Source organism: Strigops habroptila, chromosome 21 (assembly GCF_004027225.2).
Source record: "Strigops habroptila isolate Jane chromosome 21, bStrHab1.2.pri, whole genome shotgun sequence".
Classification (NCBI taxonomy): Eukaryota; Metazoa; Chordata; class Aves; order Psittaciformes; family Psittacidae; genus Strigops; species Strigops habroptila.
In genome coordinates this window covers 523,039-1,663,850 of record NC_044297.2, presented here as the reverse complement: position 1 = coordinate 1,663,850, position 1,140,812 = coordinate 523,039, and the positions used below count along the sequence as shown (strand labels likewise).

The 1,140,812-nt window shown below is 45.0% G+C and overlaps 16 protein-coding genes and 2 long non-coding RNA genes across 40 annotated transcripts in view; 8 read left to right on the top strand and 10 right to left on the bottom strand.

Annotated features, from left to right (window-relative positions):
* Nucleotides 1-13,163: 13,163 nt before the first annotated feature.
* Nucleotides 13,164-17,202, bottom strand: LOC115618482. Its single transcript, XR_003994807.1, has 3 exons — nucleotides 17,124-17,202; nucleotides 15,969-16,084; nucleotides 13,164-13,230 (listed from the first exon to the last, which is right to left on the bottom strand). It is a non-coding gene; the product is annotated as an uncharacterized LOC115618482 (long non-coding RNA).
* A 231,350-nt stretch (nucleotides 17,203-248,552) lies between these two features.
* On the bottom strand, nucleotides 248,553-779,169 carry LRRTM4 (leucine rich repeat transmembrane neuronal 4). 6 transcript variants are annotated; one of them, XM_030510093.1, is made up of 9 exons: nucleotides 779,003-779,169; nucleotides 760,554-760,674; nucleotides 681,492-681,585; nucleotides 537,684-537,755; nucleotides 468,866-469,003; nucleotides 461,521-461,726; nucleotides 457,850-459,396; nucleotides 321,610-321,684; nucleotides 248,553-249,927 (listed from the first exon to the last, which is right to left on the bottom strand). In XM_030510093.1, exons 6-9 carry the CDS (start codon nucleotides 461,522-461,524, stop codon nucleotides 249,706-249,708), a joined length of 1,848 nt encoding a protein of 615 aa, XP_030365953.1. In that variant the 5' UTR covers nucleotides 461,525-461,726; nucleotides 468,866-469,003; nucleotides 537,684-537,755; nucleotides 681,492-681,585; nucleotides 760,554-760,674; nucleotides 779,003-779,169; the 3' UTR covers nucleotides 248,553-249,705. The 6 variants fall into 6 exon arrangements, with proteins under 6 accessions (XP_030365953.1, XP_030365952.1, XP_030365951.1 ...); XM_030510092.1 differs by lacking the exons at nucleotides 760,554-760,674; nucleotides 779,003-779,169 and adding an exon at nucleotides 758,485-758,569; XM_030510091.1 differs by lacking the exons at nucleotides 468,866-469,003; nucleotides 537,684-537,755; nucleotides 681,492-681,585; nucleotides 760,554-760,674; nucleotides 779,003-779,169 and adding an exon at nucleotides 461,981-462,222.
* LOC115618484 lies at nucleotides 443,731-448,562 on the top strand. 3 transcript variants are annotated; one of them, XR_003994810.1, is made up of 2 exons: nucleotides 443,731-443,903; nucleotides 448,318-448,562. It is a non-coding gene; the product is annotated as an uncharacterized LOC115618484 (long non-coding RNA). The 3 variants fall into 3 exon arrangements; XR_003994808.1 differs by having other exon boundaries at nucleotides 443,753-443,903; nucleotides 448,398-448,562; XR_003994809.1 differs by having other exon boundaries at nucleotides 443,753-443,903; nucleotides 448,294-448,562.
* A 119,050-nt stretch (nucleotides 779,170-898,219) lies between the features above and the next one.
* Nucleotides 898,220-900,386, top strand: BOLA3 (bolA family member 3). Its single transcript, XM_030510106.1, has 4 exons — nucleotides 898,220-898,366; nucleotides 898,706-898,829; nucleotides 898,966-899,054; nucleotides 900,292-900,386. Exons 1-4 carry the CDS (start codon nucleotides 898,331-898,333, stop codon nucleotides 900,355-900,357), a joined length of 315 nt encoding a protein of 104 aa, XP_030365966.1. The 5' UTR covers nucleotides 898,220-898,330; the 3' UTR covers nucleotides 900,358-900,386.
* A 125-nt stretch (nucleotides 900,387-900,511) lies between these two features.
* MOB1A (MOB kinase activator 1A) lies at nucleotides 900,512-907,942 on the bottom strand. Its single transcript, XM_030510105.1, has 6 exons — nucleotides 907,823-907,942; nucleotides 905,254-905,420; nucleotides 903,807-903,900; nucleotides 902,390-902,523; nucleotides 901,685-901,848; nucleotides 900,512-901,077 (listed from the first exon to the last, which is right to left on the bottom strand). Exons 1-6 carry the CDS (start codon nucleotides 907,834-907,836, stop codon nucleotides 901,000-901,002), a joined length of 651 nt encoding a protein of 216 aa, XP_030365965.1. The 5' UTR covers nucleotides 907,837-907,942; the 3' UTR covers nucleotides 900,512-900,999.
* Nucleotides 907,943-908,898: 956 nt separating this feature from the next.
* Nucleotides 908,899-918,596, top strand: MTHFD2 (methylenetetrahydrofolate dehydrogenase (NADP+ dependent) 2, methenyltetrahydrofolate cyclohydrolase). The gene is made up of 8 exons (XM_030510173.1): nucleotides 908,899-909,051; nucleotides 912,379-912,563; nucleotides 913,428-913,550; nucleotides 914,000-914,152; nucleotides 914,235-914,342; nucleotides 915,137-915,229; nucleotides 916,612-916,737; nucleotides 917,719-918,596. The coding sequence occupies exons 1-8, from the start codon at nucleotides 908,966-908,968 to the stop codon at nucleotides 917,856-917,858; spliced, it is 1,014 nt and encodes a 337-aa protein (XP_030366033.1). The 5' UTR covers nucleotides 908,899-908,965; the 3' UTR covers nucleotides 917,859-918,596.
* A 602-nt stretch (nucleotides 918,597-919,198) lies between these two features.
* On the bottom strand, nucleotides 919,199-944,795 carry SLC4A5 (solute carrier family 4 member 5). Of its 4 annotated transcripts, none has more exons than XM_030510168.2 (25): nucleotides 944,605-944,795; nucleotides 941,125-941,254; nucleotides 938,911-939,071; nucleotides 938,545-938,700; nucleotides 936,501-936,596; nucleotides 935,727-935,782; nucleotides 933,622-933,779; nucleotides 933,445-933,532; nucleotides 933,116-933,270; nucleotides 932,625-932,768; nucleotides 932,286-932,460; nucleotides 931,844-931,977; nucleotides 931,458-931,729; nucleotides 928,863-928,924; nucleotides 928,308-928,508; nucleotides 927,826-927,939; nucleotides 926,733-926,894; nucleotides 925,066-925,352; nucleotides 924,898-924,970; nucleotides 924,659-924,727; nucleotides 924,212-924,385; nucleotides 923,171-923,332; nucleotides 922,585-922,666; nucleotides 921,800-921,867; nucleotides 919,199-921,308 (listed from the first exon to the last, which is right to left on the bottom strand). In XM_030510168.2, exons 1-24 carry the CDS (start codon nucleotides 944,630-944,632, stop codon nucleotides 921,833-921,835), a joined length of 3,174 nt encoding a protein of 1,057 aa, XP_030366028.1. In that variant the 5' UTR covers nucleotides 944,633-944,795; the 3' UTR covers nucleotides 919,199-921,308; nucleotides 921,800-921,832. The 4 variants fall into 4 exon arrangements, with proteins under 4 accessions (XP_030366028.1, XP_030366029.1, XP_030366026.1 ...); XM_030510169.2 differs by having other exon boundaries at nucleotides 925,066-925,244; XM_030510166.1 differs by lacking the exon at nucleotides 922,585-922,666 and having other exon boundaries at nucleotides 920,803-921,308.
* A 7,295-nt stretch (nucleotides 944,796-952,090) lies between these two features.
* On the bottom strand, nucleotides 952,091-993,597 carry LOC115618518 (tetraspanin-15-like). Its single transcript, XM_030510170.1, has 8 exons — nucleotides 993,430-993,597; nucleotides 986,554-986,739; nucleotides 973,322-973,396; nucleotides 970,594-970,689; nucleotides 966,167-966,280; nucleotides 961,050-961,103; nucleotides 960,413-960,529; nucleotides 952,091-952,579 (listed from the first exon to the last, which is right to left on the bottom strand). Exons 1-8 carry the CDS (start codon nucleotides 993,514-993,516, stop codon nucleotides 952,343-952,345), a joined length of 966 nt encoding a protein of 321 aa, XP_030366030.1. The 5' UTR covers nucleotides 993,517-993,597; the 3' UTR covers nucleotides 952,091-952,342.
* Nucleotides 993,598-1,014,327: 20,730 nt separating this feature from the next.
* On the top strand, nucleotides 1,014,328-1,035,138 carry TACR1 (tachykinin receptor 1). The gene is made up of 5 exons (XM_030510054.1): nucleotides 1,014,328-1,016,056; nucleotides 1,025,464-1,025,658; nucleotides 1,029,644-1,029,794; nucleotides 1,030,091-1,030,287; nucleotides 1,030,672-1,035,138. Exons 1-5 carry the CDS (start codon nucleotides 1,015,656-1,015,658, stop codon nucleotides 1,030,961-1,030,963), a joined length of 1,236 nt encoding a protein of 411 aa, XP_030365914.1. The 5' UTR covers nucleotides 1,014,328-1,015,655; the 3' UTR covers nucleotides 1,030,964-1,035,138.
* A 6,808-nt stretch (nucleotides 1,035,139-1,041,946) lies between these two features.
* Nucleotides 1,041,947-1,052,169, top strand: NCAPH (non-SMC condensin I complex subunit H). Its single transcript, XM_030510050.1, has 17 exons — nucleotides 1,041,947-1,042,191; nucleotides 1,042,269-1,042,350; nucleotides 1,042,640-1,042,732; nucleotides 1,043,329-1,043,467; nucleotides 1,044,190-1,044,308; nucleotides 1,045,481-1,045,670; nucleotides 1,046,788-1,046,879; nucleotides 1,047,030-1,047,235; nucleotides 1,047,645-1,047,793; nucleotides 1,048,318-1,048,421; nucleotides 1,048,932-1,049,054; nucleotides 1,049,367-1,049,471; nucleotides 1,050,059-1,050,217; nucleotides 1,050,537-1,050,656; nucleotides 1,050,906-1,050,991; nucleotides 1,051,272-1,051,347; nucleotides 1,051,725-1,052,169. The coding sequence occupies exons 1-17, from the start codon at nucleotides 1,042,022-1,042,024 to the stop codon at nucleotides 1,051,782-1,051,784; spliced, it is 2,073 nt and encodes a 690-aa protein (XP_030365910.1). The 5' UTR covers nucleotides 1,041,947-1,042,021; the 3' UTR covers nucleotides 1,051,785-1,052,169.
* A 686-nt stretch (nucleotides 1,052,170-1,052,855) lies between these two features.
* LOC115618462 (serine/threonine-protein kinase 10-like) lies at nucleotides 1,052,856-1,060,464 on the bottom strand. Its single transcript, XM_030510041.1, has 18 exons — nucleotides 1,060,318-1,060,464; nucleotides 1,059,382-1,059,546; nucleotides 1,059,215-1,059,263; nucleotides 1,058,865-1,059,014; nucleotides 1,058,718-1,058,790; nucleotides 1,058,080-1,058,274; nucleotides 1,057,662-1,057,743; nucleotides 1,057,466-1,057,576; nucleotides 1,055,815-1,057,371; nucleotides 1,055,565-1,055,701; nucleotides 1,054,802-1,054,925; nucleotides 1,054,469-1,054,648; nucleotides 1,054,236-1,054,365; nucleotides 1,054,011-1,054,135; nucleotides 1,053,749-1,053,934; nucleotides 1,053,549-1,053,626; nucleotides 1,053,351-1,053,464; nucleotides 1,052,856-1,053,248 (listed from the first exon to the last, which is right to left on the bottom strand). Exons 1-18 carry the CDS (start codon nucleotides 1,060,462-1,060,464, stop codon nucleotides 1,053,156-1,053,158), a joined length of 3,696 nt encoding a protein of 1,231 aa, XP_030365901.1. The 3' UTR covers nucleotides 1,052,856-1,053,155.
* Nucleotides 1,060,465-1,062,906: 2,442 nt separating this feature from the next.
* ARID5A (AT-rich interaction domain 5A) lies at nucleotides 1,062,907-1,067,698 on the top strand. Of its 2 annotated transcripts, XM_030510052.1 has the most exons (7): nucleotides 1,062,907-1,062,980; nucleotides 1,064,622-1,064,705; nucleotides 1,065,372-1,065,543; nucleotides 1,065,624-1,065,676; nucleotides 1,065,747-1,065,844; nucleotides 1,065,930-1,066,077; nucleotides 1,066,242-1,067,698. In XM_030510052.1, the coding sequence occupies exons 2-7, from the start codon at nucleotides 1,064,649-1,064,651 to the stop codon at nucleotides 1,067,442-1,067,444; spliced, it is 1,731 nt and encodes a 576-aa protein (XP_030365912.1). In that variant the 5' UTR covers nucleotides 1,062,907-1,062,980; nucleotides 1,064,622-1,064,648; the 3' UTR covers nucleotides 1,067,445-1,067,698. The 2 variants fall into 2 exon arrangements, with proteins under 2 accessions (XP_030365912.1, XP_030365911.1); XM_030510051.1 differs by lacking the exons at nucleotides 1,062,907-1,062,980; nucleotides 1,064,622-1,064,705 and having other exon boundaries at nucleotides 1,064,917-1,065,543.
* KANSL3 (KAT8 regulatory NSL complex subunit 3) lies at nucleotides 1,067,699-1,096,506 on the bottom strand. Of its 8 annotated transcripts, XM_030510042.1 has the most exons (22): nucleotides 1,096,174-1,096,506; nucleotides 1,094,517-1,094,687; nucleotides 1,093,311-1,093,401; nucleotides 1,092,826-1,093,011; nucleotides 1,092,578-1,092,709; nucleotides 1,092,156-1,092,272; nucleotides 1,091,100-1,091,201; nucleotides 1,090,895-1,090,966; nucleotides 1,089,359-1,089,433; nucleotides 1,088,751-1,088,908; nucleotides 1,088,066-1,088,129; nucleotides 1,087,388-1,087,588; nucleotides 1,086,359-1,086,506; nucleotides 1,085,009-1,085,086; nucleotides 1,081,423-1,081,614; nucleotides 1,079,712-1,079,796; nucleotides 1,078,549-1,078,703; nucleotides 1,077,982-1,078,094; nucleotides 1,077,207-1,077,426; nucleotides 1,076,894-1,077,027; nucleotides 1,072,807-1,072,963; nucleotides 1,067,699-1,070,290 (listed from the first exon to the last, which is right to left on the bottom strand). In XM_030510042.1, exons 1-22 carry the CDS (start codon nucleotides 1,096,398-1,096,400, stop codon nucleotides 1,069,731-1,069,733), a joined length of 3,438 nt encoding a protein of 1,145 aa, XP_030365902.1. In that variant the 5' UTR covers nucleotides 1,096,401-1,096,506; the 3' UTR covers nucleotides 1,067,699-1,069,730. The 8 variants fall into 8 exon arrangements, with proteins under 8 accessions (XP_030365902.1, XP_030365905.1, XP_030365903.1 ...); XM_030510045.1 differs by lacking the exon at nucleotides 1,081,423-1,081,614; XM_030510043.1 differs by lacking the exon at nucleotides 1,085,009-1,085,086.
* A 2,872-nt stretch (nucleotides 1,096,507-1,099,378) lies between these two features.
* On the top strand, nucleotides 1,099,379-1,118,596 carry FER1L5 (fer-1 like family member 5). Its single transcript, XM_030510279.1, has 50 exons — nucleotides 1,099,379-1,099,463; nucleotides 1,099,640-1,099,695; nucleotides 1,099,785-1,099,876; nucleotides 1,099,959-1,100,067; nucleotides 1,100,150-1,100,302; nucleotides 1,100,381-1,100,509; nucleotides 1,100,587-1,100,649; nucleotides 1,100,730-1,100,780; nucleotides 1,100,854-1,100,884; nucleotides 1,100,964-1,101,079; nucleotides 1,101,157-1,101,268; nucleotides 1,101,917-1,102,149; nucleotides 1,102,263-1,102,306; nucleotides 1,102,516-1,102,592; nucleotides 1,102,669-1,102,757; nucleotides 1,102,840-1,102,953; nucleotides 1,103,050-1,103,227; nucleotides 1,103,295-1,103,419; nucleotides 1,103,512-1,103,603; nucleotides 1,104,795-1,104,981; nucleotides 1,105,403-1,105,558; nucleotides 1,106,476-1,106,589; nucleotides 1,106,680-1,106,843; nucleotides 1,106,937-1,107,051; nucleotides 1,107,128-1,107,230; nucleotides 1,107,367-1,107,512; nucleotides 1,107,892-1,108,068; nucleotides 1,108,809-1,108,923; nucleotides 1,109,006-1,109,083; nucleotides 1,109,158-1,109,339; nucleotides 1,109,428-1,109,586; nucleotides 1,109,668-1,109,766; nucleotides 1,110,500-1,110,649; nucleotides 1,110,727-1,110,886; nucleotides 1,111,481-1,111,506; nucleotides 1,111,592-1,111,633; nucleotides 1,112,305-1,112,586; nucleotides 1,112,662-1,112,817; nucleotides 1,112,895-1,112,986; nucleotides 1,113,467-1,113,637; nucleotides 1,114,060-1,114,208; nucleotides 1,114,282-1,114,421; nucleotides 1,115,230-1,115,318; nucleotides 1,115,409-1,115,504; nucleotides 1,115,577-1,115,718; nucleotides 1,115,796-1,115,895; nucleotides 1,116,972-1,117,174; nucleotides 1,117,249-1,117,358; nucleotides 1,118,179-1,118,326; nucleotides 1,118,410-1,118,596. The coding sequence occupies exons 1-50, from the start codon at nucleotides 1,099,379-1,099,381 to the stop codon at nucleotides 1,118,527-1,118,529; spliced, it is 6,120 nt and encodes a 2,039-aa protein (XP_030366139.1). The 3' UTR covers nucleotides 1,118,530-1,118,596.
* Nucleotides 1,118,597-1,119,343: 747 nt separating this feature from the next.
* Nucleotides 1,119,344-1,127,929, bottom strand: LMAN2L (lectin, mannose binding 2 like). Of its 4 annotated transcripts, none has more exons than XM_030510037.1 (9): nucleotides 1,127,779-1,127,918; nucleotides 1,127,577-1,127,695; nucleotides 1,125,513-1,125,630; nucleotides 1,124,472-1,124,554; nucleotides 1,122,905-1,122,937; nucleotides 1,122,436-1,122,597; nucleotides 1,122,247-1,122,361; nucleotides 1,120,973-1,121,092; nucleotides 1,119,344-1,120,625 (listed from the first exon to the last, which is right to left on the bottom strand). In XM_030510037.1, exons 1-9 carry the CDS (start codon nucleotides 1,127,906-1,127,908, stop codon nucleotides 1,120,483-1,120,485), a joined length of 1,023 nt encoding a protein of 340 aa, XP_030365897.1. In that variant the 5' UTR covers nucleotides 1,127,909-1,127,918; the 3' UTR covers nucleotides 1,119,344-1,120,482. The 4 variants fall into 4 exon arrangements, 3 of the variants coding, with proteins under 3 accessions (XP_030365897.1, XP_030365898.1, XP_030365900.1); XR_003994805.1 differs by lacking the exon at nucleotides 1,119,344-1,120,625 and adding an exon at nucleotides 1,121,236-1,121,467 and having other exon boundaries at nucleotides 1,121,013-1,121,092; nucleotides 1,127,779-1,127,911; XM_030510038.1 differs by lacking the exon at nucleotides 1,122,905-1,122,937 and having other exon boundaries at nucleotides 1,127,779-1,127,929.
* Nucleotides 1,127,930-1,128,747: 818 nt separating this feature from the next.
* On the top strand, nucleotides 1,128,748-1,136,781 carry CNNM4 (cyclin and CBS domain divalent metal cation transport mediator 4). The gene is made up of 7 exons (XM_030510035.1): nucleotides 1,128,748-1,130,169; nucleotides 1,132,688-1,132,831; nucleotides 1,132,909-1,133,046; nucleotides 1,133,495-1,133,664; nucleotides 1,133,809-1,133,905; nucleotides 1,134,493-1,134,674; nucleotides 1,135,407-1,136,781. The coding sequence occupies exons 1-7, from the start codon at nucleotides 1,128,753-1,128,755 to the stop codon at nucleotides 1,135,614-1,135,616; spliced, it is 2,358 nt and encodes a 785-aa protein (XP_030365895.1). The 5' UTR covers nucleotides 1,128,748-1,128,752; the 3' UTR covers nucleotides 1,135,617-1,136,781.
* A 566-nt stretch (nucleotides 1,136,782-1,137,347) lies between these two features.
* Nucleotides 1,137,348-1,138,299, bottom strand: ANKRD39 (ankyrin repeat domain 39). Its single transcript, XM_030510036.2, has 4 exons — nucleotides 1,138,116-1,138,299; nucleotides 1,137,935-1,138,038; nucleotides 1,137,641-1,137,844; nucleotides 1,137,348-1,137,555 (listed from the first exon to the last, which is right to left on the bottom strand). Exons 1-4 carry the CDS (start codon nucleotides 1,138,213-1,138,215, stop codon nucleotides 1,137,418-1,137,420), a joined length of 546 nt encoding a protein of 181 aa, XP_030365896.1. The 5' UTR covers nucleotides 1,138,216-1,138,299; the 3' UTR covers nucleotides 1,137,348-1,137,417.
* Nucleotides 1,138,300-1,138,968: 669 nt separating this feature from the next.
* Nucleotides 1,138,969-1,140,812, bottom strand: part of SEMA4C (semaphorin 4C) — a 6,127-nt gene continuing 4,283 nt past the window's right edge. Inside the window, exons 12-14 of one of the 2 annotated variants that reach the window (XM_030510034.1) lie at nucleotides 1,140,689-1,140,812; nucleotides 1,140,542-1,140,612; nucleotides 1,138,969-1,140,457 (exon numbers count right to left, since the gene is read on the bottom strand). The exon at nucleotides 1,140,689-1,140,812 is cut by the window's right edge and continues 34 nt beyond it. In XM_030510034.1, the coding sequence (XP_030365894.1) occupies nucleotides 1,139,631-1,140,457; nucleotides 1,140,542-1,140,612; nucleotides 1,140,689-1,140,812 (1,022 nt within the window). In that variant the 3' untranslated portion in view covers nucleotides 1,138,969-1,139,630. Of the gene's footprint in view, nucleotides 1,140,613-1,140,688 lie in introns of both variants that reach the window. The other variant, XM_030510033.1, reaches the window with a different exon arrangement.

Here is a 1,140,812-nt window from a genome sequence, read left to right as displayed (position 1 = left end):
CAGCCGCTCGGCTGCACCGGAGCGTGCAAAGGAAACACGGCGTTCCTTTGGGAATGTGGGAAAGAAAACTGGTGCTGTTCCCCCCCTCACTGTGATCCCCACTGCAATAAGTGACCCCACCTCCCATGGGAATGACTCAGCCGTTGGAAGCGGAGATGAAGGTGAAGGATCGAGGCTGGAGGAGACACTGGTGACTCAGCCCAGCAGGAATTGCAGGAATGTGTACCTGCCCAGGGATATCGCACACAGGTATAACAGGTCGAGGCGTTCTCTGCTGCTCTGGGAAGCAGGGAGAGACCCTGGAGGGATCGGATGTTCCCAAGCGCCTTGGAGATCCTCTGAGATCTTGCAGCATCTCACACCTGTGTTTCCCAAGCGGGATGAAATGGGAGGAGAAGCTTTAGATTGCACCTGAGCCCCATAAACAGGCACTGCTGAGCTGCTACCTCTGCACCCTGAGACACTGCCCTGACCCTAAAACACTCAAATAGCCTGAAAAACACTTAAATACTCTGGGGCTGTTGAGCCTGGAGAAGAGAAGCTGCGTGGAGACCTCAGAGCAGCTTCCAGTGTCTGAAGGGGGCTACAAGGGTGCTGGAGAGGGACCTTCATCAGGGCCTGTAGGGACAGGCCAAGGGGAATGGCTTTAACCTGCCAGAGGGGAGATTGAGATGAGCTCTGAGGCAGAAGCTCTTCCCTGTGAGGGTGCTGAGGCGCTGGCACAGGGTGCCCAGAGAAGCTGTGGCTGCCCCATCCCTGGCAGTGTTCAAGGCCAGGTTGGACACAGGGGCTTGGAGCAACCTGCTCTAGTGGAAGGTGTCCCTGCCCATGGCAGGGGGTTGGAACTGGATGAGCTTTAAGGTCCCTTCCAACCCAAACCAGTCTGTGACTCTATGAACTTGGCTTATAGTGGAGCTGGGGAGAGACTGCATTAAACCTCCACCAGACAGGGGGGATGAGAGCCATCCTCAGTGATGCTTTTGCCTTTGCTTTCCCAGTCCACCACCCAATGGAAGCTTTGCTGTCCCCACCATATCCCTATCGCAGTGGTGGGGACCACACCACCTCCCAGGGGAGACCTGAGCAGAAAGGACGGGCTGATGACACCATGAGGGTCCCCTCCACAGATGATAGATGCCATCCTGCTCAGTCCCCTTATGGAGGGACCCCCGAGACCCACTTTATGGCACAAATGGGGCCAGGAGCCTTGAGACCAAGGGGACACAGCCCCTGCAGCGCAGCGCTCTTGTCCTGGCCAGACCTGCCAGGGCAGGAGCGTGAAGCCAGATGAAAGGCAAACATTCCATGGGGAAGAGCCTGGGAGCTCCGTACTTTGCTCACGCAGCCGCCGCGCTCCACAACACTGAGCTGATTCTGCTCGGCTGCAAAACAAACTCCAGGGCTGGGCTGCAGCCAAGCCTGGAAAATTTCGAGTGCAAGGAGCAAAGGAGCAGAGCGGGAAGAGCCGGGAAGTCACCGGCTGCGTATGAGACCGGCTGGAGCAACACCCGGACACCGCCGCAGCCCTTGGGGTGTTACAACAGCCCCTGGAGCTGAGGACACACCAGTGCAGCTGATGCAAGAAGGGGAATTCGGGCAGGGAGAAGGGGATGAGTTTCCTGGGGATTGTTTCTATTCTGGGGTCGTGTCGCAAGGGTTTCCTACGCCGCGATGTTGTGATGCCATCCGCGCTGCTGTCTTTCACAAGAGCGGCCCCAGGAAAACGCCCTTGGCAATGGGTGCCCCAGCTTCCCCTCCGGGCAGCCCCTGCCGGGGTTGGGGTGGCTCCTTGTCATCATTTTCCTGTCATAGGAAAGGTGACGGGAGCCCTTCATCCCTTCGGGGGGGATGCACCGGAGCTGAGTGTCTGGAGGTGTCCAGGGACACAGAGATGTGGTCCATGGGCTGCATGCTGCAAACTCCTGCACAGCCAGGCTCAGAGGCCCAGGCAGCGTTACCAACCAGCAAAGGAGAAAGATCATAGAATCATGGAATCAACCAGGTTGGCAAAGACCTTTAAGCTCATCAAGTCCAACCGTTCCCCAGCACTGCCAAGGCCACCACTAACCCATGGCACTGAGGCCTCGGCTACACGGGGTGTGAGCACTTGGTGACTCCAGCCCTGCCCTGGGCAGCCTGTTCCAATGCCTGAGCACCCTCTGGGGAAGGAATTGTTCCTCAGCTCCATCTAAACCTGCCCTGGTGCAGCTTGAGGCCGTTTCCTCTTGTCCCATCCCTTGTTCCTTGGGAGAAGAGACTGACTCACCTCATGTAAGTATATAAATAAATAAATTTATACAGAAATAAATTTATAAACATATAAATAAAAATCCTTTTCTTCTCCCATCACATCAAGAAGCTCAATAACCAAGTTCACCCCATCCATCAGGGCTATTTCCTGGTCCCCAAGGCTGACATCCCTGCTCGGATGAAGGTACAAACTCCACCTTCAGGCTCATTTGGCAGCCGCCCCGGTTGCCCCTCACTCTCTGCCATCATTTAAAAGCCCTGACCAGACCCAGGAGCACAGAACTGCTGCTGGAGCATCACAAAAGCAGCCTGACGTCAGGGTGCGGGGAGGCGAAAGGCTCGAGGCCAGGGGAAGGGAAGCTTTCTGTCTAGGAAAGGCCGGGCTGTGAAAGGAGCCCTTCTTCAGCGCTCGCCGGGAGCCCGGGCGCGGAACAAGACCAGCCTTTGAATGGCTCGGCGGGATGCCAGCCCGCCCGGCCAGGAGCCCGCCGGAAAAGCCTATCCGCAGCCTGGCTCGGGAGGCAGGGACACATCCCAGCGCCTTGCTCCGGCTTTCCCAGTGTCCCACCCCGCTTGCCTTGCTGCCTGCGTCGAGGTCAAGGCCAGTGCAGCAGTTGGATGCAGGGCTGAAGGCGGCAGTGCTGGGCTGTGGTGGGAAGGGAGAAGGGAGCTCTATGGAGAGGAGTGGAGAAGGAAAAGTCTTTACTTGGCCATAGAATCATAGAATAGCAACGGGCTGCTTTGGCCAGTGGTTGGTCTGCACCCGACAGGCTCCTGTCACACCACTAATGCACCCAGAAACAAGAGTCTCCTGTTAGAAATACAGTTCACTCTGAGCAAGACATCAAACATGTGCTTAGAGAATCATGGAATGGTTTGGGTTGGAAGGGAGCTTAAAGCTCATCCTGTTCCAACCCCCTGCCACTGGCAGGGACACCTTCCACTAGAGCAGGTTGCTCCAAGCCCCTGTGTCCAACCTGGCCTTGAACACTGCCAGGGATGGGGCAGCCACAGCTTCTCTGGGCACCCTGTGCCAGCGCCTCAGTACCCTCACAGGGAACAGCTTCTGCCTTTTATCCAACCTGAACTTTCCCTGTTTCAGTTTGAACCCATCACCCCTTGTCCTATCGCTACAAGATGAAGAGTCCCTCTCCAGCATCCTTGTAGCCCCCTTCAGACCCTGGAAGCTGCTGTGAGGTCTCCACGCAGCTTCTCTTCTCCAGGCTCAACAGCCCCAATGTTCTCAGCCTGGCTCCATATGGGAGCTGCTCCAGCCCCTGAGCATCCTCGTGGTCTCCTCTGGACTTGCTCCAACAGCTCCATGTCCTTCTTATGTTGGGGACACCAGCACTGCACACAGTGCTGCAAGTGGGATCTCACAAGAGCAGAGTAGAGGGACAGGATCCCCTCCCTCGACCTGCTGGTCAGGATATGTTTAGATGATGCACATCACATTCCAGCTCAGCAAAGCCCAAAGGATCTTGAAATGGGGCTTCTCCTGCGCTCCCCTGGTATGTGGGTCTTTTGCATGATGTCAGGACACCAAAACACTTGATGGGGTGAGACAGGGATGGGGAACAGCAAAGACCATCCATCACCTTCCTTTACTGGGTGGCCCAGGCTGAATTGCACAAAGATCTCCTTACGTCATCCAGCTTTCACAATTCTCCTGTTTCTCTCACATTTGTTCCCCAAAACACCATTAAACACTGAACTCCAGAGACAAACAGATAGAAGATGACCTAGCAGGCTGTCTGGCTACCTCTGGTCAGCGCTGCTCACTAGAAAGCAGAAACAAAGCCTCTCCCTTGGCTGTGGTGGGTGGCAGAAGCCAAAACGCCACTTCCCACCACCCTATAATTCCTCTTTAGGCTGAAACGGGAACCAAACATCATCAAAGCAGGGCTGAGGGTGAGTTCAGGCTGCTCTGAACTCACTGGCCTCACCCTGCAAAGCCCAGGCAGGTCCCCAGCAGCACAGCATTGGGTGTAGTTTAGTGGGACGAAGAGGTTTTATGGGGTGTATGAGGTTTTATAGGGTGTATGTGGGCTTTACGTGGGCAGACATCCTGTGGGGCACTGGTAGGGCTTGCTATGGGGTTAATAGTCCAACACCTCCTTCAGAACTGCCATGCCGAGAGCCTGCCAGCCCTTTGCCCATGGGTGCTGTGGGGAGCAGGACACCCCTTGGACACCCCATGGGGAGCAGGACACTTGGGGCTCCCCCAGAGCTGTGCCAGCCCCGGCTGGGAGGATGGTGCCATCTCCTGGCATCGCCAGGCTTGTCCCCTTGTCCCCACAGTCACACCTCAGAGCAGGAGGGACCAAGGATGCTCCTCTCTGCCAAGGGCCAGAGCTGATGTTCTTCTGTCCAGGCAGGGAAACTGAGGCACGGAGCAGGGGCAGCCCATAAGCACCTATAGCAAGGGAACTGCAGCGTGTCCCTGGCTGCGACCCTCCTGCATTTCATCCCCAGGGCCCTGTTGAACATTAACTCCCAGTGAGCAGCAATGGGGCAGGGAAGCAGAGAGGAGAGGGGCAGCACAAGGGCTGGGCTCCAATGGGCTGGTTCTGCCTCACTTAGACCCAGAAATAACCATTTCTAACTCACTAGAGCAGACAGGAATGAGACCATCTCCCCATTCACATCTGGGAAGAAATCCTTGTTTTCCTTCAGCCCATGTACGTAATGAAGGGATTCACGGTTCAATTGATGAACTGCAAGAAATAAGCTACAGAAAAACAAGCTTTTTAGTCCGGGCTGAAACCAAACAGGCAGCTTTTGGGTTTTCTGGCAAGGGAAGAACCCACACAGAGCTCCAGGTCAACCTGGGAAGGCTGCTCACGCTGGGAATGTCACGCTCAGGTTCTGTCCTCTGTTCAACTTCCCCAGCTTTGCTTCAGGGCTGTTTCCAAATGGAAACCTGCTCCCAAACAAGCCGAGTGCTCCTGACTCCCTGCCCCAAACACTGGAGCCCGTCCAAAAAGCATGTTTTTAATTGTCACATTGGAATGTTTTGACATTTGCAAGTATTCCCCCTCTCTGTGGAATTACATCCAGCTTCACTAAGAGATTGGGTCCCTTTTTTGAGGAATGGGCACTGTGCGGATAGGGAGTAATTACAGTGCAGAGCCAAAAGATTCATCTCTGCCCTGATTTAAACCAACATGAGAATCTGTCCCCTTCGCGCTCTCCTTAACACCTATAAATTGCCAGGGATGGAAGAGGGCTCGGAGACGGGATAGATCCCCAGGGAGCACTTGTAAGGAATTGTTTTCACGCATGAATAATGCAATACCATATATTCTTTATTTGCTTTGCTTCTCAAACTTGCCTTAAAGTTGAGAGGAGCTGGCAAGAAGCCACAGGACTGTATTTCCTATGCAGATGAGGTTGAGACGACTGCCTGTGTAACACAGCTACTGTTAAGCAACTGCTTCCTCTGAATGAGTTACTGGAGAAGCCGAGGGCTTGCCCCATTGGGAAACCCACCTCTGCTTTGTTGGCCACTCAGTGGGATGGCCAAGAATTCCCCCTCCCGTCACAACAAGCTCTGCTGGCATTCCTGAAATGCCACTTCTGTGTCTGCTGCAAACAACCGATATATTATCCCGTGCCATGGATCTGCTGATATTATACATTGGATTTGGGGGGAGAATGGGTCAGATTGTCATAGTTCGCCAGCAGACACACAGGGCATAACTACTGAATTCACTTGCAGGTACATCATGGGTAGGAAGAGAAGATTCCTTCCCTTTATCCAGCACAAATGCTCCCTGGAATATTTCCATCCTGCTTTTACAAGGATTTGCTTCCACCTCTACACAAGCTTCCCGATAACCACCTCAGCTTTTCCTGTTTCATTGCTTCCTGCTATTCATCCCCCAGGGTACAATTCTTATCATTAAATATCATTAATAAGCCCCAAAGATCCAGATGTGATAAGGTTTTGATTTGGTTTTAATCAGTTCTAGTACACAGTGATACATTGCACCGGGTCGGAAGGAGTTACCCATGCTTGCTGCACACATGCAGCTTTCCTGCTCCTCAGTTCGCTCTCCTCTGCCATCAGTTCTGGTTCCTTGTGGTCCACAGCCTGCTTGGCCACAGCAGAACGAGGTTCGCCTTCCCTTCTGACACTCACACACTGGTGGCTTTGGTGTTTCTATAGGAAAAGATAAAGAACAAGGAGATTCAGTGAGGTTTGTGGGGGAATGGGGCCAGCAGCAGCTTGGACTAACACACACCGAGCTCTTTGCAGAAGCACGGACCCTCCAGAGACTCTTATGGAATACTGCATGAGGTCCCCAAGAAAACACATTCACTCCAAAGTGCAGTTTAGTATCAGGGGTCTCCAGCAAAGTCCATTGACAACAACCACTTCGACTGCCTCAAGCAGCACACAAACCCTTCTCTGCAGGGCCCAGCAGAGCCTTAAGCAGCAATGCAGGACAATAAATCATCTTATTCATCCCGAAGGACATATCCTGATCTGGCACAGCAAATGCAAATCAAACCATGGGCAAGGAACTCCGTTACTGTGACACAAAGAGGGGAAGAGCTGTTGGAAGAGCCAGTCCTGTTCCATAGAGCCACAGGGAAGTCAGGAGTAGTGCAGTGAATGAGGATTTGCTCAAGGACAGCAGCACCTTGTCACCTCAGAGTAACTACAACAGGGATGTTGATCCATAGCCCATGAGGACCAGCTGATGGCCAGCACTTTGCTTCCAACAGCTAGCTAGGAAATACTTGTGTCAGAGCTAGTTACTAGTAATCATGGGGATCAATTAGCCTGGAGAAGGATCCAGGTGATTACACAAAGCCCATACCTCAGCTGGATACGTGCAGGTTAGGATGCTGAAGAAAATATTGGAGGAATTACCATTGCTATTACAGTTTGTAAAGTGCTCCCTTCATTTCCCAGTAGCTAAATGGGGAAATCTAACCACGCTTTACATAGACTCATAGACTGGTTTGGGTTGGAAGGGACCTTCAAAGCTCATCTGGTCCAACCCCCTGCAACGAGCTGGGACATCTTCAACTAGATCAGGTTGGCACTTGCAGGAGATGAAATAGAATCATAGAATCCCAGACTGGTTTGGGTTGGAGACCTTAAGATCATCTAGTTCCAACCTCCTGCCATAGGCAGCAACACTTCCCATTGCTCATGCAACCCTTGCATGTATTAGGAAGGGCTGTTTTATAGTGCCCAGAGAGGCTTAATCCCAAGGTTTCATCCCTCAGAGATGTTCAGAGCTTCTGTTCTGTTTCTAAGCAATGAAATAGTTCTCCCCTTATTAGCTCTGTGCATGTAACCCAGAGTGTAAACAAGGCAGCAAACACCAGCACCATCACTGCTGGCAAACAACAACCTTCAGGCAAAGGAAAAGCAAAACCAACACAGTAGTAGAAACATTTGATTATCCTCCCTTCTTGCCACGTCCAAATTAAATCCTTCCTGTAACAGCTACAGAAAAACTACAGCTTTACTCAGAAGCTTGTTAAAAACAGCTTCGAGAGGAAACCCAACCCAAACGGTGCCACTTCTGGATGTTTTTAAGGAGGGTGTCAGGACAGAAGCTTCTCTAGAGAGGAAAGTCCTCCCAGTTCTCTGCTCTAGCAGCATGAGATGCAGGGGGGGCACTTCCCTTTTCCTTGGAAACGCTTGGCAGTAACAGGGAATGCCATGAGATGTCAGTGTGCTCCCAACTGTAGGACAGAGCTTGCTTTGCTCTGAGAGGCAGACAGCAAAACCCAGCACCTTCCTTCAGTGCAGCTTCTGGCAGTCTCAGAGCATGATTAGTTGCACAGAAGGATGGCAAATGCAGACTTGGGTCACTCGGAGCCTGCTCTGAGTGCTGCAGAGAGCTCCTGCACTTGGTCACAACAACCCCCTGCAATGCTCCAGGCTTGGGGAATTGTGGCTGGAAACTGCTCATGGAAAAGGACCTGGGGGTGCTGATTGATGGAGCTGAACATGAGCAGCTTGTGCCCAGGCAGCCAAGAAGCCACCAGCATCCTGGCCTGGCTCAGCACCAGTGTGGCAGCAGGGCCAGGGGGGTGACTGTCCCCCTGCACTGGGCACTGGTGAGGCTGCACCTCGAATCCTGTGTCAGTTCTGGGCCCCTCACTGCAAGAGAGACATTGAGGTGCTGGAGCGGGGCCAGAGAAGGGCACCGGAGCTGGTGCAGGGCCTGGAGCACAAGTGTGATGAGGAACGGCTGAGGGACCTGGGGGGGTTTAGTCTGGAGAAGAGAAGGCTCAGGGGGGACCTTCTCGCTCTCTGCAACTGCCTGACAGGAGGATGGAGCCAGGAGGGGGCTGGTCTCTGCTCCCAAGGAACAAGGGATGGGACAAGAGGAAACGGCCTCAAGCTGCACCAGGGCAGGTTTAGATGGAGCTGAGGAACAATTCCTTCCCCAGAGGGTGCTCAGGCATTGGAACAGGCTGCCCAGGGCAGTGCTGGAGTCACCGTCCCTGCAAGTGTTCACACCCCGTGTAGCCGAGGCCTCAGTGCCATGGGTTAGTGGTGGCCTTGGCAGTGCTGGGAATGGTTGGACTTGATGAGCTTAAAGCTCTTTTCCAACCTGGTTGATTCCATGATTCAATGAGCAGAGCTCTCAGGGCACCTGGAAGGCAAGAAAGAAAGAGAAGGTATTTGCAGAGAGAAAAGGCAGCTCTGAGTGGGCTCCAACACAAGGGCAGTGTTTAGAGCAGTGAAACAAGGCAGAGTCAGACAGGGCCAGTGTTAGCATCAAAGATCCACAACTGCAGCGAGGGTCCTAACATCTGGACACTGAATTTCTAACACTGCTGCCTTGCAAAAATAACTGCCTGGTTTTGCCATGAGCCATAATCCTGCGGGATGCTGAGTGTCTTCTCAAGGGCACTGTAAGCTTTAAGGCCAAGGCTATTATAGGACCTTGCTTTGGTCGTCCTCAAGCACTTGGAAAGGGCATAGACTTGTGTTAAACCAAAGCAGTGATCTTATAGCACAGCACTATGAGCTCCTTCTCACCAAAAACCAGTGTTAGGATGAAAGTGCCAGCCAGAATCTCCACTTATTGACTCCAGGAGCTGGTGCTTGGGAAGTAGAGCTGGACACAGTAACACAGGCCTGAAAGCAAGTGTGAACGGACTTTTCTATAGATCTAATGAATGCTGCACTGTTCCATTGGTGCAGTTTTTACCACCTTGGCTTTTTGTAGCCTAGAGAGTGCAAATATTCCTGCATCACCATAACAGAGAAGTCCTCGCTGCAAAGGCAAGGCTTCATTTTTGCCTTTTTTATTAGGAATCCAGAGGAACAAACCATCACAGGAGTCACTTTGGCTGCTGCAGTGTTGGAACAAAACACAGCGGTGCATCTTGCTGCTTCCCCAGTGCAAAGCTCCATGTGAATGCCAGGGCTTTAGTGACAGTGGTGTGGAAGCTGGTAACGGAGGGAGTTGTCTTCACATGCAGAGTAGTTTTGAAACCTACTGTCTCCTGAAGGGATCCACTCGTGCTGTTCCTTCCACCCACTGCTTGGTATTATCACATTTCACAGGAGTGAGAAGTATCTGAACAAACACAGCTTTGAGAAATGCTACAAGCACCACCTACACCTTGCTGCAAACGTCAACAGGAATCAAGAAGTTCATTTCCTATGCAAGCAAAGGCTTCAAAGCGAGCCCCCCTCCTGTTTTAAATCAAAGGGAAATGCTGCTGCTGACTGCATTAGGCTCTGGAAAGACACAGCTGGGATAAACAAAGGGATGCAAATTTTCCCTAGGCATCCAGCCCTCTTTCATTAGGTGGCTCGAATCTGACAACCCTCCCTTCTGAATGCCTGCATCTTGATTTGCTTGAAGTTGAGATGGCTTCATGCGATTGCCAGTCTTCTTCTGGGACTCAGCCTGGTGCTGGGGACTCCTTCCTGTGGTATGTTTGGGCAGGGTTGCCAAACTCCAGGTCGGCAAACTCTAGGTTTTGGCTTCTGCTGGGTAAGTGAAAGCTTCTCCTCAATGCCAGGGTTTGCATTTAGTATTTGAGCTACTTTAGGGATTCAATACCAGAAAAAATCAGGAAAATGGAACCTTTTAACATTCTTGATTTCACAGAATCATTAAATCAACCAGGTTGGAAAAGACCTTTAAGATCATCAAGTCCAACCTTTACCCCAGGACTGGATTTCTTCACTTGCATCCATTTTCTGTGATGAGATGATGATGCAGTGATGGCAGAGGCTGTCATCGCACAGTTATCCTCCTGCTGCTTTTGGAAGAGGAGTGACTTCTGAAAAGCATCATCTCAGGCCACCTTGACAAGGGTCTCGCTGTGATTCCCCAACGCTACTCACGTACAACCCAGGAGACACAACAGCATTGCACTTGTTTCAGCTTGGGCTGGTAACTTTGCTAATCCAACCCTGCTTCCAGAGCCTGAGGGAGGCTTCAGAGCCTGCAGCATCCCCTCACCCCCCTGGGATGGGACTGCAGCCCTTCTGCTCCTCTCTGATGTGTCCTGTTCCCTTTGATGTGGCTGAGCGAGCGCTGATAGGGACTCGCAGCCTCTGGCGCTCGTGCTGGGAAAATTAAACTTCCCAGATCCTGAGAACACACAGCACGGAAAAACGTGTGGAAAATGGAACTGACAAGGTTATTCAGGTTGTTTCTTTAAAGGCAGCTTCAGCTTGGATTGCTGGCGAAGGAGTGTGCCTGAGATTCCTCTTTTGCTGAGGGGGATTTCTACAGCATTTATTTCAATCCCAAAGCACTTCTCACTTTATGGACCAAATCTGATGTTTCATGGGCATAACCCAGTTTTTACCTTAGTTTTCTTTTTACCTTGTTTTCTACTGCTGTCTCCAAGTCCTTGTGAAGACTTAATGGGGAGGTTGGTTGCTTATGGACCTTTTCTGCTCATTCCACCAGCACACAGATCCCAACACCAGCAGAGCCGGAGCATCCTGGAGTCCTGGTTCCTTCAGCTCCGTCCCGGCTGAGCCTCTGAGCTCTGCAGGGATAAAAGCACTGCAGCTTTTCAGAGCCTTGATGGGTAGAAAGTCAAAGAACATTGAACTCACTTTAAAGAAATCCTATTCCATTTGATTGTGGGGAAAAGTGGGAATTGCAATAGGCCCACGCTGCCTGCCCTGTGTGGAACTCAGCATGGGGATGGGGAAAGGCTTAATCCTACAGCTACCAGGCCCAGCTGACCTGTTCCAATGGAGCTGCTATCAGTTCATCTGTCTCTGGAACTCCAGAGAATTAATCATTTCAAGTATTCCTGTATGCAGACAACTTCTTTTGTTGGAGTGGAGATTTGTGGGAGAAATCCAGTTCTAAAGCAGCTTTTCAGGATGTTATCAGAAAGAGCCTTTAAAGCCACTGTCATTTAATTAACTTCTAGGTTTTTTCTACCAGTTATTTGGCAAAAGGGGTTGATTTTTTATTTTAATAAGAATTGGAAGAGTGTTTTTTGTAGAAATGTGAAACAGATGCAGAAAGTTCCCAACTTGGCTCCATGGGTGTTTTTGTCACCGAAATGATACAGCAGGAGCCTAACATGAATAGGCAAAAGCTGTCAGGAAAGCGACTAGTAAATTGTACCTTTTTCCAATCCATTCCCTTTACTGGGCCTCCCAATCATGGTGTTCATCCCTCATTCTGTAGGATGTGGGGAACTACAGCATGTGCCTAAGAAAGGAAGGATGAAGGCATGGAAAAGGGTCTATGGAGCCAAACAGGGCACTTAGGAGAAGGAGAGAGAGGATGCGCTTTGGGATGGGAGATATAATGAACCCCCCCAGTGGTGCTCCATGGGGTGAAGTTATTAAATCATTTCCATACCAGATGTTGGTGCTACAAAACCAATCTACCCTTTGTGTGGGCAACGTGCTCTTTCTGTACCCCAGCACACCTCTGATGGGAATGTGCTCCATGGATCAGGAGCCTGTCTAAAGAGTAAAGCTGTTTAGGTAAATACCAGCTGGTGCTCTGTCCTGTTGGCAAATAGAAGCCTCTCTTTCACATTAGTGTGGCGAGGAAGAACAATGTTTAAACAGTTACATTGTCTTCCCCTGGAAAATAAATAACGAATACAAATGGTACAGTGAACTCCTGGGGAAAACGCGCCAGCTGAACCACTGTATCACCAGATCAGCATCACCTCTGAGCTGAGCCATGGGGACACCAGTGCCTAAAGGGGCCACAAGAAACCTGGAGAGGGGCTTTGGACATGGGATGTAGGGACAGGACAAGGGGAATGGCTTTAACCTGCCAGAGGGGAGATTGAGATGAGCTCTGAGGCAGAAGCTCTTCCCTGTGAGGGTGCTGAGGTGCTGGCACAGGGTGCCCAGAGAAGCTGTGGCTGCCCCACCCCTGGCAGTGTTCAAGGCCAGGTTGGACACAGGGGCTTGGAGCAACCTGCTCTAGTGGAAGGTGTCCCTGCCCGTGGCAGGGGTTGGAGCTGGATGAGCTTTAAGGTCCCTTCCAACCCAAACCAGTCTGTGATTACAGCAGCAGCGAAAGGAGGCACAGCAAAGTGTTACCTGGTGGCAGAGGCAGGGACAGAGATGCGGTAGAGATGTGGTACAGGGCCCCTTGGTACAGAGGCTTTGAGAGCCCCTAAACTTCCTCCTGCCAGCTCAAGGTTTCCTGCTGCAGGGTGAGGCTCTGCCCGGGGCTCAGAGCTGCTGCTGGGCTGTGAAGCCACGTCCATAGGAGGTGAAGGACACTGGGCCTGAGCATTCCTCGCCCCTTTTGCCCGTGGCTGCTGCCAACTCTGCTCTTTCTATGTGTTTAATAAGCACTAGAGGGCTGCAGAGAACTGCTTTTGCAGCTGCAGGCACTGACATTCATGCAGGCTCTGCTCGCTAAAGGAAAACAGACAAGAAGGATGTGGAGATGTGATGGTTTGGTTTTCCTTACCTGGAAAGAGGAGATTGGGGTGTTGAGATATAGGCAGTCATAAAGCAATGCTGATGGTGGCTCACACCTGGGAGGGAAACAAGAGATGGGGTTTCTGCTGTTAAATCACAGCACAGTTCAAGTTTGTCCCAGTCCAACCCCTCTGCTTAAAGCAGGATCATTCAGTGCCATGTCCTGTTGGGTTTTGAGCATCACCAAGGACAGACACATCACAACCTCTACGGACAATCCCTTCCAGTGTTGGACAGCTCTCATGTTTAGGAAAGGAAAAACACAAGGAAAAGCTTTTTCTGTGTGTAAAATGGAATCCCTGTATTTCAGTTTGTGCCCATTGCCTCTCGTCTGTTCAGTGATCACCCCTGAGTCTGGCTCTGTCCTCTGGCTGTGGCAACAGCGGTGCTTTGATTACAAGGCAACTATGCTAAAGGGTAACACTCTACCGAATTAAAAGAGAAAACCTACAAAAGCTTGATGTATCAAGTTAAAATAGGGAGACTGGTATAGAAAGGGCCTGACTAAAATAGGGAGACTTGTCCTCTCTGATGCCTTCTTCTAGTTTCCAGCCTTCATTTATTCTGCACCCACCCAGCTCCCTCCTCTCACTGCAGCCTCTCTGATCACTGGCAGAGCTCTTGTGTTATCCTCTGATCCATGCACTGGCTTTTTCCTTTGCGTTTCCTTCTAGCTGCAGAGCACATACACAGCAAAACCAGCTTGTGGACAGTGCAATTACATCCTTATCCCTTTTTAATATCTTTCTAAGGGCACTCCTCTGGGCTTCTGCTTTCTCCTGAGTTTTGTTTTTATTATTAGGACACTTTGTCTGGATGCCCATCACCGGTTTACTGCCTGAAGTCATCAATAAAAGTATAAAGCCAAACCAAGCTTGTCTTTGATGGTCTTCAGCATCACTTACTGTGAGCTGTTCCCCTCAAACCCACACAACCAAAATGCCACTTGGGAGACTCGACCTCTTTCCTTCCCAATGGTTTGGGACTAGGATCAAGTGCACCAGGTAGAGCACAAAGGCTGACCGGTAGGGAAGGAGCCTGTTTCATCCCAGCTGAGCATCCTAAAACCCAAGGCAGGAGAAGCACCTGGCTTCCTTCTGCTATCAAATAAGACAAATGTGAACCATAACTTCCTTTTTCTGTTGTTTTGCAGCCACCCTTACTCCTGAATACTTGAAAAATCTGGCCTTGAAAGCTTTGGAAAGAAACCCCTGCATGTATATAAACGTTTTTCCTTAGTTAAAAATGTAATTAGACAGACACAGCAGGACAGAATGTACAGTGTAATTATGCAAACGTAAGTCACCGAGGCCAGCATCTGATCTTCAGTCAAGACAGGCAACATCTCCCCCTGCAATAACCTCAAGTAACAGAGGCTGATGAATAATACAAGTTTCCTATATTTGCTTTAGGGTGCAATTCACCCATCTGCAGAGGGGCAGCTCAAGAGCTATGTTCTAGAGAAGTCTTATTTAATATCTATAAATAAGGCATAAGTGATGCTTGGCCTCACACTGTTCCTTTACACAGAGGTGAAGTACAGCCTTATGAAATCTTGGTCTCAGCATGTCCCTTCTCCTTGAGATCCTGTTCAATACCAAGTGGGTAATAATCTATTGCTATTGCATTTCTCTCTCTGCTGTCACTGTATTTTCAGTAAGACAGTTCATACTGGGCTGTTGGCAACCAACTTCATCTATGCAATAAAATCCCCCATAAATCTCCGTACTTCATTCTGAGCTTAAATATTACAGCATTATAATCAATAATTGATAAATTTACGTTACAGAGAAACATGAAAGTCCCCTAATACCCATTTCCCTGTTTAATTCCTCTAGGAGAAAGCAAAAATAATAATTCAGAGTCAAAAAATACATGGACGCTTTCTGGCTGTTGACTTTGATTGCCAGTTTTGATTGTTTGTCCTCTTTCTTGTTAGTTCATTTCTCCGCTGAGGGGATGGCAAAGGGAAAAAGTATGAAAAGAAGAGGAAAAAGCCAAGGTAACAGGGGGAAAAAGTGCAATTGAAAGCAAAGAAAAAGGGGCAGTTTTAATAGCCAGACCTTGCAGGTTGCCTTATTTTTCCACTTTTACAGTAAGAAACCAGAATACCTCTATAAAGACAAATTGCTACTTCTATCAGCAAACAATATCCTGGCAAAATATTTACCAGCAATCAGGCTTGTAACACATTAATGCTTGTAATGGAGGATGGAACAAGGGCTGTGTGGGTTTTTGGACTGCTCGCCAGAGCCCAGTCTCCTGGAAGTGGCCACATTTAAGCTTTGGGTCCTCCAGCCCCTTCCCTTTAATAGTCTTTTTTTGGCAAAAGTAATGTAAAACCTACTTTCCTTCCTCCCTTTGCCACCAGATGGCACGTATACACCATGGAATGGGTGGTGGGTCAGTGGGGGACAGCCTTGCCCTAGATGGGGGTGAGACCCCTCTGGGCAATGCCTTGGAGAGGTCGATGCTGGAATGAAGCTTCCGCCTCTGGAGCAGAAAGAGGCTTGAAGGTAAGTTTCTGTTCATACCCAGTGACCACGAGTCTCTCCAGGATAGATTCCCTGTGATTAAAATGATAACAGAAGAGGGGGTTTTATTCAGGTTGATGATTTGGCCATCAGGCACCAAAGATGTTTTCTTTCTACCCCATTGTGAAGCATTATTACTCCCTGCAGAGATGGGGGGCTCAGGGTGGCTGCAACCAGCCAAAATTCCCAGCAAATCTGAGCCAGATCCATGAGAAATAGCCCTGAGCTTGTGCTGTTCTCTAGTTTAAACTCACATTTACCTGATGCTGTGCAGAGTTTCTCAGGGAAGGAAGTCACCGTGTACAAGACCTGGGCACAAGGCAGGGTGTGAGGATGGTGTCAAAGCTCTGCTGCTGCCTTTTGCTCCCCGTTGTAGCTGTGAAGGGATGCAGAGAGGTGATGTGCAGGGAGAAGCAGGGCTGGCATTCCTGTCTCTATTCACTGCTGAACAGCAAGAAAAGGTCAAGATATCCAGCAATCAGCATCTTATCATGGTCTCGGTTTTGCTTACTGGAAACACTCCCTTTCAGCATCTTTCTTTTGTGCCTGTCATACACTAAATGCAACCTCCAGCATTTTGGGAGATGTTTAACTACTTTTCTTCGCCTCATTTATGTTGATTATGGGTTTTTCATTGCGTAAGAAAGCAGGAGAGTGTCTCACGCTGAGAGCAACTCACTGTTAGATAGGCACCGCTTCCCAGAACGGCTTCTATCCCCCCTCCCAGTGCTGAAGATGCTAATGGTGTCCTGAAACAACACGACGCTCCTCCTCTGTTGCAGGCCACATACTGATAGAGGGAGCTCTTCTGATGCTCATTTCCCTCAGTGCTTATGGCTCGGCCCCAAGGTTGTTCTGCTCTTCCTACTCTGACGAAGACTCAGCCCTGGCCTTCCTCAAGAGATGCTTGTTGAAGGGTCCCATAAAGGAGCTTCAGCATCTTTTCCCAGGAGGATTTTCCTAAAGCAACAATGCAACTCCCCTAATTGCAAATTGAGCCAAGGCTGTCATTGCCTCACTGGCCACAGAGCTCATCTATGGATCTTTGCAGTACACAGAGGTCTTCCCACTGCCTTCTCCTGCCTGTTACCTCCTGCAGGATTCCCAATCTGAGGAGGTATTTCCAAACACGTGGTGGCCCTGGGTCTGCATACGGGATAGCAACCCTCATGTCTTACATACAACATGATGCTTAATACCTTTCTGCATTTGTTTTTCTGTTACTTGCTTTTGGTAGTGTACAAGCATCATGGTGCTGGCTTATTCCACAGGCTGTGCTGTTACCCCCTAATCCCTTTCTGCATTGACACTGCATAGCCAGGTATTGCCCCCGTTTCTGCACTCACCTGTCTATATCCTCACATCTCCAGGCCATTTTTCCCAAGAAGAGGATCTGTTTGAATCATCATTCTCACCTCCAAAGGGCTGTGATGCTTCCTCTTCTCCCAGCAGCAACATTTCCCATGGGACACAACACACTCTCCAGTCCTCCTGCTTAGGAGACACAAACACAAACCTCATTGCTTGGGGCATCCACCCTCTCCCAGCCTTCCCAACCTTTTTCCGCGTCACTGCAGTTACTTCCATGATACAACATGTGTCACCCAGTGGGAAAGGAGCTGCTGGGTGATGGGAGATGCCCTGCCCTGGGTTGGGTGAGAAAGGACAGGACCACAGGAGGGATGTATCTGAGCCATGGGAAACTCAATTTGCTTAAGCCATTTCTTCCCTCCCTGACCCATGAGCCTGATTTTTATGTTCTGTGGTAAATGTTGTGCCTTGAAAAGACCCACACATGAATAAAAAATCAAGCTGTCACTCTGCCCTGCTCCTTTTAAAGAGAACTTGCTTGAAGCAGCAAGAAAGATGACTAATCTTGGGACTCTGGGAATGTCTGTGCAAGAGGGGGTGGCAAGGGTCACTGCAGTTTCTGCTCATGAATAATGAATCTGATGTTGTAGCTATGCAAATGTAACCTAACAAGCTCCACACTAAATAAAACCCTTGTTTGTTATGTCAGTGATTCACTGGTCTCCTTCCCCAGCACTCACTTGGATTTTGGGGATGGAACTGATTTATTTTAGGAGGTGGAAGTGGGCGATCAGGTGCCCTTATGGATCCTGGAGATTTGAGCCATTTGTGCAGCCTATACATATGAGACAGGATTCAGGGGTTGAATACACACAAGGATCTGGCCCTAGCCAAGCTTTCCTGGCCTTCTATGGGAATGACTGAGAAATAATCAGCACTAGGAAATTTTCCCTGCCATCAGGTTATTGTAGAGCTGGCTGTCATAGAATTGTATAGGTTAGGAGAGAACTCTTAGATCATGAAGTCCAACATTAACCCAGTGCTGCCAAGTCCACCACTAAACCATGTCACTAAGCACCTGTATCAATCAGATGCAACTCAAAAATGATGATTTGGGAACAGGCTGCCCAAAGAAGTGGTGAATGCTCCATCCCTGGCAGAGTTCAAGGCCAGGCTGGAGAGAGCCTTGTGTGACATGGTCTAGCATGAGGCGTCCCTGCCCATGGCTGGGGGTTGGAACTGGATGATCTTAAGGTCCTTTCCAACCCAAAACTTTCTATGCTTCTATGATTTAAAAACAACTATGCTCAATTCAAGACCAGGAGAGCCTGGGGTGCTGCGTCACCCTTCACCATCATCTCCAGCACTTTCTTCTTGCCTTCACCAAACCTGCAAACACGTTACCCAAAGGAATATCAACCCAAAAGCTGCAGATGTTATTTCTCTCCCTGTGTAACCTTTATAGCTCTGTTGAACAGTATTTTACAGAGCTATTGCTTGAAGAGAAGTCACTGTATTGTTTTTTGTACCTCTGTCTCTTGTCAGGAAGACACGCTAGAGTAAATTCCCCTTGGACACCTCAGTGAAATCCTGCTGATCAGTGCTGCGTGTTCTCAACTCAGAGCATGGGCAAGGATTGTGTCATGTTATTGATGAGGCCAGATCAGCTTTCACCTTTTCTTCTTCTTTTAGCACCTCTATGTGCCTGGTTTTGGCTGTGTTTTGTGCCCTTCCATTTCAACCGGTAATACAACCTGCCAACAAGGCATTCACATCGGAACAACTGGGTCTAGGTCAATCTGTTGGCTGTTTTCCTGCAGAGATAAACCATGCTGGCTGGTGTTTGCCATGATTAGCAGCTTTGACTTATGGGCAATAGAGCAGAGAGCAGGAGCAGGTCTGTATGCTGGATACTGGTCATCTGAGTGGGACGAAGCCTCAGTGCTATAGTCCCACTTCTCTCCCAAGTCTGCTCCAACGTGCCCTGTTGGAGATCATGCTCCAGTTCCCAGCACCTCACCCGTGGTGGGTGCAACCTTAAATAAATCATTGTGAAAAGGAGTGTAGAGCTGGGAAACCACCAAGTAACTGAGCTCTGTTTCTTTTTCCTGCTGTCCCTCTGGAGCGTGTTGGCAGGTGCCCTATGGGAGACAGGAACAGATCGGATTGTGTCCCGGTGTCAGAGCTCTCGTGATGAATAGCCAGTGATCTTCCTTCCCTTCACCTGACAGAAATGATGCCAAGAAATTACTGAAATTGAGTGTGAAATTGTGCTGGTGATGGACTGCCTGACGTGGGCACCAAAGAGAGGAGCTGCACCAGCGCTGTCCATGCTGGAAAGCAGCTCCCTACCCTCTCCTCCCAGGGCCATTATACCGGATGGTGAGGTGGGACCTCATCTCACAGCTTCTTCCCTGAACTGGTGGTTAGAAACCAGCTGCAGCTCTTTGTGGGTCAGTACGAGACAAAGGAAGAAGATTTACTCATTCCCTAAGTTGTCAATCCCAATTCCACTGAGCTCCAGGAAAGCCTTCAGAGAGCATCCACGTTGTGCTCTCTGCCGGAGGGGATCTGTTATGCACAGGGTGGAATACAATAATTCACGTCCTGTAAGGATGCTCTCATGAAAGCTGAGTTATTAGTTCAGCGGAAAAACTGAGAATGGGAGCAAGAATTCCTCACAGCTGGGCACAAAGGGCAGTTGCTTTGTCCTCACCCTCTGGGAAATGGAGAACAAAAAAGGGGAAAGGCTGACATTAGGAAAATTGAGGCTGCTGAAATCAGAGGTGCAGGAGGCTAGGTCCACACAGGAGGTGTTCAAAGGTGGTTTGCAGAGTCCTCACCTCCCAGCTACAAGAGATTTGCTATTGGGCTGTGTCATCTAGACCCACAGGGACATGATGGCCTCAACTGATCTGCCCATGTTTAAACTGGGCAGGGGGTTGGAACTGGATGAGCTTTAAGGTCCCTTCCAACCAAAACCAATCTGCGATTCTATAATCTTAGCCTCACTGAGGGACCAAGAATTACTAAAGAGAAGCAATGCAGATAATACAGACATTAAGAACACTGTGGAAGGGATACCTCTGGGTAAATCTCTCTTGTAATTAAGAGTACAGTTCTGTAAATGAGTGGAAACTACACACTGAAATGCTTGGATGACAGCCACGCTGGAGGGAAAGGACCAACTTTGTGTCTGATCTGAGATGAGCTGCTTGTGGTGTGCCAAAAGCTTGGATAGAAAACTACCTGGAAACCCAACACATTTCTGGCACAACCTAAACAGTGAGCAGTGGACCACTGCGACAAAGTCAGAGGAAGGAGTCCACCTGAGACCATTGCCACTGCTGAATTCATCACAGCATCCTAGACTGGTTTGGGTTTAAGGGACCTTAAAGCTCATCCAGCTCCACCCCCCTGCCATGGGCAGGGACACCTTCCACTAGAGCAGGTTGCTCCAAGCCCCTGTGTCCAACCTGGCCTTGAACACTGCCAGGGATGGGGCAGCCACAGCTTCTCTGGGCACCCTCTGCCAGTGTCCCATCACCCTCACAGGGAAGAATTTTACCCTAACATTCATAGATAACAATAACAGGAACAAATGAATACCAAAGCCCAGAAACCAGAGGCTTGTTATGAAATAGTTAGACAGGTTAAAACCTTTCTATCCTTTCCCCTTTGCCTGAAGCCCGGTTCCTTAATCATGGGAAACACCGTTTGTGAGAAAACACACACAGAGTGAGTCATACCCCAAATATTTAGACATTTATGCCTTTATCTTGCACAGAAACAAAAATAAGAAGGGAAAAAGCAGGCGCCTGGTTAGCGTGCCTCCTGCTTGCTTTTACACCGAGGGCTGGTGTATTCTTATGTCCTTTGTAATAACCATGAGATTGGCTGATTTGGGATGTGGCCCTCTAAAAGAAGATACTGAGGGCTTCTGCTGTGCACTAGGCATGACAGCACAGAGATGAGAGCAGGGCTCCAAAAAGCCCCAGAACAAGGGCACACATCCTCAGCCCACCGGGTTTACCCACGTAATAGAAAGAGGGATCCACACCATTGCTACAATAGCATCCTCTAAACCAAGCACAAAGGCTCCCTCACCAGCACACACTATATACATTTCTGCCATTCCTGCCCTCCTCGTTTCCACTGCGGATCCCAGAGGAGCTCTGGAAACAAGGAGAGATAGGATGAGAAAAGCTCATAATTGCACATCGCATCCCTCAGCGCCAGCGCAACGGTGTTTGCTGTGACGAGCAGCTCGGTGCAAGCAGTGAGCAGCAACAGCCTTGCACTGAGACGCTTAAATAATGAGGGAAGATGCTGCTTTTAAACAAAACTATGCCCTGCTTTAAATGACAGCAGCAGCTACGATGCCCACGGCCTTACAAAGAACACTGTCTACATGTGGGACTCTAACAGCAACTCTCTTGTCCTCCCTCCACCTTTTAGTTCCCTTTTCTCCACTCGGAGTGTTTGGAAGTCAAGTGAACACACTGTCCTACCTGCTCTTTTGCAGAGAAATAATACAAAAGGGATCTTTTCATGAAGGCAACTCTGAAAACAGCTACAAGCACCCAAACCCAGACACAGGTCAAAACAAGGTGTTAGCCACCAGCACACCAAGCTAAAGGAAACGTGGGTGCTGAGGAGGGAGATAACCTCTAACATCTCAGTGATGGACAGAGGGTTCTGGCTGTCTCTCCGTAAAGTAAGATCCCTAAAAGCTGGGAATCTGGATGGACTTATCTCTGGCTGATCTCAAATGAGAAAGGGGGAGTTTTATTTCTTATTACCTTATTATTGCAGGAAAGAAATCTGATCACCCTGCAAAAAGCCTTTCCCAGGCTCCGAGGATGCCCATGTGGGATGCAGTTAGTTCCTCTTGCCATGGCTGCAGCTTCTCAGAGCACTGGCAGTGATTTCTTGGTGCTTTCCCCCTGCACACACTGACAGGATGAACATCCTTGTGAGCTCTGGGTGGTTCTCTGTCAAGCAAACTGCAGCCACTTCCATATTTTTATTCATTAAGGGACTGAGCAGAAGAAATAGCCAAATGTCTCCCATGGCATCAGTGCACAGTTTTTAAGGCGATAGGGGCCTGATCTCGTCAAAATTAATGGCTTATGGTTATTCATCCTATTATTCTTAATGGGGCTAAGCATACACTGTACCCAGCAAGAAGCAGTGCTTGACTTACCAAAGATTTGTAACACATCATGACCTGGATGGGTTAACTGTAAAGTATAAAAACTTCATTGCTAATAAGGAGGCTGTGCTCTAAATACAAAGGAATGAGGAAGGAAAAGTACAGCAGGATCCCATCCACACATCTCAGCACCTTCTCAAGCTGAGGATCGCCTGGTCAGAGGTTGCTTAGAGGCACCTCTGTTCATCAGAGGCTAAAAGATCACAGGATGGTTTGGGCTGAAGGGAGCTTAAAGCTCCTCCAGCTCCAACCCCCTGCCACGGGCAGGGACACCTTCCACTAGAGCAGGTTGCTCCAAGCCCCTGTGTCCAACCTGGCCTTGAACACTGCCAGGGATGGGGCAGCCACAGCTTCTCTGGGCACCCTGTGCCAGCGCCTCAGCACCCTCACAGGGAAGAACTTCTGCCTCAGAGCTCATCTCAATCTCTCCTCTGGCAGGTTAAAGCCATTCCCCCTTGGAGATGGGCTGCTCAGTCTGCATGGCAAGAGCCGTCCCCGTGTTCCACGTTTGTAAAGCAAGTATTATCCTAGCGCCTTATGATGCTCATCAACTCTCAAACTGGTGCAAACCTCTTTATAAAGCCACTGATGTAGGAATAGACCCATAAAATAAAACACCTCTGGAAAACCACCTACAACGTGGATGAGAACCAGATCTCAAGGATGGGATCTCTTTTCAGAGGGTCTCTTCTCACAATGGGGCAAAGTCATCACGTGAAGACAACACTTTGAAGGATCACAGCACATTCCCTCCATCCAAGATGACATCTAAAGAAACTGACTATTAAACCCCTGCCATGACAGGGAAAGAGTGAAATTGAGCAGAGCAGGGGAACCCCGTCATGATTAAAGCTCAGATGCTGAAAACACTGGCACAGACTAAATGATCATGGAAAGACGTGGTGAAACTACAAGGACTTCAGAGGGGACAGACTGAAAATTGCCTTCATTAAATAACAGGAAAGCAAAGGCACAGGGATTTATAAGCACTGGAAAGCTCCTGAATACTAATTCCTGACTGCAGAAAAGATATCTTTCCATATGTCTACTAAAAACACGCCTCTGCCCATTAGGCTGCAGAGAAAATGATGTTTTATTCTTCCACAAGAAAGAAATGTTTTCCTGATTGCAAGTAAATATTTCGGGAGTGGAAGGAAACCTCCTAAGGAAGAGTCTACTGTAGGAAAGGGTTTGGGTTTCTTCTCTGCTCCAATTGCTTCATTCCTTACTTTTAATCAATGCATTAATTATTGTTAGCCTTACAAACACAACATCCCTAATTGCTTTACTCATTCCTAACAAGAACTGTGAAGAAGCATGAAAAGGGCAGGTTTGAACAGGAGACTGGAGAGCTTCAAATAAAAGAAAAAGGAAATTTGCTTAGTTTTGATGTTTTAGAAACATGGGTCCCCATGTTCATTACGAGAGAATCGGCATTGCCCATGCTTGAGGAAGAGCCGAAAAAGCCTTGATCAAAGTGTTAATATCTCTGCATCAGAGCAAGAGAGAGATTTAAATTGCCATTAAACTCTAGCGTGAGTCTAACCTGCCCAATTATAGGGCTAATACCTCCTGGCTCATGGAGCTGTATGTGTTTTAATGGGAATTTCATGCTGGACTGGCAGTTCTGGAGCCTGAACTTCCCTATGGGCCACGAAGGAGATGTAATGAGGGCAGCCAGAGTCAAAGCCTTTCTCATGTTGGTCTGTTCATGGATTACAGCAGTGCTGCCAGTACCCATAACTGTTACACACACCAGAGAGGCACGGTCCTTTACAGGGTGCAGACATGGAATGAATGAACACAGGCAGGGTCAAACCCTGCAGAACAATACATCCTTTTGTTCCCAATTCCCACCCACCCCCCCGTATTGAGTAAAATGGATTTAAATCAAAGCAACCCTCTGGCAATTTGGCTGAAGATAGGAACGGATAACTGAGATTGTCTATTACAACTACAAAGCCTCCTCTCCTGCTCAATGCACAAATATGACTTAACTTTTACAGATCCAGACTGAGTATGTGTTGATTAAGGTGCCTGTATATTTGCTCGCATCCCTAAATGGTGCATGGAAACATTTGACTGCTGCTAATGATGCTAAAGTGGGAAGAGCCCTGTTCTTACACCAGTTAGAGAGATCTGCTCCCATGTAAGAGCTCAGGGACACACAAGGCTCCTTCGACAGGAACGCAAAAGAGAAGACACAAAGAATGTCCAACAGGACCAACACTTCTGGTCCCAAGAAGGGAAACTCCAAGTATTTAGTTGCAGACACTAGTAACAGCATTCATAAGTAAGTCATTTTACTCATTCATGCCTCAACCTCCCCACATGAAAAGTCCTTCTGAAAGCTCTTGAGAATCACAGATACAAGGAGTATTATGGTCCATTAGCACATGCTAATGCACCATTGGTGTAGTTTTAAAAGAAAGCTCAGTACTTGGCAGGAGTAGCAAGACTCCAGAGAGAAGGTTTCTAAGGAAAACATTGAATAGTATCACACTCTTTTGTAAATCAAAAACTGAGGCAAGAGTTAGAGTGTGTGTTATCGACATTCTGGGTGTATCACATGAAACATTAGCCAGCAAACCAGAGGAGATATTCCAAACAAGACGTAACTTCCAGCAATAGCAACGCTTTGCGCTAAAAAAGCTCTTTCATCTGTGGATCAGAAAGCATCTTACTTCTGGATAACAATGGTTTACAACACTGACACACTTTGTTATGTCTATATTTAGACTGCATCAATGCTAAAGCAGACTTCACGGTGAAGGTCTTCTGATGATCAACACTGTGTGGACACGGGGTAAGAGGCACTTTCAGACCTTGGAAAGATGATAAATTACATGGATGGGGCAAAGAATCAGAGATTGAAATTAATTTTTTAATGCTCAGGGATGTAAATGACCTAAATTTACACCTTGAATCCCTTGTTCAGTTCTGGGCCCCTCATTACAAGAGAAACATTGAGGTGCTGGAGCGGGGCCAGAGAAGGGCACCGGAGCTGGTGCAGGGCCTGGAGCACAAGTGTGATGAGGAACGGCTGAGGGACCTGGGGGGGTTTAGTCTGGAGAAGAGAAGGCTCAGGGGGGACCTTCTCGCTCTCTGCAACTGCCTGACAGGAGGATGGAGCCAGGAGGGGGCTGGTCTCTGCTCCCAAGGAACAAGGGATGGGACAAGAGGAAACGGCCGCAAGCTGCACCAGGGCAGGTTTAGATGGAGCTGAGGAACAATTCCTTCCCCAAAGGGTGCTCAGGCATTGGAACAGGCTGCCCAGGGCAGTGCTGGGGTCACCATCCCTGCAAGTGTTCACACGCCGTGTAGCCGAGGCCTCAGTGCTGTGGGTTAGTGGTGGCCTTGGCAGTGCTGGGGAATGGTTGGACTTGATGAGCTTAAAGCTCTTTTCCAACCTGGTTGATTCCATGATTCTAAAATCAGGCAGCATCCTACTCAAGCCTTCCTTTCTGTAGGGTCTTCTTATAGTCCATGAGCTACATGCCTTCAGGTGGCCAAAGGGACTAGTATCAATTAGCTGAGACTTTTAATATGCTACTAAATTTCCCAAGATTGTCATCAAACTGAAAATTGGATTCCATCCTATTAGTTGTGTTTATCCATCTGTTACCACTGCTCTTATTTCAGTGGTGCCAGAGAATTCTTGATGCATGTCTATGCATGTTGCACACTTGGAGGAGCCCGGGTACATCTTAGCAGTTCTCACTGCTAGTCCTGCCAAGCTCCTTCCCTCACTGTCCTATTTATAAATGACTCATTTATGAACGTACTTACTTGATGTGTGTTTCAATTAACTAAGACCTGGGGAACTCTTCTGCTTCAGGCTAATCAAAAGATCGCTGTGAGCAACCTGAACATCTCAAAGCATCCCAGATAAAGGACACAGATGCAGGTAGTGTTTAACCAGCGCTCTCCATGCCTTAAAACACAAGTACAGATGAATGAATTAAAGCAAAGCACAGCAAAACAGGACAGTGAGCACACAGTATCTTTGTGCTCTGCCTCAGGTTCAGAGCTCACTGATTGTAGCAGGGAGCTGGAACGCAAACCCAGGGAAGATGTGCTGACAAGAATAAAACAGCACGTTGCCTTGGAACCGACTCATGCAGCGCACTGCTTGGCTTGAGGTTTCTTCCTCCTTGTAGCTGTTTCTGTGAAGAAAGGAGCCCTAAATCTTATGCAAACTGTTCCTGCAGCGTGGACAAGTAGGGAAGGCTTCAACAACCCCTCTGAAATGGCAGGGATTCACACGCCATCTGTGCCTCTGAAAATGCAGCGACTGGCTTCGACAAATAGGTTCTAAAAAGACGGGGCATTAATGCTAACAGCTTCTGCCACCCAAAGACTGCCTTGGCCAGCCAACACGGCATGCAGGCCACCACCAAGTGGTGTTTGGAGCCAAGCCTTGCAATGTGCAGGTTATAGGTGGACAAGAGATGCCAACAGAGACTCTGCACGTTTACAGATGGGTTAACCAGCACCCAAAGCTGTTCTGAGCTCCCAAAACACAACCCTGGCTGATACGGATATAAGCCCACAGAACCGTGCAAACTGTACCCACACCAACCGGGAGATTGATAATGAAGAGGTGGTTACTGCTGAAAGGGAACTATAATGCATATTATTAGCTTTTGGGAGATAGAGAGGGAATATTTCACAAAGGCTTGTGCAGTATATGGAGCTCATAGTGTTGATACGAAGATATTTAATACAACGAAAATGATCTGCAGTCCCTTACCTGGACTTCAGTACAGATGCTCAGTCACTGGTACTTAAAGAGATGATGTTAGGCATATGTAAAATCATTAAAAACACAATGACAACTACCAAGGAACCACTCAGCCAAGGTTACTGGATCGATGCAGAGTTGCACAGACTCATCTTCTAAAGGCATTGCTAGAATTTGCTACCCAAACCCAATAGCTGAGACCATCTCACCAAATACCTGGCTCTGGATGGTTCATAAGCACCAGTGAACAGAACACGCAAGGAGAACAGGAGGATTTAGGCCTTTCACATTTAAGTGACTTAACAACACACAAGAAAATGTACTGAACCCAGCTTGGGTGAGTTCTACCCAACGTCATGGCTCCCATCCGGATATTTTAAGTCAGGGTTTTCCTTTTAGCTTCAGCAGAGACTCACCGAGCCTGTAACAGTGACCACAGGAAGGGAAGAAGCCCACACTATGGACAAAGAAGTCTGTAGTTTCTTCCCTGTGAGGGTGCTGAGGTGCTGGCACAGGGTGCCCAGAGAAGCTGTGGCTGCCCCATCCCTGGCAGTGTTCAAGGCCAGGTTGGACACAGGGGCTTGGAGCAACCTGCTCTAGTGGAAGGTGTCCCTGCCCGTGGCAGGGGGTTAGAATTGGATGAACTTTAAGGTCCCTTCAACCCAAACCAGGCTGCGATTCCATGATTCTATATCAGCAGTTGGGACACGGACAGCCAGCCCTGAACAAAGGTCTTAAATATATTGTAATTAGTAAATAGAGACTACCTGTCACAAGCTAATTGTGCTGTCTGGAACTTTCCTCTTAGCAACTGCCAACAGAGGAAAATAATTAGTCTTTTGTTATCTCTGATGTTCCTTCACACAAATAGACTGTAAAAAAGATCAATTGAGCTCCTTTTTCTCCCCAGAAAAACCTGTCCTAGAGAAACATGATGTACGAAAAGGCAGGAGCTATTCTTAGGCTCAGCAAAGGAGAATTACCCTCTTGCAAATCCCCCCAAACTACTTAAAACCAACTGTCACCAGAGCCGAAACAAACTGGGGAAGCATTTGGTGTTACCTGTGGGGACTGCCACAGAACCCATGGTGGGTAAGTTGCCCTGGGCAGAATTGAGCTCAGATTCATTTATCACACAATCCCAGAACCATTCCTGTTGGAAGGACTCTCTGGAGATCATCCAGTCCAACCCCATGCTGAGGCAGGGCCACCCAAAGCAGGTCACACAGGAATGTGCCCATGGTGGGTTTGGGATGTCTCCGGAGAGGGAGACTCCACAACCCCCCTGGGCAGCCTGTTCCAGTGCTCTGGCACCCTCAGTGTAAAGAAGTTCTTCCTCATGTTGAGGTGAAACTTGTTGTGTTTCAGTTTATGGCCATTGCTCCTCGTCCTGTTGCTGGGCACCACTGGAAAGAGTCTGTTCCCATCCTCCTGGCACCAACCTTTGAGATACTGATCTGCATTGATGAGATCCCCTCTCAGTCTGCTCTTCTCCAGACTAACCAAGCCCAGCTCCCGCAATCTCTCCTCCTAAGAGAGATGCTCCAGACCCCTGAGCATCCCTGTGGCCTCCACTGGACCATCTCCAGCAGCTCCTTATCTCTTGTGCTGAGGAGCCTAGAACTGCACACAGGACTCCATCAAAGTCTTAAGACTTTGGAGGACTTGTCCATAGGAGTGGATGAGTAACACAGGCTCTTGCTAAGACCCCTGGAGAAGAACCGGCTCTCTCAAGAGATGCACACAGGTCAATGCTAAGTTGCTGATTAATTAAAAGAGAAATTAAAGGTATAGATAGTCCCAGGATCCTGTTCTGCAGCACACCAGCACTCACCTCTGACTTTTTACCTCTTCACCACGTTTCCCATTCTCTACATCTAAAATGTTGCTGCAACCCAGTTCTTTCTCTATACAATAGGAACCACATCAATATCTTTCATGTATTCATTTTATCTTTGTTTACGCTGTAGCCTCTCAGAGATATACTCTTAAACGTGCATGTGGATGCACAGAGCACTGCAATAATGGGGATTTTCAGACAATACAGCAGTCTGAATGCTCCATGAGATAAACACTGGTGTCTCTTTCTCTCTTAGGTGTGGTTATAAAATGAAAGGTTCATTGCAGAAGTCTGTCTTACTCTTTGGATGGAAGGTTATAAACTTTTCCCCTCATCTCCTGTTGGTTTAGTCTGTAATTTGCATTTTGGGAAGGAAAAAGAAGCTTTTCCATAAGGCTCCAGCGTATAAATCTCAGTTGATTGTTTTCTATCAGGACAAAATGTTCGTTCTATGCCAGGTGCCTTAAACTAATAGGCTTCAGGCTTAAAGGAAGAAGAAAACTGCCAAAAATGTGCCTGCATTTGTTCTGGTCCTGAAAAGCACTGATTTAATTAATCTTCCTTCATCAGAAGCAGAAAGCACAGGCCTAATTGCAAGCTCAGAAGCATCAGTTGTCCAAGTGATTGGGTAGTAGTTAGAGATGAGAGTAAAACAAGGCATTGATGAATGCAGGTTTATAAGGAGCTCTGTCTCATTGACTTGTCTTGTGAAGCAGTTGGAAATGGGCTCCAAAGTAATAAAAGAAAATTAAAACACATAAAACTTTGTTAAAGTAACGTGGGAAGGCCTTCATTAAACCAAAAAAAGCCAGGAGCTAGGAAGTGGGAAGTAAAACACATCATAAAGATGTACTGTCCAATCCAAAGCCCACTGAAATCAATGGCACAGTGATATATGGAGCTGAAGCCCATTACTCAGCTATTAGTGGTCTATTTGGGCTATTTGGTGCTGTGGAGCACGTGTACCTACTGCTGCAGAGCTGGCCACCTTGGGAAGAAACGCCTCGGGCTGGGTAAGCACATGGGTAGGTATATGAACAACGTACAGCGCAGAAAGAAGATGCCAGATGATCAGTGCTGTGGTGACTAGGAGGGTTCCCAGGGACATTGTCCACCTGGAGCAAGCTTTACAGGGGATGAGTGATGGTGAATTGTCCCCTGAGCCACATCTGAAGCACGAGGTGATGGAAAAAGGCACTGCTCTTTCAATGGCAGCTCCAAGGTCCAGCTCCTCCGCAGTGGCTGCGCCCTGTCTCAAGGGAGCTGTGTTAGATTGCTTGGATCATCACCAGAGCATACCTCTGACTTAAAATAAGGCTCTTAACATCAGTTTGCTTCTTCCTAGCAAGTTTTATCCACCACTGTTTCTTTCAAGTATTCACTCCAACACAATAAAATCAAGAGCCTTACAAAACTTCTGTATCTTGTGGGGAGTGACATTTGGGAAGAAGAACTGGAAAGTCACTTTTCAATGGTTTGACCTTTGTATACCAAGAGTGAGAAACCTGGAGGCGACTCAAACTTAAACAGAGATTTAGGTTAGATATAAGGCAGAAGCTCTTCCCTGTGAGGGTGCTGAGGCGCTGGCACAGGGTGCCCAGAGAAGCTGTGGCTGCCCCATCCCTGGCAGTGTTCAAGGCCAGGTTGGACACAGGGGCTTGGAGCAACCTGCTCTAGTGGAAGGTGTCCCTGCCCGTGGCAGGGGTTGGAACTGGATGAGCTTTAAGGTCTCTTCCAATCTAAACCATTCCAGGGTTCTATGACTCAGGTCTGTGACTGAAATTCCATGTGAAGTGTTCTTTTCTTTGTGATGAGCTGACTACACGCTGCCCATGGAGGAGTCCCTGCTCTGAGCCGCTCACAACCCTACACTGTGTACACCCAGGCACACCAGAGCTGTGAGACCAAGATGCTAGGCTTGTTGTCATTCCTGCCTGGGTAGATACAGACTTTGTCCTTAGAGCAGTTCATCAGAGCCCAGGGCTCCTGGGTGCTCCTGGAGTATTAAATAAAAAGTCTACAGTTTGGGTAATATGCAGCTGACATCTAAATGGAGCAAATGCAGTGGGAGGAGAGCAGCGAGGAGGTAGCAGTGGGAATTAGTGTGCCTGCATAAGTCAATAATCGCAGGGGTCTCCCAGGTGGCAGCCATCCTGCCTTCTAAATTTAACAGATGAGATGGAAAATAATGCCTCCCCCAGCACTTCCCCTGAGGGGACTGGTATCGCTCAGCAAACCGGTTCCCAGTAATTAGCACCTGTGTCTTACACAAATCAGCTCCTGCCATGGCTGCTCCAGCAGGGCAGTGCAGAGCTTTGCTGCATTTGCATCTTCCCTGGTAACAAATCTGTGCTCCCGAGGATGCAGCCGCCGTTCCCATGGGCTGTGGGCTCAGCCCCGTGCAGGGCAGAGACAGTCCCAAACAACACAGAATCATTTGGGTTTGAAGGGACCTCTGGAGATCATCCAGTCCAACCCCATGCCAAGGCAGGGCCACCCAGAGCAGGTCACACAGGAATGTGTCCATGGTGGGTTTGGGATGTTTCCAGAGGGGGAGACTCCACAACCCCCCTGGGCAGCCTGTTCCAGGGCTCTGACAACCTCAGTGTAAAGAAGTTCTTCCTCATGTTGAGGTGAAACTTGTTGTGTTTCAGTTTATGGCCATTGCTCCTCATCCTGTTGCTGGGCACCACTGGAAAGAGTCTGTTCCCATCCTCCTGGCACCAACCTTTGAGATACTGATCTGCATTGATGAGATCCCCTCTCAGGCTGCTCGTCTCCAGACTAATCAGGCCCAGCTCCCGCAATCTCTCCTCATAGAGAGATGCTCCAGAGCCCTGAGCATCCTAGTGGCCTCCACTGGACCATCTCCAGCAGCTCCTTGTCTCTTGTGCTGAGGAGCCCAGAACTGGACACAGTGCTCCAGATGTGGCCTCTAGCAGCCTGCTTTTCAGTGAGGCAACTGCATCCCAGTAATGTACCTCCTGGCACGTAAAGAAAGCTTGAGATTATTCTAGGTTAGATCCGTGAATGTAAATCCATAGCGGATTACACCACCAGCTCTGTCGGATCTTCCAGTCTCTCGCAGTTGACAGGGGATAGGGAAATAAGAAGAGAGTTTTCAATAGAACTGAGTGTTACATGGAGCTGTAATTATTGATGACTGAACAGGTAAATGGAAGTAAAGAATGTGTCTGCTACACTGAACAGCAGAGCAACTGCGTACACCAACTTGCCTGGAAGAGAGATCACCATTCTGTGATTTGGATGGCTAGGTGAGATTCATATTTAGGCTCACTCCAATTCTGAAACACAATTTAAAGTCTAACCAGGTGTATACCACAATCTCAAATCACACTAAGGCTTTCTCAGTAAAGAAAGGAGGACCACAGAGTTGCTAACAAACTGAAGCCTCTGCTCATACCTGCTGGGTGAGCTCTGCTTAGTGAATGAAGACAAGTAATTGATGAGTGTGGAGCCACAAGGGAGCTACCTGCTTGTAAACTGAGAGAGCTGGCATGCTGGTAATCAGGAAATGGAATAACAAACCTTTCCTCCTCCGCTGCTTTTTTCCCTGTTTTCACTTGCAAATCCTAAGCAAGACCAGAAGGATCTGTGTTTTCCTTGGAGAACAGCCCTGATGCTGAGGAGTGAGGGATCCAAGCAGTGCCAGGTAGCCACCAACTCAGGGTGACAACTAGGAACTGAGCAATGGAGGTAAATTCCTTGTATTTACCTCCCCCATGCAACTACTGGGGTAGGTAAAAGTACTTCATACACTTGGGAGTATTCGATTGCATCTGTAGATGGCTAAATGTAAATATGACACAACGTGGTCTTTTCTCCCCCCTCTCAAGCAAACGTAACTATAAAGAGATCTGCTAAAGTATTATCATCAATATACCATTTGAATGAGAAGAAAAGGAATTGATTTTTAATGAGGTACTTAGTTTTCTAAACGAATCCCATTTTCTCCCAGCATTTTGATTACAGCCACTGTCTAGTCCTAAACCATCTCCTGCCTCAAAAATTACTTAAAAGTAGTCTTTGTGTATGGGGAGTGATTGATTCCTTTATTTTATTTTGCAAACCCAATTTTGCTGCTTCTGTGAAGAAGATCACATGAGTTTTTATTTTGCTGGTTTGTCATTTCATTGCTTCACAGGAGGGGAAAAAAAAAGGAATGTAATTATTTTGTGCTAGCGATTAAAACAACTGGAAAAAAAGCCCTTTGTGGTAGGGGCTATAAACTATCGGCTCATCAGGACTGCAACAGCTTTAAATCTACCACAACTGCTGCTTGGAATGTGTTCATACAACTGCATCAGCATTAAAGCAAGAGAGAGGATGGGATAATTATCTGAGAGCATCAGCACTCATCGCCAGCTCGGGTGGTTTTGGTTTTATGTGGCCCACCTGCCCCTTGCAAACTCAAACCCACCCATTTGCTGTGCTGTAAAGTTCATAGACTCAAAGAATCCCAGACTGGTTTGGGCTGAAGGGACCTTAAGCTCATCCAGCTCCAACCCCTGCCACGGGCAGGGACACCTTCCACTAGAGCAGGTTGCTCCAAGCGCCTGTGTCCAACCTGGCCTTGAACACTGCCAGGGATGGGGCAGCCACAGCTTCTCTGGGCACCCTGGGCCAGCGCCTCAGCACCCTCACAGGGAAGAGCTTCTGCTTTTTATCCAACCTGAACTTCCCCTGTTTCAGTTCTAACCCATCACCCCTTGTCCTATCACTACAGCCCCTGGTGAAGGTCCCTCTCCAGCATCCTTGTAGCCCCCTTCAGACCCTGGAAGCTGCTCTGAGGTCTCCACGCAGCTTCTCTTCTCCAGGCTGAACAGCCCCAATGTTCTCAGCCTGTCTCCACACGGGAGGTGCTCCAGCCCCTGACCACCTTTGTGGCCTCCTCTGGACTTGCTCCAACAGCTCCATGTCCTTAGGTTGCGGACCATGTTTCACTATTTGTAAAACTAATGCCTATTTTTCTCTTTCAGCTTGAGAAGGGTCGTTCCCAAGAGCAGAGAAGGGAGAAGCATCCCCCCTCTATGGGTCAGCATCCTGTCATCTCTGTGCTGCGCATCCTAAGGCACACATGGCTTCAGAGCTCCATCCATGTGCTGGGCACCGCAGGGAATTGGGCCCACGGCTTCTTATTATCCAAGGGAAAGGGAAGAAAGACATCCAGCAAGCAGAGATGCACACTAACGAGACAGGAATTATTGCCAAATGCTGCTCCCTTTGGCTTCAGTTGAAGCAGGACTGCGACCTAAGGCATGATTTATTTATTTTTAAACCCACAGATTTCTAAAGATGAATGCTTCAAAAATAAAACCTTGGTGGAAAATCTGCATTCAAGATCTAATCCAGCAGCATCGTGGCTCCTTATCCCATAAAGTTGCAATTGAAAAATGGGGCAGATACTGCGAGCTTTTGTCATTCATATCTGAGGAGACTTCAGGAAGCAAAGACTTTCATGTGAATCGTGTCAAAAAGATTTCTCTGCAAAACTCTGTGTCTGAGTGAGAATAAAAAGTATCTCAACTCCAGAAAGGGCATCGTGTTGAACAGAGGTAGGATATCGCCTGGCAGGTCTGAAACCCTTCTGAGCAATCATTTTAAGTTTGCTAAACCTTAAAAAGTTTTCCCTTTATTTGTATCAGAGCTTTTTTTTCCCCTCCCTTTTGACGACAATCTCTGTCAGAAAATCCCAGTTATCGAGATTGTAAAGTCGATGATTGAAAGAAAACTGACACAGAAGGAGCACAGCAGCTTTTCTGCATTAAAATCCTCCTCCTGCAAGCCAGAGCGTGTATTCAACCCGTGCCCAAGGAAAAAAGATGGGATTTGGAGAGATTGGCTTGCAAAGTGAGATCCCTATGGTTGGAAACACAAGAGACATTGGATCTAAATCAGCATCGCGCTGTTTGCATCACTTCCTCATGACAACACCAGCTCTTATGGCATATCCAGCATCCACTGCTCCTGCTGTGAAGCTTTAAAACACCAGATGTAAATAGTAAATCTTTGTTTTCTCTTCCTGTAATGGGGGCAAATGCAAAAGACTCATTTCCAAAACTCTGTTCTGGAGTTGGGAGCAAACTTTCCCCTCCTGCAGTAAGTGTTAAAGCGTGCTCTGAACTTCCTGATTAGTATTATCCCTGATTAGGTTGCAGATAGTCCTCTGATTAAAGTGCTCTTGGCTATTTTGGAGCTTCACATAAATATTCATGAATGTCAGAGACGAGAAGAGAGTAAATAGACAACAAAACAGGCTGGCAGCTACTGCCCGGAGATCCACTGTGAGGATCCAGGTCCTAGGTGACAGAGATGTAGGACTTGAGTTGGGATGTGCCCCCTTGGGAAGGCTCATGCTCTGCATGAGCAGGGACCTGTCTGAGGCCACCAAGGGCTCCTGTTAGCCCTGATCAGAGTCACACTGAGCTTCACACACTCAAGAGGTTGAGAGGTGCAGTGGAGGAGCTATGGGTGTTTTGGGCTCAGCCCATTGTTGACAAAGAACACAGTAATACATCCACCATGCACATTTGTACCGAGCACTGAGGGTTTACCTTCAGGTTTCCATCTCAGAATTAATATACTGGCATTTCAAGTTCTCAATTTGGTACCTTTGACCTTATCTACCACAAAGCAGAACTTCTCTATTTTCCTACAAAAGTCCGTACTGCCACCCCTAAACCCATGTTTCCAGTTCTTGGATATGTGGGGAAAGGGTAAAGGTGGCCTGAGGTACCACAATCACACTTAACTCAGCTCAGTGGGACACAAAACCTTGTGATTTAGGCCCTGAAGTCCTCCCTTGCCATGAAGGAATAGGGATGAAGCTTCATGAGGGGGTTGCTTTATCCCTACAAGCTGAGCTTCTCCCACCCCACCTTCAGTGGCTGCAACCCAAGAGACAAGACCCCCGTTACAATCTGGGCTGGTAATTCTTCCCCCTCTCATCCTTCAAAGCCTTCCCATTAGTATCTAAATCAGATAAAAAGGAAATGAAAAGCAAACCAGCTGTCACTTCCCAATACAATGGAAAATCAATATCAGCGTAATCAAATTAAATCCATAACATCACACTTCTCTACTCCTTTTCCTGCATCTTACTTTTCCAGCAGGTTCTGTGCAAGCAGATGCTTCCCCATCACTATCCTGTAAACAGCAGCCCTTTCTGCTGCTGCCGTTGCCTTTTGATCCCAACACAAAAGAGCAAACACTCCTCCCAGCACGGCTGCTTTTCGCTTCAGGTCAGCGCAGCAGCAGAGGCTGCGGGCACAAAACCTCCCTCCTCTCCTCTCCAACACCCAGAGAGCTGTTACCAATTGTGTTCTCCCGAGGCTTTTCATCCTGAACCCTTGTCTCTCATGGTGACCTTTATTCTCACCAGGTTCTTATTTTTATCTCTGCTTTCCCTCTGAGGCTTTGCTAAAGATGAAGGAGAACTTGTTCTGCTGTAATAGCGAGCAGCCAGGCTTTCAACCCCGAATCGTCAGCCTTAGCTGGATCCAAATGGACAAAAACCAGGCAGTTGCCCCCATGTATCTGCAGTGTGTGTACAGAGAAGAACACGTGTCTTCAGAGGGAGATGTGAGCCCTCTTTGGCTCTTCAATAATAGAGTTTCTTCTTTAATTTACAGAGTAGATGTTCACGCTGCAATAGTGGAAGACTACCCCAGCATCATTGATTGTCACTGTTAGGGCTTCACTGTGCTGTAAAAAGAGGTGCTCAATATCTCCAAATGTCAGCGTGTCAAACTGACAATGCTGAGCAACATGCAATTAAGGTTTCTGTGAAAGCTCCTCTCCACCACTGGAGCTGCCTCATCTTTTAGTGCTCAGCTCTACTTGGCAAATCATGAAATTTGGAATTGAGGAAAAAGAATGCCAACATCTACTTTTTTCAGCCCAGATCCAACACTTTCAAGCACAGCCAGAAAGTAGGAAAGTAGGTGCTATGTCTCAGGGAAGACATTCCTACGTGTTTCTCTGGCAGGATGTGGCAGTGTATGCTAAAGTGACACCGTGGCCAGAGACATGGGTCCATGCCCATTTAGTGATCAAAAGCACTATCATGGCAAAGAGAAATAAGGAGCTACCTATATGCACAGCTTCCTTTGGGATCAGCACACACCACAACCTTTAGGTGATCATTGAATCATAAAGTCATAGAATTACAGAATAGTTTGGGCTGGAAGGGACCTTCAAAGCTCATCTAGTCCAACTCCCTGCAATGAGCAGGGACATCTTCAACTAGATCAGGTTGCCCAGAGCCACATCCAGCCTGGCCTTAAAATCATCTCCACTGCTCTTCCACAAGGGCAAGCAATCTGGATTTTATGGATGGGGAGACCAGCCAGTGACCCAGTCAAAGTCACAAAGATGTGCCCATTGCAAAGTGCCTCCCGAGTGGGGAGGTTGTACCTTGTGCACTGAGGCATCCAGTATCCCAGCTCACTATTAATGGCCTGCTGAGTCTTTGTTCTGACTCCATCAATTCAATGGCCATTTAATAATGTTCTATTTTTGTAATGTGGATACATGTCTACTGGGAACTGGACTGAGACCAAATCATCTTATGCTGGCTCTGATCATCCATCAACTGTTTTACAGCCGATAGTCATTTCTGGCCTAAGAGTGACTCATGGTTATGATCTATAAACCAAAGAAGAATTCTACCATTAAGAATAATTGCAATTAAGATGAGCAACGACAATATTAAAACCCACCCACTTCAAGTTTGGTTGAAACATACACAGCACAGGCCCCTTGACTATCTTTTTTCCTTAAAGTAAATCTTTTCCTACTCACAATTAAAACCAACTGGAACTGTACGTGCAGCTTGTTGTAAGGAATTATCTGAGATGTATCTGATCCAAACAACCAGGTCACTCGTTCTATCAGCTGCAGGACTGTGAGGAAAATGTACATGGAAAGCTGGTGCGTGCAGGGAAATGCTGAGGGAATAGCTGGAGAGCCAGGCGCGACTCTAATTACAGCTCTTTAGCTGCATGTGTCTGATGCACTTTGTCACACTACACAGGGCATCTCTTCTCAGCACTTCAAGATTAATGAGTAACAGGAAGAGGTTCCCAGTTCCAACATGTTATGCTATAGATCAGTCTGAGAATGTCCCTAGGTCGGTTTGACAGGCTACATATTCAATTGCTCCTCTTGAAAGTATTTGCATCTTTGAAAGCAAATATATTGTGCAGAGCAGGAGGAAAATCAAGTTTTCTGGCAAGACACGCACACTTCATTCCATCAATGGAGGCAATTTAATCAAGAATGTTGGCCATTTATTGCAATACACACCTTCTCTGGGGCACTTTCTGGAGTACAATTCCATTACATATCTCTTTGAGTCCCTGCCTCTCTAACTTTGTTAGTGACTATTCTCTTTTTGTGACCACAGTTCAGTGCGGACAGAAACCAGGGAGCTCTGCAATGAGATAAAAGCTGGATCTAAGAGAAAAAAACCCTACATCTGGATTAGATAAAGGCAAATGCACAGCAAAAAAGGATGAATAAAGCAATTTGTTTGCATAAAAACATTCCAGGGTCAACTCCGGCAACCTGATGACTATGTCAACTAGTGCCAGATGAGAAACAGGTTCCACACACCTCGGTTTAACATGGCTTTTACTGCTGCAGCACTTCCTCAACATCAGTCCTTTTCTTTCTACATTAATCTGAATATTTGCTCCTCAGCCATGAATAAACCTTCCCTTAAGAGTGGCTCCATTCTTCGCAGCTTGCTCATCTCCTTGACTCTTCAGTAAATGCCAGATTTATGGAGTGAGAACACACTGAGGAGCACTCTGCAATGAAGATACTCTCTCCCTTGTCATCAGGGTGAAGACAGAGTCCTTTGCAGGAGACCTCTGTGCCTCTTCAGCTCCACTTAAGCCCTTAAAACGGTGCTTTTCTTGCAAACACCAAGTGGTGTTTAAGCATGTGCAGGACTGATCCTCCACACAAGACTGAGTCTTACCCCCTAATAAACACAGGTCCACAGACTCAGCTCAGTAATTCCTAGGAAAATCCAGGACAACTGGATTAATAACAGATTTATGTCTGTTTTTAGGAGCTGTGGGATCACACTTAAATCATCACCCAACTGCAGAGGGGGTGAGTGTATGCCCCCACATCTTCCTTAGGTCTGTCTTTAAGCTAGATCTAGAAATGGTTCTGATGCAACTAATAATTCAATACAGTCATCCGAATTAAAAGCAAACCTCTATCACCCTAACGACTCCCTCCCAGTGATAATTCTGTATTTAAATAGTTTCTGTCAACCAAGAAGTATTTTCTCTTCTCAAGGCATTATTTTGCTTTCTTCTAGGGAAGAAACAAATTCATGGGCTGCCACGTCTTTGCTGAGCTACGGAACACCAGAAATTGTCTGTAGTGGTGAAGGGGATCCTAATTTCTCCATTAAACCTAGAAAATAAACCACATCAGCATCAACAGATGGACAAGCCAGCGGGAGGATTTGCAAGAGCCACCTGAAATAAACTAAGCTGATCAAATTTGGCACTTCTACCATAACACATCTTGAGCAAAAGCTTCTAAATTCAGCCTGACACACATTTACATGTCTTTTACCAGGTTTTCTTTTCACTCCATTGCTGCACCTGAATAATAACATATAAACAACCCAAAACGTATTGTTAGAACTACAGTGGTACCCTGCAAAGCCATTGCCACTGCTCAGCCCACCTCAAACCAAGTCAATAGCTTATGCTAAATGACATTGATTTTGGATGCCATCCTGCATAGTATCTGAAGACCCTGGGTCGTGCCATGCTTTCCCATAAACGCAATATTCTGCACTAGGTATTGTGGACAGCCTGGATTACCAATTGATCAACTTCAAAGACTTGCTCATCTACAGAGAACAACCAAGCTCAAGACTCCAATTTCTTTTTGATTAGGCCTTTCAAAGCATCCCTCAAGAATCAAAAGGGAAGAATGCAACATTATTCTATAGCAATTCTGACATAAAAGCTACAATATTAGACTCTGTAAAACAAAAAGGGGTTGATTTCCATCCCCCTCCCCCCCTTTCTGGAATAAAAGCACCTTATTAGAAATACCAGAAAACCCAACCATCTCCTGATGATAATGACTCAGCCAACTCATAACAAACTGTCAATGTCACCCATAGAATAATCATGCAAGAATACTTCAAAACCAGAAAAAAAATGCTGCTGTGACTGTAGGGGTTGCTTATGAAAATGATGAAAGTCAGAGGCTTAAGTGATTAAGTCAACTATCGAGCTCATTCATTTGCAATTTGATTTTAACTACGGACAAGATGAGGGAAAACAAGAACGGCTGCGTCTGCATCATAATATTAATAAAACATAATTAGCAGAAAGATTAGCATAGGAGAAAGAAAAGCATCTTAATTCACCTTCCCTTAGCCTGCCAATGTGTCTCTTGCTGTTGATTATTATTTTCAGGGAGCTGGTGTTTACAAAGGTTTGATTAGATTGGAAGAATGCAAATTAAGAGGGAACTCACTGACAACATATTTCCCTCCGTATGGAAGAAGGTGCCTTGTAAATCACAGCAGATACCACTGCAATATCCCTGGGCTAGCCAGAGAACATGGATAGGGCTGGCTGTTGTGTATTTCCATGCCCAAGTCCCAGTTCAGAGAGGTTCATGGGCTTTTAAGGTCACAAGCTCAGCCATTAAACATTGATTTTCTCCTGGAGTACTCAGCAGAGATGAATTATTGTTGCTCTTGATTTCCAGAGAGGGAAACCTGAGGCTGTGGCAGAGAAATTTGTCTGTCTCCTGGCACATTCTGGGTCAAATGAAGCACAACACGCATGCCTATGGACTCCCAGGTCCACACATTAGCCAACAGACTACCAACCACAAGCAGTTTCCATCATGTAGCTCTGTGCAAAGGTCAGTCCCTAAGAGGTTTCAGGCCCTTTTAGAAATGCTAAAGGAGTTGGGAAATACGGTGAGCAGAGAAAGCTGTGTGGAAGAAGGCACAGATACAGCAATGGGAAGAGGCCACAAAGCCAGGTCAGATGTGGCAAAGCTGAGTGAAGCAACCGTAGCAGGGAAAAGACAATATATTTATTACAGAGAGAGCATTAGAATAAAAATGAGGGGAAGCATCCTGCGTTTTCACTGTTTCCTCAAGGGGAAAATGTGCTTTTCCTGCCTACATTTCCTTAAACACTACTACACAACTTGCCTTTGGTAATATGGTTTAGTTTCCATATAAAAGACCGTTCCTAGAACAAAAAGTGTTTCCTGGGCTTCCTGTAGCCACACGAGAGGGGCTGGGGAGATGAAAGATCTCAAGTCCAACAACAGACTCAGAGAAGAATGAAAAGGGCTTTTTTCTATAGCTTTAGTAGAAGGGCTGAAAATGATCTTGACTTGTGCACGATGGCACAAACTGAAATAACCCTCCACACCTTATCCAGGTGGTGGAGAAGGGATTCTGAGAACAGCCATTCAGGTTCCTTTATTCCTCCCGGTTACCCCTCTGCTCTAACACCTGATTCTTTATTCCTGGGAGGATTTAGCAAAACCTTCAAGGGCAGAAAAAGAAGACCAAAAACTATCTTCTTCAGGCTCTACCCTGCACCTTTTGTTCCACTATAAAGACCCCTAATCTGTAAAAATCATTTCCTCACTTCCCAGCTGAGACTGGCAAACCGACAGCTTAGAGAGAAAGCCACTTCCACGTTATATTCATATAGTAGTTTGAAATTATCTAAGCTCTGCTTGAGTCTCAACATTGAATATAGCCCGAGCCAGTCAAGGAAGAAATCCAGCTTTTTGTAACTGCTGCCAATAACTTCGGTATTTGCTGCAGAGAGACGTGATAATAAAGAACAAAAAATGGTTTGTTTTTCTACCTGGAGTACACATTTCCTTACAAAACAAGAAGATGAAACTCATTTCTACACCAAATCTTTTTACAGGCACTACAGGCACTGAGGTCTTTGACCTCAGTCTAGAGAGCAAATCCAAGCCATTAAAACTACAAATACGACCTTTAAGGTACCTGGTCTGTCGTGTCCTCCTTGTGACCTGCTGTAATAATGATAAGCAACAATACAGTAATTACTCTGTTATCCATTCCATGTTTTCTATTCTATCAAATACATGGACAAGTGCTGTCCCTGCAATAAAACTATGGCTTAATGAAGAGTCCACCCATTATTCATACATGATGTCCTGGTGCTTTAAAATTCACCTCCCACAGCTACTATCACCTGCCTCACATAACTCTTTTGGGCAGGCATTTCCCATCAGCAGAACTGATTTGTGCTTAATCACACTGAATGCAAAGATAGATTTTTCTGCCTGGTTTATGCAGCATTCTGATACCTAGGAGGTTTTCTATGGCATGCAAAGAGTGATTCCCTTCCACATGACACTTACCAGCAGCAATGTTTTAACCAGAAAGCCCACTGGAGTCTGACATTTTTCCTCATCAGGTTTATCATCATCACCTATAATTTTCCACTTCTGAGGGGGCTGCAGCTGGTGCATGAAGATCTGTTCTGCCTTTGTAATTCACCCTCACCAGGAAGCTGGAAGAACATGCGAACTGAGCCATGAAGAAGCATCACCACTGTTTCTCCAACCACTCGGACCCCCATCCCACCAAGGCCAGCACCATGAAGTACCAACCCCTCCAGCACAGCAACAGGATGGTCACAAAATGGAAAGGAGAGTACCAGGTATGAGCTGCTCTTTAGATCATTGTCATCTTGAATGTTAAAACAGGTTGGGCTTTAGACTGGAAACAGCCAGTGAAGCTCTAGTGGGTTCATCATCACCTTACCTTGCACCACTTTGATTTGGCCATCATTTAGATGGCCATTTCTTTGGTATATATTTAGGAAGCAATAAGCAGGACAAAGCTTGGGCTGGCCCAAAGCTTAATGCAAAGGAGGAACAGCTCCCTGCCTGTGTGAATCCCAGGCACGGACAAAAGGGAGCAATCAATCCTACTGTACCCTAGGAAGAAAGGAATCAGGTGCCTCGTATGTGAAGATGTAAGATGTCTGAAGTGACAGCATAAATACAAGATGTGCATTTGATATACAAATCAGGGAAGATTGATGAACACGCAAGGTTAGAAAACATCTCAAGGAAATTAACACACCTCGAGGCATTAACATGCAAAGAGACAGCTTTTTGTCAGCCTTTGATATTGACAAGCTTTGCTGTTGGCCACTCTGCATCACCTAGACTGAAACATGCATTCATATATGAGCTTTAAAAAGATATGTGTTTATGTAGTTTATTTGGGTGTCCCCTCTGGAAGGCACTGATGCAGGCGGGATTCCTGATACAAAAATCGCTATCACTACTTCATCTTTCTCCCTTTATCAAGCCAAATAAAATGACACGATGGAACAGCCTCCAGAGCTGAACCCCAAAGGGCTCCCACATTTTTGGGTTGCAGAGGTGTTTCTCAGTGAGCTGGAGCTTCTGCAGCAGAGATGGCAAACCCTCCTGGGTTTAGCTGTGCTAGCAGAAGGATGCACGGTGATGTGAACTGCCCAGCTGTGAACAGCAGCACAAATTAGAACTGAAGATCAGATGGTTTAGCAGTAGTCTGTTCTATTTAGCCTGTTTCCACACATTTTCACCTGCTGCACAACCGTGTGGGCATACTAATGCCTGCAAACCCCATCAACTGATATAAATGAGATGTTAGTGGAACATTTAGTCATGAACTGATAACTTTTCGATATAAAATTCGCCCACAAATTTAACAGGACAGAGACTGTCAGGAACTTCACTGAAAGGGCCTAAATTTGTAGCTGCTGCTATCTGTGAAAGAAATAGATGCTACAGCAGCTATTGTCAGTCTTGCACATGTCAGCTAAGGCCTAGTATTAGCACTGACAAATTACTTTCTGGACTGATGGGCTTAAGGCAAGAGAGCAGGCAAGGTGGAGAGAGGAGCCATTCCAAAGTTTCACGGTCCATATGTCATGTCCATGTAGGCAAAGGAGGTCTCTGCACATGGAAAAGGAGGCACCATGGGGCACAGAGAGGGCTTTGTCCCAACGGGCTCAGATGATGCTGCACAAAATCACAGCACACAATTAACAAGAGCCGTGATGGAGCAGACAGGGACTATAAAACCAGGAACTGAAACCCTAGCAACTACAACACTCCAATTCCTTGTGTTACTCAGCAAGACAGAAGTTTACCTACAGCCCTGGAGGTAATAAAACACAGTGTCATCCATAAGATATGATAAATGAGCTCCCTTTTCCAGGAGCTGTGTTTCCAGTTGCTCTATTTAATGAGAAATATGCCTTGCTACGCTTGTCTTATTTGCTCCTTCACCCTGCTTTCATGTCTGTGTGTAAGGCAGAGAATGTGCTTGGTAACCCTCCTCTCCTCGAGCAATGTCACAGCCCCGCTGTCACTCCAAAGACAGTGTGAGCCCTACTCAAAACAAGAGGTTCCCATAGGACTCGGGGTGTAGGGACATCTCTCTGTAGTGACAAATGTTGTCTTCATATATCCCGGGGCAGGCTGTGATAATGGGATTTCCAGATGGGAGGACAAGACATTTGACAGCATCTAGTCATACTCTCCTGAACCCTATATAAGGATTTACATGCACCTAAACCCCACAGTAGCACTTCAGCATCCCCCCACCAGCAGCACGACACCAACAAGTGACAGAAATAACAGCATTCACTTTGGGCATTGTTTCCCATTTAATTAGGTCTACTATGTGCTTAATTAATTAGACACACACCATTTGAGATCTGATGGATGACACTGCCTGTTTGGAGAGGGCTTCTTGTATGTGCTGTTCCCTATTGTAGAGGCAGAGGTGCTGCCAAAGCCTATTTGATATCAACGCTATGGTGCGGCACCCCACATGGGGTTCCCTGCCCAGCAAGAGCAGGAATCAGCCATAGTTCCAGGAGAAAGAAGCTCATCCCAAGTGGTTTGAGTCCCCTGAAGAGAGGAAGAAAGGAAGAAGTATTGAGGTCTGGCACAGCAACCTCCCTGCCCACCACCGCAGCACAACCTTGCTCCAAGTACTGAGGCAGGATGGATGACTGCAGCTCCACAAAGAGCCAGGGATGATTGATAGGCCCGAAAAGAAAGACAGGATTCCTTGACTGAAACAGAAACTAATTGATGGGCCTGGAGATGCAGATGATGGCTCTTAAGCTTCCGACCAGCCACAATGAAAGGTGGGTGGATGGAGAGCCAGGAAGCGCTGGCTCAGCAGGGAAAGGTGAAAGGAAATGAGGAACTTGGGGGGCATTGGTGTCAAACGCTGGTAGGAGAAGACTGGAGTCAGCAGCTCTTTCTCCAAACATCCTGAGAGGCCTGTTCTGCTCACATGAAAAAGACTGAACAAGGACTCTTCAAGGATGCTCAACACTTCTCCAGTCTTCAGGTAACCTGAATTTACACTGTTTAGCAAGTTTACAGCCAAAGCTAAGCCTGGAAAGGCTTCTCTGCCCATCTTCCCTCACACATGTGTGTAGAAGATGGATTTCAGAAAAAATTCTGCCTATTTAGGTAATCGTCGTAACGCTCTAATGAGCCCACGTCTCAGCCTCAGCACTCAGGAATTACATCCTTCCATCTTTCACCATTTCCTCTATAACTTGGAATGATGTTTTCTATTCCTTTCCCTGTCAGATCAAAATGACCCAGTACAATGAAACTCTTTTTGCCCATTTGCTTCGAAGGCAGTGGTGCCTCAGAACCAAAGTCTAATCGTGGGACCTGCTCTTTACAACCACAGGAATAATCCTGCTCAGAGGCGTCCAGGAGGCTCAGCTTTTGAGCCTGCCACAACATCCCCTTAGCAAAGCATTTTGGCTCCTCATGCCCAGTTAGAAAAGGAGAATAATATTCTCTTTTCCTCTCTATTTAGATGAGAATCTCCCTGATTGAATGAGCCTCCTTGCAGCCTGCGCAATAGCATTCTCATCTTTGACACACACAATAACATCAATATCAAACTAAATTAGCCCTTCATTCATTAGTGTGCTGCATCCAGAAAACTTCCTGCAATTTCTGCTAAGGAAGGCCCAGTCTGTTTTTATAGCTGCCATCATTTATCCCCAATGACTATAAGTTTGAAGCTTCTTTACAAGCTTAATGCAAAAAATAAGGATTTACACAAGTTTCACTCGAGTCACAAGTTTGGCTCCAAGAAACTTAAATTTAAGTCTAAGATCGTCTGCAAAAGCTTTTGGAAACCTCAATGGGGGGGAAATCCATTATGAACTCGGAATGAATCTCAACAATCTTACATATTGATTTTTGGCCTTTTATCAATGGAACTTCTTGTTCTTGAATAACTCATTTACAGGTAATAGACTGAAATAACAGAGTCCTACGCAGTTCTAATTGACACCATTTCCTAGCACATGCTCATCAGAAATTATTGGTCTAATAATGATTTGTCAGATAGCAAGACAGGCCAAACAAACTCCGGGCTGCCATAAAGAAGCAGAAAGCTTAATTAAATTGCATTTCAGACATCAGACTCCAGCATCTTTTTTCTCCACCCTTTTACAGATAGGGCAGCCCCCTTCTAATTCCTGTGCGTGGGAATAAATGACCCATTGCAATCATATTATAACAGTGAAATTGTGCTTTTTAACCCAGAGTTTGTACAAACACAATCTGTCTTCTGTTAAACCTCGTTTTAGAGAGCTGTAAACAGCAAAGACTGGACAAGGGATTGCAAATCTATGGGTAAGAAAGCACTGAAGCGTTCAGGAGTGATGAACCTTATTGAATTTGTCATGAAAACCAACTGCATTATCCTGCATTGAGGAAGGAAAGAGAATTGTCTCCTTTGCTGCTTTCTTGGTGAGATCTCGGTGAGGTCTTTCCTTAAGGGGAGTGAAGGAACTTGTTGAGCCTCTTTATTTCCTTACTTCTTGTTCTTTGATTTATTCCCTGTGGTGATACAGGGAACATGCATTACAGAGGTCATCACTGAATCCCAACTGCTTTCCAGACTCTTCTTCACTATATTAATTCCATTGCAGTAGGGTTTAGAAGCCTGGGATAAGATTACAGCACATTTGTAAAGCACTCTATACTGGCACAGTGAGAACTTTCATTACCCCCAAGGAGCTTCCGACTTCAATTATACAAAAGGCAAAGGACAGAAGAAGGAGTAAGAACTATTATACTCATTTCAGAATGGGAAACTAAGGCATAGAGAAACTCAGTGTCCTGATAAAAAAGCTTTGAGAAAACATGGAACAGGCAATCAAAGCTTCATCCAAAAGTACCATTTCAGTCCTTTAACCTACAAGAAGCCAGAGTGAGAGGACGCAGCAGACAATAAGAAAAAGTACCTCAATAAGAGAAACTGGCAGTGATTGCTTTATTTGGAAATGCCCTGAAAACATGCAAATTCCCCTGCAGCCACCTACCACACTGTTCTCTGACCCCAACCACCCTGCTCGCCCTCCATAAGTCATCACAGCCCAAGGGAAAGGGAGCTAGAAGAGGCTGTGTGGGATCTAATCACTTCTTCCCTATTCCATTCCAGAAATGTACATGGGTTTAATGAACAAAATCTACTTTTGAGTTTCCATTTTGCAGGCTATTGAGCAGAGCATTCAGAATTTATTATGCTGGTGGAAGCGGTGTCAGTACAAGCCCACTTCCGTCTCCATCGTCAGAAGGATGGAGCCCGCCAACATGAAAGGTGTGCTAGGTGAAGCAGGAGGCCAGGCCTATTATTAATCCCTACACTTCCTTACTGCATGCCAGCAACCTCAACTGAAACTAATACGTGAGCAGCCCAAGTTGCACTGGGAATTGTCAAGCATCAGACCCAGGGAAATCATTAAATCCTTTGGGTGTCCGTTTCAAAGCTGGGCTCTGAATGAGTTTGCCGCTTGCTGCTGCTGCTGCTGTGCTTCAGGGTATGGGAGCAGTGTCAGGGAAGATCCAGGTTAATGATAGCATTTAAATAGAGCCAACATCTGTGTCAAGCCTTTAAAAGAACCTTCCCAGGCTGACTCAAATGCAACCACACGACACATCACACCGGTTCTGACCGGAGGGAGCGTCACAGGCTGGGCTGTGGGTGAATCTCCATTGCCATTCCCAAGGTTTGTGTCTTGAATCAGTGGGTGCAGGCTCCAGGGACTGAAGTCACACAAAGGCAAAGGGAATTCAGTAAGAAAGAGGTGAGGAGGAGGAGAGACTGTCAGTGAAGGCAGACATGGGAACAAGAGGACACGATACCCCTCACTTCTCAGACTTGCCTGGGTGAAGAACGCTGCTTATTCTTAGGTGGTATCAGGTTTGCTGGGTGATACAGAGCCAGGATGCAGCCCCATCCATCCACTGGATGAGAGGGAACACAGGCAGGGAGAAAAGCCTTGGTTTGGGGGATACCTTAGACACTAGCACTGAAAGCAGAGTGTGATACTGAGCGAGTGTCCCCTGTGGTGCAGCAGCAATGTGCTGTGACTTCAGGGGCTAATGATGGAGATCACTCAGGCTGTAGCAGCTCCACATCTCCCACTGTGCAGCGACACTAAAGCGGTGCTGGTTCTTTTTAGGGTCAGAGCATCAAACAGGGGAATGTAACCTGCAAGTACTTGACTCTTGTCTAATCTCTTCCACACGATGGATTCTGCCAAGGCCTTTCCAAGGAGCACCACTGTCACCATTGCTTCCTTCTCAACAAATGAAATGTACATCTCCTCCTGAATTGTGCATCCTCAAGGATAAGAGGAAAGATTGATGGGCAACATGCCACTTAAATTGCTCAATTATTTGGCTCGCTTTAAGTCATCTTCCTGGGTTTTCTATGTTGGATGTTTAAACCCCACATTCTTCTGGGCCAAAGTTTCCTGATTTTTAATTTTAAATAAGGACTTTTGAGATTAGAAAACCTCATCATGAATAAGAATTCTCTACTTAGGTAAAAAGGGTTCCTAATTGATGATAATCAATTCAGTGTGTTCAGCTATTGTCATTAGATGTAAGACTGGCATATATGGAGCAAAGAGTAATTGCTGCTGATGAACGCATCAAAAGGCAGTCCATGTTTCATTTGTACTATGTCCTCTTTTATTTGCATGAAACATTACGGAACTAGACAATCATTAAAGAAACCTAAAAACCACTGAATGGACTCTCTGCATTAAAGGCTCATTTTCTTTCATTTCTCCCCATGTTTTCCCAGAGCTTGTCCTTTGGGCCATCTTATCTTTGCATTTCTATTTAGTCAAATGGATTTCACGTCTGCCTCTGCCACAGAAGAGATTGACAGAGTGACAGCAGCAGCAAAGAACAAAAAAAAAGGGGTGAATTAAAAACAAGAAGAGATGTTTATTCATTAAACGGAGACAAGGTGAGAGGTGACTCTACAAGTATGAGCTATTGTCAATGGAAGTCAGTGCAGAGGTTGAAAGGTCCCCTGCGGAGTGTACTGGCTGCCACTTGGGGCTGGGAGAACAGCAACAGCCCCATATTAACGTCTGACAGATGATTAGAGGCCAGCAAACAATTGCCACTACTGTTATCTGTGGCTCTTGCTGGGGAGTTTTCCACCCATTAGACCTTTGATCCAGATGAACACGGCAAGCAGGAGTAAAGAAATCAAGCTTGGATACGGCCCATGGGCAGAAGGAGGGAGAGAGAAGGAGCATCTATTCAGCCCATGTGAGGAAGATGAAGATCCCTCTGAGGGAGGTGGAGATCAAGAGTGACAGTGATTTGCAGGCCAGCAGTGGGACAAGCATTTTTGGTCCTCACTGTCCTGCCTCCTCCCCAGCCAAGTCTCTGATCCAGCCTATATCTGGCTTCACATCTGTCCATAAGCAACCAATATACCACCAGCAAAGCAGATACTTTGGCTTCCAGATGTGAGAATCAGCTGGTGAACTGATTAAAATGAAGTTTACTGTAGTCCCCCCCTTGAGAGCTACAGCATTTATAAAGGATAAACCCCAAGAAGGAGAAATAAACCTCAGCATTGGGCCATTCCCACACCGCTGGCTTAAGACACCGCACCAGAGATGTGAAGTCTCTCCTTCCTCCTTCGTTATTTCATCTTTCCCACTGAGAAGGAAAGAGCATGTTGCAGGTTCTGCCCTTATGCAGTCCCAATTTTCCCCTAACACAGCACCTCCAGCTTCACTCAATTCCTGAGATCCTACAGCACTGGTTCTGACCAACCTTTTAACACACCTCAACACAAAGCAAATGCCTTCTCATAGTCAATGGCAGCTGGGGGAGCCCGTCGCCTTTTGGTGCCAAGCTGTTTAAGTTAGAGATGTCACTTCCACATCAATTTTATCCTCACTGTGATTTGCAGCATAGTAACACTTACAGACCCTTAAAAGGATCGAAGCTGGTTTCTGCTGTGTCTATACATGCACTTACAGAAGCCTGAAGAGGCCAGAGGTGGGAAAAAGAAGAGAAATCCTCTTTCCAGAGGGTGCCTCAATGCCAGGCTGGGGTATCGTGTGGATGGACCCACACGATGGGTCCAAGCCCAGGAATAAAGCAGCCTGCCCCAGCCCATATTCTGCCCATCAGGAAACTCCACTTCCCATGTTTCTAGCACATCTGCTTGTTTAAATGATCTCTAACTCCCTAGAAATCAACATAAATACAAATGTGCATCCTCTTAGCAGCCCTATTTCTTATTCCGTTGCTGACAATACCTAATGAAGTGGATAAATGATTAATTAAGAAACAATATTCCTTTACAGAAAGTAGCTCTTGGAGTGGGAAAAGAAAAGAATCCCTTGGCACTATTGCTCTGGTGTGTTTGCCACTATTTATAGTAAGTGAAGGAGAAGCTGAAACAGCACGAAAGGAAGCACAGCAGTGTTTGATCAGAGGAGGAACAATAAACAGCCCTCCAAACAAATGGCCAGGCCTTGTTTAATGCACAGCTCCCTGGCTATGCAATTAACTCCTCTGCCACTCCTGATAAATACAGAGCTCTGGGAATGGGAATTCATTGTTAACATCAGACTCTGCGAAAATTATCAACCTAAAGGGGAGGAAAAAGGGGGTCACTTTTTGTCAGGCATGTAGCACTGTGGGAGATAAAGTGCCTGAAGCAACAAATAATAATAATAATACAACATTGAACCCTTCTCTCAAAGAAAACAATTTCACAGCCTTGCTATCCCAATATGCTGGAGTATCGTGTCAGGAACATCCAGCAGGATACTATAGCTCTTAAGGCTTTTGTTTCTGGAAACGTCCAGACTCTTATTAAAAGACAGCCAATTAATAGCTTCAAAAGACAACTATGGAAGTTGTAGTGACAAACTTTGATTCCAGTTCCACCCTGTCAGACATCTGCAATATTCCATAATCTCTTTTAATTAAGATACTCATAGTAGTCTGAGGCAAGAATTTGGGAGAGAGACATTTTAGGCTTCCCATTCCCATTTCGAAAGGAGATGGCAGCCGTCAAAGCCTGTAGCAGAGCTATTAACAGCTTGATTAACAAGTTCCCTTTGTAACTGTTGCTTTATGATCTAAAGCTTTGCTTCTTTCTATGTTCTGGTATATAACAAAGTAAAAAATGATTAAAAATATAATTCACACGTTAAACTGCAGTAATAAGAATAGTAAAACAGAAAGGGCAAACCAACTATGCTATCCCAGGTAACAAACCCCAAACCATTTGATTTGAGCTCTGGATTTCTGACCCTTAAGTCCTGAATACATTCCTTAAGAATACTGTGTTTTGCAGGCTACCACCAAAACAGCAAAGCCAAGGAAATACCTCAATGAAGCACTGACACGAGTGGGTTTAATTTCTTATCTAAAAAGGTTGACAAACCTCTGATAACTTTCAGTTTCCTTCCCATTCCTGACACCCTTTTTGGAGAGAAGCTCTTCTTCAGAAACACGTGCTCAAGTTTATCCCACCGCAGCTTAACCTCTGCAACATCTGGGTCACCTTCATGAAGAATCCATCATTTACCCTCCCTTTATGTATTGGGAGAGCTTCTCATCTGACATGACACCCTATGCTCAATGCTTAATGTCTTTCCTAGCAGCATCAACAGTCATCTCAGCTTTGCCTTTGGCATCGTTCCACCTCCATTTGAGAAAATGGAAATGGTAGGAAGCAAAGAATGCGAGCCGTTGGAATCAATGTGTCTTTGCTGTATTCCCCTCCCTCCTTTCTCATTTCTCTTTCCTTTCTCCCTAGAGATCGGAGGTGTAAAAAGCCATTTCTTGAGAGCTGAAATAACTGGCATGGTTTTACACTTGGTATTCCTTCCTTGCCTCTAGCTCCATACTATACACAGTGCTACTACACACAGATGCCTTCCCCCTCACCGCCCCACAAGGCTGCTCAGATTTGTTAGATACGTATTCCAAAATGAACATAAACTCTTTGCTCTTACATCCCTACATAACCTCAGTGACCTTTATTGCCTTTTGGGACCCAACCGAGCGGAATTCCTGTTGCATCCTCTTCCTCCAGCACTTGTTTATCCTTTGCTATTCCAAAGGCTATTTCCCAACACATGGTTTGGCTCCTAAGCAGATGTCCTTGGGGTACTTACTCCTTCTCCCAAGCCAGCAAGCTGGGCTGTTTCCCTGTGTGTGTTTTCCTCCTAAGGGTTCCAAAGCCAATAGCTCTGGATAGAGATCATTAAGCCTTAAATGACCTATAAATTCCTATTAAAAGGAAGTTATATTTAATTCATTTCCCAGATTTCCACCCAAAATTGCCTCTGACTGTGTCAAACTCCATGAGGATCAATAACTCCAACCCTGGCTGCTATTACATTCCTGCACAGGAACAATTAATATCTATCTTGGGGTTTTACAATGCCTCATTGCTATAGGTTTTGACTGTTTTCTGCACCAAATCAACCACAACAGCAAAGTCCTCAGAGGATATCCAAGAGCCTCCCAGAGCACTGCTCTTGTGGGGAAAAGCAGTTTCTGCCTGAAATGGGCTTTGTTTTATTCTGTTTTTCATTTCCTCAGGTAGGGAAGTAACAGGGAGGCCAAAATTTCTCCTGAGCAAAGCATTCAGCTTTGACAAAACACGTTTTCCTTGGGCCTGAAGCATCAGAACCCTCTTGCCAAGTCTTGGAAAGCAGACATTTTCTTTCTCAACCGCCCTCTGCAAAGCTATTTTGCTCTGTTCCAGAACTCGTTTTATTTCAGCAGAGTGCAAAGAAAACTCTACAGCTTTCACCTAAAACACACATTAACCCCCTTTGATCAACCCATTTTGTGCCTTCAGAGACCAGACCTACACTCTCGATCCCAGCATGGCCTTGATTTAATTTGGGGGACTCCTTTGTTGTGCTACAATCCTACCTGGAGGTTGCAAGTGTTGGCTTCTGCTCACGGCTGGCAGTGCCCTGTGGTTGCTCCCCATCAGACGTGACCCAGGCTTGGTTGGCACATGGTTGTGGCAGATGGCTGCACGCACACTTCCAAGCCAACATTACTCATTCCACCCTTTTGCTCTCAAACCATGCTGGTTCTAACCCTTCCCAAGTGCTGAACCTGAAAAGAAATTCTCACTCTTGTTTACAGCACTTCTTTGAAGTTGCTTTAACTTGAAATACTTATTCGAGTGATAGTCCCTTTGCTCATTCCTTATGGACGTGGTCACTGAGGAACAGCAAGGAGGGGACTTTTAGTGGTGACAGGCCCATTCTAAAACTCCTCTGTAACCTCTGCAAGTTCCCCCACGTGGATTTATTGAGGGAAGTTTAATCAGCTCAAAGAAAATCTCTGCAGTAAAATGCAATGTGGGCTGCCCTTAGTTAATGCTACTGTACCTCTTCTTCCTGCTTCAACATCGGACTCATTTCTCTGAAGGAAACTCATGGAAAAACAAGAGAGCTACTCATCTCATGAATAGAAAATCAAGGTAGTTTACTGGAGTGCAAATCACCTTCACTGCAAGGAGCACCACCAGTGTGGGAATCAGTAACAGAACAAACTGTGGGGCTCTATCAGTGCCCACCACACATTAGAGGAGCCCACCCTGAGCAACGCCACTTCAATAGTTCCTTCTGGAAACAAGTGCCAAGGACCAGATTTCAGGGCATCTCTCACAGCTCTGCCTCCCCCTACCACTGGAGGCCATTGCTTTTGCACCACCTAATCCTAGACATGGACTGGGTGAGCTCTGGAGTAAGATTTTGGATGCGTGTACTAGATCATCCGCTCCAGAGGAGGGCTGGCTTCCCCTTGGCCACAGCTGAGCAGCTCAAAGGACAGTTGCTCAATTGCTTTGCTCTGAGCTGGCCTCTGCAGATACAAATCTATTCACCTGTCAGGCAGATTTGATTCCCAGCATGTCCTTGCCCCGCGTTGCTCTGAATCACTGATGTCCACAGTTCACAGCACCTGAGCCATGCGGCCAAATATCCATCTGCAAATAGCTCTGGTGAGCTGACAGCAGCCTGTGCTGTTGGGATAGAAGCCCTGAGCAAGTGGAGGAGAGCCTGTTCCTAAGTCAACCTGGCTGTTCGTAGGCACAGACACCAAACCAGCTGCTTCCACACCGCTGAGACAGTTTAAAGCAGTTTTCCCATTAAAGCACATCTCCTTCAGCACAAACCCCATATGCATGGACAGCACTGACAGGAGCCTGCACGGGAAGTGCAGCAGAAGCCCAGGAGCTCTGCAGATGTGAACAGCTTTGGATGTGAAGACAGGCTGACACAAGGGTGTTCATCATCCCAGTCAAAACAAAGCTTTTCTATGTTTCATTACTGTTATACGTCTGAGACAAAGCAACGCTGACATCACATAGACATCACATAGACACCACATAGATACTCCCCATTCCTGCTAGCACATTAGATTCAACCTTTCTTACTCAGGATCTTCCCCACCACCTCCAAAAAGCCTGGGGAGAGCATTAAGAGATTAAAAGAAAAGCTATTGCTTAATATTAGGATGAAATAGGTCCAAACTCACTTGCTTGTTAGGTAACAATAATTACAACTAGGAGAGTCTACCCAAGTCCTCAAGCAGGTTTATGCTTCTAAATGAATTTGACCCATAAACAGTTTTAGTAATCTCATTGCCAGTCCTGCAGTGTTAATAAAAACCATGAAATACAACATGATTGAGAACAGTTTGGGGAAAAGGCTGATTGCAGGTTTAAGGTAGGGTTTGAAGTTCAAATTCAAAGCTAGAAAGCATAGCAAATGCCTCGGAGCACCGTATGCTGCTGAGGTGAGATGTGTGGCACGTCTTATCTATATAGTGTCAAAACATACACGACTCGCAGAGATGCTCTTTGCTCTCTCCTGCCTGGTGCATCTCAGGGTCAGTCAGAACATGGACGCAGGAATTGGGACATGCATCCCAATGGTAAACTGTGGCTGGATGCTTTCACTCTGAAATTCCTCCCACGCTTGCTCTTGTGCACCAGCAAACAGGCAAGAGGACCCCGCGTTCCTCAGCTCTCACTCCTAAAAGATGGCCAAAGAAAATGCTTTTCCACGTCAGTTTGCGCAAAACTGAAAAGTCAAACAGGAGAATTGGAAGAAATATAAGGGGGAAGCAAAACCCAAGATGGATATCCTCAATCCTGCCTTTGACAACCCTATTTTCACGGGAAAGAGGGAGGTTTTATCATGTAATTAAAGGTTGAGTGTTTTCAACCATCGCTGACCTACGGGTGGCTGCATTTCATCACCACTTCACTTCCATCTGCCTCTCCTCCCTTCCAGTCTGGTCCCTGGGACTTTACTGGCACAGAGAGAACAGAATAAATATATTGTCTGGCTTTGTTTGGCCTAAAGACACTTGAAGCCTTCACAGTTCTTTAAGGGGTCTGGAAGCATTTGCAGTCAGGCATCCATCTGATCTAGTTTGCTCTGGGCTGACTCTGAGACATCAGAGTAGCTGGAACGGCAGGAGGTGTTGCTCTGTGATGAAATGTCACCATTGCACTGGAGACAGTGGCACTGTAAATACCATCTGAAAAGATGCCTTTGTTTTTCCTTCCATGCAAAGGGTGGGGAGGCAGGAAAAGAGAAAGGAAACAGATGATTTGTTGCAGATGATCACTTGAATGTCCCATTAGAAGAAGTCAATTAATGTGATTCTTCCATTGGTGGGTTCTCGGTGTGCACAGATTTATTGGGGTAGAAAGACCTCTGACAGCTGATGTGCCGGCAAAGTGCTCAAGGTTTTGGAGCTTGATTTAACATAGGACTAAATGTAGCTGCTGTGGATGAAAGTGAAGCCTGTTTAAAGGACACACTGCGGTACCCACGTTACATAAATGTCTCTACAGACAAAACGTGTGGAAGAATCATCTTGCAGCTGAGGTGTGGGTGAAGTGAGGGCTGAAGAGATTTGGGATCAGTCTGTGGCTCTGTCACTAACACTGGGAAATATCTGGCAAATATCTGAATCAAAGGAGGTGATCCTGCTCCTCTACTCTGCTCTTGTGAGACTCCACTTGGAACACTGTGTGCAGTTCTGGTGTCCTCAAGAAAAGGACATGGAGCTGTTGGAGCAAGTCCAGAGGAGGCCACGAGGATGCTCAGGGGCTGGAGCAGCTCCTGTATGGAGCCAGGCTGAGAACATTGGGGCCGTTCAGCTTGGAGAAGAGAAGCTGCATGGAGACCTCAGAGCAGCTTCCAGTGCCTGAAGGGGCCTACAAGGATGCTGGAGAGGAACTCTTCATCAGGGACTGGAGCGATAAGACAAGGGGTGATGGGTTTAAACTGAAACAGGGGAAGTTTAGGTTACATACAAGGAAGAAGCTCTTCCCTATGAGGGTGGTGAGGCACTGGCACAGGGTGCCCAAGGAAGTTGTAAATGCTCCATCCCTGGCAGTGTTCAAGACCAGGTTGGACAGGGGCTTGGGTGACATGGTTTAGTGTGTGGTGTCCCTGTCTATGGGAAGGGGTTGGAACTGGATGATCTTAAGGTCCTTTCCAACCCAAACCATTCTATGATTCTATGATTATTCTGTGCCTCAGTTTGCAAGGCAGAAGATGATTTCTCAGTGATTTGGATCAAAGCAGGGACTGAAAACTAAACTACATCCAGAGACATCCTAAGCTCTGACACAGTCTCGCTGCTGATGATCTACAAATCCAGAAGAGTTGTGTAGGGCAAGACACAAATCTTGAAATAGTGCACATCCACCTAAGTGAAACCATCACTCCCATCGCTCAGATTTGTCCTTAGTTCTGGATTTCGTGATCAAAACACTTGGCTTTACAATGGATTTGGGCATCATCTCACTGGTGGGGAAATGGAGACACAAAGAGGTGCAGACTCGTTCCCACTGAACATGAATTAGGGAAGTCTTCCCGTGCTGCCCACTGCTAGTGCTGGGCACTTCAAAGCACTAAGGAAAACTCCATGACAGATTGTTTTAGCCAAATATTATGCCAAGGCTGTTGCCTCCCTTTCCTCTCAGAGACAATCTCAAGTAAGGGGCTCAGACTGAGAATCACAACTTGCCACAGCAGGAGGAGGAAAGACGCATTTACGCCTGACATCAGCACACTGCACTCAGTGAATCACTTCGAGCTTCACCCAGCCCGGAGGGGGCCCTGAGATGGCTGAGAGAAGCACAGAAACATTAGGGGAGGGAATTTGTGCTTGCTTTAAAACTGTACAAATTCCTCCAAGTAGAGGACTGGTATTACTGAAGCGTCTGAGAATGTCACAAGCATTTATTATGATGTCAGCCCTTCCAACCCACGATTTCTTCTTTCTTGTGCTGCTTAAAAACATGGTAAGACATAATCCTGGCTTTAAAGAATTCATACGTGAGACATTCAAAAGAGCAAGAGAATATTCATCTTTTTTACTTATACAGACTATCCACATGGAAAGAAAATGTCTGTTGGCAAGTAACAGCAGGGCAGGAGCTCAGGGCTGCACTGAAGACTTTGGGAATTGATTTTCCCTCTGAATGCCTCATTCCCCCCATTGCATACTCTTCCACAGGGATCTGATGGGAATTAAAAGCTTTGACTGAAATGTGAAACGTATTTTATTGTATTAATGCTTTTGCCTTTGACCATTAGTGCAATCTTGTCAAAGCCAGCCCTGAAGATATATGTTGTGCCGTATATTTATATGAGGGTAACAGCACACACCACAGACAGACTGGAGGTCTATGATACAGTTGTACTTTTTATGGAACACAAAAAGATAGATCTAGACACAAGACAGATGTCTTTGGGGTTTCACCATTTCAGATCTTTCTGGTTAACTAACAGCGCTCATAATGAGCCTGATATTTCTGCATATCAAAACGATGCCACCACTTTAGCAGATGATGGAGCATATTAAGTTTTACTGCCAAAACCAAGGCTTCTGGTTTGTGAGCAGGAGCGTGCACAACCGCAGGCCCAACCTACAGCAAGCTTTCAATCACAGCGGATGGCATTTGGAATGTAAAGTAGATGGAGTTCACTGATAGGTTTCTGACCCCCTCCTCAATGCAAAAAGGAGGCTGATTCACCTGGGTCTACCTGACTAGCATTATTTCAAGCATCCATCAGATTCCTATCAAATAGCCTAAATTTATCCTAAGGAACATTTGTTGTTAAAAGAGAACCAAAAAAGCCCAAGCCCTTCCTCACTGGAGTGACTCACTGCTGCTTGCCGAAGCAGGGGCTCGAAGAAGATGCTAACCATATGTTCCCAACTGAAATGCACTCAGAGTGTAAGTGACATTGAAACCTTGTCATAGTTTCCTCTGAGTCACTCCTGATGGTAGAAGTTGGCAATTTTAACATAATTCCAATGAAAAGGAGCCTGGCTCTTCTTTCTAAGTGAGCAGTAGGAAGTTCAGTCAAAGTAAGTGAGGCCAGCACCTCCCAGCTTTAAGTTCAGGTGAAATTGTAGCTAAATGATGTAGTTTTATAATCCCTGGGATGAAGGTTGTGTCACTGATAAGTAGTTTCTGTCACCCTCAATGCCCCTGTTCTAGCAGATCTGAATGGAACAATTAGAACACCCAGTTGGTTTTCCGCTTTGTGTCCACCCAGAGCCACTTGCTGCTGTTCAGACCTGCTCTGTACCTTTTCAATTCTACAGGCACACTTTGCTTCCCACCTGACAAGTGCAGTATTCAGTGGCTGAACTCCCAAGTCCTATATCCTCCTAAAATACCGGTGTGCTTCCATGTTGACCACAGCCAAATCCACTAAGAAGTGAGGTGTGGTGAAACTCCTCTGAAGTTATGAAAGAAACCAAACCAGACTAATATATTAGAGAGTTCATGTGATGCAAGTGGTATATACTGTTTTAATCCCTAATTCCCATCAGAGAGAACAATCAAGGTCATGGGGCAGGAGAAAAATGAATTTAAATGACAGATGACATCAAAACCCCTACTGTACCAGCCCAAAAGGGATGCATAAATCTGAAGAGATATCTATCCTATTTCTCCATGTCACAGCTGAATTAATACACTTCTGCCAGCTTCATAAATACCTAAAATCACACTTTTAACTCTGAATAACTTTCATCTTCAGCCTCTGTGGCCAAAGCCAACTGTGGAATCATCAGATTTATTTGGGCTAGTCCTGATGCCCCACTGGGTAGAGCGCAGGAACAGGGATTCACTGGTAAGACAGCGTGTTTTCATAAGACTTAGTATTTCCCTTCAAAGCCTTTTGCAAATATTAATGAATTAAGTGTGAGAACAGCTGTGTGAAGCAAGGAGGAATTATTTCTAATCCCACTTTAAAAGGCAGAAAACACCCAGGCAGCAAAGCTCTGCTCCTACCTTCTATCGCCCTATTAGATATGAAGGCACATCTGAGGAGCCAGGACACAGCCGTTTTGTTCACATCCGTGCTGTTGTTACTGGAAAGCTGTGATTAGAGATCAGTGTTCCCACTCCAGGCCCAGCTGGAGCCCTGAGTTATCCCATCCCTCCCTCGAAACACATCCCTGCTGCACTGCAGGACTGGAGGTCAGACAATCTCCAACACCAGTTTCTTCTATCCTCCCATCCCGTGACCCTTCTCCTTTACCTTCCCTGTCATCCAAACTCTTTATACATTATTGGAGCCTCACAGCTACACATTGTGATCCTTGTGCTCATTTTGATTTTCCTTATAAAATCCAGCAGGAGCTCTGGTCACGTAGGAGCAATCCCTGAAAGTTTCTCTTGCTCTGGGTTCTTTCTACACATGCCACAATCTGTTGTCTTCCTTCCCCTCCAGCCGTTCTGTCTCAGTGTCTGCAGTGGGCACCTTCCCAAACCAGAGGATCAATGGCTCCTCCTCGTCCTGGCAGCAAGGAGCTCTTTAGTTCAGGACAAGAGGCTGCTCTGCCTTGCAGAGCTTCCCACAGGCTGCATTAGGAACTTTACTCCTGGCCCGTCTCCTGCCTTCAACTTCCAGCACCTAATGTGGGTGCCTCATTCAGATCACTCAAAGGATCGAGCAAGGCACTAGTCAAGTGCTCTAAGAAAAGTGCCCAAACTCTCACCCAGGTTTTTGTCTCTTTTTCACTCAGAAACACTGTCAAAAACACGAGTAGGTAATGACAAGTGACTAAATGCAGTGTGAAAAGGTAACACGACAGCTGAGCCACTGACATTGACAGTGGTCGTGCTTCTAGCCCTTTCCAAGCATTGGATATGTCAGCCTAAACATTAAACCTGGTTTAGACATTTAAGCCACAGCCTAAACCTAGAAATGTTGTCAGTAAGAGAAGTCAATTGAGCAGGCTTTGGGGGTCATGAGCTCTTAAGCGATTCTCCTAGCTTTAAAACATCACATACAGTGGTCATTGGTAACGTCACTAAATAGCTACTTACTTCTGGGATGTATTGTCCAAGATGTAGGCAATGTCTACAAAGTGCTTAAGGTCTGCACTAGAACTGGAGCTACATTTAGGGGTCTCAAGTCTCTGGGTGTGTTGCCCACATGTACTGTAATGAAATATGGCAGAGTGCAAGTAAAGAGTCAATACTCTCTACCGATAAAAGGCATCAAGTTCTATGTAAGCAATGGGGAACAGAGACAGGAGAGTCAGGATTAGCTTAATGTCATGCAGCACTGTAGAGCAATCAAGCCACAGATCTTCAAACCTCATTTTAATGCCTTAATAACAAAACCATTTTCCTTCCTTCTCACAACTATTAGGCTTTATCTTTCAGGCTATGTCCTTACTGCTGTTGGTCTTTATTTATTCAATGCTGGTGTTTTCCAAATACTATTCCATCTACTCCGGTTCATTCATGCTGGCACAGCAGCAACCTCCTGAACATCTCTGAATCAGACAGCTTTGCTCTGGCACATCCTGATTTACAAAACCAACCAGTCCCAGGTTAAGAATTCAGAGGGCTAATTACAGAGGGAGCAAAAGCCAAAGGGCCACATGTACTGTCACGAGCATTTCTTTGTCAAACAGTGAACAGCTACTGGAAGACATCAGCAGTCATATACAGCCAAACCTAGAGGATTAAAAACTCCAGCCCTTCTAAAGTTGAAGCCCACATTTTGCATGACTCAGATTGCCAATCTAATCTGCAAGTCAGAGGTGAAGTTCAAAGGCAGACCTGAGGCCTGAGTTTTACCAGATCCCACCACAGGTTTATGCTGTAGAGAACCAGAGCTTTGGATTAAAATCCCCACCTAAAGCAGAGTGAAATTTGGATCTAAAGCTGGTTGTGCTGCCCATCCCCATTGCCATATCCATCTGTGCGACTTGCTCCATGCTGGTTTTGTCCCACCACTTTTGCCAGGGGCTGATACGTGACTAGTTCCTTCGTCACATTTATTTACTGAAAGGTAAATATTATTTATTTTCTGAAATAATATTATTTAATTCACTAAATAACATTTATTTACCAAAAAGTAAAGAAATAACATTGAATAATCATGGTCAAGTTTCATGTCAGCCACGCTGGAGTTTCAGAAACCAGAGAGAGGTTGGTAGGGGCATGCAGTGAGTTAAGAATCCCATGTGCTTTCTACAAACAGCGACAATGACTTCAAGCCACAGTTTTGAAGTTCATCTGCTCCATTTTCACCTGGCATATGCAGCCAGGTTTGCAATGCCTCACAAGTCTCCTTTCATCTGTTATATTTCTTCCCTTGCTTTTCACCAAGAAGTAATAAACTCCCTTAAAGCGACAAAGGGGCCAGAGTTTTGTCGGGGAAGAGGCTCATCCAAGACTGACAAATCGTCTCAGCCTTTGTGTACTTCATCCAGTGCATCAATGAATTCACATCATCAATCGCCCCGTACTCCAGACTGATAACAAGTGTCTAATCCAAAAGAAATGCTCCTCTGACGTGCTTTTGACAACATCTAACCATACCGGCTCATAGAAATGATGGAGAAGATCTCTCAGAGCTGCCTTTCTATAGTCTACCTTTCCGAAAATGAGCGAATGCTCTCAAGAGCATTCTTTATATCATTGTCTGGTCCAAATCTCATGGGAGGCTATTTCAGACCTCACTTCTTTGAGCTCTTCCTGGTAATACAAACTAATTCTTTTGTTTACTGTCATCTCATCAGTGCACTGTAGACTTTCTCGTCTCAAAGTTGCTTTTTGTGATGTTTGGAGCCTTCAAATTTATGAGCTGCCATCAGGTGATATGGAAACAGAATCTCAAGGAAAAACAGTAACATAACATTAATTCCAAGGTATCTATTCCCCCGCATTAACTTCACAGAGTATCCACGGTAGCTTTAAGGGTTCAGGTTCATGATTAATTTATCACAGCTTAACAGCATCAGCTGAGCTGTACTGATGCCTGAGACCCAAGCCTTGCCCTCTACACCAGACCTAAGTGATGCTGTGGGTTTTGCATCTGATTAAATTTCATCCTTTGATTTCAACACTCAGGGACCACAACAGTTTCTTCCTTCTATATTACACCCCTTGCATCATGTCCTCAGCACTGAGACCTGTGCCCAGTGACCGCACTAGACAGTGCGCTTTCCTTCCTTACCATATCAAGCAGCCCTTTGGAAGGACTATTTCCCAAGCCACATCCTCTTTCAGAAAACTAAAAGTCTGTTGTCATGCCATTTGTTTTTCAGACTTTACTCCAGAAAGACAAAAGTTCTGTTTAGAGTTAGAGACACGTCAGACAGAAGGAGACTGCCTGAAATAACCACCACCTAACTAACACAGGATGTTCTCACTCATAGCAAAGCTTCCTGTGATACAGTTTGGGCTGTAGAGATCAGTCCTTCTCCAGCTGACACCCCACGACTGTCTTCTGAAGGCTTTTACCTTTGATGGAAGAAGGACACCTACACTCATGCACGTTATTGTTTCTGTGAGAAAGGTCTGGAGCCATTTCTTTACAGTTTCTTTCAGGCAGGGTGCTGTCCCAAGGTGTTCGTCACATGGATAGGTGTGAGCCATCTCCCTCAGCATGGTGACAGCTTTGGTGCATGGGTGCCAGCCTGGAGGCCAGGCCTGTTCTCAGCTCCACCTCTGAGTAGTGGTGCCAACTGCGAGTGAGCTCCTGCAGCTCGGATCCTCCTCCTGCCTCTTGCCTGCCTGACGGATTTAGCCCAAGCTCATCAGGACAGGAGCTCTTCCCTCTCAGTGGGTGCCAGACATGACAAGGTGAAGATGCAGAGCTGGGTGCTAGGTGGCAGCATCCTTTCCCAATGCCAGCTTTCCCTGTCGCTCCGTGGGACAAAAGATTGACAGCATCCCTTATCTCTGTGGGTCCCTTCCAGCTCAGGATGCGGCGTGATCCACTTTGCTACCCAGTAACAGCATCTACCTCTTACAAGGAGCAAGCACAGCCTGGGGATTCAGGAATTTAGGCATCGTTCTCACTTGTCACTTGTTCTCACAAGTCACCTCACCTGTGTCCACCACTGCTCTCACACCAGATAACAAGAAATAGCTGTTTTCTCACAAGAACCAAACTTCTGGTCCATGGATCCCAAAGCACTCCACCAAGGACAACACTGATATTATGGTTTGGGGTTTTTTTAACCAGAGCAAAACCAAGAGGGGAGTAACTTGCTAAGACCTTCCTCATGGCAGAACTGGAACGATAGTGCAACCTGTTCACTGGGACATGTTGAATATTCCACAATCACATCTACAGTCCATAACACATCGAGAGTTCTACTAAATTATACCTAGTGGAAAACCAACTTTCTTTTGCACTCAGCCTAACAACTGACAGAGTGTGCGTGGAGAATAAATAAATACACATAGAGGAAAAAAATGGTGAGCCATGTCAGAAAGCCCACAGTATTCTATCTTAAATCTCTCCCTTTGACAGACAGTGGATTAAACAGAAAATGAGTTACATCTCCCCAAACCATATAAATGCGAGTCCCACATTGCCAGGTAGCGTGACAAATAGCTGCTGATATATAAGAATAAAAATAAACCATGTCTGAGATCAGTGCAGGCATCGCTGCTTGTATCTGCCATGAAAATCAACTCGAAACCTTGGGATAAGAATTTGAAGTGCCTGGTTTCACCAGCATAAAAACTATGAAACCTTAAAGAATAAAGAAGAAAAAGATAGTTCATGGAAAACGTTTTTTTACTCTGGCAAAACAGTTAAGAAACGGGGGGGGGGGGGTTTCAAGTGCTTCCAAAGGAAAACATCCCCAGGAAGTTAAAGAATACAAATCAAAAGATGTTTCCAGAAGCACAAATGATCTGTACTTAGATGACAGCCGTTCTAAAAGGAGATCTGGACTTCTTATAGAGCATTTGAAAACACATCCTGTACCTCTCAGCTTCTTCAAAGGCATCTTCTCTTCCTGACCAAAGTTACAGAATGACAAATCGTGCCACCCAACAACAGAAATACCAAACTAAAACCTCAGGCTCCTAAATTGTAGCCCTTCCACATTCACATGGACAATGTTGGCATACCCCATTAGCAAAGGTCTCTGCCTTCTTGTCTGGTCACCAGAGCAAACTAATTTGTGACAATGCCACTAAGCCAGGACTCTTAAATCATGTTGGAAGGTCCTCCAGCTTCATCTGTAGTGATAAAAATGGGAACTCCTACTTCCCAAATTGCTCCAAGATGATGATCTGAAAGACTTCAAACCTGATTTCAGGCAGCACGAGAGAATTGCTTAGAAAGGGGCTGCCAGAGGTGTGATCACTCCATTATCCTGTATTGCTCCAACATCTTCTATGTTCCAGTGCAGCACTAAGCCTTGCTAGCTCTGTTTCTGCTGATCTGCAATGTAATACACTGATGCCAAGGATTTGGCTGGGTTTTTAGAGTCCTCCTGGATGTTGGAAGTGTTCAAGGCCAGGTTGGACGGGGCTCGGAGCAACCTGGTCTAATGGAAGGTGTCCCTGCCTGTGGCAGGGGGTTGGAACTGGATGAGCTTTAAGGTCCCTTCCAACACAAACCAGTCTGGGATTCTATGCCAAATTTGAGATGCTGCAGAAGGGGTTGGCTGTGAGGAAGCAATAAGCACTCACCCTCTACATACCAGGTTGTCTTAAAGTACATAAATTAGACAGCTAAAAAATGGCATGTCACTATTGATATCGATGTACTTGAAATATACTCATTTTCTTTGCGGAAGGAAAGACCTGCAGCACCCAGCAGCAGAACCTATACAATTGTATGCTTGGTTTTGCTTTTGTTTAACTTTTTTCTTTACTAATAAGGCAGGTCTGTGCTGCAGAAAGCAGTCTGACACACCAGGCAGCAGCACAGTGGGCTTTAACACTGTCTCAGGCCACTAGAAACCTTCTTCTTAACTCCATGTCATCTTCCCTCTTCTAATCTCCTCTGACAGGTGCTAGCTGAATGCAGGAGCAGGAAAAAAGATGGTTTTCACTAGTTGGAAAGATTTGTCATAAGCACTTCAGCCTTCTCGTGGTGTGACTTCTCACACGCTGCTCTCTGTGCCTGGAGCTATGGCAGATCCATCCTGCCTGGTGCTGGGCCAGCATCTCTTCCAGTGACCAAAAGACTGAGAGTAGCATTTGACACCAGGCAGGATCAGGCCCTTACAGTCACACCCAAGCATCGCATCCCTTTAGTTGGGTATTTCTAACACGTTAGAGCATGAGTAACTTCAGTCCGTGTGAGCTTCAACACAGACGTCTCAGTGTTAACACTTTGCGTGTTGCAGGCTGGAGGCTGTTGTTTTTTGGGACGTGTTGAGATTTGCTAGACAACATTGTGCCCATGAAAAGGCCAACCCTCCCCTCTTTCCAAACAGTGCATCCTTTTACATTTAACTGCTCCCAAAGGCAGGCACAGGGTTATGAGCTCTGAGAATGAAGCTGCAGGGCTGGGATTCCTCCATCTCATCTGAGCCGAGTTAGTTGGCAATCAGCTTTTTACCAGCTGAAGTTTGCAATATGAACCCTGCCTTGTGTGGTCTGGTTAGATTCAGAGGTCCAAGGAGGCGTTTTGGCTGTGTCCTGGTATTTGAGTGAGTCCAGAGGAGGCCACGGAGATGCTGTGAGGGCTGGAGCAGCTCTGCTCTGGAGCCAGGCTGAGAGAGCTGGGCTGGGGCTGCCTGAAGAAGAGAAGGCTCCTTAAGGGGACACCTTAGAGCAGCTCCAGTGCCTAAAGGGGCTCCAGGAAACCTGGAGAGGGGATTTGGGCAAGGGCCTGGAGGGCCAGGACAAGGGGAATGGCTTTAACCTGCCAGAGGGGAGACTGAGATGGGCAGAAGTTCTTGGGCAGAAGTTGTTCCCTGTGAGGGTGCTGAGGCGCTGGCACAGGGTGCCCAGAGAAGCTGTGGCTGCCCCATCCCTGGCAGTGTTCAAGGCCAGGTTGGACACAGGGGCTTGGAGCAACCTGCTCTAGTGGAAGGTGTCCCTGCCCATGGCAGGAGGTTGGAGCTGGATGAGCTTTAAGGTCCCTTCCAACACAAACCACTCTGGGATTCTACGACATTCCTTCCCTGTAGCAGCAGGTCTCTGTTCACTCCCTATAAATGATTCTCAGATCTAAAAGCACTTGAGCATTTCAGCTGACTCAAAGGCATAGCAACTAGTGAAATACTTAAGTGCACTGTAGACACGAGCATAATTATCCTGCACGTTACAGGAGGGCATCCTTCTTCCTCTGAATAATCAAGACACTTTTCATTTCTGAGAGGAGGACATGGGATTTGGGGAGAAATGTTTGGAGGCAGAATAGCAAATCCTCCATTTCTCGTTTCTCTCTGTTATTGCAATCTCCTCTTGCTATCTATCTGGGGATGCTGCTAAATGAAAAGGTTTTTGACAGCTCCTCAGCACTCAATCTCTCAAAGACATTCAGGCAGCTAAAGGAACTGCCAGCACTTTTTTTTTATTGTTCCCTTTTTTAAATCAGAGATTGGGATTTTCACAGAAGAAAGTTTCCGTGCCCAAATCCTATTGGGTGGCTATGGGATTTGGGTTCCTAACTTCCTCAGGTCCCTGCCAAAATCCCTCTCTTAGTCTGGATTTGCATTTCAGCAGAGGAAAGAATAGCTTGCGGTTAATGTGCAAGAATAAGGTTGAGAATATTTCCAAATGAGCAAGGATTTGAAAGTCAATGAGTTACTCCCAGTTTACACCAAACCAGCTAAAAGCAGAATTTACATTCCTCCATTTTTCTCCCCTCCCAAATAACATGAAGTTTCTGTTACAGAGGAAAACTAACATTTATATTGAGCTTATTCTCTAGCAGAGACCGTTTTTCTCTAAGCAAAAATAACTCCTCTGGACCACATTCTACTCCCACGTCAGCTACTGTAACCTCCAGAGCCTTCGGTGCAGTTGCTCTGGATTTATCTGGATTTAGTCACCCTGATCCTTGATGATGAATGGACGAAGTGAACGTTCCCGGGACAAAGCCTCACCTCAAGGTCTCTCTGCATACGAGGGATCAGCCAAGCCACTCAGTTGGTACTCACCAACTCACCAACACAAATTGCTCCTCACGTTTGATAGGAAAACAGGCATCTCCCTAGAAATTCCTGCTTAGAAGACAAGTGGGAAGCATCTCACTACAGAGCCCGTTTCCATGAAACAAGCTGCATGAGATGCTACTGATCTCAGCAATAGCAGCATCAGGAATTGAGCAAGAAAAAACACAGCAGGGTTTTTGCTGCATTTTAAGCAAAAGATAGAGAAATCCTGGGCTTTCTCCTCTCTGTTACAAGGCAGGTCTTTGGAGGCCGAATTCTTCTCTCACATTTACACTTGTATAAACGTTGAGTAATATTTTTCAAGTGGTTATTTAATCTGCAGATTTTCCAGGAAAAGGATCTGATCTACAGAAAGTCCAAATCAATATCAGCTGGCTCTAGGTCAAAGACCTCCAGCATTAAGTCTACCTGTCAGCTAGACATATACAGACATATATCATAGTCCGCTTGATAATTACCTCTTATTCCCCCAAGGCGACTAGTGGATAAGTAACATATAATTAATTATTGTAGTCTTCTGGCCTTTGATACCAAAGATAGTCAACTGACTTACTTTTGCTCAGCATTGCCATAGATACTTCCTTAAGGAAGTGAAATTCCTTTCTTTTCTTTTCTTCTCTGCACAGTCGAGTTTATTCACACAGAAAGGGATGTGTCATGAACAGCTCCACTGAATGCAATCAACCGCAAGAGACAAGCGGGACTGTCACAAATCTATAAAGCATCCTTCCCTTCTGATCTGTCATTCACCTCCCAGTTGCTCCTGCTCTCACATCTCACGTACTCTCCTTACTGGTGAAAGAAATGCTAAATTAACTTCATCCTCTTTGAAACGCACCGAGCTTTGAAGACCTGTCAGATGGGGAAGATGTTAAAAGTAATGCCTTGGTCCCTAAGATCTCCCCTTTATCCAGACAAAAGCTTACCTTTAAAGAAGAAACAAACCCCAAAGCAGCTGCCCTATCAAAACACTGGCAAAATAAAAACTCTGGAGTTGATATCCACATAGCACTGCGTGGCTGTCACTCCCCCAGTGCCACAATAAAGTTCAATGTCCTTTCCATAGGCTGGATCAAATGGTTTTACATATTGATACTATTAATACCCACAAGATGTCTCAGAACTATGTCCTGATAATTAATATAAAAGCCTGGGGCTTGAAAGAGTTCAGGTTTGGTTACTGCCATGCCAAGAACTTACCCTGTCAACCGGGAAAAGTCTTCAAACAATACACCTATAACAGCCATTTGCCTTCAGCAGAGCCCTTCTCATCCCTAGTACGAGGATTAAAACTTTTGCTTATATCAGATGGTTTTTGGAGGAAAAGCCCACTGAAGCAATGTGTCTGGAGTCAGCTAATGGCTACATAAATACCTGTATCAGTTGCTGTTTCTATTTATTTCTGCTCAGTGATCTGAACACTGGTACACTAGATGCTACCAGTGTACAACCAATCACCATAAATCTCTGCTATCCCTCTCTGTGCCGTAGTTATACAGCGTATTCAATACAGCCTTTTATCTCCAAACATGCCTTAGTTATATTTTATGACTCTTGTTTCCCTTCCCAGTCTGGAGTGGGAGTCTGGGTGGCAAAGGGAGTTAGCACCTGGCGTTGGGAAGTCCAGAGCATCAGGAGCCAAGAGGGAAAATTTATCCTGTTGACAATTGTTTCTGACTTTCACTTCCCCCAACTGGCAAGAGATGCAATTTCCAGCTCTGCCTGAGGCTAAACTCTCTGTTTAGAGAAACAGCAATAAACATCCCCAATGCAAACTTAACTGGTACATACGAGCATGTTCTGGGAGCTCACATTATTTGGCAGCTAATAGGGTTTTAGGGAGCTCATTGACTAATTATTGTCAGGAGCTAGCAAGGTTCATTAGGTAAAATGGACAGCTGGAATCAAGATCTGGAGGCTGCTCATGCAACATTTGGAGATGGGAAAGAACATCTCGGACAACCATGAGACTATTCCTGGATAGCTCATGCCAAGCTTGTATTTATTCTGATTTAAGAGATTTTCCCATTTTACTGTGCGCTGTGTGAGGGTTATTGAGGTGGATTTCGCTGAATCACACAGAAGAGCTGAGGCTGGACAGGACCCTCTGGAGATCACCTCAGTCCAACCCCCTGGTTCAAAGCAGGTCAACTGGATCCTTTAATCACCTCTTTGGCCCTACTCTGCATTTGCTTCAGTATATCCATGTCTCTCTCATACTGCGGAGCTCAGGGCTGAACACACTGCTTGGGATGAGTCCCACCAGTGCTGAGGAAAGGGGAATCACCATCTATCACCCACCTATGCCTCTCTAATCAGGCTGCAGGCTGCAGTGTCTGCAGCTGGCTTCCCCAGCAAACAGTCCTGAGGCAGTTTTGTGTCATTAAGAGGAAAGTCTTTGCAGAAGGTTCCATTTCTGTACCTTGGGAGCTCAGTTTCACATCCTCTCATCTGGCACGTGCATGAGACACTGAACCATCACGAGTGGATTGGGTCTCCAAGAAGGTTCCAGAAAGATGACTGCCTGGTTGGGCTGTTTTCCCTGTAGAGTTCCACTAACCCATTAGTCACCACTACAATTCCCATGCCTTTGTAGATATCCATATTTTAGCACATTATCTAATTCACAGAGGTCTATTGATTCCCAGCTTTGCTCTGAAGGGCAATGACTCATCTTTCAGTGCACACAATAGAGGAGCTGCTAATAAAAAAAAAACAACATCTAACATTTAGAGCCAGAGTATCTGGATGAGAAATGCTCCTCCACCGCAGACACCCGGGCATCATGAGCTGGAATCAGAATTGGATGGCTTTTTCCCCGTGCCCTGATGCTGAATTCATGCATGATCCTGAGCTGGATTTCATAGACTCACAGACTGGTTTGGGTAGGAAAAGACCTTAAGATAATCTAGTTCCAACTCCCTGCCACAGGCAGGGACACCTTCCACTAGACCATGTTCCCCAAGGCCCATCCCATTGGAGTACTTTTGCCCTGGGAATGCAGCCCTCTGGATTCACAGACAGTCATTCCATGTGATGCATGACCTCAACCAGTCTATAAGGAACTTTCTTTTAGAGCGTGAATGTTGGAGAGGACAGGGAGGGTTTCTGGAGGGGGATATTCACCCTTTCCCACAAAAGCACATAGCCACACTGTTTTTATCCTCTCTAAGCATTCAAACCAGGATCTGAACAAGACTGATGAGATGCACAGACCTTGTAGCAGACTGATTCTTACAAAATGAGTCCATATTTTTAAACTTCCCAGAACCAGCTTTCTTTTAATGCTAAAAGGATAAGAAAGTGGCTGGAGACAGAAAACTGCATATACAAAAAGGGAGGTACTGCTGCTGCTGAAAAACCCAAGGATCATCTATCAGTCACATAATCAATACTGCCTGAGCAGCACCACTCGCAAAACTCTCATTGATTTCAATAGCAATCTTATTCAAAGAGACTCAGTGCCACCTACTGTGATGATTTCTCAGACTCACAGCATTTTTTCTTAATAATTATTGAAGCCTCTTTAATTTATTTTTGAAGCCAGCCTGCAGAAACCATGAGATGAGGTGAGCATCTCACCTTTTGATGCATGTTTGTCCTCCAGCGCGTGCGGTTGCGGAGAGAAACCTCAGAGGACGCTGAATAAAACTGCAGAGGGCTCAACCCAGGAGGCAAACTATGCAAGAGCTGTAATAGCTGGCTATTTCTTTGGCTACACACATCTTTTTCTTCCTCCTATGACCTTATGAGGGCTTCTGCCCAACTTTGAATCCTGCCACGATGCATGCAGTATGAATGCAGAGAGATTAAGCAAGTAGGTGTGGTGACTCCAAGCTGGGAATACAGCATTCCTTCTCTTTTACCAACAATTTGACTCATGTGGCACCTCCCATCATAAAAGGAGCAGAAGTAAACTGGTTTCATACATCGTAGGAAGTGGGGATCACAGTTTGATGTGTACTTAAACATCTCCTTTGGCCTCTTATCTGGGGTTTGTTTGGACTTGGTTAGTTTTCAGCTAGCACAGTTCAATGGGTGTCAGCACAAACATCTTTGCTGGGTAGAAATAAGTGGTTGGAAGGGAAGGCAAAGGCTGGTGCTTTTGCAGTTCAAACTGCAAACATTTCTGTACAGGTACAGCAATTTAGTTTCTGGTTTGACCTGATAGTGCAGGGGAGGTTTCATACCTACTATTAACTCACTATCTGAGTGCACAATGCCCTTGATTGGTTTAAGTGTTGCACAGAAGTTCTGGAAGAGGCTCCAATCAATTCAACCCGCAGCTTTCCTAATCTAGGAGAGAAGAAACCTGCCAACAACAAAAGCTTTAAGAGAAGGAAGCCAGGGAAACAACTCTGCTTGCTTCTCTGCAGGACTGACTCTCATGACTGATACAGGGTGTGTTACAATGCTGATGCTAATGCCTCTTGCGCTGAATCCATCAATTCACCAAATGTAAGGTCACAAGGTGATATTATAGGTCTTCTCATGCAACTTGCATGGCATAGGCCAGAGCATTTCATCCTTTTCTTTCTTTATCAACCCTTTGATAAAGAAAAATACAGCCCTTGAGACCAAAAACACACCTTTGAGCAACTCATCTATCACTCTACATGCGTTATCAGCATCCTACTCTTCCTCCAGACATCTCAACCTACAACACACACCATCTTTTCCAAAGTACCACAGAACAGCATTTGGGCAGACCCTATGGGATGGGTCCAAAAGCCATTCCATGAAGCTCATTTTCCAGTCAGTGGAGCAACCTAACTATCTAAGCATTTTTAGTTTGCCACTTTGTTGTACTTCACATGCTGTCAGACGGAAGCCTTTGTCATGAATAAACCAAGACTTGTTAAAGGAAATGAACCTTGATAGGGTGAATGTGCTGTCTCAATCCTTCAAACACTTCTCCTGTTCTCATTTTCCTCCACAGAAAACTTGCTGCTCTAGTAGACTTTTGATTCTTCCTGCTCATAAAGAAGTGATGCTTAAAAAAATACCAACTCCACTAAAACTACCATAAGGAAAGAAACACTGTGATGCTGACTGATGCTATTCATTCTAACAGAGGACGTGAAGCGAAGGGCTTTAAGAGTCAGATCAGCTCAGCAAATTGGGGACCATTATGCAAAATTTTCCCAATAGCTCCACCTTATTTAATCAAACACTGAACTCCATGCTTATCCAGGCCAGCAATTAAGCGTGGGCTTCAATACATCTTTTAATGAGGATGCTTTCCAGGATTGGGGCCAAATGAGCTAAATTCATCACTGCTCAGAGGTAAGTGGACTGCTATAAAAGGGAAAGGAGAATCATTAAGTTTCCTATTTGGACTAAACCTGAAGCATTAATTAGGACATTAATTTAATTTCCCTTCCTATGTCAGCTTTTAATTAAGCATTAATTTACCCTCCTGTGTTGGCTTTGGGGATTGCATGGAATTGCCATGGATTCCACGGCATCGTCCCCAGCATCGAGCCCTGGTGGTTGCTGGGCAAAGGGAAAAGGGCTCTTCCATTACCAGGGCTGGTTGTTCAGGCAGAGGGAGAACGGGGCCTCCATGGCTGCTAATCCAGCTCCATATCCAAATGGAAATGCTCAGATCCTCCGCTAGCACAAGTTTACTCTCATTTCAGGTCTGGCTCTAAAATTAATGCAGAAAAACTACTAATGGTGGCTTAGTTAAATTATCCCTCACTTAAAAGCAGCTCTTCAAAATGTAATATTAAACTAACAATGACTGGTGGCTCTTAATTCATTACTGCTCTATTTCAACTTTTTAAGGCTTTCTTTTCATTTCAGGATATTAGACTTGATAAAACAACAATGGCCTTAGTAGAGGAAGAAACTTCTTTCCTAAATAATCTTGTACTGCTACAGAAAGAGAGCTCTTCACAATCTTCATTTTCATTGTATGATTCTATTACTCACTCCTCTTACGCACTACAGTTCAAAGAATAGCCACAGCTACTTGGGAATACAGAAAGACCTTGGTTATCTGCTCATTTAGAAGCTTTTAGGGAATTAGGACCTTGCTGCGGAAAAGGCACAAATTGCATTGGGTCATAAGGCACAAGACTGGGTTGGGTAATCTGGACTGTAATCCTGTTTCTGCCCTGGATGATGCTGGATGAGCCATTTCATGGGTTTCTTGTGAGGGTGGAATAACCGTTTCTAGCCCTAAGTGACTGCTAAGGGGATCCATTCATAATCCATATGGAATGTGGGAAATACTTCTACCTCCTACACAAGAGTATTTATTCAACCAGGAAACAGAAAAGACGCTGTATGATCTAACTGGAAAGGTTTGCGACGGGGGAGCTGCACATACTTCCCTGTTCCTGCAGCCAGACTCAGCATGATGAGCTGGATGATTGCTGGTCCTGTGCACTACGTTCTCATGTAGCTGGTCTGACTCATGCCAAAATGAATCATGTGTATTGAAGTTCAACCAACCTCATTTATGCAGTAAGCACAGGACTGGGAGTTTCAGAAGGACCCAATGGATAACAAAGAGCTCCTGCTGCAGGCAGGGAACACAGAATGTGCTGGTGGGGGGCTGTTGAGCCAGCAGAATAAGCTCATTGGCAGAAAAACATTCCTAAAAGACCTCCTCTCTTCATCCCAGAAGAGATCAGTTGATCACCACTGGGGTATTTTGCCAGCCAATTCAAATATCAGTAGGAATCCACCACTGAATTTAATGGGGCTGGAATATTTCTCATTGCATATCCAGTTATAGTAAAGAGATTACTGATGTGCATAACCATGAAACAGCGAAGTCCCTCCCCATCACCACCCTATTTCCAGCAAATCTGGCCAAGCACAAACTGTGGCAGGGGGTTATTCAAGTGAATTACAGTTGGTCGTATTAAATTAAGAGAGGAATCAGTTAAAAATCATTTTAATCAAGGAAACAAATGGAAAAAGAAATGGAATGATCCCTTGTGGACTGCTTTTGACATTTGTGGATTTGTGTTGTATTCCCTCTCACTCAATAAACGGAAGGATGACTGAGTTCATTTCACAGAAGATGGATTGTATTTTCTTCTTTCAGCTCCGTGATGTCCATCGAATTCAACCAGGAAAAAAAAATACTCTGCTTTAAAAACTCATGATTCCTGCATTATTAAAGTCAAACTGCACACCTGGGGCAAGGGGCAGGGGATGGATACAGTCTCCATGTACAATAGCTGCAATTAATAATGGTGGTTAATATTTAGGGGAACTTTTAAAGCGTATATGCACTGACACATATAAATGAAGCCAAAACTGAATAGCTGAGTTTATATATAAAGCTGTTACCCAACCCAAATTATTGTTTTTGTGGGGCTTTTTTGGTGAGTCAGTTTGGGACTGGGACTCGTACGTGCTGACTCACTGAAAGAAAGCAAAGCAAATGGCATCAGATGAAAACAAGACAAGAAAAGACATTAAAGGTCACTTCTGGCCATCCATCTAATCCAGAAAGGTCCCCACCACAGGGCTCCATGCCTTTGGAGTGAAAAGGTTGTTAAATATTGTGGGGAAAGTAGTCTTTATTATCTTTCTACAGCCACAGCATAAAGCAAGTCTCTGTCAGTGTAGCTCCTATCAAAGCCGATGCCTCTGCAGTGACTTGTATCTGCCTTGATATTTTCACAACAAAGGGCTGCAGAGGAGGGTGAAATTAAGAAAGAAAGAAAAAAAAAAAGAGAACAAAGCAGGAAAAATAAATAAAACTAAACCTGAAATCTGCCTGTTCCTAGCAGAGACTGAAAACAGGGAGAGATTGCACCCAGGAGGTCTTTATGTGTAACAGACATGGGCACTGGTTTAAGGCCCTCAGTAAATCTGCAGCCCGGGTAAGAGATCTGCAATACAGATTGCAGAAGTCACATTTCTGCTTCAGGATTTGGGCACTTTTGAGGGGGAAGATACAGAAGATAAACATTAACCATTTATCAGCAGAATAATCAGTTCTATCTCCTGTTTCTAAGCTTTTGTGCTCGTTTGATTATTTTAAGTCCTCTGGTGTTTAAGGGCATTAGTGAAACACAATGAAGGCATTATTACGAGCGTAAGAGAGAGCATACAGCCAAAAGTAAATCCTGATTCAAGGTCTCGGTGCTACAGTTTCAACATTGCACAAGCCTGACTCCAATCCCTGTACAGAATAGCAAACTGCAAAACGTGTTCAAGAGCATCTCTCCTGCCTTCTCCATCAAATCAACTGCCCACCTCCACATCCGCTAATCTTTTCCTTCCGCAGAGCTGAAATGTCAATAAATATATTTCCATCAGGGTTTTTTTCCACTAAGATTTCTTTATTATCTTGTAGGTGACAAGTGCAGATTGTGCAACAACTAAAGTGCCTTCAAGCTGAGTCGTACTGCTGTGGCCTACAAGCCTGCACATGTAATCCTTCACTTAGGAACTAGCAAATTGGCTTCGCTATTTAGAGAAGGTTCTTAAAGATTTAGCAGACCTATTGCCAAAAAACTACTTTAGGAGATTGTTTGGGGTGGGTTTTTTTGAGTGTCTTCCATAAAGGCTCATTTGAATGCTGTTAACACACATCACAGACACTGATGACGGAATTATTTAATGCCACACACCTATCTCAGATGAAATCTTGCAGAACAGAAGGAAATGTTTACTTCAGTTGGGTGCAGTTGCTTTATACACGATATATGGTGATGAGACAGGCACTAGGAAATATTATGGGAAGCACGTATTAGGGAATTAGCATAAATCCCTTCTGGCCACCCTTCTCTGCCTCTTACACACCCAATTCCCAGATTTTTGTGTCCTGATAACACTGTCAATATTACTCCTGCTCACGTCCGCCTGTGTTTGGCTGTTTACTTCCTTCGCAATAACAACAGCTGATGTGGTTCTCTACAAAGCAAACAAAAGGGCTCAATTTCTCCCCTTGTTCAGATGAGTGGATGAGTCAGGGAATCTGAGACAGAACTTTGCCCATGGGTAAGTGGCCTTCATTCCTTTCAGCCTGACAACACCTTAAGATGGTCACTGTCCCATGTCTGCTCCACCTGAAAGGAGCTTGCAGTCTTTGTTCGCTGCTCTTCAAGTACTACATTAAAGTTGAACTAAAGGTTCTACAAACACTTGGATCCTCCCAATTCATTCTTAAGGCAGATAAAACACATGACAACAATGTCCGTGCAAAAAGCAGGAATTGTTCTATTGCCCCCATTCCTTCATGGAAAAAAAGCACAAGACTAAGCAAAATGGGCAAAGAAATAGCAGTAATGGAGAAGCTGTGAGGATGGGGTGACACTTTTGGCAAGATGTTGAAATTTGTCCTCAACTACATGCGTGTGTATATGTGTATTCTTGCCACTATATTTGAATGGCAAAAAGCCTAAAACCTTCTGTAAATAGAATGAATTTCAAACAGTCACTCATTCTTTCTTTCTATCGTCCTGGTCAGCCTCAGCTATGAGGATCTTGTGATTTACACACCATAAATACATGAAAGCTTGAGTAAGGGCAAGGACACAATCAGATCAAAACACTGGACTTGCGTGCTCTCAGCTCCACTGGTCTCCTATTTCCTTTCTGAGGAAACATAAGGGCACAGTTCAATGTAAAAAGCCCCAGTCCGTGATCAAGCTGCCTTCTCCATCTACTAAAACAGAGGTGGCTATTAAATACTTTGGGAGTCTCTCTTTGTTAGACATCCTCAGATCCTCACGCAGAGTAGTTGTAGATAGGATGCTATGGCATGGGAACCTGTTATCTTGAGAAACACGCTTCTGAGATCACAATAAATGCATTTCCTTATGGAAATGCAGAGAGATGAGTTACCAAGACTTGTTTGAGCAATTAATCATTTCATGAGCACTCCAGGCCATGCTTTTAACATACTGGCAACAACAATGAGGGCTACGTCTTCAGAACAATACACATTTCACTGGACTAATAGACATTTTCAGGAGTATTCAACAAGCGATGCACTGAGCTAGTCAGAAATCTGAAGTTCTTTTGTCAGTGCAAAATTAGGCTGAAGATCTTGGCTTGAATGTCTTTACGAAGACAGATGGAAAGCCAACATGGGACTTAATTTGAAATAGCCATCCTCATTGTATAAAGTTGAGAGGAATCCATGGAACACGTTAGCACAAAGGCACTAGTTTTACGTGTTTAGAGAAAGCCTCTACTCTAATATCTCCTGTCTTCAAACGCCTTGTATCATCAAGGAGAATCCATGTAAAGCCAATTAAAACCTATTTGTCAAAGGGTAGAACTAACATCATAATATGGTCTGCTCACAGCTCACTAGCTGTTAGTCTAAGTCACAAATCACAGTAAGTATTCTGTTGAAATTGTAAGAGAAGCTGGAAATCCTGCTAAACCCAATGAGCCATTAAATAGTTGACAATATTCTTTATAGGAACCTAGAATAGTTAATTAGTCCCAAAATAGAAATGGAGAGCGTGAATAATTACCACCATAGATTCCAATCAAGATATCCCAGGCTAGATCTGCAGCTAGCATAAATTGACATTGCTTCATGTACAATGCCAGCTCCTGCCAGCTGTGAGCATGGCCCTAAAAGGTTGGGTTTGTGCTTAAAATACAGGAGTCCTAGATGAGGATGCCTTGGCTCTGTTCCTATTGCTGCCACTGGCTTGTCGTGACATCTTCACAGTTTTTGCTATCAGTTTACTTGCTTGTGTTGCTTTTGCCAGCACAGTTCTCAACACGTATCAAAGGATCTGTCTGTTCCTTCGTCTTCCTCACTGGAACAGCTTCCCCTGGCTGCTCTCTATCCTTGTTATTCCTTCACCTCTGTTACTCCAGGTGCCCAGTTCCCTTCTCTCTTCCTTCCTCTCCATTTTGGCATTTCTAGACTGGTGTTGCTCTCTTCAAACCAGGAAAGCTCTGCTTATTGATGAACGTTCTCTCCCCTCCAGTTTGGTACTGATGAGATGTGACATTCAGAAGTTATTGCATTATACAAAAGCAAACACAGAAATGCCATCAAGTTGAGTGCAGGGAATTTCTCAATCAGTTAATATTTGCATATCCTTGGATGAAAGATATCAGTGGTACAAAGTATTATTATTAATAAAAGCCCACCGAGAACCTTCTGTCAAGCAAACACAACTAGTGACGTGTCTTGCTTCCTGCCTTGGCATCCCACCCAGTTTCACATGAGTTTCATGAGCTTCTTGCTCATGAAACCCATGAGGTCTGGCAGAGTTGGAAGGGGTTTAGATGATCAAGCTGGGAGACAGAGTTGGGAAAGGAGGAAGGACACATCTTTATCACCACAAAGGTGTCACATCTTGACACCTCACACTAAGCGTGACAGCAGAATTGTCCCTTTCCGGAGATCCCTGCCTTCATTTCCCCTATGCAGTCTTGATCTTGAATGTGACTTTTCCAAACCAAGCTGCTCAGCCACACGAGGATAAGCTAAACTTGAACATTTCATGGCTCAGGATCATGGGGCTCCTCACTCCTTAGGCAATTCATCCTGCATCCTTTTCAATGCTACCCAACAAACAGCAAAGTGTTGGCCCTGATCCTACCAACTTTCACAGAGCATTAGGGCTACCACTATCCAGCTTCTGACCAGACTGTCCTGCCTAGCTGGTGCCTGTGAGCAAACGTGATGGTGGAGTTTTGAAAGATAGCCTTGATCAAGTGAAAAATTGCCTTCTATTCACTTGCAGCAGTTCAATGACCTATCACGCACCCTTGCCTTTCAAAACAGACTCAGGCGCTTGAGCAGGGCGTATTTGAGGACTTGTAAATAGTTTTCTCTTCTTTTGCTGCTGCAGTGTCCATAGAGAACCAACTGCCAGAATGTGCTTCTACAAATGTATTTGCTACAGTAAACAGCCCGAGGCAACCTGCTGCACCCAAGGACCTTGTGTGCACTCCTTGGAGGATGTGTTCCTCCTTGCAAATATAAAGATATGAAACTGGGCAGGACCGGAGCCATGTTCCTGTACATTTGCTGGCCTGAGGCCAGCCATGCAAAATGTATTCATAGACACTGACAATTTTATGTGGTTACACCAAAAAAACAGGGGGAGAGAAACATCTAAAGCAAATAATACTCGAAGAAAACTGGAAAAAGGACCAAACGCTGTTTCTTTTCATGGCTGTCCCATAGCACTGCACTGTAAGAAATAGAAGTTGTTGAATTTGGTGACTATTTGAGAAGAAACACTCATCTGCAGTAGCACTGACTTACTGCCCTTACCTTGGAGCACATGATTCACAGTCATTTCAATAGGAGTATTCATGTGGTTAAAACCAAATGTGTCCTCAAGTACTTCATTCAGGGCCTCAAGGAGAATGATAATGGCCTGAGGGATGTCAGTGGTCAGGAGCCAACTGCTGGCATGAACTGTGATCTTAGAGATGAAGAGACTGTCCATGATCTCTTGCCAGCATCACAGTGATAAATGAAGGCAGAGGAAGTAGCTAGATCTGGTCTGCATATGACCACTTGGCGTTTTCAACAGTCAACTCTCCCAGTTCACGTTCCTGAATGTGCAGCCAGAGAGCTTTCTTGACTCCACAGAACAGGTCAGGAGCGCACTTTCATAGTTATAATGCCCCTCTTCCCCTCTTTTTTCCCATTATCACCCCTTCCACCTATTCCCACCTCTCTAGCACCTCTCAGCTGCTCCTCTTGTAGCATTTGTATCAAAGTGGCACCACTGGAACCATCAGTGATGCCAGCATTCCTGAAAAGGAGAAGGAAACCTTAAGTAACTGAGTAAAGCATCTTGACTGTTGCAGAAAGGGAGGATGACTTTGGTGCTTCCAGCAAGCAGAAGGGCTCAACCCTGCCACATTTCAAGGGAAATGACAGGAATACAAAAAGAGGATGGAGTAATGAGCAGGGGTATGGGAGACAGAAGGTAGAGAGGAGAGAAACCCTACTGTGGCTCTCTTCACCTTGCACAGAAGTGAATAAGCAGCATTAGCAGAATGAGTTCTCCCTGGCATACAATATGGATAATGGTAGTAGTCCTCTCCAAGGTTCTTGGAGGAGCCCAACTACAAACCTCTGGCACACTCCAGTGTAGCTTCAGGGATGCTGGAGAGGGACTCTTCATCAGGGACTGTAGCGATAGGACAAGAGGTGATGGTTTCAAACTAAAAGAGGGGAGATTCAGGTTAGACACAAGGAAGATGTTCTTCCCCGTGAGTGTGGTGAGGTGCTGGAACAGGTTGCCCAAAGAAGTGGTAAATGCTCCATCCCTGGCAGAATTCAAGGCCAGGTTGGACAGAGCCTTGGGCGACATGGTTTAGTGTGAGGCGTCCCTGCCCATGGTAGGGGGCTGGAACTGGATGATCTTAAGGTCCTTTCCAACCCAAACCATTCTATGATTCATTAACCTGAGTGGCAGCTTTCCCCACCTGGGTGAAGTCCATGTGGAAGACTACTCTGCTGCTAGAAGCAAGGCCAGAATCAAGCCCTACATGTGTTTTATTTGAACTCTGCTTACCAGGTCCCCAGCTTTGTGCTGAGGCCTGCAATGAGTAGGTGACTGTAGCAAGAGTTTCCTGGCAGGTACCTGACTTTGGTTTCTCTTTCAAAAGACCCTATCATCTTCCCCATTGAAGTAACATCAGATAAGTAGTATTTAAAGCTTTGGTAGCTGTGAAAATTAAAATGAATAAACAAAACCTTGGTGGCAATGCTGGGACAGGCTGAGCCAGCCACTATTATCACTTTGACACCAATTCAATTAAAACCTTGAGTCACACAGCGATAAGTTCCTATTGAAGAACAAGATGTCAGTGAAATTCCAGCCAAGAGTCTTAAGAAGTCAAGGGGCCAGCTTCAGCCTTCCCATTGTCCTTGAGAAAATGCCATGCTACTGATGTGGCCATAATGGGTGAAGCGTTGAGTAACATACATAGCAACAACAGATGTCCCAGGAGAAAGGCCACAGGCAACGAGAAGAAGTTAGGATGGCATTACACTCTAAAGAGAGTATCGACCAGTGCTGGACTTGAACTGCTACTTGGAGACTTCAGCACAAGAGGGATTTCAACAAAGTTGAGCTGCTTTTTAAGGCATCAAAAAAGAACACAGATTTGCAAAAGGCACTTCAATATGTGAAAGAATCATCTGGTCATAATACCCCTTTTTTATAGTGTTTATAGCGAGCACAGAACCACAGCAAGAAACTCAAGTCATGCCTGCGACTTAGTTTTGATGTGCAGCTCGACCTCAACTTTAACCAGCTGCACAGAGCAATAAAGTGCTGCCTTGGACACAGCCTAATCAGCTCTGAAAAACCTGCTAAGTCCAAAAGAACATACTCGTGTGGAAGATCCAGCTTCTGTCCCAGAAGCCCAGTAGCTACAACACTCCAGCATCAGTCTGGAATGATTAGTGCAATGGTGTTTGCAGCGCTGGATCTGGTCTCCCTGTGCAGCTTGCATCAGACACTATCAATATAGCTTAGAGATGGAGAATCTGTCAAGTTCTTTCCAGGGTTAACAACTCAGGCCGTTTAAAATACACATTTCATGCCTAGCCTGAATTTGGCTGCTTTCAGGTTCCCACTCTTGGGTCTTGCTATGCTTTTGTCAGACAGTTTAAATACTCTGCTATGATCAGAAACATCCTCCCCACATGGGCACTGATAAACCATGATCAAGTTACCTTTAGAAGGATTTTCTTCTTCAAATGAAGGTAACAGGGACTAAACCACACCAGGGCTTCTTCCACTGTGAAGCTAACTTTAACAGAGAAGGTTTTCAAAGGCACAAAGGACCACTTAAATGCTCATTTCCCACTGAAAATCATTGGGCTCCTGGGTGTCTTCCTCCATTTGCAAAACTTTGGAAGTCTCTTCCTCTGTCCTGGACACCATTAATGGAAAATAATGAAACTGTAATTTAGACCTGGAGTCTCAGAGAGGTGATTCAACCACCAGCCCTAACTGCCACAGTTGTCAGTAAATTAGAAAGAAAAGAATACACAAACCCACCCTTTTCCATTCCCTTTAATTGTGTCAGGATGGTTCTTTCCCTCCAATGAGCGATTCTGAGAGCAGCTCCCATCAAGGAAGTGAGAGAAAGGAGGAGGAAGGGCAAAACAGGACATCCTAGCTCTTCAGCAACGTTTGGCAGGACACAGAGGAGTCTTTTAGCGGATGTCTGGTCATGTTGGTCATCCAGGAATGAACACACGATACAGAGAAAGGAAGACAAAGAAGAGAATACAACTGATCTCTCCTCTGACCACGGAAATTCACCCTCTACAAGCTTGGATAAGTTGCCTAACTTCTACATGCCTGTGATTCCCATTTATACTGTTGATTAAAGAGCATTTTCCTAATTTTAAGGCCAGACAATAGGAACCTCAGAATTAGCTGAGAAGGAGTTTGAATTTGAAACACAGGGCTTTTCTGGCAAGTTCTGTAGATACACATAGAAAAGCATAACCACACATTTCACTAAGGTCCCATCAAGCCTCTTAGCTAGGTAGAGTTTCACTCACTGGAACCCTCTCGTGACAAAGTACAATTATCTCAAACATCAGAACCCCAAACCCAGTCACTCATAGAATCCCAGACTGGTTTGGGTTGAAGGGACCTCAAAGCTCATCCAGCTCCAACCCTCTGCCACGGGCAGGGACACCTTCCACTAGAGCAGGTTGCTCCAAGCCCCTGTGTCCAACCTGGCCTTGAACACTGCCAGGGATGGGGCAGCCACAGCTTCTCTGGGCACCCTGTGCCAGCGCCTCAGCACCCTCACAGGGAAGAATTCTTTCCTAAACAAGGAAACAAGGGTTGTTTGCTCTTTGCCTTCTCTTTCGAAGAACACCAAGATGACAGGAATTACAGAAAGTCTGAAGAGGAAATTATGTCAGGGTTTGATGCCATTTCTCAGGAGCTTTCTGACCTCATCTCTCTCTTGCTAATTTATACCTGTAATTGTATCCCCTTTCCAGCTGTACCTCTTTGGTTCTTGTTAGCTGACCTCCAACAGGCATGTGTTAGGAGGAAAGCCTATGCAAACTTTTCAGACCCAGCTTTGCTTTCTTTCTCCAAGGAAAAGGCCAGATCCTTAATGGCTGCAACTGCCTACAACTTTATTGAGAGGACCAAGCCTTTCTTTCTAGTTCCTTGGGGTTTTTTCCTCCATAGGTTGTCTAAGGTCTGCGCCCTATTCTAGTTAACAGAGGGGAAAAAAAAGCCCTCCTACTCCACAAGAAAAATGCACTTAATTACACAGCACAGTCCTAATGCCTCCGGCGCTCTTTGGTTTAATCTTCACAGTTGTCCATTTTTGATGGAGAATTTGTGCTGATTTCATGGTGGCTGCTTGGAGAAAAGTCACCACACTTCATGGTTATTTCATAGCTGGGGATGGGGGCAAGTGGTGAACAATGATTTAATTAGGTTTCTGTAATAACATCTCAATTTCCAAACGGCTGCTCACATGTATTAGCATGGAAGGATCTCAATTACTCTACTTCCTTTAATACTGTGACTTTAATGCCAAGGGAAACTGAGAAAAGACATCATAAATTAAACTAGAAACTCTTTGCCCACAGAATGAATATAACATCCGTAGAGCAGTTCATGCTTTCTCCCACTGCAGCCACATCCACGTGCAAAATCTGTGCTCATATCTAATCAGTGCAAACATTTGTATTGGCAACAATGCTGCCGGATGGAGCCCGCCATTAAAAACACAACCCTGAAGAAAGGAGTATCCTGATGCATGGATCAGTTAAGACAACTTAGACTGCAGACTAAGGAAAAGGTCAACCAAAAGCTTGTGGCATCCCCTCAGTCTTGACTTCAAACACCATCTTTCCAATACATCTTCCAAAATCCTATCAAATAACTGTATCCTACCATCACAGCTCCATAAAATAGACAGTGTGTTTCGCCTGTGAATTTCAGGAGATGGCACATGCCCAACTGAACAAGTCTTGATGATCTATCTCATCCATAGGACTGGGTCAGACTGTTCATGGATGTGTTACTGTTGACATAAATAAACCATAAATAGACCCCAAAGAAAAACCCAATCAGTAGTGTCTGCCTTCTAGTTCCTCACTAGAGTGTCAAAGCCTCGGCTAAGCTCATCTTACTGTACAATCACTCCATCTGTTCCAGTCTCTAATTTCAATATGAATTGAAATAAACATAATTCCTGAAAATGTAAAAACCATCCCAGATTTCCAAGTTCCTTTGTCTCATAGCAGATTTTATACCCTCCTGTTTGGCACAGAGAGCTTTTCAAGTGCTACCAAGCTGATTATATTAGAGAATACTACAAATTGGATAACTCAAAACCCTCCTAGAGAGCTCTCGTAAAACTCCATGGTTGGATGGAAACTGGAACAGATGGGCAAGCTCCATCAAGAGCTATATTAACCCCGCTGTTCTCTGATTGGTGGCCAATAACACGTTCAGAAAGTACAGATCTAAAAATAAGTCTCCAAACCAGAAGATGACCCAAAGTATTTAACACATGGCAGCAAGACAGATGACCACTTGGTGACATACTCCTGCTACGATTACAAACAACTTCTTCTAGGGAAATAGAAGTATTTCAGCATCTCAGTGTCCAAAAGAGAGGAAGTATTTAAAAGGGAAAGGCATGTTTCAAGGCAAATTAGTGGCCATTCGTCCATTACAGCTGAAATACTTCAACCATCACCTCATTACATATAGAGTAATAGCAAAAAGAGTGCAACGAGGGCCATAATTGGACTGGAGAAATGGAGCAGAAGTCCTGGGGGGAGATTTGCAATGCTCCAGTCTATAAAAAATACTTCTATTTTTGCAGCTGAGTACACAAATTCCCATTAGATTCAAAAGGAGCTTTGGGTGCCCAGAATCTTTTCATCTCAGCCCATTTGAAGTTTTAAATACCCATCTTTCATCCATGCCACCGGTGAGTTGAATGACACGTTTTCACAGTTGGCCCCTGAGTTCTTAGCTAGCACAGGGTGAAGATTTCAGAGATGTCAAAGGAATTCAGACAACCCCAAGATGCTCTGAAGGAGTCTGATGTAGAAAATGTTCTGTCTCTATAGTGAGGACTATTGTGGAAACAGATTTCTTCCACAAGCCACCCGTGCCAGGCAGCACTCTCATCCCAGATGCAGATCCATCTCTCCCATTCCCATTCCTATAATATTATTCAAAAACTTTCCAGGTAATATACTTAGCTCAGGCATTTACTGCTTGGCAGACCCCTGAGCACTCTACACCAGTAGCACAATATAAGCAATGCAGCACTGTGTCCCTAAAATCCAGCCTTAAGGGAACAGCCTAGTTCTAGGGGAACCAAACAAATGAAAATCCATTTAAAACTCTATTGCCTTTCCCTGATTACACATCCAAAACCCTCATCCTGTAGTCACCTCCGAAATGAGCAGATCCCTGCACTTGTAGATGCAGTTGGGAGGATGATCATTCCCCCAAACAAACCAGCCAAGCTCTATTCTTCATTCTTTATGCTGACAAGCATGAAGGCTAATTGTTTAGAATTGCATTTCAAATGGCCCAGATGAGATAAGCGCCAGGAGATGGAGGTAAATCACACAACTACCCACTTGCTGCCTCTGAGTTCAAATAAATAGAAATTCAGGGCTAATTAATACTTAGGAAATGCAAAACTTGTCACCTTAAATCAGGCTGAAACACAATAATCACATTAAGTGCTTACTTCAGCAAAATACCACTGCAATGCTAAGTGTTAGTGAACTATGTGCATATTTATCCACTTAATTGACTCCTGGCTCTGACAGAACTCTATTACCCAGGAGTTAGAAGGAAATTTAACTCTGATCTGTGTGTTTGCACTCAAGGACTTCTGTTTGACTTCAGCTTATTTGCAGTGGCAGAGCCGAAGGGCTACATTTTGTTCCCGATGTAATACCACTAAGTTGAGCAACAAATGTGACATTTAAGCTTTTCATGTGATGACCTTCCATTCATAGTTTGGAAGTTTTTCATCCTGTTCTACTTCAGTTTCATTTCCAGACATCCTTTAAATAGAGCAGCTACTCGGTGCTTTAGCAGACGCGGAGTCTGGTAGGAACTACTAATGCAAACAGCCAACTACAGTCCCTCTTTCTGTAGGCCAAGGAGGCAGCCTTGCTTTTATTTAGTCCCTCAATTTTCATTGAGTCACAGAATGGTTTGGGTTGGAAAGGACCTTAAGATCACCTAGTTCCAACCCTCTGCCATGGGCAGAGTATATTTTGCAATATACTGTGCCACTGACATGCAAACTTCAGCTCGTTCTGCACAACTTCCTTGTGTTAGAGAAGCTGTATGGAGTAAAATCAAGAGCATTTCAGATTTACGTAGTAGTTATTTGACCATCGCTTCCTGCACAGGCCATAGCCCTGGTATGCCTCTCCATATTTGCAGGGTGGATGGCAGCTCTTGTGTAGATGCCTTCAAAAGCCACAGGTCATGCAACAGCTTGACACAGCAGACAGCTGAACAATGCCTCTTGGAGAAGCCAGACTAAAAAACCCCTATTTAATAATCTCTCTGCTGTAGCACGATGAAGTGTGATCACTTCACTCATTTGACAGTCACACAAAGGGTTTGCTGTGGGTTTCATAGCAGATTGGGACCTTGGTTTGCAGGCAGCAAAGGTCTGCACTTGGGCAGTTCCAAGGGATTTCTCCATTCTCTTCCCGCACGTGATCTGAAAACCTGATTCTCTCTTCCCCCAGCACAAGGCTTGAGCTTTCCCTCAGCAGCTTTTCCCTGCTGCAACTCTCAATGCTGTGGCACATTTAAATATTTAACAAGTTCATGAGGTGTTTGTCTTCCCTGCGCTAATACACTGGTATGAAAACCTTCCCATTGCCTGCTCGGCACCTTTCAACACGAGCCGAGACCAACTAAGCTAATTACACATGTTGGATTGAAAGCCCAATCCAGCAGACATCATTCCGAGTTTTGCCATAGTCAAGACTGAGCAGAGGAATGTAAATAAATGTATGAGAATCAGCACACAGAAGTTCACAGATTAAAGAGTGCCTCGAATTGCATCAGGAAGCAAAACAGAAACTCATGGAGGAATAACGTTGTTTAGAACCATGCAAAGAAACAGTATTGAAATCGATTGGACTCCTTTTGCAGATGTAGGGTTTGCTGAACCAGGTCTTGAAGTCAGTTTCTGAGAGTTTTCAATGAAATAACCCGGCCTTAGAGGTCAGAAAGTTGAGAGTAGTTTAAAATGCAGAATTCCCAGGTACTGATGTTAAAGAATCAACAGATGACAGCTCTTGGTTGAAGAGAATCCCCTCTGCAAGGGAAACGTGTGCTGGCAGGTAGTGGGGAGCATCAAGAGCTGGTGTGGTGAGGAGGAGCACACAACAGGGGACAGCACAATGAGGCTGATAGCCTCAGTGGTAACAATATTGGGCAAACCAGCATAAGGGATTCCTTGTCTAGCTCCAATGCTCTGAGACAAGCCAACTGCAACATAACTGCTCCCCTTCCCTGCTCAAGGAAATCAAACAAAAGATAGGGAGCTGGTTTTTTTCTGCTCAGTGAGGAAACAGAGATAAGGTTCATGCACAAAGCCAGAGTGACACTCCTGCTTCACTTGACAACAGAAATTGATGCTTCAAGATCCCTTTTAGAGACCACTCCATGAGGACAAAGCTTTTGATGGTTATTCCAGCCCACATCAGTGCTGCTCCTTTGTCAAGCAACAGCAGGGCTGTGCTGGCAGTATTGCAAGGACAAAGACCTCCCCTTAGAATCCTAGAATGGTTTGGGTTGGAAGGGACCTTAAAGCTCATCCAGTTCCAACCCCTTGCCATGGGCAGGGACACTTTCCACTAGAGCAGATTGCTCCAAGCCCCTGTGTCCAACCTGGCCTTGAACACTGCCAGGGATGGGGCAGCCACAGCTTCTCTGGGCACCCTGTGCCAGCGCCTCAGCACCCTCACAGGGAACAACTTCTGCCTCAGATCTTTCTAACATCCTAATACCTTTATGTTTGATTTTCATATAAATAAGCTGCAGAAAAGACCCTCACAGAGTTGCAAACAGGGCCTGGGGAAGCTCATTAAAGGCAGAGCCTGGCAAAGTCATTATTATGTTTATGTCAAGTTTAATTCTGCAAAGAAACAAATGCCATTCGTGCTCTCCAGGTAATCAATACACACCTCATATCTACCCACAACAGGGAACAAAAACCAATGTGGGGGATGACACTAAACAAACCACGCACACGTTCATGAAGTCTAAGTACTCAGACTCCCTGATTTCCATCCTATCCCTGCTTGAGTCATTAGGAGACATTTTGTACTGTTCTCAGCCGTAAAGACTCGCTGCAGGCCAGGATTAATGAGTCTGACTTCTATTGACTCAACTGCACCCCGATCAGAAACACTGGAGCTCCAGCCAATACACGAATCAAAGTTCTTGGCAATGGAAGACGGGACCAGACCCTCGATGAGATAGGAGCTACCAAGGGCCACATCATTTATTTCTGGCTTTCACCAGCTCGCTGTGTGACTCTATGTAAACAGCTCTCTGTGCTTTCATTTTGTAACTCAGAGCAATCCACAGAAGGCTGAACCACAAAACTCCTTGCTTGCACTCACATACCTACGTGTGTGTTCATACAAAAGCCCCCAACTATGTATATCTCTATATAAGTCTGTGCTGAATTAAATGCACATAAAAAAGGGGGACATGATGTTGATACTGGAGAATTACACTAAGTGCTTGTTCATTTTACAACATCCATTCCAAAACAAACCCACCAAGCCAAGCTGTCAGCCTTGTTTGCTGCAGATTCACATTCAACCATTGTGGTAGTGGCTATGAACAGGTACACATACAATATGCTTAACAGATCCTACTAATAACCCTTGTTATTTTAACTACACATGCCTGCATTGGAACACATGGATTCATTTATTTATTTGATGTGTTCTGATATTTTCAAATCAAAACCTCTTACTCAATTTAGCAGTGAAGCAAATGGGGCTGGCTCCATCCCAATAAAAGTTCCTGCCAAACAAGTGAAGCTGCCTATTCACTCCATCCTTCTCCTTTTGAAGAGACGAACCCCACCTATAAAGGTAATTAAATGGAATTAGTTTGATTATAAACACGACATCATTCCATGCTGGATCTCAGATGAGCTCAAGACAAAACCCCCTTGCACAGTAACCTCCTTGTTCCACACACCTATGCACTTGGTAAATGGCTCCATATGCTTAATGGAAAAGAAATCTAATTACCTTAATTTACTCCATTCAAAAGTAGAAGAGTAAACTATATGTTTAATTATAAACTTTCCACTTTGAGCAGCTATAATTAATGAGTCAAGGAATCATGCAATATGCCTTGAGCAACCTTTATTACTCCTGAGGTACCCGAGCACCACTTGCAGTTTAGAGCAAGTCACTTCCTATTAGTATTAGGAGCCAAAGTGCCTACCTAAGGCATTAATCATGGAGTGCTACGGCTCTAAGACTTTTAATTACATACAGTGGGTATGCTACACATGGATTGCACACATAGTGTGATGTTAATAAATAGCCTTCCCGGGGCTATCAAGGGCCTTGGTTTGCTTTATTTCACATTGTGAAGTTTTATGCAGACCTAGGCAAGGTTGTTAGACAAATGAGGCTGTGATTCCCATCGCTGGTCTAGTGCAGTCCAGGGAGTGGGATGCTGATGGGGCAGTGAGGGAATTTCACCATTTCCAGCTCTGCCACTGACTTCAAACCACCTTCTCCTCTCTCTGAAAAAGCCTTGCCTCCCAGTCCCTTCAACAACAGATTCCTCTGGAAATACCTCCTCTCTTCTGCCTCTCCCCAGGTTCTGAACTAGAATATATACATCATTTCATCCCTAATTTAAGATAAAACAACATGTCAGCCAGCACAAAGATAATGGTGTCAAGCAAATTACAATTCCCTCTGTGCTCTAAGGAAAACACTACAGGAGAGACTAGATGGTTTCCCAGATTCACCACTTTTTGTTCCTGGATGAATGGCTTTACTGAGGTTATGTTTTCCCAGCGCAAGCAGAGCCAGGGCTCTCCTTGAGCGTGGCTCAAAGGCTGACCTGCAAAGCTATCAGCATGAAGAAGAAAGTCCTTCACAAAGTATAGATACAAACAGAGCAGCCAGGAAAAGGGAGAGGTGTTTAGATAGTTACATGGTTTGTATTGGTGCCAAATGGGGAAAGTCAGGGTGATAACAGCTAGGCTTATTGCTCATCCGGATGAGAAATAGAGCATCTTCGGTAGCCAGTTGGGTTTATCTTTGTACATGTAAAACAAACATGACTGAAAAAACAATCTGCAGGAAAAATCAGTTCAATGTTTTTCCTTAGTAAACTAAAACAAAATAATAATAAAACCTCCTCTAAAGTGTACTTTTCCCATGATCCTCAGCTGTTTTCCACACATTTCCCCTTTAAGTACTTATCCCATTTCCTCTTCCAAAACAACAGAAAACAGTGCGTTTTCCAGGCACAGCCTGTGTGCTGGCTCTCCATGAAGTAAACAGGTTTGCTTTGATTGGCCAAGTTTTGATTGCACTGGTTGGTCTGAGCTGCACTGATTTCAACAAGGCTCCCAAGGATGAGGACTGTGGTCCTTGGTGTCTCTGCCAAGCTCTCCTACCTGAGGCTCCAGACCTGTGTTTGGGGTGCAAGTGTTCTGTGCCGCTCTTGCTTTCCCTATTGGGTTGTGGTTGCTCTACACAAACTCTGGACTAAATGAATGGCAGAGTGCACCAGGCATCCAACTGGGAACCATTCAACGTGTGGTACAGCTTCACCTGCAGATGGTGAAATGGGTAGAAAATGGGTTTCCAGGGTTGTAAGAATCACCAGTACCTATCTGCACCTGAGCACAAGCTGCCTATAAACGTGAGACACGAGCTCTTAAAAATTTAAGCACAAGTCTCTCAATTTCCTTTTTAAACTGGTACAAAGGTGTTATTAGTCGTAATATTTATACCCTGCTGCTCCTCCTTGCCCAAGGCTGCTGAAACTTTCATTCCAGACAGTAAAAGCAAGCAGTTTTGTAAACTGAGAGAGCATGCTCCATAAAGGAAAGGGGGGACCTAATAACAGGTCTTGTTAGATGCTCAGCATAGGTGTACATGCAATTCTCCTATTCTCAACAGGCCCTTGAACAAGAAACCTGGGAAAGAACAGTCAATCAGCATTCACTCAACTGTAATCTGCCTATAGGCTGCTCTAGGAGCAGCTGTAATTGTAAAAACCTCTCCTTTGAAACTCAAGGGATAAGTTCCTTTGTTCCTCAAGTGCATCATGCATTATTCTGAGGTTCATGACAAATGCCTCTGAAGAAAAGATCTCCAGAAAGCCCTGTCACACTGACTATGCTCTGAAGAGCTCTTAAAGTATTCATACAGTGCTGCAAAGCGTTTCTCAGGCTGCCTTTACATATATGTTACTTGAGGCCACCCATTTTGTTTGAAGTACGTTAGCAGTTCCTCAGGTTTTAGGTGCATGAATGCCTCTCCTTTTCTTGTGCATTCATTACATATAGTCGCCTCAAACTGAGGAGGGGTTGAGGGACATGGTATCATTACAGCTGCCAGGAGCAAATCTGCATCAGTTATATCTGCTCCCAGTAAATAAAGAATTTAAGATACTTCTCTGGTCATCACAACCACAGGACCCAAATCCTCCTGTGAAAAGGGGAATAGTTTTTTAACCCTCTTTTAGGGCTTGCAAGAAAAGAACTCAGTGACTTACCCAACATCACAGAAGAAATCTGCAGGAAAGCTTGAAACAGCATCTCAGATTTAGGATAGTCCCTCAAATGCTTTGTAACATGAATGCAGAAAATGAATAGAAAGGAAACAAAATAAGAAACTTTTTATAACTTCTCCCTTTGGGACTGCCTCAGGGTACCTTTGCAATAGCTGAGAACCTCTTTTGTCCTCACTATTTTGATGAGCTTGGACGCCACTGAGTTTCCAACAGGAGCTCTCTGATCCATACATCTCCTCTCAGTGAGATGCTCCCCCATTAGCAGCCACAAAACCATCCTGACTCCTCTTTTCCTTCTGTATGTGCTCAGCTGTCTTTGCTCTCAGCTCATTACTACCGAGGGCCCAGCAGTGTGCAGCTGTGAGACCTCTCCTGTGAGGAAGCATCAGGACAGAGGTCCTGTTTGCAGGATTGGGTCCCTTTTACAGCAAGAACATCCAGACAGGCAACTGGTTTATAGCTGTAATATACAGTAATTCAGATAATACTCTCAGGAAAGACTTAGTGCCAGGAAAAATGAGTACCACTGGCACGAAGTAAAGTAATCAGCTAAGGGAGATGTTTCGCAGGTGATTTTTATGAGAGGGGTAGTCCAGAGAAGCCCATTAAAGACAACAGGAGTGTCTGCCTTTACTAACACGCCTGAAATCAAGCTTTCCATCTCAGAGCCTTTTACTGGCTGGCAACGTGTTCCAAGTGCAGTGTAACCCTGCTGACTTCAGCTTGCCCTGTACAAGGAAAGCTGTGCTGGCTATAATGCTGGAATATCAGCCCCACTGGCCTGCTCCTCTGCTGACCCCACTTGCCTTCTGCTCTTGGACAGACAAACTGCCACTGTTCCTGTACTACAATGTGCTGCTCACCCCTATTGTGCAAGTGCTGAGAGACTGTACTACAACAGTGGTCTCAGTCACCCACTGTGCTGTCATTTACCACGGGATCTTATGGCTTTTATAGCTTCATTTTGAGTACTTGGAAACTCCAGGCTGCTTTTCCTGTCAGTCAGTGCATTACTGGAGTTAGAAATCTCAAGCACACCAACTCAGAGATGGCCCCTATTCCGCAAAGCTAAATAAATAAGACATCTAAATAAGACAGTGAAAAAGGATTGTTCAGCCTGGAGAAGAGAAGGCTCCTTAAGGGGAGACCTTAGAGCAGCTCCAGTGCCTAAAGGGGCTACAAGAAACCTGGAGAGGGGCTTTGGACAAGGGCCTGTAGGGACAGGACAAGGGGAATGGCTTTAACCTGCCAGAGGGGAGATTGAGGTGAGCTCTGAGGCAGAAGCTCTTCCCTGTGAGGGTGCTGAGGCGCTGGCACAGGGTGCCCAGAGAAGCTGTGGCTGCCCCATCCCTGGCAGTGTTCAAGGCCAGGTTGGACACAGGGGCTTGGAGCAACCTGCTCTAGTGGAAGGTGTCCCTGCGCGTGGCAGGGGGTTGGAACTGGATGAGCTTTAAGGTCCCTTCCAACCCAAACCAGGCTGGGATTCTATGATACAATTCGATGATTCTCCTCACTTGACTGGACTCCAAGGCTCAGGTGAAGTCACAATGAGTTGTGTGGCAGAGCCAAGGGTAGAGCTCAAATCCCCATTGGCCTAGGTCATACATCACCTGAAAACCCCTATACTGGGAAGGGGTCCTTGCAAAACTGGTAAAGCAAAACCAACAGAGTTACTTGAGAAAGAGAAGCCCCAGAGGAATGAGTTCAGTGTTTCACTTGCATGGAAACATGCACTTACTTCAATGGGGCCCACTTCAGTGTAAACGTGTGGAACTCCTGTGAAATGACTCAGGTTTTCATCAGCTGAACTCCCTCAAACACTTCTTTCCCCACCTTCAGGAACAGACCTACATAATGACTGTCTATAAATGTAAAATAGCACTTACCTACTAATTATTACTACATTTGATTGCCTATAAGCAGCTACAGTTATATTTGTGCTTCTTGATGTAAGGGTGGGGGGGGAGAACATCATTTTAGGCACAGTTCTTCCTGGCTAAATTTATCAGAAACTTTAAATAAGGCAGGTTTCGGAGAGAATATTGGGAACAGGGAAATCATGATCATTCCTTAGATAGCTGAGATTTTTTTTTGGCCTTGATTAACTATTTCTATTTATGATATTTACCAGGGGGGGAAAGAAAGTTATGATGGTGATTCTCTAATGTATTAAACATATCCTCTGCCTTCAAAACAAGCTGTGCTTCAGAATGATTCTTAAACCACTTCTCCTCCACAAAGTTTACCCATTCCAAGCAGGATCAGGACTCCCCCTACCACTGGCTTACTAAGCCTAGTAATTGGTGAAGGAAGAGGTAGATCTTGTTCCACACAACATGCTGTTTAATTATACACCCATAACACCCCCAAACCAGTCATGATTTGCATTGAGTTGACGAAGCCACGAGGCCAAAAGAGACAAAGATTTACTCCCAGTCCTGAATTTACTCAGTGGCAAAGCGTGAAATGAGACAACTTCTGAGCTCCAATGAAGGACCAGGAAAATAAATCCAAACAACAGTTAATGAGATGGCCAAGTTCTCATTTTGCTATTTCACAGCTGGTATTTGGTGCTATACAAAAAGACGATGAAAAGAATTACTGATTGTTTCTTTCCCTTTCTCTCCTTCAGCCTCTCCTGATAAATCTAACCTGAATTCTTCATAGTCCATAAGATCTGTCTCAGTTGAACAAGTACATTTCCACCTGAGGAGCCATCTCAGGCACACTTTGCTGATAAAACCTGCATAGCTGATAAGCAATTAAATGCCAATCATAGTAACATGGTTTGTTGGTTTGCAGAAGACAGGCGTGTTTGTGAACCTTATTATACACAATCCCCAGAACTATTTCTTTCTAAAGCGGTGGAAAGCCTGCCTGGGAACTACAGAGAAGCTAATTTCTGTTTCAGAATAAAGGAAACAGATGAAATGATGCCCTGGTTGATTTTTCTGCTCATTCAGAAACATTCTAAACACAGAAGAATGAAGCAAATAAATGGACAGAGAATACAGAGGAGATGAGCGTTCACTGCATCCTATCTGTGGGCATGAATAGAGAGAAAAGGAATTTGGCCTGGTGGTGGAACATAGAATGAGATCGACTTAATCTCAACGGGCTGTGCTGCAAAACCTGGATGGGGCCAGGATGTTGCAGCATCTAGAACTAGAGAGGCAAACTCGTCCCACCAGTGCTGGAGAAGCCTTGGTTGTATCTGTTTAGGCGAGTGAATTTCCTTGATTCTGTCTGAAGGTAACACATCAGAAGAGGAGGGTCTGAAGTTATTGGACTGATATTCACAAGAATTGGGCTCAGACATATCACACTCAGACAGACCACTCAAGCTTAAAAGCCTAACATAGCCCACCAAATAGCCACCCAGACCTCTATATATCCTTTGCACTCAGGTAAAACAAAGATGCCCTTCAGAACAGAAGACTCACTAAGTGACTGAGAGTAATTCCCCATCTCCTAATGAGTGTAGTAACCTCTCCTTCCACCATGCTGACTTCATTGTCTAAGTTGAAAATTTCTTGGTGCAAGGATTTATTACAGATTTCCACAGCTTTACTTCATACAGAGCCAAGACTTGATGTGATTTTAGAGTTTTCTCCATCCTGTCACCATTTTTTGGGGATTAGACTATTGGAGTCTTAGGCAGGAATTAAGTTCTGCACCTTCGGCTCATATCTGAGCTAAAGATGATGCACACAGCATTTATTGACTATAGAATCTCTTTTAATATACATTTATTAATGGCAGAGCCTCATGTGAGTGCTGGGCACCTTTGTGCTAGGCTTTTCATGCTTGCATTCATTTAACCAGGGCCAGAGATTAATTTCCTCTGCATTATCATTGCAGTGGTGACCTGCTGTAAATGTTGAGTTATGGCCCAACTTATCACAAGCTACTGTTGCTGTTCATCATACCTAGCAATAATTCTCAGTTTTACTCAATAGCTCAAAATGGAGAAGCACTGAGGTTCCTACAGTAAATCTTGCAAGATATTGTCTGTTAACATTTAATGCATGCCACCATGGTGTAGTAAATAATTCCTTCTGTGAGAAAACTACAACTTATCCCATTTTATTATTCTTTGAACAGTGGCAAAGACAAAAACAATCCAACTTGCACATTAAATACCTATGAGATCTTAAAAAAGTCATGATTGTGACCAATTAGCATTCTCCATCTCACATGCATTAGCACTGAGTGATGTTCAGCTAGAAAGTATGTGTTACTCAGCGTTGGAGACGTAAGAATCACCATACTGGTTCTCACTAATAGTTTATGGTGATGTGTTTGGTGGCTTTTATATCTTGTCAGGGGAAAAATAAGCTGCAAGAGGAAGCATGACTCAGCCTTTTGTGTAAGCTGTCAAGAGACAGAAAGCAGGAATAATGTGAAGACTGTGCTGGAACAGGGACTGTGGCTCCCTAACAGCATGCTCCTGGCCACAGCACAAGCTACTCCCTGTTCCTCCTGCTCCCCTGTCATAGAATCATAGAATCACAGACTGGTTTGGGTTGGAAATTACCTTGAGATCATCCAGTTCCAACCCCCTGCCATGGGCAGGGACACCTCACGCTAAGACCATGTCACCCAATAGACATGATACAGAACTTTTTTGGGTCTTTCCAGGCTGATGACTGAACCGAACCCAGCATTTTCCGTAATTCCCAGGCTAGAATAGGGCAGGATCACTATCCCACTCTCTTCTTCCTGGACTGCCATTTCAAACGTGTCTTTTCCAAGGGTCCAAGTGCTGCCCTTGGAAGCGGAACCCATCGTGTTTGTGTGCTGTGCATTCTGCCTTACACAGTCATCTTCACTGTCTCATGCTATATACTACAATGAACACTTTTACGGTCTGAAAGTCATCATCTTAATGACTTTACAGAGCTTAATAGCTATCATAACATATACCTTAAATGCCTGTTTTGGGGAGATATGGCTTCATTATTTTCACTTTAGAACCAAATTACCCCCTCCCAAATAAAACAACACAATTTTATTCAACTGTTTATCTGCTTCTATGATGAGTTTTCCATGACATTTTCATATGTGCATTTTCTTCTTCAAACACCTTTGTAGAGAGGTACTGAATTATTTACACTGTGCTATATCCCAGACATAAAAGCTTACAAAACACTTACAGGCTCTGATTCCTGATCACTGTGGAAGTGACCAGTTCTGCCTCTGAGTGGCAATATGAGATGCTATTTAGGCAGAACATCCAATTCAAGCCATTTCTTTGCTCTGTTCCCCTCACATTTCCACAGCATCCAGAACTGTTGTATCAAACAGCTCTTCTGGCGCCCATTTATGCACCTACTGCCTATGGATTTGTGTGATCCCTGTTTGACCCTCAATACTCTTTGCCTCTACAACCTCCTGTGACAGCGAGTGCCAGAAAATCACAGCCCTCAGAGTAAGGAGCTATTAGCTGGTTTAAATCAATCTCCTAATTTTATACAGTGATGAAGCTGCACCCAAAGTATACAGATTTCAAGCTAACTTGCCGTGAACTCCATATGTAACTTGAGTTTATAAAGAGCTAGGGTCTTAGCAGATGCAAGCATTCAGTTATGCTGCTTTCTTTTTCTCACACCTGATAAGAAAAGTACCCTGCAAGCATTTTAAAACTGAACTATCACTTCTCATATTATTTCAGACAGAAAAATGAAAACCAATGGGAAAGCACATGACTGGAACTCACATATGATGCAAACACGGACTGCAATCAAAGTGTGATTGGGAAGGTTTGAGGGAAGAATACTGGTATGAAATAGGAGCATCAACGTGGAATTCAGTAACTGAAGTCACAGAAAATGGGTATTTTACAAGTAAAGTGAGGTTATAAAGGGCAGGAGGGAACAGCACATGGTGGAACAAAACCAAGCATCAAAATCCCGCTCCAGCACATACCCATGATGTGCATCTTCTGCTTTGGGCTTTTGTTCCTTTAAAAGCAGAGGATAAATATTTACTGCACTAAACACACACAAAATGACTATGCTGTGTGCTGCTTTTAGCCAAATTTCATCTCCTCAGTATAGTACTCCAACAAGATCCCACCCCATATTTGAACATATGCTTGCTTCATTAGCACTTACACTCACTTGGGAGAGAGATTGAATGCAATTTCTGTGAATACTGCAGAAGATGTATGCCAATGTAGATGGAAATACTAATACCCTGCAGTGACAAATCACTGTTTTATTTGAATCGCAGAGTCCTTTACGATAGATTGGAATAATCCAATTTTTTTGTGAAAGATATCCAGGCACATCCAGGTCTAATTATCATAATTGGTAATAAGAATTATGCTGGAAGAATGTGTTAAGACTGATCATAGAATCATAGAATGGTTTGGGTTGGAAAGGACCTTAAAGCTCATCCAGTTCCAACCCCCTGCCAAGGGCAGGGACACCTTCCACTAGAGCAGGTTGCTCCAAGCCCCTGTGTCCAACCTGGCCTTGAACGCTGCCAGGGATGGGGCAGCCACAGCTTCTCTGGGCACCCTGTGCCAGCGCCTCAGCACCCTCACAGGGAACAACTTCTTCCTTATATCTAACACGAACTTCCCCTGTTTCAGTTCTAACCCATCACCCCTTGTCCTGTCCCTACAGTCCTTGATGAAGGTCCCTCCCCAGCATCCTTGTAGCCCCCTTCAGACACTGGAAGCTGCTCTGAGGTCTCCACGCAGCTTCTCTTCTCCAGGCTGAACAGCCCCAATGTTCTCAGCCTGTCTCCATACGGGAGCTGCTCCAGCCCCTGAGCATCCTCGTGGCCTCCTCTGGACTCGCTCCAACAGCTCCATGTCCTCCTTATGTTGGGGACACCAGCCCTGCACACAGTGATGCAGGGGGGGTCTACCCAGAGCACATCAGAGGGGCAGGATCCCCTCCCTGAGCTGCTGCTCACGCTCTGGGGGTGCAGCCCAGCACACGGGGGGGTTCTGGGCTCAAGCACACACTGAAGCTGGGTCATGGGGAGCTTCTCACCCACCACCCCCAAGCCCTTTTCAGGCTGCTCTGAATCACTTCTCCAGCCAACTTGTAGCTGGGTTTCGATAAGAAATCCTCATGGTAGGCAGCATACAAACCAAGCAGTAGCGGTAGCCAACTCCCATCTTAAAAAGCTTATGACCTCAGTATGAAAATGTCAGCGACAGGGGCAAAATTAGAACCTAAAAATCAGAAAAAACCCAAAAGTCCCAAACTGGAGATATATGGGCCCTGCCCAGTATCCCGAAGTCTCACTGCAGGCTTGGAATAAAGGCTTGGACTAAAGGAATAAAACCCCACACCACCGTCAACTTACAAAATGCTCCTTCTTTCAAGGCTAAACATTTGGGAAGAGACATGACTTCTTATGCTTAATATCATCAAGTCCACCAAGAAAACACTGAGGCATCTAAAATGATAGCAAATATATCAATAGTAAACCTCAGCACAGGAATGCTCAGAATGCACATGAACAAGCTGGACTTGCCTATGATGAGAAAAGAAAACAGAAGAAAGAATGACTCCAGGCAAAGGACATCAGCGGGAAGCCTTCCCAAGGAATTTGATAGTTTTCCAGATAAAACTTCCACCTCAAAACAACCAAACCAGAGAAATTGAGTCAAGCTGAGCTCAATTCAAGAGGTATCTCAGTGCCTGAAAACCCGTCTTCCTTGCCAGAAAACATCACAGGTGGAGAACCCTCCATAGCTCTAATTGAAAGTCAAAGGCCCCTGAGGTTACTTAGTCAGTTTCGAAAGCATTGCCTGAAGTGCTTTCTGTTGCCTTCTGATCCCATAATGCAACTTCCAGTCTCCACATAAGCTTCCTAATCCTCTCGCAGTTACAGCTACAAGTTGCCAACATAATTTGATGTTTGATCCCCCTGCTCTCAAAACGTGCTGCTGTGCAGCAGCTCCAAACGCACTCTGTTAGCACTGACCATGAAATCACTTGCTGTGATTTGTTTGCATATATATTGAAAACCCAAGTGATGTTAGCTCAGATTTGGGAAGGAGGAGTGGGGGCAGAGGAAGGGAAAAATCTCAGTTGCCTACAATGCATAAACTAAGCAACCTGCTGCTTCACGCTGCAGGGGCTCTTGTACTTTCTCCACACCTTGCCTCTATTTACAGTTCACAAAGCAATACCTACTAAAACCACCTTAAATTTGAGTTAATGCAGCAGCAAGTTTACTACAGGTATAAACAAAAAGGCCAGAGAATAGGTCAAAGAAATGGCATCACTGAATTTCAGTCTAAACCTGTAAGAATCACACAAGAAACTGATGCTCTTGTGCCTGACCCTTTGTTAAGCAGCATCCCTTCGACTCACTGGGTGTTTTTACATATGATTGCTAGTGTAAATCAGTGTAGCTGCACTGACTTGTGTGGGATGATACCAACTGAGGGTCTGGCACAAGCACCATCATGCGAGGCCAGGAATGACAAATACTAAGGAGAACAAAAGAATCCAATCCAGGAGAAAATGAGAAATCAGTATTCTTCATTAGAAGCGCTGCTTGCCTCCACCACCTGATCGTTCCAAAGTGATGGAGAATAAATTCAGGTCTCAGCAGCCCTGCCGTATTGTAAATCCAGGCCGATAACTCCGCTGCACCCAGCAGGGTTGAGTTTATAGGTAGGAGTGGTCCTAGCCAAGAATTGAACTGGTGGGACTTCGTCACGCTACTATGGCCTAAGTTCATCACTAAGCTCTGACTCTCAAAAGCACCTACAGAATTTGTTCCCTCTAAGCCTCTAGACTGCTCATGCTGGGGAATATTTAGGAGGAGGCAGAGGAGGCAAGGAGCAAGGTGCAAATACCGAGCCAATGCAGCAGAGTCCTCATGAAATCTTGTACGTGCTACAGTGCTCTAGACGGCATGTTTTCCAGCTGCCTCCATCTGATGCATACCCTACACCCAGAATTAAGCAGCACTGTAGCTGTGAAGGTTAATAATTGACAATGGACAGTAAAGAGTATCTTCGCCGTCGAGTTGGAAGTCAATGATGCTAAACACATAATTGTCCAGTACGGCTATATTTGTTTCAGGTATACTGCAGAACATTTTCTCATGCTCAAGATATTACTGTCCTGTGATGGCAGGAATATCTGAGCCAGATCAGCCTGCAAATGCTTCTTGAGGAAATTGGGTTTCTCCGCTCTATTAGGAGCATTTCATTTTTATGATTAAAATCAGAAAACAATATTCTTCCCAGTTAAAGTGAAACATGCAAAAGGCGACTTTCCTCTAACTACGTTTCCAAATACTTATCTAAAGTGCTCTGAAAAGGCATTAATAAATAAGGATGAAGAATGAAAACTGCATAGCTAACATGTTTCATGAACTGCATTTGCCGTGAGTTATGAACAACATGCTTTAGAGAAATCATAATAATAGTTCACACTTCTATGCAGCACCTTTCAGTGGAGAGACTTCCACAAATAAAATACAAAGCTTTAATCAGAAAGGAAGGCATCAACTTCTCCATTACACAAAACCAGGTAAATCAAGGCAAAGACTAATTACCAGCCAACAGTTAAAACCACAGTAGGCAAATTTCTGTGTAGACCCTTATTGACTGGAAGTACTTTCATGTGTGCTCATGACCTACCCAAATCAAAGGGACATCAGGCTATAGCTACAATTAAGCGTATACCTATGTGGTTGGAGTTTGTGTGTTCTGGAGATGATGGTTTGTTCCTTCACCAAAAGACAGAGGGAAGTACAAATCGATAGATGGAAGAATCAAGACTGTATTTCATTCCAGAAAGCAAACTATGTTGGAAGATATGGACAGCAAAACAAGGAAGGACTTCTGACAGATCCTAAAGGTGTTCAGCCAACTGGTTACTGCCATCATGATAGAAATTAGGTACCAAAATACTTGTGATTGTCTGGAACACAGTGATCTAACCAAACGGCATACAGGGAGGCTTGGACCGTATGAGGTCCCTTGGGCATCACGTTGCCAGCTGGACCTATCTCCCTTTGCATCTATGCAGCTAAATCAGCTAACAGCCAAAATTGTGTGTGGTTGGTGACTCATTGAACAAGCTGTGGGGAAGAAAACCGACGTTTTCACTCTAATATGTGAGCTCAGCCCATACAATGGCAGACAAAACATCCAAAAGGAAAAGTACACACAGGAAACGAAATGCAATGGACAAATGGAAGTAACTGAGAGGCCTTTTCTTCAACCCTAGGTTCCCGGGCTTTGCATCTTCCAGATCAGAAAGAGGGGGAGAGCAGCAGGTTTGTGCAGGTTATAAAGGTCTAAAAATGTGCCACTTTGCTTGTGATGAAGGACAGGTGAGAAGAAAGGAGAACAGTTAAATTCTGAGTTCAAAAATAATAATAATGAAAGCCCTTGAGGCAAAAAGGGGGGAAAAAAGGGAGGGGGAATTACTTGGCACACGGGGATATGCAGGAAGCTCTGAAAGACCAGGATAATGCATCGTCAAAATACAACCCTTTTAAAAGAGTACCTTTTCTTCCCAGCTCAGGTTGTCGTCTTTTGTTCCATCTCATTTCAGTGCCCATCAATACATCTGTCTTTTCCCTTCTCAGCTGGATGGGGTTGACAGTAATCCAATTGGATCTGAGCCCAGATGCATTTCTTTCTTTCTTCCTTCTTTGTAATCTGTACGAAAAACAAAATGCACAAAAAGCTGGCATTACTTACCATTCCAAGTCAAACTCTATTTCAAACCAAGCTCCCACCCTAGCAGCAAGGGATAAATCCCAGGAAATTTATTATAGGAATTAAACAGATAAAAAGGAATTTCTCTCCCTCAATGCCTGTGCTCTCTTAGCGTAGCAGGGCAATCTGACTCTGATAATCTAGTCATATAGAATGCACAAAAGAGGGCTGAGCCATCTTTATCTAATTCATAATGGCCAACCCTGCAGTGAAAAGGTGGACAGCTTCACAATTTCACACACAGAATCACACGGAGGTTGGAAGGGCCCCACTGGAGATGGTCTAGTCCAACACCCCACTCAAAGCAAGCACTCATGGTCTTGTCTGATTGAACTTTGAATATCTCCAAGGATGGAGACTCCACAAAACCTCTCTGGGCAAACCTGTTCCTGAATTTGACCACCTGCATAATTAAGAACAAAGCTTCTGCTGCCAGAAGTCACCAGCATCCAGTTGTCATCATGAGGGGAGTCTCCACTTCCCAATTGGCCAAGCACAGATTCTGCTGGCACTGCTTTGGGCAAGTCTCGAGGTGCAAGGTCTCAAAGACCTGATCACTGTCTTTGCCATCATCTCAGAGGCAGCACAGCCTGCTGATTTCCTCCTGCAGCTCCTTTCCACGGCAAAAGAGACACTCCACTCCATGGTGATCATCTCTGCCCTGTCCCAGGCTCCATGTGCGACACCGGGCACTGCCTGCAGCCCAAGCCCTGCCTGGCATCTCCCCCCAGAGCAGCTCAGTCTTCACTGAGGTCTCTGACAATGAGAAATAGCTGCTCCAGACCATGCCAGTGTCACCACCACTACTGAGCACAGGGATGTTGTCCTCAGCAGAGTTCCTGGTCCCATTCTCCACAAAGCACTGTGGCTTTTGGCTGCTTCGGATGCACCAAGTGTGGTGTTTGTCCATCAGTTGGACTCCAGGCCAGCACTTAGAGTCAGGCTCTCCTCCTACAAGCAGAAAGGGTGCCTGACCCTCACGGCTGACCCTCAGTTTGATTAACTGCTTTTGCAAATCTTTCTTCCTAAACATATTTCTTGGTTGGTGAGAGGAAACTTCAATGGTGTGGTTATAGAAAAGGACAAAGGACAAGCAAACAGATCAGAACTGGACCCCTGAGAGAAGCTGTACAATTTCAGCCCTGGTTGCAGACATTGTGAAGATGCACTGAACTATCTAGGGGCAAAGGCCACCATGCTATTCTTGGTTGCCTCCTGTAAAATTCAGTAGCTGCCAATTCAATACGGCCACGCTTTGGTGCCTGAGAAAGCATCCTTGAGGATCCCACCCCTTCTTTCTCTTTGTAAATAAATGATAACCTCCAAGTCTTCAGAGAAAAGGCTGAACACATAATTGAAGTTTACCTTAAGTCTCAATACCCAGGACAAACCTGACATTTCGCTCCCCCTGCTCCCTCCTGGTTTAGCACACCTGACTCCGGGTTTGTGAGCAGTCAGAACTGATAATGCTGCTGGATTCTTTTCAGCTCAGGGCAACGGGGTTGACACATTCCTACTTGATTTTTCATAACAACTGGCCACATCTGCGCCTGCGGGAGCTCAGCAGGAGCCAAAGGCCATCCACACAACAGCCCATAGGAAACAACCAGCCAAGGCAGCACCTCCCAGATTTATCTCAGCATCTGCAGGCGCCGATGCTCTGCTCGTGCTGCTGCAGGGGAGCAGCTCCAGAGCCAGCCTGCTGCGCAGCACCTGCAGAGCCACGGGGACCTGCTAACCACAGGATCCCAGCTTCTGGAACTGCTTGTGTTTTGTTTTCCTCCAGTCTCTGTCAGTTGGCACTATTGTGAACGCAGTCAGAGAGAATTTATACATCTCCGGCTCTGCCTTCTGTTAATTTAATGTGCCCTGACTGTGTATCTGTCTGCAGGACGCTCCTCTGGCCTCACAAACTCTTTATTTACAACTCCTTCTCTAGCATATGTGTTACAAAACGCACTGTTTTGTGCTCTTCAGAGCCAGCTAGCAGCTCTCCTTACAAAAGGGTACAAGAGACAGACATTTGTTGAATATATCCCTCTCCAGGAGCCTGAGCTGACTGAGGTTTCCAGTTCTTCCCTCTCTAATTCAGCCTGATTTGAACTAACCCTGAAACAAGGGAGGCTAGAAAGCTCTCAGCAGGAATCGTGAAGATGACAAAATGGTCTTGGCTAAAAGGAAGAGCTTAAGAGCTTAGGAAACAGAAATCGAACCTCCATTCCATCCACAGATACCCTCTCAGGACTTCAAAGACATCACACAATCTTTCTAGGCACTATATTCTCACTTGTGCAAGAAATAAAAGTAGTTCTCCATCCTCAGCTCATCAGCGTTGCCTCCAACAAAGGGTTTGGTCAGTGCTTGTTCTTGCTCAGGGTATCACAGCTTTAATATAGTAACAGAGCTCACTGCTAATGGCAAACAAACCAGGGAACACAACCATTAGGATTTCATACCCTCAGGTTTTTTGCTCTTCACAGCAATGCCAGGCCCTATAACCAGCAAATTTCAATGCCTAATTCTCTTTAGTAGCCACTAATGGCTATGGACTACCAACTACCAAAACACAATGCACAAGACCCCTCATTTTCCACCTTGACCTTTATCTGCTTCTCGACAACATAAAAAAAAGCATTTTAATCAGAGATGGTTAAACCTCAACATCATTATTTATAGAGCAGATATTTTCCCCTCTCCTGTTGCTTCCTTTGCACCACTCAGTCACGATGGCCATTAATTTTAAATAGCACTAATTGCCATCTTCGGGCCTTTCAAAGCACATCTCACCCATCTGCACTGGCAAGACCTTACACACATTAAAAAACAGGGTTTTGAGTCTTGCCAAAGCCAGGGAGGACGGCAAGGGAGAATGTGCTAAGATATACCCAAGCTGGTGAAGAGGAGGTGTAAAAGACACCATCTGGATAGCCTGCACCACAGGGTGAATTCACTCAAAATTAGGACAGGCAATGTTGAAGTGGTGATGTTACTGCCCTCCTTCAGGGCAGCCACAGTTACTTTAACTTTAGCACTTAGTGAGTTATTAAAATGGCTTAATTGGGTCCAAAGGTCCATCCAGCCCTGTATGATGAGCCTGGCACATCAGGACAGCAGTACAAGAAGCCAAACATGAAGCAAAGAGTACACCCTCACAGCAACCAACAACTGGGCTTTCAAGGACTGCACCGCCTTACCTTATTTATATCCCATCTCATCAGCAATCACTTTGAAGCTCTTTTAAAGACCCATACATGTAACAGAGCGTTTGCTTTCCCAATTCTGCTCACGTTCAGGAAATCTGCTTATTTCCAGGAGGCAACCAGAAATCAAGAAAACCCACGAGCTACTTCGCTACGGAGACAGACATGTGAAAATAAAGACATCACACGAAGTTAGAGGCCAATGTGGGGTAAAAGGCTGGTAAGATCCCATCTCCGCTCTTGTTATTCAAGGATAAATTGAGTCCAATATATTTCAGACAAAAGCCCCTGCTCACAAGTCAGCTGGACTCTGGCTCATGTAAATCAATAGAATTTAAGACAAAAAGGAGTTATTAGCTCCCCTCGTGTGACACGCTGTGGAGTTGCTCAGTATCGAGGCCAAGCTAAACAAATCCATTCCCAGGCTCAGAAGTCCAACCACAACTGAAATGGACTTTGCATGTTCTCTTTGTGTTTGCGCTTCTTCTTTTCATCTTAGGTCATCTCTTTGTGCCAATGAGTTCCAAACAAGGGAAGAGATGGAAACTGCAGCATCTTCTGACAAAATCTGTCTTCCATTACATTTACAGCTCAGTTTTATACACCTCAAGAATTCTCACACTTCAAATAAGCCAAGGACAAACTGGAATATCTGAAATGAACCTCCAAACCTTTTGATTTTTTCCCCAGCATATGCAAGCAAGGCAGCTGCCAATCTCAGTATACATCTAGTCAGACTGCTCTTCAGAAATATATAGCAACTATTTTATAACAGAGCCTTGCAATGATTCAACTTAATCTCAAGTTTCCATATTCTATGACTAAATATTGGTTACACAAGAAGAATGTTGGCTCAAGTTTTTCCAACACTGATCATGGCACCTATTTGCTCGATTAACTAATAGTGACACTGATTTATCTTTCCTTTGTGCAGCTCATCTGTTTAAACTGCTAAACATTAATTTCTAATACTATTTGCAGAAGCCGGAGTGTGTTTGAAAAGTACCTAATCCTGCTTCCATCTACACTGGTGGGACCAGGGAAGTTTTGCCAGGGAAAAACCAGTGCAGGATGCCAGCCTGGCCATTTATCTTTGGGATGAGAACTAAACTTAATGGTCCTGACCAGTTTTTGAGTCTTCAGCCCTCCGGTGACACACAGGCATGCGAGCTGTACATCTAAAATGCTGTGGTAATCCCACCTCTCCAAATACACATTTAGGAAACACAATGTTTCTCTCTTGCTTCCTACCACTGTGATTTACAAGGTGAAATTAAAAACACACACATCCCAGTGCTTGGGGTTTTACATCTTGGGTCACTGAGTTATAAAAGCTGCCAGTGAATTTTAAATGCTTTGTTTTGATTTAGAAATCACTGCATTTATCTTGAATATTCAGCTGTATTGCACATCACAGAAAATCTGATTTAGGGATTGCAAAGTGCATGCAGATAGACTACAAAACATAGTTCTAGATCACTCCCCCTAATAATAATGTATGCAGCTCACCCACCCAAAAGATATGCACATATTCATACAAATGTATAAATGCATAAATGTGTATGTATTGCACATATTTCTATTAAATCTTTCTCTCCCTAACTACATTTTTGATGGTAAGATCAGGTACCATGTCAATATATAATGAGAGGCTCTGTGATGCCTCCCTGCCACCCCCTCACCTCATCACCCCTTCTAGCACGTATCAAATTCAGTTTTAAGCTCCATTTCCAGCTCCCTGGGTGCCTTTTCCTCCTGCTGCTGCTGTCAAAGGCGGAGAGGATGGAGCCCAACATGAGAGATGGAGTTTCATGGCTGCAAAACCAGGCCAAGTAACTGGATCCTTCATCCATCCCTTTGGTGAGGGTGTGGGATTGCTCCTGTGGTCCTCTGTCCCCACCCAGCTTCCCTCTCCCTGTTGGGCTAGAAAGAGATTAAACAGAACCATGGGGGCATTGCTTCCCTTAAAATGGAATGGAGAAGATCTGCTTTTCCTTCTGGACTCATCCCATGAATGCTGGAAGAACAGGAGGAAGGCCAAATCATTCACAGGAAAATGGAAGGATGCATGTTCCGCGACAGCTTCATTTTCTTTTCCCCATTTTATTTCTTTAAAAGCTAACAATTCCTGCTATTTCATCTCCAAAGCACATCATCTGCTAATGGCACCACACAGTGCCTCATCACCCACAAGGTTTTATTAAATAAGCCCAATAGTAGTAAAAGTTGGGTCCTATTATGTGAGATGCTCTCAAAAGCTCTGGCCATGTGTAGCCTTTTCCACCAAACATTCTCAATCTATACCCCCCCTTTTGCAAGTAGTGAAGTGTGGGAAGCAATGGGATGATGAAAACCATGCAGAAAGTACATATACACACTATTCTAGTCAGTCACATGCACTAATCCCAGGTTTCCCCACCCACTCAGCTATTTTCAGCTTGAACTCTACTGCACTTCATGCTACTGGACAGGGGACATAGGGTGGCATCGCCCAAGGGCTCATCATGACCTGCACAAATTCAACCATGTAAACCCACATACTCACACCTCCATTCACACTTGTCATTGCATCCTCCTGCTTGATTGCCACAACTGACACCAACTGCACAGAGTAGTTTGTTAGCAAAAACATTCCTGAAGCAGCATCCCTGGTTCCTGGACAAGGCTAGAATCCCTCTAAGTGCTCCTACACACTTGTTCTGGGTAGCTGTGGTTTTCCCACTCATCGGTAGCTCAACTGATCCTGGGGATGTTCTGAGCCTTACTTGAGCTGACAGAGGGGAGACTGAGATGAGGGACTGTAGGGACAGGACAAGGGGTGATGGGTTCAAACTGAAACAGGGGAAGTTCAGGTTAGATATAAGGAAGAAGTTGTTCCCTGTGAAGGTGCTGAGGCGCTGGCACAGGGTGCCCAGAGCAGCTGTGGCTGCCCCATCCCTGGCAGTGTTCAAGGCCAGGTTGGACACAGGGGCTTGGAGCAACTTGCTCTAGTGGAAGGTGTCCCTGCCTGTGGCAGGGGGTTGGAACTGGATGAGCTTTAAGGTCCCCTTCAAACCAGTCTGGGATTATTAATTGATTTCTACTGCAGAGTGCTTTGGGATCATGAGACAAAAGGCAGAGAGAGATTCAAAAAGGGTGTTTAGAGCATCCTGACACTGTGCAAAGGACCAGAGCAAAAAAACAAGCCAGGAAACCCTATTTTGCAATGGCTCCTCCATGCAGCGGTTAACTTCACCCTCTGCTCATGATTAAAAAATAGCTAGCCTAGTCATTTGCAATTATTTATAGGCTGAAGAGGTGGTGTACATGGCGCTAGCAGCGCTTTTCAAGCTGATTAGGTTTGCATTACAACTTCATGTACAGTGAGGTCTGCTGACAGCTCGTTGTTCTTACAGGTTCAACATTACACTTTCTGTCAAATCACAGGCAGAACTGCACTAGAATTCCTCTTCTCCAAAGGCCATTGAGAACACCAGGTAGCTGGGGTGGGATAGAAAAGAGGAAGATCAACTATCAATTCAATCTATGTCATATATGGGAATAGATTAGAAGGAGATCCACCATGAATCTACCTCACCAATCTGGCCTCGTATTTTTCCAGCTCATCCTAAGGGGGAGGTTTCACTGTCCTTATAATGGCACAGGGAAGCACAGCTTTGTGTCCACAGTTAGGTTCCTAAATAGTACAGGGGCTGTGATTTTAAGGATGAATCAGCATGGCACAATGTGGTCTGTCCCCTATAAAGGGAGGAATTTGTAGGACTGAGATTCAATTCATCCTTTCTATAGATTAAAGAGATGTGGCTTATCCATGGATAAGTTGTGGCAGTTCTCAACACTGTCTTCAACACAGGTCTTAGAGTTTACTCCACATTTGAGAGCTGAAAATGCTGAAGTTGTTGGGCACCTTGGGAAAGCCTTTGCAAACCTGATGCCAAACTGCTTTGAATCAAAATCCAGAAGTTTGCATGGACCACACAACAACCCTGTCCTACTGCTCTGTATCTCTTGTAGTCTTTTCCATAAGACATGGGGAACACTGCAAGTTCCCGTCTTCATGTTGGTGTCAATGATTGCAGAGCTTGCAGGGCTAACAGAGAACTGCAAGTAGGACCTCTCCCTCCTTATCGAGTCCTTTTAGTGCTGAAAACTGACTCAGAGGAGAAAATGCACACATGGAGGGAAAGAAGGTGAAAATAGACGTTTGGGATAGTCATGTGCTCAACTTACTGCACAACAAATGCCCTACATAGAGTATGTTTAGAGAGCATTAACAGGTATTTATTCAGCCAGAAGGCAAGTTTATGAAGATACTCTATAAACTTAAATGTTGAGCCGAGATAAATAACAATAACAAAAATATACTCTACGTGACTCCATTATCTGCCTTAAATCAAGGTAATTAAAAGCTACATATTTCAGCTGCCAAAAGTGGTAATTCAAGTCATGCTGCAACTTTATGGACACATTTCCATTAAGATCATCAGTTATGAGTAATATAATTTCCTCTTCACTGAGCACTGCTTACCCAATTTCACCTTTTCCTTAATAATACACATTACTTAATTCTCCAAACAGCTGTGTAATTTAACTAGGCGTGGTAAAAATCCACTGGTGAGCCTGCCTGCAACTCTGAACATGCAGAGCAACGTAGAGAAGAGGCTTCTTCAACAAAAAGACTTTAAATTTAGGACAGCATCAGGAACTGGGGCAATGGTCTAAAAGGTGCAATTATGATAATATGCTTGGAAGGCAAAAGATTAAACTTTTTATTATTCTGTAACATTTTTGGTTATATTTTATTGCCCATAATTACAGAGGTTTCTTTTTGATTTTCATTGCCTCAACATCTCCCAGGTTAATTATGTTGTCAAGAGGATGTCAAAAAGCCACGGCTAAAATGATGATTCTCATTACATGATGATCTAATCAATTTTGTGGGGTAATTTTGGCCCAACCTATTCTACCAACACACACATCCTCTACATGGAAAAATCTGTCATGCTATATTATACTGTTGTTCTTGTGCTACTACAGTTAAGAGCCTGTCAGCAGTTCTGCTACAACCTCTTATATCCAAGGTTTATAAAATAGATATGAAAAGAAATATAAAATCATTTCTGGCTGACATTTGACAGGCATTTTCATTATGGAAACCAATTATATTTATTTGGAATTTTGGTTCCATTTGAATAGAGAGTGTCCATTTGAATAGATAACAGTCCTACCTGTTAGCCAAAAGCGCTGTTAAAACTAGGGACTGAGCCAGGAACCAGAACCACAGGTCTAAACCACTCCTGAAAAAGGGAAAAATGCCTTGCTTGATGCTCTGCAGACTGGGGCAAAATTGCCTCTACTCTGTCCATCACTTAACTAAGGGCTTAGCTTTACCAACATCATGAGCTGAACTACGTGGCATTAACCAAACACACAATTATTGGAGGATCTGCACCCTAACAAATGGCAGAAGATGAGATACAAACAAAAAGCCCTGAAAACATCCCAAAACAAGTAGTTAAAATGTCCATGTTCTATGTGAAGCACTTGGTCTTACTGTTGATAAAAGATGAAGACCTGTTTAAATCTATGTATACAGGATGTTATATAAATAATAGAATCATGGAATGGTTTGGGTTGGAAGGGACTTTAGAGCTCATACAGTTTCAAACCCCTGCCATGGGCAGGAACACCTTCCACTAGAGGGAAATTACCACTTTATAAGCCTTGTTCTGGGACATTTAAACACTTCTGATGTTCAGCCATAGGTGAAACCATGAAATAAAAGGTCAGAAGCAAGCGAGAGAGCTTAGAGATGGCCAGCTCGAAGGAGAAAATGCACAAGCAACTTGTCATACTTTCTCATTGCCATGGTTAACTAGATATATTTCAGTCCTGCCTGCATGCCCACATCTTGTGTTTGCTTCCTACAAACATTGCAGTTGGCTTTTCACTGCCAAAAATGTCTCAGGGAGGGGACTTTGCAAATGGCATATGTGCATATGCATAGCGGCAATGTTTTAAAACATACCCGCGCTGAAGTTTCTGCTCCAGAACAGGTTGCACCATCAGTAGTCAAAAATAATGCTGAGTGGTTTACCAGGCTTGTCACCGAGCGAATGACAGAGCTTGTGTCACAGCTCCTCGAGCGAACAAGAAAGATGGAAGGAACTAATCCACCGGAGACAAGTGAAATGTGCTCATGAAATAGAGCTGCTCCGAGCAGTGCTGAGGCTGAATCACATTCCTATGCAAAGGGCAAAAAACCAAGGCCCAAAGCGTTCCTCCTCCAGCCCCACCAGGATCCAGGCAGTGCAGGGAGCTCAGAGAATATGTCCTGCTTCGACTGAATTACTCAGCACAAAAAGATTTTCCAAGCTGTAATTACCTTGGCATACTTTGTTCCAAGAGGGATGCAGGTGGAGGAGGTATTAAAATCCTAATCTCTCTGATCACAATGTGCTTAGTGTCTCTCGAGCCCTAAACAGCATACATAACAATTTAAAACACACGCGATTTCAAAGTGGAATTCAATATATATACAAATAAGAAATCAGGCATATCATTAAAAAAGATGGGTCAGATCTGCTCATAGCAGCCTAGCTCAAATGGATTCAGAAGTAGCAAAGCATGTATTAGGCAAGGATCAGGCATAAGTGGTAGTGAGTTCTACTGCTGGAAGACATACATTTTAAATGGGCTTTGCATCTAACAATACATTGCAACTCCCATCTAAAAACAAGAACATTCCCTCCTTGTACCACTCAGAATCATAAGAAAACATGTTTGCGCAATACCTGCTCAGAATTATTCCAAACTGCACATACATTTGTGTAAAAAAAAGGAGAAATAAATGGGAAACAATGTTCATAAAAAATAATTTCCAGTTCATTTTTAAGTCATGCATATGCTGTGGGCTAAGAGCAGCAGCAGGATCCACTGGGACCCTCCAGACACCTACCCACAGAGCATAATGTGCTGCAGAGGCTCATGTACAGAAAGCTAGTTCACTCACCCCAACAGCAAGGACAAGCTCACACACTCGCTTAATACCTTGTCTAAATGCCAGCTAAACCCCCGTTCTGCAAAAGGGTGAAATGCAGATGGGTCAGTAGCAGGCAGAGATTTAAACATGCGGAGAAGAAAGGCAGAAGAAAGACAGCTAAAAGACCAGTGGTTCCTCCCTTGGCATCACCAATACATCCAGAGACACGCAGCAAGGCAGCCCTATTCCTCTTCCTATTCCTCTTCCTCTCATCCCATCCCAACCAGGGTTCATCTACCTTTGGGCTTCACTCTAAAATGCAGCCCTGTTTCTCTTGCCCAGGACAACTATTGCCTCTTTCTCTAACATTTTGCCCCTTCTGGAGGTAATTAGGTTGTCTTAAGACTTTCTTTGAAGAGCCTGGGCTGACAAACGGACCACATCCTGACCTCTTAAAAGCAAGAAACCAACCCTCTGCTGAGGTTTGCCACACGTGATAAATCTCCTTCATACAGACAAGAGAATGATACATCTTTTTCTGCTTAGGCAATGCCTCTGTAATTCTTCAACTGATAGTCAATCGGCAGTGAAGTGTAAATAGGTTGCTCTGTGGATTGGCCAAGCTACCTATTAGTCAATCAGATTAAAGAGATGATGGCAAATCTCCAACAATTATGCAGCCTAATTAAAAAGCTAGGAAACCTGATTTAGGGCTTATTAGCCCTCTAAGTCCTTCATTAGCCACATTTGTTTCCTGCACTGGATCCCAAGGGGAAACATTTCTGTTGCACCACGACTCACAAATATCTGACCAGTACATTCAAATATTACATTCGCTCCTCAATTTTCTGACCTTTGGAATGTCAATGTATAAACCCAAATGTTTTTGCCATACACTCTAAGTGGAGAGGATACCCACACATTTTATGGCAAATACCCTTCTTCGTAGGGAAAACCTAAAAAGAAATTCATAATGAAAAACCTAGTTTATCCTAAGGGATGCACCTCTGTCCTCCTGATCTTTACGGCGGGTGAAAGATACTGATCTTGCTTAGGGAAACATTTTGACCTGTATCTGTTCTTTTTCATCTTCTGCGTATATTTGTCAGCCATATTTACTCTTGGGCTGTGGGAAAGAAAAGAGCAGGCAAATCAGTGGCTCCCCTCCACAAAGTCAACCAAAATCCAAGTCCCATCATGTAGCCTTGCAACATTTGTCCCTCTTTAGTGTTAGACACTCTCTTCATATTTGCCACTAAAATGTAACATGATGGAGGCAAACGTAGATGACAAGGGTGAGTCCGCACAAGCTGTCCTGTAAATCAATCCACTTTCCCATGTGTAAGATCTACAGAACAAAGGGTAACTCTCCCCAAACCTATATGCTAAATAAATTGGTCCAATGCACTGAGGTCAAGACATTAAAGCAGTACCAGGAATCTCCAGACATCTCAAGTTGCTCTGTAGATGGGGAGGGAGTTTACCTGGGATCAGACAAGGCACTTTCACACAGAGATCACCTTGCTGAGCTGGATTTCTGCTCAGCTGCATGGGCTTGTCCCCTCCCAACACTGATGAGGCAGAGCTGTAAATTGTAGGACACAAATGCCAGAGCAGAGAAGCTCTTATTGCACAGACAGCATCTGGCGCCTTTCGATGGGCTGTGTAAGCAGATGCCATTGCACAAATGCCAGCACTTCTCAAGTGGTTCACCCAGTGTGATATCAACTGGCTCCCTTCCCATTCCGCTGTCAGCTGCCAAGGATGCTTCCCTGCAACCTTCGCACCTTTGAGCAAGAGTTGACATGCAGCTCTGTAAAGCTAAGGGAGATATGTCATTTTATTCTTCATTCAAAATATGTCATCTGGGTTAATAGACACTGTTGACCAATGTCTCCCAGTGTCACCTCATTTTCTCTGCTGTCTCCCACATTGCACTGGAATCCCATCGTTCACCTATGATGACATAGTCTAGTGTGAGGCATCCCTGCCCTGGCAGGCCGTTGGAACTCGATGATCTTAAGGTCCTTTCCAACTCAAACCATTCTATGATTCTATGATGGGAGCACAAGCAGACACTCAACAAGTCCCCCACAGGAACTTCTCATGCTGTAATTTTGGGTAACCATTCCCAGACTACTGCCACATTGATTAAACAAGCACTGTAGATCAGTACATAAGAGTTCCTACCTAAACACAGACACAAACAGGTTCTATATTTGCCTTTTTCTCTTTCAAGTAAAAAACCCACATCCCTCCACAGCTCTGTTGCTTCTTTCATCTCTAGACTGCAGCTCATCTTTAGGCTGCAGGTTGACTTGGGCAGTTATTGGCATAGTCCCTGCTAGCACAGTTCTGCTCTTCAGTTCTTACTGAACTTTATTTTATGACAATAATTGCATTTGGTGAGAAAAACCTCATGTCCATGATTAGATAGAGGCTCCAGCCAAAACAGGAGTTACCATTCAGCTGAGGATTATCACACGAGTCCTGCCATCTAAATCAGGACAGGATCTACCCCATCCATCACCACGGTATCTAGGCTGCCCCACTCTGCTATGAAATTCCTGCTTGTCCTGCAACACACCTGTAAAACAAGCAGCTCCTCCTGTCTTCCTCCCAAATGGAGCTTTCCAAGCCTGATGAATTATTATTTTGGCTGGGCCAGCAATAAGCTAATCAGAGCTGCTTGTTTCTAAAAGCCTCTAAAGCAAGATCCAGATTGCTGCTTGTCTCTGCGGTGCTCTTCCTAGCACTGAGGACTATGCTCTTCCACAAAACAACATCCCTGCTGGAAGACGTGAAGGGATCTGTTAATTAAGTCACATTGCCAGTGGCTCCTGGTGGGGAGGCAGCTGCACTGCATGTTCCAGTGGTTTAAAAGCATCCTGCTGTTCAAGAACATTGTCATTATTTTCTGGGTAACGTCCTCCTGAACACCATTAAACACACTGAAGCGACGCGTTTGCTCATACACCACGTTGCAGGTGATGAGGTTTCACTGGAAGACTATGACTGCATGTCGTGTCTACTTTGAGTGCATCCTTTCCTTCTACTCTTTGAAGTGAGAAGAGATGGTCCTGGTTTTAAAGACCTTTACAGCCTAAATGCATGGAAAGAAGAGAGAACAGCTAAATCCAATCAACAGATAGTTGGGGTAAGAAGAACAAGGTCACAACAGGCAATTGTTTTCAGTGTTTCAAGCAGCTAGCAGCTCTGTCATCCTTTGTTCTTAGATTCTCCCTACAGCTCCATTCCCTTTACTGATGCAGGGAAAGGTCAACCCCAAAAAAGGCCCTGAAGCCGCCAGTTCCACCTGTAAACAAATCCTTGTCACTGTCATAGTGGAAAATAGCCACAGACTATGTGAAGAAAAGGATTTCACAATTCCAGCCAGGCTTTAGGGGTTTGCGGGAGTCAGGGATTGCAGTACCACACTGATTCCAAGCAGTAAAGCCCAACTGGGTCTAATTGTGCTACTCATGCTCCGGCTGAGCAAGTACAGCTATGCTGCATCTAGAGCACACCAGCACCTCACCCTGACTTGTTCAAAGTGATTGTGGTGGCCAACAAGGAACTGAGAGCTCAGATAATGACCTTGCCTCTCGTATGGGTTCTGCTGCTGCGGATGTGCTGTTATCAGCATCCCGGTCAGTAGATCAAAGCTAGCTTGGGCAGGCCTAGACAAGCTATGCTCAACATCTGCAAGTGCAGACTGGAGCTAAGGATTCCCACTTGAAATCAGTGGTGCAACGCTGAGCCAAAGTCTTCTTCACCCACCTTGGGATTTCAGACGTGAACAATCAACCAGAGAGCACAGAAGGAAGAGTGGGGTTTTACATCACTGCAAGGGGGCTTTGCAGAGAGGACAAAGCATTTACGGAGAAACCGGGCTGTTGAGAAAGGCTGGAATGTGCATTGGGAAGGGCACGGATGGATGACTAGGCAGCGCACAAGAGATGACACAGCAGGACCAAGCTGTGAAGACCTTTTAAAACACAAACAGTTCTCTTCACAGGGTACCCACAGACCAAAGTGGAAGTTTGATCATTCTGTTCTATGTCAATAATGGCAAGACACATCTGCCTGGCTGCTGAAAAGACAAAACCCAGGTTCACTTCATGTCACCATAATCACAGAGATAACATGAGATCTCTTGGAGCACCTCATTAGGATCCATTGCTTGCAGTTTGGCTGATGAAAGTGGCCCAAGGGCACAGGCAATTCCACTTTTATCTTAGTCAGACTGCCGTGAATTCAAACTTACGTGTGTATGTGATGGGATGAATACATCTCCTTCAACTTCTAGTCCACAGAGGAAAAAACACACAGGTGAATTAAATAAAAACCCATGTACTAACAGTTGCATCTTAATGAATCCTCATTTAACTAAGCCCTTTAAAGCTTTAAACTATCAATCATCTCTATAAACTAAAAAACCCAAGTAGGATTTGGTCCTTACATGGAGAAGCTTTCCTGGTAACAGCAACCGAACTGCAATGTAATGAAAGCTTGAGGGCTTAGAGCACCTTTCCTATGCATGAACACCTTCCTTTCTCTGGAACCAAGATCCTACCACATAGGGCCTCATTTTTATTCTACAAAAATATTAAGGTATGAAAGAGAATTACATAGCTCCTATGGAACACCACTGCCAAGGGGGTAGAGACAACAGCAGTCTCCATTATTCTGAATCCTGAGACATATCAAGCAGGCCAAATAGCTGAAGGCAGTTCAATGCGATGCAATTAGATCAGTGCTCCTCTTCTTATGCTGTTCACTGGAAAGGAAGAGCTCGATCAGTAGCGTGAGAGTGAATGAGATGTGGAGTCTGAAAGTTGCCTTCTCCTAGCACCAAATAACAGGGATGACTCTAGCTAAAGAGAGGATAATGCGGGAAAAGCTTATTTTGCTGGTCTGTGCTAGACCTATTTAGGCAGAGCACCCGGGTTTTCGGTTAAAGCAGGGCCAAGAGAGAACTGCTCCTATTACAAATAATTGCCAGGAAAAGAAAATACATTAGGGTAAGAAAACCCAGAGCACATAAAAGGTCTCGTTACCCTTCTTCATACGTGCTTCTGAATTTTATACAGGGTTAAATATGTTTTCTGGTGACGAACACTGCAAGGCTGAGGCTTGAAAAGGATAATATATGATGTGATTTATGAAGTTTTAATGGAAAATCCCCATGGGTTGTATATAAATCTTATTTATAGCTTTAAAAGTATGTAATATACTTATTGTATATTTCAAAAACTGTGGGAGTGCAGTCCCTGTCATAGTTAATCCATTAAAAAAAGCAGCTCCTAGGGGGCTCCCAGGGATAAAGCATTTGATATTTTAGAGACTATCGGTGTGTTCAGTGTGAAATGTCCAATGTGATTTAGTTAGTGGGGGAGAAGGGAATAAAAGGACCCAAACTGTCTTGAAGGAAGGAACAAAACTGCTGGTTTAGAAGTAAGCTTGAACCATTTGGATAAAGGTGATGAGTGTGTGTGGGAATAACACAACTTGCTGTGGGCTCTGTCCTGATGCCTTTGCTAGCTAATCTCTGCCAGAGGCCTGAACTTCGAGCTTCAGCTTTGTTTTTAGATTAGAAGAGTCACTACAAAGCCTTGCATCTTAGATGTCAAATGATGCACATTCTCCTAGACAAAGTTAATCATCATATTAAATTAAACCACAGAATCCAGAAGCATTATTTGGGGAAGAAATGCATAGAATCATAGAATGGTTTGGGTTGGAAAGGACCTTAAGATCATCTAGTTCCAACCCCCAAACGCATGGTACTTCTACCTGGTTTTGTTAAGTTGCTTGCTCTTATCCATGTGAAAGTAGTTGGTCTTTTTCCCCCCTAAAGGTTATGGAATCAATTTTACATCAATTGAGGATATTAACTCTTAGACTCTGTGCTTTAGATATGAAAAAAGGGAGCCCTTTGTTGACACCAATGTAGATAAGCCAACAAGACAACTAACACATTTGCTGTTTCAGTCCATGCAGGTTTATTATTTTCAGTGGTGAATGTTCACCCTTTGGGCATCGGTCCAGAATAGCCACATAGCTCCTAATGAAGTAGTAAGATTATCTTTCAAGATAAAATCAGGCTTTCTAAAAGATCCTGACATATATTGTGTTAAGCTGTTGTTTGGTTATCTTTAATCATAGGAAAAAATCCTGGGGTCCGGCCAGGGAAGCTAAATCCCTAATCTCATTTAAGTTAGGTACAGAGGATTGAGTAAGGATGCCTGAAAGTTAATTTTGCTTTCTTGTATTTCTTGCCATTTCTTAGAAGGATGTTGATAGATGGGAATTCCTAGACTAGACAATCAGAGGCAATGATTCATTTCCAGTGTGCCAAAATGAGCTAGCATGGTACTTTGGCTGAAAGTATTGCATGAAATCAGATTTCTTCTAATGATATTTCTGAGAAATGATGATTCTTCTCTCCTAAGACACTCTGCTCAGATTTATTCTAATTACATCATGTTGCTCAACATCATTGCTAGTGCTTTAATAACAACGTGAGGTGTTCAGACATATTTCAGCCTAACCAGGGAATAAAAGGTAAGCATGTGTAGTGCATGCTTCGCTTTAGAAAGGTGCTGGACATGATCGTCCACGGAATATTCTACATCCAAATCGACTGCTTATTTTCTACTTCAACAAGGCAACATGAGGATACAAAGTAGGATTCACTGCTGTGGAAATGACAAAAAGAATAAAGAGCAACCTCAGGAAACTGGATGTTGGATGAAATCCATTATTTCATGCAACTGTAATAAATCTGGTTTTCAATGAGGTACAGACATTACAGCAAAGACTGGGCCCCCCCTAGGCCAAACACACCCACATGGAAAGAGTCAGTCCCCACTTGGATTAACCTACAAGCTAAATCAGCTAAGTAAATAAAGGGAACATTAACATCATCATTATAGAAGGAACACAAGTCTTCCCAGTCTTACAGTGCCACATCTTATCAGCGCATCACACTTTTTTTCCCCAAGGTAAGACTATGATCCAAATCTGCCTTCTCCCTTTCAAGTTCACACATACAGATATATCTCATCTCTTTTATGCACAGGTCCCTGAAAAAAAAACCCAACTGGGGAGGATGCCAAGGTTTGGAGCATCAGATGGAGTTCCCATCTCCAGTAAATGCACTGGAATCCTTTTCTAGTGCACTCCTCACCTTCCCCCTTGGAGGAATGAATCAGGGCCCTGCAGAACAATGGAAGGAATTGCTATAGAATTATTCCCTCTCAGAAAAATATGGTCCAGATCTTTCTCCAGCATCCCTTTCCATGGTGTCTTCCTTGCCACTGTTTTTAACCTTGATAAATTGGCATGCACAGTCTGTTTCTTCTTCCTGCAGTAAATGACCTGCTTCAGTGACTGTGCCACATACCAGCTGCACTCAACATATGGCACACAGAGGACTGCCAGCGAGGCCCATTATGTCCTGATGTTCAGTTCATTTGGAGAGATGCTGTGCAGCACAAGCCTAGGCAGAACTGCCACTGTGATCACTGGAGAAGGCTTTCACGCCATGGATACTTCAAGGATCTAATTTAGGTGAAACTCAGTGGATTTGAGGAAAGCTCCCTTTGGAGAGGAAGAAGGTAATGCTGCTGAAGGAATGAGTCAGAGCATTTAAGATGGATCTAAAGTAGTCTAAATGAATCTTGGACCATTTCCACAGCTTGGGGCAATTTGGAGCTTGAGAAGAAGGGTACACCAAGCCCTTTGCTACCAAAAGAGAAGGGACTAACTAGTATACGTATCATAGTAGAGAACCAGCAGGGAGAAAAAGCAAATGTCAACACATAGCATTTCCTTCACCACCTACTAAAACTCTTCATAAAAGGGATCAAAGAATCATGGAATGGCTTGGGTGGGAAAGGACCTTAAGCTCACTGAGTTCCAACCACCTGCCATGGGCAGGGACACCTTCCACTAGAGCAGGTTGCTCCAAGCCCCTGTGTCCAACCTGGCCTTGAACACTGCCAGGGATGGGGCAGCCACAGCTTCTCTGGGCACCCTGTGCCAGCGCCTCAGCACCCTCACAGGGAACAACTTCTGCCTCAGAGCTCATCTCAATCTCCCCTCTGGCAGGTTAAAGCCATTCCTCTTGTCCTGTCCCTACAGGCCCTTGTCCAAAGCCCCTCTCCAGGTTTCCTGTATCCCCTTTAGGCACTGGAGCTGCTCTAAGGTGTCCCCTTAAGGAGCCTTCTCTTCTCCAGGCTGACCCAGCCCAGCTCTCTCAGCCTGGCTCCAGAGCAGAGCTGCTCCAGCCCTCAGAGCATCTCTGTGGCCACCACTCAAAGACACAAACCAAAGCACATGGCCATTAGATTCCATGCATGTTTCTGCAGCAGGAAGGCAGAAGCAATGTGCTGGTGCAATGACTGACAACATTTTATCAACCTGGCCCAAAAGGTTCCAGGGGACTTCAAGAAGTGCTAATTTATTGGGAAAGCCAAATCATCACCTATGAAATATTTACACTTCTGACAGCCTTATCATCCGAAATTCAGGAAGAGAGATCTCATCAGCATTTTTCAGCATGGCAAAGACAGCTGAGAAATTAAAGGAGGGTGATAAAGTTGTACCAGATAATTGCAAAAAAGCAAGCTTGAAAACAGATACATTACCCAGCAAAATGGCCTCTTGCTGTTATCACAATAATCCTTAGGGGCATCTTCAGTCCTATGGAGTTTAATAGGAATGAAGCCCAATAGGATTTCGGAGAAAGTGCATTAAAAGTCGTTATTTGTTAGAGAAAACGATAACCTTTCTGTAGGGTTTTAGAAGCTCCCCAGGAGAATTATATAGCACAGCCAACACTTTCTATTACGTTTTATAGGATGATTTAAAGCCTTTCTTCTTTTAACACCAATGCTACAAATATTGAAAAAATCACTACTGTTTATCTTAGAAAGGAGAAAAATACCTAATAACAGAGGGCAAGTATGATGAAATAAACCCTAGGGAAAATAGAATGCACATCCCTTGATAAAGTATCAGGATAAATATAGTTTCTTTCAACATCATATTCAGGTACCAAGAAAAACAAGAGGTCAACTCATCAAAAGAATGAGTCAGAATGAAGAACATCTGGAGTTACAGGAGGAGGGTTACAAAAATTAACACTGGGGGTCTTTCAAAGAGGTAGAAATGGCCACATATCACAGAATATCCTATATCTAATCTATTAGGTAAGGAATTCTATCATAGAATCATGGAATGGTTTGGGTTGGAAGGGACCTTAAAGCTCATCCAGTTCCAACCCTCTGTCACGGGCAGGAATACCTTCCACTAGAGCAGGTTGCTCCAAGCTCTGCCCCAACCTGGCATATCTGTATATCTATAACCTATTGTGGCTTCATGCATCATAAAAGCCCACTATTTTTTTGTGCTTTCTTTTAAATCAGATGCCACTGACCGATGTCAGCAGCAGACTAAGTCTTCTCTCTTGCCTCTCCTTAGGATAAGACCTGAGAAGACAGTTGTTTGAGGAGCAAAAGCTATAAAGAGGAACCGAGACTTCTGAGCCTCAGCCTTGTGGCTGTTTCCAGGTTTGAACCTTGGGAGCACAAGATAAGCACAAATATTCTTGTCATGAAGGAATTTAACACAATGGGTCAGAAAATGGCATCAGCAGCCGCTCCCCAAAAACAAACACCAGATTAATCAGTAGCAATGGGTACTTCAGGTTAGGAGAAAACAAGTGGCTGGCTCCTTCTGAATCTCATTTCTACAAAGCTACTTTACAGCAGGCTTAGACTGGAGACAAATGACAGGCAAAGAGCTTTCTATCTGGCCAAAGGAATAGAAAGGCGTTTTTTCAGAAGATGAGAAAGAGAGGCCACAATTTCTCACTGCCAGCTCTGACGTGAGACTGGTGTAAATCAGCACCCATGCAAACCAAAGGATCAGCACCCTTTAAAACCAGTTCAAGGCTTTGCCCTTGGTATTTCAAAGAGAGGTCTGTGATCCCAGAAAGTTCTCCTGTGTACAGGTTTCACACACAAATGTGCCACGAAACACCTCAAATACAGTTGAACTGAAAGGGTTAAAACCTGCCAGAGCCTACAACATTTGCATGAATTAAAGAACAGCAAAAAACAAGTGCCAAAATCCCCCTTTCATACTGGTATATTGCTAGTACATCATTAGCTCCGGGGAAGTCTGCTCTGATTTGTAGCAGAGAATGGGAGAAGTGAGACCTATTTATCATTCTGTTGGAAAGTCTCTCCTACATTAAAGAAATCTTCTTCACCCTTTGCTTTTCTATTGAGTTTTCAATGCTAGAAAAGCATTACACCCAGAACTGAGGTTTTTTTCCCTTTATTATTCAGTCTTTCTCCCATGGCTGCCAACGCAGAGGTTACATTAAAAGCAGCAGCAAATTGGGTTAGAGGATTAAGGAGCAGCGAGCTTTCAGGTGTGCCACACATCTGATTTCCCTGCTTTTCACCTCAGGTAGAGATGTTATGTACCTGTGCAAAATGAGCGCACAACCTTATCAAAGTGGTGGGGAATCAAGTTGGTGGTTTGTAGTTAATATTACTCCATCACCAATGGCAGAGCTGTTATGAAGGGGGAGCCTCCTGCCCCAGTTGCCTCCTAGTCACAAGATTCAGGCAAGCAAAAGAAGGAAGAAGCTCGTTTAAATGCTCTATAAAGTCTGGGAATACAAATAAGTCCTTGCCTCCGATGGAGCTGGGCTTTGAGGCTGAAGGGTAGGGGTGTGTTTGTGCAAGCACAGAAAGTACTGCAACTACAACCAGTATGAAAACATTTGAAAGTCAAAACGATTGAGCGGGTCTAGTGGAAGGTGTCTCTGCTCATAGCGTGGGGTTGGATCTAGGGGATCTTCAAGGTCCCTTCCAACCCAAACCATTCTGGGATTCTATGAATTACAGAAGCAAATTAAGACTACTTAATTATGAATTAAGGGGTCTACACAGGATTCCAATATAATTTAACTCAAACTAGGTCAACTTAAATTCACAGTGGATTGAGAGTCCCAATTCGTTTAACAATCTTATTCTTCCCCTTCGGTGATACTCTGTGAAGTCTAACAGAGCTCTTCCTACTACTATAAGGCAGGGAAGAACATCGGGATGCAAATGATAGAAGGATCTAGCTGGGATGCTGACTGCATTTCAATGGACAGACAGTAAATGAGGGCTGGATGCTCACCAGAACCAAGCACTGAGAGGTCCTTTAGATGAGCAGAACTGAATTCACTTCCACCAGTCGAGAATCAAACCTGAGTGTGGGATGCAGAAGTGAAATCTAAACGAATCACTGAGAAAATGCTCCCTAACCAGCTGATTGTGCCAGCTGCCTACTTCCTGTAGCTGTGATTAATTCCTTGTCATTGTTCAACATGTGCAGCCAAAAGCTGGTAACTCCAAGTCCTTACCAATGGCAGATGGAGAACCAGGTCATGTCTGCAGAACACGAGTATTTCTAACCATGAGCAAGTCGTAAACCAGTACGAAAATGGGGCTTGTGGCTGTGGAAGGGAACAGGTTAATAGATACAGAAGTAACAGCTACTCATCTGCCTCTCAGACAGCTAAATAGTTAACTGGACATGGGCTGCAAACTGCAAGCTTGAAGGAACTGCTTTAGTAAGAGCGAGAGACATCCACATGTGCAGAGGGCTTGGGACTGGAACGTGTATGTTTGAGCATTTAGGTAGCAGTAAGATTTTCATTGATTCTTGAGAAAATACATCCCAATGCTTTGTAGCAGATGTCCTCCAATCTGCACACACAACCCTCCTGCCATTTCCTTTTGGATGGGGTGCAAAACTACCCGACTGAGCACTTGGGATCATTAAGAGATCCGATGGCATTTAGCAGCCCTAGAATCCTTGCCAAACTCCAATTTGCTTTATCACCTCCTGCCTAACTAGAATCTTTGCATGTAAAATCAGTGTACGGTTCTTGACACAAAGCCAAGTAAAACCCTAACTGCAAAGTTTTGCAGACTCTGGACCATTCTCAGACAAATAAAACGAACTGATAACAGGGAAATCCCAGTCTTCAACAGGGTATTAAAAAGAAATACAAACAAGGCAGACAGCTAGGGAAGAGAAGAGCTGTTTATCTCCAAAATCAATGAAACTGAGATTGAGATTTAGTTGCCCTACCCCTGGCAGTGTTCAAGGCCAGGTTGGACACAGGGGCTTGGAGCAACCTGCTCTAGTGGAAGGTGTCCCTGCCTGTGGCAGGGGGTTAGAACTGGATGAGCTTTGAGGTCCCTTCCAACAAAAACCAGTCTGTGTTTCTATGATAAATTTACCAAGGCTACAAAATCCGTGGTAGGTAAACCACGACACAGAAATGGACTCTAATGTCCAGATTCAGTTGATTTAGCCACAAGATTAACCACCTACAATTAACATTATAAATACACAAAATAATTCAGTACCCATAAGTCAGTCCAGATTATCCCGATCTTAGGGCCAGCCTAAACAGGACAATAGACTTGTACAAGCTGTTTCCATGCAGGAGTCCTGCAGATGGAATCTCCTTGTGGTGTCCTAGCTCAGCATCCTGCTCCAACAGAAGCCCTCAAACACCCCATAGGGGCTGGGCTTTCCCCTGCGATGTGTCTGTGCAGCACAGACACGTTAGCTCTGCACTGAGCATCAGCATCACTGAGGCAGCACTGTGTGGCAACCAGTCTCATTCCCCATGATAAGAAGATCATTATCCCACGCAAAGGACCATAATGATGCTGCTCCTGGGACTCGAGCTCACATCTCAGTGTAGACCCAGTGGTTTGCTGAGATCGGCAACACCTTTCTGCATCAGGCTCTCTGTGCCCTGCTGAGCAGGGAAAAGGTGGAGGCCAGCAGTTCCATTCCTCCTTCCTCTCACCAGGGCATCTGAAAGGTTATTGTGCGAAGAGGAGAGACAGGCGCTAAAGTTCAAGCAAGTTCTTCAGCTGTGCAGAGCTCCCGGGTTTCAGGAATGCCATGTGCTCTGGTAACCAGCAGTCTGGGTTTCTGTTCATGGCTGGTTCCCAAGTGAAACCAAGTAGAACAGCAGCTCTAACAAAGCAAACAGCAACAGTACACCCCTATCTCTACATTAGTTAATGTTTCAGAACCTGCAGAGACCTGTGGTTGTGTGTCTCCATCCATTAACTTTTGGTTTATAGCTTCTTCTTTCTCATTACATTCATTCTTCTGAAATCTCCATCGAAGGCCTTTTAAACATGGGTTTTTTTAAGCAGATCAGTAACTTAGGGCAACAATCACAAGAATTCATCGAAAGGAATAAAGTGTTTTGAAAGGAGAATATGTGGGAGTGGAGAGAATGAAAATGATGATGCTTTGTGGGCAGCTTTTATCTAAGAAAGCAAAGTGGGTCATGGTGGAAATGTACAGAGTGAAACTCAGCAGCGGTGAGAGTTCAGATCCATGTTAATGAGGCATCCTTGATAAGTCCAGGAGGAAAAGTGGTAGCAGAACTTCACTATGAAAACTCATAAACAGAGCTTGAAAGGATGCACACAAGCCAATGATCGTAGATGGACAACAGCAGCCTTGCGTGTATGGCTTTACATCAACAGAACATAATAAACAGACGCAAGTACCTCTCCTGCCAGTTTAAAATGGGGAAATTGAGGCAGAGGAGTGATGTGAAGGCAGAAGGTCACTTAGGAGGTTAGTGGCAGAGGCAGAAATAGCACCCAGATCTCTTGATTCCTTCTGCTCTGGTTATCACATGGAGCTGTTTGCCAAACAAGCTGGCTACAGCCTTGGCACTGGTTGTTGTTGCATCTTTCAAGTGATGGATAAACCACAACTGTAGTAATTTCTCCAAATACTTACTCACTTGTAAGAGTTTGCACCTGATTTCTGGCATGAGATGGGATTTCTTCCTACACAACTTCCAGCTACCAGAAATTGCTATTTCATTATCTCTCAGAATAAGCAGCCCTTTATAATCACATAATGTCTCCCAGTGGGGATAGGCTGTGATCAACTTTCCTTTAGCAGTATTTTGATTAACTTAATAAATTGAACTCCTTAATACTTTTGTTGCGAGGGGTATTTCCACCCCCTTTTCTCTCAACCTGATCTTCAGAAATAGTGGTATCCCTGAAGAATAAAAGCCTGGTTTGCTTTCAATCATGGAAGTCTAATGACAAAGGAAAACCTGTTGCTATTAGTGTTGCACAGTTTGTCTGGAGGAAGAGAGAAACACAAAACCTGCAGCTACCAGTAGAAAAAGACCATTTCAAAACAGAGCTGCTCTATCAAAAAACAACCAAGTAAGAATGTTGTTAGCAGGGGAATTTTGTTCTACAGAATACTGGCTTCAAGATGCCATAAATTCAGCTCCCCAAGTTATCATAGAATCCTCAAATGTCTCCACTACCAGTAATGACAGCAAGTCTTGGGCTGGGACGAAACATCGAAGGTATAAAAGCCCATGGTGTGAAGGAGGGTGCCAAGTGCTGACACAAAATGTTTTCCCTCACAGACCTCAAAAGCAAAGTTTGCTGGGGATATGTTGCCTTTGTGCCTTCTTTTTGTGTCAACAAACCTGCATCTCCTGGGCTTCCAGCGTCATCCTGGCTCCTAAATAATTTTAATAACTGGATGCAGCCAAGAGACCTCCAAGGTTTGTTTGGGTTTGATTTTCATCCATAGCTGCAGTTAATCCCAGAACTGCTAATTCAGTGTATCCAATACTGCATAGTCTCAGCAGGATTCTCTCCTACTATCATTGCAACTGGAAGGAGGATTGGAATTATTACAAACCCTAACATTCAAATTGAAGTCTGCTCCATGCTAATGATAAGCACATAACTCGAATCAGAGAGACTTCTAATTCTGCCTAGACTAGTCCTCAGTTTTGCCTCACCGTTACCTCCCTCTTTTTGGATGAGTAAGTTCCTCTTGACATTTGAGATATTATTTGTTTCCTTCTTGGGTTTAACATTTTATTTCCTTTAGCTGCCTCGTGAACCACTCAGACTGCACTGGGTTGTGTTCTTATGGGATTCACAACTCACTTCAGCAATGCTGGCTCATCAGTATAGCCAAGAAATGGGGGAAATATGTATTCCAAAAAGAAAAGGCATATAAAAGGAAAAGGAAAGAAAACCATGGGAGTAATTTTATGTCACTAGAAAGATATCAAACTAAAGGAGGAGTCAGTAACGTGATTATTGCATTAATAGTCTCCTATGAGGCCTGCTGGGCTAAGAGATCTAAGACCAAAACAGACTCCTTGTTTCAGTCAAAGGGGATATGATTTTCAGCAATTTCCAAGCTAGTAACTGGTGCCAGAACCCAGCCTCTCCTCCCTCAAGGTTAATGCCAACTGTGGGAAGATTCCAGAGCTTCTTTCACCAGGCAATTTAAACTATTTATCTAGTTGTAGGCTGCTAATGTCAGTGGTTCAGATAAACCATCTGGCTTATACCTCCTCAATAACATTTTATCCTGTAATACAGAGCAGGAATTATCAGTTCAGACTCCAGACTGAGCATCCTCCTGCACAGGAGAGTCTTCTTCTCCAAGGACACCAGTTCAAATGTTGCTGTCAGCCCATGTTATTCTCCTCTAGACACACGTGCTGGCTTGCTCCTTACTGCAAAGGGATGTGCACCAATTTTCCTGTCTTAATTCTTTGCCTTGTAAAGTAATAATTGCCTAATAGAAGATCAAACCCAATCAAATCAAATCCAATCAAAAAGCCCCCCAAATAAACAATTGTGCATTCATGTTAGTTTCTATCTTAAGTATGGCAATGCCACTCTAAGTGCTGGACCTATTTAACTACTTTGGTGATGGCAGAGGATCTACTCGCTACCCCTCTGTCAGAGTCACAGCACATTTGACAGGAACTTTGTCAGTCAAATAGCATCAATACTACGACTGGCAGAAGCCTGGATGCGAGAAAGACAACATTTAAGCACAGCTGACGTTCACTGAGTGTGAGGAATGAGTTTTCCTGCCTGTTTCTCAGTAACTTCCATATGATCAATGCAGACAATTGCTACTGCTCTGTCAGCAGAGTAGCCATAACACTTTGCATAAATCAGAATTGGCCTCTTTCTCAACAGCCATGTCCTGTGTGTTTGCTAGTTCCAAGTGAGGGTGCTCAGGCTGTTGATATTTATCCCCTAGGGCCTCATTACACTGAATATTCAAGCCTGAAGCAACCTATCTTTTGGCATCCTCTACAGATAGGAAATCAAACCCATTTCCCACCCTTATAAATTGCCATTAAAAACCACTTTTCTGAAAATAGGCTCAATAATTAATCTCTTTGATTGCACAGGGAAAACCGTTGAATCTGTTAGAATACATTTTAAATGCCAGCTTTCATTTTCAATGCAAAGGGAGGAAACGGAAATTCCCAGTACAGCAGCCACACAATCCCAGGTACCACTACAAAATTAATGACTTCTCCAAGCCACCTGATGCTAAATTGAACAGAGACAGGTTTTCAACACCCGTGTTATTGTCTTTCAGATGGAATAGGCTTGCTGCAAATGAGTAAGGCTATAAAACCACAACTTTGGGGTTAGTATTAGCTGTAAGCATTCAGACTGTGGTCTTACTGAGACATTCCATTTAGGATTGAGCACTGGTAGACACTACAGAAGCAGGGAGATTCAACAAGAATAATTAGCCTGGTATGCAAAGTCTATCAAAAGGAGTAAATAAAGAGTTTGTAATGCAAGAGACAGATAGAATATAGTAAATAAGTTGTTAATATTGAGCACTCCTTTACTTCTCCGCTGTGCAAATAACCTTACCCAAGACCCATGGAGATTTTAAGAATCTCAGGTCTCCTTGACCTCAATGAAAGTTGGATATTCCAGCCTCCTTAGCAGAAACAGCCTTCTATGCTCTGCAAAAATGCTTAGCACCATACCAGAACCATCACAAGGCTTCAAGTGTATAGGATGATGAAAACTCCAGTAGGCACCCTTCAGTCATGCTTTGTAAACTCTGTACATGCAAAACGGTTTCATTGCACCCAGAGAGCAACAGATTAGGCATATTCCCAGTTTCTACTGATGATCTCAATCTTACATACCCCCTTCCAAATCCTCCATTTTAGCAGCTATAGAATGCATGTAAAGACTTGGAGAATTTGCATGTTTTGTATCCCTTATGTGATGTACTCCAGAGCTTAAGTTCTGCAAGTGCTGAAATACCGAGCACAACAAATTCTTCTCAATTCTTCTTCTTCACTAGGAAGAACATAAAGTTCTCTAACACCATATAATATACTAGAATACTCGAAGTGATAAACACACTCTCACTGCTAGAGGGGAAAAAAAAGAGGAAATGGAAGAAAACACTTCATTAAGATCCTTAAAATGTTGAAGTTTATCAGAACAATGCCAGAGGTGGATGGTTGCTCTAAGAGCGTGCTGGAAAACAAAGAAGAGGTTCTCTCAACAAAGACAGACACAAACCCAGTTCATGGTTGGAAACTAATTCAAAGCCAAAGTGACATATTTATCTCCACACTTACCACTAGCCGTGTCTCAAAATACTATCTACAGTCACCAAGAGGTGGATAACTAGAAAGAGCATAAAGATGTTCAGCTTTCCTATAGGTGAAAAGACCTAAAGCAACTGGAGACTATTAGTGATCCTAGAGAAGACAGGCAAGCAGTAGGTGAGGGGATCTTCCAGGGGATGTATAAACCACAAAGAAATTCATTGGCCTTGCAGTGGAGTCAGGGACCGAAGTCGCATCTCTTGATCTTATACACAAGTTTTTGTCTTGTAAACTTCTACAATGACCAAGACAACCTCACAACAGATGGGTAGGAATATCAGCAGCCTCTGCTCGACATGCTCTAACTACCCCTCTGATTTCCTCCTCTCTGGCCCTTCAAGTGACCACACAAACAGTGGTGCTTGTAGTACACAGTCAAGACAGAAGACAACTGCTAACAATAACTGGATATAGCAGGTTTTTAGAGCAGAAGGCTGGTACCTACAACAGCCATAACTGCACTGGCAACATAGATCTAACATCCATTACATTTTAATGCCTTACAGGATAACTGCAATATTTGGCAAGTGCTTTTGCTGACAGTATTATTTTGCTTCTTAGTTCATAATGAAACATAAGCCACCTAAAATGGGAGATGGAGAGGGATGTTTCTAATCCCACACTTTTGACACCAACATTCATTGTTCAGAGTTTGGACATCAATGCAGCCACCACCAGCTGTGCCTATGGAGAGCTGAGATTGATCATGAAGCCATTTTCCTATGAACAGAAGTTCAATCTCTTTGTTCAAGAGTCCAATTGGTGACTTGATCATAATTTGTAAGGTCTTATTTTCTCAGCTTTCCTAAGATTTGGGAGCTGTGTATTTATCTCTTGGCACCAGCTGGCAGGAGTTGGTTGTGGACTGATTAGCTTCAGACTAAAGCAACAAGAATCATCAAAAGTACTGAAACTGTGATTCCTATGGAGAAGTTGAACACAGCTGTGTTCAGAGGGATGTAGCAAAACAGCCTTCAAATGCACACACAAAATTATACAGATAAATATTTTATGTATTTATAGAAACATCAAAAAATGCTGCTCCTAACAAGATATTTTCCAGACCCACAGATAGAGCTCGTTCTACACCAAAATACACGGAAGTTAGAGAACAAGTTCTTACAGCTGAAGAGGCACTGAAATAGCTGCAGTTTCTGAGGTTGTAGAATCTCTAATGAAAGATCTACTGTAATAGCTGAGCCCCCCAAATTAAGCAAAACAAAGGCTGATGCCTGGAAGACATAAATTTAGCTAAAAGACACATGGTTTCTGAAAGCACTCACTACTTACGCAGTGGATTTAAGAAAATGGGAAATTCTCTGTCACTTGGAGTTCTAAATCAAGGCTTTATTCCTTTCTAAAATACATTTGAGAGCCCTCAGAGACATCAAGTGTGTGCAAGGCAGATGTTTGGGAGGGAAGGTTCTCTAGCTCCTGTTTCATGTGATGCAGAAGCTGATTATCAGAATGATTCTTTTAGGTCTGAATAAAGCAGCACCTCTGAAAAAGAAGCTGCAGAAGAAAAACAAACCACGTGAGAGGCTTCTTTCATGAATTTGAGAATGATGGCATCAAAATTCAGGTCTTGAGGTAAATTACAGCATTATTCAAAGTCCATGAACAAACCATTAACTTGCAAGCTAGGAGAAATAAAATGACAATGTCAATCCTTCAGGCAGCAGTGTGCAGCTAGCACTGAATTCCTTTTAATTATCATTTTATTATAATTTAATTAACTGTATGTTGGAAAACATACAAGCTAAGGGCTACATACTAAAATAACTGGCTGTAGGTTGTTAGGAAGAAGAACCCTGAGGTTCCACAAGTGACAGAGGGGGAACAAGTCCTGTAAAGCTCTCACCAATTACTACACCATGGAGGAACTACACTAACAGGGGTCTTTAATAAATAATAAGCATCCTGTATACTTAATATTTTGCTGGGTTTCTAAGGTGCTGCTCATTTCCCAACAAGGGCTGTCAACACGCATACACAGAACTACTCATTAGCAGTATTGAAGGATGGCTCATAGAAGGTCAAATAATGGGCCATGACAATGCAATTATGTTCCCTGCTATAAAGGTCACTTTTACTCATCATACTAATTATCTTGACAGGACTACATTTACTTCCACTGATTTCAATGCAGAGACTTCTTCAGTACCTTGGCCTTTCTGGTTTCAGCAATGCATTTGCCCTCGTTGCTCTTTCTAATGCATGCTTCTTGATGCAAACAACAGAACCAGTCTCCCAGGGAAAAAACCCCATCATCATCCAGCAAGCACTGTAATTAAAAGTTAAGTAACAAGTTAGCTTGCAGTTTTAAGGACAGATTTTCACATATTGAGCTTCACTGCTGAGTGAGGAATCATTATGGTGCAAAAGGCAAGATTCTCACAATAGCACAGAATCACACATGCCTTTGAAAACCCACTTGAGTTTTGTGGGTCCTAGATTGCCCAGCCTGTCTTGCCAACAGGATCTCAATCAATATCTTTAATAATTTGTTTAGACTGATCAATTAATACAAAAAGGCTAGTGCAATCTGGCTGGCTGTCAATCCTGGCCAATAATATTGACTTATCTCTCAGAAGTGAACTATTATTAGAGGTACAGAAAGTCTGTGCTGGTTCCTACAAGCTTCCTGCATCCCATTCGGTTCTGAGAAGCAGCCAAATGCCACAGAAGTACTCCCCAGTCAGCCTTGGAGCTCGCAGCCTTTTGCTCAGTTCTAAGAAGTAGAATTTGAGCGTTCACAAGTCTCTCTGCCCTCTGCCCTCCCTACTCCTCACCCTCTCCTAAACAGAGATTACTTACAACAAAGAAGGTAGGAGAAAATTTATCCCATAAAGTTGAGAGGTCAGTGACTATTAGGAAGAGAATATATGTTTTATAATTCATTTTCTGATATAGTGGGTTGGGACAAACTCCTAATTGCAGTTAACCTTTAAGACTGAAGGAGAAACTAGGCTAGGAGGAAGACTCCTGTGAATGGCTATGAATAAAAGAGAGAAATAATTGCTGAAAGTAGATAACTCATTTTACATGCTTTCATTATGGAAAAAAATGTATAGGTATTAAATTATGTGCAAGTAATTACGTGCAAAGCTACAATGAAGCTTTTGCAATGAGCTGGTAATGTCTACAACTCCCACAGCATTTGAAAGGCTTGTGACTTGGAGAACAAAGGTAACTACATACAGATTTCACCAGCTAGATGGATGAGATTATCACATGGGGTAGATAGTACTATTCAATTTAAGATGGTGAACTATATAAATAGCTTTATTGTTCAACAGAGTTTTGCTAATCAATCCAAGCTAAATATAAGCCCGCTGTGATTTAGACCTTGTGTATCAGCAGTAGGATTGGACAACACACACGCTGATGTCACGGCACTAAGGGAAATGCAGAGAGCTGGAGGAAAGAACAATACATGGAAGTTCAAGCCAAGAGAAAAAGAACTTGTTTCATAGAGGGGATTCATTTATCACAGACAACAGACGGTTGCCTGTGACAACTTTCTGGGTGCAGCAAACACTGAAGCATCTGTTCTTCCTTTCTAGAACTGCTTGGTCTCCCTCTCCAACCTCTCATAACAACCAGCAATTGCTTGCAACCATAGAATCACAGAATGGTTTGGGTTGGAACGGACCTTAAGAGCGTTCAGTCCCAATCCCCTGCCATGGGCAGGGATACCTCACACTAGACCATGCCGAAGGCTCTTGGATGGCCTTGAGCATGCCATCATGGATGAAGTTTTCTTTCTTCAGAATAGCCACAGTGCTGTTACAGAGAGATAGAGAGTGACAGGGCATCTTTGCTGTGGACACTATATGGATAGGCTGCATGGAGTCCACAATAAGTTGTTAGAAGATTCTTAATTCTCTGTGGCTCTCTCAATGCCCTTTCTTAACAACAGGATAAACATAAAACAATTAAAAGATGAAAAGTGATTGATTTTTCACTACATTCAGGACTATGTTCACGACTCTGCAGTGGTACATGGCCCAATTTCAAGGCATGAGCAGTGTAAAAGGTGATACTGTAAGAGTGAGGCAAATGCAGACATGTCTTCCCAGCTACAGTCTGTTTAACTCCCCGTGGCTGAGTGAATCTCGTCAGCTTATGGGTGATTTAATTAAGGACATAGCAAGTGTGAAGGAAGAGGGAGAAAAGCACTGCTTCCCAATAACACCTTCCAATATTGTGCTCAAATGTGTGTGTGGCATCTCTGAGACACAGCAGGCTTACGTTTATGACTCCTGAGCACTTGAAATCCCCACTAAGTTTTGGCTGTGCTTTAAGTCCCTCTGAAAACAGAGGCTCAGTATTCATTACAACTCCACCTTTTCATTTTAAGGTCACTCTCAGAAGAGATTTTCATTCACCAACCGGCTCCAGTCCAGGGAACAACCTGCACTGCTGGATGAGGCTGACCTGCCACGGACAGAATGACCAAGTCCCTGATTTTGTAGGCAGAACACTGGGTTTGTTCCGTGATTTGCTATGCTGGGTCACCACAGACGAGTCACTTGACGTAATCTGGCAATTATGACATTCACATTACTTTGTAAAGTGCTTCAAGGCCACATAAGAAATGAAAAGTACAATTAATGAGACAGCAACCACCTCTTTTAGGCAATAAACCTTTTCTCTCTGAACTGGACGGTGACTTGCCCTTATTAAACCTCAAGCAATTCACTTGAAAAGGACACGCAGGTCTCGTACATGGTCGAAGGGGGCTGCAATAGGATGAACACAATGTCATCAGCCCCCACAAACACAGAGAGAGCTCAGGCACAAAAGCACATGCCCTCCTCTCAAAGCATCCTCTGCACTGCCAGGAAATACAGGATCGATCGAGAGGAGCCCTCCGGTCAATGGTTACACACTCACAGAAAGGTCAATGATTTGTTTACAGCCTTCCTGGCACCACACCACAAGAGCAAGAGGAAAAATAGTTATAGGTATGGCTCATATAAATCATCCTAACTAAATTACTGGCCAGCTTTATTCCATACATCATGAAGCATACTTCACTGAAGGGAGAACCCACTCTCATTTAGCAAGGAAAAAAAATGAAGGGAACTAACTCCTTCTCATATCACAGTAATATGGTCGTGATCCCATAAATGTGTCATATTTCAGATTGTTTTTAAAGTAATCTTTATAGGGCATTCACATCCTGATTTATGGCCAATGAGAAAATGCTGTGCAGACACAGCCCTGAGTGCCGAAGGGAAAAGGTAGCAACGTTTCTTCTCCTGATCCTTCAACCCTGGCTTCACATAGCAACAAGGAAATTGGGTCAGAACAAGGTAAGCACGTTATTGAGGAGAAATGAGACAATTACAGCACTTCAATTCCCTGCTTAGCATTGAAATGGTGAAATCAAAACACAAATAAAAATGAAACAACCAACTCCAAAACGGAGCAATCTGAAAGTGTGGGCATAGATATCCCAGTGGGACTGGTTTTAGAAAATCCATTACTAGTATAAGTTTGTAATCAAACCCTTTTAAAACCTTAGTGGTCACTATGATGAGCACGGCTCCTTGTGGAACACCACCCGCTATCCATCTACCCTTGGAGGTAAGGACATGGGCGAGGGTGTGATTTCCAAAGAGCTAAAAACCTTTCATAGAAGCAAATGAGGCCCTGTGAAATCCATCTAGCAGGATCAGAGGAGTTGTGAACAAAAGCAGCATGACAGGGGAAAACAGCCAGTTTTGATTTGGAAATGAGTTCTAAAAATCAAACCAACTTAAAAGGAAGAAATGGGTAATAAATACTGCTTCCACACGGAGGCCACACAAATACCCAGACACCCCTTTCCTTCCCAGATTGTTTTCCCTGCCTTTCCTTAACTATTATTACCTTGAACAACTTTTAATCATTCCACAGAAAACCCTCCTCACCCACATGTATTTTTAGGTGAGAGGGAAGAAAATACATCCAGTTTCTCATTACCTATTTCTATTTATGAGGCTCCACCAATTTGCATCTAATGCTACAACTATAAAAGAGACCCAAGGAATATGGAAGGCTGTTGAGTCATAAGTTTCACTTTGGATTCCTTCTGTTCTTGCTTTTTTTCTTACTATCAGTGTTTTAATCGTTAGCAAATGTAGGACACATACGTACAGAAATTAACAGACCTTACTATTCACTTCACTGAACCAGCGTGGCCCTCAAGTATTAATTACATCTTAAATTGCTTTCTGAGGCAGAATGGCTGGTCTAGTTTTAATGGTCACAGGAGCATTACCGAAACCAGCCTCTGTGACATGCCCAAAGCCATTTAGTGAATCAATGCGAGATCCAGAAGAAATGATAAAGAACCAGAGAGTCAAGCCTCAATTTTCCCCTGCAAACACTCCAAACTTAAAAAATGAAATGACTGAAGCAGCCAGAGAGAGCAAAGTGAGGACAAGACAAAAGCTCAAAGCTCACACCGAGAGGGCAAATTCTTGTTTGTCCAATTATTTGAACCCAGGGAAAATGAGACGGGGACACAGTATGAAAAAGATGAGGATGATAACAGATAATGGGGTTGTCTTTCATTTAGAGTAAGATCTCCCTATAGCACTCACCCTTCAAATGACAGAAAAATAGGCCCCAATAACTTCTTTTTGCAGAGTCTGTTACCTCAGCAGCTCGTGTAAGGGCTTGCCTCTTGGTAACATTTCCACTTCCAAAGTGAAGTGAGGAGCAAACCAAGGACATGTTGAGAGACTGATGCTACAAAGGATGCTATGGGCATCTGCTGGCTTCTGAGCCAACATCACCCCAGGATCATAAAGAAATTCTAGGGCCCTGAATGATGAGAAGCACAAAGATGTCTCAAAATTCTGTTTGCTTCCTAATCCCTCTTTCCAAACGAGTGTTAGAACACTAGCTGAAGTTCAGGCCAAATACGATGGCAGGTAAGACACCAGTCTCCCAGCAGGAAATCCATTCTGGAGCAGACGCCTGGCATGTATTTTTCAGCTTTGCCTGAATAAACATCATTTCCTAACACTGAAGGACAGGCCTTGTTTCTATAGCACAATCCTATTTTCCCCATAGACAATAGATTTATATGTACATGCTAATTAGGAAACAAAACCCCCAAACAAAGCCATTTTTGTTTGCAATCACACATGCCACCAGCAACACTCATGGTGATGTTCCTTTATCAGCCTGTGTCCTCCTACAGAGACAGAATGCAGCTTGATATATCCCTGGAAGTGTTCAGGGCCAGGTTGGACACAGGGGCTTGGAACAACCTGCTCTAGTGGAAGGTGTCCCTGCCCGTGGCAGGGGGTTGGAACTGGATGAGCTTTAAGGTCCCTTCCAACACAAACCAGTCTGGGATTCTATGATCAGAGAGTTCAGCATTATCCAACCTTGAGCCTGTCTCATAATGCATTAACAGCAAAAAGGACAGGTGAAAAAAGCAAGAATCACCTCAGCTTCACTCATCTTCAGGCTCGCAGCAACCTCATCATCAGGATATTTCTTAATCTGAGTTTATTTTCCAGGTCATCAATTCAATTTCTAAACTTCTTACAGTTCTTGGTACTCTTTGTTAAATAATGTCAGGTCACTCAATCATCATCTCTAATGCTTCAATTTTCCTTTCAAGACTCTGCCATTTTAAACCCTGAGTTTTCAGCCCCTTTCCTTACTCCTTGCCTTAAATTCACCTCCTTCAACTACTTGATATATTCAATTGTCACTTTCCTGATTTTATTTTACTTCTGTGTGCTTGGTTGGCAGAGATAACACACACAAGACTGGATTCAATAAATCTCACCTGTACTTCTGACCATCCTGTTTCAGCGAAATAACTTATTAAAGGTCCAGGAAAAAACAGAAAGATACTAAAATAAAAACTGGTTTTAAAATAAACAGAAATACTTGATTCAAAAACCTGATGTGTGGGGAAAGGGAGAAGAGAACATGGCACAGCTTTAATTAAATTCCACCATGCTTCAAACGTAGGACTCGGTCAAACTCAGCTCTCACGTACAAGCTTCAAAGCACTTCAAAACAAGACTCCTTGAAACTACATGAGCAAGTTTTCAAAGCCCCTGGAAAACATACTCAAAGACTTCAGCAATGAAGCAGTCCCTAAGTGCTCACTCTGAGCTCTTAGGGTATGAGGGCCTGTATTTTCAAGCTGCCAGAAGGATGCATATCTCAGCATTCACTAAAACAAGCCAAAACCCACCTAAACCAGAGCAAGTGAGATTCTGAATCCAGAAAGAAAGGTGTCGAGTAAAACACTGCAAAGAGATTGCAACTCATCATTACAGAAATGTTCACCTTATTCAGAAAGATAACCTTTGAACATCCTGTGTGTTCATTCCATTCTGAAGAGCTGCACGGGCAAGGTTTTGATTTTAGCCGTTCATCAGAGCTAGGTTGAAATTTCAGTCAATAGAGAGCAACATGGGTTTGCCCCATGAAAACTCCATTTTGCCATTCAGATTTGGAAAAGCAGTAAGATAATCAATGAAAAATGTGTTAAAAGCAACACATTGTTGGAATAAAGAATGACTGGCTGATAAGACCAATGGCCAGACACTGCTATTTAGTGATATCTGAGATGATCAACCCATACACCATTAATACATACAGGCTTTTGGTGCATCTGTATTTCCAACACACATCTGGCTTTCTCTCACAATCAACAATTATTTCACATGATGTATACCAGAAAATGCTCTATTTTTTGCCTGGTAACACAGAATTCTCAGCCTAGCTGCTCACTATCGCATATTTGTCATTGGTGAACTACTATGTCACACCTCTGTCAGTCTACAAGTTCCTTGAGCAGGGAACTCTTCTTGCAATGTGCAGCTCTACTGAGAAATAAGTACTAATCTGATAGGGGGTTGTTTTGCACTATTTTGGTGTAAAAACAATGTAGAAGTGAAGCCTGCCTCTTCTTGCACATACAATAAGGGACTGTGGAGTTCCTAAACCAGTTTGAGCTCTGCACAGTATCTACAGAGTATATGAATACAACATCTTTAGGAAACCTTGAACTGCACAGCTTGTGAAAGATGAAGAATCAGTGTGTTGATGCTCTAGTTTGATACACAAACATGCAGAAACCCCTCAATTACATATTCTTACAAAATGCTTAGTCAAGAAAACATGCCTAAGCTGCTTCAGCAATCTGAAGAAATGCAACATCATCAAGTTGGGGAGGAAAGAAACCAAAAGAACCCAACAATTCTTTTCCTTCCCAACCTTTCCTCCCCAAATAACATTGACTCTTTGTCAGTGGTTTCAATGGATCCTGAAAACAAGTATTAAATCGAAGGCAACAGGCCTGAATTAGACTGAAACGCATGAACAGAGTCATTCTACTTTTAAGCAAACACTTTTTGTTCACTACATCATAAGGGTTTTTTATTCAGTATTGAAGTACTGAAGAGGTGCTGCAGCTTGCTGAAATACACACACTTCACATCAGTGTTTTCAAAGCTCTCAGAAGATTTTGGGGCCCACAAGAGCTCTAAGTATTAAGTAGTGTTCAGAAAGACGGCGTGGCTTGTGAGAGGCAGGATTTAGGTAGGTGAGTTATTACATTTGACAGAGCATTCCATCATCTTTATTTATCAGGAGAAAATTCTAGAGTACAGAGTAACCTTTGCAGGGCTGGTTAGAAGAAAACCTGCCATCATAAAATGCATTTCTAAGGCTAAAATACAACTTGGGTAAGTATTTAATTGGTTACATACTGCTCGGAATGTGATGGATTTATACGTGTTCTGCTGAGCTGCTATTTTCCTGTAGTCTGCAAGAGAGATGAATTGTCCTAGGAAGAACCTGGAAATCTTCCAGAACAGCAAAGGGTGAACACAAAGGATTTGTTAGTGAGCTGCTGCTATTAGGTTTCAAGTTGATTAGTAGCAAAAATTAACATTTCATTAAACCCTCTGACAAGAGACAGGACCCTTTTATTAAATGCAAAGTATATAATTAGCAATAATAAGTATACCTGCAATAATAAGTATATATAAGGGGTTTTGTGCATAGCCCATTATATTTGGGATGCAACAGGAAAACACTATTTGCACCATCATTGTGACCTGGAAGACACTAGGGCATTAAATATTAAACCTTTTCTACAATTAGTACAGATCTTCAGTTTTTCTTAGTTTTAACCATTCACAACAATGAAAAAAAGAATCCCTGATGCAAATAGCTAACAGTTTAGCTCTAAGCTATGTATATTTTATGCCATTAAACAACTTGTCTGGGTCACAAGGGTTTTAACTGATGCAATTATAACTCTAAGACTCAGTAGTATGCATTTGAAGCAACAGAAAGGCTCTGCATTTCCATGTGTTTTAATGAACTTAGTTTATCGCATTGCTTAGGATTGCTGAGACTCTTCATTTATTTAAACCAGGAGTTTAAATAGGAAAATCTAGCCTTGTTTCCTAAGGGGAAATCCAAGCTATCTTCACACATAACCAGTGATGTCCTTGCCTGCACTCAGAAGCCCCTAAGTTCCAGAAAGTCTCCTGGCAGAGGCCAAATCTCATGAGGGTGGTGGCACAACCACTAGTTATGAGTCCATAACTAGACACCCAAAGGTTCCGTTTCTTGATGTAAACAGCCTCTGAATGATGCCTCAGGACTGAGGATGTCAAGGAGACACATTTTATATCTGCCCAGTTCCAAACAAGTGTGTATTAGCAGGTGTCTCCCTTTTCTCCAATTCTTCCCTGCGAGGGCTTATCAATTTTGTACCAGATTCAGTCAGAGTCCATTTCCGCCACAGACTTATCAACATGGTAATTCAAATGTTGCAGGTGCCACTACACCTACATGAATACTGATGAGCAAAAAGTCTGACAAGACTTGGAAAACTGTGGACTGATTGCAAACTGCTCTAACTACTCCGTGTGTCTTGGCAATGTTAACATGCAACAGGCAGAGCAGTGGAGATGGAGGGCAGAAAAAGAAAGGTGCATAAAGTATGAACTGTCATTTAGGACATGGACTTAATTTTTACTAGATCGAAAATAACAAAACAGTTGAGGTTTCTATTCATTTGGGATGACAGAACGCGCAACATTGCTGTCAATACTGTCATCAGATTGCACTGAAAGCATTGTCACTTTTGGAGATGAGGTAAATAACAAGACGACATTGGTCCCATGTTTTAATGAGTCCCAGAGAACATACACTATTCAATATTTGCAATTCATTAATCACCTCTCTGGTTCATTGTAAATAAGGATGGACACTAGGCTGGAATTCAAATCGCTCAGAAATTCTGGAGCTCTGGAATTGGAAAGTTGACAATTTTCCATGGCAAACATTGTATTGGAAGAAAACTGTTATTATAATAAGATCAGGAACAGTTTAAGAGTGGGACTGGTTTGGTTCCTGTTACAACAGATAATTTTCAGGGAAGGAATCAACGGTAGAAATTTTCACATGACAATCACTGGAACATTTCAAGCTGATTGTGCCACAACATTTGCCGGATACCAAACACAACCATGGAAGTGAGGTCAACAAGATGGACAGAACAAGCAATTCCGATACCTAACAAGATATGTCACATCAGCCTAACTTTGGCATCAATATGTTGTTGAAGACACTGCACTCATTTGGAGGCATCTCAGATGGGCACTCAGTAGAAGCAGTTACTGCTGAAATCAAAGAATTTCACTGGTGCCACTGAATCTACTTAAAAGATTCAAAGAAAAGCCCTTTCCTTCCTCTCATTATCTCCTATTCTTGTTTTTCAATTAATTCTACTGCTTTATCCTCCGAAATAACCAAGTCAAAGAGGTCAGTTGCTCAACTGCACTTACGGGAGCTGCACCATTTAACATCAGTTGGGGTTTTGGCCCATACTATACATTAGCAAAAGGAAAAAAAATGATAATAATCCATTGTGGAAACTGGAGATAAAGATCCTGTAAAATGTATTTTAAGACATATTTGATGTATTGCCTCGGTGGACACACTGTGTCCCTTCCAATGGTCCTCCTTGACATTAGCCAAGTTACACACATTACCTAATCTAACATATATTACCTAATCTCTTTTCCCCTTGTCTTTAGGATGCAAGTCAAACTTTTTAACATCAAAAATGGATGGCAATAGCTCAAACAATAATGCCACTGTCCACATACTACTCCCTAAATGCTTGCTATGCAATAGGACTGACAGAAAGAGAAAACTTATGAAGACAAGAGATGCAGGGAAGATCTGCTCCCCGAGCTTCCACTACCAACACTGCAAGGTGTCAGGCCAAATATATAGCCTGGTTAGGAATGAGGTAGACAGGACTCCATGTGACTCAGCAGGGCATCCTAGAATCCCAGGCTGATTTGGGTTGGAAGGGACCTCAAAGCTCATCCAGTTCCAGCCCCCTGCCATGGGCAGGGACACCTTCCACTAGAGCAGGTTGCTCCAAGCCCCTGTGTCCAACCTGGCCTTGAACACTGCCAGGGATGGGGCAGCCACAGCTTCTCTGGGCACCCTGTGCCAGCGCCTCAGCACCCTCACAGGGAACAACTTCTGCCTTAGATCCAACCTGAACTTCCCCTGTTTCAGTTTAAACCCATCACTCCTTATCCTACCGCTACAGTCCCTGATGAAGAGTCCCTTTCCAGCATCCTTGTAGCCCTCTTCAGACACTGGAAGCTGCTCTGAGGAAGAACCTGGATGAACCTGCAACCAACACAGATCTCCACAACCTGAAAAACTTTAACACTGACACAGTGGGGATGGAGAATCCCAACTCTGACTCAGCTCCTCATTTCTACACTCTCAATATTTGCAAGACCTTCCAGGAAAGATTGGCCTCTTATGCTATTACCAGCCCTAACTCGCAAAAAAAGCTTACAAAGGATAAAGTTAAAAGTCAAGCCAACAAGCCAACATCAAAAGGTATATATATATATATATATTATATATATGTATAGTAAATCTGCCTTCTACCATTCATGCTTTTCAGGATTTTTTCCCTCTCAGGTCTAGACACTGCAGGTAAGAGTACAGTATATGCAAGATCAGGGAGGGGTCCTTGTGTAAAGCTTCTTAGTAGATGAGACTTTGAAATGGACAATATAATGATAGGAGCTGCCAACGCCTTATTTAACACAGGGCTTTGACTTTAGCAAAGGCTTGAAATGCTGCTATAATAGAATAAAGTGACAATACGGAAATTGCTGGAATGTGCTGGCCCAGATTTTGGCTTGCATGAAACATCTCAAAACCAGCAGAAACGAATACAAAAGAAGCCTTTGAGGACTCCAAACCAGCTTCTACACTCCCCAACACTGAAGAAGTAAAAGATGAACTCAAAAACACCCACTGCTGCACTTGCTGTTCTGTGTGCAATGACTCTGAGCTTTCCAGCTCGCTTTCCTTAGTATCCAGCAAGAGAGATTTCTGTCTTCACATTAATGTGACTTCTGAACACCACCACTTATTGTCAGTGCCAGATTCGTTCATTCAGCTGCAGGCTGAATACCTTATTTTCTTGGTAAAAAAACTCTTATTTTTCTGGTAGGTATCAATTTCATAGAATCACAGACTGGTTTGGGTTGGAAGAGACCTCAAAGCTCATTCAGTCCCAACCCCCTGCCTCCCCTTGGCTGCAACATTTCCCTCCACTTTTGCCTTTCCTGACTTGTTTAAGGATTCACTGCATGAGTTCAGCTGTGCTTCCAGAAACTCCTTCAGCTCCAAGGGAACAGCCAGCCTTGCCAATCGTTTTTCTGTGCTGACTGACAACTTTCCAAGCTCACAAAAAGACAGATGATGGGACTGGCTTACAAAAATCCCAGGACTTCTCTTGTTTCATCCTAAATCCCATTGATATGCAGCACGAGCGATCTCCGAATGCACACAGCAAAGCAGCAAAGCTGTGGGAGGGGAGTACTTATTGCAAAACATGGCTGAGGTGATAATAAGACCAAAAACCACATGACAATGGAATAATAACAGCAAATGGATGTTCCATTCAAGTGACAGGTCTCTAGCTGTGGATACACAAAGCTCCCAGCAAGTCCACACGCCAACCAGGTCTTGGAAACACTTGAGTAGATTTATAGCTATAGCAGACACTGTCGCTAACCTGACATACAAAGAAACTCCCTCTTGATTTCTGTATGACGGGAGCCTGCCTGATGTCTAATTGTGGCCTCTTTTGTCTAAGCAGCATAAAGAAACTTGAAGTGTCACGTCCTTTAGAACTGCACACCCTCCCTGGTCTCTCTCAGCCCACCTTTCCTACAAAATAGGCACAATTGCTCTTGCTTGGCATTATGTCAGATTAACAAGGTACCAGCAGACACTTCTTTAGCAGCTTCTCTCAGGGATAGGGGTTAGGCATCTTTCAAGGCAGTCCAGTGGAACTGTTAGTTCCTGGAAATGTCCTGTGTTTGCTTTTACCTTGTCCTCCCACCACTTTGAGTGAACCAGGCAAGGAGCAAAGGCAGCTGCAATCTGCGCTGCCAGCTCCCACAAGTTCAGTGGGATTTCCTGACTTTTATTCTCCAGCTGCTGGATTCACGTGAATCCAGAACAAGAGGCACAGACGTATTGTTTAGTTTCTGCTTTTCATGGTGGATGAGGTGAGAAAGATGACCGTAGAGAAAAAAAATGGTAAGAATAGAATGCCCCATCCCTGGCAGTGTTCAAGGCCAGGTCGGACACAGGGGCTTGGAGCAACCTGCTCTAGTGGAAGGTGTCTCTGCCTGGTGGCAGGGGGTTGGAACTGCATGAGCTTTAAGGTCCTTTCCAACCCAAACCATTCCATGATTCTATTCATAGACAAATTATAACAATGGATAAATCTGAGTAAAGCATTAGGACTCGAGCACAAGGAGCATGGTAGAAATGTAGAGTTGCCATATTCTTTTTTCAATAGAGAGGGATATACCTTTATTGGGCTGGAATGTAATAAAAGCTCCACTGACTGGAAAGGTTTCAGGGCTCTCTTCCATTCAGGTGAGGTGACACCAAGCCCCATCTTCTGTTTTAGGCAGTTAAAACACTAGCGGACACAATCCCAACCAGTCTATCAGGGGTATCTCTGCAAAGGAATTCATTTTAGGCTACCAGGAAGAAAACACATTGTGCTAGAAAAGCCCTGGCAGTGTCTCTCAGAGATGCTGCCTTCTGGGAGAACATTAGGAGAGGCTGTTTTGGGGTAAATTGCTGGCTAAAGAAAGCCCTGGAGAAGTGAGCAGAGAAACCCTTCTCTGCTGCTTGATTCCTGATGTATGGAGGGCAACAGGAGTTCACATATAGACTAATACATAAGAATGGAATCAAAAGGATATCTGACCTCAAAACCCATTTCTTCTCTGAATTAAAATAACTTCCTAGACCTCAAATGCCAGGTTGTAGCTTGTGTCAAGCAGGGTAATGGTAAATTTTAATTTATCTTCTCGACTAACTTAGACTTACATGACCTTTTCTGGATGTGCATCATTTTGCTTTCATTTCACACAGGCACAAAAATCTATCCTTAAAGAACGTTTTCTGTGGTAAATAGATTTTGTCTACAGGGACACTCATCAGGTTTTCCCACCTGCCCACAGCCTGCCCAAAGTTCTAATTTTTGGTGCTAACGTATTGTAAGGAATAAATTGCTGAAGTATCTCATTACATGGGATGGTTCCATCAAACAATTTTCTTGCCATTAAGTGCTCTGTAGATGCACTTTATGGGCAGCACTCAGACGCTAGTGGAGAAAGAGAACCAAACCCTGCTGAAAACTAACACAAACTAGTTATTCATTAGCTTAAAACACCTCTGTCATAGGCAATTATTGAAAGAGCACTACCTAATGCTGGGTATATTTTTCACCCAAAAGGAATAATAACTGATTGAGAATGGTGGTGTTGCTAATATGTGTCTCTGGAAGCTTCACTGATTATATTCATCTTCTACATAGTCTCTTTTCCTATTCAAGACTACAGACAAGACAAGCAGCAGAGAAAAAGAGCTGCTGAGCTCCCTGGGGTTTCCTACAGGGATTGCAAATAGAGGGGGAACAAATGCTCCTGCTTGTTCAGTATCCATTTTAGAATCCAAATAGAAATCCTACTGCAAACACAGTTCTTCCTTTGCCAATGGTTTTACAGCAAGGCCCAGCTAAACACGAGCAAGATCCTTACTCAGCTGTAAGGCAACTTTTCATTGGGTTGGTCAGAAAATGAGAAAAGAAACCAAACAAACAGAAAAAGGGTCTGTAAGAATAGCAAAGAGTCCTGGGGGGGAGCACTGTGTTAACCAAATCTACTTGTTTTTCCCTCAGTAATCAAATCCATAAAGATCTAAAAGATTCCACTCTATTCACATGTTTAGGCACTCTTTCTCGATCCTAAGGAAAACTTTAAGCACAGGAGTCACTATAAAACCCTGGTAGGGTTGGTGGAACTGGAGCAGCAATGCCCTCCCAATCATAAGTAGCTCAATGGATTATTCTGTACTGTCACCTTCATAATACCAAGGCTCTGAGATTTTATTAAATCACAAAGTGAGCTCTTGTTGCTTTTATTAAACTGTCATATAGAAATTCCAATCGCAGGCCAGTTGCCCATAATGAAAGGCCTTATACAAGCATAAAAATAAAGCCTCCCAAAGAAACAAAACCAGAGGCAATCTCATTTCCATTTTAAATCCTAGCCTTTCACAAAGGCCAGGGACCTTTAGGAAGGACCCTCTGTCATCAGGGTTAATATAGTGGGGCTGTTTTGTCCCAAAAGGAGATGACTTCAAAATCCACCGCACAATCGCATCTCACCCTGTTACCTGCCAGGTCCACACCAATAAATAAGAGATTATCTTTCAGGAGGAAAACTCATGAGGAGTTTTTCAGAGCTGCTTTGCAATGTGTGCAAGCCCCTGGCTGGTTTGATGGCTCACAGCAGTTCTCCAGCTTCTCATACTGGCAAGAACCAAGTTCCCTCGTGTAACTCAGTGATGCTCCATTAAAATCCATGGAACAACCATCAGGAGCAGAGCTGTGCTTCACCGACGGCCTTATCACAGCCTCAGGGCAAGCCCCCATGTGTTGCCCTTCATTGCTCTTTCCTCCCTGCACTACCAGGTAACACCTCTTCCTGTATTCTCAGGAGATATGGGAATCACACTGGCTAAGCCATCACTTCAAAGTACTGCTGTCACATACCCAGTCTCTTTTCTCACCTTAGAGTACAATGAGATGAGTACAAAAGTGCCTTGGTATCCTAAACCGCTGTGCTAACTTAAATTACCTTAATCTCAAACCATGCCTGCTTTAAAATCTCTTTTCTTTCTTAGTAATACTAATAAGGAGCTAAACTGCATGGACACAGTGGAGACAGCGCTTTAGATTTAATACGGCACATTTAAATTAAATGGGCCTAACATATCACTTGCTTTTCCTTTTTGAAGTTCCATCTTTCATGTGCAGATCCTATAGCTGTTCCAGCCTTGATAGAGTTAGAAAAATTAGCAGCTCAAATATATACATATTTTAACCATGTAAGGCAGGTCTAGATCCCAAGGGAAATAGCTCAGCTTTTCCAATACTCACATTTGATTATTTATGCAGTTAAATAAGAAAGGAAATTGCTAACAAATCTATGCATAGGTTTGGTGCGCTGTTCCCATTTGCCTTTTCCTGCTCTCCTCTTGTAATTGCTATCTGATTAGGAGTGAGGAAGAACGTTCTCGTTTCACACACTGGAGTGGGACTTGAAAGCACATTTCCTAATTCACAGCTCTGCCAAAGACATCAGACACTCATAGATTTGATCCCTGTGAATCCATATTGTCCATCCATAAACACGGGAAGCAGCGATGCTTCCTTGTGCCTCTGTTGGGGCACTTCAGGTGCACACAAATCAGAGACTTAGATGCAGCAGCTGCTCCCCATAGCAAAACCCTTCTTAAGCAAATACACTGACAGGCACTTGCTCTGCCTCAGACATTAAGCACATAAATCATCACATTAAAAAGGCTTTAACAGGAAATATGTCCCTCTGTGGGGTCTGGTTCTTCAAAGTACTACTGCATATCTCACCCTTTCATGTCATCTTCAGAACAGGAAGTAGAAAGAAAGGATCCTTCTGATACAAGTTTAATAGGCTGAGATCAACCTAATACAACCACACTGCCCAATTTACAGTGATTCTGCTCTAAAGCAGCATCAGGCCTCACACCTGGATGAATCCCATCAGTTATAATCTCAATGCCCACATCCGCTACCATCCTGCCATCAGCATCCTTTCTACTTTCTCATGGCTTCTTTTGCCTTACTCTTGACACACTGGGGTGGAAGAGGGGGATCAACCCTTTAACCTGCTTTCTGGGACTGTATTCTGGTCCCATACACAAACATAAATCTACCTGAGAGGTGAAGGAAGGCCTGTGAGCCACTGAGACCTTTATGAACCCTGGAAAATGATGTACAGATCAGCCTAAATGCCTTTTGCTTAATGCATGTTCGGGATCTATTTCCATTAGATTTGTGTCAACTCCTTCTCTCTTGAACAACACTTTACCTTTCTCACTAGATTTGCCTAGCGCTGTATAAGATATTTTGCATGAAGAAATTTTGCCTCAATCACTTAAAAATTAGTCCTTTCTTCCCTGTGAATACTTATCTACTCATGTTTATGAATAAGTCACAGCAATGAAGAATTTACTGGCATCAGCAAGCGCCTTCTGCTTCTGTTGTTATTCCGTTCAGATCTCAGTATTCCATTTGAAACATTTGTTCTGTAGTTTTGCAACTTGCAAAGAAATAAATTGGAGGGAATGAAAGCAAAGACATGCCCATGTTAATCCAGGCCTCTTCAGAAGCAACACAACAGCACTTTGGTGCCTAAGTCAAGATTGTTTCTAGAGATCATCTTGAAAGCACTCCTGGAGTAGCTCACAGTCTTATTGTCTCCTGCTGCTTATTGCCATTGAGCACCATGACAGCAGCAGCGTCCCGAAAGTGCTACTTACACAGCGTGGTAAGAAACCAGTTAACTTTGCTTAACTCATGGGTAAAAAACTCTATTTAAGTTGCCTAACCACCAGGCAGACAACACCGCCTTGCACAACTCCTGCTGTTGGTTCTATTACAGGGTCTTCGCAAGCCTCAGGAGGGTGGGACACCTCCAACTGCCACAATCACTGTCACCACAAACACTTCCCACAGCCTTTGACACTTTGGGATTTCCACACAAAAGTAGGTGGATAAGCATGGAACTTCCCTTGATTTTGCTGGGGCCACTGTATGATGCTTTGCAGTTCTGAGAACCAAGCCCATCAACTGGTGCTGTTACTAGTAGATACCGACCACTGCCAAAGGCTAAGTGTATCCTCTTGAAAGCAGCATCCTTGAGATTTTCCCAGTCAGAGATCAAGAAGAGACCTAAGATGGGCAACCAACAGGTAATTTTTGTGTGGTTGAGATCACCCATTACAAGGGGAATTGCAGGAGTTACCTTTCAGGAAGAACGGGCAGGATAAGGACTTGATAGTGGAGACCAGGAAAATCAAAAGGTTCTATCACTGTATCATCACACTGATGTTTTGAACCCACTTTCTAGAGTTTAACTTATTTGCATTTCATTTTTAATATTAAATACATGCAAGAATGGCAAAATTAATGCTACCTCAATTTCTTAGCTAATACACTTGTCACCTTTTTGGAACTTCTGCACACACTCTTCTGGCATCTAGCATGTCAGCTTCCAAATTGCTGACTTGCTTGGACCAATGCATGCAAAAAGATGCCCACACATACGAATACTCAGAATGGAAGAATCTCCTCCAGTGACTATAGACCAACTCCACTTACTTCTGTAGACACCTACTAAGTCATAGCAACCAACCACTTAGCCTGTATTTAGTAAGATTGTCTTTCTGTAACCAGATTCATGATGGTCTACCACAGACATGAAGACAATTTCCAACTATTGACTTCAATCATGCAGGGTTTAAACCTAAATAAAAGGAACTGAGACTGCCAACCTCCAGCCTAGTTTCTTATTTATCTTGCATTCTGATAGAAGCACAAAAATGAAGCCAAACAAAGAACAGAATCAGCTCAGTAGTTTTAGGAGTTATGATCATTTGCCAGTTTTACTGGTATATATTAGGTATGTTCCATAACATTTAATAATGTATATTTTTGGGCCACATTTATCAGGATGTCAAAAGGTAACAGGTTGAATTCACCATGATGCAAGCCTGACACCTGAATGGGAATGTTGAAGGGTTCAGCCCTTTAAGATTTGAGGAAAATAGCAGCAAATTAGAACTGACAGGATGTTACTTTGATCTGACAATCATGACTGTAACTTACTTTGAATATTGAATATCAGTTCCCTTTTAGTTCCAAGAAGAGTGGATACACACTCTGCAGTTTGTGCATCTCATCATGTAACAACTGACAACACCAATAAGCTTTCTAAAACTAGAGCTGCTTGGAAGAACTATGTATTATTTTGCTTTATTTTGACACCCACATACTCAATAGAATATATCTGAAGATATATTAAGAGTCACGTGCATGGGCAAAGCTGGTAATCTGTCACTCACCGGGAGAACTGTATCTTCTATATAAATACTTCGCTTGCTGATGCAACAAAAGGAAGTGGGTTGAAGCAAGAAGAATTTTCCATTGGCAATGTCTCCATTCTGTGTGGTTTACAGCAGGTTGTTTGCAGTTAACAGCTAAATGATAACTCGATGCAGTGTTACATTATCAAAGACCGAAATCAGCCCCCCTCCCGCTCAGTTGAGTGGGAGAAAAATATTACCAGCAGACCTACCACAGTTTCAGGGACTAAAGCAAGGGAGGAAGCTTTAAGATATTCAATTCTTCATAAGTAGGAGCTAGATGAAATTTTGGACATGACTCTTTTGTGTTCTTCATTCAACAAAGTAGCTATAAAGGTACAGAACATTGTAATTTACACTCCGTTAAAACACAACCAACCAACAACACGTGTGCACACAACGCGGGGTTATACACCCCACCTTTGCTATTTGTTTTTGCATTAGCACACCTTCCATTCCCCATACATGATGTCATTCTCTTCAGGTTTGTCTGCTCTTGCCATTAGCAGGACACTATCGCCGTGCACTTCTCTAAAGGCTTGACTGATGAGCACAAGTAATTGAGAATCCATCAACAAACCTTCCACCAGCCAACACTGAGCCTTCAAACAGCAGAAAGAATGTGTCACACACATCGAGACTAGCAGCAATGAGTGGGAAGTCTCAATGGACCAGTTTCCTTGATCCCATCATCTCCAAAACTAGGAGTATATTTGGATTTAGTAAAATATGGAAAACCAAAAAAACAAAGCAAAACTACCCAGTTGTAACACTTCAGAGTCACAGAAAATGCCTGTTATTCAAGGAAATTTTACTCTGCCAGACTAGTGGTTTATCACAGCTATAAACCAGTTTAACTTTCTTTTGTCCTCCCTCCCACACTCATTCTTACCAGGACAGCATTATTCTACATGGCTGCAGTGATGATCCATTACCATTGTATGTCTTCAGCCGCTACACAAATGTCTGAAAACCAGCTCAAGTATCTACACAGAATTAAATGTCTGTATCAGGACCTCACTACATGAGAGACGTGGCTAAAGAGGGATGATGAAATCTACCCCAAATTACCTGGCAAAATGTTCCCAAACACAGCCTAAGCTACTGCAGAAATTCAAAGTTAAGCTATTTGTGGTCTCTACTCTATGCAGAGTCTCTTCTGCACTCTCAAATCATGATGACTGAATGCATCTGAACATAAGAAAACACCACATGGGGGTGGCTGAATATTGGAGTAGGTTGCCTAGAGCTGTTGTGGAATCTCTATCCATGGATATATTGACTGGACACATTCCTATGCACACTGCTTTAGCTGACCCCGCTTAAGCTAGGTGATCTTGACAGGTCCCTTCCAATCTCAATAATTCTATGATTCTATATGTAATATTCAGTTAGGGTGAAAACTGGACAAGATCAGACAAGCAGCTGTTTCCTTTAATTTTCCACCAAATATTACTGTTTCATCTTAGTAAGCATTGGACATGAAAATGATGTTTCCATACACTGAACAGTCCACATTAAACACCTCTTTAAATGTGCTAAGTCAAAGCAAACTTTGGGATTTAAATAGACAGCACTGAGATCATTATGGGACTTTCTTGACCTGAAGACATATGGGGCTCTAAACACCGAGCACTTCCATCACACTTTAAATCTTCAAAGTGTGTGCAGACGTTCATTCATTAAACATTAACTAAGCACTGTCTTACTCTCTTTAAAGAGACACATCCATGCTGGCATAATTTCACACAGGAAAAACCAACTAAAAAGTCACAAATAAACGTAAAGCCATACACTTACTGCCATGACTTGCACTTCTTGTAAGTTCAGCTCGCTTGGAATCATACAGGACATGAACAGGAGACTACAGACAACTGCTGGAAGTTTGATGGAGAGGCAACGCCAGTTATAGCCACCAAAGTTCTTGCTCGTTGTAGCCACATGGTGTCTCTGCAAGAGTTCTGCAGCTTCTCTTCCAGCTGAGGCAATGATGCTCCTGTCGCCTTCAGCACCCTCTAAGCATGAAGAGATTTTCAAAGGCAACTGGATTGACCTGGTGACAGAAGACTTATTCTCTTGAAGGAAAATAATGCCTGTGGGCTCCAGTTTGTCCTTTGGTGAAATAGTGGCTGTTTCCCCTCACAAATAGGGAAAAGACATTTTCCAACTAACCATCAGCTTTATCTGCTGGAAAGAGAAATCTTCAAGCTGGCCTTTATGCATCTCTGGCTGCTTCTTCAAGAGCTCGTTGTCAAGGTACTGGCTAGGAACAGAGCAGGTACCACAACAGTCAACACTGAAACACATCTCCACGGCTACTGAGGGCTTCTACATTCCATAGCTTAAGAGAACTGTCCAGGAGCATGAAGATGTGAGACGTCAGTCAGGAAGACAGATCCTTTTCATAGGCTTGCTTGAAAGAGAGTGGCAACACTGAACTGGGCAGAAATTCCTACTGTGATCTCCTCTTATCAAGATAGAGGTAATTATGCTTGAGTAAGAAAAGTCCATATCATAGCGTGAAGCAGCCTCTAGTAATTTCTCCAACTTAGCAGCACTGTGTCTTCCTGGTACTTGAGAAGCCACACACATCAGAATTGCTTTGCTGATCTTGCTGCACAGCTCCTGAAAAACAGAGACCAAAGAAGAAACTCAGTATGTTGCTGCAACTGGCAGTCCATTAAAACATTCCCATTTATTTAGAAGGGCATGATAACATCATTCAGGAAAGGCAGTAAAGTGTCTTCACTGGTCAAAATCTATTTGTCATCTTTGAGCATAACTTTGACACATTTGGCTGTAGAGCACAAAGCCTTTCGTGAGAAAGTGCCTTAATACAGTTGTTTTAAGACAGATGCAACATTTGGACCTTCCAGCACTTTTTCTCCTCTTTGCAACACTTCTCAAAGAAATGCCATCATCTTCCATCTGCAACACATGACACCCAGCTATCCACACAGTGTGGTTTATGTCATTATCTCTTATTTCTTGATAGATTCCATTCTTACTGTACATACCAGATTACATCAAGCAGCTTTGTCAGGTAGTGGCAAGCAGTAGCATGATCATAGAACCCTAGACTGGTTTGGGTTGGAAGGGACCTTAAAGCTCATCCAGTTCCAACCCCTGCCATGAGCAGGGACACCTTCCACTAGAGCAGGTTGCTCCAAGCCCCTGTGTCCAACCTGGCCTTGAACACTGCCAGGGATGGGGCAGCCACAGCTTCTCTGGGCACCTTGTTCCAATGATAGGTTATCATAGTCCATATCAACCCATACTTCAGGAGTACTGTATCTCCCTCTAGTGCCTGCTTGACTTACTGGATAATGACCTGCTACTGCTGCCAACCACTTTACATCCAATGCTTTGGAAGGAGGAGGATTCAGAACTTTTATAGCAAAAAACTCAAGGCGAGATCTTTGCCTAAGGAACAGATGCAGTCAAGTCAGCTACAGTTGTTGTGACAGAGTACGCCCTTAAAAAGTCAATTTTGAAGACAAAGAACTGAAAGCTGGGAAATATTAGCTTTACTGTTGCCCAATACATCCCAAAGTTACCTGCATCGCTCTAATGTGGACCGGTTCCATCTCCCATGATCATACCCTTCTTTCATCTTTCTTACTCTCACCAGACATAGCATTCATGATGTACAAAGCAGGTAATCCTCACTTAACCAACAGCTCTTCTATACACTTTGTCATGTCTTTTATCGTTCAGTGAGAGGTCCTATACCTTATTTACAGCATATTACTCTAAACCTTCCCTGAAGATACAATTAAGCTCCTCACTGGGTTTTTTATTGCTCTCAGCACTCTACTTTTGAGTTTTTCAGAAATGATTTCTTTTTCACAGCATCTCTAAGAGATAAAAGACATAATGTCCAGATGACAAACAGCAAACTGAGAGAAAGAAGGCCTTTATGGTCGAGGGAGACCACTGACTTCAGGTGTTTAATTTCCAATGCCCTAGAAGCTGATGTAGACGGTAACACATGCTCAGATCAGGGTTTTCCATCACTTTCAGGCACAGTTCTGGCTGCTCAGAACTTCTGTGCTTGAACATGCAAACTACTAATGTTTTTACTGTAATAGTTGTGAGCGTATGAATGAAACGACATACACCAGGAGAGAAATCTGCAATATTAGTTATCCCCCAACCATTACGTTTGCTTCCAGGCACACCAACTCCCCAAAGCAATTTATTTCAATCAGTAAGGGCATTACTGTGAGATGAAATTTTTCCCTATAAAGAGATGCACGACTAGCTCCTATAAGCAATTTAGATCTCATTTTGAGGCTTTAAATGGTACCTAGACTATGGGATGACGCTTAAGACAGTGAATTTCATCTTGTGCGCTCTATTATGCTATTTGCCATTCAACATTACCATGTCTCCTGTTGTCTCTCAATGCAAAATGCTCTTAAACAGTTGCTAATTTGAGTGTATCTTTAAACAGTAACCTACTGAATGGTTTGCCCTCCAAGTGGTTATAAACTGCTAAGACCAATTTGCATCTGTAAAGGCAGGTATACAGATTCCACTGCACCTAAAAGTGAAGGAAAGCACTAGAAGTGATCATCAGCAGGTACCAACCAGAAATATAAAGAGGTTGGAGAAAGCGAGCAGCTATCACTGCAGCTATCATCAGGGTAACTGGCCCAGAACAATTCTTTGCTTTTCTATCTTCCTCAACACAATGAGGATTCAGCATTTGAGACCAAAGACACACAGACTACTAAGTTATCAGAAAAGCTATTTCCAGTGTCCAGTCACTACTGCAGTCACTGTGACACCCCTCAAAAGCCAGACCCATTGTGCAAGACCCCACACATGCACAAAGCAGGTATAAGCTCCATTCAGAATTGCATACACTTAACCAAGACAGGCAGAGAGATTGGCCCTTAAGTGATTGAAAGTCTGAATAACTTGCCCAGAATTAGATGGGAACGTATGGCAGAGGTCACATTTCAGACCCTCATAGCAAGCCCTTTAACTACATAACCTCCTAGCCTTCAAAAAACATGTAGACGAGGTCCCTAGTGACATGGGTTAGTGGTGGACTTGAATATTCCTGTTTACACACATCCCAATTCCAAAGAACTGGCATAAGAGAGAAGAGCAGCCCCGAGTTCCAGTACTAAACAGCTTTTCTTTCTGTAAAATCATCTCCCTTCACAAAATTTTCTATAATTTTCTGTATCTGTTCATAAATATGGAGTTTATTCAGATGTGTATAAGAGACTCCCTTTTGCAATCTAATGCTTCACTGAGCTATAACCAGGAAGTGCTTTTCCATCCGTTTCTTATGCCCTCTCTATCCTAACCAGGAATCCAGGTTAGAGCCTTTTTAACTTCCACGAAGCACGATATGATAACAAACAGCATCCTACTTGTCCAGTGTCCTCAGAAATCGGTATCCTCATCACCTTGAAGATGACTTTGTCTCAGAGGTTCTAGCAGCATTCTCATGCTCTTTACCCCACTTCAGGCAATAAGATGAGTACCTTGAACAATAAAGTGAGATCTTACAGATATGAGAACAAAGTAAAAAGATTATAGCCAGCATATGCCACCACATTGACCCTTGCAGACCAACCACCCAACTTTCATGCTCAGCTGTGTTGTAAAAATGGGAGGGAGAAATAAGAAGCTTAAGTTATCTTCTCATTTAAACAGCCACATCCTCAACAACAGACTTCGTCACACGTTTTTCCTCCACTGGAAGCAGGAAAAGCCCTTTTCCTCTTCCTACTTTCTGGCAACAGGACCACTAAGAAGTCATTCCCAGATCTCCAGACTGATCCTTACCCAGATTAAGAAATATCAGCACCGTTGCATTCCCCCATTCTGTATTTCAGCACAAAACTGCTGCAGGAAACCACCCAAGGCAGAAATCAGCATTCACAAACAAAAGATTTAAGATGGTTCCATGCTTCAGGCTTCTGCCTTGGTCTCTGCATCACCCAACCAGGAGGAAGAAGCTGGTCTGTGGCTCAGATGAAGAGGTTAACCTCTGCTCCCCAAGCTTCCTCAGATCTAAGAGCACAGCACAGCTGGAACCCACAGCTCAGAAATATTTAACTCTGCACGTGTTTGTAAAAGCACATTAACATCTCATTCACAGCACTGCAGGAATGGCTCAGAAATGGTATTTAGACCAGCAGTCACTTCATAGTGCCTGTAGAGAGATGGTGTTTGGGAATGCTGGACGAACCCACTGCTCCACAGCTGCACTTCTTGCATTATACGGCATCTACTTCAAGTTCAAGCTGGTTTCACTTCAATGAGGTCTGGCTGGCAGGGCACTGATTTGGTTGCCAGTTTCTGTTTGGTACAGGAATGAACACACTCTGCTGCAATGGGAGAAAAAAAAGTGGGTTCACTGCAGAGTAACTTATGCAATATTGAAATAGTCCCTCAAATCTTCAACCTTTTGGACCCCCAAGACTATTAGCACAATGGAGAGTCTTCTGGTCCAGCCAGTGATGCTCCCAACCTCCTGCCTGACAGCATTACACTGAAATCAATCAGAAAAGCAGCAAAGAAGGGCTAGGAGGAAGGAGAAAAGCCACATTCCTCATTGTAGCATCAATCTTAGGGATGTGACACTTCTCTGTCAGCTGTAATTCCTCTCTTGAAGCAAAACCCCACTTTCAATCTTGTGTGTTAAATAGGTACTAGTACTTCTTCTTTATTAACAGTTTGGTTCTCATCACAAGGTGGTTCTCAAACACCAAGGGGTGTTTGACCCACAAAGAGGTGGCTTATTCGCCTACTTTTTCATCCCACATGGATCTACACACAGACACATGTGTGCTCCACAGAACCAGCATGCCAGCTGGCTTCACAGAGAAGCTAGAGCATGTTTTTGCCACTAGAGACAGCCTCAAGGTACGTGATTATTGTCAGAGGAAAACATACAGCTCTGAGGGCTTTACAGAACTCCTTCACCCCCCACTACCTGCCACACAGCCCTTCCCATCTCAGCTTCTTCCAGCTTTTGCCATTCCTTTCATTCAGACTAAAATGCTGCTGTAGCCAAGCTGGTCTCAAGTATGGCCAAAAGGTGAATTCTGGTCTTCTTTAGTTCTCCTTCCCTGCATCCTTCTAGTCCTCGTTGCCCTTCTCCTCTCCCACAGCCACCTCCACCCCGCTCCCACCACTTTCCTCTTTCAGCAGCATTGCTGACAAACCCAAGTGTTTATTCCAAGTTCACCAGCTGAGAGCTCTTCAGCATTTATTGGGGAGGCCAATAAACATCACTGAGCTTCAGTTTCAAGAGATCAGCTCGAAATATGCCATGGTGAGAAACCCGAACCCTTTGTGAGGGCTCGTGAACACAAGCAGTGGCTTTGATCTCCACATGCCAGGGCATGGAGACTGCTCCTGAATATGCAACAATACAAAGTGCTTAGAAAAAGAGAAATTGAAAAATAATCTCAAAATAAGCTTTGAGAGAAGCAAATATCAAAGCACAGATTCAAGAGTCCGAGTGCTCTCAAGGGAGACAGCTCAATCTGAAGTGTCCTTCAGGTAGAGCCTGATGTCTTTGATAGTTCACCATATTTGATCAAATAAAGCTATTGATCCCTAGCATGAAAGTTCAATACAGGCTATCAGTGCTGTAAGAGTAGTACAATAAAACCCTCGGTCTTTTTGATCTCTGCCGAAGCATTTCATCTTGACATTTGTTAAATGTATCAGTAGATTGCTTAAAATGAGAATAGGGTTTTAAAAGCTTCCTGGAAAAGCAAAGCTCACATAAAAAAAAATTCAACTTTTACATTTGTTCACTTTTACATTCCGTGCTTTTCATTAACTGGATTGCCCAGCCAGGTGTTATCATCCAATTCCATTTTAAGCAAGATGGGGAGACCTAAATGCATTTCTAAATATATATTCTTGGCTTCATTCTTACAAGTGGTTTTTATGAGGGTTTAATCTGCCTCTGCACCGTTGCAGTTCATCATTCCTTCAGACCACCTTCTAACCCCAATCCAGCAACAGAAACAAGGGGTTATACCAGAATATCCCCAAGCAAGACAGAAGCCAAATGGCAACATTAGCAAGCAAATAAAGAAGAGAGGAATGAAAAGAACATTTCCCATCATCTGATGCCCTGTAAGAGTGGGACAGATTGCTGCCTCAGTGACACCAGTGCCAGACAAAAGCAAATAGCAAAGCCATGGATTTTATTACTGTTACTCAGGGCATGATCTTGTGAAACTGGGTATAACATTCACCCACATACAGGGTGTGCAGGTAACGCATTCTGAATTGTAAAGATATCTTTCTCATTTGAGTTGATTCTGCATTGAAATTACTGCATCTGCCTCCTTCAAGGAGATATTCAGAACAAGCCAGCCGAGCGCTAAGGCGAGGAGGAAGCTGGGTGAACTGATGTGTGAAGGTCTAATCTGACACTTTCTACGAGCTCCTGACTTAAGATTCTAAAGACGTAAGGACGGTGATGCTGCGGCATTAGGTCATTGCTCATTTCTCACTCCTTACCTCAGCAACTGTCAGGAAGCCAGGGAAAAACTCAACTTTCTCAGATATCTGGTCTGGAATGTGCCAGATCTGAACTCTGAGGTAGGAAAAGTGGAGCTGAGGATAACCAGCTTTACAGGGCCAGGCTGCTGGGAAATATTAGAGACAAGGCTTGCATTTACTTACTGTCTGGCTTATAAACTTGTATAGAAGAACAAACTGTAGACACACATAAAAGCAGACGGTGCATCTTCAATTACACAGTCATAGGAGCAGCAGTATATGTTCGGTATATTATCTCATATAGTCCATAAGTTATTCTCTGCTGAGGTGATCTCAACTGTTCCAAAGCTATTTTGTTATTCATAGATACACACACTTCTTCCCTCCATTAAAGCATGGATCACATAAAAAACCCCAACAGGTTAGAGGGTCACACTGACCTGATGTTCAGTTCTGCCTGTATCTACCCTAGGACATCAAACCTTGAATGTGCCAGTATGTCGTGAATCCTAAAGGTTGGGAATGTACAATCTCAGGGTTAGATTCTCAGCTGGAATAAACTGATGTAGGCCACAGAGGTTTATTAGTTTATACTCTTTAAGTCACTGACACCTAATGTGTGTCTTTTGAGAGGGCTGAGATGTCAGAAATAGCTTTTTGTTTGATTTTAAACCCAGTCAAAGCACTGTGCCTGACATTTTGATCCCGGCTGTGCTATTCCTGCTGCTTTGTAGAATGGAAAGAGAAGAGACTGAGGAAGGCAATGTGAAAGTGTTCTGGAAGTGAGGAGAATTGGAAAAAGAAATGGAGATGGAAAGAAAAAAAAAAAGATTACAATAATGTATATTCTCTTGAGAAACTAATATGATTAACTTGATTCTTCGCTGCTATTCCCCAGGCAATACTAGGCCCATATCAAAGGGATATCCTTGGGGAAGGAATAGGTTTTATCTATGATAACCACATCCACAGCCTCAGCAGCCCCATACACAACCATGGTGTAGCAACAGACAGGCCTCTCTGTGTAAAACAATACAGCCCAGTATTTCCCACATCCTACATCCTCAAGTTAGCAAGGAAAGACTTAAAGGCCTGTTGCAGCTACCCTGCAGCCCATGCTTCGTGCTGCTGTCTTCCTTGAGGGGAGCCACCTTTGGAAGCAAATGGTTTAGAATTGCTAGTAGGGCTGTGTGGACAAGTCTGTGTGATTTCAAACACAATCTCGAGCCTAGAGGAACAGTAAGAGCTGCACGTACGCATCTTGAACTCCTGATGCTCCCCCACCATTAGGAAATTTTCTGAGGCAATGGAAAGAAAGTCAGCAAGTAACTTAAAGTGTTTCTTTCCCTTCTCTGCAGCCAGCATTCATGAAGCCCTGCTGAACAGAGCAGGCTGAATGACTGAAAACAGAAGCACTCAGGGGAGCAGACAAAAAAAGGCAAAAAGAAAGCTCTTCTCCCCTTCCCTTTCAGCTAAGTTTATAACTGTGTTCGAAAGAACAAGCACGAAGTTCCTTTTGAGATGAGCGGGCAGGGATCTAGGGGAGAAAGAGGCCAGAGTATTTCTCTCAGGGCTTCTTCTTTTTCTTCCTGTAATAATAGTATCAAAGAAACCATTGTTGGACTTGCTTTAATGCTGGGAACTGGACTGAGATTTGCTACTAGGCAAACTAATCAAAACAATACCTGCAAGCAAGTTGCACTTCCCAAAGCAGAAGTGGAAGAATTCTGCACTTAATGAGATGTACCTTATAGAAGAGTCTAGTAAAACCTGATGACAGGTCAGATTTCCATAGAGACCGAAACCATTTGTGTATGGGTCCAACTTCATCCCTGAGATCGTTTTGCAAGTCCTGTACTTGTACAGGTGACATGAAGCTGGAACTCCACTGCTATTTGGCAATGAGACAGGTTAATATTGTCTAGAGCATCTTCTGTCCCTGGAATGGAAGGGAAGGAGTCTCAACAAAGACTGTACCTAGGTACCAGATAGTCTTTCCTAGTGACACAAAGCAAGGACACACCTTAGTCCAACACAAAGAAACTCAGGGGTGGCCAGGAAGACACACGTAGCACCAGCCAAAGCATCCAAGTCATCTTCAAAGACAGCCTGGGGTGGGAGCTAATTGCAGTAATCCTGCCTGGAGGTAATACAGCCTGTACTGTTGGGAAAAACCCTCCCAGGAAGAGCAGCTGAAGCAGAACAACACAAACCCATGAGAAAGAAGCTGCTTTGTTTTGTTTTACAGTGGTTTTGTGCAAGAGAGGAACCAAACCTCACCACAGCCATAGTTCTACTGAAAGTAACACTGAGCACTCAACCTCTGCTTTGGGATGAAGTGGACCTAACGTGGATGCTGAAGGGCCTCAAGCACAACTGGAATAAAGTCAGCAAGAACAAGTGAGAATCTTAAGCTCACTTTGCAGGACCCAGCAAGGTCTAGTAGATATATCAGTATCACAGTATTGCCTAGAGAGGACATCTAAGTGTCTTACAGGAGATGCTGTAAGAACAACCAAGATCATCATCTGTATTTGCCAAACTTTCAGATAGGTGACAGAAGAATTGGGAGTTTACATAGCCCAGTAGCAAAGCAAGGAATAACCCCCACAGGGCCTAACCCCCAGTCCTTGGCCTCTTCTACAACACTGCCTTTAACAGTCGTAGAATCATGGAAAGGTTTGGGTTGGAAGGGACCTTAAAGTTCATCCAGTTCCAGCCCCCTGCCATGGGCAGGGACACCTTCCACTAGAGCAGGTTGCTCCAAGCCCCTGTGTCCAACCTGGCCTTGAACACTGCCAGGGATGGGGCAGCCACAGCTTCTCTGGGCACCCTGTGCCAGCGCCTCAGCACCCTCACAGGGAAGAGCTTCTGCCTTATATCTAACCTGAACTGATGGGTTCAGTCTGAACCCATCACCCCTTGTCCTATCACTCCAGTCCCTGATGAAGGTCCCTCTCCAGCATCCCTGTAGCCCCCTTCAGACACTGGAAGCTGCTCTGAGGTCTCCAAGCAGACCTCTCTCTCTGCGACAGAATAAGCTGAACCAAACTAACCGTGTCATTTTTTCCCCACTGCGCTTTTCTACAACTCTACCCTCTCTCCATTCTTGCCTGGCTGGTTTTGAAAAGCTTCCTCAGAGATGATACTTTAAGTCTCTTCTTGGCAATATTACTAATCTGTTTATTATTTCCCTGTGAAAGTACAGCCCTGTTATGAAGTCAAACACAATCAAAATGCTTAATTACACCCTTTCCCTTGGGATGAGGAAACCATTTCAGCCTCTGTGAAAGGGAGGGCAGTCTTAGTGGAGAATACCTGTATCAGAGAAAACAGAGCAGCACACTGCAGGAGCAAAAAGGGAATGTAACTTTTAATTGAATGATACCACTACATTATCCCTCAAAACAGGATGCTATATAAAAGATGAAGTCCTCCTGTAACACTCATAATGTACTTGTTAAATGTCAGTTTTGGCTGCAAATTTTTAGCATTCCAACTAATTTAATGAGTTCTCTGTTTCCTTGTTTTCCTTTAAACAAGTGAAGCAATTCAGAAAGTGCACTGCCAAATGAATAATCGTCACAGCTCTTATGCTGATTTTCAAGACAGCGAACTCAAGAACAGACACCAATGGGAAACTCAGCCAGCCTGAGGCATCCTAGTTGGCCCACATTCTGTCTGGATAACCTGTGGAAAGGAACCAGACAGGCATTCCCAGAGGATTGTTCTATTCCAGTGTAATGAATCAGTCTCGGGAACTGGCCCAGATGCACCATGGGGCAATTTTTGTGCCTAAAATGAGATGTGGTGAATCTGTGGAAGTTCTGTACAGGTAGCCATAGAGGAAACACATGGCAGTGCAGAGGATTAAACCCAAGCTTCCCAACCACACATTTTTACTACCCAGTGTAGTCCTATATAGATTCATTGGCCATGATCTCCTGTCTCAGAGGTGTAAATGGAGTCTCAGCAGTGGAATGAGTAGGAGGCAGCTGTGTTCGACACAGCTGAAAGTGAATGTAAAGAGCACAAAACCTGGTATTTGGTTATGCTGGCTTAAATCTAACAGCATAAAACTTGTCTGTTGTTTGGAGTAGCTTGAAAGGCATTAAATCACGCTTTGGGAATCTCCACTGATCTGGTGGCTGGATGGAATTGCTAAGCTCAGAATGGCTGCATGATGTATAGCTGAGAACCTGCCCTGCCTGTGTCCTTCCTCTTCTGTAGAGCGTTCCCATGCAATGCTTAGTGCTAAACTGCCTGCAAACCACAGGTAGACAACTGCTGGAGTATCTCAGTAGTAAATTAAAGTGACTAACTCTCAATAGCAATTTGTTTCCAAGAGGTACATTGTCAATAGATTTAATACCTCTGAGCATTGATGCAAAACCAAATATATGATCCTTCTCATCTCAAAGTACTGCTAATTTTTCAGTAGGCATCTGGATGAAGATACATAAAACCAGATCCCTTCTGTTTGCTTAAATGGAACATCCTCAGTGGATAGTTATTACTTAGCAATAAAATAAGTGCTTGCACTAAATTTCTTTAGTCAAGGTCCAGTCCTTTATGTTGCTGAATAATAGAAGCTCCAGATCCTGTCAAGAGCTGGAATTTAACATTGATTTTCCTTGGAAAGAGCCCTTAAGATGTTTTAACTCGAGATTCTGAGGGTGAAATGAACAACTGAAATAAAATATTACTGACAAGCTCATCAGATTTTCTTTGGGTGATCTTACACATATTCTGACAATCTAAAAGCCAAGAAGCATCTGAAAATGATTCCTAACATTGGGAAAATGCTCGAGCCACTTTAACCGGAAATCTATGAAAACTGCATGAAGCCATCAGTACCCCAATGCTTCCCTTCACGCCCTGAGTTAGGAAGAGAACCCAAAATGCAGGTGCTGAAGACTCTTAAGAATATTACTGGCCAAGTGACCAGCCTAAGGTCAGTAATAGAATTGGAAACGTATCCAAAAATGACAGCAACAGAATCCAATATCGGAACATTTCCCTCTATCAGGTCCTGCAGCAGCAGCAGCCTCAACAAAATTATGAGTCTGTTTATTAGCTGATACATCCAGGAGGAAAAATGTGCCATCCAGCTAGAGAGAGAAATAGCATCAGTTATCTTCATTGTCATCTGTGAACACCAACATGCAGCTGCACATTACAGACTCAGAGGAAGGTCAGCCCATGGAAGGCGCTGGCATTTATCAGTGCTTTACCACTTATAACCCAGGGCTGCTCAGCTATCACTTGCACCTGCAACCAGGAGGCTGCTTGGCTTGGGTTTGGAGCCCGAGCTGAGCTCGTTACAATAGACATGGAATTGCCATCCAAAACCAACTCCAAACCCAAACCAATCACAGCAATGGTGCCTCCTCCTCTGCTTTCCAGAGATCCTGCACTTCTGATTCAACCCTGGAAGTGAGATCACTCCAGAGCGTCTCATGGCTGCTCCTGCAAAAAGAGTGGATGAAAATCCCTGTGCTTTGGGTATTCCTCCCTTCCTTTGTAACAACAAATGCCCTGGGCCCACTTCTGCATTAAGAGCACAGCATACTCCAAACCACTTCATTATTTACTTGAAGTATTAAGTGGATTAACAAACCAAGAGGATATTAACTGTATCTACATACCTGTTATAACTATTAATCTGTGTGCCATTGTGCAGTGTAGAACAAGCTGATATTAAATCAAATGAGGAGCTAATCTCCCAAAGGGTACAGCCCTTTAATAGTCCTGTCCCCTTTCCTGGAAACATGCCACGTGCATAACTAACTTTTCCTTCAAGGTATCTCAGTTCTGCTACATCCAGCTAAGAAAAATGCTTTGCCTCAATCTATTTCTACATGGCTCAAGCGATAAAAGCAGGAAGGCTCAGATCAAAAGCCTCACATGAATTGCTGGAACAGCCAGCATCGTGTTCCTGTGATGGACTGATTTCTTTTCCACAAGTAGGAGGATGAGGAGGAGATGCAAAAGGGCTGGGGCATGAGCCAGACCCCTGCACTGGGGCAGGAAGCATGTGAGATAGTTTTGCATCTACTCCAGCCACTGCATCTTTGGAGAAGCAGTAAGTTGGCAACAGGCAGGGAACATCTGAGGGCATAGATCTGAGGGCACCTTTGGGACTATGCTGCAACAACAGAAGGTCCATTAAAGCCCCTCAGCTGACAGTACAGGGCGAAAAGATGTAGGACATCTAGCATACTATTAAGGAGTTACAACTATACTCTACACCAGCACTCAGGTACCATCAACATCACTCATTACCAAAGCGACAGAGAAGAACAAGGACCTCATTCACACTAGCATAAACCAGGAATAAGAGCACCATTATCCCAAAGTCAATGAAGTTAAGATGAGAACAGACTCGACCTCATTGAAGAAGGCATTTGGATATATTATGCAGGAACCTTTACGATGTAATATTTGGCCTTGGAGATGACACTGCAATTCCATCAGGTAATTAGAAGACTGAACCAAATACTGCTTTAAAAGACACTAAAAAGATGCCCCTGTACCTAAATAGTACTAATGTTAGAATTGAAACAACATTAAAGGGAGACTCTAATCCTGACCTTACTTCAACTAATTGAGAAAATGTTCACCAGATGGTTTTATTAGGCAACCAAAGGTAGAAATTGCCACATCAGCCATCTCTATATGACTTAATTAAACAACACACACAACTCCAATGCACTGTACAGAGTCTCTGAGGAGAGCAACCAAGGAGGAAAAGGCCACGGCTAGCAAAGGTTAATCACATTGCCTAATGCACTTGGAATACTCCGGTGGCCAGGAGGGTAGAAAATGGAGTAATAGCCCTGACAGCATATAGACATCTCAGATCAATGTAGGACAGATGCAGCTGAGTAAGTAAGATGGGAACAACCACTTTGTGGTTTCCATACAGAACCACTGGAAGGCCTCCTAAAAGACATTAATGTCTTTAACCAGATACTGGGGCTCCAGGAAGAGAATTTCGACAAGCAATTGAGTTTATGGAGCAGAAAGACTATTTATGATGGACTGCAACCAGTCAGCTCAGAAACAAACCAGGACAAGAAAGCTGGGATTAAGACAAAAAGTCCATGAATGTCAGGAACATCAGGAGAAGCCTTAAAATTATTAATTATTTAAGATTATTATTATCTTAAAATCAGTGGCCACTTAATGACACCAGAAATCAAGAGGAACTCTTGGTGAGGGGGTAAGGGGAATCAGACTGGGAATCACATCATGTAAGTGTAGGGACTGCACACCCCCTCCCTCCCTGGAGTGGGGGCTGGTTTTGACAAAATCTAACTATAAACACTAATTTGTGTCCAAGAAGAAAGTTTCTTCAGTCCTCTAAACATTAACATTTTCATTCTTTTGAAGATCCACATTGGGCTGTCCTATCCCTTCATAATTACCTTCAAACTTTGCTGCTAAACCTGAGAAATTATGGTCCCATCTATCATCTCCTAAAAGAGTCAGAGAGGAATAAACCAGACTGAAATGAAGGGACTGGATGATATCACCTGAAGATGAAAAACAAGCCATGTCTTTTCAGCTGGTACCTAAAAATTCAGGAACACACTTCCAGTCTACCGTGTCCACATAGTTGTAGGTACCTTGGTCCATTGACCCAAGCGCTGGCGCGGAGTTACAAATGATACTTGCACTGTGTAACTGATGCCATTAACAAAATAAACAGCTCCTCTGTTTGGCTGCAGGATAACAATTATCTATAGATCTTTTGCTAGAATTCTGCTACAAGATCGATCCAAGGTGACAACAAAACCCTCAGCGCAGGGGCTCGCTTTAAGGCTGTACCATTCAGCCTCCTCAGAAACAGCAATTTCTCTTCCAAATCTTTGCTAAAGAGGTTAGATAAGATGTTACTTACTGTATTGCAGCCAGCCTTTGGTTCATACCACGCTCCTTTCTAAATCAATCTGAATGCATTTCCTAGTTCCGTATAAAACAGCACCTGAGGCTTTGCAGACATGTAAATGTTACTACAATAACTCAAGGGGTACTCTGCTCCCACCATCCTACCTAATAACACCCATCCTTTATTCATCCAACTCTGTGTATTGTTCATGGATCTCTGGCTGACCTGAACTCTCCTCATTTCAAGAGCTGTACCCTTCCAATCTAGTTACAGGCCTGGTCGGTTGTATTCACAAGGTGGTAACAAGAAGATTCATTTTCCTCTCCGCTTTCAAAATCCATTCTCAACACAGGAAAAAGCAGAGTACCACAAAATGACTTTTAGGAATAAGAGTTACAGAGTCTGGGATAGTTCCACAAAGGGTAAAATGAATGCTCAATATTAAATTGCATTTTTAAAGATGGCAGATAAGTTACAGGCTTATTTCTGATCAACATGCCCACAAAAAGCATGCTTCAAACTCAGCCCAAGTTACATGCTGAATGATTTCAGTGTATATCACATCTGAAAGCAAAGCTCAGCTTGCCTTTCCTGCAGCCAAAATATTGCTCTATACAACTGGATATGGACTACACCCTCAACCTACACCCACAGAAGTCCTTAAGACTGACATTTTTTAAACTTCCCAGAGTTTGAAATATATCCCACTAACCCTAATGGGCTCAATTTTCCCCTACTTACAGCTACACATAGTAAAGCATGTGTAAAGTAACAGCTAAGTGGATGGAGAGCTATTACTGTGATTTGGCAGCATTTTGCATTCACTTTGCACTAACTTTGCACAGGGCTTAAATGACTATGCTAGAGATGCTGGAAGAAAAGAAAGCAACCACACTGAAGGCAACACAGTTATGTCTGACTCAGAGAGGATTAAGTTGGGTCTGAACAAGACTGCTATGTACTTAGATGGCAGAACTATTCCCGGATTCCCATCCACCCCCTTTGAACACTTGGAGGCAGGGAGCTATGGGCAAAACACTACCCAAGAGTGAATCATGATCAGTATTAGAACATGTTTCCTTGGCAATAGGTGCAGATCTTCATCCAGCGACAAATAATAGTTGGGTTCCTCCCCCCATATCATTGTATTTGAGAGAAGCACACAGTTTGTATCAGTTAAGAAGAAGAGCTTATGTGGAAGAGTGAGACTCCCCATCCTTCCAAAGGACGCTACAGCAGTAAAATAAGAACAACCCCCCCAGCATCTCATGGGACACTGCAACCTTCCACTTTCTGTGGCCTGGCAAACCAAGCCCATAAAACATGAATGAGATCCTAGTCAACCCAGTCATTTAGCTTTTGCTGCCCTGAAGCAAATCAAGTCCAGAGTTCTCTGTCTCCTAATGTTCCTCAAAAATGCATACATGAAATGAAAGGAATTTATCCTCACCGGGATATTCTGGGTGAGGGTGTGTTAAAGACAGGGTTTTTAGGGAGACATTCTGGAGAGTGGCTGCAAAACCCAACATGAAGCATGCACATGGATACAGCTCCTACATCCAGCACAGGGGCTAATCTTAACTAAAGTTTTATACAGGACTGCTGGAAAAGAGTTACAGCTCTCAATAAAGTGTAAAGTTATGACCCTCATTCTTTGCTGCACTTTACAGAGTAATTTATGTTAAGGCAAAAAGAGTGCTAAATGCTACCAAGTCAGCACAGTGGCTTTTTGTTCTAATGGATGAATATTACTCCAGGGAAGCAAAAGATACCATTCTGCCATGGGGCTGAGACACCCCGCAGTATCATTGTCCTTTTTAAAGAAAAAAATGCAATAAAGAGGAGTGAATTTGACTCTTAATTTCTTTGGGTTGAATCAAGAGCACAGAAAACTGCAAGGCAAGAAAACAAAGGATGTAGAAGTAAGGAGACAACATCTTTTCAAGAGAGCTATGGGTATCTGCTTTTTAGGGACATTAAATATCCCCTTGTCCTGTCAAAATAACTCTCCTTCCACACTTATACACATTAACTGGTTCAGTGACTATTTCTGTAGGTCTTCAGAGACAGGCAGGGAATCCTACCTGCAATCACACTGAGCTGAGGGCTACAGAAACAACTAGCCAGATAGCTGTTATTTCAGCTAATCCGGGCTAAGTACACTGAAATAAGCAGTTCCATCAACTGTGGAGCTGTGCAAGGCCAGAATCTGGTGCTGGGTGGAACAGAGCATCTTTACTTTAAACCCAAGCAGAGGGGCAAAAGATGTTTGCCTTAAGCAGATGATGGTTATTAAATACAGGAAGATATTTGGTGCCCTTGAAGCAGTCCGAATGATTCCATTTTAAGAACAGAATTAGCCATAACAGCTCAGAAGATGTGACACGGTTATAGCAGGGTGCAGCTCCAACAGAAATCCCTTATGCATTGATGGAGTGATAAATTAATGATTGATGATCCAGGGAAATATCTCGAAATTGAACCATCATCATTCTTTCTAACAGGAAAACCACGGTGGACACAAAAGTTGCTGCATAGAATAGAAAGATGCTGTTGCTAAGTTCTGAATAGGGTTGTCTGGAATAACATCGCTTGCTGGTTTAAAATCAGGCTTTCCACTGGCTCGGGAAGATTTTGGAATCGTTTATTCTCGCAACATGGTTTCAGGGAGAAAAAGCCTCCCTGAAGCCAAAGCAGCAGACAAGGCAACTGTCAGCAGCCTGTCCCCAAGTCTGCTGCGCAGGCAGACGCTTCCACGCCTGGCAATGCCTTTAGACACTCACACATTCCCTCCTGATACTCTCCCTGTTGGCAAAACTGGATTGAATGCTATAAAAAGCTGCTGCAAAAACAGCCGGCAGCTAATGCAAGTGGGAGTAAGACTATAGAATCATAGAATCAACTAGAAGTTGGAAAAGACCTTTAAGATCGTCAAGTCCAACCTTTGAAGAAGAGCATTCTTCTTGTGAGGTGCACAATCCATGTCCCAGAAGAGTCAGGGCTCCACAGTGGTGTCCCCAAGCTCTGCCACGTGATCCCAAGTCAGCTACTTGAGTGCATCACATCCTGGCTTCTTCCTCCATAACAAGGCATAAAAATAGTTGAGATAATCCATGTTCCCTGACATATACTGAAAATGCAAGAAACAGTGGCATTACCTCTACAAAACCACAGAGAGCTGAACTTCATTGAGAAGTCAACCCCCTTGTCACAGAAGTGCTGGCACATGAATGCCGCTTACCCAGAACATTAACCAAAACAAGAGTTTCCACCCTAAACCAGAAAGGCACCAGAAGCTCTGCACAGGTCATTTAGCTATCCTGACTGCTTATGCAAGGACATGCTTGGAGACAACAGTACAAAGCAATACAGAGCCTTAAGACTAAGGAAAACCTATGTATGGATAAAACTGACAATACCACCACTTTCCATTCCCTTCATAGTGATGTAATACGATTTATCTTCTGGTTTTGTACCACCACAGTAAATAGCACTTGGATATAGATACACAAAAGGGTACATTCCCTCTGTACAAAGATAATCCATTTTAAAAGATGCTGCTGCACAGTCGACTTTTATACCTACACAAACTGGTCGTTTTGTTGTCACTTTCCTTTCATTTAAGTGCCTTGTGCATCTGTGTGTTCATCAGGGTCCTGCAGCACTTTAAACCCTTGCCCATCCATGTCCCACTGTGAGGGCAAGAGATGGTTGGCTCATTATATTGAGTGTAACGTATCAGAGACATCTGAAGAGGTAAAGCTTGAACTTAATAATGAAAAAAAAATCAAAACCCCACTCAAAGAGGCCTTCAAACCATGAGAAGTAGGAAGAAGAAAGGTAGGAGGAGATTATTTAGGGAGAACAGAGAGAATACTACAAATACCTTGGAGAAAAAGCTCAAAAATATCCTTTTTTATTCCAGCACAGTCTAAAATAGAACATTGTCTTACACTGTAAATTCTTAATGACTGAAGTAACTGGATACTCCAACTTCTGTCCTGGTTTTCAGCACAACAGCTGAAAATGAGGTTCAATGTGTAATATTCTTGGTTCAACTGTTACCTAACCTGTCTCTGTGCCTGCTTCAATTTGCAAGCATGCAAAAGATGGTCCTGTGACGTCCTCGAGAAGTAACTGAGTCCTCTCACATATAAGTTCAAGTTTTCACAAGCACCTCAGGACCAGTGATAAATGCCCACTGAAGCCTTGATCCAGCATATTGATTTGAATAGAAGCCTTGAAAATTGCATCCATATATGTAAGACCAAATAAAAACAATGAGCATAATTCTGCCTCCTCCCCAGTCCCACGAATATTCAGTGCTCCAGTATAGATCCAGCACAGCTCCGAACTGCATTTACCCTCAGGTTCACATCCTTCTCCTAAGAGCAGTCAGTACTGTAATGAAAGAAAGGGATGCTTTATGGGCTCGCATGCACTAATAGAAGAGCTGTATACTACAGGTATTCTACTCATAGCAGCCTTCCAGTATCTGAAGGGGGCCTACAAGGATGCTGGAGAGGGACTCTTCATCAGGGACTGTAGTGATAGGACAAGGGGTGATGGGTTCAAACTTAAACAAGTGAAACTTAGGTTGGATATAAGGCAGAAGTTCTTTACAGTGACGGTGGTGAGGCACTAGAATGGGTTGCCCAAGGAAGTTGTGAATGCTCCATCCCTGGCAGTGTTCAAGGCCAGGTGGGATGGAGCCTTGGATGACATGGTGTAGTGCGAGGTGACCCTGCCCATGGCAGGGAGGTTGGAACTAGATGATCTTAAAGTCCTTTCCAACCCTAGCTATTCTATGATATTATGATTCTAACAGCAGCAAGACCAAACAAACTATTGGGAAGCACCCTACGTGTAAGAACTGGAGCTGGCCAAATCAGAGTAATAGTCACAATCCTCCCTGGCTTCAAGACCTCTCCTTTCCTCATATTAGTCCGATCTCAGAGTAATGAATTTTTAATCTCTCAAACTTCTATTCTAGCAATTGCTGGAGTTTTGAAATATGGAGAAAATTAACACAAAGTTACAAGGAAGGAAAAAACCATCAAGGTTCAAATAAACGTCCGGTAACTTTTAATGTTTGCAGTAATAGGATTTGGTGCAGTAATTTATAATTCTTGTGCAAGCAACAGCTAAGATTAATGTTGGTAGTTATTATATGCAATAATTATAGGCTCTTTAGAAGCTGCCTGGCTGGAGGGATGCTGCCTGTTTGTACAAAAGATAATTATGGGACAAATCTAATTTTCCCATTCCCTTAGTTAGGCAGCTGCTAGAGATAAACACATAGCTCATTTTCAAGTGCTTGTTCCTTAGCACTGCCTTTGAAGTGGCACAACCCTCACCACAACCTGTGTTTTCATACAGCTGAGTTCATCAGGGTACTTACACAAGTTCTGTCATTAGTGTTATTTTAGTACTTTAGAGGCTTTATAGGGACATTGTTAGCCTGAAAATCCCCTCTCTCAAACCGAGGGCTGCTGCTACTCATTTCCTAAGACCAGGCAGGAAACCACTGCACAGTGTCCAGTTCTACCTTGTGCACTACTATGTGTCTGACACACTGTCAAATCCTGCTGTGGCACTCCCGAGAGGGGAAATACAACCACACGCATAATCCTGACATGATCCCACCTCCAAGTCTGGACCTGCTACACCTTTCTCCCCGCAACAGACAAACAAATCAAGCTTTGCTTTCCTGAAGTTGTGGAACGCTTTTGACTGTATCAACATCAGCAGTTTGGTTTGGAGCAGCAGAATGACTTTTGAAGCAATTCCCAACTGTTTTCATTTACAACACGTTGGTTCAGTTCACTGAGCAGTTTTGGCACGAGTAGAAGAGCCTTCTTCCATTTTAGCTCTGGAAACTCTGTTCCAAAGACTCTGCAGTGATTAAGTGAAGCTGTGACCTTCCAAGTCAGCTCACAGGCAGTTCTTCCACCTTCCAGCAATATCCAGCTCTCCTCACTTGTAGCAAACCTCAAATCCTGTTGGATGTGAAAAGCTTGGCTCCAGAGACCAGCCTAGATGTTACCTGAGGTGACCTTCCTCTGGATCACATATAATGCACTCATGGAGCTTCAGCAGCAGCTAATCCAACCTACTGATCTGCTCCTGCTGCAACAACCTATCTGCCAATACAGCCTTTAAGTCAGATCAAGAGCAATACAACGGAAAACATGCAGATATGAAGGTCCACAGACCTCCATCTGCCAGTAAAGTAGGAACATCCCATTCTAGTTAACTCAAGAAGAGAATAAAACACTTGCTCTATCTGGGTCTTTTATTTACCTAACACATCGCAGGGACTCACACCTGGAAGGTCTTTAAAACACAGTTTAATCAGAAGAATAACCCAGAAGAATCTTGAAGGAAAGTAGCTGCTGCATCGCTTATTCAGTCTGTTTGATCATGCAATCCATCTCTAGCATTTTCCCTTACAGAACTCCATTCTCTCATCTCAAGCCAAAGAGTTTTGCCATTAATTTCCTGGATTCAAAGCCAGACGAGGCTTTCAGCCCAGAACTCTGCTGGCTGCTACCTGCACGAAGAAAAGCCTTCAACCATCCCTCTTGCTGCTACACAATTAATTTCTTTTCCTGCAGGCTTTCCGAATCTATTGAATTTTACCTTTTTTCCCCTTTGCTGACTCTTCCACCCTCTCCAGAAAGTGTTGCTTAAATGCTAACAGGCAGAAAGACTATTAATGAGATGAACACAAAAAGACTCCAAATGGTTTCCTCATTCACAGCAAACTTCATCCTCTACAGGGCTGCCCATTTCCTGTAGTCCAAATCAATTGTTAGTAAAAACAGAGACTTTGAAACCAGTAATTTCCTGCTATCTTCCTTTTTTTGTCAAAATATTTACTGTCCTTTTATTCTTCAGCTCTGTCGCCCCTAATTCCGCTCTTCAAAACTGTTGTGCAGGGAGCTGCAAACCACACTACCAGGCACTCCCATCTGCAATCCATGCTCTTGGAATGAAATTCACCTCTCAGGGCTCAACTTTCCTGCTGCTTTATAACCACGAGCTGCTGGTAACTTCTGATTTCATCTCCAAGACATTTAATTCCACATTCTGCATCTCCCCCCCTGTAAAACAGATATTTCCATGATTCTTTCTTCTCTTTGATGTATTGTGATTATATAGTTCCTGTGCCAAGGGGCCATTTCTCACCCAATTTCTATCATGCCAATGTAAAGATATTTGTTTGAAATGAAATCTTAATGTAATACTAATATTCAATGAAATACATTGAAATAAATGTTCAGAATTACAATCCAATTAATTTCAGACTACAAATATAAATCACTGGGATGACGGGGGATTGGGTTCAATATCCAGGTTAACCTCCCAAATGGTTACAAAAGAGTTAATCATTCCTTTATCTCCAGAGCTTTTTCTCCCAGAACAACATCTGTTCCTATCAAGTGTCTGCAGCATTAAAACCAATTTCCCTGTGTGTTGTTGTTTGTTTGTTTGCTTCCAGGGATGTAGCACAGCAGAGCAGAGCTGCACCACGCTCACCCTCCTGAACATTGTTCTCTCTACATTTACCCTTGAACTTCTTTTAAATAACACACACTCAAAACTATGTTCTAAATTTGTCCTTCAAGTTGAGAAATGTGTAATTTGGAGCTTGTTTCTCAGAAAGATAACGAAGAGCAGCTGCAAGTCCAGGAACTCAGGAACAAAACTAGTCTCGACATCAAACCCACATTCCAGTATAATGGACCATATAATTAATCCATGAACGAGATGACAAAGTCCCTAATCACAGAGTCAGCTGCTTCTTTGTCGATTTGGTTACTAACTCAACTGTTTCATTTAATACTCTGAGTTAATGAGGGGTCTCATATCCTAATCAGCTGAACATTAGTGCATTTCTACACTGACTGGAAGAACCTCACAAGGTTTAGTGGCAAACACAAGCAGTAATTACTAAAATCAAAAGGTGACAATGATGTTCGGAGTTTCTGGATGGGATGTTGAGTTCACCGTGGGTTCAAACCAGAAGTCATTACCTTGGAAGTTAGTTTTGCTTGGAGATTTATTTACTGAGAAGACAAAACTCATTAGAAAGTGATTTCCGTGCGAAGAAAGAAAACTCATGCAACCGTGGGGAAAATCCCTTCCTTGGTAGGAAACAGGTTACGATCCGCAAACACTTCCAGCAAAGTTCTTGACATGCTTCTTCTTCTTAGTCCATGTAAGTGCTGTGACTCCCACCAAGATTAATGACCTGGCATTGCTATAATGTTGTTTAGCATCCCCAACGAAAAGCCTTGTTGGTGATACCAATTTGCATAATTACATTGGATATTACAGGCCCCAATTCTCCTTTACCCTGAGGTCTCTTTACACCATTTTGATAGTATTAAGCTTTACACCAAAATCTTACACCTGAATATCTTTTCCTCCTCCTTGAATTGCCAGTCTTGAGTTGGGGGCAGAAAAGTCCATCATTTACACTAATATTGGTAAGAAAAATAAACCAGCAAACTGGGTAGCAGCGTGGAATGCAAACCTAAATGAAGGCTATCGACAGCTGTCCTTGGGATGTGTTGTTATTTAGGATGCTCTAAAACATCATTAGTTTAATTGCATATATGTTTAAATGGAGTGTTTCAGTGGTTATTCTGAATGTACAGCTAGTTGGAGAAAATTAACACCATCTATTTACTTCAAAAGGCTTTGGAATGAGTAAATCAACATCATTTACAAATTATATTATAGCACTTCTAACAATTTATGGCATTGAATCCACAAGTGCTGCAGGGAGCAGTTTGGTTGCAAATGTTTTGGAGAAGAGCTGGCTTAGGACTTTGGGAGCTTAGTGAGTTCTGTATAAATTCTCAAAGAGCTAAAGCCTGTGGCCTTCCCTTGTTCCAAACACATTGATCTGGGGCTTACACTTTAAATAATGCTCCCTCCCATAAATGCGTATTTGCTATAGTTTCCATTTTTTAGTGTATTTTGAATAACCTTTCATGTAAGAACTCAGGTTTGGAGCTCCGAACTATCTCAATACATCAGAGGGACCGTCTGATTTCATAGCAGCAAGGAATCAAGCCCCAGAGCCTGAAGCAGAGCTTTGGTCAAGCTCAGAGGAATAGCACAGGACTTACATTCCGTAGGCAAAACTGCTGTGGCAGAAGAGTGTGCTCATGTAGGGCTTTGAGAGAGCAAAGCAAAGAGGTACCCTTACACATAATGAGGCCAGGAATGACGTGGGAAAGAGATCACTGAGCCAGTGTCTGAAGGCTTCTCGACCATCAAAAAATACCTGGCACAGAAAATTCCTCCTTAGTCCTCTTTGCCTATGCCAAGGATGAGCACTTCAGCTCCTCTTTGACTTCCACAGATTCAAAAGGATGCAGCTCCTTCAGCCCCTAATCCTTCAGTTGTTTCAAGGCAACTGAGGAGTGAACTCAAATACACCAAATATGAAGATTAACAAACTTATTCCTGCATGTTTCTTAACCTAGCTCAATGCTTGGTAAACAAGAGTAAATAACAGCATGTGTGTAATGGGATGGGACACATCACTGCTTTATTGTCTGCCCATTTGTGGGATAAAGCAAAGCTTCTGGTCAAAAAGCTGCTTAAAGAGACACACATTCAGCAGCTATTGCTATTACAAAGTCCAGTATTTCCATCCAGCTTATGTTGTAGCCACAAGCCATTGTTGGCATTCTTTGTGGCTGACGTATCTCTCCAAAAGCAACCCAGAGAACCCCAGTTTATATATTTATTCACAACATTTGAATAATTAGATTATGCTTTGTGGCCACTGCCTTGTAACAAAAGCTGTTGCTTTTAGGCACCAAAGGCAGATTGGGTTCTCAGTCAAAGATGATCCAATTGGAAGTCATAAGGAACGCAAAACAGTTCATAGCAAAAGGCTGCCTTTCAGAAGGACAAAGGACACATTCCCACTCCTGGTAGCTACACAGGGTCTATATCCAGCTCTCGCGTAGTTGATCTCCATGGGCTTCAGAAATCAAACATCTCTGTATTTGCAAGTGAGAAGCTGAAGTGTGGAGTTTTGACAAGACACCAGAGAGAACAGCACTCCCAGTAATGGAAGTAGCCACTAATCCTACCCATACCCAGCAGTGGAGCTCTATCAGCAGAAGACAAGACTTTATTAGGGCACTGAAATCCTGCCACTGTCATCAGGACAGGACTACCTCTGCAGGAAATGGCTCCTAAGGTTTAGCCTGATGGATATCTTCTTTTACATCCTGAAGCATCCCTAATGGTTTGTGAAACAAGAGTAAACAACATAATGGATCAAAGCTGGGATAAGCTACTCTCCACAGACTTGCTTTAGATAATAAGATGAAATAAGCTATAACAATTTAAAAACACCCCTGTACAAAAGCAAGATAGTCACCAAAAAGGGGCTGACAAAGCCAGTGCTAATACTTTCCCCTCTGGTACCCCACTGTCAATAGTGATCCCCCTCAAACCTTAATTTTCCCTGCACAGCTGGTGGGCCAGTGGAAATCAGTGGTAGTATTAGCTCTTATAAAATACAGCCAAATGTTCAAGGCACTTTGTTGGACTGGGTCTTTTCAGAGAGGTCAACTGCATGGTTTTGCATGGAGTTCCACAAAATAAGGCAACAGCATCATGTCACCAAATTTATACCTTAAGTATTGTATAGCTTTGGTATTTTACATATGACTGGATAGGACTGAAACGGTTTTCAATTCATTTAAATGATAGAAAGACCCTTTTTTAATATCATTGAAAATTATTAGCTTTAGCAAATTGCACGAGTAGCTCATAACTTGGGTTCAAAATGGCTATATGATCCCAATATTTAATTAAAAAGATTAATCTTTTGGAGGTCTGAAGAAAAACATGGGAAACAAAGCCTATTAATCTGGTTTTAATGCTGTCCTACACCAGTCACCCACTTGTAGGGTAGGAAAAATATGTGTTAACTCAGCTATTTTTTGTTATCATCATTTTAGAGAGTGGTTATTTATTCCAATGAATGGCCTTATTTTTATAGCAAGTATACAGAACATTAATATCAACATTACTTAATTGTTCTGGGGGAAAGGCAAAAAAAAAAGATGGAAAAAGGAGAAGAAAAATGAGCAAAGTCGTGATCTAAAGCCCAGGAGAGCCAATAGGAAAAGATTTCACTGGATTATGGACCAAGCCCCAGAATCACAGTTATTCTCTCATTTCTAAGGTTCGTGCATGGAATTGGTAGCTGCATTCTACTTGAGCCAGCTGGACTGTAGAAAAGGCAGGAAACTTCTTTAAATCCCACCTGAATGAGGTAATTTGAAAAGGAAAATGATGCCTGTGGATGGATCCTCCCCTAAAATAGCCACTGATTCTATTCCTTTCTTACCCTCCCTTCTCTACGTTATGAAACACAATAAATCAATGAAACCACATCCGGGTTTTTTATACACAAAGTGGACAGCAGGGTCCAGTTTTGTTTGAGGAATTGATCAGAGACTTCCCTGGCAAGGGATGTGAGCTCGTGAAAATCCCAAATTAGGGAAAGATGCTCCATCCTCAGTGGAGCTTTGCCAGTGGGAATCTGCTGAGGATCCCACCTCTCTCTATTGGAGGGGAAGGACCTTACTTAATAGAAGGGCCATTAAAAAGTCAGCACAGGCCAACTCTTGCCATGCTGTGGGAGCAGAGATAACCATAATCTGTCTCTGCATTAGCCTCGGAAATGACAGTTGTGTGATCTGTTGCTTTAGTTTAAATAGCCACTATTGGCCCAGCATGCAAAGCAAACCACTCACACAGGTTTTCAAGGAAAAGCAAGGGGGGAGAAGGAAAAAAATGATTTATTTTTTAATAGCAGTTAAATGTCACCATATTAATTCTTGCAGGGTAGAGAACACCCCGCAGGCTTAACCTTTAGGATTACTTAATTCCTGAAAGAAATAACAACCCTCTGCATCTGCCAGATAACCAGTAGAATGAAATCCCCATTTACACACTTGGTATCGAGATATATCCCTTAGTGTGCTGGGTTTGGTTGCAATACCATCCTGTCCAAAGCTTCTTTACCAACAAATCCAGAAAGCAAGAGAGACGATTGTCACAAAAGAGGGCTGGGTGAAGCCTGAGGTCAGTGACAGTCATCACTATTTAGCTCATATGGGAATGGAGACCTCAGAACCCAGGTCTGCACTGGAGTAATTCTGCTGCACACTGGTCCAAGAACATCGTGGCACATGCTCAGTTTCCAACACACATCAGTGTCATCTCTGATCACTCTGATCCCAGCTGATGGAGCCAAGATCCCTGCTTTATGTCTCACTGCCCTGCATGTCTTGTTTGCCAACAGAATGGCCAGAAAAGCCTATGGCAAACAGCAGAAGGGATTAGCATAAATTGCTCCCTAAAGTTTGCTTCTCAACAGGTTGCAGGGAGGAAATGTGCCAGATGCTCAACTAATGCTAAGTTAGACCCTGTTTATACAGCCAAGCATCTGCTTTACTATGTTTTAATATTTCTTTAGGTGCAGCATACTGGAAAAGGTCATTACTAACCTAAGCATCAAATTCCTGTCACGTGTAAATCCACATAGCTTCAAGGTGTCTTTCTGCTTGCACGACATTAATTAAACACCAAACCCAATAGCAGTTAATCAATATATGGAGAGACAGTTGAGTTGTAAGACAGTCCTACATTGTAGGCTGTCTGATGCAAACCTCACCACGTTTTGCCTCTGAGCCTTGGGCCATTCGAAACACAAGTTACTACGGATAGTGTCAAACAGGCAACACTGGGGTCTATATAAAATATAAGCTATTTCCTTTTAAATACCATAATTTTATTCTTCTTCTGCGTGTCCATCCACAGCACATATTCATTTAAAGCAAAAAGAGCAGTTAAATCAAACCCAGCCAAAGCTACCAAGCTCCCCTCATTCTTACTGCAATGAAGACTTGCTTGTTTCTTTAACCACCAACTTTCTATTTCATGGAAACTAATATGGTTTGAATTTTTAGAAAGGCAGAAAAGAGTGCAGGTAAAAATAGCCCGAGAGGAAACTGCACTAGGTAACCGTTTCCCAATCTTCTGTCAACACGTCACTGCAAGTTACTGTTACTGGTATAGCTCTGCTGAAGGATAGATGTGGATGTGGTAGCAGTGGAAACCACGTCAATCAAGCTTTGCAAGTAAGGAATATATCCTGCCTACGACACATCTACTTAAGTCAGAAGTTAGAAGTTTTACATGCAAAAATGCTGCCACTCTGAATGGTTTTTGCTATCGGGCCAACAGCAGTGCCATTTGGAAGCTGAGGAAATTTGGCCTCAAGGATTGGATTGTTGATAGACTGAAGATTAGCTGACACACCAGGCTGAGAGAGTTGTGCCAGTTTAAAACTGCACATCTCCTGTAAATCATTCCAACCCTTTCAGCAGGCTAAGAGCTTAAAAGGTCCCAGTTAACCCTTCCCTGTGCTCTCTCATTTCCGTCAATCAGGACATTTAAAACCATGCTATGCTGATCCAAACCCATTGTGTGAATCATAAAACCTCGATGATTAAACCACCTTAGGTGCCAAAACTTAAACCACCACACTGGAATTCTGAAGTATTAGAGTGGAATCAAGCAGTCTACACCCCAAAATGTTATCAGAGCAATCCATAATAATTCACGCAAGCAGTACAAAAACATCCAAAGAATTTCCATATGGTCTTGAAGCCTAAAATTTGCCAATGGTCTTGCATGAAGCAATGTGTCCAACCCGATTTAATGGGAACCAATGGGAATTCTATCATTTGAGCTGGGATCTTGGAAAGAGATCCCTGCTTTGCTGCAGAGTTAAGCAGTAAAGAAGCATAGCCCAAAAGGAAATAATTAAAAAGATCAAAACATGAGCTTTATAATGGAATGATACTAATGAATAAAAAAGGTAACTCTCATATTAGATTTTCATTGACAGGACACTACCAGTTTTTACATATCCTGAATAAAACAAGAGAAAGGAAAGTGCCAACTCTGAGATAAACAGAGAATATAGGGGAATGGAGAAAGCTTCATATCAGTTCCTGCACCCTGTTGAGAGTTGTACCCTATGAACCATCTAATCAGCTGCCCAGTTGGTCCAAAAGGGTCAGGAGAAGAGATTACAGACACATCTTTGCCTTTTTCTTAGTGACACAGAATTCCTTGAGGGCAGAACAGATGAACAGGTTGCTGTTACTCCACGTGTCTAAGTCATTACAGTGCTGCCCTAGGGCAAAGGCATAACTTATTCCTTTCACTCACTGGTACAGGAGATAGCCTAGATTTAATCCTAAACTGAAATTAGGAAATGGTTGATCTCAGCCAGATGTCAGACTGACAGTGGAACAGATATCATCTAAAATACAATGCTATTTTGGAAGAGTTTTATATAGCAGTTATGCACACAACATTCCTCCCTCAGCCTAATAGCTATGGAGCTGTACGTGTGCAGCAGCACATTTACTAACACATTGTATCTGCAGGAGAATCTAGCTGCACAAGCCACATATTTAATCCACAGACACTAATTTCTCAAGAGTTCTGCACCCATCAGTTATTTTCAAGCCTTCCAAAAAATCAATGAGCAAGTGCACCTAAAGCAATGCTCATCCGCTAGAAATAGCTGGTAAACACCAAAAAAGCTTTTAGTTTTCAATCAAATCTCAAAATGAAGGGAGTAATAACTGAGGTGGGATATTAGAAGAGTCCTTCTTTCCAAGTAAACACAAAGGCCAGCAATCAATCTTCCCTCATCACAAAGATGCAGTGAAGAAACTCAGATTATTCTCTTCTTTGTTCTAGCAAACCTCAACAGCAGTTGAGCAATGGTCTTCCCCACCTTCCACTGGAAGTTAAGACCCTTCTAATGACATGATGATGTTTCTCCCATCCATGCACACACCCTTCACACAAATAGAGGCTGTCCCTTGTTGGGAAGAAGCCAGGAGCTCTGTAGCATGTCTAGGAGGATCAACTTCATCCTTACTCTGCACCAGGAAGCATTCTGAGAATGGCAGTGTGATCGAGGTCACCGACCAGAGCATCTATCACATTTGAAGCCTCTTCCTTTTGACTTTCTTGCGACCTTTACCAAATCACTGCTGTTCTTCACAGCCCTGTTCCCTCTTTTGAACTTCTCCTGATGTTATCAACTCTTTGTGTCTCTTTGGCTGTTTCGTTGGACATCAGTCTTTGTGGGACCCACAGGAAGAACACAAACACAAATGGGCAACTGATGACTGCACTGCTCCCACTGGTGGCTTATTTTCCAGTAGCTGCCACCATAAAAGGGTTACTTGGTTTAAGGGGCTGTAGCCCCTTAGGCAAGCACGCCAGTCAACTGGATGTGAAACGCTGCGTGCCTGAACTTCAAGGGAAATGGGGGGAGGTTGAACTTCAAAAGGAAAACTGATAGTTTTGAAGAGTTGTTTTGGGTTTTAAAATTCATTCTGGTAATGTAGGCAATTGACTCACTGCAAACAGACTGCAGTGTTAAGAGACCATTTGATTTTCTAATTCCAGAGCTTTTTGCAAAGGAGCTGCTTCCACAATTTGGTTGATTACTGTTGGAAAATAGAAACATTTGATCTATTATAAACACTACACACAGGACAGGTTTTTCTCTTGCCCTTTTTTTAAGTGCTAAATGACTGATTCGGGGACTCTTGAAGTGGCTCTGTCCCATCTTTTTGATTTATTGCTCTTCTATGACAAGACTGAATTCTCTACATGTTTTCATGACTCAAAGATCCTGATTAGGAGTTATCAACAGCCAGCTTGAAAAGGTGGGTTATTTTGGTACTCACTGTTTGAAAGACGGATCAGTGTTCAGCAATGACTGTTTTTTCCAACGCTCTTTGAGGAAATGTGTTTCCTTTATCACACACTTTATCAATATTCATTCAGAACTGTTCAGAGAATCAGCATAATATTCCCTTCCCTCCATTATCTTTTCTTAATAACTTTTTTCTGCTTAGTGATTTTTTTTTTTCCTTGGCAGTAGTTTAATATTCTCTTTGGACAGTAAGAAATATTATCCCTGAATAATGATTGTGATTTACTAACTTTGTCCCTTTATCCTTGACTCAATTATCATTCCTCCTGGATTTCACTCCTCCTGCCTTCACTGAACGTTTGTATAGTTTGGGGGGAAGTTTCACCACTCTCTTAGTGCAGAGGCTACTGACAGGATGCCCTCAGCTCTACACCCTTTATCAAATGGACTTTTCTCTGGAGGTGAAATAGGGTTCAATGGAAGAGCAAAACCCTGACTCAAACACTTGGATTTCATTCTCCATCTTGCACGTGATACCAGGTCTGCTATCCCCCCTGCTATCCTGCAGTTCAAAGTGGGAATACCACTTGCTTTGCACTGTAAAGCACTGTGAACTCTCTACACTTTTATATAAAGAAATAAAGAGAAATCTTATTATTAACACTGTATTTTTAGTAACTCAAGTCACAGTGAGGGGAAAACCTGCAGGAAGTTTCAGAATTTAAAGACCAGGGAGGAACGTCTTCGCTGAACTCCTCTATAGCATAAGCCATCCAATTTCATCCCTGAGAGCCTTTGCAATGACATTCCCAAGGTCTAGGCTGGAACATTTCAGGGCTGGCATAACTGTCTGAGGAAAAACTCTGACTAGGGTTTTGCTATGTTGTTTGTACATTACCTGACACAGAATCTTTCCAGAATAAAGGTCTTTATGTGCTTCTGTGATGGAAATAATAAATAGGGCAGACTGTCTACAGTACCAGTCAGCAGAGATTCTAATACAGTGATTAATGAGAAATCAGAGTAGAGATTTGCATAAAAGAGCGTCTTTAACAAGTGGATTAGTGAAGGAAAGGGTTTGTGTGACTCAAAGGCTTACCACTGTGCATTTCCCATCAGTAGTCAGGCTGCTAATGTCCAATACTTGCACGAAGCAGGGCTCAACCAGACTATTCCAAAGTTGTTTCATTTCAGGTCTCAACAGAGCTGTACACAGGCATGCATCTTCATCCACTGAAGCTGTCCCCACGCTTACTATCCTTGTGCCACCTCTTGTTACTACTATGTCTTCCACTCAGAAACCATCAGGAGACTGCTACATCTCGCAAGCAGCTAACAGTGGATCAGAGGGAAGGGAAAAGTTGCTGTTAAAAGTCAGTAACAAATACCCTAGTAGGATTGAATCACAGAAGCCCAGACTGGTTTGTGTTGGAAGGGACCTTAGAGCTCATCGAGCTCCAACCCCCTGCCACAGGAAGGGACACCTTCCACTAGAGCAGGTTGCTCCAAGCCCCTATGTCCAACCTGGCCTTGAATACTGCCAGGGATGGGGCAGCCACAGCTTCTCTGGGAAAAGTCTGTGCCAGCGCCTCAGCACCCTCACAGGGAAGAGCTTCTGCCTCAGAGCTCATCTCAATCTCCCATCTTTCCTTTTAAAGCCATTTCCTTGATACCCCTCCAATGCTGCCCATTAGAAAACAAAGAGAAGGCATGTAAAGTCTGCTGCCATGTCTGTCTCTTCTTTCTAGGACTGATTTCTGAAATCAGTGGAGCCAGGCTTGATGCAAAGCCAGCACAGCAAAGGCACGGAGAAGCAGACGGATGCCACCTAAGGTCAAACAATCTGACAGCATCTCTATACACGTGCATGAATTTATCATCAGCCTTTCTACAGTATGCAAAAGGGATTATTTCTCACCCAAGTATGGAAAAACCAGGGAAAAGGTGGAAGACAGTGGTCCAGAAGCTCAAATATGCAATCACCAGGAGAAATCCGTTCCATTTCTATCCAAGCCACAGACTTCCTGACTGATAAGGGGTAAAGCTGTTTGAGGACAGTTTGAAAATTGGATGGCAACCTCCCAGCTTTAAGCCTTGAAAAGATCCCTGCAGCTTGCCTGTGATTTAACCCATCTACAAAATCGAATCACGATCCCATTTTCAGGTATTGCTTTGTCTAGGTTTTCTATTTAGACTCTGAAGCTCTTTCAAGCAGGAACAGACTCACCTTTCCTATGTATTGCAATGCAAATTCAAATTATCAGGTTTCAGTTGCCTGCTGCCATGAGCTTGGGAGCAGCGAAGCAACGCCATGGGAAGTAGTTAAGGGCATATTTTGGTATGCATGAGCAGCACATCAGCAAGTGTTATCAGCTGCAGCTTTGCATCTTTTTCCAATTCCCTTCAAGTAACCCTGGCCTCCCACATCATGAATCTCTGGTTTTCACCTATTCAAAGGAAAAAAGAAGTATCTGCAGTTTTGAAATTACCTTTCACCCCAAAGTGACACCTTCGTGGATGGGGCAAGTGGGAAGAAATGATGTGCTCAGGCACTAGAAGCAATAGAGCTTTTTGGTCAGGAGTGAAAGACTGATCATCTGAGCACACCAACTGCAGTGTTGGCATAGACTCTGCCTACCGTAAGATAATGCAGGAAGATTAAACAACCCTATAGTGCTTTATTGGTTAAACGCAGGCAGACTACACCAAAACCAAACAAAATATCAGCCAAAATACATCTATTAAGGGGGGACATGAGATGCACTCACAGACAGTGTGGTGGTTAAACAGCACTGGATGAGCTGTGACTACAACACACATGGAAAGGGTGATCTGTTAGTATCCTGACAAAGTCCATGCAAACCCAGACTATAACCACCACCTAGATACTGACAGATGGGCCAACAGCTTTCTCATCAGCAGAACAAGCTTTGGGGGTCACACCAAGCAGCAGTGCAAAGGAGACTCAAGGAGTTAATGAGGAAGTGAGATGGGAGAAGTTTCAAGATATTCCTAAGAAAAAAGCCTTTAGAGAGAATCATAGAATCATCATAGCATCACAGACTGGTTCGGGTTGGAAGGGACCTTAAAGCTCATCCAGTCCCAAGCCCCTGCCATGGGCAGGGACACCTTCCACTAGAGCAGGTTGCTCCAAGCCCCTGTGTCCAACCTGGCCTTGGTATGGAGGTGTGGTAAGAATGGGAACATTTCCTGTCCCCCCACTGTACTGGCTATGGGACCAGCAGGTAGGAGATCAGATCTGTATTGTCTAAAGGAAAAAGCATAAGAGAAAAATGTGTTTTTTCAGCACATGCTCCCTCATGTGAGACAAGATAGGAGCTGAAGCGTATCCAGTCTGCCTGTCCAGTGATGTCAGGGGCTGAAGTATGGGTATATGAGAAAATAGCTAGCAGCCAGAACATAGCAGCTCAAAAAGTGGATGTCGGAATAGCTAAAGACAAGCTGTAAGACTAAACAGAAGCAATGGCTCAGAAGATCTTTAAACCTCTTTGTTGGACTGAGCACAATGTAATTCCCTCAGGGGGGGAAAAATACTTCTCTTTTCACCAACATATTCTTGAGGGCACCAGTTCTCAAAGAGAGAGTGTAATGAAAAGGATAAAAGTTTAATGCATTAAGTAAGTCAGCAAAGAACAGTCTATGGCTAATTACAATATTCATGATAAAGTCATCTGAGAGACAATGATTCAGAAGAGAACTGATGGGGCACTGCTCACCTCTCCAGAATCGAAGGGAATAAACAAGAGCAGAATACGCTCATTAATCTCAGTGTATTTCCTATGGTCCTTAAATTCCCCGTTTTCACAAAGACTAAGGAGAATATGCTAACTAACCTCGTTACTCTAATTACCTTCTGCTAATGGGCCCAATGAACCTTAAAGAAAAAAGGTTAAAAATCTCTTCAAACTGCAGTACACAAGCTATTTTTCTTGCATTCTATAGCGATACTGAAATGAGAAGACAGTTAACTTGCATGGTTTGGTGAAGGAGGCTATATGAAGTGAGAAGCTTGAGTGCAAAGAGTTCAATAAAAAGGTCAAATGAAAAGAGTTAACATTTGTTGCTCACCACCTTATAGTGAAACTTTGGAGTCTACAACAGCAGCTATTCCCAGTGAATTCCAGATTGAGCAAATTAACATCATTCCACCTCTAATTCAGACCATGCCTTCATCTGGCTTAGTTCATTTGTGCATAAGCTAAGTCAACCAGGTTGCTCTTTTGCAAACATCAGTTGGGCCCGGGAAAGGGTGAAATACTGCAGCAGGTCAGACGAGGTGTTCACTGAGCCAGATATCCTCAGTTTGATGTACCAGAAACACTAAGAAAGACTTTGCTTGGTACATGACACAAGTGGGTTTTGCCAAAGGAAAATAAATAGCAAAGCAAAAGTAAATGGCAAAGAAGCAGCAACCATTGGTCAGTAATGAAAGCTGAGCTTTGAGGAGATGCTGACATAGGAGTCTTCACATTTGCAAGCAGTGAAATCAAGATGAAGTCAAGACTCTCCTTTATAGTTGTAGCATGGTTCATGGGATGAAAGAAAATGGGCAGAAAGATAGACATGATTTACTGCTGTAAGAGAAAATGGGTAGATAGGAGCTTTCAGGTAATGTGACTCCAATGGCAATTAACCCAGAACCCAAAGAACAGAATAAGGGAAACAAAATAAAGGTATTTTTGCCTGCCCAAGTATGAAATAAAATATATTTCTTATATATTCTTATAAAAGCCTGATTGTTTATCAGCTGAAGCCGATGTATTATTATCACTTCTATCAGAAACTGAGGAGATACTTATGATCATTTGTGCCTATCTATGGAGCAACAGGATCATGACCCTATTTTATTTCTAAAGCTTTTTCAGTGTTATCTCTTGCCCTTTTAATTGCACTTATCATTTATTAAAATCGCCAATTCTGAAGTCATGTGATGATGTCCAAAGCCCCACATTTTTAAGCCTCCCAGCTCTAAAGACTGAAAAGCGTAAAACTATCTCCTAAAGGGCTCCACATTTATTTTTCATGCTTTCTGGGGGACCAGGGAAAGGGAGGATGATTTATGGTTCTTCAATGCTTAAGTTGTCACAGCTTCTTCCCTTTCCTCCATTATTTGGTAACATAAATGGAGTGATCCATTCTTAATGCATGAAGAGAACAAGAATTTTCATGTTCTGCTGCATAATGCAAGGCGACAGGCTCAGAAAAGGAACCACAAAACTTCTCCCAAACATTTGAGGAGTTGTGACCTGATTGCTGGTATTCCTGTGTTGTGTGAAGGGGGAGGACCAAGAGCCAGCCTGTGTAACCCAGGCACCAGGCTGTCAGCACGCACAACAATTACAATTAAGAAGTGAAGCCGTTCCAGTTTCCTCCAGCTGAGCTCCTGGCCTCTGGTGGCAAAGCTGGAGGAACAACTCAGCTTCTCATGTCACTTTGGTGAATTGTATTTCTCTGTACGTGCCTGTGCAACTAGTTAGTGATTGCAGCTCTCCTGCGCATTCCTTCCTCACTTCCAGCCATACCCTTCTCAGCGGGGCACAATGTATTAGTTAGACTATTTGTCTGGACTAAAGTCACAATGCACACCCCCAGCTACACCACCCCTACAGCTTTTCATTAAATCCACTTCCTTAAACCTGCTTCTTCGCTTTAATACTCTCTATTGTTTTAGGGACCTTTGACAAGGGCCTGTAGGAACAGGACAAGCGGAATGGCTTTAACTTGCCAGAGGGGAGACTGAGATGAGCTCTGAGGCAGAAGCTCTTCCCTTGTGAGGGTGCTGAGGCGCTGGCACAGGGTGCCCAGAGAAGCTGTGGCTGCCCCATCCCTGGCAGTGTTCAAGGCCAGGTTGGACACAGGGGCTTGGAGCAACCTGCTCTAGTGGAAGGTGTCCCTGCCCGTGGCAGGGCTTGGAACTGGAAGAGCTTTGAGCTCCCTTCCAACCCAAACCGTTCTAGGACTCTATGATTATCTCTGGCAGCAATAAAGTCAAGTTGGAGTAATTAAAAAAATGAAAAATCCCCACAAAGAGGACAAACCCATCGCAAGGATATCTTTCTCTTTATAACATAACCCAAACACAGCTAAAGAACCACACTGGCCATGAAAGTGGCAGGCACTCTCCAGTTGCTGTTGTAAGGTCAATGGGGTAGTGCCCTCAGGATTTCCTGTTGAAAACTCTACGCCAATGTAAAACTTAAATAGCAGCAGGAAAAGGAATTACACGGACACGGTCCCTGCAGAGCTGGTGTGCGAGGTCTGGGCAGGAGAGCAGCACAAGGAACAGACATCTCTAGTTCCATTTAACCCAGATAACACAAAGCTTTCAGCTGTCCCCATTCACAACCCCTGTTTCACCAAAGCACTTCAGCAGCTCTCAGGGGGATTTACAGGACTTGCAAGTGAGTGATGCTGTGTTGCTCAACTGGTTTCTGTTCTCAGGAACACAAAACCTGTGGGAGGGGACCATGGGAAAATTTCATTTAATCTCTTTCTTGTACAATTAACAGCATGGACAGCTGTTTGCAAACTCCAGTGAAGATGGAAAACTAGGATAGTTACAGACCCAAAACACACTTCCAGCCGTACACGAGCACTTACATCAAAAGGTATGAGACAGTTGCTTTTTGAGAGGCTTCCTGTACCCCTCTCCAAAAGTACCTGATGCTTGTTGGTATTAAAAATAGGATGCAGGACCATGATCCATCAGTGTTCAGGTCTGACTGCCATGGTAACCTGGCTGGTCCTGCCTGCAGAAATCTGGGCATAGCACAGACCCAAAGAAAAGCTGGAAGAACAGTTTCCAATGCAATTCCACATATTCTGCAGCCCTGGCAATGTGCACAGACATCTTTTGGATCTGTAAGCAGAGAAAATTTGATCTGGGAGTCGTGGAGAGAGCAAGCAGAATTTATGGCACTCCCCAGGTCATTTATTTTTCATAGCACCATTTTTCTGACCATAACTATGTTTTAAATGGCAACAGCAGACAGCCACTGAGGTTTCTAAATTAAAATGAAAAAGCCCCATAGTTTCTTTCTCCTTCACTGAATAAACATTTAAAAGTAGAAGAACTGAGCTAGAAATCACTAGTAACAAAGAATTTTCATCACAGCTTATCTGTGGTAGCCTCCAAACAGTATGATACCATCTGTACTTTTCTGATTTCAGAAAGCAGCAGTGAGTAATAGCATTTGATTGTCTGTAGGAGTTGGGAGGAGGAGGACTGAACACTACTCCACCACTAAACTCATTGTTTTATAAAGATCAAGGAGCCTTATTCTGATCTTACTTGCATGTTGGTGTAAAGTGACTCCCAATATAAGCTCTACTGGGAATCAGGTTGCTGTGGATGCTCAAGTAGCTCCGCAGAAGGAGGACCCTGATATTGTTAGGAGTTGTACATTTTCATTGAGAACAGACCCTTTTCACCTACTCTGTCAGGCATTCCTGATTCAGTTCTTGTAGAGCCTCTAAAATTCATTGCTACAGGCACCACAAAAAATACTCCTAGTTCTGCTAGTAACATATTATCAAAACCCTCGACTAAAACTTGGAAGCAAAACATCTCTTGTATCCATTTCATTTCCTTCCAGTCCTCCTCTTATGCATGCAGCTAACACCACTTCCATTAATACCAGCTTTTTGTTCAAGAACTTTATCTTCAGCGATAACTATCTAGCCCTAGAATTCTTTCTCAGTCAGCTAATAAACCATTCCTACTCCCCGTTGCTTCTCTCCTTTTGCCACTAAGCAGCATCAATCCCCACAAGAGAACCTGGAGCGGAGCCTGCAGAGAAAAGCAATAGGCAAAGCCATGTGGCGATGCCTCCCATTCCTTGGGGAGCTCGCCACGTGCACCCGCACACTGCTCACAGCTGTGCAAAAGGATCAAAAGGAAAAGCTGGAAGCAGATTGTCTTTCCAGCCAGCATTCGGGTAAGACACACTCCCTGCAGCAGGAAAGGAGTGCTCCCATTTCACGGACACAGAGGCGGCTCCTTCCTATCCCATGCTAAAACCACAATCAGTGCCTCAATCAGCAGGAGCCTCCCAGTAAGTCTGGCTGAGTTTAAGTCACCTATCAGTGGATCTACAGTGTGTTTAGGGGATGCAGAAATAGCTGCCTGGGAAGGATGCAAGGAATTCACCTAGGAGAGTTAAATTCACTGCATGGAACAAGAGAGGCAGCTGCCACCTTCGCTTTGCCTTTTAAGCAAGGAAGCAATCAAAGAGACCTAACTGGACTTTAAATGGTTAGGGCTAAAATCAAGCACTGCAGCTGATTTAGAAGCATGTTCACCTCCCTACCTAAACGCAGAGTCATTTAACCTTCCTATATAAATCAAGAAGTTAAACAGAAATAGGTACAGCAAAGCAGCTACCGTAAATCAAATGATTGAGTGAAGGAACCCAGGGAGAGCACGGAGCTCCTCAGCCACACAAAACCACTGCATATGTAGTCTCTCTCTAGAGAGTTATGATCCCAGATCGGCATGTGGTGTAATAGCTTGAGTTTATACAGTGCCTGTCATTTGGTAAAAACAGAAAGTGCTTTCCTGATTATATATAGATAGAGGTCACTCATCTCCAAATAAAAGCAGCCACGGATGCAGCAGAACGTGGCAGCAGCTCTCTGCAAAGCAAGCCAAGGGGTTCTGAAAAGGGAGAACAAAGAAAATATCTCTCTTCATGTTTTGGTGATGCAGAGTAACATCAGCTTGGCAAACATTCAGCTAAGGGAGCATGCTCACTACGTCCAAGAAGCAGACAAGGTAGCCCAATGGACACAGGAAGGATCAGAGCGGAAACCGGTTTTACATCCCTCATTTGCAAGGTACCCACTTCAGCTCCATCCAGTATCAGGCAGCTTGTGGGTCAAGAAAACAAAGCTGAATCCCAAACAAAAAGAACTGTAGGAAAACAGATCCATGTGATCCAAGTCACTTAGAGATCTTTGGAAAATTCAACAGTCAAACCCAGCAGAAGTTCTCTTTTAGCTTCGGATGTCAGCCCTGGTGTATGGGAGGGAGACACAAGGCACCAGGGTTAGATCTTGAGGAACAGTCCATATTTCAAAGGTACAGAAGGGGCTAAAAGAGAAGAGACCCGATGATATACTACTTGATCTAGCAATATAGCTCGTTTCACTTCTGTCACTGCCACTTGTCATACTTCTATGATGCATGTTTTTCTTCCCTAAATCCAATTTCTACAGTAAAAAAACCCCCCAAACCCTAAAGGAGTATCAAAGAAAAGAAAAAAGTGATTGTTACAAGGTTGACTGGTTCCTGGTATGGGCTGTGGCAGGAATCGTATGTTTTGCTTAATTAAGATAAGGCTGCTGCTTCTTTGCAGATTTCACTAATACAGGATTTATTGATGCAGCATTACACAGCATTTTAAAGTGATAAAATACAGCTGATGCAGACGCCAAAGGCACCCTGAGCTGAAAAACAGAGAACACGCTAATAGAGACAGATCTCCACGCTTCAGCCAAGCGGGAGTGCTTCCCACCAAATCCAATAGCTGGTCCCGACTTAAGGAAGCAAATACTTAAAAGTACTGATTTAAAGTTCGTTCCTGCCAGTTTTAACTTAGGCAGGAGTGTCTGCAGTTAGCCCAGGTGCCCAGCCACATTCCTACAGACCATATGAAGCAGTGCCACCAATTCAACATGGAACCATACAGGCGCTGAGTAGTGACTCTTCTGAAGCCCATACCCCAAATACCTGTTTGATGATCTAGAACTCCTCAGTTATTGAAGATTACACTATCAAAACACGTGAGTGCCAAATGTTCTAGCTGTGTCTTAGACCTGCACGTAAACCCAAGTGTGTTCCTTGCAGAACAGTGCTTGCTTTGGGGTTCAGGTTCCTTCTGGTTCAGGTTCCAAGCTCCACGTTACCAGGGCAATGAGCCTTTATGACTTAAAGCGACAGCTGGCAACAGTGGTGAGATGCAAATCTTTGGGTGGCTTCAGAATTGTGCATGGTATTAACAAGTCATGAAGAGGTTTTGCTCCAAAGAACTTCAAATGCAAAACGCAGTTCCACAAATCATTCTGAATTAGTGAAAAGGGTAACAATTTTCAGGCAAAAAGAATCTTCCATAAGTTTCCTAAGCAATGTTTAATAACATGAATCAGTTGCCATTTCTATTAAAGCAAAGCAGTGATTGTTCCTTAATGACCACCTTTTCCTTTTCCCATGCCTGGCAGTGTTCAGTGCCAGGTTGGACGGGGCTTGACGCAACCTGGTCTAGTGGAAGGTGTCCCTGCCCGTGGCTTTTAGAAGGAGAAAACCATGGCATGACTGATCAGAAGAAGTAAACTCATTTGCTGTACAACATCATATTCCATTTAGATTAAGATATTTGGGCTTCCTGAGAGTGCGACAATGTCCTTAAGAGATGTGCTTTGGCCAAAGGGTGTAGAAGAGCCTGACTGACACCAGAAGCTACAATTCTCCTGTTTGAACAACTATGAGCAGGATGAGCTCACCGAGGCTGGACAGAGCCACTGTGGGTCTTTAAGATGAATATCGATTAGCAATGATGTCTGACACTGGCCCTTTGTCACCTGTACCTGAATCCCACAGGAAAGGCAAAGGCTCAGCTAAGGAAAACACACCACTCGTGTGTCTCTCAAAGTCAATCAGTTTTAGACAGCTTTTAATCATCAGTTGCGTTTTGTAACAGTATGTCTTGATCTCCTCCTCTAACTTGCATCTCTCTATTAGATACCTGATGGCATGATACATTTCCCTTTGTTTAGATTGCAATAGACTAGTCCCAAAGTGTCAGGTGAAAAAGAACACCTTGATTATGCCGCTTAACTTTTGTTCCTAATGACTCATGTTCACTCTTGGCAGCGATGACTGATTTGATTTCCATTTAAATTCGTACGTACAGGTGAGGACCCAATCATAAAGATTCTTCGTTTTATGGGTTTCTGGGTTTGATCAAAATCAAGATTAAAATTGAGGTCTATGGATGGTAATGTTCATTCTGAAAACTGTTTTCAGAAGAAGTCTGCTTAAAGGGATAAAGCTGCTTTTAAGACCTGCTGATCTTAAAAGGGCTTCAATGTAGTCTAAATGGGATGGAGAGGTTTTAGACTGGCTTCTTGTAGCAGAACAGGACACCCTGGGAACACCTTTCTGGTTTATTTGCGCATGTCCAGTTTCTTTCCATAGCTTGGGAGTCAGGAATGGTTTTTGGATCTGACAAATTCTATCCATGTGTTGTGTTAACTATAAATATGTATATATATTATATTTGAATCTGGCATTGTATGCTGGAACTTGGTATCTTAAGCAGTATTTTTATCTTTGTTTATTCTTAGATACATTTTGCATGAAAATCATATATATTTTTGTATATTTTGTTATAAATTTATCCAGGACACTATTAGAGTTTGCATCCTCAGCTGATCTCTCACTTATTCCCCAAATTCCCTGAGCTATTAGTTTATTTACAAGGCTAATGAATGCCCTACTTCTTCCTTTATCCTATGTCAACAGCATAATGTTGCTCTCTTCTTTTTAAATTAACACTTTGCCTAAAAATCTTTTTATAGTATCTTCTTCTAATCAGTAAATAATTGGTAAATAACTCGGGGCTGTTACTATAATAATGATAATCATCCTCATCAGCTCACTGTGGTGATTTTTGGCTATTCCCCATGTAGAGCAGCACTAGCTTTAAGGGAGTACCAGGAGCAGCAGCGTTTCTGCAGTGTTTTCAGCATGATGGAAAGCAGAGAGGCTGCTGGCAGCTTTGGAGGAACCTGTGCTCATAAAGCTTTCCTGTCCAGTTGGCAGAACCATGAGGTCTGTTTAGATAAAGCTCTGCTGGAAGCGCTGGCATTTCAGGGCATTTATCTAAACTGGGCCAGCAAGTCTGACACTTTGTGTTGCGTGTTGCCTTTTGCATTTTGATTCAAGCACCTATTTTGAAATAATAGCACACAGCGTGTATCAGAACAGGGATTTGTGTCGAGCCATCAGACAACTGCTAAAATAGGGCTCTGAATGCTCAGTTTAAAACAATTAGACAGCAGGAACATACTTGATTTTTAGTTATCTTTTTCCTTGCAGTTGAGAGGAGCTGTTTGTAGTTTCTTGAAGCTTTTATTTGCTCGTGGTTGCAGACCTACTGCTTGCTTCTAATGCAGTAAACATGCAGAGCAGATACTGGGCTTGAGGGAAGTCTGTCACCTTTGAAAGGCACCTCTTCCCCTTGAGAATCATTTGAGGGATTGTACAGTGCATATATGGAATAACACTCTTATTTGAAAACAACTGGAACAAGACAGACTTAACATTCGAGGCGTAAGAGAATAAAAACGGATTTCGATTAATGTGACATAGCACTTTTAACGCCTGGGAGCGAGTGGAAACAATAATGAACTTCATGGAGTTTAATCTTGTTTGTCAAGCAATTTATCACAGTTGTTTTTGTAAATCTCAGAGTTCATCAGCATCCATAGCAAATGGAGACTGGATTAAACAGGAGCTAGCGTGTTGTTCTGTTAAAGTGTGTCGTGTAACACAACATGTTGGGTTTTAACCGGGCACAATGCAAAGTGACACGATGCCAGTGGGGTGATGTGATGCAACGTGTCAAACATTGAAGAGCGCAGTTGGAAGCGTGATGTCTTTTAAAAACTCTAATAACAAGCATGTTTGCATCTACTTCTACTCACTTCCTGGGCTACTGGGTAACTACATCTAGAAATAAACCTTGCCTTGACGTCTGAATACCTTTGTGAGCTTCTGCAAAGCTTGAGAGTTCTGGATGTAGGTGATGCTAATGAGCATCATAGAATCACAGACAGCTTCTCTGGGCACCCTGTGCCAGCGCCTCAGCACCCTCACAGGGAAGAGCTTCTGCCTAAGAGCTCAGCTCAGTCTCCCCTCTGGCAGGTTAAAGCCATTCCCCTTGTCCTGTCCCTACAGGCCCTTGTCTAAAGCCCCTCTCCAGGTTTCCTGGAGCCCCTTTAGGCACTGGAGCTGCTCCAAGGTCTCCCTTTAAGGAGCCTTCTCTTCTCCAGGCTGCCCCAGCCCAGCTCTCTCAGCCTGGCTCCAGTGCATCTTCACGGGTTTTCCCACCACTGGCCTCCAGCTGCCAGGCTCTGAGGCAAACTTTACATCCAGCAGTGAAACATGCCTGTGTGTACAGGCAGCATCAATGACAACAGGTACCTTAGGAGCTCATGAGTCTCCTTTAATGTCACCTTCTCCTGGATTTATGCAAGGCAACCATAAGCCCAGGCCGCCCTTTGCCCTGGGGCGGACAGGACAGTAGCTGAGGTTAGGAGCTCTCCCTGAAAGCAGCTGCCTTGCCATGAATAATGTTTCCAAACTGCATTCTTTGTAGTGCTTTAAATGCTGCTTTACATCAGCTGCTTGGGCCTCCAAATGGGAAGGGCAAAAAGAATAGAGCTGACGATTATGTGTAATCCCATGTCCTCCCCCATCCCCTTTACCCCAGGTTTTCCAAGGATTACTCTAAAGCGCCCAGGGTGTCTATAATTACTGGATCAAAGCTGTGTAACAAATGATGGAAGAGCCTACAGCATCCAGGAAAATGAAAGCTAAATGCTGTCTAAGAGGAGAGAGGAGGAAAAGGAGGGCACTCCCCGGGCCCACAGCCTGCTGCACATGGTCTTGAGGGATGTAAGGCAACACAAGCTTGTTTGAAGGTGTTACTATCCTGGTTTTGTGCGAGAATTCCCCAGGCTTTATCCACACACATTTGCAGAGGATTCTGGCTTCTCGGTAAGGATTTATTTTTACCCAGAGAATTGGGCTTGCTGCACTTCTCATGGGCTGGATCCTTGGCAGATGGGAACCGGTATTGCTCCACTGACGTCAGCACTCACAGCTTGCAAGGAATCACTGAGACAACAGTTTATCCTGAACTAATCTCCTCCTCCTCCCCTTTCTATTTACTCACACTGGGGAACACAGCTCATGTCTGGCATGGGCCTTAAAAACACTCAAGGCAGCACCCCTCGCCCCTGCCCTTGAACAAAAAGCCTCTCGTGTACCTGATAAAGCAAGGCGCTGCCTTCCAGGTGAGAAATGGGGCTCTGCAGCCCTGGCACATCCTGTGCTGATGTGATACTGGGGTGGGTACCTGAGCAGATGTGTCTGCAAGGGGCTGCCCTACACCACACAGCTGTAAAAACACCCCTGCAGCCAGCTCAGCACCCCTGTAACATGTGCTCTTATGTAGGATCCAGAGACATTATGACTCCAAAGCAGCGCTCTAAACACAGAATCATATCATAGAATCCCAGACTGGTTTGGGTTGGAAGGGACCTCAAAGCTCATCCAGTTCCAACCCCTGCCATAGGCAGGGACACCTTCCACTAGAGCAGGTTGCTGCAAGCCCCATCCCTGATGAGAGATGATGGCCTCTGACATGCCAGAGCGTATCTGTTAACTGTGTACATTTTAAAGAACAACCTTGTACATTACAACTTCATTAAGGAAAACAGTAAGTTTTGAATGCTTTTGATTTGTTTTCTACTTATTAACACAACATACTTAGTGGTTACCCTTTGCAAGCTTACTCCCTAGAGCTGTAGACTTAGCTCCACAGTAGCAGGCTGAGGTTCCTACATGTGCACAGGGTACATGAAGATCAAGCTTTAAGAAGACAGCAAGTACTGGTGCAGGGTCTACCAGTGAGTTATATCATGAGTGGAAAACTGGGGCAGTAGGACAACACAGTATAACCAGGTTTACTTATTCTTTCTGCAACAATCTCAGTCTTGGAATCACTTTTTGATGGGACTCAGAAAACTAAAAGCTCACAAAAAGATCATAAAATCCCAGACTGGTTTGGTTTGGAAGTGACCTTAAAGCTCATCTAGTTCCAACCCCTTTCCCACAGGCAGGGACACTGGGTGCAGAACTGCTCCTGTAGGAGAGCATTAAGAGGTTCTGGCACGAGCCAGACCATGGAGTCGCACAGTGCTCACCGGTGAGGTCAGGGAGCAGGAGACAAGGGGTGATTTCAGGCCCATCATTTCCAAGTGCCTGCAGGATGATGCACCAACAATACATCTCCCAGATTCCTGCGAATTACCCTGATTCTATTCTGTGAATCCATTTCTATGTAATTAAGAATACTTAATGGCCTGGACAACTGCTGCTAATCAGCACACAAATAAATCAGTTGCATTTTGGAGCAAAAAAGCACTATCTACGAAAGCCTGTAGTATTAACAGTGCACATTTAACTGCCCTAGTGCAGCTATCGAGGTGTCATTTAAAGAGTGAAGTAATGGGGAGGGAAGGATTTTAAACGATTCCCAACAAGACCCTGACCCTCTTCTTTCTTGCCATTAGCAAGTTTCTGAAGGCTTCAGAGCAGTTTCATTTGTTCTCAATCACCAGGAGTTTTAACTGTGGAATTTAAATGATTCTCTCTCAGACAGACCTAATTTTAAGAGCCATTCAAGTGACATCCCTCTGAGCTACAGCACTGTGAGAAGACACTCCACTAGCATCCACAGAGCTGTTTGCTCCACTGGAGCAAAGCAGACAAATACGACTTATCAGAAGAGGTGCAGGGGCTCAGGGATAGAGCCAAGGAGCTCCTAGCAAAGGACAGCACATGCAAAAAAGCCCTGGCATATTTGGCACCTGAGTTTGCAGCTAGAAATCCCAGTGGAACCAGGCTGATGTTCAGAGATACCAAGTACCTGCAGCCCCTAATGACTCCATAGAAACACAAAGATCTTCAGCCCTTTGGAAAGATCCACTAGGTGAGGGTCTGCATAAAGGAGATTTGAGCATTCACACCAAGATGAAAATGCTTATAAACAAATTATAAACTCTTTGGCCCAAGTGGTCCAATCCAAGCCAGGATTTCATTTACAGAAGCCAAGATGACCTTTCATAAAGCCTGGGTATGCAAGCCAGGGAAAAATCCAATAAAAACCAGAAAATGAATGAAGTTTGCAGGATCTGAAGCATGCAAAGTTCACGTGAAGCACAGGAGCCAGTCGCCTTGATCAGGTTGCAGAATCTACCACAGAAACTTAAACAGCAAAAAGAATAGCAAGGATCTTTAAAGTGCTGACACTGCTCTAAGAGACCTGTCTTTCTCTAAAATGTTTGATCTGAGCCATACAAGCAAATTAGCGCAGATGTTGAAGCTGTCAAAGAACACAACAAAACCCAATAAACACGCTGACAAATAATTGCATGCATGTTGAGGTGGAGCCTGGAGGCTTGTACCATCCCTGTCTTCCTGCGAGCGCTGTTTAGAATCACCATACCCTAACAGGAACATTCTGCTTCAGGAGGCTCAAACCACTGTGCAGTGCTTTGACATCATGGTTTCAAGCAGATGTCAGAGTAGGACACAGTCATCTCGCTCTCAACTTGGCAACTGTCATCTTGTGCTGTGTTTTACACAGAGAACATACTTTAAACATCTGCAATGAATACATCAAGGAAGCTCACCGTCTTCATCGTGTCACTCTAATTTACTCCCTAACCTATTTCTGCTCCTGTTCCTCTCCTTAACACACAGGAAAATCAGTGTGAGCAGGCTGGGCCTAGAGTAAAACTGGCCAAGTCCTCATGCAGAAATTCAGCCTTTGCTCCTGACATGGTCCAAGTTTAGTCCAAGACTTTAACCTGCAGGAAACCTGCCACCAGCTTCCTTATAAATTTTACTCATTGTACATGCTGAGAGAAAGGTTTATGTGAGAACTTTCTCCCCCGATAACACCATCACATTCTAATCTGTAAGACAGAACTTACTTTTCCTGCAATAGAGTACAATACACGTATAATTCTCCAACAAGAAGTAAATCAGCTGCTTTGAACAGAGTACGGCATGCCAGATGTTAAGAGAGAATATGCAGTAAGAGTTACACAGGAGGCCAATAAATCTCTCCATGCTGATAAAGACCTGGAGGTGTTTACTAAACCCAAGATCTCTGTGATACATGTGACTGAGCAAGCAGGAAAAGGCTCGACAAGAGGGAAGGTGGAAGCAGTGCTGCTTTTCCTTCTGCAAGCTTTTCTGTTCTAACTGCTGCGCCACCTTAACTCTGAGTTGCAAACCTCCTTGGAGAATTCAAACCTGACTGAAGGGTATTCCAGATGAACATTCAATATCAGAGCATCAAACTGTTTTGCATGAAAAAAGCATCTTTTATAGATGCTGTGGTACTTGGCTATGGACGTGAACTCCATATACAACAGCTCTTTCTCACTGCAGTCTTTAATCTTGTTAGACTTGACTGCGGATACTTATTTGGCCCTTGTCATTATGCATAAGATTATATATTGCTTTCTCATTAGAAAGAGGAAGAATGTCCTCTGCTCCCAAAGTAGACTGGCTGACAAAATCTGGCATGCCTTGCTTGCAATGCCCACTGGAATGACTCATGTATCTCTCTCCTCTGCTGGGAGATGTACTCAACATCACCCCCGTCCTCCTGTCCAGGAGACTCAGGGGTAAACACTATAAAGAAACCACGTAGGAGATCTTCGGAAGTGCCCCAAATAAAACAAGCTATTTTATTAAATAGCAGCTGATTATCACATCCCCAATACATTCTTTCCTTTTTTATATCAGTTTATAAAGTGGACTTTGAGCAGGTGCATACTGGGGGTGTTTAAATCGAGACACAGAGCTTAGGATTTATAAGAAAGGCAAAGGAGCTAAAAGAACCCAGCCCTACTGAAAATACTTCATCTTCATAAATGTTCATAATGTAGATACTTAACTTAAGGTTTTTTGGGCCTAGTTAAATACAGCTTTCAACACGTGAACAAGGAAAGGCTCCGAGTTCTTCTGTGATTAGCTGATTGCACAGTGAGGGCTCTGTAAGGAGCAAAGCTCTCAAACATAGCAAAGCAATGGGAACGAGGCAGCATTTCCTCATCTGACTCCATGGTGTGCCCCCATGGGACCACAGCAGTAACCTCCCTAGCACTTGCATTTATTACCAGCAGGAGAAACCACGACACACAGCAACTAAAGGCATTACTAGGCAAATACTTGCTCACTAAGCTAAAGGGATCATCAGTGCAATTAGTCATGAATCCAACACTTATTTCAGGGCACGAAGGATCAGTCCACAGCCTCACCTATTTGCAGCTTCAATCACAGAATCAGCTAGGTTGGAAAAGACCTTTAAGATCATCAATGATGACAGCTAAGCTGTAATAGTTAAAACAAAGGCTGTTTTACAAGGCAATAGTCCGGATTTTAATTTGTTGGTCATATTAATCCATATACTTGCTGCTTTTCGCAATGTGGTAGATTGCAATGGATCTTCATCAGCTATTAATTAGAAAATGCATTTAATCCCATTAGCAGTGAAAAGAGGTTTGCAAGGTAACCCTTCCCTGTACAATTTTCCCCTCCTTTATCATCATTCTCTGAGCAGCATTTCACAGCAAGAAGGTATGCAGCAGAAAACCTCCCTGAATAGGAAATTTTCTGAGTAATTCTGCCACAAGTCTCCCAGGACAACCTAGTCAAGGATGAACAAATCAGTCAAAGCCCTACAGAACAGCAGAGAAATTCATCATGCATTTTTAAGTATTTGGAACCTCCTTGTCAGAAGAATTCTGTTGTGTTTTTGAAGCTAGAGGGGAAAAAGTCTCACCTGAGTCTATAAATCAAGTTTTTGGTGTAAATTAAGTTGATCAACATGAGAGAAAAATCTCGTCCTAACTTAAGGCAATGCTGAGGGAGCCCTTGATTTCTTTCTGGATGTTGTGATTTTTTTATGGCATCTACTTCCACAGAAGTCAACAGCAAAGGTGGCATTAACTCCTGAGCAAATAACTTCCAAATACTCGTTCAATCTTTAATGTTCCAAGAGTGGAAATTATCCACCGGCTACTCCATAAGCTGAAAATTTTTAGCATCATTAAAAAATAAATGGTTTCCCTACATAAAGCAGTGAGGAGCTTGCTTCTGAAATCAACTCTTTCATTTGCAGTTAACAGACAAAATTGAAAGCAGGTATCAAGTGTGTCATTCCTTCCCCGGGAAGCGCAGCGGGTCCAGACTGTTAAAACTTTATGAAGTGGCTGAGAAATAGCCTTTCCCCTCAGATGAATGGGATTTGCTTTAAAATACCCTGGCCATGAGCATATGACAGTAAACGACAGCAAATAACCACTGCTTTCGGATGTCGTTTCAGGATAAGAGTTTAGCCAAAGTCACAGAAGGAGTTGTAGGGCTAAAAAAACACCCAGAATTGTTGCATATAAACCCCCAAGACTTTGAAAATCATAAATCCCCTTCTTAATTCAAGGAACAAGCCAGCCTCTAATCAGTTGAGGCCAGGGTGGAATCTCCCCTTGAGGGGATGTTATTCTGTGACTGCAGAACAGAGGGTATTTTTGGTAGCACTGATTGCTCTCTAAGAGGATACTGGAACAGCATCTGATGGGGAGCAGCAACACATGTATTCAGGAAGACTGCAGAACAAAGAGCTGCCACCAACAGTACAGGTGAAACTCAGGATGTTGAATCATTATCCTAATGTTTTTTAATGGCATGCAAAGACTATGTCACTAGCACTTTTCATTATCCACTTCACCAGTCCAGAACTACTTGGTAATTATGCCCATCCACTCTCCTTTGACAGGGCTAACTACCACAACACGAGCTTCTGATAATACACAAGCTTCTTGTGAAGAATTCAAGTGAGAAGGCAATAATCTAAATAGCAAAGCTGATGAGTTTGCACAGTGCCTTGCTCTAGGGAATAGGTATTTTCTCTAGTATGGAGCCAATACCTCGTACTTGGGGAGCAAACAGAGAGGGACTAAGATGTAACTACTTTAAAAGCTATTAAAAGACAACCCTGACAGCCCCTACCTTTGCCAAACAAATCCGTGAAGAGAACTACAGAAACATCCCAAAATAAGTGATTTGCTTCTTGTCAACCCCAAACAAGGCAGTTTCCCTGTATTTTTAGATCCTCCAAAGAACAGAAAAACCCCACACTATATTGACAGTATTAAAAACCAGACACAGAAACAGTAATGAAAAGCCAAGGAAGTTTCTTTCACACTGAAGTTCTCTGAGCATACAACTAGATATAAATAATAAGCTCTGATACTCAGGCCTGATGTAACCTCAGCTGACTGCACCTAAATCCTCCTGCTTCAATAGCTGTTGGACTTGCTTTTTCATACTAGTTCCCATGACCATTTCTTTTCATTTTCAAGCTGAGTATGTCTGTAGAGCAGAGGAGGAAAGACCTTCTCGTGTCTCAGCCACAGCACAGTCCCAGCCTTGGAAATACCACTCTGCAGCACAGAGGAGGGAAGAGCAAATGTCACCAGGATCTACCTGACTGCGCCAATTAAAGGAAATACTGTAGCTGGTGCTTGCTGCACGGGTATGAATAGGGCTCCTTTGCCTATGTGGGCATAACTCACCCTCTGCAAACTCAGTGATACCTTAAGGATGCTTAAATGAATTGGAACGTGTTTAGGAAGAGCTGTTCCTGTTTGTGTCCCTCTTATCTTCCCCTTTATTCTTATACAAACAAAAGACTGCAAATCACAATCACCCCCTCTGCATAAATTTCAGGGATAGCTGCCAAATCCCTCATTTGCTCACCTTTTCTCCACCCATGACTGCAGAAAACACAATACAAAATGCAATTAAAACCATGTCAAGATAATCGTAAGAGAAAGTCTGTAAAGTCGTAGTCATGGTATTCCCCACTGGCAATAAAATGAATTTTAAATATGACAAAGATCCTTAGAGCCTTCATTAGTTTCAGTATAATCTAAGGCACTCCTTTAAGATTAGCACAAAATCCATAGGAGCTTAAAACCATTTTCTGCTGGATTTCAGGAACACAACTTCAATAAGTTAATTGAACTTACCAGCTCCAAGATCATCACCATAGTAGTATAACAGCCAAAGTTAGGGCTAGACAAACTGATGTATCAATTGGTCTCAGCCCTTGTAAGATATCTGAAGATTAAGCTTCTTGGCTAGATCAAATTAGATTAGCAATAATGACATATTTCAGGCGTTTTCAACCTATATTCACAGACCAATCTTCCCAATGCTGCCGATAAAGCTGCCTCATTAGACAGCTCTCCATACAAAGGCTTAGAATATTTCAATTTTTCCATCCTCCTCCTACCTTTCAGCCAAAAAAAAAAAAAGAGAGATACTTTATTAAAAAAGAAGAAAAAGGAAATATTTCATCTCTTCACCGTGACACCAGACAGGATTTTGCAGAGACGACTTCGAGAGACCATAAAGAATTTTTAAGAACCAGCAGTTGGGTAAAAAAAAAAAAAATCAGCCTCTTGAAAAGATTTTTTATGGGCAAAATATCAAGTTCTAATTTTGACACTGAAAATGCTTCAGAAGACTGATTTCCTCATCCACCCATCCACAAAGGAATAAAACCCTATTTTACCCAAAGAACAATTTTGGGAGATATCTATGTTTTGTCATCACCTCTAAAAGTGATACTTAAGTGATCCATTATTTTTACACACTTCGGTTAATCCCAAAGCTTCGTCAGACCCTTCATCATGGCAAAAGACAGCGCTTGTGCCCAACCTGTCAAGTCATCTTGCTTGGTGTCAAGGCAAATTCTTCTGCTTCAACTTGCTCGCTTCCTTGTGGAATAGTATTTTCCAGAGAGCTGGTGGCAGTTCACATTGTTTGCTTTTTGCTTCATTCTCTGAATATCTGTCTGTCTGTCCTAAAGAAGCAGCCCCAAGGTTTCTGCCTGTGAAGCATCTCCCAAGACATGAAGTGGGGAGGGAACTCTTGGTGTCCACACGAACAGAGCTCACTGCACTTGGGAGCAGGAGGAGGAAATAATTAACATTCCCAAAAGCACACAGCAGAATTGGAGGCAGAAATGGGGGAAGAATCAAAACCTGAGACTAGCTCAGAGCCTGAGCACTGCTCTTGATTCCCTTCAGTGCATCCCCTGGAGACCACCTTCCATCAGGTGAGAACATCCATCTAATCAACTTCCTTAATTTCAATTGTCATTCACCTCTGGGGATGCAGACTTCACTTTAAGCTACATCCCATCACCTTCTTGCTAGTCATCCAAGTATTTATATGCTCTTGTACATTTTATTCTATTAGGAGAGTTATAAAGAAATAAATTAGAATCACAACACATCTACAGCTTGTTCTGAAAGAGACTGTTAGCACTTGACTCACCTACTTAGATGTCAATTTAGCACTCTTAGCTGGATTTAAATTGAGTCAGGACCGATCTGCTTAAGACAGAATCTGCATCTGCCCCCCCAACAAGATTAGTATGAAAGGATTAGTATGGAAAAATACCCCTCAATTATTACTGTAACATGGGAACACTCAATAATTCAGAGCAGACAGGTTCACTCCCCTGCCTCATTCACCAAATTTGAGTGTTGCCCAAGCACAGAATGAGTTTTTAGTGCTGAAAGTCCCAGCTGCTGGTACACTCTTCTGAACATCTTGCCCGAGCATCTTTAGGGAAGGGTAGGCTCAAAGGTAGAAATTCCCCTGAATTTCCTGCTCCTTGAACACAAGTTCCTCACAAAATGACAGACACTTTTATCATTCCAGGCTGTTATTTTCAAAACCATCTTTCTAAATACAAACGGCTGGAGCTTTTCAATCAAATAGCAGCCAAGGGATAAGAGGTAGGTGTCATCTCTTCCCTCACTGCATGGCTCAGCATGGCAGCACAGCAGCCACCACCAGGTATCACTTAAATCTTCCCTGGGAAGAACAGCAGCAGGAATTTCTAAGGAGTGACTGAAAAGCATGTGAAGGAGCACTTAGTACTACTCTCAAGTTCCTCCTCTCCACACTTTCCTTCCTTTAGTTCCTCAGGATGTCTAACACTGGCCACCATCACCATTTTTCATGTTGTCTTGCACATGTGTGAACTCTTTGAGGCAGAGGAATCTGTTATTTGGTGTACGTAACACAAAGATGCTCAGTCATTAGTGGGATTACTGCATTACTCCTAGCAGCAGTGATGGAGTGTGACCGCTAGTACAAATATAGACTCTCTATTTAACCCTCATTACCAGTCAGTAATATCAGCTTCTCTAAATTATGGGTGTCTGAGGTTCAAATATGCATGAGAAGGTAGGAGTAAGATCTTCAAACGCAGCCAATAATTATGTCTATGTTCTTGCTTTAAATAAAATGCCCCAACACAGAATCCTTAAAAGACTCATTTTTCAAGCGTACCCAACAAGTTCCCAAACCAGGTTCTTGCCCTAATTCTGATGCAGTCACTTTAGAAAGTTGGTCTGGATGTTTAATTAACTGAGGAAAAAAAAGTCTGAGCAATTCCAATTCCACCTATTTGCTACAAACCACAATGTCTCTGCTCATATCATTACCTGCAACCACTCGTCCACACTTTACTGCAATGTAAGACTACCTCTAGAGCATTTCTGAGCTCTAGAGATAGGCTCTTCCCTATGCAGGTCTCTTAAAGCACTCGTGAGCTGATTTTCAGCTAAGCAAGGGGATGTTTAGTGCCTCAATCACAACCCTGGCTGGGCTCAGGATTACAGTAACATTGCACAAGGTTGGTTAAATACTTTTTGTCACAGACTCCATTGCTTTCTTAGGATTATTCTCTTTAAAATGAGAGGCTTTAATATTAAAGCAGAATCTTAACTATTAACTCTAATAGTGAAGCAGACAGAAGACACATGCAGCTACAAGCAATCACCGCAAGCTCAGAGATGAAACATCTAAGGAGAAAAGCCCCATCTTCTTGCATCAATTCAGTAATTCAGTGTATTAAGGGCTGCGCTGTTCTTAATCAAAACAGACACTGCTGTTCTATAAGGCAAATTGCTATTTTTTATGTGGACAATACCAAACACCTACAATTGACGTTAATGATACGCATACAGAAAATGCAGCTAAAAAGGATGCACGTTGTCTTTTACTTCTTGAACAGAATGGGGGATTTGCCAATCCAAACATATGCTTACTAATAATGTCATGCCTAATACAGTAGTTACTTCCAGGGTAATTTATCACCATTTACTCAACACCCACCCTCTTTCCCTTATGTAAAAATAAAGCCTGTTTCTAAGGTAGTTACACATTTATGTCTCAAGGGTTCAGTACTTCCACAGCTCCCTAGCTGTTCTCCTTCAGTGCGGTTCTCATCTAGAAAGGCATTAGCAAAGCCAGTTCCTCATGAATCACACCACAGACCTGCTGCCCCCCACACCATAGCCAAGCTCATTCACATCCTCTGCTACACCAGGTCCTTCTGGGACTGTCCACAAGCAAGTTATCTGCTTAATACCCAGCAACTTTTCCTACGGCAGAGTTCAAACCCCAACCAACCCCTCAGCATCCCTGTAGATTAACTCTGAGTGCTGCACCTAAAAGCCAAGGGCAGGCTCAGCATTACCCAACCACCTTCCTTCCTACATGAATGTGGCATATCCATTATGTGACTCCAGCACATTTAGAACCAAAGAGGGTCTCTAAATCACAACCATGAGCTCTGCTCCTCCACAGAACAGCTAATGCTGTTGGGATGGGTTTCCACCTTCGCAGACCCTCTGAGCTGCAGTGTGAGGGATGCTCAAGTTTCATAAGGAACCATTTCTCTGCCTGGGCATTCCCACAGAAACCCACCAGACATCCACAGGGACATGCTCGCCCCTTACAATGCCACAGTGGATGTAATTTTCTTTTGAAGATAGTGCAGAAGTGGTAGTGATTGCTCCTCTTTATACAAGCCTTCGTAGTAAGGGCACATGCCTAAGGGGTGTAAGATCAAAGCTCCTTCTCCTTGTCTGCCAGAGGGAAATCCATAAACCAAAGCTCCTCTGGATGGAAGCACTCCCCCTCCTATGGCTGACCTGTGCTGTTCAGCAGAAAATCATCTATAAGATTCTTTGGGCTGAGAAGTGACACAGCAGATTGCTGTGATATGCAGAAAAACCCACTTTAAAAAGGAGGAAGAAAATGGAGTTTCCAATTTTTGTCTGTTAACAGCAGCTTTGGTTTCATTATCTGCCCTCCCTGTGCTCAGCTCTGTATGCAATTAACATCATCGAAATAAAATACGTGATGGAAGTAGCAACATGTTTACTGGCAATGAAATGTTTATGGATCAATTTGGTACCCAAGTAAAGAGCAAATGAATTTACTTCAGGATGAGAGAAAACAAAGTGTAGATAAGCGCCGAGAAGCGCTTTGACTCCAGACATTCACACAATGTTGTTGTTGTTGTTATTATTCCCCCTCAGAAAAGAGAATATTGATTGTTGAGAATCATTTGGACGACGACAACAATGTGTTTTCCTGAGAGAATACGACCCATTTAGTAGATGTCTGCCCACAAAACAGCACTGACCGAAATCAAGCTCCACATTTAAAACCTCCTTTAGTAAATACCCGGAGGAGAAAACCTTGACATGACCTCTCTCCTCCGCAGTTCTTCTCTCTCCTGTCATTATGCTTAAAGGACCAGGTCCCATGGCTATTGCTTAACACGTGACAAATTTTGTCTGTCCCTGCTTCAGTTTTAACATGGCCAAAATACTGTTTGCATATTTAAGACAAAAATAAAAGATTAAATCAAGTTCCTAAGGGCAGGAGCAGACTGAGACAGTGCCCAGAATAACAAAAGCCTCAGCTGGGATGAAAGGGAAACAGCTTCTCCGCTGTAGCAACCATTTAAAAGAGGTTTTGATCAGGCAGTTTAACGCATATCACAGAGGGGGTAAAGAACCTCAGAGAATTTTGCTGCTTCTATCAAAGCCGAAATGCTCTCTCTTCTTCTGGGTTCAGGCACTTTTAGGAACAGCATCATATCCCAACCCCACAAACGGGTAACAGAGGTTTGGGTGGAATCAGCAGGATTCCCTCACTACTATTTTTACAGAGAGAGCTTGAGAAGAAACGGGTTTCTCTCATGTGCTGGGAAATAAAAGAGCTCCATGCAAATCACCAGGACAGACTCCAGCTTTTCCTCTAAGTTTCCAGATGATTCACAGCTGCTCCTTCATGCACTCTCCCCCCTCGGCCTCAGTGTTCTCGGCACTGCTCACACCCAGCTTGCAATGAAGTTGCAGAATGTAGCTCATGAGAAGCATCATACACTGAGGAAAACAGGGTGAGGAAAGAAAGGAAACACGGCTGGAAACGCAGGAGGGCTGGAACAGCTTCATGCATCTCCACAGAACAAAGGGTGATGCATAACAAGCATCAGATCCTGAAGAGATTTCGGCACTGCAGGTCCCAGGAATTCCTGGAAATTCTCTGGACTGTGCCAGCCCAAGAGCTTTTGCAGAGAGCTCGAGGACAGGCTCAGGAAATACATATATCACATGTTACTGCTGTTGGCCCAGAGACGTGGCAGATTAACCCAAAACCAAACTTGCTCATCCACCGCATTTAACCCAAATCAGTGGTTCTCAGCAGTTTTTGAGCCTGGATTCAGTTACAACTGATAAATGCTGAAGGCTTCACACCAAGGCTCCCACACCTCATCCCTCCACTTTGAAACAGGGAAGGACAAAGTCACGACAACCCCTCACATGTCTGTGTGACCTGCAAGACAAAATCCCCTTGCCAAAATCGGCTGCCTCAATAGCAGAGTCATTTTAGGGTTTAGTTTCCATTGCACGTGACAGTAGGGTCAGGCCTCAGCAATGAAAATAACTCGTTCCAAGTTTGATCACGAGGCGTACTCAGGAACAAATGTACTTCAGAAAAGACACCTAGCTGACCATTACAGACAGATGCTGACCATCACAGACAGCAGCAGCTCTTGAAGAACCAAATCAATCTAACCTGTCTGCATCCATTCTGCTTTTTTCCCCTGAAGCATAATACAGTTGAAAAGTCATGATTCAAACTAACCAGTGATGCTTCAGTGGAGGAGCCAACTTCCCCAAGAATCCTGACAAGCAACGAAAGAACATGGTATAAAATATGCAAAGGAAGACTCATCTTTGCCTAAGGACTGGAAAAGTTACTGAATCCCAGCCCACACACCTAAAAGAAGACTTTTTCAGAAGACTTCATAAGTAATGTGGATCCAGACCCTGCACAGGTTAATGCTCAACACGCCAAAATGGAACACCAATCAGAAATAGCCTATTAATTGAGTGTTCACCTGAAAGTTCATTTAACTTTCCAGTTTCAGGTGAACTTTTATGCACAACTTTTCATTATTTTAAAGGATATTTGATCCTGAACAGGCTGCCCACGGCAGTAGTGGAATCACTGTCCATGGAAGTGTTCCCAAACCACGTAGCCGAGGCCCTCAGTGACATGGGTTAATGGTGGCCTTGGCAGTGCTGGGGAATGGTTGGACTTGATGATCTTAAAGGTCTTTTCCAACCCGGTTGATTCAATGATTCTGAACAATGGACATATTATTTGGTTTAGTCCAGAAAGAATGATGAAGTAACACAAGTAAGAGCATTCAGCCATTCCTCCATCCAACTTATACCAGCCTAGAATACATTTCATAAACCTTCAATATCATACAGACTTTCACTGATTGATGACTAAATGACCTTCCTACAGAACTTCTCCAAGGGATTAAAAGACTTACTTTATTTTGCCACCGTCAATTTCTCTATTTTCAATTTATTTCCAAGTTTTTCAATTGCCTTCAGGGTAACAAGTTTGATCTTAGGATGAGCCATGCACTTTCTTAAAGAATATAGGAGCCTGTATATTCCTTACTCAATTGATTTGTCCTTTACTGGGTCACCTGCCACTCGAAGTCATCTTCAGGGAACCTAATTAGTCACCACACTGAAGAAGAGATGTTAAATCAGGTTTCAGCACAATCCCCTACCTTTCACAAGCACTAAACATCTTCACGTCCCAACGATTATAGAAGAATCTGGAAGGACCCAACAGCTTCAAAACAATCTCTATAGCTTGAGTCATGCTCCAATTTCCTGCAAAATTCACTAGTGAAGCCATAAGAGGGAAAAATGCAACACAGAAATAGATGTAAAAGACATATGCTCAGAAAAAACACTGCTCAAAATTTCAACAAATTCAAAGATTTTTGGTTTACTATTCATAGAGTTTCTCCCATCAACATGTCAGAAGAGAGCTCTGACTCTGTTGCACAAAAGGTTTGCATTATGTATCAGTGGAATTTCAAAGAGGTGCAAGCTGCATCAATTTGATACAAATCACACCGTTTCCCTCTTCTTTATATTTTTTATTTCCAGCTATTTAACTGAGAAGGGAACAGATGCAAAATGTGCTTTGACTTGATGACCCCTCCATGGCAACTGAGACGTGTGTCAAATTGTGCAGCGGTAGGAATGCAAATGTGTGCGTGTGGGTAGGGGAGGTCATGTATAAAAAGGTATGTGTGTTTTTTGGAGGTTAATATATACTCATTCTACCTACAGCTAATGAGAGAAAACCCATCCTTTCAGGAATGATATGGCCACTGCTATCAGGTCACCCAGTTATTCCCATTGCTGCCACATAGCACTGTCAGTGCAAACAGTTCTGTACTTCAAAGCCAATCCTAATCTTTCTGGTCTGTTGTGTTTTAAACCAAACTAAAACATACTGCTGTGCAAGTCCACCCCTTTACCACGAAGCAAAGGCCAAGCTGACAACCCCAAAAGCATCTGATCAATTTGTGTGTTTTCCACAGTGTGAAATCTCTGACAGGTCAATCCCAAACTTCCACATAACACAAATGTGAGATTTCAAATGAAGATGAACAAAATGGCTCGCTTCCATCCTGGGAGAACTAAAATTAGCTTGTTTTGAACAGATTGCTGTGCTGAACTAGGAAACAGAATGCTCAGAAGGATGTTCAAACCTCACAAGCTGGTTCTACCCCATGCAATAAATGTTTCATCCACACGACTCAGTTGAGCCTATTGGCAGGGATCTGCTTCCCATCTGACTCCACCTGCTGAAGCATTCTCCTGTTCCTCAAACAGACAGGAACTCTTAAATTTAGACAGGATTGCTTGTTCAACGATGACAATGAATAATCAGTTACTAGTTTCAGACACAGGAGCAAGTTGACCACATCTCAGGTAGAAGGAAATGGAGTCGCTACTGAAATCAAAGCCATAACATATTTATATCAGTTGATTTCTTAAGAGGGGTACAAAATACAAAAAGAAATTCCCAACTAATTCCTCCTTCCATGACCCCAGCTCACAAAAGACTATAAGAGCATCTTTTATCCCTGACATCTTGCTGTTTAAGCTCTCTATTTAGCTGCAGAGGGTTTATGAACTGAACACAAGTACAAGCTTTACCTAACCTGCAGAGACTCACCGTGCCACATATGATGGCATCTGAGGGTACAAATGCAATGCAGAACTAATGGGTTAATATATGAAGAGCACTTAGAGATTACTCCTTCTTAGAGTGCATCAGGATACTTTCCAAAGAGTATCTTTGCTCTAGAAAAATGATGTTTCATGGAATTGTTCCGGGAAACCTGTCAATCCTGGTAGGAACAGTTGTCCTTTTCAGAACATGTGCAAACACAGTATTTAACTCGCTTTCTTTTCTCATTTTTTAAGATCACAAGATTGTCAGAATGATAATGAAGTGGGTTTTTATGCATTTCTCTACTTTTGATTGCCCAGTCGCAAGGAATTCTGACTGCCTCCATCCCAATGGATTTCAGGAGCAGAAAACTGATTGGGAAAAAAAATACTGGTGAAAGCAAGACTGGAATAAACCACAGAAATTCAGAAGTGTTGCTTTCTTTTGTTATGCACAACATCAATAGAGGAGGGACCAGAGTAAATAGAGATAAAGATTAGGAGGATAGCAACACTAGCAACGCTTCCTTAGCTACATGTGATATTTTGGGGATTACTCAGACTACAGACATCAGTATCACATCAGTGCCTGAAATAAGACTTGGTCCCATCCTACATCGTGCTGAGAAGCTTCACTGGGAGCTGAGGGTACTCTGCAATTCAGTCTTTTCCATTTTCATTGTTTACAGGTGAACCAAACAGCTGTGTGGGGATGCAGTAATGGAAAGAGGGAGGCAGTAATGGAAAGCAAAAGGGTGCCAAGAGGAGCCCATCCTGTACTACGTGGTATAACAGCAGTTTTGCAATAGCAATAGCAGCAAGCAACCTAAAAAATGGGAATTCATTTCCAGGGCAACACTGGTAGGAGGTGAAACATAAAAATGAGTGATGGGTTAATGAAAATAAATGGTGTGAAATAACAGTAGTTCAGGAAAGCAGATATTTATCATGTTATCCAAGTTGGTTACATGGGAGTTATTAAGTTAAATCAGTTCTCATAGAAGCTGCATAAATGGAGACAATTCTGATGATCCCAATGCTTTAATCTCACTGTTCAGAGTATACTGCGGACAGAAAGAGCAAGAATTATCACAATGAAACACCTTAATTTTTAATGCAAACCTTTCCACAAAAAGCCACTTTAACGCAGGTGTATCACTTCCATTTCTAATTCGGACACATTAAAGCTACTATGAAAGGAACTGTTTCATACCTCCAGAACCTACTTGTCAGCTTAAAAGACTATTCAATTGCAGGGGCAAAGAGGGGAGCACAACAATACCACCAGGAAAAGCAACAAAGCAACACTTGCTGTTCACTGCCTACCTTCCAAGGACATGGGTTCTGTTATCATCAATATTGTCAAGTATATAAGTAAGTTTGTTCAGCAACAGTGAAAAGCTGATGGCTGTACAAGGGAATAACACCAGGAACTTTGGATCTTAAAGAGATCGGTCTTGTGATTCTCACGAGGATAAATAAGTCAAATCTCCATTGCAGCTCCTGTTTTTATGAAGCTGCGTTATTTATGCTCATCCTCTGGTCCTGCTACCGTATCAAGACTGAGGGAGGCCTGTCATTTGGAAAGGTATCAGTCAATGTGCCATCTCCAAAGAGAAGAGAAAAAAGAGAAGGCAAAGAACAACCCCCCCATCCCCCTTCCTATCCCCCTCCCAGCTCACTGAAAGCTCAAGGACATACAACAAAAAAGGTTTGTCTCAAAGTTTTGGAGTAAAAGGGTAAAGATCAGTCACCTTCATTCCCTAAATGAGAACATTTCAGCTCCAAGATCCTACAGCATTTCACCCAGTCAAAACTAACCCCTGACTTCAACCAACACAAGAAGTTGCCTTGACATAACGTAAAAAAATTAAACTCTAAACTTATTTCCTTGCACATTTCCTCTTCTCTCAGAAACATTTACGGTTATCTCAACATGGATTCTGCTCACTCTGAGTCTTCTATTTTTCATTAAAGGTTTGATTTAGCCTTGCTCAAGGCAGTAAAATGAGGAATGGCTGTCCTGGGCTGGATGGAAGGTCTAGAGATCCCAAGATCCCTTCTCTGATCTTGGTGGATGCGTAGTAAAGGCAGGTAGGAAACGCAGACAACTAATGATCCCTTCTTCCCATTTACTCTTCCGTTTTCCAAGGAAACAGCAATTTACAATTTCCAAGCCCAAATAACTTACATTATCATCTTTGTTTATTGCTCCCTAGAGGCTGCTCTTTTCCAAGTGTGTTATTTTCTCTCTGAACTCATCTGAAATCTGCTCCTGTGGCAATGAGTTTCCCCACTGGATAACACGCTGTGGGGGGGGAAAACAACCCCAAAACTTCCTTTTTTCTTATTATTTTTAATCCTGCTGATGAGTTTTAAAAGACCACTGCAGGATACTCTGCAGATGCTTTGAAAGAGAAGTAAGTGGCAAATCATCATTCCTACCTGGAGGCTGAATTTGAGTTGCTTTTTTGAGTTCAGACTTTGTTTCCACCAGCGCTATCATGAAACTGCACCTATGTAATTCTTCCCTAAGTACATTGTCCATAAGGAAGAGCCGATAATGGACCACGCTGCACTGTTACATCAATGTAAATCCAGAGCAATTTCATTTACTTTGCTCAAACATAAATTCAACCAAGCCCTGGTTTTACTAAAAGCAGACTTTTCCCTAGCAACTCCCTGGTTTTCTCCTTCCAAATCCCCTCAGTGTTTTAGATAACAGTGCACAAAGAGCTTCTACTGCTTTATAGATCAGATTATACGTCCACAGCTACACTTGATGTAATCAACCACTGAAATACAGACACCTCTCAAAAGTTTACAGTGAAAAGAACTTTAGAGTAATGGCCTAGGTAAACCCAAAGTAGCCTGTTAAATATCCCCTTACAGGTTTACTGCTGATGGCCGCTTCCAGACCACTGAAAATACAGAGGAATTTTAAAGGAATTTTAAAGTTCTTTTTCGTTGCCTTTTACCTTACTGGCTCCTAACTCATTATTTCCAGAAGACATCCAAGGAGAAAACTACCTTACAGACCTGTTCCCATGAATCAAGTTTTCAGGCTAGAGTTCATGAGATTTTGATCATCATTAATTCCCACAAGAGATGCTGCCCTGCACTTCAGTTCACTGCTGCTCTATGGTCATTCCTTTGCAGTCTTGCAAAGGGCACAGTATCAACTGTTAAGATAAAAGCAGACCTAGAACTGAGACCTCCTTGCTCCTGTAAATCAAGAGAAACCAAGTGTGAATCTATGCCCCTGAGCACCTTACATCCAGGAGAAGTGCAAAGCACCTATAGGGATCATCAGCCTCATTCATTTAAGAGTTCACTGAGTCTATTTATATCCCAAAGACATCACTGGGGAGGTATGTTGGCTCTCAGACTTCAGAATTCATTTTAGTGGCCATTCTGCCACAAAATCTAATGACCATTACAGAGGTCATAAGAAGCATTCTCATAAAATATTACCTTCTGCTGACACTGTCTTTTCTCAGTGCCTTGGCCAAGTGCTTGGGACCGATCTCAGCATTTCCTCCAAAGGCCCACTCCCCCTCCAGTTGTTGCTGTAGTGACATGACAACCTCATAAAAACTCTAAAGGTCAGACCTGAACTTCAAGGAACACATCAGCAAGAAGCAGAACCTCAGCTAAGTCACAACTGGCTGCACAGACAAATGGAGTGCACAAACACTAAATAGGAAATTAATGCCCAGCAGCTGTGTTTCCACCTAAATCCACAAATCAAAACCAAGCCAAGGTGAACCTGTCCTATGAGACAAACACAGCTTGCTGCTTTTCCCTCTCATTAGTACATTACTATGGTCTCTTTCTGGAGAGGATGCTGCTGCAGTGAACAGTAGCAGGCAGTAAGTACAAGGTAAGTAAGCTGTGTATTAACACCACTGACCTGTCACTTACTAATCCTATATTAATTCGGCTAGAGGATACTGCTGGTCTCACTTTTAATCTGAAACTCCATCCTGATGCTGGTTTAACTAAAATCTGCATTTTGTTGCAAAAAAGACAAGTTGTCCAAGTGTTACAACTAGCTCGACAGCAAGTTGCTTCCACTGCATCGGATTCAACAGCCTCTACGGTATCAAAAAGCTTTAAGCTCACTGGGCAACTTTGGATGAAGAAGAAGAAAGAAGTCCTACAAAGTTATAACAGTCTCCCCAACCTTTGCTCTGTTACTACATGATCCTTAGTCGATGGCCCCGAGAGCACATGTCACCTGCTGTGGTCGAGAAGGATCTGACAACAGGGCAGGACTCATTACTGTACCCACCACGTGCATCTTCTGCCCTCCAAGGCTCCCAAGGTCAGCCAGGTTCTCCTTGTTGTGGCTCTCCACAGTTGATCTGAGGATGAGTACAAAGCCACAGAAGCTCTACTGATGGGTGTGTCACACACTTGCTCTCTGAAGCACTGACTTCTGAGCTGTGACTGCCTTTCATAATGGTGGCTTTTAGGTTCTCTCTGTAGTGGCCTCTTCAAGGCCTCTTGCCAAGCCTTTTCATCCAAGTCAGACAGTCACGTCTTCTTGCTTGGGCAGCTTTGAACACACTGTTGTAAGAGAAGGAAAAGCTCAACTGTTCTGGACCTCGGCTCCATTTCGTTTATTGTGGCTTTAAGAGTTGCACAGCACCCAGTTCTGAGAGGCAGGTCAGGAGGTTAAGAAAGAGGTTCAAGAAAAAACACCAAATCTCCCCGAGACAGAAATTAGAGCTCACAAAGATGCATGGAGGTAAGAAATAGTATAGGAAAATGTGGCTACACTTACTCCAGGGGCTGCAGTGACTTCTTTTAGTCCAACACCCATTGAAACTCTCTGCAACTGAATTAGCACTCCACAACCACAAGAAAAGGCAAAACCTCGCCAAAGTAAGGGCTAAAAGTTGACACAACCCATAAATATGACCAACAATAACAGAGCTTTGCACACAAAAACATGAATAAGAAAATCTTGTAAACAAAACCAAAGATGCTGCACGTTGGGACATAGCAAAAATCATGCTAATTGACTGCAGTGTCTAATTAGATTTGAAGTCCATAGAAGTAACTGAATGAATATTGCCCCGATCTCCTTATTCCTTCACCTTCCCTCTCTTTCTGCTTCCATGCTACTAACTCAGGCACCTAAAAACCCACTAAAAGCCAAGTACAGAAACTTCTTTCCTATTAGTCCATGCAAGGCAGCTCTGCTTGGTGCTTTCTTTAAGGCTTTGCCAAAGCCCGAGGCCTTGTCGCTTGGAAAAGGTCAGGCAGGATTTACACTGCCGGAACACGGCCTCTGAGGCACAGGCTCTCCCATACTTCTCTTAAACCCTGGCTGCATTGCAAATGGGCAGCAGTTATGGAAATCAGGTCATGGGAGTGTGAAACTTGTAAAGGCTGAAAATTCAGAGCAGGTTACCCAGCGAGAGGACCACTGTTCAAGGGCTCAAGCATCAAGATGAATTCATTTTCTCCAGCAAGCCAGAGCTTTTTTCAAGCCCCCCCCCCCATGCTGGGACTGGTTTTATTACCCCTGAAAGAATCTCCTCTTTTCAGGGTTTTGCAGAAGGCAAGAGGTCATTTTACTCTTCATGTCAGTGCAGCATCCCTGTTGAATGTTAATACTCACAGACATGTGCTTCTTGCAAGCTTCAGTGAGACTCTGAATGAGAAGGATCAAGAGCTGCTGTTCTGGAAGTGACCAGGAAGCCAGGCTGACACAGCAGGGATTACACCCTGAGGCACTGATGTCTAGCCCGGAAAACTGCTTGTATTTGCAAGACAATACTGAGATCAAATGCCTGATAGAGATGGATTTTAAAATGTTAGATACAAGTCCAGGAGGAGAATAAGTAGGCAACAGGGGAGGAAAAATAATTCTTTACCAGGATACAAATATGGATTTTACCAAGAAGATCCTACTCACAGTTTTAACTTTCATCTTGGCCATTGTGAGGCATTTGCTCCTCTCCCCATGGTCAGTGATAGTGAACGCAGGGAGGCAGGAGAAGGGTTCATTCACAAATAGGAGTTACAGTCAATCCATCTGCTGCTACCTTTGCTGTCCATGCTCTAACAGAAGTTCTCCCCATGACTAGCACAGGAGGGAATAAAAACCCATTCGCTTCTAGCGCTGTCCAAGAGTGAAACCATCTGCAGCAGTAGCCATACCAGAGCTTTATTTTTAACTTCTCTTTGCATTACAAGTCCTTGGTCCAGGCGTTGTCAGGGAGGCTGACCATACCAGAACAGGATATGTATGTTGTAATACCAGTGACACGCCTGAAGAGCACCAAGGGTTTAGTAAAGGATGCAAAGGCATGAAAACGAATAGACATGTACATATTAGTAGATCCTTCACTACCTAAACCAGACAAGCGTTATTAGGTTGAATTAAGTTATAAGGATTCTCAGATGAGTAGAGACTGAGGATTAACCAGCTTCTACTAGCTGTCAATAGGAATCAGCTAAGTGTAACATTTCCAGCTGCAGTATGAAAGGATTATACCCAAACCCAAAATCACTGTATAATGTGAGTGAACAATAGCATCCACAGGGGCAGCAGAGTAGGTGACATAGTCAGAATTCAATCTACGTAAGGTCAAAGAATCATAGAACTCGATGTACTCATGTCTAACTACAGTCACATGTGTGATGTTTGGTCATATTTACACAACTGCTTGGTCCAAGGATGTTTAAGCACAAGCTGGGATTCAACACCGGGCAGAGCAGGATTTCATATCACAATTCCTGAAGAGAGCTACTTCACCTGGACCTGTAAGTGTCCTGGGCACTCTGCAGCTATGATTTAGGTAGCTCCCACCTCAGAAAAAGACTTTTCACTATACAGATGCAAATACATGCCATATAAATGAGGAATACATGGTTCAAGTATTCAAAACTGTCTGAATTCCCCTTCAATACAACATTAACATTTAAGAAGCTGGGAGATGGTACTGAAAGTGTTACCCTTCATCTACAATATATTACACTCTGTATTTATGAAATGAAGGGATAGGTAAAGATTCCACTTTATCAAAGGATCTTTCACAAAAGCTGCAGTCTTTATATAGACCCAACCTAAAGGTAAACCCCCAATCTACAAACCCCACCTACAACACAATCAATAAAGCTGAGTTTTGGGGTGGTTTTAAAGGCTTCACTAAGCTCCTAGGAAATGAAAATGTGTTCACCCAGGAGTTTTAAGGCTGCTGGAATATGGGGACCATATTTTCTCTAATAACTGTTGCCAAAGATGTGTAACCACAACCAATGTAAGAACAGAGAAAAGTCCAGATTTCAGCAGAGCTCAGCACGTTGACACCAAATGCTTTTGACAACATCGTTTGTGGACAAAATGCAAAGTGCAAGCAACACGCTGAGCAATCTGGCAAACCAAGCCCTTAAGGCTGAAACGAGAACGTGGCTTTAGACCTCTATTGACCCCCAGTTAGGAACACACAGAGACCAGTGACTGCAGCATTTACAACTACTGGCAATGTAGATACGTCCAGGAGATGAACATAATGTGTACTGAGGATGTGTGTTTTAATCCTATGGAAAAAGTAAAGATAACTGACCATATGGAAGTTGAAATTTGAGCAACGTCTCGTGTCTGCTTGCCTGATGGCTTGACAAACCTCTGAGGTCTTTACGCTTCATGGACAAAGACAGAAGACACCCAAAGGCAAGTCAACAATGTTCAGGGAACTATATTTGTTGCTGGAAAATGTGATTCTGCTGAAATCAGAGTGGTTTGCAAGAGCATTTCAATTCAAAACAGAAGAAGGAAATGCAGTAGGTATTCATCCTCAAACTGAAGACATTTGCAGACACTCAGCTTTAGTCAGTAACTATAGAGCACACGGTCTCCAAACACAAAAGGCCTCAGCAGTTCATCCCAACACAAACCGTGACAACCCTCCCTCTCTGTTCTCAGCTCAGCTCTCACCACTATTTATAGGAGCAGACAACTCACAGGCCAACAAAAAGAGCATGTTACCTGTTACTTAATTTAAACCATTACACATGCAGATACTCAAAAGTACTCTGTATAAACCTAAAATGGGCCTGAAACCATAAGAACTGATTCCTAATTTATAGGAGACCGCTGACATCAACCAACTTAGACACCAAGATGAACATGGTTTTCGGAGTTAATTTTGGATGATATGTTAACAGGCACCAATTTTCCACAGTGTGTATTAATAGACAGCTTCTGCCTGCTCACTGAAGCATTCCCGGAGGTGGAGGCAGCTAGATGACAGAAGTGAACTTGACAACGTTACCCGTGTTGGTTGAGCGCATACGCTGCTCTCCGTGGGCACATGTTACCTCTGAGGAGCACAGCGGGAAGCAGCCAAGAGGGTGCTGCTGGAGGAGAAACTTTCTGCAAGAATGACAAGTTTGAAAGAAAACAGTGTCCCAAGGGCTTAAGCAAAGAAGGAAATCATGGAATCACAGAATGGTTTGGGTTGGAAGGGACCTTAAAGTTCATCCAGCTCCAACTCCCTCCCATGGACAGGGACACCTTCCACTAGAGCAGGTTGCTCCAAGCCCCGTCCAACCTAGCCTTGAAATAAGCACCGTATTGCTTTCACCACATCACCACTTCAGCAGAAGCCCTTCTCTCTGTCAGTGTAAAACTAATCCATCACAAAAGCATTATTTATCAGCACTGGGTCTAGAGATATGTGCTTATTTGGGAAGCTACATGTGACAGATCTCCTACTGGATCAAGACAACAGCCTGGTCATAGCAGGTGTGGGATGTAAGGTGGGAGTGTCAGCTGAGGAAGACATTTCAAACCCCAGGTCTAATTGCCAGATGATGTGGAAACATCATCCTCCCCTGCACTGTCAGTACACTCAGTGACAAATCTTAACACAGAAAGAAGGGGCTTACAAGCCCTTGCTGGTAGTGGCTTCATGGGAGCTTGTGGAACTCCTCCTAGAACCCTGGGAAGAGGCCCTGTTGTCAGCAGGGAGAACTTCAGCCAGTACCTCCCAGTGGGCAGCCTCTCCGGTGGTTCAGACCCCACATCAGTGCTTCAGACCCCACACCCTGCAAATTCTCAGGCTACTACTGAAATACATCAATACAAACCCTTAGGTGACACATGCTGCTGATCCTCCTTGGGCATAACTGTACAATTATGCACAATCCTCCTCTCCACATAATTTCTACAGAACAAAACGAGAAGAGAACAAAAGGAAGAGAACAAAAGTGAAATACTTGCTAACATTTTCAAGCTTTTCTTTGAAGTCGGGGCAGGGAAGCAGAGAAAAAGCAGGAAAAGTTTCCAGCTAATGCTCAGTGCATTTTTGGGAAGTCAAGGACCCTGTTTGTTAGTTCCAGTGGAAAACTAAAATTGACTTTTAGCTGGTGCCATTCCAGAGCACTGACTTTCAGCATGTGCTGTCTTTTCGCATTAGTGCGGCCAGCACGAAGACAGAAATCCTCTGTATTCACCAAGGAGGCACAGGGGGGATGCAGCAACTCCTCCCAAGGAGCCTATTCTGCAGGTTCCTATCCCAAGGGCAAGTCCCTGTGACACATCCACTTCTTTGCTGTCCAGGATACTAACAAGAGGGAGAATTAGCAGGAGGTGACTTCAAGGGGTGACTCAGAGCCTGGTGCAGGTCAGCCTCAGACGTTAGCAGCGCGCACAAAGGTGAGCTCTCCCCTGAGCACCAGCACAAGGCTGCAGTGACAACTTCAGGGAGATGGGAACCGTGTATAGGTCTCCTACTGCACTTACCAGGGAAGGATTTAGAAGTATATATATATATATATAAAATGATATTATCTATGTTGAAGTACTCCAGCAAAATTTACCTTCAATCCTTTTGGGTACAGAAGGCACAGGGAAAGGAGAGCCAAATGGGGACTGAAAAACAGGTACCAGTGAAGGTGCCACTGATTTCAGTAACTTGAGTGCTGGAACTAGATGAGCTTTAAGGTCCCTTTCACCCCAAACTCTGATTCTAATTTGATGTCTGTAATGAGTTGAGAAACATAACTAAAATATTTGACTTTCACATTTCAAAATCATACATTTCAATTTTAATCACTCTTTTTTTTTTCTTGAATGTAAAAAAAAAAACCAACATTAAGATATTTAAAAATATTTTGATCTATGTGAAAATAAACTCAACTTCTTGAATCCAAGCAGCTGTGTGCCTCTTCTGAAACTACTGGCAAAGCAAAGCGTGGGTTTATCTTTCCCCTCATACAGTTCTACTGCTGATGAATATCTTACTGCCTTCAGACAGGATGTCAGAGACCAATCTAATCAACTTGGGCACAGCCTCTATTGCAGAAGTTTTCATCTACATTGCTTGGATTATATAATGGATTTTCTAATATTTAGACAGGCAAATATTGTCAAAAAATATACTGAATATACATTTCTCAAGTTTCCTCCCAAAATGCATTGAGTAAGTATGTGCCACTCCTGAAGCAGAGGTTCCAGAGGAAGCTCAAAGGAGAATTGGTCACCAATCACCCCATTTATGAACTTCTTGGTCTCAAATGAGTCCTAGAAATCAAAATATTTTATAAATCTGGCATCTTTACTTTGAAACTTCCGATGTAGTTTCAAACCAGACTCCAACCTTCCCCCAGGAAACACAAAACCAAGCAGCCAAGCCTTTAAGTTACATCTTTTTCTTCCTACCATTGAAAGCCAAGTTCAAATCTGCTCCCTGTTCATCAAGACCTGGTAGCCTGGTGCAAAACAGCCCAACAACAAAACCAAAGCAAAGGATTTCTGTTTCAGCACGGAGAAACATCACATTTACTTGGACAAAGCTGAACGCCACTTACTAAGCGCTAAGGAGAAGCTATTCAAGTTCTCCATATGCTCAGCAGGGTGTGCTAATCTGGGGAGCACCCACATCACACATGCTCTACCCAACTCCTCCTCCCTGCCCTGCCTGCAGCAGATGCTATGAACATCTCTGCATCTGCTGCTGCCTCACAAGTTGCTTTGATGTGCTTTGGGATTTGCAGGATATCTGCTGTCAAATAAACCTGTCAGGGCAGCTGGAAAGCACAGAGGGAGCTGGAGATGGTGATGTGAACCCCAGAATGAAAGGGAAATTGTTTGCTCCCAGTTCCTCCCTGATTTCTAAGAGCCTAATCCTGAAGCCCATCCTAATCTTAGCCTGAATCATGGCCACCAGTGCTTAATGTGAACCACAGTTAAGCACAAAACCATCTGCTTCTGCTGGCATCAGCCACTCCAGGAGCTTGGTGAGGGGAGTCAAGAGATTTACCTCTTCTTGTAGAAGACCCCAGAATGGGGGCCCTCACCTCTTGTGTACTTCAGGTCAACATGACAAATCCCCCCCTTCTTTTTTTTTGCTACTGCCAACAAAACACTGCTGTTCTGTTGATTAAAACTCTTTCCTGGTACCTTTCTCTGCAAGATTTGCAGTGAATAAAGATGTGTGCTTTGCCCACAGTGTGTTGAACACATTCAGATGTTCACATGCATCCGGCTGGCTCCTCTTTCACAGGCTCCGGTGTCTCCATGCCCTGTTACTCCAGCTGAGGATGCAAACTAACAGCACAGCACCAACACAGATCCTCTCTTATATCTTAACGTTTTGCTTGCAAACCCAGTGACTTTTAGGAACAAAACCCAAACATTCGAACCACGGAATGTTATTAATGCTTGCATTTATGTGCTGATGTGCTTTAAAACCTCTGGTTCCACAGCTCCCTCTGTCCTACCTACAAACTGTAGGTTCCTAAATGTACTCGGATCCTCACCCCACTTCTACTAAACTCAGTGAGAAAATCTCCTGGTAGTGGCAACTGGGATATATTCCTGGTATGAAAGTTGATTTTTTGGGGTTTTTTTGTGGAATTAGAGCTTTAAGGAGCTGTTGCAGCAAGGGTTATTGCTGCATCAGCTCATCACTGCTGCTGGTTCCATGGGAACATGCCATGACCAGACAGTGATCCTACCGTATTCCCAGTTCTCCATTCCTTACAGCTGCTGTCACCCACCAGACAGCAGAGAAAGCAACAATGAGTTGAGCCTCACTTTAGTCCTTTGGATTCACCAAACTGCCAAGATACAACATCAACAGGCAGAACATACGCTCCAGCTGACACTATAACCAACTCCTAGTTTACTGGCTTAAAACCATATTGCTGCTCTCCCCATGTGGCACTGGATTAAAGTCTTCAGCTCTGAAGAGCAGAAGCAGCTCATCTCCTGAATCAGTTCCTAAACAACCATTTTGCAGCCCAGCATATTAAAATAAGCCAGCATCTGAACACAGGGTGGTGATAGGGGCTGCAACACCTTCACAATACACTGAAATATGTCAGTTCGAAATCAGCTGAGGGACACATGTGCAATGGTAAACCCAACAGCAAACATTTAAGCTAGTTTTTGTATTCTTATTATTCAACATGGAAGTTTTTCAGGGCTATTAGCGATGGGATATGAGTGGATGGAGTAGATGAGACTGCTCTAAAGCTGCAATGGGGTGCACCAACCCAGTAACAACAGCATTAGAAAAGGTGCATGAAAAGGCTGCCTCTTCTGGCCTGTCCATGACTTCATACTGTTACTATTTGGGAAGTTGGACTGGAATACCCTCCTTCCAAGATCTTCCAGTTCAACTGCAAAATGAAATAAATAGCAAGACCCTTCAAAACCAAAGTGCTTTACCATTTAGATAGTTGAATTAACCTGACTCACCAGCAAAGGAAAACAGCATGTCTATCACAGACTGGAACAAGTATTTTCCTGCTAAGGGTATTTCTACATCACTAGCTCCGCTATCATCTTTCACCTATCTGTGTCCACACACAGGGAGGCTTCAAATCAGGTGACACTTGCTCCCTAGGATAATCAGTCATCCTTGGAGGGATGCTAAAATGCAAACCAAAGCTGTCACTTCAACCGAGAGCCTGCCTTTCTGGTAGTGAGGATGTCAGCTCGACTCTCGGGGTGCTCAATGTCTTCCCTGTGGGCTGGCTGGGAAAAAAACAAGTTATATTTCATCATTTCATGAAAAAGTCATGGTTTGCAACTTGTCTTCATGGCACAGCACAACAAAACCAGACCTTATGAAAGGGGTTTGAAGAAACCAACCACCTAACCCAGAGGATGCGGCTTCTCAGTGCTTAGTGAAGCCACCTGAAACGATTACAGGAGATGTAAGTTCAAATTCACTTCTAGTTGGTATGATGGAAGAAGGCGAAGTTGAACCTCTGCTATGCCAAGGGAATGTCCTGTTTCTAAAGCTGTGGGATGTGCCTTTGTAAACCTATCCAGAACAAGCTTAGTCAGAATAATTCAGTGTCTGATCGACAGTTTGGTGCTTAAAATGCTTCTCTGGGATATGGGAAGTGAGCAGAGCAGGACCTGAGTGCTCAGCTCTTCCGTAGTCCAGGGGAATACACCAACACCACCAGCTGTCCTGTAGCTTTGATTCTGAAAGACAAATATTCTGCAACCAGCTGATTCTCCTAAGAAAAGCACCTCCTTTGGTCTCCAAGTGTGAGATGTGCAGCGTACATGTGCACAGAAGACAAATACCCTCTCCAAACCCTGGAAAAGACTCAAAGAACAGCACAAGGAATCACAGGCGAAACACCTACAGTTCCTAGCAAATATATCACAAGTGAGAACACAGTAAAATCTGAAATTGCTTTGCAAGGTGGTAATTTATAGCCAGGCTGGGGCCACGGTTCCACATTGGTGCCCAAGTTTAACACATTCGCTCTATCCCAGGCTCTTGTTCCCCCTACCCCAGCCGAGGATCACCGTCTACCATGTTACACCCACATGGAGCAGCAGGGAAACATCTAATGCTACAATTCAAGTGTTATTTCAGCCTGTTGCATAAGGAAGATGTGCCCCAGCTGAAGCCCAGAGACTCAGAGCAGACACTGCTGAACTTTCTGCAACACGTTGAAGGCAGTCTGGACGCTCCAATCCAAAGTCCAAAGCTCTATCTGCAAGCAAACACCCACTTCTGCACAGAGGCATCCAAGTTACTCTAATCTCATTAGGCCCACTCTCTAATTGCCATCAGTTCTGCAAACCTACAGCATCTCCTCCCTGCACCCACACACATCTGGTCACAATCCTTTTTCCTTCCGAAATAAACTTCAGGGAGCAAAGCAAAGTTTTTAGGGCTTGGGCTTATTTCTTTATTTCCTCTCTCATCTCTGCATTTCAGCTGCCCATATCCCATTAAGTGTGGCTGTTCCATATCTGGATATGCCCTGTCAGGTGTAGCAAATGCTTCAGAAGAGAGAAGCAGCGTTCAGACCCTCTGTTTTGCATGGAGAAATACACACAAGCCTATGGCAGTAAACGTCAACTGAAATCAATCATCGCTTTGACTCCAATGGTAGGTTGCCTGTGCGCAGCCCTTACAGGATCACAGCTTCTCCTACCTCCAAACACAAAGGAAATTTTAGTAGTTACATGCTCAATCTGGCTCTTTACTAGTCCCATAACCCACATCTCACCTTGATGCATCACAGCCTCCCTCCTCCCTAGAGATTGACCCCACTTAAACCCCGCAGCACCTGAGAAGCGCAATGCTGCTACATGAGCTGGGTAACACTCTGCAGTGCTTAAACCCACCCTATTGCTCGGATGAACCCGAGCTCGGTTTCAAGCAGAGCCACCCATGCCAGGAAGCATCACTTCAAATCAGCATCATGTCTCAGGTAATTCCTTTCCAAGGGAAGACGTTCAGTTGCGCTCCTGCAGGCCAGTCTGTCCAAGCTTGCTCCACAGAATGAGTTTCATTGACAACTTTAAGCAAGCTTATTGCACAACTGGAAAACAATCACGCAGCACACGGCATATCTCATCCCCTGCAGACAAAACACGGGGCCCTGCTAACTCAATTAACCTGACAGTTGTTTCTGGGCTAGGTGAGGCTTTGCTTACTGCAGAGGACGCAGGAGGGCTCAGGCAAGGAGTCGGGAAATGCTGTTTAAACCAGGCTGACTTTGTGGGGGGAATTTATAGAGATTAAACAGCCTCAAGGGCATACAACTCAATGGAAGAGAGACTGCATGAGAACACAGGCTGGGTAAGACATCACTGGCAGGGCTTTGGCAAACTCCTGTTATACACACAGGTGAGGGGGAGAGAAAAGCTGGAGTGTTTGAGGAGGCGGAAAAGGCAACTTTTGCAGAAGCGAGCAGTGATTGCTCCTGGTGCTCGTCTGAATAATAGTCATTATAGAAACTTCATTAAGAGATTTGCTCTGTTACACAAAAGCCTCCTTTTTTGCCAGGCCCCAGAGCTGGGTCCCACCCCCGCTGCAGCTCACCCAAGTAAATCAAAAACCTAACTGCAGCATGTCATGCGTCGCAGAATCCGGCAGGACGAGGAAACAGCAGCAGGCAGATCGGTAGCCTCCATCTCCAAAACGCACCACATCACAGCAACAAGTATCTGGTCCCATGAGTCAGAGCATGGACTGAACCAAGGACCTCACACCTCCTGGCACCACTAATCTTGGCGAAGGACAAAGGGGCACCAAACTCCCTCCACTCAGCAAGCACAAGGGTCAAGTGCCTTTTAGAAGGACCGAGCCCTGAAGGGAAACAAAGACTCTTCATATAAATCCATGGCCCTAACCATACAAACGTGAGCGTATAAATGCACCCAGCTCTGGGGGCAACACCACAAGAGGGACGTGGAGCTGTTGGAATGAGCCCAGAGGAGGCCACAAAGATGCTTCAAGGGCTGGAGCAGCTCTGCTCTGGAGCCAGGCTGAGAGAGCTGGGCTGGGGCAGCCTGGAGAAGAGAAGGCTCCTGAAGGGGAGACCTTAGAGCAGCTCCAGGGCCTAAAGGGGCTCCAGGAAACCTGGAGAGGGGCTTTGGACAAGGGCCTGTAGGGACAGGCCAAGGGGAATGGCTTTAACCTGCCAGAGGGGAGGTTGAGATGAGCTCTTAGGCAGAAGTTGTTCCCTGTGAGGGTGCTGAGGTGCTGGCACAGGGTGCCCAGAGAAGCTGTGGCTGCCCCATCCCTGGCAGTGTTCAAGGCCAGGCTGGACACAGGGGCTTGGAGCAACCTGCTCTAGTGGAAGGTGTCCCTGTCCATGGCAGGGGGTTGGAGCTGGATGAACTTTAAAGTCTATGATTCTATGTAAGGTATCTGTACACAGACTACTTCTACCCTTTCCTCAAAGGGACTGAGGGAAATCAGTGTTTGAATCATGGGAGTGTCAAACACTTCATTACTCCAACATGAGATCAAAAGATTTTCAGATGACAATCTATCAAACACAGTAATGGGTATATTTTATTAACCTGTATTTTATATACATCTCTGCTGGCACTTTTCATCAGCTCTTTGGGGTTTTTTGTCTCTATTTTTGCAGCCAGTGGTACAATTACTTCACAGATGTTGAATTACAGCAAACCCACAACTTCTGTAGGGAGCTCGTCTGAAAACCACAGCAGCCCACTCAGTAACAGTTGTGAGACACTGAAAACTAACCGGCATGTACATTCATCTTGACCACCACCTACAAGTGCAGACCTCACCTTGCAGAAAGTGGCAAGGCAAAAAACATAATGGGACATGGGAAAAACAAATGGATTTGGAGTAGATTGGAAGCTACCATAAAATAACATTATCAAGCCCCAGCCTTCAGGGGTTAAGCTATTCTCAGGGTGTTCACAGAGGGCTCTGTTGTGTGGGATGGATAACTTCATTTCTCCTGCCTGTTGCAGGTTTGTATGTTGGCCCTGGTAATCATTGAAGATCAGAGGGTGTTGGATCTCAGCAAACACACGCTGCTGTTCACACACAGCTCTCCATTGTGCTTGGCCAACAAAAAGCTTGAGCTCTTCAGGTAACACAAACCAACAATAATCCTTTCAAGTTGCAGCATCAAACCCAAGCACATCGTTACACAAACTTTCATAAGTGACATGTCTTCAGCAAAACAGACCTTAGGGATTGAAGGCACAGTTGGATTCACTGAAGGTACCACGATTCTTACACAAAGATGAGGCTTTGGGGACATCTCTGTAACTTCTGTCTATCTCTCAATAAGCACCAAGTAATAGCCAGTACAGCGTAAGGAATAAGTAAAGACCTAGGTCCAGTCTGATCTCTCCTTTTTAAAGTAACCCATTGATTTTAAGAGTCAAATCTGTATGGTTAAGTCACTGATACTACTCAGAAGTCATTTTGAAGACCCTGGACGCACAAATAGATTCCCTACACACACACACAATACTCTTTAATACAGCATCCAGTGAAGTAAAAATAAGTCAATGACAGACGTGGCAGGAAGAAAAAACCCCAAACCCACAAAACCCACTCCCCAGCTTCACAGGTATCTGGATGCTGGGCTATGGTCTGTTAAATACTGAGATACCCATTAACATAACTGGATAAAAGGGAGCAGCTGCCATCCCTTTCCTCCAAAATTTCTCAGTGGATACAGCATGTTATTGCTTTTTCAAGTAACAGACACACTATTCCCTCTTGACATGTCTGTGTGGACGCAGAGCAAGGGGATGGCTTCCAGCCCCTTCATTCAGACCCAAATCGAGTCCTTAGGCCAGCAGGAGAAACTCCTCTCCCTCACCTCCCAGCCTTATTGATTTCAAGTAAGTAAATCAGGATTGCAAAGCAAGACCAGTACAGCAAAACCCCTGGAGCTATGGTATGATTTATGCAACAGCACAGATCACACGTGGCACAGCAATTCAATCCCAGTTTCTAGCTGTTTGCCTACGATCAAAGCCCAGGTTCCAGTCCTGAGATGCTGCACTTGCATTCCTGGTGCTGGACAGGGAGCAAGCACTCACCTAGGCACTCAGGACACATGGAACAGCCTCATGTCAACTCCACTGATCCCAACCCTTTGCCTGCCCCTTCTGCTCATCACCCATATTCACAAACCTGTTGGGATTTAGCATCCTGCAGGACACTCGCTGTATCTGACTGAAACTGGTGATGGGGTTCAGAAGCACTCAGTTCCACAGACACACATAACGTAATCCCGTGTGCCTTGTTCCCTCAGGAAAGCAAAAGACATGACTAGCTATTTTCTTTTCTTCCTCTCAGTGCGTGGCTTCAGGCAACTCATTCTCCTTCTGTTTATCCATCTGTGAATGTGAGAGAGCATCTACCTTCCCCACAGTGACAGATGTTTGATTCATTCCGAGGCTGAAACCCCCCTTGCAGCCAGCCAGCACAGGACTCACAAAGCACTTGCCCCCTGTTCCCAGGATTTCAGTGAAGCTCAAGGAGTGCACATACAGCAGCACCCAGAGAGGTTACAAATGTGAATTCCCAGTCTACTTCTCAAGTCAACTGAAGCAGATGCATCTGTTACCAAGGCAAGAGGAGCGTTCCCATCGCTCGGGGGCAGTGGCTGAAGCGCTACCACCCTTCCTCGTGTTTAACAGAGCTGGTGCCTCATGTCCACATGACTGCACGTTTGTACTCATCAGCGATGAGTACAACCCCCCCGTCATCTCCTTCTCAGAACCAAGATCTTCAATATCACCAAGTTTGTATGATACCAAATGAAATCCACCCAAAATGAGAGCCCTAAAACTCTTCCGTAACACAGCAAGTACACCAAAGGCTCTAACTCAAGCTCTGGCTTGAACTCAGGTATATGCTTTGTGGATGTGAATCCAAGTTTGTTTTACAAGAATACAATAGTCACAGGCAAACGCTTCCCTACACATCCACCACTATTTGCTGTACTCTACAGGACTATTGAAACACTTTTCTCCAGAGAGCAGATGCCATATGGGTGTGTAGGCTCAATTAGCACATGCTGACAGATAGCAAGACACTTAAAAACGAAACCTAAAGTCTTGGCAAGCTTGAAAAGTTACTGTATTGATTATGTCATATTGCATCTTTGCCTTAACTTCTGAGCTTCCTGTGCTGGGAAAGGCAGGAAATAATCAGAGGAGCAATAGGAAAGCTTAAAAGGAAAAGGTGGAAGGGGCTGTTCGAGGAGGCACCAGGTTGGGAGCAATCAGCAAGCGATGCGGCACAGACCATTTGCCAGCCTCCCCTTGCCAAGGGTGGGCAAAGGCCCTGCATGGAGCAGACGTTTTGTTACTCACACATCTCTGACTACCCATACTGATCTTAAAGCACTTTGGCATGTCCCAAGGGCCATTAGAGATGACTTCCTCCCTGCATTAATAATGAAACGGCTCTTAACCAAAATTAAACTGGAGCAGCTTAATAGCATTTTAAAACTGACAAATCTGAAAGAGCTGATTTCTTCTTCCCCTCTTGCCCATACAATTAGCAACGGGAGAAAAATGTCAAAGTTTACACTCTTAAGAAGTGCTGAACAATCTTCAGAACGTCTACAGGAGACAGAAAAGGGCAGCCCCCCCCTCTGATTACAGGATTTGACACCACCTTTACAGGAGCACCCCAAAGCCTCAGGCAAACAGCGGCCAAAGCAAACCCAGAAATGGTGGCTGGTTTTCCCAATTGGAAAACTGATGGTACGTGATGCGGGAGCTTATCCTCTGCTCTTATCACAGACGGATGATTCACTGGATTCCTTCCAGCCGGGAAGCGCACACGTTGCGTACCTGCCACCACATCCCACAACTTCAGTGCACATCTTGCAGCGAGCACCAGCTGGACAAAGCACATGACCCTTTGCCTCCTGGTAAACGACCATCTGCCCCTGCAGACACCATCACAGGCTTCCATAGGAGAAATAAGAACAGGAACAAAGAACAATACTTCCCAATCCCACCAATGTGCCTTAGAAGCCACTTTCAGTTGGGAAGTGAGTTTTGGTATCTGTAGCTCTCAGGTAATGATTTTGCCCTGGGATAATACTGCCACAAGAGCCTGGCTGACATTTCCATGAGAGTCCTGTGGCTGCATCTCAGCACAGGAACTTATGGAATGTGAATCAAGATTCACTTGTGCTCTGGGAGGGGAAGGGAAGGCACCAACTAAACACGGAGCAGCTGATGCAGCAAGCCAGGGGATGCTCTACAACAGGCACTCCCATGTCTGTTTGACTCATCCAGCAAGAGCAAATGAAGGGAATCACTGTGACATCCCAGGAGGAATTAAAGTGCCATTCCAGTGACCTGTGATGAGCAGTTTCCCTCCTCCAGAAACAGCACCCAGCTCTACTCCACAATGTTTTTGCTACAGCATCTTTTCCAACAAACCAACCACCTCATCTGGAGAAGGGTGAGAACAGGGGAGGGACAAAAAAGGTTTTCCCTCCTGTCTGTCAAACACAGCAAACAACGACAAAGCATGAAACCAGCCCTTCCGTGTGAAAACCAAACCTGACTAAGGAAAGAAAACAAAATATCCTGCCTGGTCATCCCATGCTGAACCTGCAAGAGCAGCATCACAGAACAGTTTGGGTTGGAAGGGACCTTAAAGTTCATCCAGTTCCAACCCCCTGCCATGGGCAGGGACACCTTCCACTAGAGCAGGTTGCTCCAAGCCCCATATGCCAGAATAAATAAGCACTTGGACGTGTTAATCACCTTATGACAAGATCACTGCGTGCCAGCAGGAAGCAAAGTAAGAATTGGGCTGGGGAGAGGCACATGCAGCCTTTCCAACAGACCTGCCTGACAGGCAATGCCACTCGAGCAACCGACACATTCATCCCTGCTCCAAACAAATGTGGTTTATTTAATACATCCTGGATATATCAAATAACCTCAGCAGTGAAGCCTCACAGCACTGAGCTTACGCAGAGAACTATGCACTAAAGGACACCACACCTGAAGGTCTCAGTACTGGCAGCCTTAGAGGGTGTTGAGCCCTTCTTGGTTTCATCTCAGTGGTTAAATATGGAGCTGGACTATGGTTCTGTGAAGAGGCACTTCAAAGCTCTGAGTAAGCTCAGTGTCCCTAGACATGTGGTGCTGTTAAAACTACAAAGACTCAACTGCTTGTTGCCCCAGTACTGTAGGGAAATAGATGGAGACTTGCTGATCAAACAGAAAGAGGGAGCAATCCACTGCTCTGCTCCTAAAATCACGCTGAGAACCTCTCTCACACACCTTTATAAGCATCAACTTGAGGGAAAGGATCTGAAGATCAAGGAACGGTCTCACATCTGAAGATGGGGACAAACGACCTCTTCCAGCTTTGATGAAATAGCAAAAGGGAAACATCCTTGGCTGTTTTGAAGGGGGGAAAAAATACGGTCACGAAAAGAAAGAGATTTCTTAGATTAGACAAGCAGAAAAGCACGGTGCGGAGCGCGCTGCCAGAATGTTTTCAGAAACCTGCTGCAAAGCCTGTAGCAAGAGCTCCAGCCTTTGCTACCACACTGGCTGGCAGCCTGCAAGCAACCTCCTGCTGCAGCCCTGCTGCTCTCACAAACAGCTCTTTCGCCAGCAAGCTCTCCCACCTGATGCTCAGCAGCTCCCACCCCTTCCTCACCGCTGTCCCCACTGCTTCACGTGCTTGTACTAAGAAGCGGACATAAAAGGGGGCACAAAAAGGAAAAGATGTTTATCCCAGAGCGGTGCCTCAATCTTGATCCACTGCCAGTTCCTTTCCCCCTCCCCACCTTGGTTTATGGGCTGCACAGATGTTTAACTCCGATGCCTGCTTATGTTCTCAAGTGCCTTATTGCAGCAGCTGGTCCCCTGAGACAAGCTGTTTCCCCCTGGCTCTCCCTTCTGTTACCAGCAGAAGGATGCCTGCTGCTCTCCTGCCTTCTCACGTGGGAATGTTGAAGCCCTCCACCTCTCAGATGAACTGCAAAACCCTTCAACAAGGTTATTTTCCTCCCTTCTCCATCTCTATTCTTCCTTTAGCCCAAGTCTGTGCCTGGCCCAACAAAGCCTTCATCTCGTACCCAGCTGCTGTGCAAACACCATGAAGCCCACCCATGGTGGGGAGAATGCTTTTGGCAGATTTGGATGCACTCACATGGAGGAAAATTGAATCAGGGCTGAGATTCAGCATAACACCAGTGTGCCACTTACTGCCATAAAACAAAAGCTATGGGGAACTTAGCAAGGAATAAGAAGAGAAATGGTGTGGTGGCGCCTATGCTGCATAGCAAGACATGAGATAACTCACCTCTCCCTGTTAGCCCCAATCACAAAGGTTTCAAACTGTGGTATCCAACAATAACATATTTTGATGGGAGCAATTTTTTCTCTTCCTTGGGAGAATATTAACTGAGACACAAAGAAAGAAATGTTGATTTAAGCAGCAATCCAAAACCCCCCTTCTGTTCTGCATTAATAACTTCTGGATAAACCAAACTTCTCCGCCAGGTTAAGCTAAATTTAAGTCATATTTCTTTGATTTTATTAAAATGGAAAAGCAGTCCATCAGAAGTGTATTTTCATGACATCCAGTTCTCGGGCACTATATTTTATGTGGATGTAATTATTCCAGCTATTCATCTCAGAACCACAAATCCAACCTTCAAAAAGCATCGTAATGCAAGATTCATTGAATCCAACTGATATTAAATATCAACAGGGCTCCATTATCAGTTTTTGTATCTGAACATTGTAATATCAGCTATTACTCTTTTATATTAAAGTTGTATCTTTGCAAGAGAATTACTTCCCTTGGCAACAATGGTAAATGTTAACTACCTTGAATATTTCAGTCACATATGCATTATGTATAAGATTGTGATCTGCTAAACAATAATGGAGAAAAACAGAAAGCGACAAAAAGATTTGCTTTGTGAAGGATTTCTTTCTGTTCTCACAGAAAAAGCATTGTACAAGGGAAAAAAAATACATGGAATAATGTGTTGAAGTCTTTTTCCACTGGGATGCAAGAATCCGATTTAGCATTTCTGAAAGAAGGGAGTTCTGCATAGCAAAACAAAGCATTAGAATAAAATGGTTAATGGTATTTGGATGACAGTAATGCCTAAAGACTCCAAGAACTGCTGTGGTGAGTTCTGTAAAGCACTACACATGCAAAGCAGAAGATGCATTTATCCCATATCCAGGATCCCGTGAGAGATCGCCAGTCTCAAGCCTCAGACTCCCATCTGGGTACCTGTGATCAGACCTCCCCCAGAAGATGCATGCAAACGCTCAATCTCCCTGCTCGCCCAGAAAGTAAAGTTCTGTGTTAGCATCAGGTTTAAATGCATGTTTATCCTGATAAGTAAATTGGAAATCACATCACTCGCATGCATTACACCAGCTAATTCCTCAGCCCTGTTTGCAAATATTTACAAATCTCTAACTCAGTCATTAGACCAGACACTAATGACAAATCATTTGGAAACCACCAGTTTATGTCAACTTCATTTTTCGTACGGTGATATTTAGTCATTTCTTGTTCAAATTCACAAGGCAGGAGGGTGATCTCAATAGTAAGGCTGAAGCTGAAGATTCAACTGTGATGCTAATGATGCTGGTTATGCTGCTCCTCTTTTCTATCCCATTCCTGACCATGCTGCCATCTGATCCAATTTCTAGCTGGATTTATCAACCCTCCACACACGCAGGTATCTCGAGGCAATAAACTGAGAAGCAAGGGGCTACTAAAATGAATATTGCCATCAAGAAGTTGCCATGCCATGCCCAAACACACAAGGCCCTACGTGTTTTGCCTTTATTAACCCATATACTCCAACTGCTCGTCTAATTCAAGCAAGATATGGCTTGTGAAACTTGTGGGTCTGTATCATTCATATATGGATGCCAGAAGGAAGTAATTTAAAGTACCAATGCGTTGCAGAAGAGCCTGTTGAGATGTTACTTTTAGGGATACCACATCTATTCCTTCCTGGAGGAAGATCAGGTTGTCCTTGCTCACCACAAGTAGTGCTTGACTTTTTACATGCTCCAACTCATTGCACCAAGAGCACTCGTGCTATTCAGCACCAGTACCTGCACTGCAATCTAGAATGTGATAGCTTCACGTAAAGCTTCTAAGCATATAGATACACTTCAATGCAGATTAAGGCACAGCAGGTAACCCTTGCTCATTTATAAACTGATTTCATCTTTAGAAAAGCATCTGTTATGGATCAGTGTGAAATGTTACAGGTGCTCTTAAAACCCAAAAGGTCAGAGGAGCTTTAACAGTGTTACTCTACTGATCAGATTATTGAATATGTATTTTTATATATAATATTCATACATACTTATATGAATATATATATTCAATATATTGAATTTATACTCAATATATTGAATTACATACACAATGATAGCCATTCTTTCTGAAATAATATCTATTTTTTAGATACAAAAGCATCTATGAGCATTATAACTTGGTATCAGAGGAAGAAACAGTCATTGCACCACACACTACACCACACTGCCCCCTAAAATCTTACTAGTTGTCTAATCAAATTGATGTAGGTTTGTACAAAGGTGAGTTTTTAAACACTAATAGATTTAAATCTATTACTTCAGCTTCTGGCCACCTTTGGATAGTCTGGCATGAAGTTAGAGAATCACAAGCTACACACGCCACGTGCCTATGCTGTCCATGCACCCTATATAGTCCTACATTAGTGTCTGCTAAGTTCTCTGTTCCCACTTGTATTCCACTTCAGAAATCAAACAAGAGAGAAGCACTTGTTCTGCAATAGCAATAAGAACCCGAGCAGAGGAAATACTGTACGAGCACACCCACCTCTAAGTTCTTCCTAAGCATCAGGGGACCACATGGGAGCAGCTCTGGGCATGTTTATAGGCAACCAGCATCCCTAGATCAAATAAGGACAACAGAAGGGAACAGATGGGATTTTTGCTCCCTGTTGCATGAAGAGGGTGATATCTTTCAGTGCCCATCACTTCGTCGCCGCTTTTCAGAGGAACATTTAATTTCTCTGTAACTCACTACTGAGGATAAAACACATGAATTTTGGCTCCTCCAGTGTTCAGCATAAAGCTTAGCATGAAGTAGAAGCCAATATTGAAAAATTCTTTCAAAAGAGAGCCCAAACCATTTGATAGGGACAATAGAAACAGCACAGAAAAGAACTGCTGCCATTTCCTTAGGATTCTTTCCCAGCTAAACTTGCAACAGCTATTGATTTTGTGTTTTTCACAACTATATATACATTATTTAATACAACTTAACACTACGTAAACCAACTTTCTTGTGCTTCTGCAATACTGATGCCTTTCAGAAGGTTGAAACCTCTACTGAAAACCTCAGTTCCATGTGTAAAGCCTGAAATACTGCAGCTGAAGCTGTACAAAAGCAAAAACTAAGTATTTTTCTTAGCTACCGGGAGCTCTTTGTGTGCTGTTGCCCCAGAGCTGGATCAGGACTGCACTGGGGGCTCCCCAGGGCGCAGCAGAGGGGCAGGATCCCCTCCCTGAGCTGCTGCTCATGCTCTGGGGGTGCAGCCCAGCACACGGGGGGGTTCTGGGCTCAAGCACACACTGAAGCTGGGTCATGGGGAGCTTCTCACTGACCAACACCCCCAAGTCCTTCTCTTCAGGCTGCTCCATGCTTGGGATTGCCCCCACCCACGTGCACTTGACCCTGCTCAAACCGCTTACAAGCTCCATCAGACTTTGGAGCCCCTGAACAGCAGGTTCATGATGTTAAAATAGAAAGTGTTTGAATTTCAAGACAATCTCCACCCACTGGTAATACCAATCAGCATTTCTTAAAGGCTTTTCTTGCACAGTTTGAGACTGAGACTGCTGCTGAAATCCTGCTAAAATTCAGTGTGCTCTGTTAACACAAACAGCTTTCGGTGTTTTCCATGGATGCTTTCCTTCAGGTAGGAAGCTACCTAAGGGAAACTGAAGCAGAGAGTGCTGGAGAAGCAGCCCCAAAGGCAGAACTCGTAGGAAAAAGCACTTTTACAAACTTGATAGATTCAGTCTATAGAAGAAAGATGGAGAGGATAAGATTAAAGAGTTTACCTAACAGCACCTAAAAGCATTTCTACTTCTTCACATTACATAATCCATCACAGATATCATCAAGAACATGTCTTTTAGCCACTTGTAAAGATTGATATAATTATGTTTCAAGACCCACTTGCTCACTGCCTTGTTACTGTGGAATCACACACATCTGTGGAAGGCCAATACAAAGCACCTGCTGATTTCTGTAGCACAATTTTACTTACCTGGCAATAAACTGTTGAAAATAGGACTCTGCATTTAAACAGACACCCCAGGCTGTTTCTGCCCAGCACAGCAAGCTCTGCCTTGCCTGCTGCCCAAACCAGCCTTGTACATAAGAAAGGAGCAGAAGCACCATCTAAGGTTCCTGCTGGGGGAGAATCTCACATCCTTTCTTTGATTTTATTCCCAAAACACCACCTGTGTGAAGGTCCTCTCAACATGGAGCCAGTAAGAGATAGCTGCTAGGGCACCAGCAGAGCATTGCTGTCAGCCCTCACTCAGCTTTCCTTTCCATGACAGATGTAATAAGCTGCTGCACACCACATCTTGTTGCTAAGTTCAGGCTGGTGCATGTGCTTTCATGTACTTCTTAAGCTGCCTAACGTGGATAGAGGCAGAAGTTTCCTGTGTGTAGCAGATCTCAGTGCAGGTCTCTAGGATGGCACAACTGAAGCCTTCACAAGAAGTTCACACAAACTATATCCTGTGCAGCTTTAACAAGCATTCCCTTCTATCATGTACATCAGTTAACTCTGAACTTCCAGATGCCACAGCACAGACTTTAGCTCATCTACATCTCTACTGACCTGTCATCTCCATTATTTATCAAAGCCTGACAGCATGCACAGTGCTGCACCAAAACCACATGCTAAACCAGCCAGGCCTTGCCCAGACAAGACCATCTAAGCTTCCCCCTTAGTGACATGGGTTAGTGGTGGACTTGGCAGTCCTGGGGTAACGGTTGGACTTGATGATCTTAAAGGTCTTTTCCAACTGAGTTGGTTCTATGATCATCTAAAAGACACAGGACACAACATGAGAGGAAAGCCAGGGGTGCCACAAAACGTCTGCCAAAAGGTACTGGACAAGACAAAATCAATATATAAGCCTAAATGTATTACAGTAATAATCTAAGACCTGAGGAGAGGTCAGGGATGCTCATAAGGAAGGGATGGTCTCTGTGGTGCTCCCTGAAGCTTTACCTGGTACTGCATCCAGGTTTTAAGCTCATTTTCCTTGTACATACATTTCCCGGGTGGACCATCCAGGGATATCACTCAATGTTTTCTTGCGATGGTTATTGTCAGCAGGAGCCTGCTAACACCCAGCAATCACCTGAGTCTGCCTGTTGCTGTCCCCACTTCATTCAGTCACCTAAAGGTTGCTCTTGGTAGTAATGAAGCTAAGGAAGTGCGGGCACAGGAAGCTCTAATGCATTTAGATAGCCCCATTTAGCTCTAACACAGTTTTACCTCTACGGAGCTGTCTTTGAGAAGTCTATCTTCAAAGGCAAAGTCAGAGCAAAACAGAGCTACACAAAACCTACCTGAAATTTCCCAAGAGAATGCAATTAGGATGCCTTTACTCAGAGCCAGTTGGTTGTGCCACAATTATTCACCCAAATCTTTACTGAATGTGAATAAACCATATCAAATTAAGTGCCAGCAACAAAAAGATACTAGACAGGGTGTCTGGGTATGTAACTATGCAATTTAGTGTCCTCTTGTTGGTAACAGTTTACATGTTTTACTCTGTTTAACTATCTTCACTAGGGCATTAACACACATCTAAATGTTTCTACCATGCCAGAAAGGTCATCCACCAAAAAAAGCTAACACCACACTTAAAGAATAACTTCTTATACCCGAAAAAGGCTGTTTTATCTATGTACGCAAGCACATAAGTAGACAGAGATGCACACTTTACAAACACTCTGTTAGTACAAGCTATTTTCATTTCTACATTTCTAAAACCAACTACATTTTCAACCTCACTGAGTTTAGGCAAGAAGACGACCACACGCTGATCTGCTGGACCAGAATGAATTTCAAGCACTACTTCAAAACTTAATTGCATAGATAAATACAAACCAGCAGCATTTGCATCTCAACAGGTACAATTCCAGTTCTTTAAAGACTAACACCTCCTTATTTTGGTGTATTTTAAAAGTTACTCACACCTCAAAGGGTTTGAGGGAAGTCCATCCCTGAAGATCTGCTGCTACAAAGCCCCACAGAGCAACTGAATGAGAATGTGGTAACCACAGACCCCCATTCATGTGATGACCTTCAGGTGAAGGGATTCAACCACTCAAACCAACCCAGTCCTCCCTTCAGCTGTGTCTTACCTCCCAGCTGCTGCAAATGGGGGCTCTTTGTTTTTAAGCCATGTGAAAACTCTTTGCTAAGGCAACAAGTAACTGTAGACTTTGAAACATGTATTAATAATCCAATTTCTACAGAACATTTCCTAAGACCTATTTAGTGTTCTAAAAAGCAAAGATCAAGGTTAGAAAACGCCCTGTGTCTTGCAGAAGGTTTATCAGCACCTCTATTTTAACCTTGAGGGGGTTTTCCCTACATGTTTCCAACTCAGAAGAGTCATTTAATGTTTTGCAGGGAGAACAGAGGAGAAGATAGAGGAGTCATCTTGGCTTTAGGATCTTGTAGTAAAGTGAGAATCCCAGCTCCTGTTACAATTTCTGTTGGGTTTTTTCCCTGAGTGAAAACTGCCAGAAAACTTCTAAATCTTTAAGGTCCCAACCGCTTGCCAAAGAATCACTTCAACAAAGTTTCTAAGAAGTCTGTATGGAAACAGAACAGACTAACAACAAAGGGATGAGAAAAAGAGAAAGACATTATCTTCAATTTGAAGGTGGAGAACGTGGCAGATTCAGCTGGAAGCACAGAGAAGCTCAGAGAAGAGACTGGAACGGTGACTGAACTTAACACTGAACTGTTGATGAAGGCATTCAGGGTTATCCTGTCTTCCACAGCATCTATAGCTAATTCAATTTGCTATTGGTTCCCAAGTGCTGATACGATGAGTTTCCAATGAAGAAAACCAGGGAGAGATTCAGTTCCAGCCTGAACTACAAACATGGACAATGAGCAGGTCTGGCCCATCACCTGAGCCGGGCTGCAAGCCTTTTGCTGCTTGGGCTAGTGAGAAAGTGAACTGTAAATCATCCCCAAAGCACTTGCGGATCATCCGCAAACTAATTAATATCAGAATTATTGATGCCCAGCAAATATTTCACAACAAATTCATCTGGAACTCTGTCACCACTTTACAGCATTGATTTATAAATCATTGAACAAACACTGACATGCCCAATAAATACTTTATGAACGTTTGCCAACCATTTATCTCACATAATATGATATAAATACATGCAAATACTGCACCGTTTGAGTACGCTGCTTATAAATTACAACCTGAGTAGTATCAACTACAGTTTATTCACTCCTTTGCCCAATACAAGGAATTCAAAAGGGAATTTGGCCCCACATTTGTGGTGTAGCCATATGAAAGGCAAGCCTTGCCTATGATTATTCACTGATGCTAGTCTCTGCTACACTTCTGCTGTTATCATCAGCCAAGCGTGTTTGCTTGTGCCTTTCCTGAAGCTCTGGAGGAGCTCCCATAAACATGCACTACCTATAGGCTCCTCCACCTGAGTTTAAGATCAAAAAAGCTCCTTGACATCGCTTAGAATTCTCCTGACTACAAAACATTCCTATTTCCCAACATTTCTTACAGCCATCACTCTGTTCGCAAGCTCTTTGTATGTCTGCATCCATCTGCTTGCCCTTGAATGATCTTCATACAAGATGTTCTTCAGGCAAAGGCTACCTTTTCCTTACATTCTCTATAGCAATTGGGACCATGGACCCCGGACTGTGGTCACGTGTGGGGTAAACTTCAAACATGTCCTATAAATACATATATATATAAAGAGAGAGAGGAAAGCACAGATCCCAGGGTTTGAAGAGCAGAAAGTGCTACCGTGCTCAGCCTGAGCAGGAGGCAGGCCAGCCAAGCTCACCCAGCCTGGGGTCCTCTGGTCACTGAAACCACAGGAACTTCTGGGTAGCCAAAGCAGGCTGTGAGCAACCTGATTTCACTGTGAAGTTAACCCTGCGTTCACCAGGAAGACCTCCAGAGGACTTTCCAACCCGCATTTTCCTACTATCCTGTAATTCAATTTGCCCTCTTGCTTTTAACAAATGAAACATCCAAATGCAGTGAAGTTCAATCTTCCCCTGAAAATTCAGCCTGACTAAACAAGCAAGTCACAAGACGGTGATTTAAGACAGATGTTGGGACACGCATTTTTTGCTCGGCAGAGCACTAACCTCACAGCCTGCTCTCTTTTTCAACTCCAAGTCCCAGGATGACTTTGGAGGAAAATGCTTTCTTATTCCTTCTTTATCATCCTATCAAGATCCCCTCACTCCTGCTGTTCTGAGAACACTCGGAGCAAACAAGAGTGCTTCAGATCACTGGGGAGCCCAAAGCACTGATTGAAAGTCACGAGCTACCGTAGCTGCTGCATTATCAAGTTGATTTTGCTTGCCTTTTTAATACACAAAATATCACTGGGGGGTGAGAAGGAAGGGGGGAAGACACGGAGCGCCCGTTTGACTTTATTTCTCTTTTGCTTGCACCAAAAGTTATCACTGAGACCAAGGCTGGGCATAAGATGCAGGCTCTGTCCCAAAAAGCTCACAACTGAAGTGAGACAGGCGAACAGCTAGGAAGGAATTAAAGAAGAGGTATTCCCCAGGTCATAGAGTAAAGCAGTAGCAGAGTCAGAAACACCTGAACCCGACCCCACTGAATCAGCAGGGACTAATGCAATGAGCTGTCTTAAAGGCCAGTGCTTCACCAAGGCCAAGGCCAGTCATGTTCTCCATAGTGTCCACAGGAATGCAACAGGAATAAGATCTACTACCTGGCAAGGCGGCAGCTGATCACCTGCATCTTGCCCCCAGGAGAGGCAGTAACTCCTGAGTTACTTAAGGCTGCCTTGCAGATGCACAATGTTTCAGCTGCCTCCGAGTTTTCAATGATTCTCTTCCTTTTCTGCCCAATTGTGGATACTTCCTAGAGACAAAAAAAGAAAAACAAAAGTTACTAAAAGCAGCAAGAATGCATTTAGCAGCTTATTTGTAGCTATTTAGGAAACTTGTCTTACCTGTAGTTCAATCATGCAACAGAAATAAACACAAAACCGTATATATATTGCTCACCTAATTTTTAAGTCACCCAAGTAATCGCAGAATCCCAGAGTGGTTTGGGTTGGAAGGGACCTTAAGGCTCCTCCAGCTCCAACCCCCTGCCACGGGCAGGGACACCTTCCACTAGAGCAGGTTGCTCCAAGCCCCTGTGTCCAACCTGGCCTTGAACACTGCCAGGGATGGGGCAGCCACAGCTTCTCTGGGCACCCTGTGCCAGCGCCTCAGCACCCTCACAGGGAACAACTTCTGCCTAAGAGCTCATTTAATCTTTCATCTTAAAGCCATTCCCCGTTGTCCTATCACTACATGCCCTTGTCAAAAGTCCCTAATTGCTTAGGGTGATGTATCTCAAAGCCACTGAAGCTCATCACGTCTTGGAAGCTGGCAGATAATGTCCACATCCATCTCTACGGTCCCTTGAATACCTCAGAAGTGCTGAGCCAGCACTGGAGGGCTGCTTGGCAGCGGATCTGTGGGAGAGAACCCTGTGATCTGCCTGCCTCAAATGTGGTTTTATTTTCGCCATGCTAGAATATGTCTCAGCATAGCAATGACAAAGGTGTAATGTGTCCCTTGACTCCAGTAATGACTGATATAATTCTCTTCTGTAGACTAATTTACTTTAACCTGCCTACATATTAGTAAAGTGCCAGCCACCAGGGTATCAGAGCAAATAATGGGCATTAAGTACTAGTGAAACAAGTGCCTGAGAAGCAAAAGAAGGATTATTTAGTACTGCTACTCCATTTAGGACCCAAAACTGCTGTGGTTTTTGGTCTCCTCCTTGCATTTGACCTGTCTACTTAAGCCTTTCTGTTTAACTCTTATCGGGACGGAGTTAGGCTGGCTGTGTTTTTAAGGAAAGGGCTGGTTTATTCTTCTTTGCCACTGACACTTGCTAAAATAAGGATAATCAAAGCTCATCTTTCCAGTGATGAGCAGGACTCTATGATGATCAGAAAGAACATCTTCAGGGCACAGGGGAATACTTTATGTGTCCCTAAAATCTGTTTTTCCCCCTGTTTTCCGGGGAGCAAGGAGAGGTTTTAATTCTTGCCTTTAACCAGCCCAAACTCTGTCAGACCCATCTTTATTGCTCTTCACGTTCTGAAGAAGGCCATTCCAATGCTTGTGCATGGGTAAGAACATCAGACAGGTCATTCCTTTCTCTTAATTTAAGGCAAGGTTCCAGCTTGATGGACTTACAGCCTTCTCACCCCCTCCTTCCTTTATATAGGTTTAAAAAAGTGACTAGTGACATTTAAAGGAGCCCAAACTGCAAAAAAACCCCTAAAAATTAATAACACAGTACATTAGGCCCTTAAATCTTCATGCAGCTTAAAAATACCTATAAAAGCACTAGATTTCCCCTGTACAATGTGCCAAATTCCTTCAGGGACTGTTTTTCCAGTGGGGAGTCAAGATAAAACTGTGTTTATCAATCTTCAGAACACTTTCAATTCATTATGGGAAAGGGCAGCTTATTCCAAAAGATATCTAAATCTCAGAGCAAAATATTGCCAGCCCTGGAAAGAATTCCAAGTGGCAGATTGCTTTTACAGGCTCCTTTCCCATGGTTGCAGATCCTACCCCCAGCATTACCAGGACAGTGTAATTTCAGTGCTCCACTGACATTTGCAACACAATTATTAGCTAGAGAGACAGGCAGCTGGCAATTTCCCCCCAAAGGCTTCCAGAACCTGTTATTTGGTCTCATCCGTTGTTGTCTTTTGCATAACACAAAGTTCATCAACTTTGGTTTGAAGGTCAGCCTCTGTTGGTGCTTGTTTGGATACAGCACAAGCGTGAGCCCTCACAGCAGACACCAGTATCGGGAGCACTTGGTGCTCACTGTGCCATGACCACGAAGATGCCACCACAAGCAAACACTCAGCAATGAGCCCTGTTTGCTGTCTGCAAGGAGAGGAACTGATAAGGACATTGCAGAAAGGCATTTCCTGGGTCTTACCTGGACATCTGGTGGGTTGCTCCATCCTCCCTTTCAGAGCAGTCACTTCCCTCACAAGAGCTCTATGAAGAGGAGTAGAAAGACCTTCCCTAAGAAGAGTTGGGACATATTTTCAAGCTGAAGTTGTAATATAATCACATGATTCCAGGAACTGACACTTTAAAAACAAAAACCAAGTATGAAACTCATAAGACCGGACTGGAGAGGAACACTTGACAGTCTTGGGCTTTTGCATCACAGCTGAAGAGCAAGTTCTTAATCAAACTGCTTTGGCTTTAATTGCAGCTACTGTAGCTTAGGTTTCAATTTCTGTTACATCCAGAGTCCCAGATGGGCTTCTCTAGAGCCCTTTGATCACAACCAACATTAGGTCAGGAAGCTCAGCTCATGCTGCAATGACTTCTGCTTTGATCTAAAGCAATCCACACATAAGTATTTCGCTCTTCATGACCTTTAGCACTTAAGCAAGGTATAACTTCATGCCTTCAAACCATTCTTGGAACATTACCTCCTTAATTGTCAAGAACAAAAAGAAAAGTAATGGGGTTCTTGCCCAAACTGGCATCAATGTATAAAGAGCAGAAACCCAGCACTGTTTCAGGCAGGAACATGAATTCATTCAGGAGACTTTGCACACAGTCATGTATTTGTTCTCCTTGGGCAGCACAATTCCCAGTAATGGCAAAGGAAGTCTGTGATCTGAGTCTAATGCCAGTTCCAAACATCCCCCAAACCAATGCTAAAGTTATTGTGAATCCAGGAAATGAAAAAAGGGAGTTTGTTTCGTTTTACCTTCTCTTTCAGGAGCTGCAAAGTTCATTTTTCCCAAGCCTGGGGGAAAGCTGCATTCATGAAGATTATAAATGGAATTAGAAATCATACAGGTATTCTCCACTATTCACGTGACCTCAGCAGCTGAGGGTTTAAGGAAAATACATATTAAAAGACAATAAATATTCCTGCTTGCAATCCCTTCTCTGGTTTTGCTAGTATCAGGTTGGCAGATACATAACTGCCCTCTTAAAACCAGCATTAGACAACTGTCTTTAATGACCCTTATAACAAAACCTCACCATCCTCATCTTTTAGGAGCATGGGAATGCCATTACACTTCTGATGCTCATGGACATGTGGTTTGCTGCTGATACGGAGCTAACAGGAATCGATGGGAGTTCTTCCAGTTTCAGCTCAATAGGCTGTGGGTCAATGTTTTAAACTCAATTTGAAGGAAACCAGTGCTTCAAGCAGCTTTCTCCCTCCATCTGTAGCACGGCTAAAGCTGACAGATATCCCCATGTCTAACAGAGCTGGCTGTAAACTCATCACTGAGCCCTTCATTCCATTTTCTTTTCATTTCCTGTCTAACACTGAGCTCTAAATAAGTTACCTTTGATGCATCAAGTTGACTTTGTACGTCCCGGTTTCCCTGCAAGCTGCCTAGTACACAGAAGGGGTACATCCAGACATATCCTTCCTTTCCTTTCAGAGAAAAATAGGTAAGTTTTTCAGGCAAGGAAACACAGAAAACAGTATCATATCACACATGTGAAACAAGACTTGGCACTTCTAGAAATTCATTAAGCCCTTACCTTGTGGCCAAGTGCATTTCTCATAAAAACACCCAATATGAATACCTGAAACTATCACAAAATTCATTATATCTTAAACCCTGTAGTTGTATTATTCAGCCTCCAGTTAAAAACTTGCAGTTTATGTTCTAATCTGAATTGCTTTAGCTTCAGCGTGGGGTTTGCATCTGAAATGCCTGACTTCTGAGAGAAGAAACAACAAACTTCAATAAAAAAGGTTTCTTCTCCCTCTTCCGTTTCCACAGGCCCATATCATACAACCACAGATTGGTTTGTGTTGGAAGGGACCTTAAAGCTCATCCAGTTCCAACCCCCTGCCATGGGCAGGGACACCTTCCACTAGAGCAGGTTGCTCCAAGCCCCTGTGTCCAACCTGGCCTTGAACACTGCCAGGGATGGGGCAGCCACAGCTTCTCTGGGCACCCTGTGCCAGCGCCTCAGCACCCTCACAGGGAAGAGCTTCTGCCTCAGAGCTCATCTCAATCTCCCCTCTGGCAGGTTAAAGCCATTCCCCTTGGCCTGTCCCTCCATCCCTTGTCCAAAGCCCCTCTCCAGGTTTCCTGGAGCCCCTTTAGGCACTGGAGCTGCTCTAAGGTCTCCCCTTCAGGAGCCTTCTCTTCTCCAGGCTGCCCCAGCCCAGCTCTCTCAGCCTGGCTCCAGAGCAGAGCTGCTCCAGCCCTCTGTTCTGAGGAAATCACCTTATATTCACTAGACAAACCAAATAAATTGAGCTTCTTAAGCCTCAAAACAATTCCCTGAGCTCCTCCTAAGAGCCAGGCTGAAGGTGAAGCAGGACAAAGCTTTGTTCCCCTTGGCCACGGAGCCACCGGGTCACACAACCAGAGAAACCATTCAAACAGTAGCTTGGCTGTGGTGTCCCAACCACAAAATAATATGTTTATTTTTGTTTTTCCACCACTTTTGTTGTTGTTGCTGTTGTCATTTTATTGATAAAAACTACACAAAAACTAACTGATCATAATAATTAATTAAAAAAACCAAAAACCAATGTTACACATTCTCCTGTGGTTTAGAAATGGTGTCAGCCAGTGAGTTGCACCAGATACTCTTTTTGCTTTAAAAGATTTTTCCTTCTGATCCATTCCAAGCACAGCACTTCCATTTTGGTTCCCAAATGTCCATTAATTTTGCTCAACAAGCACCGCTGGACTGTAAATAGGAGTCGTTATTCCGTTGCATGTTTTCCCCTTTTTGTTTTAGAGCCCGAAAAGGAATTATAGTGTCAACAATGAAGCACAATGAAGATAGTCAAAATCAAAAGCACCCTCCATAGTGTACAGCCTGTGTCTTAAATGTACATGCACCCAAGTTTCTTTGTTTCTGCTGCATCAATTGCCAATGTCCTTTTGGTTCAACATAAGCTTTAATGCCCATGTCTGAAGGTTGAAATATTAGCGCTCGACCACTAAAAAAAACACCCCAAAAACCAACCAAAAAAAAACGAAGCCCCAAAAGAAAAAACAGAAAATAGAGATTTATCTGTTGTTTCTTTAAAAAGAACAAAAAATATGAAACAGATCTTTGCCGAGTAATAAACACTGAAGAAGGGACCATGGTTGACCCACCCCACCCAAGCCCTCGCCCTCCCCCTTTGTTTTTACCTGTGGTTCTCCTTCCCTGGAACCGTGCAATGTAGAAAAATCAAATATACAAACAAAACTCTTAAATCCATCCCTTTATGTAGCTAGAGTGAAATCTATTTTTTTTTTTCTCTGTTTTGTTTTAATAAGAACTTGACAATCTCTCTTTAATATTTACATTGAGGAATTTGTTTGAAAGTTTAAAGCAAAGAAAATCCTGAAGTTCTCAGTGGGTCCTGCAAGGTCGCACTCGCACAGTCTGCGGAGTTTGCTTCAGCCCCTTCCCTTTGTCTCTGTTGGAACATTTGTAACTGGAATGGTAGATTTGAGTTTCTTGCCCTGGTCTCTTCTGAGATGAAAAGTCCCCCTCAAAAGAACTCCCACTCTGCCCCTGAAGAGGTTGTCTCCACTGTTAGTTTGGTATTCTCTCAATGTAAATGGCTGGAGCAGCCGAACGCGCGATTGTAGCTATGAAGCTGTGGTCTCGACTGAGTTCCAGGTTGGTTGTCTCAGCCTGCTCCCGGGACATGGCATCGTACCCCTTATTTACATGGAGAGGCTTATGAGCTTGGCAGTATCCGATCACCGGCTGGTCGTAACTGTAGTAGGGTAAAGTCTTCATGTGGTGAGGAACCTGCACCAGAGAAACAGAGATCAAGAAAGAGAAACGTGTAAATAAGGTGCTCAGTCATGTATTTGTACAGCATCTAGCACAGCGTGGCCTCACACATCCACACTCATCACACCAAGATAAACCTTTGAGGCTTCTAGGCTGTCTGAGGCACACGCAGATCCCTCTTGAACAGGACTGCCTACATTTGTGCCAGTCAGTGGGTCCCCACTTGCGGATGGACCTTATAACTGTTTCAACAGTGACCTGCAGTGACCACAGCCTCCTTTTGGCCCTTTTGCCCAGAGAAGCTGTGGCTGCCCCATCCCTGGCAGTGTTCAAGGCCAGGTTGGACACAGGGGCTTGGAGCAACCTGCTCTAGTGGAAGGTGTCCCTGCCCGTGGCAGGGGGTTGGAACTGGACGAGCTTTAAGGCCCCTTCCGATCTAAACCCGTCTGGGATTCTATGATCTGCAGCATGAAGCCAGTTTAGAGGGGACTACTCTCTCCATTTCAGCAACTATGTTTGTGGACAGACTCTCATGAGTGCTGAATTCTGGCCTTTTTTGGACAATCCGGCTATGAAAGGTAAACTGGAAGCTGCTGGCAGAGTCATAGAATGGTTTGGGTTGGAAAGGACCTTAAGATCATTCAGTTCCAATCCCTCCTACCACAGGCAAGGACACTTCACCCTAGACCATGTCGCCCAAGGCTTCATCCAACCTGGCCTTGAACACTGCCAGGGATGGGGCAGCCACAGCTTCTCTGGGCACCCTGTGCCAGCGCCTCAGCACCCTCACAGGGAAGTTCTTCCTTATATCTAACCTGAACTTCCCCTGTTCAAGTTTAAACCCATCACCCCTTTACCCCTTGTCCTTGTAATACAAACCTGGTAAAAACTGGCCCTTCCTCCAGTGCCTGGAAAGGGGATGAGCATTTCCACAGAGCTCAGCCCAGCCTGAGCATGTCACAGCACTGGAGAACCCAGTTGCCAGCACATGGAGCTTCCAGCCCAGCTGAACACGTTTGTCTCTCTATGACAAAGCCCCAGGTCACCATTTCCTGGGCTCTTTATCTCACCTCCCCCAGATAAACACTATCAAAGCAGCTCAACAGAGCTGAGCAGATGCACACCTTGTGAAATGGTCATGTATCTGAGCTCTATCCTGAATCCCATCTCTCTGCTTCATGTAAATACTCAGAAACTGCCAGCCCCCCCCCCTTCTTCTTTTCCCATAAATGATCTATGCTTGCAAATGTTAATCCTGCAACTAAATATGATTTATGGCCCAGCATCAGCTACAAATCTTTGCAGATAATTTTATCATCTGCAAGAGAGGAGCTGATCAAATAGAAAGAAATACGCTCTTAGGGAAAAAAACACACACTGCAGGAGACACAGGCAAGAGTTTATTGTAACACAGAAAAACTAAGCTTATTAGAGTTGCAGATATCCTACACATAATTCAATCTTCTAACAAATGCCTTTTTATTTTCCATGCCCAAATTTAAGAGAAGACTACAGAGCTCATTTATCACAAGTTTCCACTGCAGGGTACAGAATCACAAACTGGTTTGGGTTGGAAAGGACCTTCAGATCATTCACTTCCAACCCCCTGCCTCAGGCAGGGATGCCTCACACTAGACCATGTCACCCAAGACTCCGTCCAACCTGGCCTTGAACACTGCCAGGGATGGGGCAGCCACAGCTTCTCTGGGCACCCTGTGCCAGCGCCTCAGCACCCTCACAGGGAACAACTTCTGCCTTATCTACAACCTGAACTCCCCCTGTTTCACTTTGAACCCATCACCCCTTGTCCTATCGCTCCAGTCCCTGATGAAGGTCCCTCTCCAGCATCCTTGTAGCCCCCTTCAGACACTGGAAGCTGCTCTGAGGTCTCCACGCAGCTTCTCTTCTCCAGGCTGAACAGCCCCAATGTTCTCAGCCTGGCTCCATACGGGAGCTGCTCCAGCCCCCGAGCATCCTCGTGGCCTCCTCTGGACTTGCTCCAACAGCTCCATGTCCTTCTCATGTTGAGGACACCGGAACTGCACACAGTGCTTCAAGTGGGGTCTCACAAGAGCAGGATAGAAAACAGGCATGCTTTGTTCAAACAGGTATGAAAAAGCAAAGGCACTTAAGGCTAATTGTAAGTTTTGCAGGTTAGAGTTCCTCCTGCATTTGGATCCCCTCAGCAGCTCAATTCCTCCCTCTGCTTTTCTGCAGAATGCTGGAGAGACTCCAAAACTCTTCCACTAGATGGAATTCAGCTGCAAACGTCGTTTTACGTGACAGTTGAATGGCAAGAATGCAGAAGACAAGCTGCTGGGGAGAATTTGATGGGACAACTGTGTTCGCTTGTGGATCAAATTCAGCCACAGTAAGAAACTGTAACTCCCTTTGGATAGTGATATCTACGCCAATTCCTATCAGGGCCTGGATGTGCCATCAGCCTTTAAGGCAGCTCTTTATGCTTCTATAAAAGCCAAGGACCATTTGTGTTCTGGAGAGCTGAGAGATTGAGGTCCCAGCTTTACAGCAATAATCCACAGGACATTAACCTGGGTGCTGAACTGTTTGCTTGTTTTCTCCCCTTCTCCAAACAGGAGTCAGAAAGATCAGGATCTCAACAGCATCCCTATAACAGTGGATGAACACATTTCTTTCCAGCTGTTTCTCTGTAGTTCTATAGAATCTCTCACTTGTTTTCTCTTCAAAATCAGGTTTGTGGATGCCTGCAATCATATTAGGAAGGTTCGCTGTGCCCTGTGTGTGGAGGGAAAGTGTAAAACAAAAGAGGTGTATTGGGTAACCAGGGGATTGAAAAGCTGCAGGTTAATGTGTAGAAAGCATTTCTAGGATAATGAAGCCCAGCAATGGATTTGATGCTCCCTATTTTCAGGCCTGGCCCTTGTACGACTCTTCTTCTTCCTCCTTTCAGTGCTAGATCCCACTAAGGGAATTAGAACAATAATCACAGAATCATAGAATGGGTTGGGTTGGAAAGGACCTTAAGATCATCCAGTTCCAACCCCCTGCCATGGGCAGGGGCACCTCACACTAGACCATGTCACCTTAATCATGTCAAATGACTGTAAGAAGCATCATCCTTAAGCATCATCCTCCAGTAAAACTGAGTTAAGAAAGGCCACCAACCACCCCCCAGGTTAGTTCTTGCATTGGCTCTAGAGTTGAGGTAACAACATACAACAGAACAGAACCTTCCTGATGGCAGTGAAAGCCTCCAGAGGACTGTCCCCACAAAATGGAGTGTCCTTTCCTTCCCTGAAATTCCTCCTCTGAAACAGGATTGGGACTGGATGAGCTTTAAGGTCCCTTCCAACCCAAACCAGGCTGGCATTCTGTGGTTTCAGAAAGACATGAGGGATCACTTTCATGTACAGTGAAGGCACCCTACATCAAACCTAAGCCCACAAAACCTCTTTCAGGACACAGTTTTGACTGTAGGACCTATTGCAGATATGGGCACGTTTGTGCCACCACTCAGACTGGTGCAAGTACTGATGCCATTGCTCACTAAACAAAGCTGATACTATCAGATTTCTTCTGATTCAGGGATCAACAAAACATATTTAAGAACATCTAAGACGTATTTTTACTGCAGGTTCTGAAGCAACTTCCTGTTTCATTATGGCTCTGGAACTAACACCTGAGATAGTGCGATGTGACCTTGGAGAAACCATTTTATGAGCTGCAAAATGAGAAGACTTAAGTCCTGCCCCTGCTTGCCCTTGGAGACTAGAGCTGTTTGAGGCAAGGGCTGTTTGTGCAGGGACTAAAACAACACAACTGTACCCTAAGCCAGGATCTTTCAGCTCCTATGGCCTCCAAGAGACAACAAAGCAGATAACTAGAATGAAAAAATATCCAGGCAGGTCATTAAATACCTCAGCAAATAAATACAGCCTCTGGGATTGCGTCATCTCTATCTCAAGGCCTTTGCCACAGAAGACATGTTTTTCACTAGCTGGAAAACAGGAGTGAGGCTGAAAATTTACCTTGATCAAATCAAAGGCAGAACAGGGATCCTCCAGCCTCCTCCATGCTGCCACTCACCACAGCCACTTGTGCTACAACTTTCTTTTAAGTTTAGTTTTGGACGAAGTTCAATTGTAAATGAAGATGAAGAGTTGTTTACATGGAAACAGAACAGATATAAAACTCTTTCTTTCATATCATGGACTGGTTTGGGTTGGAAGGGACCTTAAAGCTCATCCAGCACCAACCCCTGCCACGGGCAGGGACACCTTCCACTAGAGCAGGTTGCTCCAAGCCCTGTCAGAAATCCTGGGAGGTGAATTTGCTGACTTATTCTGTCAAATTCTGTCAGAACAGAAAGTTCTCTGTAAAATGTCAGTGCTCAGGATTCATCCTGGACTCCTGCTTCTCCCAGCTGCAGCATTAAAACCTAGAGTTTTATCAAAACAGCTGTAAAAATCCTAATTCTGGAACTTGGAAAATACATCAGTAAAGATGTAACCATATAACCACTGAATGTAGTGAGCTTTAAAGACTATTGGATTGGGGCCTATGTGAGCATCAGGCGACCTTATTTAACATACTATTCTCTACCACCTCTCATAGGATGTTAAACACTCTCATACACTCATAATTCCTTCACTGATTCCCAACACGATGCTTCAGACAACCTGAAATTCCGCCCTGATATGAACTCTAAGGTAAAACACTTCTCTATCAAGTAATGCCAAGAGACTTTACCAGAATGCCAAGTTCTTCCCACTGCAACTCCTGCTTCAGAACTTTCTTCTGTGCTCACATCAACAGACTTATTGCAGTGAAGACTAGCTGAGGATCAGAGAGAGATGACCTTACTGCCTCACTCAATCTTTTGCAAGATCTGATCACCAGCAGTCCCAGGTTGAAATAATTTCCTGGTAAATTGCTAAATCACCTTTTGGAAACACAGGTTTTCCAAACAGATCTGTTTCATGTTGGAAGTATTACTGGTTTTTTATTTATGCTCAGTTTTGAAGAAGGATCTCCCACCATTCACCGCCCTGCAGAGAAGGACGTTCTGTCTTGAGAAACACGAATGGTCTCAGTGACTCACTACAAGAACCATCAAGAGCAGGACAGAAATGTAACGCAAGGCAGGACTGACAACCCCAGCACAGTAGCTGGGGGTATGGATGTGGTGGGATGGAGTGTGCTTTATTTTCTCCCTGAAAGGAGAATGGTTTTAGGGCATAAACTGTCACAGGATCCTGAAACAAGTAACTGCTTTGGCAAGAACCTAAAGCCTAGAGGCTGGCAATAGAAGTGACGGATGTTCCGAGAACCAGACTGTTTCTGTTCTCTCAGTCTGGGCACTTTGGCTTTATACAGTCACTGTTTCGACACTGTACTTTATATGTCTTCAATGCTGTCGCTTCTGTTTTCAAAGAGAAGGAGCACTCTGTTTTTAAAACTGAAGACATGCTCCATTCATCCTGGTGGAAAATGCAATATGACAACCACCCCTGTCCTGCAGGAGACACGTTTTCCTTCTAAAAACCAAAACTGAAGCATGAATAACCTCAGGCAGTTGAACATGATCTTCTTCCACATTTGCTGGTACTTTATAATCCAGGTAAACTGATTTCTGTGTAAGTATTTGCCTAGTTAATGATGAGATGATGAAATTGCAACTTTAGAAGTTGTCCATATGTAGTGGAAACTCAAAGAGTTACAAAACACAGAAGCTATCTTTTCTCATTAGCGCTAACACTTAGCCTCAGAACACCATGGCTTCACTGCTGAATTAGCATCATAGCTGTTGATAAATCAAATTCAGAGTTCATTTTAAACCCTATCATAATTTAGAGTAAAAATAAGCAAGATAAACTATCCCAGCTTTATGATTAGTGAAGCACAGCTTCACCTTCGAGGTGGATAGATCAGGCACATTAGCAGATATAGCTGGCTTAAACTATGTCAGTGGATTTCATACTGCTGAAAAATTACAGCTCACAACCCTGGAACATCCCTTTGGAGTCATCCCAGAAAAACACTCCTATTCAGGAAAAGGCCCAACCATACACTTTCTATTAGACCCACTAGAAAGGATGCTGAAGGTAGTTCTGGAATATGAACTGGTACCTGTTTTCTTCTGTTTCCAATTGGAGCAAACACAAAAGGGGCTGGCTGGTTTTTAAAACAGGCCTTTTGTTCCTAAACTCATTTCCTAAGGTAATTCTCATATTGACAAAGAATCCAAATCTCATTTATTAAAGTATTTCAGAACTCGGCTGTCTGAGGGCTCAGTTCCGAGGTTGTTTGAGGGGGTTTGGTACTGCTTTCACTGAGGTTGTCTGTGAGACATCTGTCAGCTTGATGCTCATGTGAAGGTCTTCACAATCTTTAATTAGCTCAGGTTCTCTAAGAGCTACAGATCCCGCTGGGATTTGCCTGAGGTTGGTGTCTACATTAGGCATGAGGCATTGAGCAAGAGTCTTTTGGTAGCTTGAATTGTAGGTGCAATTCCCACAATCAATCTCCTGCAATTTCACGTTCAATTTCCTTCCCGCTCCAGACAGAAACCACTTCTTTGCCTCCTCCAGCTATTTCCTACCAACTCAGATTAATGTTCTAAGCAGCTCCCCCATGGCGAGGAGAGAGATGAGAAAGAAGCTTCAGTCTGTAGATGAAGGTCCCACACAGCACCATACCAAGCCCACAGCCCCAAAATCCTTAGCAACACAACAGGAACCCCCAACTCCTTATCACAGACTGATTTGGGTTGGAAGGGACCTTAAAGCTCATCCAGTTCCAACCGTAGTGGACACCTTCCACTAGAGCAGGTTGCTCCAAGCCCCTGTGTCCAACCTGGCCTTGAACATTGCCAGGCATGGGGCAGCCACAGCTTCTCTGGGCACCCTGTGCCAGCGCCTCAGCACCCTCACAGGGAACAGCTTCTGCCTAAGAGCTCATCTCAATCTCCCCTCTGGCAGGTTAAAGCCATTCCCCTTGTCCTGTCCCTACAGGCCCTTGTCCAAAGCCCCTCTCCAGCTTTCTTGTTGTCCCCTTTACATACAGGAAGACTGTTGTAAGGTCTCCCTGGAGCCTTCTCTTCTCCAAGAAACTGGGGACACACTTCTAAGCATCCACACAGGGTTGGTGTTCCACAGGGATAGTTCCTAATCTCTTACACACTTGTACACACACATGCAAATGTGCATGTATGTTCTAAAGTGACAGTGCTGTACAAAGTAAGCTTGTCTTCTAGATAAAGCACATTATCTCTGCTCATTCACTTCTCTGCAGTCTTCTTCCTTGTCTTAAGCTTACGTCCACCGTAATAGTCCTACAAACTGGACTTATGAGCATCCTACATCCACTTAAGACTTGGATCTTGCCAGTCCAGCTGGAATTGTGGCTAATGCAGAGTCCTGCCAGACGCTGCTGAATATGATTTTGACCAAACCACAGAGCGCATTTAGCACACTGCAGCTTCCTACTGAAAACAAGCAGTGAGAGGCCAGGACAAAGACTGCTCTCCTGACCACATCTGAGGATTAAATTAAGCACTTTAGAACCAAGCCTGAAGTCTTCTGAAGGATGTAGGGGTTGGGCACAGGACAGCTTCTTCAACACATGGAATGGAAGCCTTTTCTTTTGGTTATTGAGAGCAAAGACACTATTCCTAGAAAGATGATGACTCTATGATTCCGTATCAAACATTAAGCTGGAGATAAAAGGTTGTGGTTGGCAGATCTCACACCTTGTCCTAGGGAAAAAAGTGGGTATCAGTGGAAATCTGGAGCCTAACTACTACAAATGATTGACAGATGGGTCATTAACCTTCCTCAATTCTTGTACTTCTGGCTGGGAAAATGGGATCCCACAATTGACACAGACTGTCAGGGGAGAGGTGTTAGGCTGACAGATGACGAGCAGCAGCAGAGAGGAGACACAGGGCAGACGGTAGCGCAGCCATCAGTTCCTCCTGCATGTCCTATCAAAGGTCTATTTATAGTTCATAAAAAGTTAACTGATAATTAATAACTAGAGGAATTAAACAAACATCATTGTGTTAGATGTGATTATAAGCATATTAACCCAATAAATTATGTCATGTTAATAAGCAACTTATAGATAGATGGGGCTATATAACACTCTACAAAATTGATTGATTTCATATAAAACAAAGTTAACTACAGTATATCTATTAATTTCTGATGTGGCAGTAAAATATTTCCCAACTTTTTAAACCATCCATAAGCTGCACAGGCTATCTTATACAGACAGGACTTGATGATTTATTCATCCTTGCAGAGAGTATTTCATGGTTTAAACCCTGATATAACATCACCCTGTCAGTTTCACTGACACTAAGAACTGGATTTTAAGCTTTCCTGTCCATCCCTACAGATAACTTCCTAATCCTTCTACCCCACCACACCCTTCCCATTAAAGAGGAACCTCTCCATGGGCTGTTTAACCAAGAGTGTTTTTCCAGAGATCAGGAGAAAAATCATGCACACTCCTCTGCTCCCTCTATGGGCCGATTTGATCTTTCAATCAGGAAATGAAAAGGTTTCCCTAAAGGAAACTCTGAGAGAGAAGAAAAGTCTTGTAAGCCTTGTTATTGTTCCTTGGGCAAAATATTTCCTGTAAATTGCTTTATGTGGTTGTTATGGAGTATCTGGCTCCTAACAAAAAGGCCCCACTGATGGAAAACTTCAAGTGAGATCCACGGTAACCTTCGATTTTCCGCCTTGGAAGGCCGATAAAATAAACAAACTATCCAGATATCTAATTGGAAAGCCATTAATATTGCTTCCAGTGCTATTAGGATAATTTCCTATAGAATTCAATAGGGAGAGAAGCCTGGTGGTTCAAAAACGTTTGTACATTGCATAGCGACAGAAGATCAGTTCTTCAAAAGCGATGCGCTACGTTGTAGTAGTTACCTACCTAGATGTAAAAGAATCCCTTTGGGTGCCTAAACAGATGTACCTTCAAAACATATAGTCTATTTTAAGGCAACTCAGCTTGCATTTAGCCACTTTAAAAAGCTCTGCTCTCCCCGGGAATTTCTGCTCCCTGTGAATTGCATTAAGAGCTGCAAAGTGTGGATCAGTTGCACTTAACCTCTCAGGACAAGGCAAAGGTCCATCTAGCCGAGTCTCTGAGGGATCAAGAAGAAAGAGCAGAGCATAGATCAACAATCCAGTAATAACTCCCACAGGGCATCCTCCCGACCTCCAACACTGCCAGCTTCAGTGAGCTTTCTGAATTGCTGGCATTTCAGGCCCCAGGTGCTACAGAGCTAGATGTTCCAATGTATTTAAGAGCCCAAAGCATCCTCCCGGCCCGCAGGTCCAGTGCAGCACTTGGGAAAAGGAACACATTGAAAAGGAATGGTGACAATAAAGGAAAAGGCAGAGCTGTAATCATAAAGATGGCAACCTGCTCCAGCCATTACTCACAATAAATAAGCACATATTTAATACGAACATCTGATAATGTTGCTGCCACAGGGACAAATGAAGGCACCGGAGAATGAGTGAAATAAGTCTTTGTCTCATATTAAAACACTGCCTTTTCATTAGGTCTGCCTAAAGTTTATAGCGTGCAAAAGAACTAGAGGGCTTCTTTAAAGGTTTTTAAATGCTATTTGAAGTTGTGCATGGATTCTGTACATCAAGAGACCAAAAATGTACTTCCTAAAGCTGGAGAAATGTGACTCAAATTGCACAATACGTTGTCCTTAAGACCTGAGTAGGTATAAACAAGGCAACGTGATGGCTTATGTTTAAAACCCACACCAGTGCTAGGAGAAAGGGATCCGGGGTGTCTTATCAGGCTGATAAAAGAAAGGGAGGTTTTTCCTCCTCTGTTATCTAGTTATACTACACCCATAAGGTCTTGGCTGGAGCCAGAGGACAGTCTCAACCCCTGTTTTGAGTAACAAAATGCTTAGAGCCACATTTATAATTGGCACTAATTCCTTTTAATATGGCAATATTAAATATGCAGGTAGCGTCCAGCCCCTGCATCCCCAACAAGCTGTAATATGACAGAGTCCTCCTCCTCTGTCATCATTAAAAATTCAATGCTCAACATTACGGCATTGACTTAAGAGAGCAGATAATTTGATTTCTTTTTCAGTCAGCTCAAGGCAATTTGAAGGGGTCCTTCTTTACAGAAACTGGGTGCCAAGGAGAAGAAAAAATGAAGAAATAAGATGCTTATGCTACTGTTTCACCTGATCTGGGGATCAGATGGTGGCATCAGACCATCAACATCCAGAGCTGTTGATCTGGAACGACATAAAACTAAAAGGAGAGAAGCCAGCAAAGCATCACAAGTGTAAACCGAGCACAAGTTCTTGGAATTACTCATTTCTCCTGAGAAAACACTGAGATAAATTCACTCCCGTGGGAGAGATAAAAGTGACTGCTGGCACCACAGACCTTCTTGGACACAGGAGGGAGCTGCTATTGTACTGAATGTCTCGGCAGGGTTCTATTCATGAGACATCACAAGATTTTAATTGCCTCCCCTGTCTCCTAGCAGAGGAATCAGTGTGCACTGACATACAGGTGGCACGAACATACTGGCAAGAGCATTAATCCAGGAGCAGAAGGGACGGCTCCTCCTGATGTGTGGATGTCACTTCCATTAGCGCTGATGGGAGCCGCGTGCCTACGCCAAGAGGAAGCTGCAACCCCCCCGTTTCCAAAAGGTGCTGAGAGATGACTCATGTTGGGGTGAGGATTTACATAACCACCATCTTCCCTGAAAGGTTGAGCAACAGTCTCTGCCTCTTGCAGCACCATAAGTTAAGGTAGAGTAGGGCTGAGCTCTAGGGAAATGACTGGTTTAGGTTGTGGGAGAGAAAATAATCTAGGGATAAGGATGAAGAATAGGCAGGAGGGTGCCTAGCTGTGGGTGACACGCTGCCTGTCAGCACCCAAGGCTGGTGTCAGGGCTCCCTGAAGGCAGCAGCTTTAAGTCAGAAGACAGGGTGAAGTAGCTGGAATGGGAGACAGCTTGGCTTAGGCGTGATGGGGAACAAACAGTTCTTTTCCCAGTCAAAGCCACTGAACACACAGACTGTGATGGGAGAGTAAGTTCAGCCCATCAGCTGCGAGGAAAATCTCTCTACCTGAACCTCAGAGGCTCCCAGCCTGCCTAGCTATAAATATATTACTAGTAGGTATGGCTACATAGCTCCCACACACACACACCTGTGTCAAAACCAGACACTGCAGAGCAATATAAGCACTTTAATTAAACTCAGGAAAAGCCTCGAGACCCTTGGCTATGAATTACAACTCCTCACCATATTCCTAAAGCCTCTCCTTGCTGTGACAGGGCAAGCTCATGCTGCCACTGCTCATGTATGACATGCAAAGGAGGGATGCAACAGCAGCATCTTCTGAACAGGCTGCTGGGATGGCAAAGGGGAGAGCAGGGCAGAGACTCACAGAGAACAGTGCTAGAGAATGAATATCAAATGTGGGTTCATGCTTCAGTCACCTAAGGAATCTTTGTATATCAGAGAGGAGCAAGCAGAGAATTAATGCAAGACTGTCCAGCATTGAAGGCAAGGGCACTGCACAATGATAGCATTATTTTTTAATGCCGTACAGAAAACAAATGACTTTTTCATTTCGCTGGGCAAGTTTTATAATATGCAAGGAAATAAATAATCAAAAAAGACATACTCAAAATCCCTACGAAAACTGGAAGAAAGATGGGTTAGAAAATCTTCTTGGCTTAGAAATCTTGGCTGCTACAAAGCCAAGCAGATCAATTCAATTACTCCATGAAAGCAAAAACTATGGGAATAATTATAGAGCAAAAGTAGTTGCTTTTAAAGCAGAAAGGAATGTCTGCGTGACAGCAGAAAAACAGCCCAAAACCCCCAAACCAAATGCTGAATCCTCAAAGCAGCACTGTAAAACGTGTGAGGAGAGGGCAGCAACTACCCAGGAAAAACACTGAAACACCAGAAAATAGGGTTTAGTGGTCAACCTGCTGAGAATTGGCACAGAAACTACATGGTCAAATGGTTCAGAAGTAGAAAGGCCAGATGCTCCAAGCTGCATTTGCTCTGGGGAGATGGGAATCAGCACGTCTTCCTCATTCTGTCCCATTTCTAAGCACCAAAAGAGCTGCTCCAGCCCCGGCTCCAGGATGGAAGAGCTCTGGGACTGCTCTGTGTCAAGATCACCCCTGTCCCCTTGGAAACAGCTGTCAGCTGGAGGAGCCAGAGCTGTAATTACCGGCAAACAGATTGGGATGTGTAAATCTGACCGGCAGCCTGAGACCGGCTCTGGAAAACAAGCAGCAAAGAGAAATCAAGCTCCTTCCCTGTGCAGCCGAGCACTATTGAATGTAGCCAGGAGAGGGCTGTAGAGGACATGGACTTCGGAGCCTGCTCCCTACTACAGACTGGCGTTTCAGGCAAGCCAAAGCAGACTCGTCCTTATTCTGATGCAATGAACGTTAATAAGCAAAAGTAGTTGTTGCCCACTCGGACCGTTTCTGTGTGCAGCAGTCGCGATGGAGTGTAAATGAAAAGAACCAGGTTCAAAGAATCCTGCTGGAAAATAAGATCTGCTCCGTGAGCTGGATTTTGGAACCAAAGGAGTGGCTGTTAGAAATAACCTGCAGCTCACATCAAGAGACAGCGTGCTTCAGCGCTCACCCAGCCAAGCATAAATCAAACGCTTTACAGTTACTTGGATATTTAAACTTGTTCCGTTGGGAAAGGTAATGCCAGTGGGTCCAAAGGGACAAAGAATTCCACTTTTCTGGAGGGTAGTATCACTTTGGTGCATTACTGGCGTGGTGGAACACGGGGCTGCAACCATTAACAACCTTCTGCATGCGGTCTTCCCCTTTGATGGGTCTATACCAGTTGCAAACACCTAGAACAAGTACCCAAGGCAAGATGCAGGTGGTATCATGACCTGATCCCTAACTCCACAAGGGTGAAACAGTCCAAGAGAAGAAATATGAAGAGATAACCAAGTTTCTCATCACCCTAAATCTGCTCTTGATTTGCAGTGCCTGGAGGCCTCGACAAGACCTGCAACCACAGTGTGGCAACCAACGCACATGTACTGGGTAAGAGCCCCGGCCCTCAAGAGCTTGTACTCCAGACAGGCATGACAGATGAAGGGTGGGAGAAAAGCAAACAGCAAACAAGAAAGAGATCTCGAAAGTGATGCACAGATTGAGGGACAGATTTTCCCACAAGCTAAACACATGAATACAGATCTTTTATCCCTAAATGACTTCCCTCATGATGTAGCCACTGTGACTGTGTATATATCTGTAAGCAATACAGCCCAGTATGAGCAAACCTGCTGAGAGCAAGAGTTGGTGTTGAGTACACAGTATTCACAACAAACACATTTGAGAGGATTTAGAGGATTTAAGGTCCTCTCCAACTCAAACCATTCTACGATGTACATCAAACCAGCTCCGGTCTGATCCTATAAACTCTCAGAGCAGATCCAGTTTAGCTTCATCTCGAAAGGAGTCAGCCTCTGTTCTCTTAAGACTGCTCTCAGATGTTAACTGAAACACATTAAGGTCCCTTTAAACCCAACCCACTCAATGATTCTATGATTCTATGAATTAGAGATGATCTTCCAATTCAGGAAAGTGAAACTATGATACTGTTTCTATAGCCCAATATACAGCCTTTTATTTCACCTCCAGCAAATTCGACTGGTTTCTCCTTTATCAAACCAACAGGACTTCCCTGTGAGGTGCTCTAAGTGTTCTGGTGATCAGCTCTTCCCTAAGTACAACCACACGCAGTGCCCAGCAGAGCAGGGCAGTGATAACAGCAACACTTAGAGCATCTGCTGTAAGCTACTAATAATCCCAACACTTAACAGAAGGGACACAAACAATGGGGGCCTTGGGAAAAACAGTCTCCTCTGTGTGCCACCTCACTTTAAATATTAAATACAGCCTTTTTCTTTGCCCTGGGTGTTTTCCCACTCACATAAACAAAACCAGGGGAAAGTTATTTAAGTATCCATTAGTTTCCCAGTAATTGTTCCTCTCCTTATTCTTTACCCTGGAATAAAGTACATGGGCTTGCATCAAAACACAAAAGCAGAAAGACCAATGCATACAGTGATTATAACCAGCTATTCACTGCCTTGACACAGTGCTCACTGCTCTGAGGAAGAGCCTCAGAGCCTTCATCTCTGTGTTATAAACAAGCTACACGGAAAGATGAGGTATGGTGAATGATAGTAATGCAAAGTATTGGTTCCCAGCTGGACAATGGTTGACATGGTTACCCTTTTCCTTTTTGTGCTCCAGGTATGTAGTAAGTTCAGCTTCAAAACCTTCCTACAATAGAACACAATGCCGTGCAGTCTCTTCCTATTACCACGGAAGAAAAGAACGTGCCATTGACAGACTTCTGTGCCCTTCTGAAGCAGAACAGCTCTGACATCAAAGCTCACAGCACTCCGCTGCAATGGTTATTCACTGAGTCTTTGTGCTCAGGAACTAAAACATTTTTATGAAGTTCTAAGGGGAAAAAAAATTATCTCCTCAAAATGAGCCTCTTGTAGTAAGTGCTGCAAATAATGAACAGCGGCACTGTTTCCTTTGGAAGGTGAACTGAAGGAAATGCACCTTAATGTGCATTTAAAGCTGGACCAGGTCAGTCTCTGAGATGTTTATTGGGCATAATGGAAACATTCAGTTGTCAAAGGAAACATTAAAAGCAAATTGACAGCGTTGGGTAGGATGCATTATTTAAACACGTTTATCTAGCCGAAAGCAAGCAGCTGCACATTAGAGGGGAGTGTGATCAACCATGGCTCAATTGGAGCCTCGACCATATGCGTTTTGGCTGACAGATCAGGGACTAACTGGTTTGGTGGGGATTTTTCCCCTCTTTTGCAAGTGGGGCCCGGGCAGCATAAGAGAAAAGCAAAGTAATGAACTAAATATATCCTCATAAAATGCCCTTCCTTGGCGGGCTCTGCTGCCACTTGTTAACACTAGTGACAGTTCTCTCAGCACACCTGATGCAGTGTGGATTTTACATTAACGGCACAAGGGCAGTGCTTGGGCTCAGCCTGTGCTGAAGGACTGACGTTCAGAGAACCCCAGCCTGGTCTGGGTTGGAAGGGAGCTTAAAGCTTGTTCAGTTCCAACCCCCTGCCACGGGCAGGGACACCTTCCACTAGAGCAGGTTGCTCCAAGCCCCTGTGTCCAACCTGGCCTTGAACACTGCCAGGGATGGGGCAGCCACAGCTTCTCTGGGCACCCTGTGCCAGCGCCTCAGCACCCTCACAGGGAAGAGCTTCTGCCTCAGAGCTCATCTCAATCTCCCCTCTGGCAGCTTAAAGCCATTCCCCTTGTCCTGTCCCTACAGGCCCTTGTCCAAAGGGTTCTTGTAGCCCCTTTAGGCACTGGATCCCCACTCGAACCATACTGCAACCTAAGCCTACTTTTTAAATACAGAATAAAATACTAAGCATTCATGTTCCCATTGTGATATATGCAGTTGCTGTCACTCTCTGAATTTTGGGGAGAGAAGTTTCCAACACAACAAAATCCTGCACATTAGAAGTTGACACAAATACAGGACAGAAGAGAACTGAAGGACCTGCATATACAAAACACTTGAATGGTCTTCCAAGCATTCCCAGATTCTATTACAGAAACCTTCTAATATACAAGTGCCTTAGGTAGAAACTACAGGAACACAATATATGGCAAAGCACGTTTGGTTCTGGTTTTGGCAAGGGAGGGAAGGGACAGTTAACCACTAACCACTGCTGACTCATGGATAGCCATGGAATTCTCTAGGCTTGTTGGAGTCATGGTTGCTTTGGTATGGAATGACCAAACTCAGTTGATGAGGCCCTCAGTGATATGGTTTAGTGGTGACCTTGGCAGTCCTGGGGTAATGGTTGGACTTGATGATCTTAAAGGTCTTTTCCAACCTGGTTGATTCTATGAGGCTGCCACATGGGAGTTCTGGTCCTAGTGTGAGACTTTGGAGGAGCTTGGGTAATACAACACAATTCATTCTGATCCTCTGGAAGACTATTAGGACCTTTGCGATCGATGCTGCTGGCTGCAGGATGCCCTCTCAGGCATAAAAAGAACAACAAATTACTTTCTCCTTTCCTTTTTATGGAAATCAGACCTTTCAGGTGGTGGCAAACACGATGATCAAGCCACAGTTATCTTTTCTGTTCTAACAGTTGTGCTTTACCCAACCCAGATGCGAGGCAAGGTCCTCATTCTGCAGCCTTCATGCTTTCCTGAACATGAATATTCATTTGATAACCAACCTTAATGATGGGCCACAAGAAGAAACCACTGCCTATTCATGCACACGCTCTCAGAAGCCTGTATTAACTATAAATACATTTTGTATAAAAATAACAGCCACAAAACACATTCAAGGCAAACCTCATCCCATTCAACATCCACTGTGAAAACAAATTACTGCAGACCCCCCCCGTCCCTGCCTCTCCCTTTGGATCTGTGTGTACCCAAGTCTGTGAGCACAGATCTGTTAATACAATTAGTACAGTTCGTTCTGTTTATTCTATTTATACAGTTTATTCATTATTCTATTGTCTGGCAAATGAACTCCATGGCAATTGGAGCCTGTGCTGGGTTATTCTGACTAAGTAAATCTCTAGCTCAATGTAAGCAGTAGGAAGAGGATGATGACTCCATCTTCTCAAACCCTACAGAAAACACACTTCTGTCCCTGAGGAGCTGATGTGCTAAAAAGGGACAGTAAGATTTTGAGCGACCACTGAACTGAGCCATTGTGACAGCAAGAACCTTCTTTTAGAGAACTGTAACCAGCTGAAATTTGTTTGCAGACATTTCTGCTCAGTTTGGTTTAGATTTTACAAGACTTTTTAATTGATCCGGTTAAAATGATGTTCCCCCTTCCAGTGCTGTGTGAAACTGTGTAATCCATCCCCAGCCACCCCTGTAATAGCATTTTATTAGGTTATAGATTTCCTCCCATCTCCCCTCAGTCATCTCTCCCTCAAGCTAAGGGATGCTGTTCATTTATCATCTTCTATGTAAGCCTGTTCACACCTCTCATCTTCCTGTTGCGTTTCTCTGTTTTCCAGTTCTACTAAATCTCCTTTGAGGTGGGAGCCCAGGACTTTAGGAAAGCCTCACCTGCAGTGAGTAAGAATAATGATGTTTTCTGGTTTATTCTCAACTTCTGTTCTAACTATTTCTAACAGATTATTCGATCACCACTGAGCTGCTTTCAGAGAACTGGGCACAGGAATCCCAACAGCTCCTTGAGTGGCAAGTTCTGTTTAGATTTAAGAGCCCTACTAAACAAAAAATTTTATACTTGCTCCTTTTATTAGTCTGTGACTGATACAAGCAGTAGACACCCCACAGTTGTTAGCTTAGTAATTCCATACTACAACAGCCCTTAGAAGCCTGGAGTGAATACATCTAGCCCTAACATATTGCTTTGTAAAACCCCTGCTACTGATCCACCAGCCCCAGAGCAGAACAACTGAGGTTTGATCCTGCAGCAACACAAAGTTTTCCAGCTGCTCCAGGAAGTTCTGCGTTTTCACTGCTCATTTCCATCAAGTATCATGCGGCTGCCCCATCCCTGGCAGTGTTCAAGGCCAGGCTGGACACAGGGGCTTGGAGCAACCTGCTCTAGTGGAAGGTGTCCCTGCCCATGGCAGGGGGTTGGAATTGGATGAGCTTTAAGGTCCCTTCCAACAGAAACCAGTCTGGGATTCTGTGATGCTATCTTTACTGAATCTATGAAACTAGAAACTGAGCCTGTTTCCATATCATTATGTAAAATGTATGCTTATATTCTCCATATACACAAGCAGAAGTAAGGATATGGGGCTTATACTCCTTATGCTAATTGTGTTGATGCTGTAGATTTACTCCTGATTTATACTGGTATAACAACCAAGGGGATCATGATGCATATTTTGATGTGCACAGGGAAAACTGCAAACAGCATTCTATTTCCATCATGGAAATCTGATGTCTCTAAAACTCCAGGATTGGTAAGATCTGGTGTAAGCAGTAAAAAAGGCCCAGCACGTCCCCAGCTGCTCTACAACCTCTCTGTACTAACCACAACCAGCCTCATTGCATTTCTTTGTTTTTTGCCATGGTAACATGGGACTGGTTTCACGGAGCTGATTTTTAGCATTGTTTAATAAATGCAAAAACCTGTTGAAAGGTTGCTCATCCTAAAAAATAGCACTTCGTGTCAGAACACACTATGCATTTCCTTATAAACTGTGTGTTAAAATAGTAGGCTGCTTGAGGAATAAAAGGATTGGTGTGTAGTAGCACTATTACCACCACAGCCAAGTTTTTGCCAACAGGATCACGCATTTGAATACAGAATTGGTGATTTTGTACCTTAAACTATTTTTAACTGGGCTGTGCATCACTGCCTCCAACAGCGAACTCATGTTTCAAGGAGGATGTGGAGCACAGTTGCACGTTGCTGAGCTATTATCTTCAAAAGCAAGTTTGACCCTCCCGAGTTCAGCTCATTTCCACCAACTGTTTGCCTCCTACAAAAAGCTGCTTCCCATTAATTTGTGTTCTTTTGATGTTATCAAATCACATCCCGAACCCACAATACTCAGCTGTCCTTAATCATCTTTAACCTCTGTGCCCCCGTGGCCTTCTCGCACCCCCTTCCCATCACTGTATCCCCACATCTGCACTCTTGTTGGTCCCACAGCTGCCTTTGGGAAAGCCTTGTACCCAGAACTTGGCAGCAAGGCTTCTACTTCTCTCTAAGTTCCTTCCAGTCCTTAGCCAGGGCTTGATCCAAACTCAAGAACAAACCAAAATGAGCAAAGTTAATTCCAGCCCTGTAAACGACCCTGGAAAGAGCTTTTAGGTTTGAGAAACTAATGTAGATGGGCAGCATTTAATGCAAGTGGAAGAGAATTAACTTGAAGGCTTTCCAAATTCTGATATTCATGGATACAGCACTTTTCAACATGTCACATGCAGCAATAGCCCCAGCAGAGCACAGGCAAAAGCAAACTGGTTTCTGAGTGACTGGAAGCAAGTAGATGCTTACGCTGCAAAACCATCCTTGCTGACACCACCAAATGATGTGTCTGCTGCTTGGGATGGCTGCGTCTCCCAGGGATCCATTTCAACTCGCCACAATCCCCCTGGCACCATATTTCCTTGTCTTTCTGTCACCGAGGTTTCTGCTCTCTCATCTATATGGCAACACCGGCTCCCAGCTTGGACAACACTCAGAGAAAAGGCAGCCCTCTATTTCCTATGAAGCAATGGGAAAGGGGAAAGGAATTCCATAGGTTGTACCTACCTGTCACTCAGTTTGATGGAGGTTTAACCTAGAGTGCTGGCTTTCTTGGCTAGGCAATGAAAACCCTCTCCACAAAAACAACTTTGGCTGGAAAATACACCGTGTAAATGAGGCAAAACACGACCAATTTAGTGCTGTTGAAGTTTTACTGTACATTTCCAAGTAATTTCTCCTCTTCTGCAGCTAAAGCTGGAAAGGAAACAGTTCCTTATGTCTATCTTTAGTTCATTTGAACATATAGATGGGAAATATTTATATAGAGATGGGAAATATATTTATGTTTTTCAGGACATAAAAACAAACTATCCCCCAATTACAACCAATGGAAAAGTTACTAGTACCATTAGTAACTCACAGGCTCTTCAATGTAAATATGACCAATATAGAAAACCTTGCAATAAAGTTATTTCTGGAATTTCAGAATTCATAGATCATAGAGTTAATCCTGGAATGGTTTGGGTTGGAAGGGACCTTAAAGCTCATCCAGCTCCAACCCCTGCCCCGGGCAGGGACACCTTCCACTAGAGCAGGTTGCTCCAAGCCCCTGTGTCCAACCTGGCTTTGGACGCTTCAGAACTGTTTTGTCAGAGCTCCTGTTCAGTTCAAGTCAACGTGCTGAAATTTCTCATGGAATTCCATGAAAATTCAAAGGCATTCTGAACCGGAGCTTGTGCTCAAAACCATTAGAGTGCTCAGGAATTCCTGCCTAACTCTGGAGCTGTCTGAGAGTCGATGCCTGTTCTGGGAGCAGCACAATGAGCTGCTCCATGTTCCAGGCACAAAGAGATTACTACAACTGTCTTACAGATGTCAGGACCACATCACAGAATCCAAAATCAAAGATAAGAAATCACAACATTCTCCTATCAATGAGGAATTGTTCTCTGGGGTGTATTAACAAGGATGCTAAGCTCCTGTCTCCAGTTAAGGATTGTTTCCTTCACAGGGTTTCCTACACGGGGGTGCTTAAACCCCTCCCTAAGCAGTTTCTTGCTGGGATTCACTGGTTTGTGACTGTATTCTTGAAAGCAGAGTGACGTGAAGAGTTTCCTTTATACTCTGCTAGGGATATTCTGTAGGGCATAAACAGTTTGATGAAGATGAAAACTGCATCTCTGATTTTTTCAGTTGACTCAAAGTACTACATTCCTACTACAGAGTCATCAGGCTTGTGATGCCCGTTTAACAACTGTCAACATCAGTGATGTTACGAGGGCAACAAATGTCAAAACGCTCCTCTCCAGAGGAAACTCTTCCTAAAGTCAGGTTTATCCCAATAGGAGCAGAGAGCACACATAAAGAGAGGCAGCAAAGAGATGTACCCGAAGAACAAACCCCAAGTACAATTACTGAAGCCAGCAGGAGCCCTCAACTTCTGGAGAGCGCCGCTAAGTGAAGCAGCAGCAGCCCCACAGACACACTGAGTACAGCGAGAGGACAATCTGTTAGAGAGCTAATTCCATTCTGTTCACAGGAAGGCAAACGACATGGAGCGCACAAACCTCCTGGGAATGTGGGATGCTCCAAGGAGGGATCAATCCATTTGGCTCCCTGCACTGCAGGATCTAATGAAGGCAAACGGGGACCATCGGGACAAGTTAGCTCTTGCTGTCGCAGGCTGCTACACCAGCGTGGTGCGCTCGGCTCTGAGCTCTTCTCTTGGTACTGCTGCACCATGTGGAAGCAATGGGGCTTTTCCCAGTGGATTTGAGCTCCATCTGTGTCAGCCCATCACTGCTTGCTACTGCTGCTTCCAAATAAATGGCACTTAGAAGAGTGAATGCACAGCTCTTACATTATTAAGCGCACCCTCTTAGGTTCATCTGCTCCCTAGTTGTTATCTCCAAGTGCTTTCACAAACTTAGACAATGGGTAGAGAAAATTAAAGACCAGTAAAGCCCAATATCCTCTATTGGAACTGCTGACTTACTACACAGCTGGTTACTAAAGACCCCAGTTCTCCAGTCACTAGGGAAAATTTAACCCATGAACATCTTATCTACTGGTGAGAAGCAGCTCTCCAGAGACTTACAGACCACAGACTGGGAAAGAAAATGACTTCTCGAATTAAACCAGCAGTTTCAAAAGGAACACTGATCTCAGAAGTTCTTATTTCAAAGACACCCTTTTCAAATACGGAATTCCTTAAATAATAAGTAGTACATTTTAAGGTTTTGATTGAAATTTCTCTGCTTTGAAAAAAGAGTTTCTAATGGCACCACCAGCCAGAAATCATGACTGGGCCTCAGGAGACCTGCCTGTGCCTCAGCTTTGGCAGGTGTCTCTGCACAGATCAGTTCTTTCATTGCTTCTTCTGTTCTGAGGGTTTCAAACCAGCACAGTTTTTAGTGAGTGCTTGGGATATCCCAGTGAAAAGAGCTAAATATCGTGTGGAGGGTTCTGTGATTTCTGGTTTTAGAAGAGCAGCAGCTATCTGCCCAAAGGGGTGGTGAATGCTCCATCTCTGGCAGTGTTCAAGGCCAGGCTGGAAAGAGCCTTGCGCGACATGGTCTAGTGTGAGGTGTCCCTGCCCATGGCAGGGGGTCTGGATGACCTTAAGGTCCTTTCCAACCCAATCTATGATTCCAAGACCTCAGTTTCAGTGCCTAGCTGCATGCTAGTAACTCTCTGAATACCCTGCTTACTGGCATCACATTCTAGCTAACCACGAGGGCAAATAACCAATAAAGGCTTGTAAAGGCTTTGGCAGATGTGCAGTGGAAGTGTGCAGTGGTACGTGTAGTAGGAACAACTGCTCTGCTCTCCCAGAGGCCCAGCTTAGCAGCAAGGGCTTCCTGGAGACTGATATTCATGCAACGGGCACATCCTCCTCCACAACAATGGCTTTTCAATGAACAATCTACCAACAACAACCACTTTGAGGATAATTAAGTAATTAATTATATTTTCTAATCTATTAAGCCTTGATTGCTTATCAAAGCATTCAGCTGGATCATTTTCCTCTTGTCGTTTCCAATTAATTTTGCCTTTATTTTTGGTAAGCAAAGGAAAAAGTCTCTCAAACTTCCTGGGGAATCGGGGCTTCAACAGAGCAGAAAGAGGAGTTGCTATTCTGTTCAAGCTATAGCTTACCGGGGGATGATGATGTACACATGATTCCACATAGGTAGGGTACCTGATGGCTAGAAAGTATGAAGTCATTATCTTCTTCATCAGTGAAAAACTCATAATGCTTTTACGGCTTTAATAATCCCTGAAGCTATGCAGTTGCCTTCACCACGGTGCAGGATTAAACACAGCAGCATGGGGTAATTAGTGCAATTAGGAATTAAGCTCATCTGGCATCACATCTGCAATCGATACAGACTGATAGGGGATGTTGGAAGTGTTAATGAACTAAAATTAAAAATACCAACATGTTCTCTGATGGCAGAGACTTGCAGAGCTCCATCCAAGGCCATGGGACTGCTCTGCTTCAGGAGAACTGGAGATCCAGCCTCCAGTTCAGTCTTGGTTGTTAAAAATCATGGAATGGTTTGGGTTGGAAGGGAGCTTAAAGCTCCTCCAGCTCCAACCCCTGCCATGGGCAGGGACACCTTCCACTAGAGCAGGTTGCTCCAAGCCCCTGTGTCCAACCTGGCCTTGAACACTGCCAGGGATGGGGCAGCCACAGCTTCTCTGGGCACCCTGTGCCAGCGCCTCAGCACCCTCACAGGGAAGAACCTCTGCAGTTTTATCACAAAATAACCCTTTTTTGGCCACTAATTTGCCGTGGGACTTTAATTAAACACAGAAAACACATGACTATCCAATAAGAGGGAAGAAAAACTTGATTGTTGTGGATTCTGTTTGTATTTGGGAATTGTTGAGAAGAAAACCCATACAGGTGTGTGTGAAAGCCTTGCTCCAACTAACTTTTTTACCCTGTATTAGTATCCTAAGGCATTTAACAAGATGAAATTTGGTCTAACAATAGACCCTGCTCTGTAATGTTTGATCTCATAGAGAGAGAAAAACCCCAATACCAACAGAGACACAAGACATTGGTGTTATTTATGTTACAGGTAACTGAACACCGCTCAAACTGTGGCCCTTGAGATTTCACAACTGCAAAAAGAAAGAACACACAAGTTTTCCTGCCATGACACCAGCTCAATACCTGCCCATGGCAGGGGGTTGGAACTGGATGAGGTTTAGGTCCCTTCCAACCCAAAGCAGTCTGGGATTCCTCAGAATCTAGGCTACACCAACTAGATGTTTCTGTGGATACAGCACCTCTGCTGACACCCTGCTTCTTCCTGGATAAAACATTAAGAACCTGGTGAGGACTTCAACCTCTGGGATCAACTCAGAAGCAAACAGTTAGTAGATTCTCTTACATCCCCCTCATTTCTATTAGCAGCAAATTACAAGCCTCTTTGCATGTAGTCATCTATGAACTAATAAAAGGTAAATGAACCAGCTTTCCTCTTCCTTGCTTCTTCTCCAGCTGGACCAGGAATGCTTTCGCATTGCACACAATCCAGGCAAGTAGATGATTATTTAGTCCCTCGTGGGCATATAATCCAGCCATAATGAACAGCACGGCCACAGATGAAGTGCTCTGGTTTGCATAAGGAAGTATCCACACAATGTACTATACATAAAATACATAGTGTGTATGATACAGAAATTGTCATCTCAAATACAGACGATGTGCAAATACAGTGTATAAACAGATGTTTGTGATTACTGTGTAAAAAGAGTGATCCCTATATGAGATGAGATGTAAAACACAGCAATGAGGTAGGAATTTGATGAAAGAGGATAATCTCACTTCTGTTGGTATGGATCCAAAGACTCCCTGCTGTGATGTGAAAGCAGAAGATGTGGTTTGTCTGTTATTTTTGGCTTATGAGTGACACCAGGATTTCTCGGGTGCATGTAGGAGTAGGGATGATGCCACGTTTCCTTCCAGCTATGGAGCTCTGACAGTTCTTTACACTCTTTATGGAATTATATGTTCTCAGTTCAGCTCTGGGATGTTCTTCCTCAGGACACTGCAATGCTGCAGTTGTAAAAGCCTCTGCCAATCTAACCCGATGTGTGGGAGCACACTGCTTCAGTGGGCAAGGTGGTTACAGTCACAGTGAAGCTGGGAGAACAGGGCTGGAAAATCACCCAGCTGGGTCCTGATACATCCCATCTAAAGTACAGTCAAATGGAATAAAGCAGACAAAATTAACTGCATTCACTTCTGAGGATAATGAGTTGAAAAGATGCTTCATAAAATAAAATGTAATGCTAATTATGCTTTTATGGAACAGGATTATGTTGCCTTGCTAGATATGGGGAGTGGACCACCACAGCTAACACTCACTGGAGACAAATGCTGGATTCCTAAACACTGCTTTCCTAACTCTTTGGACCCTGATGAACCATCGTGCAGTACTTACAACATGTTTGGATACCTTACTACCTATACGAGTCCATGAATCATTCACAAAGGCTGTCTTGGTAGCTGCAAGTTTCCATTCAGACCGAGCTTTTCTCTTGCTTGGCTGATACCCTTGAGCACCCCGGGAGAAAGAAAATGGGTAAAATATAGAAGAGCGAGAACTTAAACGCTTTGCTTTCTATTGAACAACACTACTGCAAAAATCAAAGGCTCTCACAGGTCCTGGTTAAATTCTTAGCCAGTCAAACTCAGAATTTTATTCCAATTACTTTGTTTTATGGTAGATATAAAGAAAAACATACTTGTATTGGCTTTCTTGATACACAGCTATAAAAATCCAGAAAACATCTTGCAAAAATATTATCCACATGAACAGATTTCGGCAATCCCAGAGAAAGTTCCTCACAGCTCAAAACTGTGATTTTTCAGTGCACCTCACTATTACCCTCACCAAGCTAAACTTTTCCCCTGCTTATGCAAATTCACACCCTCCTCACCTCACTGTGGGCTTCAAACAGGGCCTGGAATGGGCTGGACAGATGAGGCACATGGATAAACTAATTCCAGTGCCACTCCTTTTCTTTCATAGAATCATAGAATCAAAGAGTGGCTTGGGTTGGAAGGGACATTAAAGCTCATCCAGTTCCAACCCCTGCCACAGGCAGGGACACCTTCCACCAGAGCAGCTTGCTCCAACCTGGTCCTGAGCACTGCCAGGGATGGGGCATTTCCCATGCAGGCAGGGAGAAACAGCATTCCTTTTAGGAACCTCGGATCTTGCACATGGGAACAATCTTCCCCCTTAAGTGACAGTTACATTCGGGCTATTAATGCCACAGAGATTGCCCCCGTGCTGTTCTCACGCTAAAGAAAGGGATATAGAACATATAACTCATTTTAATTGCCTCTTCTAGGATGAACAGTGGAAACTCCACAATCACAACAGAAAACTTCCCTAAGAAAAATAATCAAATCTAGGTGTGAGATTCAGCTTGGTGGAGAAATTCATTCCTGTGCCAATACCTGAACAAACAGGGTTTCTCATCCTTCTCCTTGGTATTGAAAGTCATTCGCTTAAAAACAGATATATAGATGTATTGCTATTTCCACTGCAGAAACAACGCACCAGAAAGACAGTTAAGTGTCTCTGGATAGGAAATGAATTTCCTGCCTTTCTGAGTGAGGTGAATACAAAGAGATGAAGCACTAAATCCCGCCCATGGCATGCCACCTCTGCCTGACGTTGTCGTGCCAGCCTAAATTGCACCTAACTCAGTCCAAGCAAATTCTACCTCAGAAATATTCTTATTAAATACGCTGGGGAGGGTTTGTCTCTCTGTTAAACCTGCAAACTCCTACGCACGGGGCTGGATGCAGAGTTTAAGATACTTACAGCACCATTCTAGAGAGGAGAATTCCATCTGATGTCCTGAGTAGCTCTCAGTGAGCACTTCAGCATCAGAGAATCTGTATGAGCAACTTATGCTACATATCTTGAACTCTCCAGGTCACTGTATGAGAGAAAGCAGCTTGAAATACGTGGTTTCAGAGAGTTATAATCCCAAGTGTATTAAATAAATCATAATCACTTTAATACCTGGTATGTTCCTCTACAGATTCATTCCACTACTCCTTTCCACCCTCAACATCTCCAATCTTCACGTAGTGCTGGTTTGCTGCACACACAAGACTCAGCTACCTTCGACTATATGTATAAAATAAACCTTGAAAACAGTGATAAATGAACAGATCAACTGCAGGGTTTTAGGCAGCTGCAAAAAGGAACAGGTCCATGTCCGAATGCATCCAACTGTTGTAACCAAACGCTTTTCTCTCCTCCTCACCACAGCCCAGTTCCCATCCTGGTGTTCCAGCACAGCGTTAGAAAGTGCAACCTGGTTTTTCTCTTCTTAAGAATAAACAGATAATAAATAATATATATATATATAGAGAGAGAGCATCATTTTAAAGTGACTTGATCTTCTCCTGGAAGAACAGTGACAGCCTTTAGGACTATCTGGATTTATGTCACGGAATGGCAGAGTTTTTCAATCACATCAGCTAAGAGCTAGAGATAAGACAGGGCCACAAAGGGAATTACAGGGGATATACCCTGGTATAATTTGGCTTTAGGGCTGGGGAGAGGAAAAAAAACCTAAAACATCAGACCTAAAAACTCAGAGGCAGCCCCTGAAAGGCCTCGAGATTTTAAGATTTCATCTTTAAAACAACTTATTTACCACGAGTCAGAATTCAGGTAACTTCAAGAAGTGTCTCTGCGGCTTAAAAACTTGAACCTGGTTGTTGGACCTGACTTAAGCACTCAAAAGTTCAGCCTGAGTTGCATGAAAGCAGCTGAGTTTTAGGGTTTGGGGGTTTAGAGGTGTTTTTTTCCCAGAGAAGTTACTAACTGCCTATATCCCATCTGAAAAGGAACCTTTATATTCCTGAACACTTGGAAAACTTACACTGGAATAGAATTTCTAGAAGCTTAAGAGGTTTTTTTTGTGACAGCAGCTCTGACTCTGCTAAAATAGGAAGGTTGGAATACTCCAAGGGAAGAACATAGGACATTCAAACACTGCCTGCATTACTCCTCAGGTTAACTACTTCTCTTTAGGTGTTTCTCCAGCACCTGGCACAAGGAGCCCTGGTGTTAACTGAGGTCTCTGGGTCTGATGGAGAGGACTAAATGGTTGTGTGACCCCCTCAGAACTGCAGCAGATGAGGGGCAGCCTCCTCAGACCCGCTTTCTCCATGTCCCATCCTCTCTAACCATCATGGTGACAGTCGCCTCTGGCTGAATGCATTTTGGATCTAGGAAGTGAACATTAACAACAGGCATCTAACATTGAGTTATGGCAAGAGCTACAGAAATAATACTTCTACTAGTAGAGGCTCATGTTGCTTCCAGAGAAGGCTTCTTCCCTCTCACCCTTCCTGGATTCCATGTCATGGAACAGACTGCTGGACTACGATCAGTTGCAAACCTGTAGCAGCACCTCCTATGAGTCAATCAGTTCTTCCTGGCTCCAGAACAGTAGCTGATTTGGGGTGGGTTTTATCTTTATTTCCTTTTAGAACTGTTTGTTCAATGGAGCAGGAGCCAGGGGCCGTTGGTGCTACATCAAGGATTGCCAGGTCCGCATTAAACTGTATTCCCAGCTACAGGAAACGTTCCCAGGCAGGACCGTGTGTGAGCAACGAACAGTGAAAGGGAAGCAGTGAGCCCAGGCTGGTTACTATGGAGAAGATATAATCTGATTTAATATACACCGAGTGTGCCTGCAGCCCTCTGGTTTGTTTTGTTTGGGTGTTTCTGAGAAGCACTTCTTCAGCTCCCCCCAACCTCACCTTCATAAAGCTTAAGTTCATCCAGACAAAGATTTAAGTCCCTGCAAAGCTGCCAACAGGGAAAAGGACCGAGCTTATGCACACATTGTGTGGATGCCTTCCCACCTGGAGCTATGCTGAGATCTACACATTAGAACACTAATAGAAATAGTGTATGTGTCCAGAGGACTGGATACATTAGATCTTAGGCAGAAGCTCTTCCCAGTGAGGGTCCTGAGGCGCTGGCACAGACTTTTCCCAGAGAAGCTGTGGCTGCCCCATCCCTGGCAGTGTTCAAGGCCAGGTTGGACACAGGGGCTTGGAGCAACCTGCTCTAGTGGAAGGTGTCCCTGCCCGTGGCAGGGATTGGAACTGGAGGAGCTTTAAGCTCCCTTCCAACCCAAACCATTCTAGGATTCTATGACTGGATTCACATCTCCACCCTCAGAGATACCAAATGCAGCCAGATCCTTTCTGCACTAAAAGCCTGGTACCAAGTAGTGAATTGGAAGAATTCTGCCCCAGATGATTTCAGGCTCTGTCCAGCCAGGGGAGCTCTTGGGCAGCACAGCTCACACCTCCGGTAAGCTACATCCTCCCATTAGGAAGTACGGGTTGTCTCCTGTACCTGTAATATTATCCAAGATAGTTGACAGTGTACGAACAGTGCCTCTCAAAATGAGCTGTGACCCACTCTTATGAACAAGTCCAGCACAATCAGCATTAAAACTGACCAGGAGTGAATTCCCAACTAACACACTGCCTCTAGTCCTCTACAATCAGTCCCTTTTAACCCATACAGGCATCTTCAGCTCAGTGCATGCTCAGGGAAGTAGCTGAATTAAGATACTCTGATGATTTTAGCTGTCTTGGCAACCTAATTACACACACAGACTAATACAGTGATGTGTTGTCTCCAAGATGAGTTAAATGATGAAGCGGGTAATGAGTATATGACCATCTACAAGGAAGAAAATAGAAGCTTTATAGAAACAGCAAACCAATCAGCAGATGGCAAACAGATGGATACAAGATTCAGAGATGTGTACATACAAAACTTAATTGAAATTAAAATTATTATTCATTGCAACAAATGCAGCTTGGGTGGATGAAAGGCAACATCCTGAAGTAAGGAAGGGGGAAAATGGGTTTAAATAATTAAGGCTCTATTTATGAATGTCTCCTGAAGTATTCATGAGAATCAATTCCTAGGGATAATAAAGAATATCTTGCTTCCATGTGACAAGCAAAGGTATTCTCTGAGCTATAACCCCTCCAGATGAAGAGAGTCTCTGCCGCTCTGGAGAGGCTACAGGACAGGTAGGAAATCCCAGCTCGTGGGTTGGAAAACCTGTGCTGGGCTCAGGCAAACTGCCGCTCAACCATTAAGCATTAGAATCAAGATCTTTGACAGCCCTGTTTATCCATGTTTTTAAAAAGGTCACATAATACATATTTGTAGCTCCGATGCTCATCACTCTGCAAATGTTAACTAACAGTAAGCAAAGGATTATTTTGTGCCTTGTAACACAGTGCAGATGCAGTTAATCGTAGCATTGCTCTACATTATCCAAGCACAAGGAGCTCGACCTTGCTCCCAGGAACCCAAAGTGCCCCAGCACACCTTGTAATGACCCACAGCCTCCCACACAGCTAAGCAAAACTTCCCAAACTCTCCCTGATTCCAACAAAAGCTGTGGGATCCTGGCAACTCGCACAACATTCTGTGTGGGACTCTTCATCAGGGACTGTAGGGACAGGACAAGGGGTGATGGGTTCAAACTGAACCAGGGGGAGTTCAGGTTGGATATAAGGCAGAAGCTCTTCCCTGTGAGGGTGCTGAGGCGCTGGCACAGGGTGCCCAGAGAAGCTGTGGCTGCCCCATCCCTGGCAGTGTTCAAGGCCAGGTTGGACACAGGGGCTTGGAGCAACCTGCTCTAGCGGAAGGTGTCCCTGCCCATGGCAGGGGATTGGAATTGGTTGAGCTTTAAGGTCCTTTCCAACCCAAACCATTCTCTGATTCCTCACCATTTGGATTATAGGGTTCATGGGGTCTTCCTTTGAGGATCTGAATACCTGGAACCCTCTGGGATTGCAGCACAACCCCAAGGGACAAGCTGTCCTTGGGATAATCCCAGAGCAGCAGTACAGCTGCAGAAGGAAGCAGTGAAGCCTGGCAATGAACAGCAGAAAGCACGAAAAAGCATTTCAAATCCTGTCACTGGGATGTATTATAATACAGCACCAAGACAGACAGATTTATTGTGTGTTTCCCTCCTTCCAGGGCAGCAGCTCCAATAAGCAGCATTTTCTGCAGGGACAGAGACATGAGCTGTTCTAGTAAGTGCCTTGACACAGCCCCAGTGCAATTCCTGAAGCCAGTGCATCACATCTGGCCAAGGGATGATGATGGGCTGCAGTGGTAGGAGTTCATGCCACCAAGGTACAGCAGACAGCAAAGACCTACCATGTTTGCAAGCTCTGCCACTTGTGTCTGAGGTGGTGCTTCTGCTCTGCTGCCCTTCCTCTCACATGCATGGACAGGGTTAGATCTGCTGTTAGTTTGGTTCTCACCCAGCCTGGTTTTACTCTGCAGAGAAGGCGAGACAGCCCCTACACACAGATCTGCCCCACCACAAAGCACCCACCTCTGACAGAAAACACTTCAACTCTGCCTCTAGCAACTCAAGGCACACAACAAGATTTTCTTTTCCAGTTGAAGCTGCAAGCAGAGGAGAGGGAGTTGGGAGTGTTATTACCCACGCTGGAATGTGCCCCAAAGCAGTTCCCTCCCTTCTCTTTAAAGGAAGGAAAGGATAAACCAGGTGCTCATTTCTGGGATGTATATAATGGAGCAGAACTCAATTAGAAAGGATTTGAATCCCATGTTCACCTCCTGGATCTTTAGAAGGATACAACAGGTCTTGGATTGTACAGATATCTCCCCTACTGCAGGTGGCTGTTGCTGTTCAGACAAGGGAGCTGCGTGCCAGCCTGACACCCAGCCACTGGCTAATTTTAACGAATTGATATCAAAATCCATTTGCCTGCGAGCACAATTCAGCCTTCAGACAAATAAGTTCAGGCTGGGAAAGAAAGCTGCTGTTCAGGGTAAGTCAAATCTGGTACTTATGGAGCAGCCCATGGAAGATGCTCTAGGATGGGGCCTGGAGAGCCTGGTGTGCACCTCTGCAGCAGCCCCCTGAGCCAAGGGCTGCTTGTGCCACTGCAGTATCTGCGCCAAGGCTCTGAGGTCCTGCAGACACCATCTGCCCTTCCCTCGGGGTACATTTCCTTGTGCAGCACCTGCTTTGGCTGGCAAACGGGCTCCAAGTGATGCTGAGAGAAGCCAAACCTTCCCTATAGATGGGGGCTGCAGAGAGCACGGCACTGGCCTGACTTGCCACGCAAGGAATTGTAGGCTTTAACGGACCAGTGACTTCCAGAAACGAGGGAATTCATTACAGAAGCATCCAGAGATGACATTTATTTGTTCAACTCCAGCATGCTTCGCCTACCCACTCTCTGCAGCGTGTACTGCAGGCAGCAGGGCAGCACAGCACATCCTTCTCTGCCATCCACGGCATTCCCATCCTCTCACCGCTGCTGAACCAAGCACAGCCACTGGGATAACTCCCTGCCAGCTTTCTCCCTTCCTCTCCCTCTCCTATAATGATAAAACTGGCCATTCTGAGCGTGCCTGCCATCCCCAAAGCCGATTTCACACAGTGACAGCCTAATTAATCTTCTTCTTTTGTTTCAATAGCATACGGGCTCCACTCAGCTGTGGAATATGGTGGAATCTTGCTGAGAACACATCTGTCAGGACTGCAGTGTGAAGAAAGGCATCGAGCAGGCTTTTGCGTGATTATATCTGTATTTATATAACTATGTGCCTATCGAGTGCTCCACACACACACAAGTAGGATAGAACAATCTATAGAGTAATGTCCTGAATTTCGAGGAACACCTGTGATCCCAGACAATCCAGCATCGAAATGCAGCAGGAAAACTGTCTTTTTGCCCAGGGAGACATCATTACTCCCTCACACAGCACTCAGGTAAAGAAAGATTACGTGACTTGTGCAAGGTCACAGAGACAAACTGTGACAGAGCCGGGAACTAAGCCAACGTCTCAGATCATGAACTGAACTCCAAAGACATCCTTTGCCCTTGTTTTCCAGGGTCTGCCTTCCCTCTTCCCTTCCAAGGTGGTAATTATAACAAGTGCTGGCCTGGCATTAGCACTTCTATGCAGCTGTGAAACTGGAAAACTCCTGCTGAGAGCAAAGCAGCAAACTGAGATACTTGGTCACAAGGAAGTTCCATGCACCTGAATGTAACCAAACCTACTATTTTTGTTCAATCTTTACTCCTGCATTAAGAAATTTTACACCCCTGGGTGCCCAGGCCCTGTGTAGCTGTCCACCCCCAACCAGCAGCACCCTGGGCGGGCTGAGATGTGAAAAGGTTGACTTAAATCTCACTAAAAACATTTGTAGTCATAGAATCCCAGACTGGTTTGGGTTGGAAGGGACCTTAAAGCTCATCCAGCTCCAATCCCCTGCCACGGGCAGGGACACCTTCCACTAGAGCAGGTTGCTCCAAGCCCCTGTGTCCAACCTGGCCTTGAACACTGCCAGGGATGGGGCAGCCACAGCTTCTCTGGGAAAAGTCTGTGCCAGCGCCTCAGCACCCTCACAGGGAAGAGCTTCTGCCTCAGAGCTCATCTCAATCTCCCCTCTGGCAGGTTAAAGCCATTCACCTTGGCCTGTCCCTACAAGCTCTTGTATAAAGCCCCTCTCCAGGTTTCCTGGAGCCCCTTTAGGCACTGGAGCTGCTCTAAGGTCTCCCCTTCTCTTCTCCAGCCTGAACAATTGCTAGTTGGTTATTTCTGTGAGCAACAACATCCAACGTGTGTCAAGTCCCAGCCTGGGACAGTGTTGAAGACTCTTGGGGTTTTATCATGTCTCCTATTTATGTTCTCAATACTGCAGTTTCTGGTACCATGAAATTACAAGATCGCCACAAGTTTCACTGAAAACAAAGATTTTAAGACCTTTCACTTAAAACATGACCCTGAAGCAGACCCTCAAAAGCTCCAAAGAAAGCAGCATGCCGTGGTCTTTTGATTGGGGTTGCAGGCTGGGGTTTGAACATCCAGGGCTGTCAGTGCTGCCCTTCAATCACAGCACCACAACATAAGGAAAGGTCACAGGATTTCAATCAAGATACTCAGCCAGTGTAAATCTTGTCTCTCCATGAAAGCACTTGGTGCTGTGTGGACTTCTACCTGCTGAAGTCAGGCTCAATTTATAGTTTCAAGATCAATCAATAAAATTTGGCCTCTTGGTTTTAAATAGGAAAGCTAAATTTGTCTCTCCTTCAAGGGAACACAGCTACGTTACTTTCAATGTAGCTTCTTGTACTTAACACCAACAGAGAACCTGATCTACACCTGGGAATTCTCAAGGCACAAGCTCTGCTTTGCACCACAGGATCCTTCCCGACTTGGCTGCCTCAATTTCTGCTAATTGCTGAAGAAATGCTTTGGCTAATGAGCAGTGATACCACCACTTCTCATGGGAAGCTGCAGTGATCATTAGGAAGACAAAGAAGGGGGAAGGGAGGAGGAAGAACCTACAGGTTCTTTAGGATAATTATCATTTGTGTCAAAGAAGACAAATATTTCAATTTTGGGCAACATGTACCTTCAGAGTAAATGTGGGCTGGTTTAGTCACAACATGTCACGGGAAGCAGTCTGATCCAATGCTTGCAGTCATACAATTAAAACTGGCATGTAGTAATTAGGGAGGCAGGTGTACTCAATACATACTACAACGCTCCTTACTAGCTGTTGTCTTACATTAGCCCATCCTTGGTTAAGTGATCATGGAGACAGAATGTAACTGCTTACAAATACCCAAAGGATATGAAATAGAGGCTGGAGAAAAATTATTTATGGTGGGTATGATTAAGAACAATGTGAAGTGACTGGGAGGAACTGGGAATGAGTAAGTGGGGCAAATCTCCCTGCCAAAGACTATGAGACCCTAATGTGCTCCCAGTGGAGATGAGCAGGATAACTAACGCAAGTGAGACAACTTCATGGGAGCTGATGGAGTAGCTTCCTGAAAGGTAATATGGAATTGTCCAATGCAAGGTATTCTTCTAATGCAATGAGGCCCCCTGGAAGTGGAGAATGATCTACAGAAGAGCTATTATGATACATGCAGACCATATTATATTTATATATATAGGATATTCTAGGGGTGACCTTAGAGCAGCTCCAGTGCCTAAAGGGGCTACAGGAAACCTGGAGAGGGGCTTTGGACAAGGGCCTGTAGGGACAGGACAAGGGGAATGGCTTTAACCTGCCAGAGGGGAGACTGAGATGAGCTCTGAGGCAGAAGCTCTTCCCTGTGAGGGTGCTGAGGCGCTGGCACAGGGTGCCCAGAGAAGCTGTGGCTGCCCCATCCCTGGCAGTGTTCAAGGCCAGGTTGGACACAGGGGCTTGGAGCAACCTGCTCTAGTGGAAGGTGTCCCTGCCCGTGGCAGGGGGTGGAACTGGATGAGCTTTAAGGTCCTTTTAACCCAAACCAAACTGGGATTCCAGGATTTGTAAAATGTCACCGTGTCTTACAAGTTATTTTTGCATAAAGTCGAGTTTTTGTAAATCTTTCTGATGCTGAACACAACATCTTGCATACATCCACCACCAGCGAGGCCTCCTGAAACTCAGACGCCTGATAATCCTTACAAGAACAGCAGCCAAAGAACAGTCACTACTAACAGCAGTAAACACTCGGGATAACCTACCACCTCCGAGCAAACTCATTCCTCTGTTAAGCACGTTCCCCTACCCGTGAAAGCTGCTGCTAATGAGAGCTGTAGTTCACATGTCAGTGCACAGGGAAACAATTAGGAGCTTTGTCCTACTTCATAAATACCAATATTGATAAAGTAGTAGAACTTAAACCACCATTAGACGTTTTTATGGTTACTAAGAACTTCCTGAGTTATATTAAGTGGGCTGAGGAGCTACAAAGGACTATAAACACCCCAGCTTCAAGCCGGCAATGAAGTGCTTCGGGTCAGGAAGAAACTGTCACCTCCAGAGCAGGTCATTATAATTATCTGTAACAGGATGTTTTTATCATCTGATGCTAAAGTATCTAACACTAACAAACTCCACAAACAATTCAACTAATTCTAATGGGCACTTTTATGTCTCCCACTAAAAGAGAAGATTTTTCAGACCTACCCGGGGCATTTAGATGCTAAATTCCCATAACAATTAATGGGAACTGAGCCTCCCAATTCCCTGAGCGTCTCTGAAAAGCTCAGACCCAATATATACAAGTCCTACTCATTCTGAAGGCTCCTAATGCACTTTACAAGCATTGCTACACAGAACACATTTCACTGAGATGTAGCTACCTCTGTGATGAAACACGGCACAAGAACACTACATGAAAGTTTAAAGACTGGAAGTGAAGAATACCCAGAGGCAACTGGGGGAAACTTAATGGTTCGTGATACACAAGTTCAGAGGAGGTGATCTAATGGTTCCATCTGGTTTTGGATGCTATGACATTAATGTGTCAACGCAGCCAACCATAAGTTCAGGAAGGCCAGGGGAGGTGAGGTGGGTGCTTTATGGAGACAGACAGCTCCAACTTCAACCTTCTGCAGCAATAAGCCTGCTGCACAGGGCAGTGCTTGTGCAGTGAAGGAGGGTGCTGCCTGCCTTCACCTCCTCTTAGTAACTCCAACTTTGTACCCAGCTGGAGTTGCCAGAACATGAGAAGTTACTATATCGGTGCACAAAAGTCTTTGAGTGATGTACACAAAGGCTCCAGAAGGGTCAGGAGCTCAGCTTGGGCAGCCCCTGACTGGGAGATCAACTGGCAACACTGCAGGACGGGGGTGGCCTTAAGAATAAGCGTTTATACTTAGTCTGCACTAAAACAGTGGTCCCACTCATCACCTGCAACTCATCGCTGCTCTCCTGAACTCAAAGGATCACAGAATCCCAGACTGGTTTGTGTTGGAAGGGAGCTTAAAGCTCCTCCAGTTCCAACTCTCTGCCCCGGGCAGGGACACCTTCCACTAGAGCAGGTTGCTCCAAGCCCCTGTGTCCAACCTGGCCTTGAACACTGCCAGGGATGGGGCAGCCACAGCTTCTCTGGGAAAAGTCTGTGCCAGCGCCTCAGCACCCTCACAGGGAAGAGCTTCTGCCTCAGAGCTCATCTCAATCTCCCCTCTGGCAGGTTAAAGCCATTCCCCTTGGCCTGTCCCTACAGGCCCTTGTCCAAAGCCCCTCTCCAGGTTTCCTGGAGCCCCTTTAGGCACTGGAGCTGCTCTAAGGTCTCCCCTTCAGGAGCCTTCTCTTCTCCCGGCTGCCCCAGCCCAGCTCTCTCAGCCTGGCTCCAGAGCAGAGCTGCTCCAGCCCTCTGGCATAACTGAACAAGCATGTGCAACACCACCGTGTGTTTCAAGACAGCAACTGATGTTTCCTCTGAATGGCAAGAAAACAACTGCCCTCTTTATACGTGTGTCACCTATTATTTTCCTGCAAAGACCTCAGTGTATTTCACCAACAGTATCGCAATCTTCCTGCTGATACTGACATAAAGGCAAACAAAATCCTGCACTGGAAGTCTGAATATGTGCAGTTATGGATTAATCTATTGTTTGGAGCACACTTAAAAGGATTATCATTTCATGACACCCAAACCTATAATAATTCTACCCACAATTTCTTGTACTTCCTTATTTTCTATCACAGGTCCTCTTTGGCAAAGTGAAATTGGTGCTTGCAGCCTTGACAGCAAAGGACAAATGCCATGACAGGACATAATGCTTCTCTAAGAATAATTAAATCCAAGCATGGTGTAAATCCCACAGGTGCCTCTTCCATTGGTAGTATTTCTATCAAGAATCTTCAAAACCTTCAATCCAATATTTAAAATTGATGGCTTTCACCTGTGGCTTCAAGGTGAAAGGCAGCTGTAGCAATGCTTTGGCACTTCTGTCTCTCCTTTTCTTTTAGGCTGATAAAGAGTAGAACAAAACTCACCTGCATGCCATGGCACTCATAATTCCTATCTGAACAAACACAGGGAAAAGGGTAATGAATAGAAACATCCCCATATGCCTGCTTGGTAAACAGAAATGTGGTATGAACATAATTGTTTATACTGCAATCTAAATGTAATACGAATAGGGGCCCCAAGCAAGGCCAGGAATGTGTGTTAGGAGACATCACAAGCAGACAGGTAGAACAGAACTCTCATTATCTTGGCTTAAAAATAGGGAACTGATGCACAGAAAGGTTTAGTAAATTGCCACAAATTATCCAGGTTTCTGTCAGAGAACTGGCAAGTAACTAAACACTCTCCATTCAAACTCCCATCAGAGGTAATTGAGACAAAGGAGAGACGTGAGAAAAGAGACAAACTTATTTATCCTCCCAGAAAGGGCACCCCTACCTGCAGCAAAAAGGGAAAGAAAGGGTGTTTGCATGGAGAAGCTTCTACGGTTCCTTCAACCATCCTGACAGCCACCATAGGAACCGTTATTAATCAGCAGCAGCAGGACTGTGGATGTCAGTATTCGATCAGAAGAGTTTCTGGTTTAGTCCAAAGTCATAACGTCCATCGCATCGATACCAATCTTTGGAACAACCTAAGTTCAAACATTTTGTTTGGACATGAAGCATCTGCACACTGCTGAATTCTGGATCTCTCGGGGTTCAGGTGGTAACAGCACTGACAAGAAATCCTGTACCAGGAGCTTTGGGATAAATGCTGCATCTAAGAAACATGATTGTTTTCCTGTTCTCACAGTCATTGCTAACAAAGGCATTACTCCATTAACCTCTCCCACTCGGCTTTCCCTTCATCAGTACATCCAGCTTGACGGCCTTGAAAACCTTTTCTCTGCCCCTCCTGTGGTTTTAAGAGCTCAAGTTGTGCTCTGATCTTTGCTTAAGAGAACTTACTGGAGCGATGGATTCTAAATGTTACAATCCACATGGTCATGGTTGGATGCAAATCCAGTTTATTCAGTAATGCTCCCACCCTGGCATGCAACCGTATTCACTTATGAAACCGTTGCCGCCTGATGGGTTGAATAATGAAACTGCAGGAACACCAGGTTTAAAGATGAACAACACTGGGGCACAAGTTTTGCTAGTTTTAATAAAATCTCTGTAACATCATTTAGGAGAAAACCAGCTCCTTTAAGGCAGTCCAGATTGACACACTGAGCTTGATTTTCACCTCCAAATCAGCTCTGGGAGTGTGTGCCAAGATAATAATTGCTTTTAGACCTTATCCATGTTAGGATTTTGGCTCCCAACTGATGGCCATCTCCCAAAACAAAGCCCCAGGTCCAGCTGTTCAGCTTTCATGGGTGAGCTGCCTCCACTTCCAGCAAGGCAGGAGCTGTGGCAGTTCCCATCACCTGAGCGCTCAGCCCCATTGCCGGCCAGGGAAGCAGTGATGTGCCTGGAGACCATCTGGAGCCCAGGTTCTCAATGTTCAAATCCTTCATGTTTGTCCATGTGCACAAACACGGTCTGTAAACTGGCGCAGTCCAGACCATTTGCATGCTGGAGCAGTCCAGAGAGACCTGGAGAACTTCATTCTTCAGAGTGAGATGGATGCTTCAGTGCAGTGAGCTTTTACTGGTAAGCCAGGGCACCAAAAGAACAAGGGCTAAGCTAAACCAGTGATCTATTCCATCAGTTCGTTGGTACACAGAAGGAAAAGATGTGATTAGAAAAGCAAGTTAACATCCTGATTTAATCTATACTGACACAAGACACAAGCTCTCTCCCATTCTCCAACCACCTGGGGATTGCAGCTGAGCTCAAACTGCTGCTTTAAGCCTCATAGAAGTGAACAGAGAAAATGCAGGAGCAGAAATAAAGAAAATATCATGGAGGGATAGGGGGAATTTTTACTCTTGTCCACAGGAGCTCCTAGGCCAGCTTTGCTGGGGCACTGTTCTTCCAGCCTGCGGATGGTGCAGTACCTTGCGGTGTAATTCTGGGAGAGCTCCTGCCCTCAGTGTGCTGAGCAGGATGGAGAATCAGAGAATCACAGAACCAATGGGGTTGGGAAAGACCTTTAAGAGCATCAGGTCCAACCATTCCCAGCACTGCCAAGGCCACCACTAACCCACAGCACTGAGGCCTCGGCTACACGGGGTGTGAACGCTTGCAGGGACGGTGACTCCAGCCCTGCCCTGGGCAGCCTGTTCCAATGCCTGAGCACCCTCTGGGGAAGGAATTGTTCCTCAGCTCCATCTAAACCTCCCCTGGTGCAGCTTGAGGCCGTTTCCTCTTGTCCTATCACCTGCTGCTTGGGAGAAGGGACCAGCCCCACCTCACTAAGAACAAGAGGTGCTGCAGTTGGAATCTTGGTGGAAACACTCAGGGAAAGATCCTGTGGCAGCAATACAGTAAATTAAATCCTAGAGCCTTCACACTGCTATGAAATGCTGAACAAGCTGAAAGTAATGAATGAGAGATCATATTTGTAACCACTTAGCAGACACACTAAGACAATTACAGTGATGAAAGCCACACAGGCAGGACTGTACATCAGACTTATTTTGCACAAGCCCATAAATAGGTAATTTGACTTGGTAAAGCACTCTGGATGGCCTGGGGCTTGGGAAGTGATACTGAAGAATGATCTACATGTATACATGCCGCTTATTATACTGCAGCACAAGCAGTTTCAGACCTCTCCTCATTGTATTTACATTGCAATGCAGTAAGAATCATAGAATCCCAGCTTGGTTTGGGTTGGAAAGGACCTTAAAGCTCATCCAGCTCCAACCCCCTGCCACGCGCAGGGACACCTTCCACTAGAGCAGGTTGCTCCAAGACCCTGTGTCCAACCTGGCCTTGAACACTGCCAGGGATGGGGCAGCCACAGCTTCTCTGGGCACCCTGTGCCAGCGCCTCAGCACCCTCACAGGGAACAACTTCTGCCTTATCTCCAACCTGAACTTCCCCTGTTTCACTTTGAACCCATCACCCCTTGTCCTATCGCTCCAGTCCCTGATGAAGGTCCCTCCCCAGCATCCTTGTAGCCCCCTTCAGACACTGGAAGCTGCTCTGAGGTCTCCACGCAGCTTCTCTTCTCCAGGCTGAACAGCCCCAATGTTATCAGCCTGGCTCCGTACGAGAGGTGCTCCAGCCCCCTTAAGAGGGAGGCTGGAAATGAATGGTGGATGCTCCCTATCACTTATCTCTTGAATGGAGAACACTGGTTTTGTCTAAGCAGAGATCTGTGTTCAGATGGATATTCTGAGAACCACAGGCTCAGTTCTGAAACCATTTGCAAAGGTCACGTGGAGGGAGAGAAGCAGACAATGTAATACAGGAAATTTAGAATGTCAAATCAAAAGTAAACTTCCCAAAGTCTTTTCATAGGGGATGCTGAATGAGGATGATGAAAGGATGAACTGAAGCATAGTGGAATAGAAAATCAGGTGCAAGTGATGTTAAAAGTATCTGTTTAAAAGATTACTAAACTACGTTAAAATACTCATCACAGGAGAACAGAAGGTATCTGTAAAACATCTAAACATCACTAGAAGGCGCTGAGCAAGAACTTTTAAGGGACGTGTAGTTGTTGAGTGTGTTAAGAAGGGATCTCTACCATGAATTGATAAAAAGCTGTATGTACAGATAATAAATCATCAACACAGAACCAGCACCTGACCTGTTGAACACATCTCCCTCAAACAAATGACTTGATTTATTGAAAACATCTAATGAGCACCAACTAATCTTTCATATCCAATTAATAGATGACCTGTTACTAGAGCATGTGGCCCAAAAACCTATTTAAGAAAGACCTTGGGGACTCTGGTGCAAGTCTCACAGTTCGCTGTGACTCCTCAGTTCATTTTGCTCTCCTCACATCCAAAACACTGCAAGAAGCACAGGCTTGATCCAAAGCTCACTGAGGAAATCAAGGGGCATGTTTTGACTCTCTTTGGTACCAGGAGGGTTGAAGGGGAGGCTGATGGAGAACATTATCATGCTCAGGGATGAAAAAGACATTTTACTCCTCAGATCTGCTTTTTTCAAGGACAGAGATAACCCTGTGATAGGGAACGTGTATGTTCAGCTGCTGCTGCACTTGAACTAAGTCAAAAGGCCAATGCAGGAAGAAGGAAATGTCTCAAGTGAGGCTATCCCAGGGTGACCTCATCAACAACAGGCACAACGACACCATTTAGATGGGTCTGACTGCACACAACAGAGAAAAGAAACCCCGACTATTCACAGCAGAGCTAGAAGAGTAGATTTTAAGGACAACATAGTTATTTCCTACGCCCTAGCAGCACCTAAATGCTTGATCTCCATGGCAGGCTGTATAACATCATTTTATCTCCCCCATCCACATTTTCTAACATGCACATTGCCTCTCTTCCACTGCTACATCACCCCAGGGAGAGGAGACTGCAGCCAGAACTAGAGAGACAAGCAGTCAGATCTGCACCCGCTGACAGGCAGATGACACCCATGCCCTTCTGTCCCCTGGGACACCCAAACACAGCTCACCCTGTCAACACCATCAGCTCTGACAGCCAAACTATTCCCCTCGTCTCAGCAGGGCTGAGTTAATGCTCTGACCTCTGCTCATGGTGCTGCATTGCCACTCTCATGCTCTGGGGAAGTGGAACATCAAGAGCACCATTCCCAGGCTCCACAGAAAATCATGGAACGGTTTGGGCTGGAAGGGAGCTTAAAGCTCATCCAGTTCCAACCCCTGCCACGGGCAGGGACACCTTCCACTAGAGCAGGTTGCTCCAAGCCCCTGTGTCCAACCTGGCCTTGAACACTGCCAGGGATGGGGCAGCCACAGCTTCTCTGGGCACCCTGTGCCAGTGCCTCAGCACCCTCACAGGGAAGAGCTTCTGCCTTATCTCCAACCTGAACTTCCCCTGTTTCACTTTGAACCCATCACCCCTTGTCCTATCACTCCAGTCCCTGATGAAGGTCCCTCTCCAGCATCCTTGTAGCCCCCTTCAGACCCTGGAAGCTGCTCTGAGGTCTCCACGCAGCTTCTCTTCTCCAGGCTGAACAGCCCCGATGTTCTCAGCCTGTCTTGCAACAAGGTCCTCAAATAGACTGGTGCTGTCCTGTTGACATCAGCATCCAGCAATCATTTCCCCTGACTCCAGTCCGCGTCTTTGCTTCTATTACAATCAGGATTTCATTTCTGGCTTTAGCCTGATTAATTTGCTCTACATCATTAATTTTCCCTGTAAACTTTTTCAACACCTCCTTTCCCAATACATTTTAAAGTCCAGCAATTAACTTCCCTCATCACGCTCCCACCTCTCCTATGTGCTCACAGTTGGGTTATTTGGGTTTATTCCTTAGTTACTGACAGCCAGTGCTACTGTGTGAATGACAGGCTCTCATTAATTAATATTCTTACATTAGGAAATAAAGAGGATGAGCATCTAGAGGGAAAACTAGAGTGTAAGAACTAAAAATACAGCTTTGCCTGTCTAGCTGGTGATGTATGGTATAATGATATATTGCTCTTAATAGAGTGCTAATTGAAAATGTGAGTTTGGAATGAAATAAATTATCAGCTGCTCTGTATTTTCACAGAAATCAAACCCAAGTTGCCCTGTGCCATCCAGCACAATTCACAGGGACTGCACCTCACTGCTGTATGAATGGGAGAGAAGGAGCGTTTGGAGCAGAGGCTGGGGAAGAAAGAAGCTGAGAAAACCCCCAGCTGCTCAGGAAACAGCTCAGAGCAGCTGTAACATCAACAACAAACTGAATTAAAACTTCAGAAAGAGAATTTCAGGGCTGCTGAAAAACTCTGTCAGGGAATTGTCTGGTTCCTGAGCTCAGCCCTGGCACATTTAGACTAACAGAACGTTGCACCCTGTGGAGGAGGCTAAATGAGAAGCCTACATGGTACGTCTGGCCTCAGCATCTCTGAGCCCATGATACTGAGAACAAGCCCTTTCCCTGGGATTCTGCCACCCGAAAAACATTATCATAAAGCTGCTTCATGGGTGCTGAGGCGCTGGCACAGACTTTTCCCAGAGAAGCTGTGGCTGCCCCATCCCTGGCAGTGTTCAAGGCCAGGTTGGACACAGGGGCTTGGAGCAACCTGCTCTAGTGGAAGGTGTCCCTGCCCGTGGCAGGGGCTGGAACTGGAGGAGCTTTAAGGTCCCTTCCAACCCAAACCAGTCTGGGATTCTATGAAAACACCTTTATCAGTTCATTTCAGTTTAATTTCAAAATATCCATTCTTTGAAGGAAGAGTGAGCATGGAGAAGTGACCCAAACTATTACCAGGTACCATACTGCACGTGAGGCTTCAGTAAAACTCAGGTATCAGCAGATGAAGTCACGTTCCTGAATCCATGTGCACACAGACACAGGGAGCCCATGGCTTGAGGGATGCAGTGATGCCCTGTGTCACACAAGGACCGGGCTGTGCAACTGCACTGAAGCTCAGGAGGAGCCCAGCTTCTGGAAGTCCCATAAGGAGCTCACATTAACTGGCTTCCTATCTCCAGCAGGACATGCAGCTCTGCATTCAAAACCGGATCTGGTCCCAAGAATGAGGCTTCTTAAGCACCTGCAGCACACTCTGCCTGCATCACACAAATTCAAGGTGTTAATGCTTAACGCACAGATCACAGAATTATAGAAGGGTTTGTGTTGGAAGGGACCTTAAAGCTCCTCCAGTTCCAACCCCCTGCCACGGGCAGGGACACCTTCCACTAGAGCAGGTTGCTCCAAGCCCCTGTGTCCAACCTGGCCTTGAACACTGCCAGGGATGGGGCAGCCACAGCTTCTCTGGGCACCCTGTGCCAGCGCCTCAGCACCCTCACAGGGAAGAACTTCCTTATATCTAAAGTTACTCAAACCTGCACTGACTTAACTGCTCCCAGTTCCTTTGGAGGAACTGGTCAGTAATCCATGGCCTAACAGCCCCCAAGGTTACAGTTTGGTACCACACGCTCTATCTAAAGCATGACTATAGGTATGTCAGTTAGAAAACAGTTCCAAAGTTATGCTAGAGAAAAACCAATTGACAAAAGCTACATGGAGATAAAAATGAGATGCTGCATTCAAGCACGGTTTGCAGGGACATAAAGTGATAAATGAACCCAAGTTTGAAATGGAAACTACACATGGTAATTACATGATTTATATTACATAAATAAGGAATTAATAGTAATTAATGCCAGAGATCTGGATTTTAGTCTCAGTTAAGACAGCACAGTTCCTATGCAAAAAAGACCTTCTGCATTCCATCTTGCTCTGTTAAAACCATTTTTAGCACTTCTCTTACTGTGACTATTCAGATTGCAAACTCTCAAGAACATTTACCTTGGGTTTTAATTTAAAGTACTGAGAAAGCACCTTGAGACAATCTCAGCACAACAGATGCTGCAGTTACCAAACCTGAGAGGTTCTGCAAACACTACTACTTCATTTTGTATTCCATAGAGAAACAAAGGCATGAAAGAGGGAAGCAATCCACATGAGAACACAAGTGCAGTGCTTCCCACTGGATCTTATTATCTCATTGTCTCTATCTTCCTGGGCATCCCTGTTAATGTGTTGCCAATATAGATGTTAAGCTGGGTGTGCAAGCAAACAGTGTGTATGTGACAGCCCTCTGACAGTAAATCAAGGCTGTAGTGGATGACATTTCATTGGGATCCTGCGGATAGGCAGCTCTTGGAATGCCACGTACCAGCAGAAGCAGCCAGGCGGAGCAAAGCAGCAGTGTGCTACGGACACTGTGCTCCTGCCTGCGGGAGAAGAGGAAGCGCCTTAGCTCCAAACAGGGATATTCTGCTGTGTAACTGTGCAGTCACTGGCCCTGCAAGATGCAGGGTGAAATGGAGAGCACCCCATCATAAGGCAAGTGGGAATGAGATGGCATTTCCCAAATTGCCATTCACTCGTTGCTAGAAAATTAAGTCCAGCCTAATATATTTGTGTTAGTGGACAACACGTGCTTGGTGCACAGGGGAAATCATAGAATCAGACAGTTTGGGTTGGAAGGGACCTTCGAAGCTCATCTAGTTCAACCCCCCTGCAATGAGCAGGGACATCTTCAACTAGATCAGGGTGCCCAGAACCACATCCAGCCTGGCCTGGAATGTCTCCAGGGATGGGGCATCCACCACCTCTCTGGGCAACCTGTGCCAGTGTTTTACCACCCTCATTGTAAAGAATTTCTTCCTCACATCCAGCCTGAATCTCCCTCTTTTAGTTTAAAATCATCACCCCTCGTCCTGCTGCAACAAGCCCTGCTAAAAAGTCTCTCCTCATCTTTCTTATTGTTGGGGAAACATTACACCACCAGATCGTGCTTTGTTTCAGCTCACTGGATATAATCCTGTATGAGAAAGATAAAGCTGGGAAGGAAAGGAAGAGAAGAGAACAGGGCAAAGAGAAACCTGTTACATCAAGAGCGTGCTGCAACTGGGAGCAGTGACAGTGATTTATAATGCAGTATTAAGTATCAGAGTGTAACTGTCACCCTGGGTGTTTTGTGAGCTGCAGACAGAGCCCTGACCACAGAACAGTGCTGCAGAAACGCGATGGGATTTGATACTTTTTATTCCTCTCTGAATTGGAGCAATTCGGAAATGAAATTTCCATCACACTGCTGCTGTAATTTGCAAGCAAATTTTGTCAGGAGTGTTAGTAGGACACTTGGGATTCAAGTTTGAAATGAGAAGTCAGCCTGGAGGGGAGGATGTAGGTGAGGAACGTGTGAGACCATCAGCCACACACAAGTTGTGTGCATTTCCAGCAGAAACCCCCCCGGACAGCCCAGTTTGCTTGCAGAGTCACTAAAGCACTAATGGAATTACAGAGCTTCCATCATTTTCTTTGCAGGGAAGCCCTAATCCTGCCACCTCCTGCAGCCTGGGCTGGTGACGGGCACTGAGGAGGCTCTGCTGACAGCCCAGGACAGAGAGAACAGAAGAGGTTCAGCACTTCAGTCCCTTCACAAACACAATGTGCTGGAAGAACTAAACTTTTAGAGTCCCTTCCTATGAAAAAAGGTGGAAAAGATCAATAAGGAATTGAACCAGAGCCTGCATCCCATTATATTACATGGCAGGGCACCACTGTGCTCCTTTGCTAAGGAAGAATGAAAAATTGGCAGACAAAAGCACGATCAGGATGATGTTGATGGCTGTTTATAAAAAAACTACTGGTGGAAACTGAATTTTACCACTAGCAATGAAATGAGTAACTGGAAAACTATTTCCCATTAAAATCAGCTCCATGGGTTTTCAACCAGCTTACAGATACCTACACAAACATATCCATGCGTTTATAAATCCAGTATGTTCAGACAACTAACCAGCAGGAGATGAAATCCAAACCCACATCCATCCCCCAGGTTGGACAAGGGGCTTGGAGCAACCTGCTCTAGTGGAAGGTGTCCCTGCCTGTGGCAGGGGGCTGGAGCTGGATGAGCTTTAAGGTCCCTTCCAACCCAAACCATTCTATGATTCTGTAAATGCAAAAGAGAGAAAGGAATCTGTATTTTCTGAGCACTTTATTAACACTTTGACTATTAGTTTTTCCTCCTCCCTCTAGAAAGCAACTCATGTTTAACCTGCTCCTCAACCAAACTCCCTCTGCCCAACACACACCCAAAATGCACCTTTCTCCTTCCCTGATTCTAACACATCTTCGGGAAAGGGAAGAAAAACTAAAGATATCTGTACTTGATGTTACTTTGTTAATTATCAGATCTTTCTCATATCAAGGTCTTATGGGTTTTTGAGCAAAGAGACAAAATCCAGATTTGATGGTTTTTTTCCTCCATTGCTTTCAAATGTGAATGCCTTTGACAGAAAAGAGAAGAAAGCAAAGAAAGTAAATCCATCACTGAAAAGGATGGCGTGAAGTAAGATATAATACATATGCCATAGGTGATTTAGAGGATTCTGGCATCAGAACCAAATAGTGAGGCTCTGCACGCAGGTTCATCGATAACGCAGTAATTTATGTGACAACATTTGGGGGGGGGGGGGAACTGATGAAGGAGGAATACACAAACATGAATTTCCTTCCACACAGCCTAAATTTAATAAAGCAATCCCGCAAGTGCCAGCGAACACCACAGCTCCTGAGTGATTAAATAAGTACGAGCATAAATTATGCAGCACAGTTCATCGACGTGTGTGCAACGGGGAAGAGCACCCACTGCACGGCGAAGCCTCCGCAGCACCGGCTCAGCGCATCCACGCGCACACAAACCGGCGCATCCTCAGGTCAGCACTTCAATCCCACACTGCAGGAGGGGTCTTCCCTTTGCAGGAGGGTTTTTCCCCTTCACGGGAGGGTTTTTCTCCTTTGAAGAAGAGTTTTTCCCCCTTCACGGGAGGGTTTTTCCCCTTTGCAGAAGAGTTTTTCCCCTTCGCAGGAGGGTTTTTCCCCCTTCGCAGCACTATCCATTACCAGGGCCGGGCTTTTTGCAGCCGTGCTGGAGGTAGCAGGACTTCTCCCATGCATTTATTTTAACATAAAAAATGGATTTCTTACCCACCCCCCTTTCTGGTTTGGAAAGATTAAGGCTAATCCGAACAGTGCCCCAGTGGAAATCTAGGATTTATTTTCCATACTTGCTTTTCTCCACTTAAAAGCCCAAGCTTGAATTCACGACACGTTTATCACCGTGTTCAACATCACCGACTAGATCTATTAATAGCTTTCCCAATTTCTAATGTTAACATAAGTTTCTTCCCATACATACACGCACACATTTCTCCCTTTGCTGTTTTAAAGGCATAAATTTATGCTGGCACTTTCAAATGCATTTCAATGGCGTTAAAATGGCATTTCAATGAGACAAGCAGCTCAGTCATTCCTTCACCCACCAAAGACACCAAGGTTGGTTTCAGTGTCTGTCCAGAACTGGGATGTAGACGGCTCATGGAGGCCCTTATGTTCACAGGGATTTCCATGTTATTCCCTTGTAGAAGTGTCAAGACTCACATAACCATAATCCTTCAAACATCTGAGCCTGGAACTTTCCTTCTCTCCATACGTTACTTTCATCGTCTTTAAAATTCATGTTATAGTCCCAAATTCATCAGGATAATGAAGGATGTGCATGCTGGAAATCATGAGGTGTTGGGATAATTTTAATCTAGCTGAGACTGACAACTATCAGGCTCCTTGGAAAATCACAGGTTTAAAGTAAAGCCTTTAGTATTAACGATTCTGGGTGGGAAGGAATCAGGGTATTAAAAACAAAGACCTAACCTTCTACTCATTGATGCTGTGCCACTGCCATGAACGTGAACAGGATCCAAATATATACTAGTTTTGTATAATAAGCAAGTCCCTAATTCATGGATTCTTGCTTTTTTTTCCTCTTTTAATTCAGTCCCAAATATCTCAGCTGAATCAGTGAACTGATCTCATACCAGAATGGGATTTCAGCATCCTGGTCCACGTCAGCTCTGGGTCTGGCCAAGCGCTGCAGGGACAGGTCCCTGTTAAATAAGTTGCCCCACTCCACCAAAGAGTCTTTCTTATCTGCTCTTCAGATGATGCCAAGACTTTACACAGCCAAAAACCTCTTTCTTTATTTGAATGGGATTAGCAAATGGATTTTCTTTAGTGGCTGATTAGAAGAAAATACAATATATTTATGCCATGAGAGGGCTGATACAGGTTTCATTGCACAGAGCCAGTGAAGTGACAAGATGCAACAGACAGCAAATAAATACACAGGTCAGAAAGGCAACGACACCACACCTTGAGACAGAAGTGCAGGCAGAAGGAGCACTTTAAATTCCTTAGCACTTGTAGACAGCTATCAAAACCTCATGAGAAAAAAAATGACCATTTAATGTACTTTACAGGCTAGGGAACAGGTTGTAGATAGCTTATCTTACATCCTTTGATAAGCCAGAGCAACAAGAGCCCCATGAAAATCCTACAGCTTCTCATAGCACACATCTTTATTCTAAGCAGCAGGTCTTAACCTTGGCATAAACCTTGACCAAAAGGCCTGTAGAACACTGCATGAACTACTGCCAGTGGTGGTGGCCACAGAGACCCCTTCAGCTTTACCTACAACGAGCACCAGGCAGGTTCTTCTCACCTTCACCTTCTTTATGCCCACACAATTAGGTCTCCACACAAACATATTGTGCCAAACTCAACACTTCCCAATCTATGCCACTGATTTCCTTCCAGCCGTGTGGCAGGGGGTTGGAACTGGATGATCTTAAGGTCCCTTTCCAAGCCAAACCATTCTACGACTCTAACAACTCAACAGCAACACTTTGCTGTTAGCTCGATAAAGCAGTATCTTCCACAACTTTACTATAAGTTTAACTCTGGTCATCTCATTTCCCCTCTCCCAGCAGTGGAGAAATACCAGTGTTTAAAACTAGGACTCCTCTAGACTTCTGGTAGTGAAAGACAAAACTTGCTTTACCACTGTTATGTCAGAATTTATCACACCTTTTGCTGGGTTTTGGAAGAAAGTCCCCTGCAGTTCCTGAATTTCCAGTCTTCCTACAGTGATTTATTAATTATGCAACATGCCCAAACAACCTAAACCCAGCTTACACACAGGATTGCTTTCTAAACAGTCACACATTACCTTCAGAAACAATCAGACACGAGCTGGAGTTCATTTGTGTGACCTTGAGCCATAATGAATCAAATCTGTGGTGAATCACAACTTATTTATTTCAGGTGACCGTCCAAGACTGTGCTAAGAAGTTTTACAGGGAAGTGATGAACGACAGGCCCAAAGCTTGAGAGGTCTGACATGCACCTTATGGCTGGGGCTGACCCGTGCCCCTATCCCAGCACATCACTGGAGTGGGGAGATGATTTGTGTCCTCTCTTGGAGAACCTAACATCCAGGTAATGCAACCAGCAATGTGGCCTTGCAGTGCAGAAGGCCACCAGCATTCAGGGCTGCATTTGGCAGTGTTATCCCTCTACTTAGCACCAGCCAAACCACATGGATCTGTATGAAACAGTCCCATGTCCAGTTTTGGGTTCCTCAGGACAGGACAGACATACCCACACCAGAGTACAGTCACAAAGGTGATGAGGGGCTGGAGAACCCAACATGTGAGAGGCTGACAGGGCTGGGACTGCTCAGCCTGGAGAAGGGAGCTTACCAGTAGGTATACTTATCTGAGAGGTGGTGAAAAAGGAGGGGGTGAAGGCAGAATCTGGATCCAGACACTTTGGTATGCAATGGAATGACGAGAGGCAATGAGCATGAACTGAAATAGACAAAACTGCACTGGAACATTCAGTTTTCATGCTGCAGTTTTGGAAAGGGAGAAAAAAAGAGTTTTGTACAGTGAGGGTGCTCAAGCACTGGGGCAGGATGCCCACAGAGGCTTCAGAGTCTCCATCCTTGAAGATGTTCAGAACCCAACCCCAGGTGATGCTGCCCTGAGCTGGAGTAGACGATCTCCAGAGGACCCTTCCAGCCCCAGTGACTCTGTGCTTCTGCAAGGTACTTTCAAGACAAGCACACTAGATGAGGAAGTTTCCAAAAGACAGCAGAGGCTGGTACTACCCCACGTATCCCCCTTACTGGATGTGAAACAGGATGTCACTGTCACTTGAAACAGAGTTTTAATGAAGATTATATTGTATTTGCACTTTGTCTCCAGTAAACACTGCTGTTCTGTGCAGAGTGGTGACCACAAAGCACAGACCAGGGCATAAACCAAGCTGTAATTTACTGCTTCCATAGACTTCTTACTGTAAGGCCTCCATCTGTTTCTCTGTGCTTGTACTTTGGAAGAGCTGAAGCCTCTCCATTGCCTTTACCCTTCGCTACTCAAATTCAGATCCATATGACAATGGTAGCTCCAGTTTGTTCTATCCCTCTTGCTCTGTATCACAGGAAGATGTGTGTGACTCTCGCAGGCAGTTTCTGTACGCTTCACAAAGCAATCTTCCTAATCATGATCTGAAGCAAAATCCAATTATAGGCCCACTCTTCTGTCCATTAGATTACTATAAGCAAAGATAAAAGCTATTGCTTGTAGCGCTGCCCTCCCTCTCTGCTATCCTAAAACCTCCCACTTAGACAGCTCTAGAAATAATAGCAGCACACACTGCTATGGAAGGATCCATCAAGAGGAATATCTTCCTTTCCAGTTAGCAGAAATGAAGGGACCAGCTGCTTTTGTAACCAATGGGGAATGTGAATCATGCTCATTACAGTCCAGACCTGAGAGGAGCTCAATGCCTGATCACCATCTCGTTCAGGCACCCACAGGGGCAGTCAGCTTTCCAAATCCACTCTGAACTCCACAGTTCTTCTGGGGTTTGATGCTTGGTGCTGAGTGCTTTTGATTAAAGAACATTCCTGCCTGCAACCACAGCTGTTGGAAACTCTGCCCAGGCAGTGAAGAGGGTACGGGAACATACTCGCTTCGGTTTCTGCATCTTGCTGACCTTCGCTGCTGGAAAGAGCAGCTGCAATGGATTCACTGTGCAGCAACCAAAGGGACCACCTCAAGAGCAGTGAGGGAGAGCAGCACGGCTCTGCATGAGGGCCACAAAGATATCAGAGGGCTGGAGCAGCTCTGCTCTGGAGCCAGGCTGAGAGAGCTGGGCTGGGGCAGCCTGGAGAAGAGAAGGCTCCTTAAGGAGAGACCTTAGAGCAGCTCCAGTGTCTGAAGGGGCTACAAGAAACCTGGAGAGGGGCTTTGGACAAAGGCCTGTAGGGACAAGACAAGGGGAATGGCTTTAACCTGCCAGAGGGGAGACTGAGATGAGCTCTGAGGCAGAAGCTCTTCCCTGTGAGGGTGCTGAGGCGCTGGCACAGGGTGCCCAGAGAAGCTGTGGCTGCCCCATCCCTGGCAGTGTTCAAGGCCAGGTTGGACACAGGGGCTTGGAGCAACCTGCTCTAGCGGAAGGTGTCCCTGCCCGTGGCAGGGGTTGGAGCTGGATGAGCTTTAAGGTCCCTTCCAACACAAACCAGTCTGGGATTCTGCGAAGCAGCCAGCACAACGGTTGGAGAGGGGAGGCGAGGTGAGAGCAGTGGGACAGCAGATGCCTACAAGAGACAAACACACACAAACCAGGCCTTGGAAAGCAATGAGTGTGTTACAGGTGTCCTGCAGGAACTGCTCATGTCTCGCCTCTCTGTGATAACCATCGGCCAACTTTGCTTCTTTTCACCATGCTGAAGCACACCCAACAGACACAAGCTTGCTGAAGCAATGGAGACAAGGGGACTGGGCTTCTAACAGCGATGGTAAACCTGGCTCTGTCACTTCTTTCTTGTGGGATCTGTCACTTCACAGGCCCATGCCATTCCCCTCTTTTCCTAGCAGAGACTGCATTCTCCTTCAGCACCTGGATGTAGCTAAGCACGAAAGGGCCCTAACCTCAGGACGCCTCAGTCTTCCTCTAATACAATGAATAATAGGCTGAATTCTGCCTGTGGATAGAGTGAAAAGATCAGATAAACACATTTTACATAACCCTGGCAGTCAATCTGCTGCTCTGAGAGTGCAGAGATTCCTTTGAGCCACTCTGGAGGGGAACCTGATCCCTTTGAAGCTTTCTGATCCTTTCCCACTGACTCAGGTTCACAACACTTGTTTCTGAATCACAGCCCAGCACTAAGCGGAGCAGTGCAAGTTGCTTCAGATGATTTTCCATCTATTTAATTGTCACTGTGTGCCTCAGATATATCCACAGGACACCCACTGAGGTCTTATCCCTTTTTCACCCTTGTAAATATATATTACACAGGTAACATTCATCAGGTCCAAAGTATTCAGGAGACAGAACGTCATGAGACCCCATTACACTTGTTGGGATGATCCTGGCTTAAGGATCTTAATTTTCCTTGAGGGTGGTATTTACCCTCATCAGACATACCAGAAGACTCATTGCTTATGAGCACCCGCAGGTTACAGTCACTGCAATAGAGCTTCCTGTTGAGATGAAAAAAAGGAATGAAAAAAGAGGCAAGGGGAACAAAATAACGGTTCAGAAGGAAAGCTCGAGGCCTCATTTAACGGCAGTTTCTAATGCTTTAGCTTTTTACATTTATCTTTGATGTATCTGCAGAAACTTCAATCTGCCAGAGGTACAAGTCCAATGAAAATCACAGTTATTGGATTTTAAAGTTGCTCACAGATATGCCATGTGAATACAGGCTCATTTGGCGTTAGACATTTCCTACCTCCCGCACAATGAGATGTGATATTGCTTCTAATTGCTAACTCATGCCTCTTTTTAAAGCTTGTGAAACAAAGCAGGGGCCATGGCTTGGGGAAACTTCAGGTTTGCTCTGTAGTTGTGCTAAACTGAATTAGTCTAGGAACTGCCTGGCCCGCTTCTTTCCATTTGCCCACAGCACTTGCAGAGTACCTGTCACTGCAGGGCTCAATATCCAAGGAAATTTGTCCAGCAGTTATCAGACAGAATCATAGAATCACGGAATCAACAAGGCTGGAAAAGACCTTTAAGCTCATCAAGTCCAACCGTTCCCCAGCACTGCCAAGGCCACCACTAACCCATGGCACTGAGGCCTCGGCTACACGGGGTGTGAACACTTGCAGGGACGGTGACTCCAGCCCTGCCCTGGGCAGCCTGTTCCAATGCCTGAGCACCCTCTGGGGAAGGAATTGTTCCTCAGCTCCATCTAAACCTGCCCTGGTGCAGCTTGAGGCCGTTTCCTCTTGTCCCATCCCTTGCTCCTTGGGAGCAGAGACCAGCCCCCTCCTGGCTCCATCCTCCTGTCAGGCAGTTGCAGAGAGCGAGAAGGTCCCCCCTGAGCCTTCTCTTCTCCAGACTAAACCCCCCCAGGTCCCTCAGCCGTTCCTCATCACGCTTGTGCTCCAGGCCCTTCATCAGCACCACTGCCCTTCTCTGGCCCTGTTCCAGCACCTCAATGTCCTTCTTTGCAGGATTCATATTCCTGTGCAGGCTCAGGGAGGAAACAAGAGTTTCCAAATCACTTCACAGCACATCGGTGTGCTGCACTGCTACACTTGGCTATCCTCCTTGTTGGATACTGATATATGCTTTTTGTGTTCCTTTTATACGTTCACTTTTATGTTCATATGCTCTGAGAGAATATGGATTGATAATTTTTTTCAGCAAAAATCATCCTTAAGGAATGTGTTTGTATCTATAGAAAGTACTATTTAATACACACGGAAACTGCGTAACACGGCAGAAATTGCAGAGGGTTCTCAACATGCTGTGGGAATTCTCCACGGTTTTAGCATCCTGCCTTACAACAGCTCAGCTGAGCAGCTCACTCCACTTGAGGGGGACGGTAGAGATGGGTTTTTGGTTAAAAAGAAGGGTAATTTGTTCAAACTTTTTTTACATGAAAGAACACTGTAAGAATTTCCCATCCCAAAACACGGTGCGTGCAAAGCTCCGACTAGTTGTACTTAATTCCAAGGGTAGGATTAACCTCATCCAGCTTTACAGCACATGTACAGACGTGGATGCACAGGTCTGTATGTTTGTCTCAGTGCCTAAAATCAGCTGTTGTAAATATTCACTAATATCATTTTGAAAGACCAAATCAGGCTTTTCTTAGTGACACTGTGGGCTTTGGCTGCCTAAATCTTCCCACTGTTTGCTAAATCCTCTGCCCAGTAAGTAACAACTGTTGGATAAAACTTTCTTCTGAAGTCAGGGAACAAGAAACTAAAGTTTAAGGGTTTGGGAGGGTTTTGTGTTTGCTTGGTTTGGGGTTTTTTTCCAGTCTAAATGCATTCTAAACAGTAGGTTGCTCTTTTATGCTAACTATGGCTGGGAGAGAATGGAAATACTTGCTGAGAGAGAGGCATAAATAGCTTTGATATCAAAGGCACTGAAAAGCTTTATTTACATTCACTGTGTGTGAATAGCAGGTTCCATATGGTCAGAGCCATGGATTAGAGCTCTGTGGGGGAAGGTGAATAGGTTATTGAGAGCTTCTTATACAAATTGTAGTCTTCCAGCAAATAACAGAGTTCTCAGCTTCTTAGGCTTTAATAGGTCTATCTGAACTACTTTATCATTCAAATCTGGTGTGAGCTGAAGTAATGTGGAATTGCTCAAGACTAAGTGTATAAAACTGAAAAGAAAGCAGAAGAGGTTGTATTGCTCTTCAAAGTCATTATAACAAGTGTGGGTTTTCTCCAGTGGGGATTAATGGAGGGGACTATTAAAAACAGAAACAAGTGGAAAACCACTTCAGAATCCTCTCTTACAACCTCCTCTTATGCTGCTGTAATACTAGAGAGTGAGACACAGCATAATACTAAAGATTGGCTGAGTGAGAGTAATGAAGCTGCAGCTTTTGCTGCTGAGTTGGAGAATAGCTGCTTTAGCCAGAGATACAGCATCTTGTGCATGGCAAGAAAGCTTTTCTGCTGGACCTGTAACAGTATCTCTCATCTGTGTATGATACAAGACTCCAAATAGCCATCCTGGAGCAACTCTGCTAAGGAGATCTGTTAGCAAGCTGCCCACTGGTCACTGTCTACAGCAAAGGTCTAGTGAAGATGCAGCAATGCTTGTTTCAGAGATAGACTATGAAAAGACAAAGAGGCAATGGCCACAAGCTGCAAGGAGGGAAATACTGATTAAATATATAACTTCTATTTTTGTTATTCTTATCATTATCATTATTATAACTATCATTCTGATCATTATCATTATTATATAAATATATATATATATAAAATTACCAAGAGAGTTGTTAAAGACTGAAATATGCCCCACAAAGGCTGCCAGATCTTCACAGAAACACAGACTCGTTTGGGTTGGAAGGGACCTTAAAGCTTATCCAGCTCCAACCCCTGCCACGGGCAGGGACACCTTCCACTAGAGCAGGTTGCTCCAAGCCCCATCCAACCTGGTCCAACAAGGTCCTGTGCAACCTGTTCTGGCTTTGAAATGAGCCCCGATGAGCAGGGGCTGCATTAGATGACCTCTAGAGCCCGCTTCCAAAAGAAACCTTTCTTCAACTCCGTGACCCAACTTCTCCCATCCTGTTAAATCCCAACGTTGCCATGACAAAATGCCTGAAAAATGCCATGTCCTACGGCAATATAAACAAGTCACCACGTTACCAAGCTGGAAGAATTATCAGGATTTCAAACAAGGGCTACCTGCAGATGGATAGTGCCTTCAGAAAAACAAGCAGCTGTAGATGCACACTGGGAACATCTCCATAGCCTTCAGACATCCACCGCCTCTCATATGGAGCATGACTATGGACAGGCGCAGGACTTGGATTTGTTGGACCTAACTGCCAGTTCCTAGTTTAGGAAGTTAACTAAGGCACACTCAGAACACAAATCTGATCTACTCTCTGAAAATCTCTGAGGAGGAAAGCGATGACACTCCTCATTTTAAGCCTTCCATTGAGTCAGAAGCCAGAGTTTCATTAGATATTTAACACTTAGCCCTCACCCAGCTTGGAGGGGGCTTGGAGCAACCTGCTCTAGTGGAAGGTGTCCCTGCCTGTGGCAGGGGGCTGGAAATGGATGAGCTTTAAGGTCCCTTCAACCTAAACCAGTGTGGGATTCTATGATTCAGCCCATCCTTGAGTTACAAAGTGCTTTGCAACTCTAAGAGAAACAGAAAGCAAATGAATGCACAGAATGGCGGGGTTTCCAGTCAACGCAATAACAACAACTCATCATTATTACAAGCTTGAGATAGGCACCGGTGGTAAAGGATGTTTTTCTGTGCTCTCCAAAACACTTTAGTAGTGATTCTCTGTTAACCCAGGGACTTCTCCCACGAGGCAGCGCAGTGCTCGTGCCAAACAGCTGATTCCCAGGCAGCTGCATCATTTCCCACACAGAATTATTCACAGCTTGGTGATGGAGGAAACAATCAACATATGGAATAAGATGGTGAAGGGCTGGAGAAAAAGAGGGCAGAAATAGAAATTCCAAACCTGCCAGCTGGGGTAATAGGAGGGAGAGGAGGGATGAGGAAGAGGAAAAATAGGATCAAAAAGACAAGAGACTTGGCAATTTTCTGCCTGGAAATCCCTCTATGATGAAGAAAATGAATGAAACATCTACCAACCCTAGGCAGGAGTAATATCTCCAAAGAGTACTCATCTAACTAGCGAGCTGAAGTTTCCATTTTAGAGACTTCCCAGTTGCCAGTCCAAGATAAATCTCAATGAAAGCATATGTTATGTGCCAAAGTGCTTCCAAAAATCAGTTTTCATCTATCCTGTTACTTTGTTCTGGAAAAGTATATCTGGAAGCTGAGCTAAGAATCAACAGAAATCATCTTGCCGTATAAAATACCCCATGGTAGGAGTAGGTATCTCACAGATCAGCAGAAAATACACACAAAGAGAGCTATACACATATTACACCTACTCATCCATACATATTAGCTGCTTTAATACCTGCAATTCACAGCAAAGAGAACAAAACACAGGCAGGGAAGGGAGTTCTGTGGTCTAGGCAGGGAAAATAGTTCCTTCTTACATGCTTTTCCTTCTCATTTCCTATAAAGCCTGCTGAAATCACACTGAGCTTTTGACTGCTAAAAGGCAGGAGAGGACAATATTGTAGGGATGGACAAATGAGCAGGAAAAGGCATAATGGAGGAAATAACAAAGTCAGCCCAATTGTGTGGTTCTCAAGCAAGCCAGATGTGCAATTCGGATTGTACCAGTTATAGCAAAGTCAGGCTGTGAAAGAAAAGCATACCAACAGCATTCCCAAACTTCTGGCTCAGAGAAAGAGCTGACAATTCCCCTGTTTTTCAAGTGTCAGGATGGAGTAAGCAAAATACAGCATCTCTCCTGACACCATGGGAGATATCCAGCTCCATTCCGAACCACGCCATCTGGGCTGCCTGCCTTCTGCTGTGCTAACTTCCCACCTCTGCACACAGCTCCTCTTGCTGGAGGCAGTTCTGCTTCCCAGGAATGCCACTGTTACATGGGCCTTGGCACAAGGAGGCACCGATTGAAATGATGAATGTACACCCTGGAGTTTGTATCCCAGGGTACTGCATGCATGAAGAGCACAGTTTGTGTTCTACAAGTTTACTCAGCTCTGCATAGGCCATACCGGGAAATGAGAAACTGCTCTAATTCCCATTGGCATCAGCATGAGTCAGCTTAAGTAAGACAACATAAAGCACAATGGAACAGGCACAGACACCAGACTTCCACCTGAAAATCTTGAAGATAAGGTGCTCTATTTAAATCACTGCTGCTACAGGCCATGGAATACTTGTTAAAGTCTGACTCTCATGTTAAAGATTTCATTCTTACGAATTTTAGCTGTCCCAAGCTGGCTAGGATGATGCAGGAATTCAGGCTATTTTCTCTGGTATCCTACAGCATGTTTATGAGACAGTAGCTTATCACAGACTTCCATTTAAGATACAGGATTTTCTCCTGTTCCTCTTAAACCTCAGCACTGGTATCCCACTTATGCTGAGCCTGGTGATGGAGAAACAGGAACTTGGGACCCTGGCATGAGGCTGCACCAGTGAGTGAGTTAGTATGGGGGCTTTTGGGGATAAATACCTGATAATACTACAGAAGAGCTCTGGATTCCTGCTCATTTGCTCCCAGACTAAATACACGCTGTGTGCACCACCAGCCTGGTGACCAGGTATCCCTCAATCCTGGTTTAAAACTACCTAAAGAGAGATTACAGAATGATGTGGGATTTTGTATTGCATTCTCATCATCCCCAGATAGAACAGAGACAGGGAATGCTACAAGAAATAGCACTCTCCAAATACCTCAAAGTTTTACAGACATAAAGGTAAAAATAAACCAAGAAAGTTACTGGTTAATGTCTTGCAAAAACCTTCATTGCTTACTTCTGTGCTGTCAAGAAAAGGCTTGGAGGAAGGAGGATGAAAATGCCTTTCAAACAGTGAATAAAATGAACTGGACATTTGTAAAAGAGTTCAACTCCAGGGTTGTGCTGCTCAGCTAACACTCCAAAGCATGACTGCAAGCTCAGACCCACCCTTACAAGAGTAATTTCAATGCATTTGACAGAAATGTGTTTGACTCCAATCGATAAGAAACCCTGTAATAAGCAACATCTACAGATAACGGCTTCACTCATGGTTTCCAAGATTTGGAAACTGATCCAAAACACAGGGATGTGGGAAAACAAACATTTCATCCTCTGCTCTGCCACAAGCAAATCACTTGACTCAATGTCTGCTGGAGGTAGCATCACCCTGTAATGTGGGCACTCTGTGAAGAAGAATGTTGTAAATGATGTTCTGCATCTTTAAGGTAGGAGAGTGTGACACACCATAGAAATTCTCATGACATTCATCAGCATTCAGCATTCATCAGGGACTGGAGTGACAGGACAAGGGGTGATGGGTTCAAACTGAAACAGGGGAAGTTCAGGTTGGACATCAGGCAGAAGCTCTTCCCTGTGAGGGTGCTGAGGCGCTGGCACAGGGTGCCCAGAGAAGCTGTGGCTGCCCCATCCCTGGCAGTGTTCAAGGCCAGGTTGGACACAGGGGCTTGGAGCAACCTGCTCTAGTGGAAGGTGTCCCTGCCTGTGGCAGGGGGTTGGAGCTGGATGAGATTTAAGGTCCCTTTAACCCAAACCAGGCTGGGATTCTGTAATTCTGTAAATAACCATTCCAGATGCCATCTTGCTTCCCCTACAGGACACAGTGACAAAAAAAACCCCCTCACAACAGTGCACACACTCTTTTAGGTTGAGGAAATCATCTTTCCCTGCCTCTCCCTCTACAGTCTCACCCTTGTCAGACTCCAGAGGTCTACCAGAGCCCAGCAGCCTTCCCCTCCTCTGCTACTTTCAGAGTGAACCCTTCCACGAATTAACTGAGTGACCTGTTTGAGTATGAGGCTTTCAGTAACTCACAGTTTCTACTGACACTGAAGAGTCAAGTACCTCTGGGTGGCTTTTACATTACCAGGTAGCTGGAGTTTTCACAGTAATACTGATGGAGTTAGAAAAAACGCTGACTTCAGTACTCCTTGTTTTGTACTTGCTTATTTTAAAGCACTAAATGGCAAAAGCAGCTTTATAAACTGCAGCTAAGTGTGTCACCCATTGTTGAGCTCTGAGCACGCAGATCAGCTCCTCATCCCAGCTCTGATGGAAGCTGCCTCCACACAGGGAGAATCGGAGCAAAAGCCAACAGAAAGGAAACCCAGCTCACCCTGGTCCCTCACAGCCCTGCAGCTCCCTCCCTGTACCAGCACTTGGCACAAGTGTTTCCCTCTGAATTACTTACTGAAATGTGAAGGAATTCTGTGTATGGAATATCCTTCTCCATCACTGCATTCTGACCAGCGGGTAACACCACAGGCAACCACATTACAGATACACATTTCAACATGAACACACTGCAGGCCAGAGCCCTCTCCTGCTGCCCACAGGAGACCTCAACCCAGCTCTATGCACCTATGCCCAAAGCACACTGCTATGCAATGGGCATCTGTTTTCTGCAGGTGGATGAACTGCTGTCACGCAATATGGGTTTTAATAGAGAATGCAAACCCACACAATCAGACTCTTTCTACTCTTTATCTGATAAATGTATTTTTCTTCCCTTTACCTAATTCATTAAACTCCAAAGCAAACAGAGAATTTTCCTACCAATCTCAAAGGATTGACGAAGCAGATTCTCAATGGAGCTAGATACACCTTAATTCACCTGTTAAATCATATTATTGATTTAATACACATGATCCAACAGCCTAGGTGGATCAGGATGGATTAGATGAATCAAGGGGGTAACGTGGATGTGTCACATGAAGGCAGAGAGAGATAAAGGATTAGCTGAATGTTCTGACTGGGAAGTGGGTTGTATTTTAACTTGTCTCATTTCAAATACCTGACAATTCATACTGGCACCCTGGGTTTTATCCCGCTATCAAACTGAAGCAGATGGAGAAAGAAGTTCATGCTTGAGAATCCTCTTCTACTTGAGACGTCAAAGATAAGGAACCTTAAGGCTCCTCCACTTCCAAGCCCCCTGCCACGGGCAGGGACACCTTCCACTAGAGCAGGTTGCTCCAAGCCCCTGTGTCCAACCTGGCCTTGAACACTGCCAGGGATGGGGCAGCCACAGCTTCTCTGGGCACCCTGTGCCAGCGCCTCAGCACCCTCACAGGGAAGAGCTTCTGCCTCAGAGCTCATCTCAATCTCCCCTCTGGCGGGTTAAAGCCAAAGTACTCATAAAATGTTCCATTAACCCAAGCACCCCACTCCCAGTTTACTTGCTGGTCTTTTCCCAGATGATCAATGCAGGCAGAGGGGAGGTGAAGTGGTTTGAAAACACTCTTCAACTTGTCAGCTGTAAACCCAGAGACACCGCATGAACCTGCCTGCTTTGAGCTTCTCTCCTCTGACTACAGGACTCTCAGTCTGCTATTGATTTGGTACATACAGCACAGCAGTAGAAATCCCAGGCTGAGTTTCACAGTATAGTAATTCATTACTGCCATGGGCCAGTTGCTATCAGCAATACCAAACCAAGAAGAAAGAGCACGAGAAGTTCCAGCAATGGCTTATTATTATGCATGGTGGCAATGCTTTGGTGTGGGAATGGTGCACATCTGCAGAGTGAACTCAGGCAATGCACCTTTGCTTGTAACTCACATGGAACAGTCTGCACTAAGAGTGTTATTTTCCTTCCTTTTATCGGGACAGAACATGCTGTGGTGCTGGAAAGCCGTGATCTGGTTTGCACACTGCAGCCTTGCAAATGGCTTACAGGCCAAGCACTTATTTTCTCTCCAAATAGAAAGGTAAAGTATTATTTTCTCTTATAGAACATGCAGCATTAGAAAGGATCTAACACACATAACACTACTCTGCTTTAGCTGCAAGAGGAGCAAGGAATCTAGCTACCTGTAAGGATTTGGGCCTCTCTGGCTTCACTGACATCAGTAGCCCATCACATTTTCACCTTAATAACACTGAGATTCCACCCCTACATGTCCATGTGCATGAATAACCCTCAGCTGAATGCCAAGCCTAAATCCTTGTCTGCAACCATCACTATTACGCTCATTCCTGTTCTTCAAGCCTCACTCTCCTTCACCAAAGGCCCACAGCTATGCCCAACCACTTGCTACCACAGAGAGCAAAGTCACAGGATCATTTTCAAGCGGATCCTTCTCGTTTGCTACCCGCAAAATGAGTGATTTTTGTTTGTCTCCCATGTTCTCGACACAACACTGGTCTGCAAACAGGCTCAGCCCTTCTCTCCCACAGAGAAATAGGGTCAACTACAATTATTAATCCTCCACTGTTGTTGTGACTTTAAACTGTGCTTTAAAGCCCCTGTGATCCCTTTCAAGCAGTGGAGGAAAAGAGCACTTTAATCACTAAAAGTGCATTAAAAATTCAGCAATGGAATCTTGCCTAATAGACTGATATTTTCCAGGAGCTGTCAGGGTAGGATTGGCTATTCAAAATTCACTGTCCACAGGCATGTTAAATCTACCTGGGATTGGGCTCTGCTTGTTTTCATGTTGAAAGAGAGGCTTAAATTCTATTCTGTTCGCAATTTAAATAAATCAGAGAAATTGAGTTGTGTCTTTTTACGGTGTTTTAAGACCAACTTCTATGACAAGAGCCAGCAGACACCGGATCCTGCTTGTCCTCTCCAAACTGTCAGGGCTGTCTCAATGTCTGTAGCACACCCCAGATAAGGAGCACAGTGTAACTGTTACTGCATTCAGTTAGGATTTGAAGACATGTGTCTTAAATTCTGCTTTGTCACCACCAACTTTTCCATTAGCTGGGATGAGGCCTAGTCTGGAAAAGACACAGAAACAGATACAGAGACTCAGGAAGCCCGGTTAAAGCTTAAATTAGCCTGTGAATGTACACAGAATCCCAGAATGGTTTGTGTTGGAAGCGACCTTAAAGCTCCTCCAGTTCCAACCCCTGCCACGGGCAGGGACACCTTCCACTAGAGCAGCTTGCTCCAAGCCCCTGTGTCCAACCTGGCCTTGAACACTGCCAGGGATGGGGCAGCCACAGCTTCTCTGGGCAACCTGTGCCAGCGCCTCAGCACCCTCACAGAGAAGAACATCTGCCTGATATTTAACCTGAACTTCCCCTGTTTCAGTTTGAAGCCATACTCCTCTGCACTGACTAAATGGATTTAGGCAGGAGTCCATCTAAATCTAGAAGCAGGTAGAAGGATTTTACCCCTTCCTCAGTTCTTAATCCTATGACTACAGATAGTTTTCCGTTTCATTTTATGGTATTTCTTCCCACCCTGATGTTACAATCAGAAACCACACTGGGAACAATTTGGAACTGAACAGAAAATGATAGTGTCTAGACAGCAGCTATGCCTGAAGTATTTTCAAGGAATATAAAAAACAAGCATTACCATCAGCTCTAATAGCAACAGCTTAATAGCGATGTTAATCTTAACTGATTCAAGGTGGCTACTTAAAAAAAACAAACCAAAACCACAAAAGAAAATCAATGACCTGTAACAGGAATTCCAATTTTCAAAGCAGAACAATTATTATATTCAATTAATACTGAATTTTCTAATGAATAGTATAGAATATACTGTTCGATATAGAACAGCCTACAAGAAACCTGGAGAGGGGCTTTGGACAAGGGCCTGTAGGGACAGGACAAGGGGAATGGCTTTAACCTGCCAGAGGGGAGATTGAGATGAGCTCTGAGGCAGAAGCTCTTCCCTGTGAGGGTGCTGAGGCGCTGGCACAGGGTGCCCAGAGAAGCTGTGGCTGCCCCATCCCTGGCAGTGTTCAAGGTCAGGTTGGACACAGGGGCTTGGAGCAACCTGCTCTAGTGGAAGGTGTCCCTGCCCGTGGCAGGGGGTTGGAACTGGAGGAGCTTTAAGCTCCCTTCCAACACAAACCAGGCTGGGATTTTTATGCTTTATGCCCCTATCTGGTATTCAAACACTTAATTCATTTTTACTCTTAAGAAGTAAACAGAGCTGCAAAGGGTTCTGATGCTCAACTAAAAAGAGAGTCAAATCAGGCATTGGATTCCCTTCTGCATTCGAGAAAAATCATTCCCTTGAAAAACAATGTATTTTGTTCTAACACTCCAAGGATTTGTTTTTCTGGATCCCATCTGCACACCTTCTTTTTAAAGGAGCTTGCCAAATTTTTTCTCCACAGACCATTTTCCCCGCCTGTCTGTGGAGCACGATGCTTGGTTAGGCTCAGACATTCAGAAAGAGGACTGCAGGCAAATATTTACACACTGAATGAGCCAGGCTAAACCTCAGCACTTCGGCTAGTGCAAAATGTTCCTACAAAACCTGCTTTTGTGCATGAGAAGAAGCTGCTCTGACTGACAGTACCTATAGGAACAGATAACATCAAATAATGGCAAGAGAATTTCAAAGAGGTTGGTTCTACTGAGGTCAGACCGAGTTAAACTGGCAGCATTTAGTGATTACTTCTGGTTTGTGGAAAAAACCTGCATGCTTTGATTTAAAAAATAAGAAAATATGGATTTAAAATTGAAGAACTTAATGTTTTTAATGCAAATCTTGTCTTGCCAGATCAAGAGACACAGTGAGGGCTATTTGGATTCTCTGGGTCAAGATCCATTAGAATCTGGTCCTTTATGTCCAAAACAAAAGGCACATTTTTAAAGGAGTTGTCTCAGCTTTGCAGCTCAGCTCCCACAATCAAAGCTGGAAAGAGCTTCTTGGCTTTGCCCTGAGTAAGCAAGAAAAATTACAAAAAGAAGAAAAGCATCAAAACACTGGATCCTGAAAGTGGCTGAAACCTTTACAACAGCGAACAGCTTCCAGGCCAATGCTGGCATTTCAAGGGAACAACAGAAGTGGTCTTCAGGGTCTCTAAACCAAGTGGCTTTATCAAACACTACCCTTTCCATAATAATGCCATTATAGTCTGTTGGTGGAGTCTCTGCACGACTGCACTGATAATGAAGTCCATAAAGGATGCAGTCTGCCTTCTGCAGAGAGACTGGAGCAGGCAGTGCCTGGCAGGGAAGGAAATCAATGACTCCAATGCAAGCACCCTGTTGGCTACAGTGTGGAGTTATCAATTTTCCTCCCAGCTAGACAGCAGCTGCTTCAGTCACCAAAAAAAAAGGGAAAAAGAAGGAAAAAAAGAAAAGAAAAAATAAGAAACAAACCCGCATCCTCCATAAAGCAGCCACCACATCATACATCGGGCTAGAAACACGGATGTGGAGGAAGCTCATATTCATGGCAAGCTGAAGATCCAGCTTCTTTTGATAAGATTTTAATTCCAGATCTTCAACTTTAAGCACCAGGGCACGTGTTCAAGCTTTTTACATGGATCTAACCCCCAAAGCAGATCCCCTCAGCTGCTGTGGATAGAGGGGTAAGCTCAGCCATGGAAGGCTCTCCTGCTCGGTCAGTGCCTGCCCGCTGTCTGCAATGACATACATTCAATTTAACTCTGGTAAAATGAGTCAGTTGTTCACAGCCTGATTTTCCCATTAGGAGAAAAATCTTAAGAGGAATGCTATCTGTAACCAGGCAATGAGCAAACAGAAAACCATAACTACAGCCTCAGCTCCCCAGAACATGCTGCCTGTGCTGCTACCACTGAGCCAGCCCCTGAGCTGGTTACAGCACTCACTGAATCGAATGGTGTCATGGTTTAGCCGTGGTTGCCCCACGGCCTTGCTCTGTACCCATCTGACTTCATCTTACAGAAGGGCAGACACACACACAGCAAACCTACCTGGATTTCCCATAGTTACTTGGAATTGCAAAGTAACAAATGTAATTCGTGCATCCTGATCACAAATGAAGTTTGAAACTCACTGTGCTTAATGGGAACCACCCATGGGTGTGCATTTATCCTATGGTGAGTTCTGCTGGCATCTTTCTTGGATAGGAAGGTAAGACAGTGCTTATTATAGACCAGGATGATAGCATGGACAATACGGATGAGCTGTAGTAAATATACACCTTGGTTACCTCTTGGACGGGGGCTTGCTTACCTGCCCACATACTCAACTCACTGTCCTGGCAAGTTCACAGCATTAACACTCTCTGGGCTTTTCTATGAAACTGTTTGTGCTTTTCAATTTGGTAGACTTCTGAATTAATAAAACTGCTTTTCTCCTCAATGGAACACAATGGATAATGAGAACCATCATCCTGAATCTCTAAAATATCCTAGGACACTCAATAAACTGGGTACAGTGCTGCGAGCCCACACGTTGCAAGAGAAAAGTAGCAGACATTTAATATTTAACCACTGCAAGTGTCAACTCTGGGTACATGCATCACTAAGAGACTTACTGAAGAAGAAAAAATAAGACACTACCACATGTATTTACTCCAAACAGAGCAGCAGACAGCACTAACCTAATGTAATATTTAATTTAAAGCTTGAGCTGCTATGCTAGCATCACCAAAGTTATTTTGTACCACTGAGTATGACTGGATGGCCTTTGATTTAATACTCTGCCATTAACCAGTTCTCTGTGTCAGTTCACAACAGAGCCAAATAGCAGCTTGAACACAAACGCTAAGACGACCCATGCAAATTCTCATCCTCTTATAGGATCATGGAATGGTTTCACTGACATGGTTGGAAAGGACCTTAAGATCATCCAGCTCCAACCCCCTGCCACAGGCAGGGACACCTCACCCCAGACCATGTCATGCGATGCTCTGTGCAACCTGCCCTTGAACACTGCCAGGGATGGGGCAGCCACAGCTTCTCTGGGCACCCTGTGCCAGCGCCTCAGCACCCTCACAGGGAAGAGCTTCTGCCTTATCTCCAACCTGAACTTCCCCTGTTTCACTTTGAACCCATCACCCCTTGTCCTATCTCTCCAGTCCCTGATGAAGGTCCCTCTCCAGCATCCTTGTAGCCCCCTTCAGACACTGGAAGCTGCTCTGAGGTCTCCACGCAGCTTCTCTTCTCCAGGCTCAACAGCCCCAATGTTCTCAGCCTGGCTCCATACGGGAGCTGCTCCAGCCCCTGAGCATCCTCGTGGCCTCCTCTGGACTTGCTCCAACAGCTCCATGTCCTTATGCTGGGGACATCAGGTCCACACAGTCCTGATACAGCGTTCCAAGTGGGGTCTCATGACAGCAGAATAGAGGGGCAGGATCCCCTCCTTCAACCTGTCTTTAGGGGGGCAGCAGCTCACTGCAGGAGCTAACAAGCCTAAGCATTCATCCACGAGAAGTTTTGACTTTCAAATGGAAGCCTTCAGGACCAAGACAAATCCATCATTCTAATGCTCAGATCTAAGCTGTTGAAACCAAAGGAAATGAATCCATCCAGGGATCATTAGCCATGTGTAAAGCGTTGCTCCCAGAATTAATAGATGCTATGTCATGCCCTGGGACTACTTTCAACCCGTTCCCAGTCAGCTGGAAAAGGACAGAGGAAAATTTCTATTCTATTTTTTCCCTACTCTCTCTTTCTTCCTTCCTGCCTCCTTTTGAGATCCACACTGCTGAGAACTTCTCCACAGAGTAATTCATAATCTATTAAAATAAGCACTGCTGCTGCTAAGCATAAACCCAAAGATGAATTAGCAAAACAGGAGAATAATACTAACACTGAGGAGCTGAAAGCTCTTTGCAGGCATGGGAATAGCTTGCACCAAATGTCTGCCTACCCCCTGAGATCAGTGTTCCAAAGCACAACATCTGCATCAGAAAACAACCACCAAAAAGGCTGATTTTACTGCTCAAACCTCAAACTTCAGCACCTGTTCTGGCCACAGGCTGACCATGAGCATAAGCAGTGCTGCTTACTCTGGGTCATACAGCAGTAATAAAGTCTGGGTAGACTATACATCCACTAATGAACCATTAGCATATGCTTCCTTTTACTGAAAGGTTTCAAAGTACTTTCTAAGCCTTGGGATCCATCCCAGGGAGCATTAAACAAGCAGCTCCTTTCAGACTGCTGAATGCTGCCATAACCTGGCTGCAGGAGGGGAAAAATCAAACCCATGAACGTCACTGTGTAAAGCAACAGCCCTCACAGCTCGCTCAGCTCCAGCCCTGCTGCACTCCAGGTTATCCCAGCACTTGTTCAGTGTCTCACTTCTTCCCCTCTAACACAGCCAAGGGCTGTGTAGCTTTACCCATAAGCCAGCACACAGCAGTGAGTAACACTGCATTCCCAAAAAGACTTGCAAACATGTTTGTGCCTTTCAATTTGGTAGACTTCTGAATTAATCAAACTGCTTTCCCCTTCAATGGTACACAGTGGATAATGAGAACCATCACCAATGCTCTCTTTCCAGTGCTCTTAAGTAAGCAGAACTGGTTTGGCCTCTACTTCAGTAGAGAAGATGGAAAATATTCCAACATCTTCATTGCAATGGTCTTCGTTGTATATCAGAGAGCAAATGTTTCATGATAGAGTGCCCATGAATGAAACTGGGCAAAACAGGAGGATGGGAGAAGGATGTTGCCAACATAGGCTTTTAATTGTACTTACAGGAAAACCAACCCCAAAGGTCTGCTTCCTAAAGCATTGCTTTTTGTCTATGAATCTGAGTATCTCAAAAAACCACTGGTTTTAGCCCAAGAGGTGCTGCGTTGCTCCAATGGCAGGGGGTTGAAACTAGATGATCTTAAGGTCCTTTCCAACCCTATTCTATGATTCTATAATGCAGCTGTAGTTTAAATGCCTCAGCCCCACATGGACCAGGACTAACAGCTGCTCTGAGGAACCCCTTCCCAGCATGTTATATACGAACAGAGGGATTGCTTTCAATTGGAAGTATGCACCCAATCTAACCCCGGATGGTTACAGATACCCCACCTCTGTGTACAGAAATAAACTGCTATAACCAATTAAAAAAGCCACCATTAGAGACTGGACCAAGAATTGATGGATTAAAGTTTGGAATAATGACCTTAATTCTCCAGAGGTTTCCTGCTTTTTGAAAACAGACAAGAATCCCAAGATCTCCCTTCAAAACTGTTCCAGCTGAGAGCTATTCACCACCCTTATCATTTCAATACTTACTGCTATCGAATCACTCTATTGATCTGCAACTTCTAATGATGGCAAGTTTCCTTTTGCTGTCTTACAGCCAATGGAAATACAGTTTTTAGCTATATGCATATATACAGTGTGTGTGTATATATATGTATGAACAGACTCAGGAGCAAGTATGGAGAATGGGTAATTTTGGTTCTGAAGTCATATAAGAGAAGCCAAGTGCGCTGGGAGAGAACTCCAGCACACAAAGCACTTCACTTGATACAGGATTTACAGTCTGAGTGAAATTAAAGCTATTAACATCAGCCTTTTAGGTCCTTGATACACAGTAACACCTTAACTCCAGTACAGCTTGGTACATCTCAAGGCACTTCTTAAACTGGTTCCAAATGCAGGGATGAAGTGCTCTTTCACAGTCATCAAGAGCACTATTAGCACCAGAACGAACCCAGCTCCACTACCTTCCACTCTGGTCATCTCCACCAGCCTACTCTGGTGCTGTCCTCCTTTTAAGTGTCATTTTATCCCACATAACACACAACTTCAACACACTGAGCTGCTTGTGTGACTTACGGAGGCCAAGCTCACAGTGGGCTTGCAGGCACTGTACTCTGCACATACACACCAGAGTATCAAGATGCTACAGTCACTTAAATACAGACTGTCTCTTCTTTATAGTTATGAAGTACAGATATAAATACTACTCTAAATAAGCTGTATGTTTCCTTACTTATTATGCTGTTACTTAATTCTCCTACTCCTCCACTGCTGAAGACATTTCAATGCTAGATCACGCTGGCTATCTTTTAGCCAGAGCAATTTTACAGGTAGCCAAGGAGACACTTTCCCTCCCAGATCATGCTATTCTGCTTGTTTCTCCAAATATATGCAGTAAAACTTACAAGCACAGTTGTATATTCCAGGAAAATAATTCTTGGCATGTGAAAATACATGAGCTGCCAATAATTTGTTCACAACTATAACAGAAGCATTTCCCTGAACTGGAAGTGAAATGGTGCAAGACCTCTAATGTGCTCTCTAATGTGACATGAAGGAAGAAGTCATCACACGTCTGCTCCAGGAAAAGCACATCTTTGATCCCCACTGGTGACTCGTGCAGATTTCACTCCTGAAGTGTGCAAACATTTCTTACAAGTGTATCATCTTAGGTACCAGCAACAGCCTTCATGTCAGTACCACCAAACTGAACGGGAACTGATTTTCAGAGATGCTGGAAACAGATACCTTTAAACATGAAGAAATAGCTAAAAAGAACAAGCTGTTGGAAGGGCAATGGATGCAAATTCCAGATCTTCTGATTTTATTCCATGGTCTTCCAGTGACTTAATGACAATCACAGTCAAGTCGCTCCACGTTGTTTCTCAATACATTACTTAGGAGTGAGGACACTCCTCTCACATCCAGTTCACAGCTGAAGGGTGCTGTGTGGCAAAGATTTCACTTCTATGTAGTTTCAAATACAACAACACCTGGAGATACAAACAATTGGCCAGAATTGTCCCCATCAAAACAACCAGCAATTCCCAAAGAATGCCCTAAACAGTAACAAGCAGCTTTCTGTACACTGAGGGCACTGTGCAGATCCAAATTCATTTGCCACCAAGAGCTACATATTCAGGGCTATATTCTAGTAAATCGGAAGGAAGAAGTCTCAGCAAGTTTAGCAGTCAAAGTTTTTCCATGCCTAACTATCCGGTTTTAAAGAATATATATACATACACACATAAAAATATAGACTTTCAAATTGCCAACACTCAAAATTCTTGCTGAAGGCAATTTGCTTCCCATGCCACGAGATGCAAAAGGAGCCTCAGAAGCTGAAGCCATCAGAACACTCTGGTACTGCAGCAGAGAACACAACAGTGGATCCTTGTCCAGAAACACTCACGTTTTCATCTTACTAAACAGTTGTCATGCCCAGAGCATCCATTCTCATGTAGAGGAGATAACTATGGTGGCCCTGCTCAACAGCAGGTTTACACAGGCCTTCATTTAGTATCCCAGCCCAAAAGTTGGAAGAAGAAAGGGTTCTGCTATGGTTCTATACAACAGATACAGAACAGTGTATAGATACAGTGAACATACAACGCATCTGAAACTGGTTCTGCATTTGATTGCATGGTTTAAAGACAAAACAAAAGTGATTTAATCACTGTCACGGTTTTGTTTCATTTCAGGTATTCCATTGTTGTATACTGTATCTGTTGTAAATTAAGGAATCCATCAGCTCAGCATAAAGAAAACTGCAGGGCCTGCATTTAAATATCACATCTTCCCTTACGGAGTTTTTAGCAACCAAAACTTTCAGCAAGTACACGTTGTGTCAAAACTCTGTTCTGAAAGCTTAAGCTTTGTACTAACTAAAGACATTATTTGCATCAGCTCCAAAAGAACCAGTCAAGATGATGTAACAGCTCAGCTAAGGAAGGAAAATCTCCTTAGAGGTACCAAACTCCGCTGCGAGCTTCAAAACTTTCCCGAGACAACAAAGCTGCAGAGGAACAACTCTGCCCTGTACTCATAGAAATAAGCTTAAACATTTGGCACATTCATTAGTAATTGGCTGAATTTTGAGATGACCACTCACCTTGGACGGATGAAGAAAAGCTGGAGCAGAGAGTTCAAAGCCTTCATAAAAAATCTCCCCACAGCCTGGCAGCCCCTGCAACAGAAACAGGTTCCTCTACTCTAAACGCTAAACCAGATTCTGCCCTGCATGAAATGATGCTGAACCCCACCAGGAATAATTCAACCCTACTCATGACACAGATGGCTGTTGCTTTGAGTAACTGATGCTTTTAACAGCTGTAGTAGCTACCAAGTGCCTTTAACGTCAGAAAGGTTTGACTATCACTAGAACACACCCAATACTGCAGGTGAGTAACATTATATGGGAACAGAAAAGACAATACAATTATGTTATTAAAATGTCTCATAGATGTAACGTAAAAAGTCAATTTAATCTTAAAAGTCATCATCTTTGATCATTTTAAGAACTCTTTAACATACACCTCTCGAAACAATGTAATTATATGTAATTATAACCCGCAATCTGGAATTTTTGGTACTATCAAACTCTGGAATTCACTGCTGCAGCGAATGTCATGGTTCCATGCTTCCTAGACACCTGAATAAATGAGGAAGAGTTACTAGACAGAAAAAGAAATCAAGTCACCTCTTTGATACTAGATTTGATCACTAAAATGATCTGAGGTTACAGGTGATTCGTAACTAGCAGATCTTTCCTTGCTGAAAGTATAGTCTGTACTGAAATCAACAGCTCATCTCGTGCCATCCCACTGTGCCATCCCAGCCCCATGTGTCATGGTAAAAGGTGTTTCAGAGGACTCATTTGCTACTCCAAGCCTGATGTGTTCAGTCTTCCACACCACAGTCACTTACAGGTGGTGTCTTTACCTTATACCACTAGAACAATCCTGCAGAAATTACCTTATCCAGTGGGAATTCATCACATCACAGCAAGGCCCAACCTCCCCTCACCCTTTCTGATGCAAACACTGCCACCGAATTAAATCATAAAAGGTGCCAAAGAAGCAAAGCTGCCCAGGCAAGGAGCTTTTTCATTGCTTATGTATAACTGGATCTGGTAAAATAATCAAGCAGGATCTGACCCTCTGCTACAAGGACAGGGAAAACCTGAAAATTAAGAAAAAACCCCAAACCAACCAAACCCCCCTCCCCCAGTATCCACTCCTTTGACTCTGGAGCTCATTTACAGATGTAAGATGTGAGCCCTGCAGCAATCGAAGTAATTGGACACAACTATGTGTACAATGCACCCAGTCAATGATGCTGTAATGGCTTGACATAAAAAGTGGCACCCGCTACACAGTGCCTGGGTGATGACAGGAGCCTGGTTAGGACCTGCTGCCCCAGGGACACATCTTTGCAGAGCTCGTAGTTCTCACTGGGATTTGCTTTGTTGCTGTTGTCATTTTGTTTAAGTAAGAGAAAGCAGAAATATCCCTTCACCCATCTTTCTTAGCCTTAAATCTCTGAGTGTGTTAGAATGAGCTCCTCTCTTGACTAAACACAGGGATCTCTTCTACTCCATCATTTTCAGTATTATCACCCAGAAGACAGACATAAAAGTCTCACTATAAATGAATGAAGTTCACAGGGTTCAATGAGCTCAATTCTCACCACAGCCTGGCCTCACACAAAGCTGACTGGCACCAGCACACAAAGTCTGATTTCAGAGTTTGGCTCAGCCTCCTACACCAAAACAGTGTGCATTAGAGATCTAGGCTGCCTCATAACTGAGTACTCATTAAAACAAAACTGCAGACACAAAGAGAAGAATATAATGAAACAGTAGATGACTCAACAATAAATCATCAACAATTCCACTAAGCCCTCTTCAACCGGTTTACACAATGGAGCAAGGCTACGAGGAAGCCACACAGATTGCAACAAAGCACGCAAACCACCACAAAAAGCTTGGCAAAACATGGAATTGTTTAGGCTGGAAAAGATCTTTAAGGTCATCAAGTCCAACCGTTACCCAGCACCGCCAAGTCCAGCACTAAACCATGTCCCCAAGCGCCGCATCTATGTGTCTTTTAAAGCCCTCCAGGGATGGGGACTCCACCACTGCCCTGGGCAGCCTGTTCCAGCTCTGTTGCCCTTCTTGGACCCCGCTCCAGCACCTCAATGTCTCTCTTGTAGTGAGGGGCCCAGAACTGACACAGGATTCGAGGTGCAGCCTCACCAGGGCTGAGCACAGGGGGATGATCCCTTCCCTCCATAGAGCCTCCTATCACCTAGCAGATCAACACTCCCACCCAACGTGGCTTCACCTGCAAACTCACTGAGGGTGCTCTCAATTCCCTCATCCAGACCATTGATGAAGATACTAAAGAGAACTGCCCCCAGCCATCAACAGGATTTAACTCCATCCACCACCACTTGGGCCTCCATCCAGACAGTTTTCTACCCAGAGAACAGCACACCTATCCAAGCCATGAGCAGCCAGTTTCTCCAGGAGAACACCGTGGGAAATGGTATCAAAGGCTTTACTAAAGTCTCAGTAGACAACATCCAGAGCCCTTCCCTCCTCCACCAGTTACCTCACTAAGCTAATTATTCTCCTCTTTCACATTAATCAAAGTAGCTGTATTAACTGTACGGAAAAAAGACTACTATGCCCTTCCAGATTTCTTTTTACTAACTTTTAATTCATTCTCTCTTCATTATTAGGACCTGCTCTGCACTCTCCTGGATGAATATGAATATTTCAAGTCCAGGTATTTGTTCTCAGCTCTTGGGGATGTTGTTGTGGTGTTTTCTCTTTTCTCTTCTGAATAAGGAAAATTGAAGAGACACATCTGTTTATGACACCAATAGAACAGCTGGTTTGTAACAAGACAAATATTATCCCAAGTTAATGTGAAGGTAGTATACATAATGCAGCATATCAATTTTGTATGACATACGGGTTTGTCCTGCAATAACAACAACTTAAACCCAGCATTGTGTTGCAGTGACAACTACACTGTAAACCATTGCAGTGGGACACACATTAATTCATTGCAGAGAAAAATCACTGCAAAATGATGAATGCTTTACATTTTACAACACAAATACTTCTTTCAGGACTACAACCCCCTGCCACGACAGAAGGACCTTCTGGTATTACTCCAATTTATTAAGTAAGCCCCACTGCAACAAAAAACAAGCACAGGACAATCACAGAATCCCAGACTGGTTTGGGTTGGAAGGGACCTTAAAGCTCATCCAGCTCCAACCCCTGCCACAGGCAGGGACACCTTCCACTAGAGCAGGTTGCTCCAAGCCCCTGTGTCCAACCTGGCCTTGAACACTGCCAGGGATGGGGCAGCCACAGCTTCTCTGGGCACCCTGTGCCAGCGCCTCAGCACCCTCACAGGGAACAACTTCTGCCTAAGATCTAACTTCATTTCCCTGTTTAAGTTTAAACCCATTCCCCCTTGTACTGTGTCCCTCATATGGATGCAACAGCAGGGAAAGCATCCAGGAGCTTTCACCTAAAAATCCTGCAGAGTACTACGAAATACCAACCTAGGAGCACATCTTTTCTCTTACAGCCAAGAAGTTACCTGTAAAACAAGCCCTGACTCAAGAAACACTTCACATGATACAGTGGGCAGCATGCTTAGCTGGGGATCTCGGAAGAGCTGCAGTCATTTCAGTTTGACAGATAGATGCCTTTAATCCCATCAAATGGTTGTGTCAATTCTCCCAGTGATGCTAACACAATAATGGAGAATTCCATTCATTTTAGTGAAGCTAAAGCCTGTAGTGGAGAATGTGGATGTGTAACACTGGTCCTGCAGGACTGCCCAACCATTGCACTGCTTGATCTCGAAAACACATGCTTCCATAGGGAGCTTCAGGGGGGCATATGGCCAGAATAGAGATACAGCATGTAATTTCCTGCACTGATTTAACAAGCATGCAGGAGAAGTTGGTATGTGCAGTTCTGAAAGCCAACATGCTGGTATCTCCAAGGGGCCGAACAAACAATTCACATGCCTGGTCTTAGCAGTGGACCACTGAAGTTACTATCTTGTTGGGGGTACCAGTGTCTTCAAGCTGCCTCAGAAGGGTGGTAAGAAGCCATCACAATGGATCTGTTCATTTAACAGTTCTGCTTTTAAACTTCCTTTCTTGTTCTTATCTCCATGTGAAATTCTCTCACACAGGAAGGGACTATATCACATCCAAGTGGAAGGGCCCTTGCTCAGTGTTTGAAAGCAATAGGAAATGCAGAAAAAGAATCCCAAATCACAGGGTCTTCAGCCAAAACACCGTGGGGGGAATGATCCAGTGTTAAAAATCAGTTGTAAAAGCAGAGAAACTTTCTACATGTTCTGTACAAGCTAGTGTCTTTCTCGTCCTTTCTATCAACTATTTTAAGCCATTCTGTCTCTGCTGGCGTCAGTTGTTGCTAACCATAGTAATCTCCTTTTACAGGAAAATAAAAAGGCTTCATGTGATTATGTAAAGTCAACCAAGAATAGAGATGAATATAAATACCAAGGAATATATCAGCTGTTAACATTCAAGACAAGCTGTAAGCTTTGGGAAGCAACAATGTTGAGATGTCTTTAGTAGGCATTCACCATTTGTGTAAGAACTACAACATCTTGAACTGATCTATTTAGATTTGGGGACAGGATTTCAAGAGAGGCTGGTGCAGCAACAACAGCTTCCTACAGGACAGGGGCAGTAGTGTCATGCTCAGGACTTAGCTCGACCATGTGGACTGAAATCTCTCATTTCTGGCTCTGTAGCCAAACTGAGACCAGGTCTTGCTGTTTGTTCAGGGAGGAAATGGGAAGTTATTTGAGTGAGTTTCAGGTTTTTACCAGTTTTCATGCTTTTTAAAGATAATACTTCCTCTTTTTCTTTCTTTCTGGGGTGTGTGTGCACAGGCTTTTCAATTCTCTTCCCTCCATCATCACAAGTTCTCTATTTCATGGAAGCACAAACTGCAGATGACAGTAATTCTGACCCGAATCACACAGGACCCTGATTGCATGGGAAAGCTTTGCAGAGATCAGCTAGAGTTTCCAGTTCTAATGAACCAGCTTAAACAGAGACAGTGTTTACACGCAGGAGAACCAAACCCACTCAATTACTGTCTTCATGCGAGGCGCCCAGGGCTGCCAAGGCTCTTTTGATTGCAATTCCCAGAGGTTTAATTTACAGCTTTGTGACACCTTTCCCCATAGCTGCTGCTGGACCTGATTAGTAGCTTGCAAAGGAAATGTAAGTGAAAGCAGTCAGAAATTGTAGGTGGTTTGGCTCTGCAGTGCTTGGGAGTTCCCAGGTTTCACCTCAGCTTTCTGAGTCATTCTAGAAGACTGGGAAGTTAAATTCTCATGTTGCCCGTATTTCTGTTGATCTATTACAGCGCTTTGCAACTTTCCTGTAAGAAAAGCTTCCATAAAAAGGCTGCCACAACTGACATCCCCTTCCATCACCCTCAAAACTTCAAAAACCAAGCAGTGACTGACTGTATCTGACAAATCACAGAATCCCAGACTGGTTTGTGTTGGAAGGGACCTTAAAGCTCATCCAGCTCCAACCCCCTGCCACGGGCAGGGACACCTTCCACTAGAGCAGGTTGCTCCAAGCCCCTGTGTCCAACCTGGCCTTGAACACTGCCAGGGATGGGGCAATGTTTGCTTTAAGGGAAAGGAATGAGTAGCACTATGACCAGATCATATGAACAGGGCACACAAGTGCCTTCCTATGATGCATTACAACAAACCTTGCAGTGAAATTGACCCCAATACTTCTTTTTTCCTCTCTAAATCTTGTGTTGTAGAGTCCATGAACTTCGCAGCTTCCATAATAATATTTCTTAGCTTGCAGAGGTCACGCCACTATTCTCAATGCACAGACTTTTTTCTGTGACAAAGGATCTCAAACTTGGCCATTCCAGAGCAAGGTATAAAACAGAACAGGGGAAAAGCAGTGAAGTAGATGAAGCAAAATACAGTGAAGTGCTTCTCTGAGCAGCATGTGCATAAGCGCTTTCTTGACTGATGGCTTTAGCTCAGAATCTTGTTAAATCAGATGAAGCTGCTGAAAGCCTTCCCTGGCTTTAGCTCCTCAAAGCCACTGTACAAACATTTTAGGCATTTTGGAGCCCCTGTCTCCTCAAGTTATGGCTCCTGTGATCACTGAGTCATACCTGCAAGTCAACTGAGCCTTGGCACCATGCTGTGGCAACAGGTTCCTGCCCTCAGCAGAAAGCTACCAGTGCATGGTGTATCTCCAAAGCACCAACCCTCCTGAGCTAAACCAGGTACCCCACAGTGATTTCCAGCCACGTTAACATGCCACACAGCAAGCTGAGAGCTGACAAGCTGCCATTCAGGCACCCCTTCCACAGGGAAGGTAAGAGGGCAGCCTGACTGCAGGGGATGACTGCTGCTACTGCAGATTGGAGCCCAGAGCATCTCAAGTGGGTTAAAGTCAGGGGTTAAAGGCACTTACAGCTACAGCCAGGTCAGCACCTCGGGAAGCCCAAGGCTCTCGGGTGTATCCCTGTATCCCTGTGGTCATCCTGATTCCAGACCTGCAGCAGGTCCCTTCACTAATGGTACAGTGTTATGCAGGGCAACTATTCAGACACGGCTGAGGCTGCATTATCATACTGAGCTGCACTGAACAATAACAGAGTGCTAGGAAAACAGACCAGGTCTGTAAGCACCTAAGCTACACTAGAAATGAATTCTGTACCCATCTTGTTCAGCACTAGATACTTAAGTGCTTACAGATTTGGCCATAGAGTCACAACTGAAAGTATTATCTTTCCTCCCCCTCCAAAATCCCTTTCGGCCCAATAAAAAACAACAATGTAAATGTCAATGCTAACCCAGCATCAAACACTTGCGCAGTATCAGCCTGACACTCAAGCAGAGAGGGGAATCAAGTTTAAAACAGATTTCAAGTCACCACGATGAAGAACTTTGTGACAGAACCCTCTTCGAACATGAAAAGCCAAATAAGACATGCTCCATTTCTAATTCATGCCACTAGTTACAAACAATACAGGTGCTTCAGAACAGTGACTTATGTTCTCTCTCCTACTCTGAGCACAGCAATAAGAATGAACAATGAGATGTGACTATGATAGAAAACCAGCCTCTACATCTGAATTTCAACCGAGGTGTCTTTCTGCACATACCATTGCACTCTGCAAGTACTACAATGCTATCTGTGAAGTAATTAATCTTCTTCCTTCTCTCAGTCTCTCACCTACCCAACTATGCTGAAAAACTCTTGTGCATCCTGTTTCTGTAGCAAAGATATTACTCCAGAGTTATCTGCACGTTGAGCATTAGTGATGAGATGCCTTGTACCTCTGTAGGATAAGATGCCTCCAAGTTCAAAGCTTCTAATGATTTCCTTTGTGAAATAAATCTCTCTGCCTGATAAAAGCACTCCTCCATCCCTGACAGCCTGCATCTGTATCGTCATGCACAATGCATATGAGAGATCTGTGTCTGCAGAAAAGCGGGGCTATACCCTTGGGCTTTGTGGTCCTGTAGCCACACAAGAGAGGGTTAGAAATAGCCCAAAGCAGCGAGGTTTCCTCTTCCCATGTGCCTGCTGAAGAACATGCAGTTACTTGGTATAAATACTGTAAGTATCATAGAATCCCAGACTGGTTTGTGTTGGAAGGGACATTGAAGCTCATCCAGTTCCAACCCCCTGCCACGGGCAGGGACACCTTCCACTAGAGCAGGTTGCTCCAAGCCTCTGTGTCCAACCTGGCCTTGAACACTGCCAGGGATGGGGCAGCCACAGCTTCTCTGGGCACCCTGTGCCAGCGCCTCAGCACCCTCACAGGGAACAACTTCTGATCTTCTTCAACTGATCCAGCAGCATATAAACTGGGGAAGCTGACATCCCACAGAGTTACAGTTTCATGCTGCAGGCTGAGGCAAGGATCACACAGAAAATGTGACTTGGGAAGAAGTGTCTGAGAGAGCTCTTGCATCTTCCCAGAAGTAGCACTAGAAGTGAAAATCACAGGACTCCAGCAGCAGACCTGCCCCACAGCATCGGCAGTAAACAGGCAGCACTCATCTCACCCATCGACAAGAGGATGCTCCTGGAGGCAGGCTGGATCCTTGGGAGCCATGATCTACCTCACGGAGCAGCACTGCTCTGTGGCTGACCTGGTACCTCCTCTTCTTGGTTTTGATCCCCAGCCAGGGATCAAGCCTTGCAAAAGAGAAACTCAGCTCCTGTAGTTTCCAATTCTTCTCCTCTCCCCTTCCTTTTTTTCATATCATCCTGGCTAATAACTGTGAGTGGACAAAGCGAACGCTGTTTGCCAGATGGAACAATGGGGCATCAGCAACAGAGCACCTAAGAGATGCATCTCATTTAAAAACTAAAGCGAAACAAACCCTGACCAAACCCCACCACCATCGAGGTGAATGTCTGTTTTGCTGCATCTGGAGTTGATTCATGGTCCTTCAGTGATTTTAGCAGGAAATTGAGATAAATACACCTGAAATTTGCATATGTCTACATTATAGATTTCAATCAATGGGGCTTCCAAGTCTTTTATTAAGAAAGCACAGATAATGACTGAAAGGAAATCCACCAATTTGATTTGGTGGCTCTCTCTCCATTCGACTTCACTGATCAGACAGACAAATTAAGAAGGATAGCGAGCTTACCCAGAAGCCATTTGTTAAACATCTTCAAAAATCAATGCTTGACACAACTGAGGATCTTTTTGCAACAGAATTTTATTTGTCATGTCGGGCTCGCAGCGTCAGCTAATAATTCACTCCACAGTTCCATAAACCTCCATCACTATCTTTCACACAACCTTGCAGTTTCACAGGCTGTTGTTAAGAGTAGCTTAAAATAGACTGTTATCAGTCCTGACCGTCACTGTTATAACCAAACAGATGCACTATCTGTGATTGTTCTGACAAGGAAACAAAATAAACAAGCCAGTAACTTTGAAAAGGACATAGACACACTGAATACATACACAGCTGATGGCTACCCACTCACCAGCTCGTACCGTGAGCAATGAAAAGTCAGATCAGCTACACAGAACTGCTGTTCCAAGCTTATGATGAGCTGGGAATGGAACAGTCATAGAATCAGAGACTGGTTTGGGTTGGAAGGGACCTTAAAGCTCCTCCAGTTCCGACCACCTGCCACGGGCAGGGACACCTTCCACTAGAGCAGGTTGCTCCAAGCCCCTGTGTCCAACCTGGCCTTGAACACTGCCAGGGATGGGGCAGCCACAGCTTCTCTGGGCACCCTGTGCCAGCGCCTCAGCACCCTCACAGGGAGGAACTTCTGCCTTATATCACTCACTCAGTTCTAATTCAGATTTGAATTTCCTGTCTTCCCAAGTCTTGGCTGCCTGCACATATGCATCTGGCTTGAACGACAGAGTACAGAACACTCAAGCTGCAGGTCAAGGTAGCTGGAATTCCTATGGTTTGAGTATACAGGCACATTTCCAAAGCAGCCAGGCTTAGTGAGCTATGATGTTCCCCACAGAAATAAAAAACCCCACAGAATAAAAATCTTAAGTAGACAAACTAGTTTGGAAATGGCACCTTCTTTGAGTCAAACATGCTGTTCTTAATTCTGCAGCATCAAGAGACTTCTCATCTTCAGTCACAAACACATTACATCTGATTTAATTCAGCTTCCTGATTCCCAAGCTCCTGAAGGAGTGCATCAGCTAAGTGCCAGCCTGAACTTCACTGCACTAGAAAGGCTACAACTTCTACATGCCTTAAGTCTTCGGCCCAACAAATCGCACTTTCTGTCCAGTAACAGAAAAACACAGACAGAATTCCTTCCCTCAGCCATGACTGAGCCACTGCAGGGCTCTGCACATGCCCCAGGCCCTTCGCACATAGCCTAAATCCAGTTACCTCTCTCCTGCTGTAGGCACTCCCTGTGTGAGGTTAGGCTGTGGCATGTAAGCATTCGCCTGCGAGCACCTCAGACAAATACTCTTTGCCCCCTCAGTGGACAGCTTAGGCTGTGATCCAACAAAAAACTGCCAGAAGATCTGTTCCTTCTAGATAGTTATTGCCTTAAGTCTTCACAAGAAGGTCAGCCTGAGAGCCAACAGACTCCAGCTAGAGAAGGGTCACCCTGTTGACCCCAGAGGTGAACGAAACTTCAGAGCACGGGGACTTGCTGTGAAGGTTTTGGGGTGAAATTTCACTTCTCCAGGTCTGTTGTTGTTGTTGTGTGTGTTCAGTGCGGTTTGTTTCTGCAGCAGGGATAGAACCTGCTATTGCTACTTGTTTTGACAGCACAGCAAACTCTCCATTACCGCTCTTCCACTTAGCGGGTCCTGATAATGTAATGTTGTCTCCACAGGCTTGTGCATCCAATGGGCAAACAACTGCAGAAGCAATTCCACATGCTACCCTAGGAAATGGGGAATTACTGGTATGGGAAATCAGAACAGAAATAACCAGGGGGCAGTGCACAGCAGTCATTTCTGACTGCAGAGGGTAGGACACTGCTAATGCAATTTAACTTTAACACAACAGGAGTTCCTCAGATACCTGACTTTGACGGATTCTCTACAAGCATGTGGATACACCTGTGGATGTGACTGGGTGGTTTGGTGCTATGATGTTTACAGTGTAAGGAAACAAAACCTGGCAGAGTGAAGAAACACTGAGGAAACAGAGAAGCTAACCTAAATTCATTATCTCACTATTGTACCCTGCCTTTCAAACGCAGGATACGCAGACAGATGGGAGTGAGGAGCAAAATCCATATGTTTCCTTTACAAAGTCTCACAGAACACTCTCTGAACCGTGTTTGTGGAATTAATCAGATGAGTGGCAAACATTACACATTTGTAATGTGCATAAGCAGTGTTGCTACAGCTAACACGGAATTGTTCCATTACAAACTCTGATGTTATGAGTTTAATATTCCTAGCTGGGAAAAAAAAACCCACTTTGGGCTGAATGCATGTAGAATCATACTGCAAATGTACCTATCTGGATTCAAACTCCATGGCTCTAACCAAGAATCTATTTACTGCCGAGCTAAAAATCCACAGGGGAAGACACACTCCTGATCTAGGCAAGGATTAAACTAAACATGTATTCATTCGTAGGAGTTTATAAGAATAGAACTACAAATTCTAACCACTGACCAATCTGCAGGCAGCACAAACAAGCCTGGACAGGGAATTCATTATCATTGTCAGCAACACTTCAGAAAAAAAGCTGTATCTCTGGTTTTAAAGCTTTGCAAATTTGGAACTAAGCAGATATTCTCAAGGAAGGGAATGGCAACAGCAAACAGATGCTGCTGTGATTCACAGAGAAATTAAAAGATAAGTTGGGCACATATTTCCCATTGTAATTGAGATGCTATTACTCAAGGGCATCTAAAAAGTATTTTTCTGGTTAGAGAATAAGCTCTTAGGGATAAGTTAATGTGACTGAACCACAGAAGGTGCCTGGTCCCACATTTAGCAATAGAAACACCTGCGTGTTCTGTGCTGTTTAAGCCCCAGGACAGGTACGGCTCCCCATTTTTTGTTTTTAAATGGGAAAGGAAATCCACTGCTTTTTATGTACATCATTATCTGTTGTAAACTATCTACGTGGGTCTGGAATAACAGTATCACAGCAGTTGCTTGTTACTGTTGACTCATTTTCTCTCCCCTTGCCTACAGCAGGTTGCAGCCAAAGGTGTTTCTGAAGTGGAAAGAACACACTATTTCTGTGGTTAGGAAATGATGAGAAAATTAGCCCTAGGGAAGGATGGAGGAAAATACCACCAATCTGCCAACAGATTATATTTAATCTTCATATATTATAATAAAAATCTTTAACACAGAAACCACCTCTTCTCTTAGCAATTTTATTGATCACTGCAGTGATTCACAAGTGAGCTCTATCATGGGAGATCAGTAGCTGTAATTTTATGGTGCTGCCTACTGGAAGAGACCACAGCAAAACTCTCATCTTCCACTGCAAACAGCACTGTTTCCAGAACTTGCATGACAAATAACACACTTTGTAAAGAATAGAGGGAAAAGCTTTGTGCTAACCTCCTTCTCATTATATAAAAGCTTTTAATGTATTACCAGTTTTAAACAAATCTGCTGAGGGGATATTGTCTCTGCAGAACAGTAATGGATTTAGATTACACAATCATCTGGAATCTCTGGTTTTGTGATTGAGCACAGGCTAAAGGCTTAATGCTTCAAACCAGGGTTGGCCTCCCTGATTTATGAGGCCTCAACAGAATCAGCATCTCCCACTTACTATGAAACTCACAACTTAAAATGCATATAATACACTCGTCAGTACTTCTTTGTCTCATACATATATATTAAACCCATTACATGTGTGTATGTACATTACAATGAAAAACTAAACTGAGAGGATAGCAAGAAAATATGTAGTTGCTTATAGGGCGCCTGCAAGGACGCAGGAGAGGGACTCTTCGTCAGGGACTGGAGCGACAGGACAAGGGGTGATGGGTTCAAACTGAAACAGCGGAAGTTCAGGTTGGAGATAAGGCAGAAGTTCCTCCCTGTGAGGGTGCTGAGGCGCTGGCCCAGGGTGCCCAGAGAAGCTGTGGCTGCCCCATCCCTGGCAGTGTTCAAGGCCAGGTTGGACACAGGGGCTTGGAGCAACCTGCTCTAGTGGAAGGTGTCCCTGCCCGTGGCAGGGGGTTGGAACTGGATGAGCTTTGTGGTCCCTTCCAACCCTGGGATTCTAGGATTCTGTATCATACATTTGAGTACTTGGATACAAAAGGATTCTCTATTTTCCTAGTTGTTAACTAACTGCTAATAACAGCACTGAAGTAACATTACAGCAGTGCCCCTAGGACATGCTAGGCTCAAAAGATTCCCCACAGGACATGCTATGTGGTTATATGAAAGTGGGAAAAATAAACCCCCCAGTCCTTCCTCCTCATTCAAGCAGTTAGAGCCCTCTTTGCATGGCACCATACGGGCCTAAGCTGGAGGGTATGCCAGCAAAGAGGGATTTAAAAACTGAGAGCATGAGTAAGAGCAGACACTTGCCTGTCCAGTGTACAGTTAAATGAACAGTGAGGAGCAGTTAATTTCCTGTCTTGGTTACATTTAATTAATGTCATTATTCCTGGCTGCCTAATAGATCAGATCTGTAATTAAGCAACTACTCTCCCCTGATTGAAAAAAGAAGTTATTGTAACTAAAGCTTTGAAATAAAGATAACTATAGTCGACAACAAGTCTGTCAGGTAGTTCTATGTCTGTACTTCAACTCTGAACACAGCGTGAGGCATCCCTGCTCATGGTAGGGGGTTGGAACTGGATGATCTTAATCCAATCCAATCCAATCCAAACCATTCTGGGATTCCAGCCTCTAACTGGGCCATGCTTTCCCCAAAAGAATAGTCATCTATCAAGTGTTGCAATTCAGATTCCTGGTTTAAAACTGGATGCTTTGACACATGCAAAGGTTAACATTTCCCTCCCTTCACCAGGGAAAGGGTTTGTATCCATCTTTTCCTTCAAGCATCATCAGCTCTAGCCTGAAAACTGGAGTTTAACAGACTTCACTGCAGCACTTCATTCTAATATTATTTATATTCGAATATAGATATAAATATTAGAACATAAACATTAAAAAGCAACAAGGTCAGAACGAGCAGAAGCCATTTTAATCTCCATCTCTTTTATGCTGGAGTAGTTTGATCACCTTAAGGGGATTCAGAATAAAGGTCTGGAAGCCATATGGGCCCAAACCAGCATTAATCTAGTTTGCCTTCCATGCCCTGCTCACTCTCTCCCCGCCTGCCCACTGGATGCACTTGATCTGTTATGTTCAGCAAGGACTCAGAGCTGAGGTCAGACAAGGTGCAGGATGTAACCCCGCTTTCCACGTTCCCATGGATTACCCCAAATGGTGAGATTAGAGCAGTGCAGGCAGCTGGAAACCTCATCCCCCTCTCCCCCTGCTTCCATCCACTGTGGGAGGAGGGAGGATGTGCACAGAAATATTCCTACACATAAGCAGGCTTCTGTTTATGAGGGGAGGGGAGTATAATTCAGCTGTATTTAACCTTTAGCCTTAGTTCTTGTCTCTTCAAAAGGAGATAAGTGACTCGTGCAAGAAGACAGAATTGGCTTGAAAAAGATCTCTGGGCTCCATCTAGGGTTAACAAGTGAAATCTTTCCGTTAGAGAGGAGATGAAACTGGATTATCTAAAGGTTGCTTCTGGCTTTAAAAGAATACATCTAGAACGCTGTGAGAGACGGCTGATTACCCGCTCAGTGTCCTAAGCCTAAACATGGGGCTACTGAAGGAACAACTGCAAATCACCAGCTTAAGAAAGCAAGAAATGGAAATACAACAGGATGCAGAAGGTTTCTAATTGTTTTTAGCACTGCCAGATAAATGCTGCCCTGAGGTATGCTATGTATGCACTCCTGCTTGCTCTCTCTGTCCCATGGGCAACTGCATGGCGGCAACATTATGTCCCACAGGTTCAGGTAAGAGCAGAATCCACTGTGTGTCCAGCCTGGTGCAGTCTCTTCAATTTCTATCACTGACATGATCAGATTCTACTGAATTTTAGCTAATTTCCTTTGTAATAAAAACCTTTATGCACATCATGGAATCACAGAATCACAGAATGGTTCTTGTCGGAAGGGAGCTTAAGGCTCATCCAGCTCCAACCCCCTGCCATGGGCAGGGACACCTTCCACTAGAGCAGGTTGCTCCAAGCCCCTGTGTCCAACCTGGCCTTGAACACTGCCAGGGATGGGGCAGCCACAGCTTCTCTGGGAAAAGTCTGTGCCAGCGCCTCAGCACCCTCACAGGGAAGAGCTGCTGCCTCAGAGCTCATCTCAATCTCCCCTCTGGCAGGTTAAAGCCATTCCCCTTGGCCTGTCCCTACAGGCCCTTGTCCAAAGCCCCTCTCCAGGCTTCTTGTAGCCCCTTTAGGCTCTGGAAGCTACTCTGAAGTCTCCATCTATTTCTTCAAGTTTTTAGGAAGCTAGGGATTTATTACTGCCATCTCTTGTTCCTGTGCTACGTGGAACGAGTACAAAATGCTGGTGAACCAATAGAGGAGCATGCATGTGACATCCTGCTGCAGAGGAGCAGCCACACCGAGCACAAGGAAACCCCAGGACAACACACAGGAAAACCCACTCAAGTCCCCAGGTCTCCACAGAAACAGATGACAGGATGCAGTGTCATCTGCCTGCTAAGATAAGACACTGTGGCAACATTGATCTGACACAGATGCAAATACTTACAAGCAAAACTTCTAGCGCTGAGGGAGAAAGGAAAGAGAGAGCAACTCCACTAGGCAAAGACAGAGACTTCCTTGAATGAAAATATAAGGCACGAGCAGCTTATAGAACTTTCTTATTAGCCTGGAAAAACTCCTGTGTATTAAAAAGACCACAGAACCTATTTCATTTCTCAGTCCAGCACAGGAACCAACCCCCACTCTGCCATTTGTTCACTTACAGCAAATATTAACATGGGACACAATTTTCTGCCTGACACAGTCATTTTAATTTTCACCAAGACAAATGTTTCGAAGAGCAAAGAATAATTAAATCATTTTCTAGTGCAAAGGAAGCCTCACGGCCTCATCGGGTGTTTGCACCGTTCTGTAAATCCTCTAATGATTTTCTGCTAGTTTAAATATTACCTCTCCCTACCAAACTGATTACCAACATGAAATACACGTGGCAAAGGGACTTGCAGGAGGCACCAAGTTCCTAAATCATCCCAACGTTTCGTGCTGCTGTGAATGTTACTTGCCCTATGAGTCAAGATAAGGCATAACAAGTCCAAATTCCAGGCTGTGAGGCTTCTTGTTCACTTGAAATCAAATAATCTGCTCCACAAAGAGAAAGGAAATTGCACCTTGAAGCTCAAATTCACTCTTCAGTCACCATAAGGAAAAATACCTCCCAGTTTGAGCAAGATACTCTGTCTTCAAAGTTATAATATACAGAAATATACAAAAGCTGTAATATACATTTGATAAGAGACAGACAGAAAACTCAAGCTGTAGACATAAACTGATAATTTAAAGTAATTCACATCTGATCTACAAGTGTCCTAAACCAGCGAGGAGTTGTCATTCTCACTTTAAAATGGTGGGGGTGAGCAATGAGGAGCTATTTCCTTCATCAAGAATATGGTCTGTGTTTCACTTCAAGTGCAGCATGTGAGAATAGTGATTTCCAGCTCAGGCCTCTCATTCTTTGTTTTGCTCAAGAATGAGGGAGTAACGGGTTCACCTTGAACCCCCAAACCTGACAGAAAAGCATTTGATGCTTTTTGCAGTGCAGGAACCTGTAGAAAGTTGGCTCCTTTAAGTGGATTAAGGATAGCTCCTGCCACTGAAACCAGAGCAGCCTCGTGACACTGCCGCCTCAAGGCTCTCCAGCATTCACCTGAAGTTCTAGCAAAGAGATGTTAAGAAATGCTGAGCCCGTTTTCATCTAAAATGAAGCAGAACTGTTCATCCCCAGCAATACTAGAAAAATCCACTCATTTTTCCCCCAACTTTAAAAACACTGCCCCCACTAAATCATTCTGATCTCTCAGCCGCTTTGCAGCCATGAAACACTAGACAGATGACCATTTCTTCCCAGTTCTCCATGCGGTTACAGAACCTGGAAGGCAGGAAGGGAGGAATCCCTATCAGAAGGAATCCCTTTTTTTTTTCCCTGCTGGATCTCAGAAGCAGGTTAAGCTGGGCTGTTTCCAGGCATCTGTGCAGCAAACACATCCCACATCAGGAAGCGTGCTGGCTGCTAACTCTGGAATGGGCTCAGGCTGTTCACAGGCAGGGGATGGTTGTCAGGCTTGAGGATGCAACTCCGATTACAGCTGATGCATCAAGGCCAGGTTAGACACAGGGGCTTGGAGCAACCTGCTCCAGTGGAAGGTGTCCCTGCCCATAGCAGGGGGTTGGAACTGGATGAGCTTTAAGGTCCCTTCCAACCCAAACCAGTCTGGGATTCTATGATTAATGCTCAGAGCTGCGACTGAACAGCCCAGGTCAGTGTATCACGCCTGCCACAGTGACACGAACACCATCCCACCAATAATGCATATTAATTTCTGGCACTCTTTTGTTGCTATAGTTAGCCTGACTCTTCACCTTATTCGTACAGTCTGACCTTCGTGCCCTCACAAAGGGATGTTCAGTTCAGAGCTCTGAAGCTTTAGTGTAGTTTTGTATGATAGCACATAGAGACCACTGCTGTGATTCAGTCAGGACAAAGCTCTCAGGCTCACAGGGAGTAGCTAACTTGGCATCCTAACCAAGTACTGCTCTGGTTTGCAAATGTGAGAATTTGAGAGACTAAATGAATTTCTCAAGGTCAGAGAAGGAGTCGATAGCAATTTCAAACAGAGCCCAACTGACTGACACCCTAATGACAGATTGACCATTCATTTGCACTTTCTCGCTCACAGCACTGCGAACATGCACTGAGGCTTCCAAGTCAAACCATTACATTTGAATTTCACTTTGCACTGGTAGAACAGGGACACAGGTATGGGACAACAGCTAATCCAGTCTCTAAAGAGTAACTCCATGGAAGCACAGCTGCTTCATAAACAGAGTATTTATGCCTTCTCCTTGAATCCTGCCTACATCGCGCTCTTAGTTCTTCTGGGCTGCACCAGTTAAGGAAGTGAGAGCTAATTCTCTTCTGCAGCACACGAGGCATCCAGATAACCACAGTGATGGGAGCAGCAGGAAAACCAGACCAGAACAATGAACACAGCTGTCCCACTGTGAGAATGGAAGTGGAGAAAGTAGATTTAATCCTTTGAATTTCAAAATAAGTTCATTTCTATCAGAAACTAAAGAGAAGGACCAGAGGTTCCTTTAATAGCAATGTAAAGATTTTTCTTGCCATAATGAACCTGGAATTCAGGTTGGCTCACTGATAACAATTCGAATTTTAAAAGCACAAGCCAAATATACACACACTGAATTTTTAAACCACTGGGAGATTATTTTTGGGGGAGGGGGAAGTACCACAAGTAAAAAGCAGTTACAAATGACATTAAAGCCTTACTGACAAGAAAGAAGGACTGGCTCACATTTACATGCAGCAAGACTGTGCCCTTCCAAAAGCATCATTGCTCTATTCTACTGTTAAAATGACAAAAAAATAACCCTCCACCCCAAGAGATGATGCAACTTATTAGTATTTCAGTGCTGAATGCACTTGTCAAATACTTAATCGTCTGCTCCTTTACGTTAAAAACTGCGCAGAGGGAGTTGCCCCTGGGGAATAGTAACAATCCACAGAAGAGGGAATATTTCTGAAGGATACTTATCAAGAAGAAATGAAGATATCAGTAGGAAAGATGGTACTGTTGCTATTGTATGCTGAGGAAAACATTAGAGGTGGCTGGGGAATAGAATATGTGAGAACAGCAGGGCTCATCCATGCCGTGATTTGCTAAATGCACACTTGAGAGAACTGGTTAGAAAAGATTTGCATGCCATGGTCGAGGTCTGCTTCTGCATATGGAAGTAACAGGTTTCCTTTCAAGGGGCATGGAAGCAACAATCCCTTTGGCAATGCTGCCCCCTTAAAGCCTGCTGGCTGTAGAGACTCCAGGGAAGTCACGATCTCTGCTCAATGAGGGAGACAAAGTTGGGAACTGGAGCTGCTCAGAGGCCCCTTGTCGAAGCTCCAGACCTGGCACTGAAGAGAAGGGTAAGGCCACGAAGGCTGAACTGAAAGGACAGAACAGGACAGAAGGCAAAAGCCTCACCCACATCAGTCACGCTCCTAGATTTTCCTTTGGCTTCCAGAACGGAACAGAATTGAGTACAATGGAACAGAATTAAACCTGACACAACAACTTTTTTGCATCATCATCAATCTCTTCTTTCATGGCTTTAGGTTGGAAGGGACCTTAAAGACCATCTATAGTTCAAGCCCCCAAATTTCCTCCGTAACCAATTCTTGTCCTACCAAATTCTTTCATTACTTCTTTCTCACTGCTTCTCTCCAGCCCCCCCAGCTGCCTCTCTTCACAGCTGGACCACTTCTCCTTTCCCAACCACATTAACAACGTCAATCATGAGCACACAGAAAACCTAAGTGATAAAACAACTGCTCACTTAGAACAATTCAAAATCCTGACCACTGACCTCTCATCAAACTCAATCCATTTGTGCTGTAAAGTTTCAAGTCTACCTTGTAGGAGGAACTGAGGTGGGTTCCATCGGCAGAGATTTATGTCTACAGGCTTAATATTTATTGTTTGCTGTTTTGCTCACTGTGTAACAGACCCCTTTGAATATTTAAAGTGAAATATTCAAAGGGGAAATATTCAAAGACCAGAAATTTAAAGTGAAGTCTTCCTTCAGTGAGAAGCCAGTCGAATTTATTTACTACATCAGTCATTTCATGCGAGTCTAACTCAGCACTTACATCCTAACACCTGCAGTGCTTATCTAGCAGTTACATTTCATCGGTGCCTCAGCCTCCATCTACACATCAGGATCTATAGATATTAGATGGACAGATCAGAAAGCTGACTCCCTGACCCAGAAAATCTATATTCAAGATACCAGACATGAGTTAGGAGGTAAAAACCCGACCAGAGAATATAGGAAAACACTTATAAGCCTGTATGAGAGCTACCCCCAGAAGATGGTATTTCCCTCCCAGGGAAATTGTGCTGTTTCAAATTTAATTTTCCTCTAACAGAGGAACAAGAAAACACCTGCTACATTCAGCAAAAAAGAGCTGCACTTGTTTCAGCCCTTGCAGACAAAAGGTTTTCAGTGTTTCTAAGAACAAGTAACACAAAACCTACCACCACCACCACACATTGCAGTGTTCTGTACATAACACCCCGATATTCACAACTCACGTGTAAATCTATGCAATTTATACTGATTCATCTGCAGCTTATGAACAAAAATGTGTTTCTCCTCAAGGCCTTTATATTCCAGCAGGGATCCACGCTGTGTGGCTAATTATAAATCATGTCTCTTCCCCCCTGCAAAATGGGAAGTGTCAGAACTATGACACAGGTAAGGATATATCTGAAATTCATCAAAAAATACCTCATGCTTCATTTGCTTCGTGGTACATGGTAAGAATTCATCAGCAGGACAAGAAAATAAGACTCTGCTGCTCATCATTCACTGGTATTCAAAGAAGCAACCTTAGCTCTCCATGTTCTTTCCACAAAGATCTGAGAGAGGAACCACAAGGGTATTTTGACAATATATTACACCTAAAGGAACGTGCTACCTGTGCCAAAAAAAACCAAACCAACTCCTTACATGAAGGTCAAAGGCCATTCAGTGAGATGAATGGAAATGGGAAGCATAGAGAACTCCAAGAAAGAGAAGCCTCAAAATTGAGATTCCAGGCAGAAATGCCTCTTGGGAACACAGCACTGCTTTCACTAGCGCTTTGACAGCAGAACTGAGAACTGACACTGCTCGCTTCTAACCCCTCTTCTGCCTTCTAGGTTAGCTCCCAGACAGGCTTGGGTTTGAGCACTGTCTGTTCAGTCCCATGTGACTGAAAGAAAACTTCCAGCCAACAATGTAAGAAGGTACCACAGCCTCATTGCTGTGGGGAATTTATCACTATCACTGAGACTAAATCTCCTTCTGTTGGAATTCCGGCAACCCTTCAAACAACTGGACTATGGTATTATCACAGGACCACAGAATCACAGACTCGTTTGGGTTGGAAGGGACCTTAGAGCTCATCCAGTTCCAACCTCCCACTAGAGCAGGTTGCTCCAAGCCCCTGTGTCCAACCTGGCCTTGAACACTGCCAGGGATGGGGCAGCCACAGCTTCTCTGGGCACCCTGTGCCAGCGCCTCAGCACCCTCACAGGGAAGAGCTTCTGCCTAAGAGCTCATCTCAATCTCCTCTCTGGCAGGTTAAAGCCATTCCCCCTTATTACTGGTATCATTCACAGCAGCAAGAGCAGACAAATTCCAGAGTAAAAAAGACAGTCACAGCGCTCACAGTCTTTTCAAATCATCAGGTTCTGGGTGTTAAGTTTCCTTTAATTAGACATGTATGATCCAAATCAGCTTGACTGTGACAACTCACTGATTACTAAGAAGGCACATGACCCCTAAAAATACCATACCTTTAGGATTGAGTCATTCTGCCCACTCCGAAGACATTCTTGGCAACGAGCATCGAGGCACAACTACTCTTTCAAAATAATCTTATTTTATTCATTTAGTTTCACAATAAGTTCTAGAGTCCCTCACTGAAAATGTAGCTCTTTGCTATCAGACGCAGTACACATGGTCTGTCACATACAATTTATTTCCTTAAAAATCTGAGATTCAACAGCCACAGGCTTAGAATGAAAATGGCCAGAAGAGGAAGAAATAAAAGGTGTGTAGTCTACATATGTAAAGTGTCCCAGGCAGTACAATGGTAATATTAACATGGAATTAACCTGACACATTTTGTTATGACGACTACAGGATTAGTTATCAGTGTATGAGGGAGGGAGGAAAGGTAATGAAAATGACAATAAAGGCATAGATAATTCTGACGGATTAGCTAGTGGAGCTGCAGGGGAGAAGTCATACATTCCCCTTCCATAGTTGCTCTACTATAATCATGGTTTTGATCTATGTTACTGCCATTTACTGCCCTGAACAAGCCATTAAACCTCACCTGCTGGATTAAAGGAAGCCATTCCAAGCATGACCCCCAAGTGGCCCTTGTGCAGGTATGCACAGATGTAAAACGAACACCACTACCACTTGGTGATAATTAATTTCAACCTCATTTGCCTCATGCCAGCCCAGCAAATCCTCCCTTGGAACAGAGCTTTCAAAGAGTTATGAAGAAAATGTTGCTGAGGTTATAGATATGTGGTTCAGCTATAACATAATATCAGCTTCACTTCCAGCCATGTGGATGCAAACAGTGCCCCATCCCAAATCAAGAAGTAACTTAACTCACATATCTATTCATTAACTGACACAAGAATCACTTCACCAGGTGATTTCATCCCCAGCAATTGTGTTAAGTTCCTGCTGCTGTTGGGAAAGACAAGATAACACCACTAAACCTTGGTGGCCTCCAGAATCCACCTGGCTCTGTGAAGTCAGTGCCAGGCTGCATTAAATCCTCGGCTCCCCACTTGCCAAACTCACATACCGGAAAAGTAACTTTGGTCACTTCCCAGGATGCTGCAACACGAGAAGGAAAATAAACGAAGTTACCCAGTTCGTGGCTGTGTGTTTTTTGTGTGCTGCTCAGTGCCATGTGGACAGTGGGTGCTAAGCCAGTGGCTGGAGGTTTGCTGCACAAGACAACGTAGTTTTAGCATTCAAACCACTGCTATGCTAAGTGCTCTTGGGATAAGGTCTTCATTTGAGACTCCAGATAAATCATCCTAGTTGCTCCTTGTAGCACTCGATTGCATTTGTAATGTGCAGTTATGTTCTAGTGACTTTTAGCTTTGTTTAGGTTTACAGCTCTGCCTGACACTGTGGATATCAGTTCCTGGGTTTCCGAGCAGGCACCTGGAGCACAAGGGAGGTAAGTGACACAATTACACCGCAAGTCAGTGATCAAAGTCCTGGTTCTGCTTTACAATTCTAGTCACTGGACTGCTTCAGCTCCTCAGCAGCGCTCTCAGATCAAAGGAGCCCTGACAAAGGGCCACGTGTAGAGTGATGCAATTTGGACAAATAGCAGGATGTGAACCTTAGTGGTTGGCACAGGTGACAGAATATTGGCTCTTGTGGTTTTACAGCAGTTGTAACTACAGCAAGAGCTGTTCCAGGTACCCCTACAGGCTAACAGGATGGCACCTGCCTGAAGCCACTTAGCATGAAGCTCAGTCAATCCTCTAATACAACAGACAATCAGAAGGTACCAGCCTAGTCCAACACGAAGTCCTGTCTCTATTCTGATCTTTCAAGATGCAGAGATGCTGTAAAATACCTGCCACTGAAAAGACTGTCCACTTCAATGACCCACTGCATGCCCCTACCCCCTCTCATGGATCTCTGTGCTGGGGGAGGCACAACACCACATTATGCAGCACAGCATGAGCCATGTCTAAAGCTGATGTCCTCATGTCACATCTCATGTCTATAATTAAGACACTTGCCCAGTTGTATCCAGAACTCAAATGCTACTTTCCTGAACTCAAAGCAGGAGTTACTGTGAGTGTTGGGGAAGGCAGTACTGGAGCTCTAGAAACCAGTTCTCTTCCTCCTGCCATTTTCTATAGGACTCAAAGTTTCTCCTTCACACAAGCCTCTGTAACATTCTGATCACTTCTTCCTTGTACTCCTGCACAGCATATTTTGACATGCTTATTTTGTCTTCATGAAAAACTGTTGTCATATGTTTAATGAATAATGAAACATAAAAATATCAATTCATTTTGTAGTGAGATTTCCCTCCCTAAATTAAACAACCTAATTACTCCCTGCTCTCATTAAATAAGTCATTTTTATTAGGCTATTTTACACTACAACTAACGGAACTTGGCTCCCAACTATTCTGAACCCAATTATAAACCCAAGGTACCATCTTCACTGCATTCAGCCATATTATGCCACTATAGCCCTGGCTCCTGAAGACAGCTTTATATAATAGATTGCAAGAATGAAAATCAACATTGATACTCAACCAGTAAGACCAGGAAGACAATCCCAGACCTTTAACAGAGCAATGGGTAAACTAAGCCAGAGTGTGATCCGCTGACCACCTACTTCTGACCTTTCCTAAATGGGTAATTCTGCACACAGAAGGTCAGTCATTTCCCAGAAGTGAACACAGAACTAGAAACAAAACTTTCAGATTTCTCAGTCTCAATTTTCACACAGATGTATTAGTCAGCAAACTGTACGTAACAAAACAGAAGCGTTCAGCCAAAACATCCTCAGGTTTGCTGCAGATACACAACAGCTCAGTTTTACTGGCTTCCGAGTTAATCCTCAGATGCATGGCCACACTTGAGAGGTGTAGGCTTGCACAGAGAGGCAGCTGCCCAAGGGTAGTAATGCGAAGCATCCATCACTGAAGCTGTGTTCTAGGAGTTGCTCTTCTTCGCCCAGAGAAGCTGTGGCTGCCCCATCCCTGGCAGTGTTCAAGGCCAGGTTGGACACAGGGGCTTGGAGCAACCTGCTCTAGTGGAAGGTGTCCCTGCCCATAGGAGGGGGTTGGAACTGGATGAGCTTTAAGGTCCCTTCCAACCCAAACTGCTCTGGGATTCTGTGATTCCATGGTTACAGGAACAGCAGAGACATCAAGCTACAAAGTCATCCAGTGAGCAGACAGGAAAGCCAACACTGCAGTTACTGTTCAGGGCCCCCATTTCTCCTGCTGCTTCCAACTGCAAACATGGTCACCACCCTATCAAAAGCATTATGCTATTTCCCTGGCGTCAGAGCTTAATGACAAGTTTTAGAATAAAGGACCATTTCCAGTAAGATTTTGAAACTTCATGTCTAAAGCAGACATACAGACACATTTCCAAGCGCTAGAAGCATTTGAAGGAGCAGTTTCCAAAGTTTTTCTTAGACATGAAACCATAGTCTTGGTTCTTGGTGCCATGGGGATTTGTACATGCTAACAGTATGACTCAGCACTGCACACGGTTTTCACGAGGGGGTGGGAAAAGGCAAATGCAAACTGTCAAGTCATATAGATGAGGGCTAAAATCTCAATCGAGCATTTTGAAAGCTTGTCAGGAAAATTAATTACCCTCTCGATTTAAGGAGTTCATTTTTGTCCCCACAGACAAAAGCGGCATTTAACTATTAAAAGCTTATAGTGGTTGACAACTGACATCCAATTCGTAACATAGCCAAAGGCAAAGCATAGCATATTCAAAACAGAGATCCCTCAGGCACCTCATTCTTTACCCCTTTGGTGCATTGTTTTGACTTCTATCAGAATTTCCCTAACAGTAAACCCTACACTGACACCAAAACATTTGTCACGAAGTTCCATGATTCATCGTTTTATGTCCTCAGAGGAGTGATTTTTAACCTCAAGTTTTCTGCGATAATAGGACACTTCAAAAATGAACAATAATCCCCATAATAGATGGAAAATGCTTAATGGACCCCAGAACACACACACTTCATGCCCTGCCTCAGAAGGAAGCTGTCTTGACTGGTAGCTAAACTCTAACAAAGAAGAAAATCAGGGCTTGCTTCCTTCCATTCACTTGTGTCTATTAAGTTCATCATGAAAAGGGAGCCCAGTGAGTAATAAGGTCTAATGTGAGCCACTGAACAGGCAGAAAGAGAGTGTGCAAACATGAGATGAAACAGAGCCCCTGAAATTAAACAGGGTTTTTTTAATGAGGAAAAAATGGGTCATAGTCTATTTTGGAATGTGATTTTTTTCCCTCCCTTCTGAAGGGAGAGTTAACCTAAGAAAACCTGGAGCCATGTGTACTCAGAGAGAGAAAACAAATACAAACCACACATAAAATCTTCCAAGTACATGCAAGGTAGAATAAAAAGAATTCTGTTGTTCAACCATCAACCCCCACAACAAGTGGCAGCAATCACAAAAGTGGAGAAAATGTGAAGTATATATAGAAGAGACTGTAAGAAATGTAATCTGGCAAACAGAGATGAAAAGCACATAATAATAATAACAACAGGTATTTTCAAACACTGCATAAGCCTTGCCCATTTGAGATCAGAAATAATGACAAACCCATGAGGACATCTTTTCCTGCTTTCTACATAAGAAATAACTCCTCAGCAGCACTGCCAGAATTCAATGAAGCCTCAGCAGTACTTGATGCAGTAGGTAAGAATTAGTAGCTATGTTTTAAGTGCACAAAAGGATTTCTCAATGTCAGCAGATGAGTCAGTAGTGAAGTGAGGCCATCACACAGCTTACTGTATCCCGTAAATCATAGCAGGATGAATAAACCCGTCCAACTTTATGCCCAGTCAAGAAAAGGGAGGGCTGCCAATATCGTCAAGGAAAAGTAGCCCTCTAATATCCTTTTTCTTTCCAGATCTTTTAAACTCCTCATCTAACAAGCCAACCATCCCCATTCCTTCTGCCTTATCTGCATGAGGCTGACTTCCTGTACAGAACAGGATTCTTACACTGCAGCCAACTCAGCATCAGATTCCCTGCTCTAATTCCTCTCAAGCCCTTCATACTGTAAAAGTCATTGAGTGATGACTTTATTTTGATAGGCAAGCAAGGCATGTTATAATAAAACCAACAAAAACACCCAGCACTGTCTTACAGGAGGTATGATTAGAAGATGTGCCCCAAAATGCCACATAATGATATGAATGTTCCTACAGGAGGGCTGAGCCAGGAGACCTTCATACATTTAACTCTTGTCCTTCATGATATTTTTACTGACTCATGCAAGGAGAGTCTCAGCACTTGTTCTTTGAGCTGACTGACAAGTGCAGTGTTTCACAGGCTCTATGTGGTTAGATATACACAAAAGCATTGGAAGTTTAGGGGATTTAGGCTTGATAACTTCTCCCCTCCCCACATGATTAATGCTACTTTAACTCCATTAAAGAATCAGGCTGTAAAAGCGCCTTCATGCAGATGATACAGTCTGCAGTTGTGCAAAAGAGTAAGCGGAAGACTCAGCTAATTTTACTACCAAGATTGATTCCTTGTCACCATATTAGCTTTACACATGTAAAATAGCACATATTTGGGTTTACCCTGTCAGCCAAGCAGAAGTGGGAATATAAGCATCTGGAGTCAGCCTTGAGGGGAGAAAATAAAACAAACTGGGGGTTTTGACAGGAGAGGGGAGGGACAGAAGAAGGCTGGCAGAGGAAGTAATATTTCTAGGTCGCCAAACATGACCTGTCTTAGAAACAACAAAAACCCCCACAAGACACACAGAAAGTAAAAAAAACCCAGGAGAAACCCCTACACATTAAAATGAAATTCCTCCAGCAAAGTAGACGCTAGAGTTTTAGATGCATTTTTTAGCTCCGGCACCCAGCACTAGAGCTGGCAGTGCTGGGGACTGCTGGTTTCTGGAGCTTCTTTCTGGTCTCATAATTATTGGCCCCATTTTGAAACTCTGGTCCCATTATTATTTTTTTAGCATCCTACATTTTCATTTCAGTCATGCTCATGATTTCCTCCCTCCCTTCCCTTTCCCCCCAAACCGACACGGACCAATCCTACAATAACCATACTGAGGGCAGGCAACTACCAACCTGCCAAAATGAAACTCCCAGATACCTCATGTGCTGCAGGGACTCTGCAGCACAAAATAGAATGAATCATGTGTGTCCACTGAAATTAAACCAAATACAATATAGTCTAAGTAGAGCCATTCATCACTCCGAGGGCCAAAGGGACTGCCATATTGTACAATACACCAGCAGCATTCTGAAGAGAGTATTTTCTCTTTGTAACTCAGGATGGACAGGAAGACTGGAATGCAATGGGCACAGCAACAAGAGAGCATGTAGCCACCATCTGAATTAACCTACTGAAAGAGATCAGACAGATATTTATAAGCCTACAAAAATCCTGAAACTGGCTTTGGACAAGGGCCTGTAGGGACAGGACAAGGGGAATGGCTTTAACCTGCCAGAGGGGAGACTGAGATGAGCTCTGAGGCAGAAGCTCTTCCCTGTGAGGGTGCTGAGGCGCTGGCACAGGGTGCCCAGAGAAGCTGTGGCTGCCCCATCCCTGGCAGTGTTCAAGGCCAGGTTGGACACGGGCTTGGAGCAACCTGCTCTAGTGGAAGGTGTCCCTGCCTGAGGCAGGGGGTTGGAGCTTTAAGGTCCCTTCCAACCCAAACCAGATGCTATTCTATGATCCTGTGATATTTTTCGAATTATTTACAAATAATTATGAATAATTTCACAGCATTTAGCAAATGACCATGTCTATTGCAGCAGCAGTTATGAGATCAAGATACTTTTTGATAAAGCACCAGCACAAATGAATGTTCCCAATAAAGAGATGTTTTCGAGTTACAAATTGGACTTGAAGACGACAGAAACACAGGAAGAGTGGTGAAGCAGCAGCAGTCTGCGTGATGAACTGTCAGCTTAGAGCATTGCCCAAATGCCATTTTAGACTTCTGCAGACAGCGTGTTGAAGGGAGTTTTGAAAGAGCAATCACAGGGTTATTTTGCAAATTACCATGGAAATATCTGCAAGCACATGGGGAGAAGGCAGAAAAGTGCTCATAAATTTAACATAAAGAAACAAACACAATTATCCAAGACAGAGCCATCCGAATTGCTACAATACTTCTATAATGCATAACGTGATCTTAATCACTTCAAGTCCAGTGCAGTAGGATAATGAATACCTCCTGCAATGTGCTGAGCACCCTCATCACTCCATGATCACAACATGAATTGTTCCTAAAAGCTGCCAATTTACAATGTGGGTAGTAGGTAAGAGTTACCTGCTTCCAAATCTGTCCACAGTAATTGATTTAGTGGAAGCATGCTTACTCAGCCTGGCCCCAGCCAGACTCCAGCTATTCTGCTCACTGGTCTGGTCAAAACCTACCATGATAGCCATCTTTCCTGGGTGCAGTACAGCCCAAAGAGATGTGAACACCAAATCCACTGTCCTCATTGCAAATTCTTCCTCAACGATCTTCAGGACATTGTAATCACTCTTCCAGCCTCTCGCCTTAGGGGGGATGCTTTTACAGACCTGAAAATAGGATCTATCACACGATGCTTCTCACCTGAATGGATGAAATATAGATTTACTCCGCTGACACTAGCAAGGGCTGATGCTCTGCACAATGCAGTTGTCTGGACACACCACTGAAAAGTGAAGCCCATCAGAGGAGGGAACTGGTTGCCCTCAGCAATACTGTACCCAAGCACCTGATAACAGCATTCATTACTCTGTTAACACCTTTACAACAGGAAAATCTTACTACCAGTTTACAAAGAGAGAAATAGGAGAAGATGGAATCATTCGATCAAGCAAAATCCAACCTGAGCTGGGAATACAACTGGTCTCTGCTGTGCCTCAGTTTTGTGCTCTGCCCACTGGCTCAAACATCAGATGCAGCGAGACTATCTAAACCCCGTGGGTTTCAGTACTCTTATAGCTTTGCTTGTTAGGAACAAATCACTCCCTTATTGACATCTGTTACCTGCTCAGCAGGATGTTCTACTCAGCCTCATTCTCCTCAATTTCTCTTAAAGGAAAGGCACATAATGTCTCTGACTTCAAAATGTGCACAAATAGCCTGAATAATTGATGAGTTTTGCACCTTATAACATTGTGCACCAAGCATGGATTCTTCTTCCCTTTTTTTTTTCCTCCTATTTTGAATAAAATTGGGAAGAGTAATTGATACATTAGTAACATTTTGGAGGATAAGAAACTTTCCTCTTCCATGCACCCCAATGAGATGAAGGCTGATGGTTATGGGATGCATATGGCAGTTTCTTCTGTCTCCTGGGAAGAAGGTAACTATGGAGATAGTCAGCAAAATCATCAGCATAACTGGTTTCATTAGTGCCCGACACGGAGCACACAGACCTTGGGCAGACTCAGAAACCTTCTTCTTTCTCTTTATTGTTGAAACACCATTGCTTTTATCTGGAACTGCTAAACTGAAGGTGGCAGTTTGGGTTTTACACTTGAAAGTTTACTCCAGAAAAATGGAACATATTTTGTTTATGCTCAGTTAAAGGGATGAGAAAACACCTAATTCTAATCCGTTCTTGCAACCAACACTCACAGCCTGCAGTGATTGCAAGCTGTTGGGCTGCACGTGCATAGTTTTGGGGGATGGAGACGTGGACTGAGCTCAGTCTGTAGCGTGTTATGTACAGAACAAAACAGAGAATTAACAGTGACTTGCACAAACAGGACAAAGCAGAGTCAACATCTTAATCTCACTCCATCTTGGCAGCAGGGAAAGCTTTGACTCCATCCTCTAAACTAATACTGCAATTAAAGCGGTATGGGTAGTTATTTTAGCCTGCTGCTGGTATGTGGGAGCAGCTAAGTTGCAATGGCATTTGGAATTTTCAGGAGATGTCTATACTGCTGCCTGGCGACTGATGGATGTCAAATCAGAACACGGGCTAATGGATTTTCAATAAGATGCCTTGTCCTGTACCATATTTGGGGATCTCAAAATGAACCCACACTTCATAGTGAGGGCCCAACAGACACTGCTTGCACAGCAGTATTCTGTGCTTTCAACTATGGCTGCCACAACTTGGAACCCACACAATCCAGGTTTTATTTAGGCTCTGCAATAACAAAAAGGGAGTCCAACAAGGAACATCCTTAACATTCATGCCCCTTAATGATTTCTGGTATCACTTCTGATGATACAACTTCTTCAACTACAAGCCTTAAAACCTGAGACACATTCTTTTGCAGAAAGAGAGCAGTGAATCTCTCTGGAAAATTAAGAGCTGTGAATATTTCGGCCACAGAAGAGGAATGAATTATAAACAGTACCATCCTTCTCAAGAAGGATGACACTGGGCATGGCAGTGAACCAATGAGAGGGAGTAGTGGATTTGTTAGAAAGGGCATCAGTACAGGAATATTGCAAGACAAAGTACAAATACTTGTCACATTTCTCTTCATTCCTCAGCATGAAAGTGGTCAGAAAAAGTGGTTTTTCTTCCCAATGTGTTCTTAAAGTGTAAGCAGTGATAGTAGAAAACTTCTGCTGGCTCAGGAAGGGAAGCAAGGCTAAAGATAGACTAAAAGAAACAAGATGACACAATAAAGGATAAACTTTAAAGATGCTGACAAGAATCCTAAAGCAATTTGTGTTTCTTACCTCCACTCACACCATATGCCTCAATTCAGGCCATGTTTTGTACTTCACACTGGAAAGCACATGAACAGCAGAGAGTAGAAACCTTATGGGCTTTGGTCCTCCTCCCCACCCCACCCTCATGACAGACAGAACTCTGTTATCTTCAGTAAAGCAATATAATAAACCATAGCAGGAGAGAGTATTTGTGACACTAACCTCACCAAAAGAGGGATAGAAACCAGAAGCACCACCCCTAGGATGGGCAGACATTGCAGTCACACGCCCTCTGCCAGTGCAGAGGCTTCACCTGCTAAGCAGCTGCTTACAGTGTCAGACAATCCATGAATGCCACACAAAGCTACTACAACGTGTGTGCCACCATTAATCCTTAATGTCAAAATACTAGCTACTAATGAATATGAAAGGACACAACTTCTTCAACTACAAAAAGCCTTAAAACCTGAGGAACCTTTTTTGCAGAAAGAGAGCAGTACATCTCTGGATGATTAAGAGCTGTCAATATTAAGGCTGCAGAAGAAAAATGAGTTATAAACAGATAGCCACAAACCCTGAGCATCCGTCAGTTTGTGAAGTGCTCACCCAATTTGTAACAACATTTTTCTTCATTAAACCATTTTCCTCTCTTCCCCCCACCCCTCACAGAGATATTATTGTTGGAGGATGTCATCAGTGCTGTTTCAGATCTGTCAGATATAATCTTCTAATCTGCCAACTTTTCACAAGGAAGAGATGAGCTCATGTACCGACTGACAAGATGTGCTGAAAAGTCTGGGCTTTCTCGAAGCCTGTTAAAAGTTTAAGTTCCCCCATTGTGTGAATACTGTCAAACTTGGCCCTGCAATTTTCATAATGACAGCTGCTGTCAGTTTAAAAGGGTAAATTATTCAGTTCAACTGGGAATGCTGACAGTAACTGTAAAAAGGGCCTTAGTAGTGGAGAAAAGAAAAAGGTTCCAAGTATCTAAGGAAAGACGTAGTAAAATCACTAAGACACCTTAGAAACACTCAACTCGAGCTCCTCTCTAGTCTCCTTCCAAAAACTTGGGAAGGTGTTTACTTCGGCAAGAAAAGAATAACATGAAATTAAACCACATCAGCAATAAAGTTTGAGACACCTACAGCCAAGTTTACACAGACATTTTGCTGTCTGTAATCACACATCTTTACACCATTTACAAGGCCACCACGCAACTGAAAGCACCCCTGGCGCTTTCAGTGGGAGATCTGAAGTTACCTGGCATATCCTTTGAAGTAACTTTAAAAGCTCTATTAGGTGCCTATCTGCATTTTTTGAAACCTGTTTCCACTATTTCCTATGCTAAAGGGGATTTGCCATATAGACTTTGCAGTTTCTTTTCTGCACTACTACAGCAGAGCTAGAGATCCATCTTTGCAAAACACACTTTGAGATCAATCCATTCTGGAGGGAGACAGAGAGAAATAAACTGCAATTTCATCATTCTACTTGCTTGAAGGAAAATGAGGAAAAGGAACAGCAACTCATGACCTCTCAGCACTGCAACGGGCATCATTTACGCTCTGTGAATGCCTGCTATGCCCATGCAAGATTGTCCACTTACTCTTTCAACAAACTGTGCAGGTATAAAGGATGACAAGCAGTAGCAAAAAGTGAAGAACTTACTCTCTACCATCTACAATCTCCAGCCTCCTTCTGGAATAGGTGAAACAACCACTTTCTGTTCTTACTGGGAGACACAGCAGTACTCTAAGCCTGAGGTTTGCTGGGACATTTCAAATGTGACATGTGTTGTAATAGATAGAGAGTGTTTGCCATGTGCTGTTAATGTATTTCTGGTTCCTAGCAGTCAAAAAAGATGTACATAAACTAAGGGGATGTGGCTTTTTTGAAAACTGGGGTTCATTTAAACTGAAATACATTAAGTCAGTCTGGAATAAGAAAAAGTAATAGCATTACTACACACCAGCCTGAATAAAGCACTATCTAAACCCATTACAACTTGCACCATCTATTCTCAATTACAACAGACACAGTGATACTTGTAGATGAGCTATCAGAAACATTAAATTAACTATGAAGTGATACAATCTCCCTCAGTAAACGTAGTCATCATCTTTCTACTCTCTGAAGAAACAAATCTTTCTGGCATGTAATTGCATGTTCAGAGCATCTCTGCTCACCTGTGCTCCTGCTATTTCCATGCTCCATTATCCATGTCTCAACAGACTCATTTACCTATTTGGAAATAGGATTTCAGCCTCTATAAAAGCATAAATTCCATACTGAGAGGCTAATCAATGCTTCAGTTCTTGGGGCTAAGGAGAGGTGGAACATTTACAGACTCATGTGGATTCATTTTCAACTCTCCTTCATGTAGCCATATTTTAAACTCTACTGCTGCAACTGCAGATAGGCTCAGAGTTACATGGATTCAACCCCAGAAGAAATGTATCACCCAGTCTATGAAAGAAAAACGGTTAATGAATACCCTAAAGTGGTCTGTAGCCTTCTTCTGCTGCCTAGGTCAAAGGAGCACTCACTCTGTAGAGAGATTTGTTACAAGCTTTTAGCCATTCCCTTAAGAATGCAGCACTTTCTCCTTCTGACACTAGAACTCTCATAAATCTTCTAAAAATGATGCTGAGTTCAGAAAACTTTCAGAGCAGGCTTGAATTTCAGTTTTGTTTCTCCCTATAGCTAATACTGAATAGGACCATAACTTAGTGAGAGTATCAGCCAGCCCGCAGCACACCTTCCAGCACAGTCAGCTCAGAATGCTCCACCGCTTCCTTCACCTTCTTACCAAACACTAAAACCAGTTCCTCTCAGTACCTAATAGTGCCATTAACATTAAACGGATGACGATGCTGCTGGTGAGATCTTATGTGGCTCCCAGAGCCACTTCTGACTGATGCTTATAAAGTTGTGCTTAATCTACAACATAATTTTTAGCAAGTAAATCATGCCTCCTCTTTACCTCTTGATAATATGTCTTCTTGATAGTTACTTGATGGTTATATTTAAACTTGGCACAAGCTCATGTATACAAACATGCCTTTGCTACATGAGGCAGCAAGGCCAACCAAACAGTCCCTAAACACCAAAGTAGAAAATAAAGCTTCTGCCATTAACCAGCTGCCTTAATGAAACTCAAAGGCTGCGTTCTCTGCTGCAAATAGGAGCTGTGTTCAGCATGCCTGAGCCAAGGTAACAGTGTTGTATAGACTGTCTTACTTCTTTCTTCATAAAGTCATCAGGTCCCAAGAGCATTTAAGAAGCTCTCTCAATGACTACATCAGTGACACCATGCCCTGTGATGCAACCAGGCTTCAGTGGAACACGGCAACAGGTTTTCTACCTGAAGCATCACCATGCGATAGCCCAGATCAAAAGAAGCTCTGCTAAGGAAAGGGAAGAAGAAACATCACAACAATTCAAAATTCATCATCTCTTACGGAACAGATTAAAAACGCTGCAGTCAGGAAGCTCTTTTCCCAAATGTGGAAGGAGCCTCTACCAGATCACAGTCTAGTAGCCTAAGGTTTCAGGCTCCTATTTGACACAGAATCACAGAATGGTTTGAGTTGGAAGGGACCTTAAAGCTCGCCCAGTTCCAACCCCCTGCCATGGGCAGGGACACTTTCCACTAGAGCAGGTTGCTCCAAGCCCCATCCACTGCGAAAAACTACCCTAAAATAAGACCTCAAAGATCCAGATGACCAAAAAGTCTTGCACGATTTTTACCTCCCCAAGAGTTTTCCAGCTGTTTCGCTTGTAATTAACAACAGAACAACCTTTTGCCAGGGCTCTTTTCACTTCTAGTTCTACAGGAAGAAATGATGAATTAAGAAAAAAGAGAAGGGGATGCTTTTCTTTATCAAGAACAGCCAAAAGAAACAAAACCCCTCGAAATTACCCCAGTTCTTACTCTCACCATTGATACAGTGGTTAATTTTTTTCAGATGATTAGTTGGTTTCCTCTGTCCAAAAAGATTAAGAGGTTGATATTTGACTAGGATTAGAATAAGGGGTTTAGTTATTGCTTCTAAGCACAGTACTCTTCCCCCTTTCAGACCCAGCTGTTGTCTTATTAGAACAATTCTGTTCCTTTTCTTCTTCCACAATCCTCCAGGCACTCCTCTTGCAGATGATCAGACAGTGCTACACATACAGCAGTCGCTTATCTAGTGATGTTAAGAGTATCTAAGATAAATATAGTTCTATGTACGCTAGTACTGTTGCTGAATATAAGGAGGAGGAGCTGATCTTACAGGAACAAGCTCTCCATGAACCATTAGTGACCTACAAATGACAATTCAGGAAGCTCTGTGAGTACAAAAAAGGGGGATGCTTGTATTTTGTCCATAACAATATTGATAACTTGGGGCCATGGCACACCAGATTCTTCTGTATTGCAGACAGAGCGGGAGAATGCGAATATCACCCATGATGGATGCATTCTCAATAAAGCCAGGCTTACAGGATCTTTCAAGGAAGCATTATGGCTACTAATCATTTTACAGCAACATTATACTTCACAACAAGCAATTTAGGGCTGGAAAACCAAATAAAAACCCCTCTCTACACATGCCAGTACTTGAGATGATTGAAAAACTGACAGAAGCTGAAAGCCTCCCTGCTGAGAAAACTAAAAGGAAATAATACAAGTGCCAGTTTTGCAAAACAACCCCTCTTCCTTCCCCCTCTACACTGTTAGCTGTCTTCTAGAGCAGATTTTAAGAGGTCACTGTCCTTGGCCTCAGCTCTCTTCTCTGGTACTCCTATCTACTAACAAGAGTAGACCTGATCTCCACGGAGCATCTAAGACCCTTCTGGGGCTCCATTAACAACGCAGGTAGAAGGATACACACCTTAAATGAAAAAACATGGAAGACTAGTGATAAGCATCACACCTTTTCATTCACAAAGCCTTTTCATTTCCCCTAAACCCAGATTTGGCTCCTCTACTACATCTTTGTAAGTATATCTGACTAACTAAGATCAGCTTGCCCCCACTACTGCTTTTCCTGTTTTGCATCATCCGCCCTACAACGGGTTCATTGAGACCATCAGGTTCCAAATACAGACTCCTGGAGCAGTCTACACCCCACGCTGGAGAACATTATCTACTCTAGTGTGGATTTGATGCTTCATCTCTTCATTTTATTTTGGGATCATTTCCTTTAGTGCTTTTAAGCACCATAACAAAAATATTTAGCATTTCGTTCTCCATAATTTCAGTATTTCATAGCAAACAACTTCATTGAAATGCAAGTTTAGAAGAGTCTTCAGCATCGTTTTAGTTAGATTTCTATCCAATCAGAAGTAAAAACCAGTCTTTTCATATGACACCCAGTGCCTGATACAGAGAAGTGACAAGCGTTAAACGCTCCAGCACAAGCGTAGCTGGCTCAGAATCTTAACAGAAGTTTCACATCCTACCAGTCAGATCGCAGGACCGAAATGTAGTGATCCACACTTAAAATCTGACAGACTGTAAGAGTGGACTGAGGACAGTAATTTATCTGGTTTTCCCCCTCAGTTTCCTACCAGTCCAAGTTTATTTTATCAGCTTTTAAGTCAATTTTGGCACTTCCTTGAAAACCATGGATGCTGAGTAGTGCAAAACCATTTATCACTGAATGCTTACAGGACTGTTTGCTGTCAGCTGAAAAAGAAGATTAAAAACACCACAGATGATGCTATAGCTACAGCATTTCAGAATTCAGACTTTCTGTATTGCAAGCAATGGACAAATTCACCTTATGATCAGCCAACCAGTTACTGTGGACTCCATCTCCCCTCACATAACCACAGCCCCACATCCAACAACCTCACCTCCTGGAAACAGATAGATGAGCCTGTGAGTCTGTACCAGAAACCACCTGATAGGAGCTGAAAAGCTTCTGAAGATGAATTTCTTAATTTTCTTTGTTCAAAACCATAACGGTTGTTGCCACAGATTATTTATAGTACAGTAAACACAGCACTAACGACTACAGTGTGGAAACATAAGTTTAGAGTCCTTAAAATGAGCGGAATACATCAAGGAAACACATTACCTTCTTTAAAATCAATAAAGTTGCAATAAGTGAATTAGTAGCAAATGCACAGCCATGTGCCACGTTCCAACTTCTCTCTCAAAAAGCTTTTGACTCACATTGTATCTGGATAAGAGACAGGAAACTCTGTCCAATGACTCCAGCACCTGAGCATACAGTTTCTTGCTGGACGTTTTGCTGTGTGCAGGAGGATACCATTGAATGGACACACAGAAAACTCCAGAGTAGAGAAATATACCTGTCAAGCTGCCTCCCAGCAGAATTCCACAGCGAATCTTTCCTGCTGAGTTGATCTTACAGAGTAAGATTCATTGCCATGTACAGGTCAATGCAAGACGACAACTTTGTGGCCTTCAACATGCCTCATATGATCCTGAAATGCTCCACTTTCCAAAATGGATGAAATCCAACTCTCCTAAGTACTCACTGTAATTAAAACTCCTCCTTAGGCAAAAAACCAGCTGATTTACTGCACAGGGATCTTTAGACAGAGACAGGAAAGGACAGGGCCTGAGGGCAGCCCTCTCCTCACCCCTCACACTACAAAACACACTACAAAAACCAGTTCTATGTTGTTCTATCCAAAAAACCCATTTACCTTTGTTGTAGCATCTGTGTGAACCCTTTGGCTTCTGGCTCAGAATTTCTCAGCACTGTATTTTGGATTTTTCTTAATTCTGGACTTCCAGAAGGGGGAAGGAATCCCCTATTTGCTCTCACTGGGTCTGTGTGTTCTTTTTTTCAATTCCACTGAGAAATGGTGGCATAAAGAGAAGAAAGCAGGTAAGAACAGAAGGATCAGAATGAGGACTCTTGAGTTCACAGAATCATAGACTGGTTCGGCTTGGAAGGGACTTTAGGACCATCCAGTTCCAACCCTCTGTTATGGGCAGGGACACCTCACCCTAGACCATGTCGCCCAAGGCTCTGTCCAACCTGGCCTTGAACACTGCCAGGGATGGGGCAGCCACAGCTTCTCTGGGCACCCTGTGCCAGCGCCTCAGCACCCTTACAGGGAAGAGCTTCTGCCTCATATCTAATCTGAACTTCCCCTGTCTTAAACTGAATGGTTTACAGTTAGACAGTTAAAATCAAGGAGTTCCATCCCTGATCAATGCCTGCATATTACATGAACTGAAGATTTCATCTAGAGCAAGATCTGCAAAAAACATTCCATTTCAACTTCCATCTGCTCTAATTCAAGTCACTGAGAATGGTAATTGTCAACCTGAGTCCAAGGAGAGCTAGACCAACAAAGTGGGAATTTGGAAATCCCATATTCAATATATTCACTATCATGCCTTGCCATCTTATGGAGGTGCTGAGAACATTTAATTAAAGCTGATACAACTCGGAGGTCCCAGTTGTGAAAGGCAGCAGATCGATGCAAAACCTGTTAATTAAAGGCCATCTATACAAAAAGCTTTCAAAACGTGTCCTCAAAAGAGGGCAACAAACACAAAGTTGTAGAAGCAATTTCTTTGTAACAAACTTTACCCGTCAACTCCTTTCCCACTGTTTTCCTGAAATACAATTTGTTATTAGATTCTCACATCAGTACAGACAAACACTTTGTAAAGAATCTGTGGACAACCCAAAAACATTGAATAAATTAACAAGGGTGAAGTTTTGAATGCAGTGGTGAAAGAACAGATGCATTTGCAATAGAACTATCTTTCATAGCAAGTAGTCTGGTCTGAGTTTGATGATAGTGGTCAAGAACAGTGCAGTGTGCTGTAAGAGTGAGTTCTACACTGGCAGAGCTGTGGGAAATACCGACGTTTAATAACCTCTTTTTTGCTCCCTTCGTTTGGTGTAATGTGTGTAGGGGACAGAGGGGAGGAAGCAGCCAGTCTCCTGAGTAGGGGATAAATACAGTGAGAGATTTGAACTTCCTCTAACAAAGACTGTGTGCTTTCCCTTAAGCTCAAGAAGCACATTAACTGCAACTAACCTTGAAAGACCTATGACTGCATTCTTGATGAGGTCTCTAGTACAGCGACGGATCTATGATCATCTCATACAGTGAGTGGTAAGCAAAGGCTATCGAAAAGTCATGTGTGAAAGTCACACATGATGCTTCCAGTTTTACAACAGTTCTGGTTTTACAACAGGACACAGAAATATCTGATAAAAAGACAGGTTCACAGGCCATTTACAGACACAGGGAAATAGAAAGAGGTTTCCATTCAGCTGCAGCACTCCAATTCCACTCTGGACTAGCATGTGGTTGTGTGTCTCAAAACAGGAAGAAATACAGAAACAAGCCCTGAACACCTGAATGAAAGACAGATTTTAAGCGATACAACTTCATCCACTAGAATTACACACGATATTTAACGTATCATCTTTCCTCCCCTATTGTTCTCTCGACAATAGAGATATTCACTGAAACTTACCCTGCAGCCTCTGAGTACCAAAATCCCACTGAAGTCATTGGGTAGCAATGAGCTACCAAAGGTCTGGCAACTGTTTGTTCGCATTTGTGTTTCCCTTGAAGCATGAAGGCTGTTATATGCATGTCAAAAAAGGTTATATGGAGGCACTGATACCAAAAGCAAAGTTTCAAAGTCATACATTGATTTGAAATGGCTCTATTTAAGGTATCAAACTTCAAACACTTCAATATTTCCAGAGATCGAATGCTTCTCAAACAGAGGCTTATGGTATTTGTTTAAGTTGCAAGGCAGGATGACAAAGCTGCAGTGAAACACACACTATAGCCAGTTTCAAGGTCAGTCACTAGCTCTGGGAAACACTCTCTGGCATAGAGGAGGGGAAAAAACCCAAAAGAACAGAAGGAAAAAACAACCTCACCAGCAATAATCTCCATCCTGCTGAAAGGAAAACAATGGCATGGATTATCATACCAGCATTACTGAATCACTACATTTAATTCTTCATGATATAATTCTGTGTGAGAGATTCAGGTGCTGCCCACACTAAGAGTGGATCCAGAAGTAGTTCTGCTTCTGGGCACTACAAGGACATTTGTAAAACAGTACTTTGAATTCTTGGTAAACATCCATCCTTTTGTATTTCACTCAAAGAAACGGACTAGAAAATGCTTGTCTAACAGTGTTTACCAGCAAGAAAAATACCACAGTTCATACTCTGTGTCATGGCGTGACAAAAGCAGTTAATTTGCAGTCTTGAATAAATTTGTGCAGGTGTGCAAGGTTTTGCAAACTATCTGCTGAAGCACTTTTACAGTCTGAGTGTCACCGTGACAAGTACCATAGAAAGTAAATAAATATTCAGAAAGAAGCTAGATAAGATAGACAGAGCTTAGATCAGCTGCTGAAGCTGCAGAAAGCCTGTGGCTCCTGGGCAACTCCTAAATCAGGAGGATAGAATACAGGGCTTAGCTATTATTTAGTCATACACATAGGCACACACACTCCTCCTTCACACTCCATTCCTGCCAACGAACTCCTTTCTGATGGCCCTAGGCAGCACAGAGAAGCAGCCTGCTCTTGTTGTGCACTACAGCTTTGGTCTTATTGCCTCCCTGTATCTAAATCCTTCATACACTGAGCTTGGTGAGGCAGACACTTCTGTGCAAAGGCAATTCTTGCCCTGCTGAGGGCTTAAAATTCCTGACACAAGTGCCATGCTCTACACTTACCTTTTAATACATAAATGAATCAAAGCCTGAGATACATATAAAGGACAACCCGGAGTGTAGGGGGTTTACTGTGTTTTGTTTTGGTGGTTTTGGGTTTTGTTGGTTTTAAACAAGTGGTGTTCCCCCAAATTGTTTCCGCTTACCTTTTAACACAGCTTAAAAGCACATATGTAAAATTCATTTAGGATACAAATGCACACACTAGAAGCCTTGTTAGCATCCTCCTTTATTTGGTGAGAACAAAGCAAGTATGATTTTAAGCTGCAACTTCAATAAAAAGGAAAAAAGAGAAATGTTATTACAGTTATTGGGATAAAACACTCTGCAAGGGCTTGACAGCTGAGAGAAATAATGTACATTGGCTGAGAGTAATGGAAATAATTAAAGGGAAAACATTAGAAAGCAACACTGCTGTAAGTAAACTGAGCGGATGTGTCAGAAAGCTACTGTACACGTCAAAAAGCTCACCCAGGCCTAGCTCAGAGCTCAGGGAGGTGACAGAATGAGCAAAGTGAAATATATGTGAAGTAATTTCAGAGTCATTAGCACACTCTAAAGGTCTGCACTACATTAAGCATCATTATCAAGGCCGGCAGCCTGAAATAAACAGACATACATAATGTGATTGATGATGAAAGCAACTGGTGTATCAGCCACTAAGGTCAGGCATACCTGTGAGGTCATAGGAAGGGATGAAGGAGCGACACTCTCAGCCTGTGCGACCACATTCTGTCTCAGGAGATGCCAAGACACATTGAGTGGCACCAAAAGGGCAGTAAGAGGATTAGAAGACTAAAATAAAAGGGAAAAGGTTAACAGAATGCTCTCCTCTAGCTTTCTACTCATCCTGCCTCCTCTCCCAAGGAGAATATTACAGACAAAGAGACAGCATTCCCAAACCAAGCTACTGATAAACATGTAGAGGAAGGCGGTGTGAAATCACACTCTCCTTCTGAAGACAGCAAACAGCTGAATGTCTCCCCTTGTATGCACACAAAGTGAGGTAGACAGGCATGCAGCCCCTAGCCACTCATGCTCAGTACACAGTAAGAGCCTGCTGCTGTTACCAGCATGCTGTAGAGTTGTCTCTAAACTGGCAGTACCTCAGCCAAGGAAGTGCAGAAACCACCATCTGAACAACCGCTTCTTCGTAACTATGAAGAAGCCATGGATGAGGGATGTGATTTTCAACTCATTCTTGTGGATCTCCTACTAATCAGCCCCGAGCTTCTAGGCTATTATTCTAGCTATTCCAGCTATAATAAAGCACATCTGGTCTGGTTCCAGTGATGCAAACGGGGACAAGATTGCACTCCCCTATATTTCCCTCCACATTTCATCATGAACACAGGTTGCCTATTACCAAGGCACCAAAGGCTGGAATCAGATGAATGAAGTACAGAACTGTTCAGAACTGAAGGATGTCTCAAATCTGTTCCTGTTGCTCAGCCCAACTAAAACAACTCTACTGTGGGAAGTGAATCAGAGTGAAATCTGGGTCTACCCACACCTCAAAATGGAACTAGCTTTTCAACTTTTCCCAACATCCAAGCAGCACATCATATATGCGTCAGACACTGCCAGACCTCTTCTGCAGTGTGACACCTCTTCCAGAGTAGCTTATTATTTAAAACATTGAACCTTCATGCTTGAAAAGCATAGAGCCTTTGGGACATTATCAAAGCAACAGTAGTAATTAAAACTTGGAAAAGAAAAAGGAAAAATTAAGATTAAATGTACCAGCTAATGTTGGATGTTTGACAAAAGTTTCTGACCAAAGAAGCACTATCAAGTGATTATTTTTTTCATTGGAAGATTGACTAGAGTGAGTTGAAGTGATACTCTGGAGTGGGAATGAATTGTTGTTCAATAAGATGTGACAGAGAGCACCCAAGGGTGCTGTTTTCCTCAGTTACTATGATTAACAAATGTTGTCCACAAAGATTGAAACTTAATTAACATTTTTAAATTCTGCTTTGACATTTTTAGCTCTTCCTATGAAAGCACTTGTGCAGCTGTGTCATTAGAACAGAGAAGCTTCACAGCTTCAACTGTTTGAACCACTCACCCACTGGAGGCTGACTGTGTTTAGACTTCTGGCAACAGAAAACCGCTTTGAATCCAGATGTAGCTTTCTGAACGTTAGCAACGTACATCAGCATTTAAAGAACTTGCTACAAGCTACTGAGGTAATTCAGTGACCAGTATTGGGATTCTTCCTTCTGAAATAGGATTAAATCACACAGAAAACATAGAATTAACTTTGGTAAAAGAGTTGTGTTCAAATACTGTCTTTCGGCACCTGAGAACAGTTAGCCTGACCTTGGTGAATTGGTAATACACCTATCTTTTGGTGAAAAGAAAAAGGAATCCAAGCTTCTCCAAGAACTTTCTGTTCCCATTAAACTTCAGAAGTAAGCTTCCCAATTAAAGCAGAAGCACCAAAGAAGATGGAGGAATGGGAGGGACCTAAATGTTTCCCCTTCTTGTGAAAGGCCAGGGCCTGCAATCAACTCTTGTTCTCCTTCCTGCTGCCAGTAATACCAGTGCAATGCACAGAGTGTTGCAGACAGGAGCCATAGGAACAGTCCCATGGGACAAGCAGAATTTTCTTGCTGACTCACGAGCTCCCAAGTACCACCCAAGACTTTCACTCTTTGACCTAAGTTTATGAATCTGCAATGGAGCTTTTTGTGGATGTCGGCAGAAATCGTGCATGGCTGCTGCAGCATGAAACTCAGAACTATATTTAACTTTGACTGTTGGGTACTGAGGATAGAATTCCTCATGCATTCATGGCCTCCCAACAGTCTACCCTCTTGTACAAGTCAGTCCTTGATGGTTTCAGAGGTTTTGATCCAAAGAGAGTCAGTACTTCCCCAGTAATTGTCTTTGAGTATTAAAAAGCAGAACAGAAAGACATACACACTGGAGAAGAAGAAAACTGAATCTTCTGAAGACAGAATTATGATTCTGTTAAAACGCTAAAGGAAAAGACGTAACTGCCATGTATTATACATGGAAAAGCAGAGGAAAGAAAAGGTCGTGAGGAAAACCTTTTTTTTTGTCTTTCCTGAACTGTGGTGGAAATTTACAGTCCCTTCAAGTCTCTCACATGCAATAGAAAACATGTCTCATCTCTTTTCGAGTGGGAACTCAATGGGATTCAATAGAATTCACTCTATTGAGCAAAGGACTTTTAAATAGCTGGTTATATATACACTGCAACAGGTACACACTGTGATGTGCACATGCACCAACTAAGACATGCTACAGTAAACAACTGTCATTTGTTTTACTGAATATTTAACAGCTTCATTTAGAAAGCAGAGCCATTTTACCTTTTCTATGTGCGCTAGGTGTCAAGACACAATCACGTATCAATCTATTCAAATCAAACCTAAACCAGAGCCCCTTACATAAATACAGAATGTCATTAGAAGGAAATGGTCATCTCAATATTGGCACACTAATGAGAACTGCCTCTACGAAATTACTATATTCATTTAATTAAAAAGCCCATTATGGATCCCATTCAAAATGCTGTTCATTGAACTCTTTCATATAAATCTAATTTGCTTTTGTAGAATGTCAGGAGTATTATGTTTATTTGTATAAACAGGCTCTGAAGAACAAAGTCTTAGGAAAATACAGGCAGTCCCTCATGAAAGGGTTTTAAAAGAGGTAGCTATGAATTTGAACACTAGTACTTGCGACTCAGATTCATGAGTAGTGTGGATATAGGAGTTTCCAACCCATCCCTTTCCCTGAATACCTGTTCCACTCCTGCAGCAGGGACAGCTCCAACTGCACGTGCAGCAGTTGCTGAATCCCCCCAAATTCCAGCCAGGCTGTTTTAGAAGCAGCTGTGTCACCCTGTAGTGGATGAACCTCAGCAGGATTACCTGCAAACCACTACAGCACCCGCCTCAGTGCAAGCCAGATTTCACTCTTAGTAAATTCATATGGGCAAAGAAGCATTTATCATACCAAGTTACTCACATACGGAACACAAATAATGAAAAATGCATCAGGAAAGAATTAAGGATGGAAACAACAGGAAATGACATTTTTCAACAGTTGCATTGGTTTTTGTCTTCACTGAAAAAATAGCAGTTGAAGCTGAAAGATGCTAAAGAATATGAACCGTTGCTCTGTGAAAACTTGGGGAGAAAGCCAAGTTGTAATTTTTTGGTACAGAAAGTTAAAAAGCTACTAAGCAGCCACATCTACAACTTCTGCTTTGAAAAGGCACTGCAGGGGTAAGCAGCTGTTTGGACTTTATCTCCCTTACCTCAGAGGCTTAAGTAGAGAATAAGACCATGTTCAATATGCAGAATCACTACTTTGACAGAAAAGCCAGTCCCAGAAAGGTAACCCCAGCATGGGGGTATCTGCAAGGTATTTGCCCTGCTAAAAGGATGGACATCTTCAGCTCAGCACCACTGCTTAGCTGACCTAGCTTTAAGAAATGCACAGCAACACAGAGACAAACATACAGTCTCAAAGATTGCAACACTGCACTGCTTTGCTCACTATAGACTCACCTCTGTGTACTGAATGATCAATATCCCCATCTCTTTCACCCACCAGGCCCCCATTACCACCAGCTGAGCAGGAATGGCAAAGCAGGAAGAGGGAAGAACATCTGACATGCACATCTGATCTATTTAGCTTTTCAGGGCTTTGGAATCAAGTGTTGCCTACACAGTATGTGCCTAAATATGCCAGGACTCTAGTTCTGGATATCATCTGTTTGACAGGAACATAGAAAAGTTACGGCCTACATGTTAGAGAGACACTCAATTCCAGGACTGAGCTGTAATTTCAAACATTAAACTTAGATCCAGACATCACAACACTTGAATTATTTATGTGATTGCTAATGTTAAGACCCAGCATTTAAAACGAATGCCTTATGCCCTGGTCTTTGGCACACACATTTACTGCTAATGAAGGCATGTAATGCCAATGACCTCCATTCCAGATTTCAGCTACACTTAAAATTTAGTACACTGGAGACTGAAAATCATGGGCTGCCTGTATTTACATCGCATGCAATCCTCTTGAAATTAATAGAGCTTTGTAGCATACATAGCAGGCAATTTGGCTCAGAGTAAGCAGAAGGCACACTTTCAGCTTTCAGTGCAGATTATGGCACATTTTGTTAAGCTGTCAAGCATCTCTGGTAAAAGCAGGCTCAAAGAGTGACAAGCCAGCAGTGCTGCCCTTTAGTACTTCACATTCTGCAGTGTTATTCGTTTCCACAGCCCCTTAGAAAACAGGATTTCAGGAGAGCCTCATTAGTCATAATGTCTATTTCTTGTCAATGCAATTATGTTCTACCAGATGTTGCTAAGTGTTTTGGATAGTTTTCTCCAACCTACAAATTGGTACTGGTGGCCATCACCTCAGCAACTCAGGATCTTCTCCTGTATCACATAAGTATCAGTGAGGTTAAGGTGCCACTAAACAAATCTGGCACTTTTCTGAAAGTAAATAAAAGCATAGAGAATACAACATAGTGATATAAATCACTATCCAATCATTCTGATTGGAAGTCTCTGTCGGAGAGAAAACCATTTGACCATCACTAGCAAACGTTGCCAGAATCTAGATACGTTCTGTTTCTTCTGGAAGCTCATTTTCTGATCTCTTGAATAAGAACATTATGTTCTCTTTCACATGTTAAAAATGAAAACCTTGGAACAATAACATAATTGTTTGCTTTAGAATTCAAGTGCTTCATTTTCATCTCATGCAGCTTTCACATTACCAACATTAAATGCTGAATATCTTTGCTACATGTCTGTGGTGGTAGTTTAATCCAGACAAGCATGAGTGGGAAAATCTCAGGCTATAATTCAGGAAGTAGCACCAGGTCTTAGTTTTTCTCAAGTTTCCAGCACAGAAGTGATCAAAAGATACAAATCATCTCCCCATTTATGCAAGGATAGATGGAAGAGGGTAGTATGCTATATCTGGCCTGCCTAACTGTTATTACTCTGTAAGGAAGGGAACACAAGAGTCATAAATGCAGCTTCTCTCCCTGCTTTGCTATATTGCCAGAATGAAAACTTCCTGCCTGAGGAACAGAACAAGAATAAGAACAGACCTACTGAATCAAGCCAAAAGCCAACTAAGTCAATATCCTGTCTCTGTTAGAACTACATGCTATCAAGAAGCATAAGAACTCGGTAAGCATAAGCTGTCTTCTTGCAGCAATGTGACTTTCCAATCCAGAGCTTTAACTGTTGTGCTCAGCCAGGATCCAGCCACACGTCCCAGACTTACTACACAGGAACCCTTGCAACTCAACAATAACAAGCGTGTAGCACCTATAGGCATCTTTGTGTAAGTTAACACAACAGGCACAGGAGACAGAGAGAAAAAGACCTATTTTTAAGGCACTGGTAAAAGATGATATTCTTACCAATAGCAAGCCCTAGCAGACCGGTCTCAACAAGCCTCTTCCCATTCACTCTGGGTAATTGGGAGAAAGTTAAAACTGGGCAACAAGTTAAAAACATGAAGACTTTTTGGTTTGGACTTCATGTTATCATTAAGACTGCACAATTCCTGTAGCCCCTAGAGCTCAACTGAGGTAGTCTCTACCTGTTATTCTGCAGTAAACGCTTTAGAGAAGGCAAAGCATTAAATTTTGCCTCATCTCCTAATGACTATCAGAGGAACCTCAGTGCTAAGACTGCCCTTCTACACTTGGCAATCTTTCTTCGTGGACCTGTTTGCACTAGGATAAAAACTAAGCAGTTTAAAATTGTATCAGGTGTTTTAAGGGAAATACTCAGAGGCAACGACCTGTTGAACTCACAGCTGCACTTATGAGCTATTATAATTTGATTTCAAAATCAACTTTCACCCAGGTATCAACACAAAATGGCCTCCACACTCCACTCAAAATGGCTCCGACTTAGAATGTTCCTGAAAGAAGTAAATGCTAGGAATTACTTAACAAAGCTGCTTTGTACAACACCTAGAAACTGCAATCCCTCTGCAAGCAGTACCCAAATACAAACAGAAACAAAAGATAATATTGAACACGATTGCTTTTTCTTTCAACAAGGCAACAGTCGACTGGGACACAGCCACCATTTTATCTGCCTGTACACTAATAACATCCCTGGTGATTGCAAGCAAACATTTCCAAATGAGCTCAAAGCCTCCAGTTTGATGCTGAATGACTTGTTCTGGTTTATGGGTTGTTTTCCAGAGGTTCAAAGCCTGGAATTTAAAAAGTTAATCAGGTGTTTCGACGTGACACTAATAAGTCAAAATTAAGGTGTGTCAATAGGTTTTGACAGAAAAGTGATTATCCACGTTATACAAACCACATCATTTCATATGACTATTGCTTAGTGTATCATTAAAATACATTGACATTTCAATTTAAACCATCTTGGATATTGCTGTGACTATCCTTCAAACTACTACTCATCTTAATAGGGAGCATGCAGTAAAAGAGAAGGCAATGAGCTACTAAAGAACCATTTTCCATCACACACACCTTCTACCCAAGGATCACACAGTTACCAGATAATCAGTGGGAATTTGCTTTTTTAACCATGAAACGGAGGGAGAGAGGAGGTGGCAGAAGCGAGGTGAGGGATGCCTGCGATCCACCAGCACTGCCACAGCTCATCCACCGCAAACCCCTCACACTCACCCCACAACATCCCGACATGTTCCCAGGACACGTGTCCCGATGGGCTCACACGCTCACCCTCCTGCCAGCACGGGACTCGCCGCTCTTCTCACTCCCTGCTCCACACCAGCAGGTCGACCCGTCCCCGTCGTTCCGGAGGCCACTCGCGAGCTGTCGCGACCGCCAAGGCCCCTTTCTAGATCTGTCGCGACAGGCGGGGCTACCACAGGGTTCACAGAAGCCACGCGCGGCTCCCGCCCGCTGCACGCGCACTGCCAGGCAGGAGTAGGAAGGGGCGGGAGGGTCGTGACAGGAAGGACCTGCCCCGCCATGAGGGGAAGGGCTGAGGCGGGAGCGACCCCGGGTCCCTGCACTCTCGGTTAACGGGTAAAACCCCCGTGAGAGGCTTCCCGAGAGAAAGAATCCTGCCTGGGTCATGGATAACCCAACGGTGATGCGTCAGGGAGAGAGGGGGTAATGTGTGAGGTAAATGGGAGAGAAAGCCCTTCCCTCTGAGGAGGCAGACCCTCTACCATCCGTTATTCCGCGCACCAAAAGAATAGCTCAAACGTGACACTGGCTCCTGGATTATGTTCTCTCCATCTCTGTAGAGGAAACTATAGTGCCTGACCTCTAGTAGTCAAGGCCTATGTGGCACTGCCAGAATCACAGACTGGTTTGGGTTGGAAAGGACCTCAAAGCTCATTCAGCTCCAACCCCTGCCACGGGCAGGGACACCTTCCACTAGAGCAGGTTGCTCCAAGCCCCTGTGTCCAACCTGGCCTTGAACACTGCCAGGGATGGGGCAGCCACAGCTTCTCTGGGCACCCTGTGCCAGCGCCTCAGCACCCTCACAGGGAAGAGCTTCTGCCTCAGAGCTCATCTCAGTCTCCCCTCTGGCAGGTTAAAGCCATTCCCCTTGGCCTGTCCCTACAGGCCCTTGTCCAAAGCCCCTCTTCAGGTTTCCTGTAGACCCCTTTAGAACCTAGAAGTTCCCATCTAATTTGCAAACTTCCATGTCTGCAGCTGGCAAATGTTGGTTATTCCTGCTCAAATCAGCTGAAGATCAGTGGCAATTACACTACAGGATCTGTCACCTTAATCAACCCAAGAACAGGACAATTTATTTTCAATGGAACATTAATTTCAGACAAGCTGAAGTGAAACCTTTTAGCAGCTTAATGCAAAAAAGGGAGGGAAATGAGGATATCCCACTAAACTCAAGCAGTTAAGGATAAAAGGTAAAATAGTAGCTATCATGGGAAGTAGTGGAGAAGTTCATCCCACCTCTAAGAGAATAATTAGTAAGATGCAGAATGCGGAGTCAGGAAAAATAAGAAAATGTATCAGGGCTCATATATGGAATTAAATCCAGGTCTTATAGATAATAAGATGTATTTTTGCTACGGTTCAGTTTCTGTTTATATAAATACACACTTAAACATACAGATCTCATCTTAAAGTGAAGGCTGGAGATTTACAGTGGCAGAGAGATGTATATGCACACATGCGTGATAGGAACAGCATCATAGCTAGCATGGAGAAAGGGCTGCATGGATTTTAAGCCATCTTCTCTCTTGTAAATATGCCCTCAATTATACAAACAATTATACAGAATATTCTTCTAGACACATTTTTCAGCTAATTTAAAGGATTTTCTTGGCCAAGTCCCACTAAAGTTAAATATGAGATAGGGATTATTCTTTAGGACTGTCTTGAAAATCTTAATCATAGATATCTATTAAATGTCTTAAATCATGAATTCCTTAATCAGAATGCACCTGCCAAAGCAATCTATAAGATGATATTATGTTTACAGACTTCTACAAGGTTTTCTATTAATGTTACCTTTGTCATGATGCACAATTTTAAATTATTATCATTGACTACTAGATCGTGACAGTTCAGTTTTAGTTATGATATATCAATGCTACCTTTTTGTCTGTCATATTCCAAACATACTGAGTAAATACTTATTTTCTGTAGCCACCTAAAGCAGTCTGAAGTCCTCAGAAGGAATGAATAGTACATGCACTGCTGCCTGTGTCACCAAATAGGATTCTGTTTCTGTGGTTATACAAATGTTACTAAGTATGAAACGCTGACAGATGAATGCAAGGAATGAGTCCTCCTCCTAAGTGCTGATATAGCTTCAAATATTGTAAAGATAATAAAGATTTCCAAAGAAACTGGGAAGGGATGAAGTTTTAAAGCTCTGAAGCTGTTTTGAAGCCACGATGAACTCAAAAGTTTCACCAGCAAGAATAGACACGATTTTTTTTCAAAGATAAAAGCATTCCATTCTGACATTTTCAACACAGAATGTCTTCATCTTAGAAATACCAAAACAGTTTGTGGGTTGGGTTTTTTTGGGTTTGCCTTTTAGGTTTCTTTGGAGACTGGGCTGCACAATCAAGCAGAAAATCTGTGGAGCAGTATATTGGAAACTAGGATTTATTCACTGTGATACTTGTAGAGCTCTTTTATACCTGCTCAGCAGCAAGAATGGGTCAAACAGTGAGTTTTTTATTAGCTGCTTTCTAACTATTCTTTTAAACATTCTTTAGAATCCCAAGTAGCTTTTCATCCAGCTACTGGATTCAAGAAGCTTCCACCATTTGGGGTTCCATTCCACAACCTCTTTTCTAACTTTAGGTTTCTGCTTCCTAAAAGACACCTTATTTTTGTCATATATGAAGAGGCTAAGTGAGACTTTCTTCCCTAAGTGAGACTACTGGCAAGCTGAGTTCTGTAGCTACAGTCTGTACCCAGGGCAGAGATTTTGGCTTTCCCTCCCAAATGCAAATAGTCTGCTGCATGTATTTAGTAGCAGCCATAATGGTCATTTGCACTGCAAAATTTGTACCACTTTGCTGCAATTCTCTGATTGTCACCAGAATACAAATACCTGATGGAAAACACTTGGTCACTTCCCAAAGACCCTGCGTCTTTATGATTTATTTTTTATTGTCTCCCATAATGCCACCAAAGTGAGTTAAACATATTGCAATCCTATCTGGCTAACAAGAGGTCCATTTAGTTGTGATTATCACCTCTGACACTGCACACACACGCACAGAAATCAAAAGCTTTACATCAGATTCAGTGTGAAATGCAGAGGAGGAACTGACATACCCAAGGACACATGGCAGTTAGAGGTGGCAAAGCCAGGAGCTGATGCTCAGCTCCTCAGCCTCACTGCCCCTCTCACATACATACACAGAGATGATCAAATACATGATCAGTTATTGCCTCCATCATCTACAGGGAACCTAACAAAGAGCATTTACCACCTCTCTTAACAGCTCTCATCTCAGATCAAGCCGTGTGTGCTGTTTCAGCAGACCAGTCCAACCTCCATTTCACATGGAATTTGAAGAAGGAAAGCTGCCCATTCTAAGGTGAATGCAGAAGGCTCTGTGTCAGGGAGTCAAGAGTATGTGGTCTTCGCGTGCTACTTCCCCTCCTCTATCAGGTAAGTCCTTTAAAAAAAGAAACACTTTTCCTTTTCTCTTTTCCTTCTTTTCTACTTAGGACCACTTAGCAGTGTCTGAGTCATCTGTATCCCTGCACTGATATAACCACTGAGGAGAGCAGGCAACAACTTGCAAAACTCTTTCTAATCAGTTACAAGAATGTAAATACAGCTCTAGATAATTTGCAGACTGAGAGTGAAGATGGCATAATGAAAAGTGTATGCAAGATGCATACTTGCTGGCCCTTGGTTCGTTGGTGCTGAGTGACCTTGTCTACACTGACTTGGAAAAGACAACAGTCAGCTACCGATACAAACCAGACCATGCTTCACTCCTTCTGAAATAAAAGAGAACTGAGATTCATGCTGTAGGGAAGAAATATTTATCCTGTGGGTCAGATGGTGTGCAGCCAGCACATGCTGTGCTCCGTGAGTATCCAGAGGTGCTAGTTTGTCTTCAGGGGACAGGCAGCCAAATTTAGAGCAAGTCCTGGGCAGCCCTTGAAGCACAAAGCCAGCATGGAGGTTATTTCAGGCATTACCTAAGAGCAGATCTGCTCTCTGTTCTCTCCCTTAAATACAAAAGACAAAAAGAACAATATGGTTATGCTTATGAATCAGCAACACTTAGTTCTTGAAAATATGATCGACTAATGGAAGTAGCTCCTTTCTGTACAATTCCTATACTTAGTGCAGGTTTATAGTTAACACTGAGACACTAGAACAGGTATTAAAGATTGCTGCTTTAGCCTTCCTCTCCATAGCCATTATAGTATCCATCAGATAATACAAACAGCCTTCACTTAACAGGCAAAGGAGGAGAAATGACAAGGTCTGGCATTACATTAATATATTGGAAGGCACCCTATGATTTTCTTCAAATAAGCTTTTGGAAAATTGCTATCAAACTGAGGCTATGTTCAAACCCTCTTCATTCTCTGGACAAAAGTAATAGCTGCCCAAAAGCCTCACATGAGCATGTCACAGAGTCCTCCCAACTTGAAATGTTCTATTATTTATATCTTGCAATATTTACATAAGAAAAATCCTTTATTTTAGAACTTTTCATGGCTTTTGTCAATTCCTTTTTCTGTCAACTCAGGGACTGACAGATAATGGTGGTAAAAATCTGATGTCAAGGATATGAAATGCAGACATGTAAGACTTGGACAGCTGCAAAGTGCAGGAGCTTACATGAGTGGTCCCCCTGCAAGTGGGAACATCAGCATGAGCTGGGCACAGAGAAAGGTAAAGAATTCTAACCTTCCTGTGCAGCTGTAGCCAGATGAAAGCAAGCTGTTTCTTTACATAATTAACATGATATTGGATTCTGACCTGAGATTCACATCAGAATTTTAATAAGAGCTGCCATGCATACATTAAGAATTATGTTTGCTAATACTGGTTCTTAATTTGTCCTTCTATGCTTCATCGAGGTTATTCTCCCCCATACCTCCGATTCCTGGAGCTTAATGCCAGAAGTAACTGTTTCATCCACTTAAACTGATGACATATTTATTATAGACAGAAACAAATCCTCAACAAGTGAAATCAGAAGCCAGTGAAGAGTTAAATGAAAAATCCCCAGCTCCTGGAAAAATACATACCATTTTTTTCTGAGCTTTCCCCAGAATAAAGCAAAAGACAAGACTGAAAATGTACCACATTTAAGCCCACGTAAATCAAACTGCTAAGAAGATACATACAAAGGTCTAACTGTACAGCCTGTTAAAAAATCCAGCCCTGACCATACAAAAGCTGTTGTTCAAACCCAGCATTTTATGATACTTCAGGACAGAAATGTTTCTCTGTAACAACACAGCAGCAGACTATAGGCACAACCCATGATCCTGACAATAAACATCTCATTATCAGCCTTTTCCGTGTGGCTCATTAACTTTTTAAAAGGGGGAAAAGAAATGGAGAAAACACTTAAGATGTATTAGTGGGGCCTGATGTCTACTACAGCAAACAACGGTTCCTATCTCATGGTAGGGTTTCAGACTGAGAAAACAAGACACAAGCAAAAAGCTGATTTGCTTAAGCTGAATTCCTTCTAAAAAGAAACATCTCTTTAAGAGAATTTTGTGTTGAAACAAAGGGCTAACAGTAATAAAAAACAGGTATGAGAAAGGAAAGAAACCTGCATTTGCAAAAGTGAGAACGATGCACTCCCAACTTGTTTGCACTCCTACCGAGGTCAGTGCCTTCAGGGTGCTGTTACGATACCCGTCTCTCCTGAGGTAACTCCAGCACTAAGCACTTTAGAAAGATCTTCAAAAGATTTTAATCATTTAAGTCCACTTCCATTAACTAAACAGCATTCTACCCATCTACTTCATAGGAACGAAGCCAATATGACAGCAGAGTTCTGGAAATTGCAGCCTGAATGGCCAGAATTTCAAAAGTTGGCATGACCGGGTGCACTTCCAAGTGGAAATGTCAGAGTAGCTGTGGTTCTTCATGCGTCCTACAGCTACAGCCCTTGTACCAGACACCAGAGCTACTCTTAACTCCTGACAGACAGAGATGATTGAAGATTCAGCCTCTTGGGAGAACACGCGGCTGACCTCGGTGAGTCACTAGTGCTTCTTACATTATCATACAAGCAAAAATGTTTATTCACTTACACTTCAATGAATTACCAGAAACCGCTCTATTTATACCAACAATTGAAATAATGTGCTTTGTCTTCGGAAATTGCATCACTCTGGACCTCAAAGCATGTTAGCAGCATTACTGAATCAAGCCTCCCTACCAATATCTTCACTAGTGTGTCTGCTGCTCCTAAAATTGAGGGTAACACAACTAGTGCAGAGCTGTCGAGCAGGGGAAAAAAAGAAAGTCAGGTCTGTGTGTTCTGGCTCCTCCCCAGCAAAACAGTACAACCCCTCAGGTTTCAAATGATGAAACTGCTTCCTCTGTTCCCAGACTCTACCTTGGTGAAATGCATCTTCTGAGTGGACAGTACAAGATACGTTAATGGATAACCAGTGAGATGCTACTCTTGTGCTACATGTATACCGAGGCTCAAATGTGATCTGAATTACTCCCTAGGGTTTAAATTTATATGCAACATGGGGACACTGGATATTGTGTGTTGCTACACAGAGCTAAAACATTGCAATCTCTGTTTATAAATCTTGGAGAAAAATGCATTTTCCTGAGCTGCAGCTATGGCAACAAGCAACCCAATATTGAGCAGGGTTGCATAGTGTAATAGACAAAGGATTTGTTTGTTAACTTCTGAAATACTTTATTGGAAAATCTGGGGCAATTAGACTGCTGTCCATGGATGTATGCAAAATGGATGGGTTTCGTGCTCTGCAATGCTGGCCAGTAAAAAGTGAAGCTTTATTTTCTCTTTTGTTTTACTTAAAAGTCAAAGCAAATTTTAAAAAGCCCCAACTGACACACCCCTAACTTCAAATTCTGAACTTTGGTGAAAATCTGTGATTTCACTATTGGCCTTAAAGGTCTCAGCTCTTCCAGAAAGGCGACACCTGATTTCATAATCCTTCCAAACTCTGGGGATATCTGTTAACCATTACATTGTTTTGACTGTGGGACAGCTCAGAGAAATGGATGCAGCATGTTCCTGAATTACAGCAAAGGTGGAGATAAAGATCTAGGCCTTAGGCCTGTGTCTTTAATAAGCACAGCTCTAAAATATGTCTACTTTTGTATTTGAAATATTCAACTTCTGGCACCAATGTTTCAGTTAACAACATCCTTCATATCACCTGCTTACATATTCTTAGGATGCTGTCATCTGACTTTATCACTTTACAGGGGAAAACAGTCATTCTCATCCTACTTTTAAGAGACAAATTAAAGCAACCTCCACGAATCATTAGTGGTATAGTTATTTGACCAAGGGAGTGATATTCTATGTTCATAGGCAACACAAGGCTAAAATCAGCCAACAAATCGATACATGCCTCTGTACCTCAATTTCCCCTTTGCTCAATGAGGATAACAGTGCTGGTTTCCTTTGTAAAATACCTTGAGATCTATCAAAACCAGTTACAGAGTATTATTGGCAATATCCAGTTGGAACATGAAATCCCTAAGTGTGTTTCCTGCAGTCCCAGGCAGTCATAAAGTAATTGAGAAACCGTCCGCATACAAATTACCAAATAACAGCCTCCAAATGTTGTGTTTTCTTTTATTTACTCCTAACACCGATGCAGAAAGTGCAACCTGTTTCTGATGTCAAGTACCTACATTTGCCTTTACCCTGTGTTTACCTAGAATGTTATTTTCACAGCTGCAGAGAACATCATTATCAAAGAAACAGCCTGTCTAAATTATTAAGAAAATAGAACAATTGATGTTTCTATAACACACAGTATTCCCCATCTGAGCCTTGAAATCAATTATGGAAAACATTAGGCTCCTCTGTCTTCCCTTGGACCAATTTCAAGATCCAGTATTTTATCACCATTTGTTCCAACATTGTAATTGTCCATTGACTTTGATTAAGCTCTTTTTAGCCTAAGCTCTTGAAGACTCTTTCTTACATCTGAATGCATAAAGCAGCTTGCTTTGTAGGGGGGTTCCACCCCCTTCCCCGTATGCTTTATTTTCTCCTGCAGCCAAATTGGTTATTTTCAAAGTAACTTCTGCAAACTTCTCTCCCATAACCCCCTTTTCCCCTTTATTCTCAGTCTTTATAAACAGAGGTAGGTGCTATTCTTCATGAGGTTTCTTTTCCTGGCTACAAAGTCCTCAGAGCTGGAAGCACATCAAAACAAGGAGATGCTCAACTGCTGGACACCTGCTTTTTGAGTTTCAGGCTGGATTTGGCATTCCTTGAACCAAATTACCATAATGATTGAAATTCTCTGCAAAATTATCACTTCTCTGAGTTTCTGGGGTGTCCGACTTTGGTGCAGATTCACTCTCTTAAATGCAAAGCACCCAAAGTGCCAACTCATCCCCCCCAGCTCCAAGCACTCATTCCACCTGCACGTCAAGACAAAAGTAGTTTGAGCTGAAAACCAGGTTCCAAAACCCCGAGATGACCTGTGAAAAATCTGATCTATCTTGGTTTCTAGAAAGAAACTATCTTCTTTGATGCCTGTCCCTAACGAAAGCAGATCACCCCTGTCCATCTCCACTGATTCTATCTAACCTTCATTTGCATTTCTCAGGCCAAAACCCTGTAGATTAGAGCAATCAAAGGTAAAAGTCACATCCTTTTTTAATTCAGGAAACAACACGAATAAACCTTCTGAACCTTAACAGGACCCTCAGGGTTTTGCTGTTCCAGTGTAGTAGCCACTTACCCTGCCAAATGTTTCTGTTGGCCTGAATGAATACAAAGAATCAAAAAAGGTGCCTCTTTCCATCATGTGCTTGGTCTCTGCCTCATTTGGCAAAGTATTTAAGCATATACCTTACACTAAGCCAAACCTTTGGGGACTATTTCTGCATGCTAAGTAACTTATTTAGTAACCATCACTCTTACCACAGTGTAATTCTCCATTCCAAACAAATTAAATCTATGAAGCTACAGTTGGACGACTGAATTTCACCACAGAGTGGGCAAGGAACAAAACAGAGGAGGAAAAGGAAGGTTAAGAGGATTTGTCAGGTCTGCAGACCTCATGGGAGAGGTTTAGATTAGAGCCCAAAGCCAGACTTGCATGGTGCTGACAGAAAACTGCTAGGGTTTGGAATGGTTATTATTTAGCTTCTTTAAAAACCGGTCCTCTTGCTGGCTGCTGCTGAGAATAAATCCTATCCACTTGGGTCAGGGCTGGTTTAAAATCATTACCACTCAAGCAGAAAGTCCATTATCCATTCAGACATTTAGCCTATTCCTTTTTCTTTTCTTTTCCCTTCTTAATATTACTGCACATCAGATGATTGTATTGGCTCATCCTCTTACAAAAATTAACACTCTTGGATGTTAAGAGCATATTTGAAATCAATGTCCTTCTTGACTCACTGCTGCAAATATCCAGATCTTTGGGCTCATTTGGGGTCTTCACTAAGCTGAAAGGCAAAACTCTTATTAGAGACTAATTGGCTCCGTAAGTAACACGGGTGCCTGAGACCCTCTAAGGTCCTGCAGAGGGACCTTCCCTTGCAAATGCCAGTCGAAGTGCTGATCAAGAAAGGGCAGCATTAGGTGGTTTCAGCAGCAATGCACACACACCAGCTTTCTGAAAAAGCAGAGACGATGTGAAATAGCATGAGCAGAAAGCCTGGAGAAGGTTAGCCTGGAGAAGTGTCAGGGGAGCACTCTTCCAATACCTAAAGGAGGCCTACAGGAAACCTGGAGAGGGTCTTTGGACAAGGGTCTGTAGGGACAGGACAAGGGGAATGGGTTTAACCTGCCAGAGGGGAGATTGAGATGAGCTCTTAGGCAGTTCCTCCCTGTGAGGGTGCTGAGGCGCTGGCACAGGGTGCCCAGAGAAGCTGTGGCTGCCCCATCCCTGGCAGTGTTCAAGGCCAGGTTGGACACAGGGGCTTGGAGCAACCTGCTCTAGTGGAGGGTGTCCCTGCCCGTGGCAGGGGGTTGGAACTGGAGGAGCTTTAAGGTCCCTTCCAACCCAAACCAGGCTGGGATTCTATGATGATTCTATGAAACAATGAGTGGGTTTATCTGACGAGAAAGTTATATGTAAAATGTGCACTTCAAGTTCCTCTTCTCTCTTTACACCTGTTTGGAGACCCATGCAATACAGGCCAAAACCAGCCATGTACAATTCCAATCTCAGATCCTCACAACTTCCCTCATGCGTTCCAGCAAACTAACTCGCCTCTCACTGCCTGGAGAGCAGACTGCACTGTAAAACATAAAGTTACACAGCCTTTCATTGCTTTTACCCTCTGCTTGAATGCTTGGCCCTCACGCAAGGAATCAGGAGGATCCTGGAATATGGACGAAAAGCATGTAAGAAATGGAGGGGAATTACGTGGCAATGATGTGCAGTTTTGTACTGCAATTTGCAAAAGATTTTGGAAAATTGGAAAAGTATGACAAGACAGGCAAAAATGCCTGGCAGGCTTGAGAAAATGTCCTTCAGCAAGAGACCTAAAGACCTCAATCTATTTATCCTGTTAAAAAAGAAGAGTGACTAGCTTACCATGTATACATTCCTTTTGAGAAAGCAAACAGAAAGTACCAAAGAGATTTTTTTAAATCGAGTGTAGAAAGATATCAAAAGAAACTGCAGCCAGCAGTGAAATGCCAGACTCATACAAACTAGAAGTCAGGATTTATGCAGTTATTTATACAGTGAAGGTTGTTAGCCACAGGAACAACCTGCCAAGAGAAGTGGAGGCATCTCTGTCTTCTGGAGCATTCCAATCAAGACTGAATGACTGCCTGGGCATGCTGCGTTAATCACAGAATCATAGAATGGCTTGGGTTGGAAAGGACCTTTAAGATCACCCAGTTCCAACCTCCTGCCATAGGCAGGGACATCTTCCACTAGACCATGTCGCCCAAGCCCCTGTGTCCAACCTGGCCTTGAACACTGCCAGGGATGGAGCATTTATCACTTCTCTGGGCAACCTGTTCCAGCGCCTCAGCACCCTCACAGGGAAGAACTTCTTCCTTATATCCAACCTGAGCTTCTCCTGTTTCAGTTTAGACCCATCACCCCTTGTCCTGTTGCTACAGTCCCTGATGAAGAGCCCTTCTCCAGAATTATATACTTCTATATTGTGGTAAGAACTACTGCTAGCTATTACAAGAATAGTTTCCCTCTCTAATTCTCAGAGTATCTTGACTCTGCAATACCTTTGGGAGCTTTAAAACTGCATTCCAAAGAAATTTTGTATGTCTGGGATACAAATGCTTTTCATACAGATATACACTTATATACAGTATGTGTATGTTTAGGTTGTGCTTGGCTTTCCCACACAGCCAAGAACTGCATTCTCTGCAACAACTCTGTCTGAACAGTACCTTGGATTATGTTACTGGATCCCAACCAGGAAGATTACTTTTACTGGGAATCAAGATAATAAGGTTTCCTACCCTCCTTTCCCTGTACATGCACGTGCACACACTGAGAAAACAGTAATTTTCTTACAAACTAGAAACATCCCTTCCAGTAACTGCTGAACAAACTACTTCTTAAAAGATGTTTTGCTGTCCTGATTGGAATCAGCACATTCCCTTCAAAGACTGCTAATGTGGAAAGCAACATCTGAAATACATGAGGCATCTTTACTTTGTTTTAAATGAGAATCTCTCTCCTTTCTTTAAAAAAGTCTCACTGGGAGATCCCTAAGGATAGTATTATCACATGTCTTCTGTGCAGCTTTTAGTGCAGACTCTTAAAGCTGAGTTCATGAGAAGAGAAAATAATCATAGAGTCATGGAACGGTTTGGGTTGGAAGGGACCTTAAAGCTCATCCAGTTCCAATCCCCTGCCACGGGCAGGGACATCTTCCACCAGAGCAGGTTGCTCCAAGCCCCTGTGTCCAACCTGGCCTTGAACACTGCCAGGGATGGGGCATATCTTAGAGAAAATAAAATGCAGAGACAGTAAGATGCAGAGTATCTTGCACTCCTTAAAGGTATCAAAGGGCATTTACCTGCTACTACATGGTAAAATATTGGCTGTTTAAACGTATCAGTCAGCTTTCAAAGTCAGTCAAATGAGAGCAAAAATGAGAATGGCAAAACAGGTCTACACTGAGGGTCATGCTAGTAAATGAAAATCTAAGCCTTTCTATATAAAACCCCATAAATTCTAGATCGTGTGGCTAAGCAAAAAGGTATACCCAAAAACCTTAATATCTTCAAAATACTGTACTTTTCATGCCTATCTTATGATCCTTTCATCAGTCATCATCTGACTTCTCTCCACTCAGACTAGTTCTGTATCATACAGCATCTTGCACAAGGGTGAGCAACAGACACAGTAAATCCCAGTAACCTAGATCCTACAAGATATCATTTCCATTTACTTCAGTGAGAGTTGGAAGGCATTCAGTACCCTGCAAAGGAATTCAGATCCCTTTGGGGGGGTGTGGGGGGTGTGTGTGTGTGTCTAGTGAGCTGTGTATAATTCACTACACAGAAGATACTACCACATCAGCTTTTCAGCAGGCAGCACTGCAGCCACACTGGTGAATGAGAACTAGCTTGGTATCTCTGTAGATCTATACATACATCTGCTGAAGATACGTGTTGGAAAAGAAAATATCCTTTCTTGACCTTTTTCCTCTGTACTGTACATGTTACAAATCTGAACTGAACACATGCTCCGGAGGTGGCAGGTAGAAACCAAGACTGGAAGAGTCAGATTGTTAATAGCTGCAAAAAACCCCTTCCGCTTCTAAGCACTGCAAACCTGCAGTGCTGACAGAGTGATGGAAAGCTGACAACACCTTGCCAAGCAGGGTGAGGCTATCATAACCCAGCAGATGATTAGTTTTAAAACTTTTAATGGATCTCTGTCCACTGCAGTGTGATGGAGTGAACAGCACTGACAACCCCAGGGAAATGTGAAACTATTTTATATCTCATTTGCAGGAATGAACACCCAGGAGGCACTTTTCTTTTGACAGAATACATAAGACCTACCTGAATGCTTTGCATTAGCTTTCTGTGCTGCTCCATACAGCAGATGCTAATATTTTTTATCCTGGACTGGCCTCATTAAGCTGCCTGGCATAGGAAAGAAAAGTAAACCTAATAGAAATTTTTAGTTCTGTTTGTGTGTTTTGTGTACAAAAGACACTGGCTGTGTAGTAAATAGTAGCAGCAGGGCTTAAGATAAGGAGTAAAGCAGGAGAGCTAAAAATGAGCTTACCTAGAAATGCACTGGGAATTGAGAAAAGTATAATGTGACTTAGTAATGACAGCATAAAAAAGCCCATTTTGCCCCATTCTAGGAAAGGGTTAATGCCTGTCTTAGCCACACAGGGTGTATGTTTGTAGGTCAGTCAGCTGAGAAAACAGTAACTTCTTATTAGCTGTTCACTGCTTCTTTCGCTCAAGTGCCAGATGCCTGGCCAACAACATTATAGCTAAAGCAGGCCCTCCAGCTGAAGGAATAAACCACACAGAACTTAAGACACCACAACAGAGGAACTAGAGAGGCCACAGAGCGTGGGCTGAGCACAGCCAGACTACGAGTAATCCATCAAGTTGGACATAGCTGGAACATTATCTTTGTTATTCACCTCCTTGTTCTCAGATCAGACTTACAGATGGTTCTTACTTCTTTAGGACTCTTGTAGGAGCTCACACTGTTACTACGTGATCTACCTCTAAGGCAGCTGAGAAAGTGGCTCAGGTCCCTAAATCACAGCATCTGAAGCTCACAGCATCTTTTCTCTGCTCCTGCCATAGCACACCCTGAATATTAACACTGCACAGAGCATGCAGATTGTGTCCACCAGTAAGCTAAGAGTTATCTCCAGTTCAGTGTCTACAAACCATTCAACAACTGGCCATGTAGGCAGTGAACTGTTAATACTGCTTTTTAGCCAAGCTCCACTGGTTCTCTTGTTACCTCCTCATATGTTTCAACTGCTTGCAGCCATCCATCTCCATCTAGACAGCTAGTTCTCTAGGGAAGTGACTGTGCGTTTGTTACCAAGCAAGCGCAATGCCAGGCACACTGGGGCCCAGACTCTTGACTGGGCTTATAATGAAATTTCACATTTGCATTAACCCAAAATGCACCTACTTTACATAGCTAATGAGCTTCCCAAAGCAATCCCAGAGATTTCAGAACAACCTGTTCCCACAAAGATCCTTCACCATACGGGATCACTAGAGGATTGCACATAAATAACATAGCAAACAAGATTAGAATTCCAGAATGCACTTTCTCAGCCCAAAGGCACAATCTTCACCTAAATAACAAAAATGATAAAAACATTCAGAAATGTTTCCTGCATTCCCTGTGTCTCCCAAGTGCTCACAAAAACAAAGCATTACAGCAGATTGAGACCACATCTACAGCATTCCTTTAGCCAGTTCTGACACAGAGGTGTACAGTCAAGTCAGTTTGCATTAGCTTGCAAAGTGAGTGTCGATGCACAATTATTCCAAGGGAAATGTAATGTTGTGAAAATTACCAGAGCTATCCTTTTTATTACCATTGCTTGATAAAATGTGAGCGGGATCACGTTAAAACTATTACATTAATATTCCTCAGAGAGTTGTACTATAATTTTAGCTTCTCTTTCTCACTCTCGCTCGTTTTGCCCTGTGAGTCAACACAGGAGGATGGTTGGCAATCAGCTCCTGCAATTATCTTGCTCCCTAGATTTGAATTTCTAACCGTAGCTTCCACTAATAGAACTGCAAATGAATAGTATCCTTTTCACTTGGATTTACTGGATGAACATTATGCTCAATGACTCTTGTGCTCGAGGCATGATGCTAAACAGAGGGCAAAAAGGACAAGTTGGATTTCTATTAGCTTGCAGTGGCAGTAGGACAGGAGCAGAGACCAAAGGGCCAGACTAGTACGTCCAAGGTGACCTGGGTGGCTCAGAAAGACTATAAATGGATGGCAGAGATTCCCCCATTTGGGGAATTCTTGCACATGCACAGATGACATTCTTTTCTTCTAATAGCTATGTATCCAGGGAACTCCTGGCAAGTCTCCGGCTCCTCTGGGCCAGATTCAGCAGAGACTCCTTTTTTCCCATTGAATTCATTTGCAGATTACAAGCATAAAAACTGGTGAATCTGGGTCCTTTGCATGTAAGTCCTTTTGGAAAATGGAACTTATACTCCAAATTCAATTTTGAGCCTTTTCACTTGGTGAAATTTCTCCATGAACATACACAGGGGGAACTTCAATAAAACAATCTCATGATCTTCCTAATCTGCCTAAATGCTCACTTCAGAAGCATAAAAGGATGGAAAGGACTATGAAAAAATTACCTCCATCCTCTTTCTTGGATGCTCCAGGAACAGCATATACAGCAAAAGACATATTGACATTAAGTATATTATATACCTCTTTGCCAGTTTGCTAATAGATGCTTTTAATAACCGCACTTGCTTTTTTAGCTTGCAGACTATATGCCTTTATGGCTTCGAATTCAGACTGTGCCAAGTCTTGTTCTGCTTTACCACATGTGGTCATTTTTCTACATAGCAAAACGGGGTATGTCAGAGTCCTGAGCATGTCCTTGGGTACAGAAGCATTTACAAAGACTAACCTGAGAAACCTCAAGACTCAACAACACTCAGCAATGTGAACATGCTGCAAAGAATGAAAGAAGTCCATCAAACCAATGGGCAACAACTGGCTTTTTCTGCCTGCCAAGCACACAAGACTAGACTGTAAGCCCAAGCCCATTGATTCAGCTGCCCTTGGAGCTGCTTACATAGGTCAAGAAATTCCAGTCAGGAATGAACACTTGATGTCCATGCCTGTGTTTTGTTACATATGACAGCAGTAATTATACAATCATACTGCTACAGGAGGGTTCTGCTTATTGTACCACACAGGTAAATTCTTGTTAGCAATGCTCTTTGCTGGCATTTGGAATCCTTTCACAACCCAAGACAAACACTGCAGGGAAGCTATTCCAGGCTCAGAAAAAAAGAAGCTGGCTTTCAAACTAGAGATTGTTACAGTAAAAAGGATAAGGGGAAGGAGAACATCACAATGTATTTGATGATGGCACGCTGCTTTCAGAACTCAGGTAATTACCTAGCTCTGGAAAATGTTCCTCGGAGCGAGGATTTGAGCCAATGGTACTATAAATCTCTGCAGATTCATAGACTGGGCAGCCTGTGGAAGTTCTATACCACAGCCCAGAGTCACCCATCCCTTGTCATCAGCTGCTGGCAAACGGGCTCTGAGATGACGCAGAAATTAAAGACTATGTTAATGCTGGTTTAAAGCTTGGCTCTCAACGTTATTCATCCTGACTCCTGAAGAAAGAGTACAACACAGACTGGAAACACAGGATGTGAAACATTGATCCTAGGCCTAGAAATTCCAGGTGTTAAGATATTGCAGCATTTTTCTAAATGAAGAGCACTGTTGGAAAACATCCTTGTGCCACAAGTGTTGCTTCGTGGCTACAGTGCTCCAAGTAAAACGGTTGCACCATGTTGTTAGCTGATCACCCGGGGCAGAGGGAAGTCTCCTCCATCTGACTGACTTTCTCTGCTTTTCCTAATGTCTGCTGCTTTTTATATTGCTTGTACGTCACAATTCCTGTTCCTTCCTGCGTTTCCTAAATTTAAGCAAATCAAATCTGAAAGATAATGTTTTTCATTTTCATCACAACTTTCAGCAGAGGAAAATAATTTCCTTTTTCCCACCTCCTTTCATTTCTGATAGGCTCTAATCAACATCCCACGTACGAAACTCTTTTGAAAATCCAAAGTGGAATTACATGATTCAAAATACTCAAGGCCCATTTGCCTTCAGTAGCCTTTATCCAGAAGATACTTTTCTCTTTGGAAAATCTGGTGCATAGTGACTAAAAATTATCTTCCCTTTCTGCTGTTTGGCTCTTTAACACTCAGGTCTTTCTATCCTGCTGCCTGCTCCCTTTCAAGACTCCACAAAATTGCATCTATTTTACCCTATTCTCCTCTGACACTTTCAGTTCCCCAAACAGGAACATACATGGACTTGTGTATTCATAAAAAGAAACCAGTAAATCCCAGATCTGCTCATTACTCTTTAAAATGAACTACTAGTTCTTTGAGTTGGTTGGGAAGGCAACACCTCTTTGATCTCTATAGCACAGATCCAAGCCATGGGAGCCAAATACCAACCTGAATCAGTGCCAAAACTGGCACTGGCTTTGGCTGAAATGGAAACAAGACACACGAGTTCTCATTGGGAACTTCTGCCCTGCCCTGAACTGAATGATCCGTACTATAGCCTAAAAAAGGGTAGCATAAAATCAAGAGGTACATCATTATCATTTACGTGTAATCAATTAGCCCTCTCCAAAAGGATGCACAGAAGAAATGGTGGTTCCTTCTGTATTTAGCTAGTCACAGGAGCCACATTTGTCAAACTGCTTACGAGAAAACAAGCTGATACATTTTAACCCAGAAAAATTATATGCACTGGATCACGTAATTCCTATCTATAAAGCATTCCAAACAGCAGAATTCACTGTTCATTCAACCAAGAAGTGATTCTATAAGCAGAGCAATGGGGAAACATCTTCACAGCGTCAACAGGATGGAGAATAGATCAAACCAGGAGAAAAGGAGGTCAGAACTTACATTTCAAGGTCACAGAGCTTAAAGCTGGTTTTGTTATATGGGTATTTTTGGTTTGTTTTAAACAGGAAGCCCGCAGAATCTACAACACTCACCACTGCCCAGGAGCCAGAAAACACATGGATGTGTTAGGCTAGAGAAAACAATCAGTGGAATTAGTAAAAACAGGACATCTGCATGGCCTTCATGGTCTTAAAACCCTTTCCACTGAAGCATGTATTGTCTTTGTCACTTCCTTACATAGAAGACAACGGGGTCATCACGAGAACGTTTTGCTATCAGGAAGCAATGTATTAAGTCTTACAGTCATAAAAGCATGGCAAAGCAGAGTATGGTCACTGCTACACACGTCTGGAGATCAGATGCTGTGCTGAAACTGAACGACTGGAATAATTCCATCTTCCACACCAGATCATACAATGGGTCTGAAAACTTGCTTCATCTACACAGAAGCAATGGTTTCTCATGGTTTGTTGGGATCAGGTTCACCAACCTAATGATACTGACAAAATTACACTGGTAAAAAATTCAGCTTAGTGGAAACTTTCTTTTCATGTACTACTTCAGAGCAAAGACTTCCAAATACAAAACTACAGGTGCAGTTTTAAAAGTAATCAGTTCCTGTTATCTAAAAGGAATGATAAAAGGCACTCGCTGTGTTTGGTTTTTCTACAAGTGGTTGAATGTTGAGTAGTTTTACGTTCTTATTTACAAGGGAAGCTGTCAAAGTATCTACATGCTCTCTGAAAATCTGATCACTGTGACCATCTCTGGCTTAGCAGCTCATGGAAAAGCTCAGCTCTGACAAACTCCCTGTGTGTATTTGCTACCTATTAGTCATAAATGCATCTGAATATTTCTACCAGCACATCTGCATGGAAGGTCCTGAGTTTCTTCTCAAAATAACATGAACTCAGCATAAACAAATAAAGATGCCATCATATAAATAATATCCTCTTCTCTGGAGACAGAGATCCTTAATATCCTTTTGTCTATTTAAAACGTGCTTCAAGAAGTCTTCATAATTGAGGAACACCTAGAAACTCTATTACTAAAAGCTCCATCTACTGGTTATGAGTGAGTAGTAAACTCAGACACATCCATGTCCACCTTGCCAGCAGTTCATAAATGATGGCAGAACGTGATTTAATTCTTGTTCCCTCACTTCAGATTTTCTTCAATGTGTCCCCAGGCTCCTGTAAGCTACTCTCGGTGGTAAAATGACTTGTATGGAGTTTGTAAATCATCAAGGGGAAACTTAAGTTGTAAATTCCATATCTGCACCATGCCTTCTGACAACATTAGAAAAGAAGAGCAAATTTTAAGACTAAGATTATTCTCATAGCTGTTTGTCTACCAGAAAACATGCACACAATATAAACTGTCCAAACCCCAAACTAGAGACAACCATCCAAGGACAGAGATGCCTTTATACCACCAGTGGATACCAGAACACGTCAGATGTAGAACCAATGTCTTACCTAACTTTCAAAGAACTTCACATTTTGAAGCAGAACACCTAAACTCAGTGTTGAACACTGCTTGTTATTCAGCACTCAGGTTTCCTACTGCCTTTTCAGCATGGTAATTATTGTCTTGCTTTGCTTATTTTCCAGATATTACTTAGCCACTAAATGCATTCATGTTCTAGAGCATTCAGAGGGTGAAAATTAGGAAAAAAAGAGAAATATAGGGTACAGCTCAAGAAGGCAAAACGTTTTGTGGCGGTGAGACTACTTCAATACAGGGGGTTTTCCAGGAATAATTTGATTTAATAGATTACTACTTCTCGGAATAGCACTTCTCTGGTGACTGTAAAAACACACTTTAAGTCCCCTGTTACATACTTTGCTCCTAATGATTGTTTTTTGGCAGGGACCTTATGGGGATTTGGGCTAAAAATTGGAGTGTGCTGTGGAATCAGAGCGAAGGAAGATGCTCAAAACTCTGAGCCTTCTTGTACTGCTTTGTGAACTATTTGGATAGTCCCTGAAAGCTTCCACAGCTTACTGGGTTCAGCCTAGGGTAGAGACCACACGAACCACACACTTGTGCCACTGCAGAAGGCACCTACTGGGGAATCACACCAGTCATGACAGGCCTCAGCCACTGTCTCGCCTCGGCCACCCTGGAGGACACTTCAGAACTACTTCCAACCTCTCACTTTGACTGATGGAACATACCGAGTACTTTGTGTTTCTTCAGCACCTTTCTCTGCCGTAGTACCCTGCATTTTACTGGCAGTAATTAAACTGTCACTCCCTTTCTGACTTCTATTTACACTTCTTCTCAAGATGCAGCTCCTGAGACATGAACACACCAGGTTATTTATTCAAGGGCACACAAGGAGCCGGGGCCCAAGTCAAAACCTAAAAATCCACTTGTATCAGTCAAGACCCTTTCTTCCACAACACTTTTGTGCTGCCCTTCAAAGCTCCATTAGCACACCTCTTCACTGCTTCCCTGCTTCACAAGGCTGCCAGAGACCCCCAGAATGATCACCACTGTTAAAACTGCAATGGAAAAAACAGCAAAGGAATATAATACCAGAAGCCAATGAGGCATCTTGAAAATCATCTGCATTTTAAGGAGTAATTAATAAAGAATGGCATTATTCATTTGCAGTGGATGGAAACCAAGGCTCTGCCTGCAACTGCTGGAGAGAGCTGTCAGATGTATCATCACAGGAAGTCATCTAAATCAGATATTACTATTTACTTGTTCTTGTAATACAAGGAGGAAAAGGAACATTCATCTAAACAAATGCAAACTGTAGAAAATAGCATTTTTATTTATTATTTATAATACTAATATCTGAGAAGAAAAAGCCCATGGATCATGACAGCTACTGTGCAAATTTCTAGTAAAGGAGAATGTTTTTTCTCCAGAGAGTTTGTAATCTAAAATGAATCAGATGAACACATTTGGGAAGGCTTTTTGCAGGCACATAAGACAGATCAGCAGCAGAGCTGGGTACAAAGCTCCCACTTTTCTTATACAATCCACTACATTTCCTTAGTGTTTGGGTTTATCTTGTATTTTCAAGTCCTCAAAACACACATATTTTGTTTGACCAACATAAACCACAACAAGTTTCCAAAATCTGTTTAGAATCACTGCATATTCCTGCCATACAAATAACAAGTGAATTAAAACTGCATTTATAAGGCTGGACTAATGAATTTGATTTTAAATCTATACTTATGTTATGACAAGTGCTGATCTGACTGTGAATGATCTTTTAGGAGGCTGCAGTCACTGTCAATCTGAATGAACAAAAGAGAGGCAGTCTGTAAGAAGTTCATAATGGCTGCAAAGCTGAAGTTCTAATCTCAGTAATTCTATTTTTGGATTGTTTTTACCATTCTGAAACTTCTACGTCTCAAACATCTTCTTCCTCCCTTCCTCCCAGCTAAAATCATGTTTGTTTTCTCTCAGGCAGCAGAAAGAGTCTGCAAGAGATTAGCTGTGGTTTGATAAAGAAAAAGGGCTGACATTGAGGCCACAGTTCAATGATACAGCAAATCTAGCTTTAGGCCTTCTACAAGCAGATGGAAACCATGGTGGCCACATGATGCAAAGCAATTATTAGGGAGGAATTCAGTCTTGTGAGTATAATTCGATTACAAAAACCTGATGCTTTAACCATACCAGTATTACAGGCTTTATGCTAGGTCAGATACTGTTTGGCTTTCAAGAGTAAATTACCTCTTTCACAGAATCACAGAATCCCAAACTGGTTTAGGGTGAAAGGGACCTCAAAGCTCCCCCAGCTCCAACCCCTGCCACGGGCAGGGACACCTTCCACTAGAGCAGGTTGCTCCAAGCCCCTGTGTCCAACCTGGCCTTGAACACTGCCAGGGATGGGGCAGCCACAGCTTCTCTGGGCACCCTGTGCCAGCGCCTCAGCACCCTCACAGGGAACAACTTCTGCCTTATCTCCAAACTGAACTTCCCCTGTTTCAGTCTGAACCCATCACCCCTTGTCCTATCACTCCAGTCCCTGATGAAGGTCCCCCTCCAGCATCCTTGTAGCCCCCTTCAGACACTGGAAGCTGCTCTGAGGTCTCCACACAGCTTCTCTTCTCCAGGCTGAACAGCCCCAAAATAATACCAGCATAATGAGGATGCTGCACGTACCAAGAAAGTAAAGAAAAGGTTTCCTTTTCAATGCCAAAACTTACTAATCTAATTTGTATTTATCTTGCTCTTAGTAAGTAGAACCAAATCCTACAGACCTTATGATATTTATATCGGGAGTTTTGTTAGAATTACAACTTCCTTCCGTAGTCTTTCCAAGAAGAAGGCAGCAGGCAGGGATGGAAGCACTAGCTTGTAACTCAGGAAATGAGCAGCAATAATGACATTTTTGCATTTCAGTCAGTCTGTCCATCTCCAAGTGCTGCACAAAGGAACTCCCTAACATTATCACCATTTACAAATGGGGAGATGGAGCCGTTGCAATAAGCGGATCAGGTTCACTCACCGTGTTGATGAGCTGAAGACAGAAACCAAGCTTCTCCAGTCTTAGTGTAGGTCTCTGTTGTGTTCAGTTCTTAGTCCAGCCAGACACATATCCTCACAGCAAATCAGGTTACTTTCTCTGTAAGATGTGTTATTATTTTCCTATCACCTATAAAGTTCTCAAACACTAGGATTTTAGAGGTTATGGAGATATTTCCATTTCATACCAATTCTGTCTGGCTGCAATTTCCCACAACTGTATCAACTGTGCTAGAAAGGGATCTATCTCGCACAGAAACATCAGTCAGAAGATGATGAAAATGACTTTCCAGTCTCCCTGAGCTACAATATTGCAGTCAGGAGCTAATATGAGTTGCCTGAGGAGGCCACATGCTACAAGTAATGAAAGTCCTACAAGATGCAAAAACCTTGCTATGTTTTTAGCACTATGTACTGACCCCTCACGTGTAACAGCCCTGTCTGTAACCACAACCAGAAGCATGGCTTCAGAGAACTGCTGCTTTCTGTTAGTGCCTAGATCTGGTTCAGCCTGCACCACTAAAACACTGTCCATGAAAGGACTGTTTATCTGAGTGTCATCACTCAGTCACATCAGCAAAAAGCCCACTGACTTCTACTGGCCTTCAGTACATGCCTACAATTTAGCATCACCTGGACCAGTTTTGAAGAGGAGACTTCCCTCAGCTGACACAAGCCCAAGATTCCCAAAAGAAGTCCCTGTATTTCATAAGACATCACAAAACTTTGTGTGAAAAGCACTCTGAATTCCCTGAAAGAAGGATCCTGTGAGTATTATTACATTCATATCTCCTTGGAGAAGCTGATTATATGACACTAATACCTCACAAAGAACCTTCACTCCCCAAAAAGCTTTCTCGCCAGCAGAAAATGCAAACTTAAGGCATTTCATTTTCACACTGATGCATTTCTCTACTCTGGCTTAAGAAAGAAAAAAGAAATCCCAATCTGTTTAGCACTTGCTGATTTCAGTCCTCCCATCCATAGTTCCAACTTGGGAACGAGAAGAAAATCGTTCCATAGAGTCACCTTGAGAACATATTTGAAATATATGAGAGTGCAAATTAAAATGACTGAGAGAGGGTAAGGTGCTGTGAATGTGTCATCATTTTAATGATGACCATCAAATCAATCAGCACTCAAGGAAGATTAAATGATTGCTGGGTAAAAGATCTTTGTTCTGGTTCTCTTTCCAAGGATTGGACCTGGCGTCAATACTGTACTTAACCTTCCCTTGAGATTTGTACTGCTTGAAGCTATTTGTTTAGGCCTCATCAGAGAGGTTTGAATAATAATTAGAGTTTCATGATGGAGAACCACGTTGCTGGCTGGATTTATAGCACACCAGATGGCTCGGGGACGCCAGAGAGATTCCAATATTTGACTGCAATGAAAAGTAAATTTAAGATTTCCCTCAATGACCTAACATAGAGGAGAGAGATCACCGTGGCAATTACTCTGTGATTCCTGTCACCCCTACACCACTTTGTAAAACCCCTGGAAATGCAATTAGTTTCCTGCATGACCCACCTTATTTACAATGTGCACTGTTCTGTTAAATTATTTGGCAGAGGACAGTGATTCCAAAGCACTGGCAGCTCCAGGTGTTTACATCTAACAGAGAGATAACAAGATATGGTAGGCACAGAGCACAGGTTGCAAGTTAGAACGTCCACTCAAGTGACTTGGATGAGTGAGGTCAGCATAACTTCTGCTCTCCTTGCCCCAAACAGCTGCTCCTTCCGAGGCTGACACCGCAACCTGAGCTCATAATCGTATTATATCACAGTGACATTATCGTTGTTACTGCATTTATTAAACTTGGAACCTTATTAAAACAATAAACTGGTTTAATAAGACCTATACGTGTGGTTCAGGCTCTAGGGAAGGAGCAGATGGTCCTGTGAATCATTCTGCTCTGTGCTCATTTAGGATTAGGGGGATGGGGTTGTGACACACCACTGCTCCTTTCCGCCCTATGTTCCTGTGGTCACCAACAGGAACAACATGCTAAACCAGACTTTTGGGGAAGCTTCTGTCAATACCAGTATCATGATTGCAACAATATTAGAAAGAGAGAGAAAGAACAGGAAAGCAATTTACACACAAGGCCACATACATGTGTCAGATTTTTCTGTCACATACCACCACATGGGTTTAAACCATGGTAGATATAGATGAGCTCTTAGGCAGAAGTTGTTCCCTGTGAGGGTGCTGAGGCGCTGGCACAGGGTGCCCAGAGAAGCTGTGGCTGCCCCATCCCTGGCAGTGTTCAAGGCCAGGTTGGACACAGGGGCTTGGAGCAACCTGCTCTAGTGGAAGGTGTCTCTGCCCGTGGCAGGGGGTTGGAACTGGATGAGCTTTGAGGTCCCTTCCAACCCAAACCAGTCTGGGATTCCATGACTCTATGACATATAAAACATCTCGAACCAATAGAAACAACATATAACCTATTCATTAAACATTCAAAGGTCGTTCCTTTGTTAAGAAAACACTTCCAGTGAATCCTTCATCTACTTTACTTTCAGGTTGCCAATTCGGTGGATTTCAGCCAGAATCATCAGTGTCCTCCTACAATATAAGATATTCTCAACTCTCAACTGGTGCCATTTTTTTCTCTTGCAGGACAATTTCTACTTCTGTGAGGCATGCAAAAAGGAAGCCAAGAGGAACATGGGTCTCCATAGAAACACCTTTATACTCGAGGTAGAGAAAACACTGTTCCTTACATGTGCCTGAACAGGGCACAACCCCATTCGCATGGTTATCTTTCAGCTGTCCCATGTGGGACGACATCAGCTGGAGTGCTACAATCACAAACTGTAAGCCAGAAAATAGCTTCTAATTTTCCATCTCCAATCAGCTCTTTGCTAGCTGAGCCTTCTCATTTCACCCATCTACACAATGCAGATATCTTAATGGAAACCCATTTCATGGCTGTGGAGGTTGCTATTCTGTTGCAACCTCAGTGAGCACAGGATTGCTTTTAGCAAAACACTAAATCATAGGTTCTTTCATTAAAACACTTTCAAGATGAAAAAGTATTTTCATTATGAAGTATCAAGGTATCTTTCAAAGGAACACCAAAACTGGAATCTGCACTTTAAAAGAGGCAAATTAACAAAGGGCTATGAAAATTATGAAGATGTTATGAAAGTGATGAACACTGCAGGATGCATATAAAATGCTCAGGCTTTCTGAAAACACTCAGTGGTACTTCCCTTTCAGTGGGAGTTGGTGATTTATAACACCACATTACATCCACAGACAAGAATCTAGAGGGCACTGGGTTTTGTTTGTAACAAAATCTAGTGAAGCAGAGGGCAAGTTTTTCTGGAATGCTTCCCCTGCCCTGACAGCTTCCAAATGAATGAAGACATGGCTTTCAAAACTTAGAAAGCCCCAGTGATGCTACAGGCCATTGCAGCAAGCTGCTATCTATAAAGATACATATAGATTATATACATTAGTCCTAGAATTTATGTCCTTTAGTGGGAACTATGGTAAGATCTGTTGCATCTCCCCCACCAAGGCAATGTGGGGTGGCACTCAGCTCATTACTCAGTGGGGCACCTTAAATTGTCTAAACAGTATGTTAATGAATTGGATGAGAGGAGTTGAATGATTCTTCTCTTTCCAAGTCTATCACTCTCTATTTGGGTAAAAATCTGTCTGTTAAGGCTGTCATCCTTCACTGCAGAAGGATGGGGACACTGAGAACACTGGACTCCCCCGACTGTGACACCTCCTCCCTCTCCCTTGTGGGACCTGCTTAGAAAAGCAGTTACAAAATCCTCCATGATCTATTTCCAAGTTTGTATGAGGTAGCCACTGCTTTATCCTTAGCTTGCTCCTGTCTAAAGGTACCTGTTGATTCTTGCATTGGATGGGTTCAGTAACGAGATGGAAACATTTGGCTCAGGTAAGTATTTGTGCAGGGATACGCAACATAGGTCCATGATGAGCTTTTTGGGGCAAGGCCACCCCATCCATCTCTGCACAACTTCTACCCCAGCAGGCTTATGATCAGATGCTCCCTTTGAGTGCCACCATAACAGCAATAACAAACGGCCAATACAACTGTGCCTCTCCAAACAACAAGCCAGGAATTTGCTGTACAAAGACAGTGTTTTCCATCAGCAACAGCCAATTTCTTCCATGTTTTCAATCTCCAGTGGACCTTTCTAATTTACTTACATAGCCTGCATTACCATGGCAACTGAGCACGTCACAGCCTTCACTGTACTTATCCTCACAACGCAACTGCAAAATATGGCAACACAACCATTCTGGGGGCAGATATTCAGATTACTGGTTCACACTCCAAACCTGTCACTTTGCATTCACTCCTGTTGCCCTCCATGCTGACTACGTTGAAACCAGTGTGCAGATGGCTACTACACAAAGATTCTCCCCATTCACTCTGAGGTCAGTAAATAGCCAGAGACCCCAGCAAGCTCATCCAAGTCCAGAACAGGACAATTCCCTCTTAAAAGTGCAATCCAGAACTACCTAGGTGAAAGATGTAGGACTACCAGCATCCCAGTCCTATGTTAATTTGCTGTGCAGAAATACCCACAGCACAGTGAAATTAGTTTTCATTTTCTCTTCCCAGCCCATACACCTATCTGCCCTGTGCCACAAAGTATCCCAAGACATGCTAACGCTGAGGCACAACAGTGTGCATTTATGCCAAGCCAGCCATTCCAGCTCAACTCTGAGCTGTGACCAGAATAGCAAATGACAAACAAACCCTCCTCCAAACCACTCTCTCATTAAGAGTGTGTCCTCATTAAAAGGGGCAAATTTACCATAAACAATTGCATCCCTTGTGCACAGACCTCAGCAGCAGCTCAACATAACATACAACATTTACCCCCTGCTTCCCAGTAGACAGTAACACTGAGTGCTCTGGAGTTTTAACTGAAGATCTATGTGGACAGCTCTTCCCCAGCGCGGCCAAAGCTTCAGGGAAAGAGATCCAAATGCAGTGGGCTCTGTTTATCCTTCATTTGGTGGATGGACCACATCCTCCCGTACAGTTTAAACTGAAACAGAGGAAATTCAGGTTAGACATAAGGAAGAAGTTGTTCCCTGTGAGGGTGCTGAGGCGCTGGCACAGGGTGCCCAGAGAAGCTGTGGCTGCCCCATCCCTGGCAGTGTTCAAGGCCAGGTTGGACACAGGGGCTTGGAGCAACCTGCTCTAGTGGAAGGTGTCCCTGCCCGTGGCAGGGGGTTGGAACTGGATGAGCTTTAAGGTCCCTTCAACCCAAACCATTCTATGACTCTATGATCTGTTCTGACATATATGAACCATTCTGCAGTATACAATTGGGATACTCAGGTACTTTTAGAAATGCCACCAGGCAAGGGATGACTATTTTAGCACATTCACCACACTGAGCAATTGGGTTTCAAATACATTTTTAAGGGAAGTCTTAGGCACTGAAGTCCCCTGCACTGAGTTCCTGCATTGACCCAACAAAAAGTCTTTTTCTCTGCTGTATGCACTCGACAAAAGGAGTCTGCACATCAGTGCAACCACACTGAATGAAGATTATCAGAGTACTAACACGACTTGGAGAGGCAGCAGCCTTTCGGTAGGAATTGATTTATCGTATATGAATAAAACAGGGCTTTCAATTATATTCGATCTTTAAAGAAAAATTAGACTTAAGGGTCAGGTTTATACAAATTATTAAAAGATGGACAAGTATATTAATGCTCTATCCACATGATGGCCCTTTTACAAACCACACTAATAGAAAAGGGCTTTCCTATAAGCTAGAATTGAGCTCTAAGATTTTTCATTCCAGTTACACACATATTTGCAAATAACTCATTTGCTGGACAATGAGCATATAATGAGAACATTACAAACCAGATGACTGCAGGGAACCTTGATCTGCTGAAAAGCCACAGTTTCAAAGGCTAATCTACAGTATAATGTTTTAAATCAAACTAGTAACAGTCAGTTCAGCACAGGAAATATGTGTAGAAGACAGTCTTACAATTACCAGCTGTAGAACTAACATGCAGCATTTGTCTGGGTAGCTAAGAATGAAGCTGTTGGCCCTCTGGAGAGAGGGCCTGATGACCTCCCTCTCTCCCATCTCTGGGCTCTTGTCTTTCAAAAACCAGCTCTGTAGGTACCATCTCCTCAAGATTTCTGGCCTTTTTTTGGCCCTAAACTTAGTGACACTTGGTTATGCTCTATTCCCATAGCTCCTAACTATCACAAACATTGTGTTCAGTTAATCTCCTAAAACTCCATGCAAGGAACTTTTTGGGGGCACACAGGGGCTGTCATTTGAACATGCAGTTAGGTTTCCTTTACAATCATGGCATATGGGACATGGCCATAAACCAGAAAACACTCCAGGTATGTTGCCTCTACACAGACCATGTGCTCCACATGCACCTCACCACTGCATCCCCATCAGATCTTCTAGTGAGGGACCGATGTAGAGTCCTACAGCAGGACTGAATGGGCCATCTCTGCCCCCTGGGAGCTCTGAACCTCTCAGGGTGGCACAGACAGACTCTGGGAAAACAGGCCACATGAGGCTGGACTCGAGAAACACATTTCTCCTACTAAATTACCATCTCCCATCACAACTGAAACTTGGCTCTTTGTTTGCTCAGCTTTAGCTTAAAAAAACCAACAACTCCAACCAACCATCTAAATCCCCCACAAAAATAATCCCACAGAATTTTCATCAAGATCTCTCAGGATTTGGTGGTAGCGAAAGGAGTTCATAAAAAATAAAGAACAATTACCTTTGCTTTGCATCAGAAACATGTTTGAGGATTAGGAATGTAAATGCAGGGTGGGAAAAAAAGGGTTTAGACATCCGAAAAATCTCCTGGTTTTATCATAATTATTCTTAGAGAAAGAAAACAAAAAGCATTTCCTGATGGCTGCAATTCCCAATCTTCCCAAACAGGGACTCCACTTGTGTACAGGATCTACTCCAGGAGTTCTCATTCTCTGGTTGGAGGCTTCAAGTGCCCAAACTAATAACAGCAATAGATGAATGAGGAAACGTAACACTCAAAGCAGCCTGAAATAATACTGCATCTCTTGAGGTGGATTAGCACCATTGTAACGGCTGCCAAGAGGGAAGTAAAACTAAGAGACCTACTCAGTATAATCCCAGTTCCCTCACAGTAATCCAGCCAGAATGAAAACTATACTTGAAGAAATAGAAATGTAATGTGAGTTTGCAGAAATCAGTTGTGCCACCTGATCTGATCTGATGTGGAGACCCTTGGAGCAGAAAGTTCTGTTGGCTTTTGATTTGTTCTCAGACATAATGTTATACAACAGTAACTCCATTTATTATTCTTCCTCCTTACTTCTTCTTTTACTTTAAATGTGCATCTTCAGATGCGACAGCTCAAAGCTGGTTCGTTTCACTTCCAATACCTAAAGGGGGGGGGGGGAGCTACAAGAAACCTGGAGAGGGGCTTTGGACAAGGGCCTGTAGGGACACGACAAGGGGAATGGCTTTAACCTGCCAGAGGGGAGATTGAGATGAGCTCTTAGGCAGAAGCTCTTCCCTGTGAGGGTGCTGAGGCGCTGGCACAGGGTGCCCAGAGAAGCTGTGGCTGCCCCATCCCTGGCAGTGTTCAAGGCCAGGTTGGACACAGGGGCTTGGAGCAACCTGCTCTAGTGGAAGGTGTCCCTGCCCGTGGCAGGGGTTGGAACTGGATGAGCTTTAAGGTCCCTTCCAACTCAAACCATTCTATGATTCTATGATTTCCAGCTTTTCCTTTATATACGTTATCTGGATTCTTTTTCTGCAGTTGCCATAAAAAATACTTGAGTCAGAAAAAATATAAATGGATATATATTATATCACCCTACAGTACAAAGTAATTATAGCATTCCCTACTGAGTGATGGGCTCAGATAAAAACCTCACAGCCTGTATATTTAATCACATACATTTCTATTATCTTTCAAACAACAGGTACTGCTATGTCCAACTTCAGCACTCCCAGTAGCTCAGCACCCACATTGCTGTGCCTCCTCAGGGCCTGGAAGAAAGGGTACTGCTGCTCTGTGTCATCAGAGAGGGACAAGAGCATCAACAGCGTAATGATGCAGCTCATTTAAGTGCTGAAGTCAATGAGGCCACTCACATGAGTAAATGCTCACCAGTACCACAAAAACATCTATAATTTGGTCCTTAAATAGTTATTGCTTTTGTTTTTCACATACAAACAGAAAGAAACAGATGCAGGCCAACAATTTATAAAGGGGCCGCCACTCTCCAGCTTTCATCACAAAACGTGACATGCAGTAAGTCAAGACTTGGAGGCTAGAAGCATCCCAGATTCCAGTACGGAATGATGGAAATCACAGGGTTCTGTGTTCTGAGTCACCCGTTCTAGGTGGAGAACACGAGCACACTTGTACAGGCCAAGCAGCCTTCAGATGAATTCATCACAAGTTCATAGCACTCTTTAAGAAGAGGAGAGATTCCAGGAGTTCCATCCTCTTTTGCTCCCTCATTTCATTCTTTATCACTCAATGTAACAGCATCACGTTCCCCAGCAGGAGAGCAAACTCAGCCTTGTGAGCTCACAAGAGACATAGGTATGAGACACATCAGCTGTAGCACGGCCATAAGCTCCTGCAGAGGCTCTGGCACCAGCTACACTTTGGTTTTAGGGCTGAAGAGCTGGAACTTTAACCTCTTTAAAGCAGTCCAGCTTTTTTGGACCTTCTCCCACTTGTCATAATCACATTCACTCTGCATATGCCTGAGTGATGAATTTTCAGAGAGACGAATTAAAACAGGTTTTTATGCAAGTTTTATGCATATCTGAATTTTCTCCCCCCCCCAAGCCTTCATTCTTCTTCTCCTGAAAGCTCTGCCAAACTTAGGTGCTATTTCTGGTTAGCAATTAGCAAAAGAATCAGTCCCAAAAATACTGCCGTTACCAAGCAGCAGGGTTTAGGAAGGAGGGGAAAAAAGAGGAAGAAAGGAGCACATGCTATAGCCCACTGGCATATGATATTCTCCTAGAGTATGAACAGGATTTCAAATCACATGCTGTGCTTTAATTTGAGAACCCACTTCTAATTGTGTGCTCTTTTTCCTCTGCACCACAATTGTATCTCGTTGAGTCCTCCGATGTGTCTGATGTCCCAATCCATGGCACATCCAGCTAATTGCCCACCTGCATCTGCCACCATCTGACACGTGGGGCAATGGAATGTCCCTTCTTAAAGTTCAGCTGCCACTAAGCTTGTGCTCTACCTGCTGCAAAGTAACCCACACGCTGCCCTTGATGAGCTGGGGAGGGCGGATTTTTGCAGGCTCCATAAGGACAACACATCACTCTCAGGCACTGGCTGCATTAGCAAGTCTCAAGCACTTCAGGGTGAAAATCATTATTATTATTCCCACTTTACAATTGAGGAAAGGGATAGCAGAAGGAATGTAATTACTTGTTCAAGGTCAGGGGACTAGCAGCAGAGACAGAGATGAAAGACAGGATTCTGGAATTCCAGGCATATGTGCATCAGGACTTCCTGATGATGCAACACCAAAAAAAAGCTGATACACAGCACACATCCTCAAGTCACTACTGATTGCATTTACCCTTCATTCCAGGACACACTGCATCTGTCACAACTGTCAATAAAGCTATACCCTGCTTCCTTGGAGAGCCTCTGGGAGTCAGAGTGGAGAGGAAAATAAAAGGTAATATGTGCAAGATGCCTTATGTCAGAAACAACAGAGAAATTCAGAAGCACTTTCTCTCACTGACAACTTTGTGTAATTCTTCTTTGTTAGCTTATACCAGAAGGAACTTGCTTTCCAATCTAATGCTGGCAAACAGGACAGAAATGGAGCCCAGAAAGTGTCTGGTTCAGGCCTCAGTTGTGCCAGAGAAAACGCACAGGTTGATGGCTCTTCCTACTCTTCACATTATTCATTAGCACAGAGGACAGGTATTCACAGGTGCCCTTTGCCTCTAGACAGGGTTAAACAGGTCAACAAGCTGCAGTGCATTCTCACAGAAACCCAGAATCCCAGACTGGTTTGGGTTGGAAAGGACCTCAAAGTTCATCCAGCTCCAACCCCTGCCACGGGCAGGGACACCTTCCACTAGAGCAGGTTGCTCCAAGCCCCTGTGTCCAACCTGGCCTTGAACACTGCCAGGGATGGGGCAGCCACAGCTTCTCTGGGCACCCTGTGCCAGCGCCTCAGCACCCTCACAGGGAAGAGCTTCTGCCTCAGAGCTCATCTCAATCCCTCCTCTGGCAGGTTAAAGCCATTCCCCTTGTCCTGTCCCTACAGGCCCTTGTCCAAAGCCCCTCTCCAGATTTCTTGCAGGCCCTCTGCAGGTATTGGAAGACTGCTCTAAGGTCTTTCCTGAGCCAGCTGCAAGCCCACAGATTTATAAGTAAAAAACCCCATAGCCTTTGTGAAGATGCTGCAGATCCTGTGCTGTGCTAACACTGACTCACACTTACTTTCCAACTGGAATAATGAGCACGCAGGAAACATTCAGGACATGGAAGGAAAGAAAAATCCACCCATGACTGAACTCCAGAGACAAGAGTGTGAGACACCACTAACAAGGTTTAGCAAAGCTGCCTCTCCCCGCAGGCCAGAAGACAGAGGCCTGATTTGCAGCCGGCGTCTCCCACTGACAAGTAAACGCACGCAGCGGAACAGAGGACTCCTGCTCCAGTTAGCAGCGGGCACACACAGCCCAGTGTTACAACACTTGGTGATTAATGGGGCTTTCCTGGCCACTTCTGATAGCAGGTAGCAGGACTTGTCACTGGAGAACTGATCAGTGTGAAAAGTATGGTCATGCTCCACTAACCAGCGCTCATGTAATTCACTAAGTAAGTTCTGTATGTGAGATTCAGCTACCGGCTGCAGCAAATTGGCCCTGACTGATTTTGATACCGAACATTAGCAAACTGGCTTTACTCGAAGTCTCAGGTTTTTAACACTTGCCTGGGTTTGGCTTCAGCTGTAACTCACAGAGCCTCAAGTCAGGGCCTGCAGCAGCACAGGGAGATCACAGCGGCAGTTAGGCAAATACTTCACCACTTCTGCACATACTGTGGTGAGCGAGTTGCTTCTTTCAACACCCAAAACCTTTTAAAATTAGTCTTTGGCTTCTATGAGAATGACCAACTTTAATATCACAAGCTGGGATCACTCTTGCAGAGCATTCTATGTTCATACAGGATCTTACAGCATCAAGCACCTCAGCAGGAAACTGAAAAAGCAACAACTCCCAGCCCCTTCATAGCATCTTCCTGTTTGGGTGTCTCGCAATGATAATGCTGACATTATTATGTAGCTGGAAAATGAAGATAAGTAGATAAACAGAGGATGTAAATTGACTTCTCTTGAGTGAACACATACAGTGACAGACATGCCATAATCCCAGAACAACTCCGTAAGAAAACCACCACAGACATCCGAACAGAGACACACAGAGAATCCACTCCTCGCACCGTAAGGGGGAAACACAAGGGTGGAAGGAAGTGGGGGCCACGAGTCCTGCCCCAGACATTGGTGGAAGCAGTAAACCATGCTGCCAAAGGAAAGGCCTTCGCTATTGGAAGATCCATCCTCATCATCTCAGTGTGCTCAGCGTTCAAACTATACCCTAAACTCTTGGTGAGCAGCCACTCGGAATAATCCACAGGTAGAAACTGGGACAGGAGTACACTGCACGCTGTCAAGGATGTGCTCTTGAGAAGAGCCACAATTAGCACTTAGATGGATACCTAAGTAATTCTTTCTGCAGGAATTAATTACCTGAGAGTGGATGCACACAGGGACATAAAACACTCAATTTAAATACATGGGGATGGTACATATGACATGAGCAGGGAATGGCAGAAGCAAGTTTGTCAACTGCCAACTGAACACCCCAGAGAAACAGGAGAGGTAAAGGAGACGGTGGCTTTTCAGACCTGCCTTGGGGGCAGCTGGAGACCTGGATACTTCTTAACATGAAAACCAAGAGATGACTGCTTACAGACCTGAGATTGTGATCAGCAGATCCCTTCGTAAGATCAAATCTTGGATTCCCCAACATGTAAACGTTCTCACTGCCACCTGCCCTGCTGTCATCATCTACCTCAAATGCATGCAGCGTATCAAGGTCAATCAAATCAATCACAGGTGAAGGATAGAAAACCAGGATAATGACAGGTAACCAAGCAAGGTATTAAACGCTCGATGATTAAACTGGGAGACAAAGAAATGATGGATAGTGGGGTGTAACTGAACCTGCAAAACCAATCACAGGGGAACAACTCTAATATGGCATGATGGAGTACGACAGAGAAGAAGTAATCCTGAATAGAACTGGGGAGAGGAAGGAGGAAGGTGCGTGTGAGGAGGCAACAAAGAGAATTTCCTCAGATCAGGCCATAAATTTACTTGGACAACTTCTAAAAGAGAGCTGCTACCTGAGCAGGAAACGAGTTTTATTACATTATTACATACAAACAGAGACATACTACAGAGTGCAGGAATCAAGTGATGTCAAAGGTGATGGATAGCCAATAATCCCCACTTGGGGACTCTCTGGATGCTTTCCAACAACAGACAATCCTGCTGTTGCTACAAGGTGCACTTGACTGCCTCAAAGTACATGGTTTATGTTGCCAGAAAAACACCGGACGAAAGATTTGTTACAGTTATCTATGTAAGTGCAAAAGTGAGAGGATACAGAAGAATGATCCCAAAACAAATAGCATCTCTTCTCAAGATACTCTCTCAGAAATGTTTGAGGTTAAGTACTTTGTTTTGCTCTTACCAGGTTGGGAGCATAAAGTGTTTTCAGCATACAAATAAGCTCATAGAAAAATGACACTGTCCTTTCATCTTTGCACAGTATTCAAGAGACTGAAGTCACATCAGTTGGATACTCAACACTACTGTACTCTAATACTAATAAAATTAATATTAAGAGCTATATCAATTATTTCAGCTGCTTATGCTGCAAATCTTGTCCTACCGCTTGTGTTCTTTAAGTTTCATAGATGAGAATTTAACCATCATTTGTATGACTAATAACTGCTTTCATATCACATCTAATAACATATTTCAACTTCAAGGAACTCAAGACAGTTTCCAAAGAACTACATAAGCAAAGAACACTCATATGTCTCCGAAATCCCACGGATGCTGGTATGCAAAGCTCTGCCAAGTCCACCTGCCTGCCTGCTGGAGCCACCACCAGAAGAGATCCCACCAGTCTTTGAAGGTTCTTCCCAGAGAACTCAACCACTTCCGATCCTCCTCACGTCTTCAGCAGTTCATCAGAGGAATTATTCTAAAGCTTGAAAGCCTGGTATAAATGAGAGCTACAAAGTCTTTTTCAACACCATTAACTAGAATTAGCTCAGTCAAGCCACTGCACATTGACTGCATACATTTTTCATACATAAAAAGCAGAGGGTGGGTAGGAGCAATGCTGGGGATATGCCATGCAGTATAATTTTAGTTGTTTTGATGTAGAGTTAATTCAAAGGCTAATATTTTCGGCTGCGTTGCTGTGCATGAATCCAAGTGCAGCAAGTTCCTCTAAAAATAAGTCTATGCAGAAGAAATTAAAAGAACAAAAAAGAAAGGTTGGAGGTGTGATGAAATGACTAATGGTTCTATAATAAGTGAGTAGCTCACTGCTCAGCTTCATCGTACATTTGCCTGTTATTTCTGTCAGGGGATTTTATGCAACCAGCATTGCAGTTGGTTATTCACTTGTGTCTTGAGAACTTTGTTTTGGTTTAGGTATTTTAATTACTCTATTTTCATTACCGGAATCATGAGGAGTAGAAATTATTGTTGTATTACCTCATACATCAAACAGTCTTGACCTTGAGCCCCTGCAAACTGATCAATATGGTCGAGAGAACTTGAGTCTGGATATGACTCCAGCCCCATGCTAAGTGAGTCTGGAGGACTCAAGGCACGAGCATCAGACATGTGTTACTCCAGACTCTTTATCTGCAAAGAACAGCTCAGGCACTGCTAAAAATCTGTTTTTCCACTGGATGATGTGTGGGTATCTCTTCTGATGATAGAGCATATTAACAGAAGTGATATTAAGATGCCTCACTGAAGTGCCAAGCATTACCTGGAGTGAATAAAAACAAGAGAGGACTGACTTAAAGCTCTTAGACAATTATTTCAGGGTTGTGGATCAGATCTGTAAGAGTGAACACTGAATACAACGTAAGAACACAGGAACACTGAAGCATTACACGTACAAATCACAGAAGATGGGTATTAACAAGAGCACTACCTAAGATTTCCCATCACTAATCTGTTCACTTTTGTCTTCTCACTGACTTTCCAAGAAATTCCCAACAGGTTTTCCATTCAGGTTTCAAAATACAGTCATTTTCCAGCAGCCTTTGGAATCACGTTAGCAATCATCCGTCATGCCATAGACATACAAAGATGTAAAGAGACAAACTTTAGCCATGGTATAAGCACAGAAATCCCCATGGGTTGATTTTTGTTGTGTTCATCCTTCATCTTCACACACTTATTCAAGGGGGGGATTGGTCTTAACAGCCAAACCCCACACATATAAACCTCAGCACTTCACGGGATACTGAAGTGGCTACTCAGCACACTGGTAACACTGGTGGTTGTGCCGGATCTCTTTGGCCTAACTTGGAACAGCGATAATCTGATTTTCAGAAGTTCTGGTTTTATCAGCTTTGGAACTACCTGGGACAGCTTCTTGGCAACCTGTCGAAAATGTATTTCCGTATATTCAGTGTACAAAACTGGCCACTGGTCCCTATTGAAATACCTGCATAATATGGTTAGATTTTGAAAACAGCTTCAAAAAGTACATCTCCCCCTCCCCCCCCCCCTTTTTTTAATATATCCAGTCATTTCCTTAAGTGCAATAAGCAGAGGCCAGCTCTGTAAATATCCTGGTTGTGTTTGTAGTTGTTGTAATCTTTCTGTGACTTGGACTCTTCTTCACAAAACAAGAAAAATATCTAATTCTTCTCTACCAAGTGTTCTGAGACTAACCAACACTAATAATTATTCTGATCGAGTGCTTTGAAATCTGCAGCTAAACCAGGGGCAAGCAGCACCACTTGTTTCCATTACATAAGGAAGGATGGGTTTGGTTTTATGCAGACCTAGGAAGATCTTTTACCTCACCCTCAATTCAAGCCCTCCCCAAAAGAGACAGCATAGCAACTGTGATGGAAGATGTTTTCATTTTATTCTATGATATGTATTTAGGTACTTAATCATTCTGGCGGCATCCTGCTTTGCCGCGTGTGAAACTAATGATGAATATGCAACCTGATTATGTTGAGCTTTATAAATTCATTTCTCTTCTCATCACCTTCATGACTTCTCAGGTGAGGTCAGGCATCTGTTCCCTTCTGACTCTTCACTGTCACAGCGAAATGCAGGCTGTTCCTACAGCCAAGTATCTCAAGGAAAACTGTACATTTTGCAGTAGTTGCTTTCAGAGTCACAGTTTATTAGAAAGAAAGAAAACTTGCTTTTCTTTTTATGGTCTGTTTCAAAGCCATGTGCTCACTGTTATTGTATTTCCTATGCAAACCTTCCTGAATCAGGCACAGCGTCAGTAAGTAGACTCACAGTTTAAGTGCTTATGGTTCATACAGGTTCTTGTATTTCTCATCATAGTAATATCTGAATTTCTTATAGCAGATATTAAACTGTTTTAACATTAGCCAAAATGGGGAGCTCTGCCTTCCTCTAACACCAGTAACAGAAACGCTCTTACATTCTCATTAGAATCTATTGCCTTGGTACTGTATTTTGAAAGCAAATTCTGTGAGGCAGCTCCTCTGGACGTGTGAAACACCTACCACAGAGCATGTAAGGAGGGGAAAAAAGAAAGAAAAGAAAATCTATCAAAGAATGCTGCCTTGACAGGAAAATGGCCAGATTTGTGATACTCATCCCCCCAGAGGAATTAATGTAGAACAGGGAGGAACGGGCCCTCAGAACACATTTGCCTTAGTACTGATGAACTTTATACAGCAGCATTTTTAGAATCGAGAGAAGAGTCCTCGGTGCTTTGTGAGGATCATCGTCATAGCCAATTAGTCTCAGTGCAAATTAATATGAATATAGAGTACAAAGAGAGGCATTGTGCGACACAGTTTTGGCAGCCCTTAGGATTCAGTGGAATTGTAATGCCAGTGTCTCCACCAGTTCACAGCAGAACTTTAATAAAGATACCTTGCTGCAAGAATACTGTGCACCACTTACCCTGCAGACATTAAATAACACATAAACTGGCACAGGTCTTACTGGAGAGGGGCTGGCTACCTGCAGCAACCCAAACGGGACCTCATCTACTGCTGCAGCAGTGAGCAAAGTGAAGGAAAGAACAGAGGGAAGCCAAGGCAGGCCGAGTGTGTTGTAGGACTGTGCTGCAGGAGGAGCAGGAACACAGCGGGAGGGACAACACAACGGGCAAGCACCAGCTCTGGGAGTTAAAAGTCACAGAATCCCAGACTTGTTTGGGTTGGAAAAGACCTTAAAGTTCACCCAGTTCCAACCCCTGCCACAGGCAGGGACACCTTCCACTAGAGCAGGTTGCTCCAAGCCCCTGTGTCCAACCTGGCCTTGAACACTGCCAGGGATGGGGCAGCCACAGCTTCTCTGGGCACCCTGTCATTCCTCTGTAATCACCTTTCATGAACTGGAAAGAGACTGAACAGAACAGAAGACTGTTGCCTTCCAAGCATCTGATTTGAAGTAGCTTGAGAAAGAAATGGGTAAAGGGCTATCTTGCCTATTCTAAGTGAGTAGCCACCTCTGGATGAGTACTAACTGGCATTCTCAGCACTGACAGCAGGTTTCAGCTCTGCTCTCACGGCTGAAAGCTACTTGGTCTGCAGGGCAGGACTGGCTGCTGGTCCCAGGATCATCAGTTGAGCCTCCTGGCCAAGAACTAGATGCATACAAACAGTATTAGCCCTGAAACAGCCACACGACACAAAGCCAGTGCTTAGGCATTTATCTTGGCTGTAAATTTTCTGTCACTCTAAGCCTCCTGTCCGTTAGTATTAAAAGGTAAACGCCAAAAACCAGTTTAAATACTGGCCTCTGTTCCAAACAGCTTGGTCCATCTTGAATAGAGACCAAAATCCAACCCTGGGATTTCTCTGAGATACATTTGGATTAAACTTTTAATGAGAACCTCATGTCATGTTCGAAAAATCACAATAAATAGTATAACAGGAATACCAGGACCCGTAAGTCTATCCTGTGCAGTACCTGCTTTCTGCCTGCATCCAGCACTGGGTGCTTGGGTGGAGAAAGCCCAGACAATTTCAGTAAAGAGCAGCTCCTCATTATTTCCACCATTCATCAGCTCCAGCCTGAGGCTTTGTGCCTGGTTTAACAGGGCCCAGGATACCAGGAGGCAGTGATGGAGCTGCAGCAGCACAGCCACCAGGAATGTCTGACACGTTACCTGTGTGCCAGTGACCATGAAACACCTATTAGAGCGTGCCAGCACCTTCAAGGACAGAGCTAGCTTCGCTCCTACTTTAAACCACCTCATTATTTTTAAGGCAAGCCCTTTATATGGAGAAGCGTTACACAGATGAGAGTAATTTGCAAGGGACTCAATTACAAACCAAGCCTAGAAAGTAAGGATTAGAGGTTAAAACCAGCCAGACTGGATGGGAACCGTGGCAGGGGGTTGGAACTGGATGAGCTTTAAGATCCCTTCCAACCCAAACCAGTCTGGGATTCTATGAAACTAGAATTGTACGCAATTCCAAATCATAGCAAGTGTGTAGTAAAGAGTCCATGTACCTACAAAACCAGGAGTCCTGGGTTCTCTTAACAATGCTTGGAAATTGGGTATGATTTAATGGCACAGATAAGAATAAGGGTCACGGCATCTTCTCTCCCTTAGCCCTAGGTAAAAAGGTTTTGTGGACTCACAGAAGTAAATGAGTGTGGGCAAGGCTGGAGCTTGGTGGATCCATCACTGGGACACAGGAGACAACACTCACTAGTGCTTAGGCCAAACTTCTTGGCTGGATGAAGCACCACTTGATGCTCAGGACACAACCCTGGCAGACAGCATCCAAGATGGACTAACTTAACGTTAAAGCAGGCTGATCAGAAGCCAGAATTTCTGGGGGAAGCAAATTATTCCAGTTGTCATAATATGTTGAGTACTTTAGTCAGATGAATAATTTGTGACGGAAACCAGAACTTCCAGCAAAGGGGTCTTTTGGGGACTGATGTCGACAGAAAGTCTGTGAGTAGGTTCCATAGGACATCCTGTGCTTTAGTGTAGGAGGAGAGGAAAAGGACGGTTTGGAGCTTGGTGAAATGCAGTGGGCCTGCCACGGATCAATCTGTATGACTCTTCATTTATGTTCCTCACTTAACCTATAAAATGGGCATAAAAATGGACTTTTCTGCCTTGCCCCTGCTGGTTTTAAGTTCTGTGGCAAAGGATCTGTTCTCTACTCCCTGATTCCTATTCACACGTTCTTGGCTGGATACTATTCTGACATGAGTAGAGTCATGTTACTACTCAGCCTTGTTCTACAACCTAAAGACGTGCTCACTTCTAGCAGTTTTTATCTACTGTGGTATCCAAATTAAGCCTCTTCTTTACAACAGCATTGTCATAAACAACTAAAGCTGCAAAAATGTACTTATTTTATTCCATACACAATACTGCACAATTATTGTCAAAAGCTCTTTGATTTACTGGCAGAGAAGAGGAAGATTGTGCTCAGTTCCAGCCAAATGTGGGGTTTTTTTAGTATCTGGCTTGCCCACCTACCCTTTGGCACAATTTGTTCTAGAAAGTTTAATGCTACTGCAGCTTCCAAGGGGGTGGGAAGCCTTTCGGGCTCTTCTCTTCCAGGAGCAAAGTCAGCACTGATGGAAGCTTGGTTCACTTGAATTACCAGATCACGAGAAAGCAGCCACAAGTGTTGATGGGAGGATAAGAGTGAAGGAAAACGTCTGTCATGGTTGAGAAGATTGTCTGAATGGCTCATTCTGGTGACCTTGCTGTCTGGAGCTCATGCATTTACATGAGTGTTCTTTTACACCTACTTCTTGTCTTCATCGGGGAGCAGGTTAGAATTCAATTTGCAGTCATTGCTCCTCAGTGTTTACTTCTGCTTATACTGTATAAAAGAGCTGCTTCTACAGCTCACGGAGGAGCCAGGAGATCAAGAGTTAATCAAGCAAAGCAACTTCTATTTGCTCCAAACATACTCAGAAAAGCTCTGCTCTGAGAGGCTGACACAAGGTCAGGAAGAAGTGAAGGCCTTGCAAGGAGAACAGAGGCAGATCATCCGCCTCATGCCAAGAGGAGAAACAAGACAAACTCAGAATCATAAATACTACAAAACATGACTGGAGGAGAAGCTGTGTAGTGGAACACGACGCTTTTGAGAGCTCCCCTTTGGACAGTCTCTCCCAGCTCACTGAAAGTACTTGCTTCTTTATAATACTTTAAAAACAATTATTACTACTATCTAGCAGAAGGTGTCCCTGCCCATGGCAGGGGGTTGGAACTGGATGAGCTTTAAGGTCCCTTCCAACACAAACCAGTCTGGGATTTTGTGATTATTTTCAAATCCTTGGATGAAAGGTGTCAAGATGATGTTAAAACACCTCACAACAGGCAGTTGATGGGAGGGATCATGACTGATGCCATGTTCAAAGGTATTTGCTGTGCCATACCTATCAGTTGAGTTTGTTGTCTGACCAGGTTAAACTTTGTCAACCCTCAGATTACCTCCTTATAACTAAGCTATTAAATGCTGTGTCCTTGCCAACGTGAGGAGAACCTTCCAGATGGGCAGACAGGGAGCACCAGCAAAGACACCATGGGAATATGAACACATTAAAGCTATTGTCTATCCAGTCCCATCCGCAGCTGACAAACTGGATCTGGCATAAAACACGGGAAGTAGGGAAGGGAACTGGTACGGGTTAAGATTTACCGGCTATTATTCTTTTAGCAGCTACCATGGCCTTCCAGACTGGAGCCCTTGTAACTTAGTTTATGTCCTTGAACATTAGACTTGGCACCCCTACCAAAAATCATGACTTAGAATAATACTATTAAACCTGAATATCCTCATCAATCACACACATGCCTTTTGAAACTACATTATTTTTACACCTTGTTGCTCTCCGTTTCAAAGCCATCTCACAGTCATGAGTTCCAAAGAATGACTTCATGTTACATAACATGAAAAAAATACACTGAAAAGCTTTTGTTTAAAATGCTTCTTGTCAACTTCTCACAAGGTTCCATTATTCTTGGGGCTTTTAAGTGAAATTCAAGTCCTGTCCAATGCTTTAGCTGCCCTCCTTGATGAGCAGAGACTTGCCCTTAATTCAGAGCACCACAAGTTACGTGTCAGATCGAGAGGCAATGTACGTTTTGATATAAGATTGAGCATGTTACAGTTTTTAAAGCAAATTACGTCATGGAAAACCTTTCTATAGCCTGTTTAGATTCTAGAACCTAAGTTATTTTTCATCCCAATTACCATATGGTATTGGTTAAATATTACCCAGGATGCAAAAAGCAGGATCCTTCCATGCACGGTGAGCCTCAGTGACAGACGAAGGCACAGCAAAGCCTCATATTTTATTTATTGGTGAACAGGAATGAATTTGTGTGCTGAACTGTGACTGATCAAATTAGGTGATTCCAAACACCCCTCTGAACTCCAGGCACACAGAATAACTCCCATCATTTTCCAAAAGCAATGGCTGAGCTTCACCTACAGACATTTTCTATTCCTCGCCTTCTGAGTTTTGCGTACGATATCCACCCCAGCGGCTCCATGCAGATGATAACAGATCATTTACAGCCTCCCCTGAACTGACTAATGGATCCAACCCACTCAGCACAGATAGAGCTGAAAATCAACTGGAGCAATGGAGTAGAAAGAATGGAGCTCTATAATCAGGTTATTTGACCCCAGGCGTAATGGAGAGTCTACCTCTCTCTTAAACCAGACTAAACTTTGAGCATGATGCATCCAAGAAGCGAACTGAGCAAAAAGATAAAGATAGTTAATTTAAAGCATTTAATGGGGAAAAAACCCAACTCTTTGAGGAGTTTTTCCCTGATCATTCACAGGGAATTACCTCCTCCACTTCTTTAGCTGCCTCTGACAAACTAGCACTACTACAAGCAATCCCTCGACAGCTCAGCCTCACTGTGCCACACCAAAGCAGCAGAAAGACCCCTCAGATTTCAGATCTTGTTACATGCAGCTCACTCAACCACCTGCCAAACACACGGAAATCTGTCTTAGGTGCAAGTCCCTGCATATGCACTCTAACAACTTCTGTTTCTCCAACAGAAAGTGGTGTATGTGTAATCTATGGATATGTGCATTTTAAAAAGCCAGCTCATCTAACACCACCATTACTATAATGTTGCATGTAACTGCTAAATGCAAGTAACTGGTCCAGTGCAGTCCATCCTCTGCAACAAAGCTTCCGTCACAAGAAACACTCTCAACCTCCTTCCACTTAAAGAGGCAAACTGTAATGTTGGTTTAGGTTCCCTCTCTCTCCCTTCAAACTCTGAAATGTTTATATGGGGTTTCTTTAAAATTGTTGTTTTGCCAAAGGCTTCATCACTCCAGCTGGAATTTGAAGCTAAAAAGATGGAAATATCAAATGAAGGGCTCTGAAGATATTTCTGTTTGGGGTCAAGAGCAGGTGAGAGCAGAATTCCTACAAGGAAACCTACTCTAAGATTTTCCAGTCTGGTGTGGTTGACTTGAAGAGCTGCTAAATTCCGAACTTCTGAGTTTCAACTCTCAACACCTAACACGAACCTGATGCAACGAGACTACCAAGAGCTGTCTTCAGAGTCAGACATGCAACCCTCCATCTGGAACCTGCTATTTCAGAGGCAGTCATACGTCAAGGAAAACTAAGGCAAGTGAGGCCAGGGATAACACAGAAATGCTGCAGTGCATTCTCATGGAATCATAGAACCCTAGACTGGATTGGGTTGGAAGGGACCTTAAAGCTCATCCAGCTCCAACCCCCTGCCACAGGCAGGGACACCTTCCACTAGAGCAGGTTGCTCCAAGCCCCTGTGTCCAACCTGGCCTTGAACACTGCCAGGGATGGGGCAGCCACAGCTTCTCTGGGCACCCTGTGCCAGCGCCTCAGCACCCTCACAGGGAAGAGCTTCTGCCTCAGAGCCCATCTCAGTCTCCCCTTGGGCAGGTTAAAGCCATTCCCCTTGTCCTGTCCCTACAGGCCCTTGTCCAAAGTCCACTGTAAAAGAGCCATTGGGATCAAATGGGAATTCTGGGCTCACCAGGAGGATCTGAGAATGACTGAAAACATTATTTCTGAAAAAGCAAAATAAAAATATGTATTTTCCTTTCAAATAAAAGCAACTCAAACTCACTCTTAAAAGACTGGAACAGCTGACATTGCAAAATACCTACCCAAACACAGCCAGGGAAATCATCTTCCTCACCGCATCATTTTATACAGCAGTACTCACATTATACCAGATTCAAATAAGGACCAAACAGCAATATTCCAATTTGGACAGGAATGTCTTGCTGCACTTCCATAAATGCAAGTGAGACAAAGTGATTTCAAATCTATGTCTCTATAAATTGTATTTTCAGACATACATTATATTTCACATAGGAAGACAAGAGATTTTCCTTTTTCTATTTTCCTCTGCAGTTGAGCGCAGAACTGACTGAATTCCAGTGAAATCTGCACAGTTTTGCTGTTACTTTGGGGGGGTTCATGGTTCTTTCCGAGCAGGGTTCACCCTGCTGGGATATGGACAGTGCACACAGCTCGTGGCCAGAGCTGGAACTGATCCACCTGATCCAATTCACCAGTGAAGGCCATGAAGAGCCCTTATATACATGATCTGTGGCTGCTGAAGCCACCAGCTGAGCCCCAGTGCAACGCCAGGGCAGGACCTGCCAGCACACACCAGCCCGTATCCATTCTGCTTCTGGAAACAGCCTGGTGCTGTTTTACTGTCCTCTGCAACTCACATCAGCCCCACCTTTTCCTTCAATTCTCTTTCCTTTTTCCACATAAAAAATAAATGGTATTAATTTGGGTTTAATTAGTTTGAGGTCAATAAATCTCAGCTTTCAACTCTTAACATCTGTGGAACCAGAGTGTTTATAACAAAGCTTTTAAATTCATTATGAGACTACTATAAATCAAGTTTACACCTGCTATGTACTGAAACTCATCTCGTTGCTGCTTAACCAATTTAATTCACAAGTCATGGTGGCAATATCACTTTCAGAGAGAATTGCAGCCTGGTTTTTTTTTGCTCAGTCTGGAATCTGCATGTTCTGAACACACGATGAATCTGTGCCCACATTTCATCTGCTCATGTTAAGGGAGGCCTGTGCAGACGGTTAATGCTGCTTCAAAAGAACCCAACCAAACAGCAAACTCTTATGATCTTATACTCTACTCTGGGTCTGACTTCTAAGGATATGGAGAAAATTCTGGGAATGTGAAGGGAGAGTCCTCCAAACACTCAAAACATGAAAACAAAGGGCGGCAACTTCAGATCCAGGACTGCCTGCTTCTGAGCCCTGCTGATTTAGACCAGCTTTGGGATTTTATGGAATACATTTAAACACAAGCTCTAAATTCAGGGATTAACCACTCTTGTCCTCAGTCCTTCCCTGGGTGACATGGACTATACACACTATGCGCACACCCACAGTACAGACTGGCTGCAGCACTCCCGCATTCAGTCTCTGGATCAGGGATGGTGTCAGATCTGCTTCTGCATTTCCCATTCACTTCATTCAGCAGTGCTGTATTCATTGTAACTTAAAACATTCATCTACAACACCATGTTCTTTAGAGGTTACATCAGTGTTTGTAAAAGATGCGAGCCAAAACACTCCCTATAGTAAATTAATGGATAACTTGTGTAACTGATTCAGTTACGTGCAGTGCTTTTATTAAGCAACATCTCAAAGATGGAATGAATGTGCTGAATTAAACACATGTGCAATGAAGTTATCTAGAACATGGTGCTCTTACAGGATCCAAGGGTGGCTGTTACTGGTAAAATGATGACAGAATCACAGACTAGTTTGGGTTGGAAGGGACCTTCAAGCTCACCCAGTTCCAAGCCCCTGCCACGGGCAGGGACACCTTCCACTAGAGCAGGTTGCTCCAAGCCCCGTCCAAGATAATTAATACTAGATTTGCACAGTGAATAAACTAACTTTGAGACAGGAACATGCCACAGACAAATTACTTTTACTTTGTGTAAAAAAAGTTCAGGTATTTACTTGGGTTAATTCAACTTCCACTGATATTTAGTGGTGCTTAACCTCTGAAAACAACCGGGCTTTGTTAAGTATAACTCACAAGCACTGAAAGCATTTCCTGGACACATGGTCTAAGCTTGTCTTAGCTGAGCCCAGCACCATTAGTTCCAGTCACACTCTACCCAGAACACGTTCTATCCATGACATCGAATGTGGCTGATGTAGTTTTATGTCATCATCAGCTGAAAAACTAAATGCCTGATGTATCCCCACATCACATCCGAGTCCTCCTTCCTAAAGTGGGATTTGCCGGGATAGAGCCAGAACCAAGTGGGGGGGCAGGTGGGCTGGGAGGAGCAGCCTCATCCCAGCAGCTCAGGTCTGCTGGACCACAGCGCTCCCGAGTCGTGCCAATGGGACACTGCCCTGGAAAGAGCACCAGGGAACCGGAGACTGGATATATCGAAGTCTCTGCTATTCAAAACTGCAGCACACAATGTTTTTCACAAGAAAGCCTCCTCTCACCCCTGATTAATTTGTAAAACAGCTGTGTTCTGCCTGTGCATTGCATCTGACCTCATTATGGTAACGGGCACGGAGGAGACTTGATTCAGGCCTCACAGACCCTGGCGCTGCTACTCACGTACAGTAGCGAGAATGAACAAGAGGGACATGTCCTGGCTAGCGGCCACCTGGTAGTAATGAGGTATCTGTGCTCCCATCTCATGTCACCACTCACTCACAGACCTTTAACCCAAATGTCTGACCCCACCTCAGATTACTTATGAACACTCAGAGGTTCTTAATACTGTTTTTGTTCACATCGGGGTGATCAGAATGCAACATTCCCCCTGGGGTGAAGGACGAGAGAGGAACAAGATGCACTGAATGTGTTTGACACCTCACATGTTCAGAATTTACCTGTTTATTCCATGTTAATTGATGCTGTTATTCCTCGAGGGATGTTTAAACGAATTGGGATGTTTTATTCCTTAACATACTCAGTAACAGTCATCAGAAGGTACCGAGCTAACAGCCCGATTCTTAAATACTGTCATTAATAGTCCCAAACTCTATTAACATGCAAACGAATCTGACCCCATCCCACAAAGCAGTGGATATCGTGATGAATGTGTGGATCCCAGAAAAAAACAGGTCTAGACACAAAATTGAGCCTAAATTTCTTGGTTCTAAGAAGAATTCTCTGGGGAATTATTTTTTCTCTTTATGGGATCTGATTTATGGGAATAGCAACTGCAAAATTTCCTGAAGTAAAAAAATCTTTCAGCTGCAAATGCTGAGCTCATTTTGTTTTAATCAAAATAATAAACATCCTTTTGAGTGGAAAAATATTATTAAATCCAAATTAAAGATGGGATTTTTGTTTCTGGTTTTTGATTGCCTGGTTAGTGGTGGCCAAGTCAAACACAGCAACTTGTCACAGAAAGCTTTGCTTATGAAAAATCTTTTTCCTGACAAAACCCAAATTGGTCCTTTACTTTTTCCTCAACCCTCTTTCGGAGTTTCACTATAACTTTTAAATCATAGAATCACAAGATAGTTTGTGTTGGAAGGGACCTTAAAGCTCATCCAGTTCCAAACCCCTGCCATGGCAGGGACACCTTCCACTAGAGCAGGTTGCTCCAAGCCCCTGTGTCCAACCTGACCTTGAACACTGCCAGGGATGGAGCTTCCCAAAAGTCAGGCACAGCAACACTGGGTAGTTTCAAGCTCTTACACAGGACCAGGCAGAAACAGAGGCCCAGAAGATGGAGACACACTTTTGATAGCTGTACCAGTGAAGCAGGGAAGTTGTGAGGGATGCACAAGGGCAATGCTGGCTGCCACTGTGCTTTCTGTGGGAAAAGGTGGTCAGATTGCAGCAGCTTATTGAGTCAGCAGCACACCCTCATACTAGGCTATGGTTCTGCAAGAAACCAATCTGGTTAAAGTCTATTGATAAATGAAGCTGCTGATTAAATCATGGATTGATTAAATACTCTTTGGCCATGTGAGAGCTGAAATACAGAAGCCAGAGCACTGGCTGCGTGGCAAAGGCTAATCAGAAGCCAGGCTACACAAACAGGATTCTCTTAGGGACTAACAGCAAGCATAAGGTATTGACTCCAAGAAGGCAAATGAGCGTTAGGCCTGCTGGGGTCGAGTGCAGGGATGTGTGCAGGAGGGAAGCCAAGACAGTGTTTCCAGATGAGCAAGGCTGGAAAACACAGCCCTGGAAGGGCTGAGCACTGAAACTGTCTCTGGTTTGTCTGTTTTCTAAGAGTATCACAGAGTTGCACTAATAAACTGTCATTGCAACAATTCCTCTTCCACCTCAAAGTCCTGAACTTTGCAGACTGTGAGATTACAGGGTTCTGTATCTACGAGATCACAGCTCATTGATACCAGGCATGTGGTACCAGCTGCGCCTGCACCTCCAGCCTCAGTACCTGCCATGTGCAACACACCACAGGGCCAGCACTGCTTATGGCAAGTCATTAACCACATCAACAAACTGATCCCACTGAAAAAGTGCCTCCCTCTTAGACCAAAACAAACAAAAATAAAGCCAGGCCCATGTTGCTGATTTGGACACCAAGAGGGTTGGATATAAAGCAGAAGTTGTTCCCTGTGAGGGTGCTGAGGCGCTGGCACAGGGTGCCCAGAGAAGCTGTGGCTGCCCCATCCCTGGCAGTGTTCAAGGCCAGGTTGGACACAGGGGCTTGGAGCAACCTGCTCTGGTGGAAGGTGTCCCTGCCCATGGTTGGAACTGGATGGTATGGTCCTTTCCAACCCAAACCAGTCTGGGATTCTATAATATGACACTTATTAACTTCCCACTAACAAGTGAGGCAAAAGCCCTAATCCCTTCAGTTACTGTGAAGGCTACTATCTTTCGAAACAGCTTTTTCTTTCCTTCTCACATACACACACAAACTGCCAAAACCAAGACCACCTTTTTTTCCCGGTATTGAGACACTTCCTGTCAAGTTTCATCTCATTGCCAGCGTTTCCTGCCACCAACACTCCTGAAAACAGAGTTGAGAACAGAATGCCAAAGGCTCAGTTGAAACGAGAAACTCCCCCATGTTAGCGGGTCCTCTCCTCCCCTTCCCCACCACAGAGCCTCAGTAACACCCCCATGAGATGGCATTATGCAAAAGAGCTGTCACTGCAAAGCAGTTTATTGTGCTTTGCCTGATTATGCTAATTCCAACTCTATGGAGCCACTTTGCTTTCTCCCTCTCTCCCCTTCCCTCCTCCCCTCTCCTTCCTGTGCTGCTAGCAAATGGTTTTTCTTGAAATGGGGAACATGAACACAGTTATGAAACAGAACAAATTAAACCAAACAGTTGGGATCACTTTTCTTTCACAAGACATTGCATATGTTGCAGTAACAGGGCTACAGAAAATGGCGGCTTTACCTCACGCACTCTCTGCTTTTGTTTTCCAGCTATTCCCATCACATGCAAAGCAACAGCATGACCGTGTTGAGGGGCCACGTTCTCCATACCCACCATACCCTGGTGTGCAGGCAGCCCTTGACCTGGCATTGCTGACCTGCTCCAGCAAATCCTGCAGGACCACAACATCATCGGGGGGGCTCTCCTTCTGAAAACACAGAAGCCATGTCCGTGCACACTGGTAAAGGAGAGGTTTCTAGTTCTGGAAGCCCCAGGGTATAGGTCTGTTCGTGGGGTTTGACTCACTATAGTACTGATACTCCTGAATACAAAAGCTCTCCAACAATAGGGATGCTCACACTGGCATATGAGACTGGGGGTGACAAATTCCTGTCCTTGATACCCTGAGGCCAATAACAGAACAGAAATCAGACAAAACACACAGTCATTCTACTCATACAAGTACCACAGCTGACACATGACTTCAGAACAAAACTGATGTTTTAAAGTAAGAGAAAACATTGCAGAAGGGGCAGAAGGTATCAAGGATGCTTGTGAGAGCAGGAGATTTGCTGCTGAGGAATGAAATGCTCCAGCCTTGCCCCCCACTACAAAGGAGGGTGGAATATCATTGGCATCTGACCCTCAAGGAAATATTCCTCTTCAACTCTGAATACAAAACTGGCTGAGTCCTGAGCCCAGGTACAACATGTACCCAACAGGCACCTCATAAATTTTATCCTAAACTCAATTTGTGGCCCTTGCCAATCGCGAGTACTTCAGAAGAAGGAATGGAGCTCCCTGCAGAAGCTGCCACACAGCAAGGAAGGGGGAGGCCAGAAACATATTTTCTTCCCGGTCTCTGCAGGCAACCAGCAAAAACCTCAAAGGATGGGATTAGTATAAAGCAAACATGGTGCAAAGAGACAGGAACTTAGTTCCCTGACAAAATATCTTGTAATACCAATGCATTAGGCATCTAAGGGCTTATATGAGAAGCTTAATTATTTCTCTCCAGGAATTCTCCTGTTCTGGAAAACAATCTTTATAAAATTACAAATCTTAAAAAAAGCCCCTCAGGATCCAGTTGTAGCATGTCCATCTCCAGGCTGTTCTACGACCTCCCTCCCACATGCCACCCTGACTGCTAGGCCAAGCTGAAGGGAAAAAGCAACATTAAAATCAGGTTCCAAAGTGCCAAGACAAGATTGGTGCTGGAGAGATGAGGGAGAAATAAGGATCCTCCCTAACCTCAGCGAGAGCTGCTCAAGGTCTGTTCTCAGTTGACTGTGTTCCCCTCAAAGGTCCCTGTTCCGTTAACTGGGGTGTATCACTGACATGTTCCCCCCTCAAACACCAAGGTGGCTGTGCAGAACATTTACAGGAAACGTGCTTGCTCTCATCTCTGTGGGGAACATGAAACTCCTCTGGGAGCTTCTCAGCAGGTAAATTTAGTACAGACCAACAGGTCACATCACCCTCTTTAACACCTGCAATTTTTACTCTCAGCACAGAGCATCTTCATCCTCCAGAGAGGGATTTCTCCCTTTCTCATACCATCAGTCCCTATTCTCCACACAGTGAAACCAAACATTCTGAGCATTCTCATTTGGGAAGAGCATTTTCTCAGACTGCCCTCTAATTCTTACAGGCTTTCAGGTCATGACTGCAAAATTCATGACAAACACCTCAGTAAATACTCACCTCCAGCAAGATGATGGACAGAGACGTCCAGCAAGTCTGATCTCACCCCATACCAGGCCTTTACCAACAGCTGTGGGTTTGGTCACTGCCTGTCAGTCTGTCGAGCTGGACACCAGCACTCCAGGAACTCTGAAGGTAACAAATTTATCAGCTTCCTTTTTAAAGGCACCACTGTTTAATGTAGGCATAAAAATCATAAACACTCTGCCTTTTATCTAAATAAAACAAGCTTTAGTGTTGAAAAGTGGTGACAAGAGAAGATGGATCAGTGAATCCATTGTTCAGCAGATTTATCTTCATGCTCATACTGCAACACCCCAACTGCTTCCGAAAGACATTCTGATCTCTGATCTTAGGAATTCTGCTACAAGGATTCTTCACAGACAAAGATTCTTCACAGACAAAGACAAGGATTCTTCACAGATACAGAAGCTCAAAGGAGACAACAATGACAGGAGCTCATAAGACAGGAGCAGATGTGGTCAGGGGTAACGACTGAAAAAAAGCCCAGGTTACGTTTTTCCTGAGGCCTGACTATCAGGAGTCTGTAGATGCTCCATCACACACTTCCTTTCCAGGCTTAGAAATAAAACCCAACCGTGGCATTGATCAGAAAAGGACTGATGCCCAACAGCACCACTTACTGCTTCAGAGACCAGAAACTTCTTCACTCTTTGTACCTGTAACCTCAAACTCTCTGTATGTGAGGCTTGCTTGTGGCCAACAGTGACACTTCAGCCATTCTCCTGTCAGCCCCTAATTCCTCTAACTCAGTCTTGACCATCCGAACTTCTGACTTGTAGGGGTGGGGATGGGAGAAGCTGACCCACCACGTGTCCCTGAGTCGAAGCCATTCTCTGAATCACCACATCTCACTTTGAATGGTCACTGAAATTCCCAATTCTCTTTGCTAACTTGTTTTTCAACCTCTCCAGAAAGAGACCGATCCTCTGCCCACCAGAGCTCAAGGTGCAGCAACGCCTTTTTGTCTGTGGCTCTGGCTTCATTACTTCCTCTTGCTTAACTGGATCTCCCATCCCGTGTTTTATCTCCATCATTAATTAAGGATTGCTTAAAAATCTGAATCTATACTGTATGGTCAAGACTTCCATCTACTTTGTCACATGTTGATAATTCCTTTGATCCTCCAGTTGTGCAGATCTTTCTAGGGAACACATCTGAACGTCAGATCTTTCCCTTCCCATGGGACAGGAGTCAGCTATGTGCTGGAACAGAGCCTGCTTTTCTGCTATTCAGATTAATATCTCTGGGGACGAAAAGGAAAAGGTATTTCTGAAAGCTCATTTAATACACTTAATGTTTCAGAAGTACCTAAAGACCTTCTGAAAAAAAGAATCTCTTTGCAATCCTAGCAGTGTTAAATATCAGATGAATGACTTTCCTAGCAGCAATGCCTCCTTCTGAACATATTATCACAGACTGGTTTGGGTTGGAAGGGACCTTCAAAGCTCATCTAGTCCAACCCCCCCTGCAATGAGCAGGGACATCTTCAACTAGATCACGTTGCCCAGAGCCACATCCAGCCTGGCCCTGGATGTCTCCAGGGATGGAGCATGTACATCCAGTGACACAGAACAGGCCAGTCTATTGCAAAATCCCCAAGTTATATTGAACCTAAAGAAGGTTCAGGAGCAATACCTCACATTTCCAGCATTTTGTGATGAGGTTTCATATTCCTGATTAACTGTGATAAATTCCCTCTAACAGCCTCTTCCCATTTCCAAAGCCTGCCCTAGTTGGAACAGATGGAAAACTCAGCCCCTGTCACTGGAGATGGTGCTTAACAGATTACTTCAAAAAGCTGACTGAGGGTTGTCTCTTTTCCCATCACTGCTATAACAGAAGAGTAAGTAGAAGCCCTGGTAATGATTCCAGCATTCCCAGTGCCACCCCCAGGCATGAAGCAGTACATCTGCATGTTCTGGAATGCATCTTGCCCATTAGATCAGATTTATAGAGGGTACCTTTCTGTTCCTATTTCTTCAAGGGAAAAAGGCTTGTAAGTGTCCTTGAAAGGAATTTACAATTCATATTCTGTTCACAGCTATCTTCCCCCAGCCTGGGAAAAGTAACCAAATCCCAATGGAGTTGGAATTTACACACACAGGCTTCCAAACACCTTTTGCCTTTCCCTTCATTTAATTCCATTCTACTCGCCTGCTTGTGAAGACACTACTTTCTACAGTCTCCACCAATTAAGAGCCTTGTGAGATTCCCAGCACCCCTTTTTGGAGCATTCCATGTTGTTTTATTTTAAACACAGAGCACCGAGGCACAAATTGTCTGTACGAGCATCTCAGAGCCATGAAGGATTCCGAGATCTGAATTAAAGTCGACCACAACTGCCTGGGTCTGTTTCTTTCTCTGCCTTACCCAGGAGTGATTGGCTTGGTCTGGGCTTTGAGCTTGGTTTTAGGTTTGGCTTTCTGCTTGTTTTGTATTTTAAAGGTGGCTGGTACAAAGCAAGTCTAGCTTAGACTAAGACTACCTGCAACACTAAGCCAGTTACTAAAACAGTGAACACAGAACCCCAAGATGGAAGAAAGATGTGACCACAAAGGACTTAAAGGGATCCTCATCAATCACATCTGCAGATATCCACCAAATATGTCCTCACAACAACGTTTTAATTAGCAATTGAAAGAATTAAAGTATCTGAGTCCTAAATCCAAGTCTCTCACCAAGAGGATTCTGGCCTCTGCACTTCACTGGAAGATGAAGCATGGGCTGCAGTCACTTCTGCCACAGAACAGCAGCAGTTGAGATAATATCTTTCTTTCTTTATTTTATTCATGTTATTCATTGCCCTCCGAGTTTGAGCTGTGGTTTAGAGCTGTGACAAGAGGATGTTAATCATTATCTTTCTGACAGAACACAGATTTCACACTTTATGTTTTTGTCCTGCATAAAGGACTTCACATCAAGAGCAAGGGAAAACAAAGAGTATGTCCTCTACCAGCTGAGTTTAAGTAGCTTTGACTACAAGGTGGCCTTTATGGATAGAGCAATGACAGGCCCTGGGAATCACTGGAAGAGGGATGACAAATTCTGGCTGATGAGCAGGAACAAAAGGCAGGAGAAGGAAAAAAGCAGGAACGAGGCCCTTCCTGCTAACAAATCTGTGTGGCGTAGCCCCACATCCTTGTTAAATCTAAATAAATCACTTCAGACTGAGTTGCGAACTGTGCTCAGTTTTCAGTGCAGGTTAAAGAGAAATCAGAGACAAGAGCTTGTCTTAATTGTAATTCAAAGCTGACTGATACATCCATAAATAATGAGTCTGCTGCAAAGGAGGAACTCTCCGATCCCTCCCATTGCCTGGCCTCGGCAGCAGCTCAGGAGCAGAGCTCTGCAGCCCTTTAAGGACCAATACACACCCACCCAATAACTGACACAGCCCAGATTTCAGTAAGATACATCTCTTCTTTTTTAACCTGTCATACAGATTATTCTACCTTCTACTTGAAACAGATGCTTTTGTGTTGTTTTGTGCTCTGATCTGGTAACACTTTATCCTTTCAGTATTATTTTCCTGATAATGGAATGACAGAACAAAAAGGAAAATGCAATGAAGTTAATATGAGCTACAAGAGATACAGGTCGGTGCAAAAATGATGCTGTGACCAATCCCTGCAGTCAGCAATGGAGAATTATAACTGTAATGTATTTTAGTTGGTTCCCTGGCTTCAGAAATTGTAACTTGTTTATCATTTTACCAGCATAAGAGTTTTCTCATTCATATCCCTGGGATTCTACATGCAAATGATGATTTCTGCTCAGCAAAGATGAGCTGCTGTAGCACTGAAGTGCCAGTTTCAGGGCAGCTACCAGGGAAGTGAAGGAAAAGTTTTGCATCTCTTCATCAAAGGAGGTGAATATAACTAAAACCACCCAACAGGTAGCAGCTCCAGCCTCAAAATGAGCAAGTGCTCTCTCTGAAGCAAGGACAGGCAGGTAATCGATTCCCTTCCACATAAATTCCTTTCACGGAATTCCCTACTGGACTATTATTGTTCCTCTACTCACTTCAAATGGAATATTGGTTCCGTTCAAACCAACACGAAAAATTCTCGGATAGATGATTTCATTTCATCTTTGGCTGCTACATACCCAGGAAGCACACACAGATAATAGTGTCAAAGGAAAAGCAGCTTCTCTTCAGATTCCTGACATGAAAGGAGGAAGAAAGTGCAATGAGGAGGCAAACAATCACGACTGAAAAGCAATGGCTGCACTGAAAGCAAAACCTCAGCTCCAGCCTAATGAGAGACAGCAGGGGAGGCCACCTACCCAGGAACTCATTACCACAACCTCATCAGCAGCTTAACCTCTACGAGGGTCTAAGTTCTCCCTAACAAGGCCGGGATTATCCCAGTCATCCATCTGGTGAAATCAGTTGTCTCCTGTCAGCAAACATGAAGGTAAAAACACAGGAATGAATCAGTAGCCCAACACAAACGTGTGTGTGTGCACATATCCTAGAGTGCTAAGATAACAGAATGAGCAATGTTTAATTCAGCAGACTCCCAAAATAACATATCATCTAGAAGAGAGGTGACACCAGAGTCACAAAACCGCTTGTAAGAGTCATCTTGAGATCACCAAGAGCCAGCCCCTGCTCAAGCTGGGTCAGTCACATGCCTACAGGGAAAAGATCCGTTCCAGGAAATAATTATCCAGAATTAAGCCCATCAAAACCAGTTTGAGCAACACAAACATTTTGTTTCTCCACGAGCAAAATAAATCGACCTTGCAACATATTTCAATTCTTAATAAACTGCTGCCTCAGATGAAACCAGAATGGATTCTAACAATGATTGCCTAGCAAGAAAACATGCTCCAGCAGCAGCACCCTCCTATTTACACATGGAGGGTTCAGGCCAGAGCTCTCTGCTGACTGTAATTTTGGGAGAGGGGTGATCTCCCAGCCAAATTTCAAGCCATTCAAGACTTCGGAGGTCGAATCAACATCTTAACTGGAAACGAGGTGATCATTTCTGATCCCAGCGTATCAGTGCTGTACAACACCATCGTGATGTGCCATGTACAGACAGTTCCACACACTGCCTTCACCTGGTGAAATGCTGGTGGCCAGAGCCAACAGAGAAGAGCAGAGCTGCCAGAGAATAAAAGCAGCACCAGCCAGGGCTTCACAAAGCTCCCAGGTGAGGCTCACTGTCAGTGGAACAGCCATGGCTCTACCAAGGTAAATCCAGCTATATGAAACTGTCCTGTGTGAGTTACTGTGGGGTTGTAGCAATGTAAAGGGGGACTTACTTTGAACGTATCGCAGTGTCCTTTAACAATACTGACAGAAGGGCAAGACTCAAGATAAAATACAGTTTTCAGGTTCTGAAATCAATACAAAATACAGTTTTCATGTTCTGAAATCAATACAAAATACAGTTTCCATGTTCTGACATTCAAGAGGAATCAATCTCACCAGACACAAGTGTTAATCCCCTACAGTTTTAAATAGAGCGCAACTCCTGCTCTGCTTCTGTCTCTCCCCATCACAGTATTCAACTTGTATATGTAAAACTTCAAACTCAACCCCCTGCAGCACTGGTTAAAATTAAAATCTATTGTAATTATGCCTGATTGGAAAATGGAATTTCTGCTGTGTAGAGAATTCAAGGGGTTTGCATGTTATTGAACCAAACCAATGAAACAAAACATCCGGTAGAATGAGAAACTCCACAAAAATCTACTGGAAAATAGTTTTTCATGTGTTTCATCTGAACTTTTTTCCACCAGCCCTTGTTCTTTGTGAAATGAATTCTCTTTTCTACAGTACTCAGCTGGGTCAGGAATACTGAATCCACGCACCTTTTCCTTCTGCCTTTAGCCACGCCATATTCTCCCGCATTCCATTTTACATTGCTAGTCAGTGTCAGGATGAGACCACAGCACAGAAATGTGAGGGCCATTGAACACTGTGTTTATTCTAACTGCACCCCAGTTACACAGAGACCTGGGGAACCAACTTTGTGCCCATCCACCGTGAGGCTGCAGTGCTTAATAGCCCTCAGAATCTCTCATGTCAGTGTGGCAGGGGGATTCGGGCTCCCGCCCGGGGCTGCAGCACTTGCTGCTCTTCTAAGGCAGGTTCTTCTCACCCCATCTTCTTGCACTTGCTTTTCCTTTCCTGCTTGTCACTGTATGTATTTATGCACTCGCATTTCATTATCAAAGCCTCTTTGAGAGGGGAAGTAAACAAAACAGCTTTAAAAATGCTGTTTATGGGATGGAAGGAGGATCTGCACCAACCAACCTTGACCTGGAACCAAGATGCAGATTCAGCCACGGCTCTAACCCAGGGCAGCAAGGCCACCACGTGTTACAGTTAACAGGTACATGGGGATCTGGTTAATCCTTAGCTCCTGAATGCCTTATCAGCCAGTGAACTGCAGATAAACAAAATTAAAAAGTGCTAAAAATTCTTGATGATTATAATAAAAGAACTTGTACTCCAAAGTCCCATAAACTCTTCTGAAGATCTGGTGATAGTATCCCGAAAATGAGCACACTCCTCCAATTAAGGCTTCCTTATAAATACTCTTTATGCCCAAAGGTGTCATTTAATTTACATATTTATGAGCCTAACAAGAAAACTGAAAAGAGACAACTCTTGAGGCTTGTGTTTCCCTTTTTGTTGTTGAAGGGAATAAGCTTCCTCTGAGAACACAGCCCGGTGAGCTTTGCTATATCAGGCCATGACAGAAGAAGGCTGTGCAGGCCAATGCTCCCGCCTATCGTGGCCACTTTTGGTGCTCACTGGTCAGCTCCCAACTTCCAACACCCCCTTTTGGTGATCCAGTGATAAAAGCTGCTTCACAAGCTGATTCTGGGGAACTGAAGTATCCCTCTACCTCTTGCATCAATCCCATGGTGTAAAAGAGCCCGAGGGAAGAAAAAACAACCCCGCATGGCTGGGGCAGCAAGTTACAGACTAATTGATAGAAGCGAGACAAGCCCCAGTATAGATTTCTCCCTAACTAGCCTTACTTTTCAATGTAAAAAGAAAATATTAAATTAAAACAGCGACTCAATTTTCAACTATTACAAAATTAGGTTATGAAAGACAATTAAATCTGCAGTCTTGAAGCTCCAATTCCACAGGCTTGGCTCCTTGCATATAGAACACCATTTCCTTTCCTTGTGAGCGCTCAACACGAGCTGTAAACCTGTCCTTAAGAAATCCCCCAGTGATCATCTGCAGTGAGATAACAAAGCAAATAAAGGAATCTTATTTTCACAACTCCCTGTGAACATTGAACCCCCCACAAATGCCTGCTTGGTACTCAAACCCAGAGCTGTGCTTTAATTTGTTATGGGAATGACTCTATTAGCATGAAGTGATTTCAGATATCTTTGCTGAGCTCCATCCCTTAATGAATATGACCTTTCAGTGCTGCCGTTCAGCTACATTTCCACTTGGCCAACACAGAGAGCTCCTGATCAGCTAAGGACATTAGGATAGTTAAAGAAACTAAAACACATGAAATGAAAGTAGAAACACCAAAAGAAGACAGACTTGTTTAAATATGCCCTTCAAAGCCCAGAAGACCATTTAAATTATGTCTTCCTTCGCCTCATGCAGTAGGAATTTCTTGTACCTTCCTTCATCCTGCTTAATGAAATCTATTTGTTGACTCATGCAAGAAAAGAAGGTGATTACATTCTCTCAACTAGGCTCAATTTTAAGCCAGGTGTAAAAGCAGCTTGACCCAATATATAAAATGCAACAATAACGCCAAGAGCACTGTGTTCTTAGGAAGAAGAATATAATCCTTCCTTGTGCCAAAGCATTCTGCTAGAAAAAACAATGTTCCTGTTAAAAAGCACATAAAATTATAGACTTCCTGCTTGCAGCTGCCTCTCCCCTCACCTTCCACTGTGCTGAGGGGTTTTACAGTCTTTATTGCCTTAAAAAGAATGACGGCCCATGCATTTGGAGCCAGGCTTGAGCTCAAAGCTTGCTGCCCAATTCTGTGCCTCAGCACTGCTGCAGCTTTGGGCAATTAACCCCCTTCATTTGGCTTTCATCATCGTGAAACCAGTCAGAACACAGACACTGCTCCGCATTTATCCCTTAATTTCCCTGTACTTTAGTAGATCGGAGCCACACAAATAAGCCAACAAGTGAAAACCAGAAGAAAAGCAGCACAACAGAGAACACGCAGAATCACAAGGCGGCAGGGAAAGGAAACCAGGAGAGGGAAATCAGGCTGGGTTTTGTTACTGCTAGCTTTAGTTTTTTAATGTAAGAGTTAAACAAGTAGAAGAGGACTGGACTCAAAGGCCTCCCTAAACCCAGGAATTGCAGCATCCCTAATTTTTGTCTATTTTAGAGATATTAACTTAATATTTGTGTAGGGCAGGTTAGAAAATAATGCACAAATATGATTATCCTTGCCCCTTTTTCCATGAATTTCAGAGTGTAGCACAACTTTCCATCAAAAGCACAAGATTCTAAGCAGCCCTCATTAGTACCCATGTCAGATGCATGGAACAGCAAATTTCCACATGTACAAAAGGACATCAACATGATTACTCCCATCTCATAGCCAGGGAAATTAAAAGGCATCCATTTCTTTATTCAGCTTTGTCAGATAAGCCCTTTGTAATACTCCTATGAGCATTCTGGGACTACTTCTGTGAGGAGAAGGAACAAAGCATGGCTATGCATATTTGTGTGCCTAGGAATCGTGGAATGGTTTGGGCTGGAAAGGACCTTAAGATCACTTAGTTCCAACCCCCTGCCATGGTTTCTTCTTGTTACTAATGGCAAGACACCTGGATTGGACAGCTACAAGAACCTTTAAGGAGAACAAAACTGAGCTAAAGCCAAGTCAGGTTTAGACAAGTCTAGATAGCCTGTGCAAAAGCCTGGAACAGGCCTCAGGTCCTCTTGAACATCCTCTTCCCTGGGAAATTTGGCTATAAATTGTGCTTAATCCTAAAAATATTTATCAGCTGACCAATCATCTGTTAGCCCGTGGTTGTCAGGGAAACAGACATTTATGAACATCCCCTTCAGACACGCCACGCCAAAGCAACGCATCTGAAATGCAGGGCAGCAGCCAGGCAGCCCTGCCCTTCCCTTCCACTCCCTGCCCTCCCTTTTCTCCTTCCTCACTCCCACTGCTCAGAGCAGCACCTACCCCAGCACCACACAGGGTGTTTGGGGACCTCCCTCTGTACAGCTCAATCCCTCACAACCAGATTCACTCTCTTCAGCCAGGGCTTCCAGTGCAGCGGCTCCCCAATGCACACAGGTTCACTCCTCTATCCCAGCGCTCACTCTTCAGAGTGAAACCTCACTCTTTGGCCGCTGAACAGCAAGTTTTCCACCCACAACGCTCAGAGAAATTGGTGACAGCCAGAAGATGTCCTGACTTCCACTTCTGTGATCTCTGCTGTCATTCCTTTAACTTGAGAAAGAAACCACCTCAGCACAGAGGCTGCTGACCCATCGTCAGAGCAGTTTACTTCTTGACAAGATCCATGCACAAGAGCTACTTTGAGGTTTAATTAATGCCTTTTTCTCTGAAATTCTTTGAAGATCAGACAGTGAATTACACCTGCACAGAGTGAACGTGGATCCTGCCATCAGATCAGACACATTTATTTCTGAGGCATGGCTGCCCTTCCTTTTATTTTCTCTATAAAATCTTTTTATACTTTTTTTTAATAGAACACCATTAAAATCAGTCAGTGTCAAACGATGAGGAACAATTCTGGAAAGTATGTTCCAGGCAGATAGTTATAAATTCACCGCATTTGACAAGAAAGTGGCATTTTCTGATACTCACTGCAGAGAGCACAAAAACCCACCCAGTTGCTGTGGTTACTCTCAGGATGCTGTGCCCACCATGATAATCCCCAGAGCTTTCACACAGTAACATTTGGGCCATATTTGTATTTTCACCTCCTCTGCTTTAAAATAGAGGAGAAAAAAAAATGACAAGAGGAAGGAATGAGAGACTCCCTTGCAGCTCTATTACCCTCAACCTTCTGTTCCATCTGCATTCAGCGCAGAAGATGAAGTGGTAATTTTTAGTGTGTGGCTCTGAACAGCAGACCAAAATCAGAGCAACTGCGAACAAAACGTGTGAATATGGCAGACAGGAGAGGAGGCCCAGAAGAACTACAGAGAGAGCAGCACTTTCCACACAGCAGAACTACCAGGAGCCTTTCAGCTCCATCATACAGACATAGGCAGATCACACAAGGTCACAGAAAACTCTACAGCAAGAAGAGGAAAAGTAATTTCCCAAACAAGAGAATCCTCATGATCTGAGAGTGGCTGAAATGTGAAGAATGACATTTTATATCTGTGCATGTTTTAAAAACATTACCTATAACATCTTTAGTTACTCTTGTTCTCTTGAAAGCAGGGAAATCTCAACCTCTGGACCTCTCATCACGACGACTTCCACAGATTTCTGCCTTTCAGTGGAAAAAAGTATTTTTTTCTTATGTATTCTTTTTTTAGTTTCCTATCTTTCAGCTTCACTATCTTCTAATTTGTGAGTAATGAGACAGAAGAGAAGCTCCAAATAACTATCCTCCAAATCAGTCATTATTGAGAATACTTTAATCATCCGTCATCTTAGTCATCTCTTTTCTAAGATTAAACGCTTCCAATCTCACTCATGCTCCGAAAAATGCTGGGAAAGCAACAACAATCAAACAGCAAATATGAATACAGAGACATTTGAAAGAGTCCTGACAGATTGTACTTCACTCCTGGTGTGTGTGTGTGTGTATATATATGTGTGTGTGTGCGACTGGGTGCTGCTCAGTGGAAGGCTTCTCAAGGCAGCACTTCAGCACTGGAGAGCAGAGCTGCTTTGGGCCGCCCAGGCACGCTGCCACGTCGGCTCTTTGCAAACAGCTTGTAAAACCAGAGGCAAAGCATCTCACACAGAGTAGCAACTCAGGGGCTGGAAAACACAGGGGCCTCGTCTGAATAGTTGCCTCTGTTCAAAAGGCCATGTGCCTCCAGCACCACCTTTATGCCTCAGAACACCCCGTGTCAAGCCAGTAAACACTGACCTACTTTAGAGATAAGAAAACCGAGATTTGGGGGACTGAAGCAGCTACTGTGACAGTGCAATGAATTGTTACGACCTAATTAGGAGCAAAGGCATCGTCTAAGGGAATGGATTTCAAGAAACCTGCATTTAATTCCCATACAATCACACAGAATGGATTTACTCGATACGCTCTGTGCTCGTGGGGCAATCGCTTATTCCCTCCCTCTGTATCCATTTCCCTTCTCACCACCTTGGTCCTTCTCTTCACAGCAATTCAGTGGGGGTACATGTGCAGCACCTTGCACTGGAGCTCCTGCACTCAACAGAGCCCAGAGTGCTGCTACTAAATAAGTAACAGTCACAAACCAGCATCCAGTAACTAAAGGAACTGATTACACTGAATTTAAAGAACACCCTTTACTACCATTATGGCAAAGGTGAGACCAACTACAACCACAACACCCAGGAATATTTTGCAAACAAATTCACAACAGTAAGGGAAAAAATAGCAAAATTTGCTGGATAATTTATTCACAAGGAATAATTCTTCCAGCTCTAATAGTAATACATAATTACATATCATGATGGCGTATTATGTATTAGTTGGGGGTACTAATTAGTTAATGTTTGTACAGCTTCTTGAAGGTGTAATGTGCTTAAGCATTATTATTAAGGGAAGCACTGAGTTTGAAATTATTTTTACCATAACTGAGAGCAATATCACCCACACCCTTTCAAAGAGCTGTGATCAGCTGAACATGGTACCTACTGAGCCTTTGTCATGGAGGAAAATTCACAGCACAAATTAGGTATGAGGGGGAAATCTTAACAGCTCCCTTGTTGCTGAGCAGATTAAAAGTGAGCTCATTTATTGCCATTTTAAAGGATCTTTCTTTGAAACAGAGGTGTGACTGTACCTGACACGCATTAGATCGCACCAGCTCCAGCTCATCAAGTATGACAGAATGCCAGAACCTTCCATGGGCTTCGACAGCATTACAGGAGATGCTCAGTGTCACTGATAACCAGGCTCCTAAAGCAATGACACTACACAGGTGCCTCATATGAATATTACTTAGATTAGAAAAGTCAAAAGCCATGAGATATACTTGCCCTGATCAACCACTGCTCAACTACTGCAGAAAGGAGGAAAAAATGTTCCCAAACCTGTTCGATATTAAAAGATTTAATATCTGCTTCTGGGGCTCAGAAAGAACTCTAAGGAAGTGCAGCGTTACCATAAAGAAGGGCTTTTAATTTCATAAAATCTCCATTATACACAAGACAAATGTAACAGCCATAAATATCAGAGGTTAATACACTCTGAATAGCCATGCCAGATAGTGCATTGCTTTTATTTCCCCCCCAGTGACAGAGACAAGAAGTAAAGCCAGTGGAAATTTTCAGTGTAGAAGTAGCCCGCTATCATTTGGAAGACAGCACATTGGTATTTCCAGCTGTCAAACTGAGTCCAAAGGACACTAACGCAAGCAAACACACTGGCATTTTGCTGCTAAAAGAAAGGAGGATTCTTTTTCATGAGGAGTGTCATCAAAAAATCATTATTTGAAGCTTTCTTTCAAAACTTCCAACATTTGCATTTTGTAATAGTTCTGGGCCCTGGCTAAATGATCCATGAAAAAGAACAGAGTGCACATCCATTTTATGCAAGCTCCACAGCAAATGCATGTCACTCTTTAGCTCAAAGGCCAAGCACTTCGGCTTTTGCCTTTGGAACTTCTCCAGGAGCATCCCACGCTGAACATCTCTGGCACTGGGGAGTCTGATCTCACTGGTGCCTTTGGTGCATGTGAGTAACTATTCATGGATCAAGGAAATGGCTAACAAAGCTGTTACACTTAGCTTGTCTGTTACAACTACCCTGCACCGCTTCATAAAGGGTTTTGGCCTCCACTTCCGAAGCTGGAGAGCAGATTCATGACAAGACTTGCAGTCACGGTCAGCTCCTGACAGTCTATTTGTGTACGTACATTACTCTTGACAGATGCTAAAATTAGTGTCTCCTAAATCAAGTGCAGTGTGAAAATGAAAATCAAGTATTTTATGTTTAGATGAGTCACTGCTATTCATCTCTTGTATCTGGACTCCACAATCTTATCCCAGTGTACTTTTATTAAATGTATGTGACACTAACATAACCGGTGGTGGATCGAGATGCTTCCCAGCTCCCTTTGGGAATCCAAGTTTAGACACCAACATGCAAACACGTGCAGTTTGGTCCAACTGACAGCTAAGGGATGTGTTAGCACCGTCAGCGCGGAGCTGCTCGGTTTAAACTATGCAAACAGTGAGTAATGGCCACGGAGGGAAGAGATGAGCTGGCACATTTTCAGGCCAAATTAAGAACCTGGAAAATTACACTTGCGGATGTTTGCATTCATTTGCCTCCTCAATGTTCCATCACTCTGTGATAGCCACTGATGCAGCTTCTATTAATTCAACAGCATCACAGCCACTATATGCTTAATTTGGTGGTGTAGCACCTTAGCTGAGCTACAATTCATTGAAGCATAAACCATCATTTTAATGATTGAAGCAACATCACATTCTCACTAGGAATGTGACTACCTACTCATAATCATCAGCCAACTCTTGCATCTCCAACTCAACAGCCTCTTCCACATCTAACACTGTTTCTTCCCCAGCCCCTCAGTGAGGAGACCAGACACTGTGGACACAGGAACAAGACCACGTATGTCCTTGGGAGAGCTGTGCTGGGAATTCTAACTCCAACCAGAGTATGTTCTGAGCCGGGAAGAAGCCACAAAGCAAAGAGCCAGTGCAATGACCACCCAGACAACGTGCTGGTCTCCAGGATGGAAGCTTTCACCAGCACCATTAACCATGGTGCTGCCAAGTACGTGTGGAAAATCTGAGTCAAGCCCAGGAGCTGCGCAGGTACTCAATTCCAATACTCTGTCTGTCCCACAATAGCAGCTCATGTGAGAACAGGCGTTTTCACCCCTGCAGGAATACACCCACTTTGAGGTTGTCCTGTATCACTTCCTTGCAGTGATTTCATCTGTCAGATTGGTTGAAAACAACACCCAGGTCCCACAAATAACCGGTTACACATATGTCTACAGATGCTGTAACAACACATCAGACACCACCCTGATGATTCAGCTCACCTAAGTAACTTAAAGCCTGTGCAGGAGCCAGGCCTAAATCTAGCACATAAAGCACAGTAAGGTCAATAAAACATACACACGATTGTCTTTAACCATATTGCCTTTCATTCTCCAAGCAATTTTTCATTAAAGCTTTAATAGTGCAGTCATCTATATACAAACAACTGATATTTTTTAAGTCCTTGCTTAAAAGTTGATGCCCTCTAGTCAGGAACCAAGTGCAGCATGTCACTTCTGATAGTATCTATTAGTATTATGAATACTTTTGCGGTTTCCTGGTAGCACTTGTTCACACTTGGCTAAATCAATAAGCAATTTCCCCCTACGTATGTAATATACAGTCGCTGTGACAGGAACCAGATGGCTTCTTCTACCTGAAATTGAGTTTAGTATTTTACAAAAATAATAACAAGAAGAATAAACAGAATAAATAGTGAGAGGCAAAAAATACCCTTTGCTTAATTCCTCTTGTGCTGCCTACCATGGCAATAACAAACCCAACAGTAACATCAGCATAACAAGGTAGCGGGGAGTTGGAGACTGGGCACCCTGTGCCAGCACCTCAGCACCCTCACAGGGAACTTCTGCCTCAGAGCTCATCTCAATCTCCCCTCGGGCAGCTTAAAGCCATTCCCCTTGTCCTGTCCCTACAGGCCCTTGCCCAAAGCCCCTCTCCAGGTTTCCTGGAGCCCCTTTAGGCTCTGGAGCTGCTCTAAGGTGTCCCCTTCAGGAGCCTTCTCTTCTCCAGGCTGCCCCAGCCCAGCTCTCTCAGCCTGGCTCCAGAGCAGAGCTGCTCCAGCCCTCGCAGCAGCTCCGGGGCCTCCTCTGGCCTCGCTCCAGCAGCTCCACGTCCCTCTTGTGCTGCTGCCCCAGAGCTGGATAAAGGACTGCAGGGGGGAGTCATCCCAAAGCACAGCAGAGAGGGAGAAGGATAAAAGGATAAGGATAAAAGTAAAGATAAAGCAGGGATAAAAGCCCTGTGAAGGCCAACACAGACCACACACAGCTGAGATGACAAATCTCAGTACTCTGGCTTCCCTTGCACAAAAGGCAGATCACAGTCCGGCCTCTGCCACAGCTGACTCTGTGTGTAATAGGGAGAAATACATTTATATAGAATTACAGAACACCAGGTTGGAAGGGATCTCTAGGACCACCTGGTCCAACCTTTCAACCTTTAGTCTCTACACAAACCCCACAGGGAACTCAGAAAACAACTGGCAGAATGTAAACCGAATTGTTGCTCTCTCTTGCTCTTACAGCACGTTCAAGCACCAGGAACAACCTGTTCCAGAATGAGGTCCCAAGCCTTGGAAGCTCCAATGCTTCAAGCAGGACCCAAGGCACTCTGTAAAGCAGATTCAACTTCCTACTAGGTATGCACTGAAACTTCTAAACACTCACAGTAATTGTTTCAAATCCGTATAAACACCAGGTTTAGTTTTAGATTGTCTTTAAATCTTTTCTTCAAGCATTAAGGAAAAAGAGCTTTGTTCAATTAGAATATTTTGGCCATTATTTTGAAGAAGAAAGGCCAAAGCTCATCACAAATAAAAAAAGAACCACCAAAAAAAAGGGAAGACAAACTCGGGCCCATAAAAGTCATGGGAGGACAGGAAAAAAGGGGAATATTGAGAAGGAGCTCTTTTTAAGCATCTCTTCTCCTTAATTTTCTTTTAAACAACTTTGACAGCCCCCTTGTCTCCAGAGCTTGTTGATCTGGTTTCCCTCGTGCCTTCCCTAAGCCTGTTCAGGCTCTCCCCATGTACCAGAGCACCCAACGACTCCCATTTCTCAGCTGCGTGATGGCTAAACGCATCCCATGAAACCGCAGAGCACTGGAGAGGTAAATGTTTGCAAGTGACATTTTCATATGGTTATGTGCTGCCTCCTTTTCTAAATGACACCAAAAGCTAAAGACTAATGTGAAAAGGGCACATTTATTAGGATTTTTATTGCTGTAGCCCTCAGAGGCCCCAGTGGAACAGCAAGTTCTGCCCAGCCCCAACCCACCGCAGTTCACTGGCCAAACCAACCAAAGGCAAAGGGAAGACTGAACTGCAAGGAAGAAACCTGTTCAGACAGGAGCAGGGAGAAAGCTCCATCATCTGTTTGTATACAGTGAAATAAATATCAACAGCTTGGGACAGGCTTTATTATTTTGTTTATTCATCTGCATGTAATTTAGCAGAGCCTGAACTAAGCTGCAAACATGGTTGGGATGTGCATTACTGCAGCAGATGGATTCTTTGTGTGGGGGAATCCAGCGCTCCAGATTGCCAGCTCCAGAGGCACGAGTCCTCTCTGTAACCACCAGACAGGTACAACAGCTGTGTCCTCCCCTCCATGGAGTGTTTCAGACCTGGGCTGGAAGGAATAATTGAGTCTTTAATTCTGGTAGGTCTGTCAAAGCTGCTTCTGCACTAGACCGCTTCTACGGGTATCATTTCTTTCTGAAGACCCATGGATCAGGAACCTTCTGGGTGCAATGCTGGAAAACATTTCCCTTCATCCTTGAAGAAACTACCTGAGAACAAGTGCGTGCTTTCACATAGGCCAGAACCCTGGATCTTTCCACCTGTAGTTCATGTGGCTGGATTTAAACTGCAAATTGGAGCTAAGACCTGATGCAGACTCACTGCCCACTGGTAGTCTCCTGTGTTTCAGACTACATTCCCAGAGCACCTCCCCTTCCCGGCTCCACTTCCCGACAGTGCCATAACACCCAAACCAGCCAGGGTGCTGGTGGGGTAGGGATGCTCCAGCATCCAAACAGTCCTGGTGCTAAACTGTTTTATCACGGAACCATAGTACCCCAGACTGGTTTGGGTTGGAAAGGACTTTAAAGCTCATCCAGTTCCAACCCCCTGCCACAGGCAGGGACACCTTCCACTAGAGCAGGTTGCTCCAAGCCCCTGGGTCCAACCTGGCCTTGAACACTGCCAGGGATGGGGCAGCCACAGCTTCTCTGGGCACCCTGTGCCAGCGCCTCAGCACCCTCACAGGGAACAACTTCTGCCTTATCTCCAACCTGAACTTCCCCTATTTAAGTTTAAACCCAACTTTGTTCCCTTTACGCTATTGCTCTGTGCTGACTGTTTCAGGAACTGATCATGCAGTGCTCAGCACCACACTACCAGAGTGGCCAAAGTGGGTCAGCACACCCTGAAGCCAGCACCACAAGGGGTTTTCAAGTTCTTTCTCTAATTCTGGACTGGAGGAACTGCTCACCCCAATTTTCATTTCTAGGCTTTGTTTCCATAAATACTTCTTGTGCCCCATTTCTGCTACTGCACATACACATAAAGCTACAATTTTGTGGTAAGCCTGTTCTAAAGCAGTTCAAACGAAGGGCCTCTCCTGAACAGCTCATTCCTCAGATCCTGGGAATACGCAGATAATCCCCCCACTGGCACGTTTCACTCGCTGCTGTGGTGTCTCAGTAAGAAGATTCTCCTGCAGACCCATTGCACCCACACCCAAAGGGATGGTTGGGATGGAGAGACCTGGCTTCGCACCAAAGACAGCAGTTCAGCTGTCTTCAGAGTAACTCTCCTCTTCAACAGTTCAGCTTATGAACACGAATGGTGTGCTACCGAGCTGGCCTAAATCTAGATTTCTCACATGCTTCTCAAGGAGGACAGCAATAGTTCCCAGTGAGGCTCTATGAAGGTCCTGGAACACATTATATTCCAGAGAGCAAAGTTATTTTCTGGTAAATTTTGTATAATATGAGTTCTAAAGCGGGAATCAGACCAGAGATACTGGGCATCTGCATGGCTTAAAGAGAAAACTTAGTTTAAACCTAGTAAGTCCTGATCCTGTTGTCCAGCTGCATGGTTAAAGCCATTACACAGTATTTTGGCTCCAATAGGATTCTGCGCATGAGAAAGGAGATTATGAAAATCAAATTTATAGGCCAAAGGTCTGTTTAATAGCACAAGAGGAAGAAGTCAGAGGAAGATTCAGAAACCTTATAGCCTGGTCACTAGGCTAAGAAATGAAAGCAGAGAGAGACTCTGCGACCTGTCTGGCCATGAGACAAATACATCTCACTGCATCTCTAATTGGGAACAGGGGGATAAACCCTCCTACTGCCAAACTGGTGCTTTGGATGCGGTGAGTAAGCCAAGAGGAACTTTAATAATAACAGGAGGGAAGGAGAAACCAGCAGTGGGAATGAGCAGTCGTGTTTGCTGTGCCCTGGAAGGCCGGAGCACGCTGCTCTGAGCTGGTACAAGAACACAGTGACCCAGCAATGGCTGTAACCAGGCCAGCACAGCCCAGTGCCATGCCTGGAACACACTGAGCTCAGCTTTGCCTCCCCTTGCCTGTACAGACCTGCACTAAACAGAAGTGAGGGACAATTTGATTACAGTTTGTAAGTCGTTTTGCATTTAGACATCAGTTCAGTGCAGCACAGCCAGTCTGAAAGCGCACAAAGCATCTGGAACAGGGGGTCAAGCTCAGCAGAGCCTCTATGATGATACATAACCATAACTATAAATCATTGCTATGAAAAGCAAAAATGGGAGGAAAAAATGATCAAATTTTTTAAAATACAATGAGGAAAATATCACTTCAAACTGCCTTTAAAGGAAGAGAAAAAACTAACAAACTAAACTGGACAGCAGCAGCTTTTTCTTAGGATCCCTATGGTAAAGAAGTTCAAGGACCTGCCTTGAAGAAATCAGAGGTGGGTAAAAACCAAGCCAAACAAAAACAGGGAGAAAAGGGAGAAAAACCCCTTCAGATGATCAAACATCAAATGGAGGAGAAGTTGAAATAAAGTATAAAACCCCAGAAGTTCGTCCCTGGGAGGGAGGCAGATGAAAGCAAAGCTCAGAACAGCTCTGCCTGATGTTCATGCTTTTGTCTGACTTGAAGAGGAAATAGTCCCAAGCAAACACTTGCAGAGGGAAACAAAGCAAACCTTTGCATCCACGTGTAATTAGCAATCAGCACAAGGAGAGAGGAAAAATACTTAAGTGCCTACCTGAATGAAAAAACCCATTGCAGAGCTCTGAAGCAAAGCCCCAGCCTGATGCCCAGGGAAAAGCAGGCATAAACACGGGCTTTCAATGAGATCACATTATCCAAATATTGATTCACTAAACATAAGCACAGAGAAAAGCTGATTTTTTAACTTCTCCTGTTTGTGAAAGGTCTGTAAAGACTCTGGATCTCAAAGAACAAATTGTGCATGTTATCTGCGAGTGCCGTATCCATACATAACTGACACCTACACCACCACACACTCTGCTCCTCCCTAAACTCAGCTACTCACAAGTGGAGTGTTTTTGGCAATAACGTATTCACATGAATCTTTTCTGTCATGGAAAAAGTACCACATGGTGTTTCTTCTATCTCATAGAACCCTAGAATGGTTTGGGTTGGAAGAGACCTCAAAGCTCATCCAGTTCCAACCCCCTGCCACGGGCAGGGACACCTTCCACTAGAGCAGGTTGCTCCAAGCCCCTGTGTCCAACCTGGCCTTGAACACTGCCAGGGATGGGGCAGCCACAGCTTCTCTGGGCACCCTGTGCCAGCGCCTCAGCACCCTCACAGGGAACAACTTCTGCCTCAGAGCTCATCTCAATCTCCCCTTTGGCAGCCAGGCACTAGAAGTCTGTATGGGCAAAGAATGGTGATCTTGTAGGTGCACTGGTTCTGTGGTTTCCAGTTCTAACACTCCCAGAGCTTTCCTAACTGTAGAGAAATCAAGTCTCATTGCAAGACTTGCATTTCCCACACAAATCTGTCTTGCTCTCACTTCTGCAGTAGACTGGATCTCCATCGCAGTTGGAGGCAAATCCAATATGAAATGTGCAGGCAAACATTTCCGCAGGGCACATCTTCCATGTCCTGCAGTATGTTTTGAATTAGGGTGAGTCTTTGGTCACCCCAAGTGCTCACTCCCATCTTTCTCCCCATGGATAAGGGGACCTTCGCTGCAAGCAAAGTCTCTCCGCTACGAAGGCGCCCCGAAGCAGTGTAACTTCACAAGCTATAGTAAGGCATCTATTCCACGCTGTTTCTACATAAGAGCTGAGGTAGTGAGCCTCTTGACTACCACAAGGCAATTCAAACCACACAACTCCCCTGTTTAAAAAGTCCCGAATGATATAGAATATCCAAAATGAGACCTCGAGAATGGAGCTGACTTCCTAAATCACTATATTCCAGACCGGGAACTGCCTGATGGGTGCCATAGTCTTCTACTTTTAATCTCAGCATCAAATATGAATAGTTATGAACTATGTTTTGTTCATTTAATGTTTCAACCTAATTTCCCTGAACCAGTGACCTGCTGGTTCTGTGAAGCAGACGTTAGTTTTCTGAGGTTTCTATGTGCTTTATCACTACAGTTCCTTTGAGTATGTTTCAGATCTGGTGTGTGATTGTAAATAGCTTATCAGGAATTAATAAATAATACACACTGTAAGAAATTATCAGAAATCACATGTGACCTCTTATTTATGTGCTTACCCGGTTTTAAAACTCATCAATGATTAACTAGTGCTTCTTAAACCATTTCCAAAATGTACACAGAGCAAAGCAGCAATAGCTATATTAAGTTTGAAATGTGGCTGACCCATTTCCTGCCCACTCAGGGGAAATTCCAACTAACAACCAACAGAGGTGAATTGTAGAAACAGTAACTAAAAACTAAAGGAACAGGTTAGGGTTTGGGTTTGTTGGGTTTTTTCCCAATTGTAACATGTTTTCCTTTGGTTTTATCACTCTGGTCTTAGAGCCTTTGTTGGCAAAGAGGCCTTGATGTAACTCAACGTGAGTTTAGCAGCATAATTTAGTTTCAAGAGTGTCAGTGAAAGAACATACTCACGTGCTAATTTCACTTCACGTCCTTGATAACAAGCACAAAACAAAACTTGAACGTTACCACTATTATACTGCTCTGACACATGGTTTAGAGGCTGGAGAACCAGGCAAGAAACCCACCAGTACTGGCCAAGAGAGACAACAGCAGCTTAATACTAAGCAAACAGATGAAAACATCTCTACTTGAACAGAGCCAAGACTCTTGTTTTACTATATGGTTACTAACTGGCCCACAACTCTACTCAGATCTCTGTGTGTTGCTGGAGGTCTCTCCAGTCCTCTCCACTTACTGCCTGCTTACACCCTTCCCGCGTTGTCAGTTCATTTCTGTGTGGCTGTTCTCAGTGTTAATACCCTCGCATGGAGACCCTGTGGCCACTGTGACCCTGTGGTCAGCGTGGTCATCTTCTCCAAGTGCAGATTTTACCTCCTTACTTCCTTTGCTTATGCTTCTTTCTCACAAGTAACACCTTTGCTGTGTCCCAACACTGCCAGATTACAAGGTAATGTGGCTGTACCTGCAAGCCAGGGGCCTTCTGCTCCCTGCTTCCCATGGAGTTGGAGGAATCCCACTGAACATCCCGCCGTTTTATTCCTCTTGTTCATCCATCTCTCAAGGAAGTTCTCTTGTGCCCATCACCTGAATAATTGATTGCTGGAACAGTGTCTGAAGGCCAGAGCAATATGTGTGAAGTCACCAGAACAGCTTCATTCTTAAGAAGATACTTTATGTTCAAAACACCTCAGTGCCAGATTTGTCACCTTGACAAGCTGTTGCTTAAAGAATTGCCTTTATTGCATTCCTGATCTTGAATTGGACATTCAGAATAGCCATGCATTTTAGGAACACATCACCTCTCTCCTTTGCTGCTTTTTGTTACAACATGCACATACACCCCAGTATACACAGCATAAAGTATCTCCTGCTGTTCTCACCCTGCTTTAACCACAGGGTTAGGATTTATCAGTGCTGCTTCCAAACCCTGGGTCTGTGCCTTTACTGATGAAGACACAAGACCTCTGCCTGCTTGAGAATGGTGCTGTAACAGAGAAAGGAGCACAGGAATCTAATGTACCTCGAACAATAACCTTGCTGCTAACACTAAAATAAAGCCATTAAATAAATAGGAAGTAGCGCAGCTCCAGATTAGGAATGAAGTTATTGCTATTTTATACATGCATACAGAGAAAAGCCTCTATTTCCTTTGAGCTCAATTCAATCACATGCTGCTCGTTTTGATTAATATTTAATCACTGCTTAAAACTGAACATGAAATAGTTAAATCATTCAAAGGCTTTTTTCTTTTTAAATAGCAGGCAAGACGAAAACAGTTCTGCCAATGCCCTGCTGAAGGGAGGGAGGGAGGGAGGGAGGGAAGGAAGGAGAGATGGAGCACTTGCTTGGGAGGAAGAGAAACCATTGCCATTTTTTCACCTGACACATTTTCAAAGGGAATAATATGTTTTCCTTCCTGGTATTTCTGCTCAGTGATGATCTAACATGCTGTTCTGGCGAACACTTAAAGACAGGCTGGAAGCCCTTTCAGGTAAGGATTTATTTTATAGCAATGTTCCGTGTCTATAAGATACCTCGTCACAAAGTAGGACCTTGACCATGAACAGGAATTCTAACTACCGCTGCAATGAAAAGAGGTAGAAGGAAGTCAGCATATTCAACTCCTGCCTTTAGCAGCCCTGACTAAAATGTCACAGTTGTTTTTTAAGTGAAAACAGCATTTTCTATTCAGAAAGATCCATAGGAAACATCTATTCCTGATAAAAGAAAAGAAAGAAAAAGACAATTCCTGGGTTAGGAATATGGCTGGTTGGGTTTTTTTCCATTTGGCAGGTTCAAGTTTCCACGAGGACACCGAAACCCCAAGATTTGATGTTTCTGGGAACCCAAAGATACTTCTAGGAAAAAAAAAATGTTTACAAAAACCTGTCTATTTGTAATCCTGAAATAAACTTCACAGGATCATAGAATCTCAGAACCATCTGGGCTGGAAGGGACCTTAAAGCTCATCCAGCTCCAAGCCCCCGCCACAGGCAGGGACACCTTCCACTAGAGCAGGTTGCTTCAAGCCCCTGTGTCCAACCTGGCCTTGAACACTGCCAGGGATGGGGCATCTATGACAAAAAAAGTGCCTAAAAATGAAGTCATTAAGTATAATATATCCACTCAAATGCATACAGTCCCGAGAATAAGTATATATGAATATCTGATACATCGCACAAAGTCTTTACCTGTAGCTCTTCAAAAGCAGAGGAATGGTTAATGAAGAAAGGAACAGGAAAGCCTCTGAGGATGACAGCAACTGTAGACAATAAACCAGGGTAAGAGACGCCCAAGGAAGCTGGGTGCTAAATCTGACTTTCCAGGTCAATACAGAAAGATACTATTGAGAAGTATCTCACAGTACTTAATAGGTAATTTCGGCAATGCTGAGAGCTAAGTGGTAGGTGGAAAGACACGTGCTTTAAGGAGAGAACAGTGTGATGAATTGAGACAGGGAGAAAGAAGCACCTCAGAAGTACTACAAGATGGTTCTAAATGCAGCTTCATCCTGCATGGCGTGTTGGTCATCCCTGACTGCTGAAGTAACCGAGCGCTGAGCTGCAGTAAGTGTTTGGTAAATTACGACACTCTCCTGACATCAGCTCTGAATCCACCCTCAGCAGTTTATCACGTCAAATTAATGCGAGGAATAAAACTGGTGCAATTCCTGGACTATCAATGATTTTTAATTAATCACCTATAACGGGAACATTTGTTCATTCTGTAGAACAAGACAGACTTGGGCTCTTTGACAAATACCTTCATTCCTCAGCTCAATGACCAAGATCCTCTATTTACAGAAGATCTTGAAGATACCTATTCTAGAAAAATACCTGTCCTTTGAGAGCCTATTTGCTATGGGTACGTAGCTAACTGAACAAACCATGAGCCATCATATCCCCATCACAGCAGTTTATCTAAAGCAAAACAATAAAGCTCCATGTAGTTGAGACCAACAACCACATTTGGGGAGTGGGGGGTGAAAGAGCCTTTGCTTCTGGCTGTTCTAAAGCAAGGAAGCTAAAAAGGCCCTTTAGAGTGCGACAGCAGATACAGAACAACTTGTTAAATGACACTGAATAATAAAGGAAACACAACTATCAGTATTCACAACTTCTGGTGACTTGTGAACTTGTATCATCCCCCTCCAGCCATGTGCCTTACATGGCAGGTCACTGGATGATAAACCACTGGCATCTGTAGTGCTGTTACCTCGAGATCATTATCATTGTCATCAGTATCATATATCCTTTTGAAGGTCCCTTTCCAGACTAATCTATGAGGTTATGATCATTGTTTCACTGAAATAAATGTGGAGCTTGTCACAGACTTCAGCCTCTCTCATAGGAGGTGTCTGGTTTTCTCCTCTGGGTAGGAAGAGGGAGTCCTTGCGGGAAAGACCTGTGGATAACTCCAGCATAGAGCAATGCAGGACCATGAGTGGACACGAGCAGCTGGAGACCTGGTTGATAACAGGGTGAAAGGAGCAGGAGAAGGAGGGATGTGCTGCAAACTGCTTACTTCAGCAGTTTGCATCAAGAGATATTTTCCTGGGTTGATTCAATTCAAATATCATTTTTCTGAAAGCTTCAGTGTGAAACCCACAAACAAACCCTCAGGGATGTTTCCTGTGGGTTTGGAACTGCTCTTCACTGAGCTGGGAACCACACACAGATACCCTCAGTCCACACTAAACACCAGACACAGCATTCTCTCGGATTAAGCTTAATATCATTGCAGAGAAAGGAATGATTTTAACAGCTGGACAAGTTATTTTCACTGTGAAGGTTATTCACCTGTGGAACAAAGCATCAGAGAAGCGGAGGCTTCTCTCCAAGTCCTCCAGTGACTCTCTGGAGGCCCTTTGTAGTCAACATCAACTATTGGGTTTAAAACCAGTGCCATTTTTGAAGTTGTGTGGCCCTTGATATACAAGAAGGGAAAGCAGATGGTTAAGTGCCTCTTCTCCACTCAATTTTTATGTGTTCCAGGGTAAGATATCCCCCCTCCAGCCTCCATTAGACATAAGAGGTAGTGAAATACAAAATGTTATGCCTACCTTCTACTCATAACCTATGTGGAAAACTCACTGAGCCATGTTAATTCTAGTCCCTCGTCTATTATGACAAAACAAAGCAGTCTAGACCTTGCTCTCAAAAGCTAATACAATAAACATTTGGGAGCTAATCAGAAATAGAAAAAGGTTAATCAATTCCTCACGTTGTGGAAGCTTCGTGCCCACTGGGACTCTTAATATATTCAACAAAGAAAAGGCAGCAAAGGAAACAGCCATAGATTTTGTTTTCAATTAAAACTTTCTAATAATTCAAAACTGCCAGTGGGTTGTTTCCTTTCTGAGTTGAACAGTTTGTGTTCCAACTGCAGAGCACACCAGTGGCCTCCATTTCCCCATTTCACTTTGCACGTGACATTGATGGTGGGGCTTTTCAAGCCAGAAGCCTAACATATGATTTAGAGGCTCTGGGAAAGAAAATGATAATGCTGGGGAAAGAAAAGGATCCAAAATGTACATTAAAATCCTGCCATTTCGCTGCTGCCAGGACAAGGGAGCACCTGAGTAGCTGTAAGTCAGTCTCCGTTGCATGTGAATATAGTATAGACATTTTAAAAGGACTAAATAGGCATGTGTTAATACCACACCAAGACAAAGCAGACCACTTCAGACTGGCTTTTGTGCCAGGAACAAAACATTCCCAGTAGGAGTCCCTTAAGGCTCCAGACAATACTTTTTCTTCCTGCTGAAGTCGTAGCTGAAGCCCCAGCCCTGTTCTGTTCACCACCATGCGGGAAAGGAGTGAAAGGAAATCCTCCAGCTGACCCTCCGGCAAGTAGATGGGAGGGCAAAGACTACGAGGCAAGAGACATTTTCAAAGATTTAAGGATTGGTTTCAGTGCTCGAATCCTAAGGAAAGTCACCATGACCTTGCTTTCCTTTTTCCTTTGGCAGTGTGACACTTTGCACTGAAACCATCTCTCCCAGATCACAGAATAAATTAACAGCAGAGTTTAAACGGTTCCTAAATCATAAAATGGTTTCAGTTGAAGGGACCTTAAAGCTCATCCAGCTCCAACCCCTGCCACGGGCAGGGACACCTTCCACTAGAGCAGGTTGCTCCAAGCCCCTGTGTCCAACCTGGCCTCGAACACTGCCAGGGATGGGGCAGCCACAGCTTCTATGGGAAAAGTCTGTGCCAGCGCCTCAGCACCCTCACAGGGAAGAGCTTCTGCCTCAGAGCTCATCTCAATCTCTCCTCTGGCAGGTTAAAGCCATTCCCCTTGGCCTGTCCCTACAGGCCCTTGTCCAAAGCCCCTCTAAAGCTTTCTCATCAGCCACCTTTAGATACGGTGCCTCCAGCCATAGCTGACTGGTGCTATGGCTGGAGGCACCATGGCTATGGCCACGACCTTGCTTTCCAAATTCACAGGGAGGAAGGACATCCCGCAGTCTTGGAAACAAAGGTTGAGCTTCCTGAGTAGAAGCTCTCTCCTATGTATCTTTGAATCTTATTTAACTCTGAAGCATGCCAGCAGCATGACACATCTCTATACTCACAAGTTCAAGTGTTACAGTTTCTTTTTTGCAATTGGAAAAGCAAGAAGGATCCAGAGCAGCAGACTGAGATCTAGCCTTAGGTTCTTCCACAAATCAGAGCTGTAAACAGTGTGCAGACCTAGATTAAAGAGAGCAATGCAGAACTGCCTGATGGGATTATGCATAATGTAAGCCTGAGGATGCTCCCACTGACATCACTGCTACCTCACTCTCACACATGGGACAGAGCTGCTCGGAAGCGAGGGCAGATCAAAAGTTGGTGGAGAGCTTTGTACAAATTCTTGGTCAACTTCACTATTTGCAGCATTTTTTCCTTCTGGGCACTAAGAATGAAGAGAACTGCAATCAGAGCTGGTTTCCAAACAATGTATAATCTGATGAAGTGTTTGTGCCTTCTGCCGGTTGCAGCACAGTGTTCTACACCTTCCCGGGTGAAGGTCTACCCCATGGGAGCAACAGAGGGACACGATGTGAGGAACACTGAGGCTTCTGTTTCCACAAGATCTTGAATGGGAGTTGACAATAAAATTACTACTAAAAATTATAGTTGGCAATAAAATTACTACTGAAATATCTTAGTCTCAGGATTGGTTCTGAGTTCTCTGCCATAGGTTTGTGTGTGTATACACACAGACACCGAACATCTGCCCTGACCTTCAGGCCTCCTTAATACACATTCTGTTAAATTACATGGATAATAATGGCCCAGAAAAATCATTGTGCTCATCTTTAATGTGAGCAGTGCATGGTGATGAACCAGCCTTTAAGAATGACACTGGCAATTACTTCAGGACAATCAAATAACAGCAGAGAAAAGGAGTCGGATGGGGAAGGACGGTGTCAGATGCACAGTTTAAACAATAGCTGGTTTGCCTGTCATTCATCCCAAATCACTACAGGAGGGGGGAGAAACACTATTTATAACCTGTCAGTCTCAAGGAAGCACAATTACAATGATTTAATTAACACATGAAGAGGCTTCAGGCAATCACAGTGTTCTGGATTTCAGAAGGAGCACGCTTCAGGCCCAAGATGATTTAGAACATTAACAAATGCTAGTTGAACCAGGGCAAGCATTTGATGGCCTTGTTGGTTCCTTTTAAAGCATCCATCATGGCACAAAGATAATCCAAATGGATGTGTTAGTGAAAGATGAGAGCAGTGAAGAATCATTTGGGGCTTCAGAGGCCATCACACAGGAGGAGAAGCTGATTTTTAATGAGAACTGAGTCTGAAAATGAGCAAACCCACACAAGTCAAGACTATTCATCAAAGAGACTCTATGCATTGGAAAAGTCTGGGAAAAAAAATGAGTGAGGGTGCAGCAGAGTGTAAGACACAGAGAGTGAGACTGACCTTCCCATGGAGAACCTGAAGCCAAAGAGGTTGTTCCTTGGCCTCATGCCCAGGAGTGAGCTCTAACCTGCGCACAGTGCAACCAAAGGACATGGGGTGGCCTTTTCACTGCACAACGCAGAGCTGGAGCCACCCAAGAAACAGAATATTGCCAAAGGGTTCTTAAAACCCGGATTGCAGCGCTCACTGATCAACTCATCTCCTGCAAGGAAATCACTCCTCATGCCTCCATCTCCTCTTTCCATTCCCTTCTTGGCCACATTACCTGTTCTCCCAGGCACAAATGATTCCTTCAATGTTATCGTATGGTGATTAAACCTGGGGGTTGTCAGCTGCTACCCAAAGAGTCATAATAACAAAACTCCCCTCACATTGAGCTCACCATAGAATCACAGAATAGTTACGGTTGGAAAGGACCTTAAGATTGTCTAGTTCCAACCCCCCTGAGCATACAGTGGGACAGTGTCAAACACTGTCAAACCATCTTTCACTTTGTATTGCCTGCTTCTTAATTGGATTAAAATATAGAAATCATACACAGGAAACACCTACTTTTTCATCTCTGGAAATACAATTTGACAAGACTTTAGGTATAAAAAATCAGGTTGGTTTTTTTTCTGCTTTAAAAATGGTTCTTTCATACTCTGCCCAAAGTTGGAGGTCGCAACACAAAATGACTTAACACCCATCTGATTTTCCTCCTGACGTAACTCTTCTGCAGTGCAGTTGAAACGTTTGGGCAGAAAATATTGAGTATTTTTATACGACAAAAGAACTTTCAAAATCCAGTATCAAAATGAAGATTAAGGTCAGTTTTCCCACTGAGGTCTTCACATACACAAAGCACACACTGATACACACACAGCACCAGTGGTCCATCGTTTATGATCATAAACTGACCGTGCTGTTTTCCCCCCATAGGCTAAACCCAGAAAGGTTGTTTTTCTTTCTGTTGCTGTGTGTGCCAGAGGAAACTGAATACCACAGTGATGGTGAAAGAACAGGAGGAAAAATGGAGCCTTCACAGCAAAAAGCTGTTGCTTATGATGGTGATGCACATTACATAGGAATTAACTATTAAGATAAATGTTACTTATCTGATGAGTTTGGAGAACTTCAGGTAATAAGAGCTGTGGAAAAAAGAGACTAGAAAACAGCAAAGAGAAGTTCCAGCACCCTCACAAAGTCCTGCCATGTTCTGTAGAAGCTGCGCACTGACAGAGACTCAGCCTTCAGGAAAGGCTCTGCCTTGGCAGCATCCACAAGCTTCTCATATTCCAGCCAACTACATTTGAATGTATCCAAAGAACCACATAAATATATCTATACATATAGCTAAGAAACAAAGCTGGAGATCCTGCTCTAGCAGAATACACCCCAGATGGTGAGACATTATAGATGATCAGCATGTTCTGGCCTTTCTTGCCTTCCCCGTTCGTGCAGGTGGAACAATTCCCATTCCAGTGCCCGTGACAACGGTACGACGGATATATCTGCCAGAAAGAGCTTTCTATTTCCTTGTGACTTAAAAAGGCAAAGACAAAACACATTCGCTAGGCCAAGAAGCCAATATTCCCATCATCTAACGCCCTCTCAGGCCATCCCTTCACTGCACACTCTGGCTTCTACCAAAGCTGGAATGTTGCAGCTGGGAATGAAGATAACTCCCTGGACATCCCTCAGAACTGATCCAGTCATCTTTGTGTGCAGATGGAGAGATCTACAGGCAATCTAAGCTTCTTTGGCTGCACAACAGGCAGATGTGATAAAAGCTGATTAGTGTCAAAAATGTTTACTGCTGCAGCCCATCTGTGCTCAGCCCTAAAATACCTGCCTTGAAATGACCAAATACCAGGACTTTAGGAGCGCTATAAACACAAATCACCCTGGAATTTTTCACATCCCACTGTTTACAACATGGATAGCAGAGAGCTGCACACTCCTGTACAGCCAGCAGCTCCTGCTGGAAAAATATGGGAGCTGCTGGACACGACAGGTACCATCGCAATTCAAGTGACACACCGGCACAGCCGAGACCTCAACTGCCACCCCAAAAGGCTTTGGAATGCGAAGGTCTCTTCTACCAGGAGTAGACAGTCTGCCAAGAGGAGTATGTGTGTAGGAGCAAAGTAAACTTGTACACAGCTCCAGTTATTTCCAGCGCCCAGCCCAGCTCACATTGCTCCGTGCTGTAACAGCCCATGTAGTTTAGGTAACAGTTTAACATCAAGAATCAGGTCAACTCTCTCATTCTGGTGGAGAGTTAGGAACGTTCAAACAGTGGGATACTTACTAGTAAGACTGTTTGCCCCTTAACTGTAGGGTTTGGGGGGTTTGTTTGGTTTAGGGGTTTTTTTGGTGTGTGTGTGTTTTAAAGGAAAACCCACAAACAAGTAGGTTCAGCAGATTTCTTTGCCATTTCTTTTTGCCTTCTCCCTCCTGGCATGAGCTACATAATGGACTAGGCCTGATTTTTTTCTCTTCCTTATAGTACTGGCAGCACATCAGAGAGTTTGAGCAAAAGCAGAAGAAAGGGTGAGAGAAAGGAAAAGAGGGATGGAGAAGGCAAACTGCGCCCGTCACAACACTGGCAATGCAGGAAGCCTTCACAGGGCCTCAGCAACGAATACAATAGGAATACAACAGGAATACAAGTATCTTGCACAAAGGTTTTACAATGCAGCATCCTCTGCATTTGAGCAGTCCTCACCGTGCATAACTCAAACCATGAAGACTCTAGGAAGTGGCAAAACTAGGGAATAGCTGCATTATCCCAGAGCAAATCATTCCCAAGGTCACAGCAGCACCTGTAGTGCAAGAGCAGATTTCAGATGAGCTGATTCCCACCCAGGCACCTGAGGAAGGACTTTCAGAAGCGCTCAGCATCCTTCTGCAGTTTCCTTTTCCAATTGACAGCCCGTGTCTCAATTGCTGCTGATGCACAGCTGGCAGAGCTCTGCCGGAAACACGGCCACTCATTTGGGGAAGATCTTTGTGAAGTCTCACACTTTACAAGTGCTGAGCACAGGGAAATTCACCCCTGTGTTTATTGCTGCATCACTGGTACTTCTATAGCACAACTTCCTGCATATTGACACTATACTTGCAGTAACCAGTATGCAAGGCAGTAAGTTGTTCCCTGTGAGGGTGCTGAGGCGCTGGCACAGGGTGCCCAGAGAAGCTGTGGCTGCCCCATCCCTGGCAGTGTTCAAGGCCAGGTTGGACACAGGGGCTTGGAGCAACCTGCTCTAGTGGAAGGTGTCCCTGCCCGTGGCAGGGGTTGGAGCTGGAGGAGCTTTAAGGTCCCTTCCAACCCAAACCATTCTGTGCTAATTGCAGGTATGCAATGCTAGGGAAGGCTCTGAATGGGAACAAACACAAATTTCTGCCTTTGGTCCTAATCCTGAAGACATTTCTAAAATTTACCTTCTCCTCAACCCTCCCACTGGCCTTCTGCCTGAGAGATTTCACCTCTGAGCCACTTCTGACATATTTCTTCCAGCCATACTGCACAAGGAAAAGCAGAATCAGCTCAGGCTCTGCTTACTCTCCCAATACAACCAGAGAGCTTACGACAGAGTTTCATCAGACTGATTCACCCTTCAGTGGACAACTCAAACAAGAATTTAAGGTCTATCCATAGTCCCAGGGAGGTGGAGAAAGCGAGGCAGGGAAGGAGCCATGGCACAGAGGGATATAGGAAAGCCAAATTAACAATGCCCATCCTAGCATGTTCCAAAGCAGTCACTGGAAAGACAACCACAGCACTATGGCCTGTAGTGATGACAGTAACTGACGATTCCTGCTGCCCCCTCATGCATCACCTCCCATGTTCTCTTTGTAATGCACTACCCATAGGATCACTTTCCTTTTGCATTCCCCAAGCTGTCAGGAACTCACACCTCTGCCATGGAGTGCTTCCTGATATTCCTTGTAATAACATCAGGCTGATGACGAAAGGAAACAAGATCACTGCTTGAGTGAGGGTCACAAGGCACCCTGAGCTCAGGCTTAGCCCCTGGGCAGCCCTTCAAAGGTGAGTTACAGAACCATAAGGCCCTCCCAGAACTGGAGCCTCGGACAAACACCATCTGGAGATGGAGACTATGTTGGGTTTTCCTTTCTGCATCGGTTCAGAACAACACAGTCATGATGTTTAATAACTAAATAATAAACATCAGTAGCATGTCAGTATTTCCTTTGACATTAGGCTCAAAAGGAGGAGGTCAAGAGCAGCCCACCACATCTGCATGTGTTGCATTTCCTTCCCAATCTATGTCTTCCCACTGGCAAGAGGAGAGAAAGCAGAATTCAAAGTCAGCACAACTTTGCGTGATGGATTTAGCATGTATGAATACAAGTGACAACTGCTCTGCTGTTCACTGCAGGAAAACACAAGAGCATCACCACAGAGATGGGTTGTTTGCGAGGAGGTGGGCTGATGCGGAGAGATACGGAGAAGGAAAAGTGTAAGAAGTAACCTCACAGGGTCTGTGTCAACCATCCCTCAAAGGGCTTCACAGCAACTGTGCTCAGTTAACAGGGAAAAGATGTTCATTTGTTTGGTGGTTGTTGTTGGGTTTGTATCTGCCAGCCTGAGGAACAGGAGATGAATGACCTTCCAGTAGAGAGAAGGAAACACTTCTGTAGCAATGTTCCCTCTCCCCATACACCTTCCCAGTGTGCTATATACAGCTATCTTGTGTGTGATACGTATGAAATACATAATATTACAGCTTGCTTTATGAAACTGCTTTTTATGGCTCCCAGATCTTCAGCAAATGTACAAATAAATACGAAAGAGAGAGGGAATATGATGCACATGCACAAAGCAAAGCAAATACCAAAATGAGATAGCAGCAGTCTGCTAACTGGATGGCGAGAGCCAAACTCATCAGCATCCAGTTATTTCACAAACCCTTGCCAATAGACTAAATAGAATTCCATAGGCCAGGTGTCAGTGATTATAATCCCACTGATGCCAAGAGAGTTGCTCCCATTTACAGCAAGCCTGGCTTTGGCTCTCTGTAATACAAGGAATAATTCATGAAGCACAGGCTTGCAAAAACAGCCACACCAAGTGCACCCGCAGCTCCCCTACCTGCAGTGGAAGGACCCGCTACAGGGCAGCTCTCCACTGCCTGCATTGCTTTGTTATCCCTAGAAATCTCACAGAGCTTAGACCAACCACAAACACCAGCTCTGCTCACACATGGATTGCTGTGAAAAGAAGAACCTGCATAAATACCTGGGCATGTTATTTCAAGGGCAGTTCTGCCACAGAAAACAAGTGATTTATCGCAGAATCCCAGACTGGTTTGGGTTGGAAGGGACCTTAAGGCTCATCCAGCTCCAATCCCCTTCCACTAGAGCAGGTTGCTCCAAGCCCCTGTGTCCAACCTGGCCTTGAACACTGCCAGGGATGGGGCAGCCACAGCTTCTCTGGGCACCCTGTGCCAGTGCCTCAGCACCCTCACAGGGAAGAGCTTCTGCCTCAGAGCTCATCTCAATCTCCCCTCTGGCAGGTTAAAGCCATTCCCCTTGGCCTGTCCCTGCAGGCCCTTGTCCAAAGCCCCTCTCCAGCTTTCCTGGAGCCCCTTTAGGCACTGGAGCTGCTCTAAGGTCTCCCCTTAAGGAGCCTTCTCTTCTCCAGGCTGCCCCAGCCCAGCTCTCTCAGCCTGGCTCCAGAGCAGAGCTGCTCCAGCCCTCGCAGCATCTTTGTTCATGGATGAGATGAGCTGGCTACATCTAAACCCAAAATCACCCCTGTGAATGCACTAGACACGCTCACACGTTCTCAGGCCCCACTCAGGAACCGTTCATCATCACCCAACTGCGAGCAACAAGAGTATGCTCAGGCATCCTTCCCAGGTCAAAATGGAACTAAGGCAGTAATTCTGCTCTGAAAGACACACCATTTTGGACACCTTGGCTGTTAACAGAATGTGTGGGGTAGACATGTGAAAGCAGACAACAATTCGAAATATATTACTGAGAAAAGGAAAATCAATAAAGTTGTAAGCAATGAGTCCTGAAAGGCCTCCTGCCTGCCTTCATGTTAGTAACCAGACCCTCTTCTCCCCTATTCATGGTTTTTTGGGGGGAGAAATGCACTGAGCCCAGTGACTGACAAGTCAGACCACGGGAGGAAGGGCCTGAGCTAGGTCTTGCTTTAGAAAATAACACTTTTCCTACAAGTATGTACTTCTGGGTAAATGAGTAAATAATGACATGTTCCATCTTCTTTTTTTCCCTAAACATAAAAGCTTTCCGGTGCTGAAGCCACTACAAGGATTATTTCTTCTCACCATTTTTAAGTACTGTACAGTGCATATCTATCCTTTTACAAGTGGAACCTTGTAGCTATGGAGACGAAGAATGTTACATCCAAGCTGAAGATAGTATTTCAGTGGGGGCCTTATGGTGGCTACATGTGTCTTCAATGATCTGCTCCGCTCCGTCGCATGAACTCTGCTGCCCTAATCATACTAAGCCACCGTGCACATACAGTGTACAGTCGCAGCACTATCATGTGCAGTACAGTCTTCCTGATCTACAACCTAACCAAGAATCCCACAGACAACGCAATAAACAGCTTGAGTCCAGCTTAATGTTACCTGAACAGAGCAGTGGAATAAAGCTGTTCTGGAAAGCAGGCAGACTGGGGTCCCCTTGTGTTTAATGCTGGGTCTAACAGTCGACACGAAGAAATGATGCCATGCTGACCTTCTGTTATAGACCTTCTTCAGCTTTTCATCTATCTGCCATAGCCCAAATTACCCAAATTTCAGTCACCCAAACGACATGAAACATTCCCTGTCTCTGTGCACTACAATCACGACCTGAATTTCATTACAGATGATGGTTTTATGAAATGGACTTGCAGTTCTGTGTGCGGATTCGGCTGTCTGCACATCACCTTGCTGTAAATTAAACAGCAGTTTAGTCAAGCTAATGAAACTTCAGCAGTGTTAAAGCTGAGCATGAAGAGGAGACAGCCCTTCAGGTCAAATTAATGCTCCTTGTGACAGTCAGTGAAAATTCAAACTAACCCAGTTAGCATCACTTACTTTCTACTGCTGCTAACAGGGAAGAAACCCCACACCTTCGTTCACATGGTACTGGCAGAAATGACAAGGGTCTGACAGGTCATTTTCTTTTTAGAAGACAACACTGCTCCGGAGAAAGCAATGCCAAAACACAGCATTTCTGTCTACCCTTTAGCTCCATGGTCCACAGGCAGCTAGGGATTTCAGTGCCAAATAGGAAACATCTGAAAGATGCTTGTCCTGCTTCTGGCATCTTATTGTCAGAAAGGAAAACCATCCACTTTTAAAAACTCAGGATTCAGACTGCAGCCTGCCCAGCTCTCCTCATCTTTAACACACCTTTCACACTACCTGCCTGTCAGAGACAGGGGTCAGAATCTACCAGAGACAAACCCAATGTGCGTAAATGGATATGAATGTATTTCATTAAGCACTCTCAGGTAGGATGTCCACAACAAGGAAGCAAAATCAACCACAATCCCCTAATACCTCACGACATGCAGGATTAAGCAACAAGTACTGAGATGTAGTTGTGCAAATCCTCCTTACCGGCTATATAAGCAAGCAATGGCATTCACAAGTAAAAACATCTCTTGCATACACATTAATAGAGTCATTGACAATACAGCAATGAAAACCCACGGTATTTTCTTGTCAAAGCTCAAGAGCAGACAAAAGAAGCACTGAGAGCTTCCCCTATTTGTATTTCCCATGCTGCTGACTCAAAATCATAACATGGCCTTAAGCGTGTGAAGCTATTAACTCCAGCAGAGCTCTTCTCAAGCTCAGCCTTCACTCATCACTAAAATGAAATTAAAAATAACAAGAATCCCCCTCTCCCGACCCAGATATTTGCAAATGTACTGTTTGCCTTGAGGCCTTGACAAGCTCCAGTTCAGCAGAGCGAGTAAGGCAGCAGGTATGCTCCTGCTCCTCCAGGAAAGCAGTGCCTGGCTCTAAGGTTGTGCTGCAGTCCTGTGGGCCCCACGTTTCCTCCAGAACCAGACAGAACATGCAGAAAATCTTTGGTGTGTCCTTAACTAGGCCATAAAGCCCTCAAGATTCGATGTGGGGTCTTCAGGAAAGAGGTTTTCAGATTGATTTTTAAAACAGAAGAGGTTCTTAAACTCCTCTGTTTCTACCAACACATTAAAATGGGACTCTTCTAGCCACTGCTAATAAAATGGGTGCAAACAGCAGGAGAATAACACTCCAAATTCCTTCATCATAGTTGTTTACTTCAACTTACTCTATTGATAAGTCTGAATTATTCAATATCATCTCCATCCCTCCCCCGGCCATTGCTATTTAACAAGATAACCTTTCGCACTGAGCAAACCCAAAAGCACAAAATCTCATTAATCTTTCTAGTGTTTAGAGACACCTCAAGAGCTTCAAACATTTACCTCTCCTTCCCAGCAGCTGAAATGGTTTTAGGAGGATCATGGTTCATACCTCACATTCCCTGGAGCCAGAGATGGTATACGTGCAGGGCCCAGATCCATTAACCGATACATCCATGGTCTCAGAGTTTGTTGGCTTGTAGTCCACGTAATATTCCTGTAAAGGGGAGTTCATTTGCCTTTCAGACTCTCGGGCCTTTTTCCTACGCCTCTTCATGAGCGTGTGCTGCTGGAGCTGTTTCATGCTGGCTGGATAACGCTTCCAGGACACGTAGATAACCAACAAAATCATGGCCACGGAAAGGAAGAGGGCCACGCTCCCAGCAATGATCTTGTGAAAGGAAACGTGCTCGTATTCCGGTTCCACTCCAGGTGTCGGGAGCTCTGCAGAAGGGCTTGGCACAATAGATGTTGGCTGGTTGCTTTCCAGTTTGGAAATGGTAGGTTTGGGAATGAAGAAAGGTCTCTGGGGGGTTTTGGGTGGCTGGTATGATCTTTCAGTAACCACCACTTGGATTTCAGCACAGATATTATATGTTTCCACAGCATCGCTCACTTTTTCACCCTGGATGTGTTTAGGGCCTGCACATATCATAGTGCTTTCCTTATTTCCCTTGAAATTCTTAAGCCAAGTAAACAGAGGGCAAATGCTTCGAGTACATTCCCACATATTTCCGGACAGAGTGATGGAGATGAGCGAGATCCACGTGTTGATGGTCTCCTGAGAGATGTTGGTGAGTTTGTTGGAATCCAGGTTCAGCTTTTGCAGGTTGGGGAGGCACTGGAAGGTCCCAGGCTCTACCCCTGTAATGTCATTTCCTGATAAATCCAAGTTGTGCAAGGAACTCCAAGTCCACGTTAACCCTTGGCTAATGGAGCGGATCCTATTCCACTGCAAATAAATGGAGCGGAGGTTGAAGAGGCGTGGGAAGTGGGCAAAATTGATCTTAGAAAACTGGTTGTGCTCCAAGTGGAGCTCCGTCAACTTCAAAAGGCCGGCGAAAGCATTACGGGATAAGCTCCGCAGGCGGTTGTAGCCCAAATCCAGGAAGTCCAGGTTCCGGCAGTCCTGGAACACTCGGATGGGAACGGTTTTCAGCGAGTTGGACCGCAAATGCAGGATCAGGAGTTTCCGGAGGCCCTTGAACTGCTCAGACTGCAACACTTGCAACTTGTTGTAGGACAGGTCCAGGTTGCGGAGGTTGGGGACGGGGTGGAACGTTTTGTTGTGCAGATGGGTGATTTTGTTGGAGCTCAGAATTAATTCCTTCAGCCTGCGGATGCCCTGAAACGCATCCTCATCCACGGAGCTGATGTAATTATGGTCAAGATAAAGCCATATGAGCTGATTGAGGCCCGCAAACTGATTCGATTTCAGCTTCTGGATGCTGTTGTACCGTAACGATAAGCCTTGAGACCCTCCGGAAATGTTCTGAGGGATGTCTCTGAACGCATGGGACTCGCAGTACACGATCTTGCCATCACATCTGCAGTTCTTGGGGCAAGCTCGCTGAGCCCCCGCGAGCATCACAAGCAGCACAGTAGGAAGCAGCACTAACACCACACTCATGCCTCTCAGCTGCTTAATTAAATGGAAACCTACAATATTAAAAAGAAAACAAATGTGCATTGTAAAGCTATTAAAAGAAATTGCCAACAGATTACAGACGTCAGTGGGGTTCCTAATAAAGCATTAGTGAAGCAGTGGATCTGGAAGACAACCTGTTTGCCTCCTGTCTTGAGCTTTTTGTTGTGGAAATGCCTGTCCTCTTTGAGTTTCTGGCTTGCCATCTCACCATCACCAGTACTACTCTTGTTATTCAATTACTTTTGTGTGATTTATGATGCCTTAGAAGGACCCTTAGAGCCTGTTCTCTATTCATTTTCCCCCTGTACATCATCTCTCAGTGTAGCTGGTGTATCTTTACCGCTAGATGCTGAGGTTTTAACAATAAACATATTTGTCAAGTCACTGTGCTGAATGCTCCATAGTGCTGGAAAGGAAATGAACCAAAGCTTCTGGTCTTTATGTGCTGCTGAACGTGTTCCTTCATAAAAGCAACTTACCGTCCAATGCCTTCAAAAATTACAGAAAAAAGTGAGAAATCTACTCATCAGGAAGTTGGATCCATCTTTAAAACATGTATTTATTGTAAAATTAGACACTAAGTAAAGGCTTTACTTTTTGCACTGGGTGATTTGTTTCTAAGAGTAGCTTTAAGGAGGTTACTCATCATTTTTATGTACCTAAAACACATAAATAGATGCACAGAAATGGAAGTTCTACCATACAGAGAAGTAAACCATGGAATGCTAGTATGGGACCCCAATACCAGAAGCATGGCAGAAGACATATTTCTTTCAAACGAATCATAGTTTTAACACATACTCATTTCAACTTGTCTACATGTAGCTGTGAACACCTAAGCATTTATTATCTTGTATATTCATTATATACTCTATGAAACACAAATACTTACATATAACACTGCCTCAGAGCAGCAAAGCACAGAAAGTTTAAAGGGGTATATTCCTATTTCAACTCCCTTCTCTCTTCCCCAGCTCTAGTGATGTAAAGACTTTGCATTTGAGATGTCGCATTTATCACACAGGAGCAATGCTGGTACGTGAGGACAGGCACATTTCCCCCATTCTTGGAATAATGAGGAAAGGAGGTGGAGGGGTTGTCAGAACACCCAACATCCATTCGCACTCTCTCCTTCGCCTGTGATGATTTTAGGACTGGTGCCTCTGTCCAGAGTTGCAACCTTACTAAGACTGAAATGCATTCCTCTAACAGGAAATATTTTAAGGGTGGTATCTCCTCAATAAATAATCACTTTATTATTTGTCTCACACACACAAAAGCACCCCTGTGCTGCAGTTATTTAATCCCATTTTAAGCCAAGGGGCAATCTGCAAGAGAATTCTTAATCTAAAATGCCCCTGACTATGTTATAGTCATATATGATATGTCTATTTATATGACTTTCATTTTAATGGCTAGCTTTTTAATTGAAATCCTCATCTGCTTGCTACTGCCTATGTGCCAGCAGCAGTCAGCTCGAAATCTGTTCTGGCTGTTCCAGACTTGGGGGCTGGGGGGGGGGGGGGAAGGAAGGAAGGAAATAAACCTGTCACACTTGAAAAAATAAGACTGGCAAATGCCTGCTGGAGACCTACAGCAATCTTAGGGGTATCTTTTCAAAGCCCAAACAAGCCTTTTCAAAACCATCTATACAAGAAAACCTAACACCACCCCCCCCCTTCCCTTTGCTTCCCACATACTGCAAAGTGTTAACGGTCCTTTTTGACAGCCTGAATAATAATACCAGTACAGGCTCATTGAACAGGGATCCAAAGGCAGCAGAAATGCTGTGTGAGCCTCATGCATACATGTACTTATCTAGACGTGTGCAGGTGTGTAGGTGGCTTGTGCAGGCAGCAAACGTCCTCTCTCCAGCCCTCAACTCGGTGCATGCATGTACAGATGAATGACATACAGAACCACTGCAGGAGGAAAGGTGTGTGTGTGCATGTGTGTGTGTGTGGGGGGAATATATGATCTAAAAATACAATAGCAAGTACAGTGAGTCACCTGGCAAAGGAATGCACTGCTGCTGCTTAGGCTGTTTCCCCCTCCTGACCAGCTAATAATCCAGCTGAAAAATAAACCATCCAGCTGCAGCCCTGCGACCAAACAAACAAGAAAAGTTCACTTACCCATCCTTCTGTCATCCACAAACGTCCTCCTTTGCCTTTCTCCAGCTGTTTTCTTCTCTCTCTTTCCTTTTCTGCTCCCCCCTTTGCCTCTCTCTTTTGAAAACTGGTCTCTTTTCTTTAAACCATCAGAATCTTCATGTCACGGCACGGCTGCCACTCACATCACCGCCATCCAGCGTGCGTGCCAGAAACCCACACAAAGTTCCCTAGAGAGGACAAGCAAGAATTTTGGGGATGAGGAAGGGAAAGGATAGGGAAGGGGTTGGGGGTGGGGAAGACAGGACGAAGGATGGAGGGGGGGAGTGTGGGGGGGGTAGGGAGGGACTCTAAGCTCTGAGAGCCATTGTGTAAGTCATCAGAGAACCATCAGCATTAAGTGGCAATCTGCAAGGCAAAGCTATAGCAGCCGATGAAGGTAAACCAACTTCTCTGGGAGAAATGAAAAGCTCTTCCCCGGTACCTAGCATTTGTCATTCTGCTGCCTTTAGCCATTCCCAGGCACAGCATTCCATCCTCCGGCTCCCCAGCTCCCGAGCAAGGCAGGCCTCCGTGCTGGGTAAGACCCCAGTTTAAAAGCTACGCAGGAGAGGTTTATCCATTTAGCTGCTCAGGTTTAAAGTGTTTTGTAGCTGTGCTGAGAGGCAGCTCTTGTCTAATTCAGAAGGCTTTCCAGAGAGTGATGATGCTTTGGAGCTTGTTGGTGCTAATGTTCTAGTTTGTGATACTCTGAGTGCCCTCCACTGGAGAAAACAGATCGCACATTAAAGGCATGAACAAGTGATCCTGTCATTGCTATGCAGACTTTCTTCCTTTGGAAGAGAAAATTAAAGACACAGCATTGCCTTGCCCACCATCATCCCCTCCTGTATCCCTCTGCTTTCCCCAGATTATTATATGGTTATATTGAGGATTTTCTGGCAGAGAGTGGAAAACATGGAACAGAACTCCTGTTCCCTGGGTATTTGACAACCTGCTCTTTTTCTAACCCACCTGACTTGTATGTTTTTCTTGGGCTAATTCTGAACTGTTTTGCTTCTCCTGTATGCACGGAAGAAGGATTAAAAGTCGTGTTAAAGGGTCGAAGCGCACAAACTGATCACACCAAAGGCACTGGACTGCACCCATCCAGTGCAAACATACTGAAACAGCAGAGTTTTTCCCTTGTAATTTAAGTGTCTGAGTCTGATAAACAACTCAGAACTGAAGCTGCAGAATTAGTGACACCTTTTTTCTCTAAGCCCCTCCTCTGCCCAGCTCTGCCCCATTCAGAAGGGGTGACTTCTCGCAGCCATGATGCTGGTCTGGACCTCAGCAGACTTCACCCACAGACTGAGGGGTGTGAGCTAGGGTATGACACTTTGACACCCTTTCACCCTCTGCTATTTGGCTGGATCACTAGGGCTTGAATTAATGCTCACCCAGTTCAATGGGAAGATGTCAAGGGGAGCTGGAGCAAGAGCTCCTCTGAGCTAGTTCTGGTTAGTGCTGGTAACCAGCATCAGCCTCAGCAGAGCCCCACACAGACACACAGGGACCATTTTGAGTTTCTGAGCAAATCTGGGCTTCTCCAAGGGCAGCACCACCTTGTTCCTGACCATTCCTAACCTGCCTTCCTAGAACCCATCTCTCTGTGCTGTCTGTCCAGCTGCTCCCTCCTTTCCCTGTGCCATACAGACAGCAGACATTCCAAAAGCAATTCCTCACCCAAATCTTGAGTTTAGATGCTAAAATGGGGGAAGTGCTTTTTAGCATGTCTGTCAAGAGCTAACCAGTATGAGTTAGTTTTTGTAGTATTTCCCATTCTGACTCAAGAGCACCCTGCTCAGCATGTTACAGCCCATAGCCCTTGAAGTTTCTGTGTACCACCACTTGTCATTCCATTATAGAACAAAAATGAAACTTGTGTGAATCTCAAAGTTAGATTTTGGGCTCTTTTGGTTTATATATTCCTTGTTCCTGGCTCAGATCAACAGGCCATTGCCTGCCCCTGCAATCCATCCCAACTGCTCAGCCTTAGCATCTGGTCTTGATCAGGGATCTCCACTGGAGCAAAAAAGTTGGGACAGAGAATGGGCCAAGTAGTTCAACTGCATTAATAAAACAGTAAAATCAACAAAACAAGCCATAGAAGCCAACTTTTCATCTCCTGAATCTGCATTCAACTGCAACATCTCAAAGCTTCTGATTGAAATAAAATGGGTTTGTTTGTCCCCTAATGAGACTTGTTGCTATCTATAGATCAGAGATTGATTTCTGTAAGAAAAAATACTATAATTAATCACTATTTTTACCCTGAACTGGCCTACAATGCACACACCTCTCTCAACAAGATCCAGCATTTCATTATCATAAATGATGTTGAAAGTGCTTTTTTCCATCTCTTTACTAACTACCTCTGCATTAGAGTCAGTCCCATTTTAGCCAGTGTTCATATTTATTCATGATATAATTTCCTAATAAAGGTAAAAGCTAAAGTATGCAGTTATTACACCTTGTACTGATAATTCTCCAGGAAGAGTCCATTTGAAATTCTGCCAGATCCGAGAGTGATGTGGAAAGAACCTGTTCCCATTTCCAGGGGAAGTCTTTTCCCGGCTCCTTTGATCCTTCGAGAGCTGAAGCAGCATTGTCATGAGCTGTCCCACTGCCACATACTCACTGAGACTCAAAATCCCCACGTTCCTACTCAAAGCTTTCAATAATTTTGTTTTGCTAAAAGCCCTGTGATACTGTACAGGGAAATGTCACAGATTCCCAACTGGAAAACTTCAGCCCTAAACCCAAGTGAGCTTTCACTCAACGGCAAGAACATGCATTTGTTGTCCCCCTTTTGTACATTTTCTACTAAAATAGAAAATAAAACTATCTCAATATTTGCCAAGAGGAAGAAATGGGAAAGTTTTAATCAGTGACTTTAAAAGGGAAAAACCTCATGGACAAAAGGAGAATGAAAAAGCCCGTTTGTGGTTTTGTTCCATTTCCTTCATGCAGCGAGAGGCAGAAGATCCCTGCCTGAGACACCCAAAATGTTCTAAGTGCTGACTTGGTCCTCATCCAACTGGCAAAGTTTCCCACCAGCTGACCAAGAGCTCCCTGGATACATTCATTATCCATACTAATAAGCTGTGTGTCATGGGATCTATAGTTTCTCTTCCAGGACAATAGATCTGCACATGTCTCATTAAGGTGTTGATCAATACTAACGGTGTTACATGGTATGCTGACACTGCAGGATGCACCAAGAGCCCTCACAACCTGCCTGTAAGGAAGAGAAGGACGTATCTACACATTCCTCTAGTACCAACTGGTGGGTTACTGGAGACTTACAGCCCTGAATAACTTCTCCTAGTAGCATCAGTAGTAGAACTGCTGCTGGAAGGAAATGAGCTGATGCTCTTTGACCAGTTTCCTGCCCATGGAGACCTCGCAGGTTTGCACTGCCCTGCACAGTCTACTCAAAACACTCCTTAGTGAGAAAGACACGAGGAAAATAAGCAAACTTAGGAGGTGCTTGGGCCTGCCCAAGGTATTGCCAGATCCAGGTTTACAAAGCTCAGGACTCAGGCAGCAAATAGCACTTTGTATTTCCCTTTGAGCTGCTCAGCCATTAGACTGTATTCCAGTTGCATTTTCAAGGCTTCACAAAATCATTTGGACTCCCTGGCTAGATTTAGAGGTTTCAGGCACAAAAAGAACAACTGCAGTCATCCAGGCAGGATGTAAAACAAGAATCCTCCCTGAAATATTTCCACAGCAGATCCGTAATTTTTGCAATGACATCCATTCCATAAAGATGAGTGGCCTTTATCTGAAACCCACAAAGGATGGAGGAGCCACCCCATTCCTGGGCGAGCTGCTGCTGTGAGTAACAATCCAAGTGATAAGAGTCAGAGCTCTTGGGAAGAGTCTGTATCCAGCATGAGCCCAGCACCAGTGTCTCCCCCTGACCAGTGTCAATCTTACATCAGTCACAATAGTAATACACAAGCCTTTGCTCCCACCGTGCAACCAAGGACACAGCCCTCATACAGCTTCTAGGAGACTTCCTGCTCTTCAGTGTATCTACGAAGGTTGAACTAACTCAAAGCATAGATTCAGGCTCTCTTGGCTGTGGTGAATCCCAGCTTCAGTCAGCGCATCTCATCCAACACAGCAGATAACACCCCAGGACAAGCTGGACACCACACCAGCTCTAGTGTAGAGCCTGGTTTAGATGCTCTCCAGCTTTTTTCGATCCATTATTCCCACCAGGATGCATTTCCTCTTCATGGAGTTAAGGTTTTACTTAATTTCTTTCTCAGACATGTAGTAACTTTTATTTATACATTTATCTGCTTAGTGAGAAATATCTAATCTCAGCTCCATTGCTTTTAAAGCCTCTAACACAGCCTTAGACAACTCAACCTAAAAATAAACAGGCAGCCCAACAATACAGACATTGCATATCCTAAGATTAACAAAAGCAAAGCTCCTCCTCAAATGCAAGCCCTGCTCTTCTATCCAATGCCAATCCCTCAGTTTACAAGCCTAACAGATAGTTTGCAGGATCATGTATCAGAATTTGCTGGCAGCAGGATAGAGCCAAAAGAGACTTCAGCTGTTTACTGCTGTCAACATTTGGGAGTCTGAAACTAAGGGATGGTTGCAACCACAACAGTTCAACCACCCTCCGTGTACACTGTGTGCGCGGTGCACTGGGCAAAGTGAGAAACAAAATGCTGACAATGATTTTCTGGAGAAGGTAGAAGCCCATCTGTGATCCCCAAGTGAGACACAGAGCTATTTAATTAAAAGAACAAGAACATTCCAGCTGGAGAAGTATAAAACATAGGATTGACTAGAGACTGTCAGAGGTACAAAGTCATGGCCGCGTTATTGGGAACTGCACCTTTAAGCAAAGATCTTCCCAGCTCCGGGATTCAGGGTGAGGAGGTGCCCATTATGGATCCCTGGCAGTGTTCAAGGCCAGGCTGGACACAGGGGCTTGGAGCAACCTGCTCTAGTGGAAAGTGTCCCTGCCCGTGGCAGGGGTTGGAACTGGATGAGCTTTAAGGTTTTAAGGTCCCTTCCAGCCCAAACCTTGTTCTTTTCCTGCAATGCTTTGCCCTCTTTGGCCTCAGCTACACCAACCCCCCCATCACTCACTCTTTCCAGCCACTTAGCATTATTTCCAGTGGAAGGTATTGACATCTCCAATCAGCTTGTTCAGCTTTCAGGTAAAGATCTTTGAGCACCTGCATTCAGAATGAGCTTGCACATTCCACATGCTAAAAATGAGCCTAAATTCTGCAAGCTAATCTGGCACATTTTGAATGAAACAGATGTGTCCACATTTGATGGGTGCTGGTAATGTCCATCCTCAGATAAGCAGAAGCCTTTCTGCCTGTAAATACAGGTCTGTATTTCATCAAGTAGCTTGGACATCACATTCTGCTTAACACCTACTTTGCACAGAGCTGCAGACATCTGTGTAATTGGCAAGCCTTCCAGAACAGGACTGCCTTCAGTGCAATTCACAGGCAAAACAGTAATTAGGGGGGCACAGTTTTGTGAGTTGAAGGTGTATACACTGTGGTTTAAAATGTAGCTGCAAATGAGTGTCAAGTTCAGAACAAAAGGGAAGCCAGACCCTGGCTTTCATACTTGAGTGACAGCATGAGCCAAATCAATGCAAAAGCTGCTTCTGAAGTTTCTGAGCCACAAAGGCTCCTAAAGCTTCTGGGTTTTTCTGCTATGAAGGGTTGCCACAATCCTGTAAAGATGACACCCGGCCTCTTTGATCCCTGGAAGAGAACGGGGATTAAAAAGTCATGTCCTTTGCCTGTGTTTCCCAACTGGTAAAGCTTTTTTCAGGAATACACTGGTTAACAAAGGCACACAAGAAATGACCACATCTTGGTGCTCTGCTGACACAGCAGCTAGAGCAACGGGTCAGTATTTTGGCATATCTTGATCTCATTAATACATTTTAACTCACGGTGAGTATTTTTGTAGGGATAACAGCCTTCACAACAGAGATCGGGAACCAGCCAACAGTAACTGTTCAATTCACAGGATTAAACACTACAGACTCAGGGTGGGTTTTTAGGGAAATGAGCACGTTTCCCCATATCATCCTGAACACATGACTGCCTGCCTTTTGTTAACATTCCGCTCCAGTGGAATGATTTGGAGATAAGGCCTACTTAGAGTCAATTTATCTGGGCTGTATTCACTTGCTTCCTTTTAATCTGGACTCATTCACCAAGGCAGACACAGATACACAACTCAGAAATCAAACGCTGCAAATAAAGCTGGTGTGCTGCTTTGTTTCACAGGCTACTGAACTCAGACCTTGGGTTTTCCTTTCCTCCTCTTCCCACCACTGCTAGTAAACCATGAATAAATTAGCAATTGGAGTGTAATGTATGGAGCAACTTCATTAATACATGTCACCCTGTGCAGATGTACAGCTTCTGACATTGAGGCTCTAATGTCCTCTGAATTATTGATGGAATTGTATACATCCAAGTTCTTATCTTCAACTCTTCATGAGTGCTAAGTGTTTAATTGTCAGCAATTCATTACCACTGCTATTTGGCTGGTACATTAAAATCAGCACACGACAAAACCCTTTCTGGATTCCTGAATGTGTTTCCACACTACTAAAGAATTGTCAGTTTTAACGTAGCATATATTATCAGTAATACTGTTCCCCTACCTGTACACATGGTGTCATATACAAAGTTAACAGAGAACTTAGCACGTAAACAAAGATGCAGAAGGAACATGACTGTCTCCCCATGTGATGGATGAAGAACTGAAACTTCAAAGGATTGGCATGCCCAAAGTCTCACAAAATATCTGTACCAGACTTTGAACTGAACAAGCACCTTTTCACATTCCATCCATGGCTTATCCATGACCACCCTTCCTGTAGTCCAACCGAGCTCTCAAGTTGTGACCAACCAAAAAAATCCCTGCAGGACATGGTCAACTTCCCTAATCCTGCACTACATTAAATGTGTGGGTTAAAAGCCATACGAACCATGAGCCACAGAAAAGGGAGGTGCAAAGCGACAGGACAAGAGGTAACGCACACAAGACACAGCACAGGAAACAGCAACTAGATGGAAGGAGGGATGTTTCCATCATGGGATGGTCGCACACTAGAATAGGCTGCTCATAGAGGTTGTGGAATCTCTACCCTTGGAGATATCCAAACCCAGACTGGAAATGGGTCCAGGTTGAACTGCTCTGAAGAGGAGGGGCTGGACTACAGATGTCCACAAGTCCCTACCGGCATCAGTTACTCTATAAAATGAAACTAAGCACTTGGAGCTTTTAGGGCAAATTACACACATACCTTAGTGTGTGATTCTATCACGCACCAGTCAGCATGATCAGCAAGTAAACTACTCCATAAATCAGGACTGAAGTTCCTCATGTGATACTGTCAGATGAAAGGACAGGATTTCAGATGGGGAATATCCACAGCTGGAACCTGAAATGGAAAAGGAAAATGCTCAGCACTCTCCCAGAACTCTGAATGACCAGATGGGTAAATGAACTCTTCAGATACTGGCAACAGTTAATTCTCATTTAAGTGAAAGATTCCAACTCATTTTGACATTTAATTGGATTTCTATGGATCTCTATTCGAAACGGGAAGAAAGTTTTAATCAGCGTTTATTCCATCTGACATATACAACCTGGAATCCCAGAAGCATTAACCCTTGCTATGGTTTTCATTTGCTCAGGAATTGAGAAAGGCTTTCTGAATCCTTTCCCCTTGTCACCCTACTACTGATGCTCTCCAAACCCTGTTCATAGGAAGTGTCCAATCACCTCTACAGATACATGACCCAGATGATCAAGAAGGCAGACACCTACTCTAAGTACTTGGATTGACTATGAACTCCACAGACATTACCACCAGGTTGTTTTCTCACTAAGATGAACAGGAGTAGGAAACTACTGGCCTCTATCTAACTATATATCTAACTATATATATAGATTCACACTGGGCAGCTTGTGGAATTGTGCTTAGAAGACAAGACAGAAAGGCAGGCTACTAAGGATGATTTGCAAAAGAAAGACCTATTCCTACCAGCTTGACCCTGCTCAAGTCTTAACGTGGGTGCAGGGACCCCAAGCAAAGAATCATTTAGGTTGGGGAAGATCTTGAAGATCATGGAGTCCAACCGTAAGCCGACAAAGGATTCTATTCACATGTCCCACAACTGCACTTCCAGGCACCAGCTGTAGAATGAAATCTATTTCTTTTAACCATTCAGAATCTATGCAAAGGTAATTTCCTTTTTATCCCTTGATTTCCACAGGAAAGGCTGAGAATGGCAGCCTGTAGCTGTTCCCCTTCTGCAAATATTAGAGGAAGCCACTGGCTCCAGCTGCTGCTGCTGGTCATTTCTCCTGCCTCATTAACTTCTCTTCTTCTTGCAGAGCACAGTGGAATGACAGCTGAAAGGTTTGTGGTATGAAAACTTTCTGCTCTCCCTGTACCCACTGATGGCAGGTTCCCTCACTGATCCAAGCTAACAAGCATCCAGCACCAGAAACAACCGGACCATTTGCGTTAGTCATTGGGAAAATGCTATTTGGAACCATTCTGGAGCATTATGCTACAGAGGTGGTAGTTTCTACCTTCGATATTAATCCAATAGGACTGCGCTACCCTAAACCAGTTAAATACAAACAAGCTTCACCTAAGGACCTCATATGACAAGCAAATCCTAAGAGACAAAGCTTCTCTCAAATTTCCTGATGAAAAAGCTGATTTTGGTTGAACAGGTAAGTCTTTATGAACAGGGACATGGAAAAAAGCTGAGAAATTTTCCACAGGAAGCATGAGATGTGAATGAAATACCAAGTGCACCAAGAGGAGGACTTTGCCTTGGCACTTATCATTATTAGAGCTGTTATCAGTGAGGTTAAAGCTGAGTCCAGAGCCCAAGCATCCTTAAAACCGATGGACATCAAGGGCACTCAGCACCTCACCAAATCAAGCCTTACTTCCTCAGAGTAGTTACCACAGAAGCCTCTTGTACAATTGTGGATTACACTTGAAATAAACAACTGAACAGCACAGTAAAACATGGGCCTTGCTGTGAATCCCCCCGTTTTCACAACAGAAATTACAATAAAACCTAAAGCTGATTTACAGAACCACCGATGTGCATTTCTGAATGCTGTTATCATGTATGAAATGCACTTGAAGACAACCCAGGCCAAACGAGTTATCTATAAGTAAATCCTGAGCAGCTCACAACAAGCCCTGTGTCTTCAAAAGAGCAGTAGAAAAACTCTGTTTAGAACTAACTCTACCTGTTCCAGCACAGGCTCTGAAACATTTCTCACTCCCATTGCTAAGGGCAGTGGCATGAAGAAGCTCATCTGCTCCTGCTGCTTATCCCCCACCTGGAGTTGCAACACTGTGGTTGTGCCCCCATAAGTATTGTCCTCACAGGAGCACAACCAAATCTTCACCAAAATCCTCTGGGACAGAACACTGAAGCACTCTTAGAATCATAAAATCATAGAACAGTTTGGGTTGGAAGGGACATTCAAAGGTCCTCTTCCTGGAGGGCACATCCTGGATCCCTCTCCTGTTGGCCTACTGGGGGCTCTATCATTACCTATGGTAAGACAGAAGGTTCATCCCCCTTCAGCATCAAGCCTTGTATTTCCTGCACGATAACTAGCTACAGATGAGACAAATTAGTTTCAGGCTAATGTGTTTCATATGACTTTTGCAAGAAATGTACACTGAACGGGCATGCAGAGCTACACACTGTAGAATGCAAGAGTAAAGAAGTGTAAGTTGTCAAAAGGAACTGTTTAATTGCTCAATAGTAGAAATCTAAACCATAGAATTCTAAAGAGTATAGAAAAATGGGGGTAAAGCCATTTAAAAAATAAAATATATTAACTAGAAAAGGGAGTTAAAGCCTCAGCAATGGTCAACCCTGTTACCTACATGTGGTCAGAGGAAATGCTGTTACTCAAATCCAGCAGGTAACTCTCTGCACGATTTGATCCTCCAGGACTTAGACTGCACTAACCCACAAAGCCTGGCTTGTAAAGAAATGGATTGAACTGAAAAGTACTGTTCCCTTTAGCATTCTGCTGCACATACCCGTTTGGAGTAAAAGTGAGCAATCACAGCTGAAAGGACTGTCACTGATGAACCCTGAAATAGCCATTTAGCAGCAACCACCAGCAAAAGCAAAACTAGAGGTCATTTATTTCATTCTGCAATGTACCTCACTTCCCCCAGTGTATTAAATAAGCTGTGAGGGTGACAATTAATTGAAGTAGATGCACATCCTGCCAACCAGGAAAAAACCCACCTGCTATTTGCCTCTAACCTTTGTTATTTTCATGGCGATGTCGGCGTTTTCTCACTTTAACACACAAACAAGACAATGTGAGCATGGCTGGAAGGCTGTGATGATTACGGGATAATTTGTGTTTGCAAGAGCAAACAAAATCAATTGCAATTGTTTAGGAACCAGACACATTAAATAGTGGTGAAAAGATATGTGCTGGACTTTTACAATATCCCAACAGTGATAAGGGATAAACTGACAAAACCCCTTAGGAACTGTTTCAGAAATATCCCCACCACCCTCTCCACAGAGCAGCTGAATGTGTATCTGCTGCAGATGAAGCACAAGCAGATGTGGACAATACACAAAACCCAGCAACAAAGACCAAATCCCTCCTAAAAAAAAAATGAGAGAGAGAGAAATTGATTGGTTCAGGAAGTCAATTGAATTCTCTGTTATAACAGTTTAAATACAGAATTACTCAATTAACTTCAGATTAATTCTGCCTTTCAGGTAAACATGACAACTCTCATCTTGGCTAACACGAGGCACTGAATCATGACATACTGAATCAATTGCTTCTCATCAGTGATCTAAAAAGCCCAAATCATTCCCCTCTCCATATTTACCAAATGTCCTCCATAATTGGATACACATGGTCCACAATTCCTGTTCTGCCTTGTAGATCTCACTGATTTTCTTCCTAAGAGCTGTTCCTTCTTAGGGATGACCAATGGTCAAGTTCCAGTTATGTACCATGTTCTCTGCTTGAAACTAGGAATGTGACAAGAAATATGGATCAAATCCAAAGCACATCAGCCAAGGAGAAGTGGAGAGCTGGGAATGTGTAGCCTCAGGAAGAGAAGGCTCAGGAGAACCTCATCTACATGTCTAAGTACCTGATGGAAAGGAGTAAAGCTGACAGAGCCAGACCCTCGTGCTGCCCAGAGACAGAACAGGCGGCAATGGGCACAAACTGAAACAAGGGGAATGGCATTTAAACGTAAGAAGAAGGTTGTTACTGTGAGGGTGATGAAACACTGGAAGAGTTTCCTCAAGAGGACACAGTCCTGAGCAACCTGCTCTATTGGTGACCCTGCTCAGAGCAGGGGACTTGGCCTGGCCGATCTCTTAGGGACCCCTTCCAGCCACAGCTCTTCTCTGGTTCTCTGAGAAGGATTAAAACTGCAGCTCTCTGTATTGGTAATCCACCTATAATATAAATTACACTGATAATGAAGGAACTTCAAGGTGCCTGAGGAAGGGGAAAAGAAGAAAGTTCTCCAGTAATGTGTCTTGGTTTAATTATTTATGGTGATGCTTGATGGTCCCATTACTGGGTCATACATGACCTCTGGGCAGTGTCTTCATCCTTTCAGATTAATAAGTTATTTTGACACAAATAACTTTGGCAATTACTTATTCTTTAGTGCCACAGAAATGCCTAATTTTTGCTGAGGAAAAAGGTTGATTTTAACACAAGCAAATGTCCTTTGAAACAGACAGAACCATTATACTCAAGAGGCCAATTATTCATTCTCTATTCATCTCTTAATCCTAGTCTCTGCTTTATAAGTCACGGGCAAGTTGTAAGGGGTTATCTTCACTGAGGTCCTTTAGAGAGTCTGCACAAATGCCTAAAAGCATTTGAACATGTAAGAAATTTGTCAAACTTGTAAAATATGTGCATTGTCAGGAAGCACAGTTTTCAGGCACCGATTCATATTCTAACTTAATAAATTCACATAGTTTCTTATTCATCTTCAGAATTCCTCCGTAACATAGAATCCCAGACTGGTTTGTGTTGGAAGTCACCTTAAAGCTCATCCAGTTCCAACCCCTGCCACGGGCAGGGACACCTTCCACTAGAGCAGGTTGCTCCAAGCCCCTGTGTCCAGCCTGGCCTTGAACGCTGCCAGGGATGGAGCAGCCACAGCTTCTCTGGGCACCCTGTGCTGGGCTGTCTCTTCCTGCAGTGCTGAAATTCCTGGTGCTCATCAGGCAGGGCAAAGACTTGGTGCATGAAGCAGCAACGCTCAAGATCATTCCAAGAAAGCCATTCTGTGACAGGGAGCTTCCTGCATGCTGTGGCAGTTGGCAAAATTCCTTCTATCTACTCCAAGGACACAGCTATGGATGGGGAGTTATCTTTGTAGCTGGCTTCTTCCCATCTCTTTCCAAGGAGGGACTTTGGTTTAGTTGGAATGCTCTTGGATCTTCAGCTACCAGACACCCCTGACAATATCACTCACCACTTCTAATGCTAGTTCCCATCCTTGTGGCTGTTTGTCAGGCTCTAGAAGCCCATCACTGGGGGTTGAGCTCTCTCCCAGCATGAGAGTGATTCAAGTTTATGCCCAGAAACAAGTGCCTTGAGGGAACAAAAAAGCAAAAATCCACTATAGGGAACAATGTGATCTGTAACTGTTTGGGTCAACATTCAGTCGTGATTATGTGTACCTTAAAAATGCTGACCTACACCAATCTGGGGGGGTGAAATAATCAGGAACTAAAATACAGGAAAACACACATTAAAACCCCATCATCCAGCAGACAGTGTGGGAGGAACCTGGGAATTTGGTTTCTATTTCTGGCTACATTTTGACAAGTTCCCTCCCTTGTCTGTTCTCACCTATTCTCCTACCGGGACTAGGTTTCTCTCTTGCTATTTGGTTAGTTATGATTTATGCTGTGCTGGCACCTGTGAGTGTAAACCACAGATTGTGTCCAGAGGACCACAGGAGATGTTCCCTACTCAAAAGAAAGTGGCACAAAGACACCTATGATCTTGCCTGGCCTCTGTTAACACCAGCTTATCAATAAAGTCCTTGAACTTAAGCAAAGCAAACACAGTGTCATGCTGAGAAACGTTCAAGACAACTCTTCTCAGCAGCTCTTCCTTACCAAGTCTATGTTCCTCAGGGAGCTAAACACAGAATGACACCAGAGTTGAGGAAAGCTCTTGCCCAGTGAACAAAATCTAGTAAGTAAATAACATCTTCTCACATTTATAAGCATTTCTCTTTACCAAGAGCGAAATACTTCTGAAAAGGCTGCTTTAGTCTATTGTTTAAACATAGATTACAGATGCCCCCAAACCTGTTACGCATAAGGAAATATCTTCTATTAACACATTTATTGACCTGAGAGGTTGGAAGCGCCCATCACAACTGTGTTGGGTTTTACAGCTTTTTAATGAAATCAAATATAGAACCTTGACTTTCTACTCATCACGTGGGCAACAGAATTAGACAGCTCAGCAGGAGCTTTGGTCTGTCCTATACAGTGAGTAGAAATTGTTCCATGGACACTTTTTCCTCCCCTTGAGGGCTGGGGTTGAGCACTCAGTGCTTACACAGCAGTCAAAGCAGTAACTAAAATAAACCAGTCCTCAAAACAAGCTGTTGTCTTGAAAAAGACTAAAATGGGAAGCAATATTTTCAACGGAAAAGGACCAAGAAACAGCAAAACTCTTTCCCAGTTAAAAAACCCAGTCCCAAAATCACAACACTAGTGGTCGGGTCCCTCCTCTGCCTGACTTTCACAGGCAAAAGTGGGCTTCAAAGCACCAGCCATCTCCAGGGATTCCTGCCTCCAAGCATCCCACTGAACACTCAACATGATAGGATACATCTGAGGATCCGGGAACCAAGGGAAGTTCAACTGAGGAAGAACTGAACGGATGAGACCAAAATCCTCGCCGTCTGGAGCTTTGGAGACTTGGAACATCCTCCATGATGTGCTCCATATTATCTCCAAACTGTACCACAACTGTTTTGGCAAAATTTGCTTCATCTCTTTTATTTAACAGCAGCAGTGATGAAGAATCTCTTTCAAACTTTCCAATTCAGTCTCAGATCAATCCCCCAAAAATCCAAGGCTGTGCCTTGCATCCCTTCATGTAACTATTCCATTAAAATGCACTGTTTCCTAACGGATTGATAACAAGTAGAGCTCATCAAACAGCTATATCATCCTAACAGCTACAAGAGAGAGAGCTGAAGAAAATGGGTGTCCGGATTCCAACTCTGTCAAAGATTAGGAGCATTTGCCAAATTGAGCCCTTGCTTGTTTCTGGCTGAGCTATATTAAACAGGGATATCTGCATTCCAACTGGGCCTTTTCTTTGGGAAGATACTGATAAAAACACACCTAAGTTCATCTCCTTGCTGCTGCCACCAGCACAAAACTGGGCTGCAAGTGACATCCTGCACAGGCACCTCTGAGCCACCTCACAGCCAAGTGAATCCGTTACAATCATCAGACCATGCTGTAATTTACTCCACACACATCATCCGCCTCCTGCAGGTTTCAAACCTGCAATAATAGACCACTTGAGTTCAGAGGAATCAGATGTTTGTCAAAAGGTTCTGCTTTTGGCTTTCATTTAGGCCTTAACTCAGCAAAGCATTTAAAATATGCTTACCTTTAACATATGGTTAAACCCCATTGAAGCCATTCATACAAGCTAAGTGCTGCACTGAAGAGGACTGGAAGTAAGCATGGAGTAGAAACACTAGACATGTACTGAATGGGTTTAGCTTTCTACAACAATGCAGAAGTATTCAGTCTTTTGTTGTTGTAAGCACAGACAGTTCCTTACTGCACTATTACATAGAGGAAATGTGGTTTAAAAATAAAAATATTTACTTTCTAGAGCTGTGGGAAGCCTTTGTTCATTGGTAAGATATAAGAAACACTACAAGAGACAACACATGGCTGAGGGTCAGCATTTTCCTCCCATCCTATGCAGCTCCTACTGCATTCGTTTTCCTGGGGCATGGCTGACCCAGAGCAGGGACATTTGAGCCACATCAGCCACAACCTAATTCCTGCCAATTCAAAGCCACAGAGTCACACCAGCACAAGACTGTCTAGATTAGCCTTGCTGAGAGGCAGAGCCCACGTGCTTCCCTACTACCACTATTCTACTTTCAGACAAACCAGCCTGCTCGAACCTGCTTGGCACAACGTGGACACAACCGAGGAGACGTGGCCCCTGACAGAGACTGAAGAGAACACGTTAAGAACACAGTATGAGGGGGTTCACGTTGCGTCCTTTCTAGTGCTAACAGGACGATGATCACTACGTCCCATTCGGTGGGGATAAACAGGGAAAAATGGCCTTGCAATAATTAATGCTGTGGATAACAACAGCATTGATTTGTGTCGGAAATATTAATTCAGGGCATTTTCAGCATAGCCTCTTCTGCCACCCTCACCTCTGGCATGTCCCTGACTGCTCCTGCTGCTGTCCCCGGGTGTTCTAAGCACGTCTCCGAGCTGCTTTGCTGGACAGATGAAAGGTTCATTTACATGCCTGGAGCAGCTGTAGTGGAATTAAGTTGGTCTCATTATCTTAACGTAGGATGTACAAGCCGCTGGGTTTGCAATGCATACTGATGCAATAAGGGGAGAGGAAGAAGGCAAAGCAAGCTGGCTGTTTGAATGATGAGTGATATGGCAAAGAGTTGAGGAAATCCTAGAAAGGAGAGAGTTAACCTGGAGTAATACTCTGAGAGCTAATAGCACCTAATGCAATTTATTACAAGGAATCTGTTGAAGCACAGGGTCTATGCCACAGTGATTTTAATTAAAAGGTGGAAGAAAAGTGAAATCATTTATCCAAACCACCCTTCTTAAAGTTTGGGTCCAGTTTTGAAATATCCATTCCCACATATCTGCAGTATGGGCATTACCAACTCCCGGATTTAAAAATTCAAGAGGCTATTACAGAAGAGATTTCTGGGTTGCTGCTGCTCAATAAGCCCATAGGATCCACTGAGCTCAGCTTTTCCAAACCCTTGTCCTTCAGGTACAGAGAAAAAAAAATCACTGTCTTGGGCTGGGGGGATGTAAAGTGGTTTGGACATTAAGAACTACTGAATGTCACGGAACTTCCCCACATCGGAAATTGTTGGCACTCAACTACCAAAAGGGAGGGAAGGGAACAGGAGGTTTAGGTGGACTTCAAGACTAAGTCCATAATGCTGTACTCCTCCACACATCATCTACTACGTGCGGGAACATCCCTCAAACACAGGGTTCTACAATCAGTGGTATAATACTACTCTGTTTCCTTGGTGTCAATGCTTTATGAAGAGGGACACCTTGAGAAACACCTCAAAGTAAGATACTGCTAACTCCAATGAATCTACATCTCCCAACTCACTAGTTATGATTCTACCTTTTGAGATCATTGCACATAAAAATACAAGGCCTGAATCACAGCCTACTCCAGGCAGTCATCTCCTCATTGATTTCAATGGGTCTAGACCAATCCCACCAGTATGCTATGAAACATCAAACCAAACAGGGTTTAGAGCTGACTACACAACGGAGAAATGTCCCAATTGTTTAATGATGGATGAGGGAAATGGCAGATGAATTATTTGCCAAATGATACTGGTCCATCTGTTACAGAATTTTGCATGTAATGACAGAAAGAAATTAATTATATCTACTTCATATATAGAAACATTCTAAATTGTGAATCTTGGCTCTTTTCATAAACAAGTCCAGCATCATTATCACCATTATCCAAGTACGAAAACTGAAGCAGTAGTGGAAGGGTGGTCACAAGCCTCAACTTCAGAGACACAAGGTGCCTAAATTAGGAGGCAAGTCTAAGAGAGCAGAGGCAGGGAAAGGAGCGATGGGCTACTCCAGCAGCAACTCAAAACTCCCTCCATTGGCACAGGCTGGGAGCTACAGAGAACATGTCCTGCCTGCAGCTGAGTGTCCGAAACTCAGAGATGCAAGTGCCCCTCAAATGTCTTTCTCCAGTAACGTAGCAGGACACCAGCAGAACCAGCCAGTTCAGGTCTGTTGAGTCCCACACCTCGGTCCCTCCACACAGCTGAGCTGCGTGTTCACCAGGCAGACTTTTCCTGCAACTTCAGTTGCCTCAATTCCTAATTCCACTGGTGTGGTAGATCAAAGCACATTTGATTTTAATACCATTCAGATTTCAGTAACATTGCAACTGCACCGCTTGGTACTTTTTTCCTCAGTATCATTTTTGCCTCCAAATTAACTGTTCCCTCTCTGCTTTTGAGGAATACAAAGCACACATCTTCTTTACTACATTCTCACACCACTTTCTCCAGAAGTTTGATTCTCCATATGCATCTTCAATCCCTTCATGTATATGGATTTCAGAGAGTGAGGAGTTTACTTCTAACGAAGGAATGCAGATCACAAGACATTAAATTTAATGAGATTTAGAATGACACAGCCCTCCCAATAAAACTCAATTACTAAGACTGTTCTAACATCAGGGCAAAAATCATCTTGCAACAGGACAAGCATCACTGCATCACAGTGTTTAAATGCAGTCAGTAGTGCAATGGACCAAAAGGCAAAATACCAACATATAATCACAGAATCAACCAGGTTGGAAAAGACCTTCAAGATCATCAAGTCCAACCTTCACCCCAGCACTGCTGAGGCCACCACTAAAGCATATCGCTAAGGGCCTCGTCTACATGGTTTTTAACATCTTACCTTCTTTTTAGTCTGATGAATGACAATTTTATCCTGAGCAACACTCTGCCCTGATTTGTTCTGGACTTCAGCTAAATCAACATTCTACCTCAGAGGTTCCATAGAGGCAGAGATCGCATCATCTCTGTGCACCACTGAGATTTGGAGACCTTTACATTCAGAGGGGTTTCTCCAGTCTGTCCCCTACCAAATAGTCTTTGCTGTATATCAGAGCCATCCACATTTCTATACAAACAAAAAATCCAAAGCAGTAACTTGGCCTTTTCTAACCTAACTACACTTGCTCCTCATTTTTAATTCATCTTCCTCTGTTGACTCCAGAAGACAATCCTTTACAGCCCATGAAAAATTCACGAGGTGGAGAGAGGAGAGATTGAAAGTAACCCAGTAAAGAACGATCAGGCCAAGCCAGGATTTAGTGTGGGATTGAGCATGTCACTGGGTCTGCTTCTGCTAAGCCAGGGAAGTATAAATCACTCCGAAGAAAAGATTTCAGATAGCAGATTTTCAGCTTGTGGGAGAGGGTTAGGGCAGCTTCAGTTCCACTTGTAGGGCAAACTTTGCTCACAGGAATTGCTGAGATGGATGAATTGGAAGACAACAAATCAACCCGACCATCTCTCTCTCAGTGCTGATATCACCTCTTTCATAGACGCTCTCTCTGAGGTTTCTGGCCAAGAAATGCACCAGATATTCAACTGTGTCTGTGCAGAGTGAAGACAGGTTCCTAACAGAAGCAAGCAGATTGAAGACCTGGTTTCTCTAAGCACCAGTTCTCAGGAAATGAATCCTAAAGTACACATATAAGGCAAGATTTCAAAGGACAGCAAGAGATCATAATATCAAGTGAATCCAAATGGATTTAGGACAGCCTTTCTGTACCAGAGGGCAGCTTCCATAGCAGTTTGGAATACACACGTTTTCCCACAGCGAATCCTGTGTCTGTACACTGAGTTTCTGCTAATGGTTGTGTCCAGCAGTGCACTTAATACACTGCTTAGCTGCAAGCAAACTGGACTCTCTAAGCCTGCTCACAAGCTTAATGTTAAGAATGCTTTGGGGTTTAGTTAAGTCTATCCTAAGCATCTTTTAAACAAATGATATAATTAATGAACATTAAAGATTATAAAATTGTTTCCAATGGTGCAGGTATGGCTAGAAGGCTCGGGGCTTATTTTGAATGCAGAAGTGGCAGTTATTGTCAGAAGCAGTACATTGCATACACTGAGGATGGATCACAAAGAAGGTGATTCAGGAATTTACAGATCTGATCAAGCGGCATAAAGGAGACTGAAAAGATTCCTGATGTTGGTGCCACTGGATTCAACCACAAGATGAACTCTGAAGTACTCAAGCTATGTATTAGAGGTCCCTGAATTTCTTCTGCTGCTAATGCAGTCCCTTATCTGCCAGCGTATCTTTATAATGCACACACACAAATTCTAATGTATTATCAGTGCTGCTAGAAGGGGCCACCCACACCCATTAAGAGCGAGGACATGCCAGTAAATGTCTGTGGGCACCATCTGTCACTGAGCTCTTCTCATAAATCCATCTGCTGGTAAGTTCTTTCTTCCCCAGACCTGTCTGGCCAAGTCACAAACACTGAGAATCCAAGGGCTGGAAAGGTCAAGAGGCATTTGCTCTCTTTTGGTAAGGTAGATCTCTCTCTTGGAAAGCAAAGATCAGCAGTCATAAGAAATCTGTATCATATGTGGAAGCAGCATGGGTCAGACAAGTTGCATAAAATGATAAAATATTTCTGTGCCCTCTATACACAGTTGAAATTAAGGATGTGTGGTGAGTTGGATCATACTGCCAGTGCTGCTGCATTAGGAAGGATTTGAGTTTGGTTTGTCTTTTGTTTCTTGAGTGGAGAAAACGATGAAGACAGACATGAGGTAAAGAGAGGAAGAGCAGCAGGGAAGGAAGGGAGGGAAAAAGAAGAAACATAAGCTATCTGGTCCTGAAATATTGAACCCGAGAGCTGTAGCACCACTGACAAAATACTGCTTTTGTCAACTTAGTTCACATCATCTGAGGAACTCGTGTAGCAATGCCAACAGAAAAAGTTTTGTTGGCATATGCTGTAGTTCTACAGGGAGAATCTGCCAACATAGTTTTGCAGAAATAATTATAAAAGCAAAGCTGTGTCTTTGCTACCCTTCAGCTCCTGAATCGGAGAGCTCACATATATTATCCCTATCCCTTTCTCTACTACCTCCAAACACGATCCTGGAACAAGGCAAGAGAACCAAGACAAATTCAAGGAAGTTTAGTGTTCTTATCTGATTACTGACTGCAAATGAGATTTAGCAACAATGGCCAGGAATTACACAGCAATAAAATAATCTCCAGCACTTCCCAGTCTCAAGCAACAATTCAGCATCATTACAGCCATTTACAGATGAGTAACTCAAAGTGCAAGGAAATAGGGTTCCTTCCAACACACTTGTCCACACAGTGAGGCAGCAGCATGCCCAAGGACAGCACCTGCATTTCAGAGTGACAGCCAAGGCACAGTTAGTAACATTCCCTGATATTCATAGAATCATAGAATGGTTTGAGGTGGAAGGGATCTTAAGTTCATCCAGTTCCAACCCCCTGCCACAGGCAGGGACACCTTCCACTAGAGCAGGTTGCTCCAAGCCCCTGTGTCCAACCTGGCCTTGAACACTGCCAGGGATGGGGCAGCCACAGCTTCTCTGGGCACCCTGTGCCAGCGCCTCAGCACCCTCACAGGGAAGAGCTTCTGCCTTAGATCTAACCTGAACTTCGCCTGTTTCAGTTTAAACCCATCACCCCTTGTCCTATCACTACAGTCCCTGATGAAGAGTCCCTCTCCAGCATCCTTCAGATACTGGAAGGCTGCTTGCTTCCCACCCACCCCAAGCCTATTAAAACAGATTCAAGACCAAGACTGGAAGAGAGAAATGGTGGTTGTGAAATGCTCCTGCAAGTTACTGAGGTGGGACATACCCTCTTGATTGAAAACTTCTGCAATCCAGAGTTCAAGTCACACCATCATAGCAAAGAACCCCCACGGAAGCACAAGTTCTGCACTGAGTCAGCCCATGTGATGTGCAAAACTGCCCATGGAAGTTGGTTGTTTGCACAGAGGGCTCTACATAACCCAGGTTACATACAAGAGGATAATTTCACATTAGGGTGACATGGCCTGATGGTAATTCTGCAGTTAAATCAGTCACAAACAACTTCTGTTTTTTAATATATTCTAGCACTATATTTAGCAATGTGTAGCCCTCAAAACCTAACAAGACAGAACAATTCCTACATGTTTATATAGGGGTTTTTTCAGCAATCATACACATTTCTGCATTAATACAGGGAATTTCAGCAGTTGCAAGCTCTGGACGTGGTGCTAAGTGTAAGAGCAGAGAAGTGCTGTACTGCATGTAAGCCCTGCTCCATTTTCATCTTAGGGCATATAGAACAGACTAATACAGCTCTCCTGTTTATGAACTAACCCTGTTGCTGCTAATAGGATTAGCATCAAGAGCAGATGCAGAGGAATTCACGGCGCATTCCTTCCAGACACAAAACTATGCACAGTGGTTATTCTGACAGTAACAGAGAAGGGAGATCAGTGCCTGTAGTTAACTCAAGCACAATCAAACCTGCAACATGCCTGTGTCATTCTAAGTCTCAGTGCATTTACAGCAGACAGAATGCGAGTGCAGGGACAAAGCAGATGCACTCATTGTCACACACAATAGCAGAACCAGGAGGCTAAAGTGTTCCATAAGAAATGCTGCTTTTTTAGAAAAGAAAGTACTTTCTTAAGGTATTTTTGGACTGTCATGCTGGAGATGATAATACCTTTGCTGGTGACTATCTCCGGGCTGCTTAAAAAACAGCCTGTCTTGAAATGACATTTCCATTACAGTATGTATAACTAGAATCCCTGTGTCATTCTTGGGTGCAGTCCACCCTCTGAAATTCTCCTGTCCTGTTCTATGAGAAGTATCAACCAGAAGACTTGACTAATATATTTCTAAGAAACTAAACCCACAGAAATCACCATTTTAAGAGATTTCCATTTTTTCCAACTGTAGCCACACAAATCAAGAGAACTGCCCAGATTTCTCCTTCCGAAACCGGGTTTCTCAGGTGAGCACGGCATTGATTTCACTGTAATTCAGTGATTCTCTCAAGCTAAACATGACTGTGCTGTTTGACTGCAGGAAACTGACACACAGCTTTTAATTACGAAACATGGCAGGACTTAGAGACATCCACTAGTAAAGAAAATCTCCCTCTCAAACATATTCTGAAATGCAGAGGTGATGCTACCATTACCTTTACATGTAGTAAATAAGGAGGTAAAGCCCAGCAGTGCCAGGCTTATGTTTGCTGTATCAGGTCCTAATGAAACCCCTCTGGTTTAGTTTCTGGGGTTCTACCATTATACTACAAATACAAACTACAATAATAAATGTAAGAGAAATCAAAGTTGATCTTAATGTGCCATGTGTGTACTAACAGAAACAATGAAAGGAAGGAGCACAGAGCTGGAAGAGGTATTTCTTATGGATAATCCACATTCTAATAGAAAACACCCTTTCAGTTTTGTTATAAATCAGGTAAAGGGTACAGAAAGAAGCAATAACTTTGATTCTTTCTTTACTGTAATCTCCCATTTCACACCACAATGCCTTAGGAGGGTGAGCCAGCCAGACGTGCTGTCAACAAATGCAAATTGAGATCAAGTTATCTCTTAGGGAATTTGAGTTCATGTATGTACCCTGTAAATTGGAACCACAATCTCAAGTTATTAGGGCATTTGTACTAAAGAAGTAATAAATAATACTGGGTATTTCCAGCATGCTCCTCACTGAACAAGCTTTGTGATACATTACATGAATTTAAATTTATTAAGCCTTCCATGGGCACAGTATTACATGTGTTTTATTACTTAAATCACATTGACCATTGCTAATTACATTAAAGAACAGCATAGAGGACCTGTTTGGACAAGTCCAGGACTGTACAAGTGGCAATAAATGACAGCCCTCTGAAGAACCTGAGATTTAAATGCAGACAGAGACTGGAGATGAAATAATCCATTGCCCTTATTTAACTGGAGGATTGACAGGCAGAGACATAGGGTGAGATCCTGAAGGGGAGGGTGAAGAGAGAAGATATAATATTGTAATACAAGGAGTATGCATTTGAGTTTCTAACATAGCGTGTAGGGTTGCAGTAAGTCAGACTTTCAAACGCACTGAACAAACACCAAGTTCAATAAATACCCAGCACTCCCAGTCTGAAAAATCAGGCCATGTATTTCAGGCTTCCTATGAAGGCTCCTGTTTTCCCTTCTTCACCCAAGTGCCACGTCAGAAGCAAGGCTGCCTGCCTGTCACAAAGTGTTGTGAGTGACAGCTTCTCAACCTCAACTCCACTGCTTCAGAACCCAACGCCTCTGCCTCAGCCCTTTAATAGTGAGAAAGTCTTCGCAGGTAGAACCTGTGAGTAAGGGTTTGAATGACACACTTCAAATTTACCTACCACACAAACCGAGGAATAGCACAATATACAACAGAGTTCTAATGTGGAGAAATACTGGCAAAGTGAACTGTAGTGATAGAACAAGAGGTGATGGATTTAAACCGAAACAGGGGAAGTTCAGGTTGGAGATAAGGCAGAAGCTCTTCCCTGTGAGGGTGCTGAGGCGCTGGCACAGGGTGCCCAGAGAAGCTGTGGCTGCCCCATCCCTGGCAGTGTTCAAGGCCAGGTTGGACACAGGGGCTTGGAGCAACCTGCTCTAGTGGAAGGTGTCCCCGCCCATGGCAGGGGGTTGGAACTGGATGAGCTTCAGGTCCTTTCAAACCCAAACCAGTCTGGGATTCTGTGATTCATCTCCTATACACTCCTTGTTAAAATTCCAATCATTTTGTTTCAAAGCACAAGTTTTTTGAGAAGTTGGCTTCTTATGCATTGAGATTTTGATTCAAAGCTGTATTTTACTCTCTGGAGGGATGCCACACGTGCTCATTTTTCAGTTATTAATATTTGCTAACAGTTCAATCTCTTCAAGATCAAAGATAAGGGCTCTATTTAGGTCAACCATATTTTTCCCAAAATGAACCAAATGAGAGTTTATGCACAGACCTATTTTAAAATAATAATTAAAAATAAAAAATCTTTCAGGTCATTTTCATGCTCTGTCAGAAAAAAAATAAGTAGTAAAAGAAAATATTATAAAGCTTTTTGCAATAAGAACCATCCCAATACTGAAAAGCAAACCAGGCACAGGTTAACAGGTTTTATCTTCAATCAGCTCTACTTATACAAGTTGCCCCATCCCTGGCAGTGTTCAAGGCCAGGTTGGACACAGGGGCTTGGAGCAACCTGCTCTAGTGGAAGGTGTCCCTGCCCGTGGCAGGGGGTTGGAGCTGGATGAACTTTAAGGTCCCTTCCAACACAAACCAGTCTGGGATTCCATGAATCTGTGAAGTGTCAGCCTATCCTTGCTGTTGTACTTTTCAATAAACCTGGTCTGAGTTCCCCCTCACAGCTCCACTCATCCTGTGATGTGGATCTTCTCCCTGAAAGTCACTAGAAGAACCGCAGGGAATGAAGAACCCTTTCCCTCCCCACCTCAGCAGGTACCACAACTCAACTCCATCAACATCACCCATGAGGGTGAGAGGTTCCAAGTGAGTTTTTCTTGGATGATAGCGCATTGTTCATGGAGCCACCCTGATTCCACATTAAATCCAGGAGAGTCAGTTCTTTAGAAGTGGTTTATCCACAGGGACTCAGCTTTGCTCTTAGTTTCAACTCTTTCAATCACATAAGGCCAAGCGAACCGACCTGAGCTACTAGTCAAGCCCAGATATGGTGCTGGGCACCTAATGTGTGTGCAGGAACTAAGTCCCAACAAAACCAGTATTATTTTGGCATCTAAACACCTTGTGGGCTCTATGAACGGGAACGTCGTCTAACAAAGCCCTTGGATGATGAAGCTTCATAAATCCACCAACATCTTCCTACCTCCCTTCTGCACTGCCCACCCAGAGCAGCCATTCAACTTCTGCCCTTTGCATACTATTGCACAGAGTCCTAAAAATAGAGGGTATAACAGACCTCTTTTATAATATCCTTTTATGAGGATGTGTTTTCTAATCTTGGACACAGTCCTTGTCAATATAGAGTTAACTCAACTCTTAACCACAGATTTTCCTTAATATTTTATTAGATTTACTAATTTTTCACATAAAAGTTATGCTAGGTAGTCTTTCTGATGTTGTAATGCTGTCCATTCATTATGCTATAAAATTAAAGGGAGCTAAATGATCCAAGCTGCTGAAGGCAAAAACCAGGCATGCATTTTCCCAATAGTTTTATATTCTGCATATACACCATGAATAAAACCCCCAGAAACATTGTTTGATGTTGTATTTCATAACCAGAGAAGACACAGGCTCCGTTTTGGGGGTGCAGCATCACCTCGAGTTTGCTAGGCACACGTTTCCTCTGGCAGTGTAAACCTTAAGAGCAGCAGCACAAGGGAGAGTTGGCATAGCACAGAAAGCAATTTACTAGATTATCATAGCGCTAAATTGCACCTCCCGAAAAGCATATGCAGACGTTCCAAAAATAATCTGACAGTTTATCAAAAGTGGCAGGCGCTGCCCTGGGTCATCAGCATAATGGTGAGGAAGATAGAAACCATCTATCACTGGTAGAATGGCCCAAGTGGAAAGCAAAGGGGAAGGGAAGGGATGGGGGGAAGGAAGAGCAGAAGAGGGCCGGGACTCATTAGCATGCTGTGCTGAGGCTGCCCAGCCGAGGAGGCTATGGAATACTAATGGATGGATACTAATGCAGCCAGGATCCAAGAAGGATCAATTTGAAGTGTTGTTCCCCTTAAAGCCTTACCAAGCAGCAAGGCTGCTGTCAACAAGCCTATTACCAAATACTTCATTACAGCATATCAAAGCATATGCAAAAAGATCAGGCTTTTTCTTCCCCTGCTATTTATTCTCCCAACCATCTACTCCCTTCTGAGGTTTTTTCTTTACTGAGCAAAAGCAGAAAAATTCTCTCTGCTTTGCATTATTTTAATTAAATGCAATTCTCCCCAATTGTCATTGCAGGAGGAAAATGGTAATGGGAGTTAACAACATAGAAAAGGAAGAGGCTTGGTTTGCTTTTTGATAAACATCAACAGCCAAGTGATTGTGCTTAGTAAACAGTAATACAGAAATGCTTTTAGGAGTGGAAAAGAATGCAGACATAATGAAAATATTTAATCTCCAACTCCAGATGATAACATCACAATCATTACTTACACAAAGCTTAAGGCAAAGTGCTCTGAGTAGCACAGGTTCATGTTCCAACACAGAGTTCAAAAGGTTTTTCCCCTCATTTTTGGTGAGGTTCTGCTTCACGTGCTGGGTGAGGAGGGTTGTGTGCCTGACCTGCTGTTCACCAAGCAGATATGGAAATCCAGAGCCAGTAACAGGCATGATGAAGGCTCTTTGTATTTATTATATATATTTTTAAAAGCCCAAGTACCAACCGACTCGCCAAAGGTGACAAATTCTGTAGGACAGCCAAAAGTTGCTGCCAGCCCTCCTGGATCTTTTTCCATCGCCACATGGCCCCTCTCCCTGCAAAGCCAAGCTCAGTTATTAAAGGAAAGAGAAAGAAAAGCGTTTCTCCTTTAAGGAGAATTACAAGAGGGATTACCATGTTATGCAGAAAAATCTTTCCACAGATGCTGGCAATTGAGTTGCTTTCCTATAAGGAGACAAACGTTTGGTTTTGACATCCTGAAAAATCTTAGTATGAGCCTATTTTCTATTTATTTACATTTTTGAACAGCAAAGGGTAACTCCTTCCAGCAGCAACAGATACCAACACTGATTTAGGCACTTCTTCATGCGCTGCTGAGCGAGGGCATGTTGCAAAAAGTGAGACACGGAATAAGAGTAGTTTGCTGAAGTGACACCAGCAGGAACAGAATCCACCAGACACAGAATCATGGAATGGTTTGGGTTGGAAGGGACCTTAAAGCTCATCCAGTTCCAACCCCCTGCCACGGGCAGGGACACCTTCCACTAGAGCAGGTTGCTCCAAGCCCCTGCGTCCAACCTGGCCTTGAGCACTTCATTCTGTCACAGCATCACCAGGTTTCAGCGCTGTGGGAGAAGCAAAGCAGTGGTGCAGCTGAGAACTCACCGGAGCAGTTGCAGCCCAGAGCTCACCAGTTGGTGCTGCAGCTTTAAGACGCTGGGCTCAGAGACAGGGCACAGTCTGCTGAGCCAAATCTCACACAAGCTCCTTTTATTTCGTTTGCTACTCACTGAGGGGGGGAAGGAGAGCAACTGTGGCAGAAACAACGTGTGACATGAACACAAAACAAATGCCTGAATTTCAACTAAATTCCCTAAATTCACTGAACTTTATTGCAGAATATAGAAAGAGCGAAAGCGAAGGACAAGAAGGGTTTGTGTCCTCTGCTGATAGAATAAAAGAAACTAATACATCAGCTCCGGGATTTCCAGCAGCAATTTGTGTAGCGAATCCAGTCCAGAGTTCACTTCCATAAATGTGTAGCCCAATTAAATCTATTGACAGGGCAATTGTGAGTGTCAAACCAGGAGCAGACCCAAAGAAACTAACAGGGAAGCCTGCATCAGCAAACAGCACATACACGGAAAACAGGAACAAATAATGCAAACCATTACTGTAGCCCCTGAAAAGGTCTAAAGATTATCTAATGATCTAAGAGTTACTAACATTTACATGCCTAATATGTTTGAAAATTCCAGGCAGCTTCCTGCAGGTCCCTGTGGCACACCCTCTGCTGTAAAACACCACTTACACATAATTATTGTTACTACCAAAAACTTCATACATAATTCACAGTATCAAAGTGTTTCAGGCTGCGAACAGTTCAGAAAACAAAATTGGGTAGTGGGTATCAAAGGGACGTTTCACAATGTTTTGCAACAATTGATGAATAACTTCAAGTTTGGCTGTAGTAACGTATCCCCTCCCTGCTCTTTTATCAAGGAAGCGAAGCTTTGATTTGCACAGAGCCACTAACAAAAATGAACATGAAAAAGAGACCTCAGGAGCTTGGGATTTTCCGAGCCAGATGACCCGAGTTTGGGAGCTGCCTGAATCGAGACACTTCAATAGATCCTTTCCTCAGTGTACTATGATGAAGCTGAAGGTTGCTTAACTTCAGCAAAAGATGAATTCTAACCAGTGTCCTGGAAGTTGGTATCACTGCACCGAAGAACATCTACCAGAATCACACTTGTTATCAAATCATAGAATCCCAGACTGGTTTGGGTTGGAAACGACCTTAAAGCTCATCCAGTTCCAACCCCTGCCATGGGCAGGGACACCTTCCACTAGAGCAGGTTGCTCCAGGCCCCTGTGTCCAACCTGGCCTTGAACACTGCCAGGGATGGGGCAGCCACAGCTTCTCTGGGCACCCTGTGCCAGCGCCTCAGCACCCTCACAGGGAAGAGCTTCTGCCTCAGAGCTCATCTCAATCTCCCCTCTGGCAGGTTAAGGCCATTCCCCTTGTCCTGTCCCTACAGGCCTTTGTAAAAAGGGCATCTAATGCCTTTACCACAAACTACTATTCTTTGCCTTGAGAGGTGATTATTCTGTGTGGGGTTTGCATTCCCAGGTAGCCTGAATTCATCCAGCACTCTCCTGGTGCTTTACAAATGCAGGGGATGGGGCATATCCTTAGTGTGAGTGAATAGAGTGGACCACAGTGATATCATCACAGGGTCTTTTTTAAAATTGATTTTGTTATTGGTACATACTTCATGGATATTTTCTATTATAATGGCAGGATGAATTCATTTAGGTTGGCTCATGTATTTAACATGCTGCTGATGACTGCCCCTAGCTTCTAGCTAGAGCGTTGAAACTCTGTGTGTATTTGTATGTATTTGACAGAGGGAGCCAGGAAACATGAAAAAATTCCCTCTAGTGACACCTGAGCATTGTCCTCCCAGGAGGAAACCACTCTAGTGTAATAAGAGAAAGCCCTGCAGCAGTGAAGAAGGTAATAGCAGCATTTACTGAATCTGTTTGCTACATTTTCTGGGCAGAAAATATATAGCCTGTGACCTGAAGATCATCTTTTAAGCTGGTTAGCCTATATACAGAGATGGAAACAGTAGTGTTGGAAAGGGTGTTGTTTAGCCCTTGCATGTGGCAACTTCCAGTTTGTTGGTCAGTCCAGAGAAAGAACTAAAGGCCAGAGGGTTTCTGTCTCCTGGACAAGATTAGGGCACAGAATTGCTGAGCAGAATCCTTTTCCCCTATGGACAGTGGGAGGGATGGGTAAGACTAAGAAGGTGGTCACAGATGAAAGCCCTTGCTGGCTTAGAAAGCCAGAGGCTTTGTTAAAAGCTGTGACCTCTTTAGCTCTGAAGAGTAGTAGACAGAAAAGGTCCTTTGGATCTTTCAGTGCATTCTCCCACCCTTTGTTTCTCCCTCTTTCTTTCAAAGCAGCAGCTTTTCTTTGTGTCCCCTTTTATTTTTCTCCTTCTCAGTTCTGCTCAGCAAAGACTCTCCCGAGAGCCAGGGCAGAGTTGACTTGGCACACGCAGAGCCAGGATGATGGCTTGAGCTCCGTGTCTGTACGACTGTCCAGGATAAACTGCTGTATTCATATTTCAAATGACTTCCTAATGCAGTGTGCACTGTGGCAGGGATCCAGGGAACAAGGTTTTCCTGGTGCAATGTGCCTTCTCTTTTTAATATGCAGCTATAAACAGTTTATTTTTAAATCTGTTATGTGGAAAGAGCAATGTTTTTGTTAATGGAAAATCCTGACACCCTTCTTTTGGCCTAACACCAGTTTTGTTTCTACTTCTCTGGAATTATACCAACTTTTAATGAGTGTAGTGCTGGAGAATCTAGCCCTGTTGTTCTACAGCTATGTCACTGTAAATCTCTTCAGAGTGGGAGTATCTTTATTAGTGAGAACTTCACTGAGTAAAATCTCTTACCAGACAGGTTTAATTTAGATTTACAAAGCAGGTTTTGGTTATGTTGCCCTAAGAACCTTTCCAGTGTGAGACCTCTAGGCTCTGGTTTGCCTCAAAGCAGATGTTGAGTTTTAGTTGTTTGGGGTGGTTTTTTACCCCGAGTCAGTGTTGAATGGGGATAAAAGTGAGATCTTATCCTCTGCTGAGAAAGTGGTTGATCTCCAGGACAGAAATGCAAAATATAAAGTCAGGTGAGCTATGTTTATATATATACACACACACATATATATATACACACACACACATATATGCTGCTAGGAAGAAAAGAAACTTCACAGCACAGAGTGGTTGATGATTTAGTCTGACCCCCTGCTCAAAGCAGGGTCACCCAGAGCAGCTCACTCAGGTCTGTGTCCAATTGCATTTGGAATATCTCCAGGGATGGAGATTCCACCTTCTCTCTGGGCAACATCTTTATGTGTGACACCCTCACAGCAAAACCCAGTTTCTCCTCTGTTTAAATAGGACTTCCTGTATTTCAGTTTGCATCCGTTGTCTCTTGACGTGTCACTGCACGGAGAAGAGCCTGCCTTGGTCTTCCATAGTCCCCATCCTCAGACATTGATTCGCATTAATAATATTTCTTCTTCCCCATCTCAAGGCTAAATAATTCCAGCTCTCAGACTCTGCTTGCATGTATATTCATGCAAGTGCTTGGGTATCATGCACATTCCTCTTTCATCTTGCATTCACGAGTAGGGATAAGAAACTAGAGCCCTCAGAAGACCAGGACACAGGTACTGGTAGGACAGAAGCATGAAACAAAGACGTGTGAACAGCCTTTTTCTGCAGACTGTTTCTAGAGTGGGAGAATTCTCTAGTGAGAATATATTTGCCAAAACTCCTAGAGCTGCCTTTTCTAATGCTCATTTCTATTTCTTATTTCCAATGCAAAGAGCAGGCAATGCTGACACTAAGTGTGTTTGAAAACCAGTGACAGCTACCTTGAAGCCTGACTCAGTAGCTGTTTAACTTGGCAAAGTCTTTACTTTGACTCTGTTTGGCTTCTGGAAGCATTGCAAAAGTGTTTACTGGTTTGTACATGTAACTAGATGAGTCATTTCATAAAACCACATGGTGAGCTGGGCCTCAAAGGCAGTTATTTCCCCGTTCAATCAGTTTACCAAAAGGACAGTACTGTGGGAGTTGTCTGTTTCAAGTGATTGTGAACTTCAATATTAAATTTATTCTTGGGCTTGGGCTTTATCTCGCTTCTTCTGACTTCAGTGACTCCAAAGTAGTTGATTCTCTCACTCACTGTAAGATCCTTCAGGTCCAAATCCTGGCTGTGAAATGTCCCATTTATATTATTCCTGCCAGAATTCATGAAGGCAAGTGAATAAGATTGTTGTGACAGCTCTGAATATGTTTTCATTGTGGAATATTCCTCCTTGCATACATTCCTTGGCAGATGTTTACCTAATGTACACCTTTACATAATACACATGTTTTGAATCTTGATGTCAATCCCTCAGAGGGATGAATTTTCTTAACCCTTTTAAGTATCTAAGGCTAAAAGGCAGGGAATGACTTTCATATATTCCAGTTGGAGTCTGGACAATTGTACTGAGGCCAGTGAAATGAACTGTTAAGCGCATCTGCATGGAGGAATTACATCTGAAATCTGAATTCTGCCAGGGAAGACTCACAGTTTCTCAATGCACTGTTTCCAAAAGCCCTAAAATCTGTTGGCTGAACCATGTCCAGGATTTATCAGTAGTCTGATGTTCAAAGGCAGGTTTTGACCGAGCCCTGAGCAATGCCTAAATATCAGTGCTCATATGCTCCTGAATTCCTATCTCCTCGATTATTCCACATTGCAGCCTAGACAGTTTCTAGCTACCAGAATCTTGGCACGTTCCTGTGCTACTTTAAACTATATTCACGAGCTGAATAGGCATGGGATGTTTGTTGTGCTGTTTGCCCTGCTAGAGCCTGAACCCTGGAGGGCTCATGCAGCAGCACAAAAACAGGTACTTCTTGCTTCCTAATCCGATGAAAGGAGAGCACAGTCTGAACTGCAGCATTGCTCCAATGAGCAAAATCAAGGAAGGCTGCAGACAGGAACAAAGCATTCCCCAACTCCTAAACATCAGTGTTTCTCTCAGCCATTTGATTTAATGAAGGCAATCACCCTGCCACTCGAATGATCTCTGTGGGACCCACAGGGCACATAAAGTGGACCTCTGATTTTTAAGAGGAAGAGAGTACCCTGGTGCTGGCATGCCTGTTAGTCCATCATGATGCACATCTTATTGGAGGAAAGCATGTGGAGGTTGCCCTGATAGCACAAGCAGGCTCCTGGCGTATGGAAAAGGGCTATTTTTTTATTATTTACACAATTAATGGAGAAGAAACATTGAGTGTCTTTGATTAGAATTAATGGTTCATTAGCCTGGGCTGTCATCACTGGTAGCACTGTGGATCTGGATGGTGAAGTTGATGAATTATTCTGGTTAGAAGAATAATAGTGGGGATAGGGAATCATGGAGAAATACTGAGCCTGAGTAGGGAATGGTTTCTGAGGACAGAGAGTCCACTGCTCTCACTCCAGGTGTAGAGCAATGTGTGTTTCACGAACAGCCGTGCTTGTGGCAGATGTTACTGCCTGCCACTGTCTTCCTGCAACACTAAATCCTGTTACTGTGCCACTGACAGAGTTCACCAATCCCCAAGGCTGATGGCAGAAGCAAGATACTGACAGTGCTTCAGCAGATGACTTTGTTTCTCCCCCCAAGTGATGTAGGTGGTCCTCAGCCAGTGTTTGTGGAAGAGTGTTCCAGGAGAGTAAACCTCCTTCCAGCAAAGCTGGATCCAGAAGACTTCCCTCTTAAAAAACAAGTTGCAGGGGACAGAGATGCATTTGGGCAATGCTTTCCCATCTTCTAAATTGAGATTCTGATGCAAAACCTCAATGTTTGAAGACTGAATGTTTTGTGTTTACTGTAGTGGGCTTTGACTGTTGAGCAGCCACTAGCATTGTTCCCAGGTTAGGTTTATGTGAGGAGGAGGAGGGGATGGTACCACAACTCAAGTCCAGAGGGCTTTTTACCTAACATGTAGTTATCCCCTTGCTGTTGGGTGGTTTTGTAACTACTCCCTGTCACAATTTAACACGTGTAAGAGAGGATCTGGAGCGTGTATTTTTATTCAGCTACCTCTGTGGACTTGGAGAGTCTTTAATGTCTCGAAACAGGAACTGTCTTTTCACACCACACTATGATAGAAGCTGTGCAGAGAAAGGGGTGATCCAGGAGCTTCACAAACTGTGTTGACATGGACCAGGGTGAGGTGATAAACCTGCAATCAGACCTGTATTGAGGAGTCTGTTTCACAACAACCAAAGGCTGTTCTAATGAGAGGTTTAGGTTTGGGTGTTATTTCTACCTGGGAAAGTAGCAGGGTTGAGAAAAAACCACCTGAAGGGTTTTCAGGGACATTGGAGACAAAACTCTCCAGGCAAACAGAGCAGCCTGTACTCCAGCACTCTGCATTAGCAGAGGTGGCTTTGCCTTCTGTGCTGGAACTGCTGAGAGTGGGTAGAGAGCTCATGCAACATTCAGAGCTGGTCTCCACGACAATGCAAACGTAATAATTTTCTTTCTAATACATATTCTCAGTATTAATAGCAAAGAAGCCAACAAACAAAAACTAATCCATCACTTTGTGTAAAATTGCCTACACAGACAAAACACCCCCTCTGCTCCCTGTGCTTGGTTCTGTTTTATTGTTTCTATTTAATGAACTGGCAAATAAATTACAAAAATCCGTTTTATAAGGCAGTTACTTATTAATTCCATATTTTCAGCAACAGGTTCTCAGATTAATGAATCAGGGAGATGGAAAAGCCTCCTAATTTAATTACACAATTACACTGTTGTAGCATTTATTTTAAGGACATGACATAGCTAATGGATGCTTTGTTCTATTTATTTGAAGTCAGTGATCTTAATATTTGCAATTTTATTTCTTGCTTTTGGTATTTCCTCTCCTTCCCCTTTTGTTTGCTTGTTCTGAGTAGAGAAAAGTATTAAAAAAGGATTGTTGACAGGGCTCAACCAGCTGCCTTCTTGTGCAGATCTCACGGTGGTTACAAACTGCAAACTAGTTCTTGCTCTTAAAAGGACTTCATTTAATGATGAGTGGAAAAAGTGGTGTAATGTTTCTGAATAAAGGCTGAGAGAGCTGGGCTTGTTCAGCTGGAGAAGAGAAGGCTCCTGAAGGGGAGACATTAGAGCAGCTCCAGTGCCTAAAGGGGCTACAAGAAACCTGGAGAGGGGCGTTGGGCAAGGGCCTGGAGGGACAGGACAAGGGGAATGGCTTTAACCTGCCAGAGGGGAGATTGAGATGAGCTCTGAGGCAGAAGCTCTTCCCTGTGAGGGTGCTGAGGCGCTGGCACAGGGTGCCCAGAGAAGCTGTGGCTGCCCCATCCCTGGCAGTGTTCAAGGCCAGGTTGGACACAGGGGCTTGGAGCAACCTGCTCTAGTGGAAGGTGTCCCTGCCCGTGGCAGGGGCTTGGAACTGGAGGAGCTTTAAGGTCCCTTCCAACCCAAACCATTCCATGGCTCTATGATTCTATGAAAATTCCTTTCCAAAGACAAAACTCTTCACACAAAAGCATTCAATTCTAAAGCTGCAGAAAATTTGCTGTTTCCTCAGCAAAACAAAGGAATCAGAACTTAGTACTATGTTATTAATACACTGAAAGTCCCACATTGACACATCCATATGCTCCGTGCTCTCCTGGATATCCAGCAACCAGATTAAGCACAGGTCTCAGCCGGAGTGTAAAAATGCACTTGACTGAAACAAAGGGAAGACGTTGCATGTCCATGTGTGTGAACATGATAAATGAGACTTGACAGGTTCTAGCAAAACCCTTCTTAAACTATTGTTAAATAACCAAGACCCAGTTACATAATAAAAGTATATTTTATATATACTTTATATATAACTTTATATATATATAAATATATATATATAAAAATATATATATACTTTATATATAACAAGAGTATATAATATCTCTTGTTATAAAGAACTGAGAATTGTTCAGGTTTTCAGGCTGTCTTGAGGATGTCTCAGAAGCTTCTATTAAACGTGAGCTATTTCTTCTCCTATTCAATGTGTAAATATGTTTTTCTACTTTTGCCTAATTTTTCCTTTTCAAAGATCATCTCAATGTCATTTCACTGAATGAAGCCCTCCTGTGCTGAAACTGTAAGACAAGCAGGACCACACAGCAGTACCTCAGGTAACATTGGCTCACGCTATTCAAACTCATATTGCATGTGACCTTTTCCGTCTTTCCAGGCTCATTTATTTTTGGACACTTTCAGATCATGTCGGGATTTGCAGGCATTAGAGGGTGAAGGATCAGTATAAATGCTGATTATGGAGAACAAAAGATCCATGCTTATAAAGAGAGCAAATATCAATTTCATAATGGAAACAAATCTGAAGCAGCTAAAGCAAACCAAAAGCACCTACTCTTCATTCCACACATCATTTCTCTTACAGTCACCACAACATGTTCTCATGGGTTTGGCTGTTTGCTTTCTTGAGTTTGAATATTTTACAAAGCACTTTTAGTCTCTTTGATATTAAAATGGAACTAAACCCAGGATCTGGTCTAACTGAGTCTTGCTGGTTCGATACACCAGATTTCTCACTGGAGATTAAGAAACAGAGATGAGTAGTAGAAGCCAATAAGAGAAACAAGCGTAATTTAGTGTCTGGTAGAAGAAAAGGATTTGCCTTGTGAGTCCATCAATCTGAAATTCACCATCTTCAGCATTCAATTTCGGATTAATCTGACTCAGCTGCCTGGAGGCAGGACCACTCGACATTTTATGCCAGTATTATGCCAAATATGACTATAAGAGACTATTGTCCAACAGTTGCAGACAGATACATTAAGCATCAACATCATTTTTCCCATTTCTTGCTAACACTCCTAGTCACACTCCTGTAATACCCCTATTACTACGGTGTTGAATGGTAAAGTGCAGCAAAGACCTGGATCTGGCTGTTGAGCTTTAGGCAACTCTTTTCATTTCACTCTGCTCGTGTGTGCTTATTTCAGGAAAAGCTCATTTTTTTGCCTATTTAACTTGCATATTAATCTCCATTGAACTATACAAAATGAATTTCAATCCTGATGTAGGAAAAAGGGACGATGGTTTTTGATTCACACCCTTCTTGATTTTCATCAATCAACTTTTCTGCTCAAGTACACTTTAATCAAAAAAAATCCCAGATGGCTCCTAAGATCTATCACAGCATCATTGAAATAGCAAATACTCCACCTCAGCTCCCACATAGAGTTGCTCATGTAACTAACTTAACTAATACAGATAGATTGATTGATTGATAGATATAAAAGCAAAGAAAAATAACCCATCAAAACAAGAAACCCCAGACCTGTAATTCCTTCTACCTCTGAGGGAAGCCACAGCCTTGTCCCCCATGTCTCTGAGTACAGACATCTCACTCGGTTCAGCTGTGTCCTCAGCAGAAGGACACCCCAACTCCCTTCCAAGGCGAGGAGGCCTCCACGTTCCTCATCCACCTCTGTGATGCACCCAGAACATCCATCCCTCAAGCAGACATTGCCTCAGTAGCACTTCCAAAGAAAAGAGAGGTTTCAAGCGGCATATAATGCAGAATTACCGCATCTCATATAGAATCATAGCATCCCAGCCTGGTTTGGGTTGGAAGGGACCTTAAAGCTCATCCAGCTCCAATCCCCTGCCACGGGCAGGGACACCTTCCACTAGAGCAGGTTGCTCCAAGCCCCTGTGTCCAACCTGGCCTTGAACACTGCCAGGGATGGGGCAGCCACAGCTTCTCTGGGCACCCTGTGCCAGCGCCTCAGCACCCTCACAGGGAAGAGCTGCTGCCTCAGAGCTCATCTCAATCTCCCCTCTGGCAGCTTAAAGCCATTCCCCTTGTCCTGTCCCTACAGGCCCTTGTCCAAAGACCCTCTCCAGAGGGTCGAAGCCATACAGCTGTGGCTATTCTGCAGTGAAATAATTATATAGAGACAGTTAATCCCACACATAAAGTGAAATAAAACTTCTTTGCACAAAGTACAAGCGTAAAACACTTCTGCGTTACAGACTATGCTTGATTACATTAAACATTAGTATGCTGAAGTTGCTGTCATAGTGACATATGTGTATTCAATACCATCAAATTCTGGTCCCAGTTATAATATAGATACACATATTGCTGTACAAATTTAAGATACTGCTAATTCAAGACCTTTTCCAAAGCTCAGTGGAGTCCTTGAGTGCCTTCGTTCTCCAAGTCCCTGGGATTGAGTCATTACAGATCATTAGGAATCCAAACTGGCAGTTTCAGTGGTGCCCAGGGGACTCAGGCACTCAGCTGCCATTAAGTTTCAATTTAACTTAGTTATCTAAGATCCCACTGAGAGCTGGAAAACACCAGCATAAACAAGATCCAGGGTAAGCTGCAGTACAACACAAGACCTGAATATAGAATAAACAACCTCACACAGTGCTGCTGCTTCATGTTTCAGAGGTGTCTTGTCAAACTATATGGGAGAGTTATGGGCTATTAAAATCTACCAATAAGTCCCCAGTGTAGTAGTTTTAGCTGGGATAGAGTTAACTTCCTACTGCCTACCGGGGTTAAACCATGACACCCAGATTATCCAGGGGTTGTTTTCTCCTAGGAAACTATCAACTGTACATTCTTCAGCCTAATTCATGGTATTACAACAACTCAGACCATTTGCTTTCCTCTCGCTGCCTGGAGAAAGCACTAGTAAGCCAGGAGACTGTGTCTCTATTCAGTAACAATGAGCTACAGGAAAGGTTTTGTCAATGGTCCCTTTGTTAATATTTAAGTTTACTACTGAGAATTTCAATTTTAGAAAGAAAACCACATAAAATTGACTGAAAATGTAAGGTTAAAAGAACCAGAATGAAACAAACAATATACTGCTGCTACAAATGCTGTTCCATATGCCACAAGACTGCTCACATGTCAAGATGTTTTGTGCAGAGGTTATAGATGGAACAGATCTATAGCTAAAGACAAACATGCCTTGGGACCCATTGATTTTCATATTAGGACTGGCTGAAGATTCAAAAGGACCATCAAGTACACACAGATGCACAGGCACATACAAATGCTCCTCCTGAGGGCAACACCGATTGCCAGGATAATAACAGCAGCAGAAATCCTGCCTCTCTGAGTGTTATGCACAGAGAAAAAGAGCTGGCAAAGTGTCTGGAATATGTTGTGGAAGTAAGAATTCAGACACGATGTTCCACAAAATAATGTTAACACTCAACACACACAAATAAACCAGGAAAGAAAAAGAGTTTACGATCCGTCTTTATCATTTGCTAGACCTAATCTGCAAACCCAACCTTCCAGTTTGACATTTGTCCCCTGACTACCTTTGGTGACAGCTCCCCCTCCTGCTTGTGCCCATATGTCCTTCCAACAATGGTCAGAATGTTCTCAACTTCCATATTCCTTAACAAAAGGTGAAATAAAAGGCGAAACAAAAAGCACAAGTAACCCAGTGCCTTTAACCCCTTCTTAGCTATGGCAGAGAAAGCTGCAGTACTTCCCCCACCCTCCTGAAGAGCTCCAGACAGACTGTTTCATGTTCTTTAGTGGCACCAGGCATGAGATACACCTTTTATCACAACGGTTCATCATGGTTTACCCCTCCTTTTCCAAGAAAAGGATAACAAAATCAGCAAATACATCACAAATGCCAATTCTGACAGAGGACCAGCACTTAACACTGCAAATGCTGCAGACTTGCACTGCCCTGCAAGCACTCTTCTTGTTCTAGCAGGACCTAAATGAATCTGTAGTTGAGAGCAGGGTCTCTACATCAGGTTCTGTGGGTACATGGCTACAGATCCATGTCATGAAACCTGAACATGAAAATCTAAACTAAAAGGTCTGTCTGGGGAGGGAAGCAAGGCACCAACTGATGTGCCTGTGGCTGCACTGCTGCTCACAAGCTTCTGCTTTTCCCCAACAAAGCTACAAACGGTGCTTTATTGCTGGACTTCTTACAGAAGTATTACAATAAATATGGGAAGCAATATCTGAGTCAGTAGTCTGAATTAATTTTATTCACTTAATCTGAATAAAATATTGACGATTCAGGTACAGAAAGGTAATAATTCACAAAGGTTATAGGAATTCTGAGCTCTAAAGGCGTATTTTTACTGTGAATAACAATCCCAAAGGACTGACCTCTCAGTAATTTTTTGCCCAGCTACTGGATGTGAGAATTATTAAAGCTGGTACAGGAAGAGCTCATTCTAGCTCACTGCCCCAACAGTTCCGCCCTCTTGCCTCTAACAGCAAGTAAAAACCCACATAATTAGGAGAATATGAGAACAGGGCACACACAAAATGTGCTTTTTCTGCTACAGTCCAGTGATTTCGGCTCATTACTGGTGTAGGGACCTCCTGAGCCACAGCTGGCCACAAGACCATTGCCTTAAACAACCAGGAAGAGCATCTGCAACATGGGTCTGATTTGAACCAGCTCACACTGACCACAGAACCTGCACAGCCTCTGGTTTCCAAGCACTGAATAGAAGACAAATGAGAAACTCCTGGGTTCTCAAGATGATCTCAATTCCAACTACTTTGATGATCATCTTTATAGCAGAGTCCATTACTCCTGCCACTAGCAAACAAAATCACTTCACTATTAAGGCTGCATATCCTTTATTATCACACAAAGCGAGTGTTATCTCCCATTCATTTTAAACACAAAACATTTCTCATATTTGGCTTCTGTGATCCCCTCCCCCCCCAATATTTCGATCTCAATTCCTCCCACACTACTATACAGAACTTGATCTATCTTTACACAGCACCATCAAAATAGAGAAATGCTGCTTCTCACTATCATTAAAGAGCTCCTGTTTCTCAGATTTATCTGCAGTATTAAAACTCTTCGTTTTAATTAGTGTTACTGGATGATTCAGAAAATCTCATGACAATAAATAGCTGTTCTGGATTTTTTCCCCCCTGTTTAATAGTTCTTCAGATAATTTGTGTTAGTGCATTGCTTTTAGAGACCGGTATCAACTGAAAGAATTAACCTCCAAAGAAAATTCACTTCACTTAAAGACTGCTCCCCACTAGTAATGCAGTCAAGTTGACGGTTCATCACAAGCATTAATGTGAGGCTCTACACACCTCTTAAAGCCCTGCCTGAACAGATCTTTTACATGTGTCCTCAATATATGAAGGACATGGAGCTGTTGGAGCAAGTCCAGAGGAGGCCACGAGGATGCTCAGGGGCTGGAGCAGCTCCCGTATGGAGACAGGCTGAGAACATTGAGGCTGTTCAGCCTGGAGAAGAGAAGCTGCGTGGAGACCTCAGAGCAGCTTCCAGAGTCTGAAGGGGGCTACAAGGATGCTGGAGAGGGACCTTCATCAGGGACTGGAGCGATAGGACAAGGGGTGATGGGTTCAAACTGAAACAGGGGAAGTTCAGGTTAGATGTAAGAAAAAAGTTCTTTACTGGTGAGGTGGAAGGTGCTGAGGCGCTGGCACAGGGTGCCCAGAGAAGCTGTGCCCCATCCCTGAGAGTGTTCAAGGCCCGGTTGCACAGAGCCTTGGTCGACATGGTCTGGGGTGAAGTGTCCCTGCCCATGGCAGGGGGTTGCAACTTGACACAGTTCAATGTGGCCCAGAAGTATTCTCTGACACTATTAAATAATCACTGGGGGGAAGGGTTTATGTGTCAGGATTCAGAAGTCTGGAAAATAAATATACAGCTCTCCTGAGACAGCACCATCCCTTGAGTTCAGCCTCACAAACTGTTTAGGACTTTCTTTTGAACCTTAGTGAGGTTTTAAGCCTTATCTGATGAGCATAATGATATTAAACTGTTTTTCATTACCCGTAAAAATGAACAAAAAGGATAAAGCAGCTCACATCTCAGGCTATTTGAAAAGAATCAATAGTCTGAATCCTTTAGTCTATCCTGCTCATAAAAAAACAGTTTTGTTAAACTAAAAGGAATTACTTGGACATGAGAAACCAGTTTCACACAAAGTACCTTTGGAAATACAAAATCCTAGGATTTAAGAAACAAATGTAAAACATGCTCTAGTATACACAGATAGAGGTATATACATCTATATGTATGTCTGTACGTATGCACATAATGCATTCATACACATGTAGAACACACAGAAGAAGCACATTCACCAGCATGGAGGAGGTTTTGGGTCAAACAGTCAGGTCACAAGTCAGGGAAATTCAATAGAGCTAAACCAGGATACAAGAAGCTGGAGGCATCAGGCAAACAAAAACTCTGTATCTGAATACCTTGACAAATACCTCCTTAGCATTTAGCAAGTCCCCATTCACTGTGCTGCACCGTGCCTGCAGACACGTAACCCAGCAGCAAGATAGCTGAGTGAGGAGCCACGCTCCAGAGCAGAGCTAACTGTGAATTTCCCAGTGCATTTCTTGTGTCAAAACACATTGATTTGTTGACCTTTCCATAGGAATGCATCGCTTCAGGAAACAGTCATCATGAAATTTATTCACACCTGACAATTTCTGGTCAAAAATGTGAGAAAGAATGTTTCTAACAACAACCACCTACTTTTCAGACCACTTGCATCACTCTAAAACTACTATCTACTCTTTAAAACACACCCTATTACACACTGAATGATTAATACAATTCTTCTAATAAAGAATTTCTACACATTGATTTAAGATATTCAAATTGAAATCATCCTAAAATAGAGGCTTAATCCTCCTATGGTGTAAATAAGGGTGATTCCTTTAAAGTCAATGAAACTCAGCCAATGTATAGCAATCCTGGTGCCTCCAAGGCTTGCTTAACTCTGCGTACCTTTTCTATCACATAGTACTCCTAGATGAATTAATGTTTCAGGTGTTCTCACCTGTAAAATGTGGAGTATCAGAGCCGCAGGAATGGGATATTATTCTATCCTTATTCTTGTGATGGTTTCCCAGACTCTGAGTGAGCTCCCACTCTGAGGAGCAGCAACATTTACTGTATTTACACATTCAGTTTAATGAACAAACACACAAAAGCATTACTGAGGAGCAAACCTGTCCATAGGAGGCCTTACAACTGAATTCTGTATGTCCAAACACAACAGAATCTATAGAGCCATCTGCCTCCAGCAAGCTGAGGCGCATGGGGTATTTATTCGTCAGCACTGGAATATAAAGCAAACCTAAGCCTGCAAATGCAGCTCAAAAATGGAAAGGAAAAAAGGAGTCTTCACCACAAAAGTCTTTACTATTGGAAACATCAAAGATGATGAATTTTGCAGCCATGAGAAAAACAACAGTACATGTAATTATACTGCTATTTTTATCCTGCATCCAGTATTAGGGGATGGGGTTGAGGAGAGGAATAACTGTCAATACTGAAAAGTTCTTCATGGCAGGTATCCAAAACCTGGTTGTCATCATTAGTATCATCCCTTTCTTGTTACAGCTGTGAAAGTAACTCTGGGACATTTGTACTGTTTTTAAAGGGTTTTAATCTTTATTGCTTCTATCTTTGCTTTATTCTGGCATATTGTCTCATAGCAAAGCAAAAAGCACCATGTCGTTCTGAGGCTGGCATATTAAATTCTCATATGCAGCTACTGGAGACAGATTTATAAAGTAATTAAGTATAACAATCTCCTAAGCACTGGTTACGTCTGAAGAGTCTCGTATCAACCAGCTAAGTTATTCCAATGGCTAAAACCCTCACACTTATTCAATTGGAACGTTTGCAGAACCAGGCCAAAATGCTTTTCTCTCCAATGTAAATCAACCCGTGTGCAAACAGCTTGTGCAAACACCTCCCCAAGTTATTAAATAACCTGACTTTTAAAAAGGAAAGCTCAGAATCATCGATACATTCTTATTTGTTTCCCTCCCCTATTCCTCTAGGCACTTATCGGTTTGCTTCTGCTTCTAATTCAAGTAAAACTAAGTTGCTGAAGACAGCAAGAATTGCCACCTTTCCCCTTACTGCACTGTAATATTCTGCTACAGTGGGGATAGGTTTTGTGCAAAGAGCAGCTAAAACTGGTTTTATTCTTGTCTTTATTTCTTTTTCCAACGCAGGAACACACTACCTTCAGTTCGTTGCATGTCTAGTCCTATGTCTAGTATGTATTTTCTGCACTCTCAGCCACTTCAATCCGCTTGTTCCTCCCCAAAATTCCATAACAATCCGTATTGAAGAACCTATTTCTCCTACTGCAATTTTATTATTAAAAAGGCAGAAGTTATAAATGTCCTTTAACTGCTGAGCAAACACCTCAAACTAAGTTTTTTCTGTTGTTTTTCCACCAATACAGACCATCAAAGAACAGTCTGTTATGATTCCCTGTTATAAACTTTGATTGTCTACAATCAATTGCCAAAAGGAAAAAATTGCCTTCCCTACAGAATTCACCTCCTGAATGGTATTGGTGTAGGTGCTCTTATGTTCAAGAGACTTCTGAAAGTCCCACATTTAAAATGGGCTCATCTTCTAAAGCTGCACTGACAGCAATCACACCGCTGAACAACCCCATCTGCTGCGGCAGCTGCAGCCTGACCCTGGGATCCCACTGGCTGCACTAAGGAGAGAACATTCCGAATTGCTTCCAAAATGTCATTGTACTCAATGACTCCAGGCACACCATTAGCATTGATTAACTGTGTGTTGGCTTTGAGTGGCAAGGTTCTGTAGAAGCTACAGGGGTGACAGCCCATGGTAAGGCAGACTGTGCCCCCACAGCCCATGGAGGTCCACGTTGTAACAGGTATCCACCTGCAGCACGTGGAAGTCCATGGTGGAGCAGATATCCACCTGCAGCCCATGGAGGTCCCCATGCTGGAGCACAGGGATATCCGAAGGAGGCTGCGACCCTGTGGGAAGCCCATATTGGAACAGGCTCCTGGCAGGAGCTGTGGCCCATGGAGAGAGGAGCCCACGCTGGAGCAGGTTTGCTGCAGGACGGGAGAAGGAACCAGGTCTCATGTATGAACTTTTGATATACATGAATCAGTAAAATTTTGATAAGTAGAATCACACCAGAATGAGTCCATTTATGACCTGCTCCTGCTGACAAAGGTAAAGATTTAGCAAAGCAACTACTTGACTTCGAGCTGCTTTCCTGGGTACGCTTCACTTAGCATACATCAAAATACAGAGAAAGTCTGAGAGCCTGCCCAGTGATTGATGGGCTTCTATTACTGTTATAGAGTCAGTAATATATAACCTATTGTTTGGGTAATAACTTACATGTTTTCATACTTTACAAGACTGTTCAGTGTGGAGTTTGATATATGAAGAGTTTTATGCACTTTGTCTACAAAAAAATCCAGGTAATTCATTTTCATTAAGGGAAGATCTATGTAAATAATTCTGACATCTTTATTCTTTTACATAAATCTCTAACTCCATAACCCCTGCACTGTCCTGAGTGGGATGGTTCCCAGTGTCAAAGGTTTTCCCTTTCCTCTCTTTTTTCCTCTCTTCTTTCCCCTTTTGGTATTTTTAAGGTCTCTCGGGAGGCTCAAAGCACCTACCTCATCCAGCCCATTAAACTTATTTATGAAGCACCTTGAAACTGGTTAGATTTTGCCTTTGACAGCTTCAGAACCTATTTACATGTGCAGGGAGGTGTTTCTCTAGTGTTTTAGACTTCTCATCCAAATAAGCTCCTTGAATTGTTCACCTAACACCAGAAAAGATACTTGCTACATTTAGCACGGACTAGGGAAGGGTGATACTGAGAATTACACTTTTCCAGCACAATTAACTGATTTTTATCAAGCCTACAAACCCCACTAAGTATAAGAAGAATGTTTTCTGTATTACGTTATATGTACAGTATTTTCTGTATACTACATGTGCATATAAAGTATATATATGCTTATTCTATATGCACATTTCAATAATTCATATTAGTCTCCACAGAGATGCAGAATTTCTTTGAAAATTCTCAACAGATTCTGAGATTCCTGAAAGACAAGAAGTCCCTGGAGCTGCTGCCAGGGAACGTCTCTGTAGCCCACTGAATCCAAAGGGTTTGGGCAATGCTGCTGCAAGAACAGGGAGGAGCAGAGCTTCACCCAGGTATTCATCAGCTCAGATCCTAAATGAAAGTGGCTGCACTGGATAGAACAGATTTACAGCTGTTTGGCACAAGAGCTCCACTTAGTTCTAAGAATTACCTATGGAAGAGTGTAATATATTGAGAAATGTATTTTTTATATATATATTAGATTTCTGTGTGTCTAGAAGACAATAGTACTGTAATGTACTCATCTACCTAGCAGTGATTTGCAATTCAGGGACTTTCTGGACAGGTATTATCTGTGTGCTGAAGAGCATCTAATGGATTTTTCTTCCCAAAATATTCTTCCCTTCCCTTTATTTTGGCATCCATAGCATGATATGGCAACACTGTTCGTTTTGAATTGCCAACTTAGCAGCTTCCTTTCACAACCTGTAGGTCACAAGCAACTGTGAAGAGTAATTCCTTAGGATGATTTTATATACATCTACCAAAATGTTCTCTTTTCAAGGCTGTAGAATCTTCTGCTGGTTTATTTCTGGAGCTTTTGTACATCAGGACAGGAACAGATCTCTACATATTATGAATGTGAACTAATTCAATTGAAATTAAGATTTAAGGCTGGCTTAAGCTCCAACTTAAGTGACTCCAGCAGTCTCTGTAAAGCTCAGATCCATGTCGAATTCCTTCACCCCAGGGAATCAAGCCCATTGCTTCTGTGATCATCAATCACTGCTCAATTGAGGCTTACGTGTGGGATGACTGAGTCACTCCAGTTCATCTCAGTTACTACAGCCTGTCTTTTCCTTGGCTAATGTGAGAAGCTGACACTAAAATGTAAGTATTTTAGGGTAATGAGTCTGTGCACATGGCCTTGCTTATGGAGCCCACATCACCGGAGGCATAATTGAAAGACAGACCAATTTTCATCAAGGAAAAGGCTTTTTCGGGGAAACCATTTACAACAGCGACAGAACAAGAACAAAAGTGGTTCAGATTCTACTCTCCCATCAGAAGGGAGCAGACTGATTGACTCTGCTATATTTAGAGAAGTTTTCTAGATTTATATTGATAGAACAGAATTTGCCCCAAAGTATCTCAGAAACAACCAATTGAGATGACGATAGAACATCTGTCCTCTTTCCCAAAATCCTTCCTTTGCTATTTAAAGCCAGAATAGTGGAATAATGCACAATCACATTTAATTGCTGGGCACTTGCTTACTGTAAATCTGTTCTGATTATCATCTCCTATTCCTCTAGGTGACATTGCTTTCAGTGGAGCTTCTAAGTTCAAATTCATTCCTAGCGTGCATAGTTCTGCTCTGTTGACCTTCTACAGCTCTTCCGTTCCATACAGGATGATGGAAATGTGGCCACAGATCAGACATTCTGCAAAAAACCTTCTAATTTTTGAGAGGAGGTTGGCTATAAACAGGTATTTGTACGTTCTGTTCTCAGTACTCTCAAGAAACATGGGGATTTGACAGCAGATGGGCAACCAAATTCACTTTGAACTTCGAAAAGCCATTTGGAGCAAAGTTTAAGTATTTAAAGCAAAGCAATTTATGTGTTTCTAAATCATAGTTTCATCTCCCCTGTTGCTAAAATAAGCCACGTGCATTTTTAAGTAATCTTATTAAGAAAAGGGTCTTAAAGGCTTCGGGAGGTGTGTGGGGGGGTTATTTTATTTTATATTCTTTGGGGGGATATGGGAGGAATTTTGAGTTTAATTAACATCAAAAATATATTCTATTAGAAGACGTGGGAAATTGCTCACAGAATACTCACTTCTTCCAGGAGGGAGAAAAACCCTTTTTCTTCCTTCCCTGCTAATCCTCACTTTAAAAAGTCTTTTAATATTTCTGGGTTTTTTCAGCAGCAGAGTGAATCCATTAACAAAGACTGAGAACAGAGCTGGAAAATCCAGAACTTGCTCCTCTGTGCATTTCCCTCCTGTTTGCCTACTGTCATTTCTACTGCTAATTTAATCAACTTCCAACACATCTGCGGTATTTATCATAAGCTTGTCTACTTTAAGCTAAAGACTCTAAAAAAGACATAAAGTCCTGGCATTACATTGATCAGAAAGAAAGCTTATTTAAGCCAAAATACTTCTCAACTGATTTAAATACTAATGAGGCTGACAGTTACAGAGCAGTAGAATGAGAACAGGAGCACAGAAAGCACCTCTGGCCTTGCTGTGAGCCCTTTAAGGAGTCCGTAGTTAGCTACTAAAGAGGATCTTTACTACTGTTTAACTACCAGTGGACTAAAATCACAGTTCTGCATACATATACTTTCAGTTTGTTTCTGGTACAAACACGGAACTATGCTTGGGAAGTGGATGTGAATTTTGGGGCAGCTAAAATCAAGACCTGTAATGTTTAACTTGTTTGCTCTCTCATTTCATTGCTCCAGTGGGTTCTCAGACTATCATCCCTCCAATGCTCATAGGAAATACTGTGAACATGCAACAAATGGCTGAAGGATCTGTTATGGTGTCCCCTTGTAACACTTGACTATTGGAAGGAACAGAAGAGTATCACAGTCTCATATTAAATGGAAGGGATCACGTTTTGCTTCATAATAGGCTCAAGGACTCATAAGAAATTGCAAGTTCAGGACTGAGCTTGATGCCTCCTGCTTTTTGTTCTTTTTGTAGATGTGGGAGTGTGCAACCGTAAGGTCTCGACCACCCCAGAAAGCCACATACTCCTCCTTTGTACCAGGCTGGCAGAACAAGCAAGCGGAACGCTAGGAATGACACTAGCTTTTACTTACAGGCACACCCTGAACACAATGCTGCTTTCCAGAGGTCTTACACAAAGCAAGAACCCTCACTGCTACACTACTGCACAGGTGCACACTACTGCACATCTACTCTATCATTAAGCACTATCAACAGCTCACTGAGCCTGAATTTCACAGAGGAGCTTTGATACTCACTAACAGGGAGGGGATGGATTTGAAAAGCTAAAAGCTGTGGACATGTTTAAATCTACCTGTCACACCAACACGGAACCTTCCCCAGGTCTTCACTGACTGAAGAACTGGTATTCCTATTTTACCCTTAATTCCAGTTTGACTTCTAAAGCTCTCCCCCTCTCCATTGCACTCCCTTCTGCTTTAAAAAGTGATGCTTGTATATTCCGACTATCAAAAGCCAGTACAGTTCCACTCAGTTTTGTTTGAGACTCTTTAGTGAGCATGCATGAGGCTGATGAACATTTACATTCCTCTAAAACTGGATTTTAGGGAATAATTTAACAGAAAAATTAACTCCAACTACAGCTGAACAAAAACAAGCCTCAAAAGACAATGAAAGTAGCATAGGATTTACAGACTGAAAGTTTTACAGGCTTAAAAAGCTTTCCAAATTCCAGCATTTTTACAGCAGTGACTTACTGACAGCACACAGACAGTGCTTTGCTTGTCTGAAGCGCCCCTGTCTGCAGGAGCAGCACACTACAGGTTATCCCAACTGATGATCATTTCATGTGGTACCCAAGAAGTACATCTGCAAGCTGTTGGCAACCTCCAGAAGAAAAATAACTGCTATTGCCACTGTAAACATAGAAAGAAGCACATCTGTATCAGCACAGATTAAGTTTGGTTTATATATAACTGAGAAAAAACAGCTGAGGTTGAATCTGGGCTGCCACTTGCAGTTTAATTAGAGGCAACAGCACCTACATTTAAAATACATAGAAAATATATTTAACTAAGAGCTCAAATCCTTTCATCATCTCCCTGACCACCTACTTCTACTTTCCAAAGCACCTACCCTTTTGCTCACCTCTGCACTGTCCTTTTAGCACTGCTATTAAATGTTTGTATTACAGGAGACACGAGGCTTAAATCAAAAGCAAAGCTCTGCAGTAGGAAGCGCTGTGAATTCACATAAAAGCACAGCTCTTGCCCAGAAGAGCCTTTAATCGAAGTAATGATCATGTTGTAATACATTAAGACAAAAAGGATGTATAATAAGCAAAATATGTTTAACCCACAAGGAACTCTGGCAAAGCTACAGAAGGATTCCAGACCTGCCCAGCCCAGGCACACCTTAAGCAGCACCACATGGAACTTTGCACCTTTCTACTTGTCCAGCTGCAAGTCTTAAAACACACAACCAGGCAGGTGAAGTTTCAGCTTAGCTGGCAATACAGCAAAACTCCATTTCCACAGTAATCCTTTTAGGCTATCAAAATACAGGATTGACAGAACACAGCCTATGTCCATTGGCACATGATATACCTCCAAGTAAATACACACATTTAAACACAGGTGTTTTAGTGATGCTGAAAATGCACACAACTCAGTTGGCATCTGGTCCAGGTTAATGTGACTGTGGTGTGCCACTTGCAGTAATGGGTTTAGGTTCATTTATATCAGATGATCTTGTGCTTGTGAGGATAAAGTGATACTTGAGGAAGAAATCTTTTACAATGAGGGTGGTAAAGCACTGGCACAAGTTGCCCTGAGAGGTGGTGGATGCCCCATCCCTGGAGACATTCAAGGCAAGGCTGGATGTGGCTCTGGGCAACCTGATCTACTTGAAGATGTCCCTGCTCATTGCAGGGGGTTGGACTATATGACCTTTGAATGTCCCTTCCAACACAAACCATTCTATGATTCGACTGTTACTGACTGTTAGTAAGCCAAAAGTGTAATCTTCTCTGAAAAGACACAGCTTCAGCAATGAAATATGAAAGCACCAAGAAAATAAGATTAAGTATAGTCAGCAAAATACATGTGGACACAACAACTACAGTTCACATTCCTGCACTCAGAAGAGTTGGTTCAAAGTTTCCCGTGTGTCCTGCAGTCACTGATTTGTGTAATTCATTGCTAAGGCCAGAATAGAATAATCACTGCTTTATAAATCTGCAAACTTACTTAATTTAATCTTCTTTGTGCATTTTATTTCATTTAAGTTCCTCACTGTCCTGGGGAATTGATAATCTTCCTCCTCAGTGCCAGTAAAGCTTAACAGGAGTAGAAATGGGTTACAAGGATAGTAATTTCAGTAAGATTTGCTCTTTGGTTAGCACAGACTTCAGCTCTCAAACAAAAAGCAACGTTAGACATTAAGATTCAATTGCTTTTTAAGAAATTATTGCTCTGCATTTGAATATTCTCATCTTCTACATCCCTTTTTGCTGCCCTTCCCATTCACATCATCTATTTCATTATACATATGAAATTCAAATCATCCTAAAATCAATACAGCAAGCTCTCTACAGCTTCCCATCTATTCTCATTCGCACTGTCCCAATCCAACTCTTCTTAACTCGTCTTTCCCAGGTTCCTTACCTTCATTTCCCTATCTCAGATTCAGTTGAGTGATAAAAACATAACAGCCTGCAGTTCAGAAGCCCGCCTAAACGCATTTCTGCTCCAACAGTACTTGCAAATTAAACTCTGACACCATCTGCTTTAATCCCCATTCTTCCCTTTGAGTTAATTTCCCATGTTTGGAGGAAACAACTTTGAACACATTTCTTCAACGTACAGGACTGCCCATGCATATAAGAATCTATATTGTTAGTAAACAACTTGATGCTAAACGAAAGGAGACCTGCTGGTTGTCAGCAGGAACATCGTGGGGTTAGAGGACAAGCTGGATTGGAAGATTTAGGGATTTCTAGCAATTAGGACCCACCATTTAGTTGTCTGGAACACAGCCCAAGTGACTATTTTCTTCTTCCATAATTCTTCTTTTCTCCTCTTACTCCAAGGCCTGAGATTTGACTGTATTTATTTCACTTCAAGGTTATTTTCTATGTTTTCCTTTAGTTCTGCAGCACAGCATCATAACTGGACACTTTTATGATCACACTGACTCTCTTGGTTATGTTATGACAATGACTGGTGGGTACCTGTTTCTCCTCCCCTTTTTATTTACATCTTCTTAATTTAAAGCTATATTTTAAAAAGTCGAATAAGAATGGAACAGAAGAGTGCTGCTTTCAAAGCAGATGCTCTCAGGGAGCTCTGGACACCACAATCTTCTTTTCTCTTTACAAAACGTTTTGCAATGGTTATTTCAGTGTTAACCATCCTGTGAAACAGTTCCTCTGCAGGAAGAAGTCAACGTTTCTAAACTAGCTTCACCCAGCCACCCAGAATGACAGCAGCACTGTGGCCCTCTAGGAAGTTACCAGGTATCAGCCAGCACAGAATACACCAGGCAACCTCCTTTACAGCACTGCTTGAAAGGAAGTGTTACATTCTTCTACATATAACATACTGAATTCCAGAGAAACATCTAAGGTTTGGAGCCAGCCTCAGGCTCTTGGAAGATCTGGTCTGGTGGAAGGTGTCCCTGCCGTGGCAGGGTTTGGTACTGGATGATCCTGAAGGTCCCTTCCAAGCCAAACCAGTCTGTGATTGTAAGGTCTGTATTTTAGGCTTAGGGCAGCACTGTGCTTCTGTGGAACCTGAAGAAGAGCTCACAGGATAGCAGAGGCACCACATGCATCATCTTCTGTATGTGAGTTCCAGAAGTGGCAGACAAGGAAGTAGCAACCTCCTCGCAAGCCAGCAAATCACTCAGCTGTACCCAAACCACAGGGCTTTAATGTCCTTTTGTCGCACCCATACACAAAGCATGAAGGAGCAAAGCAAAAGCACTCTCTAAATCACATCCATCTCCCCATTCACAGTATTCACCTTCCCAACGTGTCCCCTTTCACCTACTTGGGTCAGGGTGATGCTAAAAAAATTACTTATCTGTTAATAGGGGCACTGGAAGTTCACTTCCAAATTTACGGCTCCCGTTTTAAAGTATTAGAAAAGATATTCCCTCCTTCATCAACAAATGGGTTTGATGGAAAGCCTCCAGGAAGATTTTCCTTATACTGCTGATAAACTGAAGAGCTCAAAATGCTAAGCCACAAGTGAAAATAGTGATACAGCCGGGAGAGGTTTTCACACAAAAGTACACAAATTTTATAAATGAGGCACCCTGAGAGATTATGAAACTTTGAAGAACTAAATAATGAATGAGAATTAACTATATTTTCCCTGGGGGCATTAATATGGCTGCAGCATCCTTTGAATGCAAACAACAAACAGCAATTTTTACTAATATAGTATGTAGCGCATACACTGAGACAGGACAGGCAAGAAAACTGGTATTATTTTGTTTAGACACTCCCTCACCCACAGAGAACATTGAACAGTTCTGCTTGAAATTCTCTATCCATAGAAGAAACCAGATTCATAAAGTGATGCCGTTTTTAAGAAGTATTTCCAGCAAAGCTGCAGCCTCAAGGATCTTTTTGTCCCAAAATTAACAGTTTTACTTGTCTTAAAGTCTCGGGTTTATTTTTATATGTGATCATGTCTTGAAAATGTTCAGGACAAAAGCCAAATGTAGGCTTCAGTTTGAGAAGGTTCCTTCTCTTTTCCCTCAAAGAGCTCCAACAGTCTCTAATGTCAATTTGCTCACTCTGTTTTACTAACTAGCCCAGAGGGAGATGTTTAGTTCTTTCCAAAGGAAAGGAACGTATCCCTTAGGTGGGAGCCAGCAGAGCTATGGGTTGGAAATCAGCACACCTCAGCCGAATTCCTGACCTCAGGAAAGTCACTCCACTTTTATGCAGCTGACTATACAACAGCAGTTTGTTTAGAAACACTTCTATGATCTACTGACGGTGAACACTAGGGAAGGAACAAGTTGCACGCCTTAGATAACCTCTGTACACACTGCAAGTCCTGGATCACGGATGAAAACAGAAGGAAGAGGAGTAGCAGGGCTTTTCAGGCAGAGGGGTGACTGTTATAAACCTGGGCTCAGCGGGGGGTTAAGGAGAAAGGTTTGTTTTGTATCACCCACACTCGCATGGGATATTCAAGGCCAGGTTGGATGGGGCTTGGAATAACCTGGTCAAGTGGAAGGTGTCCCTGCCTGCTGCAGGGGGTTGGAACTGGATGAGCTTTAAGGTCCCTTCCAACCCAAACCAGTCTGGGAAGAATGACATTGCTGCTATTAACAAATAAACCATAATTTTAGTCATGAAAATAAGGAAACAAATGTATTTGTAAAAGGATGGTCCATATTTAATTGAATACACTTTTCTGTTAAGAGCTCTCGTAACAACATTGCTTTGAGAGTTGGGAGAAGAAAGAACGAATACTTTCTAATAGCATATAAAGATTATGCCACTGAGATTGACAGAATCATTGGCTTTATGTCATAGAATACAAACGCCTTTTTTCTTCTGTATGATGGTGCCTGCCATGGAAATCCCTTGAAATCTGGGAAAAAAACCATGCAAGAAAATTACGCTTCTACTAAAATAAAGCTGAAGCAATGAACATTATTAGTAAAACAAGCTTGAATCTAACAACACTATTCTACTCACCCTCAACAAAGTGATTTAGAGTACTTAACCCCACAGCACGGCTTGTAGTATCTGTACAGGTTTCCCCTAGAAGAAACCTCTCTGACCAACAAAGCCTGTGTGCATTGACACAACCTGCATGCAGGTTTGAAATGACAGAAGTGGATGGCAATATTAGTCATGAGAAACTTGATTACTGGAGGGAAAAAGGAACAAAAGCCCCAACTACTCCCCCTTGGGAGCATGACTCCTACTCATCATGGAGAATATTGAAACACAAACATCATCCCAACTGCAAACAACAGGCAAGTGTTTGAAGACATCCATAGCCAGTCTGTCAGTAGAACCAGGGAGGTTGGTCTAACACAATTAGCACCTGAAAACTTGGGTCTTAACTCTGGGAAAAAAAGATTATTCTGCATGAAGGATCATCTCCTTTGCGCTTCCAATCACTTTCTTATCCACACATTTCAGGTACCTCAGAACATTACTGGAGAACATTCCAATGGTACAAGCTTGCAAGAGTCACAGCAGGTTCCTTCACTGAACAAACTGGTCCTTCTTATTTGAACAGAAGGAATAAGACCCTCATGTCAGAGGTTAAGAACTTCCAGTCTCAGGTATTCTTTGTAGAAAGCATGAAGTAGGATAGAGGAAAAAAGGTTCTATTAGTACTGTTGATCCACGTTTTGATGAAAGCTTTAAAAGTAAATGAAAAGAGAGAGAATAGGGATGAAGCATCTTTAAACTTGCAACAAATCATTTTATATTGATAGAGTCCTGGGCTTAAATCCAAGCACAGCTATTGCCTTAATGCAGACTGATTTCAGGAGACTTAAAAATAGCCAAGATACTGTGGTGATTGGCAGCATTGTAGAGCCCGCTGCCAAAGGCAAATTGATTTTTTATTTCCTCCTTTTGAAGGACTCTGGATTATTTAAGCACACACAAATTAAAGCGCACACATATGACTCCTTGATGATTAAAAAAACACAATTCCTACAGGAAGGGAGCTTCACCTTTGAGAAGCACAGGGAAGTGATGTGCAGACTGACCCCGCAGCGCTGGAACAGGCCCAACCCAGTGATGTGCTGCCATCGTGTACTGGATGTGGTCAGGCCCAACTCAGCTGCTATGCCCAAGAGTTCTGACGAGTATGAACTCCAGGGCTTCAACAAAGAGCAATTCCTGGTATTACCTGCTATTAGCTGATGGAACTATCTCAGGATTTCACTAGACAAACAACTCGATTACACTCCCAAGGTAGAGCTGCAACAAGAGGTCACACAGGCTACACAGGTATGTACAGGTCACTGGCAGTACTCACAGGGAAAAACTCCACATGTTGCTAAGTGAGGGAAGGGCCAGAGGGTAGTGGAAGGCATGAGGGCTGGTATGGTGAGGTTTTTCTGTCCTCATGTTAAAACTTTCAGTTTATACCAGAAGGTCAGGCAGGCAAAGGCAGAGAGGAACCAGAAGAGGAGGGGGGTGGTGTTTTGAAGCATTTTCTGCTCCACTGAGAACACTGCCTGCTTACAGCATCCACACATCTCTCTAAGGCTCTTGAGATATTGCTTCCAACAGCAATAGAAATGAATTCAAACATGCATTACAGGTCTGATTCATTTCCAGCTAGTGCCATTTTAAAAACAAAATACATGTCAAGTGGTCTCTCCATCATGGGGCACACAATCCATCTCCAACTGCTTGTACCTCCCATAGGTGGAAGGTTTCCTGGTACTCGTAAAGTTCAAGCCTTCAAGTCTTGCTGGCTGTTAATGTTCCAGAGAGGTTTTAAATGAATAATATTGGACATTGCTTCAGCAGTGTAGGTAACAAAATCAGACACCAACCCATTCAGCTTATGGGTGTTTACATGGTCGGAGTATACAGAGTGCTACTAGGTGTAGAGCTTTTACTCACAATGTTTGTGATACTCTTGACCTCCAGTTTCATGCTATAGAGATGTGGCAACCCTCACTAGATCCATATGAAGCAGAACAGTGCTATATCACTGCACACTGAAAGCATACAAGTGGGCTGCACAAAGACTAACACTGACCCTGTTAAAATCATAGAATAGTTAGGGTTGGAAAGGACCTTAAGATCATCTAGTTCCAACCCCCCTGCCATGGGGGGTTGGACTCGCACTAAACCATGTCGCCCAAGGCTCTGTCCAACCTGGCCTTGAACACTGCCAGGGATGGAGCACCCACAACCTCCCTGGGCAACTCATTCCAGTGCTTCACCACCCTCACTGTAAAGAACTTCTTCCTTATATCTAATCTAAACTTCCCCTGTTTAAGTTTGAAGCCATTACCCCTTGTCCTACCACTACAGTCCCTAAGGAAGAGTCCCTCCCCAGCATCCTTGTAGGCCCCCTTCAGATACTGGAAGCTGCTCTGAGGTTTCCATGCAGCTTCTCTTCTCCAGGCTGAACAGCCCCAACTTTCTCAGCCTGTCTTCATACGGGAGGTGCTCCAGCCCTCTTATCATCCTCGTGGCCCTCCTCTGGACTCGCTCCAACAGCTCCATGTCCTTTTTATGTTGAGGACACCAGAACTGTACGCAGTACTCCAAGTGAGGTCTCACAAGAGCAGAGTAGAGGGGCAGGATCACCTCCTTTGACCTGCTGGTCATGCTTCTTTTGATGCAGCCCAGGATATGGTTGGCCTTCTGGGCTGCAAGCACACACTGCCGGCTCATGTTAAGCTTCTCATCAACCAACACCCCCAAGTCTTTCTCCTCAGGCTGCTCTGAATCTCTTCTCCACTCAACCTGTAGCAGTGCCTGGGATTGCCCTGACCCAGGTGTAAAATCATCTCCTTAGCTTCCCTTCACACTCTTAACAGCTCAGTGCAGTTATCAGCATTCCCCACTGCATACGAAAGGAGCCCAGGAAGACAAGTCTCACAGTGACAAACATTAGCCATTAGAAATATCACTTACAGACATTAAATAACTTACTGGAAATGCCAGAAGAAAGGACGGACTGTTACACATCAGAAAGGACTAAGGGATTGCCATCGTGCTGCTGCACCATGCTCTTTCCACGGTCAAATTCCTGCCTTTAGGGATAGCTGAGATATCCCTCACCGAGATCTTGACTTGCTGAGTCCAGTATCAAGGGTGAATTCATTCATTCACCTAATGAATCTGTTGAGGCTTTGATAATTGCAATATTAGTATCTGCACATGCATGTACATTCATATGTTCTCTAAGGAATGAAATGTCTAACCTTAAAAATTCTAACAGCAAACCTCACTAGACTGAATAAAACAGTGAATCCAGAATATGCGACATAAAAGCTATAAAATATTAAGGTTTTCTTCCTAAAATGCATTATAATGTGTGATGTATTTCTCTTGCAATGAACAGATAACCATAACTATGTGCTTAACACTGACAACTTAAATGCAGATACCAGCTCTGAAGATACTATTGAAATAATGAACAGAAATACTGGCTTTGGTCAAACTCTGACTTTCTACAGGCAAGGATGAAGATTTGCCATGGTGAGGCTTGATCCGGCCCCCAATCTTTATTTTCAGTAATCAAATGCCCTTTGATTTCTTTGGGAGGTTGGTTCAAACCTCAGGTGCTCCTTCTCACGGCCCTGCATTCCCCTATAAAGCCACTCTAGCAGCATCCAGCATGTGTCACACTCTGTACTTCAGTTACTCCTTTTTTTGATGACACATCTTTATATGGGGGGAGGCACTGGCTCCCCACTGTAAATTTGCCTATGCTAAATGCATCCTTGGTACAATCACTAAGAAGGATGCATATTTCAAGATCACCTTTACTCAGTCCTCCAAGATCATTAAAGCATAAGCACCCCTTACATGTTCTGCCCAGCCTATTAGGAAGGTCAAATGTTGCAAGACAGCTCCCCTTCAGCTCCAAATGTAATCACACTTCCTGAAAATCATACTGCTGGCATTCTTTTTGAAATACATAATGAGATTTTCATACAGAAGCAGCACTGTAGAAATGATAAACCCTTTATATCATACCACAACCAGAAAATAAGATCTCTGTTCAATTCAATAATGCAGCAAGAATGACAAAGTCACAGGGAAGATCATGGTGAACATTTAGAGGCAGAGCTAGAAGGGCTCATCAGGAATGGTTCCATGTTGCTTTAGAGGAGTAACTACAATTAAGATCAAGTTGTGTTCAGGGACCAGAAGGGTTGCAACAAATTGATAAAAAAGACAAATGAGGGTGGGAGATGATGAGGTGAAAGTGAGAAAAGGCAAGAGCTCACTACAAACCCTGCCTCTCCTGATGCAACTCATTTATCTTTCAGGGTAAATGCAAGAAATTTATTACCTGAAATTAAATTACATCAAAATGTTTTCTCCATGCCAGGGAGTACTACACAGCACTGCCTGAGTGAAAAAAGAAGTTAAGATACTTGGGAGATGACGTTTTCTTTCCCTTTCTTTACTATCACAGAAAGTAGCTTCCGGAGCTGGAATTCTGTCCTCCAAAAAGTTGCACATCTCTCAGAGACCACCCTACCTACAAAGGGGGTTCACCTCTCCAACAGAGACATTAACACCCTTGACAGCTTAGACTAGAAATTAAAGTAGCTGGGTTTGGTACTGTGCAATACTGAAGATTTCTCTTGGTTTATTCCCATTACTTGTATGTTCATAGATTAAAATTTGCTCTGTAAATGAAAGATGTTGACCTACAGCTCTTGCCTGCAGAGACAGGAGAGTCACTACTAGTGTCAGGTGAGGTTCTTGTCCTCAAGAATAGCTAAAAGCCCAAAATTGTTCATCATATGCAATGAACAATCTTACAAGGAAGTGAAATCTGAAGGCTCCAGAAAGAACATCCATTAGAGAGGGAGACTGTCATAGTTCATGTGTACAATATGAAATACCTCTTTTAAACACAGTTAAGGAAATACAAATGCTCTGGATGTTCCTGTATGAGGAATTCACTTTGACAGAAGTATGCTATACAAACACCACACTCAGGACAACTGTCCTTGCCCCAGCAGGTCAGCCAGCCAGCCCCTTGCAGCTGTATTGTTACAGAGCCAACAGACTTGTGTGTTCAAACTATCCCATCCATCTCTGTGCTGACAACTCACAGTTTACAGTAACTTGTAAGGTGCCTGGAGATGTCTAGCTGTTGGAAAGCTGTTGGAAAGCCAGTTTAATGAATTAACCACAGGCCTAACAGAAGGGCTGCTGAAGTCAACAGGAAAATATCTATTCTACTGGGCTTTGTATCAGCCCTGATACGTTTCTTCTTCTCAGCTGAGAGACAAGCTTCACTGATTGCAAATGTCTTCACGCTTCCTAATTCACTATTTAAAGGTCAGAGTTTCCAGTTGCCAGACAAAAGGGTTACTTGTATGTATGTTCCATATTGTGCTAGCAGATAGAAGCCCATGCCAAAATCAAGCCCTTAATGTGGCAGAAGCTGCATGTCCCAGTCAACAAGACTCAGCATAAAAGAACCAGCTCATAAAAGAACCAGGTCTAAAGTGGTTTTTTATTTCTATTAACTTTCTCTCTTCAGCCCAATTTATGTGTTTGCAGTTTTCTTTCCCTACCAAAACCAAGAATCCTTGTGCTAGATCAGCTCAACAGCCCTAATTTAAATAAGTGGGAATTCTAACTCCAGTGAAATATCCCTCAGTACTCCTGATAGCTTTAGCTATACCTGACAATACTTCAGTATTGTAAAATATACAGATATATTGTAAATATACAGATATATTGTAAAACATACAGATATACCTGACAATATACAATACCTGAGAATTGTAAAAGCTCCAAACAGGGACATTGCTGACAATGACACCCAGAATGGAATGGCCTGGAGAAACTTAGCTATAAAGATTAGCTTTTGAAACTGGTATTAAACCAGCAGTAACCCCAAAGCAGTAAAGCATGTCCCTCTGCAACAGAAACTTCACCGTGTGAGAACAGCAAAGCAGTTCATGAACACACAGTGACATCATTTTGGCAACAGCACATTAGGGAAACACAAGGGATAAGGTAAGTGATATGATGTTAAGGGTTAATTATGCTAATTTAGAAAGATAGAAAAACATGTGCATGCAGCTACAGCTCTCCAAGAAAGCTTTCACCACCTAAGCTTGGATTTACTGAAATTAGCACTTCAGCTTCTGCAGGAGCTAAGGAAGGGAGAGTTTTTGTAGAAATTTATTTATAGTGGTTTCAGCATTAACATTATGGAGTCAACAGAGTAACATATTACTTTCAAAATACAGATTAAAGATGACTAAGTGACAACAAACTTCTCAGCAAGCGACTGCACAGTGCCAGGCCTGGGAGCCTTTTCTTTCTGGACAGGAGTGTCTTCTTCATGTAAAAACCAGCTAGCCCATTCATGGAGGCACAGTTAAAATTCATTAATATGTTCATTTTGGGAGTCTCCTACCATCAGAAGCAGTGAAAATGCAGTGACTGCTCATGCTAGTATGTGTTCTTCAGCCTTAGTACTGAAAAGGAATGTTTTAGTGTGTGATAAAACAAGAGGAGAATTTAAATCAAACGTACTAGCTTTCTCCCCTTTCCCTACCACTGGTGCATTAATATTGTGATAACTCAGAATCAAATGCCCTGGAACAACAAGAGTTCACAGCAACAGACTTGCCTGTTTGGTGATAAGGAGGGACTCAATTTAAGATCTCTCTCCAGATTAAATTACACACAACTGCAGCTTGACCTGAGGTTCTAAATATAAAGAGTAGGAACCAAAGTAGAGTCACATACCTCATGGATCCAACTACAAGAAGCTGCATTAACAAACTGGTCAGAATTAGCTTTCGTCTGGATCTTGAATCCTTGTGCTCTAACTGCAATCTCCCAGGTTCTTTAGGTGGCAAACAAATATTTAGGCATTATTTGCTCTGTTCTGCTTTGCTCAGCCAGAGAACATCAAGCATTTTGTAGCTCATCTATTAATTCCCTTATATTAAATTGTTGTATATGCAATATTACCAATCACAAATCTGTAGAGAAAGAGGATTAACCTGAATTATTTGACAGTGCTAAACATTATTCCCTGGCTCCTCAGCCCTGTGCTGACACACCGACAACTGGAACACGTTTCTTCTGTCAGACTTGCACATCTCCCCCTGCACAGGACTGGGTGAGGAACCCAAAAATGATCCTGAAGTATCGCATAGGAGCAGGGGAAGAAAGGAATTTAACAGTTTTATACTTGTGTGGTAACTATACAAATTGCAGTGCTCTGAAATGGTGGTAATATTCCCTGTCTGTGCTTTACCAAATGCAAGGAAATACAACGGAAGGATTATAAAAGGATGAATTTTTTCTGCTCTAGAGTAAGTTAGAGCGCAGGGTTTGCTTGTGGCTTATTTAATGGCTTGAGAAAGTGACACTTTTCATGTGAGAAAGGTCAGTCTTGTCAACTTATAAATAATTAGAAGGTGGTGTACTATATGAATTGCATGTTACTTCATAGAATCCTTCCACTTAAAGGTCTCCAGAGAAGCATGTACACACATACACACATGCACGGGCAAGGCAGGGGTTTTTCCCTTCCTTCAGGAATGCATAATTCTTGAAGGAGTAAGAATCTCAGCAGCTTTTCTTTCCGTGTATGCCAGAAAAAGACCTTCCCAGATAAAATGGCCTTGGCTGTCTAATTAATGCCTTATGATTATTTGATAGACAACGTGCCCAAGACTGACAGACAGAAGACACAGTTCAAGGTATAGTAGTGGGAAGAGAGTCCAGTATTGTTTATTTTAGCATCTTAATTGCTCCTAAAATGCAGGATTCAGTATCACCACCTCAAGACTATTCCAGAGCTCACTAACCCCAGCAGGCAGTTGTAGCAATGCTGCAGTGGAAACCAACAGAGCAATTTAAAACCAACATTATGATCATCTCATCTACAGGACTGATGTTCTGAGTGCTGCCACACAGCAGGATAACAAATTGGGAATAGAATTGAGGTCCTTGTCATATAAACATTAATACCATTGGAATACTGAGGAACAGAACAGCCAGCACACCCGAACATTATCACCAAGCCCCCATAAAAACTCTAAAAGATATCATCATAATTAGGAAAAAAGAGACATTATTACTTTTTAAAGTCTTTCAGAATGTTTCTGTATTTTTAGGTTGTTGCAATATACAGTATTTTCTTCTCTATCCAGAAATGCTGCAAACATGGAGGAACAGTAAGAGACTTGCCAAGGTCACACAGAGCCTGGCACTGCAAATGTGGGGAGGAGGAAAAGCACACGACACGAAGGAAGAAATGCTGAAAATATTACGGTTGGCAAATACCACTGGGTTTCATTTCTAGATTATTGGAACAGTAATGCATCTAAATTTTCAACTAATGACATCTCCTCCCATATAACTCCTCACAGGGATGAGAACCCCACGTATGTGTGTCGAAATCCACGGCTGACACCGAGCCACTGGGGCATCATCTTGCTAATTCAAAGACACATACGATGAGTGTTTGGCTGGTTACAGGACAGAGCAAACAAGAACTAGTAGGGAAGAGAGCTGATCCAATTCTGTCATTATACTGTTGGAAATACATTCCTCTGTATCAACAGTTACATCCCTGTGAAACCCAGAAGAGGTGAGTGGCAAATCAGTCCTACCAGATTGGGGCCAACCCAAGGCCCCCCCAGTTAGTGCCTGACCATTCTGTTGTTTGCCTGTGCAAACACAGGCATCCTGTGAGGGAGACTCTCCTTGCATCATATTCCACACAGGTACAGTGCCAAGCACAACACGTTTTTCTTTCCTACCTGGAACTTCAAGGCATCTAAAGCAGTATAAAAACCAGTCATGTAAGGAGATGACAACAGTGATACTGCACCACAATGCTCCTTGTACAAATTTTTCTAGACTACTACTTAATATTATCTTCTACTAACAGAATCCCATTACTTTTTAATATAAAATAATTTTTAAAGATCTGTTATTATGGTAAATACTCTTGAAAAATGCAGGTTTTAGACTGGGGTGGGGGTTGGGGGGAAGCCTTTTACTACATGGAAGAAAACTTAAGATCTGAAAATACACCATGGAATTTCATAAAGATATTCCCCAAATATGACACGTGCAAGCAGGGCCTGTCTGAACAGAAAATGTAGTGGAATTGTGAGAGTACTTTGTAGCAAGACGAACACAGACCAAAAGTTGAGATTTCCAAGTGTCCTCCCTGATTTGCAAATGTGTCTTATTTGGTTTTAACTCAAGTTGTGAAAAATTCTTATTAATCCTCAGCTAACATTTCCTCTCCTCTCCCCCTTTTTTTGTTGGCTAAAAACATACTTATTGAAGAATGTGCTTTAGAGGTTACTTTGCTGTCCTTTATACCTAAGAAAACAAACAAGAAACACTCACACCCCCCAAACTCCAGCATATTAATGCTGTATTTTACATTCTCTATTAATGTCATTGGCTCCCCTGAGGAGTTCTCCTTCACGTATTGTTTCATCATCCAAGACGGTTCCAATGTGACCTTTTCACTCAGCTGTCCTGCAGTAAGAAGGTTCTATGAGAAGATAGTTGCAAGTAATGGTCAAATATGATTTTCATTTATGGTCACGTCAAAGTGTATTTTCATCCTCATCCGGATGAAATGTTGAACCTTGAAAAAATGCTGGAAAAAAACCTGAGGTATTTTCAACTCACATTAAAAAACTCCTGTGGAAACATTCCAGTTTCTTTATCCCAATAAATCCTATTATATTAAGGTATGGTACACTATATCATATTTGAAATAGAAGGGTTTGAATTTCCATAACTTCTGCATTGAAAAGTAACACTAACATATTCTGAGGTACTTCAGTATCAAAAGCTTTTGCCCTATAAGCCTATTCCATCAAAAAAGAAAGCCAAAATACTGACGGAGAATAAGAGGAGCCAGCACATTTTTTACTGGTTTCTTGTGTTTAACAAGTGGGTTTCCATTTTAGCTGCTTCCCTCTGACCTGCACTGCTCTTGTCAAGGCTAAATCCTCAGAGATGCTCAGCTCACAGGAGCTGCCTTTATCCCCCTTCACAAACCTGGGTACAATGTTCTTCCACAAGTTTGCCCTGCTCAAGGTGGTACTTCATGGTATGCTGTGACCTCAATCACATCCATGACGATACCTTTTTTTCCTTCTTTTCACATCAAAGTTTTTCTATGACAACTACTTTAAAGACCCCTCCTGCTAAAGCTCTCCCTCGTTCCAATTCTTTTTAGGTGAATGGATGAGCTTCTGTCAACGTTTTTCAGTGCTGAATAGAAAGTCCAGAAGAGATTCATGTAAACGCTTTCCGTACAAGAGCTTAATGCATAATGCTCATCAACTCCAGTATATTTCAACTCTGGCAACTTCCATCCCTTCTCCAGACTGATGGATAGGAGGGAAGGGAAAAGAAGGCCTTTAACTGAATCCAAGGTCAGCATTTAATACTCTCTTTAATGCTGGACTGTCAATGTTGGAGGCCTATTTAATTCCTTTTAAACTGTCAGTTAACAAGTATAATCCTTGTAAATAAACAAACCCTTGTGTGAACAGGCTCTTTTGATGCTTAAGAATAAGGCTAAACAAGCAATGAGACACATCTGAAGTCTGATGTATTAATCAAAGCATGTCTTCTGTGCTGCTTCTGAGCTGGGAGCTAACAGCAGCTTCAATGCACCTCCCAAATGGCCTTCATTCTTCAATGCTTCATCAAAATACAGTACTTAAACTTGGGGGGATCAAGCTTTATTGTGCATCTCTGAAGTCTCTATCTACCCCTCTTCACAAAGGAATGCATTCACAACTTTTCTCTGAGTTTTGGAGAGCTCCCCTTACTGTACCTCATTCTTACTCAGATTCATATTCAGAGCAGCCCTGTGGAGAAGGACTTGGGGGTGGTGGCTAATGAGAAACTTAACATCAGCCAGCTTCAGTGTGCGCTTGCAGCCCAGAAACCAACCGTGTCCTGGGCTGCATCAAAAGAAGCGTGACCAGCAGGTCAAAGGAGGTGATCCTGCCCGTCTACTCTGCTCTTGTGAGACCTCAGAGTATTGTGTACAGTTCTGGTGCCCTCAACATAAGAAGGACATGGAGCTGTTGGAGCAAGTCCAGAGGAGGGTCATGAGGATGATCAGGGGCTGGAGCAGCTCCCGTACGAAGACAGGCTGAGAACATTAGGGCTGTTGAGCCTGGAGAAGAGAAGCTGCGTGGAAACCTTACAGCAGCCTTCCAGTGTCTGACGGGGCCCAACAAGGATGCTAGAGAAGGACTCTTCATTAGGGACAGTAGTGATAGGACAAGGGGTAATGGGCTCAAACTTAAACAGGGGAAGTTTAGGTTAGATACAAGGAAGAAGTTCTTTACTGTGAGGGTGGTGAGGCACTGGAACAGCTTGCCCAAGGAAGTTGTGAATGCTCCATCCCTGGCAGTGTTCAAGGTCAGGTTGGACGGAGTCTTGGGTGACATGGTCTAGTGTGTGGTGTCCCTGCCCATGGCAGGGGGTTGGAACTAGATGATCTTAAGGTCCTTTCCAACCCTAACTATTCTATGATTCTAAAAAGAACTAGAATCAAGCCTCAGAGGTTTAACTTATTACTTCACAGCATATCACCACAAGCTGAGCTTTCGCTACCTAATTTTGGTACTCATGGCCTTAGCTCTGTGCTCACTGTGCTTTACAAGTCTTAACGCCTGCTGCACATTAGATTTCATTACGTGAACTTGCAGCAGCAGCTGTTTGTTCTTGCCACGCACCACAGCACATTTTCTGTCAAACACAACATAAACTATTTAACCCCATCTGCATACAAACCTTCACAGCTATCCCTACTCAAACTGCCCCCTCCACTCACTCTGATTCAGATTCACAACTTACTAACAAAAACCAGTTCTAGAATTAACATCTATAAACCTAAATCATTTCTGATGTATCTTTTCCTGGTTTAGGTCAGTGTCATCATTATACAGTGAAATTACATTAACTAACTGTTAAGAGATCAAGGCAGTAGCATTTAACTTGTCCAATGGCCAAGATAAGTTATATATCAAAAGTAATATGTAAAATCACAAATGTTAAAGGTCTAACTTTTCTGTAGGAACACATGCACAGTTCCTACCGAGACTACACAAGCCCACATACTACACATGCCCTAATACTCATAACACATGCAGTGCTTTGCTGTTTTTCAAGTGCTAAATTTGGAGGAAAAAGATAACTGTTTAGGCTCTAAGACAACAGGCATGAGATTATATCTCTATTAAGACTTTTCAGATAGAAGTAATACGTTTTCATAAAACAGAAGCGAGCTGTGAAATGTGCTGTCATGAGACTCTGCTGAGGACAAGAATTTAAGGTCAGAGAAGAAACAGATACAATTAGCAATGACAATAATTTGGGGGGAATATTGGACAATCGTGTAAAAACGACACTTACGGACAATTTTTCATCAGGTTAATAACTCAGCTGAGACCAGACCTTCAGAGCAAATCTGCCTCAAAGGGGTCTAAAATCAAAGTCAACTGTATATTACTACTTGGCTTGAGGAGTCCTGATGGGAACACACAGTCCAAACTTTTTACAACAGTCCAAACGCTAGGCTGGTGAAGGAACACCAAGGAACACCTTCTGTTCTGAAGGAACAGAAGCAAAAAGCCAGTCCTACCTGCCAATTATTTCAGGAAAAACTAAGTGGAAAGGTCACCATATGTCCATGCTCACCTTAGCAAAGTGAAGACAATGCTGAACTCATCTGGGCTGGGAGGAATGGCAGAACTGACACACTCTGGTTTAAAACAAAGCCTGAACTCCATGAGATTGCGAGTCCTTTTGGATCATCCCTTCATTTAGAATCTAGTCCAACACTCATTAGGTTCAAAGCCCAATTTAGACTTGACCAGAGATAATGGGTCCTCCTCTCTTGCTGTAAAGTCAGATCATGACCTGAACCAGCAGTAGTAATACCTCATCTGGACTTTCACACAAACTGGCTGATACAGATTTCGTGATACACATGGATTCTACGACACTCAACATAGGTAACACCTAGCTTTATAGGCATAGAGAGAGCTAACAAATGTTGTTCCAGTAAAACTGTACTCAAAAATTATACTGCACAGTTCTTAGATGTTGTACAATCACTAAAACCTGTGGACTTACACTGTAAACAGCTTCCCTTCAAAGGCTGTTTTAACACATCCGACCCTATTCTCGTTAAAATTAAACACCATCTCCATTGGAGTTCAGAGGTTGTGGCCCAACTATAATGTAGTGGTGTGAATATATTTAAAGTAAAACACCAAAATCACAACTGTTCCACACGATCTTGTTTTACTCTCCATTTTGCTGTAGTAGGCTGTTGGAGTACTAAGTCGATACACACACTTTACTATGACGGGAGCCTTCTGCAATACGCAGAGGAGGAAATGCAAACTGAGCCCTCCAATCCAGCCATTAGTCTTTTTAATGAGTCTGAACCACAAAATATGCTAAGATTCTAATAAGCATCTCATTCTGCTCATCCTGCCTCTGCTTGAGTCATAGGTACTCAGTAGGCTCCTGATTTCTTTGGCCTTTCATTAAGCTGAAGTCTGGATGGGCGTGAGAGCTAAAGGAAAAGGATTACAGGGCTTTATTCAGTGCTGTCAGAGACAGAAAATCCCTGTCTCACTGCCAGATGCATTAAACTACTGATCTCACAATTGCATAAAATTATCACTGGCATTAAATCTATGCTAATTCAACCCATAGCAAGGAAAGATGATTTAACCCAGAACCCTTTCCCAATGTCGTTCAAAGCCCTAATTAGAAAAGTGCTCCTGTTCTCCCCTCACGTTCTATTATTATAGGTATTATTCAAAATGTATTATTCATATTCATTAAGCAGAATGGGAATAACAAGGGGACACTTACTATACAGTTGAGGAATGCTGTTTAGACATTTCTGGTCACAGTTTTCTCACAGAAACATTAAACCCATGTTACATAGGTTCTTGCTTGTCATTACTAATGGAAACAGCACAAAAGCAATGTTCATTTAACTGCTACATATATAATTTCAACTGACTGAAGAGCAAAATCCTTTTCTTCTTTCCTTTGTAATTCTCCCTTCTGAACTTTCAGGAAGTATGAACTCCCACCACTGAAAAAAATTTCCTGAAGCACACCCCAGTTGGCTGTGGAACATGTCATGACACCATCAGATGAAGACAAAGGACTTCACAGAAACACAAATACACAGATGCAGACAGCGTCTGAATTGGGCTAAGAATGTATCTTAAATCTAACAGCACTACTAGAACTTCTGTAGCACTTTTCATGTGTAAGTCTCAAAATCTTCCTACAGAAAGATAATCTCTATCGTAGAATCCCAGCCTGGTTTGGGTTGGAAGGGACCTTAAAGCTCATCCAGTCCCAACCCCCTGCCACGGGCAGGGACACCTTCCACTAGAGCAGGTTGCTCCAAGCCCCTGTGTCCAACCTGGCCTTGAACACTGCCAGGGATGGGGCAGCCACAGCTTCTCTGGGAAAAGTCTGTGCCAGCGCCTCAGCACCCTCACAGGGAACAACTTCCTAAGATCTCATCTCAATTCCCCCCCTCTGTCAAGTTAAAGCCATTCCCCCTTGTCCTGTCCTTACAGGCCCTTGTCAAAAGTCCCTCTCCAGATTTCTTGACAGCCCCTTTAGTTATTGTACTATTTACCTCATTTTATAAAAGACACAATCAAGGCTCAGAGAATGAAATAATTTGCCCACAGGATGCCTGGAGCAAAGACAGAACAAAAGATGTCTCATGTCCTACTCCTTGCAGCTACTATGACCAGACACAGTGCAGAAGGGACCAACAAAAAAACCCCTATTTTTTAGACAAAAAGAGATGAACTTAAATACTTTAGAGCTCAAATTCATGCTGAATTAGTGGTATTAGAACAGACTTTTCCATCAGGGAGATTTTTCTACAACAACTGTTTCTACAGAGGCCTATTGTTGGCCTTCACATTTCTCTTTCATGTGCTTGGCACACATTCCTCTTCAGACAGCTTATCTGGCTAGACAGATCACTCGCCTGATCTAATATGGCAATTCCTATGTTCTTAGGGGAACAAATAAAAAGCAGTGCACTAACACACTCCAGGGAAAAATCCAGAAAAATCTAAAAATTAAAATAAAAACATAAAAATTGCAATAAATTCATTTTGCCCTCCTGTGTTGCAATATGATTTTATGTGCAGTATTAAACCTACAACATGAGTTATCCTTTACTTGGAAGTGACTATGACTAGAGGCAGGCAATTGAAATACACAATCCTGGTGGATGAACTGAGTTTATATCCATTCTAATTACATTCATAATACACCCATTTGAACTACCGTAGGTATTATTTAGATCTATGCTATACATTCTGTCTAAAATAAATTGAAATAAAAATATAATGCATAGCTGAAAAATATACTCTGTACAAAGTACTGTATCTCACTGACAAGTACTTAAAAAAAAGGCTAAAAGTAATAAAAATTACTGCTAGAAAAATCGAAGTGTTCCATTCCTAGATTTTATGGGGGCAGTAAAAAATGAAAAAGCAGCTCTAGTTAAGCTAGACTGATGAAGTGATATAGTGCCAGAAAGGCATTCAAGGTTGTGTTGAAACAGATTTAAAATTGATATATATCAAATACAATAATTCTGGTGCATATTAAATAGAGTCTAGCTGGAATGCTAGTGCACACTTTCACTGGATGATTGTAAATGAAATAAAACACCAAAGTCTGAGCTGGACAAAATTTGAGCCTGGCTGAAGCTGTTAATAGCAGGTTTAACCCATTAAAGATGGTGCATTTGAGCAATACTGACAACTTTATTTTATTTGCAGGAGTTTCAGGAATGACAACTTCTGCCATTTAAACCCTTTAATTTCTTTACTTGTACCAAGAAGAAAAGTTTCTAAATGATGTGCAGAACACACAGAAACAGTTTTGCCTTTAGCCAGACCAAGTGAGGTGGGGCAGTCGTGTGTTACAAATGATTTAAGAGGCTGTCTTCTACAGGCACAGCTGCAAGGAACACGTACCTGTGCTGGGCACAGTGAGCTCCACCACCTCTCACTGACACACACCAAAGGGATGACTTTATCTCCTTCATCTGCATCTCTGGCTCAGTGGCAGGAAGAGCACTAGGCCAGGTAAGAGGGTTCCAGCAGCGTTTGATTTCATTGTTATGGTACAGCCAGTGGAAGCTGAGGATAATAAGTACTTTATGTTCATACCACACAAGTGAAAAACAAGTGGATCATTAACATTCTGGCCACATTCTGTGTGGGTTCAGGTTATGACGCCTCATTTATTCTCTTAAGCAAGATGCTTTAACCTAAGTTTACCGGGAAGAACTAACGGATCTTTCCAATACTACCCACTATTCATCTTCTTCCTACTGGAATTAGACAAACTAAAGAACAGGCTTCAAAAAAATTCCCAATGTGGCTAATGATCATGAAAAAGGTTTGAATTGCAGAGTGTTCTGACACACACATTTGCTTTGCAGTTAATCATTCTGAAATTCATCTTCAGCAAAGGACCAGCACAACAGCTACAGACTAGTCTGGTGATAAAGGAACTAGATTTTGACAAAACAAAGCATATTTGGAACCAAACAGGCTTTGTACTCCTCCTCCACAAAGGGAAGGATTTCACTTTCCTCTCATTTTCACAAGGATTTAGCTCATTACTCTGGTCAGGACTATGAGGAGCTGTCATCACTTACAGGAAAGACTCCTGAGTAGCTACTGCAACACAAACAGCATCCCACTGCTTTAGTAGTGTAGATGCTGGAGGAGTCTCTCTGCGGGTGCACTATGCATCACCACCTTCGTTCCTATGTGTAGTACCTTATCAACGTATTGATTCTAAAACACAAGTAACTCACATAGAGAAGTCAAGAACACGGCACCACCACCTCAGTGACTAACACTTCCCCCAGCTATTTACCTTTGGTGATGCCCACACCAGCGTGACTATCTAAAGACACATTGGCACTGTGAAATGGATCAACTGCTACCAATTGCTTTCCACCTGTATCCCAACCCCATGACATGAGGTAGCCAGAAAAAACCACAGTATCAACAGGCACTAGAGACCCCAGCATTCTATGCCTACAAAATTGCTCAATCCATCCATATCAAGGAATGCAACTGATTTGTTGGCAGCAGAAACTTAAAAACACTGTCAAAGATAAAGCGGGCTGGTATCTGACAAGCTGAGTGTGCTATAGCAATTATCCCAGAGAAATTCTAACTACAATGTCAGCTTCTTACAGGGCACTTGTGTGTGCTGACAAAGACAAAGCAGAAGTCTGCTTCTGAAACCTTCACACGTATAAATTCTCACCAGCCTAAGACATCCTGCAAAAACAAGCTGCTTTGACAGTTCCAAATGGAAAGCATCCAGGCCTTACCTACACTAGGAATTGCTGAATTATTAGTAACAAAATGTTTTAAACTTGCCTGCTTGACTAGTGATGTTCCACAGACAACACCTTCCCCCACTATGGCCTACAGAGCGTTTTCTACTGAAAATCAGATGGAAAAAAGCACATGTGCATGGTGTGTGTGTGCAGCCCCACCATGCTCAACCTGGCATCTGGGTAGATACACGCATACACAGCCAAGCCCTCCTGAGGCAGTTCAGACCCAATACCACTGCTCTGATTTCTCACAGGCATGGAAGTCAGTGTTCCCTCCTTCACTGCAGAAGCCTTTTACTTTTTTGAAGACTTCAATAAGCTTACCCTCAATTCCCCATGCCAAGCCAGCCAGGCTGCTGCTCCTCCAACAAAATTCTGCTTTACAGTACAAATATTTACCATGGATACATGAGAGAGAGCATGAGATTGAGCCATCGCACGTAGTAGCATTCTACTAGCCATTTTAAGGATATGGAAGGCATTTTTGGCACTGTGATTTACAACAGAATAATACAGGAGAGCTATAAAGGTAGCATTTTTTTCCTTCTTTTTCTTCTCTAGTGTTACTGAATCTCTTGTGATTCCATTGCCATGTGACTTAATATATTATTAAAACCCAAGCTCCAGAGTTCTTTGAACATGAGGTAGATTTGAGGACACTTTCAGTCCTCCTCACTGCAAAGAAAGGATTTGAATCACAAACCCCCAAAGACCATAAAGCAGATAGTTTCCATGATTTTTAATGCAGCCTTGCAAATATTTGAGCCATGCAGAGAAATTACTAAACAGCAATTTTAAAATAAATAGAAGATATTATGGGATTTAAAAAGAGATTGGAACAATTCCTGAAGGACACATTCACTCACTGCATCAACTGCGAGATAATAAGAACACAAATGCCTAGATGCCACCTTTACCTCCTGAAGTTTCTAATTGCTGTTTCAAAGAGGCTGGGAAGAAGCTTCAGGAAAGGGATCACTTGTAGTTCTGTATTTGCCCTGGTCTCATGTTAGCTTTCCTTAGCATCAAGTATTAGGCGTTGTCACAAAGTGGGACTGCTGACAAAGATGGACCTTTACTTATGAACATCATCAGTACACAAATGTCCCTGTACAGCTTTCTGGCCAAGACCGTGCTTGTTAAATTCATTACTTTCTTTAAGATCACAGATGAAGGTGGTTTATCTCTAGGTGTAAAATAAATATCACAATAAGGAAGAACCAGATAGGAAATAGAAAGGCTTGAAAATCACAATGGAATAAAGGTACTGTGCAGATAAGAGATCAGTCTTTTAAAGAAAACCAAAGGGATTAAATCAAACTCTGAAAGAAGACAAGGGAATGATAAATGACGTAAGACTGTAACTAAACTAAATCTTTGGTGTCTAAATGAAATACAGAGGGCTGAGGAGATTATGCAAATCAAAATGAATCAGGCTGAATCAAGACTTAGAGCTGACCTGAAGCGTGAGGAACATGCTGCACTGTGAAACCAGAGCAATTATACAACCTGAGATTGAATAGTTGAGCAGAAGGATGGAAATCGTAAAGGGAAAGGAAAGGGGGGATCCATCACCATAGCTGCCATGCAGGCAGCTGCATGAGGGGCAGAAAAAAGAAGAGGAAAGCTGTCCAAAACATGTATTAGTATTTGCTTACTTGAATACAATCATACTCTTAATTCTTAGCAAGCCAGTTGAGATCTCAAAGCCATAGAGAGTCAACATCTACCAAGATTCTTCAGTTTCAGTATGTTTGAAATGGCACTGCAGGTGCTTTGCCCAAAATTCACTTTGTCCTCAGCAGTCAGTTGTACACCTTCTGAACAAAAGGTCCTAAGGCAGATCATTCTGCACCGCTGCCTCTGATCACTGCAGCTGGAATTCACATTCCAAATGCCTCAGAGGAATTTCAGAAGAGTTCAGATCTCAACTTCTGGTTTATTTCTTCTCTTCCAACCACTTGCAGGAGTATGTACTAATAGTCACACAAAAGAAGTAGTAACGCAGAAGTTAGGCGACAAGATAAATGATCCAAAAGGATGCCGATTTATTTTATTCACTACTACTAGCAATTACAAATCATAATACAAGTGTCTTTTGACCTTTAGAACAACTGATGCAGTCTTTTGCAGGCTGAGCAAACCAGCCTCCCCAAGAACACAGGGAAGGGAAGAACGAAAGTGAAGTGCTGTAATTAGCTGCATAATTATTTTCCAAAATAAAATGTGCAGTCTTCACCTCTTTGGCACTGAATGGCGTCATTGGGGCTGCTATCATTAAGCTGCCATCACTGCACTATCATTATAGGGCTGAGAAGGGAGACAAACACTCTGAGATCCACTAGAGGATGCGTTCATTTCCCAACTTCCCTCAACTAATGTATTTATCTACTTATTTTTGTGGATGATGGGGTTTTGAGGATGGGAAGGAAGGTCACTGACACTGGAACCAGCTGGGGCTAGAAACATTTTTCTCACCAGGAATCAAGTCTGATGCTCTAATAGAGGTTACACTATCTCTTCTTCAGCACATGACAGAACTCTCATTTTGAATAGGGCAAAGATTTTACTCCAAGCTTGCAGCCACAAGAATGAAGTCAAGACAAGAGCTAGAGCAGGAGAGAAGGAAGGGGAAGAAGGGAATCCAAGTCGTAAAGGAACATCGCTTAAGTGAAATCCTTACAGGAAACAACTTTATGTCAAGAGAGTCTGAGCTACCCAATATAGCTGAAAAAATAAGATGCATAGTATCGTTTGCATAATGAAATAACTGAAGTAATTTAATTACTGTTGTCCCAGAAGTATGTCATTATGCAGTGTCAATCCACCTCTGGGTATTTCTAATCCTGGGTGGCATCGGAACTAGGACTTGGTAACACAGTTGACATGCATTAAATTGTATTTGCGTGTGCGGAAGGTCTAATAGCTTTCCTTCATTCCCTGTTATTTCCCAGGATCCTGTCTAATGCTAATAAATAAAGTTTTCTTCTTGTCATTATGTTTGGTTTTTTGAAGTCCGGAGCAACCAGCAGCAGGCAGAAAGGGCAGGATCTCACCAAGGCAGACCCTTCCACGCAGAAAACACCTTGAAGAATTTCTGTCTCCCCAAAGGACGACTAAAAAGAAACAAGGAAATTCCCCACTATTGAACATGGGATGTAATTTCATACAGAGAATGCTAAATACTACAGCCACAGATTATGTGTGTTTACAAAACACATGACAAAATGTTTAGCAGCTCACTGTGGTATAAACAGGCAGGGACAAATGGAGTCAAACAGTTGCAAGTCATCACATATATAAAAATGAGAAGATCCTTAATTACATTTGAAAGGCTGGTTTAGTGCCATGACCTGTTGAGAGTACAGAGGAAGTGGGTTTTTGCAGCCAGAGTCTCTCATAGCTACCAGGCATCAAATTGAGATTTATCTGCCGAAGAATTGAGTCACTGAACTAAATACTGTGCTGCTATTATCCATTTATACCAACACCAAGGTTACTCTCTGTATTACAGAAACAGAACCTTTTTTCCCCCCTGTATTATACAAACCAAGCATGCACTGGAGAATGAGCACTTAAACCTAATTCAGGAACTGTGGGCTTGTTTGGAATCAGAGGAACTCCACTATGCAGAGACTAAAGCCTAATGCTGAAGTAATAGCATCCCTGTCTCCCTGGTTTGAAGTGTGAAATACCTACAGGAGCACTGAGGGATACCAGTTCTTGCAAGACCTAAAAACTTCAGGGAAGCAGTATGGGACATTTTTTTTCTTGAGGTCAAAAGGCAAAGAGAAACTCTAAGAACAGGAAACTGCAAGGGACAGAACACAATAAGAACATTCACAGGTTTTGAGGGGGTTGGGGATTTTGAATGAAGATAGAAAGATTTCATTATTCAGAACAAAAAAGAACTAAAGGAGCCTGTCAATTTAAGCGACTGATAAAAGTTTGTGGTTGTTCTGAAATAGTTAGCAGAGAATGCTGATTTTTTCATGTCAGAAATTATCTATGCTTGTAACAGAGCCTAATGTTAACAAACAGAAATTAATACAAACATCAAATGTAAGCTTTCAGGCTCCCATAGAGGCAGATAAGCAAAGGGTTTGCCCTCCTTTACCAGTGTGTCAAAACTAACAATAACAGGACCAAAACTCAGACCCATGTAACTCAACTTTCACACCAGCCCATCCACCCACAGTTGTCCCAACAACACTGAGTACGAGCTGCTCAGTAAAAATTGTTTCCAAATGTGGATTCCTTGGCATTTCATACCCAGTCCTGACCAAAACTACTTTACTCCTAAAGGCCAGAAAGATTAACTCCAGGCTTCTGGTTAGGAGTTTTTCATTGACCTTAGGTTAATAGGCACTTCCATAAAAAAACAGGCTTTGAAATAATTATTGCAACATTGCATTTCTTTCTAAGAGAAAACATAGCAAACAAAGAGTTGACATGCACATAAGTTTAAAACTGTATCTAAATAGCCAGCAACATTCCTTTATAGTGCTTTTTTTCCCCCAGTATTTTCCCCATCTTTCTGTGCCATACTTCCAGTTTCTAGTTCATGAGTCCCATCAAGTGTATTCAGCAACAATACTAATGCTAATAATATGTGAAATCCTTGGGTAAATTTATACATCTATGGGAAAAGAAGGTTCCATGGCAGCTGATTAGGGAATAAATTACTTAAGTAGCAAGGCAAATACACTAATTATTTTCATTTGGATGTTGCACCGCTCCCATTTTTGCATCATTATTAATCTGTTTTCTCAGCCAGTAATTCAGATTTCCCTTCCAAAGTGACTCGTGCAAGCCAGGCTACTAGACTGTAAATTCCAAAAAAACCCGATTTCCAACACACCTGCAGATTCAATTTCCAGCCCATAAGGACTCTCTACCACATCTTACACATTAGGTAAGGCTGCTCTTTTGCGACACTGAAGACTTGCTATACTGATCAATCCAAAGTGTGAAAGGCCAAATCTTGTCAACATCCATGAAAACACAAAGCCTTCCCAGCAGACCATTCTCACGTTTGAATTACTTCAGGTACACTTCACTATAATTAACAGCAGATCTGTTCTTCAGACATCAGGTAGCACTTCTCTGGCTGAGGACATGTTCACAAACATCTCAAAACAGCAGTAACATGCAAAAACTATTTTAGGTGCGCACAAATAAATCTCAACCACAAAACCTGTATCTCACTCCTTCATAAAATAGAAAGAGCTCTCTTAATTAAAGCCAAATCAAGCATTTCTCCTTGGGTACTGCAGGCCACAGCTGTTTAAAAAAAGCAATATGAAATGCAATCTAATTCCTTGACTCTGGAAGGCATAAACTCATGTGTTTTCTTCCGTAGAAAGAGAATCCTACCGTATCAAGTAGCATCATCCTACGTCCTCTCAGGCTCAAAACCATCTTGATTCTCCACACTGCAAAGATGAGCTGGAAAAACATAAAGTAAAAAAATCAGTGAATTGCTTCTTTTTGTAGGATTTTTACTATTACCCATCACATCCCCAGTATAAACTGGAATATTACAATAACTTAAGAAACACAAATTACCCAGTTTGTGAACCGTCTCTAATTTGGCCATTCCCTTTTCTTCCTAATTAGCCCTGGTATCTCCTTATGAAAGATCAGAGCAGGTTTTTTGTTCTTCTTCCAAGTATTTTATTAGGTTTTGATAAGGGGGATGATTCTCCCCATCCAGTGTTACACTGCCACTGTATATACAGTGACAGCAAGACATGGAATGACTTCCTCCAAAATTGTGCAGATAGTACAGCATCCTCTCCACCAGCATTACACCTTGTACTTTCCCAGAAGCTTCAGGCTGGTTTCTACTTTATGAAGTATTAATTTCTATGCATGAAGTGTTAGGTATTGCTTTGCCTTCTGCTCTAGGAAACAATTTCTACTAAGTGTTTGAGCCAGCTTTGGCAGCCATCAGGACTAAAAGCGTATTTTAAAATGAAAATAAACTTCCTCACAATCACACAACTATAAAAACCTTTAACATAAAAAGCATGCAATTTTATGGCAAAAGCCCTAGGAAACTAGTAACACTGACCAGGATTTTCAGAGTTACACGGACATTTAATAGAAAGACAAGGAAGTCCAAGGGAGGCAATAAATAGCAATAGGACAGAGAAGAGCTGCTCTTGTTTTGCTGCAGAGGCCCTCAGAGGAAAAAAGGCCCTTTCCCTACCCTCCACAGTGCTGTATTTACTGTTTTCAGACAAGCACATGATGAAGCAGGCTGAACCCTCATTACATGAGAACACAAAACTCCTCATACTTTGCCCAAACTGAGCTCCAAAATGAGGGAATCAAATGAGACAGCGAGGAAGCCTTCAGCCCCTTCTCAAGCAGCCATTTTGTCCAGCGCTCCCCAAACACACATTTCCTCTATTGTGTGGAGAAAGTTAGCACTCAATGCATTTCCCAGCCCAAATCTCCACACTCGCACTGCTATTTTCCACCCAGAAAGGGTTTTCCTCCTTTTTTGTGGCAGTTTTTTAGTAACATACCGAAGTTTTCCTTCCTCTCATGGATAACTCTGCCAGGAGGTGACTCTTCCCGCCTGCTGCCTCCTCCTCAGGACAGGCTCTGCTCACTCCCCACAAAGAGCAGCAGCTCCGGCTCCCCTTCCACAACTACCCTGTATAAACCCAAGCCCTGACCCCAATTCCCCACATACCCTGTCATCCCCCCCCAGCTCTGGTACTGGCCTGGCCTCATTTTGTATGTACAGGTTCAACCATGCAAATGCAGAAGTGGAATAAAGTACATTATTCAGCCTGAAGGTGCAGACTGAGAGCAATGGAGGGACAGGCTGCCTGTGTGCCCATGCGGGCCCTGTCAGGGCAGGCACCAGCAGTTATCATAGAACCATTGACTGGTCTATGTTGGAAGAGACCTTAAAGCTCATCCAGTTCCAGCCCCTGCCACAGGCAGGGACACCTTCCACTAGAGCAGGTTGCTCCAAGCCCCTGTGTCCAACCTGGCCTTGAACACTGCCAGGGATGGGGCAGCCACAGCTTCTCTGGGCACCCTGTGCCAGCGCCTCAGCACCCTCACAGGGAGCAACTTCTGCCTCAGAGCTCATCTCAATCTCCCCTCGGGCAGCTTAAAGCCATTCTCCTTGTCCTGTCCCTACAGGCCCTTGTCCAAAGCCCCTCTCCAGGTTTCCTGGAGCCCCTTTAGGCACTGGAGCTGCTCTAAGGTCTCCCCTTCAGGAGCCTTCTCTTCTCCAGGCTGCCCCAGCCCAGCTCTCTCAGCCTGGCTCCAGAGCAGAGCTGCTCCAGCCCTCGCAGCAGCTCCATGGCCTCCTGTGGACTTGCTCCAACAGCTCCACGTCCCTCTGGTGGTGCTGTCCCCAGAGCTGGATACAGGACTGCAGGGGGGTCTCCCCAGAGCACACAGAGGGGTTTTGCAAAACCTTTTCAAATGCAGGCAAGACCTCGAGCTTCTGCTGAAATGCTCTTACCACAAAGCAAACATTTTACTAAACGTTAACCTAGAGGAAGACTGAAAATCATTCAAATACAAACTGATCCATTTGCAGGATCATGTGTGAGACATCTCACTGATCAAATCCGAGCAGCTCGCAATCTGTATAAACTCCTGGAATAAACTTAAATATAGTGACTTATTAGCAGGAAATGATTACCATTAAGCAGATCAAGGTGATTCTATTGCTGTCATTAGAGAAAAACAAATTATTGTATGTGCCTCTCTCTCTCCCTAGAGAACTAGTCATGTCTACAGGGCACAAGTATAACAGCAGCATTTACGTTAATATACTTAACTGGGGCTGTAAAATAAGTATCTTTTATTTATAAACAGAACCCTCACCCCCAGGCAGGGAACTTGCTGTATTTGACAATATGATTCGGCAAGTACAGTTCTCCTGGCTTCCAACATCCTTTTACACTAAACACATCTGAAGGACCAAAAACCAAAGTGTAAGTTCTGGAATAAAACCACAATACTCCTAATGAAGAGCTATCTATATAAGACTATTTCATTTTCTAAGTGGACTGCTTCATGAGGAGCATTGTGGGCAATCTATGTGAAAGATTTGGGAAACATGACTGAATAGATGAAGCTCTGGAAGACGAATGCCTAAACATGGGTTTGATTTCTTTGTGTTCCTGGGCAAGTTCTGCAGAACTCCTCATTGGTCTCTGTGTGAAATACAGCTCCCCATCCTTGTGAGGTGTTTTAAACAGACAGGTTCCAGGTAGCTTTCTCAGGCACTAAAGTAAGTGGAAAACACTGGCCTCAATCAGGGCAGAAATATTAATTAAATTTCAACAGTGGCTGAACAATGTTCTGTATTTAGCATTACAGCTTCAGAATCACCATTGTGTATAAAGGAATTGAGAGACTTGCATGAGGAAAAGCACTCATGAAGAGCAAACCATGTAAGATCTGTCAGCGCAAGAGCTGCAGTCACTTAGACTGCATCCGCAGTGACAGTTTGCTCCTGCTTTGGAGCAGGTTCCTTGCCGTTGTCCCATGTCAAAACTTGTCTTTTCTGTATTGCTACTTCGGTTGGATGCACTGCCTGGGTTTGGTTTGTAAAGTATTATTAGGAAACCTGGTGAAGGGGAAAAAATAGGAAGCAGTCTGACAGAACATGGATGATACTAGAGAAGGAGCAGCTATCTGACAGATATTTTGGAGAGGATAAGGATTACATCCTGTTATTATGAAAGGATACACAGGGGTTTTCTCCAGATGTCAGGTGGGCTGTTGAAATGATGAGTGCTGTTGGGGCAGTGTGTTGAAAATTACATTGTGGCATCAAGAGATTGTCTGCATCACACAATGCCTTCATGAGCTACAAGAATGAACCAGGGCTAATTAACTCAAATGAACTATTAAGAGCTACACTCTTTCTGGCACTCAAGCTAGCACCCTCGCACACACAGAACTCTGCTGTGAAGGTATACAAGCTCATTCATCACTATCTCAGGTACCTCTGGAGCCTTGAATAAAGGTCTCATTATTAAAATTCCAGTACTTGATCCTGACTGAAAGACCAGGCAGACAATTATAGTATTTACTGTTGCAGACTTCTGTCAAGGTGAAACAAAAGGGATAATCACAAGGTATTTGTGTGAAGTCAGATTCCAGTCCTCTTCTTGTATTAAATTTTACCTTAAAACCAAACATATAATTCCTTCTCTTGATCTGGTCACTCACTATGGAAATGCTACTGCTCTGCACTCATTTTGCCCTGTCCTTCATTAACTTCTTCCCTCTACTCCTTTCCCCTCCCTTACCCATTTAAAGTAAAAATCTCATTAATAGATCTTTTGCATTGGCAATACATTAACACAACTTCATCCTGGTCTCAAAATCTGCTACGGCTCTTCCTCCACAACGAGCAATATTTCTCCTTTTCAGTGAATTTGTCTCTAGAAGTACGTCACTTAAAAAGAAGATAGAGTTGTTTTCCTGAGCATTTTTAAAACATATATGCAACAATCCTGCTCACGTCAGTAACATAAAAATGCATAATTGCCAGCCTTAAAGCCGTAATTTGCATTAATATTGTGAAGTCAACCTCTTATGCATGCAGTGCTGTAATGGTAGCCTCAGCACTTGTGCCTCCTTCTAGATGGGCAGGGAAAAATACTGCTGAACACATACATCATTGCTGACCGTCCTCGAACAGAACTTCTCTGATTAGATTTGGGAACTGGCGAGGCATTGACTTTATCCATGAACTCCATTTCCCGGATAATGTTATTAATTTATTCATTAAAATGTTATCAAATTATTGCAAAGAAATCTCCATCCTGAGTGTTAGATAACAGCAGCTCTGCTTCCCATCTCAGCGGTACATTCTCTTTAACAGGACTTTTAACTAGCAATATTGTTTAGTGATTTTATTATTACCATTATTCAATTCAGCCAAGCTTTTTTTTTTTCCCTTCTTCTTTGCACTCTGTTTACACTTTTTAATGAGGTTTTAATCTTCCTTGACATGTTTATTCAGGTTATTTGTTTTACAAAAGGAACAGGCTTTAAGTACAACTGAGGAAATCGATGCTTTTTTCAACCTGGGTCCAAATCTCTTTCTAATTCTCATTTTTAAATATTCCTCAGCCTGGGGAGGGGGCAAAAAAAGCAGAGGTTCTGGAGAGTGTATGCAAGAAGGTTAGAGGAGTTTAGATTAATTCAAATAAAACTCAAATTCTTATGGGAAGAGCTGTGAATTCTACAAATCCCCATAAGAATAACTGATTCCAAAATATTAAATGGAGCCCTCAGAGATTCATGGATAAACTTAAAGAGCATTTTTAAATGAAAATGAATTAAGGAGCATGGCAAACCTTTAGCTAGCCCTGGTCACAGCAAATCAGCATGCCCTTAAAATCAAGCAATGTGTGTCCTTTTCCATTCTGTTCCTGCAGTGTTTGCGTATCTCTTTTGGGTTTAAAGGGTGGACAGCCTGAAAACTCCAACTGCAAGAGCAACAAGTGTGAGAGGCTGGATTTGAGGTGAAATACCCGAATTCCAGCTGTGGATCACTAACTCTCCAAAATTTCCCTCACTGACTGAAGTTTCTCACATAGGAAAAAAATCTACATCCATGTAAAGCTATCAGAACACCAACACTGAGGCAGACACACCTAAACCTTGAATCACTGACATTTCAAGTGAACTCTATCTTTATAGATTAGAGCAGAGAAAAAGGTTGAAAAGGTAAATTGTCGGGAGGCCTGTTCACAGATTTGCTGATTCAACTCCCCTAAGATGAGATTTTGCTTCTGTCCTTACTCTGTGAGCACTTTCCACACTGCTGAAACAGAGACAGACCCAGCAAATTCCTTCCATTGGGGCTGAGAAAATATTGTGATGCGGTGAACTACATTAAACTTGAACATCTAAAGATAATGTGTATTACCCTGCTGCCTGGATTAAAAAGCTTTAGAGCCTTATGGAAACATTCTGAAGGCTGGAAGGACCATCATTACTGCCTTTCACTAGCACTCTAAGGTTAAATGCACATTCCTTACTCCAGACTTCTTGTAGTACCTTTGCAAGAAAAATGTGCTCAAAGTTAATTTAAGGTCCGTCCTTACAGTGACATCTATGAAGGATTTCTGTCCTGTAATACTTGTCATGCTGAATGTACACGTTACTGCCTCATATGCAAAATAACTAATAAGATGTTTCCCATTTAATTTTCTGAGCAGCAGAAGTATTTAAAGAACATTCATGCAGTCAGACTTAATTTACACTCCCCACCCCCCATAACTTGCACTCATTTTTCACCATCCTCATGCTAGTTAGCTATTATTTTGTAAATGAATGACTTCATTTAATTTAGTTTCAGATTTAATTGTTCCTTATTGGAAATGTCAGCTTTCACAGTTCATTAATAAGGGCACTGGTGGAAAGAAGTGGGGGTAGGGAGAAATAAATAACACTCCTGCACATAACAAAGAGCTTTAGTTAATGTTATGCTCACATTATTTGCTTTAAGTCCTTCTTGAACCTTGGTCTCTGGATTAACATTGCTGGGGATATCTGCTGGAATTCAGCAGCCTGGCTTCTCCATCAGATGCTGCTTGCTGACAAAGACACACAATATAACCCTTGAACCGTTCAGACTCTCCTCCCAGGTAGCCGGCAGGGCAATCCAGAGGTGGCAACCAGCCATCCTCCTGCGACAGTGGTTTCAATATGTAGATGTAAAATGGTTCTTCCAAATTCTGCCTGAGCAGAACTGGGATTTCTCAACGGAAATGCATTTTGGGATACCTTTGGACAACCTGTGGACTAGCTGTACTCCTGGTCGAGGAACAGGATCCCACTGCATCAGACAATCCAAAAGTGACGCCTGTTCCCTGGATCTATAGACTGCTGAATGGTGACCACCTTCCTTAATAAATAAATAAACACTGCCTTCAATCACTGTTGTACCTCAGTCACTCATGAAAACATGAGCAAAACCTATTCCTATTTATCCTGATGTAGCAATTAAAGCCAAGCCGTTAAATATTATTGCACTGAATTCCTGGAGGTAGTCCAAAATTATCATTTTGGGGTTTTTTTTAACTATATTTACTCAACGTGCCTGTAAAAATAAATAATGAAAACATATTAGTTATTTCTTTGCCAAGTACAATGTCACTGAAATAATGAATTGCTTTAAGAGCTTTGTCTTTAGTGATGACATTAAAATGTTTTCTAAGTTTTGCAGAACCAAAGTGCTGAGTTTTTTTAATGCAGTGGAACACTTGTGATAATGATGAACAAAGACTGAATAAATGTCACATCCATCCATGGACTGCAATACACTACAAGTTTAATTTTGATCCAAATTTGTCACTCCCACAGCCAGTTAATAAAGTAGATTACTGGCAGAGCAAAAAATCCCCAATAATAATCTATGAAATCTTTATGACATAATCAAGACTTGTAGTAAAAAGTGATATATAAATCCAGCAGCAAAACACTGCAGTAATATATTACCAAGGGAATGTATCTTGCAACCCGTCCTGTACTTTCTCTGTAAAATGCTTTCTAAGCTCATTCAGATCAATTAGCATTTCTGAAACACTTTCTATGAAATGGCTTTGACTTTGTGTTATTGGTCTGCCTTCGGCTGCTTGCACGTGTTTAAATGAAAGGCTCCCCACAGCTTTTGGGGAAAAGAGAAGAAAAAAAAAAAGGCAATTTCATTTTTAAACAAGTAAATAGTGCATGGAGAACTGCACAAGGAAAAAACAGAAATAAGCTTTTGTATATTTATGCAGAGGCTCCACCAAGACAATAGCTGAAAGAAAACAGAGCTTCTGTATGGGGAATTTATTATACATCAAAAGAGGCAAAATTGGCTTTATTTACCATGTGTGGGAAAGAAGAGAAAGATGGGCTGTGCCGCGGGTAGTCAAAGATACTAACAGCTTGACTGAAATGATAGGAAAAATCTCCACTATGAAGTGTGTTGGATCAGGCCTCAAGAGCTGCACAGCTCCATGAATCCCGCCCACAGCTCCATCCATCCCCAGTTCCTTGCTCTCCAGTCCAACAGAACATCAGGCACACCCTCTGCAGCCAAGAGATCACAGAAGGAAATGCTTCATTTGAAGCAGACCTGAAGTCCCTTTTAAGAGAAAAGATTTTACATTTGAGGACACAGCTGAGCTGGACAAGTAGATTTGATCTCGGGACCCAATTTCCAGGGATGCAAACCTCTTACTGCTTTGATTTACTTCAAAGAGAGAAAAAAAACCACCCAAGAAACAGAATAGAGTCAGGAAACTCTTACCTCACTTTCCCCAAGTGTACAGCATTGGGCTAATTTTACATAAAGGGGGTATTGATAGGTTCAAACTAGTGTTTCAAAACCACACTCAGATTTTAAAAGAACTACAATATAAATGCAAAAGATTTCTCTAATACACACTCAACTGTACAAACTATAACAATCTTCAGTTTTTCCTTCCCAAACAGCAAAGGCAACTATAATACACATACTTACCAAGGTGAAATTACCCTATCTTAGAGAGACTATGAATGGAAAATTCTACCATGGTATTTTCCCGGATGAAAGCTCCCATGCAAGTGTAAATTATTATCATTAAAATAATGAATTCTTTGCCTGGTTTAAACTTTGCAGCTCGCTCCTGAATTGAAAAGTGTTCTCTGCTCAATGAAACTCAGGGGTGTCATGTAAATTTTCCACAGCATTTGGTTTTCAACTAAATTCTACAGACACATGATCAGGAGACAAAACCCCACCACAAAAGGCTTGTGAGTAAGCAGCCAGAATAGTTGTCTTCCAGTTATAATTCCTGGATAATGTGGAGGTTGATCCTTATTACCACATTTTGAATACAAGCTCATCAGTTCAAATGTGGGTCAGGCAGAAAGTTAAAAAAAAGAAAGCTCTTAGATATACTCTATCCAATATATTACTTTTTGGCAATTTCCCTATATATACATATATATATAAAAAAATATATAATATATAAATACATACACTGATATATAAAGAAAGCACCAGAACATTCAATTTAGGGAACTCTTGTCATTCTCACCCAGAATTAAAACAAGCACCAAGCTGGAACTGACCTCAACCCCAAAACTTCTCCCTCAGATGTCCAAGGTTGAGACATATTGTCCAGCACTGCATTCACATTCACACTTGACCCTCACCAGTCTCACAAATGCTGAAGAAATATATAAGAGAACATTGTAAATTCATTTTCGCACAGTGCCTCAAGCCAGAGCAGAAGGAAGTTTTTAACCTGACTTATCAATAGAAAGAATTGTCCAAGAACTAAATTGCTTCTGGCTAATTCAGAACTCTCACCCTAACTATTATGTTTCAAGATTACACTCTTAAACACAGGAAAGAACAAATCAAGACACTAACTATTCTCTCACTGAAAATTCTCACTTTCCTTCCCTGGCCATTCTGGTTTGGGGAAAAATAAAACTTCGAAATCTCAGGCTGAAAATTCCTTCTATTTCCCATCTCTATTTCTAGATCTCACTTCACTCTTTACTTTGTGTACAGCACAGAGCACCCTGTGCCTAGTCTATGAAGCCTGTGCAGGTAATGAGCACTTACGGATTTGAGTTAGATTTGGGACTGCTAACATTTGAAATAAGGCCCAGACTATGTTAAGCTGCACATACAGGATTCAAAATTAAAGGCCACTTTTTACCATATCTAAATTAATGTAAAGAATTATTATTCATGCAAAAGAGGCTCGAGGACCAGTTTATCAACGATAAACAGATGTTACTAGCATAATGGCAGCATCAGTAGTAGCCCATTTAGACAAGTCATTAGATGTGAGTATAATACACAGTTCTAAGCAACATTTTCACTGATTCAATCTCTTAATTACAGCAATCAATTGACATTAATATGGCAATTCTGTGACCCACTTTGTAAAGGGGTCAGATAAAATGATTGAATGTTCTCTTCTAGTCTTCAAACCTATAAATAACAATTTATTAAGGTAGTTGATAAGCAAGTATAGCTAGATGGAGTGTAGAAACCCAGCCCTGAAGTTCAGCCTTCCACTGCCACTACTTAGGGGATGGAAATGGGTCAAGCCTCTGCCCTCCCACACCCTCCAGCTTTACAAGTATGAAAATCTGCTTTGTCTTCATGTGCAAAGTTTTACCAATCTCAAAAACGCTCCTAGGATGGAAAACCAACAGCTTGTTCACTTTTGCCTTAATCCTTTAAAGCCTGCTTATAAATGACATCTAAACTCAAATTTTATTATGAGGATTTGGGAAAGTTCTTTTGGCATTTACAACAATTCTTTTGTTCCTCTTGCACACCACATTTACCAAGTTAATTCATTTACAAAATGCTGTTTAAGGAGGGACTCTTCCACTCTTCCCTCAATCACTTCTTTCTTTTGGTGGGTTATATGCCAACAACCATGCCTATGTGCAATGTAATGCTTTCATGTATGGTAGTGAGTTGTGCAAACCTTGGCTAAGAAGCATTCCCTTGTTTACTGTTTCTGGAGGATTGTGTATCTCTTCACTAATGTTCTCTAACTGCTATAATTTGATTGCTTTGCGTGCTGAAAACAATAAAAAGTTAATTAAAAATAAACACAGAAAAGGAAGAGGAGTTAGACCCTTGTACCATCGACACAGTTGTAAACTGAAAGCTTCAATGTAACCGAAGCAGCTAGAGAGATTTTAGATGCTGTTTTGATGCTATACAAACATCTCCCACAAACAAAAGGTGCTGCATACTTGAGTTAAGTACCTAAATATTTTTGTTGAGTGAGGGAGCTGCATAAAGGAGATGCAAAACTATTCAAAAGATAATGATCGCAATTTCCAGTGTTTGTCTTCAGCAGTATTTGTAGCTGTAGTAATTGCAAGAGATAATGCGCTAGACTGGCAGTAGTTCTCTCCTTGACCCCAGTCAACTGCTGTACTTTCAACCAAGCTATTGTTAGCTGAGGACGTTCCATTTCTACCATGATGCAACTGGAAAATGCCTCTGTGCACATTCATCTGCATATGTGCAAGTTTTCTGCCCTATTGTTTCACCAGGCAGGTTTATCACAGAATCATAGGATCCCAGATTGGTTTAGTTGGAAGGGACTTCAAAGCTCCTCCAGTTCCAATCCCCTGCCACGGGCAGGGACACCTTCCACTAGAGCAGGTTGCTCCAAGCCCCTGTGTCCAACCTGGCCTTGAACACTGCCAGGGATGGAGCAGCCACAGCTTCTCTGGGCACCCTGTGCCAGCGCCTCAGCACCCTCACAGGGAAGAGCTTCTGCCTCAGAGCTCATCTCAATCTCCCCTCTGGCAGGTTAAAGCCATTCCCCTTGGCCTGTCCCTACAGGCCCTTGCCAAAAGCCCCTCTCCAGGTTTCTTGTAAGCCCCCTTTGTCTGGGATTTCTCAGGCAGAGTGGGAGCCAGCCCACTCTGTCCAGCTTTAGTTCATGCACAGCTCGTTTCTCTGCTTGGGATGAGAATGTACAACTCTCACCTCGCCTCTAGGAAAAAAATGCACTGCCTACATATCCTGTTTCCCCCCATGTTCAGAACTGCATGTTTCCTAAGCCTGGAGAAACATTATGCTCTGGAAAATCCTCCTGAGCTGAAAGGTTTGGCCTCTGCAGCATGTGCGGAAAGCCTGGGGACAGAGCAAGGACAACATCAACTACATGCTCTTGGGAGCAGGAGGACTTGCACACTTAAGCGGAGTCCAAACCTCCCCCCTGCCCCAATGCAACTCTAACAGGAAACCTGACTGCAGGCAGGTAGCCAAAGCCCACTTGGGCCCCATGTGCTTGTAGGCTCTGCTCCCCCAGTCTCCCCCATACTTCCACTTCTTTGTGCAGCAGCAGCTTTTCTGCCATTTGAAGGAAAAAACCTGTGATTCAATATTCCTGTAATCTGGAAACTCAGTAAGAGAACATCCCTTGGCATCCACAAAGGGGCAGGCACAACCAATATGAAACCCAAGTTAAGAAATAGGACAGGTGAAAGTCATTCCAGAAACTCTAAAATGTGTTTTCCAATGATTAGGGGAAAAGGAAATTGATTGCTAGCCTGCAGATGTTCCTGAGCAATGCAGAAACAGAGAGAGCAAGTCTTTTGTGGCTACTATTTGAACTGCAGTGCCTGGCATTCAGCAAGTCAGGTGTTTCCATTCACAGTCACCGTTATTTTGCTCTCTAAATGTTGACCAGATGGTCAGTTTTGTGCGGCAGCAAGAGGGGCAGGGAGGTGTGTGTGAGGGGAGAGGATTGGAATGACAAGATTGTGTTAAACTCCACTGCTACCACTGCAATACAATGCCTGAAGTAACATCAAATTCAGATTCCGTGTGCATATATTTCATATGCAGGCAGCAGCATAACTGCCTGGAAGGAAAAGTCAGTTATTTTCTTTTTCTAAAATCCTTTTTCCTTATCAGCTATAAAATGTTACAATAAAAAATTAATCATCATCATATTGGGGTGAACTGAAGTCCCAGAAGGTGCTTCTCGAGGAGAAAAATAATTGTTAGCCAGAGCTGATTAAACAGCAATATTTTAACAGACACTGAAATGAATCATCCAGGAGATGGTAGCTGGGTATCCTCAACTTGTTAGGAATGGCTGATTTGCTCAAAAATACATCCTAGAGATGCTGATGCCACATGTGTCCGCCCCCCCCCCCCAGCCACACTAATTGTGTATTAGCATACAAAAGATCCAGTGACCTTTCCAGTGGGTGCTCAGTGTCCCTCCCAGCAGCAGGAATGAGCCTTGGCACAGCAACGGGGCTCATTCCTTTTTATTTTTAGGAAAGTAACCTTTTCAGCAATGAACTCTTCATCAATAGTATTTCAGAGTCTGTATTTAATAATCACGGAACTGAGCAGAAATGTGTTATTTTCCTGCTTCATTGAGGATTCAAAATATAACAGCAAGAATTAAGGTTATTTCAAGTGTTAAGTAATAGTTGTATAAATGGAAAGTATTTTGATTTAAAAGATTGAAAACTATTTTGATTTAAAACATTTAAAAGCATACTAGAAACGTATGGAGGTGTTTCACATCAAGTACCAGCACTATACATTTATGAGGAAGCTTTGTGAAGGGTGCACAGAACTTGGACACTATTCAGAGTATCACCCCTTACTCCTCCAACTCAGTGTTGTAACTGAGGAGCTTGACTCTCATCTTCAAAAGCCATTTGAAAGTCTGGGACACTTTTCTTCATTGCCTTTCAATATCACAGAATCCCAGACTGGTTTGGGTTGGAAGGAACCACAAAGCTCCTCCAGCTCCAACCCCTGCCACAGGCAGGGACACCTTCCACTAGAGCAGGTTGCTCCAAGCCCCTGTGTCCAACCTGGCCTTGAACACTGCCAGGGATGGGGCAGCCACAGCTTCTCTGGGCACCCTGTGCCAGCGCCTCAGCACCCTCACAGAGAACAACCTCTTCCATATAAAATAAAATATAAAACAAAATCAAGATTGGGCTCCAATCTACATGTTTGACTTATCAAACATCTGCAATGTTGTCCAAAATTACAGACCTTTGAAAGACCCTGTATCTCTTGCCCTGGTCATAAGCATTAAAGGACCAAACTTTACAGAAAAACTATTTAATCCATCTATTAGCTACGTGAATATAATGAAAATGATGATGTGGCTTTATTTCATTTATTCTGTAACAAGAGTATATTGAGGCTTGGTTAAAGGTATCCACAAGAGAGACAGTTTTCAAGACCTGGAGACCAGGCAATCTGTTAGATGTGAGAGTCTTAGTCCATTAAGTTGCTGAGCCAATTCATGATAATGTTATTTAGTGTAAATTTCCATTTGGATGAATAGTAAAGAGCTTGATCTATAACATTTGTAATTAAATTAGCAACCTCTTTGTTTCCCTATTCTCTTTATGGCCAGGACATGTGTGCATTTTGTGAGCATTCTGAATTACAGCAGTCAAGCCATTAGTTGGGGAAAGTGCCACATAATGCCCTTTTGGAAGTGGAGTTTTATTCCATTTAACTTTTTTCCTTCCTGGAAAAGTGATGTTTTGCCATTCCCTGCTGTTATCCAGCAGCTTCTATTTAAACCTTCTTTGTTTCACTAAAAATTGGATTAGTTTCCATACATCTCCTCTGCATGGCTGATATAGCTTGAGCCTTACAAGCCCAAAGCGAGGGTTTCAGGAGTCATTTGTTTTCCCATTATTTTTCCAGACAGGAATAGTAATGGTAGATTAAGAAAGAAAAATAAAAGACACTAATTAAACAAGGGATTTAAACACCTGCTTAATTACATCAGTGCTGAGGGCAGCACTGATTCAAGTGCTTAACTGGGTGTTGTTACCGGAAACTATGGAAGAACTGCATGAAAAGAGGGTTGTGAAAGTACCTGAATGGATAATAACATTCACCATTTCTTGTAATGCTCAGCATTAAACAATCCTACAGTTGGAATCTCTCTAGCGGATCCTCACGCTGGGCTAAGACTCACTGAAGAAAATAGATTATCTCTATAGGATGAAGGATTTTCTGCTTTTGACTGCAGGTGTTTGTCTAGAGTCACATTTCGGTTTTCAAACACAACTTGAGCAGTAAGAAAACGGAATTTTCCCAAGGCTCCAAGAAACTGTGATCGATCTGTATCAAGCATCTGCAGGCTATCCCACCAGGATCAACACCTGAGGTGCACGATTACTATGATCAATCGTTACTAAAATGATTACTATCCGTTTACAAATGAGGAAACTGAGCTCGAGAGTTAGCAGAGTTTAAGTACAAAGAACAGAATACAAATGTTACCACACCAAAATCATTTAGCCCAAAGCAAAGTCAAGTATTGTACATTGCCCCTGAAAGCCTCGAGTTGCCTCGTCAGTTGATCACCAATTCTTTGACCTCCTATGGACCATGGAAACCCTCTGGTCTCCTGAGCATCAATGTCACATCCATAAATGTGAGCTATAGTCCTAATTTACTAAGTACTTGTGAAAGATTTCCCTGTGCTCCAGCCAAACTGTGATCAGCAACACCTTAGTAAACCTGCAAAAACCTCTAACAAACTATATGCATACTGTTTACATGAACACATTATTATACACACACTGGTAGACCAAAATAGCTTGTCTTAGAGGTTTAAAGGCTAATAAGAGTCACATGAAGCCAAGGCTGAATGGGGTGAACGATAAAAACCTGACAGTGAATTTACTTTCCTAAGAGTAAACTAAATTCACTCCAATTTGGGGAGTTTTTTCCCTTGTGGGTATCTCCACTGAACGGGGCTCTGGATCATATTGAGTCCTCGATTTAGAGCACTCTTTCCCTGCTCCTTTGAGGTGTCAGTCCTTAGGGCTCCTGCCAAATGTATTGCTGGGAGGCAGCAATGCGAAACAGAGCCAACACACACATACTGCAGCCAGAGAGAGAACAACCAACAGCCAATTCCTTCAGGGCCCAATTATTTGCCACAGAATTGAAGGACAGGGATAAGTTTCTGACTTCAGACACCTCCTAACCCACTTCTCTTTTCTACTGCACTTCAAATAGTAAGAAATGAAGAAAAAAAACAGTTTACCAATAATGTGATGGAAGATGCTTTGCTGAAGTTGAGGCCATTTAATATTCAACTAGAAACCACTGGCTATTCGTGTCATCATCCTGATTATCCTGAAGATGATGTTGCTAAAAGCTGATCTGTGTTGGCCAGAATTGTAATGTCTTTCCAAACCATGATTATTATTTATTAAACTAGTAAATATTTGAATGCTTTAAGTCAGGACTGCTGAGGGAGGAGGTTTAAAAGGAACCTGAGTTCTGGGCTTATTTAGGGGGGATTGTGACTTCAGAACTGTTTCAATACCAAAAAAGGCTGGGTTTCATCTTCAGAAAATGCTGAACTCAAGAACCAGCTTTTTATTCAACTCCACAGCTGGAAACTCAATGAATACACATTAAAATACTTCTTATAAATCAGTAGAAAAGATACCTGTATCTTCAGCATCTTTGCACACCTCAGTTGCCATGGTTTGTTTATATGCTGGCTAATACCGGGAATGACTTCCAACATTTGTTCTATCATATGCTCAATTTATTTACTGCTTTATATTAAGGAAAGAAATCCAGAAAGGACAGATTGGCACAACCTCAAAGGAGGAAACTGATTTGCACACTGTGACAGAATAAAAATCACACTATAGGGACTCACAGTGGCTCTAACCCAGCATTTCCTACAGCAGCAGCAGCAAAGAGGAACACTAACCATTGATATGCATTAACTTAGGTACATTTGGAAAATGTCCCTTGAATCACAAGCTTTATAAATAAAATGAAAAAACAACAGCTGACATGTTAGCTAATGTAAAAGAAAAAAAGACTGAGCAAATCAGTAGCAAACTGAGCAGTGTTTTGACTGCACCTATGGAAGGGGAACTGTAGGCATAAGGAACTGGTGGAACATCGACTGTTGAGATAATGGGAAGAGCAGAAAGCTGTTCAAAGACAGGCAAGGTAAGTCAGAGAAGGAGGAGTGGGAAGAGGCGACATTCTCTAATGGATCAAATACAGATGAAGGGAGACCTTATACCAGTCTTCCAGTGCCTAAAGGGGCTACAAGAAACCTGGAGAGGGGCTTTGGGCAAGGGCCTGTAGGGACAGGACAAGGGGGAATGGCTTTAACCTGCCAGAGGGGAGATTGAGATGAGCTCTGAGGCAGAAGCTCTTCCCTGTGAGGGTGCTGAGGCGCTGGCACAGGGTGCCCAGAGAAGCTGTGGCTGCCCCATCCCTGGCAGTGTTCAAGGCCAGGTTGGACACAGGGGCTTGGAGCAACCTGCTCTAGTGGAAGGTGTCCCTGCCCGTGGCAGGGGGTTGGAACTGGAGGAGCTTTAAGCTCCCTTCCAACCCAAATCAGTCTGTCATTCTATGATTCTATGAAGCATGGTGTTTGTGCCTACAGGATTCTCTTGAGGTCTTCCCTCTCTTCATCTTCCCCTCTAGACACGATATTTGACTTTTAGCAGTCCATTTAGTCTCTCCATGCTGCACTCTTTACATTTGAATCAAAACTGACATAAAAGGGTATTGCAAAAGGAAGCAAAAAGTGGCATTGCTATCTTCAAATAAGACATGCTGCATATCTGCAATTTAATCAACAGGCATATGTTCAACTGAATTAAAATTCAAAGACACATGCCGAAGTCAACCAAATAGGAAAGGAATCTGTAATGTGAGTTAAAACTATCAGAACTTTTGATATCTTTAATAAATTTATTATTTTTAGGTATTAAAAGGCAGGAAGAATGGGGCTGGTTTCTAACAGAACAGCTGAAGGAAAAGAAGAATTCTCTAGATAGCATCATTTTCACTTGGGGGGTATCCAAGATCTCAAGATTTAATGTTATCAGTGGGAATTAGAACCAATGAAAACAAGAACATAACCAAGTAACTGGGCTGCTTGCTGCCAAATAAATAGAAAACAAACACCATGCATATTGTGGTGAATTGAAAGATAAGATGAAATCAATCTGTGGGATCAGAGAATCCACAATAGTGCATTATATCAAAGCCGGACTTCAGAAAAAAGTTGGGAAATAATACTGAGTGAAGAAAGGCAGTGGTGCCTTGTGTGAAAAGCTGGCCACTGCCATCATTAGAGGTTTAATACCATGTCACACCACTTCAGTGACTTTCTTTCCAATGAGTTTGTAGTGCAATGCATCAGCAGAGGCCTTGCCCTGCCTCGTGACCCAGCGTGTCAACAAGCAGATTGTTTCACAATGGAAAACGCTGTAAGGAAGGATTTATGCCTTGTGGTGTGAAGTCCTGCCCTTAAGAGCTGTGCAGAAGAGCTGAAACAAGGAATTTGCACAGCATAGGAATAGGTGTTCAGTTGTAGGACACTATCCCAACTTCCAGAGTACCCGACAACTTGAGTGATGGCCAGGGAAGGAGAGGAGGCTACATTCCACACACCTAATGAGAGGCTGGCTGCAGTCAAGATGGGCAAGACCAATGCCTTGGCAATAAGAGCAGTACAGATATAAACATGCCCACTTATAACTAAAGCAACAGACAAATCCTTCCCAACCACACATGAGCAGTGCTTTTGCAGTTGTTAATGCCACACTGCAGCATTAGCTCTCATTCACCACAATTGGTGCTAATTGAACCGAAGGAGAAAGTTCTTTTCCCTCTTGCCTCTTCCAAATATTATCCATCACCTCATGAAAAACGGCCCAACAGGAGAAACAATCAGCCCTTAAAAAGCAAATAAGGGGTGTTCGTAACTATCTATTCAGGGCTGATACAGATACTGTTGGGAAGAGAAGAGGCATGAAGGTTAAAAATGATTGTTAACCCATTGCTGAGCTCCCTCTATATACGTTATCATAATGAAACAACGCAGCTCCAGGGCAGCTCCCGCACAACGCGGAGCATGTTAAACCAAACAGGATCTGCACATAGTGAGGCAGAAGTTGCCAGAACGAAAGATGAAACAGTTCTCCAGTGAGGCTGCCACATTCCTGGCCGTACTCAGAAATCCAGTGCACAAGCCTCACATTCAGGGAGAATACTGGGATTTACTTGGGAAAATTGAATATCTACATTGCCCTCCCTTCCCTGCCCCGGTTTTCTTTCACACACACGTACAAATCCAATGTAAGAACATTTTGGTGTTCACCTTCAATTATAAATCTCAAATTTGTTGCAACAACAAAGTTTTCTCCTGAAATTTCAGCATTTTCCATGGAATGCACCACTCTGTAATGGCCAACAGCAGTTACAGTAGGACCTTTGATACAGGAACCACACAAAACACACATCTTTAGCAGCAGACCCTCTACCGAACACCTTACCTAAATCATTAATACACTTCCCTTACTAGTCCAACTCTTTGCTCAATAGTCCAAGAAGATACATATTCCTTACCATACTTTTTCTGAGGGAACTTGCCCTGAGGCTTCCTCATTTATTTTTCTAACAGGTTTTTATTATGATCTACTGCAGTTACAGCAGCTTTTCTGTTTGTAATTTATATACAAGAAATTAAATTGTCTCACTGCATTCTGATTAGAGGAGGAGGAGAGGAGTGAAAGAAAAATATGGTTGTGCAAGTATGAAGCAGCTGTTTTCTGCTTGTGTGATATCTACTTATATCAGAAGAGCACTGTGGATTGCACTCTCAGTTATGGTTGGGCTCTTTTACATCCCTGTGCAAGGAAAGGAGGTCACAACACCTGAAATACTGTAGTTTAGTGCCTAAACTCCACACGGACCAGGGATCCTATATCCTACCTTTCCTCTCATATACTGAAAAGCATTGGCAGAGTTATCCAGTCTCTGTGCCTTTGTTTCTCTTGCTATTTTTTCGTCCACTTTACTTGTAGGAGGAGCAACTCCCCGTCATGAGCATTTGCACCAGGTAACTGGTGAAGGCATTGCAGTAAGACTCTCTTGGGGTACATGGGCCAATGTGACTATGGGAATGCTGCCAAATTTACCCCTGAAAAAATCATACAATCCCAGACTGGTTTGGGTTGAAGGGACACTAAAGCTCATCCAGTTCCAACCCCCTGCCACGGGCAGGGACACCTTCCACTAGAGCAGGTTGCTCCAAGCCCCTGTGTCCAACCTGGCCTTGAACACTGCCACGGATGGGGCAGCCACAGCTTCTCTGGGCACCCTGTGCCAGCGCCTCAGCACCCTCACAGGGAAGAGCTTCTGCCTCAGAGCTCATCTCAACCTCCCCTCTGGCAAGTCAAAGCCATTCCCCTTGTCCTCTTCCTACAGGCCCTTGTGCAAAGCCCCTCTCCTGATTTCTTTTTAGCTCCTTGAGGTACCCCAAGAAGTCATGTATCAGCTGATGTCATTCATGTCTGAATAGGACCTGGAGAAGATGATATAGGGGAAAAAAAAAACCCTCAGCTTGAAAAAGCAAGTTAATGCTGCAGGTGACTTCTTGCTAAACCGCTGCTGTTATGAGGACATGGGAGACAGTTTAATTTACAATGGAAATGACTGAAGGGACTATCAGCGGATTCATCTGTCACATCTATCAGACCACCAGCTGTATGCATTGCCCATGGCTACGGCGGCATTCCTGGTTTGATTTGTTGTTGTTGATTGCTTGCTTCCTGCTAATTCGTTCTACTGTACCAGAATGTTGCAGGGGCTCATCTGTTATTATTAATATTAATAATCCAAAGCGCTTTCATCCAAAGAACTCGAGGCACTTGACAAACATTAATTAAGCTGCACAACACCCCCAGGGGTAAGTAAACTTCTGAGATCTCTTGGAAAGGTCAGATAGGGCTTGGTTTAAAGCAGCAGCTTTGGTTAGAATCAAAGGACTGAGGAACAGGAGACACGAGTGCAAGTGCCACTGTTATCACAGATGCTCTCCTCAGACAAGGAACTCGGTATCTCTGTGCCTCAGTATTCCACTGAAAAGGATGGATTTTAGGGCAGGTTCAGCTGAAAGGACAAGCTCACAACTTATCAGGAGAAATACAGAGATACTGGAAACATTGGACAAGCAAAAAGATTTACAGGGGTTTTCAAGGCAGGATCTGGCACCTCTCCTTTAAACTGTGAGCTTGTACTGCTCCATAACCTCCATACAGGCCTCAAGTTCCTCAGGTGTTAGAGAATGTGATGCAAAGGCAATGGAAACAGAGGTCTTTAAAACCTCAAAGAGATCACCATAACCAATGTGCTTGGAAGAAATCCTACCAGCTGGGTTACATCACCACATGGAAAAACAGCCTGTCCCCTTTATAAACCTATGACACTAGAAAAGGATGGAATGAAGAACTCCTTATCTCTTTCAGATCTAAAATACAAACCTCATCTTCCTGACTTGAGCACTAATTGTCTTACATACAACTGCTTCTCTTCGTTAATCTTTGACATTTTGGATTTCTTTCTATTGCTTTTCTAAGGCAAACAACCTGCCCATTCTCATCACCAGTATTTCACGGAAAGAGATTTTACTTTTGATGGGAAGACCTCGGATGCTAAAGCGATGGGCAGCGAGATAAAACCTGAGGTAAGAGCACGCTAAGTGCCACAGAATCCATTAGGGGAGGAAACACTGAATGACTGCAAAGAACTTTTTAATATTGCCTTATTCCAGGAAAAATCTCTGATGTCTGGAATGTGAGAGATATGTGGGCCACATCTGGGAACTAGGGATTTCTGAAATCAACATTAGCTGAAAAATAAGAACCCTCATTGAAACTGGTTTTCAACGATTAAACAGGAACCTGCCTTGGAAAACAGGGCAAGGCCTTCAGTGGAATTCCTATTTAATCTATTTGAAAATCCTGTTTCTGACCCCATGTAATTTTTATATTCATGGGCTTGTTTTCTAAACAGCCCGAAATCTGGTGTTTGCTGCTATACTAGTGAGGATTTGTGAAGAACAAAGGCAAATTTCTCATAATATTCATAGAATCAGAGAATCCCAGACTGGTTTATGGTGGAAGGGACCTTAAAGCTCTTCCAGATCCAACTCCCTGCCACAGGCAGGGACACCTTTCACTAGACCAGGTTGCTCCAAGCTCCGTCCAACCTGGTCCAGATGAAGAACACAGCCCTAGTTACCATTCTTACAGACATGAGTCAACCAGAATACCCACTTCATGAAGCTAAAGCAGTCTGTAAGCACCCAAGATGGGAATCTACATCTTCTTGCATTGCAAACTCTTCTGAAAAACCTGTTTCTTTAAATATATAGCAACATTAGTTGGAGTAATTAGTTGCTCTTAAGATAGTGTTTTGTTTTGTATTTGAACTCCACTACTTACCTTTAATACAAGCACAGTAACACTCCAACTATTCACTAAAAAACCAGATTAAACCCAAATCACACACCACTGAATTAACATGCCAGCTTTCTACCACAGCTTGAGCCTTGTCTTGTAAGCTCTACAGGCACAGAACACTCACTGAAACCAGCAGCAGCCCCATAAATCAAAGGCTATCAGAGAATCAAATATTTATAGCAAGACTTCAGTATTTCCACTGATTTCAAATGGGAGAGCTGGGTTCAGCCCTTAAATGACTCCTTACCAGTGAGACAGGTAGACACCGCAAAGACAAAAGCTTCCCAGTAGAAGTGCAGACACTGGTCAACTGCTTAATAGCTGCAATTACCTCTTCCCAAGTGTTTCTTTTCATTTCTTACTCCACGACTCCTTTGTCTCCAGCTCCAAGATAAACTTCAACATAATGAAGACCCAAAGAAAACAAAATCAAAACCACTTTCATTAAAATGACCATTCTGGGGTCTTTTTTGCATCTAAAACACTAAACAGCTTGATAGGCAATACCCAATGTGTACTTCCATGGTTCTATGAGTTTTCACTGCTCTATCACTTAAAAAGTTAAGAATTCCCAAACAATCAGACTCCAGGACAGCAATTCACAGGACAATTGAAGTCTTCATAAGGTACATAAACACATCCTCTCAGAAGACTAAATGTCCCCATGTTCTTATTATCACTGTTACCAGCATCAGTTAAGACACCTGGACCCTCCCATCCATTAGCTCCAGATGTGTGTAGAACAAAAACCAACGATACCTTCTCACTTAGCAAAATGCTTTGTCAATGCTGACAACTGCAAGGCAAGCAACATCTGCAGATCTCACTGGAATTCCTCCTCTAAGGGCTCTTGGGCCCCTGGTTGCAATTCTCAGCTCTGCACCTAGAATTGTGTCTTGCTGTTTGTTACTCCTGTGACACAGAAAAACACAAGTAAATTAAGGTGTTCCCTTCTGGTGAAGAAACGTGTACAGTTCCAAAAGGGAAAAGGGAAGGACTCTCAATAAATGACCTGTGCTATGGTCTCTGTGGAGTAGGTCATCTTCTTTCTAACTGTGTGCTGAGGAAGAGCACATCTTGTTGCCCAGAGAGGTGGTGGATGTGCATCCCTGCGAATATTCCAGGCCAGGCTGCATGTGGCTCTGAGCAACCTGATCTAGTTGAAGATGTCCCTGCCCACTGCAGGGTGGTTGGATTAGGGACCTTTGAAGGTCCCTTCCAACCCAACCTGTTCTATGATTCTACGATCTTCATCAAACATCTCCTAAAGAGTGAAGCCTTCTCCCTCCACTGCCAAGCTATTGCATTCCTTCTTTCTGGACCTTTAAGTCTCTTAAGTGCTCTTGGTAGTTCATTTAGCTCTAAACACAGAGGCAAAAGAAAGGTTCTTTTATTCCCCCCTGCCCTCCTCAATGATCATTTGTTATGTGTCAGAGCCATGTCCTTTCTCCCATTCACTGGGAGCTCAAAGTGAATTGTCACCGCCAACTAGTGACAGGTATTAATAGTACATGGAGAATTATCCTGACTGATTTTCTAAGTTATTCTTGAGCAAGATTAAGAAATGAAAAACAGAGCCAACACAAGTAAGAAATGTCAGGTTGCAACTATTCCACAGATGCTGTAATGTTATTACATGACCTTCAAAAACCCAAGAACCAAGCTGAGATTCACATACAAGAAAAAAATACAACATTTAGCAGATATTTAGGATGGGGAATCCATATTGCACTTTTACCAACAGAGGTGGCGACTTTTGCCATGACTGTTACATGATTTGCCAGGACTGATGCTCTCCTGCATGACCCACATGGGGCCCCAACTGGAATCATCTTCAGAAGTTGTGAATGATTAAACATTCACCAGAAAGCAGTCTGACTCCTTGTAACTAACTCAGAGCTGGGCTGCTACAGGTGGATGGGTTCTCAACCTCTACATACTTCAAAATGTAAAATAATGGGAGTGATGATCAAAAACATCCAAGAGGTTCGGGAACATGCGATGATCTGGTGGGCAAGGAGCAGAACTGGGTATAAAATACAGGTTAACCAAGTCCTGCAGCACAGGTTGAATTTGAGGAGCTAAAAGTGTCCTTCTCCCACCCCATGAGCTTTTCTTCCTTCCCCTCTAGCTCAGCTGTCAATTCTCTAGTTGTTAGATGTGGAGGGATGAGATGGGGCAGGCTCTGACCAGTGTCTCTAGGTCTGATGTGTGTATTTCTCACTTCAAAAGACACTCTGGAAACGAAGAAAAAAGCAGCAGTCATTTGCTGAACCTCGTGGCTCCCAGAAGGCAGGAATAAAAGTCCCATATTTTTGTCATCAAGCTGAGAGCAGCAATCGTGAGACCTGTAAGTTCCCAAACATTTACCTGGCAGAGTCCCTAAAAGTCACAATAAAAAGATAAGCCCAGAGCAAATTCCATTTCCCTGGTAGTGTTTCTGTTCAGAGCTATTTCTGAGAAAACATAAACAGAAGCTGTGGCCAGAACTGGCCACTTACTGCTTAAACCACTCTCAGGAAGTGGCAAATTCTGGCTCTTTGCTATGTCCTTGGAAGCTACAGCAGACGGGTAAGTACAGCCAAGGTTTAGAAGCTTTCTTCTACTGACACTTGTCTGAAGGCCAAATTTCTTCTCCCAAGACATGAGGTGAACTTTGGATCTTCAAGCAATAACATGCAGATTATGAGGTAAAGGAATAGGCCCTTCAGGTGACTGTTTCACGCTTCTACACTACATACCAACCAATCATTTAACCTGCATGTTGCACAGATGTCTTTACTTGATACTCAGGTCCTCTGCTGTTCATTCCCTCTGCATTTCCAAGCAAGCCCCATCATTGATTTGTGCCTCACTTTTCCATCTCTGCAAAATGGGCAATGATACAATTTTCCCTGAGTGGTTTGTCAATGACCAAAGCCCACAAGGAGGCATCACTCCCTGTCAGTGAAAGCATCTAGATAAGCACCTGAAAAAAAGCTGTGAAAAATCTTTACATTCTACTCCTCATGTGAAGCCCACTGCTCAGGCAGCACAGGGCAGCTCAATGTAGTTTCTGGGATGCATTTTCATAGAATCCTGGAGTGTTTTGGGTTTGAAAGCACCTTAAAGCTCATCCAGTTCCAACCCTCTGCCATGGACAGGGACACCTTCCACTAGAGCAGGTTGCTCCAAGCCCCTGTGTCCAACCTGGCCTTGAACACTGCCAGGGATGGGGCAGCCACAGCTTCTCTGGGCACCCTGTGCCAGCGCCTCAGCACCCTCACAGGGAACAACTTCTGCCTAAGAGCTCATCTCAGTCTCTCCTCTGGCAGGTTAAAGCCATTCCCCTTGGCCTGTCCCTCCATCCCTTGTCCAAAGCCCCTCTCCAGCTTTCCTGGAGCCCCTTTAGGCACTGGAGCTGCTCTAAGGTGTCCCCTTCAGGAGCCTTCTCTTCTCCAGGCTGCCCCAGCCCAGCTCTCTCAGCCTGGCTCCAGAGCAGAGCTGCTCCAGCCCTCAGAGCATCTTCGTTGCTCTTCTCTGGACTCATCCTTTTTGTATTCTGCCTCTTCTCACCACTGTGAAAGAACAGCTTATTTTGAAAACTCTAATAAAAGGCTCTTTACATTGTACAGATATGTTAAGGAAACACATAAGACAGTGAAATCCAAGACAGTCAGAGATCTTAATATACTGAAACAAAGCAAGTGTCAGCAACGCATGCTAAGTCCTAAATACAAATGACAGAATGTATTGCCTCCTATGCCTAAAACTGCTTTCAGTGTATCTGCAACTTGTAAAGCAACGTAATTCCATTTTCATTTACTTCTCTCAATAGCTTTCTATTTCCTCCTTTTGAGCTCTATGTTATTTACTGATTGCAGAAAACACTGGTTGTTCCATTATCCCTTGATCATGACTAAGCAGCAAAAAGTTTCTCAACAAAAAAGAAAGTGGGAAAAACAAGGAGAAAAACCCCCACCTGAAAAAAACTCTAGGAAAGCTTGAAAACCCATTAGTAGCCTGTAGATGGTGCCTACCTGCTGCATCAGGAGAGGCTTCTATACATGCACAACACTGAACTTTGGCTTCACCAGAGCAACAGTTGTGTGGGACAAGCAGCAGCAAGGCAGGTGAGGAGGTGGCTGCTCCTCCTCTGTGCTGCAGTGTTTAACAGAGAGGACAGAACACCCTGAGCAATCTCATATCTCTAACAAGAGCTCTTAAAAATGGGAAGGTAGCACCACGCTAAGATGTGAGACACCTACATAATGAATGAAACGTGATACATTCCAGAAAGGACAGCTCGTTTCTGCTTACAGGAGACAAAAAGCAGAAGTTCATCTCCCATTTTCTGCTGTCTAGAAAAAGCCCGTCTCTCCATGTCCCACTTTGCTTCCTGTAGAAAACAGAGTGGCATGCTGAGCTTTTCCTCCCTTTATCCATCCTTGCAAGGAGAATTTGGAGAATGGGAATAACCTGAGGATAAACGATTCACCAAAGGACCCTCACAAAGTCTGTGGCAGAGAGAGGTGGTGTATGTAGCACTCCTAAACCTCAGCCTCCCCACTGAACCACGTACAAAGTTCTTCCGCAGAGAGCACCAAGAAGCAATTCCATGAATCTAATTCAGGAAATTGAAGCAAAATCTTAAGCAAAGCAGTCGATTAGGACCTAACCTACTATCTGATGGTCTTAGTTTGGCATTCTAACATGCACAACAACAGTAACCTTTGAGAATGATGCAGTGGTACCATACAAGCAATAAGAAATGTACAGAAAAAGCTGTTGTTGCTAACAGTAACTTCAAATATAATAAATGATTTGAGAATATTCTCTGTAGCACTGTGTTATATTGGCAGTTTGGGCAGTGTAATTTTTCATCAGAATTTGTCGACACAATGCAGGATAATCACTCACAAAACCCTGTCTCTGCTCTGACCCCGTTTTAGTTTCTCATCTAAGGAAATTCCACATGCACTTTTAAGTTATCTGTGTTGAAGTCAAAAGTCTTCCAATCCCCTTATAAAGATGGAGGAGTAACTTCAGACAGAGAAAAGACACAACTTATTTTCTGGAAGCTATAAGCCTCCTCTTGTGGGGCTTTTATGGGACAATTACACATCTAATTGCCTCCACACAGCCTGGCTCACCCACACCACTGCACAGACCTTCATCCTGCCTCTTCACTGGAGCAGGAGTCCAACAACGGACCATTGCTCTGATTTTAATAATCAAGGCAGAAGACAGATAGGAAGTAAAACGAAAATGAAGTTAAATTAGAACTGATACTACCATGAAAAGAATGCTTAATGGAAACCTTCTTCAAAGGCAAAAGACACAGAGATCAAGATGGATAAGGAGCTCAACAGAGACAGCCGTGGGACTCATCAACACCAAACTGGTCAGGAAACCAAATACCTTCAGAAATAACACAGGTGATGATAGAAGCTGGTCAGACAACAGAAAACGGCTTTGCTTTCCAAAGGGAAGACAAAGACATTACTCTCTCTGGAACTCCTGACACAAAGCCTGCTGCAGGTGTACTCAAGGGATTTCTGTCTTACTGTCTTCTGTACAGTCCCACGTTGGGCAATAAACCTCCAACGAATTCATCTCATCTGTCCCACAGGGGGAAGGCTGCACCATAGAGGGACTGCAACCACCCAGAGGAAACCTGCGTCAGCCATCAGCCAGCATCTCCCAATGGAAACCTGACAGGGTTAGAGAAGTTTATTACAAATTCCCTTCTCCTTTTCCTCCGGGGGGCGGGGGGGGGGAATCTTCTCTTGAAAAGAAAATGTATTTTTGCAGAACTAAAATAAACATGGCAAAGAAAGATATTGAGTGTGCCAAGACATCATTTATCAACAGAAAGTCATTGCAAACACCATTTGTTACCAGTACTGCTACTCGAGACAAGCCACAGCACCCAACTTCTCCTTTAGCCAAAGAAAAATACAGCCTAAGACAGTCCTGTGAAACTACCAGCATGAGCTGACTCAAAATTGCTTTTTCCCTATTTTTCCCTATTTCCCTATTTTCCCCCCTTACTTTTAAGATTTGTTATATATTTTATTGGTTACATATTACATATAAAATATTATAATATATATTGTGTTATATATTATTTCAATTATATATTGAAATAGGGACAAAATTTTCGTGGGATCCTTCTTCAAGAAATGAGCGAATGTAACAGCATTCCCAGAAAGCCACCTCATTTCCACAAAACCAAATGATTGTGAGAGAAAAGACTACAGCGTTTAACTCTTCCCAATCCACTTCCAGACATACACCTGAAGAACATACTGATTTAAGTGCTGCAGTTGCCAAATCCAGTCCTTTAGTTACTAGAGAATTCCTGCTCGGAGCTGCACACTGCACCTCCCCGATGTGAAGCTGCACAACCACAGCCTCAGCCCTCCTCAGCACTTAAACCCATCTGCATGCAGAGGTTCCCAGACTTCCCCAACAGCAGTACTGGCTGCCTGTATGCAGAGCAGACACTCCATAGGAAACTCTGAGTATGTGTAATATTCCATACTACACAGACACAGGAATGCCTATCCTGACGGCTGCTTGGAAAGACTAACCTCACTTTGCTCTTGTTAACCTGCTATAAGAATATACAGGTGGAAAAGTAGCTTGTTAAAACTTAGCAGATTATCTCTGCCCAGGATAACTAATGGATATGGAATGAAAAGGTTATTTTTTTAAGCTACTTTTAATTATCCACAGAAGCTTCCCTCCTGCAATCCTTTAGAGATACTGTTTGGTATGCATGACCCATAAACTGTCCCTATGTGTGCCTTGTTTTCCTCTCTTACAGTTCCAGGTTACAAAAAACAGGAGGAGGAAGAAAATATATGCAAAAAAGCACAACCAATATAAAGTGTTTGTATATAGAAGTACTTATGGATAGAACCAACCAAGTTTAAGTTATATTCATATTTAGCTCGCTCTGGGGCTGAAAGGGAGTGGAAAGGACAAAGTCAAAGGGCAGTACAGCTGGGGTTTATTCACAGAACTACTGTATGGTTTGCATTTTGACATTTTCTTCCTGCAGCCCTGATGCTATTATAGAACAGCCTGCAAGAGGATTTACTCCCTGTGATAAACCTGAGCTGATTTTCTTTTTCTTCTTCTCTTCTTTGAAAGAAATCAGAAATGAGTCAGATGATCAATTTTGTCATTTGCAGTTGCCAAGCAGCTCTGAAGCAATTTAGTGATCTGGATACTTATTTCCTCCCTGTACCCATGGCAGGAGATGATATAAGGATATTGAGTCTTAATAATCTATTCATTCCCCTGATCAAACTGAGGGAACGAGAGTCAGAAGTATCTTTTTGATGTTAATTTTGCTTTTACAAGAGCCTGGGTTTTGTTGTGCATTGTCTTTATGTTCATTGAAGAAAGCTCTGGAAAACAAAGGCTCAATTCAGAGAAGCACCCAGAGCTCCTCCACTGAGATCTCTCACTCATCCACAGATGGACGCTCGTTAATTAAAATGGTCAAGTTAACGAACATGAACCAAATGTGAGCATTGCTATTCAGAAGCAAAGTATCTTCTGTTCACTGCAGCTTAATCCTGCTCCAAGGATTAATGTCAACAATAGAATTTAAACTCACTAAAGACCTTATCAGATGGGCATTTACCCAACCATTAAACATTTATCACAACACCAAAAGCATCTAATTCTTTGCATCCTCACACCTCAAGTTATTTTGTAAGAGGTCTGCACATCATTCCCTTTGGGACAGGATGCCAGGGAAGGGCTCCAGGAGCATAGTACAGGAGTGACTTGCTTACAATCACTTGTATAAGTGGATGATGGCACTGGAGCCCTCTTCTTGACAGAGAATCCCAAGCTACAGTTATGTCTTATGTCCTTGTCCTCAAACACGTTCTATTCTATTCTATCCTATCCTTTTACATGGCTATCTTTAGATGTTGCATCCTGGAAGACAGAGGTGACAAGCTTTACCTCGGTCACCCAATTCCATTTTTATCACTAATTCATTGTCACCTCTCCATAGCAAACACTTGTTTTGCACTCCCAATAAACGCTTGTTAACTTCTTACTCTGTGCCATCTTTTGTTGTCTTGCTCCTGCTACTATAGAAATACAATCTAAAGCAATCCCTCTGCCAATGTGGGGGTTCTTCTGTGAGGCAGGTAACACAGGACTTGTTCTGAGCCACATTTAAAGATATCCACTAAAAAAGTTCCCCTTGAGAGTCTATTACACACCTTAGCAGATCTTGAAAGCATTTCCATTTCTGAGGAGTCTGGATTTTCAGCTGGAAGGGGGTTGGTTTGTTTGCTTTTTCCTTTTTTAAAGCTAGTTTCTAAGTTTTAGAAAGTGGGAAATTCGGAGGGAAGCATCAACAGCACAAACAGTTGGCTACAACCTTGACAAGAAAGGTAAAATCTGATCTTATGAAGGATTTACTGAAGTACCCAGGTGTGGAGAGCGAAATGGCAAGTAAGAAAGGGCACAGAGTAACTATTCGTGTAGAAAAACAACCTGTCTCAAAGGAACTTGTAAAGATTCTTACTATTTTAAACCATAATGTTGTTACGATTGATTCATTTCTGCAGAGATGAAAGAAAACCTCTGCAAGCCAGAGGTCTGTAATACTGTGCTACAACTGAGCCGTAACAAGTTAGTTAACGCTGACACCCTAAAAATGTGGTTTTTGCTGTTTTGTTTGTTCAAGTTGTTCTTCAGGGAAGATACTTGCTCTAGGCTCTTGATTTTCTGTTGTTATTAATTCTTTATTAATGGCATTATGACAGAGGCCTAGAGAGGCCTTGAGCAGCTCAGCACCCACCTCTTTCAGCACAGAATCATAGAGCGACAGAGAGGGAACCCTGTGTCAGCACCAGGGACATCATCTCCTCTTCCAGGGTGGCCTTTGGATACTCTAATCAGAAGGTAGCACTTTGCCTGTGCACAATCCCCTGCTTCACCCCTGTCTCTGCCTTCTAACTTATGCAGCAAGTAAAGAAGAGACTCTACAGGCCATAGCTTTAGCATTTGTATTTCAGATGTAATGATAGAAGGTGAAACATCTGCAGGGTGCTTACAGTTAATCTCAACAGCCTGGCCTGGCAGCTCCTGTAGCGAGCATGATTTCATGTTTTAAGAGACACCTGACAGGTTTTTTCATGATTTAAAAATAAAACTCTCCTCTTTGCTTTGCCGTGTGGCAGAAGCCTCTCAAACAGTAAATGGATTTCTTTCCTAAAGTTTCTTTGTACTCTTCTCTTTGTGCTCCTACCACTTTGTTACTGCTCAGATGACCAGGAGCACCGAACAATCCTATCTGAAATCCAGGATAGCCACAAAGAACATATTTCAGCAGTAAAAAGCAACACCGCTACTCTTCAAAAAGCAAAAGAAACCTTGTGCCTCGCACAGCCCCAAAGAGGTGATGTTCTACAGAGACACTGTACCAAAAACCACCCCATTTGTTGAAACTCCCTTTTTCCACCCAAAATTTGCAAGTATCTTTTAATGCTGGCATGTATAATCTATAGCAAACCCTTTGTAGCTGTATTTCTATGCTCCATTCTGCAGAAGCAACAGGAGATGAGATGTACCTTCATAGCGACATGAGCACACGGAGGATCTTGGGGCAGAGCTCTCAGCAAACAGACCTTCAGAAAGACTCGGTAGCTGTTGGGTGTCCTTGTTCTCAACAGCATTCAGCTTTTTGTGCCTTCCTAACAAAGACACGACAACCCAAGTGGCAGCTTCTGAGCACCAGACGCTGTTCAAAGTCCTTCCAGGATTCGGTAGGCTCATACCCCTTGGTCTCCTGTGGGCTGATCCAAACCTCACTCAAGGTCAGGGACAGATTACATCCCTTTACAAAACTAGAACCAGGCTTTTCTGCTAGAGCTACAACTGAAGTGATAGATTGGCTTACATAATTCAGGAAACCATGAGGAGCACCAAATCCAACATTTCTTTAATTCAATGAAGAATAAGCTCTCAACAGCATCCCTGTTCCTCATCAGCAAGTCCTCTTTTCGAGACTCTTTTCAAGGTCTTTCAGCCTGCTGACACAGTGTGCAGCAAGCAGCAAGCGCCACCGCCTCCTGTCTCCTCTCCAGCTTCCTAAAGCACTGATGGTGCAAGCCCTTGGAAGATGCAATGTTGACAGAAGTAATGGCTGGCTGAACAGATGGCAGAGAAAGTTAATTGATCTACAGGGGCAGAACAAGTTGGCCTCATTGAGGAGAATATGCAAAGATCCATAATGAACTTTCATTAGCGATGGAGAAAGTTCTGTCACACGGACAGATTTTATTATGGGTATTTCATGATGAAAATCCAAATTCCAGCTTAATGACTTCTTGTATCCAATTCAGAAAACTTGGCTCCTGAAAATTACTATGGAAAAAAATAATGTAAAGGCTTTCCTTTAGTTTTTGCCAATGTGAAATTACTTCTTCTGCTTCTGTCAAAGCCACCCTCCTCAGTAATAAACCCATCATTTTTACACTGAAGAACAAGACTGTTTCCCTCATGCCCTTTGGGGGGTCGTGGGGTGGTTTGAGGTTTTCTTAAGTCTGTGTTAAAAGGAAAAGCATTTCTGCATTTTGTTGCAATAGGTCTCTGACAGGAGAGAAAGAACCTCAAAGAGGGATGCTGGAAACATCAGAAAATGAAGCACTGACAGCAACATCAGTGAAAAAATTCACTCTGAAAAACACACCGCAGGCACATCCACATGGAAATCATAGCACAGGGCAGGGAAGAGAGCAGTGATGCAGAGACTCCTGTTTCTTTCTGACTCTGGCACTTGCTGGAGGTGACCCTAATGGAAGGCAGTTCATTTTAACATGTCCCCACAAATCTGCAGCATGGGAGCAATGATGCCAAGTCCATGAAAATCCACTGATGAAAAGTACACCAAGAGGCATTTTGAGATTGGTGAGGAAAAGGAAGCTTGACTCTAGGCCTGGGATCAGCTGCTCAGCTGTGGTCAGCCCTGGCACCACCAGGTTCTCTGAATGGACTCACGCCTATGTCTATAAGACCAGTAAGTAACATTACAACTATCTTTTTCTTTCAGAAAGCCAACTGTGTCCTGGGCTGCACGACAGCAGTGAGACACCACACACACAGGGTCCTGTGTCCAGCTGTGGGAACACCACCACCACAAGAGGGACGTGGAGCTGCTGAAGCGAGGCCAGAGAGGCCGGAGCTGCTGCGAGGGCTGGAGCAGCTCTGCTCTGGAGCCAGGCTGAGAGAGCTGGGCTGGGGCAGCCTGGAGAAGAGAAGGCTCCTGAAGGGGAGACCTTAGAGCAGCTCCAGTGCCTAAAGGGGCTCCAGGAAACCTGGAGAGGGGCTATGGACAAGGGCCTGTAGGGACAGGCCAAGGGGAATGGCTTTAACCTGCCAGAGGGGAGATTGGGATGAGCTCTGAGGCAGAAGCTCTTCCCTGGGAGGGTGCTGAGGCGCTGGCACAGGGTGCCCAGAGAAGCTGTGGCTGCCCCATCCCTGGCAGTGTTCAAGGCCAGGTTGGACACAGGGGCTTGGAGCAACCTGCTCTAGTGGAAGGTGTCCCTGCGCGTGGCAGGGGGTTGGAATTGGGTGAGCTTTAAGGTCTCTTCTAACCCAAACCAGTCTGGGATCCTACGATTCTGACCTCCTACATAATGCAAGCAACACAATTTCATCTAATAACTTCAGCAGTGAAGTCAATAATTTATGTTTTCATAACACTACATATATATTTTATCCAAACTGTCATTCAGTCCCTCAGAACTGGGAAAACCAAGACAAACATTACAGAAAAGTTTACGATTCCCTTACTCGGAGGATTTCCACTCTGCACTCATCATTGTTGGCAGACTTAGTGTTGGGAGTTTTTCTTCTTCTCCCTGGTTATAAATATTCCATGCAGACTTTTAATTAGAGCAGCATGTTTGTTGGCTGAGACAAAAGTAATTGGATACCACCTTACCATTTGGGCTCCATTCAGCTGGATGGACTCACACTAATACGTAAGAATCAAATCTCGGCATAAATAAAACGGAGTGTATTTGATTGAATTAGAAGTTTAATTGCTCTTACCAAGAGGTGTTTCATAGTTTGAAAGCAAGCAAAAGAAATATTTGATCTGGTCCTGCCTTTAATTAGCAACAGATGAATTAGCAACTGAAGCAAAATATGCACTTTATAGCCTGCTATTGTCTGGATAGAAACTGATCTTGTAAATCGCTTCATTCAACATCAGCTTGCTCATAAAGTTGCCCAAATTAGTTCCAGAAAGCACCGAGGTCTCACTAAGCCCAAATTCCACATGAGCAAAGCAGAAGGAACTCTATGGAGAAAGATGAAGCAAAAAAAGAGAGAAGCAGAAAGGAAAGAAACGAGAAGCAAACACAGAATCAGCATTTTAACTATAAAAGAGATTATTAAAGCAGAAGACTTCATATTTTTAAGGGCTGCTGAAAGGAAAAATAAATGGAGGCTCAGATTTCACTTTTCTGACTCATAAACTTATATTGGGAAGAAATCTCCCGAAACTCCACTATCTACATCACAAACACTACGTATAAGCACTTAAATATACACACCACTTGGTGTGTATTTACACACTGAATGCTCTTGCAAGAGTTCTTGCCACTTAACTATAGTTCTGCCTCGTTGGTACCACAGTTGCCCAACAAGACTACTTTTTTTTGCTTGTTCCTTAAACTTATCCCAGTGCTCCCTGTATTTTTAATGGATTGATACATTATGTACATCTCTGATATTTAAAGCCCTAACTTTTTAGAATACGAACAACCTTGCACAACTCTGTGTATTACAACTGCATTGCCAGAGAAGTTACTTAATCTCTACATTGCACAGCAGATGGGATTCACGCTTGGTCCCACAAGCCATACAAGCCCTTTCCCTGCTTCCCAGATCCAGGAAAGAAATCCAGAGCCTTTATGCTGACAGGCTCAGGTATTCCCAATACAGAGAAGGGGAGCAATGGCCACAAGAGTCAACACAGGGCTGTGGCACACACAGGACAGCTTTGGAGACGCTGTGGTGTAGGGCACAACCACCAGACACACAGCAGAGTTCAGAAGGATAAGGATGTGCATATACCCTGGCAGGCTGAAGATGATGATGATGACATTATTATTATTAATATCAATATAATAATAATAGTAATAATAATACTATCATAATTGAGTTTCTGTTTTAAGGGGTTTTTTACATTTCTCAGACTCCCATATTTTATGTAATTATTTCCTACCATTACAAAGAAATAACTTTGCTGTTGTTATTTCTTCCTCTTCCTTTCATCAAAGATCTTTATGCCCTGAAGAAACAACAAGAGGAGGAATTTGGAAAAGCCCCATTTGGAAAGCATTCTTTCTGTAACATATACAATTACAATATACACATTCACTGCTCAGCCCTCTTTACTCTGTACAATGCCACCGATTCACAAGACGTGCTCAGTTTTAAGTGTGATGATCTTCCAGAGCTAAACTGTTCCCATGATGACAGGCAAGCTGGAAATCACTGCTCAGATGGATGGTTCCAAAGAGCAGGAGCATGTTAACTCTGAATAAGAGAACAACAATTTCCATAGGCCACCACCTGAGCCACACTGAGATAAGTTACCTGGCCCAGGGACATCCAAGAGCACTGCTTGGGGGTTCATTACTCTCCTGTGCATTGGTCCGGGGCACACAAATGGGATTTGGAATTGGTATTTCATATGCAAATCTGTGGTGACTTTCTGCATCGCTGGCAGAAGGAAGAGAAGAAAAGCAGCTGCTGAGGTGAGAGCATGTCATGTTATTTATTCATGAGCAACTGGATGGAAAAATAGATAGGCCTTCCACTGTGAACAGTAAGATATATATATATAAGGGTAAGGGACTACTTATTATATCAAAAAATCTTAGCTTAACATTGATATGCTGGGGCTTCTAAGTCAGTCTTACAAGAACCATATAGGAACTTGAATTTGTGCTGGCAAATGGTGACAGGCAAAACTGGCATTCAAGGGAAAGCTGAGTTGTCAGAGTCATCCACAAAATGCCATCAATAATTCCCCTTCCCATGACATGAAATTACTGGGTTTCATTTAAAATTAGTTAATGTCACTCTCAGAAAGAAAACAGGAAAGTCAGTGGCCCAAAGCATCTTGACAGGTTTATAAAGTGACCGTTTAGCTTGACCCGAATGAAAACTCACTACTGGAGGAGGCACTTTGGAATGCCCAAAATTCATCATATCCTGGAGATCATTTCCAGTTACACTGCGCCCTTTTACACCATAGTGACCTGCGCCAAGAGACGCAACCAGCAGCGTGAGCCACCCTTCTGAGAGGCACCCGATTTCACCTGGTTTGAACTACTTGTGGTTGCTGATGTCTCCTTACTCATTGTAAAAAGCTTTAAAGTGATCTCTTTGCATTCCAGTGAGTCCTAAACTTCAGAATACTTTTAATTTTGCAACTGTTCTAGTTTTAATCTAAAACCGGATTTGATGGCCACAAATAGCATCTTTTTGTCTCCCTATTTTCCAACCTGTGCCAGGTAAAAGAGTCTCAGATGTTGGTCAATCTCTTGTGTATGGGGCTCCTCAGTTACAGTTGCTTATTTAGAAGTATCCATGAGCAATGCAAATCTGCAGCGATGAAATCAGGACTTGAACTAATGTCTGTTGTTTCCACTGTCATATTGCTTACAGATCATCGACAGCATAAGGATAGACACTTGGTCAATGAAAGGATTTCTATCCCCGTGGATTTCCATAGTCTGCAGACAAACAAAATGGGATGAAACAGAAAAAGAGATACCAGGAGAGAACTGCCTTTGAACACGTAATGCACAGATCAGCACCAGAGGTATGACCAGGATAACATGTCCCATTCCGCAGCTCAGCGCTCCACGCACCAGATGCTCCCACATTTAGGTCTGAGTTCTGACTCCAAACATGTATGCAAACTTTGTGTCTGTTCAGCAAATCTAGTCTCATCTTTAATTCTTACCACAGACCTAAAAGCATTTCACAGAAAAAAGGTGCTTTGGAAACCACAGAAATTCGTGTCCTTGTTCTTGTAATTTTCTCCCCGTGTTCCACCCCAGGCACAGAAACCATTTGGCTTTATAACGAATTCTGCTGCAAGTGTTATTAAGGGCTTCCTTCATATTGTTTATCACACAAATCTAACTTGATGCCTTCCTGAGTGCTCCTGTGAATGTTTGGTTGTTAAAAGGTACAAGTGTTACTACAACCCTATAAGCATCGCAGTGACAAGCTCTTTCCTTACAGTTACAGAATAAATAATATGGAACCAGAGGAGAACCACAGACATCCTCTTGTTCGACAGGAGACCGTGGCTCTACACCATGAAATTAGGGCTGCAGTCTTAATGTTGTATAGCAAAATAAAGCTAAAACCACAGTGCCTGCAGGGCAAAAGAGCAGGAAGTTATTTTAAGGCACTGTTAGTAGGGGCTGTTCTCCAGTGACTTGCCCTTAACACAGTCGTTTTTACCATACAAAAGCAGTATACACTGCAGCTAATGCTATGGAACAGTCTTCTACAACTGGTGCCTTGCTAAGGTTTGAAAGCTTGCTATGAAAACCTCCTTCTGCAAAGAGAAGTCCCACACTGGGGGAAAAAAGCACACACGAGCCTCTGAGGAACGCTGTAATCCTGGCAAACCACAGCACTACCACACCAACAGACTTGTGTTATTTCTTTTTGTAACAACTGATTTCAAAGCACTTAAACATAGACCAGTATCATCATCCTCATTTCATAGCTGGGGATAAAAGCAGTGAAGTGGACAAAGACTATTCAAAAAGCAACAGCAAACATAGGACCCACAAGTTTCAGGCCAGTGCTGCAGCCTACAGCCTATCAATAAAAACATCTGTAATGTCACCAGGAACAACTTTGGGATCTTTAAATAATAAGCATTCTTGAACAGCCATCAAGTATTTCCTTCTGCTGAATCCAGGGATTAATCATAGGATCCCAGACTGGTTTGGGCTGGAAAGGAGCTTAAAGCTCCTCCAGTTCCAAGCCCCTGCCACAGGCAGGGACACCTTCCACTGGAGCAGGTTGCTCCAAGCCCCTGTGTCCAACCTGGCCTTGAACACTGCCAGGGATGGGGCAATATTAGGCTTGCCTCAACTCCTTCTACTACAGCACATTCCCCCACCGGCTCTGCCTGCAAAGCACAAGAGGCTGCAGTGCCAGCGTTGGTTCAGCATCGATGACTTTTGCTTCCAGGATTCATTCAGTGGGATACTTTGCTGAGGAGCTTGTAATGTATTAAAGAAACAATTCCAATGCCATAAAAAAGAGAGCAAGCTGCTCACAAAGCAAGAGCAAAAAAAGAAATAAAATTTAATCTCCAAAAATTAGCATCACTTTCCTATTATTTTAGAGACAGGTTGATTAAATTAGCCTGTATCGCTTTAAGAAGAATGAGATGAATTCTAAAGAAAAAGAGCTTAAAATGGAAATTCAAAGAATAAAAACCTAAAAGAGAGACGCATAAAGGTGAAAAACCACAATAGTGCCCATAACAACAAACATTTCTGTAATCCCATCATACAAGAGTATGTATCAGTCCTTCCAGGATGGGGCATGAGCCCTCAGGCCCATGCTCTGACCCACTGAGGTTGCATTCAGCCCATCCTGACAACTTAGAGTCACTACAATATTCCAGCTTGTTTTCCTGGGTTGTCTTGCTACTTGCAGTAGCTGATTTAGATCAGTCCCTCCCATTCCACACTTTAATGGATGAAATATGGGGAGACTTACTGGACATTCCAAATCATACTAATTGTGAGGAGGAGGCAGGTTGGTTGGTGGGTTGAACTAATACAAGGCCTTTCTCTAGCTAACACTTGAAAAATCCTTGTTAGGTACTACAAGGCGATAAAGGTAGAACCTAAGGCTGGTCAAGCAGGAGTTTTTGTTAAGTACTGCCATGTAAAAGATGCCTTATTTTGAGTGCCATACTGCTCTGATTTCCTTACATGGGTTAAAGAAGTAAGAATAATAATCTAATTGTCATATCTTTGCACAAACATGAATCTATATGTAAATGCACTGAAGCATGAAGATACTAACAGAAGGTTTCCCTCCATAATATAGCATTGGTAACTACAAGTGAGCACAGTTTATGCTGCAAAGAGAGAATCTCTTCCTGACCAGAAACCATCCACCACACCAGGGGAACATCAGGCTCATGATTCCCTTTGAAAGAAGGAGCACAGTGGCTTTGGCTTGGCTCTGTCTCATTAAATCCACACTATACAGTACAAATACAAGAGGAGAACAGCTGAGGGGAACAAGAGAGGAGCAGCAATATGTTCTCCTCTTTAAACTACACTGACATTTTCACTGCTCTGCACTAACCCTGATTGCTACTCTCACCCCTAGCAGAGCTCTCCACCCACCGATCTCTCCGATCCCTAATGGAACTTTTGATAACGGGGAGAAAAGATTTCATTGAAACCATATTCCAATTAGGAACTGTGGTTATCTGAACATAAAAGATCCAGTCATTTTGGCTGATGTGATCATTATTGCAGAGACTTAATTGCCCAGAACTGTCAATGGCAATTAAATGCTTCCAGTTGCGGCTCTCAGAGGCTCAGTGACTTACTGCATGTTTTTAAAGCAGCCCATTTGTTCGGTCACACGGGATGACTGTGATAGTGCCTGAAAACCTGAATTTCATCCTATGATAACAGAATAGCCAACAAGCAAATCTTGTATAATCAGTAGCTTATAGGCTGCAATCACTTGCCTTATCTTTGCAGAGAGAAATTGTGCTTTTAGTGGGTTTTCTCACTTCTTGCTATGGGAGGTTGTTCCGATGGGAGACTGTAATTACAACTGCAGTGAACCACTGGAGATTTGAAAGGTTGGAAACATCATCCTCCTGGGATGCTTTGCTTCGAGAGCTCTCTGGCTGGTGGCCAGGCCTAAGCTGCTTTGAGTTCAACTGAGGAATTTAACATCAAAAGTTTTACAAAAAGGAACTACCAACCTAAACCCTGGAGAGTTGAAAGGGTGGGAGAGATGACTCAATAAATAGCTTGGAGAGCTGGTGTGAAAAGTTGTCCAAGAATCTTTCTTAAGCCTCATAAGGTCAACATTTGGGAAACAATATGTGACAGCAGTCTTCCAATACCTAAAGTGGCTACAAGAAACATGGAGAGGGGCTTTGGACAAGGGCCTGTAGGGACAGGACAACGGGGAATGGTTTTAACCCGACAGAGGGGAGATTGAGATGAGATCTTAGGCAGAAGCTCTTCCCTGTGAGGGTGCTGAGGTGCTGGCACAGGGTGCCCAGAGAAGCTGTGGCTGTGACAGGCGTCCCTGCCTGTGGCAGGGGGTTAGAACTGGATGAGCTTTAAGGTCCCTTCCAATATAAACCTTCCTGTGATTCTCTGATTCTATGGCATCTATCACTGCCATATTATTTAGTATCCGGAACAGAACACATGCCCAAATGCAGGTCAGGCTCCAGCATTAGACATTCTCCAACGACAGGGAAGCACAGTCACTTTCTAAGAACATCACCCGTGGAGGTTTAACACAGGACTGGATGCTGCAGGTGTGATGACAACGCTCATTTGGAAGCGTATGGCAGAAGCCTCACTGTGACACATCAAGGATACATCTAAGTTAAAAAATCCCTTTTGCATGTGAATCGGTGCCAGTCCAAATCCAGGACAGCAAATCTATGGTTTAGGAGGGGGGCAGAAAAGGGAGAATGCTATTGCTGGATTGCTTGTTTCACGGATTTACCCTTCCTTCTGCCTTCAGCCACCCAGCAGAACACCAAGCAATGACCCATACAGCTTAACCGATTAGTTTGCACAATGTTGTAAAATGGGTACACACTGGGTAGATGTAGGGGTGTGAATTCAGAAAGGCATTTTTCCCCCACATAGGGTACATATTTTTCAACAAATTATGCCTTCTGAATATTGGTGGCCATGAACCAATGTGTAAACTTCTACCTTTACCTTCAGCAGGGACAGAATTCTCCTTGAAGACCTGAATAAGTGATTCTGTAGAAGCAGGATTCTTTGTTGAGTTTGTTTTCTGATTCAAGGGTTTGTCTGTCACAGGAGGTCACTCTGATAAACCATTTGCATCCTGGTGTTTGGTACCTTGCCGCTGGCTAAGAACCAAATCATACCAGTATCTCTGTGCACATTACTTACTCTTAGTTATATCCCTACTTTTTTAACAACATCATACTATAAACCACTGTACAAGAAAATATACCATTAGGGTAAGAACTGGAGAAAAAAATAAAAGGGGGAGACATATCTAGAGCTCTGTGAAAGAAAATAAAACCACTAAATAAATCCCTACAAACCCAGGAACCTTTATGCTAGTCTGGAAGAGTGCTGCACTTCATAAAACCTGACGCTGTCACCTGGAGTCTACAAAAGGGAGATCGAAAAAGAGAATTTGGATGCTAAATTTGCCCTTTATTTAGAGTCTGGAAATAACATCATAAATTTAGAATAAATCAGTCAACTTCAGTCCCTTCCACTACAGGCATTCTCTACTACAGATTGTACAGCAGATACTAAAGAATTTGGAAGCTAAATTAGTCCTTCCGTTAGAGCCTAAAGATTATAACTTCATAGATGAGGAATAAATCAGCGAGCTCTGGTCCCTTACACTACAGGCATTCTGTATTATAGATTGCATGTCAGATACCAAGTGTTAATAGTCAGATATTCCTTCAGGATAAGGCTTTTTGTGCAGTCTTCATTATTCTGCACAATTAGGCAAGGAGCTGGGAAGAGGCAGCAGGACTGGCTTTGTCACTGATATTTCTACTTTCAGCCAGAGCAACAACAAGTAAGATTAAAAATAAAGTGCCCTGACCCTGAAGGACTTGAACTGAACAATATTTTTAGTAAATCCTCTGAAAGGTGCAGTGCAGAAAGCATTAAGGAGGAAGAAAAAACATATACCAAAACTTGGTTCAAATGTGACTGAAAGCAAAGGCAAATATCTACGGGGGAAAATTCAACCATCTGCAAGTAACTAAGTTATTTCAGCTTCTGTTTGAGGTGTTGGCTCCTTTTTCTGCCTCTCTGTGGGGTGTTTTAGGGTGTTTGTTGGTTTGTGGGAGTTTTGTGTGTTTGTGTTTCTTTGAAAAAACCCCAAACGGACAAAAAGTTAAATACTGGAAACAGAAGAGGATCCAGTCCTTGGACAAGTGAAGTTATTTCTCTTTTCATTTCAGGCATTAACTCTCAGAAGCCGCTATTTACTCACACTTGCTCCTACAGCTTCATTAAGTTCCAGTTAATTAAAGATGCATGACCTTGTTGAGAATCTGGTCATAAAAATACGTGTCTGTGCAGCCTTGTAATTGAAACCCAGCTACCTTTAGCAGGGAAATGTCTGGGCTGGTGAATCCCACACCTTACTAAGACTGCTTCTTGTAAGTACATAACCTCTGTTTGCAAAGCTGGAGGTCAGCAACAGCATAACAAGAAGCATCTTGGCATTATGTCCTCTGATACAACTGGGCACATTTGAGCCATGCTGTTAAAACATGTATTTTAAAAGCAGTGATGGAAGATCTTCAGGCAGAGGTACGTGTGAAACGGGAGCCTGCTTCAAGAGCTCCTGTGTTCAGAACTCCTGGTAGTGAGGATGGATTCAAACCTAAGCCTCACGCTTTGGAGGTAACAGGCCCTTCACCTACTGAGTAAACAGAATAACATTCTCCTCTTTGCTGTGTTGAGAAATACACATTCTGGAGCCAACACTAATAAATGTGACCTGAATGTGCAAGTAGTTTCTTCACGATCCATTGTGAATCTTTCACCAAATATTTTGTGTAAGCACAAAACCCTCTGCCCAGCTGTACCTGCCACATAACTGCCAGACCATGCTGCTTCCCCAGCACCACTAACACCTCTGAGCACACAGCTTGGTCCATCTCCCAAAGGAGTGTGAACAACAGAGGCTGTGCTTAAAATCTTCAAGCTGTGGAGTACTAACTGTAAGTCATAGCCAGCTGCCTTAATTAAAAACAAATTCATTGCATTCATTGCAAGCTAAATCCTGGCTCACAGAGGGAAACAAGATTATAAACAACCCATTTCATGGTACTTCAAGAACAAAGCTGAAGCAAGAGCAGAGTAGGGCTGGGCCCAGGGCACATCAGTGGGTTCTCCTGCACTGCTGCCATGCAGGATGGTTCTCACAACCTGTGCCATCAGCAAAGACTTAGTAGCAGCTTCACACAAGTAGTTGTGCCTGTGATGGTAGGATTTTGCAGAAGACAAAAGGAAGGCTGCCCAAACAGCCAGGTCTGCTGCATAGACAGACATGGACTTCTTACAAGGACTTTTTATAGGGGCCTGTAGGAACAGGACAATGCGGAATGGTTTTAAACTGATGGAGGAGATTTAGAACAGACAGTAGGAAGAAGTTGTTCCCTGTGAGGGTGCTGAGGCGCTGGCACAGGGTGCCCAGAGAAGCTGTGGCTGCCCCATCCCTGGCAGTGTTCAAGGCCAGGTTGGACACAGGGGCTTGGAGCAACCTGCTCTAGTGGAAGGTGTCCCTGCCCGTGGCAGGGGTTGGAGCTGGATGAGCTTTAAGGTCCCTTCCAACACAAACCAGCCTGTGATTTAATGGTCTCAGAAGTGGTCCTAACATGTCACTAAACCACTGCAATTCCCGCTCCGTGGAATACGACACTGCATAATAGAATACTAGTTCTCTAACTAAATTCCACAGCGCTTCTAAATGTTAAAAATGAGAAGACACACACGGCTTGTGGGAGCAGGTGGAATAACCCCACTGCACACGGCAGATCCCGACCCATGCTTGCAGTTTCACACTTGATAAGGCTACAACTTGTTCTTCTGAAGTGACAAACAGCATTGGAAGGCAATGGTTCCAAGAAAACCAGACCTCTTTAAAAGATGTGTGAATTTAGGCAAAGCACTGGATGCATCTTAAGTAAACCTTATACTCCTCTCTTCATGAAAGCATTCCTGGGCAAGGATCTGACTTTCTTGCTCCAATCCCAAGTAAAGCAAATGCACTGTTCGCAAATTCAAACATCAAAACACTTTTGCCTTGCCAGTTAAACCTCTGTTTCTACAGAAATCCCAGTTTGAAGGTTGAGGGAGGGAAAAACATGACCTGAAGAAATAAATACAACGTATGAAAAACTGCAGAACAAACCACAGAGTGAATAGGACACATCTTTGTAGAACCTATGGATTGTTTGAGCAAAATGGATGGAAAGGCAACACTAAACCTTCCACTCTGTCAGTGAACAAAGTATGGGAAGATGCTGAGAGATGTAGCTCACGTTTTGTGAACTGATTTTCTAGAGATCAGAAAGAAATTAATTAGGCCTACAAGGGAAAAACATCCACGGAGTAATTAATGAAAACACCAGATTGGACAGGTTGCCCAAACAGCCAACAGTATTGGCAGGATTTTGAGATATGCAAGTGTATAAACTCTTCTTTGTGCTCTTGAAAATCTGCCTAAAATGAGGCCAAAGGGACTGTGCTGAAATCAACACACTATTGCACTAGACAATGCTGTTGTATTAACTGTGTGGAAAAGCTTCTAACAGAAAACAGAAAATGAAATGGAAATATGAGAAGATGGAAAAGGCAGCCTGTTGCTCAGTTTAAGTAACCTGGAAGAGAATTCAGACAAGCAATCCCCCGCCCTACTCATTAAAAGCTGGATGTGCTAATCCAACATTTTCAACCACCCATCTGGCAATAGGAGTTTACTCCTCAAGTAAGAAAGACTCCTTGAAACTCAGCTGTTAAAAGCAGACAGTAAAATGCAGTCACGTTGCTTTACAAACTATTTTCACCCGAATGTTTCATTTTTCTCCTATGACAGCAGACAATAGTCATGAAATGCTCCCTGAATTTGTAAACCAGGTGACTCTAATGTAGCATAAACATGTTCATTATGCAAATCTGATTGCTTAGATCTTCAGATGTAGCTCATTTATTTGTATGAGACAGAAGATACTCAGTTCTTTGCCTCTCCTTGGCTAATTCACTAACAGATCTCTCTAGATAATTGTTCATATTCCACCAAAAGCTATTCAGATTCCTGTAAAAGAAAGCACCTTACCCTGAAAAACACTTCTGATAAGGGAAGAAAAAGTTATTCGGGGTTTCAGCTTGAATTTCGCTGCCTAATTCAGTCGGATGCGTTGCAATGATAAGAAAAATATAAATGCCTCATCTTTGAGATATACAGATTTAATTAAACTCTTTGAATATTATTGATGTTGTGTAGAAATAAACTCAAATTGGAGGGTAGATACTAAATAATTGCAGGTTGTAAGAATAAGAAAACAAGAGGACTAAGAAGGGTTCACTTAGAAAACACCTCCTTAGAAGCAAAAAAGATGGATGTTTTGTCCATCACAACAGTATTTTACGACAAGACTATTCACCCTCCTGTATTTGGGGAGGAACTGGCTTCCCTTCTCTAAAATTAACATCATCTTCTTTTCCTCCAAAATCATGCAGCCACTAGTGCTGCTTCCATTTGAGCCTGCAAAAGGCAAAGCATGTCCTGACCTTCATGCTGCTTGTAAAAGTTTTCAACATATGGGCACAGACACAAAGCTGCTCCTCTCTACTGTTTTTCTCTTCTAAGGCAACGTGATCCTGTTCCTCATGTTCTGCTGTGTAGAGGAAATGGAGTATTTGTGACGCATCTCCTACAGGCCATAAATATATTGTTGTGAGTGCAGGTGCTGACTCTGTGAAATCATTGTAGCTGGCTGTGAATGAAGCATGAAATGAGAAACCCTTGTCCATTCCACAGAGAGAATACAGACAGTGCAATATCATTTATTACTCTGTGATAAAGATCGTGTGCTATATAAACAAAGCAGCCTCTGGTACTTTGAAATTCTCTTCCACTTCCCTCTACTCACTACATTATTCCCTCCTTCCTTAACTAGTTCAAAGAATCAGCTAAGACAGACAGATCCACTACCAGCAACCAACTCTCTCCTCATAAATACAGTGGGGCCTGATTCACATAAAATCATTTAAACTCATTTAATGTTAGAATGAAATAGAATCCCAGCCTGGTTTGGGTTGGAAGGGACCTTAAAGCTCATCCAGCTCCAACCCCTGCCACGGGCAGGGACACCTTCCACTAGAGCAGGTTGCTCCAAGTCCCTGTGTCCAACCTGGCCTTGAGCACTGCCAGGGATGGGGCAGCCACAGCTTCTCTGGGCACCCTGTGCCAGCGCCTCAGCACCCTCACAGGGAACAACTTCTGCCTCACAGCTCATCTCAGTCTCCTCTCTGACAGGTTAAAACCATTCCCCCTTGTTTGGTAATGCTGGTGTGTAACACTTAGAGCATGCGCATAAACAGCACCTTTGTCTAAAACAAACTGTTATTTGAAGCTTTTCTTCAGTTATTCTTTCCCTACATGATCTGCTAAGATGATGTTTCATCTCGCCTATGTGGGAGAAGTCTATGTTTTGACATGTATTTCAGCTGTACTGGCAACAGACAGGCTGCTGCACATGAGGGTGTGCAGAAGGCAGGTTCAGGACCTGCTTTGCACCAAATGCAGAAGACACACCTCAAAACCAAATGGTGAAATACAAGTTATACACTAATAAAGTTTTGCAGGGTTTGCAAATGTTTCTCAGAGCTCAGAGTGTGTCCTATCATTAAATAAAGACAAGCCAGGGAGCAAGCCCTGCCTTTTGAGCGAAACAGTGAGGGCAGGCTCACACCTCCCTCCTCACACCAGCCTGCCCTGCAGCAGGTCTGTCTTGGAGAGCACCGGCTGTACCAGTGCAGCACTTGGCTTTGCTCCTGGGCCCACAGGGTAAACACACCCTGAGAGACTAAAGCTTCAGCACAGGCTGGAAACCTGACCTCTGCCCAAGGCTCCAGGTCCTCTTTAGAAATGCTGATAGGAAGAAAATACACTGCATCCACTGCTGAAGAGAAAAGCTTTCTGCATGAGCCCTAAAAGATTACACGCTATATAGGATGCTATTCAGAGTGAAGATAACATGACAGCAGAAGGAATGAAGAGCTGCATCAATAATCACAAACTTAAATGAAAAATATACTCGTGCTGCAGTTTGTGAAGATGCACTTGTTCGCTCTGCAGTTCAGATCAGCAGCTTTGCTGTTTCAGAGCAATCTCTGGCCAGTTTTGATCAGATTAAAAAGCAAAACTAAGCAGTACTGGGCATCATGTGTATGCAACTGCACGACCATGCAGAACTCTAAATCCTATCTCAGCATTTATGGCTTCTTAAACATAACATGGCATTGCAGCAGCCTTTCTCTTTGTTACACATGTCCTTGCCAGGAATAAGAGCACATCAGCACTAACATGGAAAGGTCACCACACAAGCACAGAAAAGGCTGCAGGAGGATAAATACAAAAGGGAATCCAGCGATGGCAGCAGTGAAAGATGAGATTATCCTGCTGTTGGAGAAGGACTGCTCCTGGGCCACGCACTTGCATGCAGAAGGTCCTCTGTATGAGGTTGTGGAGAACCATTATCAATCAGCAAACACTGAATTATACTGGAGGTCCACTAAACAGAGATGGAAGTGAAGCTTTAAAAAGTTAAAACCACACTTTTTCTTTATTAAACCTCCATTTTCTTACCAGAAATCTGAAGCTTTCTGAAGGTTGGGATCTGAGAGATTCTTTTGAGCATTATTTTATTGTGAGATCTGATCTGCATCCTGCCTTCCTGTCCTTTTTGAGGTGGCAAAAGAAGCTAAAAACTCCAGAACCCAGAACTCCTCTTCAAATTTCAATGTGGGGTAAAAGGCCTGATAAGCCATCACAATGTATCTAAATAGACCCACTCCAAAAGCCACATCTCAGCTCCTACCCCAGTTCCCTGTGAACGTGCTCGCTCTTGTCAGCTGGTTGCACTGGGAAAAGAGCAGCAGTAACTAGATGTGCACTGAGCAGAGATACAAGAGCAGGATGTCAGGCGCTGTTGCACTCCAGGCTGTAAAACAGGGCAGCATTAATATTTTCTTGTGATGAGATAATCATACGTGGAGTTTTGTTCTGTCTGAGGAGGCATGTGTTAGACAGTGTCTCCTCAGTGTTAATCACCCAGGAGTGAAAAGGCTGCCAGTGCAGTGGTTCTGGGATGTGATGCTGCTCATGGACTATGTATGCCCCAAATGATTACAATTAGAAGGGAAGTGGGGCTTGCTTTTTCCCTCAGTTCTATCCACCAGAACACTCAGACAACCAAATCCTCACTAAAAACTTGCCTTTTTGCATTCTTTAGCTGTTTTATTTATAGATTACAACCACTCTCGGAACACTTTGCCTGGGTGTGTGTACAATTAAGTCCAAGGTATGACTGCAGTGAGTGCAGTTAGAGCAATGACAGCAACACGTGTTGTTACATTGCCAACACTTCATCACCTGGTCTACCCAGGGTCTGAGAACACACCACATCCTGCCCCAAGCTCTGTGCTGCAGCAGTGTATCCTTCATCACACACAGGCTACCCCCATTCAGTGTTCTAGGATTTCAGCAGGTTGGAACAGCATTTTATTCAGCAGAAGCATCTTAATTTATCAGACAAGGGGCCTCAGGACATCTTCTGAAAGCAAAGAAAGAGGCTATGTTGTGCTGTGCCCTGCACACTGCTGGTTGGAGAACAGTCCCTGCCCTGAAAGCTCACAATCCACATACCAAATAGAGGCAATGAGATTAAAACAGGATGGTGCACAGAAGGAAAAGCAGCAGCAGCAGGAATACCAGTGCTAGAGTGTTACTGCTTCTCAGTCCTTCCCTTCTGCCACTCTTCACCTACTGAATGTATGGAAGTTTAAAGGGAAGAACAGTTTTCTCTTCCATCTCAGTCTGTGCAGACGGTCTCAGGAATTCATAAGGTCCTTTAGGAGCTGCCACACTGCACACGTGTTTATGTATTTACATGAACACATATGTGCTTCTGTATTTATTTGAATCCCAATCTTCACTCCAGCCCCTTTTGGCTGGTGTTTTCCCAGTGGCAGGGGGATCTATGGAATCCACACATGGAATCAAGCAGCAGGCACACGTATACTCAGTCCTGCCTTGTCTCCTCAACCTGCTGATACTTTGAATACTTTATATTCAAAGGTCCTGCTCCTGCCATCCTCAGACAAGCAAAGACCTCCAGGGAGCAACTGCAGGATCAAACCCATGATGTGACACATGCCCCTTGGTCTTGATTTATTATTAACTGCTGAGCAGAATGGCTGGAATTGGGGCTGACAATAAAAAGCCAAACTCTCTTTTTCATCCAGGAATTTACTACCTAATGTTTCTAAATGCTTACTATTATTAGAACACCCAGCACTGCACCCATGCGGAAATGATACCGACGTGGGCTCTGTCTGGTTGGAATTCTGCACAGCCTGCATTTGGTGATAAAAATTAAGCTCACTTACAAACAAAAATGAGTTTTAATAAAAAAACTCTGCTGTATCCTTAGTATTTTAATTCCCCGGGAGGTGATGGTTTTTCATCCAAGTAACTACTGTATCTCCTTACTAAAACAAAGGCTGTTTGACATTTTACAATAGAATTAAAATACATACAGTAGGCAGAGGGTCAAGAGTGAGTGTACACTTGGTTGTTAGAAGAAATACATTATCGAAGCACAAGTGAACGGAACAAAACCAAGGACTTAATGGTCAGATTTAGAACTCTTATTATTGCTGTCACTGAATGCACCATTAACTTCAGCATATTGCATAACGAAGTTGAAAAAAACCCCTAAATCTAGCAAAAAAAATTAGTATCTACGTTTTATTTTCATCCCTGCTCTGCAATTGCTATTTGTGTGCTTATCTTGCCACAAAGCCCCTAGAGATTTCCTCAGCATAGGCATTATTTGATAACCCAGCTTCCTGGTGTTCAATTCCCAGAAGATAAAATGATTCTCCAGCAATGATAATACAACAAGTAACTTTTAATGTGTTTTTCATCTGCACAAATCATCACCTTGCTCTTTGTTCATTATGTGACAAACACAATGAACGCGCTTCAGGCTGGATGGCAAAAAGCGGTGTCATGTAAGAACCTGCCTCCCTTTGCATCTCTATCTTTTTAAGGTGAGTTTATATAGTGATGGAAAACAGGTTTGTGGGCCCTGAAATGGAAAGTTTAACAGGCAAAGAATAAATCCGTGTTGAGCTGAGAGATAATTAAGACTCATTCCATGCTCTTCACTGGGTTTCAGGCCAGCACTAAGTGCCTCAAGCACTTGGCGTGATAGCTCAAGACTCAGAGAACCACAGTCTGCTCCAGCACAAACCTTCTGCACCATGCTCGGCAAGCAGAAAAGATCCTCAATTTCTTACTAATAGTACTTTCAACTCTTACTGGGGGGATAGGGAGGAAAAGGTGTTTCCACCTCTAAATAGTTCTCTTCTACGGCAACAGTGAGAGCAAAAAACAGGCAGGTGAATCGGACTACTCGGGGTGGCCACATCTTCAAGTGAGTGTAGACTGAATATAGTTGTGCTGACCTTAATAGAAATACATGAGTCTGAGCCAAGGGAGGATAACACAGACCATGAACATTTAGAAAGTTTCTAATCCCTTCGAGAACAGACCTCTCTTTATCCCAGCAGGTTTGTTGGTCCTGCATCACACATAGTAAGAGCCTCTGGCAATGATTTTATGCTTGTTGGGTTCTATATTCTATATCAAGATGTCAAGCACTGTTCCAACTCAACTAGGAAGCAACTTCAAATGCTCGTTGTCAGCAAAACTTGAGATAAAAACCCAACCAACCAACCTTTAGAACAAATCAAAATAAGACAAGAAATATGGAGCTCTATTCAAGATGATCCCTGGCTGTGTTCAAGGCCAAGATGGATGGGGCTTGCAGCAATCTGGTCTAGTGGAAGGTGTCCCTGCCCATGGAAATGCCTTATGAGAGGAAGGAAACCAAACATGTCTTTATCTACACGTGTACACTGAAAAAGCATTAATAGTCTAAGATGGGGAAAGGAGTCAGGGGAGGGATCTTTATGTGCTGCCTCATTTTCTATAATAATATTAAGCCGAAGACACCTCACTTAGGACAATAAACTGCACACTTCAGATCTGTAATGAACCAGAATAGCTTTGTCTCCTTGTGCCACAGCACCCAGACCAAGACATGAAGCAGTAACTCAGAAAGCTTTAGTTCAAACACAGAACACATTTACCACTTCTGAGACAGATCTGCGCTGTGTGAAGAAGTTACATGTCTCAAGTAGAAGCGGTATGATCACAGTAAAAAAAGGTGGTAACACTGCTAGATTGTGGGTGAGAAAGGAACGGGAGAAGTTGAGTGTCCTCCTGCAATCCAGCAGACGTAAGACACGCAGCTCCACACGCTGATTTTGGCACTCTAATCTGGGACATGTTCATCTTCCACGTCAGTGCAGGGATCTGAACCTGCTTCCTTCAGACCCATCCAATTCACACACCGCAACTGCTCATCGCTAAAAACGTCAGCACGTCCCAGCTGCCTGACCCAGTTTGGGAGGGTGGATACGAACACAGCTCAGTTCTGGAAGACCTTAGAACACTTCCAATACCTAAGAGGGCCAACAAGAAATCTGGAGAGGGACTTTTGTAGGGACAGGACAAGGGGAATGGCTTTAACCTGCCAGAGGGGAGATTGAGATGAGCTCTGAGGCAGAAGCCCTTCCCTGTGAGGGTGCTGAGGCGCTGGCACAGGGTGCCCAGAGAAGCTGTGGCTGCCCCATCCCTGGCAGTGTTCAAGGCCAGGTTGGACACAGGGGCTTGGAGTAACCTGCTCTAGTGGAAGGTGTCCCTGCCCGTGGCAGGGGGTTGGAACTGGAGGAGCTTTAAGGTCCCTTCCAACACAAACCAGGCTGGGATTCTATGAACTTGCTATTTAAATATCCAAGCTAAAGCCTCTGCCATAAAGTGAATACCATTCACAGAGATGCACCCACATACCTTTGTATTTTCTGTTCTTTCTGGCTATTAAGAACATAATTCCATAGCTAGCACTGGCTGCACTAAGTTCCTTCTCACAGCACTCAAGCAGTTTATATGTACTTCTGCATTCTTGGACCCAAAATAACTCTGGATAAGATAAACAGCTCTATCCTGTAAAAATTCCTGCAATCCTACAAGCGAAATACAGCAAATAACACCAAATTATTGGGAGAAACATAACCTTGTTGCCAGACAAAGAGTTAACAGTCTGTGTTTGGGCTGCTCCATATGCATTGCATGCCCTCTCTGAATAGGATTACGCTCAAATTCCCCACACTGGTAATTATTATATGTAAATACCCAAAGTCGATTTGCCAACTGCCTGGTTGTGTTTGACATCTGCATATTTCTTCCGTCCACCGTACCTCCGCACGCAGACAGCTGCCTGCTTGCAGAAATCTGCCATTTGACTCTATGATTCTCAGGAGTTGTGGTCCCAGCAGGTCACATTTTGTGGAAAACTTTGGGAATTAATGAGACCCAACAGTGCAGGTATTTTGGGATGAGCAGGTAGAGGCTGGGGCTGCCGAAGGAGGTGGTATGCTGCTTTTTCTCAGAGGTGAGAGCACTACATCCCTAATGGTTAAGATAGAGGATTCCAGTGCTACTGCAATTAAAGCTAAATGCTTTAAAACACAAGTTAGTTCTTATTTTAAAGAAGAGATGCATTAAAAAATCATCTCCAGCACTTCATTCTTGTCAAAGCTGCAGCGTGCCCCAGAGGCCACAGCTGGTTTGCAGTTACTAAGAAGTGGAGCTGTAGGACACAGGGCTGGGAACGCAACTGGCATTGCTTTTCCAAAAGCAAAGCCATGAATGTTACAGGTCCATTAAACAGGGAAACTTTGATCTGTTTCCGAAATGAAAGTCAGGAACTCCTTCATTTGATCTTATCTAAACTGTTATTGCAATCCATGGTTTATTTTTATTTTAAAGAAATGATTGGAAATATTAAAATAGAAAAAATATTTTAACAAAATGCATTCAATAGTTCTGATTTATTTTTCCTTATCTTGCTAAGGGATGTTTGGGCAGGAAGCTCTCCCCCGGCTCTACAATGAGCTGCCGCTTTATTACAGATCTTTCAATAAATGCAATACAATTTCAGATGCCTGAAAAGATCTACTCTACATTTTGGAGACACTGGGCGAAGAAAGCAAAAGGGGCCCTGACACAGAACATTCCTCAGCTTGTGATGAAGTAGTTATTGCAGGGATTGCACAGAGCAAAACTGTGTTACTCAGAGATGCTGAACAAAAGAATTAGGTTAGAAAATAAAATGAATCAAGGACTCTTGCTAATCAAACTGAAATCATAGAATCATGGAATGGTTTGGGTTGGAAAGGACATTAAGATCATCCAGTTTCAACCCACTGACGTGGCTAGAGATGCCTCGCCCTAGATGGAAAGCATTACAAGATTACTTTCAGTTTCTGAAAACTATGGACTACTAATATCTTCAACAATGATCTCAGCAGCATCCCAAAGGTCTCCACACTTCTTTATGCATCAAAGTGAAAGAGAAATAAATTATTTAAAAACAGGGTAAAAAAAGGGATAAAATATTACTCCTCAGTCCTTGAAGCAATTTCAACCCATAGGATACTCTTGCTGCATGAATAAAGCAGGTGACAAAGTCCAAGACAAGGTTTCAAAACCAGGAGGAAGAGAAAGCGGAAAAGGAAAGATTTATAAGTTTCATCCCAACAGCGAGCAGGATTCTCTTTGCCAAGGTTAGCTGACACCAGCACAAAATGTAATAGCAATAAATTTGTCTCCAACAAGATCTACTGTCACTTGGAGATGATGGAACCTGGTTTATCAGCTGGCTTATAAAATACATACACAGAGCAAGTCATGCTATTAACCTCTAAAATAATACTGGGTTTGAAGTTTTCAGAGGATGCACATACTCTGTGTGTATTACTTAAAGTACAAATGAGTATGTGCTAACTGTTTCCCCGAGGAAACAGCAGGAAGTGTGCATGAAAGACTTCAGGCCATCTTATCCATGCAAATATTCCAACATAAATCAGCATTTCAAAAAAGACAAATGCCTTCACAGAACACTAGTTCTCCTGAAAGCACAAAACTAAACCCACTGCGTGAACAGAGACCTTCCTACTGAAATCTCTTTTCAGAAGGTAGAAGAGGATGGTAGACAAACTAACACCCACCTAAAAAATCATCTGAATTTCTTTAGCTAAATAAATTCGAGCAAAGAGTGGCTTTAAAAAGCTGAACGCTTTCTGCAGAGGTTTATACAAGATGCATTAGATGATCATTTTTAGGGTTGTGTCATTAATCCCCGACATAAGAAGAACATTGAGCTGTTGGAGCGAGTCCAGAGGAGGGCACAGAGCTGCTGCGAGGGCTGGAGCAGCTCTGCTCTGGAGCCAGGCTGAGAGAGCTGGGCTGGGGCAGCCTGGAGAAGAGAAGGCTCCTGAAGGGGAGACCTTAGAGCAGCTCCAGTGCCTAAAGGGGCTCCAGGAAACCTGGAGAGGGGCTTTGGGCAAGGGCCTGTAGGGACAGGCCAACATAAACCATTCTAGGATGATTTTATCTTTTTTATAGGGAAATGAGTAGGAAGTAGATGCAGTGACAAAATAGTTTGCTTACACAGCCCCCAAGCATGCTCCTTGTGCCCTGTATAACACTGAACTGGTTGTATGCCAAATTAGCAATCGAAAGGGACTAAGGGGAGACACTTCTGCCCTATGCTTCAGGGAGCTTCTCTCTTGGAGCTGACATTGTGGCTTTGCTGCTGCTTCCCTCTCCCTAAATCAGGGTGTTCCCACAGGTGATGCGTTTTTCCTCTTTTTCCCTGTATTCGGCTAACACATCCCATAGGAAGCGCTCTGACCTGTCTTTATGCCACACTGAGCCGCAGTATAAGACAAGGGAAGTTTCTGGAGTTCCACTTTTCAGGCTGTAAGAGGGCATTTGAAGTTGCAATGAGCTTTTATTTCAAGACTCAGGAGAATGGAGCCCAGCATGCTGAATATACCTAAATATTAGTGGAACTGCCTGTTTCCAGTCCCACCATAAAAGAAAAAATATAGTCTATAAAAAGACCTCCTGAAGCAACATTTAGCATAGTGGAGGAAGAAAAGTATTGTTTAAACAGATGCCATAAATTTAATATGGTAACATTATTGCCACCCAGGATTTTGATTGTATCTTTGCAAGTTACTTATCTAAAAATTTATTGTGTGTGATTCCACCCTTATTTAAACATGATTCCTGCAATGAAATTATTAATGAGCTGTTATCTGAGAAGGGAAAGGGAAAGTGACTTAAATAAAACGAAGCATCAAAGGCAAACACAGATCATAATAATGTCATTTTTTCTGTCTTTTTTGAGTATTCTAATACAAATTTAGAGAGGAACCAGCTTTTGGGACAAGACTGCTATTTTCTTCCAGTTGCAGCACAGCGGCTTCAGTTTTCTCACTCCAGCTTCCCTTCCTTTCCAGTCTTCTTGAGGAATCTTTACCTTAGGGAAAGCACACGAGGTGAAGTGCTGCCGGGATTACTGCCCACACCTCAGATGACAGAGGGTGTTCATTTACCCTGATTCGCTCATGCAGTGCATTGATGGATGCATGTGCCCCTCAAGTAATATCTGGGAAGCAACACTGCAGGAATTGCTGCAGAACCAGTCAGTGCTTGTGGTCTGGGCATTCCCTGAGAGCACTCTGCATCTTGGCAGAGATGCAGAAGGGAGAATCCAGGAATGCTGCTGTATCAGTACAGCTCAGCTGCCTGCGCCTCTATTCTGCAATAGTGCTCTTGAGGAAGGCCCCAAGAAATGTTTGGCCTTAAGCTGAGACTGTTGCTGCTGACATAGGTCAGCCGGCTGGGTTTTGTGGTGTGGAATAGTAAGGAACCAGAGAGGGGAGCAGTCCTTAGAATGGTTTAAACTGCCAGAGGGGAGATTGAGATGAGCTCTGAGGCAGAAGCTCTTCCCTGTGAGGGTGCTGAGGCGCTGGCACAGGGTGCCCAGAGAAGCTGTGGCTGCCCCATCCCTGGCAGTGTTCAAGGCCAGGTTGGACACAGGGGCTTGGAGCAACCTGCTCTAGTGGAAGGTGTCCCTGCCCGTGGCAGGGGTTGGAACTGGATCAGCCTTAAGGTCCCTTCCAACACAAACCAGTCTGGGGTTCAATAAATGCATCTTCAATGTAAGCATCCGCATCCCGTAAAGAATCTTTAGGGAAGATCCAACCTTAGCCTGGCATGTGGATTGACTGTGCAGTCTAGGACAAGTTGCTTCAGTGCCCACCAGTGAAGGGATGATGATGACAATACTTTGCATTGCTTAAAGCTTAGTGCCGAGCAATATTGTCAGTATCTATCTACAGCACTTGGGCATTTAAATGTGGGGAGCACTGGATAGAAACAAACCACAACCTGTTTTATCATCCTGCAGAACACTTAACAAACAAAATATTTTCTTTGCTAAGTCAGGATGAAAACACAAAATCTCAATTTCCCTCTAACTTTAGATATATGAAAGAGAGGAATTTCATCCAGGGTACTTATTGGGCTATAGAATTACTTTAAATGGAAAGAGGGGGGAAGAAAGCAAGAGACACCTCACAGGTTGATTCATCCCACTCTAAAACAGGTGGGAATTTGCTTTTATGCCTTAGTTTGGAAGGAGCCATAAGAACACTCGAAGAATAAGTCTTAAAACTTGCCTACCCAGCGCATATTGACAGAGATTGATTTCATTCTAACTGAAAATTCAGACAAGCTTTAATTTTAGATGAGCCTTTGATTGTCAATTCCATTCTGCCAAGCCCTTTATTTCATTTGGAGATACCCGTATTCCCACAGAACAATTCCTGACCAGCTGTAATGCACAAATTGCAGATTTGTTCTCTTTTCAGGCATGTTTTTTTCTATCACTTAATTCATAAAACAAACATCACTGTCATTTGAATTATAACTGGATCAAAAGCTCCTGCCATGTTTTCATTGTTCACAGTGCTTGGAAAAAGTTGCTTTTCCTTCCATTAATAACATTCTATTTGGTGCTCCTTGATTTGAGTTCAACTGTGCTTTTATTTCCATTATTTCTGTTCTTGGGGGCAAAGGGAAGTGTTAGTCTCTAAAATAAAATCCTCTTGAGATTTGCCCTCCAACTTCTAGTGACTTTTTATCCTCTTCATGTTTCAAACTTGTTTCTCACACGAGGCAATAAATGGCAAAGGTCCCCAGTGTGGCCACTGCTGGAGTGCCTAATAGGAAGGAAAGCCCATTACACTCCTTATTTTCCCATTAGATGCCACTGAACAAAAGTGCTCTCCTAAGTGGAGTCTTGGCTTGATTCTCCTTTGTAACTAGAGAAGTTCTTCAGTTCACAGCCCTATAAAACCTATCCACTTGCTCAAACACATTTTACCCGGCCTGGGAAGACTGAAAGAGTTGGAATAACAGGCTTGACCATCCAGACCAGCGTTCTTACGGGTGGGAGGGATGTGACCCCTGCAGGGTATCACGGGAACCCGTGTCAGGGATAGTGGAGGTGGCAAATGGCAAAGAATTGTCCAGCAGTTCTCACAGCACTAAAGCTAAGAGGGAGGTGATGAACTTCAGAGGTAGGAAAGTGAGAGCATACGAACGCTGTGTAACTCATTGCCATGGGACATAATGGAGGCAAAGTTCAGAAGTGGCTGTCATTGAAGACTGTAGCAATTAATACCTATTTATTTGCTAACTGAGTAAATACCCTGTGTCAACTTCGCCTCTCTTTTCTTAGTACCATACAAATACTGATTAGATTGAGGAAATTAAGCTGATACATTTTGATTTCTCCCAAACATTTTGAATTTAAAAGTTATTTCAACACAATTAATAAATTGTTTTGCTGATCTGTTAAACAGCCCTTTCTGTGAATAAACAATTTAAATGTGTTATTCACCTCTATATACCACAGAAGGAGCATTGTTAAGTAACTATCACAGCAACATGGTAATGTTTTTGAAGCTCCATTCCTTGATTTCCCTCCAGGTACTGTCCCTTCTTCAGCATCCAGAATACATCTGTACTACAAGCAAAGATATACAAAACCAGCAACATAATCATGCCGTAATGCTATCAAGTGTTGTAAATCCCAGCCGGGCAATGCAAATGAGGCTTTTTGCCCAGAATAGGTAAATCCTAAAGAACCAACACACAAATAAGGCAGAGAAGGAATCAGAGACTGCATAGAACTGACCCTTGCAGAAGACGACGTGTTAACTGAAAGCAGCACAGTGGCATGAAAATACTACAAGAACTCACTGACAAAAATAAAAGCTCTACAAGATTAGGATGCCCTTTAACAGTTGCTGCTTTAGGACTTTTCTGCCTGGAGAAGTAATTCCTCAGCCAACTAAAGCATGTATTTGTAGCATGCATTACTTCACAGTGATTTCCTCCATCAACTCCATGCTAGACAGCTTGCTTTAAAAAGACAGTACAATCAGTAGGTAAAATGAGCATGTACGTTACACAAAGAGGTCACTGTACAGTGTAGCACAGTTCCTACTAAATATTAAGTCTACATAAAAACTACAGACAAAACCTCTATAGTAAACTGTGTCATACAAAGATGCGCATGAAAAGCAACCACGAGAGCTCTGAATTCATACAGCATGTTACTTCACGCTTTCAATGCCACATGAGAGCTCATGTTGTTGTTCAAATACAGTAAGAGTTATTGGCATCTTTGAAAGACACCAAAAGCCCCCAAGACATGGGAACACAAACCGTAGTCGCCTCAAGCTGCCGGTCCATGAGCTGGAGAAGAAACCAGAGGAATAAACGGAGCGAGGTCGAGCACACAGCGAGGGGTGAGCAGATGAAATACAAAGGTCGGGACCGCCAGTAGCTGAGTGTCAGCCCCGTCATGGGGACAGTCAATCTGTGGGTCTGAGATCAGGTGCTGGCATGAAGTGATTTATTCTAACTGAACAAAGTGTCTTGCCCCTTGAGATCCAAACATAAATAGAGCTGAGCTGCTTTCAGCCAGCATCCCAAAAGCAGTCATATAAATTGTGCCTTGGTTTAGAAAGGTGTTTTCAAGGGGAGAAACAAAGCTCAGCTGCAGGTGCATTTCCATGTTTTACTTCCATGACAAAATGCTGCCAGGCTCATGCCCCAACTCTACATAAAGCAAGCCTCTTACTTTCATGTAGTTCATTCACCACAGAGCATTCAGATATTGTAAATGCACAGAAGAGAATTCCCTTCCTCCCTGCCAGTTTCTGGGGACAATCTTCCCAAACAGGAAAAAAATCATTTTTTTAAGGATGTTTAAAGAAACATATCAACATTCAAGACCTGAATTCCATCAGCAGCTTTCCTATGCTTCCAGTTGTTGCAGGCATCCTTGGCATACAATAGTCTTACTAAAGATGACAGATAGACAGGAAGGCAATTCCATGGTACTTCGGAGCTGTGCTGTACTCCATCAGAAATGAACAAACAAAATATGATCACAAACCTGGAATCACATCACCAGGTATCTTCTATTTATTTCTGACTCCTGACAATGTTAAAGAGTGGCACATGAATGATGTGGATTAATGAATACTGGAAAATATTCTTATAGTGACAAGCACAAACCGAGAGCTTCAGCAGAACTGTAAATAGAAGGGATATTGAACAGGGAGGAAAACTGGTTTTGCAAAGCATGCCTGTGATAAGCTTTTGCAAAAAGGAAAATGCACTTTGGTATACAGGTCAGCTTTTCTTTCCTGGAAAAGCAGGCATCCTCAAAGCACTATGCTCCACAGCACTGGGACAAGACACTGTGTCCACAGCCATGGTGGGAAGACATGCCCCTGAAGAAGCAGCAGACACCTGCAGGAGCAGCATGCTGGTGTTTCCCCAGTGTCCCATTCAGCCCAATTTACTCATTTTGCACATAGAACCTAAGGAAATTGTTTTCTCAGGTGCAAACCACAAAAGCTGAATTGACAGCACATTAAATAAGCAACATGCAGTTTTTCAGCCTCCATCATTCCTGCCTTTTTCCCTGCTTCCAGAGTTCCACAGGGGCTTACAGGTGCTGTTGTGAAAAAGCAACAACCTTCAGGTAACTAACTACCAGATGGAGGATCTCCTGCAAGCTCAGAGCTCTGCGTGCAGGTACTGTGGATTTCTCCCCTGGGTAAGCCTCCTACCACCCACTCAGCTCCACACCAAGTTCTCACTGTCATTTCTTACCAAATCAAAAGAATAAGTTCACAGAAATGTACTGAGCTGAATTATAGACTTTTGATTCTCAGCCAAGGGAAGGAAAAACAACTCCAAACCCAAACTGTACAACCCAAACCACAAATCTTAAGCCAAAACCATTTCACTTTATGCAAAGAGCAAGACGTGTACAACTCCAGGAGGTATTTATGTTTTCAGAGCTGCAAATCCTGTGCTGCAGGTAACAGTATTCTTCCTATTATGAAAGACAGCCAGGAATTAACTTGAAGCAAAAGGAAAGATAAAGATGATCTTTTTAAGGATGAATATATGGAAAGTGCCTTTGAGCTCTTCTGTTCTGTCAGCTTAGTCTTAGCATTAGAGACTAAAGCAAATAGAACTGCCTTAAATAAAGGAATAAAAAATAAACAAAAAAGATACTGAGAACCAGTCCATCTGCAGAGTAAAGTGATGCTGCCTCAGTGTCTTCAGACCTCTAACGTTTTACATCCCCAAGGATGCACTTCATGCTCTGGATGATCTGTACCCAGAGTTTCTGTATCTCTAAATCACTGACTTCAACATACTGCATTACACAGGAAGCTATTTTATATTACTGCTTTCCAATTTGCTTTTTTCCTAAGGACAGTAGCTAATAAGCAGGCATCCCAACGGATAACAACCTGAAAGTCTCTCTCGTATTATTTGGGGGCTTGTTTACTTGGAGTGAAAGCAAAAGACCTAATGCTCAGCAAACTGATGTATTTTAGAGCTTGATTCTCCCAACCACTTGCATCAGGATCAACCACTGGTAAATCCAGCAAATCCAACACAATTTTCCATACCTAAATTACAGGCTTGTAGAGTACAACAAATAGCTTACTTATCCCCCCATACATACTGACATTATTCTGAGTATGTCTTAACATAATTACCCACCTTTTCGCACTGAATGGAGCTAAGAAAGGCTGGATACAGAATGTGGAGCTGCAAAGCAGAAACCTGCTGCTTCTATCAGCATTCAGCTTCTCTCTATTCAAAGTGCGAGCAAGTGGGCTTAGTCCTCTGCCTGCATCATCCCTAGACTCAGGTGTAATGGGTATAAAGGGGGTAGAAACCTGCCCCTGTGCTAACTGCCCAGGTCACACCTTCTGTTATCCTCTATTCACAGCTGTTTGGGAGGAAGGAACAACTGTAATTCCTATTACTGCACAATGCAGTGGACTCACATGCCACCACGTGCCTGGCTGAAACCCCCAACACATACCCATGTCCTGGTCTGCAGTTGTGTCTCATAACTGACTCCAAGCTCGTCGGTACCAAAGCAGTCAAGGTGCTGTGCTAAAAGGCAGCAAGCTATGTAATAATACCTTGTAACTTCAAAGTAGATCTACAAAGCCCAGCACAGGGAATATTTCATGCTAAGCCTGCTTTCTTGGCCTGTTATTTTACACGCCACATTTTCTACGCTATTTTCCCCAAAAGGAAAAAAAAAACCTCCTTGTTCTGGAGAGAAGCAATAGTTTATGGCTTCCATTTACAGCACTAAACTGTAAGAGAGGGAGACAAACCAGCTCGAGTTCCCCATTCCCCACCTGCTTGTTTCCTGCCGGCAGGCAGCTCATACCGGCAGCTTGTAAGCCAGGACTTATGGCGCAGTATCTCATCAAGAGCCATCCAGGAAGATCTTTACAACTCTCTCACTCCAAGAAAGGGACAGGGAGTCAATAGCACAGTCTAACCTCTCACATTTTGTCTGAATTATCCCTCTTCAATTTTTCTTTGTGCTATTTTATCCCCTACTGAAAGTTATATTCCCTTAGAGGACCCTAAAGCACCCCCTTCCCGGGGGTGCACGTACCTTTCAACAGCTCCCAGATAACTTTTATAGTCCCATTTTAAAAATTGTTTAGTCAAGCATTCCTACTTTGTCACTTTCATCTCTCCTTATAAATCAAACCCTCCATCACCATCATTTTTCCTGTCCTTCCAGAGCGCTCTATTCCTTCTTAGTTACTATTCTTGGTGGCAAGCTCATAAAGGAAGATAGCAAATAGTTGGATGTATGTTACATTTTGCCAATTGTAGTAGTAGTTTTGCTGTACTATTCTGATCTATTACGTTGTTTACTCTCCCTGTTCACTGCATTCTTCTGCTTAAAATCTCACTAACCTCCCAGCAGGGAAAGGATAATCAGGTACCAACATACTCATGGGGCAGCCACAGCTTCTCTGGGCAACCGGTGCCTCACATTAAACACATCCCTTGTTGATTTTTGAGCAAGCTGAGGCATTTATTGAGAGCTCAACAGTGTGTGGGCTGGCTAATGTGAGGAAGAAGCAACTTCTAAATGCCAAGGAGTCAGGATTAAACCTTCCTTTCTGGGAACGAAGCAGAATTTGGAGAGGGCTGGGGTTTCCTCCGTGGTCCTTGGTGAGCAGGAGTGTTGTGGACCCTGATAGGGTCCATGGTTGGCAGCTTCCCCAGCAAACTCTGTGTTAGCTGGAATCAATGCTCCCTATTAATCAGGATTTAATTCAAAGTTGTGATCTGCCCCTTCATTTGGGTGTGCATGCCACTTCCTCCACTAACGAGATACCTAATTCTGTGTAAAACTGCCTACATTAAAGCTGCTCAGAACATGCAGCTGCTTTTTGCATACCTGCCTCTCTCTGTAAAACAAGCTGTGGACTTGTCTCTGGAATAGTGTACAGACATTTTGGTGAGCCCATGCACGTCTGAACTGCTCTTGAGGCCAGGGAAATGAGCTAGTATGGTCCCACAAAATAGAAAATCTCCTTTATAGTTTCTTATTCCCACATGATTCTTTCTTACTTCTGTGTTAGTGTCCTTAGTAAGCACATTAGTAACAAAGCAATGCCATTTTCAGGGAGGCTGCCCCTTGGGAAAGCCTTTCCATTCTTGTCTGAGTACCCCTGACCTCTGCTCACACCTCCTGTAGGTTCTGTGTTGCTGTATTCCATTTTATGTGCATGACTGCTCAACCATGTCTCCAGCACATGTCTCTGATAATCCATTATAGTCTAGATAGAAAACGGGATGTAGAGGGAAGGAGGTGGAGGGGAAGGAGATCTTACGGGATCAAAGGCATCCAGTGCTCCTGGCAATTGGCTGGATTTTAGAGCTTGTGGCTTCCTGAAAGTCCTGTTAGTTTGCCATGGCTAATGGGAAGTGCATCTGAGTTTGAGCACAGATCCTGTGGAGAGCATCTATAGCAAACCGCAGTTGAAGCAGAGCGAGCACAGATTCAGTGGCATGTAAAGATCCGTCCTGAGATATGTTTAAACCCATCACCCCTTGTCCTATCGCTCCAGTCCCTGATGCAGGTCCCTCTCCAGCATCCCTGTAGCCCCCTTCAGACACTGGAAGCTGCTCTGAGGTCTCCACGCAGCTCCTCTTCTCCAGGCTGAACAGCCCCAACTTTCTCAGCCTGTCTCCATATGGGAAGTGTTTATAAACTCTTAAAATATGCAGATGTAGCCACAGGCATGAATAATTCTCTATGTCAAGTGCATTTAACTTTACAACTTTTTTGTGTAGGACTTTTTGGGGTGGTACTTTGTGCAGGGGTCCAATCTGTCCTCTGCATGCGCACTGAGCATAAGGAAGCCTTTCTGCATAACTGCAAGTACAGGAAGAATACAAGAGGGATACAAGGAGGAAATGACTCTGAGCAAGTACGTTTCACTTTTTGGATAAAAAGAGCACTGAAAAAGGATGATTTCTCCTGGAAGAGAGTGGATGCAGGGAAGTACATCACTGTGTTAGAAGCTGGCAGTATGCTAAGCTTTGTTTCCTCACTGCTCCGCATCAAAGTCTCCAAGCTGCTTTGGAGAGGGAACTTCCTGCCACTGTCACAGCTTTTGGGCACGTGCAATGATTTGCTAGCCAGGCTTAAAGTGTCTCCTAAAACCAAAGGGCAGGTATTTATGCTCCAAGTATCCAAGCTCGTTGCAATTGGAAAAAAAATAAAAGGCAATGGAGGATATTAACTCTCTGTTTCTTAGTTTTATTGTCCTTATTGATCAGGGGAATTAGTGTCAGGAAGGGAACTGTTGTGTGAGAGCTCTCTGCAGTTCTCTGCGTGCATCACAGTGTGTTCTGCCCCAGGTGGATGGTTTCTACAGGATTTAAAGGAAATCAAAAACTTAAAAAACAAAACCAAAGGGTTCTTTCTAAAATTAAGAAGGCTCTGAAGAAGCAATTCCAAAATTTTACAGGGAAAGGGATTTCTCCTGTAGAAGAAAAGCACTTTTTTCATTGCCTTTAATCAACTTGGGATTAAAGTTAACCAGCAATATTGTATAAAATGTGAATAAATTAGACTGCTTGAGTTCTCCTTTGGAAAAAGATTCCTCCTCATGACACACAGACCAAAGAGCTCTGTGGGCTCTTGGGACATCTCTTCACCACCCACCTCCAGGAGTTCTCCTGTCTGTGTAATGACACTTTATACAATATTCACTGCCAAGGTTTCCTATCAGTGTGATCTGCCACCCACAACTGCCTCATCACAAACCCAGAGTTAACACTGCATCTCAGGCTGGACAGAAATAGATGGGAGGGAAAAGCTGAACTATATTGACTAGTTCCACTACCGAGAACGCCTTGTTTCTAGCAGCTTCGAGGGTGGGAAATAACACATCAACCTTTTTTTCCTTTCAAAATAACTGTCTCTTTCAATATTTTTAACAGAAGTTGACTAAAAAAATGGGCAGTTTTGAACAAAAAGAGCCTCTTTTTTTGTTTGCAGTTTTACACCACAAACGCCAACATGTGAATGTTTAAATCAGAACATTTTCCCTTCCTTGATACCCGCCAGTTTCAGTGCTCCTTTGACATACTTCACACAATCAGTGCGAGAGACAGAGGCAAGAGAAGATGTCATGAGAAATAAAGGCGAAAATAAAAACAACTAAGGGGCTCCTCATGATTTTGTGATTTGTTGTGCTTGTTGCAAATGTGAAACAAAAATCAATTTTCTTATTGACAGTTTTCTCTCTCCAAAATGTGTGCATTCGGCTTTATTGACAGTGGTTTGTCTGTTTTGGGCTCTTGCATTGATTTTCCTTTTGGTTTTGGTAAGGATAAACCCCCTTAATTTGGGGAATACAGCATGAAATTGTGCATAAAGCAGATGAACTCCTGCCACATTCTGGGGACAAGGGGGGATTTCTGCACTATTTCTAAGTAGAAAAATTTATGCAGCTATCTAAGAGTATCTGAAGATCAAAGAGGATCATTTACACAGTGGCTGGACAGCTCTAATGAGTTTGATAATCAGGGTCCTGGGAATTTGCGTCGTCACATTTACATTGTAATGGTTACACTGACATTGCACTGGGTGTGAAGGACCTGGTGAAATGATGGATGACAGACAGAACAAGCTAGAGAGCTATCCCTGTCTGTCAAGCTCGCTTTGTGCTAGCAATAGTAACTTTTGATTAATGCCCAAGTACAGAATTTGTGTGCATTCATCCCAGTGATTAAAAGAACTCGCTTGATTTTTCATACTGTAGTAGACTAAAAATACAGTTTTGTGCTTAAAGCCTACTTGGGGCTTTGAAATGAAGATAGAAGTTCAGTTCCCCCAGTGTATTTTAGCCTGGCTAGTTAACCTTGAGCAAATTACCACAGGATTACCCAGTGGGTTGCCTTCATCAGCCAAGATACCTTAAGAAGTTCCCATTCTCTCTACTTTTTTCCCTACTCTTTCCTGTCAGGGTCTACATCCCATACACACACAGATCTCTCTTTGAGCCTCAACTCATGCTCCAAAGTGCTTGAAAAGCACAGAAATCTTGGTTTCATTCTTTCCTATTGCTGTAGACAGCTTTTCCTTTCTGAAATGCTTGTTTTTCCTTAAAAGGAATTACAGGATAACTAAATCCCATATTGGATTTGGCTGTAGAGTATTACAAGGCATAAAACCAGCTACATTCCATTTACTATCTTGTTTGTTCTTAAGTGCACTGAGGAGGTTACATCCCCTATTAACCATAATGAGAGGTAAACATGCTAAAACCTGAGTCCTAATCACTTAAATACCATAGTAAAAGAAAGCAGGAAGAATAAACAAAGGATCATGAAGCACCTATTAAAGAATTCACATCCTAAAGCATCTGTTCCTACACCTAAGCAATTCTTACTATGATTTGCTTGAGCTAGTAAGTAGTACTGAAAATTACACAGTATCATACCCACGCACACCTCCTCTCCCTCACTCAGGGTAAAGTATTAATGAACTGTAGCTGGTTTTCCTTACAAGTCTAATACTATTTGACCAGGCTACTACTGGTAGTAATGGACTGAATAAATCTCGTTCCTGTCATGTCAGCAAAGCCTGAAAGGGCACAAGGAGTTTGGAATATTCTCCGTTTGAGCAGCAGATACAGCAACACACACATCACGATGGGAAGTCATCACTTTGTAAGCAAGGCAGTAGTTCTCCTTATGTCAAAAGGAAGGGAAATGAAATCAGGTTAAGAGGACCTGAAGTATCAATAAGGGATCCCAGGTATAAAACCACAGTAGTAAAACCTAGAGGTATGCATTTATTCTTAAACTGAACTGAATATTGAAACACAGATATTGGTCCATCACATTAATGGCTGTTGTGACTACAGATTATACAGAACACTAATATATAACACTGCCTGCCTGCCAAGCACTAGCAAAACATGAAACACTATATGAATAATGGAAAAAATATGACAGGAAACTAGACAGCCCTGACACCCAAAACCCAATTCTGTATTAATTTCCCAGGCAATTCTGTCCCTCACTTGAATTTGGCAGCCTGGTTTTTACTACAGCAGCGAATACTAATAAACACAGGCTGCTTGGTCTGTCTTTACAATTATCCTGCCTTCCCCCAAAAAATAGAACCAAAAAAACCCCCACTTGATCTTGTCAGTGAGAAACAGCAGCAACCTTCCCTCATCTGTCAGGCTCTCAGGTCTGCAAGTTATACATGTCAGCAGCGCAGGCCGATGTGCTCTGCTGAGAAAGATGATGGAGCCACGCGTGGTTAGCAAAGATCAATATTACTTTATAACAAAGCCACCTCCAGGTCCCCTCCAGCCAAGTGGGTTTAAGGAATGTGCATTTTCACAGAGGGAAGAACAGAAAGCCCTGCTCAGATAAACACTGGATCCAGCACCAGACCCAACTGCCTGCCCCAGCGTACCCAGGCACAGTGAGGCTGAGCTGTGCAGCAATGCTGCTTCCACAGTCACATCCATAGCAGCTAAAGCCTCATGAGTACACAGATGTCCTTTTGTCTCCAAATTCACAGCATATTAATAAACAGATGCTCCAAATGTTTTTCTAGGAATAAATGTTCTGGTAGAGGGTGAGACTCGTACCTTGGGCAGAGGGGTCAGGACATAAGCGCCTCTGCAGCAATTCATCTCTTGGATTAAAGCAAAGCAGTTCTGCACAAAGGTGATTTCCACAGTGAGGATCTAGCTGGGCACCAACAAAAAGCAATGGAAGTTTGTTGTCAGCATAAATGACAACAGGCTCCCTGTCTCGCAATACAAAAAGCAATCTGAGCCAGAGAAACACCCGGACGTAGATTTAAGGATTATTCCCTATGAGGGTGCTGAGGCGCTGGCACAGGGTGCCCAGAGAAGCTGTGGCTGCCCCATCCCTGGCAGTGTTCAAGGCCAGGTTGGACACAGGGGCTTGGAGCAACCTGCTCTAGTGGAAGGTGTCCCTGCCCATGGCAGCAGGCTGGAACTGGGTGAGCTTTAAGGTCCCTTCCAACACAAACCATTCTATATGATTCTATAAATGCACCTTCAAGTTAAGCATTTGCATCTGCCTTGCTGAGTTGAATCACCGTGTTCTTTGCAGTCTTGAGCCTGAACTGTCACAATGGCACCTCTGCAGAGCCAAGCTCTGGCTGACCCCATGTGAAGCTGGACAGAAAGGGAACAGCAGAAACATGCCCAGGGGCACCACCACAGCTTCCAGCTGAAATGCTGCAGAAGTTATAGCCACGGCCCCATGGCACACACACGTCCTTCTCAGAAAAAGGCTGGGAAGAGGCTCTTGCAAGAGACACAAAGAGTCACTCCATGCCTTCCCAACCAGACACTGATAAAACATAGAAACAATTGTTTTCAACACAGACTGTTCCCAATGAGGTGGGAACCCTCAGAGAAAACCTTTATGCAGTTCCCAAATAGAAATCAAAGCATTGCGCTAACAGCCTGTAGCCAGACAGGTCTCCTGAATACATTCCCACTGAACTCCCTTTGATATGAAGTGAGATGAGCCACATGAGCCTGGAAACAGGAGGTACAAACAAGAATGAAAGAAAAAGAAGGTTAATAATTGTACTTTAAAGTTTGTAATGCCTACCTCTGTATTCAGAAGGACCTAGACAGCCCAAGAGGTCTTTTATCTCCAGATTATAAATTCAAAGCCAATTTCTGTTAATAGCCACTTAAAGTTCATTTCCATTCAAAAGCCATTAGGCAACATATGCATGTACAGGCTTTGACACAAAATTAGTTGCAGAGGTGAAAATCATCTTGGAAATATCTACAAGAAAAAGACTGACACTACATTGTTCATAAGTAGGTAATTCAAGCTATGGCCCAACTGTATCATCTTCTGGATAAACAGTGCTGTCTAACAAGAATCTTACCATGCTATGGAGATGAAAATAAACAAAAAGTACCACAGATTGTCTTACTAAACATTATGTATATGAAAAACTTAAACATTATTAATTTAAATGCCACTAAGTTGGGTGGGAGAGTTGATCTGCTGGAGGGCAGGAGGCTCTACAGAGGGATCTGGACAGGCTGGATGCATGGGCTGTGGCCAATGGGATAAGGTTCAACAAGGCAACGTGCTGGGTCCTGTGCTTGGGCCACAACAAGCCCCTGCAATGCTCCAGGCTCGGGGAATTGTGGCTGGAAACTGCTCATGGAAAAGGACCTGGGGGTGCTGATTGATGGAGCTGAACATGAGCAGCTTGTGCCCAGGCAGCCAAGAAGCCACCAGCATCCTGGCCTGGCTCAGCACCAGTGTGGCAGCAGGGCCAGGGCAGTGGCTGTCCCCCTGTGCTGGGCACTGGTGAGGCTGCACCTCGAATCCTGTGTCAGTTCTGGGCCTCCCACTGCAAGAGAGACATTGAGGTGCTGGAGCGGGGCCAGAGAAGGGCAGCGGAGCTGGTGCAGGGCCTGGAGCACAAGTGTGATGAGGAACGGCTGAGGGACCTGGGGGGGTTTAGTCTGGAGAAGAGAAAGCTCAGGGGGGACCTTATCGCTCCCTACAACTACCTGACAGGAGGCTGTAGCTAGTTGGGGTCAGCCTCTTCCTCTAAGTAAGAAGCCATAGGACAAGAAGAAACAGCCTCAGGTTGCACGAGGGGAGGTTTCTACTGCATATTGGGAAAAATGTCTTCACCACAAGGGTTGCCAAGCACTGGAACAGGCTGCCCAGAGCAGTGGTGGAGTCACCATCCCCGGAGGGGACGCGGCACTTGAAGAGATGGTTTAGTGGTGGACTTGCCAGTGCTGGGTTCACGTTGGGACTCGATCATAAAGGTCTTTTCCAACCTAAACAATTCTGTATTATTATATATTTAAACATTACTTGCACACAAAGCAACACTAGATCATATTGCATTATTAGAAGTGATCATTATTGTGCTTCCCTCTTCTGGACAACCCATGGGTTGTAAAATTCAGCAGGAAGTGGGGTGAAACATTCTGGAATGCTAACCATGTAACCTTCCTTAGGGAAGAAAACACGCCTGATGAAGTCCAAGAAGCGTGCTGACTTCATTCAGACTTCAGAAATGCCAAACCAGAAGCTCTGCCTAATCTGCTGTTTGGGCTCTAATCTGTTCACAGAGAAACCTAATTGCCATATGTTGATTTATTTTTAGCCATGCAAAAATCATTATGACCATGAGCACTGGCAGAAACCCACTGCTGCAAAGAAGGGCAGTCACACTGAAGGCAGGGCCAGAACACATACAACAGTGTTTATATCCATTAGACTTGTGTGTGATGGCAGAGTGATTACACAGTATCAGTAGGGATCCAGAAGTCATTTGCTGAGCTGTGATTTATACTCCTCCCAAAAGCTGGCAATGCAAATGATTGTGAGCGTGGTCTAATGTCAAGAGGGGCAGATTTTGGAGTTGGGGATTCTAGTCCTGGCAGTTTTACTTGCCTGTGGGTAATTATATTGTTTGGTGATGTATGTGGAGAATCAGGTGAAAGAAAGAAAAAAAGAAGAGTGTAAAAGCTACATAACATCTATGAGTTCCCTCAAACTGCCATGGCTCCTGTCCAGATGTGTTTAACCTTACACAGATTCTACCTCTATCGTATTCACGAAAGCCCTTTACTGTCTGAGATACAGCTACATGTATAAGACAATTTATGACCTAAGGAACCAGCTCCTATGCACAAGCTGAGTTATCAAAATGCTGCAGCAAATTCCTTTCTTCCATTCCAGGGACAGGGTTGTTTGGAAGTTGTTAATCATTTTAAAGCCAAGAGACCTAGATAATGGGCATGGAAGAGTTGAGAGGTGGCCTAGAACCTTACTAGATGCATAACAGTAGCTTTTAGCATAGCCTGTGAAGTCAAAGTAGTAGAGAGAAAATAAAGAAACAGTGTTCTTGGATTATCTTACAATGGTTCAGTGGGATGATCTTGTCAGTCTGGGCAACAGCTATTAAAATAGCTAAAAAGGGATTTCATTACAGAAGGGTAATATTCTAAACATCAATCATATCCACTTATGGACTATATGTCCATATACGCCTCATCAATCAATTTGCTGGCTTTACAGGATTATATGAATGGAAGACAGTTGGAAAATGTTGATATAATCTACGCAGACACTGGTAACAAATTTGGCACTGCATGACCACTTCAGAAATTAGAATAATGTTAAATCAGATAGATAAACATTAAATAGACTTGTTTGTATATAAACAGGCCTCACACTGTAACAGAGCTGTGCAAACAGCTTACAGTCCAATTCCAGCAGAATACTGGCGTGATTTGCTCACTGTCCTGTGTGAGTTAACTTCTTTATTAATGACATACAACAGACGTACGTGACCGTCATACTGATGAGATGAAACAAGAGCTAGAGAATGGTTCCTGACAGAGGACTGGAGAAGAGTATGAAATTAAGGAAAGCAATAGAACAAAGCAAAGGAAATGCAATTTTAGTTTCCTGCTTGTGCCTTGGAGGGATGTTTCACATTTATGTGAAAATACTTTCAACAACAGGAGCAAGATGTGGATTCCCCAAAGCTCAAGCAGTTCTTCCACTACTGCACTTAGTCACACACAGGTGAGTGAACCTGATGTAAGGAGTTGATACCATGGGAGTGCTCAGCACATGGCTCTCTCCAGCCTTCTCTATCTCTAAAAGGTTAGAGCAGTTTGCGCTGCCTATTTTCTATAGCTGGGGCCCAAGCTAAGGAAAGATGGTTCATTCCAATGCACTAGAAAAGCCTAAAATGCTGGTTATTATTTTAAGTTTCTCTCTGAATAAACCTTATTAATGGTTTCTCCCTCTGCATGCAAATTTCAGCAACTCACACACCGTAATTAAATTAGCATTGTTTATGCTTTGGAGTATTTAAAGTCTGAAATTACAGGCAATAACTATAAAATAGAGTGATAATTAACGATAATAACTCATTCTTGCAGAAACTGGGCTGATGCTTTGCACTTACGACACTTTATTCCCAACAGCTACTTTATGGTACTTGAAATTACTTAGTAATTCTCCTAAGCTAATTTTTATTACCATGCAAAACTTTCAGTAGTACAGAGGCAGGTTATTTGTGTTCCCATTTAGATTGCTGGAGGTTTAGATGATTTCTGACTGCTTTTTCCATGGCACTAAAACATATCGCATTAGTGGATGTGACTCTAAGTAGATGCCTTGTCCAGACACTGAAGACCTTGGAGCGAGGCTTTATGTTTATGTGCTGTTCCCAGCTCAGCAGCTATGTACACATGATGCTGGAGAAGACCTTCTGTGGGTTGGGTAGACCCTTTGTCCTGCCATAGCTCTGGCCAGCTTCACCCAAGCAAGTTTTTCCCTGAAGAAAACTTCTCACACAACTTCTGAACAACAAAAAGTCTCCTGGAAGTACGAGTCTAAATCCTCCTCGTTGTAAAAGCTGGTGCAGCATCTAAATCTTCACAAGTTTTTTTGTGTTTTAGCATGGAACAAAGCTTTAAATCATGGAGACTACAGTAAAATTGCTTTTGCTTTTTAAAAAATGGGGCCTCATACACCACAAAGTCGAGGGCAAGAGATCAGCGCGGCAGCAGCAGCAGCTGAGGGATGGCTAGAGACACTCAGATCAACACTGTTAACTCTCCAAGCTCCAGATTCCCCAAAACACAGGACTGAAGAGATTTTGAATGATCTGTTTGTCTGTTTTGGTAGAGATCTGTTATATTTTAAGCTTTTGTATATACAAATAGTAGTTACACAGTGAAAAGACAAGAAATATTAACCATCAGTGTATCTGTGCTTTCGGGATGTAGGTTTATAAACTCAGTACAGAATTACAGACTCTCTCAGGTGCAGCTATGTAATTCAGAAATAAACAAATCTTTCACCCATTCTCAGTGCCAACTACCTGGAAAGGTGGAATTACTTTACTCAAGGCTGAGACCAAAACTTCTACCAGAAAAGTAGTTGTGAGAAAATTCTCTATAGAATCACAGAATGGTTTGGGTTGGAAAGGACCTTAAGATCATCTAGTTCCAACCCCCTGCCATGGGCAGGGACACCTCGCACTAAACCATGTCACTCAAGACTCTGTCCAACCTGGCCTTGAACACTGCCAAGAATGGAGCATTTACCACTTCTGTGGGCACCCTGTGCCAGCGCCTCAGCACCTCCAGAGGGAACAACTTCTTCCTTATATCCAACCTGAACTTCCCCCGTTTCAGTTTAAACCCATCACCCCTTGTCCTATCACTACAGTCCCTAATGAAGAGCCCCTCACCAGCATCCTTGTAGGCCTGCTTGGAAGGCTGCTCTGAGGTCTCCACACAGCTTCTCTTCTCCAGGCTGAACAGCCCCAGCTTTCTCAGCCTGTCTCCATACAGGAGGTGCTTGAGCCCCCTGATCATCCTCATGGCCTCCTCTGGACTTGCTCCAATAGCTCCATGTCCCTCTTACGTTGAGGACACCAGAACTGTACACAACACTCCAAGTGGGGTCTCACGAGAGCAAAGTAAAGGGGCAGCTGACAGAGGGGAGATTGAGATGAGATCTTAGGCAGTTTTTCCCTGTGAGGGTGCTGAGGCGCTGGCACAGGGTGCCCAGAGAAGCTGTGGCTGCCCCATCCCTGGCAGTGTTCAAGGCCAGGTTGGACACAGGGGCTTGGAGCAACCTGCTCTAGTGGAAGGTGTCCCTGCCTGTGGCAGGGGGTTGGAACCGGATGAGCTTTAAAGTCCCTTCCAACACAAACCACTCTGGGATTCTACAAAGTGATGTAACTCCATGGAGTTTCAAACAAGTGAGTTTGAAAGACCTGAGCTGGTCTGCCATACTACACAAATTCATACAGAAACACCCCAAATAAAACTGCTACTAGTGCTACTTTCTTTTACCATCTGTTCAATTGAGAACTGCTCTATATAGTATCTCCACATAGGGTATTTTGCAAAACATGAACTAAACCTTTGATTATGTGCACGCACGGTCCTCGTACACACAGTGAGAACCAAGTGCCACCCATCGACCCAACTACTGCAGACAGCTGAGCACACAGAAGGAGAGCGGGTGAACCACCTGCTTTTATGAAAGGAAGCAAAGTGTGAACAACATTTCCTGAAACAGCAAGGATCGGTTCTGATACCTGTCAGTGTGATTTGTATGACATGAGGTGAGATAGGTCCCTTCTGCCTTGTAAATGCCTGATAAAAGACAGGCACTGAAGAATTCATAGCCCAAGCAGACAGGATCGATACAGGGCGAGATTCCCCTCTTGAAAAGTGAGGAGAACTAATGCTGATATTACAGCCCAGGGCCAGGGCAGAAAAGCCCAAGTGCTGGACCCGCACTCCTCAATAGCTATTCGATTAGCCAGGAATCTCTGTTAGTTTTCCTATACAAGAAGGATTTAAATCCAATTAGACTCCCCATTTAGTTGGCAATGTCTGTGTATTTACAGCACGCTCCTTAGCGTGGTATCTCAGCATCTGTTCCAGGAAACCTTCCTGAGCACAGCTAGGTCACACTGTGTCCAGCCAGGCAATTATTTTAGGAGTGGTTAGAGATCTCCACTTTTGCAAAAGTAGTTTCTTGGCAACTAATAGAGCTCTGAGGAGACATCCTTCTTGATTAGAGCATAGATCTTTACCCTGACACCCCTCAACTTTTATGGTCGGTTGGAAGTTCTGCAAGCACAGGGGAGAAAAACATTCCAACCTTTATCTGCAGGCGAATGAACATTTAGCTGCTGCTGCCACCTTGCTTCTCAGGTGGACACAGAAGTGTGTTGGTCATCTAGACAACATCTGAGCCTTTGCCTTGCTTGGGGTAAAATGGTGACTCTGTGGTTATTGATCCTGGCTTCCTCCAGCCAGCCATTCCCTCCTTCCCACTTACCACATCCAACTCTGATCTGTGTAACACATGAGGTCTTTTTCAGTCAAGTATCTGGACTAACAAACCTGGTATTTACATCTCTTCCAGCTCATATAGACTGGAATGGGTTTAAAGAAAAAGCAGTTAAACAACAGGCTCTTGACCAAACATCTCAGGTAGGAGATCCTGGATAAGGGGACCTAATCTCTTCAGCCAACATATCTGCAGCTAGAGAAAGCAGTGTGAATAAACCTCCCAGGTACTCGCACTCATTCCTGCTTCCTTCCTCTGCTAATAGAAATTCCCATGAGTCCGTTAGCACAGAATCCTCTCACAAGCATCCGTTTAACTGTGCCACTTTGTATGCCAAAGGGGAACTTGTGACTAAGTCAGCTCTCCCCTACGTATACGTAAAGACCTTGCAGACAGGCAGCATCCTCTCTCCAAACTATGAGCTGGTTTGCTCAAAACACAGGGCTCTATCCAAAACTTCTTGCTCTTATTATAAGCCCAATGCCTATAAAATGCAGACAATTTCCAGATTTCCTGTGTGCGGCTGATGAAGGTGTTGAGCTGGCAGAGCAGGAAATATATGTGTTGTTTATTTGCAAAGCAGGTACAGCAGAAGCATCACTGGTCTCAGCTTCCTCATGCTGCGCCTGCCAATGTATTGTACCTCATCCATGCCTGGGCTAAATTCCAGCCAGTGATGGGAGAATGAATGGGGCTGCATCCTATTATCAGTCCTTGGAGCCACACAATCCCCTCAGTTTATGGGCTGTAAAATATGTACTTCTGCCTATTGGCTTCCTAGGGCGAGAACCTTCTGCACTGAAATCGGTAGAGCTTTGCCAAGGTACATGCTGAGTGCAGGGGATGCCACGGAGGGGCTGCTGAAGGGACACAACACATACAACTCCTCTGTAAATAGGCCTGAAAGGGAAATGGATTTCCTGGCATTATTGCTGTGCATTAGATGGGAATGAGAAGTGGACATTTAAATTTTTTGTCTTATTTTATAATTTGTCCTATTTTATTTTGTCCTGTCCCTACAGGCCCTTGTCCAAAGCCCCTCTCCAGGTTTCCTATAGCTCCTTTAGGCACTGGAGCTGCCCTAAGGTCTCCCCTTAAGGAGCCTTCTCTTCTCCAGGCTGCCCCAGCCCAGCTCTCTCAGCCTGGCTCCAGAGCAGAGCTGCTCCAGCCCTCGCAGCATCACTGTTTCTTAACAGTGGTGGCCAGAGGTCCCATGCAAAATCCAAGCTCGGGTTCAGTAAACATCCTACACACTGACACAAGCAGCTGCTATTGGTCTAATATATACACTGATATATTAACAGACAGGCCAGAGAAACAGAGATGAATTAACAGGCCACAGTGACACATCAAGCAGCTGATGGAAGCAGGGATATAGCCAAGCCTCCTGACTGCCAACCCCACAGCCCAGCCACTCACACACCTGCCTCCCTGATCTGGGACTCCAGCCCCAGAGCCAAACATCTTCTGCCCACAGCAAACACTGTGGATACAAGGTGATAGCCAATTCATTTCCATGCTTCCCAATCAGGGTTCAAGCACCAAAAGTCAAAACAGTCCAACTCCTCCTTTCTATATTAAATGGTATCGGGAAGGCTTCATAAATAAGATTCTCCAACTTCCCAGTTTCTATACATAAAGCATGTTATACGTATTCATTTCCAGGGAAGCTGCCACCCACAGGTAAGTATTAATTCCCCTTTTTAAAATGAAGAACTTCCTTCTTTCCATTAAACACAAAAAACTCAAGCAAACAAAAATGACAGCAGAGGAAAGGATCACCTGCAGCACAGCTGCACACACTGAGCTGGCTATTAACATCAAGAACTCACAAGGAAAGCTGGAAGCATATTTCTGTGAATGGGAAACCTGTCTTCAGGCACAGCAAGCAGAGAACTGGCTGACACAGCAGCCACAGTCAATGTAATGGGTTACCCATACGGGCTCCTTAATCTCAAATCCAAAGCTGAAATTGCTTCATCCAGTTCCTGCTGCATTTCCTTTTCATTCCAGGAAACATCAAGCCCACTCCATTGCTTTCCCTGACCTCACTCCCTCCACTTTTTTAGGAGTGCTTTGGTTTGTTGAGATTTTTAAACCTTTCTTTAACATGCAATACTGAAATACACCTGATATTTAAAAAGTACAGTGAGTTCTGAAATTAAACCTAACAGCAGTCTACCTCTGTATGAAACAGAAAATAATAGCTACTGATTTATTAGATTGCTATAGTTAGAGGTTACACTGTTAAGAACAACAGATTCTTCTACTTTCCCTCCTCCTTCCTAGCTATGATGGGTTTCATTAGCGCAAGAAAATCTCAATGTGCAGAGAAAAACATCCCCAGGTACATTTACCGTCCGCACATCTCTCCCTGTAAGCTGCAGGTAGCTGTTCCTGCTCTAGTGTCCCAGTGCAGTCTGCAGCTCCTCTGCACAGCATGAAGTGCTTCACCAGGGCTGGTTTGGGAGCGAATTCCAAACACTTTGTTTACAAAATCCCATGGGAAGAGGACTGCAATGATCTTGGCATCTGTTACTCCAAGTAAAAGGCATGCTTTTTTGACCTTGCTTGAAAGAGTAAAAATAAAAAGAAAGGAAGACAAATACCCCAAAGCAAAGAAATGACAAGAACATAAACAGAAAACACTTTGCGACGTACGCAGAACCCTAGAATGGTTTGTGTTGGAAGGGACCTTAAAGCTCCTCCAGCTCCAGCCCCCTGCCACGGGCAGGGACACCTTCCACTAGAGCAGGTTGCTCCAAGATCCTGTGTCCAACCTGGCCTTGAGCACTGGGGCAAGTAACCGCACGACAGAGCTGTCAGTGATCCTAATTAATACACCATCGAAATGCACCCAAACACTGCAATAAGAACTATGATTAAAGCTATATAGAAATACTAAATGCTCTCACAGCTCTTTCTCTGGGTACAGATTAAAGAAAAATACCAGTCTGCCAGGAAGATTGATTACAATTTCATTTGGTAATGAAAATTCTTCTAATACCTCTGTTTTGCCAAGGCGTGCACAGTTTCCCTTCTGAAAGGTGAGTTCCTCTTCAGAATACAGAGAAAGCAGGAGAGAGGGGCTAACGTGTTTAATTTATCACACTGCTACCTGCAATAGCCTTATAACCATTCATATTTTAAGTTTCCTTCAGAAAATGCCAAGAATTCTGGTTTAACATGCAGTTTATCTGCTACCAGGACATAGCACCCAAGTTATTTACCCAGCACTGTACCTCCCCTCATCAGTAGACGCTAAGATGACACTGTAGCACTGAAAGAAACGCCAAAGTTACAGAGAAGCTGCTTCTCCCTGTATTTTACAGGAGATGGATTCAACCGACTCCAGTCACATCGCTTAAGCCACTATTCCCATTCCTTGAATGAAGTATAAGATTATGTAAAGCTTTAATGTTGTCATTATTTCTTCCCTGTGAGGGTGCTGAGGTGCTGGCACAGGGTGCCCAGAGAAGCTGTGGCTGCCCCATCCCTGGCAGTGTTCAAGGCCAGGTTGGACACAGGGGCTTGGAGCAACCTGAATTTTGGCTTGGAAGGGACCTTCAAGCTCATCCAGTTCCAACCCCCTGTCACAGGCAGGGACACCTTCCACTAGAGCAGGTTGCTCCAAGCCCCATCCAACCTGCTAAATGTGCAGAGCCAGTGTTGAGTCCAGTGATGCTCGAGTGCAGGTTTTGTGCTGTTGTCAGGAGGACCCAGTGCTGTGTGTGAGCAATTCAGGGTCCTAAGGGTCTTTTCCAACTTAAATGATTCTGTGGTTCCAAGAAATCAAGTTAAAGAGACTCCGCTTCTTCACTTGTGCTCTCTACAGCTTCCCTACTGAAAAGCTGTGCTAATTCATCCCAAGAAGGATGGCAAGACTGATCCACTCAACTTTTCACCTTTGCCACCTGGAATATTAGCAGCCACAGAAAGACTTTCAAGGCATTTGATTCCTCATCAAAGACGACATCTTATTCTGGAGCATTTCTGAGCAGTGGTGATGATGCACCAGCTCCAGGACAGCGCATGGAGATTTAATGCTGTGCAGCCACTGAAAACATGGGAGGCAATTACAGCTCCTGCAGATTAGACTGAGAACATCAATAGATCAAGGCAGTGATCCAGCAAAGCACTTAAGCACGTGCTTAACTTTAAGAGATCGCTCCTCCCAGGCCTGAGTCTGCACCATTTTAGACGAACAGCTAAAATCCCACCAAAGGAAAGTTCTTTGCACTGGTCATACAAGAGACAATTCCCCGATTTACAGTAAAGAAAGATTGTCAGAAGAGTCGCAAAGTTGTTTTACAGTTCAGCCTCTAAATCCCTCATCCGCAAGAAGAATCAATAGAGAACTCCTGACCACAGCAGCAGATCAAATGACTACAGTAACTGTAGGAAAAAGTGTTTCTAATTGACAAAGGGCACTTCTAGAGCAGTAAAGTGACTCTGAAACAAGAGAGAGATGTGTGATATTAAAAACAGTGGCTCTGGTTTTGCATGCGTGCACTTTTGCTGAAGATGAAGTGTTCCAGGTTAAGCTTCATAATTCATTTACTAAATTCTGAGCATACTACTGTCTCCCTGTGTCTGTTTTAATGCATGACGGATGGTTTCTGAGAATTTAAGCATTTTGGAGTGTAATTTCTTGGAGCCAGTAGTTTATACATGGGACCAGCACTAAAAGCAGGCAGACAAAGCATAAATAGCACAAACCAAAGCAATTGAATCTTAAAGGGAAAGGGTGGGGAGGGAAAAGGTGTTGATCTTGAATTTCAGTGAGGTCTAAATTCCAATTTAGGCATCCTCTAATTCCAGCCTCATTTTTCCAATTCTGTCCTTCTCTATTAATACATTTTCCATGTGAAGATTCCATTTTTAAGCATTTTCTGTGATTCAGAATTGCTCAGCATGATTTATTACAGGTATCTCTGATGACCAATTGCTCATCATTATGCATTGCCACTTTGAGCAGTGGCAACGTGCAATTTGTTGCCTTAGTTGTGGTCTTACAACCAAATCAGGGAACAGAAGAAAACTGAGCAAGTCTGGAATTAATTCCTTAAGATGAAGAAACCTTTTGTAACATGAACACCTCGATGGAGGTTCCCTTCACACAACCACTTCCAGGATGAATACATCCAGCAGAGTTTTGGTCTGTAGTGTCCCTGTGCTCAACGGAGCTGGCCAGTATTCTGTCAGAACAGCTTTCTTCTACAGAGCAGCAATAAAAGCCAATGTAGATACACTTCTTTCACTGAAATCATGCAAGAAATTAATTCAGAGGAAAATTAGTACTTTAAATCATTCAAAGCATCAGAACACTCAAGTCAAAGGGCACCCATTTCATCTTATAACAAAACTGATAAGGTCAAAAGTTCCAAGTGAGGAATTACCATTCTGAAAACTCTCTTTAAAAGCAGATCCAATTTTGGAGATGCTCCAATTAATGTACAAGGAGTTATTTTTCTAGTGTGACATGCTGCCATCACCCGTCTCCCAAAACCATGAGAGAAGATTTAAGTGTAGGCACTACAGATTTAAGGCCTAATTAAGTTTATTTCAAACAGGAGAGGTGAAAACTCTTCAGCACGTACCCTGGGTTAAAACAGGATCAACAGCTTTGCAAAGTCAGTAAGAAATTCTTGCCAAGACAGTGCCAACAGCCAAGAGTCTTTCTCCTGCCATCCCTCCCCGGTTCTCTCAAACAACTGCTTCATTAAACTGAGATGACAGTACTGAATGGCTTTTTAAAGAAAGAAAATGTTTTCAGTCTATATATCCATAACATAAAAGCAGAACACACACTCCCCCCCCCCCCGTCCCTGAATCAGCCTCTCTTTTGGCAAGCAGTCAACAGCAGGATGTGCTGGTAGGTCGAGGAGCAGAACATCCTCTCTGGAAGGCACCCAGTTCGTTACAGATGTAGGTGCCACATCCACGTGAGCCCAGTGGGCTGGAACGTTTTGCTGGCACCAGCCAATTCATAATTGCTACTGGGCTCTTCATCAATGTTCTACTGCCACCAGCAAAAGATAACTTCATCCATGTCCTTGTCAAACTGCAGAATGTTCAGGATATATAAAATGCAGACATACAGATAGACTTGATTTTCTCCTTGGAGAATTTATGTACCATTACATTTCATTATATTTTTTTTGGGAGCTGAACATTTAAATGATGTTGAATCAGTGATCACTAAACCAAGCCCCTTTTATTCAGCAATGTTGGGATCTTTGACCTACAAATGCCTCTAACTAGAAGGCAAATTCTTTTATAATAATGACAAATTATTACTTTTCCTCCTTGACTTTTAACTAAATATTTGGAGTCAGCAGCTGTCGAATCACAACTCCCACACCAGCTCCAAGCTCCGAGTTCTGAACATGACATTCTATCTTCCCAATGTGAGAAGCCAAACATCCTGAAAATGAAACATGTTCATTATCATGCCCACTTGTGATTGAAGAAATGGCTTTTTTATTTCATTTTCTGTCCAGAAGGGATGATCAATGGAATGCATCAATTCATGACAACACTATAATGCATTTTTGAGACGTGGCTGATATTCCCAAACAAACACTTTTCAATTTGTAAATTTTCTGCAAAATACTTTCCTTCAGCTATCCATTAATCAAAGGAAACAGCAGCAGAAGTTTGCTGTGGTGCCATTTTTAACAGTTTCACACATCCAGAGGTTTTTATAGGCAAAGAAACTCCACTTGCAATGACAGCACACACTGGTGCGCCAGTGAGACATCAGAGAGAATCCAACATAGCTTATGAGGTTTGATGGCAAAGCTCCTGCTTTCCAAGGATGCACCGGGATTGTGGATCACATCAGCTGTGGGACACTCTGCTTCACACTGCTTCACACTGCAGTAAAATGCTGCTCAGTGATGGCAACTTCTCACCATCAATCTCACTTTGTGCTGCAGCTCAGGCCAGAAGCCCCGCTCTTGCTGGGGGCAGGTGACCAGGTCCTTCTTGTCCTCATGCAAGGCCAGAGATCTTGGCCTATGCTGAATTTCAAGCTCTGATTCTCGCCGTGAGCAGCCATGCCCTTTAGCACTTGAAGCATTGCATGATTAGCTTACAGAACACAGGGTCTACAACAACATCTGATGCCAGGGAGAGCTGCCTCCACTAAAGGGCTAACAACTTGAAAGGTGTTAAAAGCTCATCGTGTCAATGTGAAACAGACACACTGGTTCAGCGCCAACCTCCCTGGGAGCAGAATACACTACACTAGCGAGGTATTATTCTCGTCTAGACCTACACTGCAACATTTCAATGACTCAAATTTCTGGTTAGACATGTTCAAGATGGTAAGAGATGATGTCTGCACAAGCATCTCTTAGGCACAAACAGCAAGTACACAACTATCTCCCGTTAACTTCCCAGGGAAAGAAAGTACAGAGCTTCCATCGGTGCTGCCCAAACCAGTGTAACTCTCTGGGATAAGGTAACACAAGCATAAATGAAACGGTGTAAGGGACACAGAAATTTTAGCATACAGATAAAGAAAACGGAGTTTCTTCTTCCAGCTCTGTGTTTAGGAAATCCTATGGGATTACCAAGCCACTATTAAAAAGGCTGCAGGAAAAGGAGCAAAGTAAAGACAGGAAAAGTCACTTTTAAAAATTAATCTTTAGTGGGGAGAGAAACCACATGAAAGGATTAGTTTCTTTACACCAACTTGGGTTTGTTGCACAAATTGGAGGATAACTCTACCTTTAGTAGTTTGATAGTAGACTAACTATAATCTGTTAATTAAAATCCTAAAAGTGCCCTACACATCAAATTAGACAAAACAGGGCATCCTGAATAAGCAGTGACAAATATCTCAACACGTCACTGTCCTCTTTCTGCTTTGCTGCACATGTGGAAGATGAGTTCATCTGCAACGGACAATTTTCTCTTCCACCATTCTTTTCTCGGGCTTTTTACTGTGGGGCATTTGGAGTCTCCTACTGCAAAACCACCAATAGCTTAGCACATGCTGCCTGATCAGAGATTTGTTTTGGATTGTGACCACCACATCAGGGTTTTAACTACAGATATAGGTATTTCTAAACCTCTGGCCTCATACAAACCACAGCAGCAACAGCTTAGTTGCAAAATAAGAGCTAACCTGTCTAGTGAGAAAGGTCAACTGAGAAGATAGAGAAGCAAATTGGGATGTCCTTGTAGCTGGTGAAAATACTTTAGTGCAGTTGTTCTTTGCACATTAAAGATGATCCAGGTGTTAATTCCAGTTACCTGTGACTAAGAAACCTGGGAAATGAAATCCCTCGGAAATAATTACAACTCTTCAAAAAAACCCCAAACTGCAGACAATAAAACACTCCTAAATGAGTCAGGGTGTCATTTAAGTGCAGAACAACCTATTAATCTTAACTCTTAGTGTAAGAAAAACACCAAACTTGTTTGCTCAGTTAACCAAAATCTAGTGCTGCACAGAAAATACCTGTCACCTGCTCCCGCAGTTTCTTTGAGAACTCGCAGGTAAATTGTAATTGTAGAACATGCATCTGATCGTCTTAACCTGCATATATCAGTGGCTTTCAGACCTGGAAACTCTCTTAAACGTTACTGAAGTCAGCCCAATGCTTTTGGTACAGAATATCCCCAAGACTCCCAGAATGATCCAGTAGTAAAAGCAGAAGCAAGAAGGAGCAACTAACCGATGGGATGGCCTTTAACCGGCTTGCCATGGATTTTCAAACACTGTTCTGCTCGGTAAGGCATGGATTCACAGACAAAAATGCTTGTTTTCCAAAACAACCAAGTACAGTAAGTACGTACCTAAGTCATATTCATTCTCCAGAAGTGTTACCAACTTGCACAGAGGGTGCTAAGTACTTAAAGCAAGTATAAAAATAGGAATTATACTTCTCTGAAAACTATACTCCTAGGTCTATCTGTAAAGAAACCTATATATCTGCAAGGTAGGACAGAAGCTAAATCAGTCATAAAGGACTGAACACGTCTGGGCAAAAGCAATCCCTTCCAGCATCCTTTAACTAGAACAATTTCAAAACACGGACACTGTTGGACTCTGTTAGTTTAACATCTTCAAGTGAATACTCTGCTTTTTCTTCAAAGCAGCTCCTGCCTTTCCTAGGGAGTTTTAAAGCGTCCATCATAAATCAGGTGTTTGTCAGAGCTCATGACATTTAGTGATATACCAGACAGAAGGATGGAGCAGGCAGGGAGCACCGGCCTCACTCAAGAGCCCAAGGGAAGAGATATTTATATGGATAAACAGACAGCTTCAGACAGACAGCCATGTGCCTCCAACTCTGTCATACAGTGCTTAGTGCTGCAGATGGGGCTCCTCCAATCCTCACTTGGGATTAGGTATTCATGGCAGCAAGTAAGAAATGCAGTGTGAAGAGCCAAGTGACTGAAAAGGAGAATATTATAATCAGTTACGAGAAACGGATCTTCTTTTCTGGGAAAGACCTGAGAAAGGGCAAAACCAGATTAAAAAAAGAAAAAAAGGGGAAAGAAGGAAACAGTCTCCAGTTCCCTTTTCACCTAAGGAAAGGTTTCAGATCAAACATAGCTATTTGCTCAAATCAAATTAAATACAAGCTTTAATAAAGTTGGACAGAGAGCTTATATCCCACCGCCAGCCTCCTGCACCACACACTGTTTACACTTAACAACACCCCAAGTTGTAAGGAAATATTTATAATCCCTTTCGGTGTGGAAAACTGTGTTACTAAGACATAAATTGCCTTGTCTGAAGTTAGGAAAAGCAAACAGGGAGAGAGAGGGGAACATGATCTGTGTTCCTCTCAGCTGAGCTGGTGTGAAAACAGCTCTGGGTTTATTTTTGACTCTGACACTTTCCATACACCCAAGTTTCAACAATCAAACTTTTGGGTTTCTAAGGGTTTCTTCCCAGGACAAAATGCAGGTTCCATGATGAACACCTCAGCCTTCCTTCCAAAAGGATTCAAGGCAATGTATCAATGAGCACTGGAACTGAGCCCCTCGCAACTATCAAAGCTCCAAGGCTGGTTTTCCATAGCTTTCCCTGCGTGTTGCCTGCTGAATGCCTTCACTTGGCTTTGATCCCCGCTAATGGAAAGGAACATGATAACAACCAGCAGGTAAATCAAGACATGACAACGGCCTTCTGAAAAGACACTGCATCCAATTAAAACTTGGATTTTGCTGTACTAATTGTTCCCATTATGTTAATATCATAATTGCTGCCATTTTCTTACATAATCTTCTTACTCCTAACAAAAAAGGAGAGCAATGGTAGGAAGCTTGAGCATGCTGTAAGAAGCTTTCAAGGCAGAGAATAAGAGGTACAGTTAATTTGTGAGCAGATTTTGCCACACTACTATGGAATAACTCATTATTTCTTCATTAAGTTTAGGAAGCCAAGCTTTAAAATCATAATTAAACAATACTTCCCCCCCCCAAAAAAAAGAGTCTGTCAAGAATGTACCTTCTGAATAGACATTGTAATGAAGTTTTCTGCCATAGAATTGCTAATGGATTAATAATTGGGTAGTTTGCTTAACAGAAGAGTGCTTATTATGAATAGAATTGCTAACAGTACATGGTTTGGGGGACAAAAAGTCTAGTTAATGATGTCTTCCTTTCAGAAGTGATATACAGAAGAAGGTACATTGCACAATCCTGCTGAGAGCATCTACCTCCTGTCCTTTTTCTGCTTTCCTCCCTTAGCACTCGCATGCTCTGTAATTGGACAGTAAGATCATTTGCACCTGGGTGAGCTATTCAGGAGCTTGAAATGTTATTAACTAATAGCAAAGAAGAGAACCCTCTTCGTTTCACAGGATGCTAGAGAAGCTGGGACAGAGAGGACATGTTGTATGTAACGCCAAGGAAGGCAGTATCAGAAGCCCCCGTCAGTGATGCTTTTTAGCTGTTCCTTCTAAACTATGTTCTCACGCTGCTTAGTGCTACAGGGTTGTGCCAGTGTGTAGCTGTAGTGAATTTTTACATTCCTGGCAAGTACAGTAAACACACTATACTCCAGTAAATACACTGGGGAGCCATTTCCCAGTGGTATTTCTGCTACCTCAGCCAGCAATGTCTGGTCTAGTTGAAGAGATCCTTTCCCAGTAGCCAGGCATGTGTCTTACATATCCCTCCTGTAGCAGGCAGCTTTTGATAGAGTTTCACTTTCATATACTCCACAGGAGGGAGAAAGGGAAAAAACCAATGGGGGACCACTGGCACCAAATGGGGGACACCATGGGGGACCAATGGCACTGCTTGAGAAGGATGCTGAATTCATGATGGTACCCAGGCAGGTTCTCTGCAAAGGAAGAGATGAGAGAGATGTCTCAATGCTGTTTCCAAGGTCAACTGGAACTCCCCAATAACTTCATAAGGTCTCTCCTACCCCCAGAATTTAGCTCAACCATGGCAGGTATGGATAGTGAAAATGAAGACTGTAACTGCTGCCTTGAGTAAGCTGGGGAACATCGAAATAGATGGAGATGTTCCTCCTGGTATCACCTTTCTGGCTGTGATGCTTATGAAACATAACTGCAAAGATTTGTAAACTGTGTAAATAATGACTGAGCCACTGTTAAGGCAGGCTAAATGAATTAGCTGTCCTGTGGTTCCACTGCAAGACCATTGATAGAGAGTATCTGATTGTGGTCTACTCTAAGGTTGATTTAGATCATTCTGGCAGTGTAAAGGGGAATTAAGTGAACATAAATGTGATCTATGTCCACTTTAAGAATCCCTTCCTGCCTCTGTGGTGAATAAAGTGAGCTTACTGTAAATAAGGCTGAGAAAAATGACATTCAGTTTGCTACTTAGGCAAGAGAATAAAGTTAATTAATCCTCAGGGTAAGAGGTCTGAAGCAGAGTAATTTTAGCACCTGACCTGTGAAAGGAGAATGAATCCTCGCAAGGTATTTGGACAAATAAACCCACCTCACCCCCTTCAGTCAGGGAGACTGGGAAGGCACATTTGGATGCACATGTGGATGCCTTTCCTGCTTAGTGAATGCAAGCTGAAAAGCATAAGGAACATCACCATCAGAGAGGACTCTGCCAGCATCAAACTTAACTTCATGACCAGAAAGTAACATCAGTGTATTCACAAGAAACAAAGTTCAGCATGTTGAAAGTTAAATGAAACCAAATTTTAAAGCCAGGGTTTAATGATCCTCTCCCTCAGCCCCTTACATAGAATGGCATTTAATTATTAAGGAGTCCAGCTCAAGATCCAGCACCTCAGGTTCACTTGTTCCTTCAGGATCTGGAGGGGTTTTATATGCTTAAAAGTCCCAGGGAATTCGCCCTGGAGCATAAAATGATTTAAATCCCTCCTTCCACCTCCTGTAATTCCCAGAAGCAATCTGAGGAAATATCAAATGTAAGTAGATTTAAAGGGGCAAGTCTGGAGGAGAAAACAGCAATGTCCTATTGGTGTCCTCTACCCTTTGCACTGGGTTCGACAGAGACTGCAGCAGATTCAATGCCCCAGTCACTTCTGTGTATGCAGAGGGCAAATGGCATGCTTCCTTTCTGACGAAGACCAGCTCATCTGTTTATCCAGGGATACGGGAGAGAATTAGGAAAGTATCAAGTAATTGAGACAAAAACCTTAATGAAAAGCCTTAATAAGACATGGTACCTCAGCCCTTTTTAGGAGTTATCCTACTATTTCCTTCAAACTCTATTTTAACACTTTATTTTTTGTTTCACAATTTTCTTCAACTCCATCTGTCTATACCCACCTGCTTCCTTCTGGTTTATAATCAGACTGTCATACCAGGGGGTACACAATACTTTGATATTCAGTATTTCAATAAACCTCTGGTCACTTGCACAGGTTGTGCTGGTTCAGCTCTCTGCCTGCAGTAATAAAGGGTCTGCACCAACCTCAGCAACACCTTTATGAATGTTTTGCCAGCAATAAACACCATAAAAAGAGAGAGGATCCAAATCTCCTGCATTCTGCAGGAACTCAGAGCAAAGAGCTGCAGGGGCATTGTGTTTTCCATGCTTTAAGACAACACAAGAAATATTTCCTGACTCCATGGAAATAAATACATGGAAAAGACAGAAACCATAGCTGCCAGATTCCCAACTGATTAGCAGAACACAGCATATCCAAGACGCTTTTAAACTAATGAAGACCCAGCACATCAAGTGCACAAATGTCACACATTCCCAATAAGCACCAAGGCACGAGTTGTGGCTGTTCAGAAGGAGGAATAGCTGGGCAATCACTGAGCTCGCAGCTCCTGTACCAACTTGTTTTCACCAAGGCAACTTAGTTTTGATTCCCGGCTGCACTACATATTCGTCTCCAAGATGCAAAGAGAGCAAAACAGAGCAGGTCACATATTTAGCAAATGACAGTCACTCCCTGAAGATGACGAAAAGCAGCTTGTCTATCACCAGCCTCCTTTTGTGTGTGACTTTGAGGCACATTCTTCTGCAGAAAATAAAATGCAAGCAATGAAAGAGAGAAAAACAGAGCCCGTAAACAACAAAAAGCAAATCTCACAGGCTGACAAACTTAACTAAAGTGTAAGGAGAAGCTGAGAGCCTGCCAGCTCTGTGTACTGCCACGGGGTTCAGCACTCCTCCCCACATAGGCACTCACGCCTCCACCATAAAGCACAGGAGAGGCAGATAGTGCACACACCAACAGAGCAAGAAACTTGCTATGCTTGTCCTAAAGCGCTCTTAAATTCCTCCTCTCCCCCCAAGCTTCCTTCCCTCCCACATAGATATCCAGGCTGCAACAATCACAATCACATAAGCTTGACAACAGTCTATTTTACTGAGTAGCCTTGTGTTTAATGCCTTAAATTTTCCCTACATGACATGACTTGTTACAACATGCGCTACTCCTACACGTAACATTAAGCTTGAGCTTAACATGCTTTGTGTTAAGGCAGAAAATTCTGGTTTTGCCTCTGATTTGAATCCAAGCACAGAACAGATGACAATGCCTGCTTTCTTAAAGGGTATGTTGTTCTCCTGCTGCTGGGGTGGGCAGTTACACCACTACTTCGACTGTGTTCAAGAGCCACCTTCGTCTTGTCTGTACAACACCTAATGGAAGGGGTTTTTGACCTGATACAGTGGATTCTGGGTGTCCTTGCTGAAAATAACACTAATAAATGTAGTGACTGTATCACTGAACCATACCTCCCGCTCTCATCAGCTTCAGAATGTCAACACCACATACCATGACCAGGTCTATCAAATATTCAGTTCAGTCAACAGCATCTCATACAACAACGCTGTTCAACACTGAGTCCCAGCACGAGGTTTTATAAAGGAATTCTTCCAGAGGATGCTATTACAGTGAATTCACCCACCACACTAGAGTCATTCAGCTACATTACACGTATGATAAAGTCCGCATCGGGTGCACAGAGATTTTGTCCACTAGAACAAGAAGAATAATGAAGAGTAATTTTTAAAGCAGGTTTCCACAATATTAAGGAATCGGAGCAAGGATTATGAAATACAGAGTGGTAGTTCAGAATAAAAAAGGGGAGAGCTCAATCAAGATATAGAGGCGTCTCTCATTTCCATCTTTTAAGAAGAAAAGCCACCCGAATGAGGATGAACACATGGATATAAGGCAGCACTGGAAGACACTAATGAATAGCCTCAAAATTAAAAGCACAAGAAAGCAGAAAAATCTTGTCTGTTGCCTTGATTCCAAGTGACCACATCATAGTGGAAATAGTCTTGTGGTGTATGAGAAGCAGTCAAATACAAGCCTATGACAAACTGGAAGTGTATGGCTGCAGACAGCTGCTTTCCTTCCATCAGAGCACTCTCTGAGGCTATGCAGTAGTGTTAGGGGGGTGAGCATTTCATTTGGTACAGTTTCCCCCTTATTTTCAGCTGCTTGTGTTACATCTCACAATTAGGCAACGTGTAACGCAACCAGACATTTACTCTGCAAAACTGGAAACACAAACAGAAGTAACATAGCTGAGAAGGCAAGCATGAAATGCAAAAGCTTGGCTGTAGCCTCAGCCTCACCATTGAAACACCTGTATTATCACCATGAGGTCAAATTTCAGAAGCTGTAGCTGAAGTGACATTATTCCCTTCCAAATGAGGGGGTCCAACACTGCAAAATGCACCTTACACCTGCATTCCAGCTCCGTGCAGCCCTATCTCCCTGTTGTTCCTGTTCTATTTGTGTAGAAGAAATGGATCACTAAGAGAGAGAACTTCTGTTTCCGCAAATCAAATTTAGATTAAATCCCCAATCGTAACATGAACAAGAGGTTAATTCCAAGTGCAAAGTGAAGAAATAGATTTTCATTTCACCATTCTGTTAAGATATATAGAATCACAGAATCACAGAGTGGTTTGGGTTGAAGGGACCTCAAAGCTCATCCAGTTCCAACCCCCTGCCACGGGCAGGGACACCTTCCACTAGAGCAGGTTGCTCCAAGCCCCTGTGTCCAACCTGGCCTTGAACACTGCCAGGGATGGGGCAGCCACAGCTTCTCTGGGAAAAGTCTGTGCCAGCGCCTCAGCACCCTCACAGGGAAGAGCTTCTGCCTCAGAGCTCATCTCAATCTCCCCTCTGGCAGGTTAAAGCCATTCCCCGTAGCCTGTCCCTACAGGCCCTTGTCCAAAGCCCCTCTCCAGGTTTCCTGGAGCCCCTTTAGGCACTGGAGCTGCTCTAAGGTCTCCCCTTATTATATTCTTACTTCAGGCGCCAAACACAGTACTATTAGAAGTGAGCACCAGGCACAGTAGACAATTTAACTTGAAGCCAAATGGGACCCCTTCACTGAAACAAGTTTATGGCTATGGAGGACCTGGCCTATGCTATGATCCCACTACCCTGTTGTTTTATTTCCATGGCACCACTGCCATCATTATTGATAAATAAACACAGTAATTCAGATTAAGTTTGCATTTCCTTTAGCAACCCCTGGTCCTCACCTTTGCACTCTTTGGCAGCTTGAAATATAGCTTGTGTAATAGAAGATTATTCACTGGGCAGAATCTTGCCTATCATGTGAATTCCCATGTGACAACACATTAGTCTACTGGAATGGTTGAGAGTAATTCTGTATTTAATGGTATAATATTTTACATTTAATATTTGAAAGCAAACACCACCAATAAAGACTAAGTCAAAAGCAGACAGTCATCCCCTCAATAGCTTTCCCTCCTAACTGCAAACAATAAATCAGTTCATATAAGTAGTTTTAAGCCATAAAACTGCAAATAAGGCATTTTATACTGAAAATTGATTTCTATTGAGAACTATACCTCCATGCAACTTAATTTGTAACTGATGTGGATTGCCAACAGGCCTTGATAAAAGAGATAACAGTAACTAATCTGCCTGCATACTGGTAGTCTTGCATCTGCAATATGAATGGGACTTTGGGGTGTTCTCTCCCTAAATGCAAAGCATCTAAAATACAAAGCTATTTGGGCAGGACTGGAGTGCACATTAAAGTGCTATTGCAATACATCTCCGGAGTTCAGCTGTGGGGTACTTTAATTTTTCTTTGTCATTTGTTTTTAACAGTTATTACAGCAGGGTATGAGCACACATTAGGAAGGTGAGATTTAGTATTTCCCTGGAATGGGAGCAGACCTGCACACAGAGCATTTGTATTGTGATAATGCCAAATAATATCTTTGCCCGATGCTAAGATACACTAAAAATAAAAGCTCTGCATTCATGCACTACAGAAGTGATGAAAAGGAGCCCCAGAGAGCATCTTATTTCTGCCGTATGGATTATCAAGCTGCCAAGAAAGAACTACTGCAAACTAGTTTTATGCTGCTTGTTTCTGACTGATAAAATTTATGTTGTCACATAGGAAACACGGATTATTAATACTTCTATAGAGCAGCAGTTGTCATAATGCAACCAGCCTGCTTGTAAGCTGAAATAAAAATGGAAGTGAGATTGTGCTCTAGACAGTTTTTGAAATCCAGCACAGGTACAAGGTGTTATAGACCTAAATTTACTCATCACCAGACTTGATTAGTGGTTAATTGTTTGCTTGCTTGTGTTTCTTGTCTTTAGCGAAGCAGTTGGGTCAGTATCACCAGGAATGAGAACTGAGGACATCCATTCCTATTCTACATCCTCAGGGAAAGAATGCAGTGAATAAAGCAATACTTGGATTCTCTGAATCAATTACAGTACTCAGCTGAAGTTCTGATACTCCTCTGGATCAGAATTAAACTGCTCAGTCTTTTGCAAGAAAAAATACTACGGGATTATTCCCAATGACTGGTGAAGGTACTGAATTTTATCTGGAATTTTCATAGAATCAACCAGGTTGGAAAAGAGTTTTAAGCTCATCGAGTCCAACCGTTCCCCAGCACTGCCAAGGCCACCACTGCCCCATGGCACTGAGGCCTCGGCTACACGGGGTGTGAACACTTGCAGGGACGGTGACCCCAGCCCTGCCCTGGGCAGCCTGTTCCAATGCCTGAGCACCCTCTGGGGAAGGAATTGTTCCTCAGCTCCATCTAAACCTCCCCTGGTGCAGCTTGAGGCCATTTCCTCTTGTTCTATGGCTTCGTGCTTGGAAGAAGAGACCAACCCCAAATAGCTCCGTCCTCCTGTCATGTAGTTGTAGAGAGCGATAAGGTCCCCCCTGAGTCTTCTCTTCTTCAGACTAAACCCCCCCAGGTCCCTCAGCCGTTCCTCATCACACTTGTGCTCCAGGCCCTTCAACAGCTCTGTTGCCCTTCTCTAGACCTGCTCCAGCACCTCAATGTCTCTCTTGTAGTCAGAGACCCAAAGAGTTAGAACAATGTCTGAAGTTTTTGCCCCACCAAAAATAAGAGAATTGTATCACTAGCTTCAACATCATTTCCCCAAAGTGTATTGTGTGCCCAAGTACACTTCACGTAGGGACTTCTTTTGTTTTCCCTAAGCTGTAACTTTAATGCAAAGGTACTTTAAACCAGCTACACAAAAGGGATACAGAGACAACACCTCTCACTGCTCTGCTGGCCTTTTTGCTGATGTGGGAGCCTTGCATGCACATTAATACATTTATGCACTCTGTAAGGTTTATAAAGCCATCACTGAATATAATTAAAGGTATAATTTCTTCAAACTGATATTTTTTTTTTTTTTTTGAGTAGGTCATCCTGTTGATTTAAGTAACTGAAATTGTGCCTGTGAATGTTTAATGCAAATAATGGCGTTGGTAACATGGAAGCAGTGACAATTTATTGTCTCATTCCCATTTCATGGGAGTTTCTTATTCTCAGGGACAAAGACAGTTTCTAAAGTTGTAATAAGATCATTTTCTCTCCTCTTCCCTCCCCTCTACCCTTTTAGTCTGTGACAATTAAAAAGAATAAAAGGATCTGCTCATAAAACCTGAAAGATACAAGATTCACAGTTAAATGCCTCTAATCCCCGCTCAGCCTGCAGAGCAAGTATCAAATGGTCTCTTTCTCTTGCACTGACAACATCCTCAAGTCACCAGTTTGTAAAACATGAGCCCAGCAGCAGCCCCAGAAGACACGTTAGATCCCTCTACATGGCAGAGTCCAAAACACCAAAGCAAGTGTGTAAGTACAATGGTGGTAATGCAGTGGTGGCACCAAGCTTTGTTACCACCCTGAAACTCAACATTCCCATCAGCCACGCAGGTAAGAATGACAAGAATACAGTGTGATCACTTGGAATTTACACTGTAGTGAAAAAGAAATATTAAAAACCACAACCACTTCTGTGCGCTCCTTCAGTTTGAGTTATTTTATATACACAGAGAGCCTGAATTTCCCCATACATTTCAAGCTGTGAAAAATCAGCATCTCTTAAAAGATTTTCAGTAAAGCAAACATACAGTGATATTTTTTCCAAGAGATCCATTAAAACTTTTTGCTAAGCACAAGAACACTAAGCAGCATCTGTTGAATGACAGTTCAAGTGGCTTCCAGAGTTGCAGTGATTCACCTTGCAGAACTAAAGCAGGCAACGGCTCCCGGTTCCAGGACTCTGTCCTCTAGGCTGGGAATAAGCTGATGATGCTGATTTGTCAGTGGCAACAAACCCTTGAAAGCACCTTCATTAACAACAGTTTGCTTTATGAGCCTTGATCCATGTTTTGATTGTTACAGTGATTTTATGGACCTTTGGCAAGAGAAACAAACTTGGAATTTGGATTGAAATTACACTCATAAAATGCACAGAATTCTCCCACTGTATCCACCACCTCATAAACTATCATGACCTGAAGGGTATTTAATATTTAAAGAGTACAATGGATAGAGAGGTTTATGTAACAGAAGATACAGACCAATTCCCAGACTGGAAACCCCATCCATGCAAGTTCAGACTTGCTGCCCTTTAAAGAGACTCTGCCTTCATTAACAAAGGAACCCAGAGTAAGAAAAGGTCATCTCAATATTCTCCCTTGGGTGGTTATACTCACATCTCCTTTTTCCAGCCTTGCCTGACACCTACTAGGTCTTCAGATTCACTTCCTGGTCAATTGGGAATTTATCTACCCTTATTCCTAAAGGAAATGTCTGTCAGGCAGTGCAGGATGCTTCAAACACACACTGACAGTCCATCACCCGAACTCAGCTTTCAATAACTCTTTTTCACACTCATTAATTCAGAGTTTAGGAAAACTGAGAGTTCATATTTAGATTAGCTCTCAGAGCATGTTTTTAATTCCACTCTTGGAAATGAGACCCGTGTTGGTTGCTGGATACAGCACAAACTGAGCCTTTTATTCCAAATTCTGCCATTTCCAATCTTCTATCTCTGGCAAGATGCTCCAGAGACAGGAGTTCTTCTCCCAGGCTGCAAAGTTATTTATTGGGTGGCCTCAGGGAAGGTCACTTTTCCTTCCCTCTCACTGTTTTATTTATTTATTATTTGCATGTTTTATATAAAACGCTACCAACTACTTCTGAAAAGGTTTTTTGAGGTCTATGAATGAAAATAAGGTGGTATTAATATTCTTAATAGGGGTTCATCTGATCCTGTCAGACAATTCTCTGCCTTTCTTGAGGGGCATTCAGGAAAAAGAAACACGAGTGTTTGCGTGATTGGACCTTGAAAACATGCATCACTGTGGATGGTTATAGAAATAAATAAAACACTTTTCTACTGTGTCTCATAGTGTTGGAGAAAAATCATCTTCAGTGACGGATGTTGCTTGAACTAGAGCAAAGCTACAGAAGTCATTTCTGAAATGACTTAAACCAACAAACCAAATACTAATTCTTCTAACAGAGATTAAAAACTAAAGCTGACAGCGTGCTGCCAGTCAAAAAGAAACACAACACACAAACACACTGTTTCAGAGAGAGGCCCCTGAAGTATTAAAATAAGAATGAGCTCGCTTGCAGGCCGTGCTGCTGGGCGCATTGCTCTGACACGTCTGCTGCATTCCAGCAGTGCTCACAACTGAGCTGCACAGCCCTGTGACCAGAGGGGATAGACAACAGGCCAACACTGCAGCTTCCTCGCTGCCCACAGTCAGACCCAGTGTGTGCTGTGGAGTGATGAGCAGAGGCAGCCACCAGACCATCTGTGCTCAGCAAACTTGCCCTAGTTTCCCCTTCTCGCTGCAGATGTGCCAGATGGAGACATCTGACCTGGATTAACAATGCTTGGTGAAACTATTTGAGGTTAACAGGAATACAGAAGAGACACGGACACCTAACAGAGCCCAGCGGTACAGGAGAACACGCACAAGCTCCAATACTTGATGTAGCTACTAACTCCCAGCAGCCAAAGGCAGTGCAAAGACTCCTCCAATAACTGGACCCAAGATAACCATGAGTCAGTGCAGAACCACATAGATCTCATCACCTTACATGGCTCAACACTAGAGCAAAGAACTCCTTTAAAAGTTCCTTCATATACAAAGAGCAATTTAGATATCTGTGCACTTAGTACTATATAAATAACACAGAGTACTGAGTTCAGCTGCCCCACCTGTCACACATGCAGCTCTTGCACCTTTTACCTTTTGTCCATGCTTGCACAGATAGCAAATGTCTCCAGTTTAGCTTCACAGTCACAGCAAAAAATCTCTCTTCGTGAAGGAAGATGAAAGCATCAAACACAGAAGGATGAACTGTCTTTGCCAAACCCTGTCTCAAAAGCAGTTGTCTGAGAGAGGCGAAGCAGGACTTGGACACTCTCCTAACAGGTTCCTCCCTCTGAAGCTGGCCAACTGAACTGTTCTGTTCTTTCAGCTTAGTTGAGAGTTAACAGGCAGCTTTTACTTACGGTCATCTAACACCACACAAAATCTGTTTTCTGGAAGAAAAGCTTATGCTTCCTGCCTGAGCCACATCAGCTGAGGTGCAGAAAGCACTCAAGGATGGGCCTAAAGTAACTCTGCAAACAAATTATGCAGATGACCTCTGAAATCTGTCTGTGGCTTTTAGGACTATATCTTCCATTCCACTAAGGGCATAAAATGAAGCAAAAAGCCATTTGCAACAAGACAGACTTCAGCCAATGAGAAGTACCGGACATATTGATGCTAATTAATTGGTGACTGATTACAGAGCTTTTAGGTGTCAGGACAACTTAGTATCAAGTTTAAGGAACAAAGCTGGAGTGGAGTTGAAGTGCTAGAGCTCATGTCATGCTAAATTAGCTGCATGTTAATTGGATTAAGTTTCAAAATGTTTGACCAATGCTGTCATGCAACATCACATTAAGAGGGGACACTCTCCAATGTGACAGAGCGTTAACGGATGAGCTGTATTGAATGAGTAAGAGAACCCCTGACCAGTGATCAGTCAATACACTTGCATGGAGAATGAACCAGGTCCCAAATGTCTGCCTCCTGCCCTAAGCGTCCCTTCTGTTTGTTATTCAGATTGGGCAAGATCTCTCCCTCAAATTACATCCCTAAAAATATTCCCACGTCGACATCTTGCAGTCTTGAAGAAACACACCCAATCTGCCATACTCAGCATTTCCCACTGAGGGTAAGAGGGGCTCCTGGAAGCATTCATTTCTTAAATATTATGTTATTGTCTGTATTAGGGAAGCATCCAAAACCTCAAAGATGCTTCTTACATTGTAATCCAAACATTTGACTGGAACCAGCATCTAACTTTAAAGACTAAAAGCTGAGGGAACAACTGACTTGTGCTACAATTATAGCACAAGAGCAGCAAACTAGGAACAAAAGGGTAAATTTTTTCCCCACCCAGTAGACCCTAAGAAGGTTCGACAGCAGCAAATGTCTGGAAAAGGGGATTTTTTCCTCTTTTCTAAAAGAAAAAGAATACCTTTAGTGCACAGCAAATTAAGGCCACTCCAGCAGATGTGAACTGCACAGCAAGCAATGCACTGCAGAATCACACAGGCAGCTATGCTCGAGCCACACGGCACAAGAGAAACGGCTTTGAAGGATTATGCCTGTGGAACAGGATGTAACGCAGCCTGGCCTCAGGTAGCATCATTTTCCCCCTCCAGGGGTGAGAATCTATTCATGCCTTTACTCAACTGTAACTGAATCTTTAAAACTGTAGTGGTGAGGGTTTACATTTAGATTCAGGACTCACGGATTCAATTCCAGCAGAGCATTTTTCCAGGCCTGTTGACAGCGAGATGAACACATTTGGAGCACATCCTTGTCACAATAGGGGAATGAGAAGCTATCAATTTATGTCTTTAGCAGAAAAAGACAGGAAATTGAACTATTATTATAAACTATTTCCATTCTATCAGATAAATGCATTCAAAGCATGGAACTAAGCTTGACTTTAAGGGTATTAACAATACTTCTCCAGTAACATACTGTGCTGTCCAGTATTTTGAAAACAGTTGTTTTAAACGGCTGAAAGATAACATGAACTACTGTTTGTGGCTCCTGATGCCTCTAGAACATGGCCAGGGTGTGTGACCAGTGCCCAGGATGGGCAGAAAGCTGCTGCTTTTCAGCAGGTGAAGTCGAAGGTCAAACCAAGCAGAGACAGTGACACCTTCAAGGCTAGTTGATGTCAGTGGGAACTAGCTGTCTCGAACACACCTGAAAAAGCAGCTACGCTTCTCCTTCTGTTCAGTTGTACCACCAAGTTTTCAAGTTGCTTTTAGACTAAAGAAGTTGAAGTAATCATGATTTGTGGGTGCACACTTGTATCTTATCCCCCTTCAAGACAGGGAGCAACTGATAATCAGTCTCCATCAAATTTCTCAGAGGGAAAGAGAGCCCAGAAGAGCAAAGAGTCTCTGCTTATGCCTTTCCCCATCCCAGCCCACCCCAAAATTCAGCATACCTCTAAGCTTGTAACAAGAGAGAAGAATCCATACTCAGTCATCATTAGTTAAAAACTATTACATGCTGAGTTACATCTTAGATTCCCAAAAGTAATAAATTTCTCAGGGCAACTGGATTTCACACCTTCACGTGCCCCATTGTTCAGCTGGGATTCCATCTCACCACCACTGCCTCCTTTCAAAACATTTTGTTTGCTCCGGCTCAAAATAAAGCGTTTTTCAATCCGATTTCTGGGTATGAATATATATGTCCATGAATGCACTACAGGTTTTAAAATGGCAAAAGTTACCAGCTGACACACAACAAAGCTCTGGGGAATTATTTTTCTTCTTTGGCTAACTGTAAGGATCTTTGTAAACAGCAATGTAAGTCTTACTTTTCAACCTTATATGGGATATTTTTAGTGTATCTGATGCAAAGCTTTCTCTTCTGCTGCAGAGCTGCCTCCTGAGCACTTCGACAGAGGCAGAGGAGCTTGTTTAAAGCAAAGCTGAGTGCTCTCCCAGGACACATCTGGCCTGATCCTCCACTCACTCAGAATGATACAATTCCAGAACAACTTCCATTTCTTTGTTCAGACTTTCTTGTTATTCCCAAGTACTTTCCTGTTACTGAAGTAAAATACGGGTGTTTTCCTAAAGGCATCAATATACACAGAATATGCTTTCCACATATCTCCATGCAAGCCTAGAATTCCACTGGGTGTTAGGAAATGAACATGTACATTTAGGCATTTGCAAGATGCCTTCTGAGAACCAGTACACAAGGAACAGAAATCACATCTATCTGAGGTAACTTAGATGTTAAAATGAACAAAGAATGGCCAATTTGCTAGGAATTATAGCAAGTGTTTCTTACAGAGCCTGGAGTTTCATGCTTCAGGGTAGCAGTATGTAGAATCTCAGCCTCCACAGCCAGCTCCCAGCATATTTACCTACCAAGAATACAAACCTCTGCACAGAAGTATGTACATGCATACACACAAATATACACCTAAGCCTGAGAATTAAACCAAGTATTTTATCTGTATCACTGCATAAAGTCAGAGAATTATATTAAAATGCCATCCATTTGATTTCAGAGCTCATAGAAAGCTGATGGTTCTGGCTGCAGCCAAAAACAGACGTGAAGTCACTGCATTCTACAACCAATTCAATACGTTATACATTCTGAGAAATGGCTTTGTTACCCTCTACATCATAAATGACAAACTTCCCATCAGGCAATAATCAATAACAAGAGAAGCCCCTTCAGAACCATTCATATTTACACAACAGGAGAGATTATCCATCTCAAGTTATGGGGAAAGCACCACCTAGGTGATCTTAGGTCCCCCATGTAAACCCCCACCTCCCAACAAAGAAGAAACATCAACTAAACATTGAGAGGAAAACAAACACATCCACTAATAAGGTCTGAAGACTGGGAATTGCTGCTCAAACAAGCCTCAATACTTAAGGTTGTCCTTGATGATGTCCTTTACTGTGAGGGTGCTGAGGCGCTGGCACAGGGTGCCCAGAGGAGTTGTAAATGCTCCATCCCTGCCAGTGTTCAAGGCCAGGTTGGACAGAGCCTTGGGTGACATGGTCTCGTGTGAGGTGTCCCTGCCCATGGCAGGGGGTTGGAACTGGGTGATCTTAAGGTCCTTTCCAACCCAAACCAATCTGTGATTATGTGATTCTATGAGCGCCGCCCTTAAGCAGACATCTTATGTTTTCCATCCTGACACTTCATAGAAGGAAACGCTAAAATCCTCTCCATAATTTCATCACAAGTGCTCAGAGGCAGAAAGCAGGTAGTGAATATTGGCAGAAAACCCCCTCACCGGGAAGCTCTGCTGTCTGTCTGAAGGGTGTGCTCCAACTGCTATGCAGCTCGTTCAGGAAAGATGAAATATTCAGAGCACTGGAGGGGCTATGACATAAGTTTGGGCACTTCAAGCATTCACTAAATAATGGGAAATGACAATGAGGAATCTGGATGGCAGATGGATTCTCTTACCCGTTTACAAGCATTGCCAGAGAGGATAATAATATTAATGGAAAATATTATTTGAAACATTAGATCTAATATTTACACGCATATGACACACGTAGAGTTTTAGCAGTTTTGAGCAAATGTTTATGTTGAAGTATGGAAAGAAAAGGAGGATTCACTCAAGTAGTTGAGGAGAACTGGGCACACCCAGCCCTCAGGAGCTGGAAAATCCCAGACTAAAAGAAATCAGCTCCTGGAGAATTTTTCAGGAGCTATCAGAGAAAAGGTATTTTATTCATTTTGTCCTTTGTTATGGTCTTTGATGAAACATGGTGGCTGTCAGGAAAGAAAGGCTAAGTTAATATTGCTGCATTAGCATGGGCAGGGCTGAAAAGAATAAAAGGGTTTTTATAGAACTATAAGATAAATGAATTATGGCACTGGCCACAGCATACAATAGTAATGGAATGACAGCTGCTCCTTTCAGTCCTCCCTCTCTTTGCTTTCCAACAATATACTGATTTTTTAACTGTCTTTTAAAACAAAAACAAGTTTTGTGGGGTTTTTTGTTTGTCGTAATGCACGGAGTGGTTCTGAACATCACCCATGGAACAGGGATGGAACCTTCTGTTACACATTGAACTGTGCTAGAAGAATCTCCTACAGAGTTATGTATTTCAATTAAAAATGTTTTCCTACAAGTTTTCTGTTGACTTTTGGACAGTACAATCCTGCTTGCTCTAGAAATCTCTGATTTTTCACTAGAGGGTTTAAAGGCATAATACTTAAGCTAAAAACACAGAGATTTTGACTGTGTATTCCCATACTGCTTCAACCTTTTCCTTTCTCTAAGGTGCAAGCGCTCTTCAGTCTTCTTCATTGCAGCACGTTAACAGAATTGTTATGACACACCACAATAACACACAGAAGTCTCACCAAACAAGCTCTACTCACAGGATTAGAGGAGGAAGAGGAGGAGGGAGCAAACATGATTAGAGCACCCATATGAATTATAGACTGGTTTGGGTTGGAAAGGACCTTAAGATCATCCAGTTCCAACCCCCTGCCATGGGCAGGGACACCTCACACTAGACCATGTCACCCAAGGCTCTGTCCAACCTGGCCTTGAACACTGCCAGGGATGGAGTCACCACTTCTCTGGGCACCCTGTGCCAGCGCCTCAGCACCCTCACAGTGAAGAATGCATTGAAACCAACAGTCTCCCCTTCACTCAGTGTTAGGTTTCCCTCAATGGCTTGCAATAGATGACCACTGAACATGAAAAGCATAACCTGAGGTACTGCAATGGAATTATGAAATGTATGTTTAACTTCCCCCAACTCCACAGAAAGAAACTTGTTTTCCATTACGCTTTGTCAACAACCAGTTGCAAACACAGTCTACATTTAAACACCTATGTGACAGCACAGAATGGACCAGTGCAATTCCTTTATCAGTAAGTTACCCATTAGGGAGGTAAAATAATTAAAAATAAACAAGCAAACAAAGCAGGAGAGTTGTTCCTGAGGCACTGCAAATGTGAATGGCAAGTTGGTGATATCAACTATTTTATTAAATGAAAACTGAGATACAGATTTAGCCTGTATGACTGGCACCACTTTGTCCTCTTGGCAGGAAGAGGCACCTCTCTAGTACGTAAAACCACACTGTTCCCAATGGGAAAAGGCAGCCAATTATCCAGAACAAATTGTGACTGTAACGGTGAAGATCATTTTATTATTGCCTGGAGGGTTTTTGAAGCTCTCCCTATGATATTGTCTCGTAAATAATTCAATGAAAGTGATTTATTTTGGTGGGGAGTTTACAAGGGAAAGCCTTTCAAAAGAGGATTCTGTCAAAACTTACTTCATTTCATCTTAAATTCCAAACAAATTTACTTAGATCAAATTTCAACATCAATTAACACAGGCTGGTAATTTCTCTGTGTGTTCAGTTAAACGGCTAAAAAGGAGCTAACAACACGGTTATGTTCACTCTATTCCTGTCCATAAATACGGTGACTTGTTACTAAGAAGTAGAAGCCTCTGATCATGAGCCATGAAGAACTTGCAAGGATTTGAAACTGGTTTCTCTAAAGCTCTGCAGTGTACCTCACACACCAACTGTGATGCATCCTAAACCGAACAACCCGCAGCACAATGTGCTGTGATTAAAGGTATTGGCTGGATGTGGAGCTACTGTGAAGTTCACAGCAGTGCCATTCAGAGATAAACACAACAAATCCTTGTTTATGTAACATAAATTCAACCCCATGACAAACAGAATAGGCTTTTCACTTGAAACTCAAGCACCCACCCACTTCCTGCGCATATCACATTCCTCCTAAAAAGCCACAAATTCAAACAACAAAATCCAACTCTCCACCCCCCAAGTAATGGTGATATAACTGTGCACAAAGGAGAAAAGCCAAAGGGAACGTTGCTCCATCTAATTAAAAACTATCAGAACAAAAGAAGGGCAACCAGTCCTAAATGTGATCATTTCTTGCCACTTCTGCTGAATGTAGCAACACAATTTATTCCTAATTCTACTGTATTTTGCCTTGGGGGAATTTTGCCTGGAAAGAAAGGTATTAAAGTGACTTATTTAGTAGGGAGGCTAAAAGGACCGTGCCCCACATTAATCCCAAACAGCATTAGACTTCCAGCTCATTCTCCTATAGTGCTAACACTGTTGTGTAGGGCCACAGATACCAGAGCAGCCTCCATCCACAGACAAGAAACTGCAAGAGGTAGAATGAGAGCCTATGTCCCCCCATAACTGATGAAGGAACATGACCAAGAAAGCATTTAATGTTAGACATCTTGAAAGCTCTGGATGCTAGTACAGATTATGGTAGTCTTAAACATGTCTTTTAAGTGATTTGCTTAAACGGGAATGTATATTCCAATGCCCAAATGGCAACTGTTTGTCTGAATGTATTCTGAATTACAGCCAGAAGAATGGAAAAGGAGAATACCTTCATAAAGACAATTTATAGCTGTTACCTGACTGGATTCTTTTCTATCCTCTGCTATTATTTTCTCTCAGCTTTTGCTGCCAGCTACATTTTAGAGACACACCAATATTTGCAAACCAGCTCCAGACCATCTTATGAAGCCATCTCAGACTTGTGCAAAATTATCACATGGTATCAAACATGCTGGGTATTGCAGGCTGCAGTATGAAGTCCTCTAAATATAGAGAAGCACATCTGCAGTTACCACAAGCTATCCTTCATGACCTGTCAATCCACCTTTAACAGTCAAGGGCTTGAGAGCCTCTGAGCATGGTTATCACAGGACCCTGATCAGAGAATGGGATTTTCAGAAGCTCAGATTTTCAGAGGAGATATTAATTTATAGGGAATTAGACTTTTCTACTAATTCCCATGTAGTAAAAAATGCTTTTTCTTTAACTCTCTCATAGGGTTTAACAGGAAAAACAGAATAGTAAAGGAATGGCAATGCTGTGTCAACTCCCTTTTGGAGTTTCTCAATAGTTAATGCAGCCGGTGGGAGGTTGCATCAGTTCACTTTGCAAAATGAGCTTTCCTTTTCCTCCCCCTCCCTTTTGTTTTATTTCTGGTTTTACTGGAAAACCAAGTAGGCTTAAATCACAATAGCTATGATTGAACACATGGTAACAAGGTTTAATAGGTATTGAGGCTGAACAGAAAGGGAGAACACAAACTGTATCAGTTTAACATTGCGTTGATATATCATGCTCAAGGTTGATGGTTAGGCCACTTCAAAAGTGAGAAGAGCAAACAATTACATCCAAATTAATTTACTGGAATAATAGTTCTTCACGTTCTCCTCCCATCACTGGAGAGACGACTTCTGTCAGGATTGCACAAAGAGCTGGTGAGTGACCTGCCCTATTTCTGCATGAGGGAATGGCGCAGGAGAGGCTTTCCTCAGTTACTTACAACAGTGGCACTCTTCACCTCCACCTTACACATAAAAGAGGCAGCAGATGCTTTTCACGAAGAGAGCCTCAGAGAAGTGCTAGGATGCAATTAAAAAGAGGAACTGTAGCTAGTGAAACAAATGTTCAAGCCTGATCTGACTCGGGCACAACAGGAATATCAATCTAGTTTTCCCCCATTCCCCCAGCGCTAACCTTAACACCTGAGCTTCCATAGCACTCTTCCATTAGTTTTATCATAACTTGGACTCAAAACATTTATTCTTTGAAAACTTTATGCTGCATTCCTGTAAAATAGTTCTGTTTCAGTGTACTGACAGGGATAAGTAGCAATTAACTTGAATATTGCTGACCATGTTTAATTTCAACCAAGCTAAGGTATAGCAGTTACATCTCTGGCCCCATTTACATCTCTGGTTGTACCTTTTTCTCCACAGACTGTTCGTTTTCTATTGTAGTGATGGAATTAGGGCAATCCTTTCTAAAGCTGTGCACAACAGGCAAACAAATACAAGGTACCTGCATTTCACAGGGATTTGAACGCTACATCTAAAGGACAAATCTCTAATATAGTTTTTAATAATGGTGAAACTTTGACATGGCAGTTTAGAAAATAACCCCAGTCTCCTAATCCTCCTCATCAAATGGGATTATATGACAAACATTACATGTGATTACGTGCAGTAATCACAAAAGTGGAACCTTTTATAGAAATATTTTAAAGCTCTTATCAACTATATGCTGTTATTTATACCCAAAGCCCCAAATTCATGTTTTATGCAACTTCCAATTACTCTTCTAACACAGTACTTATTAGAAGCAGCAATGCTCATCAGCTTTGGTTCAGGCAGATGGCCAGTAGCTTTGTCATCTGTGGCCACAGATTAACTCTTTCCAAGTTTCTCACCACTCTAAACACCTCAGATGTTCTCTAACCACACTGCAGAACTAGTCCTCTCACATGCTAGTGAGAGAAAACAAGTAGGAGATGCTCAGATAATACATATGGAATACAGTAATGAGGCAGCTGCAGAGATTCCTCTTAGTTTAGAAGAGTTTTGGTGGAACTCAGGGAAGAAAAGGAAGAGATTCAGCAAGTGGAACAATACACAATGTTAAATTCTGCCTAATAACACAGGGGAAAACATAGAGGCACGAGGATGATAAGAGGGCTGGAGCACCTCCCGTATGAAGACAGGCTGAGAGAGTTGGGGCTGTTCAGCCTGGAGAAGAGAAGGCTGCGTGGTGACCTCATAGCAGCCTTCCAGTATCTGAAGGGGGTCTACAAGGACGCTGGGGAGGGACTCTTCCTTAGGGACTGTAGTGGTAGGACAAGGGGTAATGGCTTCAAACTTAAACAGGGGAAGTTTAGATTAGATATAAGGAAGAAGTTCTTTACAGTGAGGGTGGTGAAGCACTGGAATGGGTTGCCCAGGGAGGTTGTGGATGCTCCATCCCTGGTGGTGTTCAAGGCCAGGTTGGACAGAGCCTTGGACCACGTGGTTTAGGGCAAGGTGTCCCTGCCCATGGCAGGGGGGTTGGAACTAGATGATCTTAAGGTCCTTTCCAACCCTTACGATTCTATGATTCTATGATTCTATTGAGAGACAAGATCCGTATCTGTAAGAAACAGGCTGATCAATTCACAGTGCTGGAGTTCAAGGTGAAGTTTAGTTTTGATAACTCTTGAACAACCTGGTCAGTAGAACTGGGATGAAAATGTTCCCTTTTCTTCTACAATGCACAGCAAACATTCATGGCCACATCTTGACCTAACACTGACAACCACAGAAAGAAGCTTCCAAAAGGAATAGAGTTCAATCCATGGAAAATCTAAGTGATCAGCAGCAACCATGTTTAATACTAGGTTATGAAGACAAACATGGCCAGTGCAGGAAACCTTTGCAGCTATGCGTTCATACTAAAAACCCCTGACAAATACTGTTACTAAGTTTGAGGAAAGGGGTTAAAGAAGTAATTTGTGATTAAAGCATGAATGGAAACCAGGAGATCTAGGTCCTTTTCCCTGCTGTGAGGTGCACTTGTATTAATTTCCAGAAAAGATTTCCAGACAACTTATTCCAAACAGGGTCTAAATCCAAAGAAGGAAACATTTGGTTGTTATGCTTATACTCAGAAGCTTTAAAAACTAAATGGAAACTGCTAAAAGAGCTCCGAAATAATGGAGGAGATCATACCCCCTTTCCAAAAGTTGTATTTTAAACCTGAGGGGCACAAAACAAATCTACAGTGCTTCTGAAAATTCCACTCTCTGAAAAATGTGCTGCAAAACACATTTTCCTCTTCTGAAGGTCTTCTACAACTCTAAGTTTTCCCTCTCGCCCTCTCAAAACCAAAATTAAATACCAGCACAGTTTTGAAAAACAAAGATTTACACATGAAAATCCTCTTAGGGAGGCAGATTACACAGTTAGCAATAGCTGCAGGTCCCAGAAAGAATCAAGCAGTTATGTATTTCAGTTGTGTTCAAACGATGTCTGAACTGACTGCTTCAGAACTTGCTGTTTCTGAAGTATCTTTCATCATCCAAAATGCTTCTGGAACAATAAATAAGAGGAGATCCCTCAAAGACTTGAGCAGCAGCTTCACAAAGAGCAGCAGTTCTTCACAAAGAACTTCAAACAGAGCACTGAGTTGAGATGACCAGGTTACTAAACAGGACTAGTAAAAAGTGACCTTCTCTTGAAAAGAGAAACTAAAAACACTCCATCACCCAGTTCCTTTTGGACAGACATCCAGGTCCCCAAAATACCAGGTTTCCAGTAAAGTTACTTCTTCACCTTAATATCTATTCCAATAGAGGAGAAGCAGAGAACAGGAAAGCTGAAGAAAGATTTACTTTGTGCTTTGCACTGATGATGAGAAAGTAGGCTGAGAAGTAACAGAATTAAAAGTTAAATTTACTGGCAGTTGTACCAGCTGCTCACTTTAGGCAGTATTTTGTTGAATGTGAATAAATTGGTAGAAGATTACAGGCTTACTACTCATCTTCTGCCTCACCAGAAATGAGATACGAGATTCTTCATATTTAAAACTGTTTTTCTGGAGAGCCTACGACATAAACAGAATGCTTTAAAAAGTGCTATTATTCAAATCATGAGGCTGACTAATGTGGTAAAGAAACCCAGTTCAAAGCATTACCCAAACCTTATTTGCAGTAGATTTGTTCCTTGCAAGACTAAAATAAAACCATTGTGCATCTGTCTATGTTACACAAATACATTAGTCTAAAGGTTAACTTAAAAAGTATAAAAACTGGAAAATGGCTTCAAAGTTTGACCAGGAGAAAATGAGGGTTCATCTATTTGAATGAAATGAGATTGGAAGAAGAAAAGCTCATTTTAGGTGATTGATAGTTCTGTAAACTTGCAGAGAATTAGTTTATTGTTGAAATTTTCAATGCTTCCGAGGCTTAAGGAACAATTCCACCGCTCTGTCCCTTAATTCAAGGATTATGATGTTTCAGAAGTAAAACCACAGTTGTGTCCCAAGTTCTGGTTACCTGTTTTGGCTGTATATTGTGTAAATAAACTACAAACATCTCTGCAGACACTGTCATATTAACTACCGGCTTCAACAGGGAGGAGAGAGGGTAACAACTATGGGGAAAAGTCCTGCTGCAGTATTTCATCTTCTACTGTGGTTTGTACAACTGCATATGAAAACACATAGCCTGGAAACTGAGAAAAGCTTATAAACACTGAAACACTAAAGTTCTGTCCAATCTTCCTACCAAACAGGACTTGAAAAATTCAGCCCTTGCTTTTCTACCACCCAAGCAAACAAATGAAATCATGCAAGCCAAAATACTGAAACCAGTGAGAAAATATGAAGCATTTTGCTTAGGTTGAAGGCAAGAGGAAAACTGCCCACATTTTTCTGGGCTACTGGGAATATGATCCCCAGAGAAAGATCCTTGTCTTTTACCATGGATATTCCCATATTAAGAGAAATAGGGAAGAAATGTATGGAGAAAGCGGAAGTCCTTCCACTTACTGAAAACATGAAATACCTTCCCCTGTATCTGCTCTGTCTGTTAAAAAAACACTTTGATTTTAGGCTGTGCATTGTATCTGCCAGCCAACAAATAAAGGTCATTTCAGAGTGTGCAGAGAATCTCACTTCATTTGGTGAAAAAACAAATAGGTATAAATGAGCCTGCAGATTAAAAGAAAATCCTGTCTGAAAGGCTTATTAAAAGTCATTTGTTATGTTTTCCTCCTAATTACTGGAATTAATAGTAATAATATATCCTATGCTCCCAAGATTAATGGGAGATGATTCCTTTCTCGGGGTACACTTTTTCAGTAGCAAACCATCACTCCAAGTCACATTAGTTTCACTAGGGAAGCTTCAAACAGGTATGAAATGAATCAAGTGTTAAATGTTTCTATTTGACATGATGGATATACATACATAGAAATAATCTACTTCTTGGTTAAACACACGAAGAGTAGAACAAAGACAAGTTTCTTGCAGGTTTGACATCCTCAGAGGTGATGACACCTTCAACTGGAGGAAGTGCAGCCCTCTGTCCCCATCCTGAAGCAGGTCTCAATCACTAAACAGACACCTGCAGGCTCCGGAGAGGACCACTGGATCTGGAACTAAGCACCTAATCCTGTGTCTGCCAAATCTCCTATCAGCATCTCCTGGCACAGCATTTAACTATAGTAATGCAAAATTACAGCGCTTAACTTCACATCTTTTTTTAGACAACTACAGCAGCAAAAATCCCCATCTCCTTCACAATTACCTGTTTCTCAAAGCAACATCTGTGTTTTACCATAACAACATTTTCTTTAGGCAAGTGCTTCAGCCTAACCTGCACAGCACCTCTGTCCTCTCCTGGCAGAGTCCTCAGTACTGAGAGGATGAGACTGCTACTGCCTTGTCTAAACTGGGTTTTGGTTTTATTTACTGTACAAACAGTATCATTTGGAGGTGGCACACAAGCATCTTTAAGAAACAAGTGTGGTATTTAGTCACGTGGAGTTCATAGAATCCCAGACTGGTTTGGGGTTGGAAGGGACCTTAAAGCTCCTCCAGTTCCAACCCCCAGGGACACCTTCCACCAGATCAGGTTGCTCCACGCCCCATCCAACCTGGCCTTGAATACTGCCAGGGATTCTTACTGTAACGTTTATATGCTAAAGCCCCAATCTGACAGCAGTATATAAAAGCAGTGTATAATTATAATTAAGTGTATGGAAATCATAATGAAAAGGGTTTTATTAACATGAAATGGTGTTGCTGCTACGTTTTACCTGCGTTGCCCAGATCAATATGCAGAAAATAGCCCAACTGGGGTGAAGTGAGTTACAGGAATTGGAACTTGCTGTATAGAAAGTCGAGATGCCCCCAGATGTCCCAGTAACAGGTGATGCTGCTGTCAGTACTTGAAGTGGTTTGGGTGTCTCTGCCTGCTTCCCATTCATTAGGGTGTATGGAGGAGTGAAATTAGTATTCAGACTGTTCTGTGCTCACAACTGTTCCAATATGTTTAGTGATGCAGTGTTACATTATGTGTGTACTGCTTCTTGTGTGCTTACAGCTCTGTTGGGTACCTGTGCGCCTCTAGTCAAAGTCCACTCCCTTTATTTTTGATTCTCAGTTGTCCAGAAGTCATCTTTTAAGCTTGACTGGGGGGAAATGGGATTAGCAAATGGGTGTTAGTCTTTTCCCCAGCTTCATAATGATAAATGCAATTGAATTTCATCGTTGCTCATCTGATCTTTCTTGGACTTGCTTAATTTAGAGACATCTCCCCAAAATACAAGCTTCCCAAAGAGGGCCATTAGATAATCTTGCATAACCTTCCTACTGGTGCAGTAGCTGCAGATCACATAAAACCAAGGCTCTGACTTGGGTAATATATAGTGCAAATGACCGTGGGCTCATCTCTTTTGTGACAAATACAGGTTCGTTCAGATTCATTCTGCAGTTATTCAAGTCAGAAGTTCTTAGCTGCTCACTCGAGAAGGTAATGAACTTTCTAATGTAATAAGATAATTTTACGATTAAGCAGTTGCCTAAATAACTAGATTTTTCTTTGTCAGAAAGAAAATAAATAACTGTTCAAACTACAACTTCTAAATTTGCTTAAACTAGAGAACATGGGATGAGTTGGGGACCCAGGAGAGAAATAATCAGGGCTGGTGGCACAGCAGCTCTCAGCAAGCTTCTTTTCTAATCCTTTTCCTCATGGACAATGACAACTGCCACCTTCTTTTTGTTTGAAAATCACTGTCTTAGCTGACATGCCAGTGCTAAGCAAAGCTTGTTACTTCTAACTTGTCATTACAGGTTTTCTTCTCCTGGGTAAAACTTGTTAACAAGAACTTTTTCTGTATTATACGACAGAATTTTATTGAAACAGGATTTCTCATATCTATCAACTTGATTATAAGCAGAAGCTGTTGTCCATCCTGCTCAGAGCTCCCTAGAAGAGTACTCTGAAATACATTCTCCCTGCCGATTGCACCTTAAGTAGAGCTGCTGCTGGAGCCGTTTCACCCCTCCTTATGAAATACAATTTACAATTCTGACTCCGATACTGAGGCACATTCTTTTAAGATGATCTAAATCAGACAAATCTCCAGTTTTTAAAACTGCAGGTTTGATGATGCTTAGTTCTATCAAAATTATACTAGGAGAAGGGTCCAGCAGGTAGGAATCTTAGTGTGGCTCACAGGAACCACGCGGAATTGGGTCTCAGTAAGTAAGGGATAGAAGTATTTTAACAACAAAAAATAATCCTGTTACATCACAATTCGCCATCGCAAAATTAAACCTTTTCATTCAATGGATCACCTTTTCCACAAGTTCAATGAATGGCTGTGCAAGTTCTTTAGTGCTACTGAAATTGTATCAGTGCAATAATTCCTTTCTATTATAATTATTGTATTTACAGATAATTCTGATTATTCACTATCATTTGGGGCAAGAGATACTTCAAACTACCAGTCTCCAACGGAACAGATACCCTGAGCTTCACTTCATGCTCAGGTTAGAGGGGAGACAGAGATAAATTAAGAAGTAGGTTCACAAAAAAGAAAGTAAAAAAAGCTGAGGGACTTGTATCTTACCCATATTGCAATGCAAGTATTTACTGACACAGCTTAGATCCTTAAAAGGCTTCCTGCAGAATACCTCAGAAACTCTTCCAGTCCCTAAGTATCGGTGGTTTCTTCCTCCTTTAACACCAACTTCTGCTCCATTTTCATCTTTCAGGTTACAAAAGGCTCCTCTCAGCCCCCAGCTTTCAGCTGAATTGTCCTTCCAGTTGCCCAGAGTAAATAGACTTGGAACACAAACCTCCCAGCAGCGAGCTCTGCAGTCCCTAAACCTGTGCCCCTCTTGGGTGACTTCTGTGAACACTACACAAGACCATGCCTCCTGTAGGAAACTCATAAAACCAGGCTCCCTCCATCCCCATCCTGCCCTTGAGCTTGCTGCTGCAGAGTACCCCAGTTCAGCTTTCTGTATACAAAAACTGCTCTCAAAGTAACGCACAATCCTCACAGGATTTGATGAACCAGAGATGTAAACTGCATTTTGTAGCCTCTCCCCAAATCAGGTATATTTAAAGTAAAAAGGAGATGTCATGTTTGCCTTTCCAAGGATCAGACCATTGTAGCTTATAAATGAAGACATCCCAAAGCTGACATTTACACAATCTCTTTATCAGTAGTAATACAAGTACAGGCTGTGCATGATGATCAAACTGAAGCTGAATTTCAAGGTTAATGAAAACAAAATTCACAGAATCACAGAATGGGCTGGAAGGGAACTTAAAGCTCATCCAGTTCCAGCCCCCTGCCATGGGCAGGGACACCTTCCACTAGAGCAGGTTGCTCCAAGCCCCTGTGTCCAACCTGGCCTTGAACACTGCCAGGGATGGGGCAGCCACAGCTTCTCTGGGCACCCTGTGCCAGCGCCTCAGCACCCTCACAGGGAAGAAACTTCTGCCTCAGAGCTCATCTCAATCTCCCCTCTGGCAGATTGAAGCCATAACACATAAGTTTTTCGGATTTTCCCTGCTCATGGCTCTCGGGAGTGGACATCAATACTCACAAGGGATCCCTGTGTACCAAGAACTGGATGCACTGAATAATACCTGAGCTGGGGCCAGTTTGGCATTTCACAGCACAGACCAGGGTTTGCCATTCTCCAGTTAGGATGGCTGGGTCATATCAATGACCACTCCTATGCCACGCTGATCTGACAGACTGGCTTTGCTCTCAATCTAGTTCAGCAGCCTGTATGATTATCTTCACAGCAGCACAAGAGACTTACAACACTGAAACCTTTTCCATAGCACCTGACTTCAGTAAATGAAGTAATTTCCATAGGGTCAAGAACGATTGCAGAGCACTCATCCCATAGACTAACTGCAAGACATGTACTCTTACAGCAGCAATCTACAACAAATACATCTTGGCTGAAAGCTTTTGAGGGGAACAATCCCAGCTCACCACTATCAGAATTCAGCCTGCTTCTGCAGGGAGAAAAGAGTGATGAGGTCAAATATAAAGAACCCAGATACAAGGAAAAAGGGCAAAGCAATTCTCAGAGATCAGAACTATTTTAAAAGGACTGTGATTTCTATGCAGGTGCACAGACCTTCTCAATGCTCAGCTCCACCAGGTGCCATTACCTGAGCATCCAGCAATGGAAGGGTAGATTCTTCAATAACATGCCTGACAAGTCATAAATAACCAGCTTTTTTATACTATTGCATTCCCCAAAAACACTCTGTGCTAGTTGTTGCCAGAGGGAATAATCAAATGGAAATGCTTTGTTTTGACAAGTGGTGAGGAAAACTTTGAGTCCTGTTTCACATAACAGAGAGGTTAACCAAAACACACAGAATCAAGAGAAGAGAAACCACAAAAGAGAAACAAAAAGGCAAATGCTCCCTCTGTTTCCCACACTGATCAAACACAACGTATCAATACAATTCGGCACTAAAATATTCCATACAAAGGCTGAAGGTCGACAATGTTCATTATGTTTCTGCATTTCAGGCTGATTCTCCCCATTTGGCTGCCTCACCACTCATGTGTCCATCAGGTGCACCAGGAAATGAAAGATAAAAGCACAAAGGTTCTGCTGAATGCTCCCCCAGCAGCAAGCAAATAGAACCTGCAGTAAAGTCACCCAAGAGCCCACTGTGCCTGGCTGCGTGGTCTCTGCTAACCCTTCTTCTCAAACAAACTGCATTCAACTTGTGCAGAAGATGATGGAAATTGAATAAATCCTACCACATGAAGTGCTAAATATGATAAATCTAATAGTGAAGAAATAGCATGGGGTTTTTCTTAATGTGGAACACAAATTACCGACACTAAGTGATTTATATGAGTGAAATTCTGGGGTCTACACAGCTCTTAAGCAAGTGCACATCCTATTCATTGAGAAATGCAATCAGAATGACTGGCAGCTGCAGGAGGTTGCCTTGAATAATACTGGTTTGATGAGTTAATGCTTTTTTTAGGTGCCTCTATGCTGGAAAAATTCCTTGCAGGAATGCAATCATACCAGCAAAATATGTTTTCGCTGGTCTACTTTATGCTGCTTCCCTGAACTCCCCTTCTACTGTGTGCTCTGTCTGCAGCAGAAGGCTTTCCAACACTGGATTTTTTCTGCTGTATGTTACTCATTATTAAAAGGAGGCATTACTAAAGAAATCAGGTAGGAAACAGCCCCCAGGAACTATTCTTTGCAGGTTCTCATTAGAGCTGCCTTCAACTTTGATTTCCATTTTGGTCGAAAGGAATTTTTAAGATTAAAACCACCTGTGCAATATATGAAATAGATTTCTGAAAACCTTCAGAGCATCCCATTTTTCAAGGCACACACCCAGAGAAAGCAAACCCACATAGCACCACAGGAGGTAAGGGAGATGTGACAAAGAATGGAGAAACTACACAAGCAGGAAGGAGAATTAACAAAGATGGAATCAAGAGAAAAGCCACAGAAGATCAAGATTTATTCACAGAAAAAGAGGATCTTCATCCCTTCAGCCAGAGGAAAACAGGACAAGCGGGAAACTAATGCAAGTGATTGTTTAGAGCCACCATAAGAAAAAGCACTTTTCTGCTGTACATTTTGAAGACATCCCACCTGCACGATTCAGGTTTCTAAGTATGTAGATGCATGCAGAAACTGTATTAACTGTAGGTATGTCCAGAACACCATCATAGCTGCTGACAGCTCTTGGAGATAACAACCACAGAACACTATTACCACATTTGGACACCGAGCTCTCATGGGGAAGGACACCAGGAGCTGGAGAGTCTTCAGGCTAAGCCCATCCTGGGTGAGTAGGTGAGATATTCAGCTCCAAGTTCCTCACCAGCAGAACGATGCAGCAGCCTGCAGCCCGTGTCTGTGCTCCCATTACAAGTCTACTGGATGTGACATTATTTGTAGCATCACTTGCTTATCTCTGTGCACAGTTGTACCTGTACTATTTTTCATGTGGAGAGCAATACTGTAGCATACATGACACACAGTTTGACCACAGACACTTATCTGCTTCCCGTATGGAAGATCAGTGAGACAACACTCAGTCTGAATAACCCTAAATGGGAACATCTCCCCTTGACCCCTCTAATGTCAGTGGAGTAGGAGGAACTTACCCAGTGTAGTTAAGTTACACCTCTGTCAAGTGCTGCCTGCACAGACACATTCTTGACTACAGAGATAACGTAAAGAATTCAGTCTCCAGTGGAAGTCCCTGATAACAGCACACATTCACAAGGAGAGAGTTGAGGACTGAATCCCTGGACATCCAAAACACTTGACCTGAGATCCCACACGAACATTGTAGGGTATCTATAGAGTAACCCATGCCCCAGACCTGCTCCCTTGCTACTGAGCCATTCTTTTCCATCACAAAAATCTTCTAATTGCTTCTGAAATACCAGCTACCTAAATCTGTTTTTTCTTTTTTGGAACCCATGCATTAATTGCCAATGCTATTTCCACTATTTCATATGACAGAGAGAAAGCCTAATGATAGGTGAGTTTGTTGAGCCAGTAGCTAATTTAGATCTGCCTTTCCTTAACAAACCAAAACTCTTCATCTGTCCTTTTAAGTTACCCTCAAATGACTTTATTTCAACACTGCAGATGAAGACATGGTCTTTTTAAGTAACTGTTTTATCCTCTTTGGGAGGCAATTAAAGAGTACAAGAAATTACCACCTTCTGTTTCTACTCTTGTCATGGCTGGATAATTGTTGTTTTAGGAGAGGGAAAACAAGTCAGACATTGCCAGTCTCAACATTTCTAACTGCTTAAAGATTATCAGTGCAAAAGCAGCTCTATCAGATTGAAGGACAACCTTTCTAATCAATGCCCTGAATTTAGATGCAAGCAGATGCACCATTCAGGTCCTCAGCAGATGCCTTCATCAACGTGGTTCCTGCCATCACCTTTCTTCTGTCTGGGACATGGACAAAGTTATAAAACAAACACAGGGATGTGTTTGCAAGATCAGGACTCAAGCTTGCTTTTCCTTTCCTTATTACACCCCTGCAATGTCACCTGAAAAGCAGCTGTACCTTACATCTGCAGGCTGAAGATGAACACAAAATGAAGCACTGCAGATTGCATCAAATTATAACTCTGAAGTTGACAAACCTTTCATGTTTCAAATTTAGTCCTGTGGATTGGGTTTCAGTTTCCTGGGTTTCAGTAACTCTACCCAGATTAGGAAGAGGTTAAAGAGAAAATGATAAATTACAAATCCAAGAGCATGCCTGTTCCCCTACCCAGCCTGAGCAGGAAGAAATGATGTTCTATTTGCCTTCCAAAGCAGTTCTGCTCTGCAGGAACTGTCAGCATCAGTTAGAAGCATGACCTATGTTAGGTCTTTGTCAATACCGTAACTAGTTTAGAGATTGCTCTTTAAGTACAGTCTGAGAACCAACTTTTGGAAAGACAAATCTATCCAATCACTACAATTGATCAAGAGTGGACAAGGGAATTGCAGAAAGTTTCTGAATTGGATGTATCCGCAGTGCACACACCTGAATTTGAAGGCTTTGAAATTCAATTACAGAAACTAAAATAAATGACCATAATGTTTTCTATTATCAGATTCAGAGAAATCATTTTCCCTTCCTTCCCCTGCCCCAATAAAACAAATTTCAATTACTTTTTTTGTACTCAACAAACTTGACCTTCCATCAGAGTCCTTCAACAGTGGACAGCTTTTAATGTTAAATAATATATCATAACTGTGGAGCAACACAGCAGAGGGTTTTCAGTTTCAAGACACAGCATCCCAGTTTAAAAGGCAAGGATTAGGTACTCATAATGCATCTGGGCTAACCAGATCAAAAGCTGAACACGGCACACTTGGCCATGCTGTGGAACACCTAAACCCTGGAAGATGTACATGCACATAAGGAATTCCTCATGTTCATTCAGTCTTTCAGCACAGGAATTTATTTCAATAGCATTTTAGATGGAATTAAAACTTCCCATGCAGCAACATTGACAAAACAACCCTGTTTCAAACATTACAGTCATATCCAAGCTGTCTCAGCTACTCCAAAGCTTTGCTTTATAGGTATATAAAACCTGCATTAGAAAAGCCTTTTCCTCTTCCTCCTTTAACACAATGCGGTTTGGACTCCAGCTTGACACCTGCACCAAGAAAAATAAGGAAAAAAAGGGCATTTCCAGTTGTCACAGGAGCAGAGGAGAAAAGAGAAAACAAATACAGAGTTGCCAAGGTTACTGACAATCCTTGCTGAAGAGGTGAATGAAATTGATAAGGAGGAGACAGCTACAAAAAGAGCCTCAACTCTATTTTTACAGTCCACCTATTGCAGATGTGACTAGTTCTACACATTTTGGGGTTTTTCCTTCTGGGGAATTTAAATCAATTTGCATTCAACAGAATTCTTCACATCTGCCCTGCAAATGTGAGGCTCAAACTGTATGTAAAATAGCCCTAGCCTGTAACAGCGCTGATCTGTGCAGCCTCCTTTAAACCACCTTATACTCAAATGATAGAGGTACATCGGCACTGTCTCGAAAACCTGAAGCCAGAAACAGTAAAGCTAAAAATAAGGTTTTTATTTGTGCCACACGGCACAAGAATGCACAAGATGGGATTCACCCCAACCATACAGAAATCAGTCGCCTGCCATGTCTGAACATTAAGACAGTAATTTCTTAATCATGACTCATAAACCCTCTATTGCAAACAAGTTACTTCCCCTTGTTTTAGAGACACAGAACAGCTATTTTAAAGCATGAAGATGAAAGTTGCCCACTCATGGAATTCCATGTAGTTTGGATCTAAATCTATCAAGGAATACCAAGTCCCCACAGAAAACTGCTTTCCATGAGTGGTATATTGCATTAAATTATCTTTCTTCCAACCGATGTGCTGCAGCACTGAGATTCCTCATCCCTCTGTAGCTACTTTCTAGTACAGCGGATTCTCAGGAGAGGGTTCATAACTGGTAACTCAACAGCAACCTTGAGAAGAAGGAACCCAGCTGGGTTTGGTTTACAGATATGTAAAGACATACAGTCTATGTCTTTGCAGCCTCACATTATCACAGCTCTATTAAGTAAATATTTTGAAGGTACTACTAGATCATTAGGATGTTCATGTCTCTCTCCTCTTTCAAGGACAGAGATAATAGGAGTTAAAGCTCAAGATCACATTAGCAGCCTGTGGCAGAGTGAGGAAGGAATCAGACTGGATATAACTAGTGCTGTGGAAGGAGCAAAGCAGCCCTTTCCCTCTGGTGTGACACAAGAGAGCACAGTGCACACACTACTGGAGGTGAGATGAGTCAAAATCCACCTGAACAGGACAAGCAGCTGACCCAGAGCTCCTCAGTCCCAGTCTGGTGTTAATTATCCTTCATCATAGAAGACTAATCAAGAGAGGAAATGGAGACAGCAATGGATAGATATTTGGGTGTACACCGACACTGAACTCAGCAAGCAAAGGCTACCCAGCACACAGGGAAGGGAATTCTGAGCCATCCTTCTCATTCAGGGACCCTCTTTATTTGTCCACGTCCTCAATTCAGTGGCCCCTGCAACAACAGGAAGCAGTTGTTACACTGGCACCCCAGAGAAGGAAGGGCATGTACCTTTATTTATTAGTACTGAACTTCCTAATTTCAGGAGCAGTTTAACAGTCACCTCTCAAAGGACAAAGATTTGAAGATCAATTGCTTCACTACCATACCAACCTACCTTCAAAGGAGTGGACACGCTTCTTCCCCTCAGGCATACACAAGTATTTTACATTTCTGGTTTTATACAGTATCCTCCCCTACCAAGCTGGCTCACCTAAGTGGAAAAGTATCACCTAAGTGGAAAGCCGCACAGGAGGATGGGCAAGGAATCACTTCAGATTCACAGCCACTGACTGCATGGTGTATGTGTGATTTTACATCACTGATGGGATGGACTGCTGGCTGCAAAATTATGTTTGCTACCAAGAAGTTTGTTTTTCCTAGTTACCTTTCACAGGGCTCTCCAGCAGAGTCTTAAGGTCCCATTCTGACAACCACAATGCGATGTGACCAAAATAGCATTACAACAGTTGAGCACTCCAGCACCAATGATCTCAAGTGCTAGAAATTAGGTACTTCCAATCGCTGAGCTAATTTTCCAGGCTATTATATTCCAGACTCTTTTGTATCAAAGGTTTATTGCCCTCATAACCAAACAAACCTTAAGTCATTCCTATGGAGGTTTTAGATCCTCCTAAAGATCTACAAAGATCTACAACTTTAGACCAGAAACAGACTGGGAGTTACCTGAACTGCATGCAAGGACTGTGCATTTGAACATGTAACAAGACAGGCCCCAGCACCGCAGGTGACTTGGAACTTTTGCCAGTTATTCGTATGGATGTCACCTATTGCAAGGCATTTATACTGGAATCACTCATATATGGAACAGAGCAGGGCTGGGAGAGGGACTGGCTGATGGAAACAAGTCACCTCCGGAAACAGCCAAACTCAACTTGCGAAACACATCAAGGAGTCACCAGCTTCAGAACTGTCGCAGTCCAAAGGCTCTCCATCAGCCCCTGCCAAGCTCTCAAATCTCAAAGATCATTTATTTCTGTAACATATTGCATGAGACAAGGACTGAGGTTGTGTTATGAATAGCAACTAAGAGCCTACGGTTGACTTTACTCCATCACAGTCCCAAGAAAGTCAGTTCTAATTTCAATGCACATTAAAAATCTGTGGCCAGCGTGGTAAAGATCTTACAAGCAGTTTTATTGTAGGCTGCTGACAAAGTGAAGAGAAAGCATTTTATGTTTTTGGTGCCTTGCTTCCAAAGAAAAAAGGAGTCTCTCAGGGAAAAAGTATACTTCGTGACGGAAAAGAAGGCATTTTTAAGGATTTCTAATCTTCATTATTAACCTCATAAATCATGACCCCTGGCAATACCACAGCAACAGGAAGCTCATTTGAGGGAATAATCTAACAAACTAAGGTAACAGGAACACTGCTATTCCTCAAGCTTTTGAAGCAAAGACTGGTCCATGAAAGTAAAGCATAGAACTGCCCTTCAGAGAAAGGACTTCAGAGGAAAGAATAAGATAAACCCCTCATAACTGCCTGGCTCCAGACACCAGCACATTCAGAAAAGTAGATTTGCAATGGAATTACAAGAACACATCACCCTGTAAACAACATTTATCATTACAAGAGTCTGTTCAGTGGTGGAAAAATGTTATCCCTTTGCAGAAGGGGAAGCGAGACCTGATTCATCCTAATCAAAGTGTCAGAACTCGGTGTCATAACAAAGAGGCCATCAGATTCCCTGCATGGCAGACCAGCACCTTACTGGACACAGATAATATAGTGGTATCTACCAGTGGAGAAGAGTTAACTTCCTTATTTCAGTAGATGCTGCTCTTAACTGAAACTCCCCCAGCATATCTGCAGGTCCACAACATGCCATATAGTCATCTTAGTCTTCTCTTCCATGGCAGCACCCATATTTAACTGGGATGGTTTCTGTTCCTGCACTGACTCTGCAAACATCCCCAGCACAGCCCAGAGAAAAGAACTCTTTTATTTAGCAGTAGATCAGTGTGTGTCTGAGATGATGGGTTCTTTCATAGTGAAAGCATGTAGATAAAAAGTACATAATCTTTGTGCCTCTGCAAATATCCAGGGTTTTGTTTCTCCAGCTCCAATTTGAGCAGGGAATTGTAAGCAATAGGACAGTGCAGCTGACAGCCAGCACTGATTAGGTGTCTGTGCAGAGTGTCTTCTGTTTAAAAGCGTTCTGGTGTCCCTGCCTGGAGATAGATGTACAAACAGTTGGAGGAGCTCCCAGTGCAGCCTTGAGGGGAAGCACAACTCCACTGTGGTCTTAGATTAGGAGGGAGAATCTGTTTCCAGTGTGCCCCTGTTACGGCTCACAGCCATTCCTGACCCGGATTTGAACTGGTCTGGAGGGTGAAAGGCACTCGCTCTCATTGCTGATCCCCAGCACAAGAGCTGTAACAAATCCTGACCTGAACTCATCACCCTTACACTTCAGTTACTCTGATTTAAACATTCTGCTTTCCTGTACTCATTGCACCCTATTCTTCCTGCAGCCACATAAATCCCACTAAATCTTCTGAAAGGAGATTAGGAACTGGTAGATTTTAAAGCGTGTAGAGCCCTAAGAGAAGAAAACAAGGTAGATGTTCACATTCCAAGTCTTTTCCCCCCATTGCACGATAGACACATCCTGAGCTTAATATGCCTCTTCAAAGGAAGATTCAGAATCCAGTCTCTCTTGAGAAGGGTATTTTCTTCTTCTTGATACTACCGCTATCATCTATAGCTGCTGCTGCTGTATCAGCTGCTCACTGCTATATTCTTTTTGGCATTTACTCCTGGACATTCAGTTTTGTTACAAAATCCTTACTGACTTCAGTGGGCTTTGTATCAGAGAAGACAAGACATCAATTGCTATTTGCTGCCCTTTGGCTTGAACTCTGTTGCACTTAAATTCCCACCCACTCTGTATTCCCAGGCTGAAGCTGAGCAATGGGATCGCGCTGAGGAATTCCTGAGGAAGTTTTTGGGTTTTGTAGCAGGTATCTGTGTTTGCTCAGTGTTCTCATGGACTTCAGCAGGAGCTATGTGGGAATAATGAGCACACAGTATGGCTGTGGTGCCTGCTGAGGTATGGGTCTGGTCCTGGTTAGCTGGCAACTGCTGACGACTATTTAAAAGTAATAAAAAATAACAGAAAAACACCACCAAAGCACTGACTAAATGCAACTGCACATGTCTCTGCTGTGTTTGTCTTCCAAGACACCTACAGTTTTAACTTTCTTACTACATGTTCTTTAAATGCTACTTTATGTCATCCTAAAAGCAAGTATTTTTTTTAAATAGTACTTAAACCAATATAATCCCTTTGTCTTTTATATTCTTAAATGTTGTTACTGATTCCATCCCTGGCAGTGTTCAAGGCCAGGTTGGACACAGGGGCTTGGAGCAACCTGCTCTAGTGGAAGGTGTCCCTGCCCGCGGCAGGGGGTTGGAACTGGATGAGCTTTAAGGTCCCTTCCAACCCAAACCAATCCAGGATTCTGTGATAAAAAAATCATAGCAAAAGCTACAGTCGTATTAGGAAACTTAGAGATTTCTTCTGCAGTGTTCAGGCAGAGGAGATAACCATGTGTGCCAAGACTCTGTCATTGTCCTATTGATATTACATTCTTCACAATAGCGAGTGAAGCTGAGGTGTGGTGGGTGAGGCTTCAGAAGGGGCTGCTGGCCTAAGGTCCTTGTTTTGGTTTGGAACAGCCCAGTCTGGAACCATTTACAAGAGTTTGGTTCTTCTCCTCTGAGCTGTCCTCACTTTCTGTAGATGGCATTTACTTGTGGGTGTCTGTTACCAGTAAGTGAACTCTCAACTCACCCCCAAATGGTCACTCCAGTTAACTTGGAGGCTGTTCCATATGTGCTGTCTTCTTTCCTTCATGGGCTTTGCTGAATTGGGGCCAGCATGAGAAAGCAGCCAAGTTCTAGTAAGAATGTCTTCCACAGCCTCTTCAGTCTGTGACTTGTGCCAAGCTGATCTATCATTTCCCTTATCTGCCCCCTCCCTCTGCTGGAAATTCAGCGTGGGGAACATGCTTGGAGACAACAGGAACTTTCTCTTCTCTAGTGTAAAATAAAGGAAAAACCCCTTCTTGAGACCAATACAGTTCCCTCCCACATTGCTCATAGGCTTTTTCCTATTTTTACCTCCAAGTCTGTTTATGCAGTGGCAGGAATGCCTCCTCTCCCTCTCACCTGTTTGAAATCAATACAGTGACCTTCACTGAAGCTGTAATTACATTGGGCAGGGATGCATCAAACCCCAGAATATTTGATTTGTCCTCAACCTGAGGTGAGGACTCTGAATGTATTTCTTTTAATTCCTGACCCTTTGCCACTGTAATTCACTTGAAACCTGTGGGGGTCAGTTTAAGATCAGACTAATAAAGGAGGCAGGTTAATACCTCTGCTGTCCTTGGCTTCAGTGCAGGCACAAGCAACAAGGGGCCTCATTAGTGTTTGGGTTTGGTTCTGGAGGCTGCTCCAAGAGGAACTGGACTGACACCATGAAACTCATTAGATGAGGCCTTCCAACACTGTGCTTTTGTATTAAAGAGAAAAGACATGTAGCAAGAGGGAAGTCGAGGGAGACCAAAGCAGAATCCTCATTAGAGTAATTAGCCTAAGCCATTAGTTCCTAGAAGCCTCAAATGGCCACATTTATTCCAAACAGATGCCAAGGGGATGCTGGCTATAGCTCCAACATCTGCCTTGGGGAGGGAGGAGGAGGCTGGTGGTGGCTGCCTGGGTTTGCTTACAGTGTCTGGCTTAGGTGATATGTGATCCTATTAAGCTCAGCACAGCAAATCCTTTTTCATGGCACTCATTTCTTGCCATTATCTTTATCTGGCTGCTTCTTTCCCTTATGGTATTCTTCTACTATCCCAATGTTTAGTGAGTAGCTTGAAATATCTCTCGAGTAGCCTGTAGGAAGAATCCTGCCTGGGCTGTGTCAGCATCTCTGCAGGGAAAAGGGACTTAAAATAAAGACATGCTTAAACGTTGTAGCTGAAACACTTAGAACTTTGCTTCTGCAGCTGTTGAGAAAGAGTTCTTATTTGAAAGATTTAAAAATACATCAAATATTTGTTCCAGCCTTTGGCTGCTTATTACAGATCACAGAGTCAAAGAATACTTAGTACTGGAAAGGACCTTAAGATGATCTAGTTCCAACCCTCTTCCATGATCTGCTCCTGGTATTCCCTTCTCTTGTGGGAGTTGCTGTTTCCTAGCCAGAAACTTTCGGCTGGACAAAATCAGGAATACTGCAGCAAAGAGAGAGGCACACGTCTCTAAGAGGATAGTTTTTTAGGGTAAAAAGACTATTTGAAATTTACCTTCTAAATTTCAGATAGGGATGAAAGGGTGGCAGAAAGTTTTTCTTTGGGATAAGAACCTTTTTATTTGTCTAGCTGCCAGCAATGAAAAGAGAAAAATGTCACTTCACTTAGTGGAATTGGCTGCTGGCTTTACCATAGACACAGAGTGAGAGAGTGATTTTCTCCATCTTCTTCTGGATTTCAGACAGACTCTTTCCCGACAGTGGGAAGGGTCCCAGTCTATGCCTGCAGCTCCTCAGTGTATGCAGTGCAAGACAGAGCTGAAAACTTTTCATATAAAATCCTGTAGTCTCTTATTGAAGCCAAATATTCTCTAGTTTTTGCTTCAATTCTTTTACAGTAGTTTGTTCTTCTTCAGTGTTCTTTGATAATTTATGTCATCTTGTTTCAATCACTCTATACTGTCCTCCTTCATCACTAAAATAAAGAGGGTAATAGTTTCACAGTGGAAATATTTTTCTTCCTCATTTCTTTATTCTCACTGTGGAAGAGCACAGTTCCCAGCACAGTGGTTGCAACTTGCATTACAAGTAACTGATGCCAAAGCAGGAGGAGAAACAAATAACCCAAGTGCTGTTAGAGATAATGACTGTTTTTAAAGCTAATTTGTCAGGCACTGTTTTCCCCTCTGTTGTCCTTGCTATCCTCTTACAAATCTTTCTTTGTTATGGTGAGAACAGGTACTGTAAATGCAATAGGACTGCATCTGGAAAAGATCGAAGGGCTGTGTTTTGACCTGGAGATAAAATTTGTCAAATGAGACCTTTCAGCATGGAGATGCTGAGCGGTTTTAATGAAGTCTGTCACATCCATCTGAATGGTTAACCTGCCTTTTGTTTTCATAGCTTATTAAAATCATCAAAGTACAGCAGTAATTATGATGCTCTCTGACTGGTGTATTTCCATCACCCCCAGGGAGCTCCATGCACCTACAGGATTAGCTGTGCTGTGAACTATTGCAGGAGGTCAGCAGTGCTTCCTCCTAACATCAGAATGTGAAACCAGAGCTTTTTCATCTTTGCTGTACGTCTGGTGGGGGTTTTGAGTGGAGGATTTGACCTACAGAACCCAAAACCATGAGATTTCTGTTAAACATGTTTCACTTCTCAATGAGAAATTGAAAATTAAGCTTATATTGAAATCTGCTCCTCAGGAGAATTCATCCTGTCACTGGAGACAAACTGAAGAGCATGTTTGTCCCTACGGATCTTCACAGGTTTAAAGCAAAGATGACGGGCTAGAATATACCTGAGGGAAGACTTCATCTTTTAACAAGTTTTTAACAAGCAGGGATGGAACTCTAACTTTTGATTTAGGTCCCATGTATTCATACAGGATTTTTTTGAAAGCTTTGGTTGTGGTCATGAATTTTGTGGGCTTTGTTGCTTAAACTGGCAGAATCATTACAAACTGCTGCAGTTTGGAGATCTAGTTCAAAAGCCTGAAGTTTCAGGAAGGTCTTTTGTTAGTACTAACTGAAACAGGTCTATAACAAAGGCCATTTCTATAGCAGCAGAATGATTTTTTCAGGCTTAGTATTTAAGACATTTTTGTCCTCACACCGACCATAGAAATGAGCATAAGTAATTCCTGAAAGATGTAAATACACAGATTTCCATGGAAATCGGTAGAAATATTCCTGTTTGCTTTATATGCAGACCCAAAAGAATGTGTTCGTACCAGAGTTGCTATTTGATCTTGTCCTTGCCAGCCAGGGAGTTTGGAGTTAGAGAATAAAGACTTTGGAGGGGTGGGAGGGCAGTTTCCCCACATGAAGAGCCCTGTCTGGCTCTGTATTGGGATTCTGAAGCATTGGCGAAGTAATCAGTGTAATTTTTCAGCACAGATTATGCTGTAAAAGCAAAAAAAACCCAAAACCCCAGTATCATTGATTTGGTTTTGTGATGAGATGACAAGTTTGTAGTGATCGCCATTTGGGGAGATTAAAGATTTTCTGACATTGTCAGTATCTTTCTCTGTTATGAACACCTGAATGGTTTTTATCCTAAAATCTGGTTTAGAGAAAGGTAAGTATGGTAAAAGCTACATCTGCCATTGAAACAGTGTCAGTTTTATCTGTTCCAAATTCTTCTGTGGTTGATAAAACACCTGTATAAAATAGTTTATAAAATCCAAGTAGGTCGGGGAAGGACACTGTGCTGCACATCAAATGGCTTGTCTGACCGTGCATTGCTTGTGTGTCTGATTCTCAGCACTCACGCAATCATCGAATCCCAGAGTGGTTTGTGTTAGAAGGGATCTTAAAGCTCATCTAGTTCCAACCCCCTGGAACTGAAGTTCCAACTTCATTCATGCTGATTCTTTCAGTATTTTCCTGCAGAGCATGAAAATTAAATGGTAACTCCCCCATTCTAACTGCTTAACAGAACCAAAAGTAAGCAACAACACATAAGTGGACCTCTAATTTTGATTATTAATATAGCTGATGCAGACACTGCAGCTGTAACTCCAAGAAGAAGAAAAAGCAGGGGATGTCAGGGACAGTCACTGAATGACATTAAAAAGACAAGAAAAAGAATAAAAACTTTTTGGGCACTGCTGATTTAAAAAAGAGGTTATGAAGCTTTAATAATAAATGTTCTAATGTTTGACTGCAGTTTTCTTTAGGGAAACTTGAACAGATTACATAAAACACACCTGACTCTTCTCTACTTGGTCTCAAAATGGGAACTTCCAGGACCAAAATACTTATTATTCAGGCCCAAAAAAATGACAAAGAAAGAAGTTACAACTCAAACATGGGCATCCCTGTTTGTCTGGGCATTAGTGCATGCAAGTATTGAATATTACAAATCAATTTTGTTCAATCGGTCATTATAAGCCAAAATCTGCCTCAGTACATTGCCAGCAAAAATCAATGGAATTATGTAGAGAGTTATTAAACTAAAATAAACACAGAACCTACAACAGTAAATTGCATTCACACAACTGCTACAATAAACCTGCCTTTTGCTTAAACAGGTACAACTCATTTTTCATCTTGTAAACACTGTTCTTTCACAGCCATTTTAGCTTACACTTGTATCATTTGTTGCCTCAAGCAACGGAGCCTGGAAATTCCTGGGTTTGTTACAACAGCTCACTAGAGCAGCATGGTAGTCAATACCAAAGCCCACTTTGTCTTTACCTGTCAGGTCTAGGGCCTGAGTGGATTAGCTGACCCTAATTCCATTTTACCCAATATGATGTGTTAGTATCCAGAGGCACGGTAGTGGAGAGGAAAAAACCAACACAACAACAAGGAGAACGGGTGACATGCAGTGTCAGCAGAAAGCACGCAGGAACAGCACAGCAGTTCATAATAGCAACGAAAACATCAAAGAAATACAATACTCTGCTGAACAGGAGGCCTTCAGTGTAATTATTAATGCAAAGAATGAACATTATTACCATAATGTAACTGAAAATGCATCTGAACAGGGCCCCCTGAGGGAAACAACTCGATGTATGCTTACAATCAAGCGTACTGGGGAAACAAAAGGACACTCTAGCTAAAGAGATATATTTATCTGTGCAGTGCTCAGAAATGGCAAAGACAGAGAGCATCCAGATAAAGCATCATCTTTCTATGAATAGTGTTTTTGCTTTCAATAACAGGTAAGGCAGGCTCAATTTATGTTCAAGTTACACCTATAAAGGGTACACAGACTAATAAATGATTAAGAGATGTCACAGATGAGAGTGGCGCTTTTAAAGCACATCAATAAGAATTCTCTTGGGGGATTACAATCAACTTGCAGCTCCACAGCATGTTCAATCATTTGCTCAAGTGTTTATCAGTTATTGAAGTTTTTAAATATCGTTAGAAGGGTCAAGTTCACAGATTGAGGGAAGTCCCAGATCTTGTCACAGAACAGAGAACCATGAAGAAGAAATCATGGGCCTCCAGTTAGGAAACAAAGCTTAACTCTTGCTACAGGCTTCCTGCCACTGCTACAGACCTGCTTCAGCCACTTCCTCTTGGGAGCTCCTTCAAAACTGCTTATAGACCAAAAGTTTAAAAAATAAAACAAACTACTGAGCTTTCTTGTGCATTCTGTTCAGGCCACAATGACTGTATTCTGCCAGTGCCAAAACATGCCAGCACATTATCATACACCTGAAACACTAAAAGTTATAAAAACCTCAGCGAAATGAACTTCGTGAAAGCCAAGCTAGGTAGCTGAAGCGATGTTTTGACAACTTTTCCACCTAAAACTTCAGCTAAGCCCACATCTTCCTGTTTTGAAATGTTCTGATTCTGACAAAAACATGTTTTCCAAAGGAAAACCGTCCAAGCCCAAAACATTTGCACTGCCAGAGCAGTGCATAAACCTGGACTGAGTCCTCTGCAAGCTCTTTAAGGTGTAACTGCTGCAGCATGTCTGGCACGAACCTAGGGGCAAACAGTGACCTGAAGGTCTTTGTTCAGCACAGTGCTGCTGTCTGCCTACACATTACTCTCCTTTAATGCTCCAGCACCTCAATCTCTCTGGTCTCCAGCAGATGTTAGTACTTTCGTCTCCTGCAAAACAGTAACTCACAGCTATCATAGCATAAGCACATACATCTTTATATCACTCCCTCTTTGGAGAGGTTTTGGCAGAAAAGTGCCCACTGGTCCACTTAGTCAGAAAGCAGTGAATACAATGCATGGATCCAAATTAGCACAGTTACATGACAGCTTGTATCAGTCTGCCTAAATAAAATGGTTTTATTCATAACAAGGTGAGGGCTTTGTTAGGTTTTTAATGCTAATAATAAAGTTTATTATTTATAAAGATTCACTGAAGAGGTTAAGGGGAAAGGCCATAAGTGCTCTCTAGGCTGAAGGAAGCCTGCAGGCACCATGAGCGTTAAAACATATTAAACAGTGCGAGCCCAAGAGCCCTCTGGAGTTTCCTTTGAGTGTATTACTTTTAAATTAGAGATGGGGAATTTTCCCTGTGGAAGCTGGACAGAAAACAGCTGTGCTCATTAAAAGAGGAGGAACTGCTAAGTAGTTATATAATCAACACTGTGTAATTAACAGAGAATTATAATAGTAGAGCTAACACTAAGCTGGAGCTGTGCACCGTGCTGAATGCTAACAGCTTTGCAGTCGGCTGCCCTTTATGTTGCTCCGCTTGTTCAATCACGTTGCCCAGGCTGCAGATCCAAATGGTGCCTTGTTCCTCAGGCTCACGTAGCAACTGAGACATGGCTTCTCCACATCAGCTTGGTAAAGAAAGGCTGCCCAGAGGGGTCAGCCAGCCCAGCATTTTCTTAATGCCAACAGGAAAATGACTACACTATTTGGTTACATGAACACCAGGTAGTCAAGAGAAGCTTCCACAGAGCAGGAGGTGAAGGAACACATCGTGGAATTATTAGAGCCTTCCCCCTGAAAATTTCCATGTGCTTTTGGCCATTGTAAAAGCAACACGAGGCGTACTAAAGCAGTCCCAGATTTAGAGCTGTGTCATGAAAAATCCCATATGCAGCATGTGAAGACTAGGTATAAAGATATCCCCAGATCACACCATTTATTCCCTGTGGGGATCATAGCGGCTGTTTACTGATGGGATCACTGAGCCAGTGAAATCTTGCTAGCATGACAAGTCGACAAACCTAAGACAGAGTATCTGCCACAGCTAGAGCCAACCTGAATGTCAGAAGAGAGCTGAATGTAAGGACTGGGCTCTGAGTGAATGTTACAGAAGCAAACAGCACTAGTATGCAACATGAGAGGTGAGGATTCAGCTGCTTCTGCCATCAGGGAGCTTAAACAAACCTCTTTTAAAGATACTCCTGTTGCATAACTTCCACTGATTTTAGTGAGGATTATATAAAGAAATAGTTAAGAAAATCTCTGCTTTAGTCCCTCTATACCTATTTCTATTTTACAGATAGGAAATCAGTCGCTCTTTCCTAAACCATACACGTGTCATCTCTGATAAAGGAGTGTGACACACTCCAGTGCCACAAAAGCGACAAGAGCCAACCTCAAATGCAAAAACACAGGGACCAATAACCCCATGTCATTTTGGTTTAAGGCTGCTGCACTGTTTTAGCTGGAGGGCACCTCATCCAAATTCACTCCTTGGTGCCAACAGTTTACAGCAGGCAGGCTTGGCTGTGCCATTACTGGTCACTGGAACCCTTTAAAATGCAAGGAGAAAGGTTGTTAACTCTAAATTATGTACAATGCTCTGCTGCTCTTGTCCTGCCATCATCCATTCCCAACTGGCCTACAGGACAGGACAAGTCGGACAAGTGTGCACTGCAAAGCCAGGTATCCAAAATGCCACAAGGATCCACAGTGACTACAAAGCTGCAGGTTTGCCCTACTAAGAATGAGAGTTTTCTCATAAAAGGCTACTGCAGAAAGGAGAACTCCATTCCAGCATTCCTCTTCCCCAACTGCACCATGTTCATGCTTTCTGGGATTCAGCTCTACTACTGCATCCTTCATCCCAGCTTGTTTGCTGCCAAGAGCAGCGGGAGATAATACTGGATTGTAGTTGATAGAAACAAAAGGTACAGCTGGGAGTCCTCCTCAAACTGCTGACACTGGAAGCGCTCATTAGCAATGAACAAAAGTACTACTGAACCACCATAAAATGCTTTTAAGCCACCTACTAGTGAATATATACACAAACCCACTTGTTCTCCATTATCCACAAGCAGACCGACAAGCACATTCCTTACCCTGTGCCTGGATTTGGCACTCTGTGAGATAGAAAACTGCCAAATTCTAAACAGTTCTGGTCACATTCAAATACAAATACACCAGAGGCATTCTCCTTGCGTTGCCTGAAACAGGACTGAGTTTGCTTCACATCTCCTTGGTAAAAGAGAGTTCTGATGGTGGCACACACATCTACATTTAGCCTTTTGCTCTTTCAAAACTGAGAAGTCAGTTTGGTCAAAAGCTCATCTGTCATCGTCCTCCTCCCTTCCCCCAGACAAATGGCATAGTGAGATTCCAAGTAAAGTCATCAACCAGCAAGTAGGCGGTACATTTTAGAACAGAACCCGGGAGTCCTGATTTCCTGGTCTTTTTCCTTAACCACTAGATGACACTACTTCCCTATATAGCAGCCCACTTTTCGAAGGTTTCTGAGCACTTCCACCTCTCATTGGCTCCAATGGAGTTCCAGATGTTCAGGAGTTCTGGGTATCAATTCCTAACTTCAACACAGAAATAGAATGATTGACAGAATACAAGGTAAGCAGCTCGGCTACACCGCAAAGGTTCTCTCTTGTACTTTTTCCTTTACTTTGACTTCTCTCCCCAGCCTAACCAGGCTGTTCCAATTAGATGTTCTGTGCATGTTTCAGTTTTCTTGTCATGAAAATTCCATAATTGCCAAGGCATAACCAAAGCAGATCAGTAAGTAAGGGCAAATATTAACTGAACCTTCCAAACAGCTCTTTAAAAACTCCTGGATGAAAGGATATTCTTATGACTCAAGACACATCTGTTCTGGAGGAATTCACCTATGACAGAAAGTTATTCTACAACAGGATCTGCCAGAGATCATGTATTGAAGCATAGCAAGGCTCAAGGATCTTACTCTGGATCCAGTGAATGGGATGCCGAAACTATGACTTGGAATTAATTACTGCTACTTCCTGCTTGCCCATTTGTAGTGATTACTCGATAGCTCACGTCAATGTTGCAGTATTGCAAGTGCCACATGATGCATTAAAAAGTACTTCATCAACTGCTTTGTATGGGTTTAATGATGAGCACTGGACAGACTATTTCAGCTTCCCACATTAAAACAGAATTGTGGATTTTATTTTACACTTCAAAACCTCCTTTTCTTCTTTTCCTGAAGAGGGCTTTTCTTTCTTTTTTAATTGCTTATGGAACAGCACACTGTCATTTCCACCTTCTCTATTTTCACACACAATTTAACTAACTTACAGCAAAATAGAATTTATTAAGCTGAAGACAATGTGGGTAATCAACATAATGCACTGGCTGCTAATCCCTGGTTACCCCAGTCGTTTTTCATTGTTTATCTGACTTTTGGTCTACATTGTCTAGAGCAGAGTATGGATTTTCTTCACTGAGTCATTCCATTGGAAAATGTGTGTGATACTTTGCATGTTGCATGCACAACTACCAGCACAGCACTTGCTAAAAGGACCATCAATCAAATCAGTGCAAGGAGCTTTAATTCTCAAGGCTCTGAAAATTCCTCTGTACAAAAGCAGCATAAGGTGCTGCAGAAATATACCTAAGCAAAAGCCTGGTCAGAAGGCTGTGATATTCATTTCAAGAAGCACACACAAGTCCAGCCAAGATGTGGCTGCTTTTGCACATGGATTTGTATATGCACGTTAGTAGAGTTCACCTGGGCTACAAAGGGTTTGCGATTCAAGTTCTCAATCCCACAAGGACCCAAAAGTGCGATTTACCATGCAGACTTTGATTCACACCATCCACCTTTCCCACAAGATCATTACCCCAAACACACCAGTAGTATAACAATCTGGGATGCATAAGACCATCACTGCAAGGAATGCTGTGTGAAAGATGGATGGGTACTTCCAACTACTCAACACAGTTCTATTATTTTACTACTTTAAATTTACTCTGCATTAGCAATCAGTTTTCTGGACTCTTTGAAGAAGATAAAACCACACAGTAATAACAGAAAGGGTAAGTGTTGGGTATCCCAGATGGTTTGCTTCACATACAAGCAAAAAAAATCACTGTCAGCATTGCAAAAACTACCCTACACCACAGTATTAGCTTTGAGAAGCACAAGTATGGCAAACATGAAACACCAAACAAAATCCAACCCATGTCCAATTTCCCCATGTGAAGGCATCTCACTTGAACAGGCAAACATCTAACTGGAATTATTGCTGATCTGTAGACACCCAGATACCAAATTACAAACAACAGATCCAGTCAACTGAATAATTGACAGAAAATTAAACCCAGCTCTTTTACACATCTGATTGCAGTATTTGCCAGTGCTTTCTGTAATGCAGGGGGGTCAGGGGTTCTGTAATGCAGGGAACATGCCAGTGTTTATAGGAGATGAACAAGCTGAATTGAAACATTTTATCAAATGTATCCTCATGGAGATCTTCAGCCCTTTTTATTTTTCATTTTAAATAAGTGCTATTTCCATTTGTATTTCATTTCACTTTGTTTCATTTCTAACTGACATGCGATTATGCTTCAATTTGCTCTCTGTTGCAGAGCATTCATTATTCAAGAGAACCCACAACATTCTAAGTAGTGTGAGAAGACTCCACAGACTATATGCTAAAGCAGAACAGGTATCCACTCTGCTCACACTAATGAGCTACAGGAGAGTGTTTCTATTCTAGAGCCCTCATTTCAGACAGGGAAATTCAAATGGCATTATCGGAGTGAACAGTGAAATTTCAATGTGAATGCATTACCTAATGTTACCTGCTGGATCCAGACAAGCCCCTCATTTCCTCCTATCTCAGCTTGTGAGTGCAATGCACTGTGCTAGTGCAGTGAGCAGGGAAACAGAAATGCTTGTAGCTGCTGAATTCACACAGTTAAACTATCATGTCCTCTTCTTGTCCATGGGACTCCCAAGGGCACTCAACAGCAGCGTACTTGGGACTCCCATGGCAAGTTCTATGAGTTTGGAGGTTTCCGTTGAAATCTACAAGCAAGCTACTAACAGATACTTGATGCAGCATCTCCAGCAAAGCCAGGAGGGTTTGCACATTCAGAACCTGTTTGAAGTTTCTGGAATTAGACACGCATGGCTACTGCTGACCTTCAAAAAGCCCAGGTTGCTTCCAGAAACTGAGTAAAATGCAACAAGTTATCTCTACATTTTTCCATAATCTTCCTGACAGATAAAAGGTTTGAAAACGGACATAACACAGCACACGTTTTGCAAATTACATACTAACTGTGTGTTTGTGAAGGAAATAAACAACTTAAGAGAATTCTCTTCAGGTTCAGCTCTCTATCAGCTAAATTGGATCGTGTCTGTGAGAGAGATAAAATCAACAATTCCCTATCTTTCATCTGTGATTTAATAAACTCATTTTCCTCAAAGGGATAAGGAGACCTGAATGCATTTCTGTAGTTTGCCAGGCGTGGGGTTTTTTGTGGGGAGTGTAGGGGTGCATTTTCTTGAAGTTCAGAGCATCTTCCACTCTACCTTGAGCCAAAAACCAGTATTTAATGACCTTGTTCCCTGATTCTGAAAGTGCATCATCTGAAAACAGGACAAAGACCCACAAAAATAAACATCACAGGAGCTTCTATAAGATCTAAATGATTTACTAGAAACACTGGGAGACACTGTGGCAGAAACAAAACACTCCCCTGAAGCCAGACCTCACTGATATAAAACCAACCTCCTGCCACCTTTCTAGGTAGTCATTTGTCCTCCCCAATTTACAGAATAATCCACCTAGCTAATGGAGGATTTCTTTAGGTATTTATTGGTTTGCTTGCTTGGCTTTCCCTTCTCTCTGCCAACCAGAGTTCTTTGTATTCTACATTACCCAGACCTGTCCAATTTGGTAGGTTTTACGTTCACACCACAGGACACTGGGAACATCTGACTGGGACACTCAGCACACAACATCCTGGGGAGCCCACCCAAAGCCCAGGACACACTTCACAACATCTTTGAGACTCAGCCCATGCTGCAGATTACCCCCACAGGGTGCTAATATTCCCTCATACAGCATCTGCATGCCTACTTAGAAAGGTTTTGTCACCCTTTCCAAAGAAAGATGCATTTTCAGCCACCTTTCAGTATGGCCTATTGGTCTGTCCTTCCCAACCTTATCTTGTAATGTAAGTACTTCTTTAAATGCTTCATAAATCCAGTTTTCCAATAATGGAAAACTAAGCTGAATCTTCTATAGCTCCTGTGGTATGGATTTCTTGGAAAAACTCTGTCATTTTTGACAAATACCATCTCTCTGCTTTGCTGTGTAATCCTACTATAGGCCCAGCAATCAAAAAACTAATAGGCCCTTCACAGATTATATCTGAACTGGAATTACTTCTTTATAGCCTATGAACATGTTTCATATTTACAGCAGTGATGTCCACCTCCAAAAAAAAACACCCCTGCTTGTCATGTTGTGTGACTTGTAAGTGTCTGTAACTTAAAAGAACAATTCTCTTTAACCCCCACATCTCAACATGCAGAGTGAGCAACAACATTATTAATGAAGTTCTGTTTCACTGAAGAAATAAACCTCAGGTTCAGGCCCGAAGCTGAGGACCTGGCAGGCTGATGGATATTTTTCTAGTATAATTTATGAGTTGATGGCTACCCATATGGATCACAACAAAAGCTTAAGTGCCCTTGAGATAAGAGCAGGATGAATAGATAGACAGGTACGAGGAACTGGATGGATTAGTAGCATAATAAAAGGATACAGATAACTCCTCTAAACCTTGGTTTTTCTTCTTATAATCACAGATGTGTAGCTGCAACAAAATATGTTTTACCATATAAAAGGCACTGTGCCACACACAATTGGCCCTTTTACAATTTTAACCTGTTAGTCAAAAGCTGAAGTATTTTGTTTCTATGCTTAAATTTAATGAAATTGTGTCTACTTTGTTACTAAAGTCATATCATGCTATTTCGTTACATTGCTTATAATATTTGTGAAGGGCAATCTACCTCTCCAGTGTTACCTCAAGATAAGTTCTAAATAGAGATCACTAAGATGAAATTCTCCCAGAAGAACTCCTCTTGCAATGAGAGAATCTGACTATAATTTAAGAAATGCCTGTATGGCAACAGTGACTGGCTCAAAGTATTACTTAGTGAAGAATTTTGGTGACCTTTGGGACTGACTCTAGAAAGATCTTAAAGATTTCACTAAACGCCCTTAAGGAAATGGGTTAGTTTCCTTCTTGGTTCAAGCTTGGAGTTGTTGCAACTGTTACTCATTTTTTAACAGATTTAGGGAATGTCTTCTGCATCACCCAGTATTTCTGTAGAAGAGATGGAAACCAAATCCAGATCTCCGGCTGCCCTTCACAGCACTAGTGATGAGTCACGCAATCTCATATTTAACACAAGGCCGCTACCAATATTCAACATAAAGCAATCTAAATTTGAACACCTCTAAATGCAATTAATAATTTGCCCCACTCTTAAAACCATTTTACCATCCGGAACAATTTCTTTTCAAAGCAAAAAGTTTTAGTTGTTTTTTAGCAGCACACACGAATACACAGAGCATCACACATCAAGAATCAGTTATACTTCTATTCCTTGTAACCCAAGAGGATGCACAATCTAAACAGCCCAAACAGACCCTAACAGAATTTGAACTGTCATTTGTTTTAATTGTACTTACTGTGTGAATCAATACCATTCATTTCTTAAACACACTGGCTATGTCATGTGGATATTACAAAGGGGCTCACTAAACTATTGATCCAAGTTACATATGCATACATGGGTTTAAAATTTACTTGGACCATCAAATTTTAAGGTTCAAAATAACAATTTACTTTTTCTTATATTTTTTTACTCCCAAACTGAAATTCAACATCTACAAAGACCCATTAATTTATGGGATATATTGAATATATATTTCAACATTCTAATATCACACAGTGAGGATCTTTTACTATTGCCAAGGTCATAAAGGATGAGCGGATTCGGTGTTTTACATTGTCATCTATTACTGAACATGAAGAGGATTCTGAACCACAGTGGTGAAAAAGCATATTTCTTCTACCCCAAAAGAAGTCTTATACCTGACTTCAGGTGTTCTGATACGCCACAGTGCCACACAGACATAACTGCTGTTGTTCAAGCACCAGCTGTTGGATGTTCACATTATGGTGACGCTTTGCTGGAGCTAACAGATTACCAGCCTTGGGGGGGGTCCATCAGGCAACCCAGGTAAAAGTACAACCCTACTGCATCCAGCATCAAAGCTAAAATATCCATATCCTCCTGCTGCAAGAAATTATCTCTAACACAGCTTCCAGCATAGTTATAGTTTAAGCAAAATGCACAATGTCATGTGGAATTAAACCTTTGTCCCTTGAATTTCTTGCTAGCATCCATATTTTTTATTTGCAATACAAACCCTGGGTAGGGGAACATCAAGAGGCTTACAAAGTACTTAAATCTATTTCAAGAACTCAAATTATAACACAGAAAGATATTCACAGACCATTGTGCTACCACTACAAATTCCTACTTATCAGGAGGATCCTTGGCAATGCTCTTCACATAAACCCATACCTCATAGCTGGTGTGAAACAGCTTGTCTTTGAATTCATTTAAGCTCTATCCAGTGATCTGGTTCAAGGTGAAAATGTCCAGGCAGGAAGTGATAAAATAAATAACTGTATCAACTTCTCACTCCTGGTAGATCACATTTACATCAAAATTCCAGAGGGGTGTAAGAATCTAGCCTGAACATTATGGTTTCACCTCAACTTATACACTGAGGCACAAGTAAAATGAGGCAGAAATTTATAATCCCTTGAAGAGCCTTTTTACTTACTGAAGAGGAGAAGATTAATATGTAAATCATATTTTTAATCATCTTGAAGTCCAGCAATCCTGAACTGAAGGCAAGCACAGGGAAGACTGAGTTTAAGGAGAGAGAAAAATGCTTATGCCCAAAGACTTCTGAAAGAAATGGGTTTTTCCAGCAGCTCTAGACAGACACGCAGGGGATCAGGGAGTCATTTGCTGGCTCTGCCATTAACCCAGTGTGTGGCCAGGGCCAACTGATCTCACCTGAAACAGAGACAGACCAGAAAAAACAGTACCTGAAACAGCCACGGCATACAAAGGATACTATTAACTACACAAACAAGGCACAGGGATTTAGCAAGTCTTTCAGGCAACATTGTTCTCTCACCCATCTAAAAAATTCCTAGGACAATGATGTATTTATCTCGGTGGTAAAGGTCAGGCTTTTACATAGGCAAAGAAAGAAATTAACAAGGAAGCAATTAACACACAGGGATGGAAACAAGTTCAAAGTGTAAGAAAATCTGAAGCACTTTTTCCCAGCTGGGCTGTTTACTGCAATTACTTCACCATACAACATCATCTTGCTAATGATTAACAACACTGTATGGTGATTTCTGAGCTCTTATTGTAGTCCAATTCTGATTAATTGAAGGTTTTCCCCCTTTTTTCTAACCTAAACACACTCAGGCAAGCAGCTAACCAGAAAGAAAAAGACAACCTGGAGCAGTACATCTTTGCAGATGTCTTCAGTAATTTATGGGCTCAGTCTTACTTCCCTAGGTGTCAAAGAGCACCTACTCCCAGCAGAAAGTAATTAGCATTCCTTCCTATGACCATGGTTAAGCTGATTAGCATATACAGCACCCTTTTGGGCTGGTGATTCACAAAGCAGCACAGATGTTGCCTTTAGAGGCAATACATTCCACATACCTCTTCAGTTCAAATGAAGGGATTTCCTGTGGCTAAAAGAGGCAGTTGTAAATGGCTACTGCCAGAGTAGAGAAGGGGAAAACTTATGAACTCCCAAGAGCTTAAAAACTCTACTGTATTTTCATAGTCAGTATAACTTCTCAAAATATGCCTCCAAGCATATTACCATGCAACTTTCAACTTCAGGTGCTGCATACAGAAGCTTGAGCAAAAGAGTTTATTAGTTCTGTTCATTACTGTAGGTAGGGGATTTTTGGAAAGTTTCAGCCAATTGAAAATGTTTCAAAGCACAGTAACAGGTTTGACGCAGTTGCTCCTCTGCATTTCAAACACCTTTCCAAACTCTCTTCTGAACATAGAGCACTTGCAGCTCCTGTCGAACCTAAGAGTGACCCTGTGAACACAAATACAATGGCAACCAATCCAAAACATGGTGCATTTTCCCAAAGAAAGATTCTGTGGTGGTGGTTTGATCTCTGGGTGTTTCCTTCCCACACCTTGATTTAGGTAAAACATTTTATGATGAGGCTTCCTGGCCATGTAGTATCAAAGATGCTGGTCTGAAACACTCCGGGTGTTTTATTTTCTCCTCAGGAGGTAGCTGTTCCATGGACCATGAATAGCCTAGAAATAACTTCATTTAGACAAGTCTAGTTAAAGTACCAAACGGCTGCTTGCTTAGTCATGATGCTACACAGCTCTGGTCGATCTAATCAGTGAATAGAGCAAAAAGTACTATAGAGCTTTAAATAGTAAATATACATTTAGCGCATTCGCTTTTTTTGATGACCCAAACCAACTCATCTCACTTACTGTTCAACATCCAAGGTTTTAATTGCAGCCTACCACACACTATACACTCTTGTTTTCAAAAGTCTGCACCTTTAATGGAACTGCAAAGTGCCAAAATGATCTGCGCTACTGAGCAGTGTAATAAGTGCTAGGAATGTAAAATAAATCCTCATAAAAATCACCTTTTGCTGTTAAAACTGTATTCCTTAACTGTGCTGCTCTACTTCCATTTAAGTTCTCTTTATCTTTGCATAAGACACTAGCTGGTTTAAAACCATTATAGTAATTCAACTTCAAACTGTGGCTTCCACAAATGATGTAACTTCAATTGCTGCCATTTTATTTAGAAGGACAGTATCTTATTTTCTCCTCCTGCAGCATTAAAAGCATTGTAAGAAAAACCAGTAATGTTCATAGACACATATAGCCAAACTACTAAAAAGAATAAAGGCTCTTGAAAGCTCTGATTCACTTAGTTTCACAGATCAAGGACTTTCCACATTGGAAGATCCTGACCACAAAAGCTAAAGACACACAACTCTGTCCATTACAAGTAAGAATTTGGCTACAAAACTGCTTGGGTCTTGGACAGACACAGTAAAAGATGCACAACAACTGAAAGAAGTCCAGAAGAAAGTAGCAGAATAGAAATACAACCTGAATGGGAAAAGAACAGGTTGGTTTGGTTTTTCCACAGGCTGTAAAGGAGAAGGCTGGTTTTCAGCACCCAGAAAGGGGCTGCAAATTAGACAGAAAGAAACAGATGACAGTGAAGACAACTTTCTTGTCACCACTGACAAAGACCAGCTGATACCACCAGCCCTTTTCCTTTTCTCAGGCACAAGCAGCTTGGTTTCCCCTCCCTCCCAGCATTAGATTGATCTAAAAGTCAAGGAAAGCCCCATAAAATTAGACGAGTCTTTCTGTATTGGCACCTCTGTGATTGCTAACCAGGATATTATACTGCCTACTTAAGATACAGACATGCATCTACAAAATAGTCTCACCAGCAAAAAAGAATTAAGCCATCCCATTTAGTCTGACTGACCTACAAAAGACCTTTTCCATGACATCTCTAAGAAAAAAAAAAACCCACAAAGTTACGTGCATGAAAATACAGGTTTCTTAAAGCACCCAATTATGACAGAAAATGCATGGCAATCTGATGCTTAGTCTTCTCAACCCCTTGGAGAAAAACCTCAGCCATAAGATATCATCATGTTGTAACTTATTACCTAGTACCTGCATGTGTAATTATGCAGTGTATCGTGGGCAATATAAACACATAAACAGCCAATAGATACAACATTTTTTAGTGAATCTCGAAGCAACTAAAAAAAATCAATTAGATTTTTCCTACTAAATAAGTATAAAAATAAAACCAAGTTATTTGACTTGATCTACACATTGAAGTAGAGCCCTGGCACAGGCTGCAGGAGAAATCCAAGCTCTGGTGCCTCAGTCAGTCCCACACTCAGTGGATACATACAAGATGACACAAAATGCTATTGCAGGGATAGTGTCTGTATGCTGTAAATACGAAATTTTTCTTCACACTGAGGAAAACCAAAACATGTTTACAAGAACTCATTTCCCTTGAGAAGTCACATTTTGATGAAAAGTTGTTTTTTCTAAAAGACATGCTGACAGAACATTTTCAGTCAACATGGATACACTTACAAATACACACAACACACTCTCCACATCAGCTTTCATTAGTACTGCTAGTGCAAGTAATAAAGCTCTTTTTCTTTCCCTGATTCTTATAACCTCCTCCTCTCAGAAAGAGCACTGCAACTACAGAGCTGAATCCCCCAAAGACTTAATAGTGTATGTATTCTGTTCCTTTCACAACTCATAATTCATTTTTGGAGACATAATTGAGAATATCTATCAAAACCTACAAGTATTTGCTGACCTGGGGAAAAAATGTCTTCCTGGGACTCTGAAGTAATACACTGCACTAAGACTTCAGGCACTACTGTAAGTTTTCTTGTTTCTGGGTCAGAAAAATCATAAAGTTCAAGCCATATAGAATGAAAACTGTAAGCCAGTTATACAGTTTATTAGCTTTCAGAAATCACACTTGAAATGAGGGCTCCATCAGGAATGTACAATCAAATTATATGACAAAGGTAGGAGTAAAAATTCATCTATTTGTATAGGTGTTTTAAAGAGGTGCCAGCTCAACTGGGGCAAAGGGAAGCATACGCTTGTGTCCTGGCAGCTTTGTAAGCCATGTCTGAAGCACAGCAACCCAAACCACACAGGTTCTGCTTTTAGGGAATAACCACATAAATGGAGACTCAATTTTATCCACTGGCCCAATAAATCTCAGCACACTTCAGGTAGTCTAAGTCGATCACAGATTGGTTTTACTATGTCTGGGTACCACAGGAGCGTTGGGGGGTTTCCCCTACATGAAGCCAGCTACAGCTCGGTAGAATGACAACCCAAACTGATGCTTCGACTTCAAAACTTTTCCATTTCCCCTTTCTACATTTAGAAGAATCACTCTAAGCGATTTCAGATTTTGAAGGTGTGCTATCCCAAGCATCATAGTATATAATGCCCCTAACTCTCAGTTAGTTCCTCTAAAAACCAGTTCAGACTCTATTTACCTTCCTCAAAAAGGATTCACTCACACCATGTATTAAAACCACATCATTTCGCTTTCACTGACTTCACCCAAAACATTCCTTACTCACTGGTCTTCCTAATTATTTTATTTAGTAAAGGAATTTAGATGCCCCAGTTAGTACTGCACCATTACCAAACTTAAATCCAGACAGAGAAGACATTTGGGTAACACAGTTCTCACTCACATCAAGACAAAGAGCCTAAAAAGAAAATCTCAGGCTGAGCCTCTTTGTTCCTTAATTCTTTACTCCTAAAAAAGGATCATAGAAGTTCTCTAACTCACAGGGGTGTTGTCAGAGTAAGTACATTAAAGATTAAGAGTTGCTTTATAAGTATTGTCCTCCATTACTGTACTAAGATAATATTTCATTTATTCAAGCCCCTACAGAAAGTGCACAGCTTCAGAAATCCTGCAGTATGCATCCAAAATGCTGAAGTATTCCTAAATCTTTCTAAATATATATTACCAAGAAAGAAAGGTTTTGTGTCCAAGTGTAAAATAACTTTGTTCTTTAAAGAAAATACAGCACTTCTATAATCCCTTTTTACCATTCTCCCACTTTTAGCCCTGTGTTCATTTCCACTCTGTAGTAGAAGTCAACAGTGTAACTCAAAGCTTTGTGAATATGTTTGTTCAGTAAACAAGTTAAATGTGTTTGCATAACTCTTACTAGAAGAAGATTCAGCCTTTACTGAATGGCTACACATTGCCCATTTCTCTCTGCAGATACATATCAAAAATAGTGAGGGTAAAATAAACACATAGACCACAAAAAGTTTCCAACTATGAATCTTATCACAAAGAGGAGAACAAGCCAAATTGTGCCGTGGAATGCGGGGAGAACAGCGTAGCAAAGAATCACTCGAAAGGTCCAGCATATTTTCATGACAAATTTGTGTGTACTAAACACAAAGAGAATTATGATGTTAATGTTTCAAGACTAAGAAATAGATCAGAAAAGATTTTAAATGCCCAGACTCTACTACTGACTTCAATGGAACTGGTTATGAAACGAGATACTGAATAAGGTCAGTAAAATTAGCTCAGAAATCTTACATAAAATCATATGCAAAAGTGTTGGGCAGTGGCCTAATTCTGTTTCTATTGAAAAAGTTAAAGTATGCTATATTTCTCTATGGTTTTCATTTCCCTGGGGGCTTGTATTTTGATAAGTTTCTGCTTTGCACAAATGTTTGCAGAATTACAGAAAAAACCTTGCCTAAATCTGACACCTTCTAGCACATTCAATCAGTGAACAAAACCAGTTCACCTCCACCCCTTCCCCCAAAACAATTCCACGTATCTTTGAAGCGATGAGGAAAGCGGCTTACCAGAACAGTATTGTGAATGTATTTAACCTGCTTCTTGCTCATAAAACATCCAGAATGGACTATCCCACCCACAACCTTCTGAATGCATAATACTCAGACATGCAAAAACTAACAAACCCAAACCAAAAAACCACACACACGCTTCTTTTTTCCTCTTTAAGAACCCCAAAGGCCCCTACATCACAGATAGGCTGGAGCTGAACAAGAGGCTGGAACTACCCTTACACTTCTATCTGATTCACTGCTGACTTATTCCAAGCTACCTGCTGAATTCCTCCTAACTGCTCTCCCTCAGTGAAGGAAGAATGACATGGTCCGTGCGTAAATATTCCTAGTCTACAGGCAGCTCTTTGAAGTTCATAATCTCTTCTTTCTTTCATACTGCTTTTCAAGAAAAGAACACGTGTGTAAATGCTTTATCATGGTGATTGTGACTTGGCATTGTCTTTGGTACTGTCTCAGTTTGTGTTGTAAAAGTAACAACAATTCTAGTGCTGGGAACTTGGACAAGTCCTCACATGCTTTTTTCACTTCTCTGCTATTTATACCATCAGCTTTTTGTAAAGCGTTTACATGGAGCATTTCCAGTGGTACAATTTCTGTTCACACTGCAGCAAGGGCTGTTTCTTCCCTAGCATTCCCACAGAGAGATGCAGTCCACAGGTAAAGTAGCGCTGTTCTTCCTTCACTTTTGCACCCTTACTTAAACCAGTGATGCTGGTTTTATTGTGCAAATGGGCTTAATGTTCTTGTAGAGTAGGGCACAAGCCCCTAAGACTAAAATCTCTACCTCTGCCATTCCAGTTACCATAACTGTATCAGAATGTCAGGATACTTGTACAAGGGAAGCCGTGCTTATACTTAGCCTCATTTACTACGTTTGCACAGTACTAAATGGAATTAGACATAATTACACACCATGTCAAAAACAACTGTAGCTAAGCAGAACTACCTCTGCTCCCACTCATCTTCTCCTTGTGTTAGGGATAAGCACTAAAAATTCTGCATGAATACAAATTACGAGCTTATTTACTCAAAATGATTATAGTAATAATTAATAACTGACCAATTTTAATAATAAACTATGACTCCTGCTGCTCAGAAAATAGCATTCAAAGTACATCTGGGGAAAAACACTGTACATCAACATAAGACACACTTGTCACAACTGATTAAAACTCATGTCTCAAGAATTCCTACAGGACCACAAACCAAACAAAAATTCCTTTCCAGAGAGTTCACTGGTTCTAAGATCTCACCCAATATTCAAAGACTTTCTGCCTACAGCTGCAGCAACAAAAGCATGACACAAACTTAGCTTTACCCAACTTCCAAAACCAGGGCTTTAAAAGTTCAGACTTCACTTATTTTTTTCCCCTTTGTAAAGCGGAAGAAGACATTTAACCAGCTTAACCCTTGTAATTAACATGGTGAGTTGTAACATGGTTACTCTATGTAACCTTTAAATAGATAAATTTTGTTGATAGATTGCTACTTCAATTAGTTGGCTGATTGTCTGTAATTAAAATAGTTTGTCACTGGGTTGTTTTCTCTAATTTGTTGCCTCGATTACATAAATTAAATTGATTTACAGAAGCATGGTTACAACTTACCTTCAATGAAGGATCTGTAAATGGAGCTCTCTATAGGCTCTTCAGTTCTTGGTCCGCGTGGTGCATTTTCCATTGTAAAGCATCCCCTCTCAGCCTGTGGGAGACAGGCAATAAAAACACCACTGAGGACAACATAAAGCAAATATTGCCCATGCAAAGCTGTTCTTTCTTCACTGCTTGGTATTTTGCCTAGCCTGTATTTTGTCCCCTCCTTGAGAAGTAAAAATAAAGTAAAAAAAAAAAAAATAGAATAAAAGCAGTTACCAGTTTTGTCTATGGCTAAGGGAGCTGCCGTTTATGTTTTAGTCTCAGCTCTGCCACCAACTTGTCATGAGTCCCTTGAGGACTCATTCAGCCTTTTGGCATCTCAGTTAACTCAAGTGCAACATAATTAATTCAAATATCTAATTACACATTCACTTTCATCAGGGGACCACAAAGTGACTCCCAAATTATTATTATCAATAGCTCCAAATATCAGAGGTCACTGCAATGCTGTTACTCTGCTCAAGGCCATCATTTTAAAATGCTTCACTAAACAGATAATCTAAAACATAAGGCATGTTGGCTCAGCTGCTAAAATGCAAATGCCACCCAGAGCCCAGTCCTCTCCTGTGATGCACCTTCTGTCAATGCCTACAGCAGGACAAAGTGAGCATGAATTGTTACTACAGCCAAAGCGTAGCATCCTGCACCAAGCCCTGAAGTAAGCATAAGAACAGTTTAGGATTGTCCTAGTTTTCCCACATCATGCTCAATTTCCATATTCTCACACCACAATGCATAATATCACCTAATGTATTACTACTATTGAAATAAGGGAAACTTAGCCATATTAAGGGTTTTTTTTCATTCTTTAGGTTCACAGAATATAGCATTCTGTTCTTCACCAAGACTTGTTAGGCAGAAGTGAGTTAAGTGCTTTGGAATCATAGGGGGGAAAAAAAAGCAAAACACAAAAAAACCCCAACTTCTTTCGAGCTTAACCTGTACCATACAAAGAAACGTGACCAAAAGTAATTTAGAATCAAGAATGGCTTTCCATCAAACACAACATCAATCCTATAACCTGCAGCATTAATAAGCTTGCATAGACCTTTTTGCTGAGAAGTGAAAAAAGGTCAAAAGAAAATGAAAAGGATTTACATAGAACTCCTTTCTTCAAAAAGGATGTTCTTATTCATAGTGGTGTAACTCTGGAGTCTTTAACTTCAGAGACACTGAACTCAGACTAATCAGTTTTGTGGCAAAAGTAACCTCAAATATAGAGCTCTGCACCTTAAAACCTCAACCTTTAGCTCAACATGTTTTACCTTTTGATTCATCAGGTTACGTAATGGCTTTGATGACAGTAGAAAGACATTTTAAAGTGATCTGATTGATAACTTAGAAGTGAAACACTACCTCACGAACAGAGCCATCAGAAAGACCCACATAACCTCCAAGACATGGAGTCAACTTGATCATGCTCAGCATGTACTACCTGCCTAGAATAGCTCAGTAATTGTCATGTTGCCCACTCGCATGCCATCTGGATGCCTGCCCCAGAGCATAGGTGCTGAGCAGGAAGATTTTCCCTTACAGCATGCGGAACATCACAGGGACTGTTGGCTCATCAGCAATCAGTCACCTCTCCACCACACCAGAGCCCACGCGTTATTACCACAAGCTGCTTCGCATCCTCCTCCCTTGGGTATCAGAAAGACTCAAGTGTTTTTATTACTCTCTAATTTTGCTTTTCAAGCCTCAAGACAGATACAAATTGCTGCACCTTGGTAATCCACCTAACCTCTTGGCTGGATTACCTCTTCGCTGCACTTTATCTTTCAGTATGTTATTAGGAATAGGAAGTCTGGATTTTCTCCTCCCCACTGTTCTCTCCTTAAACACCAAAACAATACTGTAAAAATCCCCTCTTGCCCACACATACACATTCTTTGCTCTATTTTAACATGATTTGTCCAGGTTCTATAAGTTACAGCCACTTAACTATGCCAGTCTGCACTGGGCGTCATGAGGAAAGGCCAAACACTGTGCCAGTAAAATATCATTCCTTTCAGTTATGGCCTGGCTCACCCGTTGTGCCTTCCTCTGGCATCTCCTCCGGGATCTCCACTCCTGCCTCCTCCTATCGCCGGTGACACCTCGTGTGAAGACCCGGTCCCGGACCTATCCGGCAGCGCTGCCATGTGCTCCCTCCCCGCTGACGCCTCAGGCAGGTGCGGCGGCCATTTTGTGTGCTGCTGCGAGGGAACCGGTGGGAACCGGCCGAGGCCGGCTCGGGCTTCCCGCACCGGCCGCCGCTGCAGCTCTCGGACCCGCTGGCTACGGGCAGCCGAGGGGCGAAGCTCGGCTCAGGCTGAGGGTTTCCTCTCTCCTGTTCAGGTGCTGCCACCCGCTGTCCCTCAGCGGTCCGAGCAAAATCAACGCAGGGCAGCGGCTCCTCAGCTCCCACAGACAAGCAGCGAGTCCTCACAGGAAGGAGGTTTAACCCTCAGCAAAAGCTGCCCTAGCCACTAGCCTCCAACACAGCTGCCATCGCAGCTCCTCACAGGCACTACAACCTGCTCCAGCTGCAAGGCTTCCCGATTTAAGTCTAGTAACTTAACCCTTTATGCATTCTTAAGGCAACTAAGGCTCATTTACACATTATGTACACATCCTGTCAGGTATTACATCTAACAGTGGGTGCAAAAACCTCACTGTAGTTGGCCTGACACACCAAAGCAACAGATACACAGCAGAGATACCCAAGATTATTTCTTCCCTTCCCACCTCATGAATGCTTTGGAAAACAGGCAGGGGATCGTTAATTAGGGATTTGTTTTGAGCCACCAGCTGCTTCTGAACACTGCCACTATCTTGAAGCATCTGAATTAGAGGCAAACGTGTTCTGTGTCAGCTTCTGGAGATAACAGCTTTATTACGAAAGCCTGTGTTGTGTGCTCACACCTTTCCAACAGCTGAGGAAACCCACTTTGTTCATATTACCAGGAAAATAATGTGAAAATGGCAAAGGAAGGTGTTTACAAACCAATGCTGGCTCTCTGGGCACCATGGTCTGGCAAAGACAACAACAGCATATAAAGTGTTGTAGTACAGAGATGGTCTCCTTTTCTGCACTCATGGCCAGTGCTCAGAGCTGCTCATGATTCTCCAAGCCTAGGGCTCTCTGGTTTCTATTTGGTTGAGCTGAATCTCTTCTGTTCTAATCAGAAATAACTACTATTTGAATTAGGTGGTTGGGCTCTGTGGAGATCCTCCTTGGTCGGTGGAACTAGCTCTGGCATTAGGATTTCACAGTAGGGACTACCCAAGGTGCTCTAAGCACCCATCAGAGAGCACAGTCCTTTCTGAACTGTGGCGGGAACCTCAGTTTGCTGAGTGTTTATGTTCAGTATGAAGCCTAGCCAGGGGGAGTTCTCTCTCATACTTTCAAGTTTAAAGGACACTGGATGAGACGAGCATAACTACAGCTTGGCTGCAATGCTGATTCGAGCTGCAGTTCCATGGCGGCTTAAGTGGATCCATTTCAAACAGCTAACCTGTCATAAAACTAACCCCACCAAAACCAACAGTAATTAGCTTTCTGATAAGCCTTCTGACCTCCAGCAGCTCTACGCAGGGTCAGAGAAGCACTGGAGCTGGCACAAGCGAGGGTAGGGGACCACAGCACCCAGCAATTAGATTAACACAACATTAAAGGAAAGGCAGATCACTACAGAGCGCTGCAAGCTTGAAGTAATGATGAAAGTTTATGATACCATACCCACCCTGGAAGAACTCCAGGATTCCCTCTCAGGGACTATATATTCTTTATAATGAAGCTCTTCAGAGCAGGGATCACGTCTGTCTGTGAGGAGGAGGTAGCAATAAGAGAAAGTGGAAGAGATGATGAAATACTGGATGGAGACAAAAATGATCTGGGTCGGAGCCTGTTTACAGCTGTGATAATTCAGACACTTTTATTCACATATTTAGAATGAAAAGCAAAAATTCTTTCTGCTGCCCTGTTAAACTGAGGTCCTGAAGTTGCTCAGAACCAGAAAGGTTTTACAGTGCCTGCCTCAGCTAGACACCGTTTTGACTTTGGTAAAAACACACTAGTGCAGTATTAGAGATTTGCAATGAAGAGAGAAAGAGCACTGGAATACAGCTTAAGGAAAGAAGTGGCTCAATACAGTTTTGTATACCGCAAGAAATCCAATTTGGAGCCTAAAGCAGAGGAGAACGTGATAAAGGTAATATACTTGACAAAGTTTCACAAAAAGATACACTGGAGAAATCTATCCAGACCATTTATTCCTCTGTGAACAACTGGATAGACTCATTACAGATTCTGCCTTTGTTGCTCTATAGAAATGAAAATGCTAATTGGTTTACTTGAAGTTTAATTGAAAATTAATAGAATTTCACTAGAGATTTGCAGAATAGGACTAGAGTTAAAATGACATTTGATTAAAGTCACACTCAAAACATACTCAAGGACATTCTGAAGGCAGCAGCAATGGCATTCCTTTTTAAAGTGGAAATACATATTTATCATTAGTAGCAACCATTAACAAAACTCACCATTTTTAAAGGAGTACAGTAACATGTTGTGATACTTTAGCAAGCCTGTGCCTTTTTGAATGCCTGTGCAACTCAAAGGGGGAAAAAACCCCCAGAGCTTGTTCCTTTCCCTGATTAACAGCATATCTTTATTCCTTGTGTCTTCAAGGACACTCCTTGAAATGGCCCTACCTTCCAGCTGTCGCTTCTCAAAGAAAGATCCTGCAGTTTGATGGAGTTAATGAAATACAAAGAAAGATAATTCATTAAGATCTACATTTCTGGTCTTTCAGGCGAGATAAGGCTCCTCAATAGTTGCTCACTGCTTATAAACATAAGCAACATTAAGAGCTGAAGTAATTCAGAGGAAATGTAGTCATCAACTTTGCAGGTATGGATTCATCATCATATGAGACCACTAAAGGACTGGTACCAGGACAGACTTAGCCCTTTTAGGAATCTGAAAATACAGAACAGAGAACTGCAGTGCTGCCAGATGGGTTTCAGTGTAACACAGCTTCTTGTTCTAAGGCTTCATTTCTATTAAAAACAAGATGGGGGGAAAAAACGGGGTGGGGGGGAACAACCAAAAACTCCAAACTGTATCGAATTCCATGCTTATTACTGTTTTTTTACTAGCCTAATCTAAATGCAAGCCGAGCCCCACTGCTGATTTGCATAACCCTGCAGTACTGGACACTGCAGCAGAACCTGGAAAATGCAAGACCTCGACTTTAGGCTGTAATTGCTGCAGTTGTAGCTGACTGGGTTAATTCCATAAACACAGACCCTTTGCCCTTAAAAATGTAGAGCATGATTCACTGCTGAGAAAAAGAGCTTTGTGAACAGTCTATTGACTACCAGACTCTGGCTGCCAGACTGCAGACTTGGATCTTACCATTTTTAGGTTCTAATGAAGTTCAACCTTTGACATGGATCAGCATAATCAAGAAAATGGAGAAGAGTAATCAGTATAAAAGAGCACCAGAGTTTTGGACCAATTGTGTTAAAAACTATACTTGAAGCACCATCTTTTTTTTCTCTTCTGAAATAAACACATAACACAGCCACTCCGTTTCAATCCTTCTCTTTCGTGAAGCCTTGGTAATAGATGCTGGCTGGGTTTACAATTTGGATGCTTAAGATTAGTAAATGCTGTAATAGTGGAACAATTTGGGTGGGTGAAGGTAGATCCATCTCCTTGCCATCTCTAACACATTGTGCTTGCAGTCACTGTCTTTATCCTAAACAGGATATTTCACAAGGAAGATGAATATGCAAGCTTAAGAACAAAAGCCTAACCAAGATCATACAGGAAATTTCCAGGGAAATCTTGGAACAAATCGATTGGGATTTTATCCGTTCATCTGTACATGACAGACGAAAACTTCTTGTTTTCTAATGTTTGAGAATACAAGGAGGACTCATCTGCAAATTGACTCACTTCCTCCAAAGAAATGAGGTCAGGCTATAAGTCTTCCCTAAGCAGCATTCTTAGACGCTTCCCACTGACTTGGCTATCCACCTTCATAAAGATACAGTAAACTAATAAATATTGAACACTGTCTCACAGTAACAATGCAATTGGACCATGTTCAACAATGGTATTTTCACAAAAATGCTTTAAAGCATTTCAATAAATGCTTTTAAGAAATAAAAAAAAAGTTGGCCAACTGTAGAAGAATCTGTGTTCAAATATCATCAAATACCGGTATGATTTGAGTGTAAATACCTTTGTGGAAATTAACTGGATCGACTCAATATTCATTTGATTGACTGAAATTAAATTCCTTTTATCATTACTATGGTAACTATTTGGATGGCATTTGCTATTTACTTGAAACATGTTACTATTTCAATACTATTATGAAAAGTGGGTCATCTAACTGCCATCTCCATGAATACATATATACACACTTACAAATTCTCCACGCCTGAGTTAAGTGCTTTCCTTTCCAGTCAGAGCTAAATCAGCACTAAAAGAAAATACCTATTGATCTGAAGCAGAGGGCCCATACATTCCGAATATTGTCAGTAGTAGGCTCCCCAGAAAATAAAGACATTCTCTTAAATTATCAGCTGCAATAGCATTAGTATAGAATCCCTTCATGAGTTTTCCTGGGAGGTCAAAAGAAGAGAAGAAAGTAAAGATTTAGTAGAATTTTGAATGTGTGCTTTAACTACGCCATTTCTGTTAATGATAATCCCGGGGTTTTCAGGATATTCAAGTGCATATTCTATTTAAAGACCTAGTTGAGCACCCGCATTTTCCAGAGAACTGACACCAAGACAAAATCCCCAAAGTGTGCTAATTAGGTAACTAAGAGCAGTGTCACTCTCCAGGCCAGTAATGACTGGGACATGGACTAGAATTTAAATCCCAATTTAAATCTCCTATTTATAACCTCAATTTTGATAGTTGGGAATCATTAGCTTTTACAAGTTGCCAATACTTACAGTGACAAAGGATTCATGTCAACTCATAAAACAGCCAACACAAGATTGTTGCACCCCAGGTTTTGACAAAGAGTGGTAGACATTTGCGTCTAAAATCTGTGCGTCCAGTTTTCCACTCGACTATTGCTTGTGTATAATCTTTATTGCTAATAGAAGGAACTTAAAAAAATATATACCTTCAATATAACGTATAGCAGAAACATGCACTGCCAAAGCTTTAACATTCATTTCTACCGAGGCTCCTTTATTCCATTTCAGCATTACAAAGGAGTCAGTAAGATTCTCTATCAGAATAATAGCCTTGATAAAAACAAGTATCAGGTCTATACGATCTATTCCCCACAACTAAATTAAACAAGGATGAAGCCAGCGAGCTTTGCAACTCTGGGGTCAAACAGAAGTAATTACATTATAGAAGTCTATTTCTTCTCCGAGAACTTTTTCCATCAAGATGAGTTCAATACACAATAGGGCCCTGCATATTTCATAATTTTTAGTCAGACTACAAAGTACCTTCTCTTTCTAGTAAATTCTTTTCTGGACCTACATACCAGAGAACACATTTCAACAATAAAATGCCTGTCTTGTCTCCAAACCACCAAGTAGTCTTTTGGCACACAAGCACATCTTGTCTGTCATCTTCTAATGTAGTAGATAGGAGATGCAAACCCAACTGGAAAAATTAAAGCCTCAGTTCACTGAAGTCCTAGAGCACATGAGAAAACGTAAATAAGACACAATAAAGATACACATTTTTGCTATGATTTATGGAACTGTATCTCTCATCCTCTAGAGAATAGAAGACATCAGAATTCAAAATTGGTCTACCGCTAAGAATTACAGTTAAAGCACCATCTATATCAGGAAACAAATGTTACTATTCTGTTTGCCACTAACACCCCCCTTCTCCTAATACATCTCTGCCCTGCAATTTGGCCTTCTAGAAATAACTTCCCAGAGAAAAATGAATCAGAGAGGTGTGAGAGTGCTCAAACAATTCTCAAGAGTTCCCAGATGAAAAGCGTCTGAGCATAAATCACTGAGAAACTCCACAACTATTTCTCCTCACACAAGAAGAAAGTTCAGGATTGGAGAGACTCCAGACAAGGGCTGGCTGCACACTTCTGCTGCAACTCAGCCTTATAAATAGGCACTGGAATAGAGATGAGTGACAGCTGTATAATAGATCTTGCCCAGATTAAAATTCAAGGAGTCCCTTATCATGTATTAAATGATAGCAGTAACATAGTCCCATGGGAACCTCTAAATTCTCAGCAATAAACAAGGGGAGCAGAGGAATTTCTGGAACAGTTTTTATTAATTCCCCCTAAATTCCTTTGGTTTTTAAGTCTTATTTTCATACTTCTTTTTCATGCCTTTCATCCAGCACATTAAGAAAATGAAGGCAATATGAGTAAACAGTACAGAATCAGTTCTCCATCCCTTATTGTATTTCACAACATTCGAGCTACCACCTTAATCTTCACAGTCCTTACTGAATTTCAGAACCTCGCTTCTCCAAATCCCCCAAATTTTATTGTTTTGCTTCGTGCCGCTTCTTTCCTTCAGCTTTCATTTCAAATTCATGTGATTATTAAAACCTCTTATTTCACTGTTGTGCTGCATCTGTTCCAGAGCCAGATTTCAGCCTTCTACTCAAGTTTTACACCTCACAGGTTAACCCATTGGATATATTTTGGATATAACAAAATCAAGCTGTGTTTTTCATTCACATGCATCCTTGTCTCTTAACCAGAGGGTAAAGTAACTACTAAGCAACGAAGTCCCATTGAATTTCATAGGCTTAAAGTGAAGTTTAGACTGCAGAGTATCCATATGGGACATTTTACACTGCTATGACATCCATCAGAGTTCACAAACAAGGAACATTTGTACTAATTGAAGCTGTTGCACAGATTGTACCACAAATCCTTCCTTTTAATATCCAAAATACATCAGTGGAAGGAAAAGCCTCGTGCAGTTTCTGAATGAGCAACTGTGAATTTCAGCTCCAGTAATGTTTAATCCAATGAGTTTATGCTGGCAGTGCAGCATAAAGAATCAAAACACCCAAATTAGATGCAGAGACTCAGGGCAGAAAAGAACTTGTCTGCATGAAGATGTTCATTGCCTTTGACTGGTACCATAATCATTCTTCTAATTTAGAGCACAGTACTTACTTATTGTCGGTGTGTACCTGACCTAAAACATTTTGCTCTTTAAATATTTCATGAGTCCCGTCATTGGGAAGTTATCAACACGCCACTAGTATACATGACATGTTTGAGTTCCGTTGTCCCAGAAGGCACTTGCTGATCACTAGACTTCTAAGTAGAATAACTCGAGTGGTACACGAATCTTTGATCAAACATGAAGAGCTGGTGTTAAACAGCTATAAAAAAGGCAAGGAAGAAACAGTGAACAAAACATCACTCTCAGCTAGTTAGACTATGGGCTTCATTTTCACAAGGGCCCTGGGAAAAAAAGAGCTTGTTTGGAACTACTTAGAAATTACGGAATTACTTAATAGACATCACTAGGTTTGTTTATTTTAATAAACATTTCCCTTTTCAATTGAACAAACCACCACCTTTACATCTTCTCTAACACACGTATACTACATGGACAACCAAGCTGGTGTGAAATCAGTCACCATCAGCAGGATGAGGACTTGAGAGTTTCACTTTACGCTTTGGAAAGCTTTAATAAGTGCCACTGTAAGGGGGACACTGCCACGTGGAATAGGTCAGCTGCCCCAAATAAATATTCATTTCTTTCTCCGAGACATGGGGTGTGAGAGAACACGAATGGAGATCTGAGAGAAAAGCACAGAAGTGGCAGGATGGCACAAGCAGCAACAGATTTCTCAGCAGTGAGCAAGGCTTAGAAACTCCATGTTTCCGAAAGGCTCCTCATATCTCATTTCTACATGCTGCGCAGATATGTGTATAACACACACATGCTCCTAAGCCAGCTGAGGATCTGCTACCACTCGGCTGGGTAAAGAAACATCACTGCTAATGGAAGAAACTCACCATCCTAAATCATAAAGTGACTATTCCCAGCTCTGGCACTGACCAACCATGAAGTCTCAGGTACAACAGTAGTAATATTCATTCCTTTGACCTAGTGTTTCCTTTGTTTAAAAGAAGCATCTTCCCTCCCCAGACCTTGTGGAGACGCACACTCAGCACGCTGCGCATTGGGGCCCCCTCGTTTTGTGCTTCTGGGAGTGAACATAATACAAAGCATTAAATAGCGGTAAAATGGACAAGAGCAGTAATTATACCAGCTAATGGGTGATCTGAGCTGGGCAGTCTGTATACATTATCTCAGCTATTCAGTTCAGAACATCTTAACAACAACATCCTCTTATGAATATGCCTATGCAAGGTCAAGCAAAAATAGGAGCATGGTGAGAAGGAAATCTTTAAGATGAGCACTCAGGGAGCCATCAGTAATACAGGCAACATCAAGCACTCCGTGGAGAACACAGGGTGCCCAACTGAGTATTCAAATATAAATTGGTCAACCAGGAACATTTGAAACCAATTACTTTTTTCCCAAGCAATTGTAATGGAATGATTATGCAGGCGGATGGAAAGGAGAGAATTAAATGCATTGGAGGAAGCGTGGGAGGACAGCAGCTCACTCAGTGATAAGATGTACTCTCTGCTTTTAATAAATAGCAACAAATTGCACGTATCCAGTTAAAGTCAAGCAGTGAGGCAAGTACTTTCCTGAACTCAGTCCAAAAAACTATTCTCATCCTTGTTGGCTTAAAAAAAATTACCATTTCAGAGAGCATGAAGGTGCCAGGATATTTCTCGTTATCTGACATATCTCAGAAAGGGAGCTTGTCATCAGCTCCTCAGTTTGAGTCATCAGTACTGAAATGGCCACCTTAAAATACTTCTTTTTCTACTAGGTGCTGCGTGCATGTGTGTGATTCTGAAGGGGGGTTTAATGCATGTTACAAAAGAATTTATTTTTCTAACCAATGCAGCAGTGAAGCACGAAGTTCTCAGGAGAGACTGGGACCAGGGCTCCTCCTGAAGCTCGATTTAGGAGTGGTTTAGGTCTTAGTTTTATTATTATACATAACCTTTTCACTCCATCTGACATGAAACAATTCTGACAGGTTTATTAAAACCTTTTGTTATTGCACTTGACATTTAGGAAGGGGAGATGATAAATAAGCAGAGGAATGACACGTTTGCCAGAAATTCAGACTCTGGTGAGAGCCTTCTCCCTTGCCTCCTTTCTAAATGAGATCTACCCTCTTCAGTCAGTCATCTCTCTAGGAAAAGAAAAAAGTAGTTTTTCTCTACTTGTACTACTAAGTTTGATCTTGCTTTTGAATTCCAAACATTGTGACTTTTCTGTTTCCAAACCACAGAGGTCTTAGGCAAGTAAAGATTGTTTTATTTAAGGCACAAGGCAAAGGGCAGTGAGTTTTACCGTAGTAAAATCATGCTGAAATTTAATATAGTTTGACACCTACCGATTTGAATTGCATATTGCCTGAGCTGCTCTTCACTAGCCATTAAACTGCAGCCACTGATAGGGAGCAACATGGGGAGCATACCACTCTCCAATGCACACATAGAATCACAGAACAGTTTGGGTTGGAAAGGGCCTTAAGATCATCTAGTTCCAAGCCCTCTGCCATGGGCAGGGACACCACATACAGAAAGCATGCAATTCACTCTGTATTATGAATTGCATATATATATATATAAATACTGTATTACTGCACAAATACATATTAGAAAATTATATTTAGTAAATCAACTTACAGTACTGCACACCCAAAATGTGAGACATAAATAATAAATAATAAGAGTAGACATTTTTGGAGCACACCAGATGTAGTTATTAGAAACCATGCAGACTCATGCACTGGTTCAAAAATCACAGTGCCCATGTTTAAAACACATCAGATGGGCATCACAGTGAGCTCCACAAACCTAACCTCATGTTGAATGTGGCTTCATCCCTACTGCAAACACAGGCTTACTCCCCTTCAAGTGAAGGTGAACAGGAGGCAGGATGGGCTTTGGTCTTATCCCAGCCCAAAAGTAATGACATGATCGTGAAGGACACCCAGATTATAGAGCTCAGAGCATTCCCACATCCCCATGTTTGCCAAGTCCTAAGCAGCTTTTATATTAAACTATAAAGTTGAATTCTTTTTCCTTTCTGTCTACGTTTTAAAGAAAGGAGCCTCAGCATTTTCCACATGCTGCCAAGTAGATGCTGTTTGTTTCTGCCTGTTACTGTGTTTTGCCACTGCTGTTTCATACCCCTTGGGTCTCGCTTCTCTGATATTTCCACACTTCTCTGTTTTGGCGCTTTGGGAAGGCAGGGAAAAAAGGTTGAGGAATCCATACCGGCAAGTGATACACCACAGCAAGCATCATCCTTCAGGCTTCGTTGCTGACCAGCTGTGTGAGCAACTCTTAGATGCTTTTCTTCTTCTATGCTTTATATCTCAAGTTAGGTAAGTGCAGCACAACAGGAGCTGTCATTCAGTGTATGTTTGTGCACAGCATCTATCTCAGGGATCTTGATCAGAATCAGCAGGCACTACAGTAATAAACAAGCAAACAATAGGGGATATTCATTTTGGAATATATGAATTAATCCAGAGGCCCATCTCCTACATATACTTAGGTTTCACTTAGATTGTAAGCCCAGTGTGAGAAGCCTTTTTCTTCCTGTCTCTGTGTACAGAGCACAAGCAAGAGCTTCTCTGTCAACTCCATCAGTCACTGCTCTGTGAGCTGTACCTGTAAGACTGTGCTTGTAAAACCACAGTTTTCTTGGAAGGGGCTGATATTAGTCAATAAAAGAGAAGAAACCCAGACAAGCTGGGCACTGCTCTGGTGCAGTGTTAGCAAATCCAGCCTTGCTCATTTTTCCAGTTACAAACAGCTGCAAGAGGCTTGCTTGGATGGGCTCACCCTGCCATAGAGAAATTTTTAGAGCCCCATTACACATGGGGTTGCATTTAAGTTTCAGCACATTTTGGTTTTTGCAAGAGTAACTACAGAAAGGGACGAAAAATGGTGAATGGAAAGAAATGTGACATCCCCAAATGTCGCCAGGAACATGGAGCAACTATAAAGCTCTATATTCATCACCAGTTTCTTCCAATGACTGCATTCTTTAGCAATTAGAGCTGGGTTGATGAGTTATTTCCTTGGCATTATTGTATTATTTAAAGGATGTTAAAACATCACAAATGAAAGTGATCTATGCCTGAAAATGTGCTTTGGGCAAGTGAAACAGCTCTGCATTGATCAAGTTTGTTACGTTTTCTATGGCAATTTCTACTAGGGGAAAAAAGCCTCAACCATGTTTCATTTTGAGTCAGCATTATCAAAACATTGCTCAGTAAAAGTGCTTTGGAGAACTTGAGCTCATGAACAGAGGACTTTGCTTTCAAGTACAAGAATTAAGTTCTGGTTTTGGTCGTGCCTAATATTGTGAATAGGCCCAAAAGGACAAACCTAAATAACAGAGGAGTAATACAGCTGAGCAAACAGTGTGAAGTTTGTGCCACCTGTGCTGGGCATGAGGGATGCTGAACAAATGCATTGTTTCCGAAAGTATTAGACACTCAAGTAATAACTTGATAACAGTGTAAGAAATATTGATGTTTTCTGTATTTAGAAGAATGTTAAACTTCTGTCACAAAGCATTCAAAGACTACTGAAAACCCATTTGTATAAAAATAGAACTATATACTGAGAATCCTTCACCTTGGGCAGGAGGCAGAGCAAAGGGAACACCACAAATCCCAAGTGCAGCTGCATTACAGCACCACCATCCACAGATCTTGGACTTTGCATTAGGGGAGGATGTAAACAGTCAGCCAGCAAAGCATGACAAGGATATTTTCTTCTGAATCATGCTTAAAAATGACAGTAAGACCATTTCAAAGACACATTAAATACCCTCAGAATTTATTTTGATGTAATTTAACCCTTTGGTTTCCAGTGACTTTAAGAACTAACACTAATATCTGCACCCTATAATGCTTCTTGAGCAAAGTGAAAAATCTCAATATAGTCTCAAGTCCTCATGGAGAAGGATGAGCCTCTGATGCTTGCAATAATACTAAATACAACCAAAGTGAGATCAGAATTGCTATTGCCTTGGCAGTGCTAGAAATACTGATTTCAGTTGTTACAAATTAAACAGGAAAAAAAATTAACGTGTACCTTACAGGAATTTTGTTTTTCCTAATAGGAATTCTCCAAGGACTGGATTCTCCAGCTCTAAATATCCCAATGTATAACACTACTGCTTTTAAATTGTCCTTATACATGGTCATAAAAGTTTATTTGAAAGACAAATTTCATATCATCTGTAATCACACAGCACATCCTGAGGTCACATTATCCTCTGCTGCAGAGACATTCGTCTGCATTTTGTATGCAGATGCCAATAACAGAGACTGAAATCATATTAAATACTGAGACTGCCATAAAAGCACATCTAGTAGATAAAGAAAACCTTTACAAGCAGCGTGACGGGCAAAATTTGTGATAGGAAACAACCTGGGTTATCATGCCCATTCAGCGCTGGAAGATGTGCACGCAGATGCCTTCGAAGTGATGGCTTTTGGCAGTTTGCTTTAAAAACCAAAGTCATGAATGTATGAGAGAAATCAAAGCCTCCAGGTACTTAATTTGTGCATTCCCTTGACAATCAAAACCTTTGATTCATAGTAATTTTGATCTAACAAGCCATGTTCTTGTCTCTAACCCAATCTTTAAACACTAATATCATTGTGGAAACATGGCAGAAAATGCCCATTATTCCCTGACATAAAATATAGTTCCAACACATGCACAAGGATACGGACACCTACTTTTCCCAACTGTCTGCTCTATATCATGCTGCAGTCTCCCAGAAATCAGCACAAATAAAATGCTGCTGAAAGAAATTATTTGATACTTGCCAGCCTCTGGCTCTCAACCTGTGACATCCAAGAGAAAAATCACAGTAAGTATTTAAACAACTGTGCATGAAACCAAACATAAATCCCAACATCATCAACCAATGACATATATACAGTAGGATGTACCATCCCATGGCTGGGAGGGTCCTGAGCTCCTAAGAGCCAGGAAACTGTTTGGAGCAAAGGAAGTTTCCCTTTTGCTTGTCAGTCATTGACTGCCTTGCCATCATATAGGTCACTATGACTGAAGAGGTCTGTCCAAGGACTAAGTGCAAGGAATTAGTAATGAAACGATATTATAACTTCAATGGATGATTTTAAAAAGGAAATTAAAAAGAAATTCTCTTGGCAGATTGAGAAGTCAAACAATCAGTACCAGAACAGTGATGCACCAGATGAAGGTAGCTGGGTTGTTACGGAGCTTAAGGCCACAACCACGCAGAGGTGTGAGTATCTGTTGATCTGGCCTTGTGTGTACTGATCGTACAGGGATTAACTGCCTATCAGTTGGTACAGATGGTGAATAGTTATTTTTACTAAAGCACAGAAGTTACAGAATTCCAAAAAATAATCAAAAGACTATTTCTGTAAGTTGTTCTTCTATGTCTCACAAGTTTGAGTTGTGATATCTAATACTTTGCTGTATATATGGAGTTTAGAACACTCACATCAGTCTTCTGAAGGGGCGAATTTCTTTCCTGTTCCCAAAAAAGCAGGTCTTAACTTTGAAGGGTTGGCATCGACCAGAAAGACCCAGGATTTGCATTGTAATGATGAGGAAGCTCACAGGGAGAGTGATGGCCTGGCAGTAAACAAGCTGGAAAGACAGATGATGTGTATTACTGAATGAGTGGCTTTTCCTTTTATTCAGGACTTCTCTTACTCTTCTGTCAGCCTGGGAGATGAGTCATTAATCCGGTGTTTTGTGTTATGTTCTAAGTAGCCTGGCTATATCTCCTCTGTGTTTTTAAACTGTCAGTTAGGTGTACAAAGCCATTCAGAAAGCTGGGGGGATGCTGCTAATTATCTCTGAGAACAAACAACAGTCCTCAGCTGGAGCGGCTCAATGGGAAAGTCTTTGTTATTTTTAATACAAAGTCTCGGCTGCTTCTCAGACTGTTTTAAAATATTGCTTTGTTCTGAATATTGAATTGTTGGAGCCTGTGCTGAAGTGCCCCCAGCTGGGAGTCAGGACCACGTCCCTTGGTTCTGCCATTCACCTGCAGCAGTTCAGAGCCAGCTCTGAGACTATGCATAAATAAATCCCCTCACCAGCCTAAATTTCTAAGATCAAAGTCCTAAAAGTAGAGGGGGTGGTGGCGATGCTCTTAGAGTCAGTTAAAACTCACGATTGAAGAACAGTTACAGTTGCCACTGCTTGAAACTTTGGACTTTTCCAAACTTAAAGTAGTTGAAAAATCCACCCTGCTACTCCTCTTAAGAATATCATCACGCCACAGGGTTAAACAGGATGGAAAATGAAGTGCTAATTAGAAAGTAAAATGCTAGAAACAGGTTTTAATAGGAAAGTGATGTCAAGCCAGTCAAGTTTAGTCTATGAAAGGAAATACGGAATCATGGAATGGTTTGGGTTGGAAGAGATTTTAAAGCTCATCCAGTTCCAACCCCCTGCCACGGGCAGGGACACCTTCCACTAGACCAGGTTGCTGCAAGCCCCGTCCAACGTGGCCTTGAACACTGCCAGGGATTGGGCACGTTCCTGAAATATAATGCAAAGCAAATAGAGGTAAGGTAAACAGATGTAGTTGTCAAGTTCAGTTCAATGAGTTAAATTAGTTCCTGGCTGAAGTTAAGAAATTCAGTTCTGTTATCCTTAAATTAAGCAAAATTTATTTTTCAATTGGCTCATACAACCTGCAGTGGAATTACAGTAAGAAACTGCAATGGCACTTGACAAATGAGGTATGCATGTCTTATTCTTAACATCTCTTTATTTGGAGCTAACTTCTGCTAACAAGGAGGCAATTGATACAGGTGATCAGTCCTCAGCGTTTACTGCAGCATGTCTGACAACTACCAAAACTACATTTCCCAAGTCAAATGTATAACCCCTTTCTGGAAGAATCCACAATACAGAAAATATTGGACTGATACAAACCCCACAAGGAGAACCAAACTCACCTGGCAGCAGTAAAACTGGAAACCTACTGGACTGGAAATGTCTTTAAAACAGAATCAAAGGTTCAAAGTCTTTATGTTAGCAATGATAAGAGGCAGTGTGGATTTGCACAATTCAAATCTCTTCTCTTAGTGATCACCCAACAAAGCTGAATAAACACAGTCATTATCACTCTGCTTTAGATCTTAGGTATTACCCAGGTCATTACTGAGCTGCAGCCCACTTTCTATTCTATCCAGGTACGTTTGAATAGCCCCACAGAAGCAATGCACAGTTTAGAGACCCAGGGCCTGACAACATTCCATTACTTTGACATTTACCAAAGAGCCTTAAACTCTCCGTTGCCTACAACGATGACAATCTAAATTGGGTACTCAGTCCACACCACTGTAACTGTGTTTTAGAAGAGCACACACCTCGGCACTTGCATATTACAGGTTCAGTCAGTTGTTGCTATTATGGCAAAGGATTTCTGGGGCTATTTTCTACTAGTAGCTCCTGCTGCTTTTGCTCAACCATCTATAATTGGCAGAAATAAAAATCAGCTGAATTTTCCAGTTTGTCTTATAAAACCCCTTGCCAGGAGACTCAAACCTTGTAATTCTCTATCGCTATCTTCTACAAGACATCCACAGATAAACATAAAGACAAAGTCAGCACCCTATCAAACATCAGTGTCCTGAGGCTCCACATGAACTCCATGTCCTGCCCGTGGGCTGGGGAATGTCAAGCAGTACACCTCTCAAACAGCAGAGTGAAGAATTAAACACAGCTGAAACTAATGCCTTCACAGCAAATCCTCTGCAGATTGACTTATTCTCTCCCGTGGGCTCAAGCAGATGCTCTATCCAATATATATTTGATAGACAATGTATAACCAGAGATCCTCCTACTTGCACACGTTCAGTTGTTTCATGCAAATAACCCTTCCCTCATCTCCCCACGACTTTAATCTCCATCTGTGCCTCAGTTTTTTGTCTGCTGCCTTCTTGAGATGAAGAGGTAAACAAAAGATAACAGCTCTTCATATATCTGAGTTTTGGCAACATGGAAATTGTTCTTTATGTTTGAAGCTTTTACCTTTAGCCTTCCTGATTCACTCAGAAGTTATTCAATGAAGGAAGACCCAATGCAAAAAGAGCATGTCCAGCTATTCGGATACTGTTATGTCCCTCCTTTCCCCAGTGGGAAATTCTTGGGCTTTCCTTTCCTTCTTTCTTGCACACATGAGTTTGGCAGCTTCTTGTCCACATTTCTTGACAAAATTCTGCCCCCCCCCACCAAGTTCTCCACTGCTCCTCCCTTCTGCAACTATAATTTTCAGCAGTTCAAAATGGTCTAAAGATATACCAAATGAAAGTATTGGAACTACACACACTCCTAAATATCTACACCAGTGTTTCTAGGGCTCTGAACTCTAGGAGACTGTATATACCCTGAAAAAACCTGGCCATTTGATCTGCTTTAGCAATGAAACAGAAATCAAGTGCCCATAACAATCACCTGAACAAGATTATGAGCCAGATCCTCAAAGGCAAAAAAAAGATATCATTGAGAGCTAAGTATGTAAATATCTTTATGAATATAGATTATAATCTCTTAGTTAGTTAATTGGTTTGGCTATGTTAGATCAGGATTTACCAAAGTGCAACACCACACATAGGGACCTCTTACTTGTAGCCAACTTGGATGGAACCACCTGAGTGTCAAAGCTCCAGTGATGCCCACGTCCCTGTGACACCCATCTGGGCAGTCGGTGTGTACCATGTAGGTGTATCCCAGGGCAAGCTGTCCAGGAGACTGGTTTGCTTGTGCTCACCAGGCTTCCCTTCCTTACTCCCAACTCAACTACTTCCTTTCAGCCCTAAGCAAGGGGACAGTGAAGAGCCCTTATGCTTTTCCTTGCAAAGCAGCATCTTTGTGATCACAGGGGAAGGAGGCTCCATTCCCTCAGTCTGATTCTCCTCTTCTACTACGGCTGTATAAACCGTTGCATAATTCTTATGCCAAACTATTATGCCCCATCCTGTTTCTCTTCTTGCCCATGAGATGAGGACATTTCATGATCAGGTGAAATATCCCCATTTACAGAATTAATCAAGTTCTTTGCAACCTCCAGAAGAAAGTGGATCTATTAAACATGTATTATTAACAATAATAAATGCTTCAAACCCTTGGGTACTGCTCCACATCCACAGTAAAAGCATTATCATAAAAAACACATCCTTAAATTCTAAAGAAATAAAACTTGGAATGGGTTTGGTTAAGATGGTTCAAGGCAGGGATATCTATCAGAAAAACCCATTATGATGAAGAGAAGCACTTAAAGCACAGAAGGGTTTTGACAAAAAGCAGTCAAAACATTTTCATCAAGAACAATATATGTGCAATATAAATCCCAGCTCACAAACACACCAAGAGGCACAAAAGCCTTTTCCATTTTATTTGCATTTTGTTCAAGTGGTTACCAGAACATTGGAGTTATTTTTCCCCCTCTCTTCCCTTTAATCAGTATTGCACATAGGCAACTCGCCACCTTTGATTCCCAAGTCACAACAACACAGGGAATTTTCTCCCTGTTCAATCCAAACTCAGTGGAGTTTCCCAAGATACCAAAGGGAAGAGGCAAGTTAGACATTTTGGTTAGAGATGAACAGTAGCTGTTCAGGCTTCATCACCAATGAACCTTTATAATGGCATAAGTGAGGATTTTGTATTTTTAAAACTGTTTCACTTCCCTGCAAACCCATCATAGCAACACAGGGAAATCAGGAGACAGTGGTGGTTTAATTTCTTGTGCTCAACCTGGGTGCACCAAGGAAACCCTGAAATATGGGATTGGAAAGAGAAATGGAAGAGAGAAAGACCAGAAAAACAAACCAGCACCTCTACCTGTATAAATCCTGACAATTCAAAGACATCTGAACAGCAAAGGAAGCAGAAACATATAGACCAAAATAATATCGACTATTTCTCTTCGGTCTGCCATTCTCCAAGCACAAAGAGGAACAGAAAGCCAAGTCAATTGTTATATATTTTGTTGTGGAACATAACACTTCCCCTACATGTTTCTTTTAAATGCCTTATCTGATACAAAGCGCTGCATCAAAAGCATAGTTTAGTTTACACGCCAGCAATGCAGGTCCCTGTTCTTTAAAACTGATCAAGTGTTGAAGGCCCTGTTACTCAAGGGCTAATTCCAGGAGCAGGTGACTGCAAAGTGATAGTAAAGCCTGCTACAGGCAGGGAGGAGAGCACTGCTGGGGGAAAACTGCTGCAACAGCTTCTTGGAGGAGCTGGTAACTGATTTATTTCTGTAGCCATGTTTTACTCCTTTCCTCCCCCAAAAATATGACAGGAAAAACAGAAAAAGGGCAAAATAAGCCCCGAGAGTTCCATGATGTAGAAAATTCAACCAGGCTGAAAAAAAGGCACAAGAAGGCATTGGCTGGGGAAGGATCCCTGGACAGGCGCTGTGCGCTATGACAACTGTTCCAGGCGCTGCTGGGTCACTCTGCATCTGTGGAAGCAGATGGAGAAATTTAGAGACTGAGAAAAAATGAACAATCTTCAAAAGCTTTTTTTTTTTTTTTTTAAAATCACTTTAGAAAAAATCAGTTCTCAAAAGAGAATTAATTCAGCAGCTGAAATGATCCCCTTGACTTAAAAAACTACAGAGGCTTTAGGACCGGCCTTCAACACCAGCACGAGTGAACATCTTCAAAGGGTTTCCAAAGGTCTGGCACTACAGCAGATGTGACAATCTGAACTTGGAAGCCACACAGGTAGTTCCACCCCCCCCCAATATATTACAGCATAGGCAAAGACAACCAGATTAACTGCGGACCTCAGGACAGATCAGGGATCCACTGGCATCAGCCGTGACACCAGGGTGCCTCCAACATCTCCTGTAACCCAGGAAGCCATTAGCGCAAGGCAGGAACCGATCCAGAATCTAGATCCTGATTGCTCCAACACTTATATTCCAGATCCATTACACAACTGTGAATAAACCCATTAAAAATCCATTAAATTCAGCATGTTAGGGGAACAAGTACTTCTGCTTGAAGCTACAAGCAAAGCTAAACACAAACACAGTTTGGGAAGAACTAACAGCTGAGCCAAGAGACCTTTTGTGCTGCACATTTATCATGGCGTGCATCTTGCTTAATACATCTCATGCATTTTCACATATGGCTGTATCTTTTTAAAGGGTTTATGCATTTCACTTTTTTCTTGATTTTCCTGCCTTTCATGGTTCTTCTGCCTCCTAGAAAACTCTGAAGTGTGTATTTCATTAATAAGAACTGTCAAAAGAGAATATTCCTCTCAATTTGTGAGAGAAGCCATTACTTTAACCTCTCCCGAGACAAATTATTGCTAGAAGAAAAAGGAGAAGAAAAATAAGACTAGAGAGTTGGGCTTCAAAGGTCTGGTTTCCATATGATTGAGCCTGAAATAAAAATGCATCAAACAAAACTGTGTGTTTGAGTACTCAGCATGAAAGAAGTGCACAAACTGCGCCAAAAACTTTCCTCCAGCCCAACCTGTTTTTCTCAGCACAGACCTTCAGAAGAGACCCTTAAATTCTGGCTTTGCTTCACACCCTTACCCCATTTATTACCTGTATTTTCAATATTCCAAGAGACACTTTAATCACCACACTGTGCTTTAATTGTTATTAGCATTTAGATTATATGGTAATCTTGCAGCCAGAAGTCAATATTAAATTACTGTCCTTGCCTGCTGAAGAGTAATATATATAGAACAGAGTTGAAATGTGGTTTAAAGTTTCAGTTCAATTTTATGTCCTAATTACTTGGGAATGTTATGAAAGGACTGTAACATCACACCATATATTCTTGTCAGCCCATAGGCAGCTTTATAGTAACATTACAGGAGTATATTGAACTCGTTATGGGGGACCGTAATTGAAATGATACAAAGAAACTGGTAGCTGTTAATAAAGCCATGTTGGGGGTTGTATCCTGTCTACCCACCTTCCCTGTTTTTCTGGGACTGAGCTGGATTGTCAAAGGAGCACACACAAAATGGAAGCAGATGTGTTTCCAACACTCCATCTGCTGATGGAAAGCTAGATCCTTCACTTGAGTCAATGCCATTTCAACTGCCTTGGCATGTGGCTACAAACTGCACCAGTTCAGAATTGGACTCAAAACATAGGTTTAATTTTCATGAAGACAGGCTGAGAGTGCTGGGCTGGTTCAGCTGGAGAAGAGAAGGCTCCTGAAGGGGACACCTTAGAGCAGCTCCAGTGCCTAAAGGGGCTCCAAGAAACCTGGAGAGGGGCTTTGGACAAGGGCCTGGAGGGACAGGACAAGGGGAATGGCTTTAACCTGCCAGAGGGGAGATTGAGATGAGCTCTGAGGCAGAAGCTCTTCCCTGTGAGGGTGCTGAGGTGCTGGCACAGGGTGCCCAGAGAAGCTGTGGCTGCCCCATCCCTGGCAGTGTTCAAGGCCAGGTTGGACACAGGGGCTTGAAGCAACCTGCTCTAGTGGAAGGTGTCCAAAATATACACACACAGAATATTTCACTGAAAACATAATATCCAGTTTTACTTATGGCATGAGTAGTCAAAGAACAAGAAAAGGATAATTGTCACACTGTCTCCTGTGCTGCCATACACAAACCTCTCCAGATATGCTGTAGCTGAGAACATGTCCTGTAGAATTTTTTCCTATCAGCCACCACATGGACATTTCCTCTCACTTCAATCATTTTGACAGAATTCAGACACGTGTTCAGCTTTACTTGCCATTCCCATCATAAAAATATTGCTCAGGACATTCAACTGAAAACTTTTTGTCCAGACTAAGCTTAAGGAAATCCAGTAATACAAGTTTTGACACCTTCTTCAGGTAATTCAACTGGTTAATACATACTCAGTGTTACTGTACACCTTCAACAGATACAAAAAAAATATCACCATCCTGCTTCTGTAACACCGAATCCTCATATTTCTTTGCATCTTGCTTGTCCACTTCTTTCTGCTCCAGCCCAAGTGGTACATAACCATGTCATGCCACAACTATATATGCTCTGTATATTCATTCTATGGAACAGACACACATTATCAAATGGTTCCTTGAAGTATCACTAGATCCTTTTATTTGGTGTTTTTTCTCTATTATTAAGAGTCTCTGCTTCAGAGATTTCCAATTCTATATCCTAAGCCTACTCAGAAAAATGGCCCTTTCACAAACTGCTTTTAGGTTCTCTAAAACCTGCTTAAACCTTCACACGTTCTTCCCAATTACATCCTTTGATTCTCTTTAATCCAGTTTAACACCGATCAACAAACACTACATTTTGCAATTTCTCATTTTGCCTTCGGAATACTTTTCAGGCTGACATCCACAGACCAGGCTGCAAACCTACTTTTAATAAAGCAGATTCTCATTACTGCCCAAAATCCCAGCTTATCTTTTAAAGGCTTTATATGAAGAATTACCCTTTGATATTTCTTTATCAAGCGGCAATTAGAAATCAGTATAAAACTGGGAACTTTACATCTCTCTGTCTGCAGAGCTACTGATAACAGTAAATTGAGGTGAAGATACTTGCACAGACCTTCAGCTGGCCCAGGGTGAGGCATCCCTGCTCATGGCAGGGGGATTGGAACTAGATGATCTTAAGGTCCTTTCCAACCCTAACTATTCTGTGAATCAGGACCAGCACAGACTTTGGCCAAACACTGTTCCTGAGAAAATGTATTGATCTCTCATGGTATTCATAGGTGCAAAAAGCTTCTTCACCACCTTGTCTCCGTCTCAGCACAGTTTTAATTGCTTTAAAGACATTCACTTGAACAGCTACTCTGCATCAATGGGAGCAATCTTTAATAGGACAGAGAATCTATTCTGTCATACCAAGAGCAATCTTGCTGCACTCCCAGAGCAACTGTTATAAATGCTTCATGATTCCAAATATGAATGATATATACAGCCAGTATAATTCTGACTAAGGGTTATTTATTCTTCTATACTACTCATGTAACATTCACAATTTAACAAAAACATCTAATCTAATTGCTGTCTCTATAAACCCAAATGATTGTTGGCAATTTTATAGTCATCTACTGCAGGAAGATGATAAAGCCCATTATTATTAGCCTATGACGATCTAGAAGTACCTGTGGAAGAAAGATGTCTTTATAGATATCTAGCAAATGCTGGGATTAAGGCACTTTCCATGAAGCTAGCCACATCCTGGAGTCAGACATCAGGTTTTTAAATGGGAAAATTGACTTAGCAAACAACATATCCAGGGATGCAGTGAATTTGCCATTGTTTTCATAAATAAAGACATAATGTATTTGTAACAGACACCATCTACACCAAGCAAGTTACAGTCTTGGCATTCTGTTTGCTGGCTGAGACGCAGTGGGCTGTGTGTAGGAAGCTCCAAGGAAGTGACCATAACTGCTGTTTCCTGCCTTGAAACCTGTGAGTACTTCCAGTTTCACCCTCCAACACCTGGCTCTCAAATACCTGCCTGCTGTGCACACACCAGAGGGTGGGTGCTCTAATCATGTCTTACATATTGCCATGATTGATTGCTCAGGTCTATTAAGCTATTTTGAACACTTGGTGTTAAGCTACATCTGAACTGCAACACTAGTGCTAAACTCCTGTTTTTATACCTGCTTGGTCACCACAGACATTAAGAAATTCATAGTTTGGGTGCCAAGAGACATCACACCACCACAATAACTACGTGTCACATTTGCATTGCCTGGGGCAGCCAACAGTAGTCAGTGATTTTCTCAGGAGTATCTTTCAACAGTAAGGTATTGGATATCTTTAAGTATGCATGGTTTAGAAGCAGTATAATATTCTAACACTAATATCCATGTAATCATGTTATTTATGGAGAAGTTTTGCTCTTATTTCTACCAACTTCACAGCAGAATAATTCCATCACTTTTTCCATGACATTCCCTTCAATTCCCATCAGTTTAAGAGTTCTAGATGACAATAATGCTGTGAAAATGTTACTCAGCCAAAAGTAATTTTGAAAGCTAGCTTAAATGTCAACACTATTCTTGCAGTCCTCCCAGAAGCGTGGTGGACAGTGTAGCAGGTGGGAACAGATGAGCTGACAACACTGAAGAACACATGGCTTGGAAAGCGTCCCTAAAGCAAACTGAGCCCTGTAAATAAGGACTTGCCATTTGTTTATTCTGGGAGCAGCTCATGAACCAGCAGGAGAAGCCAAGGAAGAATTTTATGAGACACTGATGTCCAGCTGACAGAGCATTGGACAAGAATAGGACACTACACAAAACTTAGTTTCTTTCACATCGCTTTCTATAGCTATCTCACTATTTTCTATTTCTATGCTATATTCTATTGTATTTCTTTATATCTCTTAAAAGAAAGAAAACCAAACAAACAAGTGCCATTTCCTTCCAAAAGCCACATCAGGTCAAATCTAAAGCTCTAATACAGGTACACCTCAATTAATAGAACAGATTGATCAAGTCCTTATCTCTCCACTTAGGGCAGGATACCCACCTGGACATAAATTAAAATCTGCAATACCTTAATCTTCAGGAATATTCTCTTAAAACTAAGCCTATAGCTGGATCCCTAAATTCAGGGTATGATTGAACATAGAAGCATTTTAGGCTCCTACCCCAATATACAGGAGCAGATAGTTTAAAGTGATCTGAAGTCCACTCACAGACAGAATAAATATTAAAGTGACATGTGGTTAATACAAGATGATGTGAGAAATGAGATCAGTAGAAGAAAATTTCTTCAGACATTACATTATTGCTGTTGAATTGAGATTTCTCCCAGTGAGAATCGCTGGAAAGAGAATCATTTGAGAAGAACACTCAAAATACTATGAATTAGACAAAACCAGTGTAACATGTATTTAAGTCGTTAGAGCTCTGTGTTCCTCTTTCCATTGCAAGATCCTCACAGATTGGATTGCTTCTCAAAGACTTTAGTCTTATGTGTCATCCAAAGGATGGTAATTCAGTTACTTCCATGCTGCAAGGCACCCAGAGAAGCTCTCACCAGTGACTCACGAATGCCAATTCCTTTACTTTCAGATTTCTCATCCAGGTATTGACCCAATCTGACTTGGCCTCACTTCATGAGAAGTGACAAGGCACAAGACCAAGCAAAACCAGTTCCAAATAATAAAGATTCCCTGTATTTAATTATTTTTTGAAGGTACAGAAGTCCAGAAGCTCACAAAATCCAGGTTTCCATGTTAATTCTCCAGCATAGGGCATAACATCCAAGACCTCACTTAATATTTGGTTACAATACTGAATAGGAAACAAAATAAAGATGACCGACATCTCAAGATGAGAAAGCAGAGCTGGAAAACACCTTTTGCCTTCAGAATTAACCTGTCTCATGAATACACAGGCTTTTTTTTAATTAATCTTTAGTGATAAAAATGCCTCCAAAAAATTATAACACTAAAAAAAGGTTTTTATCAGTTTTTAATTAAGCATTGACTGAAATTTACTCCAATTATCATTTTAGATTTAAAAATACTTAAAATTGAAGATGAGCTTTTTGACCGATGTAAAAATGTAGTTGTTTGTGCACTAACTGGGAGTTGAGAAGCAAGACAGTTGCTTCTGTCAGACAGGCAGCTCTGCAGACTTCCACAGCCACCTCTTTTGAAGCAGCTCTGCTAATGACAAAGGACATTGCTGAAGTTCCCAAGAGGAAGTACTCCTGTGTCCTGATTGACAGGCAGAAAGCTGCAAGGGTGCTGGAGATGGCAGTTATTAATACTGCCAATTCTACAACCTGAAGATTTCCAAGTGTTTTACAAATACAAGTAGATTCAGTTTCATAATTCTTTTCAGTATGTAATTAAATCCTATCACCTTTCCACAGACAGAGAAGCTGAAGAATACTAATGTTGCTAAAGGTTAGCCTGGCTGCCTGGAAACGAAACCTCTGGGAATGCCTCTCCCCATCACAGCAGCTGTATTGCAGAACCAGTTCAAGGACCCATCGTATTTCAGCCTCATTGCATTAGGTCTCCTTTCGAAGAGAGAATTTCAAGAGCATCTACTTTTACAGCATAGCCTCTTCCTTCAGCAGAACAAAAGCAAACAAGCAAACAGGACCCCGCAGAAGATGCCTTTATGCTTTCTTTTCACTCCCAGCAGCAATCCTTCCTGGAAGATTTTCTATTACTGCTCATTACTGCCTCCAGCCCACAGTTGTAGTAACATTGTGCTGCTGTTGCAGCACCATCCCACACATCAGCATCATGACCCCAACGGACTGTTCTTCTCAGTGTATTTTCCTAGATGGGAGCAGTATATGGAACATAACTCCTGACAGAGTCCACAGGACTTCTGGAAAAGTGAATTTCTTGAATACTGAATCACAGCAGATTAAAACACAGAGTAATGAGGTAAGCACCATGTGCAATCCCTCCTTCAATGAACAACATCGGCAGGATTTGTGCCAGGTGTAACCTTATTCTGCTCTTCGAAATATGGAATAATCTTTTCCCAACACAGTTGTACGCATCTGTTGCAAGTACAATGTATTAAAAACCCCTAAACATCTTAGAAACAAACATTAATAGTTTGGCTAGAAGGCAAGAAAATCTAAAGTTAAGGCTGTAACTCCATCCTGTGGTATGTAGGTATTACAACACATGTTTTTTTATCCAGGGACACAAATATTTTTGAGTTCTACACTAATAGCAGGGCAAATCAGAGAACCTTTCAAGACTGCCATGCCCCATCCCTGGCAGTGTTCAAGGCCAGCTTGGATGGGGCTTGGAGCAACCTGCTCTAGTGGAAGGTGTCCCTGCCCATGGCAAGGGGTTGGAACTGGATGAGCTTTAATGTTCCTTCCCACCCAAACCATTCTAGGATTCTATTTCCTTTTGAATATCCTTCCTCATGTACGTGACCTAGTATAACAAGCCTTGCCAAATTGTGTTTGCTCAGAGCATTCTTTTGCTGCTTCACTGGGAATATTGAAGGAGAACAGGTTTTGGCTGAACTGGTACAATTCCTCAAGGTTCAAGTAGACATGTGCTTATGGCAGATCTCAATCTGATTGTATAACCTCAGGTTTCTGATTTAAATACAGAGTGTTTTCCTGTTTACATGGAACAGCTTAAAGAGATGGCATATCTCCATCAACTTCAACATTCCACTGGAAGAAATTCCACCTACTTTTGAAGGAGATGCATTTGGAGGAAAATTAAATCCATGCCAGGGCTGTCTGTTCAACCTAAACAAGTGCTAAAGTAACCTAGATATTAATACTGAATCTCTGAATCAAAATGTGCACTGTTCTGGGAAGCTGAAGAATGTCAGAAACTTGTCCTGACCTCAGGACACCTCTCAAAGTTCTGATTTGTCTGATATCATTGTTCTCTTGCACCAATTCAGCAGCTGAAATAAAGATGTCCAGCCCTGTACTGGGAAGGTCAGCAAACAGACACACATACCCCTTGTACTAACACTGTTCTCTGCTAGGGCTCGTGTCTGTCTGCTCAGCAAGGGAGTGGGGTACAAAGCTGACCCTGAAACATCTCACATCCTTCAAGCAATGTTCTTCGGAGCTCGCGTGTTAAAGCTTACTGGGAGTTGGGCTATCGCTCATCTTGACACCAGTCTGCAGTATTTCTAAGCTGCATTTTTCTTGAGATCCCAGTAGGTGAAATGTGAGAACAGAAGAGTTTTAAAGAGAGCCTTACAGCTGCAGAAAATAGTTGTATGAACTAAAGAAATGGGAATTAAGAGACACCTGAAATTAGCCAACCCTGATTTTAGGGTAATCTCTAGACTTCACTGAGGTGAAGGTCCAAGGTGTGCTTTTGTTCATGCCAGTACTGAAAAAAACTGCTAATGCAATAAATTCTTTCCAAGTCAGTCTTTCCACTGATCTAACACTTCTGCTACTAAGGCGATTCAAAGACATCTGTTCTGTAAATGGCCAGCTTGGGTAAACATGTTGTTGCCTTGCAGCATAAGCCATGGGCTGGAGGTTGCCTTCTGCAAAGATCTACAGGTAGGGCAGGTTCCGCTCCTTACTCTGCCTTAAGCAAAATCAGCCAAGTTAGCTTAATAACCGAGCCTGGGTTTGTAAGTGAAGCTGGCTGGCTTCATTCAAAGCCATTAAAGCCAGTCTGCATGATCCCTGCAAGGAGCAGAGTGCAGGACAGCGGTCTGTGTGTGCAGCGATAACTATCTAAAGGCAGGATATCCATCTGCACAATCTGGTCCAGCAGAAAAGATCTGCTCATTTCCAGTCAATGTGCATCTGCTTAGCCATTAAGTGGTACTGCACGGAATACCCTGTTATTGAAAAGAGGCAAAAACTGCTGAGGAAAAGCAGATGATTCCCCATCTCCTCCTTTTTCCTTTAGCCTCATTTTGTCCAGCTGAATCGACTTCCTGATGTGCTGCATGTTGCAAGCAGGTATACAAAGCCCAACATTATTCATAAGGAAAAAAGCATCCTGCTCACCGCAACGTATCACCTTCAATTCTCTTCTTTGGGCAACTTCTCGGCATCATGATTCTTAAGCAATAAACATGCCTCGTACTGAGAAGGCTCTGACTGACAGTGGAAGGTTAGTCACAGATGTGTATACCCATGGAAATTTGTGGTTTAAAGACAGACAAGCAAAGGGAAGAGTAATAGTTATATAGCAAAACAAAGCAAAAGGTGATGTTTCCTCTTGAAAAGAAACATCAGAGCAAATAGCTTAGATTTTCAGTCATACAGACATTAAAAAGAAATCTTCTTTCTTAGCTGGAAAAGAGACAATCCTGTCTTGATTCTTCAAGTACAAGTAGTATATATTGAAAGAGTGGCTGTCAATTTAGCTGAAGATAAGAAGTGTCCTTTTATAGCAGTTTTTAACATGCATTCATGAATTCTGTATGAACACAAGTGTCCTTGTAAGCTTATCAAGTTCACATTTACATTGAAAGCAAAGCAGAAACTCAACACTTCAGCAGTGGTACGATGAAGCATGCACGAGCGCTATCACTAGTCAGCCCAGCCCTGAAGGGAACTGCCAGAGGAGCAGTACAAACCACATGTGCTGATGGTAAAACTGACCCAAAAGCAGTAAGAATTTCAAGAAGCAGCTAATCAATTTGATTTCTAGGCCTCCATGAAGTATAGAGCTATAAAAAACACATCAGCTTTCCAGAAAACTGAGGAAGGATGTGAAGCACTCATATGGGTGGGAGAGCCAGAATAGCTGAGACATTCTGATAATGCTGCCTTCCTCAATTTGCAAATACACAAATACTGAATGTAAGTACAGCCTAATACGTGCTCTTCCACCTTAATTGTCTGGTCTGTAACTGAGGATTTCTTTAATGCTGCAGCCCTCTGTCATCTGCAAAAGTTTAGCTACAAGATTTGGGTAATCTATTTAATTCCTTCTTAGATACCAGCTATTTAGATCATCTCACTGTGAGAAGAACACAACTTCCAATCCAAAAACTATGCAGAATCCAAACCCTCCCTGGTGTCTGCAGATATTTAAAGCCTAGCTTCCTTTGAGCTCCTGTAATCACTGCAAAGGAACATGACTTACATAGTCATGCAGACTCAACCACACAGCATCAAGCCTTATCTTTCAACTGACCAACACTGCTACAGACCTTTGATCACGTCATTGGGTCCAAGAAGGGGGAACAATGAACCCAAAAACCCCAAATAAATTCACTTTCTGCAGGTCTGCCCTTGCAAAACTGAAGGAAGCATTCAGATTGAAGTGTCCTGCATCTCTCCAAGTCTCTTACCTAAAAAACCATTGCACTGCTCGTTCCCAAAAGGAGGGATGCTTCCCTTTCCTACCCTGTGCCACTTCACCATAACCAACTACTTTTACTCCTTAGGCCAGGAAAAGTTTTTACCCAGCGTTTGTCACTGGTTACACCACAAGGTATCGCAAACTACAAGTATTTGGAGACTGCTAATTCCCAAACTGTGGATAAAGAGAACCATCAGCATTAAAAGCAGCTTTCAAATTGCTTTGATTTCAAGTAAACTCTTTTTCCTTTACAAATAAGCAGCTCTTAGAGCAAGTCTCATAGGTTTAAAGAGAAAAAAAAAGGTAGAAAAAGGAAACAAATGGTATTTCCCCTTCACACTCAGCAGTAGAAACATCTTGTACAGATACCCATCATAAAATTAAAAGCCTCAGGGCAATTTAACCCTCAGTTCCTGCTCACCCGAGGAGACAACAGCCTGGTGCAAGCATGGCTGGGGCTCGACACGGTGCAGATTGTCTTCCCTGTGTCACTAGCGTAGAAAATTGTCATTGCCCTGTCAGAGGCAATTCCAAAAGCTGTAACTGCACTCGGATGTTGAGGAATTATCCCAATTAGCACCCTACCAGCACTATTTACACTGTCAGCACATACTAACAAGCCTCGAGGATGATTCCTTTTTCTGCACAGGTAAATATGAACTATTTGGGAGAATGTTTTGCTCATGCCACATGCTGACTGGGTGTGTGGATCTGATATACAGTGAGCAAGTGTTATTTAATGGGACTGCCACATTTGGGGGCCACAAGTTGTCATTTATTACATTTGTTATTATTCTTTTACCATCTATTCTCTTAATTTGTGTTAGAGCTCTGCTATTACGCTAGAAATAGTTCTCAATTCACAATTTAATAATCTGAAGTCATTCTGATTTTGGAAAGCGATGAAAACATCAGCTAGGATGGAGATGTTTAATCCCTAATTGTAATACCAAGAGATAAGGAAATTCATAGGAATAACTGTGCCCTCTTACTTCCCATTATTTTTCAAAGCATCAGCTTTATCTGCAGCTCAGTGATAACGTGGTGTTAACTGGAACACACCGGGCAGAGAAGCTGAGGCTGCCCCATCCCTGGCAGTGTTCAAGGCCAGGTTGGACACAGGGGCTTGGAGAAACCTGCTCTAGTGGAAGGTGTCCCTGCCCGTGGCAGGGGGTTGGAACTGGATGAGCTTTAAGGTCCCTTCCAATACAAACCAGTCTGGGATTCTATGATCTAAAAAGAACTGGATTCAATAATTAAGATGCAAAGTTGCAGAAGAATTAAATGTGGTTTGTGTGAGTGGGAAGGAGTGGGTGGGAACAGACTCATCTTAAAATCCCAGACTGGTTTGGGTTGGAAGGGACCTTTAAGCTCATCCAGTTCAATCCCCGTCACAGGCAACTGTGCCAGAAAGCCCATCACTGCATCCTGGAGAGAAGAATAAAATAGAGAGTGGATGTATTAAGTATTCACCACAAAGCGTGTGCCAACTGAACACCATCACACATCCTGAACCTGGAAACATCACAGAATAAGAAATTCAGGTGTATCAGCTAAGAAAAAAAAAAATAAAAAAATCAGTGAATAACTTAGTGCTATTTGCAATGTGGATGAGGTAAAGTACCAAGATTAGAGGGGAAGTAAACCAGCCAAATCTCTCACCAGGACTCCCAACACTGCAACTCATGGTAGGTTTGAGATTATTTTTCCTTTGTGTTCTCTATAATAGTTTGCATTAATTTATTAAGATTCCTTTAATTATGGTGCACATGAGGATAATTAAAGTGGACTGGATTGTTTTGCAGAAGAGTGATTTTTCCCCTCTCTGCTGAGTGCCCTATAGAGTATTACAGAGTATTATAAAAATCTATGGGGTTTGCCTTCAAAGCCCTATACATTTTAGAGGAAAATTCACTTGACTTATTTCTAGATTGCTCTCTGCTTATCGAAATGAAAGTTATCATTTCATTTGTATTAACTGGTGAACCTCCTTCCCTGCCTCTCCCTCTTCCCCTGACCTCAATTACTCCCACAAATCAGATTAGCCCTGTTGACTTTCATCACTTCAATAATTAAGATACAGAAGCTGAACCAAGTGCCTTCCAAGCAATTGTCCTCAGAGCTCTAATAAGAGCACATTCTAATAAGTTCTGGCAGCAGAATGTGTTTTCTCTGCATGAACTTTAAGGCACCTGAAGATGTATTGAATTCGGCATGTTCTCAAGAAGCCCTTTAGGAACTCTTCAGTGGATGCTCACCTTGGATTTTATTTTATTTCATTTCCATGGTTCGGTAGGATAGATAGCACAATGATCACACAGAACTGCTATTTGTCCTTGCTTTACATTCCCTCACTGAGTGCCCAAAGCAGAAGCCAAATATTTACGTGTCCTTCTGCAATCCCAGGATTTTTCATTTGCTGGGACACTGCAGAACTCTGCTTCCCTCCTCTTTTCCCTTGCACATGAACACATGTATCTTCTCATGATGATGCAGCAGACAAAACGGATTCATTTACCTCTGAAAATTCAGGATGAGATTCTCAGATGGTATAAATTGTTTAGCATTAGACACTTGGAGGAGACTAAAGCAATTTGTTTATTCATTAAAATAAAGAACATAAGATTATGACCCTCATGTTATTGATGTTTGGGTTTTCTTAATTAAGTTTTATAGAAAAACATCCTCCAAAAAGTGATTTGTTACTTGCACACTTCCTGTTCAGAAGCTGTTTGAAACAAATACTGAGCTTGCTCTAACTTCTTCCCAGGTCCAGATTTGGCCACTTCTGCTCACTTTAACCTCAGCCCTAATTTCCTCTTCCCTGGTATAGACCCACACAATGCTTTATCACAGTTTTCCCTGATAAGCTAATGAAGCATGAGTATTCTAACCACTTGTTAATCATTTCCTCAACCACCCTAAAACCTCTGCTCTGCAACTGTTTCAGTTTATCTTCTTTGAATACAAGTGCCTGGGATTGTAAATGGTTTTCTGGACAAGGTTTTACCAGGATCATATACAGGAGTGGTAGTTCTTACCTATCTCAATTTTATCCAGATAAAAAAAACCAGTGAAGCCATGCCCAAACTGTGTAACCTTACAAGTAACAACCAAGAGCAGCCACCACTTCATTCCATTTCCCTGTGTGAAGTTACTTCTAACCAAGAAGAGGACCATCAGCCTGATTCAGCCTTAGCCACTGTTACTTCTGCTCCCTGGAGCTAGATCACATCTATTCAGCACAACTGTGCTCTGAGCAGAGGCGCTCACACTAACACCATTAGTTCCAGGACCAGGGGCCACGCACCTTGCGTTCATGAGGGGCTGGGACTCAGCCATGGCTCCAGAGCCTTTGGGAGTCTAACTAGTGCTTGTGGGCTGTGCTTGGCCTCTGCATGTAGATGTGCCATATCCAGTAGCTCTTGGCCACACTCCACTGATCGAAGCAAGCTGATACTCACAAGCATGGACAGATAACCAAAAGGGGATTTGGATTCTGGCCATCTGCTTGTTGCTTAGGCTCCTTGGACCTGGATTTTCCCCATCTGTGAAATAAGGGATCGGGCCTGGTCTCCATTACAAAACCTTTTGATAAGTCCTGATAAAACTATGTAAAATAAATAATGCAAAACAGTGCCTATGTGATACCTCTTTTGCCAAAAATGACTCCACATGGATAACCAGGTCCCAGGAGACAACAGTAAAGCTGTTCTTAACATTCTTCAGATTTTATTGTCAGACGTCAAGAAACAAGAAGCTCAAACGTGGAAGGAAGAGCAAAGCTCACCACTACTTCAAATCCCTCTATTTACAACAACATAATGTGGTCATCTAATGCAGCGCTATCATAAAATTAAATCATGCTCACTTGTCATTTTGTATGGTCTATACTGACAGATTAAAAACTACATGGCAAAATGTAATTTCCCAAACTGAAGTTATAAGAGAAGCTTGAAATATCTTCCTGCACAGAGCCTGCTCAGTCCCGAGTCCTCGTGATAATAAAGCAACAGTCACAGGCGGATAGAATTTAGCACTGCTGTCTGCCTTCAGGGTATAAGCAACACGTATCCCAGCAGCACCAAGGGGAACAGGAGTGACAATTACAGAGCATGCCAAGGTTATCTGTTTTCTTTAGAGAAGTCCTGGCAGGGGGAGAGCTTTTCAAGTTTGAAGTTTCATAGATATACGGTTGAGAGAAGTGAAAATAGTTTTTCCCATTCTGCTTTCAAGTGCAGGGTACAACTCTTACTGCAGCTACCCAAGACAGAGACATTGAGTATGGGCTACACCAATCACCTCCACAACACATCAAGACACGCTACGCAGCGTCTCTCTACAGCAGAAACCACTTCAGCTAGACCAACCTCCTCTTCCACAAGAATCACTCCCATACAGAGCTAGCAAGAAAACTAAATGCCATCTACAAACTACTGGAACAGGAGCTGTGTATGCCCAGAGGGAGATGGCGAGCAGCCCGAGTTCCTCTGCTCCTGCTACATGTCTTCACAGACAGGCTGCTGTCACAGGCACGGGCAGTGGGTGCCAATTTGTGCTCTCATCCACAGCACAAACCCCATCAGCACAGACCAACTCACCCAGCTACACCAAGTCAGTTCCAAGGTACCTGGAGGTGCTAAATCTGTTCTTACATGTAAGCAGCAGCGGGAACTTATGAAGTGCCAAATACATCAGGGCTGCAAATACAGAAGAACTCTGTTAGCTCAGCCTAAAGCTTACTGAACCAAGCTAGAAAGTGACATCACTAGCGTTTAGCTCCTGCCCATACCGATATGCAGGCATCTTCAGTCTAGTACTTGGGAAGGACATGGAAGTGGCTAAAAGTTGCACTTGGAAAAGTGAGAAATGGTGTATAATGGGGCACAAGTGTCTCTATGCACTCACGCACATCAAAATTAGCACAGCCATTCCAAAGACTTGCTGCTTTTACAATAGTACCCCTAGACTGTGACACTTGACAAGCTCTAAATTGGGAAGAAAAAACACCCAGAAATTTAAGCTTACAGTCAGCTCAAATCCTTTCCATAAAGCAAGGATACAACATCTTAGATACTTATCCTAAATAAACTGCAGGAATTCTGCAACTTTACCGAAAGTCATATATATTACAGCTGGCTGTGTGCTCTGGCACTAACTCTAAGCTATATTGATTAAAAGGTCTGGTAAGATTTATCAGACTTGATAATGCACTCTAGTTGATTAGGATTTCCAGCTTCAAACTCAGAGTCAATGCAAGTTTTCAGATGTGATGTATATTTGGTATGAATTGTCTTAGTCCCAATATTGGAAAAAGCAGAAAGGCAGCACTTCAAAACTCAAATGAATCCAATTTTTGAGCAGAAAGGCACTTTGTGCCTGTCAGGGCTATAGGAAAACCCCTTAGCACAACTGAGAATCATACTCTGTAAATAGGCAGTAAATGGGAAATCAGGCCTACAGAACAATGATTCTTGTTACTTCAATGATATCTCAAATCCTTTCCTCTGCATTGAATAAGCCTCATGCTAATTTTCTACAGCCTCTTTGTAAAGAGATTTTTTCTATGTAATGGAATGATATTGAAAGAAATTACACCTTAATTAAGCAGCACTGGACAGAAAGACGTCTAACAAAAAAGTCAACATGTAATTCTATTCCTTAGCAGTTACATATGCACCAACCTTGACAAATGGGTTCATTTTCAAAAGGATAAACCCAAGTTAGAGATGCGCATCTGAATTCGCTCACACACTCAGCCAGATATTTAGGCTCTATGTGACTGATTTTCTCTGTTTAGCACTTGTGGTCAGCTGCATCAATATGTTTGTGCCCACTCAATCACAGACAAAAATGAGAACATTTTAATACTTAAAAAGTTGTATTTCAGGCACAGTGAAATAGCTCTGTGTCAGTTCCAAAACGAGAAATACACTTGTATGGGAAGCTGGATGCTTGCACTGATGCTCCCTCATTTAATCTGGACTTAAAATATTTACAGCATGTGAAGGGACCTTTTGAAAATCAACTGAAGATGGACTAAAAGCTACAAGACTGTCACCTCAGCAAAAAGAATGAAGTCCTTGGAAGAAACATGGCTTAAAATTCAGCTTTAGAATGAACCATCTATGAGACATTATCACACTCATTTACCCTAGAAACTAGACCTATGTGGTTTTAGTTTGTTCTTTTTAGAATCTGTCTCACTGTCACAAGTGGCAGGTCTCTGTGGACAAGCTTTGTGAAGGCATCTACCTGCTTAAATGCATAAATAAATGTTCTTCAGGATTTTCAAACACACCTTAAGCACAAAAAAATCCTACAAAACCAAACATCTTACGCCAATATGCTTCTTTAGATGCCTAAACACCTTAAAAAGACTCAAAACTGTGCAGGGATGGTCAAGCAAGGTGCAGTGTTCAACGGGTACATCATCAGTCTCCTTCGGAAGCACAGCAGAAGTCCAAGTTAGGAGGGAAAAAGAAAGTCTCATATATATGAATCATTACAGAGCGCAGTATTAAAGCACTCACACGTCTGTGAGGTGCTCTCCGAGACTCAGCAGCATATGTCATCCTAAAAATACAGACCAAAACAACATGTTAGCTTCAGTTTTGTTGTTTACATTTGTTGGCAACTTTGAAAATATGAAGTAGGATTTAATAGAGCTTAAAGTATCTCACTGATTCATTGCTCAAAAGCTGGACCTCAGCGTTCTCTTTGAGTCATGCGTCTTATATTTAGCAACAAGCAAATGCCTTGTGATTCTTAAAAATAACTATGAAGAGGCTTTAATCAAAGCTGAGCAAAAGAAAGTAGAACTGTCCTGCAGTTGTTCTCTTCGAAACCTCACTTAACATTCATTTTCAAGTAACAGGAACCCCCCCCCAAAAAAAAGCCTCTATCAGAGATTTCTTGCATCAAAATGTTGAAAAAAGCTCAACTGTTCTTGGTAGTTGGCTGCAGCAGAGATGGGACCTGAGCAGGCAGTGTTAGGCTCTACTGACACACTAAGGCGAGCTCTGTTAGGCAGGGCTGTAAAAAGCCACAGCATCCACATCCAAGCTGCCAGGCCCCAACAGCAGTAGACTGGATAACTGACAGATCATCTGAATGAATTTCAGCCCCACAGACCCTCCCTATTCCTCTCCCAACCCCTCTTCCCAGTTGAGGTCCCCAGAATCACATCAAAATACCCAGACACTTCCCAGTGTAGAGATCACATTCCACCAATGATTAAGCCAGAAACTGAACTACTTTTCCCAGGCCAATCTTGCTGCACCTCCACCAGCCCCATTTAAAAACCAAGTAAAACCCTGTGAGCAGTCTTATTTTCCTTTTAAAGCAGCCATTCCAAATTTCATTAAAACTTTACATAAGATGCTGATAGAGCCATTCCATGCATTGGAATGTATTATAGGAACTACATTCTTACTCAAGGTAATTCAGACACTGTTTTCATTAACATCAGCCTGGGTTCTTTACAAGCTCAGGACAAAGAGCTGCACATGCCCTTGGAGCAGACACAGCCACATCCATGCTGCTGTCCATGCTCCCTTCTCCCCAGCAATCAATCTCTGTTGGAGAGCAGCTTAGGCAGTTATAGCACTTCAAGTATTGGCTTCCTTGGTTGCTATTAGCATATATTAGGATGCCTTGAGCAGAAAAGCATTTGCGGTGCCTATTTTACTCGTTAACATCTATTTTCACTGCCCTAGGACACAGCCATGCTGACACCAGGTACCAAGAATACAGGAATTCATTCAAAGACAATAAACAATTACAGGCAGCTCATGCTGATACATGGAACCAAACACAGATTCTCTCATTTCCATCCAGGTCTTCAGCCTCAGAAGTACCCTTTGTAGTGTGTGTCCTTCCCATATGTTTACCTGCAAATCAACTCCACCGTCGGTGGTAGGACTGACTTGGCAACACCTCCTGAATCCTGGCACTGTGGACATTCCCCTCACAAGCCCTTTGGCGATATGTGGTAACTTCCAGCATATTCCAGAATAAGGATCCTACATTAAATGATGGAAAATCAAGGATTTAGATAGTGTAAACCTGCTAACTACAAAACAAAAATTGATCACATCCATTTATCTACAGATAGTATTTCAGGCTGACGGGACATTCCTTTTTCCACTGCATCAGCCTGTTGTTATCCATACAAAGTGTACAACTGCTGTTCAGCACCTCTGCACAGGCCATATTCCTTTGGGGGAAGCTGATGTGGTTAAAATACCCAGCAGTGTGACAGCCCTTGTCAATATTTGTATTGACAGATTGCCAGTTCAGAGAATACCTTCAGGGACAACCCCTGTGGCGAGAGGCACTGTGGCAGCAGATGTATTCCCAGCTGCAGCAGCCCACTGGAACAGGCAGTACAGTGCCTTTTGGCAAAGTGGAAGCAGTGTAGGGGGATAGATTGGCTCTTCCTTGTGTTTGCATCTGCCTCCTCCTCATCTAATAAGGCAGGGAAACAGATGCCCTCTCCCAAATAATGTAAGCTAAGCTGTTGGTACTGTCCAAGTAACCAGAGTTTCATTTTTAATCACCAGATTCTCTTCTTGGACTTAATATGCTGCCTATAGCTTTAACTGCAGACCTGCCAAAAAGTTACTTAGAAAGCAGTGAAGTTTTTGCTAGCTAATTATTTCTTCTATTTAAAGCAAACCAGGAACACCCTCTTGCAAATCTAATGTATTCAAATTAATCAGATTTACAGTCCTGAATGGAGGACCATACAGTAATAAAGATTCCTATACAAATAATGAATTAGCTCAGTCATCCAAAGCAGCAAAACAGTCTCTGTAGCTCTCTTATGAGCATAATTGCCATCCTTGCTCCAAATTAAAGGCTTTTACCAAGAATCCAGAAGGCCATCAGGGAAGCCTTTTCTGATCTACAACGGTGAATTAAGATTTTAAGAAGAAAGAAAACCAAACCCGGGGGTCAAATGCAAGTATAACCTGCCTGGAATCCATGTTTTGGTAATGAGAGGGCTTATTTGCATGCTCCTAGAGGCCATGGTTTCCATAATGAGACACAGGGATGAGATGTCAAGTGTTCGGGGCACTGCTTGGCAGTGCAAAAGTCACAACTCTTCAACTGCTACGTTTCCAAGATGTCACTTTATACCCAACACTGAAGCATGATCACATCTCTTAAGAAAACAGCACAGAAGAGTGTTTAAGGGGAAGGAGGAGTGTTTGTGTCAGCCTATTGCTGTTAACACAGAAACACGTTTGTGAAATACTTCAAGATCTGGTCTAAAACTTCCTTCCATGGAAGTTTCAACATATCCAACTTCACCACAGCAAGATCCAACACTCCAACTCCATGGATGTCTTTTGAGAAGGTTCTTCTACAAAATCGATCCCGTCTGCTGACATTTTCACAATTACCATCATATAAACTGGCTTAGGAACCATTTTATTATTTTTTAATTCATCTTGTAGTGCATTTATTCAAGAGGGCCCTGGGCTGTATGACTTAGTTCCCTGCATTCCCAGGATGCAAATAAACTGTCACTATGATTTCTAACGTAAGCACTTGGCGTAACGCTGCCACTGAATTTGGTCCTGTGTGTTCATTACAAAGAAAAATGGCAACTGGCTGTTTTCCAGTTACTCACCTACTCAGCTCTTAACCTTCATCTCCCTTCCCCTTTGGCAACTGCAGTCACTTGGCACAAACAAAACCAGTATCGATTTGGAGCTGGTGTGAACATCACTGTCCATCACCTGGGTAAGGAAAGCTCCAGTCACTGCCCTGTGCATTCCACCAACGCCAAATATCACCAGCCACAAAAGCTGCTTTTCCAAAGAAGGAAAAATACAAGAACGCTACATATCATCATGGACAATAAAGCCAGCAATGTTTGGTCAATCATGGGATGTAAACCCATCTCAGCGCTACAGATCAGTGTTGCATTACACAAATGATTCCTTATAGTATCATTTAAGGATGTGCTTTAATCCCAAAGCACTACTCAGGCTATTACTTTCTTACGAGTGACTTCATAAATGGTGATAACCACTAACCCACTACAGTAAATAGGGAGAAACAGACAGCTTTTATTTTCCCCACAGCAGAACTGTGGGAAAATACATGGATGTTTTATGCTTACTTAAGCAGTAATGATCCATTCTGAGACCACTTACTTCCCAGACTCTGCCCCTCAGGTAGGCTTCAGTCATCAGTGGGGCAAGATAACTCAAAAGGCAGAGCTGGAGACAAAGGCGAGATATCTTACAGCAATAAGTGCCTTTAATTGAATGTGAACTATGTCTTCCACACCTACACCCCATTCACCTCCCTGGACCTCAACTCAGGTATCTCTTTCTTATTACAACACATAAATTCTCATTTTGGTCATCACAGAAGCTAATGTGCAAGAATAGCAAGAAAAAAAAAAGTATCCTCACTAAGGGCAACCTGGCAACAGAACAGACATGTGGAGAACAGGGTTGGACCATTTTTAGCAAATAATGGAATTTTGCTTTAATAAGGGCTCTTGCTGGCATGAAAGGCTATTTTTAGTATTGATAACTTCTTCATGCCCAAACTCCTCCATCAGCTGTGCTATTACAGACTTCAACCTGAAACAAGTACTATGATAAAGGGTGAGTTACCATAAATCATAAGAGGAGAAAAACCTTCTTCTTAGTAAAACCTTATTTGCAAAGGAGAAAACCAAAACTGTCAGCAGCACCAAGAACCTTGCTAATTCAGAATTATTTTTAACTGCACACCAAGACACATAGTCATAAAACTATCATCTGGGTCGAAGAAGCACTTAATATCTTCATTTTGTGTAAAGCTACTTGGCTTACTTTATACTTGCCTGAGGTTGAATAAAGATTTCCTTTTGTTTTAAAAGCACTTTTGCAGAAGCTTGAATCATCTTCTGTTGGTACCAGGGTCACGCTGCTTTTTGTTCACTGTGATAGGAGCCTGATGTCTAACACACACTTCCTAAAGCACCACAAAGGACCAGGCACACTGCGTTCAGGTGCTCAGGTGTTTAACTTGGCTTGAGTCAATCTGAACTTGGCCCGTACACGCACTTCCTAAATAAGCCAGCCTATACTCAACCTGTTCCTGATGGAAAAAGTCTTGCAAAGCTCTGAGTAACAGTAGTTTGGACAGCGAGAGCTGCAGACTATATTGGGAAACATCACCTTCCATGGGGAAATGAAACCATCATCAATATTATGATCTCAGTATATTGGCTAAATGCAAGCAAATACTGAACTGCAGCTATTGTAAGACAGATTTTTCATACCCAAAATAAATCATGTGGATTTGGGTCTCTCAGAAACTGCTGTGAATGCACAACATAACCAGAGGAAACCGAGCAGGGGCATTTTCCTCCATAATCTGCACCACAAGAGAAATTAATGTCACATTTGTGGGTTAGAAAGCTTGTGTTTTAGCAGCTTAAGATAATGCAAAGCTTCTTGCCAGGCTGTGTAGCCACAGACACACTCCAGCACTTCCAAAACGCCAGCTTTCCCTAATCACTTTGACATTTCCAATCACTGAAGTGCATTGTATTGAGTAATACGAAATCCATTTATATAGGAATCAGAAGGAAGAGGCACTTTTGCATCCTACTGATGGGCAAAAATACTATTTCACTCTTTCCTGTATAAAAGTGATGACAAAAGAACCTCTCTCATAATTTGGTTTCTCCAGCTAAACAGAAGCACTTACCCACAGTGCTAAATGGATGGCAAAGGGTTCTCCTACAGACCCGATAGCAGGAGCTGGCTCAAACTTTATTTCTCTACCAGCACCAGGAATGCATTAAACCCAGTGCTGGTACAATAGAAGCTGAGGCATAACAACACTGATCAACTAAAAGCATCTCAGCCACAACGGAGTGGACAACAGATCCGAACACGTTGCCTCTTGTATAGAATCATAGAATCATAGAATCGTAAGGGTTGGAAAGGACCTTAAGATCATCTAGTTCCAACCCCCCTGCCATGGGCAGGGACACCTTGCCCTAAACCATGTGGCTCAAGGCTCTGTCCAACCTGGCCTTGAACACCGCCAGGGATGGAGCATCCACAACCTCCCTGGGCAACCCATTCCAGTGCTTCACCACCCTCACTGTAAAGAACTTCTTCCTTATATCTAATCTAAACTTCCTCTGTTTAAGTTTGAACCCATTACCCCTTGTCCTACCACTACAGTCCCTAAGGAAGAGTCCCTCTCCAGCATCCTTGTAGACCCCCTTCAGATACTGGAAGGCTGCTATGAGGTCACCACGCAGCCTTCTCTTCTCCAGGCTGAACAGCCCCAACTTTCTCAGCCTGTCTTCATATGGGAGGTGCTCCAGTCCTCTTATCATCCTCGTGGCCCTCCTCTGGACTCGCTCCAACAGCTCCATGTCCTTTTTATGTTGAGGACACCAGAACTGTACACAGTACTCCAAGTGGGGTCTCACAAGAGCAGAGTAGAGGGGCAGGGTCACCTCCTTCGACCTGCTGGTCACGCTTCTTTTGATGCAGCCCAGGATACGGTTGGCTTTCTGGGCTGCAAGCGCACACTGCCGGCTCATGTTAAGCTTTTCGTCAACCAACACCCCCAAGTCCTTTTCTGCAGGGCTGCTCTGAATTGTACCACGCAGGCAATGTCTGAGAGGAGCTTAGGTGCTTAATTCCTTTTGAAGGTCTGACCCTTACCCATAAACATCATCTCTCTTCAACAAAGCACTTGAAATACATCAGTGGGATGCTGCAGAACCTGGGTAATAAACGTGCCAGACAATAAGACACAAAATCAAAACCTCAGTGGAAAGATACACATCACCGCTACTTCAGATCCACAGCATAAAGCATTGGCTTTCTGAAGCTTATTAACCACAGCAGAAGCAGAAAAACACACCTCTAAATGCTTTGGAGGTGAACAACTTGACAGAAAAATTTGAAGGGTTTTGAGATCTTCAAATGAAAAAACGCATCAAACGCAAAAAAAGAACCAAAAGCAATCAGTGTATGCACACAGGAAAGACTCGCCATGGGTGTAATTCTCCCAGGTCAGGTCCTTTCAGACTCTCAAAGGGCACACAAATTAGACACAGGCTCATTTTTTACGGTGTTTTAAGTAAAAGGTGGCACAGAATTGCTATTATTATTAACACATTGCTAAACTAAAAGAGAAGCTCTGTCCCTGAGCTAAACAGCATCTGCAGTGGCATCCATACGAGTGCTTTCCTTCCCAGTGCTTACCCACACAGCAAAACATGCAGCAAGGCAAGGCAATGTAAATGCCATTTCAGCTAATTACAAGGCTACGAGCAACTAATCACAGCATGTCAGTCACTTGAAAAAGTCACCCTGAATGCCAAGGGTATAAATTAGCAATCGAAATATTTACATTTGCTGAAGATACACTTTGCCCCAAAGGGTAAACAGAGAGAACTGCTGCTGGTTTTTCCTGGTACAGCACCCCTGGAAGATGAGAAGCCAGCAGAAACTGAAGCAGCTCAGGACCCCAGTAATGATTCAGTGCATCACAGCAATGGGCACAAAGCAAATCCTGCTCCACATGCGAGAGCAGAGGCCTCATGCCAGGCAAAAGAGCTCCAATTAATATTATCAGCTTCTTAATGGGCAGCCTGCAAAAGTGCTCAGCAGCTCAGCATTTACATTCTGGCCTTTTAATACGAGGACATGATCCTCTCCCGTGTAACTCTGGGAAGCTCCTTTGTCTTGCATGAAAACACATCATTTCCAGCAGCTGTGAACTGATGCTTAAACATTTGTTTTCCTTTGAAAATGTTCCATTTTCTAATACAAAGATTTTTCAACTAATTCTGTTATCTCTCTGTATATTTAAAAGGAACATTAATTATACTTTAAACAGTTTCCAACAAACCCTCCCCATCCTTGCAGATTCCAGTATTATCTAGGAAATTAATCCTCAGCCACTTATCTGACTTAAGGTTAATTGATATATGACTCAATCTCCTTTCTTCCCAAAGAAATAAAGCAACACATATTCTATATTGATAGGTAGCTAGCTCCTAGTTACAGATTTCTATATACAATTACCTGTCCTCATTCACAACACCTCTTCTCTCAAATCTTCTATTATCGATCTTCCTGTATTCAAGAATCACCTGATTTCACCTACAAATTCCTTCACACTTCATCTTGCAAATAATTATTCCAGAATATTTGGGGAGAGGGGAAGGACGGGGCAGAAATGTGCATGTGTAAAGAAACGGCCACATGGAGGTACTTAATGCAAAGCTCAGCACAAGCTGCATAACACAGATGCACAAGTCAAAACCTTTCTGTCGTCTTGTTGATGACACAACCGTGTTGACAGGTATAAAAACAGAAATACAGAATACAGGACATTCTTAAAACTATAACAAACTCTCAGGAAAGAAGGAACTTCAGGCTAAGGGATTAAGAACATGTGATGATGATGAATGGCTGCAAGACTATGGAGAACAGAGCAATGTGACACTGTTCAGCCTGTAGAGGTGAGGATTTTTTTTTCCTGTCCATAAGGTAAATCAACTTCTTTGTAGGAAAAATAACATAGAGAAAGCCTGATACTTGGCTGCCTTCACAGCCAAGAGAAGGCTCTTTCGTGCTGCCCTCTGCTGCCCTTTGCTGATTACCTTGACAAATGATTTCTCTGTCAGCATGTGTGGGAGCCTCTGCTACTGCCCATAAATACATGGAGAATTTACTACCTATGAGAGGCACAAACAATTTTCCAGCACTAGATATGTATCTCACTTGAATGTGCATGTGTATAAGCACAACCTATAGCTTCTCTGAATTATTTATAGACAAACAAGTAATTAAAATTTTTATTCTGCCCATTTCAAAGGGCGGAAGAAAAAAAATGCTACTTCTTTATTCTTTCATCAACAAAGCTATTGCCCAACCTCGTAACTCTGTCTACATGTTGTAAAGAACTGTGTAAGTGGCTCCTCATCAAATACACTTTGCATTTTATGGGATGTACTGAAAAAGTAAGTGGCTTAGTGACTTCTTCCAATGTCAGAAAAGGAGAGCGCGCAAAACACATCCTTCCACATCTCATAAACCACTTTCCAAACACCCAACTTCCCAGGAACATCAGAAGATGTTGCTCAGTTCTGGCCAAAAGGACTCTGGGGTTCGGGGCATGAGTGACCAGCTCAACACCAAGAAACAAAGTTTTTTTCTTGCCTTTCAAAAGCTGTGAGCCTTGCTTAGTCTTCCTGTGCATTTGTGCTCTGTTCAGCCGAACAACTTTGCAACGGATACCTGCAGAGGTGGCAGGGGAAGGCAGAGTATTTATGAGCATGAGATAGGGAACCAGGGCTCTCGGCTCCTATTTCCAGCTCATTCATTTTCTCACTTTGTGACCCTGAAAATAACTACTTGGCCTTTCAATACAAAACTGGGCATAACCAATCCTATCCACTACACACCAGCAATTGTAAAGGCAGCTGCTCTCCGTTTCAGAAGAGCTCTGGGTTTCTTCTAAGAGAGCAAATCCTGCCATGGTAGGATAACTGCCTGGCTTCATGGAAGAAGAGGCTGCAATTACATCTTCAATCGATCACCTGGGTTTTTTAAATGTCAATGAATGCTTAGAAAAGAAACACTTAGAGCTAAGGTTAGGACTAGGATGCTGTAGGAGCCATGGTTCTACTCAGGGTCCATCCCTCCTGCACACAGCAAACAACCCAACCATCCAACACAGACCAAATGGAAAGAACTTAAAATAAATCCAAATCCAAGAAAATCACCTTTAAAGAAAGAAAAAAGAGGAGAATAAGAGTGAGGCCAGACCATCAGGCAGTTAAAGATAAATTAGTGAGGGTGTTTGGAAGGTGGGTATCTTCTTGAAATTGGTTAAAGTACAAAATTAGTGCGAGTCAGTTATTTCCCCTTCAGATCAAAAATTCCCTCTGGTGATTCCAAGTGTCAGGAAAATTTGAAAAGAGTGGAGAAAAAATGAAGCCAGAGGCTTAGACAGTGCTTCAGCCATGACACTACCTGTCTTCTCAAGCCACTAGGACTGGTCTTTCACAGAAATGTTTTTCCACTGTGAAAGGATGGAGAAGAAAGTGTTTTAGTGCCTTGTCAAATGCCAGAAGCAGCGCTTCCCTCAGGGAACTGAGACATGCAAAGAAATGTGAGTCACAACAAGATTTTTTCTTTAAAATAATAAAAAAAAAAAAAGCCCACAACCACTATAAGTGTCACATGAGCCTCCTAAAATTATGAGTTCATCAGTCGCCCAGAAATGAATGGCTGGAGAAATTAAATCACTCTGTGCAAGCAGAGGTTCTCTGTTGATTACATATCTACATCAGACTCCCCAAATGCCTCACCAAGTGCTAAGGTGTTGATATTTTGCCTGTTTAGTTTTGCCAGTTGATAGAAAGAAGATAGCATTTAACAGAAGTGCCCCATGCAGAGAAAAAGTGATTTACAGGTCAGAGTGGAACAGTGCTTTTACTAATTATGCTAAAGAGAAAGCTGCTGGGCGCTTGCTGGCTTTGGAAGAACACCGCACCATTTCTTCAGCTGCGAGGTCTCCTTGGCAATATTTCATTGCAGCACCATGAATTTAATCACATCAAAAAGTCAGCAAAGAAAAATGAAACACACACAGGTCTTTTTCCCTGGATTGATACTTAGCAAGAGAAATAGATGTTTTCTTAAAGAGGCAGTGGGCTACATGAGATTTCACACCTCTATTTTCACCTTTGGGCTCAATTTGGCTTCCCCTTCCCATCAATATAAATCAAAAGTAGTTTTATCATATTCAACACAGCTCGGTTGCAGCTGATTTTTTCCCTGCATTTGTTCTAGCACAGCAGGGATATGAAATGATGGTGTTTATACCCCAGTGGATATCCAAGGTGGCAGATGAGCTCCCTTCACGCAAGGGATGGGTTCAGAATGCCTCCATATGTCATGGCTAGTCAAAAAGACACGGCATCACTAACACCAAAACACCACTGACTCAACCCTCTAACTGCCAACTATCATGAATCTGAGCTCTTTCCACCGAAAACCATTAACATCCAAATGAAAATATCAACATATTTAAAATATAAGGTGTTGACTGTCACACCCCTGTCTATAGACACAAAGCTGACACACCGATACTTACAGAAAATAGCAAAAGAAAATCATACAGCATAACTGAAGAAGAATACTGCTTAAGTCAACCTGCATTATCTCCAGCAGCACATGAATTCCCCTTCCCTCAGTATCTCCTTCTACATCTAATCACACCACTAACCTATACCACTGCTATTTAGTGAGCTGTACTGAGCTAAATACCTGCCTTGGAAACCAGGTAGGATTAAATGCAGTTGCTCCAACTAGAAGTGTAATTAAAGTGAATTTATATTAATCCAGGAGAGCTGAGCAAAAGGACAATGATTCATGAGCAATATTGCTGGCATTTGCAAGTGATCTAAGAATCATTAAAAATTAATATCTAAAAAATTCTTAGTTAGGAAATCAGCTATAATTGGATAAGCAATCCAAGGTCTTCAGGGCATTTGGTTCCTACAGGAGACAAACACCCAGATAACCTTTACCAAAAAGAAGACACACATTTGCATCCTTTTTTTTTTTAATGAAAAGGATGAAAATGACTGCTACTAAACTATACTTATTGCCCTATTCGCAGTGATTCTAAACACCATCACAAGCTCTAATTATTGGTCCCACTGGGGAAATCTGTTATTTTTGCTACATTCACTCTTTACAACAATGATGGGTGGAGTTTACTGCAAGTCTAGCAGAAATTCTGAAAGCTTTTAAGTGACTAAAGACAGTTTGGTTCAGGTTTCCTGACTTTTTTTCCTTTGAACAGATAAGAAAATCCTAAACTGGAAATGAAATTACTTGCCTGAATGCAACTTAAAACATTCAAAGTCCGAACTTGCATTTATAGGCACTCAAGAAAGGGCAAAGGAAGGCCATAAAGATGATTATGGGGTTGGAGCATCTGCAGCTATGGAGAGGGTGAGGGTGTCAGGCTCTCTAGCCTTGAGGAAAGAAGGCTCAAGCGGATCTCAATGTGTCTAAGTACCTGATGGGGAAGTAAAAGGCCAGATTCTTATCTGCAGCCCAGAGACAGAATAAGGAACAAGGAGCACAAGCTGAAATAAAGTAAATTCAATTTAAACATAAGAACATCCTATTTAGGCATTCCTTCCTGTGAGAGTGCTCAAACACAGGAATAGGTTGCCCTCCGTGCTTGTGGTATCTCCATCATTGGAGATCATCAAAACCCAAATGGATTTATGTGGTCCTGAGCAACCTGCTCTAGTTGACCTTGCTCTGAGCAGGGGAGACAGGATTAGACTATCTCCAGAGGCCCCTTCCAACACCAGCCCACCTGTGGTGAAGCCCACATACAGTTACTCATGTGATGCACTGAGTGACCTTTTACAGTAGCTTAGAGCAGCGTGGAAAGCAAATCTAACCATCCGCTTTGCCAAATCTTCACCTTTCAGCTTTGTGCTTGTCTTGATGGGTCGTATCCCTTCGGAACATCTTTGACTTTGCCTTTAAATAGACGTGTACATTCACCAGGCAATCAATATGTCCTGTAGACATATTTATTGGTCCCTATTCCCTGTAATTAAACTCAGCAAGAGCAATAACACCACCATTAGCGTTCATCCTTTCAAAGTTGTTCTCTGGTTCCTTTAATCTATCTGAACAGATGGAGTCTTGCACTATCACCTTGCAAACTTTTTCCTTAGCTATTAAGCCACAGAAGAATTTAAGAGGAATAAATTAAATGCTGCAAATTTTTAATAATCACTGTCACTTATTTCTTCACAAGAGCTAATGAATAAAACATGTTCATAGAAGGCTGGTCTCTGGGAAGTAAACACAAAACGTCCTACTGAATTCAGCACTTTGTGCAAGAGATGTGTAACCAATACTTGCTTCTCATGGGGCATTCATCTTACTATGTTAACCCACCAGCAAACCCCACTGAACTGGCACCCCAGCCCTGAATCACAAGTAAGCCAACGACAAGTCCTGTATTTGATAGTTCTGCTAACTTATCAAGGATGCTAACAACACTGCAATTCATTCCTTCTCCAGTCTATAGATCAATCATGAGGACTGAAAAGCACTCTAAGTGCCAAAACTCCCATCACGTTGGCGAGCACTCAGTTGTAAGATTACTTGTATCAAACTTGGTAAGATTATTCATTCAATCAAGTAATTGCCAACAAGAGGGCACCTATAGCTTGGCCCACTGTCAAAACCAAGCATTTAATATGAGACATCATTTGGAGTGAGGATGACAGCATCTACTCAAGGTATCTGCTTCCACCTTTATCTCCATAAACCTACCTAAATGAATACAGATGCAACTAAAGTGCAAATAAAGCCTTTATCACAGCTGCTTTTTTGTGAGGGAGACTAAGTTTTCTGAAGTCAATGGAAATACAGGAACATCATGAAAGAGAACCTTCTTGTGATGCTGAATGATAAAATTTTTCTCTCCTATGAACAAAGTTAACACCATGCCCTCTCTGTACACAGGATTTCAGCAGTGTGATATCTAAGGCAGCTCATCTAAAAATATCAAAGATGCATTAATTTTCATTGGTTTAGTCTATCATTCATTAATTCCAAAACCTGTAATTAGGAGCCAGACTGATCCAAACACAACTACCAGGTTACCAAATGGAGAGATTCTTTTTAATAGCAAAAAAATTCAGGCTCACTTCTTGTGGATAGTTTTTCTTGAATATGGATGTATTAGTTGTGTTCCAGGATTACACATTACATATGCCACTCTACTTTAGAAGAATCAAGGTAAATATACATGGCATTGTCCCGGTGTCCTGGATTCAGACAGGTTTAACTACAGCTTATCAAAAGGTACTCACTGATCAAAACCCAAAAGTGCTAAGATACAAAAAGAAATACATAAAGCAGATCTACACTAAACCCAATTAAGTTTATGGGGTCTTGGCATTGGCTTTAACAGGATTTAGATAAGGCTTTAACCTCAGTGTGACTTAGATCACATACTCGAGTAGACAGCTAAATTGGCTCTCTGGGTATTGGCAAGCAGAATCCAGTCCTGATTGATGTGAAAAGCTCTTCCTGCAATGGTCATCTCAGTCCAGAGCTTTACAGCAAGAGAGGAGGGAGAGGGGCTGGAGCACAGCAGAGCAGCCTTACAGAGCTTTTTAAGAATCCCCTGGCTCTACCTTTGGTTTTTCAGAGAAATAAATGCTTATTTGTAAAACAGGCATTAGCAAAATCTGCTATGGGCTTTAAATTGGAACAGAAGGACTCCTACTTTCACATTTAACAAATTCACTACTATGCCATTTAATATACAGAATATTGCTAATAATGAACACTTCTGAGTGAGGAAAAGAATAAACCTATCAACTACCTTACTTCATGCAGACACACACCACAACATTAACTCTCCACATTTACAGGGCAAATGCATTCCCTCCCATCGTAATTTGAATCTTATTGCACTACCTACATTTACTCACAACCAAATAGAAAAAGATTCCTTCTACTCAAAATCTTCAACTGTAAAAAATCAATTGTGGTACAGAGTAACTTACTGAGCATATACTACCCAGGATTTATAGCACACAGACATGATTGCTGGCTGTTAGCTTCCCTCGTGTTCATTAATTACATATTTATAGACACCTCATTCATACAGAAGGATTTTGAGACATTTCACCAAATTGAAGGCGCAGACCATGCAGTCCATTATCTTCTTCCGTGTTTAATGCAGCTAGCATCAGTAAAAACTTAAGGAGAGGGGAAGCATAACAACCCTGGATGCTTATTTTGGTCACGTATATTGTGCTGGAGGCTTATACAGATTTTATAGACTTTGTGCCAGGTTGAAAAGTACTGATCTGAGCAAACAACCTCCTGATGGTGCAATGGCTGCACAGCCCTGGGGAACCAAGCTCTTCCTCCAGGATTTGGATTTGCAATACTTTCTAGTGCCTCTATACTACAAAACATGCTCCTTCACTTATCCTCAGTACTTAAGAAGTTATTTTTTCTTTTGAATTAGAAGCTGTTTACAAATACTGGAGAGTCCCTTGGTAAGTGTTCTTCTTGGGTTTCACGTACAGCACCTTCCTGCCTGTACTAACTACTACAGCCTCACATAATTCTTCCTGTTATTTCCCATTGAGGTAAAATTTGCTGAGAAAACATGCAGCCAAGACAATTAAAAATAGTGTATAAAGGGTTTCATTGGCACTCTGGAATGCCGTTGACAAAATTAAGACATTGCTTACAATTACACTCCTAGTAATGTATGCAGCTGGGAGATGCTGCCAGCACAGGCAATGCCAGCTCTGCTAATGAAACCCAAATCAATCTGACAGCAGAATGATGGTAGACTTTGAAAACAAGTACCAATGGTTTGCAGGTGGTTTAGACAGCTATAACAATATGATTTATAGGGGCTCTTTAATCCTTATTTTAATTCACCTTGGGGGAATGGATCCTAATAAAACATCCTGCCATGTTACAAATGCCAAGCTGGTTGAGAACCAGTGTGGTTCAAATACAGCGGCTTCTAGAGATTTCATTGCCATGTTCAATTGTTTATATTCCAGCTACACTGCCTCCCCACTCTCAGATACAGGTTTCATATCCTGGTATATACATTTACATACTCCTGCATTAGAGAGAACTGAAATAGAGGCACAACCAGCCTTTAGTTGAAGTTTAGCTATGCCTTATCCTTAAGAGGCTGTAATTTATGCAGCTGGCATTGTATATGGAGGCACATGGCCACTATCAATCTCATTGCAGCACCATTTCTGCTCCAAAGTAATAGGCAGTTCAGTGTTCCTTGGTGTCCTGTCTACATAAAACTGGATAGTCCAAAGGGGACCTCTGAAACAGTCTTTTAAACTTGGCTATGCAATATCACTGTAGTGCAGAAGAAGGGTTCGTAACACCAAAAAATAGAGTGCAGAAAAAAAGGAGGATGAATTTTAAAGAGGCAACTAGTTCCCTGTGATTACACAAAACATTCCACTTCAAATAGATATCTAATAGCTTGGATTCCCTCTATATTGACCTGCCAGAACACTGTAGGACTCCCTGCTTTCTGTAACATTTGTATTCCTGCTGCCTACTGCAATCGATTCAGATGAGATCTTATTGCTGCTGTTCTCCTCTGCAAACACCTTCACAATAGAGGGGGATTTCAGAACTAGATTTTAGTCTATTTTGTAACTACTGATCTCTATAGGAATTAATGCATTGGAAAAAAGACCAAATATTACACAAGATTAAGTTTACTTAAAGCACCCGAGATGAAAGGAGACTTGTATAATCACATACATGTGAGTGTTAGTGTTCTCCTCTCCTCAGCACTAGATAGAAAATAAGAAAAGAAACAGGGCTTGAAGTCTCCTTGGGACTGGTAGAGCTGCTGGTTGAAAACAAACAGGAGGAAAGAAATTGGGGTGCTCTAGCTCAACCTCAGCATCACATGGGTTCTTGAAATAGAGGTGTTGATCCTGTCTGAGCTCCCAGGCAAGCAGACAAATCAGTCTGGGTGGCAAAAAAACTATTAGTATCATTTGTCATAAGTGGATTTTACAAAGTGACAGGGCTTTGCTGGGTAGAAATTGAGAAAGGGTGAGTTACACACAGAAATAGAAAAACAATAGCACCTATGCATGGCCAAATATTACAGTATCCATCCAGAGATGCTCCTGAATTGTTACCAGGGGGTGGAAGGGAGGGATTACTTTCCTCATCCCCTAACTGATAAAAACATGCAATATGAGAGTCCACATTTCTTAAAGAGTTTAAAAGGGGTTATCAAGGGAAAAGCAGGACAGCAGATACCACCATCAACTGAGCTCCTGGCCAGCAGGACATTATCTGATCCTAAAACGTATGTAAGAGCACAGGACACAATCCTCTTTGCCTGCCTAGCAGCTAGAGGATTAGATCATGATATGGAAGAACTTGATTGTATTCTTATGTATTCTAATACTATTGTAGACATGTAAAAGGTCCTCTAGTCTTCACAGTACTGTAAAAAGTGGTGTAAAGCACAATTGAGATAGATCAGGAGTAGTCCCAGAGCACTCCTGCAATTTTAAAAGACATTTCCTATAAACCTTATGCATAACAAGGGAAGACAAAAAGGATCTTAAGCTGGTAAACACCACCAAAATCAAGGGGAAGACTCACACTGTATGTCATCACTGCCAGTCACTTTTACCACAGCAGTTCCTAAATAAGTAACAGGGACCCATCCTGTACCTATCAGAAGAGACTGTCAATATGCTCATTTTACAACATAACTTTTCTAACAACAACTAAGGGGCTCCTTTCGTCCCAAACATACTTTTCAATACACAGACAACACTTCATAGGCTGTTCAAGAAGAAGGGTTAGCTTGGTTCATCAAAAACCTTCAGACACAAACATCTCCAAGGCTACAGCAAAAAGAACTTCTCTCTAAGTGAAGGATTAATAAGTTGAAGAAATGTGAATGCACATTACCTTCAAACCAATGGGTGGCAGAAGCACTACAGCTACTCTCACTACTTCACAGGGCAAGAACAACTCTGAGCTTCTCTTCCTTTCCAGCTCCTCCTGGGGCACTGATTAAATACCTATGTGGAGAATGAGCAGCACCTGCTGAAACAAAGCATCTGCAGCACCTGGGTTCTCCCTCGAGGTCTCCTACCTCACTGCTAATTCAGCCAAACCCTGTGTAGTTTCTTTAATTTGTCAAGTGCCTTTTGAATGAATGGTTACAGCTGCATAAGCCCTTGGGGTTTAGTGCTTTCTACATTCCCTTCCTTTACTACCCTTTGGGCAATACTTCCCCCATTTTCTTGTTTAATTTCTTGCATGTTTACCTGCTAGACCACACTGGGAACATGGCTACGTTTCCAATCAGTTATATCATAGAGGATATTGTCAGTATGACTCCATTAACAAATAGATCCAATTGCAGCCCAGCTCCCAGAACAGGCTCTTGGATCTTGCCATGATGATCTCCCTCAGAGCAATTTAAACAGAAGACAGTCTCAGATGCTGTGCCTATTGCATAAGTTATCACCAGAAGGCAGGAAGAATGATGGAACAAAGCAATGAAGAAAATCAGTTCCTTAACTGTGTTTGAACACTTCCTAAATCTGGGTAGTGAAAATTTCTTTCACCTTGGTCAGATGGACTATTTGAAAGAACATTCCACACACACACACACACACTGTATAGGTGTACTATTATCACAGCTGTATATTTACAGCAGCCCTATGAGGACTGTATGATTAAAAATAGGGAAATACTATTCCTGCTAGGAAAGGATATTATTCTGTATAGAGAATAAATGAACTATTTTCTCATGGGGGGAAGCAGGTGGAGAACTCAATGGGGTGGTTTGTTTCTCTGGGGCAGAGCTGAAGGCTCTCATTAGTAACCATTCAGCACAAGTCAACCCATGTATCAGCACTAATTAGATGCATTTCTGAACAGGAGTCCCAGAACCTGATCTGCTTGGATTTCCTCTAAGTCAAAGGGTCTCATGTTCTTCATAAATTGAAATAGATGCAGAAATGACTGCTAATTTTCTGCCATTCCCATAGATCTCATATTAGCATCAGCAACCGCTTTTAAGGGAAAGGAAGGCAGAGTGGACAGGCAAAGGGCATGTGTTTGTATACTCCAGTCAAATAATAGGAAATTATAGGTCACTCCAATTACAGCTAATTAAACTTCAGGTAATTAATTTGACATCTAGATCCAGGCATACCCACCACAGTACTTTGTGGCTGAAAGGCCACAGGACTTTGCCTGTGTTGCTGTATTTACTCCCCAGCACGATTTCACTCAGGGTGTGAACTCTGTCCAGGTCAACAAGAAAGTGGAATGAGAAGCTTAGATTTCTCCAGAATGACAGCAGGGACAAATCTGAAGCCTTAGTTTGACAATGAAGAAAAGCAAAACAGCATTCTGCATATTTTTCTGCCAAACAGGTCAACCTTTTACTGTTTGCAGCTTTCTATTTACAAATAAAAAATCCCTTTTGTTGCCTCTACAAGTTCGGCTCCTCTCTGACACTATGGCAAGGCCTGAAACCTCAGTGCCACAAAACACAGCCTCAAAAATTCTGTCTGAGCCCAAATCTCAGCCAACATTCATTGTAGTGCAGCATTTATATCAGAACTCCAAACCTCAATTCCACAGCCTTTATCACGTACGTGATGTCTAAAGAGCAGTGCATTTGTTTAAAGCTCTCCAAGTGTTCAAGGCCAGGTTGGATGGGGCTTGGAGCAACCTGCTCTAGTGGAAGGTGTCCCTGTCCATTGCAGGGATTTAGAACTGGATGAGCTTTAAGGTCCCTTCCAACCCAAACCAGTCTGGGATTCTATGATTTAGCCTAAGAAATGGTTCCTTAAAACTTAATGTGAACAAACTAAGTCAACAGTTGATTACATATTTAAACTCTATTTGCTACAAAAGGGGTTAGATCTTATAGTGGGGAACTCCCATCTCTGGGTTTAACAGCACTCTGTGAAGAAGAAAGTGATTTCTGTTTTACAAACATTCCTGTGCTGATGCAGGAAAATCAGAAAGAATAATTGGGAGTACAAAGAGAAGGTGGCATTGATCCCTGTGTTTCACTGAGCAAAGCTGCACCATAAACACATTACAGAGATAAAATGGGATTGAGACACTGCCATCATCTCAGTGGTGATAGAGGGTTTTGTTGATTTATCTGCAGCATCCTGCAGTTCTCCTGGTCCCTTCCTCTGGCAGTGAAATCTGTGGTGGCCTCCAGCAAAATGAAAAACACAGGCCACTGTTATTTCTACTCATGCATTAAGTGGCTTCTCCAGCTTCCTGAATTCTTCTTAAACTCCATTCTAATAACAGTAACTTGTTGGCTGATGAAACTGCACCAAAGCCTTGCGTCCTCCACATGACAAGGGGTTCAGTCTGAAATCTCCATTTTCAGCCACTCTGAGACACTCTTCTAGGGCAAACACACAGCTGATACTGCTAGAAATATTTTCATTGCTTGTTTTCACTCTAAGACCCTGCCATCTGGACTGCTGTGCATCTCAGGGGCCTGGTCACACTGATCCAATTGCCCTTAATCTACCCAGCTCTTCCCTCTGCACTTCACACGGGCACTCAGCCGCTCCAGCTTAGCTCATATTCTTTAATCCCTGGCACTAAATGCATGGAACAGATGAACCATGTCCAACTCTGACCAGCTGAGATTCACAGTATGTCTTTGGGACTGAGCACAGAGCAGAAAGCTTTCATTTATACATATGGTTTTTAATAGGATTCACACAATTTTTGACCCTGCTCAGTGTTTCAGGACTGCCTGAGCTGTGCAGCAGGCTCACTGGCAGCTGGTGGGAAGAAGACACTGTCCCATCACATCCTAATTACATCGAGGACATGCAGGTGTTCGCCCTTTTACAAGTCCATAGAGGAAGAGAGGAGATGAGGCTTTGCCAGCTCCTGCTGCTACTGGCTGGTGTTGCATGAAAGGCAATTTAATGAAAAAGGGGTTTGTTGTACTTGGGGGAGGATGGATGGGGCAGGAGTTGCCTTTAAAAATGAAACTTTCCTACCCTTAGGAAGATCTGTAATAAAGTGAATAACAGCATGAGTTTCCTATAGCTCAGGGCAGATGGACAAACCCACAACAGAAACTTTGCTTTCCATGAGCTGCTTTGGCTTTCTGGAGTAAGGTAAACTCAAAGATCATAGAACCCCAGACTGGTTTGGGTTGGAAAGGACTTTAAAGCTCATCCAGTTCCAACCCCCTGCCACAGGCAGGGACACCTTCCAGTAGAGCAGTCCAGTAGAGTAGTCCAAACTGGCCTTGAACACTTAAGATACTCCAGGTCTGTTATTTTTAGGAGGATCATCTACTTCTGGTGGACAGGTTCATTTCTAAAGCGAGACTATAACTTCCAAAAAGTCGGTCTTTACAGTCATCTCAAGCACTATGATGGTGGACTCTCACACACGTTTTCTTCTCTCCCTTCTTTGCCAACCTCTGAACTACCAACATCAACAAGATAACAGCCTCACCACTGTTACCAGATTTGAGTAGACAGATCTAGTCCTGTGCTCTAACTATCAGAGGCAGAGGATGGTTCTTACTATTCCCATTGCTGACTGCACAACGTCCCCCAGTTTCACTGATACACCCGTCTCCTTTGTTTCCACCTCTATGACCTCATTAAGATTTAAACTTCTAAATTTATTTATAGTTGAAGTTAATTTATTTTATTAATGACTAAGACAGCAGGAAGCACCTGAGCATCTCAGATGGAAAATTAAGAGCTATATTGTGATCTGCATTATAAAAAAGCTGCTTGTTGTACCTCAGCCTGAAGACTCAACACCTTGAAAAGGCACCTCCTTGGAAACCCCATTCAATTCCACTTAGGTTTATCTGCTGGTGATGAATATCTAATTCCATGTCAGCACACACATAGGGAACAAGGGAGCATCTAAAAATGATAAATCTGATCATCTCACACAAGAAAGGGCTTCTCTGCTTCCCACTTCTAAAATAGAACTCCTGTTTCGTATAAAAAGTTTCATTTTCAGACAAGATGGAAACAAGCTGTGGGCCACTACCAAAAGTCACGATCTACAGCCACTGGCATGTGCTACTTGTATTCACAATCACAGTTTGCTAACATCAGAAGCATGCTGTGAGGGTGGTGAGGCACTGGAATGGGTTGCCAAGGGAAGTTGCGAGTGCTCCATCTCTGGCGGTGTTCAAAGCCAGGTTGGACAGACCCTTGGGTGACATGGTTTAGTGCCTCGTGTCCCTGCCCATGGCAGAGGGGTTGGAACTAGATGATCTTAAGGTCCTTTCCAACCCTAACTATTCTATGATTCTGTGATTCTATATTCTATGATTCTATAACCCTGCTGTCCTTTGCTTGTCACAAATAACAAGTTTCTGGCAGTCCACTGCTTCGTTTAAAAGAATTCCAGCACAAAGTTTTCCATCTTACGAAAATGCAATGCACCAACACCAGCCAAATACCCCAAAATGATCATTACCACAGCAGAGGTGGAAGACAACTTCACAGACATTTAACATAAAGGCTTCCTCGACACAAAAAAAGGCAAGTGTATATTACCACCCTGTGGCAAAATCTGCAACATTTCTCTCCCAAATGAGTTTTCAAGGTTCGGTGCCGTGTCCTGTAGCCCAAATGCCCCCTCACGTTTGAGATAAAGGGTATTTGACTAATGCATTTAGTAAGAAAGAACTAATTAACTCTCCACTTTCATTAGTGAAAAATAATACCAGAGTGATCTTGAACAAGAATGATCTTGAACAATTAATGTTAATTGCTTCTGCTTGTATCAAAGACCTTGACAAATCTACAGTCATGCTTTAACTTCCTTTCAGGAGCAGAAAATGAGGAGCCTTCCTTAGGCTTTAGGGATGTGGTATGACATTGACCCTGACTTAGTTAACCATTTGAGAGCCTATTAATGTATGTGTGAAGAAGGGGGAAAGAAAATAACTGCTTTATAATAACGATAATGCAGACAGATGTAGCCAGAAATTACTAAATTTCTTTCTGAATATTTTCAATGCACTAAAATTAAGATATTTAATAAGGTTTGTAAAAAGAGCAACTTCAGTGAAAGAAAAAGGAAACTGATAGTCCTATTCAAGAGCAATTCATAAGGCTTCTTAGTAGGAAGCTGTCAGCTCCATGTGTGTAACTCATTTATGGGCTGTTAGAAAAAAGAAATTAATCAAAATGTAACCTACAGAACACTCTGCACAACAGGTAAAAGAAAGAGCTTCAATTAACAGAGTTTTTGTCAGCCAAGATATTAAAGAAAACAGAAAAATGTCTGAGGAATATGAAGCGTAAAAGGCATTACTTTTGCTTTCAGCTCCCTCATCATTGAAGCCTGTTCAGTATTCAACCACATGTAATATTCAAACCAGTCTCGGACAAATGATATTGAGATATCGAAGCGGCACATAGATATTAAAATTCTACTGAAAGATTTCTTATGGTCTTTCAGTTCCCTGCCTGCTTAATATGTGGTATGGAAAGATCTTAATCAATGCCTGCGGATGCTCCCAAATATACTGCAGGCTTCTATGGAGAGGTTAAGTAATTTCCCTTTCTCCTTGCTACTGCGCAGAATAAAAGCTTTGTTTCTCCGAGCTCCAGTTCCTGTGTTAAAATACACGTGCCAGGATGTGGGCAATCTTATTTTGGGTACAGCAAATCCAACAGCTGCCTGATGTGGATTTACAGCTTGGGAAGCTACTGCAACTGCATACACTTGGCACACTCAATGTATACACAAGCTGATTAAAAAATTATGTTCTACTTGAATAAAACAGAAGTTGGGATCAGAAGGACCTTTATAAGTATGTGGCTAGTTTCAAAGCACAAAAATCTTGCAAGTTATGTGCGACTGCTCATGGTGAAAATCACACCATTAATTCCTCTCTGTTTTGGAACATGAAGCAGGTCCCTTTAGGATGTCATTCCCAATTGCAGTAGGGAGGAAAAAATGCTTCGCAAATCATAGAATCACAGAATGGTTTGTGAAGGGACCTTAAAGCTCATCCAGCTCCAACCCCCTGCCACGGGCAGGGACACCTTCCACTAGAGCAGGTTGCTCCAAGCCCCTGTGTCCAACTTGGCCTTGAACACTGCCAGGGATGGGGCAGCCACAGCTTCTCTGGGCACCCTGTGCCAGCGCCTCAGCACCCTCACAGGGAACAACTTCTGCCTAAGAGCTCATCTCAATCTCCCCTCTTCAGGTTAAAGCCATTCTCCTTTGTCCTGTCCCTACAGGCCCTTGCCCAAAGCCCCTCTCCAGGTTTCTTGTAGCCCTTTTAGGCACTGGAGCTGCTGTAAGGTCTCCTGGAGCCTTCTCTTCTCCAGGCTGAACAAGCCCAGCTCTATCTGTGGCTTAGCAAGGCCATTACCTCAAGTTCACAAATTCTGCCACTTTTTCAGATATCAGCACATAGATGATGGCAGTTGTTTGCTTCACATCAATGCTGCCTCTGGACCATGGAAGAATTTTTTCCTGAGCTCAGTGCTGTAGCAGCTGAACGTGCTGCACTTCAAACACTGGTCATTTGTGGAAAATGAGGCAACAACCCAAGAAGCTGTCTCTTCTTCTGACATTGCCACACTGTGAGAAAGTCAGCCCTCTCATCAGGCATCTTATGCACCATCTGTCCATGTTGAGAATCCATTCCTAAAACTTGCTGAGCCTTATGATGTATGTCCCTTGCTAAAAGTAAAAACGCTGCATGTAAGATGATGAATGGGACAATATGCTTGCTTTAAAGCTTCAGCCTGCTTTCAGAGTGTATGGAAATGCCAGGCACTACCTCTGTAATTCTTGCTCAAAGAGATTTCCCATTTTAATTCTCTTCAGAAGAAGGCATAACTATTTGAGTCCATGTGAATCACTTTGCAATATTCATGGTAAAAAGAAGTAAAATAAGATATTTTCTCTTATGCCCTTAAATATTCGTTGGTTTGGGCTACTTGATAACAGAACTGAAAAGATAATAGAAGTTTAACAACAGCTTATAGGAAGATTCTAATGGATTGGGAATTGCTCATCCAGCTCATGTTCCTGATCCCTCCTGTCCACACTGCTGTCAGAACCAGCCCCCCTGTACCAGGTGCTCCCAGGAAAAGCCCAGGAGCTGCTACACTATGTCCTCCAGAAGAATTACACCCAGACCTTCAGTATTTCACAACATCTAATCACTGGCACTATTTTAGCTCTAAATTTTCTCATTGTGCATGTCATCTTCCAATGCTTCCTTTTATCTCTTGTTCTTCATGTTCTGTAAGATTTAAAGAGCTTCCTGGAGTATAAACCCAAGGGATTGATTCCTGCACATTTAGTGGAGATTTGGCAGAACTGAGGCATTGAAGTTTATTTTATGGTCCATTAATAGAGCGACAAATTTGTTGGTCCAACTGCCACCCTCACGAAGACCTGACCCTAAGAATAAATATATATAGTTTCCAAGGTACTGCATGTCACCTACAAAGCCTGAAGTGTTCTCAGTTGACAAAAGAGTAGGTAAGTGTCAAGGAAACTTAAGAACTTTCAGGATTACATCTTACATTTTAGTGTGGCCTTTAGGACACTAATTCTATTAAACAAAAATTACATCATTTGACAAATGTGGTCAACTTGAAGTTGTTCTTTGGACACCACTGGAAGCATTGGAAATATAGCCTAGTGAAACAGAAGTCAGAAATTCTTCCCCAAAATCACATTATTAAGGGGGGGGGAGGGGGGGGGGAGGGAGAAGTATTCTTGTTTCCATGGAGTGCTTCATATTTCTGGATCACACAATTATTTTGGAAGCTACCGGTAGGAATATTTTATACATGACAAAAACCAGAGGCACATAACTAAAAAGATTCACAGAAAAAGGAAAGGAAAGGGAAAGGGAAAAGGGAAGGGACAGGGGAAAGGAAAAGGGAGAAGGAAAAGGGAAAAGGGATGAAAAACGGGAAAGGGAATGAAGAAAGGAAAAGGGAATGAAAAAGGGGAAAGGGAATGAAAAAAGGGAAAGGGAAAGGAAAAGGGAGAAAACCACAAAGCATTCTCAGACCTGAAAGCACACTAACCTTCTCAGTCGAGTGGTGGCAGAAATTTGCTGGATATGACATGAAATAGTGCTTTCAGTCAGGGCCATACAAGCTCCCAGCCTGGAATTCCATCAACCTCCTCCTCTGTACGTGTGCTCAATACACAGTAGCAATGCCTTTGAGCATCATTATGTGTGTACATTTTCTATCACAACAGCCCTGTAAATACTCTATCAGTAGCAGTACAGCTAAGACGCACAGATGCTAAGGGACTTCCTTTTGATTACACTACAACTGCTTATCATTCTCCAGAAAACACTTCAGTTTGGGAGCAGATAAAGGAGAATATACTTAAGAGTCAGGATGCAGGTAGTTAAAAATCACATCTCTCCAAGCACCTTCTTTCTAAGATCTCTCTGGTGCACACTCTTTACTGTAACATATTGATTCCATTTCTCATTAAAGGAACACTATTAAAGGAACATAAGCAATCCAAGTGTGCTTCAAAAAAATTCTCTAAAAGAGAGGATTACTCCAAAGAGGAAATACAGAGAATTAGGTATTAAAATGCAAATTTGTTTTAATGCTACATCAAAGTTACTTGGTAATAAAGCCAAGGGATTATCCTGCTTTCTGAATGCAAGTGATTCTACAGCCTTTTCTTCTGTTTAAATAACATTTCTTGGATATCCCCCAAATGGTTCCTGACAGGCCGCCTACTTTGTCTGAAGACCCAGATTTAGCCAAAGCTGTCTCATCAGTGCTTAATTTTAATAGATATAAAATGCAGTCCTTCACATCTTCGAATACTTCATTAGCCTCCTTCTTAAAGAAGATAAATGCTTTCTGTATGTGCATCCCTAAGAGGTATGTGTTTTCCAGCAGCTGCCTTTCCTCACTGCAGAACACCACATGAGCTACATCCAAGCTACTCCAATGTTACTCACATTGTGGCATCTGTTGCAATAAAGCATTAATTGCTAAGAGAAATGTAACTCAACTGCAACTGCATGGTGAGGCAAGATTGGGTAGTTGAAGGACTGGTGGAATAAAGGAGTCTCCTGGGTTCACTCAGCTATGGGACCAGCCTCTGGTTTGGAACAAACCACTGCAACTGAAAGTGTGATCAACATGGAAATGCAAAACAATCTTAGGTTTTCAGGGAATTCTGACATGGGCCAGATCTGGTGCTATTTACAGCCAATGGGAACCTTCCCAGGGACTTGTAAACACTGGATTGAGCCCTGGACCGTTGCAGCAATATTCACCCGTTCCTGCTAGCTGCAGGCATCTTTTTCCTATCACAAAAAACCAAGTATTAGCCCATCCCAAGGAATGGTAATTTTAATCCCAAAACCTAAACCTCATACGAAAAGGAGCTGGGATTGAAAATGGCATCTTGTAGAGAAGCCTTCCAACTTAGCACACCTTGCTGCAGCCCACCCTCTGACACAGCCATACCTGTAAATTTTAAGGAACCAAAACATAACCACAGCCTTTCCATGGAATTTACTTAATTCTTGCCCCCAAAATACATGGCGCAGACAACTGTCTCAGATCTATACTCTTCAAATTCATAACCTACTCCTCTGAAGGAGCCAGGTCACACCTGGCTACTTGACTACAGGAGTGCCATGTAGAGGTAGTTGACTGCAGGGAACAAGAACAATGAGAAGAGGACTTAATTCATTTCAAGCCATTCTTGAAGCCAGCAAAAACATAAAAGCATAAAAACCAGAGTATTCTTATATGCTGAAGTCTGCTGACAGCACTTCAGAAGCAAAACAATCTGAATTGTTTGCTGAGATAGGGTAAAGAAAACTGGCTAGTGGTAGGTGTATTAACTTTGTTCTGATAAAAGCAACCTACGTAAGCTGTGAGAAAGATGGTCTTACTACTGTCAACAACAAACCTTTTCAGTTTTTCTTGTTCAGCAGAGCTACAACTCACCAACTGTAAACAAATCAAAAGATACTCCTTCCTCTTCAAGCAGTTTTACATTGCAACCTTTTCCATGCCATAGAATCATCTATGGCTGGCAGGGGCTCCACGTGGTCATCTGATCCAACCCCCTGCTCAAAGCAAGGATAACCAGTTATTTCCAGTCCTTTGCTTTCTGAATAGTAATAGATGTCTTTTCCTAGCCCCTTTTCTTATAACAAAGCTGCAGTCAACGGCAGTGTCAGTCTAAAGACTCATGGACAGAGAGCACGCAAATTGGGGTGGGGGGGAAGACTACTCAGTAGCTGGCAATGCAAGTGCATTGAGATAATTTACCAGGGGAACCCCATTATATTCTGTCCTTTGTGCACTGGGAGAGCTCTTCAGCAATCAGCAGTCGATTCTACACTACTTTTTTAATGTCAAAGTGATTGAGTTACCAGCACTAATGATTCCTCTGGTGAATGCCAGCATTTGAGCTATTCAGGGAAACACTGAAAGGAGAAAAATCTTTCTTAAATCTAAGATCCATTCTCCATCTTGCCCTCCTCCCCCATTCTGAAAGTGATTCTTGGGGCCCACAAGGCAAACTTAAAGACACACTATGGAAAGGATCTAAGTTTTTACTCCAGGCTAATGACAGAGCATTGCTAATGCTTTAGAAGTACTTCTATAGTAACTACAGAAGACTTATTTTAGGAGTTTACTGAGTCTCTCAAGTGGCACCTCTTTAGGGAAAGAAAAAATGAAAGAATTGCTTTCTGCATAGCTGCAGTAGGCATCATAAAATACTAATTTAGGATAACCTTTCTAGGAGAGCTTAAATGATCCACGAGTCTGAACACCACTGTCTTTCCAGTACCTTAAATAACCATTTCTTTGGCCCATACTAAGCTGAAATTGACCTTCAACCAACAGTTCATTAACCACTAAACCCAAGCAAAACTGCTTGATTTTAATTAAAATATTATTTCACAGCTGGTTTAATCGCCAAAATGTAATGTTTGGATTGGATTCAGCTATTGTGTGGTAGCATCATATGACACGGAGGTACTTTTTTCAAGTGTGTAATTGAAACATTCAAATAAGCACCGATAAGCTGCTTCCAAATCGGCTGCAATGCTGAAGAAGATGACTGGTAAAGATCATCCCCCTCTGTGTCTTCACTTTCTTTTATATCTGTTAGATGTTCTGTGCAGTTCATAGTTAAAACACTTCAATGTGTTTTCATCTGTTGAAACAGGAAGCAGGCTTACTCTGCCAAAACAACATGGAATTCAAAAATTCAAATTCACATTTTGCTTTTCGAAGACAGAAAATACAGTTTCAGTTCGTTTCTGTCATCTAGGATAATAAAGGAAAAGCTTCTTTGGCAAATACACGTGTGTGCACACAGACATGTCAAAATCATTTCCATTGTACAAAGAAATATTTCCCTTTACGAAAAGCAGTCAGCTATGAAAAACACCAGTTTGCCTTCTTCAGTTCCTTCTCTCTTACTAGGACACTCCTATAAGCTTTTAAAAGAAAGTGGAAAAACTTGTAGCAGTTCTGATCCAAAGAGACTTAAATTATCTTGAATTCAAATTTTACCCTAATGCAAGAGGTCTGTAGGACTCTTCCCTCCATGAAATTACACTTGGCTCTTACCTCAATTAAGTAAAATACTAAGTAAACCCAATCCCCTACCAGCCTCAGTCTGGCATCTGTAAGCAATAAGGAGTAAGATTTCCAACACAAAGGAACATACATATTCCTTTTGGACATAACCTTATTAAAACCAAATAAATACTTGAAATATAGGCCATGCAAATGGGGGGAGGAGAGGGTGGGCAAGGGGGAAATGCTGAGCAAGACATTTTTGTCCTACTTCTAGGTAGAAATGGTGAAGATATTTCTGGTGCAAACACGTAATTCTGTTCCAACACATTACTTAATTCAATTTGATAAAAATTGAATGACCAGAACATAATTAATGGTTGAAACTCTTTCTGTTTAACAAATTGAACTACTTTGAATACTAACTAACCATATGTAAAGCTCATCAATATTAATGAAACTTTCTGAAATATATCATTTATTCTTCATGGACAGAATAGATATTAATGGGAAATAAAGCTTGTAGGTTAAGATTTCAGAGGTATAGGGAAAAATTCACAGTCCAAGAGGTTTGGAAGCCTAAGTTCCATTTTAAACCCATGAATTTCCTGGAAATCCCAGTCACCTGCATACACCATGAATGCCCAAACAACCTCATGAAAGTGGCCTTCAGTACTGAGAATCCAACTCGTTCACAGTAAAACACAGCATGTGAAATCTCTTTGATTTTAATAACATGGTGTTAGATGTTCTTGGCTCATCTAGTGTTTCAAAAAATTGCAAGATCCTATTTTGCAACAAGAAAGCAATGGACAATAAGGAGAACTGAATGGATGTGAAAAAAGGCTGCAGATATGCGAGAACAGGACCACACTGAAATAATCATTAAACTAAGATGCATAAGGCAGGGCTGGAGCAGCTCTGCTCTGGAGACAGACTGAGAGAGCTAGGCCTGTTCAGCCTGGAGAAGAGGAGGCTCCAGGAGACCTTAGAGCAGCTCCAGTGCCTAAAGGGGCTACAAGAAACATGGAGAGGGGCTTTGGACAAGGGCCTGTAGGGACAGGACAAGGGGAATGGCTTTAAGCTGCCAGAGGGGAGACTGAGATGAGCTCTTAGGCAGAAGCTGTTCCCTGTGAGGGTGCTGAGGCGCTGGCACAGGGTGCCCAGAGAAGCTGGGGCTGCCCCATCCCTGGCAGTGTTCAAGGCCAGGTTGGACACAGGGACTTGGAGCAACCTGCTCTAGTGGAAGGTGTCCCTGCCCACGGCAGGGGGTTGGAACTGGATGAGCTTTAGGGTCCCTTACAACCCAAACCAGTCTGTCATTCTAACAGCCTGCCTTTACAGCCACCTCCGTCTGCCCCACCCCAAATTCTGCTTGTCAGGCATTACCAGAGAGAAAAATGTTTGCTAGGATAGGTATGAAAAACCACAATAAGCCCTTTGGGTTGTTTTTTTGGTAACATACTAGCCAGCATTTTAAAACTGAAACAGAAAATCAGCAGCCCGCAACCTTGACATCAAATTCTGCCTGATGCAATGAGCAGGTTGTTATCCTCATTAAGAATATGCAATTCATTTGCATGTCTTCAGGTGCAGTCCTTGAACACTGATGTAGGACATCATGTTAATGGCAAAGGCAGTGTATTACCATAACAATTATTTATTCATCTCTTCACATAGTAAAATAGAAGTTATCTAACATTCTGTGAATTACTTGAGTGATAACTTCAGATTATTCTGCAATGCTGGGGATTGACTTTTCAAATATGTATTAACACAATTCTGTCATTAAGCAATTGCCAGTGGAAAGTTTGTTGTTGGCTTTTATACTTTTAATATCTTTCTCAACTGTTTATTAGATTAACTTTAAGAAGGGGGAGCGAAACATGAGTCATTAAATCACCTCAAGGTGCTTCCTGTTTACGAGGCAATAACTGTTTTCCCAGGCTAATAAATTCAAGGCCCGCAGCTGAACATTTATTAGCCCAAGATACAGTTATTGTTAAGTTAATTGGAAGAACCCTGAAGAAGCTGTTATAATGAAACTTCTAATGATTAAATATTTGGGAGAAATTATCTGTTTTAAAGTGTGGGGGGTTTAATGAGAAACTGAGGAGTTTGGGCAACACTTATGTTCTTGATGAGTTCTAGCACCAAAGGAAAGTGGTTGTATCTGACTTGATCTGAGACCGCTAACACACACATTTGACATGGAATGGCTTTGATCAAGCCAACACAATCATCTAACCTGCAGTGGTACCGCCTGTGACAGCCATGGACAACAGTGCACCAAGTCTAGGAGAAGCTGCAGTAATGACTGAGCTGTATCAAAACAGAGATACCAATATCAGATTGATCTATGAACCTCCAAAGGCAAAAATGGGTTGAAATTTAGCTTAACAAAAATCCTATCGATTGTGGCATGAATTTCAGGGCTAACTTGTATTTTATTGGCAGCATGGAGGCTTTTCCAATGATAGCCCATGGCATGAGGGTCCCTACGCGCAAGTTGATGTGGGGAAACAAATTTATACTGCAATAACAGAAGTCTGCTGAAGCTTTAACAGTCTGCCTTGGGGTTCCCAAAGAACCAGAACCTAAGCCCATCACCCTGGGGAGTGCGCCTCCTCGTTGCCTCAAGCAGTCAGCCAGCTCTGTAAGCCAGCAAGGACAGTGAAACAATGAAAATCCCACCTGAAGGCAGAAGTACACTCTTCAAACTATGGAGAGCAAGAAATGTTAAAAATAGGGTAAATAAGAGAAACTCGCCCTTTGGCATGTGGGCTTAGCTTGCTTCGTCTTGACGTTGTTCACCTTTGGTTCCCAAAGCATCAATGAACTTCCAAGCCAGTGTTATTCCACTATCCTTTTTCTTCAATATGATCTCTTTGAGAGACAAATCAATTTACAGTTTTCCTTGTGGCTTTTCCCCACAGCTTTGGGGGACAGTGAATGCACAAAGCCAACTTCCCCACGAGTGGGATGCACTGGGTGGACAGGGTGCTATGCCCACAGATGAGAGCTAATGCCCTGATGACTTGCAAACAGTAGAGAATCCTCCTGGAAAAATGCACTGGTGAGATCTCCCTGCGCATCACCACCTTGCTCTGTTGCTTATTTTTAGACAATAGCCATTTCCTACTGAGCTTTCTTTTAAACAGAGGTGTTACAGAATGTGGGAAAATGAGAATGTGCTGAGGAGCTAGAATGAATTTTAAACTGGTAGTAGCCTGGATGAAAACATCAAGGAGTTATTCCCTATTTCAGCAGCAGTGAAGGGGTTTTGGAAGCTGCCAGGGGAACTCCCAACCACAGGAAAAGACAACAGGAACACTAACACTGAAAGTTTCCGAAACTTTGCAGTAATTTCAAGGCCTGGAGTACATACAGTTATGGACAAGTATTTGTCCATAAATACTATTTCCACACCCTTTAAAGCAAAGGCCCCTTTTCCCCCTGACTTCAGTAAACACTAGATGTGATACAAAGTGATCTGGCTAAAAGGCATATAAATGCAGCTGTCATTTTGACAATCATTAATTCATCTGACCTGCCATTTGAGCAGTTGAATGTTGCTACACCCTTGCAAAGCCCTCACACTCCAGTGTTACTATCTACTACTGACACCACAGCAAAGCAACAATTACACCAATTGTAGCAGTTCCTATTAGTAGGAGACACGTTTAAAAAAAACACTTGCAAACTTATAGCAATGGTTGAACCTCAAAACCAGCATTTTTTTTCCAAACAACTCTATGTATTTAATTTCAAACTCCATCTATTTAAATTAACAATCTAACGCATGTGTATAAGCACACCTGAAGTTATCTGGATATCAAGCTTTCAGCTTTTCCTCAGCTTTTTAGTCTATTTTCCTCATCTACTCCCCTCTAAGAAAGCCTTGTCAATGTTTAGCTTGAGTCGCTCATTCCAAACAATGAAATATTTGATTGAACTCTGATCCTGTGAAATAAAGTAGGTAAATTCAGTAGCTGCTTCTTCGTCTATCTCCCCTATGAAGACACAATTCAGACTTGTATCGCTGCTGAAAAGGTTTGTAGGCCCAGGGAAAGAGGAAGAATAAGATAGTGCCCTCATGTTAAGTGCATCAGTATAAGGTGGTATTCGTGCAGGACAATTCCCAGGTATTTATGGGTTCTCACTAAAGCTTTGTACAAGCAAAGCAGTGGAATGTATCAATGAGAAGGGTGACAGGAGCAGGTCCCACTGCTGGGGGTCTGAAGGCGACAGGAGCTCCCAGACCAGGCACACAAGGTCTGGACACTGGAGAACAAGGAAATTAAGGCTGCATTTGAAAGAAATCTAATAATCACAATAGGTTCTGGTTTGTGATTGACATAGCTTCTTGTACGTGAACCAGGAAGCTACATCTGCACCTTCAATGCATTTTGTTCTTTCCCCTCAACATTTCAGAAAGCAGCTTAACCTTGAAAATGCAGCTTAGCTCACACACACACACAAAAAGTAGTTTATTCAGAAAGTGGTAATTAATTTTCTACAGAGGCTGAAATCACTCTGCCTAAAGCAAAATCCTTCTGACATTATTAAATGTCACAGTGCAGTTAAAGCACAATTATAAACTAATTCACAGAATAAATCTCATTAGTTTCCTGAGGCCTTATGAATAAACTGAAAGAAAAACGTTACCATATTTGACTTTCATCTTAGCTTCCCTGAACAGATATACAATCTAAAAGCATAACATTTTAATAATTACAGATGATTAAAACCAGATAGTTTGAGGGAACAGCTGGATAAAAGTGACTGCTGTGTACGTGCGTATGGAGCAATGGGAAAGTGCTCCACCTTTACTAACCAGCAGTATAAAATGACAGCTATAGGTGCACTTGAGTGCACCCCAAGTACACACTTTCTTCATCAGACGGGTGTCAGCTCTGCTCCAGAACTGTTCACTGCTGGAAAACAAACTTCATTTCACATTCACAGTTTGGAAAACAAATGCATTTGAAGCAAGTAGTGATTGCAAATAGAAGAATAGAAGTATTTTATAGGTTAAACTGTCAAATTCAGTATTTCAGTATTAGGAAATCTTGATGTTGGCTTTTTCTTCTTTTTTTTTTGGTGCTTTTTGTTAGCTTTAAACTTCTAGTAAAAAATTGTGAAGCTTTTCAGTTTTAGCTGTCTTCACATTTATCTGTCTTACATGATGGGGATGCAGCAAAGAGTGCAGGGACACGGTGGTCTGAGTTTACGGGGAGACAGTATACCTGTTACTCCTTGCTTGAGCTCTGTGCACAGCTTTCACCTCTACATTAAGGCATTGAGGTCAAAGTTTTCCATGGGGATGGGTGCTGGGCTGAATCCAGATTGTTATCTACTTAGTAGACAAATTAAATTTTGCTGGAAAATTAGGATGACTCAAAGTGGCCAATAGAGGTAAAAACTTGCCCTGCTGAGTTAATGACAAGGGACTTATTCTCCTAAAGTCTTTCAGACTGACTCATGGAAAGCACTTTTATGAGCTAAGTAACATGATGAAAACACATTTATTGGAAAATCCATGAATGGTAAAGACATACAATCTCCCTGGTGGATTCAATTTCAAAGGACTAATTTCCTCCTCCTCAGTAGCAGATACACACACGTTGCTGTCTCTTTGTTTAAATAGGGATGAACCTTCTGGGCCTGGGAAGTTGGCTTTGATTCAATTACTGCTAAAGGCTAAGCAGCTTATCCAGCTTAGCTGAAGCAGAGATCCAGCTGGCCCACAAAGCCCAGGTGACAATCGAAGTTTAGAGCTGAAAGTATGGATCCAAACTTAGTTTAATCCACTGAAAAGAGAAAGGCCAATGGGGAATGGTGATGAAGACTATCCTGTGGGCTCAAACACTAAAATGGGGTTCAGAAGGTGGGATTTGGGTTCCTGGTTGTGTTACAGACTGCACAGAGAAATGACTCAAAATCTGTTCTGCAATTCCACTGCTGCAAAACAACACAGTATTCAACTGAGAGCTATCCCTCAATATTTTCTTATAAAAGAAAATATTTTCTGTTCAGCCTGGAGAAGAGAAGCTGCAAGGAGACCTCATTGCAGCCTTCCAATATCTGAAGGGGACCTGCAAGGATGCTGGAGAGGGACTCTTCCTCAGGGACTGGAGCGATAAGACAAGGGGTGATGGGTTTAAACTGAAACAGGGGAAGTTCAGGTTAGATATAAGGCAGAAGTTCTTCCCTGTGAGGGTGGTGTGACACCAGCACAGGTTGCCCAGACAAGTGGTAAATGCACCACCTCTGGCAGTGTTCAAGGCCAGGTTGAACAGAGCCTTGGGCAACATGGTCTAGTGTGAGTTGTCCCTGGCCATGGGAGTGGGGTTGGAACTAGATGATCTCAAGGTCCTTTCCACCCCAAACTATTCTATGATTCTATGAGATATATTCCTAAAGAACTTCCACTGATATCTATCTATACACGACTTGAGTATTACAAATATGGGACCTGCCTATGAAAGTAGATAAACAAAAATGAATCTCTTCTAATTTCCCTCTGTGTAAAAGCATAAACACAGACCCGCCAGATCTTTACAAAACCCCCAAAACCACAGACCAAATATTGGACTTTAATGCAACAGTGGCAGTTTAGAGTAGCAGAGAACCTGCCAGATCCCATAACAGCAACTGCAGAGAACATTTCTAACTGTGGGGTGACCATAACCAACTGGCACCTGAAAACATAATGCAAAACAAATAAAAAGATGGTGGAAGAGTTCACTTAAAGAATATGCAGAAGACTTACACACTGCAGTAAAGAGAACATGTTTAATACCATACTATTAAATGGACTAGTAACATTTATTTTTGCACCATCTTTATAGTGTTATTTATATCAGAATGAAATTCAAAGGTTCCCTCTTCTGGGTTTTTCTTTGTGTGGGTTCCCCCCCCCCCCCCCCCGTATGGTCAATCTAAAAACATCATGTAGTTGGAAATATTTGCAACATTTGATTAAATCATATTGGATATAGGAGCGAGAAGGAGAATAATCCAGTCTTATTTACCTTGAGACTACAGTCTCCTGAGACATCCTACATGCCAGCTATTTTTACTCGGCATCCTAATACATGGATAATTTTTTGGAATAGAAAGCAGAGTTTAAAGATTTAAAACCTTGTTAGGTTTTTGTTTGTTTTTAAATAAATTCAACTCATCTCTTAAAGGAAATAATAAAAACAAGAATAGAACTTACTGAGGACTTGACTATTTTTCTTTCTGCAAAGGAAAGAGACAAACAGTTGCTCCAAGACAGAAAACCTGAAAAGAACCATAACGAAAAGACCATAGAACCATGGCAAGAAGATGAACCCATTCATCCAAAGAGACACCTTAGAGAATAGAAATCTTTGCAGCTTTAGAAGCACGCCGGTCAAGCTAGCACCATCCCATGGATCACTGTTTATCTGAGGAACTTAACAAAGTGTAGCAGGTAACTTTGTCATGTCACATTCACACTTACTCCTGGACTCATCTAAATTAGGAAACTGCACATGATAAACTCAGTCAACAGCATAAACTCGAGTCCCAGGCGAGTCAGATCTGGTGTAGGAGTGCATTAAGCAAGGCTGACTACATTAATGCCTAATATCAGATGAGATAGATTTAATCTTAGTGCTTGTCTGGGACAACCAATTTTAGTGATTTGAGAAATTGGTTATAATTCAGCCCATACAGCAACTGTGTTCTGCGCAAAGCTGCAGCTCCAGTTTAACTCAATGTTGCAATCATCTTTAAGTAGGTGGATAGATCTTAATAATCAAAATCTAATCATTTTAATGATACTGAAAAAAAATCAGGAACTATGCACTTGGTAACAGCGAAGAAAGCAAGTGCAATCTCAGAAAGTTGCTAAAACAAGGGCGAACTGCATTTGTTTGTAGTAATTTCCTATTGTGGTAATTATCTCTGCAGATTTCATAGGTCTCTAGGAAGGAGTCACTGAGAGCTCTAACACATTATTCAGCAAGTGTCACTGTGGGGGAATGGAACCAGGGTGTTTGCAAAAGGAATACTAATTTCCCTGCTGTCTCTGGGAAGATCTACAATCTTCATCAAGACTTTTCTAAACCGATAAATCCTGTGCAAGCAAGAGGACTGGAGAAGATGCACAGATCTTAGTAACTCATCATAATCCTTTGTAATCCCTTTAGAAATACAACCTGCTTACAAGGATGCACGACTCGTGCTCTGCAAAAATATTCCCAATCATTCTGGATTGAAGAAGCCAAGGGTTTGGGTTATTTGCTGAGAAAAAGGCAGTGATTTGCAGCCTTCAGGGACTCTGCTGCAGCAGGTGCAGCAGTTGTAGCGCACAGCAAGACAGCTGGGAGAGGGACTATTGCCTCCAACCCAAGAAAATTTACACCTTTACAACTCAAATCAGACACTGCTTGTATCATGCCACTCCACCAGCTGCAAGGGGAAGAAAGTCATTAGGCAAGGAGCTTGTGACACAGGGCTCACTGCCTAGGAAGCTGTGTAACCCTTCTGTGATAGCAGAGCTGGAATTTAATCTCTAGTTTCAATCACAGAATACCAGGTTGGAAGTGACCTAAAGGATCATCTGGTCCAACCATTAATTTCAATGCCTCTGTTGATCATAGAATCTCAGACAGGTTTGGGTTGGAAGGGACTTTAAAGCTCATCCAGTTCCAACCCCCTGCCACGGGCAGGGACACCTTCCACTAGAGCACGTTGCTCCAAGCCCCTGTGTCCAACCTGGCCTTGAACACTGCCAGGGATGGGGCAGCCACAGCTTCTCTGGGCACCCTGTGCCAGCGTCTCAGCACCCTCACAGGGAAGAGCTTCTTCCTAAGAGCTCATCTAAATCCACACTCTCTCTCGTAGAGAATTGAAAGACCTGTATCAGAATAGGTATATGTTGGTCTAATTTGTCATATTAGTATTTTCACTCCCATAAATGTATCTTTATGCGAGACAAAACAAAGACAAAGAAAGAATAAGAACCTTCTTTGAACCTAAAAACCTACAAAATCAGTGAGAATCGTGGAAAGAATCCAACCTCAGCTGATAAACCAGACTGAACAAAGGATTCTCAGTGTTACAGGAGAAAAGAAAACTTGCCTTGAGCTGCAAAGTTGCAAGAAAGAAATTTGGTTAAACTCCAGTCCAAGCTTTAGAAAAATTTGGTTTTGTTTTTTTTCCCCTATAGATTTCCAGTCAGATGGGAAAACAGTTAATTGACTGCGTGATACACAAAGAGAAGAGGGGTAGATAAGATAATCCTTAACCAACAAAGGAAGGCCGGTGGCAAGTGCAAGGGTAACTAATTTATCTTCGAAGTCAACACAGATTCAGGCTGTAGGAGAACTGCATAATTAACACTGCAAGGGGAGCTGCACCAAGCAACACTATTGATGAACCTGTCCTGCAGGTATAAATTCAGATTCAGAGCTGACAGGACAGTTGATGTAGATCAGCACAGCTCTGTGGCTGGAGGCCACTGGCATCAACTGAGCATCTCGCCCCAAAACTGCAGTAGAGCTCTGGGAAGAGGTTGGTGTCGCTGCACCTCAACAAGGATTTCTCTCTTGCAAAAGTTATTCCAGCCATCAACTGAACTCGAGACAGCTCTCTCATAAATAATTGTGTTAATAAGCAGATGTTAATTATATTCACTGGGCTTATTTTTTTCCCCCCAAGTTTGTTATCAGTCAAATGAACCAAGGTCAGAGATGTACCAAATGAATGATGCCTGGAGCAGACAACTCAGAAATCAGTGGTGCTGAGAGACTAATAATTAAGGTATGATCTTTTGCCTATCAGACACTTTAAACAGCAACAAGTCCAGTGTTGCTCACCTTTAAATGAAGGTATTCGTTTTCCAAACCATATTCAGGAAGCCTTACAAGACAAATCATTACTGTTAGCTATGTTCTGGGAAGTTTAGGGGAAGGTTGGATGTCTAAAGACATAACTATACACCTTAATAGCAGTACTCAGTTTAAAAAAGCCAAACCATAACAATACTACATCTATTGAGTACATTTTATCCCAAAGTTTGTACAAACTAAATGCCATACAGGGCGTTGTTCTTAGAGACAGGATGTTCTTAGGTTTCAAAATGCTTTACACTCTGAAAGATGCAGAAAGGCACAGGACTTTGTGAGAAAATACAAAAACAGACCTAGATTCCCAAAGATCAGATGCATAACTCTCCATGGGATCCTAACCAGTAAGACACTTTAATGCCTAATAGGAATTAGGAACCTAAATGTCTTTGATGTTCAGAGACTATTTAATCCAGGACTGATTCCTATGGAGTTAGGCATCTAACCCTAGCAGGTGCTCCTGAAAATCCCACTAACACACCTGAATATTTAGACGCATACACATCTCCACATGGTTACATCTGAGATTTTCCTTTATCAGAGTTCACATCATAGTTTCTGACCGTGTGTTGGGACATCTAATATACAGCTATTGAAATAGCTGTGGCAGTTCTGCAACATCAAAGTCATTTTATATATCAACTCACCACTGATGTTTTCTGCATTTCTCAGAGGGGATGTGCTCCTAAGCTTACTGGAAACAGCAAAAACACTGTCACTGGTTTCACTGGCGATAAGAACAAGTACGTTGCACAGAACTTTCATCCAATCCACAGACCAAATCAACTACCTTGTCTTGTATATATATTATCAGAAACAGGATAGCTTGAGACAGTTACCTGGTCAAGCACCTTGCACAGGAGCCACATGCACTGGTCATGAGCCGAACAGTACTTCTCTTGAGTAAACCTAGCATTTAATATAACTTAACTTCCTCATCAGAATATACACATGCAGGCTTGGAAACATGAAGTAATGCTTACCATATATCTCTTCGGTACAACGCTGGTGTGGTCTGAGGCTTGACATCTACGGCAGAGCCATAGGAGAAGTCCTCAAACACATATTCTGCAACATAAATAAAGGCATTTTTAGTATGCAGGGAAGCTGTAAGAAACCGAGCAGAAACTAAAATGCCTGTATCTGGTAAATATCCATGCTGGCCATTAGCAATGGCAAATAAAGCTATTCTTACAAAATAGTCCCTGTGGAACAGAGGCATAACCACACTGGAGTGCAGTTACAGCTCTGTGTGTGTAATAGAGTATTTTTGGTTTGCTGGAACAAGCGAATTTATGGCTGAGCCTTTGAGATTTTGCAAATGAGAAATGTACTTTTTATTTTCTGTATATCCATTCATAAAGAACATGACTGTATCTGTAACAACAGGAGAACAACATTCCCCAGTCAATCACCAATATGATTTGTTGCATTTCTTACTAGGAGCATGACTTAAAGCTAGAGGAATTGTGCATGTGTGTACATACCCACACATACAAAATGTGCCTGTGTACACACCTACACATACATAGAGTTTAAAAAACACATGGGTTAATATCTATTCCATATACAGCTCTACACAGACATCACCTCACTGCTTTCAGTCAGAACTGAACTGGGAATGATGCGCTGAGACCAGAACAGAGACAGGATTTTAGCCTGAAGTGATAGTTGTCCAGATACAAAGCAGAGGACACATCATCCACATTGCAGGTGACAGCTCTTCACAAGAGAGGAAACATTTTGCTACTATATTAAAAACAAATAAAACAAAAAGAAAGAAAAAAGCCACTTTCAAGCTTTGGCCAAAATATAGCACAGAGAAAATCTGGATGCTAATGATTTGCCAGGCACAAATGAGACTGAAACCACAACTTGAAGGCAAGAATGGCAAAAAGCTTTGGAAGCCAGTGCTGATACGGGGAGCAGTGCTGTCCCTTGGCACTAAAACTCTACCCACGCTCTGGCATCATGGCATTTTAGCAGAGAAACTGTCCACAGCCAAAGGGATTTTTAGCTCAGGTCTTGGAGCCAGCAGCTCTGTTCTCATCTTCTTCCATGCCCCCAGAGTGATCTTTAGCAGCACAGTTCTGGATGTTCATGCAATCTGCAGAGTGTGACGCTGCCACTGATGTGCACCCATTTGCTTTTTGGCTTTAGCTACGCCTGGCCTCCAAAGCAAGGCAAGTTCTGCTATTGGCAGGAGCAGAAGCAAGGCTTAAGGGTCTTATTTTTTTGGAAACTTTGAACTCCTCCAATTCATTCTCTGCTTTGCTCAATACCTGGGAGGATCAAGTCCAACAGCAAAACACTTAGGTAGACAAACCTCCTCAGATTTTATGGGTTGGGCTGAAAATTATTAGACAGCTTCTATGTTCCCTCTTGTGTATACATTTGCAGTGTCTGTCCCTAATAAAGTTAATTCACAAAGGTGAAAAGAAAACAGAATCAGGGCTCTAAGATTGCCACTTCCTAGAACTCAGCTTTGCTGGAGCCCTCAGTCATTGATACTGATTCATATCAAAAGCACAGCCCCATTTGCTGGCAATTTGTGATATAAATAAGTGTGCCATTATATAGCAGAAATTATAAACACAGGAAGCCTTGATTCAGCAATGACATCTAACCTCCCTACCTGATACAGACCTGTTGCCATAGGGAGGGTCCTTGAACTAGCTAAGAACTTTGTAGAAATACAAATATTTTTAACAAATCAAAACACAAGATATTTCTACAGTTTCTTCTTCCTACTACTTTTCCATGTGAAAAATTTAGACACATCCAACAGCCATTTGAGAATTTGCTGTGCAGCAGCTAGCCTCAGAAAATCATCAGCGCTGGATACAGCCTAAGCACACGCAGATCTGCACCTATTCCATTTTTCAAGGATGCTTTGATTAGAAATACCAGGCTGGCCTGCAGGCTTCCTCAGCAGTTTAAAATGCAGGTCTGCTCCCTCCTTGCTGCACACAAATGTTATTGTTACACTGTTTATAACCTAATAGCTGCACATGGATTCTCCCAGGCAAGCAACAACCCTGGCAGGTTTTACCTGTTGTTGGCAGAAATCAGTTCCTGCGTTCTTCACTAACTGATGCACACAATGCCTGCATGATTGCTCTTTGAGATCAGTCGTTGAGGTGCTGAGCGTTTCCTTGGCTCCCCTGAATTCACTGGGAAATAAGCAGATACAGAAAGTCAATGGTATCTGTATTTCTCTCCAACATCTTTAGCTAAGACAACATTCCAGGAGGAAAGGCACTGTCAGTACCAAGAGAGTGGGAACATGTTGGTTCAACAGGGTAAGGAAAGATGGCATTTCTATATTCTGTAAAATCTGGTTCTGTGGGAAATCAAGAAGCTGTTGGCTCCAGTACAGTCAATTCAGCATTTTACACACGAAAAAGAGAAAAAGCCAAACCAAAAAATGTTCAGAGCTTTCAAAACATGCTCTTTTGTTATCTCAAACAACCTTAGTGGGAGCCAAGGACCTGCAGTACACATCAGACAGATGTGCATTTCAGCCCAGAGCAGATTGCATGTTTTCAAGCTGCTGGTTTCCATCTGATTTAATATTCAGACTCGCTGGCATACACCAGCACTGAAAATGAAGGCCTTTCAGAGACTCAACTCTTCAAGTCATCATACAATTGTTCATGCACAACATAACAGAAAAAGCATATGGGGGCAGCACACCAGGGCTGAGTAATTTCCCTCTTTTTATACAGTTCTGAAATGCAACTGGAAAACATTCTGAAATATGGGGTTGGGAAAAGGAAGCCAAACACAGGTTTATATACCGTTTGTTACATGTGCTAGGAAGGAAGGATGTGTTCCAGGAAAGGGCTATTCTGAACTTTGTACAGCTGTGAGCAGAGCTCATCTGCTCTGAGCAAAGAAGATCCACACGCTCAAATTCCTCTGATTACAAAAGCATCGCATCAGCCCCGAGTTGGATTTCAAACTTAAAGGTTATCCCAAACACAGCCATATGTAAGTCAAAATTTACCATGAACATGTATGATGGTATCAGTTTTATTCAGGGTGACATTCTTCACTATACTATAGTAATTAGATTAAGTTTTGGGATACAGCTGTCTCCTGCAATTGGAAAGACTCCCTAAGCTGTCATTTACAGAAGGCACTCTTCCATATTTCCCATGTGGTCCTTCATGCTTGTAATTTGAATAAATAGTGCTCCCTAAACTTCCTTTCAGCCACAAAGTGATTTGAAAATTATCACTCTGATCATGCAAAGTCTCTCCTGATTCTCAAGAGCTGTCAAGAGTTTGAAACCAGCACAGAAAGAAAGGTCATTAGTGGGGGCAAGGAAACAAGAAGCTGAGGAACAGATTTTCATGCTGGGGAAGAGGACAAAAATCAAGCATTCTCTCTCCTGTTTTCCTCCTTGCTATAAAACACTGCTTTGATGCCTTCCAGAAGGTTTTGTCAAAATACTAAGGGTTTGATAGGATGCCAAGGGAGAGATCTAAAGGTACAAGGTGCACCTGTTTTTGGACCAAAAGTTAATCTCTTACAATAATAAAATACTGTCTCTGTATTCATAAGTAGAAAAAGAAGTCTCCTGGATGGAAGATGCTGTATAAACAAAGTGAAAAGGACACTGGAAGGAGGTGGAAACACTCAGATGTGTTGCATGTTTTACTAAGGCTTTACCTAAAGTTCAGACAAAGACTTTGTCATGTAAACCAAGCCTATATAGTTTCACAGGGTAGCACAGACAGTGATAGCACAGAAATCCAAAACCTTATTAAAGACCCCAGTACAAGCCCATATCTTATTCTCCCTGTACAGAAACCAAGCTGCCCACAGACTGATTTAGCAACACATTTGTATCTTTATCCTTTTGGAATAAATCAAAACTTTCTGCTGTCAGCAAACTGCCATTGAGTGTCGAGTTGAATGTTTCACTTTATGCTAGGCAGAGCCTCCCAAACAGCTCTACAAAGACCAAAGACAACAGTTGCTGTCTTGTGCTCTCTGTGGTGTACTACAACTAAAGACTTTCTTCCTGACAGCATGGAGCAACCACATCATTGGAATACTTTGTGCAGCCAAACACTGTGGATATAAAGAACTCAAAACTCAACCTTTGGAAACACATTACAGATAAAAAAATTGCCTTTGACATTCCCCATTTCTCTTACACTTCCAAAGACAAGCTGAATGTTGGGGCATGATGAATTTTCCCAGAGATGTCCAAGCTAATTTAATAGGAATAATCTGTTTATTACAATACATACAGCTCCAACCCATCAATTGTAGTGTGGCTGTGTGGCAAGGCTGCTCCTTTGGCTACCATACAGCTAAGCCACAGTGTGTGCTTCACAAACGCCTGTTAACATCATGCAGCATATCTCAGCAAGAAACTGTATTTCCAGTGGACCTTCAACTTCAAAGAATGAGTAGGAAGCGAGTCTGTGCATAACATTGTCCTGGGTTCAGCTGTAACAGTTATTTTTCTCCTTCTTAGTAGCTGGTGCAGTGCTGTGTTTTCAACTTCAGTCTGAAAACAGTGCTGATAACACACCTGTGTATTTAGCTGTTACTCAGTAATGCTTACTCCAATCAAGGACTTTCAAGTCTCATGCTCTGCCAGTGAGGAGGAGCACAAGAAACTGGGAGGATGCAGACACAGGACACCTGACCCAAACTAGCCAAAGGGGTATTCCATACCACAGCACGTCATGCCCAGTATAGAAACTGGGGGGAGTTACCTGGAAAGCCCAGATCGCTGCTCGGGTCGGGCTGGGTATCGGTCAGTGGGTGGTGAGCAATTGCAATGTCCATCGCTTGTGGGTTTTTTCTTTCCTTTTCCCTTTTTAGTTTTATATTCTCTCCTCTTGTTATTTCCCTTATCATTATTATTGGTGGTAGTAGTAGTGGTTTCCTATTATACCTTAGTTACTGGACTGTTCTTATCTCAACCCGTGCAGTTTACATTCTTTCTATTCTCCTCCCCATCACTCCAGGAGCAGGGGGAAAGAAGGGAGTGGAGTAAGCAAGCGGCTGCATGGTTCTGAGCTATCAGCTGGGCTTAAACCACAACAAACATATATGAAGCAGATTTTGAAGAAGAACAATAACACAGAAGGTCCTTGTTATAGCAGAGACAGAACCTGAAGAGATGACAAACTTGGGTAAGGGATGAAGACACAAAAGAGACAACAAAACCAACTGTTACAATCCATTCCATGGGTTGAAGACCTCTGGTTAGATTGCATCCCTGAGTGATTATAGGATAGTTTTCACATCCATGTTAACAGCAAAAGCCCTGTTGTGTCTCTGGGACTGGAATCTCACAGGTATGAGCTCCTAACCTCAGTTGAGGATCCAAATTTTGTGAGACTGGGGTGCCTTGGACTCTGGGCTTGGCATGGCTGTGAAATTCAGACCTGCAACCAGCCTCTTTCTAGTTCGGGAACTGTTAAAATACTAAAGCTTCGATCAGGCCCTAACTCTGCAAAAAAAGCCAACCTAGCTTTCTGAGTCCAAAACTTGTTTGGAGCTGTGTGTCTTTACACCTTTGGGCCTGTGTGATGCTACTTCTTTAAGTCTCTCAATATCAGCCATTGTTTCCTCTTCCATAAGACAGACAGTACCCCAAAAGTTTTAATTCTTGAAACTTTTGGAAAATAAAAGGATATAAACATAAAATCCTCTACAATTGACATAGCAGAGCTACAACAGCTTTTCATCTTCACAGGTAGCAGAAGAAATGCTTGAAACCTTCAAAGATACTTGTAATTTCTGCTTACTCAGTGGATCCATGAACACGTACATAGATATAACAAGGGTATTTCCGCATGTATATTATTTAGGAATAATGGGCAGGAAAATGTTTGAGACACCGAGAAATTAAGGATAGATACTTTTTTTCAGAATATAAGCATTTAAGAAACCTAGAGAGACAGAATTTCAATGCAATTTTCACAGCTGAGGCTTTTAAGTTACTTTAAAATCTTAGTCTAGTTGGCTTGTTGATATCACACAGAAACCCTGTAGGAGAGCTCTGGCTTTCCCCTCACAAATCAAGTGCCAATTTAGTGCCTAAATCATAAATCAACCCTTCTTTTAGCACACTGCATAATCAGACTTAGTGTTTTCATCTTTATTACACGCAGGCTCCAGAGGATGGAGAATGCAGAGACAACTGTCCTCTGGAGTTCATGCAGTCCATGAAACCTGAGGATCAAAAAGCTAGCAAACAGACAAAATAATATCAATGAATGCAGCTAAAAACTATAAAAAAGAGAGATCAAAAAAAGGAACTGATCAAACCTACCCAAACAAAATCAGTGCTATTTTAAGCCTAATTTTTTTGCCCTGAAAGAATGGGATGGACTAAAAAAAAGAAACTGTAGTATGATTATTGTACATAGACTGCAGTGATTGTCATCTATGCACAATGCAGTAGTATAGTACAGTATGTGTCATGAACTGGGAATGGGATCACACGTCCTCCTGAGAAAGAAGCACTGGGCTCTACCAGGTCCATGCTGTAAATGCCAACGTCCCTCCTCTGGAGCTAGCAAAGGTTGATGAAAATTCAAGGTGATATCTCAAGAATGATGGACTGCCCCTGAAGGGTGGCAGAATACGTGAAAGAAAGAGCTCTTGAGATCAGAAAGCATAAGATTATACCTGTTTCTGCAAGGCCAAGAGTACTGAGGGTGCCAGGAGAAATTCTGAAGCACAGAACTAGAGCACAGGACTGCATAGAAACATTTAAACAACTCCGCTAAACAGCACTGCTATGTACAGGCACACAGAGAACCATGTAGTTTAATTTCCTGTTAAATGATGCTGTTTTATAAACTAGATGTACAATTCATCCTGGTTTGTTAGTGGAATGGTTCACTAGGAGATAAGTAGCAAGAGTGCTTTTACACTTCATTGGTGAGCCTGATCTCACTCTGCACAATGCCAGGTGCTATCTGAAGTGCTCATCTGCAGCACTTCAATCAGATGATCCACAGCCAACCCAACAGCAAAGGACATGTAGACAGAGGAAGGAATAAAGCCACAAGTGTATTTAGGCTGGACCAAAACCAGAGGCACATAAGGGGCTCTTAACTGCCTCTAAAAGATTCAACATGATCAGTCCGATTTTGATTTTTCAATGAAAATTCCAAATAAATTCCCTACAAAAATAAAGAGCTTCAGCTCTTTATTTATAGAAATCGGAAATTGAAAATTAATGAAAGTTTCAGTGCTAGGTAAAGTTCCTGGCTGGAAGTATGGAGCCCACGCTGTCAAACACTTATCAGTGATTAATTTTCACACTTCAGGAGATTACAGAAGGTTTTTTTCAACACATTCTTCACCGCCTTAAACCTTGTGAAATTATTTATAACCATGAAAAGGGTATATACATCATTTCCATTCCGATCTGATATTACACTGCAATGGTTTTTCACTAATCTCTATAACTGTACAAAGCTCAGGACCCCTCAGCTTTTCTTTCCATCAATTATTTGAACAGTGATTTCCTTTTTTTTCCCACTGACCACTAAACAACATTAACTTACTGCTTTTATACAGTTTTCTTGGGCAGAAAGGCAGGTAGGAATTTCTTATCAAGCCTGACATTGCATCAGTAAGTGTGGTGTAGGTTTATGCCAGCATTGCCAAAAGAGAAGTAGCTATATTAGGTAACAAATACTCTCTATTTAAATATTCAAGGCCAGGTTGGACAGGGCTTGGAGCAGCCTGGTCTAGTGAAAGGTGTCCCTGCCCATGGAACTGAGTGAGCTTTAAGGTCTTTTCCAGTCCAAACCATCCTATGATTCTATGATATGTAAGAACATAATGACGGACCAACTCATTAAATACCAAGTAACAAGTAATAGAAAAGGAAATCTCGTGAGACCTTACTTGGAGTACTGTGTACAGTTCTGGTGTCCTCAACATAAAAAGGACATGGAGCTGTTAGAGCAAGTCCAGAGGAGGGCCACGAGGATGATAAGAGGGCTGGAGCACCTCTTGTATGAAGACAGGCTGAGAAAGTTGGGGCTGTTCAGCCTGGAGAAGAGAAGGCTGTGTGGAGACCTCAGAGCAGCCTTCCAGTATTTGAAAGGGGCCTATAAGGATGCTGGGGAGGGACTCTTCATTAGGGACTGTAATGGTAGGACAAGGGGTGATGGGTTCAAACTTAAACAGGGGAAGCTTAGATTAGCTATAAAGAATAAGTTATTTACAGTGAGGGTGGTGAGGCACCGGAATGGATTGCCCAAGGAAGTTGTGAATGCTCCATCCCTGGCGGTGTTCAAGGCCAGGTTGGACAGAGCCTTAGGTGATATAGTTTAGTGAGAGGTGCCCCTGCCTATGGCAGGGAGGTTGGAACTAGATGATCTTAAGGTCCTTTCCAACCCTAACTATTCTATGATTCTATAAACGTCCTCAAGCTGCACCAGGGGAGGCTTACGCTGGGTATTAGGAACAATTTTTTCCCCAAAGGGTGGTCAGGCATTGGAACAGGCTTCCCAGGGCAGTGGTGGAATCACTGTCCCTGGAAGTGTTCACACACCATGTAGACAAGGCCCTCAGTGAAACAGGTTAGTGGTGGCCTTGGCAGTGCTGGGGAATGGTTGGACTTGATGACCTTAAGGTCTTTTCCAACCTGGTTGATTCTATGATTCTATGTACATCTGCAAGCTTTAAAACACTTAATTCAGAGTATAAAAACTACAGTATTTTCAAAATACATGGTTAAAACTTCAACAGTAGAGATTTAGACTTAATTCTTTGTGGCTTATACAGCACCTTGCAACTGACTTTAATAAATCAGGCATCATGGAAGAATCTGGAGAACTGGCACAAAGGGGCCTCAGTCAAATTCCTACCATTTCCATCATCCCCAAACACTTCCCCCTCCCTTCCACAGATATCCTTTCCCCAGTTAACATAGCAGCCAGCACCTTCTTACAGCATTTTGCAGCTCTGTCAGCCCAATGCAGAGTAGATAGGCTTCTGCAGCATGTCAAGCGACAGAACAGTTACTTAATTATCCTGCCAGTTTTAGCAGATATTTGATAGAATCATCCATAATATAAATTACTTCTACAGGGAGCAGGAATATTCCATTTAAAACACCACAATGTACAAACATCAGCAGTTCCCAATTACTAAGTGCCAGTGCAGGAGGCCACTTAACTGCAATTAGCAGCAGCCAGATTAGGGTTTTGTTTCTGTTTATTTTTACAATATTAGAGCTTAATTTATGTCTAATATGTGAAATCTGTGTTTGAGTGACATGGAGAGAGTGAGGAAATCCCAAAGTAAATCATCCAGATTAGTCACAATGCTTGTAAGAAAATTATATGCTCTCAGTATGCCTCCCAATTGCAAGAGAAAGAAGTCTTCTGTTCTACATCAATGGCACATTAGTTTTATTAAAGGTAATTGTGTGTATTTGTTCTAAGTACTAACAAGTTGGTGAATGTGGGGGTGAAAAAAAAATCTTGAAAAGCTCTTTTTTTCCCCCGAAGTTTTTTAAGTGGTGATTTAGAGTATAATACTGCTTGATTAGATTTACAGCTAACTCCAAAATAAAACATATACCCACATAAAAAGGGGAAAGTATTTTATTTTTCTTTTTCTCTTTACTCTGGTTACTGAAATCTGAAGTTTATAAAAATTAAATTCAGCAGGTTTTTTAGTACATCTTATGTTCACATGCTATTAACATCTTAAAAAACATTTATGGGGGTGCAACCAACAAAACCACTTTCCACATAAAACTTGATGTCCAGACCTTTCTATCATCAACTCCAACACCCAGTGGGTAGTTTTTAGGGTGCATACTGTGAAATTGAGGAGCTAAATAAGGCTTTGTATCTCAAATGACTGGTTTCTCCCCAAACCAATGTCCAAATCTACACCCCCTAGTTTTTCCCTTTAAGTTTCTAATTTCTTTTGATGATCACTGCCCTTTATTGTTTTAACCTTTACATATCTATACATAGACTTTTGTTATACAGGGTTATACTACAGATAGTATTATACCTTCCAGAAATATATATATACATATATATACACACACCTATCTCACACTCCCTTTCATCCAGTTAAGGCTGAAAGGTGGCTTAAACCAAGGAAGGTTTCTAGAGCAGAAACACTGCACAGAGACACTAAGCTCAGCTCTCTTCAGGACCTTAGAGATCATCCAGCTCCAGCCCCCTGCTACAGGCAGGGACACCTTCCACTAGACCAAGTTGCTCCAAGCCCCATCCAACCTGGCCTCGAACACTGCCAGGGATGGGGCATCGTATCAAGCTGATTTGAAATCAAAGAAGAAAAATATTTATTAAATACCTGTTTTTTAACACAGTCTAGCAGACAAATGGTGTGCTCATTTTGTGCTCTATGTAAGTCAGCATGTGTGTGATACCCATTGTCAAAACCTCTTCTACACCAGCGTATGTAACCCTCAATAGACAACAGAGTTGTGGAGGAATCAGCTGGCATACCTGGGCTTTGTTTTTACTGCATGTGCATGGACCTTGCTCAGCAGAAGAAATTCTTCATTCTGAAGCAAGGCTAATACTGGAAAAAGCCCCAAACCTCTGCAAATTTACAGAATATTAACTGAGTACATCTGTCTTGTATCTATTTTTAATATTTTTAATATCAAATCACATTTTGAATTGCAGTGTGGCTCAAAGCAGACAGGCAGAATTAGAGAAATCCATAATAGACACACAGATTTCTTTGCTATCACTGTAACACTACAGCTTTGTGATGGAGGATGGAAAGTTGTAGCTAATCTATCACTAAGTCTTTCTGAAAAACCTCACTTCGGTCAGAAGTTATCATCAGGATCAACTCAGGAGTTACTAGTGTGGTTCTAGTGTACATTTTGTGAGCAAGCCTAAACCACAGCAGTCTCTACCGACCTTAAAAATCCAGGTCTATGAAAGAAATCCTGCTAAGCCACTTGCTTTGCTGCTGTGGGTGAGGATAACCACGTGCTTTAATGTTTATGGGATTAAGACCCAAGACTATGAGCTATATCTCACCTCTAATTAAAGCAGATCTAAAATGCATCTAAAACCTTCAATGACAGCATTGAAGACCGTCACTGACTTGGATTTGGCTCACATTCCCAAATCTTACAGTAATGTTAGAGCTGGGTACTTAATGGGAATTATTTCTCCCTCAAGAGCAATGTGTTCGTGACTCTCACAGCTCCTGATTTGCATTTAGACTGCAAGTAAAAAAATTCTCTTTGCAACAGCCATCTCCCAGTTCTTCACCATTTGAATATTTCTCCCCTAATTAATGTCACTTAATGTAAAATATTATTCCATATTCCACAGAGTGGCTGTAAATTATTTACTTGTAAAACATGTTGACTTTGCCTGTGTTGTTTGTACAGTAAGCACTGCGCCATCTAAACTGTAGGGGGAGAGAGAAATCAATCATTTGTAATAATACCCAATAGGAGGTTTACCACATGTTATATCAATTTTTATGTCTGACACAAATAGCTGCAGCCATTACTTTGGATTTTTATTTTCTGAAGGGAATTTGAAATTCACTGGTACCTTCTGCTTCTCTCATGCTGCCTTGCAAATAACACAATTTAAAGGTGTTTGGAGCCTTTTTTCTCCACTCATTAAGGTGGCATATTAATAAAACACCATTTTAGAATATTCATTAAGCCCACAGTCTATATGAAGCGAAAAGCTATTTTGTATATACTTAATGAACCCAGCATAAAAGAACAATATAACATCAAGTTAATGAAATGCTTTTAAAAAAATCACATTTAAAATTACTGCTCGCTCCATATCCTACATATTCCGTGTTACTGTTTCATGTATTAAAGTTTTAGGTATTGATAACTTTCTCTTATTTGGGCATACTTAGCTTTGTTATTGAAACGTGTCTGTATTAGCCCACAAAATACACCCTTCATTCCAAGACCTATAAATAAAAAGCACTTGGTTTATTGCTGAGCACTTCTGGTGTTTTTCCTTTGGGTATTTATGCTCCCCAGATTCTTCTGCACCTACAGTAAAAATTTGTATCCGCAGAGGATAAGCATACACCCATCACAATAATGCCACGGATTTCGGGATTCCCCAGGGTAGCAAGATGCTGTTACACCGTGTGACAGCTGATCTGTGTTGAATGATGGATCTGAGGCTGTTCCTTTTGCAGATATTAAGGCTGTCAGTTGCCTTGGGCAGCGTTGACCGTCTGAATACCTAAAAGATCATCTACCATTCTAGTGCCAGCACCATGTCTGACAGATCCACCCCTCAGGCACAAGAAGACTCTCTGGCATAAAGATGAACTTCATCTCTCCTTAAGTCAGGGCACTCAGGGAACAGAATGGACAAGGAGTAAAAAAACTGTTTAGCATTGAGCTAAACGATGCCCACCCAGAATTCCTCTTCTCCTCCAGTATGCCCTCTTCAAGCCACAAAATGGGGCAGTAGTAAGGTTACTCCACCAAATGTATGCTACTTTTAGGCAGAAAGCGCCCTCTGAAGGCTGATTCCACTTGTGATGCCTTGCAGGTACCAGATGTGTGCTGAAAAACGCAATTGAGAAGCAAGGTTGAAAGCGACAGCTCATAGACCTGTTGTTAAGATGTGAACTTCTGCAGCAGCATTTCACCTTAATTCCAAGCCTGAACCAAAACTCATCGTGATCAGTACACACAAAGCACACTTACTGCAAAGCAGTGAGCAACTTCTATCTCTCACCAAAACCCCATTCTCCATGCCCTGTTGCTTTGCTGTACATCAGAGGTCCCATTTCAGCAAGTTCTCACGAGCATCAAACAAACCATGACAAATTCCACTCTTCTATTTTTGCAGCAAGGCAGAGAATTATGCTATGCAATTAAGTTTATGACATTTAGCATAGTGAGAAGCTATTAAGATATTTATCAGTCAACAGCTCTGTGTCAAAACATTTGTTATAAAACTAATGCACAAAACAGATGTACAAAACTGCACCAAAGTGAATCACCAATAGTTTGTGTTCTGATCAGTACTTCTGCTTTGGTGAAATATGCGAGCAACAAAAACCAGTGTTGAAACTGTAACTGAAGCACGAGAACTCCAGGAGAAGCTTTCCACTTTGAATATTTTAGAAGGGTCCTCAAATCCACACTACAGGTAAACCCATTTGCTCTGTGACAATTGGCATAAATTTAAAAGAGCTTTTTATGTCATTGATGCTTAAAGCATCATTTGATTCAAATTTCCCTGATATTTTCCTCTTTTCCAGCAAGGTTTTAGACGACCTAAGTGACTGCAGTATAACTAGCATTGAACCAAGAATGTGTCTGATAAATAGCAGTCCAGATTCTGTCCTCAAAAATTAATGAACAATGTCCCTATAAATATACAATCTATTCAGAACGACAATGGATGGTTATTCTCTTGTTCTTAAACCAATTCACACAGCATGATAAATGATTTAGAAAACAATTTCAGCTACAGAAAGTCCAGTTTACCCCTTACTTATAAAAAACAAACCAAAACCAACATTACAGCTACTTAAGTTTCCTATTAAAGCTAATTTAATTTATTACAAAGAGCGCAACATCACATGATTTTGATCTATCACAGGTACCAAGAAAGAATAGAATGCTAGAGGATATTATGACCATCAAACATGAAAAAGAAGGGAAAGAAGTAATTTCCATTTATAGTGGAAAGTAAATATTTGAGATAATAAACTGGCCAACGTAACTAGGATTAGAATTAGAAACGGAACAGAAGAAGTAGAGGGGTTCCTGTTGGTTATTTATGCATATGCTGTAACAACAAGTTATAAAAAGAAGAAAAACAATCTTGTGATAAAAGCTGCTTATTGGAACTAAATCTGAATTCAGATTCTGACTGCTTCTATATGAGATTGTGTAAGTTCTTTCAACTGCCTGTGCTAAAACTCCCCAGCCGTAAAATGGGAATAATATTTCTTTCTTTGCCCAAGTTGCATTCCTCTGGCCTGTTTAAATTGGACACCCTGCACAAAAAAAAGAAGACTGCTGCTTTCAAATAATGATAGAATCATAGAATGGTTTGGATTGAAAAGGACCTTAAGATCATCTAGTTCCAACCCCCTGCCACGGGCAGGGACACCTTCCACTAGAGCAGGTTGCTCCAAGCCCCTGTGTCCAACCTGGCCTTGAACACTGCCAGGGATGGGGCAGCCACAGCTTCTCTGGGCACCCTGTGCCAGCGCCTCAGCACCCTCACAGGGAAGAGCTTCTTCCTAAGATCCCATCTCAATCTCCCCTCTGGCAGGTTAAAGCCATTCCCTCCTTGTCCTATCACTATATGCCCTTGTAGTATCTCAGTATTTTAGTGATTTGTTCTTGATTAGATACCTTGACACAGCTTAGCTAAAAGGATGAGTTCATTTATGTTATCCAACGCAGGGCAATTGACAAGTTACCAAAAAAAAAAAAAAAAGAACTTATTTTAATAAAACCACAAAAACAGATTGAAGCCAACAGCTGTAGCAATGAAGGGAAGCTAAAACCCATTATACAATTTACCAAGCATCAGTAAGCAGCCTACAACTCAGTTCTGCACTCCAGCAGCTCTTTTTCTTTCCTTATGTTAAAGAATTCAGAGCTTCGTTGCTGATGATCCAAAAATGGCAATTTGCTTTTCTTTCCTTTAAAAATTACATACTGAAAAAGAAATGGGGCAAGAAGTCCAAGACAATATCTAGATGACTGTTAAAACATAACTAAGGAAACATCCTCTAATTCTGTTCTTCCTGATGGGTTTTCACTTCAACGGAAAGCCCTGCTTCTATTATGTTTGGCCATCCTGATCAGCACTGGGCTGAAATATAATAAACCATTTATATTCAGATCTTTATGAGTTAATTCTGTCACTGTCTAGACTTTCCAACAAAAATCTGATCTAAAAACTTTAGACATTGAATTAGTATTCCTGTAGTAAAATGGGACAATTCACCCTATTTAAATTAAGGATTTTGCATGATTGGAATATTTGATTACTTGTATTTTAATACTGTTGCCTTTTGAGATTGTTACTTGGACACATATACCTTTTCAGTTTGTGGGTGCATTGCACTAGGAGCAGTACAAATACGAAACAGATCAAAAAGACAAATGAAAAAGCAAAGTGTTAAGTGTTTCTGATATGGGGTTTTTTAGGGTCATGCAGTTAAAAACTGATGTTAGAAGTATTTCAAACCGCCTCAGGCATAAAGAAATAGAATCATAGAATGGTTTGGGTGGGAAAGGACCTTAAAGCTCAACCAGTTCCAACCCCCTGCCATGGACAGGGACACCTTCCACTAGAGCAGGTTGCTCCAAGCCCCTGTGTCCAACCTGGCCTTGAACACTGCCAGGGATGGGGCAGCCACAGCTTCTCTGGGCACCCTGTGCCAGCGCCTCAGCACCCTCACAGGGAAGAGCTTCTGCCTAAGAGCTCATCTCAATCTCCCCTCTGGCAGGTTAAAGCCATTCCCCCTTGCCCTGTCCCTACAGGCCCTTGTCCAAAGCCCCTCTCTAGATTTCTTGTAGGCCCCCTTAGGTACTGGAAGACTGTTATAATGTGTCCCCAGAGCCTTCGCTTCTCCAGGCTGAACAACCCCAATATGCCATTAATGGTAACAACATCGTAGTTACTTCAGTTCATACAGCAATGAAAGGACTGGGTGATTTCAGTAGATTCCAAACACAGTCCCTTTCAGTTCTGCAACCCTGAAACAAGACCCATGGTCAAACATAATCCACTAAACATGGCATCAACAGCTGGACAACAGGACAGCTTTGCACAAGCACCAACAGAAACAGATTGTCTTAAAAGATCCTATGAGCTTATATTTAAATATTCCAGGTTTAATATCGATTGCCCAAGGGGTACAAGGGCTTTCCTGAATGGAGAGTACGTAACAATGAATCTGAATCTTGGCTTAACGCAGGTTCTGGTCTGCAAAGTGCTGGAATATTGATGTTGGTTTCTTCCTCTAATACCACGTAGCAATTCAGATAAGCTGATGTTAGCATCTTCTTGGCAAGCAATCCACAGCGAATCATTATATCACAGAAATGGATTCTTTATTTGTGCAGTACAGCTTAGCATATGAGATTAGTTTTATTTCTCCACCTGCCATTGAAGTTAACATAACTCCATAATCATGCTGATGTCATTATCTGAAATGCTAGTACTTCAGCCCCTTTTTCCTGTATCATTGAAAATAATGTAGTCAATGTGTTTGCTTACAGATGGCAATTTTCCAGAGTAGGCAGAGAAATTAACCTAAAGCCAAATGTCATCCTGTAATTGTTTATATATTGTAAAATAGCCATTTAGTTTGTTTGCTCTTTGGGGTCCAGCTGATTTTATCACTGCAATTTATACGGCCAGGCCTTAGGCAAAAACTAAGGATCTGACCAGCTGCAATTCTTCTCTCACAAATGTGCTGAAAACACCCTGGCAGGAGGTTTGATTCTTGTATTTTTTTTACAGAAAGATCTTTTTTTAAAGGCAGCTAATAAAACTGAGCTCTTGTCAAAGCAGGCTTAGCAAAGAGTTGAGTGACAATGCTTAGAAGATGACCCTTCCCACAGGGTCCTATGCTGCCTTTAGAAAAGCAAGCTCCATTTTTCTCCCAGGCATCCATGATGACCCTTTGCCCATCCATTAATTCCACAGCAGAACAAGCTGTGGAACATTAGACGTGATATTTTGCAGGTAGTTAGACACCTTGTGGTATTAATAGCCCAAAGCCTGCCAAGCTCTCCTCGTGGGCTTAATCCAAATCCCTTTTACAATCCAAGAGAGATGCAACTTTCCATGTTGAATAGTGCCTAGCACAAGAGTAGCTGAAGGACCTAACCATTAAAATCATGACCTGTCTGTGGGCATCCCATGAGCAGAAGGACAGAATTATTTCATCTTCTTTAATAGGCAGCTTGGGAGTCAGCTCATCTGGAAGACCTCCTGGGAAGCATCTGAAATTATTCATATACTCTATCAATGCCACCTGAAAGAATCTTCTCTCCAGATTCTTATTTACTTATTTATTTTCAACTGAACACAACCATTATTCCCTGAATCTTAGCTTTCCAAACCAGCAAATGTTCTCCTGCCAATACAAATCAACACAATTGAGCAGCATCCCATGTGAAAGGCCCCCAACTTCTGCTCTACAGAAGCCTCAGTGTGTTTTTTGAAACAGAGACATGGAAGTCAGAGACAACACCAAAATAAGTCCCTGAAAACTTTCCAGTAGCAGCTGGAGGCCCCTATTTTCCATGGTTGTTTCAGGGATAAAAATTCAGACATCTGGAAAGGAACACTGCCAGAGTGAATCTTCACAAAATTTCACTTAGTAGCTAAAACCAGCAGCTTCATTTCTGACTTCCAACAGAGATTATATCAGACATTGATTTTAACTCACACAAGAAAGTACATGTTGAGATGCCTGCAACAAAAGCAACTGATTGTACCTTTCAAGAAAATACCACTTAAAAGGGGAAGAGAAAAGAGCTTGACTTCTCAGGGACGCAAGTTCTATCTATCATGCCATTAACTTAAAAGATGGAAAAATCATCTTATTGCAAAGCTGCCAACTTTAATCTTTCTGAAATGGGTTGAAATACATCTTTACAGTGAAATGAAATATGTGTTTTTGTATATAGTAATTTCTAGACTAGGGGGGTTCCTCCTTTCCTTGCCTTTTCTTTTTTTCCAGTTGAACTCGTTTCTAGCAATTTCCTGCTGTCTCATGATTGCTGAATAAAGGCCATACCATAACATTTGCTGAGCAATCACAACTCCTAAGAAGTAAGTGCTGAAGATTTCTAAATTGCATATGCTTTTATCATTCACCAGTAGCCTGAATACGTTGAAGTGAAGTGACTACAGCAAATGTCAGCATACAGCAAACTTCCAGGCTGTGCTCAGGATGAACCCCTCTCCAAGCTCAGGCTTTTAAGCAAATTTTATCATTTTATATAGAATCATAGAATGCTTTGGGTTACAGAATGGTTTGGGTTAGAAGGGACCTTAAAGCTCATCCAGTCCCCCTGCCACAGGCAGGACACCTTCCACTAGACCAGGTGTCCTGGGTTCAGCTTAAACCACAACAACAGGTTGCTCCAAGCCCTGTCCAACCTGGCTTATAACCCAGTGTAGGACCAGAAGTAGCTATAAAAGGTGCTGGGAAGATGTTATTTGACCATATGAGCCAAGGATAAGTGAGGGAGAAAGGAAGGCCACAAAAGCAACAGTGAGGAGGACAAAGACACAAAACCATCCTAATACCATTCCAATGAAATGCAAAGCCAAGGCACTTCTTATCTGCCCACATGTCTTACTGTCAAAGTGCAAACATGCCTAAAGAGTTGAGAGTGACTCTTTATCCCAGCAGGGTAAAGCCAGGTCACCTTCACTTTTCCATTGCTGAAATTATTTTCCTTTGAAATATTCTCTATCTCCCTCAAGATTTCCCCACTAAACATATTGTTGCATCCACAGTAGTGATGATTGTATATTTGTGACTGGCTGCAGTTATATGTGGTATTATTCAGGTTGCTAGCCTGTCAGTTCAAATGCTTATGGAGAAGACCCCCTTCTTGCTGAAAACAGGCAGCCAAAAAAGTACTTCCCTTTTTCTCTCCACTGCCACCAAAAAATAGTTGTATCTACCATAGAACAAAAGAACTCTTCCTGCATAGCACACATGCACCTCTCGCAAACATATTAGTGCTGGAACCACCCATGTATAGAGATATATATAGGAATTTTTAACTATAGGTAAGAAAAATGGCTACATATAGATTCATGATCATATGACCTGTAACTCTATTGGCTGTGTTCACCATATGGACTTTTATTTAAAAACTAAAGGCATAGATTAACGTTATAAAAATTCTCAAGCACCGAGTGGTTCAAAAGTAATTTTGCCTGAAGCCTGTATCTTATTAATAATTTAAAATGTCATTCAGAGCTTGCATAACACATACGGAAAATACATGAAAACAGCTTCTTTGCTCTGGAGAAAATGAAACCAAGTAAAGCAAAGAAAAGATTTTGATGATCTGCTCAGTTATTTTCTTGTACATGAGAGAAGTTACTAAGACTGACTGCACATACAGTAAGTGGACTTTTGGCTTTCCTTGGCAATACATTAAATCCCTGCTATATCCAAGTGGTCTGTTTGCAGAGATTAGAGGTCCTCCAGTTTTGGAAGCTGCATGGTACCTGCCTGGGTTAGCAGTGAGATGGGGATTTTCTCATCCATAGGCAAGAGGGCAAAGCCACGTAACTACAATGCTACACATGACTGCTTTGCCTACATATAAGAGCATTCTCTTATATGTAGCATTCCACACCACCACCATCTTCCTTCCATCTGTTTTGCATGCCCATTACATGGTTGTGGAACCTGAGGCAACAATATCCATTGAACCAATTGCCTTTAAATTCACTGGCAGCAGACAGACAGACAGACAGCAACTGCTATTCTGCAGTAGCTGTTCCTAAATATATATATTTGTTAAGCCTGTATGAATACCAAGCGTGCTCAAAGATTTTTTTATTTACTAATACTTAAACTAAGAAAACTCCATGTATTTAACTTGGTTATTCTCAAAGCAAAGGAAGAGTGTGCCAGGCCAGGAAAATTTTTGGCTTCTTTTTGATGTTTAAATACCGGACCCTGATATTTTGCTGTTTCACTTTTGCAGAGCTTCTTTTATTCAATTCAACCCTCGGTGCTGCCTTAGACAAGGTGCAAGTTGCCATGGCAACCCGAATCTCCATGGCAAAGCCATCCCGGTGTCAGCACGGACATAGCCCACCAAGCGCACATGCTTTGGGATTCCTGGGAAAGAGGCTAGGAGATTGCATGTTTGTAAACACACTGCAGTATTAATTGGGATCATTTTTAAAGGTAGGATAGGAAGAAGGTGCAGTCAAAAAAAGCAGAATCAGAATAAGGAAAGAGCTAAGGGGAAAAAGAAAAGCAGTTCTTGGAGTTCGAGACCTCTTCTAAAGCAATGCTTGTATTACTTGAGCCTGTTTAAAGCACAGTTCCACCTCAGCTCTTAATTAACCTTCTTCATGTTACCCCGTGGGGCCTTAGAATAAATAACTTTTCAGTAAGTTACTGAGAGCAGTCACTCCTCACCATCAGTTACTCTGCAAAGCGTTCCCCGTTCCCGTCTCCATCCCTCAATATACTGTGGGGTTTGGGGTTTTTCATTGCCAGTGACTCATCTTGTTTTGGTTTTCCTCCCTGTACACTCCTTCCATCCTGTAGCTTTTCTCCTCCTCCCCAGCACAGTCTGGGGAATACCCTCCCCTCTTCTCCTTCACATCCACACTGATTTCACCCTACGTCCCCACGTCCCTTCCCATCCCATGGCACACTCTTCCCCTTGATCCAATATAGCTGCTTCCCTCCCTAGATAGTTCAGAGGTATTTTATTCTCTCAATAAATAAAAAATTAGAAAATCTTACCACACATTTTTCCAGCTAACGCCTCATCTCCATTTCTTTTCTAAATTCATACAGATTATTTCATTGTTTCTGCCCTCCCACATCAACTGTCTGTATGGAGAGGAGCTGCTCCCGATGTCCTCTTCTCTATCTTGCACATCCTGTCCCTGGGGAATCTCATTCAGAAGTACAAACTCAGCTATGCTGACAGCTTGCAGATCTGCCTGTACTTCTGCCTTTTCCCTTAATGAAAATTACATAGGCTCTAAAGACTAAATCACTCTTGGGATGGGATTTTCACAACTGCTCATTCGCTTGGAAGCAGATTAGCAGATATTTCCCTGCCCATCACCCATTGCTATTATAAATTACTGACACTTGTTTTAAACAAATGACTGGTAAGTATGCAACAAAACCACCTGTGACATAATTGATGACTTAGTCATCACCAAGCTCTAGAAATATGGACCAATTATTTTTACCAAGAGTATTCTGCATATCTTTTCTCAATTCTAAATGTACAGCCTGCATAGAAGAAAAAACTCATTAGGATCTCCTATATATTGTCCACATATTTGAATAAATCTAATCTCTTTCTAGTACTATTTCTCTTTCTAGGCAAGGATGACATTTATTTACCTAAATACCTTTTCAGTTACCAGGTACCTGGCCAGTACTTGATCACAAATATAAAGGTATATGTAACATACTGCTGGAAAACACCAGTAAATCTGCCATTGATTTACAACTGAAAGCCATGCAGGAGAAAATTGTTTTTTCTCTGCATATGGAAAATCTGTTGGAATAAAGCAAACAGGAACTATAGGGATTAACAGAAGTTATAAAATTGAGCAAGAAGGTGAAAGATTAAAACTTGGAGGGAAATATTTACTCAGTCTTTCTACTAGAAGATAGCAGACCTTTCTTTAATGTGTTTAGGAATATAATATTCATGTACACTGTTATAATTTCACTGCTTTGAATCAGGACAAGATTTCACCACAGCCCTTATTGGCTTGTTACTCTGCATGGCAGAGCCTGCAAAAGATGCTTGAGAGGTAGTAATAAAATAATATAAAACAGAACAAGCCTAGATTTGAAGCGGTATTCAGCTTCATGCATAGACACAAAACCTCTATGCAGACTACCCTTTAGCTAATTAGTATAACACATAACTGTTAGGATCCAGCCCCTGAAGATCAGCCATAGGTGGACCTCCAGAGTCAGCCAAGGCGGCAATTCGTGCTATGAAATGCGTCATGGCCCCAAGGGCTGGGCAGTGAGAGGGGACCTGGTTCTCCTGCCTCTGAGGAAGGGGTGGCGGGTGAGACTGGATGGTAGAAGAGAAATCACCATCACGTTTCACCAACAGTTTCCCTTGTACAGATTCCCAGCTGCCTCCTAACACAGGGCAGCTAAACAGCTGAGATACTGCCAGGAAAACGTCCCTTCATGTTGACACACAAGCTCGGTACTTGTAGAAATGGCATTAAAGGCAGTGGCCCTGTCATGTAGCTTTCCAAGGAGAGAGATTATGCAAACACCTCTTACTGCATTCCACTGCTCTACTTAGGCATTCATCTAAGTTTCTCTGCAGAACGAGTCCCTATGCTCAGAGCAAATACCATCGGAGACAAATGAGCATTTGCCTACAGAGGGGTTCAAACGCCTGGGCCACTGAATAGTGGAAACTGTTATGACTGCGACAAGGGGGCCAATTAGTGCCACTTGTAATGGCAGGTTTTGTAACCTGGACAACCATCCACTGGGAACTGCACTGGGACAAAGCTCCTAATGGTCAACTAATAATAATCACGTTCATGAATTTCATTAAAGTCTATTCCTTGAATTCAGGCTTAGTTACACTGGCAATAAGCTGCTGTGGCAGAAAGAATTTCAACCTCACTTGGCTATTTCACAAATAGAACAAGGTCACACATCTGTCTAATTGCATGGGGATACATGCATGCCCAGAATAACTAACCAGTTTTAGGAGTTCAAATTAAATAGAATTGAGCCAGCTTCTGTCCCTATAATATTCTACTACTTATTTTCACTGCTAATCTAAAGAAAAATCTTTATTATTACTGTGTAATCAACTCAGAAGAGGAAGAGAATAACTGCACTGCTGAACACAAGCAAGTAAAGTTTTCCTAGAGGCCACTAACAAATGCTATGTTGTATTTGTGATCCTTCCAGGTGAAGTCCACATGTGGGATTCTTGACTGATTCACACTAATTTTCAGATGAAACAGGCCTCTGGACATGTGCAATGGGATAAAAACCTTACACATGTTTGAAACTGTCCTTCTCAACATTACCTGCACTGTATTGCAAACCCCAAAATAAAAAACCCTGGATGTGTTCATGTTTTACAGCACCTACAGGAACTAAGGAACTACTTACCTGAAGAAAGCAAGGGGAAAAGCAGCATTCAAAATTAATGTAAAAGGAGTCAGCATAAGATTTAATACAGTTACTCTGTGGAATGTGTTAGCATGTCTATGGCAGATGGACTTAGAGGGAATATTTTGCTACAGTTTGAAGGACCTCCAAAAATAAACAGGAATTTTGTGGCAGAGCAACACTTACATGGCACTAGAACCCACTGCAGCCTTCGCTTTTCCCCTCATAAGCTCTTTTATCTACAGAGCAGCACATCAATATCCGCATTTCAATCCCTGGCTCTGGGGGTGCATTTATTGTTTCAACACCAATCACCTTTCTGCTCAAAAAGAAAAGTTAAACCAGCTCCTGCCTCCTTATTTCTATTTTCTCAACTGCACTTTCCCCCCTGTGGCTCCTGCAAGAGCCTCCCCATGCATCCCTCTGCTTTGTGAGGTGATTGCAGCTTCCTCCAGGAGAGAAGCCGCCGATTAAACACTGCCACTACTGCAATCCCCTCCTCTAAAGAGCTACCACAGGACCTGTAGCAACCTTATCAATGAGGGCTGAGGAACCTTTTCCTGAATTCAAGTTATCACAAAACCAGCTATTGCCACTTTCTTTGATCACTGATCAACTACTGGATTGCACAAATCCCTGTTTCCCCCAACTTTCACCTCCTACAATGCAACAAAACGATGCATCCCTCCCTTTGAGTTTGTCACCTCCATTTCATTCCTTCCTGGGTGCCCTCCCTTTGGTTTCCCTCCCTTTCACTTGTACACCCCACTCAGTATTTCACACGATGCTCAAACACAACCACAGAGTTTACAACTTTTCCTTCCATTCAGGGGACACCGATTCATTGGAAAGCTTTCAGCACAAGTTGTAGCTGTGCCAAAAGGATGGAAAATGATAAATACTGGGAGATTAAATCTATCTTTCACATCCAAGGGAGTCAGTCCTTTCATACCTTTGAAACCTCCTGTTTTAAAATGTGAATTTAGAGCTCAAAAATCTATAGCTGAAAGATCCCAATAATAAAACATTGTAAGCAAATGGGTGAAATTGAAATGGTGCTGTTAAACTTTATTGTGCTTTAGGCGCTTTGTGACTCAAATGGATTTTGACCATGCCACATATTTACAGGACGTGTCAAATATTTATTATACTTTGTCAGTCAGCTCCTGCTCACTTTTATTGCCAGTTGTTTGGCTTAATTTCCATAAGCCATTCGGTTAGCATAATCTACTGCATATGTCAGAGGAACACAAATTCAAATTAGAAAGGATTTTTTCTTCCTCATATGCCTACCTGACAAACACTTGAGCTTCAGAAATCTCTCCAAACTTTAAAATCACTTCATCTTAAGACTGTATTAGCAAGAAAAAGCCCATCTGACTTTGATCCTGTAAACATCAAGCACCCACAGCACCCTTGGCTCTTACAAGTAAGTAAAAGAGGCAAATTAGATACAGTGCAGCTATATTTTAATATTAGATAGGCACTGTTTTCTTATTTCTGTTCTAAAGTGTTGGATAACGTAGTACTGTGTGGATGAACCCACTGAAGTGACACAGGTTTCCTGTTGTGCAGTGGGGAGGTTCTGAGGGTTTAGGATTTTAGTTTGGTTTCTTTCTTTTATTTATCTCAGAGAATGGGGACCTTCAATTTTTACTGGAGTTAATGAAAGTGGAATTTTGCATTTAAAAGGCAAACCCTACATTTGATGAAATCATGTATGTGCACTATAAAAAAAAAAAAACTAATACAAGGCATAATTGGCATCTGAGAGTCAATTACTTTGTTCATAAAGTGGCTGCTTCTATAAAGTTACTGACAGAATTCAGGCTACAAATCACTTACATTGCTAATCCTTGACAGGCCTCACCCGCATGATTTGCCTCAATAGTATCTATTTATTTAAGTGGTTTCATGTTTCCTGGTTTCAAAGCCAATTCTTAATTATTTCCCTACCTGGGAAATACAAATCAAGAAATTAATGACTGCTAAGGAGCCCCAAGGTTTAAAAAGTGTAATAAAGACACAGATTAGCAGCACTGATGAAGTATTTGGCTCTGAAAATACATCACAGCAGCTTTTTGGAGTATTCGATGCACACAACAGCCTCCCCAGATTTTATATGGAGGCAGAAAAATAGGCTCTGCCAAAGTGAGGAATAACTCCAGCCAGCTCCGAGTTACAAACTAAAGGTGAACTGAGCCCTAAGTCTACAAAATGCTCTCAGACTGATGTTGTAATGAAGTCAAAGTTTCACCTAAATCTGTTTTTGCCTACTTTTCAGTGCTGCCTAGAATTTATGAGGCTGGGCAAGTCACTAAATCAATGGTTAAGCCTGAAGTGGAAGAACACCAGTACCAGGTAGGTTTTTTGGCTGATCCCACACAGGAACATCACACTTCAAGTACCTGTTAAAACAACAAGAAGCTGCAACAGTCTCCTCTCAAACTGGCAGTTGCTAATTGCTCTCTTTCCAATTTGCTGAGAGCAGCATGTGCTGGATGAAAAAGTGCCTGTTCTGATAATTCAATTATAACAGAGTCGACAGATACTTGTGAAATTTACATTTTTATATCAAAGATGACATTTGATAGTGACAATCCAAATGCCTTGAAATCTGTCTTTTCAGCGCTAATGATTCTTACAGTAATAAACACCTTGTGCTGTGACCCTTGCCAGGCTCTTTGTAAAGTTGAAGGGACATTTATTGCTATGTATATGCCCATTCTATTAAACTTATTGCCTAAAATAACCATATTCCTCCAGTTGCCTTGGTGGATTTATCCAAGATTTCTGATTTTATACCTTTGTGGTGGAGAGACTACTTGCATGAAAATTCAGTATGCTATATAACTCCCCACGAAAAGAGATCGAGGAACATCTGCAGATGCACAACACAGAGCTTATTAATAATACTCCTGGAGCTAAAGGCTACAGGCAAAATTAGAGACCCAAATACTGAGCATTTTGCACATACTTAAGGATGCTAAATAACCATTTCTGGATATTCTGCTTTTTGCTAAATGAGTTATCTGTATCATTGAGCAAGGGTATGACTATGAAAAATGAAAAACCCTCTGCACACACACACGTGAGCAGGTCCTTATTTCAGTACCAGTACGTATTTCTTTTGGAAAACTGTTCCAGGAGAGAACAAAAAAGAAAGGAATAAGCCTATGAAATTTATTTTTTTAGACCTGTTCCAATCTCCATCCCTCAGCCAATTACTACCTGGATATGAACTACTGAATATGATACAAATTTCAGTCACAGCTCCGCATCCCTAGTGTGGTACAGACACATCCTATGGGATCATCTCTGTCCTGAATCCATTACAGCTATAATTAAACAGAGTAAGTAAAGGGGAGGTTTATAAAACATGTCAGTGACAGAAGGGGGAAGAGAAGTGCTGTGAATTTCTGTCCCATGGACAGTAGGAGAAGCAGGGAACCTGAAATAAGTCTGCTTGAGACCTTCTGAATTCCATGAGCAGGAGTGAGGTGGGGAGAGATGGGAAAGGAAGGAGAAGATGATGTAGAAGAAAAGGCAAAAGAAAGAAAGAACCAAATAAAACCTCAAGCTTTGAGCAAGCTTTGGATTCATTTCAGGGAAAATTTAATCAGTGTTGACATTTAAATTGGGGTGGGGGTAAAAGAAAAGTGCAAAGCATCCAGATTTCTAAATGCATTCTTTGCACCTAGAGATTTTCTGCACTTGTCTGATGTTCTGTTTCTTTGCAAACCTCATTTGAAATCTCATCAGGGCATGGAGGTTTTACTTAAGGGTGGAAGCATGCGAGCAAACAGAAAGGTGCAGAGGAAATGTGCTTAAAGGACAGAGGAGCAGAGAAGAGACAGGCATCAGGGCTAATGAACCAACAAGAGAAACTTGTCGAGATTGGAACAAGAAAGAAATTTACTCAGAGAGCCTTAAGTAAATGAAATAAAGGACATGTCAAAAACATTACCCTAAACTGTGAAATATATAATGTCAGCAAAAGGCAGATAAGGCAGTGTTATTGTAACTGAGCCTTTATTAGTGCCACCGGAAAAACAAGAGATTCCACATCGGAGCACAACATTATTTTCGCGTTGACCTTGGCGACTCATGCTTAAGCTATTAGCAAATCCCATGACAAGAGCCGGATGAGCAAAAGAGACTGGTGTAAGAAATCCCAGGCAGCTGGGTACTAATAAGTACATTTGGAGAAAAGACTTTTTGGCAAGGCAATGAAAATAGAACATGTCAACACATGAGGTTTTAGACCGCAGGAAAGAGGAAAGTAGAATAGAAACTCAAAAACTATGTTTTTTCCTCCTTTCCTCACTCTTGGCACTTCCTTCTCAGTCATTTTTGCCTTGCCCATGCTTGACACAAGCTCTGAGCTTTGGGGAAAGAAAAATGGATGATATGAAATTACAACAGTTGTCCAATGAGACATTTCCATTAAACATTGAGTTCACCAGCAGCTAAGCTCTTGGCATCTTGTGGCACCAGCCATCACGTTTATCCTTTTTCACAGAATTTGAAATCAAACTTAAGAAAGGCAGCAGAAAGCCTCCAGATAGGCAGGTGAGTAGAGCCATACAACACTACAGACCACCCTTGGGTTTTAGTTCAGCTGAAGTGCCTGAACGCATCCAGAATCTCCAGAGGCCATGGGAATGCCCTGAGGACTGCATCTGTCTAGGGAATATAAACCAGCACAGCATGCCATCACACATTGCTGCTACAGCAGAAAAAAGAGCCAAAGTGCCATCACCTTTAGTTTCAATGTCACACCGTCACAGCTCAAATTCTCCTGGGCAGAAACCAATAAAATCAAATGCAAACAGCCAACAAGGCTGATGAACACCACACTTGCACTTCATACATTCACTGCCTTCCTTAGCATCCAGCTAAAGCTTTTCTTCCAAAGGAGCAACCAAACAGCAGAGTATTCCCCACAGGAGGTGGATTAGTTTTTTCTCTTGCTTCTGTGATACCGAACATTGCTTCCATTATACAAGAAGGCATTTGTCAGTGTTACTTTTATGGGCACCAATTAGTCCTTTATTAGATTTTCTGAGATTCATTATGTGGTAATTAATATACCATTCAAATCAGCATCTGTTTAACATTTATGGAGGAAGTGAACTAAAAATACAAGAAACCAACCAAGCAACAAAAAAAAAACCCCATCATACAGAGCGACAAATGACAATACTTGACTTAAAACAAAGAAAAGTCATAGAATAGTTAGGGTTGGAAAGGACCTTAAGATCATCTAGTTCTAACAGCCTGCCATGGGCAGGGACTCCTTGCCCTAGATCATGTCACCCAAGGCTTTGTCCAACCTGGCCTTGAACACTGCCAGGGATGGGGCAGCCACAGCTTATCTGCGCAACCTGTGCCAGCGCCTCAGCACCCTCACAGGAAAGAACTTTTTCCTTATATCTAACCTGAACTTCCGCTGTTTCAGTTTGAGCCCACTACTTCGTGTCCGATCGCTACAGTCCCTGATGAAGAGTCCCCCTCCAGCATCCTTGTAGCCCCCTTCAGACACTGGAAGCTGCTCTGAGGTCTCCACGCAGCTTCTCTTCTCCAGGCTGAACAGCCCCAATGTTCTCAGCCTGTCTCCATACAGGAGCTGCTCCAGCCCCTGATCATCCTCATGGCCTCCTCTGGACATGCTCCAACAGCTCCATGTCCTTCTTATGTTGAGGACACCAGAACTGCACACAGTGCTGCAAGTGGGGTCTCATGAGAGCAGAGTAGAGGGGCAGGATCACCTCCTTTGACCTGCTGGTCATGCTCCTTTTGATGCGGCCCAGGATATGGTTGGCAAGTCATATAAAAATAATTTGCTGATAAGGTTGGCCCACATAAAATCTGTGCAGGGGTTTTGAGTATTCAGCCGTCTAATTACCAAGCCCCAAATTAGCTAATGGAAGATAATGATCTGAAATTATATTAACATACACATATTTTGCTGCTTTTGAAGTAACTCTTGGAAATTGTTAAATCTTTTCTTCCAGGAGAACTGGCACCTCTGACTGATCTATCCTTTTGACTCTGGCCTTATATAAGTACCTTTTAATATTATCCATGAATAAACCATCAAAAGCTTACTCAAATTAAGACTATTCACTTTAATTGTGAGCAGTTTTTTAAAGGTGCTTAATTACAATCAGAAATATGTATGATAAAAGAACCATTCCTACTGTATATTAAAGATTTCATTATGCACAGGTTCTCTCAAGCAATCGAACGTAGTCATTAAAGAACTCCCATACTTAAAGCAATATTTTCTTAATGAAAGAAGAAATCATGATGCAACAGTTTGTTTGCCTTCTTTATTTGAATCCTAAGTCCTTGACTCTCTGCTCATTTGAAATTAACATTCACATTCAACTGAAACATCCTGCCTCATTTCAGTGCAAATTTTGTCTGATTCTTAAGGAGCTGGCTCAGATTTCCCCATGACAAAACCTCTTTCCCCCTCCATGCCTAAAAGACATTGATTTTCTCTAACTCTTGGACACCCCAATCTCCCTTTGGGATGATGATCTTCAGCTGGAAGATGGGAAGGACAATTCCACTAATCTAGTACTCAGGTACTGCAGTGAAAGGGATCCTGTGGATATCAAAAGAAGGCAGGTTTAGGCCATAAGCAAGCTGTTCACTGTACTTCAAAATTAAACAGGGAGATTTAGGTTAGACATAAGGAAGAAATTATTTACTATGAGGATGGTGAGGCATTGGCACAGGGTGCCCAGAGAAGCTGTGGCTGCCCCATCCCTGGCAGTGTTCAAGGCCAGGTTGGACACAGGGGCTTGGAGCAACCTGCTCTAGTGGAAGGTGTCCCTGCCCGTGGCAGGGGGTTAGAACTAGATGACCTTAAGGTCCTTTCCAACCCAAGCCATTCTATGATTCTATGACTCTAACAGCTACGTGCATAATACGAGTTAGAGCTCACCCAAAAGGGTTCCTGCATTTGCTCCATGCACAGTTGGTTCAGCTTTCACAGGAACAGCAGGCTCCTGACAGCTTGTTTACTTGGGATGTTTTGCTCTTTCTGGACCAAGTTCAGTGCAAGATGGAAGAAGGGAACTGCTAAACGTACTGATTTGCAGAACGCTGCATGTGGCAGATTACAACAGCACGGTGTCACAGCATTAGCTCAATCAGCTACACCAAGTGTTAGGTTCCCTGCAAAATAACATGGGAGTATTTTCAAAACCTAACAGACACGCAGCATGGGAGTTTGGAGAGATGAATTCAGTAAGACTCTGCTTTTCAGTGGACCCCAGCCAGTATTCTGGCTGATACCTATTAAAAATTTAAGAAAAACTGAAGCTAAATATTGAACCCATCACTTGGAACCAGTGGTAATATCCCCCTTTCTTGTACTATGCATCTGACATCCCTTTAACTGAACACCTCATCCTTCACAAAGTGTGGAAAACATCTGGGGAGACATACTTGACTGGACAAGGCGTCAGTGTGTACCTCTACCAGGCAGCTCACAACTGAATATTGAGTTTATCCAACTTTCATCCAGGGCTTCTCAAAATGAGGATGGTCCTTCCAAGAGAGGTATCACCTAATATCACACATGGTACTGTTCCTGACTGCATATATCATGTGTGTAAACTGCAGTGATCGTATTCTATTTGGAGCAATTTCTCCCAAAGTCTGAAGTGTACATCCAGGTATTCTGGATTTTGGATGAGTGGTGCTTAAAAAGGGATAGGTCACACTTGCCACATCGCTCCTCAAACAAAACAAATCAGGACTATTTGTGCAATAGGGATATTTGAGTGTGTTAGTACTATGCAGTATGAGCTTTGGGGTCAAAACCCCAACTTAAAATAATGGTGTATTTGCCTAAAAAGACCTGAATCCAAGGTTTGTGCAGCAAAACCGATCCCTCAGCTTTCACCCAGCCCTTAACCCCTGAGGTTAACAAGCTGGATAAAAGGCCTTTAGGTAACATATAATGAACAGCTTAAAAAAACTAATTGTCAAGAAAAAAACAAAATGGTTTAACACTTCATCTAAATGTATTGAATTAGCAATGTTTCAAAGACAGCTTTCCTTCTAATCCCTGACAAAATGGTCAAGAGTGCAATTTCATTACAAGCCACAGGACAATCTGATGGCAAATCCTTTCTCTTGAGGGGAGCATGACTGATGAAAAGCATAAAAGTATTCACATGACACATGCTTCTGACTTACAAACCCAAAGCTTACCTCAAAAAGGCAATTATAATTCCTACTAAACAACTGGAAACCAGGCAACCTGGGGCTGTAAGCACCCATTTCTTCTGGGAGCATTTGTTAGTGGCACCCAGCCTATATCATTAAACTGCTTTGAAATTAAATAGAATAATACTGCTGAGCCTCTCTCTTCATTACCACCATCTGGTTTTTGTTCTGCACTATTGTGCTGCACCTCGGAACTCGTGAGGCTGGGAATAGTATCTGAGCATCTCATGGACATTAACACATTAATGTGACATTAATCCTGCACTGGGAAAAATTACACTGATATGGAGGGAATGGAAATTCAGAAGGTAAAAGCCTTGTCTGGGGTCACGCTGGGTGCTGTGGCTGAGCAGAGGATGGAATGTTTTGCTCTCCAGTTCCTGACGGTTGCCTTAAATCCATGACCAGTTTTATTTAGTGGATTGAGGTGTTCAACTCTGAGGACGTGCAGATTCTCACCCTTCTTCCCTTCTTTTTAACATGGGATGTGGCAATTGAGATTTTCTGCTTAGACTACTGGGAAGGATGCTTTACGAACTGTGAATACAGAGGCCCTGCACTTCAGGTACAAGCTAAACCAGCTGCCATGAGAAGACATATATGTTTAATGACGTGGCACATAAAGAAGAAATACAATGTGTGCAGAAAGCGAAAGAAAGACCCCTTGAATTTTCTAGATAGGTGGGATTTAGAGCAAAGCATAAAGTTCAGGCACTAATAGATGAGTTAACCTGGATTTTTAATGGAATCACGGAACTGTTTTATTTCTATGGGAAAGTTCCAATCATTGCACTTGGATAGAACCTTTGCTACGTCGACTTGATTTCCACCCGAGTCTGTCAGAAAATGCCAAAGGGACAATCAAACTAAGTGTTGAAACTGCCAAAATGTTTTTCCCTTTCTTACACCTTTTGCATGATTCAACCTTTTATACATTTAGGTCCTGTTAGAAAATATACACCCTCACTGAAATTTATCCCTCTTTTCTTACTTCTAATTACAAGATGAGAGGTGCTCACCCATGCTTTCTTCATGAAAGAGAAAACTCTTACTCATTTTGTGTGAAAAAGCTGAGAGTTGGATAAAGCATCAATATAAAGTCATTTAGAAGTAGCAGAAAATTAGTACTCTTATTACTTGTCAAGGAATAAAATGCACTTAGAGTAGGTACCAGGCCATTTGCTGGGATGCAAACAACCCTGCTCCCCACTTCAGTGGGCTTTTTCATCAATTTTACAGATTTGTAACCATATGCATTTAAATTGCATTGCTTCTGATTTTGAATGGTATCACTTAAAAAAGGATCAAACTTAACGGGGAATAATGTTTTCTGATAGAATCTGAATTTCCTGAAAGGGAGAGAATAGACAGCTTCATTGTATGTGTCTGCCATAGGTTCCCTTCACTAAAAGGTATGTTACTCCACTTCTCTACCTTTGGCATTTCAGACACCATTACATATCAGCAAGTTTAGCATTAGTATATCTGAAAATGATGGCTTGCCACAGTATCTTTGCCTAAATGCACTTAAGCAGGATAAAAATAACTCCGTTCTAGGCGACAAAAATAAACTTGTACATTATTCTAAACAATAACATCTATGAAAAGAGAGTTAAACACATTGTGTGGATGGTGATTAACACTTGCAGTATGAAGTTAATAGCTGTCATCTTTTGACCTGTGCTATGTGGGAGGTCCAGCTGTTACATTGCTGCCTTATGGACTTTATTTCGTATTCTACAAATGAGAAGAGACTACAACTCACTTCCCAGAAACCAGAATACAAAGTGCTGTCATGAGAAAGCTCAGCTTGGCGCACACAAGATGACAACCATGCACACAGGCTCCAATTTTGCCAAGAATGAAGAAAGCAAGAGGGAAAAGGACAAACACCAACTGGTGCATTGGCCATCTGCTTGTAACCAGACAACTCCTCTAACACACAAAACACAAACAACACTGGCTACTGCTGTCCCTTCCACAATCATTTACCACATACAGGTCATAGCCATGAACCAGAAGCTTATTTTCCTTTGCTCTATATAACCATATGAAAAATAAGCACAACTCAGTCTAATGGAGTGAGTGGGGGCAAAATTTCATTGCACTGAGTTAGCAACAGCAAATATTACTCCAAATGAATCCAACTAGAGGAGCTTGATTGTAGCTCAGTTTAATGTTTTGGTCAAAAGCTATTTAAGTCTTTCATCACTATTTTATTTTCAAGAAGAAAAGAAAAAACAAAGCTCAGAAGCCCCAGATAGCTTCATTTTCCTTTGCAGGCAATGCAGAGAGACATGCAGAGAGAATATGTTTTTGTATCACAGCAGCACCCCCAGAGCTCCAACAGGAGAAGGAAAGCCCCTGCAAGGCACTGCACAAGTGTACTGAACAGCAATCTTTGCCCCAAGAATTAGCAGAGCGCATTCAGAAGCTGTAATGGAGAGACAATGATTTTTGTGTGAATATTCTTATGCCACTGAAGAAGACAACCCGTGTGGCCATGCTCCACAGCAGCTGGAGAACATGCACCCTGTGCAGATGGTGACTTGCAGTGCAACTAAGGCAACATAGATCAGAAGAAACAGCTTTCCTTTTTGCCAACAAGTCTTTCCTGCCCAACCTGTCACTCCAAATACCTGGGATGATGGCAGAATTAAAGACCTGAAGGAAACCCCTGAATTTACTCACTAAATTTAAAAACCAACCAACCAAAACCCTTACTCAAACAAACATCATCCAGGTCCAAACTTTTAGGTGCACCATACCCACAGATCATATGAGAGTTTTCACAGCTCTTTATCAACAGTCTCCACTCTTCTATTCCATTTCTGAAGCAGAGCTGAGCTCTATGGAAACCTCGTGCCAAATGTACATTCATTCTTCATTTTCATTTTCCATATTTTTCCTACCAGTCCTAACCAAAGTTAGGTTCTGACCTAGCTTTAGGCAGCACATCAGTTAAACAGAACAAGTATAAAAACTAACTTCCAAGCCTCAAAGCCTGTTTAACCATAAAGAGATGTTTCTTGACCCCAAAAGCAAGATTAAGTCTCAGAGGGCTATCCAAATTGAAGTACAAGATTCCCTAATAATTTTCCAGACACTTCTCTGGCCAGCTTTTCTCCTCGAAAAACCAATCCCAGATGTCTAAGCCTGCATTGAAGGTATTGCCCATCACATAATGATGTCTCTATCTTATCACCTAGGTACTGGGGTTTTTGATTACTGCAAACCCTATTAATCAGACAGGCTGCAACACAGACAGGCATTTCACCACAGAAAGAATTAGTGATCAAAAGCTGGAAATAGAAACCAGGACTTCTGAGGCAGGCTGAAAAGGAATCTGGGGACAATCGACTTTGTAATCACCTGAAATGGAGAGAGTCTGAGCCTGAAAGGCTTTTTTACTTTCTGGTTCAGAATGAAAAGAGCAGAGCGAGACTTTAGAGCCTGTTGGAAATAAGAAGAGAAATGAGGTACAATTTTGGCAAGCAGGAAAAGAATGATGAGAAGGTCCTTATGAGGCCCCAGTCTGTGATGTTAAAATGCAATCCCTGACAGTCCAAGAGCCATGACAGACTCCATTCGATATATTTTTATTTATTAGTTTCTTATTAATCTGCAGTAAACACAGATGTTTACACTTCCTCCATCCCTCAGTTTGCCTTATCTGTGAACAGACAGGACTGCTCACAAGGACTGCATAAAGCCTCCTAAATCTGGATCCTTTGGGGTAGTAACTCAGGCAATGTGAGTAGTTGTCACCAGATCAGCCAGCACTGAGCTGAAGAGCAACAAGAGATCTAAAATATGAAGGAAGCTGCATGAAATCACACAGCTTTCTTTTAAAAGAGAATAACTGTTGAGCTATCCAGAGGCAGCCCATCTTTGCACACACTATTTCTACTCATAGAACAAAAAGAACCTGTTGTGCCAAGTTATTCTGATAATCATAGCAAGTCATCTTCGCTTACAGGGCTGATGCTGAGCTTCAATAAGGAACTTAATCGCAGAGAGCCTGACAGTGACTCCAGACGCCTGAACCATGTGTTATTTAAGTGCCAAACTTCACTGGGGCGTTAGCCTTGAATTTCTTTATGGTAGCCTTCCCGTATGTGAATGTACAGTATTAAATAAAAGGACTCTCTATTAATACTGTAATTTTAATAATTACCCATCTAATTCTAACAATGACATTAGTTAGTGGTGGGCACAAAACAGCACAGGCACATGAGGACACCAAGTGTCTATTCTGTATGCATGAACTGAGAGGGTAAAGGCATTAGTTAGCAGAGCCTAGCACTGAGCTCATGTCTCCTGGCTCCAAATAACGCCTTAATCAGTCTTTCAGCAGTTATAAAGAGGGGGAAATGGCATTGAGCTTAAAGCGTGCAACTGAAAATACAGATATTCCCTTTCCTAATTTTAGGATTTAATCAACACCTGCAGCTCCTATTGATTTAGGTACCTCTGGAAATCAAAACACCCCTGTATTATATTTTCTCCTCATTCTACTTCCCTTCTACCCCCTCTCTGTTTCAGCTTCAATAAATATAATCTCTTTTTCACATTTATAAGATTATTTATCCCTCCCCCCCCTTAAAAAGCATGACAGCCCCTGGGATATTTTTGCTGGTAGTCTTGTAATGATGCATTGCTTTCATACGTTATCAAAACAATAGCACATAAATGATGTATTCCAGCCATGGATTATCCAAAAGACGGTCCCCGATGACAGAGTGCCCCAGTGCTGTTAGAGCAACACTGGCAGGAATATTGCAGGCATGCCATGAGACTTACGCTTTGGCCAAAACAAGGATTTATTTTGTGATGTGGGAACAAGCTCAGAGCGGAAAAGGAATGTAGCTATAGCACAGAACAGTTACTGTACTTAACATGGTAATGAATTTACAGCGTCTGTGTTTGATTGGAAAATTTATTACCATTGCTCCATGCCTGGGTGCTAAGAGATAATATTGCCCATTCACCAGTGACAGCCACTTGAAGTTTATTGCTAACATTTCATAGCCTGGTTTTAAATATATATGTATATATATGGAATAAACTAACAGCCAAATCTATTGGTTTAAAGGTACAGAAGCCTTCAGAGTACATGTATACATAGAGAGATACGAACTGATAGCCTGATTCTTATCTCACTCATTTAATAGCTGTTCCATTTGTCTAACTTCAATGCCTTAATCTATTTTTCCAGAATTACACCACTGTAATTAAGACTGCAATTAGTCTTGTCATTTATAGCACTTACTGCAGCAGTGAATACTCACCCATTTCTTTCACCCCATCTTCCACCTACATACAACTGCTGCAATTTAGGTGGCAGTGCCCAATTTTCACTTTAGAACCTCAGAACCCAACACAATTAGGAAACTTGTACTGTATAAACCAGCTGAGACACCCAATAAGATTAATAAAAATTGGTGAATTTTCCAGTAACCTGCACACCTCAGACCCCAAGGCTTTCCTGTTCCTTTGCTCTCCCTCAAACAAGAGGCATTCCTTCAGGAAAAACTGCACAAAAAAAAAAAAGTAGTATTTGATATATTCTTATCTTAAAAAGAAAATCTTCCTTTGGAATTCTTAAAGACAACACAAACACTCTCAACCTCACGGCTCAGTTTAGTCTTGGGTGAAAAAACCCACTATTCATTGCAAAAAAAGAATACTTGGTTGGGTCAGACAAACTTCCCACGGCCTCAAATCTACACTGAACACAGCATGGAGCCACTACAGAACTGAAATGAATTCTTTTAGAAGTATAATGTGAATTTCCCATTCTTGCACACAAGGCTACTTTCTTCCTATTAGTGTCTCTTATATTGAATATCTGTTATGGGGAGGGGTGAGAATTGATAATTTCAATAACTGAACTGCCACTATATATATGCTTATTGTTTTAGGGCTAAATTACCACAGTATTGAGCACCTAAAAATGTCTTTGAGGAATAACTGTGAGAGTATGTAAAGTACATCAGTACTGTCTAAACCCAGTGCAGACTGGAAGAGATATTCCTACCACACAGGCAAAGCACTCAGTGCTTCGCTAGACCTTTTTGAGCACCATGCATGGGCAGATGGGTTCGTTGGTTTCTAGTATCTCTAGCACCCTATTTCAGGCACTCTTCCTTCCTCTGAACACTTCCTTTCTTTTGCTAAGAGTTATAATGGTGTATTTATTCTTTCCTATCTGCAAATCACGATCTCCTTGCACAGCCTCATGGTCTTAGCAGGTTTGTGCGCTCACATTTTCTTGCTGTTGCAGCATCAGTTCTGCTCCTGACCATCCACCTCCCCTGGGTTTCTGGGGTGTTTTTCTTTGTGGCAGCCTCTCTTACCTCGCTCTCTACTTTCCCCTGAAACATGCCATTCTCCAGGCACTGCTGGCAGCTTTCAGAAAGCACAAAGATCAGAGTTCACCACAGTAGCTTTCTGTCAAGAAGTACTGCAGGGGAGGAACAGAACACATACAATCAGGATTGTCTCAAGCAGTCTACGACTAACCTGAAGAGAAAATAAACTGTCCAAGACACTATAGTTAGACAGCAAACTGATAGTTATAATCAAGAAAGACTTGCTGACTTCTGCTTGGGGTTTTTTTTTTGGGGGGGGTGGAAAACAGAGTAGAAAAGAAATTTATGCAGAAATCAAGAATTTTGGTCCTCATTTCAGCCCCTCTGTGAAGCAAGGTTACACAAAACAGGGAGCAGGGTGGATGGGAATCTGGGCTCTGGAATTGCACAGACCTGTAACAGATTTGGAGTCTCTCATCTGCCTGCTGGTCAAAGAATTAAGGATGGTGTTAAACGGATCTTTTTCTGCTTGCTCCAGGGCATGCCTGACTTTTTATTTATGCATAGCAAAGAACAGTGGTACTAGTTATCTCCAGAGAATAAAACCATGACAGAAATGTATTTGTGAGCCTGTTTCAACTCTTTCTTTCGCCTTCAATTATTTTCCTTTGAACTTCTGGATTTGTCTGATAAACGGGTTGCTCAGATAAAAACTAATTCTTGACATTTAAGCTGCTGGGACGAAACAGCCTCACCATTGCATGTGAGTTCCAGAGTTTGAAAAAGAAAAGGGGATTTAATTCCACTATGCAATGACACGTTTCAGAGTTCCATCCCCCAAGTAAGCTCAAATCGCTTTACAAGCTTTAATAAAGGCACACTGCTAAAGAGATTCCATCTACTCTAATGATTTTAAAATCCATTTTTATACAAAACACTTTCCATTTTGTAACCTAGTTTTTCCTTTTCCTCCCCACCTCTTTCTAAACTTCCATTATAAGCTATTATTCAATTAGCTTTTTTGTATGCTTGCAAAGGTCTTTTTCCTTTTGGGGAATTAATTTTCAAGGAAAATGGTGAAATTATACACATAAATTTTGTCAAATACAGACACTAAAGAGGAATTGGCCAGCAATTTCATATTAGAGCTCAAATTTTATTAAAATATCACGTGAAATTCTTAATGAGAGGTGCTGACTATCGAGCACCTGGGCCCTAAATCCATTTTTTACATCCTCATCTAAAACGGTGATGGTAATACTTTATTTTTTCCCCATACAGCCCAATTTTGCTCACTTTCAGAAACTGCAGTATGAGGGACAGGAATAATGTTGCTTTGCACTTTTATACCATTTCTAGCATTGTAGACCTCAGGTTTACTTTAGTTGTGTAGATACTTATTAATTAGCATTTCCCACAGTTCAGGCACATGTGTGTTCACTTCCCCACTGGGATACTGGAATCCTTGCAGCTCATGCCATTGACCCAGAAAACGACATTTTAACGTCACTAATTGTCGGATGTAAAGTGAAAGAATGAGTTAATGATATGCTTTCAGAGAAGCTCTCTGGAGTACCCCAGTGATCTCATTCCTCCCAAAACAACCCAGGACCAAGTCCATGCCTTCCTTAGTGCCCATCTGCTGGCATTTTCCCCATTTACCAGCCATCTACCCACACAGCTGCTGAGTTCTCCAAAGACAGAGAAGAGGACAGCTGGCCAATTTAACCAAAATCCCTTGATTTTTGGAAAAAACAGAGGTTAGAAAAAGTTTCTTTTCCTCCCAAGCTGGTTTTGCATGTTACATTACAGTCCTTTCCTTTAACCAAGCCTAGTCCTTTAAGGAGGAGACAGCACATTCTGTTGTTTTGTGGCAGCCCCCAAAATATCACCACTTGAAAACTTTGGAGAGCAATTGCTGTAATATAGTTTATCTGTACCATGATACACTTTATCTGAACTGGCATTGTATATATAGACAACTCCATGTGAAAATTACAGTGCAGTATTTATGGCATGCTTGAGGTGAACACAACACTGCATTATTGCTTTCAGCACAGCCTGGATAAAACATGCTTTAATGGCAGACCATCACTCAAAGGTCTTAGAGTCCTCTGGATTATATCTTATAACTGTAGATGCAGTAGAAAGGAAATTATGAAAGCTAGCGGAAACCTGGAGCATCCTAGATGACTTTACCATTAGTGCGAAGGCACAGAGGTGGATTGTCAATGACCTTTCTAGTAACAATTATTCAAGAAGATACTATTTAATAAATGAATATTAACACAGCAGAGCCTAACAGACTGTGAAGAGCTTCGGGAATTGAACAGTACTTAATTCTAGATTTAAATTTAGCAATTGCCAATGCAGTCATAGAAAAATGTAATTTAACTTTCTAACACCATCTGTATGAGAGGTGCTTATAGCCAAGGCTTGATCAAAAGCTGAGGCTGAGAAACAAAAGCAACACACATGCCAAAGTTTACATTTGAAGGAAAGGAGACCACTCAAGTTAAGGACACAAATAGGTAATGACAGAAAAGTTTACAGAATCAAGACCAGTATTAGAACTACTTTGCACAATGATTCAGGTGGAAGGTGACTTTGCTGGGTCCCCTCTTTACACAGCTGAGGTTACACAGGGCCAAGGTGCCAATGGATTAAGCCAATACTGCAACGCAAAGACCTTGTTGCTTCCTCACAGGCTTACATGACCAGCAAGGCTGTACACAGCACATGAAGCAAAACCAGCAAACCAGCAACCCCTTCATTTCCCCAGTTAGAAGTGAAATGAATCAAAAAAGCCAGAAGGATACTGAAGACTAATCATGAGTGAGAGGCAGCAGAAACTGCATCTCTTCATTAAGTCTAAACCTGTTGATGTGATTTTAAAACAAGTTTCTGCTAGCATTCAAGAGGTTTGAATGTTGCTTTTCTTCACTGTATGCTTATTTGTCTTGTAAGAAGCCAGCAAAGCACACACTCAGGAAGGCAGCCAGCAAGACTGCTGCCATACATATCTGCTGTGTTCAGTTGCTTAAAAAGATCACACAGACTTAGGAGCAGCAGCGGCACCTACATAGGAATTTCCAGTACCTATTACAAGTATGGGCTGGCAGCCAAAGAATTAACCTGGGGCTCAAACCCAGTGTCTATTCCCAGATCTGCAGGCAGCCTACTGCCTGTCTGCATCCCTTGAAAAGAAGAAATGACCTATGATAGGCTACAAGTAAAATCTAGATATCCCCTTTTTAATGATGGAGACAGTGAACTAAGTCTCCCAGCAGTAGCAGTCAGGAGCAAAGGCAATGAAATCATCCTTCCTGGACCTTTCATGAGTCCAAGCAGAAATAATAAACACAAAGTACATTAAATTTACTTACTGTTTTTGCATAGAAGCTACTGGATGATGTTTATACTGAGGTACTAGGGTAAAAATAGCAACTTTTTCCTGGTTTTCCTACTAGTAAAGCCAGTACTATAGATATTTGCAATTCAGGTACATGGTAAATACCAGGCTGCACTGATTCAATCATTTTAAGTCCAGAAGGAATCTGATCCCTTACTCTGCTCTCCTGAAAGAGAGATTTATATTCAGTTCTTTGTCTATTCTTTTCCCTTTTTTAAGCTGCTGAAGCATTTTCTGAGTGTCTTCTCCACAAGCACCTACATGAAGTGATTTGTCCAGCAGTCTTGCTTCCTGGACACACTATATCACATCTGGGCTGTATTAACCACACTGTGTCGGAAGGGTCTGGGCAAGGAAGAGAGAAACTAGGACCTTGGACTCCCATTGTGACAACAAAAGCCTGACACACATTAGTCATATGCTGGTGATTCAATGTCCTATCTGCACCCTCCAGCCCAGTCAAAATAACAAAAAGCGCCTTGCGAGACAAAGCCTTAATACAGAAGATAACAACTGCACCCAGGATGGTTGATGCAGTCAACTGAAAAGAATCGTTTGACCTGGACATCTAAATCAGCTTGTCACACTGTATGGTGTTAGAAATAGGAGTGTGCATTTGGGCAACTTCTGTTCATCACTTTCCAAATATCTGTGACCTGAGTGTTTCAAGTCAGGGAAATGAAAGACAAAGTAGTTCAGCATCAGAAAAACAAGTTCAAGAGGGCATGGAAATGATGCAGTTCAATCTTCACTGAAGTGGTTGTGTCTTTTGAGGATGCTATTTAAACTGGCAGAGGCAGCTTTTGTAAACCGTTTTCCTTTCAGACGTCCTGCATGAAGCGCAAGGTCTCTAACTACCAAAGTCAGCTCAAGTAAGCCTGTCAGAGTAGCATATAGGTGTTACAAACCTGCACATCCCCACTATTTCTGCTAGTAGCTTGCAAAAGAGCTGTAATTTGGTTTGCAATTAAAGCCAAGCTTGAGCTAACAGGGAGGAAATATAAAACAAAAAGCACCCCATAGCCACATACCTTCTTTCCTTGATCACAGCAGCACTGAGAAACTTAACTGTTAATGCTCTGTTTCTCTGACTGGTCTTGAAAAAGTCATTTTATCCTCTTCAGTAGCTTAGGTACCAGCATTGCTGCCCTGGTCTCACACCAGATCTGAACACTCCCTTCTGTAAAATATTAATGTATTCATGTTTCCAACATCTCTGTGTTGCAAGGCAGTATTAGCAGACACTGCAGATGGAGAATGGAGGCAAAGGAAATATTTAAATAACATTTCTGATACATAAAATATTTGGCAAAGCTGAAAATTGTTTGGAGGCCACCTGTGATTTAGCTATATTCCTGGAAGAGAAGATTGCTCTTCTCCCATAATGCAAATGAAGAAAACCATATAATCACACTGCAGTTTTATTCAAGCCTAGCTATAGTCATTCCTCACTGCCACTACATTTTATGCTGTTTCTTTTTCAAAGCTTTTTCAAAACAAAAAGAAACAAATATATTTGGATTGAAAGGGGTAAACATTGCAAACCACATGCAAATAAACTATTCCTTAACCAGCTTTCCTGCTGCGGGACATGACAGGGCAAATTTCGAAAAAGCAATGTCACTGCAGCGAGCAGGAGCTACAATACCACAGTCTGACACAAGACTCTTCCTCCTCAGCTTTTTTTAGAAAGCTATGCTAAACTCAGTCCCTCTCACACTAGTCAGAGCTGTCTCACTGCTTCTTTGCGCTTCCTTTCTGTCCCTCTCCCTTCTCAGCTTTCATTTTTATACATTCATAGAATCACAGACTGGTTTATGTTGGAAGGGACCTTAAAGCTCAACCAGTTCCAACCCCCTGCCACAGGCAGGGACATCTTCCACTAGAGCAGGTTGCTCCAAGCCCCTGTGTCCAACCTGGCCTTGAACATTGCCAGGGATGGGGTATTCACAACATTGCCAGTAAGCTCTTTAAGGCTAGAAATTCTGTAGCTGGTTTTCTGTATGTTCAGTGACTAACCCTGGCAAAAGGCTGGCTCCTTCAGTTAAAGCAGTGCCTGAAAACAACGAAACACTCACCCCTTGGCAGAAGGGAATTCTGTATGTAGACCACAGCTTTGACACTGCACAGGGTCACTTTACAGCAATGAAATGCTCCCTTCCAGCCCACGGCACCACATGCTTCTCATGGCAAACATGAGGTGATTTAAACTGATTTAACCACCACTATAAGAAGATTAAATCACCCAGAATTTACCCTGCACTCCACATGAATGGCATCATGAAGCCACATATCAGTTGATGCACAGTAAGTTGTTTCCCCATAACGCTTTGATCAAACCTGGACTTTGAGTCTGAAAGGTATCAAAGGCTGCTTCCATTACATCAAGTTGCCAAATAATGTTCCTTGTTACCAGATTCCAGTGCTAAGCATGGGCAAGTGGGTGAAAACCTCACCATATGCTGTTCTAGACTCTACGATGGTGCTAAACTGAGTGGTGCTGACAAATTAAACAAGACCCCTGCACTCTCAAAGGCATTCTTCCTGTAAAGCAAGAAAGTCCTCTGTATTCCCAAAACCTTCAGTGCTTTTTTCCCCCCCTCTCTGCTCTAAAATAAACTGTTTCTGATTCTCTCCCCAATATGGTGGTATAACTACACAAATGTTCCCACCCTGATGAAGTTGCAACAACAGTAAGCTAGAAATTAAGCACGCCCTGTTCTACTGATGGCAGGCTTGGATGCTGCACACAGCCTGGTCCCTCTGGAGGCATTATACACAACAAAAGCACAGGCTTTGGAAGGGGCACAGGCAACAGATTTCATTCTAGCCATCATGTTGTGTTACTGAGGTAAGCCTAGTTGTTAGCATCTTATTTCCTACAGGGTAAGCTTAATTAAAATCCAAGATGTCAAAAGCCAGTATGAAGTACAATATACCTGTGGGCACTTGGAGCGAATTAAGCATATCAGCAACTGATGAGCAGGCTTCAAACCTGCATTTGAAGAAAAGATTAGAAGTATTGAGTAGAATGTAACTCCTAGCCAGAGGACAACTGTTTGCTGAGCCTTGTATTTGACTGCACGCATCAGCCTTTTCTGTTGCATGCACAACAGACCAGCCTCGATTCCTTGTGCTTTAAATGCACTGTGTATGTCTGACACGTGTATATTAGACTGTTTCCAAACCCTTTATTTGCAGAGCTTTTCTGCATGACAATTTAGCCTCAAATCTAGCTCAGGATTTTTGTTGTTTGGGAGAGAAAATACCACTTACTGATATTGATTACTCAAGCTGAAAAGGAAATGCAATTAAAAGAATGGCAGAGATCCACAGGATCAATGCAGTCCTATTAAAAGAAAACACTTTTCAGTTATTGCATATTCCAAGAAGACCCCTGCAAAGCCCTTTACTGTACTTGCTGAAATTAAGCAAGCCAGGAGGCTCCCTTCTTTGCCTGCCCTGTTTCACAGGCTCTGTGCAGATGAACACATTAGAAGACTGAAATACTCTAAAGTATGGTACAAAGAGCCATATGTGTGCCCTCCAGCTTGACAGGGAGAAATTCCACTGGAAGTAGCAAGTTCTAAAACCTCTGAGATTTTAGTTTGATGTTTGTAGCTTGGTCATATCAGAGCACAGCTTCCACTTTGAGAATTATTGACGCGGCTTTTAAGTTATTGGTACTTCTGAGCAACAGAAGCTTCCTCTGAGCAAGGAAGCTGGTTTGAGTACAGCCAGGATCCTCATGGTCTCTATGTTGCAGAGAGCATGAATAAAGGAATGTCAAACCCTAATTGATGTTAACTTGCATGCCCATTCCAGGCGATGGATGCTCACAGAGAAAAAACCTTCATCTCTTCAGTGTTCTGCTGACCTTTTTCATCAAACATATGGGAAGACAGAAGTGGAAGATATGCCATGCTTCAGAGCAGCACCTCACAGCCTGCTGCTTTTTTTAAGTATAAAGATGCCATTCACATGAGAATGCAGAGGGATTGTGTGGCACCTACTCCATGGTTTTTCAGAGCAGTGAATGCCTGCTACGTACCACTGGAGAAAAACACAAATTAATCCTGGGGAGTAATGCCAGTGAAGCCAATAGCATTATTTTAATGGATTTAACACATTGTTTCTGTAAGCATAAGCACAGACTCACAGGTTGATTTGGGTTGGAAGGGACCTTAAAGCTCAACCAGTTCCAACGCCCTGCCACGGGCAGGGACACCTTCCACTAGAGCAGGTTGCTCCAACCCCGTGTCCAACCTGGCCTTGAACACTGCCAGGGATGGGGCAGCCACAGCTTCTCTGGGCACCCTGTGCCAGCGCCTCAGCACCCTCACAGGGAAGAACTTCTGCCTCAGAGCTTATCTCAATCTCCCCTGTTCAAGTTTCAACCCCTTGTCCTGTCACTACAACCCCTGATGAAGTGCCCAAACAAAATTTACTGTTCAAACTCAACCAAAGCTGCACTAAAATCAGCTGCAGCTTCAGGATGTCACACGGGTCTCTGCATTGATGAGTCTCAAATGTTATGGCCAATGATCCAAAACACACCACTACTCACCTAAAAGGGAGGGCTCCGGACCCCAAGGAGTTCCCTTGGACATGTCCCAGCCTCAGGGCAGCATCCCTGGGAGTGTCAGGAGCGCTCTCAGGCTCTGCCTATGGCAGGAAGATGCCGCCGGCTTTGGCAGGGCTTTGTCATGGCGGGTGAACCCACCACAGCGCACCTCAGTGCTGCCAACCCCAGAGGTCTGCTCTCAGAAACTCCCTGCCTGGCTTGAAGTGCAGATCAAAGATTCTATCCCTTACTCATTTACTATTTTTCTTCTAATCTTAATAATTTTATATTATTTAACACTCCTTCTATTCATAGCATTGTAGACTGTACAGATGCCATCAAACCAACCAAGTGACATGGCTGCTGATGAGAGGATAATCAAGTCCTCTGCAGCATCCCATTTCTCCTTCCAAAACCCTAATGGGAACACATAAGAGTCTCAAATGCCAGGCACAGGTATTGTAATGTGTAGTGTATCATGACATTGAACTATTTAGTAAAGAGTTTTTCACTGATATCCTGTGTCATAATTGTAGTTTCCAAACAATGCATCATTAACATCTGAATATATGACACAGATGAAGAATGAAATACTGCTTTACATCTGCATAACGACATTTACCAGAGCTCTGTTCAGGCTGTTTGCAGCCTGAAAACAGCCAGAGAAACGCTGTCAAAATTGTGATTTGAAAACAGCCAAAGGACATACTCACAAACCTGTATTGTATTGTATCCATCTGAAACTACAGAGGGAATTTAAAATACATAGCATGCAATTATGCAGATGTGATTTTAATGAGGGCTCCCCAACTATGTTTACTGTCAGACTTTGTAAGGTTAAAATCTAAGAAAAGGGCCTTCATCCAGACCCAGCTCACTTGGGCTTGTGGCATCATAATTTGTTCCATGGTTGCCATGACACAGCAGACCAGTTAACACCTGAATTCTCATCACTGCTGACCTGAATTGAATTCAAATTTATAATATCCTACTAACAATCCACTAGCACTGCTGCAGACAACACTTGGCATTGCTTAACACTAGAAGAAAATGAAAAAACAAATTACTGTTTAGTACTGTCTAATTCCATGGGGAAAATACATAGAGATGGATACAATTGACATCCATTTTATTAATCAGACTATTTTTAGTAGATAAACCAGTCAAGAAAACAGCAGGAGTTTAATAAAGTATACATTAGTAGAACAATTATGGAGTAGTTGCAGCAGACTGTTCCTTCTCACAGCAAGCAGTAGGAAGCATTGTTCAGTTGGAACACAATATAAGAATGCAGTATTTAAGTGAATAATACATTTCACGGTGAGTTAGCCTCTAGGTTCTGCAAAGCACGTTTTGAAAAAAATAGGGAATGTCTGATATATTTCCATTTTCTATCAGCCCTTTCAATAGCACATTTTCCAGTGAAGGATCTCAAAATCATCACTGGTTTTATAATATACCTTTTGAATGAGGAGGTATTAATATACAGAGAGAGACACAGTCTAGATTTTACAACTTAGCCGAGTGAAGCCACAGTCAGGACCTGAGCCTGTATGTCCAGAGCTCCTTTCCTTTTATATGAGCAAATCCTATTCCACACACTTAGGCTTAAATGTCCCAGATAAAAGCATTTCAAGAGAATAAAAATAGAAAAATACATCAAGCATTCTCTTCAGCTGAAAAACAGATCCTCAAATATACATCTGAAAGTCCACTTCAATATTATACATCTTTTTACCTACTAATACACTAGCAGAGTCCTCAAACCTGCAGAAACGCTGAATATGTGACAGACATCCTAGACAATTTATGTTTAAGGCACTCATGGAAACAAGATGTTTTCACCTTCCAAACTGCCAACTGGGCTCAGGCTGAAAGTTTTAATAAATCTGGTGTTAATCCAGAAGCCCCTAAAGATAATAGATGTCCTTTCATCAGCATCAGCTGGTGCTGGATTAGTCCCTGTGAGCTCAAGTGCTAACAGATGCACAAAGTGGTTGCAAGAGATGAAACAGAGAGGACTTGCTCTGGCTGGGACATCTCACTTCGTTCCTTTTGCCTGTACATTTTGGTAACCACTCACTATAATTATTGAGGTTCATAAAACATAAATTTTATATCGTAACACTTTGGCTACAGCGTTTTGTTTCAAAATAACTTACGGGTACTGTATTTCCCCACTGCAATATTCGTCCATCGCAGTAATAAAGTTGTCAGATCCACTATGTGATGGACCACTTTGCATTGCTCTAACTGCCTTTCTTTTGGTATTAGAGCAGTTTGCAACTTCATGTCATCTTCATAAATGTGATCAATAGCAATAATAAAGTTGCATGACAGCCTTCTCCCCCCACCCCCAACCCCAAGAGTTACCCTACTATCAGTGGTAGCTCCACTTTGATTTTTCCTCCAAGTTTTTACTGTTAGTTTGTCGAACTTCCCACAAACAAAACCCACTCCAGTGTGCTGCTGCAGCCCTTCATGCTGGAGCAGATGCTGAGTATTAAACCTCCCAATACAACTCTGTGTGCAGCGCATCATAACTCAGTTTCACTGCTCTTCTACCACAAAATACTTGGATACAATGCTTTTGAGAGGGAAATAAATATGTACATGCATTCGATGCTGGATCAGGAATAGAAAACATCCCTTCAACACCTCAGCCTGAAGCTTCCATGAGGCATCAGTCACATGACCCAGTATCTACCTTGAATGCTTCCTGTTCCCGAGTCCAGTACAAACCAACCTGCCCAGTGCGAACACCCAGTAAGCCAAGGAAGAAAGGAATAATACCACTTCATACCCATCAAAACGGTGACCAAGTAGCTAAATAAAGCTACATCATTTACATCTGTAACTATACAACTGGGTTCTATGCACTAGAGGAAGTGTTAACAACCTCTAGACAGTTTGCAAAAGCAGCAGTTTGGGCAGGAAAAGCCTTTTCAGAACCAAATAGTAAAACTGACGCTGAACATGTATGACCAGTTAGGTTAATCAGCACAGATACAGCTAAAACTTGGACTTGGCTCCACCAAATACATATTTGTTAAAATATTAGCAATATTAACAAATACATATTTGCTAAAAGAAGCCTGAAAACGGGGAAAACCACCCTTGTGCAATATTTTCCCTATCATTTCCTTCCTTACTTTGATTAAAACCCACATGGTTTGCTGAACTGGAAATGGGAAAACATCATTGCCAACCTGCAGGTTTCTATTCTGTGAAGCTTCTGCATGTCTTCTACTTTGAGTACTTCCATTAATTTCAGCCAAGTCTTAGATAAAGCCAATACACAAGTCTTTACAGAGCTACAGCCTAAAGAAACGCTGTCGCAGAGAGGAAATATTTGCCAATACTGTCATGCAGCATAACACTACAAGCAGTTTCATCTCAGAAAGATCTATTGTCTTGATGTCGCAGGCAGATGGATGGCTGTGTCTGATATTTCACAGGTACTTTGAGATAGCCCTGTCAGTATAGGAACTATCTGCCTCACTTGTCAGTTAACCTGAACCTATGGATATATAACTTCTCAGCTGCATCTTTCTGCCTCCCTTCACAGCTACGTGACCCTCACCAACGAAAAAGCATGCATCTCCAAGCTGGTTGGCAATCAAAGCAACAGTAGGAGCTAGACATGTCAGCCTTCACATTCCCAAATGCAGCTTTAGTTGATCTATAACAGTAACAAATCAGTCCTGGCCCTCTAGCTCTACAAAATTTCATTCAGTGTATCCTTACTGTGACCTGTTTTTTCTTGGTCCATTTTCCCCCTAGGCACTGAAGATAGGGTTTTTCTCCTTCAAAGCAAAATATCTTTGCTGCCTTTACCATTGTTGCTTTCTCCCCCTTCTTATACTTTCACAACGAGTCCTTAACAAAACTGTATTCATCATACACGCTCAGCTCATCCTGATTAGTATGACAGCTTCTCAGCAGTAAGCACCAGGGTGCAACAGCACAGAGAAAGCTAACTGCTTCTTTAGAGAATTGCTATTATTAATAAGGATTTGTTGCAAATTTCCTTATATAACTCTATAGAACCAAGAGACGGCTGAAATGCAGCCTGTGGATTTAGTCAGATTTATGCAAAACTTCCCTTTCCACAGGTTTATGTGTACCTCAATTCAACTGTGTTTTTGTTTTTGACAAATTTGCCAGTTTTTACATGGTAGTTTTGTGAGAGATTAGAGGAGTTGTGAAAGGATATGCTGGTGCTTCATAGAACCAAAAACCAGGTGCACCTTCTCCCAACCACTAAACCTATTCTCCCTAAACTTCCAGCAATTAAATTTTATTGGCAGCTGTGGATCCTAATAAATCTGTAAGATCTGGAGAGCTGACCAGATTACTACAGAAAAATGAACTTGACAGAAGTCTCATGTAAAAACTCAGAATAAAGTAAAAGGAAACTGTGGCCGAAGGGAAAGTGGTGTAGTCACAGTGTGATCGATGAGGAATAAACCCCTTGCAGTGATCTTTTTGTTGGTAAGGAATTTCTGAGTGCTAGGCACCAACAGAAAATAATGTTAATTTAAGACAGAGCATAACCTTGCAGAATGTAGGCTGACGGCACTGGCTCAAGTGACAGCTCTGCAGGCTGTGGCTGTCATTGTACTGACACTATGAAATACAGATAATGGCAGAGCATCTTGATCTATGGCTGCTCCATGCTGTACAGCTGAAGTTAGACCCTGATGAGAAAAAACCCCACAAGGCTCACCTGGAGCTGGTCAGCTCTTGCTGGTTTTAAAATGCAGTAATTGGGTTCATGCTACCCAAACATGTCTTAATCTTAAATACAGGGCTGCATGAAAAGAAGACAAACTACAAGGTGATCGGATTTTATTAAGCTTGCATGCCTAGTCCCATGCTTGTTTTTATTTAACCTGAAGAGCCTTGTCCCCAAAGACCTTCCCTACCACAAGGATTTCCAAGGCTGCAGAGTTCTGTTCAAAGCAAAAGACAAGTTTGTATGCAAGTTGTTACAAGGGAAGAATATCTATTCATCAAATGTAACCATTACAATCAGAGTTATTTGAAAATATGGGGAAAGAGAAGAAAAATCTTGCAATAACACTTAAGCTGGATTTGCAGTTTATCCTGTCCAGTAAAATAGAATCATCTTCATTTCAGAGAAAGAAATGAGACATAAGAAGAAAAAGTGACTTCTGCAAGCTCATACAGAGATTCTGTCACAGGCAGAAAATTCAACAGAAAACTTTTTTGCAGAGCAATCTGTTCTGCCTGGCCTTGCTTTTGTTCAGGGTGCTAGTCCCAATTTCTCCTACTTTTTGACATGCAAAGTCATTTTTACTGAGCTCCACTTACAGGCAGAGGACAGAGACTGTAATTACCTTCATATCTCTATTTGGACAGTAATAACACCATTACAGGCTGTTCATTTTAATAGCAAATATTGCTGCTGTTCAAGTCATCTTTGCAATCTGCAGGAAGCATGTATGAAGTGTTCTCCCGTGTCACATCTAAACAGGCCTTTGGTATTGGAATGCAGCCACTCATGCTTCTAAGGTCACTAAAGCAGAACAAGTTTCCCTCATTTCATGGTGTGATGACCTCTAAGCCTGCGGGAGTCGGGGTTTCACTAGGAGCCTGAGGTACATGTTGGACAAATTTGTTTGGATCTAACCCTTTGGACCAGCCCAAGGTCAGGCAAGAAGTCACTGCAAGGAAGGGGAATAGATATTAGCTAAAAGGCATTTAAGAGCATAACTTAAAGCCACAGCTGTCCAGATACATGGATCAGGTGGCCATTCTAATGTCATAAAAAGTAAGTCCAGAACATTCAAGATTCCGGCCATGCATCCTTTTTGAAGCAGCTGCTTGCCCAAAACCTTGACTCAGTTCTTTGAACACACAAGATGCAGTTTTAGCTTTCTTGAAAAGCCCTTTTAAAGATTTCTGATCTATAACACATTGAAGGGAATAGCTTGGAAAAATTAGCTATTTGGCCGTGAACAAGGGGATGTGAGCAGCCTCATTGCCTTGCAGAGACCACAGAAGTGTGTCCCAAGAATATGCTAAAGGAAAAAGCACTTTGAGTCTCATATTCTCAGCTAGGTGTTGTAACTGAGTTCTCTTAATTGCAAGCAATTCTTTACTATGATTGGCAAGACTTGGCATGAGGAAAATAAAACTGCTCAAGCACCTCCTATTAGCTATACCACCGTGATAGTAATTCTTCATTTGAAGGAATTAGCATAGACAAATACCCAGGCTGAGCAGCAATATGCTGTTAACAATAAATTAGCTGGCGTGAAGGCATTCAGTGATTCCCTAAAGGGCTTGTGCTCTACTGTTTCTCACTCCACTGCTAAGATAATGCAATCAGCCAAGCAACATGGGGGAACCCAGAGCACTTCCCAAGATGCCACCGTAGTCCTTTGTAGCTTGCGTGCTGGTGTCTCTATGCACAAAGAATTAAATTAAGCAAAAAACCACCCCAAAGACAAGCAAAAAAAAAAGCATTCTCCAATCACTCATCCCCGAGTTTCATACCAGCAAACGTGTGCAAGCACTTCGAAGAGAAGAAAAATGTAAGTGACCAGAGAAAACTGAAAGTAGGAAAATTCAGATTTTAGTCACATGGATTGTAAAGATGACTGCTGGTGAAGCTATTACTCAGAGATGCACAAAACAAGTATGAATCAAGAGTGTAGCAAGGCAGAAAACAAGAAGCTGAACAACAAACAACTACAGAGATATGCAGTTTGTCATATCCCCAGCCCTTTAAGACAGAGTGACTGATGGACATAACATCTATATTATCTACGTTTTACCCGTGGTATCAAGGAATCCAACACTGTCACGGCTTGAATGACAATGAACCAAAGATTATGAAAAAGATAGTTCTTTGTAGAAATGAAAATCCTCTGAGTAAAAAGCTCCCAAAACAAACAGCTACACCTGGGACATAAATCTAATCAACTGCTTTTTTCATTCTGCAAATTCAGGTCCAGGAACAAACTGCAGCTTAATTGTGCAGGTTCCCAACCCATGATGATGGCCTATGTTTGGTTGTTGAAAGAGCCTGCTCTTAAACAGAATTAAATCACTCATCTCAAAATCACTAGCAATTAATAACTAACAGTCTTGAAATTGGTTCTACCTTATTGTTTTCCTTTAAAAGAGAGATATTTCTCTAGGATTGATCCTTGCTTTTTCCAAGCAGACGTAAAGCACTAGAAAAACATTGCATTTGACCCAGAGATTGTGAAGATGAAGGAAAAAGACTTTTTTCTTTAAATACTAATAAAAAGGACTACAATTACGTGAGCAAATTGACAGAATAATCTGCAAGCTGTGATTTAGGACAGCGCTATATATTTCACACTTGTCATTTAAGAGAGACAATTACAGAGCAAAAGAGCCCTGGTGCTGTGGGAGTGTGTCTTAAACTGCAAATTTATGCTTGGTTTGTATGTATTAAAATGCATATGAAAAACAAGAACTTTTGAGGATTTGTTGATGCAACAAATGCTTTGATGACATTTAAGCAAACAGGCTATTTACCTCTAAACATTTGTATTCTAACACACTCAGTTACTATCTACGTTTCTATTTGAAAATGTCCTCTAAGCCTCCAGAGAAAATAAATGGAGTTTCTACAAGTTGTAGCTGCTCTTAATAAAAGAAATTCTGCTGTGCACTGAGCAAGGCCACAAATATCTATAATTAGCATGCTTCACTGAAATAATTAAACACTTGAGTTTTCAATCCACATAGCCTAAACTGCTCCCCCATTATATTACAGAGGCATCTCAGGAATAGAGCTGCTGGGAAATGTTCTGCCTGATGAAAAAGTAAATGTTACAAAAGGTGTTATTTCTCCCCAAACTGGATTAAAAATAGAGACTTCTTTTTCCTAAGGGGATGCTGGGCTAAGAGAGACAATACCTACTGTAAAATGGATAAACGCACACTGGTTAATTCTAAGGCAATCTGTTTGCCTTAGAAGTCATGGGTACAAAATGGCACATCACTAAGGCACTCAGGACAGATTAGAGACACTAGAAACCTTCACGTGAATCCTACTCTGTGAGAACAGTGGATGGGTTTCTTTTAATGTGCTTTGAAATGCTTTGGTCTAAGACTTAATGAATCAGGTGGCCTTTCCAACAGCTCAGTAAGATGCAATTACCTTTTAGAAATTATGTTATTTCTTTTATGCCATCAGCTTTAGAAATAATGAGAAGACATAAAAAATGCAGTAATAGCCAGGTATAAGCAGTTGTTCTGTACAATTCAAACTGTTTCCTAACCCCCTTTTATACTCTACTTTGTGTAAAACATCAAGGACAACACTATTCCCAAACCTTACCTTGCCCACTGAGGCTCTAAGCAGGAGGACTGGAGACCTCAGAAGGTGAAAGGATTTCTAATCTTGTAATATTGCTCCAGAGACAGTATTACCATGCTCCACAAGCAAGCTTCCTACATTTAAGCAATTTAAATAGGTACTTTCTGCAAATAGCAGAAGAAACTAAATTAAGAGAAGACTTTCTGGTCACTTTTTCCTCCAGTAACATCTTCCCAAATTCCTCTTTCCTCAAACTAGCCACATAATTAAATGGCATATAAGGCTTGCAGTGATCACTGATGTTGCTTTTAAAGGCACTGATACACCTTCTGAGAGCTGCGGCTGTTGAAGACAAAGTGAAAATTGGCAAAAGCCTCAGGTGGGTTATAGGTAAAAATCAATGTAATTTCAGACAGGTGAGGCTGAAGTTGGCTACAATTTGTAGCTGTGCTGTGTAATTAAGAAACAGTAACAGGGTCAGATAAAGTTTTGTCGATAGCTGGTTTACTACATACACCATGACTAGCTGACTTTTTTAAAGGGCTTCTTTCATATCTGAATAAGAAACTTGGGGGTAGCACTGGCAGCACTCACCAGCAATTCACCTAGGAAGGTCAGCCATTCCCAGGAAATAAAAAAGAATCCTTCACTTTAAATCCCATTCCAGGATTTTACTAATTCTTCAGAATATTTGCTTCTTTTCCTGCTGTTGAGAACAATATATTATCTCCAAAGAAACCCTTATTTGCAACATTGGCTTTTACATTTGTGATTAGTGTCTCAGACGCAGGGGAGAGAGCTGTAATAGGGGTCACGCTTCTGAGACCTACCTCTGAAAATAAACCCTCTGCCCCATAGGGAATGCAACTGCCCTTCTCATTTCCTCCAAATTCTCTTTCGGGCACAAGGACTTCAGCCATTCACGCTGGGTACTGGTGACATCCCCCCTGCAAGCCTTCCAGACTGTTCCTGCACCTCATGCAGCTTTATTGTCCTTGTAGGGACAGATATGTTAACTCCCGTATTTTTGTTAAGAGGTTAGTGTATGCCATGCCTGTGATGATGACAGTTCATTCATATACATCCTTCTATCCAAGGCTGCTCATCAGCAAATCTCTGCGCAACATATGTGGGGTAGAGAAATGTTATTTTTTAATTCATTTTTACCTGTCCATGACATGACACTGAAATATTTTAAGCATGTGCACTGGTTTTATTCAGCAAGGAGACAAAGGATAGTAAAGAACACAGAGTCCATGCAATATCACTAACGTACCACATCTGGCTATCAATACTGAAACACAAGCAAAGAGCAAGGAGCGAAATAACCCAAAGCTCACAAATAATCCTGGACAGGAGAGTTACCAGGGTGCATGCTAATGCATGCTGCAGCCTGAGCTACCATCGCTCAACATGATGTTAACCAGCATTCACTAGATGTTTATCTACCTGCCAGTGCATGTAATTTTATTCACACTGAAACCATGTTCACAGTGGAAGGTGGGAGGGAGGAGAGAGGGATATTTGGCTAGCAATGCACAACAGGACATGCTAATGTGTGATGCTTGGTGGAACCTGCCTGGCTGTAGGTCAGGTCCAACATAAATGGCATCACAAGAGTAATTAGTGCAACCTGAGCCCCCAGATCTGATGCTCTATCTGCATCCATAGCTCTATTGTAACATGCCTTGTACTGGGACACTTGGGTAGGAACTCACTGATTTTAAAAGATGCAGCAGAGCCCAGAAACCATTTTTCTGACATATTTCAGTCTTCCTTTTGCTTGTTTCAGTGCTCTGCATGTGTAATGAACTGTCCTCAGGTTAACCCCAGACCTGCAGAGCTGGCAATTACTGCAGGTATCCCATCCTGGCTGGGCTGAAAATTTCTTTCCATGCTCACTGTGTCTAAGTTCACCAACAAAAGAGGGAATTTTGACAGCAGCATGTGCTGAAATCCAATTTTCCTGTCAGACTGATGCTACCAAAGTTCAGTCTCAAAAGCAGAACACATAGGAATAAAAATGTACTTATCAGCTGTAAAAATGGAGATTCATTAAAATTACTCAAAAAACCCAAGCAAATTTAGTTGATCCAGTTTTCTTTGATCCAATTGAATAGTTGAATTATATCCCTGCTGTAGAAATCAAAGAAATCTTCATCTTCCTTTTAGGTAGCGCAGTACACAATCTCTTCCCCAGCTACTTAATTCTGCCACTGGCATTGAAAGAGTACACTCCGTTCACACTAACCAAATGGAATAAATAATCTTTTCTGTTAAATATTCAAGCTGGTTCCTAAACAAAAAGCTGTTATGAGGTTGCTTGAAAAATATTGAGTCTGTGCTTGAAGGAAAAGTACAGGAAAAAAAATCCCCAAAATCCCAAACTCTTCATCTTGAGTCTTGTATTTAAAAACAGAAAGAAGTAAAAAAGCTATTACATCTTCAATTAAGATTCCTCACCAGTAACCAGATCAAATTAGATTAGAACAGCTAGGGTAAAAAGACTTGACTATAGGTAATTTGGATAGGTTAGATAGATACCAATTGGTTATAATCTAGCCAGATACTGAAAACTACAATTATAGCTGAAATCTAGATAGAAAACCGAGATAGAAAAGTGTGAAATCTAGATAGAAAAACTTGTGCAACTACCCATTCACAACTGTGCAATCATATTCTGTAGCACAAGAACATCCAAACTGATATTCCCTTGATTAAGTACAGGCCATCAGTGTTCCTGTAAACAGGCATCTACCCTAACTGAGTCCTCATTGTAGCTGTCAAGAAGCATGGGTATTCTGATGAATTACTCCTGTCCACAGCTCAGACCTCAAAAACACATTAGGAGGATCGCCAAATACAGCGGATCCTCAGGGCCTTTCCACTTGCTGTGATGAGTGTTCTGCCATCTCCCACTGGACAGGATCTCCCCTGAGTATATGTCAGTGGGCACATCATGTGCTCACTGTACATCAGCTCTTGGTGGATTAGCCTGGAATGACTCTGGTCCTGAATTACACAGTGGGTGGCATCTGCCATTACTGAGAAAACATCTTGAAGGCTCACGCTTCCCACGTCTTCTAAAAAGTGGGATCAGAACCCATGAAACAGCCTCTCTGTTCCCATCTATCCATTACGTGGTGTCCTCCTTTCCTAAATTCAGACTCCTGAATTTAGAGGCACTAAGGTCTCCACATAATCTAAGAGAATTGTGTTTTTTATCTCACATAAAGAAATCCAGCTGCTCCAGTGTACTATCTGATAAGAATTTCTGTTTTCCCTTAGAACTAATTTCTTCCTAATGCTTACCTTAATGCTCCACATTTGTAATCATACTCTAACCTGCAAGAGATGTTTGAGGAGGTTTTCAAAACCTTAGTAGCAGCTCATGCGTCATGTTGTCAGAGAAGTCTAGTTCAAACAAAGCTCCCATTAAACTTGCATTTTGCTGAAGCTGGACCCTAGTCCTACTAATCAGCACATGATGGGTAAATAAGTGTCTCTTCCTACCCAGCAACTTTATTAAAGTCAATCCCAACACATCTCACTATCAAGTGAAAATATTGGTGTCAGGAATTCTGGCTGGAAATGTGGAATAACAGAGTTAAATGTTTCTTTCAGTGTAGCTGGTTTCCAGATGTGTGTCAGATGTGGCTTTGCTGGGCCCGTGAGGATTTCTTACAGACAGGGCAGCTCTTGTGCTTCTCTGCCATGACTCTCAGCAACCTGATTTTTAATTGAATTTCATTCCCTAGTTCTCATCTTTGGATGGAAATATAGAGATTAATTTCCTGTATGTGTGCCAGAGCTGTGAATAACCACATGGGAACGGAAACTGAGGCATGAAAATTCAGCAACTTCCAAGCCTGGTATAATACTGCAAACAGTGAAATCTCAGTGGCAGAATAATCTCAACCTTCTTCTGCCTCCTACCCACAATTTAGCTATGAAAATGCTCTTGTGTATTGTTGCCTTTGGGAAGGTGATGGCTTGAGAAGACTAAAAGGGGCATAAACTCTCCATATTCACAGCGTGAACCAATTACTGGGAGATAAAAAGAAAAATCTGCAGGTAATTCTCCCCTACCTTGTCCATTTAACATAAAGAAGAGCACTGCTGACTAAACTACTCTTCTGCTGTGGTTCAAGGCCAGCCAGCAACTGATTCAGGACATGAAACATGAATGTACAAAGTACCCTTCTCAAACCTTCATTTTATCATCGGTCCTCAGGTGTCTTTACATATGTTTTTGCATTTAACTGAATCAATTTGTTTTGGAGTGCTGCTGTTTAATCATTCACTGGTTGAGAGCTGGCAATGCAACATTTCAGGCTGGTTGCAGGACTAACTATGGCAGATTTATAACAGAGATACTGCCAAGATCTTACCTATAGAATTGTTAATGTATTCCTACAGTAACCCCAGAAACATTGAGTGATTTTTATTGGAACTTACATATTTCTTCAAGGGGGTTCATGACATGTTATCAGATTTGCTTCTGTAAAGAAAGTTTTCATATTATAACTAATTTTATTGTTGCTGTGGTAACTACAGCACCATTTTAAAAAGGTAACCACAGAATAGATGCAACTGCTATGTAAAACTCATGGCCAAGTTTTCTTTACTATCTAAACAAGGAAAGAGCAGTGCTAGAAATATATATGTATTAAAATTCAACAGCAATAACAGTTGGAAATCTGAAATTAAAAACTCTGCTTTTCAATTCACTGTCCAGTATCAACTACTTGTCTTCCACAGGATTTTTATTGGTATAGTGTTACCAGCTGCTGTTTGTGGTTTTGAAACCATCACCTATTTTGATGCTCAGGATCCCAACTTCTTTCAACCCCAGAATTTCATGGCCACAAAGCATCAGATTAGTGATCTATATGAGCTGAATGATTTTTAATGATTTTTTTATACTACTTTGCTATCAGGAAACTCTATTCACTGCAGATTAGTTTTCTCTGCCTCGTTTCCATTTAAAAATACTATACTTTTCACTTGTTCTATATTTTCATTCCCAAATCTCAAAACACTGCACAATGTAGGACAAAAAGTGTGCATAAACTCCTGGCTTCATTGAATTGAGTTGAGGTTTTTCCCATCACCTTCAGTGATGCCAATATTTACCCAAACTTACCAAATGAAAAGAAATATAAAGGAAGCAGAGAAATCCTACAAGTTTATCCTAAATCTAGTATTAAGTCAGACCTTATGTAGGAGTAGAAAATTTGCAGCATTCTCTTCTGAACTAGGACAGTGGTTTAGTGCATTTCCTGCTATTGGTGGGTAATCTGTTAAAACCTATGTTGTACACTCAAGAAACTCAATTGTAAAGAGACTTGCCCGAAACAAGTCTGTACTACCAGGATGAGGATTACTATTATAGTAACAGCACCCCAGGACAAACTGTAGTACCAGAACTCCCCTGTACCAATGACCATACAGACACTGCATAAATAGATGGTCCCTAACAAAACTTATGGGCCTAGACTTGTTGAATCAGGATCTGAAAGGACAACTGAAACAAAGCATCATGTTTGAGGAGACAGAGTCAAAAGACCCAGGATCTTTTCTCCAAGGACTGATTGTTTCTAGGTATGGGCAGAGGTAAATAGGACAGGGGAGAATTGTCAGGAAGACTGGAATAATGATGGGCAGAGCTGCCCTCTTAGAAATGTTCACATCAGACCTAGAAGCAATGCATAATCACACCTGCTTTCACTCAGCAAAATTTACGCAGTGGTATTAAGTTTGAGGAAGGAAAATTGTTGAACAGCAATACCCTGTGGAACCAACATCATCTCCTTTAATCAAGGAAAACAACATTCATAAATCATTTGGTATTTTAACTTATTCGACAGTGATGGTTACAGTCAATGCAGGCTATTTTATGGCCTCTGTTGACTGTCACATGCAAATGAGATTTTCTTAGAGTGTATGACAATAAATATTGCATACAGGTATGACAATAAATATTGCATACAGAACTATTGGATTACTTCCACTTTCTTGAAATGAGCCATTGCACAAGGTTCTACACCAATATCTGCACCACACATCCCGCAGGACAGATAGTGTGATGTGCAAAATTCACTTTCTGTTCTCAAGCCTACTAAACAGTTGTAGTTTTCCCTTTGGTTCCACAGGACCTGCCTGGAAGCGTTTGCACACATGTACAGTAGTGACAGGAATTAATTGCACAGTGGCTGAAATAATGCATGAGCCTCTGGGTATGAGACCTCGGAAAGGCCACAGACTCCCTCATTAGATCTTTGCTTTCTTTTGTTTCTGTGCTCTGCCCTTTCTCATCCAGAGAAAACGCTTCTGAATGCAAATGCCACGGTGCTTGGCATCCTCTTCACCAGCCATGTCAGCGTAATTAATTAGGATGGTAGAACAAACACCATCTCACACAGGTCAGGTAAACCTAGTTTGACACCAAAGGAAGAGGAGACACAGCAGAACACCACAAAGGACCTAAACACATTTCCAGGGCTCAGTAAATAGTGGAATATAACAGCTGGGAAGTAATGGGATGAAATAAAGAGAAATGAAGCCTGCCTCTTGCTGAACATGTGAGCATCCCAGGAAAGATACTGGAAACCAGATTAAGCACAGGTTTGAAGCTCTCCATAGGCAGTTAGGCCTTGCCTTTAGGCAGAATGTGAGCAGAGAGTAGTGCATGAAAGTGTTTATGGCTCATTTTCCCTTTTCCTTCTGCTGACTGTCAGCGTGATTGGCACTGAAATATTTTCCTACTGATTTGATTGCTCCTAGACCTTACCATTGCCTGCAAACCCTTTCTGGGGACTCAGCTAACAGAAGTATTAATTTGTTTCTTTTAATCCTTCTACACATATGCATGTACCTGTATTACAAAAGGCCATTAGAAATAATGTAGCCTTTTATACTGTACAGATTTTTTGCATCTCCAGTGAACTAGTGGTACTCCTCAAACATAACCTCACATACCCCACCACCTGTGTGAATAATACCATGTTGCTGAGGCTAGCCTTGGAGGCAAAAAGCATGCTAGTTCTGACAAACAGAAGCAAACCACTATCACTGCTTACAAGATGTTAGTCTTGCTGAGATGCCAGTATCCCTCCTCAGTTAACACAGGCACCTACGAGAGATGCTGCTGCTGTATTTTGAGCTTTTAAATAGAAGGGAACACCCTTCGAAGTCAGAAGTCACCCTGACAGTCAGACTGTTGCCCTGATGGGAGGTTTCTAAGCAATATTCTTGCAGGAAAATACCTTCGCCAGTGTCTGTCCAGCCACACCATTAGCTTGTCCTTACTGCACAGTTAAGCTTCATTAAAGCAGATCTTCCCCAGGACCCCTTACCTCGGTGTCAAACTGGCAATCACTGAACCAAGAGTAGAGCAGTTAATGAGGACAACTGCCTCAGCACTCCAGACTAGCTTACCCTGGTGTTTCTTCACCGTTTGTGAAGCTGTTTACATTTGATCACAACTGACCTAAAATGCTTTTAATGTGGCAGCAGTACAGATGCTCTTTACTTCGGCACATTAGCCCAAAACATACAGTGCCATAGAATAACTGTTTTGACACATCTCCCCCTATATTACAGCGGTAGGAGTACACACAGCTATGTTACAAGAGCTAACCTAAAGGCCAAAACCATCTCCTCAACATGGACATTATTTTACTTTCTGTTAATATCTCCCTGCAGAGGGAAGGAGAAATTGCTCTCCATGCATAGTAAGACAAGCCACTAATATAAATACCATGCTTTAAAACATTCTTAGATAAGATCAAGTTTGGAGAAGGAATGTTAATTTCTGGATTTCTCATATTCCTGGTCAAATCTAATATTTTTAAATAGAAACTGTAAACTAAAAAACTCCAAATGTCAAAATGTTTGCTTTGTGGTATTAATATATTGACTCTTGCATCCTCTGACACACGAAGAACACGATTCTGCTGATAGAGTGGAAAATTACATTTCTGAATACTTTAAATGTCAACGTGGTCAAAACGCTACATCTGATATCACGTCAAGGAAAGACATGATATTCCCTTCCTGTGCTTCAGAAACAGATTGTATGCATGTAGGGGAGGGGAATACCTACTTTTGGGAACATGCAGTTGAAGGAAAGCATCTGAAACATGAAAGCCTAAAGACAGAGCTTTGAATTTTGCTGTCATGAGTTTGCTGTCTGCCAGCCTTTAACAGATCAGACTGAACTCGGAGCCTTTCAGGAAAAAGAAATTGAGATTAAAGCAGGGGATGGACAAACTCAGAACTAAATTATATTAACCAATGGGACAACCTAAGAGAAAGGAAGAATTAGTCATCTCAGACAGACAGAAATGTTAGTAAGGGAAGAAAACCAAGTCTTTACTGCCTTTGGACAGAGGGAAGCAGGCCAACAACAGATAGGCATCACTGGTGAAACCCGCTGCTTCAACTGGCAGATGGCTTGTAGGCACCAAAACCCAACATAGCTATTGACACTATGAGTTTTAGTATTAAGAGATCAATTTTGACTTTTGGGTCAACACTGAACATGGCTTTTAGAGCTCCCTTGAAAATCCATTAGGGTACTATAAGATGTAAAGAACTTGCAAAGCATCCATGAAGTGTAAAGACTCTGTGCAGGGCTGTGTCATGCTGAAGAAATGGAAACTATTTCCATTTGCAGTTATCTTCCCTGCCATTTCTAATGCTGCTGTTGTAGAGGTCCACATCTCTATTTCCCACAGCACATGAGAGAGGCTCTAGCATAGCTTCTCAATAAGCTGAGCTGCTTCCCACAGCTCTGTGGGAATTTATTTCTTCCTCTCAAAAAGATGCTTTTCAGTTTCAAACAAAAATGGGTTTGTCAACTGGATGGATTTGATAGTTAGATTAATGTGTTTTATCAACAGAATGGATTAGGCTGTTTGCATTTTGTCACCACAATCTCAATCCATCCTGCCAATAAAACAAATTTCATCAAAGCTTTAGGCCACCATGCTAACAGAATGTGTTTTGTCAACAGCCTAAATCCATCCTGTCAACAAAATCCATTCCGAAGGAAAATAACTCAATCTCTTCTGTCAACATCAGGAGTAAAATCTAGGTTGTTAGTGTATGAAAACAAAACCAAACCCCACAGTTAACCATCCATATTTTCAGGCCAAAAGAAGAAAAACACAGAAGTATCCATCAACTTTGTGTATGTAGATGAAAACAGGAGGGAAAATTAAGTAATGCATTAATATTTCCTGGTGTGACTGGGATGTGATCAAGCTATGCAAATGTTCAGGCTGAAGCCTGAGGTTTCTACTGCCCAGATCTCAGAACTGAATTGAACATGTAGATCACAGAGATGCTGGATACAGAATATGTATTTATTAAGAAAAACTCAAAGGCTCAGTAGGCGAATTACAAACATTCACTGAAGACTGTGACCCAGAAAGCTGATTTCTCTTGCTGACAGAAAATCACAGCAGGAGAAACATTAAAAACATTGTATTGTGGGCTCCATCCTGCCCTTCATGCTTTAATTAGAACTTGCAAATTAAATGGACTGATCCAACTGTTAAGTCACGTTATTCTCTAGCTGTGCCTCGGCTTGCTGTGGCTTTCTGCAGTGCCTTTGAAGGTTAGGGTAAATCCTTTGTACAAGGATCTTTATCCTTGTACGAAGAGCCTTTCGTAGGAAGCATCAGTGTAGCTGTAGGTCTTCTAAGATCACAGACACACAGGTAGAAAAGAAATATGTTGAGTTTCAAAGGACACACAGATAGGGTGGAATCACGTCTGTGTGCGCACACACATTTACATATAATTGTAACTTTTGCATTGCACAGGAGCAATTATAAATTACAGTCATTTCTGTGCTTCTCCTAGACAGCTGATTCATATGGCACTGCAGTTTTGCTCCTCCTTTCCTTCCCCTCTTTCACCTCTCAGGAATGTAACATTCATTTCCAAAATTTATTAAAATAGTCTCAAAGCAAGATTGCAGATATTAAAGTCTGATCCCTCCAATCCTTTGCTTGCAAAGAAGGCTTGTCTCCCTCCTCATTCGCTCGCTCCCAAATGCACTGTGAATATTAGCAGTAGTTTTCACTTCAAGCCCTAAGTCAATAAACATTGATTGTTATCCTATAATATAACTCAGATGGGCTTTTATAAAAGGTTTAGTGGCTTTGGATACCTATCCTGAAATGCTGCAAGAGACCCTGATTTTCCTAAGGTGCAAGCCATATTCAGACTTCCAAAAATGGTCCATTCAATGATCTCAAGTTGGGCATGCAAAACAAAGGATCTTTTCAAAAGTTACATTCACTTGTTTTTCTCTGCAGTTCAGAGAAAGGCCCTGCATTGTGTTGTATGCACATAATAAGGATGCACTGTAGTCATGAGTGCTTGAAGGAGTTCCATATAACATTGAGGTTGGGCTTTTTGGCAGGTTACGTTTGGGTTTAGGTACGTTTGGATCTGTATCCTAGATGCAAAATTGCCAAAATTGATTTATTTTTATAATTACTCTCTTAATATGCAGTTATTTTTTTCCCCTTTCAACCCCCAGCTCATAAAGTTATTGTAAAAGACAATGAAAATCTGAAATTTAAAAATGAGATGTTTGCTTCTCTTGTGTGCAAGGGAAGATCAGAGGAGATGGAGGACATTCAATAATCAAAGGCAAATAAAAATCTAACAAATCATATATTTTTCAATAACAAAGCAGAATATGCAAATACAGAATCACGGGGCCATTACGAAGCAACTTTCACTTTGTATCTTAGCCTGTCCCAGCTCTTGATGCAAGTACAGATAAAAAGATAAAGACTTGTGTTGTGAAAGATGCATTTGAGTACTGCATACTCAGTAAGAAATCCATCTTCAGCAACAAGCTAACACAGAGATCACTCCCAGTTAAGGAAGGGCTTGCATCATCACATTTACTCATTTCTCTGCTTCAGGTGAAACTCCTGCTATTTATAATTGGCTTCAGCCTCTTATTAGAAAGATCCATCCCTTCCTCCATACGGTCTATGTAAATTATCAGTCTTCTGAACTGCACTATTTGGGGATGTATTATGAAGCGAAAGGATTCACTTTAATCACATGAAACAGAGGAACAAAATGATCTCCACAGGGAATTCCACAATGGGCTTTTGCACCTACAAAATAGTCTTAAGTGTTCAATGATCTATTGATGTAGTTGCTTTGGCTTTCTAAGCTTTTTAATTTTGTTTAATATTCCTACTGTCTTCCAGACCCTTGATCATTTACAACTTCAGATCAGCTCAGCAGGCTCTTCCCCAGCTCTGTTTCATACCACTTGGCAAAGAGATATAAACAATAGCAGTAAGTATTTATTTTTCCTAGTAGTAGAGGGCTTGGATCTTGCATTGTGACCCTTAGGAATGTGATGATGCTGCATGCTCAGCAATACCAGGACTAAGTTATTTGGGAAAGGGATCATCTATTAATTACCTGCACAGTAATTCATACCACTGCAGAAATGTTGTCTTCATCTGATCAAAATAAATGGTTTCTCTGCCTGCCAAATTCTCATCTGGGTCACACAAGCACTAATCCATTGACAGCTTTGCAGAATGATTTCTACTCTCTCTTATTAAGATCTTCTATACATAGATTCACTCATCCTCTGTAACTTGTTAACAAGGGATATTGTTCAGACCAAACAGCTTCAGGAATATCGGAGCTGACCTGGCCACTAATACAAAGCTTATTTAGTGCAGCCAAAGCTGTCAGTCACATTGACAACATGAAACAAAAGGGAAAATCAAAAATCAGTAGCAACGCAAAGCACAGTAATGAGCTGTCACTATTACAGTTCAGCATCAGGGCCAGACAAAAACATCAGGAGGAGGAGCAGGGAGTGTGTGCATGTGTGTGTATATATGTGTATGCAAATACTATCATTTAATATATACCATCATTTCTGAAAACAAGTAAATAATCCCAGGGATACCATGAGGAGACTAATTTCTGTGACAGAAAGCTGTCACACTCAGGAGCAGTGAAAGAATCACTGGGACAGACGAGCACTGGACAGCTTAGTAATTGAGCAAGGTAGTAACTGAAACCTTGATTAGCTGGATAACCCAGCTGCACAGTGACAGGCATTTACAGAGTCCACCTGCACATTTGTTTTCTTTCAGTCCAGACGGATTGGCTCGTTCCTGAGTTCCCCACACTAATGGATCTCACCCCACCCAATTCCAAACCAGTCAAACTTCATTTTCATACACTTCTGTTATAATAGGTTTTCTGGCATCTGTAGCTTAAAACTCCGCTTAGTTCTGAAAAGACTCTTCCATCATATGCAAAGAAATAAACCACACAATCCTTGTCCAGCCTTTAACTCGTGTTTGCTTTCGTGACCAAGAACAAAATAAATGCATCCTCAGCTTTTGGCACCTTGTAGCACTATTTGTTCATGGTACCTTTGAGGAACTCCAGGCTTGCTCCCTCTGCCTCTAACAGGAATCAGAGGCTTAGTCCTGTGTTGACTGCCACAGTTTTACTTTATGAGGATTTGAGTAGCATCTGAGGAAAGGAGGATTTTTATTTCCCCAGTGAGCAATAGCTTGACATTCGACTTCTATCAGTCAAGCCCCAGGTAGACTGTGATACCTCTTGAATCGCTGCTGAAATGCTGGGATTTACAAGCCATTGGAGATGGTTGACTACAAGATAAGACACTTGGCCATGAGCCAAGAAACCTCAGCTCAGTCACTGACCTACTGCTACTTTGGAAAGTTCTTTCATTTCCTTGTACCGACTGTTTTCTCTCCCGTGCTTTATAACATATTACATACTTGGACACTAAATTTTTCCAGGCCAGAAATGTGTGTGCACAACAACCTCTCTAATGGAGTCTTCATTTCATTTCGTCCCTCTCTGGACTACAGCAGCCTTCAAAGTACAACTGCAATTCCCCCATGACCATATTTCCACAATATTCAGAATAAACCCGCCCACAAAAGAGTGTATTTATATTCATCATCATCATGGCCAGAACAAGTAGATTATTTTACTTTTAAGAACTTACTTCTGGCTCATACTCAGCACCTGTGTATTTCTAGTGCAGGATTACTGTATTTGCATTTTTATTAAAACCTTATCAGGTCTAATGCCTCCATTTGTCATGGTACAATTATATGAAGCTGGAGATTAGGCAGGGTCTCACACATCCCATTTTGTAGGTATTTTATCATGACCTTGTAGTGATGGCATTTATCAAGCCAACACCAAATGGTCCTCTCTACCATCGTATGTACTAATGGTTACCTTGCTCCTGCTGCCTGTTACCTTTGTTTTTCCATTGCTGCTTCCTTGACAAACTGCCTGTCAATAAGATCAGAGCTGCCATTAGGAAATCAGCCATGTGATTTGTCCAAGGCATTTGCAGAAGGGCTGGGTGGAATAGACTCCAATTAGAAGTGAACTCAAATAGAAAACATCCAGATAAGGAACCAAAAGAATCACTGTTAGCCTTTAATCCTAGCAATTTACAAAATAGAAGCAGCAGGTATATAATTCATGGAAGCTTTCTCTGCAAGGGCAAAGGATATTGTGTGCCCCTGCAAAATCCATAGCATTCATTCAGAGGTCTGAATCATCTCGGCTTAGTCAAACATCCCTTTTCTGGAGGGAAAAAAAGCTCTGTGATGCTCTTTGCTTTCTGGAAACAAAACACTGTGTCTGTAATGCTCTCCTGGAGGAGGGATTTAGCAGCATGAATTCACCCATTAATTAGGATCCTGAACCACAGCTTTGAAATTGTCACTGATTTCTATTAAATGCGTTTTAGCATGCCTGTTAAGACACTACATGAAAATCTCTTTAATTTAAAGACAACAGAAACAATACCTAAACTGACTTCACTTCAGTTCCTAAAGCATCAGTAAACTTGAGAGGTTATTTCAGCCTTTATAGACTCTCCCATCACTTTTGTCTTCTCTAGAGATGCTACCAGTAATGCCCCCATCCTTGAAGAAGTGCAAGCAAAGGATACTCAGCACTGAAGTGTCAAGCTTCTATTTTAAATCCCAATGGGATTTTTCAACCACTGCTGCATTTGTGCCAGAAGAAAGTACTTCTGTGAGCTGCACCCTGCAGCAGTGAGAGGGGGAAATGGAACTTCTGCTGCCATCACATGTACAGGCAACCTGTGCCTTCATCTCATCACTGCAGAGTCCCATCATTAACCATACACAGACAGTCAGAGACAAAACCATATGGAAAACCTTCCAGGCTGATTCACATAGAGGAAGGATTTTGCAGGGCACATGACTGTGGTTTTCAGAAATAAATGCCAAGAAAATGCTTGCTGTAAATCTCACTGCTCTGGAAGAAGCAGACAAATAGAGTAGCCAGATGCCATCAGCCCTGGGGAAAAGATGTCTGATTGTTCAAAGTGCCTTTGAAAATTTACCCATCGAGACAGAAGATAAGACAGTGGCCAGGTATCCTCAACAAGGAAACTTATGTTCAAGCCAAGGCCCTTTTCCTTGAGGGTTCATGTTATTAACCTCAAAGCAATACCAAAAAGCCTTAACTCCCGGTGGAGTCAATGGGAAGGCTTGAACTGAAATTATGAAGGGAAAAGCTGAGTGGGCCCAAGTCCTCTTTTAGTCTAATGTGGCTCTATTAAGCTCAGATGAGTAACTCTCAGGTGAATGAGAAACTGTCTTTATCTGAAGCCTGCCTGCCTGCACAGTGGCTTTATCAAAAGGAGATGCAATAAGGGATGTCAGCAACCATCTTGTATGGAAGTTCTACTAGCTTGCTCTCAAACTTGCTTGGTTCAGCGAGCAAAGATCTGTATTACCAGTAGCTGGAAACAGCTTAACAGACTAAATATTTCAAAGCACACCTCTACAGATAGATAAGATCATTTTTATTCCCGAATTCTCTAGAGAAGGAGATACCTCTCACCTGAGCTACTACCTAAGCTTAATGAAAGAGAGAAGTGGAGAGGAAAAGCCAAGAATGTGTGTCTCTACATTTTTAAGTGTCCTTTTATCCCTTCAGTGAATCACATTATAGGCACTGGGCAGAGTCACAGAACGACACCAGGAAATGATGAACAGCTACCTCCTCTCCCTACTTACTTTCAGCTCAGAAAGCATCTATTAGTTCCATGCAGCAGATTTCCTGGATGGAGAAGAGATGCAAATTGATCCACAGCGGACAAAGAGCTTCCAGCTGATGGGATTGGGGAATAATGGCAGGGTGACATCTCTTCTGTATTCTCATTTCAGTTACAAATATGCTGCTGCTGTTGTAATTTATTAACCATGGATTAATCCCCATTCCCTTGAACTTCATCTGGAAATCATCCTCCCTAATTCCTGCTCCTAACTAAACTCTTGAGATCTGCAAAGTTACTTTCAATGGGAGCAAATGCACCCCCCCAGGAAAAAATTGCAACAAATCAATGAGGCAGGGCAGGCTGATGGTGCTTTGAAGCAAACAGTGGCTAAATCACTGGGAAAAACCTCACTTGGCACAAAACACTCTATAAGCAGCAAAGCTAGTTGCTAGCAAGCATAGAGGAAAAGAGGCTTAACAGCCCAAGCATTACATTTTCAGCACTGTAAAAGCTGGTCAAATAATGGAAAAATGTATGCAAGTACAAAGTCACTTGGTGATAGATGGGGAGGATTAAGCTCTGTTGAATAAGTTATCCTCTGCAAAATAAATCTCAGCCTTACCATACTGCTTGACAAATAATGGACAGATTAACTGGCTAAATTTTGCATAATGTATTGTTTCCTAAGGTTGTAAACTACCCCTTTAACACACAAATACACATCAACAATCATTTTTTCCTTTAGCTTGAAACTACTTTTCTGAAAATTCCTTCCCCCACACTTAAAAATCTTTATCTTTACAAAAGAACACAATAAAACTAATCTGCAGCAAGTCCTAAAATGGATTTATTAGACTGTATTAAATCCCCATGAAGACTATTTGTTCAGTGCAGTTTAATATCCTTCATAAATGGAATACAACAAATTGACCTAAGGCTATTCTATCTAGATGAGCATTAGCAATGTGGTTTAATTAATCCATTCCAAGTTAAAAATTTCTGCTAATTAAAAAAAAAAAAAAATTATTTGTTTTAATATATTTTACAAGATTTTCTGCAATGTGGCAGCCATGAAGCTCCATGGGAGCTGACTCCTAAATCCCTTCCATGTTTGAGAACATCTACTTTAAGACTTGACTTCACCATCCCTGGCAGTGTTCAAGGCCAGGTTGGACACAGGGGCTTGGAGCTACCTGCTTTAGTGGAAGGTGTCCCTGCCCATGGCAGGGGGTTGGAACTGGATGAGCTTTAAGGTCCCTTCCAACACACACCAGTCTGGGATTCTATGACTTCATCCTACATTATCATCAGACAACCCATTGTATGCTGGAGGTAGTTCAGGATTTGGTTCGAAATGGGTCCTCAAGATTAGATCCAACCCAGTGTTGCCACTTGAAACTAATGTTGTTAGAGACGCGAGATTATAAATCGAACCCACAATAATTTCTATTTCTAAACCCAGAATTGAAATGCCACGTGGTTTATTGCCTGTCGTAAGGATACACAAGTGAGATTTTCCCATTCAGGCCACACCTACACCTGTGGTTTTTATCTCAAGTGGGTTTTGCTTATTTAAGAAAATACATTTTCATGCATATCATGTACTCAGAGCTGTATTTATCAACGCATCTCAATTAAGACATATTAAACTTCAGAAGATTTTTATTGTGAGGCAAAACACATAAATGTTATGCCAAACCCTATTGCACTAGGGACTATTTTCACGTAGGAGTCTTTGTTATGCTCAAGTAGTGTAAAAGACACAATAAATGATCTATCTGGATACATCTTACTCAAGTCCTCTGGCTGAAAGTGAATACCAGTAGTCTCCACTTAAATCTTCTAAAGGGAGCAAAGCTGTATTTCTTATCTACCTGTCTGCTTTCTCCTCCTGAATCAAAGACATTTTAGATATTTAAGTGAATTAAAAGGTAATAAATCCTTACCTGAGAAATGATAGAAGTGCATAGCAAACACTGTGCTTAAATAATCCAGAAAAATTACCTGCAGTGAAATTATGCCTTCTGAAGTTTAGGTATTTATTAGGTTCCCTTCCTTTGTGCTTAGGTTCTTTCATGAATATCATTACATCAGAAAGGTGCCCCATGCTAGGGTAATGGCTCAGCGACTTAGTGAACCTTTATCAATTCACTACATTCCTTTCTGCTGGCTGCAGCATCTTGAAAGGAGGAAGATATTGGCCCATAAATTGCATAAGGCCTAAACAAGAGGCAAAGAAATGTAACATTCTGCTGTGCAGAGTTATGAATTGTCTCAAAATCCTCCCCAAAAACTCAACTCAAACCCAAGGCTACTCAGCTTCACCTCCAACAGAACTACACCAGCGACAACCTTTATCCAAAGCAAAAGTTTAAGCCTATATATCCATGAGGGCTAACTGGCCACAGCAAGACATTGGAGCTCATTTCTACAAAGGTTAATTGCAAGAAATCATAAAACCCTAACATATTTACAGTGTTACAAAGGGAAAATGGCTGCAAGGTGGTGTTCTCCTGAGAGGGTGATTGTTAACATTATGTTGTTCCCATCCAAATTATGTCCCCACCTCCTAAGCCAATACAAAGCTGAATAAAAGCAAAATCAAACCAGATTTCAAGAGATGGAAAGAAAGTGATTTCACTGTTTTGATAAGTGCTTTTAAAACAGAACAAGTTTATTTCCTCAACCTTTTCCAGATTCTCTGTGCGATTCTAACAAACCACTTTATTTCTATCCTCCCACCTAGGCAGGAGGAGTAAATAAACCTTCCTTTTTACCACTCATTGTGTTGACTATCATTTTTGGGGGTGCAGTCTGCTTCTTGATATGCCTCTGAATACAGATGAGCAGAGTGAGCCCTTGTCTCTGTTGCAGCATCTGTACATGAATGGGATGCAAGTAAGCAAGCACACTTCCTGAAAGCATTTATGCATTTTTCCACACTGTAAACATGCTGCTTAGACTCCCCTAAGTGAATTTCCATAGCGGAGGCCTCAGAAGCAAATCATTTGCTGGAAGAAATACAGAAAACAGCCCAGGAAGTAGGAAGAAGCTTTAGAATGATCAATTTTCACATAGCATTGAACTGCCATAAGGCTCTGTCAGGATTTTTATATAACTTCCCATGAAAAGCTTGTATTAAAATAAGCAAGACAAGCAAAAGATAACAGGAGATAACAGGAGGCTAATTCCTTTAACTTTACAGAAAAGGCCACAGCTGAGATCCCCATCGAACCCTGATCACTTCACTAACCCTTTTACCTCCTGCCCCAGCCTTTTCAGCCTGGCAGATGCAACTGCTTGTGAGGCTGTTATGGTGATCAGATTAAAGAAAGAATTAAAAATAAACAGAACTAGGTCAATAACAACCCTTTCTTATTGCAGGGTTAATTTTAAGCTTCATCAGTAACCTTATTATATAATATATCAGCCAAACCAATGCTTGAACTGCCACTTGATAAGCCAGCATCCCTGTCCTTGCACAAACTCTTGCTAGAATGTCAAATACCATACTCCTTATCTCACTCATAAACCAGATTTCAGCTCAGAGCCTTCACATCGCTGATGCTCACAAACAAGGCATTTCACAGGCTTTTTATAATAAACGTTCACTGACAGATATTGAGTCCACACTGGTAGGTAACTTAATCAATAGTCAGGTCTCCAGCAGTCTGTATAGCAAATTATAGCTGGCATTTAATAGGACTGCAAAGCAGAAATAGCTTTAATGTATCGGTCGGTATTTTAAGCCACATAATAAATTCGCTGCTACCCAGTTACATATCAATTAATAGCACTAAACATCTTTAATGTATTAACAAAGATGTCATTCAGATATTTAAATTCAGTTCAAATAAAATAGCAATGAGGTTTTAAATGTCCAATATTTTAAAATTCACCTGATCTTTTGAGTAATTACAAAAGGCCCTTTGACTATCACATAACTGCCTCATAAAATTTAAACTGCAGGTGAAATTAAAACATGCACTTGCAAATATTACTACAGCACATTTGACTCCAGGTTAGCACAGAACACAAGAGCCAGAGCCAGAAGCAGCCCCAAACCAGCAGAATTAACCAAAGAGCTGCTCAGAAACTGTATTATTATATGACATGATCTGTACTTGAAGCAGTTCCCTGCACAAATGGAAATCAAGTAAACTGTTCAATTTATAACCTCCCAAGTGGCTCTGCTTTTCTGTGTGTTTACCCAGCAGTTTCTGCTTGGCTGAGCTATACCCTTAACAGGCAAAAAAGCAAACAGAAGCACAAGAGAGCCAAGTCTTAAGTGGACACCTGTTGACCTGTAAATATTCAAGCAAAGAAAGGCAAGAATAATAGGCCAGGCTTAACCTGACACAGGTTTTTAACACAGTTGCCTCCAAGATGATTATGGCCCACTCAGAGATGCGGGGTTTTTTTTCCACTGACAGTTTCACACTTTGCAACTTGTCTATCTGATTACTCCCTAAGACCAAAGAAGATGTTTACAGGGGCACCAAACCAGTATTTTTCCTCAGAGCGCTTTACTTTCATCACAGCATCAACGGAACTATGTTTACGAACAGGTCTTTTGCCCTTTATTCTTGGGACCGTTCACCTGGAGAGTTCACAGACCTGAAGTCAGTGTTGAAAAGCTTTCTATTCTCTAAGACTAACAAATTATGCTAGCAAATTTAGCATCATTTTCCCGCTCCTGTCTCATTAGCTAGGACCCCAAGCTATATAGCTCCAATCATTGCCATTTACATGCTCATGCTCTCTCCCATGTATTTGTATCTCTCCCTTTTGCTGTGGGCCCTACAGAAGCTGCTGATGCCCAGAAATATTTGCCTGTGCTAAGAGCAGGCTTCAGCATCTTTGCTGCCAACGCCAGAACTGCTAATTGAGATAAAGGATAATCAGGCAGGACTTCTTTCCCTCTGTTTGTTATTATAGCAGATACAACCTAAAGCCTTGCTGTACTACTGAGCTACACAGAGCCTCAACTCCTGGTTCCTCCCAAGGAGCAAACCACCACAACACAGTTACCTTTGTATTAAACCAGTGTGTATCAACTGGTTTCATGGGGTCATCTGGGTCAGATTGCCCTCTGCAGCTGTTCCTAAAACTACATTGAGCCTATTCCTGCTGTGCCTGCACTTACATCCACAGCCAAATGCCTACTGAATTCCTATGTATGCTCTGGTTTATGTTAAATTCTAATGCTGAAAACAGTAAATCTCAATACCTGCTGTGATTTACTTTCCCTTTGAACAGCAATCAAATTGAGCTTGACTTTTACTTCACTGCTTCCAGGTGTGCACCCATGGCTGGGTCCTGTCACTTAAAGCAGGAGGTGTATAATCAAATTGAGTCAGACAGTGATTGATATTTTGCATATCCTGTAATTATGTTATTAAAGATCTGGCATGTTTTTTGATGTGAAATGATGTGTGATTGCTAGAAATGAAATATAATTCATTTCTTCTTTCGGAGGGGGGAGTGGTGGCGTGAGAAAGTCCGGTAATGGGTTATGGGAGACTCCCTCCTGCTTAACATAATGGAAATACTATATTAGTGGCAGTTTCTTATCCCTACCTATATAACTCATTCTCTTCCCCTTCCAAACAGGAAACACCTTAATCTAGGGGCTTATCTACACTTGAAAGTTAATTCAAGGTTATAGTCAGGCATGAATTTAAAGAGAAATAGATATACTTTAATAACCATACAGAGACAGCTATTCTAGACTAAAAGCAATTTTACTTAGTTTAATACACTTTCTTTAATCACTAATCCTAAACAGGTGATTAGCTCTTTATTAACACACTGAAACCATATCCAAACCCTTCAAAAGTCATTTTTTAGAATTCCCTGGGTAATGAGAGTGGCAGCAGTCCGTAATTAAGCTCAGAGTGAGAGCAATGTTCTGTCTTGCAGAACCAAGCTGAGGGGGAATGGATGTCAGCCTGAAACTACACCCCGAGTCCCAATCAGATCATCTTTCTCTAGTTAATAATTGTATGCTCCGGATAGAGGGCAAACTTCTCAGAACTGCCTCCTTGTTTATTTACACATTCAGGAGAGCTTTGGAAATTAGGGTTTTATGATATGTTATAACAACCCTGAAGTATAGAGCCATTAGCAACTAGAGATTTCAATTTATTTGCATTATGATTTAAGAATGAGTTGTCCACAACAAAATGCCTTTAGAGCATCATAAATAACACGCTGCTAAGCCTGAAGCTTTGTAAGAAATCTCTCAGCAGAGGAGAATGAAAGGAATTTACAGAAACTCCAGAAATACAGAAATTACACAGGAGAAATAACAGAGCCAGGCGCTGCTCCCTTAAGCTTTCACAAGGATCCAACAGCATTTCATTCTTGGATGATTTATTCCCTTTATTTAAATTAGAAGCGTGTCTGCAGAAAGGAAAAGTCTTCCCATGTTTTTTCAAGACTTTTAGCAGAGCCTCATTGGTCTGGAAGCTTGGCCCTTTACTTAAGGGTAGGGGCCCTAAGGAATCAGGACCTCCCTTCTCAACACTCTCACAAAGCCCTAAAGTGTCACTGAGCAAGCCATGCAAGTAGAGATTTTGAAAAGCACTTGTGAACAGCATCTGCTTCCCATGGACTTATGACACTTTGGGAAAAGCAAAAGCACAAATCTATGTGTCCCACTTGGTTTTTTCAGCACTTATTCCCCAGGGGTACTGGGAAGGATAATACTTCAATGCTGAGAAGATACTCGGCTACTTTAGTAGGAGACTTCAATACCATACGAAAGAATTAGTGAGGGAATTTCAGGGCTTCACAGGAATCATGCCAAACATGCAGATTTAACTCATCATATAGATTCCTTTAAGCAAGATGAAATTATCTGTTCTTTTCCACTTCTAAATGGTGGGGAAAAAAATAAATTAAGTTCAACAGGATTTTTCAATCAGACCATAAGAAGTCCAACCAAAATCCAACAGTGGATTACTGAAGTGGATACTCAAAGCTTGGGAGCATTTGAAAATTGAATCCACATCTAAATTAATTTATACTACCTTTGCAAAGCAAATTATAAGGACTTCAGTCTAAAAGCAACTGATGCCAGGAGAACAACCTCGGATTTTAGCATGTTACATGATGAACATTCAGACCACACATTGATTTCTGTTACAAAGATGAAGACCTGGATTAGCTCCATCCACTTCAAAGGTGCTATGCCAGGCAAGGTTTGTAGGATCACACAGCACACAACGTGAGCTGTCTCCATCTCAGTTCCTCAATATGCATTTAACTTGTGTGAGATCACTTCATCCCCTGCTTATAAAGCATTATAAGAGAAGAAAGGTTTTAAGAGCAGAGTTGTACCATTCAAACTGAAGAAGGCCCTTGCTATAAAGTTTGGAGTCATATTCAGGTTCATGGTGTTGAATACAAAGTTTTCATAGGTCTTGGGTTGCTTTTGAAATTCAGATGCAATTCTGGAAATTTAAAACAATTAGAGCAGCATTTATAGCCACATCCATCTCTAAAAATCAATAAACAATGAAGTTCTTTATTGCAAATTCACTTGGCATGGCAAGTCTGAGCATTAAACAGCCTCCTTTCAAGTCAGGCTGAAACATAGGTGCTGACTTTTGGTTGCAGCTAATCTTCATTTTGAATTTCCCAAATATCCCTATTATTAGGTGCTTATGGACAATTCCAGGAAATTTGCCACACAGACCTGAATGCTTTCCACAAGCCAAAGCCAAATGAGGAAGTGCTGAGCTTCAACCTTCTTCAGCACTCGATCATCTGCTGGTATGCAGGGTTCACCAAGATCTCAGAATGCTTCTGTTCAAGCTATTTCTTGTTTGTATTCATTTGTTTCCATCCAAGAGAGTACTGAGAGGGGACACTGCTGTTCCAGATGCACCTAGCCCTTCCATTATATATCATTTATGAACTAAAGACTGGCACTCTCAGCTTGCTTGGAGCACTCTAGTGGTCTGTAGCTCCTTCTGCTGCAGAAGAATTATCTCCACTACATCTGTCTGAATAACTCCTAATGATGCTTTACATAAAGAATAACTACAGTCAAACTAGCAAGAAGTGGTGATTTCAGAGCTTGACAGCCTGGGTTTGCTTTAGAGGCAACCAGCAGCTTTGTGGAACAGTCTGAGAGGGGAAAAGGATGAGTAGGAGGAGAGTATGTTCTGCACATACATGAGACAACTCAAGTCTTAACCTTCTGCATGGGACCACGTTGTTTTGCAGAGATCAGTAACTGCCATCAGCTCACTGTCTTCTACCTAGTGATTGTGCACAACCATTTCAGGACAACAGCTCCATCATAAGTTTCCAGGGGATTTCTATTCTCTATATCTTCCCATTGCTTTTACAAAAAATTAGGTAATATGTAGCTCAGGTCTTACTTAGGATGCTTGGGCTGCAAAATGCGAGTGCCTTAATGTGTGACAGGGACAACTGGGTTTCTCTACGTATTCAGGAATGTCAACCCTCATCTTTGGTACTGCCAACTTTTGTGATTTACATCAATCGAAAGGGATCCTCAAGCTGTTGCTGTTGGAATGTATTTGCTCAATTTAAAGATATAAGACAGTGGCCAAAACTTGCAAATACGATGCCAGTGTGCCTTTAACACTGATAAAGTAGAAGATATTTACTTATTTCATAACTCATTTCTCATTATTTTGAGACACCCTGGTTAGCAATTTTGGAATATTTGGGACTGGTAACGGTGCTAAAGATCAAAACTTCAAAGTCTAACATAAGGCTGAAGACTTCCAGAGCTGGACCTTTTATAATGTTTCTTCTCACAGCATCAGCTGATCAGAAAAGGAAGCAGAAAATAACCAGGAAGAATCCCAAATCCAATTCACGGTTGTTTGCTGCTTTTATTCTTCCTGTTATAGGTCATTCTACTTGCAGAAGCTGTTTGTCATGTGTATGAGCATACAGGCATTTCAGGTAGCCTACAAATGTCATCAGCCAGATGGAATCACATTTATGACCCAGCAGTAAATATCTGTCACAGAATGAACTAGATCTATGGGTTCAATTCTATAAGTTGCTGAGCCTTTCAATCGAGTGAACAATACAAACTGACTTCTTGCACACTACCAGCTAAACACATACTTAAGCACTGGAGGAATCAGGCAAGCTCAGGATGTTCTTACCTTCCCCCAAATCAACATGAGGCTTAGACGCCTTACTTATCTTCATTAAAAACCACCTTGGGGACTGCATTAATCTTATCTGGGCTTTTAATATTTCCTCAGACAGACTGTAACAAAGCTGCTTTCACAACCTCACCTAAAAGCTGCCAAAACGATGCTAGTACTCGAGGCCTCAGTATTGGGCATTCAGATTAGCTTTAATTCTCCATGTGAAAGCTTGAGAAGAGACTATTTTGAGAGAGCTATTCTTCAGACTGCAAGACTCCAAATCATGCCTGGGGATTAGTGTTTGGAAAACTCAGTAAAATCTGAACCTCCAGTAAAAAGGTTAGTGGGAAATACCTGTTTAAAAACAATGCCAGCGTTCAGCTCCAGTTCACATCATTGGCCACAATAACGCTATTCAGCGCATATAATGAGGTTCCTGAAAAGATCTTAGTCCCTTCCTTACTCTGTCTCTGATCTGGTTTTCCTCTCTCATTTATCTATTAAGAATTAAACTGTTTCAGGACAACATGTTTACTTCTAGGACTGTAAGAAAACTTTGGTGCCAAAGAGCTATATTGATATAAATATAGTATAAATATAAAAGTAATAGTACATTAAGAAAGTCGTCAAGCATCCCATGTTTTTAAATTTACACATTATGAAAGTTAATACCACCATCTATTACGCTACTGCCCATTCAAACAGTTCTTTTAACTAGTTCACATACCATGTCATGCAAAGTAAATGTTGGCATACTCACAGCAAAGATGTGGTAACAAGAGCCATGAGGTATTTACATAACATGAACCAGGTCAGCAGCCAGAAAAGCAGTAGAACAGCAACTCCCAGCACAGCAAGGTACCAATTTTCTCCACTGTTCTGAGATACTCTCCAGAAAACAAGGTATTAAGTCCAGAGGGAAATGTTTCAAAGTTTACTGCTGCAATTATCACTTACACAGAATGTTTAGCACTCTGTAGCTCAATTAAAAATAAATAGGTCAGCTGGATTGAATGAAAAGGCTCTAATTAAGGCATTTTTTACTTTTAATTTTGCCCATAAGAACTGCATCCTGAACTAGTAGTTTTATTGAAGCTACCTGATTTATATAATGCTGGATTAATTCATTTTGAATCATTATTTGATCTTTTATGATATTGCTTTGCTTTCTTCCCCCTGCTTGCAAAGAATGATTAGGCTGTGCCACTAATGAGAAATATTAATTTAATAGTTTTTAAATACATCATTAAACTAATTTCTTGAATACATTACTATTTCTGACTTACTTGGAATTCAAACACCAGCTTTCCCCCTTGAAGCAATGAAAACTTCACTCTCCATTTCTAATGTGATCAGTTGATGGCGTACAGGGGGCATCTGTCTGCCTGGCCCTGCTTCTCTTTATTGAAGCTCAGAAACTCCTACATTCAATCACAGACCTGCTCCTTCTTTATGAGGACATTAAAAAGAAAATGGTAGGAGAAGTTCTAAGGTGTCCTGTATCCCTAAATGTTCCTAAAGATAAAGTGTACTGTATATTTTAATTGGAGATCCACGTATGGATGTATCTCTGAGTGACCCAACTTATTAATCCTTAGGAGAAACAGCACTTCACCAATATGCAACAGCTGAGGAGCTTGTCCTGGGTTTTAAGTATTGCCAAGAAAAGTATTTGCCCCCACCCCAGATCCCTGAAGAAAATGCAGTCGGATGAGAAACCACTTGTTTTTGTAAGCATTAAAATAGAAAGATGAAACCAACTGTTTTACACAAGAAGGGGGGGATTTTCTTCAGCTTTTTTTTCTGCTAAGTGAATGTGTTGTTATGCCTCTATTGCTTGGTATAATACACTGCTCTCATTACACCGGAAAATAATCTGGAGGTGGAAACCAGGAAAAAGAATAATTATCTGTCTTCTAGGGTTTGGTTAGCTCTTATCATTTTGATGTGGGAACAGTTACAATAATGAGGAATATAATTCCATCAGCACTTCAAACAATGATGAGTCTTCAAAAGAAGGGGCGTTCTTGTCTGTCTTGTTCCCTCTTTCTATCAACGAATAATGCAAAAGAAGAAACATGACTGTTACCATTAGGATCACACTTGGTAAAGAGAAGAATGAGCACAATCAAACCTTATATCAGCTGCTGGGGAGGACAGGTTGTCAGTGCCAAGGCAAATGGCAGAGAACACCTAACGCTACTTTTTCCATCAGCTTCCCTTCAGACATCACATCCTGAGCCAATCTCACAAGGAAGGTTCTGGGGTTTTCAGTTAGATCAGTTGCTTTGCACAGTTCATTGCCTTTGGATGTGCTCACTTTAGATTTTGTTTGACTGCATCTGGAATTTATTTGGTGATGGATTGCATCGAGAAATGTAAGGACACATTTAATAGCAATCACCTTAGATTGTTTAGCTTGTGCAGCCAGACAGAAACATACTGATCTATACCAGGGTAATGCAATAATGGATTTAGGGAAGAGGGCATAAACACGTGTATTTGTGACAGCAACCAATCTTTCTGAGCTACATCCTTCTTTTCCTTTCCTCATGAAAAAATGCATTACCTGGTTAGACAAGACTGGAAGAAAAATGAGGTGTCAACACAGCGAAGCTGAAGACCCCTTTTGCCACTAGACAACACAAAGCAGCTGAAGTAGATACATATGCTGTTCACAAAAAAAGTTAACTCAGTTCTGATCTAATTGCACTAGTTTTATGCAATACCTTTCAGTTATTGCCAGTTTACACTGGCACATGGTGCCAGTTGGGGAGCACACCCAGAGCCAGGCTAGCGTGCCACTGAAAACCCAAACAGGTTGAACGTGTTCAGTGCACATTTCAATCCTTCGCTGCACAGACAAGTCCTCTCGCATACGTTCAAGTGAGTGCACTTTGCCAACTGATTGTATCAAATAATCCCAGGCTGTATTTTCTCTCTCCTTCCCTGCTGCAGTAAGTAGGTGGGCCTATATGTCTAAAAATGCTTTCTACTACATGGTCCTTGGAGTACAACCTGAGGCTGCCTAAGGTTGATACCTGCCCAGTTTTGAATACTCTTAATAATCAGATGAGTTTGAGACAGGGAAGGGACACTTGCATTTGGATGCTGGACTCTGTGAGATCCAGAGGAAGGTTTTATGCTATTATAGAGACGGATTGGTTAAAAACCAATTGACCTTTAAGTTCTTTGCAAAGCTTTACCCTTTTTAAAGGAAAGCACCCTGCTTCTTCCCCCTTCCTCCTCACCCCCCAGTTTTTTATTAGTATTTTAGGCAGAGATGATCATCTTCCATATGTGCATCCAGCTTGTACCACTGTGCTGCCTCAGTCTCCCAGCTGCACTGCAATAAAGAGCAGCAACATTTCTTTGCAAGATCAAACCCAGGAAGGGTGGTATTTTTTAATGCAGATCTAATTTACTGGTGAACAATAAGGGCTATAAAAGCAGTCATTTCAAGGTTAACGTGCTACTCAAACATCCAACACTTAGGCTGAGTGAATAATCCGTAACTAATTGCTTATTTAATTGCACATTCTTTGTACACGAGGCAATTATAATATTCTTGAAGGCTCTAGGTGTCGTGTCCCCCCCCTTAAGTAAGCTATAAAACTTCTATATCTGTTCTTCAACATGTGTACTTTGTTGCTTCCCTGTATCAAGCAAGTGATATTATTCCTATTTCCCAATTGGATTGTTTTTCTAGCCATTAGTTAAATAATAGCAGCTCAAGAGAAAATACCCTGGGAAGAGGTTCTGTAATGCATAGGACAACCAACATTATTTAACATATGTCAAGCAGTACAGATATTCCCAGTTACCCAGAAGTGAAGGGATAGTGTGACACGAGCTGAATTACCAGCCTGGTTTCAATCCTTCTGTTGTTCATTGCTGTATGTTTTAAATGAAAACAGAACATTCAGTTTCATTACCTTCCAACCCTGCTAGACTTTTGAAACTTAACAACTATTTCATTTACTTATTAACTTAACATACAGGAACATCAATATTAAATAGCAGCATTTTAATTCTCCCGAAAAACTACTACAGAACATCCAATCATCAGACTTGACCATTTAATACGGACTCAAATGGTTCTTGCAGGCCAGAACTTCCTTAAAATTGATATCCCATTATTCTCCGGATATTATTTAACAAAATACAATCCATCTTATTATTTACAGATTTTTAGCTATACTTTGGGACAGAAAAGGCTGACTTGAGTGTAAAAAAGCTTGTACTTTTTCAGATTACCACCTGACATAACTTGAGTTTCTCCATTTCTGCAGGGGGAGTTGGACTAGATGACCTTTGAAGGTCCCTTCCAACCCAAACCAGTCTGTGATTCTGTGATTTTACCAAGAGTATCTTTTTAAATCAATACTTGGAATCAGCTTTCTTCCTTATCAGGCTATCCCAATTTAGAGTAACAGACCCTCACCCTATCATACTTGCTGACATCCTTCAAGTACAGTATTTATAGGAGAATCCAATTTCAACTTTATTAACTTGGTCAAACTTTCCTGCACTTTGATGCAATCATCCAAAATTAAACAGTTCACAAGAAAAAATAGCCCAGATCCATTTATTCAGTTCACATTTCCATGCAGTAGAAATGACTAGCATGTTAAACTGCAAATCCCTCCAGTAGATCATAGCATCCAGGAGAAAATGTCAGGAATAATTAAGATGGAAACCTAATTTGGCAAGCACTGCTGCCAGACACTGGGTGGAGGAGAGAAGAGGAGGAAGAGAGATGTGGGAGCCTTTATCAATAATGCTACTTACATTTCTGCTCTCTTAAAATGACAAGAAACCAAACACACCAACACAGCATCACCAGTCAAAATAGAACAATTGCACCTTTAGCAAGTTTTCTTCTGTGAATGGAAGCTCTTGCTTTAAGGAATGTCAGATTTAGGGAATTACCTTTCATTATCCTGATCAATGTGAGTTTTGAGGAAGAGGTGGGCAGCAGTACCCCCCTCATCTTTAATGCAGGCATGTCACCACCAGCAGCTTTAGCTTGGTTCTAACTCCCCTGTTCTTGAAACAAGGTTAGTAGAGATGCCACCACAATCCAACTGCTCCTCAATACAAAGGTCCCTCTCTCAAGGATGTGACAGTGAGAGGTGACAAGTGCCTCCTGCCACAGGAGGAGAGGGAATTTGCCATACAGAAATCCCCTCTGTGCTGCCTTCTAATAAAAAGCCAGAAGTGGTTCTGCTGCTGTTCTGAGTTCCTGCCATTCTTGTCATTGCAATGGCTCTGCCCAGCTACGTTAACCTTTATTAGCCTTTATCTGTAACAACAGAGCTTCGACACACTTGCCCTTCGAGTCACGAAGATGCCTTCTACCAAAGTAGCAGCCCCTCTTCCCACAGGGACATGTTACCTGTATAAAAAGCACTCCTATACCAATTTCTCTAATTCTAAAGTAGAAAACGTGCTGTTCAATCACACCAACATCATTTAAACAGCCGTTTTCCAGTGCAGACAAAACTTCTAGCACCATTTCCAGCTCAAAGAATCCCCTTTTTCTTTCTCCATGCCCTTTTCTTAACTGACCTCTAGCAGCCAAAATATCATCCCCACATCTGGATTATACCCACAAGTGCTTACAACAGAGCAATGACATTTTACCGCTAGACAGCACATGTATTTTGCTGCCTACCTACAGCAGAAGAGAAGGGTGGTGATATATAAAAATTCTAATTCTATTCATTCTGACATTTACTGTGGAATTCCAGCAGTCGAGAAAACCTCTCCTTTTCAAGCCTCGCTCATAGCCAAACAGCCTAAAAAATGAGGTAGAAGTTTGCAACCCCTGCAAGGAATTTGCAAAACCAACTGACCTCCTACACGACGACACTAGAGTTCTCATTAATGAAAGTAAAACATGTAAGAAGTTGCCCAATGGAAGTTTTTGAGAGACAAAAGGATTATTTCCTACTAAAGATTAGTCATCAGCAATACATTGGGTTAGAGGAGGGTGCGCTTGTTGTCTTTTGTTTAAAGCCACTATTATTACAGGACACCAGTCGAAAGGGACATACCTACCTAAAAAAGACTTTATGAAGCTTTTTAGTGCAATACTCCATCTAATCATGGCAGACAGCACCAGCTACACAAAGGGTCTCTCAGCTGGAAATAAGAGAACAGTTTCTTCTGACAACAGTGGTGCAGGAAATAATTTGTGGTTGCAGCTCACAAATCCAAAAGCAATTATTTCCATTCTGAATACAGTCTTTTACTGACTGTATTCAGCCCACGGTGCAGCACAATAGAAGAACCATATAGCAAGGCACCTTCTGCAGGATTTTAAGGCTTTAAACATAATGGCTGGCCACCCATTGGAGCAAGCCCCATCTTTTTAGTACATGATCTTTCATTCAGCAAGGTTATTAACGTAGCATTTAAATGTAAAGTTGTAAACATGGGCTTTAAGTCTCAGGAGTCATTTAGGCTCACCCCTGTGTTTAGGATTGAGGAGAAGCATCATTGAATCAAAAAACATCTTATTCCTCTAAATTACACCAACCACTTCTTTGAGGAAAGATGTTGTATACCCAACTAGTAGCTCCGGTCGCAAGAGACTGATTCAGTAATTGCAAATGCAAACAGGCTTTTGCTGAAGCAGAGGTGATAAGAGGCTGTCAAAAGCCTTAGACAGCATTTCCTTATCATATAATTTATTCATATAGCTCAAGTGAAAGTGAACCTGCACGTTTGACTAGTCTGACACCTTTTACCATATGTACACTAAGGGAATTGTGAGGGCAGTGAAATTCCAGATCTGTGGTTGAGTTTTCTGCATGTCTTTTCCTCTCCCCTACCTCCAGTTTCATAGAGATTTCAGCTATGGCTGTTAGGGCAGCACCAGGGTAATACACAAGTTTCCTGTTCTGAACTGGGACATTATCTTATTTTAAACCCTCCTGCAGATGCTTTAATTCTCATTCCTCAGTGTCTCTAAGGAATTTGTCCAGTTCTTGCATTTAACGCCTGCAGGTAAAATCACATCTTATTTTCTCATGTTATGGTGCACCAGGATTTAAAAGAATGCTGCACAACGATAAGGAAAACTTTCCTATCCTACAGCTGCACCATTTTCTATCAGGGAAAAAAAAGCCATGTCTTAGTCCACCTTTCCCAAAACTCACGTGGAAGTAGAAGTCAGATGTTCCCTTAACTTGAAAAGGGCAAACCCCTTAATTCTCATGAAGTCAAGCTACTGATTTCAGCAGGGAATTGAAAGAATTTAGCCTCATCCAAATGCAGTCACTTGGTTTGAATCTATTCAGCCAGTTGATAATGATGGATTAGCAGCAAACAAATATCTATTCCAGTACTCCTGATCATGCCACATATCTCCTCCCTGGGCAGGAGGCATCTCCTGAAGCCATTACTCCATCCTCTTCTTCTAGAAGTGATGTAATTTCAGAAGAAAACTGGAGAGGAACAATTACAGCTTAAAACATCGATTGAATTATCTTTTTAACCCCCAGAAATGCAGATGTTTAAGGCACTACCTGCCTCTTGGCAGTCATTTACATGGCGATGGATTATGGGGAGTTTTAATATCTAATTGTTTTGTAATTCCAAATGAACTGTTGCCATGGCAATACCTCCATGCTATGTAAGATGTATTATTTACTCAAGTGAATCCTTAAAAAAAAAAAAGCCCAGACACTCCCCGACAGCTTCAATGAGAGTCCGTGAACTAACCCCTCCTTCTCCATATCTGCACACTTCAGTCATCTCAATACCTGAGACTTGAGAAGAGGTCAAGAGACAAGAGAACCATTTAGCCACTTTTTGATGCTCTGCTTTACAATAAACCCCTTGCAAAATTGATGTATTTCATGTACCATTTTCTAGCACGGAATGGGTTTGGGTTGTTGGTTTTGTGCACGGGTTTTGTTTATTTGCATTATCAGCCTGACTTATACAGTTACATCAAGAAAATTCCTTCTCAACTATGACATTTTAATCCTTGAGAGGATTAAAGTTCCCCTATCAGTCTATTAGCAATAGCCTAGAAACACTGCTTACTTTCTACCAGCACACACTTCCATCAAAACCAGAAATAACTAGGTTTATGCTTTATTTACCTTTTTAAACACAGGTTAGTAGTTGTCTTCCAAGACCATGAAGCAAACCTGGACACAATATGAACACACTGTATAAATCAACATGCTGAAAAAGGCCTTTGCTGAGAATAAGCAACATTGTACTTGATGACAGCATCTCTCCACACTCATACCTTATCAAAACTAGTTGCCTTAAAACTACATGATACTGCTGATTAGCAGTGGAATCATTTTAGCTGGTGGCTAAAGTAATGTTAAGACATTCAGTAACATCTTTTAGATGATTAAATAAATAGTACCTAGAAATAGAATCTATTGTCACGGGATTTAATGTGTAGGGATCATTTTGTACACAGGCATTTGTGTATGTGCTGCAGCTCTGGTCCCTCTCCTGACTGTTGACCGATTCCTGCACATTCCACAGGAAAAGTTGGCAAGAGCAACTGGAATGAAACAAAATCCCTTTCTGAAGAGCGTGGCAGCTGGATGCGTATATCAAATGCTTGCACACATTTGCATTGATATTTCTATGCACAAATGCTCATTCTAAGTTAATTAAAAATGCCATTAAATAAAATAGAGTTAAGAAAAGTTACTCTGGGACACGTAAGCCAATTAGAGCTGATATTAATTGTTCTTCCAAATGAATTTGATTGAGCAATTCACTGCGGAAAGTTTATACAGTTCAGCAAAGACTCATAGTTCACTCAACATACATGTATTTCCCATGAATTTAGCACTATGATTTTCAGGTTAGAGGAAAGAAAGGAAAAGCATGAGCAGAAATTCCAGATCCCAGGAATCACACAATACAGTGGATTTGTTTAGGTCTTCTATTATCCAGAGTAATAAAGAGCAGTCTGGAGTCCCAACACTAGATTTTTGCAGGATCACACGTGGCATTTCTTAGACTTAAACAGTTGCAGAGGTGAAAGGGAAGGAGTTGTTGGTAATGCCTTACCAGCTAGATTATTTGCAGACCTCCACATATTTATTTAAACATTTAAAAATGGGTTTAACATTTACCTAGCTCTAGAGAGATCACAATAAGTAAATGGACACTGTGCTATTATTAATAAATGTTGGTCACGTTCTTGCATCTTTAAATTCTCTTCTATACTATTCCCACAACTAGTAATTTTAGTGATTTGTAGTCAAAGCCCTCTAGATTTCTTTGCTAAGCTACAATAGCATTCCTTTACAGCTCCCAACTCCCACTGCACCATATATATCAAACTACTCTTTCAACTCCTGCACTTCCAAACATTTTAAACACCTTAATGGCTTTTTTCACTGAACCATAAAAATTATTTATAAATTCATTTTAAGACATTCATACAACAAGAAACTCATAACATGTCATGAAATACAAATTATGGTTACTGGAGTATGAAAAAAGTCTTTGGATCTATGTTTATGTAATGAAGGGAAAAGCCAACTGCTTCTCAAAGTGGACTCTTCTTATAAGCAATCACCAAATGCAAGGTGAGAAGATAATGAATTATTTGCTCCAAAGTAATTTTTTAAATAAACAACTTGACAGCAAAAAGCAGCATCTTCTAACGCTTAATTTGAATTAAGTGCATTTTGTGCAGTTGCAAAGAATAATCATACTACTTTATCCAGTATTTTTCACAACTAAGTAGCTGCAGCATCTGCTTTCCTCTAAGGTTAATACTAACATCATGGTCTATTAATCTTTGTTACTACTCTGTATCTAGGCAAGGGAAATCACCTCAACACTGACATTTCAGGGGAAATGTTTTTAATCAAGATTCATACATTATTAGGGCTCCAGAAGAAGGAGAGGTTGGTTTTTAACTAACTAATGATATGTGAAACATGGACAGCTGGTAGTAATTTTGGAAACCTTTAGAGTTTGGAGGCAAAACTACACAAACACAAGTACATTGAATCTGAGATGTATAGTTGTAAAAGGGAAATAAAATAAAAAAATATCTAAAACTTAAAACCAAATTCAAACTCTGAAAAATACAGGTGGCAAGTCTGACCTAAGTCACACAAGAATTGTGTGCCATGCTTGCTCTGTAGGTTACTACACAGATGACTAAAAACAAGTCATGCCTTGGGCATGAAGCTTTGCAGGTAGAAGAAGGTCTCTCTTCAATTCTCTTTGGTTCCATACTCCTGAGCCCCAGGCTGCCCTTCTCAGGAGGCAGATATATATAGCAGAGGTGTTCAGACTCTGTTATTAGCTAAGAACTCTTGGATCCACTTTCATGCCCACCTAGTCACCCTTAGGGCATCACCTCAGCCCGCTTTGTCATTACAGATCTTTTTCCAGCTGTAAGACACCATCCCCTGTAACACACGTTCTCTTTCCCTTTAGTAAATAGCACATACAGAGGAAAAGCTCATGATTATTGCCAGAGGGCCATTAAAGTAGGACTACTCAGAGAGAGTGACCTGTATTTTTAACAGTGATAGACTGGGGTTCTCTGTGGCAAATGGGTCATAACACCTCTTTCCTAGTTTATAGCAAAGTATTTCAAAGCAAACCTTAATCTGCCAGATCCATAATGTAGATTTTTAGTAAGATCCTGTGTGCAAGGAAAGGGACATAAACCAGCTGCCTTTGAATTCAGATGGAAACACTGATGATCTAAATCATCCAAGCCTGGTATATAAATGAAAAGCAACAACCAGACTAGGGATTGATCCCTGGAGAACTCACTTATGATTCACTGTAGAAGATGAAAAGCTGTCTATGTAAACAAATTGTTTATGGTCTGTTAAGCAAAAGTAAAACCAATGGAGTGCAGCAGATGCAATTCCAGCTGAGGATTCAATCTTACAAAAGTGCATGGGTCTCACCCCACAGCCCTTTTTCATAAGAACAGTCTCCCTGCAGACACTGGGACAAGCAAGGACTGCAGTATTTGCCATCTGTGCACCATCAGTCTCCGATGAAAAGAGTCAAAGCCTGAAGAAGCGCTTTGTGCTGCCATTTCAATGAACACAGAGATGCTGCAGCCAAAGGCAAGCTCTGGGACTACAACAGCATCGCTCAAGTCTTGATTCGTGATCACCCAGACAAACCTTGAACAACTCTGTTGTTCGGGGCTCCAACCTTAACTCTGCTTAACAGCGTAGTCTTATCAATTTGATGGACATTGGAGCAGGTTCACAAGGGACCTACAAAGACAACAGGGATTTTTGCTCCACCCCATCCACACCACATTACTTAAATTCTCAGGGAAGAATATGGGACAAGTGCAAGTGGGCACATGATCGAACAAACACAGGTTTCAAATGATCTCACAATGGCAGGTGTATTTAAACCCTGCTGGAGACCCTTATGTTCTTTTTAATCAACCCTGCCTCATTTCCACCAGCCTGCCATTCCTAGTTTATTTTCAGACATCATTACTCTCCACCTTGGATTTCTTTGTTAATCTAAGGAGCTGGTATTTCCAAGGCTTGAACAGCAGCTGCACCACACTGAGCAAAGGCTGTAAAACATCTGCTTGAGGTGTCCTCATTTGGGCAGATTGGAGTTATGGGGATTCAGCTAATAACCCCTGATGTGCTTTCACGCTCACCTGGCCACCCTTATGGCATCCTTTCGAGCATTACCTCACACCATGTTTTAAGTTCAGCTTTAAAATTAATGAACCTTTGGCATTTCTTGCTTACAGGTCATGATAATTGGCAATGCTGTTTGACACCAGGAAAGGATAAATCTGCTGCCTGTCATAGCCTTAGGGAAGGAATGCATGATTGCACAGGAAAAAACAGAGATTTCCAGTCCACCCTCCCACCTATCATGTAGCTGAGGTTTAGGGTTTGTAACCACCCCACGAGTACTAATTAAACTGACCTCTGCAGACTTAGACCACGAGAAGTATCAGCTGTCCTGACTGGAGAAGTATAAGTAAGTGTTTGGCACTGGAAGATACTCAAACAAAAATCCAAATCAAGTGTGAAAAATAGGACACTGGAAATAAAAGCACATAAGTGATGTTAAGCAGTAAATAATAACTAAAACTAGGCCACTGAGCAAGGGAGAGTTTGCTTAAACCAGACAACTGTCTTCAGAAAAACTGGCAAAGATTATGAAATCTGTAGCATTTTCATACTTGCCTGAGACGCGCACACACACATAAAACAGTTGTTCTAATTACTTCTGAGGGGGATAACATTCATCTCATTACTAAATTAGTGTCAACAGCAGATAAGGAAGACGCTATGCCAAACCAGCTCTTAATTCTCAAAGGCGTCTTTAAGAGTATTGTCTAAGCATCCGCATCTCCAGAAGGCAAAAAAGACTCAATCACAGGACAAATCTGATCTTAATAAGCAGGAAATCATAGGAACATCCCGCATCTGTTTTCCTCTTATTAGATTAGCAGTGGTGTCACATCTGATGTCATGCTGTTATACCCTGGCCTTCAGCAACTTAGCAGATAGGTTTTTAAGCAGCCAGAAAGCTTTTGGGAGCTACTTTTCTTGGTGAGAAGCATAAATATGCACATTGTGTAAGGATGGATTTCTCTAAGAAATGACAGAACTGCATGACTGTGGATTTAGGGAACCCAACTGCAAATATCTTCACAGGATTCAATGGTCAGGACTCCAGAAGTCACCAGTTCTTAGAAATCCATTACAATTATTTCCAGTGTTGCCATTTCCAGAATCCAGGGGTATATTTTGGTGTATTTGTGAGTGTAACTGAATTACTACAAACACTTCACACTGACAGTACTTACACATTTGTTTGCAGCAATGCACCTGACCTAACATGCATTGTCAGGTAAAATTCTCTCTGCCAGGCTGATTGCACTGGGATGGCATCTGGAATACAGGCACCAAGGATTCAGGCATGCAATATTTCAGTTGCCAGACAAACATAAAGCAAATGGTGAAAGATCAGGATTTTCACCTATTCTCTGGGAGAGCTGTAGGAATGCAGATGGCCTTTAGTCCCTTCCAGGTTCCCTTTAAGTCAGATATCTAAATGCCAGTTTTATTTTGCTGCTTATTATAATTCCACTTCTCAATGGCTCATTTCTTCCTATTGAGAGACTTTACAAGTAGTTTATCATTCAATTTTTATTTCATTTTATATTGAGAGGAATTCCAGTCCTCAAAACCTTACTTTGAACAAATATCACTGTGGACTTTCAGCTTAGCGCATCGCAAACCATTCTTACCAACAGCTAGACAAATCCAGCCAAGGTTTTCCCTTGCTCTTTCACTAAAACCATTGAGACTTTGCTGCATGACAAGAACCATGAAGAGCAACAACATTTGATTTTTGCTTCTGTTGCAAGTGTGGAGCACAGAGGCAAGGAACAAGCAAACACCCCTCCTCCAAACAGAGGGGGTTTGTCTGTTTGTTGCCATTCTGCTGGAAATGGCAAAACATCCAGACTTCAAAACATCCTCTTCCCCAGTACAAAGCAAACAAACAGATTCTCCATGAAACAAGCACAATAAATAACCCTGAAGTACTCCTCTTCAGACACACCAAATCAACCTGGTATCTTCCCCATTAATTGAGAGAACAATAGTTTCAATTACATTTCTTATCAAAACCTGCTCAATCACCATGTGAAATGTCTCAGTAGATCTGTGTTTTCCAAGGGAAAATTGCTGTCTTTGGAAGCACTCAGCTACAGCTCTTTACCACTACCACAAACATATCTTAATGACAGAGATTCTTGAAGTACTTACAGCTAGACAGAATGCTTTTGAGTGGGTCAGTGTTAATGCCATCTGTAATCTCATTTTCAGAAGTATTTCCTACAGCTTCCTATTGAGGTTCACAAAGAACAGATTTGTTTCATTGCCTCCTACAATATTGACTGTGTAAACTCTATTCATAGTGATAGCAGTTCTTAACAGCATCAGATCATCTGCTTAATTTCTGTGGACCTCAGACGAGGGTGAAGCACATGTTTGTCAGGGACAAGCCTCTGAATTAGATAAACAACGTTCAACAGCCCACAAAGTTCCTCTGATCCTTGACAAGCATTTGCCTTAAAAACCATTTTCAAACTATAGTTTTGCAGATTTAATTAAGCACAGAGGGAGAAAAGGAGGAAGGGAAACACTCTAGAATCCAACAGGAACAATTGGGCAATTATACAACCAACTAATTACCTTCAGGAAAGCTGCTGTGAAACACAACCAGAGACATTTCCAAGTTCAGTGCAGACATCCTGGAAAGCTTAACAGAAGGTGGTGAATAGTTAAGTCACGACTCTGCCACGGATATTTTAGGCTAGCACAGCAGCACTAGACAGGCTTTTGCTACTGGCTGCAAACAAGGGCAGCCTGATTTAGGGCAAGATGTTGTTTAGTGACTCAGTATATTTGAACTTCACACTATTACTGGAGCTGTAAAAAGGTCTGACGGTGCTGCAGCAGCAGTAAGGTTCTCATTAATGTAGGAAAAGACTATGTGTACCAGGGAAAAATCCTTGGAAATCCTCACCACAGAATACACAACCAGGCTGGGACTCTCAAAGGCGTTCATGTGAATTCAACACCCTTTCATGATAGTCCCCAGCACAAGGCTTGTATTGCTTCCCTGGGCAGAAGCAAAGCCCACTGGTGCAGCAATTGCAGTTTCAGGCAGCAACACTTCTTTCACAAGCAAGGTTGGCAATATTTCCTATGTCGCCAGGGTGGAAAAAAGGAATCATGTCATTGAAATCAATGCTCTTATGCTCTGTTTTGTTAATGCACTTGAATGGGTTGATATTAAACATCTTTCTGTATCTTTGCTGGAGTTCCTGGAGGAGCTCAAAAGGCATTATATACATATTAGTCCATGAAGTGATATACCTGAAAATGGCATAATATTCATTGTAATCAGGCAGGAAAACTGAGGTACAGATGAGCTTTTCACCTTTGTGGTCCTCACCAGGAATTTCTCCTAAAGCTGTAGTTCACCCCAGAGAAACAAGGCTTTGAGCAATGCAACATTACTTATTCCAGAGTCTGGGACTACTGATTTGGCAGAGGTGACACTCCTGTTTCCTGATGTTTCCACCATTTCAGAGTTTAGTGAAATTATTCTAACTAGTGAACCATCTTCTTTCACAGGAGTCTTAACCAAAGGGTCATACACTTTGCAGAGCAGGGAAGCAAGCAGTGAAAAGCCATTCTAGCCCCTATCTCCTTTGCCTATTAAGCCCTTTTTAATCCATTCTGGAACAATCTGCAGAACAAGCCCTCTCCAACTGTTTTTAATATGGCTTTTGAACACACATCTTTGACATGGCTTTAAAACATATCAATCCTTTATGTGTATCTATGCTGATGAGCATTATCTTCTGCTTCAAAAAATAGCTATTTCTGCACTTGAGTTATTTTATTCCCTATTGTTAAAATGAAAGATTGGCTAAAGCGTTTTAGCACTGCCTGTCAAGCACTTTTCTCCTGCAAATCCTAAAGCTCTGATTCTCATCATTAAGTCACTGACAATAGAAAGACAGACCTCTTCAAATAAACAATCATCAACAAATATCATCAAGGCCAGGTTGGATGTGGCTTGGAGCAACCTGATGTAGTTGAAGGTGGCCCTGCCTGTGGCAAGGGGTTGGAACTGGATGAGCTTTGAGGTCCCTTCCAACCCAAACCAGTCTGTGATTCTATGATAAATGCACATAAATGATACAGAAATTGGCCTGCAGCATCATTGCAGTATAAATAGAACTTTCTGAAAAGGAAACACATCCACATTCACTACCCAGAGCTCAACACAGAACAATAATGACCTGCATTTTAAAAGCCCTCTTGTATCAAATGCTATGCAAGCATTCAAAAGCTTTTCAAATTTCACAGACTGTGTGAAAAAAACCCTCTATTCCATACAGATAGAGCCATCAACTCCACAAGACAAGAACAATATAGTTATCAACCACTTCTCTCCATGAAAATGCAAGTCCAGCTGAAGGTCAGTCCAATAGTCTGCCTAACCCTGTTTATTTGGTAGTGATAGACAAGAACAGCGTAATCACAGACAAGCACACAATGGTTTGTCACCCATCCTCCAAACAGAGTTGCATTTTTCCAGAGCTGAAAGCTGCATCTGGAACACTGGTGAATGTGTCCTTCAGGAAATCCCACAGTAATCATTCCCTTTGTGTCTTCTCCTTACCCATCTTGATCTGTAACTTCTATCATTAAATCTAAACTGGAAGCCATGCCCTCCAATCATCCTTCTTATCCTGCACTGGGTTCCTCAGTAGCCTGGGCTAAGGAATACCAAGCAGAGCATGGCATAAGTAGTCAGACTACAGCTCTAGAAACCCACATTTGCACCTTCCCCAGGCATTGGACATACAGTTTAGCACTTGTCCAAGCTAAGAGTTGACTTACATCCTGAACTAAGCATTTGGAAGTCAACTGGGAGATTACAATTGCTGCAATTAATCCAAGTGTAAAAAGATTAGCAACAGTTTATCCAGCTTTTATTCTCCTATGACTGACTCCAGTTAATTCTACTAACACCTCCATGGACACACAGGCCAGACCCAACAGCAGCTTAATTGCTCCTCACTCTCTGTATTCTCTGTATTCGTCTGGATTGTAGCCTTAGATGCCACAGTGCTGCCAGAATATTATAATGAGAAAAGGACTCAGGAATAGAAGCACAGCATTGGGCAGATGGTTGAGGTCCTTCCTTCATTTGCTTTTCAAATTAAGTGTGCCCAAATGAGACACTTGATATCAGTTTTCCTTTTCCCATATAACCCCACATAGCCATACCAGAGAAGAACTTGGTTTTTTGCCTTCCTATGGCTGAACACTAGTCACAAATGCTGAGTTTATATTTGGGAATGAAAAGGCAAAGGGTGCTTCTGAACCTGACTTTATGGGGCCAGGTTTTATGAGACATCAAGTCTTTTAAAGCATTTCCATGCAATAAACACTGCTTCTTTCATATTGTATCTGAAATCACATCAGTGAGTTACTGCCAGAGATTGTGTATATTCCATACAAGCTGCCTGGGACTGTAAGGTCTACAAATGACACAGCTAGAAAAAGCATGCCTGGCTAGGGAAGTGGTTTGGGGTACCAAAGTCACCATTTGAGGAGCTGGGGTACTAAGTGTGATGAGGTGGCATGCCAGAGCAACATAAAGCAATTGTGACAGAACTAAAAATACAATGCAGAGCTTGTGAGGATCAGAACTAATCTTTGTTTCTCCCCCAGACAGCTTCCAAGGTAAGAAAACACCACACTGGAGGAATGAGACACACAGAAAAACCAACACACCATAAGGAAAAAACCCAAAAAAGAAAAGCCATCCCCTTTCGTTTTGTGGGACCATTCAACGTCTTTGTTAGAACATCTCATCTGTCCTCTCCCTGCAGAAGTGCAGCAATGGCAACTGTGCAAAACAACATTTCTTGGAGTAGCAAGTGCTTCATAAGCAAATAGCCACATCTTTAAGTGCAAAACAAGCAGACATGATTTCAAATGTCTGGCAAGGCACAGGTACATCATGATAGTGTGTTAAATGCATTATTCAACACACTGCAAAGTATAACATGTTAAAGTGACAATTTATAGTGTATTTACCTCCCATCAGCAAAGGTATTTGAACAGAACAGCGGGGACTTGAGCAGCAGAAATAACACAGTGCAAGAGATAACCAACCTGGAACAGCAAAGAAAACAGCTTACCAAACTTGGATGTCTCAACCCCAAAGGGGAATTAAAGGGAATACTTTGAGTCAGAATATTTTAGTGAACAAAACCCATCGCATTTAGTTTGCAGACACTGTCTCCTGTGAAAGAATTTTGCAATCACATTTCTAATATCCCCAGAGCCTCATATAAAAGTGGGTTCCCAAATTGTATCATCTACCATTTCTCTTCTACTCTTAATGATCCAAAGAACCCAGGGGGATTTTCTGCACTTAACTCTACTCAGATACAGAAATAGGAGTTCCTTCTGCTGAGAGCACAGCCTAATGAACCGGGACTCAATAGACCTGGCTTATCTTATCCCAGCTTTGCCACTAGCCTGCAGGCTGACCTGGCAGTGAGAAGGTGCATCTCCCCCTCAGTCTCTCCATTTGCAAATAGAGGATAACACTGATACTCAGCAGAACTCTTAGAAACAAGCTGAAGTGAAGCATATTCTACAAGAGCAGGCGTTATTCTGCTGTAATTAAGCACAAGACCTTTCCATTTCCCTTTTCCAAAACATTGTCTCAGCCACAAGCAAACAAAAATGTTCTGGAAAAGTTATTTAAGGTTCCAGGCTTAGGCTGATAAACAAGAAACTTGCCTGATGTAGGCACACAAACATAAAGGCAATGACTACCTCGAGAACTCAGGCAACCCACTGTCTTTATTTGCTGCGGCAGTGGTCGGTGCTGGCCCGTGTCACACAGCCCATGAGCAGCAGCAAAGGGCCATTGCTTATGTTTATTGTCAGTCATTCACTAAAATGGATGTTACACGACATTCAAAGTATGTTGGGTGACCGGGTGCAATAAAAAATTAATTTACCATTCAAAAAGCTTCTCATTTAGTTAAATCAGCTGTGTTTCAGCTGCTTTATCTGTATGTTTCTAATGTATTTATTCCCTATATTTTTTGCAGAGCTAGTGCAAAGTGAGCTTTCTTTTTTATTATTAATTTAATGTAATTTCTATGTATTCCTGGGAGTAGGCCATGGTGTAACAATTCTACTGCCACACTGCCATCTCCAGGCAAGCCAAAGAACTGTTCAAAAAGCTCTTTCAGAAGTGCATACACATATATAGAATCATAGAACAGTTTGGGTTGGAAGAGGCCTTCAAAGGTCATTTAGACCAACCCTGCAATGAGCAGGGACATCTTCCACTATGTAGAGATACACATATATATTTAAAGAGATACACTCTTTTGGAATACTCTGTTATTTCAGGGAATCTATGAAAAGGTGTCAATCATTTGCACTGTGTTTTACTTCTGGAATATTTCCCCCACCTGAAGCACACCGAGGCAGAGTTCTTGCATTCAGAGCAGCAGCTCAATGCTAACTCTTTCTGTATGAACTTGTGCCCTCCAAAAACTGCAATCTGGTTCTAAGATAGATTTTAGATGTACATAAGAGCTACATTGATCTCTATTATTCCTAAGGTGACAAACCCTGAGGCAAGTTTTCTATATCCTCCCATCAAGCTACTTCCAAGAGCTTTGAGTGACAAGGACAAAGAGTCAGTCATTTCATATACACAACTTACACTTGATTTTAACATATCCTGTCGCATTAGGACTTCCAGCACATTTATAAGGAGCACTACCAAAGACATGCTCAGTTTTAAGTTTTAGCTAGAAAGGGTCAACTAACACTGCCGTAAGGATTTCTCAACCTCACACTGAAATGCAGAGGCACAAGATAGCTGTGCTGTCCTGTTTTCAAGATAATTAAGCTGTTCCAACTAATTACTATACCCTTCAAGTATCATGATGAGAAATGACATATGTAAAACTTCTTGGAAGCGCTGTTCACTCAGCAGATTCCTTGCTTTAAACTAAGGGAGCAAAACTAATTGTTAAACCTTTTTCATTTAAAAACAGATTAAGACTATAACATTCACAGTAAAATCGTCAGGAATTATCGTGGCTCATAACAGAATAAGAGCCAGGTTTACAAAGGCATATGGGTCCATAATACAATCCAGGTGAGATGCAAAAGGAAACTGATCGTCACTACAAGCAACAGATTCCCACATCACCTCACAGGCCCTCCATCAAAGGTGGTTGGAAAAAACCACATGGGCTGTCTCTTCACTGCATGTCCCTTGTTGAGGAGGATATTGTGGTATCATGGAAGACTTCAAGGATGGCGGAAAAAACTCTCAGTTTATCAGATTTTAGGTTTCTTTTTTGGGTTACATGTTCTCTCAGAGATAGGTGGTTTCATCCTGATGTACATCATCTGATGGACCCATCTCGAGATTTGTAATATATTAGTTTAGTCCCAATACCCAAAGAGCTGAAAAGAAAAATGATTCATAAAAAAGTTCTGTCCTTTAAAAGCTTAATTACCCAAAAAGGAATTAAAACTGTGGTCTTGGACTATTGTTAGTTTCTTCTCAATTGCTTCTTGTGGGTAGAGGTGAAATAATAGAAAAATATATTGCTGGATTCTTGTCTTTCACCAGCTACAGAGACATATGTCATTATAGCACGTTAGCAACACCTACAAGCGTAGGTGCAATGCAGTCCGCTAGAGCAGCCTAACCCTCACGGTTCCTCTAAGCAAAGAGATACCAGGAGATGATTTTCTTCATGATAGCAAGCACCTTGTGTACATATGGCTTCCCTCAACAAAAGCTTGACATGCTGACCTGGCTCTGTTCCCACACAGGATGGAGAATGAACTGTGCCGGCAACATCCACCTTCGCAGTAAAACATTGTGTTTCTCAGCAAGGCTGATTATCTTTGTCTCAGTGTTGTGGTAGCACTATTTACACATCTCCGCCAATACCAGAATAAGTAGTTCCATTTCAAAAAGTAAAAATTAATCACATCCTTATTGAAAATAGTTGTATTTTCACACTGAATACAAAGCAGAAAAGGTTTCAGAATAAACCTCCTCTCATTGCTGTGTGATACCACTGAGAACGTGTGTGGCAGCTTCATAGTTCTTCATGAAACCTTGTCCACCACAGCAACCAGAAATGAATCACTCTTGGAGGGATTTTGTTTCTTAGCCTGCACTTTAACTGAAAATAAACCATTTAACTTCCATTGGAGGAGCAAAAGGCACCATCAGTCAAACCTCCCTCGACGTGCTCATCACCTACTTTATGTCAAATCAGAATATTTTTCTTTGTTCTTCAAATTAGGAAACCTGAGGACAAATTACCATAGCAAAAATCAGACTCTGCATATTAAAATCCAGGTCAAACGTTGTTTTGGTTGGGTGTTGGGGTTTTTTTACTACGGTTATCAAATTATTACAGCTCTACAGATGTCAGAAACTGAAAGAGAAATTCAGAGTTTAGACTGCCATTGAGAGGACTAGATTTAGAAAATCAGGGTGGCATTTTCAAACCAATTACCCATTTCCGATGCCCAGTTGGCAGCATTTTATGGAGCCCTCCACTAATCATGGGAGCTTCATCATTTTAAACCAACAGAAAAGTGGACCTGTTCATTTCACCACAACTTACTTCTTCAGAATTAGTGCCTTGTAGGGGGTTGTAGCCTCATGAGTACATTTGCATTTCTAGACCCCTTACTTCTTGCCTCAAGCAGTTTAAAACTCAGTTAAAGTTCAAAGAAACTAGAAATAAGAGAAAGTTCCCATTATTCAGGAGACATCCTGAATAAGTCAAGTTCAGCTCTGATGTCTGCTCTTCAAGCTAGCCTTACTAGCAAACATAAGACTAAACAGAGGAAAATAGCAGGAAATATTTAATCTCCTCCAAAGCTTATCTGAAGATTAAGCTGTAACTCAAACATTTGATGGATGCCTCTCACTTGTAATTGAAATGGAAGTACTATTGCAAAAAAACACAGCTAAATCTTTATGCTAATAAATGTCAAGATACTTCACAAAAGAGGACAGTATCATTACACCAACTTTACGCATTACCTCCCTCTGTCCCCCTTTTTTTAAGCCAGAAATCACACTATAGCCCATTGGCAGAAGCAGGAACATAATCAAGCTCTATATATCTAAAATATGCAAGGTTCCTATGGGCATTATAGAAGAGAATCAATCTAAGTCATTTCATTCTCATGCTGCTTTCACCTCAACCTGCTTTCCCCTCTCAGCTCCCAAACTGCTTAAGGTCTTTCTTCTAGTTACCTCATATTTGCAGGCAGCAAAGAGTCTGGGTAAATGTTTCTCAAGTTGCCATCAGTCCATATTGTACAATTGCCTGTGGAAGAGCATAGGAACTCTTCAGAAACCCCCGTTACTAGGTGCCTTTTGAAAAGGAGATCTCAACACTTGAAAGCATGGTAGGGTTTTCTCCCCCTAGCAGAAGTTAGCAATAACTTGAACCAGCTGCAACAGCAGAGTTCTCTGCTCTTTAAAAAGGCCGATTTCTGTCCCTGCCCTGTTATCCACAGCTGCATGCCTGACATTAATTGAAGTTATCGACAAGAGTGTTAAGTGTTAATGCATCCTCATTAAGCAGATTTACTACTCCCCTGCCCTAGTGCTTTCAAAGGAACCACGGAGCTACCTTGTTCTTCCTACATGAACAGTTACTTTACTATTAACCAAGGAAATCAACTAGCAAAAAAGACCAAATAAGACTAAAAAATAGAGCATGATTCCAAAGGAGCATGTGGATCTACAGCTTCATATCATACTGTGCCCACAGCAAGAGAGTTCCTTTCTTCTGCAGCTCACACTGACAAAACTAGATATATTCATACAGCTGTCTTCACTAATTGGCATCTGAGCCAGCAGCCCAAGTATTGCAGCCTCTTTAAATGAAGCTTAAATATTGAGGGCACAAGGCCAGAGTCCATGCAAGTCTCCAGCACTGAAGACCATGGGCAGGCTGATTCACACCATAGAGCTGGCCCTTTGGGTTTTTAAACCCAACAAGAGCAATTCAATACCCCTGGATTTTCAATGGTGATGATTTTATGTCCTTAAAACAGAAGCTGGTTTTCTTCTAAAGCAGTATGTCCAGAATTATGAATGATCTATTGATCATTAAGTTCTAACTGTAATTTTAAATGTTCCAAACCAACCAGATCCGAATGAAGAGTACAGACAGTTTGTGATGCCATTGATGCAGCTGCACACACACACAAGCTATGTAAGAGCCATCCCTTCCATCCATAGTCTAAATTATGCAGCAGTATAGAAAAGGAAGGCCAGCACCAGCCCAGCTTTTGGATTTAGCCTTCAGATATAACACTAGTTTTCACAAGCCATACGAATATAGGCCACTGGAGTCATGCAGACAGAGCACATCTCTGATTTACCCCAAAATACACATATTAGTGAGTGCAATCATTAAATACACTGACTAGTAACACTTGCATCATGTTTTCAATAGGAATTTATCTACCTTTCACTTTTCAGCCATTGAACCACGTTATGTATTGTCTCCAAGAGCAGAGCTCCTACTGATTGTTGCTACTGAACCTGCACACATGTATTATGAGTATTTTACTTCCCACAAAGAAGGCAAACTTAAATGATTCAAGAAAATGCATTTACCAGCACCTAAAATATGTTGGTTTGAACAATAGCTAAAGAAATATCTTAGTCATGTTCTTCCAGTATTAAATCCCTCTTGCCAAGTGAATTCCAGTGAAGAACAGAGTTCCTGTGAAAAAGATGAGGCCTGGCTCTGCATCTCCTCTGCACCGTGCACATGCTTTTGCATTATTGTTGAAACACTGATTTTCAACACAATATTGGGTTTATATTCCAAAAAAAAAAGAGTGTCCTTTTGGCAGAGGAATTCAAATTTTCACAGGGGAGAAGGAGACTGAAAAGTTGAGAGACACATATGTCTACACACACATGCAAAAGCATCACTGCAGTATCTCCGGACTTCTATTCCCTAAGGCATGTCTAAATTACATTTCCAAATTAAACCTCTCTTGATTTACTATGGCAAAATATAACAGCATTACACCACAGCAGCTCAGCAGAAAGGACAGTGTGATATATCACGAGTTGCAGTGCTTTGCCAGAGAACTGGGCTGTCAGAGAATATACCCAAAAAGTGACTGACCTACAGTGCACATGTAGGAAACAGAGGAGGAAGTTTGAAGTGTTTGTTTTCAGGCTGAAGAATCTTTTTTCTCTCCCATGTTAACTTTTCTGCCAAAGCAAACAGCTGAAAATATCAACAAATATTACTAACCAAGAAATTCATAACCATGAAATATGAATACAAAGCGAGTGCAAAGTGATGGCAAACACAATGAAGGTCAAAACAGCACAGGATTTGATCCATTAAGGTTTCATTTCCTTAGTCAAATTTTGGGCATCCAGCCCTTGATAGCATCTCTACAAATGACAGAATTCTGCCATTTGGGGGTTTAAAGCCTTTTTACTGTAGTCCAATGGCAAATGATCACTAAAACACTGATTACAAACAGAAAAGACTCACCATGGAGGACCCAGTTAAAGCAGAACAGCAGTATGATGTGATCTGCTTTACTAGTGCTCTGTTTCCACAGGACACCAAGAGTTCAGGGGAAACTACAAATTAATTCAGGTATCATTTTCAAGCTCATTCCTCATTTTGTGGAAAAACACATGTGGCAGAGAAACAAACAGTTACATGCTTCTGAGCATATTCAATGAGACCCGTTGACACAACAGTGCTGCTGAGGCCATCCAGGCCAATTTATTCTGACTAATTTCCATAATCTATTGTGCCTGCATCTGCAGGCATTTGACTCGATTGCTTTCAGAGGCAGCTCACTTTTCCAGACCCCTTATTTTCCATTCCACTTCAATAAATGCCTTTTTCCCCTATTTTCACTCACTCAATTTTATTACATCTTTATGTGAAGAATTCCCTTTGGATCACTTGGAAAACCATGTAAGAGTCCAGAGGGAATCTAAAGTAGCAATTTCCATAGGGATCCTTCTCATGAAGGGAGCTAACCTAGCCATAAATATTCATCACTACAATATCCAAGGAATAGACAAGGTAAAAAAAGCCTTCCCAAAGCATTTTTAAACATCTAATGCTAGTCACACACACTGAAACAATATGCTTTTCCATCTTCTTTTTCCAGAAGACCCAAGTATGCTGCTTCTGCATTTCGGTGCAGCTAATAACCTATGATGCTACATTGCTTTCAGACCCAAGAAAAATCTCTGCACAGCACGATCCTGTGCCCTCTGGGTGTGCAAGTGCAGGCAAAAGGAAGGTTAGTCTCTGCTGTCTTTCACTGCATGCAAGCAGTGAACACAACTCTCCTCTGCCATACGGATCAGTCCTAGCACAGCAGAGACTGTGCAGAAGCTCCAGGTTAAGCATGGTAGCAATTAAAATACACCCACGAAAGAGTCTTGTGCCAAGTCTGTTCATTGCCCTGCAAGAGGCAGAAGACAGGTTACGCATTTTCTCTTGACAGATGATCTGCGACCATTAAACAAGGTCTAAATTGGCCTAGGAGTTTAACTTGAAAAGAGAAGGCTCAAGGGAGACCTTAGAACAGTCTTCCAGTACCTAAAGGGGCCAACAAGAAACCTGGAGAGGGGCTTTGGACAAGGGCCTATAGGGACAGGACAAGGGGGAATGGCTTTAACCTGCCAGAGGGGAGATTGAGATGAGCTCTGAGGCAGAAGCTCTTCCCTGTGAGGGTGCTGAGGCGCTGGCACAGGGTGCCCAGAGAAGCTGTGGCTGCCCCACCCCTGGCAGTGTTCAAGGCCAGGTTGGACACAGGGGCTTGGAGCAACCTGCTCTAGTGGAAGGTGTCCCTGCCCGTGGCAGGGGTTGGGGCTGGATGAGGTTTAAGGTCCCTTCCAACCCAAACCAGTCTGGGATTCTATGAAAAAGACTTGTGGGCAGACTATGGGTCAATTGAATCACTGCACACGATGACAGAGGAGATTTCTTCCCATGTTCAGGGCTGCAACTAAACCAGAGTGGAAAAACGAAATGCACTGAGGGATTAGCATCCTGGAGCAGCAGTAGGCTCACTCTTGGAAGAGGCATGTGAGTCAGATAACCACAGGTAACAAAGGAGCTGTGAACCTTTCATGACTTTGCAGAAAACCAGTCGTAATTCTCCCATCCGTAAAACAGACAACCCTAAGAGTGCCCCGAGTTCTGCGAGTGAAAAGTTCCACATACATTAGTAGTAGTGTTATTATTCCCAGCCATCAATCATCCATCTTCTAGCAGCACTAAAAATTCAGGCAAAGCAACTCTCAGCAGAATTGCTCCGAACAGGTCAGGCTGCATAATGAGTGTTCTTAGTTTCAGGACTGGTTGGCTGCTACAACATGTACCAGCCCTCGCTCAGCATGCTGCTGGGCTAATGCATCCTCATGTACCCAATTATACTCTTGTATTTGTTAATGTTACATGAGAAATCTTTACCATTACAGTAAATCACCCACTATGAATCCTGGAGCTGAAATTCTTTTCATGAACAGTCGTTACAGGAAAAAAATATCTCCTCAAACAAAACCATGGGAAAAAAGTAGTTTTATGAGACATGAAATTCTGGCTTTCCCTGATTAGGGTAATTTCTTTAGAGGCTTTAGCTCAGGATGTAGATCTTGCATACATAAACAATCAATATTTTAGACTCCATCCATTCAATTGGTAACTGGGAAACTGAACAGTGTCACTGACATTTTGGATTCGTGATACAAGCCAAAATGTTTTGTCTGAGCTTGCCGTGCTTGGCACATCCTCTGGTCAGGAGCAGCTCTAGCAAGGATGGACCCCTCAGCTGTACAACACCAAGGAGCCAGAATCTAACACCCACCACGCCAACAGGAATCAGAAGCAGCATGGGCCAGTGGGAAGATCAACCTGGCCATCAGCACATGTCATGCCAAATTGAAAGGGAAAGAATTGATCTTTTGAATGCCCTGTAAACCCAAGACCAGTATTGAGCACTGGAACATATTTAGATGTGGAGAAAAACACACCATGTTCTATCAAATCAGCAGGATACCAACCTAAAACTGTGGGCTGGTATGGGGATAACTGGGCATTGTTGCTGTTGAGAGGGTGAGACCTCCCTTACAGCTTTTCTTCCAACTGTTGTGAATAACTGCAATTGTGAATCAACTGACATGCAAGAAAACAAATCAAGAACATGAGTAGAACAAATAATGATGTGTGAAACAGCGGAGAAGTCCCTTGGGGGTGATGTGAGACTACTTTGGGGAACCCTGACTTGGAGAAAGTGTACTGTGTATTTAACAATCAGGCAGAAATCATGGGTTTGGTTAGCAGCGGCTTCCTCATGTCTTGAGGGTCTGTGGCCCAATGCAGTACATGACACTGAGGCTGGTCCAGCGATTTCAGTCATACAGAAAGCAGAAGGTGTAATATGGACATGAACTTTGACATGAGTGAAGGCCCAGGCTTCCCACTGCTCACCCGGACAGTATAAAATGGGATCATGCCACCTTCAGGCAAATCTGTGATCTGTTCCTTTGGCACTACCAACTGTGATTTCCAATACAGAATATTCTAGTGAGTGAGCTTTATTAGGTTACAGGAGGAAAAAGCAGGGTCTTTAGAAGATGTTCACTGTTCATTCCCTAGGAGGGAGAATCGGGACCTTTACAAAAATTGGGATTAAAGTCAGAGAACAGCACAATTACTGTGTCTGCTGGTACTGAAAACAAATCTATGTGCCAGAGGCACAAAGAACAGCAGCCGTGGCACGTAAATGAAGACATTAATTCCAATGCATAATGGGAATTCAGATGGAGTTACATATTATAACCATGAGAAAACTAAATGAGGAGTTCATTGCAAGCAGCACAGTGGCAGTGACAACCAAAAGGACTTAAACCTTCAGTTGGCAACTCTCAGACAGTAGCAGCACTGAAGACAGCAGGGCTCATCACATGGCATCATCACAATGAGAAGCAGTTTCAAGGCACAAGGGCCACCTCAGTCCCAGTTGTGCTGACAACTCCTTGGATGACCTTGAGGGGAACTGCCTCTTTATTCAGCCATGGTCATGTTATATCACCTATTTCAAAGTCAGACCTCCCTCTCCTCCCTTTATTGTTTTAATTCAGCCCAGAGTTATAAGTTTTCCACATTCAAATCCTTAGCTTGAAAACCATTCTACAAAATATTGGCCTTAATTTGGAGCTAAATTTCCTCAGAAAACCATACAAGGGAAATGTAATACCAAAGAGCAGCAGCTGGAAGAATAACAGATTCTGGTGCACAGAGTAATAGATGTTTGAGGCAGCATCCCTGCAGATAATATGGATTAGTGATAACTGGTAAGTCCTTATCACACATGTCTCTCAAAAAGGAGAAACAAAGGAAAGGGTCAAAAGAAAAGTGTGTGTAATGAATGAATGGTGGGGAATAGGAAGACTAAAGATAAGTCTCTGGGCCATAAAATGGAAAACAGGCTTCATAAAGGAGCTTTTATCACCTATCTGTTCCCCACACTGCATCAAAACAATCTCATACAGCAGAGGAAGAGAGTGTGGGAGGAGTTAAACCATACTAGAAATCTGGCATGGGCTCTGGCTGCCTAAATCAGATTTAAGGAGGAAGTTATCTGGTCTGACATGTTCTCAAATAAATAACCCCTAAAGAGGTTTGTTAAGATCCACCCTCAGTGGACCTCCTAAGTCCTTAAAACTGGTTTTGAGATCTAAGTGAACCTGCACCCACTTTGGTTGAAAACAGAAAGGGCTTTGAGGTTTAGACAGCTTTATGCTCCAAATCCATACAAATTGTTACTTATGCCATAGAAGCACTAAACAGCCTCACGTGCCAACCACATGCAGGTTGTACCTTGTGTAATCTCTACTCAGAAGAACACACAAAAACCCAGCTGCTTCACTCAGAGCTGTAAAGGCAATTTGCAGGGCTGCCAGTTAATGGGCAAAATAATCCTTTTATCTGTAAATGTGTCTGACTTCCACATCAAATCTGCGATAGTGGGTAAGAGAATCTCATTGCATCATTTCATTTTAGTTTTGAAGAAAGATGACAAGTGAAAGCTGACTTTGAAATCACATATTTTGGGGCAAGTCTGTGTAATAACAGCTCCTCTCTAATTGTCAACTGGATTTTCCATCGAGTGCACTACTCTTTCCCAAACTCACTGCCCGTTACATGAAATGTTTGGTGGTTTCATAAGGAAAACACCTCAAGTGTGGTTTTTCAGAGAGATTCCCAACAGACCCAAATGCCCAAAGTTTACAGACTCTTCAGCCAAAGTGAAGAGCTCACACACAAAAAAACCCCTTTGAAAGAAGTCCAACAAACGCTTCATTCTGTGTCTCATTACAGCCATTTGCAGGAACTCTGGAGTGTCTCAACACAGATTTGAGGGGCTGCAGGGACAAAGACATGGAGATGGGTCTGGTTCTTAGCGAGGATTGCAGTCTTGTGGTTTCTTGTTAGATTTGTTCCTGAGATGCATTATCTTTGTGACTGTGATAAAGGAGCCAGGTTCTCTAAGAGCACAATCCCAAAATGCTACCTCATTATTCTACTCTAGTTGAGCTCAGAAAAGGAATAAAATGAGACACCCTGTTTTCCCATGAATGGCAGGTAGTGTCAATTCACAGAGGGAGAAATAAAAAGCTGCCTGAAAATGATTATGCGTATTTCTTTGGGGGAGGGAGGGAAATGACATTAAGGTCATTTTGTGAGACCTTGAATATTTTTTATTCAAAATATGTATCACATTTTAATCAAACCAGTTCTGTGCTATTTCTAGCCATGCAATTTGCATTCTGGCTATGTCATGGGGGCAGTTATGAGTCAGCTAAGCTCTCTAATATAATAACTATCGGAAAATTGTCTTGCATTATTCATGTTAATTATGCTGAACCAAACACTGCGGACAGGAAAATGTATTTCCCATTGCAATATTTTTTGCCTGGTAGAGATTTTAGGCATTGATTGGACCAAGTTTCTTTCTCAAGATTAAACCTTCAGACAAAAAGGATGTCAAATATGCATGTGCCTTGGCAAACAACAGTTCTGCTTCTTGATTTTTGTTCCCTTCAGCTGGTAGATCTGCAGTGTAGAGATTTTGTTTCTCCATAAGCAGCATCCTCAACATTTATGGATGCCTGGATCATTCAAAGAAAGCATCTGGTAACAAGAATGGTAATTTTCCCAAGTTGCCTCCACTTAGCCTCAAATTTTGACTTTCGACTTCAAACTGTAACAAGCAACTTGCTTTCTCACGAGTAGCCTTGTTAAATATCCCAGCCCACCCTGTGACACAAATACAACATCTACAGCTTTTCTGCTTCTGTAATCCCAACAGACAAGTTGGCAACATCTGCAGCTGTAACACCATTTTACTGGGAAGCTCCATCTGGAAAAACATCCCGATATCCTACACAAAACAATCTGTCCATCCACCCACCCTTCCTGCATTGAGACCATGCTCTGCCAAGCAGCCAATACCAAACCCAAAACTTCAGAAGATGTTGGAAACCACCCCACTGCACACCAGTGTGTTGCCAGTAAGTGTTAGGAACACTGTCAGTAGATGGTGGACAATGACCTGGGAACCATCAGCCAAAGCCATTAATTCTTCCATTTGGTTTAGTTTTTTAAATAAACTCTTAGCAGTTTTTTGTTCATTTTGTAACATTTAACAGGTAAATTCATTGAGCTCCTTTGGTTGCTTGTCCTTCCAGAAATTCTCCTTCAAATTGCTAAAGAAAGCCTTGATAAAGTAACCTGGTCTCAGGAGCAGAACTGTGACCAGCTCATGTGTAAGGTGACATCTGTATTCTTGTTGTCAAGGAACTTTCTGGAATGGCATGGGAATTAATGGGCAAGTGAAGATGTGGGAAGGAAAGGGGAAGAAAGAAAATGAGGGATTTAAAACCCCACCTTGTTTTTCATGTTTGTGACAAACCTCAACAAAGGAGTTTGCTAACAAATACTAAGACCCACAGGCTGGGCTGGGGGAGCTGCTTTTGAGTCCAGAAAGTTGAAGAGGTTTTATGTACCTTTTCCACACCAATCTATCGACACTGAGCAAGATAATGAAAAGAAATTTATCAACATAAAGCCAGCCAGTTCACATCCATTTTGCTCCACAGATTCTCAATGGCTCTCTCGAACCCCATTATCGCTGTATCCTCAAGGATGTCTAACATAAAAGGCTATTAACTCCCCTTGTAGGTGGAGACCTGAACATAACCACTGGCAGATTTATGCTACTGCAAATACAGATGCTTAATCGAGTTAGAGTCTGTGATCAGTAAAAGAGATTGATAGCCTGAGCACACTTAACCCTAAAGGGCAGAGTGATAATACTAACTCTTTATTACAGCAATCCAAAAGGTATGTTTCAGATAATTATAATTGGAGGTTTTACATAATTATCATTTAAGTTTCTGGTAAGTTTATCAGATCTGTGTGGATCCAGCAAGATAACATATAGGCAACCTGCAGAATATGTGCTAACGGACCGTGCCTGTAAGTACCTTCAAAGAAGTCAGGAAGTCTTTTTGAACAGGACAAAGCAGTAAGATACCTCCATTCTTTGTAGCTGATGCAAAAGAGACCATATAAGAAATTGGAGATATCTGTGGTCTAAACCTTGATTGACGAAGCCTTTTAATCCTGTGTTTTCCCATGGCTTTCATCAAGGAAACTTGCAAAAAACTCCAAGCTCAGCACATGAACTTGTGTCTGAATCAAGTTTTAATGAAGGGCTGTTCCTCTCAGTTTTCTGAACAGGCTCTGCCAGGCTTTGTGGGCAGCAGGCAACTCCAAGAGCAGCAAACTGAAGATAATAAAAGAGCAAACTTGACATATAAGAATGAATACACATGATTAAACTGACACAGGTACAGAAACACAGTCGCCTGCTACTATCTCTGTCAGCTTCTGCAGACTGCTGGTTTTAGCTTTATGGGAAATAATTGTGCCCAAAGTGACATCATGTTTTTATCAGTCAGGCTGACTGGTATTTTCTCCATTAACTACTGCAATTACCTAGCCAGGCATCACCAGGAGGAACCCCAAGTATTCACTATACTACATCCTTAATTGTGTTTAGAAGGAAAGCTTGAATGCTTGCTAGGAAAGTTGCAAAGGACATGCCTTTGACGGAGCCAATCTCTCTCATAAGCACCTACCAGCCATTAAATAGTTTGTTACTTCTTTCATTATTGCCTTACTTAACCTTTACTAGAGAGTGATACTAGTTCTTACCACACATACCTGTATGCCACATAGCTGCACACACGCAGAGGCTTCATGAGCCTGAATACCAGCCAGCACAATTACCCTCAGCAACAATATACCAATTATCAGGTTAACTATAGATGTAGTAATTCTTCTTAAGGACTTAAATAACCTTTTAACCAGCTAAATAAAAGAAGAAGGTCAGCCAACGCTAATTAAATATAATGCTGCTTTGTACAGCAAAGGCAAAAGATGAAGCAAGCCCATTAGTGAGCTAACAAAATCAAAATTAATGGTTTCTATGTAACAGACCCTATCAATTATTCATAGTAAGCATGTCAGGCAGCATACAGCAAGTTACACAGGCTGAAGTTTACCATGCTTTTGTCAGTTTGACCTAAGAAGCAGTCCAGACATTAAACAAGGAATAAGGTCCCACACGTAGCAAACTGGGTGATTCAGAGTAACTTCAGCTTTGTGCTGCTGGTCCACACCCCAACTCCAGTTCAACTGGCAAGAGTTGTTCCTTACTACACAGCACCATCCTGCTCAAAAACTTTTGCTGGGGCTTCAAGCTCTAGTGATAAACACTGTTCAGAAAGGCATCTGCACCAAGAGATGACTATGAGAAGCAGCTTCCACAAGTTGCTTTATATAAATGTCATCTGGAATTGCTGAGACATGGAAAATATGGAGGAGGATAATGATTGAGCCAACTGTATAGTGCCTTACAGCAGGAATTCAGTGTTTAAAGCCTTCATTAAGGCTCCTAATGGTCCTTCAGGCAGGTATTTGGCTTTGTATGCTGGAACCAACTCAGACATGGCTATGTGCAGGATCCACCTATACGATCTGTGACAAAGGGGAACAAAAACTCGAGAGTTCAGATTTCTATTTGCCTATCTTGGGATAACATTGTGCCACTGAGAAACTCCAGTTCCAAAAAACAGATTTCCCTGGCACTGCCTGGAGAGCAAAGCAAGGCTTTTAATCCTCAGCCCACATTGCCTACAGTACAATATTGTATTAGCAGTAATTCCCCTAGATAGTTCTCATTATATTAAGCCAACAAAAGAGTCGAAATTCATGCTGGTTTTTATGTCACTTTCCTCACTAGACAAAACAACTTCCTCTGTGATTTTCAAAGGCTTGTCTGTAGTGCTACGTCCCTTCATATCTGCCACAGCTTCCCAAGTCCCTAAGCTAGAATTTAGCTCTTAAAACCAACCATGCAAACTCTGACTGTACCATATCCAACTTGGATTTAGATTTCCAAAGCTTGATCTGAAGTAAATTCTTTCCTAGGCCTTTAACTTCGTACTCTTCAGATCAAAACTTGGAGAGCTCTTACACATGTCAAGATATGTCACAGGGATGCATACAGAAAAGCTCTTACAACTCTTCTTAGCATCTAAGTCATTCAACACTTTCTTGTCTAAACCCATTCATAAATTTGGAAGCTGCCTTGCAATATTCAATATCAGATTTCAGAGGAAATTGGCTTTTTCCTTCTACCACACAGGCTGAATTTCCATCTTCAGTGATAATTGCAGGTAAGTGGGACAATACTGAGGGTGTCAGGCTGGGACCTAGACACTCGCATGCGGTGTCCCTCTCCAGTGAAGAGGATCAATGCTGGGACCATTGCCACAGCAGAAACAGTCCTTTAAAAGAGGACGTAATTTGCTACAAGTCGACTCTGCTGGCCTGCAAGCACATGTTAAGTGGGGTTTCCTTATCTGTTTTGATTATTTAAGGGGAAAAAAGTGAGTCATAACAGTGGCTTATTCCTTCAGTGAGATCTAACCCTCTTCAAAAAAGAAACAAAATTCTTGTCTAAATGATGATGTATTTACCATAGTAAACTATAAATCAATCTTTGGGTACTGATGGCAACACAAACTGCAAAACCAAAAACTTATAAATCAGTCTTAGATCCCAAAGACGAAATTCACTGCATCTATCTCCACTCATTGTTCTGTCTATAAATCTCTTTTGCTAAGAGCAATACCAGCTTTCCCAGAGGCATCATTTACTGTTACAAGTTCCATTCTTCAGCTGAATTTGAGCACAAAATTACTCCAATTTAGGAAGTCATTTTTTAAAAGTTTGCAGCTCAGTTTTTCAAATAAATAAACCAAAGCTTTAAACAAATTGGACTCAGATATCCAGCCCCAACACCCCATTTGTGTTGCTGAAAAATCTCAGACTTCCTTTCCCTCCTCTGCGTTTCCTTCTGTTATTTACCAAATGGAAAGTCACACTTCACCTACATGATATTTTAAACATATCTCTTCCAGATCATAAGCACAGTTATATATACACCAACAAGAGATGACAGGGAAGCAATGCAGAGCTTAGAGCCAAATCCAAACCCAGTGTTAGTTCTTCTTTTTAGAGCTGACACAGCTGCAAACTCTATTTCAAGTCCTCACTAAAGTTCTACAAAAATCAGGTTTAAAGTTGTAGGCCAGGAATGACCATGAGACAGAGAAAAAAGCCCAAGGGATTTCATTCAAATCACACTTACTATTTACTCCATGCCATGAACTCACATCTACAAATGATTTTGGTATCCAGCTTGCCCAGCTATCTTTATATCACTGTTCCCTGGGCAGTTTTAAGATGTACACTTCAACCCAAAGTTCCTTGTGGTGTGAACTATTTATTTAGGCTATAAACTCTAACGCAAAAGCCAACCACATTTTATAATAATTTATCCAGCCATGCCCAGATGTGACAAACGTGGATTCTACCCTGTGTGTCTCATTACAGTCAACTTCTCAAAACAGTGGTGGCTGCCTTGAATGAACTGCAATGCAAAGTTTGCTTTCCAATCACAGCAACCTGAAAATGTGTCATTTTCCTTTTAGGCTATGTGAATACCCCATCACTGTTGACAGTGACTCTGAGCTGAAACACCCTCCTTTACCTTTCTGCATTGCACTGGTGGCTATTTCCATGCCACTGCAGTGTACTTCTGTCCAGATGAAATTAAAATCAAAATGGTAGTTGCTTCTTAAGCGTTGCGCTTTGAAAAGCCCAACAGCATTTTCCAAAAGCAAGCTTCATTGCAGGAGACAAAGATGAAATGTGACAATTACTGCAGAACCATCCATCGCAAGGAAAGCTCAACAGCCTAAAAATGTCAGCTCTTGTCATGTTCCTGACACCGCCAGTGATTTTAATTGCCTCTCGTCCTTCTCAAGTGAATGATAGAAAGGACAGGTGGAATATTAGATTTGAAACCTCAGGAAGTTTAATCCAACAAACACCAATGTAAAACCCTTATCACGTCCTTTGCAGCACAGAGAGGGTGTTGAAGAGCAACTTCACAAGCACATGGCCAAAAGGAAAACCTTTAATGGAACAGTTTTGTTTCCACTGAAATTATAACACAGCAGGTCTGTTCTGCTTCCCAAACATTTACCACTTCCATGTTGTTTAACATAATTCAAAGAAACTGCTCTAAAAACTGTATTTGTGTAGCTTAACGCATCTATCCCAACATGGCACAGCATAAGACAGGGAACAGGAAAGGATAATGGAAGCAGAAACCTGGAGGTGGAACAAAGGCGTGAACTGCATGAGACATCTTATTAGGACAACAGAAACGGGCACTGAATTGAACACCACAATACAGCAACCAGAAGTCAACAAGTCCTTACCTTAACACTCTGGAAAATCCCTTTTGGTGAAGAAGAAAAGTGATGCTTCCCTCATCCCAGATCCTTTTCCCTATAGCTTCCCCACATCACCTTTAGTTTACTCCTTTCCTGACAGTCACAGGTAATGAAAGTATTTTGAATAACAACAAAATGTGGTGTGTGAGGCCCCACAAGGCTCCTCTTCTAAAGATTTGGGACATTTCTCACTGATTTTTATCGAATCATTTTCTTTATAGCTGAGGAAAATGTTATAACTTTGATTTCTTTATTAAACAAAAGGGAGGAGAGAAGGAAGATTTCTTTTACATCCCTCAGTAACTCATTTTGCCAGTTTTCAGCCCTGTTTACTCCAAATTTAACTCAGTGAATAGACGAACTACTTCAGGGAATACAGACTTAAGTTTGAAAAGAAAGGTTGTTCTGTTGTTGTTTTCCCCCCAGTTGCAAACTTGGAGAAATCTTTAGCCATTGGCTTCCTTTGTAAAGGAAGTTTCTGCCCCAGAGGATACTTTGTAGTATCAATAAATCTAGAGGTAACTCATTGGAATTCCTTTCAAAGAGAGCAGAAAAAGCTCTGAATCTATGGCATTGAGAGAATATTTGCAACAAAAAAGTGAATTAAACCTGTTAGGAGACAGCAATATCCTGACAGACTTTCAGGTGGAACGTTCAAATATCAAGCTTGCTCTTCTTTCAGTTTGAAATACAAATGTTATTTCTCATTTTATAACCTTCTATAACTTCTTACCCAAAAAGCTATAGAGTACGCTCAGCACTTAAGATTCCTCTGTCCACTCAATCAAACCTTGGATGGTTAACAATTTAACTTTCATAGTATTTGTATCTATAAAATAATGACATGCTCATCTATTTTCTAACTAGAGCAGAAAGTACTTGCACTTCCCAGCAAAACTAATAAAACAAATCCTGCTTCTGATGAGTTCTTATGCTGAACCAAGTGAATAACCATTGCTTTAAAAGAACACCTTTATCCCTGGGACCTTGGACTTTGCTATGACCCAGAATAAGACAAATCTGAGCTTTTTTAAAGAGAACTTCAATTCAAGGAGTTTTAAATTGAGTCTTACCTGCAGCACACAGAGATTGTGTCAGATTAAAGGCAGAGTTTTAATACAATTTATTACAGCTATGCATATGCAATATACATACTGGCAGGGGATGACTTCTATCCTGTGAAGAATACAGTGGGACGCCTGACACTTGCTGTGCAACAGGTCACGCATAGTCTTGGGATGAAGGTCTTGCTTCCTTGATGCTTGTTACTAAAAACTGTAGCGACAACTCGATTGCTTTTCCCTGTTTCTCTGCTACACACATGCCGAGAAGTTCTCCAAAGTTACTCATGCAATATATTTGTGGAGGTTAATTCGGGACAAAAATCCCAGGAAGCAAATAGCACAGAAACTACCAACATATTCCCTTTTTTATTGTTTCTGACAATCAGTAGTGAAATGTGTTGCTGCTACCAAGGGAGCCAGTACTAGCATGACTCATTTTACATTAGGGTCCAGAAGAATAAATCCTTCCAGAGCTCTTGCTGGCATTAACCTAAAACATAAGTCTAGATTTGTACATGAAATTTTTAAACAGATGAGACAGCAGTGGAATAGCGAATTAAAGGAGAAGACAGACATTGTATCTTCCTTCCCTGTATACTATTAAAGAACAAACAGAAAGAAATCACATGGAAACAGCTGAGCTGCAAATAACTTCATCAACTAATATACAGACATATAACACAAGAAATGAATCACTGTATTCTACTGTGTTCTAGTTAGATTCTGGAGGTTTCTACAGTAGCAGGTAAAGTGACCTCTAAGAGAGAAACTGCGCTGTTTGGATGGAAACTGCCCAAAACTAGTTTCTTACAGAAAAGTAGAGCACACCCAGAATATGAGAGAATTTTTCTCTATCAAGCATGAAAACAATGCAAAAATTAGGACTTTTTCCTTCTGGACAGAGTAGGGGGACTTGTAGTGAAGAATCATACAGAAAATAAAAGGCAAATTGATAATTATGTGAAGAGGTTGAACTACACTTTCTGAGGCTGGAATAAAGATAACTGATGGGAGGATGGACCACAAATGCCTTTTTTCCTGATGTTCACTCCACAAATCAACTCAGCTATTTTTGTCACAGTGCTAACCAGAAGAGAGTATTAGAGGGAACAGAAAAGATGACCCAGTTGTACCAGCAAGGAAGGGAAGTTAAGAGACATTGGAGCTTTGGTGGTCAGCTCTACCAGATATTCCTCCCTCTGTGCTCCACGAAACACTCTTCCAGCAGTAAAACAAGTAAACATTTCCTCTTCGAACATCTAGTTTTAGCTTGAAAGCCTATAGGACCACTGTATAGAATGGCCACACCAGGTTTTAACCCATTTCTTGTACTATAAAATCATAAACTTGACCATTAATCTTGCAACAATATTTGCTCAAGGAGAATTGGCATGGCTTAGGCACTACACAACACAGCAGAGAACCAGGATGCCCCAGGAATGGTATGAAACCACACTGTGGGGGGGATGTTATTTCTGTTATCCTGGACAATTTTATGAACAGCAGCAAAGATCAAACGGAAGATTTCATGAGAATATCACAGCTGAAGACTTGTTTGGGGGTTTTTTTGTTGTCACTACTCAAAGCTTGAAAGTCTTCCATGAACATAGGCTCCAGGTCCAGCAGAGCCTACTTAGAATGCTGAATCAGGACCATTACATGCTGTAAGCAATATAATTGACTGAAAGACTTCAGTAGACCTAAGGGCAGTTATTTAGCAGCACAAAGTAACTCCTAAGCACTGCTTGCAGTGTTCATGACCTTGGTTGGTTGTTAACAGCTTCCTTGCCTTTTACAGTCCTTGTGACAGCTATTGTGAGTATTCACAGGCAAACTATTTTGATGTTTCTGAAGGTAAAAATAACAGGAAGACAAGACTACAGGATTTTAAATGTCACAAAATTTCATTTAGAATACTAAATAATAAAAATAAAATTAAAAAATTAGAGTTCCCAAAAGGTTTTCATTTTATTTTTCTGTACTTGTTTCTTAAAAGGTATTTGCTACTTTTCAATGGAGGTTTAATCACTGGCAGTTTCTTGTATTCTACACAGTGCATCTTGTGGCTTATCTTGTTATGATAAAACGTATGCTAGGAGAAGGAAGATGCACTCAGTTAACACTGGGTACGACCAGACATGTTCTGGCCACCTCTGGCAAGAGGCTTGCAGCAGCTCTTGAAGTGAGTACACAAGTACCAGCACAGCCACAGCATTTCTAAAACCAAGGCTTCAGTTAAAAGATTAAAGTAACAGGCCTTAATGGTCTCTTAGACAAAAGAGACCATTGCATTCATTCAGATATCAACTCATATCAGATCAGGGTAGACACTTTTTCCATGAAGACAAAGCTCAAATGTCTGCTACATTATGCTTCCATTCAAACAGGCACAGAGTATGACAACCTAGACAGTATCTAAAGTCAGCACTCATTCCCTATCGACAACCAAGAGCGCACTGCAGAGCAGAAGGTAACCCAGTCAGGGACAAAGAAAGGTCCTACTTGTCTCTAACAAAACATCACATCATTTGGGCCTGATTAAAACTCAGCTCAGATGCCATATCATTGCCTCGCCTGTCACACAAGGCTGCCCAACCCAGCTGTTGAGCAGGAAAACAAAATCAAATTATCTGTGCTTACCACACAGAGGGAGTGAAAAACCACACTGGCTGTCAAGGTGGAAGAAAGACACAGGCGGTGATAAGCTAAAGGCTGGAGCAATGATAAGAAGCATCAAGCATGGAGGAACAATTACAGCCTGACAGATAACACGTTGATGCTGCACCCCATGAAGCTGGTGAAGAGGTGGGGAGTGAATGCCTGGGGAAAAGATGTCAGCTTAGTTTACATCAGGGTGCTTCAAAAGATCACCTGGATATACAGGGATAGAGGATTTTCCCATACCAGTGCACATATAGCAAGCAAGGGCTGATCAAAAGAATTTGGATGTCACACAGACATCCTAGTCCAGGCCTTTTGGTGACGATATCATCTAAGCTTGTCAAGTAAGGCTGCCCAAGGCTGAAAATTGATCTGCAAACCTTCAGTGCATCAAATTAATTGTTCCTTGTAAGGCCTTTATCCAACGCTCCTGAAATACTTGATTTTTTTCTGCTGTTAACAGAGGCAACATTATCTGCAAAGAAATATATGGCTCCTCTTGGATGACTGCCCATCAAGCCCTTCCAAAAGCTTTATACAACAGTCACTCAAGCCAACCAAGCATGCGGGGAAGCAGTGTCTGAAATGCAGTTCCAGGGAGCTCAGGCCCAACAAGAAACAACTAGATGTATGCAGACCAAGAATGTCTTATTTTAAGAGGTATTTTCTTGCCAGTATAAGAAAGGACATCTCTTTTCTGGCTACAGTAGCAGAAACACTGCTCTAGTAAGTTGACATGAATCATCAGCCGATGATCCATCCTTCTCCATCCATTCCCTCTCCCAGGCAACACAATCCCATCCACCACTCCACCACACTGAGAAGTGGCAGAGCAACCCATCCAGCCCACAGGATTCACAGGCAGCACTTGTCTGCTGAGAACATTCAAGGACAATGCTGTTGCCTGTGACATCCCAGATATGTCAGAAGACGTGACAGCCAGCTCACCCATGCCTACAAGGCAGGACTTGAAGCTTCCAGTGATCCACCACCACCCACACATGGTTTGTGCATCTGATACAGTTTGTGCACTGGCTTCATTCCAACATTAACACAAGTAATTCAGAATTCATCCCCAGATCCTGCACAAAAGGTGCTTTTCACATGCTTTTTACTGTGAGGTTCTTATGCCTTCATTCACATTTAGAGAAAAGACAAGGCTTGTTTGTAGCACAAGAAGTCAAAGAGGGTGAGAAATCCACTGTCATTCCACCACCTCCTCTTGCAGGCCTGATCCAGTGGTGAATCCTGAATATAGCAAGTGCTGCTCAAGGTCTTGGGCAAATATTACCCTTTTGTCCATCAGCAGTGGAAGGCAGATGTAATACAGTCTAATATAGAACCTCTTTAACAACTAATTAGTGTTCAAGTCTCATTCAGTGTGAAAGAAATTGCCTGTGCAACGGAATTTAATGCTCTGTACCTGAGCAAGATATACCTGAGCAGGAGGTTATATTCATCCAACAGTTGGTTTCAACAGATGTATCCTCTTTATGTTCCCCTCTTTCATAAAAGAGCTGAATTTCAAACCATCGCAATATTTGGGGCAGTATTGGAAGAACCAATAGAGATCTATTAATACAGAAAGGAGCAATGTTCTATTGAATTTAATCGCAATTAGGAGTTGAATAGGAGACACTTTGGAGAATAGAGACAAAACAGGAAAGAGTAATAAAACCTAAACAGTACCACTGAAGTGTTTCAGAAAAAAACAAATCTTCTGCTCAAGAGGGGAATTAGAAGCCCAAGCACTACAGTTACTGTTAGCAGAAAAACTCATATTTTAGTCAAAACTTAGTTTATTTCCAGCTACTGAACTGTGTTGTACATAATTACAGGGCAGAGATTCAACTCCAATGTATTTATCAGGAGAAGACAGATTAGGAGTCCCCTGCTACAGTATTATTCCAAATGAAAGTGGTGTTTTACCATGACTCTGCATGAATAGCAGCTATGGGTGAGCATAAAGAAGATTTGCAGGTATGAAAGGGTAACCATTACATCTGCATGCAGCATAACTCCAGAACAGCAGGACTATGTATTGAAGGTATCACAGCTCTAGATAGAATCATAGAATCAACTAGGTTGGAAAAGACATTTAAGATAACGGGTTTTATTTTTCCCATTAGGAATAATCACTTGCAGCCCAATGGAAAACTGTATTCATACCAAAATAGTTTATTTCCGTCTGGGTTGGAGAAGGGTGCATTTGGTATGGAAGCAAAGCTTTAAAGATCAGTCATTTTAATTGAAAACCTTCTTATAAAAACTGTTAACTCTGGCAAAATAGAAGCTATGCTCTCCCATGCTGTGTCCTGGCTGGTAGGAACCCACACAAGGCAGGGTAGCCTGGTTACCTGCACCCTGCAGACGGGGAACCAAATGACCTGCCACAAGAGCACATGAGGGTAGAGCAGCCCTTAGAACCCCAAAATCCCAGGCTGCTGCTCTTCCCTGCTCTCTTTAAAAGCTTCAAGATGCTGAACCTACTGTTTGTGTCCAGTGTCTAACACCATGAGATTAGAGACTGCCCTAAAGCAGAGAAATAATCTTGGAAGGAAAAGATAACCTGTCCTCACGGATGCTGGAGGGGGACTCTTCATTAGGGATTGTAGCAATAGCACAAGGGGTGATGGGTTTAAACTGAAACAGGGGAAGTTCAGGTTGGATATAAGGAAGAAGTTCTTTACTGTGAGGGTGGCGAGGCGCTGGCACAGGTTGCCCAGAGAAGTGGTAAAGGCTCCATCCCTGGCAGTGTTCAGGGCCAGGCTGGACAGAGCCTTGGGTGACATGGTTTAATGTGTGGTGTCCCTGCCCATGGCAGGGGTTTGGAACTGGATGATCTTAAGGTCCTTTCCAACCCAAACCATTCTATGATTCTATGATTCACTCGTGTCTAAGCCTGCTAAAAGAAGAGTCATTGATGCATCTCTAAACACAGGCCACATTACCAAATTCACTCATTATTGAAATAAATACTATTTCTATACTATTCAGATGCCAGCATTCATACTTGAATTGCTTTTTTAATCAAGTCTTTTTCCAATGCTCAGCACAACAGATTATTCTTTGATAAGATAAATTAAGGTATGTACAGGCTTCTGGAGCATCACAGCAAATGACTGTTGACTATTTGAGCTGCATTTGTAAATTGTTCTATTTTAGCACTGATACAGTCATGCTGTTAGAGAAATCAGCAATATTCTCCTTAATAGCGCAGCAGCATTTCTTTGAACCTGCGTGGTTATGGGTATCTATGCCTTTGACTCCCCAACTGTGTTTCCCTTCTAGTTCTTCAGACTAAATTGCTGCTCTGGATAAAGAGGGCACAGCTGTGTGCTGCAGCCCTCACATACCCAGGAACATCTTTGGACTTCATTTATTTCTGATTGAAGCTGCTGACATCCTATTTGTGGCAGACACCTGTGTACAGTGTGTCCCTGCTCTTGAAGCTCCAGCAGATCTTGACAACATCTCATACTGAACACCAGCACTAGCAGCTTCAGAGAGCTGTTTGTGCCCTCTGCAACTCAGTTGTAGAGGAAATTTCATGTGCGGCATTACCAAAACCACTGAGGGGGAGACTCCAGCCATTCTCTTAAGCTGGTGTTTTCAGATTTTATCTGCAGCTATAGTTGTTTGCATTATAACATCTACAGTTTAAGTATCTGCACAAAGCTTTATGACAGGAAGGATAAACAGCATGCAGGTGTTTTATCTCCTGTTCTCTCCTCAGCTATCTGACAATATTGCCAAGGATAAAAGGATTAATGCACAACTATGATGGAAAGAAATGGGAAAAAGACTCAGAACCTCTGCTTGCAGTGAGCAACACCAAATTTGAGGCCTGCCAAAGACACCAGAAGTCTTCCTTCTGAGCTCAGAGGACTTTCTCCTGACTACCTGGACAAGGTATTAAACCTCAAGTTATTAAAAAGCTGGACAAGGTATTAAACATCTCCATCCCCTCATCAATACATATGTGTCCACCTCAGAGCACATGCAAGACAGCCAGATCCAACCATGCTGGACAGGGTAAATTCTAAAGCAAAGTTTATTGTCATGCTGAATACAAGCTGCAGTGCAAAAATTGTAGGACAAGCAGATCTTTATCTGTGCAGCAACATGATAGCTGGTGGAGCATTTTACAGCCTGCTAATAGATTCTAGAAACAGGAGGAAGTTAGCAGGTTTTTCTTCTTGACTCACTTTACTATGAATTAATACAATTTAATGAAGCCAGTGATGTGGTGTAGCAGATGGTTCAATGGGTTGTATTTAAAGTTCAGCTCTCTATAGGGTTTGGTTCAGCTTTGTCCATGAGAACACAACAAACATGAAGCAGGGAGCTCAGTTCCTGCAGTGCTTTGCCTTCCCAAGTCGCCTTCATAAAAAAAGAGAATTGAATTCATTCCCTGCCTTGACGAAATGTAGTGAATGAGGTGATAAATGTTAATGGAAGTAGCTGTGTTTCTTAGAAAGGTCTCATTATTAGCATCAAACAATGCATTAACATTTTTTTATTAATGGAAAAATATAGTTTAATAACCTAATCCATTGCTAGCAGAGCAATGCAGAGCTTAATCAAAATGGTGTTCTTATGGATATTTTTTTAATCAGCAGAGCAGACCATCGTATACTTGGGAAAAACAATTGTAGCTGTAATCACCAAAATTTACTATATCCCCTTCATTACTTGCTTTCCCTCCAAAGTAATACCTCGGCAATGTTTAATTATGCAGTACATTACAGATCCATCAACCCTACAGCAGAAACAAGTAGACATGAAGAAATCTTTCCATTGTGAGCAATGGAATATTTTTCATTGCATACAACCTAAATAATGTAACATGTTACTTGGGTTAGTTACCCAGCAAGACTTAGATTTCAAGACTCATTTCTTTTAGAAAGGCTCTGTCTTTTACAGCTGGTCTTGCATTAAAGATACACATTCAGCTACTCTTGGATTGAGGGTAATGTCAGCAAAGCCAAGCAACTGATGGAATTTCTATCCTACCACAGATTTAGGTTTCTTATAGGTAGTTTTTTCATATGTCCCTGTATGGGATCTCTCAGACCCAAGGCCAAAGCCCTCTGTGCTTCAACATCAGTTCAACCACCCTGAGTTGAAAAACCAAATCAAGACAGACTTCAGGTCAGACACAGACAGAAGGATTTGAGTGTCAGTAGGTGCAAAATAACATTAAAGTTCTGCCTTTGAGACCTCAGGGTGCTCAGAAGGTTGAAAGGACAGATTACACCTACATCCTCAAGAAAACCTTTTGGGAGCTGTTCAAGTTCTATTTTTCCATCAAAGGTTAATAGAAAATGCTTATTTCTGATGTAGCACAGGAAAGTAAGAGAACAGCTGAGAGCTAAAAGCAGCCAGCATGGAAAAGAAGGTTTAAAAAGATACGTGATTCTCTGCAGGCTTTATAATCATTTCTGCTCTCCACACATCCCATCCCAAGAATGGATCCAGGCTATGACCTAACCCTCTAGGCTGCTCTGGTTTACACTCTGCTTCCCATTTCTTTACATGATCCCCAGAAATAACTACTGCAAAGCATGCTCTGACATTGCCTCTAAACCATCTTCTGCTGGGAGCTGTGCCAGTGTACAGCTTTCAGACAGCTTTCAATATGGCCATTTCTTCCCATATTGAAGCTCTTTATTTTACATGAGCACATGAAAAGGGATTGAGGATAACAGAGAATTTAGCCCCAATAGAGAGAGAGTTTCAGAAGTCTGAAAGTAGATGATTTTAAATGTCCTGAGCTGATGTTTCAAGCAAAACTCCAATGTCTTTAAAATGAAGCTCGCCTGTTGTTTTGACAGCATTCCTGCTGCTGTTGCAAAACCTCTATTTCATGAAATGAGTGTTAAAGGCATTTGTACATATACCCTAAACACTAAAGAAATGTTCATCTCCACTCTTTTGGCACTACCTGACTAAAAGACAGCTACTTGCTTGCTCCCTCCTCTTCCAAATCCCAAACACTGCCCATACTAGCTACTGTGAAGAAAGTTTACTCTACCTCAACGAAACCCAGCACACTGGGACAGCAAAAAAACCTGCAAAGGCTTTGAAAAGGGAGGTTTAATTTCCATTCCAGCTATGAGTCTATGCTTTATTAAAATAAGGCTTAGGAAAGAAGAGAAACAAGATAACAGGGACTCCCAGGCTCTATTTCCAACTCTGTCACTAGCCACATCTTCTCTTATGTGGGTTCATGCGGTGACTTGTCATGAGAGAACCGAAGGGCTAAGGTAAGTATCACATCACTGTAAGAGGGGAGATTGAGATGAGCTTGAGGCAGAAGCTCTTCCCTGTGAGGGTGCTGAGGCGCTGGCACAGGGTGCCCAGAGAAGCTGTGGCTGCCCCATCCCTGGCAGTGTTCAAGGCCAGGTTGGACACAGGGGCTTGGAGCAACCTGCTCTAGTGGAAGGTGTCCCTGCCCGTGGCAGGGGGTTGGAACTGGATGAGCTTTAAGGTCCCTTCCAACACAAACCAGGCTGGCAGTCTATGATCTAAAAAAAGCATTCTTCCATGGGAATGCCTTAAGATCAAGAAAGCCTTTGTACAGCAATATCCAGGTGGAACACTGCAAAGTCTCACCCCTTGCTTGATCAAATTATAACTTTCCTCCCATTCCAAAGGCCTCCAGTTGAAAATTTCCTTTAGATTAGTAGCAAGCAATTCTCTGTTTCCAAAACATCACCTATCCCAGTGAAACCAACTACAGTCTCTTGACAAAAACCAAAGAGCTCTCGCTGTCACAAGTTCATTGAGCTGCCTGTCAGCATCCCTCAGAAGCCAGGAAAAGATAGAGAAGTACATAAAATGAGATGGGTAGTTGGCTTGATTTCTTTGCCTTTATATGAGGTGTAGCTTCATTCTGAAACTCTACCCAGAACCACTTCTACAAAATGCATTGGAGTTTCCACATCTTGCTACAGATACTTCTGCCTTGGAAGCTAATTTTAGTTCTAAAGAAGCTGTCTTAACACGATGCCCGATGACATATCTCAGCCAGGTCCAGAGCTATAATTAAAACTTGCATGGGAGGAAGAGAGGTGGCGTCGGACTTCCTGCTGCTCTCTTTAATACTGCTTCTACCTGTCTAATGCCAAACCAGTGTGTGATTCCAGCAGGATGCTCCTTCACCTTGCCCACCCCTTGCCCTCTAATTGGTGATAAAGAGAAGGAAAGGCTGGAGAATTTGCACAAACACAAGAGAAAGGCAGTTCCTGACCCACACACACATCTCAATCCCACTTAAAATGGACGAAAGGAGGAAGGTATAAATCACATGCCAAAATGACCCCTAGATCAGTTGCAAAGTCAAGAACATACAAGCTGAAGCTGGCTACCATCCTGAATGAATAGTAGCACTCCTGTGCTACTATTTCACACTTAAGCATTTGTGCAATAAACAAGTGAGGAACCCCTGCTGCTAGAAGATTTCAAATACAAGAAACAATACAATCTCTCCCCAGGTACATTAGGCATTCAGATTCAATGGTTTGGGTGTGTTTGCTCATGTTTACATCCTCAAGCAATTTGAGATTGGCCCAGGACTGACAGAAGGAAAATGTCCTTTGTGTCATACAAATCATTAGACCTTAAGCAATTTCATTAATTATTTCCACACTTGTAGCGCAAAGGAGAGAACAGATCAGTTTAACTGAAGTCTTTGCTTGCAGACACAAACAGATTCATATGGGCAAAAGCTGGCACAATAGCAGATCTTTATAATAGGATTGATAAGGATGGTTAAGATCCTTAACCGTGACAGGCAAGGGATATTGTGTTTCAGAATAAAGCATGCTATTTCCCTGTTTTAGCTGACAACAGGGCTTTTACCCGGATAGGACATGAGGTGAAAGGCCAGTGAATAACAATCTGAATAGGGGGTTTCTTGTGTACTTTAAAAGCCAATTTTCTCTCACATCTTTAGGCAGCAACATCAAGAAAACCCTCGATATACCACTGAAATCACAGGGCCCAGCAATCTGCATCCCTTTCCATCAAAACTAACTCTTCCCACTGAGCTTCTCGGTGCCATTCCTGTATGCTGCAGGTTTAGGGGCTGAGGAACATTGGCTGTTGTTCCTTGAAAGGCCCCTTTATAACACACAGGGAAAGGCTCAGCTAAAGTTGTTTGGAAGCAAGTTATGCTTTCATAACATGAGTGCTACTGCTCAACACACCCTGCTCAGGGTTCACTCCTCACCCCTTCTTCAAACATGCCTCTGGCCTTTCAGAAGCGCTGACAAACCAATACCTTAAGAGTCAGATTCTGTTTTCTCCTGTCACGATGCCGAGTGAGTGAAGGGACTTCATCAGCATCGATTGTCTCTGCAGGCTTTTCCCGCTTGTTTTCCTGGGGTATTGCTGGGAGTTTTCACATGCTACGGCTCAGCCGTTGCTTTTCCACTTCTTGGTTAGTCCCTTAGCCCCATCTAGTGCCAAAGTGAAATAAAAAGCCTTGTTCTGTTACCAGCCTAAAACTAGCCTTCAGAGTCCAAACCAGGCCACTCCTCCTTTGTTTCATGGCAAGTTCTGCACCTTATGTGTCCCTGCACAGGGATTTCTGTTAAACCAATGCCCCAGACCAAAAGGTTGTGCAGCCTGGGCTTAGCAAAACGCATTAGGCAAAGCACTATTACCAGGTGTTCTCAAGGCAGTTTGCAGGAGGAGGATTTAGAAAGCCAGTCTTTGAATAATACCCACATTGTGGAAGGGTAAGCTGTTAGGGGAGAAAATATTTCTCATAACAAAAGCCTGATTGTTGTAGCTTGTCTTCTTTATCTGTGCTCTGCACTACCTTGTGCTTTTGAAGCTGTTCTACTAAGATACAATCAAAATTCATGATTCCCTTTTGACAGTGATTTCAACATTTCTGTCGCAAAGCTTCCCTGGAGATCCTCCTGGAAACAAGTGATTTTGAAAGAAGTATTTGAAACCGCACTTCACAACCAAGGAAGAGCTTTTCTTAGCATTTCCTGAGCTATTTTCTAACGGCAAACTAGTTTAGGACACACCAGCTGAGAGTCTTACACAAACATGCTCTTAGCTCTGTCTTCTCCAAAACTTGGGGCATATAAAATGTTTTTGAATCCCTTAAAACCAAATTCCTTGGAAGTATGGTGGGTTTCAATTCTCTACGGCTAATGAAGTTGGAGGAAAACCTGTGCCCACCCCAGTAAAACTGTATTTTGATAGAAATGTTATTTTCCCACTGGAAGATTTGAAACCCAGGAGTCAGCTTCTGTTCTCCTTCCCATCACTTCGCCATAAATGCAAATAATGCTCAGGAGGATGGATATTTCGCATTTCAATTGAATTAAACTGGAATCAAAGTCTAAATTCATTTTCTAGCATTTGCTAAACTATTACTGAGCAATGACTAGCGCAAGAACAGAAAGGCTTGCTTTCGACCTTACAACAGCCCAGATTAGATCATCTATTATCAACCTCTGTGGCTACACAGATTTTTCAAGTCTTCCATAGCAAATATCCACTGCAGCAAAGCAGGAAAGAGAACACAGGAAAAAGTCTTCTGTGATTTACATTCCCAACACATGAATTTGGGCTTTTCATTTGGGAGAGTCAGGGGGGTCCTTACCTGGAATTTGCACTCAAAACAAACTGTACTTTGAGGCTTGCAGCCCTTTGGGCTCTGTTATTATATCAGACTTTTCATATCCACACTGAATTGCAATTACTCACTGTGGAAACAAATGTACTGCACTTTGAATAATTCCCAGCATAATTTAAGCACTAATTAAATAAAAAGGATTTTTATCGTGATTTTTAAATATTTATCCAGTGCAAGAAGCATCCCCCAAGAACAGACACTTTCCCACATCCTCATTTAGCAACATGATAGTGATTCAATATTGTGCACTACCTTATTTAACGCAAGAGAAAGAACCATGAGTAAGTACATGTAAAACAACTCCAATTTCATCAAATGAATTAGTTCTTTTTCTAATTGAATGAATCCTTTCAAACTGACCAAAGGCAGATAAACGTGAGAAGGAAGGACAGGTATTTGGTAGCACACAACTATCATTAATACAATCCCGAATTCAGAAAGAAAGGTTCAGAGAGGATCATCAAGGGCAACACTACTAGAAAGTTAGATTATACCAAACATAAATTGCATAAAGAGCATTTTCTCATGATGAAAGCCCTACATTTCTACCAGAGTCATAGCATAACCTTCAGATCTCAGCAGGCCAAGCTGCTAATAGATCATGTTTCCTCTCCACACCCTGTATTTAAAAGCTATCACCACCACGCTCCACCAGCAGACACATTGATGTGATTGCTCCTAATCGTCTCCAGGCAGAGTTTGATTAATTTATCAGCTCGTTATGCTAATTTGGGTGATTCTGCCCCAAATGAGTTTGGGGATGACAAGATTCTTAGTGCAGAGACCCATGGAGAAAATTTTCCATTAGCTTAGATGATCAGTTGGTATTGATAACTCCACTCACAGAAAATAAGATGTGAGATTCACTTTGAGATCTGCCCTAGAGAATAATCATGGTGACTGTGTAAGCCGAAGCTTGATTTCTTGGTCCTTTCAGGATCTGTTTGCCACATGTTTTCCTATTAGCACACCATGTTTTATCCAGCTTTGTGCCCAGATCTGTGGTGCACATAAGCCAGGACTGCCACACCATTCACTCCACAGGAGGATGTGAGGTTTACCACGTCAACACATACACAGATTGAAGGATTAATATGAAACCAGCCGATTCCTGTGTAGCTTTGTTTGCCAAAGCTTTCCCCACAGTAGACCCCAGGCAGGATTAGATGCCTACTCACAGACTGAGACAGGACTACTGCCCTTAGGCTTTGGTTCAGCACATAAGTGCTCAAAAGCATCTGCAGTCTTGCTTGAAGGAACTTGTTTGACAGAGCACTGAGGCAGACTAGAAGCCTTTGTAGGCAGAAACTGCATCTGCATTGGGAGAAGCCATACGAAAGCTGGAAGCCTGCTTAGGAAAACCAGACGACAATTAAGGAATACTCCAGTATTGTGTGTAACTGTAGGCTAACACTGCAGTGTAAACATGTTAATATTTCATAACATTTAATGCAAAATCAAATTCTGTGGTCTCTGTTAAAGTGAGACAATATGTTAAATGTGACAGTGAAGTTTGCTGAGAGCCTTTTCAACATGGCATTTTCATGGCAAAGCTTCAAAACTGTACCAACTGTTATCAGGAAAGAGACAATGCATGAGTAAGTGCCAGGGTATGTCAAGAAAAAGGACAGCAAGGTAAGCAAGCTTCCTAAGGGTAATAAAAATGTTATTTTATGCAGATGCAGCCAGCATCAAGAAGAGCAGAGGAAGCCTTCAACTAAGGGGTTTTGTTTTGCAGGAATCAGACGACCCATTTGCTTGTTGCAGGCTGTAGCACCACATTCATGTTTCATCTTAATGCCCACTCAAAGGACATCAACTGTCTGAAAGAAGACATCTCAAAGACTAAATTCAAACCCATGGGCAAGGCTCATCAACCTATTCTGTATTTCGGTATTTATGCTGTTCACAAGCCTGGTGAGGTCTCTCTAAGTCAATATAGAAAGGGTTGGATGGTGGGTAGGCAGTGGCAGGAGCAATGAAGCCGATTTTCAAAGCATTGAGTAACTTGATTGTTACTAGCATATAGACAGAATTGTGTGTGTTTATATTCTTGTTTCTGGCACATAAACTACCATATATATACAGGCATGTGCATATTTTAACTGGCTTAAAAACATGAAAAGAAACAATGAAACTAGGGCTGAATAAAAGAACAAGGGTGAAAATCTGAACTGGAAATCAACTATACTATAAAAGCAAAGCAAAACACCACTAGAATTCCCATAAGGCAAGCTGCAATTTTGAATACTGGATCTAAGAATGGGCAGATGCCTCTTTTCATGAATGTAAAAATACCCTTTATTTACAGGGATTCTTAAAGCAAACAGAAGAACTCAGTGATGTCCTCAAGGTTTCTAAATCAGGCCCAGGGAAATAGAGACAATAAAATACAGTGAGAAAGATAAATCGTTTGACTTTGGAGATGTTTAATGAATCAATCAGTGCTTAAACCCTACTGTTTAAAAGGACTGAAGGGCAAGAAATTGATATATGCCATGAACTCAACTTGAAAGCATAATACCAGATGACAGGATAAAATGGGCTTATAAAGTGAACAATACTGTGATTTGGAGTGACCTCCAGCCTCCCTAATCTTTAATAGCAAAACCTTTTTGACACCAAGGAAAGCATGATGGATCTTTTATGGCATTCAGCTCCTTCTTGAAAGACGTCAAATGCTACCTGAGATGGTTTATCTAACTCTAGTTCGGAGTGATCAGAGAGGCTAAGGGGATTAAGGAGTGAATCTGATACAGTCAGGGTGCTGCATGTTGGGAAGATAAACTGGACCTCAAAAGCAGTGATTTAAAATCATTGAAGAGAATGAGGACAGCCATTAAAGCAATCTGAGAAGGAGGCAAAAGAAAAGGCTTGTTCCATGGTCAGAAAGGACAGCAGAGTATAGAATACATAAAGAAAAATCCCCAGGGCTAAGGTGACAGCTAAAGACTCTTAAGTTCCAAACACACTGTTTGACCTTGCATGATGCAGCTGGCTGGAATCCCAGTCCATGTAAAAAACCAATGCTGTAATTTATCATACTTATTACATAAAACTTCCCAAATGTACATCTCAAAGGATTTTATAAAGGAGATAAGCATCATTACCCTAGCTGGACAGATAGACTGTGGCTTGGTGAAGGGCAGTTATTTGTTGTTTCCAGCAACAGCCAGATGTAGACACAGGATACAGCTGCTTAAGTCAAAAAGCTAAATTCACCCAAGCTTCTAGGAGTAAATGGAGGCAGCACGATGGACTCATTACCCTGTACCATAGTCATAGAATCATAGCATCATAGAATAGTTAGGATTGGAAAGGACTTTAAGATTGTCCAGTTCCAAACCCCTGACATGGGCAGGGACACCACACATTAAACCATGTCACCCAAGACTCCGTCCAACCTGGCCTTGAACACTGCCAGGGATGGGGCAGCCACAGCTTCTCTGGGCACCATGTGCCAGCGCCTCAGCACCCTCACAGGGAAGAGCTTCTGCCTTATCTCCAACCTGAACTTCCCCTGTTTCAGTTTGAACCCATCACCCCTTGTCCTATCGCTACAATCCCTGATGCAGAGTCCCTCTCCAGCACCCTTGTAGCCCCCTTCAGACACTGGAAGCTGCTCTGAGGTCTCCACGCAGCTTCTCTTCTCCAGGCTGAACAGCCCCAATGTTCTCAGCCTGCCTTCCTATGGGAAGTGCTTCAGCCCATGATCATCCTCATGGCCTCCTCTGGACTTACGCCAGCAGCTCCATGTACTTCTCACATTGAGGACACCAGAAGTGCACATAGCGCTGCAAGTGGGGTCTCATCAGTGCAAAGTTCTGAGGCAAACAGACCTGTCCATCTCCCAACACTCGTGCAGGAGTGATAATGCCTGGAAGACTTCATATTGCCAAATGCTAATTAGAAGAATGTGATGGATATGCTGCCTGAGTTAAATTTTCAGGAATGGGAGAGTATGGAAGGGAAAACAAACAGAAACGAGGAGGAGGAATTAATGATGCATTTAATGAAGAGAAATCAAACCTCATTTGTTGTTTTGGGAGGGAAAGGCAACTTTTAACGTCACTGCGGTACTAGCTGAACAACATCAAATTGATGTCTAGCCTGTCAGAGCAAGAGTAATAAATTATTATTTTCCATGATTTAATTGTCCCTTTTAAAGGAAATACTTTATTCTGTTCAGCTTTAAATAGAAACCCACATTATTTAAAATGACTTCAAGATATCAGCCTAATGAGCTATAACATAGACATTTATAGAATGAACATGTTTTTGTGATGAGGTCTTTAGCTTCTTATAAGTAGCAAGGAGCAACATTTTTACTAAGAGGTGTATTTCCCAAGCAATTAGGCACAGGAGCCTAATTAAAAATTAAGTCAATGTTCAAATGAGCATAGTGGAATAATAGCTGTAACCTGCAGAAATGCAGGAACAGCTGGAATGGTACTTTGTTTTACTACTTCCCTGAAGAATGATGGGAATTTCAGGAGCACGTTCTAGAAGGTGCAGTTCCCAGGTCACCTTTGGAAAGAAAATGCTGCTTCACTCTTGGAAGTGAGGGAATTGGTGGCAACAGACCTGAGAGGCAGGGATGGTGTTACCTCCACCCAGGGTGCAGTAGGTAGCTCTTTGCTTGGCATATGGAGGGAGCTGTAATGAAACCTGCCTTGCTTACATCTGGACTTTACATACAGAAACATAAACACACAAACATACATTTAGATACATATATATCCACATGTAGGGGCAAATCTGGCTATAAACATCAGTTTAAAAAGGCAAACAGATTTTTTTGCACCTTTTTTGTCATCTGAGACTCAGATAACACAGCTACATCCTGAGACTGCTTTCCAAACTTTGAAGGTAAAAATCCAAGGTGATAAACTTTAATGCCACACTATAAGCTCTGCAAATATTTACCACAATAAAAAAATCACTAAAGCATTCAAGCAGACAGTTATCTGTAAGCTGCAGGATGAAGGCCTCCTCCAGAGATTCCCAGACTGAAACTGCCATTGGAAGTATGACATTCACATCTCTTCACAATGTCATCCTCCAGGTCTCTGTACCTACAGCCACTCAGATATGTATTCATAGAATCATAGAATAGTTAGGGTTGGAAAGGACCTTAAGATCACCCAGTTCCAACCTCCTGCCATGGGCAGGGACACCTTCCACTAGAGCAGGTTGCTCCAAGCCCCTGTGTCCAACCTGGCCTTGAACACTGCCAGGGATGGGGCAGCCACAGCTTCTCTGGGCACCCTGTGCCAGCGCCTCAGCACCCTCACAGGGAACAACTTCTGCCTTATATCTAACCTGAACTTCCGCTGTTTCAGTTTGAACCCATCACCCCTTGTCCTATCGCTACAGTCCCTGATGCAGAGTCCCTCTCCAGCATCCTTGTAGCCCCCTTCAGACACTGGAAGCTGCTCTGAGGTCTCCACGCAGCTTCTCTTCTCCAGGCTGAACAGCCCCAATGTTCTCAGCCTGCCTTCCTATGGGAGGTGCTCCAGCCCATGATCATCCCCATGGCCTCCTCTGGACTTGGTCCAGCAGCTCCATATCCTTCTTATGTTGAGGACATGTATTCTTCATGATACACTTTTTAAAGGAGGCAGATTTAACCTTATGTGACACAAAGACTTAAGTCGGAGATAAAGTGATCAGGCACAGGTCACTGAACTCCATGTGCTTAGGCATCTGAATATCTAGACAATTTACCATTTATCACACTAGACCACCATAGTTAGGCATCTACATACTTTAAATTATGGTGCCCTGGGTAATAACAATACTTCTGTCATTATATATGTCGATTTCTCTTTATAAGATGGTAGTCAGCTACCATGGTATTTAAACCTACACCAACTCTACACTAGCTAGTACAAACAAGCTAATACAATTCACACCGCAGAAGTCTTCATCCCGAGACACATATCAAAGATCTCTCAACCAAAAATTACTTTTGTTGTGAAAGATTAAGATGCCTACATAAGCTCTAGAGGCAAATCAGCAAAACCTGGCTTTTCTGTTGCTTGAATAAGTTGCTTTCCTGGAGGACAACAGCAAACACCCACCACCATTTGTCAGAGGGGATGACATCCATGGCTATGGATGTCGACTGTAAGCCTTGGGGTCCCGCGTGTGTGTATGTTGTCTCCTGCCAATGCAAGGATTCTGTGACACAATGGTATCCACAAGAACTGTGAAACGTCCTCATGCATCGGGAACAAACCAAGTGCATAGCTGTAAGGTGACTCACTTCCTGGTGGGAATACCTTCCATCTGCAAAACAAGGCCTTCAATTAGCCACAGTTTGATTGCAAAACCAAGAGTTAATAACTTTTGAATCATATCTCAGTCTACATATTTAAAATGAATCGGTTAATGTTAATTACTATTGATAACTTTTTATCTCTAATAATTCTGGGTGACAATTCAGGTCTCCTTGTAATGAGCACAAAGCTATAGATGATGAAGACTGAGATTACACAATCGATTAAAGGAACAAGGTATATTTTTAGACATGACACTGACATTAAAGGCATTTCTGGCAGGTTAATTGGAAGTCAATTAACATGGAGAAAGTTAATTGCTAAAGCTGCCTTGTTTTCTTTCACTGAAATTCAATGGCATTTGGACCTGCTTGAGCAGGCTCACAACCTGCTCAAGAGAAAAATACCAACAGTTCCATAATGTATTGGCACAAATGTCAATAAGCGTTTGTTCTTGAAATAGAATTGGAAGAAACCCCACTGTAACCAGTACCTATTTCCCATTTCATCCATGTGGTTGCTCAGATATTTGCCCATCAAACTCAGATCTGATCCTCCAGATCCTCTGTTTTCACTGTGAATGAGTCATTGACCAAGCTTGCTTAGGAGATGATGAGGCAAACAGGCAGCAATTTGTGATTGTCCCAGAAACTTTATTATCACAGGCGGTAAAATGTGGAAATGAAGCAATTCCCACCCTTTTAAAAGGTTCAAAACACAAACAAGGCCTATACATAGTGTAAGTAGGGGTGTAGTATGAGTGAGAAGAAAAAGCAATGTATTTACCTGCAGTTAGGTGCATGCTGGGGTTTATTTGCCACTTCTGCAGGACAATCAGCTCACTGTTATGACCAGCATCATTTACTAACTCATCCCAGAGGTGCCCAGAAAGCATTGCTGATTGAAATTAAAGTTATATAGGTGTTTAAAAATGCAACTGATACCCACTGGAACTCACCAAACACAGAAACAGCCAGGGGTCTACACACATGGACTTTAAGCACCAGAAGGCACCAAAATATCATAGAATCATAGAATAGTTAGGGTTGGAAAGGACTTTAAGATCATCTAGTTCCAGCCTCCCTGGCATGGGCAGGGACACCATATACTAAATCATGTCACCCAAGACTCCGTCCAACCAAGCCACATTGCAGAGATATCATCCAAGATGAAAACCAGGTTGGAGAAGACAAAAAAATGACATATTGGCTTACTGGACTTTAAATACATTCACCAGGTAACCTACAATTGAAGGGGTACCCTATTACATTGGCCTTTAGATCCCCCAGTTGATGCTGGGGAGAAAGGAAGTGGTCAAAGGAGTCTTCAACTGAAGATGTTTTGACTGTCATGTCATATAGACCCAGGAAATGTGTCTTTCCCTCAATCCCCCTCCTGAACAGATAGGCTCTCAAGAGCTAGCATTATTGCTGCTTCTCAACTGGTTAGTCGTAGCCTCTGTGCAAGCGATATTTGCTCCCTTCTAGGTTGCTCCCAAGGGGCTCAAACAGCAGGAGCATCAGGACAGCACAGAAATACTGACAATATGAATAGCACAAAGCTGTTCTGCCCTGCCTCAGGGTGTGAGTCTGTGTGTACACTCCTCAGCTCTCTTAACAGTCATTCAGAAAGACTCCTTGTCTTTAACTGTACTGAAATTGGGCATTGTGCTGAAAGGCTAGTAGTATTTCCAAGAACTTAACTAAAAGCAGTAGCACATGTTCTGGCCTGGAATTGGTTCCCATCTGGGAATAAACATTAACTACTTAAGAACAGGAACCACTTCACAGGTAAAACTGCACATACATTACAACTGGTTGGTGGGAAATAAAGCACATACAGGCTGGAAAGTTGCTAAGTAGAACCCTTGCAATTTGAGCTTGTTTTTTATTAAATCATTGTGCTTATTAGGAGAAGAGTACAGAACCACATTACAGACACAAAAAGAAACATATCCAGGACACTGAGGAAGAGATTAAGCATTAGTATCTGCAATGGTGAGTAAACCAAAAAGGACTATGCCCAGTCCATGTATATTTAATGGACTGCACCTAAAAACCCCATCCTATGAATTCTGGGGAATATCGTGGCAGACTGACTGCTCATTAGTGAATTCATTTTGTATTCTGGTGGGTGTCAAGAACTGTTCTGCAGATTTCATGGTGTTTCAACATTAATTGATGGACATTCAAATGACAAGGTATGGCAGGAGTGAAAAGTCAAGTGCTTTCCAAAAAGGATCAGTTTTGCAAACAGCCCAGATTTTGACCTGCTTTGCCATTTTCTTTCTAAATGGATTTATCTATTATAACCTTTCCACGTGGTTTGAGACTCTAATTCCTCATTGAGAGGTTTAGTCCTTACATATGTTAAACGATGAATATATATGCAGACAGCATGTGAAATTCTAGCCCACGGACAGTGCAGTTCAGTCCTGTGTAATACTAAGCATCTCCTGCCAGCTGCGTGATGACATAGACTGCAAACCAGCCCTAAAAAGGCAAGATGTGCCTATTAAAGCAATCTGAGTTCTGGCTTTCCATCACCTGTGTGTAATGTCAGTGTCCATAGAGAATACTCAGCTCAATATATTCTGTGTATCTGACTTTACTTGCAGTGGCTAAAGATAACTGTAACAAGAGACAGAATTTAAGGGCAAATCCACATTCCTTTCCCAAATTCCAGAGATCAGTTTGGAGAGATCTTTATTATTAACTGAGCAGCTAGCATGGATTCCTGCCTCTCACTGGCAAAAGGAGGCATAAGAAAGTGTTCCAACACTGATAGCTATGACCAAAAACCATTTCTGAGAGCAGAAACCTTTTTGATGAGCCTCATGCTCATCATTCCAGAAGAACAATCAGTGTAAAGTCTTAGGTTAACAGGCTCATTCCCATAAAACTCTCATGTTGAATTAGTCGCAGACACTTCAGTAACAGTTGATGGTCTGGTAGGACTAATTCTAGCTGCTAATGCAAGATTATTCCATGGCAAAAGCAAAATAGAGAAATCTGTGCTCATCTCAGTACATTTCCCTTTCTATTTCTTTCATCTTTTAGCTGAAGTTCAAACAAGAATGTGTCAGAAAAACTAGTAGTGGCAGACCATGGACATTCCCCTTTGCTCAGCCAGCATCATGGATATTCGAGCTTGGCATGAGTCCTCAGGCATAGGAGACTTCCAAAGGAAACATTGGGAAATGGAGGAACATGACATGACATGGAAATTCCCATTATGGCTGGTTGGGGAACAGCCAGGTTTCGACTCCTGCATTTCATTGCTTTTCTCTGTTATTTTATTTCCTTTCTTATGTTTTGCGTCTTATATTGATGTTCTTCAGGAAGCAGACATCTCCTCTTGGTCTCTTTAGCTCATGGAATAACAGGGCTGTGGTTTCAAGCGGTAACAGTAGGTAACACTGGCCTAAAATAGAGAACAGAGTTCTCTCTATAATTTGAATTGGACTGTTTCCTTTCCTCCTGATTGCAGGTTCAGGTGAGTTCCTGATGCTCTGAGTGCCAGGCTGCAGATGAGGAGCTGCGGATGTCTCAGCTCACACTATGTGAAACTTATTCAAAGGTTGGACTCCAAAATCCACATTTTACAGGTTTTCTTCTTGTTATAAGAGTGAAAAAGATGATTTTGTTTCCCTTCCTCTTAAGCTGCTGTAGGTGCCTGAGGGACAAAATGAAATGCAGCAAGCTGGACTAACAGAAACCATTCAGGATTTGATTTGTTCTGGCTGTGACCGAGATGGGCTTTCCAAACTCCAAGCAGTGAGGCAAGGGTTAATCCCAGCAGCAGGTAAGGAGGAAATCAAATTCCACATAATAGCAAAGCCTGAGGGGAAACAGGAGAGCAGGAACCTCTTACAAGAAAGCTGAGAAATAAATCAATAAAGTGAATTGTAGTTTCCAGATGAAGTGGGAAAGTGCAGAGGCCGCAGAGTAGCCTGGTGCTATCTGTAAAGGACAGACCACCTTGTGCTGGGCATCACCTACATATGGTGAGCTCCAGAACAGTGTCACCAACATGGACATCCACTAATGCTTTGCTGCCTAGAATTCCATGGCAGGAGCCAGGGGATGAAAGAACAGTCTGTATGGCCCAGGTTAAACTAGGTGGCCTTTGTACCTGGAATGACAGTTTTGCCTTTCCTGTTCCTGCCTCCCCAGAATGCAGACCCCATAGCAGACCTGGTAATAGTCATCCCACCATTATCACTGCAAGCTTTTTCCCTCCTCATATAGATTAAAGATAGAGGAAAGGAATCTCAGGAATGACAGTGAGTGCTCCAGACCTTCCTTACATCTCCACATCCAGAGCAAGAACAAAAGCACCAGGGCTCTGACTTGAACTGGAAAGAGTGTCCATAATCTCCAGAGATCCCCTATGGTCCCCCTCCGTAGGTATAGGTCACCAGAAGAGCCCCTTTCATCTGAACTAGGCTTAAAAAGACAACAAGCAGCTTGCCAGAGATCAGATAACAAGAAGCTCTACCATTGTGCTGTGAGCAGACTGAGCATTTCTAGGTGTGCTCAACAGGGCACAAGTTAAGAAGCATGCTTTGAAAAGAACATGCTCCAGCCTTCTTTTATCAGTCAACAGAAGCAAAAACCCCAACAAGTCACATACTGGTACCAGCTCAGGCAATGCAGGCAAAAGACAATGAAACCAGAAGGCAAACAAACCTAAACCTAAGGACAGCAGAGATTCTCCTCGTACACACAACACCACAGTACTTAAACAGGAGTCAAAGGCAGCCCAATAACACCATCACGATAAAGACAGAAAATAAATACAGCAATAAAATAGAAAAACTAATGGGAAAATAAAAGACATATAACACAGCTCCCAAAAAAGGGAAAAGCAGCCCCTGAACTGAGCTTAAATACAGAGCTGGGGCCAATGGGGATGGGTGTGTGGCTGGGGAGGTTCCAGGTTAGGCCATCAGGGTGATGGGGACCTGCTGGGCACCCTGCAACCCTGCAGCTGGAACTGAGCAGCTCTGATACCTCCACTGACATCTCCAGGGCTGCCTTCCCAGCCAGGCCCTCGGTACCCTTGGAGCAAAGGGGGAGCAGAAACAGCATCTCAAAGTGTCTTCTCAGCAGTGACACACAGGGAGGGCAAGTGGTGAGAAGCATCTGTGGGTGCCAAGAGTCACCCCACACACCGTGGTCTTTGGCATCTGTGGCATCAAATCTGACTGTATGGGAAGTTCACTCCTTTGTGTTCTCATTAGAATGGGCAAATGATAGGCACAGACTATGAACTGAACATTTTCTACTTGGCTTGCTACTGCCTTCCACATCAATCCACATCAGCTGAAACCAGAAAGACCCATTTAAAGTAATCCAGTAGCCAATGACAAAGCAGTAACTGGAGATTGAGTTAGAGTCAGGCAGGAGGAAAATGGGCCTGGGGTGACTTTGCTGGTGTCTGTGGGGCAGGGCCCGTTCTTGGGGGAGAGAAACGAGGGAAGCATCACTTCTAGAACCCAAGTACAGGAGCTCAGGCAGGCTCAGCAGCACAGCTTGGGATGTAAGACGCAGTGTGAGTGCAGAATGGCAGAGGAGTTTGATCCGAGACACCCAAGACCTTTGGCATTTCACTTCAGCACGCCCAGATGTGGCGCTACACCACGGTGCAGCCATAGGACTGCAGGGAGGCTGCAGCAGAGGTGTAAGGTGAGTCCTGGACACTTCTAAGCTCATCTCTAAAGATCCTGCCTTACAGGATCCAGTCTGGGCAGGCAGGGCAGGGGCCCAAATCCCACTCCAGATGGATTTCCAGCAGCAACAGCTCTTGTGGCTCTGCAGGGTTAGGGTTAGGTCTGGTTGGGGTGAGGGTGAGGGTTAGTTTCCTGCTGGAAATCCATCTGGAGCGGGTTTGAGGGGTGTATTCATTCCTGCCTTAATTCCTCACTCTGTTTCTCAAGATGCTTTACTGACTGACCACGGCTGGGCAGGGAATAACCACGTGCAACACTGAGGCAATGGTGAAGTGGTGGTTTTGTAGAACTGGAGTTTAGAATTCCATGGAGCAGGAATTCCTTCAGGCTCCCAGAACTCGAGAAGAGGTATAAGTCTGACCAGTGGGTAAGAGGAAGAGTAACAACTAAGTTCAGAGAGAGAAGGAAGGTGGGTGTGATTTTGACAAGAGCACCAAACAGAAGACAACAGTGTTCCTACAGGAACTTGGTTCATGGTTCATGACAATACTAAAAATCACCCGCCTGAGCCCCTTGCTCACAGAGACTCTTACTTATGGGACACGGAACATGCACCTTGCTCTCCCCTATTCCAATACAACAGGACTACCCTGTGCCCTGGACAGCCTGGGATGCTGGGATGTTCCCGCAGCACCTCCCTGCTCCCACAGTGCTCCAGGGCGCCCGAGAGCGGGCACCGGAGAGGCCGGACACAACTGCCCAGAGCAGCGACGTCCCCGCCAAGGTCCTCCGAGCCGATAGGGGTCGCGGCGGTGCAGCGCTGTCCCCAACCCCTCCCCTGCTGCCTGATTGGCTGGTGCCCGGTGAGCCCGGGATGTGACCCTGCGTCCGGCCCAGTATGGCCGCCGCGGCGGGGCTGTGGGTTCGGGGTCCGGTGAGTGTCTCCCTGTGTCCTCTGCGGGTCTTGTGTCTGTGTATTCCTGTCCGTCTGTCCGAGCCCACTCCCAGTGTTTCGGGTCCGTCTCCCGTTTTGTCCTCCCCTTCTACCGGTCCCGGTCGGTGCCTCCTCGCGGTGCGTGTCCCCGATAACGGCGTCGGTGAAAGCGCCTTCCTCCTCTCCATCCTCTTCTTTCCCCCTTCCCTTTATACCGAAGGTAGTCTCCCTCTGATGCGCATGGCCTTCCTCTTCCCCCACCCGCTGTTCCCCCCTTCCTCCGGTGTTCTTCCCTCTCAGTCCCCCCCAAAGGTGTTTCTCAGGGATGTCTCCCCCCAGCTCCTGCTGCGAGGCAGCTCCTGGCGCAGCTTCACCTCGCAGACGGACGGGGAAGCGCGAGTGAGCCGTGTCCTGCGGGAGAAGTTCCCCCGCGCCGCCGCCATCCGCGTCGTGGACATCTCAGGTACAGCCAAAGCGCTTCGTTCCCCTCCCCAGCCCCTCCGAACCACCTGCGTGCTTGTGGGGGACGCCTCAAAAGGAGCAGGGACATGGAGGGAGGGCACAAAGGACCCTCATTTGCTGCTGTTCTGTGGTTGCAGGAGGCTGCGGTGCCATGTATGAGATTCACATTGAGTCGGAGGAGTTCAGAGAGAAGCGAACAGTGCAGCAGCACCAGATGGTGAACGAGGTGAGGAGCATTTGGGGGTGTGAGTGTGCAATAGTGAGTGTGCACTGCACTGCAGCTGGGCATTTAGTGTGTGTGGGGCACTTACCTTACTGCTAATGCGCTGCCTGTAGTCAGGCACAACAGTGCTTTGGTTCAGCACCACTGATTACATGTGCACAGCACAACTGCTGTGTGCCCTCCCAGTAAAAACCAGCGTGTCTCTGCCAGTGTGTGTGCAGCACTTGCAGAAGATGCTCTGCCTGTAGCAGGGCACTGTGTGTATGTGTGTGCACGCAGTCAGTGCTGCACTAAAGCACTGTGCACACACATACACAGTGCTGCCTGTGACATGCTGTGCCTGATGGTGTCGTACAGCATCACCCTTCCTTTTCCCCCCCCAGTAAGTGTAGCCCTTTTTCCCCTTCCTTCCCAGTGTAGCTGTGTGCAGAGCACGTGTGGCTGTGCACTGGAGCACACTTAAGTGCCCAACTCCAGGTGTTACAGGTAGAGCACGGACAGTGTGAGGCTGAGGGGCCATGCCTGGAGGCACTGAGTGTCCAGAGTGGAGCCCCTTTATTTACCTCCCCCCAGTAACACCCAGTGTAGCCCTTCCCTCACAGCTGCACCAGTGTGTGTGCATACACCTGGGCACACGAATGTGCAAAAGTGCTGTGTGAGTGTCACAAACAGTGACACAAATAAGAGTCCTTCCTTTTTTCCCCTCACAAATAGGTGGTGGGGCACTCGTGTGCACAGCATGTCCTTGTTAGTGTTGTGGTGTGAGGTTACTACTCATTGTGAGTGCACAACACATAACATACTGTGTGTAGGACTTTGCAGCTCTTCCTTTCTTTAGACATCAATAACCACCACAGTCCTTAAATAATAGTGCTGCACTGTGTGTAACCCCCTTAAGTGAGGGTGCTACACTGTGTGTAACCCTTACGCCTGGGCCCACTGCTCACAGCATGTTGTGGGGCTCTGAAGTGTGTGTACACAAGTGTTGGTGTTAAGTAAAGGGCTGTGCACAGTGCCTATAACAGACTGTGGAGCACCTGGTTGCTGTGTAGCATAGTAAGAGCAGCAGTGGTGTACCTGGCGTGCAGTGCTTGTACTCGCATACACCAGAGAGTACTTGGGCAGTGTGCACACACAGAGCATTCTAATAGTAGTGTAATACTCTCCCCTTGCACTGTGCACAAGCACTCCACACTCAGAGCTGCTGCTCCCCCTCAGCGTGGTGCTTGTGTCATTGCAGGCACTAAGTGAGGAGATCAAGAGCATGCACGGACTGCGCATCTTCACCTCCACCCCCAAACCCTGAGCAATAAAGGTGCTGCCTCCTTCCAGACATTCCCTGTGCTGTTTTGTCCTGCCTCCTTCCAAACATCCCCATGGGCTGTGTTTTCAGTCAAGGCACCTGTGCATGGGGGCTGGGGGGTTCAAGGGAAAGAAGGAAGAAGAGGAGGCACCCCCTCTTCCTCTGAAAGAAGAGCAGGAAGGAGAAACTTTATTATTGCCTTGCCACACTGTGGGGTCCCTCCCTCAGCCCCCCACTGTGTGAACACCTTCAGCCCAGGGCCAGGCACTTCTCTTCCTCCCCCCCAATGCTGCTGCCAAAGGGGAGGTGAAGGCTCTGGGCCAAAGTACACCTCTTCTGCAAAAATAAGCACTTCCAAAAATAAGCTGAGCCACTCCGGGCTTAGGCACAGAGGAAAACTTTACCTCTGGGAGGAGAAAGCAGCTGAGCAGCACTTGGAGCTTCACCCCATGCCTGTGGGGAACCAAACCTGCTCTTGAGTCCAGGTCCCATCTTCAACCAGAGCACAGTCCTTGCTGGGCTTGAGCACACACTGCCTGGAGAACCAAGTGGGCTGCAGAGGCTGGGGCTGCACAGCAGAAGCGTGGAAGTGACTGGAGTATAAAGCAGAAAGGAGCAGCCAAAAAGAGCCCTCCCTGGGAAAGTCTATCTGTCCTTGGAGCCCAGCTTCTCAATCAGTTCCTGCAGAGGAGCCAGCTCCCGCCTGTCAATCAAGTTGAATTCCTGGCAGGGGAAAAGCAACACAAAAACTAAAGGCATCACTCAAAGCGCTGCTGGAAAACACACCCCAGTATGTGTGCTGGAAAGTTGCTGTGGCGGTGTGTGCCAGTGCCCAGGAGAACCATCAAACCAGCCTCTCATTTCTCTGCAGAGAAATTCAGGCATTTCAGGGCAACAGAACATTTTCTGCTGTCACCAAGCTGCTCAGCACAAGTCACACATGCAGTCATATGGAACAGGTTGTTGAAATACTGGCAAGAAAAAAGGTGCCCCCACCATTTCTAAGTTGATTCTTGGAGCTAAAAATCCACCAAGTTCTCCTCTGAGCCTGGCTGCTTTTGCTGCAGGCTGACAACTAAAACCTGAGAGAGAAATTCAAGCATTAGCAGCCAACTTGACCACACTTCCTGCAAAAATACCCCAAAAATAAAACCCACAGACCTACATTGCTGTAGCTGCATGGTTCACATGGCACAGAGGGTGGGAGCCAAGTGGCTCGTCCAGTGTACACCACAGATCTTTGAAGAGCGAAGAGGTGTTGAAATCCAACTCCCCTTAAAAGCAAATGGGGAATGACAAATCCCAGAGGTTTCACTGTTTCACAACTCACCTGCACAAAGAAGATAAAGTGCTTGAAGGAGGTGTTGAGGTGGGCCTCCTCCTGCAGCCGCATGACGGAGTCGAAGTGCTGGTGGTAGATGTGGGCATACACACGGAACAGCCGCTTCAGGATCGTCTTGGCCACCGACATGAAGTTCTTGGGAAAAGGCACCCCTGAATCATGGAATCAACCAGGTTGGAAAAGAGCTTTAAGATCAAGTCCAACCGTTCCCCAGCACTGCCAAGGCCACCACTAACCCATGGCACTGAGGGCCTCGGCTACATGGTGTGTGAACACTTGCAGGGACAGTGACTCCAGCCCTGCCCTGGGCAGCCTGTTCCAATGCCTGAGCACCCTTTGGGGAGGAAATTGTTCCTAATCTCCATCTAAACCTCCCCTGGCACAGCTCAAGACCATTTCCTCTTGTCCCATCACTTGTTACTTGGGAGCAGAGACCAGCCCCCTCCTGGCTCCATCCTCCTGTCAGGCAGTTGTAGAGAGAAGGTCCCCCCTGAGCCTTCTCTTCTCCAGACTAAACCCCCCCCGGTCCCTCAGCTGTTCCTCATCACACTTGTGCTCCAGACCCTACACCAGCTCCGTTGCCCTTCTCTGGACCCACTCCAGCACCTCAGTGTCTCCAAGGAGCACAGACGAGTCCTTCAGTTTGGTCAGGAGAACCAAAGCCAGACATTGCAGCAGTGAGGCCACACTTACCTATCTTGGAGGGGAAGAGAGTTTCATCATCCAGCTGGTCCTGCACCCAGGTCATCAAGTAATCGATGTACTTCGGGGCCGAGCACTTGATGGGCTTCTTGATATTGGTGCCATCTGCCCAGTGGTACTCATACCTGTGGGGAGAGGGAAGGAAAATGAATTCTCTGCTCAAGGAGAAATAAAACTGCGTTTTTAGGCACTGCAGCTTCCTCCTTATCCCAGTAAGGAGCAACACAACAATACTTGTACTCCTCAGAAGCAACAAGAGCAGCACTTTGAGTTTCTCAAGCACAACACAACAGAGTGGAGTTAACACCCCTATTGTGGCCATCCTCTGGGGTTTAACCCTCAAAAGTGAATGTCTACTTTGTGGCAACCTCCTCCATCAACATTTCCTTAAAACAAGACAAAAACTGGCCGAAGAGGAAGCATCAGGGCTGTTGCCCACCATTCAAATTAATTCACTGATGGCTTTCAGACAGCCTCCAGGAATTTGGTGCTCCTTCTCCCTTCACATGAGGTGGATGAACTCTCCAAGAGACCCTCCCCAGGGGTGCACGTTAGCCAAAGGCTTTTGGAAGCCACCAGCTCAAATCAACATACATGGTTATTGATCCCATGGCTCCTCCAAACCAGGGCTGATGTTGACTGTGGCACAACCCACTTTCTCTGAGATCTTCTGCAAAATCCCTCAAAAGCAGGGAACCTCCCCCCGTCCATGCTTTGTCTGTTGCCTCTTGACCAGCAACAACTAAAAACAGACAGAGCCATTTAAACAGGAAACTGTTACAGGAAACATCCCCCAGTATAGAAACAGGAACTTGCAATCTAGATACTTGTGGGTAGAAAAGCAGGGCAGGATGTGACAGGCTGATTCAACAAGGCAGACGATACCATCCTTGATGCAGCATAGGGAAGACCCAAAAGACACCTGGCTGGTTCCTGCCATGTGTACCTGTCTCTATAACCCCTTCCTGGCTTTAGAATCACTTGTGCTTAGAAAAACCACACTATGGCCTCTCAGAGCACCAGCTCTGTGAGCACTGACAGGTTACTTGAGTCTTTGACAGCGAGACCAGGCTCTTCCAGTCAAGTCAGGTCTCACATTTTCTTCAAGACAAACCATTTCGAAAACCAATCTTTTCAGCTTCTAAACGCAGGGACCTGATCAACAAGGGATAAAAAAGATCCTCATGCATGCTTCCCCTGGACAGATGATGACTGATGGCTACACACAGCCTCCTCAACAGACAGCGTGGCTTCATGTATGGGTAAATGACCCCAGGAGAGCACAATGCTGGATCTGGATATGTCCCATCCTCTTTTTAGCCTCTTTCTGCACATGCTCGAGTGACCCATGCACCTACTCACTTCCCTGCATAGAAACTGCAGCCACAGACCACAGGAAGCATCTCACCTTGGTCCTGCAGACATGACTGGGCAGCTTGCCTCCGTGCAGAACTCTGTGATGGTCCCGTACAGCATGTTGATTTGGTTGAAGAAATCCACCGCTGGAAAGGAAACGCATCAAGTTTACTCCAGGTGTGACACAAAGCAGACGCAGTGCCCGATCACCCTCCTGCAGCCAACACAGCCTCTGAGGATCACTGTCATGGGCCCACAGAACTCTCAGCAAAAGCAAACACCCTCCTTCTGTACGATGTCATATCACTGATGACTTCCAAGACATTTGGACCATCTAGGAATTGGAATTGCTCTGTCAATTATTCACCCTCTGGCTGCCATCACTAACTGATTTGTGTGGCACAAAGCTCCACTAAACCTGACGTACCTTGAACTGCTTTAGGTTCCAGACACCTTTACAGTACCTCAAAAACCTGATTGATTTTGATAATAGAGGAGAGATCTTCCTTAGGTTGAATACTTGTGGCCTGACTTACTGTCTGTCTTCCATTGCTCAAAACTACTCTTTCCTCCTCTAACCTCCAAAGAAACAATGTTCAAGGCCAGGGACAGCAACTGCTAAAAGCAAACCAAATGTGTAGCATCTGGCTTTTTAAACTATGCACGCAGCAAAACTAAAATGAAACTAGAATCATAGAATCACAGGATGGTTTGGGTTGGAAGGGACTTTAAACTCATATATTTCCAATCCCGTGCCATGGGCAGGGATGCCTTCCACTAGAGCAGGTTGCTCCAAGCCCCTGTGTCCAACCTGGCCTTGAACACTGCCAGGGATGGGGCAGCCACAGCTTCTCTGGGCACCCTGTGCCAGCGCCTCAGCACCCTCACAGGGAAGAATTTCTTCCTTATATCAAACCTAAATCTCCCCTGTTCTAGTTTAAACCCATCACCCCTTGTCCTATCCCTATAGTCCCTGATGAAGAGTCCCTCTCCAGCATCCTTGTAGCCCCCTTCAGGCACTGGAAGCTGCTCTGAGGTCTCCACGCAGCTTCTCTTCTCCAGGCTGAACAGCCCCAATGTTCTTAGTTAGAAAATGAAGAAGAAACTCCACAAACCCAGAGTTCAGTGGAGAACATGGTTCCACTCTTCCCCTGGATTATCTGCTGCCACTGCTTTCACAGCTGACAACACCAGTTCCTCATTCCAAAGAGTGACACTGAAAGGTTGCTGCCCAGTACAAAAATAACCATTCACACACCTCATCCCCTTGACAAGTCTGAACTCGGAAAACCCCAACCCAAAACCACAATGGGGCACGTTTGCACCTCACTTTTTTCACCTTTCCTTTTATTCCAACTCAGTCACCTAAACAAAGGATGCCTGGGGGAAGAACATCATTTAGGGAATTTCAAGCTTCTTCTAAGGCTAAACGCCAGAGATTTTTGTGTTTCCCATCCACCTCCATGCTCGGATGCATCCCTCTTTTTTGTAGCACTTACTGTTAACTGCAATCCACTCATTAAGGTCCTCGCCCTCCGGCAGCATAACTGCTTGTCTGAGGTTACCACTCCCCAGTGTGGCTTCTGCATGTTTCAGGAGCTCGTACTGATGGGAGCCTTCAGGGATGTTCTTCTTGGGTTTAAATGTTTTCGAAGACCGACTCCCACTGACAAGAGAGAAAACATTTCCAGTCAGTGCTTTAACAGCATTCCCTTCCCAGAAACGTTTCCTGTATCAGCCTTTGCTACCCAGAACTTTAAACCAGGGTGACACCAGCCCTTCCCCACTTCCCCCTGACCCTACGTGCGCACACAGAAGCCACCCTCCTGCTTCCCTCTTTCACCTGCCCTTTTTAAAGGTGACAAATGTGTGCAAAGGCCCAAAGACTCATCACGCATCAGTGGATCATGGAAATAAAAGCCCATGTAAAACTGACAGGGAATGGAATAACCTCCCGACTGGGTCAGTTTGACAGTGGCAAATATGAGATGTGCTGTAGGAAACAGCTTGCTAAAAAGAGTGATTTAATAGACTCCAGCCCCAAAATGCAAATCACCACCACAATCATCCTTTCCTGTGCTCAGTGGCTGTTAGTGTTCAGCATAACACCTCACTGAACACCCCCAGTCCCTCCAACCAGCTGCACCACAGCCTCTCCCCACACAAAACGGAGTGAGTTTTGATACCTCTCAACCACAACACATTAACTTTCAGCTCCCACAGCTCTCTGCTTCCCAGCACAAACAGGATGGCTCAGGGGAAATGGACATTCCACCCCCACTGCACACAGTGCTGGGCTTGCACATGCCCCAGGGGCTTCCTGGTGTGATGTTCTGGCTTTGCTTTACACACTGCTTATAACACTCAGTGTGGAAATAAAACACCTTCAGATCCAGCTCACCCCTAAACCAAGCCACTGCCTCCTGCTACTGCCAAAACACAGGCCCAGCATGTCGCTGAGCCCAGGTGGAGGGGCCCAAAGGGCAGCTCCAGCACATGACCAACCCTAAACCCTAGGAGGAGGGTCCCCAGCTCCTTCTTAAACCACAAAACACCTCCAGTTCTCACCCACATCCTACCAGGCCTCAAGAAGCCCTCTCACATTTTACACGCCTTCACGTTCACACCACAGATCTGCAAGAGACCACCCTCTACAACTGGTTAAAGATGCATTTTGGACACCACATGCCTGTAGGGCTGCCAAATGAACAGCATCCCCCCTGCAGCCACCCCGCCTCACATCAGGGCAGCCCCTCACACAAACACTAGCCAGCATCCTTTGCCCATAGATGCAGAGTAAGGCCCACCCAAAGCCCCACACTAGAGCATCCCTGCAGACACCCCAACCCCCTCAGCACCTCCCCAAATTTCCTTAGAAGACCAATCTCTTAAATTCTCCCCACTTGGGAAGGATTAACCCTCAGAAGACAACCCCTCCCCAGAGCCTCCCCTCTAAGACTAGCCCCCCAAAAGCTCCCTATCCCCTTAAACACCCCCCAAAGCCCTCCGCACCCTCCATGGCACTCACCTAACACTAGCACTCCTTGGCGTGCCAGCCCTCCAGGGTTACCATGCTCCCACTGCTAGCATCCCACCACATCCCAGCCTGGAACCCTCTCCCCTGCATGGCACCTCTGCTTACCCCATCTTCCTCCCCACAAACCACTACACCCCCAGGGCTCATCCTCCACAGGACTACACTCCTTCCAAAGTCTCTTTCGGCCCTGCTTCATACATCCCAGGGACTCTCCAAAAGCTTTTCTCCTCTATGCACAAGCCAAAGCCCTCCTCAAGCCCCTCACGAGCCCCCAGGACCTCTGCCCAAAGCCACCCAAGGCTTCCACCTAAAACCTCCCTTAAGAGCCCTCCTGTGCCTCATTACAAAACCTTAAAATCATAAAATCACAGACTACTTTGGGCTGGAAAGTGCCTTAAAGCTCATCTAGCTCCAACCCCCTGCCATGGGCAGGGACACCTTCCACTAGAGCAGGTTACTCCAAGCCCCTGTGTCCAACCTGGCCTTGAACACTGCCAGGGATGGGGCAGCCAACAGCTTCTCTGGGCACCCTGTGCCAGCGCCTCAGCACCCTCACAGGGAAGAACTTCTTCCTTATATCTAACCTGAACTTCCCCTGTTTCAGTTTAAACCCATCACCCCTTGTCCTATCGCTACAGTCTCTGATGAAGAGGCCTTCCTCAGCTTCTGGGCACCGCTGGGGCCTTCACCCCTCAAAAACCTTCCTTAAGGACTTCCCTCAGGACCCCCCCATACCCCCTGCCCATGAACCCCTCAGAGCCTCCCCAAACCCCTTCCTCCCCCTCACAGACCTAACCCTCAACACCCCCCCAGGCGCTTCCCCCTCCAATATCACTCACAAACCAAGTCAGGAAGCTCTCTCCTCACCCCCCCTCCAAATCCCCTCACAACCCCCCAGATCCCTTCACAACGTCCCTCTGCAGAGGCCTTCCCCACCAAAACCTCTCACGCAGCACCTCCCCAAAGCCCCTTCTCCCCCTGAAAGCCCCTCAGTCCCCCTCCAAGCCCCTCCCCGGGGCCCAAGCACTCACAAGAGGAAGCTCATGGCGAGGGGGGCCGCGGCCGGGGCCGGGCTGAGGTAAAGGAATCGCCGGCGGCTGCTCTAGCGCTCGCCCCAGCTCCGCGCCCGCCTCGCCGTCAACTCTCGCGAGAACTCAGCGATGGGGCGGGACTTCATGCTGGGGCGGGGGCGTGCTTCGCACAACGCCATCACCATGGCAACAGCCCCTGGGCTGAGGTACACGTGGGGCTGCACAGGCTTCGGGCCTCAGCTATGGACCTGGCACCCCCCAGAGCTCCCTTCTCATGGGTCTCAGAAATCCCTTATATAGGTCTGGGGACATTCCCATCAGAATGGGACCCCAAAAGCCCCCTCCGCATGGATCTGGGGAGCCACCCCATGGGCCTGGGGATGCCCAGAGCCCCCTTCTCCTGGGCCTGGACACCTCCCCATGGGCCTGGGGACCCCACTATTAGCATGGACACCCTTCCAGGGGCTGAGGGTCCCACAGAGTTCTCTCCAGGTTTCCTGTAGCCCCTTTAGGCACTGGAGCTGCTCTAAGGTCTCCCCTTAAGGAGCCTTCTCTTCTCCAGGCTGACCCAGCCCAGCTCTCTCAGCCTGGCTCCAGAGCAGAGCTGCTCCAGCCCTCGCAGCAGCTTCGTGGCCTCCTCTGGACTCGCTCCATCAGCTCCACATCCCTCTTGTGCTGTTGCCCCCAGACACACGTTACCATCCCTCCAGCCTGTCCAGCTCCCCTTCCGTGGCCCCAACCCCAGTTCTGATCCCGATCCCAATTCCAGTCTCAATCCCGATCCTGGACCCAGAGCACTCCAGACCCAGCCCCTCGCCTTGTGCAACCCTCGGCCTCCCTTGCTCCCAGCCAATGAGCGCCGCCGTGCCCTATTAGAGTGGAGAAGCCCCGCCCACTCCACCAATCACACTCCTCCTTCTCCTTTCGCTCCTCCCACCCTTTGCAGAGCTCCTCTCTCCCTCTCCCCCAATCGCAGCCGGGAGCGCCCGCTCCACCCGCCCCCTTCCCTCTCCTCCGCCACTCAACTCTCTTCTCCGCGCCGCTCGCCGCTCTGATTGGCTCCCGCCGGTCGCGCTATATAAACCGGCGGGTCGCACAGACTCTGCCACTGCCGTTCCTGGTCCCTCACCGCCCGCCGCTGCCATGGCAACCGCGCTGTGTCCGCTCCGCTGTCTGGCCAGCGCCGCGCTCCGGCCCCGCGGCCGCCGCATCCACCTCAGCGCGCCCAGGTACGGCCCGGCCCGGGGCTGATGTGGGGGGGAACTGAGGCCCGCCCGCGTCTTCCACCCAGTCCCGGGGTGCGGCGGGGTAAGGGAGGGGGGACCCGGTTGCCCACCCCGGTCCCACATTGCCCACCGGGTGAGGGTAAGGCCCCGTCTCGCTGCTGCCGGCGCTGGGGATGAATGAGGCCGCCCCCCAGCGGCCGCGCCGGGCGGTGCAGGCTGATGAAATCCCGCTCCCGCCTTGCATGGGGTGCGCCAGGCATCCATCCACCGGGCATGGCGGCACCGGCTCTGCCCGGCCCCCCCGCAACCTAACGGGGCCTCTCGGGACCAGGCGCACCCCGGGTGTACGCGGGGTGAGAGGGACCAGAGTCCCTCCGAGCATCCCGCCCGTGCCCTGTCTTCCTCTCCGTGGGGTTTGCTCTAATGCAGCGAAGCAGCTCTGGAGGGAGCTGTTCCCTGCTTTAAACCCGGCTCCGACTTTTGGCTTCCCTGGAGCTTATGAGGGGTTGATGCTTCTCCCTGTCCTCTGGGCAGCCCAGTCGCAGGCTTATAGGAAAATCCAGGTAGGCTCTTGGCATGAGGTGTCTCTGATAAAATGATTTCTCCTTGTGCTTGCCAGACACTCATAATAATTCCTTTTAGATGAGAGTAGACATGCATAAGAATTAGAGAGCCAGTGGGCTGTCCTGGTGTGGGATGGGTTTTTACTGGTTGCTGTTAGATAGGTTTGAGTGGATGATTGCTGTTCGGGATGAAGTAATATTTAATTCCCTGTAAATGGGGAAAACTATATAATTGCATAGGGCAGGGATTAAGAAATTACAAAGGATCACAGAATCTCAGACTGGTTTGGGTTGGAAGGAACCTTAAAGCTCATCCAGTTCCAATCCCTGCCACGGGCAGGGACACCTTCCACTAGAGCAGGTTGCTCCAAGCCCCTGTGTCCAACCTGGCCTTGAACACTGCCAGGGATGGGGCAGCCACAGCTCCTCTGGGCACCCTGTGCCAGCGCCTCAGCACCCTCACAGGGAAGAGCTTCTGCCTAAGAGCTCATCTCAATCTCCCCTCTGGCAGGTTAAAGCCATTCCCCTTGTCCTGTCCCTACAGGCCCTTGTCCAAAGCCCCTCTCCAGGTTTCTTGTAGCCCCTTTAGGCACTGGAGCTGCTCTAAGGTCTCCCCTTAAGGAGCCTTCTCTTCTCCAGGCTGCCCCAGCCCAGCTTTCTCAGCCTGGCTCCAGAGCAGAGCTGCGCCAGCCCTCTGCATCTCTAAGTATTTCAGCAAAACACTTTCCTACTTCTGATGTGGCTGTCCTGGAGCAGTTGTTGCAGTGGTTCTCCCTGGTGGCAGCTGTCTGTAGAGCTCCAGGATCAGCATTATACCTAGAGAAGCTCAGAAGACAGCAGCATTGGACTTAACATGGGATCCTGGGAGGAGAAGGTCTGTACATGAGGCAGGTGATGGATTTTTAAGGAGAAACTGCAGCAATTTACTTGCTCCTGTTGGATGTTGTGTTGCGGGGAGGGTTGGAACCACAACTGGTGTGGTTGGGCTTTCCTCCCATGAGTCAATTGTCTCCTGGATTCCTGTGGCAAGCTGAATAGGTTGTAGAGCTGATGCATCTCGCTTGGAGATTGCCTCAGAAGTGATTTCTTGTGATTTGGGAAGGTACCATGAAAGACAGTAAAGCTTCCGTGAGCATCTTTGCTCCAGCTCAGAGGTAAGAAGAATTGCGCAAGTGAGTAAGGTGCTTGTCATGAGAACTTGCAGCAAGGCAAGACATAAATATGAGGCCTAGAAGTGAAGCTTGTGAAGGCAAATCCTCTCACAAAGGGATTACTGAATGCTCAAATAAGAGTCACAGTGATAACCTGAAGAAAAAGAGCCATGCATGAGCAGTGAGAGCAGCCTGTTGTGACAGGGACTGGTGGCAATGGCCTCCCAGCCAGCTATAGATCAAGGCTTTCTATATCCTGCAGGGTGTCCAGTTGCCTGGAATATATTTGGCAGTGACTGGATATTCCTGTTACTAATATAGAAATGTTTGTGAGGAACTGTTCTGATGTGGTTCAGATGGGCAAATGTCCCTTCTACTCCAGACAGACACTGGTGTCTGTTGGAGGGGGTGAAACCATGTACCCCGACTCCGCTTTCACAGCCTGAAGATACAACCCGAATACACAGCTTGAGAGGGGAGGGTGTGAGGTTGGCTGTGCAAAGTGTGTGCTGTGCTGGATGGGATGATTGGACTTGCCAAGGAATCGGTGTGGGACAAGGATCTCTGGGAACAGCACTCCATATGGAAGTGCGGCATGCTGTGCCAATGCCAGAATTACTCCACAGACTTCTTCAGTCTATGGAAGTAATAGACTGAAGCTCCACTGGAGTGAGTTCTGCTTTGTGTGAGTTCTTTGTAGTGAAGCTCTCATGCCTTCACAAGGAATGGGCGACTGGCTTTCTAAAAATGGGAGCTATGAGTGTTTTAGCTTGAGACATGTGCCAGGAAAATGATACGCACAGACTCTAGCAGAGAAGAGCGTGTGTGCTCTCTCAGGCTGTACAAATAAGCCGATTCCTCTGGCAGTCTTGTTGCTGAGCCCAGCTTTGGGCAGCTTTAAACTAAGGCTGAAATATGCTGCTTGACATTATTTGGCAAAAAGGTGCAAAGGGCTTGCACAGAGCTTAAGGAAACTCCCCACCCTGTGTCCAGCTCTGGGGCAGCAGCACAAGAGGGACGTGGAGCTGTTGGAGCAAGTCCAGAGGAGGCCTCAGAGCTGCTGCGAGGGCTGGAGCAGCTCTGCTCTGGAGCCAGGCTGAGAGAGCTGGGCTGGGGCAGCCTGGAGAAGAGAAGGCTCCTGAAGGGGAGACCTTAGAGCAGCTCCAGTGCCTAAAGGGGCTCCAGGAAACCTGGAGAGGGGCTTTGGACAAGGGCCTGTAGGGACAGGACAAGGGGAAGGGCTTGAACCTGCCAGAGGGGAGATTGAGATGAGCTCTAAGGCAGAAGCTGTTCCCTGTGAGGGTGCTGAGGCGCTGGCACAGGGTGCCCAGAGAAGCTGTGGCTGCCCCATCCCTGGCAGTGTTCAAGGCCAGGTTGGACACAGGGGCTTGGAGCAACCTGCTCTAGTGGAAGGTGTCCCTGCCCGTGGCAGAGAGTTGGAACTGGAGGAGCTTTAAGCTGCCTTCCAGCCCAAACCAGTCTGGGATTCTATGAAAAGAGCCTTTTCTGCCCTGGCTTGCTGTTTGCATCTTGTTTTCCTGGTCTGTGTTGCCCAGAGCTTGGGTTTGATGGTCTGAGCGGTGCTTATTGCTTTGGTAACACCTTATCTGTTGCAGGAATGATGCAGTTGTGATCTCGGGCAGGAAGCTGGCCCGGCAGATCCGGCAGGAAGCCCGTCACGAGGTCGAGCAGTGGGTAGCAGCCGGAAACAAGAGACCTCACCTCAGCGTTGTCCTCGTGGGTGAGAATCCAGCAAGTCACTCCTACGTGCTGAACAAAACTAAAGCAGCTGCTGACGTTGGTATGTCTGTGCTCTGCTCTGCAAAAGTGGAGCTACTCACTGTTGTATCTCACTTTAGTTGGGAGCTGGGTGCTGGGAGAAGCTTTTTGGGATGTCTCCATCTGCCAGCTTTCCGCCTCAGCTCTGTGGCAGTCTGTCTGACCCAGCATTTGCTTTGACTCTTCTGGCTGCCTTCTTTGTACTGGGATGGAGTTAGTAAACATGGTTCACACGTACGTTGTGGCATTTGGGCCCTCTGGGGCAACACTAAGCTCTGTAGTTTGGATTTGCAGTTGTCCTATGGCCATATAAAACACAGACAAGGCTCAGATTTGCCTTCTTTTCTCAGCTGCCTGAGATGCAGTTGTTATTCAGCAGCCTTGACACCCTCTGACTCCTTCCAGTCTTGCAAGCTGAGGTCCTGCTTGGTGTTGAGCCAAGTGTGCTTGTGGAGAAAATGTGCTGAAAGGGGCTGGGGCAAGAAATGGTTTATTTTTCCCTTGGTTCTGTGCTGCTGAAGCCTTATGGAGCTGAGGTTTTTGAGGCAAACATCCCCCTCCTGCTGTGTCCAGAGGGACCACAGGATGTGTGGCCGCACCTTCATCATAGCAACCTTTGCTTAGGTTGAAGTCCTGCCTGCACTCCGAGGGTCTCTGCTCTCAAATAGTCCTTCCCAGGTCATTAGACCGACACTAATTGTCCTTACCCATAATTCACAAGAATTGTCAAGGTCTCCAGCCTGGAAGGTGCTTGTTGTTACCCAAAGCATACAGTCCTTGGTGTGTAGAGCAGGGAAACTGGGCAGCTTAAACCACATGGATTAAGGAAGTTTCTCTCCCACTTGTGCACAAGTGATTCCCTAACATGGTGCTTCTGGTTGCACAGGTATCAGCAGTGAAACCATCCTCAGGCCAGCTTCCATTACTGAAGAGGAGCTCCTGGATTTGATCAGCAAACTCAATAACGATGCCAATGTGGATGGTCTGTTAGTGCAGCTTCCTTTACCTGGTGAGTAGCTACACTTCCACCCATTCCCTTTCTACAGAAAGCTTTTAAGAGTTTCTATGTGCCAGGAGTAGCAGCACAGGGGCTATCCTGTGCCATGAGGGGTGGCATCCTGCCATGGTGTAGCTTAAAGAAGTTGATGCAGCTACTCCCTCACATGAGTTAAGCTGCTGAGGGTCACAGACATCTATTCTTGTGTAGGAAGTATCGACTTCCAGAGTCAGAAGCTTGAGGCTGCCTGAAAATACCCTCTCAGCATTAGCAATGCTGGGATCTCAAAGTGGTTCCAGTCGCCTTCTGCTGGGAGCTGTAGCCTTGTGTTTGCTGGAAGTCTGGAGCAGCTTCAAGGCTCCAAAATCAAGGGGCTGGTGCAGCAGGTCAGGGCACTGGCTGACTGCACAAAACAGCTTTTTGGCTGATCCCTAGGGTTTAAGCTTCTTGTTTTCTTCCAGAACATATTGATGAACGCAGGATTTGCAACGCTGTGAGTCCAGACAAAGATGTTGATGGCTTCCACGTGATAAACGTGGGGCGCATGTGCCTTGACCAGTACTCCATGCTGCCAGCTACCCCCTGGGGGGTGTGGGAGATCATTAAGAGAACTGGTAAGTTGCTACTGCTGCAGTATTTAGCTGCTGTCTGGCATATCTCCAGCTTGTCTTTAAGACTCCACTTTCTCCTTTGCAGGCATCCCAACACTGGGGAAGAATGTAGTGGTGGCTGGCAGGTCGAAGAACGTGGGCATGCCCATTGCCATGTTGCTGCATACAGATGGCAGACACGAGCGCCCAGGAGGTAGAAGTGTGGTGGCCTTGGAGCCCATGTGCCAGGCAGCTGCAGAGGGAAACCTTCTGCCTGTCACACTTGTCCTCTTGAGGCTCTGAAAGTGGTCCCAGGAACACTTTAGGGACTCTGGCCCATCCATGGGCTGTGGTCAAGGCTGAGGAGTTCACTCTGTGCATAGTCATAGAATCCTAGAATAGTTTGAGTTGGAAGGGACCTTAGAGCTCCTCCAGCTTCAACCCCTGCCATGGGCAGGGACACCTTCCACTAGAGCAGGTTGCTCCAAGCCCCTGTGTCCAACCTGGCCTTGAACACTGCCAGGGATGGGGCAGCCACAGCTTCTCTGGGCACCCTGTGCCAGCGCCTCAGCACCCTCACAGGGAAGAGCTTCTGCCTCAGAGCTCATCTCAATCTCCCCTCTGGCAGGTTAAAGCCATTCCCCTTGGCCTGTCCCTACAGGCCCTTGCCCAAAGCCCCTCTCCAGGTTTCCTGGAGCCCCTTTAGGCACTGGAGCTGCTCTAAGGTCTCCCCTTCAGGAGCCTTCTCTTCTCCAGGCTGACCCAGCCCAGCTCTCTCAGCCTGTAAGTCTTATAATGTTTCAGAGCCTTCCTCAGTGAGCCCTTGTCCTCTTCCATGCCACATCCCTCCCTCTGACTTTGGAGGCTGTTCCCTGGGGAACAGCCCGTTCCATCAGGCTCTGATGTTCCTGATAAGCACACGTGTGTCTCGAAGGGGAAGATTTAGAGATGTGGCTGGGTGTGGGTGTTATATGTGAATTAAAGCTCCCTGTATCCACTCTTTTGCAGGTGATGCCACAGTCACAATATCCCACCGCTACACTCCCAAGGAGCAGCTGAAGCAACACACAATCCGTGCTGATATTGTGGTAGCAGCAGCAGGTAAGACCTGACTCTAACAGCACAGACAACGTGCACTGCAGCTTGGCTGTTTCCATTGTTTCCAATGGGAATCTTTGCATGCAGGAGACAATTCCCTTGGTATTCAGTGTCCTGGGGACTCCCTATCTGAAGCTACCCTGGCAGCATAGGAGAGTCTGGTGCTCTCATGGCTGTCTGCATCTGCTGAGGGTGAGGACAGCGATTGAGGGGCTGTCTGAGCCAGGCAGTTGCTCCAGGGCTTCACCACAGGATTCACACACTTGTTCTTAGAAGCAGAGCTGCTTGGAGCCTTTGAAATGCAAAATAACATCTGGCAGGAGGGCTTTGGTGTGCCAACACCTGATCAGATCTAGAGAACAGCTATGGACAGGCTGTTCTACATGTGGACAGCTCTGTATTTCTGTGGGAGGAGGGGGAAAAATACCAAGATAGGATCTGCTCACCTAGAGACAGTCAAATGCTGAGGGACAGATGCTGTGCCATCTTCAGAGCACAAGGAATCCTCAGAGGTGTGCTTCTCTCCAGGCTCTTCCCTCAGCATGGAGGCAGCTCTTCAGCAGGGCAGTTGAGCTGGTTTGGGATGTCTGTGTGGCAGCAGAAGCTGGATAGGAGCCTACAGGAAGGGAGGAGAGAAAACATGGGTTGGAAATTGGGTATGGAGACAAGGTGCTGGAAGGATAAGGAGTGGTGTTGGAGGTGTCAGTGTGTGTCCTGATGGCAGAAGTGCTGCTGGCAGGTACGACACGTTCATAACCAAAGGCTGGCAGAGCAGAGGAAGGCTTGTGTGAAAGAGTTAACCAAGCAAGGGTGGAATGAGCTCCTGACTCAGTCCTTGAGGCAGCAGCGTCTGGCAGGACCAGATAAACACACTGTTACCCTGAAAGCGTGGCTTAGCTGCAAGCTGCTGCTCCCACCCCTATCTCCCTGTCAGGTTGAGGGTTTTACAGCCCCAGGGAGAAGCCAGTGGTGGCCTTGGACACTGCTTCAACTTGCTGACTTAGTGCAGGGGCAAAAACATTGCTGGAGCTGCATGAGCAAACACAGCCGCAGATTGCAAATGCAAGTTTAGGGTTTCAGCTTGGAGAGGATACTTTGGTCCCAGCTGCTTTGCCAGAACTCTTCCTCGGAGCAGATTCCACGTCTTAGGTTATCAGTAAACCACTCACACTCCGGATGGAGCCAAACATCACTAGCACTGGGTTGTGCAGCTGGGGGTAGATTAGCATCTTGTGGGATCATTTAGGTTGGAAAAATCCCTTAAGATTGAGTCCAACTGCTTTGTGAGGCAGGAAGGCCCAGGTGGGTCAAAGCAAAGGTGAACATGGGGTGAGAGGAGCATGTTGAGCTCCACCATGAGTTTGTGGTTCTGTCATCCCTTGCAGGCATTCCCAACCTGATCACGGCTGATATGATCAAAGAAGGAGCTGCAGTTATTGATGTGGGAATAACAAGAGTGCAAGATCCCATCACGGCCAAATCCAGGCTGGTTGGGGATGTGGATTTTGAAGGTATGGAAAGGCTGTGGCTGGGTTTCTTGAGCATTGAACATCTATGGTGGTAAGGAGGGAAGGAGAAGGTCCTGATTCATGTGACTGAGCAGGTGCAGTCAGATACTTGCGTTGCCTTGCTTGCTGCATCCACTATTGTGCCATAAAATAAACTAGTTTGGAAAAGAGCCTCAAGATCATCAAGTCCAACCGTTCCGGAGCACTGCCAAGGCCACCACTGCCCCATGGCACTGAGGCCTCGGCTACACGGGGTGTGAACACTTGCAGGGACGGTGACTCCAGCCCTGCCCTGGGCAGCCTGTTCCAATGCCTGAGCACCCTCTGGGGAAGGAATTGTTCCTAATCTCTCCATCTAAACCTCCCCTGGTGCAGCTTGAGGCCGTTTCCTCTTGTCTTGTCACTTCTTCACTGGGAGAAGAGACTGACCCCACCTCACTATAACCTCTTTTCTGGAGAGGTTGCAGAGCTTACTTACCCTCTGGCTGCTGTTTGTGGGCCTTGCTTACCCCTGCAGTGCCCAATGTGCAGTTGTGACGAGCCCTGTGCCTCCAGCTGCCTGGTGAGACACCAGGAACCTCCTCCTGGAAGAACAAGATAGAGAAAATGTTGAGATTTTGTTAGTACTTTACTGTGGCTGCTCCCAAGGACACGTATGAAGCCCACATCTAGTCTTGGATTTGACATTTCTGTGCTAGAAATCCAGCTGTTAGACCTTGCTTTTTGCTTTTCCCCCAGCTTGGGCTCTGCAATTAAGCTTGGCCAGTAGCAGGAATGGACAGTTTGGTGTGGGTGAAAGTCCACCTTGAGAAACTCCTGTTCCTTATCTGGTCATAGAATCACAGACTGGTTTGGGTTGGAAAGGACCTTAAGATCATCAAATTCTAAGCCCTCTGCCAAAGTTAGACTGGTCATAGCTTGATGCTGGCCAGCCAGCTTGGGAAGCATTGCTGCTCCTGACTCCTGTGTCTTCCCTTCCTGCAGGGGTGAAGAAGAAAGCCAGCTACATCACCCCAGTCCCAGGGGGAGTTGGGCCCATGACTGTTGCCATGCTGATGAAGAACACCATCATCGCTGCCAAGAAGCTGTTGAAACCCAAAGAACTGGAAGCCTTAATGGTATAACAGGGGGCTCTCCTTAGCCCTGAGCGTGACATTCCAAACTGACTCCCAAGCAGGCCGAGAGAAAATGCAATATATTTATTGTATTGGAAGTGGAATTTCCTATTCTGGGGTCATAGATGTTTATTGGAAGCTGAAGCACATGCGTGTTAGTCGTATGAAGGTGTGAATATCTACACTCCTGGCCTACTCGTGCTAGCAAAGCTGCTTTGCACTTAAGTGAGCTCTTCTAGGAGCTGGTCCTGCTCTTGCAGGGCTGGGATCAGGATCCTGGGAGCTCAGCGTGGCGTTAGCAATCCCATGGGATATAGAGCACTGCTCCACAGTGCAAAAGCAACAGCTTTGTGGTCCTGTCCTCACAAAATGCTCAGTCAGCTGGTGGTTGACTCATGCTGAAGTCTTCTCAATGCTGGATGTTTAGTGTGAATTAAGCTCTTCTGTAGGGGAAGTTACTTGAAGAAGACAAAATGGAAAGCCATATCTCTGTTCTCAGCTTGTGCAGGGCTCTGGGCACTGGTGGATCTGTTGTAACATGTTATTAGTGTGCAGCTAAGCTGGATTTTGGTTTTGCTATTTGGATGGTGACTTTTTAAAGGCTTTTTTCTAACCAAAGAACAAGATGAGGCTGTTGGTGTGTTCCCTGGGCACACAGGAGGCTACCTGGGCTCTTGTAAAGTGTTGCAAGCACTTAGTGAATGATGCAGGCTGACTCTAAATAAAGTGTGGGAAGGCAAAAAAACCCTAACTTGTGTCCTAGGATTATTCCTAAGTCTTCCATTTCTCCCAGAAGCAGTTTATTAAAGCACTTGTGGGGTGAGCTCCCTCCAGGGCAGTCAGGTCTGGATTCTCCTTTAGTTTAGCTGAGACACAACTGCTCCACACATCACTGACCTGGTGCAGAAGTAAGATCTTGTACTTTCATGCCTGAACAAAGCCCATTCTGCTTCCTGACTCTGTTTCCTAACAGGACAGTATAAACTTCACCCTCCTAATGAGTAGTTTGCAAGCTGTAATTACCCGCTGAACATTAACCTTACCTGAGGTTGCGATGCCTTGGGCAGGATGGAAAACTACTTGCATGTGGTTATTTGTGGGCAGTGAGGTAAGTCTTGCGTTCTTTCCTCTTCACTTAAGTCATAGACTCCTTCCTCTTCACGTATTCCCTGGAAAGACTGATCCCACCTTCTCAGGAGCAGGAAAGGTTTGTTGTGATGCTAAAGGGCTGTTGCTGAAGGCACCTGGGGAGAAAACTAACCTATGGCGAAAAGTGCTGAGAAAAACACTGAATATGGGGAAGGGAAAGTGAGGTTCAAGGGCTCTGCGCCAGAAACACACAGAGAGACTCATTGAAACGAGGTTTATTGGGTTGTATCACCGACAAATACAAAATGACTACAGTGGTACAGCAACAATGGGGTAAGTCTGAAATGCTCCACTTTTTCATATACAAAAAGTATTAAACCATGTGTGAACCATGTAAAATGGACCAATTCAGTCAAGCTGGATGCTGGAGTGGCTTCAGCTGTGCTCTAGGAACCATCTACCAGAGTCCACAAAGCCTTTCTGGGGGTATTTTGTAGTTGAACTGATGGACTGGATAAAGCAAATTAACCTGGTTGATTAAGATCTTAATTCTACCTGTACCACGCTTCAGCTACCACACAGGAGTACAAAAATGCTACACAAGAGACACGATGTGCTCAAGTTGAAATAGTTCTTTAACGTCAGAGCTACGTGGCTCTTGCTTTAAGTAGTGCCAGGAGTAATACTGAGTTATTTATCTTGCCACATCTCGCCAGGAGGTGCACCTGAACCAGAACAAAAATGGCTATAAATAGGAAATTGCCTTCAAGTCTTTGCTGGACTCAGCTATTCACAGAGAACCAGGATCTGCCCAAGGTTCAGACCAGTTGAAATATTTAACTGGGGTCCCAGCCCCCCCGTATGACTGGTATAAATAGCAGGGAGGCTGTTTCTGCTCAGAGGAAGCGTTGGGGCTCTCTGAGGTTTGAAATAGAGGAAAAATAAAGATTCCAAGAGTAGAGGAAATGGATTTGAGGGGGTTCCTCAGACCAGTGGTTCTGGCTTAGCCCATGGAAGGAAAAAACCCCTTTAAGAGCCTCATCACCACCCTGATGCTGCTGGATAAAGGGGGTGAGATTTGGGCAGTGCCAACCTGAGCTCAGTGCCTGTGCCAGCTCCTGACCTACTCCTTCCCTTCCTTTCCTGGAGGACCCAAAGGCAGCGGTAGGTGGGAAGAGCCCTTTGTGGAGCCAAAATGCCAATGGAGACCAACCAGGGAGCTGCTGGATGTGCCCTGAAAGCATGGGGAGGAGGGATGTGTCATCAGTGGGATAACAGCTTGGACATGTCTTGATCCTGATCGTTGGAGGAAGAGATAGAACCAATACCAACCCCAGGGACAGGGATTGCTGCAGTGAGGATGTGGGCATGGGTGACCAAACAGCTTCACTGCAGCCACCATTCCCACTTTCCAGCAGAAACCATTCCGGATTCCCTGTGGAAACCAAAGCCCCATTCCCTGCCCTGCTTTCCCGCTGTAGCCCCAGTGGTGCTGCCTTCAAGCAGCAACAACCTTAAACCCAAGCTGCTTTTCCTCCTTTCCTTACCAGGCCACAGCTGCTTTCTGACCCTGTCAGGCCTCCTCATCCACATCCACCTCGACGTGGGCACTGCTGGGTCCTTCCCGCATCCCTGCTACACTGGGAATGCTGTGCCACAGGAAGGGGTTCCCATTGCCATGGCCTGGACCGGTGGCCTCCTGCCCACACAAAGCTTGATACACCATCCCCTTCATGGAACAAGACTCCCCAAGAGCTGCGTTGTGATTTCAGGATTGGGGAGCAGGGATGCACGCTCCTTCTTCCTTCTCAAGCCATGCAAACCTCCTCCCCACCCCAAAACCCCACCTCAAAACCATCACCCCTTCCCCATCAGCCACACATACATCCTGGATGCTCCCACAGCCCTGGCCATCATCAGCTTTTCCAGCCCTGGGGCGAGTAGAGGCCAAAAATCTCTGATTCCACCTATTCAGCCCCATTTCACCACCAGTAGGGATGCCTTTGCCCAGAAGAAAGAGAGGAAATTCCACACCACATTTAACCCATGACACTAAAAGCTACCAGAGCAACGGACCCCCTGGGGCCACCAGTCTCCTCCTTCTCACGTAGAAAAATAGGCTCAATTTGCTTTACATATATATATATATGAATATAGACGTATCTATATACATATATAAATGGCAGAGGGAGTGCAGCGTGGGGTTATAGCGTGGTCTCACTGCCCATGTCCCGAGGTTGTTTCTCAGTGTCAGTGTCCTCATAGTCTGACTCCATCTCTATCTTCACCTGGGGCACGGCGCAGATGGGGCTTCGGGAGTAGTTAAAGGCAGGAGATGATGGGCATGAAATCTTCAGGTGAAGTGTAATGCTGAGGAGGAGATGGGGAAGTGAGCATCCAGGAATGAGTATTCCCATCCCAGAACTACCCCAGCACCCTCAGCAAAGGGCTCAGGATGATGCTAACACCAGTAAAACTTCATAAAGATATGGTATTTTGCTGTTAATACATACAATCTGCAGCATATGCAGCTCAAGTGGAGAATAATCCCAAGATTTCAGGATTCAGATGAACGTTTCAATCCTAAAAATCCCTATGGCTGTTGCCCAAGTGGCATTTTTAGTGCTCTAAACCCTCTGGCGGCAGGCTTGGGATGCTCCATCCCACTCAGCGCCGATCCCAACAACCCGATAGCTGGGGCCAGCAAACAAAAGCACCCCAAAACCAGAGGGATGTTGTGAAAATCATGGAATCAGTCTGCCAGGAGAACCATCCAGTGCCTCCAAAACTGTTCCCCACGGCGGGTGCTGGTCCCCTGGGATGGGTGAGCAGGTTGAGGGACCCTGTTTGGTGCCACTTACCTGCGATCCAGGTCTGAACCATTCGGGGAGGAATCAGAACGCAAAGCTCCAGGTGGAGGACCTCTTTCCTGGGGGGACATGGAGGTGAAACACTTCCCAGCTGAGGAAGGAGCCCCCCAAAAACCCATTCATCACCCTCCCTCCAAGTGCCACTGGGTCCCGCATCCTCCAGGCGGTGGGAGAGGAGAAAAGCTCCTGGGAAATGCTGATTTGGGGGTGATTACGAAAAGAGAAAGACCCGACTAGCCCCAGCAAGCAGCAGCTTGAGGACAGAGACATGAATCATTGCCTTCAGACTTACTGGCACCATGATGCATCCCGGTGCTGAGCTGGAACCGAGTCACCCAGCTTTAGCCTGCATTGCTTTTGGTCGTGGCTGGCTTTGCACCAGCTCATGTCAGATGTTTGAGGCTGACAGTTGAACCAAACGGAACACATCTGCTCTTTCACAGCTGGAGTAATGCCACCGCAAGCCCTACATCCCTGATTTTGGGGGCTCAAACCCTTCCCAAATATATATCTATGATAAAACAATAGATCAGCATTGGCTCATGGGGAAGATCCAGGAGAATCCTGGCTTCCTGGCCACCGGAATACAAGTTAGTAGCAGCACTGAACTTGCTGCATCCTCTCAACCGTGCTTTGAACAGAGCAAACCCTCCTCCCTGCTCCAACGGGATGGATCCAGGCTGCGTCTCTCAGCAGTGTTAGTGCCATCGGATCCCAGTGCGGGGGGTTAGGAAGCGATAGGGAATGCGGGAAGGGCTCCTGAGCTCTTTACTTACGGCTGAGGCAATGGGGACCCCCGTTTCGGGGCTGCGCTGGCAGGGGCTCCATAGGGATCATAATGACTGAGGGAGGTGGGAACTGGGGAAGAAAGTGGGGAAATGAGGTGAAGGCAGTGCCTGGGTGAGCTCTGAGACCACCGGGAGCACCCAAAGGGACCCAGAACCTCCAGGGGTGGGTGCATGAGGAGGAGGAGGCTTTGCCTTCCTCTTCCCAAACACACTCTCAGCTCTTCTGCCTGGGGAGGGGTCTGCAGGAGGGGTTTACACAGCTTAATGATGCTTTGCCACCATACGATGGGTGCTGTTCCCTCAGCCGTGGGATTTGGGCTCTTCTTCCTAATGATTTTATTATTTGCCATGATTTTCCAGCTTCCAGGGCAGTTGGAGCATTCCCTAAAGCCTCTGGCCATCCCCTAAGCACCACTTAAAGCCCCTCAATCAGCCTGTCTTATAAATACAGTGAAACACCTCCATGAATCAAACATCTTCATCCCAGACTCAACAAACTGAAGGTTTTGGTGGGACCTTTCCCTCCATGGCTGGTCCAGGATGTCCTCCCCATCCATGGGAGCCCCTCACCCACCTCCTCATCGCTGCTGCTGTCTCCTTTGTTGCCTTTTTTCTTCTTTTTCTTGTCGTCCTCTTTCTTCTTCTCCTTCTCGGGGATGATGTTGTCAATCCAGGCGAGGTCATGTTGAGAGAAGACAAAATCCAGCAGCCGCCTCACCAGGATCAGGGCTAAAATCTACGAGGGGAGAGACACAAGAGCAGGATCTGCAAGAGCATCTTTCATCCCCAGACCTGGGCAACACCACGGGACCGAGCCAAAATGTTCTTAGATCTCAAAAGAATCTTGTAAATACAAGCTACAGGTTGAGCGGAGAAGTGATTCAGAGCATCCTGAGGAGAAGGACTTGGGGGTGCTGGTCAGTGAGAAGCTCCCCATGGCCTGGCTTCAGTGTGTGCTTGAGCCCAGAACCCCCCCGTGTGCTGGGCTGCACCCCCAGAGCGTGAGCAGCAGCTCAGGGAGGGGATCCTGCCCCTCTGCTGCGCTCTGGGGAGACCCCCCCTGCAGCACCGTGTGCAGGGCTGGTGTCCCCAACATAAGGACATGGAGCTGTTGGAGCGAAGCCAGAGGAGGCCACGAGGATGAGCAGGGGCTGGAGCAGCTCCCGTATGGAGCCAGGCTGAGAACATTGGGGCTGTGCAGCCTGGAGAAGAGAAGCTGCGTGGAGACCTCAGAGCAGCTTCCAGGGTCTGAAGGGGGCTACAAGGATGCTGGAGAGGGACCTTCATCAGGGACTGGAGCAATAGGACAAGGGGTGATGGGTTCAAACTTAAACAGGGGAAGTTCAGGTTAGATGTAAGGAAAAAGTTCTTCCCTGTGAGGGTGCTGAGGCGCTGGCACAGGGTGCCCAGAGAAGCTGTGGCTGCCCCATCCCTGGCAGTGTTCAAGGCCAGGTTGGACACAGGGGCTTGGAGCAACCTGCTCTAGTGGAAGGTGTCCCTGCCTGTGGCAGGGGGTTGGAGCTGGATGAGCTTTGAGGTCCCTTCCAACACAAACCAGTCTGGGATTCTATGGTTCTAAATGAGGTTGCAGCAGCAGCCTTGGGGTTGGTCTTACCATGACGGGGAAGATGATGGCAGCCACGGTGGATTTGAGGATCCAGAGGACAGCCAGGCAGATGATCTGCACCAGTGTGAAGAGGTGGATGCGACGCAACGGCACGTGCCGGAGGAACACGTAGTCGGGTTGGTGCTTGGCTGGCATGAGGAAGAGCTTGCAGCGGTCCCAAAACTGCGGTGGGATGAAGGCCAGCATTAGCCCTCAGCCCTATTCCCCAGGCTCCCACATTGCCCAGAGAAACCCACTTTTAGCCCCCCAAAAAGGGGAATTTGGGGTTTTTTTATGTTTCTTGGAGGGTTTTGCATATCTGCTGTCCCACATGGCTGGGAATGTTGGATGCAGATTTTGCATCCAAATATTGGAGTGCAAAATTCGGGGTCAAGATTCCTTCTTTTTGCCCCTTCATGGACATTAAAGAGGAAGAGGAGGAGGAGGAGCACTCACCTGGATGCCGTTCAGCGACGCGACGCCCATGTAGAGGAAGACTCCGTACAGCACCGGCATGGGGATGTACTGGGGACATGGGAGAAACATAGTGCTTACCCCAGGGAAGGTGGCAGCTCATTCCCAGATATGGGAACGGATGCTGGGGACTATGGCTGGGGGAGAGAGGTGAGGAATCCAGCTTTTTCTTCCCCCATCTACATGGAGGGAGCAGGGATGTGGGAACGGGAATGTTTTACCTTCAGGATAGGGGCCAGGAAGACAGAAATCCCTGTCAGTACAAAGACGATGATGCCCGTCACTCTCTGCTCCCTGGAATGGTGAGAAGAGCAGGATGAGGCCGTGCCGCCCCGCTGCTCAATGGGGATTCCTCATCCCAAGGAAGAGCGTGGCCGAGCCTTCCTCACCTGACACCCAGGAACTGGGGCTGCTCCCCCGGGGCGCTGGTCTCCGTCTCCATCTTCAGGCTGTCGATGTGGGCGATGGAGATGACGGTGGCCGCCACGTACCAGGGCAGCCCCATGAAGGAGCACACGGCCATGAGGATGCCCACCCAGAACAGGTCCAGGTGGTAGCCCGCAGCTTTCTGCAACACAGCACCCGGGAGGGGCAGGGGGGGCAACACGGCTTGGGAAGCTGTTCCTGTGTTCACCCCGGAGACCAGCAAGGTGGGGGTTCCCCGGTGATGCACCCCCTGAAGCATCCTTCATCACTATAGTGCACCTTGCATTGCCTTGAAACACCCCACAGTGCTATGGTGCACCCTGCATTGCCCTGATGCATCCCACAGTGCTATGGTGCACCCTGTATCACCTTGAAGCACCCCATATTGCTATGGTGCACCTTGCATTGCCTTGAAACACCCCACAGTGCTATGGTGCACCCTGCATTGCCCTGATGCATCCCACAGTGCTATGGTGAGCCCTGTATCACCTTGAAGCACCCCACAGTGCTATGGTGCACCCTGCATCACCTTGAAGCAGCCCACGTTGCTATGGTGCACCCTGTATCACCTTGAACCACCCTGTATCATCTTGAAGCACATCACATTGATATGGTGCACCCTGCATCACCTCACTGCACCCTGCACCACCCCGGTACACCCATATTGCCATAGTTCACCCTACAACACCATGGTGCACCCCACATCACCCTGAAGCATCCTGTATCACTGCAGAGCACCCTGCATCACCCTACATCATCCTAAACCACCCTGCATCACCCTCATGCACCTCACTTTGCACTGATGCATCCCACATTGCCATGGTGCACCCTGAAGCACCGCGGTGCATCCCGCATCCCCCTGAAGCACCCTGCATTTCTCTCACACACACTGCATCACCCTGAAGCACCTCACATTGCCACAATGCACCCTGCACCTCCCCACATCATCCTGATGCACCCCATGTCACCATAGTGCACCCTGCATTATCCTCATGCATCCCGCATTGCCATGGTGCACCCTGCATCACCCTGAAGCAGTCCACTTTGCTCTCATACACACTGCATCACCCTGATGCACCCCAAATTGCCACAGCACACCCCACAACACCTCAAGTCATCCTGAAGCACCCTGCATCCCCCTCATGAACCCCACATTGCCATGGTGCACCCTTCATCACCCCGCACCATCCTAAACCACCCTGCATCACCCTCATGCAATCCACTTTGTACTGATGCACCCCACCACATCGCCATGGTGGACCATGCAGCACCCCACATTGCTCCCATACATACTGCACCTCTCTGATGCACCCCACGTTGCCATGCTGCACCCTGCCTCCCATGCAGTGCACCCTGCATCCTCCTGCTGCACCCTGCTCTGCTGCAGCAAACCCCATATCCCCCCACACTACCTACAGCATCGGGTGAATTGAACACCCTGGAGGCTTTGTCACCCCAAAAATACAGCTTGAAAGGAAAGGGAGAGCTCCCGCTTTGCACAGCCAGGGCGAACCACAGCCCCTCCCCACCCCGTGCCTTGCAGCAGCACCCAAAAGCGGGTGCCTGCAGGGATGCAGGTGGTACCCAAAGTGATGCTGCGTCCCCCAGCATGGGACAAGTCCCGGCTCACCCGCAGCTTGTGCTCCTTCCTGTTGACGATGACGGCTGTGATCTGCTGGTCCATGAAGATGAGGATGGTGACGAGGAGGGCGGGCAGGGCACTCGCCAGGTAAACCCACCACGGGTTCTTCCCAAAGGGAAACACGAACCACCCTCGGTCCACACGGGTGGGCTGGGGGGGGACGAGAAGGAGGTTGGACACCACAGCTAAGCCCGGAATGGGTCAGAGAGGGAGAAAATCCCAGCGCTGACATTTTGGGAAGCGCCACGTCACCCTGAACCCCATTGCCTCCAAGCATTGCACTATCCTGGTGGTTGGTCTCTTCTCCCAAGGAACAAGTGACAGGACAAGAGAAAACGGCCTCAAGCTGCACCAGGGGAGGTTTAGATGGAGATGAGGAACAATTCCTTCCCCAGAGGGTGCTCAGGCATTGGAACAGGGTGCCCAGGGCAGTGCTGGAGTCACCATCCCTGGAAGTGTTCCCAAACCATGCAGACGAGGCCCTCAGTGCCATGGGTTAGTGGTGGCCTTGGCAGTGCTGGGGAACGGTTGGACTTGATGATCTTAAAGCTCTTTCCCAACCTGGTTGATTCTCTGATCCTGTATCCATCCCAGAATCCCACCACCACACATCGGTACCCAAACCACCCCCAGCATCCACATGCCTCAACCCCAAACTTTGCCTGGATGCTCATGGGGACTTCCCACATCATCCACAGTAATACCGAGGATGGGGGAAGAGATATTTTGGGCAATGTTCTACTATAAAGGAGGTTTATTGCTTTAGTTTACCTTAAAATCAGTAGGCACTTGGAGCTTTGGGGTGTTGAGTCCAAAAAGCACATCCAGCCCCACAAACATTAGTATGGACATAAAGATAGAGAAATCACTAATAAGTTTACGCAGCTGCCAAGAATGAAAGAGAAAAGGGGAGAAAAAGAAAAACAGAAGGAAAAGAAGTCACAGAATTAGAATATTCCCTCAGAAAAGACAAAGTAGCTTCTAAAAAGGTGCCTGGATAATACAGGAGCCACATTTTATTCCCCAAACTATTGAGAAGCTGGAAAGAGAGTGTGGATGGAGAGGTGAGGAGCAGCCGAACCTTGATGATACTGGGGATGTGGAGCTTAGGGGTGTCCAGTCCAAAACAGGCATCCACTGCGCAGAAGATCAGGATGGAGAAGACATTGGAAAAATCAGCAATGAAAGCCCTGACCTGGAGGCAAGACAGGGAAATGGGGGTGGAAAGGGTAAGTAATGGGATGGAGAGGGTTATTAATGGGATGGAGTTTCACTTCAGCATCCTTCCCCGGGGCTTTCCAGCTCTGCTCACTCATGGATAACCTGGGTATCGCCCACAAAATGGAGATGTTTTTCCCCTTTGGTGATGGGTTATTTAGCATGCAAGAGCCAAATCAGCAGCCAAAAGGATCCCAAATCAGGGAGGATTCTTCTAATCACTACCAACATCTCCTGGAAGTAGGGATTTCTTTTCCTGGAGCTCTTTGTATCCAGCAAGAAGAACGGCTCCCATTTTTCCTCCCTTTTGGAAAAGAAGGTGGTAAAACTTGGCACTTCCCTTACCTTGGTGGGGAAATAGCGGCTGAACTTGAATTTCTTCAGGGTCAAGGTCATGGAGTAGGTCCCGAAGAAGAGGATGAAGGACATCAGGGCCAGGTCGGGCACAAATTTACAGGATTTTCCCACTAAGCTGCCGCCATATTTGAGACATTCCTTCTTACTGAGCTGAGTCCAGTCCAGAGCTGTGAGGTTAATAGCATTGTACTGGGGAGAAAACCCCCCAAACAGTAAAATTAGTATTTGAGGGAATGCAGTGTGCAGGGAAAAGGGGATTTCCCAGCCAAAAAGAGCAAAATTAGCGGTTTAAGTCAAAGGAAAGAGGTATTCCCAGTTTCCTGCCACTGGGAACCCCAAACCCACAGGAAAATCCTGGAGCTGCTAGTAATTTGGGTGAAAAAAGTGGGGATTTGGAGCTGCCAAGCTCAGCCACGAACCCAAATCAATGCAAATCCTGCATTTCCCTCACTCTGAGCCAGCATGCATCACTCCCCGGGTGCACAAGTCCCTTGGATTTGCCCTCCCTTGTCCCAGATTTCCCATCAGGATGAGCAAACTCACCAGAGAAACATTAGTGGTGTTTGGTGCCACTGGAGCTGAAGCATTGAACAAGGTCGCATTGGCTGCGGGAAAGGAGTTTGTTATTGAGGTTTTCGGCTAATATCGAGGTTATGGCATTCAAAGCAGTCGGGCTTCACCCGGAGAGGCCCATCTGAGCCCAGCCGGAGCCAAAGCAAATGTGGGGTCGAGCACATCCTCGGAGAGCCACACAGGGATCAGCATCCCGAGGGCAGGCCAGGATGTGGGGAGAAAACCCCCTGTTTCTAACCCCACAGCCACTTCTCCCTGATTAATCCCATGCACTGGTGGAGAACACAGATTGTCCTTCAGCAGCTTCTCCCTCCAGGGCTGGCAAGTGCCAGGGTGGGTGGAGGTAGTTTTAGGAGCTTCCCAGCTCCTTGAACTTCTAGGAGCTTCCCAAGGAAGCCAACAGCATCCCAACACCCGCATCTTAAAACCACTTGAGTCAACTGGAAAAGCAGCCTTGGTTTTGGGAGGCAGCACACAATTATGCCTAATTTGCTTTTAAAATTTGTTATTTTGGGTTTTTTTGGGGGGGGGTTTATAATATTTTAGGGGTGTTTTGGTGTCTCACTGCAAAAAATTCCATCATTTCTACCCCACGGCACCTTCGCTTCCAGTGCAAAAAGCGGCTCCTCAGCTCTTCGGGTGATGCAGCTCCGCGGCTTCAGGAGCACCCACATTCTTTAGGGGTGCCCCTAAGCGGGGTCCACGACCATTCCGCCCCACCCTCTTCCCTCTGCTCCATCCTCTTCCTGTGCCATGTGGGAATTTCAGCTGCCCCAACCTGCTGCCTCCATCCCTGGCGTCGAGCATTAATGAAGGAGAAGCGATTGTTGAGTTAGACACAGAGACCTGGGGCTGCCAAAACCAGGCTTCAGGAAACAGCATTATCATTATTACTATTATCATTACTACTATTATTATTAATAATACTAATATTCATATTCCTCCATAACCTTTTCCTTTTCCAGAAACCAGCCTTATTTGTGATTTCTACAACTTAAAGGCTAGCATCCCACTGGTGGCATGTTAAGAGAGGGCCCCAAAGCTCTACAGAAACCCTTTTAGCAGAGCAGAGAGAAAAGCCAAATAGATGGGGGAAAAATAGAACAGCAAAACCCCCCCACGGGGGAAGAATATCAGAGATTAAGAGAGTTTTAATATTTAGAAGGCTATACTCACTTGAGATTGATATCAGCCCAAATTGATGTGTGCAGCAGAGACAAATATGGGACAAATCAGTTATAATAATCAAAAATCAGAACTAATTAAAAAAGAAGATTAAAAAAAAGGATTTTTTTGGGGAATAAATATCATATTTCAAGAGCTAAAGGAATGGAAAATCCAATGTGGATATCACTGTTGTGAGTGCCCAGGGCAGCAAGGGCAAGGAATTGGGCCGGGCTGCAAAGAGATTTCATGTTTTGGGGTGCAAATGCCTCCTGGCAGCCTGGGATTTGCTTGGGATGGGGCTTGGAAAAGGGGGATACCTCACTGGAGGCTAAAGGCTTTGTCTTCATCCATCTGGATGGATGGAGGTGGTCATGGTCCTGTTTGGGATATTTTGGTCCCCTGGGAATCAGGCATCAGGCTTCGCTTTCCTGCAGGTCAGATTTGGGAGGGTTTTGGTTTGGGAAAGGTTGTGTTTTCTCTACTTGTGTGCAGGGCTTTCCAAACCCAATGGGATCAGGTCGCTCAGCGAGTGGTTGATGAACAGAAATCAAGGAGAAATACAACATTAAACCAAATAACTGTTATTTCCATCCCAGAGGGTAAGATCTCTTCTTGCAGTGATGGATGTATTGGGAACGCGTTGCATGGCAGGCCTCGGATGCTTTTATTGCTAGTGACAACTTCACCATCACACCTCTCTGCATCCTTTGTCCACAGCTGATACTCCCCAAAATTGCCAGCATTTAGACTTTGTAGATAAACTTAGCTTTTAGCAGGTGGTTGCTGTCATTAGACCAAAGCAAAGATTCAGCTCCTTTCCACAGGAGCATCTGAGCTGCACAATTCGGATGGGGGATCATCCAGTGCATTTATCCAAGAGCAAAACCAGGGGAGCCATCAAAAGACCATCTGCTCCGAGCTCGATGGCCTCTCCTTTATGAAAAGGAGTAAGAAAGGGAAGAAAAACCAGTCCAAGGAGGTTTCCGCACCCGAGTGGGACATCCCGGAGTGTCGCAGGCACTGGAGAGGACAAAATCCCTCCAGTGTATTTTCTGGAGAAATTTCCACTGGCAGCGGGCTGGAATGATCTAAAATGTCCTTTTTTTCCCCATATTTCCTTTTTATCCATCTAGGTCTGGCTGCTCCAGGCCGAGGCCCTGGCTCTCCAGCACCATTTGCTGTGTCCTGACAAGCATCGATGCATCCATCCACAGGCCACAAGGCTCCACTTCCATCTTGCCCCAAATCACCCTCAGAGGAGGGAACGAGGTCTTTCTACCCCATGCTGACCAGGTAGCTGCCTCCTTCCATGTCCTCAGCCAATGATCCAGTGGGATTTACTCACAGCAGGACCCCACAACCCCTTCATCTTTCCCCAAAAAACAGATGTGTACTCACCTGGGTCGGGAGCAATGCACTCGCACTTGTACATGGTCACGTAGTCTGGCTTGAAGTCCGAATTGATGGGGTAGTACTTAAAGGCTCCAATCATCTTCTTGATGGCATCGTAGATGAAGATGAAGCTGATGAGGGTGGAGAAGCCTTCCTCTGTGAAGCGGGTGATGTACTTTATAATGAAGCTGGCATCGGTGGCCACCAGGATAAGGCACTGGAGGGCAGAGTGGAGGCCGATCCAGAGGCGAAACTCCATGTAGTCAATGCCATTGCCTCTGGAAGTGGGGACAAGGGAAGAGCAACACTGTGAGAGCACGATGTGGGCTGGAGAACAGCCCAAATCCAGTACGGACAAGTCCCAATTCCCCTTGGCATCTCCCAGCACCTACTTGCTGAAGTCAAAGAGCAGCTTCTCGAAGATGAGGATGGGGCCAGTGCTGCTGAGGATGATGAGCGGCTGCCCAGCAAAGAGGCAGAACATGGAGCCTGCCATCGCTGTGCCGAGGAAGCTTTCCATGACACCCTGGGGATGGATCAAACCCAGCATTGTGGTGATGCTGTGCCACCTTACCTCCCCCACAGATGGAGGTGGGAATTAAGGACCTCTGCTTGGACCTGTATAGGATGGTTGGGACCATGTCCAACTGCTCCTGGCATTGCCATTGAGATGGGTTTTTCCCATCCTGTAGGTATTTCAGGACTGCCAGTCCCACTTGGCAATGAATTTCTATCTCCAGCATTAAAGCTTGGCATGGCACAAGGAGAGTAAAACCCATCCCATCCCATTCCACTGTCCCCAAGCCGAAGTGACCCCCTCTCCTTGGACTCTACCTGGTAGTTGTCCGTAGCATCCCCAAGCAAGCCCCCGAACGTGATGGCGTTGGTGATGCAGCCCAGGTAGATGAACAAGATGGCAGAGATGGACTGGATATGAAAGCCTTCATAGAAGTCGCTTGGGAACCAGGGCAGCTTCCTCTTGATATCCAAATAGAGGCCACCACAAAACCTGGGGACAAACCATGAAGGACCACATGCATTTGACTTCTGCCAAAATAGTCCTGCACAAAAGCCTGTGCTCAAAAGGTTTTCACCCCTTCCATGCCCCTGAGACCACAGGGTGAGCCAGGAGAAGACACTGATGGGTTTTTGGGTGGTGGGGTGGTTGCTCACCTGCCGGTCCATGCAAGTTCTTCCCCGATTTCATGAACTTCAGGCATCTCCCCATCGTCGCTGCCTCCTCCACTGGCCCCGGCGCCTGCCCCGCCGGCTGTGCCATTCATCTGCCCCACTTCATTCAGTGAGAAAACTGATTTCCTGGGGGAGAGAGCCACCAGCATTGGCCATGGCACCTGCCCTACCAACCCAGTCTTGATGCAGGGCCCATGAGCAAGGCCATGGTGTAGTTCTCCACTTGCATTAGAGCCTGGGGTTTGGGGTGAATGTGGAAAAGATCAAGATCTGGATTTTCCGAGCCCAAGGGTGGAAACAGCTCTGAGCTGCTCTGGGGGAAAAAAAGTGCTGAAAAAACAGCATTTCTGGAACATCTGCAGGAATTATTTCTAGGGATGAAGGCAAAGCAAGCTGCTGTGCTCCAGGATCTCCAAACCAGGAGAGATGGGGATGGCCGCAGGGTTGGCTCCAGCCCCACATCTCCCACCCACCTCTTCTCAGCCGAGGTCACTTTTTTGGGTGGCTCGATCCGAATGTTGGGGTCCCACTCGCCGGGTGGCAGGACAATGACTTCATCCAGAAACTCATCAATGCCGGCAATCAGATCTTCTCTATCCCGGGCTTTGTAGGCAACGTCGCTGAAGAGCTGGGGGTCAAGAAAGGAGAGGTGTCAGCCTGGGAATGGCGTCCAGCACACGTGTCCCATGTCATTATGGGATATTAAAGCTCATTTGGTGAGGTGATAGGATGAAAATTGCTTTTTCTTCTCAGCTCTGAGCAAGAGAGTTCCTGGTGAGGGCCGGGTGATGCATCTACTCACATCATCCACCATGAGAGTTGCAATGGCTCTGCCGATCTCGTTGTAGGATTTGGCTTTTCCCGCAGGACCAAGGAGAATAAAAAGGAACCTGGGGAGGGAAAGGCACCATGTTGGTAACCTCGGACCATCAGCATCTGTGTCATGAGACCACTTTGGACCCAAAGGAATTGTGCTTACCTGGTGGGGACGGGCACCTCTGTCACCCCTCCCAGCATCGTCGCCTGGAGGAGCCGCACAAAAGCCACAAAGGGCTTCTCCAGGAACTCCACTTCTCCCACCAGCACGTTGGACGCCTCCGCATCCTTGGGGATCTTCTTCATGAACTTGTTCTTCAGCTGTGGGAAAGATGAGGTTGGGGATGGGAGTGGTTGCCAAAATCTGGCTTTTTCCCCCCTCTTTTCCACACTGCAAATGCAAAAGCTGAAGCCAGAGGCTCCAACTTCTTCATCTCTGATAGTCCCAGGACTACCAGAGATGGGATTTAAGAGCCATATCCAAGAATAAGCCAGCAAGGATTCATCAAGTTGAATTTCTTCATTACTCCAAAGCACCACTAACCCCAAGGATTAACTTGAAACCACACGCTGGGGGCTCCCTGATAGGATGTGCAACGGGGTGGTTTGCAGGAGGTGCTACACAAGGAAAACCCCATGGAATTGGCTACAGAAAATCTGAGCCAAAAGATATGGATCCCTGCATTTCTACAAGTCTGTCTGCAGCGTGCAGCCCCAACCACTGGGTGCTGTGCACAGGAGATGCTTTTGTAGCTCTTTCCTCCTCAATCTCATCCTCCGAGCAGGACTAAATGATGGAAGTAGGAAACCTCCCGCATGGATTTATTCCCCGGGTCTCTTCTCCCCTGCAGCTCTTTCATTATTAGTTTAAAAGGGTTCAATACCAACCCAGGCAGGGTGTTATTATAATCTATATGCCAGCATGAGGGGAGGCATGTGAGCTGGGCAGCAAGCACTCCCCTTTCTAATCTTTTAAATCCAAATGGAAAAAAATCATAATAATACAGCAACTCCTCCAATGCTGCTTGGAATAAGCAAGAGCAGGAGTTAACAGTGACCACTAAGCTTCATGTAACACTTAAAAAGTCCCTTTGTAGTGGGTCTAATAGGGTGATTAAACCTAAATGCTTTGCATATTTTGGGATTAACCCTCCACGCCCTGCTGCTGGAGGCTGAGATTTGGGGTTTGTTCGGGACAGTTGGGTTGGTTTAGAAGAGGTTTGATTTTGGGAGGTGCCCTGGAAACCTTCTGCCTTCCTGATATCCCGGCATCCCTGTCCTGTGGCTCCCAGCAACACATGAATTTCCATCCTTTGCTTCTCCCTACATTGCATCCCCAGAAAACCCAGCAAGGGCATCCCTGGGGAAAAGCAAGCTGTTATCATAGAATCCCAGCCTGGTTTGGGTTGGAAGGGACCTTAAAGCTAATCCAGTTCCAACCTCCTGCCATGGGCAGGGACACCTTCCACTAGATCAGATCGCTCAAGCCCCATCCAACTTTATCCTGCACTCTCTCCTACAAATCTGCATTGTGTTTGGCTTTCCTTTAGGTTTATGCTGAAATCCCGCACAAACAGAAACAAAGCAAAGCCCATATAATGCATCAACAGTGCCCAGCTAAAATGCCTCGATGGGGATGGGTCATTCAGCAAAAAGAACGACACAAACCCTACGGGTCCATCCATTACCATGCAGAGACCTGCCCACAAACTGCCCGAGTAGCCTGAGCTCCTTCCGAGCTCTCCAGTTTAAAGCAAACCAGGGGGGAAAAGTTCCTAATGGATGAAGTTCACATCCATCACATGAAATGGTGAAAATGGAGGGAAAAATGGAACCTGCCTCTACTTACAGATCGTTGTCTCAAGAGCTCTATTTATGTTTGCAGTCCCAAGTGCTTGGATGGGATTTATCCCCTCCAACTGTCAAGCAAAGGCTTTTGTAGGATCCCAGTACTCTTCCAGGCACCTTTCCTTCCTTACCTAAAGTTTTTAAGGAATGTTTTCTCCACCCTGAGGCTCTCAAGCTACATCAGCATCCTCACATGTCCCGAACTGTGTTCAACTCACAAGCACAGGTATTATTTCTGGGACAGCTTCCCCATGAGTCAGCTGCAATCAATACATGGATTCATTTCCCTAATTAGGAATTTATGTGGTTATCGACTGAGTGAAGCTGCACAAGGCTCACATGGACCTTCACACCCACAGAGTCCCTTCCATGTCCGAGATGCTCCTCACACCATTGCATGAATGTTTTTGAAGTGATTACCTGGTCCGTGCTTGGTGTGTCCGAGATGTCATTCATGCTCCTACTCTGCGCGTGACCTGATGGAGATGAGAGAGAGAATCATGGAATGGTTTGTTTTGGAAGGGACCTTAAAGCTCATCCAGTTCCAACTCCCTGCCATGAGTAGGGACACCTTCCACTGGAGCAGGTTGCTCCAAGCCCCTGTGTCCAACCTGGCCTTGAACACTGCCAGGGATGGGGCAGCCACAGCTTCTCTGGGCACCCTGTGCCAGCGCCTCAGCACCCTCACAGGGAACAACTTCTTCCTTATGTCTAACCTGAACCTCCCCTGTTTAAGTTTGAACCCATCAGCCCTTGTCCTATCACTCCAGTCCCCGATGAAGAGTCCCTCTCCAGCATCCTTGTAGCCCTCTTCAGACACTGGAAGTTGCTCTGAGGTCTCCACGCAGCTTCTCTTCTCCAGGCTGAACATGTTCTCAGCCTGACTTCAAAGGTGAGAAAAACCACCCCGTGATGCACAGCCCAATTCCTGCCCCACATGCAAGGTGAAAACATGGTGGGAGGACTTCAGTGTGACTAAACCCCACACTATTTATTAGAGCTGGGCTTGCAAACTTGGTGCAGTAAGATGAAAACCCAAGAGTATGAGTTTGACTGATATCAGCCAACCTGTGGCTACACAAGCTACATCTCACTGAGGGCTGGGGTGGGATCCCCATGGAATTGCAACTTGATTTTGATTTCCCTGCTTCTTGTAGGCATGTTCCCACCTCCCCAGCACCCTCCCGGGCTTACGCAGGCGGCCGTAGCTCGCGCTCTGCCGCATCCGCAGGTCCTCGGTGGAGCGGTGGAAGGCAGCGCCAGCGGCCGGGCTCCGGACAGGGCTGCGGGCTGGAGGAAAGAAGCTGTTAGAGGAGATGCAGATCCCATAGAGAACCATTGGGTGATGCTAAAGGTAAGAGGCCAGGCTGGAAATCAGCTGCTCAGCACAGATGGGACCCTTCCAGTGCTCATACCTCAACAATTTGCTTTTCCCTCTTACTCTCATTTGCACTTTTATCTCACCCAGACTGGTTTGTGTTGGAGGGACCTTAAAGATCATCCAGTTCCAACCCCCTGCCATGGGCAGGGACACCTTCCACTAGAGCAGGTTGCTCCAAGCCCCTGTGTCCAACCTGGCCTTGAACACTGCCAGGGATGGGGCAGCCACAGCTTCTCTGGGCACCCTGTGCCAGCGCCTCAGCACCCTCACAGGGAAGAGCTTCTGCCTCAGAGCTCATCTCAATCTCCCCTCTGGCAGGTTAAAGCCATTCCCCTTTGCCCTATCTCATTAGCAAAGAGCAAACTGCCCTCACCCAAGTCTTCCCACTGCAGAGACTCTGTGCAAAGAGTCTACACCACCCCACACCTTATCAATACTTTTTTGAGGCTATAAATGGGTTCAGAAGTACATTTCCTGTTATTCAGGATGACCCAACACTTTATTTGGCTTTTTAATCTAATAATTCTCAAAAAAAACCCCTACATTTGAAACTTGTCCATCCTCACCCACTAAAAATAATGATGAAATTCCCACTGGGCATGACCCTGATTCAATGTACCAGTGGTATTTATTTGTATATCACAGAGTGGCCACTGGCACAAGAAATGTGAGGGAGCCTTCTGCTTCTGCCCATGACCATCCTTTCCTTGGTGGCCCTATTTGCAAAATCCAAGTGATGCATCATTCCAGCAACGAACTAGAAATACTGAAGATGTCCCTATTTTTCCTATCTACAGGGACTAACCACAACATTTCCAAGCCATGCTCAGTTTTGAAGGCTTGGGGGCAAATATTAGCTCAAATATCTAGTCCTCCAACATGGATGATGGCTGCTTTGAAACCTGGGGAAGCCCATAGGTTGGGAATATTGCTTCTTGATGGCCTCTTCCATGTGCACTTGGTGGGTGCCGCTGCTTCTGTCTACCCAGGGAGCAGCTGAAGCCCGGCAAATCCCGGGCTCCACCAGATGACCTCAGTTTAAACCTAAGTAAATAATCTAGCCTGAAAACAAACAAATCCCCTTTTATAATGGCTCAAAAATAGGCAAGTTCAACCCCAGACCAGACGGGATTTTTCTGTAGGCTGCTGTGCCAGAAAACCTCTTGGCCAAGTGACCGCCAATGCCATTGTCCCTCATACAACACCCTTGTCCATCTCAGCAGACATCTCCTTGGGTTCTGACTACCCCTACCCTTAAAGCCGCTGGTGACAGAGCTTTCACAGAATCATGGAATGATTTGGGTTAAAAAGATCCTTAAGATCATCCAGTTCCAACCCCCTGCCATGGGCAGAGACACCACAGACTAGACCATGTTGCCGAAGGCTCCGTCCAACCTGACCTTGAACACTGCCAGGGATGAGCAGCCACAGCTTCTCTGGCCACCCTGTGCCAGCACCTCATCACCCTCACAGGGAAGAACTTCTGCCTCATATTTAACCTAAACTTCCCCTGTTTCAGTTTAAACCCATCACCCCTTGTCCTGTCGCTACAGTCCCTGATGAAGGTCCCTCTCCAGCATCCTTGTAGACCCTTCAGATACTGGAAGCTGCTCTGAGGTCTCCACGCAGCTTCTCTTCTCCAGCCCCAGTGTTTTCAGCCTGTCTTTTTATGGGAGGTACTCCAGCCCCCTTACCCTTGTGGCTGCCTCTGGACTTGGGGTCTTTCTCTATGCAGTAAATAGCTGGGTGCCCAGAATTGTTGGGTTTCCCCAGTTCTTTCTTCTGAGATCTTTTTTCCCCCAGGCTTGCTCACTAAAGACTCAAAGATGCCACCAAGGTTGGACCCCAGGGACTCACTTGTGTTGGAGGAGACGGACTTTCCAATGTCAGCCAAGGACCGGTGGATTGGCTTCTTGGTTTGGTGACGGTGCTTCCTGAGGAGCACATAGCTTATCTTCTCCCGCAGCTCTGGCTTGAGCAGACCATCCTCGATCTGCTTCTCAATGACATCATCTGCAAGCACCCAAACAAGGGTGGTACATGGGTTACCACACTGCAAACCCTTCTAGAAAGCTCAAGACAACACTGATTGAACCAAGTTGATGGCTCTCAACACCTGTCATTGCTCAATCCCATGCAAGTACATGCATTTAAATCTGTTCCCAGCACTTTAGGACATGGGGAAAAGGCCATCTGAAACCATCAATACCTGCTGGCTCCTACCTATGATTTGGGGCAAAGAGTAGCCATCTAAGTCCAGGAGCACTGTTCCTGTCTGTAGACACGTCCGCAGCTCAAACAGGCTGTGCAAGGACAACGTGGACACGTGGGGCTTGCTCCACCTCTCCCCGCCTTCCTCCACCTTTTCTTCAAACTTTATCCACCTGAAATGAGAGGTTGGGCACAGAGCAGGGATGGTGTATGAGAAGAGAATAAGAGAATTCCTTTTCCTGTGGAGTTCCCCGTGTGCAGCTTTGCAAACCTGGATTAATCCATCCTGCCAAAGGTTTTGCTTGTTATTCAGGATGGGAATGCAGAACTCAAGTAACATCTTTAGACAAAATGCTGCTTGCATGGTTGCAGAGTGGAGTAAAAACTCTCAGCTCCACCACTGAACTCAACCCTCCTCAAATTGCTCCTGTGAGATGTGGGAGGTTTTCCCATGGAGCTGAGCTTGCCTTAGCCAGGATCTGCATCCACACGGACCACCTGTGCATGCAGGGCAATGCAAATGGCTTTGTAATTCTTTAGCAATGCTCAGACTTCAATCCCATGGTGAGAGACAAGAGGGTTTGCAAGCCCTTGGAATTCAGCCCTTCCACCTATATTCCTTAACTTTACAAATCAAAGACTTCAGAGCAAGACATCATTTTGGGGAATAAAGCTGCTTTTCCTTTACAGGAGGTTTGCAGGCTCCATGGATTAGCCTTCACAGGGCTTAACCTTACAACTTTTAACTGGTACAAGTGGAATTTGGGCTCCGGCTGCCACAGGTGGAAAGGATGTAGAAGGAGAAGGGGTTTGGGAATAGCTGATGGCTCATGAAAGCTGAAGAGGAAGGATGGGGAGAGCCCAGCATTGTATCAGCTTGCAGGGAGGTGTATTAAAATGCTGCAGCAAAGAGAAAATCCCCGGTGTCCCTACTAAAACAGCCCCAAATGATTATCTGGGAGTGTCAGGAATAGTCTGTGCTGGCGACAAAACCTCAGCACACCCAAAAGTATAACATTTGGCCCCAGTGCCAGTGGTGAGCAGACGGGGTGGGTGCTTGTGTCAGGGTGTGGGACTTGAAGCATGTTTCCAGCAACACCTTTGCCTCGGGATCAGCATCCCATGATCCTTTCTCCAAAGCGAAACTCCATCTCCCTGCTGTGCTCAGCTTCTTGATTTCCATTTATTCCCATTTATTGTGGATTTAGCCCAGCAAGAAGCTGCTCTCCTGTGGCTAAAGAGGCTGAACCATTCCTCACTGGAGAGTGGAAATCCAGGACTTGAGAAACCTCCACCCTCCCACTGGGAATTTGGAAACCTCCATCTCAATCCCTCCTTCGTGAAAACCCCAATGCAAGGAGGAGGATGCTTAAGAGCTTTCCACATGTTTCATGATCATAGAATCATAGACTGGTTTGGGTTGGAAAGGACCTTAAGATCATCTAGTTCCAACACCCAAAGGATGCAAATAACCAGCCCAAGAGATAGGATGAGCACCCACAGGGCCTGATCCTGCTCTCTGCTCATTCCTCAGGTGAACTTCCACACCTGGAAATCCCACCTGTGCTTAGAAAGGGCTGGGGATACCATCAGCATCCCTGACACCCATCCCAAATCTCCCCAAAACCGCTCAGCCCTACCAGCCCTTATACTGCTGAGGCTAGGAAGAGAAAATCCCGCTTGGATTTGACATTCTCCCCTTGGATAAGGTCCTAATTCCATTAAATGAACACCACTTGCAACTACTCTGCTACTTCTATTAAAGATGTAGGTAGGGTTTTATTATTACTGCTTGAGAAGGAGGAGAAGTTGAAATCCTGACCTGGCCAAGTGGTGGGGGAAAAAAGACCTGGGAAAATGTTCCTTATATCCCCTCTTCCCATTTCCCAGCTCTTTGCTCTAATTCTCCAGTTTTTCAGCATCTTATCCTCATTTTTATACCCTCCCAGCCCTTTTTGCAGGGCTTTGCTCTCATGCTACAACTGGGAATGGGAAAAGCCCCAGCTCTGGGGTTGATCCAACCTGGGAGATGTGGTTGGATCCTCCTCCTCTTCTGCCATGCTAAGCCCCCAAAACACCTGGTTTTATGCATTCTCCTAATCCGGGCATAGCTTTTTCAACCTCTTTAAGAACGATGTTCATTCCCAGACCCTTCTTCCACCCAGGGATCTTTAGGAGATCTTTCCCCAACACATTTCCAACCCAAAGCATCTTCCCCCATCTCACCTGGCCGACTCTTTCCACTCCATCTCCTCGCCATCGTGCTGCAGTGTGTCCATCTCCGTGAAGAGCGTGGGGTTGGGAGGCTCATCGTCTTCCCCCAGGATGTAGCGGAGGCGCTCGGCAGCTGGAGACACTGCCAGGGATGGGGAAAAGAGGTTTTACCATCGACCGGAGGCGAGATGATCCTGCACCATTCCCATACGGAAAGCCCCAGGGTGGGTAAAGAGGGATCTGCGGGTCTAGTTAGCATCCTGGGGTAGAAAAAGGAGGTTTTGAAGAAAATGTTTAAGGTGAGAGACATTGAGGACTGAGGAAACTCTAAGTAATCCTCTCCCAAAATCTTTGTCCAAAGAGATACAGGATGCTGGCAGAAAGGATGAGCAAGGCTGTGTAGAAGAATCCACAGGTCTGGGCTGGGAATTAAGGAATGTGGCCAGCCCTATATACAATATAGTCAAATTCCCTTTCCAGGACCATTATGTGCCCTGTTTCCATGGGGTATCCCACATTTTCTCCCCACCACAGAGCTTGATTTTGCCAGGTTAGAGCTGTCTGCCATCAGCAATCAAATCCTTATGGTCTCCAGCACTGTGTACTGGGATACACGAGTGCTCAGCACACGTTTTCCCACTGGATTCCCAAGGGGAACATGTCTCTTTTGAGGGGAATAATACAAATTTACCATTTCCACAGGAAAAATCCAGCTTCTTGCTGCAAATAACCCACCACTTGTTGCCTCCTGTGGTATGTTAAGGAAGGGGAGCAGCAACACGTTACCTCCTGGCAAAACTTCTGACTGACGGCACAAGGGTTTTTCATCTTTGGAGCATTCCCCATGGAATGCACCCATCCAATGGGCGTGGAAGGGTGACGGATTTGCCCTCTCCTCCTGAAGAAAAAGCCAGGCTGGGTTTTCCTTTAATCCTCTCCATCTTTAGGTGCTTCTCTAACAAAGCCTCATCATTTCAGTTGCAGGGAGGAATAGAACACTGGGATATGAACCTGGAAGTGGATTCATCCACTCTCCAGTTGCCCTGTTATCCATACAAGAGGTTAAACTCAGCCCTATGCCAGGCTCCATGGAAATGGTGTCTATTTAATCAAATCTTGGATCTTCTCCCTCTCCTAACACAGCAGGAATTAATCCAGCTTGGAAATGTCTTCGTTAGCAGGATCCTTCTGTTCTCAAAGCTGGGAATAAGAAAGGTGGGTAATACAGTACCCCCAAAAATAGGTAATTAAATTGCCACGCATGAGAGAGGGGGAAAAATAGGAATATTGCCTTTTCCCCCCACCAAAGGAGCCAAGAACCAAGTCACAGTGAAAGAATAGGATGTCCCTTGCTCTAGGCTGAGCCTGCTTAACTGCTTAAGCCCTTTAAACCCCACCACCAGGACTAAAGCCCTGTTGTCAAGTTCCTCCTTCCACTTCCATAAGCTTCATTATTATGATTATTAATATTCCTGTTAATTTTAGAGCTGAGCTACATGCCTTGAGGGCTTCAGGCTCTTTAAGCCTAAAGTGCTGTTCCCGTAAGAGGGGATGAAATCGGTGTGGTGCTGGCAACCCCCCCACCCTGGCCTCATGCTGTGCTCTGCAGCCCAAACCTGACATATCCTGCAAAAATCACAGCAAATACATGAGCCAGAGCACGGAAAATGATAGAAATAAGGGAATTTACTGGAAATTTACTGGGAATTTACTGTCTTGGATGGGATCTCTGGATGGAATTGTTGAAAAAGGGGGATTTGTCATTTTGCAGGTGGGGAGGGTGAAGGGTTGGAGCTTTGTAAATCCTTGGCTTGGTGGCTGCTGTTTCCAACTCTGCCCAAATTCCCACCTTAGGGGCTTAAGAACGGGTCCCTCCTCCTGCATCAACCTGCTAGAGGGTCCTCCAAGCAACTTGTATTAGGGGGCGTTGGGGCTGTGACACACTTTAACTATTGGAAACCACAAAAGATAAAGGCAAATTTGCACATAAAGAGCTTTTTAAGGTGGTTTTGTTAGCTTCTTCCCCACCGTCCCCCTGTTTAAGGAATAAACCCACCTCTCAACACATAACATGAGCTTCCTTACAGCTTCCCACCGCTCACTGACCCGAGCAAAGAGCCGGTTGCTAAACCAACAATCCCAGGGTTTGGCCACGCAGCCAGAATTCATGGGCTTTATTCACCTGCAGGACCCTTTCGTGCCTGGGGCAGCATCAACCTGCTGCTTATTCCTCTTGGGAATTTGATTCAGCACCTGAATTAATCCTGGAAAGCAGCTTGGGAATACACACTGAATAGCAGCATCCAAGGCTTGGTACCTCTGGGGAACAAAAGACTAAAACTAATCATTGAATCATGGAATGGTTTGGGTTGGAAGGGACCTTAAAGATCATCCAGTTCCAACCCCCTGCAGTGAGCACCTTTCAGTTGCAGTGACACTAGCTAAAACCCACAAAGCCACCCCAAATTCAGCACCTATTTCTTGCAAGACACAGTTCGACGGGTGCCCAGACCAGATCTGTACCTCCATGAACCAGCTTTTACCATGGGAAAACACCCACAGCTGCAATTCCTGCTTTAGCCCATCAAACCTCCACGGTGATTTCAGATGCAGTGGATCAGAATTGAGCCCACAGACGCAGCATTAGCTCAGCATTAACAGTGATGAGAATCATAGAATGGTTTGAGTTGGAAGGAACTTTCCAACCCCCTGCAGTGAGCAGGGACATCTTCTACTAGACCAGGCTGCCCAGAACCGCATCCAGCCTGGCCTTAATATGGGATAAGTTTACATATACAAGAACCTACTTTTCCATGGATAATCAGACAGGACAGACCAGTCACAATCATTTATACCTCCTTTAATCTGAGGTTCACAGAGCCCTTCACACCCCAACTTTGATCCAGCAGTAAAACCTCACCTAGCGATGCTTTTCCAAACCAAAAATCCTGTTGTGGTTTTAGGTATAATTTAAAAGGTGATAAAAGAGGGGACGGGGAAACCTGGTGCCTCTTGGGGTTTGCAATCCAGCTGGGCAGTGGGATTAAGCCTTATTTAAGGCTCTGGCATATGAGCCATCAGCTGTTGTGGTCCCTCTGAACACACAACAGCCTTTTCCTGGCGTTTCATGGCTTAGAATGGTCCCTTCCCCACAGAAATAGAGAAGACTGGGCTGCACATCCCATGGGATTAGATGCTCCATTCCCGTTCCAGAAATCCCCAGCTCTGGGAGACTTTTCTCCTTCCAAATAGTCATATTTCTGCTCTCCCACTGCTGGGGAGCGCTGGAAGCTCTATACAGTCCCATGTATCCCCACCTTGTATTTGGGGTGAGCTTTGGAGCTTGGTGCCCCAAGTGAATGCTCAACCCAACCCCATGCTGGCTCCCAAGTTGCTTTTGCAAAAGAAAAACAAAGCCAAATAAACCCAGGAGCTTTTCCTCCTCTCCAGCTCCCCCATTGTGGACACCGAAGAGCCATGGAAATCACCTACCTGGAATCATTTCCATCTTTTCTCCCATTTCTTCCCGGCTCAACCAAACCTTCAGTGCAGAGTACAAAAAAACCACAACCCCCCAAACTTCCTCCTTTATCCACTCAGGCTTGTTAAACTCCCAAGGCTTAAGGAGCAGATTATAGAGAATATAAAGCACTTTCCTTTCCCTTTGGCTCTCATGACGGGAAGTTACCAAATCAAACGGGATGCGTGTAGGAGAGGTGAGTGGCAGCGGGATGGAGTGAGCAAGAAAGGGGAGGGAGGGAAAGGTGGGAGGACAGAAATCAAAGGGTTGGGATTATTTTGTGGAGGGGCTTTTGTTTCCCACCCAGAGCAAGGTGGGAAAACCCCCAGCAAGCTCAGGGCAGAGATTTTTTTGGGAGGAAAAACACCCAAATGAGGAACATTTCCAAAAGGAAAATGCAGCTGATGCAGAGTTGAGGCTTTTTGGGGTGTTTTCCCTCCATAAAATGACTTTTCCCTCCCAAAACCAGCCCAGTGTTATATCTCAGTGGCATTTACTGTGGAAAGGAGGGGACATGGTCCCGCTCGCGCCACAATGAAAGGCAACAAGGAAACTTTTCCTTCCATAGGGATAAAGCCATGCTGAGCCCCTGCCTGCGCTGCTGAGCTGTGACGTGATCTGCTTGACATAAACTCAAATGCAAATTTCTATGGGGGGTGTGAATAAAAACCCAGCTCCTTTGCTGTGCAAAATGTTAATCTTTGCTAAGGAGATTTAAGGAGACCGGGCAAAGCCCCAGGCAAAAGCCTGTTGGGAACGAGGAGTGATGCCCAGAGGATGTCTGCACCCCAGGACCCTGCCATCACCCTGTTTCCTCCTTAGCAATCTCCCAAGGGCAAAAACAACCTCCTAAGGACAAGGACAACCTCTTTATAGCCTATCCATCACCTAAGTAGCCTGAAATCCCATTTTACACCCTGCTCTCAGCGACATTCACAGGGAAAAATAAACCTGGGAAGCACTGGGAAATGCAAACGCTGGACCAACCAAACTGGCTAGGTGGATGGAGGATGACTTAATCCTGGATTAAATGGTGCTGCCAAAGCCCTCCTGCTCTCTTGGGAAGCCCAATGACAACTCACTGGTCCTGCTGGCATTGTCATTGCCACTCTCATAGCAGCCGTGGCCGCCGTCGTCGGTGTCCGAGTGATCCTGGCGCTCGTAGTGCCGCTCACTTTCACTCGTCCTATCCCGGCTGGAAGCTGATCTTCTCCGGCGCCGTTTCCTCCGGTAGCCCCGAGGCACTGGCACCCCGATGTAGATGGAGTGGTAATCTGGGGGGTGGGGAAGGGAAGCTTTAGAAGGTGGGTCTCGGTCATTCTCACTTGCAAGAAAGAATAAAAGCCAGGGAGATGTCTGCCTCTTTAAACCCACCAGGTTTAAAGCATCCCATGGGGTGTGCTGAGCCAAGCGCTGGGAGATCTGAAGCATCAGCCAGCAGGGAAGACCCCGCTGCCATTTGGGGCATCCCTGAGGTGTTTTGCTCACCTTCCTCATCGTCATATCTCCTTCTTGAGCTGCTGAGGCCTCTCTCGCTCATCCCATCCTCATCCTCCAGCATGGTTCCGCCACTCGGAGAGAGCTGAGCCATGGGGAGGAGAAAGGAGAGAGATTATAAAGGGTGCTGGGCAGGGGAATAGCCTCTGCACACCCACTTGGTGCTTCCTGCTATGGGAATCCTTTACCCATGGCACCAGTGAAACCACAGGGTCTTTCCTGGATGGGGTGAGGATGCAACAGGGACCCTCCAGCACCTCCTGCAAGTGCCCTTGGTGAGGTCTCAGTCCTGTCTTGCTCTGTGCCAGCCCTGCCCCTGCTCCACCTCCACTCTCCCCAATTATCCGGATGAAATTCACTGGGGTTACGTCTCCGGCCTCTTATTCCTGCTGCTCGAAGGAAGGTGTAAGTGAAGCGTAAGAGATTTGCTGGTATGAGCACAGAAGCTCAGGTAACAGGGGTTCTTGCTGGCTATAAGCACCCAGCTAATTCTGGGGGGTACCTGCACAAATAAAAGGGGTTTTGCAGAAGCAAAGTTCATTTTTCCCCACCTAAACACAGCTTTTACACCATACACACTCTGCTGCTTCCAGGTACCTTCCTTCAAACCTGCTGCTTTATTCCCCATATGAGTTTCTTTGGAATTTGCTAATTAATCTCCTAATCATCTGACCTCCAGCGATTGCCTTTCACACTTGACTTGGATAGGAGAACGGTTACTGTTCATGGCAGCCCAATCGATGCCTCACAAAGTCACTTTGAGAGCGATCAGAAAGCCGGCCTCTCCATGTCCCCCGGTCCAGCTGCCTGCATCCATGGCAATATCATATCATTATCCATCTATTTGAGGGAAGAAAAATCCCAATTCAAGCCAAATAGCTTAAAATATAAAGTGAATGGAAAAGCTAGAATGGTCCAGGACCGGCCAGGTTGGCTCTGCCGCGGTTTCTGAATTACTGACCCATTCTCCCCAAGGCAAAGACCATCTTTAGCCTGATACAGGCTCCAGCCTTATCCCAGTTGCTATATGAAGATTGATTTAACAGATTTGGAATTCACTTCACTTTGTTTGACCACATGAACCCAACACTTTTTGCACAGGTGCAGGAACCAGTTTATTTTAGGGGCAAACACTTCTAGATGGACAAATCCTGCCCCAGACATGGGCATATTAACAGATAACATCAGCCACAAGCCCTGGGTTCCTGGGAATAACATTATCAGGCTAATTCAGAGGATTTTATGAAGCTGGTGCTGGCAGGAGAAACAGCACAATAGCCACCCAGCTGCAGGCAGAAGTAGTTCTTCTTCTAACAGATGGAGTACTAGAAACCCCCCTATGAGGTTTCCCCACCAGCTTCAGCACTAGGTCGGGGTCCCCAGATGGATGAGGATATATTGGGAAGAAACACGACTTCTTTTTCAGTGTAACTTGGCCAGCAAGAGGCTCTACCACAGCTCCACTGGGCAGCAAAAACAACCTATCTGCTAAATCCAGGCTTTGCCAGAGCCACCGAAAAATAAAAGGTCCTGATTGATTCTGGCTGATTGATGAGGGTCACGTAGCCTGGGAGTTTTTCCCTCTAATCTTTTACATATAAAGCTTTTTCCCCCCCAAATATGGCATACAAACACAAGTACAATGCAGACAAGAAGTGCTGGAAAAAGCAACTCTAAGCACAGCAGAAATAAGGGGAGGAAAAGAAGAGCGCTATTACCTTTGCCAATGAAATCCCACTACTTCCACCAGCTCTCAGTTCCACAAAACCAAGTTTTAGCATGAATAAACTCACCTTGAGCTCTCCAAAAACACTCAGAAATCAGCAGATGGAGCCGCGCAGTGAAGTCTCAGGCACTGGTGGGTGCAGGAGCCCAGATAGCCTCGAGATAAAGCTGCGCTTGCCACCATCGTATCGACACCCACTGCCAAACCCTCTGTAGTTCCCAAGTTAAAATGGGTTTGGGGCGGCACCAATTGACTTTGGGAGCAGAAAGGCATCACGGGATGCAAATAAACTTCTGGAGAGGATGGAACATCCAAGCCAGGGAGAGCTGGTCTTGCGCAGTGATGGTCTCTAGATATCAGACCACTGGGATGTAGGAAAATTCAAGGTGCTCATCCCCAGCTTGCAGGGTCTGTGTCTTCTGGGGATTTAGGTTTGGATTCTTTTCATATCAGTTTTGCCTCGATTGCTGGGATTTGGGAGGGAAACTGCTTTTCTTTCTTTTCTCTGTGCAATATCATGGACATCTGATCTAAAGAAGCGGAAGGAAATTCTTCAGGGAGTTACGGAGAACCATCAGCAGCAGTGAGAAAGCTCCTAAAGCCCCTGGGGATGATAGGATCAGCCCCATGGCCACAGAATCAAAGAATGGTTTAGGCTGGAAAGGCCCTAAAAGCTCATCCAGTTCCAATCCCCTGCCACAGGCAGAGACAGCTTCCACTAGAGCAGGTTGCTCCAAGCCCCTGTGTCCAACCTGGCCTTGAACACTGCCAGGGATGGGGCAGCCACAGCTTCTCTGGGCACCCTGTGCCAGCGCCTCAGCACCCTCACAGGGAAGAGCTTCTGCCTCAGAGCTCATCTCCATCTCCCCTCTGGCAGGTTAAAACTATTCCTTGTTGTCCTGTCCCTACAGGCCCTTGCCCAAAGCCCCTCTCCAGGTTTCCTGGAGCCCCTTTAGGCACTGGAGCTGCTCTAAGGTCTCCCCTTAAGGAGCCTTCTCTTCCCCAGGCTGAACCAGCCCATTAAATACAATTTGGATTCTTTTTTTGATGAGGGTTGCACACTGAATTATTTTGCAATTTCCACAGTTTGTTTTTAACATGTTAAACATCCTAAAATTGGATTTCATGGAAAACCAGATCCTGGTCCCACGAGCATGCCCGCTGTGCTTCCCGAGCTGTCCGCTTCTATTTAACGCCCGGCTTGCTCGTCCCTGCTTAGCCTTTTAATGGGGGTATCAATAAATCTGCATCAAAGCAGCAGCCAGCACTTCATCAGGACTGGCCTCATTGTTAATGGAAGGAGAACTTAGAAATCAGACTTTGTGCTTTGAGGTCATCCAATATTGGGGCTTTTCTCTCGCCTCTGGGAGATTATTCGACGGCACAATCCAGAGTCTCAGCAGAAGCAAAGCAAAACCTGTTCGATGCTTTATCCCTGCTCTCACTTTCTTCCCAGCTCCTGTTTTATTAGATTTGCTCTTCCGTGTAGCAGGTCTCAAACAAGGGGTGATTTCAAGTGCAAAATGTAGGATGAGGTAAGGAATGCTACTGGCATCCCGTTTATTTAGAGTAGTGAAACATGTTTCTAAAAGTGGGAGAAAAGCTTTTCCAAAGTGTGCTTACGATTTCATGCTCTTGCTTAATCTTTCCCATTTTCCAGGCATTAGCGGACCAACTGTTTGTGGGAATAGGGGAGCCAGGTGCCTAAATCATGGAATCACAAAATCACTTATGTTGGAAAAGACCTTTAAGATCATCAAGTCCAACTGTTCCCCAGCACTGCCAAGGCCACCACTAACCCATGGCACTGAGGGCCTCATCTACATGGTTTGGGAACACTTCCAGGGATGGTGACTCCAGCACTGCCCTGAGCAGCCTGTTCCAATCCCTGACTTCTCCCTATCTCCCATTGCTTACCGCCTGCTGAAAACCAGTATTCATCCAGACATGAAAACCTGCTTGCATTCAACCCATACAATGTCATCTGTGCTGGGGTCCAGCATCAGCCAGGAAAAGGTTTTAAGGATGTTGGTGGCTGTTTGTCCTGTAAATAAAGAGCAAATATAGAAGTTAACTTTCTTTCCCCAAATACATAGAAATACAAAGAGCGGGTTGAGTTTATCAGCTTGTACTAAGAAGGTTTTACTAAACACCTCCTGGAGAGATGGGGAAAAAGAAGAAAAGCGAAGCCCCAGGAGCTGGCCGGGTAATGGAAGCAGGCCTGTTAGTCCTTTAAGAATCATTTTCACCTCATTTCCATGGGCTGCAGGTTTTACCTTCTCCACTTGCAAAAAACTTTAATAAAATCCACCTATTTTGGCCGTATTGCTTAAAAAAAAACCCTGAACCCCCCCTGCTCAGCTCCTGGGGTTCCCAGCTCTGTTTTCAATGGGACTTAGGGGGAAAGAGGTTCAGAAAGTGTTTTATTCATGCTTCTGCTCGTGATTGGTTCTCGTTTAGTTAAAGAGTAAAGCCTGGAAGCAGTCAGAAGAGGGAGACAGAGCCCGGCAGACGCACCCACCTTTCCCTGCTTGGGCATCCAAACAAAGCCAGCCTCCGGCTTCGAAAATAGCCTTAATAAAGCTCCACTAACAAATCTAGCGTTTCCTTTGCCCCTGGCGCTGCAGAAACTCAGCTCTTGCAAACAGACTTGTTTCTTCTTCTTCTTAGTAAAACCACACTCATCATTTTGCAATTCAGCTGTTCAAGGTCTCTCTCTGCAAGCCTGTGTCCCAGTGCAGCTCAACTCACCCATCCAGGCTTGGATGCAATGCATTGCAGCTATTTATAGAATCCCAGCCCGGTTTGGGCTGGAAGGGACCTTAAAGCTCATCCAGCTCCAACCCCTGCCACGGGCAGGGACACCTTCCACTAGAGCAGGTTGCTCCAAGCCCCTGTGTCCAACCTGGCCTTGAACACTGCCAGGGATGGGGCAGCCACAGCTTCTCTGGGCACCCTGTGCCAGCGCCTCAGCACCCTCACAGGGAAGAACTTCTTCCTTATATCCAACCTGAACTTTCAACCCTGAATAAGTTTGACCCATTCCCTTTGTCCTATCGCTATAGTCCCTGATGAACAGTCCCTCTCCAGCATCCAGAGAGAAGACTAATCCCTATTTAATTCCTATATCCCTAGTGATGCAGGAGGGAATTGCCACCTTGATCACCAAGTTGTGCTAAAAAAGCAATATTATAAGAGCCAATTCCTTACCTGGTCATTAGATGTTGGTCTCCAGCAGAGGGGAGTCACCACCATTCCCAGCGCAGCATATCCGCACAGAAAATCCATCTTCCTTTTCTAAATCACTGGGCTCTCCTTTTCTTTGTCTGGGGATAAAACTTAAGCCAGAGCACATGGGGAAGAGACGGAAACTTTCAGAAATGGGTGTTTTCCCCCAGTACAGCCTGGCACAAACATCCATCTTCCTTCAGGAGGCGCAAGTTGAGCCTGGGGATGTGATTCCTGGAAAAGCCCTTTGGAAAGAAAAACTGCTCCATGTTTTCCGGCATTGCTCTCGCTCCTTGCTTTCCCACCTAGAAGTCCAATTGAGTGCAAAATCTACAGCAACTACTCAAGCCTGTGCCGGAGCCAGGCACATAGAACATGAACGTCTGGCCCCTGTTGCCACAGCCGAAGAGCCAGGAGAGAAAGCTGCTGCTGGGACTCTTCTGCACATGGTGAGCTTCGCAACGGTGCCACCCACATTGATCTCACTCCTCGCTTTCCCACCTAAAAGTCCAATTGCATGCAACCTCTACGGTGAGCACTCAAGGCTGTGCCATACCCTGGTGCGTAGAGCACAAACATCCAGCCTCTGCTCCCACAGCCGAAGAGCCAGGACAGAAAGCTGCTGCTGGGCATATTCTGCACATGGTGAGCTCCGCAACGGTGCCACCGGCATTGCTCTCCCTCCTTGCTTTCCCACCTAAAAGTCCAATTGCGTGCAACCTCTGCAGCAAGCACTGGAGGCTGTGCCGAGCCCAGCACATGGAGCATGAACATCTGGCCCCTGCTCCCACAGCCAAAGAGCCAGGAGAGAAAGCTGCTGCTGGGCCTCTTCTGCACATGGTGAGCTCCACAACTTTGTGGGGTCTGGGCATACCTGGGAATCTACCATAAAGCCAATATTTTTCAGGTGATCAGATTAAATATACCTGCAAACACAGCCAAGTGCAATGATGATGGTGCCACTTCCCTCCCCATGACTGGGCCAGTGTGCGGTGATTGGAAGCAACTTTGCAAAACACAACACAAGTTACATTTATTGTGTAAAAAACCCCAAAAAACCCAATAAAGAGATATAGAAATGCTTCAAAAGGTGAAGGTAGTAAAAGGACCCTGGCAAGCTCACGTGCCCGCACAGTGCATTGCAGTTTTGATAACCTTCCAGTGTCACTATCTCCTGAACCTGAGAAGATAAATATGATGATGTCCATGTTCAACATTCTCCACCTTCCTAAGAGCTGTGCTCCAAGTTTTCCACTTTCTCACACTTTGCTTTGGCAGATGGTGCCTTCTTTCTCCTTGTCTTCCTCATCCTCAGCATTGATGGGAATATAGCCCCCTTCCTTGGGCAAGCACCAGCACCAGCCCGCACCGCTGAGATCCACGGCCCCAAAGCTGAAATCCTGCATCTCCAGGATCTTGAAATCAACAGTGTCCAGCTTGGAGTAGATCTCGTTGAGCTTTTGCCAATACAGCCAAGCCATCACGAGGCCGACCACCTGCAAAAGATGAATGTTAAAAGCACTATGGTCAAGCAAACCCTTTCTGAAGGTCTTTCTCCTACAGGGGATGCTGTCATCCAAACTTCCAAACCTGGCCACCAGGCAAGAGAGAACAGTACCCAGTTAAATCTTCTGCCAAAGCAGCAGTCTCATTGTTAAACTTGTTATTGGCCACATCCATCTCACAGTTTCCCCCCTCAGCCCTGACAGAGGGATGTGAATTAGTTGGACGTCACCATGAGCATTGCAAAGCGAGAGGCAGAGATACAGGCTCTTGCTAAACTTGAGATATTGCTGCAGTTTATTTCCCATTTCTCTGCAGGCTGGAAGGGAATTAAAAAATACACTTTAAATCCTTAGGAGAAGGGAAGAAAAAAGCACTTTCATCAGCACCAGATTGCAAGCATATTGCTTTGATTTCAACTGACGTTTCCTTCACGGTGCTACGCTGTGGTGGCTACAGTTAGAGGATAAGCCATGTTGAAGAGCTATTTGCAGACCAGGTACTGACGAGGAGCACAGTGGCAATCAGAGCACTTCCAGTGCCAACTGCATCTTTTGTACTAACCCTTCACCCACCTTGGCTACTGAGCCATAAAAATAAGGTTTATTCCCCTATAAGCCCAGTTAAACAGTGCAGTTTTATAGCTCCTTTCAATGCATAAGATGGGATGGAGAAGGGCAAGACCATCTCAAGCCTCAGGGCTTTTCCTCAGCAGTAGTCAACATGTTTTTCCTCATAACCACTCCTTGAAGCAAAGAGCCAATAAATAATCCAGTCACATCTGTACCATCCATCAGCTGGAGTCTCCTGTAACTACTGTAGCATACTGGGTTTGGAGCTGAAAAATATTATTAGTCATTTCTCTGGGTCCTAATCAATCCATTAAATAGTCTGGAAAGTGGGAACATTAAGAGAAAGATAAATGGGGATAAGAGCAAAGGGTTGTAACGCGTCTGAAATTAGAGACTGTTTTGTTCCCATAGAGGAAAGAGAAGTATTTGCCCAGAGGAGGCTGCAGAAAACGGAGGCAAAAACTCCACAGGGAAAAAGCAAATCACACAAGTGTCTTCCAGCTGAAAGCACACGGGCAATCATAGTATCCCAGCCTGGTTTGGGTTGAAGGGACCTTAAAGCTCATCCAGTTCCAACCCCTGCCACAGGCAGGGACACCTTCCACTAGAGCAGGTTGCTCCAAGCCCCTGTGTCCAACCTGGCCTTGAACACTGCCAGGGTTGGGGCAGCCACAGCTTCTCTGGGCACCCTGTGCCAGCGCCTCAGCACCCTCACAGGGAACAACTTCTGTCTTACCTCCAACCTGAACTTCCCCTGTTTCAGTTTGAACCCATCACCCCTTGTCCTATCACTCCAGTCCCTGATGAAGGTCCCTCTCCAGCACCCTTGCAGCCCCCTTCAGACAGTGGAAGCTGCTCTGAGGTCTCCACACAGCTTCTCTTCTCCAGGCTCAACAGCCCCAATGTTCTCATCCTGTCTTCCTATGGGAGGTGCTCCAGCCCCTGATCATCCTCATAGCCTCCTCTGGACTACTCCAGCAGCTCTGTGTCCTTCTTATCTTGGGGACATCAGAGCTGGACACAGTGCTCCAACATCCTGTCATCCACATGAGCACCTTGCACAGAAGCCACCCCAAAACAGCTCAATATTTATTTTTCCTTCCCAAATTCACCTGGAGATGAATCCCCAGGACCAACAAGTCAGAAGAAGCAGAATATGACCTCCTTTAAGATGCTCTCCCAACATGGAGAGTCCTTCCTTTAAGTCCTAAGTTGGAGCTTGCCCCATTCCCACTTTCCTAATTGCATCCATGACTCCTGAAAGAGCATCCTGCTTATTTGGCATTCCACCTAATTACTGATAACAGGATTAGTCACCAGAAGAACACACAAGGTGCTGGAGGCTGCTGTGTGGTTACTGCTCACAGGGCTTTCCCGACAGCAGGAATTACAGAAATGCTGGATTCCTGCCATTAGGGTGCTGGGAAAGGCAACTGCAAATGCTGAATGAAAAACTGAACTCTGGAATCATCTTAGCATCTCCTTTTGTTATCCAAATGGCCTGAAATCAGGTTATCTTACAGCCCCAGTAACTTTTGTGTCTGTATCTGTTTAGCTCCCTGCTGCCCTCAAAATACTCACTGCTGCCTGGAATATTATGTATCCATCTCAGCAGGCAACTCCTTCCTGAATAGTCTGTGAAGCCATTTCAGCCTGTGTATGGAGACAGCATTCATCCCTGACTCAAACTGTGCAAGATGCATTCACTCCCTGAAACATGGAAAGGACCAAAATTGGGCTATGCAACCTCACGCTCACCTGCGATGGAGCTTGCTTTTGGTGGAGAACCAAAACCAACAAAACCAGAGACTCTGCCATGGAAATTCCAGTCAGGATCCTGCTCTCCTATCCCATATCCATCCCTTCTTTGGTCCTCAGAAGGTGCAGAAACCTCCAGTTAGGGATGGAGGAGGCCAAGGCTTGGAGGTGGCTCCATTTCTCCATGAACAGCGGGAAGAGCCCAGAGCAACAGCGCCCACATGGGTCTGGGTTATAAGATTGTGCTAATCCATATTCAACAGCAGAGGCTTTAAGGATTTATGAAGTTTTTAAATGCTAATTAAATGTATGTCAAGCTTTAGCATTATTTACATCTATTAACATGTCATCACTCAGCAGAATAAAACGCCACCGCTGATCCAGGACCAAGCAAGAAAACCCTTTTGCAATGCTAAGTTTGAAGGCAAGACATGTCACTTTTTTCCTCCCTAAATGAAACAGTGATTCAGAAAAGATTTGTGTTGACAATAAGTTAAATGCAAATGAATCCAATTCTGCAAAAGCAGCTTTGGAGACATCATCCCTCCTGCTCCTCCCAATAGCGATGCCACGTCCGAGGTACCGGGGATTTCTTGAATGGAATAAAATTAGCCCGAGTCCTCAATCAGCATCCTGCATCCCACAGCCTTCTCTCTCCTCTGAGTTATGAACCAACATCCAACCCATCTCGCCTCTAAATACCCTCTTTCACTTAATGAAAACAGAAAAAGCTGTCAGGAATATAGATGCATTCAATATCTCTGGCACCAAGGGCACCGTGTTTTCCAGACGTAGAGAGATTTCTAACATGAGTGCTGATTTTATTGCACTGCAATATGAAGGGAGGTATTATTGTGGAGGAGAATGTTAAGATAATGTGTCAAATATGAGGCTAAAAAACGAAAAAGCTGCTTTTCTCCCCCATTTCCCCCTCCTTCCCGTGATGGTAATCACCACCAAGCGAGGGAAGAGCAGCTGCTTAGGACTTGCTGCTTGTAGCTCATTTCAAGTTAGAATATTACCTGTTCTTACTGGCTAGCATTCAGTGGAGAAGCCAGTCCTGCCTCAGAATAGCTGTAGTCTGCTGCATTCTGAGGCATTTCAATGCAGAGGATTTGCTGCAGGGGGTACAAGAGCACTGAGTAGCTGCTCTTTGCATGTGCAAGAGCAGTTGCACATGTAAAATAAATCCAAAGATCTTTGCACATCAAGGAAATCAATAAGTCCATGCAGACCCACTGGGAAGTGACAAGAGAATCATAGAATCCCAGACTGGTTTGGGTTGGAAGGGACCTTAAAGCTCATCCAGTTCCAACCCCCTGCCACGGGCAGGGACACCTTCCACTAGAGCAGGTTGCTCCAAGCCCCTGTGTCCAACCTGGCCTTGTACACTGCCAGGGATGGGGCAGCCACAGCTTCTCTGGGCACCCTGTGCCAGCACCTCAGCACCCTCACAGGGAAGAGCTTCTGCCTCAGAGCTCATCTCAATCTCCCCTCTGGCAGGTTAAAGCCATTCCCCTTGGCCTGTCCCTACAGGCCCTTGTCCAAAGCCCCTCTCCAGGTTTCCTGGAGCCCCTTTAGGCACTGGAGCTGCTCTAAGGTCTCCCCTTAAGGAGCCCTTTCTTCTCCAGGCTGCACCAGCCCAGCTCTCTCAGCCTGGCTCCAGAGCAGAGCTGCTCCAGCCCTCGCAGCATCTCTATGGCTATATATATATATATTTATTGCAATGATAGTGCAATAGCAATTGCACTATATATATAGTTGCAATTTGCATGGGTAATGCTGTTTGTATTTTGGTGACACCCATAGTCAGGGGTTCCCTGTGGTGACATCTATGGAGAAAACCACCCTGCAGATGACACTATTTGAGAATTCCTGCACTGCTTCCCATCCGAACACACCTTCCTGGCTCCAGAGCTACTTGCCTATTTCAGTGGCTGTAAAACTGGATCCTGCTAAACAGAAGAGTTAAAGCACTTCAAGCTTCCCCAGAGCTAATCAAGTAAAAAGCAACCATTTCTTTTATTATTGACTTTTCCTTCCAGAAATTGATATTTATAGACCAGGCGTGCACAGAGGTCATGGACTGCAGAGGGAAAAATCCCTTTTATTCCCCTTTTCTACTACATTAAGCACACATCAGCCACTAGAGAACATACCACCTTCCAGCCCTCGGAGCAACTAAGAGATTAAAAAGCAAACAAAATACAAATGAATCTTGCACAGACAAAGGGAACTTTGGCAATACAAAGCCTTCTGCACAAGGAAACATTTAACATTACTGTCCCCAAAAGATGAAGAGCCCAACCTGCAAAATGCACATTGCAAGTCTAAGGAGTGAAAGAGTTCATCTTCTGGATTTATATTCTTAGAAGGGAACATGTACCTCTCCACTGATGCCCTATTACTCTGTAACTGCTCTCAACGTACAGCTTTGGAGATTGATGAAATACCTAAGTGAAACGGAGGCAGCAACAATTTACTGCACTCGGCTGACAGCTCCTCACCATTTATAACTTAATTCTCTCCCAAGCTTGGTGGCTGCACCACAGAGTCCGTACATATTAACCCTTGGCAGTGACCTCCTAGAGATTTGTTCTTTTTAATCGCCCTTGTGCCACTTGCTGCTTCTTTAGGAGGGAGAAAAAGGGGTTGAAGAGCTTTTCGTGCTCTGCTTCCTAGCTTATTACAGTGGCTACATTTTCACCCTGCTAAGGAGGATGAAATACCATTAGAAAACATGCCCTGCAAAAACACAGGAATGGAAAATGCTTTTCTTGAGGTCAGTATAAAAGCTGCTGAAGGAGCACCTGGGCATGGCAAAGGGGAAAGAGCAACGCATGATGTTCTTTGGCAATTTAACAACAAATGGGTTTTATACACCCTGGAAACTCCTTGGATAATCTGGTTAGAGGCAGGTAACGTAGGGATGCAGCCAGTAGAACACAGGTTTCTGTGCTTTGCTGCAAGATTTCGCTTGCTTCATAATTAAACACAACGAATACGAAGCCACACCAAGGATTTGCCACTGAGTGCCAGCAACTAAATTATCTTGTTGAGAGTGATATAAAATGCATCACAGTTTGGCTGAGAAGAGCAGTGAGGAGATGGGATTGGTATCAGAGAATGAAACGTAGGAAGAAGGAAAAAGAGAACGAAAGGTACTCTGCAGAGGCAGAAAAATAATCAAGTTGATGCATTCATGCTTTGCTCTGAGTGAAGTAAGACAAATGAACACTCCCCACTCCTCAAATGCTTCACCCATTGCTTGATGGCTTGCTTAAAAAAGGCAGAGACGTGAATGATTTAAGAGCAATCATAAAACTACAAACTCCCTCTGCCTTGCACCAGCAGGGATAGAGCTGAGCTGCTGCATGGTGGTGTACCTGCCTCCTCACCCATTCAATCAGTTCAACACCCAACAGGACGCAGCAGATTTACAGCTTTCCCCAAGCCCAGTTAGACAGATGCCCACATGCCTTGGGTCCTTCTTTCTGCACAAGAAGAACTGGTTGTTTATCCCAAATCCAAGCACAAAGCTAAGGTGCTGGGATGATGAACATCAGCCAAGCTCAAAGCCCCAGCGTCTGAGCCCTTAAGTTGCTCACCATCACAGAGGCTGAAGCTTGATCCTAAGGAAGAGCTACACTGAGCAAAACTGCGCAAAACCCAAAGCTGGACTCAGGATGTGGATCATGATCCCAACCTGCTCCCTGGCATCCTGCAAGTTTTCCACCAAGGTGGTTTGCAGTAACACAGAGAGACCATGTCCTGTGTGGGATGTGGCAAAGACCCAAAGGACAAAGATGGGACAGCTCAATACACTTATTCTTCCCAAAACTCAAGGCACTGTCACCTCTCCACACCAACAGTGCCAACCCCTTTCCCCTTGGATCACCAATTCAAGGACAATACTCTCCCCCCAGCTTTCTGCTGGCAGCTGCTGGGGATGAAGCTGTTTCTGGGCTGACAGCTCCTGGCAACACAGATGGCCATTTATAACTTAATTCCCTCCAAAACTTGACAGAATCAAATCTGATTTATATTTAAACCCCAGAAATGGTGAGCAGATGGGAAGAACAAGGTTCTTCATCTGAAGAGCATTTAACGGCACGACAGAAAAATCACAACACTTGCTCAAAAGCACTTGATATTCATCAAGGCTCATTGCCCTCTCTGGTTCTTCTCCCCATCCTTCCCAATTAAAAGCATCACGTTGGCAGGTTAATGGGTAACACAACAGGCAGCTCCTGTAATGGGCTCTTGACATCCTGTGAGGCAGATGGAAGTAGTTGCCTCTATCCCGGCACTTCCTCACCCCATTTCTGTGCCCGCTGCATTTCCTAGTGGTAGCACAGCAGAAGTCCATTGCTCATTTGCATGCTTTGGAGAAAGCACTTTAGAAATGTGGAGCATCACAGCGAGGATTGGGCACAGAATAGTCCCCCACCTCAGTTTTCTATTTGGACCATCTGAGAGTTCAAAAGGAAAGCCCGTCCCTTGAAAAATGAGCTCAATGTGCCACATATTTCTCCAACAGATCCTGCTTTATTCAAGCACTATTCTACCTTTCACTGCAAGCAGAAACACATAAAAAGATAAAATAATTTCATTCCCATTTAGATAAACCCCCCATATTTGGAAAGATCACCAAACACCTCCAGGGCAAACCCAATATTACATCCAATGTGATAAAAAGAAACCTTTTGCTTGGGAGCCTCAAAAGGAATCAGAAAAAGGATCAAATTTAACACTAAAACATCACAGCTTTGCCAGAGATAATGCTGGAAAGATCCAAGATATTCACCTCATTCCTCCACAGCGTTGCAAAGGGATAGCCCCAAAATTCCTCTCCACATCAAGCATCTGTGATTCTGCGATTGTGAATGCCCCATCCCTGGCAGTGTTCAAGGCCAGGTTGGACACAGGGGCTTGGAGCAACCTGCTCTAGTGGAAGGTGTCCCTGCCCATGGCAGGGGGTTGGAACCGGGTGAGCTTTAAGGTCCTTTCCAGCCCAAACCACTCTATGATTCTATGATGAAGAGCTTAATTACCTGTGCTGGAAAATTGCTTGGATTTTCAGGCATCATTAATGGCAAAGGGGTTTTATGAGGCATTACAAATTCTGCTAAATTTATGACTATGGTTTATTTTGGTTAATATTTATGCTCCATTGGAAGAGAGCTATAAAAACAAATATAAAAGGATTTGCGAACCTATGCATGCCTTGATTTTAGATGCTATTACTTGGTCAATAATTACATTTCAGGAGTGTGTTATGAGGCAGCTAGAAGTCATAAGCTATGAATTTTGCTAAGCTATGAATTTTGCTAAGCTATGAATTTTGCTAAGGATGCTCTAGAAAGTGCTGCGACATTTGCCACCCAAGACACAAATCTCAGATGTAAATGGAAGGGAGATAACTAAAAATTAATTCTTTCCTCCTCCAGCACAGGGAAAGAAGCCAAGAGGACTCCAGCAGGATCCACCACGTACCTGAGGAAGCAGCAGGGAGAAAACGATGCCCAAAGTGGCCTCAAAGTTGTCTTTGAGCCAGAGCCCAACAGCGTGGATGCAGCCTCGCACATGGATGATGTCGAGCAGCTCCAGGCGCTACAAGAAGAGCAGAGAGAAGCATCATTGAGACGTTGGGTTGGGGGGAGATGTTATTTCTTGTGTTTGCTCCTTCTTGCAAGCCAAAGGAGTGACACGAGAAGTGTTTGGGAATTGATTTCTTGGATTGGACCTTTCCCTAGGTTTTCTTGACAAAAAACTGAGAGCTACAGAGCAGATCCACAGAGACACTGCAGCTCTCTGCTGTGATACAGTCCTGCGGTTACCTCTGAAGGCCTCAAAATCAGCTTCTCTCCTACAACCAAGCCTCAAAACCCAACTGAGGACCAGCATTTCTTGGGGCTGATCCAGAAAGGCCACTATCCAAATATGCCATGAGCTTGCCTGTGCTCTGCAAGCCTGAACAACACCCTGAGATGCCAGAGAAAAGCAATAGAAATTATTTTATATCCAGCTGCAACAGCAGCCATCCTTGGTGTGGAAGAGCTCACCTGCAGGTAACTGGGATGGGGGAAGGAGAAGCAAGTCTCATATATATGAAGGAAAAATCCAATCTAACCTCTTTATTAAGTGTCCTGTATCCACACAGGGTGTTAATGACTTCTCCAGGGACCTGTGAACAGAGAATTGGTGAACAGACTTGGCTTGGGGGAAGCCAAAGAGGAAATACAAGATATAAGGATAACAAATAAGAGGCAGAAGAGCTCACCCAGTTGCCTTGACCAAGCAGCTACTCCCAAACCTCACTTTGCTGCCATAGGCTCCATGTTGCCCGAGTGCAATGCTGAAACCGTGCACGTTGGCAGTAAGTTGTTGGGGGTTTTCATTTGATCTTGTTTTTTAATCACTTTTGTCTCCAGATTCTGATGTTCCAGAGGATGTCCGGGTCCCTCTAACATGTTTCCAGTGATTCAAGCCAGGACCACCTCCACAACATGCTAGCATATAGCAAAGCAGCTCTTTCAAAACATTTCCTTTCATTTCCCTCTTGTTCAATTCCAGCCGCCTTTTCTAACACCTTCAGTCACGTCTCTCCTTCATAATAAAGGTAATTGCACAGGGATTAAGTGTATTGGGCTCTCCAGAAATCAAGAGGGGATTACCCAAAGTCTTCCACCACTTTGTTGGAGGTTTTAGACATCCCGAAGGCTTAGATTTTTTGGCCAACAAGAATGTTTCAAGAGCTACAGCTAATGAGAGAAATCCCAGCCAAACACTGCTATTCAGGACCTCAAAAGTATTTCTTCTGCTTCTGCCAGGATGGAAAAAGATATCTTTTGGGTTACAAAACTGATTCTTGCTCATCCTAAAAGAAAGCAAAGCCAGAGAATAGCTCCAGCACATCCTGAGCTAGTTGGACACTTTGCACCTCTTGGAATTGATCTTCTGCTGGGTTTGTTTTTTGGCTTGTTTCATGGCTCAAACAGCAGCTTCCATAACACCACATACTCCTACTCTGTGCCCATCAAATAATCATGTGCTGAAATTATGATGCTTTCAGAGAGATGGTTTTGACAACCAGTAAAAGCTTCTGAACAACAAACCCAAAACATCTCACACTTCGGAGGCACCGAGATGAAAGAGAGAAATGTGCACATTCATTTAGATGTGGATTATGCTCTCCTGCAAGACACAGCATAAAGAAATGTGCACCTCCAGACAGACTCCAGCCCTAAAAGCTGCAACTTGTTCCTCTAAGTAATTGGCAGGGAAATTATTCCAGTGCCACCCTACCAAGAGCTTCTGTACCTACCACATTACTGACAGTGCTATCAAAAATCCCATCTCTCACTACTTCAAGACACTATTTACACACTGGGCATAGTTAAGGAGACTTATTAATCTGTGCATATGAAATTGCAGGGAAATCTGGAGATCAGCAGCAAAGCACCCATCAGCATCGCTGGGAGACATCTCATCCAAGGTTGGAACCATGAAATGGGAAGCCTTCAGCATAAGGGGGAGCTGCAATGCTCTTAATGTAAATGCTGTCGCCTAGAGTGGTATAAAGAATGTGTACATGCCCATGTGCTTTACATTAAAAATGGAAACTACTTGTCTTGACAGCTTTCAGTTGCCCTTGCTTTCCAGATTCACTTCCCTGGAGTCCTTCTGGTGAAACGCCATTGCTTTTGGTTTTCTGAACACATCTGCCTATGGCACAAATTCATCACTTTTCTTCCTTCTTTTGTTCAATAATGAAGGGTTTCTCAGTCACCTCCAGTCCTGCCAATCTGTCCAAGTAATTCCCTCAGCTCCTTGTATTTGGGAGAAGTATGGAAGATGTAAAAGCAAGGGTTTAGCCTAGCTTCACTTTTGTCAAGGTCTTGCACAGAAGAGGTCGGAGCTGAATTGGATTTCTAGCATAAACCAAGACACAAGCCTTTATTCTTCCAGAATACATTTTGATGACTTCAAAGATCACAAAAGAGCAACACGCAGACATTTAAAAGCCACTGAGGGCAGAGGACTGCAAGCTTTGCACTTCTTATTTAACCAACCGCTTTTCTGCTCAAAAGCAGTGCCAAGTGTCGGCAGTGACACTTCGCAAAGCATTTGGAGACACCGCACTTGGCAGAGGCACAGCTCTGCTGCACCTTCCCTGGAGAAGGCACAAATACATTGGAAAACCAGGCAGAAAAACAGGTAAGTGATCAGGATCCAGTTTCACATCCTCAAGCAAATGCAGGTGCCTTAGGCACTGTGAGCTGCTCTAAGGTCTCCCCTTAAGGAGCCTTCTGTTCTCCAGGCTGAACCAGCCCAGCTCTCTCGGCCTGGCTCCATAGCTCCAGATGGAGCCAGTATCCACCCGCATCCCGCATGGATGGGGCTGTATCTCATGGCTTGCTCCTATTGGCATCTTTTGTTCCTTCCACAATATTAAGTTTCCAAATAACCTCCTTCTGGTACCTCTACGTCAATCTCGAAGGTCCTCTAAGACAAAATGATTCGCTCTCCATCTTTCATTCATGAAGGTACAAATAGAGAAGGAGGGCACAAGAACAGAAGGCTTTCTCTCCCTAAAACCCAGTAAATTTATAACTGGTTGATAAAAAGCTTATTCACAGTGGGGAGACCATCATGTTCATCTCTACCCAATGCAAAAGACCTCAGATGTGTGCTCGGGTGGTCCCTGGTTATCCCTCCACCTGCATGGCCAATGCAAAATCTTCCCTTCAGCCCTCAAGTAACATATTTTGGTGGAAGGGGTTTTCAGTGGGGCTTGTGTGTCACTGAGACCCAAGCAGGTATGGCCAGAGTATCACACAGAGGTACCTTCTCATCCAGACGTGCTTCTCCCACCTTCTCAGCCAGGTGGGACCTTTTTAAGGTCAGCTATTTGGAGCTGACCTTTTTAAGGTCAGCAAATAGCTCCAAATAGACATGCTGGAGCTTATGGTAAATGCAATTATGGGATGTTCACTCTGTTGGTTAAACTATGCTTTTACTAGCTCGTTTCATGTTGCAGACAGCAGAAATCTCCCAAGGGAGCTGGCTCCTTTAATCCATTTCAGGTACTGTTGCTACTGTGTCCGGCTGATTTCTTCACTAACACTCCCTGCAGTGCCAAAATCAGATCTCTGAAGAACGAGGCCACATCTATCTGCCTGCTTACTGTGCTGCCCAAAAACAGGGTTTATTGCTCATGGAGATTTAGATGCGTTGAGTGAGGTCTCACTTCCCATTAAACCTCTCTGGTTGTCAGAGCCACATTCATGAGCTTTAAAATTCTTGACACTAATGGAGAGGATTTACTGTGGACTTTCCCTCCCAGGAGCTGGCTGCTCCACTGCTTCATTTGAGCATCCTCCAGACCCAGCTCATTGCAATAGGAAGCCAAAAACTTGCCTTATTTCTTACCCTACTATGTGAATCATCTGTGATTTCGTCTCTCTCCAGTATTTCCTTCTGCACTGAGGTCTTTTGTTTACCAAATTGTCACCCAAAACCATGAGGAGCCTAAAAATACTGAAAAATGCACTTGACTCTCTCCAACACATCCTCACTCATAGTACAAAAAGGACACCACATGAATTTCTAATTCCATCTTCAGGAGCTTTAGGGTTCTTAATCAAGGCCCTGATTAGAGATGACAATTATATTTGCAGCTGATTTGCATGTCAGGCTTCAACTGATAATTAAAACACCTCAGATTTCTCTCTTTTTCCATTAAAAACCCAACTACAATATAAGATTAATGATCTATTTTCCTTGTGCAGTTATTAAAGCCTGGGACATTGTTATTAATAAAGCCAGAGCCAACGCTGATGCTCCTGATGCCCTGAACCTTGAGGAGGTTTTGTAACCAGGATTATGCTCAGCAAATACTTTTTTAGCACCATTTATGGCATTTCTGGTCACAGCAACCAGGGATATTTGCACTTTTCCCCCTGCCTTGGCCCAGCTCCTGGCATTTTATCCACAGCATGTGTTAGATTGATTGCGATGAGGTGGACGGTTGTATTCAACAAGAGGGTGTCAGAGCACTTAGCTTAATCTCAGCAGGAAAGCACTGCTTGGTGGGGAGTGTCTTGATGTTCAGCTCTGAAAATCAGCACAGGAGACCCTAATGGCTCTGAAAATCCACTCCCTGCTCTCTCCATCTCTATCCGACCCAACTCACAGTGTGTTGGAGATGCAGCCTTGCAATGGCACTTGCCCATGAGACATTTCTTATTCCATTGCACAAGGGTGGCTCTTTATCCAAACACCTCCCCAGGCCCCATTTTCAGCACAACCCTCAAAAATGTCCTCATTACAAGCAGACACCAGCAAACATGATCCCCACATACCACTAAACCCTGCAGCAGCCAGCTGAGAATCATGGAATCAACTGGGTTGGGAAAGAGCTTTAAGCTCACCAAGTCCAACTGTGCCCCAGCACTGCCAAGGCCACCACTAACCCATGGCACTAAGGCCTCGGCTACACGGGGTGTGAACACTTGGTGACTCCAGCACTGCCCTGGGCAGCCTGTTCCAATGCCTGAGCACCCTCTGGGGAAGGAATTGTTCCTAATCTCCATCTAAACCTCCCCTGGTGCAACTTGAGGCCGTTTCCTCTCGTCCCATCACTTGTTACTTGGGAGAAGAGACCTACCCCATGTCACTGCAACCTCCTTTCAGGTCCTCTTGAAGAAAATTATCCTCTTGGACAGGAAAGCAGAAGACATGAGCTCATTCAGATCAGTGCTGAGAGGCAGCCAAGTTCTTTTAAGATGCTGCTATTTCTTTGCAAAAGGATCCTCCAAACCATTTTATGTCACAGGTTAGGATGAAAAACAGGAACTCGACATTTCTAACAACTCCTTGGCATTACTAGTCCAGTGCTTTGGTATTTATTTTGCATTAAAACAGCAGAGCCTACTAAAATAGTGTAGCCCATATATATATATTCAAGACCAGGTTGGACAGGGCTTAGAGCAACCTGCTCTAGTGGAAGGTGTCCCTGCCCGTGGCAGAGGGTTGGAACTGGATGAGCTTTAAGGTCCCTTCCAAACCATTGGAAGATTCTATGCTATATTTCTTAGTTTATTTAGCGTCTCACACTGATGTGGTCTCAAACCACTCTGCAAGATGCTACAGCACAGAAATCTGCAGTAATAACCCACTGGAAGAAGGTGTTTTGCTGAAATACTGATTGAAATAAAACCACTTTTCATGCCTTGGCTGCCTTACCTTCCTGATACAGCATGTGTAGGGCACCCCACATGCCAGCAGCCCACTGCCATTGCAGGAGTGATACTGGTTAACCTCCCAGTCTCGGTACTCATCCCCACCACAGCAAGAAAACTGCAAAGAGAAGAAAAGGAGAGGATGAGACGTGCAGCTGAACCAACCCAGACCCCTCCAGCCCACCAACTCGTCTCCCCTCCCGCCTTGCCCTGCATCTCCAACACCACTTTGCAACACCATTGACAAACCCAGTTATCTCTTGCTTTCCAAGACCCTGAATGGGAAGTTGAAGACACTGTGTACAACCAGAAAAGTGGGTGTTCAGCCCTGTTTTAGAGGCGTGCAGCAGTTAGATGCCTCCACGCCTGTATTGGAGACGTCCCTGCTTTCACCTAGGAAAGATCAGGCTCATTCATGCTTCACTGATTTAATTACAAGTGACTAATCCATCCTATTCCTGGGATGTGCAGGAGATCTGGCTCTTTCAGCACCTTGAATGGATGTATTTCTTAGCCCTTGAAGGCAGCTCAGCTGGTTGATGCCAGTCAACAAAATGCTAATAAAGCTCCACAGTCTAACAGGGATTTCTCTTCCCGTCAAGTTAAATTAGAGATCAAATGCTACAGCTACAAAGGAAAAAAGCTGCTTTTTTCTTCTGTTCACACAATGAAGAAAAAAAAGGAGAAGTTTAATGAAAGTCATTTTCTGTTCTCCACAGAATAAAAATGGGCTTCTTATATACAGAGTCATCCCTTCTCTTGGTAAACAAGCTTGAATCTTTACATGTTTCCCTCAAAGAAAAGCCTGAAGTGAGCAGGAGAGGTAAGTGTGCTGGATAAGACAGAGAAAAACCATGTTTTCCCCATTTCTTTAAGCAGCACACTATTCAAGAAGCAGGTTTGGGGAGAGGTTTTACCCTGGGAGCATCTGCTGCCCTTCCTGCTGATGGGCTGGTGGCAATACTTGGCCAACAGGAGGAGGACAAGCTACCAGCTCTTGGGGTCCTACTGGCCTCCTCCCATGCCAAAATGGGCAGATACGGCCAGGAGCAGCCAACCCACGCATTTACAACTGGTTTCTAACTTCCTACCTTTAATTCCTCTATCGCTTTTAATCCTACTTGTATCAGTGAGGAAGGTCAGCTTGCAAGAGTGACCTAGAAAGAGGGGGAGAAAAACACCTCAAGGTATATTTGTAAGTGCTACCCATTTGATATCCCCATGCTGCAAAGAATGCTTTTATAACTGCACAAAAATTGGTCCAAAATCCTTACAATGAGGCTTTCTAGCTGCCAGGAAGCCTCACTGGGGTGGTTTCTTCTCTGTAGAGAGAGGTTTAGCCCCAACTACTGTTGTACATATAAGCTAGGGCAGACTTCAGTGTGGGTTTTACTTCCATGGAGGCTCCTGGAGCTCAGAGAAACATAACAAGAAGAAAAACTAAAGAGAACCCATGGAAAGAGCCTCACAGGTTGCATCGGAGGAGCTTTCAGTATTGAGGACCACTGCCATCACTGGTTAGATGTGGGCTTGTAACAGCAAAATCCACAATCCTCAGTCGAACCATGCTGGTGAAAGCTGCCTTTAATCTTCCCCAAGAAGAAAGGAAGAGCTTTGCAAGCCCAACACCCTCATCCATTGCTTCAAGCCTTACTTTGAGTTTGGAGCCACTCATGTTTGAATAAGAACAGCAGCTCCAGCAGCTCTCTGAAATTCAAATCCTGTGCACAGTGAAGCAGCATGAACCCTCCGCTTCTACCTGTTCTTAGCAACCCATTAAAGAAGGATAAAGCGAGGAGCAGTAGAGAGCTCCAGTTACTGACTTGAGGCAAACCTGGGCTTTTGAGTCATTGTGGTCTCTAGCCTCACATCCACGGGCTGCAGAGGCAGCAGTGCAGCAAAAATGAGGCATAAAAACCTAAGTCTTATTTCCTTTAGGGCAATGCATTTCCATATCTAATTGCTCACAGGCAGCCAGACTGAGGACATCTTGACAGGTAAAACTACATTATTTGCATCCTGGTAATGTAAAATATGAATGTGTGGCACTTCAGACCATAATTACTGATTATTTTTACTGTATGATACTGGTGTCAGTGTGTGAAGGCAGCTGGCTCCAGTTTAAAGCATCACTTGAGAGGCAGTTGAAGAAAACTCAAATCCTAAGGAGCACAGTGTGGTTTTGCCGGACTTAAATAAGCTGTATGCCAGCTAACCTATGCATAGACAAGGTTTTTAATAAGGAAAATGGCAAGAATTACCCCAAAATGATAAAAGGCTGCTCAAAAAACAGGTCTGGGTGCAGCCCATCCAGACTGACTGCAAGTTTTCAGCATCTCAAAGGGAACTGGGCTGCTCAGGTCCCATAAACCCAATTCCCCTTCTCTTCAAAGCAATTATTCCTCTGCATTGCTTCTCCCCAGTCCCTCAGGATGAAGCAAGTCTGCATTTCAATCACTGACATTGCTGGTGTTCCGGGATAATAAATAGAAAAGCTCATAGCAAGAGCTGCATGTTCTTGCAAAGCTCCTTCTCACAAGATAAAAGATGCTACTGTTGAAGACTTATCAACACTCTAAGTGGCCATAAGTTCTTTGAGAACAGAGAGAGACTTTGAGATGAAGATCTTTCCCTGAAAACTTTTAATAACATCCTAGTGAAGAAGTAGACAGGAAAAACTCTAAAAATGAGGTGAGATTCTGAGGTAAGTGCCTGATCCTCACTTGCTTGGAGACACAGAAATCTTCCTGCAATTCTATCTGCTTTATCTGGAGATTTGTGACCTAACCTTGCCAAGGCTCATTGAGGATGGCTCCAGCTTGGGCTTTCTGGCTGCTCACTTATCATTCAGAGAGGTCTGAATTATGGTATCCTCTTAGAGAGGCCAGAGTACAGCTTGGAAAGATTCAGATCTTCCTCAGAATCAGTCACGTCTTCAGACCTTCCAAGGGCTCCCAGGCTTCTTAATGCACTCAGCTCAGAAATGACGACTCCAAGAGTCAAAAGAAGGTTTTTACGCCAAGAGAGGGGAGTGTGGAGGGCACCACTGGCCTGAAATGCCAGCTACATCAAAGGAGCTTCACAGTCTCCTTTTCTTCAAAGTGAGAGATAAGATTCATGGATTTATGATGCTTCAAGCCATAATGAATGGTGAACACACAAAGTTCATCTGAAAGCAGCTTTGCTGGTAAAGCTCTGGCTCTGCTCTCCAAAACCAGCCCAGGAAACAGAACATCACTGCCATTTCCATCCAGATCTCAAGGTTTGGGGTTTTTCCACTTCTATTTTCATTCACCAAATGCTTCAAGCCAAGTGCTTCACTCCCACAATTACACAAAGAATGGGTGAACCAAATATCCTCACTCAAAACATGAGCAAACCAACATCCCCCAAATGCCCAGGAAATTGGGAAAACCAAATGATAAGTTAGAGCCAACCAACATACACTTAATGATGTGGAGAATACCTTCAAATCCTGACTTTCCTTGGCTGTTTCATGTACTCGGGGGGGATGCATCATTGCTTTGCTGAAGCTAAACCTTGGCTTTCAAGAGAAACACATCTAGCCAGGGCTCGATGGTGGGCATTAGGAAGATGTTTTAATTTAACACTTCATTTAATATTTAGGACGTCAAACAAACTACATGGTGCATGAAATACAGCTGCAGCATAGCAAAAGTTAGCTTAAAATAATGGGAGGACTATTTTATTGACCTGCAGGTTGGCTTGAGGATGGGAGATGGATCCTGCCAGCTCCTGGCAGGCTCCAAGCGATCGATATGAGACAGAATATGCAACTACACACCTAAAGAAATTAAAGCAGACTGTGCCAAGCCCCAGAATTGGCCTGGACATGGCTCTTGCTCCTGGTGTTGCCTATGGAGAGGTCTCCTCTCCTTCCAGCTACTGCATGAAAACACTCTGTCTGCAATTTTCCCATTGAGACAAGGGCTTGGCCAGCTACTGAGAACACCTCAAGTAAAGAGACTTACCTAAGGAGGCCTATCTAAGCTCACTTGCAGCCCTGAAGCAGATTTAGCACATGTTATTTTATTCCTCTTTCTCTCTCTATGCAGGTTGGGGTAGTGACCAAAAAGCTTTCAGGTGTTAGACACCAGTTTCTCATTGAGATCGGGAAATGTATGGTCCATACCATGGTGTGGAGAAGAAGATGCTCTTCGCAGGGCATTCGGACAGCAGAATAACTCACCAAAGAGCCCTGTGGGGTGAGCTTGGAGAACAGCATGAGGCAAAACTGTGCAAACAGAGCAGTGTCAACCCCAAAAGATAAAAGATACTTGAGACGGATCAAGCAAAGCAGCCGAGGGATGGGAATAAACTCTAAAAACACAGAGAGAACTGCTTCAGTGAGGCACAGATTGACTATTTCTTCACGCCCAAATGCCCCCAATGCCACCTCCACAGCCAAACCTTTTCTTGTACAAAATCCAAGATGTTCTTGAAGTCAAGGTCATCGTAATAGTGCCTGATGCCCGCTTGGATGTTGGAGTGGAAAACTGCATTCATCTGGGGACAGAGAAAAACCCAAAACGTGGCTCGCACATGGAAAAGGCACAGGGAAAAGAATGCAAAACATGAAGGATTTTTCATAGCAAGTGTTGCCTGCTGTTACTGCAGTAAGAGTTGAACCCACACGCTGGGATAAGCCTACGTCTCGGGGCAAAAGTCATCATTTAGGGTTCAGCAGCATCATTTCTGAGCTCTCAAGGTGAGCAGCACCCATAGCACCTCTCTGTTTCCTGCACATGCAAGCAGACCCACCTGATTTTTCCTATTACATTTTGCTATTAAGGTGAATTCTTCAAAATCTCCCTCAAGCTCTCCAATCCCATTGGATTTTAATCACTGGATAGGGGATGGTGCTGCTGCATTAGGAGGGGTTGGAGAAGGTGAAATGGGCTGCGACAGCCAACACGGCCGGCTGCAGAGTGATTTATCCATGGGATGAGCTACAGGCAGGAGCAGAGACCTCATCAGAGCCCTCAATCACTCTTAATCCCAACAAAACATTCAGCAATTCAATCATGCCCTGAAAGGGAACGGTGCAGCCAAGGCTGGGGCTCTCCCTACTGCTCCTTCAGCCCTATCTCAGAGGACAATTTGACACATTTAGGCGCTTCACATTAAATGCTAATTGAATTGAAAATGTCTTTTACAGATGCCTGGGAAGCTTATTAGTGAGCTGGGAATGAAAGCTCGGAATGGCCTGTGCAGAGCCCAGCACAGGTTTGTCGTTGACTCCTGACAAAGCGCCAAGCAGAACTATTAATGAAGGGAAAAGGAACTTGTTTTATCTGAGTTGGAAGCAGGGGAAAGGAGCGGGGGAAAGAAAATGTTGTTTTTCATAATTCACTCTGACATGAAAATTAGAGGTTGGGCAAACCAGGAACAGGGAGAAAGAAAGAGAAATGAAGGCACGTCAGAGCGGCAGATAAAGCAAGGGAACAGCCGAGGGGATGTGAAAAACCTGGAAGGAATTGCTCACATGGAAGTTTGTTAAGATGTTCATCCCTGGTTTGCCCACCTCTAAGCCCAACACAATGGGCAACACCCGGGTTTTACCATTCTCTGCTTGGTTTAGCCCAGCTAGGCTCATCTCATCCCCCGATCCTATTGACCTCCAGAAAGATGCCAGCCTGGAGGCAGCCTCTGGAATTAAACCTTGGTTTTAAGGGGGGAGATAGATGTCACAGGGTTAAATCATTCAGTTCTGATTATGAGACCTCTCCACCCCTTTCCCTTCAAGGACACCAAACCCATTATCTCCAACAATCTCCCCAAATCCATTTGCATATGAACAGAGCCCATTTCAATGCTCAGTAGCTCCAAGGCCACTAAATTCATTCCTCGTCCTCGCTTATTTAATATAAAAATCCAATTAAATGTGTTTTTAACAAGTTTAATAAACAACCATTGTTCCAAATGCAGATTTGTGCCTCTGAACAATTTCAGGGCATGTGGATTCATCACTTGTCGGATCTCTTTTCTCTCTTCTTCATTGTTTGATTTTTAATTAGGTTTTGATAATGCCCAATACATCTAAATTAAGGGACAATTCAGGCTTTAATGGTTTCTACTCAATCCAGGAGTTTAGTTACAAACTGCAACCTCTCTCCTGATGGTACCAGTGTTTTCCCATTGTATTCCTGCAGCGCAGGATGGTGCTAAGCACCACCATTGAGGCTCAAAGGTGGAGCAAAGCAGAAGATTTAAAGATTAATTCCACAAAATACAGCCCCTGTGTGGCAGCACACATTGATTTTCTATATGTGAGAAGGACTCACGCAATCTGATTTTCCTCAAAGGACATCTCTCCATCAGTACACCATGTTTTTCAGGGTTAAGAGGGTTTTGGAAAGCTCTGGGAAGCTGCTGGATGGAATTGACTGCAGCATCCAAAAAGCAGCGTCCTTCCCCATTGCCTCCCTTCACTTTGAGGCTCACCAAGCACATCAGCCACAACCCCAACCTGTCTTTGAGGCTCACCAAGCACATCACTCCCAACCCCAAATTGTCTTTGGTGGTCCCTAAGCACATCATTCCCAACCCCAACCTGTCTTTGGGGCTAACCAAGCACAGAATTCCCAACCTTGATGGGTTTGAAAGCATCTTTGTGCATAGGGGAATCAATTTTTAGAGCCCATAAGGAGGTATTTCAGGTGCTGTTCTCCTGCCTCGTGCATTCACTGAGCCAGCAGAGATTGAGATTAGCTATTTAATAGCTTGATCGATTGCAGGGGTATGATTAAATTGAACATGGCAGGGTTCCTTTAGCAGAAGGCAGGCAGCCAGGAAGGACACACGTTGGAAGCATTTACCATCAGCTCTAACTCAAACTCGATGTTGCAAACACAAGCCACCAGTTACCATGCTTGAGGTGAGGAGCTTAAAGAGTGCCCAGAGAAGCTGTGGCTGCCCCATCCCTGGCAGTGTTCAAGGCCAGGTTGGACACAGGGGCTTGGAGCAACCTGCTCTAGTGGAAGGTGTCCCTGCCCGTGGCAGAGGGTTGGAACTGGATGAGCTTTAAGGTCCCTTCCAACCCAAACCAGGCCAGGATCCTACGGTTTTCCCCCCCGATGACATGTGGGGCTGCAGTTTGTCACAGTTCAGCATCCCTGAACCTGCTGACTGCACCTACCTTGTTTTCAAAGATGATTTCAATGAACAGCAGCAGCAGCTCCATGAGGAAGATCACCAGAAGAACCCAGAAGAACTGAAAAGAGAAAGGGAAAGATTAGCCCTGCTCCAAGTCAGGCTGGGTTGTCTGTCAGTGGTTAACCACAACAAGGGAGACCTAGAAACCAAAAGCTGCTTCAAAACACTTAAAAATCAAATAAACTTCATTACAAGCTCCCCAGAGGCCTGTAGATCTCTTCTAAAGATCTCAGGCCTAATAGGGGAAGGGAGGAAGAGAGGATTGAAAAAAGAAACCAGATACAATTCGAATGGCCAAGATGTATACAGGGAAATATGTAACGTGGATGCAATGGAAGAAAATGTTATAGAAGCATAGAATGGTTTGGGTATCTAACCTAGCTCTATTCTTTGACAGTTTAAAGCCATTCCCCTTGTCCTGTCCCTACAGGCCCTTGTCCAAAGTCACTCTCCAGGTTTCCTGGAGCCCCTTTAGGCACTGGAGCTGCTCTAAGGTCTCCCCTTCAGGAGCCTTCTCTTCTCCAGGCTGCCCCAGCCCAGCTCTCTCAGCCTGGCTCCAGAGCAGAGCTGCTCCAGCCCTCGCAGCAGCTCCGTGGCCTCCTCTGGCCTCATTCCAACAGCTCCACATCCCTCTTGCATTATCTCAGGGTTAGATATAGGTGTGCAGCATCCCTCTGTGCTGGAATGCTGGCACTTGGTTGAACACTGACGATTTAAATCTGGGCATCCAGTGGAGGATCATCATCCCTCAGAGTACAGGCAGTGTCTCATGCCTCTGAGGATTGACTGTGCCAACATTCGGGCTGGAAATCAATGCCCTGATGGTGCAAATTCCTTAAACTAGAAGGTCTGATGTTCTTGCAGCCCAAACCTACCAGTCTCCTAGTGCTTTGGTTGCTAGCTGATAGGTCTCACATCCAACTTTGCAGAGGACGGAGAGCAAAGCTCTGCTTAGCTCACGCTTGTCTCCCCAAGTCCATCAGCAACTTTTGAGACTTGCCAGAGAAAGGAAGGTGGAAAGTTACCATGGAAACCTTAGGAAAAATCCTAAAGCAAGTTAAAAAAAATAATAAAGGGAGGAGGAAAAGGTAATTTACTACCAGGATATTCCCTTTGGCCTTTGGTTTATTCGAACACCCCATTTCCAAACGCAGCACAGGTACCCTCATGCCCCTAAATTGTTCCCCAAGCTTGGCAAAACCAAAGCACTGATGCAGGAAAACACCGCTTCATGCCCCAAATCATTTGGGTTTTTAATTAACCACCCATCAAGGAGCTTTGTGACATGTGTATTTGGTAAGAGCCAGCTCGTGTGGTCCCACTGGAGGAGCACCACTTCATCACCAGCTAAATCAGCTCCTAACGGGTCGGGTATCATTTAGGAATCCCATAATTAAGGACTATAATTAACCAAGCACCTGGTATCTTGTAGGAAGAGATGATACACAAAGCACCGCACGGAGCTAAAGCACTAGAAACAGGGGCTGCTTCAGGAGGAAGCCCAAGGTAACGTGGTTCATGGCTTTACCAAGCAGGACATGTCTGCATCTTGCAACACTGCAGCAAGAAAGAGAAATTCAGGTTTGGAAATATTTTTGTTCCTCAGCCTTAGTTAAAACCCCCAAAAATAAATAAGTGTGAATCATAGCATCCCAGCCTGGTTTGGGTTGGAGGGACCTTAAAGCTCCTCCAGCTCCAACCCCCTGCCACGGGCAGGGACACCTTCCACTAGAGCAGGTTGCTCCAAGCGCCTGTGTCCAACCTGGCCTTGAACACTGCCAGGGATGGGGCAGCCACAGCTTCTCTGGGCACCCTGTGCCAGCGCCTCAGCACCCTCACAGGGAAGAGCTTCTGCCTCAGAGCTCATCTCAATCTCCCCTCTGGCAGCTTAAAGCCATTCCCCTTGTCCTGTCCCTACAGGCCCTTGTCCAAAGCCCCTCTCTCCAGGTTTCTTGTAGACCCTTTAGGCACTGGAGCTGCTCTAAGGTCTCCCCTTAAGGAGCCTTAAGTTCAGCCTACAGGCTGAACAAGCCCAATTCTGTTGCCAAACCCATGGGAGGCTCCTCTGAAAGCACCAGCTCTTCCCAGAAATCAAGAATTTGACTCTTGGTGCAGGTCACCAGGTTTTCCTGCTCTTTCCAGTGTTTTGGCCATTGTTCAGTCTGCACTGATTTTGTCCCTGACTATTTCCTTCTTTTGGTGTCCATTTCTGCCATAAAGCTTGTCAAGGCAAGACATAAGAGGCAGGGTTTATGCAATACAACTCAGCCTGCTTTGTGCATATCGAAATCAAGGCTAATATTTAATATCAAGGTTTGGTATTTGAGTTATAAACAAACGTGGGCATGTTGGGCACAAGTCTATGGAATGCCGGCTGTACCCAGCTATTAGAAAACTGATGCCTGAATGCAGCTTTCAAATGCTCCATCACATAAGGGTCACAGGTAGCAAAACCCACTGTTCCCAAGAAATCAAGCCAAAAAAGAACTGAGCTCACAGCTTTTATAAACAGGGGGAAAGTGCAGCATTATCTGCAAAGAAAGACACGGCAGATGCTGACTGCAATCCCTTGCAAGAGAGAAACTGGGAAGTCACATAGGTGATACCCAGCTCCCCCTGGACACCCCACAATCCATAACCTTCATGTCTTCAGAAAGCCCATCATTTCCCTTATAATTTATAGAGGATTTGCAAGAAAAGCCACCATCAACTTAGGTTTCCAGAATAAGCCTTGAAAATGGAGCAGTCGGAGCAAAAACCAGCTCTTCTTCCCCCAAGTAACAGCTGCACAGAGCATGAAAACCCTCACTGCTACATGAACATAGCAGTAAGCAGCCCTGGTTTTGCATCCGTAAGGGTTGGAGCAATCACCAGTAACTGTAATGCACATTTAGGAGCTGGCAAGATCCACGATCGTCTCTTTTACCTAGTGCACTGCAGTCCTTGCTGTCTGCCAGACTAAATATATCATCATTTTGTTCCTTAAAAAGACTTCAGCACCAAAATCAAGAGCAAAAATCCACATTAAACAGCATTTAACCCCACCTTGAGCTGCTGTAAGGTTTAAAATCACAAAGCAGTACACTGAGGAACTGGTTTTTCCCCAGTTTCTGCCGAAATTCAGCCTTTACATGGAAGTGGTGACTCTTTGGCCACGGTTTCACTGCTCACATCCCTGTGAGGAGCAATCACTGCAGAGGAGAGACCAGGAAGGTGCCCGAGGATCTCACCCATCCCAAAGCAAAGCCCAGCCTGAACAGAGAAACTCCCCAATAAAACCTTCATCTTGCTGAAGACAGATGGATCAGGGAAAAGTTGCTCAATCCTCACTTCATTAAGACCCGCCGCAGCCAGCTCCCTTTAAAGAGCTCATCAATCCCAAGGCTCACAATAAATTATGGTATTTCATTCCCTCAAATACCTTGACAAAAAGATTAATCACCCTCATTGCCATGATCAGGCTGCTCCTTCCCTCCTCTAACAAGTCTCCAGAGCTGTTTTGTTCATCATTAATCTCTGTTGAAGCCCAAATGAGCACAGAAGGAAAGCGCCGAGGGACCACATTCAGGTTTTAAGAGGGATTCCTGGAGTCTGGGGAATAACCAGCAAGTAATTCCCCAGAATAGGGTTGGGGTTATTTTACACAAGCAATACATAGCTTGCCTGGAGTGATCCCTTCCCATATGCCCTCTGTGTGTTTGGTTTTCTGCCACCTCCATACACCAGATAGGATGTCTTCCTGTCAAGTTTCGTCTCCCTGAAGCTTAAAACCTATCTGAAATACAGAGTTGGTCCAGAGTTAATGCTTCCAGCCGTGGGTCTGGCTCCTATTGGGATGCAAACTGACTAGTGCTTCATTTCCAGAGCATGGCAGCGTGCATCCACCTGCAATTTCCAGCTCAAACACATCCTCACCAGGCAGAAAGGATGAACGTGGGCCAGGGAAGAATTGCAGCAACTGAGGCTGGGGGATGAATAAACCATGCAGAGATTCATTCATCACCAGCCCAGGGAAGGAGCTTTGAGCTGAGCATCACTCCTGAGCTCAGATGCACTCAAGACACTTATGGCAGTAGGAGATTCAGACATGCCCAGCCTGAGTGTGGCTCCAAGGGGATTTTGGATGGAAGAGGGGTGCTCTGTTTATCTTTCTGCCTTCTTGAGGAATTTTGCATTCAAACAGCACAGGCAGATCATAAGAGCTGCCTAATTTAAGAAATCAAGTGTGGGGTTTGCTGAGAACAAGTTACTGGTTGTACTTACAAGAAAAGACTCTACAAGCCCCGTATAATGAGACCCTATAGGAGCAAATGGAGGAGGAGTGGAGGGATTTGAACCCCCTCTGTGAAGGGTGGAGATAACTTTATCCTCATTCCAGGCCCTATAGTCACCATTAAACCCCTGTGGGAACAGGTATTCATGCAAATAACACCCCCCAGCACTTCATTTTGATCCATTCCTAGAGATGCTTGTCCAGCAAAGAAGCTGTGTCAGCCCCACTGAAGCCAAGGAAAGACTTTGGACCTATTAACATAAAAGTGGTCATCAAGGGATGGAAAATATGGATTTCACACCCCAAGATGAAAAGAGACTTGTGCAGTCTCATTTCTCTTCTTTAAAGCCTGCATCACCCTGGTTTTGCATGCACAACAACACTTCACAGGATGGTGGTTCTGAGGTTTCACCCTATTTTGGGGCATCCAAAGCAGGAACTGGTCGTTCCCTCTTGATAAATGGGAACAGACCGAATGTTCAGGTAATGCAGAGGCGTGTGATGAATCCTTCCCTCTACCTGTGAGGCCACTAAATCATCCCCTTAGCAAGCTCCTGCCGCCGCCTCTGCTTTCCTTGAGACCACGGCTTGAATGGAGCCCAGAAACACGAATCCGGTCACATTTCTCCCGAGCTTGAAACTTTAAGTACTGCTTTGAAAGAGCTGTTTCTTCCTAATGACACGTTAGAGCTTTCTCCCACACAGAGTGGCCCTTTCTAAGGGTTCGCTTCTCTTCTGACAGACAGTTGCACACAGCCCTTCCTCTGAAAGCCCCAATCACTGTTTATTCCCACATAGAAACAGCTTTCAGTGTTGCTTTGAAGGAAAGGGAGAAAAACACTCCAAGCTGTCAGCAATGTCTCTTACGCAGATAAAACAAGGACAACAAAGCCCAGATGAAGCCACTTTGCAGAGCATCTTCTGTTCTGGCAATACAGTAATAACCCTCTCTGCCCAGGACACTCCTATTCATATAAACCATGCAATGTGCCCCTTCTGCCCATGCACCCAGGCTGGGGGTCATTACCCCTATGTGGGTTTCATGCCTGCATTTGCCCAGCCTGGAGTCAAAATATACATTTCAGAAGCTAAATAACCAAGCAGCCTGGTTTTAATCTCAAAAGGTCAGTAGCCTTGCAAATAACCAAGAGGGACTCCCTAAGAGAGCCTGGGTACCAGCCTTACCTCCACTGAGCCCCACAGATACCTGCTCTGCCCCTTTGAAGATCAAATCTGCTCCCTAGACCTGGCAGAAATGCTGTTTTCCCCCTTCTGGGCTTTTAAAGGCTGCAGCTGGGTCTATTTTTGGCTGCTGTTAACCCTTCCTTGGCTACAGCCCTGCTACCCTCTGCTCCCATTTCAAGACCAGGATGGACACTGCAGCTAGAACATGCTCATGTTCCCCAAAACCCAAAGAAAAGGAGGTTTTTAAGGACAGGGATGGATGTTGCCTCTCAGACTCCCCCCCCCCTCCCCCCCCATTCATTCCATGAGCAATGGCTCCTTTCAGATCTAATTTGTTTCAGAGTTTGAGGGCCAAGCAATCAGATTTTCCCTCTTTCCAAAGATCTCTGTGCCTGCTGCTTTCCCCCAAACAGGGGAAATACTTCAACAGCAAAAGCAGCTCAATCCTTGAATGTGCTGAAAATCCTAACGCAGATTAAACCACTTGAATGCTATTAATATCATCTCAGACGTTGCAAAACCCTCTCCTCTGCCTTATCCCAGTGCTCCCCAGCATCCTTTCGTTGTGCCGTCGGTAGCACTGACTTTGAGGGATGCTGCGGACCCACCAGCACTTCTTTGGGAATAACAATGAAGCATGAGAGATAACTTCTATTCATTAACAATTCACATTGAGAGGGTAAATAACTTGAGAGATGTTGATAAATAATCCTGCTTGGAGGATTTTGAGGAGGGAGTTTGTAATGTCAGCCCTTTACTGGGCTTTCCAGATGCTGTGAAGCCCCATTAATTCACTGCTGGTATTATTGTACTGGCTAATTTAGTGATTGGATTACAAAAGAAAGGGGTGAGCACCAAGGAAAGAAGTGCAACATGCTGGGAGTTTGCTTTTTGCTGTGCCCAAAACCTTCCCAAAGTGCTCCTGGAAAGATGGTGAATGCAAGAAATTCAGTGTGGAACTGCCAATATTTAAGTGTGGCAAAAGAATCATTCAGGGCTCCAGCCCCCTCTTCTCCCTCCGAGCTAAACCTGGGCCAAGCAAATCCCAGTTTAAAGCCTGTTGCAGCGATTGAAAGAGGTGAGCAACTCTTAGAGGAATCAGCCACTATTTGTTGCACAAAGCTCCTTCTGCTACTCTGGGGTTTCCCACTTTGCCTCAAGCAAATGAAATAAGTGAAATAATGGTAATTCAAAAGGATTGAGAACCACAGATTTAAAGGAGAACAAATGAGAGGCAGAGAGCTGGGTAAAAACTGCTAGAAGGGTCCCTGTAAGGCTTTTTCCTAACCACTCTGTGTGGCTACGCAGGAAAAAACCAAAAGCAGTGGTGGTTTTGCTTTGAGAACCTGTAATCGGAGTGTGCTGTGTAATCAGGAAGCAATACAAAAAACATGCAGCTCCCCAAGCAAACCTCTGCAGCAAGGAGTTTCTTCTATCACTTTTTCCAGCAGGCTTCATCAGGAATTAGGTTTTTTGGAGAGTTAAAGCAGCACCATTCAAACTTGCTGATATCTCTGGAATAGCCAGAGGAAAATCCTCATTGTGGATGCAGGAAGCTGAGCCCCCCAGCTCGCAGACCCCAGCCTAGTCCCCAGGAAGCATAAAGAGAAATGGGGTTTTACTGTGATGCTTTGCATGAAGCATCATAGAATGGTTTGTGTTGGAAAGGACCTTAAAGCTCATCCAGTTCCAACCCCCTGCCATGGGCAGGAACACCGTCCACTAGAGCAGGTTGCTCCAAGCCCCTGTGTCCAACCTGATCTTGAACACTGCCTTCTGGTCTTGGAAATTTGACTCTTTACTGCAGATCCTCAAGGGATAGTTTCTTTTTGCTGGCCTGGTGGCAAACACATTCTGGGGTCCATAGAGGAGCTGGATATCCCCTGCAAATCCTCTGCTCTCATTCCAGCACCATGATACCATGAGGAATTTACCCAAGTCAAATATCCAAGTGGTTGAAGAGCAAGTGATGCACCCCCAAAACATTAACTCTTTACACCTATTTTACCCAATTCTTCCAAACTCAAGAGAGAAATAAGGAGAAAGTGCTAGTTAGTGGTATTTTTACCTCTTCTGGCTTAAAACTGACTTTCGGTGGCTGCTGTAGGGTCATGAATTAGCATTGGCAATGTGGCAGAGGGATGCTTTATACGGCACTGCTGGAATAGAGGTTTTCCAGGTTATTTTTTGCCCCTTTCTCTGCAAGATCGGAAAGAACCCCAGCTGCTTGGAGCAGCTCAGACCTCCAAGTGCTCCTTCACACGTGCGTTTCTCTGATTGCTTTTATTCAGGCCCCCCAAGCTTCAAATCACTGTAGGAGCTGACTCTCTTCGAGGGGGAATTTATCTTCCCAGGAGGACAATTCTCCATCCACACAATAGCTCTGTGATTGCCAACCATTTCTCACTCCCCTCTTCAAACCTGATCTATCTGCCACTCTTTCAGCATTTCATCTCTCTATTTACACGTGCAATCAGAGGCTGGAGAGGGAGGGGGAAAGGCACATTTCAAGCCCAGCTCAGGAAGTCGCATCATGGGTTGACCTTGAGAGTAATAATACCCCAATTGCAAAGAAAATAAGTGATGAAGCTGGTGGCGGGTGCTGGGCTTTGATTTTCACATCTTGCTGTTGTTGGCATTGGGAAATAACAGTATAAATAGAAATACACCTTTTTCTATATATATATATGTATAGATTTCTATTGGTTATATATTTTTATGTGTGTGTATATATATATATATAGTCACCTGCAAAAGGCCAAAAGAGCTGTGGTAGCAGCAGATCTCTTGCTGCCACAAACCCAAGGTCAAATCCTGCTTTGGGATGGCAAATTTTGGCAACCCCAAGGCAGGATCCCAAAAACCTCATCCCATGGAAAAGCAAAAGAGAAAAACTGGCTTTTTTTGGCCTGCCTGGATCCTCATCTCTCTTCCATTCTGCAGTAAAAGAAAACCAACTCTATTGAAACCGCCTCTGAAAATTCATAGTATTAATGACTTTCTGGAAGCTAAACTATCCGTGGGATGAACACACGGATTCCAAGCTCCCAGGTAAGAAATGCTGAGTGAGAGATGATACATTTCTAGTAAAAACAGTGCTTAAAAAGCCATGAAATGGAGAAAATTTGGGCATATTCAACTGCAAATCCCGACTGCCAGAGCAGCCTCTCCCATTGCACTCCCAGTTCTGAGACCAAAGCATCCCACCTCTCCCCAGCCCTCTAATTGAGCCAGAGAAACATTGATTTTTGCAGTCTAGTTGCTAAATCACCCTGAGCTCCCCCAAAGCAAAGGGAAGCCATCTTCATCAGACAGCCTGCAGCAATTCAAGCCCTGCAAACGTTAATGGTGACGGAAGAAACTTGATTTCCAAAGAGAAACTCTTCACCCATCTATTAAATCCAAGTGTTTGTAACATCAATTCCATACACTAGCAGCCAAAACACCCAGGCTTTTAATAAACTTGAGCTAAGAATTGCAAGCAGGCAGCGGCTTTATTGAACTGATTTGCTTGGGTTATTAGAGATGTCACTAAAGACATGATAATCTGGCTTATGCCAGGTAAAAGCCAGGTTGTGTGTGACAGTGACTGGTAATGACTGGAGAGAATAAGATTGATAAGGAAAAGATTAAAACCAAACTGTAATTTGTGGTACCTTGCGGGGGATATTGGAATAATATATCAAGTAGTAAATTTAGGAGCTTTCCTGACTGTCTTGTCCAAGAGAAATGTTGGCAGATTTGTCTCCAGGGGGCTAAGGAAGATAAAAATCCATCTCTCAGCAGTAAGAGACTGAGATGAATGAGGACCTAACAAGCACAAGTGCACCTACACCCACAGCATTTCAGGTGGGAAAGGAATAGGTTATTAATCTCAAGAGCTACCTGAAGGAGTAGGGCATTGAAGTATTTGCTCCTAAGGAGAGAGGAATTTCTTGCCTGCTCTCAACATTAACAGGACATATTTTTAGATTAAGAGATAAGCCATTTTTCATAGCCATTTGAAGTTTGGGTTGGTTTTGTGCTCATCATTAGCTTGGGTTCCCTGTAAAAGCATTCCAGCAGCTGCAGTGCATCTGCACACACATGCTCCTAAGAGCTCAAAGGGATTCATGCATTGATTTTTCTTCAGCCTCAATATATGTGTTTCTATGCTGCCTCATGATACAATCACCAGGGTCTGTCCTGAGACTGGTTTTGGGGCTCATAGAATCAACTAGGTTGATTCTAGGGGCAGAGCCCCTTTCTCCGTGGTCCCTGCACCACTAGATTCCCCCTCAAGGTGAAGAGCTTACAAACCCCACTAATCAATAATGGCTTTTCAAGAGTTTTCCCAGTAAAAACCAGCAGAAACAGCTACAGATGAAAGCAAGCCCCAGCCTCCCACACCTCAAGAGGCTGCTGCATGAGAGAGGTCGTCCCACAGTGAAACCCGCAATGAATTCCTGGAATAAGCACCCACTTTTGGGTGATGGATGGAAATGCTAATGCATTTCATGGACAATTCCAACATAAACACAGTGGGGAAACCCAGGCTTAGCCACATAGTCTTGCCAATATGACCTGAGTAGGTAAGAGCAAAAGAAAATATTGAGTAATTCAGCACCATAAAACCATGCATGGTCTTTCCAACACAGCCCAGTCTCACCAGGGAACTGTTTTAAGATACAAGGATAAGGCACTTTTGCTGGGATAAGCTACATCTCCACCAGGAAAACACTAATCCAATGTTGCTCCCATAAAGATATGCAACCCCTTTGAGTGGGCAAGTCCTCTGTGGCTCACCCAAGGTGGCAGAGTGAGCCAGAGGTGGACATGCAAACCCACGCTCGTCATCTGGGCTCTTAGAGATGCTCTTTAAGTGACTTTTTTTGTCTGCTATGGGCTTGCAATGCTATTTCCTACAAGAAGAGGCAACATCACAAGTTTTGCCTCCATGGAGACCACAAATATCTCCCTTATTTGTGAGATATGTATACAAAGAGCACCCTTATTTATCTCATCATCAAGAGCATTTCCAAAATGCTTCCCCCTGTCACGCTCTTCTCCTCGTGCTGATGCCCATCAAGGTGAATATATCCTTGGGGGAAAGAGTGTGCAGCTCCAAGACTGGGAATTAGATCGGATCCATTGTCAGAAATGGATATCAGCTCAGTGGATCCATGGTTTAGTGGTGGACTTGGCAGTGCTGGGCTAATGCATGGACTCAATAATCTTAAAGGTTGATTCCAACCTACACGATTCTATGATTCTATGAAATATCACTTCCTTTACCTGCTCCTGGAAAATAGGTATTAATGTAGTATTGGACCAACTGTGCTGCTCTGCAGCCAACTAAAGGCAGGTGAGGAGCCTTGAGCAACCCCAAAACCCCACCACCCAGAACTACAACACATTTTGACATGAGACAAACATCACCTCTTAGATCCTCGCCAAAAGGGATGCAAGTGTTACTGTGAGCGATGACTTGCCCGGGTATTGCTGTGTTTATTCCACATGGCAGGCGTGAAGCTGCTTATATCCACAGGGAGAAAAATGCAACCCAAATGGGCAGGATTATTTCTTTTTCTCAGCTGTGCCCATTGCAGAATTGATTCGGTCGACAACCTGTGAAATACAGTTAAGGAGCTTGAGTTTCTGTCGCTCCAAGGAGGAGATTTCCTATCCTCTGATGTGTCTGTTTTCCACTTCCAAATTGAGTCTGGGTTGTGGAAATAGAGGATTAACCACAATTCATGAGTATTAGCACAGGGAGAAAAAATATTATTGGGAATTTGAAGTACTTATCCTGCTTTGGAATAAGCCTAGAGAGAATGAACACAATATGGTATCGCTTTAAAAGCAGACGAATGAAAAAGAAGATGCAGTGTTCTCCACAAGCAACATAACTTCAGCTTTGGCAGAAAGCTGTTTTCTAGGCTTAGATCGTAAAGAAATACAGAGCTTTCCCAGTTGTTCTGATGCACAGGAAAGAGAGTGTTGTATGTTAGAGGTATATCTGAGTCCTGACAAATTCCCACTGTTACCATAGAGCATCCAAACAGGAAGAAGAGTCAGTTGATAGGGAATTAATAACAAATTAACTGTTATGCAAGCAAGCAAGCTACCAGGGCTATTGGAACACCACAAGTATCACTTGGACACGGTGTCCTTGGCCACTCACTTGGAGACCCCTCCAAACACCCAGGGTTGGGGGTAGCTCCCAAACAGAGCAGAGGGCATCTGCAATAGAGATGCAATGGGAAAAACCTCAGGTTTTAAGAGTAATATTGCAAGTCAGCACAAGAGTGTTTGATTTTAATAAACCAATGGACCTAAAACAGTGGGAGATGAAGGTGCTACACAAGCTGTTAGCAATGCCAGGCACGTGCGCACCAGCAGGGAGGCTTCATGGACCAGCACAGATTATTCATCCAAAAGCAACTTCTTCACCAAGGGAGCATTGGAAACAACTAAATTACCCACAGAGCTGTCATGGAGCTCATCAATAGATGCTGGCCCTGGCTGACGGTGATGGAAGAGCTTTGCCCTCATCTAAATAGAGGGAATTCAGCTTATAAAAGGAGAGTGAGCAGCAGGTCAGGGATCCTGCCCCTCTGCTGCGCTCTGGGGAGCCCCCCTGCAGTTCTGTGTCCAACTCTGGGGCAACAACACGAGAGGGACGTGGAGCTGCTGGAGCAAGTCCAGAAGGAGGCCCCGGAGCTGCTGCGAGGGCTGGAGCAGCTCTGCTCTGGAGCCAGGCTGAGAGAGCTGGGCTGGGGCAGCCTGGAGAAGAGAAGGCTCCTGAAGGGGAGACCTTAGAGCAGCTCCAGTGCCTAAAGGGGCTCCAGGAAACCTGGAGAGGGGCTTTGGACAACAGCCTGTAGGGACGGGCCAAGGGGAATGGCTTTAACCTGCCAGAGGGGAGACTGAGATGAGCTCTGAGGCAGAAGCTGTTCCCTGTGAGGGTGCTGAGGCGCTGGCACAGACTTTTCCCAGAGAAGCTGTGGCTGCCCCATCCCTGGCAGTGTTCAAGGCCAGGTTGGACACAGGGGCTTGGAGCAACCTGCTCTAGTGGAAGGTGTCCCTGCCCGTGGCAGGGGGTTGGAACTGGATGAGCTTTAAGGTCCCTTCCAACACAAACTAGGATGAGATTCTATGATTATATGCTGCTGCTCCTTGGTGGAGGCAGAGATGTTGCTCCTGAGCAAGAAGGCAGGCGATGAGGATGGGTGGTCGGATGCTCAACACACTGACAAAACCCCTGGAAAGCAGGTTAGGAGTGAACAGCTCTGCCCTAGTGTCCTGGATCACTTCCAGTTTGGAATTCAGTGGTAACTTTTGCCTCTGCTACAACCTCCCTTGCAAAAGGAAACAAAGCTGTTTGCTATTGTTATCATCACAGCTAAAGTAAACTTAATGGTGGAGACTTTGCTCCACCATAGATGAGATCTCAGCCCCAAAAATAACTCCCTTGTTACCCCAGGAGGAAGGCAGCAGCACTTCCAGCAGATGTTGAGAGGCATTCAGCCATGGATAACAGGAAAATTAGGCTGGCAGGTCTGCAATTAAATATATCCTTTCCCCATTACCCATCCACTGACTTCATGGCTGAGCTGAAAACACCGAGCACCACATCACACAAGCATTTAAGTTCAGGAAGGGCCACACCATAGCTGGAAGTTGTGGTGGTGACTCATTAGGACACATTAGTTTTCCTCCCTGAGATCACCCAGACCACCCCAAGGCCTGCACTGAGAGTGTGGTAATGGCCTTACCGTCTTGAGCAGCGTCCGGTTGTCCCTGAGGCTCCCCACCATGCCAACGAAGGAGACCCCAAACATGATGAAGCCCAGCAGCAGGAGGATGATGGCTGGAGCCAGGAAGATCCCTTCCAAGGTCTTGTGCTTTTGCCTCTCCACTTCGGCGTAAATCCCAACGCACAAGATCGTGAGGCCAAGGATCTGCCAGGGAAGCAAGGTATGGAATTCGGATTCCAGAGGGGAAGAACAGAGGTTTCAAGGGAGAAACAGAGGTGGAAAATATCCCAGACAGCCAAGGAAACCAGCTCCAGGACATTTACATTTAACATCCAATTCCAAACGGTGCTGTCAGCACTTGGAACATCCCCTTTGCTCAGGGTTGGGCTGCTCTTCCTCTGGCTGAGAAGGGGATGTATAATTGCAGTGTTATCAATATGGTTTTAAGCTTTAAGCCAGGTTTTGCTTGGTTTTTCCTCTCCCCTCCCTGCTTATACCTTTATGGTCTGCCTGAATGCTCCACTTGGCCCTTGCCTTGGGTTTAATGGACCAACACTGACTGACACCAACACTCCACCCTCCCAAACTCCACCCTTAGACAGAACCATCCCCAGAAGGACTCATTTCGCTCCTGGCTTGAGCACTGAATTGCACCCAAACCCGCTCACCCTCCTTTCACACGCCAGCACCAACAATTAGACATGAAGCTCACAGCACAGCTAAGAAGCGCTTTTGATCCCTGGATGAAAGTGCCATAAAGGAAAACAACGGATTATTTAGGACACCATTCCTCCCCTCTCTCTCTCCCTCCGTTGAAACAGCTCTGATTGAAAAAGAGCCTAATGATGCTGGGATAAAGCAGGCTCCAAAAAGGGCTGTTTGCAACCCTTCAGCTCCTTCCACATCAAAGTCAGAACGCTACCCCAAGCGCTTCGTGCTGTCAGGACCTGTTCCCACTGAAGCGCTTCGAGGTGAGTGGCTCCTCCTCCAGCACTGAGCTGACACCTGAAAAGGTCAGCAAGTAAATGGAGGAGGATCCGGAGCCATTTTCCTGCTGCTTTTTGCACCATCCCCATCCCAAATCACCTCCTGGGAGAAAGCCCCCGGCCACAGACTCCTGAGATCAAAAACCGCATCTCCAGAGAGAATAAAAAACCTCTTTTCACTCCTTTTCCATTGCTTTCACCTTTCCAAGAGGCTTCGCTGTTCCTAATGAGCTCACTCAAACTCTTCTGCTAATTCATGCCAACAATCCAATCCTTCATTTTGATGCACAATCTTTGTTTTATTGAGGGGTTGATATTTTTCTTCTCTAATCCACCTGGACACCAGTTCTGGTGTGTTTGTGTAGCTAGTTCATGTCTATCAATCACTGTCTGCTTCCAGGCTCCATCTCATCTATAAAGGAACTGAAGTCTCTCAGAAAGTGAAATGTAGACTTGTGGTATTTTACAGGCACTTTAGTTATTTGAAGGCTTATTTCTGATCACAGGCTTTTAATCACAGCTTCATCTTTAGACTCTATTTTAAGCATCAGGTTGGTGCGTTGGGATTAGGGTTGATTTAATGTTTATCCCTTATATGGTGTCCTGGGAAATATATTTGGCTTGGAAGGTGGGGGGTAGACATTAAGGCACACCATGGGTACCCTGCTAATCCCACATGCCAATCAGAACCACTTTCCCTGTTTTAATTAATCCATCTGTGATGAGAGTAAGGGAAGATATCATGGAAAGTGCACGGAGCAAACCCAGAGGGAGGTACCAGGGCTGGATGCTCTGGGGCTGAGGAAGCAACAAGCATGGGATGGACTTCACCAGTTGGCAAGGGAAAGAAACTGAGGAAGGTTTTCAGAATGGACACAAGTTGCTTAAAAACAGCTTTTCCAGGGCTGGAAAGTACCTTTGAAAAACTTAAAGCACGTGGCATGCATGAAGCTGCTGCAGAGTGGTGCTGGTCCTTCCTCCCAGCATCAGCGTGGCCATCCCCTTTGGCAGGGAAAACCCTGACCAGTGCTATGCTTAACAGCCCTCTTTTCTGGAGAAGGGCATGCACTGCTTATTTGCCATGCAAATGCAATGGGGAAATGCACCCTGCGAGGGTGCTGAGGCGCTGGCACAGGGTGCCCAGAGAAGCTGTGGCTGCCCCATCCCTGGCAGTGTTCAAGGCCAGGTTGGACACAGGGGCTTGGAGCAACCTGCTCTAGTAGAAGATGTTGGAACTGGATGACCTTTAAGGTCCCTTCCAACACAAACCATTCCATGATTCTATGAATATCTTGGCTCTCTCTTTGCTTAAGCTTCTAGTTCAAAAGGTCAGCCAGCCCCTTGCAACCCACTTCGCTAAGGATCAGTGTTGCAGGCTGGACCCCAGCACATTTCCAAGCCCCGCTGGCTCAAAAGCAGTCTCCAATTAAAATAAAACCCAGCAGTTGCTTCTACTCAAAGCATAAGAAAGCATTTCGCAAAGCAACACACACCTCAAGGAAGAAAATGGATATCCTTCCACATCTCCCAGCAAAGGCAGATTGCAAAGGAAGGCTCGCTGCAATATAACGAGGTTTGGAAGAGCAAGCAAGGAGTGATGCTGTTGCAAGATGAGTGGCAGAGGGATTTGGATGGAAAACAGCTGGGGAGAAAGGGCAGCATTCCCTGAAAAGCAACACTGCTGTGGAAAAAATGATGTATTTGGAGGAAAGCAGCAACGTCAAAGCCTGTAAAAAAACTGCAAGGGGAATAATAATGTATTTCATCAAAACCTGCTCATCCCATCGCCCTTTGGCCGGAGATGAGCATCAGAAGCAGCAGCAGAAGTTTGCATCACCCCTTGCGTAGCCTGGCTGCCCTGGTTTCCATCACTGGGGTTCTCTGGGGGTTGGTTTTGCTGTGCAAATTCAATCAGCGCGGATATTCTTGATTCCTGGCATCACAACCCTTTCCTACCACCCACACCCGATGACATGGGAAGGCATATAATGAAGTTTGCTGGTAAATCCTCTGTAGTTACATATTAATTGCCTGGTTATCACCTTAATAAAGTGCAAACACCAGGATAGGCAGCAGCAATTACAACTGTTCTGCAACGCAGCTCAGAGAACAAGCAAACCCGCACTTACGCTCCAACGAGAGGCTGATTACCCCGTTTCTATCTGATTACCACCACACCATCAAGCCATCACCACAGGGAAAGCCAAGGGGGTGGCTTGCAACTCCTCCAGCCCTCATGGTGAAGGCGTCCTGCATCAATTCTGCTCTTCCACGCTGGGAAGAAATCACCTTTGGTTTTAATTTCAGCCCTGCTTGACGTTAGTGCTGCTTGGAGCTTGTAGGAACTGAGTGGGCAGGGGATGGAGGGCAGCAAGGCCTTTTGTGCAGCTCCAACTTAGTGGGATAACGGAGATGCTGCTTTTCTTCTCCAGCTATTTCTCTATTTAATGGCAAGGAAAGAGCTAGGGTGGCAAGTTAGGGACATGGGAAAGAGAAGAGCTAAAGGTGGAAATCCCTGTCCCACTGATTGCAGAGTCATTTAAAGATCTGGAAGTCAAGAAGTGGGTATGAAAGGCAATTAATGAATCAGAAATAACAGAATACACAGCTCAGGGTTGCTGACAGGGTTGGGGGGGTTCCAAATGGGTGGCTTGAGCTTTGAGCTTGAGCTTGAAGAGAGCTTTGCAAACTCCCAACTTCAAGCCATGGGCTTGTGCTTGTGATTGCTTCTGATCCTTGCATGACTTAACTTTGGCACAGAGGCAGCTACGCCATGCTCACAAGAGACCTGCACACTCCTCCCAGTGCTAACAAGCGACATGCGCAGTCCTACCCTGACTTAAAACCCCACTACACACCTAAGAGATGCCACATTCTCCTTCTCCAAGACCTAAAATGACTCAAGTGACAGGAGTTACTCTGTGTCAACAGGTACCATGAACCCAAAGGGACGTTAACACAACCTTGAATGGTGTTCGCTGGATGAGTCAAGGCCACGCTAACAACAGGCAGAGATTTCTCCTTACTCAAGAACACCAAAGAGTCACGATGACGGTGGCTTCAAGCCCACGCAGACCCCATCAGCCAGATGACATTGAGTCAGAGCTCAGCGGTCCAGGGAGGAGCACAGGGAATGGGGCATCGCTTCATTCTCCGTGAATGACCAGAGGTGCAAAACCAAGGGGGAAACTCTTGTTTTCCAAACCCCAGCTCACACGAGAATCCTTCTTCCCAGATTTTGAAGACCAAATGGGCAGACATGGCTCTCCTGCTCCTCCTCAGGAGGTTTCGTTGTAACGTACTGGTGAGAAGTCATGATACAAAAAGTGCTGAAGGCTTTTAGTCATTGAAAGATAGAATCATGGGATTAATAATACAGTGATTAAGTACAACACATACTGCTTAACTGCTGGTGGTATGTAGGAATGTGAAAAATATGCTTTTATAAGGGTCAATTAAACCAGCAGTTTTCAATTGTGTTGGAGATGTAAGATAGGGAAAGAAGCAGTTATTCAAATCTATGCTCCACTGAATCCTTGACAATGAGGATTAAATCTACCTGTATAAAACCAGCTGGTCTAACCTCTGATGCTCGAACATCTCTGCCCTTTGCTCCATGTTTGGTTTAAAGCCACTCTCCGGCTTATCCCATGCTCCTTTACTGATTTTCCCACCTATAAATCAATGCTTTCATTACAGGAAAGCACTGGGAAAGATCTAGCAGCACTAGATCCAGTTTTCTGCAGCCTGAGACAACACTAAGCTATAAACCAGTGATGCATCTCACCCCAAACCTCCTCAGTCCTTCATGGTGAACCAACTCAAGCCTTGTTCCACTGAATTTTTACTCTGGGAGGGTTAAATGCTCAAAGCCTTCATGCAACACAAGCAAGAAGCTCCTACACAATCATTCCCTATCGAGTGCATTTAGCCAGAGGGAAGCCCAGCCCTGGTCACATCTGGTTTACAAGGCTCTGAAGGGGTGAATTAATATGGTGACATGTGCAAATGAGGCCAGAAGTAGGTCATGCAGCTGAAAAGCTCACAGGAGCTGTGCAGTCATAGAATCCCAGCCTGGTTTGGGTTGGAAAGGACCTTAAAGCTCATCCAGCTCCAGCCGCCTGCCAGAGGCAGGGACACCTTCCACTAGAGCAAGTTGCTCCAAGCCCCTGTGTCCAACCTGGCCTTGAACACTGCCAGGGATGGGGCAGCCACAGCTTCTCTGGGCACCCTGTGCCAGCGCCTCAGCACCCTCACAGGGAAGAACTTCTGCCTTATATCTGACCTGAACTTCCCCTGTATCTGCATGGATTCAATGTGACAATGTCTCCGCACAAGGACCATCCCAGACTGGATCAGACTGATTCAAAATGGGGTTTTTGCAGTTATTTTCCAGTTGCTGGGAAATTGAGTCTCTTCTTGCTGCTGGACTCTCTAGAATTTCCCTCTGAGCCCCCCAAAACATCCCAGCAATTAATAAGCATCTGGCATCAAGATTGTCTCATCATTCATCTACATTTGCAAAGTGCAGCCATGACCTGGGTTCAGATGAAAAGGAAAAATAAGCCCCTGCTCCTCCTCCCCATCCCTTAAAGGCATCTGGGGAAACCTCAACCCGAGCAAAACTCAGCTCTTTAGAGAATCCAAACCCACGCTCATAGGATTGCCCACAAATTCCTTTTGCAAGCACAGATCTTACACTGTCCTTAGCCCAAAACTCAAACGACAGCCACAAGTAGGTTAAAGAAACTGGACTTCTCCAGTGTCACTGGATGCAGTGGGAAGCACACAAGGGTCCTGGCCACCCCATGGGAGATACTTGAATCTCCTCTCCCATTGGAAACCTTCCTCCCCAGCAGGTATGAAGAAATCAGTGAGATATTCTACAAAAACCTCCTTATTCTTACTCTTACTCTTATTCATTATTCTCCTTCATGCCCTGGGATGGGCACAAGTCATTTGGTGCAGGGAGACAATGGCTTCACCATCTCCACCTAGTGAGGGCAAGCAGTGCCCACCCAACTGAGCTCATTCATTAAAAAGAAACTAATTAATAAGGAAATAAAAAGCCTTTTCCAAGTGCTTCTGACCCTGTTTAATGTTCACAGCCTGCCTGGGAAGTCACATAGGTATTTTTGCAGTGACACCTATACTATGAGGTGCACTCTACACACCCAGCAGGCAGCCATGCATGGGCAAAGGAGGATTATTTAAACCTCAGCAGGAAATATCTGTAAATATGGGCTGGGTTATGCAAGATGAACTCCAGGAAGATGCTAACTTCATCTCTCATGCATTCACCGAGGATGCACATGGGGAATTTCTTGTGTTCCTCTCCCCTGCTCTGACATGTCTCACGCTTCCCAGTTGCCAGGGAAGCTTGGCCCCAAGTGGAGCTCAATGGTTCCATACTGCTTAAAAACAAGCTTTAGTTTGACCTCTTAAAATAACCAACCTGGCTAAAATACCCGCTGCTCCCTGCCTACATCCATGCCCTGTCCATGTTGAACAAGGTAAAAGCAAAGGCTGAGAGGGGCAGGGGGGATCCAGCTCACACCACCACCCAATGGGTTCTTGTGTGATAAAACCATTAAATTTCCTTGTTTCTGCTCCAAATACCTCAAAAATGTGACTCGCTGCCACAAAGGATTTGCAAGAGGGGTTCTAGGGAAGAGTAGTTGCAGGGAGGTGAGCTTAAATCCACCAAACCCCATTATTTCACCAAAAATGCCCATTCTGGACCCAGCTAGTGCCAAGCACGAGCGGCTTCACAGCACCAGGTTTTACCCCAAGGATTTGGTGCCTTGAAAGGGGAAATGTGGATGCTGAAAAGTAAAATCCAAGCCACATGGTGGGGGGGGGGGGGGGGAAACACCAGGAAGGACACAAAAGCAACCGGAGCACCTACCGAGAAGAGAGTGGCATAGGTGGACAGAGCAAATTTGATGCTGTAGTAATAGAGGTGGGAATTCCGGCACCCGGAGGCTGGAGCCATCCCTGAGGCTCCGGCGAGAGGGGTTCAGCTCGCTGCCCGCCGGACCCTGCCTGCTCCAGCCAGCTCGTACACATACAGCAAGCCTTGAACTTGGGCTGCTGCTGCTCCAACTTCCGCCTGGCAGGAGCAGAGAGCGATCAGTGGGAAGGCAGCAGCGGCACAAGCGGCCGCGTTAACCCTTTGCTGAGGTTGCCGCTTGGTTCTGCTGCCGAGAGCACAGCAAAGCTCTGTTCAATCACACAGAACCGCGGTTGGAAGGGAGCTTAAAGCTCCTCCAGTTCCAACCCCCTGCCACGGGAAGGGACACCTTCCACTAGAGCAGGTTGAAGTAGGTTTACTCTAATAATTATTCCAGTGATTGGCGTATAATTTGATCTGTAGCAAGTTTTTAACAGCAAATGTATTGCAATCAGGGCTGAAAGAGCCTGTTGTAATCCTGCAGCAGGAAAGGGGGAAGTGGCAGCCCAAAATCTAGCCAGAACAGGGATAGATGCCCCCCAGGCAGTCGCTTGGAGCCCAGGGATGTCCCGATTTACCTGTTGTATCTTGCTACTGCGTGTAACACCTCCCTTTCAACACCACCTTGAGCTGCCCGGTGCTTGCATAAATAGGAAGAAGGAAAGAGAAGTGATTACACCCAGGCTCAGTGAGGTTTAATGCTTGGAAGAAAAGGTGTGAGGAGCAGGAAACCAGCACCAGGAGACCGCATGGTTCCTGGGAACAGTTATATGGCTGTACAACCACAGTACTAGAGAGTGTAAAACTGATGTTTAACTAAGAGCAAAAAGAGGCGACTGGAAAAGCTGTGTCTGCAGGTGGTCTCTGAGGATGCAGAGGAGCACTCTTTGTATCTGCAGCTTGACTCCTTGTGGGTCAGAGATGGGAAGAAAAAGAAGCATTATCTGCAATGCAGCTCGTGGCCTGGGAAGTGGTTCAAACCCTCCTGGGAGGAAGATGCTGCTTCTCTCTGGGGAAGCCAAATGGAGAATTTAAAGCAGGGTTTGAAGAAATAACAGCAGCTCAGGGCTGTACCGAAGAATGCAGAGGCCATGCTTAACCCAGCTTATAGCAGACGTAGCAGAAGAGATCATGTCCCTTTCCTTTTAATATATAGGCTGCAAGGGTGACAGCAGAGATCTCATCTCAATCTCCCCTCTGGCAGGTTAAAGCCATTGCCCTTGGCCTGTCCCTACAGGCCCTTGTCCAAAGCCCCTCTCCAGGTTTCCTGGAGCCCCTTTAGGCACTGGAGCTGCTCTAAGGTCTCCCCTTCAGGAGCCTTCTCTTCTCCAGGCTGCCCCAGCCCAGCTCTCTCAGCCTGGCTCCAGAGCAGAGCTGCTCCAGCCCTCGCAGCATCTCCATGGCCTCCTCTGGACTCACTCAACAGCTCCACAGTTTTACCAACCTTTGCTTGGAATAAGAACCCCCAACAGCCAGCATTGAACAAGAGACATCTGGGGAGATGTGATTTCGTTCCTCCATCCTTTCTGTGGTTTTGAAGGATACCTCAGCCAGGAGAACAGTCAATTAAAAGAACAATACCCACTTGCCCTTGTGATTCTCTGGGTTTTTAACCTCTGTCAGGTTTGACACTGCACTGGCACAGGAGAGTCAGGGCTTCTTTTCAACTCGTTGCACAGAGAAATCATAGCACTTGGTGACTAACATGCTGTGCATTCACCTATTGATAGAATGTTTGCTGCACGCTAATTCAGAACTCAACTTACTGTGCAAAAGAGCAAGGGAAAAAGATTATTTCTCTCACAACCAGGCAGTGACACAGCTAACAGATGTCCAAAGCAGCAGATTTAAACCAGACTTAAACCCATCAGGTCTATAAGTAATGCCTAAAATTTCCATGTTAATTTGAAGCCACATTTCACTTCATCTCATTGGAGGTTTTACCAGTAATTTCAGGCTCTCTCCCCTCCTCCAGAGCCACAGGCAAACCGCAGCCCTCTGGCAGTGTAAGTCAGGGCAGAACACTGCAAGCACATCACATCACAGGCTCTTTCCCAGCACCATTTCCCCATCAGTAATTAACACCCGATATTCCGCACGTGGTTAATTACGCCACACAACTCACTCCTAAAAATAGTTGTGCCTGCAGGGATGGGAACAGGAATAAAATCCTCCAGGTACCTCTGTACAACACCATCAGGATGCTCCAGAAAGAAGTTGCCTTGCCATAGCGCTGATTGTCGCTGTCACTTGGAACTCGGGCAGAGAGCATTGCTGGTGCGCGGTGGTCCCATGCATCAATCAAGGATGTCTTATTCCCCTTAAAAATTCATGGAATCCCGGAACGGTTTGGGTTGGAAGGGAGCTTAAAGCTCATCCAGCTCCAGTCCCCTGCAACGGGCAGGGACACCTTCCACTAGAGCAGGTTGCTCCAAGCCCCTGTGTCCAACCTGGCCTTGAACACTGCCAGGGATGGGGCAGCCACAGCGTCTGCCCATGGCAAGAGATTGGAACTAGATGATCTTAAGGTCCTTTCCAACCCAAACTATTCTGTGATTCTCTGGGCAACCTGTGCCAGGGCCTCAGCACCCTCACAGGGAAGAACTTCTTCCCTTGGGAAGCTTAAATACCTTCATTCAGACAAAAGCACGTGCGCAAAAGCAGTGGCAAGTCCTTCTGCAGCTCCCACCCTCACATACACCAGCAGGAATTCAGCATTTTCCCTTCACCAGACACCCAGAAATCTTTACATTAACTTGTTTTTCTCCAAGTGAGTAACATTTTATGCTGTGCTTTTCTTTCTGCAAAGGAGATCATGAAGAACAAGTGCTCTTCCTGCAGCACAAATGCATATGGACACTTTCTGCTTCCGTCTCTAGAGATGCACTTAGAGTTAAATAGGCAGGACCTGAAAGCACCCATTTATTCATACTAATGTATAATGGCTGAATAATGCACAACCCAGCTGGACATGAGGGAGAGGCAGGAGTAGCACTTAGAAAGCTTAACATAGAGTGGAATAAATCCTGCATTTAAACAGGACTATGAAGCTTTGCTTTATTTACCATCGCTGCAGCATGATGCTGCCAGGGTATGGAGGGAGCAGGAAGGGTGATGGGAACAGGATGGGTTTATTCCTGTATATATTCCCCCCCCTCTGGAGCTGGGGAGGGTCAGGGGGTGGCTTTGCACATGGGGAAGGAGTAAACCCTTATTTAGGGGGTTTAATCATTAACATGACATCATTCCTGGAAGCATCAGGGCCAAGCAATCATTAACCACTGGAAGAAATGACTCAGCTGGTGTTTAGTGCTCAGGACCAACAGTGGCTGTTCAAACCACTGGACATCAACCAGCAGCCAAACTTTGGGGGTTTGAGGCCATTCAAGGAGGTGATGCTGCTGCTGGAGAAAGGTTTTCCATTGCAGGATGCCCAGAGGATTCCCTTCCCACCCCACAAATCACCCCAAGCTTTAAAGGCAGAAAGTTTCCTATAACAATCCAGTAAAACCAAACCCTGAGGCTGCAGGAGAACACATTAAACCCTCCGAGGGACCAAGCTGTGCTGTTAATGTGCCCATGGTGGTGCTTTGGTCTGCTCTGCATGCAGCCAGCATACCAAGTGCCTGCAATAAAGATGCTGCTGCTTCCCCCGAGCGGGGCTCCCGGCATATTAATTGCAAATCACTGGCACAGGGAGCTCAGCAAGCCCAGGAACCCGACTGCCACTCAACTGAGCCAGCTTTAGCTTTGCAGATGCAACTGTGCCACCCCAGAAGGATGGAGAGGACCTTAAGTAAGTCCTACCCTGGGGTCCAGGCAATCCCCAGCACAAACACAGGATAGAGCAGCCTGAGAAGAAGGACTTGGGGGTGTTGAGTGAGGAGAAGCTCCTCATGACGTGGCTTCAGTGTGTGCTTGATCCCAGAACCCCCCCGTGTGCTGGGCTGCACCCCCAGAGCATTAGCAGCAGGTCAGGGAGGGGATTCTGCCCCTCTACAAAGATGCTGCGAGGGCTGGAGCAGCTCTGCTCTGGAGCCAGGCTGGGAGAGCTGGGCTGGGGCAGCCTGGAGAAGAGAAGGCTCCTGAAGGGGAGACCTTAGAGCAGCTCCAGTGCCTAAAGGGGCTCCAGGAAACCTGGAGAGGGGCTTTGGACAAGGGCCTGTAGGGACAGGACAAGGGGAAGGGCTTGAACCTGCCAGAGGGGAGATTGAGATGAGCTCTGAGGCAGAAGCTCTTCCCTGTGAGGGTGCTGAGGCGCTGGCACAGGGTGCCCAGAGAAGCTGTGGCTGCCCCATCCCTGGCAGTGTTCAAGGCCAGGTTGGACACAGGGGCTTGGAGCAACCTGCTCTAGTGGAAGGTGTCCCTGCCCGTGGCAGGGGGTTGGAACTGGAAGAGCCTTAAGCTCCCTTCCAACACAAACCAGTCTATGGTTCTATGAAACTGAAAATTAGCCCAATGCCTTGTATACCCGATGCTCGAGCCACACACGGGAATTGCTTTTCTTTATTGGCCCATTAATAAACCAAGCTGCCAGTTTCCAAATGAAACCCTACACACTGCACACCAAGTCCAAGCTATATTTAAGCACCAGAACCCACAATCCCTACTTCCCTCAGTGTTGCTACCCCCTCCTGCAGCAGCTGAAAGCACTAACCTGTTCAATAAACAGCAGCAAATGAAAAGACCTTCCGTGGTAAAATTGCATTACTCAAATGACAGCTTGGCCGCTATTTTCCTTTCCTGGGCAGGCAGTGATTAAAGTGGGGGTTCTTCTTTGCTGCTGCAAGCCACAGCACAGCTGGTTTGCTACAACTGCGAGTGTGGCAGCTATAAAGAACAAAGTGAGCAGCAGGGGGGTGGGAGGAGAAATGGCTCCAAGGAGTTAAGATAATAAGCAAGCGATGCTGGAAGATGATGAGCAAGAATAAACCCAAAACATCAGTGTGCAATTTGCTGATTTGTAAAACACTGATTACACGAGGAGGATGGGGAGCAGGACTTGGAGGTGCCAGGATCAGCATCACGCTGCAGCCACCGTGCCCATGCTCGTGAGAAAAGTGATGTGGAGATGAGGAATCGCTTGCTCCTTTGGTTCAGTCACACTCAAGCATCTCCCTGGGTCAGCAGCAGTCTGCAGAGCATCATTTCTAATAGCATGGGACAGAGCAGTCCTCCACAAACCTGCACTGTTATATCCCTTGGGAAGTTTATTATCCACTTGGGAAGTGGCTGATCCTCCCAGCCTCTGCAGCTCGGAGCCCTGTAACTTCATTAGAGAAGGTAGGACAGCATTGCTTTCTGCTGGGCATTTGCAAGTTCATGGGTGCCCAGAGTTTCTGCTTCCTTCCAGAAGTCCCAATTCACTGGGGTCACTTCTTTACTGCCCCCATTCCCCCAGTTTTAACTATCTTGGTGTCTCCTTTTCTGGACCATTCCTCTGCTGAGCCTCAGTGCTGGAGCTGATGGGTGCAAATGCAGAGCTCAGCAGGGTTAAAAATGGACACAGTGGGACATCTGACAGAGCTTCAGCAAAATATCACTTATAATTTGGGCTAGCACACACCAAAGTGTACAGAGACTGCTGGGCTTACAGCCCCAAGACATCAGGTTTTGCCAGCACAGAAGTTAATAGCAAAACAAAGATGAAGTTGTAGCTCATCGGTGTCAGCTTTGCCTTTTCCTGGCTTTTTTTGTTCTTAAAAAAAGATTTATTAGTCCATAAAAGTCAGAAAAACAGGGATTTGATTCCTTTTCCTATGCTCCCTGCAGCGCTTCCCACTTGGGAAGCCACAGCCCCAAAGACTCTTTCCAAAACACTGTATCATTGCAGTTCACTCCATTAGGAAGCCTCAGTAATTAACCCACAGCAAATGAACTCATTCCATGCATCCCCAACACTAAAAATAACCCAAAACCTACAAATAACCCCCCTGTACCTCAACCTCACAGTCTGTGTGGGGTCCAGACCCATGTCTCCACTTGGGAAATGAGGATGGATATGCTGCAGTTCTCCCATCATACCCATTCCTCATCCTGTGCTGAGGTTTAATCTCTGCTGTGGTTATTCCCCTCAGTAACGTGGGTTAGTGGTGGCCTTGGCAATGCTGCGGTAAAGGTCAGACTTGATCTTAAAGGTCTTTTCCAACCTGGTTGATTCTATGATTTAATCCACTGCCACGAGATACCTGACCAAATACACTGAGTAATAAAGTCATTGGGCTGCAGAAATCACCCAGCAGCTTGGAGAAAGAAACAACCTTTCCCTTCCATTCTCAAGTGGAGTGAGACAGGTTTAATCACCCACAAATTATTTTGGGCAGATATTTGCCTTGCTTTTTCCCTCCTCCTGAATTGTGCAGATTTTCTTCTTTTAAAGCCCAAAAGCTTCTTGAAGTCTCAAAGCCTGTTATGATTCACTCAGCCTGGGAGCCACCACCGTCAACCAGCCCTCATTCCATCCCCAGTGAACGTTCCTAGGGTGATTTGCTTGGCTTTTCCAGCACAGACTGTCCTGCAGGATCATCTGTGCTGTTATGATGGGGAGGATGGATGCAACATCAACCAGCATTGCAGAGAGCTGCATCTTTCTGCACTAAATCACAGCAGATATTGCAGAGAGATTTTGATGCTCAATGTGTGGTTAAACTGCTCATGTATAGCCTAGGAACTGGAGAAGATCCATCGAGTCTGTGGCTTGTAAGGAGACATACAGCTCTTTCCAAACTCCTTCCCGTCAACACACGACCAACCCTGGACCAGCACATCCCATCATATGGGAATCGCGACAAAGCCAAGCCTCTAGTGGAATAAAACCCCTCAATTTTGAGCCTCTGGCTCAAACTCCAGAATAGTTTCTGGTTTTTCCTCCAACCACAAAAGCCCAGTTTACAGCCCTGGTGACACACAAACATTGCTCAGCCCAGCCATGGAACACTGCTCCTTCTCAAGCCTTCAAGAAATTAGGGACCTAAAAAATACCCTCCCAAGCATATCAAGGATCCAGGTAGCTCAGTATTAGTGCCCAGCGTTGGCAATAGGGACCAGCTGCCCAAAGCCAGCATTGATGATAGAGGATGCTATATAGGGAGAGCAACAACCTATAGGAGAAATGTAAAAGTCATGACCCACACATTCCCTTGTCCTTGCTTTCTGAGCACCTCAAATAATGTGGAAATGGGCATTTTGCCTCTAGAAAACCCACAACTAGAACAAGAGGTTGGGTTGAGCAGAGCCCAGTGATTTCACAAGTTCATGGTCTGCACACCCGGGACTTCAGGGCTGGGTTTTCCTCGATAGGGTCTCAAGGAAGCAGTGTGCTTCACAAAGGTGGTGTACAGCCCTATGGGCTGCAGTTAGAGTCAATTCATTTACGTTCCTGTAATAGCACAGCTCTGTTTAATCCCTCCCTCTACCCAAAAGTCTCCCAGGCTTAGCCATTTCCCAGGCACCCGAGACCTAGAAACAGAAATACTAATTCAACAGCTTAAAAAGAAGTCTTTTTAGGTCTTTTCCATGTTCTGGAGCTGAGCCTCATGTTTTCAATGCAACAGTGATGATGTTAATTCAGCCATAAGGATGGAGAGCAGGGAAAACCAGATCTGAATGACATATTAATCACAGAACGTGAGACAAAGAACTGTTACAGCTCAAGCCAGGACAGGGTTGTGTCAGGGTCCGACTGTCCCTGTGATGGTGAGGGGATCTCCCCTTTCCAAAGGGTTAAGTCCTCCAGCCCAACAAGCTGCTCTTTGAGTAAAGGGCCAGGGTGCACAGTGGTCCCCCAATATCCCTCAACTTCCTTCTCACTTGGTAAAATCTGATCTCCTCCAGAGAGAGATAGTCTCCAAACATACACCGTTTCTGATTCCATTGGAGTCTGACCGAGTTCCTTTTCAAGTTTAGCTAATTCCATAGCAGTAACGGAACCTCCTTGGTGGTAATCTGTGGGAATTCGTCCTTTCCCCTTTTCTGAGTATATTCTGGCAGGAACCTTTAACTTTTCCAACCTTAGTCTCGCCTATTCCAGGTCACTTTGAGGTATTCAATTGTTCTCTCGGCCTGTGGAGAGGTGCTTTTCTCTGCCAGGAGTTGCTCTTTCAGGGCTAATTGCAAGCAGTTAGCCTGATTTTTCTCTTTGTCTAACTCTTCTTTTAAGTTTAACTACCTGGTCCCGCAGGGATCAGACCAGGGCTTCTAAAGTTGCTGTTTCTCATCATACACGTTGTTAAAAGCCAGCTAAAAGCTGAGCAATACCAGCTCTCAACAGCTCCTCTTTGCACTAAGTAGTAGCAGGATCTCCTCACTTGATATCCCGGCAGGAGAAGGGATTCACAGCCAGAAACCTGTCGTAAAATCTGTGTGTGTGGGAGCAGAAAATAAAACAAATCAGGGAAGAGAAGAGAATCTCTGCTGGCCAAATAAATGGAGAAGATTTATTCCACCTCCAAAACGTTGCTTTTGCTGGTGGGCACAGCCTGAAACCTGCTCAGAGACAGCAGAACAGTAACAAAAATGAGCAATAAAGGATCATCTCAGTTCTCAGTGCCTTTTAACTCCTATTTAGTGCTGCTCATCTAAGTTTTAGAGCCTCCAAAATACACGGGAAGCTCTGAGGAGATACCAAAAGCCCCAGTTACCACCACACACGTCTTCAGCAGAGCAGAAAGCACATGAACCCACAGCTGCCCAGCATCCAAGCACTGAGTACAGTTAACAGCCAACTCCAGTGTCTCTACAGTAAATGCATAAATCCTTTTAATCCCTCAGTTGCTGCTTCCTTGGATGTGTCAGTCAAGCTCCAAGATATTTCCAGGCCAAGCATGAGGAAATTCAGACTGAATAGCTTATTGCTAAGAATAGCCATCCTCCCTTGAAGTCATCTTCCTGCAGCCTCTGTCCAGGGAGGGAAAAGCTCCCCCACAAAGACTGCACCAATTTGCTAGTTTAAACCCATTTTGAGATGCAGCATCAGTAAGCTGAATTCAGTTTCTTGTTAGCAGCAGGTCTCTAAACAGACCTACTATATTCCTACTACAGGTTGAAAGAGGATAAGTGCTCAGTCTCCATTCCCCTTCCGCTGAGGTGGTTGGGTGGGCTCACATGGGCTGCAGAGTCTGTGCCAGAGGATAACGCAGCAGTGATGAAATCAGGTCTAAACCAGCATTATTCATCCCATGGACAACAGTCCTGTTGCCCCCAAACCCTTGCACCTTCTACACCTAAATGATAGAGAGCAGCTGGGACTGCAAGAGCTGCAGCCACCTTCCAGCCTTACTCCTCCCCTTAACATTTGAATATCACCCAGGACTGAATTTCACTGTCAAAATATAACTCAATTTCCTTAAGACTTTTTTCCCCTCTTACACCCCAAACCACCACCAGCTGCTTTAGCAATAGCTTCACCGCTCTGCATCCCTGCTGCAGTCAGTGATGCTTACTCGATCGATGCAAGTCCAGCCCTCACACAGCTGGGAAAATAAGCACTAAACAACTTGCAGATAGAGCTTTAGAAGCATTTACTATGGGAGGCAGAAATGCCCAACACAAAATGAGTCACCCGAGCAGCTTTTCCACCAGAATTCCTATTGCAACCCAGTATGGATTGATAGCACCAGTACCAGGAGCTACCTCCTCTATTGCGGTAATAAAAGCTCCAGAGGTTTTCTAAATCCCTTGTTCGTTCATAAACCAGGAGACATCAAATCCTGACAAGCATCTGGACAAAGACATCAGTTTGGCCATGTTGCCAAAGATGAAGTCCGCAATTAGAAAAGTGTGTTCTAGACAGAAAACCACTGTTAGCAGCGGTTTATCTGGGGTGGATGCCAAAGGTGCAGCACCCAGGGCAACTATTAATTGCCATTAATGACCAGTTGAACAAAAAGCTCCAGTTACTAAGATAAATTAGAACTGCAAGTCATTGATGTCAGCACTAATCAAACCTTGGTGGATAAAACACAGCCACCAAGCTCAGCACTGCACAGCCGCAAGGGCAGATCTGTGTATGAGATGCCTGCTGTGACCAAACCCCCTCTTTTCCAAAAAATAAAATAAGGATTGGCACTAATTTTAGCATTCCTGCCTAACCCTGGATGGGGCTGGATCAGGTGGTCCTGTGGTTGTTTCCCTTTACAATGCTATTTTGCCCTAGATGTGCTTTGTCCCAACAGCAGTCTCAGCTTGAACTCGCTGCACAACTGACTCATCTGCTGCAGGAAAAGCAGCAGCCACAGGGAGGAACCCAATTGAAAACAAAATACAAACAAACCCAGTCGTGTACAAAGGAAACAAAAGCAGTTTGGGCCAAGGACAGAGCAGCTTTGCTGGTCCCAAACCCCAGCGGGGCACCGAGGGATGCGATGATCAATGCAATATCCGCCACCTGCGCTTCCTCAGGGGGCAAAACTGAAGTGGAAAACATCAGAAGATGACTGTGTCTGCCTATAAATCAACTCCAACTCCCCTCTGCCTCCATCCTCCGGCCATTTCCGCCTTCCCTTCAACCCTTCCCCATCCCAGTGGCCTTTCCTAGCTTCGAAAACCATGGAAATAATCAAGGTCTTTTCTATCTCCTGCCTTCGGGAGCTTTATCCATCCTGACAGTTGTTGGAGCTGCTCATGATGCAATTATCTAATCAAGCCCTTCCTCCGGCAGCCTGCACCGAGGGAGAGGAGGCAAAGCCGGTGCGCTCCTCGGATGTCACTGAGGTGCTGGCAGGACCCTTGGCCATTGCCCTGCCTTGACCAGCAGTGGACAAGCCACCACAGTCCTTCCTGTGCTTTTCCTTTGCAGCAGTGGGGTGTAAATTCAGTTGCAAGCCATAAAGATTCCCAGAGCACATTTTACTTTCACATTCCCAGAACAACAAATTTGTGGCTTAAAGCCACTTTACTTCCACCCATGCAGGCCACAAAATTCCACCCAAAACACAGTCTCATTTTTTGGACCCGTTACAACCCTAAAAGAACCATAGAATCCTGGAATGGTTTGAGTTAAAAGGAATCTTAAAGCTCATCCAGCTCCAACCCCCTGCCATGGGAAGGGACACCTTCCACTAGAGCAGGTTGCTCCAAGCCCCTGTGTCCAACCCGGCCTTGAACACTGCCAGGGATGGGGCAGCCACAGCTTCTCTGGGCACCCTGTGCCAGCGCCTCAGCACCCTCACAGGGAAGAGCTTCTGCCTCAGAGCTCATCCCAATCTCCCCTCTGGCAGGTTAAAGTCATTGCCCTTGTCCTGTCCCTCCAGGCCCTTGTCCAAAGCCCCTCTCCAGGTTTCCTGGAGCCCCTTTAGGCACTGGAGCTGCTCTAAGGTCTCCCCTTCAGGAGCCTTCTCTTCTCCAGGCTGCCCCAGCCCAGCTCTCTCAGCCTGGCTCCAGAGCAGAGCTGCTCCAGCCCTCGCAGCAGCTCCGGGGCCTCCTCTGGCCTCGCTGCAACAGCTCCACATCGCTCTTGTGTTGTTGCCCCAGAGCTGGACATGGAGCTATGTGGAAAACGCAAACTCACCTACAGGTACCTCTGCCATCCCCCACGCTGCAGCCAGGATCTCCAAGGACAGCATCTCAACACTGCTTCCCTTTGGAAAGAACCCAAGCACCTTCTCTTTTAAGAGCAAAGCACATTAAAGCAGAACCCGCCTGAAAATCACAGCACTTGTCTGACAACACCCAGCACATGCACAACTTGGCAATTTCTCAAACGCCCTTAGGAAGTGCTTTTCAGGAGGGAATCCCAGGCTGTCCTTGCACTACTCAGCTATTTATAACCAGTGGGGTTTGGCATACCCAAAACCAAAAGCAACCTGCAGGAAGCTGTAACTAACCGGGAGTTGTCTATGGGAACTCAGGGACAGCACACTCTGGGTGGGATGCTGCCAGCAGAGAGCAAACCCCATCCAGCTTAGAGCCCAAAACAATTCTACTCATAGAAACATAGAATGGTTTGGGTTAAAAACGACCTTAAGATCATCTAGCTCCACCCCCCTGCTGCAGGCAGGGACACCACACACTAAACCAGGTCACCCAAGAGTCCATCCAACCTGGCCTTGAACACTACCAGGGATGGGGCAGCCACAGATTCTCTTGGCACTCTGTACCAGCACCTCACCACCCTCACAGGGAAGAACTTACTTCTATCCAACCTGAACTTCCCCTGTTTTAGTTTGAACCCATCACCCCTTTGCCTATCGCTACAGTCCCTAATGAAGAGCCCCTCTCCAGCACCGTCGTAGCCCCCTTCTAGGAGCTGACCTGCAGACTGTTTAGGGAAGTTACGCACAGAGCTCACATGCCAAAAAACCCACCCCTAAATTCCCCTTGCAACAAGGCCAGGAGACTCTGCATCCTCCTCTCCACTCCTACAGCACCACGGCAATGAGCCACGGTGAGGCACATCCCCTCATTTAAAATGGGTTTTAAATGACTTAGAAACACACCATCTTTGAGCATCCATTTGCAAACACACACCCAAAAACCAAGAAGAGGAAAGGAGAGACTCAAACCCAGCAAGATGGATTTGGGTTTCAATTGCTCAGAGCAATCATCCAATTGAGCCGCCTTCATTTCATTTGCTCTCAGGCTGCAGAGCGGAGCTGTTTGCGTTACGGATAATCCCAGCTCTTCATTTAGAACACTTCTGGCACACGGGGCCAGGGCCAAATAAAGCCATCATTTAATAAAGAGAAGGCCAACACTTGGAAACACGCAGCACTCGCACCGTAACGAAGAGTTATAGTGAGCAGAGAGCAGCGGAGGCACGCGGCTGCTTCTTGGTGTGCTGTGAGCCAAGCAGCGATGGGCTGAAGCCAAACCAGAGAGGTTCTTCCTTCTGTCGACACTGAAGGCAGGAGTTTGCAAGACAAAGTGACCTCCCTTCCGATAAAGGTGCCGTCATCCTGTGTCCGGCTCTGGGGCAACAGCACAAGAGGGACGTGGAGCTGCTGGAGCGAGGCCAGAGGAGGCCCCGGAACTGCTGCGAGGGCTGGAGCAGCTCTGCTCTGGAGCCAGGCTGAGAGAGCTGGGCTGGGGCAGCCTGGAGAAGAGAAGGCTCCTGAAGGGGAGACCTTAGAGCAGCTCCAGTGCCTAAAGGGGCTCCAGGAAACCTGGAGAGGGGCTTTGGACAAGGGATGGAGGGACAGGCCAAGGGGAATGGCTTTAAGCTGCCAGAGGGGAGATTGAGATGAGCTCTGAGGCAGAAACTCTTCCCTGTGAGGGTGCTGAGGCGCTGGCACAGACTTTTCCCAGAGAAGCTGTGGCTGCCCCATCCCTGGCAGTGTTCAAGGCCAGGTTGGACACAGGGGCTTGGAGCAACCTGCTCTAGTGGAAGGTGTCCCTGCCCGTGGCAGGGGGTTGGGACTGGATGAGCTTTAAGGTCCCTTCTAACCCAAATCAGGCTGGGATTCTACAACTAGAGAGGATGAGCTGGCATCACATCCTACTTTTGCACACATTAAGTTTTCCTCCCCTGGTGTTGCCCAGATCTGCTCCTCCTCTGCCCCCACAGTGGGTTAAAGCAGCTGCTGAGCAACCTCAGCAGTCGTCTGCCTCGAAATTAAAAGCAGCTTTGCTAAAGCTGCAGCAATTCCCCAAATCCTACAGATCACCTTGTCCACAGGTCCAGGGAAAATACCAATAAACTCATGCATAGCCTGGGATTTGTTGCTGTAGCTCTTGCTGCCAAGACTATGAGACCTGAGATTTATTCCTCTCTTTGGTCTCTGCACACCAGCATGGAGGCTGTGGCTGGCAATTCCTTGAGCTTTCCAGAAGGACCCAACACTTTCCTATCAAAAGAGCCCTCACAAGAAGAACAGAACAGATTAGAAATAGATAAGTCTCTTCTCTTCTGAGAAACTCTTGAAGAGCTGAGTCCACCTCCAGCAAGAATACCTGAAACTTTGAGCTCCTGCATCTCGCAGCTTTGGTTGAGAGGCTGCTTCCAGGAATTCCAGGAATTTCAATTCCTCCGCAACCATGTCCAAGTTACTGAGTTCATCAAGATGGTAACAGCCAAGATGAGATCAAGTCCCAGAAGTTCCCATCTCCAAGATGCCCACAGCTTGCAACAGGGGAGACAAAGGAGATGTCTGTCCTTGCTAGAGAAGCTGGAGTAGGGGCCAGCACATGCAAATGATCACATCAGAGGTTTCTGACTCTGTCCTCAATTCTCCCAGCACTTTCCTACAAGGAACCTACCTAATTTGCCAAAAAAATTGCCCCAGCAGCTTGATGTACCCCCAAAACCCCCTGTTTTAATTGGATTTATTCCTTCAGGTAGCTCAATGCCGATGCGGTAAGCTCATCCTGGCCTTAAACCCAGCCTAGGATCACTTGGGTTAAGGGCAGCTTAATCAGGTGCCAAAAACAACAAAAGCCTTTGTGCTGCTGAGATGGTTTAAATCCCAAAACACTGAGTTGGGCTTTTCTGGTGGTTACAGTGTGCTCCCAGTGCCATTCCCAGCAGGTAACAGCAGCAGGAACATGCCACCAGCAGCATCTCACACCCTCTGTGCTCCTCAGCCCTTTCCCCCCCAAATCCCCAGTGTCCACACACATTGTGCACTTACTTGGTTGTTGCACAAAACTTTGTACTCCAAAAGTGTTTCCTCCTTGCTCTTGGCACTAAATAGTAAACAACTGGGGTAGGCAACATGGGGACAGCAGCACACATGGCTCTGGACACCAGAAAAAAGGAGCTGCAGAGCATCAGGAGCAGAAATATCCCTCCCAAGATGCTCAGAAGCTACTGAGCACTGCTTTGTACCTTCAACTAAATAGTGGTGAACGTTGGCATGAGCCACATACCCTTTTTCTTCATTAATTCTTTTAATGCACTAGACCCTTCTGCCTTCAGAGCATCACCTGAATTCCCTTCTGCTTTCCAAGGGGTGATTTTGAGAAGACAAAAGAAAACCAACACACAATTTCATTTCCAGTAGCAAAAGTCCCTTTGGTTTTCTTCCTTGAAACATTCCTGCCCTGCAGTGGCTCCTCACCTTTTCATATCCCTAATTCAAGTGTTAACTCCTCTCTCTCCATCAGCTTCTGTCAAGAAATATTCCTCTTTCCTTCTTTTATTGACTTGGGACCTGTAACAGAAGAGTTTTCCTACTCAGACTCATTGCTCACCTCTCATTCAATTTGGCCACCACATCTCTGGCTGGGCTCACACCATCTCAACTCAATCTGGGCCATCAGCACAAGCTGCATTTGGGGAGGAGTTAAAAGAAGGGAACAACCACAGCTAAAACAGATCAACCACTTTGTTTTGGAAGCAGCAAAGATGCAGTTTAGCTCATGCTAAAGCACTTTGGGCAAGTTTTCTTCATGATTTATCCACTTACGGCTCAGGTGAAGAGAAGGACTCGTACCTTTTGCTATGAGTCCACTCTAAATAGCTCAGGGCTACCCCTCCAGCCCTGTTGTCTTCACAGGTAGAGGCTCGATCGCACAAACCCACCTAAAGCTCTGGTCTTCCTTGAGCCCCAGCATCTCTTTTGAGGATGTTGAGCCTCAATTTCAGGACAGCATCCTTCCCACACACATTCCAAGGTCTCCCATTGCCTCCAAACTGAGGAAGTCCACAGCAAACATCCCTTCCCTAACAGCTTGGCATTAAAAAACCCACTTTATCTCCTGGAAGATTGTTTCTCAGCAGATGCTCCATTTCTACCATGAAAGAACGATGAGAAAGCCCAGCCAGGAAAGCAAGCTGGAGCTGAAATACACGTGGGCAATGAATCTGCTGTGGCAGAAGGGCTTTATAGAGCTATTTTTAGGGTAGAACAATACCAGCCAATTAAACCACACACAAAAAAAGAGCCATTAAAACAAGAGTCAGTGGTTTGCATACAAAAAGGCCCCAAGAAAATGTTGTATTCCTCAGCTAAAAGCATCTCTTGCTGCTTTTATTTGCACAACCCCGCTCTCTCCAGCCCGTGGGGTTAGAAGACTGAAGTTTAGTACGGAAATAGACTCCTGCAAGGAATCGTCTCACTCTCTCTAGAGTCCTCCAGCAAAAGCCAATCTAAACCTCTCAATATTGGATCCTTGCAAAGACGGTGAGTTAAGAGGTTCTGGGAATCGAGAAGAGCTTTGTTAGCTACTGCTTGGTCTAGGGCCCAGCTCACTAATTCATTGACAGGTAGGGCAAGGTAGCAAAGGGGGTGTTACTAGAGGAGAGGATCATTTGTAACCACAGACATCACAAGGCAGAAGTGATGCTCTATCTTCTCTTTTACCTGGCAAGCAATAACTGGAGCTGCAAGAGGTGTTTGTAAAACCAATTCCTCTGCAGCCATCATCTGGATCAAGTTGACCAGGGCATGAAGGGTTAACAAACTTTACAACCCCGGTGTTCAATTTACCTTCACAGGGAAGAACTTCTTCCTTACACCCAACCTAAATCTCTCCTGATTTAAAGGGCAACAAGACAGAGGCGGGACAAGCCCAAACCTATCAGTTTTGGGGGAGAAAGAGAAGGAAACACACCTCCAAGCTTTACCACTGGCCACTATAGATAGATTCTTTCTATCTGGGAGCAAAAGCCCCAGGAGGAGGCTGGCTGATCCCTGCACACTTGGGCACCTGCAAACCAGCACCAGCTCCACCATCTTCACCCCTTGAACCTGCACAGAGGCTAATTTTGAGCCCATTAACCTTTATTTCCCATCCCACCTCATAAAGCAGCATCAACAGAGAGACGAGGGGCAACTTCTCCCTCTCCTGCTCCTTTGGACTCCTCTCTGCAGCTCACCCATTCCCACACCACATTGCCCCTACAGCAGCTCTTCTTGCAAGAGGTCATGGCTGGTCCAGGCTTATCTCCATCCTAGTAATGGCTGTTGGGCAGTTAACATGAAGCAGGACCTTTGGGGCAGGGCAGGTCAGACAGCAGCTGCCCCTGGGTTTGGGCTAAATCCTACCCAGATCCAAAGCCCTGCAGCCCCCAAACTGCTGCTCTGCCAGCTCTGAAGTTCAAAGCAGAGACATTTTGCCTGGGGCAGAGGAAAAGGCTTTTGAACATCCACAAAGGCTTCTGAAGAGCATAAAGATGAGTTATTCACCCACACATCCAAAGCAGTTGCTTTGGTTGGACGTGCCATGCCTAAAACAATAAAGTTCAGCCTAAGTTTGAGCCTTTTTCCACTCAACATAGGGAATAAAGCAAGCAAATGAGGGGATGGAGAGGGATGATCACTCTGGGCCGAGTGCTGCTGGTGAGAACCTGTGTTCAAACAGCAAAACTAACACAAGGTGGGTTAAATCAGCAAAGGATTGCCCCCAGACAGGGGAGGACCTTTCAGCACTCACAGCCAGGGGCTAAATCAAACCCATCACTACAAGTTTGGGATGGGTCCCACCATCAGTCCCTCCTGGACCAGCACTTTCCTTCCCCAGCTTATCCTGGTGTCATGTATTGCTCAGCAGCAAACCCCTGTGGTTTACTTTGCTGATGCTGGGTTTGCCCATCGCTACCTGCAGCCTCAGGGTTCCACAACACTGCAGAGCTGCAAGAAACCCCACAGTTTATCCTCCCTCTTCTCTTGCTTCTACAGCCTAGAACTGCTGTGGTCACACAAGGTCCCAATTGCAAGAGGGATGCTGCAATGCAACACTTTTAGGGTCTTTGTAGTTCACATACAGGCTTAAATCCATTTGGTCTAAGAAGCTCCAAAAGTCCATGCCACCATGCAGCAAACACACAGCACCCCTTATTCAGCAGCTTAAGAGTTACACTGGTGATTGCCAGCACATAACACAGCTTTTGATGGGGCAGGACATGACTTACAAAGCATACAATAAACACAAACATCACAGAGTGGTTTGTTTTGGAAAAGACCTTAAAGCCCACCCAGCTCCAACCCCTGCCACGGGCAGGGACACCTTCCACTAGAGCAGGTTGCTCCAAGCCCCTGTGTCCAACCTGGCCTTGAACGCTGCCAGGGATGGGGCAGCCACAGCTCCTCTGGGCACCCCGTGCCAGTGTCCCATCACTCATGTAACATTCACCTTCTGCAAAGATTTCATCCGGCCTCAGCAATGTCCTACACAAAGGATCTTCAACACCCAGCACACCTTGCATGGGGCAGGCTTCCTTCCTAAGGCAATAAACCCACCTCCCACTGCTCCAAACAAGGAGGCATCATCCATGTCCTGCTACAAAACATAAAACAAACCTTACACTTACCGAAGACATCGCAGCTCAAAGCCACAACACCTCCATCCACTCTGCCTGGAAACCTCCAAAGCACAAGACCCCACAGCACAAAGGTACCTGGGAGAAGGAAGAGCACCATTAATTACCAAACCACCCCAACCTGGGAAACATCAACCAGCTGCAGACACAACCCCAAAGCAGAGCTCAGCTCTCCTCAGTCTAAATACAAGTCCTTAACACATGGAAGGATGGGGAGCAGAAGTTGTTCCCTGTGAGGGTGCTGAGGCGCTGGCACAGGGTGCCCAGAGAAGCTGTGGCTGCCCCATCCATGGCAGTGTTCAAGGCCAGGTTGGACACAGGGGCTTGGAGCAACCTGCTCTAGTGGAAGGTGTCCCTGCCTGTGGCAGGGGGTTGGAACTGGATGAGCTTTACACTCCCTTCAACCCAAACCATTCCATGATATGACATGATATTGTCTTGAACCTGCTCCTGGTGTTGCTCACATGCAGCTTTACGCAATGAGGAGATGGGGTCCAAGCCCCTGGACAGGGTGGATGGAGGAGCTGAACCCTCAGAAGCTGGAAAACCACCATCCCTGAAGGACAAGGCCAGTTTTTCCTCCCAATAGCATTGCTTTGCACGCACGTGACATTACGCCAGCCCAGGGGGCTCTGCTGGGAAACCTATAGCGTGAGAGGCTCCCGTCCTTCTGGAAAACACAACAGGAAAAGGCAAGGTTCCCTCCAGCTGCCCATCACAAAGCCTTTCTGCATGCTCTGACCGGGTTGATGATATACATGAAGGTATACAAGTGTCCTCAGGGGAAGGGAGGAGGGTCTTGTTGGAACAGAGCAGAGCATTCGCGCCCAGAATAGCTCTGGCATCTTCACAGGAACCCACAACATTCATTACTTGCCAAAAGCTTGTAATGATCTGGTTTTGCTGAGCAAGAAATACGTGTTCTCCCTCCTGCAGGTTTCCATCCTGACATTGATTCACTTATTCTTTTCCTTTGGATGCAATCTCTTCCAAAAGAAAGAAAACGAATCCTTTGGGTGAAATCTCCCCCAAACTACCCAATGCTCAGCACCTGAACATGCTGATCCCACATTATGCCCCTTCCAGATCCTGCTTTGGTCAAGCCATTATCCTGCATTTCCATTCCTTGCATGGCAGCAGCACAGGGTAAAGAAGAGCTGGTTCTTTTCAAGGGGAGCATGCAAAGGCATCACCCCCTTTTTCCCAATGGGGAAACTGAGGCAGGAGGCAAGGACATGCACTCTCTTGGCCCTGCAGTGCTCCTTGGGGTGCTGCTACCACCTTTGGGGATGGAGGGAGTGGGAAAGGGTTTGCTGGGGTGGGATGAGGTGGCCATGAGCATCGTTCCCCCCCCGCCAGGGTGTCCTCTCCTTTGGGGTTCACCCTTGGCCAAAGTTATAGCAATGCCCCTGAGCAGCCTAGCGAGGGGCGTGGGATTGGGAATGCCGTCCCCAGGGAGCCTTCCCTGCTCGCCCCTTCTTCCTCCGGCATTTTTAGGCAATGCTGCCATCGAGTGGTCCACGAGCATCCGGATGCAGCAGGAGCTCTCGGCCACGGGCCTGGACCCCACTATGGTCACTCAGACAGGGGCTGGTTGGGATCCATCCATCCCCTCCTTCATCCATCCTCGGGTTGAAAAGCTCAGTGTCCTTCAACTACTGACCTCGTACCGGGGACTGAAGATTTCCAGTCCCTCAGGCTTCCCTAAGGGTTTGATCCGAGGATCCTCCATCCACAACACTCAGCGATTCAATCCTGGATTTCTCCTGGTGTTCGGGAAGCTGCAGCTTTCCCTGTGAGCGGTTCCTCCAGCTCACTGCTCCTCTTCCATCCATTTGGGAGGCTGCATCCCAAGAACACTATATAGGAGCATCCTTTAGCAAACCAGAGGGCCACGCTCAGCTTTCCCAGGTGATTTTCCTCTTCATCACACTGGTGCATCCTGAGGGATAACCAGCTCTCCTGGCAGGCAGCAAGAGCTGTTATTGCCCACACTTGGCAATAACATGGCACTGGAGGAGTAAGTTAAAATCACCCCTGTCTGGTGGCAATTATAAACCCGGGCTGTGGGAAGGTGCGAATCCCTCTTTGCAGTTTAATCAGATTCCAATGGCTTATTCTTGGGAGAAAAGGCTCTTTAGAGCAGAAGGTTTCACCAGCCCAAGGGGAAGGGGCACTAAAAGGGAAGCTGGTCCCACCGGAGCAGGAAGACTGTTCCCTTTTCCACGTAGTCACGCATTTGCTTTGTTCTTCAGGGATGCAAAGCACTCACCGACCACAATGTAAAACCATTTGCAGAATCCCCTGGCTGTTATATCTGTGATATATAAATGTACTATATCAAATGTATCAGCTTTACAATTATCAGCATGTTTCAAGCCTCTGAGAGCGGGTTTGGCCCCATCAGCACCACCAGAAGGCGCAAAGCACTGGAAGAATTGGAGGGCAAAGAGGCTGAGGAGGAGATGAAGAGGGGTCGGGGAAACCGGGGGGCTCCTGCCCTGGCCGGGGGCGCAGCTGCAGGGCCCGCAGAGCACCCCGGCAGGAGCGGCGCCGGGGAGCGGGGCCGGGGGAGGGCTCTCCGGGCCGGCTCTGCCCGCCCGCTCCCTGGCACCGCCCGCACCGCTTATAAAAGCCCCGGTCGTTCCTCACCCGCCGCAGCCGGCTCCGCGCCACCGGCTGCACCCCGAGCTGCGAACCGGGCCCCAACCGGCGGCAGCCCGAGCCGGGAGGGACCCATCCTGCTGCGGTCCTGAACGGGGAGCAACCCGCATCCCGAACCGGGAGAGTCCTGCATCCCGCATCCCGACCCGGGAGCAATCCGCATCCCGACCCGGGAGAGTCCTGCATCCCGCATCTCGACCCGGGAGGAATCCGCATCTCGACCCGGGAGATTCCTACATGCTGCATCTTGAACGGGGAGAGACCCGCATCCCGAACTGGTGGCACCCCGAACAGGGAGAGACCCGCATTTTGCTCCGGTCCTGAATCGGGAAGAGACTTGCATCCTGCATCCCTCTTTGGTCCTGAACAGGGAGGGACCTGCATCCTGCTCCCCGCATCCGGCTTTGGTCCTGAACCAGGAGGGACCTGCATCCTGCTCCGGTCCAGAACCCTGAAGGACCTGTATCCTGCTCCCCGCATCCCGCTTTGGTCCTGAACTGGGAGGGACCTGCATCCTGCTCCGGTCCAGAACCCTGAAGGACCTGTATCCTGCTCCCCGCACCCCGCTTTGGTCCTGAACTGGGAGGGACCTGCATCCTGCTCCCCGCATCCCGCTTTGGTCCTGAACTGGGAGGGACCTGCATCCTGCTCCGGTCCAGAACCCTGAAGGACCTGTATCCTGCTCCCCGCATCCCGCTTTGGTCCTGAACTAGGAAGGATCCGCATTCTACTCTGATCCCAAACCAAGGGGGACACGCATCCTGTGCCCTGCTCCAGTCCTGAACCCGGGGAGGACCCAGATCCCAAACCAGCTGTGCCCAAACTGGTAGAGACCTGCATCTTGTTCTGGACCTGAACTGGGAAGGACTCACATCCCGAACCGGCCCTGAACCAGGAGGCACCTGCACCCCAAACCTGTGGAGTGCCTTGACATGGCCGGATACCCTGCTTCAGCTGCACCCAGAGACAGCAGGGACCTGTGCCCCGAACCAGCCATGCACCCCAACCCAACTGCACTCTGAACCAGGAGATACCAATGCCCTAAACCATGCACCCCAAAGCAGCCATCCCCTGAACTGGAGTTACCCGTGTCCTGAACCAGCCATACACCCCAGAATGGCTGCATTCTGAACCAGGAGGGACCTGCACCCCAAACTAGCTGTGTGCCCCAAACTTGTTGTACCTTGATCCTGCTGCACCCCAAACCAGGAGGGATCTGCACTCTGCAGCATCTGAGCACCCTGATCCTGCTGCACCCCAAACCAGGAGGGACCTGCGCCCTGCAGCATCCCTGTGCCTGTTGTGGCTGCGCCGTGGTGCAATGGATAACGCTCTGCCACTGGAAGCGGAGCTGGAGCACCAGGAGCTGCTCAACGCCTCCCTGAACGAGTCCTTTGTGAACCAGTTCGTGCAGCCCCCGTGGCAAGTGGCCCTGTGGGCTGTCGCCTACGCCCTCATTGTGGTGGTGTCGGTGGTGGGGAACGTGGTGGTGATGTGGATCATCCTGGCTCACAAGAGGATGCGCACCGTCACCAACTACTTCTTGGTGAATCTGGCTTTCGCCGAAGCCTCCATGTCTGCCTTCAACACGGTGGTGAACTTCACCTACGCCATCCACAATGAGTGGTACTATGGGCTGCTCTACTGCAAGTTTCACAACTTCTTCCCCATCGCTGCTGTCTTTGCCAGCATCTACTCCATGACAGCCATCGCTCTGGACAGGTGAGTTCCGAGCATCAAACCCCAAACCCTCCCCAGCACCCAGCTCTGCCTCCTCCAGGGCGCTGTGCTCAGATCCATGGGACCTCTGGTCATTGGGGGAACACTGCAGTTAAAATATAGCTCGTTTTGGTAAACGAGCACTGATTGCAGGAGGCTTTGGGGATCCTTTGTCAGCTCCGTGGAAGGAGCTCGAGGAAAGGCTTTGTAACCCCCCTCGGTAGTGTGTCTTGGGTGTGCATGTGTAGCATCACTGCCCTCTCCCTTCCCAGCTCCTCTGCAGAATCATCCATCCCTTTCCCAGCCTCCTCCTTTAAAAGAGAACTCGATATTTAGCACAAAACGACATAAAAGACACCAGTGTTGGATGCGCCTCCGCTGTGCCGCAGGACCTGTTCCGTGTCCCTCAGTCTGGGTTGGGAACCCTCTAAGGAGCCTTGGAGGGAAGTTCGGGCTTGGGAAAGCCCCTTGCTTTGGTGGGTGGGTGTCCTCAAGCAAACCCACCTTGATTGTATTAGTGGGGTCAATGGGAGAGGAAGCTGTTATGGCTCAGGGGATGCTGCCTTTTCCCTGTGGAGCATCCCTGACAGTGTTCAAGGCCAGGCTGGACGGGGCTTGGAGCAACCTGCTCTAGTGAAAGGTGTCCCTGCCCGTAGCAGGGGGTTGGAACTGGATGAGCTTTAAGGTCCCTTCCAGCCCAAACCAGGCTAGGATTCTATGATTCTATGTGCCAAGGGACACAAAGAAGCCGTGCACGTCCAGAGTGAGCTCCCCTCTTTTCTCCCCCTCCAAGAAATCTTGGATCTGATGGCATTTTCACACCAGCACTAGAGATAAATCACAGCTCTCGAGCAGCTCCACAATTCCCTCTGGAGTACTGGCCTTTGAAGCACAACAGACTTTTCCAACACATCATCTTTCCTAAAGACAGCTCAGCTCTGCGATGCCTCTTTTTGGTCCTGCTTCCAAGGAAGTAAAAGACATTTTGGCTGGGGATACACGGGAGGGGAAGGGAGAGCTTTGCACTGCCGTATGCCAGCACATTTCCAGCTCATATCTAAGTGCTGCGCTAACTGGCACGGATGTTTCCCTGTGATGAATGCAACTGACAGCTTGGGAAGCAGCTCGGGATGGATGATGCTCTCTAGTCATTAAAAACAGGCTCAGGTTTCGTTTCGCTCTGTGGCTGTTACAAGACCCTCTCCCCAAGATAAATCAGACATAGCCAAGCTGTTGTAAAGGAGAATTAAGGCAATAATACATAAAGAGACGAATACGACCAATGTGGCTCTGTTCTTACCCGTTGTTGCTGGCTCTGTTTCGGGAGCATCTGTGTTGTAAGGGTGCTGGAGATCAGCCAGCAAAGCCCCTCTCAGGCTAGGATGAGTTAAAGAGATGATTCCTTTTTAGTACTTTGGTTTTTAGCCTTTGGTCTGCACCCTGGAATAACCAGACAAGCAAAGCTGCCAGGAGAAGCTGGAGGAACCTGTGTGAAATAAGGAGCAAAGGCACGTCTGGGAGCCTGGGGCTGCATTTTGGGGTGGAATTGGCATTTCCAGGTTTCTTTCTGCATCTGCAAACCCTAACAGAGGCTTGGTTTGCCCATGGCTGGGATGGAAACCTCGTGCTCACCCACCAAGAAGGGCCCGAAAGAAGCTGCAAAATGCCTCCTGCCCACAGCTACCTCCTGCATTCCTTATCCCCACATTTCCCCCAAGCGGGAACCTGAGAAGGTGAAGGCAGCAAAGTCCATTCTCTGCCCACCCCCAGGCAAGCAGCACCCAACAATACGTCCAAGCACTGAAAATTCCTTGTTTTCCTGTGCCTGAGACTTGACAATAGTAACTGAAATGTAGGAAACACAGGAACTTGTTCCAGGAACCTAAAGGGAAGAATTTGTCCTGGCAATGAAAAAGCCGTGTAGGAACAAGGAAAGCAAGTACCTGGATTTGGAGCAGCAGAGCCAGGTAGGATCAGCAAAATGGGTTATATTCACAGCCAGGACCCACCTCTGAAATCAAACATGACTGCAGAGCTGATTCCCACCCAAAAAGGGAAGCAGAATTGACTGTGCCTTGTGTTCCCAAGTGCATTGAGCCATCCAGCAGAGCCTTTGGATGCCCCAGGGGAGCCTCGGTCTGCAGATTGCTCCCCTAAACCATCCCCACTTGTGCTTTCTACCAGCATCCTTATTGGAGATATAAAACCACCTTGGAAAGATCCGGTGGTTATGGATCCATAACCATAACAGAGTCACTGAGAGAAGTGGGGAAGTGGGTGTCATTCTCCCAATGGCTTTTGCTTGAAGATAGAGCATCAGCTCTTTCCCCAGGACCTTTTGCAGCCTGGGCACTGAAAAGAGCACAGAAAGAAGTTAATCCTATAGCGAGTGTTACTCTGAACCCTGCAACAATAGCAGGAAACTGAGGAGTCAAGGCTGGCAGCTGGTAAATCTGCTGAGGAAAAGCCATGATGCTTTTCAGTATCCTGCATATATAGGGGCCCAACAGCTCACTGGCACCATAAAGTTTGCCATGTTCTTCGTTTAGGAGCATATCAGTACCAGAGCACATCACATATCTCTTTCTGGCTTCCAGCTCTTCCCAATTCACTTGACAGAAAATCCTGGGGTTTTCCAGTCTTCCAGGAAAAGTGAGAGTCCAGCAGTGCGATGTATCCATGTTGCAGTATCCATGGTGCATGGGATGATCATCATTAGATAAACTGGACGTTTTCTCTCTCCTTGGGGCCTGGATTCCTCTCTGAGCACCACCGCTCTCCTGCGCCATTAGCAAACATGTGATGGAGGAATGATGGAAAACCAGGAATGCGGGCAAAGGTGAAGAGCCTGGATGACTTGCTTGGGAATCAAACCCTCTTCCCTAGTTGGTCTCTAAATGAGAGAGAATCAGGCAAAAAAGTCCTCTCTCATGTCAAAACTTGAAGTGATCTAAGCTGCGAACACCACAAACACTGATAAGAAGGTCAAGCCCTGCCACGAGGGTGAAGACAGACATTGCAGCACTGGGGTTATTTGATGCAGAGATGTCCCTTTCTCTGCAAAGCATCCTCTGCTCTAAAAATGATGTATGTTGGGACTGACCTCCTGCAGCTCCCAGAACAACTTGTTCCTGTTGCTCATTGACAGGCTGAGAGAGCTGGGCTGGTTCCGCCTGGAGGAGAGAAGGCTCCTTAAGGTGAGAGCTTAGAGCAGCTCCAGTGCCTAAAGGGGCTACAGGAAACCTGGAGAGAGGCTTTGGACAAGGGCCTGGAGGGACAGGCCAAGGGGAATGGCTTTAACCTGCCAGGGGGGACACTGAGATGAGCTCTGAGGCAGAAGCTCTTCCCTGTGAGGGTGCTGAGGCGCTGGCACAGGGTGCCCAGAGAAGCTGTGGCTGCCCCATCCCTGGCAGTGTTCAAGGCCAGGTTGGACACAGGGGCTTGGAGCAACCTGCTCTAGTGGAAGGTGTCCCTGCCCGTGGCAGGGGGTTGGAACTGGATGAGCTTTAAGCTCCCTTCCAACACCGACCAGGCTGGGATTCTATAATTAAAAGAGCCCCCTCTACAACCTCTTCCAGTCCCAGCACTGCCAGGGCAGCACTTGGGGCTCAGTGATGCCACTGGGATTTATAGTCCCTTTTTGATTCCCAGATGGGTTATCAAATGATCTTGGGTGTCTAAAGATCCATCAATCCGCAGAGGAAACAGCAAACCCTTAAACCTTCATTTCCCACCGCAGCTCCTCCAATTGCTGTCTGCAATTGTTAATATCTCCCCAACCCCATATTATTTGCAGCAGAAACAAAGTGGCTCAGAGCATTACTTACTGCTTGTAAGCTTGAACTCCCAGGTTGGCTGAAGCAGCTGAACACGAGGAACATGTTCACCCCCTGCCTTCCCCGGGAGGTGATTACTGCAGAAAGAAACCCTCCGGAGAGAAGAAATTGCATCGGTGCACAGACAGAGTAATTAGTCATTTACACCCAAATATAACACCAGGAGGCTGGGTTTAATCTTGACTTAATGGACTTCTGGGCTTTACAGAGCAGGGTTTTGATCAGCGCCCGGCACTGTGTAATCCTCGAATGTAATGTGGAAGATGGAAGAGGAAGAGGGAACGAAAGGAGGTGGGTTTAGGGCCAGCAGCCCCTGCACCGGCTGCCCTGAGGCATTCCCTATGCACCAGGTAGCAATAACCAAAGCAGCTTTTGGCATTCCCCAAAACTCCAGCATCACTGAATGCTGCAAAAGCCCTGGGAACCTGCTGGATACCCAGCATGGAGCGGGCTCAAAGCATTGATTTCTCAGCCGGGGTTGGAAAGCCATGGGATGGGGATGGACAAGGGAATGCAAGGCTGGTTTGTGCGCTGCTCCCAGCAGTAGGCTCTGATCTGATGGGTATTAACTGGATTTAACACCCCCCCCATATCCACTAGATATAAATTCAGCCTGTCCAAAACTAAATTACATCTTTTTTCCCCCTTTTCCTTTGGCAGTTTGAAATTCCCATGGCAATAAATACAGGAGTGAGATGAATTAGTGTCAGTCTGGTGCCTCGGAAGTGCAGGACACTCAGGTTTCAGATGGGTCTTGGAGTGATCATGGTGCTCATCTGCAAGTTGGGTGCTGGCACAAGCCACCGTAAGAGTTTGGTTGCGATGTTTGGTTTGTTTGATGGCTTTCTTAATCTGTTCCTTAATTTATTCTTAATTCCTCAGTACCCAGTGGGAACCACCCATGCATTGAGTGCGCCAGGTCTCATGGGTCACCATGAGGTGATATTTGTTCTCACCCTTCACCCTAGAGCTGTAAAGCAGTGCCAGGACTAACTGGTTGATAAGGTGCCTCAAATAACAGCATCTGCAGTCTCTCAATGGGGCTGGGTTGTGCTTTGGGACCTCCTCTCCCATCCCATGCTGGGGATGAAGACGCTTTGCGGAGCGCTGAGCATCACTAGGGGCTTGAGGCAGGAGTTCACTGACCGTCTCGGTTTGGATGGTCACTGGTTGATGTCAAAGCAATAAATTGGAGGAAGCAGCTGCTTGTGGCACCTCTGTCCTCAGCGTTGTGTTTCAAGCAGCAGCAGGGCTCAGCTTCCCTCTGCAGCCGTCATCCAGACACTAGGAATTTGGGGCCAGCAGGGCAAGGCCAAGCTTCAGTACACAAACCTGCTCAAGGGACAATGACTCTGCATCCACGCTGCTGTGACACAATCCTTGTGGAAAGCAGAAAAGGCAGGTTTCCTCTATGGAGAAGCTTCTTGTTTCTTAGGTAGAATCCTGGAATGGTTTGGGTTGGAAGGGACCTTAAAGCTCCTCCAGTTCCAACCTGCTGCCACCCTCGCAGCATCTTCCTGGGTTCCTCTGGACTTGCTCCAGCATTTAGGAAGGACCCAGAGCTGTGCTGGACAGATTTGACCCATCTCAACCCAGCGCGTCTGCTCTGACTTGGTTGCAGACTCCCCTGGGACTGGCTCTGCACTGAACCCTCTTTGCTCAGGATGGGAAATCACTGTGCAATAAAACCCACAGCAGAAACCCTGCGTCCTCTTGGTTACTCATCCGTTATCTGCCGTACCCTTATCACTTAATGAAGCAGATAAGGAAACTGTGGGATGAAAAAGGCTTCATAAATGTTTGCTGTTATATTAATCTCATCTCCATGAGGGTGGAAACAATTGAGCAGTGTCAGTTATCCAGCAGACTCCAGCTTTCCAGATGCAATTAATCGACAGCTACACTGCCTCAAGTGCAGTATCTATTTAATAACCCACCCGCTCATAGCTACCCTGGTACAAGGCTGTGCTCAGATGCCATCCCATCGTCATGGTAACACCCCCCCAAACCACAATAAACTATTTAAACAGCAGCAAACAGCATTTCCAACGTCATCAATAGCATCTGGTGTGAAGTTGTGTGCTTTGGTGCCAAGCCCTTCAAACGTGGTGGGTTTAAAACATCAATTGTGGTGAGGAAGGGGCAGGGAAAGTCTCCTTGAGGAGCTGGGCAGCTCTTGCACAACCCAATTACGGGTTGCACACAAACATGGTGCTGCTGTCCAAGAGGAGAGCATTGCATTTTGGGGAACAGGTATCATTTAGTCTTCCCAACCCAACAACTTCCCCAGGCAAATGGCCCCATTCCCAGTACTGAACATATCCCAGTACATTCCTGGTGCTACTGCAGGAAATCTGCCCTTAAATCCTCAACCCAAAGCCAATTTCATGTGACAACATCAGACTTGAAGACCCCACAGTGGTTTGTCACCCACCATAGTGGCGAAGGCAGGATGTTACATGGGGACGTGCTCCTCTTCCTCACCTTATGTGAACCCCAAAATTCAAAGGCAGGAATACACAGGAACCTATTGGATAGAGAAACATGGAATTCTGACTGGTCTGCAGGGAATGAGAGTTATTTGAGTGGGGTGGATACAGTGCTGGAAGAAGGCAAAAGGAGCTGCTTTTGCTCCCTGTAGTGATGCTTTTCCATTCCAGTCTAAGCAAGACAGTGCTGTCATTCAAGCTCAGACAGCCATGAGCAATATTCCCTGCTCCCCACCTCTTCCCATTCCTCAAAAGTCCTGGTCAAGGAAAAGCGGGGAAAAAAGGAAGCCATTATTAAAATGTTAGGACAATTTTCTGCCTCGTGATACAATTATTATCTAATTGTACAATATTTCAATGTGAAATAATGGTCTAATTATTCTCAGGATGTTTGCACATTCCCATCTATCTCCAGGATTTTTATGGTCTCTCACCCCAGCTCCTCCAAGCAGCCCAGACCCTTTCTATTATAGTTTTCTTCTCCCCTACCTGGGAGAACTGTTATTGTTCCCATTTTTAATCCTGATGGGCAGCTGAACCCATAACATCCCCAAGGGAATACTTCAGAGGTCGCTTGGGACAGATGGATTGGGAATTGCTGCTGACAGATAGGATTTGGGGCCAAGTTTCCCAAAAGAGCTGCTAGTTTGCTCCCTCCTGCCTCCATCCCTACAACACCAGCATGGTCGGGTGAATGTTGCCATCTCCTTTCCACCACGAGACAGCATTGTGAACAAGTGAATGGTGGTTGGAAAGGTCTCTAGATGATGAGGTTGGGGTTTAGTTCGTTCTTACAGTGATTCTTTGGATGTTTTATCAACCATGAGGGCTTCTGCAGCTGCAAAGTGCTTTAAACCAAAGAGAAAAGTCCTCTGAAATGCACTGGCAGAAAGAAAGTTGGAGATGTAGAAGCACTTCTGGGTGGTTGCAGTCAAGCACTGGCTTTGCTTTCTGGAGCTCTGAGCCTCAGATGTGCCTCCCAGCAAAGATTCCAACACAAATGGCTCAACTTTTGTGGAAACCTCTCGTTTTCCACCATTTGAACCACTGGGTCAAGCATCAGCAACAAACTTGTGCACGTGGACTTCTTGCTTGGGAGCATAAAGCAAGGGGAACCTGTTGTGAAGCCCATGATGAAGCCCACCCAGACATCCTCCAGCCCAGCAGACCCAGTAACAAGGGGCTCAGCCAACACCAAGGATGAGAAAAAAGAGGGAGACAAGTCCCTGCAGGGTCCCTGGAAGCTGTTCACAGTCAAACAAGGGGAAGATGAGAAACATGGATGCAGAAGCCAGGAGACCCGGATGCACCAGGAACCGCTGTGATGAGCAGCACTAACACCCATTGCCTCAGCTCTTCCCAACCAGCTCCCAAAGTACCAAACAGATTTTCCAGGGATGATTATCAGGTGGATTAGGTGGGTTTTCAGCTGCACAAAGCTGATAAGGTTTGGTACCCTGAGGCAGAGCTGATGGCAGCACATCCTGCGTGGTTATGTATTAATCCCTACGGCTTTGCCCTGCAACTGACCACCCAAGAATGCAACACAGGGAGTCTTTTCCATTTAGGAAAAGAAATAAAACGGAAAACTGAAAGGAGAAGGGGTGAAGGGAGAAATAGAGAAGGCTGCAAATGCCTCGGGCCATAACTCAATGCAGAGCACTGCAATGTTTCTCATCTCGCCAAAGCTTGACATGGAGCAAGGGGGAAAATCAAATAAGAAACGTGTGACGTTCTCACTTAATCCTCCCAGTGCTGCTGGCTGCTGCCGGCTCTGCACAGCCAGATTTGCAGGGGATCAGTTCAATCTGCCTTGTCACCACTGGAACTTTTCCTCACGGAGGATGGCTGCTGCTCAGGAAAAAGAGCCCATGGGCCAGGCAGATAGAGGTGGCAACTCAGGTCTCCCGTCGCACGCTGGTCCAGCTCTCTTGTTTGTGGCTCTCCTCCTGTAACACTTGGCACCATTGTCTACCACAGAGATAGGATTTTGCACGGGTGCAAAACCACAGGGTGCTGCCAAAGGGGCTGCTGCCAGACAGCAGCATCGTGGCTGCCTGCGGACAAATGGTCATTGCAGAAGCAGCCGGTTGCTGCTTGCGTGAGCGAAGCTGTTTTTCAGATACGAATCATCGAGTGTCTCCAAAGAGATTCAAATCTCGAGGGTAAGTTGCTGGAAGACAATTAGAGAATTGGAATCTTCCATGAAGGGATTATTTGATGCTGTTTTGCTGCTGGGATCACAGAATCCCAGCCTGGTTTGGGTTGGAAGTGACCTTAAAGCTCATCCAGTTCCAACCCCCTACCACGGGCAGGGACACCTTCCATTAGAGCAGGTTGCTCCAAGCCCCTGTGTCCAACCTGGCCTTGAACACTGCCAGGGATGGGGCAGCCACAGCTTCTCTGGGCACCCTGTGCCCGCGCCTCAGCACCCTCACAGGGAAGAATTTTTCCTTACATCTAACCTGAACTTCCCCTGTTTCAGTTTGAACCCATCACCCCTTGTGCTATCGCTCCAGTCCCTGATGAAGGTCCCTCTCCAGCATCCTTGTAGCCCCCTTCAGACACTGGAAGCTGCTCTGAGGTCTCCACGCAGCTTCTCTTCTCCAGGCTGAACAGCCCCAATGTTCTCAGCCTGGCTCCATACGGGAGCTGCTCCAGCCCCTGAGCATCCTCGTGGCCTCCTCTGGCCTCGCTCCAGCAGCTCCATGTCCTTATGTTGGGGACACCAGCCCTGCACACGGTGCTGCAGGGGGGGTCTCCCAGAGCGCAGCAGAGGGGCAGGATCCCCTCCCTGAGCTGCTGCTCACGCTCTGGGGGTGCAGCCCAGCACACGGGGGGGTTCTGGGCTCAAGCACACACTGAAGCCGGGTCATGGGGAGCTTCTCCTCACCCGACACCCCCAAGTCCTTCTCCTCATGGTGCTCTGAATCACTTCTCTGCCCAACCTGTAGCTGTGAAATGCTGATGGATGCATTAAAGGGTGTCAAAAGTACAACCCCCATGCAAGTGAGACCTAAACCAGCCCCAAAATCTGTAATAGTGGGGCTTTCCAGTCTTGTTTTCTCCTCTTCCCACCTCTCAGGTACATGGCTATCATCCACCCGCTGCAACCCCGGCTCTCGGCCACCGCCACCAAGGTGGTCATTGGTGTCATCTGGCTCCTGGCTTTCCTGCTGGCGTTCCCCCAGGGTTACTACTCGGTGATGGAGGAGCTGCCGGGGCGGCTGGTGTGTCTGGTGGAGTGGCCGGAGCACAGCACCAACCTCTATGGGAAAACGTGAGTGGAACTTTGCTGGCAGTGGGGACAAGTCACCATACAGAAAAACACAATAAATGTGGGGAAGAAAAGGGAATGGGGAAGGATGGGAATGGCTCAAAGCTCCTTGGGATGCAGGAAGCATAGAGTCATGGAAGGGTTTGGGTTGAAGGGATCTTAAAGCTCCTCCAGTTCCAACCCCCTGCCACGGGCAGGGACACTTTCCACTAGACCAGGTTGCTCCAAGCAAGGGCCAGTGCTACAGGGTTGATGGTAGCAAAATCTCCATCCATACCATCTTGGGGGCACATTAAGGTGAGTTTAATGCTGTTTGTCCCATGCTGTGCCATGCTCCCTGCCCTTCTTGGATGCTCATCCTTGAGGGAAATCCAAGTAAAACTGCTAAGACGCAATATTTTGCCTGTGGATGTGGGGTCTGCATTGACCCCAAGGACTTTTTCCTTGACATAGGTATGGCTCTGGGTTTTAAAGCACCTTTCCTGCAACCTGTATCTCTAAAGCTTTCCTGGGACAAGAGTTATTCCTGCAAGAGGTAAATGGGATTTTACTGGGAGGGGGCAGATCTTGGCCAGGCAATAACAGGTAAAAATAATGGTTTGGGATTTGCCGAGTCCAAATGCCCCCAAATTCACTTGACAGCTTAAAAACCAAGTTACAAAAAGGGGCTCGGTGGGATCAGCTCCAGCTGGGAAGCAAAGCCTGGGCTGGGGGAGCTCAGCAGGAATCTCCTTCCTTCCCGTTAAGGTGCCAACTCATTAAATGTGGCATTTCCAAAGGGCCCGGGCAGCCCTGCTGGTGCTCTTTGGAGTCCCCGGGTCATGCAGCAAGTTAAATGTCATGTGTTAAGGAAGAAGGAGTGGAGGGGATAAAAGAGGCATTTGTGATCTAAAGTCCCGAGGAACAATGAATTAGGGCAGTGAAATGGGGCTGGAGCCAAAGCAGGGGATACACACGCACAGAGAGTGGTTTAAATCCAACCTGAGCCTAGTGAAGTTCTCTATGTAAGATTAATGTTTGCCAGTCAGCAGCAAGGGGCAGGTTGCAGAGAGCTGGATGGTATCATTAATTATCATCTTATTTACTTGCATTGAAGGTAAGTATGGCAAGAATAAGCTGGGGCTGGCCCAGCTGATCTCCAAAGGTGTTTTCCAACCTTAATTATTCCAGGTTGCTGTGATAAATACAGCCAGTGTGAAGAAATCATAGATCATGGAATGGTTTGGGTTGGAAGGGAGCTTAAAGCTCATCCAGTTCCAACCCCTGCCACGGGCAGGGACACCTTCCACTAGAGCAGGTTGCTCCAAGCCCCTGTGTCCAACCTGGCCTTGAACACTGCCAGGGATGGGGCAGCCACAGCTTCTCTGGGCACCCTGTGCCAGCGCCTCAGCACCCTCACAGGGAAGAGCTTCTGCCTCAGAGCTCATCTCAATCTCCCCTCTGGCAGGTTAAAGCCATTCCCCTTGGCCTGTCCCTACAGGCCCTTGTCCAAAGCCCCCCTCCCACATGGCTGGGGTGGAGTTGAGCCTCCTCAGAACAAAGCAACAACCAGCACAAGCTCATGGTCTGGCCTGGACAGATGATTTTCTTTTCAGTTGTCCTCAAGTAGCTAATTCAAGAGAAAAATGTCACCATTAACCCATGAGTGATCTGCCGCTGGAAGCAAGGCGCTGCTTCCAAGACTGAGCATCCTGTGCTCCGGTGAGCCGGGGGCTCTGCACACACGTGACGGCAGGCAGGAAAGCTGGGAAAGCTTTTAAATACCCAAACCCCAAATCATTTGGTGGGGATTGAAGATAACTCGCAGCTCGGCAGATGGGCTGTGAGGAAAAATGATGTTATTCTTTCAGTTCATAGTGAAAATACGGCACTTCTGCCAACACCAGAGGTCTGTTTCTGGGCTCCTCATGGCAAATGGAGGCCAGAAAGCACAGCCCTGGCATGCAGAGGGGATCAGAGGCTGGGATAAGCACATGGGCGTTTTCACTGGGAAAACATGCCCGTTCTCACGGAGGGAAGTGGACAAGGATCTCGGTGCAGGCGAGATGCGTCTGCAACAGAAGCCAGCAATTGAGCTCGATTCAATTGAGCTCAATCCAATTCCGCTCCCGTCGCTCAGCACCATTCCCTCTCCCTCTTTTGGTGTAAGATAGATGTCCAATCTGTTCCAATGTCATTAGCTGCCACTTCAGTTTGTTAAGGGGAAGGGAAAAGCTGCTCCACTCACTGGATTCTGTAGGAGACACCAGCCCACAGCGACCATCTGGGCCCTGCCAGGCAAAAGGAGGTGGCAGCCGCCTCCTCCAACATCCCTGTCCCATAACTCATACAGGCTGCTCCATTCTTTACCAGACCCTAAATCCCCACATGGAAGACCTTTAAATTCCCAACCCTGGGCTTCTCTAAGTGCTCTGATCCTGCAAATCTTGTAGACAGAATAACAGACGAAAGGTTCCATATGGAGATTGGTCCAAAACCAACAAGGTGTTCCAGGGCCCTTTGGAAATCCCTGTCCCTACCATTCTCAGGCAGCTCTGAAAGAAGGCTCCGTCTTGCTTACACTAACAGCTCCTTGGGGCATTCCTGCTGTTTGCAGCTGGTTTAAGACCCTGCATTAGATGGGAACCACAATGAAATCTTCATCGCGGAGCCACAGAGACGCCTCTTTAATTAGCAAAATAGAAAACAGGGCTCCAAAATCCAGCCCAAATGTGATTAGTGCAGGGCAAAGAGGAGGCCAAATGAGATTGCAGGTACAAAAAAAGGAGGAGATGGCATCCAGCATGGGGCCGGGGCCAACCCCATTCCCTGTGAGAGTTGCACCAGGCATGAGCCTGACCCATTCGTTACACTTTGGAGGTATTATTCCATCAGAGAGGATGAGTGAGTGTGAGTGTAGAACGTGGCCTGGACCACCTTGAACACATGCAGGACCTTGCATTCAAGCCGGGCAACCACCCCAAAAACCATGCAAAGACCCTAAAGCTGTTGGAAGAAAAGCAGCTCTGATGTGGCAGCATGCGTGATGCTTTGCACTCTGCTGCCAGGCACATTCCTATTCCCCTATTGCTCATCTTTCTGCAAGGGAAAGAGGTTTATGCAAGTTCTGAGAGTAGGAAGGAACCTGCAAGGTCGAACCGTTCATCCCCATCCTGTTGGTTAAAAACAGTGTGATTTTTTTTCCTCTTTAAAGCAGCTTCTCTGTAACACAACTCCTTCACTGAACACACTGCAGTCCCGGTGGCTGTTGTAATCCGCCACACTCCACCAGCTTCAAACACAGGACAAAACAGCCTCAAGCATGTACTAGCAATTTAATACAGCCCCAGACATTCCATTCGGGACTTATTTGTACCTGCTATGAACAGAAACCAAGGTCCTGCCGTTTCCACCAGCCTGGAGAACTGGCCCAGCCACTGAATTCACAGAGAAGTGGTAATGAAGCCCCATGACAAGGGTTTAGGCAGCGTTCTGGGGCACTGGGATGATGCCATGTGCCACCTGAGCTCAACTAAACCAATGGTGGACCAGGATTGTATCCAACACCCAGTGTTTGCTCTGCAGGGAAAGCCTTCATTTCTTCATCTTAATATTCCCATTCTTTATATGTCAAAACCCCACATTTCCTCCTGCAGGACTGCCAGATAAAGGTGTGAGAAGTGCAAGCGTTCACCTCTAGGTTGTAAATAGAGTAGAAGTGAGAATAAAACCAGGTCAGCTAAAATATCCTTGCCTTAGGAAGTTCATCACTGGCCTCTTCATCCCATCCCAGGAGGGTGCTGGGATGCCAAAGGCTGGCAGCGGAGGCTTGGAAAAGATCCAGGTGAAAGCAGGGAATCCTTCCCGTCCTGAGCTGTACAGGCAACGTGCCTGCAGGAATTGTGCCACATTCCCCTTGTCCCTGTGAAACACTTTGCCTTCGAGCTCGGTTTGCAAGGAAAAAATTGGATAGGTGGAGGACACACTCAACCACCATCATGTTTTCTAGGTATCACTTCTGCATGACCATCCTGATCTACTTCTTGCCACTTCTGGTGATAGGATGTGCCTACACCGTGGTCGGTATCACCCTCTGGGCAAGCGAGATACCCGGTGACTCCTCTGACCGCTACCACGAGCAGGTCTCAGCCAAGCGGAAGGTAAGGAGCACAGCAGGAGCCATAATTCACTCCCCATCCCAACTAATCACAGGCAAAATTACTCAATTATGGGTGGAAAGAGGCCAAGATTTGTTGCATGGTTGCTGCTAATGGAGCAGAGTGTCCTCCAGATGTGTCCTTCATGAATGTGCATGCTTTAACCAAGATGTTGACCATGTGTTCCTGGTTAGAAAGGTCTCCAAGGCAAAAAAAGGTGGCCCCTTTGGAGGGTGACACCCCACCTGTGGGGTTTCCAACAGATGACTTTGCTTCCCTGCCCTCTCTTCTCCACGCAGGTAGTGAAGATGATGATCATCGTGGTCTGCACGTTCGCGCTGTGCTGGCTGCCCTACCACATCTACTTCACCCTGCAGTATTTCAACCCCGAGTGGTACCTGCAGAAGTTCATCCAGCAGGTCTACCTGGCTATCATGTGGCTGGCCATGAGCTCCACCATGTACAACCCCATCATCTACTGCTGCCTCAATGATAGGTGGGTTTTGAGTGATTTCTGGCAGCATCTTGGTGTAATGGGGTGGAGGATGAGAAGATACAGAGGGGTCTGATGGAGAAGAGTATGGATGGAGAGTTTCTTCAGGGTGGCTCTGTCCCATCCTCTGCCAGGGGCTGCTCCCAGCAGATGCGAGGACAACACTCACTTAAAGAAGTCTTTCCTAAAGCCCCTGTGGGATCTGAGGGCAGGTATCAAACCAACTCCTGATTGGGATTTATCAGTGGTTTTTTCCTCCCCTTAGTAAAAAGTAGCATTTTGCTGTTGTTTAGCAGTGTTTTAGCTCTGTCTTCCCACTCCTATGAGGTCCTTTTGCCACCTCCACATCCCTCACCCTTTCCTTTCCCCATCTCTCCTGTCCCTCAGGTTTCGTGTGGGGTTCAAACACGCATTTCGGTGGTGCCCGTTCGTCAGCGCCAGTGAGTACGAGGGCCTGGAGATGAAGTCAGCCAGGTTCCTGCAGACACAGAGCAGCATGTACAAGGTGAGCCGCATCGAGACCACCGTGTCCTCGGCGGTTGGAGCGGCTGAAGAGGAGCTGGAGGAGAGCAGCAAGGCCAAGCGTCTCTCCATAGACATGACCTCCAACGGCTCCTCCCGCAGCGACTCCAAAACCGTCTCTGAAAGCTTCAGCTTCTACTCCAACACGCTCACCTAAGCAGCTCCCCGGCTCCATCAGCCACTCACAAGGGTGCCGCATCCCTGGGATGCTCCAGTGCTCAACCCACCCAGAGTCATCACCCAGTTTGTGATGTGCTGGCTTTTCTCTGTGCTGTTTTACTGTCTCTTGCCATGGCTGTCGTTTGCCACCCTTGGGCGAGCCCAAGAGCTTTGGATTAGCTTCATGTGCTCCACTGTGGCTCATGTTCCAAGACAAGGGAGGTTTGGCTGGCCTCTGCCTTGCTTGCTGCCTGTCCAACCACCGCAGGACGCGGAACTGGGACAGAGATGGGTTTTCCTCCTGAACCATAAGTACAACACTGGCAGGTCTTTCCCTGCTCTCTGCGAGGCAGTAGGGATCTCCCAGGGCATCCCACCCACAGGAAAATGAACCAGGCTTGCACTTTCCTCCTCCCACCTTTAATTTCATCCTCCCTGCTGAATACCCAGAGGGGTATTCAAGTAAATCTGCCCAAAAATGCTGTTTGCAGCTTCAGGAGCCTGCACATCCACAGGACACCACTGTCCACTCGGTGCGTCAACTCTGATCCAGGCAATCCTGCACAGTCCCAGCCCATCTCCAGCACCCACATCCCTCTGCATGACGCTCTTCTGCTGCCACTCCACACACAGAGCTCATTGAAACAGGGATCTCAAAAAGGATTTCTGACTTGAGCCAGACTTTGTTTGCCATTAATCAACCATATGTGCCAAAAGCAAACACTGTGATGTCCTGAAAGGCCCAAGGCAATGCCTCTTGGATGGATTTTGGAAGCCTGTGGAGGGCTGGAGAAGAAAAGAGTGACCATATCAAAATGCTTTTCACCACCTGGAGATGTCTAGAGCTGCACAGAAAGGGACGTGATAGGACTCCATCAGAATCAAACAAGTTTTGCCAGTGAACAGGGTTTGGAGACAAGGATTTTGCAGAGTTTTTACTCAGAGGAGGTTGAAATGATTCACTTCCACTTTCTGGATTTGTTTTGAATCAGGGAAACTCTTTTCATTCTCATTCCCCTGACTTTTGTATAAAACATTCTGTTTACGATGTGTACATGGATATATCTGATATTTTAGCCGTGTTATGATGGATAATCCTCACTGGAGCTGTTCATACAAAGGGCAAATGTACAAATAGACATTCAAAAGGAGTAAATAAAAGGAGAAGTGAGCAAACTTGGCTTGTTGGGAACAAACCCACAAGTTTGGGGGCAATATGGGGACAGTTGTATGGACTGCTACTTACTGCTGGTCCAATCTCTCACTTGTGGTGGAGAAATGAGTCTCCTGGAATGGATTCGCTGCAGGATAGGAACGCTGCAGAGACTCATGACAGGTTTGCACAGGGCGAGGGAACTGCTCATTCATTTTCCAGCAGCTGAACATCAGACCCTGCTGAGCACACAGCAACTCTGGAAGTGAAGCAGTGACGACTTCTGGAGCTTTGCAATTCTTCAGCCTCCAACCCGGCGCTTGGAAGATTCAATGATTAATAAATCCCCAGCCCCAACGGTTCTTGGAGATGAAAATACACATGTTTAAGTAATGACTCCAGCAGAAATCAAACGAATGGGCAAACAGATGGATCCAAGAGCAACAAGATGGCTGCAAAACCAGACTGACAAGAAGGATCATCTTCATTTCCACCTCGAATCCTGCCAAGTGCCATCAGTGAGGAACAGCTCTTCCAGCCTCTTCCACACTCTCCTGAGTGCTGCGACCACACAACGTCACAAACTGCCTCGTGCTTCATGCACATGCCCTCCTTAAACTTCCACTTCTCACTATTCTTGCCGCCTTTAGACACATTCCCTTGCTGCTGCCCCCCACAACCCTGTGGCACAGAGAAGGGGCAATGACAGGAGCCTGCCTGGGAATTTGGGGTTGCAAAACTCCACCAGCCCCAGGCAGCGGTCATTGAAGGGATAGGTGAAGCCAAGGGGTTTAAGACAAGGTGAGAGTAGGAAACTTCTTCCACCAACCCCACAGGAGCTGTGCTGCCAATACACAAGAAGGTGCTACAAACCAGAGCCAAATGGTGATTTCTTCCCAGCTGCCAAGCCAAATTCCACATGAAAATGAAACCAAATATCTCAAAATGGTCTAAAAAGCTGAATAAAGCAAGCAGAGACCTGCTCCATACACCCCACGCACAAAAGTCTGTGTCAGGCTGTGAGCTACAGAAGTCAGCATTTAACAAAGAAACAACAATAACAAAGATATACATATGTGTGTGTGTGTGTATATATATATCCATGCTGCCCTTTTGTCCTCCAGGTTTTCTGCCCAAGGATGTTGTAAGCATGAGATGTGCAGAGAAACGACAACTGTCTTCTCACAGACAACACTCAGCTTGAAACGTGGGATAACCCCAGGGGTGTGCTCGGAGCCTCCAATTCAAGCTGACAGTTTCCAGCCTGAAATGTTTCTTGTGTGGCTTGTAGAGAACTATCTCTTGAAATAAAGGGGGAAAATTCCCACCTCTTATAAGTAGTGCCAACAACCGCAGCAGAGCCTGCCTGGGATGCCCAAGCTGATGGGAATATGCCAAGGAATCATTCAACAGTTGGAGACCAATGCAATAAACCCAAAATGTTCTGTGTAGATGGGTACAACATGCCCAAACCCAGCTTTTCCTTTCTCCCATCTAAGTTATTTTGTTGGTGGAGGCAGGAACAGGGACAAGGCTTTTTGCACATTGGGTCAGGTCCATGTCCATGCACATGACATGCATCAGGCATCGTTAGCTGGTTTCACCAGCCTCGAGATGCTCTGTGCACACAACAGGCACAGAGAAGTCTTCTTCTGAAGACTGAAAAGCCTAAAACAACACAACCCCTGCCCAGGCTTGGAGATGGGACACCTAAACATCAGGTGAGCCCAGCCTCTGTGCCGCTTCCAGCTCTCCTTTCCAACAGGTCAGCTGTAACCCTGAGGTTTTCCTGTTTATGAAGCCTGTTTTCCTGGTTTGTTGGCAGGTCTCTGATCAGAAATTCAATTGCAAAGCAAGACGGTTTCTTTGTCTCTTTCCTGGCTCTCTGAAATGCAGAATAATAGCATTTGGAGAGAATCATTCAGCAGGTCTGCACATCTCCTCCTTGGAGGCATACAGAGAACTCCCACCATCATTAAAGGAGCTGCCTCAGCCCAATTACAACGCACTCCAAGCCAAAACCATTTCAGAAGGGAGCTCTGAAACCCACATCCCAGCTTTTAGCCTTCTCTTTACCCCCAATGGATTGATTATAAGCTCAGGATTGCTTCCTGGCACTCAGAAATTGCTCTCCCCACCTAGCTCCCAATAGGAGCATTGGAGCAGCAAATCCCTGTTTCTGTACATACCTCAAGGTCTGCTCAATTGCTCCAAAATACACCATTTACACCTTGTTTCACGTGTAACCATTTCGCTCCCACCAGCTTAAAACAAAAAAACAGCAAAAGCCAAGCAAGAGCCTGCTTGCCCCAAAAATCAGGCAGCTTTGGAAATGTGGAAATCAAAGCAAAGCAGCCAGTTTCGATCCCTACTGGTTGTAGTGCTTGTAATGGGATTGCTGGTAGACACACAAAAGGCTGTTTGCTCACCACTTATCTTTAATCACAGAATCATGGGATGGTTTGGGTTAGAAAGGACCTTAAAGCTCATCCAGTTCCAATGTGTGCATCATCAGCCAGAACTATGTAAAAGGGCTTGGTTCACACCATCCTGCCCCCAAAACCTGTCTCCAGCTGAATCATGAGTACAGCAGTTCTAGCACAAAGTTTAGCAGGCAAATAGCCCCAATGTTCCCAAAACACCATCTCTGCTGGCACCTGAATCACACTCATCAGTTAAACACAGAGTTGTGGCATCCCAGGGGAGGGACAGTGAGTCCCGAGAGCAGCTGAGGATGAGAAGCCACTCTCGGGTGTCTCTGCCCTTAAACTTTCCATCCCACACAAAGATTCTGTGCAATATGATACAGACAGGGCCAGGAGGGGATGAGATGTGCTCTGATGTACGTCTGGGGTTTGGTATTTGGTGTGTGGGGCAGCTAATAGGAGCTTGGTGTGAAGTTCTTCCCATAGTAGCATCTCTACAGAGAGAAAGTCCAAACCTCCTCCACAAAACAGCCTCTCTCCGGTCAGTGGCTTTGTCCAAATGGATTTTCATAAATAAATGTTTCTTTTGTGAGACCATGTTGCAGCTGGTTCATTAACCCACAGCAGAGAGGTGGCAACCGGTTGGAGCAGGAGGAGAAGCAGTGAAAGGTGAAAAGAGGGGTGAAAGGTAGGGAGTGGGTTTGGTGTGAGGGGTGTGCTCTGGAATTTCAGCAAGATAAAGGATAACCCTCAAAACTCAGCCATCCACAAAGCTGGGACCACATCAAATCATGGGATCAACCAGGTTGGAAAAGACCTTTAACACCAAGTCCAACCGTTGCCCAGCACTGCCAAGGCCACCACTAACCCATGTGTGAAGGAATTGTTCCAAATCTCCATCTAACCCTTCCCGGGTGCAGCTTGAAGCTGTTTCCTCTTGTCCTGTCACTTGTTGCTTGGGAGCAGAGACCAGCCCCCTCCTGGCTCCATCCTCCTGTCAGGCAGTTGTAGAGAGTGATAAGGTCCCCCCTGAGCCTTCTCTTCTCCAGACTAAACCCCCCCAGTTTCCGCACCACACTTGTGCTCCGGGCCCTGCACCAGCTTCATAGAACATGAAGAATCCACTTTCCTTTGTGCATTTGAACTCAAGTTGTTTCTCTTTAAGCTCTAACTTTGTCATAATGCTCTAACAGCCCATTTGGTGCTATGGAAACCCCAGTTTACACACTGGTGCATAGCTGCAAGCAATTAACTATCTTTAATTTTCATTTTCTGGGGATATTTTTGACTTGTGTATTAAGCAAACATTTATGCAAAGCACTGTGGAATCCATAAATGTTAATTGAGTTGAACTTGTCTCTTTGCCACAGCAGATAATCAGATTGATGGGTTCACTGAAGTCAGCAGAATGTGCTGTGATGGCTGAGAGCAGCTAGGAAAGAGGCAATACCTCCAGGGGAGGGTTAAACTGGAGATGAGGAACAATTCCTTCCCCAAAGGATGCTCAGGCATTGGAACAGGCTGCCCAGGGCAGGGCTGGAGTCACCGTGCCTGCAAGTGTTCACACCCCGTGTAGCCAAGGCCTTCAGTGCCATGGGTTAGTGGTGGCCTTGGCAGTGCTGGGAACGGTTGGTCTTGATGAGCTTAAAGCTCTTTTCCAACCTTGTTGATTCTTCATTCAACTTCCTGAGGTCCCACTTCAATTTCGGTGCAGATCACAGCAGATCTTGGTTTCCTTGCCGCAAACAGGGCTACCTGGTGGAGATGGTGGAGAATCACAGACACAGCTTCATCGATGCCTGGTGGTTGAGCCAAGCAATTCCTTTTTATTAGTGAAGGAAATGCAGCAAGCAGCAGCTAATGAGAGGTTTGAGAACTCACAGCAGCGATGCTGAAATCAACCCGATCCGCTTGCAAGCGTGAACTGGGGGTTAACGGTGGTTTGCAGGTTCTTGGGCCAAGGAACCACATCAAAAGGACTTTCCTTCACATCAGCCAGATGCAAAACCTGAGGAGAGGGAGTGGGTGAGAAAGATCATTAATAAATAGGCTGCTCAAGAGTGGCAATGGCTCTAATGGGCTTGATTAAAAGTCAAATATCATTAATTTGAGCAATTTGATGGGTAGGGATGTGTGTTGGAGACGGGAACAGGAAAACCCAATGTGACCCATGCTCTCACCATGATGGCATCAGGGTTTCATCCTGGCAGATAGCCCAGGATTGAGATTCCCAACCAAGAGGAGCTCCCATGGGCTGTGCCACAACTAATGCACCCACTGCTCCTGCTTTCCCCCCCTTCCCTTTTCCCATCAGGAAGTTATAAATCAGGCAATTCTAAACCTCCCAACTAAAACCATTCTAGTTGCACAAGATGAAGGTGTTCAGAAGAAACAGAAGCCCTTCCTCAAGCTGCGGTTTGAAATAGCAGCATTTCAGGCTGAGCAGAGCATTACCATGCATAGCACCTCCAAAAGCATCATTCCTCTTATTGCAAAGCAGATTGTGACATCCAGGTTGATTAAAAAGGTTTTGGGGAGGTGAAATGACAGCAATTTTCAACAGAGGGGAAAGGAGAAAGAGGGGAAAGGAGGGTTGTTCTGAAACACTCTGCTCCCTGCAGAGGCACAAGGCCATAGCCAACAGCAGATAAGACCTGTACTGAGGGATGTGTAGCTGATTATTACAAGCTGTTCCCCATCCAAAAGCTTTCTGATGTGTGGCATTAAAAAATGGCTGCAAATCTGCATTTCAATGGAGGAATTTAGGAATCCACAGCCCAAAGAGGAGTGAGTCTCCTTGGGTGAGGCTTGTGGCACCTCCCAGCCTTCAGAGAGGAAGACAGGATGTCCTGCTGCCCTTTGCCAAGGTAGGTGTCTCTGAAAGGTGATGAATATCAACTGTGCAGCAGCAGTAACCCTCCAGAGAGCAGGGTCCCTATTAGACAGATTTGTGTTGAGGTTTTTATCTTGCAGCACTGATGTTGTCAGCATTACAGATTCCTCCTGTTGGACAGCAGTGACAGATACGTCCCACACTGTGATGTGGTCAGCAGCACCCAATAAAAGCCACAAAACCATCAGCAGAGTCCCAATGGGCACATCTCCAGGGACTTCTGAGTCACTCGGTGTGCCCAAAGGATGAAGTATTCAGGGGATGGAGACAAAGTCCTCCAGAGCAGCTCTGGTCTGAGATGCTCTCTCAATATCTAGCAACAAAACCCTTCCCAAGAACTGCACCCATGCTGTGTGCAAGCAGAGGAACACGGTGAAGCAAAGCTGTCCTGCTCTGCAAACTGCCTTCCTTCCTGCAGCACCCTCAGAGGCATCAGCACCTCTGAAAACACTGGTCCAGTTGGCAGCCTATGCAAACGACTCAAAGCCCAAAGTTCCACCAGTTTCCTCTGGGACATGGGGAATCACTGGATTTGCTCTCCTGGATTCAGGTCCTGTGGGTACACCAGTCCCACTCTCTCTCATGCAGAGATGTGGGAGCTCAGCTGTGCTATAAGACCCTCACTCACAAACACCAAGCTTGTTTGAAATGATCGTTTCAAACTGCCCAAGTCCTACATTACAAAGTGAATTGAACTGAACGAACACACCACCAACCCAGCCAGTCCATCCAGCACCTCCACGGCAGGTTCCTGCAGTCAGGAATGATTGCTGGTGGAATCCTCGTGGGCTGCAGGCTGGGGGTTGCATCCGGACCAGCCTGCAGCCCATTTGTCTTCCCTTTGCTTGGAAGGGAGAGCTGCCAAGAACAACGTGAGATGCTGTGTGGGCACAGCCAGACCAAAGCTGGGGAGAGGCAGAGCCTCCTGCTGCTGCCTCTCCAACAGCTCAACAAGATTTACAGCTCATCACATCTCTCATCTGCTCTCCAGCCCGAAATCTCATCTTGATTGCTCTGCCTGGACCTCGAGGACTTGTCCTCAGCTGGGATTGCTATGACCACACTGCTGATGATTTATTAATCGCTGCACTCGAGGAGCTGATCTTGTATTTGAGCTTGCAGCCATCACCATGTCTGTGAAATCCTGGATTTTACAGCACAAGGATGATAAAACACAAGAAATCAGAGAAATCACCATCACAAATGAGCCAGACGCCTGCAAAGGGCAAAGTCTGTGGAGCACCCGGAGCTCTGAGACCCTGTAGGATGGTCCTTTGCACATTGAGCTCCTCCAGAGCCTCCCCACTCAGAGCCACGCTCTAAAAGAGGGGGGGGAAATCTAAGCTGTGTCAGTACACCCTGTGTTACAGCCTCTTCAGACACAGCACTGAGTCAGAGGATACAAGACTGCTCAGGAACAGGCCATCCTAATAACGCCTAAGAGAAACTACACCATTTACTTCTTCTGAGGTTTCAACCTTTTCCTCATGCCCTGAGGTATAAGCACAACTAGGAGTAGCTCTGCAGCAATAACAAGCCAGGCTGAAAGCAGACAGCGTGTCCTGGGAGGGAAAAGCAGATGGAAAGGCTGACCCCAGGGTGTCACATTGAAAATCAAACCCCAACCCCTTCCTAAAGCAGCTGAGCAGGTATTAAATTGCCTTTTATTATTGAGATGAGCTACAGTTGTTTGCATAAGAATAGCACCAGTGTGTTAATAAATGCTCCTCTCTGCTCCAGCACACAGAGATCACCAGATCTCTTTAGTTTTCAGGCCATTTACAGAGGGGTGCAGCAGCCCAACAAGAAGAGACCCCACTCGTGTGGCAGCAACAGTCACAGGGACATGCAGAAGTGCCCCGAACTCGTATGGAAACCAAACCCCAGCAGCCAGCAAGCCGAGGTCTGGTGCTTACAGGGGACAGAGGTCTCAGTAACCCCAGAAGGGTGCAGGTTCCACACTCCCCAGCTCTATTTTTAGTCTTGCAGCCAGAGAAGATCGTTGTTGCCAAGCTTCCCGTGTTGTGGATCCGGAATGGGCAGCACATCCCACCCCAGGGACCTGTCAAGCAGCTCAGCAGCCCCATCACTGTGAGTGACAAGGTTTCAAGTCTGCCACGGCAGCTGAGGCAGTCACACAGGAATGCTTCCCCTCTTCCTACTCTTTTAAGCTTCCCACCCTCTTCCAGCACTTGCCTACAGCTGAGAGACATTCCCCATGTTCTGTGTCACCCCAAAGCTTCCCACAGCCCGGAATGGTGCAGGCAGGCAGCCAGCTTCCACTCCTAAGCCATTCTTCCCAACTCCCAAAGCAAACCTTACCTGAGCCTCCGGCATTCCCTCCAAGAACAGGAGAATCCCAGCCCAGCTCCATGGGGATTTTCTCCCGCTGACAGGTCTGAGTTGTACATCCAGCTTCCCAAAGCCCTGCCAGGGATTTATTAGCTGAGAAGCTGATCAAAGGGGGAGCAGCATCTGTAAGAGTTCCTGTCACCAAATGATACATTCCCTTAATTCCCAGTTAAATACAGAGCATGAATATTCCTGTCCTCACCAGTGCTGCTAATGGCTGGGAATAATCAAACGTTGCTATTGCCATGACAGGGATAATTTATTTGGACATTTAAAGCCTTCACAGTTCCTTCAGGCCCTTCATTTTGGGCATGTAGCTGGAGATAGCCATTTGTTTACAACATCAAAAGCTTCACTATGTGGCTTTTGCTTATAGAAAGACACATCACAAAACACAAACCGGGTTTTACAGCCTTTCCATTTCAGTCTGGCCCAGCTGGAACAGACAAGGGAAGGGGTCAGACCCTTTCGCTCAGACCTGGAGTCATTTGGGGACATAAAAAAGCCCTACAGGGTTTCTGTTCCCCACGCAAGTCCCGTGTGGCTGTAAGAAGTGCCCTGGGCCTCCCACGGGCACTCGAGCTGTGCTTAGGAGCAAACGCCAGTCTCCACAAGCTTATCCTTTGGCCATTTTTGGGGTGGTTGGAGCCAGGGCAGGAGCTGGCCCATGGCACAGCCACCCCTTGGCTGGCTCAGCAGGGAACAACTCACATTTCCCCAGCTCCTAAGAAATGTAGAGATCAAACCACATCTTTTCCTCCTGCTCCATCCAGTGGTTCAGGCTGGAAGAGCACTTTGTGACTGGGAAAAACTCAGACATGCAACTGCAGCAGCATCGCAGTCCCCAGCACCTAACTCCATCATGAAGGAATAGGGCAGCTGCCTCTTCACCCCCCCTCAGGGGAATAACACTGGGAATGCTGGCGTGGTAGGGCTGGAAAAGCTTCTCTACTGCGTGGTGGCACTGGAGAAGAAGCTGCTCTTCCCATCAGCTATGGGGTCATGACCATAGAATCATTGAATAACATGGGTTGGAAGGGCACCTTCAAAGGTCATCTCCCTCTCATGCAGCCATGCCTCAGACACACAGCTCAGCCCTCAGACTGCTCACCATGCTAAGGTCCCCTCTGCCTGCAGCCAGCCACTGTGCTGGAGCCATGGAATCAACCAGGTTGGAAAAGACCTTTAAGAGCATAAAGTCCAACCATTCCCAGCACTGCCAAGGCCACCACTAACCCATGGCACTGAGGCCTCGGCTACACGGGGTGTGAACACTTGCAGGGCCGGTGACTCCAGCCCTGCCCTGGGCAGCCTGTTCCAATGCCTGAGCACCCTCTGGGGAAGGAATTGTTCCTCAGCTCCATCTAAACCTCCCCTGGTGCAGCTTGAGGCCGTTTCCTCTTGTCCCATCCCTTGTTCCTTGGGAGCAGAGACAAACAACCTCACTACAACCTTTAAGGAATCTGGCACATCAGGACACAGCTCTGCTGGGATAAGGAAAGCTGAGGAGCAACAGCCTTCCCCAGCAAACTTTTCCTGCAGGGAAACCAAAGCCATACTGACCTGACCCAATCTGCTGAGAGCTGGGGAGATGGTGAAAAGCTGATGTGGAAGTGGGGTGCTTCTGGTCTTCATGGAATCCTGCACACAAACACAGGCTGCCATGGTCAAAGCAAGGGATCAGGTTTAGGAAGCTCCGCTGGCTCCTCACTTACCAGCCTCACCGCAGCCAGGCAGGAGCTGCTCCTGCTCCCACTGAGCACCGCTCCTGAGCCAGGCTGGGAGAGAGGCTGCAGTGCGGGGCAGGATGGGGGCTCCATCACACCCCACACACCATCAGGCTGACAGGAGCTGCTGTCCAGACTGCGAGCGTACAGCCCAAAGACCCCTGTGGTACACCCAGGAACCCACAGAGCTCTAGGGAGGGCTTCGGGGCACACTGCGGATGTGCGGGGCAGCGGTTCGCACCCCGCATCCCCGCACCGGAGCCTTCACAGCGCCCGGCGCCGCCGCCTCAGGAGGGCCCTCACCCCGCCGCGGCCGTTACGCGCTCCCCTGCGCGCGCACCGATTCAAACCCGGAGGGGCGGGGCGGAGCGCCGCGCGTTCCGATTGGCCCCCGGGCGGGCGGGCCGCGCGCGGATTGGCCTGTGAGGAGAGGAGTGGGCGGGGCTATCGGTGGCTGCTCCCCGGCCTGAGGCGGCGCGGCCGGTCCCGGCCCCACCGTGAGAGGATGAGTACCCCAACCCCGGCCCCGCGGCCCCTGGGCAGCACCGGCACCCCCGTGCTGGCCGAGTGCCCCGGCAACGATGATGAACGGGAGAGGCGGCAGCGCCGGCGCTCGAAAGCCACCGACCTCCATCTCAGCAGCAGCGACTCGCCGCTGGGCCTCGCCTCCCCCAGGTACGGGCCCGGTGCGGGGGGATGCGAGGCGGGTAGGGTGGAGGAGGAGGGCCCCCGAACAGCCGTGTCTCCCGCAGGCAGGCGCAGGCAGGCCCGCAGTGGAGCCACAGCCAGATCGCGGATCACTACAGCACCTGCATCAAGCTCTCCACCGAGAACGTGAGTCGGGGCTCCCGGGCCGGCCCCTCTCGCACCGCTGCTGGCAGCGGTCCCAAGGCCACCTGGGAGGGGGTTTCAACTCCTTGAGCCTGTGGTTATTCTCTATCCAAGCCCTCTGAGCCATGTCCCTGAGCCAAACCACAGGCTTCTGTTGCTGCCTCCCCAGCAGTAACTAAGCAGGACGTGGAACTGACCATATCCTGCTGGAAATGCCCCGTGGGATGAGGGATCAGACACTTTGGACACATCATTTGCCAGGGGATCAGTTCTGAGCTGTGCTTTGTTTCAGAAAATCACCACGAAGAATGCCTTTGGCTTACACCTGATAGATTATATGGCAGACATCCTGAAACAGAAGGATTCTGAGCTGACCAACTTCAAGGTGAGAGGAATCACTGCCTGGTCGTGGAGGTGCTTTGTTTCCAACGGGCATTTAGTCTGAAGTTTAGTCAATAACAAACCTCAAATAATACCAAGGTAACTGAGCTGGGTGTTAAAAATACCTTTTAGAGGCAGCACAGTGTGGAATCCTTTTGTACCACAGAAATTTAAGGCTTTCAGTGATGGTCCTTCAAAATGAGTGCTTATTTAAAAGTCAGACTTATGAAGCTTCTGAGGAAAAGAATGGCTGATAACAACCAATAACAAAACAAGGCTGGAAAAGAAAGGAAGTTAGTGTGGTTAATTCCCAGTCTAATTTTGATCCTGGAAGAATTTGCTGGGACAAAGACTTCCTCACTGTAATAGTTGACTGATGCTAGGGGGGAGAACTGGATTCCTGGGTGAATGAACAAATGGCAGCGGCCTTGAGGAACCCCTGAGCTAGCTGTCTTGTTGATGAAATTGAGGAAGGGATGGGAATCAGTGCAGAGGTTTTTGCTTGTACTACATCCAGACATTCGGGTCTGCAGCTCCACATCTTCTAGAGGAGACTTCTTCCTTCCTAACTAAAACCCACCTCTTTGTCCCTCCTCTCAGGTAGCAGCAGGCACGCTTGATGCCAGCGCCAAGATTTACTCCGTGCGTGTGGATGCGATTCATGCGGACACGTACAAAGTGCTTGGAGGCTTGAGCAAGGACCCAGCACCCAAAAACTCCGTGGACAGCCCGGGAGAAGGTGTGCCTTTCGCTCTTTTCTGTTGAACTGTTACTGTTCCACCTGCACAGAGGAGAAATGTTGGTGTACTTACATAGCACATGTGAATTTGGAAACACTTTGTACATCTCAGAGTACATTTCCCTTGAGCAGGGAGGGCTGAGGTGAGACCCTGAATCTCACCTCAATCCTGTATTCAACCATTGGACCCATCAGATCTGAATGTAAACCAAAGGTGGCCTAATCTGAAACATTAAGAATGAAGCATCTCACTAAAGAGGCTTTGAAACAAAACCCATGCTGTGAAGATAAAATAGTCCATAAAAAGAAACACAGCATCCGACCAATGAATTATAGAATGGTTTGGGTTGGAAAGGACCTAAAGATCATCCAGTTCCAACACCCTGACAGAGGCAGGGATACCTTATGCCAGACCACATCACCCAAGGCTCTGTCCAACCTGGCCTTGAACACTGCCAGGGATGGAGTATTCACCACTTCTCTGGGCACCCTGTGCCAGCACCTCACCACCCTTACAGTAAAGAACTTCTTCCTTAGATCTAACTTTAACTTCCCCTGTTTAAGTTGAAACATTGATGGATCCTGCTAAGAGACACCAGCTAACTTCATACCCACTGGGTTTTGTGTGTTTGTCTTACAACCTGAAGTAAAAGCTCTGCTATCCCTCCGTAGGGTATTTCAGTGAGTTTTCTGAGTGTAGCTTGTTCTTCTTTTCCTTTTAGAAGACAGTCCAGCTCCTGGGACTGTCAAGAGAGTTCAGGCAAAGAAGAAGCACTCGTTCAAAACCATCGAGACGAACCTGAACAACATCAATGTGTCGGAGGCTAATCGCAGATGCGAGGTGGGTGGAGGGGGGCTGCGGCAGCAGCCGTGTTCTGGGGGAGGAAAGGAGATGTCACCTCATCCTTCTCATTTCTTAGTGTGCATTCCTCTCTTGGGCTCTAACGGTCACGTGTACATCTGTGAATCCTCCTATTAGAGCAAGGGTATGTCTGGTCATGGATGTTTCTCCTGCGTGAGGCAGCTGGGAGAGGTTTCCCCTTGCTGAAAAACATGGAATCGCAGAATCAACCAGGTTGGAAAAGACCTTTAAGATCGCCAAGTCCAACCGTTCCCCAGCACTGCCAAGGCCACCACTAACCCATGGCACTGAGGGCCTCGGCTACACGGTGTGTGAACACTTGCAGGGACGGTGACTCCAGCCCTGCCCTGGGCAGCCTGTTCCAATGCCTGAGCACCCTCTGGGGAAGGAATTGTTCCTCAGCTCCATCTAAACCTGCCCTGGTGCAGCTTGAGGCCGTTTCCTCTTGTCCCATCCCTTGTTCCCTGGGAGCAGAGACCAGCCCCCACATGACCCTGACATGCATGGGTCTTTCTCCCTTCAGCTCTGTGTTTCAAAGTCAACTTGTCCTGGGTTCAGCTGTAACAGTCATTTTTCTCCTTCTCCGTAGCTGGTGCAGTGCTGTGGTTTTGACTTTTAGCCTGAGAACAACACTGATAACACAGCGATGGTTTTAGTTGTTGCTCAGTAATGTTTACTCTGATCAAGGGCTTTTAGTCTCATGCTCTGCCAGTGAGGAGGGGCACAGGAAGCCGGGAGGAAGCAGAGACAGGACACCTGACCCAAGCTAGCCAAAGGGGTATTCCATCCCACAGCACGTCATGCCCAGTATAGAAACTGGGGGGAGTTACCTGGAAGGCCCAGATCGCTGCTTGGGTCGGGCTGGGTATTGGTCAGCGCGTGGTGAGCAATTATATCCTCTCCCCTTGTTATTTCCCTTATCATTATTATTATTGGTGGGAGCAGTAGTAGTTTTGTCTTGTACCTTGGTTACTGGACTGTTCTTATCTCAACCCGTGGGATTTACACCCTTTCCATTGTCCTCCCCATCCCTCCGTGAGTGGGGTTCTGAGTTACCAGCTGGCCTTAAATCACAACACTCCTGCAGAAACCTGCTTCACCCCTTCCATCTACTCCATTGCCTGATTCTCTGCTTCATTCCACACCTGCAGATTGATCCCATGTTCCAGAAAACAGCAGCATCGTTCGATGAGTGCAGCACAGCTGGAGTTTTCCTCATTGGGCTGCGTACCCAGGACTGCCGCTGCGAGCTCCTCTTCGACTCAGAGATCATCCCTCTCCCTTCCTCAGAGACTCTCACACTGCCAAACACCAACCCTGTGAAAGTGATGGATTTAAAGCGTGAGTGCTGGTAACTGCTAAGCAAAATCCAGACCTTTCCATCCTTTTAATCTCCCAAGTGTGCTCCTTTTAGTCTCAGCCAGCTTGACTCGTGCTTTTGTTTGACTGCTTGGCTACCCTGTGGCACCACTGCTAGTGAAACAGCTGGAAAACAGGACCTTTGTAGGTGTTAGATCACTGCAGGTCTAAAGCAGATCTGTCACACAGCGTGGATAGCTGGTCTGAGCTGTGCTGCAGTTGAGATTAGTGTGCTCCAGGTTAAGGACTGACCTTATAGAATCCTATAATGGTTTGGGTTGGAAGGGAGCTTAAAGCTCATCCACTTCCAACCCCCTGCCATGGGCAGGGACACCTTCCACTAGAGCAGGTTGCTCCAAGCCCCTGCGTCCAACGTGGCCTTGAACACTGCCAGGGATGGGGCAGCCACAGCTTCTCTGGGCACCCTGTGCCAGTGCCTCAGCACCCTCACAGGGAAGAGCTTCTGCCTAAGAGCTCCTCTCAATCTCCCCTCCGGCAGGTTAAAGCCATTCTCCTTGGCCTGTCCCTACATCCCTTGTCCAAAGCCCCTCTCCAGGTTTCCTGGAGCCCCTTTAGGCACTGGAGCTGCTCTAAGGTCTCCCCTTCAGGAGCCTTCTCTTCTCCAGGCTGCCCCAGCCCAGCTCTCTCAGCCTGGCTCCAGAGCAGAGCTGCTCCAGCCCTCGCAGCAGCTCCGGGGCCTCCTCTGGCCTCGCTCCAGCAGCTCCACGTCCCTCTTGTGCTGTTGCCCCAGAGCTGGATCAGGACTGCGGGGGGGGTCTCCCCAGAGCACAGCAGAGGGAGAGAATCTCCTCCCTGACCTGCTGGCCACAGAGTGTTTTGAGCCTGTACATAACTACCAAACCCCACTGCTCTGATAACATTCCCAGTGCTATGCCCACCCTGGAGTTAGGGTAGCAATGAAACTCTCTGCTGAGAAATGAGACCAGCTGCTTTTTCAGTGAGCCCTGCACTGCCCTACATGCAGGAAGAGCTGCCTACATATGTGACTTTAAGAATTATTAAATGCCTGGTGCTTGTTTTTGCTGCTGGTTCCTTCATCCTATGTTTTATCTCTCCCCCTTGCTCTCCTTGTCTCTAGCCCTTCTAGCACAGTGCACTGAAAAACGCCCCATCTGCTCTTCACTGGCTGGTTTCCAGTTTACAAAGTGGGATGCTGAATCCCAGGATGAGGTATGTTTGTTAGCTCTGGGCTGGGTGGGATCCTTGGCTTGTATCCATGCTCACCTCCAAAGCGATCTCTGAGATACATGGAGCAGTGGGGTATTGTGCTGCAGGACCACTGCTGGCCTCTGTTTTCCTGAGCACCTTCTTCTCCTACAGTCAGTGTCAGCCCTGTTGGATAAATTCAAGAAGAGTGACCAAGTGTTCGATATCAACACAGAGGTCGACAGTGATGTGGAAGACTGTGCTCCCATCCTGCCAGGTGATGACTTCAATTCTGACTCCCCCAGGAATACAGCGACAGACAAGATTGGGGAATTCACAGAAAACCTCAACTCCTTCGGAACAGTCTGCCAGGGGAAGGGGTAAGTAGACACTGAGAATCTATGGCTTTGCTTTGAGAGCAAGTGACAACTGCTGGCAGCTCCCTGGGGAATCTTTCATTCCTGTGTACATGTTTCCCTCCTGGCTATAGCTGCTTTCTCTGCAAGCTTTGGGTACCTCCAGGTATACATTACAGTAACATCTCTGCTCTCGAAGAGGACCTTTTTGTGTGGTCACATTTGGTTGCTTCTCTGCTCCCCAGTTTCCAGCCTGCCCTTTGGCAAATCCATCTCTGTTTCTGCAGCAGCCTCACGGACTCCATAGATTAAAGTCCTGCACAGAGAGAGCAGGCGATGTCCTTACAGAGCTGATCTGGATGTTGACTGCACACTCAGGGCCTGTGTGTGCCAAAGGAATGATTTCACTCAGCAGCATGTGTGCTCTTTCCAGAACTGACACAGCTTCTTTTGGAACGGGAGACATTGGGACCATGTGCTATTATGTCTCCATGAAACCAGGGGAATATTCCTACTTCAGTCCCCGGACTCTGTTGACGTGGGCTGGCCCAGAGCACTGGCGCTTCAGACCTCGGCACAAGCGTATGTATGTAGAGACAGCAGCTCATGTGCTGCCAGGTCCTGCTTCCCTTTGGAGTTGGGCAGCATCTGACTCATAAAGCAGGGACAGTAAAGAAGGGGACAAGCCTGCCTGGCTCTGTTCTAGCCAGCTGGGAAGCAGGATGGAGTTCAGACACCACAAAGGCTCTCAGCCACATGCCGATCCTTCTAAAGTGTTCTCTAGTGTTTGGGCTTGTTAATGATGCCCAAAGTTGAGGGGGTGTCTCACTGCAGCAACAGGAGGTATTAGCACTAATACAGCTCCTGCTGTTGTTTCCCACCTCCTGCATAAGCCCCAAAGATTAAATTTCACTTTCTGCTTCTATAAAAAGATACCGATCCCTTTAAAACGTGAAGCTGAGAACACCACTTGTTGCTTTCCCACAACAAAGAGGAAAGTCCTTGTAGGTGACCTTTCTGTGTGGAGCAGGTGCTCAAGTTAGGAGCGAGCTTGTGGTTCTTACTCTGTCACAAAGCACTGACAGTTTCCTTCCTTTCTGCTGCAGAGGCTGAGTCTGAAAAAGAGACCAGGAAAAGGAATGCAAAGAAAGCGTTCGAAATAGACTTTGATGAAGATATTGACTTTGAGGTGTATTTCCGTAAGACCAAGGCACGTGCTGAGTTTCTGCCTCTTTCTGCTCTCTCTTTTACCATATCAGTGTGGCTGGCAACTGCCATCTGCAAATGGCTCCTGTGAAACTGGCTCTGTAACCTTGGAGTCCTCTGATTCCAGGTCACCTTACAAGTTGAGGGGTTTACCCACCGTAGGATGGAGAATCAGGCTGGATTCCTCCTGGCTTATACCCTCCCAGTTAAAAAGACCCCATGGATCCAGCTCCATGTCCCAGTGTGCTGCACAGAAACCTGTGGGTGCACCAGCTGGACCAGTGTGAACTCCTCCTCGCACACATCTTAGAACTTGCCCCCTTTCAGGATGAGATATTAATTATTTAGCTTAAATAAGTAAGTTTTAAATAGAATTAATCACTTAGAGTTAGAACATTGTGTGGTTCAGTCTGCTTCTTCCCTAACACAGACAAAGACCTGTGTTCAAAGCACTTATTGTGTGTTTGTGAGTAGTGGACAGCTCATGGACAATGGCATTTATTACATCCCTCAGGCATCTATAACTCTAGCCAAATCCATTCTGGAAAGCCAGAACGTGAAGAGCACCACGCTTCCCACAGACTTCAACTATGACCCTAACACCATTCTCCAGCTGTACCTCAAACCAGCTTTTAAGGTAAGAGTCTTCTCTAAAAGCCTGTTGGCAATGATTCTATGCACAAAACCACTCTCCACCAAGTGCTTGAAGTGCTTTGGGATGCTCCTTAGGGCTGGAGAAGAACCACCCTGTCTCTCAGTGAACTGACACACACTTGTGGATGCTGGAGTGGCTCTGCTTAGCTGGGGGCTTGCTAGAGGGCTGGTGTGTGAGGAGGAGGAAGAGCCAACAGGCTGGGAAAAGGGGAGGTGATGAAGAAAGAAGGTGCAGGTACTGCTTGGGCAATATTTGGAGTTTTTCCTTTGCTGACCCCTGCTCTTGTCCTGGTAGCTCTGCAGGATGTCTCAGCCAGAAAGCTTGGATCATGAAGACGAGATCGGCGAATACGACTACAACAACCCCAATGACACCTCCAACTTCTGCCCTGCGCTGCAGGTAACTGGAATAAGAAGCTTGCTTTCTGGTGCCTGTATTTGATGTGTGATGGGAATCACTTGGGAAGAAGCTGTGTCCATGTCCCCTTACCAACGACATCAACTAAACTCTCTGCCCTTGGTGTTTGCCAGTCAGTTTGCTGCAGAAATTCCATTCCAGTGCCCTAAAGCAGGAGCAAATGCCATTGCTCACCTCCAGAGTCATCTCCACACAGTGAGGTTTGCTCCCAACTCTTTCGAGCTATCATTGAAAGAGATTTCTTCTCAAGCTTCAGCTTTTGGCCAGGCCAGTGCTGCTTCCTGAGTGCATTTGTGACAAGTCTCAGCTGGTCCCACACTTGCAGGAAAACCCTTCATCTCTGTTGTCTTTCCTGTTGTCCTTTGGTATTCTGCACTCTAGATCTCCCTCATGTTTAGCCTTAGCCCAGCCTAAGTGCTGTGGGGAGAAGCTGAATAAGAACATGTTCCATGGGGAAGGTGGGCAGGTATCACCACCAACCTGAGAGGGTGGTGTTATCTCAGTGCAGGACACCTCTGGCTTCTCAGAGATGTCTCTGTGCGGCCTCACTGCTCTTTCTTCTTCATCAGGCTGCAGACAGTGATGATGACAATGACCCAGTTCAATTCATGGGCCCGACAGGGGAGTTCAACCTTACTGTCCACCCTGAGGTTCCAGAAGCTGAGCTTAACAGGCTTGCCGATATCACAACATACGGAGAGCTGAACCTCGTTGCTGAACCCCAGAAGGTAAAGATTTGTGTTGTCACTGAGTGAATTGCTCATTGGGCAGGTCTGGAGCAAAGCCTTTCACCACCTCGGGTGGTTGGAAGTCCTGAGACACCAGTTTCCCTGGTGTAGGATCTCCTGGGTTTGCTACTGGGTGCTTTGTGCCCAGATGAACCCTTGTGTAAGAGGAGGGAATTAATCAAAGGCTTAGCAGTCAGAGAACATTCACTGTTGTTCCCAAGGAGAACCATGTTCTGATTGTTCCTGTGGTTCTTATTGAGGACAGTGCTCCTGCTTCTGCTCAGTTGCTCTCGACTCACCCTGGACTTCTGCTCCTCAGGTCAACAAGATAGCAATTCAGTATGCAAAGACAGCCAAGAAAATGGACATGAAGACATTGAAGAAGAACATGTGGAACCTCTTGACTGATGGAAAGGGGAAAGAAACAGCAGCAGCAGAGGTGAGTGCAGGGGGAGCCAGGTCTCTCAATAGGCCTGATGACAAGAGAAGCCCTGCAGGTAACTGAGCTTAACTCCTGCAGAGGCAGCCCTGGGCAGGTTGAGCAGCAGTTCCTTTCTAGTAGTCTTGCTCCTATGGGATGGCCAGGAAGGAGAAACAGAGTGTAACTGGGAGTGGTTTCTCTCTGAAAACAAGGTGAATACTGGCAAGCAAAGTCTGTCTCAGCAGTGTCTGTCTTTTTCCTAAATAGATGGAGGATGCAGAGAAAGAGGAGGATGCCTCAGCAGTAGCAGGAGAGAAGGTCTTCAGCAGCATCACAAAGGATCTGTTTCACAGGTAGAGGCCCTAAAAAAGGCTGGGCTGAAGATTGGGGCCACACTTCAGCTGAGCTCAGGCAAACACCAACCCCTCTGTCTCTGTTACAACCTACCTGAAGCCTGAGGGAGTTCTTGGCTTGCATTCAGCTGGGGAAATTGTTGCTAGTGGGAGGGGAAAGGTAGAGAAAACACAGATCCCTGGGGAGGAGCCAATCTCTGGTGACCTGGTCCTTGCAGGCACGCTCCATCCATTGGGTTGCAGTAGGCTCTGGCCATCCTAACCTCCTTCTCTTCTGTAGGCTGCCTTCTGGGATGGCTAAAAACCTGTCCGTCCCCTTAGCCTTCGCCTGCCTCTTGCATCTGGCAAATGAGAAGGTAAGCACAGTGTGGACACAGGAGATATGGGAGAAGAGCCGTTTTCTTGCTACATCAGGATTTCTCAAGTCCTGGTTTCACGCTCCTGGTGAACATAAATCAAGCTGGTACCTGTGGTTAAGCACTTGTGGCATTTCCAGCCTAACTGCTGTCTGTCACTCCTTGTCCTTGAGTCTGGAGGCAGAGGGGTGAGCACATTGTTGTGAGCATTGGGAGCATTTCGGTCTCAACAGCCGATGGGAGGCCTTGGTCTTGTGTGTGCTGATGAGGACAGAAGAGGCTGGGATTGCTCTGAACCTTCACCATGTGGGTGTTTGCCAGACTCAGAGGGGAAGAGTTTGGCTTTGTTGAACTTGGCTTTTCTTTTCTATTCCCAGAATCTGAAGCTGGAGGGCACAGAGGACCTGTCTGATGTCTTGGTGAAACAAAACAACTGAGCCCTGTGTGCTCAGCTCCTCAGATGACTGGTGCTCTCTGGACTCTCTCATCAGTGGTAGGTTTTTCTCCTCCAGCACCATTGCTGTGAAATCCCACTGGTCTCTGCACCTCAGAAAAAGTTTAAATCAAGGATGCCCTACCTAAACTTAGGACCCATACAGATGGACAGTTGCAGCTCTGCCATCTTCAATCCATCAGTTCTTTCCTGGGTCTGGGTAGTGAAGTTCCTCCATCTCACTGTGAACCAAAAGGCTCCTGTGTCACTCAATGTACACGGACTATTACCAGGTCTCCAGTTCCTCCTGTAATCCTGTTCATCCCAGAAAACGATTTACTTTTTATACTGAGCTTAAAGGTAATAAATAAATTGCTACAGACTTTGCAGATGGGCCTTTGAGGTGGGGAAGGAGGAGTCTCCAAAACAGGGGAGAGGTTAAAACAACACAGCAGAGTGTTGGGGAGCAGTCAGGGAGCAACACCAGCCAGGACCCAGTCCTCCAGCACCTGAACAATGTGAGCAGGACCAACCTGGAGATGGGGGCCAGGTTCGACCAAGAGCTGAGATCACCCCACAAGCTCCTGGTGCTGAGGCAGGTCTGAGATCAAGCAGAGAAGTGAGCCTGAAGGTCAGGGTTGGGTCTGAGGCAATGAGGCAGGAGACCAGTGCTGCAAGCACAGCTTAGGCAGGGGCTGAAGCCCTTGAGCTGAGCTCCGATGGAGCTCCTGGGTGTGGGTCAGGGCCCCTCATGAGGCTGATCAAAGCAATTAGGGCTGATTAGTGCCCCTGGGGTCCTCACGAGGTGGGTGGAGAAGGGCTCAGTGCAGGTGCTGCCAACTCTGCCCCCGAGGGCATCTCAGGGCCTGAGGCTGAGGATGGGACCCCCACAGAATAGAATCATCATGGAATCAACCAGGCTGAAAAAGACCTTTAAGATCATCAACCAGGACTGCCAAGTCTACCACTAAACCATCCCTTGAGAGCTGGCCCATGAGGGGCAGGTTGGGGGCACAGGACACTCTGGTGGGATACAAGATGAGAGGTTTTAAGTAAAATAGTCACAAACAGGGACTTTTGTTAATGAAGGATATATTTCCTGGAGTTCAGCTGAGGGGAGATCCACATGGGAAGTACCCACAGCTTCGAGTCCAAGGGGATTCTGGGGTGATTTGAGGTGGCAGCTCCTTCACCCCAGCCCCTCCAGCACAGTGAGGGTGGACTTGGACCCACCAATGCCTGAGATCCACACCACATCCTGCCCAGCACCCCAGGGCTGCTGTTCCCCATGTTGCCTCTTGAGGTCCTTCAGTCCCATGTCCCAGAAGAGCCGTGGGACCTGCCTGCTCTCACTCCCCAGTGCTCTGCAGCAGTGTCAGGAGGGGAGGTGGTAGCAGTGGGTGATCTTGGTGCTGCTGTGGGCACCGTGCAGCTCCAGCAGCGCATTCCCCAGCTCCTCCTCCAGCACCTGGAGAAGACAAGCATCACTGCCATGGCCTGTTCCCAGCATCACAGCCCTCCATCGTGAGCATCCCATGGAGGAGATGCTTCGTGCTGCAGGAGCACTCACCTCCATGCGGGCTGCCAGCTGCTGCCTCCACGCACTGAGCTCCATGGCGTGCTCCTGGTCCAGCCGCCCCAGCTGCCGCCGCTCCTGCTCGGCCAAGAGATGCATCTTCTCACTCTGGGAGAGGGAAGGTCAGGAAAGTCCTCAAGGAGAGGTAGCAAAGGGGTGGGAAGCGCCCAGGGTGGACATTCCCCCCTGTACCTGCATCTGCTCCAGCTCTGCCAGGTTCTCAGCCTGCTGCTGCTGTAGCTGCTGCCACCTCTCCTCCTGCTGCACGAACTGTGGGTAGGGGACAGCCCACATCACCCTCCATCCTCTAAAAGCCACGGCTTGGAGCTTTTGGGTTACTCTGCCCATACTTTGGGCTGGGGAAGCTCACTGGCTCCAGAAGGTCCTCATACCTGCTGGGCCTTCTCCCTCTGCTTGCCCCCATGAGCCTCCTGCATCTTCAGGTTGTCCTTGAAGAGGGCCAGGCGGGTTTTGGTGGTGGAGCGCTGGCTTTTGAGCAGCCGAGCCTGCTCCTGCGCCTGCTGGCTCCTCAGCTCCTCCAGCAAGAGCTGGTGGAAGCGGTTCATCCTCTCCATCTCCTGAGGAAGGGGCAGGAGGATGAGCCAGGAGAGGAATGGGGACCCCATGGGGCTGGCAGAGCAGCTCCCACCTCACCTTCTCGTGGCGCTTGCGGAGCTGCAGCCTCTGCATCGCGTGCTGCTCCTTCACCTGCTGCTTGAAGAGCTGGTACTTCTCCTGCAGGTGCCCTTGCTCCATGCTCCACACCACCGACTCACGGGCTGATGGGCGAGACCACAGCACCATCACCACCTCCAGGAACCCTCCCAGCCAGACTCTCTGCTCCCCTCCCTAAGAACCCACCATCCCAGCCCAACCCACCTCTCCGGAGGCTGTGGATCCTGCTGATGCACTCCCAGTCGATGGACAGCATCTTCTTCTTGTGCTCCTGGACCACCTTCTGCAGAGCTGCGTTGAGCTCCTCCTGCTGCTGCTGCAGGAACCGCTGCTCCTGTGGTGAGCAATGGCAGGACTTGGCCCCAGCACCCAGGGGAGCCGGTGCCCATGCTCAGGGTGGCAGAGCCAGAGGAGCCAGCGCTGCCCCAGACCCTCACCTCTCTCCTATCACCCTTCAGCTCCTGCATCCTCCTCCCACAGCCCTTCTCCTGGAGGGACTTGAGGCGTTTGGCCTCATCACGCAGCTTCACCGTGTACTTGAGCTCCTGCTGCTCCTTCAGCTGCCGGTGGCGCCGCTCCAAGCTCTCCACCTCCCGGTCATAGAACTCCTTCTTGCTCTATAACCATATGCAGATATGGTCAATGGGGCTGCAGGGACCATAAGAAGCAACCAAACCCCTCCAGACCTTGACATCTCCCACAGCGAGACCCCAGCACATGTCCCTTTCTGACCATATCATGGCACCAAGGGATGATGATGGACCCATTACCATCATCTCCTGCTCGATGTGGCGGAACATCTGCTCCCGCTGGTGGTGGAACTTGTGCTCCAGCCGGCTCCGAGCTCGCTGCTCCTCCTTCTGCAGCACCCGCAGCTCACGGAGCTCCTGGCGCCTGAAGGTGTGGGGTGAGATGGGGCTGAGGGTGGCCCTGGAAGCACCTCGCTATCTCCCAGCATGGCTGAAGGAAGGGAGCAGCTCAGCCCTGGTGAGCATCATGGAGAAGACTTTCTCCAACAAGATGCCATTGGGTACGTGGTGGCCATACTCATAAGCTGCTTCTCCATAGAATGGTTTGGGTTGGGAAGGACCTTGAGATCATCCAGTTCCAACCCCCTGCCATGGACAGGGACGCCTCACACTAGACCATGTCCAACCTGGCATCTCCCCATTCAGCCTTTCCTACTCTTCTTGGGTGACACAAGAGCTTATGGGAGAAGATCTTCCCCTCTTCTTTCCTTAAGGTGCTGCTGGACAGACCAGATGTGGGGCTGGGCAACGTTTTGGCTCCTCATGTGTCCCCACTGCACAGCCCTGAGGACACAGGGAAGGGCTTGCTCATGGTCTCCTGCTGGAGTAGACCCCGACTATGGAGCCAGATGGGTTTCCAAGCCTGGTGATCAAGCACTTGTGCTCCACATGGAGCCCCTCATGGAACCCCATCTCCTGCACCCTCTCCCCTTTGCCCCTGGTCCTTCTTGGGCAGAAATAGGTGGAAGATGCCTGGTGGCCCCTCTGTTACCACATCACCCACCGAGCAGAGCGCATCATCTCATCTCTCATCCCAGCCTTGCCGATGGTTCTGGTGGTCGTTGCTCTCATGTCCTCCCCATCCACCCCAAACCTGGGGGGTTCCTTGACCATCACTTGGAGCGAGGCAGGTTCCTGCATCTGTGAGCAACAGTTTCGAGCTAAGACAACCCAAAACTACCCAAAATCCCAACCTGGGAGCCCATGCAAAGGGGGACACCTTCCCATGGCCATGTCACCTGCAAGCTTCTCACCTCCTGGGCTTCCCCAGGCAAAGTCTGTGCTGCTGCAGGGAGGACACTTGGACCTTGTCCCTCCACAGACTGCTCCTCTCCACGCTTTGTTGTGATGGATGGATCCACTTCCCACACTGCCCATGCCTGGGAAGAGGCACGGACAAGGACAGCATTGAACCTCACGCTTTTTGTGGCCTTTGGATGTCCACCAAGGGCCTCCTGGGGCTCTGGCATCTCTCCACGAGCCTCCAAACCACCCATCTCCTCTCCAGGTCCATCCTTTGATGGTCCTTCAGGACCTGGAGCAATTTTCACCCTGTCTTCTCCAAGCTCTCCATCATCTTCCTGCTGCCCCTTCCAGCCATTCCCAACTCCTGGCTTGTCCCCGGGGCTGTTTCCCACTTTCTCTTCTGCTTCTTCTTCAACAGGCCCTGGGATCTCCATCGAAGAGGAATTCTGGGCCTCCTCCCTTGCAGGTCCCTGTCCTGCACACGCTATAGAGGTTGTCCCCAGTTCTTCTCCTTCCAGCATCCCTTCCCCAGGTCTGGCTGCATCTCCCGCTGCTTTATCGTCTCCAACTAAACACCCTTGGACAACATCCTCTTCCAGTTTCGCTTCTGCTGGCACCAGCCCTTCACTGGGAGAAGCTTCCACCCCAGGTTGAGCACTGTCTGTGGCTTCCTCCTCGCTCCTCCCCACCTCCTGCTCGCCCAGGTCCATGGGCTCAGCGACGGGCTTCAGGTCTTGCAATGACCGAGTAACCCGGTGCTGATGCTCTGCCAGTGACGTGAAGCTCTGTGCCTTGGTCCTCGTGGTCCACAGGTCCAGGGCTGCCACCAGCTGCCCCACGGCCAAGGCTCTGCACCAGTGCCCATCCATGGGTGCAGGCTGGGCCAGTGAGGTACAAGTAGGGCCTCTGCTCGACTCCTCTTCTGTATTCCTTTTGGGGATGGAAGTGGGGCTTGGTTGGGCTTCAAGCCACCCCTCCATGGGCGTTTTGGTCACCGGTGATGTGTCAGCATGTTGGGTTTCCTCCTGGGGCTCTGCCTTGGGCCCAACCTGCTCTGCCTTGGGTCCAACCTGCTCTGGCTTCAGCTCTTGCAGCCCCACAAGGTCTCCTGCCTGCTGTGGCCCTGAGGGGATCTCAGCCACGTTGCAGTGAGTCCCCAGAGGGCTGGTGTCCTCCTCTTGACACCCTTGAGCTTCTCCTCCTGCCTCTGCTGGGACTGATGTCCCTGGAGGAGCATCCAGTGGCGTCACCTCCATCCCACCCAGCTCTGGCCAAGGCTGGTCCTTCACTGCCTCCTGGGATTTCATCCCTCCAAAGAACGACCTGCGGCGCATCAGCTGCAGGAACTCGGGTGGCCTCTTGGGGAGCCTCATGGAGAGCCTGGGCTCGGGCGAGGACCTTCTCCTCATCTGCTTTAAGAAGTCCGATGCTTTCTTGGTCCGGGGCTCTGCCACCATCTGGACGTCAGATGAGGTGCTCAGCTCCTCACTGACTCTCCCCACTGCATCCAATGGACCGCCCGGTGCTGGGGGGCAGGAGGACTCTCCATGCTCCTGCCCCCCAAGCTGTGGGGTGGACAATGGGGGAAGAGATGAGACCCACTGAGCTCATGGGAAGGGTTGGGGGGATCTCGCACCCAGCGAGGTGCTACTCACACACCAAGAGGACGGGACCTTCCTCCTCATTCTTCTCCTCCAGCACATCAGCCCTGGCCTTGGCCACCAGCTCCCGGAGTGGCCGCTTGTCGGAGATGCCCACCACGAAGGGGTGCTGGGTGGGAGCAACAGAGGTGACTGGGACCAGCACCAGGGATGGGTCCCACCACCCTGGGCACGTAGCAATGGGTGCTGCCCACCTGCAGGAGCTGGGTGGCCGACCACCGCTCCTCAGGGCTCTTCTCCAGGGATCTCCTCAGGAAGTCCTTGAAGTCTTCAGACCTGTGGGGTGGTCCCTGTCACCCCACTGTGGACCCCACAGACCTTGGGGTGATGTTAGGGACACTTAGGCTCTGCTAGCACCATGGCACCCTGATGCCCACCAGCATCACCTTCTGAGGGCAAAGGTGGTGTGATGGGAGACCTGTGGTACCCCTGGGGCTGGGTTTGGAGGAGTCACAACCAGCATCATTCATGGTCCAAGAGGCCACCCCAGCTGCCTGGACATGGGCTCGAGCAGAAGCTGCCCCATAGGACAACATCTCCCATTGTCACCCATATTGGCTGATGTCTCCCATTGTCACCCATGTTGGGTGATGTCTCCACATGGGAACTCACCACCTCTTGGGGTGCCTCAAGGTGGGTGGCTGGGACTTGGTGATCTTCAGCAGCACCCGGAGGGGGTTCAGCTCGTGGTAGGGGGGCTCCATCTCGGCCATCTCGATCAGTGTGATGCCCAGTGACCAGATGTCAGCCTCGTAGCCGTAGGGGCTCTCCTTGGACATCTCACACTGCACCACCTCCGGGGCCATCCTGTGCGTGGGGCAGAGGGGAAGATGTCCACCCTGCCCTGGTCTCCTCCTGAAACCAAACCCAGGTGACAACTCCCCCCAGAGACAACCCTACAGAGAGAAGAGCTGAGATTCAACCCCAACTCTTCCAATGCTACCCCAGGAGGCCTTGAACCCACCAGCACCCCAAGTGTCCTCTCCATGCATAGCCTCATGCTACCAAGAAGCCCACCCTGAAGCCATCATTGGCTGCAAGAGGAACAATCCTCTTCCAGCGTGGTTTAGTGGTGGCCTTGGCAGTGCTGGGGAACGGTTGGACTTGATCTTATAGGTATTTTCCAACCTGGTTCATTCCATGATTCCAATCCAATTCCTTGAGATGCTTCTGGTGTTGAAGAGCCATTTGTGAGCATCCCCTGGGCTCCCTCATCCCAGCATCCCTGTGCATTCCTGCCCCACACCTACCAGTACGGGGTGCCGATGAAGGACACGCGCCGCTGGACGGTGCTGGAGTTCTTGGCCGACACCCCAAAATCAGCTGCAGAGCAGGAAGCAGCAGTTGGAGATGGTCCTTGGAGCATCCCTCTGTCCCACGGGACCCCCGGCACTCACCCAGCTTGATGTCCCCATCGAGGGTGAGCAGGATGTTGCCAGCCTTGATGTCCCTGTGGATGATGCTGCAGCCATGCAGGTACTGCAGCGCCAGCAGGAGCTGCCTGCAGGCGCCTCGGATCTGCTCCTCGCTCAGCCCCTTCTCCAGCCCTGCCATCAGCACCAAGGAACCCCGCTGCCAACGAGGCCCAAACCCCGCGGTACCCAATGGAAGGTGCATCCCAACCCATCCTCCCTGCTGGAGATGCTGCACAGCGCCAGGAATCACTTCCACACCATGGAATTTGGCCATCCCATCCCAAATCCCACAATGGCCATGTACCAACCATTAAAGAATGGGGGGTTTTTACCCAAAATTGCTGCATCCATGGCCCCTCCGGGACAAAACTCCACCAGGATCTGCAAGGAGAAGTTCCCCACCCTGGTCTGCAAACGTGTCTCCTCCAGACCGAGGTCCCCAGCCCCAAGATGCTGGTGAGACCCTGGTTCATGCCTTGATGGTGGGACCATCACTCACCCAGAGCCGCCCATCCCAGTAGAACGCATCCAGGAGCTTGGTGATGTTGGGGTGGTCGCAGCAGGCCAGGATCTCGATCTCCACCACATGGTCCTCCAGCTCCTCCTCGCTCGGGGCATCAATGACCTTGGCGGCCGCCAGCACCCCCGTCACCCTGTTCTGTGCCTGGGACGGGGGTAGGTTTGATGGGGGTACCAAAGGAGCAGCCCCATGGTTTGTGGTGAGGGGGAAGCTTGGACCCATCACATCCCACCCCTTAGCTTGGTGCCACCAAGGCCAGGACAGAGATGGGGACCCCACTGTCACCAGGGATGGGATGAAGAGGGATGTGTGGTCACCCCGTGGGTGGTACACATGTGGTCCAGATGTGGCCATGCCACCCTGCATGTGGGTCCCAGAGCATGAAGCATCCTGCTTGTATGGATGCTATATGGACTCCTCATCAGGGACTATAGCAACAGAACAAAGGGTGATGGGTTCAAACTGAAACAGGGCAGATTTAGGTTGGATCTAAGGCAGTTCTTCCCTGTGAGGGCGGTGAGGCCGGGACAGGCTCCACAGGAACAGGACCATCACCGTGCCACCGGTGCCGGAAGGCACCTGATGTTGGGTTTCCTGCTGCGCTCGGGCTCCTCACCGTGGTTTCGGGTTAGAACATCCCACCTCAACCCCCTCACCCCCACCAAGGCTTCAACCACCCCAGCAAAGGGTCCAGCTCCTGAGCCGGTGGCTGTCCCCGTGCCAAGGGACAGGGATGGGGACCAGAGATGATGCGCATGGACCCTGTTGGGACCCTGGCCTATGGATGCGCCACCCCCTGTTGGACGTTTGGGGCTGTTTAAAGGCTTTTTGGTTTCTTGTACAACAGAAGCTGCACGAAAAAGCATTTGCAACCCCCTCAGGGCCCCGGTGGGGGTTCAGGGGGGGTTCTCCTACCTTAAAGACCTTGCCGAAGGCTCCGTCACCCAGCTCCCCCAGCACCAGCCAGGTCTCCTCGGGGTCCACATCCCGCCTGATGTGCTCGTGCTGCTTCGGCGGCTTCTTCTTCTCCCCAAAGCCAAAGAGTCTCCGGAGGAAAGCCATGGGGGCACCTCCATGCGGAGAGAACGGGGTCCTGGGGCCGGAGCTCCGGCACGAGCACCCTCACAGCATCACCCCTGCTCCTCCTCCCCCTGCGGCAGGAAGGGGCTGCCCCGGCCTGCGCAGGATGTGCCATGAGACCGAGGTGCCAAAAGGAGACGCTTGGCTCCATGTGTCACATCCCACCCTTGGCTGCTCTCAGGGGGTTGTGCTCACCCCCCGCATCCCACCGGAGGGGTCTATGGGTGTCCCCAGCATCCCTTCGTGGATATATGGTTCTTTATGGCCCCAGGTGTGCTACATCCTGGTCAAGAGGCAGGCTTTCCTTTTTCACCTCTTTTTTCCTTCTCCTTTTCTCCATCTCTGTCTTCTCTTTCTCTTTTTCTCCACCTCATCATTATCCTTTTCATTCTCCTGTTCATTCTCCTTTTCTCCGTCTCTTTCTCCTTTACCTCTGTCTCCTTCTTCTCTTTCTCCATCTCATTCTTTTCCCCCTTTTCCTTTTCCACACCTACATGTAGCTGCACATCCCCATGAATCCATGCACCAGCAGCACCACCTCTGTGGCTGACCTTAAATAGGTCCTGTGGGTGCTGGGTTACCCCAGCCAGGGTCATTAAACCTTATTAGTGTCCAACTAATAAACCCTCCATGCAAAGCCCCTCATGGTCAAGCTGGTGCTTGGGCAGAGGGTTGGGGTGTGTGAGGTGTTGGCATCTCCTTTGCAGCCTCCTCTCAATGAGGGCACCCAAAAGCCCCTCCCAGCAGCACCCAGAGGGATCCAGCTCCAGCTGCTCCCCTAACTCTAGGTGGTTTCTACCCTCTAAACACTGAACCTGGGTGCTGGTGTGGCTGCAGCATCCAATGGGATAAATACCCAGAACCCCACAATCCCAAACCAGGTGCATTATCCTGTGGGATGATGATAATGAACCCACTCCCATGGTCTGTGCTCCAAAGGGATACAGGAGCTAATGGAGCTGCCCAATCTGGCACCAACAGCCAGGCTTTGATCTTTTTTCCTTCTCCTTTTCCTTCCCCTTTTCCTTTTCCTTCCCCTTTTCCTTTTCCTCCATTTCCTCCTTATCTCTCTCCTTTTCCTCCTTTTCCTTTCCTTCATCACCTTCCCTTTCTCCTTTTCCTTCTCCTTTTCCTCCATCTCCTCCTTCTCCTTTTCCCTCTCCTTTCCCTTTGCCAGCAGCAGCCAGCACTGGGCTTTGCGCCCTGGCTGAGCCCTGACCCCTTTCAACACACCGATGGCCACTATCACCTCTTTCAACCCCAACGATCCCCCTTCTCCCTCCTGTCAGAGCAGATCCCGGCGGGGGCCAGACCCCATGAGGGACCCTCAGCATCCCCAGCACCCCGGAATCCAAAGCACTCCCAGCGGGGCCGAGCCGAGCTCCCACTATCTGCAAGGGGAAACTGAGGCCGGGAACCCTCGGCTCCAGCTCCCCCCGGTTCTGCTGGAATAGAAACAGGATAAAACCCCAAAATTGGGGGGGTGGGGGGGGGGGAGTTGTTGGGGGTTTTTGCCTGTTTTCTCCAAATCACATTATTATTGAGGCGGCTGCGGGCACACTCCTGCACCAAGAGGTCAATGGCACCTCGGGTTCCTTCACCCCCTTTTCTAGCTCCAAGGGGGGACACAGGAGGCAGATACCCCCCCCCCAGCCTCCCCCTGCTTCTGCTTTCTCCAACTGTTGGCCCCGAATGAGTCACTGGGGGATTTCTCTTTGAGTTTCTCAGGGCTCTCTCACAAACCGGCCATGTGGGGATTCTCGGGGGGCTGCTGTGGGGTTGAGCACCCATGGGTGCTCTCCACTTCCAGCCCTTCGGAGATCCAGCCACATCCCTTAATTATGGATGGCTTCGGTCCCATGGGATTGAGATGCCCAAGCTGGGGACAAGGAACAAGTGTCCCTGGAAAGTGGTACCCAGTGCCCAAGTGATACAGAGGGCTCCATCCCAGGGTGATGCTCAGCTCTGGGGACACTGGTGGCTCTGTCCCTGTTTGCAGGATGATGCTTTAGCCCCAGGGACTCCATCCCATTGACAGGATGATGCTCAGCCCTGGGGACACTGGTGACTCCATCCCCACTGACAGGATGATGCTCAGCCCTGGGCACACCAGTGACTCCACCCCCGTTTGCAGGATGGTGCCCAGCAAAGGAAGGGAACCAGGACCACAACCCCACGAGCATCCCACTCACGGGGCCCCATCCGTGTCCCCAAACCCCCGGTGCCGGCGGCACTGCCACCACATCGCCAGCGCCGGTGGGGGGGGGGTTTGGGCTGGAAAGTCCGGTGCAGTCATTCGGGGAGGTGCGGGGCTGCCGCGGGGTGAGAACCCCAAAACACCCGTCGGTTCCGGTAACGAAAGAGTCACCCGCACACGCCAAGACACACACACGCCACTTCCCTGAGTGGGGGATGACTCAGCCCCAGTTACACCAGCACAACCACAGAGCTCTTCCTCCGGCCGCCCCATGAGCCGCTCGGACACCGCTCCGGAGCCGGTGAGTACGGAGGGGGGGGGTCCCGGTGTCGCGGGGAGAGGGGATCCCGTCCCCCGCCACCCGTCCTCAACACTTCGCCCCATCCCATGAACTCGGCACAAGGCGCGGAACCCGTCGGAGGGTGCGAATCCCAAAGCCAAGGAGGGATAAAGGGGGTGACCCCCCCCTCACCCCGCGGGGCCACCCTCACCCCAAGCCCCCTTCTCCCACAGCACCGGTGGGTCCCGGCGCTGGGTGATGTCAGGGGTTATTTTCACTCCGGGGCCGGGGAAGGGATGACTTCAACCCCATTACTCAACCGCCGTCATGGCTTGGCGCGGCTCCGGAGCTATTCCGAGCCGTGACGCTCGGGGCAATTCCATATGAATTTGGGGCTAAAAGAGCCAAAATGAGGGTGAACGAGGCGGGGGGGGGGGATGGCAGGAACGGGAGTGAGCCCCGAAGAGGCACCGAGGGGTGTGCGGGGCGTGGAGGGAGGGGACATGGGATGAGTTGGGCCGGTCTCAGCCCAGCACCGTTAATGATGATCACCATAAGTGTAATTACAGCCCCGGTGGCACTTTCAGCCCCCGACGCACCGGGTTTGGTGCCACGCGGCTCAGACACACACTGGATGCTTTTAGCCCCAAACTGGTTGATTTTCACCCCAAAAGACCCCCGGGACCATCACACCCCCCCCCAGTTTCCTGCATTTCCTGCATACAGAAGGGAGGAAATCACGTCAGCGGTGCCGGGAACCGTGTCTGAGACGTGAAATCACGGCTGGGGCATGTGGGGGGTTGCACATGCACGGACATACATGTACATCACATGTACCTGTGCGCACATACGTACATCACATGCACCTGTGATGAGAGCACAGAGCACACGCATGTGCCCACCTGTGTGCACCCGCACACCCCGGCATGCACCCACATGCGTGTGCTCACCTGTAGCCGTGCACACACGTGTGCCCACCTGCCCATAAGGGCGCTCACATGTATGTATTCACCCGCACACACATGTACATAAGCATGTACATGAGCCTGTGCTCACATGCACACACATAGTGGCGCTTGTGAACACGCTTGGGCACGCGTGTCCACCCTGGCACGTGTGCTCACACACACCCCCCCCAAATACATGAACACACAGACACATGTAGAGATACACGCCCGCATGAACATACATGTGTGAACACGCGTGAACACGCGTGAACACGCATGACTTGCACACGCGGGACTACAACTCCCTGCACAGCTTATAGCGGGGCGGGAGGCGCGGGAAGACAAGCGGCCCCTCTGTCCAATAGGACGAGGGGGCGTGGCGGCGCTGGCCAATAGGCAGGCGGAGGGGGCGTGGCCTCTCCGCCCCGCGGGCGCGCCCGCAATCACATGGCGCGCCGGCGGCGGGTGAGCGGGAGCGGCGTGGGAAAGGAGGGGGGGGGTGTTGAATTTGGGGTGTCAAGGGGGGGTCTACCCCAAATTTAGGGGGGGTTTGAACGTAGGGAGCACCTTTAGGCCACGGGGTTGCCCACCAGGCACCGAAATCGGCCCTTCGGCCGATTTCGGTGCCTGGTGGGCAACCCCGTGGCCCAAATCCCCCTAATTTCCCCTTAATATATGGGGTGTCTGACCCCCCCCTTTCTTTCTCCCCTCGCAGAACCCCTCCTAAAACCCCCGCCGCCCCATGGAGGACACCCCAGCGCAGCCCCGACCCCCCCAAGAGCCCACCCCCCCTAGAACGGTGAGTTGCACCCCTCATTTTGGTACGAGGATGCTGACCCCCCCCATAAAAGCATCACTTTTACTGCCTCTATAAGCAATGATGAGGAAGAGGAGGGTGAGTTTCCCAGCGTTGTGGGGGGGGAAATAGCGAAAGGAGGGTGGTTTTGGGGTGAAAAATGTGATTTTTATAGATAAGGGGGTTTATTATAGAAATAAGAAGGTTTCATGTCGGATTTTTCCCCTTCCAACGTTGGGGTTTTTTTGCCTCTTTCAAACTAAAGCCTTAAAATAGTTCCCCGAAAATTCCACGTCTGCCACAAGCCTAAAAAAGAAGAATTTAAGGGCAAAAAAATACACAATAAAAGGACTTTGGGAGCCGAGCAGCTGCTTTGCCCAAAAATAGCAACAAGTTTTCTAACTCCGGAAAATGTAGAACAAACAAACGAGGAACGTTTTTACTGGAGAAAGGAGGAGGGAGGGGGGGAATTCCTGCCCGTCTGTTTTCCTGGAAGCTGTTCCTCGTGTTCTCGCCCCATTCCAGCGCTTTGACCAACTTGGCCCTCGGCCCAGGGCTGCTGTTAACGAACTGAGAGCTCGTTAAATGCTTTGGGAAGCAGCCACAGGGGTGCTTCGATGCTGCCTCAGTTTCCCCTTCCAGCTCCCTTCTCACCACCGTGTCCCACAGGAGGCTTCGGTCCCCCGGGATGGCTCCGAGCAGGAGAAGCCGATGGAAGAAGCAACAAGCAGTGGGGAGAAGGAGAAGGAGGAGGAGGAAGCCTTCCTCATCAGCCTCTACAAGTTCATGAAGGACCGACATACACCCATCGAGAGGATCCCCCACCTCGGCTTCAAGCAGAGTACGTCCCAGCGGGGCCGGAGGAGCTGCCGGTGCCTGCCCCATGTCCCCCTGACCCCGGCATCTCCTCTTTGTTCCCAGTTAACCTCTGGAAGATCTACAAAGCCGTGGAGAAGCTGGGAGCCTACGAGCTGGTGAGTGATGTCCCCCGAGCACCGGGATGTCCCCTGGGGGGTGACATTAACCCATCCCCTCCCATTGCAGGTGACGGGGCGACGGCTCTGGAAGAACGTCTACGATGAGCTCGGGGGCAGCCCCGGCAGCACCAGCGCTGCCACCTGCACCCGGCGCCACTACGAGAGGTAGGGACAGAAAGAGGGTCCTGCTCCGTGCCTCAGTTTCCCCTCCCGGGGCCGGTTCTCACTGCTGACCCCATCACCACCACAGGCTGGTCCTCCCGTACGTGCGGCATCTCAAGGGGGAGGATGACAAACCTCTGCCCCCCAGCAAGCCCCGCAAGCAGTACAAGGTCTCCAAGGGCACCGAGACGTGCGAGAAGGGCAAGAGGAGCAAGAAGGAGAAGGGCCGGGAGCAGGTATGAAGCCCCCACCCCGAGCCTGGCTCTGGTTTGGGAGCAGCCCTAGATCCCGTTGGGGAAGAGCAAGGAGGGATGTGGCTGATTGGGAAAGGAGGAGAACAGAGGGCTTGAGGGGGTCAGGGAGAGCTCAGCAGCCACATCCCAATCTCCTTTCCCTGCAGATGCCTCCGGACAAGGCGAAGCCGGAGGCAGCAGCCGGCGCCGAGGATGCGGAACGGGGCCGGGTGGCAGAGGGATGCTCCAGCCCCGTGGTCCTGAGCCCCTCGGGGGGGTGTCCTGACCCCTGCAGGACCCACAGCGAAACCTACAAGCGCCTTTTCTCCAGCTTCTACTCCAAAGGCAACCACCCCATCATGTCCCCGCTGGCCAAGAAGAAGCTGCTGGCTCAGGTGAGCAAGGCAGAGTCCTTGCACTGCCCAAAACGCCACTGCCCCGATGGTGACACTGGCGCCAGCCCCAAGCCCCCGGCCACCAGCTCCCACCTCAATGAGCAGAGGAGCCCGGAGCCAGCGGGAGCTCAGGATACAGCTCCCGGCATCAGGAGCGAGGTGGGACCCATCACCAGCACATCGCACAGTGGGAAGGACAGCCAGCCCTGCCCGCGGGCCGAGGACGGGGGCCCGGCGCCCGCTGTCTTCACCGGCTGCTTCCATGCGTACCGCAGCGAGGTGCTGCAGCCCGGCAGCTGCCCCCCGCTCTGGGGGTGTTTCTCCAGCTTGAAGGACTTTTTGGAGCCACCTTCCTCCTTCCCACCGCGACCCAAGGAGCAGGAGCAGCCCCAAGACCTGCGGAGCAAAGCGGGGCAGCCGTGGAGCGGTGACAGCCAGCAAGTGGCCACGGTCAAGGGGTGCTGGGTGCCCCCCAGCGCTGGCTTCACCCCCATGAGGGGCAAGCACAGCCGGGAGGAGGAGGAGGAGGAGGCAGCCTTTGGCCCCAGTGTGAAGTCACAGGCCGTGTCCCCCTTCATCAAGGAGGGTGATGGCAGGGACACGGGGCGCCAGCAAGGGCTGGCCAAGCCCAAGGCCGTGGTGGCCGGCCCTGGCTACGCCGCGCCGCTGCCGCAAGCCCCGGACGCTTACAAGGGAGTGATGCTGCATTTCCCAGCCAGCTTTGGGAACCCGCTGGAGCACCTCAAAACCCAGGGGGTGCCGGTGGCACCATCCCTCTCCCTCAATCCCTTCGTCATTCCCGCTTTTCCCAGCCCATTGGTGGCCACCTCTGACCTGTGCACCGGCCCCAGGCACTACCCGGCGTCCTACGAGAGCTCACTGCGGCACCGGCACTACCCGGCGGCGACGTGGCAAAGCCAACCCCCCTACACCCCCCGGCACGTACCGGCCTTCCACCGCCACACCAAGCTGTAGTGCTGCCATCCCGTGCTGGATCAGCCTCATTCCCTGGGGAGAAGGGATGCTGGGATGCTGCCGCTGCCCCAGAGCCTGTGGCAAAGGGACTGAGAGGAGACAATCTGGACCGTGTCATTTTTACTCTTGATCTTAGAGCTCTTTGTATCCGACTTTGTTATGCTGGTGACTTTAACTACCAATATCACAAGGTTATACATATTATATATATATATAGATAAATACTCACATACATAAAAAAAAAGGGAGCAAAATAGTTGTGGAGGTTTCTATTTTGCTAGGGATAGAATCCTGGAATGGTTTGGGTTGAAGGGACCTTAAAGCTCCTCCAGTTCCAACCCCTGCCCCGGGCAGGGACACCTTCCACTAGAGCAGGTTGCTCCAAGCCCCTGTGTCCAACCTGGCCTTGAACACTGCCAGGGATGGGGCAGCCACAGCCCATTTGGGCACCTCACAAGGTGCCTCCATCCTGGCTCCAGAGGTTCCTCAGGGGTTGGGACCACGTTGGGTGTCTGCTCTGGCTGCTCCACACCTCGACCCGCCCCAGCGGCTGAGCCAGGGGCAAAGGCAGTGACCAGGATAAAACTGGCTGGATGGTTCTGACCCGGTGGAGTTTGGGATGTCCTTGGGTCAGGGCAGGGTTTGGGGGGATGCCTGGATCTGGAGGAACCCCAGAGGTGTTTGGTGATGCCGCGGGGATGGGTCAAGACCTGCCCCTGGGGCTGGAGAGGCTTTTCTGCATCAGGTGTGGGGGAACTGCAGCTGCTTCATGGTGCTTTTTGCCTCGAGGAGCTCCCATCGAGCTGTTCCAAGTGACCCAAGGGCTTTGTTGGAGCTACGGGACTCCTCCCGTGGCTGCTCCCCATGGATGCATCCACTCACCGCTGTCCTGGTGGTGCTACTGAAGCCAGGCAGGACTGACAGACTTGCTTGACACCAGAGAACATTATGGCTTCAGGTGGAGCAGGAGCAGTAAGTCAGCTTCTAAGCACCATTTCTGCTGTATCCATGGAAAAGGAAAAGCTTTGGGGTATACAATGGAAAAGGAGAATTAGCCCCATGCAGCACCGGTCACTCCGTGACACTCAACGTGTTGGACTTGGGAAGAGCAGCACCAAGGTCCCAACCACTCCTGGATGCTCCAGCCTGGACGTTGGAAAGGCTTTACACATGCTGCAGACCCCCCGAGCTGCACCGCAAGAGCTTCTCTGCCAAAACACATCCCATGAACCTGGGTTGTGAGGGAGGACGTGGCCACGGGGCTGGAGTCTTCCCATGGAGAGCTGCATCCACGTCTGGGAGCGAGGACACTGGAGATGCCACGTCCCTATTGTCAGTGCAGCTGAGAAACTGTGACTTCAAGCCTGGAAGAGATGGTTTGAGCTGTTAAAAACACCTCAAGACTGCTACTCTTCATGGTGGTGGCTATGAAGGCAAAGAGGGACCGTCCCCAAAAGCATGACAGGATCCGGAGTGGCAGATGTGTAGCCTGGGAGGGGTAGGGAAGGACCCACAGCATCTTCCTCCTCCTCATCAGCAAGGAAAACTCTCATGCTCCTGCTTCATTTCTGGGGTCCCTGTAGCAAACACCCTGTTCCTGCCATGGTGGGTCCTGTCCCGGCGAAGCTGAGCCAAAAGCGGGATCTTCTCATGAGTGTCAGGATGAGGAAGTGAGCGGAGATGTCAGCCCCTCAGGGCTGTCCTGGCACCGGGGGTTTCCATCCACTGGGAACTGTGCTCCCCAAAAGCCTCCTGGCCAGCAAATGCTGCATCACACCCCACATTCCTGTTGGGAAGCAGGAGTCAAGTGCTCAGGGTGCAGCAGAGCTGCAGAATGGGATGGAGATGCAGAGAGCAGCGGGATTATCCCTGATTCCCACAGAGACCAATTCACAGCCATAAGCTCTGTGTGTGTGGGGACACACACATTTATCCAAACCATGGTGCCAATCTCAGCCTCACCTCATCGTCTGAGCCCCCACTTTGTGGCTCAGCACTTTTGTGTCACCCCTTCTGCTGCTTCCCTCGTTTCACACATGAGCTGCTGGGAAAAGCAGGCGAGGGCTGGGATACACTGAAGCTGCTTTGGGAAGGGACATGGGCAATTAGGGGAGTAGAGAAGAACAAGAAAAGGAAAGTTTTATTAAACAGCAACAAAACCAGTTAACCACCCCCCCGCTTTGCTCCAGCCCAAGCCCGTCCCATGGGGCTGCTCCAATCCCGCTCCGCAGCCGAGCTCAGTCTTCCCAAATGCTGGTTGTGAATCCATAGGGATCCTTGGGGTCCCTATGGCTTCTGGCTGAGTGTGGGCCCTGCCGTGGCGATGATGGAGGAGCTGCTGCCCAGCGTTATGAGCGTGGTGCCAGCCCCTCCTGGCAGCACCCCTTGGGGCAGCAAGTGTCTGTTGGCCAGAGCCTCTCTGCTGTGGATGATGGTGCTCCCGTCGTCCACCACAGAGGGAACCCTCCCCAGGGTCTCCACTGCCCCCAGAGCATGGCCAAGGGCTGCAGCGCTCTTGGTCAAGCTGACCTTCTCCCCGATGTGTCCCAGGGGTCCATCACCCTTCACCGTGGCCAGCGTTGAGGTCAGGATGACCGTCTTGGAAGCAGTTTGCAGGACAGAGCCCACCTTCGAGTGTACCAGGCTGGCGGGAGGGCTGGGGGTGCTGGCGAAGGTGACAGCACCAGCGGCAGAGGTGGCAGAAGAGGAGGAGGAGGAGGAGGAAGGCTGGATGCCCGGCAGCTTGAGGGGGACAGAGGTAGCCTCACCCAACACAGACTTGGTCAGTGCAGACAGCTTGGCATCCGACATGACGTAGAGCGTCTTCATGGGGCTGGTGGTGGTCACTGTGGAGAAGGGGACAGCATGGTCAGTGCCCACAGGGACATGGTGCCACATGGCTGCAGCCCCAGTGGCACAGTCACAGGTACTCACACAGAGCACAAGCCCTGGCCTTGTCCTTGTCCCCAAAACCAAGCCCAGCACCATCACAGCCTGGGTAAGGAAACCACAACAGCCAAACTAGGGCACCATCAGCCCGTTCCTCTCCAAAACCACCCAGATCCCCCAAGAAAGTCTCCTTTCTTCCTGCAGTGTCTGATCTTCTCCCAACAAAAGTCCTCTCCTGTTGGGACAGGGTGTCATGGCTCTTCCTCAGCCAAGCACGCTCCATCTTGCCCCACCCTACCTGCTGAGCTGCCGCAGACCACACCGAGCTCATGTTGCTCTCCATGGCCCGGCTCAAGGTACCTCATTTCATGGCATCTCCAGCTCCATCCCACCAGCAGCACGGGGATGCTCAGACCCTCATCATGCTGCACCCCAGGAGGCAGCTGAAAGACTTTAGGCTTTGTGCAATGAAGGCCTCTGAGCCCGAAGGCAAAGGCAGAGGTTTATCACGGTGGTTGCCCTGTCCAAGTCACCTCCTCAGCTGCATTTACAGTAGCCACAGCCCAAAGAGCAACAGAGGGGAGAGAGACCAACAAAATCTAATCACTGGGTTTAGACGAGCTCAAGAGATGGCAAAAAAACCTGGAGACCTGCTGCCGGTTAAAGACAACACGAGCCACAAAGACCCCAGCCTGGAGCAGCCCGTGGTTTGCCCCTGCAGTCGCCAGAGCTGGCTCCATCCCTTGGGAATGTGCACCAAGGAGGGGAAAGCAACACGCTGGGTCACCTGGCAGCAGCAGCACATCTCAACATCAGAATCCAACACAAGAGGGACGTGGAGCTGCTGGAGCGAGGCCAGAGGAGGCCCCGGAGCTGCTGCGAGGGCTGGAGCAGCTCTGCTCTGGAGCCAGGCTGAGAGAGCTGGGCTGGGGCAGCCTGGAGAAGAGAAGGCTCCTGAAGGGGAGACCTTAGAGCAGCTCCAGGGCCTAAAGGGGCTCCAGGAAACCTGGAGAGGGGCTTTGGACAAGGGCCTGTAGGGACAGGCCAAGGGGAATGGCTTTAACCTGCCAGAGGGGAGATTGAGATGAGCTCTGAGGCAGAAGTTGTTCCCTGTGAGGGTGCTGAGGCGCTGGCACAGGGTGCCCAGAGAAGCTGTGGCTGCCCCATCCCTGGCAGTGTTCAAGGCCAGGTTGGACACAGGGGCTTGGAGCAACCTGCTCTAGTGGAAGGTGTCCCTGCCCGGGGCAGGGGGTTGAAATGAGATGATCTTTAAGGTCCCTCCAACCCAAACCAGGCTGGGATTTTATGATCTCTGACACAGCAGCGCCGAAGCTGCACCACAGTGTCCCTCACACTCATCAGAGGTGTTGCTGTGCCACAACCACCACCAGTGCAGCGTGGAACCGTCCCTAATGAAGTGCCTCAAGTGGGGAGGACACAGAACAAAGGCTGACAACAGACTGTCTAAGCAGGATGGGACCACTGACCCCACCACCCAGGGGTCCAGGAGGGCAGGAGGACAGTGGAAACAGGCGATTCCAGCCACCCCTATGCAGGCTGGGGAAGCAGCACCCACATGTGATGATGCTGTTGGACATCAGCAATGACCACTCCATGAAACAAAGTGTTTGGAACGTTTTCCACGCTAAAACCCTGCAGCTCCAGCAGCTCTCACAAACTGATCCTGCTGTCCACAAAGCCAACCTGAACCTCCAGTGAAAGCAGGTGAAGTTCTCCACAGGTCTGATTCACTCACTAGCTATGGCAAGTAACAAAAGGAACGAGAAAAGCCACACTCAAGTCCATTTAAGCCCAGTGCTTCTGCACCTCTCTGCTGCGTCCTGAGGGAGAAGAGCTGAGTTTGAGGGTCTGCAGAGTCAGTCAGTTGGGTCTAATTCCTGCCAGGTAAAACACGGGCGCCACAGAGCTGCCCCTATGGCCTTTTGGGCAACCGGCACAGCCACACCAAGCTCCATCCACCAGATCAAGCCCAAGTGCTGACTACAGCTCACGCTGACACTTGGAAATCAGCTGGAAAAGGAAAACTCTGGCTCAGCAGCAGGCTCTTTGGTACAGAAGCCTGTGAGGATGCAATGAACCACACCACTGCTTTGTGCCGGGTTTCAGTCTAGGGCTATAGGCTGGGTAGTGGCTCTCAGCATTGCTTTAGCTGTAGCTAGATGATTCTGCTCTCCCCAGGCAAGGGAAGTAAAGGGGGGCAGCACAAGAGCGTGACAGGGCCCTCAACACAGCCTGCAGATAGACCCTTCTGTGCCTGGGCTTAAGTCTCACACCCTGTTCTTCTGCAGCCGCTCACAAACGGTCGCACTGAGCCAAAACTCCTCGTGCAAAGGAGCCATTGGGGGATCCTAACTTAAAAGAGCTGGGTTTCCAAGGGCACACGTCACCCGGCGGCACGGCGCCAACCCGGCCTCGGCTCCTCACCCATCCCCACGAGTGCCATGCGCCTCACCTACGGGTGCTGCCGCGGCCAGGCGCGCCGCGGGGTCGGCAGGAGCCATCTCTGCGCCAGCCTGGGCTTTGCTGAGATCCATGTGAGGCAGCAGCTTGCCAGGAGAGGTGGCGCTGGAGGCTGGGCCGGCCACGTTCCCACCAGCACCGTCTGGAGCCTGGAAGGGTTAAAGTAAGGGAGAGCTGCTGGAAATGCCCCCTATTGAGGATACACCATCTGGGGGGGGAGCTGCGGCCTTGGGATCTGAGCTACACCTCACCTCACACACCAGAGCACATCCTCTCCCTGCTTCTCCTTGCCTTGCCCTTGCTCCAAGCTGTCATGACCAAGCCCAGCACCACTGGTGCTTGGGCTGAGACCGGCACTAACTCATTGCCTTTCTCTAGAAGGGAATGGGGTGGCTCTATCCCCATCTCTGGCTGGCAGGGAAATCACTCCTGCTCATCTCCTCTGCATTAATAGTAAAGCAACAGCAAGGAGCTCAGGATTGATCCTCCCAAGTGCAGACCCACTTGGAAGAGTGACCTGCTATGACCAGTGGCACCAGTGAAACCTGGATCAGCACACACCATCCTCTGCATCAGAAGAGCTTCCTTCTTGCTTGGTGAAGACATACAAGCCCCTCTGATGGTGGCACATCCTGGAGAGCACTGACCAGCTGCAGTGGAATACCTGGAAATTCCCCATTTGAGGGGTTCTTCAAGTGCTTCTGGAGCTGCTCCACTTGCCTCAACTCTCTCTGGGTGCATCTGCAACCAGGTACCACAGAGAGCTGGTGGTGTGTGTTCCTGTGCTCAACCTGGGGGCCCTCACAGCCCTGAGCTGACACAGTTCAAGCTCCAAAGCAGCTTTTCCAGCTGATACTCACCTCTTGAGCCAGACTGCTCTGAGCCAGCTTGCTCATGGTCCTCCACCACTGACAAGCACAGTTTAAGCTCAAGTCTGAGCCCCTCACCTGATGCCCAGGCAGGTCAGAGCCTGCTCTGCCATGCCCTGTGCAGCAGCAAGAGCTGGAGCCAGAGCTCTCCTTGTGCCATCTGAAGGAGACTCTTGCCCAAAGCTCAAACCATGGCCTCAGCTCGCAGCTCCAGTCGTTGTGGAGATCATGTGCCACAAGAGTGTGATCCAGCACCAGCATCACTCCACGCTTTATGGAGCTACTATCAGGATACCACCACGCTGCAGGGAGGGACCCCATACAGAAGGTGTTCAAATCACTCTGTGGAGCAGTTGCTTGAAAAGAGAAGCTGAAGCTCACTTGCATTTTCACTTTAAAGGCACCCAAACACTCTTGGCTGCTTCTCACAGAAAGCATCTGCACCAAACTCCTCAGTCTTCCACTTCCTTGTTTAATGGGTGACCCATCGAAGTGCATCTCGTGCTACAGGCATCCCCCAGCCCCTGGAGTTGAAGAACCACAGTGCACAGGCACTGCATGGGCTTCCTGCACAGCCACAGCAGAGCTGGAATGCCAAAGGGAACCCAACCAACACCAGCTTTGGCTACTGCTGCAAACACACGTCTGAGCCCTCAGTTATCCCCCAAAGCCTTTTGTAAATGTGCTCTTTTACAGGAAGCCCTGTGAGATTACCCAATCCTGCGTGCTAAAGGGCCAGGGAGCTGATGTCAGGGGCTATAATTAGTTCCAAAAACACAGAGCTCATGCCATTTCCTGTAACACACAGCTTTCAGTTTGCTTGTGAGGCAGCTCTCACAGCCCGCTGCACAATGAAGCCCTACCTTGAACACACAAGCTCAGCACTGTAGGTGGAAGTCACAGCGTGTGATCCAATATCCAGTTCCAAGAGCCTTAAAACATGAACCCGTACGTGAAGCTGTTCTCCCTGGAGTTGATCTGCACCAGGTTTCATTACACCGTGGAGTTACTGTGCTGCTGGACATGGAAGATCTCTCCAAGGTAACAAAGGAGAGCACATGAGTTCTGATGGTTGATTAAACAGCCTTTGAAGGGCACAAAAACTGTGTCCAATGTGGATGAAGAGTTTCAGACCCAGGAAAGCATCTTGGTTGGTGACACAGACATAGAATTGAGCACCCTCAGTGAGTTTGCCCAAGACACTGAGCTGTGTGGTGCAGGCGACACGCTGGAGAGAAGGGATGGGATCCAGAGAGACCTGGACAGGCGGGAGAGGGGGGACCATGAGAACCTCATGGAGTTCAAATGCAAGGTGCTGCCCCTGGGATGGGGCAATTCCAAGCACAAACACAGGCTGGGGGAAGCTGGATGGAGCAGCCTGAGAAGGACTTGGGGGTGTTGGGTGAGGAGAAGCTCAACGTGACCCAGGACGTCCAGCGCTGGGGCAGCAGCACCAGAGGGACGTGGAGCTGCTGGAGCGAGGCCAGAGGAGGCCCCGGAGCTGCTGCGAGGGCTGGAGCAGCTCTGCTCTGGAGCCAGGCTGAGAGAGCTGGGCTGGGGCAGCCTGGAGAAGAGAAGGCTCCTGAAGGGGAGACCTCAGAGCAGCTCCAGTGCCTAAAGGGGCTGCAGGAAACCTGGAGAGGGGCTTTGGACAAGGGATGGAGGGACAGGACAAGGGGAATGGCTTTAACCTGCCAGAGGGGAGATTGAGATGAGCTCTGAGGCAGAAGCTCTTCCCTGTGAGGGTGCTGAGGCGCTGGCACAGGGTGCCCAGAGAACCTGTGGCACTGTCCATGTTACAGCACCCAGGACCACTACATTCACAACAGAAACCCCTCTCTGACTCAGCACCTTGTGCTTTCAACTCAACCACACCAAAACTTAACCTAGAAAGCCAGAAGGCAGCCAGGATCCTTGAGACACTACCTGGCATGTGTTGAGAGTCCAAATATTACGAGCTTTTCCTACTGTCAGTGATCCACCTCCAAGAGGAGGTCTGTATCCAACAGTTACCACCTTGGAGCACACACTCAGCACTCCGTAGATTGGTTTCAGCAGCACGGCAGCAAAAAGGAGCAGGAGTTGGGGACATGCAGAAGGAAATAGTGCAGTATCCCCAACATCAACAGGGCCCAGCCTCACAACAGGGCATCGAATTTGCTGACTGAGCTGAACATGAGCAGCTTGTGCCCAGGCAGTCAAGGAGCCACCAGCATCCTGGCCTGGCTCAGCACCAGTGTGGCAGCAGGGCCAGGGCAGTGACTGTCCCCCTGTGCTGGGCACTGGTGAGGCTGCACCTCGAATCCTGTGTCAGTTCTGGGCCCCTCACTGCAAGAGAGACATTGAGGTGCTGGAGCGGGGCCAGAGAAGGGCACCGGAGCTGGTGCAGGGCCTGGAGCACAAGTGTGGTGGGGAACGGCTGAGGGACCTGGGGGGGTTTAGTCTGGAGAAGAGAAGGCTCAGGGGGGACCTTGTTGCTCTCTGCAACTGCCTGACAGGAGGATGGAGCCAGGACGGGGCTGGTCTCTGCTCCCAAGGAACAAGTGATGGGACAAGACGAAACGGCCTCAAGCTGCACCAGGGGAGGTTTAGATGGAGCTGAGGAACAATTCCTTCCCCAAAGGGTGCTCAGGCATTGGAACAGGCTGCCCAGGGCAGGGCTGGAGTCACCGTCCCTGCAAGTGTTCACACCCTGTGTAGCTGAGGCCTCAGTGCCATGGGGCAGTGGTGGCCTTGGCAGTGCTGGGGAATGGTTGGACTTGATGAGCTTCAAGGTATTTTCCAACCTGGTTGATTCTATGATAGTCAGAAGCAGCACTTTCAAGAGGAATACCATGGCCAACCCACTCTCCTGCCTGAAGAGACAGGCGGGAGCTTTCCTCCTCTCACCAAAACCTGTCACTGCCAAAACCTGGAGCTTTAGGAACAACTCCTTTGCTGATGACAGCTCTTGGAGCCCAGCTGGAGAGTCCCTCAGTGTGGTACTACCGTGCTATGGAGCACAATCAACCCTGCTGCTACCAGACATGAAGGGGTGTCTTAACAACCAACTTGTGACGCCCCTTTCTGTGCAGCCTCAGAACGCTCATGACACCCAAGAGATGTGCCCAAGGACACTTCCCCCACAACAGCCCTTGGCTGTGATGGTCAGAAGAAGCTCAGAAGAGCAGCAGTGGACATGTTATTTACAGAGAAGATGCCAAAAGTTACCTGAGGGGCCTGTGTGTGCATCGGCTGCTCCTCGAGCTGGGGCTGGACTGTGCCCATGGCAGCCTGGCTCAGGGTGGTCACACGGCTGGGCTGCCCTCGCAGCGTCACAGTAATGGTTGTGGGGGCCTTCAAGCCTGGAAAACACAGGAGCAACACGTTCCTGAGACACATGGAGGCCACGTTCACCAACTTGGGCATCACAAGCCTCTTTCCATGCTCAGGAATCCCGCAGCTACAGCTCAAATAAGCTTTGGAAACACTCGTCTCGAGGGGATGAGGTGCTTCAGGTGCCCCTGTCCCCCTTGTCCCTCACCTGCTGCCTGGTTGGAGATCTGAGCCAAGCCAGGGAGGCTGCTGGCCAGCTTGGCCAGTCCCCCATTCGTCAGCAGCTGGTGAATGGCCGTGGGCTTCCCGCCTGCTGAGGCTCCCAAGGACAGAGAGGTGGCAACGGGGATGGTGCGGACAATGGCACCGGTGTCCGTGGTTATAGCGCTCAGGTTCTGGATAGGTGCAGGTGTCTTCACAGCTGAGGTCTGGAAGGAGAAGCAGAAGCAGTGAGAACCTGGGAGGAAGCTAGAGGTCTTTAGAGTTTCCACACGTCATCCTGGTGGCCACGAGCAGGTCTAGATGCAAGTGAGCTCGTCCCTTCCAGTCTACACATCCTTGTTTCAGCTTGAAGCTGTGACTGGGAGAAACTGGCTCCTGTTCTGAGGAAGCCCCCACATGCTGAATGGGCTTGTCTCCAACTGAAGTTGCCTCAGACATCACAGCCATGTCTTTCCCCATTAGAACAAGGAGGAGAAGGATTACTGATCCCTCCCAGTTCATTCTCCATCTCCTTCCCACCATTTCTAGGTGAAACAAACTCCTCCAGCCCTGCTTCCCAGACCTCATTATGGGAACCCTTAGCCCACGTTTGCAGGCTGCCGGGGCTTGGATGCATCATTTCAGCTGCAGTTCACACCTACCATCCTTCATCCCTTCTAGTTCTGAAGCAAACAGGGCCTAGGAGGGTTCCCCTTTGACTCCTTTACCCTGCTCAGGGCTCCCCTCCAGCATGGGATCTCTGCTGTCTGGAGGCTGCGTACCTGCACGGGCTGCCCAGCAGCAGCCACGCTGGCTGGAAGGGGAGATGACTTGGTCCCAATGTCCTGCAGGCTGAAGCTCAGCCCTTGCAGGAGGCTGCTGGCAGATGCTGCTCCTAAAAACAAGTGTAAAGAACAACATCAGGCTTGGAGAGTTCAGCAGTGGGATGGAATTCCAGCTGTGCTGTATGGCAGGAAACTGCAAAGCTGGTCCTTAAAGAGGAGCATCCCAAGCAGCCTGCCTCGAGGTTGGGATCCTCCCAGCCACTCTACACGCACAGTCCAACCCCAGTGAGGTTAGATGTGAGACCTGGGAGCAAGAGGAGGCCGGGTTTGGTGTCTCAAAGCATCATGACATAGAAGAGACACAATTAACAGGTCACCTACTGCACCTCCAGCCTCACTCGATGCATCCCATGGGATGCCTGCAGGCTCTGCAGTAGCAAAGCACCTCAAACGCTGCCTCAGCCAAACCCAAAGCAACCAGGGAGTGCAAGAAAGGATCCACCAACCCATTTTGAACCTGGTTTACCTTTTACATTCACAAGAGACATGGAGAGAGGCAGGTACCTTGGAGGGTACTGGCCGGCTGGGCCTGTATGCAGTGGGTGCTGCTGGCCACCAGCCTGCTCTGCAGGGCATGGAAAGCGCTGGGTGTCGTGCTGCTGGGGATCCCAGAGGATGGAGCAGGGCTCGTGGAGGAGGTTTCTGCTGCTGAACTCAGCCTATGGAGCAAGCAGAAGAGAAGACTCTGGTTAGCAACGTGAGCTGCCTCTGACAGCGACTGTCACCAGCCTAAAGCAACCCAGCAGGACTCCTGGAAGCACAAGATTACCAAATGAGCTACAAAAACCCAAAGCAGGAGGTGTTTCCCTGTGCCCACCACAGCAGGTAGAACAAGGAGCACCTCCAGCAGAAGTGTATTTCCAAGTTGGAAGTGAGCTTGTTCCATGTCTGCACCTACCTCCATGCTGCAAGGGCTCTGCCACCCTACTCAAGAGGAATCTACCCTGCAGTGACACTTCTCCTGTTTAAAACCCACTTCCTATTTGGAAACAGCTCTTCTTCCTCTCCCTTCCCACATCAGAGTCCAGTTAAAGCTTGGATTGATTTAAAAGGGAAAACACTGCTGTGAGATGTCAACATCAGGTTCATTCCCCAGTATAAATCCATCCCTCTGGCCAGTTAATCATGAGCCAATATCGAGGCTTCTTCAGGTTGCCCAAGGGAGTTGTGGCTGCCCCATCCCTGGCAGTGTTCAAGGCCAGGTTGGACACGAGCTTGGAGCAACCTGCTCTAGTGGAAGGTGTCCCTGCCCATGGCAGGGGTTGGAACTGGATGAGCTTTAAGGCCCTTTCCAACCCAAACCATTCCATGATTCTTTCACCTACCTGTGGAAAAGCAAGCTTGGCTGTCAGAGGGAATGAAGGGAAGGACTAAACACCACATTTCTGGCAAAGACACCACAGTCATTCCAAAGGCAGAGATGGATTTGGGAAACCGTCTACAAATATAACCCAACAGCCACAACCCCTTCTCCTCCTGCCCGTTTCTGCCATTCTCCAACTCAGCTGCTGGTTGACAGCGTGTTTTCAGGAGCTCAGGAGTCTCCTGCTCCTCCCAAAACTCCAGTCATGAGCCACACCCCAGCAAGCTCCACATCCACATGCAGAAACCACCCCGTTGTGGTGCCTCCCAGCAGCAGCCTCTCCCCAAAACCCAAGGGCACTCACTTGGGGGTGGTGAGCAGTCCTGAGAGCTCCTTCACGCCCGGCACAGCCTGGCCAACAGCCACGGGGACCGGCTTCCCAGCGACCACTGCAAGAGAACAGAAGAAGGAATGGCCCTTTCTCTCCTCCAGGAGTCTTTAGGGATGCCCCATCTCTCACACAGCTCCCCACAGGCTCATCCTGCCCACAAAGCATCTCCTGAAGGAAAGCTCTGCTGCAGACACGCTCCAGCTACTGGAGATGGGGAGCATCCAACAGAGCTGTGGCTAAAAACCAGAAAGTTGCCATTGTGGAAGTGTTACAAGGGACAAAATGGAAGGAATCAGCTTCAAAGATCTCTAAAGCAGGGAAATCTCACACCCTCAGCACCAAATCTCTCTCCTAAATGTTATCTCCACTTCATCCCCTCCTCCTAATCCATCACAGCACGGATCTACCACCTCAACGCAGCAGTTTGGATCTGGCTGGTCACTAGTGATGGAGTTTTGTCCCCATTCTTTAGAGCCACTTTACAAAATACACAGGCATGCGACGAGTCACGAGATCTGTTTATTGCAGCATTTGAGGGATACAACTGAGTTTGTCTGGTGCATTCCTCTGCTCACACGCACGGTTTAAAGGGAATTCTTGCTTTGGTTCATGTTTTACTTCTGCAATTCATTTCCTTTCTGTGGAAAGAAGTAAAGTTTGGAAAATTAAAATGAGAAGATTCCAGAAAGCAGAGATTTGCAAAGCTGCCAAGAGAGAAACTGGGACCTTCAAGAAGGATGTGTGGTGGTTAATCCTATTTCACAGTTCAAAAGGACTGCTGAAGGAACCAAGAGATGCTTCCAAGGGAGCAGAATTCTCTCTCAGCTTTGAAACCCTCTGATTTCCTCCCAGAACGGAGACGTGACCTTTCCATCCTGCCCTGTGCTGAGCTAACACTGACAAAGAGAACTGCTGCACACATCTGGGGCTCTGCGCTCCAACGTGAGGAAGACATAGACGTGAGGAAGATGTACGTGCCAGCGCCAAGGCAACATCCTCCAGTTCAAGGGTGACAGCAGCTAAAGCTTTCAGCCTCCCTTGCGAAGGCTCAAGGGGAAGAAGACCGAGCACATCACCTCTTCTTGCACTGCAGGGCCTCTGCAAGGTGGGTTTTCCCAGCCACAGGGGCAGGAGAGGAGCTGGAATTTCTCTGTGTGTGTATCAAGCGTCTATTGTGCCAGACTCAAGGGCCAAAGGGGATGAGCAGAGCGGGACATTCGGCTGCATCCTGAAGTCTGGACACACAAAGGTCTTCTAGAGGAAGGGACATCATCATCATCATCATCCCTAAAGCAGGAACACGATCCGGGTGAGAGCTTCGTGCAGGAGCAGAACTGGAGGTGCACACGACCTGCTCGGAGCAAGGGGTCCACCAGGACCATCCTGCTTCCAGGAGCGCTCAAGGCCTCGGAGGAAGGAGCCAAGCTCCCCTTGGCTGTAGGGGAGCGTTTCACTGGTGCGTGCTATGGAAAAGAGGGGCTCCTGCCAAGCTCCTCCGTGCTGTGAGCCCCCACGCTGCCCCAGCTCTCCCCACAGCGCTCACACCTTGAGCCTCAGCCTGGTTTGTGCAGCTGACTCCTGCAAAGCTCCGAGCAATGGCAAACCTCAGAGCTCCCTCCCCACGCCGGGCCCCAGCACCGAGCCCACTCTCTGGTTCAGAAGCAGCTGTACAATCACAACTCACTTTCTGCCTGGGTGCTGAGGGCTGCTCCGTTCCCCACGCCAGCAGCGTCGCCGTGAGACACAATGGTCACCTTGATTTTGGCTCGTTTGGAGGATTTGGTGCACTGGGTCGGGCTGGGGGTCTGGTGCCTCTTCAGCTGCACACGCACATCATCTTTGTCAGCCCCTTCCGAGTGCTCTGAGGACACTGGAACTAGGGGACACAGAAGGAGCTGTTTGAAAAGTAGTGGCCGGTGCCTCGAGGTCAGCGCTGCTCCGAGGTGTGGAGAAGGGACACATGCCCATGCACGCTTCCAGAGCTCCCTCCATGCCAGCCTTGCCCATCTCCCATGCACCAGGAGCCCACACTTCTCCTTTTCACCATCTACTTCATCTTCCACACGCCCTAAGCTGCTGCTTTAGGGCCAGGACTTCACTTAAGCTACTCACAGGCTAAGCATATAAAGCATATCACAGCATCTAAAGCCTGCTGTGATGGAAGGAAAACGGATGCCTATGGTGATACCACATCTCCACACATAAACCCTTCTCATTTCATAATGAATCCTGGCATCAGACCCCTCCAACATCCCTAATTTCCAGGCGAGGGGATGAAGGTGCAGAGGCTCACAGAGCTGGTGCTGCCAATGCTGGATTAGAGCTCAGCCTGCTCCTGACACAGCAGCGAAGGTATCTGCCTGCCTGTCATGCAGCACATCCCCTCCAGTGCTCCTCGCTGGCCCTCCAGGAGCTGGGCTGAAGCACTGGGGTTTTAAAGGCACTGAGCAAAGCAACAGGAGGTGCTGCAGCAAAGCCAAGCCCCCAGTACCCTGCACTGCTTGGGACTAAGGGGAGAAAACCACAAGCTGGGATTTGTCTTCCACATCAATGGCTTCTTCTGCTGTCGTGTCCTTGACCCGTCACATCTTGCCTAAAGCATGAGCTTGCCAGGGCCAGGGCTACCCAAAAAAAGCAGAGAGGACCCATGACAAGCACCTCTGGGCAGCCCAGGAACAAAACACAGTCAAGAGCTGCCACATCCTGCCCATCCACTCTCCAGGGGTCTTCCCCACCACTGGTGTAGGATCATCCAGCTCTCTCCATGCAGAGCTCCTGCAGACCACTGCTGGGCCAGCTAAGTCCCTTGTTCCAGATGGTCCTGGGTGTCCAAGCTGCGTATTCAACAGCCCAGGGGCCAAGATGCACATACCTTTTCATTTATACATAGATAAATGTGGATACATTACATACAATCAATATAGATGTGCATGTGTATATATATGTGTATTTATAGCCTCCCTATGTACCACCCATATACCTCTGAGCTGTGAGTGTAGGACAAGACTGTGGCCAAACCCCTAAATGTCGGGTAACTCCAAGCATTCTGGGGCCACTCATCTCACCAGGGTAAGCACCAAGGTTGGTGTCCTGATCTCCATGGCCACACTTCATAGAATCACAGAGTGGTTTGGTTGGAAGGGACCTTAAAGCTCATCCAGCTCCAACCCCTGCCACGGGCAGGGACACCTTCCACTAGAGCAGGTTGCTCCAAGCCCCTGTGTCCAACCTGGCCTTGAACACTGCCAGGGTTGGGGCAGCCACAGCTTCTCTGGGCACCCTGTGCCAGCGCCTCAGCACCCTCACAGGGAAGAACTTCTGCCTCAGAGCTCATCTCAATCTCCCCTCTGGCAGGTTAAAGCCATTCCTCTTGTCCTGTCCCTTCATCCCTTGTCCAAAGCCCCTCTCCAGGTTTCCTGGAGCCCCTTTAGGCACTGGAGCTGCTCTAAGGTCTCCACCTTCTCTTCTCCAGGCTGACCCAGCCCAACACTCCTGTGCCTCCCACCCTCCTGCAAACATGCATGGTCCAAATCACCATCCAGAGAGACCTCCTCAGGCGTGCACAGCCCACAGGCACCAAAGCCACCCCCCAAAGTGCCACCAGCCAAGCGGGACAGTGAAACGGCACATGCACAGGCAGAGGCATCAGGTGCCCCTCAAAGCAAGCAGTGACCCAACGTCCCTCTGTGTCCCCACTGCAGGAGAGAGGAGCCCACTTCTGCTCGCACTGGGGCTGCGTGTTCAGAAGGAGCAGAGAGTTATAGAATGGTTTGTGTTGGAAAGGACCTGAAGATCATCAGTTCCAACCCCCTGCCACAGGCAGGGACACCTCACACTAGACCAGGTTGCTCCAAGCCCCTGTGTCCAACCTGGCCTTGAATGTGCCCAACCATCCCCTTCCCAAAGCTGTGTGCCCCAGTTCCTACCTCACATCGCACTCGTCCAAGCCAATGTAGTAACAAGGCCAGAGATCTTAATCTTGCTTTTGATGCCACCAAAACAGAGGCCAGGCTGGGGCCAGCCTCTGCACACATCGCCACCAGCAGAGGCACATCCAGTGTGGTTCCTCTTCCCAGCAGATGCTGGGTGGGAGCACTCAGGATAAGCCAGGGCTCTGTGTGTGCTCCCAGGTTAACCTCATCACACAGGAGAGGGCACAAAACCAGGCTCAAGGGAGAAAGAAACCTTTAAAACAACCAGCCCAGCCAATACTTGCCTCAGGAGCTGTTGCCACAGTTGTACATGTGCAGTTTGGCCTATCTGGGGTGTGCTCAAGGAGCCTGTATCTTTGGAGTCTCCACACCACGTGCCAAAGTACCACCAACTTCTCTGCACCCGTGGTTGGCCTCATCAGGTTGAAAGCACCAGTAGTGGGCTATGGAGAGAGGCCAGTTCTCACCCACATCAATGGTCTCAGCACCCCGGGGTCACCCAAAAGGAGAACTGACACCAACAGCTCACATGATGACACCACAGTCCCCCAGGAGCCTTGGATTTCACCTCCTCCTCCTCTCCTAATCCCAGATCCACACAGTCGCTGCCATTCAGGATGGCAAAACATCTCTTTAAATGTGCTGTGGATCCCACCCGTTGATCCCCAACCCTCAGAGCAACACACACACACACACCCCCCCCCCTCTGTGTGCTCCAGCACCCAACACAAGATACCACAGGACTAAAGACTCCACGTCTCCTGGTCCAGAGAGCATCCCTGTCCCACCACACCATCGTCTTCCCAAAGCCATCCCTCTCCCTGACCTCTCTCTGCTCTTCTCTAGCTTGCTCTGGACAAAACCCACTGCTCCACATGTCCACATCTGCCCCTTCCATGTCACTTGGCACTCCCTTGTTTCTGCTCCCATGTGTTTGGGATGCTCCACCACCACCACACATGGTCTCCCAGGCTGCTGTTCACATCCCCCCTGAACCCCAGCACAGGAGAGGGATAAATTCACAGCCACAAACGCCACCACATCAGTCACAAAGCTTTGGTCCACCAGAGCAAACCAGCTGCCAGCCTCCACAGCTCCGTGTACCTACTGGGAGAGGGGAAGAGCTCAGGGGAAGTTAACGCTCTCGGTAGCAGGGAGCCATCAGCTTTAGCTTCAAATACAGCAGTGAGAAAGCAAAAAGCAGGGGGACAAGGGGACACGCTGGGCCACATCCCCAAACCAGTGCAAGGGGAGAGGAAGAGGATGAAAGAAGGCAGCAGAGACAGAGAGAAGGAGGGAAACAGAGAAAGAGACAGGAAGAAGTGAGGAGATACTCACCAAAGAGACATGAAGAGGTGCCAGGAGGAAGAGCTTTCCTCACCAGCATGTTTTGTTTCAGAAAAGCAGCAAACTGAGCTGAAATGAATCAGAGAGAATTACAGTATCACAGCCCGGCTCTGGGGAGGACAGGCAGCTCCAGGGACACCACTGGGACCCACACAGAGACCTGGAGCAGGCAGAGAGCTCCAGACACGGCTCAGCCAGCCACAGGGCTCAACACACACACTCCAGCCTCCTGCTCCAGCCAGCAGTGCAGCACATCCCACACTAGAAGTGGCTCCATCCCAGCTTTCACAGAGAGCACATCCCACCAGCAGGAGCCCTCTCCAGCCCCACAGCCACCAGGAAAAGGTCCAGCCCCCAGGAATGCCAGCAGGCTTGGCTGTGAGAGGCACAGTTAGCTTGGCCAAGCAGTGGCACCAAGAAGACACCAGCACCTTCCTGATCAGCTACAGGCACCAAACACAGGCCAGAGGCCACCCTGCCCCAGGGCTGCTGGCAAAACAAGGCAGTCACAACACATCCCACTGCACAGCCCCTCCTCCCGTGTGCTAGAAACCTCCTCAGCTACAACTACAAAGAAATAGGTTCTTTTCATGTGTGGTCTCAGAAATTAAGAGAGATCCAAGGTTCAACTTCCCCCTGGAGGCAGAGAAAGACTTTAGGGAGTGTGGAGGGTGACACTGCTGCAGGAGACAACAATCAGCCCGTTCAGGTCTGTCTTGAGCAAAGAAATAAGGAGAGAAGGGAGGATGGAGAACTACTCCCCAGGTGCTGCTGAGGTTCACCACAAGGGATCATCACCACCACCACCTGCATTCAGTGCTCACCACTGGGCTGAAGCTGCAGTGTAAGGTTTGTTATGAGCATCTAACAGGACAAACCCCCCCGTGGCTGAAGCTGGGTTCTTACTCTGAGCAGGTTCTGCACTGCCATTTGATGCAAGATGTCTCTGCAGTTACTCAACCCCCTCTGTTCCAGTCACAATTCACCCCGATCATCTCCTGAACACCTTTATTCTCCCTCCCAAGCAGCCTTCAAGGATGAGACACCAACTCAAGGGGCTCACACTTGAAGAATTAAGAGTGTGGCTACGTGCTGACTTGGTCAGCCAGAGGAAATGAAAACCCTTTAGCCAAAACACTAGTTACAACCTAATTTCAACCCTCCACAGGCTGCTGCCATCAGATGACAGTGACAGGGACCGAGCTGCAGGGAAAGCTGCCACAGGGAGCTTGGAATTCACGAGAGGACTCAGAAGACAAGCATCTACACACATCACGACAGAGAAAGACCCAAATTCAGGCTGCTGAGAGGGAGAAGGGGGGGGAAGCTGCAGGGCATTACCTTGGGCCTGCTTGTGTGCGAGGACAGTGTCCGGCCTCGGCACGTGCCTCTTCAGCAGCTGCGTGGGGCCGATCTGGCTGGGCTTCTGCAGGGAGGACACGGCGGCCACTTTGGTCTTGGGGCTTGAAGTGGGGCTGCTGGACAAGTCCTGCTCGAAGAGAAGGAACACATCTTACCCCCCGTTCCCCTTAGGAGCAGTTGGAACCCTGAGTGCAGCAGCACAACCTTTCCATGGAGCAGATCTTTTTGCACCACCTCAGGTACCTCTCACCTCCCTCTTCCAACACACTGATAGACAAAAAGCTCCCCATGACCCGGCTTCAGTGTGTGCTTGAGCCCAGAACCCCCCCGTGTGCTGGGCTGCACCCCCAGAGCGGGAGCAACAGCTCAGGGAGGGGATCCTGCCCCTCTGCTGCGCTCTGGGGAGACCCCCCCTGCAGTCCTGACCCAGCTCTGGGGCAGCAGCACCAGAGGGACGTGGAGCTGCTGGAGCGAGGCCAGAGGAGGCCCCGGAGCTGCTGCGAGGGCTGGAGCAGCTCTGCTCTGGAGCCAGGCTGAGAGAGCTGGGCTGGGGCAGCCTGGAGAAGAGAAGGCTCCTGAAGGGGAGACCTTAGAGCAGCTCCAGTGCCTAAAGGGGCTCCAGGAAACCTGGAGAGGGGCTTTGGACAAGGGCCTGTAGGGACAGGACAAGGGGAATGGCTTTAACCTGCCAGAGGGGAGATTGAGATGAGCTCTGAGGCAGAAGCTCTTCCCTGTGAGGGTGCTGAGGCGCTGGCACAGGGTGCCCAGAGAAGCTGTGGCTGCCCCATCCCTGGCAGTGTTCAAGGCCAGGTTGGACACAGGGGCTTGGAGCAACCTGCTCTAGTGGAAGGTGTCCCTGCCCGTGGCAGGGGGTTGAAATGAGACAATCTTTAAGGTTCCTCCAACCCAAACCAGGCTGGGATTCGATGCTATTTCTCTGACACAAAATCATCTCTTTACACAAGCTCAGCCTTCCCCAGCTCAAAGCACCCCAGAGCGAGCCCCCACCTCTGAGCCTGAAGGTGAAGCAGGCACTTTGGCTGCTGGGGAGGCAGGTCTGCTGCTCCTTTCTGGCAGGTCAAAGGACAGATCCCTCCTGGTCGAGTCTCGGGGCTTCTTCTTCTTCTCCGCATCCAGGTCCCGGGGATCAGAGCCCGAGTGGCTCTCTGCTCGGGTGAGGACTCCAGTCAAGAAGTCAGCTATTTCATCCTTGGAAAGGTGAAACACAGAGTAAGTGGTGTGCAGGGGTCTGAACAACTCATCTTCACAGCTTGAAACTAAGAGAACAAAAGATTCCCAACAGGACAAGGCTCTCCCAGTTTAACATTCCACAGAAATAAGCCCTAAAACCTTACAGACAGACCCTGGCTTCTCATTTAAGCTCATACTCCACTGATTTCTGTTACATGGGAGAGAAACAGGATGGTTTCTCCAATGCTCCTGCTTCCTTCCCCAGGCAGAGGTGCTGGAAGACCCTGAAACCTGCTCTTTATTTAAGGTGCAGCACCAGGAAGCTCATGTTTCTCCTCCTGAAAGGAGAGAGACACTTCAAAATCCCACCCATGGGATAACTCCCTTCAACCCAAGCAAGCCTGGCAGTGAGGTTATAACTTGTGCTCACTGAGACATTTCAGCACAGGGTTGTTTTAGAGATAAGAGGTGTGAAAGGAGGATTTCTGTGGTTACCTGGATGCACCGGTCCACCATGCTCTGGGTGAGGCCTTCTGACTTCTTTTTGGCTTTGCTTATCCTGTTAAATAAACCAGATGGAAGTCGACACGTTGGGTTTTCCACTTTCACACTCACAGCAGCACGTCTTCAGTCCCACTATCAGAGTTCCACATTCCTTCCTTTCCTCTTCTTCACTGGTTATCCCCACTATAGACTTCTATGATGCTCCAAACCCTTGTCCGTGCTGCTGGCTGCAGCTCCAGCCTCAGGCCAACTCCATTCTCCCTCCTTGCTCAGGGTTTTGGTGCAGTTATCCCAAACACACACATTTCCTGAAACCTTAAAAGCCTCTTGCCTCCTGCATGGCTCTGATAGCCTCCCTTACCCCAGTTCTGTGCACAGCCTCCAAAAGCCACATATTCCAGAGGCAGGGATGGCACGAAAGAGCAAATACTTGCTCTGGTGTCACCCCATGCTGTACCCTGCATCTGTACTGGGAGAAATGATACAGATGTATCATAGGAAAACATCCCTCTCTCCAACCTTCCAGGTTTGGAATAACAAAGCTGATCCTGATGGAGCATGTCTCTGCAGTTCCCATCTAGTTTCAGTACCCAGTCTGGGGGTTTATTTGTGCACAGGATGCTGAGATGTTCCCCAGTGTTCCTGGGAAGAGAGGATCCATCTGGCAGAGCGTTACCTGAGGTTGTCATCTGCTCCTCCCACCACCACCATGCTGTTATCAGCTCGTATCTTCTCCCGGAAATCTTCCATGGCTTCCATGTTGCACTGCAGGGAATTCTGCCCGATCACAAAGAGGACAGGGGTCTTCATCTCCAGGAGGGGGTCATCAACATCCTGCAAGAGCAAAGGAACTGTAATGCACAAGGACCAATCCAGTCTTTGGAACAAAGCTGGGATAAGGCTGAAGAACCACCAACAGTGAAGCTTCCCAGTGGGATTTCCACAGCCAGACCAATCCCAAAGGAAACTGCTCCAGAGCTGCACTGTGCTCCAGCAAATGCCTTTGATAGAGATTCCAACTGCCCTCAGAATCAGCCGTTTCAGTAGCTCACCCCAACATTCCCAACCCCATCACACACTGGTCAGTTACTAAAGGAGCAATTTGGGCTCCAAATGAATCAACCCAAGCTGTCCTCTCCGGTGCCAAAGGCCACAGTGAACAAGTGACCCCACAGATAAGCCCCCAGGAAGGAGCAAACCCATGTAACAGCAGAGACAACCCAGCACAGGACCCCTCACACCCACTGCTGCTGTTAAATGGCTCCATGTCCCTTTGGTCCTTACCCCTCTGGGGCCATCCACGGTGAGAAGGGGGAATCCAAGGCACACAACTGCAGTGACATACTCCATCACTGAAACCTGGAGGGAGAAAGCCAGAGTCAGCATCCCAACAGTTGAGTGCATCCAGGGTGCAAACACAGCTCTGCCAGGTCCTGCCGGGCACAGAAACATCTTCCATACTTAGGCCTGGCTTTGCTGGGTTAAAAGAGTGGGAGCAAAAAACATGGAATGGATCAAAAGACTAATTATATGTGGTAAAATCCCTCCAGGCCCTTGTCCAAAGCCCCTCTCCAGGTTTCCTGAAGCCCCTTTAGGCGCTGGAGCTGCTCTAAGGTGTCCCCTTCAGGAGCCTTCTCTTCTCCAGGCTGCCCCAGCCCAGCTCTCTCAGCCTGGCTCCAGAGCAGAGCTGCTCCAGCCCTCGCAGCAGCTCCGGGGCCTCCTCTGGCCTCGCTCCAGCAGCTCCACGTCCCTCTGGTGCTGCTGCCCCAGAGCTGGACACAGATGAAATGTGCCAGTGACACCAAACTGACTGGGGCAGCGGACACTTTGGGAGAGCCGCCCTGCAGAATGACCTGGAAGAACGGGCTGAGAACCTGATGAAGTTCAACAAGGACAAATGTAAGATCTTCCAGATAAGGCAGAAGTTGTTCCCTGTGAGGGTGCTGAGGCGCTGGCACAGGGTGCCCAGAGAAGCTGTGGCTGCCCCATCCCTGGCAGTGTTCAAGGCCAGGTTGGACACAGGGGCTTGGAGCAACCTGCTCTAGTGGAAGGTGTCCCTGCCCGTGGCAGGGGGTTGAAATGAGACAATCTTTAAGGTCCCTCCAACCCAAACCAGCCTGGAATTCTCTGATGAAGATGTCATGGTCCCACTCGTCAGGCCACCCCTGGAATACTGGGTTCAGTTTTGGTTCCTGCTATGCAAAAAAGCTGTGGACAGGCTGGAGAGGGTCCAGAGAAGAGCAACAAAGATGATCCAAGGACAGAGCAGCATGTGAGGAAAGGCTGAGAGAGCTGGGACTGTTCAGCCTTGAAATGAGGAGGCTCAGGGGAGACCTTATCCCCATGTTCCAGTACTTGAAGGGTAGCTACAAAGAAGCTGAAGACTCCCTTTTGACAAAGACTCACCTGGATAAGACAAGGGGTAATGTGTAGAAGTTACTCCTGGGGAGATTCCAGTTGGACACAAGAGGAAAACTGTTCACATGAGAACAACCAGCCATTGGAATAACCTCCCCAGGGAAGTGGTGGACTCCCCAACATTGGACATTCAAGGTTTGGCTGGACAGGGTCCTGGGACATCTAGTCTAGGTCATGTTTTGCCTAGAAAGGTTGGACCAAATGATCCATGAACAACCTGGGATTCTATGGAATTGCTTATGCCCCCACGACTAGAAAGGACATCTGTCTCAAAGCCAGGCCTTGGAAAGAGAAAAGGCACAAGAACAACCCCTCTTCAAGAGCCTTAAACCAGCAGCAACTCAAACCTAACTCTGAATTGAAGCTGTCAAGTGGGAGGATGTGAAGGAATCAGGTACTTACGTGACAGGCCACCAAGGCACCGGTGTTCCACCCGATCAGGATGATGGGCTTGTGAGAGAAGTGGCTGTGAATCTATGGGGGAAAGAACAAGAAGACATGGATGGAGAAGAGGGACAGACAACGGGACGATGCACTGGGGTGGGACACCACCTCCAGCAAGGTGAGCAGTGCGATGGGAGCAGCAGAAGCTTGTTGCTTGACTCACCTCGGCCACTTTGCCCCTCACAGCCCCGATCATGTGCTCGAGACACTGCAGCACCCCCACCCCACTGCCGTTGTTCAGCAGATGGGTGGTGATGGGAATCACCTGGGGGGTGAAAGGGAAGGTCAAGAACGAACCATGGCTCTGCTGGGGATGAGCACTGACAACAACTAGCACAGGCTGGAACCACATTTGTGCATGAACTTGTGCTTCTCGCTCCTTCTTTCCCCTGGAATTCATTTCCATGGAAAGTGAATCCCCCTAAAGAAGAATCCCCCTAAAAACAGAGGAAATGGAGAATTCCCCCCAGAGACAACCTCTGCCATTGACCTGGCTCTGATACACCCAGTACATCTGCCACACTGATTAAGAGCATCCTGTATCCAGGCAGAGGACTAAGGTGACCTACAGTCTCCTCCAACCTCTTCCTACTGGAGACTCCTCAATCCTTAGCAACAGTTGCAAGACAATCTGAATGGATGAGGATTATCAAGAAGATAATTCACCTTTTCTTCCCTGTGAGGGTGCTGAGGCGCTGGCACAGGGTGCCCAGAGAAGCTGTGGCTGCCCCATCCCTGGCAGTGTTCAAGGCCAGGTTGGACACAGGGGCTTGGAGCAACCTGCTCTAGTGGAAGGTGTCCCCGCTCGTGGCAGGGATTGGAACTGGAGGAGCTTTAAGCTCCCTTCAACCCAAACCAGTTGATGATTCAATGAAAATGGATGATTTTGATTAGCAAGAGACCCCAAATGCATTGAACTTGGGCAATTTAGAATCATAGAATGGATTGGGTTGGAAAGGACCTTGAGATCATCCAGTTCCAACCCCCTGCCATGGGCAGGGACATTTCACACTAGACCATGTCACCCAAGGCTCTGCCCAACCTGGCCTTGAACACTGCACATCCCCTGTGCAGCGGCTCAAGTGCAGGTGGCAAACACCATCCTCTGCTTCCAGCACAACCAAGTGTTTTGGTGCACCAAAGGCTTACAAAAGCAAGCTCAGCCGTTGCAGCCCAGCCCTGTTTGAACTTCCCTCCTTCCAAAACCAGCCATACAAACCTTTCCCAGGCAGGAAAGCTGCGACTGCCAGAACCGGTGCCGTCGGGAAGTGGGGAACATGGAGTTGGAGGGTCCAGAGGAAGCAATCAGGATGAGGGGGGAACCAGGCAATTTGCTCTACAAAGTGCAACAAAGAGACGTGTCAGGGACAGCACGTTCCCTGCCCGGGACCTCGCTGCCCAGCCTGCACACAAAGCACAGGGATCTTCACAGCTCATTAATCCATCCCATTCTCCTCAGGCAAAGCTACCTCAGGATAGTACGGGGGAAAATGTGTCCAAGGAGCCCCCCTCCCTGAGCAAGCCTAAAGCAGGAGGAAAAGAGCCCAGGAAGCAGGAAAGAGGTAGAAAGAAGACAGCAAAAGGGACAGGAAGCCTAAAGCTGATGTGAAACCCACCCTGCAAGGCCCAAGAGGTACTCACTGGTTTATTATGTGACAAGACACCCACTGCTGGGTCCCAAGGTCTCTTCAGCAGCAGAGACAGAGCCTCAGCACCCGCTGCCCCTGTCTTGGTGGTAGAGGAGAGCAGCATCCTGTCGATCAGGGTGGGGATCTGAACCCAGGGGCCAGAAAAGAGGAGGAAAAGGATAAAAACTCCACCAGCTCCCTTTAATGAGCTTTATACAGGGAGAACGTAAGTGACAGCAAAGCCTTGCGCTGCTTTATCACCTTTCCTTTAAGTGTTTGCAGAGCATCCAGGTAAGCAGCCAGCACTGGCAAGCTCAGGGTCTCCACCAGCGTTGTGTGCAGCCACTGGATCAGTTTGGTGTCCCAGTTGACACTGGCCAGAGCCTGGCGGACCCTCCGGGCGCATTTGTCCACTGCTATCCTCCTCAGGACCGGCTCGTTGCAAGCCTAAAAACCAGGAAATCATAAAGAAACACAGTCATGGGGAAAACGAGGCATCCCACGTGCATCCACACCACAGGAAAGGAGTGGTTTGGGCAGCCCAAAGTGTTTTGGCAGCAAAGACAGACCAACATCGTCACAGGGAGGACAAAATCACCCCTCAAAGCAGCCCAGGGCTGCCTGTTTCTTACAACTACACATCCCAAAGACCCAACTACTCATTTTGACTCAGTTGGGCTTTGCAAAGCGGGGCTGATGGGAACACACACACTGCTGGGAGGGGAAATAGGGAGGAAAAGCCTTACCCCTTCATTAGCCAAGCGAGCCAGCCTGTCAGACTGCAGAGCCTTGTGAATCTTATTGAACAGCTTGTTCTGGGCCATCGTCCACCCTGTCCTGTCGGGAAAACCAGAGGGAGGGACACAGGTCAGTGACACCCAGACACCCAGGTCCTGCAGGCTGCTGCAGAGGCAGCACAGGCGGGTATTGGGTGCTCCAGAACTGATCTACAGCCATGGGCAAAGCGAGTTGTGCTCCCAGACAACTGTTTGTCATGGCAAGAAGACCATGAATTGGGTCGACTCCAGCCCCAGGGAGGGTTGTTAACAGAGGTTCAACAGCCTCTGCCATAAAATCCAGCAGCTTCCACAGCAGGCACTGAGGAATGTGGACACAGAACCTCAGCAGGATGCTGATGACACCGAGCTGTGTGGTGTGGTTGACAAGCTGGAGGGAAGGGATGGGATCCAGAGGGAACTGGAGAGGAGGGACTGTGTGAACCCCACGGAGCTCAACAAGGCCAAGGCAAGGTCCTGCCCCTGGGTCAGGAAATCCCAGGCACAGCTACAGGTTGGGTGCAGAAGTGATTCAGAGCAGCCTGAGGAGAAGGACTTGGGGTGTTGGGAGAGGAGAAGCTCCCCATGACCCGGCTTCAGTGTGTGCTTGAGCCCAGAACCCCCCCGTGTGCTGGGCTGCACCCCCAGAGCGTGAGCAGCAGCTCAGGGAGGGGATCCTGCCCCTCTGCTGCGCTCTGGGGAGACCCCCCCTGCAGCACCGTGTGCAGGGCTGGTGTCCCCAACATAAGGACATGGAGCTGTTGGAGCGAGGCCAGAGGAGGCCACGAGGATGATCAGAGGCTGGAGCACCTCCCGTATGGAGCCAGGCTGAGAACATTGGGGCTGTTCAGCTGGAGAAGAGAAGCTGCGTGGAGACCTCAGAGCAGCTTCCAGGGTCTGAAGGGGGCTACAAGGGTGCTGGAGAGGGACCTTCATCAGGGACTGGAGCAACAGGACAAGGGGCGATGGGTTCAAACTGAAACAGGGGAAGCTCAGGTTGGAAATGAGGCAGAAGTTGTTCCCTGTGAGGGTGCTGAGGCGCTGGCACAGGGTGCCCAGAGAAGCTGTGGCTGCCCCATCCCTGGCAGTGTTCAAGGCCAGGTTGGACACAGGGGCTTGGAGCAACGTGGTGGCTGCTCAGTGCCCGGATCTCTTTCCCTGCTCGCACCGAGCTACCTGTTGACATGCTCTTCCCAGTCGTCGGGGGGTGGAGGAGCATCAGCGTCCGTGCGCGCGAACATGACGTGGCGCTCGCACTCGTTCATCACGCTCCGCGCCTTCTGGTTGTCGTAGAGCGGCACGGCCACTGGCGTCACCGTCTCCACGTCGATGGGGACGTCGGCCTCGCTGTCGGGAATAAGGATGCTTTAGAGGACGGGAGCACTGAGGTTCCTGAAGCACGGATCCTGGGGCTCTGAGCCCCGGCAGCTCCCTGATCCCCAAAACAGAGCCCTGAGCCAGGGACATTCCAAGTGGGGCTGGATGGGGCTTGGAGCAAGCTGCTCCAGTGGAAGGTGTCCCTGCCCGTGGCAGGGGCTGGAGCTGGAGGAGCTTTGAGGTCGCTTCGACCCCAACCAGGCTGGGATCCCATGAGCCTGAGCTCCCTCCTCACCTCAAACTCACCCGTGAGCCCAGCCCCACATCTCGACCCTAAACAAACTATCGAGGCCACAACTCCTCACCCCAATGACCCCCAACTCAGCCCCACACTTCCCTCCCCACAGCCCATCCCGCTCCCCATGGACCCCAGAGCCACAGTGTCCCACCACCACCACACCAGCCCCACACTCTTCCCTCACAGCCCCCCAACCCCACAGGATACCCCCCTGCCCCACAGTCTCCCCTTACACACCCTCAGCCCCACACTTCCCCCTCACAGACGTCTCAGGCCCCCCCCGGCCCCACAAGATTTGCCCCAGTCCTACAGGCCCCCACTGCCCCTCATAGACTCCTCAAGAACACCCCAGCACGCACACAGGCGCCTCAGCCCCACTGAGCCCCACCCCACCTGACCCACACGTTCCTCAGGACCCCCCTCCGGACCCCCCAGAGACCACTCAGCCCCACAGGATCCCCCCAACCTGCCCCACAGACCCCTCAGCCCCCACACAGGCCCCTGAGGGCCCTCCCAGCCCCTAGACAGAGCCCTCATCCCCCCAAACCCCTCAAGATCCCCTTCAGGCCCTCAGGAACCTCTCAGCCCTATATAACCCCCTGAACCTGCCCCACAGGCCCGTCGAGACCCCCCTTAGCCCCACAGGCCCCTCAGCCCCACAGAACCCCCTCAGCCTGCCCCCTAGACCCCTCAGCCCCACAGGCCTCACAACCCAGCCACAGGCCCCTCAGCCCCACATCTCCCCCCGCAGGCCCCTCAGCCCCACAGCCCCCGCACCCCCTCACAAGCCCCTCAGCCCCACAGGGCCCACATCCCCCCGCAAGCCCTTCAGCCCCACAGACCACACATTCCCACCCAAGCCTCTCAGTCTCACAGAGGGCAATCAGCCCCACAGGTCCCACATCCCCCTGCAAGCCCCTCAGCCCCATAGAGGCCTCTCAGCCCCACAGAGGCCTCTCAGCCCCCACATCCCCCCCCAGCCCCACAGGCCTCTCAGCCCCCACATCCCTCCCCAGCCCCACAGGCCCCTCAGCCCCACAGAGGCCTCTCAGCCCCATAGGCCCCTCAGCCCCACAGAGGCCTCTCAGCCCCCACATCCCCCCCCAGCCCCACAGGCCCCTCAGCCCCACATCCCCCCCCAGCCCCACAGAGGCCTCTCAACCCCCACATCCCCCCTCAGCCCCACATCCCCCCCCAGCCCCGCAGGCCGCGGCTCACAGGGCGGCGCCGGGCTGCCGCCGCGGCGTGAGGAAGAGCATGCGGGTGGGACGGGCGGCGCTGGCGTCGGGGTGCGCGCTCCAGGGCTTGGCGTAGCTGTGGTCGAGGCAGACGAGGTCGAGCTCCCGCTCGTGGGCCGACAGCTGCAGCAGCAGCGACGTCCCCATCCTCCGCGCCGACCACTGCAGCTCCCGCTCGCGGTCGCGCTCCCCCCCGCGCTGCGACATGGTGCTATCGCCGCCGGTGCTGCGACATGGCCCCGCTATCGCCGCGACATGGCGCGACAGGTCCCCCCCGCACCACCACACACACACCCCGCGCTGCCCGCTGCGCATGCGCGGGCACGCCCCCCCGCCCCGCCCCGGGGTCCTGCGCGTGCGCGGGGAGGGTAAAAGGTGGAGAGTGGATTCGAGCGGAGCGGAGCGGAGCGGGAGGGGTCAAAGTGCGGAGAGAGGAACGTGGAGCGGAGGGTGCGGTTGGGGGGGGGCACGGGGACATGGGGGTACAGGGACATGGCGATGCAGTGACTTGGGGGTAGGGGGATAGAGTGACACGGAGGCACTGGAATATGGGGACACGAGGACACAGGGATATGGGGACATAGGGACACAAGGACATGGGGATACAGGTAAATGGGGATATATGGATACAGAGTCATAGGGATACAAGGACACAGGGACATGGGGACACACAGACATGGAGATACAGTGAAATGGCGATACATGGATACAGGGTCATGGGGACACGGGGACATGGGGACACAGGGACATGGGGATGCGGTGACGTGGGGATACAAAGACAAGGACATGAGGACATACGGACACACAGACATGGCAATACAGTGAAATGGGGATATATGGGTACAGGGTCATGGGGATACAGGGACACGGGGACATGGGGACACACAGACATGGGGATACAGTGAAATGGGGATATATGGATACAACGACATGGGGATACAGTGACAGAGGGATGTGGGGACACAAGGACATAGGGACACGTGGACATGCAGATGCAGTGACATGGGGATAGGGGAATACAGTGACATGAAGACATCAGGGTATGGGGACATAAGGATGTGGGGACATAAGGATTTAAGGACATATGAACGTGGGGATGCAGTGACATGGGGATAGGGGGATATAGTGACATGGAGACATTGGGACATGGAGACACAAGGACACAGGGACATAAAGACATAGGGACTCAAGGACATGGGGATGCAGTGACATGGGGATATAAAGGCGCAGGGACATGGGGACATAGGGGCACACAGACATGGGGATACAGTGAAATGGGGATATACGGATACAACGACATGGGGATACAGTGACAGAGGGATGTGGGGACACAAGGACATAGGGACACATGGACATGCAAATGCAGTGACATGGGGATAGGGAGATATAGTGACATGAAGACTCTGGGACATGGGGACACAAGGACATGAGGACATAAGGATGCAGGGATATATGGACATGGGGATGTGGTGACATGGGGATAGGGGGATATAGTGACACAGAGACACCGGGACATGGGGACACAAGGACACAGGGACATAAGGAGATAGGGACTCAAGGACATGGGGATGCAGTGACATGGGAATAGGGGGATATAGTGACATGGAGACACTGGGACATGGGGACATAAGGATACACGGACATGGGGATGTGGTGACATGGGGATACAAAGACACGAGGACATGGGGATATAGGGACACAGGGACACACAGACATGGAGATACAGTGAAATAGGGATACATGGATACAGGGTCATGGGGATATGGGGACATGGGGACACATGGACATGGGGACACAGGGACATGGGGATGCTGTGATGTGGGGATACAAAGACAAGGACATGGGGGCATAGGGACACACAGACATGGCGGTACAGGTAAATGGGGGATATATGGATACAGAGTCATGGGGATACAGGGACACGGGGACATGGGGACACACAGCCATAGGGACATATGGACATGGGGATGTGGTGACATGAGGATAGGGGATATAGTGACACAGAGACACTGGGACATGGGGACACGGCGAATGGAGACAAAAGGACATAGGGGCACGTGGACATGGGGATGTGGTTACATGGGGATAGGGGGATGTAGTGACATGGAGACATTGGGACATGGGGACACAAGGACATGGGGGCGTAAGGATGTAGGGACACAAGGACAGGGGGATGCGGTGACATGGGCTTACAAAGACACAAGGACATGGGGACATAGGGATACAGTGAAATGGGGATGTATGGATACAGGGACATGGGGATACAGTTACATGGGGACATGGGGATGCAGTGACACAGGGACACGGGGACACACGGACATGGGGTCACAGGGTCATGGGGATACAGGGACACGGGGACATGAGGACACAAGGACAGAGACACAAGGACATGGGGATGCGGTGACATGGGGATACAGAGACACGAGGACATGGGGACATAGGGGCACACAGACATAGGGATACAGCGAAATGGGGATATACGGATATAGGGACATGGGGATACAGTGACACAGGGACATAGGGGCACATGGACATGGGGATGCGGTGACATGGGGATAGGGGGAATAGTGACACAGAGACACTGGGACACGGGGACATAGGGACACAGGGACGTGGGGATGCAGTGGCATGGGGACACACAGATACGGGGACTCAGTGCTACAGGGACACGTGGACATGGGGTTGCGGTAACACGGGGACATACGGACATGGGGACACAGGGACATGGGGATGTGGTGACATGGAGACACAACACACAGAAATGGGGGCATAGTGCCATGGGGACACGTGGACGCACAGACCAGGGGAAACAGTGGCATGGGGACACAGGGACGCAGGGACACACAGACATGGGGATACAAAGACACAAGGACATGGGGACAAGTGTTGTGGGGAAACGGAGGCACAAGGACGTGGGGACGCATGGGCATGGTGACCCAGTGGCACAGATACACATGGGCATGGGGACACAGGGACAGTGCGACACACAGACACCCATGTGGACACAGGGACATGGGTGCTCACAGACGTGGCCACACAGGGACATGGGTACCCAGCAACCCGTGGTGACAGGGTGACACCCACCGAGCCAAGCCCACAGCAGCTTGTGCCATTCCGGAACGTGTCCCGGCACCATGATGGCAACACCCCGGTGACAGCAGCTCGGTGGCACTGGGGATGTGGCCATGCTGCGGCTGCTGGTGGCCGGTGCCCACATCCGCGGGGCCACCGGCTCCGGGCCCGGCGTGCACGTGTCTGCCCGCTTCAGAGGTAGCACTGGAGACAAGGGGGGGACACCGCAGTGGCTGTGCCATGGTGGCATCAGCCATCGCTGCCATCCTGGTGCACTGGGGTGGCATCACTGTGTGACAGGATGGTGCTGGCCATCCCTGGGACAGCACCCAATGTCCCCCCCCAATGTGCCACCACCGTGTCCCCCCTCCCAGGCGTCCCCAGGAGCACCCGGGTGGTGCCGGAGGAGCACAGCCCCACATGGAATGAGGTGAGGTGACCCCTGGGTGGCCCACGGTGGCATGGGGACACTAATGTCACCCCACTGAGCCCTTGTCACCTCTGTCCCTCCCACCCCAGACACTGGCATGGCCTCTGGGTGCGCGTCCCCTGCACCCCACAGCCAGCCTGAGCCTGCGCCTGCGGCACTGGGGCCAGCCGGCACCCTGGGGGTGAGTAGCACCCATGGGTGGGCACCCTGGGGGGACCATCCACAGCGTGGCCACCCTCACCATGTCCCCTCTGTCCCTGCAGGGACCTGGGTGCTGCCACGGTGTCACTGGACCAGTTGGTGGCCAACCCCGAGCTGCCGCTGTCCCTAAGCCAAGTCCCGCTGCTGGACCCCAAGGGACAGCCCACAGGGGTGAGCACCCACCAATGCACCCACCCAGCAGCACCCCAGGGTGCCACCAGCACGATCTGGGGTGCCACCCGTCCCTTTGCAGAGCACCATCACCCTCCGCTGCTCCTATGTCCCCCATGGCAAGGCTGGGGATGCCGCGGTCCCCATGCAACGATGGGTGCCACCACCAACAGTGTCACCAGGGCCACCCATGCACCCCAGCAAGCCCCCAGCAGGGAGTAAAGAGGAGTTCCAGGTATGGCACCCATGGGTGCAGTGGTACCCAGAGGTGACATCCCACTCAGCGACCACCGTGTCACCGCCTGTCCCATAGGTACGGGTGAGGATCATCAAGGGCCACCAGCTCCAGGGCAATAACATCAAGCCGGTGGTGACGGTCTTCATCGGCCAGCACCGCTTCAGGACCAGGATCCGTGTGGGGAACAACCCCTACTACAACGAGGTGACACTGGGGAGGGGACACAGGGATGTGCTGCTGTCCCCTCACTCCACCCTCACCCCCTTTTGCCCGTTTTCCAGGTGTTTTGCCAAAGTTTCCACCAGACACCGGAGCAGTTGGCGATGGAGCCCATCCGCATCCAGGTCCGGGATGGGACTGGTGGCACCAAAGGGGATGGGGACATTGGGGTGGCCCTGATGTCATGTCCCTCCTCCTGCCGCAGGTGCTGGACTCCAAGGCCATCCGCTCCAAAGCCATCATTGGAGTCTTCCAGGTGAGGACACGACTTGGGAAAGGGGCATCTCCCCATGGTTCAGCCGCTCTCACCCCATTTGCCATCCCCACAGCTGGATGTTGGCACCATCTACCACGCACCAGGTAGGTGGGAGGGTTGGGGTGACCCCAGGGTGACACCGCGGTGACAGTGGGGTGACAATGGGGGCTCCCATCATCCCAGGACACAGCTTGAGCTGGAAGTGGCTGAGCCTGCAGGATCCCCAGCGCCCCGACAGCGGCTCCCGCGGGTACCTGCGTGTGAGCCTGGCCGTGCTGCGCGCCGGCGAGCCGGTGCTGGTGAGCCCCTCAGCCCCACAAACACCCCCTGGATACGGAGCGGGGGGATCCCCATTGTCCCACATCCCCCCCATAAGGAGCAGGAGGAGCCGGAGGCAGACAAGGACGTGGAGGCCAACCTGCTGCAGCCACCGCCGTGCGCCGCCACACTGCAGCTCCGCATCTACCACGCCGAGGACCTGCCGCTGGGTGCGTTTGGGGGGACTTGGGGGGTGCTTGGGGGTTTTGGGGGTGTTTTGGGTTGGTTTTGGGAGGGATTTGGGTGGGTTTGGGGGGGTTTTGGGGAGGTTTTGGGTGGGTTTTGGCAGGGTTTTGGGCAGGGTTTTGGGTTGATTTTGGGGAGGTTCAGGTGGATTTTGAGGGAGGAGGTTAGAGGGTTTTGGGCGGGTTTTGGGTGGGTTTTGAGTGGGTTTTGGGGGGGTTTGGACAGGTTTGCATGGGGTTTGGGTTGGGTTTGGGTTGGTTTTGAGGAGGGTTTGAGTGGGTTTTGGGTTTTGGGTTGGTTTTGGGAGGGTTTTGGATGGGTTTTGGGTTGGTTTTGGGTTGGTTTTGGGTTGGTTTTGGGTAGTTTTGGGTTGGTTTTGGGTTGGTTTTGGATTGGTTTTGGGAAGGTTTTGGATTGGTTTTGGATTGGTTTTGGACTGGTTTTTGGAGGGGGGTGGGTTGGTTTTGGGTTGGTTTGGGACTGGTTTTGGGAGGGTTTTGGGTTGATTTTGGACTGGTTTTGGGTTGGTTTTGGACTGGTTTCGGGAGGGTTTGGGGTTGGTTTTGGGTTGGTTTTGGGTGGGTTTGGATCTAGGGACCCCCCATTGCCAACCTCTCACCATCCCGGTGCAGCGGAGCCGGCTCGGCAGTGCCTCCCCTCGGTGGGAGGCAAGAGGAGCTTCGTGGCGGCCGCGGTGCGGGTCGGCTTTGCCGGCAGGACGGTGGGTACCGGGGCCATGGCGGGGCGGGGGGGGCACGATGCCGCGGTGAGGGGCTCATGGCTCTGCCCAACGCAGCTCTGCACCAAAGTGATGCCCCCAGACCCCAACCCGGCGTGGAACGAGGTCTTCTTCTTCCCACTGCGGGTGAGGTTCCTCCTGCACCCCCTCCCCAGTGCAGGGGTACCCCCAAAAGGTACCCCAAAAAGTGGGGGGCACCCCCATTTCAACACCCCCCCCGGTTTTGTGTATCTCCAAAGCTGCCCCCCATCTGTGACGAGATCCAGTTGGCCATCCTCAGCGGGTAAGTGCGGGACCCCCTGTTTTTGGAGCACCCCTCTGGTTTTGGGGCATCCCTCATTTTAGGGGGACCCCCCAATTTTAGGGGAACCCCATTTTGGGGGGAACCCCCGTTTTCTGGGGCATCCCCTTGGTTTTTGGGCACCTCCCCTGTTTTGGGGGACCCCCCTATTTATGGGGGACCCCACCACCCCTTTCATTGCCCACCCATAGGCCCCGCAGCAGCAAGGTCCTGGGCACCGCCACCCTCCACCTCTCCCGTATCTCCTCTGCTGGTGCTGTGCTTGAGGGTGAGCAGGGTGCACCCTTGGGTGGGGGGTCCCCAGCACCTAGACCACCCCTTCTGAACCCCCTTTTCACCCCTAGAGGGGACCCCCGGCTTTTTGCCGTGCTTCGGACCCAGCTTCCTCCCCTTCTATGGTCCCCGGGCGGATGCTACCAGGACATCCAGCACTGTGAGCATTGGCAGGGGGGGACAGCACCCATTTTTGGGGGGGGGGACACAACACCCAGCCACCCCACACCCTTATTTTATAGGACACCAACGTGGCTTATCGGGGCCGGGTGCTGCTGGAGCTCAGCACCCACATGGAGACCCCGGATGGGCACCAGCGCGGCACCATCAACCCAGAGGACATCATCCGGGTGCAGGTGGGGACAGGGGGTGATGCCACCCCGGGGTCTTTCTGTCTTATTTTTAGGGGGATTTGATCATTTTGGGGTATTTTCACCCTTTTTCTGCCCCAGTCCCACTTGCCCCGCCACCGGTTCGGGCTCTGCGGGGTCTTTTATTCGGCCACCATGGTGCCAGCGGGCCCCGAGCTCCTGCGCTTTGAGCTCAGCCTGGGCAACTATGGGGACACGAGCGATGCCACCTGCAAGCCGGCCGCCTCCGTCACCCCACACGGTTGTCCCGTCTTCGATGGTGAGCAGGGTGCTGGGTGGGATGGGAACACACATCCCACGGGATGCTCAGTGCCCTCCGGATGCAGGCAACCGCTACCACTACCTGCCGTGGTACAGTGACAAGCCGGTGGCGGCCGTCACCTCGTCTTGGGAGGATGCTGCTCACCGTTGGGATGCCCTAAACCTCCTGCGTGCCATGTGCCAGCGGCTGGTGAGCACCCATGGGTGACGGGGGGTGGGGAACCCCATCTCCACACACGCACAGTCCGGGTTGGGAATGGGTTTTGGGGGGAATCCCAATAGGAGAAGAATGTGGTGGAGCTCCGGAGCGCTTGTGGGGACACCGAGGGGGACATCGGCAGGAGGCTGCTGCGGGAGCTGGCGCAGGACTGCAGGTCAATAGGGGGACATGGGGGTCACAAAGAAGGGGGGGACCCCTGTTTGGGATGGGGAGATGGGCTATTTGGGGGGGGGAATGGGGTATATGGGGGGAAAATGGGGAATTTTAGAGGACAGGGGGACATTAGGGGTGAAAACGGGATAATGGAGGGGAAAATGGGGCATTTTGAGGGGGCAAAAGGGTATTTGAGGGAAAAAAGAGGAATTTTAGAGGACAATGGGACATTGGGGGTGAAAACGGGATAATGGAGGGAAAAATTGTGTATTTGGAGGGGAATGGGTATTTGGGGGGAAAATGAGGAATTTTGGAGGACAATGGGTCATTGAGAGTGAAAATGGGACAATGGAAGGGAAAATGAGGTATTTCGGGGAGGCAAATGAGGGTATTGAGTGGGAAATAGAGGAATTAGGGCAGAAAGCAGGAATTTGGGGGCAAAATGGGATGTTTCTGAGGGAAATGGGACAATTGGGGGCAAATGCGGGTATTTGGGGGGGGAGAAACGGTATTTTGGTGTGAAACGGGATGTTTTGGGAAGGGAAATAGGGCATTTAGGGGGAAATGGGGGTATTGGGAGGAAATGGTCATTGGGGGGAAAGAGGGATTTTGGGAGGAAATATGGCATTGGGGAGGGAAATGGGGCAAATGGGGCATTTTTGGGGGGAAACGGCTTTTTGTGGGGTAGGAACTGCATTTTGAGGGGAAAATGATGTATTCTGAGGGGGGAATGAAGCATTTTGGGGGGAAAACAGGGCAACTGGAGTGGAAAACAGGGCATTTGGGAGGCAAATCGGGATATTTGGGGCGTGGGAGCTATATTTTCAGGGGAAATGGGGTATTTTGGGGATGGGAACTTTATTTTGAGGTGGGAACAAAGCATGTTGGGGGAAAACAGGGCAACTGGAGTGGAAAAATGGGGCATTTTGGGGGCAAACCCGGGTATTTGTGGAGGAGAACTGTATTTTGAGGGGGAAACGGTATTTTGGGGTGGGAACTGTATTTTGAGGGGAAAAAGGGGTATTTTTGGGATGGGAACTGTATTTTGAAGGAGAAACAGGGTATTTTGGGGGCAGGAACTGTATTTTGAGGGGGAAAGGTGGTGTTCTGGGGGTGGAAATGAAGCATTTTTGGGGTAAAATGGGGCATTTTGGGGTCAGACCGGGGTATTTTGGGGGGGTGGTGTTTGCAGGCGGGTGCTGCTGCAGCTGGAGGCTCAGCCCACCCCGACACCACTGGACACCCACCTCCGTGCCGCGCGTCTCCACTTGCTGCGGTGCGTGGCGGCGGCGGCAGCGATGCCCCCCAGGGCCGGATGGGCCACGCTGCTGCCCATGGCCGAGGCCTGGCTGCGGCAAGTGGCCGCGCTGGCTGTGGAGGTGAGGATATGAGGGGGGAGCCGGGGTTTGGGGGCTCATCGCTGTGATGAGCTGTGGCCGGTCTCAGCCCATCACAATGGCCGTTGAGGTGAGGATGGGGGGGAACTGAGGTTTGGGGGCTCATCGCTGTGATGAGCTGTAGTCGGTCTCAGCCCGCCGCACTGGCTGTTGAGGTGAGGATAGGCAGAGCCGGGGTTCAGGTGTGATGAGTTGTGGCCAGTCTCAGCTTACCGTGCTGGCTGTGGAGGTGAGGATGGCGGGGAGCTGGGGTTTGGGGCTCATCACTGTGATGAGGTGTAGTCAGTCTCAGCCCACCGTACTGGTTGTTGAGGTGAGGATGGGCGGGAGCTGGGGTTTGGGGCTCATCGTTGTGATGAGCTGTGGCCGGTCTCAGCCCACCACTGTGTTTCTGTCCCTGCAGCCGCAGGCCGCTGTCCCCGATGTGCTGCTGTGGCTGCTGCGGGGTGAGCGGCGTGTGGCCTGTGCCCGCATCCCTGCACCCGACATCATGTTCTCCCGGAGTGGCCCCAGCGCCTGCGGCAGGTTCTGCGGGAGGCTCCAGACGCTGTTCCTGATGGTAGGCACGCCACGGCCCCTCCGTGTCACCTCTGTGTCCTGTCTGTGTCCCCTCCACTCCCTTTTGTGTCCTGTCCATGAGCCCATCACATCCCACTCATGTCCCCCACATCCCCACTCTGTCTCCTCTATGTCCCATCTGTGTCCCCTCCATGTCCCTTCTGTGCCCCATTGTTCCCTGTCCATGTCCTTTCCATGCCCCCTCCACATCTCTTCCAAGTCCCCTCCATGTTCCCTCTGTGTCCACTCCATCCCCTCTCCATGTCCCTTCCATGTCCCCTCTGTAACTCTTCCACGTCCCTCTCAGCGTCCCATCTGTGTCCCTTCCATGTCTGCTCCATGTCCCCTCTGTGCCCTTCTATATCCCCTCCATGTCTCCTCTGTTCCCCTCCAGGTTCCCTCTCTGTGTCCCCTGCATGTTCCTTCTGTTCTCCTCCATGTCCCCTCTACATCCTCTTCATGTTCTCCCCACATCCCCTTCATTTCTGTTCCACGTCCCTTCTGTGTCCGATCTATATCTTCTCCATGTCCCCTTTGTGTCCCCCACATGTCCCCTCCATGTCCCTCTGTGTCCCCTCCATGTCTATTCCATGTCCCTCTATGCCCCAATATGTGCCCTTCCTGTCCCTTCTGTTCCCCTCCATGTCTCCTCTCTACGTCCTCTTCATGTCCCTTCCACATCCCCTCCATGTCTGCTCTATGTCCCATCTGTGTCCCCTCTATATCTCCCCCATGCCCCCTCCCACGTTCTCTCCACGTCCCCTCCATATCTGCCCTATGTCCCCCCATCCCCTCCACATCCCCTTTGTGTCCCCTTTATGTCCCTTCTAGACCTTCTCCACGTCCCCCCCACAGCCCTCCTATGTCCCCCCATGTCCCCCCATGTCCCCATGCCCTCACCCGCCCCATGGTGCGCAGGGCTCCGGGGACATCCGTGCCCAGCTCCGGCTCCGGCTGTGGCTGGGGCCGGTGGCCGACAGCGGGGACCTGCCCCGGCACATCGAGGGCTCCCTTCGCATCTACGCCGAGACGGTGAGTGCCCGGGGGGGGGGGGGGATACACACACACCCCCCCCCCCAGGGTGCCCTCAGCGCCCCTCAACCCCTGCTCACCCCTCCCCAGTATGAAAACCAGACCAAGCTGTTGGGCAAGTGGGGTCCCCGCGGGCTCCTGGGCTCCCCGGGCTTCTCCGACGGCGCGGGCAGAGCCGGGCTCCCGCGGCAGCGCATCCGGCCCCCCAAGGGCTGGCGCTGGGATGGACCCTGGACCGTGGAGCCCCAGCGCCGGTGAGTCCCAATGGGCGGCTGGTGACACCCACCTTGGGGACCTCAGAGAGGGTGATGTCACCACCGTTGTCCCCTTGTGTCCCCCTGTCCCAGGCTGCTGCTGGACACAGAGACCAACATGGGTGAGGTGCTGGAGGAGGTCTATGAGAACGAGAGCCGATGCCCTGGTGGGGACTGGGGACCTGCCACCGTGGCCAGCACTGATGCTGTGAGTGGGTGACAGCATGGGGACACCGGGGGGTGACACGAGTGCATCAGGGCTCAGCTCCCACCTGGTTTTGCAGAGCGGTGTGGAGGTGCCACCCAAGGAGGAGGTGCCGTGCCCCCAAGGATGGCACGTCACCGACGGCTGGAGGGTGGATGTGACAGGGGCTGTGGATGAGGCTGGTGAGTGGTGACCCCATAGGGCACCCGAGGGTTGTAGCAGTGATGGTGGTGGTGATGGTGACACCGAGTGCCACAGGTTGGGAGTACGGGGCGAGTGTGGCCCCCGGCAGCCCCCCGGCGGCCTGGCACCCCGCAGAGAAGACCTACCACACGCACCGGCGCCGGCGCTGGCTGCGCACCCGCCGCAGGGACCCCAGCGCGCAGGGACCAGAGCAGGACTTGGCCACCTTCCTCCAGCTGGTCCGGGTCGTGGGGACAGGGCCAGGGCCTGGGGACGGGGTGGTGGGGATGCGGGTGGCAGGGACAGGGGGGACAGGGATGGAGTGGCAGGGTGGGAGTAACATGAATTGGGATGGCAGGAATGGGGATAACAGGGATGTGGTGGCAGGGATGAGGGTGGCAGGGTGGGGATGACAGGGACAGGGGGGACAGGGATGGAGGTGGCACAATGGGTTTAAGAGGGATCTGGTGACAGGGATGGGGTGGCAGGATGGGGTGGCAGGATGGGGTGGCAGGGCCAGGCTTTTGCCCGCCCACCAGAGCAATGGTGTGAGCAGCCCTGTCCACCCCCTCGTGCCATACTATGTTGTCCCCGTGCCACCCTGTCCCCGTGCCACCCTGTCCCCAAGCCACCCTGCCTCCCGTGCCCGTGTCCCCACAGCACAGAACCGAGTCTGCGGCGGGCTCCGAAGCCTGGGAATACGGATCCTTCTGGAGCGGCCGCTTCCACCTGCAGCCGCGGGCGGGCGACGTTTGCCGGCGGCGCTGCTGGCACCGGCACATGGTGCCCGCGCAGCCCCCGCCCGTGGCGCCCCTCTTCCTCCTCGAGGGGTCCCCGGTACGGGACGGGGCACAGGGGGGTGCAGGGGGCACAGTGAGATAGAGGGATGGAGGGCGAGGGATGAAGGGATGGAGGGACAAAGGGATGGAGAAATGGATGGAGGGATGGATGAGGATGCAGGGACAGAAGGATGGAGGGATAGAGGGATGGAGGGAGGAATGCAGGGAGAGAGGGATGAAGGGATGGAAGGATGGAGCATCATATAGGTGGAGGCATGGAATGATGCAGGCACAGGGATGAAGAAGGGATGGAGGGGCAGAGAGACGGAGGGATGGATGAGGGAGAGGGACAGAAGGATGGAGGCATGGGGGGGAGGAAGGAATGCAGCGAGAGAGAGATGGAGGGATGGAGGGGCAAAGAGATGAAGGGATGGAGGGACAGAGAGATGGAGAGATGGGGAGATGGAGGGAGGGACAAAGGGACAGAGGGATGGATGAGGGACGCAGGGACAGAGGGATGGATGAGGGATGCAGGGACAGAGGGATGGAGGGATGGAAGGACAAAGAGATGAAGGGATGGAGGGACAGATGAAGGGACAAGGGAGAGATGGAGAGATGGGGGGATGGACAGAGGGACAAAGGGACAGAGGGACGGATGAGAGATGCAGGGACAGAGGGATGGAGGGATGGAGTGATGCGGAGATGGAGCAATCCTGAGGCAACAGGACATGGGGCAGCGGGATGCGAGTCTGGGTGACAGCAGGTCCATGGGGACCCGCACCCCACATCCCCCCGCAGGGCACGGAGGACACGGCCAGGGAGGAGGAGCCGGCTGCAGCGGAGCGGCGGACACGGGGCTTGTTCCAGCCTGCCCCGCAGCAGCCGCTGCCCCTCATCCTCTGCACCTTCCAGCGTGAGCCCCGGGGGTACGGGGGGGACCGGGAGAGCCCGGGGGGGGTCTCAGACCCCTCTGCCAGCTCCTGCCTCTCCCACAGGACCCAGCTTCTTCCAGCTCCGCTCTTACATCTTCCAGGCGCTGGAGCTGTCACCCCGCGGCACCAAGTCCACTGCAGGTGGGACCCCCTCATCCCCTGGTGCCCGCGCCGGGGGGCACCCCATGGTGCTGATGGTGTCTCTGTCACCCCAGACCCCGTCGCCCATGTCTCCTTCGTGTACGTCAGCCAGAGCACACGGGTGCTGCCCGGCACCCTGGACCCTCTTTGGGACCAGACGCTGCTTTTCCACCGGGTGCTGCTCTATGGGGACCCCCGGGGTGTCCAGGATGAGCCCCCCGCTGTGGTGGTGGAGGTGTTCGACCAGGATGGAGGGGTATGGTACCCCTGGTTAGGGTTCACCCATGGGTCCAGGGAGCACCCATGGGTCCAGGGAGCACCCATGCCCAAGTGATGCCTTGCAGGGTGCCGGTGGGTTCCTGGGGAGGAGCGTGTGCACCCCAGATGTTTGGCTGGATGTGAAGCGCCGGCAGCCCCCCCGGCTCCGGCGTTACCCATTGGGGGGCTCTGGGGGGCCTGCCGGGGAGCTGTTGGCTGCCTTCGAGCTGCTGCAAGACACCGAGGTGAGGAGCTGCGGGGGGCGGCTTGGGGCGAGCACCCAGGTGATGGGTGACGGGTCCCATCGGTGTTCCCACCCTCGGCAGGATGGGGCCCTGGCACAGGTCAGCACCCCGCCGTGGAGGCAGGGGGTCTTCAGTGTCCCCACCGGTGTCCGGCCACTCCTGAGGCCGATGGCGCTGGAGGTGAGAGCCGGGGACATGGACAGGGATGGGGTGGGGACAGGGACATGGAGTAGGAAGGGGATGGGATGGGGACAAGGGTGGCTGGGAACAAGGACATAGACTGGAAGAGGGTTGAAGACAGGATGGACAAGGTCTGGGATGGGGAATAGGGTGGGAAGAGGATGGGAGAAGGGACAGTGATGCGACGGTGAATGGGATAGAAACAGGGATGAAGGTAGGATGGGGATGTGGTTCAAGATGGTGACTGGGAGGAGAACAGGCTGGGGACAGGGACAGGAACAGGGGACAGGGATGAAGACAGGATGGACAAGGTCTGGGATGGGAAATGGAGTGGGAACAGGGATGGGGAAATGGATGAAGAAGGGGATGGGGATAAGGATAGGGAGAGGGATGGGAAGAGGGGTGGGTGGGGACAGGACATGGGCTGGAACAGGCATGAAGATGGGATGGACAACGTCTCGATGGGGAATGGGGTGGGAACAGGTTGGGGACAGGGACAGTGGGGAATGGGATGGCAACAGGGATGGACATAATGTGGACAGGAATGGGACAGGGATGGGAACATGGATGAAGGTCCTGGGGACAAGGACAGGTACGAGCACAGGGATGAAGCTGGGGCCGGGCACAGAGGGATGAAGACAAGATGAGGATGGGGCCGGGCCAGGCACAGGGATGGGGCCGGGCACCCCCCGCAGTGACAGGGGGTGACAGCGCCGGTGTCCCCCCCCCCCAGGTGCTGGCGTGGGGGCTGCGGGGGCTGCGCGGCAGCGTGCGTGCGCCCAGCCTGGAGGTGCAGTGCGGGGGGCGGGTGCTGCAGACCCCCCCCATCGCCGACCCCGCCTCCAACCCCAACTTTCCCATCAACGCCTTCCTGCTGGCCCTGGTGAGCGCGGGGAGGGGGAGCCCCGCACCCCCGGGCGCTGCCGCGGGCACCGGGGGTGACGCTGAGCCTGACCCCAGACGCTGCCGCTGGAGGAGGAGCTGGTGCCGCCCGTGCGGCTGCGGGTGCTGGACATGCGGGACTTCGGGTACCGGCCCGAGGTGGGGCAGACCTGTGTGCGGGGGCTGGGGCAGCACCACGGGCAGCCCCCCGGGCCCCCCGGCCCCCGGCCCAGCTCCGGTATGGCACTGCACAGCGCTGTCCCATCCATCACACCACAGCCTTCCCCTGCCCTGTCCCATCCCATCCCCATCCCATCCCATGGCTCCTGTAGGACTCTGCACAACCCTGTGGCTTCCCCATCCTGCCCCATCCATCCCATCCCTGCCCCATCCTATCCATCCCACCCCATCTCATCACATCCTTGCCCCATCCCATCCATCACATCTATCCCATCCCACCCCGTCCATCCCACTACATCCTATCCCATCCTCCACATCCATTCCACCACATCCCACCCCATCCCATCCCGTCGCATCTATCACACCCATCCCATCCCATCCACCCTATCCCACCCCATCCCTGCCCCATACCATTCATCCCATCCATCCCACCCCATCCCATCCATCCCACCCCATCCCACCCCATGCCATCCCATCTATCACACCCATCCCATCCCATCCATCATATCCCACCCCATCCCTGCCCCATACCATTCATCCCATCCATCCCACCCCATCCCATCCATCCCATCCCATCCTGCCCTATCCCACCCCATCCCTGCTCCATGCTTCCCACCTCCAGGATGGTTATTCACTCCTCTGCTCCCCACAGCCACTCCTCGGGGCAGGATAAGTTGGGTGAGTCCCTGGATCCATGGCACCACTGGACACCGAGGGCCCGTCCCCGTGCCTCAGTTTCCCTGAGCAACCCCTTTTGCTGCAGCTACTGCCCAGAATCACCAGCAAGACGGAGGCTGCGGACAAGGTGGGCACAGGGATGGGGACACTGGGGACACCCTGTCCCTGTCCCCACCTCACCCTGCTCCCCACAGGCAGAGGAGGAGGGTGAAGAGGAGGAGGAGGACGACTGGTGGAGCAAGTTCTATGCGGCCCTGGGGGACAAGGCGAAGAGCCGGCAGGGGACAAGCAGGGACGGACTGAAGGTGGGGCAGAGCCCGGGCCCTGGAGCAGGGATGGGGATGGGGACAGGGACAGGGGTGGAGATGGGGTGGGATGAGAACAGGGGTGGCTGGGGACAAGGGCACAGATGGGGAGAGGGAAGAAGATGAAGTAGGGATGAGGTGAGGGATGGGAACAGGATAACGAGGACAGTGATGTCCTTGGAACAGAACAGGGGTGTAGATTGGGATGGGAACAGGCTGGGGACAGGGACAGTGACGAAGAGGGAATGGGATGGGAACAGGGACAGGGCTGAAGATGAGACGAGGACAAGGACAGTGATGAAGATGGGATGGGGACAAGGATGAAGAAGGGTATAGGATGGGATGAGATGGCATGGGATGGGATGGCATGGCATGGGATGAAGAACCAACATGGGGATGGGAACAAGAAGAGGGACAGGAATGGGAATGAGGATGAAGAAGGGGGTGGGATGGGATGGGGTGGGATGAAGCACCAAAATAGGGCTGGGGACAGGAAGAGGGTAAGAATGAGGATGAGGACGGGAATAGGGATGGGGATGGGAACTGGGACAAGGATGAGGATGGGAATGGGAACGAGGATGAGCATGAGAATGGAGATAAGGATAAGGAAGGGAATGGGGACGAGGACGGGCCCGGCCCCCAGATCTACAGCTGCGAGCTGGAGGCGGTGCCGGAGTTCGAGGGGCTGCAGGATTTCTGCCGCTCCTTCCCGCTGTTCCCGCCGGGAGCAGCCGCCGCGGGGGGGGAGGACCCGCCGCCTGTGGCCGAGTTCAAGGTGGGTGCGAGCCCCCCCCGGGACCCCGGGGCCGGGGCAGGGGCACCCCGCGGTGCTACGGCCGGCGGCTCCCAGGGGCTCTTCCACATGTACCCGCTGCCCGAGGACCCCGCGGAGCCGCCGCCGCCGCGCCGCTTCCAGGACCTGCCGCCCAGCCGGCCCCAGCGCTGCCTGGTGAGGGTCTACGTCGTGCGGGCCTTCGACCTGCCCCCCCGCGACAGGAACGGGCTGGTACGGCCACCCCTGGGTGCTGGGATGGGTCCCCCCACCCTCTCCATGTCACCCTGAGCGTCCCCTCCCTGCTGTAGTGTGACCCCTACGTCCGTGTCTCGCTGGGGACCAAGACACTGGGACAGCGGGACCAGTATGTGCCCAACACCCTGGAGCCCGTGTTTGGGAGGTATGGACAGGGTGGGTGGCACAGTGGCACTGCCACCCATGGGTGGCGTCGGGCTGGGGGGGCTGGGAATGAGAGGAGGTGCCCAGGAGGACTGGTGGAGTCCCCATCACCACATCTCTATGTCAACTTGTCCCTGTGGCACCAGGTCCCCATGCTACTGCGTCACCATGCCACCAGGTCCCATTCCCCATGGCAGAAGGTTCCTGAGCCTCCAGGTCCCCGACTTCTCTGCCAGCACATCCCCATTCCCCTTGCTGGAGGGTCCCTGTGCCACCAAGTCCCATTCCCCGTGCTGGTGTGTCCCTGTGCCACCAGGTCTGCATTGCCCACACCAGCAGGTCTCCATGCCACCAAGTCCTCAAGCCACCACCGAGTCCCTATGCCAGCAGTCCCCATGCCTATGGGTCCCCACTGCCTGTGCCAGGGGGTGCCAGCCCCAACACTGGTACATCCCAGGGTTGATGTCACCCCCACCGCCAGGCTGTTCGAGGTGATGGGCACCATCCCACTGGAGAAGGACCTGCGGGTCTCACTGCTGGATTATGACCTGGTGCCACCCGACCAGGAGATCGGCACCACCACCATTGACCTGGAGAACCGGCTGCTCTCCCGCTTCCGCGCCCACTGCGGCCTGCCCGCGCTCTACTGCACGTGGGTGACGCTGGGGACATCGAGAGGATGGTCCCGGGCCTGGGAGTGGGCATAAAGGGAGATGGAGATGGGATCTTAGGCAGAAGTTCCTCCCTGTGAGGGTGGTGGGATGCTGGAATGGGTTGAATGGAGATGCTGTGGCTGCCCCATCCCTGGCAGTGTTCAAGGCCAGGTTGGACACAGGGGCTTGGAGCAACCTGCTCTAGTGGAAGGTGTCCCTGCCCGTGGATTGGAACTGGAGGAGCTTTAAGGTCCTTTCCAACCCAAACCATTCCATGGTTCTATGATGAGGATGGGGACAAGGGGGTGAACATGGTGGGTACATGGAAACCGACACAAACTGAGGATGGGGTTGGCACAAGGGGATGGGACACCCATGAGGGGTGACACCGCAGCTCCCATCTCACCCCTTGTCCCCACAGCGCCGGCCCTGGGTGCTGGAGGGACCAGCTCCCCCCCAGCCAGACACTGGAGCACTTCGCCCGCACCCAGGGGCTGCCGGCACCCGAGTTCAATGCCGAGGGCACCGCCATCACCTTTGGGGACCACAGCTTCCTCCTCAGCCACTTCGGTGGGTGGTGGTGCCTGGGGAGGGTGCTTGGGGGGCTGGACCCTGCCCGTGGTGTGACAGCTCAGCCCTGCAGAGAGCAGCCCCCCCCAGCACCCGCACCTCGGGGTGCCCCGCGAGCGCCTGGCCCTGCACGTGCTCCGCGCCTGCCACCTCGTCCCCGAGCACCTCGAGACACGCACCCTCTACAGCAGCACCCAGCCCGGGCTGGAGCAGGTGGGGAGAGAGTGATGGAGACCCCTGGGGTGACAGGAAGGTGGCCAGGGGGGACCCCAGGGTGAGGGTGTGAGGGGGTGCCAGGGGGATGATGCGGACCTCATGGTGATGGGACCTTGGGTATAAGGGGATGCCAAGGGGACAACATGGATCTTGGGGTGATGGGGGCCTTGAGTATAAGGGATGCCAGGGGGACAATGGAGACCTTGGGGTGACAGGGAGATGGCTGGGGGGGGACCCCAGGGTGATGAGACTTTGGGGTGATGGGGATCTTGGGATGTAAGGGGATGCCAAGGGTACAACAGGGACCTTGGGGTAATGGGACCATGGGGTATAAGGGGATGTCAGGGGCACAATGGGGATCTTAGGGTGATGGGGACCCCAGGGCAGGGAGGGATGCTGGAGTGGGATGATGGAGACATGACAGGGACCCTTGGGTGTTGGGGACCCTGGGACATGAAGGCATGCTAGGGCTTGCCTTGGGGACACTGGAGTGTCCAGTCACCCCAGGTCCCTTGTCGCCCCAGTGACAAGGCAGGGGGGATGTCAAGCGGTGATGGGGACCCCTGGGTGATAGGTTCAGTGGGATGAGGAGGATATGGCCAGGGTAGGACCCTGGGGTGATGGAGACCCTGGGGTATGAAGGGACACTAGGGCTTGGGGACACTGGGGTGACAGGGAGCCCAGGGCAGGGGGGATGCCAAGGGGGTGATGCTGGGGTGGTGACAGGGACCCTAGGGCAGAGGGGTGCTGGGTGCGGGTGCTGGGGACACCCTGGGGTGCTGCTCCCAGCGCCACCACCGTGCAGGGCAAGGTGCAGATGTGGGTCGACGTGTTCCCCACCAACCTCGGCCCCCCGGGGCCCCCCGTCGACATCACCCCCCGCAAGCCTCAGAGGTGAGACACCCCCCCCCCCATATTGCCCCGTGGGTGGGACGGGACCATCCCGGGGGGTGAAGGTGACACCTCCTTGTCCCTGTCCCCGAGGTACGAGCTGCGCTGCGTGGTCTGGAACACGCGGGACGTGGACCCGGGGGACACGAACCTCATGGGGCAGCAGATGAGCGACATCTACATCACGGGGTGAGCCGAGGCCACCGCGGGGGGGTGGCGGCGGGGCTGGGGACGGGGTGACCCAGCGCCCCCTGCCCGCAGGTGGCTGGACGGGCTGGAGGAGCAGAAGCAGAGGACGGACGTGCATTACCGCTCGCTGGACGGGGCCGGCGCCTTCAACTGGCGCTTTGTGTTCTCCTTCGAGTACCTGGTGGCCGAGCAGCTCTGTGTGCTGCCCGGGAAGGTGAGGAGCACCCCTGGGTGCGGGGGGACACACAGGGGGTAAGTGTGACACCCCCTTTCCACCCACCGCCACGACAGAAGCATTTCTGGAGCCTGGATGAGACGGTGCTGAAGGTGCCCCCGAAGCTCATCCTCCAGGTGTGGGACAACGACAAGTTTTCGGCTGATGATTTTCTAGGTGAGAGCCAATTCCCTGCCCCGTGCTCCCTGGGGACACTCACGGGTGATGGGGAGCACCCACAGCGGACAAGGAGCACCCACAGGTGATGGGGAGTATCTAAAAGGTGACAGGGAGCACTCACAAGTGATGGGGAGCATCCACGGGTGATGGGGAGCACCTACAAGGTGATAGGGATCATCTAAAAGGTGACAGAGCACCCACAAAGGTGACAGGGAGCACCCATAAGGTGATGGGGAGCATCCACAGGTGATGGGGAGCACCCACTGGTGACAGGAAGCACCCATGAGTGATGGGAAGCACCCTCAAGTGATGGGAGCACCCACAAGGTGACAGGCAGCACCTATGGGTGATGGGGAGCACCCTCAAGTGATGCGGAGCACGCCCTAGTGATGGGGAGCAACTGCGAGGTGACAGGCAGCACCCAGCTCCCCAGGTGACGGGGAGCACTTACAAGTAATGGGGAGCACCCACTAATGATGGGGAGCACCTGCGAGGTGACAGGGAGCACCCACAAGGTGACGGGCAGCACCTATCGGTGATGGGGAGCACCTACAAATGATGGGAAGCACCCACTAGTGATGGGGAGCACCCATGGGTGATGGGGAGCACCCTCAAGTGATGGGAGCACCCACGAGGTGACAGGCAGCACCTATGGGTGATGGGAGCACCCACAAGGTGACAGGCAGCACCTATGGGTGACGGGGAGCACCTACAAATGATGGGAAGCACCCACTAGTGATGGGGAGCACCTGCGAGGTGACAGGCAGCACCCACGGGTGACAGGAAGCACCGTCAAGTGATGGGAGCACCCACAAGGTGACAGGCAGCACCTATGGGTGATGGGGACACCTACAAGTGATGTGGAGCACCCCCTAGTGATGGGGAGCACCTGCGAGGTGACAGGGAGCACCCACAAGTGATGGGGAGCACCCATGGATAGCTGGGAGGACCCACGAGGTGACACACAGCACCCATGGGTGATGGAGAGCCACCCATGGATACCGGGGAGCACCCAGGGGTGACGGGCAGCACCCATGGGTGAGCAGCCGCCCTCACGCTGCCGTTCCCCGCAGGCGTGCTGGAGCTGGAGCTCACTCGGCTGCCCCGGCCCGCGCTGCACGCCCGGACCTGCACCCTGGCGCTGCCGGGGGCCCCCCGGAGCCGCTGGCCCTGGCGGGCGCCGCGCCCCCCTCCCCGCGTGTCGCTGTTCCGGCAGCGGCAGGCCCGGGGCTGGTGGCCCTGCGTGGCGCTGAAGGGCGGCAAATGGCACCTCTCGGTGAGTGGGGGGGGCACCGGGGCGAGGGGGGCACCGAGCCCGCCCCCCGCAGCCCACCCACCGCCCCCCTGCAGGGGAAGCTGGAGCTGAGCCTGGAGCTGCTGACGGCGAAGGAGGCGGAGGAGCGGCCGGCGGGGAGAGCCCGGGAGGAGCCCAACATGTACCCGACGCTCCCGCCGCCCGTGTGAGTGCTGCGGGGTGCCGGGATCATGGATCCAGCCGGGTTGGGAAAGAGCTGTAGGATCCTCAGCTCCAACTGCCAAGGCCACCACTGCCCCATGGCACTGAGGCCTCGGCTACACGGGCTGTGAACACTTGCAGGGACAGTGACTCCAGCCCTGCCCTGGGCAGCCTGTTCCAATGCCTGAGCACCCTCTGGGGAAGGAATTGTTCCTCAGCTCCATCTAAACCTGCCCTGGGGCAGCTTGAGGCCGTTTCCTCTTGTCCCATCCCTTGTTCCTTGGGAGCAGAGACCAGCCCCCTCCTGGCTCCATCCTCCTGTCAGGCAGTTGTAGAGAGCGATAAGGTCCCCCCTGAGCCTTCTCTTCTCCAGACTAAACCCCCCCAGGTCCCTCAGCCGTTCCCCATCACACTTGTGCTCCAGGCCCTGCACCAGCTCCGGTGCCCTTCTCTGGCCCCGCTCCAGCACCTCAATGTCTCTCTTGCAGTGAGGGGCCCAGAACTGACACAGGATTCGAGGTGCAGCCTCACCAGTGCCCAGTGCAGGGGGACAGTCACTGCCCTGGCCCTGCTGCCACACTGGTGCTGAGCCAGGCCAGGATGCTGGTGGCTTCTTGGCTGCCTGGGCACAAGCTGCTCATGTTCAGCTCCATCAATCAGCACCCCCAGCTCCTTTTCCATGAGCAGTTTCCAGCCTCTGCCCCAAGCCTGGAGCATTGCAGGGGGTTGTTGTGGCCCAAGTGCAGGACCCAGCCCTTTACCATGGAGGAGGAGGGGGGGCATGCGGGACCTGGGGGTGTCTGAGCTGGGTGTCCCCCCCCCAGGCGGCCCGACTGGTCCTTCCTGTGGGTGCAGGCGCCGCTGCGCACCCTGCGCCATGGGCTGTGGCGGCAGCACCGCGGCTGGATCAGCCTGGGCCTGGCGCTGGTGCTGCTCATTGCGCTGCTCCTCACCTTCGTCTACGCCGCCCCGGTGAGCACAGGGGGCACGGCCACCCCCTTACCCCCATCACCGCCTGCTGAGCCCCCCCGAGCTCCTCTTATCTCTCCCCGCAGGGTTATTTGGCCATGAAGCTGGTAAACCCTTTCCAGGGCTTGCACATTGTTCCTGGTGGTGGTGGTGAGCACCCCGCAGCTGGTGCTGAGCAGCACAGGGGTGGTGCTGGCAAACCCTGATGTGCCACCCCAGGATGGCAGCATCTGTGTCACCTCTTCAATAAAGCTACATCCAACAATGGGCAAAGAATCATCCCCAGTGCATTGGGCTGGGGGAGAGAAAGGAGCTGCTCCACCTCAGGGAGCCCCATGGCACTGGGGTGCAGCCCCCACCTTGCTACAGCACCCAACAGCAGGGGTTTGGGGAGGGGATGCTGCACCCAAGGGACTTGGTGGTGACATGAGCCCATCGTGTTGCAGACTGGTTTGGGTTGAAGGGACCTTAAAGCTCCTCCAGCTCCAACCCCTGCCCCGGGCAGGGACACCTTCCACTAGAGCAGGTTGCTCCAAGCCCCTGTGTCCAACCTGGCCTTGAACACTGCCAGGGATGGGGCAGCCACAGCTTCTCTGGGCACCCTGTGCCAGCGCCTCAGCACCCTCACAGGGAAGAGCTTCTGCCTCAGAGCTCATCTCAGTCTCCCCTCTGGCAGGTTAAAGCCATTCCCCTTGTCCTGTCCCTCCAGGCCCTTGTCCAAAGCCCCTCTCCAGGTTTCCTGGAGCCCCTTTAGGCACTGGAGCTGCTCTAAGGTCTCCCCTTCAGGAGCCTTCTCTTCTCCAGGCTGCCCCAGCCCAGCTCTCTCAGCCTGGCTCCAGAGCAGAGCTGCTCCAGCCCTCGCAGCAGCTCCGGGGCCTCCTCTGGCCTCGCTCCAGCAGCTCCACGTCCCTCTGCTGCTGTTGCCCCAGCGCTGGGTCAGGACTGCAGGGGGGGGCTCCCCAAAGCACAGCAGAGGGGCAGGATCCCCCCCCGACCTGCTGCTCACACTCTCACTCCATGTCACACACGCACCAACGTTTATTCTGAGACACCAGAGCAGCTCCAGGGAGAGGCACCCGCGTTTCGCTCCTGGTTATGAGGCAAAAAGAGACCAAACCCACCAGGAAAACTCTCCTTTTACACCACAACCAGTGCTGGGCACTTGGAAAAAGGCTCCCCCCCAACCAGCCACGTGTGTGCCCCCCCTGCCCCGCGTACCTCTGGGACCTCCACAGGGATCCATCCTGGTGTGAGGGTCCTGGAAAGCTGCAGGGCATGGGCACAGCTCCCCAGGGTGCCATCGAGGAGGGTGCTGCCAAGGATGGGGCTGCAGATTTGCCATCCTGATGTCCCCAGAGCCATTAAAGACTCCCCTGGGACAAACCGACCTAAATGTCTCCCTCTCCTGGGTCCCTCTGGGGACCATCATCTTGTGCTGGGGTCCCCAGGGGCGAGAGTGGATGCAATAACCAGCAAGAGAACACCAAGAAATCATTGACCAAAGCAGTCCCTGAGGTAGGATTGAACCACAACTCCCTGAAAGGCAGCAAGAGCTCCGGCTCCAAGGCAGGGAAATCCTTGGAGGAAGCCCTGGGATGCAGCGAGCACCGAGGGGAAAGGTGCCAGAAGCCACGACACGACATGCAAACAGCACCGGTGCGGGGATCTGAGTACAAAGAAAAGCTGCCTGGGCTCCAACACCAGCCTAAGGCAGGTGACAGAAAGCAGCCAGAGTGGGGTGAACAGCTTGGAAAATCCCTCCTGGAAGTGGAATTGCTTGGAAGGAAGGAGGAATCTGGTGGTGGGATCTGGTGTGGAAACAGGCGCTCGGCCGGGCCCTGCTCGCTGGCATCCCTCACATCCTGCCCATGTCCGGACATCCTCCTGAACAATTCCCAAAGCAAAGCTCCTTCAGGAGGTGGCAGCTCCATCCCTGCAGGCACCACAGGACACGCTGAGGATCCCGGCTCCCACCAGGAGCAGCACTGGAGTTCTGGAGCCCAACAAGAAACAGCAGCCGTCCCCGGTGGGATTCTGGGGGGACACAAAGGTCCCTGCCATGGGGGTCGGTCCAGCACGCTCTGGCCAGTGTGCGAATGGTGGGAGGCAGGAGGTGGCTACCAAGGACTAGCCATGGGCGATCCCAGGGTATTCCCAAGTCAATAGAAGTGTTTCCGGCTCTGCTCCTGCCACTTGTTGTAGATGATGACTCCGATGACGATGGCGAAAACGATGGCAACGAGGGAGAAGAAGACGATCAAGAAGAGAGCCAGGCCACTCATGGGCTCCAGCGGTGCCTCCACTGGGAGGGAGAGAGGAGGGAAACCAGCCCATGAGCACCCCGAGAGCCCCAAAACCCACACCAGTAACCCCTCCTGAACTGCCAGCCCTGGCAGTGCTCAAGGCCAGGTTGGACACAGGGGCTTGGAGCAACCTGCTCTAGTGGAAGGTGTCCCTGCCCGTGGCAGGGGGTTGGAGCTGGATGAGCTTTAAGATCCCTTCAACCCAAACCATTCCATGACTCTATGATTCCAGGTGGAGCTCAGCTCGTTCGCTCTCAAGATGTGGCTTCTCCTCCACAACCCTCCAAGTCCCCCAACCCTGCTGGTCCCACCTTGCCCTGGGGTGACACCAGCAGCTCCTACTCACTTCCTGGCAGCTTCAGGTTGTCCACGACGGGCAGATAGACCTCCCTGTCCCGCTTCTCCTCCTCCGGGGTCCTCTCCACTGTCAGCTGGTAAAGCTTCAGGGAGATGATGTCGTGGTTGTCTGCAAGCAGAGAACCACCATGTCCTGAGGCACCACCGACAGACACAGCTCTGGCCAGGGGCTGGGTGCCTCAGGCAGCACCACGGCGCGTTAGCACTTGGGACAAAGGTGCTGCTCTCCCTTCCCAAGGTGGGAAAACTCACCTGCGGAGGGCAGGATCTCTGCTGGGCTGAGCTGTGCCCTCAGCCAACAGGAACCTTTAAGCTAAACTGAAAGCCACCAGCCCCAACTGGGAGAAGCCTGTGAGCCACCCGAAGGGAAGGTGTTAGCATCGGCCTCACGTGGCCCTTTGCTCGTGCTGGTGGGGTTGTTAGTGGGACAAGGCGAGTGCTCCACACCAGCTCCACACCAGCTCCCCGGGCACCGGGCAGGGATCTGGGAGAGAAAAGGAACTGCTGTTGGAGCCAACGATGGGCTCAGACACCCATCGATGCACTGCTATAGAGGCAGAGCTCAAATCAGGCTTAAAACGTGCCCAAAGAGGCCCAGCGGGGTAACAGCAGATCTCACAGCACCTCCACCAGCACCAGGGGAGAAGTATTACGCTGAGGAGGGTGAAAAGCTGCAGCTTTAGGTCCTCCCTCAATAAGGGGCAGCCCAGAGCTCTCAGGATGTGAAATCCAAAGCAAAACACCCCCAGAGCAGAGCCAGAGGGCAGGAGGGACTCTGTGGCAGGGCTGTAATGCAGTGGCTGCAATGCAGTGGCTGCAGTGAAGGCAGTTCCTTCCAGTGCTGCCCTTGGGGATAACCCAGGCGCCACGGGCTGTGGCAGGAGAGCAGAGGAGGTTCTTTTTCAGTGCTCATCCTGCTTTTACTCCTCCCCAAGGGCTTGTTTTGGAGACAGAGCCTCTGGCTGAGCTGCTACAGCCGCTTTCTGCACTCTTGGTGGCTGAGGCTGGGCCATGCAGGGAGCTCAAGGGAAGTGGGAATCGCTGCCTAAAGCAAGCACTCGGGGAGCAACACACCAAGACCAGGCTTTGGGCTCCTCAGGAGCTGCTGCGAGCGAAACCCCAAAGCTCCTGCTCACAGCTTAAAGCATGGGAAGATCCTCACGTGCTCCTGTAAGCCCCAGCAGGTACCAAGCTGCGCCTCCAGACACCCAAAGCTGCACAGGAGCTGCTCGGGAAACAAGGTTTGGGATGCCAGGGCAGTACCTGAGAGGTCTCCAGTGACAGAAGAAGTCCCAAAGTAGTAGCCACGGGGCAGGCGCACGCCCGGCACGTCGATGCAGTCCCTCCACTCGTGCTTCCCGTCGATGTCGATCAGGACCTGGGGCAGAAGCAGGTCCCTGAGCCCGTGCCCTGGCCCCGCTGCCCCGTGGGCCCGGGGCTGGCAGCACTCACCGTCAGCCTCCTCTTCACGTAGCGGATGACCAGGAAGGTGTCGTGATTGAGGTTCCTCACCATGGCCGTGCAGCCCCCCAGCTCCGTGGGGCGCCCGTCCCGGTCGTGGTCGTAGGTGAGGGAACCGTTGTTCACCATGGCCGAGATGTAGGGGAAGACGCGCTGCCAGGGGGCAAGGCTGGAGCTGAGCTGCTGCTCTTGCTCCACCAGCTTGGTGCTACCATGAACCAACAGCCCTAGGGAGCCCAAACTGCTTCATGCCACTAAGAATCTGCCTCAACGCCACAACAGCACGATCCCAATTCCATCCCTTGGGCTCCTGGACGTTCAGGATGGAGGCCAGGCGGTTTCATGCAGCCTCTCCCAGCTCACAAAGGGATTTCTGGAGCTCAGAGGAGGGAATTCCTCAACTGTGAGCCAAGGGGAGACCGGAGAGCTTGGGAACGGGAAGGTCAGCAAGAGGAAGTACCTGATTTCCCGGGCTGTACCTCCTCTTCTGAGCCTGCCAGTCCAGGGTTATCGCAAAGCAAGAAAGAGCACAGAGGCAAGATGGTCACAGACCAGAGTTTAGTGTTAACCTGCAACCTGGAAACTTCCTTCCTGGAGAGCTCAGCTTAGCAGAGAGTAAAGCAGGGAGGGGTTTAGGTGGTAGGTGCTGAATCCGGACACACGGAGAGGGAAAGGTGCCGGGGGGTGAAAGCCACATCAGGTGTTGCCGTGTTGCTCCTGCCCATGCAGCAGCTCACTCGCACAAAAGCCAGAGCCCCAACAGCAAGAGCAGCTCCAGTGCCTAAAGGGGCTCCAGGAAACCTGGAGAGGGGCTTTGGACAAGGGCCTGTAGGGACAGGCCAAGGGGAATGGCTTTAACCTGCCAGAGGGGAGATTGAGATGAGCTCTGAGGCAGAAGCTCTTCCCTGTGAGGGTGCTGAGGCGCTGGCACAGGGTGCCCAGAGAAGCTGTGGCTGCCCCATCCCTGGCAGTGTTCAAGGCCAGGTTGGACACAGGGGCTTGGAGCAACCTGCTCTAGTGGAAGGTGTCCCTGCCCGGGGCAGGGGGTTGGAGCTGGATGAGCTTTAAGGCCCCTTCCAACCCAAACCAGGCTGGGATTCCACGATTCCACACATCCCTTCCCTGCCCTGTGCCTGAGCACAGGAGGGCAGCCCTCTCCAGGTGCCAGGAAGCCCATGTTCCACTGATTATTTCCTTTAAGGAAGACCCACTGTGCATCCCTTTCACCCCACCAAAGCAGCTCTGCCACCGCAAGTCACCAGGATCCACCCAGCACCACATTAATCCCATTAACAAGGCACCAAATAGCTCAGAAAGGCTTTTACAAGCACAAAGTCCACCCCTGCACCAGAGCTGCTGCTTTGGGTGCCTGAACAAAAGCTGGTTCTTACTCAGCATTTCTCAGCAGCTCCAAGGTCAGGGCACATCCCAACTGCACCTTTCGTCCCTCTCCCCAGGATAAGTGGTGTTAATCCCACTGCTGGGATCAGCACCAAGGTCTTGGGGTAAAACAGGGCCTATTTTTTAAGGAAAACTGGAATTAAGATAGAGTCCAGCTTTGGTTTTGGAGTGATGAAAGAGATTCCAGGGCAGGGCTTGGTTTTAACTACCTCTACACTCCCTTCTCCATAGGAACACACACCAATAAACCTCCAAACGAGCAACAGACACATCAGGAACACAAAGGTCTTCACATGGACGTCTCCCAAAGGGGCAGAGCCAGTGCCACACTGCACCCTGAAACAGCCCTGTCACACGGGCAGGCCTGGGCTGGCAGCTCAGGAACTGCTCTACTCAAGGTCTACAACGCTCTTGGTACAGCTCCACCTCAGATACTACTTGTGGCAGCCTCCAGAATAGCCCAGGAGCTCACAACACTGGTGGGGTCATCAGGTAGCTGCAGTAGGTGCTCTCTGACTTCAGAGCTCAGGGAAGGTCACAGCATGGCACTGAAGGGACATAACCTCAGCTCTGCCCGTGCAGGCAGCTGGTGGGCAGCATGGTCCTGTTCTGCTCTCCTAACTCACCTCCTGCTGCTTCTCCTCGTTTGGGTAGGTGTCCACAAACACCCCCAGCCCCAGGAAGTTATCTTTGCTTCCAAAGACAGGTCCTAGGAGGAAGGAGAGCCTTTGGTTAAGGATGGCAAAGCCAGGCAGGCGTTGCAAAGGGTTTGTTACTCATCCTGTTGTTCTGGAGCAGGTAAGGAGGAGGCCTTGAGCAGTGAACAGAGCACACAGAGCAGGCAGGGAAGTCAGAGGGGCAGATGAAATCCCTTTGCCTTTGCTGCTCAAGGATTGAGCTTCCTCCACAGCCTGTTTTTTAAGGAGCTGACTCCCAGTGCAAGAGGCCCCACACTTCCCATTACACTGACCCCAAAATCAGGGCAAAACAACCCCAAAGCCCTGACCCCCAAGTGACTCCAGCCTCCCAGTGCCCCTGCGTGAGCAGCAGGTTGAGAGAGGGGATCCTGCCCCTCTGCTGCGTGATGGGGAGACCCCCCCTGCAGTTCTGATCCAGCTCTGGGGCAGCAGCACCAGAGGGACGTGGAGCTGCTGGAGCGAGGCCAGAGGAGGCCCCGGAGCTGCTGCGAGGGCTGGAGCAGCTCTGCTCTGGAGCCAGGCTGAGAGAGCTGGGCTGGGGCAGCCTGGAGAAGAGAAGGCTCCTGAAGGGGAGACCTTAGAGCAGCTCCAGTGCCTAAAGGGGCTCCAGGAAACCTGGAGAGGGGCTTTGGACAAAGGCCCATAGGGACAGGACAAGGGGAATGGCTTTAAGCTGCCAGAGGGGAGATTGAGATGAGCTCTGAGGCAGAAGCTCTTCCCTGTGAGGGTGCTGAGGCGCTGGCACAGGGTGCCCAGAGAAGCTGTGGCTGCCCCATCCCTGGCAGTGTTCAAGGCCAGGTTGGACACAGGGGCTTGGAGCAACCTGCTCTAGTGGAAGGTGTCCCTGCCCGTGGCAGGGGGTTGGAGCTGGATGAGCTTTAAGGTCCCTCCAACCCAAACCATCCCATGAGAAGGTGGCACGTTGCCGACACCTTCCCCTGGAGCCACAGTGGCTGCAGCCACGCTCACCTGGCTGCATGCGATCCTTGGTGTACCAGATGGCAAAGCCATCCCCGTTCAGGTTCTTCTTGCCTTGCCCGTGGATTTTGAAGTGCACCTGCATCTCCCAGTCCCGGAGGTAACACGGCTGCAAGAAAAGGAGCACGGATGTGACAGGAGGGTGTCCCAGGGCCGGCACCCACTGCTTCTGTGCCCATGAAGGTTAAGGGACAGTGTGCACCGTGCTGTGCCTGTCACAACAGCTCCATGTGCCACCACTCCACATTTCCCTTGCCAACAGACCATGCTATCCCATAGTTTGCATGTGAGCAAGAATAATGAATCCCAAGGGACATCATTAAGCCGAGGGAACTGCTTGTTACCCAAGGCTATAAAAAGCCAAGGATCCGCTTCTGATCTCGCACTATTCCAAGGCAACAGGAGCTCCAGCAAAATACCTCACACACTCCTGCCGAGCCAGTTACTTCCTGAGCTCCCAATAAATTCCCTGTGCTAAAGGGCAGATTTGCTCATGGGATGTTGGGAAGACGACTGGTGGCTTTGGTTGGAAGCTGCATTTCCTGAGAGCTAACCCAAGGAAAAGGAGAGAAAGCCCAAAGGAAAAGGAGAGAAAGCCCAAAGGAAAAGGAGAGAAAGCCCAAAGGAAAAGGAGAGAAAGCCCAAAGGAAAAGGAGAGAAAGCCCAAAGGAAAAGGAGAGAAAGCCCAAAGGAAAAGGAGAGAAAGCCCAAAGGAAAAGGAGAGAAAGCCCAAAGGAAAAGGAGAGAAAGCCCAAAGGAAAAGGAGAGAAAGCCCAAAGGAAAAGGAGAGAAAGCCCAAAGGAAAAGGAGAGAAAGCCCAAAGGAAAAGGAGAGAAAGCCCAAAGGAAAAGGAGAGAAAGCCCAAAGGAAAAGGAGAGAAAGCCCAAAGGAAAAGGAGAGAAAGCCCAAAGGAAAAGGAGAGAAAGCCCAAAGGAAAAGGAGAGAAAGCCCAAAGGAAAAGGAGAGAAAGCCCGAAGGAAAAGGAGAGAAAGCCCGAAGGAAAAGGAGAGAAAGCCCGAAGGAAAAGGAGAGAAAGCCCGAAGGAAAAGGAGAGAAAGCCCGAAGGAAAAGGAGAGAAAGCCCGAAGGAAAGGAGAGAAAGCCCGAAGGAAAAGGAGAGAAAGCCCGAAGGAAAAGGAGAGAAAGCCCGAAGGAAAAGGAGAGAAAGCCCGAAGGAAAAGGAGAGAAAGCCCAAAGGAAAAGGAGAGAAAGCCCGAAGGAAAAGCAACCTCCCTCAACGTTATATATCACTAAATCAGAGCGTGATGGATCGCTCTGGTCTCGTAGGGTGTTTTCCAAACCCCTGTGGGTCCTGGGGCACAACATCCCCCCAGCTTTCACCCCCGACTTGAAATTCAATGGGAATTATCCCGGAATTCAAGGGAGCGTTGCTGTGTGCTGGGTGAAACACCCTAACAGAGCGCAGCGCCGGTGCACCCTGTCAAGCTGCTGCTTTACCTGCCCCACTTCCAGAGCTGGCCATGGCAAAGGGAGCAGCAGCTCCAGCCATGGTGATCCCACGGGAGACCCCCAGCACCCCAAATTCCCATGGGGTGGCTCAGCCCTTGCAGGAACCACCACGCCAAAGGCTGGGAGCTGCAGTGGTACCAGCTCCAAGCCCCATAGCTCCCCCTTTCCCCACTCCACAACCCCAGCCAGCCTCCCCCCTACCCCTTCCACCCCCTCCTCCCAATTCCCCCCACCCCAAACCCCTCATATCTGCTGGCCTGGACCCCCCTGCACCCTCATTTGCCCCAGACCTGCCCTGATACCCCCCCCAGACCCTCCCTTTACCTCGCACCCCCTCTGCCAGCCCCCCCACTCCTGCCCATACCCTGCACCCCTTACTCGGGCCCCCCCCCAACACCCCTGGCTCAGTCTCAGGCCCTCCTAAACCCCCTTCCCAAGGCCCCCACTTCCCCTCTGCTCACCCCAAGCCCCCCCAAACCCCCGAACCCTGCCCTTAACCCCTTCTTCGAGCCCCCTCATCCCAAAAGGGGGACCCCACGGTCCCGCCCCTCACCCCCACCCCATCGTGGTGCCCCCCCGCGCTCACCACTCGGTTCCACACGGCTCCCTGCTTGCTCTGCACATCGGGGGTGAGGCGGATGAACTGGGTCATGACCATGGCGTTACCCTGCAGGTCCCACAGCCCCGAGCTGGCCGAGCCCACACCTGCGGCCCACAACGCGGCTGTCGGTACCGGACACCGGGGCACCGGGGCACCTTCCACCAGCGCCCTGCCCTGCCCCACTCACCCTGGTAGGGTTTGGAGAGCGAGTGCTCCCGCTTGAGGTGCTCCTCCGTCTGCTCGGCCCGCGGCCCCCTCAGCGCCAGCGCCAGCGCCACCAGCGCCAGCCCGGCCCGCCACCGGCCCGCCGCCGCCATCTTGCCCCTGCCGCCCGCGCTCCGCCCCGCCCGCCCATTGGACAGCTATCCGCGCCGAGCTCACCCATTGGCTGCCTCGCCCAGGCCCGCCGCACGCGGGTTGGAGGAGAGGACTGTCAACTGAGAGGTGCGAAGGGGGTGCGCGCAGAGGTTGATGGGTAATGTAGTTCTGGAGGACTTAAAGGATCCGCGCCCGCTCCTGGCGCGCAATGTCCTGAGGGGCGCGCCCCCAGGTCCTAGTGCCCCCCTCCCCGGTCCTATTGCCCTCCCCAGATCCTAGTGTCCCCTTCCCCGATCCTAGTGCCCCCCTCCCGATCCTAGTGCCCCCCTCCCCGGTCCTGTTGCCCCGCCACCAGATCCTTGTGCCTGCCTCCCCCAGATCCTAGTGCCCTCTTCCCCCAGGTCCCAAGTGCCCCTCTCCACGGTCCTATTGCCCCTCCTCCAGGTCCTAGTGCCCCCTTCCCCCAGATCCTAGTGCGCGCCTCCCCGAGGTCCTAGTTTCCCTCCTTCCCCGGTCCTAGTGCCCCCATCCAGGTCCTAGTGTTCCCCCTCCAGGTCCTGCTCACCCTAGTTCCTCCTGCACCCCACACACCCCCGGGGGGGCTCAACTCCCACCTAACAGATACCCCCACCCCCTTCCCACCCCCTTACACCCCACTCCGCTTACCACACTCCTCCCCGCCACCACCCATCCCCTTCCTTACCCCGCGCCATGCCGGCCCCGCTCTGCCATCGCCCCTTTAAGGCAGAGGAGAAGGGGAACGGGGGGGTGGCGGGAGGGTGTGACGCGGCCCCGCTCGGGGCGGGAAGGGGGCGCGGCGTGAGGCGGTTGCGAGACGCCAACATGGCGGCGGGCGTCGGGCGGCGGCGCGGCGGCGGCGGCGGGTTCCCCTCGGTGCTGCTGCTGCCGCCGCTGCTGCTGCTGGCGCTGCCCGGCGCCGCCGCCGCTGCCGCCGTGTCCCGCCCGGGGCCGCCGGACGGGGACAACGTGGTGCTGGGGATGCGGCTGGAGGAGAGCACGAAGCCGGCGCCGGTGGCTCCGTCCCGCGGGCCCATCCGTGTGACGGAGGGCAGCGAGCTGCTGCTGCGCTTCTACGGGCAGGGGCTGGGACCTCGCACCGGGGAACGGGTGGCGTTCGCCGAGCTGCGCCCGGCTGAGAACGGTTCTGCCCCGAACGGCTCCTGTTCCTATCGCACCCAGGACGTGGTGGTGCAGCCCGGCCCCGCTGAGGTCTTCGACACCTCGGCCCTGCTGCGGGTGCAGGTCCGCGCCCTGCGGAAGGGCGAGAAGGTAAAGACCTACGTGTTGTGCAGCCAGCGCCGGGCCGGCCAGGCCTGGCTGCCCCATCCCGACCCCGACGGGTGGCTCATGGTGTTGGAGGAGAAGAAGTCGCTGTTGCCGCTGTGGCTGCAGGTGATCCTGATCGTGGTGCTGCTGGTGCTGTCGGGCATGTTCAGCGGGCTCAACCTGGGCCTCATGGCGCTGGACCCCATGGAGCTGCGCATCGTGCAGAACTGCGGCACCGACACCGAGAAGCGCTACGCCCGCAAGATCGAGCCCATCCGCCGTAAAGGGAACTACCTGCTGTGCTCGCTGCTGCTGGGTAACGTGCTGGTGAACACCACCCTCACCATCTTCCTCGATGACCTCATAGGCTCTGGAATCGGCGCCGTCGTCGCTTCCACCATCGGCATTGTCATCTTCGGGGAGATTGTGCCCCAAGCGCTCTGCTCCCGCCACGGCTTGGCCGTGGGCGCCAACACCATCGTGGTGACCAAGTTCTTCATGCTGGTGACGTTCCCCCTCTCCTACCCCATCAGCAAACTCCTCGACTGCATCCTGGGCCAGGAGATCGGCACCGTCTACAACCGGGAGAAGCTGGTGGAGATGCTGAAGGTGACGGAGCCCTACAACGACCTGGTGAGGGAAGAGCTCAACATGATCCAAGGAGCCCTGGAGCTCCGCACCAAGACGGTGGAGGACGTGATGACCCCGCTGCAGAACTGCTTCATGATCAACAGCGACGCCATCCTGGACTTCAACACCATGTCAGAGATCATGGAGAGCGGTTACACTCGTATCCCTGTCTACGAGGAGGAGCGTTCCAACATCATGGACATCCTCTATGTCAAGGATTTGGCTTTCGTTGACCCTGATGACTGCACGCCCCTCAAAACCATCACCAAGTTCTACAACCACCCCGTCCACGTCGTGTTCCATGACACCAAGCTGGATGCCATGCTGGAGGAGTTCAAAAAGGGTAAGGGGGTGCTGCTTGCTTCCGTGGGGTGCTGCTTGCTTCCGTGGGGTGCTGCTGCTTCTGTGGGGTGCTGCTTGCTTCCTTGGGGTGCCGCTGCTTCCATGGGGTGCTGCTTGCTTCCGTGGGGTGCCGCTGCTTCCGTGGGGTGCTGTCCATGGGGTGCTGGTTTGGGTGGAGGGGACGGGACACACGGGGACATGGTGCTGGGCACAAGCAGCTGAACCAGGAGCAGCCCATTCTCTGCCCGTGGCCAGCGCCAGCCTCAGGAGCCACTTTGGGAATGTTCACTTGGGTTTAATCACCAGCCCCGGGGGCCCTTGGATAGAAAATGAGAGCTGGGAAATTGCTGGGCTCCCAGGTTTGGGCTTGGCTCCCTCCTCCCGTTGGGAATGGTGAGTGCCGCTCGGTGCCGGCCCCATTCCCACTCTGCTTCCTGCTCGTGGGGCTGGGAGCAGGAGCAGGACATGGGCTGGCTGCAGGAGGAGCCCTCCGGGATGTGCCTTCAGGCTGGGAACCCTCCTGCCCTTCCCAGCTTCCAGAGTGGGGCTGGGATGAAGTGAAGATCCCGGCTGTGGTGGGGGATGCCAGGTCAACCCCGCTCCGTGCTGCGGCTCCTGGAGCAGAGCTTTGGGCTCACCACATTCTCTGTGTCCCGTCACCCTCAGGGATGGTTCAGGGGGTGTCATGACGAGATTTAAGGGATCAAATAATTCCACCTGCAGCAAAAGCTCGACTGGAGCTTGGGAGAGGGTTTGGGAGCCACTAGATCCGAGCTTGGCTCACGTGTAAGGGTAGGGAGGAGGCGGCAGCTCCAAAACCATGGGCACGGGAGCACCGCGGCTCGGCACGGCTCCTTGTGGGAATGCCAATGGGATCTCAGCGTCTTTCCCTTCAGTTCATCCCATCCCGCTCCAGCCAGGCCTCAGAACCCAGCAGCAGAGAAGCAGAGTCCTGTTGCTGCCGGCGCCGGCGTTATCCCGGCTGCTGGCACCGGCTTTCCCTCCGGCAAATCCTTCCTAAGGGATTTAAAGCCGCTCATTCCGGTTACAAAGCCACCCGCGGCCCGTAGTGTTGGATTTCAGCTGCCTCTCTGGCTCAGGGCACTGCTTTGTGGCGCTGCTTTCGAGCCAAACCCCGTTCCTGAGGGATGCAGCGCCGTGGGGAGGCTCTGCCCTTGTGCCACCGATGGGCACCTGCATCAGGAGCCGGGCCCCTGCCCTTTGCCCAGCGGATCCCTGCGGGTGTTTGCTTTGCCACCAGCCGCTCCCAGCCCGGCCCCATCCCTCCCTGTGCACACCCCAGGGGGAGGGGTTCCCGCAGCCCAAGCAATGAGCTCAGGCTGGGTTCACCCCTCTGAGCACCCCCTTTACTGGAGCAGCTCTGCTCTGGAGCCAGGCTGGGAGAGCTGGGCTGGGGCAGCCTGGAGAAGAGAAGGCTCCTGAAGGGGAGACCTTAGAGCAGCTCCAGTGCCTAAAGGGGCTCCAGGAAACCTGGAGAGGGGCTTTGGACAAGGGCCTGGAGGGACAGGCCAAGGGGAATGGCTTTAACCTGCCAGAGGGGAGACTGAGATGAGCTCTGAGGCAGAAGCTCTTCCCTGTGAGGGTGCTGAGGCGCTGGCACAGGGTGCCCAGAGAAGCTGTGGCTGCCCCATCCCTGGCAGTGTTCAAGGCCAGGTTGGACACAGGGGCTTGGAGCAACCTGCTCTAGTGGAAGGTGTCCCTGCCCGTGGCAGGGGGTTGGAGCTGGAGGAGCTTTAAGGTCCCTTCAGCCCAACCCAGGCTGGGATTCCATGGACACAGGTCGCTCTGTGGTCCCTTCCCCATCAGCTTTCCCCTGTGCCTGCAGCCACCAGCTCTATAACCAAACAGCAGCTCGTGTCAGGGAGGGCGCGCTGGTGCTGAGCAGAGCAGGATGGCACCTTGCTGCTGGTCTGGGGGCGAGCGTGGAGCTTGAAGAGGCCCAAGTGCTTCTCTCTGGGGCTGTGCTGAGGTCGGGGAGGGAACGTCACCACCTTCCCCAGGCTAAGGAGACCGGTCCTGTGGGTGCAGTGACCTGGGTGTGCTGTGGTGTTCCACACACTGCTCGGCTGCTTTCCCTGGAGCAGAGCTGCATGTTCCTTGGCCAAGGAGCTTTTCCCAATGGACCTGTGTAATTTGGGGATGGAGCAAGAGAAACCTGCACACAGGAGCAGGGCCAGCTCGGATTCCAGCTTTGGATTTAGCTGGAATAAGGCAAACTGCATCATGCCTGCACAGAGTGAGGCGCTCACCCGACATTGTGGCACGGAATGGGCTCCCCAGGGACACATTCCATCTCCTGGGAATCCCGTTGCCAAGCCCACGCCTCGCACTGGTGCCTGGCCTCAGTCACTGCCCTTACACTGGGAATTGGTGCCCAGCTCAGGGGCATGTCTGCGTCTGAACTGGTTTGGGAGGGAAGGGAGGGAAGCGCTGGTCCCAGTGACACCGCTGGGATTGGGGGGGGGTCCCCTTCTAATGTCCCATGTGCCAATCCATAGGGAAGTCCCACCTGGCCATCGTGCAGAAGGTGAACAACGAGGGCGAGGGAGATCCCTTCTACGAGGTGCTGGGGCTGGTGACGCTGGAGGATGTCATCGAGGAGATCATCAAGTCGGAGATCCTGGATGAGTCGGACACGTACAGTAGGTGTTGGGCTCGGTCCCTGTCCCCTCCTCATCCCATGTCCCGCTGTGTCCCGCTGACACCCCGCTCCCCACAGCCGACAACCGCAGCAGGAAGCTCGTGAGCAACCATAAGGGCAAACGGGACTTCTCGGCCTTCAAGGACCCCATCGGGGAGCAGAAGGTGAAGGTCTCCCCACAGCTGCTCTTGGCCGCCCACCGCTTCCTCTCCACAGGTAAAGGGGGTGTTTTGGGGTGGGGGGAGCCCCCTGAAGCTCAGGGCACCCCTTGGCTCAGTCCAGTGGCTCCAGCAGCTCCCCAGCACCGACCTGGTGGGCTCTGTTCCTGTCCCCCCACCAAGGAACAGTCGCTCCAACCATCTAGTTCAGGAATTATGGGGTGCTTGTGCCTCATCCCGCTCTCCTCCCCTCTGTCCCCACCTGCCAAAGGGATGCCTGTGATGCGCAGGAGGTCCCCATCCCTTCAGGTTCCATTCCCTGCTGGCACATGTGTCCCCAAGCCTGGCGACCTGGATCTTCTGTTGGGTGGGTTTCTGCCCCAGGGAGGTGTCAGTGGGGTCCAGCATGATCCAGGCAGCACCCAGAGGGATGGGGGGGGATGCACCTTCATGTGGAGGGCCGAGGACCGTGGCTCTGAGCCCTTTTCTCCCCGTCTCGCTCTCAGAGGTGACGCTCTTCACCCCCACCTACATCTCGGAGAAGATCCTCCTGCGGCTCCTCAAATACTCCGATGTCATCCAGGAGCTGAAGTTTGACGAGGGCAACAAGAAGTCCCCGCGCCACTTCCTCTACTGCAAGAACAAGGCAGCCGACTACTTCACCCTCATCCTGCAGGTACCCGGGTGCCACCACGCGCGTGGGGTCCCCTGGGTGAGCTGTCACCCCCGGGCAGGCAGTGACAGGGGGTTTGGGGGCTCTCATCCAGCCCAGTGCTGCGGGATGTGGCTTAAGGAACTCAACCCCTTCTCTCCCGTGCAGGGCAAGGTGGAGGTGGAGACGGGCAAGGAGTGCATGAAGTTTGAAGCAGGAGCTTTCTCCTATTATGGGGTGATGGCCATCAGCCCCTCTCCTACCGGTAAGCACCCCCAAATCGCTTGGGTGCCAGCATGGGGAGAGCCTCCCGCCCTGGTTTAGAGCTGCTGGTGGGAACAGGAGATGCTGGAGCCCCCCCTGGTGCCCCCTGAGCTGTCCTGGGGGGCTGCGACACTGACCCTTGTGGCTCAGCTCAGTGTCACCAGCACCAGAGGCTTCTCTTCACCTTGTCCTGTGTGCGTGTGTTGTGTTGTCCATCTCTCTGCCCTGTGTCACCCGGCTTGTCCAAGCACATCACCTTGTCCCCATAACCCCCACCTTGTCTGTAACCCGTGTGGGGTGACTGAGCCACTGGTTTGGGACTCACAGTGTCCTTGGTCCTGGTCCCTGTCCCCTGGAGCAAGGGGGACCAGAGGGTTGGGTGGATCAAATCCGGTGCTACTGGGCTGCACTGGGGCGGGCACACATCCCATTGCTCCCTGTCACCACTGGGATCTGTGTCCCTGGAGCCTGCCGGATGGGGATCTCCCCGCACGGAGCCAGGGGGGCTCAGCACCCTGTTATGGGTAGGCGCAGCACCCAGGGTGGGTGGCGCAGGGCATGGCTGACCCCGTCCCTCCCGTCCCACAGAGACACGCTCCCCGTCCCACGTCAGCAGCCTCAACCACTCGGCGTCCCTCACCTACCACGAACGCTCCGACTCCATCTCGTCTCCCATCAGCGGCAGCAACAGCCAGCTCAACACCAGCACCGGCGCCCAGTACGTGGCCGACTTCAGCGTCCGCGCCCTCACTGACCTCCAGTTCGTCAAGGTGAGGGCCCTGGGGCACGAGTGTGGTGGGGAACGGCTGAGGGACCTGGGGGGGTTCAGCCTGGAGGAGAGAAGCTGCGTGGAGACCTCAGAGCAGCTTCCAGTGTCTGAAGGGGGCTACAAGGATGGTGGGGAGGGACCTTCATCAGGGACTGGAGCGATAGGACAAGGGGCGATGGGTTCAAACTGAAACAGCGGAAGTTCAGGATAGATCTAAGGCAGAAGCTCTTCCCTGTGAGGGTGCTGAGGCGCTGGCACAGGGTGCCCAGAGAAGCTGTGGCTGCCCCATCCCTGGCAGTGTTCAAGGCCAGGTTGGACACAGGGGCTTGGAGCAACCTGCTCTAGTGGAAGGTGTCCCTGCCCGTGGCAGGGGTTGGGACTGGATGAGCTTTAAGCTCCCTTCCAACCCAAACCGTTGTATGATTCATTCTATGACAAGAGGAAGCAGGTTTAGGTGGAGCTGAGGAACAATTCCTTCCCCAGAGGGTGCTCAGGCATTGGAACAGGCTGCCCAGGGCAGGGCTGGAGTCACCGTCCCTGCAAGTGTTCACAGCCCGTGTAGCCGAGGCCTCAGTGCCATGGGGCAGTGGTGGCCTTGGCACCACTTGGCACTGATGATCTTAAGGCTCTTTTCCATCCTCATTGATTCCATGGCTCTAAGGTGAGGTGGATGCCCATGGGGTTGCTCTTGGGGGTCACACCCCGCTCCTCACTCCTTCCCTTCTCCCCACAGATCATGCGCCATGAGTACCAGAACGCCCTGACAGCCTCCCGCATGGACAGTTGTCCCCAGTCCCCCGACAGCAACTGCCCCAACGCAGACACCGATGTCCCGGAGAAACCAGAACCTGCCAGCACCGCCGACGAGACCACCAGCCTCCTGAACAAGAGGAACTGCCTGAGCCGTCGGAGCAACCACAGTCTCTTGGAAAACTCCATCTGACCCCGGCCCCACCGGCACGGGCTCATTTTAGGGGACCCTTTTATTCCTAAGTAGGTGACGCCGTGCCGGGGTGCCCGGAGAAGCCTGGTTGAACCCTTGGTGGCAATGTGGTGGTAAACGGAGCTGGGATCTACTGCTGCTTTTCCAGGCTGGTTTTCTTTGTGATCCATCTCAAGGGTGGCACAAACCCTCGTTCAGCTCAGGGAGCTTCAGGTCTCGGGGTTGGGGGGGGGGGTGGGCTCCGCCGTGGCCATCCCGGCCCCTCTCCCGTGGTTTTTTTTGGGAGGGGGCACCTGGGATGGGACATGATGGTGGCATCTCATCCTTCTCCATGCCCGTTGTTCCCCTTTCCCGCTGGCCCGGGAGACCGCGAGGACGTGGCAGTGGAGAGGTCGGCATCAGGCCCGAGGCCAAGGGGATGGTCCCCGGCGCAAAGCCACCACCACGGCTGAGACTTGACCCCCTCCGCCACTCACTGGTGTCACGAGCGTGCTGAGGACGGCAGAGCCGGGTCCTTGTTGTCATTATGTGTGTATGTGCCCCCCCCCCCCCCAAGGGGGTGGTTTTAGTGCCTTCCCCCCCCACCCTCCATGGGGTGGGATGTGGGGCCGGGGGCACAAAGCTAGTGACCAAAGTTGTACAAGCAGGAGGGGGCCAGCACTGTGTGTGCCCCCCCCAGCACCGGGGGGAGCCCCAGACCCACCGGTGCCCTCGGGGCAGGGCCTGGGGACCTGGTGCCCCATGGAGGGGAGGGGAAGGAGACGTATGTCCCACCCCCCCCAAAAGCACAAGTTCCCTGAGTGACCTCTGTAAGTTATTAGGAGAAAGTGAATTATTGTTGTTAATTCCATCTCGACGCTCAGATCCGGGGGCCTGCGGGGGGAGATGATCGAAATAATAATAATTATTAATAATAATTAATAATAATAATAATAAACCAAGGAGAAAAAAAATAAAACGACCCTTTTTTATTAAATCTTCCTCTATGCAAACCTCCCCCCCGGGAATTCCTATTTATTTTCCACATTAGCTTTGATTTGTATATTTGGGGTGTCCCGTTCCCCCCCCCCCTTCCTCCCGGTTGTGAAACCGACTGTGGAATTCTCTCTGATGGGGTTTTGGGGATGGTTTTTTGCCGCTTGGGTAATAAAAGCCTCTATCTGTACGTCGGTCTCCTCCGTGCTTCGCGGCGGGGTTTGGGGAGCAGCGGGGGGGGGAGTCCCGATTACCGGGAGGGAGCTCCCGGAGTCGCCGCAGTTAGAGAGGACGCGGCCCCTTTAAATCTTCCACCGCTGTTGTTTACAGCGCGGGGCTGAGGCACCGCCCCCTGGGGCGGTGATTGGCTGCACTGCGTGAGGCGGAGCGGACGGCGATTGGCAGTCAGGAGGAACGGCGGCGGGGTGGGACGCGCCGCAGATGGCGATTGGCTGCGGGGTGGGGACGGCCGGAGCGATGTGTGGTGAGGAGGACACTGATTGGCTGTCCGGAGGGAGGTGGGCGGGGCAAGGCTGTACCGGAGGCTCGGGGGCCGCAGTCACCACAGCGAGGAGCTCGGCGGCGGCGGCGCGGTGCCCGCTCACCCGCAGGTACGGCCCCGCCGAGCCGCCCCGCGGCACCGAGCTGCTTGCGGCCGCCTCCCCGCGGGTGCGGCTGGGGAGGGTGCAGCCGAAAATGGCTGCGGACCCCCCCGAGGGGCGACCCCGGCGCGGGGACAGAGACACGGACACAGCGTTGGGTGCCACAGGCGCTGTTTATCCATGGGGGGGGGGGGGTGTCCCTCGGTGGCTCCCGTGGTCCCCGCTCAGGTCTCCAGCAGGTCCCGCAGCGCCGGGTGCGCCACATCCCGCGGCCGCCGTCCCTTGGCATCGGCGATGGCGGCCAGCGCCGGGCTGTGCTGCAGCAGCAGCGCACACAGCTCCCGGTGGCCTTGCTCGGCCGCCTGCGGGTGGCGCGCCTGTCACCGCCTGTGTGGGGGGATACACACACACACCCCCCCCCCCCCCCCCCCGGCCCCATCGCCCCACCTTGTGCAGGCTGGTGCGGCCGTCCCCATCGGCAGCAGCGGGGTCCGCTCCGTGCGCCAGCAGGAGCCGGGCGACAGCGAGGTGTCCACAGAAGCTGGCGCGGTGCAGCGGGGTGGCCCCGCCGGGCGTGCGGGCGTCGCAGCGGGCGCCGCGCTGCAGCAGCAGGCGGCACACCCCCAGGTGCCCGTTGCGGCTGGCGTAGTGCTGCGGGCAGCGGGGCGGTGGGCACGGCGGTCGGGCTGCTCGTACCGCTCGTACCCACCCCCCTTCCACCCCGTGCTTCCCGCCCCGTACCAGCGCTGTGTACCCCGCCAGGTCGGTCTGACAGGGCTCCCCGCGCCGATCCAGCAGCTGCCGCACTCGGGGCTCGTCCCCGTCCCGCGCCGCCGCCCAGATCCCTGCGGGCAGCGGGGAGCGGGTCAGGCGGGGCTCCGGCCATGCCCCCGCCCGCAGCCCGTCCCGGTCCCCCCCCGACCCCGCTCGAAGTCCATCTCGGGCAGGGTCTGGTGAGCGCTGGGCACCGCCACCCGCGACGGGCAGCAGGGACCCGGCGGTGAGCGGCGACCCGCCGCCATCGCCCCGGCCGGGAGCGGCCGAAGGGAGCCGGGGGAAGGCGGGAACAACCGAAAGGAGTCGAGGGACGGGCCGAAAGGAGCCGAGGGGAGGCGGGGAATAGGCGAAAGGGGCCGAGGGGAGACGGGAGTAGCCGAAGGGGTCTGAGGGGAGGCGCGAACAGCCGAAGGGAGCCGAGGGAGGGGCTGAAGGAAATCAAGGGAAGCCGGAAAGAGCCGAAGGAAATCGAGGGAAGCCGGAAAGAGCCGAAGCGAGCCGAGGGAAGCCGAACGACGCCACGCCCCGAGCTCTCGGCCGCCAGCAGGGCCCCGCCGCCGCCGTCAGGGGGCGCCCCGGCTGTGCCACCCCCCCCCCCGCTTCCACGGCAGCACTGGGGCCCCTCTCCGGGTTCCCACGGCCCGGGCAGCCGCTCCCAGACCCCCCCCCCCAGGACCCCGGGTGCCGCTTCCGCCGCCTTCCCGGCAGGGCCTCCCCGGGGACCCCGCAGTGACCCCCGGCATCCGGGGGGGGGACACGGGGCCGGGACACACGGGCGTGGGGCCAAGCCTCAGCTCTCCCCCCCCCCCCCCCGCCCTGGGAACGGCACCGCGATGCCCTTTTATAGCCCCGAGTGCGGCCTTTTTCCATGAGCTCAGTGGCTGGGGGGGGCCCAGCGCCCTCCCCGCACCCCCCCTCCGCCGGCTTCGCTTTCAATATGTGATTAAGGGGTGGTTTTTTTTACTCCTTTTTATTATTAATATAAAAATACTCAGGTATTTACAGCAAATAAATATATTTTGGTAACAAATAAATTACACTGGGGGTGGGGAGTTATACAAAAGGGCCCGAGCGGGCAGCGTGCAGGGGAGTGGCAGGCGGGGGGGGGGGTATTTACAACCAGGGCCAAAGGGGTACGAAGCCCTGGGGTGGGTGTTGGGGGGGGCATTAGAAAAGGTTTCAGGAAGAAAAAACCCGATCGGTTCTTAAATCATCCCAAAAAATCATCCTGTGGCCACTGCCCGGGCTGGGACCCGGCACCCGGGGGGGCTCACTGGTCCCCAAGGCTGGTGGCAGTCCCCAAAGGTCAGTCCCTTGCTTGGGACACGGTACCAAAGGCGGATGCGGTGACCGAGAGCAGCTCCGGTGGCCCAAGACGGGTGTCATGGTGCCAGCGCCACAGCCCCAAGGCGGGTGCTGGGGTGGCAGTGACCAAGCCGGGTACCTGGGGTGACAGTCCGGCCCCACGATGAGTGCCAACGTGGCAGTCCCAAAACAGGTACCAGCACCGGCATCCCCACACCGGGCACCAGCGCCCACACCGCAGCCCCAAGGCGGGTGCTGGTGCCCAGGCGCTGGTCCCCACGGTGGGTGCCGGGGCCGGGGTCCCCGCGGCGGGTGCCCCTGAGGTAGGTATGGCTGCTCGGCGGCCACCGGCGGCTCAGACCGACGACTCCTCAGGGTTGGAGTCGGGCAGGGGCTGGCGCTGCTGCAGTTTGCGCCGCAGCTCCTCGGCCAGGTCGGCGCAGGGCGGCCGCTCCTCAGCACCCAGCGCCAGGCGGATGTAGCCGTTGGAGGAGGAACCACGCAGGGGGCCGAGGTGGATGCGGGTGGGTGAGTGAAGGGGCTGCCCGGGGATGGCGCTTGGTGGCGAGGTGGCACCGGGGGGGCCGCCGTTGCGGCACGTGGCGTGACCCGGCACGATTTTGAGCGAGCCGTCCGAGTAGTAGTAACTGGCTGGGTCCCAGAGCTTCTCATCCGAGTCAGACGCGGCACTGGGGATGAAGCGGGGACTGGGGGGCTCCTTGGGCAGCTCGATGGGGTACACCAGGGTGCTCTCAATGGCTTTGGCGCCTTTCCCCAGCTCTTCCCGCAGCCGTCGCCACAGCGAGAACACCACGAGCACCAGCACCAGGCACAGCGCACCCAGGCACACGGCCACCACCCAGACCAGCCCCAGGCTCTCCAGCGGCGCCCGTGTCTCCAGCGGCACCCCGGCCCCGGCCAGCACCACCACCCGGTACACCTCCCCGCCCAGGCGGGCACCCTGCTCCTCCGAGAAGCACCGGTACGTGCCGCTGTGCTGCGCCCCGGCCCCCGGCACCACCAGCGCCCGCAGGCGCGTGTCGTGCAGCACCAGCGCCTGCTCGGCCGCCAGCGCCCGGCCCTCGAAGGTCCACAGCGCCTGCGCCAGGTTGGAGCCCAAGCGGCACGTGAGCACCAGGTCGGTGCCTGCCACCACCGTCACATTTTTGGGGGTGATGGAGCCTGCGGGAGAGCGGCGCAGGGTCAGGAGGGGAGGCACAAAGCCGGGGAGGAGCCCAGCCCTGCGCGGCATCGCCGCGGTCTCACCTTGCTTGGCCACCTGAGGCAGGGTGCAGGCGCGGGTGTCGGAGCTCAGCACATCCTGGACCAGTTGGGACCTGCGGGAGGAGGTGGTGAAGGGGGACCCGGTGTCACAGCAGGTGTCCCCCCATCCCCACAGGGACCCTCCTGTACCCGTTGAGGCCGTCAGTGCGCACGCAGAGGCTGGCATTGCGGCTCCAGGCGCAGTAGGGATCCCGGGCGAGGACGCAGTCGGTGCACGACTGGTAGCGGCTGCAGTCGGCCAGTGGCAACTGGG

What these genes read in the sequence shown, in the direction of transcription:
- NCAPH (XM_030510050.1), top strand. Translation starts at nt 1,042,022, where the DNA reads ATGAGTACCCCAACCCCGGCCCCGCGGCCCCTGGGCAGCACCGGCACC. An exon ending in GAAAGTGATGGATTTAAAGC is followed by an intron (nt 1,045,671 to 1,046,787) that starts GTGAGTGCTGGT and finishes CCTTGTCTCTAG; the next exon opens with CCCTTCTAGCACAGTGCACT. An exon ending in ACAGTCTGCCAGGGGAAGGG is followed by an intron (nt 1,047,236 to 1,047,644) that starts GTAAGTAGACAC and finishes TGCTCTTTCCAG; the next exon opens with AACTGACACAGCTTCTTTTG.
- MOB1A (XM_030510105.1), bottom strand. An exon ending in TGAGTGGATTGCAGTTAACA is followed by an intron (nt 903,901 to 905,253) that starts GTAAGTGCTACA and finishes TTTCCTTTCCAG; the next exon opens with CGGTGGATTTCTTCAACCAA. An exon ending in TCTCTTCCCCTCCAAGATAG is followed by an intron (nt 901,849 to 902,389) that starts GTAAGTGTGGCC and finishes TCCATGATTCAG; the next exon opens with GGGTGCCTTTTCCCAAGAAC.
- ANKRD39 (XM_030510036.2), bottom strand. Translation starts at nt 1,138,215, where the DNA reads ATGGCGGCGGGTCGCCGCTCACCGCCGGGTCCCTGCTGCCCGTCGCGG. An exon ending in CGAGATGGACTTCGAGCGGG is followed by an intron (nt 1,138,039 to 1,138,115) that starts GTCGGGGGGGGA and finishes CGCTGCCCGCAG; the next exon opens with GGATCTGGGCGGCGGCGCGG. An exon ending in TGGCGGGGTACACAGCGCTG is followed by an intron (nt 1,137,845 to 1,137,934) that starts GTACGGGGCGGG and finishes CGCTGCCCGCAG; the next exon opens with CACTACGCCAGCCGCAACGG.
- SLC4A5 (XM_030510166.1), bottom strand. Translation starts at nt 944,632, where the DNA reads ATGGGAGAAAAGATGGAAATGATTCCAG. An exon ending in GAGTGGAAAGAGTCGGCCAG is followed by an intron (nt 939,072 to 941,124) that starts GTGAGATGGGGG and finishes CTCTCATTTCAG; the next exon opens with GTGGATAAAGTTTGAAGAAA. An exon ending in GTGACCTCGGCTGAGAAGAG is followed by an intron (nt 932,769 to 933,115) that starts GTGGGTGGGAGA and finishes TCTCTCCCCCAG; the next exon opens with GAAATCAGTTTTCTCACTGA.
- MTHFD2 (XM_030510173.1), top strand. Translation starts at nt 908,966, where the DNA reads ATGGCAACCGCGCTGTGTCCGCTCCGCTGTCTGGCCAGCGCCGCGCTC. An exon ending in ATCCACCTCAGCGCGCCCAG is followed by an intron (nt 909,052 to 912,378) that starts GTACGGCCCGGC and finishes TATCTGTTGCAG; the next exon opens with GAATGATGCAGTTGTGATCT. An exon ending in TGGGGATGTGGATTTTGAAG is followed by an intron (nt 916,738 to 917,718) that starts GTATGGAAAGGC and finishes CCCTTCCTGCAG; the next exon opens with GGGTGAAGAAGAAAGCCAGC.
- FER1L5 (XM_030510279.1), top strand. Translation starts at nt 1,099,379, where the DNA reads ATGCTGCGGCTGCTGGTGGCCGGTGCCCACATCCGCGGGGCCACCGGC. An exon ending in CCATCATTGGAGTCTTCCAG is followed by an intron (nt 1,100,781 to 1,100,853) that starts GTGAGGACACGA and finishes CCATCCCCACAG; the next exon opens with CTGGATGTTGGCACCATCTA. An exon ending in TGTTCGACCAGGATGGAGGG is followed by an intron (nt 1,109,340 to 1,109,427) that starts GTATGGTACCCC and finishes GATGCCTTGCAG; the next exon opens with GGTGCCGGTGGGTTCCTGGG.
- KANSL3 (XM_030510042.1), bottom strand. Translation starts at nt 1,096,400, where the DNA reads ATGTCGCAGCGCGGGGGGGAGCGCGACCGCGAGCGGGAGCTGCAGTGG. An exon ending in AGCTTTCCTGCCTGGGAAAG is followed by an intron (nt 1,091,202 to 1,092,155) that starts GTTTGTATGGCT and finishes TTCACCCCCCAG; the next exon opens with GTGATTCCCATCACCACCCA. An exon ending in CCGTGGATGGCCCCAGAGGG is followed by an intron (nt 1,088,909 to 1,089,358) that starts GTAAGGACCAAA and finishes TTGCTCTTGCAG; the next exon opens with GATGTTGATGACCCCCTCCT.
- TACR1 (XM_030510054.1), top strand. Translation starts at nt 1,015,656, where the DNA reads ATGGATAACGCTCTGCCACTGGAAGCGGAGCTGGAGCACCAGGAGCTG. An exon ending in ACAGCCATCGCTCTGGACAG is followed by an intron (nt 1,016,057 to 1,025,463) that starts GTGAGTTCCGAG and finishes CCCACCTCTCAG; the next exon opens with GTACATGGCTATCATCCACC. An exon ending in ACCAACCTCTATGGGAAAAC is followed by an intron (nt 1,025,659 to 1,029,643) that starts GTGAGTGGAACT and finishes CATGTTTTCTAG; the next exon opens with GTATCACTTCTGCATGACCA.
- LRRTM4 (XM_030510093.1), bottom strand. An exon ending in CTGGCTCCAGGGAATGTGAG is followed by an intron (nt 321,685 to 457,849) that starts GTATGAACCATG and finishes TTTCTGTTGCAG; the next exon opens with GGGCTGCCAGGCTGTGGGGA. An exon ending in CTTTTCTTCATCCGTCCAAG is followed by an intron (nt 249,928 to 321,609) that starts GTGAGTGGTCAT and finishes TCTCTGGTGCAG; the next exon opens with GTTCCTCACCACATGAAGAC.
- CNNM4 (XM_030510035.1), top strand. Translation starts at nt 1,128,753, where the DNA reads ATGGCGGCGGGCGTCGGGCGGCGGCGCGGCGGCGGCGGCGGGTTCCCC. An exon ending in ACTTCACCCTCATCCTGCAG is followed by an intron (nt 1,133,665 to 1,133,808) that starts GTACCCGGGTGC and finishes TCTCCCGTGCAG; the next exon opens with GGCAAGGTGGAGGTGGAGAC. An exon ending in CTGACCTCCAGTTCGTCAAG is followed by an intron (nt 1,134,675 to 1,135,406) that starts GTGAGGGCCCTG and finishes TTCTCCCCACAG; the next exon opens with ATCATGCGCCATGAGTACCA.
- LMAN2L (XM_030510037.1), bottom strand. Translation starts at nt 1,127,908, where the DNA reads ATGGCGGCGGCGGGCCGGTGGCGGGCCGGGCTGGCGCTGGTGGCGCTG. An exon ending in GGTACAGCCCGGGAAATCAG is followed by an intron (nt 1,122,598 to 1,122,904) that starts GTACTTCCTCTT and finishes GCCCCCTGGCAG; the next exon opens with CGCGTCTTCCCCTACATCTC. An exon ending in CAACCTGAAGCTGCCAGGAA is followed by an intron (nt 1,120,626 to 1,120,972) that starts GTGAGTAGGAGC and finishes TCTCCCTCCCAG; the next exon opens with TGGAGGCACCGCTGGAGCCC.
- LOC115618518 (XM_030510170.1), bottom strand. Translation starts at nt 993,516, where the DNA reads ATGGCTCCAGCCTCCGGGTGCCGGAATTCCCACCTCTATTACTACAGC. An exon ending in TGGATTTTGTACAAGAAAAG is followed by an intron (nt 966,281 to 970,593) that starts GTTTGGCTGTGG and finishes TTCTCTTTGCAG; the next exon opens with TTTTCTTGCTGTGGTGGGGA. An exon ending in ACAGGACACTTAATAAAGAG is followed by an intron (nt 960,530 to 961,049) that starts GTTAGATTGGAT and finishes CTCTTCTTGTAG; the next exon opens with CGCCTGGAGCTGCTCGACAT.
- ARID5A (XM_030510051.1), top strand. Translation starts at nt 1,065,288, where the DNA reads ATGCTTTGGGAAGCAGCCACAGGGGTGCTTCGATGCTGCCTCAGTTTC. An exon ending in CCACCTCGGCTTCAAGCAGA is followed by an intron (nt 1,065,544 to 1,065,623) that starts GTACGTCCCAGC and finishes CTTTGTTCCCAG; the next exon opens with TTAACCTCTGGAAGATCTAC. An exon ending in ACCCGGCGCCACTACGAGAG is followed by an intron (nt 1,065,845 to 1,065,929) that starts GTAGGGACAGAA and finishes TCACCACCACAG; the next exon opens with GCTGGTCCTCCCGTACGTGC.
- BOLA3 (XM_030510106.1), top strand. Translation starts at nt 898,331, where the DNA reads ATGGCCGCCGCGGCGGGGCTGTGGGTTCGGGGTCCG. An exon ending in CCGCGTCGTGGACATCTCAG is followed by an intron (nt 898,830 to 898,965) that starts GTACAGCCAAAG and finishes CTGTGGTTGCAG; the next exon opens with GAGGCTGCGGTGCCATGTAT. An exon ending in AGCACCAGATGGTGAACGAG is followed by an intron (nt 899,055 to 900,291) that starts GTGAGGAGCATT and finishes GTGTCATTGCAG; the next exon opens with GCACTAAGTGAGGAGATCAA.
- LOC115618462 (XM_030510041.1), bottom strand. Translation starts at nt 1,060,464, where the DNA reads ATGGCTTTCCTCCGGAGACTCTTTGGCTTTGGGGAGAAGAAGAAGCCG. An exon ending in TTCATCGGCACCCCGTACTG is followed by an intron (nt 1,058,275 to 1,058,717) that starts GTAGGTGTGGGG and finishes CCCCACGCACAG; the next exon opens with GATGGCCCCGGAGGTGGTGC. An exon ending in AGAGGGAGAAGGCCCAGCAG is followed by an intron (nt 1,053,627 to 1,053,748) that starts GTATGAGGACCT and finishes CCCTACCCACAG; the next exon opens with TTCGTGCAGCAGGAGGAGAG.